The sequence below is a fragment of the Pan paniscus genome, chromosome 4, assembly GCF_029289425.2.
Source record: "Pan paniscus chromosome 4, NHGRI_mPanPan1-v2.0_pri, whole genome shotgun sequence".
NCBI classification, from domain to species: Eukaryota; Metazoa; Chordata; class Mammalia; order Primates; family Hominidae; genus Pan; species Pan paniscus.
Window position 1 is genome coordinate 23,892,438 of NC_073253.2, and position 1,153,433 is coordinate 25,045,870.

The following is a 1,153,433-nucleotide window of genomic DNA, read 5'->3' on the forward strand; positions in this document are numbered from 1 at the left end:
ATCCGGTGCTCTCTCATCGCAAAACAGGAATATTGATAGTACCTACTGCATAGAACCGTATTAGAATGTGTGGTAGGCAGAATAACAACCCCTCTGTCAAAGATGTCCACATCTTAATCTCTGGAACATGTGACTCTGTTACCCCATATGGCAAAGGGACTTTGCAGATGTGATTAAGTTAAGGACCTTGAGATGGAGAGGGTATTCTGAATGAGAAAGTAAATGCAAAATGCATAGTGCAATATCCCTGATACACTGAAGTACTCACTAACTGTTCACATGGTAATGATGGATGATGATGATGCATGTCTATTTTGGTTCTGATAATTTCCAAAAATTTTGACTGTTGAAATTAAATTGAACAAAAATTCCAATATTTAATCATTTTACCTATAAAAATGATCGTTTCATACAGCTCAACCTAATATTTCTAAGCCTACTACTGGTTCATAGGAATAAAAACATCAGAGGAAGATGTTTGTGCCCTCAAAGTTCATCTTAGCAGTCCCTCTTCAATTCTAACACCTCATGAAATTGTTGTAAGGATTAAATGAAATAACATACATAAAGTAGTAACAGGAGTATTTATAGCAGGCCTGAATACAAGTTAGCCATTATTATCCTCTTCAACCTGAGTTCCAGGAGAGCAGGAACTTCCTGTTTAATTCACTGCTGAAATTTTGCTCCCTCAACAGCACCTGGCACATTTTCAAATAAATTACTTACAAAAAGAATTTGGACCAAAAAAAAAGTCTTCAAAGTTTATTGTAGTACCTATCCAATATGCCTTTTTCTTAGAATTGTCATGTATTAAAAACAAAAATTTTTGTTGGATTAAAAACTATCACTTGGGTCTTCTTTTGTCAAATATTTGTTTCTCTTTTGTTGCATGATTTTTCTCCATCTGTAGCTTACTCGTTATTGGTATTTTTTGTAGCACCTAACTTGTGGGCTTAAGAGAAACTTGTTTTCAGACTACCTGATACAAGCAACAATATCTTTTAACAAAGGTGTCTTCTTTCTGCCTCCCTCCTGGGTGAATGAAATACAGTAATCCACATCTGCTTTGTTTATAGCAAGCAGTGTGAGACTGAAGTAAAAATTCAAAGTTACCAAAAATACGGCAAGTGTTAACGGCCTACCAAATATACGTGTGCTTCCCCACATTTTCCTGCCTCCTTTTTATTAGGTAAAGACCCATGACCAATTAGTACGGTCTAAGAGAAAAAATGGTATGTGCTTCTTCCTGCCCAAAACATTTAAAAGCCTATGTGTGAGGCTCCATCCCTGCCCTAGTCAAAGAGGCCATGTGCTTCAGACAGTGCATTCATAGGAAGCAGAGTCTCCTATAGCCTATATTCCTTCAAGGCTATTTAAAACAAAGCCCCACACACCCATGTTAGACTTGTAGCACAAAGGAAAAATAAACTCTGTGTATATGTTAAGCCACTGAGATATTGGAATTGTTTGTTACTGAAGTTCAGCTTCTCACCTTGACCAATAAAAAGAAAAAAATATGTATCTAATAATTTAGTGATCCTGGCCTGATCATAGACAAAACATATTTACTTATCCTTACCCTTCTAAAAAACAATTATTTTCAAAATAAGTTTTAAAAATTAGTTTGGAGAGAAGATCAGGGACATAATAAAATAGCAGGAAGCAAAGGAACTAAAGCATTGAATATGATAAATGGAAGAACAGCCATCAGAAATACAGTAAGACAAAAATTGAGATTTATGCTACTAGTTCATAACACACATAGAAAGAAAAGCAATATTCTAGGTTTCATAATGCCAGGGAACAGACACCCTGTTCAACATTAATGGATATTGTATGTTATTATGCGCTATTATTGCTTGTATTAGAATTCTAGACAGATGTTCACCAGCTGACAACATAACTCTTCAAGAATTTCAAATAGAGACCATCTGAGATATGAGACTGTGAAATAACATTCTACATCCGTGGGTCTCAAACGTTAGTGTGATTAAGAATCACCTAGGGATTTGGTGGGAAATGCAGATTCTTGAGACTTGCCTCTGGTCATTCTGGTACACTGTGCTTAGGGAGATGCCTCCAAACTGGCAGTTTTAGCAAGCACTCCTGCTGATTCTGACGCAAATGGTGCATGTATCCATACTTAAAAGTATCCTTTACTAGGAACAAATTAGTAACTGGCTCTAACATAAATGTAAAACACCCTCCCACACATACTCCAATGATTGCTTTTCCCTACACATTTGTTTTATCAGGGTTAATTTCAGTATCATATTAGAGGGTTTTCTCCCTCTTACTTAAATATGTGTGTGTGTGTGTGTGTGTGTGTGTGTGTGATAGAAAGGTGTTCTTACACTTATGCTGATATCTAAATAACTCAGTAGTTTAAATGTGTATTTGGTTGAAAATAATCAAAAATATTTTTGTATAAGTATGTGTTCTGTAAGAATGTGTTATTTTAATTTTTACCGTCAGTGATGTCATATCTGAAACAGAGGTTTCTTATTACTGTTTTAATTAGAACAATCTACAAGGATTGTTATAAGAATTAAATGAGATATTAATGTAGTTAGAAGAGTGCTTAGAATATAGTGAGCCTCAATAATGTCAGATATTATTAACCACTAGAACATAAGTTTCATGAGAAAAGAAACTTCCTATGTTTTACTCTTTGCTGTAACTTTTGCTCCAACACATATATATATGATAAATATTTGCTGAATAATGGATGGATGGATGCACAGATGAGCAGAAAATGGTTTTATCACTGTCATCTTCTAAGGTTCACACCATTCAACAGCCCAAGTGTTTAACCTCACACCTGCTCGGATTAAGTTTCACTGTCTGTCTTCCCTTCCTTGCCCTCAACCCCATATCCTCAACACCCTTAGCTCAGGCATTTAGTCCTGCTCATCCGTAATTCTAAAAGGTCAATGTTTCAGAGTGGCCTCCATTCAGAGTTCCCTGAAGTGAACTCTGTTATTGCTTGACCCCAAGATGTTGCTCAGTGGTACAGGATCTGTGCACACGAGGCTGAGAACTAGTGAGTCCATCTCTATGCCAGGAATCCAGGAGGTCATATGATCATTGTATTCCAGCTACTGAGTGGAATTCAACAGTCTCCAGTGGAAAACATACAATTTGTAAACTTGTATTTGGGCAGTATACAAGATGCTCCTTAGACCATGAGAGAACAGCAACCTGGCCGAGTAAGAGGCTGCCACATCCCCATCTGACATCAGAGTGTATCAACAAATATCTCTGTGCTGATAAGGGAATAATAACGTTGCAAGGAAAAGAAAATATTAGCCTAAATCTCTTTCAGTCTCCTAAGATGCCAGGCAGATGGATTTTTAAAAAATGGTAAAAAAAATATGTAAAGCCTTCAAAAATCATATCAACTGCATACTATCAAATATTACACCACGTTGTTCTGACAAAGAAACTTTGACTTGCAATACAAGTTACAACACATCTGCTAGTAATTATTACGATGATTTTATTCCTTAATTTTGAATAATGGTTGTGTTCCTACCTCTTAAACCACACAGACATACATTGTACATGACATTAATGTTACATTTGTTTCTCATTATACACGTTTCTCATTAACAACTAATTAGTCTTGATTTTTCTCCTTAAACTATGTACTATTAAAAGAAATAGACCTTAAAAAATGTCAACAGCAGTCAAAGTCAATATTAAAGAAACAAACAGTTCTGGCCTATAGTTAACCTTACAAGCAAGAGGAAAAATTGACCACTCAAATTCCATGTTTAAATTAAACAAAAAAAGAGTGTGAAAAAAAGTATGCTTTATACGGCATATATTTTTGTGGAGGAATAAAAAGAGATTAGGTGCACGGCAACTGGAATAAAACTGGATTATATTAGATTTGTGCCACCAATATGTTTTATCCCTGCTTCCTCTCTTCATAGTTAGAGACCTGAATGATGTATGTTTCTTGAACAAAACGACCAAAACATGGTTTCAATAAATCACCCTGCATTTAAACGAAAAAAAAATGCTTAAAGTGTTATTTTTAAAATCTGAAAAATCAGCTGCCAAATTAAAACATCCTAATGACGTCAAACAATATGCTAGTATAATAAAACTGGAGGAAAATGTTTCATTTTCTTTTCTTTGTTATAAACTCAAAAATGTTTGACACCTGTTAGAAATAAAGGATATAAAATGTATCCAGTCTTTAACACCTATATTTGGCTGCACTGAATTTTAAAATATAAAAGAAACCTAATGATGCCATGTCTACTTCACTAATAATTTTAAATAAGTCTTAAAACTCCCCCCTCATTATTTGACTAGAAGCAGAATACTTCTAATTGCTTACACGGCCTGCAGCAATACTGCATCATGGGAAGAGATGCCTACAGTTGTAAGGCTTCCTGCAGTGTGAGAAGGTAGAAGTTCGACATGTCCCCAGCTTTACCCTGCCCATCAAGGGTTCAAAGTAAAACAGTACTGACATTGACCACTGAAAGACCCAACAGCTAAAATAGCCTTAACAAGGTATTAACACTGCAACATGCTTCATAAACTGTTGCCAGCTGGAACATGGGCCAGGGAGGTGAGGCATGGGAGACAGAGACTGATGAAAAGAAAAAAAGAAGTCATTTCATGGCTGAAAGAGACAGGGCGACAACAGAAAATTAAAGAATACAAAGTTAGTGGAGTTTTTCTGTATAATTGTTTCACTGGGGACAAAGTCTAATATAGAACAGAGATCAAGTAATATATTACTACTCAAACCATTGGAACTATTTTATACCTTCTCTTTCATTGCATTCACTGTGTTTCCATTTGGATTTGGAAAAATGTAAAGCAGGGTTCTTACTGTTTTCTGTTGGCTAAAAAAAATTGAGACTTATTGCTTTGAGAATATTTCCCAAATGTTTTAAGAGAGGGGGGAAGAGGAGAAGAAAAAAACCACCATTTGAACCCCTAAGAAAATAAAGTAGTCCTAATTCTAACAATCACCTAAATCTGTGTTTCTCAAGCTGTAATGTGCATAAAAATCACCTGGAGATCTTGCTAAACTGCAGTTCTGATTCAGTGGGTCTGAGATGGCACCTGAGATTCTATATTTCTAAAAAGGCCCCTGGTGATACTGACACTGCTGGTCCACAAAACGACACTTTGAGTAGCTATGACCTAAATTCCACTGCAAATCAGCAGAAGTTCCTAGCAGATGGAGCCTTTCAAAGAGAAATTGATAATTGGTCTGTTTTACTCTTAGGTGTTTAAGGTAGATCTAATACTTGGCTTAACTTTGTAATTTCTCAATTTCTCTTTTGCATACTCTGGGCCTTATTTTCTTCATGTTTCTTAGCCACATTCCATGGGAACCATGGAGTATTTCATAATTGGTATTTGATTATTGTTTCCCTTCTGTCCTATATATCATATATAGGTTATTTGATTATTGATGAAACATTAGAAACTTATCTCCTCCTAACAAACTGGAAGAAGACAATTTCAGGCTGACTGATCAGATCACTCCCCTACAGGTACCAGAAAATAATTGCATGAAATTGGGTAGTTACAGTAAAAAATTGAGGAACTGTAAGAAATGGGATGAGACAAAGGCTATGTCCATATGAATCCAAACATCCAGTCTTTTCACCAGGAATAAACACCAACCCAAATAAGTATTTGATAGGAAGTAGTAAAAACTAGTAACTGGTCAACCAAACTGGTTTCTCAACCAGTTACTTGGTGCCATGTGATCACAAACATTATGAGAAAGAGAGGTTGGGGGAAATAAGCCATTATTATTTTCACGTTCTTTATTGTTATCAAAGATAAAGAGCTTTATTGTCATCAAAGATAAAGAGCTAATAGAGGCCATTCTGGAAAAAAAAGCTGGTAAGAAAAGTATAGGACTTCATTAGAAACTAAATTTAGAAGAGCTAAAAAAGTAAGGAAAAGCAAAAAGCAAGGCATGCAAGCAATAGATAAAATGGAAAGGCTCCTTGCAATGGAAAGACTTTATCAGGGAGTCAGGGCTGTGGAGAGCGTAGAGGATCCGGGAAAAGGAAGGAGGCGAAGAAGTCACAGGTCAGGACAGAGACACAACATGACAAAACCATTGGAATGAAGGAAATAGTTGTAAAGTTACATTAACATTCTAAAATATCAAAAAGTGAAAACAGAATTCCAAAATTCAGAATATTTTATCCACAGTAAAATCTACATAATAATGTAAGGACTATAACAGGAAGGAAAAAGATTTTTTTCCTTTTGAGAAATCTTCATCACATAATTTAGGCAATAAAATTCTGTGGATTTTAACAAAGCAAGATATCTTTGAATAAAATGGCATTCATAAAGATAGCTGAGCTTCCTTCTATTACACTCAGTGAGACCATAAAATCAGAAGAATATCTCACCAACACCTTATCACCATGAAGATACACTGTTCTCATAAATGTAGACGGCAGTAGTCAGAGGACACTGTCTTATGTCTGCTTTCTTTTTATTAAAACTACAATTTAAAATACTATCACAAATGGACAACTAAAGTCTAGATCTAAAGCTGTGGCTACTTTTGAGTGAATTAGTACATTCTTAATCCAAAACTAAAAATATTAACTCTAAATAGATTTACTGGAAGTTACCTTATTTTTCTACAAGTGATATAATGTTCTGCAAAAGGAAACACAGTAAAATAAGAGATCTGTTTAGGATAAAAGCACTCCATTTTTTAACTCCCCCCAACCACCACTATCATCATGTATCTCTTCATCTCTTCTTCTTAATCCACTTTTTCACTGAAAAAAAAAAAAAAAAAAATCTGAAAAGAGAGGGCTGGGAAGGAGGTGCAGCAATTTAACTTTAGTCTTACAATGACATCTAGTGGTGATAAACGGTTATACTAGCGAATGTGTTCCTATGTAGTATAAAAGTAGAAATTGATCCATTAAAAATGATGTTATTTCAATGAGGATCTTCCATCTCTATGTAAGTGTGGGAAGACCTTTCCTGATTGCTTCTACCACTCTGTGTGTCCTTAGGTGATTTGCTTTTATACCGTTTAACACCCATTTGCTGGCTTTTCTGTCTTGCCTGCGTAAGGTGAAAAGATACAAGATCAAGTCTTGTATTTGCTGTACTCAGGTTCTTTACCCATTCCTTATGCCATAAGTTAATAACATAGGTGATTCAAAATAATCGTTCACGCTGGGTGCGGTGGCTTATGCCTGTAATCCCAACACTTTAGGAAGCTGAGGCGGGCAGATCACCTGGGGTCAGGAGCTGGAGATCAGCCTGGCCAACATGGCAAAACCCCATCTCTACTAAAAACACAAAAATTAGCCGGGTGTGGTGGGGTGCGCCTGTAGTCCCAGCTACTTGGGAGGCTGAGGCAGGACAATCTCTTGTACCCGGGAGGCAGAGTTTGCTGTGAGCCGAGGTCATGCCACTGAACTCCAGCCTGGGCGACGGAGCCAGACTCTGTCTCAAAAAACTAAAAAATGTTTTTTTAAAAAATGTTGTTCAGCATGTGAGCAAATATTTTACCACACACAAAACCAGCTTAATAGCAACCTCATTTTACTTTCTTCTTCCTCCAGAGCAACTGAACAAACCTGGGGACAGATCCCTAAGCCTCTTCATGCCCAGCCTTTCTTTCCTTGGCTTCACAATATTACAGATGCTAAGATCATGAAATTTGAATTTAAATAGACCTAGATTTTATTCTTATCTCCTAAATGTGATCTATGTGACCAGGAAACATTGTTTAACCTCTATAAATTTTAGCTATCTTACTGATGAAATGGAGCTAATCCTTACCTCATAGAGTTTTCGGGGGATTAAATTGGATGATGCATAAGAAGCACCACAGAGCTTGGTCCGGAGAGATTGTTTAATGTGTTTGGTAGTTTGCTTTGGTAATTTTCTTCCACTGAATTCACAAGCAGACAAATATCCTGCCAGTTCCCAAATATTCAACGTATATGCCAAGCTGTGTAACTTTACTCAGTTTGTAAATTTACACAGCCAAGCTGCTCCCTTTGGTTAGAATACCCTTTCTTCTGGGCCCAGCTGAAGTATATCCTCTCCCAGAAAGAAAGGCTGCCTTAATAATAATGTCTCTTACATTTCTCCTTTCTCCAGTTCCTAGAGCAGCTATTTGGTTCTTGACATGACCTGCCTTGTTTCACTAATACCCCTTCCAACTAGATTTTACACTGCTTTAGGGCAGGACCCAGGGTCCAGCACTGAGCAGTTTCATATAATAGGTACTCAGCAGACACCAGCTGTTTATAATTTTGAAGTTTGGACGTTGCGAAGTTCAGGTGTATGGCATTCCCTTAGGCAAGGGTATAAATGGCAGCTTCTCAGTCCACCTTCAACCCACAGATCAATTTTCTTTGATGAAACCATGGTTTTCAAACTTCTGACAGTAAATGAATAGACATTTTCCAGTCATTATTAGTGGAAAATCTTCTCCTTGACCCCTCGTTTCCATATAAAGATGCCTTCAGGTAGCATCCCTAGCCTCTTGCCTCATTTTATTTACATGAATTAGGAGTGATTAATCTGATTAGTGGGTGGTGTTCACTTATTAAAAACTATAAGGAATGAACATCAAGGGTTTTTCTTTCCTGTCTGCCCTGAACCAGTGCCAACCAGGGATCTGGGTAAACGGAACTCATGGGATCACCTGAGGCACTATCCCAAGTGATAGCTAGCGGCAGGGGAGACGTAGCAGGTATAGAGGAGGAAGGACAATGGACTATTACCAAACCACCTTCTCCAAAAACTTTCTCACGAAAAAAGTTTTTATCTGCCTAACCCTTGCATCTATCTCTCAACTCAGGCAGAAGAAGCGCATCCAGTTAGCCTTTCTAAACCCTGACAAGTCACATCAGCACCACCACTCTTCCATCTTATACTTTCTGCTTGCCTAAAGACTCTTGAACCAAATATCAAATTTTAAACAAAGACAGGATCTGACCCTACCTTGTATGACCCTGACTTACTCACCTCGGCCTCATCTCAGCTCTCATTTCACTAAAAACTATTTACCAAAACAGGCAGTCAATCCATAAGGCATAGGAGACCAACCTGACTTTTTAAAATATTGTGTTAAAATTTATCTTGATTTCTGAATTGTTCAATGTCTCCTTATATTTTGCATCTGAACACCTCACTCTCCTCCCCTAGTGCCAGCTCCTCTGAATTGTAACCTTCTTCTCAGGGACCTTTCCAGCAAGAGGTTAAGTAACAAGCTCGAGGAAAATGAAGCCAGCACTTTTAACTCGTAGTACCCCCATGGCAAGAGAAATTTTTTTCTCCAAGCATTTGGGCATAGGGTACGAGGAAGGCCAGAGTTCTTCCTTAGAACAGGACTGGTAGAAAGGAGTTCCCACTCCTCAGGGACTGCTGAGTCTGGAGCTAGGTCTCTGGCGCTACCAGCAGGCATCTTCTGCATCATTTGAAAAAAGCTTGTGTGCAGAACAAAGCCAATCAGAGACCAGCATGATAAAAGCTAGATAGAAAGAGAGAGTCCAGAGGTACTGAGACCCTTTCAGCATCCTAGTTTCCCCAACAATTCCTTCAGGCATGTGAACTAGTGGAGCTGCAAGAGCCACCATGTTTCCTTTCTGCTCAAGGTAATTTGAATTAGGTTTCTGTCACATGTTTCCAAAAGAGTGTTGATCAATTTCAGGATCCCATCTCTAAAAGTTCTTTGATGTCTATTATTATCACCCCAAAAAAAAAACTTTTTCCTGAATTCTGTTGGCTGGTCTAACCTGAAGACCTTAACCTTCAGGATGGTAAATATTCCTACACGGAGAGCTAAGTATTGTCCCATGACAAACGGAGGAATGTTTAATAACATGACACATTTTGTATGACCTGAGATGCCTGTGGAATTAGAGCCATGCGCTGCACAACGACACTTCAGTCAATGACAGACAAGATATGACAGTGATCTCAAAAGATTATAATACTGTATTTTTACTGTACCTTTTCTATGTTTAGATCCACAAATATTTACCATTGTATTACAATTGCCTACAGCATTCAGTACAATAACATGCTGTACAGGTTTGTAGCCTAGGAGCAATAGGCTATCCCACATAGCCTAGGTGTGTAGTAGGCTATACCATCTAGGTTTGTGTAAGTACATTGTATAAAGTGCGTGTGATGAAATCATCTAATGACACATTTCTCAAAACATATTCCCATCACTAAGCAGTGCATGACTGTACTAGAAATCCATCACAACTTTTCATTCAAAAACAGCCCCAAAAAAGTTAGGAACTAGTTGAAGTTTGTAATTCGTGTCCTAAAACTTCTTTCTAAATTCCTCTATGTTTTTTCAAAACTCCCTCTTAGACATACTGTGCTTCCAACTGTTCCTTGATATGCTGGATTTCAGCAGAGCTTGCAGAATGAGAAAATGACCGCAAGACATCTAGAATTCCTTCCCCAAATATCTAGGAAACTTAATAAACCTAAGAGCAGGGAAGTTCTACTTGGAGTGAACCCTATTCCAGAAAATTTATCTCAATAAAATGTCAGACACCTCACCCTACTTTTTCCAGGGAAACTGGGACTCGAAGCTAATGGGGTCACAGAGAGACTGTTCTTCCAAGGGCTCCTGGCCATTTCTGGGTTCTCTGAGTAGCTAATTCCTTGAGCCTACACAGATGACAGGACATTCAGATTCTAACTGTGAGCAGAAATGTATAGAAGATGAATCCTGATTTTTTTAACTTATCATAAATAAGATTGCTTTTAATCACTCAATAAATCATCTAGTTTATAGCTAGAAATCTATAAACTATTATTTTTAAATGCCTAAATTTTGTCTAAAAAGAGGGTATGGTTTTGTATTGTCACTTGTAGATCACAGCAGGACAGGGTCCAGAGGGTTTACCCCGTCCTCAGCACTAAGATAAGCCGTAAAGGGACTTTATAAGACACAGGTTACCCTTTAGAAGCTTAGAGCAAATAAATGTTTAAGGCAGAGGCTGAAAACATGGGGCATAGTCTATAGAAACTCTAAGTGAGGTGGGAGGGCTGCTGTGTGTAGGTTGTACCCTGCTGGGGTGGTGCTGAAATCTATCCTTTATCTTCTCACCAAACCATGAGTCCTGGAACCACTTTCTAATTGCTCCACCCAGTGGGGGCTCCCTTTTGCAACTCCTCCAGGAAGAAGCAGAATGAATTACAGGACTCCCTAGAGGACAACAGATCCTGGATTTGAAGTTTCTGCTCTCAATAGTACAACCAAAGCAAGTGGGTAGAACCACGGGGCTTTATGTCCAAATGAGCACTACTCAGGATTCCAGTTTTGAATGAAGTAGCAAAGAATAGCAAATAACTTTGATAACAAAATGAGTTGATTTCTGATAATAAAATGAAACTGATAACTAAGTCATTTGCGATTGGTGCAAAAATACCTTTCCACCACATCCTAATTCCTAGAACCTATGTTAAATTACATAGCAAAAAGTTTGTTAATCAACTGACCTTAAAATAGGGAGATCAGTCTGGGTTACCCAGGTGAATCCAATGCAATTACAAGGGTCCTTACAAGTGGAAAAGGTACACAAAAGAAGAGGGTGGAGTGAGAAGGACTCAGCCCACTCTTGCAGGCTTTGAAGATAGGAAGGAGGCCAGGGCATCCCCTAGCTGAAGATAGGACTCAGTATATCTTCCCTATCGTTTGAAAGGGGAGAAAGGCACACAGACATCCTCTAGAATCTGAAAAACAGAAAGTAAATGGATTATCCCATAAAATATTCTTCAGAAAAGAATGCAGATCTACTAACATTTTTATTTTAGCCCAGATTTCTGACCTACAGAACTATAAAGTAATAATCTTGTACTGTTTTAAGCAACTAAGTTTGTGGTTATTTGTTACAGCAGCAATATAAAACTAACGCATTATTTTTAACAAGTATGCACCACTAATATAATGCTAAATATAATTAAAATCACAAAAAAAATGATAAATGATTTACTTAGGATCTTAGGAAGTGATACTGGAGGAATAATTTCAGGCATGGAGAAAGCCACAGAATACGAAATCCCTTTGAAATTCTCCGTGAATAGAGATTGACTATCCTACCTAAGATGAGATGCCACCCCTGCTGAGACAGCTCACAAACACAAACTGGCTTGTTGAGTCTCTAAGACTAAGTAAATCTGTAATATCAAGACTGGCTAAAATCTCAGAAAGAGAGCTTCCTGTTTCCTGAAAATAAATCATAATGTTTAAGATTAGTGAAGTTGAAACTTTTTTTAGCTGTGAAACCATTTTGTCAAGTGAATTGCTCCTCAGATGATTAGGCAAAAAAGCAGATTAAAGTAGGCCAATGCTGATTGAGTGGTGTTGGAGTCAAGCTTCCCCTCATGGTCTCCCTGACTTCCATCCTCACCAGTGGTCTCATGAAAACTTCACTGTATATAAACTGTAGCTCAAAAAATCAAATACTGAATTCTAGTGATCATTATGTTGAAGTGCTTTCAGGGGAAGTGTACTGATTGGCATCTGCAAGTTATTTTGAAATATATAAAAAGATATAGGGTGGGATGATGGATGGATAGAAAGAATAGATATGTGATAACACAAATATAACAAATTAGGCTTCAAAGCAATCTCAATTTCAAAAAGCAATAATTAATGGATATCAAGCATTCACAATTAAGTAGGCAATTGCAAGACCAGTTTTAGTTAAAATTTCAATATTCACCAATCTTATTTGCCCTTGCCCTGTAGTTTAATGGACCTGTAGCATATCTACAATGTTATCCCACACCTTGTGTGGATACCAACACCCACTCAAGGAGCTTTATTTATTTGTATATTTATTTATTTTTGAAATAGGTCTTGATCTGTTGCCCAGGCTGGAGTACAGTGATGTGATCATAGCCTTGAACTCCTGGGCTCAAGCAATCATCCCACCTCAGCCTCTCAAGTAGCTAGGACTACAGGTGTGCACCACCATACCCTGCTAATTAAAAAAAAAAAAAAAAAAACTGTAGAGACAGGGTCTCACTATGCTACCCAGGCTGGTCTCGAAATCCTAACCTCAAGCTATCCTCCTACCTCGACCTTACAGGCATGAGCCACCGCACCATCAAGGAGTTTTATATAGCATTTTATTTGTTCTAAAGATTACCTTAGACTTCCTCTTCCAAGGTTCATGAGCAACCGTAGGTGAAACAGAGTGAAAACTTACTTAACTAATGCAGAATGAAAATTTATCAAGCTAGAAAGAACCATTTTTTAAATTTCAACTTCTATACAATTAAGATAGTCAAAGTCCCCCGAGTTCTTTAGAACTACTTTTAAAACAAAAGTGTGGCTCATAAACAATTATGAAGATGTTAAGATGATCTTATTTATCTTCTCAGCAGTGCGTAAACTTTCCTTACAAATGCTAGCAATCCTGAGCTGTTGGGAGTACAATTTTGAAAATCTCTTTAGCACAGAAATCTTGACAATTTGAAATGATTTTTTGCATTCAGCACATGATACTAAGTTTACCTGTTTATAAGGTTGACATCAAACCTTTATTAATTTTTCTTTCATTTCACATGAATAAGGACACCAAACTTTTCTGGACTGTCCCTTCTTTAAGACTTTTTTTCCCATAATTTATGGGGAAAAAAACTGTATCATACAGAATGCAAACCACCCCATCTGACACAATAAGTAATTTTGTGAATGGTCAGAATTCACGTTGGCATGTGCCCCGACCTTAAATACTACTTCCACTTTTCCAAGGGAGAACAATATGGAAGTTGCTAGCTTTTCTCTCTTTCCTAAGCCCTATCCCTTAGTAATGTCTAATAAATCATCACACTTCTCAGAAGACCTTTTTTAGGAAATTTAGACTAGGAAACTTTCTTAGCAAAAGGAAGCCAGGCCTCCAATATAGTTCATAATTCAGAATTAGTCCAAACTAAAGATTTGTCTTTATACCTCCTAAGACAAAATCTAGGGGAAGATTAGAACTAGCATTCTGTATTTGCTGTGTACTATCTAGGAGAATTATTTATTCTGGCTTTGAAGGACTTCTCTCAAGGGAAAATAAAACTGAAAGTTAAAACAAAATTGAATGGCAGATGTGACTTTGACAGCTCTTACTGTTTGTTCTTTTGCAGAGGTGGCTAAAGTTGAAGAAATATCCCTAAATTCAACTAATTGTTCTCTTCTACGAAACAGTCTGCTGAACAGCATATATTATTTCTCAGAGACTTCTTTAAAGTTTTGACTTATTCAAAAAAACTCTGTAGCTTTTGATATTCAAGGAAATGAGATTGATGCTGAAAGCTTCATGTAAATTATTAGAGGGTCAGAGAACTTAGCTCCATACTAACCTTCCCTACACTTGAATCAGAAAATGTTCCAGAACACAACACTCTTTTCATTTTTAATCCATGAATCTAGGTAAGTCTGGAGACCTAACTGTAACTTAGTTGGATATTGTCATTGCCCCACTGCCCATGCAATTTGTGAACCCTAAATGCCAGCCTTGTGCAATGAATTTTCCAAGACCAATTTTGATGGACATAAAACCTCTTTAATCAGTTTATATTCCTAAGAGATTAATAACTCCTTTATTTGAGTATGTATATGAGTATGTGTATGTATTATGTGCAGAAGAGGAAGTGTTAACAAAACAGATTGGGGTTGGGGGGATAAATAAGAGTCATTTCGGCCCAGTGTGGTGGTTGGCACCTGTAATCCCAGCACTTTGGGAGGCTGAGGCAGATGGATTGCTCAAGCCCAGGCGTTTGAGACCAGCCCTGGCAAACATAGTGAGACCTCATCTCTACAAATTAAAAAAAAAAAACAAACTTAGCTAGCCATGGTGGCACACACCTGTAGTCCCAGCTGTTCAGGAGGCTGAGGTGGGAAGATCACTTGAGCCTGAGAGGTCAAGGCTGTGGTCATGCCCCTGCACTCCAGCCTGAGCCACAGAGTGTGACCCAATCTCAAAAAAAAAAAAAGTCACTTCATTTTTTACCGTATATCTGCTTTTAACTATTTAGAACTAACCAGACCTGCAAACAAATCTAAACTGTCTAATGCCATAAGATTTTACTATGACTCACTATTCAAAAAGCATTTATTGAGCTCCTACTTTATACTGGGGTAGAAGAAACAGATACTGAAAACATGTTTGTAACCTTAAGAAGCTTATGATCACAGTACATGCTCAGCTAGTAGAGCAAAGTAAGGGCTTGACTCCGTTGTTTTTCCTCCCTGGCACTGAAATTCCCCATAATAAAAATAAGTAAGAAATGTTTCGGCAAGATGTCTCTAAGCGCTCTTGTAGAGTTGAAATTCTGTGATCTTATGAATTCATTATATTTTCTTAGATGTGTTAGACTTCTTGAAGTTGGAGGAAGAGTAAGAAGCCCAGTTTAAAGTAGTTAAAGCTAGTTTGCGGTAAGGATACCCAGGGAATTGAGGAATAACAAAAAATAACCTCAACAGCTTTATGATTGCAACCTAGCCCACTTTTAGAGTGATGTTTCAGTTTTCTGATGGTTCAGCTACTTTCTATTTCAGTTTTTATAATATCTACTTCTCCTGCTGTTTCTTAGTGACTCTGACTTTCTACCTGCAACTTATGGCTTTTGTATTTGGTGGCTTTGGCAACGTTATGGAGTCCACTAATTGCTTTCTTTCTGTGATTCTCTGTGCTTTGGAGTTGCTATACCATTTATATGTCTCACATTTGAATGCCTTAATAAAAAGATGTAGCTAGCTCCAGTCTCCTGTCTCCTGTATAAAAAACACTGCTATGTCCCAGGGTTCTCACGCCGTAACCTGCCACCCCAGGATTAGTGGCCAGCACATAGTTGCCTTTCTTTACCTCACAGGCTGATCCCTGGTCCGATTGGCTATGCTACCAAGCAAAGACTGCATGCACCCATGGATAAAGAACTATTCCAAAAGTTTCACACTTAAAGTCAGAAGTTACAAGGAGTCAAATTTTAAAACTCATATATTATCCTTTCAAATTATGAATTCAGTGTTATTAACACAATAAAAATACAGATTTTGTTTCTGATGAAAAATCTAAATGTAAAAAAAAATTAGCCACAAAGATCCAAAACATTTATCAGAGGGGCTTATGTTTCTGATAAATATTTAAGTGTGTAAGGCAGAACCACTGAGAACAATAAATACTTTATAACTGGCACTTTGTCAAATCTATAAGTGGCTCTGCCTTAGAATTTTACATCATCACTGAATTTACAGTCATTTGATAAGTGGAACAGGACAAGAATTACTTATTTCTAAATCTAAACCCGGTAATAAATCTAACATCAGGATTCTTCTTATTGTCTGTTATCATCTGATGACAATGCCTTTTACCTTCATTGTCTTGGCAGAAATATGATATGTAAAATTATAATGTCATATTACTCACAGTGATTTAACACTATCCAGCCCATACCATTTTAATCAATCAAAATTGTCGCTTTTTAGTGTAATGATTTTGTGGTGAATTCCCCGTGTTTAATATGATATATGGTCCTATCCACCGGTTGATTTACTATTCTCTTCCAAAGTCTAACAGCTCAGGAGGCTGTTCTTGCTTTTGGACATATTTGGAATTAGCAAACGAGAATAATTTGTGGTAATAAAAATGCTAATTTCTATGACAAAAATGAAAGCTGAGAAATATCTTAAGTGCTAGTAGCTGAAGCTAATTTAAGAAAAAATAAAAGATGATTTTGTGAATTAAAACCACAGAAGTCCTAGAGCTTTTTCCTCTGTGTCCACATATTCTTCAATGCTATCAAGAAAAATCAGGAACACACAAACTATTCTCCTTCATTAAATTCGGATACACATTGTAGAAATTTCTTCTTTAAAAAAGTAATTTGAAAGGCAATTTAAAGTGATTATCAAATATTTATAAATCTTTTCTACTAGAAAAAAGCTAGTAAAAATCAACCTCAGATCTCATTCCTGAACTATGTTATACATTTAGAATTGACTATGGTGCAATAACAACCAACCACCAAATCTCAATGGCCAATGCCATAATTTCTCACTTATACTATGTACCCCAAAGAGGTCCACAGTCACTTAGGGATGCAGTGCCTGAGGGACCCATGCTACAGACTCCACATAGGCCACCAGGGAGTCACTTAGGGAACCCAGTTTGTGAAGACTCTGCTCTCCTATGTCTGCACATCTGGAATCTGCAGCCTCCTGAGACATCATAGAGAGCTGGGTAGTAATAATTTCCACATCACAGAAGGAGGAAAGAGAAGGCAGGGTCTCATGCTAGTGATTAAATGATGAAATTACACACCTGAGCACATGTCTCTTGTGCTCAGAGCCCATTGGCCAGAACTAGTTTTAAGGTTCCTCTCCAACTGGAAGTTGGGGAAGAAACATAATCCCCCCATTTGCCTGGAAGGAAAAAACAGGATATGGATGAACACTAAACATCTTAAACTTGCAGGTTTTCAAAGAAAAAAAAATGTACACGTTTATTCCAGGCAACTCTCTTTGTAGAATCTTGAAAACCATATATTAGCTCTGGAATCTGTCATCTTACACAGTGAGAGAGAAAATTACCTATATGACTCTAGATGAGATGACCAACTGATTCCATTATTTAAGTGACTGTGTATATTTAAGTGAGAAGAAGGCAAATATTCTGCCCATAGTTTAATAAAAGCACTGATCTTTAAAATTGAAACCTTTTACCAATTGGCAGAGTCATAAAAATAATTTAAAATAAAAATTGTTGTTTTGGCACAGTCATCCCAGTTCTGGCTTGTTGAAGCATAAAGACAGATTTTTCAGAACAAAAATATTAATAAGAAATTTAAGAATCTAATATTTCTTATGTAACCTTAACAGAATGGGTTGAGGTTCTTTCAAACTTATTAAAACCCACTGTTACTGGTGCCCCTGGCCCAAACCATTGAGAAGATGTCATTGTAGTTCCCAGAGTGCAGAATCAACTGCTCCTACCTTCAGCTGGTTTCCTAAGGCCCACCCTATGCTGGTGGCAAGAGGAATATGGGAGTTTGATCATTCATCTAATGAATATTTGCTGAATACCTACAATATGCCTAATAGTATGGCACTCTGCCATTCTTTTGAGAATGTGACAATAACTGAAATAACAACAAAAGTTATTTTTTTTTTTCTTGAACTTCACATACTAGTGAGAGGACAAACAAGAGTAAGGGGAGCCAGGGAGTAAACAACCAGAAAATCCCAGTGGCCAAACACCAAAATTTCTCACTCATGCTATGTACCCCAAACAGGCCTATCTATAGTCAACAAAAAAAAAAAACATACTTACGTAGATCATTCCATGTAACTATGAATGTCATGAAAAAAATAAAGTCAAATAATAGGAGAGACAAGCATGGAATTTGGAGCTACTGTGGAGTAGATGGCCAGAAAAGGGCTTGAAGGATGTGACATTTCAGTTGAGAGCAGGAGGATATGAGAGAGCCTGGGCAAAGAATTTGGGGTTGAAGGAACCCAAAGGCAAAGGCTTAAAGCCAGAAATAATTTGGGCACACTGGAAAAAACTACCAGGGCCACAGGGCTGAGGTGTAATAGGCCAAGTCAAGGCAGCAACAGGGAAAAATAAGAAAACAGGTCAATAGCAACTCAAGATAACTAAACAGCCCACAGACTTTCAAACCATTAATGTGGTATAGAACAGAAAGTTTCACGTGGTGATCAATAGTTCATGTTAAACAAGTTCAGTATGGGGGCTAGACCATCAAAGAGTGTAAAACTTATCCTTCAAGTCCAAGAAGCACTCTAGAAGAGGTTTAGTTGGTTAAAATTTTGAAGTGATGAGTATGAACTTGGAGCTGTGGTTGGGGGTGGAGGGAGTATAAGAAATTTAATCTGTGTTAAAAATGTTACAACTATATGAAAAAAAGCAGAGCATATACCCTAGAGAATGAATCAAAAACTTTTGAAACACAGTGTCACTAAGTAAAAATTATCATGAGACAAATTAAATCCCACGTGTTGAGGGAAGAGTCGAATCTAAGGAAAGTTACTCAAGAGAGGGTGAATTCTATTTGGAATTTTGAAATAGAGGCCAGATGAAAGATTTGCTAGTGGAATGCTAGAAAAGTATCAAAGCAAGGTATTCCATGTGGAGAGAAAGAAGTGTGCAAAGTGGGAATAAATGGTTATTGTTTTGGTTATCTATGCATTACAAAACGTCGCAAATTCTAGTAGCTTAAAGCAATGTATAGTCTCTCATGGCTCTATGGATTGACTGGGCTCTGCTGAGTAGCTCTTATTTGAAGTGTCTCATACAACGGAAGACAATGGCTGAGGCTTAACTGAGCCAGTCATCCAAGCAATTAATGCTGGCTCCTGGTGGGGAGCCCAGTTGCAGCATTCAACTGGAATACCTACAAGTGGCCTCTCTTTGTGGCTGGAGCTTCTCACAGCAACAGCAACTTTCTGAATGGAAATGTCTCATAAGTAAGCATTGCAACAAACAAGACAGGATCTGTGTAGCTTCTTATCACCTATCCTCAGACATCCCATAACATAATTTTCACCACATTTTATTGGTCAAGAAAGTCACTGAGGTCAGCCCAGATTCAACAAGAGGGAAATTAAAAATCCTCTTCTTGACATAAGTAGAAGCATGTCTATATAAAAAGGAACAGAATTCATAGGGACATTCTTTTACTATCAGTTTGCCTTTTGGCCACCAAAATTTGTGCCTGTACCACTCACTCTTTCAAGATTCTCAATATTCTCATCCCACTATGGCATCAGGCTCAGGTTTGAGGTTCAAGATCTTGTTATTTAAACTGGGTCCAAGTGCAGATGTGCCATGTTTCTTCAGGTTCAAATCTTGCAAGTACAGTTTCTGTAAATCTGAAGACTTGTTAACTTAAGAGACAAATTATCTGCCACATACACATAACACACAATAGTGAAAAGGCATAGGATGACTGAAATAGATTCCCTCTTTCACAAAGAGACAAAATGGTAGGTACATAGCAGGTCCACAGACGTTCTGAAATCTATCTGGGCATGTGTCACTGGTTCCCTAATTATGGCACAGTCCTATATCCTGGGAGTGATTCTCTGTAGCTTTTGACTGCTCCTCCTGGGATCTTGATTCTGCCCTCTGAGTCATCCCTCTTTCTTCATGAGAATAGTCATCTTTGCAAATAAGCAGGTTTTTTTTTTAACTTGTCTCCTGCGAGTTAAGAATACAAAGAATTTCCTTTTCATTTTGTATCATCTCATCCCTTTAAGTCAAACTTTGTGTAACTCCTTTAGAAGCTTTGTGGGCCTCTTGTGTGTCAAATTATAATCCACTCCACTCAACAAAATTCACACCCCAATTTCTTTCTAAAAATACTTGGCCCAAGCATCAAAGTCCATGGACTTTAGGGTACTTAGAAGCCTTTTTTCTAGTTTAAAATATCTAAGAGTCACACTCTTAAGATCTTTAGGGGACCTATTTTCTATCAGAAAGGGCATGCATTAATATTTTTAGAAGCCCTAAGCACACCCTTAAACTTTTCTTAAGTCACAACAAACGTCTTACAGGCAAACCCTTGAGGTTTTAATCTGAGACTATGCCTTATTGATAGCATGCTGGATCTGATCATTGTTCATTTTTCTGGTGTCATCACTGATTTTGAAAATCTTTTGTTGGGAAAGGCTAAAGATGAGAAACATTTTTTTAACACAGAAAGTCCCAGCTTCTTCATGTTTCCTCTAATTTTGCTTAATAACTATTCCTTAAATTTATCTAAAGTCTTTTTAAACACAGTTTTTAAATTTCATTCTGAAAGGTCAAAATGCAAACATTTTCATTTGGAAAATTCTATAATCAAGAACTAATGCTAATCTTTTGGAAGACAGTACAAACAAGTAGGAGAACAGTGTATGAATTTCACTGCCTATTCTTTCTGGTAATTGGTCTGTAGCTACAACAATTGTGTCCTAATTTCAAGACACACCAAGGACACTGGCTAATAAATACTTTTCTCAAAAAAAACATTAATCTATCTATGTCTTTCTCTCTCTAGAAGAAACATCCCCATGACTTTCAGATCTGGCTGCACTGTCATGTTTGAAAGCTTCTCCCATTGCTGGTTATTCTCCCCTCTCACAAGGCCACATCCCTCGCTGATGAAGACAATATGCCACATTTGCCCCTACCAATATGAAGTACAGCAGCACTCTCACCTCTCTGTGATGTATTTTTAAATCAGTTAAAAATTATACCAGCATTTTTTGCAGCTGCCTCATTACCTAATTTCTGTGAGGAAGGCTGCTCCGATTGTGCTCTCCTAGTATGCCTCATCATGTTGACTTATTAGTTATCTTTCCGTAAACAATCTTTTAATATTACTTTATTACATTCAAAGTTTATGTCAAAATACTTAATTAGAAGAACAGACAGCTATTTGATGACTCTAAGAGGGAACCTGCCAAAGTCATTTTTCCTCAATCCCAAAATATATGAATCAGAACATCCTGATGTGTAACATATTTATTCTAACTGCTTAAATTAAAAGTTGCTCAGAAGAAGTGTTTTTATACTTACCAATTTAATTAACATTTACATGACTGTGAGAAGCATCTTTTATACCAATGTTTAATTCACACATCAGTAAGCACTAATGACAAGTGTATTACCATATCATCTTCTAGCAGTTAGGTATATCAGTGACATGCATCATAAAATTAAATAGTTAACTAATATTCAAAAGTGCTGCAATAAGAAATTATTGTTGTAATTACCAATGTTGAAAGTAAAGAATTTTAATCAAATCACTTTCTTGGGTTCCCATATTTTCAATTAAAAATTACTTTGAGAAATCACAGAGAAGCCTGCTGTTTTCAATGTCGAATGCTTGTCTAATTAATCCATTTTTACTAACATTAATAACTATTACACTCAGCACTTAAAAAATCAGTATAAATATATTCTCTCTTGCTTTTTTACCTTCACCTCACTCTTTGCCAGCTATGTTTCTTACTGATGTTTGGCAACAGGGAAGAGTGTTTACTTTGCTTGGATAAAATAATTGTCATTCCTAGCGTCCAGGAAATAGCCTCATGACTAGACACAGTAGATATTTGAAGAGACTTCCAATTCCCTCTCCTTCTTATGTTTGTGGCTTTTAACCAATTCTGAAAGATGCCATCAGTTTTTTATGATGGTATCTCATAGTACAAGCTCATACAAATTCTGCTTTCTTCAGTCCCTTATTTATTTGATAATATAAATTTCCTCTTGGCCTCCTGTTGAAATTGGATTTTCAGAAGAAATTGTTTTCTTTCAATGATACTTTATAATTTTTGGGCTGCATTTATATTCTCTGGTATTTGCTAAAGGTGATTATTCAATTATTACATGAATGTTAAATCAATATGCACTTAACTAACCAAGATGATAAAGAACCCTTACTCACTCAATGTTACCTCAAAATAGTATAATGGTAAAATAGAAAGAGAAAAAATAGAAAGAGAACTGGACTAGAAATCAGAAGAACTGAGATTGAATTCTGATGCTCCCACTTATTTTATTAGCTGCAGAATCTTGTACACATTACTTAAACTCTCAGCCTCAGCTTCTTTTTTTTTTTTTTTTTTTTTTTTTTTTTGAGACGGAGTCTTGCTCTGTCACCCAGGCTGGAGTGCAATGGCGCCATCTTGGCTCACTGCAACTACTGCCTCCCGGGCTCAAGCGATTCTCCTGCCTCAGCCTCCCGAGTAGCTAGGATTTTAGGCGCATGCCACCACACCCAGCTAATTTATATATTTTTAGTAGAGATGGGGTTTCACTATGTTGGCCAGGCTGGTCTTGAACTCCTGACCTCAGGTGAATCACGCGCCTTGGTCTCCCAAAGTGCTGGGATTACAGGCATGAGCCACTGCACCCAGTCCAGCCTCAGTTTCTTTATTTACAAAATGGCGGTATTTATAATAGAGTGATTTGAGGATTTGAAGAAATAATATATTTAAATGAACCTTTAAAATAGCTCACTCTAAGATCTTAATAATGTTATCTTGATGGTAAATGGTATAATTACTATGAAATCAAAAAATAACACATAGAGAATTCCACAATAAATACCTCTTTTAAAGTGTGCAATTAATTTTTTGCTTATACGCCTAAGTCTTTGCAAATACAATTGGTTTTTAAAAAGTCATATTATTTCTGAGGTTTTCTTTTATGAAAACTTATCTCCTTCTGATATATTTCAAACAAATGTATGCTCTACTTACAAATTCTCTCATAATCTTTCTTACACAAATTTTTGGAATAAGGGAAAGAGTGGGAAGAGCTGATGGCCCCAGTATTATAAGGAGAGAAAAATGGATCGTTACAAGCTCTTTGTTTTATGGTACAAGAAGCTTCCTGCATGCAGAGGCAAGGTCTGACCTATATGCAGACAAAATTTTAGTGATGTTGAATTTTTGCAATGTTCTCTGGTGACTGCAAAAACTCATAGTATCTAGCCCGCCAAAAAAGTATGACTAGGGAAAGGATTTTACAACATAAGGAAGGTATCCAACCAGTAAGAGAGCTCAGGAAAAGCAACAGACTGTAGGAACTGATATACAGTCTATGACTTGTTACATCGGCCAAGTAAACTCCACAATATAGTATTAAATGGTGTGTTATTAGTTGGAACTTGCCATCAAAGTAGACCATAAGTAGTCCAGGACTATGGTATTTCAAGACCTCTTTTGTAAAGTGGAAATCCCATGAAAATCCTGGCCTGGAACTATCTGGTCAGCCTAGCACAAAGGACTCTTTCTCTGACTTGTTTCAAAATGGACATATAGAAGTCCTTCAGAAAAGTTCTCCAACTTTGGGCTGCAAAGTGAGGGTGAATGAAGCTGCCACAGTTACCTCTAAGATGTTAAGACAGACCATTAAATCACTTATACAACAAATATATACTATGTGTCTGGTGCATTCTAGATCCTATAGTTGAATCAATGAACATAACAAAACCTGTTACCTAATACAGTGGCAGTTCTACTAGAAAGGACAGGTAGTAAGCAAGTAAAAATATAAATGCAAATTACATTATCAGGTAATGAGAAGTGCCATCACAAAAATTTAAGCAAGTGGGGTAAAGTAACAGTTTTGGAAAAGCAAGAGGGGTGACTCCCTTGAGGTAACATTTGCATAGCCAAGAAATGAAATGAAAAGATAAACAAAAATCTGGGGGAAGAGGGCTCAGGGCAAAAGGAAAAAGCAGAGAAACTCTTAGGCCAAATAAGCTTGGCATGTTCCTGAACACAGCAAAGTCAGGGTATCTAGAGCAATATGAACAAAGGGTAAGGTTAGAGAAGACAAGCTCAATGAGAGACCTCATGGGCCACTGTGAGAGCTCTGGCTTTTACCATGAGTGAAGGAGGAACCACTGGGTTGTGTTGGGGTAGGAGTGGCATGGTTGACTCTGCCTGTCACTCAGGAAAGAGATAAAAGCAGCAGCTCAACTTTTTAATCTCACAGGCACTTTACACCTAAAACTTACTGAGGACTCCAAAGAGATTTTCTTTAACAGGGTTATATGTATAAATATTCACTGTATCTCAGTCTATTTAGTAAGAATGTTTTTAAATGTCTGTTAATTCATTTTAAAGTAATAATGACCCATTACAAAATAATATAAATAACATATTTTTTAAATAAGCATATTTTCAAGCCAAAAAAATACTTGATAGAAGAGTAGCACTGCTTTACACCTTTGCAAATTTCATGAATATCTGGCCTCATAGAAGACAGTTGGAGTTTCAAATCTTCTGCATTAAATTTATGGCTATATGATGTTTTGGTTAAAGTATATTAAGAAAATCCAACCTTACACAACAATGTAATCGAAAAAGGAATGAGTGTTTCAATTAATTTTTCAGATAATTTTGTATATTCTTCTTTGATATTATACCAAAACTTAACAAGTACTAGTTTCTTAAAGGTTATTTTCAAACCATGTTAATAAACCTCATCTACTCTGTTTCAGAAAGATCCATTGGTCTATTCTGTACTGTTTGTTTGTTTGTTTTGAGATGGGTTCTTGCTGTGTTGCCCAGGCTGGTCTCAAACTCCTGGGCTCAAGCCTCCCAAGTAGCTGGGACTATCCAGCTATTCTGCACTTTGAATGGATATTTTATCCATACATGATCTCTTAACATCATGCATTGGTCATTTGAAAAAATTCTTGATTCATTGAGTTATGCAGATTCTCCAAACTTGCAAACATTTCATTACATAATATCAAAAATCATATTCATTAATAGCACTTCTAATATCAATTAAAAAGTTCTTAGGTATTGAAAATTTCTCAAGCACATACAAGTTTTCCAAAATTTGAATTTTCACTTAAAAACTTTATCATCAGCAACAGATACTGTAAATTGCTTTCCATGAACTGTTAGGCTTATTTTATTTATTTTTAAGAAAATGTCTGCCAAATGTTCAAATCTGAATAACTTTGTTTTCTGTCAGTTTTTCATTCAAGTAAATAGATGTTTCAGGAAAAAAAGTAGATAGTTTAGTTTTTGTCTAAAGCAACTGCACAATGTGTTCCTTCCAGACAGGCACCATATGTCAGTATGCAACAGAAATGCTTTCTGCATACTTCCCACATCATCATATAGAATATTAAAAAGTTGTATTCTCAAGAGAGAACAAATCTTAGTTTTTGCTACTTTATCAAGGACATCCTTAAGTGAAATTGCGGTTTTTTTGGTGGATTGTTAGTGAAGTACAGTTTGACTGCTAGTAGACTTTGGTGCCACTGGCTCGATTTGTGATACTGCACTAGCAATTTACTCACCATTGCCTTTGCACCAACAACACAAATGTCAGTAAGAGTGAAAAATAGCAGTAGATCCTCATGTAATTAAGAAATTAGATTTGACCTCATGTACCCCAAGAAAGGGTCTTGGGGACCCTCAGGGATCTATGGGACACATTATGAGAGCCTGAACTATAAGGAACTTAGGTGGACTGTAGAGAGGCAAGTTGGAAGTCCATTGCCATAATCCAGGCAAAGAATGTGGGTGGACACAGCCTGGGTGATAGCAGTGAAGTGAGTAAGAAGTGGTCAGGTTCTGGAACCAACAGGAATTTCAGCTACATTAGATATAGCCTGTGAGAGAAAACAAGGGTCAAGAATGATTAAGAGATTTAAGGCCTAAGCAAATTAAAGCATGATTCTGCTATTTACTGAGATAAGGGAAATATTTAAAGAAAAAATTGAAGATTTGTTTTTCAGACATGTTAAATTTGAAACATCTATAATATATCCAAGCTGAGATTTTTAAAAATGGGCAGTTAGATATGCAAGTCTAGAGTTAAAAAAAAAAGTCTGAACGAAGATATGAAGATATTAGTTGCGTAAGTTGACCACACAAAACATTCTAACCCAAAAATAACTACATAAACTGACCATAGAAAATCTTCTCTAGGCCTTTATGAAGATTGGTTCTGCAGCCTTAGTAGGCACTATAGTCATCAAACAGACTTCAAAAACTGTTATCCTGCCTAATGTGGCAAGGTAATCTATTGAGATGATTCATGCATTCTTGCTTTGTTATTTTATTTTATTTTATTTTTGAGACAGAGTCTCACTCTGTCACCCAGGCTAGAGTGCAGTGGCACGATCTCGGCTCACTGCAAGCTCCGCCTCCCAGGTTCACAGCATTCTCCTGCCTCAGCCTCCTGAGTAGCTGGGATTACAGGCGCCCGACACCAAGCCCAGCTAATTTTTTTGTATTTTTAGTAGAGATGGGGTTTCACCATGTTAGCCAGGATGGTCTCGATCTCCTGACCTCGTGATCCACCCGCCTTGGCCTCCCAAAGTGCTGGGATTACAGGTGTGAGCCACCACGCCCGGCATTTTGCTTCTTTAAAGACGCAAAAGAATGAACAATGTTGCCCTCTTCCTCCAACAAGAGAGCAAACTAACCTGAAAATCTTGGAGGCCTGAAGGCTGTCTTGCCAAAGTTAACAGGCCTTGATTTGGAAAAGCCTCTGCTTACAAAAGCAATAAAGTCTGGAGAGAGGTGTGGAGTTGATGGATGGGAAGTGGCCCTAACTGGGAGAAAGAGGATGGCTTCCCTGAGACTAAATGAAAGAGATGGTTTTGGAGTGAGCTTTGGGAGATGAGCTGGCAGGCTCTTCACTCGCCAGAATGCTCTTTTCCCAAATATTTACATGGCTGGTTCCATTCTTCATCTAATCCTCTGTTCACGCTCCTGGAGGCTTTTCCTGACCTCTGTCTAAAACAGCCACTTTTAACACCCCATCATCACCTTATATTCCCTGTGGTTTTTATTATTTTTTGTTTTGGTTTTGGTTTTTTGTTTGTTTGTTTGAGACAGAGTCTTGCTCTGTCACAAGGCTGGAGTTGCAGTGGTATGATCACAGGTCACTGCAACTTCCACCTCGCAGGTTCAAGTGATTCTCCTACCTTAGCCTCCCGAGTAGCTGGGACTACAGGTGTGTGCCACCACGCCCAGCTAATTTTTGTATTTTTGGTAGAGATGGGATTTTGCCATGTTGGCCAGGCTGGTCTCAAACTCCTGACCTCAAGTTATCTGCCCACTTCAGTCTCCCAAAGTGCTGTGATTACAGGCATAAGCCACAGTGCCAGGGCTGGTTTTTATTATTTTCTAACGATAATCTCAAACTGAATTTTACCACAGATACATTGTACCCATTTACTTACATATTTATTTATATAGAGACTTATTGTTATTCTCCCTCACTAGAATTTATGCCTTTCACGGGAGGAATTTTGTTTTTCATTTCTTTTTCAATCTTTCTGTACCTCGTGCACAGTAATGAATCAATAAATATTCGTTAAATGATTAGTTTTCCATTTCCTTTTGAAGGATATGAAAGATACAAACATTGACAGTGTCCCCCAAAAATTTAACTTTTGAGATTTAAAATTTTTTATTAAATATTGTAAACATATTAAACAATTTATAAAGCATGCATTAGGTGAAAAGAATAAAAAGAACAACCACATATCACTAGTTAGCTTAAAAATGGAACATTGCAAGAACTTTGAAGGCTTTTGTGAGCCCCTTCCTTTATCCCACAGGGAATCACCACCACAAATTTTTGTATTTATTATCTACTTGCTATTCTTCATAATTTTATATGTTTGTATCTCCTTAAAATATTACTTACTTTTGCCTGATTCTAACTTTACCCTCTGTATTTTTCAACTTGTTTATTTGGTTCAATATCATTTGTGAGATGAGTTCATGCTGGTCCCTTCAATGCTACTGCTTCATAGTATTCCATTGTATGAAAAGCACAATACAGTCATCTAATGTCTTGTTGCAGGATGTTTGTTTCCAACTTTTTTTGTTATTACATACAATGCCGCCATGACATTCTTGTACACATTTCCTAACACACATGCTCAAGAGTTGTTCTAATCTATATGCCACTGAGAGGAACTTGGGAGTCACAGAGCATATGTATATTGAAGTTCACAGAACGCCAAATGCCAAAATGTCTTCCAAAGTGCATGTATCCAGCTGCTACACACCAGCATGACTTGACCTGTTTGTAAAATATTGAAATAGTTCCACACTTGATAAACAGCTGCTGCCCTAAGTCCCTGGAGGATCCCCTTGCAACTGCTATGTCCACAGGGTAACCCAAACTATCCCAGCTTTCCTGGGACTGAGAGGGTTTCTAGGACAGGACATTTCAGTTTTAAGCCAGAAAAGTTAAAACAGGACAAGTTTGTCATTGTACCTAGCCAGCCTCTTAGCCAACAGAGACTTTCCCACAATTCAGTAACTAAAGCATTAATGCCTGACACCGTGGTTAAGTGTTGTGAGCATTGCCTGTGGTTGCACCTGCTTATATTCCCACTGACAGCTTATGTGTTTCATTACTCCCTTTCTTTATCATCACTTGTTATAGTGCTAATTTTTATTTTTTGCTATGTAGTGAGTATAAACTATTATCTCATTATCATATTAATTTTTTTATCTGACTATACTGAAATTTTTGAATAGTCTGGAATCACTTTCCTTACCTGGTCATATCACCCCCTTTTGAGTATGGCGAAGAACTTTCATGAAGCCACATGAGTAGCCAATTATCCTATGAAAATATGATCAACCACATTTTGACTATATTGACGATACTGATTGGTTACATTTTGAAGAAAACATACAATACAAAATACAAGAAAAAGTTGGTTCTGTCTCCTCCCACTATCCCCTTTACCCAGCCACCCCCAAATACTCATGATGATTTGGTCAGAACTGGGCTCAGAGCAAGAGGTCAGGGTGACCGAGGGTGGAGGGGTTGTAGGCTACGGGTTTGTGGCTGTCACAATAATGCTGTGATAATGCTGTGGTTTCCCAGAGGGGAGTAGGGGGCAGGGAGAGGGCTGCAGCCTGATGACAGCCAGATGAAGAAAGAGCTGCCTCTTCCTTCCCTAGCCCCAAGGCCTGCCCCACCGCCCAAACCCAAGACCACTTCAAACAAGGTAAGAATATGGATGCTCTTGCTGGGTCCGCTATTCCACAAGAGGGAAAGAAGGTAGCTGCTTGGACCCCACTGTCCCCATATACAAGGTTCAGGAGACAGGAGCACGTGGCTAATACCAGCAAAAGAAAAGTGGGAAAGTAGTAGGAAGAGGAGGAAGTGGGAAGAGCGGAAGATCATATATATTTAAAAAGTGACTTAAGACTTAAAATCCAATTAGTGTTTGTACAGAAATGTACAGGTGAAATAACTCACTATGGCCTATGACCAAAATTATATGGAGAAATCATGGTGGACTCCTACTCCTACCCCCCTACCCAAGAGGTGGCCCGAGTCGTTAAGTACAATTGGTTAGAGTGGATTCCAGGTCACTAAGGTGGAAGACGTGGGGGCAGTGGGCAGGCAAGGGGGGCTCCATTGCTGCAACACTGGTTGGGGCTGGCCGGGTGGTTCTCCTGAAGGTCCACACCTTGGTTTCTGTCTGGAGCACCAGCTGCATTCTGGGGCTTGTTCTTGGGAAGTTTCTCAGCTATTGCCATGAAAATTTCATTCACATTCATTGCACCCTTTGCTGATGTCTCCATGAACAGCCAACTGTCGTCGTCTGCATAGGCTTGTGCTTCCTGGAATTCCAGGGGTCTCTCGCTGGCCAGGTCTGCCTTGTTACCTGTGAGCGCAAGGACCATGTTGGGGCTGGCCTGCTTGGTAGCTCCTTCACTCAGTCCTTGGCTCCGGCAAATGTATCTGTTTTGGTGATGTCATAGACCATGATGGCAGCCTGGGCCCCCCCAAGAGTACATGGGGGCCAGGCTGTGATACCACTGCTGTCCAACCGTGTCCCAGATCTCAAACCTAACTGTTGTGTTGTCCAAGCAGACATTCTGTGGGAGGAAGGCTGCTCCGAGTGTGCTCTCCTAGTATGCATGAAATTGTCCCTTCACAAGGCAGAGGACAGGTTAGATTTGCCCACTGCAGACCCAGCAGAACATGCTTAAATAGACAGATCTTATTGAGTCATGCTGTGCCTCCCCAACTCGCCACTGCCCATCCAGCTGCAGTGGTCCAGAGAGGTGGGAGCAGGGACCAATGCTGTGCAAAGAGGCATTTAGTGTGGAGGGGGACCTCCAAGGTGGCTCCAGGGCAGTGGCTTTACTTGGGGCCAGGGCTTGGACCAGCTCTGCTTCTCTCCCCAAAGGCAGTGTCCCAGACTTCAGCCTCCTATCATGTTAATTTTCATTTTTATGATGTAGCTGATCATATTTTCATAGAATAATTGGCTCCTCAGGTGGCTTCATGAAAATTCTTCATCACACCCTAGAAGAGGTGATATGACCAGGTAGGCAAAGTGATTCCAGGCTATTCAAAAATTTCATTTCCTAGAAGCCTTTAAGCTTTGGCAAAGTTTCCTATCCTGTCCTAGCTTGGCTTGGAGTTAAGTGGAGCACCTAAAATTGGACCATCAAGACTTAAAACCATGAGCATCTATCACAATGCACAAAAAAGTAAACTGAGGTCCAAAAGTCCTTCCCTGCCTTTTTCCTAGTGTGTAGGCCACATAAGCTTCCTGTATCATACCAAAAAAGAGGGGAGCAACAAACCAATTACAGCCACTACTGAATATCTAGCCAAACTAGGTTGGATAATGAATATATCAATTTTATTCGATTTAGAAATATAACAGTATGCTACCCTTGCACCTTCACATAGTGAGCCATATTTATATTCCCTACACTAGACTCATCTGACCACCAAACCAAACATGGTATAATCTGCTCTAAATATGTAATCCATGCAAATCGTCATATTATCCAAAACCTGGATGTTAGTACAGACTTGAGAGGTAAAGCAAATCCAGAGGCAGTTAGAGACTGAAAAATGAAGTGCCATAGCTGGCCGTCTCCTCTTGTGAAGATGTTTTAATGACATCTTGGAAAAAGGGTTGGGCTCAGTGAAGGTAACTGAGAAAGGCTCCATGAAATTGCCTCATCAGAAAACAAAGCTTTTACCTAATTTCTGTGGCTGACAGGAATAAGGCATAATTTTAACCTTGATTAACATTTCTTTGGCTTTTACATTCTATAAAATTGTTCATTCATGATCTTTCTATGGTGCTTTGTTTATAAGAAGAAGAATTTCTGTAGAAATGTTTACAGTGCATTATTCATAAATATTTTGATCAATAAGTAGTGATGGTGGAGGCAGTTGAGGGGATGGAGAATAACAGGAACTTGGCAATTAGATTTGTTATTTTTTAATCATAGAATCTCTCCATTCAATATTATTTAGAAAATGTGAATAATGATATTTAAGCTATTGGCAGAAACATAAAAACAGTTTTGTAGCTATCTTTTTTTAGATTTGTTGAGCAACTAAATATAATAACTATAAATATGTTAAATATGCTGGGTCTAAATAGCTTAGTAACTAAGAGCACAGTAGCTAAGAGCAGTTCCTGAAACTAGAAACTTTGAAATGCAAGCCTGTCACAGGCTTATGTTTTACATGAACCTTTACAGTCGGAGGTTCTGGAGACATTTATGTCAAGATTTTCCAAGATGCTCTCAGCATTGACTACCATAACTAGGCTTCCGCAACACCACTCAGAAATAGCTTCCTCTTGGGTAATATAATTTAAGAGATTTGGGGAAGAACCATCCAATTCCAAAATATCTTCTCACTCATTGTTACATTGTGGAGAATTCTATCATTACACCCTACATAGAACTTGAAAGTATTCAACAAGAGGACCCTACATATTTATTTTTCAAAAGCAACTATTTTCAGAATACATGACTCAAAAATAATGTAACAGATGAGAAGGGAGTATGGGGTGAAAGCTGCATCATCTAACATAGGAGTAAGTTCTTTTAAGTGTTCCTTTATACCCCTATGAAATTGACTGAAGAATTATTAATGAATCAAAAGTAAAACTTACCTTCTTAGTAGCACATTCTGCTTATTCCTACTAATGAATCACTACTCCACCAGCCCTTCTTCCACTTGCCATAGCCAAGTGATTTCCTCCCTTTACTGCTGCATCTTAAGACTCCCAGTGGAGCCCAGCCAACATCTGACCATTCGTTCCCCAGACCACAGAGATGGACTATTTGGCCTGTGTGTTCTGTGCAGGAAATCTTAGGCTGCTTCGTTTACTAAAGGCAACAAAATTTTTTTGCCCAGTATTATTGCTGTTTTTAAAATGTAGATAATATATCAACAGTAAATGAAATCTGAACGACTAATTAAGAATTAGAAAACCACTTTTGTGATTAAAACCTGAATTACTATTAATGCTGAAAATCTTGGGAATTTTCATGAATAATGTGTAGATCATGTATTATTTTGTCATTTTTTATATAGCAGGAAACTTTTAATTTGAAGGCCAAATCCAAAGTCACATAGAGTGGCAGGAGAAAATCAGGAAGAGCAGCAAATCTCTGTGACTATAGAATCATAAAAATCTAGGCTTGGCAAGGAAACTCCTTTTCTCTTTAGATGTGCTTTATACAAATCAGTTCTCAATAATATTGTGGGGAAGAAATATTTGTGCTATACAAGGCAGGAGGATTGTGAAGCTATTGTTATCTGTGGTTATACACACAGAGAGATGTGTACACACAGACACATAGAAAAATAAATGTCCCCCTATGAAGGGAAGAAATAAATCACGAAATTCGTATTTCAAAAAACTGAACGAATCAACAAAATAACATACATAGAATGAACACTGAGGAAAATAAAATATTTGGCAAGAATCTAATTAGCCATATCAACCGAGAGAGGTTTGGGTTAGTTTTAGTAAACACAGAGTGGTTTCTGGGTAGAAAGTAAATAACTGCACAGAGGTACTGTTCTAATCACATTTGTTCTAACATTGACCTTATAATAATTAAAAATTGATGCTTGCAATATAATACAGCTGTGCAATCATATTTAAACCTAATCATTTCATAGACAGAGGAAAGTTGTACAAAAAGGTCAAAAACACTTTAATTTCATGACAGTAAATTTACTCTTTATTCCCAAAGTGAAAATGTCTAATTTCTAAAAGAGCAAACCAATAATTACTTATTATAAAGCTATTTTAGTCAATACTTAATTTTGCTATATTGATTAGTGTTTAGACATTTAAAATGTACCCTACAGCAAGAATATGTGTTTACAATATGATTCTCTCTACTGATGTTTGTAAGTATTACAGATATCGATTTAAGACATGTCTCAAAAATGCCAAACTTAATAGTAATCATATAAAAAACTGACTCTTAAAATTGGAATTTAACTTTAAAAATTTGAATACCAGTGTCCTTAAAGATCTCTTTGTATCATGATCACCAATTCTGCCATTAAATACTTTAACCTTGAGTGCTCAATTAAACTACATTATAAACTCTACCTCATCCCCAAAGTAACAGAGAGAAAAAAATAAATGATCAATTTTACCATTCACAACTGGAACAAAATGTTTTCTCTCTATTTTATGTACTTCTGATTGTAAAATAAAGACTGGGATATTATTTCCCCCTTAACTTGTATTCTGTGTAACTTAGAGCTCCTTGCAATAAAACAAAATGATGCTTCATCAGGATGTTACTGGGAGTACCAAGGCAATTTACAAACATTAAGTCTGAGAACATCACTGTGAGGCAGGTATTAATATAATACTTCTCTCTTGAGGAGTTCAATGCACTTTACATAACGTAATTTTATTAACTCTTCCTTGAGCTGGGCAAAAAGACTAAGAATATATCTAACCACTTACCTCACTCACATGCATGTATAAAAAGAATAAAAGAGATGGTTCTACACAACCACATCTTTTAAATTCGCTTTCACTTCCAATCTGAAATTATGACTAAAGATAAGGCCAACTAAGTCACTCTATATATTTGGCTTCTACTAATATTGATTTTGAACAGGTATTAATTTTATAAATATGAATTCAGAATTAAACATTTAAAAGATAATTAATCCCAGTAATTCTTAAGCAATAATTGTTTTTGAAGGTGGAAAAAATTGACAGTAATAACTTTTCCCTCTATTATAATATACTAAAGACTCCAAAACCACATTATAATTCTGTGGACAAGCTTCACAACATCCTTAAGTAAATCTATGCATTTCTTAGCAAGAGTACAACTATGCACACATGAAGACAGCCAGAAGAGATATATAAAGTGAAAGATATAGAAATGCTAATGATATCTAATGACACTTACCAAGTGTCAGCCACTATTCTAAGGAATCTACATGTATTCGCTCATTTAATCCTCATAACTCTATGAGATGGGCAGCATTTTCATCATTTTATAGACAAGAAAATTGAGACTCAGGAAGTTGAGTTAGTCCTAGGTCACAGAGCTACAAAGTGGCAGAGCTGAGATGCAAACACAGAAAATATGAGTCCAGAGTCCATGTTCCCAACCCATGTTCTAGAAAAGAAGTTGTCCCCAGCCATCCCTGATCATGGAATTCTGAATCCATAATTATAATCTTTTCCACTCCAAATGTAACATTTCCCAACTCACAGTCTACCTCACAGTAATCACAGAACAACTGCTCAATTTTATGTATCTTACTTTCAAAATATGATACTTGTATTTAGAAAATGGTCACAGGAAGGCAGTATAATATAGTTTGGAGTACACACCTCAGGATCAGACAGACCTAACAGGCTATCCCTAAGCAAGTTATTTCTATCCAAGCTAAACAATATAGACGGTGGAACCTACCTCCTGATGCTGTAGTGAGAACTAAATAAGTTAATACAACACATTTAACATACGCCTTACTATGCCTTCTACATAGTAAGCATTCAACAATTGTTGCTACTGTAAGTTAGTATAAACTTATTCAAGCCATTCTCAGAACTCTGAAACTCAGAATTACCATTGAATTTAGCATATCTCAATGCTGGTGTCAATAGAACTGAATTGATTTTTTCATCAAATATATGTTCTAAGCACTGGCCATAATCTCATTTAATACTCAGAACAAACCTATAATTTGTGTTTTTATGCCCACTTGCAGGAAAATAAGCCTTGAGATTGTAAGTAACATCCATAACCATGCCAGTAATAATTAGATGATTAATCAATTAACTGCATGGATCCCACAAAGCAGGTTAAAAAGTAACCAATAAGCAAGGAAATTATTTGAAAAAGTCTTCTCTCTCATAAAATTATAGAACTAAAAATTCCTAGACTGAAGTTCACCTTGTTTAGCCTTTGCTATAATTAGAGCAAAGCTGTGCCCAGAGAAAACAGTTAGAATAGAGATGATAAAAAGGAAAAATACTCCCCAAAAATATACACGCCACCCCCCTACCCACCCTATTTCCAGTATACACCAGGCACTTCTGATTCTTCCATCATCAGAACCACTGAAGAAAATAGCAAGGGCCAAGGTCAGGGTAGGAGCCTTCAGAGTTGGACAGTGTTACACGGGAAACAGGCAAGAAGTCTGCACTTGGGGACTGGTGCTTCAGCCAGAGTGAGGTACAAGATTGTAGATCTGTAAAGCACATTTGCCTCAAATCAGCCTCACCTGCACCCAAACACACTGTAAAGGTCGGCTTCTGGTCTATTCACAGAAATCTGCAGAAAAAGAGAAAATGCATTACATTAGTCTTTTGCTGACCTCTTCCTTGACCCTTGACCTACCAGCATTCCCTAAATTGGAAATGTCTTAGTTACGCAGAACAAAAATAGTTCCACCTGAATTAGGACATTATTTCCTCATTCCCTCTATTTAATGTGAAAGAAATATTTTTGTCATTTGCATAATGACCTGCTGCATATAGAAAGACAATTATTTATGATTTTCACTTTAAAAACATGATTCTGAATTGATTATGATACATAATAATCATGTGAAAACATGATTGAAAATAAGATTTAAGTGAAAGAATAGAATTTCCACTTTCATCAGCCAACATATAAACCAATATGGAGGAGGTGGCAGATACAAATAATCATATATAAAGAGAGACACAAGCTCAATGATAATGGTCTGCTTACACAGGCACAGAAAGTAGTGGGAAAAAATCTTCAGCCCATATGTCACAAGAAATAGAATTTTTAAAAATTCACGTTATCCCAAGAACATATAAGATCTTATGTTCCATTATCAACTAGCAGGTAGCACCCAACCTAGTCATTTCTTCTATACTTAGAATCGGTGGCCTCTCTCCATAACTCATTCCAACTTTTAGTAATTGTCATATAAAGGTAAGCTTTTCTTTTATCTAACTTCAGTCACTTATATAATAGGATTGAAAAACCTGTAATGATGCTCCACACATGCAGGATACTTCATAAACCCTTGTGGATGGGATGTTGATTTCAGTCTATTTCCCTTTTTTCTGACCTCAGTGGAGACAGAAGTGCTTAGACAGAAACACTGGCAAAATGGTTAGAGATAAGAGGAAGTTGATTAGGAACAAGTGCAGAGTGGAACCAGGGAAGAAAACAACGTGGAATGACTCACTGTGCCCCAGAACAGTGTGATCTGTTTTAGAAGACACAGCCAGCCACCAACAAAATGTGAGTTGTACAGCAGAATACGCTCAAGCATGCGCTCAGAAGAATTACTGCTGCCTTCCAACTCACTTCCACATAGACAAATAAATCAATCCATCTCTCTCTCTAACCCTGACCTCTGTGCAGAGTTCCAGTTCTACTTACACGATTGTAAAACTGAACTGGGTGGATAGGATATTCTTTCCCGTGACTCACTCTAGCCTTCCTCCACAGCTTTACTGCTGGTATGAAGACATCTTTGGTAAGCTCTAGTGAAGAGAACTACGATAACCACTGACACTTTAATGTGAAAAATAATCCGTACTAACTAACAAAGGAAAAATGTTATCTTGTAGATTCACCAATATCTTAAACCCAAAAATATACAGAAAAGACCTCATACTGCCCGTCTGAAAACAAACAAACAAACAAACAAAAACAGAACCCGGGGGACACGGTCAGAAGCTCACTGGGAAAATTAAGATAGGCGATTGGTAAACAGCAGGACCCTTTCTGAAAGAACGGACTTGCCTCTTATCCCCTACAATAAAAGGCCCAAGAAAGGGGTTAAATTTGGATGTCCTGGCAGCACCTCAAACTTAACATTTCTAAAATTAAACTTCTCCAAGAACCAGTTTCTGCTGACTTCCTGTTCGTTAAGGGTACACTTGTTCTCTCCAGCTCCAAACATGAGTCATCTTGCTTTATTTCTCTCCCACCCCCACCATATCTAATTAAACACCAAGTTGCATCTATTTTTTTCTTCAGCACTTTTTTGCAACTCTCTGTTGCTCTCTTTTCCCATGCTTTATCTCTAATTTGGTTTTGACCCCATATTAGGCCCATTATTCTTCCAAACAATGCATCTGGCAGTAGTTTCCATTTTGAGTTTGAGCTCTGCCTTGTTTAGGTCTGCTGCTTATCAAAAAGATTCTGTGATACCCGCTTGTCTGCTGAACAAAGATGCTGCAAGCTATTTCCAAATGTACCCCCAACTGCCTTTCAGTCTTACCTTCTCCTATTTTCCTGGGCATCAGCCAAACTAGCTATCATCCTACTCCCCACGATACTCTATTGCCTTAATTCCTACCACTTCCTTTTTCTGAAATACAATCTCTGCACCCTCAGAAATTCCAAGCACGCTGCCCGCACAAACATTAATGCCACAAATTCACCTGTGAATGCTTGTTCAGATATTTTTATTCAAAAAGTCATGTCTAAGACCGAAAAATATGTATTTTAAGTGTTTTTTAAACTAAAACTCCATGAGTTTCCATGGAAAAAGTTGTTACCAACTCAACTCATAGTTTAAGATGTTGAGATAGAGCCCACACAAAATAATCTTCCTTAAAAAAAAAAAAACTCTTATTAAAACTGCATAATTCAACCTGGCAAAGCAATTAATATTCAATAATAATAATAGATTGATGTTAAATAATAAATTCATGTTTAATAATAAATTTATGTTCAATAATACTAATAAATTGATATCACTTGGAGTTTAATTTTATATTTTAGGTTAGGCACAGTGGTTCACACCTATAATCCCAGCACTTTAGGAGGCCGATGCAAGAGGATTGCTTGGAGCCAAGAGACTAGCCTGGGCAACATGGTGAGACCCCCATCTCTACAAAAGTAATTTTTTTTAATTAAAACAAAATTTTATCCTTGGGATGCCTTTTAGATCAAATAAATCAAGCAAAGTAATATTTTAGTTGACAGTTTCTGTTTCAAATTATTTGCATTCCTAGCAAAAAAGAATTCTACAATATTTACTATAATGCACTATCAAAAAATGCACAAAAATAAGTATTTTCTTACAGAAATGATTTTGGTTTGCTACACAACTTTTCTTATTGATCCTAAAAGTTCAAATAACTTATACTTTACTATTGTACAACAGCAAGTAATAGAAGGTTAAAAAAAAAAAAAGACTTTTCTTAACTTATGTTGGAATGGAGACTTTTCTTTGTCTATTTGCACTCTGGTCTCACCATGCTTTTTTGCAAGTATTTCCTATCTGTGTAAAGGTCACCTTTCCTTGGAAGTCCTACCACTGAATCAGTCTACATTAGTCTCTTTATTAGTTCTTAGGAAAGCCACTGTCCATACAAGGAACTTCGAATACAGATTAAGTAAACACAAATAAAATTGCAATTTTACCTCATTCTAATCCCAAATCTATACTTGACCTATTAGGTGGCACACATCGTGAAAGTTTAAAAGTGAAAAAGACAGTCTTTAAATAGAGAGTCAAGGGTAGAGCTAGATACCAAGTTCAGGTGGAAGAAAAGCAAGGTTATTTGCAGGAGAATGTAGGAAAGTCATTTAAAAGTCCCTCAGAAAAAAACAAAAAGAAAGAAAGAAAGAAAATATTAGCAGTGGTAATAAAATGCATCTCTATAATCATCTCTCGCTGCTTTGAAAAAAAATTGAGGAAAATTTTCCATGACCCTAATGGTGCACTCAGAACTATTTGTCATGGTCTATTGTGGACTATTTACTTGTATTTCTCACTCACTTAAATCTTATAGGCAATATAGAATGCTGGATTTGGCCAGGCGCATTGCCTCACGTCTGTAATCCCAGCACTTTTGGAGGCCGAGGCAGGCAGATCACCTGAAGTCAGGAGTTTAAGACCAGCCTGGCCAACATGGTGAAACCCCATGTCTTCTAAAAATACAAAAATTAGCCAGGCATGGTGGCAGGAGTCTGTAATCCCAGCTACTCGGGAGGCTGAAGCAGGAGAATTGCTGGAACCCAGGAGGCGGAGGTTGCAGTGAGCCAAGATCACACCATTGCACTCCAGCCTGGGTGACAAGAGCAAGATTCCATCTCAAAAAAAAATGCTGGATTCATAGGATGGCCTATAAGTATTAGAGGAATTCAAAAAGACCAATGCAGGTGAATTAGTCAAGTGTGGCTTCAGGAAGAAATCACCATCGGTTTTTTTCTTATCCAGACCCATCTTTTCTAAACAACTGGTTTTTGCATAGAGCCAGAATCTAATCAGGCTCTCTCTGTTTCCTTGTAAAGTCAACTTTGATATTTATCTAAACATTTTATAGCTCCTTCTGCTAATTTACATGCTGTTTGTATTACACAGGTGAAGTCAAACCTTTTTCAATGAATATCATAATAGTGAAGTGGTTCTGGCTTACACAGTTGTTTCTGTGTTCCACTTGACATTCATAGGTTCAAAATTTTAGTAACTTGGTTATAATAAACTAAACAATGGACTATCTAGTACACGGGAATCCTTTTCTGAAAGCCATCTACGTGGTCCCATTCCTTACAGAGAAAGACCATGATAATGTGTTGGTACATTGCAATGAAGGGAGAGAAGGAAGGGAAGGAGGAAGAAAGAAAGAGGAAATGAAAGAGGGAAAGAAGGGAAAAAGGGAGGAAGGAGAGAAGGAAGGAAAAAAGGGAGGGAGAATTGAATTGAACTAAGATGTTTACACTTCCTATTTTGTCATCTCATAGCATCTTTACCTCTCTTCACACTTTTCTACATCAAACAATACCTAAACAAAACTACCATGAGTTCCCAAATGGCCTTTAAAACAATATTCTAATAGTCTAATAGATACAGAGGCAAGAAATCCATAAATTCAAAGAGAATTAATTTTCTCTTCAGAATTTATACATGAACAACATGAATTGTAGAAATTTTAACAATTTATATTTTATTACAGAATTTCATTCCAACTAAGAGGAAAAAATAATTTTGCACCCTTAAAGAATTAACTCACCAGGCACGGTGGCTCACACCTATAATCCCAGCACTTTGGGAGGCCAAGGAGGGTGGATCACCTGAGGTCAGGAGTTCAAGGCCAGCCTGACCAACACGGTGAAACCCCGTCTCTACTAAAAATACAAAATTAGCTGGGCGTGGTGGCGCATGCCTGTAATCCCAGATACTTTGGAGGATGAGGCAGGAGAATCACTTAAACTAGGGAGGCAGAGGTTGTAGTGAGCTGAGATCGTGCCATTGCACTCCAGCCTGGGCAATGAGAGAAACTCCATCTCAAAAAAAAAAAAAAAAAGAATTAACTCTAGTTCAATAAACACAGCCAAAATAAATAGTCATGGCTATACAAAAGATTAATATATAAAGATCTAGTCACATAATTTTTTTTACTTTAAAAAATGTTTAACTTTTATTTTAGGTTTAGAGGTACATGTGAAGGTTTATTACATAGGTAAATGTGTCATGGGGGTTTGTTGTACAGATTATTTCATCACCCAGGTATTAACCCCAGTACCCAATAGTTATCTTTTCTGCTCCTCTCTCTCCTCCCACCCTCCTGGCTCAAGTAGGCCCAAGGGTCTGTTGTTTTCTTCTTTGTGTTCATAAGTTCTCATCATGTAGCTCCCACTTATAAGTGAGAACATGTGGTATTTGGTTTTCTGTTCCTGTGCTAATTTGCTTTGTTTTCTTCTTTGTGTTCATAAGTTCTCATATGTAGCTCCCACTTATAAGTGAGAACATGTGGTATTTGGTTTTCTGTTCCTGTGCTAATTTGCTAAGGATGATAGCATCCAGCTCCATCTATGTTCCTGCAAAAGACATGATCTCATTCTTTTTTATGGCTGCATAATATTCCATGGTGTATATGTACCATATTTTTTTTATCCTATCTGTCATTGATGGGCATTTAGGTTGATTCCATGTCTTCGTTATTGTGAATAGTGCTGCAGTGAAAATTCACATGCATGAGTCTTTATGGTAGAATGCTTTATATTCCTCTGGGTATATACTCAGTAAAGGGATTGTTGGGTCGAATGTAGTTCTGCTTTTAGCTCTTTGAGGAATCATCATACTGCTCTCCACAATGGTTGAACTAATTTACAGTCCCACCAATAGTATATAAACATTCCCTTTTCACCACAGCCTTGCCAGCATCTGTTATTTTTTGACGTTTCAGTAGTAGCCATTGTGACTACTCGTTGGGATCTCATTGTGGTTTTGATTTGCCTTTCTCTAATGATTCATAGTATTGAGCTTTTTTCCTTTCTTTTTTTTTTTTTTTTGTTTTTTTGTTTTGTTTTTTTGACACCAAATCTCACTCTGTTGCCCAGGCTGGAGTATAGTGGCGTGATCTTGGCTCACTGCAACATCTGCCTCCTGGGTTCAAGAGATTCTCCTGCCTCAGCCTCCCAAGTACCTGGGACTACAGGTGTGTGCCACCATGCCTGGCTAATTTTTGTATTTTTAGTAGAGACAGGGTTTCGCCATGTTGGCCAGGCTGGTCTCAAACTCCTGACCTCAGGTGATCCACCTGCCTCAGCCTCCTAAAGTGCTGGGATTACAGGCGTGAGCCACCACGCCCAGCCGAGCTTTTTTTTCATATGCTTCGTAGCCACGTGTATGTCTTCTTTTGAGATGTGTCTGTTCGTGTACTCTGACCACTTTTTTTTTTTTTTTTTGAGACGGAGTCTCGCTCTGTCACCCAGGCTGGAGTGCAGTGGTGCAATCTCAGCTCACTGCAAGCTCTGCCTCCCGGGTTCAAGCCATTCTCCTGCCTCAGCCTCCCGAGTAGCTGGGACTATAGGCACCCACCACCACGCCCACCTGATTTTTTGTATTTTTAGTAGAGACTGGGTTTCACCGTGTTAGCCAGGATGGTCTCGATCTCCTGACCTCGTGATCCGCCCACCTCGGCCTCCCAAAGTGCTGGGATTACAGGCGTGAGCCACCGCGCCCAGCCAACTCTGACCACTTTTTAATGGAGTTGTTTTTCTCTTGTAAATTTAAGTTCCTTATAGATTTTGAATATTAGACCTTTGTCAGATGCATAGATTGCAACCTACAGAATATCTCCGATTCTGTAGGTTGTCTGTTTACTCTGTTGTTAGTTTTGCTGTGCAGAAGCTCTTAAGTTTAATTAGATCCCAATTGTCAATTTTTGCTTTTGTTGTTATTGCTTTTGGTGTCTTTGTCACGAAATCTTTGCTCATTCCAATGTCCAGGATGGTACTGCCTAGGTTGTCTTCCAGGGTTTTTATAGTTTTGGGTTTTATATTTATGTCTTTAATCCATCTTGAGTTGATATTTGTATATGGTGTAAGGAAAGGGTCCAGCTCAATCTTCTGCAGTTGGCTAGCCAGTTATCCCAGCATCATTTATTGAATAGGGAGTCTTTTCCCTATTGTTTATTTTTGTCAGCTTTGTCAAAGATCAGATGGTTGTAGATGTGAGGCCTTATTTCTGGGCTCTCTATTCTGTCCCATTGGTCTATGTACCTGTTTTCGTACCAGTACCATGCTGTTTTGGTTACTGTAACCTTGTAATTTTCAAGTTGGGTAATGTGATGCCTCCAGCTTTGTTCTTTTTGCTGAGGATTGCCTTGGCTATTCAGGCTCTTTTTTGGTTCCATATGAATTTTAAAATAGTTTTTCCTAGTTTTGTGAAGAATGTTGTCAGTAGTCTGATAGGAATAGCACTGAATTTGTAAACTGCTTTGGGAAGCATAGACATTTTAATTTTATTGATTCTTCCCATCCACGAGCATGGGATTTTTTTTTATTTGTTTGCGTCTTCTCCGATTTCTTTGAGAAGTGTTTTGTAATTCTCATTGTAGAGATCTTTCGCTTCCTAGTTAGCTGTATTCCTAGGTATTTTGTGTGTGTGTGTGACAATTGTGAATGGGATTGCCTTTCTGATTTGGCTCTCAGTTTGGCTGTTGGTGGTATATAGGAATGCTCATGATTTTTGTACATTGATTTTGTATCCTAAAACTTTGCTGAAGTTATTTATCAGCTGAAGGAGCTTTTGGGCCTAGGCTATGGGGTTTTCTAGATATAGAATTATATCATCTGCAAACAGAGATAGTTTGACTTCCTCTCTTCCTATTCAGATGCACTTTATTTCTTTCTCTTGCCTGATTGCTCTGGTTAGGACTTCCAATTCTATGTTGAACAGAAGTAGTAAGAGAGGGCATCCTTATCTTGTGCCAGTTTTTTGAGGGAATGCGTCCAGCGTTTGCCCATTTAATATAATGTTGGCTGTGGGTTTGTCATAGATGGCTTTTGTTATTTTGAGTTATGTTTGTTCAATACCTAATTTATTGAGAGTTTTTAACATGAAGTGGTGTTGAATTTTATCAAAAGCTTTTTCTGCATCTATTGAGATAATCATGTGGTTTTTGTCTTTAGTTCTGTTTATGTGATGAATCACATTTATTGATTTGCATATGTTGAACCAACCTTGCAGCCCAGGAGTGAAGCCTATTTGATCATGGGGGATGAGTTTTTTGATGTGCTGCTGGATTTGGTTTGCCAGTATTTTGTTGAAGGTTTTTGCATTGATGTTCATCAAGGATGTTGGCCTGAAGTTTTCTTTATTTGTTGTGTCTCTGCCAGGTTTTGGTATCAAAATGATGCTGGCCTCAGAGAATGATTTCAGGAGGAGGGATTTTTGGAATAGTTTCTGCAAGAATGGTACTAGCTCTTCTTTGTACATCCGGTAGAATTCAACTGTAAATCCATCAGGCTCTGTGCTTTTTTTGATTGGTAGACTATTTTTTACTGATTCAAATTTGGAGTTCATTATTGGCCTGTTCAGAGAATAAATTTCTTCATGGCTCAGTCTTAAGAGAGTGTATGTGTCCAGAAATTTATTCGTCTCTTCTAGGTTTTCTAGTTTGTGTGCACAACTCTGTGTGCACAGAGGTGTTCACAGTAGTCTATGATGGTTGTTTTTATTTATGTGGGGGTTACTGGTAACATTTCCTTCATCATTTTTAATTGTGTTTATTTGTATATTCTGTCTAGCTAGACTTATTTATTAGTCTAGCTAGTGGCCTATATATTTTATTACTGTTTTCAAAAAAAAACAACTCTTGCATTCATTAATCTCTTGAATGGTTTTTTATGTCTCAATTTCCTGCAGTTCAGCTCTGATATTTGTTATTTTTCATCTTCTACTAGCTTTGGGGTTGATTTGTTCTTGTTTCTTTTTTTCTTCTTCGTCTTCTTCTTCTTTTTTTTAAAGATAGGGTCTTACTCTGTTGCCCAGGCTGTAGTGCAGTGGCACGATCTGGCCCACTGCAACCTCTGCCTCCTGGGTTTAAGCAATTCTCCTGCCTCAGTTTCCCGAGCAGCTGGGACTACAGGTACGCACCACCACACCTGGCTAATTTTTGTGTTTTGGTAGAAACAGTTTCATCATGTTGGCCAGGCTGGTCTTGAACTCCTGACCTCAAATGATCCTCTTGCCTCGGCCTCCCAAAGTGCTGGGGCAGGCGTGACCCACCTCACTGACCTTGTTCTTGTTTCTCTCATTCTTTCTGTTGTGAAGTTAGGTTGTTAATTTGAGATCTTTCTTTTTGATGTGGCCATTTAGTGCTATGAATTTAACACTGCCTTAGTTGTGTCCCAGAGAATCTGGTATGTTATATCTTTGTTCTCATTATTTTCAAAGAACTTCTTGATTTCTGCCTTAATTTCATTATTTACCCAAAAGTCATTCAGGGGCATGTTGTTTAATTTCCATGTAATAGCATGGTTTTGAGAGATTTTCATTGGCTTGACTTCTGTTTTTATTGTGCTGTGGTCCAAGAGAATATTTGGTATGATTTCAGTTATTTTACATTTGTTGAGGATTGTTTTGTGTACAAATATGTGGTCAATTTTAGCGTATGTGCCATGTGGTGATGAGAAGACTGTATATTCTGTTGTTTGGGGGTGAAGATTTCTGTAAAGGCCTATCAGATCTATTTGGTCCAATGCTGAGGTTAGGTCCCAAATATCTTTGTTAATTTTCTGCCTCAATGATCTGTCTGATACTGTCAGTGGAGTATTGAAGTCTCCCACTATTATTGTGTGGGAATATATGTCTCTTTGTAGGTCTCTAAGAACTTGCTTTATAAATCTGGGTGTTCCTGTGTTGGGTGCACTTATATGTAGGATAGTCAGGTTTCTTGGATTGAACTTTTTACCATTATGTAATGCCCTTCTTTGTCTTTTTTGATCTTCGTTGGTTTGAAATCTGTTGTGTCTAAAATTAGTATTGTAACTCCTACTTTTTTTGTTTTCCATTTTCTTAGTAGATTTTTCTCCATCACTTTATTTTGAGCCTATGAGTGTCATTATGTGTTGTCACATAATTTTTAATAGCAAAGTAACTACAAATTAAATGTATAAACAATTGATTAAATATATTAATTTAATAAATCAGAATAGTGTATAATCACTAAAAGTGATGCTGTAGAAATATATTCACTAAAATAAAATTCAAATTTTTAAGAAGCAGATTGCAAAATACTATAAAGTCATATAACTGCTTAACTATGGGGATATGTTCTGAGAAATGTGAGGTTAGGTGATTTTGTTATGCAAACATCACAGTGTGTACTTACACAAACCTAGATAGTATAGCCTACTACACACCTAGCTGTATTGTATAGCCTATTGCTCCTAGGCTACAAACCTGTACAGCATGTTACTGTACTGAATAATGGAGGCAGTTGTAAGACAATGGTAAGTATTTGTGTATCTAAACATAGAAAAGGTACAGTAAAAATACGGTATTACAATCTTATAGGACCACCGTTGCATATGCAGTCATTGACCCAAACATCATTAATGCGGTGCATGACTGTACATGGTATACTTGTAACATTTTGTGACACATATAATCGTGGAAAATAAACACTAGTAAAACAGTCACCAAAATATTAATTTTATTCATCTCTGACTTGGAGGTTATGGCTGATATTTTATTTTGTTTTTAATACTTTGTCTATTTTATACATTATCTATAATAAACATGTAATATTTTGATAACCAAAACAAAAAAAAAGAAAATACCTGGATTCTAATGATAGCTAGGTCACGTTGAGCAAGTTGCTTAAGCTCATTCAGCCAAAGATACTTCATCTAAAAATCTGGGGCTATAATTGTACCAACCTTTTAGTGTTGGGTAATAATTAAATTAAATAATATAATTCATGTAAAATTCTTAGCACTGGCACATGAGTAAATGGAAGTTTGAAAAGACAAGCTACAAGAGCTGTACAGGAATTTCAAGTTTCCCCTCCTCTTTTATTCTTAATCATTTTAACCATCAACAATTTAGTTAGTGTACCCTTGAGTTCAAACTCTCCTAAATCAAATCATTGTTTCACTAACTTGTGGAGGTTTGTTGAGCCAAAGAACATAACTATGGCTGTGGCCCAAGTTAATATTTCCCATCAGCTGCATTACACATTGGTAGTTTCAGTAAATGACCATCATGGCCAACAGAGGAAAGAAAAGAATTATCTTCCTAATTCATACTCTTTGGGAATTCTAAGAAGGAAACACATAATTACTAGAATTTGGCTGGCATATTGAATCTGGGGCGTGAAGAAAAGTCATGGGACTTTTAATGATAGAAAACAGTCCAGACCTCAGAATTTTATGTCATCAAATTAAAAAAAAGTCCTTAAAGTAAGATACTCTAATGAAGAAAGGTTTTCTTCTGGGTATACTTCAGTCATTTTAACTGGAAATATAAATTGTTATTCTGTATAATTATTATGTTTTTATTTTTTCTGGAATATATATGTCAGTATTAAACAGGTAATAATCTGATTGAAGATAGTCACGAGTTCAGAGATCCACTCATTCCTTCCTTCATTCATTCACCCAAGAAATATTTATTGATCACTCAGTATGTGACATTCACTGTGTAGATACTGAGGATACAAGGAACGTCTCTTCTTGTGAAGACACATAATGGGGAAAATATTCAAATAAGAACACAAATAATTATATAATTATAATTGAAGTTACAAAGGCGAGGTGGCATGGTTCTGAGTGAGGAGTGGAGGATGTGGAATTAGAAGCAGCAAGCTTTGGGCAGGTAAGGTGGCTCACATCTGTAATCCCAGCACTTTGAGAGTCTGAGGCAGTGAATCACCTGAGGTCAGGGGTTTGAGACCAGCCTGGCCAACATGGTGAAACCCTGTCTCTACTAAAAATACAAAAATTAGCTGGGTGTGGTGGCCTGTAATCCCAGCTACTCAGGAGACTGAGGCAGCAGAATTGCTTGAACCAAGGAGGCAGAGGTTGCAGTGAGCTGAGATAGCACCACTGCGCTCCAGCCGGGGTGACAGAGTGAGACTCTGTCTCAAAATAAATAAATTAATTAGTTAAATTAAAATAAATTTTAAAAAAGAAGCAGCAAGCTTTTACAACACTGAGAGTTCTCTCTCGTGGGATAGTGGCCTCTCTCTCCCTCTCTCTCTTTTGCTCTCTCTTCCCGACCTTCCCTTCCTCTGCCCCCACCACGTGTGTGTAAGTATGTATGTGTATGTGTGTGTAAGAGATAAATAGAGAGTATGTGTGTGTGTGTTTTCTCTTGTAAATGCTCATCATGGCATATCCACACCCATGCTTTAACCCAATCAGTTGAAACTGTTAGCGGTGTGTACTAGTTTGCTAAGGCTGCCATAACAAAATACCAAAGACTGGGTGGCTTAAACAATGGAAGTTTATTTCCTCACAGTTCCATATGCTGGAAATCCAAGATCAAGATGCCAGCTGGGTTGACTTCCTGGGAGGCCTCTCCTTGGCTTGCAGATGGCAGTCCCTGCTGTCACTTCACATGACACATGGTCATCCTTCTGTGAACATGCTCCCCTAGTGTCTCTCCCTTTTCTTAAAAGGGCACCAATCATATTGTTTTAGGGTCCCACTCTAATGGCCTCATTTTAACTTCATCACCTCTTTTAAAAATGTTATCTCAAAGCATGGTTACATTCTGAGGTACTGATGGTTGGGATTTTGAAATATAAATTTGTAGGGGACACAATTCAGCCCATGACAGGAAGTTAAAGGCTTAGGGCATTGGGAGGCATAGTTGCCACACATGGTTATGCCAGTTATGCATTGCACAGGCTATAGGATGTGTCGCTCACATAGCAGTTATCATAAATTTTTGTATTATTTAACAAAAATTTTCCTGCAGAAAGTGTCTGGAGAAAGATTTGCCTTTTTTCCCGCCACTATGAAGTAGAGGTTTGCCTTTTTCTGATTTTCACAAAGGACCATTTGGACTAACAGTGTTGCTTTATGACAGGAAACACTTTTCCCTAATCTGATATTTCTTTCCATATGGAGAGGGCTCTCCTACAGTAACACTACAAGCCCCTCTTTGCCCCTCCTCACTCTCAATCAATCCTCCCTTGAAGAGTGATTTATCTTTGATGACTAATTTGGAAGCAGTTCCATAAAGGCCCTGTGTCCACACTCACACATTGACATAACAAAGGCCATGTGGGGTAGGATTAAACATGGAGCTTCTGGAATCAAATGACCTGGGCTTAACTCCAGTTCTGCCACTACATGACCATAAGGTCTTATTTAACACCTGTGTGCCTAAGACTCCTCACCTATAAAATAGAGATTATAAATATAGCCTCGTTTTAGGGTCATTGTAAGAATTCCATTTATAGTGAGATTAATAAATAAATATTCAAGTAAAAGTTGCTCTTATGACTTCTGCACAGATTTCAGGATTGCCTTTCTGACTCTCTTCCCTGAAGGCAGGGAAGAGCAGACAAGCTACACTGATAATTATGTGAATGCAGCTCCAAGAGGGCTATGACTCCACTACATATATACCAAACACTGGCAGAGCTCTGGGCGTAGAGAAGGTATTCTTGACTTGTTGTATGAATTCATTTACTAAAAGAATCAAGGTCAGACTGCAGAATTCCAGTCTATACTTGAGAGTAGGGTTTTTATCTCATGAGTCTGTATATCCTCTGAACTGCCTAGTATGATATCTTGTTTCTGGTAGGTACCAAAATATGTATTGAGTTGCTATTAGGTTAAATAAACATAAAATACTATAATGTAATTTTACCATTGTCCCTTCCTGTATGATTTTTCCTTGAAAGACAAAGGGCTTTTGAGAAGTGTTGCATTATTTTAAATGCCCCTGCAGAGTTCTGCAGAAGGCTAATGGTGATGGTTGCATAACAATGTGAGTGCACTCAATGCCACTAAACTGTACACTTAAAAATAGTCAAAATGGCTAATTTTATATTATGTATATTTTACCACAGTTTTTTAAATGTCTGCCAAGGATCTACAGTGAGAAGAAAGTAAAGTTGTGCTACTCAAATATTTTTTTGAAAATCAAGTAAGGTACCCAAGTGCCTGGCACACGGCAGAAGCTCAACAAAAGTTAGTTCCCTTTCCAATAGTTCTGAATCACAACTGCCCCTGATGGTGACAGTCATGAATTATGACCCCTGTAGTTTCTATTGCCAGATAAAAATGTTTTTCAGGGGATAGGGATGGGGGGAATCAACATTTGTAATGCTTCATGTCCTGACACTGTGGATGGTGGCAATAACCGCCCCCGCACCACCCCCCTCCACTCCACCAGAAGAAACATTAAAGCTTGGTCTCTATTATAATCAATTCTAATATCATGAATTACAAATTGCCAAAGGAAATGCTTGATATATTAAAAGAAGACATGCCGTCTACTTTCCATTTTGGATAGGCATCTGTAACATTGGTTTCAAAATAACATGGTTTTTTTTTTTTTTTTCAATTACAGCTCTACTGAATTTATGTGCTTCATTATAAAGTAATTCTGGAGGAGTTAAGGGATTAGAAAGTAGAGCCATTTACTCTCTTCAGAGGAAAACCACAATATAATACAAAGAAAGAATGAAGGATGCAAATAATCTTATATTTAATACACAGTCAATATTTTAGAGAAGATATGTTCCTATCCACCTACTCATCGGCCTCCTTGTATTTGACTATTTTTTACAAAAATCAACCTATTCTTGATTGTCTTAGTTTAAATAAATCATGACATGATCCTGAGAACTTGGCAAGAACATCAATGATTTTACATCTGGCATCACACACCAGCTGCATATTGAGGGAATGAAAAGCTTTTCTATTTCTTTACCTTGCTTCATTAGTGAGTATGTGGTGATGCATGCATTACCGCGTGTGTGCAGGCTCAGTTCCCCATATGGAGAGGCACTCGGCAATGTCACAAAACCCATGCATCATTTTCTGTGAAGCAAAACTTTCAAAAATAATAAGAATGATATTTTTACTAATTTTTTTTTCTAAAAATGGGTATATTGGTTTTTTTGTGAATAGAATTATATGCTTAGTGTATATAGGTGGAACCTGTTGCAAAAGTCTCTAATGGAGAAATAACTTTAGCTGTCACAGTTGAACATATGTATGGTATGGTACCCATCTTCAAGTCATCATACAGTAAAAAACAATAATTTCCATGCCAAATCTATGTCCAACACATTTTCTACTCAGTTCTTGACAACTATACTACTTACTGGGAAAATATCTGTGCTGTGAGCTTTATGGTTATCTAAAGAACTCTTTACAGTGTCCTCAGTCTCAGCATAGTTATTTGCCTTGTATTTGAATTTTGTAAATTTAGCAAACATCTCTTTGTACTAGTTATCTATGCTGTGTAACAAATTACCCCAAAATTTAGTGGCTTAAAATAACAATTTATTATCTTATGGTTTCTGGGAATCAGGAAATCAGGAGTGGCTTAGCTGGGCAGTTATGGCTCTGGATTTCTCATGAGATCTCGCCAGGACCACAGTCATCTTAAGATTTTACTGTGGCTGCAAATCAGCTTCCGAGATGACTCACTCGTGTTATTAGTTTGCTGTTTATGGCTGTTTTTCCAAGAAGTCTCAGTACTTTTCATGTGGAACTCTCTAGACAGCTCCTTGAATATCCAGATGACATGGCTTCTGGATTCTCCCAGAGTGCCTGATCCAAGGGAGCAGAGTAGAAGAGGCACTGTGCTGCCTTTCATGACCTAGCCTTAGAAGACCCACGCCACCACTTGCATGGTCACTTGCAGACTAAACCTGGTTCAGCGTGGAAGGGGACTACAAGGAAAGTTGGAGATGAGGATCATTACAGCCATGTTGAAAGTTGAAAGTTGGAGATGAGGATCATTAGAGCCATCCTGAAGGCTGGCTACCACACTCTTAAATAAATTTTATTTTCAAATTTATAGGCTTCCATTGTATAAACACTTTTATTTGGTTGAAATCTGATTTTGCATATGTTCACTTTTCTGTCTTGGCTGAGAATTAAAATAGTAGCATAGAAGTAAAAACAGAGGTTCTCTACTGTAATAATTTAATCAATCTAAAAATTATAGACATATCCATACTCAGCAAAAGAAAAATGTATCTGATCTAAAAGCAACAGCTATTTGTAACCCGCTGGAAGCACTTACCCAATAATGAAAGCTAAAATCATTTTAAGTAGTTGGTTAAAATTACAGATCAGGAAACTAATTATTTAGAGAGATTTTATTGTTTCATTTCATTCAATATTCTGAGGTAATATCAATCATTAATCTGGAACTATTTTTCAATAAGCAAATAAAAGCTTTTTATTAATGACACATGAAGGGAAAAGAATGATCTTTATTGGATTTTAAAGAAATGAAAAGGAAATATTCATTCAGAATTTATCACTAAACTATTTGTAGAATCTCTAACTTGGTATTTATTCAACAAATATGTCTGAGCACCTGTTGCTTTGAGATACTCTAGGGAAATAAAACTAAGCCAAGGAACTTGCCTTCAAGGAACTTACACCTGGTTGGGTTGATAAGGCAGGTTAACACATACTTAAATACTAACCATTGTGCAATAAGTTTTAAAAGAGAAGGGAAAAGTGTAATATGAATAGTGGAGAAAGAAAGCAATTTTAACTGACAAAACCCACAAAGCATTAGAGAGTATTGGCATTTGGGCTGACTCGTTAAAGATGAATAGATTTTAACAGTGGGAGATGATAGAGTGCTTATTACAATAAAAGAAGCAGCAAAATCAAAGTGTAAATTCAGTAAAGCACAAGGTTACCAACACATATCAAGCCCTCTTCAGTGTATGTACATCCTCCCACCACCTCCATATTTTCAGGTAAGAAGTCAGATAGATTCTGTCTCACTGAAGATTACATCTTTCTCCTCGTCCATCCTCCAGCCAGTCCAACATTGTCTTTACCTTCTATTGGCTTTTTGGTTTGCATTTTCTGAGGCTGGTTTTCTGCCATTCCATCAGTTCTATAATTTAAACAATCTGATTCCGGTAAGTTCCCTCTTTTTGTTATTCCTGCTTCAATAAACCAGTGAAAGTCTCTATATAGGATCTAAAATTTATTTTTTATTTATTTTTAACTAATACATAATAGTTGTACATATTCATGAGGTACGTAGTGATGTTTTGATACATACAATGCACAGTGATCAGAGAGTGGTAATTAGCATATCCATCATCTCACACATTTATCATTCCTTTGTTTTGGGAACATTCAATATTCTCTCTTCTAGCTATTTGAAAATATATATTATTGTTAACTATAGTCATTCTACAGTGCTATAGTTTAAACGATTCTGATACAGCTATTGTGTCAGATTGTATTTCTAATATGGCCACAAAAAGATCTCCCATTCAACATTTTCTTTTTAAAATATGACCCTTCCTCCATCCAGACATGGCATCTACATTCCCTTTTCTTGAAGTGGGCCTGTGGCTAAGCCAAAACCAGCAGTATGTGACTTCAGAGGCTGGCTTCCTCCTAGGACCATTGGGATGCTCATTCTTGGAACCCAATAATCATGCCATGAGAAAGCAGGCCACACAGAGACAGGGAGGCCATGAATAGTAGGTGTTACCACAAATAGCTGGAGCTAAGGTCCCAGCCCCAGCCACCATCTGACTGCCACCGCAAGACCAGTCTCAAATGAGAACTGCCTAACTGGGCCTAATCAATGCCAGAACCATAAGACGTAATCATGAGCTGACTGTTGTTTTAAGTCATAATACCTTTGAATTATTTGTTTCATAACAGTAGATATTTAAGAAAGATTCTGGCACCTGGAAGTGGGGCACTGCCATGACAAAATCCTGAGACATGTAGTATTATCTTTAGGAACAGGTAGTGAGCAGAAAGTGGGAGAACATTGAAGAGACTGTTAGTAGAAACTTAGCCTCCAGCAAAGTGTTAGTGGAAGCCCAGAGGGCTGAAGGAGGCTGTCAATCAGGGCTCAAGCAAAGTACAGGAAATGCAATTGGCAACACTGTCACCCTTAGTAATGTGAAAAATTGAAAATGTACTTAATGAATGTGAAGATCTAGTTAAGAAGATTTTAGGCAGAATATTGAAATTGCCACCTGGCTTCTCACTGCCTATGATAAAAGGCAGGAGGAAAAAGATGGGCTAAATAATATACTGTTAAATATAGAAGATCCAAGACTTGTTGGATTTGAAAATAAAACTATTTCTTGTTCTCAACCTCTTACAACAGCAAAGGATTCCAAAATTAAAAGTAGCTTCTGGGCATAGATGAAATCCAGTGCACTGTCGGGAAAACGTGGTCTACAAATGAAACGTAGGGCATGACGGTAAAACTCTTCAAGATTTTAAAAAGATTTAAAGTAATGGCTCATAGAAACTTTCAGTCAGACCAAAAGCCTTTTAAGGATCTTAAGAGTTTGCTTTGCAGATCTTCTCAGTTAAATGATTGGGCTTTAAGAGTCTCAAGGATGTTGTGTCCTGCAGTCTCATATGAGCCTGAGGGAGAAAGGGGTTTACCTGGAATAATAGGAGGGTGTGCCTCAGGATTATAAAGTGATATATTTAAACATACAATGCTTTCAAAAGAAATATTCTGGAGGAATCACTGTCAGCTTGGACTGAAAAGGACAGATAAATACTAAATATTTAATAACAAGATGACTTTAAACCTCTACCCTTCTACAGGCAGAAAGTAGACTAAGGAGACTACTAAATTGCAAACTTAGGTTTTCTTATTGAAAATAAAGGATGATTCTGAGGGCACCTAGAGCCCAGAGGGTAGAGCCAAGAGCCATGATGAACACCTCCCAGGCAAGTGGACTGAGCCCTCATCAAGGATATAGAAACATGCTAGCAATCAGTGGCTGCTCTGTGCCCTTGTCCTACCCTTTGGGAACTATTCTACCATTATATGTTGGGGATGTAGAAGAGAGATAGCCTGTTTCTTTAATTCACATGTCTTCACACTGAAAGCAATGGTCCTCAAGGAGATGTACCCAAGGAACCACAATGAAGGAGCCTCACCTGCACCTGGACCTGATTGCAATTCCTAGACCTCAAGCAAATGCCATAATGAAATGCGATTTGGCAGAAGATAAAAAGACAAACATATTTTGCCTAGAGGAGGGATGTAAATTATTATGGCCAAAGGGGGGACCATGACAGATACTGCTTTCCGACATGACCATAAGATCTTCCATTGCAGATTGGGATGTGATCTTGACACTTCTCCCACAGACAGGCCATATGCCTCCTCCTTGAGCCTGGGCAGGCCTATGATTATAGCAGAAATGGAGTGATCTCACTTCAGAGGATAGGTTGTAAAAGGGAATACAGTTTCTACCTGGGCCTCATGGGACACTCCTTCTTGAAACCAGTCACATGTTATGAAGAAGAGGAAAGACCTCATTGAGACTATAGAAAGTGTTCTTGCCAACTGTCCCAGATGAGGTGTCAACCAAAAGCCAGTATCAACCTCCAGACATGGGGGAAAGTGAGCCTGGAGATGATTCAGCCCCAGCCACCATCTGGCCACCACCACATGGAGATCCCAAGTAAAAACCGCCTAGTGGAGCCCAGTTTGTCCCCAGAGTCATGACTAGAAAAAAATAAAATGATTCTTCTTGTTTTAAGCCACTAAGTTTGGAGGTAATTTGTTACACAGCAATAGATAACTGGGACAGTTTTCTCCTAAAATAATTAATGGTTTTTAATCCTTAAAAATGCCAAGAGAATTAAGTAAATATTGGAAACTAGGGTTTTTTTTTCCTATAGCAGCTTTTATAAAGTTTTGTCTTTCTTTCATATAAAAGTTTCACTAAGGTGCTACCTTCATCTTCTTTTTAAACTGGGGGTATCTGCTTCAGAGCTTTTTTTAAATATAAAAATTTGTAAAATCTTTTGTAGTAGATATTTGTTGCTTTTTGTCTACCACCCTATCCCCCAGTTCAGGTTGGTCAATAGGAAGTTCTCATGATTTAAGAAATGCCATGTGACCCACCATGCTGAGACAGTCTATCTGTAGAATGAACTGCTACTTGTCAGGTATAAGTTAAGTTGCTGTGATGAAGAGGCTCCAAAATGTCGTTAGGGAAATAAAGCATAAGTTTAGTACACACTAGTAACCATCCAAAAAGTGAGCATTTCAGGGCTGGCAAAGTGGCTCTGCTATACAAAGTTATCCAGGGACACAGAGATGATTACTCATTAATCCCATGAGAACCCATTAACCCATTAATATATTAATCCACAAGGACAGGGCCCTCATAACCCAGTAACTTCTTAAAAATCCATCTGTCAATACTGCCACATTGAGGGTTAAATTTCTACATGAGTTTCGGAGGGGACACGTATTTAAAAAATAACAAAAACATTGGCACCAGAAGGCAAAATGAAGGCATTTAAATGAGACAGAATAAACACACAGAGCAGGTAACTTAGCCTAGTCAGCTCAAGTCATGGCGGTCAAACTACAGCTAGCAGGTGAGTAAGCAGCCAATGTAAAGGAATTATAGCATGATTCAGATGCTAAGCAGAACCAGGGTAAGTTAGTATGATATGATCATCAAACTATGGGGACAGACAGACCTGTAAATCCAACTCTTCCAGAAGAATGACTGCATGGACAATGTTAACGTTTTCCCCAGGGATTCTCTTTCTTCTGTTTCCTAGGTAAGGTGACCAACTTTTTTGAATTGACATGTTCTTTTCAGGATATTCTTGCAATCCAAATTTGCCAGGTAAGGTCACCATGAACAGTAATACAGATTGTATGAAATGTACAATGTACAATGGCCACATATAAGGCAACGATATCTCCATTCACATGAATTCCATATATTTGTATATTTATTATGGCATTTATCTAACCAGATGGAAGTCAAATATCTTGAGGAACGGGTATGTTTTGTAGTAAATTATATAAAACTATATGGACTAGTGGCTGGCAGTACTCATTCTTCTTGCCCCTTAGGAGTGGATGGAAATTGAATTCCTCATTATTCTATGGGAAGAAGCCTGAGAAATAGCCTAAGTGCCTTCTACTTAAAAGTTCTCTGCTGGTCTAGATCCCACTCCAACTAGTAGTGTATGACAGAGCACCTATGTCCATTCTGCCTAGTCCCCTTCTTAAGTTCAGCCATGCTTGTCTCTTCCAGACTCATATGAACTCTGGGAGAGGTGTGATAGCTTAAGCAGTTCTTTTACTTATGAAAACTACTTCCAAATTTCATCCAAAATGTATGAAGTAAACATACGCTAACTAAAGAGTGCATTTATACTATAAAAGAAGGGGTGAAGAAGTGTATTTTTGAAAGGCATCCCACTCCAACACTGTCTTGTTTCCTCTCAACCACCATTATGCTTTCTAATCATCAAGCCTCAGGCCTTCTTTAGGTCCCTCCCTGGTCCAGAAGCTCCAATTCCCTTCTGAAGAATTTCTACTTCTCCTCGAATGAGATAAGTCCCACATCACTTCCTTTTTTGTGTGTCTTTTAAACATTGATGCCTCTGGTTTCAGTCTGATTTTTAATTTTTTTTTAATTTAGTCTTGATTTTAGTATTCATTTTTCTGCTCCAATTTCTGCCTTCCCCAAAAGAAAAGGAGTGGACTTTAATCCTGTGAACACAAGGAAGAAAGTATGTGCCAAGATTCCATATCAATCTTTCTACCAACAATAGTTGCAACACATTTCCTTTTAAATTATCTAAAAGCAAACATACCACCCCCAACACCAAGTGTACTAGTTTCCTACAGCTTTCATTTCAAACTACTACAAACTTGGGATGGTTTAAAACAACAGAAATTTATTATTTCACCATTCTAGAGGCTAACAGTCTGAAATTACGGCATTGGCAGTTCCATGCTTTCTGAAAGCTCTAAGGAAGAATCTTTCTGTGCTTCTTCCTAGGTTCTGGTGGTTGCAATCTTTGGGGTTCCTTGGCTTGTAGATGAATCGCTCCAATTTCTGTTTCCATAGTTACATGGCATTCTCTTCTGTCTGTCCATGTTCTAATTTCCTTCTTATAAGGATACCCATCACTGGATTAGGCCCCACCCTAATCCAGTATGACCTCATTGTAACTTGATTAGATTTGCAAAGACCCTAGCTCCAAATAAGGTCACATGCATTTGTACTAAGGGTTAGGACTTGAACATATCTTTTGAGGGCACACAATTCAACCCACAACACCACCAAGTATTAATTTTCTGACATTGACAATATAATCTAGTTTATCTGAGGCAAGTATATTCCTACTATCAATATGACTTTGAACCAACACTCAACAAAATAACAACTCTGATTAATGGTGTTTAAGAAAAATTACACCTTTTACAGGCCTTGAAGTATTTATGTTTTTTTATTTTTTCATTTCCATAGGTTTTGGGGGAACAGGTGGTATTTGGCAACATGAGCCAGTTCCTTAGTGGTGATTTGTGAGCTTTTGGTGCACCCATCACCCCAGCAATATACACTGTTTATCCCTCATCCCCTTCCCTCCCTTTCCCTCTGAGTCCCCAAAGTCCATTGTATCATTCTTTTGCCTTTGCATCTTCATAGCTTAGCTCCCAATTATGAGTGAGAACATATGTTGTTTGGTTTTCCACTACTCAGTTACTTTACTTAGGATAATAGTCTCCAATCCCACCCAGGTTGCTGTGAATGCCATTAATTCATTCCTTTTTATGGCTGAGTAGTATTCCATCATATATACATACCACAGTTTATTTTAATCCACTCATTGATCGATGGGCATTTGGGCTGGTTCCACATTTTTGCAACTGCGAATTGTGCTGCTATATGCATATAGGCCTTGAAGTATTTCTCTATGTGTTTGTAACTATCTAGCTGTCTGGAGCATATGAGTTTGCAACCTCTTGATTAGAGTCCAATATTGTAGGCCTGGAACCACTTACAAGGTGAGTATGTACATATCTGCAATGTCATCTATTATACTATTTTTAAAATTTAACTCTCAGACAATAAATTTATTTCCAAGTTCTTAGAGGAAGTTACTTATAATAACTGTCACATCCTGACCATGTAAGCTGTCAAAGGGGACCAGAGCACTGGAGTTGGGGGAAGAGAGGATTAAGCCTATCTCCTACTTCTCCCTCCCCAAAACTCTCAAGCAACTAAGAGGATTTTGGGGTATTACATGATTCTGTAGGCTATGGATATCTGGGTATGGTGAAATAGCCCGTCTGTTATATAACTTCATAAAAGAAACACAGGGAGCTAAAACTCATCTTTTAACCTGGGAACCTGAAGCTCAAAAGGCCTTTAACCAGCTAAAGCAAGTCTTGCTCAAGGCACCAGCTCTCAGCCTTCCTGTAGGGAAGGTCTTCAATCTGTATGTATCAGAAAGGAAGGGAATAGCCCTGGAAGTTTTAACACAGGCTGGAGGACCAGCTCAACCAGTGGGTTATCTAAGTAAGGAACTTGATTTGGTGGCTAAAGGGTGGCCAGCATGCCTCCAAGCCATTGCCTCGGTGGCTCTGCTGGTCCCAGAAGCCTCCAAATTAACCCTGGGGAATGATTTAACTGTTTACACCCTACATAATGTGGCAGGACTACTGTACTCTAGAGGAAGCCTTTGGCTAACAGATAGCCAACTCCTTAAATATCAGGCCCTACTGTTAGAGGGTTCCAACATCCAATTAAAGACTTGTTCTAGCCTATGTCCAGCCACCTTCCTCCCTGAAGAAACTAGGGAACCTGAGCATAATTGTGAACAAGTCATAGTACAGACCTATGCAGCCAGGGAGGATTTCAAGGAAACTCCCCTAGAGAATCCAGACTGGACCCTCTTCACAGATGGGAGCTCTCTTGTAGAGCATGGATCCACAAGGCAGGATATGCAGTAGTCACTCTAAATGACGTCATTAAAAGTGTGTCTCTTCCTCCAGGCACAAGCGCTCAATTAGCTGAGCTAATAGCTCTTACAAGAGCAATTGAATTAAGCAAAGGAAAGGTAGCTAATATTTACACTGACTCCCAGTATGCTTTCCTAGTTCTCCATGCTTATGCAGCCATTTGGAAGGAAAGGCATTTTCTTACCACCAATGGATCTCCTATAAAATATCACCAGGAAATTAAAAGGTTACTTTCCTCAGTTTTCCTTCCACGAGAAATCACAGAAATGCATTGTAGGGGACATCAGAAGGGAACAGATGAGGTAGCCGAAGGAAATAGATTAGCCAGTCAGGTAGCTAGGTCAGCGGCAAGAAAGCCTCAAGACATCAACACACTTCAAACCCCTCTAATCTGGGAAGGCTCCATAAGAGAAATTAAACCTCAGTACTCCACTACAGAAGTAGAATGGGCCACTTCTCGAGGGTATACATTTCAGCCCTCAGGAGAGCTACAGTCAGAGGTTGGCAAGCTCCACTTGCCAGCCTCTAGCCAACGGAAAGTCACTTGGGAAAGGATAAGACGTATCAATGTGGCTAGAGATTGTTTTTAGGAGAGAACTTGCTAAGAACAATTAACGCAAGTTGTTAATGCTTGTGAAGTCTGTCTTTAAAATAATCCCCTGAACAGACGACTCCTTCCTCCTCAAACCCAAAGAATAGGAGGGTATCCAGGGGATAGACTTCACCCACATGCCAAAGACAAAGAGTATCCATACCTGCTGGTATGGGTAGACACCTTCACTAACTGGATAGAGGCATTCCCATGCCATACAGAAAAAGCCTCTGAGGTAATAAAAGTGTTAGTTAATGAAATAACTCTTCACTTTGGTCTTCGTAGTTATCTTCAAAGTGACAATGGACCCTCGTTTAAGGCAGCTGTCACACAAGGGGTCTCAAAAGGAGTAGGCATAGAATACCATCTCCACTGTGCTTGGAGACCCCAATCCTTAGGAAAGGTAGAGAAAACTAATGATATTATCAAGAGACACCTCAGAAAATTATCCCAAGAAACTCACCTTCCTTGGGTCACTCTTCTTCCTATGGCCTTACTATGAATAAGAAATACCCCTTTAAAACTAGGTCAAAAGCCAAGAGCAAAACCCATTGAGACTTCCGGTTACCATCTGAAAGGGAGTTCAGAAGTATGAACCAGAGATCTCTGCTGGAAGAATTTGCAAACCTTGGAATTTTCTTAAACGTATCTATCTTGTGTATCTTCTCCTTTTTCTAAAATGATTAGTTGAAACCCCATAAACAGAAAAGGGCCTGGGTGCTTTGGGCACAGTAAAGAAAAAGTAAGTTACTCTTGATAACAACCAGGCCTAATGAGGAGAATAAAGAGGACTTTTAATTGCAGTGATTAAGTGGCCAAGCCCTGCAGGGCGGTGGGGGCGGCAGGGAAGGAAAGAATGAACTTTGAGCACTGGGAGCTATGGGGGATCTTTCTCAATAAGCAGGAGACCGATTCACTGTCTCCCCTGGGACACAGAGATAATTGATTATTGTCCACAGGACAGGCACTCAGAGTTACACTAAAAGAGTGGTTCTTGTGAGCCCCAAATATCTGAGACAGGTCTCAGTCAATTTAGGAAGTTTATTTTGCCAAGGGTAAGAATGCGCCCATGATACAGCCTGAAGAGATCCCGACAACATGTGCCCAAGGTGGTCGGGGCACAGCCTGGTTTTATGCAATTTAGGGAGGCATGAGACATCAATCAATATATGTAAGATGTATATTGGTTCAGTCCGGAAAGGTGGGACAACTCGAAGTGGGGAGGGGCTTCCATGTCATAGGTAGATGAGAGACAAAGAGTTGCAGTCTTTTGAGTTTCTGATTAGCCCTTCCAAACAAAGCAATTCTGCAAGGAAATTCCTCGTGTACAAATTGTGAGGGCAGTATGTACCTTTTTTATCTTTTGTAGGAATAGACTGGCAGGCTGGTTTGCCCTAAGCAGTTCCCAGCTTGACTTTTTCCTTTGGCTTAGTGATTTTGGGGTCTCAAGATTTATTTTCCTTTCACATACTTATAATAAAATGTGGTTTCCAGGCTGGGTGCAGTGGCTTATGCCTGTAATCCTAGGAATTTAGGAGGCCTAGGTGAGCAAGTCACTTAAGCCCAGGAGTTCAAGACCAGCATGGGCAACATGGTGAAACCTCATGCCTACAAAAAATCCAAAAAAATATTAGCCAGGTGTGATGGTGCATGCCTGTATGTACCTGTAGTCCCACTTACTCAGGAGGCTGAAATGGGAGGATCACCTGAGCCTGGGAGGTTGAGGCTGCAGTAAGCTGTTATTACCCACTGCACTCCAGCCTGGGCAACAGAGTGAGACCCTGTCCTTTTTTTAAATTAAAAAAAAAAAAAAAAAAGGCCAGGCGTGGTGGCTCACACCTGTAATCCCAGCACTTTGGGAGGCTGAGGAGGGCAGATCACGAGGTCAGGAGATTGAGACCATCCTGGCTAACATGGTGAAACCCTGTCTCTACTAAAAACACAAAAAATTAGCCAGGCATGGTGGCAGGCACCTGTATTCTCAGCTACTCGGAAGGCTGAGGCAGGAGAATGGCTTGAGCCTGGGAGGCAGAGCTTGCAGTGAGCTGAGATCCCACCACTGCACTCCAGCCTGGGTGACAGAGCAAGATTCCATCTCAAAAAAAAAAAAAGATGTGGTTTCCAGGCCAGTAACATCATCATCACCTGACAACTCATTTGACATGCAAATTATCTAGCCCCATTCCTGACCTACTCAATCCAAAACTCTGGGGATGAGGGCTAGCAATCTGTATTTTAACAAGCTTCTAGGTGATTATGATTCACAGGAAAGTTTGCAAACCATTGCACTAGGGGATAGGATTTGGATCATTACAGCATTTCACTGCAGGAAGTACTATTCCCCTAGAAAAAAAGGTGAAAACAAAAGCAAGTTGATTAGAAGGTAACTGTGCTGGAAAAAGCTAGAGAAAATCATTCATTTATTCAATATATTTGCCAGCAGAAAACATCACAAGAAAGGCAAGGCAAATAATCCATTGAATAATCATGAGTCATCACTCTTAATAGTATCTACCTTCTATATATACTGCTGTACAATCCACATTTGTTTGCCGACAGTCGTACTTATTAACCAAAACCAAGAATACTCACTTTGACATAAAAATAGGACTTAAGATTAGTGCAACTTACCATATCAGATAGCAATGAAGCTGGCTGAAAACAACATATGCCTAAGATAAATATATATTATCCATTCCAGTCAGACACTTTAAAGAAAAATAAAGTAAAATCCAGACTATGGCTATCAATGAACTATAAGGCACTGATGTTATAAAATGAAAGGTTTATTATTCAAATATACTCATGAACTTATTTAAAATGTGAGAAGTCCTTAATACACTATTAAATGTGTATACATTCTAATTCATTGAATAAATGAAGAAAAAATTGTATAGAATATCATGACCAAACCTCTCTTTTCCCAGATTTCAATACATTAATTTTTAGATTTATATTTCTCATAACAAATAATCAGTCTTTATCATCATTCCACATAGAATCTACAAGTTTTTTCTTTTCCTCAAAGATTGAGTACATCAGAACAGGAAGAAATGTTGGAAACAAACTCTTTTATTGGAGAAGAATCTCAAGGCCCCTCACCATTAGTAGAAGACAATCCCATGGCGTGGCATGAAGCAAGGTGGCTAAGCCACATATGAAAGTAGACTCCTTGCTATGGAGCATTACACAAATGTCAACAGTGATTAATTGATAGCAAAAGTTCTCAGTGCCAGAGTCTGGGAAAATGAGTCAAGTAGGCTTACACAGTCAAAGGAAAAGTAGTCCTGGAATTCTACCCACTATAGCTATGGTAGGTGACAACAGATGTTTCTAAACTTCAAGTGGTTAGATTTTCTTTATTAAAACAATAATAATCCAGAGATGATACTGATGTATGGACACGAGAGCAGCAAATAATTTCCATTTAGTTCAGATTGTCTCATTTCAACCTTGCTATATTCAGAGACACCTAATAATATCACCATATGCTTTGAAAAGAACATATTTATCACTGCATTTAAACGAGCATATGGTGAAATATTTTTCAGTGTTATCTTTTGAATGAAGTGAAGAAGAATGAATGTAGTATATAATACTTCTAATATATGAGGAGCTTGAAGACCTTTGAGATATAACATCGAAACAGGTGGATTAATAATTTTCTTGAAATATTTTTGCATGTTGATTAATTAATCAGTGTCTTGAGACTATGTCATTTTATATCAAGATTTGAGTGTACATGGGTTAATTTAGTAATGGATATCATTTTAATTGGATTTGAAATTGGGGTATATGTCTCCAAGGATCTTTAACTGGTCAGGGTAGTCAAAAGTATTAATTAATGTGCTTCAGAATATTAACTTATTTTCTCAAAGCCTGTTGAGTTCATAGAGTTGTGAAAGTTTTCCTCTCAGCACTAACTTAATGCCCATACACTTAGATGTTATAAAAGATTAGTCAAATGTGAAATTATGAAAAAAAAGTTTAAAATATTTTATCGCAGGCCTCTGTTACTGATTTTTAAATTAGTTTACTGAAAATACATGTGTAGTATCTAGGAAAAATTCAATTTTGTGTTTCTTGGATGTCTAAAGTTTCTTTCTATCAAATAGCAATGCACTGGCTGGTGTTAATAAGTCATTTAAACAAAAAATTTTGTCAATCTGTTTTAGAAATATGTGTGTCAAAATATTCATCAAGTCGTTTGGGGGTCAGAAAATACAAGAATTAGTTGTATTCTTTCCATTAATTATTTGTGCAACCTTGGTCACATTAACCTGTACTTTTGTGTTTGGTGCCCTTACTTGTAAAATTATGCTGCACTTTTAAATTGCCATGGTTCGTTGATGTCTTGGTCTATGAAGCCTACAGAGAGGAAAGATGGTATCTATTTACTAATTTTATTGTGCTTATTGAGATACTTACCAATCACTCAAGGACACCAAATACAAGGTATTGCACTCCTTGCAGCTTACAGATGTGAAGTGTCGAAATTCTTAAACAACTTCACACCCCATAGTGCTCTGGTGCATATCACATGGATCCCGTTACATTCCCTGAAACCTCTTGAGGTATAGCATGTGGTCTAGGAATACCTTCCAGGAATCATCTATACAGAAGATCCTGCACTTATTCCCTTCCCATTATGAGTCCTGACCCATGAGAAAACAAAACCAAGGACTATGCACATTGTCCTCTGTTTTATTTTCTTGCCTTGTGTAGGTGAGTAGAGCCAGAGAGAGGCAAAGCCTCATGAGTACTTGATGTGTCCTTTCAAGGCCCTGCATGAGTTGGTCACCTGCTTAACTCCCTAGCTTCATCTACTTCAGCTAGCAGTGGGGCCCCTCCTCATCATCCACACTTCAATTAGAGTGGGCATCTTGCCTCCTGTCTCAGGGTCCTGGCACCCATGGATTCCCCCGGAAGACTCCAATTGCATGTGCCATAGGTCTACAAACACTCTTGACCTAGTTCATTCATTCACATCACTGTCAAAGTATCACTTTCTCAGAAAAGCTTTCAATAACCCCTAGTCCAGGTCAGGTTCCTTTCTGATGAACACTAAAGATTATGATCCTTTCCTTCACTTACCTACATTTGTAATTATATTCACTGATAAAATTATTTGAATAATATCTGTCTCCTCAACTCAATCATACTCTCCGTTAGTGTGGACCTTGAGTCTTTTTGCTTACTAATCCTTTTTTGCTTACTTTTTGAGTCTTTTTGCTTACTGATCTTCTCATTCAACACTATCACTTTTTGCTTACTGATCTTCTCATTCAACACTATCATTTAATCCTATCACTCACAATTGCAAGCAACAAAAACCAATTCAGCTGATTTATAAGCTGGTATAGATAGTGGTTAAAATCCTGCATCTGGCATCAAGCTGCCTGGGTCTTGACTGCCACTTACCAGCTTGTGACCTTGGATGGGTTCCTTAACCCTTCCTGTGCCATAGCATTCTCATATATAAGAAGTGAATAATTAGAGGATCCACCTATTAGAACTCTAGTGAGGGTAAAGTAAGTTTATTCATGTAAGGCACTTAGTAAGAACAGAATAGAGCAAATGTTAAAATATCCAATAAATCTTAGCTATTAAGCAGAAAACAAATGTATTAATATGTATTTAAAATGTTAATATTACAATAACATGTTATTAAGAAATTATTGGGTAATATTCTATGATTCTGGAAAATGTAAAAATATAGGGATAGAAAACAGATCAGGGATTGGGGTGGATGAGAGTTGACTACGAAGGTTCAGCATGAGAGAATTTGAGACATAATAGAACTGTTCTATATCATGACAGTGGTGGGTACACGACTTTATACAATGTTAAAGTTCTTAGAACTGCATATCTCATAGAGTGAATTTATTGTATGTATATTTTTAAAATGAAAGGCTACTAAAGAGCTCACATAATCACTGTGATATTTGGAGAATTAGGCCTAGAAATTGAGCAGAAATAAAGAAGGCCAGGCTGTTGGACACTGGGTGCCAGGGATTGCACCATCACCACCACCAACCAGGGCATGGAATGTGAGAAGCTGCCCTTGGGGCTCATTACCCCCATTTCCCTATTTCCCCTGGAGACCAAATATTGATACTTTCATGGCAACCACCTGCCACCAGAGAGCTTTTCCACCCCTACTTCTTAGGCCACTAGCTACCAAGTCAAAGTCTAAGGTGAGTGCAAAAGATTAGCAGAGCCTAGATCATGTACACCCATCTTAGCTACAAGGGAGGCTGGAAAGATGAGTGTCTGTTTTGGCTTTATGATGACAAGCAAATGCTACCCCCAACAACATTAATAAGGAGGGAATTATCTCCAACATAGGAATAGGTTCAGATACTGGGAATCAAAATATGAAACTAAAAATGAATACAAAATAAACATGTCAATGGTAGTTTTCAATAAATACTTGAATCAGATTTACATTAGACAGCTGAAATCAGGACTTTCAGAAAAGCAGTTCTTATGAACTTTAACAGTAGCTAACTATTTCTATCTCATTTAAATATAAACTGCATTTAACAAAAAACAGTTATGTTATTATGGAAAGAAAACTGAACCAAGAATCCATAGATCTTGAATTCATAGACAAATCCCTTGTCCATGTAAAGGTTTTACTCCTACATCCATAAAACAAGACCTACTGCAGAGGTGCTGTGAGAGTGAAATGAAGGGAAAATTATGAAGGAGTCTGTAAAACTCAAATCCTACATAAATGTAAGTTATAAAATAATAAGATACTTTTAAATGATTTAGATCTCTATGTATTGAAATGGTAAAATCTCCAAGATATGTTTGCTGGAGAAGAAATTTCTATCCTCTGCCTTGTATTTCTATATCAGCCTCTGGGGGAGGACTTAATACCACCTATGCTTCCCAGCCATGTGTCCACCCATGTTCTAGCTACTCTTCTGCCTGCTATGGGAGGAAGAATTGCTAACATCAGCCTCATTCTTGAATGAAATCTTACTAGTGGCGGAGGTACTTTTTTTTTTTTTGAGACAAAATCTCGCTCTGTCAACAAGCTCACTGCAACCTCTGCCTCTCAGGTTCAATTGGTTCTCATGCCTCAGCCTCCTGAGTAACTAGACTTACAGGCATGCACTACCACACCCAGCTAATTTTTGTATATTTTTTTTTTTAGTAGAGACAGGGTTTCGCCATGTTGGCTAGGCTGGTCTCAAACTCCTGGCCTCAAGCAATCCACCTGCCTCGGCCTCCCAAAATGCTGAGATTAAAGGTATAAGCCACTGTGCCTGACCACAGTTACTATTTCTTAAAGGCAAGAGTAGGTTTCATCTACTCTGTTGCTGTCTATTCCTACACTGTCAGTTCACAGAGCAAAGTCTAGCCTCTGAGGCAGGTTGCCATGCTCACCTATAGGTGGGGTAAGTACCTGGACTTAGACAGGAAGCAGGGAGCTGGAAGCCCTGCTTAGATTTCCAGGCCTCTTCCTCATGGACCATCACCACTTCATAGGGACCTCTTCCTTTTATACAGGTGTCTTCTGAGGTAAATCTGATTTAAAGATATGGGACAGCTGCTTAGCAATTCTGTTTTAGAAATTATTACTTGTACTTTGCCCTCTGTTGGGCTGTTGTTTCTTATTCAAGAGTCCTGGAGAAAAGGCGGGTCAGCAGTAGGATTTAGTATTAAAATTCCAACCAACAAAACTACAAATATATTTAAGGGAGGAAAGAAAAGTCTTAGAACAATGTTCTAAGAATTACATTAGAGAATTACATTATAATTCTATCTCTATCTAAATAAATATGTTCCCAAATTCTGGGTATATGCTTCAGTGATTTTGAAAACACACAAACCACACTCTTGAATTATGCCTGTCATTAGAGAGGAGAAGGGGACAAATGGAGTTAAAGAGAGAAAACATGAAGAGAAGTGTTGACTTTCTCCTCTGTGTTTCTTCCGTGACTTTTTGCTCTACATTGTTTGAATTTTTACAATAAGCATGTTTTCATGTATTATGTGCAAGTGTTTATAAAGATAAAGTTTGTTTCTTTGTTTCTTGGTGGAGATAGGGCTCTCACTATATTGTCCAGGCCGGTCTCACACTCTTAGCTTCAAATGATCCTTCTGCTCAGCCTCCCAAAGCCCCAGAATTAGAGGTATGAGCCACCACACCTGACTGGTAAAGATAAAGTTTTTAATACACAGAAAAATAACTTGCTGAATGTCAAAAATCTAAGAAACAAAATCCTATACACCAGAGGTTTCCCTAAGCAAATATGTGGCCTTATTTAAACCAAACTCTCCCTCTCCTAAAAAAAATTCAAAAGAAATATGACAATCTATGAAAAACATCCTTAAAAGAAGATAACAAAAGATAAAACACAGAATAATTCCTACTTTAAGTTTCACTCTTGGTTCGCTTGAGTTGCTGTCACCTCTGGGCCATTTGTAGAAATAGACTTAAACAGTAAGTATTGTGAAGGATAGATACAAGATTATAAATTCTCTGAGAACAAAAGAGAGGCCGCAGTTTGCCAAAGCAGGAACTGATGTTTGTCTTCTGAGGTTAGGTAATGTTATTATCAAGTGCTACAAATGTAAATATATACAGCTAGACATACGGCACACATACATACATATGTTTATGTTATATATTAGTACGCTTCCTAAAAAGGCAAACCATACATAGCCATCTTTGGATCAGAGTACTCTGTGAAGTATCACGTACCTAGTCCTCAACATAAATGCCTGAGCTATATAACAATATTTATTAACCATCGTTGGCTAAAGACTTACTAGGCTAGCCACTTAAAGACATTGTAACTGAACCTACAACAACTTACTAGGTAGTTGTTATGACCTGAATTGTATCCCCACCCAAAATTTATTTTTTTAAATCCCAACCCCCACTACCTCAGAATGTGACTATTTGGATATAGAGTCTTTAAAGTGGTAATTAAGGTAAAATAAGGCCATATGGGTGAGCCTTCATCCAGTATGACTGGTGTTCTTATAAGGAGAGATTACGACACAGATACATAAAGGAAAGACATGAGAAGACACCAGAGAACCATGGCCATCTACAAGGTAAGGAGAGAGGCCTTAGAAGAAACCAACCCTACTCACACCTTGATCTTGGACTTCTAGCCTCCAGAATTGTAAAGAAAATAAATTTCAATTGTTTAAGCCACCAGTCTGTGGTACCTGTAATGGCAACACTAGAAAACTATCATCATAAAGTAGATAAATTATTTTATCCTACTTCCGGATTCTTTTGAGGTTTAAGAACTGGCAGTGTGCTCCAGTGGACTTGTAATGGATATCTGTTATTTGGCCCTACACCCTCTTCACTGTATTCTGGTAACAGTACCTTGCTCTTCCCATGAGCTTTTATTTAAGTCAGGATGGGTCTTCCAAACAAAAGGTGAGCACATTGGCCCTGGAGAAGACTCCCAGCCCAAGCTTGCAATCAGCCTCTGTCTTAGAATCTGAAATCTGAGTAGAGTCATATAGGACAGAAGGAACTTGAGCTGAGGCATTTGAAGGCTAGTGCCCTACAGAGATTTTCCATGACTGATCGCCGTACAGATCCCTTAGGACCCTGTTTGTTGACCTTCCCAAGGCCTTGAATTTTCAACTCTCCCTCTGCTTTTAAACCTGTGGAGCATACTTCTAATTCATTCCCTTTTTTGGCCTAAACTCACTAGAGACAGTGTCAGTTCTGCAGCCAAAAACACCTTAGTAATACACATATTATTTTGTACAGCCACGTTTCTCCCATGATAGTCTCCTAATAAATGAGTTAATATTATACTTTTCGACTCCATGAGAAAAAAATATTTGAAAATGCCTTGCAAAATAAAATTCTCCATTACATCTATCCAATGTAGGTATGTAACAACACTATTTCACAGATGAGGAAGGTCAAAGAACAGATGCTAATGTATGAACAAACTTTGGCAACACATCCACCAGAACCTACAAGGAAAATTAAGGGCAAGAGAAAACAGGATATGGAAAATTTGAAATGCAGGTCGGAGTTTGTACCTGCATGCACTATGGCACACAGCTAACGTGGAGGTGGAGAGTGACTGAGTACAGGAGTTTTGCAATGATACCTTTACCCTATTGAACTATCACAACCCAAAACCAGATGGTTGCTACAGAGAGAAGCTACCTCATCACCAATGTGACTTAACATCATAACTTGGTAAAAGAATTTTAAAATCGTTTTTAATAGTAATGTTTCTCTATCCCTGGGCAAGTAATATGGAAAGAAGTTCTGTCTGTGCCAAAACAGTGATTTCCCACTATGGAAATCTTATTCTGCATTTATTATTTATACCACTGTCACATTGTTAGCATCAAGTTTATAATAAATGTATTCTCTCATTCACCAATCATTCACAATTTTAAAAATCATCTAGAGCCAGATAATAGAATTAAATCACTGAGTTAACATAACCCTTTTTCTACTTAAATTTTAAAACATCAATACAGTTTTCATTTACTTTTCCATTCTCCTTCAATCTGAACAATTAAATTTCATTACTTTTTTCTCTAATATCTGTAAGATTTTTACTTGTGGTTTCTGCTTTTTTAATCGCATTGACGAACTGCTACAATAGTTTTCCAAAGCTTTATCAGCCACAATCCAAACTGATTTGATCATTCATAAAACTGGCATCATTCATGCTGCCAGGTTGCTGCCTTAATTAGCAAGTAGTAGGAATGACCTTTTACACTCCAATAAAGTAAATCACCTCCCAAAATAAGTTAACTAGTGGGGTCAGCAGGGAAGCCTTATTATAATGTCCTATACCTAAGGAAGTGTGCAGGTATCCCCACTACCAGCTACAGAACTAATACTTATTTCACCCAACTACATATCTACAAATCAAAATCTCCCTTTTTCATTCCCTTTTCCCCCTCCTTCATCTCTATTTATGAATATCTCCACTTCAGTGTTCTGGATCAATCAATTTTGGTTCAACCAATTAGTTCCCAAATAGAAAGGTACAGGAAAATAAAATAGCTGTAACTCAGGAGATGCTAAAAACCTCTATGGTGCTTTTTTCATTTATGTAACAGTTAACACTGCCCCCCAAACTCCCATCACTAATAACCATAAGAGAAGGTTAAGGGCTAGTCTCTCTACAACAACTCTTAAAATACGGCAGCTCTAGAAAATTAGAACATAAATAACCATTCACATGTTAGGGACTCATATGCTAGGAATGAAAAACTCAGCAGCAAATAGCATAGACCTAGACATTTAGCTGTGATATGATCAGTTATCAGCAGAATCACAGATTTAAAGACAGAAATGAAGAAACGAGATGGCATAAGAAGTTATAATCTGGGAGGAGATTTTTAAAAGTCGGTGCAATAAGGTGAACTGCTTCCATGAGAATGGCAGGGGAAGGTCCACATTTGTGTGGAATGTAAAGTTATAAATAAAAAAAAATTGGGGATAAAAGTGAATGTTGATTTAGTGTGAAAAAAAGAAATAATGAATTGCTAATTTTTAAAAGCTGACATATATGACATACCTTTTTAATACATTTTTCCACCTTTTTATTTACATATTCTTTGATCACCTTTTCAAATGGCAATAATTTGGTCATATTGTCTAGAAAGAAAATAGAATAGTAATCCAATCTTCCTTTTAGTCTGGTTGACAGATTTTTCTTTTTTTATTACTGATAGATTCTAAAACTTTCTTTTAGTTTCATCTTTTAGTTTACTTGTAATATCAAGTAAACTTTTAGGGTTGTTTGCCAATTTGAGAAAACCTCTCATTAAGTTTCTTTTATACGTAACTAGTTTTGGGTTCTATACAATTCCAACCTATTTCTCTGTGGTGCCTACATATTTTCAGAGCCAAGGACAGGTTTACATCACAATATGTTCTCTGGTCTTACACCTTCAAAACAAGCTGGCTGGTGAGTGGGCACATTACAGGAAGCCATTCCTACACACCCTTTAGTTTTGAAACCACATTTTAAATGTAGAACATACATCAGTAACTATTTTCTTTTTATAACATTTCTCTGAACCAAGTCACAAAACACAGAAGCATTTAGAGTAACACACAAATCTACAACTACTTTTAATTATATTCTATATAGAGTAAATCACATGAATATGCCACTAATTTCCTCCTCACCAGAGCCATTGGATTTTGTGATTCTGCTTTCTTCCAGGCCTTTTTAGGTAACAGTGCTAACCAAATTACCCGATGATTCATAAAGCTCAATGAAACATTAGATCATATTTATTTTCAATAATTAAATTCATACCCAGGTGCCGAACAAGAAAAGCACTCCTTCTTACATAAACCAAAACCAGTTTTAAAAAGACATTGCTCAGAAAGAGTGAATGTAATTGTATTAGTCCATTTTACACTGCTATAAAGAACTGCCCAAGACTGTGTAATATTCAGAGGTTTAATTGACTCATGGTTCAGCATGACTGGGATGGTCTCAAGAAACTTACAATCATGCCGGGAGGCCAAGGGGAAGCAAGACACCTTCTTCACAAGGCAGCAGGAAGAAGAAATAATGCAGGAGGAACTCCCAAACACCTACAAAACCATCAGATCTTGTGAGAACTCACTCACTATCACAAGAACAGCATGGGGGAAACTGCCCCCATGATTCAATTACCTCTACCTGGTCTCTCCCTTGACACATGGGGATTTGGGGATTATGCAGATTACAATTCGAGATGAGATTTTGGGTGGGGGACACAGTAATGAATCAGAGTATCCTACATTTAAAGCTACATGTAGCAATGTAGGCAGTTGCACACGTGTTCATTTGCAGGCTATAGGGGAAGTTGTACCTTCATGTTATTTTATTCTTATAAAATTTTATGTTCTATCATAAACTACACAGTTTACTAAAGAACTGATAATAGTTCCCAAAGTGCATAATATTGAAGCTAGATTTTAAAACCACAAAATAGCAAGCTGCGGTGGCTCACCCCTATAATCCCAGCACTTCGGGAGGCCAAGGTGGGTGGATCACGAGGCCAGGAGTTCGAGACCAGCCTGACCAACATGGTGAAACCCCATCTCTACTAAAAATACAAAAATTAGCCAGGCCTGATGGTGTGCACCTGTAATCCCAGCTACTCGGGAGGCTGAGACAGGAGAATCGCTTGAACCCGGGAGGTGGAGGTTGCAGGAGCCAAGATCATGCCATTGCACTCCAGCCTGGGCAACCACAAAATAAATAAAATAAATAAAAACAATATTTCCATAGAACTAATTGAAAGCATCCATTCACACTATTCTTATGATGGCTATGAAGTTTCTGATTTTATCCTTTGATTTTATAAAATTAAAAAGCTCTATAGGCATTTCTTACTCTAAATTTTATAGTTTACTGAAATACAGAGACCTAAAAATACTTCTTTATCATGCATTTGGTCCTTTAAAAAATTCCTTTTGGAAAAAAAAATGTTTAGGAGTTCAAGACAAGATAAATGTTTTGAAACTCTCTTTGATTATAGACAATAGTAAAATGTTACTTAAAGTCAGCTACTCGCAATCGTGGACGCATATTAAAATCACCTGGGGAGCTTTTAAAATTCCTACTCTCCAGATCACACCTCAAACAAATTAATAAGAATTTCTGTTTAAGATCCAGGCAGGCAGGCCCGGCGCAGTGGCTTAAGCCTGTAATCCCAGCACTTTGGGAGGCCAAGGCAGGCGGATCACGAGGTCAGGAGATCAAGACCATCCTGCCTAACACAGTGAAACCCCGTCTCTACTAAAAATACAAAAAAAAAAAAAAATTAAGCCAGGTGTGGTGGTGGGCGCCTGTAGTCCAGATACTCGGGAGGCTGAGGCAGGAGAATGGAATGAACCCAGGAGGCGGAGCTTGCAGTGAGCCGAGATCGCGCCACTGCACTCCAGCCTGGGCGACAGAGCAAAACTCCATCTCAAAAAAAAAAAAAAAAAAAAAAAAGACGCAGGTATCAGTGCTTTTAAAGGTCCCAAGTAATTCCAAAGTGTGTTCAAAGCTAAGAATAGTTGTTTTACAGTGTGTTTATAATCAGCTGGCAGACACAAATACATTTTAGACAGGGCAAAAGAAAGCACTTTAATTTCCTATGATTGAATTCAAAGGGAAAAACTGTACAAAGTACCCAAGTTGAGAAAAGGAGTCATTCCAGAAATAATGAACCATCTGATTTGACTATAATAATGAAGCTCATAGGTAGGCTAGGCCCAAATGCTATGAGGAGTGTCCCAAAGTGGGATCCATCATATGCTGGTACGTGTGGGGCTAGTGAGAAAGAAATCCCTCTTCAATTCTCTTTCTCTTCTAGTCACAAGGAGATGACAGTGCCAGTGTCTCTGCAGAACGTCTTCACGACTTACTAATAGTGCTTTTGAATGAGCGAGCCAGCCTTGGGCTCAGAGTATCAAATGAGAATTTAATAATTGTCTCATTAGATATTTAGCAGGTATTTTACAATTATGGCAAGTGTTGCTTTTCCATTTATGGAAAGGAGATACGTTTTTCTTCCAAAATAAAGTTGTTTAAAGTCTTTTTAGCTGAGTCTTTTTAAACATTAGAAGTAAAAGTAGAATACTGATAGAATTTTTAAAGTCACAAAATGAGAAATAATTGTTTTAAAATTGAGGTCCAAGCTGACTGAAAGCTATGGCCATAAAGTCGTGTTTACTAATCTTTAGACTCAGCCCCAGCATCACTTATTTATGAATGGCCTTACATAAAGATGCAATGGATGCACGTAATCAACATTGAAAAACTCATTTACATAAATTTCTAACAAACTGCAATTATGACCTATTGGTCAGTTGGGAAAACAAGGTAGTATGGGTCTTACCAACATACATTTTTAAAATAGAATATATTAGAAAATATCAGAGTATATCATTATCATACTTAGCAAGCATAAGGGTTATTTTGTGATACTTCTGTTTCATTTAGCACACATATATATTGTAAAATATGTTTCTTACTGTGAGTCTCAGCTGAATATTAAAAACACTGCTTTGTGTATATTAACTGAAATGTTCAGGCAATCCTATAAGGGCTTTATTATTTTTATTGTTACTATTATTATCTGTAGACAAGAGTAAACTGAGGCTAAAAATTTTAAAAGTCATTCATTTGCTCCTGGTCACACAGAGAAAATGGAAGAGCCAGATAGGGACTTAGGCAGGGTGACTAACAGTTCATGCTCTTAAAACTGTTCTCTAATTCCATGAGTATCCTTCCTTCCCTTCCATAACTGCTAATTCATAGGTCCATGGGAGGAGGCCTGCCCTCAACCATCTATGGATGAATCTCCAAAAGAATTTGCTGTTTTGTTTGCCGACATGACACAAATTAATCTAGTTCTCTGTAAGAGGCTCAAGGATTTCTTAGCAATGTAATAATACCTGGAAAACATTGAAAAGTATGTCTGTGGTAGATTAAAGATGGCTATACATTCTTTGTTGCTCTGTCTGAGAGGAAGAGTTGATGTCCCTCCACTTGAATCTGAGACTACTATGACTGTTTAATCAATAGTGTATGGCATACGTGATGCTACATGGCATTGGAGGGTAGGTCACAAAAGACCATGCAGCTTCCTTAATAACTGAAACACTTGCTCTTCAAGCCCTGAACCTCCATGTAGTAAGTTCAGCTACCCTGGGGCTTCCACCCAGGAAAGGTGAGGTACACTCACTTAGGTAGACTATACCAGCTATGTACTGCCTCCTAGCCAACCCAGCTAAGGCCTCAGACATGTTGTGAAGTAAATGTGGACCTCAGAGACCAGACCATTTATAGAGCAGCATTGAGAGACTTCTGCAATTTTTTCGTTTTGTTTTGTTTTGTTTTTTGAGACAGAGTCTCATTCTGTCACCCAGGCCGGAGTGCAGTGACATGATCTTGGCTCACTGCCAGCTCTGCCTCCCAGGTTCACGCCATTCTCCTGCCTCAGCCTCCCGAGTAGCTGGGACTACAGGCGCCCGCCACCGTGCCTGGCTAAGTTTTTGTATTTTTAGTAAAGATGGGGTTTAACCATGTTAGCCAGGATGGTCTCGATCTCCTGACCTCGTGATCTGCCCACCTCGGCCTCCCAAAGTGCTGGGATTACAGGCACGAGCCACCACACCCGGCCTGCAATGTTATATAAAACAGAATAATCATCCAGCTGAGCCCTGTCCAAGATATTGATCCTCAAAATGCAAGCTATAATATAAGGGTCATTGTTTCAAGCCACTGAGGTTTGGGTTAGTTTGTCAGGCAGCAGTAGCTAACTGGACCAGAACTTGGTACCTGGAAGTGGGGGTGCTTTCACAACAAAACTTAAAACATACGGCATGGACTTTAGGACCAGATGGGGTCAAAAACATATAGGCCCTTAAAGTGACCATTAGCAAAAGCTGGAAAGCCCTTAAGGAGAGCGTTAGTAAATTCTGGACAGGCCTCAAAGAGTTTGGCCAAGACTGGAAATGAAATTGTTATTGGAGGTTAGAAAAAGGTGACATGTTATGCAGAAGCAGCAAGTTTGCAACACTGTCACCTATGAAAACACGGAAAATAGAAAATATTCCTAATAAAGAGGTAGATTTGGCCAAGATTTGTTAGGCAAAATGTTAAAAAGTGCTAACTAGTTTCTTTTAGCCAAGTATGATAAGATATGAATACAGAAAGATGAACTGAGAAAGGAACTATTCTGTTTTTAAGCAAAATTCAGGGGAATGATAAAGGAACCAGCACATGCTAGGTTTGAAAATAAAACTCTTTCTCATTCCCAGCCTCTCCAGAGGACAAAAGGCTCTCAAAATAAGAAGCAGCTTCAGGATAAAGTTTACTTATTTTAAGGATAAAGATTACTTATTTTAAGGATGTGGCTATAAGACTTTCTGTTGACCCTCTCCATTAGACAAACAGACTTCTATGTCTAGTAGGGGCTTTGTCTCACAGTATCTTGACTGTCAGCCCAAGCTGAAGAGGAACTGCTCTTGAAGAGATTTGAGGGTGTGGCATTATCTAACAGAGTAAACCCCAACAAGATTTATAGAAAACCCACAAAGCTTTTAAGAAAATTGTACTAAAAAAAAGCACCATTGGCTTAGACTAAAGGAGACAAGAAAGTTAAAAAGAAGAGCCCATAGGCCACCCATGTTCTACAGAGGATAGAAAGCAAGTTGAGAAATCTATGCAACTACCTACATGGAGCATGGTAAACCAAAGGAAGGATGATCCAGGGGATAGAACTAAGGAGCCCAGAGGATAGAACCCAAAGCACAGAAACATACGCAGGGGCCAGAACTGGGACCTGATCATGGAATTGGCAACCTGTGCCCAGCTGGAGTTCAACTGCTGCCATACCAAATTACCACAAACTCAGGGGAGTAAGACATCATATGTTCTTTATCTTATCATTCTCTAAATTAGAAGTTATATACATTTTTTACCAGACTAAAATCAAGGTGTTGGCAGGGCTGCCTTTCTGGAGGCTCTAAGAGAGAAGTCATTTCCTGCTCATTCTGATTATTGGCAGAATTCAGTATCTTGAGATTATAGCATTGAGCTCCCCATTTTCTTGCTAACTGTAAAATGAGGGTAATTTTCAGCCTCTAGATGTCATGATATTCCTTAACTTACAGACTCCTTTTTCCATCTTCAAAGCCAGCAGCAGCCTCTGTCTGGCTCACCATGCTGTCTTCCTCTTGCATTTTCACAGAGTCGGGTGATTAGATTTGGCCCACAGACAAACGAGAATACTCTTTCCATCTCAAGCCCTTAAACTGAATCACATCTGCAAAGCCCCTTTTGCCGTGTAAGGTAACATATTCACAGGTTCTGTGGGTTAGGACTGAACGTTTTTGAAGAGGCTTTTTCTTCCTGTCATAATAACTAACTGCTATAAGCCTTCTGTTGTCCTCCTTTTAAATGGAAATTCCTTTTTAAATTTTTTTAAGAGGAGGGAGCTCACTACAATGCTCAGGCTGGAGGGCAGTGGCTATTCACAAGTGCAATCATAGCACACACTATATCCTCAAATTCCTGGCTTCAAATAATCCTCCTACATCAGCCTCCTAAGAAACTGGAACTACAGATCCATGCCACCATGCCGGGCTTCAAATGGGAACATCTGTTGTGACTCTCCTATCTCTGTCCTAGCAGGCTATGTGTAGGGAGTGGGCATGGGGAGGAGTGCCAATGTGGGAGAGGGACAGATAATCTGCCTCTTTAATGTACACATGTTCAGAACAACTAGAACTGAATTTAGGAGCTGTATCCAAGGAACAACACATGAGAAGCCTCATCCACATCTGGATCTGATTCAAATGAGGAGGTCCTGGATTTCGAGCTGATGCTATAATAAATTGGTATTTCAAAGGACCTTAGAAGGGAGGTAAGTATATTTTGCATGTGGGAGAGATGTAAATAATTTGCAAACAGAAGGAAGGCTCTGGTAAATTAAAGATGAATGCCAATTTTTTGCTAGTCTCCTCAGTGAGAGGTGGAGGCTACTTCCCCTCCCCTTGAGTCTTGTGACTGTTTTGACCAACTATGTTATGGCAAAAGTGAAGCAGTGTGACTTCCTGGGCCAATTATTATGCCTATCAGTGACAGGATACTGGAAAACGTTTGTGGAACAGATCAACAAATGAAGAATCTACCCTCTGTAGAAGTCAGGGCAGAGGATTACTTTAAGTATTAATCATTTCATATGGTCACATAACCATTTACTGAAGACTTAACTATGTGCCAAGCACTATGCTAAGTGTTTTTACATATGTATACAATTTTATTTGATAACTATTATATGAAATAAATACAACTATCTCTACTTTATAGGTGAGAGCAGAGAGATTAAGTAATGTGACTATAATCATACAGTTAGTAAGTAGCATAACTGGTGTTCAACCCTGAGTCCCTCTAATGCCAGTCATCTTCTTTCTTGCTTACTTTCTTCCTTTCTTTACTTATTTTTAACTTCCTTCATATAGCCAGAAGAAAAATACAAATATTGTGAAAGAGTATACTCTGTGAAAAGGATAGCTCCTTCCTACCTCTGACCCTAGTCTCCCAGTTCCCATTCTCAAAGAAAAGCACTACTGCTAGTTTCCTGTGTATCATTCTAAATATATCCTATACATATACAAATATATGTGTGTATCCTTTTTTACACAAATGGTAGTATTTTAAATACAGTTATTCAATGTTTTTCATATTACAAGATGTCTCCAAAGTTTTTATTATTTTATTTTTGTGGGTACATAAAAAGTGTATATATGTATGGGGTACATGAGATACTTTGATATAGGTCATATGGTTTTGGTGTGTCCCCACTCAAATCTCACCTTACATTGCAATAATTCTCACATGTCAAGCGTGGGGCCAGGTGGAGATAATTGAATCATGGGGGTGGTTTCCCCCATACTCTTCTCATGGTAGTAAATAAGTCTCATGGGATCTGATGGTTTTATAAAAGGGAGTTCCCCTGCACAAGCTCTCTTGCCTGCCACCATGTAAGACATGACTTTGCTCCTCATTCACCTCCTGCCATGATTATGAGGCATCCCCAGCCATATGGAACTGTGTGTCAATTAAACCTCTTTCCTTTATAAGTTACCCAGGCTTGGGTATGTCTTCATTAGCAATGCGAGAACAGACTAATAGGCATGCAAAAAGTAATAATCACATCATGGAAAATGGGGTATTCATCCCCTTAAGTATTTATCCTTTGTGTTACAATCCAACTATACTATTTTATTTTTTTGAGACAGAATCTCACTCTGTTGCCCTAGCTGGAGTGCAGTGGCATGATCAAGGCTCACTGAAGCCTCAACCTCCCAGGCTCAAGTGATCCTCTCACCCCAACCTCCTGAATAGCTGGGACTACAGGCATGCACCACTACACCTGGCTAAGGTTTTTTTCATTATTATTATTATTATTTGTAGAGATAGGAGTCTCACTATGTTTCTCAGGCTGGTCTCGAACTCCTGGGTTCAAGTGATCCTCCTACCTTGCCTCCCTTGGCCTCCCAAAGTGTTGGGATTACAAGTGTGAGGCACTGAACCTGTCCTCCAAAGTTTTTAAACAATATGCTACATCCCCATACACCAAAAGAAAAGGTAAAAACTTAGAAATCTGATAGTAATTTGAGGCAGTCTATTTATTTGTTTAAACAATAAAACATTAATGTGGCCAAAATAAATCAAATATTTTATTACTCAGGGTTTTTTTTTAATGAAATCTCTGAAATTATCTGTTCTACTCCTTGTAATGGTCAAGGGACATCAAGTATTAGGTTCACTGAGCAAATGGATAAAATATGTGATGTAACTTAAGTAGTAATATTAAAGTTATATTCAAGGTATAGACACCTATACCTTAAACAAAGGTCTTGAACAAAGGATAAATGGCAGAGGTGTAGTCTAACACTATTTAACTGATTGTAACCACTAGGCAGGGGAAATGAGGGATATAAAAAGAAAAAATATGAACATTTCCACAGATTCTGAAATACTTATTTTTAAACATCCTGAACCTATTGCTAATCATCATATGAAAAAAATTACCTTGGCTGTCTCTTAGATAGGTTTGCTTCCATCTATTATTGATGCAAAATAAAATTTGAACAGAAGTTTTCTGAGGAGGTAGCAGAAAACTTTATTAGTATAAAACAAGAAAATATAAATTTTACAAAAGATGAAAGAAAGACTTTGCAATATGAAAGATCAATTCAATACTTCAAGAATCACTCTCCTGAAATAGGCATTTATGTTCAAAATATCAGAAAATTATCAAACTGCACTTTTCAGGATAAATTTGGCCAATAAATGTCATACAAAATAAAACTATCAATTAATAAAATCTGTCTTTCCATTAGTAGTAATAAAAAAATGGCCCAAATGTTTGGTATTATAAATTTTTCATCACACCTGAGTAACTTATACATCAAAGTGACACCATAAATAATATATATGAGAATAATCCACATTTGTCTTAGTTTGGATTTCCCCTAGCAGCATATTCTGCAACCAAGATTCCCCTGCAAGTTGTTGATTTGGGAGATCTAAGGAGACACTGGCAGAGTGAGAAGTCAGTGAAGTGTGTTTTATCAAAGCAGTTACCACTGTGGGAGACTTGAAGTTGGTGTAGAACATGCCCAACCTAGGGGCAAGAGAGCTGGCGTATTTATCCATTGGCTCTCATGGTTTGAGGGCTGCTCCCTAGAAGTGTTGATTCGTGGACCCTTCCCACCTGCTGGGAACACAGGCAGGGTGCTCAGCCCAGAAGAAAGCCCTAAGGCAGTAGCAAAACCACTGCACTACAGGGGTAGGACCTGAGGACATACAGACAGTCGCTGATATGAGATATTTCAGAGCACAGGTCAGCAAACATTTTCTATAAAGGACAAGAGAGTAAATACGTTAGGCTTTGCAGGCCATTACAGTCTCTGTCACAGCTATGCAACTGTGGAGTTACAGCACAAAAGCAGCCACAGACGATACATAAATGAGCACGGCTGTGTCTCAACAACACTGTATTTACAGACACAAATTTGAATTTCATAGAATTTTCATGTGTTATGAGATGTTATTCTTCTTTTGACTTTTTTTCAACCATTTAAAAATGCAAACACTATTCTTAGTTTGCAGCCATGCAAAAAACAGACTGTATTTAGCCTTCAGGCCACAGTTTGCCAATCCCTGTTTTAGACTATGAAGATATTTACCAAGCACTTATAAAATCTCAAGGGAGATGACATTCAATTTGCAAGAATATCACATGAGAACATTTAATAACCAATTGAACACAAAATAGCCCTAGTGTTTCAAAAAATAATTTATTTTCATGTTGGTTCACTGCTATATGCTGGAGTTACTGACGAATTATTAAATGCAATGAACATGTATACAAAAATCCAAGTGGTACAAATTATCTCAGACTTATTTAAAAGCTGATAGAGTTCATCTCATTAACTTGTTCTTTTAAGGTAGAGTAATCTTATATCTGATGACTACTAAAACAAAAATGAGGCCGGGCATGGTGGCTCACGCCTATAATCCCAACACTTTGGGAGGCGGGTGGATCACTTGAGATCAGGAGTTCAAGACAAGCCTGGCCAACATGGTGAAACCCCATCTCTACTAAAAATACAAAAAGTTAGCTGGGCATGGTGGTATGTGCCTGTAATCCCAGCTACTCAGGAGGCTGAGGCATAAGAATCACTTGAACCCGCAAGATGGAGGTTGCAGTGAGCCAAGATCACGTTATTGCACTCCAGCGTGGGCAATAGAGCGAGACTCAGTCTCAAAAAAAAAAAAAAAGAATGACTATATCACAAAGTTTTTCAAGTGCACTGGGTTAATTTGCATACTTAAATTAACTGTGAAGTTTAAGTAATGCAATCTTAAAAAGCAACTGCAGACTACACTGGGCACACTGCCCATAGGGTAGCCCTGCTCTGCAAGGAGCAGTGAAAAAAAAAGGCAACTATAGAATGTCATTGTATAAAGGGATATCAGTGAACTGGCTGGAAGCTGGGGCTTCTTTGTCTTGGGCTGTTTGCATAACAAACACACTTTTTTCCTTATTCTATTGATTTATTTATTTTTGAAATGGGGGTCTTGCTATGTTGCCCAGGCTGGTCCCTAACTCCTGGCTTCAAGCAATCCTCCTGTCTCAGCCTCCTAGACTACTGGGAGCCATTGCACCCAGACTACTTTTCTTTAAATTGTAAATTTACTTGGGTCAGGTGGGGTAGACCATGCCAGTAATCCCAACACTTTGAGAAGTCAAGGCAGGAAGATTACTTGAAGGCAGGTATTCGAGACCAGCGTGGGCAACATAGTGAGTCCCCATCTCTACGAAAAAACAAAACAAAACAAAAAATCAGCCAGGTATGAAGGCACATACCTGTAGTCCTAGCTACTCAGGAGGCTGAGGCAGGAGGATCACTTGCGCTCAGGAGTTTGAGGCTACAGTGAGCTATGGTCATGTCACTGCACCCCAGTCTAGAAAACAGAGTGGGACCCTGTCTCTAAAAAAAAAAAATGTATAGATTGTGATTGGAATTTACTTGGAATTGGTTTCCAGGATGAAAGGAAGAAATGCTATAGATTACAGAAGAATATAAAGTCTCCTCCTCAAAGCTTCCTTTTATGCCCACACTATAGCAGGTAAAAGGGTCAGAGTACCAAAGAACCTGAGCTCAATACTGTAGGGGACCAACCTAACCTCTCTGATCATCATTCATTTATAGAATAGTCACTGAACACCAACTACGCAAAAAGCTCCTGCTAGACGCTGGAGATAGACACAAAAACCTTCCTGTTTGTAAAATGGATATAATTATGTGCCTTAGAGCAAGCATTCTGAATACACAGATAGGCTTCAAGACATTCCGCTGAAAAATATTTGTTGATTAAACCAATATTTCTCAAATACCTTCTATGTACCAAGCCCAGTGCCAAGCCACAGGCTTACAGCAAAAAACAAACACTAGATAAATTTGATGAACTCATAGGACCTACAGTATATAAAGGATACAGACATTTAATGGTAAACAAAGAAGTAAAACAATTATAGACATTTCTAAGTACTAAGAAGAAAATGAGTACAATGCTATGATAAAGAGAATAACAAAGGTCTTAGAAATTTTTGATTTTTGAGTTATAATTTGTCAGGAACAAATTTTTCTGAGGAGGTTTCATTTCAGCTGAGACCTGAGAGGAAAGATAGAGAAAGTATTAAAAAAGATGATAGCAAGTGCAAAATCCTTTTGTGAGAAAGAACTTGATCTGGCTTTCAAAACTGCCAGCATGACCAACAGATATAAGGCAGAACGGAAATGGGGTCAGAGACGGAAGCAGGTGCAGGTCATGTAAAGCTTTGAGAACATGAAGATAAAATTAGAGAGTTAAAAAAATTAGAGTTGAGGCTGACTCCCAATTTTCTGATTATAAAGGATTGATGGTTACATGTGATTTGCAGAGAAAATGGAGACTGAGGAAAAGACAAGTTTGGGTCTATAATCTAAAATTTTACTGGTATATATTAGCTTGAGATATGTACAAAAGCCCTAGTGGGAATGTCAAAAAGGCATGTAGGTATATGAATCTGGAGTTCAGAGGAGAGGTTTTGACTGAAGAAATACTTTGGGAGATTACTTAGCCTATAGGAATACTTTAGGGGAATCTTTAGCCTACAGGATTGCAGGTTCTGAGATTATCAGGGAAGAGTGCTACATTGTTCAATGAATATTTGCTGAACGAATAAATGAACAACTCATTTAAAATGTAAGTCATAAGTCAGAGAGACAAAATTTAAATCTTGACTGTGCCACTTGTAAGCTGTATGACCTTCTGTAAATCACTTAACAACAGTGAGCTCAATTTTCTCATCTGTGAAAAGGGAAACAATAATAACCAGCTCGCTTGGTTGGTTTTAGGATTAATGAAATTACAGTTATAAAGTGCTTAACAGTGAATGGCACACAACAGCCTCCAGTAGATGTTAACTTTCCTCCACTTGACTTCCACAATACCCAGTGCTGTAGGTGAAACTTCTACTGCACCTTTACCAAGCAGCTCCTCTCCCCTTCTGCCTTTCTCCCTCCTTTCCTTTGCTTCCTTCCGTTACTGTCTTGTGCATGCTCTCTCTTTATCTTTCCGTGTGTGTGTGTGTGTGTGTGTGTGTGTGTGTGTGTGTATGTGTCTTTCTGTTAAAACCCATTGAGTGCCTGCTACCTATATGTATAATGCTTCTCTTGGACACTGAAGATACAGCAGTGAACAAAAGTGTAGTAGCACAGAACGCAAGCAATCTTGTGGTTTACATTACCCTAAAAACAGAATTAAACCAAAGACCCACTTAATCTAATTAACAATGATAAAAGTAAGTCACTACAAAAGAAAAAAAAATGACTTAAAAGCAGCCATAAAGAATGAAATCTTGTCCTTTGCAGCAACATGGATGGATCTGGAGGCCATTATCCTAAGAGAATGATCTCAGAAAACAGAAAACCAAATACCACATGTTCTGACTTATAAGTGAGAGCTAAACAATGGGTACACATGGACATAAAGATGGAAAGAATAGACACTGGGGACTCCAAAAGGAAGGAGGGTAGGACGGGAGCAAGGATTGAAAAAGTTACCTATCAGGTACAATGCTCGCTATTTGGATAATGGGTACACTAGAAGCCCAATCCCCACCACTACAAAACATGCGCATATAACAGACACATGTACCCCAGAATCTAAAATAAAATAATTTATTTTTTTAAATTGTCAGTAAAAAGAAGAGAAGCAAAGAAGTTTCCACTAGTTTCTAGAGAAGTAACTAAAAAATTCCACCAATATGAACTCTTCCCTCCCTCGGCATTTTGTTTACCCCATGCTGTGCCCCACCCAGTTGCTTCCTGGATTGTGAAAGGAAGCTCTAAGGAAAGAACGAGGAAGTATACAACTTAATGCAGAGCAAGAATCACAGAAGCACTTTAATCAGGAGATACAGGAAACTTTTATCTTGAAAAGCTGAAAAGAAAAAGACTTAAAAAAGTGTTAATCCAGTTTTTCTGTCATAGCTTAATATGAGCAATTGCAATCATTCTGTTAAAATAAACGGCTTTCTCACAAAACTTGAGCATTTATGTCCTTAACCTCTTAGACACTTGTCCAGCAGTAAAGCTGGGACAACACTTCCCATTGGAAAGATGGTTGCGGAAATTCATTGAGGCCATCCACTGAAAGCATCTAGAACAGCCCTGGGTACAAAGCAGACAATTTTTTTTATTATTATTATACTTTAAGTTCTAGGGTACATGTGTACAACGTGCAGGTTTGTTACATATGTATACATGTGTACACGTGTACAACAGCACATGTTGGTGTGCTGCACCCATTAACTCATCATTTACATTAGGTATATCTCCTAATGCTATCCCTCCCACCTTCCCCCACCCCACGACAGGCCCCAGTGTGTGATGTTCCCCACCCTGTGTCCAAGTGTTCTCATTGTTCAATTCCCACCTATGAGTGAGAGCATGTAGTGTTTGGTTTTCTGTCCTTGCGATAGTTTTCTCAGAATGATGGTTTCCAGCTTCATCCATGTCCCTACAAAGGACATGAACTCATCCTTTTTTATGGCTGTATAGTATTCCATGGTGTATATGTGCCATATTTTCTTAATCCAGTCTATCATTGATGGACATTTGGGTTGGTTCCAAGTCTTTGCTATTGCAAAGCAGACAATTAACAATGTCACTACCAGCTCCTTCCCCTCTCTCTCTTGCATTTTTAAAATAAATTCTGATATTCACACACACACATGCACCCCTAGCTCAATCTTTTATAGAATTGTGAAAAAATAAATTTAGATTTTATTGAGCACGTCTGATTTCTTTTGGGGAAAGAGTCTTCTCTTGTATTAAGAAAAAGATAGCAGATTTATGTCTATAATGCTTTCATAAATAAATCAAATGCAATTATAAAAGAACCTACTCAAGACTGAAATTCTGTCATATAACAATAGGTAACATAACAGAAATCTGTCTTTGATTTGTCTTCTCAAGTTCTGGAAATCAACATTTTAAATAATTTTATTTATTAATAGTGTTTATTGGAAAGTGCAGAGTAATTCACTTCTTAGTCATAAAAGAGAAGCTGAAAAGTTGATATTTGGCCACCAGATGGCGCCAAACCCTCAAATATTTTTGTGCCAGGCATTCAAAGCGCTCAAAAGTTAATTTAGAGCTAAAGGTTAGGCACTTGTTTATTGACTTTTATGCTTATATGTACAGCCATATTGGAGAATCACAAAAAAAAATTTCCCACAGATCACGACTCCTTTATGTGACCCTACCACATTCTTGCTTTGCTGTTGTCATTCTAATATATCTAGTTGAAAAAGTACTTTTCACCACCAGACCCTCACCACATAAGCTTAGTGAAGAATTTATTCATTAAACATTAAACCATGAATGATAAAAAAGTGTTAAATAAAATTTCTCCCAGCTCTCAAGTTTTAGTTATTTTAAATCCAAAACAACCCTGTAAAAACTGATTCAAACCAGCTTTCTAGGATCATTAAAGTTTGGGATAGAAAGTAAAACTGTTTCGGATGTATTAACGGGACATGGAAATTTCATTCTTAAGTACTGTGCATAGCTGCTTCTTTCCAAAGAAGTTACCCTTCATATGTGTCTTCTTCTCAACCTGCCAATCTCAGTACTGTGTATTTTTAAATCTGTTCTACATGTTTCTGGATGATACTATAAGATTTTGAGTTGTCATCTCATTGAAATGATTTCATTTTCAACATTCTATTTTTTATTTTTAAATATAGGATAAAGAATACACTGAAATTATAGATATTTGACATTTTAAGTTAATAAGTTAGAAATAATCAAAAAGAATATTAGAAATTTTCATTAAGAATTGAAACATATCAATATTGATAGGTTATGCAGTTATAATCTACAACTTCCAAAACCTCAGAAAATTAAAAAACAAAAGTTTATTTCTTGCTCACACTCCAACTTCACTGCAGGTCATTTTGGGCTCCTCCACATCAAACTCACTCTAAGAACCCAACTAAGGGGTCAGTCACCAACTGGAATATTCCTAGTTTCTATAACACAGAAGAAAAGAGCTAGAAAATACATACTTGCCCAAAAAGCTTCCATCTGGAAGTGACACATCACTTTCACTCACCTCTCTTTGGACAAATTAGTCACATGGGTACACCAAACACCAGTGGACCTGGAAAGTAGAAACCTGGAAATAGATGATGAAGAGTTGCTATAATTCATAAATATTAAATCATTATACCCATATATAACAATGTTTTGGGGCTACTATGATAAAAAAAATTTTATAAGAGTTTCTATGTCCTTACCAAATCTTCTTTGTATTTTCAATCTATGTAGGGTAAAAGATTAAAGAAAATGTAAAAAGTTCTTCTTTTTACAGATATTAAAACTGGAGAGAAAAAACATATTTGGAAAATAAAAATTCTTGCGACAACCAATGCCAGAAATTTTGACAAATATTCTCATAAGTGCTAAAGCAGATGAGTGAGGAAGCACAAGGTGTTAGTTAAAGAGTAACTGAAAGCAAGGAGATTTTATCTGGGTGTCACCAGAAGTGCAGCATTTGTATTGAAGTAGCTGGAGGACATTAGAAAAAACAGACAGACAGACAGGAATAAATGAGGATGTTAAGGAAGAATTTTACAAAATCTCTACTAAGTTTCCCAGATCAGCAAACATTTTCAGAGACAGAGAGAGAGAGAGAGAGAGAGAGTGTGTGTGTGTGTGTGTGTGTGTGTGTGTGTGTGTGTGTGTGTGTGTGTGTGTGTGTTGGAGAGAAGTGGGACGGGTGGGATAGTGGAAAGAAATCAATCCTCAAAGTTGCCAACTCACTTTTCCCAAGGAAAATTTTTTAAAAATTCTTCCATCAACTATCAACTCAATTTTATGAAGAATATTTTATCACAAAAAGCTAAAATAATATTGAAATTTTAATTTTGAATAATTTTAGCTTTATACAACCCTAACTTTATCATGTTACTGTGGACCAGTAAAAACTTTGTCACAAGCCAGTTTCTGTGAATAGCTGACCTGAAATGGAAAGTCCAAATTGAGATTAATAATTTCATCCAGTTGGCAATGAACAACTACTGTACATCTTTAAGTAGAGAGCTGCCTAGAATTGGGGGATGGAGCTGGAAGAAGGAATCTAGAAGTGAGAACTTCCAAAATGACCCTGATGTAACCCTGAAACTTATGGGGACCTAGATTAGGATGCAGACAGAGAAAAAGGAGAGGGGTATTTTAGAAGGAAAACCAAAAGGAAACCTTAAAAATAAGCCTGTTTTCCCACTGGAGGAAAGGTTTAGTTTGTTTTGGTTTGGTTTGGTTTTAATGGTTTGTATAACAAACAGAGTTCTTAAATGTCTAACACATCAAAATGGTCCATAGATCTTGAAAAAATGCTACATAAACAAAGATATAATCCAGTAATGAGAAAGAACAGTATTTCAACATCTTCCGCGGGTTGGGGGCTATTACTTAAACCTTCATCTGGTAGACTTGACCCCTGGGGAAGGCAGCAAACTGATCTTGTTTATGTAACTCTGATCTCACTTTTGTTTTTACTTTTATCATGACCCATTCAACCACGCAGCTACATGAAAACAATACTGAGGAACAGCCATGTACTAAAGTATGAGATGATTAATTATTTGTACCTGTGCAACTCTGAAGAAGGAAAGCATTACTTAGCTTAGACTACAAGTATTTATCAAGAATTATTGAAACCGGCCAGGCGCAGTGGCTCACGCCTGTAATCCCAGCACTTTGGGAGGCCGAGGTGGGTGAATCACCTGAGGTCAGGAGTTCGGGACCAGCCTGGCCAACATAGTGAAACCCCCGTCTCTACTAAAAATATGAAAATTAGTCGGGGTGGTGGCAGGAACCTGTAATCCCAGCTATTCGGGAGGCTGAGGCATGAGAATTGCTTGAACCCAGGAGGCGGGGTTGCAGTGAGCCGAGATCATGCCACTGCACTCCAACCTGGGCCACAGTGTGAGACTCTGTCTCAAAAAAAAAAAAGAAGAAGAATTTATTAAACTAAGAGCATATTTTATCTGCAAGTAGTTTTAACCTAAGTAAATCACAGTACTTTTCTTTGTAGTAAAATAATACTTTATTTTTCTGGGGAAAAAAACCTTGTTTGCATTAATTAACTTTTAAAACATACTTCTTTATATAGGGCATTCTTCTCCACCGCAAATAAATCAACAGATGGCATCATTTTTTTAAGATGACTAAAAATCCAACATCCAATCAAATTCATTATATTGTTATGCATCATTTTGGAAAATGCCTACTGCCATATGTTTTTAAACAATAACAATAGTAAATTTCCCCTCTGTTTTAAATGTAAAATATTTCAAGCTCACCAAAACATTCAAGGAATAATAGAAATATCCAGGCCAGGAGCAGTGGCTCACGCCTGTAATCCCAGCACTTTGAGAGGCCGAGGCAGACAGATCACCTGAGGTCAGGAATTCGAGACCAGCCTGGCTAACATGGCAAAATTCTGTCTCTACTAAAAATACAAAAATTAGCTGGGCATGGTGGCAGGCGCCTGTAATCCCAGCTACTCGGGAGGCTGGGGCAGGAGAATCACTTGAACCCAGGAGGTGGAGGTTGCAGTGAGCCAAGTTTGCGCCATTGCATTCTAGCTTGGGTGACAAGAGCAAAACTCCTTCTCAAAAAAAAAAAAAAAAAAGAAAGAAAAAAAGAAAAAAAATCTAAGTACCTCCCATAAGTTTTAAACATAAAACAGAAAATAAAATAATCTGGGCACCTCCACATACACACTAATCAGATTTTTTTCCCCATCCCAGAGATAAATACTATCTCAATTTGATGTGTGTCATTATTATCACACATGCTGTTGTGACTTTGCTACATATGTAAGCATCCATAAGCAATATACAATACTGTCTGGAACATTTTAAAACTTTATATATAGCCTTTCCCATGTTCGTTTTTTCACTCAACATAACGTTGAGATTTAGCCACAGGTTGACACATATAACTATGGTTCATTCATATTTTCCATCACATAAAATTTACTTAATCATTCCCCTGTTTAACAATTAGATATTTTTCCATAGTTGTATTATGAACAATGCTGCCATCACTGTCTTGTCCCAATCTTCTTGTATGCACATGCAACACTTTCTCTAAATTCCACATCATCGCCCTGTACAGCCTCTCACCAGCAGTATAAGTTCTTTCTTCTCCTCCACACCAACACATCCTTTTATGAAATTTCCTGATTTCATGCAATCTGATGTGTATGAAATGATGTTGAATAAAGATTTTAATTTCCTTTTTCCTGATTACCAGGGAGGTTAAGCATCTTTGCCTCTTCATCTCTTTACCTGTTTCTCTATTGAGTTGATTAAGTTTTTTGTTTGTTTGTTTTTGGAGACAGGGTCTCACTCTGTTGTGCAGGTTGGAGCGCAGTGGCATAATCATAGCTCACTTCAGCCTTGATTTCCCGGGCTCAAGCAGTCCTCCCACCTAAGCCTTTCGAGTAGCTGGGACCACAGGCACAAGCCACTGCCCAGCTAATTTTTCAATTTTTTATAGAGGTGAAGTCTCACTGTGCTGCCCAGGCTGGTCTCAACCTCCTAGGCGCAAGCGATCCTCCAGTCGGCCTCCCAAAGTTCTGGGATTACAGGCATGAGCCACCACGCTGGGCCTTTTATTTCTAATTTTGTAGGTATCTCTATATATTTGCAATATCATTTCTTTGAAAGTCAATAATAAGCGCTATAAATATCTCTCTCAATCTATGGCACATATATTTACTTCTTAATGCTTGTCCTTAATGCACATGAAGTAATATTAAAGAATACCCATGTATGTACTCACTGTGCAGATTGCTTTCTTTTGCTTTATGGTGTTTTTTATATCTTGTGTCTTTTTTTTTTCTAAATCACTATTCTGAGGGCATAAAGAATTTTCTTCTAGAATTTTTAAAGCTGTTCTTTCACACTGAAGTCTTTTATACACCTAAAATATATTTTTTTAGTATGATGTTAGGTAAGAATTTAATTTTATTTGTTTCCATGTGGGTGAAGAATTGCCCTGGCATCATTTATAGAATAATGCTCTTTTCCTTGATTTTTATAGCATCTCTTTCATATATCACATTTCTAATACGTGAGCATCTGTTTCCAAGCTCTCTGTTCTCTTCCAGCCAGCAGGGAACTTAAAAGGAGAAAAGCTTTATCTCACTCTTATCATTCATTATCTAAATTTTTCTGTAAGTTAAATATAAATTACAAGAAACGTTACATCTTCAAAAAGAATGAGAAATGAGCTTGATAAAATAGGTCTACGCTTTATTTTCATCAACTTTTCAGTATAAATTATAATACAAAACTCTGATTTCCTAAGAAATGTTCCACATTCTTATGATCATTTGAGGTTAAAACAATCAATTTGAGATTTTTTTCCTTTTCCTTTTCCGCCTGGGGTGTCAGTCAATGAAATGAACACTTTTCCACAATGGTAAAATCTGCTGAGGAAGAGTAGGGGACAAGCAGGGAAAGAACACACACCACAGTTTGAGTTCATTGCTCACTTTATTTCTTCTGCCTTCTGGTTCTTCTGTTCTTTGTTAGACTTTTTTCCAAAGTGTCTTCCTCAAATGTGATACCCCATTTAAGAGGCTGAGTGATGATGTAGTATGGGATCTCCGGAGCCAGATCAGTTTCATCGAGTCCTGGCTCTGTCATTTTCTAGCTGTGAGACCTCGGACATTTACATAACATCTCTGTGCCTCAGTCTCCTCACTGGTCAAGTATAGATAAAAATGAACCTACCTCACAGGGTTACTGTGAGGAACAAATAAATTGGTATAATTAATATATCTAAGGCACTGAAGAAGTAACGTAACTGTCAATAGATGCTACTCCACTGTCTTCTGGCTGCCTGGGTGGTACTAGAGAACCGATAACCAAATCTGAAATGTTTTCCTATCTAGGACTTGTTCTTTCCACCTGAAGTCTTACAACATTTTCTATTAATAATTGGCAACAGGAATTTTATCATTATATACTAAGTATGTTTTTCTTCGTGTCTCCAGTCTGGAACTTGGTGAGATATTACCATCTGCAAGCACTTTTTTTTTTTTTTTTTTTTGAGACAAGGTCTCTCTCTGTCGCCCAGGCTGTAATGCAATGGCCAAATCTCAGCTCACTGCAACCTCCATCTCCAGGGCTCAAGCAATCCTCCTGCCTCAGCCTCCTGAATAGTTGGGACTACAGGTGTGCACCATGATGCCTGGTTAATTTTTGTATGTTTTGTAGAGACAGCTTCTCACTATGTTGCCTAGGCTGGTCTTGAACTCCTGGGCTCAAGCCATATGCCTGCCTTGGCCTCCCAATGTGCTGGGATTATAGGCATGAGCCACCACTCCCAGCCTTTTTCTTCGTCTTATGGAAACTGTCTTGCCTACTTATTATTGGCTTCCTTTTTTCTTCTTCTGGAACTACTATTACTCACATGTTAGGCCTCCTGGACATATTTCCTAAGTATCTCCCCCAGATTTCCATCTTTTTATATTTTTACTCTGTACTTCAAGAAATGTCTTGGTCCTGATTTCTAGACAACTATTTCAGATTTCAACAGTGAGCATAGCATCTCCTCCCCCAGTTCCTCTACTAAATTATTTATTTGGAATTTTTTCTTAGCTCCAGAGAGCCTCTTTTGTGCAACACTTTTATTTCTTTGGGTGCTCTTATTATTTTTGAATTCAAGATTTCCTTTTTCTTCTCCCAGAAGTTCTATTTCAGTGATTGTTCTGCTGGGTCAGCCCCTCTGGCTCCTGACCCTATTTAAATAGGATGTTATTTTTCCTTTTGGCTCAGTTGGTTCAGTTCTGGTTGCTAGAGAACTCTGTATGGCAGTGGTCTTGCAGGATGCAAGGCAAAGATCATGTCAAGGTGGCAAGTGGAGGAGCAGGCAGAAAGCCATTGCCCTTTTGCAGCAACTGAAGGAAGCCACCCTGTTATCTGGCCTCTCAAAGATCTCCCAGCCTCAACAGCAGGGAAGACTCAGCGAACCCATTAAACTCCTTCTTGACTTTTTGGAGGCCAAGGAGACTGCGTATACTTGTGCTGAGCCTGTACTTTCTCCCTGAGACGGCCAAAGTCTCCCCTGGATCCGTGGCTTTCTGGTTCTCCTCTGCCCTCCCAGCCCCAGGGCTTCACAGCTTACCTATACTCTTGTTTTCTGAACTGGGTTTAAGAAAAGCACCTAGACTGGAACTGGGTGTGGAAGTATACCAAAAAATATTCCAGTCACCATCTTCCCAGTGTCCCCTTATGTAATTTATAAAAAATAAAAGGAAAAATGCTTTAAAAAAAAACATTCACAGAAGTGTACAAGGTAGGATTCTTATGGGGAGGCCAGTTTTGTTATTTCTATCATTTCCAAATATTCTAAAACAAATACATATAATTTTAATAAATAAGAAAGTGTTGGGGCTGGGTGTGGTGGCTCATGCCTATAATGCCAGCACTTTGGGACGCCGAGATAGGTGGATGGCTTTGAGCCCAGGAGTTCGAGACCAGTCTAAGCAACATGGCGAAACCCCATCTCCACTAAAAATACAAAAATTAGCTGGGTGTGGTGGCAAGTGCCTGTAGTCTCAGCTTCTCAGGAGGCTGAGGTGGAAGGATCACCTGAGCCCAGGGAGGTCAAGGCTGCAGTGAGCCAAAATCGCACCACTGCACTCCAGCCTGGGTGACAGTCAGACCGTGTCTCAAAAAAAAAAAAAAAAAGAAAGAAAGAAAAGAAAGTTTTGTCCTACTATTCATGTTAAAGCCACCAGAAGCTGTTGGTGGCTTAGATCATTTTAAAAATCTAAGTTTATTATTGGCCAAAACATGTCACATGCTTCAAATTATAAATGTTACTATTATGATATATTTCAGTGAATCTGAATACATTTATAAACCAAATTACTGAATTAAACATTAGGGTTAAAATGAGATCCAACAAATATTTCACCATAATATGATACCTTAAGTTGTTATATGTGATGATTGACTGCAGATAACTTTATCCAGATTTCATAGAATTGTTAAAGGTCATGCTGTTAGCAATAGCTCACCTCTACAAATGGCTAATGAAAATTTTCTATTTCAATAGGTGAAACACTATATTGGAAAAATGCCTAACTTGAGGGATAATAATTTCTATATATTACTAACTTTGAATTTGTTCTTGTCACTTAAAAAAAACATGTGCATGACTTAAAAATTCAACCAGTACAAAAAGGTACACAATGAGAAATAGGCTTATCTACTGCCCAGACTTCCCAGTCTCCTTCTCAGGTCATAACAGTTTCTTGAGTACCACTCCATATATGCATTTAAATATCCTTCTAAAAAATGCAAACATACAGTACACACTATTCTGCACCTTGGTTTTTTTTTAAGCAACAATATTTCTTGGATATCATTTCATATTTTTGAATGGCTATGTGTAGTGATCCATTTCTGTATAATCAGTAAATATGTTTCACATATCCCTGACCACCCAAAGAGGTCATTTTTTTTTTAATAATGAAAGCTAACACTTGCATAGCACTTACTACGTACCAGGGACCTTCTATGAGGTAAGAATTATTATTATTATCTCCATTTTACTGATAAGGAACTGCGGTTCAAGGTTTTACAAATAGGGGAGCCAGAATTCAGAAAAGATTTGATATAATATTCTATTCAAGTTTTCATATTTTTATACTTTAGAGATGTGTTTAGTCATTATTATTCTCCTGTATTGAAAAAGATACCCCAAAGTGACTATTTGTCTTTTGCCAACTGCTGCTATTTCTGACATGATTTATTACAGTTTCCCTAAGCAGAATTCCTTTCCACATTCATATATCCTCTTTTGTGTGGTTTGTAACAGGCCAGCGCCTTCATTCTGCCCTGCAAAAGGCCCAACTCCTGAAGACCCTAGCAGTGCTTCTATTTCCCAGGCCATTTCCTTTTCTACAGCTTCAGAGACTCCAGCTCTTTCCTGTTGACATGATGTGTATATAACAGGTCCTCAACATCATTTTGTCCACGTCGTTTTGTTGTAATGTTGGTAGAGGGAAAAAAAAATCAATTCCCAGAAGGGCCACTGTCCATGCAGAGTTTGCACGTTCTCCCCATGTCTGCATAAGTTTTCTCTGGGTAGCTTGGTTTCCTTCCACATTCCAAAGATGTGCATGTTAGGTGAATTGGCATGTCTACATGGTCCCAGCTTGGGATGGCGGCCTGGCCAGGGCTAGTTTCCGCCATGAGCCCTGAGCTATCTGGATATGCTTGGGCCACCTGTGACCCTGAACTAGAATAAGTGGGCTGGAAAAGCAATGAATGAATAAATGAATGCAAATGATTATAAAATAAACATGCATAAAGTCTACTGTAATCATACAAATGCATGACAATAAATGATGCCATCTGAAGGTACTCACTGAGCCTGCCATATTGGTTGTTTTTGAATTGCCTGGTGGTAGGAGTTGCTCCTAACAATTTTCACTTTGCAAACTTTTATTCCTTGATTTAACTCCCCACCACTATATCAATATCACTCATTGATTCACCAAAAATTGGGTAAATAATTATCTTACTTGTTTTTATTGATCTTTCTTAAATATACATATAGCTCACATTTATTTCTGTGTTTAATATTAGAAATGTCTTGGGTCTTTATTTAGAAGTTTGGTGATATTTTCGTGACAAAAATGTGTTGTAGGAACTTAACTCTTGTTTATATCAATTAGCCTATGGTAAAATTGGGGTTTTTTGGTCGGTTTTTTGAGACAGAGTCTCACTCTGTCACCCAGCCTGGAGCGCACTGGCACAATCTCAACTCACTGCAACCTCCACCTCCCAGGTTCAAGCAATTCTCCTGCCTCAGCCTCCCAAGTAGCTGGGATTACAGGTGCACACCTCCATGCCAGGCTAATTTTTTATTTTTAGTACAGACAGGGTTTCACCATGTTGGCTAGGTTGGTCTCAAACTCCTGACCTCTAGTGATCTGCCCACCTCAGCCTCCCAAAGTGTTGGGATTATGGGCGTAAGGCCACGGCGCCTAGCCTAAATTTGTTTTCTTATATGTTGTTTTGCTTAAAGTCGAAGTTTCCAGGAAGTTATCCACATCGAGGAGTTACTGTACCTAGAAGCTCTTCTCATAGGTTAGTGGACGTTAGACTAACTGTAAGTCAAAGTAAATTTGAATAGCCATTATCTCTCAGTCAGGGGCTTATTTTCATTGTGTTTTGCAGCTTCCTTGAGTGAAGAACAGCTGAGCTGGTTTCAGTGTCAAATGGAGCCTTGGTGGTGACTCCAGGGTTACAGTAAGATGAAAGTCATCACTCTTTCCTGCCCTGCTCCCAAGGCAGACATCGCTAATCAATCCCTGCACTCTATACTGCTGAGATCTGATTAGGTTTCACTGTATTCTCAATATAGTGTTCTAGGAAACCACTCCCAAGTGACCCTCTATATCTACATAGTCTAAGATTATGCTATACAAGCTTTAGGCCAAATCACAAATGAAGCAAATTGCATTCTTACATATTGGCATTTCCTTTTCATTATACATAAAATGATTCAAATATTTTGCTTTTGTTACCTCTCCTATTTTTCAAACTTTATTTTTGATGGGTGTAATATTATTACTTTATTTTATTTAGTCTCTAAACATGGACAATTTGTCTTTTCAATTATAGAAAGCTTTTAAGTGTATTAATAACAACTACTATTCAGAACAGGGATCTCTGAAGAACTAAAAATTAAGACAAAATAACCATTACTACAGTTTAGTCACTGAGTTCTCATATTTAATCCAAATACATCTATTTAAGTGACTAGTCTGTCTGTAATCAGGGCTTTGCTGAGTTCATTGATTGAATTCATCTGTGATATCTCAGATATGCACAGTTACAAGAATATCAGGTGGTAGCTGCACTTGCTGTGAAATAATATTGTGCAATTTTATATCTTGCAAGGATGTAATAACTTTTGTTTACTCTAAGTATATGACTAACCATCTAATATACCCCAGATTCTGGTCACTAGAAGATAATGTGTCAGCCTAAAAAGGTAAATAAAAATTAGTTTATATTTTATTGTGATTGAAATGGAAACAAGTCTATATTACAGGAGTATATTTATTTAAGTTTAACAAGAGGCCTATGGTCTAGCGAATGCTGGTTCATGAGGCCCTAGTTGGCCTTGCAGAGGTGCTTCCTCTAGAATGCACTTTGCCAAAATAAAAAGTTGAAGATTGACCATGGGCAACAGAGAAAGAGCTGGGCTTTGGAATCAATCACTGCTCAGTCTTTACAGGAGTATACTTATTTAAGTTTTAACAAGAGGCCCATGGTCTAGGGAATGCTGGCTCATGAGGCCCTACTCTGCCTTATAGTGGAACTTCCTCTGGAAGGCACTTTGCCAAAATAAAAAGTTGAAGATTGACCATGGGCAACAGTAGAAAGAGCTGGGCTTTGCAATCAGTCAATCACTGCTCACTGTCTTATTAGTTATATGATGCTAGGTAAGTTGTTATTATTCTAGAGCCTCCATTCCTTTATCTGTGAGACGGAACTAATATTCTCTAACTTAAAATGATGATGTATAAGGATTAAAAGTAGGTATCTTTTTTAAAAGACAGAGTTTTATTGGTTACTCATGAAGTTTTATTTCTGCTGTTTTTGTTAGAATTGAAGCTGAGAAGACAGTGCTGCACAGGCCTGGGTCTGAGAAGCGACCTCTAGAGTTAATTACCAAAAAGTCTACAAAGCTAGATTGAGTGATTGGCCTCCTATCCAGTTTGGATCTCTAACTCAGGATTTCAGACCCCCACATTGGCTTGTTCCTTCCAGGTAGCCATGATTCCCCAAATGCTGATACTTGGGATGCATGCACAAACATTTATTTCCATTCTGTCACCCAGGTGTCTACTGACACTTCTCTGCTACTCCAGCACCTGCAACTGCTCACACTGTCTCTGTGCTTTAGTCTCTTTGTAGCTTCTCCACTACCTGAAATTACATTCTAAGCTCACAGGTTAGCCTGTTCATTATTCAACTGTACCATTAAAAATATAAATTTCATGAGGGAAGGCAATTTGTGTCTGTTTTTTACCACTTGATCCTCAGTGCCTAGGAAGTGGCTGGAACATACAATGAATTCAATAAATATTTGTTAAATGAATAAATAGCTTAAATAATATATTCACTCCGTGCAACTAAACATAAAACTCAGCTTTCATTCAAGAACTATTAAATAATTCACTCACACAAAAATATTTTTGGGCAATGTTGATTTTACTAAAGATTTTGTGTAGGAAATGGAGAAAGGATTTATACTGGCACTCTTCATTAAAAATTGCTCAACCTCATAGATAACAAAAAGAATGCAAATTAAAAGTGCACCAAGAAGCCTGAGGTATTAGAGGTTATGAGGAGTGAAGAGAACTTCTGCTACAGATTAGAGTGTGGAGGAGGGAGTTGCCAAGCACAAAACCCAAGTGCCTGACATAAAGTATCAAAGTGAGAAAGGTATTTATGTGGGAGGAGGCAACAGTGTGAGACTTGTTACCTACAGGGATGTTGATGAAATATGTAAGTACATTAAGAATAACATGAGCCAGGACTTCCACTGTGAGAGAAGAGTGTTAAAAATATGGAAAGGGAGAAAATTAGAATGGATCTGGTGATGTTGGATAGTAGTTGAAGGAATAGGTATCAACTAGTAGTTGTTTATATATGGAGATAAGTAATTACCAATGTCAGTATGTGTCTGTTTACTAAGAGGGCCTTGGAAAAGACACACCCCAATAGCCAGCAACACACATAGAACTCAGGCTTCTTTTTTTTCTTTTTCTTTTTCTTTTTTTTTTCTCACTCCATTGCCCAGGCTGGAGTGCCGTGGTGCGATCTCGGCTCACTGCACCCTCCATCTCCCAGGTTCAAGGGATCCTCCTACCTCAGCCTCCCAAGTAGCTGGGATTATTACAGGCACCCACCATCATGCCCGGCTAATTTTTGTATTTTTGTAGAAACAGGGTTTCACCATGTTGGTCAGGCTGGTTTCAAACTCCTGACCTCAGGTGATCTACTCTCCTCAGCCTCCCAAAGTGCTGGGATTACAAGTGTAAGCCACCGCACCCAGCCACACTCAGGCTTCTAAATATCATTCTCCATTAAAAGGTTCCTTGAAGAAATGGATGATTCCAGGTCCAGAGTAGGACAAGTATAAGATGAGCCTAGAATATCTCTTTAGACAAGAAAGCAAGGAAGTTCTGACAGAATGATAGCGATAAGTCAAAAGCTGTGCAGGAGCCAGCTTAAAGGAGCTCCCACCAAACAAATCTGGGACAGTTTGAACATCAAGACAAATAATGATAGGAATGGATTATGACTATTGATTATTATAGAAACCTATTAGTACATGGTGATGTAACCAAAAGAACCAATTTATCAACTGAATTTTTAATGCCAAAGTATGTATTACATAACTTCAAAGTACCCTACCACAAACACTTAATAATTACAAAGGAAAAAAAGGCTAAGTTAGAGTGGAGAATCCTGGCACTCACCACCCTAGTCAAATGATCAGAGTGAACATCATCAGTAATGGGATAAAACAAAATCATGAACCACCTGATAGGTTGCAAGAAGAACAAGGCATCTCTTCTGTCATATTTTTGCCAAAGATGTGCAATCTGAATTGAGTTCAAGGAAATGTCAGGTAAACCCAAATTAAGGGACATTTTACAAATGTCTGGTTTATCATCTTTAAATGTAGCAAGGTCATAAAAATGAAGGAAAGCAGAAGGAACTGTTTCAGATTAAAGGAGACTGAAGAGGTAGGGCAGCAGCTAAGCACAACACATGATTCTGGACGGGATACTTTTGCTATAAAGGACATATTAGGGACAACAGGCAAACTGTGAATGGAGTCTAACTCCATTTGATGTCAGTAACATATCAAAGCTAATGTCCTGATATTGATGGTTTCACAGTTGACCCTCCATATCTACAAGTTCCACATCTGTAGAATTAACCAACTGTGGATTGAAAAATATTTGAATTAAAAAATGAAAATAATATAAAAACAATACAGTATAACAACTATTTACATAGCATTTACATTGTATTATATATCATAAGTAATCTAGAGATGGTTTAAAGCAAGCTTGTCCAACTCACAGCCTATGGGCCACATGTAGCCCAGGATGGCCTTGAATGCAGCCCAACACAAATTTGTAAACTTTCTTAAAATATTATGAGTTTTTTTTGCAATTATTTTTTAGCTCATCAGCTATCATTAGTGTTAGCGTATTTTTGTGTGGCCCAAGACAGTTCTTCTTCCAATGTGGCCCAGGGAAGCCAAAAGATTGGACACCTCTGATTTAAAGTATACAGGAGGATGTCCACAGGTTTTATGCAAACATGACACTATTTTATATAAGGGACTTGAGCATCTGAAGGGGGGATCCTGGAACCAATCCCCACAGATACCAAGGGAAGACTGTAGTTTGAATATGTAGGAGAATGTACTTGTTTATAACATATATAACCTAGGGTATTCTGGTGTACAAGGATATTATGTTGGCAACTTACTCTTAAACAGTTCCATGGGGGAAATATTCTTTATACTTGCAACTTTTGGATACGTTTGAGGTAGCTTCAACATTTTTTAAAATTAAACTTAAAAAACTGAAAATTAAGATATCATTTGTCAGCTATCAGATTTGTGGAAATGTAAAAGTTTGACAATGCACTCTATTGGCAAGGCTGTGGGCAAATAGACCCTTTTTTTTTTTTTTTTTTTTTTTTTTTTTAGATCTGGTAGCCCTCTGTCAACCAGGCTGGAGTGCAGTGGCACTCCAGTGATCATAGCTCATTGAAGCCTCAAATTCCTGGGTTTAAGGGCTCCTCCCACCTCAGCCTTCCAAAGAACTGGAATCCCAGGTCTGTACCCCCATGTCTAGCTAATTTTTTAAAATTATTTAAAAATTTGCTGTGTTGCCCAGTCTGGTCTCAAACTCCTGGGCTGAAGCAATCCTCCTGCCAAAGTACTGGGATCATAGACATGAGTTCCAGCACCCAGCCCAACACTCTTTTATTTATTTTGAGGCTATAAATCAGCAGAACTCCTTAGGAGGGAAATATTTATCAATATTACAATAGCATATGTCCTTGATCAACAATACCACTACTGGGAATTTACCCTGTGGGTATGCATGCACTAATGAAAAATAAGATCTGTATAACATTACCCATTTTAATATTGTTGTAAATGCAAATAATCAGGAAAAAAAGTTCATAAATAGGTTAAATTATGATACATTGATAAAATGGAATAGAGTGGGGTGATGAAAAAGAATTAGAAAGCTCTATGTAGTCATAGGAAAGGTGTCCAATATATATAGCATAGTGAAAAAAATTTAAGGTACAGAACAGTATATACAATGTGCTAAATTCAGTGTCAAAAAAAGCAGAGAAAAATAAAAAGCAATATGCATGCTTGCTTATATTTGCATAAAGAAATTCTAGAAAGGTACATAAGAAAACAATATCAGTGGTTACTTGGTGGATAGACAAGTGAGAGCAGTGAGGCCCCAGGATGGTAAGGAGACTTTCTGGCCCACGTTTTTATACTTCTGTTAACATGGGTCTCTATCATCTATTCACAATATTAATTTTGAAAATCTCTCATTAGACATTTTTGTTTCCCAAATTCTTTCCTTTAACCAAGCAGCTACTTCCCATTCCTCCCGACATAAATGATCCAGCAAGCTGGCCCTCATTTCTTTTCTCAGTATTCCCCAGAATCTCACATTCCATTCTCCTCATAAATATCTAGCAACATCGCCCTGTCCCAAATTCTACCTCCAAACCTATTTACCAATCTTTAGGGAAATGAACAAAACACAGGCTCCTAAATGAAAGGCAATTTGTCCTTATTGGTTGGGGATAGGTTGGGGGGTAAGGGAGAACTACCCACAAGCAGTTTATTAAAGTTTTTTTTTCTAAATACAGTACATACAATCTTTGCCAAAGAGAAACTCTGATGAATGAGATGTGTTCCACCTCAATGAAGCACTCATTTACTCATGAGTGATGCCCCTCTATCCACACACACAGTTTTATCCACCCTAGGACCCCCTCCTGCTTTTCATTTTGGTGGGTCCTGATCTGCATGTACCACCATCCCTCTTAACTAATGCTGAGCTAAGCTGCATCTGTCTTTAAATAGGCCAAAGGCTCTGCCCAAATTTGGAGAAACATTTAAGAACTAGTCAAAACTAAGGATTTTTGGCTCAAACTCAAGATGAGAAGGATAAACAAACCCTGCCCAAATGGAATCTAGTTTGATATATTTTCCTGCCTTTCTAATTAAAGCCAAATGTTTTAATATTTCCCAAATTACCTCTGATGAAATCTACTGTATCATTTCACCTTATAAAAGCAAACAAGTTTATATTTACAGTTAATAATTTTATTTCAATGCATGCTATTTTTTCATTTTATTTGCCATGAGGTGTCATGAACCTCCACTATGGGCTAACTAATCTGCTCCATGGGCCACACATGTACCAAAGAATTGTGGGAACCAGAGATGGTCAGAATACAATCTCACACAATCTTATACCTTTATTTTTCTCATTGTCAAGAATACAGAAGAGGCCAAGCACAGTGGCTCACACCTGCAATCCTGGCACTTTGGGAAGCCAAGTAGGATCACTTCAGCCCAGGAGTTCGAGACCAGCATGGGCAACATAGTGAGACTTCATCTCTATTTTTTAATAATTTAATTTAATTTTAAAATAATACAAAAGAGCCAGGGGAAAGGTTCTCAGTATATTAGGGATCAGTTGACATTAACAGTAGAAAGTAAAGTCTTCTGACTTGATATTTCAAAATAATATTAATAATAATGATCCTAAACATTTTAGCAATGCATTTCAGAACCTACTATAGCTTTGTCCCATTTGATTTCCATAATTTGAGGTGGATATAATTATCCCCATTCTATCAGTCAAGAAATGAGGACTCAGAAGATAATGAATTTCTCCAAATCACACAATGAAGAAGCAGCAAGACTGCAAGGTGCCTAAATTAGGCTTATCTTCAATGATCTGAGTAAATCTCTATGATTATTAAGTTTAATGATTCTATTAGTAATGGGTATTTCCAAGTTCAAATGAGTTTAAAATTTTATAAGGCTATCTAATGCCTCGAGAACATTGTCTGTGGAGGCTGGGAATTCTACAAAATAGGAGCTAAAAAGGTTAATTTATTCTGACAGAAGGATGATTAACACTAGGTAAGATTACCTATCTCTAATTAACCTAGTCCATTATTGAGTTCTTAAGAAGGATATGGATAGCAAAAATGTCACTCAGAAAAAATTCAGCTGAGAAAGTTTGAAGACAGCACTGCACTGGGAATGATAATTGTTATATTTGTTAGCCATTGGGTATGCTTAAAATCATTTTCATATTTAAGCCAGAACCTAAAATACTTCTTTGCTCAAGCCTCTTTAAGGGAACTATGAGGCTTAAGATTAACAAATACATTTTAGCATTAACTTAAATTTTAAAATGCCTATCAAAAATTGTAAAAGGAAATCTGTTTTTTTAAAATTAATCTCAAACCTGCTTATATACAAAGGCCTTCTAATAAAGATCATTAAACATTTTACTGAGTTATGTTCTTGACCAGTGATTTCATGATAGGCTTAACCTCTCTCCCTCACTCTAACACCCATGTTTTACCTACTACGTTCTGACAGAATGTAAAACAAAACAACTCTAATATTATTCATTAATAGTACTTTTGGGGACCTTGAAAAGTTAATGCTACTTTAAAGTTTCCTAACTTAAAAATCTTAAGCATTGAAAGGATCTGGTTTACTATATCCTGTGGGTTAGAGTTCATGTTTTTTGCTTTTCATTATAGACCACAGTATCAAATAAGAATGGATATCATTTAGTTTAGTTTTATGCTACCAGGCTCAGTGGCTCACGCCTGTAATCCCAGCACTTTAGGCGGCCAAGGTGGGTGGATCATTTGAGGTCAGGAGTTCAAGACCAGCCTGGCCAACAAGGTGAAACCCCAGCTCTACTAAAAATACAAAAACTAGTCTGGTGTGGTGGCACGTGCCTGTAAGCCTAGCTACTGGGGAGGCTGAGGTACAAGAATCACTTGAACCTGGGAAGCAGAGGTTGCAGTGAGAAGAGATTGCACCACTGCACTCCAGCACGGGCAACACAGCAAAACTCCATCTCAAAAACTAACTAAACTAAACTAAAAAACTGTTAAAAGGGATTTTTTTCTGTTATCTTAGAATTGTTATTACGACTGAAGAAATGATGACAAAAATTCATAAAGATTCTAGGCTGTTAAAGGCCTCTCCAACCACTGGGCCGGAAACCTCTCTAAGGGCTTATTCAGATGCAAAGGAACCACATCTGCTACTCCCAATCAACATTTCAGCCCTGAGTGAGTGAGCAGGAAAATATTTTCCCTCAACCCACTAGAAGCCAAGTGAAGAGGGAGTTTCAAAGGAATACAGAGTGGGAGTGCTTGCACAGAGGAAAGACTGACAGCTACTACCTAGTTGAATACTTACAGAGTTGGGAACCTAGAGACTCACCCCAAGTCTGCCTTCAAAGTTCACTACGCTGAGTGAGAGAGTCTGTGGGAGAAACTGACATGTGTCTTTTGGAATTTGGAAGCATATCTGAACATCAAGAATTGCGCCTGATTCTTTCCTGAAGATTTTGAAGATGGAAGACTGGCAAGCACACCCCGGAAAAGTGGAATTTTTTAAAAAGACCATATTGTGGGGCGCTTTAAAAGAAGGTGAAGAAAACATCCATCCCATTCTAGGTTTCCTTATTTTTATGGACTGAATGTTTGTGTCCCCCCACCCCCAAAAATTGATATGCTGAAATCCTAATCCCCAATATGATGGTACTAGGAGGTAGAACTTTGGGGAGGTCATTAAGTCATGAGAGTGGAGTCCTCATGAATGGGATTAGTACCCTCATTAGAAGAGACATGAGCTTGCCCTCTCTGCTGTCCAACATCTAAAGACACAGCAAAAAGATGACCATCTGCAAACCACGAAAAGTACTCCCACCAGACACAGGACCTGCAGACACCCTCATCTTAGAATTCCAGCCTTCACAACTGTGAGAAATAAACATTTGTTGTTTAAGCCACTCAGTCAATGGTTTTCTGTTATAGCAGCCCAAACTGACTAAAACAACATTCATTTACCAACAGGTACAGAAGGAGGACTTTCAAGTTTGACTCAATTTGAAGGAATATAAAGAAGGGAAGAGAAGGCCGGGTGCAGAGGCTCACACCTGTAATCCCAGCATTTTGGGAGGCCAAGCTGTGCAGATCACGAGGTCAGGAGTTCGAGATCAGCCTGGCCAACATGATGAAACCCCATCTCTACTAAAAATACAAAAAAAAAAAAAAATTAGCTGGGCATGGTGGCGTGCGCCTGTAATCCCAGCTACTCCAGAGGCTGAGGCAGGAGAATCTTTTGAACCCAGGAGGTGGAGGTTGCAGCGAGCCGAGACTGTGCCATTGCACTCCAGCCTGGGCGACAGGGTGAGACTCCGTCTCAAAAAAAAAAAAAAAAAAAAAAAAAAAAAACCGAAGGGAGGAGAAAAGCACAAGCCCTGGGGTTAACTAACAGCTGCTTCTTAATGGAGTTAGGATGCACACCAAAGGCAAAACTAAAGAGAGACATGGGCCCCTCTCTCTGCAGACATCCTCATTGATACAGTGAATCAAGATGAGGCTAAACAATCCTAAAAATTGCAACAAGTTATGAGACCACCAACAGCAATAAAATCATACAGAGTCTTGAGGGGAAAGACACTGCCTCATCTCCAATAAGCAACCCCACCATCTCTAATATTCCTCCTCCCTGACAAAGGAGTCAGATACTAATAAAGGGAGCTGAGGAGATTGTATTTGAATCAGACTTAAGATTGAATTTTTACACTGGAGTGAAATTAGTTTGGCTTTGTTTTGTGTTTTTAATAACTAAAAATGATGAGAAAGTTGTGGAATGTGACCAAGAAATTGTCTTGAGAGACTCTCTACAAAGCACTATTGAGAATTGTGATTGGAGGAAAAACAAACATTACTGTATTACTATCTACTAAGTAGAATGTACTCAATAATACTGGTTATACTAAAATGTTGACTTTCTAAAGCAGGCTGGAAGGGGTGTGTTTTTGGGGAAAAGTTATACATAGTCTTCATAATAGTAGACAATGGAAAAAAACAACAACAACAAAACCAAAGTGAAATATAGGGCTTATGGAAGCATATTTCAAAATAAGTTTAAAACTATATTCATATTTGATTGCATTATATAAGTTGAAGACACAAACTTATCTATATCTTTCTCAAAAGGAGACATTTTTAGTACTATAAAGCTTGGCTGTGTATATGATCTTAGTTTTCAAAGCACCATTTCATACTTTTACTTATGAGCAAGAGAACAAACTCTCATTTCATATCCACCGTGTACGCGACGGAATCTAGACCATAGAAAATGTTCAGACAGTGATTTCAAATTAATCTATCACTTCCTACCTGCTTCTGCCCTTTGCTATCATATATAGCAATATTTTGGTCATTAATCCATATTAATTAAAGATCAGAGAAGGTGGATAGTTTTAATTATTTTTACAATGTACATGTATTATTTTGTAATTCAGAAAAATTAAACTTTAAAAAGAATTAGTATTTTATTCAATGTCTCCCTCTTCATACCAACTCATGCTTTATTTGCATAAGCTCAGTACCCACACACAAAATCTACAAATGCTGAGCATCTGTTGGTTTTGCCAGTGTTGCTTCCATTCTCCTTCTTCTGTAAACGGCATCTCTGTTTTTCTTTGAGGAACTTCCCAAACTCCATTTCATATAGTCTTTTTGGGGGTTTTTTGTTTGTTTTTGTTTTTGTTTTAGTTTTTTGAGATGGAGTCTCACCCTGTCACCCAGACTGCAATGCAGTGGCATGAGCTCAGCTCACTGCAACCTCCACCTCCCAGGTTCAAGTGATTCTCATGCCTCAGCCTCTGAGTGGCTGGGATTACAGGTGTGCACCATTATGACCAGCTAATTTTTGTATTTTTTTAGTAGAGACCGGGTTTCACCATGTTGGCCAGGCTGGTCTCGAACTCCTGACCCCAAGTGATCCACCCGCCTTAGCCTCCCAAAGTGCTGAGATTACAGGTGTGAGCCACCGCACCCAGCCAATTTCATATAGTCTTGATAGAACAGTCAATCTCCTGCCCAAGGGGGTGGGCACAAAATCTAAGCAAGATCATTTAAATCTTAACCTTTCTTCTCAGTATTTGAACCCTAAAGAGTAACAAGAATGAACAAATAGTAGAACTAATTTTTCCCAGTAGTGATACTGAAGGTGTCCATTACTTTCTAAAACCCTGGACACTAAAGCTGCAATAGTTTCTATATCGCTGAAGCATGATTTTTTCTTCAGACTGAGTTTTAAATCTGTGAGCTACCTGATATATTTATAACAAACTCCACTTCCCAACCTCCACTTCACCCTTAAGTTAGAGTTGGTTTCTGATTGTTTAAGACCAAACCACACAAAAACCTTTGGGATAGGACATGACCCATCTACTGTCCTTCTTCCAGATTCCATCTCTCTTTACTTTCCTAATACTTTACAAAACTCTTCAATATTTCAACATCCATTTCCTTCAATTCAAGCTCTCCCTAGTCAATATCCTCAACTTACTTGTCCTAGGTATTTCTACTTAACTGTTTGCCTAATAAAAAACTGCCTTTTCCACTACCAGCCCTGGGGGCTGCTGGAGAAAACCTGACAGTCATTAGGGTTGGTGTCTGAATTCATTTTCAGTTTCTATTCTCAGTTAGGTTTTCCATAGTGATCAGAAGCCTTTCTGGTTTCCTGCTCATTTCACTTCTCATTCTCCACAGGATTTTCAGAATTCTCTTCAATCTCCTTAATCTCCAACTAGATCACTCCTTTTCAGCAATGTCTGCACAAATAAAGTAAAAGCCAAGGGATGGAAATTCACTCTTCTTCCGGCCAGAAGACTCTCAAACCAAGTTGTATTCAAGCCATTCTTCTCTCCCACTCTGAATTTAAGTGGGAATGCAGTCTTCTCTCGCACTTAAGACTAATCCTCAGAATTGTGCACCAGACCCTATCCCTTTCTTCCTTCTGAGAGAAGTGGCTTTATCGATTACTTCTATCTCTTCTGTATCTTTAACCTCACTCTCTAGATTGGCTCCAAGGCGATTACAGGTAAATATGATGAATGCCATACTTTTTCATCAAAAACTCCTGAAGGAGTCTCCTTTTAGCTACTGCTTTATTATTCTTTTCTCATTCTCTACTAAATTAAAGTAGTATCTGCCCAGCATGTAAAGGATGGTGATAGAGACAAGGAGCCAGCCAAGGGTCCCCTGGCAAAACCCCACTTTCAAGCCTAAAACAGCCTGAGGCTGAAAAACTGGACTGCCGGTCCCAGAGACTCTCTGACTGGCCTGTGCATTGGGAGGATGGAGTGGAGCCTTAGGACAAGGAGTCTGGCCTCTGCTGTTCCTGGGTGGTAACCTGGGATTCAATCAGTGAGGTGGAGAGCCTGTTGGCAGAACCCAACGAATTCCATTCCTCACCCTTCTGTGTATCTGTGAGCCTAATCTTTCCTGGTCATGTGACAAGAACCAATATTTTTCCTACAACAGTGGGGCACAGGAAAAGGGGGAGTGGGAGCAGTGTGTAAGCAAAGCCCACCTGATACAGGGTTCAGAAGGCACCACACAAAGGCCAGTCCAGCATGGAGAGGTCTAGCCTGGTTAGGGTGAGGATACATCCACTAGAGGGGCAGTCTGAAACAGGGTGGCAGAGCCTAGGTAGGGAAAGAGGGCATCCACATTCAAGGGAGGATGACAGTGGAAACAGGAGATTGATCACATGCAGGGGGGATTGATCAAATAAGTCAATATGACAAGTCCAATGGGAGCCTGGTTTCTCAGTGTCAAAAAGAAGGTTACCTATATGGAAAGGGAGAAAATTAGAACAAACCCTGAGGTGTTTGATTAGAATTTATGGTATCAGTGTACACTCATGGTTTTACAGATAGAGACAGACAGACAGAAATATAGATGCAATTTGCAACTGTGTGTCTATACATTCATATGTACATCTATATATATGATAGCTCTCTCCACTGGGGACAGCCTCAAAGTACACCACACTCTAAAAGCAAGGTGTATACCTAGTGCTCCTTCAAAGACTCAGGGCTAACTTGGAGAAATGGCTGATTCCAGGGCTAGGCAGCGGAATTGCAAGATGAGCTTGTTAAGTACAAGAAGTACAGGAGAAGTACAAGATGAGCTTGTTTCATATGCCAGAAAAAAAGAAGGTAGTCGAAATATGATGGAGACATGTCATAAGCCACTTTGAAGGGATTTCTACTAGCTAAATTGGGCACAATTTGAAGATCAAGATAAATAACAATAAATTAAGGCTCATATGAATCAATGGTCATATAAATAAACAAACAAATAGAAAGTTTGATAAGAAATAGGATACTTGCAAAGTTTCAAAAAACTTCCATACAAAATACTTACAAATTCCCTAGGGTCAGGGTGGGGAACCAAGTAGTTGAGAATTCAGACAGACACATCTTTATTCAAATGATCATTAGTAATGGGACAAAGCAAAATTGTACATTATCTGACAGGAATCAATGAGGAGAAAACAGCATCACTTTTGAAGTGTTCCTATCAAAATTGAATCATTCAGCCTTTTTCAGCTGAACCCTAACACATAGTGACTATTTGCTCAACTCTCTCAAGAATGGTACATAATTAATGCCATTCTAAATGTGTTTTTAAAACTTAATTATTTCATCCAATACATGCTGTGGTAGTTAATTGTATCTGTCAACTTGACTGGGCCCCAGGATGCCCAGATATCTAGCTAAAGGTTATCTGGTTGTGTCTGTGAGGGTGTTTCTGGAAGAGATTAGCATTTGGATTGGTGGACTGAGTAAAGCAGATGGGCCTCCCCAGTGTAGGTGGGCATTATGTAATCCCCTGAGGGCCTGAAGAGAACAAAAAGATGGAGGATGTTTCAATCTGCTTTCTGATTGTTTGCGCTGGTATGTGGATCTATTCCTCCCCTTACCACTCCTAAGTCTTAAGACTTATTCTGAATTCAGACTTGTATTAGGTTGGTGCAAAACTAATTGCGATTTTTGCTATTACTTTTAATTAAAAGTAAATTAGTTTTACTAATTAGTTTTGCACCAACATAATACTAAATTACACCACAAGCTTCCTGGATTTCCAGCTTGCAGACAGCAGATCATGGGACTTCTCAGCCTCCATAACGTCATGAGCCATTTATTTGTTATTTTTTAACAAATAAATTAATTAATTCCATTTTTTCTGGAGAACTCACTAATACAGATTTCTTAGGGTGTTAAGCCTTAATTCTCACCCAGAACCATGGTTGAAAAAAAAACAGGTTGAACTGTACACAGAGGTACAATCTATAAAATATCTGGTCTTCAAAAGGGTCAAGATCATTAAAGACCAGGAAAAGTTACATTGCTGCTCCCAACAGAAGGAGACTAAAAAGGCCTGAAAACTATATGTAACAGGTGATTCTAAACTGGATCCTTTTGCCCTAAAGGAGAGTATTGAGACAACCGACAAAACTTGATTGGGACTTCAGTATTAGATGGTAGTAATGTCTAATGTTAATGACTTGATTTCCATGGTTGCACTATGGCTATGAAGGCATAGTCTTTACTGGCAGTGAGGCATCATACTGGCAACTTACTTTCAAATGGTCCAGGAAAAAAGTCTTCTGTACTGTACCTTCAAATTTTCTGTATATTTTGTATTGTTCCAAAATTTAAAAAATAAAAAATGAACAAATATAAAACTGAAATTCATCATCCTCCTCCTTCCCCATGTTCCACATCTCAGTGAGGAACTCCACCATTTAGCAAGTTGCCTAGGCCAGAAATCCAGTGTCATCCTTGATTACTCTTCCCTCTAACATTCAATTAACACCCTTCCTCTATACCCATATTCAATTACACACCAAGATCTGATGATTTTACCTAATTATTTCATTATTTTAATAAATAATTTTAGGCCAGGCGTGGTGGCTCACGCCTGTAATCCCAGCACTTTGGGAGGCCCAGGAGGACAGATGACGAGGTCAGGAGTTCGAGATCAGCCTGTCCAACATAGCGAAACCCTGTCTCTGCTAAAAATACAAAATTAGCTGGGCGCAGTGGTGCACACCTATAATCCCAGCTATTCGGGAGGCTGAGGCAGGAGAATCACCTAAACCCAGAAGGCAGAGGTTGCAGTGAGCCAAGAAAGTACCACTGCACTCCAGCCTGGGCAACAGAGCAAGACTCCATCTTGGAAAAAAAAATTAAAAAATTAAAATAATAATAATAATTTTAAAAATTAAAAAATGTATATAATATTGTTTTGAAATCATATATATTTTAGCGACCAGGGTTTTGCATACCTGACTACTGAATTTACCAAATTTATGAATAAAGAAGTGCCTCTACAAAGAAATGTTTTTAGAGATTTTAATTTTTAAGAGGGACATCATGTATATATATATCTCAACATATATAACGAAATATTCAGTAATCAAGGCCTTTGAAATAAACCTTTCTATTATCTAGATGCAAATCTATTCAGAACACTTTAAATGTCAGCTATATAAGCTATATACTATGTTAAAAATACAGATAAACAATATTACAAGTTTCAGTTAGCTTCCTCTCAGGTATTTTGCTCTTTGCTGTGGTACACAATTGCACTTTTCCTTAGGTCCAATTAAAAGCAGGCTGAAAGATTCCTTGTTCATCAGTTTCAAATAATATATCAAGTGTAATATAAGCAGAAAAATGCTAAAAGATAATATATGTTTTTCGTTTGTTTGTTTGTTTTTTGAGACAGAGTTTCGTTCTTGTTGCCCAGGCTGGAGTGCAATGGCACGATCTTGGCTCACCACAACCTCTGAGTCCTGGGTTCAAGCGATTCTTCTGCCTCAGCCTCCTGAGTAGCTGGGATTACAGGCATGTGCCACCATGCCCAACTAATTTTGTATTTTTAGTAGAGACAGGGTTTCTCCATGTTGGTCAGGCTGGTCTCAAACTCCCGACCTCAGGTGATCTGCCCACCTCGGCCTCCCAAAATGCTGGGATTACAGGCATGAGCCACCGCACCTGGCCCAATATATGTATTTTTAATATTGCTTTTTAACCATAAAATTTTACTTTAGCCAAAGCTAGTAATCCTTATTTACTTTAACTGAAATCAGATACTTACTTCACAATAGTGACCCTGTGGCAATCAGCATACATTTATGAAAATGGTGGTTTGAACCTAAGTCTTATTTTTAATTCATCAGTGTCATGGTTTTCATGTGGTTATCCAGAAAAACTACTCATCAGTATCTACAATCATACAATGAAAAATTTCTTAAAGATAACATTCCACTATCAATCTATCCCATATTAATAAACATTTATTGAGTGCATATGTGACAGGCACTATGCTACGTGTTGGAGATATGAAAATGTTTGACATTTGGGCACTAGATAAGACAAGTAAAGTGCCCTTGAGAGGCTTGGAATATTATGGAAGAGATAATATGTACAAACTATGTATAAAATTGTTAAGGAATAGGATTTTAAAAGGTGCTGTGAACACAAAAGAAAAACATATCCAAACTAAGGGAGGGGAGGATGGTTACAGAAGCCTTCTCAGAAGAGGCCATATCTTATTGATAAATAGTTCTATAGTACTTGCTTGAACTATAGCCTAATGATCAAAAACAAAGGTTCAAAAACAAAGGTTCAAATCCTACCACTACCATTTACTAGCTATTTCAGCTTGGGGATGTTACTTAATCACCTTAAGCCTGTTTTCTCTATAAAATGGATTTACCTCATTGAACTCTTAAAAGGACCAAACAGGATAATGAGTGAAAAGCACAGTGCCTGCCATAAAATATGCCATTATTGCGGCTTTTAACAATATGATGTGATCTCTTTCTCTCTCGCACGCACACACCCCCCAGTCAACAAATAACCTCATGGATTTTGGACTTCTTAGCTAATGTATCCATGTCCTATACACCTAGAAAGGAAAAAAACTGCTTCACTCCACCACCACTTGCCGCTCCTCCCACTCCTCTCATCATCTGTTATCAGCCAAGCTTCCCAATCCCCTGAAAAGTTTTCTTGACTTCCTGTCATTACCAGACATGCCTGCCTCACGTTCGCTCTTTAATGCGAGCCTAACCACCTGAGGTGTCTCTGGACTATCTAATACGACTGTCTTCTCATCCCTCTCTGTCCCCACATCCACCAGGAGACATATCGTTGTCTGCCCTTCACTCTCATACTGCTCCCCTGATGGGACTTCCTTAATGATGTCTTCGTGATTTTTATGCAGTTCACTAAACCATCTTTGCAGTTATTCACCACCACTATCTCCTAGCTACTGGCCAATGTTTTATTTCATTTGGGGTGACCAGCAAATTTTAAATAACTCAAATTATGTGCAAATGAACATATGACAACAAAAACATTTACAAAGTAAAATAAAAAATCACTGCAGAGACAGACCAAAAAAAAAAAAAAAAAAGCAACGTGCTTAGAACACAAAATCACTAGGGCTTCTGAAAATGAGAAAGGTTACTACTATACTACTATAAATAGAATTAACAGTATCACCTTCTGTTCTTTCCCATATTATCCTCTTAAGCATCAAGAATCTATGTTACAATCGGCCGGGCATGGTGGCTCACATCTGTAATCCCAGTACTTTGGGGAGGCCTAGGCAGGTGGATCACTTGAGGTCAGGAGTTCAAGGCCAGCTTGGTCAACATGGTGAAACCCATCTCTACTAAAAATACAAAAAATTAGCTGGGCGTGGTGGCAGGCACCTATAATCCTAGCTATTCGGGAGGCTGAGGCAGGAGAATCTCTTGACCCCGGGTAGCAGATGTTGTGGTGAGCCGAGATCACCACTGCACTCCAGCTTGGGCAACAGTGACAGAATGAGATGAGACTTTGTCTCAAAAAAAAGAATCTATGTTACAATCTTGCCCTGCAACAATCTCCCATTGGGCACTTGACCATGAAGGGACTCAGTCTTAAAGGTTCTTCTCTTCTTCTTCATTCACTGGCAGAAAGACCCAAAAGACGAGCAAGGCTCAGCCCAGTATTCTTATCCATTGACTTTTCTGAAGGCTTCTTCCAAGTTTTACCAAAACAGACCCAAATAATAGCAAAATAATAAATATAAAAGTAAATCTAAAGGACTTATTTCTAATCAAATGGACCACCAGTACAAATAAAGTATTCCTTATTTCTAACTGTAAAAGATGATTTGGACATTAGAACTATTAGATAAAATGATATCTACTCTAGCTTTCGAATTTTGTTTTTAACCCATACCTTACCAAAAAAAGTATTAGTTTATTATTATTTTAATGAGCCCTTCCTTTGGAACTTCCAAAAATATTTTGGCTTTACTAAACATTACTCCCACTTTCTAAAGACCAGGACTGAATAAATTATTTTCATCTGTAAATTATTCATGATTTAATTCTGTTCCTCACTTTGGATACTTTGTTATATGCATCTTTACAATAGCACGCATATCCCTCTGCTTGTAAATTCCTTCATATATGTTTCAAAGTCCAAATTAATAAAGCATTAAATTCCTTTCTATTGCATTCTCTTCGGCAAAATAATTTGAAATTTATACATAACTACAAAATATTATGTCAATTTTGAGCAAGAAATTTCAGTTGCCTCATGTTTTCACTAAAATGTATTGGTTTAAAAACGTACTTTATACTTGAACGAAAAAGACATTTGGGTTACAAAAACAATAAATGTAAAACCAATTGCTGGGCCAGGTGTGGTGGCTCAAGCCTGTAATCCCAGCTCTTTGAGAGGCCGAGGCAGGTGAATCACCTGAGGTCAGGAGTTCGAGACCAGCTTGGCCAACATGCCAAAACCCTGTCTCTACTAAAATACAAAAATTAGGCATGGTGGAGGGCGGGTGCCTGTAATCTCGGCTACTCGGGAGGCTGAGGCAGGAGAATCGCTTGGACCTGGGAGGTGGAGTTTGCAGTGAGCCAAGATTGCACCACTGCACTCCAGCCTGAGTGACACAGCGAGACTGTGTCTCAAAAAAAAAAAAAAAAACAAAATTGCTGATTAACAAGGGAATTTGCTAGGTCATAGATTAAATGTGTGATTTTAAGGTTTAGCTGTCACCTAACCTGTTTCCTGACCCTGAAACAAAATACTTAGAATTCTGAGGGTAGCGAGTTCTCAGCAAACAAACTAAAATTGCCCCTCCTCCTTACAGCTTTCCCTTGGCAAACAGTTCCTTTATCACACCTACTTTTTTTTTTTTTTTTTTTTTTTGATATGGAGTTTCACTCTGTCGCCCACGGTGGCATGTGGTAGCACAATCTCAGCTCACTGCAACCTCCTCCACCCACCAGGTTCAAGCAGTTCTCCTTGCCTTAGCCTCCCGAGTAACTGGGATTACAGGCACCTGCCACCATGTCCAGCTAATTTTGTATTTTAAGTAGAGACGGGGTTTCACCATATTGCCCAGGCTGGTCTCAAACTCCTGACCTCAAGTGATCTGCCCACCTCAGATTCCCAAAGTGCTGGGATTACAGTCATGAGCCACCTCACCCAGCCTTTTTTTAAGCTTTTAAGTTTAGGGGTACAAGTACAGGTTTGTTACATAGGTAAACTTATGTCATGGGGGTTTGTTGTACAGACTATTTCATCAACTAAGTATTAAGCCTAGTATCCATTAGTTGTTCTTCTTGATCCTCTCCCTTCTTCCACCCTTTGAAAGGTCCAATGTGTGTTGTTCTCCTCTATGTGTCCATGTGTTCTCAAAATTTGGCTCCCACTTACAAGTGAGAATATGCAGTATTTTGTTTTCTGTTTCTGTGTTAGTTTGCTAAGGATAATGGCCTCCAGCATCATCCATGTCCCCACAAAGGACATGATCTCATTCTTTTTTTATGGCTGCATAGTATTCCATGGTATATTTGTACCACATTTGCTTTATCCAGTCTATCATTGATGGGCATTTGGGTTGATTCCATGTCTTTGTTATTGTGAATAGTGCTGCAATAGCTACTTCTACAAGTAAAAGTCCCCAACACTAGGAAAGACAGTAACATAAAAACTGGGCTGATTAAGGATAGGCGAAAAGCAAAAATTCTCCCTTACAATTTCTAAATTATAACATAAAGATAATAATTAATAGTACATAAAACTAACTTTAGGTGGTGAACTGTTGGAAAAATATTCCATTAAACAGTACTGAGAAGTTAGTGGCAGTAAATGACAAGTTTTAGGGTTTAAAAAATCATTTATGATAGTGATCCCCTTCATCAACACAGAAATGTGGATACCTAGAAGGGCAATTATCTCCAGGTAAGGTATTGAATATGAAATTCCAGCTAGCTATATATAAGTTTGATATTTAAAAACTGGGAACTGGTTCTTTTCTGTTGTACTTTACCACAAAATTCAATATCCATCAAGAAAATATTTTATTATAAAAGTCAAAAAAGGTCGGGTGTGGTGGCTCACACCTGTAATCTCAGCACTTTGGGAGGCCAAGGTGGGCGGATCACCTGAGGTCCGGAGTTTGATACCAGCCTGACCAACATGGTGAAACCCTGTCTGTACTAAAAATACAAAAATTAGCCAGGTGTGGTGGCCTGTAGTCCCCGCTACTCGGGAGGCTGAGGCAGGAGAATTGCTTGAACACAGGAGGTGGAGGTTAGAGTGAACCAAGATCACGCCACTGCACTCCAGCCTGGGTGACAGAACCCGACTCTGTCTCGGAAAAAAAAAAAAAAAAGGTAAGAAAATAACAGATGTTGGCAGGCTGTGGAGAAAAGGGAATGCTTATATACTGTTGGTGGGAATGTAAATTAGTTTGGCCACTGTGGAAAGCAGTTTGGAGATTTCTCAATTAACTAAAAATTGAACTACGATTCGACCTGGCAATCCCATTACTGGGTACATACCCAAAGGAAAAGAAATTGTTTTACTGAAAGACCCATGCACTTGTATATTCATTACAGCAGTACTCACAATAGCAAAGATACGGAATCAACCTAGATGTCCACCAATGGTGGATTGGATAAAGAAAATGTGGTACATATATACCACGGAATACTATGCAGCCATAAAAAAGAAGGAAAACATGTCCTCTGCGGCAACATGGGTGCAGCTGGAATCCATTATCTTAAGTGTATTAACACAGAAACGTAAAGCCAAATACTGCATATTCTCACTTACAAGTGGGAGCTAAACACCGGATACATATGGACATAAACATAGGAACAACAGACACTAGGGACTACTGGAGCAGGAGTAGGAAGGGTTGAAAAACTACCCATTGGGTATTGTGCTCACTACCCAGGTTATGAGATCAATCATACCCCAAACCACGGCATCACGCAGTATATGCATGTAACAATCCTGCACATGTACCTCTGAATCTAAAATGAAAGTTAAAATTTAAATAAATAAGAAAATAAAAACAAAAATAGAATGGGTTCTCAGGTTGCTTAAAGGCAGGGAGTTGACTTAATGACTTTAATGGGCCTCTTCAGCCCTTTCATCCCTGGGAGAGTAAAATGTTTCAAAGTAGATATGCTATGCTATATAAGCTACATATCCTATATAAAATTATCAAAATGTTGGCCAGGAACGGTGGCCCACACCTGTAATCCCAGCACCTTTTGAGGCCAAGGCAGGCAGATCACTTGAGGCCAGGAGTTCAAGACCAGCCTGGCCAACGTGGTGAAACCCTGCCTCTACTAAAAATACAAAAATCAGCAGAGTATGGTGATGACGGCCTGTAATCCCGGCTTGAATCCAGGAGGCAGAGGTTGCAGTGAGCTGAGATTGCGCCACTGCACTCCAGCTGCGCAACAGAGCTGTCTCAAAATAAAATAATCAAATGTTTGAAAAAAAATTTTTTAAATTTTTTTTGAGACAGGGTCTCACTCTGTCACCTAGACTGGAGTGCAATGGCACGAGCTCAGCTAACTGCAGACTCAACCTTCCAGGCTCAAGTGATCCTTCTACCTCAGCTTCCTGAATAGTTGGGACTACAGGCGCATGCCACCACACCTGGCTAATTTTTGTATTTTTTGTAGAGACAGGGTCTTGCTATGTTGCCCAGACTGGTCTCAAACCACTGGACTCAAGCAATCCTCCCACCTTAGCCTCTCAAGTTCTGGGATTACAGGCATGAGCTACCACATTCAGCCAGAAAATATTTTATTATAGCAAATAAAATTTAGCCGCATTATATAAAGTTGTGCATAGTCAAAAGTCAAAATTTATAAAGTAGTTCAGAAAAGAAATTTAGCATTCCTAATTCTTTCTGTAGACCAGATGCCATTTGAGCTTAGATGAATAAACTTTACCAACTCATCTTCTACATGATAATATGCACTGTCATAGCTTCACTGGCAATGCTCTTCTTTAGTTGTACATCTGGATGGAAATACACCAAAATGTTAACAGTGGTGTCTCTGAATGGACGGAGAGTAGAATTATGGGTGATTTTCTTTTAATCAAGAAATAAAATATAACAGATTAAATGGTGTTCACATAACACAAATTATACTATTTATTAATGAAGGATATCAGAATCCAAATTTGATAGTGAGTTTCATCACAAAATCCATAACATATTTAAAAGTCTATTAAGTATGAAGAACATAACAAACATAATATGCGTTATGTTTGTAATAGCTCTCAAAGCTAAAAAACAAATACTACTCATTTTGCTAATAATACAGCAAGTCTTCTGTCCAGTCTGCATGCCAAATTTGCTGCACTGTGAGGATATTAAAGAGTTAAGTCAGAGTTACAAAATCTTGAAATACAGAATTAAGACCAAAGGAAAAAAATCCCCCTTAGTCCCATAGCACTCGAGCCTATCAGCTGCTAGTTAAAATAGATTAAGCATAGATTTCATATTTTTCTTTATGAAACAGATTCTGACTACTGGTAGGTTTTTTTTTTTTCAACCAAACACCAAAACTTCCAGTTGAGATGGCTTCCTTTTTTTTTTAAATAAAAATATTAAGCATGTTGATATAATATGCAAAAAACTCCAAACTTGGCAGTAATCTTAACATATCTCCTCAATATCATACAACTTGATAGCAATGATCATTTATCAGTCTTTGATAGAGTTCTTGAGATTGAGTTCAAACTTTAATATATTAAGGTGAAAGAGCCATTTGACTCAAAAGCTAATATAAAAAGAGATTCCTACTTAAGCTCTGAAGAAGCAATGAAAGGCGAAGGGAAGCTAGTTATTCAGTCTAGTTGGAATTTTACTCAGTTGTGCCAACTGCATCTAGTGGAGGGATTAGAAAAAAGCAAAGGAGATAACATAGTAGTGGGATGTTATTCTGGGCACCAAAAGCACATGTAACTGCATACTGGCAACAGTGAGACAAGCTAACAAAGGGGACAGAAGATGTACTTGACAGGATTATAGGGAGTTAGCAGATGAGTAGGAGGAGATGGCATATGAGACGTAGGCTGGGGAGAAGTAGGAAAGAGCCTTGATGGTAAAGACGAATAGTTTAAATATAATACAAAATACAATAATGGCCCAGTGAAGCAAGCTGAGAAGCCCAAGATAATGTCTACAGTACAGCATTTCAAGCTGTCTAAGGAGTAGATATTTAGACAAAAAATCTGAAAGGGGGAAGTTATGAAAGCGACAAGAGAAAACATTCAAAATTTGGTCCAAGCGTTTTTGTTTTTGTTTTTAAGAACTGAAAAGATAAAGCGAGACCAGGCACAAGTGGCTCACATCTATAGTCCCAGCACTTTGGGAGGCCAAGGCGGGTGGATCTCTTGAGGCTAGGAGTTCAAGACCAGCCTGGCCAACATGGTGAAACCCTGTCTCTACTAAAAATACAAAAAGTAGCCAGGGGTGGTGGTGCGTGCCTGTAATCCCAGCTGCTCCGGAGGCTAAGGCAGGAGAATCGCCTGAACCCGGGAGGCAGAGGCCGCAGAGAGCCAAGATTGTGCCACTGCACTCCAGCCTGGGCGACAGAGTGAGACTCCATCTCAAAAAATAAAAATATAATGAAAATGACAGCTGGTAAGAATTTCTTGGAAATTTGCCAGTTACCTAAGTATTTAAGAAGACACAGTAAAAAGAAAATTTAAAAAATAGCAAAATAAATAATAAAGACAACTATTCAAAAGATCCTGAAAGCTTCAAACACAAAGAATAATGTACTACACAGTGACAGGAATGAAACATTTAATATTTTAAAACAATTTTCCAAACTACAAATAAATTTCTTAGACTTCTTTTTTATTAAATGCAATTCTGGTGTATTTATATAGCTAATTCTTATTTTTTCTGAAATAAGTTATATTCTAATTAAATAAATTTTACTAAAAAAATCTGAATTCAGCTGTTCACTAACCCTTAATAATTTTTAACATAAATGTAGACACAAATGTGCAATGAATTTATGTATTCATTATGGACTACACTTTTAAATCCATTCCTTGCTCAGTGGTTTTTGAATGCTTATTAAATATCATTGACCTTATGCTGAGGAAAAGCTGTCATTCTAGGAAATTCACCACTTCTACCACTAGGTGGAGAAAAAACACAAGTAGTATCTGTAATCAAAGCTAGTACAAGGCCCCAGGTACTTTACCTAGAATTTCCACCAGGTGTCAACCAAGAGGTAGGGAAAAGACTGTTTTTCCCACTTAAATATGCAAATTTATAATTTTATGCATAGCGATCTAAACTCTGAAATAAATGGCCTGCTCATTAATTGTCTAGTTGCATATTTATACTCTTTATATATTGCTGTTGAGTCCAAGATATTGCCTTGTCAACTAAAATCCAACCCCCAAAAGCTTAGTTTCTTTTGAAATAAAACAGCAAGACCAATAAGTTTAGTTTATTGTGACTCATAGGCTCAACCTATCCATATACACTACGCAAAAGAATCTAAAACGTTTAGACACGGACAGCCAAAAATCTTCCAAGGTATTTTTGGTCATACATATATAGAGAGAGAGAGCACCAGATTCATATTTTTTCTTTCTACATTTCTCTTGTAAGGCAGTTCTGTTGATTGCCAGTAATCTAGATGAGTTTATGCTGTTATGCTCTGAATCCCAGTGTGATGTGACGAAAGCACTGCTATTTTTTACCAAACATTCACAATAAAAAGAGAAATGTACCTATATTTAAGATGTATCATGAGAATTACTACGTTAAATGGTCCAAGGCTCTCGGCCGAAAATTAAAGCTTCACACAGTTAATCCCTATTTATATACCAAATCATGCTTTTTAAAAACAATTTTATGCGCTTCACTAATTTCTAACAAAGATTTTCCGATTCTGTTGCAAACAATATGTCAGCTAAACCACTATGTCATATGCCTTTTATAAGGTAGTACTTTTTTAGGCCGAACTCTATTCTTATTCCTCTGGACACGGGAGTTGTAATCATGTCTTACTCTGCAAATCTAGCCGTAGGTGGTGTCTTAAAAGGACTTTTACTTCCTTCGAGGAAGTGATCAAGCTTCCCCCAGCCCCCACCCGTGTCATCCTGGAAACAACTTGGTTGTTTTTCGGTGCTAATTAAGCAATGTAGGAGAAAGAAATTGAGGAGACAGCAAAGCCTATTGATTACATTGTACTTGCTTCTCTACCTCGCTCTTCAAAGGATTAAGGTTCCTTTGACCTCGACTGAGTTCATTTCCACCCTGCCTACAAAGTACTGGTTTAAAAAAAAAAATCCAAGCAAAGTATGCTCTTGTCTATGAACAATATTTCTTGTCCGGTTTTATTACGTTTTCTTTGGAAATTCGTTAGATTATGCTCAACAATCGGCCGCTTGCCCAACCGGTTTCTCCCTTCCCCCATCTCTCTTCACACATCACTTTTTCCTCCTCCCATCCTGGCAGTTGGTAAAACGCTGCAGTGCCGGTAACGCACGCTTCGGGCTGGTCACTGCAGTTTATCCTTACTTGGCTTTGCAAACTCCCCACCCAGCCCTTGTACCCTCGCGCCCTACTCGGCCATTATCTTTCTAGTAGAGTGCGCTCGGTAACGGGCTCCAGATAGCACGTCGAGGGTATACGGTAGCCTGCCTACCAATAGGAGCCCACAATGAAGAGAAGTCAGGTTCAGCCGGCCGGCAGCTCCAGTATCTCCTTCCCCTAGCTCTACACCTACTGTACCCGGGAGCGAGCGGGCAAGGGAGCGAGCGCGGCGCGGCGCGGCGCGGGAGGGGGCGCGCAGGGAGGGCGGACAGCAGCCGCGGCCTGCGCCTGCGCACTGGGGTTGTTTTTCACAAAGCTGCTCTTAAAGTGAGCTGGCAGCCTTTAGCCGCCCGTCTTTGTAAGGAGACCACTGAGACGAGCGGGAGCGCGGAGCAGCAGCCTCTGCTGCCCTGACTTTTTAAGAAATCTCAATGAACTATTTGTAGAGAATCACTGATCCGGCCTGCAAGCATTTTGCACGGCAAAAATATCGATCAGTGTTAAGTGAAGATCACATTTTATATGCGATCTTGACTTTTTTGTCTTACATTATATTTTTATAGATTTTGTTATAAACATGGTGCTGGGAAAGGTGAAGAGTTTGACAATAAGCTTTGACTGTCTTAATGACAGCAATGTCCCTGTGTATTCTAGTGGGGATACCGTCTCAGGAAGGGTAAATTTAGAAGTTACTGGGGAAATCAGAGTAAAATCTCTTAAAATTCATGCAAGAGGACATGCGAAAGTACGCTGGACTGAATCTAGAAACGCCGGCTCCAATACTGCCTATACACAGAATTACACTGAAGAAGTAGAGTATTTCAACCATAAAGACATCTTAATTGGGCACGAAAGAGGTAAGTTTTTGTTATTCAGAAGTCATTGGACTCATTTTCTTTGGAAACGTACCTTTTCAGTTTTCTGAATTAACGTGATTCTACTCCTAGCATAACTAAGCAGTTTGAGAAAGGTTAGCAAAGTTGGAAGGTTTGGATTCTCCTTGACGTTCATCGTGTGTTAAGCCGTAATGCATGCAGGCATCTGCAAAGTGACTGCTAACTACACTTATTCAGCTACCTCTGTACCCGGCTCGGTCTGTGCCACACGCACTTGTAGTCCATTTGCACCTTACTTATAAATTCTGTTTGAATCCAATTCAATCGTTTTACTAATATATTTTCAAATGAATTGGTAAAAGCTGCAGTCTTAGATTTTTGCCCCTTTTACTTGCAACCTAAGATGTAAAAACTGAACTTCGATCAAGAAATGTAATAACATTTTTAAGAGACTTAATGGGTGTGTTTCATTTTTAATATTGGAATGCAAAAGACTTTAAAGAATTGATGACTGTTCTTTCATAAAAGATTTCTGTGGCTTATTTTGACATATGGTATCAACACCCCACGTGTTTTTTTCTCTATTCTTTACCATTCCTTTAAAAATTTACACCCAGCATTCCTTATTTTAAAGGAATGACTATCTGTCATTATGATAGGTATCGAGTCAGGTTTAGAAGCCATTTAGGATCAGTAATTTTCTTTTCCGAGCATCATGTCTAACTTTGGAACGTGCATTCAATGAAACCCATGCCAGTCAAATGGAATTGAAAAGTATAGGGCACGCTGGATTTGATTTTTGGTTAGAAGAGAGAGATAAAGGGTTGTCAAAGGGAGAAGGAGTCCTGAGATTTCCAATCTATTGTTTAAATGGTTACATTGTGGAAATATAGGAGACTCTAGGCTTGTTTTTCTAAGTTTCCACCCTTTGTTAGAAGCGGTTCAATCCTGTTTCGGACCAGTTCTGGGGGGTGGTGAGGAGGGGCGCTTGTTCTGCTCTCAGCAGATTGGTTACACGCGTCAGGTGGTGGCGATGACTTAATTCCTAGCCCAAGAAGAATATAATGTTAAAACTGGTTATGTAATTTTTGTGCCTCTCCTTTTTAATGCAGTATTTGGTTCAGATGTTGGCGATTTTTCAGAAAAAAAATTAGAGACATATTTTACCTTACTTTTTATATGAAAAACGTACATCCTGGAGAAGTGCTGATGACTAAGGCAAGTGAGAAATGAAGGATGCTTTGAGGGACAGTATTAATGCATTATTTTTGAAACTATTAAGGTGAACTCAGTTCTTTAGCAGGATTTTCGTAGTTAGATACAGGTACTTTGCATCCTGAAATAACTAATTAATCTCTCCAAGTGTTAACACTGATAGGAGATGCAAATGCCTAATGACAGCCTTGGTATTTGTTGAAAAGCAGATAGATGACTTTGTGTTTGTACCTTTCTGAATATTGCAGCCTTTTATGAAACGGGTGAAAGAAAACAGATTTTTCTTCAAGGGGTTAAGACTTGCAGTGGGGAAAAGTAGAACAACGAGATGTGAGGACAAATATAATTTCATTAGTTGCACCATGATTTCGTGGTAAAGAAAACTAAATGCCCTGCACCCCCAACAAAATGCCCCCCAAACCCTGCAACGCGTAGACGAGCTCAGTCTGGAATAGTTTCAATGACTTGAAACTGGGAGCTCTCAAACTAGCCTGGTAACTGAGACCCCGCCCCGGGCGCCCGGGATAGGCGGAGCCAGGTTTGTTAGCCTGTTGCTAAGGCGATGGCAGGCGCTGATTGGATTGGGCGCGGGCGGGTGGGGAGAGTGAGCTCGCGCCGCGGCTGGGGCGAGGCTAGGAAACCGGCGTGCGCCGGTAAAGGTTCCTCCAGAGCGACCCCCACCCAGCCCGTACTCACGTTTGTTCCCGGGCTTCTGGGGGCGCCCGGCCCGTGTCACATCATGTTCTGTCGCCCCTCTTTTGGGCCTCCTAAGGGCCATCGAAAGGAAACGACGTCAGGCTTTAACTGAGGAGAGGGCAGACGCTCCTGCCGGCCTTACAGGTGCTGGATGGCCATGGACCCAACTTTAGCAGAAAATCCTTTTCAGATGGAAGTTGGATGGGAAGGGTTGGCAGGACCCCCGTTAACTATCTCCCGAGTGGGAGGTGTCCGGGGACTCCTGTGAACGCTTGTTTTCCCCTTAGCTGAAACAAAGCTTGTTCCCCGACCTCTCCAGTCGCCACACTGTCTACCTTGAGTTGACCTGAGGGGACAGAGCAAAGGCTGGCCCGAGGAAGAAGGAAAGTGATTCCAATATCGAAATTTGGGGGGGGGGGCTTCGACGGGTATCCTCTGCCCCCTCACCCATCGTTTTCCGAAGCCTTCGGGCCCCCGCCTCCCTTGCCGAAACTAAAGGTGTCAGAGTGGCCCGAGCCAGATCGAACCGGTCGCCGGCTGGGGCGTGTAAAGCGGAAGCGCCGCGGCTCGCTCGCCCCGCCCCCCGGCCTGCAGGCTAGGTTGCGCGGGCACGGGCGCGAGCGCCGAGCGACGTATGCCGTATGTATAGCGGGGCGCGCGGGCGGCAGCGGCGGCGGCGGCGGCGGCGGCGGCGCGCGGGCAGGCCGGCTGGGATCTGCTCGCGCCGGTTTAGGCCGGTCCTCTCCTGCTCCGGTCTAGTTCTTGATTGACAGCCCGGCACTTGTTTACCACGGCGCGGCCGCCGCCGCTCGCCTCAATGAGACTGCTGAGCTGGCACAAAAAGGGAGCGAAGAGGGAAGAAAGGGAAAGGAAGGCGAACTTCGGGCGCCTTCGAGGGGAGCGAATTTAAATGGCCCCCAGCTCATCAGCTAGTTTTTGGTTCTGAAATCCGTTCAGGGGAATTTGCACAGGGGACGAGGAAAATTGTATGGAGACATAAGCGAATCACCATGATTTTTAAATGAAAGTATCGACGTATACATGCTTTTTTCCCCCTTTTTCTCGTTTAATATCAGGGAGGCATCACGTTTTTTGTGTATATTCAATACTTTGCTGAAGGAAAGTTAAATAATGTGCCAGTTTTTTCTACTCTGGGGGCTAATCGTAAAGGTTTCTACACCAAGAAAACTAAAAGATATTTCTGTAATTTAAACGCTAAATAGGCACTTTAATGATCTAGAACCCCCTCCCATATTTTCGATTATATTTATTTTCATGCCACTTGAAAAAAAATAATTTCACCAAAAAAATTGGTTGTAAAATGAAAGGTCATCCCTTTTTTATAGAAACTGGAAACTATTAATAGTTAGACTTCATTTTTTTGAAGGATGTTGGACAATATTGTTTCCTTATAAGCCGACACCACCTAAATGCGGTTCTTTGTAATTATCTAAGGTATAGTTTTTGCAAGTTTTAGTCGTTGCTAGGACCAACTGAGTGTTGTGATCATTTTAGATCAATAAGTAATTATTTTTAGTTATAAAACTGACATTAAAATCAATGTGTGGCTTTTTTTTTTTTTTTACTCCGTCTATTTGACAAGGTTTTCTAGTGGTTTTGGAGTATCTATTCTATTCACATCTGGTATTATTATTCCCTATAAACTGACATATTTTAAGAGGGTTGCATGAACAGTTTTTCTTTGATACATTATAGTCTTAATGCGATAAATTTAAGCAAACCGTTGGAGACAAAGGATAGCATTGTCTTACCATGATGTGAGACCCGAGCCTTTTGAGTATATATACTATTTTATAAACAGATGCTTTGCAGTTTGGGTCATTTTCCATTAGAAAAAATAAAAAGCCTGTGGGGTGTGAGTATTCATTATCCCCATTTTACAGATAAGGCAGCTGAAGACAGGATTTTTATTTTGTCCAGAGGAAATGATGAAGTTAGAATTAGAACTCAGATCTCTCAGACTCCAAAGCTTGTTTTGTGGTCTTAATTGTTATGTAAGCATCTTTAAAGTTATGCCACCCTGCGGAGTATGTAAATGTTGAATAATAAATTCTTTGTTTTCTTTTTATGTTTGTTTTAGATGATGATAATTCCGAAGAAGGCTTCCACACTATTCATTCAGGAAGGCATGAATATGCATTCAGCTTCGAGCTTCCACAGACGTAAGTATTATAAATAATAGGCATTTTTATAGATACTCATGATCAGAGCATTATTTTAAAATTAAGTATTCTAAATTTAAACATTTTTAGTTGGGAAAAAAAAACCCTTTTCATTACTGAAACTTGCTAGAGGAAAACAATATATTAAACATAAGAAGCTATTTTTTAATCTAGCGTGGCAAAATTCTAGAAAGCATACTCAATTTTCAGTATTCTATCCTAAAGTTTATGAGGTTTTTAAAATAGGAATAGGGTTTCCTTTAACATGAGTGAATTGGAAGTTGCTAGTCAAATAATAACCACTTTATACTTAGTTTATTATCAATTATCATTATGAGAAAAGATAGACCCTATCAAGTCTTAGTAGCTTCAATTTATAAAAAATTCTATATTCTACTTTTTCTGCTAATACTAACCAATAGCAGTAAGTTTCGAAAATAAAAATAATTAGGAATATCCTAACTTTAGAAATGTTTTTCTTCTGATATGAACTTAATAGCTTCTGTACAAAGAACTATTGGGAAGGTCACACAAGAGATATGACCCAGGCTTAAAAGGAAACATGCATCAAGGATACATTAATATAAAACTTGGAATCTAGTAAGAAAGGAAAAAGGAAAGTGGTATATTCTTGAAGTAATGACAGATTGTTGGAAGAGATGATACAAACTTTTTTTTAAAAAAATGCCTTTTACCAAATATTAAAACCTGCAAAATGGCACTTGTGGTGATTATTCTGGAGAATAAACAGATTACATAAGATTTTGTCAGGTGACAAATGTACATTAATTCTGCATTTGTTAATTCTAGTGCTTGAGATGTTATATATAGAGAGAGAAGTCATAAATGGTATTTTTTAGAAAATTCTATTTACTGTATTATTTGAGAATTTTATTTAGAATATAATGCCCTCATCTAATTTCTGAGAAAAATATTAAAGTCTGTTGATAGAATAAGGCCAATATGGGGCCTGAGTATTTTCAGCGTCATTTAATGTTAAAGTTCTATCTGTAAACCAAAGTCATTTAACATAAATTTTGGATAACTATTAGCATACAGTTTAAGATTTTATTTCTCTGCTATACAAGTTAATGTGGGAGTCTAAAATGCAAAAAAATATATATATATGAAAACACCAGTGTTTCTTATGCTAATCTAAGCTAGCACTCTTGTAAATAACTGAACATTGAGTATTTTACTAATGAAATTATGAAAAAGATACTGAACTTGCTAAAATAAAACCTTCCACAAGTAAAATCTGACAGAGTTAAAAAAAATTTTTTTTTATTCTCTTGACATAGATCAAGAGGACTATATCTTTTTCTTTTGAAGCCCGTAAAGTTAGAGAACAGCCAAACAGGAATTAGAACATGAGTAAACTGAGAGATACAAAAGTAGTTTTTCAGTAAACTTATGAAATATGAAATTTTTGAAACTATAATGACTATTCCAGGCCTTTTCTAGACCTTAATTAGTTGCTATTAAAAGATGATAATTCCCGGCTAATGAGAAGTGGAGTACTATAGGGAATTTGGTCTGAATGTTTAACCAGTGTCTAGAATTTATCAGTAGAAATAGTTAAACCATTCTCAACTTTGTGTTTGAATTCTTGGCCTTTTCAAAAAATGTCCATTAAACTTTCATGATTTTGCCACCATCATTAAAAGTAGCCTCCTCTTAGTTTAAATGGATTGTATTCTTCTGGCTTTTTAAAGCAAAATTTTAAAGATATTTATCGTTTATTCTTAGTTGGAAATAGGAAGTTTTTTCCCCAATGACTTATCCCTTTGGAAATTTTTTAAATTATATGTTTGATACCTCATTGGAACATAAACAATACAATATATTAACACGTCTATTCTGACCTACTGTGTAATTGTTAGAAAGAGGTATAAAATTAATATATTGACCTTTATATTCTGCACAGACCACTCGCTACCTCATTCGAAGGCCGACATGGCAGTGTGCGCTATTGGGTGAAAGCCGAATTGCACAGGCCTTGGCTACTACCAGTAAAATTAAAGAAGGAATTTACAGTCTTTGAGCATATAGATATCAACACTCCTTCATTACTGGTAAGAATTGACTGAATTATTTATTCTTTGTTTTTGGCATATAAATATTAAAGAATAATCAATCACCTAAACTATGCAGTTGTCATAATTTAAAAATACTGGTTTTCTTTTAAAATTTCATAAATACACATTTTCTTAAATACAGTCAAGAACACTGAAATTAATGAAAAATATGCTCATATTTTTGACATTGTAGTACCTTTAAGTAAATATAAAACTAAGACCAGTATATGATATGAAGTATCTCTTACTCAGAGTATGACAGCCATAACAAAAAACAGATCTGGTCCTTGGATGATTTGAGTGGAAGAAGAGCAGTAGTATCTTTTATTATAATACAATATCACTTACTTGACAATATCATAATCTAAAATTTGTACTATACTTTGTTATTCCAATAGAGGGATAGTTGTCAAATAATGGGGAATCATTAGTTTCATTAAAAAACTTAACTCCTTTTTTAAAGAAATCTATTTTTAATTGCATTTGTCTGAAAATAATTCAAATTTGACTTAAAACTTTATTTGATTTAAACAAATGATAACATCTTTAAAGCACATAAGAAATGGGCATTTTCCTTTTTTACATATTGATTTTTTTATATTCTCAGAGAAAGATGTTAACATTTGGAATTATAATCAGATTGCTTTCTTTGCTGCCTTTTTAAGGCAGTTTAAATGGAATGTGGAAAGGGTTTTTTTTATTTGGTTGGTTTTTGATTACTACATTTGTAAATAGTGTGAGCTAAAAAACTATGTTTATGGGATAGGCTGTAAACCCTTTACCTTTTTTTTCTAATTGAATGGAAATTTATATAAAAATAAAAGTAATGGTATAATTCAAAACCATCGGTTAGTTAAAAAATAAGAAGTATGTCTGGATACAAAAAAAAAGCAAAACCAGTTTTAATTTTTAATTTTCCACAAATTTAGGGTTATATTTTAAAATATTCTGGTATTGATTGTACCAATCCATACACTGACCTTTTTCTCTTAATTTTTTTCTTACAGTCACCCCAAGCAGGCACAAAAGAAAAGACACTCTGTTGCTGGTTCTGTACCTCAGGCCCAATATCCTTAAGTGCCAAAATTGAAAGGAAGGGCTATACCCCAGGTATGTAAGAGGTAGATTCCCACAAAAAACTTTTCTTCACTTAGCTTTTGTGTATAAATTTATAATATGACTACTAAATATAAACATAATATAGTATTCTTTTGTGAAATAACAAATTGTGCTTATCCATTTGTTTTTTTCACAAAGTAGAATGTAGTTTCCTTTTTCAAATAGCTACTGATTAGTTCATTTCTATGACTCAAGTTATTTGCAGTTCCTGGGACATCTTTTCATGTATGTTAGTTGCACTTTCTTACTTTAGCTTTAAGAACCTTGACTTCTTTTGTTGTTTTTTTCTAACAGTAGATATGTATATATTTTTCCCTCTCTAGGTGAATCAATTCAGATATTTGCTGAGATTGAGAACTGCTCTTCCCGAATGGTGGTGCCAAAGGCAGCCATTTACCAAACACAGGCCTTCTATGCCAAAGGGAAAATGAAGGAAGTAAAACAGCTTGTGGCTAACTTGCGTGGGGAATCCTTATCATCTGGAAAGACAGAGACGTGGAATGGCAAGTTGCTGAAAATTCCACCAGTTTCTCCCTCTATCCTCGACTGTAGTATAATCCGCGTGGAATATTCACTAATGGTATGTACACATTTAAGAGGTTTTTTCCTTTCTTTTTTCTTTTTTGAAACACCTGTCACCCAGGCTGGAATGCAGTGGCACAGTCTCAGCTCCGCTACAGCCTCTGCTTTCTGGGCTCCAGTGATCTTCCCACCTCAGCTCCCAAGTAGTTGGGACTACAGGTGTGCCTGTAGCCATGCCTGGATAATTTTTATATTTTTTGTAGTGATGGAGTTTGACCATGTCGCCCAGGTTGGTCTTGAACTCCTGGGCTCAAGTGATCCATCCACCATGGCCTCCCAAAATGTTGGAATTATAGGCATGAGCCACAGTGCCTGGCCCAAGAGGTTTCTGGTGTTTTGTTTTGTTTTGTTTTTAAGTCTTAAAGTTATGACATAGTTTTGTCTTACATCCAGAATTTGATTTTTTTTAATTCCATATATAGTGACATATAAAATACATAACTCTTTATATAGTTTGACTTACAATTATACCTTATATGTAAATGTACTATACAGAATTATACATAAAAGAGAAACTTTTCATGTATGTAAGTTTAAAAATGAAGTAAATGGGGGTTTCAAATAACATTAAAATTGGTTATGAGTTTTTGAAAAGGAAATCATACTTGGCATTCTAAACTTAATATTTCTTTGCAATGTTTAGGTATATGTGGATATTCCTGGAGCTATGGATTTATTTCTTAATTTGCCACTTGTCATCGGTACCATTCCTCTACATCCATTTGGTAGCAGAACCTCAAGTGTAAGCAGTCAGTGTAGCATGAATATGAACTGGCTCAGTTTATCACTTCCTGAAAGACCTGAAGGTAATTTGATAATACACATCTAAGCTTAATCTCTTACTATTATTATCAAGAAAATTATTTTGCCTCTGATATTTTATGACCCTAGATGAACGTAATCTTTCCCTAAAGAAAGTAGATGTGCCCCTAATATTCAGTTTTGATTATATGTCTTCATAGTTTTGATCACCAAACAATAATTATTTTACCTTGACGTTGCTTTTTAATACCTACTATTCTGTGTATTTTGACATGCATAAGAACATGCTGTTCGAATTGCGTGTATCTTTTTCCTTCAGCACCACCCAGCTATGCAGAAGTGGTAACAGAGGAACAAAGGCGGAACAATCTTGTACCAGTGAGTGCTTGTGATGACTTTGAGAGAGCCCTTCAAGGACCACTGTTTGCATATATCCAGGAGTTTCGATTCTTGCCTCCACCTCTTTATTCAGAGGTAAGTACCTACTCCTTAAGTATGAAATGAACTGGCTATCTTGGGAAATAGCATTGCAGGCATTTTTTTTTCTTAATGTTATTAGATCTTGATTATCATGATAACAGAACAAATAATTTAAAACAACAGATTAAAAGTTAATATTAGGGTCGTCAATATTTACTAAGTTTGATGCAGAGGTAGGACTGTTCACTTATTAGGGAATTAAGATAATGATCTAACCTCATGTTGAATTACTAATTTTTTTTCTCTTAAACTTGTATCTTGAGACACTTTTTTTGAAGGAAGAATTTTGTATATCCAAGCATCGATAGGAAGAACTAGCATTTTGCAAACACTGATTAAATAGTAGAATTTATCTTATTCATGATGCTTTTCCAATTGCATATTTTGACATTCTCAGTCATAAGAAATAATGTATTTGTGATAACATCTTAAAACGACATTCCCACATGGTTAGACTATTTTCATTCATCTCATATTGATGGCAGCTAAGCACTTAAATGTAAATAAAACGTGGCCCTTAGGAGAAACCCACAGATTACTGAGGAAAACAAGCTAAGAAGCAAAATATTATATAATAATGTGATAAAATGCACAGCTCATTTGAGAAGCAGCTTATTAGGTCTTGGGCATCAGGTGGGGCTTCTTGAAAAGGTGACTATTAAGCTGAATTTTGAAGAATGAGTAGTCCTCAAAAGGCAGGAAGAACAGTGTATGTAAAGACAAGGAGTGAGTAGGTGGGGTGTCCAGTAATTTCAGGATATTTCAGAGTGACTTTAGCCACTAGTACACATTTTTAAGGGGTTTTGGAGTTGGTTTTGATACCAAAATAATTCTGTAAATTACTAGAATCAGCTTTTTCTTTTGGTTACTGTAATTTACATAGGTGTTTTACTCTGAAATATTACTCCCAAATTAAACATTAGGGGATTGTTCATCATATTTCTCTTTTTTTTTTATTAACACCATAACTGGAAGGGTCAGTTTTCCTTTGGTTGTGATGATATGAGATCTTCTTCATTCATTGATTATAGAATATTCAGAATTATTGATGAGACATAATTTTTTCTATTTATTTTCTAATACATACACTTTCTATTAGATGCTAAAAGTGTTCTGCCACTTGTTACAGATTTTGTCATTACATTTTTACTTGGACATTTCTGTCTTGCTTATTAAGTCAGTCATTTCTGGCTTGATTTGAGGCTTCCTGGCTGTCCAAGGAGGCATTTTAAAAAGAATGACAATCTAAGTATAGTTCACTTTTAAGCAATTTGTGGGAAAATTCTGCCTCCTTTTAAAAAGCACTAAAGATAATTTACAACTTTTAAAACCCTAAAATATGTTCAGGGTGTGATTTAACTAAAAGTTATTTGGCTTTTTTCCTTCAAAAATGTGTTTTACCTAAAGCTTCTGAGGCAATTTGGGTTGTTCCACATTTAGATGCAAGTGGATGGGGTCTCGTCCAAAAGCTCTTTCAGTAAAAAATATATTAAACCCAACAATTTGCTTTTCTATGACCATTCTCTTTGTACTTGAGAAGCAACTTTTCATTAAAAATATGTGCATATAAAAGTCACTCTGAAGATAAAGAAGGTGGGAGGAAACCTCTTGAGTGTTTTGGGTTCAGCAGTTTTATTTCCTGATACACTGCGTTTTTGGCCTTCTGTGGGATTTTACACCCATGAGTTATTACCTCACATAAGCACATTGTTCATGTGAGTAAACAAATTGTTTGCACATTGTATAAACAAAGAGCATTGTTTATACGATTTCATTTTTCCAAAGTCAGAGGAAGCGATGAGTTAACTTTTTTGTAGAAGGATGAAAGGGGTGCTTTACAAAAGGAGATGATTGCTATGAAGATATTCTACGTTGTGTATTTAGGTCTTAATTAAGTACTACTAAAGTACTGAGTAAAAGTCTTCATTCACTGATAAAATTTTACTGTTAATTTTTGTGAAATAGGGGACTATTCAGACATGCCTTTATAAAGCTTGTTAATCTAGTAATTAAATATCAGGTACTATAGGTACCAACACCCTTTCCTCCCCACATAGCATTTCAGGTATGAAAAGAGAATAATTGGATATAATATGCTAACAAGCTGTGTTTGCTCTCTGATTACATTTCTTGACTAGTATTCAGAATTGTAGTCATTTGCTACATTCTTCCTAGACCTCATGAAATAACTCTGTAAACTTTTTTTCTCATTTCTTTCTAGATTGATCCAAATCCTGATCAGTCAGCAGATGATAGACCATCCTGCCCCTCTCGTTGAAGGAACACTTGGTTGAATCAAGTTGATGTGGGTTCCGAACTGTATCTCTTCCGGCTGAGGACAGAGAAGTATCTTGGAGACACGTTTCAGAGGAAGTGGAATTGCTTTTGCCCAGAAAAATGGCAAATGCATGAAACAACCAGTGATCATGCTTTAGAAGCCTACAGCAACATTCTGGGACTGCTCCAACATGCTTGAAGATCTAAGCTTTTCTCTTTTAAAACTGGCACATACTCAGAGCAGTCTTCTTAGCCTATGGTCGTACGTGTCAAGACATCACGTTGTAAAGAGGGATGATTTCCTTCTTTTGATTTGAAAATTTGCACATGCTCAATGCTTACATTGTGCGGTTCGATGTCACTACAGCTTCTTTTTTTTTTTTTTTTTTTTCTATTTTTGCCAGACTCCTGATACTCTTAAAACTTGTTTGTGGTCAGCACAACAAGGAACAAAACAAAGCTTTGAAAAAACTTTAACATGAAAAAACGCACTGACATTTTTTTTTATTTAATATAGCCTGGACTTTTCCTGCGTATGCACATGCTCAGAATTGTCTACTAGGCTGACCATGTATCACCTCTTCAGCTTGGATCCAATTGTGGATTTATTTACAAACATCAAATGCCTTCAAGCCAATCCTTTTTGCTGTATGTTTTGCAGCCTACTGTAGTAGATACGCAACAGATAATGTGGGGAAAAAAGAGATAAGAGGAGGAAGCTAATAAGAGACTGTCAAGATTGTATACCTTCTTGGTTTCTTTTAAGAATTTGTTGCCTTTCTACTATTACAGCAAAGCAGCATTTTGTTACTGACTGCCTAAAATCACTTAATCTCAGGTGAACGCATCACTTGCCAAACTGTTGGAATGCTATTTGTGTTTTGTTGCACTGTTTTTTTCGTTTGTTTGTTTGTTTATTTGGTTGGCTTTTTGGAGAGGGAAATTTGGAAACGGGACATACACAAAAGTTACACACCCACATCCCCTTTTTATCATGACATACAAGAAGAAACTAGCAGAGCTAAGAATGGAGTGAAGAAAGGCAGTATGGCAGGCACCAGCAAAGAGTTGAGGGCTGTTGCTCTTAAAAATTATTTTTTTTATTATTATTTTAAAAGTATGGAAGTTTTCCATTCACTGGGGAAAGGAGGGAAAAGTGCATTTATTTTTATACAGAGTTACTTAATTACCTCCAAAACACATATGTTGGAAATCGTTTTTGCTGGTGCAAAGTATATTAATGAGCAGGAATACATACATTGAGGTTATGAATAGAGAGCTCAATTTGTACCTTTGCTATCTTGCTCAAGCTTGGTATGGCATGAAAACTCGACTTTATTCCAAAAGTAACTTCAAAATTTAAAATACTAGAACGTTTGCTGTGATAAATCTTTTGGATTTTTGTGTTTTTCTAATGAGAATACTGTTTTTCATTACCTAAAGAACAATTTGCTAAACATGAGAAATCACTCACTTTGATTATGTATAGATTACATAGGAAGAACAATCACATCAGTAAGTTATAGTTTATATTAAAGGTAATTTTCTGTTGGCTCATAACAAATATACCAGCATTCATGATAGCATTTCAGCATTTTCCAAGGTACCAAGTGTACTTATTTTGTTGTTGTTGTTGTTGTTGTATTTTAGAAGGAATTCAGCTCTGATGTTTTTAAAGAAAACCAGCATCTCTGATGTTGCAACATACGTGTAAAATGGGTGTTACATCTATCCTGCCATTTAACCCCACAGTTAATAAAGTGGCTGAAAATAATAGTAGCTCTGGCTTGGTGCTTGACCTGGTTAAATACTGTCTTAAAGCTCATACAAAACAAATAGGCTTTTCCATAAGTGGCCTTTAAGAAAACATGGAAGACAATTCATGTTTGACAAATGCTGACAGGGTGAAGAAAGCCCAGTGTAAAAATGAATCGCGTTTTAAGTGATTCGGTTAAAGGGTTTGGGCTCCCGTAGCAAACTAATACTAGATAATAAGGAAATGGGGGTGAAATATTTTTTTATTGTTGAATCATTTTGTGAATGTCCCCCTCAAAAAAAGCTAATGGAATATTTGGCATAAAGGGCATTTGGTGGTTTTATTTTTGTTTGAGGGGGATTGTCAGAAAATCCCTTTTCTCTCTTACGTCTAACTGACTAGGGAACAATTGTTGATATGCATAGCATTGGAATACTTGTCATTATATACTCTTACAAATAACACATGAAGCAAGAATGACCAATATTCTGATAATTGGCACTGGATCACAAAATGTGATAAAACTTTAAATGTATAAAACTTTATCAAATAAAGTTTTATTTTCTCCTTTAAAATGTATTTCTTTAGAGGCATTACTTTTTTAAAAATATTGGTCAATTCCTGACATAAGATGTGAGGTTCACAGTTGTATTCCAGTATTCAAGATAGATTCCTGATTTTTCAATTAGGAAAAGTAAAATCCAAAATGTTAGCAAAACAAAGTGCAATATTAAATGTTTGCTTTATAGATTATATTCTATGGCTGTTTGTAATTTCTCTTTTTTTCCTTTTTTATTTGGTGCTGAATATGTCCTTGTAGGCTCTGTTTTAAGAAAACAATATGTGGGAAATGATTTAATTTTTCCTATTGCTCTTCCTTGTGGAAAATAAAGTGTTTTGTTTTTTTCTGTTTTGTATAATTGTTTGGAGATTTATTTGAATCTTGATCATATTAGTAACTCACCATACATGCAAACACATTAAATTAAACTATTAAACTCTATTTTAAGCCATTCTGGGTAAGAATTGTATCTAGGTCTGTACTAAAGAAAATTACTGACCAACTCATAGGCTAAAGTAGTCCTCCTGTCTCAACCTCCGAAGTAGCTAGGACTACAGGTGCACACCACCACACCCAGCTAATTTTCTAATTTTTTTGTAGTCATGGTCTCACTATGTTACCCAAGCTGATCTCAAACTCGGGCCTCCAGCGATCCTCCCAACTTGGCTTCACAAAGCACTGGGATTACAGGCGTGAGACACCATGTCCAGACTCTAAATTTCAATCTTAAATATGAAGCAAACTTAACCAGGTAAAATAATTCACTTTCAGGCACCAATTCCTTCTCACTGTGTTGTGTTCAAATTACCAGTATTTCAAGAGTACATAAACATAACATAGTTTTTTTTTTTTTTAAAGAGAGTGTCTCACTTTGTCACCCAGGCTGCAGTGTAGTGGCAGGATCTCGGCCCACTTCAGCCTTGACTTTCCAGGTTCAAGCAATCCTCCTGCCTCAGACCCCCAAGTAGCTGAGACTACAGGCATGCCCCACCATGCCCAGCTTATTTTTGTGTTTTTTGTGGAGATGAGATTTTGCCATGTTGCCCAGGCTGGTCTCAAACTCCTGGACTCAAGTGATCCACCCTACTTGGCCTCCAAAGTGCTAGGATTACAGGCACAAACCACCACGCCCGGCCTAGAAGTTAACATTAATTTCTAATTTTTGAAGAATATTTCTAAATTTCTTTAAATTTTAAAAACAGTGAATATTCTTTGTCTTAAAAGAATCTTAATTTTATAGTGTCTGATAACCTTAGAAGTACTTTTGGAATCGCATTTAGAATTTTTCTTCAGTGTTTATACATTAATGCATGAGTTATCAAGTTGTATATGGGCCTTACTATATGATTCTCCAATATTTCTTCCCAAACATATATTCACATGCAAGGTATGTTACAAAGAGGCATCTAGACATACATTTTGGGTTTTTTGTTTTGTTTTTTGAGACAGGGTCTTGCTCTTTTGCCCAGTCTGGAGTACAGTGATACGATCACAGCTCACTACAGCCTTGACCTCCCAGGCTCAAGAGATCCTCCCACTTCAGCCTCCCCAGTAGCTGGTACTACAAGCATGTGCCACTATGCCTGCTAATTTTTTTTAAATGTTTGTAGAGCTGGTGTCTCTCTATGTTGCCCAGGCTGGTCTCAAATTCCTGGTCTCAAGCAATCCTGCTGGCCTCCCAAAGTGTTGGGATTACAGGCAAGAGCCACAGAGCCTGGCATAGACATACAAATATATACATTTTGTATACATTTATAGCTAATTAATTTTAGGAAGTACTGGCATCCTTTTCACTCAACCAGAAGCCAGTGATAACATAGTAACGTCTTAATACATTAAGGAATAACAAGCCAGGCGCATAATCCCAGCACCTCTGGTAGGCGAATCTCCTGAGGTCAGGAGTTCGAGATCAGCCTGGCCAACATGGGAAAATCCCGTCTCTACTAAAAATACAAAAATTAGCTGGTCGTGGTGGCATGTGCCTGTAATCCCAGCTACTCAGAAGGCTGAGGCACAAGAATCACTTGAACCCGGGAGGCAGAGGCTGCAGTGAGCCAAGATCATGCCACTGTACTCCAGCCTGGGTGACAGAGTTAAGACTGTCTCAAAAAAAAAAAAAAAAATTAAGGAATAGCAATGACAGTGTGGAAGAGGGGAGCTGTAGAATGAGAAGGGTAGACCTAGGTTCTGGGTTCAGTAAGTTTAGATGGAGCATTGAACAAAATGCAAGTTGATTTCCTTATCTACAAAGTGGAAAAGTAGCTACCCAAGGTCATTTTCACCACTGGAGGTATGAGCTTATACATCTTTTTTTTTTCAAGACTGGGTCTCTATGCTCCTGCCTCAGCCTCCAGATTAGCTAGCACCACAGGCATGTGCCACCATGCCCAGCTAGTGTTTTATAGAGACAAGAGTCTTGCTTTGTTGCCCACGTTGGCCTCAAACTCCTGGCCTCAGGTGATCCTCCCCCTTCAGCCTCCCAAAGCGTTGTTACACATCTTTTAAGTAAGAAGATAATGCTGTAAATAAGTTATATTGGACAGTCACCACATTGCTTCTAGGACTGTATTAGAATACTTATAGACGTTGAGTTCAACGTCCCTCAGGTTACATAAGAGCATTAATTATATTCTGTTTTTGCATTAACTCAACTACACTTTGATCAAAGTCCTATTGCCATTAGTTATAATTTGTTGAATGGCTGAACTTGGTATATTTATCAGGACTTCTGGTTGTAGGATAGCGAGAAATTCAGACTAGCTTAAGAAAAAACTGAATATATTAACTTGTAATTCCAGGAATAAAATATATTAAACACATTTGAATCCAGGAATCCAAATAATGCCCTGAGGACATACTCTTTTAGTGCTTCATCTTACCCTTTTTTATATTGGCCTTATTCTTTCATATTAGCCTTACTTTTTCATGTTAGATGGACCAGGAAAGACGACCCCTTTTATAGTTGAAGGATGACATACCACCTAGAGTCCCAAATCACCTTTTTTTTTTTTTTTTTTGGAGTCAAGGTCTGGCTCTGTCACCCAGGCTGGAGGAAAATGGTGCGATCTCTGCTCATTGCAACCTCCACCATCTCACAGGCTCAAACCATCCTCCCACCTCAGCCTCCCAAGTAGCTGGGACTACAGGCATGTGCCACCGCACCAGCTAATTTTTGTATTTTTGGTAGAGATGGGGTTTTGCCATGTTGCTCAGGCTGGTCCTGAACCCCTGGCCTCAAGCAATCTTCCCTCCTGGCCTCCCAAAGTGTTAAGATTACAGGCATGAGCCACTGCACCTGGTGCCAAAATCACTTCTTAAGAGAGATTGTGATTGGCCAATACCTGGGTCATATTTTATACCACTTAAAATGGGTTTCTCAATAGAAAGAGTTCTGTTTCCAGAAAGGACAAAGTGATTACTACAGTCTTGCTATTTCAAGTGATGTCTAAACCAGCAGCAATGGCATCCCGCAGAAGCTCATTAGAAAAATCGACTATCAAGATCTACCCTAGAACACTGACCCACATGACCCAGGTAACGTTTTTGAGATAGAACTTCGTAACTACTGAAATAGTAGGCAGTTATACCTTCCGAATTTTTTTTTTTTTTTTTTTGAGACAGAGTCTCACTCTGTTGACCAGGCTGGAGTGCAGTGGCACGATCTCGGCTCACCGCAACCTCTGCCTCCTGGGTTCAAGTGATTCTCCTGCCTCAGCCTCCCGAGTAGCTGAGATTAGAAGTGCGCACCACCACGCCTGGCTAATTTTTGTATTTTTAGTAGACACAGGGTTTCGCCATGTTGGCCAGGCTGGTTTCAAATTCCTGACCTCAGGTGATCTGCCCACCTCGGCCTCCCAAAGTGCTGGGATTAAAAGCGTGAGCCACCGCGCCCAGCCTTACCTTTGGAATTTTTATGTCAGTAATCAACATTTCTCAAAACTTCCATTACAAAATAATGACATAATTCTACCTCTTCATTTTTTGATATCAAAGTCAATACAGAAGGGAGACAAATGTTTCCAACTAGACAAAAACTTTATTAATATAGTTTATTTTGACTTTTGAGAAATATAATCTGCAATATTTTAACAAAAAATAACAGAAAAATAATAGGGAAATGAAATAAATGAATGAATATGGAAGGATCACTGCAAATCCAAGACAACTAGTGGTTTGAAAATCCAAAGGTATGTCTACCTGGAAATGGAACCAGTATCACTCTATTTGACTGTCGGACAGCATAAAGTTAAACATATAAGGAAAAAAAAATTTTTGAACCACCTTCGCAATACCAACTTAAATATATGATGTCAAGATAGTATATCTTGACAAGGCAAAAAAGCAATAAAGTTGCTTTGGAATAGTTTCTAGCATTTACATGTCAAAAATATATATCCTAAGGTAATTCAAGAAAACAAATGTTTACGACATTTATATTACGAGTCTGTAATACAGCATAGCTAATTCTAACTAGAAATGATTTTTTGCTACTTCTGAATTCAAGACCTAGATAAGTTCTCACATCAATTTCCTGTCCAAATAATAATTACTACTTCTGGCATTGGTAGGTCTCTGGGGAAGTTAATAAGACAGTAAGTTAGAACATAACTGTATAATTTAGAAGTCTGTTTACTAGTTACATAAGACAGTCTTACCAGTGAATAGAAGGAAATGAGAGATTAAAATGTACTCTCCTAATTTTTTTTTTTTTTTGACAGAGTCTCGCTCTATCACCCACGCTGGAGTGCAGTGGCACAATCTTGGCTCACTACAACCTCTGCCTCCCAGGTTCAAGCAATTCTCCTGCCTCAGCCTCCTGTTAGCTGGGACTACAGGTGCCAGCCACCATGCATGGCTAATTTTTGTATTTTCAGTAGAGACAGGGTTTCACCATGTTGGTCAGGCTGGTCTTGAACTCCTGACCTCAGGTGATCCGTCCACCTCGGCCTCCCAAAGTGCTGGGATTACAGGCATGAGCCACTGTGCCCAGTTTACTCTCTTAATTTTTAACCTTATAAAATGATGTTAATTTCACCAACTCATGGCTGCAGTGGGTCACACCTGTAATCCCAACATTTTAAGAGGCTGAGGAGAAAGGATTGCTTGAGCCCAGGAGTTCAAGACCACCCTGGGCAACACCCAGAAACTCTGTCTCTACCAAAAATACAAAAATTACCCGGGAACTGTGGCGTGTACTTGTGGTCCCAGCTACCTGGGATTCTGAGGTGGGAGAATCACCTGAGCCCCAGGAGGTGGAGGCTGCAGTGAGCAATGATCATGCCACTGCACTCCAGCCTGGGCAACAAACAAAGTTCACCAACTCATAGATCTAACAGTGATGATAAAACTAATGATAGTCAAAGTATTATGCAGTAATTATTTTAGATAATGTGAATTTTTGCCAAAGGAAAAGCTGTTTGATTCTTATAGAATATAGGAATTTATACTTATTAGGTAATTTTTGTCAAATTAATTTACAACTTAGTAAGAGAAAGGCAAATTGTTAGAATAAGCAGTCAGGATCTGGTTTATTTGCTTTTTTTTTTTTTTTTTTTTGCTTTTTTTTAGGGAAATTCCACATTTCCACCTTCTAGTGCAAGGCACACTTTTATAATCCAGACAGCTTGACAGGTCTGAATCCCAAAGAATAGTATTAAGATGGTTAGAATAAAAGGAAAATAGCAGGAAACTAAGATAACAGCACACGCATCATGCAAACTAATAGTATGCTGGTAGCCTATAAAAGCATATACAGAACCTACGGCAATAAAATCATACATGCTTTCTTCTCCAGTTGTCAATTCCAAATACAAAAGCAGAGGAGAAAATGTTATGTTCCCTCTCTTTCACCATTCTTTCTCCCATTTGGAAAGCCAATTCTAGAAAATCTTTTGTGAGGAAAAGCCATAGGAATCCATGCTGTGTAAGGGAAGTCACGGACAAATGCCCCAGGCTGGCGAGCTTTCATGAGTCTTGAGCAAAGTGATCAGCAGACTGATCAGGAAAATCCTGATAAATTCTCTCATTGACTTGCTCCCTAGGTTAGTTTCCTGTGGCTGCTATAACAAATAACCACAAAGCTTAGAAAAATAGAAATTTATTCTCCCACAGTTCAGGAGACTAGAAGTAGCAAAAACAAGGTATTGGCAGGACCATAATTCCTCTGAATCCTGTAGGGAAAAAATATTTGTTTGTTTCCCCTAGCTTCTGGTGATGGCTGATGTTATAGTTTGGATGTTCGTCCCCTGCAAATATCATGCTGAAATGTGTTAGTGTTAGAAGCGGAACCTGACGGGAGGTGTTTGGGTCATGGAGGCAGATCCCTCATCCCTCAAGAATGGCTTGGTGCCTTTCCCAGGGTAATAAGTGAGTTTTCACTCTATTAGTCCATGGGAGATCTGGTTGATAAAAAGAGTCTAGCACCTCCCTCTCCCATCACTTTCTTACTCCTTCTCTCACCATGCTTGCCATTTGCCTTCCACTATGATTGAAAGCTTCCTGAGGCCCTAATCAGAAACAGATGCTGGTTCCATGCCTTTTGTAAGCAAGCCTGCAGAACCATGAGCCAAATAAACCTCTTTTCTTTGTAAATTACCCAGCCTTGGGTATTCCTTTTTTATTTTTTTTCTTTCTTTACTTTATTTCTTTTTTAAAAATACAGAGTCTGGCTCTGTCGCCCAGGCTGGAGTGCACTGGCACAATCAAAACTCACTCACTGCAGCACTGCAGACTCAATCTCCTGAGCTCAACTGATCCTCCTGCCTCAGCCTTCCAAGTAGCTGAAACTCCAGGTGTGTGCCACCATACCCAGCTATTTTTTTTTTTTTTTTTTTTTTAGGAAGGGGGTCTCACTATGCTGTTCAGGCTGGCCTCGAACTCCTGCCCTCAAGCAATCCTCTCACCTCGGCCTCCCATAGTGCTGCGATTACAGTCATGAGCTTCCATTCCCAGCCAACATTCCTTTATAGCAACACAAAGTGGATGGACTAACAGCTGGCAATCCTTGGCATCTCTTGGTTTGTAGATGCATCACTCCAAAGTCTGCCTCCACTGTTTTAGGGCCATCTTCTCCCTGTGTATCTCCTTCTCTCCATGTGGCATTCTTCTCCCTGTGTCTCTTTCTTTTTTTAGAATATCAGTCATATTGGATTAAGGGCCTACCCTACTCTAGTATGACTTCGTATCAACTAATCACACCTACAATGACTTTATTTCCAAATATGGCCACATTCTGAGGTATTAGGGGTTAGGGCTTCAATATTTCTTTTTGGAGGATATAATTCAACCCATAACATTCTCCTTCTCTCCCCAAAATAAAACATGATAACAGTGTAGTACCCATAGGGAAGAGCTTCCTGTTTAGAGTAAATATAGTTAGCTATTCCTAACTTTATAGAGCAGATTCAATCCTGAACTGTAAAATCAATAGAGATTAAAGGAAACTATTTTTTTTCTAGACGCTGGTACTGTGGTGGGTGAGTACTCAAAATGGGAGATAAATAACCTGAGTTCTGTGTCATTAATCATCAGAGAAATGAAAAACAAAACCACAATGAGATTGAATGTGGCTTTTGTTGTGGAAAGAAAAAAAAAACCACAGTGAGATATCATCTCACGTCAGGCAGAAAGGCTATTATTAGAAAGTCAAAAAATAACAGATGCTGGCGAGGTTGCAGAGCCAAGGAAACACTTATACACTGTTGGTGGGAATGTAAATTAGTTCAGTCACTATGGAAAGCAGATTGGAGATTTCTCAAAGAACTGAAAATAGAATTGCCATTCAACCCAACAATCCTATTGCTGCATATATACCCAAAGGGAAAGAAATCACTCTACCAAAAAGACACCTGCACTCACATGTTTATTACAGCACTATTCACAATAGCAAAGACATGGTACCAACTTAGGTGCCCATCAATGGCAAATTGGATAAAGAAAATCTGGTACATCTACACCATGGAATACTGTGCAGCCGTAAAAAAGAATTAAATTGTGTCCTTTGTAGCAACATGAACGCAGTTGGAGGCCTTTATACTAACTGAATTAACACAGAAAGAGAAAAGCAAACACTGCATGTTCTCACTTATAGGTGGGAGTTAAACACTGGGTACAAAGGACATAAAGATAGCAATAACAGACTCTGGGGACTCCAAAAGGTGAGTGCAGGAAGGGTTGAAAAACCACCTATTGGGTGCTATGTTTTCTTTTGGGTAATGAGATCAATAGAAGCCCAGACCTCAGTAACATGCAATGTACTCCTGTAACGAACCTGCACATGTACCCCCTGGGTCTAAAATTTAAGAAAGAAAGAAATAAAGAAATGTAAATTCTGGTCCACATCCCCTAAGCGGCCCAATGAACTTGAACAAGTGATTTAAGTTCTCTGGGGGCCCCATTTCCTGTTTCCTAATCTATAAAACAAAAATCTTTTGAGACCCTTCCAGCAATATCTTTCTACTTAGACTGCCTGATACAATGGAGTTAAAATACGATAGCCTTGTATCCAGGCTTTAAGATTTCATATTATTGTAACATTTATAATTTCCCTAGATTTTAACCAATATTGCAGTTTAAAACTTGCACAATTTAACTCCAGTCACCTAATGGACAAGGCACTGGCTTAAAAATAATAATTAATTAATTAAATTTAATTTAAAAATAAAAAATAATGAATAGAATAAAAAATTAAAATTTAAAAATTAAAACATGTTAAGACAAAAAATAATAAAAAATTTTAATAAAATAAGTAATAAAAAAGTAAAAAAAGAAACATAAAAATAAATTAAAAATTAAAACAAGAACTTACACAATTTCATTTTACTCTAGGAAATAATTTGTGCTACTATGTAGGCCACTACCAAATTTCAAAACAGTTGAAGCTCACCACATTCTTTCAAGGCTAGCCACAAAATTATCCAGTGACCACAGTGTTCTGGGAAGTATACTGAACTAAGAATTAATAATCCTTAGCCAGGTTTGGTGGTTCACGCCTGTAACCCCAGCACTCTGGGAGGCTGAGGTGGTAGGATCGCTTGAGCTCAGGAGTCCGAGACCTGCCTGGGAAACATAGCAAGACCCCAGCTCTATTTTTTTTTTAATAATTTGTTTAATAATTTTTTTTTTATTCTAACTCCCAGTCTTCCTATAGCCAGCCAATCACAATGCAAGGCACCCATCAGTAAACTCCCTGGATGTTAGTTTCTTCATTCCTCTCAAGACAAGTGAAAGTTTTCCATGACTTCTGAAATTTCTTCTAGCCAAATATTCTATGTCTTTTCAATGGAAATGAAATTCAGGAGAGATCTTTCTTTTATAATGCCACATACTATGTAATTTGGGGTTGGTTTGGTTATCTCATTATAATTCCACTTAAGGTAACTAAAATATTCCTAATTCCAGCATGAAGATATGTATTTTTGCCTAGTGTTAAGTAATTTTAATGTATAAGCCAAGATATAAATTTAAAAATCTCCAGGAAATTATTAGTAAATAATTATGTATTTACTACTACATAATTATGTATTAGGAAATGTATTTGATTTTTCTTTTTTCTGTTTTTTTTTTTTTTTTTTTTGAGACAGCATCTTACTCTGTCACCCAGACTGTAGTGCAGTGTCAGGATTTCAGCTCACTGCAACCTCAGCCTCCTATGTTCATGCAATTCTCCTGCCTCAGCCTCCCAAGTAGCTGGAACTACAGGCATGGCCCACCACACTGGGCTAGTTTTCTGGGATTTTTTTTGTTTTGTTTTTGTTTTTTTTTTTTTTGAGATGGAGTCTCATTCTGTCACCCAGGGAGGAGTGCAGTGGCACGATCTTGGCTCACTGCCACCTCCGCCTCCCGAATTCAAGCGATTCTCCTGCCTCAGCCTCCCGAGTAGCTGGGATTACAGGCACCTACCACCATGCCTGGCTAATTTTTGTGTTTTTAGTAGAGACAGGGTTTCACCACGTTGGCCCGACTGGTCTCGAACTCCTGACCTCAGGTGATCCACCTGCCTCTGCCTCCTGAAGTGCTGGGATTACAGGCGTGAGCCACTGCACCAGGCCAATTTTCTGTATTTTTAGTAGAGAGGATTTCGCCACGTTGGCCAGGCTGGTCTTGAATTCCTGGCCTCAAGTGATTTGCCTGCCTCTGCCTCCCAAAGTGCTGGGATTATAGGTATGAGCCACCACACCTGGCCAGAAATATATTTGATTATACATTATAACTTATGTATGTGTGTGTGTGTGTGTGTGTGTGTGTGTGTGTGTGTATACACAAAGCTTAGGAAACTAATTTGTAGAAAGAGCATTTGAGTCTTAGTTGGTATAAGAGTTGGCTGGTACTCAGGAGCCACTGCAAAGCCACTTGCCTGCTTATTTATGGTAAAGGTACTGCTGACTCTGGCTTACATAATGAAGGGAGGGAAACAGGAAGACCATAAGGTAAGCAGAAACATTCCTTCTAAGGGAGGTTGAATATTTGTCTGTTCACCTTAATGTCATTTACTTCCATGGTAATCTCCAATTTAGTCTTAATGTTAGAGTCTTTCAAGAGGAAAAAGGGACCCTGGGATATTTCTATTTGGGACAATGCTACTCAAGTACAGAATGGAAAAGCTTGGAGAAAATGGTAGCAAAAAGTCTCTGCTAACAATCCCTCTTATTACACAGCACGATTTCTTTCCAAAATGCCCTTGGTTCAGCTCTAATGAAATACAACGTAATAGAGTTTTGTTACCTTAGAGTATAATCTACATGCCTCTTTGACACTTAACTTTCTTGATTCAATAAAGGAGAAAAAAAAGTTCCAACTTAAGGAAAATCGATTAATTCATTAAGTTCTCTAAGGTACTATTCTTTAGCACTGTGAAGCACTAGCTTACAAAATAACATCATAGGAATCAAAAAGCTCTAACCAGGTAGTACTTGGAGCATATATTCTGAAATTAGGGAAAAGTTTGTATGTTTGTCTTTCTTAATCTCCTTTGTAAACCCATGTAAAGTGATTTGGGAAGTGGAAAATGGCACACATATTTTCTTGGTCTGTCATATAAATATTGTCCTATCAAGCTCTTACAATATGCCAGGTATTGTGCAAGGTCTCCTTATGTACATTATCTTATTAATCCTTACAACAACTTTCAAAGATTAGTATTTTGTCTATTTTTTTTAGTTGGGGAAACAACGTTCACAAAAAGATTGAGCAACTGTCTCAAATCACACACCTGTCAAATTAAAACTAATCCACATCCAGGATTGTCGGAATTTAAAGTCCTTGCATTTTACTGTCACACTACACATATCAATTAACCTTTTATCTGACCCAAGGCTTTGTCTTCAGAAACACCCCATTAGCATAAAATTCATGCATCCCACAACAAGACTCCACAAGAACTAGACATCAGAGTGGTAAATATTGCCAGTTGGAGAGAAGAGATTAGAAGACCTGGAATTTCAGGTTCAATTGTGAGCAGCGTTGAGCTCCTAAGGAGGTCCAGATGGGAATAGGAAATTTAAAGGCAGACCACTATACACTGTTTTCACAGAAGTAACTAAGGCTGGACTGTCAGCAGCAGCTGCTGGTACAGAGAGAAAGGTCAATGGGAGTGGACCTGCCAAGGGGTGGGAGAGGCCAATGTAAACGCAGGAGAGAGGACCTGATTCCAAAGGGAAAACTAGGTCGCAGCGCAGTGCTCTCCCAGGCTCCTTGCCCACTGGAAATGCCTCAGTGAATGTACCTGGACTGTCTGACAGTCAGATGACGCCTCTGAAAACTGAACTAATTAATCCTTTCGTGTGATGGGAGAATCTCTTCAGCTTTTCATTTCTTCAGTGTTATGAATAATAAATAATGCTCAAAACACTTAATTAAACGGAAGTGGAAAAACTGGTTTGACTTCAAAACATCCCTGAAAAAAAAAACACAAACAAACAAATGAAAAAGCAACCCAGCAGTTCACAGCCTGGGCAACATGGCAAAATCCCATCTCTAAATTTAAAATATATGCAGACACACACTTATATATAACATATATGTATATATTTTTTTCTTTAAATCCCTAATGCACATTAGGCTTTTTGAATTTTAAACTTCTAACATTATTTCAATTATCAAGTCAATCAACAAACATTTATTTTACTTAGCACTAAATGCTATGTATAAACTGAGAAAATTAGAACTGGATCCATTATATTTTCAATAGTTTCCTGCTATTACGCCATTAACTATTGCTAGATCCTTCTTGGTGATGGTGATGGTTTCTAAGGTCTTTTCTTACATACATCACGCTTCATATTTTCTCAAAAAGATCATTCATTCCCTCAGCTTAAATTATCAACCCTGTGATGATTTAAACATCTATTGTCATCAGTCCGACTTTCACTCATCTCTTTACCCTTATTATTAACATCATTACAGTTATTTTACTTGGTAAATTCTCCAGTTTCTCAAAATAAATATTTCTAAAATGAACTCCTCATCCTTCCTCATATATCTAACCACATCCCTATACTTTCCCTCCTGGAATTTCTGATTTTTGTTAAAGGAACCACTCTCTTCACCCGTTCACTCCACTGCCTCAATTAGAAAGTCCGTTTTCTGTGAGAACAAGATGGTATTTGGCCCATTTCCCTCCATTACCATTGCTACTCTCTTGGTCTAGGTTTCTGTCCTGTCACACACTCCTTACTCCCTTCCAACCATTCTAAAAACCCAGAATAAGTGTCAAACTCCTCCATGAAGTTTTTTTGATCAGCCGGCCACTGGTGACTCATGCCTATAATCTCAGCACTTTGGGAGGTAGAGGCAGGAGGATCACTTAAGCCTGGTTCAAAACCAGCCTGGGGCCGGGCGCAGTGGCTCATGCCCGAAATCCCAGTACTTTGGGGGGCCAAGGCCAGCAGATCACTTGAGGTCAGGAGTTTGAGACCAGACTGGCCAACATGGTGAAACCCCGCCTCTACTAAAAATACAAATATTAGCTGGGCATGGTGGCATGCACCTGTAATCCCAGCTACTCAGGAGGCTGAGGCAGGAGAATTACTTGAACCCAGGAGGCAGAGGTTGCAGTGAGCCAAGATCATGCCACTGCACTCCAGTCTGGGTGATGGAGCGAGACACTGTGTTAAAAAACAAAACAAAATGAAAAAATACAGCCTGGGTAACAAAGCAAGACCCCATCTCAATAAATAAATACATAAAAGGTTCCTGGCCCCTTCCAACCCTTATTGATTCCTGTCACTCTGGAGTGCCCTCAGCATTCACTCTACCTCACAGCATTTGTTCTTATTTACAACCTATTGGTCTTAGCTCCCCAAAAAGACAATAAGCTCCTGAAAACAGGAATCATATTCGTTACTTCTTTTGTACTTCTTCCCACCCCATCCTTCAGCTCTCACAATGCATGGATCAAGCTGAGTACAAAACAGATGCTCAAAAAATACTTGGGCAATGATTAAGACAGATGCTCAAAAAATACTTGGGCAGTAACTTCGGTTATTGATATCGACTGAATTATGTCCCCCCGAAATTTATATATTGAAGCCTTAACCCACAATGTGATTGTATCTGGAGAAAGAATCTTTAGGAGATAATTACAGTTAAATGAGTTCATAGGGTAAGGCCCTAATCTGATAGGACTATGGCTTTATTAAAAAGAGGAAGAGAGGCTGGGCACAGTGGCTCACGCCTGTAATCCCAGCACTTTAGGCAGGCCAAGGTAGGTGGATCACCTGATGTCAGGAGTTTGAGACCAGCTTGGCCAACATGGTGAAACCCTGTCTCTACTAAAAATACAAAAATATTAGCCGGATGTGGTGGCACATGCCTGTAATCCCTGCTACTCAGGAGGCTGGGGCAGGAGAATTGCTTGAACCCAGGAGGCAGAGGTTGCAGTGAGCTGAGATCGTGCCACTGCACTCTAGCCTGGGTGACAGAGTGAGACTCAATCTCAAAAAAAAAAAAAAAAAGAGGAAGAAAGAGAAGGAAATCTGGCCTCTCTGTCATGTGAGAACACACCAAGAAAGTGGCAGTCTGCAAGGCAGGAAGAGGGCCCTCACTGGGGAACTGAGTCAGCCTGCACCATTTTTTTGTTTTGTTTTGTTTTGTTTGTTTGTTTTAAGGTATATAAACTATTAACAGACAAGGCCTACAGACTTATTTCTTCTTGGACACACCCACAGTACAGCCACGGTAACCAGTGGTCTTAGTGTACTGGCCTCGGACATGAAGGCCCCAGAAGTGGCACAGCCCTCTTTGGGCCCAAATCTTCTTGGGTCACTCCAGGTCTTCATGGAGCTTGTTGTCCAGACCATTGGCTAGGGCCTGGCTATATTTTCCATCCTTTACATCCTTCTGTCTGTTCAAGAACCAGCCTGGGATCTTGTACTGGTGTGGATTCTGCGTCATGGTGATCACACATTCTACCTCATCCTCAGTGAGTTCTCCCACCCTGCTGGTGAGGTCGATGTCTGCTTTCCTCAACACCACATGAGCATATCTTTGACCCACACCCTTAATGGCAGTGATGGCAAAGGTTATTTTACACCACTCATCAATGTTGGTGTTGAATACTCTCAAAATATGCTGGAACTTTTCAGGGATCACTAGAGACATGGCAGCAGCACAGTGGCAGCACGTAGGCCTCCTGTGGAAACAGCCTGCACCTTGATCTAGAACTTCCCAGCCTCCAGAACTGGAAGAAAATAAATTCATGTTGCTTAAGCCAACTAGTCTATGGTGTTTTGTAATGACAGCCCAAGCTGATAAAGACAAGAAAGTGGGGATGCTGGTGTTACCAGTGCTGCTTGTCTTCTCCTTTTACTATTAAAATTTCATCTTTGGCCAGGCGTGGTGGCTCACACCTGTCATCCCAGCACTTTGGGAGGCTGAGGCAAGTGGATCACTTGAGGTCAGGAGTTCGAGACCAGCCTGACCAACATGGTGAAACCCCATCTCTACTAAAAATAAATGATGGTGCACACCTGTAATCCCAGCTACTCGGGAGGTTGAGGCAGGAGAATCACTTGAACTCAGGAGGCAGAGGTTGTGATGAACCAAGATTGCACCATCGCACTCCAGCCTGCACAGCAAGAACAAAACTCCATCTCAAAAAAAAAAAAAATCATCCTTGTGAAGAAAAGGGAAGGGCAACCCTAAAAGTATTTGTTTCTGTATGTGAAATAGCAACTGAGAGGATTATCAAAATTAATGAAGGTTCTTCCTGATTGCATAAGTTCTAACATAGGTGTCTCTGTCCAACTTTGTACCCCTCCTTCATGGTAATAGTGTTCCCTACTCCACAACTTTTAGCCTTGAGGTATGTATGAGCTAATAAACAGTGAGCCTTGGTTAGCTTAATCTTATCACCTTGGCCACCATGAATAGTTTGAGGATGGGCAAATGACCCAATACTCGCCAGAGGGATACAAGAATAATTTGGGGAGGATTTCTGGGAAATTTTCTTGCTCTTGCCAAACAGTTGTCAGGACAGATGTTCTCTCTTCCTCTGGAAATCGTTGTATGTCAAGTTACCTCAGCTGTTATTTACTGTGAAAAAAGCCAGGATATAAATGAAGCAGACACAGACAGGAGCAGAGTTGAGAGACTCAAAATAGAAGTCAAGCTGGAGCCCTGATCTGATTATACCTGAAACCTGACTGCCTCTTGCACTTTTTAGCTTTGTGAGCTAATAAATTTCCTTCATTGCGGAAGCCACTTTGAGTCTGGCCTTTAATTACTTGCAGCAAGAAACATCCTTCTGATAGAAGGGAAGGCTAAGCCTATCGCAACCAGATAATTATTATTCACAGGAGAACACTCAGACCTTGTCACTCTTTGTATCTGCACCTGACCCAATTCGACCCCAAATGCCTTCTTTGTAAAGACATTTGTAGGTCCTCTCAAGTATTATGTCTCTGCTAATTGCTAGTCCATCTCACAGCCTGAGGCACTTTACTCTGGAGCACATTAAACTGGAACGTACGTTAATTTATCCTCTCGGATCAACAAACTAAGGTCTCTGATAGACTAAATGGAACAACAGGACGAACATTTGAGGAGACACTGCAAGGGAGTATATGTAAGAAGATCAAAACTCCACTAAAAGGAGTTGAGAAATGATTGTAAGATCACTGAAAAAAAAGGCCTTAGAAGCAGAATGGGAGCTCACGATGTAATAAATGGAAGCCAATTACAAATGACAGGAGGCCGAGGGGGATATATTTTTGTTATAGTTGGAATAATACACTTTAGCTAAACGCTTGTTGACCCAAGGGTCAGAAGGTGTTTGTTTGTTTTCTTCTGTGTGTATGTATGGTTTTTTGTTTGTTTGTTTGTTTGTTTGTTTGAGACAGAGTCTTGCTCTCTCACCAAGGCTGGAGGACAGTGGCACTATCTCGGCTCACTGCTACCTCCACCTCCTGGGTTCAAGCAATTCTCCTGTCTCAGTTTCCTGAGTAGCTGGGACTACAGGTGCCTGCCACCATGCCCGGCTAATTTTTGTATTTTTAGTGGAGACAGAGTTTCAACATATTGGTCAGGCTGGTCTCAAACTCCTGACCTCAGGTGATCTGCCCACCTTGGCCTGCCAAAGTGCTGGGATTACAGGTGTGAGCCACCGCGCCTGGCCATATGTGTGTGTTTTTAAATAAATTTTGAACACAAACAGAGAAAAGAGAATGGGTGGTGCAGGTTTTTGGGAAAGAGCGGATTTTAGTTGAAAAAGCAGAGGAAGCCCCAGACATTGCACAGTTTAGGCTTTAACCCTGTCCAAGAGGGCCATTAGTGCCTCAGATCTACTCAGTGCAGACCCTAAAGTCCTTCCCACCCCCATGAGCCACCTGTCAGGGTGTGCTGAGAAATCAGCCAGGGGGAGCAGAGTCACTTAAGGCCAAGAGGAATTGTCCTGGGGATTGGTTAGTAGGCAGAAGAGAGAGAGAGAAAAAGAAGAAAATCCGCGCATGGGGGTCGGATGCCTCCAGGTGAAGAAGGAGAGGCATAGAGATCTCTTAACCACTTTTTATATAAGGAGGATGTTTCTGGCTGCAAGCAACTGAAGGCAAGACTCAAAGTGGCTTAGGCAAGAAGGAAATGTACTAGATCACAACGCTAAAATGTGCCAGAGTCACGTGGCATCAAATATGTTACCAGTGGTAGTTATCCATATGGATCTGCAGCAACCTCAATTCTTGCCTCCTCAGAAGAAAGAATTTGACTAAGGAGCATAAGGCAGAAGGTGAGACCAAGGTAAGTTTCGGAGCAGGAATGAAAGTTTATTAAAATCTTTAGAGCAGTAATGAAAGGAAGGAAAGTACACTTGGAAGAAGGCCAAGCAGATGACTTGCAAGACCAAGTGCACCTGTTTGTTTTGTTTTGTTTTTTTTTGTTACAGATAAGATCTTCCTATGTTGCCCAGGTTAGAGTGCAGTGGCTATTCACAGGCATGATCATAGTGCACTACAGCCTCGAATTCCTAGGTTAGAGCAATCCTCCTGCCTCAGCCTCCTGAGTAGCTGGGGGGACTACAGAGAAGTTTAATTTAAAAAACAAATCATTTTGAGTAGGAATATCCAAAGAGGATCTAATTACTGCAGATTAATGAAGATCTATGAGGAAAAAGTTTAAAACTGGGATGATGTAGCCCAGAGGTCACCAACTTAAGTGCCTTCAATGACGAGATAGGTTCTGTCTAAGTGAATTGTGTGCAGGGGGTAGAACAGGGGATTTGGGCTCTGTCCAATGTACACAGGGGCTACTCAGCTCCAGCTGATTGGTGCCCTCTGGAAACATCAGCTTGTGTTACTGGATTTTCCAACTTTTTTCAAAAGCTGGAAAAGTGTGTGTGTGTGTGTGTGTGTGTGTGTGTGTGTTGAGAAAGAGAGAGAGAGATCAGAAAAAAAAAATCATTTTCAGGACAGAAAAGGAAAGAAGAAAAAAGGAAGTCAGTGAGCCAATGAGCCATGTTCTCAGAATTTTCCTTTAGTGAAATCATCCTAAAGGAGCCTGAGGATCAGACGGATCACCAGGGCATCATTTTCCACCTATGGTCACTTCTCCTCTTCACCCAACACCTGGAGAACACCCCATGGGGGCACGTGGAATTAACAGACAATGACCAGCCCTACCTTCAGTATGCAAAGGAAAATCATCTGAGGATTTTGTCAAATGCAGTTTCTTACTCAAGCCGGTCTGGGTGAAGCCTGAGATTAGCATTGTCCAAGCAGCTCCCAGACATGATGCTGCTGGTTCACAATTTGAGCAGCAAGATTTTAGAGCAGATTTTTCAAACTTTTTTGACCACCACTGCATTTTACTTGGCAAGCTAGAATACATATACAAATGTACACATATAATTGAAACAAAAATTTCAAAAGATGAAACTTATTTCATTACGTGGGTGTACTCTGATGTTTTTTATTCAGTCCCACTGTTGTACCCTATTCTATGATGTTATATTTTATTTTGTAAATGTTGGTCATGACTCACTAAATAGATGTTATGGCCCATTAATAGCTTATGATATAGACAAGCCTGGACAACATGGCAAAATCCTGTTTCTACCAAAAATGCAAAAATTAGCTGGGTGTGGCGGCCTGCACCTGTAATCCCAGCTACTCGGGAGGCTGAGGCATGAGAATCACTTAAACCAGGGAGACAGAGGTTGCAGTGAGTCAAGATCGCATCACTGCACTCCAGCCTGCACAACAAAGTGAGACTCTGTCTCCAAAAAAAAAAAAAAAAAAGCTTATGATATAGAGTTTGCAAAACACTTCTATTAAATTTATATTCAAACCCTTTCTATTACTTTTTATCATTTAATTATTTAATTTAATTTAATTTTTTCTTTAGAGATAGGGTCTCTCTCTGTTCCCTAAGACTGGAGTGCAATAGTGTGATCATGGCTCACTACAGCTTCAACCTCCTGGGCTCCAGCAGATTAATTAAGATCTGTGAGAAAAAATTTAAAACTGGGATGATGTAGCCCAGAGGTCATCAACTTAAGTGCTTCAGTGACAAGGCAGGTTCTGTCTAAGTGAATTGTGATGATTCTCCCATCTCAGACTCCTGAGTAGCTCGGACCACAGGCACATACCCCCATGCCTGGCTAATTTTTTTTATTTTTTGTAGAGAGGGATCTCCCTATGTTGCCCAGGCTGGTCTTGACTTTGGCGTCAATCAGTCCTCCTACCTCAGCTTCTCAAATTCTGCAATTACATATGTGAGCCACGAACCCAGCCCACTTTTTTTTTTAATGTGAATGTCTTTCCATGTCTTCAGAGGACAGAGAGAAAAATAAGAAAGATCTTGTAAACATTGCCTGAGAAACATAGACCAGCAGAGATTATAATAACAGCTAACAGGGGCCGAGTACTTACTAACTGCCAGGTGTCTTAGTTCATTTGTGCTGCTATAACAGAACACCACAGAATGGGTAATTTTTGAAGAACAAAAGTTTAATTTTGAAGTTCAGGAAGTTCAAGATCAAGGTGTTGGCAGGTGCAGTTGTCTGGTGAGGGCTGCTTTCTGTTTCCAAGATGGCACCTTGTTGTCATATCCTCCAGAGGAGCACCATGTCCTCACATAGTATGAGGTGAAAGGACAAGCAAACTTCAAAAGACAAGAAAACACTGTGTGAAGCCTCCCTTAAAAGAGCCTAATTGCATTCAGGAGGGAGAAGCCCTTGTGACATAATCACCCTTTAAAGGCCCTACCTCTTAATACGATGACATTGTTCATTAAGTTTCAACACCTGAAATTTTCAGGGGACAAATTCAAATTATAACACCAGGAGTATGGTTAAGCACATTTGCTCCAGGACCAGAACATGGGTTAAGTGTGTAGCTTCCAGAGGCAGATTGTCAGGGTTGTAACCACAGTTTAGCCAGTTACAAACTTGAAACCTTGGACAAGTTACTAAACCTGTCTATGCCACAGCTTTTTTATCTGTAAAACTAAGATAATAACATAGACTGGTGTGGCAGCGCACATCTGTAGTCCAATTACTGGGGGGACTGAGGCAGGAGGATCATTTGAGCCAAGCAGTTTGATATGGTTTGACTGTGTCCCCACTCAAATCTCATCTTGAATTCCCATGTGCTGTGGGAGGAACCCAGTGGGAGTTGATTGAATCATGGGAGCAGGTCTTTTCTGTGCTGTTCTCCTGATAGTGAATAAGTCTCATGAAATGTGATGCTTTTAAAAATGAGTTTCCCTGCACAAGCTCTCTCTCCGCCTGCCACCATCCAGGTAAGATGGGACTTGCTCCTCCTTGCCTTCTGCCATGATTGTGACGGCTCCCCAGCCATGTGGAACTGTAAGTCCATTAAACCTTTTTTGCTGTATAAATTACCCAGTCTTTGGTATGTCTTTATCAGCAGTGTGAAAATGAACTAATACAGTAAATTGGTACGAGTAGAGTGGTGTGCTGCTGAAAAGATACCCAAAAATGTGGAAGCTATTTTGGAACTGGGTAACAGGCAGAGGTTGAAACAGTTTGGAGGGCTCAGAAGACAGGAAAACATGGGAAAGTTTGGAACTTCTTAGAGACTAGTTGAATGGCTTTGTCCAAAATGCTGATAGAATATGGACAATAAAGTTCAGGCTGAGGTAGTCTCAGATGGAGATGAGGAACTTGTTGGGAACTGGAGCAAAAGTGACTCGTTATGTTTTAGCAAAAAGACTGGTGGCATTTTGCCCCTGCCCTAGAGATTTGTGGAACTTTTAACTTGAAAGAAATGATTTAGGGTATCTGGCAGAAGAAATTTCTAAGCAGCAAAGCATTCCAGAGGTGACTTGGGTGCTGTTAAAGGTATTCAGTTTTATAAGGGAAGCAGAGCATAAAAGTCTGGAAAATTTGCAGTCCGACAATGTGATAGAACAGAAAATTCCATTTTCTGAGGAGAAATTCAAGCTGGCTGCAGAAATGTGCATAAGTAACAAGGAGCTGAATGTTAATCCCCAAGACAATGGGGAAAACATCTCCAAGGCATGTCAGAGGTCTTCACGGCAGCCCCTCCCATCATAAACCCAAAGGCCTAGGAGGAAAAAGTGGTTTTGTGGGCCAGGCCCAGGGTCCTTGTGCTGTGTGCAGCTTAGGGACTTGGTGCCCTGCATCCCAGCCACTCCAGCCATGGCTGAAAGGGGCCAACATAGAGCTCGGGCTGTGGCTTCGGAAGGTGCAAGCCCCAAGCCTTGGCAGCTTCCATGTGGTGTTGAGCCTGCAAGTGCACAGAAGTCACAAATTGGGGTTTGGGAACCTCCACCTAGATTTCAGATGATGTGTGGAAATGCCCGGATGACCAGGCAGAAGTTTGCTGCAGGGGCAGGGCCTTCATGGAGAACCTCTGCTAGGGCAGTGCAGAAGAAAACTGTAGGGTCAGAGCCCACACACAGAGTACCCACTAGAGCACTGCCTAGTGGAGCTGTGAGAAGAAGGCCACCATCCTCCAGACTCCAGAATGGTAGGTCCACCAACAGCTTGCACTTTGTACCTGGAAAAGCCACAGGCACTCATTGCCAGCCTGTGAAAGCAGACAGGAGGGAGGCTATCCCCTGCAAAGTCACAGGGGCGAAGATGTCCAAGACCTTGGGAACCTACCTCTTGCCTCAGCGTGACCCGGATGTGAGACATGGAGTCAAAGGAGATCATTTTGGAGCTTTAAGATTTGACTGCCCTGCTGGATTTCAGACTGCATGGGGCCTGTAGCCCCTTTGCTTTGGCCAATTTCTCCCATTTGGAACAGCTGTATTTACCCCATGCCTGTACCCCGATTGTACCTAGGAAGTAACTAACTTGCTTTTGATTTTACAGGCTTATAGGCAGAAGAGACTTGCTTTGTCTCAGATGAGACTTTGAACTCTGGACTTTTGAGTTAATACTGAAATGACTTAAGACTTTGGGGGACTATTGGGAAGACATGATTGGTTTTGAAATATGAGGAAAAGAGATTTGGGAAGGGCCAGGGGTGGAATGATCTGGTTTAGCTGTGTTCCCACCTAAATCTCATCTTGAATTCCCATGTGTTGTGGGAGGAACCCAGTGGGAGGTGATTGAATCATAGGGACAGGTCTTTCCGGTGCTGTTCTTATGATAGTGAATAAGTCTCATGAGATCCAATGGTTTTAAACATGGGAGTTTCCCTGCAAAAGCTCTCTCTTTGCCTGCTGCCATCCACGAAAGCTGTGATTTGCTCCTTCTCGCCTTCTACCGTGATTGGGAGGCCTCCTCAGCCATGTGGAACTGTCAGTTCATTAAACCCTTTTTCCTGGCTGGGCACAGTGGCTCACGCCTGTAACCCCAGCACTTTGGGAGGCTGAGGTGGGCGAATCACAAGGTCAGGAGATCAAGACCATCCTGGCCAACATGGTGAAACCCCGTCTCTACTAAAAATACAAAAAAATCAAGTGGGTGTGGTGGCGCATGCCTGTAATCCCGGCTACTGGGGAGGCTGAGGCAGGAGAATCACTTGAACCCAGGAGGTGGAGATTGCAGTGAGCCGAGATCGCACCACTGCACTCCAGCCTGGTGACAGAGCAAGACTCCCTCTCAAAACAAACAAACAAATAAACCAAACTTTTTCTTGTATAAATTACTCAGTCTCGGTTATATCTTCATCAGCAGCATGAAAACGGACTGATACAGAGTTCAAAGCTTCAATGCCCTATGATTGTGCCTGTGAGTAACCACTGCACTGCAGCCTGGGCAACATAGTGAGACTTCATCTCTAAAAAAGAAAAACAACAACAATAATACACACACAGTCAATGGGGCTTTTGTAAGGATTTCAGTACATGTAAAGCTGTATGTGTAAAGGACAATGTATTGCACACAGCAAGTGCCATGATCATCGTTACTAAGTATTTCACAGGAGTTATAGCATTTAGTTTTCTAATAATCCTATAAGATAGTATAGCAACATGATTGCGTGGCCCAGTTTACAATTATCACTTATATGCTGACAGAATTTCTATTTTATTCAATGCATCCGTCCCTCAAAGGTGACTTGAATCCTGGTTAAACAGGCAACCAAGGCCGGGCACAGTGGCTCCCGCCTGAAATCCCAGCACTTTGGGAGGCTGATGCGGGTGGATGACGAGGTCAAGAGATCAAGACCATCCTGGCCGACATGGTGAAACCCCCCTATCTCTACTAAAAATACAAAAATTAGCTGGGCACTGTGGCGTGTGCCTGTAGTTCCAGCTACTTGGGAGGCTGAGGCAGGAGAACTGCTTGAACCTAGGAGGTGGAGGTTGCAGTGAGCTGAGATTGTGCCACTGCACCACTCCACCCTGGTGACAGAGTGAGACTCTGTCTCAAAAACAAAAACAAAAAAGAAAAAGAAAAAGGAAAAAAAGGGCAATCAAATAAACCCTCTCCCCTTGCCAGTGACTGCTTAAGGAAGAGGACATGAATCGGTTCTGGCCAGCGAACCATGAGACATCTGGGAAATGTTCCCTCTCGCTTAAAGTAAAATGAAAGAAACAGCATATCTTCTTGCACTGGATGTTGTTCTGTCTGCATGTGATGCCAGAAATGGTAGCACACATTTGAAAACCATGAGGGAGTCCAGTAGAGAACAAAGTGAAAGGCATGCTCATGGATGTGGGTAAGTATGGTTATAATCTTCACTTCAGATGGGAAGGTAAGGCCTAAACAAGCATAGGAAATTTTCAAAAGTCACACTCAGGGAGTTGCCTATTCTTTATCCACTATACTGTGATAACTACATTTTTATTTATTTATTATTTATTTATTTGAAATGGAGTCTCGCTCTGTCACCCAGGCTGGAGTGCAGCAGTGCGATCTCGGTTCTTTGCAACCTCTGCCTCCTGGGTTCAAGTGATTCTCCTTCCTCAGCCTCCTGAGTAAGGGGGATTACAGGTGCCTGCCACCACACCTGGCTAATTTTCTTTTTTTTTTTTTTTTGTATCTTTAGTAGAGATGGGATTTCACCATGTTGGCCAGGCTGGTCTCAAACTCCTGATCTCAAGTGGTCCACCTGCCTTAGCCTCCCAAAGTGTAGGGATTACAGGCATGAGCCACCATGCCCGACTAATAGCCACATTTTTAAAGAACACATAGTCACCTTCTAAAATGCCCTGAGGATATGAAGTAATGGATATGGAAAACATTCCAGGATCAGTTGTCCATCTCAAGACCTTTAAGGCCAGTAAAAATAGTTATTTATTGGAGGTAGACAGGTTGTGGACCTGTTAGCACGTACAGCATTTGTGTATTTAATTTGTGCTGACTGGGCACGGTGTCTCACACTTGTAATCCCAGCACTTTGGGAGGCCGAGGTGGGTGGATCCCCTGAGGTTGGGAGTTCGAGATCAGCCTGGCCAACATAGCAAAACCCCATCTGTACTAAAAATACAAAAATTAGCTGGGCATGGTGGTGGGTACCTGTAATCCCAGCTACTCAGAGGCTTAGGCAGGGAGAATTGCTTGAACCAGGGAGGCCGAAGTTGCAGTGAGCTGAGATCCCACTACTGCCCTCTAGCCTGGGCGACAGAGCAAGATTCCATCTCAAAAAAAAGAAAAAGAAAAAAAGGTCCTACAAGAAAAGTCTGAAACAATATAGAAAATCCTGTGTTCCCACGCTGAAGTGCTTAGAGTCGAAGAAAGAAGCCTATCAAAGATTATACTTATACATTCAGAATGCAGTGCATTCTCACCAGGTGCAGTGGCTCACACCTGTAATCCCAATACTTTAGGATGTCGAGGTGGGAGGATCGCTTGAGGCCAGGAGCTCAAAGCTGCAGTCAGCTATGATGGCACCGCTGCACTCCAGCCTGGGCAACAAAGCAAGACTCTGTCTCCACATCTACAAAAATTTTTTTGGACTACAGTGCTTTAAATTGAAAACAATAAATATTTTAAACTCCACTGATCTGCAAATAATGACTTGGAAACTAAATCACAGATCGTTCAGATGAACATGTCTATAGAAGGGAAAGGATAAAATCCAAGAGAACTTTTCCTGCCATGAGGCCTTTGAGAATGGCTGCCAGACTGACAGTTTATGGGTTGTACTGACTGTTGGTTGGGAAGAGAGCTGGGGCTTAGGGATGAAAGCAGAGGGGCAGGGACAAGAAAAAGTTTTACATTCTATAACAATACTAGCAGATCTGCTTCCAGTAAGACCAAAGATACTAAAATCCTTACACTGATTTAATTTTCCCCTTTTTAAAACAAGTTATGACTATTTTAAAAAAACTAATTTAGGGTCAGATTTCTTTCCCAATGTGATCTCAGCAGCTAGTCAAATTTAGAGATTTTCAGATGGTAATTTATTCAACACAATTTTTTGCCAGTTTTAAGTAATGAAGTCTTAAATGGAGCCTCTAATACCCTTAAACCTAAATTATTTTTTGTGTGATTCTGAAATATTCAGACCCTATGATCAAGAAGAGGAAAAAACAACCATCAGCCAAAACTCTTCTAAGTTACTCTCTGCATCTGCTTTTGCAATGTGCCTGATTTCTCTTAAGGAAATATTATGTAAATAATCAGGAGTATATCTCGGTCATTCTGGGATATCATGCCAGAGTTGAAAGAAGAAGACCTTGAGAAATATCTTCTTATAAATGTTGAGGCTAAAAAAAGGAGTTTATTTTGGTATTTTTTTTCCTGTAATAAAGTAAGGCTTGTAGAACACCTAGTTTGACGTAATGAAACATAAGATTAAATAAACGGCACTCAGTGCTCAATGTTGCCCAGGCTGGAATGCAGTGGCGTGATCTCGGATCGCTACAACCTCCACCTCCCAGCCGCCTGCCTTGGCCTCCCAAAGTGCCCAGATTGCAGCCTCTGCCCGGCCGCCACCGCATATAGGAAGTGAGGAGCGTCTCTGCCTGGCCGCCCATCATCTGGGATGTGGGGAGCGCCTCTGCCCCGCCGCCCCGTCTGAGATGTGAAGAGTGCCTCTGCCTGGCTGCGACCCCGTCTGGGAACTGAGGAGTGTCTCTGCCCCACCGCCACCCTGTCCGGGAGGTGAGGAGCGTCTCTGACCGGCCGCCCCGTCTGGGAAGTGAGGAGCGTCTCCGCCCGGCAGCCGCCCCGTCCGGGAGGTGGGGGGCGCCTCTGCCCGGCCGCCGCCCGGTCTGGGAGGTGTACCCAACAGCTCATTGAGAAGGGGCCATGATGACAATGGCGGTTTTGTCGAATAGAAAAGGGGAAAATGTAGGGAAAAGAAAGAGAGAAAATAAATAAATAAATAAATAAATAAATAAATAAATAAATAAATAAATGGACAAAACTCCCTTTTCAATTCAGCTTCTTTTTTCCTTATTACCCATATAAACCTTAATTTTATTATAGAATGCTTCCAAAAACATTCCTGTTGTCTTAATTTTCATCTCAATTATTTTCAGAGAAGCCATTCTAGAAATTTTAATTGTTAACATTTATCTGATTTTTTTTTTTTAAGAGGAAAAAAAATCTCTCTCGGCCGGACATGGTGGCTCACACCTATAATCTCAGCACTTTGGGAGGCCAAGGCGGGTGGATCACTTGAGGTCAGGAGTTCAAGACCAGCTTGGGCAACATGGTGAAACCCCGTTTCTACGAAAAAATACAAATATTAGCCAGGTATGGTGGCACATGCCTGTATTCCCAGCTACCTGGGAGGCTGAGGCAGGAGAATCCAGTAGTTAGACGTTGCAGGAAGCCGAGATCATGCCACTGCACTCCAGCCTGGGTGACAGAGTGAGACCTTGTCTCAAATAAATAAATAAATACATATTAGCCAGGCATGGTGGTAAGCATCTGTAATCCCAGCTACTTGTGGTGGGAGAATCACTTGAGCCCGGGAGGTGGAGGCTGTAGTGAGCTGAGAAAAGGCCACTGCACTCCAGCCTGGGTGACAGTGAGACCCTGTCTTAAATAAATAAATAAATAAATAAATATTAGCTGGGCATGGTGGCATGTACCTGTAATACCAGCTACTTGGGAGACCATGGCGGGAGAATCGCTTGAACCCAGGAAGTGGAGGCTGGTAGTGAGCTGAGATCAGGCCACTGCACTCCAGCCTGGGTGACAGAGCGAGACTCTGTCTTAGAAAGAGAGAGGGAGAGAGAGAGAGAGAGAGAGAGAGAGATCGTTTCTCGCTCTGTCATCCAGGTTGAAGTTCAGTGGTGTGTTCATAGCTCATTGCAACTTGGCAGTCCTGGCTGAAGCTATCTTCCTGCCTAAGCCTCCCTATTAGCTGAGACCATAGGCACATGCCACCATGCCTGGCTAATTTTTTTAACATATTTTGTAGAGAAGGCATCTCACCCTGGTGCCCAGGCTGGTTTCTAACTCCCAGGCAAGTGATCCTCTCACCCCAGCCTCCTAAAGTGCTAGGATAACAGGCGTGAGCCACCACACCCAGCTGTCTCAGATAATTTCGAACAAATGAATATCTATGTTCCTATAGAATGGTGATTCTCAAAAGGGGCAATTTTGCCCCCTCACTGTCTACTCCCAGGCCCAGGGAACATTTTGTAATGTCTGGAACACATTTTTGGTTGTCATATTGTGGGTGGGAGCTGCTATGGACACCCGAGGGTAGAGATCAGGGAAGCTGCTAAACATCCTACAATGCACAGCACAGCAAAGATATATCCCGTCCAAAATGTCAATAGTGCCAAGGCTGAGAAACCTTGATGTAGAAATAGTTTTGTTTCTTTTTTTTTGAAATATGCAATGTGCCCCAGGGACCTTGGGACATAATGTAGTGCACAGGGAGAGAAAATAATTCAGCACAAACCCTTTCTGCCATGTGCACTGCCGGAACCCTCAACTGTGCTGCCATAAATTCTTACCTGGACTTCTCCAATAGCCTCTCCACTGGCCTCCCTGTTTCTACTTCTGCCTTCTCTAGTCCCTTCTCTCCTGGAGCAGCCAGAGTGGGGGTTTCCCATTGCTAGCCTAGATCATGATAAGCTTCCTATCTTATGAGACTCTGCAGGATTGCACGCCTGCCTCTCTCTGCAGCCTCACACCAAGTACCCTGGAGCCATACTGGCTTTCTTTTAAGTTACTCAATAGCTTTGTCTGACTCCTCTTTATCTTCTTTGTTTGTTTTGTTTTTGTTTTTGAGACCGAGTTTGGCTCTTGTCACCCAGGCTAGAGTGCAGTGGCGTGATCGCAGCTCACTGCAACCTCCACCTCCCAGGTTTAGGTAATTCTGGTGCCTCAGCTTCCCCAGTAGCTGGGATTACAGGCACCCACCATCATGTCCGGCCAATTTTTGTATTTTTAGTAGAGACTGGTTTTCACCATATTGGCCAGGCTGGTCTCAAACTCCTGACCTCAAGTGATCCACTCGCCTCAGCCTCCCAAAGTTCTGAGATTACAGGCATGAGCCACCATGCCCAGCCTCCTCTTTATTTTCTTATCATTCACATCTATCTTAATTCCAGTAAGCCTTCCTTAACCCATCATCACTAGATGAGGCCAGTCTGCTCTAAGCTCTCTTATCTCTGTGCTTTTCTTTATAAAAAATTTATTTTATTTATGTTTTTAGAGATGGGGTCTTGCTACATTGCCCAGGCTGGAGTGCAGTTGCTATTCACGGTGACATTTATTGGAGTAAATGTCACTTACATTTATCAATATACCTTAATGAATCGTTTGCTATTAAAGACGAGAAACTGAAAAGCATAGGTAGGAAAAGTTTAAACTGTTAAACTGCTTTGAATAATAAAATAAGAATTAGAAGGCTTGGGAATGGGAGGTGGCTGGGGAGGAGAGACCTGCAGCAAAAATATAACTGGAAGTGATCTGTTAAGGAGATATAGAAATTCTCTATGACGGGGACTAATTAGTAGACTTTAGTAGAGTCACAGTAATGATTTTGAACTTTTTTCCAGTACTGTGTAGCTCTGCAACCCTTTACAGTTAATACAAATTCCAGTAAAACTTACACCCTTGACCTTGTATTAGTGGTGCTTTGTGAAATGGGAGTAATTTAGGTTGTGTCCAATGTTGGGTACAGGAGGCCTGGTGCGGTGGCTCATGCTGTCTCTACTAAAAATAAAAAAAGTAGCCAGGCATGGTGGTGCATGCCTGTGGTTCCAGCTACTTGGGAGGCTGAGGCATAAGAATCGCTTGAACCTGGGAGGCGGAGATTGCAGTGAGCTGAGGTAGCGCCACTACACTCCAGCCTGGGTGACAGAGCGAGATTCTGTCTCTAAATAAATAAATAAATGTTGGGAACAGGATGGAAAAAAGGCATCAGAGAGGGCAGAGCCAGAGATGCCAACAAATAACAGCAAATTGGAGTAGAATGACTAAAATGTTAGCCACTTGAGGATTACTGGGATAGACTCTGAGTTTTCACTGTATTGTAAAAAGGGCACGAGTTATTTAAATATTAGAAGTCTAATTGCCTCCAAACAGGTGACAGGCACTGGTATCCAGATTACATAACAATGTAAAATGAATAAAGAAAGGATTGAGTCACATGATATCTAAGTTCTCTTTTTTTTTTAAATTTGCTTTCTTTATTCATTCTAACATCATTAACACCATTAAGCATAAATCTGAGAATAATTGCTTTTAATTTTTAATGTTGAATGTGTATACATTTCCTCTCATATGTCCAAGTGTTTTTCTTCTTTTGTTTTCATTTTATTTTATTTATTTAATTATTTTTTTGAGACAGTTTTGCTCTGTCGCCTGGGCTGAGTGCAGTGGCACCATCTTGGCTATCTTTAACATTCATCTGACAGACAAAAGAAAATAATACTTACCTTTTATCTAAAGTTCCCAGAAATGTTTGCAACTCCCTAATTAAAAGTCACCAAGTGACTCATTCTGGAAAGAAAAGGGGAAAACCAACTCTAATGGAATACGGGAAAAAAATTAGCAATCTCTTCTCATCTACTATTTTAATCATACTGTTAGCTGAAATATATTCCAGGTTCTGTTTTTAAGTGCTTTCATATATCAATTCCCTGAACATTATCAGCTCCACAAGGTAGTACTGTTATTATCCCCATTTCACAGGGAAGGAATCTGAGGCTCAGAGAAGTTAAGTAACTTGCTCAAATTTAAGAGGTTAAGTAACACAGCTAGCAGGCAGTGAGCCAGGATTAGAAAACAGGCAATTTGCCTATGAAAGCTACCCATTCCAAAGACTAAGCAATGTGCATTCATGCCTCAGTGTAATTAAGTTCATACTGACTGGTTGGCTTTTGAATACAGTACAGTGTTAGGTAAAACAAAGGATGACAATCTCAGTGAATGCCACATCTGTACTTGGTTTGCTCAGTCCAAAGAAGCATCTTTGAATTCTATCATTCTCTTACATCCTATATCCAACTTGTCAGGAAACTTAAATTGCTCTGCTTTCAAGATATACCCAGGCTCCAACCATTTCTCACCATCTTCACAACTACCATCCTGGTCTTTGTCACTGTCACCTTGACATTGCATTATTGCACTGACCTCCAGACATTATCTCTGCTTTCACCCTTGCCCCTTTTTTTTTTTTTTTTTTTTGAGACAGAGTTTCACTCTTGTTGCCCAGGCTGGAGTGCAATGGTGCGATCTCGGCTCACCGCAACCTCTGCCTCCCGGGTTCAAGCAATTCTCCTGCCTCAGCCTCCCGAGCAGCTGGGATTACAGGCATGTGCCACCACACCCAGCTAATTTTTGTATTTTTAGTAGAGATGGGGTTTCACCATGTTGGTCAGGCTGGTCTCGAACTCCTGACCTGGTGATCCGCCCGCCTCGGCCTCCCAAAGTGCTGGGATTACAGGCATGAGCCACCATGCCCAGCCCCTTGCCCCTTTAACAATTTATTCTCGGCCGGGCGCGGTGGCTCACGCCTGTAATCTCAGCACTTTGGGAGGCTGAGGTGGGCGGATCACAAGGTCAGGAGATCGAGACCATCCTGGCTAACACGGTGAAACCCCATCTCTACTAAAAATACAAAAAATTAGCCGGGCCTGGTGGCGGGTGCCTGTAGTCCCAGCTACTCGGGAGGCTGAGGCAGGAGAATGGTGTGAACCCGGGAGGCGGAGCTGGCAGTGAGCCGAGATGGTGCCACTGCACTCCAGCCTGGGTGACAGAGCAAGACTCCATCTCAAAAACAACAACAACAACAACAAAAAACAATTTATTCTCAACACAGTAGTCAGAGATATCCCTTAAAATGAAAAGCCAGGGCCAGGTGCAGTGGCTCACATCTGTAATCCCAGCACTTTGGAAGGCCAAGGCGGGAGGATCACTTGAGGTCAGGAGTTCGAGACCAGCCTGGCCAACATGGTGAAACCCCATCTCTACTAAAAATATAAAAATCAGCCGGGCGTGGTGGTGCATGCCTATAGTCCCAGTTACTCAGGAGGCTAAGGCAGGAGAATCGCATGAACCCAGGAGACGGAGGTTGCAGTGAGCCAAGATCGTGCCACTGTACTCAGCCTAGGCGACAGAGCAAAACTCTGTCTAAAAAAAATAAGTAAATAAATAAATAAAATAAAATGAAAAGCCGCATCAAGTCATGTGTCTTCTGACAATAGTGGCTCCCTATTTTTTTCAGAGTGAAAGCCAAATTTGTTACAATGGTGTATGAGGCCCTCTGCTCTCTGCACTTCCTCCCTCATCACCACCACTGTGGTGACCTCCTCCCTGCACACAGCATTCTAACTACACCTGACTACTGGCAGTTTTTCAAATATTCCATGCAGGTTTGCTGCCTTAGAGCTTTTGCACTGGCCATTTCCTCTGCTTGGAATTTTGCATACCCAGTCTCCTCACTCTCTACGAGTCTTTATTCAAATGATAGGCCTACCCTAAAAATTCTACTTTAAATTTTGGGCTGCACAAGGTGGCTCACACCTGTAATCCCAGCACTTTGGGAGGCCAAGGCGGGCAGATCACTTGAGGTCAGGAGTTTGAGTCCAGTCTGGCCAACATGGTGAAACCCCGTCTCTACTAAAAATACAAAAATTAGCTGGCATGGTGGCAAGTGCCTGTAATCCCAGCTATTAGGGAGGCTGAGTCAGGAGAATCACTTGAACCTGGGAAGCGGAGGATGCAGTGAGCCGAGATCATGTCACTGCACTCCAGCCTGGGTGACAGAGTGAGATATTGTCTCAAAAAAAATTATATATATATATATAAACTGGTACTGCACCAGTCTTTACTGAACCTCGTTTCTTTCTTCTTTCTCTCTACTTGAATATTTTCCCATAGCATTAACACTTTATAGCAAGTAATTTATTCTACTTCTCATTCATTATATTTATTTTCTGTCTTCTCTATTAGTATTCAAGTTTGTGAACACTAAGTTATCTCAAGTGCCATATATATTTGTGTTGTTTTTTTTAATTTTATTTATTTATGTATTTATTTTTATTTTTGAGACGGAGTCTCGCTCTGTTGCCTAGGCTGGAGTGCCGTGGCTCCATCTTGGCTCACTGCAACCCCTGCCTCCCAGGTTTAAGCGATTCTCCTGCCTCAGCCTCCCAAGTAGCTGAGATTACAGGTGTGTGCCACCACACCCAGCTAATTTTTGTATTTTTAGTAGAGACAGGGTTTCGCCACGTTGACCAGGGTGGTCTTGAACTCCTGACTACTCAGGTGATCTGCCCGCCTCAGCCTCCCAAAGTTCTGGGATTACAGGCATGAGCCACCACACTGGGCTGATACATATTTGTTGAAGGAATGAATGAAAAAGTGGTCACAGTGACCCTGAAAAATGAATGCAGCTGGCTTTTAAAGTCAGAAAATCCTCCACAAAAGCATATGAAATGTATTGCTATTGGGCAAATTTATTCTTTGGCATGCAGATATTTGGAATGCTAATGAATCACTAACATTAAAATATAAATTTAGAAACAATGATTATCACCACTTTAATTGTGAAAGGCCCCATTCCAACACAATACCAACATACCCTCTTTTTATTTTCTTCAGAAAATAGTGGCTCTAGGCTCCCAACAGGACAGGAACAGTTATGGGAAAATGTATACACGGACAAATTTTGTTTTCAGGACCTGTCATACTTCCAGATTGCTCAGCACATCCTTGCAAGTTTTCTTCTCCCAGAGTCACTCCATCTATGCATTATGTCCTCAGAACACAGCATAGACCTGCATCACAGTGAGTGGCAGGAAGGACTATCAGCAGATGTCCCAGCTCCTGGAAGCTGGCTGCCCACCCCATCAGCGCCTCAAAGTGTGGTCTAGGACAATCTACATCAGGGTTTCTGGGGCACTTGTGAAAAATACATATTTCTGGGACTCCAGCTATTCTTACTGAGTGAGAATCTCTGGAGGTGGGACTGGGCATTTGCATTTTAGTTCGATTCTAGCATGAATTTTTTTTTTTTAAAAGAGTCTCACTCTGTTGCCAGGCTAGAGTGCAGTGGCGCAATCTCAGCTCACTGCAATCTCCGCCTCCCAGTTTCAAGAGATTCTCCTGCCTCAGCCTCCTGAGTAGCTGGGATTACAGGCACGCACCACCACACCCAGCTAACTTTTTTTTTTTTAGTAGAGACGGGGTTTCACCATGTTGGCCAGGATGGTCTCGATCTCCTAACCTCATGATCCACCCACCTCGGCCTCCCGAAGTGCTGGGATTACAGGTGTGAGCCACCTCGCCAGGCCTATGATTCTTAAACGTCTTCCACATTTAAGAACTACTGCTCTGGTCTAGATTTTTTCCTTACCTTTCTCCCAAATCAAAATTCACCTAATTCTTAGGTAAGAAAACACACACACACACACACACACACACACACACACTATATATATATATATACACACACACACACATATATATATATGAAAAAAAAAATTCACCTAATTGTGTAGAGATGAAGTTTCACCACGTTTGCCCAAGCTGGTCTTGAACTCCTGAGCTCAAGCAATCCACCTGCCTCGGCCTCTCAAAGTGCTGGGATTATAGGCATGAGCCACCACACAAAGCCAAGTATCACATGCTCGTACCCAATTCTCTGCCAAAGTTAATCATATGAGAGATGTTCAGGCAATAATTATTGATGTTTTTACCTGTTTGCTCCCAAGATCTCCTCTCCGTAATTGCATTCAACATTTTTACACAAACTAGTAACCAGTGGCAAGGACTATCCATATACCTGCAGGTTCATGGGGAGAGCATTTGTGACAACCTCTCTCCCTTTAAGGCAATTCTTCTTTAATGTCTTGTCCTGGATGTGAGTTCGACTGAGAGAAAGAATGCTTCCCTCTTTAAAGAAAAAAAAATCTTTTTTCCAAAATATCTTCTAAGTCATGTATTTGGAAATAAATCTATGCTTTTGTATAGTATGTTTACATTTGATTTCACCACATACCCGATTGACCTAAACAAAACCAGAAAAACCCTAGTTAGAGTGGCATAAATTAGATTTGTCCTTGGATCTATATTAGCATTTGCTGGCTTACAGGTCAAATATAGACATAGGTAGGTACTTCTGGTATTAATAAGAATAAAGTAACTAACCTGCACAATGTGCACATGTACCCTAAAACTTAAAGTATAATAAAACAAACAAACAAACAAACAAACAAAGAATAAAGTGAGTCTGAGTATCCCAATGTTCTTGTTTGTATGGAATTACACTAAAGAAGCCAGCCATGGTGGTGTATGCCTGTAGTCCTAACTATTTGGGAGGTTGAGGTGGGAGGATCACTTGAGCCCGGGAGCTGGAGAACACAGCCTAGGCAACATAGTGAGACCCTGGCTCAAAAAAAAAAAAAAAAAAAAACAAAAAAAACGCTGGGTTTTGGTGGCTCAGGCCTGTAATCCCAGCACTTTGGGAGGCTGAGGCAGGCGGATCACATGAGGCCAGGAGTTTGAGACCAGCCTGGCCAACATGGTGAAACCCCATCTCTACTAAAAATACAAAAATTAGCTGGCATGGTGGTGCACATCTGTAATCCCAGCTACTCAGGAGGCTGAGGCAGGAGAATCACTGGAACCCAAGAGGTGGAGATTGCAGCGAGCCTAGATCATGTCACTGCACTCCAGCCTGGGTGACAGAGTGAGACTCCATCTCAAAAAAAAATCAACTAAAGCGCAAGTGGGTTGGTTTTGTTTTTCTGTGTTTTTTGAGACAGGGTCTCACTCTGTCACCCAGGCTGGAGTGCAGTGGTGTAGTTACTGCTCACTGTAACCTCCTCCTCCCAGACTCAAGCCATCTGATTCTCCCACCTCAGCGTCCCAAGTACCTGGGACTATAGGTGTGCACCACCATACCCAGCTAAATTTTGTATTTTTTGTAGAGACCAGGTTCCACCATGTTGCCCAGATTGGTTTTGAACTCCTGAGCTCAAGCGATTTACCTGCCTCGGCCTCCCAAAGCGCTAGGATTGCAGGTGTGAGCCACCATGCCTGGCCTCTTGCAAGTGTTTTTAAAGCAAGTCTCCGGTGAGTTGATTCTCATTATTTGTGGCAGTTATGTTCTGTAAAGTCTCCACAAACACTGAATTAGTGAATACTGACGCATTGCTCCTAGGGAAAATACAGGATTAGGTTCCGACAGCCCTTGGTGACAATGTTTTTGTCAACTGATCAATACATAACCTTGTTTTATGTGTTTTTCTGTTTAAAGATCTGAACCCAAAAGCATCTGAGCCAGGTCTCAATCAATTTGGAAAGTTTATGTTGCCAAGGTTAAGGATGCATTCATCACACAGCCTCAGGAGGTTCCGACATGTGCCCAGGGTTATTGGGGTACGGCTTGCTTTTATACATGTTAGGGACACATAAAACATCAATCAATAAATGTAAGATTTACATTAGTTGGGTCTGTAAGGGCGGGAAAACTCAAAGGGAGGAGGGGCTTCCAGGTCATAGGAAGATTATAAAATGTTCTGATTGGCAATTGATTGAAAGAGTTATTATCACTAGAAAGGAATGTCTGGGTCAAGATAAGGGGTTGTGGAGACTAATGTTTTATCATGCAGATGAAGCCTCCATGTAGCAGGCTTCAGAGAGAATAGATTGTAAATGTATCTTATCAAACTGAAGGACTGTATTGATGTTGATGCTGGAGGAGTAAAATGAGATATATCTAACCCTGCTTCCATCATGGCCTGAACTGTATCTTCAGGTTAATTCTGGAATGCCCTCGGCTGAGAGGAGAGGTCCGTTCAGATGCTTGGGGGGCCTTAGAATTTTATTTTTGGTTTACAATTACTTGGCCAGGCACGGTAGCTCACGCCTGCAATCCCAGCTCTTTGGGAAGCCAAGGTGGGCAGATTGCCTGAGCTCAGGAGTTCGAAGCCAGCCTGGACAACACGGTGAAACCCTGTCTTTACTAAAATAGAAAAAATTAGCCAGGTTTAGTGGCACGCGCCTGTAGTCCCAGATTCTTGGGAGGCTCAGGCTCAAGAATTGCTTGAACCCAGGAGATGGAGGTTGCAGTGAGCTGGATTGTACCACTGCACTGCAGCCTGGGCAACAGAGCAAGACTCTGTCTCCAAAGAAAAGGAAAGAGAAAAAAGAAAGACAATTACTTAATATACTTATGGCCACAGCACTGTAATTTATGCTTGAATGAAGCTTATCTAATACAAGGATTTATCTGTAAGACACATCACACATGTCTTGTGCTTAGGAACACTAAACAGCACCTTGCCACTACACTGGGAACCATTTTGTTTCATTTTATTTTCCAGACGGAGTTTCGCTCTTATTGCCCACATACTACATGGCATCATAATTATATGCTCACATGTCTTACTGTCCAAACGCAATTATGAGCACCTCAAGGGCTAAGATCTTACTTTATCTACTTTTGCATTGTCTAGCACAGTACCTGACTCATAATGGGGATTCAGTAAAAGTTGTTGAATGAATTTGTAAACGGATGCATAGATGGATGATAAATAGATGCATGGATGTTTCTAATTTCCACTTTGTTTGTGAATTTAACACATTTCTTGAGCACTTGCTATGTGCGAGGCACTGTACTAGACACAGGAGATAAAGCAGTGCAAGCAATTTTTAAAAGGGTCCTTGTTCTATGAAATATGTGAGCAGTGACTGGGTTGGAGGTGAGAGGGATCCTTGAGTGGCATTTGAACCAAGACCTGAATGATAATGGGAAATGAGTCATGAAAATACCAAAGGGGCCACAACCTCAGCTCAGAAGTGACATATCTTACTTAGGCTCACATTTCATTGTTTAGCACTGACCACGTGGCCTTAACTGACCACATGGTGGGTTAAGAAGTAGAGTCTCCTGTATGCCTAAGAAGGAAGGGAAAACAGAGCATGATCAACCAGCCAACAGCTCCCCAATGGCTCAGAGAAAAAGGGAATGACAAAAACAATAACTTGGCTGTTTGAAAATGCTATCTGTATTAGAAATCAATACATTTAGTGTGGATGAAAAGATAAAGACCAGAGGCAATTGTTCCCGGCAGAAGGAGAAGCAAGTGTTTGGCACATCAAAGAAACAGGAAAAAGACCAATGTATAGCTTGTGAATGAGAAACAGTGAGGGGTTGGGCACAGTGGCTCACACCTGTACTCTTAGCACTTTGGGAGGTGGGACAGGAGGATCTCTTGAGGCCAGGAGTTGGAGACCAGCCTGGGCAAAATAGTAAGACCCTATCTCTACAAAACAAAGTTGTTTTTTTTTCAATTAGCTGGATGAAGTGGCATGTGCCTGTAGTCCTAGCTACTAGGGAAGCTGAGGCAGGAGGATTGCTTGAGCTCAGGAATTCAAGGTTATGGTGAGCTGTGATCATGCCACTGCACTTCAGCCTGGGCAGCAGAGTGTGACCCTGTCTCAGAAAACAAAAACAAAACAAAACAAAAGAACTAGGGTGGAAGAACAAGAGGAGCCAGGGTATGTAGTGCAATGTGGTCCATGCCAAGGGGTATGAATTTTACTCTCAGTGCAAAGAGACGCCTTTGTGAGAAAGCAGTCAGATAATTTAGTTTACATTTTTAAATACCTATTTAGCTGTTGCATGCAGAATAAATTAACAGGGGCAACAGTAAAGGTGAGAAGACAGTCAGGAAGTTCTGCACTAGTCCAGGTGAGCGAGAATGATAACGAGGTCTGGCGGATGGTAACAAGAAAAGTGAGAATTAGATCTTTAATGTAGAATAGGCAGGACTTCATGGTATATTGTGAGGGGGTGAAAATAGAGAATTCATTCACCCATAAATTTTTTGGTACACTTGTTTTTCTTTCTGGTCCTCATTTTCACCTATAAACTTGAGGATACCAGAACATATGTTAAACTGTGTTCTTCACAGCAAAATTTTTATGAACTGGATTCATAAAGTCAATGAGATATAATGAAGGCAGTAGCAACCCTCTTAAACTCTAAAAACTCTAAAAGTGAAATAGGCTGTAATCTGGGAGGCTGAGGTGGGAGGATGGCTTGTGTCCAGGAGTTCAAGACCCGCCTGGGCAGAATAGCAAGACCTCAGTCTCTAAAAAAATAAAAAATAAGCCGGTGCTATGGCGTGCACCTGTAGTCCCAGCTACTCAGGAGGCTGAGGTGGGAGGATGGTTCGAGCCCAGGAGGTCGAGGCTGCAGTAAGCAACAGAGTGAGACCCTGTCTCATAAATAAATAAATAAATAAATAAATAAATAAATAAATGTGAAATAGACTTAGTGGTTCTGGCCAACCTCATTTTCATCATTAAAAAATTGATGGCTGGCCTCAGTGGCTCAGGCCTGTAATCCCAGCACTTTGGTAGGCTGTAGTGGGTTGATAATCTGAGGTCAGGAGTTCGACACCAGCCTGGCCAACATGGTGAAACCCTATCCCTACTAAAAATACAAAAGTTAGCAGGGCATGGTGGTGGGTGCCTGTAATCTCCGCTACTCAGGCAGCTGAGGCAGGAGAATTGTTTGAACCTGGGAGGCAGAGGTTGCAGTGAGCTCAGATCCTGCCACTGCACTGCAGCTGGGTGACAAAGCAAGACTCCGTCTCAAAATAAATAAAGAAATAAACAAACAAATAAATAAATTGAGACTATTCCTGAGTTTATTTAAAATATACCTTATGATTGAGATTCAGGGTGCACAAGTGCAGAACATGAGTGTGTATTGGAAGTTTTCTAGAGGTTGGCTTATGACTGGCTGATGAGGTCCAAGTATAAGAATAGCAATTGAATTTTATAAACCTTTGCATTTATTGTCAATACCAATTACATGCTGCAAGTGCAATTTCCTAACTTACTACAATTATTTGTAGCTTTTAATTACATGGTAAACTAAATATTTCAACTTTAGTTTTAAAAGTGCAATCTTCTGGCCAGGTGCAGTGGCTCGCGCCTGTAATCCCAGCACTTTGGGAGGCTGAGGCGGGAGGATCACCTGAGGTCAGGAGTTCGGGACCAGCCCGACCAACATGGAGAAACCTTGTCTCTACTAAAATTACAAAATTAGCCAGGCGTGGTGGCGCATGCTTGTAATCCCAGCTACTTGGGAGGCTGAGGCAGGAGAATTACTTGAACCCGGGAGGTGGAGGTTGCAGTGAGCTGAGATGGTGCCACTGCACTCCAGCCGGGGCGACAAGAGCAAAACTCCATCTCAAAAGAAAAAAAAAAGGAAATGCAATCTTTAATTCTTTTACGTTCTGTGTAGAAACATAAAGATTATTTTTACATAATTATAGAAAACATTATAGGTTATAACGAATGGAGATATAGGAAAAAATGAAATATAAGCATTAGTTCTTCAGATACATTGAGGTTTACATCTGTGTTACATTCTAGGCAAAGTTGAAGCACCACAAAGTGGGCTAGTTGATGTATGAACCACAAATATACAAGACAACTGAAATAGAGAGATGGAAATTATTTATTTTACTGTGTAACGTGACCAGATGTGTTTAAAATGCAGCAGAATAGTCATTCTACTGGGAATACAAAACAACAAATATTTTAAAAAATAAAATGCAACAGAAGCTTAGTTGTGTCTTTCATGAGGCTGGGCACCTGTGAGGAGCAGCTGTATCTTGTGATCACAATACATGGTTCCTTCAGATTTTTTTCTGTGTTAATCCACATTTTAAACAGGGAGTCCTCCAGCTCCAGCTCTATATACATTTTTCTGAAGCATATTATGCACTTCTTATCACATGTGGAAACTGTTCTAGGAAGATAGAGCAGGTCTCAGACTGATCCATAGACCTGATAACATTTTTTTGTGGCTTGCTTGTGAAAACCAGGCTGATTCTTTGAGCTAGAGAGACTCATTCTGTTACAGGAAGAAGTTACTCCCGTGGCTGCCTAGATCTTACAGGTGAGACTAGACTGGTTTCAGTAACATAGCCTAAGGAAGAAACTTTTTTTTTTTTTTTAAATCTAAGGGGATGTACCAACATGAAAGATACAATGGAAAGGAGATGAAATTCCAACACTGAAGAGGAAAGGAAAACTAGTGAACGAGGACATTCCGAGTTTGGGGGGTTTTGTTTATTTGTTTGCTTTTTGGTTTTTTTTGAAAAGTGGTTTTTGAGGAAAATTTTTTATCTTTCCCTTTTTTAGATTTGGGATGTATCACCTTTCTGTAAAGTAAGAAGGAGTTATTATAAATGTATATGTGTATTTCTCCCTTTTCTGCTAAGAAAATTACCATTAAACATGCTGCTGCTGCTGCTGCTGCTCCTCTATCTTGCACCAAGTGAATGTTTAAATAGTTTAAATAAACATGTTTCAGCTGACTGCTAGGGGAGATTCATTACAGCCAGGAGGAACTCAGTGAAACTGTTCAAGGAGATCTGGTTAATATCCCCATGATTTTTGCTTGTGGTAGAAATTGCACTAATATTTACACGAAGGGCATGGTTTGGGGGCAATAGCAAAGCTCTATTGAAGTGGGAATTTGCAGTCAGTGCCCACTAATGAAAATAGCTACAGTTCAGTGCCCTTTCCAAAAGTATAATTAGGCCCTTCAAATGACATGTGATTTTCACATTTTTACTCTCAAGGTGCAAATGTTTCTTGCCATCCAGTGCCTGGATTGAAACTATCACTGTGCAAAAATAATTAAGCAAGATAACACTAGGCTCCTGAGTAACTTCTGAAAAATGTATGTTGGTTTTTCTTTTATAAATGTTATAAATTAAAAACAAAAATTATAATTTTTTGATAGTTATACTTAAAAAATCAATTATCTATGTGAGTTATCTTTACAGTCTTTGAATAACATTATAGAACTAGGCCGGGTGTGGTGGCTTATGCCTGTAATCCCAGCACTTTGGGAGGCCGAGGCGGGCAGATCATGGGGTCAGGAATTGGAGACCAGCCTGGACAACATGGTGAAACCCCCGTCTCTATTAAAAATACAAAAATTAGCTGGGTGTGGTGGCATGTGCCTGTAATCCCAGTTACTGGGGAGGCTGAGGCAGGAGAACCGCTTGAACCCAGGAGGTGGAGGTAGCTGTGAGCTGAGATCATGTCACTGCACTCCAGCCTGGACAACAGAGCGAGACTCCATCTCAAAAAATAAAATAAAATAAAATTATAGAACTATACTTCTTGGCAATCCACATATTTGATTGAGTTCCATTTGGGTGGAGAAGAAACTTCAGACCAAAATTACACTGCAAATACAGTTCTGCTAAAATTCTCGTGGGCTTCCTCATTGAAGTGGAGAGGGAGCCGGTGGGAAATCTCTAACACTGAGTTTGCCAGGTTTTTACTTTTTATTTTTGCTTTCCTAGTTCAATGGCTATTTAACTTGTTCAGGAAGCAGAATATCCTGAAATTAAAGGTGCTCCTTGTGTTATGATAAAATATGGATGTATTTATTTCAATCCCAAAAACTCTGATTTAGTACCAAATAATTGTATCTACATATCTAAATCTAAATGGAGATACCTAGACAGATAAACAAATATTTATGCATTTATTTAATTTCTTTTTCAAGAATATTCAGTGTTGGTGTTGTAAATCACATTCCCTTGATCTTATATTTATAAATAAACCATGGCTGCTTTCTGATTTCCAACTAGGGCTCTTTCCATCCTTTCCTGTTAGTATTTGCTACTTATTCACTCATTCTTGTACCCAGCAGATAAGATGTAGTAGTTGATGTTTTAAGAAAAATACATGGGAGAAACACCTAAAATTTAGAAAATCATATTCACTTGTTTGATGTTTTCTGAGAGTTGAGAAAAATCCCATTATTTGATTTTAGAACTGAAGACATTAGTCCAGTTCAGAGTCTGGCAATTATACATTTGATAGATCTGAGCATAGCTTGAGAACTGTTCTTCAAATTTTAAGTTGAGAACCCATTACAATATCAAATTACTGTTCAGAACATAAAGAGAGAGGCTATTGATACAGCCCAAAGTTAACCAGAAGTTCTGTTTTTTCTTAATCTGTATTGAGCTCTGACTATGTGCCATGGACTGGTTTAAGCCCTTTACATGACTATTTTTAATCTTCAAAATAATTCTAAGAAACGGATAACATTCTTTCATTTATTCATTCATTTATGCTAAGTGCTAGGCATTATTCCATGCCCTGAGGGTAGAACATGAACAAAACCATGTCTTTGCTCTGTTCCTGTTTGTAATTCTCATCAAGGATACAATCTGACTATGTTTAAATATCTGCTCCACCCCTTACTAGCTCTGTGACCTTGGGCAGATTTTGTAATCTCTCTGTGCCTCAGTTTCTTTATCTAGAAAGTACAGATGATAACAGTTCTTATCTTAGAAGGTTGATATGAGGTGATATGATATAATATTAAATGAGGTAATCATTGTAAAACATTTAGAACTTTGGCTAACAAATAAGCATGATACAAGTATATGTGCATCTTCACAGTCATTGTCAACAGAGCAAGCAGATCAAGTGTTTCCCCTGTGCTAGACAAGGAGGAACATGGAACACATATATGTCTATGTGGTGGTGATAAGTGATATGAAGAAAAATGAAACTGGGGGCCAAGCGTGGTGGCTCACGCCTGTAATCCCAGCACTTTGGGAGGCTGAGGCGGGCGGATCATGAGGTCAGGAGATCGAGACCATCCTGGCTAACACAGTGAAGCCCCATCTCTACTAAAAATAAAATAATAATAAAAATAAAAAGATTAGCCGGGCGTGGTGGCAGGCACCTGTAGTCCCAGCTACTCGGGAGGCTGAGGCAGGAGAATCGCTTGAACCAGGGAGGCGGAGGTTGAAGTGAGCTGAGATCGCACCACTGTATTCCAGCCTGGGCGAAAGAGTGAGACTCCGCCCTAAAAAAAAAAAAAAGAAAGAAAGAAAAGAAAAAAGAAATTGGGGAAGGGAAATAGACAAAGACAGAGATGGGTTCATTTTCTGTAGGTGGACGGGAAAATCCTCTCTGTGAAGGTAAACCTGACAGAAGCGAGGGACCAGATCATGTGGCTATGTAGAGGAAGAGCCATCCAGGCAGACGGAACAGCATGTGCAAAGGACAGGGGAGAGAGTATGCCTGGTGTGACCAAAGAACAGCATGAAGGCCAACACTACCAGAAAGGGAGTGGGAGCGAGGCCAGAGATGAGGACAGAAGGCGCAGGGATCATACCAGGAAGAGCTTTGTAGGCTATGAGAAGTACTTTTTATTTTATTTTATTATTTTCTCTGTTTCTTTACTTATTTTTGAGACAGGGTCTGGCTCTGTCGCCCAGGCTGGAGTGCAGTGGTGGGATCTCCGCTCACTGCAAACTTCCAGCTCCCGGGTTCAATCGATTCTCGTGGCTCAGCCTCCTGAGTAGCTGGGACCAAAGGGTAGCGCCACCACGCCCGGCCAGAACTTTGTATTTTAATGAGCACATTGCTCTGAATAAAGTTGAAGGCAGCCAAGGCGCGGTGGCTCACGCCTGTAATCCCAGCACTTTGGGAAGGCTGAGGCGGACGGATCGCTTGAGCTAAGGGGTTTGAGGCCAGCCTGGGCAACATGGTGAAACCCCGTCACTACCAGAAACACAAAAAATTAGCCAGGCTTGGTGGCGGGCGCCTGTTGTCACAGTTTCTCTGGCAGCTGAGGCACGAGGGTCGCTTGAACCTGGGAGGCGGAGGTTGCAGTAAGCCGAGATCGCGTCATTACACTCCGTCCTGGCGACAGAGCGAGACTCCATCTCAAAAATAAATGAGAAAAAAGTTGAAGGTCTCATAAGAGATCCCGCAATAAATTGTGTCCTTGTTCTCCACCCAGGTTTTAAATAAGTAGTACAACAAAGCAAGAGATTTTTGTCTGTTTTTCTTTTTCTCCCCTAGCAGCAGAACAGTATCTGGCACAAAGCAGGCTCTCAAAAAAGCACTTGGTGAGTGAGTGAATGAAGTTCCTTTTCAAAGTAAAGATGGAAACCAGCAGATCAACTTTATTACAGATAAAGGTCCAGTTGCTAGATGCTGCTTTAGGCTGTTAAGTAAGGGGACTTCCTAATCCTAAACCCCCAATATTAGACGGAAAGAACCTGAGGAAGGCTTACCTGACAACAGAGCAAAACAGAATGTTTGCTTTCTGCTAGCTGACTCCTTCCCAAGGGGGTCAAGAGCCAGGCCTGGTGTTCCATTCCACATGTATCAATCAGTAAGTCAGTCATCTTTCCGGAAGCGGAGTCTTTCTGCAGACAGAAAGAACAGGAGGTGCTTAGGAATAATCTCTCTTTAATAAAACCAGGCCGGGAGCGGTGACTCACGCCTGTAATCCCAGCACTTTGGGAGGCCGAGGCGGGCGGATCACCTGAGGGCGGGAGTTTGAGACCAGACTGACCAACATGGAGAGAAACCCTGTCTCCACTAAAAATACAAAAATTAGCCGGGCGTGGTGGCACATGCCTGTAGTCCCAGCTACTCGGGGGGCTGAGGCAGGAGAATCGCTTGAACCCGGGAGGCGGAGGTTGCTGTGAGCCGAGATTGTGCCACTGCACTCCAGCCTGGGCAACAAGAGCAAGACTCCGTCTCAAAAGAAAAAAGAAAACCATGGGAAGAAAAAAGGTATATCCCTCTAAACACTGAGATGGGCATACATTAGGGGATTCAGAAAAGCGAATAAAAATCTCTGATTTACATCTTAAAAGACTTTCTTCTATTTGCCCCTCCAGATCCACTCTTTTTTCTCCTCCCCTTGCCCTGTGCCAGGGGTGAGGGGAAGAGGGGTTGGACTGTCAGAAGGAAATCAAAGAGCTCTGATCCAAGGCCTGGCTATTTCTCTGTCCACATTCCCTGTAACCACTTCCTGCGCTCTGGGATACTGCTCTATTCCTCTTTTATTTCCCTCAAACCTGTCCTTACCTTTGTAAATTGTTCCTTTATTAAACTGTCTTGAAATTAGCCAGTTTGCGTGAGCATCTCTTTCCTGTCTATACCCTAACTGATACATAGATATAGTTGCTCTTGATGTTTTGTGAGGACAAGATTACTGAGGGGAGAAGGACGTGTGGGGCCTGGGGTGAGGGGTGGAGAGAGGAGGCAAGTACAAAAGCAGGCCAATTAGAATCTGGCTGTGGTGCGGCCAGATTCTCAAAAAAAAAAAAAAAAAATTCATTGCAATAATCTTCAGAATGTGTGGGAAAGGGCAATAAAAATAGAAATAAATTATTTTTAAAAATCTAAAAATAAACAAAATGGGCCGGGCGCAGTGGCTCACGCCTGTAATCCCAGCACTTTGGGAGGTTGAGATGGGCAGATCACAAGATCAGGAGTTCAAGACCAGCCTGGCCAAAATGGTGAAACCCCCGTCTCTACTAAAAATACAAAAATTAGCCGGGCATGGTGGCGGGCACCTGTAGTCCCAGCTAATTGGGAGGCTGAGGCAGGAGAATGGCAGGAACCTGGGAGGTGGAGCTTGCAGTGAGCACTAAGATTGTGCCACTGCACTCCAGCCTGGGTGACAGAGCAAGACTACATAACAAAAAACAAAAAACAAAAAAGCCATATATATCCCACTCTGCCTCTTTAGGAGAAGGAGGAAAGTGAATATTTTAAACCGAATTACAGGGGACTATTGCAATTGTAACAATTTCAGCCCACATATTAGCCCATAAAACAAAACCTTAAGTTTCCAAGCACAGAGCCTCCTCACTAGATCCACTGGTCGGAAAAATTGATGATGGCTACTATGGTGTGCCTATGCTGAGCATATGCACAGTATGTTCAATAGTATCTTTTTTTTTTTTTTTTGAGATGGGGTCTCACTCTGTCACCCAGACTGGAGTGCAGTGCCATGATCTCAGCTCACTAAAGCACCTGCCTTCTGGGATCAAGCTATCCTGCCACCTCAGCTTCACAAGAAGGTGGGACCACAGGCGCCTGCTACCAAGCCAGGTTAATTTTTTGTGTTTTTAGTAGAGATGGGGTCTTGGCCAGGCACGGTGGCTCACACCTGTAATCCCATCACTTTGGGGAGCCAAGATGGGCAGATCACCTGAGGTCAGGCATTCAAGACCATGGCCAGGTCAGGCCTGGCCACCATGGCAAAACCCGATCTCTACTAAATATTACAAAAATTAGCTGGGCGTGGTGGCACGTGCCTGTAGTCTCAGCTACCTGGGAGGCTGAGGCAGGAGAAGCACTTGAACTTGGGAGGTGGAGGTTGCAGTGAGCCGAGATTGAGCCACTGCACTCCAGCATGGGCGACAGAGCAAGACACCATCTTAAAAAAAAAAAGAGAGAGAGAGATAGGGTCTCACTATGTTGCCCAGGCTGGTCTCAAACTCCTGGGGTCAAGCGATATACCCACCTCAGCCTCCCTTTCAAAGTGCTGGGATTACAGGTATGAGCCATTGCACCTGGCCCAGTAGTATTCTAAGAATATATCGATATGTGTATAGGAAAACAAAAACTGAACACATTAAAAGATAAAAGAAACCAAATTGCTAGGGTTAAATATAAGTTAATTAGGTAACTTTTATTTCCTCTATACACTTGTCCACATTCAAACGTTTCTGAAATAAAAAGGTCTTAGTTTTAGAAACAGTTTCTATTCTGATACTGCATCCTTATACTGGGCTTCCCTGACCATCTGTCTAAAATACTGATACCCTAAAAATAGGCATGTAGACCAATGGAATGGAATAGAGAACCCAGAAATAAAGCCAAGTACTTATAGCCAACTTATCTTCGACAAAGCAAACAAAAACAAAGCGGGCAAAGGACATCCCATTCAACATGTGACGCTGAGATAATTGTCATGCCCCATGTAGAAGAATTAAACTGAATCCTCATCTCTCACCTATACAAAAATTAAGATGGATTGAAGACTTTAAGATCTGAAACCATACAAATTCTAGAAAATAACATCAGAAAAACTTTTCTAGACATTGGCTTAGGCAAAGAGTTCATGACCAAGAACCCAAAAGCAAATGCAACAATAAAAACAAAGATAAATAGATGAGAACTAATTAAACTAAAATGCTTCTGCACAGCAAAAGAAATAGCAGAGTAAACAGACAATCCAGAGTGGGAGAAAATCTTCACAAACTAAGCATTCCAACAAGGACTAATATCCAGACTCTATAAAGAACTCAAACTAACCAGCAAGAAAAAAACAAATAAAGTGGGCACAGGACATGAATAGACAATTCTCAAAAGAAGATATATAAATGGCCGGCCAGACATGGTGGCTCACGCCTGTAATCCCAGCACTTTGGGAGGCCAAGGCAGGCAGGTCACCTGAGATCAGGAGTTCGAGACCAGCCTGACCAACATGGAAAAACCCTGTCTCTACTAAAACCACAAAATTAGCCAGGCGTGTTGGTGCCTGCCTGTAGTCCCAGCTACTCGGGAGGCTGAGGCAGGAGAATTACTTGAACCCGGGAGGTGGAGGTTGTGGTGAGCTGACATCACACCATTGCACTCCAGCCTGGGCAACAAGAGCAAAACTCCGTCTCAAAAAAAAAAAAAAAAGAAGATATATAAATGGCCAAAAAACATGGAAAAAAATGCTCAACCTCACTAATTACAGAGAAATGCAAATTAAAACCACAATAGTATACCACCTTAGTCCTGTAAAAATAGCCATAATTTAAAAATTAAAAAATAAGAGGTCGGACGTGGTGGCTCATGCCTGTAATCCCAGCACTTTGGGAGGCTGAGGGGGATGGATTACCTGAGGTCAAGAGTTTGAGACTAGACTGACCAACATGGAGAAATTCCATCTCTACTGAAAACACAAAATTAGCCGGGCGTGGTGGCTCATACTTGTAATCCCAGCTACTCGGGAGGCTGAGGCAGGAGAATCGCTTGAACCTGGGAGGCAGAAGTTGCGGTGAGCCATGATGGCGCCATTGTGTGCCAGCCTGGGCAACAAGAGCAAAACTCTGTCTCAAATAAAATAAAATAAAATAAAATAAAATAAATAAAAATTTTAAAAAAATAGATGTTGAGCCAGGTGTGGTGGCTCATGCCCCTAATCCCAGCACTTTGGGAGGCTAAGGTGAGCAGATCACTTGAGCTCAGGAGTTCGAGGCCAGCACGGCCAACAAAGTGAGACCCTATCTCTAAAAAAACAAACAAACAAACAAACAAACAAAAAGTTGACCTGGATGGGATGTGGTGAAAAGGGGACACTTTTACACTGCTGAAGGGGATGTAAACTAGTACAACCACTATGGAAAGCAGTACAGAGATTCCTTAAAGAACTAAAAATAGAACTACCATTTGATCCAGCAATCCCACTACTAGGTATCTACCCAAAGGAAAATAAGTCATTATATAAAAAAGACACTTGCGTACATGTGTTTATAGCAGCATAATTCACAATTGCAAAGATATGGAACCAACCAAAATGCCTATAAACCAAAGACTGGATAAAGAAAATGTGGTATATATACACCATGAAATACTGCTCAACCATAAAAAGGAATAAAATAATGGCATACAGCAACCTGGATGGAATTGGAGATGATTATTCTAAGTGAAATAACTCAGGAATGGAAAACTAAACATTGTATGTTCTCACCCATAAGTGGGAGGTAAGCTATGAGTATGCAAAGGCATAAGGATGATATAATGAGCTTTGAGGACTTGAGGGGAAGGGTGGGAGGGAGGTGAGAAATAAAGACTACATATTGGGTACAGTGTACAGCACTCGGGTGATAGGTACACCAAAATCTCAGAAATCAGCACTAAAGAACTTATCCATGTAACCAAAAACCACTTGTTTCTCAAAAACTGTTGAAATAAAATAAAATAAAATAAAAATAGGACGTTATTTTAAAATTAAAAAAAAAATAATTATACCCCACTTCACAATCCAGTTTCACACAAATGCATACACATACTGCTTTACTCTTCTTTATAGCATATAACTCAGCCTGAAATTATATAATTCGTTCATTGCACAATTCCATCAATAAGATTCAAGTTCTCTGTTCTACTTTTCCCCACTTCTCACTAGTGCACTTGAAATAAAGTGCACTCACTTTACTCACCAGTCTTAAAATAAAAAAATAAAAATAGGCCGGGCACGGTGGCTCACGCCTGTAATCCCAGCACTTTGGGAGGCCAAGGCGTGCTGATTACTTGTGGTCAGGAGTTTGAGACCAGCCTAGACAACATGGTGAAACTCCATTTCTACTAAAAATACAAATATTAGCTGGGCGTGGTGGCGGGCGCCTGTAATTTCAGCTACTTGGGAGACCGAGGCCCAAGAATTGATTGAACTTGGCAGGCAGAGGTTGTACTCCAGCCTGGGTGACAGAACCAGAACTTGTCTCAAAAACAAGTAATTAATTAAAAATTTAAAAATTAAAGTAAGTTCTCTACCTTGTTCACCATTCCTGTGCCTAGAACTTAGGAGGTGCACAATAAATATTTGCTAATTCACACACACACACACACACACACACACACAGACACACACACACACACACACACAGTATTTGGCAGCAGAAAGAGATTATCACGGTGATTCTAAAAATCCGTAGCACTCATAGGAGTATCTGTTGACCCAAATTTTCTTTTCTTTTCTTTTCTTTTCTTTTTTTTTTGAGAAGGAGTTTCGCTCTTGTTGCCCAGGCTGGAGTACAATAGCACGATCTGGGCTCACCACAATCTCCACCTCCCCACAATCTCCGCCTCCCCAGTTCAAGCGATTTTTCTGCCTCAGCTTCCCAAGCAGCTGGGCTTACAGGCATGTGACACCATGCCTAGCTAATTTTTGTATTTTTAGTAGAGACAGGGTTTCTCTATATTGGTCAGGCTGGTCTTGAATTCCCGACCTCATGTGACCCACCTGCCTCGGCCTCCCAAAGTGCTGGGATTACAAGAATGGGCCACTGTGCTTGGCCAAGTTGATACAAATTTTCTAAAGATAAATGTTAACCATCTTTTTCTTTTTTCCATATTGTTAGTAGAGATAGGGTTTTGTCATGTTGGCCAGGCTGGTCTCAAACTGCTGACCTCAAGGGATCTGCCCCCCTTGGCCTCCTAAAGTGCTGGGATTATATGTGGGAACCACAGTGCCCGCCACCATCTATTTAAAAAAAAACAGCTTCAGAAATATCATGACATTCAATTCCGGAAGTCTACATGTAGGGCTGAATAGGAGATTCAAATAAATATTAATTTACAAAACTGTCTTCGTAGCATTATATAGTAATGGGAAATATAAGGTTTGGTTAAATATATTATGAAGCCATAAAAGAATAAATTGTTATAGCCAAAGAAATTGTTAGAACAATTAAATTGCTATAGAAAAGGGTGTGTCATCTATTATTAAATTTGAAAAGTAGTTAACAAACAAGCATGATCAGTATTCCTTATAAAAGGTAAAACTCTGATGGCCGGGCACAGTGACACACTCCTATAATGCCAGCACTTTGGGAGGCTGAGGCAGGCAGATCGCTTGAGCTCAGGAATTCGAGACCAGCCTAGGCAACATGGTGAAACCCCATCTCTACAAAATAAAAACAAAACAAAACAATTCAGCTGGGCGTGGTGGCACACACCTGTAGTCCCAGCTACTCAGCTACTCAGGAGGCTGAAATGGGAGGATCACTTGAGCCCAGGGAGATCAAGACCGCAGTGAGCCCAGATCACGGCCTGCACTCCAGCCTGGGTGACAGAGTGAGACCCTGCTTCAAACAACAACAACAAAACAACAACAAAGACCTCGCCTCCAACTTCACCTTCCCACCTACCCTCACCTCCAACTCCAAAAACAAACAAACAAACAACTTTGTAAAGTGTGTACTCCAGAATACCTACCATTGTTATTCCTTGGTTGTGAGATTATATGTTTCAGAGTTTCTTCTGTGTGTGTGTGTGTGTGTGTGTGTGTGTGTGTGTGTGTGTGTTTTGAGACAGAGTCTCACTCTATTGCCCAGACTGGAGTGCAATGGCGTGAGCCACCGTGCCCCGCCTTACATATGTATTTTTAAATGTTTACAGTAACCTAATGAAACAACATGTTGTTTTACTTTGTTTCATTTTAAAATACTGCTTAAAATTATTATAAGTAAACCAAAGTGGATTTCCTAAAGATTCATAGCTATAGAATATCTCAAAGCAGAAAAAGTAAAACTTGCAAGTGAATTAGAATCACAGAAAGTCTGAATATTTTCTGTCTTCATTGTTGTTACCCAAACATTTATCTCAAGTGGAAACATTTCTCTCTGGGCTCCAAAAGACATTTGTAAAATTACTACTGCCTGCCAAAAGAAATTAATATTGCAAATAGTAATTAAACTCTGGGGGGTAAATAAAAAACCACAATTCACAATTATCCTTGAGTGGAATCTGCAAAGGTTGGAGGTAAGTGGAGAGCTCCTCTTTCAAAGTCAAATCAAGTCAATAGTGTTAAGCACCACAGTGTGGACAGGACCCACTGGACTAAACTCTGAGGAAACACAAAATGTGTGACCCAAAGTCCTTGTTCGCCAGAGACAATACTTATGTAGCCAAGGAAATTCCTGTTAGAAAACGGTTTGCAGTGAGTAGGAAGGATGGTGTAGAGGTGAATAGTGGGGTTATGGAGAGTGTGGATTGTCATTCCTTTGATCTGAACCCGGGGTTGCAAAAACATAATCTGAAATTTGAATCAGCCCTTGCAGACAAGTTAAGGCATTTATAATGCTTAAAAGTGTGTTAGAAACCAGCTGGGTGTGGTGGCTCATACCTGTAATCCCAGCACTTTGGGCGGGTGGATCACTTGAGGTCAGGAGTTCGAGACCAGCCTGGCCAACATGGTAAAACCCCATTGCTACCAAAAAGAATAAAAAATTAGCCAGGTGCGGCAGTGTGCACCTGTAATCCCAGCCACTCAGGAGGCTGAGGCAGGAGAATCGCTTCAACCTGGGAGGCAGTGAGCCGAGACCATGCCACTGCACTCCAGCCTGAGTGACAGAGCGAGACTCCATCTCAAACAAAGAAACAAAAAAGTTAGAAACCTATTTAGCTTATTTCGGGCATAGCACAGAGCAGCTAGTCCAAATCACAAATTTAAGTTTTCTGTTCCTATAGGTATAGTTTTTGAGTCTTGTATCTAAGCTATCCTTGAATCCCTACTTGAAAGTTGACCAACATTTGTCAAACAAAAAAATCTAGAGAATACTGCTCTTTAATGACCAACATGAAAGTACTGTGCTACTAAATTTTATATTTATTTGTTTATTTATTTACTTATATTGAGACAGGGTCTCTTTCTGTCACCCAGGCTGGAGTGCAGTGGTATGATCATGGCTCACCACAGCCTCCATCTCCTGGGCTTAGGTCATCTACCAGCCTCAGCCTCCCATGTAGCTGGGAACACAGGTGCATGCCACCATGTCCAGCTAATTTTTTGATATTTTTGTAAGGACAGGGGTGTCACTCTTGCCTGAGCTGGTCTTAAACTCCTGAGCTCAAGAGATCCTCCCACCTTGGCCTCCCAAAGTGCTAGGATTATAGGTGTGAGCCACCGTACCCAGCCTACTCAATTTTAATAATGGTAACTTCTGCAATTTTCAGGAAATAGCTACTAGGTAGGATTTCCTCCTAGGCCACTTTTCTCCTTTCTTTTTTTCCCCCTTCCCTTTCCCCTTCTTCTCCTTCCCCTTTTTCCCCTTCCCCTTCCCCTTCTTCTCCTTTCAGAAGGAGTCTTGCTCCATCACCCAGACTAGAGTGCAGTGGGGTGATCTGGGCTCTCTGCAACCTCCATCTCCCAGGTTCAAGCGATTCTACTGCCTCAGCCTCCGAGTAGCTGGGATTACAGGAGTGCACCAACACATCTGAATTTTTTGGATTTTTTGTAGAGACGGGGTTTCACCATATTAGGTCAGACTGGTCTCCAACTCCTGACCTCAAGTGATCTGCATGCTCCGGCCTCCCAAAGTACCGGGATTATAGGAGTGAGCCACCACACCTGGCCTCTAGGCCACGTTCTTAAAGCTTTGTCCTGTCACCGTTTATCTGCCAGGGACAAAAACAAAGAAACAAACAGAAGTAAGCCAATATCAACTAGAAAAAAAAGCAAAACAAGTTAAGATTCTATTATGCTAGGAAGGTAGGTATAGATAAGTTCCTATAGGACCCTAATGGCCAGGATATTGAATTTCGACTTTATCCTGAAGACAATAGGGAGTCTTTGATATGGAGACAGACTAGAAATGTAAAATCCGTCTCTACATTTCAGAAACAAGGCTGAGTGCCGTGGCGCATGCCTAGAATCCCAGCACTTTGGAAGGCCGAGGCGAGCGGATCACTTGAGGTCAGCAGTTTGAGATCAGCCTGGCCAACATGGCGAAACTTCGTTTCTACTAAAAATACAAATAGCCAGGTGTGGTGGCAGGCGTCTGTATTCCCCGGTACTCAGGAAGCTGAAGCAAGAGAATTGCTTGAACCCAGGAGGCAGAGGTTGCACTGAGCCAAGATCACACCATTGCACTCCAGCCTGGGCAACAGAGTGAGACTCAGTCTCAGTAACAAAATCTAGGCTGGGCGTGGTAGCTCACGCCTGTAATCCCAGCACTTTGGGAGGCTGAGGTGGGCGGATCACCTAAGGTCAGGAGTTCCGGAGCAGCCTGGGCAACATGGTGAAACCCCGTCTCTACTAAAAATGCAAAAATTAGCTGGGTGTGGTGGCATGCGCCTGTAGTCCCAGCTACTAGGGAGGCTGAGGCAGGAGCATCACTTGAACCCGGGAGGTGGAGGTTGCAGTGAGCCGAGATCACACCACTGTACTCCAGCCTGGCTACAGAGCGAGACTCCGTCTCAAAAAAGAAAAAAAAAAAAAGAAAATCTATTGACAAGATTGACAAGAGTTCATTTTAAAGATGATTCTCCACACTTGGAGCATGGGATCTTGCCTGTCAGCAATTTTGATCAGTCTCCAGATTAGTAACTGCGACTTGCCACCCTGGTTGATGGGCTGGCAGGAAGGAGTGTGTCATATCAGAGATTGCCACAGACACCCAGGGCAATGTGATTTGTCACTTAACGAGGGAGGCAGATCAAGAGCATCTCATCCTCCGGCTGCTGAGTCATCCTGCTCTGGCAGTTATTTAAACAGAAGCCTCCAGGAGACATACAATCAACACTCCACTCAGACAATGCCCAGACCTCCAGAAACCATGTGTCAAGCTCGGATTGCCTTAGACAGGTGCAATTTAAGAACAGCTTTCATCCTCTTTTCTCTCATATTGTCACACTATGGGTTCTGACTTCTGGCTCCTTTCCTCACAAGAAGCTCACCCAGCTGGAACTCTTATGGGACCTTGGCACCAGAGACCACAAATTCCTCTTTGAAGTTTTCTAACAGCAACAATGGTATTTCTGACTTGGCTTTCTTGTATTTCTCTCACGTTAACAAAATTGGTTCAGCATCTACCATGGGCTACATGCTGAGCTACAGGTAAGGTTTGGCTAAAGGATGAATAAGACCCACTCCTTGTCTTCAGGAGTTTGTCTAGCAGATGAGTCTGTCATGTAATCAGGAAACTCCAGTACACAACGTGATAGCTCTAAGACAGCTATATACAAGATGATGTTCTGGACCTTAACTGTTTGGGGAGTACTACTGCCTTTGTCTAAAAGCCATCACCCTTTTTATATGCCATTTGGGAGGAACTGGGGGGACGTGGGAGGCTTCAAAGGGTTATGGGAGGATGGACATTTTAAAAGGGCTTTTCTTTTCTTTTTTTTTTTGAGACAGAGTTTCGCTCTGTCGCCCAGGCTGGAGTGCAGTGGCGCGCGATCTCGGTTCACTGCAAGCTCCACCTCCCGGGTTCACACCATTCTCCTGCCTCAGCCTCCTGAGTAGCTGGGACTACAGGCACCTGCCACCACACCCAGGTAATTTTTTGCATTTTTAGTAGAGACGGGGTTTCACCGTGTTAGCCAGGATGGTCTCGATCTCCTGACCTCATGATCCACCCGCCTTGGCCTCCCAAAATGCTGGGATTACAGGCGTGAGCCACTGTGCCCTGCCAAAGGCCTTTTCAAATCTAACGATGTATTCGCATTTCCACCTGTCTGCCAGCCCTTGTCCAGTTTGACCTGGGCACTCACTGCTGCTCTGGTGGTGAGTACTGCTGATGGTTCTTTTCCCTGCCCATCCTTGAGGTGCTCCCTTCAATATGTCAAATGAGGACTCTCATTACATTTGGCTGTCATACATCAGCCACAACTGTCCTGCCCAGAAGAGCTGGCCTTGGCTTTAAAGCCTACATCCTGGCTGACCTTCTTTACTGCTTTATTAAGGAATCCAACTTGCTGTTTGCTATCACATGTGCTATACGTGCTGTTGATGAAACTGCTAAAGGGGCTGAATGTGACTGACGTCTTTGGAAGGATGAGACTTAGCGTGCCTGTACAGTTGTGTCCAAATGCTGTCCTCATCTCCCAATGAAAAGGTATTGTAAATAAAGAGAAAGATCAGAGGCTTATTTTAAACACTAAATATGAGCTAGGAGCTGTCCTAGACACTATGTAAAAGTTTTATTTAGTTCTCACTGTAATGTTGGCCTTATGTTAGCATCCCATTTTTCAGACTGAGGAAATTATGGCTCAGAGAGGTTAAGAGACTTATTGAAGGTCACACAGCTCCACAAACTTTGGTGTAGATTGAACGTGTACATGGGTCTATGTGACTTTGAATCTTGCATTCTTTACATTATTGGAATATTTCACAGAAGGAAAATGACATATTAACATGGCAATAAGATTTCTGGTTCCAGTCTGGTTACTGGTCTTCCAAGAGTGTTATAGGATGTATAGCCTGAGCTCTGAAGCTTTGTTCTGAAGCATGCTATCAATATGAACAAATTGGTATGGAAGGAAGCCACAAATTATATACTAAAATCTAGTTCATCAGAGGAAAATATAGTTAAATACATTTACATTCCCAGAACTATTAATATTGAAGAATAAAACACACAGTGGGAAAGAGACGAAGAGAAAATACGCCGGTTTTTATGACTTGTTGATATCTACAGGGTTTTTCCTTAAGCCTCACAATTTACAGCATTGCCAGCAGCATTCAGTACATTCAGAACAGGATCATTTCACCCGCAGCTGAACTAGGGCCATGCCTGGGACAGACAGAGAATGGCCTTCCAGCAGACATGCCAAGAAGCAAGCCAGGGTCAGTGAGTGAAGAGGAGGGCAGGCCCATTTGAAGCAACACAGTTTATGTAAGTGTGATCTAACTGCTTTCACTGGAAATGGGTCAGACTCCAGTTGAGAGAACCAGGGGCCTGAATGACCCCAGCAAAATCACTGTGGCAATTCTTTCAATCACCTCTGAGAATATGGCCCTGTGACGACATAATGACGTTTGGATTAATTTCAGTCGGCTGTGTTTTCCCCTCCTTTCTTGCTTCCCCATAGTTGATTTGCCAAATTTTTTTTGTTTGCTTAAATACGCTAAACTAAACAGGATACATTATATGACAGTCTGTGATAAATTTACCACTGGGAATAGGGAAAAAGTATGGGATAAAGAAATAGGTCTTTTTCGCCTCTCACAGCTGTGATTCAGTTCTGACTCAAAAGGAAGTGTGCCACCTACTGAATCACAGAAACCACTTCCTGTGGCTGTTTGGTTTATTCTGGAGGAGCATCAGGCCAAGTGCTGCCCTGCCCTGACCCTGACTGGCTCTTCAGAGCCAAGGCATTCACAGCTTGAGGTGGTTTGGCCTCAGACTCTTGAGAACATTACATATTAAATTACAAGTGTTTCGTTTCCTAGCAAGGAGTCTTTAGCAACATGAAAACGAACGTGTGTTATTTGCAAACCAAGTATATCATTACTGAACCTGAATATCCTTACTTTTTCATAAGGTACGTATTCCGGATGACCACTCTTAAGATCTGAATGTACACTGGTTCTGTTTTTCCTGAGGGGAACTTGGGCAGTCTGCAGGGTGGCATTTACCAGCTGAGGGACTTCAAGAGCACCCTTTAATCAGTGCGGCAGCACTCAACTTGTATTCACTCACTCAAAGTATTTTTGAGCATGTACTTATTGCCATGTGCTGTGCTAGGTAGGGGTAGAGGGTACAGTGGTGAACAAGACCCCACAGCTCCTGACCTCATGGCTCATGTGTTCTACACCATGAGGGAATTATGCTGTGTCTCCCGGGGCAGGGGCCTTCCTCTGTTCACCATGCAGCCCCAGCATCTAGCACCTGGCCTTGCATAAAGGAGGCTCTAAATCAAGCTTGTCCAACCCAAGGCCCATGGGCCACATGTGGCCCAGGATGGCTTCGAATGCAGCCAAACACAAATTTGTAAACTTTCTTAAAACATTATAAGATTTGTGTGTATGTGTTTTAGTCCATCAGCTATTGTTAGTGTTCGTGTATTTTATGTGTGGCCCAAGACAATTCTTCTATGTGGCCCAAGGAAACCAAAGATTGAACACTCCTGCTCTAAATACTTGTTTGTTGAATAGATTCATGAAAAGAAAGAAGGAGAGAAGGAGGAAAGGAGGGCGGAAGGAAAGGAAGAAGGGAGGGAAGAAGAGAAGAAAGAAGCAGAGAAAGGAAGAGAAAAGAAATTACGGCCAGTGCGGTGGCTCACGCCTGTAATCCTAGCACTTTGGGAGGCCTAAGCGGGCTGATCACCTGAGGTCAGGAGTTCGTAAGCCAGCCTGGCCAACATGGTGAAACCCCATCTCTACTAAAAATACAAAAATCAGCAGGGCATGGTGGTGCATGTCTGTAATCCTAGCTACCTGGGAGGCTGAGGTAGGAGAATCGTTGGAACCCGAGAGGCGGAGGCTGCAGTGAGTTGAGATCATGTCACTGCACTCCAGGCTGGGCAACAGAGTGAGATTCTGTCTCAAAAAAAAAGAAAGAAAGAAAGAAAGAAAGTTACCATTAGTTTTCTGTTGTATTTGCAAGCAAAGACAAAAGCACCAAGGTACTTGTTTCCTTCTGTAATTAGAGTTTCAAATAGACTAAAAGTTTCTGCTCTTAGGTGGGTCTAGAGACTCTCTAGTACCTCAGGACCTCAGGACACATGGGGTCTCTTGGTTTTCTTTTCATTGTTGTTGTTTATTTTATTTTTGTTTTTATTTTTTAACTTTAAAACAATTTTTTGTAGATGAATATGCTTACATATGTTTGGGGGTTTTTTTGAGACAGGGTCTTGCTCTGTTGCCCAGGCTGGAGAGCGGTGGTTTAACCACAGCTCACTGCGCCTCGACCTCCCAAGGTAGGGACTGCAGGTGTGTACAGTGGGGTGCACCACCACACCCAGCTAATTTTTAAATTTTTTTTTGTAGATATTGTCTCACTCTGTTGGCCAGACTGGTCTTGAAATCCTGGGCTCGAGCAATTCTCCTGCCTCGGCCTCGTAATGCGTTAGGATTACAAGCGTGAACACCGCACCCGGCCAGCATGTGGTCTCTTAACCAGAGGAGGCCTCTTCTGAACTAGGTAGAGGTCCTGAGAATTGATTCTGAGAGTAAAAGGCTCTTTGTTCTCCTCAGAGTAGATTAGAATCCCTAATGATAGAGCATCTATTATTCCTCTAGTGGTCCATGCCCAACAGATTCATCCAAGAATAGATGAAGATCTTTGTAATGTTGTGCAAGTAATCTAATCACCCCACAGAAGAGCTGTGACTTAAATTATCCCAGAGTCGGCCCACCTGTTTTCATAAAGATCAATGTAACTTGTAAATTTCTTCAGTTCTCCTCACCTATCATCATTTGACTGACAAAATCCAGAAAACTAGGCTAGTTATGGTGGCCTATGCATATAATCCAAGCTCTTTGAGAGGCCAGGGTGGGTGGATTGCTTGAGTCCAGGAATTCGAGACCAGCCTGGGCAACAAAGGGAGACCCTGCCTATATCCCAGCTATGCAGGAGGCGAGGCCAGAGGATTGCCTGAGCCTAGGAGGTTGAGGCTGCAGTGAGCCATGATTGCCCCACTACACTCCAGCCTGGATGACAGAGTGAGACCCTGCCTTAAAAATAATAATAATAGTAATAATATTTCATAAAGATACAGGAAACTAGATTATAATTGACAATCTCAAAGTGAAATACTGTCTAGAATGGTGCTTGGCCAACAGTAAGCTTTTTGTAAGTAGAAGTCATTACTACTACTATTTCTTTCATTATTATTACCATTACTACTTTTTTTTACAAAAAAAAAAAACCCTGGACAACACACTGAAACCATTACTACTTCTACTACTATAACTTAGGTTGCACCTGATAGAGCCAGCAATTTTTCCAAGGTATGACAATGGCCATATGTTTAATGATATAATTCTATGGCTCAGTGTATCTCAGCCTTTTTAAACCCTGCTCTTCTTTTGACAATTGTAAAAATCTTAAACTGACCTCCAGTTGAAATCCTCTTGTCAAGAAGATATTGTCGGCCAGGGGCGGTGGCTCACACCTGTAATCCCAGCACTTTTGGAGGCCGAGGTGGGAGGATCACTTGAGGTTAGGAGTTCGAGACCAGCCTGGCCAACATAGTGAAACCCCATCTCTACTAAAAATACAAAAATTAGGCAGGCATGGTGGTGTGTGCCTGTAATCCCAGCTACTCAGGAGGCTGAGGTAGGAGAATTGCTTGAACCTGGCAGGGCAGAGGTTGCAGCAAGCCGAGATCACGCCACTGCTCTCCAGCCTGGGTGAGACTGTCTCAAAAAAAAAAAAAAGAAAGAAAGTAAGAAAAAGAAGAAATCCCAATCTCTTCTTTTATGTGGATTCTTCCTCACTTGAATAATACTTTTCTTCCCCAGTATCCTCCATATTATCCCAGAGTCAGCCCCTCTGTTTTTGTAAAGATCTACGTAACCTCCTCTAAGTTTCCCAGTTCTCACCTATCATATCATCTGGCTCAACAAAGGGCAGGAAGCTAGATTCTAATTGATATTTTGAGGCCAGGAGCAGTGGCTCATGCCTGTAATCACAGCACTTTGGGAGGCTGAGGCGGGCAGATCACTGGAGGTCAGGAGTTCGAGACCAGCCTGGCCAATATGGTGAAACCTCGTCTCTACTAAAAATACAAAAAATTAGCCAGGCTTGGTGGCTTGTACCTGTAATCCCAGCTACTCAGGAGGCTGAGGCAGGAGAATAGCTTAAACCTGGGAGGAGGAGGTTGCAGTGAGCCGAGATTGCGCAATTGCACCCCAGCCTGGGTGACAGAGCAAAACTCCATCTCAAAAACAAACAAACAAACAAACAAACCTGATATTTTCAAAATTGAGGCAATTATAACAGCTGTTTAGCCAAGAATTACGATAGCAATAATAGCAAGAAAATAAATTAGTTCACAAATGAGTCTCAGAAGCCCAATGATTTTTATTTTATTTTTATTTTTTGAACTTTTATTTTAGAATCAGGGGATACATGTGCAGGTTTGTTACCCGGGTATTTTGCATGATGCTGAGGTTTGGAGTATGCATGAATCCAACCTGTCATCCAGGTAGTGAGTATAGTACCCAACAGACAGTTTTTTTAACACTTACTTCACTCCCTTCCCCAATCTTGTATTTCCCTGTGTCTACTGTTCCCATTTTTATGACTGTGCCAACAATAATTTTTTTTCTTTTTTCTTTAAATAGAGATGGGGGTCTCTATTTAAAGAGCCTCCCAAAGTGCTAGGATTACAGGTGTGATCCATTGCACCTGGCCCATGCCAACAATATTTGAAACCCTTATCTGCATGTACAAGTTTGCTACTGGTTTTGTTTTGCTCATTAATACATCCCAAGCATCTATACCTGGCTTGTAGTACCAGCATGTAGTAGGTGCTTAATAAATATTTATTGAATAAATAAATTAGTTTGACATTAGTTTAACATTTCAAGTAAAACAAAATACCATTCAGTTAATTCTCTTCTTCTACTTTTTTCTTTTAAGAGAGACAAATAGTCACACATACATCAGCAGGAGAGGATACAATTTCCTGTGTTTAAGTTTTTATGAGTTACTTTAGTTCAAATGTCACAGAAAATTATATTGAACTCTTGACCAATCTATCTATTTTTTCCATTGGAGTATTGACCCAAATAAGAAATAGCATAAAGGAAAAATTATTTTTTGGCAGAAAAATATTCTCTCTAAATTCTTGTGTGTTTTGTTTTGATTTTTTCCTTAGTGACTGGAGGCCAGTTTCAATCCACTGAAGCACAGATTCCAAATTTTCAATCTGGTTTTCTTGAGTAGTGACTGAGTGCCAAAAATGAAGCAATGACACAACATCACCATCAAGACACTCCCCAGCACGCACACACATGCCAGAGTCCAACACCAAGACACTCCCCAGCACGCACACACACGCCAGAGTCCAGGCCATATTCGGGTGGCTTGCAAGCTTCTTCCCCCCAAAGTATTTACTCTCAAAATAATGGTTTTTGTTTTGTTTTGGTTTGGTTTGGCTTGGTTTTTTCCAAATACATTTCTTCCCTATATCTTTAACCAATTCTCATAAAATTTTGTCTAATACACTGGTCAGTGTATTCCAGACCCTAAAAGATAACATAATGAAACTATCTATGACTAAAAGGTAATCAGGATCTTCTACTTATCCTTTTTTCCTCCCTTTTAAACTTTAATTTTGATACATTTGGGAATGAAATGATGACAATAAATGCAAAGTAATTATTGAAGAAACAATAATTTTGTATTAGCTTACTGAAAAAAAAAAAGGTAACCAAATATATTTTGGCAGCCCCAAACGAGTCACATGTATAATGCAGTGGGAGAGCAGTGTCCTGAAGGAAAAGGTGGCCTGCTGGACAGCCAAGAGAACAAACATCCACTGCAAGTAATATGAGCTCTAAGTTTGGACTAGGCCTATGTCTGCTCTGAGACTTGGGGCAATTCACTTAATCAGAGCCTTAATCAGCTACAGACTAACAATATCCATATCCGCTACTTATTTTGTAAATCTCCTTTCTAAAGTTAACTCTATTCCATGTTCCATAATCCCATAAATTCTAGAATCTTTTCCTCTTATAGCCAAGTTGTTTATCATTGACAGAGATATTCACCTGGTCGTTTTGGCTTCTCTAATCCTCCTGGTGAGAACACCTCCAAGGGAGCTTTCAGTGGCATTTAAGGTCACTTGTGCTCTTGGGCCTAGAAACTGCCTTGATAGTGGTTTTAGCTCACATGAGGTAAGTCTTTATTATATGCCCAACCTCTTTATGCATTACTTCATTTAATTGTATACTAATCCTTTGTCATAGGTTATCAGAGTGTTTGATTATAAGTTACAGGAAGAAAAAAAAAACAAACTCCAATTGACTAAAACAATGGGGCATTTTTTTGACTCACATAACTGAGAGTCTAGAGAGAAGGCACTTTCAGGTTTGGCTGATGAATCCTGTATCACTGCCTTGTCTCCAGGCCCCCAGGTTCTGCCTCTGTCCTGACATCCAGTGTTGGATTCCTCTTCACATCAACTCCTCTCTGTAGGTTGGGCCATCAGACCCTACCTCCTTATTTATGTTGAGCAAAGGAGAGAGAATGCCTCTACAAACAATGAAAAAAGTGAAAAAAAAATCTTTCTCCTCCTTATAACTTTAGTTAGCTTAACTTTAGTCAGTTGCTTAGCTACTAAACAGTAGCTATTGGGAGGTGGGAAGGAATACTATTGTGTAATCAACTAAGGCTCATACAGAGGATTAGGGTTATCTGAATTGATTTGAATTAATTAGAATTTACTCTCAGAGCTGTGGCAATTCCTTGAACCACACTGATTGCTATAAAGTGGAAGAGGAATAGATTGAATTTTGGGGAGTCAACTACAATGTGTACTACAGGTAAATACTATGAATTTCCAATTCACAGATGAGAAAATTGAGGCATGTGGTGGGAGGGAGGTTATGTAATTTGCCCAATGTCACAGTTGAACCTAGGCAAAGGCCTATCTCCAGGTCTAAACAATTCAGTGACCTCCTGTGTACATTTCTGTCTCTCCTTTTTTTAGAGTGTGCAATCCACTGTGTCACCCAGGCTGGATTGCAGTGGCTCGATCATGGAGATCATGGCTTTCTGTAGCTTTGAACTCCTGGGCTCAAGTGATCCTCCTGCCTCAGCTTCCTGAGTGGCTGGGACTACAGGCTTGACAACATGCCCGGCTATCCCGTGTATATTTCTTGAGAGCTTATGATATATAAGAGAAACTCCAAAATAAGGGGAGGGTGTGCTAAGGGGAAGACCAAAGCACTATCAAGAGGTGGATTCAATGGTACCCCTTCTATTTACTAGTTGTGTGACTCTTTTGAAAATGAGAATAATAGGCCAGGCTCGGTGGCTCCTGCCTGTAATCCCAGCACTTTGGGAGGCTGAGGCAGGTAGATCACCTGAGGTTAGAAGTTCAAGACCAGCCTAGCCAACATGGCGAAACCCCATCTCTATTAAAAATACAAAAATTAGCCAGGAATGGCAACATGTGCCTGTAGTTCCAGTGACTCAGGAGGCTGAGGCAGGAGAATCACTTGAACCCAGGAGGCAGAGGTTGCAGTGAGCCGAGATTGTGCTACTGCACTTCAGCCTGGGTGACAGTGAGACTCCATCTCAAAAAAAAAAAAAAAAAGGAAGAAAAGAAAAGAAAATGGGAATAATAAAACTTACTTACTGGAGCAGTAGCAAAGATTAAAATTTAGACCATGCAGAAGAATGTTTTTCAAAATGACATGACCTGGTAATAGGATAGAAATGCAAATTCCTGTTACTGCACCAGACCCACCAAATAAGAAACTCTGGGGATGGGACCCAGGACTAAGTACTTTAACAAGCACTCCAGGTGATTCTAATGATTGTTAAAGTTTGAGAACCACTGGTCTAACACATTGCCTGGTACATAAGCTTTTATTTTGTTGTTATTGTTCTAAGGACAATGTGTGTATTGACTTCTGTTTCCAGGAGTTCATGACTTGGAGAACTAGGGAAAGGAAGACAAAAATTCTTTAATGCAGAACGATACTGATTGATAAACACCTGAATATAATACAGGTTAAATGTGCTTTGAAGATTTATAAAAGGTTGAATTTATTTCCAGCAAGATGACTCTCAGAAGCCTTTATAGATTAGAGAAGAAATGGAAAGGGGTAAAAATAGTTAGGAACTATAAAGCAGGGCAGACAAGTTTTCAATGGTTACTGCCAATGTGTATACAGAAAGTTAGCTTGGCCGGGCAAAGTGGCTCATGCTTGTAATCCCAGCACTTTGGGAGGCCAAGGCGGGCAGATCACCTGAGATCAGGAGTTTGAGACCAGCCTGACCAACATGGTGAAACCCTATCTCTACTAAAAATACACAATTAGCCCAGCATGGTAGAGCATGCCTGTAATCCCAGCTACTCAGGAGGCTGAGGCAGGAGAATCGCTTGAACTTGGGAGGCAAAGGCTGCAGTGAGCTGAGATCGTGCCATTGCACTCCATCCTGGGAAACAAGGGTGAAACTCCGTCTCCAGAAAAAAAAAAAAAGTTACCTTGAAATATATCAATACAAACAAATAAATTAGATATTTCATATTGTACAGGAACAAAACCCATCAGAAGATGTCAGAAGATAAGGATTTTTGTCCTGATGCTACACTTACCAGCTGTCCCTCAGTGTTCTACTTCTTAAAAAAAGAGAGGTTGGTCCTGATCCCTGGTTCTTAACCAGGGGAAAATAAAGTGGGGCCAGGGCATGTGCAGACTTAAAAATTACACAGGGGAATGTAGGCACGATCTGTTTAAGAAATACTGGACTAAATGGTCTCTAATCTGTGATTGTAGATTAAAGAATAATCTACAATCTACACCGTGTTGGCCGGGCACGGTGGCTCACACCTGTAATTCCAGCACTTTGGGAGGCTGAGGTGTGTGGATCACATGAGGTCAGGAGTTCGAGACTAGCCTCACCAATGTGGCAAAACCCCATCTCTACTAAAAATATGGAAAATTAGCTCGGTGTGGTGGTGCATGTCTGTAGTCCCAGCTACTTGGGAGGCTAAGGCATGAGAATTGCTCGAACCTGGGAGGCGGAGGTTGCAGTGAGCCAAAATCACGCCACTGCACTCCAGCCTGGGTGACAGAGTGAGACTCTGTCTCAAAAAAAAAAGAAAAAATAAATAATCAAATGTAAAGTTAACACATAAAGGAGGCATGTACATATTATTAAAATCTATATGACTATCTCTCCTTTTTTATTTTTGGCTCAATATCTGTATCTGAACACCTAATTAATGAAAGGAAAACATTTGTAATATGTAGCAACTAAAATGTCACCTTCTCTGTGGGGATCACAAAGTCCTTGGCAATCACTTCCATACCAGACAAGTGAGTATTGTCCTTCTCCTTTTCCAGATGGATAAACAGAGGCAACCCGAGGATAAAGGCCTTGCTCAGTGTCACACATTTCAGTCACTAAATAAGACACAATGGATGCCAGTATTCTCATCCCCTCACAAATAAAGAGCCTTCAAGCTCTTGCAGTCAACAAGAACTTTTGGAATGATTTCACTGCCTGAAAAGGCAGATACATAGGTGACATCCACAAATAGGAAGAAAATCAACCTGAACCTGAGTGTGTGGGCTCACTGACTCTAAGCAGTAGAGACAGAAGAGAAATAAAGTTTTAGCAAAGAAGAGTTCTGAAAGAAAATAAATATAGCTCGTTATCAAGTGCTGTTTTTACACAGTAAAACATGGGCAAAATTACTCTTCTTTAAGTAGTGATTCTTATCTCTTGATTAAGTCACCTACTCATTCATTTAATAAATACATACTGATTGTTTTCTATGTGTTGAGCACTCATCTCTGTATTGGAAATATAATAATGACCAAAGTTGACAATAGTAATAACAATAATAGCTAATATAGCAGGCACTAATAATTATTTGTTGAGTAATATGTCAAAATTCAGTGTGAACAGCATTCTATTTGGGGCTGCATCCACTGACTATAACACAGCTAATCTATCTGAAATGTTCCAGCTTTGGGCCTCTCTAACAGAAGAAGCTGTTGTTGGGCCTGCCTCTAGTTGGCGATGCATCCACCAATGAGAATGAATTTATGATCGACCACTCTTCCTGTAAAGGCCGCTGGAACTGACAGCATTGTGATTTTCTTTTACTGTTAGTTTTAAATTACTAGAACCAACTCAATTACTAGAACGAACTTTACTTCTTTGTTTCCTACTTATCAAAACAGTAAAAACAACAAGTAAAAGAAATGCCATCTTAATATTGTTTTGATGACAAAACAGTATTCCTTTTAGTTGTGCTTCAAATGGAATAAGATGCAAACAGGCTTGGTATGGTGGCTCACCCCTGTAATCCCAGCCCTTTGGGAGGCCAAGGTGGAAGGATTGCTTGAGGCCATGAGTTTGAGACCAGCCTGCGCAACATAGCAAGACCGTGTCTCTACAAAAAATAAAAAATTAGCTGAGTGTAGTGGTGTGTGCTTGTGGTCCCAGCTACTTTTGAGGCTGAGGAGGGAGAATCTCTTGAGCCCAGAAGGTCGAAGTTGCAGTGAGCCGTGATCGTGCCATTGCTCTCCAGCTTGGACAACAAAGCAAGACCCTATGTCAAAAAATAAATAAATAAAAGACATAAACATATCTGAGATTAACTTTCAGTGGTAAATTTGTTCCATCTATGATTTTTAAGGTTAAATGCTTTGGAAGCTTTAAAAACCATTTCAGCCCTTTTAAATGCCAACTTACACTGATGATGCTCTCAGATGTTAGGAAATCTTTTGAGCAGAAAATGGAAGTGGGGGTGTTGAGGCAGGGAGGAGAGTGATGCAATATTCCTTAGTGTCATCCTGTGATTTCACAATTTGTTTTTCAATCTGTTTGGACTTTCAAAAGGGAAGACTCTCATATGTCAACAAGCCCATGAACTGAAGCTTAAAACACTGGAAACAGCAACTGTAGAGTTTCAAGTATATGTACATTTATGTATTCATGTTCCTTGATGGGAATGCTGGCTGGTGTGAATGTTCAATCTCCTGAGAAATGTAAATTTTTCTCTGACAGATTTATTAGCTTGCTGTATCTGAGCACATGAGCAAAAACAATGCCTAATAAGAAAACTTTCTCTCTCCTTCAAAGTCAAACTTGGGAGAAATGAAGGGAAATTGAGTTTTCTTTGCTTGACAGTGTTCAACATTCTTGTAGTCAGTGTGCTCATGAAGATTGCAAACTTTTTTTTTTTTTAGACAGAGCAGCTAGGACTACAGGTGCGCACCACCACACCCAGCTAATTTGTGTATTTTTAGTAGAGATGGGGTTTTAACTATGTTGGCCAAGCTTGCCTCAAACTCCTGACCTCAAGTGATCCATTCGGCAGCTCTTTCTTTTTTTTTTTTTTTTTTTTTGAGACAAAGTCTCGCTCTGTCACCCAGGCTGGAGTGCAGTGGTATGATCTCAGCTCACTGCAACCTCCGCCTCCTGGGTTCAAGCAATTCTCATGCCTTAGCCTCTCGAATAGCTGGGACTACAGGTGTGTGCCACCACGCCCAGCTAATTTTTGTATTTTTAGTAGAGACAGGGTTTCATCATGTTGTCCAGGCTGGTCTCAAACTCCTGACCTCAAGTGGTCCGCCCGCCTCGGCCTCCCAAAGTGCTGGGATTACAGGTGTGAGCCACCACGCCTGGCCATCTGGCAGTTCTTCATAGCAGTACGAAAATGGACTAATACACCCCATCTCTCCCAGAATAAAAAAAGTAGATAGGTGTGGTGGCACGCACCTGTAGTTTCAGCTGCTCAGGAGGCTGAGGTGGGGGGATAGCTTGATCCGGGCAGGCAGAAGTTGCAGTGAGCTGAGATTGGACCACTGCACTCCAACCTGGGTAACAGAACAACAACCCATCTCAAAAAAAAAAAAAATTAACTGGGGATTAGATTGAAAAGATATAAAAATAAAGCTATTAATCTCTTACAGTCCCAGATATAAAGTATATGCTCTCATGTTATGAAAAGGTCAATATAATTATGAATAAGAAAAAAGATTCTTGTTCTTTTATGTTCACCAGTCTGAGCACCTATGATGAGCACCTATGAGAATCTCTGCTGGTACTTACCAGTTAGCCCACTCACTGTCTCCAAGATTCTGTATGTTTTCCACCCTCTGTTGAGAGCATTTCTGGTACAGTGTACATAGTTAAGTAATAATAGTCAAGGAGAAAAGAAAATAAAGTTCTGACGTGGCATTAAGAATAGCAGCAATAAGACTAGGCATGGTGGCTCATGCCTGTAATCCCAGCATTTTGGGAGGTCGAGGTGGGTGGATCGCCTGAGGTCAGGAGTTCAAGATCAGCCTGGTCAACATGGTGAAACCCCATCTCTACTAAAAATACAAAAATTAGCTGGGTATGGTGGCGCATGCCTGTAGTCCCAGCTACTCAGGAGGCTGAGGCAGGAGAATTGCTTGGACCTGGGAGGCCGAAGTTGCAGTGAGCCAAGATTTTGCCACTGCATTCCAGCCTGGGCAACAGAGTGAGACTCCTTCTCAAAAAAAAAAAAAAAAGAAAAGAAGAAGAATAGCAGCAATAAAATAGAGGAAATGACTGGCTCTGAGGCAGATTGTTTAAATAAAATATGTGTGGTGGCTCACTCCTGAATCCCAGCACTTTGGGAGGCCAAGGTGGGTGGATCACTTGAGGCCAGGAGTTCAAGACCAGCCTGGCCAACATGGCAAAACCCTGTCTCTGCTAAAAATACAAAAATTATCTGGGCGTAGTGGCATGTGCCTATAATCCCAGTTACTCGGGAGGCTGAGGCAGGAGAATCACTTGAACCAGAAAGGTGGAGGTTGCAGTGAGCCGAGATTGTGGCACTACACTCCAGCCTGGGCAACAGAGCAAGACTCTTTCCCAAAAATAAATAAATAGGCTGGGCGTGGTGGTTCACGCCTGTATTGCCAGTACTTTGGGAGGCCAAGGAGGGCAGATCACTTGAGGTCAGGAGTTCAAGAGCAGCCTGAGCAACATGGTGAAACCCTGTCTCTACTAAAAATACAAACTTAGCCAGGCGTGGTGGCGCATGCCTGTAGTCCCCCCTACTTGGGAGGCTGAGTCAAGAGAATCACTTGAACTCGGGAGATGGAAGTTACAGTGAGCTGAGATGGCACCACTGCACTCCAGCCTGGGTGACAGAGTAAGACCCTGTCTCTGTTTTTTAAAAAAAAGAAGAAAAGAAAAAAAAATGTACTGTATATTTCAAAATAGCTAAAAGAGAGGATTTTAAATATTTTTACCACAAAGAAAATGATAAATATTTGAGGTGATGTATATGCTAATTAACCTGATTTGATCATTCATATATGTGTGTGCGCATATATATATACATATATATATGTATATATATATGGAAACATCACACTTTACTCCATAAATATATACCTGTACAATTATTATTTGGCAATTAAAAATTAAAAAACTGGCCGGGTGTGGTGGCTCAGGCCTCTAATCCCAGCACTTTGGGAGGCCAAGGCAGGCAGATCACGAAGTCAGGAGATCGAGACCATCCTGGCTAACACGGTGAAACACCGTCTCTACTAAAAAATACAAAAAATTAGCTGGGCGTGGTGGTGGGTGCCTGTAGTCCCAGCTACTCGGGAGGCTGAGGCTGGAGAATGGTGTGAACCCGGGAGGCAGAGCTTGCAGTGAGCCGAGATTGTGCCACTACACTCCAGCCTGGGCAACAGAGCGAGATCCGTCTCAAAAAAATTAATTAATTAATTAATTAAAATAAAAATAAAAAACTATTTAAATAAGTAAATTAGCCAACTAAATACAAAGTAATATAAATAGATTATATGGAAATAAAAGCCAAATTAAGTGTTTTATTGCCAGTTCCAGAAGCAAGCCTTTAAGACAATCTTTATTATTGTAGGACCCACAACACTATGCATTCTCTCAATATTCTGAGATTTTTCTCATCTTTACCATACTACATTGTATTAATGGGTGGAACAAATATGTTTATTTACTTCAAGTCATAGTCAACTTTTCCATATAGATTAAGAATTATCCTTTTTTTTTTTTTTTCTGGGACCAGGTCTTGCTCTGTCCCCAAGGCTGCTAGCTCACTGCAGCCTGGAACTCCTGGGCTCAAGTGATCCTCCTGCCTCAGCCTCTAGAGTAGCTAGAACTATGCCCAATCCTCCTGCCTTGGTCTCCCTAAGTGCTGCAATTACAGGTATGAACCACAACACTGGACCTAGATTGTGAATTATTCTTGTATACAGCTATGGCCTTGTCAGAGAAGTTTGAACCAAAGCAACTCCATCTTGAATAGGAGCTGCGTAAAATGAGGCTAAACCTACTGGGCTGCATTCCCAGATGGTTAGGCATTCTAAGTCACAGCATGAGATAGGAGTTTGGCTCAAGATACAGGTCATAAAGACCTTGCTGATAAAACAGCTTGCAGTAAAGAAGCCGGCTAAATCCCACCAACATCAAGGTGGTGATGAGAGTGACCTCTGCTCATCCTCACTGCTACACTCCCACCAGAGCCATGACAGTTTACGAATACCATGGCAACATCAGGAAGTTACCCTATATGGTGTAAAAAGGGGAGGCATGAATAATCCACCCCTTGTTTAGCATATCATCAAAAAATAACTATAAAAATGGGCAACCAGCAGCCATCAGGGCTGCTCTATGGAGTAGCCATTCTTTTATTCCTTTACTTTTTTTTATTTTTATTTTTTTGAGATGCAGTCGCACTCTGTCACCCAGGCTGGAGTGCAGTGGCACAATCTTGGCTCACCGCAACCTCCACCTCCTAGGTTCAGGCAATTCTCCTGCCTCAGCCTCCCGAGTAGCTGGGATTACAGGCATGCACCACCACGCCCACCTAATTTTTTTTATTTTTAGTAGAGATGGGGTTTCACTGTGTTGGCCAGGCCAGTCTCGAACTCCTGACATCAGGTAATCCACCCGCCTCAGCGTCCCAAATTGCTGGGATTACAGGCATGAGTCACCGCACCCAGCCATTTACTTTCTTAATAAGCTGACTTTCACTTTATAGATTTGCCTCAAATTCTTCTTGTGTGAGATCCAAGAACCCTCTCTTGGGGTCTGAATCATACCCCTTTCGGGTTACAGCCTATCACAGCATTTTTAATCCTATGCACTTAACACTTCTGTATAGAAAAAGAACATCACACTAGAATTTTGATGACAATAGATGACAATATGATGAATCTTATTATATGAAGTGTTAAACTTATTAGAGCAGATATGGTACTAAAAATAAATTCCCACCTCCTCTAAAGTTCTTCTAGTCTCCAAGGCCATCATTTTTCATAAATACTGCAATATTTCTTCTACATCTTGCTAGTCTAAAAGTATTAATACTCTTTGCAAAGTGCACAGCTCATTACTAGGTAGTAACTTAAGCAAAGGAAGAAAGCTGGCTGGATCAATGATTTGTCACCAAGGTCTGAATCACAGGAGTTTGGTCTCTGGTGTATCCTCTTGGTCCAGAAAGTAGGAGGTGGTGGTCCAGTGAGCCAGGAATTGCCTGGCAGCATCAACATCCTGGCTGTTACTTGGGATAGGTTGCATTTTTTGGCTTTTGCTCTTGAACCAAAAGTTCAAGTGTGAAAACCAGGACTGACGCTTCTCCTCTGCTGAAGCCAGGTTATCCCCAGTTCAGCCAGAAGTTAGGTTGAGGGTGGAGTGGCCCAGCATTCCAGGAGTGGCACATGTCAGCAGGAGCTGTGCCAGGGCTGTGTCCCAACCGCAGAGCTGGGCTTGCCACACATCCTTCACTTCATTAGTATAGTGGATTTCTGGGTGACTGGGCAGAGACACTATTGAGACAGAATCGAGATGTGATTTACATGCTGGGTCTATTATCTCAGCTTTGGGAGGCACATATTAGATGAAAGTCAGGCTGTGGCCTGCAGAAATTAGGCCCCCGTCTCCACTGTACCTGGAAATGAACGCTTTTGTTTCATATTTCTTAAGAGTAAAGAGCTCATGTTTCTCTCTTTGCTTCTTTTTTCTTTTCTTTTCTTTTCTTTTCTTTTTGTTTTTGAAATGGAGTCTTGCTCTGTCGCCCAGGCTGGAATGCAATGGTGCAGTCTCGGCTCAGTGCAATCTCCACCTCCCGAGTTCAAGTGATTCTCCTGCCTCAGCCTCCGGAGTAGCTGGGATTACAGGCACGCGCCACCAGGCCCCGCTAATTTTTGTATTTTTAGTAGAGATAGGGTTTCACCATGTTGGCCAGGCTGGTCTCCACCTCCTGACCTCAAGTGATCCACCCGCCTCGGCCTCCGCAAGTGCTGGGATTACAGGCATGAGCCACTGTGCCCAGCCTCTCCCTTTGCTTCTTTTGCATAACCAAATACTTTCAGAGCAGTGGTTCCCACACTGCATCAGAAAGAGGCAAATACATCCCAATCTCCCCTTCTGACATAACCTATCCCCTTATAATGCAGGCATTTGATATTCTCTTTAATACAAATAAGTTTTTAGAAAACTACAATGATAGATATAAATGGAAAAGAAAAGCATTTTTTTTCTCTCTACTCTCACACTCAACACAGAACACTTAAGCGAGGTGCAGTGGCTCACGCCTGTAATCCCAGTACTTTGGGAGGCCGAGACAGGCGGATCACCTGAGGTCAGGAGTTTGAGACCAGCCTCGCCAACATGGTGAAAACCTGTCTCTACTAAAAATATGAAAATTAGCCAGGTATGTTGGTGAGTGCCTGGAATCTCAGCTACTTGGGAGGCTGAAGTGGGAAAATTGCTTGAACCCAGGAGGCGGAGGTTGCAGGGAGCTGAGATTACACCACTGCACTCCAGCATGGGCAACAGAGCTAGACTCCATCTCAAAATAAATAATAATAAAAAAAGAATACTTATTTGACTAGACATGTAGGATTTTTGCCACACACCAAGTAATTTTCCAGCACATACCAACTGGGTGTCTTCTAATTCAATTAGGACACTGTCTACTTGGAGATAGTGTCAGATCTCACAGATTTGGGTCTCCATTTCATGAGACTGGTGCCTATTTCAAATGTCAATCACAAGTCCTAGGTTGTGACCTGTGCTTCTGGCCAACCTGCTATAAATCAGGGTCCCCACAGTCCCCCTAACCCCCCACTTTGAGTTCAATAATTTAGACAACACAGGGAAACACTTTACTTGTGTTTACTGGTTAATTATAAAGGATGTTACAAAGGATATAGGTGACTAGCCCAATGAAGTTATGGATAGGACAAGATATGGAGGAGGCAAGGTATCGGGGGACATGGAGCTTCCATGCCTTTTCTGGGCACACTGATCCCAGCACCTTCACATCTTCGGCAACCCAGAAGATCACCAAATCTTTTTATTCAATAATTTTTATAGAACTTGGCCGGGCGCGGTGGCACACACCTGTAATCCCAGCACTTTGGGAGGCCAAGACGTGCAAATTACTGAGCTCAGGAATTCCAGACCAGCCTGGGCAACATGGCAAAACTCCCTCTCTACAAAAAATACAAAAAGTAGCCAGTGGCATATGCTGGTAGTCCCAGCTACTTGTGGGGCTGAGGCCAGAGGATTGCTTGAGCCCAGGAGGTTGAGGTGCCAATGCAAACACCTGGGTAACAGAGCATCCTTTTTAAAAAAAAAAAAAAAATGGAGTCTCACTCTGTTGCCCAGGCTGGAGTGCAGTGGCGCGATCTCAGCTCACTGCAAACTCTGCCTCTAGGGTTCACGCCATTCTCCTGCCTCAGCCTCCCGAGTAGCTGGGACTACAGGGGCCCGCCATCACGCCCGGCTAATTTTTTGTATTTCTAGTAGAGACAGGGTTTCAACGTGTTAGCCAGGATGGTCTTGATCTCCTGACCTCGTGATCCACCTACCTCGGCCTCCCAAAGTGCTGGGATTACAGGCGCGAGTCAGCACGCCTGGCCTCCGAGCATCTCTTAAGAAAAAGAAAAGAATTTTTATATTAATAGATCTTTATCTCCAGCCTCTCCCCAACTTTCCTGGAGGTTGGAGGTTCCAAACCTCTAATCACTAGGTCTTTCTGCTGACCACTCCCATCCTGAGACTGCCCGAGGGGCCCCACCCTAATTCACCTCACTAGCATGAACTCAGGTGTTATCAAAGCTGCATATTGCAAATAACAAAAAAGCACTCCTGTCACTCCAGAAATTCCAAGTGTTTCAGGAGCTCTGTGACAGGAATCAGAGACATAGACCATGTATATTTCTTTTTTTTGTTTGTTTTTGATATGGCATCTCACTTTGTCACCCAGGCTGGAGTGCAGTGGTGTGATCTTGGTGCACTGCAACCTGTACCTCCCTGGTTCAAGCAATTCTCCTGCCTCAGCCTCCCAAGCAGCTGGGATTACAAGCATGCGCAACCACACCCAGCTAATTTTTGTATTTTTAGTACAGATGGGGTTTTGCCATGTTGGCCAGGCTGGTCTCGAACTCCTGACCTCAGGTGATCCGCCCACCTGGGCCTCCCAAAGTGCTGGGATTACAGGCGCGAGCTACTGCATCCGGCTGACCATATATATTTTATATTATACCATAGACTATACTTATGGGGGAAAAAACTGAGTTGTAAAAATGAAGACAAAGTTCACCTCACCAATCGTTTTCACCTTCACTCTCTGGAGGTAATATTACACTGAATTTTTTGCTTTTTAAGAGACCAGGTCTTGCTCTGTCGCCCAGGCTGGAGTGCAGTGGCATGGTCATGGCTCACTGCAGCCTTAACCTCCTCGGCTAAGTGATCCTCCCACCTCAGCTTCCCAAGTAGCTGGGACAAGAGTGTGCTGCTGCGCCCAGCAAATTTTTTAAATTTTTGTAGAGACGGGGTCTTACTATGTTGCCTAGGCTGGTCTCAAACTTCTGGGCTCAAGTAATCCACCAGCCTCTGCCTCCCAAAGTGCGGGGATTATAGGCGTGAGCCACCATATCTGGTCTACTGTGAACATTTTAATGTGTTTTTTTGGACTTTTTCTAAATACATGCAAATATTATGTATGTAGGTATGTCTGAGTTTTTTGGGTTTTGTTTTGTTTTTACAAAAATGAGATTTCAATGTTCTCTTTACTTGTCAAAATGTGTGTGCAGATGACAGTTGGAAGAGATGCCAGATGTAAATTTACCTCCCTCCCCTCCCTCTGAGGCTTGCTTGCCCCATGCTGTGGTTTTGTGTGACCTCATGACAGGAGAGATTTCTGTGGCATTCAGGCAATGCAGCAGGGGTCTGGCCACTGACACAACAAACTTGTGGTTTTCAAATACAAGTCATACAGCCAAGACACAGGTGCTTGGGTTTCAGGGCCTGGCATAGTCCAATGTCTGATTGATTTTTAACCAGCTAGTGAATAAATTTGTAATAAATGATCCAGCTGAAGATCTCAATGATTTAACTGCAATGAAATTGCAATGAAACTTCCCAGTGGCTAAAATTTTGTGGTTCACATTTGCACTGCTGTTAGCACAAAAGGTAATTATGATGTGTGTGAAAAATGGTAGTCTGATTAGTTGTTCACACACACAAAGGAGTGCTTTTCACACATCTTAATTGCTTTTCTGCTAAAGAAAGTGTAACTGCAAGTCATAAAATTATAACAGCCTCTAACACGTTAATTCCATTTCATCAGCGGATGATGTATCTTGAATTTTGGTGAAAAGTGACTTTAGAACTCATATTGATGAGGAAAGTTGAGGTTAAGATACTGCTCTCATAGAAGACAATTATAAAAAATTATAGTTCATACTCATAAATACACACGTCTCTGTACAGAAGTATTGTGAATTACTATTTTGGGATAGTGTCTTAGGTTTTACTTTCCTGCATTTCGTTACCCACATGGACCAGTAGATTAACAGAAAATATGGCCCCAGAAAGAAAGAGGATACAGGCTAAAGAAGTAAATCAAAGAACTCAATAGCTTTTCTGAAGGCTAAGGTAGAGAAAATCATCTTGAAATTCAACACTTAGAAGAGAAGAAAGGGTTTTAAAGCTGCATAAAACTAAGAAGAACCTGAAACAGGCAGAACACCAGAGTTTCTATCAGAGAGTAGGTAAAATGGCTAGTTTTTTCACCACTAAGAAAGGAGATAAAAGTTTCTCCAGCTTAAAGGAGGGAGGGATTAAAAGAGACCTGATTACTGTCTACATGCTGCTTGCATCCCAGAGATGGGCAGCAGGAACCCCAAAAAGCTTTAAGAAGATGGAGAATATGGGGAGTTTTGTTTCTATTCTCATTGTATAGCCAGAGGAAACTGCAAGTCTTTCAGAGAAATGCCTTGTCCAGCACAGCGGATGAGGAAATATCTGAGTGGGTGGAACTGAGAGGAGCCTCACCCCTATGTCAGAGGCAGAGGCGTTTAAACCATAGCAACTCCATCTTGAATAGGGGCTGGGTGAAATAAGGCTGAGAGCTGCTGGGCTGCATTCCCAGTAAGTTAGGCATTTTAAGACACAGGATGAGATAGGAGGTCATAAAGACCTTGTTGATAAAACAGCATGCGGTAAAGAAGCTGGCTAAATCCCACCAAAACCAAGATGGCAACAAAAGAGACCTCTGGTAGTCCTCACTGCTCATTATACATTAATTATAATATATTAGCATGCTAAAAGACACTCCCACCAGCACCATGACAGTTTACAAATGCCATGGCATTTACCATATATGGTCTAAAATGGGGAGGAGCCCACAGTTCCAGGAATTGCTCACCAGGTACCCAGAAAATTCATGAATAATCTACCCCTTGTTTAGCATATAATCAAGAAGTTACAGGAAGTATAAGCAGCTGAGCAGCCCATGTCTGGCTGTGGAGTAGCTATTCTTTAATTTTTTTACTTTCTTAATGAACTTCCTTTCACTTTACTCTATGGACTTGCCCCCAGTTCTTTCTTGCACAAGGTCCAAGAACCCTCTCTTGAGGTCTTGATGTGGACCTCTTTCCAGTAACACCTACGTAGGGCAGGAGGGCATCCATCAGATCCCACAGTTCTTAAGAGGAGCACCAGGGTAGCTGGGAGTAGCTAAGGGACCCAAAGGAGTTTGGGGTAGACTAAGGAGGTTACATCTACCTCTGCAGTGTATGGACTGTGACATGAGCAGTGGAGGCCAGTAGGGCCGAGTGGATTTGGTTCTACTTCAACAGGGACCGGCAAGGATAGGGAAGGATAGAAGGCTAAGGGCCCCTTCCCACCTGATATCAGAATGATATACATATCCGCACTCTACTCTTCCCTCTGCTATCCCATCCCCCAAAAAGGGGATGGAAGAAGGCAGAGAAAAGGTAATCTCGAGCTAAGTGAGAATTACCCAAAAGAGAATGAATTTTCAATCAGTAAAATGCAGTTTTCCACTGGCAGTGGAAACTACTGGACTCTAGAGTCAGGTTAAGGTCGGTGATAGAGGTACAGAGCTACATGCTAGGATACCTGAGTCTATGTCTGGACTATCCATGCCTGCTGTGTAGACACACACAGGTACCTGCACGACTAAATGTGTCTGTGTCCTTTTTTTTTTTTTTTTTTTTTGAGACAGAGTCTTGCTCTGTCGCCCAGGCTGGAGTACAGTGGTGCAATCTGGGCTCACTGCAATCTTCACCTCCCGGGTTCAAACAATTCTCCTGCCTCAGCCTCCTGAGTAGCTAGGATTACAGGTGCATGCCACCACGCCTGGCTACTTTATGTATATTTAGTAGCGATGGGATTTCACCACATTGGTCAGGCTGGTCTTCAACTCCTGACCTTGTGATCTGCCCGCCTCAGCCTCCCAAAATGCTGGGATTATAGGCGTGAGCCACTGTGCCCAGCCATCTGTGTCTTTTTAAAATGTAAGCCTTGGAGGCAAACAGACCTAGCTTGAATCTTGGCTTATCCACTTAATAGCTGGATGGCTTTGGGCAAATTTCTTAATCCAAAATTCTGCTTTTGTAAACTGGTAATAAGAATAGTGCCTCAGAGGATTGTTATAAAGATTAAATGAGATACATAGTTCACCCAACAACCTGGCACATAGTAAGCCATTAATATATGTTATTTATCATGATCATGATTATTATAATTATAATTATAGAATAGTAAATAATTATTATTATAATTTTATGTTTGCTCATTCTGACAGTGAGGCTGAACTGTTGACTGGCAGGATATAATTACCTGTTGTGCTTACGGCATGTCACATTCAGCTACCAAAATTGTACATGCACACAGGCTAAGAAAACATTCATGACAGGTCTTTATTGTCAGTGTATAAGATGTATCCCCTTTTATATTTGTTTATATGTTTAATTCTTTATTTTTGAGAATTTGCCCTTAGGGAGGGATATGCACCTCTAGATTTGGGGAAATTTGAGGTAAAATTTCTTTTGAGCCAGAATAGAAACTTAAATTTTAAATGAGGAAAGTCTGTTCCCCAGCCCCACTTCTCATTACTTAGGTGGAACCAGGATGGGTGGGCTCAAGGACGTTTCTTTCCTCTTTGCCAAGGTCTTCAGAGGCACTGCACACTTGGTCCTTAACCTATCATCCGTTGAAGAGCACTGCTTCATGCTGGGCTTTCGTCCAAGGCTCCTGTAGGATGTCTGGTCCTGAGGTGGGTTTATTAATGCAACAGCACTTATATAGTAACCAAGCAGTTGTTATATTTGAACATTTCTGATAAGAGAGCAGTATCTACAGCAAAATCTCTGGGGCTTCCTTTTGATTCTCCAAGGTGCTTCTGGCCTAAGCATCTTAATGGTGGTTTGGCAATCCTGGTTCCACCCTCTATGCTAACAAGGTGCAAAGCCTGCAGTAGTCCCCATCCCCAGGTAATAAAAAACTCAGTCATAGTCTCCAGTGGTCTATGCTGTATTTGGAAGAAGGGCATAAAGTCTTTTCCTGGTTTCTGGGTGGCCTCAAAAAAGCATCCAAAAAAAAAAAGCATCTATCTGTATAAGGGAGATAATCATTCTGTGATAGTTCGCCTCAAGAGGTATTATATAAAGCTAAAGATTATAGGCTGAGGCCAGACATAGTTGCTCACACCTGTAATCCCAGCGCTTGGGAGGCCAAGATGGGAGGATGGCTTGAGGCCAGGAGTTGAAGGCCAGCCTGGGCAACATAGAAAGACCTTGACTTCACACAAATCAAACAAACAAAAACAAAAACAAAAACAATACAGGTTGAAGGGCAAACTATGCAATGCTATGATTATCATTATTCAGATAATGGTTAACTGAATGTAAATGATTCGTCATATGAATAAAATCATTAACTAACTGCTTTGTGTGTTGTTTACTACAGCCATTCCCTATATCAATGTAAAGTCTGGATAGCAGCATCTTAACAGTGGACTTCTGAATTTTTATTTTTATTTTTATGTTTTATTTTGTAGAGATGGTCTCCCTATGTTGCTTAGGCTAGAGTGCAGTGGTTACTCACAGGCATGATCCCACTTCTAATCAGCGTGGGACTTTTTACCTGCTGTTTCCAATCTGGATGGGTTCATTTCTCCTTAGGCCACTTGGTAGGCCCAGCTCCAGTATCGACACTGATGGGCATACATAAGGCATTACAGGCCAGAACTGGACCCAAGTGATCCTCCAACCTCAGTCTCTCAAGTAGATGAGACTACAGGTGCTTTCCACCATTGCTGGTAACTCCTAGATTTTATTCCAGATAGGTCTTTAATTCATTTGGGTCTCTGAGTCTTTCATTCCTGGGTCCTGAAACAAAGATCCTCCTTTTCCATTAGAAAGGAGGTTCTCTCCTACAAGGCATGCAGTTTAGAGGCAGGCACAGGCTTAGCCAGATGAAAAAGGACAGATGCACATGGCCAAATGTCAGCTGAATTAGGCCTGCCCTGGTTCACACAGATCTTTTACGTAATCTAATTATCTTGTTGAAAAGAAAAGCTGTATGTACATCAACATTTGGCAAGTATTAATAAGCATACTGTGTTTTCTTACAGTTATTAATATAATAAGAAGAAATGTTCCTTGGCAAGTACATATGGCATTAAGAGTACCCAAAATTCCTGTATTCTTCAAAACTTATCTAGAAATGTTAGTGAATCATTCTCCCCATCACATTTAACAAAAGCATATATTATGCACACTCATGGAATAAACACATACATGGTTGTAAATAATCACTTTAAGGCAACTCTGATATTTGAAGCCATGGGAAAGAGTCTGGCCTTTTTTTTTTTCTATTACTTGTTTCCTCAGGGTCCATGGAAATGCTGAGGAATTGCTTAAGTTTTCATCTGCTGGGATGAATGCCAGCTTTATGCTCTGGTCTGGCTGTAGAAAATCCCAGAGTAGATCTAAGAATATCTTGGTTGGGGGCAAATAATTAGGTCATCACTGTCATCATCCTTCCAGTGCAGATCCTGGCCTTCCATATTTTTTCTTTCCCACAGAGGGCTCTCAGGTAGGCTCTCATCACCTAATGGGTCAAGGCCTGCCTGGCTCCACAAGGTACCCCGCAAGGACATTTCTGGGGCTTATTCAAGGAAAGAACATAGGCAAAGATTGCCTCAAGTGCCCTAGAATTTCTCTCTTGACTTTGTTCCTTAAAGTAGAAAACAAACTTCTGTAGGCAGGAGGCTGTGGCAATTATTTTACGTAGTTCACGGGCTATACCTTCAGAGATTCTTCCCTGAGGAAAACTGGGTACTGTGAAGATTCAAATTGTAATCTGAACTCAAGATAGGGAGCTATGTTTATTCTTCCTTGGAGATAGCGATGATGTGAATTGTGTCATTATTTCTTTTGGATTTGATTAAAAGAGAATATATTTTATATTCTTCTACTTTTCTCAATAACATCCCTATAAAGGCTGGTTCATATATTATAGTGATTGCCACCCCTCACACCCTGGTGTGTTCCTACATTTACGTTATTGAAATCCCTAACCACCTTCTCACCCACTTTTGCTTAGAACTGGTGAAGCACAGAGGTACGTCAGAAAATTTTTCTTTTTTTTCTTTTTCTTTTTCTTTCTTCTTCTTTTTTTTAATACAGGGTCTCACTCTGTTGCCCAGGCTGGAGTGCTCTGTTGCCCAGGTACATTTATGGCTCACTGCAGCCTCGACCTACTGAGCTCAAGCTATCCTTGCTCCTCAGCTTCCTGAGTAGCTGGAACTACTGTAGGCATGCACCACCATACCTGGCTAATTTTTGTATTTTTTGTAGAGATGGGGTTTTGCCATATTGCCCAGGCTGGCCTCCAACTCCTGGTCTTAAGCAATTCTCCCACCTCAGCCTCCCATAGTGCTGGTATTGCAGGCATGAGCCACTGTGCCCAGATAGAAAAGTTTTCTAAACTAGAAAATAAACTCATTTATTTATTCGACAAACACAATCAACTACATTCACTGTTGAATTATATTCAATACGAATTAACTCACTGAAATCAACTAAAACAATCCCCTTCTGAATTTTTATTGATAAAATAGATACCTGAAGCATATGATAAGGGAAAGAGAGCTAGTCTTGGAATCCAGTCCTACCTCTACCAATTCCTAGATGTGAAATTCTTGGTGAAATATTTAACTTTTCTCAGTTATAGTCTCTCTATAAAAATGAAGAGTGCAGAAATGAAGCAGAATAGTATAAGATCTCAAGCTTTGCAGTTGGACAGGCCTGGATTCCAATCCAGTTCTTTTCTGCTGCTTATTAGTTGAGTGTCCTTGGGAAAGTTACTTAAACTTCTTATTTCTCAGTTACCTTATCTGTGAAAATAGGAATGATACCACCTCACCTCACAAAGCTGTATTTACAAGGATCAAATTTTAAAATGTTGACAAAGTGTTTAGTATCTATCTGGCTCATAACAATATTCATTAAGCTGTGTTTTTAAAAAAAATCTGGGAAGAACTTTTGGGATCACAAAGTATAAACTCTTTTACTTTTCTTTGTGTGTGTGTGTGTGTGTGTGTGTCCCTACCCCTCCCTGCACCGACTCCTGTTACTTTTCAAAAGGAAAAACGGAGCCCGAGCAGCTAAGGATCTTGCCCACGGTCACTGAATTAGCAATGCTTGTGATGAACATTCCCAAAGCTTTTATGAGCTCTACGATCTGGAATAGGTCTCTTTGTGATCTGTTCTCCTACTTGCTAAATATATGAAATATTAAACTTCATAATCACAAAGTTTCTGTATCCATCTAAAAATGCCAAAGATTGCATTGCTATTTATTGAGCGCCAATGTTCAGAGAATGTTGCTACCTATTGTGGATGCTATAACATGCATGTAAGAATTTGGAATTTGTCTCTTGTCACAAGAGTGCTTACAGTTTAGTTGGAGAGACATTTATATAGACACTTATGAGACATGTAAACCACTGACATAGCCACTTGACATGGCTGAAGTTCAAATGTCAAAAGGATAAGACATGAACAGCAATTTATGCCACAAGGTCCTGCAGAGGGTGAGATCCATTTGGCTTGAGGTGTTAGTGATCAGTCTTCAAAGAGAAAATAGGAGTTTTATCTGTGCATTAAGGCTGAGTTGGATTTGAATACAGAGACAGGAGAAGGGAAGTCATCATGTGCCTTGAACTAGTACAAAAGTACAGAGGTAAAGATAGTCACTGTTAAGCGTCCCACGATTTAGTACTGAAAATTGCAGAGATTACTGAATGAATTTATGAAAGGAAATAATTCTGAGTCTGTCAATACAGTCATGCATTGCTTAATGATGGAGATACATTCTGAGAAACAAATCCATAGGTGATTTCATCATTGTGTGAACACCACAGAGTACACAGACCTAGATGGTATAGCCTACTACACACCTAGGCTATATAGTATAGCTGTGAAAGGAAAATAAAATCTTGGAACACTAAACTCACTATGCCAAAGGGAGAAGTTAAGCTTGGGAAATAAGTCATGCAAAAACTGCCTTCCTTTTGCTCCTAAACAGCTGCAGCACAGAGGGCCACATAGCTCCCCATGTGGCCTCCCTCACAAACTGCTCACAATGAAATTCTTTGTGGGCCCAAGTCTTTATCCTAAAACAGAGTTCTGTGGAATCACATCCTGATAACGTAAATTAACAGTTTACCTTCACAGGTACTGGACAAAGACAAGATTAGAAATCATCCCTCTGCCCACCCTGAGACAAATTCATGTTTGACTTCTGATATGGTCTGTGTCCCCACCCAAATTTCATCATGAATTCCTACCTGTTCTGGGAAGGGCCCTGTAGGAGGTAATTGAATCATGAAGGCAGGTCTTTCCCATGCTGTTCTCATGATAGTGAATAAGTCTCATGAGATCTGACAGTTTTAGAAGAGGGAATTTCCCTGCAAAAGCTCCTTTTTATGCCTGCTGCCATCCATGTAAGACATGACTTGCTCCTCCTTTCCTTCCGCTATGATTGTGAGGCTTCTCCAGCCATTGTGGAACTGTAAGTCCATTAAACTCTTTTTCCTGTATAAATTACCCAGTCTCAGGTATGTCTTTATCAGCAGCGTGAAAACGGACTAATACAATTTCTTTCTCTACTCTATGTTTATACTACATAAAATGCAGATTTACTTTGTGAGAGGAATGTATAATTGACTGTTGCTCTTTCCCCACCTGCCTGCTCTTTTCCCTTTAAAAACTGAGGTCCTAAAGACTCTTTGGAAAAAACACAGTCCACAGATTCTAGTGTAACTTGTGTCTCTTTTTCCTGGTGTGTCCTCAATCTGAGCAAATTGAGGAGATTTGTCTCACTTTTTGGTTTACATAGCCTATTGCTCCCAGGCTGCAAAGCTATACAGCATGTTACTGTACTGAATACTATAGGCAATTGTAACACAGTTGTGTTTGCATTTCTAAACATATCTAAACATAGAAAAGGTAACACATTGTGCTACAACCTTACAATGACTATGATGTCACTAGAAAATTTTCAGCTGCATCATAATCTTATGGAACCATCATCATGTATGGAGTCTGTTGTTTCATTTACAAAGGAGTTGCGTTCTTTTGGTGGGGGGTAATTTTGAAACAAATATCTTTCTCTGTTTTTTGGGGTTTTTGGTATTGTTTTGTTTTGTTTTGTCTTGTTTTGAGTCAGGGTCTTACTCTGTCATCCAGGCTGGTGTGCTGTGGTGCTATCATAGCTCACTACAGCCTCAACCTCCTGGCCCCAGGAGATTCTCCTGCCCTGGCCTTCCAAAGTGTTAGGATTACAGGCATGAGCCACCGTGGTAGCTGAAATCCCTGTCTTTGAAGCACATTAGAGAATGAAAAAGAAAAGAGAGAAAAAAATAAGAGAAAGAATAAAAAGAAATTGCTGTGTCCTGAGTCATGTCCCTCCTGGTAAATAAAATTTATGGGAAGCCATTATTTTGGACTGAGGTGCCATAGTAGGGCCCAATAGACCAAACCACATAATCAAGCTAAAACCTTAAGGAAGCAGATAAATCCCCAAACACACCAGTTTTTCTTGAAAACAAGAGGTGCACTCACAGCCATCACTTGGAAAAGACCCAGTCAACTTGAGTCACCCTAATAAGGAAGTCCTTCTGCTTTAAACCTTATAAGAAAAGTAACCTGAAGTAACCTGATGTTAACCATTCTGCTTTTTTCTATATTTGTTTCCTTGTTCTCATATAAAAACTAACTGTTGCAGTGAGTGCTGATCACGCCACTGTACTCCAGCCTGGACAACAGAGTGAGACCCTGTCTCAAAAAAAGCAAAAAACAAAAAAGTAACTGTTTTGCTAAACCCAGTAGAGCACTCACTATTTTATAGAATAAAATGCTGCCTGATTCTAGAATCCCAAATAAAAGCCAGTTTGATCTTTAAATTTGTTTTAATTTTGTCTTTTAACACTGTCAAAAGTCATATATTGAAGCCTAAAACCCGCCCCTTCTCTCTCTCCTCACCACCCTGTGTGTACACAAAGAAGAGATCATTTGAGCATCCACCTGCAAGCGAAGAGAAGAGGCTTTAGAATGAAACCTTCCTTGCTGACACCCTGATCTTTCCAGTCTCCAGAACTGTGAGAAGTATATTTCTATTGCTTAAGCCACACAGTCTGTGGTACTTTGTTATGGCAGCCCAAGCTGAGTAAGACAAATACTATTTCAAGAAAGTGACTTATTACTGGGTGCGGTGGCTCACACCTGTAATCCTAGCACTTTGGGAGTTGGAGACAGGCAGATACTTGAGATCAGGAGTTCGAGACCAGCCTGGCCAACATGGTGAAACCCCACCTCTACTAAAAATACAAAAAATTAGCTGGGGGTGGTGGTGTGTGCCTGTCCTAGCTACTTGGGAGGCTGAGGCAGGAGAATTACTTGAACCCAGGAGGCAGAGGTTGCAGTGAGCTGAGATCATGTCACTGCACTCCAGCCTGAACAACAGAGCAAGACCCCATCAGAAAAAAGAAAAAGAAAAAAAGAAAATGACTTAGTGACTTATCTCTTATGAGCTGCTTGGGGAAGTTGATGGGAGATTGGTCACTAACTTCTATCAACAGCTAAGCTCATCGGCCTTATATCTGGACAGAACCAAATTTCTGTCTCAGCTAAATAATGCATTCCTGTATGGCAAAGGGATTGATCTATAATTTAAAGGGCAATAGTACAATAGTATATCCTCTGCCCAGTGACTGCTATGGTACTTTGTCAAGGAGCTCTCTCTGAGGATGGGAGAAAAGGGTTCTTGCCTGGTTGTTTTGCATCACCTACCACTTTTCTGGCCAACTGATGATTGTAGGGCATTCCTTTTATTTAGATTTCCTTTATTTCTTTCATCTCTCCACTCATAATCAAAGAACATTAAGTACTTGCTCAGGTGTTTTAGACTCTTGTCTAAGGATCTTGCCCAAGGTCACTGTATTAGTCTGTTTTCACACTCTATATATAAAGAAATACTTGAGACTGAGTAATTTATAAGAAAAAAAAGAGGTTTAATTGACTAACAGTTTCACATGGCTGGGTGGGGGGCCACAGGAAACTTACAATCATGGCAGAAAGTGAAGGGGAAGCAAGGACCTTTTTCAGAAAGTGGAACGAAAGAGAAGAATGAAGGAGGAGCTACCAAACACTTATAAAACCATCAGATCTCATGAGAACTCACTATCACAAGAACAGCATGGGGGAAACTGACTCCATGGTCCAATCACCTCCCTCCCTCGATACATGGGGATTACAGGTCCCTCCCTTGACACGTGGGGATTACAAATCGAGATGAGATTTGGGTGGGGACACAGAGCCAAACCATATCGGTCACTGAACCACTACGTTTGTGATGTACATTCCCAAAGCTTTTACTAGTTCTAGGATCTGGACAAAGTACCTGTACTACCTCTTTGTGACCTGATCAATAGTTTAGTCAAGTTCAATAATACTGATAACACAATACAAGCTTCATTTACTGAGAAATTTTTTGCATGGAAATGTGCTAAACCTTTTATAGGCATCATCTCATTTAATCCTGCCTGCTTTGCAAACAGGTGAAATGGTGATTATAATCTCCATTATAGGCTTAGAGAAGCTAAGTATCAAGTCCAAGTTCACACCGTCATAAGATGAACTTGGGTTTTGAACTGAAGTCTGACTCAGTAAATGCCAAGGCAATATCCATATGGATATGCTAAGAATAATGAATCAGAATCAGGCACAGTTTTTAAAACATCAAATGATGTATGTAATTACTTAAAATCTTAAATTTTTATGCAATAATTTGACTTTTTTTTTAAGGCTAGTGCATTAAGTATACCTCCCATTACAACTAGTTCAAGTATATGAGATTCCATTTCTGGTCCATATTACTCATTTTGCTTTCTTGGGCTCTGATCCTCTCTCGTATTTTCATGTTTCCTATTTGTATTTGTTTGGGGCTTTTCTTTCCTTTACAAAATTGGGTAGTCATGCTTCTCCAGTAACCTTGGTGAGTCAGTTCAACCTCTAATTACTTCAGTCTCCTTGCCTGCAAGAAAAGCAGTCAAACTACACGAACACTCTATTGTTTTGCATCATTTCACACGTACACAGGGATAAGGAGGGAAATAATTCTCCCAATGAAGCAGAACCACCGGTAACAGCTGGCACAACTTCTAAAGACCCAGTCTGCCTTGAAAAACAGCCGCAAATTGTCCCTAAATAATAATTACCCCACCTGTATCAGGACTATCTCACTGACTAGCTGCACTTCATGACACAATACCTGCTATTAACTCTCAGCATGGATATAAACATTGCCATAATATTTTTTAAAACCAACAATGTATCATTTGCACATTAGGACAACAGAATGTTAGTTAAGGCACAGAAAACACAAAGGCATGGCTACCCTGTTCTTTGGTGACTCCATATCTAATTATTACCAAACATGTCTCCAGTCTTTAGACAAATTTAGTTATTATAAGGGTGGTTGGACAAATAGCAAAGATTTGCTTTTCATTAACAAAGGGCACATCAGAACCGAGTTAATCCTTCCCAGTTACCCAACATTCAAAGCTTCTAGCGCAGTCACTTTCTAGTCATTTTAGAACCCAGGGCAGTGTGACGATTTGATGCTTAAGTTTCAACACGTTTTATTAATCCATTCTTCTGGTGCTTCATTTAAAATATTGGAAACTATAAAAAGATCAGCGTGTTAATCCTCTGCCAGGAAACAGGGGAAAAAAAGTTAAAAACCTAACAACAACACGAAAAAAGCAAGAGCGCTGGAATCTCAGCTTTGAGGAAACACATGGGATGAAAGCATCCGCCCAAGCTCTAACCATTTGTCACATGGGACTCTTCCCCTCGGGGGTGAATCCTGGATGTCCCCAGGATGGAGCGAGGAGGTCGTGCGTGCGGGCGAGTGTGTGACTGCAGGGGGCCTTGGCGGCGCGAGGAGGCGGCGCGAGGAGGCGACGCCGCCCCCTCCCTCAGGCGCAGGGAGGGTCTTCCAGGAAGCGGCGGATCTCTGCTGACTCCGCGGCTGCGGGCCCCGGGCTGCGGCCGTCCAGGCCGGCACGTAGCGCCGAGCGTGACTCAGCGCTGACTCATCGGACTCGCTGCCAGTGGATTTCCCCCGTCAGCTGCTCGCGCTACTCCTGTCGCCGGGAGCTCGCAGGACTTCGCAGATACCGCTGCCTCCTTAGTCTTTCCTGCACAGCAGAGCAGTCCTGTCGCTTTAAACAGAGCAAGCCAGCTTTCACTGCTTTTGAATCCCGACCGAGCGGGGCACTGCCGTGCTTTGTTTTCTTTGCCTTTAAGAGTGCAATAGTCCACTAATCAAATTCTTTCATCAAAAGCATGTTGGGACAATTCCTGACATCGTCCTTCCACTGTGATTTGGAGGTGACCTCCACCCAGGTTTCACTTCCGTTGTACCCAGCTCTCGTCTTATTTTTGTCCCTCATTTTGTGAATTTATCCTCTCACTACGCTTGATAACTAACCTTGGCGCAAACCCACAATTGTGGTGACGCAAATCAGGTTGGAACTTGGCATCGTTGTGTGCGGGCAGTGAGGGACTTACTGTAAAAACTGGGGCCTTCATAAAGGCGTTCTTATTTGCCATCCTACTTGCTGATTAGATACCGTGCTCATTTTCTGTCTGCCACTCCCCTTTGAAAGTTCCTGAGACAGGCCGGGCGCGGTGGCTCACGCCTGTAATCCCATCACTCTGGGAGGCCGAGGCGGGCGGATCACGAGGTCAGGAGATCGAGACCATCCTGGCTAACACGGTGAAACACCGTCTCTACTAAAAAATACAAAAAATTAGCCGGGCGTAGTTGTGGGCGCTTGTAGTCCCAGCTACTCGGGAGGCTGAGGCAGGAGAATGGCGTGAACCTGGGAGGCGGAGCTTGCAGTGAGCCGAGATCGCGCCACTGCACTCCAGCCTGGGCGACAGAGCGAGACTCCGTCTCAAAAAAAAAAAAAAAAAAAGAAAAGAAAGAAAGCTCCTGAGACAGATTTAGATGGACTGCTAAAACCTGTCCATCTAAATGGACCGGTTTAGATGGACCTCAGGAGCGGTCGTGCTCATTTCTTCTTCCCCAGAGTTCAATCTGCAGCGCAGCAGCAGGGCAGCAACTTTACCGTGGACCGCCTGCATCAAAAGCGCCGCGGTAAAAATGCAGATTCTTGAAGCTCACTTCAAATTACAGACTCGGAATGTCCTGGCTGGGTGGGGGCATGGAGGCACCTGTCTGAGGTCGGGGCCTAGAAATAATCCATCGTATTAACCAACTACCTATCAGTGATTCTTAGGTACATTTAGGTTTGACAACTATAGCAAGAGGGCGAGCATGTGAGACATTATTCTGGGTAGACTCTAGGACTCCTTACGATATAGAACACTGTGTTCTAAAATTGATGTTTAAGTTTTGATGGAAGGAAAAAATATTTCCAAATTTGGTTTTATATATTATATTGTTTGCTTTAACTGTATATTTATATAGACAAATTTCTTTTCTTTTCTTTTTTTTCCTTTAAAGAGAGAGTCTTTCTGTGTTGCCCAGGCTGGCCTCGAACTCCTGGGCTCAAGGAACCCTTCCGCCTCAGCCTCTCCAGTAGTTAGGACTACAGGCGTGCACCACCACTCGGCTCTTTTTCTTTGTTCCTTTTTATTTTTATTTACTTATTTTGAGACATGGTCTCACTCTCTTGCCTAGGCTAAAGTGAAGTGGTGGGATCTTGGCTCACTTCAGCCTCACCCTCCCCAGGATCAGGTGATAGTCCCACCTCAGCCTTCCCAGGGGCTGGGGCTACAGGTGTGTGCCACCATGCCTGAATAATTTTTGTATTTTTTTAAGAGACAGGGTTTCACCATGTTGCCCAGGCTGGTCTCGAACTCCTGGGCTCAAGGGATCCGCCTGCCTCGGCCTCCCAAGGTGCTGAGATTACAAGGGTGTACCACCATACCTGGCCAGCTCTTTTTTTTTTTTTTAATTAGAACTTTGTTTATAAAATAAAATCAAGTTTCTGTAAATTTTCTTTATTTCAGAGTAATATTTTTCCAATCTGACTTTGTGTCAGAATTACCCAAAGAGTTATAGAAAAACTCTTAATTCCTTGACCAGCCCTCAGGCTTAAAGACACTATCTCTGAAAGTGAAGCCCCCCAAATAGGCATTTTTTTCTTTTTTGACATGGTCTTACCCTGCTGCCCAGGCTGAAGTGCAGTGGCATGATCACTGCTTGCTGCAGCCTCAGCCTCCCAAGGGTCAGGTGATCCTCCCACCTCAGCCTCCCAAGTAGCTGGGGCTACAGGCGCGTGCCACACCTGGCTAATTTTTGTATTTCTTGTAGAGATGGGGTTTTTCCATGCTCCCCAGGCTGGTCTCAAATTTCTGAGCTCAAGTGATCCGCCCACCTAGACCTCTTAAAGTACTGGAATTACAGGCATGAGCCATGACACCCAGCCAAAAATAGGCATTTTGAAATGCTTTCAAAGTTAGTCTTTGAACTTTTTCAAAGTCACCACTATTCCCAAGTAGTAACATCAGTAACTCCAGGGTAGTTGGCCTATATTGTTCCATTATGGTGCTCATTCATCTCTCAGTCTGCAGTGTTTCATTTGGAAATCACCATTTTAAAAATAAAATTATGCTAAAAAGGAATTTGATGAGATAAAAGGAAAAAGAGAAAAAAGTGACCACATAAAATATCAGCTCACTATTATATTCATAAATTCACTTATTTAGAAAACAAGGTTGAAATATTTGTATTCTAAATCTTTTGTGCAGGTGGGGAGAGGGGGTTGATTGGACAATAATCTTCAAGTGTATTTTGAAATTTTTAGGTCAGGTGTGGTGGCTCATGCCTGCAATCCCAACACTTTGGAAGGCCAAGGCGGGAGAGAGGATTGCTTGAGCCCAGGTGTTCAAGACCAGCCTGGGCAACATAGCAAGACACTGTCTCTAAAAGAAAGAAAGAAAAGTAATTGTTTTCCCCTTGGATATTTTGTTTACTTCTTTTCTTTTCCTTCCCTCCCCCTCCCCCTCCCCCTTCTCCTCCTCCTCCTCCTCCTCCTCATTCTTCTTTCTTCTTTAGGGGAGAGGCACAAGACACAAGTTCCGTGAATACTTCTTTTCGTTCCACTGGGTTTTTCCATTTAATCTCTGCTAGCATTGTGGCAAAAAGCCAAAAATCCTAGATCTGAAACATGCCTGACAAAGACATCTCAGCTCACTGCAACCTCCACCTCCCAGGTTCAAGTGATTCTCTTGTCTCAGTCTCTAGAGTAGCTGGGATTGCAGGCGCACACCACCACGCCCGGCTCATTTATTTTTATTTTTATTTTTATTTTTTGAGACGGAGTCTCACTCTGTTGCCCAGGCTGGAGGGCAGTGGTGTGATCTTGGCTCACCACAACCTCCGCCTCCTGGATTAAGAGATTCTCTTCCCTCAGCCCCCCGAGTAGCCGGGACTACAGGCACCATGCCCTGCTAAGTTTTGTACTTTTAGTAGAGACGGGGTTTCACTATGTTGGCCAGGCAGGTCTTGAACTCCTGACCTCATGATCTGCCTGCCTCGGCTTCCCAAAGTTCTGGGATTACAGGCATGAGCCACTGTGCCTGGCCAACGCCCAGCTAATTTTTAAAATTTAATTTAGTTTTATTTATTTATTTATTTTTTGAGATGGAGTCTCGCTCTGTCGCCCAGGCTGGAGTGCAGTGGCATGATCTCGGCTCACTGCAACCTCCGCCTCCCTTCCCAGATTCAAGTGATTCTCCTGCCTCAGCCTCTCAAGTAGCTGGGACGCGCAGCTAATTTTTGTATTTTTAGTAGAGTCGGGGTTTCATCATGTTCGCCAGGCTTGTCTCAAACTCTTGACCTCAAGTGATCCACCCGCCTCAGCCTCCCAAAGTGCTGGGATTGCAGGTGTGAGCTCCCGCACTGGGCCTGGTTGACTTTTTTATAGCCTTGCTTCTCCAAGCCTGGTCCTTGGTCCAGCATCACCTGGGAACAGACTCTCAGACCCCGTCCATAACTACCAAATCAGAATGTGCTTGTTAGCAAGATCCCCAGGTGATGTGTGTGTATTAAAATTCAGGAACCACTCTTACAGTAATTGTAAGAGTTACAATCTAAGGCTGGTGGAGGAAGAAGAAGAAACGAGTCTGGTTGTGGAGGGGACATGTATTAGTTTCCTAGGGTTGCAATAACAAAATACCACAAACTGGGTGATTAAAACAATAGAAATTTATTCTCTCACAGTTCTGGAAACCAGAGTCCAAAGTGAAGAAGTCGGCAGAGCCATGTTCCTTCTGAAACTCTGGGTAGAATCCTTCCTTGTATCTTCCTAGCTTCCAGGGGTGACCATGGGTACTTGCAGCTCCTGGGTTTGTAGCTGTATTACTTCAGCCTTTGCTCCTGTGGTCACATGGCATTCTCCCTGAGTGCCTGTCTTTTACGTCGTCTTCTTATAAGGACACCAGTTATGTTGGATTAGGGCCCAGTGAATACATTGTAAATTGATTATATCTGCAAAGGTCCTATTTTCAGATAAGGTCACATGGACAGGTACTTGGGTATAGGATGTCAATAAATTACTTTGGGGGAACACAAGTTATCCCATAATAGGGAGATGTGGAGATTTTATTACCAATAAGTTGAAATGCATTATGTGAAAAATAACTTAAAAAATAAGCATTATTTTAAAATAAGCTGATCACATTTTATTTTTAAATTTTATTTATTTATTATTTATTTTTGAGACAGAGTCTCTGTTGCCCAGGCTGGAGTGCAGTGGCATGATCTCGGCTCACTGCAACCTCTGCTTCCTGAGTTCAAGTGATTCTCCTGCTTCAGCCTCCCAAGTAGCTGGGATTACAGGTGCATGCCACCATGCCTGGCTAATTTTTTGTTTGTTTGTTTGTTTGTATTTTTAGTAGAGACAGGGTTTCACCATGTTGGCCAGGCTAATCTCGAACTCCTGACCTCAAGTGATCCATCTGCTTTGGCCTCCCAAAGTGCTGGGATTACAGGTGTGATCCACTGCGCCCAGCCTCAAGGGCAACTTAGCATCTCTTATAACATCATGCCAAGTTGAAAGTAAGAACTCAGTAGTTATTAATAATAATAGTCAAAGCTATGGCATACCTCTGGACAAGCATACAAAATCTCACATGTTTAAATCTACCTATGGTACAAGGCAAGACAAATTTCTACCACAAAAGGTTAGTTTGACCATAGAAAGTCAGCTCTAAAAAAAAGGGAAAAATCAGGGCTTGGTGGCTCACGCCTGTAATCCCAGCTACTTGAGAGGCTAAGTAAGGCAGGGGGAATTGCTCGAACCCAGGAGGTGGAGGTTGCAGTGAGCTGAGATCGTGCCACTGCACTCCAGCCTGAGTAACAGAGCAAGACTCTGTCTCAAGGAAAAAAAAAAAAGTGAAAAAAAAATTATAGCTAAAATTATAATCACATTGACAGATAAACCAAAAATATCATAGGACCAGGGCAAAAAAGAGAAGGGAATCCTTATAATCCCAGGAAAGGACAAGAGTAGGACCAGAGGGGCAGCTTCAAGGTAGTAATGTCATTTTAAAAGCCCTTGACAGTTTGTAGTAGGAATCTCTTTTTGTCTGCCCAGCATTAATTCTCCCTCTTTCCTTTGAGAAGCCTCAGGTCATCCTGGCCAACATTTCTGTGTAGAACTCTCAGCCACAGTGTTTGCCTTCCCCTCGTCCCTTCCCCCAAGGTTGAAACACAGGGCTATTTTTGTCCTAGCCATCTGAATATGGAGTATAGTCTCAAAAATGAAGAAGGTGGTTGAAGCTGAGTCATTTTAGTGGTAGTGATCAGCGACGCCAACCAGATATTTTGTTTGTTTTACCACTGAGAATCCCAGAGCAACCCTAGTTGCTATCCTCCACAAGTCCCCATTGGTTTTTTGTTTGTTTTGTTTCTTTTTTTTTTTTTGAGACAGAGTCTTACTCTGTCACCCAGGGTAGAGTGACAACCTCTGCCTCCAGGGTTCAAGCAATTCTCCTGCCTCAGCCTCCCAAGTAGCTGAGATTACAGGTGCCCACCACCATGCCTGGTAAAGTTTTGTATTTTTAGAAGAGATGGGGTTTCACCATGTTGGCCAGGCTGGTCTCGAACTCCTGAGCTCAGGTGATCCGCCCACCTAGTCCTCATTGTTTAGTTATTTCTTTTGTTTGAAATGCTACCTAGTATCTTTCCAAATGTTATTTTATTTAAAAAATTTAGGTGTCAATGTTTAACTTGTATATTGTTATTTTTAGTTAATTATAATTTATTTTAAATTATTTTTAATGGGCCCAGAGCTAGCCTCAGTTGATTTCTATTGCTTACAAAGAAACCTAAGCAACAAAGATACTGATGGAGAGAACACATACTGCTCACCCACTAAGACACCTGAAATAGTAGTCTGCATTCATGATAAATAAAATATGCACTCTTGAAATATAATGAAGCTTTTTTCAGTTTGTTTCAATGATTTTACCATTATTGTCCTATATATTTTTTACATTTTTATTTACTTATTTATTTATTTTAGAGATGGAGGGTCTCACTGTGTTGCCCAGGCTGGAGTACAGTGGCTATTCACAGGTGCAATTATGGCACATTACAGCCTTGAACTTCTGCACTCAAGCTAGCCACCTGCGTCAGCCTCCTTAGTAGCTGGGACTACAGACATGCACCACTGCATCCAGCTAGCCCTATATTTCAAGCTGAGTCATTTTTCCTTTCTAACTACCCAAATTGCCAGTGGGTGAAAATGAGAAAATCTCTATTATTATGCTACTTGAAGACACCAATAATCTTTTAAACCTTTTTTTTTTTGAGACAGGGTCTTGCTCTGTTGCCCAGGCTGAAGTGCAGTGGTACAAACATGGCTCACCACAGCCTTGACCTCCTGGGCTCAAGCAATCCTCCTGCCTTAGCCTCCCAAATAGCTGGAAGCACAGGCACACACCACCATGCCCAGCTAATTTTATTTACTTATTTATTTATTTATTTATTTATTTATTTATGATGGAGTCTCGTTCTGTCTCCCAGGCTGGAGTGCAGTGGCTCAGTCTTGGCTCAATGCAACCTCCGCCTCCTGGGTTCAAGTGATTCTCCCACCTCAGCCTCCTGAGTAGCTGGGATTTCAGGTGCGTGCCACCACACCCAGGTAATTTTTGTATTTTTAGTAGAGACAGCGTTTTGCCATGTTGGCTGGGCTGGTCTCGAACTCCTGACCACAGGTGATCCACCCGCCTTGGCCTTACCCAAAGTGCTGGAATTACAGGTGTGAGCCACTTCACCTGGCCTATTTACTTATTCTTTTGTAGAGATGGGGTCTTACCATGTTGCCCAGGCTGGTCTTGAACTCCTGGGCTCAAGCGATCCCCTCATCTAGGCCTCCTCAAATGCTGGGATTACAGGCATGAGCTACTGCACCTGGCCCCAATAATCTTTATGTTGTCTCCAAATGGTTTTCATGATAATTGTGATATTAAGATTAATAAAAAGTGCTCCAAGGTTCCTCATTAGAGCTAGTTTACCAAGGGTCTAATTGGCATAATAGAAACAGAGTCATTGTTATGCCAGGCTAAATGTGATCTTTTTTCTGCAAGCAAAGAAATAATATTAGCCTAAAGCTTTCATATTGACTAACACTAATTGTGTGTGCTTTGAGTTCTCCTGATAAAATTTAGCATTTATTTATTTATTATTCAGTCTCTGTAGAGATGGTCAAAATTTGCTAATGCTGGAGTCTGGGCTCAGTGGCTCACACCTGTAATCCTAGCACTTCGGGAGGCCAAAGTGGGAGGATCGCTTGAGCCCAGGATTTCGAGACCAGCTTGGGCCGCATGGTAAACCCTATCTCTACAAAAAATATGAAAATTATTCGGGCATGGTGTTAGGTGTTTGTAGTCCCAGCTACTTGGGAGGCTGAAGTGGGAGGATCACCTGAGCCTGGGAGGTTGAGGTTGTGGTGAGCTGTGACTATACCACTGCACTCCAGCCTGGGTGACAGAGTCAGACCATTTCTTAAACAAACAAACAAAAAATTGCCAATACTGACTATATCGCAAGTCATTACAGTGAAGTATTGGGAACAGTTTTCAATTAATAATAATTGCACCTTGGATAAACTGCATTGGCTACCATACTGCCACTGCTCAAAGCTTCCTGATAAAATTTAATTTGACCAAGGTATATCAGCTTCTCAGAATCCTTACTGCTTACTCTTGTAAGTCTCCCTCTCTTGACATGCTTGCATCAATGGCTGCATGGTGGATATGGTTTCATTTCACTGGAGTGTAGGGGGCATATAAGGAAAGTAAATCCAAAATGGTAACTGATTTTGAGATTACAGTGAATCATGAATGCCATGATAAGGACTCCACACTTACACAGAATGCGTTAATGGATTTTGACCAAAGTAAGGGAAATGACATTTTTTAGTGCATATTATCTGCCTGCAACTACATTCAACCAAATTCGTTGGTTTCCTGCATACGATAGGTGAGGATTTAGCTCTCTTATACCACCTATGACTTTAAGTAAAATATTTAAGACTCAACCAATTAAAAAAAAAATCAATGACAATGTGAATACCTACTTCGTTGGAAGAGGGTATGCACACCTGTCTTTCTCTTTACCTGTCTTTTCTCTTTGTACCTGTTAAATTCTGTCATCTGTATGTCCCTTGACCTTATTGAGGTTGATGACATTTATATAATTAACTGTTTTGAGATTTGTCTATAGGTTGACAATGAAAGTAAAAAAAGTCTTACCATTTGCATTATTAAGACTGGGCTGAGAGCAGTGGCTTATGCCTGTAATCCCAGCATTTTGGGAGGCCGAGGTGGGCGGATCACTTGAGGCCGGGGGTTCAAGACCAGCCTGGCCAACATGATGAAATCCCATCTCTACTAAAAAATGCAAAAATTAGCTGGGCATGGTGACGCACACTTGTAATCCCAGCTACTTGAGAAACTGAGGTGGGAGGATTGTTTGAACCTGGGAGGCAGAGGTTGCAGTGAGCCCAGATTGCGCTACTGCACTCCAGCCTGGGTGACAGAGCAAGACTCTGTCTAAAAAGGAAAAAAAAAAAAAAAAAAGACTGTATGGGCTGGGCTTGGTGGCTCACGCCTGTAATCCTAGCACTTTGGGAGGCCGAGATGGGTGGACTGCTTGAGCTCAGGAGTTCGAGACCAGCCCAGGCAACCTGGCAAAACCCCAGCTCTACAAAAAATTAGCACACCTGTAGAACTGGCTACTTTAGGGACTGAGGTGGGAGGATTGTTTGAGCCCAGGAGGTGGATGCTGCAGTGAGCTGAGATCACACCAGTGCACTCCAGCGTGGGAGACAAAGTGGATCCTGTCTCAAAAAAAAAAAAAGAAAGAAAGAAAGAAAAGAAAAAGACTGTATGAATACTCTTCATGGCAGAGAAAATAATGTAGTATTGTGTGGAGAAACCACAAACTGTTTCTCCTCTGCCACAACAATCAACACTTCTGACTGAGTGTGGGGGAGGGGTTTCCCCACACAACAAGCAAGCAATCATTTCTGCAGTGGATACCAGCTGCGTGTCCTCTAATTCAATTCTGACGCTATCTACCTGGAGATAGTGTCAGATCCCATAGGCTGAGGCCTACGTCCCCAAAACTGCCCCTCTTCCCCACTTCCGATGCCAGTCACAAGCCCCAGCTTGTTCTACCTGTGTTTCTGATCAGCCAGCTATAAACTGGGGATCCCACAACCTCCTCCTGGGTTTAGCTACTTGCTAGAGCAGCTTAGAGAACTTGGGGAAACATTTATGTTGTTTACTGGTTTATTATGAGGGATATTACAAAGGATACAGATGAAGAGATGCATAGGGTAAGGCCTGGGGGAATGGGAGCAGAGCTTCCATGCCCACCCTGAGGTCACCGCCCTGTAGAACATCCACGTGTTCAGCTATCCAGAAGCTCTGTGAATCCTGCTCTCTTGGGTCTTTTGTGGAGACTACATTGGACTGGCATGATTGCTAGCTATGTAGAAATGTGATTGGACACAAAAGCATGATCTCATGGTAATGAGCTGAGTGGGAAAACTCAGCGAGGCCTGTCTGTTTAGATTTTTCTTGGCCTTTCTGTGCAGCATTTTTTCCTCCAGGGTATGGGGCATGACTTCTTCTGAAAAGCAGGGGAAGATTAGGGTCCTTCCTTGGTGACAAAAAGGAACAGGTGAAAGAAGGGCAGGAGAAGGCCAGGAGCAGTAGCTCACGCCTGGAATCCCAGCACTTTGGGAGGCCAAGCGAGTGGAGTTTAGCCCAGGAGTTTGAGACCAGCCTGGCCAACATGGTGAAACCCTGTCTCTATTAAAAATACAAAACAATTAGCCAGACATGGTGGTGCATGCCTGTAGTCCCATCTACTCGGGAGGCTGAGGCAGGAGAATCGCTTGAACCTGGGAGGCGGAGGTTGCGGTGAGCAGAGATCGCGCCACTGCACTCCAGCCTGGATGATACAGCAAGACTCTTTCTCAAAAAAAAAAAAAAAAAAAAAAAAAAGAAGGGCAGGAGAAGATGAAAGAAAAAGATTCTGTTTTCTGAGGCTTGCTTCTGAGGCCTTAAGTGCCCCAACATTATAACAAAATATTAAAACAAAAGCTATGGGAATTATGAGCCAGGAACTGTGGATTAAAATCAATATATGTATATATTATATCACAAGTATAATTGCATGTCCTTTTCTGAAATCTATTATTTTTCCTAGAGTTTCTAATTTAAAAATTTTTTTATTATTGCCCATAATTTCTTCCAAAATTCTCAAATGTACTACTTGGTCTATGGAAACTTTTCTTTCTAGGAGACCTCCAGCCTCTGGTGTACCTCTGGCCTCTTTGAACTGATTGCTTTCTAGCCCTGTTGAACAGCTATTACTTTGAGACTTCTGTACATTGCAATATTAGGTTGGAGCCACTGTCTTGTAGATCCCATATCTTCATTCCTTGACTTATTCCCTCTACTCTCAAGTATCTTTAAAGAGAAAATGCCTGAAAGATAAACTTACTAATTCTTGCGTATCTAAATTTTTTTTGTTTTTACATTTAATTGATTTTATTTCTTTATATTTATTTATTATTTATTTATTTTGAGACAGAGTTTTGCTCTTGTTGCCCAGACTGGAGTGCAATGGCGCGATGTTGGCTCACCACAACCTCCGCCTCCTGGGTTCAAGCGATTCTCCTGCCTCTGCCTCCCGAGTAGCTGGGATTACAGGCATGTGCCACCACGCCTGGCTAATTTTGTATTTTTAGTAGAGACAGAGTTTCTCCATGTCTGTCAGGCTGGTCTCGAACTCCTGACCTTAGGTGATCCACCAGCCTCAGCCTCCCAAAGTGCTGGGATTAACAGGCATGATCCACCACACCTGGCCCATTTCATTGATATTTAAGCTGTCTAGAACTCTTGATTGAAATCATTTTCCTTCAAAAACCAACAGCATTGCTTCATTGTCTTAACAGTATTGCAGATGAGAAGTCAGGTGAAAGCCTGAATTTTAATTATTTTTTCCACTCTAACCTTTGAATTTCTTCTCTTTTTTCTTCTTCTTCTTTTTTTTTTTTTCAAAGAGGAGGTCTTGCTGTGCTGCCTAATCTGGTCTTGAACTCCTGGGCTCAAATGATCCTCCTATCCTGGCCTCCCAAAATGTTGAGATTACAGGCATGAGCCACTGCACCCATACTTCTTTATTCTATTTTTTTTTTTAAGTGAAAGCAAGTTTATTAGGAAAGTAAAGGAATAAAAGAATGGCTACTCTACAGGCAGAGCAGCCTATTCTTTATTTTTAGTTTAGCTATTCCTAGCTTTCTGTAATTTTAGGGTATTGTTTTTACTTATGGGTATTCCATTTATCCTGCTCATCATTTAGCAGAAACTTTCAGTTGGAAAATTCATGGCTCTTCAATAGAATTTCTCTGATAAACTTATTAGAGCTTTATCAGAGAAAAAGATGAAAAAATAGGTGTGTAAATACATTTTCAGGCTGTAAAGCTAGGATTTATAGGCACAAGCTAAACAATCTATCCACTTTTAACAATTTATGAAGATAATTAAAAGACACATATAGAGCATTCCAAAACTAAATGTAGCAATCTACTGGTGAAAAATTCCTAGTTTTCTTTCAATCAAATGTCCTAATTCCTTAAATGTAAAAGAGCAAATTTCAAATATACAATACATCTCATTCTTACTCACTACATCTAAACACAGGTGAAAACAAAACAAAACAAAACAAAAAAAAGCAAACTCCCCGCAACAATGGTATCTACAACTCTTCATAAGGCTTATATCCTTACTAAAATATTGTGGTTCATGCAGTTCACTTTCTATTAATAGAACAGCCTGATGACTCATTTTGCACATTTAGAGTGTAATGAGGATTTCCAGATCTGCAGTACCTGTGATGACCATAAATACCTCCTTCAAATTAAAACACATTTTTAAAAAAATAGTTCTTTGAAATATTATTTTGAAAAAGATAAAGTATGATTTAGGTACAGTAATTTTTATGCATTTTAGTGCATAGTTTTGTAAGCTTTGACAAACGTACGCAGTCATGTAACCACCACCACAATCAAAATACCAAGTAGTTCCTTCACTCCTCAAAGTACCTCCTACCTCCCTCCAACCTCGTATCCTTTTGAAGTCAAACACACCCCTGCCCTGCAGCCCCTGGAAATCACTCATCTGTTTTTTTTTTTCTATATAATTTTGCCTCTTCCAGAATTCCATGTAACTGTTATCAGAGAGTATGTAGGCTTTTTTTTTCATTTAGCGTAATGAATTTGAGATTTATCAGTTTTCCTGAGTACATCAGTAGTCTGTTCCTTTTTATTGCTGATAGTATTCCATCATATAGATATGCCAGAATCAGCTTATCCAAATATTGATATTTAACCATTTATCAAGACCTTATTTTATAGACAAGGGTAGTTTCATGACTTTTGAAATTACACATTTTTTTTTTCTTGAGATGGAGTCTCATTCTGCTGCCCAGGCCGGAATGCAGTGGCACCATCTCGGCTCACTGCAACCTCCGCTTTCCGGGTTCAAGTGATTATCCTGCTTCGGCCTCCTGAGTAGCTGGGATTATAGGTGTGCGCCACCATGCCTGGCTAATTTTTGTATTTTCAGTAGAGATGGGGTTTCACCATGTTGGCCAGGCTGGTCTCCAACTTCTGACCTCAAGTGATCCACATGCCTGGGCCTCCCCAAGTGCTGGGATTACAGGCATGAGCCACCACCCCTGGCCTAGGCATTTATTAAGAAGGAAAAAAGGGGCCAGGTGTGGCGGCTCATGCCTGTAATCCCAGCACTTTGGGAGGCCAACGTGGGTGGATCACGAGGTCAGGAGTTCAAGACCAGCCTGGCCAACAAGGTGAAACCTCGTCTCTACTAAAAATACAAAAAAAAGCCGGGCGTGGTGGCGGGCGCCTGTAATCTCAGCTACTCAGGAGGCTGAGGCAGGAGAATTGCTTGAACCCAGGAGGCGGAGGTTGCAGTGAATACAATAAAATGCACCCATAGAATGGCCGATATCGCGCCATTGCACTCCAGCCTGGGTGACAGAGCGAGACTTCATCTCAAAAAAAAGAAGGAAGAAAGGTACATTCTCATAATGCCTTAAATTAGTTACTTGGGATTTATTTGACAATGATTAGGAATAACTGTTTCAAAAGATATATTTTTTCATATACCTTAGAAAACAATAGATATTTGTTCAACTCTCTAATTGTGGGTTTGCATTTGAAATGTGTATTGTGATTCAAAAGTTTTCTCTACCTAGAAGGGGAATACAACACATGGAAATTATTATTGCTGGTGACACCAGATAATATTTTGCCTAAACTCCTGAGGTGAGTGCTCTATGAAGACCCCATTCAACCCAGACCTTTGAAATGGCTCACTTCCCATTTAAACTCTATTAATCTTCTACCTCATGGAGGCAACAGGTGGTTTAGAAAAGAGCCAATAGAAAGATAATTTTTGTCCTTCAGGATCAGTGCCAATGGAAAAAAGTGACCTGAAATACAGATCTCAGTCCTGACATGATGAAAATCTAGTGCCACAGCTGTTGTCTCTCAGAACTGTCACTCATCATGTTTTAATTTCACAGTTTTGATTTAATCTTTTCTAAATACAGCACTGGATAAATACAGAACAAGATAACAAGAGTTCCCAGCAAAGGATCCAGGTTGGTATTCACACTATCCTCTTTTCACCTCTTCCCCAGCCCTTTGGGTTTTATTTTCTGTGGTGGTTGCATCTCCAGCACCACTATATTCCTGAGGGACAGGGCTTCTTTACCAGCTCTTGAGCCTAACAAGAATCCTAGTGGTTTGATTTCAGTGTGATTTATTTATCTTTCTTATCAGGCTAACCAGAATGCTTTTATCAGCCATGTTAATTTGTAACACACAGTGGAATTGGGTTTGCAGTTGAAAAAAAAAAAAGTTTTTCAATGATGTACCCCTAAGAGCCCCTCTTTTCTAAGCTCTATAATGAAAAATACTATTGTCAGCCATGGATTAGTTCTTTTTCTTATGAAGCTACCTTTAAAGAACTACAGTGAGTTATAATTTACATACGATAAAATGCACCCATTCTAAGCATACAATCTTGATGAACGTATATGCTTGAGTAAACCACTACTACAAGATATGGAGCATTCTCCCCGTCACCCACAGGCCTCCATAATACCTCTTTTCAGTCAGTTCTGCCTCCAACCTGAGTCCCAAGCAACTGATCTGCTTTCTATCATGATAGATTGCTTTTGCCTTTTTCAGATTATTCTGTAAACAGTGTGTACTCTTTTTGGCCTGGCTTTCTTACTTAGCATAAACTTTTTGAGATTCATCGATGTTGTTGCATGCATGTGTAACTTGTGTTTTCTGTTTTTCCCCAACTGAGTTTTATTTCATTTTATGAATACACCACAATTAGTTTATCCATTTTCTTGCTGATGAACATTCGGATTGTATCCACTTTAGGGCTATTTTGAGTAAAGCTGCTATGGACATTTGTATGTAAATCTTCATGTAGTATTCATTTCTCTTGGGCAAATATCTAGGAGAAAATGGCTGGGTTGTATGATTAAGTATATAATTTTAGTCATTTTAGTGGGTTTGCAGAGGTATATCATTGTGATTTTAACTTGCAGTTTCCTGAAGACTAAGGACAAGACTAAGGACATTAAACAGTTTAATTTATCCCTATTTCATATTTTTTGGTGCTGTTGTGAATGTAATTGTTTCTTTAATTTCATATCCAAGGGATCTTGGCTAGTATCTAGAAATACAATTGATTCTTTAATATTGACCTTATTTTCTATAATTTTGCTAAATTCACTTATTTGTCTCAGTAGTTTATTTGGGATTCCTTAAACTTTTCTATATGCACAATCATGTTGATGGGTAAATACAGTTTTACTTCCTCCTTTCCAATCTTGCTTTGTATTTTTTTTCTTGCCTTATTGTAATGACTAGGATTTCCGGTACTTTGTTGAATATATGTGATAAATGCAGACCATCCCTTTGTCTTTGGAGGGGAAATACTCAATATTTCAATATGATGTGTGATGTTAGCTCTAGGTTTTCCACGGGTGTCCTTTATCAGATTGAGGATTCTCTTTTCCATCCTATTTGTTGAGAGTTTTACCATGAAAGGGTGTTGAAATTTGCCAAATACCTTTTCTGTATCTATTAAAATGATTATATATTTTTTCTTATTTATTCTATTAATATGGTGAATTACATCGACTGATTTTTTTTTTTTTTTTTTTTTTGAGAGAGTCTCGCTTTGTTGCCCAGGCTGGAGTGCAATGGCATAATCTTGGCTCACTTCAACCTCTGCCTCCCAGGTTAGAGTGATTCTCCTGTCCTAGCCTCCCAAGTAACTGGGATTATAGGCGGGTGCCACCACACCCAGCTAATTTTTGTATTTTTAATAGAGACAGGGTTTCACCATGTTGACCAGGCTGGTCTTGAACTCCTGACCTCAGGTGATCCACCCACCTTGGCCTCTCAAAGTGCTGGGATTACAAACATGAGCCACCGTGCCTGGACATATCAACTGATTTTGAATGTCAAATCAAGTTTGAAATCCCGCAATTATAAATACATGGTCATGGTCATGACATATTAATCCTCTTTATATATTGCAGGATTGATTTTCTAATAGTTTAATGATTTTTTTCCTCTTGTCTATGTTCAGGAGAGATTAATCTATAGTTTTCTTTCTCATGATGTCTTTAACTGGTTTTGGTACTGATATAACGGTGGCCTTGTAAAATAAGTCAAAAATGGTTCACACCTTCTGTTTTTCTTATGCAGTTTCTGTGGAATTGGTATTACTCTTTTATTGATTGTCTAATACAGTTCACTAGTAAAGCTATCTAGACCTGGAGTTGTGTGTGTATATGTGTGTGAAAGTTTTTAATTTGAATTTAATTTGACTATTCATATTTTCTATTTTCTATTAACAAAATTAGTAATTTGGGTCTCTCAAGGAATTTGTTTATCTAACCATTGAATTTATTGGCATAAGGATGTTTAAATATTTTTAGTAGAGACTGGGTTTCACTGTGTTAGCCAGGATCGAGACCATCCTGGCTAACACAGTGAAACCCCGTCTCTACTAAAAAATACAAAAAATTAGCTGGGCGTGGTAGCAGTCACCTATAGTCCCAGCTACTCGGGAGGCTGAGGCAGGTGAATGGCATGAACCTGGGAGGCGGAGCTTGCAGTGAGCCGAGATCGTGCCACTGCACTCCAGCCTGGGCGACAGAGCAAGACTCCATCTCAAAAAAAAAAAAAAAAAAATTCCCTTATTTTACGTTTAAATATTCCCATTTTAATGTTTGTAGGATCTATAGTGTCACTCCTGCTTTCTTCTTCATATTAGTAACAAAGTGCTATAATATTTGCTTTCAGCAGTTATGTATCTTTTAAATAAAGTGAGGAAATGTATGTGTGTACAATATACTACATATCTATTTACCCACACAGTTACCATTTCCAGCATTCTTCCTTCCTACCTATAGATTCCAGTTATGATCTATGTAGTTTAGTTGTTAGCCAAGGATTGGGGAACTTTTTAAAATCCAATTTGGAGCTTGCACTCTCTGTAGTTCCCTTAATTTCAGAGCTACCCCTTCTCACTCTCCACAAATTTCCACCTATTCCTCTGGCACCTCAGGCCATTAAGCCTTCAGCTTTCTGCTGCCTCAGCTGCATTCAGGTTGGGAATATACTCTGTCAAAAGACCAATGAAGTCACAAATCTTGCCTGAGATAGTTCTGATACAATGTGCAGATACATTATTCTCTCTTTTCTACCTATCTTTTGCTATTCCCATGTGGTCTTTTCTACTTATCCATAATTTAGCAGTCAGCTAGGGATTTGGGTAGAGTTTATACTCAGAATTTGGGCCTCATCCCTTCTTTGGTTTTCCTGCTTCTAAGATTTCCTCCTAAAGTTCCAGCTACTCTGAAAGCTGTGTCCTCTGTCTTTGTCCACCAGCAATACTGCAGTTTTCTGTCCCAGGAGCTTTGGGCATTGCAAACTCTCCTCAGGCAAAAAAAAAAAAAAAAAAAAAAAAAAACCCTCAAATTGCAATTCTTACCTGCTGCTGTTACAGTCTTTCAAGAATAAACTGTTTGCAACTTCTGGTTTTCTCCAGAGTCTTCAAACCATTGTTTTAAATAAATGTTTTGTCCAGTTTTTATCATTGTTATCTGCATAAAAGTTCACCTGACCACTTTATAATGCCATTAGTAGAAACTTAACCCTTGATTTTTAGCCTTTGGCTTTACAATCATATATTGCCATTGTTTCTTATATGTGTTCTCTCCACAGATTGGTCAGGCCATTCTCTCTATAGGGATTGGGAATGATATTTTTATTTGTATGTGCCTCAAATGCCCAATTTTATTGCACATACATTTATTTAATATTTGCTTGACTTGAATACAAAGGTAAATATTTGCTTGACTTGAATACAAAGGTAAATAAAACTTGGCATTAAGGACTTGTCTAATGTGGGAAAATGATAAACAATGGAGTATGTATAATGAATTATTGTTGTTATGCCAGAAGTGGTTAGAGGGTACCATGGATCACAATGAATATAAGGGTCAAGACTCTCAGAGAGGTCAGACAAAGTCTTTACAGAATTAGCAATCCAGTACTCAGGAGGCTGAGAGGAGAGGATCACTTGAGCCCAGGAGTTCAGGTCCAGCCTGGGCAACATAGTGAGAACCCTATCAATAAAAAAAACAAAAGTAGGTTAAATAAACCAACAAATAAAAGGAATGAGTAATACTTCAGAGCTGAGTCTTGAAAGATGATTAGCTGTTGGCCCACCTTTATGAGGTTTTGGTGAAATTCCTTATCATACATTTTTCCATAAATTAAGTAGCCATTCTCAAAGTTTGTATTGCAGAATAAATCATAGTGAGTTGAAAGGAAATAATTATGTATTAAAAACTATAATATGGCAAACATTATGCTATAGAGATTTTACATATTTCATTTTAGTTATCATCTCAATAACTGTGAAATATTAATTATTAGCCCTATTGTAGAGATAAGAAAAAAATAATTTTCAATTTGCCCAGTGTCAAGCAATTAACAAGTTATGTACATTCCTTCACCAAGTATTTTTTAAGCACTTGTTACATGCCAGACAGACATTATTGTTGGTGTCGGGTATACAAAAATAAACAACATAAAGTCCTTGGCCTTATGGAATTTACATTCTAATGCGGAAAGTCAATTTACAAACTAATAAACACATAAATATATGATGCTTTCCTTGGGAATAAGTGCTACAGAGAAAAACAAAAAAAGGCAAGGAGGTGATATGTTACTAGATATAGAGGATGATCAGAAAAGTCTTCTTAAAGAGACATTTGAGCCAAGATCTGGAAGAAGTAAGGAAGGATGCCATGAAAATACCTGGGGGAACAGCATTCAGAAGGCAAAGATTACAGCACATGCAAAAGTGCATTCGTTGGTGTGTTTGAGGAATATGAAGGCAGCCAGTGGGGCTGCTGTGGAATGCGAGATGGGGAAATGGTAGGGGACGAAGTGAGATAAGTAGGTGGGCCCAGCTCATGCAGGGCTTTGTAGGCCAATGAACTTTTGAATGGATGAAATGAATGAAGCAGGAAATCACTGGAGGCTTTTGAGCATTAGAGAGGCATATTATGTCCTATATTTTAGAAGGATCACTCTGGTATGGGAAATAAACTATGGGGGCAAGAGTGGAAGCACACAGACCAGCTAGGAGATTATTAAAATTGTTCAAGTAGGAGATTGGACCAGCATTGCAGCCAGTGAAGCTGGAGAGAAGAATTTGGATTCTGGACTTATTCTGTGTGTAGAGTTGACAATATTCCCAATGAATTGGAACTATCTTTTGAAAGAGGAGCCAAACTCAGGTCAATCTAATTCTGAACTCACACTTCCTCTAAGTGCAGAAAAAAAAAATCTACTTAAAGAAGAAAAGCAGTGGAAAAAACTCATGGTCACTGGCAAATCCAAATTATTTTAATCACCCAAAATGTCTTCAAACTAAGTTGCTCAGTGTGTCAACCTGAAGCACATTCAGTGTTATGAAAACGGATAATATACAGAGTATATGCAATTTGTGAATACTTTAGAATTCTGTGCATATAAAAATACTTTATTCAAGTTTGAAAAATAACTAAAAGTAAAATGAGAATCATGACAATCCTGTGAAGTATGAGATGAACAACTATTAGTCCTACCATTCCATGAGTTATAAAGTCACAATAAATATATGGCCCCTTTGGTCAAATCCAATTAATCAAGCACTAGGATCAGGGTATATGGATTCTAATTCTAGAGCAGAGATACTCTTTGATCAATTGCTGACTCATGCTCAAGGTTGCCTGCCTTTTTAGCCTATTTTTAATTAAAGGTATCAAATATTTGATACCATACGCATGACAAGCATTTTGAAACAGCAATAGATGGTATAAGAAGATCCTACACAATGTTAGATTTAGAAGTGTCCACCAAAGGATAGCTCACTGAAGTACAAAGAGCTTGGAAGAACCAATTTCTAAGTCTTTATGTTCTATATCAGTTACCCTAAGTATTTTGAAATATCTATAATTTTTTTTTTTTTTTGAGATGGTGTCTTGCTCTGATGCCCAGGCTGGAGTGCAGTGGTGTGACCTTGGCTCACTGCACCCTCCACCTCCCGGGCTCAAGTGAGTCTCCTGCCTCAACCTCCTGAGTAGCTGGGACTACAGGCATGTGCCACCATGCCTGACTAATTTTTTGTAGTTTTAGTAGAGATGAGGTTTCACCATGTTGGCCAGGCTGGTATTGACCTCAGGTGATCTGCCTGGCTTGGCCTCCAAAAGTGCTGGGATTACAGGCATGTGCCACCATGCCTGGCCATCGAAACATCTATAATTGTGTAGATTTCCTTACTGCTTACTCTGCAATGGCAAAATCTGTTTAAATATTTCTTTGGTGGGGGGTTTCTTTGGTGGGGGGTGTTTAGAAATGCACACAGAAAGAACATTTGCAAACACATTTGAACAAAGCTTGTTTGGAGACTATAATTTTTACTTCTATGATGTTGAGCACATAAAATGACAATTATATTATTTCCTCTAAAAAAAAAAAAAAAGTTTAGGCATGAGGTGGCCATAGAATTTATCTGTACTGAAGCAATTGGGTTGTATGGATTCTTATATTCCATGGTAAATATTTTGCATTTGTCCAGAGTAAGCCTCAGTAATTAGGCCATAATCGTAATTTGTCACTCTTAAAGACTACAACTGTGTGTATTTGCAAAGGTTAATGACAATTCGATTTTTCAATAATTCTGGGAGCGTTGTTTACCAAACTAAGATGGCTAGCAAGACTCTTATTGTTTACTTGATATAAATATATTTTATTAAATACTTAAGACTACATAACTACATAACTTTGTAAAGAAAGCTTTTAACCAAATTTTGGAAATTAAAGGTGAATTTTTTCTTTCTAAAGCTGTGATTTTAACCTTCATGGTGCCCAGTCATGTGCCATATATTATTTAATATTTAATAAATAGATGTCATGACATCTATACACACATATATTTTAGTATTAAAATCTATATTATTGGTTTTTCCTTAAAACTATTCAGAAGGTAATAAGCAATTCTATTTCTATTTTACAGACAAAGGTATGAATATTTAAATGTGTAATAGGCTAAATCACATGAGTAGCAGAATGAGTACCAGAACATGATTCATTAATTTTGTGTTTACAGATCAGTGAGCCCCAGAATATTTTTGTTTCTGGACTGTTCTTTAGTCAGGGTGGATTAAACTACATCTGTATTTGCTGTTGGAGAGATTCCAAATGCACATTTTATATGGTATAAGTTGAAAGTGGAATAAAATGTTACTGGAAAAGATCACCTTTTCCACATAAAATCCAGGCTTTCAAAAGAAGCATAGTCTAGATTCATATAATTCTGGAACATCAGAATAAATAAACCAATCAATAAACTAATAAGGGAAGGAAGGTTTCTTAGTTACTCTTCCAGATTTTACGGCTGGTTGCAGTATCATGTTCATGTTAGTAAATGGCTTTGGGAAGCCTATTAGCCAGCAGAAATGTGAACTAAAGATTATACTCAGTGGAATAACAGTAGTTAACATTAACCAGATAGCAAATTTCAATAAAATCATTTCAAATTGGAGAAAATAATCCCATTTGGAAACTTCTGTTACCTGTTCAAACAACAATGGTATTGAACATGTATTTTTTTTTTTTTTTGAGATGGAGTCTTGCACTAGAGTTAGGCCAGGCGCAGTGGCTCACACCTGTAATCTCAGCACTTTGGGAGGCTGAGGGGGTGGAGCCCGGGCTGGAGTGCAGTGGCGTGATCTCAGCTCACTGCAACCTTTGCCTCCTGGGTTCAAGCGATTCTCCTGCCTCAGACTCCCAAGTAGCTGGGATTACAAGCACCCGCCACCAGGCCTGGCTAATTTTTTGTGATTTTAGTAGAAATGGGGCTTCACTATGCTGTCCAGGCTGGTCTTGAACCCCTGACCTCATGATTCTCCTGCCTTGGCCTCCCAAAGTGCTGGGATTACAGGCGTGAGCCACCACGCCCGGCCTGAATATCTATTTTATGTCCACCAGTGGTATAGGGTGATGAGATATGAGAGAGAAAATTAAGAGTTTTTTGCCTTCAAAGAATTTATAATCTAGTTCTTCCTGACTGTTTCATTTCAGGGTGGCCAATACAAGCTTTAGATGCTTCTTGATACCTTTATTTAAAGAACCAAATTTTGTCAGAATCACTCAACTCATCAGGCACCGTGGCTGACACCTATAATCCCAACACTTTGGAAGGCTGAAGTCGGAGGATCAATTGAACCCAGGAGTTCAAGACCAGCCTGGACAATATAGCAAGACCCTGTCTCCACAAAAGAATTTAAAAACTAGCTGGGCTTGGTGGCATGCACCTGTAGTCCCAGCTACATGGGAAGCCGAGGTGGGAGGATTGCTTGAGCCCGAGAGGTTAAGGCTGCAGTGGGCCACGATTGTGCCACTACGCTTCAGCCTGGGCAACAGAGTGAGACCCCACCCCCACCCTGCCCCCCTAAAGAAAGAGAAAAAAAATCGCTCATCTCTTTTGGAGGGTACCAAGAAGCAAATGAATGATAGTGAAAATATATAGTGCAAACAGTCCTTATTTTCTTCAGTTGGTGATGATTCAATGACCTGTTAGAAAGATCTCAGTGTAGAAAAGGCCTTGACTAGTCAGGTGATCTTTGTGAACTCCTTCACCCTCAGAAAGGAAAAATAATATTGGTTCTGCCTCCTGGCACTGGCAAGAAACACATGAATGCCTGTGCAAGTGCATATCAAGGACTGCAATGTCATTTATCAACAGATTTCCAAAGCAGCAAAGAGCAAGCATTTAAACCATGCAATTGAATTTTAGGAAAAATGCTCAAAAATAAAATTTGACTAATTATTCAACCTTGTTAGGCATTCTGCCCGATCATCTTTCTTTTTTCCTACACAGCGCAAAACACTTATTTGTGGTATTCATTAGAAGGAAAAAATAATAATCATTGTTATTGTGCCAAATTTTTGGTAAAAATTAGTTAAAAGCTTATCAACCTACTAGATTTTTTTAATCTAGTCTTGCCTTATGGTAATTATGCTGAAATATCAATTGCACAATCATTTATTGTGCAAGGTCAAGGTACAATTCACTGTATTAGACACGGAAAGAAATACATGAATATAAATATTAACCTATTTTTGATGTCCAGATACTTATAACCTAGCAGAGATAACTCTTTTTTTTTTTCTGAGACAGAGTTTTGCTCTTGTCGCCCAGGCTGGAGTGCAGTGACACCATCTTGGCTCACTGCAACCTCCGCCTCCTGAATTCAAGCAATTCTCCTGCTTCAGCCTCCTGAGTAGCTAGGATTACAGGCACCTGCCACATGCCCAGCTGATTTTTGTATTTTTAGTAGAGACAGGGTTTCGCCGTATTGGCCAGGCTGGTCTTGAACTCCCATCCTCAGGTGATCCACCCACCTTGGCCTCCCAAAGTGCTGGGATTACAGGCGTGAGCCTATAAATAGGAGATTGTGCTGAAAGTGTTTATAAGATGCAGTTGGACACCTCTCACCCCAGAGCTCTTCCTCTACTCTGTATAGTGGATCAAGTGTAGGCCCAACAAGGACAAAATATTGCAGGTTTATTCAAAAGAGGGTATTGGAAATGGAAGACACTAGGCAACATCGAAGCTAGGGGCTACTCTGAAAAGAACAGTGGAATTAAGTGATTTTTAACATATATTCTAAGAGCAGTCAGCTTGTCTTCCTATCCTTAGTTCCCAGAATGTTTGCTTCCAGCTTCTACTCTCTCTAGGCTGAAGAGTGGAAAAGTCATCTCTGGGGAACCTGATGAGCCAAGACCTAAATATCCTGATATCAGAGTTCCTTCAAAGAAATGGGCCACGCATATCACCCACCAAGAGCAAAGGACCATCTAAATGTAGTGCATCCAGAAGATGCTCAGAGCTCTTTATTCGCTTTCTAGTCACCTGCTCTTAGGGAATCCAAGGTCATTCAACATCTGAGAGGATCCACTTATGTGAAAGACAGAGAGGGCAACAAGTAGATTAAAACAACATTGAAGGGATGGATACAGGCAGGAGGAGAAAAGGGAAATACTTTCATATCTCTGATAGAGAAGAGAGAATGCTGTATCCATAAAAGTGAACAGTTTGATGATCTATCTATCATCTATCTATCTATCTATCATCATCTCTCTCTCTCTCTATCTATCATCTATTTATCTGTCTCTAAAAAGAGTAAGAAAGACATCCTTAATATTCAAATCACGAGAATATATATTAAAAAAATACCCAATAGAAGAGTTGAAGGCCGGGCGTAGTGGCTCACGCTTGTAATTCCAGCACTTCGGGAGGCCGAGGAGGGTGGATCACTTGAGGCCAGGAGTTCGAGACCAGCCTGGCCAACATGGTAAACCCCCATCTCTACAAAAAAAAAAAATACAAAAATCAGCTGGGCATGGTAGCACATGTGTGTGCAATCCCAGCTACTCGGGAGGCTAAGGTGAGAGGATCACCTGAGCCTGGGAGGTCAAGATTACTAAATTATGCTTGTGCCACTACACTCCAGCTTGGGTAACAGAGTGAAACTTTGTCTCAAAAAAAAAAAAAAGAGAGAGAGAAAGATAATTATATAAATTGAGGACATCTCTCACAAGGTAGAGTGAAAAGACAATGAGAAGGATAATTACATAGAGAAAAGATTTAGAGGACTAAAGGACCAGTGCAAGAAGTTCAATATCTGCATAACAGGTATTTCAGATGGTAAAAGGAATCTGAGGATTTTTTTTAAGAAGAAGAAAAAAATTCATAAAAGGAGATAAGAGAAAATGGATAGAAGAAAATAATCAAATAAGTAAATCAAGAACATTTGTCGGAACTGAAGGATATGAATTTCTGCATTAAAAGGGGACTACCAAGGGCCCCAAGCAGTAATTCTAATTGTTTCAGTGGAATTTTAAAAATTGCTTTTATAGAGACAGGGTCTCACTATGTTGTCCAGGCTGGTCTTGAACTTATGGGCTGAAATGATCCTCCCACCCTGTCCTCCCAAAGTGCTGGGATTATAGGCACAAGTCACCATGTCTGGCCTCAGTGGGATTTTTTTTTTTTGAGGTTGGGAGAGAGTTTTTTGGTCATATTTTCTTTTCTTTTTTGAGACAGGGTTTCACTTTGTTGCCCAGGCTGGAGTGCAGTGGTGCAATCATGGTTCACTGCAGCCTTGACCTCCCAGGCTCAAGCAATCCTTCTGCTTCAGCCTCCCAAGTAGCTGGGACTATAGGCATGCACCACCACACCTGGCTAATTAAAAAAAAAATTTTTTTTTTTGTAGAGACGGATTTCACTATGCTGCCCAGGCTACTTTTGACCTCTTGGGCTCAAGTGATCCTCCTGCATTAGCCCCCTAAAGTGTTGGGATTACAGGCATGAGCCACCATGACCTGCCATGTCTTAACTTCTAAATAATATGCTTATATAGCTGCTTCGTGAGTTTTCAGCTTTAGATGTCATCTATTGTGTTAGTCCATTTTCACATTGCTATAAAGAACTCCCCTGAGACTGGGTAATTTACAAAGGAAAAGTTTCAATTGACTCACAGTTCCACATGGCTGGAGAGACCTCAGGAAACACAATCACGGTGGAAGGGAAAGCAGGCATCTTCTCCACAAGTTGGCAGGAAAGAGAAGAGTGAGGAGGAACTTCCAAACACTTAAAAACCATAGATATTGTGAGAATTCACTCACTATCACTGGAACAGCATGGGGGAAACCGCCCCCAGGATCTAATCACCTCCCTCCCTCAACACGTGGGGATTACAATTGGAAATGAGATTGGATGGGGACACAGAGCCAAACCATATCATCTATTGACTTCCTATTTTAGGATGAGCATTATTTACTCATTACTTTCTTCCTATGTATCTATTCTTCTCATCTTACCATTCACCTCGTATAATTATGTTTTAATTTTGGCTAAACCAGTATTCACAATTTACATTATTATGACTACATAAAAGCTGTTCACAGCTGAGACATGTAGCATTTTATAATTTCTCTTTTTGCTTCCGATATAATCTTTTGCTTTCCTCTAAGTTAATCTTTGTTTTGTTTCTTCATTTGTGAAATTTGAAAGTTTAAGAATCGACCTATTTTCACTCACAATTCAAATACTGTTATTAAGAAATGATCTCCTTCCTTTGATCTGCTCTCCTGTCTTCTGAGCCACTTCATTCTCAGGCAGGCATTCCTAGCAAGCAGGCAAGAAGCAACTTCAAGCTTACATGCTAGCAGTTTAGAAACCTCAGCAGATAAAGGGAGACTTTTCTCAATAGCTCCAGGAAGAAAACCAATCTCTAACCCAAGAGGATGTGCTACTCTTTTCGCTTTTCAGAGTCCCACTCTAGCCAGAGGATGGTGTAGGTTTTATGTCAGCCTTTAGGACTGAGAATGACGGAAGGAGTCTGAGCAAACAAAAAAAGACTGGAAGAATATTATGTATTTTACGTCAGTATCTGTAACTATATTATAGCTCAAACTCAAAAAGGTGTTAGAACTGTACAGGCTAGAAGGGAATAAGAGTTCATTTAGTCCATTCTTCTGATTTAATCAGGGTCATAACCAAAGTATTCCAGATTTAACATTCAAAATTTATTGATGTTGACCTCTATAAATGATGCATTTTGGTGGAAGAAACTCTATATAATTCAATTTTTCAAGTTTAAAATGGCCCAGTGGGCTGGGCATGGTGGCTCACACCTGTAATCCCAGCACTTTGGGAGGCAGAGGCAGGAGAATTGCTTGAGCTTCGGAGTTTGAGACCAGCCTGGGCAACATAACAAGACTCTGTCTTTACCAAAAAAAAAAAAAAAAGGCCTAGAGGATAATGGCCTAGTATTATGATTTTAGGGCTAATTCAAAAAATTTGTATGGGTGCTCAAAGGGCAGAAATTTATACATAAATCAAAATTAAGATGATACGAATTTATGGTTTCTATTCTTTTATGGCTGTACTATCTTATGTACTCTCTGAAGACACAAGCAACTTTAAAAAAGCATCTTTTGGCCCGGCGAGGTGGCTCATGCCTGTGATCCCAGCACTTTGGAAGGCCGAGGCGGGCGGATCACTTGAGGTCAGGAGTTCGAGATTAGCCTAGCCAACTTGGTAAAACCCTGTCTCTACTAAAAATAAAAAAAGTAGCCAGCATGGTGGTGCGCACCTGTAGTCCCAGCTACTTGGGAAGCTGTGGTGGGAGGATCACTTGAGCCAAGGAGTTTGAAGTTACAGTGAGCCATGATCATGCCTTGCACTTTAGGCTAGGTGATAGAGTGAGACCCTGTCTCAAAAAAACAATATTACAGTATATATTAAGTATAATAAAAGTACAGAGAATAACATAAGAAACATTCATGTACCCATCATTTAACCTTTTGACATATTTGGTAACTTTTTTAAAAATTACTTTTAAATTATGTTATAGACTTTTTTTTCCTCTTTTTTTTTTTTTTTTTTTTGAAAAGGAGTCTCACTCTGTTTCTCTGTCTCCTAGGCTGGAGTGCAGTGGCGCAATCTCCACTCACTGCATCACTACAACCTCCACCTCCCAGGTTCAAGCGATTCTCCCACCTCAACCTCACCAGTAGCTGGGATTACGGGTGCTGACCACCATGCCCAGCTAATTTTTGTATTTTTAGTAGAGACAGGTTTCACCATGTTGGCCAGGCAGGTCTCGAACTCCTGACCTCAAGTGATCCACCTGCCTCGGCCTCCCAGAGTGCTGGGATTACAAGCGTGAGCCACCACGCCCAGCCTATAGACAGTTTTAATAGTGTATAGAACATACCTATAATAGCTTAAGGAATAAGATGAATGTGCATGTACTCTAGCAAACTTTAAAAAATAGAACATTCCTTCTATCTTAGGAGGCTTCTGTGTTTCCCTCTCTAATGGTTGACAGTTTGACTGAATATAGAATTCTAAGTTGGAAATAATTTTACCTCAGAAGTTTTAAAGACATTGTTCCGGTCAGGCGTGGTGGCTCACACCTGTAATCCCAGCACTTTGGGAGCCCGAGGCAGGAGGATTGCTTAAGCTCAGGAGCTCAAAAATCGGCCTGGGCACACAAGACTGTCTCTATTAAAAAAAAAAAAAAAAAAAGAAGAAGAAGAGACATTGTTCCATTATCTTCTGGCTTCCCATTTTGCTGTTCAAGCACCTGATGCCATTTTGATTCCTTTTCCTTTGTATATAACCTACTTTTCCCTTCTATGGAAACTTTTGCCTCCAGGGTTCTGACATTTCACAACGATGTACCTTGGCATGAATTTATTTTTATCAATGTGCCAAGCACACTCTATGAGTCCTTTCAATGTGGAAATTCATGAGCTTCTGCCCTGAGCAAAGTTATTAGATTACTTTTTTGATGATTTTTCTCCAGAACATTTTCTATGTTCTCTACTATTATTTCAGGGTAGACATGATGGGTTGATGTCCTAACTTTCTTTCATTTTTCTCTCTTATCTCTTTGCCTTTTTGCTCTACTTTCTGGGAGATTTTCTCAACTTTATCTTCATGCCCTTCCAACTTCTCATTTCTATCATATTTATATATTTATTCTTTCTTTTGTTTTTTGAGACAGGGTCTTGCACTGTTGCCCAGGCTGGAGTGCCATAGTGTGATCTTGGCTCACTGCAGCCTTCTCCTTCCAGGTCAAAAGTGATCCTCCCATCTCAGCCTCCCAAGTAGCTGGGACCACAGGCATGAGCCACCACTCCTGGCTAATTTTTGTATTTTTGGTAGAGATGAGGTTTTACCATATTGCCCAGGCTGGTCTTGAACTCCTGACCTCAAGTGATCTACCCACTTCCACCTCCCAAAGTACTGCGATTACAGGTGTGAGCCATCATGCCCTGCCCATATTTATAATTTCTAATAGCTCCTTTATTCCTGTCTTTTTAACAAAGTATCCTATTCTTTTATGGCTGCTCTATATTATCTCTCTGAAGATGTAAGAAACTTAAAAATTATTTTTCTTCTCTTTGCACGGTCTCCGTTTCCTTGAGAACATTTTTTTTTCTCGTTTCTTTGTTTTGGTTTCTCTTTCACATATTCCTCAGTATTTCATAGTGATCCTTGGCCGCCTGCTCTCACTAAAAATGGGGCATTAAAGAGATCATTTGGGTTGGGCATGGTGGCTCATGCCAACACTTTGGGAGGCTGAGGTGGGTGGATCACTTGAGGCCAGGAGTTCAAGACCAGCCTGGGCAACAAGGTAAAACCCCATCTCTACCAAAAATACAAAAATTAGCCAGGTGTAGTGGCTCGTGCCTATTGTCCCAGCTACGAGGGAGGCTGAGGTGGGAGGATCACTTTAGCCCCAAAGGGAGGAGACTGCAGTGGACTGTGATTGTGCCACTGCACTCCAGCCTGTGTGACAGAGTGAAACCCTGTCTCAAAAAAAAAAAAAAGATAATTTAGAGTTCCACGTCCATGTATGGGACTTACTGACCAGGAGATTTATTATGAGATGTTTTGGCTGCAACATTTTATTGGGGAAGCCCTGACTATAGTATATCTTATATTATATATAACATACATGTTATATATAACTTGTATAACATACATGTTATACATAACATGTATAACATACATGTTATGTATAACATGTATAACATATCTAATATAAGATCTATGTATATATATCTTATAGTGCCCATAAGTATTTTTATGAGACCTGGAAGAGAGTCTTCCATTTTCCTGCCTTGCAGGTAAAAACTGGTGGCTAATGTTTCAGTCAGAAGGCTGGTGGAGAAATGGTAGTGTCTCAATCTTTAGTATGTACCCATTTTATTTAATCTGTTTTCAATATGGTAGCCTGCTCTCACAGTGCCCTGTGCCCTCTGGTCAAGAAATACTGTTCTATTCTTTCTAGGTGATGAACCTTCAGTGTTGTGCTGGAGTAAGAAAATGGCAATCCGTTGACTACAAGGAGTTGCCAGACTCTGGGTATATAACTGCTTCTTAAACATTAACTCAATCTTCCTTCTTAAGGCCCAACTTTATTCCCACTTCCAAAATTACCAGACACGATTACTGGGAGCTGTTTGTGGGTTTGGAGGCATACATTGCATTGCTTTTTTAATTCCTCTACAGTCATTGTAGAGTATGAAGCTTCCTGAATTATGTTGAACCCATTTGGTTTCAGATTCCTATTCAAATTTCTCATCCTTTTTGTCCTTGTAGACAAATCTTCCTTTTTGTTTGTCTTGGTGTTCTGCAGTTTAGCTAGGATGGGTTTAAGTGTAGTTTTTGTTTACCTTGCATTGGGTTTCTTATGTTCCTGAATGTGATGATTTGTGTCTTTTATCAATTCCAGAATATTATCAGCCACTTTTTTTTTTTAATTTTTTTAGAGGAAGTCTAGCTCTGTCACCCAGGCTGGAGTGCAGTGGCTCAATCTCATCTCACTGCAACCTCTGCCTCCTGGGTTCAAGCGATTCTTCTGCCTCAGCCTCCTAAGTAGCTGGAACTAGAGGTGTGCACCACCACACCTGGCTAATTTTGCGTATTTTTAGTAGAGACGGGGTTTCACCATGTTCGGGGACTGGTCTCGAACTCCTGACCTTGTGATCTGCCCGCCTCGGCTTTTCAAAGTGCTAGGATTACAGGCATAAGCCACCGTGCCTGGCCAAAAATAACCTCTTTAAACACATTCGACATGCTTATTATCATTTCAGAATCTATGTCTTTGCAGATTTGCTTCTGTTACCATTCTGCTTTCTTTTTGTTTTTGTTTCTCTTGCTCTCCGTGGCTTCTTTTGTTGTTGTTTTGAGATTTTTCCAATCTGTACTCCCGTTCCTTGGAAGTTTATCTGTGAAAGCTCTTTGCGACCTAAATTTAAAACATCTACAAGTTCTTCTATCAGTACCACTTGGAAACACTGCCAACCTAGAACCATTTTAATGTAAATTTTTAGTTTGGGCACTTTGAGCCATAGAGAGAGTGTAAATTCTGACCCTAAGTTCAGGTTGAGGGCCACTTGAGGTTACATATTACCGAGAGAGACCTCTCACCCTCATCCATAGTTAAGACCAAGGAAAGCAAGTTTCTTTACTATTTTCCTTTTTCTTAGTTGCCTCATTAAAGAGAACAAAATTGTTTCCGGTTGGAGGAGGGTCTCAAATAAGAACTGCAATAGTTAATAGGCCCTCATGTTTATCTTTTTTTTTTTTTTTTTTGAGACAGAGTCCCACTCTGTTGCCCAGGCTGGAGTGCAGTGGGGCGATCACAGCTCACTGTAACCTGTGTCTCCCAGGTTCAAGCAATTCTCCTGCCTCAACCTCCCAAGTAGCTGGGATTACAGGTGCCCACCACCACACCCTGGCTGTTTTTTGTATTTTTAGTAGAGACGGGGTTTCACCATGTTGGCTAGGCTGGTCTTGAACTCCTGATCTCCCCACCTCGGCCTCCCAAAATGCTGGGATTACAGATGTGAGCCACCACACCTGGCGTATCTTTTATCATTTCTACTAAACCATTAAGTCTGAAGCTTTAGACCCCCTAGAATTTGTAGATTTCAATCCGCTGCATCCCACCTCCACTCCAGGCAGTGGGGATATGGTAAGCTATCTCAGTGGCGTACACAGCAACGTTTAGTTCTTGTTCACATCACAGTTCTTTATGGAATGGTCAGGTCTTCCCAGAGATTCTCTTCCAAGTGGTGGTCGTGTATTTTGGGCGCTTACGTTGCAGAGCTCCAGTACCTGGAACATTTGGCTTTCAAAGGCATTACAGAAGTATCTGTAGGAAGAATTGTAGGACTAAGAAGGATGTTTTCAAGGCAACACTTCTGTTTATGTTTTATTGCCAGATTTTTGCCCCAATCTAAATTTATATGAGGCCAAGAGGCCGTGCATGGTGGTTCATGCCTGTAATCTCAGCACTTTGGGAGATGGAGGCTGGCAGATCACTTGAGGCCAGGAATCCGAGACCAGCCTGGGCAACATGGTGAAACCTCGTCTCTACTAAAATTACAAAAATTAGCAGGGTGTGATGGTGCACACCTGTAGTCCCAGCTACTCAGGAGGCTGAGGCATGAGAATAGCTTGAACCTGGGAGGCGGAGGTTGGAGTGAGCCAAGATTGTGCCACTGCACTGCAGCCTGGGTGACAGAGCAAGACTCCGTCTCAAAAAAATAAATAAATAAATAAATAAAATAAAATAAAAATGAATTTATAGGAGGTCAAGAAATATAGTCTTCTTGTGTGCTGAGGAAAAGGAATTGGTGAATACATAGCATTATCTCTGTCACCAAGGAGGGCTCTAGGGACTCTAATGAATTTAGAAAATGTAAATTTGCGAAATGAAATGAAAAAATGAGTAAGAAATCAGTGAAATAGTTTATAACCCATCTATTGCATTTGAATTTATAATATGTCAAATCTGATTCAAACCAGGAGAACTGATTCCCAGATTCCTCGAGCATCCTTGCTCCAAGGCTGTTTTATGTTAATGACATGCTGTGAGCTAGTTTGGACACCAGTATGGTGATGCTTCGAGAATTATCAGGACAGAAATAAGATGAATTTTCTGGACTTACATTTCTGGGACATATCCACAGATTTTGTTAAGCATTAAAACTCTGACCCCTACTGTTCTTCTATGCTTTTTTCATGAAACCCATTAGCCTAACCCCCAAACATATAGTCCTCTCTCTCACCTTTTAATCTGTACATGTCTTGTTCTCTGTGCTTGGAGTTCTTTATTACTGTTTGCCCTCATGTTAGGCTTGTAATCACCAAAAGTTTATATGTAATCTTTTCTCAGAAGTCTTTTTGGAGTCCCCCAAAAAGAATTGCTTGTGTTTTCTATGTGTTTTCAAATATCATTGTTGGTTTTACTTATTTATATGGTTGTGGTCTTCATCACACTGCCTTATTCCCTAAAACACAGTTATACTCATAATTAGGGTGTGATCACATTGGAAGTAAAGATTGAGTCTTTTTGTGTTTTTTCTCCATAATCTAGGATAGTTCTAGACACATAGAAGGTGCTCAATAAATGTCTGCGGCTCAGTGATAACTCTAGCTTAACAGAGTTCTCCATGCACATGGTGAAATTATTCAGTTCAGTCTAGCTGAGGGGATTAACTAACTGCATCGTAGCCCCGCTCCATAATCCACATGATTGTGGTCAGATCACTTTAATTATAAGGGAAGAAGACACAATCTCTACCCTTAATAAACTTTATCTCTAGAAAAGAGATATAAAACACACCCAAGTGTACACACAGATATACAAAGAAGTTACAATTAAATTTAAATGTATGCGTGCTTGTTAAGCAGAAAGGAGGGAAAGACGGAGTGCACTGGGGGAAAAGAAAACCTATGATGTGAGGTGAACATGCACAGGCAACTGTGGCAGTGTACCCAGCCTGGCTGTCCTCATTCACCCCTCAGCTGCATGCTGACGAAACAGTCACTCTGTCTGTTTGGAAGCTAAAACATTTTTAGCAGGCTTGGAGTGCAGACATGACCACATTTAGCTCCTCAATGCTGCTCCTGATTGACAGTCCCTAAAATGGAAAGCTGGAAATTTGGTCATATATGAGTTTAATATCTCATCAGAAAGAATTTAAAAAGCAAAGTGTATTGACCTTTTTTTTGTTTTGTTTTGTTTTTGTTTAGTTAATATCATTTTTCTATCATGCAGCTTGAAATAACATGGTGCTAAGCATGGATTTTTCCACCAAATGAGGAAATTCTAATTCTAATTGTTAGTCTCTTTATCAATGATGCCAAGTGGCAAGGAACATCACCATCTTTGGAGACCTAGTGGTGGAGTTAAACTACTACAGGGAAACAACTTTACGTATAGAGGAGTTGAGCTTCCTAGAGGAAAAGGTACATCTGTTTTTTGTTTCTCTTCCTTTTTCCTGATACAACTTAGCAGAGCAGCACAAGTTTGTAGGTGTGGAACCACCACTTTACCCAACACATGCCCCAGAAAATTACCCAATTCCTGTCTATTCTGCTTCCCTTGGCACCCCTTTTCACCTCCCATTCCAATCCTGTCAGTCTCAATCAACTTTTACTGTTGACGTATGGGCCCAGCTGCTGAATGCCTTGACTAGAATCCTGAAGAGTAATCACATCTGTTGTTACAGTTGTAGTGGTGGTGGTGATGGTGGTAGTATGTGTATGTGGCTTAGGTGGGGGACAAGGAATGTTACATGACAGCTTGTTTCCACTCCATGTTCTTCAACAGTAACTATACATCAGAATTTAGTATCTGGAGATTAAAAACAACAACAGCAACAACAGCAACAAAAACTAAGTAATAGAGATGTTCATTTCCAGTAGTGACAAACTAGTAATTCAGACCAAACCTCCTACTGAGTTTTAATAGAAAAGATGGGGGAAAATCCATTTGAAGGTATCTGAAAGCTAAAGAAGTAGGGCATAATTAGTTCATGATTTGGAAAAAATAAAAATCAAGAGACCTTGTGCCTTATGATTGAGGCTGCTTTTCTCCTAGAGACATTTGAAAATTCCAGAAAAGGTATCTGGGGTATAAAAGTCCTTCCCAAGTGGAAGCTTATCAAACTCTTTGCACATAAGGTTGTAACTCCAAAGAACTATAGCCAGGAATAAGGGTGAAGTAGAAGCCAACTGGCTCTCTCAAAGACTGTAGCCCAGTTCCAAATTACTTTTATCACTGAAATTATCTTAAGTGTTTCCAGATTGCTAGAGGTCCCAAATGTCCCAAATGCAAACTTTTTCCTGGGTAAAGTTGACATTATGCTAGACCTCAAATTATGTCAACATATAATTTTTAAAACACAAGTTCTGATGCACAATAGAAAATAACCAAGACTCTAAGAAGACAGAACTTCATGAAAAATAACTAAAAACAGTCTTGCAAACACTCCAAAAATTAGGGTCCTCAAACATTGATTTTAAAAGCTATGCTTTCTTACACTCATAGAGATAAAAGACAAGATTTGGAATTATAGCTGAGAGATAAAAATATTAAACCATGGTAAACTGAAAAGGGATCAAATAGAAAAGCTAGAATTTGCAAATGCAGTAACTAAAATTAAGAACAAAATATATGGATTTAACAGCAGACTAAACACAATTGAAGAGAGAATCTGTGATCTGAATGGTAGGACAGAAGAAAATATGCAGAAAATCATAAATCACAATTAATGGCAGACAAAAAAAAGAGAGAAATGATGAGATTACAGTGAGAAAATATGATATACATGTGGAATCCAAGAAGTAGAGGAGAGTGAAATAGGGCAGAAACAATATTTGAGAAAATAATGGCTAAGAATCTTCCAAAGTTGATAAAGAACAATAAGCCTATATTCAATAATTCCTAAGGATAAATAAAAAGAAATTCATACCTAGGCTCATCATTGTAAAACTGATGTAAATAACAATAATAAGGTAAATTTTAAAAGCAGCCAGAAGAGAAAAGACAGATTACTTTCAAGGAAAACAATTTGACATAGTACTTTTCAAAAGAAATAATGAAAGCCAGAAAACAATGGGATGATATTTCCAAAGAACCCAAAGAAGATAACCTATAGTTTATACACAGGGAAAATATCCTCCAAGAATGAAGATGAAATAATGACATTTGTTTTTTAAGCAAAAACTGATATAATTGATCTCTAGCAGACCTACAATAAAGAAAATACTTCTTTTGGCAGAAGGAAAATCATTCCTAATGGAAGATCAACTATTCAAGAAAGAAAGAAGAGCAATGAGAAAGGTAAATATGTGGGCATACCTAAATGGAAGTTGACTAAATATACTAATCATCGTATCTTGTGTAATTTAAATATTATTGGAAGACAATTCTTTATAGGCCTCCCTGCATGATTTGTGAGCAAAGGCACTGAAAGTTTTGTTTCAGATGATTTTTAATGAATGTTTGTACAGCAAGGAGCTTTGGGGTAGAGATAGTGTCTCCCTCCAAAGCACAGTAAGTTTGTCTGCTCAGGATTTCTCAGTTATGATGCAAATGCACTATGTGCCTAGTATCTACCTGGACCACTCCATGTCACCCCAATGGGCTTTTGAGTGGGTGAGGAGAATTGACACAAACGCAAAGCTCACACTTCTTCCTGTGCCATGAATAATAATGTCCTTTATCTTTGACTCAGGAATGTTGTAGCTTCTGCCTGCATCCCTGAAATTATGGCAGGCTAACTTGCTAGCTTGCAAGTAGAGTAAAATCTCATATCTTTCATAGTTCTTGACAAATATGCATGTAGAATTAAAATAAACAACACTACCATGTAAGCATATATATTTCATTCAAGTGGGGTTTATTAAAGAAATGTAAATTGACTTAACTTTTGAAAATTAACCAATGTAATTCGTCACACTTGCAGAATAAAAGAGAAAAATGATTTGATCATCTTAAAAGATGCAGAAATATCTTTTAATAATTTCAATACTCATACATGATTTAAAGTCAACTTCTAGCAAATTAGAAATAGATAGACACCAGGTGTGCTATCTATCTAATCCCAGCACTTTGGGAGGCTGAGGCAGGTGGGTTGCTTGAGCTCAAGAGTTCAAGATCAGCCTGGGTAACATGGTGAAACCCCATCTCTACCAAAAATACAAAAAATTAGCTGAGCATGGCAGCATGCACCTATGGTCCCAGCTACTTAGGAGGCTGAGGTAGGAGGATCACTTGAGCCTAGGAGGTGGAGGTTACAGTGAGCTGAGATCGCACCACTGTACTCCAACCTGGGTGACAGAGATGACGCCATCTCCAAAAAAAGAAAGAAAAAGAAATGGATAAGAACTTTCCTAATCTGCAAAAGGCATCTAAAATGACCCAGAGCAAGCATCAGTTGTATTTACACATCAGCAGCATTTATAAAATACAAGTTTGAAAATATAAAATTCACAACATCATAAAAATTTAAAATGCCTAGAGCCAATCAAGATGTGCAAGGTCTTTTTATTTATTTATTTATTTTTGAGATGGAGTCTTGCTCTGTTGTCCAGGCTGGAGTGCTGTGACGTGATCTCGGCTTACTGCAGCCTCTGCCTCCTGGGTTCAAGTAATTCTCCTGTCTCAGCTTCCCGAGTAGCTGGGACTACAGGCACACACCACCATACCTGGCTAACATTTGTATTTTTAATGGAGACAGTGTTTCACCATGTTGGTCAGGCTGGTCTTGAATTCCTGACCTCAAGTGATTCATCCACCTCGGCCTCCCAAAGTGCTGGGATTACAGGCCTGAACCACTGCACCTGGTCATATGCAAGATCCTTATGCATAAATATATAAAATATTATTGAGAGAAGTTTTTATAGGCCTAAATCAACAGAGAGATATGTCATGTTCATGAACTGGAAGACTCAACACTATAAAAATATCATTTTCTCCAAGCTGATTTCTAGACTTCATAAAATCCTAATCGAAATCCCAAAACAGCTTGCACGCATGTGTGTGTGTGCATGTATAACTAAACAAGTTATATGTTGTCGAAGGCCACTATCCACTATCTACTCTCTCTCTGGCTTATACAGGGACTACGATAGGAAAGTCACAGCGTATCTGTGTAATGGCAAAAAAAATTGTTTGTTCATATAATTTCATGTGTGATTGATAAGTATGAGATGGACTTAATGTATTGTATAATATTTTGGAGGTTTAAAATGTTGCTATTTCTAAACCTAGTTTACCAGGGTTGTTAAAACTCTTATTGTTGGGGGATTTTGTGTAAAATTTAAAAATAGTTTATTTTGTGTTATAGTCAAGAAAAACACAATTTTCTCCTTTGACAAAAAAAAAAAAAAAAACCCAAAGTCATTACAGTTACATATTGCTATGTCTATAAAACTTTCATATTAATCACATGCTGGCCAGCTGATAGAAAACTAGCCGGTATTTCTGTACAGGAATGCCAAGAATAAAATTTCATAAGGCCTTTACTTCTCAATGAAAAATAATAGTCAATTTAGAATATATATTGGGGAATTTACATATTAGGACTTTTTAATTCAAATAAAATTTTAGTTTTTTCCTTTGAGGTAGAAAATTATCATCATTATTAACACTATTAACTGTACCTTGGCCGTTGTCTTGTTTATCGATTAGATTCCAGATCTAAATATCTTATGTCCAATCTCCTCAACTACAACCCCAAAAGCTGCCTTAAACAGTTAAATAAAAATTTTTCACAGACCAAATTCTGTATGACTTGTAGTGGGATGTAAAGAGGTATGTTATATCGATGGTGTGCTGGAGCTTCTGTAAACTGATTAATGAGAACCAGTCATGAGTGTGTCTTTCCAACTCCACATTTAGTGACGTCATATTGATAGTTTGAAATCAGGCGTGGTAGACAGGAGTTGTTATACCACAGAAATGGGTGAACACAATAAATCAGGGTTTGTTGTTGTTGTTGTTGTTTTACCCTGGAGAGCTCTCTGTTAAACATTACCAGCACACCATTATGTTAGGTGAAGAAAAAAAGAAAAGGAAACATGGAAGTGGTTTTAGTTATAGAAAGGCCATGGAATTTGAAAATGGAGTTCAGAATGACTTGTCAGATTCAGAATTGGAAAATATTAGTCAAAGTTTCATTTATTTATATATGTATTTCTTTAGAGACAGTCTCGCTCTGTCCCCCAGGCTGCAGTGCAGTGGCGCCATCTCAGCTCACTGAAACCTCTGCCTCCCGGGCTTAAGTGATTCTCCTGCCTCAGTCTCCTGAATAGCTGGGACCATAGGTGTGTGTCAACATGCCCAGCTAATTTTTGTATTTTTTGTAGAGATGGGGTTTCGCCATGTTGGTCAGGTTGGTCTGGAACTCCTGACCTCAAGTGATCTGCCCACCTCGGCCTCCTAAAATGCTGGGATTACAGGAGTGAGCCACCATGCCTGGCCGCGTGATCCTATTTTTGATCAAACATTTGAAACCTTTATTTTTACAGACTTCCCCAAATCAAATTCTCAATTTAAGTCTTTTTAACCTTGAACTAACTTTGAGATGTTCCACAGGGTTCTAGAACTTCTCAAATGATGTATTAAAGAAGTATTAAACTGAAGTAGGCTTATTTGATATGTTAAATTATATAAGAAATATTGTCAAATAAGAAATGTTTAACCTTCTTTGAGTTATATTTGTATGGACATCTTATTAATATGTGCTCCAAAATTGTATGAGATTTCAAAAATTATGATGTTATCAGTAATAATTTTGGTTATTATGTTCCAGTGTTGTACACCACAGAAAAAACCAAATTTCCTTATCAAGTGGGTCACTATGGACACTCATCAGATTTTGAACCATGGCCATTTTATGTCTTGTTGCCTGCAGTTAATTGCTTTATTCTGATGCTTTTCTGAAAGCCTTTTGCAATCTTAAAGCATTGTATCTTCAAGGAGGTTCATGAAGAGAATGGAACGAATTCTGACAAGTACAGGTTTCTGATAACTGAGATATTATTAAACTGGGTAGGAATTTCTAAAACTCAAGTGAAAAAACTGATGGGGTTGGGTGTGGTGGCTCACACCTGTAATCCCAGCACTTTGGGAGGCTAAGGTGGGCCGATCACTTGAGGTCAGGAGTTCATGACCAGCTTGGATGGACAATATGGCGAAACCCCGTCTCCACTGAAAAAATACAAAAATTAGGCTGGTGTGGTAGCGCTGTAATCCCAGCTACTTGGGGAGTTGAGGCACAAGAATTGCTTGAACTCAGGAGGCAGAGGTTGCAGTAAGCCGAGATAGCACCACTGCACTCCAACCTGGGCAACAGAGAGACACTCTGTCTCAAAACAACAAAAACAACAATAACAACAAAACTGATGGGTTTGTGAAGCTGCTAACTAAGATTAAACAGAGCAAAAATTAATTACATTAGACTGAATGAACTGATGAAGAAAACGTATGAGGTTTCATGGCTTTTAAAAATTTGAGCCAATGCTGGTTCTTTTCATGTTTTGTTTTGCAAATTTAAGGAATTTCTTTTTCTTTTCAGCTATGTACAGCTTACAGCAATTTGATAAAGTATTCTTTTGTACATAAAAATGGAAACATTTGCTTTTCTTCCCTACTTGATCTCTCCAAAATTCAGAAACTATTAGTGAGTATTCTTATTTTTATGTTAAATATGAGTATTTACATAAGTTCAATAAGAATTTAACTGTATCCTTTAACAAGGTACAGTTGAAATATTGAATATATTACTGAGGCTTTGACTGGAATGTCATATTTGAAAATGAGCATAGAATGCCTGGCTTCAGGAGTTCCCAACCCTTCAGAGAGTGAATAAACATTTATCACTTCTTGGCAGGCCAGAGAACTTCAAGATATTACATACTGTAGGCAAAGTCTGATATCTGCCTTGGTTTGACTTCCTAGCATAAAGAGGTTTTTAAAAGTCCAATTTGAGTTTCCTTGTGAAAATTTACAGTAAAGCAAATTTAAAAGGAGTGAGCTTATGTGGCTATTCTTGCTGCACTTATGTAAATATCAGGCCAAGTTTGAGGCTAAACTTATTTTACAATCATATTGGTCTTACCATGATTATCTTTAATAAAAATGGGGGTAACTGTAGAGAGAAAAATTATGTTTCAGAAGAAAAGTACAGTACATCTGTTATTTGCTTGTAGCCCTGTTTATTGCCTTTGAATTTTTATGATCTATCTGTAAACTGGATTCCAAATTCTTTCTAGTTTTCTCTAATATCTGGGTACAACTCTTCAACAAAGAATGAGAACTGCTCTGTTCCTGAAACCCTATAGCCAAAGTTTGACAATTCAATATACATTCCAAGGGACAAGTCTCATGCCTGATGTTTGAGCCACACAGATAGTTTGTGAGAATGTCTGATGCCAAAACTGAAGATATTCAAACTGCAAATTAGGATAACTCTCTGACTTCATGCTGTGGATAGCTTTTCACAAAACCAGAGGAACAAGACTCCATATCATAGTAAGACTCTTACCCTTCTTATTTTTCTTTAACAATTTTTTTCTTTTATATTTTGTAAAGATGGGGCCTCACCACGTTGCCCAGGCTGGTCTGAAATGCCTGAGCTCAGACAACTCTTACCCTTCTTAATTTTTGGTTATTTATGCTTATCTCTTTCACTTGACAGGATAATGCTGTAGTTAGAATTTCAGTCAGTAGTTTTTGTGAGTAACTTAACAAAGCATTGGATCTGTCACGTCAAATCCATTTTTTTAAAAGAAATGGGGTTTTGCTATGTTGCCCAGGCTGGAGTGCAGTGGCTATTCACAAGCATAATCATGGCACATTACAACCTTGAACTGGGCGCAAGCAATCCTTCCACCTCAGCCTCCTGAGTAGCTGGGAATTTAGGAATGTACCACCATGCCTGGCTCAAACCTAAACCTTTACAGGACTTAAGAGATCTTTGAATGTACCTAACGGGTAACATTAGCAACATTCCTAAAACGATGTTTGTTCACATTGTATTAGTGGTCTCTTTTATAGAGTTAGTATTCTCTGCTTTAATTTGACATTTTCCTGTGTTGCTAGATGATAGAATTGCTGCCTACTATTTACTGAACAAGGAGGAATCTGTGCAGTTGACACTTCCTGTTGCACATAGATAAATACATAGGGTATTGTGGAGACAGTTGCAAAAACTTAATGATCAGCCTACTTAGTTAAAATGGGTAGATCCTCATCTGATTCATTCTTTGATCTATTCAATTTTAGGTGGTTCAATTCATCAAGACCCTGGCTTAGGAGCATACTCCAAACTCTTGGTAATATCTTCCTAATAGTCATACAAATAGTCTGCCTGGTGCATTATTTTTCCTGAAAAGTTTTAACTTTTTGCACACAGCTATCTGTCAAATATCAAATGGTTTTCCTTCAGTGCAAAGAAATGCATTTTCATGAGAACACTGTAACCTACCAATGACATGTTGAGACTGGAAACCCAGAATGATGGTAACTAAGAGTAGTGTTAATACCTTTCGTTTTGATTTAAAATTTTTTTTTTAATTTTTTTTTTTTTTGAGACGGAATCTCGCTCTTGTTGCCCAGGCTGGAGTGCAGTGGCATGATCTCAGCTCACTGCAGCCTCAGCCTCCCAGGTTCAAGTGTTCCTCCTGCCTCAGCCTCCCAAGTAGCTGAGATTACAGGCACCCGCCACCGTGCCTGGCTACTTTCTTGTATTTTTAGCAGAGATGGAGTTTCACCATGTTGGCCAGTCTGGTCTCTAACTCCTGACATCAGGTGATCTGCCTGTCTTGGCCTCCCAAAGTGCTGGGATTACAGGCATGAGCCACCGCACTTGGCCGATGCCTTTAGTTTTGATCACACTCTCACCTGGGTGAGAACCTCACCAAAAGAGGGAAGTTGTTGAACAAGCATTATAGGAGGCCATTAACTCCTGCACTAGGCCCCAGCAAATTAGACTAAAAACCACAAATGGAGTCACCCACACTCACCAAAATAAAACTGAGTTATTATCCGGTCTTCCAAGAAATCAAGAGGGACAAATAGCTTAATTTTTCTAACAGGCCTGTTGCAATCTTCAGTTGGCATGATAATGAAGTTCCTCTTGTTTTAATCCTAACATTAAGGAGTGATCTGAAGTAAACTGGTGTTAACCAATCAGTTATCTCTTTATTATTCCGTCTCCCTGTCCCTGTCTTACAAGGAAAGTAACTTTGAAATGATCAGTCTCTTTTTGTTCTTTATGTCAGCCTTCTTCAGCTCATTTTCTGTCTATAAAGCCAACCTCCTCAGTCCAACTCATTGGAACACTTATTCTATTTTATGGGATGGAGTGTTGCCTGATTCTAGAATCACAACTAAGCCATTTGAAATCTTTAAACTTAATTTTTTATAATTTTATCTTCTGACACTACCTACTACTCTGTTCCTAGGCACACAGATCTCATGAAAGTTGTCTGTATGTGATTATCGATTTTTTTATTGCTCTGTCTGGCATATAGATATTATTTCTACCTAGTAGTTTTAGTGGCATTTGTTTCCCATGTAGTTTCTTCAGGAAGTTTATTTCCAGTATGTCCTTCATTTCTCTTCTTCATTGATCTTCCTTTAGCCTTTGTTTGCTCTATGAGAGGAATGTAGACTCTGGAACTAACAAAGGAAATACAAATGTACAAATAGTATTTCCAATACAAGAGTCCATGTAACCTTTAAGAAGAGTCCAAGCTCAATTGGCTGAAAAGTTTTCTATGAGAAAAGCATTTTCCCAAGGTCAAGAGAGTTCAAAGAACACAGCAAACTTTGTGGAGCATGCCAATTAATTCTGTAGAAGTTGTTTTTGTGCGTGTACAAAGACATAGGGGCTTGGCTGGTCATTCTGGTCTCCAGATGGTCACAGGATGCAGCCAGTAATGACCATGGAACATCCTGAAACTGATTATTAGTTTAATCAAGCAACACAGTCTCATTTGTTTGCTTGTACAAGAAAGTTTGACAAAAATTTTGACTATGTTCTCTGTCATCCCTACTACTACTCCACGCTAAGTGACTATCTTTTTCTGGCTGGATTATTGTAATGACTTCCTAACTAGTCACCTCTTTAACAATCTTGCTTCTCTGAAATCTATTCACACTGCAGCTGGAGAGGTCATTTTAAAATCTACATTGGATTTTGTCACTCCCAGCTTTAGAAATGTCCTTGGCTTCCCATGGTAGTTAGAATAGCATGGAAAAAGCTATACCATGGCCTGCAAGGTCCTGAATGACTGGGACGCCACCTCCCTTCTCCATTCTTCCACCATCCCTCAAGTTTCCAACAATCTTAGCTGGTTTCATGCCACTGTCCCTTTGGCCTAGTGCTCCACCCAGCCACAGAGCTTCTTGTGGTCCCTCAAAAGCCCAAACTCCTTCTTATCGTAGGGCTTTTCCATGTGCTCTTCTTTCTCCCTAAAACATGCTCCTCCTTCATAATTCAGTGCTACACATACTGTTTGGGGTATCTCTTTAAGGGTGGTAGCAGGCAGCTAGCAGTGGTCACTTTTACCTGGCCAGGCTGGGAGTGCTCCATGAAGGAGGTGATTCTCAAGCATGAAGTTGAGGAAGCATTCATAGGCAGACAAGTGAGACAAAAGTGTAATCTTAGCAGAGGGAACAGACTAGATTAAAATATGGAAGGCAAGAAACCATTGGGATAAAAGTAGTGATGACATTTGTTAAAATAAGGACAACAGACTGAGGAGGAAGTTTTGAGAGAAAGATGGACTCTGCTTAGAATCTGTTGAGTTTAATTTATCTGGGACTTCAAGATGGAGAGAAGAATAGGCAATTGGATATGTGGGGAAGGATATGGACTAGTTATTTAAAAGGTAGAGAAGGACATGTAGATCTAAAAGTTACCAGCACAATTTCCCAGGGAAAAGTTTCAGAGTAATAAAAAAAGAAACACCAACATTTAAAAAGCAGGCACCAGTAATGAAGACAAGAAATAGTCAGAAAAGTTGATGTCTCTGAAAGCGAGGAGGGGGAGAGTTTCAAGTTGTCCATAGCAAAAACATGGATAATTTAATGTAAGAACTAAAAGGACCTTAAGGGATTTGGCAATAGGAAAGTCGTGGATGAGCTTTGCCAGGGAAGTGTGGGAAACTGAGATATAAGGAAAATAGGTGGAGATTGGGGAGAAACTGGAATATCAAGAAATGTAGCTGGAGATTGAAGACCATTCTTCTGCGGAGTTTGGCTGTGAAAGAGGAGAGAGGGGGCAGAGGAACAGAGTAGTTCTTGTGAACCCCCATGAAGTGGGTACACAACTATGAAGTGGATACAGAGTTGAGTTAGAGTGTTTTATTTGTATTTTTTAGATTAGATGAGGCTAATGGTTTTATAGACAGAAGGAAGGTAAGATTGAAATATAATATTTGAGAAAACAATTTATGAAACAAAATATTGCAAGAGAGGGTAGGGACTCTGCTTTTGAAACCAAGAAGAATTTAGTAGAGGAACAAACTCTGAGATGGGTAGAGAAGAGAAAAGAGTCATGGCCTGGTTATACAGCTGTTGACTGCAATTTTCTTCTGTGAGGTAGGAGCTGTGGCCACTGCTAAGAGGCTAGACAATGTGGTAAGTGGCTACCTCATCTCAGCAACTTAGCTGAGATACCTGTTGGTACAAAATCATAGCGGTTTTACATGTCAAGGGTTCATGGCTATGAGGACTGGCCCTACATATAAAGTAAAATATTCGAGGCTGTGACATTTCTGCAGATGTGTGCACACGGTCTGATCTGGTCTCTCCTGGCCCAGCAATAGGGATGCAAGGTCAGAGGAGAAGATTTGAAGGTCAAGGATGTGAAAGTAGCTGCAATAGCAGGTCAGATCCTCTCTGAATGTAAATGTCAGACCCTCACAGTGACTGACTCTCAGGCCTGGATACCACATTTTTCTTTTCAGTAGAGGGATTTAGGAATCAGTCACAGTTCCAGGGACTGTCTGATAATGCTTGCCTGTACCTCATATTTGAGCTAATAAACATTGTCAAATAACTGTTTGAGTGGAGTGAGAACTTTTAGGGTAGGATAATGCATATAATTGTCTATTATCATTATAAAAGGCCATGCTGCACCTGTACTTCTCACTGGGGAATAACAACTAAAACATGTGTTTTAAAAATATGTATCCAATGCATTTAGCATATGTTTATCAGGTATATTTGATTTAAATCAAGAGTTTAGGTGGAGGTAATTCTTCACTTCTTGTATCTGTAAACATTAAACTATCTCTTTCTCCTTGCAGCGGTACTAACACTGTCTTCAGTGTTTTGTAATCTCGGTTTTTGTTATTTTGGCTTTTTTTCTCTTGCCTCTAACTTTTTTGTCTTTGCTTATGTTTTTTCTGCTGAGTTAACAGCGTCCCAGGCACAAAGTAAGCACCAGATAAATACCTGCTGATTGACTGACCCAAATCCCAAAGCAGGACGCTTTAGTCACAGGGTCGAATCAGGAAAATGATGTTGCCAATTTAAACCTGTCTTCCTGGTGGCTTCAAGCCACCCATTCATGGCTAAGTAGTGTGTGTGTGAGCAACTGCCTTGCAGCACTGCTCAAAGTGGCCATGCTATTGCTATTAGGACCATAGAGGGTAGAATTTACTAAAGTACAGAAACATTTAGCTTGGGTTTTCTTTCTCTCTAGTTGCTAATCTTAATTAGACTGTCATCCTAAAAGATCACAGGTACATACCATTTTCATTTTTAAAAAAATACAGCTTCATTATCAGTAGCAAAAATTCTTAGGATGAGGCCCTGGGTTAAAGCTATAAACACATAGAGAAATTGTTCAAGGCAGCTATATTTGAACATCTATTTTTATAGCCCATTAAAAAGAATTTTGTAGGTGTTTCCATTGTAAGTAGTAAGGCGAGGTCTTTCTCTTTTTCACAAAGCCATGCCATCTATTACTCTGCAGTGTTGTATTTTAAGCAGTGTCCAACTTAAAATGTTATTGATTTTCCTGGAAAGTTTGTATTGTTCTGATTAATTTGTACTTTTAAAACCTTTGCCTGCTGTTTCATGTGCAAAGGTTTTTTGAATTATGGATGAATAATGTCTGAAAGATCATAATTTCCCACAGGAATATGTCTATAATAGAGTGGCACACAAAAGAGAGAAGGTTCTTGTCCTCAGGGAGTTTATCTTCCAGTCGGGAAAGATATAAAAAATAAGTAAAATGATAAATAAATAATTTTAAGTTGGGATAGCATTTGTAGAGTAGTCCCCCCTTATCCATAGGGGATAAGTTCCAAGACCCCAGTGGATGCCTGAAACTGCACAGTAATGGATCCTATATACACTGATATGGAATGGCTGTATCCCCAACCAAATGTCTTCCTGAATTGTAGCTCCCATAATCCCCATGGGTTGTGGGAGGGACCTGGTGGAGATAATTGAATCACGGAAGTTCAACACCATCCTGTTCTAGTGATAGTAAGTTAGTTCTCACGAGATCTGATGGTTTTATCTTTTATTTATTTGTTTATTTATTTATTTTTAGATGGAGTCTCACTCTGTTGCCCAGGCTGGAGGGCAGTGGCATGATCTCAGCTCACTGCAACCTCTGCCTCTCGGGTTCAAGCGAGTCTCCTGCCTCAGCCTCCTGAGTAGCTGGGATTACAGGCACCTGTCACCATGCTCTTCTAATTCTTGCATTTTCAGTAGAGATGTGGTTTCACCATGTTGGCCAGGCTGGTCTCGAACTCCTGACCTCAGGTAATCTGCCTGCTGCCTCAGCCTCCCAAAGTGTTGGGATTACAGGCATGAGTCATTGTGCGCAGCCATGAGATCTGATGGTTTTATAAGGGTGATGCCCCCTTTGCTGGGCACTCATTCTTCTCCTTCTTGTTGCCATGTGAGAAAGCAAATGTTTGCTTCCCTTTCTGCCATGATTGTAAGTTTCTGGAGGCCTCCCCAGTCCTGTGGAACTGTGAGTCAATCAATTTTCCTTATAAATTACCCAGTCTTGTGTATGTCCTTATAGCAGCATGAGAACAAACTAATACGTAAATTTGTACTGCAGAGTAGGGTGCTGCTACAAAGACACCCGAAAATGTGGAAGCAACTTTGGAACTGGGTAACAGGCAGAGGTTGGAATAGTTTGGAGGGCTCAGAAGAAGACTGGAAGATGTAGGAAAGCTTGGAAATTCCTAGAGACTTGTTGAATGTCTTTGACTAAAATGCTGATAGTGATATGGACAATGAAGTCCAGGATAAGGTGGTCTCAGATGCAGATGCGGAACTTGTTGGGAACTGGAGTAAAGTTACTCTTGCTATGCAAAGAGACTGAGGTATTTTGCCTCTGCCCTAGAGATCTGTGGAACTGTGAACTTGAGAAAGATGATTTAGGATATCTGGCAGAAGAAATTTCTAAGTGGCAAAGCATTCAAGAGGAAGCAGAGCATAAAAGTTTGGAAAATTTGCAGCCTGACAATGCAACAGAAAAGAAAAACTTATTTTCTAGGGAGAAATTCAAGCCCAGGGCAGAAATTTGCATAAGTAATTAGGAGCTGAATGTTAATGGTCAACACGCTGGGAAAGTGACTCCAGGGCATGTCAGAGAACTTCACCGCAGCCCCTCCTATCATAGGCCCGCAGGCTTAGGAGGAAAAATGGCTCTGTGGGCCTGGCCCAGTGCCCCCCTGCTGTGTACAGACTAGGGACTTGGTGCCCTGTGCCCTAGCCACTCCAGTCATGGCTAAAAGAGGCCAGGGAACAGCTCAGGTCATGGCTTCAGAGGGTGCAAGCCCCAAGCCTTGGCAGCTTCCACATGATGTTGAGTGTGCAGGTGCACAGAAGTCAAGAACCGAGGTTTGAGAACCTCCGCTTAGATTTCAGAGGATGTATGGAAACACCTGGATGTCCAGGCAGAAGTTTGCTGCAGGGACAGGGCCCTCATAGAGAACCTCTGCTAGGGCAGTGTGAAAGTGGAATTGTGGGGATGGAGTCCTCACACAGAGTCCCCACTGGGGCACTGCCTAGTGGAGCTGTGAGAAGAGGGCCACTGTCCTCTAGATCCCAGAATGGTAGATCCGCCAACAGGACAGCTTGCAGAGTGCACCTGGAAAAGCTGCAGGCACTCAACACCAGCCCATGAAAGCAGCTGGGAGGAGGGCTGTACCCTCCAGGGCCACAGGGGCAGAGCTGCGCAAGGTCATGGGAGTCTACTTCTTGCATCAGTGTGACCTGGATGTGAGACATGGAGTCAAAGGAGATCATTTTGGAACTTTAAGGTTTAATGATTGCCCTGTTGGATTTTGGACTTGGGTGGGGCCTGTAGCCCCTTTGTTTTGGCCAATTTCTCCCATTTGGAATGGGTGTATTTACCCAATGCCTGTACCCTCATTGTATCTAGGAAGTAACTAGCTTACTTTTGAATGTACAGGCTCATAGGTGGAAGGGACTTGTCTCACATGAGACTTGGGACTTGGACTTTTGGGCTAATGCTGGAATGAGTTAAGACTTTGAGGGACTGTTGGAAGTGCATGATTGTGTTTTGAATTGTGAAGACATGAGATTTCAGAGGGGCAAGGGGCAGAATAATATGGTTTGGCTGTGTCCAAACTCAAATCTCATCTTGAATGTAGTTCCCATAATCCCTGTGTGTTGTAGGAGGGACCAGGTGGAGATAGTTAAATCATGGGGGTGGTTTCCCCCATCTTGTTCCCATGACAGCGTATTCGTTCTCTCAAGATCTGATGGTTTTATAAGGGGTTTCCCCCTTTGCTAGGCACTCATTCTTCTCCTTCCTGCTGCCATGTGAAGAAAGACATGTTTGCTTTCCCTTCTGACATGATTGTAAATTTCCTGAGCCCTCCCAAGCCCTGTGGAACTGTGAGTCAATTAAACCTCTTTTCTTTATAAAATATATGTCCTTATAGCAGCATGAGAAAGGACTACTACATACACTATGTTTTTTTCCTATACAGTATCAAGCAGGTAGCATGTATAGTGTGAATATATCAGACAAAGGGATGATTCATGTCCAGATTCATGTCCAGGGCAGGACAGAGTAGGATGGTGCAAGATTTCATCATGCTACTCAGAATGGCGTGTAATTTAAAACTGATTAGTTGTCTATTTTTAGAATTTCCACTTAATATTTTTGGACCACTATTGACTGCAGATAAGTGAAACTGGAAAGCAAAACAATGGATAAGGGGGGACTACTGTATTTGCTTTTTGTTCCCCATATGTTTCTGTCAGCCTTACCATTTATAGACTTATTAAATGTATTCTCCATCAAGAAGTACCATACAGTATAACTTCTAATTGAGAAAGTTAAAAATAAGAAAATGGATTAATGTTGATGGGATTACTGACTTCACCATGTATCTCATGATACATGGTAGCAGTCTGCCTTATAAAACTATGAGATGGGATACCAAATATTCAACTATGATGCCAGCCAGAAGTTAACACGTTGTGCAGTTGGGGTGCTAGCATATGAAATATGGTATGTGGTCTGAAGCTGTGACAATTTTATGGTACCAATGCTTCCATGGCCTGAATGCATGAATTTAGCAATTAAGGGGCAGAACTGGAATGACACCTCTCATAAAATCACATAGTGGCTGAATCACAAAAGCTTGCATCACACTCCAGTCCCCCTGGGCTCTGCTGGTTTAGGGGGTCTTAGAGGCCAAAGGAGGGTTGCTTCCACAGGGTACCAAGTAAACACTGGCTTAATTGCATTGGAAACTGAGTTTGCCACTTTTTCATTTCCAATTCTAAAACCACAGGATGAAAAGTCAAAAAGAAGATTATGATATGACAGAAATGATGATTCTAGCTATAATGGGGAAACAGTGTTGCTATTACACAATAGGATCAAGAAGGGTGTTGGTAGAAATCCAGCAATCCTCTGGGGTGCTTCTTAATACTGCCATGTCCAGCATCAAAAGTTAAAGGAAATCCACAGCAACCCAATATGGGAGGAACGATCAAGGGGCAGCTTTCTCAGGATCAAGGTATAGGTAAATCCTTGGTTGAGGGGAAAAGAAACTTGAAATTGATAATAGAGGAGTTGAGTCATCAGTGCAAATACAGCACCAAGACGAATTATAGAAGTAAGACTGTAACACCTACCCATATTTTCTTTCATGTATATATGTATAAATCTTAACTGTTTTTCCTACATTTTATCTCTGTTCTATTATTTCTTTATTAATAGTGGCTTTTACAAATTAGTCCATAGTTTACAGAATATTGAGACAATACCATGGCACAATTCCAGAAGAACTGGACATCTTCCAGAACTCCTGAATTTTGATCTGGATGAAACTTCAACTGGTCCCTTTTATATGAGGAAGAATAGTTACTTTAAGTTAAGTAGGAACATTTTTTTTTCCTGGAAATTTAAGCATGGGGAGAAGCTTGTAAGTTGGTGTTGAGCTGCCAGAAGTTTGGCTTATAGTGGACATTAGTGATTCATTTTGGCTGTATGGCAACCAAGTCCCATTCTATACTCTATTTGAGAATTCCTACTCATGAATCTTGGTGTGGGGCAAAAAGAGTCTATCGCTAACGAGGCTAACAATGCCAGACATTTAACAGCTTCTTCTGAAGACAGTTTATTGTCATGAGACTTAGTTAGGTTCAGAACTGGACTTTAAGGGTTAGTGATGGAAGAAATCAAGAACAGGGGTCTTTTTTCTTGTGACTATGGCAAAGACACCTATTAATATTACTTCCTTATAAACAATAAAGCTAAACTTAGTGTGAAACTTTCAGATTTTATCCTGAAATTGGGCTCTCCAGCCCTGCCAATGTGTTTACAAATTATTCACTATCCTTTTAATAAATTCCTTTCCTGCTTAACTCCAGCTAGAGTTGCTAGAAACCATGATATCAACTACCATAGCATTTGTTGAGGCATTTCCCAATATTTTACTACTGTTACGAATTCCTTTTTAAAAATTCTTTTTAAACAACCCCTTTACAAATATTTATTTTTAAAAGTCAGCCATGGACCTTGTACTTTTAAATATTTTAATATTAAGTAAAATGCATTCATTAACATTACCACTTCTAGGAGCCCCAGGTTGAGGATCACCAGCATAAGATAAACCAGGCATATATTGTGCAGCAACATCTCATTAATTCAAATGAAATGGGAAAGGTTGTCTATATCAATGTGAAATACTCACTTTTAAAACAATGAGGTTTTATTATTTCCAATTACTTACAGCAAGTAACTGCATCTAACTACCATCAAAGCATTACTAGAAATGTTAGAAATCTACTAGAAATAACTAGAAATCTGCCAAGCTAGATATATAGAGTACATGTTAGTATAATCAAGTTTTATTTTGTTGGAAGGGACCTGTATTATTCAGGATTCTTTCTGTTTCAAATAATTTTTAAAAACTGAACTCAAACTGGCTTAAAAATGAAAGGGAATGTCTTGACACACAGAACTTAAAAATCCAGAGGTTAATCTGGCTTCAGACATTATTAGATGTATGGGCTAAAATAAGAGCCAGGACTCAGTCTCCCTCACTCCACTGCTTGGCTATAGTTTCCTCTGTAGTGGTGTCATTCTCAGGCAAGCCCTCCCCCACTTGCTAGCAAGATAGTTGCCAGAAGTTCTGGGCCTACCTCTTACCCTTTCAGCAACCTGTAAAGGAAAAGATTTCTTTTTCCCAATAGTTTCCTTAAAAGTCTTAGGACTGCTTCAAATTTTCCGAGCATGGACCATGTGCCCTTTCTTGGCCAAGGAGATAAAAGTCACTGAATGTCTATACAAGGATCAGATGCCCATTTCTGGAAGCTGAGGATGATTTTAGCTCTACCATACCTTGTAGAAATGGGGGAGAGGTGGTTCAACAAAGAACAATGGGATGCTGTTACCAGAAGAAGGAATAAGATGCTGGCCAGGTGAAAAGACCAATTTCACGAGAGAACCTTAAATTACCAGCGCCACCTGGTGCATCAAAACTCCTCTGAAGCCGGGCGCAGTGGTTCACACCTGTAATCTCAGCACTTTGGGTGGTTGAGGCAGGAGCATTGCTTGAGCCCAGGGGTTCGAGACCAGCCTGGAGAACATAGGGAGACCAACCCCTCACCCTACCCCAACACACCTCTACAAAAGATTTAAAAATTAGCCAGGCATGGTGGTGCACGCCTGTCATCCCAGCTAACTGCAAGGCTGAGATTGGAGGATTGGTTGGGCCTGGGAGGCTGAGGCTGCAGTGAGCTGTGATTGTGCCACTGCACTCCATCCTGGGTGACAGAGTGAGACCCTGTCTCAAAAACAAACAAACAAACAAACAAACAAAATTCCTCTGTAACACTACTGATGGCTACTGAGCTTCTACTTATATACTTCCCATGCTGATATATTTTCTATTCTATTCAGCAACTTATTCTGTTGCCAGTAAGTGTTAAAGTTCTTCCTTATGTGGAATTAAAATTTGCTTCCTTGGATTTTAAAAACATCTATCTGTTTATGCTCTGCTCCGTGGAGTTCAGCACGTGCCCATTCCTACTTAAAAGTGGTACTCCTTACAGTGTTTGAGGTCAGATTTCATACAAATAATGCACCCCATTTCTCAAATGACTCTTTTTCTCCAGAACCTTTATTATCTTGGACACTTTTCCCCAAGACATTTTCTTGCTCATTGATGTTGCCATAAAATATACTTCTATAAAAGAACATACTTGGAAGATAAATAAAACAAGGAAATGAGAGTACACCATGAAATACAGAAATCATTCTGCTAACTGTGACCCATCTCTCTAAATGCAGCCTGATTTGGTTAGAAGAGCAATCCTTGGATTTGGAAGTAAATAAAATGCAATGTCCTGCTTTCTTTTTCTTTTTTCTTTTTTGTCTTGACTAGAGTGACTGTAGTCTGGTTTACCCAAGACAGTCTCAAATTATCCATTTTGGGCTAGTGTAATTATTATGGTGCCCCCCTTCTCTTTCAAAACCTTATTTTGGTCACGCTAGTCTTGAACCACTATCTGCATATATTGTCCATAGTTTGAGATAAATCATACCACAAGTTTTGGCTATGTGCCAGAGGTAGCAAAACCTACAACCTTACAGTTCATTTATGCTGGAATAAATGTAATTACCGATATATTTAGGATTATGTCTATCAGTTCATTATTTGTTTCCTATTTGTTCAAGCAGTTCTATGTTTCTTTAAAAATGTAAAGAAGACATGTTGATTCACTGATTAATGTTTCAATGGCCTTATTTTCTTGAATAGCTATTGGAGTGTTCAAAATAGAAATAGACCACATTCCAAACATGATGTATCACTATAGTGGTTTCAGAGCAAGGGCAGATTGAGTGAGCTATGTGTAAGGGTACCTGGAAAATTTATCACCAAAAATGAAACAATTTTGAGAGTGAGAGAGGGTGCTATTAATAATTATTCTGGAATGACAGGTGTAAACCAGGACAATTCCAGGCACACAAAGATGTATAGTGACCCTAAACAAATATGTATTTATTGTATAATTAATTGTTTCCTATTAGGGAGCTGTGCACAAGAATTCTGGTCATGGAAGCTGGTGATAGGAAACTTGTTGTATTTGCTGTATTAAGTGTGTACCTTAAATAATAAACAAGTTCTATGATTAGGATTTGGTCCAAGCAAATTAAATGTCTAGAATTTACACATCCAGAAATTATACATGTACTGTATCATTTGTAGGCATCAAGATTAGTAAGTATTACATGAATCAGGTCTTAAATAGTTTGGGAAAAGTACAAGTTGTTTTGAGATACCTCAGTCCTTCTTCATTCCCATTACTAATCATGAAAACAACACAAATGTTTTTGTTTTCTTCTTGACTTGGGTCACATTCCATTGTGGGGTGATGTAAGAGTTTTAGCCAAGCATAGAATAGTAATGAGCAATTTGGGAGATTCAGTTCTAAAACCTTGCCTAGGGTCACACACAACTAGCACTTAGAATCTAAGAACATGGAACCATTTGACTTGTAAGGTTAATTGTATACCTGTTGACTTTGGGCATATTTTCTAAGGTTAAACTGGAAAAACAAAGAGTCGGTTATGGTCCACTTGTTCAAGAAAAAAAAAAATGCAAGCCCATGAGTCTTCTAGTATTTTTCCTATCCCATTGAAATATACAAGCGACCATAGGTTTCCTCTGCAAACAGCTGAGGCCTCTTGACTTCTGCTTCTAAGCCAGTAGTTTCCAGCTTGGATGCACATTAGAATCATCTAGGGGGACCCTAAGAAATCCCGATGTGGCCAGGCACAGTAGCACACGCCTGTAAATCCCAGCACTTTGAAAGGTCAAAGTGGGCAGATCACGAGGTCAAGAGATTGAGACCATCCTGGCCAACATCGTGAAACGCCTTCTTTACTAAAAATACAAAAATTAGCTGGGTGTGGTGGCGCATGCCTGTAGGCTCAGCTACTCGGGAGGCTGAGGCAGGATAATCTCTTGAACCCGGGAGGCGGAGGTTGCAGTGAGCTGATATTGAGCCACTGCACTCCGGCCTGGCGACCGAGCGAGATTCCGTCTCAAAAAAAAAAAAAAAGTCCTGATGCATGAGCCATACCTCAGATCAATTAAATTATCATCTCTGGTGGTGGAACCTAGGCATCTGCATTTTTTAAACACTGGAGATAATTCCAATGTGCAGGCAAGGTTGAGAACAATTGCTGTAGTTTCAGCTCCATTCCCAGCTCTGCAACCATTAAGAGCTAATTTGAGGAGTTCTAGTCCAGTGCTGCAAGATGTCTGAAAGATTCAAAATCGAGTTACAAAGCTAGTCTGACTTACCAGTTCCAGTAACTAAATTTTTAAGAGTTACAGGCTAAAGTAAGAAAAAGAGGAATAATTGGATTTGGATTTAGCTAGGCTTTATTTATTTATTTATTTTTTTGGACATCTTTTTTTGAGACAGAGTCTCACTCTATTGCCCAGGCTGGAGTGCAGTGGCATGAGCTCAGCTTACTGCAACCTCTGCCTCCCGGGTTCAAGCGGTTCTCCTGCCTCAGCCTCCTGAGTAGCTGGGATTACAGGTGTGTGCCACCACACCTGGCTAATTTTTGTATTTTTAGTAGATATGGGGTTTCACCATGTTGGCCAGGCTGGTCTTGAACTCCTGATCTCAAGTGATCCACTCACCTCTGTCTCCCAAAGTGTTGAAATTACAGGTGTGAGCCACCACACCCGACATAGGTAGGCTTTATTTTTAAACCAGAATCACGAATTTAAATTAGCTGTATGGCCTTCGACAAGTTTACATATTCTCACTGAGCCTCAGCTTTCTGATCTGTAAAATGGACCAATAACATCTGTTGCCAGACTGGTACTATTGCTTTCCTTCTTAATGAAACCGAACCACTGCTTCCGTTTAACCTGGTTTTGGAAGCTCCCACTTCTAAAAACATCTGTATTTCTATCTTGATAACTTTATATTCTAGAACCTGGCCTCTGCCCTATTGATGTGGATGCCTTCTCAATGACTGTAATCTCCTCTGACACCAATCCAATGGTGGGATTTGGCTATTGGCTGACAGATTTTCCTAATCCTATCTCTCCATGTACATGTACTTTTGCGTGCTGCCACTTCTGGATTTCCCATATTTGGGCTTCTGCCATTTGACCAATGGCTTGGTCGAGAACTTCTTTTTTGGATATCACTGATACCTGTTGCCAGTAAGCACACATACTGTGCACCAAGTTCCATCAGCCTTACTAGATTTCCTCCTATCACCTCCAATTGTGCTATCACTCAAGTTCTACCTCAGCCCTAAGTAAAGTATTGTGTTTATTCATTCAATCAATGTTTACTGAGCATTTACCAAACCCAAGCACTTTGTCTCTGCACACAGAAAATGTATACAGTACAGTGGAGCAAGACAAACAACAAAAGGTATAATAAATACAGTGACAGGGACAATTCTAGCCCTTGACCTTCCCTATATCCTCTTCTCTCATCAAAAGTTAACACTTTTATATTGGTTTAGGTCAGAAGATAGGATCACTGTTAAAGACAAATTATTATTTTTATTATTATTATTGTTACTTTGGAGATGGGGGTCTCACCTTGTTCCCCAGGCTGGCCTCAAACTCCTAGGCTCAAGCGATCCTCCCACTTCAGCCTCCTGAGTAGCTGGGATTATAGGTGCAACTGGCTTTTTTTTTTTTTTTTTCTTGAGATGGAGTCTCACTCTGTCACCCAGGCTGGAGTGCAGTGGTGCAATCTCAGCTCACTGCAACCTCCGCCTCGTGGGTTCACGTGATCCTCCTGCCTCAGCCTTCCCAGTAGCTGGGATTACAGGCACCCGCCAGCACGCCCAGCTAATTTTTGTATTTTTAGTAGAGACAGGGTTTCACCATGTTGGCCAGGCTGGTCTCGAACTCCTGACCTCAAGCGATCCACCCGCCTCGGCCTCCCAAAGTGCTGGGATTACAGGCATGAGCCACTGCGCCTGGCCTTGCTGTATTACTTTTAAAACGGTAAAACCCGCAATTCCTTTTGCATTAACCTAATGTGTTGGATACCTGTGTTTTGCTCTACATGATCACTGATTATTAATTTTTTTGATAATTTTTCAAAACTCATTTTTACAGCAAGCACACTGTCAAGTCTATGTTGGGATTATCTTTGTGTACCTAAAGTGAACTCCATGCTTTTCCTCAGGAACAATTTAATTTGCTGTGTGGAGAAAGTGTCCTCTGGCTCTCTAAGAGTTAACTGATCTGGCTCTATCTGATCTATCTGTGAATTTCTATAAATACTTTACAGGTATGTGAACAAACCAGTGTCAGATAGTAAAAGAATTTTGTAGCCATTCCAGCAATCTACTTTACGTGGCAATCAGTGAGGATGTTATCTTAGCTGTCTTTTTTTTTTGACAGGGTCTCGCTCTGTCACCCTGGCTGAAGTGCAGTGGTGTAATTTCGGCTCACTGCAGCCTTGACCTCCTGGGCTCAAGCAGTCCTCCCACTTCAGCCTTCCTAGTAGCTGGGACTACAGGTGTGCACCACCACACTTGGCTAATTTTTGTATTTTTTGTACAGATGGGGTGTCGCTATGTTGTCCAGGCTGGTCTTTTTTTCTTTCTTTCTTTCTTTCTTTCTTTTTTTTTTTTTTTGGAGACAGAGTCTCACTCTGTCACCCAGGCTGGAGTGCAGTGGCGTAATCTCGGCTCACTACAACCTCTGCCTCCCAGGTTCAAGCGATTCTCCTGCCTCAGCATCCCACGTAGCTGGGATTACAGCCACGCACCACCATGCCCGGCTAATTTTTGTATTTTTCGTAGAGACAGGGTTTTACCACGTTGTCCAGGCTGCTCTCAAACTCCTGACCTCAGGTGATCCACCCAACTTGGCCTCCCTAAGTGCTGGGATTACAGGTGTGAGCCACCGCGCCTGGCTCCAGGATGGTCTTGAACTCCCAAGCTCAAGTGATCCTCCTGCCTTGGCCTCTCAAAGTGCTAGGATTATAGGCATGAACCTCTGTGTTCAGCCTCAGCTGTCTTTTTACTACCAACCCCAGCTTCTGCTTATCAGTTGTGAGTTTCCTCTGGCCTTTCTAATTCTCTTTCTGCATGTTTTCTGCCAGCTCCTTTATATTACCCACCAGACGGATGAAAGCGATTGATTCTACCAGAAGCTATTGAGAATTGTATATGGCTTTTAGTAGTGGTGATGATGATGATGATGATGATGATGACGATTGTTTTGGCACTTTCAGAATTCAGAAGCAATTTGCTGCCTCCTGGGCACTCTACTCATGACCAGTTAACTTTAAAGTGGTCCTGTTTGCTTTGTGGTGGTCGGGGCTGGCTTAGCAAAAATTACAAAGGAATAAAAAGCTAAATTTAGTAAGTCTATCTCTACTATGTTGTGTCTAATCTTCTTGTGCTGGTTTCCTAGAGTGCCCTCTGCTGGGCCCAACCAGGTCTTCTGATTCCCATGAAACCCATGCCTCAATTGTCATCAAAAGCTTACTATTTTATGTCACATGCCACCAGAATCCTAGCATTTGCTTTCCAGATTGACAATTAACCAAGGTAAACTAATCCATGTTAATGTGTGAATGTGTTTTATTGTATAAATGGGAAAAAAACCCAATGCCCCTCTCAGGTCATTTAAGTGTACATTTCCGCAATGACTTTATGGACGTACTGCTTCTACTTAGTATCTAACTCTGGTGACTAATGGTGAGAATGGAAGCCAGGAATCTGGGGAAGGCTATGCTCTGAGAAATCAAAGGGGAATATGTTTTCCAACAGACAGAACCTTGTGGCTCCCCTCAAATTACACTGTGTGGGCAGCTGTCTACTCAAGCTATCTGTATGGCCAAGCCCCATGGAGGTAATTTTCACCCTGTCAGCCAGAAAAGAATGAACATCATTGTTCACTTTTAAGTTTTTATGAAGAATGCCTTGAGCTCTTTAGATTGTGTTATCTAAGTCTTAATACTAAGTAAGTATGTGCCATTGTTTTGGGGATTAATTTATCCATAAAGATGTGTATAGGCTGTACAGTCATTGGCTTGACCTCTGCTGCCCTGTGTACTTTCTTGTCTACTGAAATCAGTTGGGCAATTCTTGTCTGTAAGCACGTTTCCCAAGAACTGGTTAGAGCCAGTCTTCATAGGAGGAACCTATTATGAAAACAGCTCCGAGGATATTTGCTTTGCTCAAGATCTACTGAATGCTACACTTACTTGAAAATGAAATTGCTTTCTTTTGGCTCTGACCCAACCCCTTGAAAACCAGCGACCCTTGGGATTCAGTTAGAATGAGATAGAAAGGGGAGATGATATGCTGGGCCTGACTGACATTTTTCTGCAAGCTTTTCTTATCGTTTAAACTAGTACTTGCATAGTTGTTGAATGTGTGTGTTTCAAGAAGATCAGCTAAACTGATAACATATTATCAAGTAAATAAGGCGCCCAAGATTGGGAACTTGGAGGACATAGCACATATTTTTTGAAGGCCCACCTTTTTTCTTAAAATTTAACGTGAAATTTGTATCTTTCTATTTAACATATCCAGGTCTTATTTAAGACAAAAATAACTCATATAGTTGCTTTCCAGTTAAGTTATTTAATCATCCAAATCCTCAGTTAAATAAATGCTCCAGTGAGAAACATTGTCTTACGGCTCCTGATCTAAAATTATACCTCCCTGGGAATGTACGTATCCAAATTTGAGAAGCACAAGCTCGGAGAAATAGTGAAGGAGAGAATTTAGTCAGAGAAAATGAGTGTGTACTGATGATCAATCCGTAGGTAAGGAGGACTAGCGTAAGTTTTGTTGTAGATGACTTTCATAGGAGAGTGGCAGTGGCATTTGATGTTGAGACCTAGTACATAGCTGTATTGAGATAAACATGTTAGGATTATCTAGATAGAGCTAGAAATGAAGAGAAAATAAACTCAGAATAGGGACTCATCAAGATGGCTGTGAAAAAGCCAGAAATGTGATAAACACTAATGCAGATTTCTTGGGCTCCTTACAGACTTATAGGAATTGTGGATGCACAAAGTAAATGGTATGGCATGTAAATAAAGAAGAAAATTCTGCAAATTACTTTTGGCATAATAGCAACTTCTCTCTACTTTCTGAAATTCAAAAATAAATATCCTTTTAATCTAGAGAGTGCTATATACTTTTTATAACTAGTGTTTTACATTTATTATCTATAATAAATATCTGTAATAACAATTATTTATAATAAATATTATCTATAATAGTTATTTATAAAATAATATATTATCTATAATTATATAACATAATTATTTATAGGATTATTATAATAATATTTAATAAATATTATCTATTAATATCATCATTATATCTATAATTATTATTTCAAAAGTTTATTCAAAACTCAGAGTGAGTTTTCCAATACAGTCTTCTTAGCACTGAGATTTTCAAACCAGTCCCCAAAGTGTATTTAACACACAAGGCTTCTGGAATAGGTCCGGAGTAAGGGGCTTAGGTATCCACATTTTTAATGAACACACTTTGATGCAAGTGACCTGGACAACACCGTGAGAAGCAGTGTTGTAAGAGGTTGAAAACTCTTGGGATAGGGGCTGGAGACTAAGGACACCACGCAAGAGCCTGGGACAAGGTTGCAAAGGGTTGTAGAACTAAATGAAGCTGCTTGTTTAGTCTGTAATTCCCCTTTCTGCTACTTGGTGTCTCTCCCAACTCCCCAACAAAAGTAGATACCTTGGCAGTTAGATGGAACTAACTGACCAGATCTCATGGAACCATGGTGGACACCTGATCTAGGCTAGGCCAACTAAATATTTCAACTTGAGAGTTTGGACCTGGGACAAGAACACTAGTTAACTACTGGTTGTTTGAAATGAAGAGATTCCCTGGAGCTACAGGAAGCCAGGCCTATCTCGCGAATGGACCGGCAGAGAACAGCACACATAGAGGAAGAAGGAAAAACACACAGGGAGAAGAGATGAGGAACCATGGGTTGGAGATGGGGAGGGAGAGGGAGAAGGAATAGATGAGGAAGGGAGAAATAGAGAAAACCAGCAAGAAAGCCAGAGGGAAAGAATTTTCCCTACAGCTTATCAATTTGCTGTTGTAGATACTAATCCCTCCTGTGGTCTGAGTGTGCTTTCTATAAGATATTTTTGTATCTGTCCAATAAACTCTTCTGTCTCACTCAAGCTAATTGAAATGTGTTCTTGGGTGAGAGGACAACCAGGAGTTAAGGAGAACCACAGCTATAATGAGCTGTGTCTTATTATTGTGACTGCTTCCTCCCTCCAATCTTTCTCCATTCTCTCTTCCCCCTTCCACCTTTCCTTCCACCTGGATTTCCTCAACCAAGATTGCCAGGGGAATGAAAAAATGATTTTTCATCTCTCCAAATCCTTGATCCTTTTCCTTTTCTGTGTTTAACTCCTTCCTTTTCTTCTTTGCAAAGAGGAAGAGAGCCTCCTTTTCTTTTATTATTTTTAAATTATTATTATTAATTAATTAGTCAACTTTTTAAAAAATAGAGATGAGGTCTTGCTATGTTGACTAGGCTGATCTCGAACTCGTGGCCTCAAGCAATCCTCCCATCTCGGCCTCCCAAAGCCCTAGGATTACAGGCATGAGCCACTGCGCCTGGCCCCTCCTTTCCTTTTGCCATCCCTGCTCCTCTCTAAGTGTTATTCATCTCTACCCTAAATAAGAATGAGTGGCTGCCATGTGGAGGGAAGAGGAGGGAATTTCCAGGACCACTTGGGCACATGTAAGAAAGAGATTGCTCATATTAAAATGTAACACAGGGAGTATATTTATTTAAAATAGCCCATTTAACAAATGCCCAGTGAACTTAACCTTATGTAATGTTTTACCTGATGGAACACTTCTCTGGTTGGATCAGTTTCAGTTGTGCTAATTGGGCCTTTTTTTTGAGAGAGAGAGTCTCACTCTGTCACCCAGGTGGGAGTGCAGTGGCATGATCTTTGCTCACCCCATTACCACTTCCTGGGTTCAAACCATTCTCATGCCTCAGCCTCCCAAATAGCTGGGATTACAGGGGTGCACCACCACGCCTGGCTAATTTTTGTATTTTTAGTAGAGACGGAGTCTTCCCATGTTGGCCAGGCTAGTCTCAAACTCCTGGCCTCAAGTGATCCACCCATTTTAACCTCCCAAAGTGCTGGGATTACAGACGTGAGCCTCCACGCCTGGCCCTAACTGGGCCTTTAAAAATTAGATGCTCTTCGCTTTCCGTTTCAGCTCGCAGCTGCGAAAGGAGCCGCCGCCATGTCTGCGCATCTGCAATGGATGGTCGTGCGGAACTGCTCCAGTTTCCTGATCAAGAGGAATAAGCAGACCTACAGCACTGAGCCCAATAACTTGAAGGCCCGCAATTCCTTCCGCTACAACGGACTGATTCACCGCAAGACTGTGGGCGTGGAGCCGGCAGCCGACGGCAAAGGTGTCGTGGTGGTCATTAAGCGGAGATCCGGCCAGCGGAAGCCTGCCACCTCCTATGTGCGGACCACCATCAACAAGAATGCTCGCGCCACGCTCAGCAGCATCAGACACATGATCCGCAAGAACAAGTACCGCCCCGACCTGCGCATGGCAGCCATCCGCAGGGCCAGCGCCATCCTGCGCAGCCAGAAGCCTGTGATGGTGAAGAGGAAGCGGACCCGCCCCACCAAGAGCTCCTGAGCCCCCTGCCCCCAGAGCAATAAAGTCAGCTGGCTTTCTCAAGAAAAAAAAAAAAAAAAAAAAAAAAAAAAAAATTAGATGCTCTTCATTGAGCTGAAAGAAAAGAATTGCAGGTGAAGAATAAAGGTCTAGATCTGTGATTAACTTGAAATATAATAGTCATTACATAAAAGTTACATCTTTATGTCATAAAAATATTTTATGTTGAAAGGGCTAAGCTAAAAATGCCCCAATTTAGGCTTAGGTTATTATTATTATTATTATTATTATTATTATTATTATTATTATTAGAGACGAAGTCTTGCTCTATCACCCAGGCTTCCAGGCTGGAGGGCAATGGCGTGATCTCTGCTCACTGCCCCCTCCGTCCCCATAGTTCAAGCAGTTCTCCTGCCTGAGCCTCCCGAGTGGCTGGGATTACAGGCGCCTGCCACCACACCTGGCTAATTTTTGTATTTTTAGTAGAGATGGGGTTTCATCATATTGGCCAGGCTGGTCTTGAACTCCTAACCTCATGATCCGCCCACCTTGGCCTCCCAAAGTGCTGGGATTACAGGCATGAGCCACACTGCACCTAGCCAGCTTGGCTTATTTTTATGAAGACATGGATTGAGTTGTCATAAATCACCAGATCAAGGCAGACTGCATATTTGCCTTAAATGAACCTGTAGTGAGTTTTCCTTCTTGCATTTGTATGAAGTTGGGAGAGATGTAGCTTAGTATGTATGGATGGACAGAAGAAAACTTTGATTCTCATTCAGCTCTGCTGCTCACTTGGCTAGCTACGGGAATTTCAATAAATCACAATTTCTCTGGGTCTAAATTTTCTTACTTTTATAAAATGTGAAATACTTTCTTCAAACATAGCTACAATATGTACATTAGATGAAAGGAGAGTGCCCTGATCAGGTGGGCTGCAGGTGGGCCAACTGGCCAGAATCTCTTTCCTCCCAGTCTCCTCCCCATTGCCCCACTACTCTACCCACCCACCCCACCTGCCTCTACCCTTCTGGACTTGAATGAACTCTCAGGGCTTTCCTGAGCACCCCTCGAAATCCCTACACTGAACAATTCCCACAATTGTTTCAAGCTCATTAATTTGATGCTTCTATGAAATTTTTGAGGAAAACTCTAAAGAAAATGAGAAAATACATCATTTGCTCCAATTAATGTTTTTGAAGGCTCTCTCATGACTATGATATTTATGATTCAAGGGGCAGATGATGTGAGAGATCAGATGATTATTGAAGCTGTCATTTTAATTGCTAGAAATCACTTTGTATATGTGTTTGTTAAAGCAAGAAGATCCCTCATGTCCCACATGTCTATATTTGCATTTTGATGGAACTTCAGGGAAAAGGAATGTGCTCACAATGAACAGTTGAAATTGACTTTTCAGTCAAAGCAAAGTACTGTAACTGGGGTTACAAATACGCCTCTTTTTCTAAGAGCTATCAGTTACGAAAGTAAATTCTTAGTATTACTGTTGTTTCACGTGGGGCCCGTGCCTTGGATGCCATGGCTGCCTTCCATCCCAACCTTCCTCTTCAGTCAGAATGCCGCCCTTTGGCAGAAAAGGGTCTAATTTGGATGACAAGATTCTTTTTAAGCTTTATCTCAAAGTAAGGACAAACAGGGAGGCTAACACATCTGAGCTTCATAACCCCCCCACTGTAGGTGGAGTTCTGTCCCTCAAAAATTCACATGCTGGAGTCCTAATCCCTAGCATCTCAGAATGTGACCTTATTTGGAAGTAGGGTTGTTGCAGATGTAGTTGGTTAAGACGAGGACCTACTGCAGTAGAGTGGGCCCGGATCCAATATGACTGGTGTCCTTACAAAGGGGGAAATTTGGATACAGATATGCACATGGGGGAATGCCATATGAACATGAAGGCAGAGATTGGGGTGATATTGCAGAAGCCAAGGAACACCAAAGATTGCCAGAAAACCATCAGAAGCTAGGGGAGAGGCATGGGACAGATTCTCCCTCACAGCCCTCTGAAGGAACCAATCCTGCTGACACCTTGATCTTGGACTTCTAGCTTCTGGAACTGTGGGACAATGAATTTCTCCTACTTAAGCCACCTACTTTGCGGGACTTTGTTACAGTAGCCCTAGGAAACAAATACAACTACCATCATTATTAAATTTCCAGAGGGATGTGTTTTAATATGTTCTCACACTACTATAAAGATACTACCCTCAGACTGCATAATTTATAAACAAAAGATGTTTAATTGACTTACAGTTCTGCATGGCTGGGGAGGCCTCAGGAAACTTACAATCATGGCAGAAGGTGAAGGGGAAGCAAAGCATATCTTACATGGTGGCAGGAGGAGAGGGAGCGAAGGGAAGTGCCACACTTTTAAACCATCAGATCTCATGAGAACTCACTCATTATCATGAGAATAGCAAGGGAGAAATCCACCCCCATGATCCGATCATCCCCCACCAGGCCCCTCCTCCAACATGTGGGGATTACAATTCGAAATGAAATTTGAGGGGACACAGAGCCAAACCACATCAGGGTGATTTTTCCGTGTCAGTCACTTGAGTAAGGACTTTTGCTATGGTAGTACATGCCACCAATTACAACTTGTTTTATATTTCTTCCTTTAAAAACCTATTTTTATTTCATTGGGTATAGAAAAAAGAGAAGACTTTTTTTTAAGTGGATTTGGGAGTCTAAGTGCTCTTTAAAAGTTACTGGAGCCAGGCACGGTGGCTCACGCCTGTAATCCCAGCACTTTGGGAGGCTGAGGCGGGCGGATCACGAGGTCAGGAGATCGAGATCATCCTGGCTAACATGGTGAAACCCATCTCTACTAAAAATACAAAAAATTAGCCGGGCGTGGTGGCGGGCACCTGTAGTCCCAGCTACTCGGGAGGCTGAGGCAGGAGAATGGCATGAACCCGGGAGGCGAAGCTTGCAGTGAGCCGATTGTGCCACTGCACTCCAGCCTGGGTGACAGAGCAGGACTCTGTCTCAAACAAACAAACAAACAAACAAAACCAAAACAAAACAACAACAACCAAAAAAACTACTGGAAGTGCTAAGTTAAAATATAAGATCTTTTATGAATCTTTTATGCTTTTCATTCACTCATTTGTTCAACAAATATGGGTCAGGTCCATGACAGGTACTGGCGATAGAGAAAAAGCAGAGCCTAGCTCCAGCAAAGACTAGATGTCTGTACATCACAGCATTTCCTCTTCTTCCTAGGTGGACAGCTTAACTACTTTTTCCAGTCCCTCTTATAATTGGGTGTGGCCATGTGACTTATGGGCAGTGGTCATGTGAGGCACCAGCAGGCTTGGCCCATAAAACTTCTTTTTCAAAGTGAACATGTATTGAAACTGGCCGAGCCACAGGATGGAATTTAGGACCCTGACTCATGCTTGGAGTAGAGCCACCTGACAATTAGGAACATCTGTTTGGACTTTCTATGGGAAAGAAAGAAACCTCCATTATATTAAGCTACTCAGATGTAGGAGTTTGTCTCCTGCAATAAGTAGCATTGCCCTAATTAACATGCCACACTCAAAATCAAATAGGAAAATAGAGTTAGAAAAACCACCACACAGTACAGTGCTTTGAAAGTGATCAAGCATACTCTGGTCCCAGTACATAGGACAGCTTGAGGAGTCAGAGACAGAGGAAATGACATTTGAAGTGAATTTTGAAGATTAGGTAAGTGTCAGGCAAGCTAAGCAGGAGGGAGTGTTCAAGACAGAGAGAAATGTGTGTACAAAGGCTCGGCAGGCAAGAAAGAGCAATTTCAAAAGATTAAAAGAAGTTTAGGAGGGAGTTCAATGCGGACTTAGTTTGAGTGAGTCAGCATTGAGGAGAAGGGTGAGATACTGAGTCTTGAGAGGTAAAAAGGAACTGGATAATGAAGGATGAATAGAGAGCTGACAGGATGGGAAGTGGGCATTCTGGGCAGAAAAAACTGAAGGTCCCAAGCCCCGAGTTATTACAGAGCATAGATATGTCTGGAAATTCAACACAAATTAGCATAGATGGAGTAATGTAGGAGTGGAAAATCAGACCCTTTTTCTTCCTATCTTGATTCTGAAGACAGCGAAGTGCTATTCTGGAGTTTTTAGCAGGGGAGTAATGGAACATATTTTTACTTCAGAAATATTCCTCCGGTGAAAAATCATGCAGAATACAGATTAGGGTTTATGTAGTCTCTTAACATAGCAGTGTTTGGTTTTTTCTACCAAAAGTGTTTTGTGATGTTTTCCAAGGAATTCTATCTTATCATTGCTAAGAGATAAAAGTCTCATTGTGTATGGATCAGGATGTGCTGTATTAGGAAAGATTGGAAGTCAGGGGACATGTTCGGAGCTACCAGTATTGTCCAGAACATTGATGATGATAGTCTGAGCAAGGGCAGAGTCAGAGGAAAGGGAGAAGACAGGATGAATTCACAAACAGACTAAGCAATTTAAAGAGGGGGCTTAGGTGGGAACAAACATCAGAGCTTACTTCAGTTCTTTATTTTGTGTGAGTAGGGAGATGATGATGTTACTCACCCAAAAAGGGCCCAAGACATAGGCAGAAGAAAAATTTGCAGAAGAAAGAAAAGGTTGCTAGCTGAGCATGGTGGTGTACACCTATGGTCCCAGCTGCTCTGGAGGCTGGGGCGGAAGGATTGCTTGAGCCCAGGAGTTTAAAGGCTGCCATGAGCTATGATCATGCCACTGCACTCTAGCCTGGGTGAAGACAGAGCAAGACCCTGTCTCTAAAATAAAAAGAAAGAAGAAAAGTTTGATTTTTGAAATGCTGATTCTGAGGTGACTGAGGCACATCTGAGTGGAAATGTTGAGCTTTCATTTGGAAAAAATAAAATGCTCAGACTCTTACAGACCAAAAAAAGGGAGGATAAATTGTGGAGTGCTATCAGTGTATAGCAGTCTCAGTACAGGTCTGAATGAAAGCAAGAGAGATTAGCCGGGGTAAAAGGAGTGCTAAGTGAGGAAGCTTAGAGGCCTCTTACATTTCGGCAGCCAATCAAATGAAAGGAGAGACAAAAGTAGGAGGAAAACAACACCAAAGCAAGGCTTGGCGTCCAGAACAGCACAGTCACAGCAGGCACTTGAAACACTGCCATGGAGCTTTTTTTTTTTTTTTTTGACATGGAGTCTCACTCTGTCACCCAGGCTGGAGTGCAGTGGTGTGATCTTGGCTCACCGCAACCTCTGCCTCCTGGGTTCAAGTGATTCTCCTGCCTCAGCCTCCTAAGTAGCTAGGATTACAGGTGTGCGCCACCATAGCCAGCTAATTTTTGTGTTTTTAGTAGAGACAGGGTTTCACCATTTTGGCCAGGCTGGCCTCGAACTCCTGACCTCAGGTGATCCACCTGCCTCGGCCTCCCAGAGTGTTGAGATTACAGATGTGAGCCACTGCGCCTGGCCCAGAAGAGGCTTCTATACTTGCTCCTATAGAAGTCCTTGGAGACCTTTTGGAAAAGTCTAGTAGAAGAGTGGGAGTGGAGGCCAGATTATGGTGAATGAGAAGAAAGCACAGATGTGGAAATGTCTTCTTTCAAGAAATTTTCCAAAATGGCTAGAGACTGCAAAAAAATGCAGGATGGAGGAAAGAGTCTCTCGAGAAGAAGAAACATTTGAAAATGTGCATCAAGATTAGAAATGGGTGCAATTAAGGGGAAGACATTGAAGATGGAAAAGCCTGGGGATAATAGTGGGGCAAACTCTTTAATGAGCTGTGAGGGATACATGAGGACTCTTTTTCCATTGCTCAGAATCATTTTGGCAGCTTATACTACTTTGGCTCTGAAATGCACCCATTTCTAAGCCAGGGTCCCGTGGAGGAAGTCTCTTCTGTGCTAACCATTCTGTGAGAGGAGAAATACCAGCAAGAGAGATGTAGATGCAACAAATGCATTGCAAATTGATTTACTGAATATACTCCACTCAACTGAAAATAAACACAATTTCAAAAATTATTAAGTGAGCTTAATTTGGGAAAATTAATGTTAAAATGATGGCTTTTGAGGCCTCATTTTTTTTTGATTCTATGAAAATCACCAAAGATATGTATCTGAAGTATAAACCAACCATATTTTTATTTCTTTCTTTGTTTTATAGATTAATGGTGATGGAAACAAGCCACTTCTTATTTTCTTTAAAAGAATTGGGTTATTATGAGAAAATGTCTGTGAAAAAGTCCTGTAGAAATATTAATTTAGATTTCTACAGTTCTAAAAAACATAATGGTATAGTAGCCTTAATTGACTCCAAATAATCTCATTTCTACAGATAATATATAGTCATGCACTGCATCATGACATCTTGGTCAACAATGGAACACATATACTTCCATAAGATTAAAATGGAGCTGAAACGTTACTCTTGCCTAGTGCCATGCCATCATAGCCGTCATAATGTCATAGCACACTGCATTCATTACTCATGTGTTTGTGGTGATGCTTGTGTAAACAAACCTGTGCGGCCAGTTATATAAAAGTATAGCACATACGATTTTGTATAGTACATAATACTTGATAATGGTAATGAATGATTATGCTACCGGTTGATGCATTTACTATAATATATGTTAAATCATTATTTTAGAGTGTAATCTTACTTACAAAAAAATAATCTACAAAACAGCCTTAGGTAGGTCCTTCAGATGGTACGTGCACATCTTGTTTTATTGCACTTTGGTTTATTGCGCTTTGAAGATAATGCATTTTTTCCAAATTGAAGATTTGTGTCAACCCTGCATTGAGCAAGTCTATTGGTGCCATTTTTTCAGTAGCATGTGTTCACTTTATGTCTCTGTTACATTTTGGTAGTTCTTGCAATATTTCAAACTTTTTCATTATTATTATAATATTCTTTATTTTTGATGTTAGTGTCATAATTGTTCTGGGTGCCACAAACTGCACCCACAGAAGACAGCAAACAATTAATAAATGTTGTATGTGTTCTGACTGCTCCACTCACTGGCTGTTCTATCTCTCTCCCTCTCCTCAGGCCTCCCTCTTCCCTGAGACACAATAATATTAAAATTAGGCCAATTAGTAACCCTACAATGGCTTCCAAATGTTCAAGTGAAGGGAAGACTCTCATTATCTCTTACTCTAAATCAAAGCTATAGTTGATTAAGCTTAGTGAGGAAGGCATGTCAGAAGCTGAGATGGTCTGAAAGCTGGGTGGCCTAAGCCAAACAAACTGTGACTACAAAGGAAAATTCCACCAGGCGCGGTGGCTCACGCCTGTAATCGCAGCACTTTGGGAGGCCGAGGCAGGTGGATCGCGAGGTCAGGAGATCGACACCATCCTGGCTAACATGGTGAAACCCTGACTCTACTAAAAATACAAAAAAATTAGCCGGGTGTGGTGGCGGGCGCCTGTAGTCCCAGCTACTCAGGAGGCTGAGGCAGGAGAATGGCGTGAACCCGGGAGGTGGAGCTTGCAGTGAGCCGAGATTGTGCCACTGCACTCTAGCCTGGGTGACTGATCAAGACTCCGTCTCAAAAACAGAAAAAAAAAAAAAAAAGGAAAATTCCTTGCAGGAAATTAAAAGTGCCACTCCAGTGAACATGAATGATAAGAAAATGAAACAGCCCTCTTGCCGATATAAAGAAAGCTTCAGTGGTCTGGATAGAAGATCAGACCAGCCACAGTATTCCCTTAATCCAAAGCCTAATCTAGAGCCAAGACCTAACTCTCTTCAATTTGTGAAGCTGAGAGAGGTGAAGAAGCTGCAAAAGAAAAGTGTGAAGCTAGCAGAAGTTGATTCATGAAGTTTAAGGAAAGTAGCCATCTCCAGAACATAAAAGTGCAAGGTGAAGCAGCAAGTGCTGATGGAGAAGCTGTAGCAAGTTATCCAGAAGATCTAGCTAAGATAATTGATAAAGGTGGCTACACTCAACAATAGATTTTCAATTTAGATGAAATAGCTTTCTATTGGAAGAAGGTGCCATCTAGGGCTTTCATGGCTAGAGAGAAGTCAATGCTATTAAGAGCATTTGTGATTCATGAGAAGAGGTCAAAATATCAACATTAACAGGAGTTTGGAAGAAGTTGATTCTAACCCTCATAGATGACTTCAAGGGGTTCAAGACTTCAGTGGAGGAAATAGTTGCATATGTGATGAAAACAGGATGAGAACTAGAATACCTAAAGATGTCACTGAATTGCTGCAATCTCACGATAAAACTTGAACACCTGAGAAGTTACTTCTTGTTGATGAGCAAAGAAAGTGGGTTTCTTGAAATGGAATCTACTCCTGACTGTGAACATTGTTGAAATCACAATGAAGGATATTATGTAAATTTAGTTGATAAAGCAATAGCTTTGAGAGGGTTGAGTCAAATTTTGAAAGAAGTCCTATTGTGGGTAAAATGCTGTCAAACAGCATCACGTGCTACGGAGAACTCTTTTGTGAAAGGAAGAGTCAATTGATACAGCAAACCCTATTGTCTTATTTTAGGAAACTGCCACAGCCACCTCAACCTTCAGCAAACACCACCCTGACCAGTGAGCGGCAATCAACATTGAGGCAAGACCTTTCAGCAGAAAGATTATAATTCTCTGAAGACTCAGATGATCATTAGCATTTCTAGCAACAATGTATTTTAAATTAAGGTATGTACTTTTTTTTAGAAATAATGCTATCGCACACTTAATAGACTACAATATAGTGTGAAGATAACTTTCATATGCACTGGGAAACCAAAAAAAGTGTGTGACTCACTTTATTTTGATATTGGCACTGTAGTATCTCTGAAGTGTGCCTGCATTCCAGAATAAGACATTGTTATCACAGGACATGACAGCTCCATGAGTGTTACTGCCCCTGAAGACATTCCAATGTCTTCACTGGACAAGATGTGGAGGTAGAGGACAGTGATACTGTTATTCCTGACTCTGTGTACATCTAGACCAATGTGTGTGTTTGCGTCTTCGTTTTTTTTTTTTTTTTTTTTTTGAGACGGAGTCTTGCTCTGTCGCCCAGGCTGGAGTGCAGTGGCGCGATCTCGGCTCACTGCAAGCTCCGCCTCCCGGGTTCACGCCATTCTCCTGCCTCAGCCTCCCGAGTAGCTGGGACTACAGGCGCCCGCTACCACGCCCGGCTAATTTTTTGTATTTTTAGTAGAGACGGGGTTTCACCGTGTTAGCCAGGATGGTCTCGATCTCCTGACCTCGTGATCCGCCCGCCTCGGCCTCCCAAAGTGCTGGGATTACAGGCGTGAGCCACTGCGCCCGGCCCCTGCGTCTTCGTTTTTAACAAAAAAGTTTAAAAAGTAAAAAAAAAAAGAAATTACCAGAAAGTAGCCACAGATAAGGATATAAAGATAAAAACAATTTTTTTAATTTAAAATTTTTAAATTAAAAAAATTTTTTTTAAATTTAAGCTGAATGTTCTCATTTTAAGCTAAATGTTATTACAAAAGAGTCAAAAAGTTTAAAAAACTAAAAAGTTTATGAAGTAAAAAAGTTACAGTAAGCTTATTACTAAAGAAAGAAAAACTTTTAAAATAAATTTAGTGTAGTGTAAGTGTACAGTGGTTATAATCTGCAATAGTGTACAGTAATGTCCTAGGCCTTCACATTCACTCACCACTCACTCAATGACTCACCCAAGAGCGACTTCCAGAACTGCAAGCTCCATTCATGGTGAGTGCCCTATATAAGTGTTCCTTTAAAAAAAAAAAAAAAAGAATCTTTTATTCCATGTTTCATTATACATTTTCTATGTTTACATATGTTTAGATACACAAATACCATTGTGTTATGATTGCCTATAGCAGTGGTCCCCAGCCTTTTCGGCACCAGGGACCTTTTTGAGGAAGACAATTTTACCATGGATGAGGGCGACAGGGGAGGGCTGGGACGGGGAGGACAGTTTCAGGATGGAACTGTTCTATCTCAGATCATCGGGCTTTAGACTCTTCTAAGGAGCTCACAACCTAGATCCCTCATATGCACAATTCACAACTGTATTCGCGCTGCTATGAGAATCTAATGCAGCAGCTGATCTGACAGGAGGCAGAACTCAGGCGGTAATGCTTTCTGGTCCCTCACTCACCTCCTGCTGTGCGGCCTGGTTCCTAACAGACCACAAACTCTACCGGTCCACAACCCAGGGACTGGGGACCCCTGGCCTACAGTATTCAACATGGTAACATGATGTACAGGTTTCTAGCCTGGGAGCAACAGAATATATCACACCACACAGCTTTGGTGTGTAATAGGCTGTATCATCTAGGTCTAAGTACACTCTACGATGTTCACACAATGATGAAATTACCTAATGAAGCATTTCTCTGAATGTATCCCTGTCATAAAGCCATACATGACTGTACTTCACTAGGTAAACAACAAAAATCAACCAGCAAAGTTAAGTGAGTTTCAAGAAAGCTTCTTTTGAAATTCTCAGTGGGGACTGCTGATATTTGAGCCTTGTAAGAAAAGTGTGACGTGGGCAAACAAGCTCTGTCCTTCAGGATGAAACATTGACTGCACTAAGTATTTAAAACATAAACATAAAAAAAGGACACATCGATCTGAAGAAATCAAGCATCTTTGTGGATTGGCTTTTTATGTTTTTATACAATTTTTTGTTTGTTTGTTTGTTTGTTTTTGGAGATGGAGTTTCACTCCTGTTGCCCAGGCTGAAGTGCAATGGTGTGATATTGGCTCACCGCGACCTCCGCCTCCCGGGTTCAAGTGATACTCCTGCCTCAGCCTCCTGAGTAGCTGGGATTAAAGGTACATGCCACCAGGCCTGGCTAATTTTGTATTTTTGGTAGAGATGGGGTTGCATCATGTTGGCCAGGCTGGTCTCAAACTCCTGACCTCAGGAGTGATCCGGCCACCTTGGCCTCCCATAGTACTGGGATTACAAGCATGAGCTACCACACCTGGCCTATATAAATTTTTTTATATAAGTGATCACTTAACTTTCAGCCTGCTTTTGTTTATTTTATCACAGTATAAACCCAACTATAATTCACTGGCTGCCACAGAGTTCACTTAAACTTTGATCTTTAAACAATGTATATGCCCAATCTCACCTCTTCATTACCTACTTAATTTCTATTTATTCTTTCACTGCCTGTAGTCTGTGTTTTTATTTTCTCAGAGGGCAAGGCAACATCTGTGTCTTAAGCAATTTGATACGTATTATACAGCCTTAATAAACACCTTGCAATCAATTTTATTTGCTCTGTTAGAAAAGTTTACATTTGCTCCTCAGTTAAACAATGATTCTAATGATTATTATAACATGAAATTAGAACAGTCTATAGGAGATCTCTTTAGTTTTCTATGTTTGGGGACAATCTATTCTTGAATTAAAAATGAGCTCATACTGACACATATTTCTGATACAGGGCTTTTCTACACTTTTGATGTACTTCATTTATTTATTTTAAACAGACTTTTATGTATTCCAAAATCTTGCCTAAGTTTCCGAGGAAAATGCTGGACTTGTATTGGAGTAATAATTAGTGTAATTCACCTTTTCCAATCCATATGGCATGTCATAGTTATATTTATCTTCCTGAACTGGTCTACTTGTCTTTTTGAAAGTGGTCTCTTACACAGTGTTTGTGTTTCTTCTGATTTATTGTTAACGTTATGCTCTTTGTGAGTTAAAATCATGTGCTGTTTGTATATTTTTATCTTTGAGAAGTTGCATTATGAAGTAAGGCTGTTTGGTGGGATGATAGGCTCTTGATTTTTAGAAGAACTGTAAGTCACTCTGAGGCCTGAAAGCCAAATGGGAAGACAGTGAGCCCTGTTTATCAGCTTTGAAAGTGTTTGTGCCCAGCATAAATTGATCCAAACAGAAATAGCTTCTTTTGAATCACTTAGCTATTTACTGTTTTTGTTTGCCTTTGTTTTGTTTGGAGCTATGCTTTTGATTACTCACTTGGACCGAATTTGAAATACGAAATATTTATTGTCTGGACTAGTTTTAATTTTTCTTTTTTTAAACTGTGGTAAAATGTATATAATGTAAAACCATTTCAATCCTTCTAAATGTACAGTTCTGTGACATTCAGTCCACGTACATTCACATCTTTGTACAATCATCACCATCCTTCATCTCCAGAACTTTTTCATCTTTCCCAACTGAAACTCCATAACCATTAAACAGTAACTCCCCATTTTCCCCTCCCTCTGGCCCCAACAACCACCGTTATTGTTTTCTGTTTCCATGAATTTCACTATTCTAGGTTTCTCATATAAGCGAAATCATAGTAATTGTCCTTTTGTGATTGACTTATTTCACTTGGTGCATCTTCAAAGTTCATCCATGTTGTTGCATAAGTCAGAATTTCCATACTTTTTAAGGTTGAATAGTATGCCATGATATGTATAGACCACATTTTGTTTATTCGTTCACCTGGCCATGAACACTTGAGTTGCTTCCACCTTTTGCCTACTGTGAATATACCTTTACTTTAAAAGTTACAATGTATCCTATATTTCAAAGATTTGTACATTTTGTACATTTGAAACACTTTAATGTCCCTAAAATCAAGATGCTTTGAAATCATTGGAGTATCATATTTTTAAAGTTAAGGCATAATTTACATATAATAGTTCAATGAACTTTGATAAATGAATATTTTCATGTAACTCACACCTTAATCAAGATACAGAAACAGATATTAGAGACAAACTATTTTCATCACCTTAGAAAGTCTCTCCTGCCTGGCACCCACACACGGGCCGCCTACACAGAAGCCATCATGGTTAGGCTTTCTATCAGCATAGATTACTTTGTCTAGTTTTGTACGTCACTTAAATGGAATTACGCAGTGTTTACTTTTGTGTCTGGATTATTTCATTCAACATATTTTTGAGATTCTTCCATCTTGTGTGCATCACTAGTTTATTCTTTTTATTGCTGGATACTATTCCACTGTATGGTTATACCATGATTTATTTATCTACTCTACCACTCTACTGTTAATAGCCTGTTAGGCTGTTTCTACTTTTCAGCTATTATTAATGAAGTTGCCACGCATATTCTTTTTTTTTTTTTTTTAAGACAGAGTCTAGCTCTGTCGCCCAGGCTGGAGTGCAGTGGCGCAATCTTGGCTCACTGCAAGCTCCACCTCCTGGGTTCACACCATTCTCCTGCCTCAGCCTCCTGAGTAGCTGGGACTACAGGCGCCCACCACCACACCTGGCTAATTTTTTGTATTTTTTGTAGAGACAGGGTTTCACCATGTTGGCCAGGCTGGTCTTGAATTCCTGACCTCAGGTGATCCACCCGCCTCGGCCTCCCAAAATTCTGGGATTACAGGCATGAGCCACTGCTCCTGGCCGCCACGCATATTCTTTTACAAGTATTTCTATGGATGCATGTTTTCATTTATCTTGAGTAACTGCCTAGGAGTGAAATTGCTGGGTAATGAATTAGGTGTATATTTAATTTACAAGAAAGTGCCAAAGAGTTTTCCAAAGTGATTGTGCCATTCACTCTCTCACCAACAATGTTGAAGAGTTCCTGTTGCTTTTTATCTTTGCTGAATTGAGTATTATCCATATTGAACTTAGTAGTTATGGTTTTTTTGGTGTGTGAAGTGTTGAAATCATTTGCTCACTTGAAATTGGGTTATTGTCTTTTTATTATTGATTTGTAGTTCTTTAAATATTCTAAATACAAGTCCTGTGCCATCATATGGCAGATTTTTTTTCCAAATCTGTGACTTGTCTTTTCATCTATTTAATGATATCTCTTAATGAGCAGACAGAGATATTTAATTTTGATGAAGTCCTATCCATCATATTTGCTTTCTTTTATTCTTAAGCTCTCCCTCTATTTTCTGAAAGAGGTGATTCAAGATTGGTATTATTTCTTCCTTAGATGTTCGATGTGATTCACCAGTACAGCCATATGAACATGATATTTTGATTTTAGGAATGTTTCATTACAAATGCAATTCCTTCAACAGAGGTAAAGTTATTCAAATTTTCTATTTCTCCTTGAGTCAATTTTGATACACTGTGTTTTTCAAAGAATTTGTTAACTTCATATAGATTCTTTAACTTATTGGCATAAAATTATTCATGATGCCTTCCTATTATCATTTTAATTTTTATAGCTCTGTAGTGATATTGTGTCTTGTTTCTGATATTAGTAGTTTAATTTCCCCCTTCTTCCTATCCTGTTTTCTTTTTTTGATCAGTTTTATTGGGAGTTAATCAAGTTTACACATTTTTTTCTTCAAGGAAATAACTTTTGAGTTGGTTGATTTTTAAGATTTATTTTTTATTTTATTGATTTTTACTCCTTATTTCCTTAGTTCTACTTACTTGGAACTTAATTTTTAGCAATTTTTGTATCTTAGCAGTTTTTTTCTTTTTGTACTATAAAAATATGAGTGCATTTTAAAAATCATGAAAGTTTTTAGATTTGATGAAACATTGCTACTTTTTGTAACTGCAGTTGACCCTTGAATAAGATGGGGGTTAGGGCCACTGACCACCTATACAGTCAAAAAAACCAGTGTATAACTTTTGACTCCCCACAAACCACAAACTTTACTAATAGCCTATTGTCGAACAGCAGCCTTACCAATAAATGAACAGTTGATTAACACACATTTCGTACATGTATGTATTATATTCACAGGTGCACCACCATGCCTGGCTAGTATTTTTAGTTTTTTGTAGAGATACGGTCCCATTATATTGCCCAGGCTAGTTTCAAACTTCTGGGCTCAAGCTATCCTACTACCTTGGCCTCCAAAGCAGATGCACGTCACCACACCTGGCTAATTTTTAAAAATTGTTTTGTAGAGACAGGCTTTCCCTATGTTGCCCAGGCTGGTATTGAACTCCTGGGCTCAAGTGATTCTCCCACCTTGTCCTCCCATGTTGGGATTATAATCATAAGCCACTGTGCCTGGCCTCAGGTGTATTTTTTAAAAGCATGTATTCATCTGTAAAATGAAATTGCCTGGAGTATTAATTAATCCATTAATAATTAATTATTAATCAATTAATAATTATTATTAATAATTATTAATCATCTTAATGGGTACATATTTCAGAATTTGCCATTAGGATAATAACTGCAGAGGGTGAATAGATGTGAGGATGTCTTTTTTTTTAATCTTCACCTTTTATTTTAAGCTCAGGGATACATGTGCAGAATGTGGAGGTTTGTTACATAGGTGAATGTGTGCCATGGTAGTTTGCTGCACAGATCATCCCATCACCTCGGTATTAAGCCCAGCATCCATTAGCAATTCAATGGGATTGCTGGGTTAAATGGTATTTCTGCCGCTAGAACTTTGAGGAATCACCACACTGTCTTCCACAGTGGTTAAATTTACACTCTCATCAACAGTGTAAAAGTGTTTTCTCTGTAACCTTGCCAGCATCTGTTGTTTTTTGACTTTTTTTTTTTTTGAGATGCAGTATCACTCTTGTCACCCATTGCACGCTGGAGTGCAATGGCGCGATCTTTGATCACTGCACCCTCTGCCCCTGGGTTCAAGTGATTCTCCTGCCTCCCCCTCCTGAATAGCTGGGATTACAGGCATTGGCCACCACGCCCAGCTAATTTTTGTATTATTAGTAGAGACAGGGTTTCACTATGTTGGCCAGGCTGGTCTCGAACTCTTCACCTTAGGTGATCTGCCCACCTTGGCCTCCCAAAGTGCTGGGATTACAGTCGTGAGCCACTGCGCACAGCCAGTTTTTTGACTTTTTAGTAATAGCCATTCTGACTGGTGTGAGATGGTATCCCATTGTGGTTTTGATTTGCATTTCTCTAATGATCAGTGATGTTCAGCTTTTTTCATAAGTTTGTGGCCACATGTATGTCTTCTTTTGAGAAGTGTCCATTCATGTCCTTTGCCCACTTTTTAATGGGGTTTTTTGTATTTTGTTTTTGTAAATTTGTTTAAGTTCCCTGTAGACTCTGGATATTAGACCTTTGTCAGATGGGTAGATTGCAAAAATTTTCTCGCATTCTGTAGGTTGTCTGTTCACTCTCATGACAGTTTCTTTTGCTTTGCAGGAGCTCTTCAATTTAATTAGATATCATTTCTCAATTTTGGCTTTCATTGCAATTGCTTTTGGCATCTTCATAACGAAACCTTTGCCCATGCCTATGTCCTGAATAGTATTGCTTAGATTTTCTTCTAGGGTTTTTATAGTTTTGGGTTTTACTTTTAAGACTTTAATTCACTTTGAGTAAATTTTTGTATAAGGTGTAAGGAACAGGTCCAGTTTCAGTTTTCTACATATGGCAGCCAGTTCTCCCAACACCATTTATTAAACAGGGAATCCTTTCCCCATTGCTTGTTTTTGTCAGGTTTGTTGAAGATCAGATGGTTGTAGGTATGTGGTCTTATTTCTGAGTTCTCTATTCTGTTCCATTGGTCTATGTGTCTGTTCTTGTACCAATACCATGAAGTTTTGATTACTGTAGGCTTGTAGTGTAGTTTGAAGTCAGGTAGCATGATGCTTTCAGCTTTGTTCTTTTTGCTTCGAATTGTCTTGGATATTTGGGCTCTCTTTCCATTCCATATGAATTTTAAAGTAGTTTTTTCCAATTCTGTGAAGAATGTCAATGGTACTTTAATGGGAATAGCATTGAATCTATAAATGACTTTGGGCAGTATGGCCATTTTCATGATATTGATTCTTCCTGTCCATAAGTATGGGATATTTTTCCATTTGTTGGTGTCCTCTCTGATTTCTTTGAGGAGTGGTTTATAGTTCTCCTTGAAGAGGTCCTTCACTTCTCCTGTTAGCTGTATTCCTAGGTATTTTATCCTTTTTGTAGCAATTGTGAACAGCAGTTAATTCATGATTTGGCTCTCTGCTTGCCTGTTGGTGTATAGGAGTGCTAGCAGTTTTTTGCACATTGATTTTGAATCCTGGGGCTTGGCTGAAGTTGCTTATCAGCTTAAGAAGCATTTGGGATGAGACAATGGGGTTTTCTATATATAGGATCATGTCATCTGCAAATAAAGATAATTTGACTTCCTTTCTTTTTATTTGAATACGCTTTATTTCTTTCTCTTGCCTGATTGCTCTGTCCAGAACTTCCAATACTATGTTGAATAGGAGTGGTGAGAGAGGGCAAGGGATGTCTTTTTTATAAACAGCTTTATTGAGATATAGTTCACATGCCATACAGTTTACCCATACCAAGTATATAATTCAGTGGTTTGTAGTATATTCACAGATATGTGCAACCATCACCATAGTCAGTTTTAGAACATTTCACCACCTCAAAAAGAAACCCTGTACATGTTAGCTATCACTCTTCTCCCCTGTGACCCCCAGTCAGTGTTGTTTTTAAGGGTCAAAAATGCAGAGTGATTTATGTGTTTATTAGTTGAGGTCTGGCTAAATAATTAGAAAACATCTAAACAATGGAATATTTTGATGCAGATATAAAATACAGATTTGGAGGTATTTTTGCAATCTACTTTTGAGTGCAGAAGTGGGTTATAGATTAAGAGAGCACAATTAGCATCGTAACATTTATGTGAACTGTATGCTTATACAATACAAGTAGATGCACAGATAGATCACAGAAGGAATGTTCAACAAAATGCTTATGACAAGATAGTGATAATTCTAGTATTATTTATTTATTTTGGGGTACTTTTTGTATATGCATTTAAAAACTATAAAACAATTTAGAAAGAAAAACAAGCTTGCTATTTGAAATAAGAATGAATGTTAACTAAGTGGAGGTGAACTTTTACATGCCAGGAGGCACTGGATTTAATATTTTGAGTCCCATTAGTTGCAGGCTTCCATTATTCTGGGTAGGACTAGATCAGAGGTAAAGGAGTGCTCTGCTGTGGAATATCTGCATGCCCCCTACCTCTTTATCTATCACCCATACAGCAAAATGCCTATGCAATCCTTTTAGGAATTCCCAACTGCTTATACCCATTGTTCTCAAATTTACTGATGGTCTCTCAGAATCACCTGGAAGCTTGTTAAAAATACTAATGTTTGGACCCCACCCTGGAGATTTTGAAGTAATATTCTTAAACTGTTATGTACTGCAGTCTTCAAATCACTTGTAGAATAGTATCAAAATTTCTCAATCAGGGAATAAAGACCCTCGCAAATATTACTCCAAGTTATCCATCCAATTATAATTCTCAATGTCTTCGGGGAAGATATTCTCCCTACTTTCTTCCAAATTTATGATGTTTATTCTCCCCACTGTGCTTTAGTTCAGTGAAATAATACTGCGTAAACTACTGTCTCATTCTTTCTCTGGAGAAACTTGTGCCTGCGTGAGTTTGCGAGTGCTACCACACAGCAGAGTATCACAGGCTGGGGGGTCGTAAACAACAGGAATTTATTTTCTCACAGTTCTGAATACTAAAAGTTTGAGATTGAGGTATCAGCAGGGTAGGTTTCTTTTTCTTTCTTTCTTTCTTTTTGAAACAGGGTCTTACTCTGTTGCCCATGCCGGAGTGCAGTGATGTGATCTCTGCTTACTGTAATCTTTGCCTCTTGGCCTCAAGCGATCCTTCCTCCTCAGCCTCCTGAGTAGCTAGGACAACAGGCGCAAGCCACCATGGCCGGCTAATTTTGTTTTGTATTTTTAGTAGAGATCGGGTTTTGCCAGTTGACCAGTCTGGTCTTGAACTCCTGGGCTCAAGCGGTCCGCCCACCTCAGCCTCCCAAAGTGCTGGGATTACAGGCGTGAGCCACCAGGCCCAGCCTCTTTGGCTTGCTGGTGGCCATCTTTTCCCTGTGTTTTTGTATGATCTTCCCTTGTGTGTGTTTATGTCCTAATTTCCTCTTTTTATTAGGATGCTAGTCATATCAATTAGAGCTCACCCTAATGACCTCATTTTAACTAACTACCCCTTTAAATTCCCTATCTCCAAATTCAGTCACAGTCTGAGATGCCAAAGGTTAGGGCTTCAACAGATGAATTTGGGGGAGGAGAGCACAATTCAGCCCATCACACCTGACCTCCAAGGCCCTCTACACCTGAAGAATCATTAGGTACATCCAACCCACACTGGTCTTCCCATATTCTGCATTTCTTTATGAGAACCATTGTTATTTAACTGCTTTATCTGGAAATGCTCCTTGCCTCTCAGGTCACTTCCTTGAATATGATTTGTACTTTTCTGGTGTTTACCCCAATTTTCAGCTCACTGCTTTGGACATATAGTCAGTAATGCATAATGCATTTAACTAAGCATTTAATGGAGTTTTCTCTCCCATTAATACCAACTTTGAGAATACTACTTCTTGGATATAGTAAAGATGGTTGCTTCCAGGACTTCAAAATCATGGACCAGATTGGCCAAACCGCAAGGTACAGTACCTGAATACGAATTCAGTGAGGTAGCCAGAAGACAGTCTATATTCAGGATTATCAGTGCAGGCAGCAACAAAACACAGACTCCTGAAGACTCAGTGGTTTCATACAACAAAGATATCTATATTTCTTCCTCACATTCTGGTCTGATACAGATCTGACAGCTTCCACCATTTTGTAGTTATACAGTTGGGCCAGTTGTCTCCAGGTGGGAAGGCAGGGGAAGGTTTGGAGGATGGGGTGTCTTGAGAGGCCAGATCTGGAAGTGTCTCTGCTCCTTCTGTCCGTATCCTATTTGCAGAACTAGTCACATGGCCCAGATCTCACCCTCAGGGAGGCTGGGGAATGTGAAGGGTACATGGATATTTGTTGAACATTCTGACATTCTGTCCTCTAATCCAAACCTCATCTTTTTCTTTTTTTTCTTTTTTTAAACTAGTATTTGGGAAAACCTCAGCAACTTTCTCATTGTAGCTCCTTTAGAACCGAGCAGCATTAGGAAAGGGCACATTCCCTCTCAGTGGGTTCCCTAGCAGATGGTATTGGAGAGAATAGAAACAGAGTGGCATGAGGGTAGAATCACAGATTTAGGACTGTAGCGATCCCATTTGGGGTTCTGGGGCTCTGGATTTTAGGACTCCTTCAGGTTTTATGGACATTGTGCCAGGACTACAAATGTTGGGGTAGAATCCGAGACCTGGGGGCTACTTGTTGGCTTCTGAGCTATCCCAGCGCTAGGATCAGTTGGCCAATGAGTCTGGGCTGCCGGTTTGACTCAGCTGGGAAAGTTATTTGAAATCAGTGTAATTCACTTAATATGGTGGGGGGAAGATGCCTTTCTTCAGTGATCTGGATTGAGAAATAAGACTGGATGGGTACAAGCATCCAGAAAACAAATGGAATATTTTTTTTCCAGGCTTTTTCACTCCTCAGAAGAAAAAGTGGACACTATATGCCTCAATGCAGCCGCATTCCTGCTGGTCCCCAAAAGTATAGTCACAAAATTAAACAGGGTAAGTCACCCTACTTGCAATTTTGCTTGGTTGGGAAACTTAAACAATTTAAAGTTAACTGATTTCATTTTCAGTTTAATTTAGATCCACTCTGTTACATAGTCCAGCACTGGCACAGGCAGTTGGCACATGTCTGTGCAATTGCTCTCCAAGCAGTAATAATCGTCACAATATTACCTTTCACTCACAGCAGGTGCCTCCAAGGAGCTCCTGCACCAGAATTGTTTGGCGGGTGGAATACAGCCCTTTAATGTGCTCAGTGCATTGAGGAACAATTGAAACATAGCTGTGATGAGGAGTAACCATTTTATGACATGGCTATTGCATTATCTCTATTGTTGTAATGGCATATCATTGGCTACCACTCATCAATAGGTTTTTATGGCACAGAGTGATCTAATAAATAGCGGCAGATGGAGTTTGAGTCTCCTTGGAGAATTGACTAATCCTACAACCTGTGGAATTGCTCTCTTTACATTTTTCCTCGGCCTTTTTCAGAGACCATAAATGAATAAGACAGAGAAACTGACAGGAGGAAAGCAAGCTGCCAGAGCTTAGAGCTGTTCTTTTGTCTGTACTGTTCAGGAACTGAATCTTATTCAAATTCATAGTAATTTTTTTTCAAGCCAAGCCAACTCACATTGGGAATTGGAACTCTGCATAATGCTAGACGAGCTAACACAGTAAGTGGGTATTTCTGGTCTCTACCACCCTCCAGAGAATTTTTTTCTTTCTAATTGTATTAGTCTGTTCAGGCTGCCATCACAAACTATCACTGAGTGGCATAAACAATAGAAATTTATTTTTTCTCAGTTTTGGAGGCTGGAAGTCTTAGATCAGGGTGCCAACATAGTCAAGTTCTGGTGAGGACGTTCTACTTGTCTTGCAGATGGCTGTCCTCTTGCTGTGTCCTCACAAGAGGGATAGGGGGGAGAGAGAAAGAGAGCTCGCTCTCTGATGCCTCTGTTTCTAAGGGCACTAATCTCATCATGAGGCCTTACTCTGAACACCTCATTGAAACCTAATTATCTTCCAAAGGGCCCATGTGCAAATATCATTAGATGAGGGGAGTGAGGCCTTCAACATATGAATGTTGGGAGCATAACTCAGCGCATAGCCCTAACATAATTTATGAATAGGAGCGCTTGAGGAACTTCTTAGTGGATCTCGCTGCTCCTCACTAGGCCCGTACAATCTACTGTCAGTGGAGAAAGAATTTTAAAGATACATAAGCTAGATTACATCACTTCCTTGTTCAAATCCTCCAGTAACTGCCATCACATCTAGAAAAATATACCACGGACTACAAGGGTCTGCATGATTCAGACCCTTCCTTCTTCTAGTTTCTCCTTTGCTTACTTCACTGCTAACATACCGGTCTCTAGGAATTCCTTAGGCATATCAAATGCACTTCACCTTGAGAGCCTTTGCAGTTGCTGTCCCCTTTATCTGGAGCACACTTTTTCAGATATTGATTGATTGATTGATTGGGGCAGGGTCTAGCCCTGTTGCTCAGGCTGGAGTGTAGTGGCATGAACATGGCTCACTGCAACCTCGACCTCCTGGGCTCATGTAATCCTCTGTTATCAGCCTCCTGAGTAGCTGGGACTACAGGTGCTGCACCCCCATGGTTGGTTAATTTTTTTTCTTTTTGGTGTAGATGGAGTCTCACCATGTACCCAAGATGGGCTTAAACTCCTGGCCTCAAGTGATCCTCCTGCTTTGGCCTCCCAAAGCACTGGGATTACAGATGTGAGCCACCATGCCCAGCCTGTCAACTTCTTAAAATGCTCCTTTTTCCCCAATTGTCTCTAACTATATGTTCTGGTCAACGTGACTACTCTATCTTCAAAAGACTTCATATGAAATTTGTTGTTTTTTCTTTCTCTATATATTCCTAATAGCTAGAACAGTGCCTGATACATAGTAGGTACTGAATTAGCACTCTTTACAAAAAATAAAGAAAATACTATGCACAGCCAAGTGACTCCCGCATTTGTACTTCTATCCTAGTCCTCTCTTTGATTTCCAGGTCTGTGTATTCCACTGACTACTTGGTTGTCCCCAACTGATTACTTCATAAACATCTCAAATGCAAAGTTTTCAAAACTGGTTAATCCATCTCATGAAACCTGAGTCTTTTTTCATGTTTCTCTTCACACAGTCTGGGAATGACTTTTAATTTCCGCCTTCCTCATCTCCCTATAATAACAAAATGCTAATTCTATCTCTAAAATACATCATGACTCTCTTCTTTGCCCCATCTCTACCAGTGGCACTCTTGTCCAAAATACCACCGTTTATTGCAGCATCCTTCAACAGGTCTTTCCACTTTCATTTTTTACACACCCCTCCTTATCTGTTTTTGAAACAATAGCGAAAGTAATTCTGAGTATTTAACAGCAAGAGTGAAAGCTTATTGAGTTCTACCACATGCCCGTACTCTGTTGGTACTTGAAGATGACCAAACATGAATTTTGACCTTCTCAGAGATTAAAATGGAAATCTATTCATGTACCTACCCTATATAAAAGTTATATTTTTTACAAAAAGCTGTATAAAAGCTAAAATGTTACGCCTCAAAAATGCTTCCCATGAAACACCTAGTTAAAAACTGAGTCGCATCTAACACACTCTTCCCAGCATTTACATTTGGTTTTATTATAGTTGGTAATTACGGATTTATCTGTAACTGCCTAAGAGTGGCCTCTGCCATCATCTGCTTACAATCTTTTAAGCTCTGTGTGCTCACAAGCCATGGTTTGTTTGTTTGTTTGTTTTTGAGACAGGGTCTCGCTTTGTCTCCGACTGAAGTGCAGTGGTGCCATCATAGCTCAGTGTAACCTCCGACTCCTGGGCTCAAGTGATCCTTCTGCCTCTGCCTACCAAGTAGCTGGGACTACAGGTATACAGGCATGCACCACCACACCTGGCTAATTTTTGTTGTTCTTGTTGTTGGCTTTGTTTCTTGTAGAGATGGCGGGTTGGCGGGGTTGGTCTCAATATTTTGCCCAGGCTGGTCTCGAGCTCCTGCCCTCAAGCAATCCTCCTGCCTCAGCCTCTCAAAGTGCTGGGATTACAGGGGAAGTTTGCATTTTTAACTGCCACATCTTCAAGGGGTAAGCTAACAACCAAGTACACAGTGGAAATGCAATAAATACTTACAATTATAGCCAAAAATGAGTGGGACACTCTCTGCCACCCCAAAAAGTTACCCAAGGTCTAAGCTTTTAACTCTGGTACCTTGAAAATCTTAAAATAGAATGCTCCAACAAGTTACTACAAAATGTATAATATGCCCAGTAACTGAGAAAAGGGAAGCATGTTTCCCTTTTGAAATCTCAATGAAACCATGGCTTTCATTGAAATTGTTTAGTTTTCTGTTCAATAGGAAAAAAGAATCATATTTTCCTGTAAGGAACTTACTTGCATTTGATCATTATATGTCATCAATTGTTCATTTGCAAAGCACACCTTTTAAAACATCTATTCTTTAGGATAAACTGCCAATTTATTAATGGAAGTGTTGAGATTTTATTATCAAAGTGAAATGCTGCTACATAAAGTGGTGGGAAGTCACATATTTTATCCAGTTACTCAGTTATTCTTAGCCAAAACTACTTTGCATATTTAAAACAGGATTTTGACATGGATTTTTAAAGCCCAAAGTATCATACTGTCTTGTTTTAACAGCAACAATTGTTGTTATTACTAACAACCACAAAAGGTCTGGCCTCTAAATACAGGTGTTTTTAATCAAAATACAAAGGATGCAGTAGAATCAGAATAGGAGACTAATTTGGGACCAAGCCTGAGGCAATTTGTTATAACTGAACTGATCAAATCAAGTTTAGGGTCCAAACAAAGAATATATCTCAATCTAGGTAAGAGGCCAACAACCTATACAAGCCCCAAGTGCCAAGCTGGCCAATTTGCTCTTTTGCTGTAGAGCCCACGAGCTAAGAATGGTTTTACATTTTTAAACTGTTGAAAAGCAATCAATACAAAATACTTTGTGACATGTAAAAATTATATGAAATGCAAATTTCACACAGCCATGTCCATTCATTTACATGTTGTCTATGCCTAATTTTGTACTACAATGACAGAGTTAAGTAGTTGCAACAGACTTTCAAAGTTCTTTGACTCTAATTCTTAGTAATATACATTGAGAGCTGTATAGTCGCATAGGTACATAGCTAAAAAGTTTCATGAAACAATACTTACACTATTCTAATGTGCTGTGCTGTGTTCTGCTCCATTCTGTTTCATTTAAATAATATTTTAAATGTTATTTCTGATTCTGATCCACTAATGATTGCTACTCACAGTTTGAAAAACATTCATTTGGATTTGTTTTCTCAATCCTGGTTGCATAATCATAAATAACCAAGGAAGTTCTTAAGGAATATGAAGCCCCACTCCAAACCAGTCTCTGGATACCTGAATGTTAGTCTTAAAAACCAGCAACCAGCAATCAGCCTCTCAGAGTGATCTTATTGGGCAGCCAAAGTTGAAAACTCATCCCCTTGCTACTCAAAGCCTGGTCCTCAGAGCAGCAGTCTGTATATCACCTGGGAGTTTGTTAGAAAGGCAGAATTTCAGGCCCCATTGTAGACCTACAGAATTAGCCCATGCTTCTTAGAAAGATCCCCAGGTTATTCATATCTACATACATTAAAGTGTGAGAAGCGCTGATCTGAACTAGGTAAAATTTTGATTAAGCACTGCAGCATGAAGGATTCTTCTTTGTGGGGGAAAGGAAAATGGACATACTTGCTTCTGGTTAGAATTGGATTCAGACCTGCAAGGGCAAAATGTGAAATGGCTAAAGATAAAATGTATCCAGAACCAAAAGCCATTTCATCTGTGTGTCATTTTCTACCTATAGGAGGTGATTCAGCTCTCAAAAAAGGGGATTCACACAGAACTGGGTTTCAGGAACATAGCAGGAGTGACCTTGAAGTGTCAAGCCACCCGACATCTGAGCCGGGTCTAAGGGTGTGTGAGTCCTTCCTCCCTCTCTCCTGCACCTCCAGGGGGATCCATTACTTGGTTTTCTCTAATCTCAACCTTTCCACCTGGGTCATAATCAGGCCAAATTCTAGGAATCGTAGTCTAGGCTCTGCTACTGTCTGTATGATCAGAAACATCCATGTTTTAGAAACCAAAGCTCTCTGGGGCATTTCATCCTAGTGAGATCAAAGGCAGAGTTTCTGAGTTTTCGCTGGTTGCTGAGTCCAAGGCTTCCCAGGGACACAGTGAGTCACAGAGGAGCCACGGAGGGGTGAGGTCTCCAGCAACCTACACAAACTCCTTGGCAACTGGAACCTTGGACGGAAAGTTTTCCTCTGTTATTTCCTCAGGCCTCTTCCACAGTTTAAACTATCTGTGTTCTCACAGCATTTCCAAATGCTGGTTTAACCTTCACTGCCTTGAGCAATTCTATTCGGTGCTGTTGTTAACTTTTTAAGTGCTGGTAAGAGACCACAGCATTTTGTTTAGATACTTGCTTTGTTTTGTTTTACTTTTGGTTTTGGTTGAGGGAGAGGATGTGAGAGTAGAGGTACTGGATTCAGACGCAGACACCGACAGAAATTTAATCAAGTAACTCTAGATCAAGACAAGAGTATTAGGAGCAATCTCTGTTTTTTAGTTCACAACTTTCTTCCAAACAAATAAACAATAAGAAAACCAGATCTAATTTTAAATGACCACATCTTAATCTGTCTAGAGAAGTTTCTACAATTTCTCTTTGATATTATTGCTCTTGCAGTCCCACTGCTAAGAGAGTGCCTTCCTAGGCAGTGGTTCATAAAGTGTGATGCCCTGGCCAGGAGAAACCCTTCCACCTGGAAATGTGTTAGAATACCTGTTCTCAGGCTCCATCCAAACCTACTGAATCAGAAACTCTAGGGATGGAGTCCAGGTCTCCAGGTGATTCTGGGTCATGCTAAAATTTGAAGACCTCTGTTCTAGTAACATGAGCTATAATTTAAACTGATCTTAAGGACATGTTAACTTGATTTGGAAAACAGCTGGTTACTACTCCTCAATATCTTTGGAAAAAAGTTGGGTTTATGAAAGCAGATTCTTAGCTTGAGCATAGGTAGATGAAGACCAACTTTTTAGGGCCACCGTAGCGCTTTTCTAATGAGAGCTTTGAAAATTGTATAAACATGACCAAGCCCTATTATTAATCCTCACACTTACCTAGTGGGTTGGTCACCTGTCGTTGAAGACGATGTACTCCGATGGAAATGAATCTGTCAGAAGGAAAAGAACATGTTGCTCTCATTTCGCAACTCAATTATAACTTCCAGTCAATAAACTAGATAAATTTATGTATATCTGGAAGGAATTAAAATGCCTTCAAACAATGTAAAGTTCACCTCTCAAGATTCATTTAGCAGAAAGAAATCTCTGTTCCTGCAACTAGTGCCTTAAAAGCTGAAGGATAAGTCAATATTCACACAAATACAAAGACTCATGCAGTGTATAAGATATGTTTGCCCAGTGAATCATAAAACATGGCCTAACAGCGATTTCCAAATAAACTGAAGGTCTAAAGTTGCTGCCCACTTCTCTGGGATAGCTGTAGTTCCTGAAAGAGATTATACCCAACCCCTGTATAGGTGCTTAGTAGAAATATCTTGAGATCACATCAATGTGTTTTAAGGGTCGCTTTAAAAAAAAAAAACAAAAACAAAACCCAAAACACCTAAATCCAAAGGAACTAGAGATCAATGATTTTCCATTTAGAAAGCTGTTGTTTTTTTTTTAATAAAGGGTAAGTTTTGAGTAATGCTATGAACAAAAGAACCTACATGGTTTAATGGAAAAGTAGGAAAAGAGAATTTCAGGTGGAGATTTTTTTATTCTTAAAACTTACATATTATCCATTCATAGATCTATTCGTTTGTTTATTCATTCCTTCTCTCCACATTTCTTCACACTCTGAGCTCTCCTTGCCTAAGGGATTGAAAATCATCATTAGTGATGAATACTCTGATGTATAACTATTGATTATCAAGGAAACAGAAAAGATTTGGCTATTCACAAGGTGTGTGACCTTGAACAAATTAAGTTTTCAGGAGTCTGTTCTTTTCATTTCTGCCACAAAATTATACTTTTTTTTTTTTAATGATTCTTGTGAGGAGACATCCTATACATTCCACCAATGTGATTTCCTCTCAGTGAAGTGGAGCATAATGGAGAAACAGCTAACATTTATTTGGGTGTTTCATTTTGCTTTGTAAACAAGATTAATACACCAACTTTCTTTGTTCATTCTAGATTTTTCTAAAATTTCAAATACCCAGAAAGAAGTTATTCCCTCACTCAACAGTCTCACTTTTTTTTTTTTTTTTTTTAGATTGAATCTTGCTCTGTCGTCCAGGTTGGAGTGCAGTGGTGCGATCTCGGCTCACTGCAACCTCCACCTCTAGGGTTCAAGCAATTCTCCTGCCTCAGCCTCCGAGTAGCTGGGACTACAGGCATGCACCACCGCACCAGGCTAATTTTTGTAGGTTTTTGGGGTTTTTTTTGGTTTTTTTGTTTTTCGTGTTTTTAGTAGAGACAGGGTTTCACCTTGTTGGTCAGGCTGGTCTTGAACTCCTGACCTCAGGTGGTCCACCCATCTCAGCCTCCCAAAGTGCTGGGATTACAGGCGTGAGCCACTGTGCCTGGCAACAGTCTCACTTTTTGCAGTGTTTTTTACCAGCCACATTACTCCTATTAATCAAGCTAAATATGTCTTTGTTCTCTTTACAACCTGACAACTTCAAAGAATTTCACGATCCTACTGTCTCTTCCTTTGCAGCACCACCCTTGCCTTTTCTTTCCCCTTGCTTCATCCTCTTATGTCTGAATTATGCAATAATCTGTTACACAGTTTTCCTGCTTTCAGTATCTCCTTCTAGTCAATCTAGTCCTGACCGTGTAGCAGATAATTAGACAAGCTTTAGAACTTTACTGCATGGGTTTGACTATTAGCTCTACCTCTTTATAGTAATATGAACTTGGCAAGTTATTTCAACAGAAATAGCTCCCATTTCTTTGTCTGGAAAATGGAGATAATAAAAGTATCTATTTCACATATGGTTCTTTCGAAGATTCAGTGATGGAGTAGATATAAAATAGTATCCAGTAAAAGCAAGCATGATATAAAATGTTAGCTGTTATTGTTTTACTCACTGATGAGTTAATCTTACTAAGGCATATTGTATCATGTCATTACCCACTCAAAAATCCAGAATGACTTTCCAATGCCAACAAGTTAGAGCAGAATGTTCATAAATGGCTGATGACTTTATTAAAGAACAGGTATTCCAGAAATTCCTTAGTGCCCTTACCTTAAGCAACCATGTACACTAGAGCAGAAAGGGAAGCTAATATTCGCACCCAAATACAGGGGAAAAATAGATAAATCAAGAAGACCTTATAATTCAGACTGGAGGATCACATGCTAGCCATCCTCTCCATTTCTTGTGAATGTGGTGTCATCTTCGCCCCCAGGGGACCATTGCTTAAACCTCTGAATTTCCCAGTTCTAAACCCCCTTGTTCCTTCCCCCTATCACAACCTTGTATATGGTCATTTTTTTTGTACTTCTCCTACTTCCAAAGAATTTCAGACATCTTACAAATATATGTATAGCTGGAGAAAAATAAATATATAACACCATGTTAAATATAATTAAATTTAAAACTGGAGCAAAATGAGCCCTCTTAAAATCTGGAGTGTTCAAACCAATTTGTCCCTTGTGTGTTTGAATTAGACCCATAAAATGCATCCATCATCTATCTATGAAATTGGGGACAACAAGGTCCTTCTTCCTCACCCATTCCAAGGTCGATACCCAACACCCTGTAACAAAAGTCAAGTTAACAAGAGAAAAGCATAACACATTTATTTAAAGGATTAATAACAAATGAGTATGCCCAAACCAAATTTACACACAAATTACAATTCAAACAAATATTTTCTTCTGCTAACCTGAAGTTGGAAAGGAAAGGATAAAGATAAATTTTTACCTTCCACTTTCTCTTCACGGGCACTATAGGCAGAGATCCCGAAATACTGACCTTGGTAAAAACTTTTTTTTTTAACCTTTTTTTCAGCTTTTTGTCAGTTGTCCCAGGATCTCAACTGCAGGCTCCGGAGTGAGTCAAGTGCCTCAGCCACTCCCTGTTGGGTGCCAGAAACTGTAGAGGTAGAAAGTGAGAAGGTAATACCTTTTAAGGTCATGGCTGACACTTCAATACAGAAGACAAGTTAGCAAAAGAAAAGCATAACAAATGTATTCAATTAAAGTTTTATGTGATAAGGAGCCTTCAGAAATCAAGACCTAAAGACACAGGGAAAACTGTGTACTTTTATGTTTAGGTTCAATGAAGAATGGACAACCATGTAGAAATGTAATTGGACAAAAAGGTTATGATCTAATGGTCATAAACTAGGGGAACTTATGAAGTCCTGTTTAATCAGATTCTTTTTGGCCCCTCTGTTTGGCATTCTTTCCTCTGGGTATAGGGCAGGATACTTGTCACACGAGGGTCTTCAGGAGAAAAGGGAAAAGGGCAAAGAGTGACACTTACAGGTATTATGAATTGCTTTGGGATGAGGAGTTCTAGTTTCTATGATCTGCTCAGAGGGGAAGTGGGAAAGCAGAAAGGAGGGTTGGAGAAGGTCAGGGAGGACTTCTTGCTTCTGAAGCCTTTCCAGTCTCCTTCAGTTCCAACTACTCAGCATACCAAAGTGCCATATTTTGGGGTATTGTGTTCTAAGCCCCAGCACTATCTATCTATCACTGATCTCTCTCTATCTATGTTTCTACATCTCTATCTGTCTATACATAAATTAGGCAGGCAACTGACTCATGGGTGGGAGACGGAGATTGTCAGTTTTGACACCTGATAATCAACAGTAAAGTGTTGTTATATTCAGATACTCAATGTTCTTCTAAAAGGTAAATCCATTGTTCTACTAAAACTTGGAGAATTTGGGGGAAAAACTGACACTTTTATTCCAAAATAAACTTCGAAGTTTTTCAAAATAAAACTAAATGTCTTTGAATAAATGTTGAAATAGTGGGAAAAACTGTAGGTATTTTTAAATAATCTTCTGGAGGATTCACAAAAATATAGCTATGTGGAAAGCCTACATCTCAGTTTCATAGAAATAAATACATGAAGAGCTTCGAAACAGACTAGTGGAGACTTAGAATGTAAGATTATTTTTCAAGAAACTTGAATAAATTTACTTCTCAGTATAAAAAAGAAAGTGAACAATATCCTTGCCACATTCCAATATAATAAAAAATATGAGGACTAGAGAAGAACTGTTTCAAATATTGATGTATATGCGGGTTGGCCACACGTCCTGTTTTACCCTGGATAGTCCATGTTTGCATGTGTGGTCCTGTTGTGATTGTTTTTAATGCCTCCTTTCATTCTTCACAATAATATTCATCCTATGTACGTAAAATTTGATGAAGGATGTTTTATATGTTGACTAACTAAAATTGTCTGATTTGCAAAAGTAGAACTCTAACTGAAACTACCTGTTTGTTTGGAAACAAACCAAACAACCTTCTAAATGAGTGTTGCTTCTAGGAGGTGTGAGGACTTCCCAAATTTTTCTTACATATAATGATAAAAATTCTGCCTGGATTTAGAAATTTCAGTGTTTGATAGGGATTACCATTTCATTCTTTCCATCTGATAAACCACCTCTAACTGACCTCTGGGAAGGGCTAGGATTTCTGGCAGGGGCACAGGGCAGCTGAGAACATGAGGCTAAACAAAACTCTCTTAAAAGTAGGGATTAAGGGAAGGATATTAATCTCATGCAAGTTCTCTTGACAAATCCTAAAGAGACTAATATAATCATAGGTCACAAACCAACTGTGAAGATTAATTAAACCCTTAGGTTAATTCTCCCGATTCACTTTCCCGATTTTCTATAAAAAGTATTTCCAAGTCCTTACAACTTTAAGCTCTTTCCCATTCATGAGTTCTTTAGAAAAGCAGTAGAGACTTCTGGGGTGTTCCAGGGAGAGATCTTACAGGCAGCCAACAGAGTCCAAGACTTCAGTGGAATATTGCCAACTTGCAAATATTAAGAAGAAACTACCCATGACTCTTTAGACAGGTGTCTCCAGAGATAGCTTTAGTTTGTACCATCAGGTCATCTCTGTGATTTTTTTCCCCATGAAACTGCATTAGAAAACTATCAAAATAGACAAGAAAGTTATGATTTTTTTAAAAAAATCAAGGTCTCGAGCTCATTTAGGGGAACACTATCATCACTTTCAGGTTAGACCTTCCATATACTTTAATGAATGACGTAAGTGAGTATATGAGATGACACATGAAAACGTTCTTTGTAAAGGGGTTATACAAATGGAAGGCATTATTATGGTTATCACTTCACCAGTCTGAATCCTTCAGATTCCTTGGGGCGCTTGGCCACAGGATAGTACAATGTTTAGAGCTGAATTGCAGCTAGGCCGTTTGGAATCCCAAAGGTGAAGTTTACCAACTTCCTCTTCAAGTAAGTGGGCGGGCAGTGGGGCAAGTGTTGTTGCAAAGCTAATGTGTTCATTTCTTCCTCCTTCCCAAACTTGTTTTGACAGTCAGGTGAGCCAGCCAACTTATGAAGACAGTAGTTTGGGTCAGGAATAAATCCTTGTTCTGGATTTTTTTTTTCCCCTCTTTGAACAGCAGCTTCAAGTTGACTCAGGTTTTACTTGTCTTTTCTTGAGTTCAACATTTATGCTTCTAAGAATGCATTTCTTATTCCTGAAACTCAAAGAGGCAAATGAAAGGGAAAGAATAATCAAGAAAAAAAAATAGAAAAAAAAAATGAAGGTGGAACAGAAAGACAGCTAGAAAAGAAACAAAAGGAAAAGATTGAAGTGGAAATCACTTTTGGGCAATGGTCTTATTTTTTTCTTGGTTTCAGTTTCCTCTTCTGTAACACAGAGATAATATTGATTTTTTTTATAGTAAATAGCTTTTAGGAAAGTTAGTGGAGCCAGGTGTGGTGGCTCATGCCAACAATCCCAGCACTTTGGGAGGCTGAGGCAGGCAGATGATCACTTGAGGCCAGGAGTTCGAGACCAGCCTGGCCAACATGGTGAAACCTTGTCTCTACTAAAATACAAAAAAATTAGCTGGCTGTTTTGGCGCCTGCGTGTAATCCCAGCTTCTCAGGAGGCTGAGGCAGGAGAATCCCTTGAACCCCGGAGGCAGAGGTTTTTCCAAGAAAATGACGTGATTCAACAAATAATTCAGTATCTTTTGCAATGGAAATAATTTGAAAGTAGCCAGAGATGCCTCTTAGGTTACGACTAATCTCACTGAAGAGTCATGCCCTGAGTCCCAAGGGTTGTTTGATGCCAAGCCTGAACAGCTGTTACCTGGATTGTGGACTCAGCTGGTTTGATTTTGGATAGTGTGAGAGGCAATAACTAGAAAAGACAGATCATAAAAGACCTTAAGAAATACTCTTCAATTATAGGTGTGGTGTTTTCAAGTCACCCTGTTTTTCACTGAACTCAGCTCCACCCAGAGGCGAGAGGAGTCAGTAGCCAGTCAGAGAGAAACCACTTTGTAAAGCTCTACAAATAGAGAAATAAGGAAAGAGGAAGCTGGAAGAGGAAGCTTTACCCTGGGGTACATTGTTTGTATGAAACAGGCAACCATCGTCTTAAGCTCAGCGAGCAAACTCCAAGAAAGTTTGTAACCCAGGTCCTCCCTTTCGGCGAATCTCTGAGGAGGCCTCTCTGGTCTCTTGAATGCCTGTTCCTACCCAAGCTGAGAGAAATTCTATGCCCCATTTAGTTACAATCTTAATTCTAAGATACAAGTGGCATCCAGGGCATCCTCTGTCAATCTAGGAAAAGAACGAGCAATAGGAAATATAATTTTCATATACCCAAACACATGCACCATGTGCCAAAGGATCAAGAAACACACATTTTTTTCCCTCCCTGGACTGTCACCTGGACCTCTTGGCCTTGCATAGGGAACTGCTGTAATGTCAGAAGACTCTTTGGGAAGAGAACAAGTTATGGAAAAGACAACCAAAATTATCTAGTTCAGTAGAGCTTGTCCCTTGCTGTATATTAGAACCATCTGGAGAACTGTACAAAATACCAGTACCAAGCTCTACTCCAAAATATTCTGATTTAATCTTCTGGGTGGGGGTCAGGCAAAATTATTTTTTAAATTTCTCCAGGGTGATTCTAAAGTACAGTAAGAGCAGAGACACAAAGATTTATTTGTGTCCCTTTACTATATAACAGTGTCTAACATGTAATAAGGCCCCCTAAATAATGGTTATAACAGGAAAGGATAGATGTGTTAATTTATTGATAAACATGTAAGTTAAACCTTTTTCTAGAAAGCTGGAAATATAAGCAAATATTCTGAGATATGAGCTTGATTTGCTCCTATACTTCACTTGGGTGAATTTTCTCAGTATTGTACAATGTGATCAATCACAATAAAAATAAAAATTGAGTACTGGCTCAAATGTAGACTCTGAAGATGCCATCAAAAAGGTGGGGTACTTCTAAAACTGCATGCACAAACTTTTTTATATTCCTCCCTTTAGGAGGTGGAGTCTAATTTCCTGCCCCTTGAGTGAGGGTTGGATTTAATGACTTCCTTCTAATCAATAGAATAAAGTGGAAGTTGTGGTGTGTAACTTCAGAGACTAAGTCACAAAAAGGTGCTGTGATTATTGTTCACTTTCTCTCTCTCTGTCTCTCTCTCTCTTTCTCTGTCTGTCTCTCTCTCTCTCTCTCTCTTTCTCTGTGTATGATCACTGACTCTGGGGAAAAGAGCTGACATACTGTGAGGTTGTTCAGGTAGCCCTGTGGAGAATCCCACATTGGGATGAACTGAGACCTTCTGCCAACAGCAATCTGAGTGAGCCATCTTGGAAGCGGATCCTGTAGGCATGGTCAAGCCATCAGATGATTTCTCATGCATTTGCAACCTTGGCTGACAGTTTGATCCAGCTAAGCCATTCCCAGATTCCTGACCCTCAGAAATTATGTGAATAATAAATGTTTGTTGTTTGAGGCTGCTACATCTTGGTGGAATTTGTTATGCAGCAGTAGGTAACTAACACAGGAAGGCATGATCCCTGGCCTCCACAAATTTACAATGTAGTTGGAAAAGTAGGTTATAGGCACAAAAAAAATAACAAACTATGAAAGAATTTAAACATTCTATCAGATGAACAGGACTGCTGTGGAGTAGAACTCCAGGGGATGACATCCACAGGATGGTCTTTATGAACTGCAGGTCCTGAAGCACTGTGGACTTGACAACAAGTAATAATTTAAAGGAAGAAATCAAAGTTATAAAAGTTTGAATTGAAAAGATTTGGGTAAACAGTGAGAAGGCTATACAAGTCTCAAGATATGTCTGGGAATCTCTCATAGTTATGAGATGTCTGTTGAAGCCAATGATGTAGTTCCATTACATCATATTATATATATATCTATATAAAAATTAAGATCCATTAATCTGGATCTATAATTAGCTCACTGAGATTGCATTCAGCATGCTACCAAAACAGACAATCAGTCAGATCAATAAAAAATTGCGGTTGGAGTAGCTAATTAATCATTGTGCAAGTTAAGTTTTCTTGGCTTTAATGTTAACATTGTTCTTGGCATTTGTTTGCTTGTTTTTGAGATGCAGTTTCATTCTGTCACCCAGGCTGGAGTGCAGTGGCACAGTCTTGGCTCACTGCCCCCAACCTTCGCCTCCTGGGTTCGATCAATCCCCGTGACTCAGCCTCCTGAGTAGCTGGGATTAGAGGTGTGCGCCACCATGCCTGGTTAATTTTTGTATCATTAGTAGAGACGGGGCTTCGCCATGTTGGCCAGGCTGGTCTCAAGCTCCTGACCTCAAGTGACCCTCCCGTTTTGGCCACCCAAAGTGCTGGGATTACAGGTGTGAGCCACCGCGCCTGGTTTGTTCTTGGCATTTTTTTATTGCTGTATGTTGTGTTTTCTTTGAACTGTACCAGCAGTGGGCCTCTGACCACCATTTGTACAAAACGACTTAGCACTGTCAAAGGTGATTAGAGATTGAAATTTGGATTTAAACTGGAACAATCTGAGATCCATTTGCAGGAATTTAGAATTAGGATTTAGGCCTGGTACAGTGGCTCACACCTGTAATCCCAGCACTTTGGGAGGCCAAGGTGAGCAGATGGCTTGAGTTCAGGAGTTAGAGAACAGCCTGGGCAACATAGCAAAACCCCACCTTTACATTAAAAAAAAAAAAAATTAGCTGGGTGTAGTGGTACACACCTATAGTCCCAGCTACTCAGGAGGCTGAGGTGGGAGTATCATATGAGCCCAGGAGGTTGAGGCTGCAGTGAGCTGAGATTACACCACTGCACTTCAGCCTGGGTGACACAGAGAAACCCTATCTCAAAGAAAAAGAAAGAATTGGGACTTAGTTGTCCCTTCCTTCCCTCCTTCCTTCCTTCCTTCCTTCCTTCCTTCCTTCTATTCAGGGTCTCGCTCTGTCACCCAGGCTGGAGTGCAATGGTGCAGTCTCGGCTCACTGCAACCTCCCCCTCCCGGATTCAAGCAACCTTGTGCCTCAGCCTCCTGAGTAGCTGGGATTACAGGACAGTGCCACCACACCTGGCTAATTTTGTATGTTGCCTAAACTGGTCTTGAACTCCTGGACTCAAGTGATCTGCCCACCTGGCCCTCTCAAAGTGCTGGGATTGCAGGCATGAGCCACAATGCCTAGCCTGGGGTACTTTCTTAAGTGGAGGATACATTGGTATATGTTGTCAGTCATTTTCTTCCATATTAACCGGGAAGCATAGAGATCTAGTTGAGAGACATAAAGAGGAGAGACAGAGAGGGGAGAGAGTTCTATAGCTTCCATGAAATATCCCTGTAACTTTATTTTGTTAATTGCCCTTTATCACTGCAGCTGGTTACAAGTAGATCTTTCTGCAACCAAAATAACCCAATTACAGTACCATTCATGATTTTACAGTTTAGACTATTAATATTAAAAACCACTTGAACTTTGTCTATTTCATATTATAATAGGGCCCCAATGGCAAAGCATCTATTATTTTATACTTTAAGTGATTTTCTTTTTCCTAACTTCCCAAAGAAATGGCGCAAGTAAAAGAATTTATAAACAACATCTGTCTAGCTCATGTTATTGGTTATTTGTGTGAAAATTCGTCTTATTACTCACACAAGATTTTTTTTTTTACCTTCTGGAAAGGAATAATCTACAATTTCCTGTAAGTAAAAAAGCCGGGGAAAATTTTTTCATTCTGATCTAAGTTATTCCTTCACTTTTAATTATTACAACTACTATTACCCTATCCAGCCAGAAAAAAAGTCTGACCTCATATAAATAAAGCTTTAGAATAATATTGATTTAAAAAGTTTCAATAGTAATGGTAGGAGAATTTAAATAAAAGGGACTGTCATACTCCCACATGAAATATAGATAAAAGAGTTAATAAGATAAACCTAAAAATAAGTTTGAAAAACTATAAGATTAATTGAATGGGTACAAGCAAAGACTGAGAAATCCAGCAATATTTCCCTCTATTTTCTTCTCCAGCAGTGTTTCAGATGATTCTGAATTCCACAGGAAGTGGTAAGATCTTTTCATGATCAGTTTTTCCTTTTGTTTCTGGGGAAGGATCATATCTGGCTTAGTGACGTCTATTGTAAGAGATTGTTTTTCAGAATATTTTAACTCATCTTTTGGGTCACTGATCTCAGGTCTGAAAATTGCAAAATGTTTCCAAATGCAGCTTGTTCCTTTGAGCATTCCTCTTTCATAATTCTAGTTATGAAACTAGTAACTCAGGCTATCTGTCCTGGTGCAGAGGATTTACCTTTTCATCTCAGGAAATTTTGAAGATTTTTATACGTGTATCAGAGTATCCAAAATTATTGTATTAGTCTTTTATGAAAAATTTAAGTTCTTATTTCTGCTTCTATCTCCTCTGGGATTTTCTTTATTGTGTCGTTTGTATTGTTTCTTGCACTTGGTGTGAATTTTTTTTTTTTTTTTTTTTTTTTTTTTTTTTTTTTTTTTTTTTGAGAAGGGGTCGTACTCTGTCAACCAGGTTGGAGTGCAGTGGCATGATCTCAGCTCACCGCAACCTCTGCCTCCCAGGCTCAAGCTATCCTCCCACCTCAGCCTCGCGAATAGTTGGGACAGGTGTGGGCCTCCATGCCTAGTTAATTTTTGTATTTTTAGTAGAGATAGGATTTCACCATGTTGCCCAGGCTGGTCCCGAACTCCTGAGCCCAGGCGATCCACCCACCTGGGCCTCCCAAAGTGCTAAGATTACAGGCATGAGCCACCGAGCTCTGCCTTGCACTTGATATGAATGCTTTATTATGGTAGCCAGTGGTGATTCTATCAGCTTATTTCACCCTCAGTTTTTATTCCTTGCAAAGACTGAAGAAATTAACAGAATCTAAGGCAAGTATTTAACTTTAGAAACATTTGACTTTTTTTGGAACTCAAGATAGAGTGGTGAGTCAGCAGGGAGTAATACACTTGGCTCGTGGGAAGAATAGCTTTGGGTGGGCTGAAATGATAATGCCAGAGCCAGGTGTGGTGGCTCACACCTGTAATCTCAGCACTTTGAGAAGCTGCAGTGGGAGGATCGCTTGAGCTCAGGAGTTTGAGACGAGTCTTCAACTTAGTGAGACCTTGTCTCTATAAAAAAATTCTAAAAAGTTAGCCGGGCATGTGGTGCATGCCTGTAGTCCCAGCTACCTGGGAGGCTGAGGCAGGAGGATTGCTTGTGCCTGAGAGGTCAAGGCTGCAGTGAGACATCATTGTGCCACTGCACTCCAGCCTGTCCAGCAGAGTGAGACCCTATCTCTTAAAAAAAAAAAAAAAGATAATGCCAGAGATAAAAGGCAGAGAGGGAAGCAGGGTGGCTGGAGTGGTAAGGGAAGTGCATGCCTAAAGATGCACACTGGATTAGGGTGGTCCACCTGAGATGATGTGATTGTGGAAAGAATTGAGAGAGGCTCTGTATGTGGCCAAGATAGTTGGTATTTACCTACATCTGCTCTTTCCTGACACACATGTCCTAGCCTGTCCAGCATCTAGACAGAACCACGTGACTGAGTGCTGGCCAATGCACTTCTAGTGACGATGACCACATATTCCACAAAAGCTTCCATTCTCTCATTCTTTCTCCAACCACCTTGATAGAAATGAAGGATTCTGAGGGCCTAAAGGACAGTGACACCACAGAATGAAAGGAGAAGGGATTCCAAGTCATCGCTTTGAAAAGAGGGATACTGGACTTTGCATAAGCAAGAAATAACTTGATATTATGATAAGTCACTGAAAACTAGGTTTTGTTTATTATGGTAGCTAGTATCAATTATTTTGATTAATACAATATCTCTTTGATTCTGCTATTGTCTTTGACATTGTCACAGAAAGAGAATAAAAAAGGAATACAGAAGCAGAAAAATATTACTCAGGGAGAGTGTATTAGTGGACGGGGGAGGGAGCAGGAGAAAACAGATGGCATTGGGCATGGAGGGCCTCACGAGAGAGGAAACACTGTGTGGGTGAACTGACCTAATTTTAGAACTGAGCAGGATGCGTCTAAATGTACCTTGATTTGCATGAAAGTAGAGTGACATATTTTTGACAACTGCAATTAAAAGGATATACCACCTTCTAGTCTATGCAAGTGTAAATGAGGCACAATAAATTAAGTTTATTAAAAATATGAAATAGGAAAAATCAGATATCAAATATCAAGTTCATATGTATATACCGAGACTTTTTAAAAATGCTGAAGTACACTATATGTATTTCAGAATACCATGTGGAGGAATAGGAGAGGCCTTAGGCCCTGAGCTTGCTGAGTTGGGGAGTGCTGTGAGGCTGTGCACTGTATGTGGAGAATGTTTGGATTGTGTATGATTAACTAGGAAGCATGCAGGGCCTGGGAGCCCAGAGAAAGTGGCAGGAGAGGACTGGTTTTTCTCTTTGCTTTTAGTATTTAAATAAAGTGACTTAGAAGTCAATCTTCATTCAATGAAAAAAAATGTCATTATCAGGTTTGGAACAGTTATTTGAAATTACAGAACGTGTGAATGGTAAGGCTCTAGTTTCCTTTGAAATTTAGCATAGTTTTTTTTTTTTTCTGAAACATGGAACAAATCCAAAAGTCTGAAATAATACTGCAAATGCTCATTTTTCCATAAATGATTCCTCTGTGACCATCAAGTATATGTCATTATCTTTTAAATATGCTAACATTGTGGCACCCATTGATTAGAATAAAAGCACTCGTGTGTTCCTTTCACAAACTGTCAGTGACAGACAATTCCTTTGGCTTGGGGCTTCTCCTTTCTTTTTCCCCATGCCTATATTAGAGATTTGCTTGGACTGAGAAGTTAAATCTATTAGTTTATGAATAGAGGTCCCACAGGGTTTGGCACCCACAGCTCCAGTGGTTCTGAGGTTCATGGTACACTAATCGTTGTGGTCACCTAATGTCATCTATGAAGCAGATTTCACAGGGGTGTCGTTTCTACCAGGAACGGGAAGCCTGTGGCCTTTAGACTCTAAAAATCTTATCTGTTATAATTGCTACTCTAGAGATTGACTGAACAAAAAGAATAGATGTCTTAAACACCACTTGTGCTAAACCCAGGGCTTAAATAATTTCCAGCAAACTATATGTATATTTTTTCTGAATTCAAATTTAACACACACTCTATGTAGAAAACTTGAAAAATACGGAAAAGCCAAAGAAGAAATTGAAAATCACTGTAATTACACTATTAACAACATGTTATATGTATGTATGTGTATATTTGTGTGTGAAGATTTGTGAATATGTTTACATTATAAACATAACATGTAAAGGTATGTTATATATTTCTATAAATGTATAGTTTTTGTATTCATATTATATATTTATATGTAAATATATATGTACATATTTAGAATTTTATTATACATATTTTTATTAGTGATAAACTTTGGATTGTATTATAAAAGCTATCTCACTTTAATTGTTAATATTCTTAAGAACTTCTAAAATATTCTTTCAAGTGACTATGCAAGAACTTTCTTCTGTCATTTATTTCATTCTCCAAAAAATTTGTATGATGGAAGAGCATGTATACTGTATAATCTTATTTTACCACTATTACATTTTTCTTTAAAACACATGGTATTCTCTTTGAAATGAAGCTTTATAATTATTAGAGAGAACTGTGAACTATAACTCATGAACATCCCCAAAAGGAGGCTTATTAAATCACGTATCATGTGTACTTCTTTACATACCATAAGTGTATTGTACTGCCATTGGGGGTGACTGTACAAGCCATATTTTAAAAAGTCTCCCTAATTTGGCCATGAATTTAATAGTTTTGGCCATTGTCTATGATGCTTTTAGAGTCCGTGAAGGGTCACTTACTGCTGGAGGTGAATCAGTAGTCTCTCCATTTTTCCCAAAATGATAAATGATAAGCCATTTTAATGGTTTCCTATTTCATTGGAAACCTTGGCACTCTCAAAATCTGTTATAAGGAATGTTCACCTAAGTCACTTGTAAGTATGCGATGGCATGCTGAGCTTAATTTTTACTTTGCCTTGAAGCAGGCAGAATGTAAGCAATTCCTCTCTGCTTCATGTTCACAGTTTAGACCTAAAACAGAAAGCAACTATTGCTTACTCCAAGAGTCATTCAGGGCCTTGGGTTCTATATATTTTACTACATGCCATCTGGAACCAAGTGGAAATGTATTATACTTCCAGCTGGTCTTTGTCTATTCTGAAGGTCTAACTATTCAGCAACCATGCTTAGGAGAAGGGGTGGAGGCTAAGGGAAGTACAAATCACTGAAGTTAAAAGGCTTGTCATCTTTTAGGGAGTTTTAAAATTGTGGTCACAGTTTTATTTATCACAATCTAAATCCTGTGAAGAATGGTTGTTCTCTAAGGAGAAGAACCTTGGAGTTCTTCTCTATTTGGAAATGGTCAAATAGTTTCTTTCTTTTTTTTTTTCAAAGAGACAGGGTCTCGCTCTGTCACCCAGGCTAGAGTGCAGTGGTGCAATTATAGCTCACTACAACCTTGGACTCTGGGACTCAAGCAATTCTCCTGTCTCAGCCTCTCAAATAGCTAGGACTACAGGTGCATGCCACCACGTCCAGTTTAGTCAAATAGTTTAAATTCTGCAAAACAAACGAATATCACAATTCCAACTGGACAACCTTGTATTCTAGGTGGTAATGGGCAAAATACAAAATCCACTTAACTTTACCTGTAGACTTCTATAGGTTTGATGAGATAGAACAATATAATCATGAGTACAGTACCCAGAAAACAAGAAAAGTATATAATAGTATGTATTTTGTTAGTAGAAAGTATAACAAAATATACTAATAATAATAGAAATGAAGCAGTATCTGAGTTTGCTTACATAAAATCATGGTATACTAAATTTAATAATTTTTTAAAAAAAAATATTGGGTGTGTTTGCAAAGGAAGCCTTCCTGAGCAACCATTTAGTGGATAATTCTGTCTCTTGGTAAAAATCTCCTTTCAGCAAACCAGGCAGACATTAATCTAGAATTGTACTACAATTTTTTCCAATCTTGCAGTAACTCTTCTGTGTTTGAAATTTGTTAAGTATTTTATAATGCTTGTGTCCTTGACTCCTTGACTTAAATATTTGCATTGCCAAAGAATTCCAATTTACCTTTTGTTTTTAAGGCATGCTCAATTTCTACTTCCTTTCTAATAAGTACATGAACCTGTAACGCTTTAAAAAATAATTTCTTAACCTGAATGAAATTTATTTCTCTTATTATTTGCTCTTAATATTAGACCTATTATAAAAATCTATAATATAGTCTATATATTTTTCCTTAGTTGTGTAGTACAGAATTGGTCATATTTACTTGTATAAGTTTCTTTGTTTCATATCCAGGAAAGTAATTTCCTTTATAAAATTTTCTATTATACTATCAGCAGGAAGAGTCCACGAGTCTGAATTTCAAAGGAAACTGAGCATTCGTGTAAATAAAATGAATTATTATTGAACCTATCATGGATAATTATTTGAACTTGTTAACCCCTAAGAACTACTTCAGACTATTTACAGTTTTAAGGTGCTTTTATGAGAGAGACAAAGATTGTGCACGTGTGCAAAAGAGAAATCACACAGTCTTCCTGTGCTGTGGGGAGAGCAAAATGGTTCATTCCATTCTGCTTCTGCCTCCATCTTACATCAAAATAATTCATCTATGTACAGAAAAAAATTTTTCCCTGCCTTTGCCACAATGCAAATTGTTTTGAGAACACTTACATTGAGTGTTTTTCTATCTCATCTAGGATGAAATGTATGTACTTTGTTGGTGAAACTCCTACAAGGCAGAAAATGCCAATTGCTCATAATCTCTCTTAAGGCAGAAACGTGGCTGGTATTGATTGATAGAGAACATAGAAAGGATATAGGAGGGAGCTGTGTGAGGAAAAATTAATCTGGTATTTCCGGCTCAAAATTGAAGGGATGTGTATTAAAAACTGCCTCTGTGTGGCCATGAGCAATGGCTCACACCTGTAATCCCAGCACTTTGGGAGGCTGAGGCAGGCGGATCATTTGAGGTCAGGAGTTCGAAACCAGCCTAGCCAACATGGTGAAACCCCATCTCTACTAAAAATACAAAAATTAGCTGGGTGTGGTGGCGAGGGCCTGTAATCCCAGCTACTCGGGAGGCTGAGGCAGGAGACTCACTTGAACCCGGGAGGCAGGGGTTTCAGTGAGCTGAGATCACACCAATGCACTCCAGCCTGGGCAACAGAGCAAGATTCTGTCTCAAAAAAAAAAAAAAAAGAAGAAACGTCTGTGAGTAGAGGTAGCGGTGGGAGGTAGTGGTGAGAAGAATATGCCAATTATTTTGATTCTTTACTAATATTCTGATCAGAATCAGGAATTGAAATGGAACTTCTTCCACTCCCTAATATCCCAAGCACCTAATGTACAAATGCAGGTGCTGGCATTGGGGCGGGGCTGGAGCAGGAAGGAAGGGGATTCTTATTCTGCAATCTCGGCCTGGTCTCTGGGGGACAGAGGCCCATACCCTCCCTAAATATTTTAGTGGACTGAATACTGAAACAGTGCCTCTACTCCAGCAGCTTATCCAATCTCACTTTCAACATCTCTGGGTTAAAAAATAACTAAAACCTTTAAGAACTGCTATCAGTCTTAAACTCTGGGTAATAAGGTAGAAACGGAAAGAGATATTTTTTTTCATTGCTTCGCTTGATCCCCTGTCCTGCCTCAGTTAGTCTGTGCCTTGGCACTTGAATTTTTGTATCATCTCCAGCTGCTTAATCATCACTGGCAGTGACTTAGGTCCTGCAGAGAACTGGCTAAACATCACCCATCTTAATATTTTTGAATTTATTCTTTTCCCTCTAATGAGCTGATGGCTGCACTTCATCTTATTATTTATTTCTTAAAAATTCTTGATTTCCAATTCCAAAGCATTATTTATTTTAAAATTATTTCTTGATTTCATCTTAATATAAAGTAAACTTTTATTGGTATTCTGATTTATAATGGTAAATACAATTTAAGGGTAGCCATTATTTTGAACTGAGCTTCTGCACGAGGCCCCAGCAGAACAAACCGAAATGGAGTCACTTGTGTTAAGTGCCACATAATCAAACTGAAATTAAAATGAACAGGAAAATCTCTAAGTAGGCCAGTTTTTCCAAAAAACAAAAGATTCACAGCAACCAATCCAAAAGGACCCAGCTGACCTGAGCCGGCATGATAAGGAAGTCCTTTCTGCTTTAACGCTTATGAGGAAAGTACTCTGAAGTAACCTGAGGTTAAACAATTTGCTTTTTTGTATTAAGCGGTTTCCTTGTTCCTGCTCAAGTTTCCTTACAAAAATCAATTGTCCTGCCATACCCAATGGGGCTCCCTCTGTTTTGTAGATGAGATGCTGCCCAATTCATGAATCACTAATAAAAACCAATCAATCATTAAACTGAATTTGTTGACATTTTTCTTTTTTAACAATAATCAGACAGGCCCACATAGTGTGAAAAATATACTTTATTTAAAAATAATTTCAATATAAATTTTCAAAAACTCTCTCCCCTATAAAATATGAAGTGTGAGGAAGAGGGAAGGATAAATAAGAAGACAAAGAGCAAAGATTCCAAATTTTCTATGTGACCAGTCTTCCAAGAGAAATTTGGTAGGGTTAAGAAAATGCTTTTTCTCTCTTTCAAAATTGCCTATACTGTTCTAGTTTATAGAGTTTTTGAATAACTGGACCTAAGACAAAATAAAATCTGTTCATCTTTTTGTTCATCCTTCAAATTTGTCAATTCTGTTGTATTTGCTCTATAATCTACACTGGCAAATTGCAATTCTGTGCATTTTATCAAAACTTTGTTGTGCTGACTTTAAAGATTTTTCTTTAAAAAATTATTTTCCTTTTCAAACTTTTTTTATCTTTTGCCAGGAAAAAGGGTCCACTTTCCACAGGTTAGTCTTTATCTTGGTGACTGAAAAGAAGCAACAACTTTTGACTCAGAATCCTTTGGGTTGTCTTGAGAAATCATGATGTAGTTGGATATGGAAAGGTCTTGATTCTTATCAATATGTAGTTCCTAAAATTGTGGAATAGAGTCATTGCTCGGTTGTGAAGATGATAGTGTGTTCTTCTGAACCTTGGACACAAACAGTTAAACTGATTACATTGCTTTACCTTCAGAGTACAGTGAGTCTTATTTCCCTGGTTTACTACAATGAGAAATTACATGTTATCTAGAGTTGGGTATTACGGAGCAGACTTATTTCAAACATACTTAGTACAGGCATAATGAATCAACCATGAAATGACAAATACACAGTTTTTTGACTTCCTACTGTGGAACCAGATGAGTAGAAGAGATTACAACCATTTGGTTATGAAATACTCATGCATATGTAATTTTCCACACAAAGCCCTATGACTAACAGGTCTTGAAACAAGAATGAGATGAGAGAAGTAAATATCATCTTTTGTTGTTCATTTATTCCTTTTGTCCTCCCCTAACCCCAGTAATCCTTTAAAATCTATTCTAGTTTGAAACCTGTTATACAGACTACTGCCAAAATGAAAATAACAAGTTTTTCACAGATCTTTAGTGGTTTTCAAGACTCCTTGGATAACTATGAAGCAGAGTGAATTACAGATACAATTCAACAAACTATAGCCTTGAAAATGAAAGCTGTTTGGTAACATGAAGATGATATGGCATCTTATTTGTTCAATAATTGCTATCCATTTGGATTTTTAAAGGCATAACTTCTGTAACCAAATCAATTTTAAAAAATCAAGAAAAAAGATGCTGTAATTTAGCTGCTAGGGTAAAGATGACTTTTTTTCAGCTCAACAAATTTATTGGGCATCATTTTGTTTCAGGCACTGTGTTAGTTGCTTAGGATAACAAAACAAATGAGACAGAGACAAGTAAAAGTGGGAACACTCTTGAGCATATAGTCTAGCACAGGTTGTTTAATTAGGGTTTTGCAGATGTAATTAGGGATTCTGTGAGAAGTTACTATTAGGGGTTCCAGAAGAGATTGGGAAAGTTTTCAAAAAATTTTTTTGAACTTATTTTTCCATGCAGTGCCAGCACTTACAGTGAAAAATAGTGATCAAGTTGCCCTGTAAGCAATTTTTTAAAAATTTATTTTATTGTGGTAAGAATACCCAACATGAGATTTACCCTCTTAACAAAATTTTAAGTGCACATTACATTATTGTTGACTATAAGTACAATGTTGTACTGTTGTATGCCAAATTTCCAGAGCTTATTCTAGAGCTTATTCAACTTGCTTAACTGAAACTTTATGCCCATTGATTTAAATCCCCATTTCCCCTCCCCCATCCCCTGGCAACCACTATTCCACTCTTTAATTCTGTGAAGTTGACTATTTTAGATACCTCATATAAGTGGAATAATGTAGTATTTGTCTTTCTGTGATTGTCTTATTCCACTTATCAACAGAGTAAAATGGCAACCTATAGAATGGAGAAAATATTTGCAAACCACGTTTCTGATAAAGGGTTAATTTCCAAAATATATAAGGAACTCTAACAATTCAATAGCCAAAAACACCTTATAACCCAATTAGAAATGGACTAAGGACTAGAACAGACATTTCTTCAAAGAAGACATACAAATGGCTAACAGATGTATTAAAAAATGCACAATGTCACTAGTCATCAGAGAAATGAAAATCAAAACCACAATGAGATTTCACCTCACAACTGCCAGGATGGCTATTATGAGAAAACAAAAAGACAACAAGTATTGGTGAGGGTGTGTAGAAACCAGAACCCTTGTACACTGTTGGTGAGAATACAAAATGGTGTGGCTGCTATGGAAAACAGCATGGGACTTTCTAAAAAAATTTAAAATAGAACTAACAAATGAACCAGCAATCCCACTTCTGAATATTTGTCCAAAAGAAATGAAATCAGAATCTTGAAGAGATACTAGCACTTCTATATTCATTGCAGCACTATTCACAATAGCCAAGATGTGCAAACAACCCAAATGTCCATTGACAGATGAATAGATAAACAGAGTATGGTATAGACATACAGTGGAATACTGCTCAGCCTTTAAAAAGGAAATTCTGCAAAATGTGACAGCACAGATGAACCTTCAGGATAAAGGTGATCTTTTAAAAGGGGAAACAACCCCTTTACTATATAATACGTGTATTATTTGATAGAACATTCAGGAAAGAAACCATAGTACCCCTGATAGTTCTTGAGTATCTTTCTAGTTTGTGTGAGTGTTCTTACCCACTCTTTCAAGTCTTTCATTAAATGACCACTACTCCCCTCCTGTAATGTACAAAAGTCTTCAAAATGATTTTGATGAATGCGCAGAATAAGGATATATAATGTGGTGCAGGATGATGGACTGTTTCACACACTTCACAAGTCAGCTTTTGAAAACATCTTTTAATCATGGAAACTATTATTATTGTAATTTTCCTGTTTTTCTTGCTCTGAATTCCCAGGACTTTTTTTTTTTTTTTTTTTTTTTTTTTTTTTTTTTTGAGGCAGAGCCTATCTTTGTAGCCCAGGCTGGAGGTGTAGTGGCACGATCTAGGCTCACTGAAACCTCTGCCTCTTGGGTTCAAGCAATTCTCTTGCCTCAGCCTTAAAGGAACCTGACACCATGCCTGGCTAATTTTTGTATTTTTTGTAGAGATTGGGTTTCACCATTTTGGCCAGGCTGGTCTCAAACTCCTGGCCTCAAGTGATCTGCCTGCCTTGGCCTCCCAAAGTGCTGGGATTACAGGTGTGAGCCACTGCACCCGGCCCCCAGAACTTTTCAGCGTCTCTCTCTCTCTCACACACACACACACACACACACACACACACACACCCCATTACCTCTGAAATAAATGTAACCATACCAAAACTCAAAATAGTGATGTTGAAATGGTTTGCATTGTCTCTTTCCTTCATTAGTGTTACAAAACAAATGCTAGGAGTACAATCCTAAATTTAAAAAAAATCAAATTTGTGATTTGTTTACAAACTCATAAAGGTTTATCACAGGCAAAAAGTAAAGTTTGATCTTGCTAAAATTTGAATTATTGTATCTATTAGAAAGCAGTGATTACTTATGTTTTTTCACAGTCCTAAAATACTATTTCATATACTGAAAGTGCTCATAAATTTCTAGAGCTATGTCAGTTTTAGAAACTTTGGCTCCAACCTTGGTTCTAATAGGTAGATCCAGTTGCTGAGTCCACTGCAGGGGCCAGGCTGGGAACTGAAATGAGACATCCATAGTATTCCCAAGGACCATGACAGTAGTATTTGATAACAGTATCCCATTGTCACAGATGACAGGAGGCATGGTTATTCGCCATTTGCATTTCTTCTTGAAACCATGTAATTTAGTTTATAAAAGATGTTTGTTAACCATAGATCAATGATACTGAAGCATCAATAAGTATCCGGGTTGTTTTGAATAAATTCTTTGTTAAACACTTTTATCTCCAGTGTAGTCAATTCCTAATTAAAGTAGTTGCCTAACTTGTCAAGGTGGTTTGAATAGTTATAGATTACCATGAAAATAATGTGTTTTCCTTAGGAATATTGTGCATGTATTCATGCATGTGCTAGCTAGTATGCACTATAGTTTAATAAAGCATCTGGGTGTTTCTAAATGTTTATAAAGGTGAATTTGCTTTTCTACTACAGTGTTGACATTTTTATGGAATAAAAGTTTGGGTAGGTGAGAATAATTGAGTAAGAATAAAATCAGAATGTATGAACTACGTTTTCTCAATATCACTCAGCTGAGTTGTATTTTATTTCACTAGTCAGTCAAAAAGACTAGAAGTAGCTGGGCATGGTGGCTCACGCCTGTAATCCCAGCAGTTTGGGAGGCTAAGGCGGGCAGATCATCTGAGGTCAGAAGTTTGAGATCAGCCTGGACAACATGGTGAAACCCTGTCTCTACTGAAAATACAAAAACTTAGCTGGGCGCGCTGGCGTGCACTTGTAATCCAAGCTACTCGGGAGGCTGAGGCAGGAGAATCACATAAACCCAGGAGGTGAGGTTGCAGTGAGCCAAGATTGAGCTACTGCACCCCAGCCTGGGAGGCAGAGTGAGACTCCATCTCAAAAAAGAAAAAAAAAAAGAGTAGAAGAGATGCAAGATGATGAAAGAGTTTCCCAGCCTCAGTCATTTGGTCCATTCTGTAAATATTACTCATTGAATATGTGGTCCTTTGACTTGGATCCTGCTAGAGAAGCATTGGAAGGACTGGGTCTATGACATTAACAATTAGAAGGCCATATGGAACACAGGCATGGCCTTGGTGCTTTCTTTGTTTCTGCCAAAGTCAGGGTGTCCAAGGGAGATCTACTCTGGCATCCAGACACTTTGAGGTCAACATCACTTACTTATCTGATTGACACTTAACCTCAAACAAATCTACCCAGAGGCCTTAGGATCTTAAGTGCTGGTAAACACAAGGTGAAATTGTTTGGGAGTTCAGTTCCCAAATGGCATTTTTTTTTCATACCTCCATTATGTTTAAACTTCCGTGATCAGATTTGGGAGGCATGGAAAATGTTGATTAAACCTTAAAGTATCTCAAGAGATTGAAAATCAACACAAAACTCAAGTTCCAGAATGAAATGCTTTCTGTGTTTTGTTTACTAAGATTTTCATTCAACTGGTATTTCCTGTCTTGAAATTCCACCAGTTCTATCACCATCCTGTAACCCATTTGCATACCTCTCTGTACTTGTATCCAAATTATGAAAAATCCTTTTTTATTTTAATGTTCTAAAATACTAAAAACGTAAAACAAAAACAAATGCAATAAAGTAATCACAAAAATGCAGAAAAGTGAAGACATTGCCAAGGAAATGTCAGGTATCTCCTACAGAGGAAAGAAAATGTGATGGAGAAGGGGTATACAGAGTTTCTGTTTGGAGTGATGAAAACATTCTGGAAATAGATAAAGGTGATGGTTGCAAAACATCGTGAATGTAATTAAACCACTGAATTATACCCTTAAAATGGTTAAAATAATACATTTTATACATATTTTACTACAATTTTTAAAAACTCCAATAACGTAATATACCAAATACCATTGAAGTGTATACTTTAAATAGGTTTTATGGAATGTGAATGATATCTCAGTAAAGGTGTTAAGGAAATGTCATGGAGAAAAAGAGGATCAAGCCTACTTAAAGAGAAAGATCACAGGTGAAGTGTTAGAGTCCTAGCCTTTCCGTTTTCATTTTTGAGAATTTGATTTTATTTGCTTCTCCGTACATAGTACTATATGGCAGGTGTCCCACTTTAATGCACATTTGGAGGAAACAGAATGGCAAACTATTGTTGCTATTGGCATATGAATCTTATTTGTTTTTAGCACTGTGGCTTGTAAAACCTTGGGTTTTCCTTCCAATATTTAAAAGAATCAAGCTGAACAGTGGCAGGTAGCCCTTTTGATTTTTTATCATGATGGCAATTTGAATAGCAATAGAAACCCAGCAACCTTTTTTGGTCAGGTTTTCTCAAATTTTGGCAACACGTAGAAAAGAAAAGAGCTATCAACAATTGCCTTTGTTAGATAATTAGATGTCTAATGTATTTTTTTGTAGAGACAGAGTTTTGCCATGTCACCCAGGCTAGTTTTGAACTCCTGGACTCAAGGGATCCTCCCGCCTTGGCCTCCCAAAGTGCTGGGATTACAGGCATGAGCCACTGCTCCTGACCCTTTGTTTTCTACTTACAGTGACAGTCTACTTATCGAAACTCAATATAAGACGAAGGGGGTAGGGGAAGGGGAGGACTCACAGGAAAAGGAGACATTTTATAATTTATCAAGATAAATAATGCCACCTCAGGCTTTATAACAAATAAAGCCACCCTTAATAGCGATGATAAAGCACTTGGATCTTTTAATTATGGCTCTAAGGAAAATTATTAACAGAACAAAATTTTCTCTTAGCTAATCTTTTTAACCTTTCTTGAGATGATACTGATTTTCTCAAACATACTTAAGAATTCCAAAATAAAAAGTCAAAATGCCTTCCTCAGGACAAACTTGTTCTGTTCCTGATGATTCTTCTGGAACTATAGTCAATGAAATCATCACGAACACAACAGCGTTTGTTCTGGGATAGACTTTCTGATGTCTCATTCCAAGACAAAGAAAGACTGAAAAATCCAAACTGAGAAATGTTTCTCTAAAACAAACTCTGCATTGTTTGAAAGATCCTCTTCTAACTGCGTGAAAAAAATGCTTGATGGAGTTATTTTTAACTGGGGACAGAACATTCATTCTGAGAAGTGTTCAGATCCCTAATTTTATAATGAGCAGAAATACATACTGTTGAAAGACTAGGCCAACTTCAGTACTCCAATCAACATTTATGTGCAGGATCATCAACAGACAGACCATTTTACAGTTTTCAGAATTAAAGTCTTCTAGTTGCAGTGAAGTCTTGAATCTGCATCACCTGGATTCATGCAAGATGGCACAGGGTGCTTGTCATCATCTACATATAGAGTTAGCTTTTTTTGCCCATGCACAATGTTTCTTTATCAATAATGAAGCTGGATGATACCAAATAGATTATATTGCTTTATTGATTATTACTTTCATTAAACAATGTTAGCCATATAGGATGATTAAAAAAACAACTAATATCCTTGGAATATGAACATCCTATTAACTGATACAAACTGACTCCACCTTTCTTATAGCAGTGAATTTTCAGGTCACATACAATCAGTAATTTATACTCCAAATACAACAATCACGTTTGTGTTAATCATCCAGTACAGTTCACAGGTTCCTATTACACAGGTGGATGTACTTAGAGAGTTTTAGCACAAAAGCTGATACAAATATGAAAGTGTGCTCAGTCGAATGGTTAGTGAGGTGCTACAGGTGAGTGTCGGCGATGGGTATCCTCCTGAGCTCCACGATCTGGGAGTCAGTCAAGGTGCCCCCCTCCTGGCTGCCTTGACCAGATTCATTATCACTGACACTGAGACCAGCACCTGCCACAGAAATAGAATGAACACAAAAATCCAAACTATTAGTGCAGTGAATTCTTAAGAATCAATTTACATTAGGTCCAAGCCTGTTTATTTCTATTATATTAGTAAAAAATAAGCTATACATTTAGAATAGATATTATTAATACCTAACAATTATGAAACTATCTTTTACATTTCCTTTGGCAGTTTTTTAAATTGTACGGATTAATTTCTAAAGACACACATTTGGGTTCTCAATCTTTACTGTTTGTTTTTCACATGGTGGGCAGGTGTAAGCTACTACCACAATATAATCTCTCAATTGAGGGCTCATCAAAATAGAAAATGAGTCAGGTTATTAGACTTTTTCACCAGTGGGGTAGGATTTGCTGTTACAAAACATATAGGCCCCGAATTCATATGCACTGAGGTCCATCACTTGAGATTCAGTGTTGGGCAGTGATCTGAGAAGAAAGACAGGCATGTGAGAACACCTGGAGTCACACCAGTGCCCTGAAGACATTGGCTCTGAATGATTCAGATCTGATCCTAAGATAAAAATAATTACGTAACACAGCGCCAAAATAGATCCACACAGGAATTCCACCACAGTAGTTACTGTTAACTACTGACAGCGCTCAGAATCTGTTTTGAGGAAGCTCCACTATTCATTACTTCTTTTTTCACAACTCAGATAATTGAGGAAAAACTATGCTAGAGTAACACCTTGTTCTTTTCTTTTTCTTTCATATTTCTAGAGAACAATGTTCTTTTCTTTTGTAATAACGTTCAGAGGAACACATAAACTCTCATCCTCTCTACACACACACAGTGGGGATGTGGTCATAGGGTGTGCTGGATGAATCACCAGAGGTTACCAGGGCCAGCCCCACTAGACTCTGCAAACAAGGAGGAAAGTGAAAAACCGGTTGCTCAGGCAGCTGGGATTTCCCTTTCTGTCTGAGAGGAAGAAAAGGCAATTCTGCAGAGTTGACAGTTGTGGGAAAATGGTGAATTGGCTTAATCTTAGCCTATCTGGAGATGGAAGCCAGAGCCTACTAGTGACCTTCTAGCCAAGCCCTCCTTCTTCTGGGTCTCTGACCTTCGCACTCTCTCTGTTAAAGGCCGCTGTTGAAACTCCACTTCCTCTCTTTGCTTCTGCGACATGGTACTTGCCCATCTTATCCTCTGATCTGCTGGCTCTTTCTAGATCTATTCTGCTTTCTCATACATTTCCTCCTGCTGCCTCATTTCTGGAGGCCTTGTTTTCTGCCCTGTCTCAAGGCCTGCAGGATCCTCTTGCCTGCACTCTCTCCTAATGTCTCACTAGGGTTTCCAAGCTCAGGACACGGAGCAGCAGGTCACTGCCTTTTCACACCACGTTCTTATGCTGGCACCTCTGCCTGGGGTGCTCTTCTCACTTCCCACCTCCTTCATCTGGCTGCCTCCACTCTTCCTACCAATATCAACTCTGCTATCCCTTGAAACATGATGATTCTCTTTTAAAATTTCTGACCCCCCCACTGGATTATGTTCTTCCTATCTTTCTGTCTCCTAGCTCATAGGACAGTGCTCAGTACACTGCAGGTGTTCAGCAAATGTGTGCTGAATGTAGTATTAAACTGTGCTCTGCATCCTAAGTTGTGAACCTGCCTGCTCCATCTCATCTCCTGCTCTGTTCCTCTGGTCTGTTCTGTATTCCACTGCCCTCTCCTTCTCAAGAACGAGTGTTAGTTCCTATTGCCAGTTACACTGAGTTGGGAACCCTCTGCTTTGGCTTTCATATCAGTCCTTAATCTGTCTCTAGCCTATCAAATAGATGTATCCCAACCATTGCCTTTTGGAGCGCTTTCTCTGAAACTGATCAGGTCTCCTGATGCCCTGAATGCACCATGTTAATTCCAGCCTGAATGTCTTCCTGCCTGCCCATCAGGGCCCATCTCTATACCTTTTTACAGATACTTATTTTTCCATCTCCTCAAAATAGGGAGCTGGAGGACATAAAATGTGAAAAGTTCTCATCCCTGACAAAATCATTAATCACCTCCCCTTTATTCTCTCACACTGCCCAGGTTTTGATGATAAATTTAATAATACTCCTATCTACAATGTATACATAAGCCATAAAGCAAAATGCTTAACAAACACTCATAAACTCTTTTCTTCAAGAACCAGAATATTGCCAGTGACAATGTATTTTTAAAAATTTAGTAAGTTGCTAAAATTTACCAATTAATACATTTCACATCAAAAAAATCAGATTTCTGGTTTCTCGTGAAAAAAAAAACTAACAAAAACAACAACCAGAAGATCAGGCAACACTGGGCCTGCATTTCCGCATTACAAAACAAAACAAAAAACAACAACAAAAAACCCATGGACCAGGCAGTCCTTCAGTTTGTCTCTGTTTTCACCCAGCCCTCTTCAATCATTTATGGACTACCATAAATAATGCTTGGCCCCCGAAGGTAACATTTGTGTCTACTTCCAGGCCTTCGAAGGACAAATGGCCCATGCTTCTCTGCTGGGAACAGGAGAACCGTGTTATTTGGAAGAACCTCAGTGAATTGGCAAGATAGTGGCCATTCTATAAGGAGGCGACTAAGGCCCTGGGGCCTGTAGCAAGGAAGAGCTAAATATGGAAGCACTAGGGAGGAACAGAGAGGACCCCATGATTAGCCTCAGGGAAGACTGAGGCCGAATGACTTAGCTAGTACCAACTCCCAGTGATTTCAGTGTCTGCCTACTCTAAATCCCACTAGGAATATCATCATAAAGCATGTGATGACAACTGGGACAAGGCACACTAGAAAGACAAGCTCTGCCTTATTGAAAGCATGCTGAGCTTGTTTAGCAACTCAAGATATGTAAGCAAGTTCTAGACTCGTCTTGAGTCACCACATCTACTGACCCACCTCATCATCCTCCTTTGCAATTTCTTCCAAGTTCAAAGAAATGCACAAATATCCAGATACTCATCCCTCACTGAGACTCAGAAAAGGCATATATTACACACAAGTATAACATGCCGAGACCTGGGAGCACAAACCAGGTCTCCCATCCCTTTGCAATTCATTAAATGGTATAGGTGGGTAGTTTGCAGTAAGTATCCTGATTTTCTGAAAGGTGTTTCCATGCTTAAATTTCAAACCAAAAGTTTAAGAAAAATCCAGCGACTGTGATAACAGGGACACTTTCCTTTGGTCAATAGAACAGGCAATTATAAAGAAACTACAAGTAATAATTTACATTCATCGTGAGCTTCATCTTTTCTTAACATTTTAATATACTTTGGTTAGGATAGGGTGAGTATCAGTCCTGTTTTACAGATGCAGGGACTGAGTGAGGATGAGAGGTGCTAGTTGAGTGGCCCACATCAATGTGACAATGATCCAAAGACCATACCCCTTCCATCTTTTTCTGAGGAAAAAATTCAAAATCTTTCAAAATTCCACCTTTCCATTTTGATTCTTACCTAACTTTGTTTACTACACTGGGCTGCAGAAGTTCTTGAAGTTAAATAAGTCATTGTGGTTTGATGTGATATCTTGCAAAGAGAAATTTATTGATGAGTTCTTGGAGAAGTTTGAGTATTTTGGGCCTTGATTCTGAATGTTTTCATTTGTGTTCAAGGACTTGTCATCTGTTTTCTTCTAACTGAAAAATAAATCATTTCTAGGTTTCCGATAGGGAAATGTTTACCATGACATTGATGTCATTGGCCTGGGATAACACCAGGAAGCTAGGGGGCTGGGGATGGTGGGGAATCAGGTTAGTCATTCTGGGAGAAGCCCTCGCTGAAGAAAGACTCCTTTCTAAGCCCAATATGTTCCAAGCTTGACATTTTCAGGAATCTTGTCAACTTGGGATCAACATAGAAATGCCAGTACTCAAGGCACACCTTGTTAAGAATGTAAATGGAGACATTCCTTTCCATCCTACCCTCATCCTGAGTCTTTGTTCTAGTTTGCTCTGAACTTTCTCCTCTTCCCTAAAATGGAGGCTGTCCCAGGGTGACTGTTCCCATTCTCCTAAAGTCCTGGTTGGGGACACTGATGATACATTAGACAGCTCTATTTAAAATAAAAAAAAAAACAACTAATAATAATCAGGATACCACTAGTCTAGAACTCAGTGTTTCATTTGCCTGTGGAAGTGCCGATGTACTTCAAGAACAAATAATTGAAGGACATTGTGTCATCTTTTTTGAGAATGAAATGTGGATTTCTCATAGAAAGTCGAATATTTTAACTTAAAAATTTAAAATGTCAATAGTGTTTTCTTTTTCTAAATTTTTAAAAATGTAATATGGTTAAAATTAGATTGAAAAAGAAGTCCATGACTGGTTTATGGGCCAGGGCTTCTATTTTAGATCAAACAATTTTAATATACTTGCCTTTAATATAAGTTTGAAGTATGCAACAAAGTATGCACTAACACAGTGGCTTCAAAAACACTGTCTTGCTCACATCAGAATTCATTTGTAGCTGTTAAACATGAATTTGCAGCCTGCTGACAAGCATTTGTAAATGCTTGTAAAGAAGTGATGATGTTTTTTAATCTGGAAACTGACTACTTAAGCTTTCTGTCTTAGAGATATAGTCTTTCTCATGGTTAATCTTAACATAATTAAAAAGAGAATGTCTTAGCTAAAGAGTGTTAGGTCTCCTGCTTGCCCCTTAGAGCAATGGCATTCTGACATTAAATTCTCTCTATTGCACTCAGTAAAGACATTCTACCTACTGAATTAATGCAAGCATTTTAGTATGTGCTTGAATATCTGAACATTATTCCTAACTGAAAGATGTTGAATTGTAAGGGAGATTAAAAGGGCACAGGAAATAGTATCAGTGGCTATTGAAAGGCCTAGTCACTCTTCCTGAATCCCATGCATCTATCCATCCGTCCATCCATCCATCCATCCATCCATCCATCCATCCATCCATTCACCCATCCATGTATCCATCCAATATGGAGCATCAACTGAGATACTCAGCACTGCTACATTTCCAGGGATACTGAGATGAATCCTGGTTTTTCAGAACATAAACTCTGGCCCAGGACTAGGCCAGATGCTTATTTCTACATGTTCACCTAGCCACCCTTCCTGCTTCTATGTGGAATTTGCATTGGATGGACCATGCTTCCTATTCTTGTGACCTACTTGCTCATTTGAGACTTATTAACCTCTGTCTTGATTATTACATACTCTCTGACACATATTTTAGTGCAGGATCTTAGGGGAAGGGAAGTACATAGAACAAACCTGATCAACAGGTGGTACAATTTGAGAAGGATTTTCAAATTTGATCTTTCATCTGATGCTACCACAGTCCCTGAAGTCCCACAATTAAAAACGAACTTTTTTCCACCTTTTAGGTTTTGGTTTTTAAGGGTTTTCTATTAAGATGTAAAAACCACAGAAAAAGCTTTTATCTTCTACCTGTTTATAGAAAACTTTATTATGAATGATGCTATAGCTAAGAAAGGAGGAGGTTAAAAAGAATGGCTGTTGAATGCCAAAGGCCCATTTTTGCCTTAAATTTCCAGTGTTCTCTAAGGTTGGCTGCAGATGTAAGGAGAGATTGGAGGCCTGCCAGAAAGCCTAGGACATGGGCAGAAATTGGTGGCTCATTGTCACATAATCTCAAGTAGAAAATTATCAGATACATGGTAGAAACTGTTATTTGAGAATAAGGAAATCTTTGCAATGTAGGATTTTTGAAGTAGAAGGGAAAATAGGAGTGTGCTAGCCCAGTTATTATAGGTGAGAAGAGGTGGTTAACGATTTGGCTAAAGTCAGTGGTCAGTGTGGGAGCTGGCTGCCCTTCTTCATAATCTAATGTTGCACATCGCTCCAGGTCAGTGCCTCTGCAGGATGTAAAGCACCTGAAGTAGAAGTCTTCAGGCTGGGATTCCTTTAACTTGTGGTACATGTACTCCTTTTCAAGGAGTACAAGATAGTATGGGAAGGACAGCTTTAAGGGAATACATTCCCAGATCTTGAATTTCCATATCTATTATTCTGATGAGTCTTTTTCATTTTTGACAATCATTTATCAAAACAGATGTTTTTGTTACTCATGTTGATTTGTTGAACTGTACACTAGGAATAATTGTAATGGTAACAGTATAAAAGAAATGTTGAACACCTTAGAGTCTTATGGCCACAGAAAAAAATTAAGTTCTAATTTAAAAACATGTTCTGTTGGAAAGAAATATGAGTAAAATGAATTTTAAGTATAAAATATATTATAGTAGGATAAAATTCTGTGGAGAAAGTAGAATGGAAATATAAGTTCAAGGAGAAAAGAAAGTGATGTCAAATTTCCAATTATAAAAAAAAGCCTGTTCACATATTTAAAAAATGAATAACTAGGTATTGCATTGCTAAGGTAGTTAGCAAAGAGCCTTTGGGTTAGTTTAAAACAATAATGTAAAAGTTTTATTTTCAAACACCAAAATGTATGATATAGTGGAAATTACATTATTTGATACCATTTAAACTGATTATGAAAAACTTTTTAAACACATGCAAAAGGCTACATAGCTTTGACAAGTTGTTTAGGGGTTCAAATGAAAGAGACATGGAAGACCCACTGTTTTAGTACTTGACTTGGAATGGGCCATAGTGAAGGTGGACCTGAGAGGGACCAACGTTTGCAAACTCAAATGTCCTAGTGGCCAAGGAGGTTTGCATAAACCAGTGACATGGGCCTAGTAGGCACTAGACAGTGGAAGAGCTCATGTCCAAAGGGGCTGCTATTACTCAGTTCCAAGCAAGCAGCGCTGTGCTCGACTTCAAAGACTCTGTTTCTAGATTTTTCTAGAAATTCTATATTTTTAGAAAATAGCTCTATATTTTTCATATTGGCTCAAAAAATGTTAAGATGTTATATGGATCAAACAAAGCACTTTGTTGGGCTGAATCTGGCCTTATGGGTCAGTTATAACTGCTGTAGACAAAATGGCATGTAGACTGACCTTTATTTGACCATATTCTAGGAGGGAAAGTGCCCAGTGGCTGATACATGATTACTACATTACTTTTTCTAAAAATATAGGGAACCAAGTATTAGAGATTGTTATTTTGGTCTTTTAAAGTATTTATTTCCTAGTGAGTTCAGGGAACTCTACAAATCTATAAGTAAGGAAGACATTCCTTACATTCTAGAACCAAATGCACTTCATAGTCACATAAATATAAGATGTAATGTAATATAGATCTAATTTAATTATGTTCCAAGAATTCACTTTATGTTTCCGGTGTCATAACTTCAACAACTGATGACACTGTAGCACTGAGGACATAATCTGCCCTGAGAATTACTTGTAGTCTGATAGCCCCTTTTCAGCCCTGACTTTAAGGAAAGTTTTATGCAGCTAATCATTTCTTCCTTCCTGAAACTCCTTCCTCTTTGTTTTTCTTTCTGAACTTGCTACAGTTTCTTGGTGAGACTGTCTTCTAATTCACTCTTTAAATGTTGGTATTATCTATAACATTCCTGTTTCCCTTCCTTCTTCTCCCCTGACTTCCTCATCTCTTTTCCTTTCTTCTCTCTCCTTCCAGTCTCCCAGATCAACCTTTTTTCATCTCCATAGCTTCAAATATCGTCTCTGTGCTGATGCATTTCAAATCATTACCTTTTATCCTGGTCCCTCACCTAAGATCCAAACCTGAATATTTAGGAGCCACCAGGCCTACATCTGAACTCATCAGTTTCCTTCTGCAAACAAATAAACAAACAAATGCTCTATATAATTTTCTTTTAGTCAGCCATTGTGGTGAGAAGCATGAGCTTTGGAAGATTGTCCCTCAGTCTTTCCTCGGCATTCCTCTTGTTGGGAAGCTCATTTCTCATTTTTATTTCCACTCTCCAGATTTGAGGCCTTAACCTCATTCTTTTGGAACACTGTAATAACCTCCCAGCCTTTCTGATATTGCTTCTAAATTTATTTCTTCATACTTTCATAAGAGTTATTTTGCCTCAAGACCAATAGGAACATGCCATTTCTTTCCTCCAAAACCTACATGGCTTACTATGTTCTATAAAAATCTCACTCCTTACCATGGCATCCGAATAGCATTTTAATATTACGCAAAGTATCAGTGAGTGTTCTGCTCCCCCACAATGAATGCATTGCTAGTGTTCTGGAAAGACCAGGTTAAATTAAGCAAAATGGGTTTCCTTGGTCTAGAACATTTTAGAGCTGCTAAAATGCTAATGTGAATTGTGAATCTCTGCAATTGCCCAAATATACTGGGTCAGGGATCCTCCCATTGCGGAATGACTATGAATAGCTAAGGGAGGGTGTTTGCTGAAACCCAGCTGGGGAACTCTAGTAGATTATTGATGGTGCCGGCAAGCTACCTGTCAGGCCTGCCTTCTGCTGCCCGGCTTCTCTCACTCTCTGCCCCTGCCACACTGCAGCACTGGTTCTAAAACAGGCCACACACCATTATAAGCCTCTGGGCTCCTGCTAATTCTATTCCCTCAGTCCCTAATGCCCTTTCCTCCATTCTTTACTTGTTCAAAACCTATACATCCTTCAAGAATTAATAGAGAATTTTTTGTTACCTTTTCATCTCCTCTGTCATTTTTTAACTCTCTCCATTACTTTATTCTTTCTTAAGTCATGTTTATGTGAATGTCTATTTTTCCTAGCAAACTCTAAGCTTCATTGTTTAAATTCATCCCCTCACTCAGGATTCAACAATATCTAGCAAAGGTTATTCTAAGCACTAATCTGAGTATAGGGTTGAGTTCTTATTCCTTTCCATAGTGATATGATTTGGCTGTGTCCCCACCCAAAATCTCATCTTGAATTGTAAGAGTCAATTGTAATTGTATAATTCAATTATAATTGTAATTCTAGCCCCACATTCTCCACGTGTGGTGGGCAGGACCACGTGGAGGCAACTGGATCATGGAGGCAGTTTACCCTATGCTATTCTTATGATAGTGAGTGAGTCTCAAGAGATCTGATGGTTTTACAAGTGTCTGGCATTTCCCCTGCTTGCCCTCACTCTGTCCTGCCACCCTGTGAAGAAGGTGCCTGCTTCTCCTTTGCCTTCCGCCATGATTGTACATTTCCTGAAGCTTCCCCAGCCACGTGGTACTGTGAGTCAATTAAACCTCTTTCCTTTATAAATTACCCAGTTTCCAGTATTTCTTCATAGCAGTGTGAGAATGGACTAATACAGATAGGATTTGCCATTCTTAGCAAAGCACTCGAGAGGCGGTTGTGCCACAGCGGCTGAGAGCACGGTCTCAAGGCCAGGCGGCCTGCATCTGCTTTGCGCCGCCGCTTAACTATGTAACCTTGGGAAGGTTGTAAAATATGATACATGAAAATATGCTGTTATTCTTAGGAATTTTGGAGTATTTTTCAAGATATAATAAAATTTTAACTTCAAAATAATAAAGAAAAATGTTTTAGCAAAGCAATATACTTTATAGCCAAACAATAAAACTATAAGAAAGTAAAATGCACTTCTGAAAAAATATTTCAATAACTTCAACTGGGCATGGACATATTTTCTTGCTTATGTGGTTATCTAGAAATTAAAATTCACTGGAATTTTTATAAGTGTCAGTTCAACATTTTTCTGAGGAAAAAAATTTTAAACTGCATATTTGATTTGAAAACTCAAATTAGTTTACGGTTTTCTTTTAATGTTCAAAATAGAATTTCTGACCAATAAAATATCCACTATATTTATATTATGAATGCAGATATCATTTAGACACACTGGAAAGAATGATGTCCACTAACTGTTTCACCCAGGAGCGTGTGACCCTTAATCAGGCGGTTTCATGGTCTTTTATTGCCTTAGCATGTTTCTAGCATCATATGCTGATGAGTTGGGACCTCTTGGACTGTTTTCCTCTCATTCTGTAAGAACTATCCACTGGGGTCAAAGTTGAGTGGGACTGAGTAAATAGGAGGGTCAAAGAATTATTGTATGTGATAGCACTTGGAAATTATAGAACTATACCAAGCTCATTATGTTGCCTTGGAAAGTTTCTGCTTCAAAGGCACTGCATAAGAAGGTCTCTTTGGCAGGCCAGAGGCAAAACTCCCTCAGTGAGATCCCTATCGACTGTCTATAGCAAACTTAATAGTATCTTGGTGTTCTAGCAAGATTCCAGGACAGGGATATTTACATTTAGTTAGAGTATGTCTTTTTTGAAAACAAGTTGTAAATTATTTTTAGGTTGTCTTACATTTGGTGCCAAGAACAAAATATCCTAGAGTTTTCCTGGGATTAGGAATGGGTCATGAGAATCAGGATGTGCTAAGGGTGACTGATAGTACTTTGCAACTTCATGGAAAGAAAATATAAATTGTAACATAGCAAGAGTGCCTACTTCTAATGTCATTCATGGGTTCATACATACCAGTTTTTAATGCAAATATTAAATCATCAAACTCCTGGGACTCCTCATCGGCTATCAGTGACCCCTGGCCATATCCTCCAGAGGACGGGAACGTGGCTCCATTTTGTGGACTTGGCTTTAAATCAGGGCTGGCCTGACTGCCCTGTTGGAAGGATGCTCTCTCCCAGTCAGGTGGCACCTTTTTGGATTGGGATGGGGGGAAAAAGAAACCATAATATGAATGCATACACATTCACTATGAAACCCAAATGAACAATTGATCTCTGCCTCTCCGTACAAAGACCTTGCTAAACGGCAGTGGCATTGTTTTGAAACTAGACCTTTACTTATTTATAAATTTATTTTTTGTAGAGATGGAGTCTCACTACATTGCTCAGGCTGGTCTCAAACACCTGGGCTCAAGAGACCCTGCCTCAGCCTCTCAAAGTGCCATGATTATGGGTGTGAACCACCATGCCTGGCCTTAAATTTCGGTGGGAGGATTGCTTGAGCCCAGGAGTTAGAGACCCACCTGGACAAGACTGTAAGACCCCCATCTCTACGAAAATTTTTACAATGTAAAAAATTAGCTGTGTATGGTGGTGTGCACCTGTATTCCCAGCTACTCAGGAGGCTGAGGTGGGAGACTCACTTGAGCTCAGAAGTTTGAGGCTGCAGTGGGCTATGATCATGCCACTGTGCTCCAGCCTGGGTGACAGAGAGACATCCTGTCTCTACTGAAAAAACAAAAACAAAAACAAAACAAAACAAAATAAAACAACTTTAATTTTATCTTTATTCTTTAGAAAATTATGTCTCTCCCTGAGACAATTTAATCTGTGATTCTAAACCATGTCTCTATTTGAATTACTTGTAGATTTCTATGTTGTCATGTGTGGGGAACGAAAACTAATTTTTAACCCAATAAATACATTTTTTTGGTAAGATGTATGCAAAGAAAATTCTGTTAAAAAATATAAGAAATGGAGAAGAATCCTCCTAATCCTTTATCTAAAATGCCACATAGGATTTTAAATATAGTAGGTATCTATAAGGATATACTAAATTGAGAAAAATACTTTCATAGCATTCCTCCTTGTTTTTGATTGAATGATTAAAAAGATAGCTCTATCCTGGAATGATTAAATGTATTTACATCCCTCTAGGTTACTGGTAAACAACCCCTTAATCCTTCCTTCCTATACTTTCCCTTCTCTGCATGGTTTTTTAGAATGTCTCTGACAGCACTTCACTGACAGCTGAATCAAGGCCAATTCTATGCCTCTGAGGAATGCAGAGCATACTTCAGGCTCTGCTGTTGCACAACACCCAAGTGAGCACCCAAGTGGTGGCTCTGGACCAAGAATTGGACTGTTACAGCTACTGCCTACCAACATAGGGTGTTCTGAGAGACAGGTTACAGCTACTGCCTATCAACACAGGGTGTTCTGAGAAACAGCAAAGACACTTCGTTTCTGAAAATGGCGATCTGAGAACTTTAGAAATGAACTTGAGAAGAAAAGATGAACCTTAAAAAATTTCACTAGGAAGTTGAACATCTAGACCAGCAGTGTCCAATAAAACTTTCTGCAGTGATACAAATGTGTTATATCTGTGTTCTCCAATATGGCAGCTACCAAACACATGTGGCTGTTGAGCACTTAAAATGTGGCGAGGGTGAATGATAAACTGACTCTTTAATGTTGCCTAACTTCAGTTTAAATTTAAATAGCCACATGCAGCTAATGGTTATTGTATTGGACAGTTCAGATGTAAACAAATGCTGGACTGAGCAACCATTCAAAAAAAATTTTAAGATTCATTTCTGAATTCTTGATCCTAAAAAAATCCCAGTTTCCATTGGACCTGCTGTGATGAAATAAGTCTATTTTAAGAACTTTGGGGATAGAGAAATCGTACTAGATTTCCAAAAATTTAAGGATACTAAAGATATAGGTTGATTTTTAAAGGCTGTACTTGAACTTATTCATTTTATAACTCAACTTTTGTACCCTTTGATCAAAATCCTTCATTTCTTTCACCCCCAGCACCTGACAACCACCTTTCTACTCTGTTTCTGTTACTAGTTAATAATTCTGTATATTAAAATTTCTCAAACTAAAAATATATATAGTACTTGAATTGTGAATATTTACCTTAATTTTAACCTAACATAAATAAAATTCCTTTCCATATTGCTATGAAGGACAAAAGTTATCTCTGGACAGGTAAGTTATCAGTCTATTGATTTATCTATCTACCTATCTCTCCATCCATCTATTAATATAAACTGTTCCCTTTTCAGACAGATGTACCTTGATTTCCTGCCATTTTTCAGGAAGTAAACACAAATACTGTTTTCCTTGGCTCCTTAATATAAAGAGGGCAATATGAGCTTATAAAAAAATGGTAACCAAGCACATCTTGGACACTGCAGAAATTTTTAGAGGCCTTTGTTACTATCTCCTCCTGGCCAAAGGAATTCAGGGTTGTTTTAAAATGTGAGCAGTCGCCCCACTGCTAGGGGCAGCACTACTGACAAGCTGGTGGCAATGGGATTCACGCACAGGAAATAAAAATGATGTGGACAGAATGCAGAGAGCAATGGGAGGTGGATTTGTACAGAGGAAATCCTGGCTAGATTTTCCAATAGTGCTGCAGAAGCACTCTTCTGAGCTTTTTTTCTAAAATATTTTCTGGTATGTAAATTGAAAAGAGGTTTGGCTTAATTTCTTTTCTCTGTTTGCTGGGATTGAAGTAGTGAGTTGGAATGGGTGGAGGAAGAGAGCTATGAAAGTATTTTTAGGAAAAATAGCATCTTAAGAACCATTTCCTTGGCAGACCCAGTCACTGACATGTCAAATTAGAAAGATTCTGAAGAAAGAAATGTCAAATTATACTCCATCCGATTTCCCAATACAAACTGCTGGTCAGTCTAGCTCACAGGGTGAGGAAGAAAAAGAATTAGATAATGAGTGTGACGCTATAGTAAGGAAACCAAGTACCATAGGTCAGAAGTTGTCACCTAGTGTGATTCATCTTGATTTAAAAGTCACCTAGTGTGATTCATCTTGTACTCTTTATGAGGTGGAGAGCCTGTCAATGAGACAGACAGACACAGAGAGAGAGAGACAGACAGACAGAGAGAGAGAGAGACAGAGACAGAGAGACAGAGAATGAAAGGGCAAGGGCAGACACCTCCTCCATAGCACTGATGAGATTCTGGGTGGACTTGCTGATTTCCCCTCCAGCAGGAGGCATTCCACTCCCGGGCGTGAAAAAGGCTGTGCTGGGTCCAGGATGCCCATTCATTTCCACAGTGTAACTGGCCTTCATAGGGCAACACATTTGGTTGTGTAAAATGAAATAAACCACGAAAACATAAAGTCCCTGCAAAAAAAAAAAAGAAAAGAAAAGAACATCAGCACGTCAAAGTCAGTCCTGCTACCGTAGCTGAAGAATAAACATGGTTGTATTGGTCCATTCTCATGCTGCTATGAAGAAATACCCAAGACTGGGTAATTTGTTTTTCCTTCTTTCTTTTTTTCTTTCTCTTTTTTTTTGAGCTGGAGTTTTATTCTGTCACCGAGGCTGGAGTGCAGTGGCATGATCTTGGCTCACTGCACCTCTGCCTCTCAGATTCAAGTGATTCTCCTGCCTCAGTCTCCCAAGTAGCTGGGACTATGGGCGTGTGCCACCACACCTGGCTAATTTTTATATTTTTAGTAGAGACGGGGGTTTCATCATGTTGGCCAGGCTGGTCTCGAACTCCTGACCTCAAGTGAGCCACCCACCTCAGCCTCACAAAGTGCTGGGATTACAGGTGTGAGCCACCGTGCCCAGCCAAGACTGGGTAATTTATAAAGAAAAGAGGTTTAATTGACTCATAGTTCCACATGGCTGGGGAGGCCTCAAGAAACTTAACATCATGGTGAAAGGCACCTCTTCACAGGGTGGCAAGAGAAACAATTGAGTGCAAGGAGGGGAAATGCCAGACGCTTATAAAACTATCAGATCTCATGAGACTCACTAATTATCATAACAGCACACAGAAAACTGCCTCCATGATCCAATTATTTCCACCTGGTCCTGCCCTTGACACATGGGGATTATTATAATTCAAGGTGAGTTGTGGAGAACACAGAGCCAAACCATATCATTCCGCCCCTGGGCACTCCCAAATCTCATGTCCTCACATTTCAAAACACAATCATGTCCTTCCAACAGTCCCCCAGAGTCTTAACTCATTCCAGCATTAACCCAAAAGTCCAACTCCAAAGTCTCATCTGGGACAAGGCAAGTCCCTTCCACCTCTGAGCCTGTAAAATCAAAAGCAAGTTAGTTGCTTCCTAGATATGATGGGGATACAGACATTGGGTAAATACACCCATTCCAAATGTGAGTAATTGGTCAAAACAGAGGGGCAACAGACTCCATGCAAGTCCAAAATCCAATAGGGCAGTCATTAATCCTTAAAGTTAAAAAATGATCTTTGACTCTATATCTTACATCCAGGTTCATGCTGATGCAAGAGGTGGGTTCCCGCGGCCTTGGACAGCTCCACCCCTGTGGCTTTGCACATTACAGACCCCCTCCCAGCTGCTTTCACAAGCTGGCTTTGAGTGTCTGTGGCTTTTCCAGGCACACAGTGCATGCTGTTTGTGGATAAACCATTCTGGGGTCTAGAAGATGGTGGGCCTCTTCTCACTGAGGCAGTGCCCCAGTGGGGACTCTGTGTGGGGGCTCCAACCCCAATTTCCCTTCTGCATTGCCCTACCAGAGGTTCTTTATGAGGGCTCCACCCCTGCAGAAAACTTCTGCCTGGGTGTCCAGGCATTTCCATATACCCTCTGAAATATAGGCAGAGGTCCCCAAACTCAATTCTTGTCTTCTGTGTACCCACAGGACCAGCACCATGTGGAAGCTGCCAAGGCTGGGTGGGGGCTTGCACCCTCTGGTGCAATGGCCTGAGCTGTACCTTAGCCCCTTATAGTCATGACTGGACACATGGCACACAGCAGCGGGGCCCTGGACCAGGTCTAGGATACCATCTTTCTCTCATAGGCCTCCAGGCCTGTGATGGGAGGGGCTGCGGTGAAGGTCTCTAGCATGGCCTGGAGATATTTTCCCCATTGTCTTGGCGATTAACATTTGGCTCCTCATTACTTATGCAAATTTCTGCAGCCAGCTCAAATTTCTCCCCAGAAAATGGGTTTTTCTTTTCTACTGCATCGTCAGGCTGCAAATTTTCCAAACGTTTATGCTTTGTCACCTCTTGAATGCTTTGCTGCTTAGAAATTTCTTCCGCCAGATAACCTAAATTATCTCTCTCAAGTTCAAAAGTTCCACAGATTTCTAGGGAGGGTGTAAAATGACACCAGTCTTTTTGTTAAAGCATAGCAAGGGTCACCTTTACTCCAGTTCCCAACAAGTTCCTTGTCTCTATCTGAGACCACTTCTGCCTGGATTTCATTGTCCACATCACTATCAGCATTTTGGTTAAAGCTATTCAACAAATCTCTAGGAAGTTCCACACTTTTCCACATTTTCCTGTCTTCTTCTGAGCCCTCCAAACTGTTCCAACCTCTGCCTGTTACCCAGTTCCAAGGGCGCTTCCACATTTTTGGATAGCTTTATAGCAGCACCCCACTGTCTGAGGTACCAATTTACTGTATTAGTCTGTTCTCACACTGCTATAAAGAAATACCCGAGACTGGGTAATTTATAAAGAAAAGAGGTTTAATTGACTCAGTTCCACACAGCTGGGGAGGCCTCAGAAAACTTACAATTATGGCAGAAGGCACCTCTTCACAGGGAGGCAGGAGAGAGAATGCGTGCAAGCAGGAGAAATGCTAGATGCTTATGAAACCATCAGATCTAATGAGATGCACTCATTATCATGAGAACAGCATGGGATAAACTGCCCCCATGATCCAACTGCTTCCATCTGGTCCTGCCCTTGACACATGGGGATTATTACAATCCAAGGCAAGATTTGGGTGGGGACATAGAACCAAACCATACCAATGGTTGAAAGCATTGTTGATTTTCCACAAGCATTCTTCAAATTCTACTAAAAGCTGAGAATTTACAGAACATGTTAGGAGTCTAGCAAGAGACCATGGCAAATTTTGAATGTCACAAAAAATTTAGTCAATGTAATTTAGGAAAACTCTCACTAACAAATCTTTTTTTTTTTTTTTTTTTAAGACAAGGTCTTGCTGTGTCACCCAGACTGGAGTTCAGATGGAGTGCAGTGGTGCAATCACAGCAGTGGTGCAACCTGCCTCCCAGGCTCAAGCGATACTCCCACCTTAGCCTGCTCAGTAGCTGGTACCACAGGCGTGTTTCACCATGCTTGGCTAGTTTTTTATTTTTATTTTTTGTACAGATGGGGTTTTGCCATGTTGCCCAGGCTGGTCTTGAATCCCTGAGCTCAAGAGATATGCCCACCTTGGCCTCCCATAGGGCTGGGATTACAGGTGCAAGCCACCATGCCCAGCTTCAAATTCTTTTCTCGGTAAAAACTTAAGTGATGCTGAAATCTAGCTTTATTAATACATGAAAACAGAATTGCAGAAGTATATCTGATTAGCTATGTACATTTTGTTTTAGAAAGCAAACTTCTTAACTTCCAAAAAAGTACCATATTTTCCCATCTATTTCACTTATTTCCATTTTTTTCTTAGGAAAATGCTGAAACTGGGGTACTAATAGTGATCCATTCACATTGTAGATTTCTGGATGGGCAGCATTAATCAAGCCTCTGATTTCATTTGTATATCTCACCTACTTATCTCATTTGAAAATAGAATCACTGGGTAGGGACTCAGCAGAATTCAGTAGATTGCTTAATATTTGGCATGCCTTGCCTCACAGTAAATGTTACATAAGGATAAAGCTAACGCATGCATTCTTAAAGAGCTGCTGGCCCTTTAAATTCTTTTGCGACCCAGTCAAACTCTTGACAATTGCTCGGCTTTCGTCACAGACAGCAACTCAAAATTTGTATTGCTGTTCCTGACATCGCCTACACTGGCTCTCATTCATGGTCTCTACAAAGGATCTACTGTATACTTCTAATGGTGTGTCTATAAAGCTTGGTAATTGTGACCTTTATGTTCAGCCAATAAAATATGTTAAATTGTGCCTCTTGTATCTATTTATCCTGATGTTTCAGAAGCAAGTAAGAATCTCAATTAAATAGTTACTAAAATTATTAAATACATAAAAATAAAAGCAAGGCATTCAGCTCATTAAAGAAGAAAAGGAATTAACATCAAGATTTTTCAGAAAACATGAATAAGTATCTTCATTTTGCGAAAAATGGCATTCTCTCGTGGTTCTTAACATTTCTGGGAGTGTAGAAGCAATAATTTTCTTGTGGGCCTGAAACTTACCTCTGTTGGTGTAATCATAAAAAGTCTATTAGAAAATACCCAGGACCTAAGAATTACAAACAACTTTTATACAAGTGAAATTAGAGGGCAATGCTCTAGGTATGTAGGCTAGTGTTTGATTTCTGCTGCCACTTCTGGAATACTATTATAATTTAGTCCTTTCTCCCCTTTCTACTCAAATGATCCCTTCTTGGGTTGGCATCTAATCTGTATTGATAAAAAAATATGTTTTAAAATCAGTGGTTTATCTGCTAAAAATACTTTAAAGTGTAATTGCTCTAACCATGATCTAAAAGTAAACAAACATGTATTTCCCTTTGAGTTAGAGTTGTTTGTTTTTTTGGAAACAATAATAATATTCTAAATTGTGTATGATAATAAGTGAATTAGTTTCATGTGAAAAGGACATCATGGACATTAGCAGAAACAAATCTTCCTGAAAATACTCACACACATCCAAAATTTTTCTTGTACAACAAACTTTTCACATGGGTATGACCTAATTAAATTGGCTACAGCAATAGACAAAACAGGAAAAAAATAAAACTGTCAGCCTTAAAAATTGTGCAAACGTTACTGATTTATTTCAGGATTTCTCTCAGTGTTGTGAAGTGATAGGGTAAAAGCTAGATCGGGAAACAAAATCCATGCTTTAAAATCCATCTCTGAGGACCCATTTGTTAAAACAGTGTATTCTCCCTCTTGTTTGTTTTTATATCTAGCCTTTTGTGTTTCAGGAAAGAACTGCCTGCTGAAAATAACTTGCATGTGAAAGCTGCATGTTTTTTTTTCTTAAAAGCATAGAAATATACAGTAAATATTGTGAATCTTTTAGATGTGCTGCAGGAAACACAAATGCTTAAAATGGAAAGAAAAGAATGTTTAAATGCAGATTGTATGACATTTGCCTGTGTCCAGCCCAAGCTGGGCAAATATAGAAAATGGACTTTCATTATCCAAAGTACTCAGCTGTGGAGGTTTCTGACCTCAGGATAAAAACAAGTCCCCATTCCAAACACTGCATGTTAAATCTCAGGCTCCCTTTTGTATGCCAGTCTGTGAAAGAATTATAAGAGAGAATCTGGATTCTCAATTATTTAATCCAATATTGCTGATCACCCACTATGTGCATTGGCAAGCACTGAGACGTAAGGATAAAATATTTGGCTCCTAATCTCAAGTTACTCACAAATACAACAATACCTCACAATATAACAGCTTAACTGTTTTAGAAGCTGGACCTATATAATCCATCTGTTCTTCCTATTCTTTACCTAGTGAAAGCTTACAGGGAAGGGAATTCTTTCTATGCATTACCATTTTGATTATTTTGTTGGCTCTCCTACTATAATCATAAAAAATGCTTTCAAAAGTCTTTCGTTAGATTGGGCGTGGTGGCTCATGCCTGTAATCCCAGTGGCTTGGGAGACCAAGGTGGGAAGATCACTTGAGACCAGGAGTTTGAGACTAGCCTGGGCAACCTAGAGACCCCATCTCTACAAAAAATAAAAAAGAAATTAGCCAGGCATGGTAGCACACACCTGCCATCCCAGCTACTCAGGATGCTAAGCAGGAGGATTGCTTGAGCCCAAGAGGTTGAGGCTGCAGTGAGCCATGTTTGCATCACTGCACTGCAGCCTGGGTAACAGAGCCAGACCCTGCCTCTAAAAACAAACAAGAAAGTGTCCTCAGTAATATTTGGATTGACCATACCCACTACTGATGGTAGCGATGGCCCATCTGGAGTGGCTACTGCGGAGATGCTGGCTGCAGAAGGGGAGGTATGGCTGGGCTTTGAACTCCATAGAGCTGGTGGGGGGCTGGCAGCAGGCAGGAGCCACTGCAGCCACCCAAGCTGCAGCTGCAGACCTGGGCATCTCTGCCCTCTCAAGGGCCCAGGAAGCCCCCCACTGCCCCTGCAGGCTCAGAAATGCCCGCTCCCACTGCCTGGCCTCTCCACACTCCCAGTGCCTGCTCCAATCTCACAGCAAAGTTGAGGCCAAGCCTGGGCACTGTTGCAACCCAGCCAGGCATGCACACACTCAGGGAAGCACTGACATACTAGCCCTCTGCTGCCTTGACCCCCTCCAGACTTAGAATGCCAATGAACATGGGAGGGAGGCTGAGGGGGGCTGAGGGCAGCTCAGCACTGGCCTGCAGGCACCCCTCCGTATGAATGGCCTGGGCATCATGAACAGTGGCATGAGGCAGACTGGCTCTGGAGTAGAGGGGGAAGGCCCCTGTTGAGGCCCCACCTTCAAGCTGGGGAAGGCCTGAAGCCTGGGGGCCAGGCTGTCAGTCCTGCAAACTGGAGTGGGAACTTATGGTGCTTTTTCTAGGCCCACCTATGGCCACCCATGAACCAATCAGCATGCACTTCCTCCCTCTGAAGCCCATAAAAACTCCAGATTCAGCCAGCCTTGAGCACTTGATGGGACGACCTGCCTGTGGAGACAAGCTACCTACTCTGGTGTCTCCTCTCTGCTGAGAGCTGAGCAGACGTAGGGACGACCAGCTGCGGAGAGGAGCACTGCGAGTCTCCTCTGAGCTCTATCACTCAATAAAGCTCCTCTTCACCTTTCTCATCTCCCACTTGTCTGCATACCTCCTTCTACCTGGGCATGGGACAAGAACTTGGAACGTGCCTAATGGCAGGGCTGAAAGAGCTGTAACACAAACAGGGCTGAAACACACCCCTTCCTTGCCATATTGCAGGCAACAAGGAGAGAAGAGCTGTGGCTCCTTGGGGAGCCCAGACCTAGGAGTGCCCCAAGCCAGGGCAGTGACACCCTCTTTGGGGCTCTGCAGGTCCTGGCATTTCCAAGCTTCTGGGCATGACTGTGTTCCCTGGTGCCAGCCATGGAAGCTACTTGCGGGATGCCTAGTCCAGCCACAGCCTCACAGACAGCCAGTGCCTGTGGCGGTGTCTAGAGCTGCCAGCTCCACCACTGTGTGCAGTGGCCGGACCCCATACTTGCTCATTCACACACCCCTCGCCACTCCACTCGCCCTTGGCAGGCATGGGATCCAGGCCAGTAGCATGAGCCAAGTGCAGTCTGCCAGGCTGAGCAGGCCCAGTGGGCCTGAGCAAAACTCGGGCAAAGGCATCACTGGCCACAGAGGTTTCCAGCTGGCAAAGCGAAACCCCAAGGATCCCGTAACACTATGACCAATTCTGTATTTCTTTTGATTCAAGAATTTAAACTTATTAGCAAACATTCAGTGAGACACAAATGAAATCGTAATAGTCTAAAGGAGTTAATAAATGTTCTTGACGTCATCAAGGAGTAAAACAAGTACAGGAGATTCTGGACAATTATCTCAAAAATTTTTATCAGTTCCGTATGAGATAGGAAAGAATCAATATTACCATTGCACAAATTTAACCAGGAAGTGGGGTGGGGTGGGAAGAAGTGGTTAAAACAGGAAAGTGATTAAGCTGGGCTTTACACTCTTTTGAGACCTTTTTACAAGTTCTCCAAGGTTCAACAACTCCTAGTTGAGGGACATCTTCAGGTTTCAGATGAGTTCTCCAAATCAGTGTGGATTCCTGAGACAATGTGGAATAAGGGACTCAGAGGAATGAAATCTTCATTCAAATTATGCTCTCTTCATCTCAAAAATTACAAATTTGGAATTAAAAAAGGAAGACCTTCCTTTAAGCTGTAACCTCCTAGAAAGTAAGAGACCATGTCCAGTTCACTGTTTTATTTATTTATTTTTGTTTATAGTATGGTCCCTGGCATGCAGGAGGAGCTTAGGAAATATTTGTTAAATAAGGAATTATGGCTTTTAATTTCATCAGAGGGACAGAGTAGGAAGGGGTAGAGACAGTCATGGGTCTGAGGGATGTGTTGGTTTCAGTCCTCTAATTCTATCACCACTATAGCTAGGTATTTCAGTAGTTGTTCAATACTACTTTTGTTTCAGCTTAGTCTTTCTGTTGCAACATGTAACATGTGCCACGGCTTCATGGCAGAATGAAGCATCCCTTCCTGGCCGGGTCAATGCTTTTCTGGGTTGGTGTCTTCCTGGCGGTATGGTCACTTTGTGCTGAGCCCTCAGGTGACATCCTGGCTGTCTCTGGCTTTTCTGCTGAAGCCGGGTTTGCATACTGCCATGCTCCTTCCTGTGGCTACATCTCCTTAGAGGGCTTGTTGCTTTTGCTGTCCCCTTGGCAGACACCCCTGGGAAGTCTTTGTGATCTCTTGTTTCTGGCTTCAAACAGCTCTTGGGCTGCTGACATACTGCTGTTTTGCATCACCAATGACTTAGCAGCAAAGATAACGGATATTGTGCCAGTGACAGAATTGAAAAAACAAATATATACAGTATTTCTGCATTTGTATATTTTTCAGGTATGTGAAGAGTAGGCATTTAATCTCTAATTGCTTCATCTTTAAAAACTACTCTTAGTTTTTTTCATTTAAAATTGCTTTTATTGATGGTCTTATTTACAATATTGCTTTTGTTGATGGTCTTATTTATAATAAGAATCCACAATCTGTGTATTAAATATATGGAAAAAGGAAACAAGTGAGTTCATCTTGATAGCTATAGGTTAGTACAACTGAAATACTTGGAAATCTATGCAAGCAATTATTGCTCAAATGCTTTTTAAAATATTTGCATGGTTTAAGTAATTAACTAGTATTCACCATGGGTTTGTCAAATTCTTCTATAATTACTTAATAATTTAGGGGACACTATTCAAAACTAGTAGAGATAATAAAAGAAGTCTGCTGGATTCAGACATGTCTATCATTAAATATCTAGGCAGCAGGCCTTCACTTTTAAGGTTTGGACAGATGTCTATTCTAAATTTTGCAATTCCTAGGAACAACAATTTTGTAGTTTTTAAATTATAAATATCCAGTATACATCAAGGTATTCTTCTTTTTATACGCCAAGGTTTCTATCTGGAATTTAAGAACATATTTCTCTGTGTGTCACTTATGGACATAAGAAACATTAGGTTAGAGTCTCTTAGTGGTAAATATCCATAAGTGAAAAGGTAAGTATTAGGACATGCTTCAGTAATCTCATTTCCAGATAATATGATCCCTGTTCTTCAGCCTTTCCTTTTGAGCCTATTTTACAGTGCTTTGTCTCTGAGACTCTCAGTGTTCTTCATGATTCTGTTAAGTTCCAAAGCATGGAACGCTAATCAGTCATGACAGGACTTATCAGGAGCCAGACTATTTCTGACAAGATAGAAGGAACTGAAAAGTAAGTTTTTAACAGATTACAAGAATCCAAACTCCCTCACCCCACTAACCCTGCTTGGACAGTTTCCTAGATTTAAAAACTTTCCGAAGTACAAATCTGGGTGGTTGGATTGAGGGGTAGAGAAGATTGGAGGTGGTCAAATGGTATTGAGGTGGGACTTAATAATATAGAAAAGGTTTGGCATCCAAGGATAATTTTTTTAAAAGTTTTAATAAAAACTGGAGAAAAGAATTGAGTTGGTATTGTCTTTCAATAGGAATTTTTTTAAAAAATTACAAAAATACCAAATTGTGCTGTAATAAATAAGATTATTTATTTAAATCTTGTTATAAGTAGTCTTAAACATAGTTTTGGTCAGTGTCCTTTAATTACCTTTTTGAAAACAAGGCCTTAAGAGTTTAGCATTCAGATATCTTTCTCATTGTATGGATAAGTTTAATTGGCCAGTGATAGGTGACCAAAGAACAGTATTGATGATGATGAAAGGGGAAAATTTGATGACCCCATTCCAATAAAAATAAGGGAGGAGAAGGGATCACTTTGCTGTAGAAGCTAAATTAAATTTCATACATGTTTGAGGTGAAAATATGTGAGATATTTTAAGTACCCCACTGAAGATGAAGAGAGAAGGCAAGGTTAGAATGTGAGTGTAGAAAATAGCTGTGTAGTGGTGAAAGCTGAAGCCACATGGGTGTATGACTTTTTAAAGAAGACACTTTATAGAGAAAAAAAGCTGAGTGCTCAGGATTAAACACAGCTGGAGGACATGAACAGGAAGAAGAACCAGTGAAGTAAACAAGGAACAACTGACTGGTCAGGCAAGTCAGATTAAGGACAGCCACAACTATATCAGGGAAGCCAAGGGAAGATTTTGTTCCCAGAGAATGAGGTGGTCCACATTGTCAAAACAGACATCAAGGAGAAAGAGAAAGAGGCATTTGCTCATTTCAGAAGTAACTGATGTCTCTGGAAAAAAACCACAATTACAATAGAGAGAGTGGTGAGAACAGGCTGAACTATGTAACATGTACTAGTGTCAAAAAAAGGTGTCAGGTTAGGGGAATAATCTGACTCGGTCCATTAAATCAGCCAGTTTGATAACTACATGATAACTACATGTTACTCCTTCTAACCCATCCACTTCAATCATTATTTTCCTTATTCAGAGCAAAAGACTATATAGCACACAATTAAATCTCTTTAGACTACAAACTGAATCAGGTGTTCCATTTGAAGAGAAATACTGAATGCACACTGCAAACTTCACATTCTCTGCAATGCAAGACTAGGGTGGTGTGCTTTCCTGCAAATGAGACGCCTTATCTCACACCAATGTCCCTTCTAGAGATACCCGATTTTTGTATTCCTGACTTATTCTTGTCCCACAAGTGGCTGAAGGGAGTCAGTTTGCCAAAGATACATATATACTGGGCTTCTAAATCTTTTATGCTGCAAATAACAGGAAAAAAACTGAAAAACTTTAAATATATTATTGACTTCATTATAATGGAACTTCGTATCAAAGGTGACCTAAATGGTCTTGTTTTAGAAACATTCTCATGTGACTCCATTCTAAGACAATGATATAGTCCATGTAGACTCTTACAGAAATGTGCAACTTCTCATGCTATGCTTTGCGGTACCGAAAGACATAGGTGTAAACTATGCCCTGAAGAGATAAGAAGTTTACCAATACAGTGGGCGCGGTGGCTCACGCCTGTAATCCCAGCACTTTGGGAGGCCAAGGGGGGTGGATCACTTGAGGTCAGGAGTTCGTGGCCAGCCTGGCCAACATGGTGAAACCCTGTCTCTACTAAAAACACAAAATTAGCTGGGTGTGGTGGCACACACCTGTAATCCCAGTTACTCGGGAAGCTGAGGCACAAGAATTGCTTGAACCCAGGAGGTGGAGGTTGCAGTGAGCCGAGATGGTGCCACTGCATTCCAGCCCAGGTAACAGAGTGAGTCTCCATTTAAAAAAAAAAAAAAGTTTACCAATAAAATTGGCAAAATGACAAATTCTGGGAAGTCTCACTAGCAGATAAATATTCCTTGAGGTATCATACTTCTTGGAATTTTTGCATTTATGGCTTTGAGATAATATAGCATCTAAACAGAAATAAATATTGTAATAATTCCAGCATATATACTGTCAAAAGATTATGTTATTATTTTCGAATACTCTTTTCTGATGACGGTTTAGTAGAGACAAATCATTCAATATCTTTTTGTTGCTATTTTCTTATCAGTGAAACAAGGGACCTAGGAGTTCTCTAAAGATGTTCTATAGAATCATTGATTTATTAGCAAAATGCTAAGACTCAATAGATGTTTTAATTAAAAAAATAAAAATTTAAAAGGAAACCAAGTTTGTATTTATTGCAGAAGGAGAAACAAGAAAGAAAGAAAATACAGAGAAGCCCCCCAAAATTGATATCAAATTTTAGCACTCAGAAATAACCACTCCAGCTTGGATATAAACTTTTGTAAAATTACAGTTTCTACAGAAGGTTTTTTTTTTTTTTCTCCAACCCATTAATTATGTCATGAGATGCTTTCACATGTAAGCACTTTTTTGGAATAAGAGCTGAAGTTGGATTTATGGTTGGGCAATCACTAGGGTAACCTCAGATCCTGGTTTGCTTGTGACAGTCCTGGTTTGAGTGGGATTCTTGGGTTAGCCTGTTGTCTCAGCATTTTTATTAGCATCACCCCATTTCACTCAACCGGCAATGACAGTGAATTATATGGCAAACTAGTAATTGCTTGCCAAGGGACCAGCATTGCAGAAGCCATCCTATTTGATACAGCAGGACTAGCAACTTTATCCTTACATAAATCCAGATTCTAACCAGCCAGCAATTTAAGTTCTCTCTTAATCATCTTTGGTTCATTCACTGAGTAAATACTAATAGCTAAGTGTCCACCTGGTAATGCACTGTAGGCTCCATGCAGGCAGTGAACAGAACAGGCTTGGTCTTGCCTCCAAAGTGTTTCATGGCCACTCATGTAGTCTAATGATTGGAATTCTACCAGGAGTTCCTCTGATCCCTGAATCTCAGACCACTGCTCGAACAGGAAAACAGTAAAGTGGAAGATGGGTCCAAGTGAAGGCTTTGCCTAAATTTAGGGAAGTCCTTCCAAATATTTTAATCTTTCCTCAACAAAATAATGTTGTATACTATTCTTTAAAAGTTTTTGAGTGTCTACTATATTGGAAACTCTGTGAACACATAAAAGGATGTAAAATACATGGTACCTGCTTCAAAGAGCTACGCTCAGTTAAAATATGAGGCATATGAAGCCTAACTCAGTTATAATATGAGGCAGTTAAAAATATGAGGCATATGAATACAGTTAAGTCCTGTGGCCTAGAATGCCTGCCATGATGTGGGTCCACACTCCTGAATTACTTTCCCAACAGAAAATTTTCAACTTTATCAAGAGCAAGTAAGTTTTAGGTGAGGTCCTGTGTCACCCATCTTGTGATGAAAGTCGAATGGAAAACAAAGGGCTGGGTACAGTGGCTCAAGCTTGTATTCTCAGTACTTTGGGAGGCTGAGGCAGGAGGATCGTTTGAGCCCAGGAGTTCAAGGTCACAGTGAAAAAAAAAAGAAAAGAAAAAAGGATAAAAGAAAAGGGAAAACAAGAATTTCATATACATATTTATTGCATAGCCAATTTTTCATAGCTCAGTTTCTGGTAGTGCCACTTTTAATTGCCATGACCTCAAATCAATCTTGTTTTAAAAAGTACATTTTTAAACAGAGCATTTCTTTTTCTTAGACTATAATAAAGAAAATCAGCAAAATGACTATTATTTCTACTTCTAAAGGAAATGGAGTGATCAATTCTTGTAATCGGTAATTTGACAAAAAAAATCCAAATAAAGATTTTAGTCCAGCCCCAAGCTTAATTTTCTTCATTGAAAATAGCCAGTCTCTTGTAAAGAAGAGGGTGGTTTAAAGTTTGATATCTTGGAATGAATCTCAGCTCTGCTGCTTGCTAATTATCATTATGTGTAACTACATTTTATTTATATGAACCTCAGTTTTTTAAATCTGGGAAATAGGAATTTCAATACCAATTACTTCCACGGATTTTTATGCATCTCAAATAAAATGTACTATATATATTTGTAAGCTGTAGATCAAATTTATAAAGAAAGGTGATATTGTTGTTTTTACTACTAAAAGAATTTGCACAAAGTTGATCTCATCCTTAACCTGGTTGATTGATTTCCTTGTACAGCACATTCCTACCAGTTGAGGTGGCCTGCCACAAGGCTGTCTTCTGAGAAATAACATAACATTACAAGGCCAAGCAGGATCTTCGTGGTTGAATATTTTACCTGGCTAAGAACCACTTCTTTCCCAGAACTGGTAGAGAATGTGAACCAAGGTGCTGTTCTGCCTTAAGTGTAGGTCTAAATACAATTCTTGACCACCTTCCTTAAGGCATTGGCACCTCTTTTGATTCACCAATAAGGTTTATTCTTTGTTGAGTCATTTCAGAAAATGGTAGGGGGCAATGGGGGAGGTGTTAATGTTTCAGTGGTTCCCTAATACCTTCAGAATAGAGAACAGAATTTTGTAATTTGGCTAATAAAGCCTCTGTAGTTTGGGCTTCATCTGCCACCACTCCCTGCCTCAGATTCTCCACTACAGGCATACTGAACAAGGCCACCCGCTGCCTCAGATTCCCCACTCCAAGCATACTGAACCAGCCATACTTTCAATTCCTCAAGATGTGCTGTGCTTCTCCTCAGGTTTGCCCGGTGGACTTGTGGTTCCCTCTGCTGCTCTTCCCTGACTACCTGCTAATCCTACTTATCAGTTAAGTATCAACTTCCTCCACGGTGTGGAGATGCTTCTCTGGCCTCCCCACCACGCCATACTGGGTTAGGTAACCCAATACTATACCCTGCACAATCCCTGTTCACAGCCCTTATTATGCTCTACCCTAATGTCACATCATCATCCATTAACTTCTTCAAGCAAGAAAACTGGATTTCTGCAATGTTGTAGCCCAGCATGGTGCCCTGCAAATAGCAAGTTTTTCATAAATAGTTGTTGGGTAGATGAGTGAATATATGAACTCCAGAAAAGCCTGTATTGCCTGGGGCCTAGAAAACAAGGGCAGGAAAAACCAGATTCCCTACAGGAACAGCTTCCATGAATTAAAAGCTCACTCTTAACTAAGAAATGGGTCGAATTGTATCATCTATGCCATTAATACGTCTTTCCAGAAATTTTGAAATACTTAAATTGGGATGCCTTCTTTGCAAGCTGCTCCTATGACTCAGATCCCAAGTAAGTGAGGGTATGAAGGTATGTAATCAGATTTTATAGGCTGGGCCTAAAAACACCTATAGTTGGAAGGGATGAAAGGCATGTTATAGGAAAGGCAACAAAAGCTGAATTCTGTGTGTATGTATGTATGCGTGTGCATGTTTAAAGCCCCTGGGAATGTATGTAAAAGCATGCCAAATTTTACTACTTTACTGGGTTAAAATAATTTTAATTTTAGTACACAAGGAAATGTCTATGTAGAAAAATTAAATTTTCCTTTTTTTTTTTTTTTGAGATGGAGTCTCACTCTGTCTCCCAGGCTGGAGTGCAGTGGCACGATCTTGGTTCACTGCAACCTCTCCTTCTGGTTCAAGCGATTCTCCTGCCTCAGCCTCCCAAGTAGCTGGAATTACAGGTGTGTGCCAAATGCCCAGCTAATTTTTGTTTTTCTTGTAGAGACAGGGTTTCACCATGTTGGCCAGGCTAGTCTCAAACTCCTGACCTCAAGTGATCTGCCCACCTTGGCCTCCCAAGAAAAAGAAAATTTTCTAAAATTAAAAAATTAAATCCCAAATTTCCAATTTTGGTTTTCTTTAGGTAGTTTTGCATGTCTTTCATGCAGACAGTTATTTATATCTTGACTTTAAATTTCACCACTCTTATAAGACAACATATTTTTATAAAATTAGTCTAATATAGATTGTAATTTTTAGAACAAATAAAACTTCGGGATTTATAAGACAAAGAAATAAAATCTTCACATTCTCTGAAAAAGTAATCTTAACATAAGGAAACATTCTAGGTTTGTATGAGGAAATGTTTGTACAATTAATAAAAATAATTCATTAATATTTATTTACAGATCTTTAGTGAAAAATAGTGAATCTATATATTCCTCCCCATGGCAAAAGGATGATTGTGATCCTTTATATGATTTGTCAATAATAGCAAAGTCTGAGCACAAAGAAGCAGTAGGCAGTTGGGTGCAGTGGCTCACATCTATAATCTGAGCACTTTGGGAGCTCCAGGCCGGCAGGGTGGGGATCACTTCAGCCTTGTAGTGAGGCCAGCATGGGCAACATGGTGAAACCCTGTCTTTACAAAACATACAAAAAGTTAGCCAGGCGTAGTGGTGCATGCCTATAATCCCAGCTACCTGGGATGCTGAGGTGGGATGATTGCTTGAGCGTGGGAGGTTGAGGCTGCAGTGAGCGATGATCAGGCCACTGCACTCCAGCCGAGGTGACAGAATGTGACTCTGTCTTTAAAAAAAAAAAAAAGAAACAGCAGGTCATTCCTTTAAAACATATGACCCAGAAGAAACAGAGTTCTCTGTGCTTGCCTACTTTTCTTCCCTTGAAGAATCAAGACACTTATCTTTCCAGTTTACATGCTATTTCCTCTTCCTTACAGATTTTACACATGTGTGAAATTAATAGGCTTGATATAGTAGTAGTTGGGTCATTTTCATTTTATTAAATTATTAGTTTATGGAACTGAAGTCAGTGGCATACTGAGGATTTACCTTTTTTTTTTAAAGCATAGCTACACTTTTTGAAAAGGGCACCCTCTTGGTACTAAAAGCACAGTTATTGCCTAATTAATGATAAATACATTTCTTTAATACACTGTGTGATGGGGCAACTTCTGTATAAAATCCTGACAAATTAAGTCCTGAATTAAAAACATACTTATGGCAGTAGCAAATCAAAGTTAGTGGGATTCGCAAAAGTTTAAGATATAAGAACCAGCACATGAAAGAGGAAAGGTGATTTCTATCTCATTGCGTTTGTGTATGTGCCACACACTATATCAGAGTCTTTGTAACATTGTCGTCCACATCTTCCAACAGTCTAATAAGGTAGGAATTACCATCCTTCATCCTAGGAGCCTTCAGAGAGGGTCAGTAACTTCTTCAAGTACATGGTTCTCCTTAGCAAGCTCAGAAACCTGGATGTGAGGTGGCTGGAAGCACAAGGATATTTGTAGTTCCCTTCTATTTCAGCAGTGAGTAGCTTAGGATAGTGGCAAAGTCCAGGGTGGGACCAGAGATGTGAGTACTAGAGGTGGCATTACTGGAGCAGGAGAGCGCCAGATGAATCATCTATAGATACTGAGTCACCAGGATGGCCCAGGCCACCTAGGGTGACCCCTTCTCTCTCCTCCCCTGGCCCCAAGTCCAATCTATCACCAAGTCTAGTCAATATCACCTCAGAATTATCTCTTGAACCTCCAACTTCTCTTCAAGTACATTGCTAATATGTTAGTTGAAAACACAATAATCATTTAAGTCTTTGCTACCTATATAACAAACCTGCACACATACCCCTAAACCTAAAATAAAAGTTAAGAAAAAGAAAACACCATGATATCACACCTTCACTTGGACAAAAATCTCACTATCAGCTCACTCCCTAGTCTCTTCCCCTCCTCTCCTATAATAATTCTCCATAATAGAAGATGCAACTTCACTACCTATAACACTTTAATGATTACCACTACTTTCAAGATAAAGACCTAAATCTTAGCTTGTCTTATAGGCCTCTGCATGACCTGAATTCTGCCCACTTTTTCAAGGTCATCATTACCCCTCCTTCACTGTCCACATCTAGCTCCACTCATCTGATTTCCAGTCTCCACCTCAGTGCCTTTGCACGTTCATTAACTCCGTCATTCCATGAATATTTATATTGCAGGTGCTGCCCTCTCCCCCTTACATGCTGCTCCCTTTGGCTGGAACACTATTCTTGAATGGAGAGTCCCTCCTGGGCCTGGTGCCACCTCATCAGCCATCTGATTTCACTTCCTCAGGAATTCCCCCAATTAGATGGCATTCTTCTGATTATGCATTCACAACACCCCATACTGTTCTCTTGTAGAACTTATCACAGTTTATAACAATATTTGTGTGATTGTTTTATTCAAATCTTCCTCCCACAGTATGCAACCTCTGTGATTTTATGCATTCTGTTTGGGACCATTCCTGTTTGGTTCTCCATTGTACCCTCAGAACTTAATGCAGTCATCTATGTAATGAATACCTTCGAATGAATAAATGATGAGAGAAGATACTTGTTGAAATCTTTTCAGAAATACCTAAAATGTGATTTGTAAATGTATTAGTGATCAGGATAACAATAAAAATCAAATTTATAAAAAAATTCCAAGGACCTTCTAATTAAAGCCACATTGATTTTTGATTTTTAATATAAATAGTTAAAATAAATTCAACAATTTGTTCTATACAGAAAAAAATCCAGTAAACTAATGACAAATGATCATTTAGGTAGCCAGTGAGAGTCAAGAATCTGTCATGCCAATGGAACAGAACAGAGACCCCCAAAATAAAGTTGCACACCTACAGTCAACTGACCTTTGACAAAGTTGACAAAAATAAACAATGGGGAAGCATATCTATTCAATAAATGGTGCTAGGAAAATTGGATAGCCATATCCAGGAGAATGAAACTGGACTCCTAACTCTCACCATATACAAAAGTTAACTCAAAGTGGATTAAAGATTTACATGTAAAACTCCCAAACTACAAAAATCCTAGAAGAAAACTTAGGAAATACCCTTCTTAGACATTGGGCTACTCAAGGAATTTATGACTAAGTCCTCAAAAACAAACGTAACAAAAACAAAAATTGACAATTGGGACCTAATTAAACTAAAGGGCTTTTATATAGCAAAAGAATCTATCAACAGAGGAAACAGACAACCTACAGAATGGGAGAAAATATTTGCAAACTATCCATCTGACAAAGGACTAATGTCCAGAATCTATAAGTAACTTAAACAAATCAACAGAAAAACAAACAGACAACCCCATTAAAAATTGGACAAAGGCCGGGCATGGTGGCTCATGCCTGTAATCCCAGCTACTGGCAAGGCTGTGGAGGGAGAATCCCTTGAACCCAGAAGGCAGAGGTTACAGTGAGCCGAGATCATGCCACTGTACTCCAGCCTGGGCAACAGAGTGAGACTCCATCTCAAAACAGCAACAACAACAAAAAGAAAAACCAAAAAAAAAAAATAAAACCCAAACAGACACTTCAAAAGAAGACATACAAGCAGTCAACAAACATATGAAACAATGCTCAACATCATTACTCATCAGAGACACAAATAAAAACCATAATGAGATATCATCTCATACCAATCTTAAAATGTCAGAAAATAACAGCTGTTGGTAAGGTTGTAGAGAAAAGGGAATTTTTATATACGTTGGCGAGAATGCAAATTAGTTCAGTCCCTGTGGAAAGCAGTTTGGAGATTTCTCAAATAACCAAAAATAGAATTATTATTCTATCCAGCCATCCCATTACTGGGTATAAGCCCAAAGGAAAATAAATTGTTCTACCAAAAAGACATCTGCATTCATATTATTATCACAGCACTATTCACAACGCCAAAGACATGGAATCAACACAGGTTCCCATCAATGGTGGATTGGATAAGAAAAATGTGGTACATATATACCACGGAATACTATGCAGCCATAAAAAATGGAAATCACATCCTTTGTGGCAACACAGGTGCAGCTGGAGGCCACTATCTTAACCAAATTAATAGAGAAACAGAATCAAATACCGCATGTCCTCGCTTATAAGTGTAACTAACTTTGACTACACATGGACACAAGGATGGGGATAAACACTGGTGATCCCAAAAGGGGGAAGGATGAAGGGGTAAAGTTGAAAAACTACTTATAGGGCACTATGTTCACTACTTGAGGGACAGGATAATTAGAAGCCCAAACCCCAGCATCATGCAATAAATCCATGCAACAAACCTGCACATGTACCCACTGAATCAAAAATTTAAAAAATGAAAAGAGTCTGTCATTCAGATTCCTTTTCAGTAACCAGTAACCCAGATACTTTATGTTTTGATGTCTCCTATTCACGACATCAAGACTTTTTTTTTTTTTTTTTTTGAGATGGAGTTTCACTCTTGTCACCCAGGCTGGAGTGCAATGGCACAATCTCGGCTCACTGCAACCTCTGCCTCCCGGGCTCAAGCAATTCTCCTGCCTCAGCCTCCCAAGTAGAGCTGCCCACCACCACGCCCGGCTAATTTTTATATTTTTAGTAGAGACAGGGTTTCACCAAGTTGGCCAGGCTAGTCTTGAACTCCTGACCTCAAGTGATCCACCCACCTCAGTTTCCCAAAGTGCTGGGATTACAGGCATGAGCCACCATGCCTGGCCTCTTTTTTTTTTTTTCAATTTAGAAATATACCAGTTTCTCTCCCAAAGTGGAGAGAAAGGGGTGTTATCAGATGACTTTAGCTTAATGGAAATATCCCTTTTTTCCTATTTAATTTTTCTCTAATTTTACAGAGCATTTTTTTCATATTTTGTTTTACAGTCACTAAAAAATTTGGATTATCTGTAGTTCCAACTTCTGACCACCAAACCCACTCCAAAATCAGGGAGGCAGCAAGGGTTATGAGAAGTACACAGATCTCTCAAACAGGCCAATGTCTACGAAGAGTATTTCTTAAAAATTTTTTTCTTTTCTTATTACAATTATGACTACATAAGAAGGGCATTTCTTGAATGGAGATCTGTGTTCTCTCGGACTCTAGTCTCAGTTGAACTCCAGTCTCAGCTCTGACACTAAATAGTGTTAAAAACTCAGGGTTCCAATTTCCTCTTCTGCAGAATCAAGGTGTGCCGTAGACCGGATCATGTCAAAGAAAGTATTTCTAGCATTAAAATTTGATTTTTTTTTAATAGTTGAAAAGAACAACATAGTTGCAGAACTTATATTCTGTCTCCTTTTGGAGTATATCACAAAGAAGCTTCAACCTTTGAATTTTACTTTCTATAGACAACTAATCCATTTCTTCAGCCAAGCATAAATCCCATCGTAAATTAATACATCATGAATACTTGAATAGTGGTCAGTTTTCTGCACAGTATTGTTGAAATGAAATTGTTTTTGAGCCTGTAAAACTAAGGATCAAACTTTGATCTATGATGTCACCCAAAATAAAGGCAGACTTTAAAATATACTTGAGAGAAAACCAACAAACAGTACTATACCCTACCCATCATTAAACTAGTGGTGAATACAATAAGGGCAAGTAATTATAGAACTCATAGGCAGGGGAGAACTCTTCCTTTTCCAAAATGCTTTCTAATTTAGCCTGCTCATGGCCTGTATGACAGATAATCACAGTGGGGAGAAAATTTAAAAGTAGATGTTTAATAATGATTTTTGCTGTTCTCGCAACATACATCAAAATCATATGTGTTAGAGAAGAATGAACACCTGTAGTAAATGTTAACCATATTTGTTTACAAAGAAAGGAAATGAATTTCAGAGATAGTTCTAACTCTCTGTTCTAACTCATAAATGCCACAGGAAAACATTCTAAATCATTTTGATCTTAAAACACCCACAAGTATGCATTGATTTCTTAGTACAGAGAAAATTAAGTATTTTGAACTGAGGTTTTTCCTAGCTTAGGCTGATTACCATTTTTCCTCATTTACGCTACGGCTTTTGGCTTTAATTAGAAAGGTACTGTTTCATTTTTCCAACATTAAAGAATCTTTGCCTCACTGTATTCTATAATAATCCTCCAGGAACTTAAAAAGAGCATTTATTTCCCAGTGAATCCTGTCCTGCCTGATTTGCCTGAGAGTGAACAATGATGACGATTCAAGTGCTAAGTATTGGGAATACAGGATAGACCATTCTGGAATTAATGTGGCCATTATTAGCTTGCTGCAAGGACAGTAGAATTACCTGCCACCCTCCCCCTGCCACCCATGCTATTACTATTTTTTCCAGGGTGTGTATGGGGATGGTGGTGGTAGAGAAGTCATTTGAATTTAGGATGTGCCAACATAAGTCAACATGTTGGAAAGGTACAATAAGCCTTTCATTTTTCTTAGCATTCATCCAAGTATTTATTCATCCAGGGATCCATTCAATCATTAAACATTTACTGAGAACAAGCATTGTTAGGGTTGGAACACAGAGGTTAAACACATAGCACCTGTCTTCAAGTGGCTAGTTCAGTGAGGGAAAGACAAAAATAATTACATTACAGATGTATCTAGACTTACGATGGGGCTACATCTCAATAAACCCATTTTTAGTTGAAAATATTGTAAATCCAAATGCATTTGCTACTCTGATAAACCCATCATAAAGTTGAAAAATCTTAAGTCATTCTAAGTCAGGGACTGTCTATACATAAATGCTGTGATAAGGGGAAAATGTTATATTTCAGGAGTTCAGAGACAATAAATCTAGGGGTAGTTGGGGCCCAAGAGAGAAGCTCCCTTGAAAGATTTGACTTTGGAGAGTTTAAAAAGACAAGCAGAAAGCTAGGCAGGAGGCAGAGAGAGGGAGGGGAGGGCATTGGGAGAAAGGTTGCAAGCAGATCAGACAACATGTCCAAAGGCTTGCTTTCTTTCATTTTGCTTTTGAGGACAAGGCTGTTGATTGTTTAAAATTAAAATACTAACCAGAGCGATTAGATTTAACACAAAGAGGCACACTTCCAGGGAACATAATAAACTCTGAAGACTTGTAAAACTAGCACACCTCTAGTGAGTTCGAGAAGCAGAGTGACTTTATTTTGGAAAGGGTTAACAAGCTTGTTTAGGTTATGAATCAACAGCACTGTTGGTCTGTTGAATTTGAAAACATCCCAAATTTGTATTATGAAAACAGAGGAGAATTAAAATGGTTCAGGGCAAGTACTGGTGTCTCTATAAAGGCAGCTTCTTATCCTGGATTTAAGCTGTCACTAAGATCTTCCTTTTGCTTTGTCTACTGTATGATTATATGGACTGTTTATCCAGCTGAAGAAATATGTCTCTAAGACATAAAGTCTTTAAATGATCCCTTTTGTAATAACCCAAATCTCTAGTAAGATTTTTTTTTTTTTTTTTTTTTTTTTTTTTTGGTGAGACTGGGTTTAGCTCCTTTACCAAGACAGGAGTGCAGTGGCAGGATCAGAGCTAACTGTAGCCTTGAATTACTGGGCTCAAGCGATCTTCCTGCTTCAGCCTCTGGAGTAGCTGGGACTATAGGCACACTACCATGCCTAGTTAATTTTTAAATTTTTTTGTAGAGACAACATGTCACTGTGTTGCCCAGGCTGGTCTCAAACTCCTGGCCTCAAGCAATCTGCCCACATCAGCCTCCCAAAGTGTTAGGATTACAGGCATGAGCCACTAGGCCAGCCAGATTTCTATTATTTAACAAATATGAAGTCTCAAATGTCTGGTGGGATGCCTGCAGAGTATTCAAGGGATAATAGCAACTAGCCCTGACTAGGGATGGACTCCCATACTGGTAATGGCTTGTTCTTCTCTGACCTAAGGCAGATTACAAAGAGTCTGGTACAGCACCTACCAGCAAGCGCAAAGGTGCTCTTTGTTCAGGTTGTTGGGAAGTGCAATCAGGTGACCTTGTGTATTATTTGGTTACCGTAATTCTGGAAACAAGGAACTGTAGTCTATAGAACAGACACCTGGCTGTTCTGCAAGGCTGGATGCCTGTCTTCAGATGTTAGAAAATCAAAAACTTTATAATATGGGTATGCTGCTTGCTGCCTCCAAGAGAGGCATATCCATTCAAACACCAGGCATATCTGCTGTTGCTTCTGCCCTTCCTAAACCCACAATCTCCCTACAGAAGTGGTCCACAAATGACAGAGCCATTTCACAGACAAATCCTGTTTCCAGTGCAATGCTGCAAACATAGATTAAGTCATAACTTGGAACCCTTCCACTGAGAAAACTTACAAGAAGCAAAGCAACTTTTTAAAGCATAGCAAAATAAACATTTGCTCCATGACTTACTGAATTTGGCACATGAAAAATATGCACTTCCAGTAAACTTGGTGATTTAACTGAGGTACCGGCTTTACCTTCCTGGTTGCTCAAGGCCACCAGACTGCTCTGGGGGGCTGACCTCATTTCTACTTCTACCCTCTTCACTAAGTCTATTATTTGAGGCAAAGCATGTAACCTTTAGCTATGTTAGCTCCTCTAAGTGGGACAATGCTGCTGGCTTTTATCATAGTCTTAGGAAAAATGTTGGATAATTATATTCTTTTCATGTAAACATTGTTTTGGTAGAACACACTGGAAAATTATGAAGCATCTAAATAATTTGAAAATGTCAGTTTGGGTTGAGGTGTTAACACCGGTTAGTCATCTAAAGAGATTTCCCTACATTGAGAGAATTTGTGGAAGGGGAGTGGAGGCATTGGAAATTTCAAATAAGAGATTTAATTCAACAAGAATTTACTGGGAACTCTGTGCCAGCTCTGTAATTAAGCTTTACAGGCAGTACAAAAGAACCAAGACAGTGGGTCTTCAGGGAACTGGTTAGGGAACTGCCCCAGGCAATGTATGATGAGGTGCCAAATGAGTGAAAATATGGAATGCAATGAGGTGGGGGTTGCATCAGAAGATGTTACTATAAACTAGAGCGGGCATGGAAAGCTTCAAGGAAGTAGTCCATTTAAAGCTGGATTCCAAAGAAAGGTAAGGTTTGAAACATTTTAAAAAGGAAAACAGAACTACAGATGGATATAGCATGGTAGAAGGAAGATGACAATGAAATAAGATCCCTCTGTATCAAATATGAACATAATCACTGCATGTGTTCATTTCATCTGATATACCTCAAAATAGTGCTTTCTAAGCTTTGTTGATCTGGTTACCAATGAAAAGCTCTAGCACAAAATGCATTCACTCAAAATAAATTTGGAGAATTATTTAAGGCCGTGCAACTCTTCTCTTCTTTATTCCTTTGAAAAAAATAATAAAGCTACCCTTTACTGAGTGTTTACTGCGTGGCAAGCACTGGGCTAAGCATATTATGTGTTATTTCATTTACTGGGATTTAGGGATGGCACTCTAACTGGAATTCAAACTTAGGCCTGTCTGATTCCAAGTCTAACTCTATGCTGTGATTTGCCCAAGACTAGTGTCGCCTGGATTCTCTATGGACCTTAGGGATTGTCAATGTACTTTCAGGGATCAGGTAACAGCTCTGTGCTGTGATGCTCCAGACTGTAGCTCTCACTGTATCTTCCAAGTATATTCCTGGCCCTTTCAAGGAAGTAATAGTAATAGCTACTTTTTGGGGGAAATGATATTATAATGCATGACCTACCCAAAGTGAATGAAATGTACTTTTAGAGACCACTGTTTGTACACCATGTCAGCAGCAGAGTTTAGAAGACTCTCATACAAGTTTAGGGGATGTCAACCTCTGTGCTTCTCCACTCTCATCCATTCAGGGGAGGCAAGTCCTGAGTGTTGAGAATACATGCAATAGGAAGAAGAAAGAAAGGCAGTGTGTGACTTCCCCTCTGTCCACTCTGCTGGCTTTACTGCAGATAGTCTTGAAGATCCTGGACTGAAAACCTGGTCACTCGGAGGTCTGCACTGCCCCGTGGCACAGCTGCTGAAACCCCAAGTCTCCAAGGGACTGTCTTTGGCTCTCTCTCTTATCCCTTCTCCTCTGTCTTATAAATACAAACAGTATAGTTCTAGAGATTCTTAAATCTCACTTTTGAAGTGATAGTTCATTTTAGTATTCAATAGTTAAAATGTCTTTAGAAATTAATTAGAAAAAATCATACAAGCTCAAATAAAAGAGAGCATTATAGAAAAGTTTACAGTTTTATATTTTCATATAATTTCTCTGAACTAAATAAATCAATCTAAAATTTTTCTTTCTGACCCCGTAACTAAAATACCCAAGTTTATTATGAACAGCCTTTTTTGAGGAATACTTCCACATTTTACCATGAAGGTTGCTTTTGTCCCATCTGTCATTTTTTTCTATCCTTCATTATGTTAACTTCAGGGGTCTTCACTAGAGGGTTATGAGTTTTTTGCAGTCATGCTAAAGTCAATACTGGGAATTTTCAATCTCCAGATAAACTATTTTTGTTCTATTTTTGCTCACAGTACAACTACATTGGTAAGTGATGTTAGGCAAGCAAATTTTAACTTCCTTTTGATGTAGCAATACCAGATGGCCACAATTTAAAATGAAACCTTACCTAATGAACCTAATATTAACCCCACTTAATGGTGAGAGAAAAACAAGACAAACATTTAAAAATTTTATTTTGTGGTGATTTTGGAGAGATAAATTCAAATATACCAGATAATAAACACAATAGAAAATTTTAGGATAAAGGACAAAAAATAGCCCAAAAGGTTTAGTCTCAAAGATATTATCTTTGTGGTACTAGTAATGTGATGGAACTCACTGTAATGAATAATGGTACTCAGAATTAATACACACAAAAAAATTCTACTCAGTAAAAAAGTTTAAAAATAACTATGTGAATCATGAAAGGAAGTAAAAGCAACTGAAGACGGACACTGAGACTCTCCCTGGCTTCCTTCTACCCGTGCTCATTAATGGCCTTCTCAAACGTTTCAAGGCCTTCTCCTTGGCCACCTATTTAAAATGCATCCCACTGGCCTGCCCTTCGCTCTCCTGGACTTGGAATTTATCATCTTCTAACATGCTACATAATCTAGTCATGTTTATTTGAATTATCTATCTATTGTCTCTACCTCACCCACCCTCCACTCCCTGCTAGGATATACGTTTCTCAAGGGCAGGCATTTTTGCATGTTTTGCTAACAGACAGATATTTTGTCTATTTTGTGATTTAGCCAAAGCACATACAACAGTTCCTGCAACAGAATAGATAAATTAATTAATTGATTTAAATGAAGCATCTTCTGGCTCTAATACAATAAATACTTAGCTCAGGGAATGGAGAAGTAATTATAAGTCAATTCAGAAAACGAGATTTATAAAACAAGGATGGTAATGTTGGGAATTGCCATGGTTTGGCAATTGCCTCCAAAATTCATGTTGAAACCTAATCCCCATTGTGGTGGTATTAAAAGGTGGGGCCTTAGGAGGTGATTAGGTCATGAGGGCTCTACCCTCATCAATGGGATTAGTGCTGATATAAAATGGCCTGAGGGAGCTTGTTAGCCCCCTTTTCCCTTTGCTCTTCTGCCACGTGAGGACACAGAGAAGGCACCATCTACGAGAAACAGGCCCTCACTAGATACCAAATCTGCTGGCACTTTGATCTTGGACATCCCAGCCTCCAGAACTATGAGCTATAAGTTTCTGTTGTTTATAAATTACCCTTATATTTGCTAGAGCAACCTGAATGGACTAAGACAGAATAATAGTAATAACATAATAATGAACAGTTATTGGGTATTTATTATGTATAGCCACTCTTTTACATGTTTTACATATATTATCTCATTCAGTCTCCCAACAACCCTGTGAGATAACCATCTTTTTCACTTTACAGATAAGGAAACTGAGACACAAGGATGTTAAGTAACTGGCCCATGATCATAGGACTAGCAAGTAGCAGAGCCAGGATTTGAATCCAGGAGCATGGTGGAGAGGCTGTGCTTCCTAATGCCATGGAAAAAGGATGACCAGGGGAAATTGATTTTTGTATGTTCACTTTCGCTCCAGGAGTAGGAGAAACAGGCAGGAAGTCTAGGAGTCCCTCTTTAAAATGCCAGTATCCTGGCAGGAAGCATATCTGACACTAGCACTGTGAAATCTTTAGCAGGGATTAACTGAGAGTAAGCCAAGCTCAGCAAAAGAACACAAGCTAGAGAGTAGCGGAGAGGGGGCAAGAGAAAGAGAAAAACATTGGCAGTTGGGTGCAGAGCTACTAAAGATAAACTTTTGCATATTCTATTTTGAAAATGTCACTAGTATGTGTTCTGTCAGTGACAACAATAATCATTTCCTGGCCTACATTTTGCCAGCCTACCCTCTGCCTTTGAAATAAGATTATAAGATACAATCCAATAAAAACTTACGGTTTCACACTGTTAAGTAATGCTATTTTATTTTTTCCCCCAAAATAATTTTCCCAAAAAGAGGTATGAAGTAGTAATGTGCTATGACTAGAGCAGAGAGTGCTAATAAATAACAATGGCTATTAGAAAATAAACTTGAACAAATAGGACTTTCTGCTTTTCTTTATGTGTGTTTGTGTGTATACAAGTACATCATCAGTTATAAAAAGGAGATGACTTTTCTGCTGAAGGAGTAAGTCCCTTGTTACCATTTGGGAAATGCCACTGTGAAATGTATTCGTTAAAAGAATTATATTTCCACAGCTATATTCTTGTTCAAGAACATCACAGGGCAGAAAAGCATGAGGGGAAAATTATGACACCCCACTCACCTAGTGCAGTAACTCATATTCCACAAATAAGCAACATATAGAGTATTTATAAACAACTTTTGCTGTTGAATTAGTTTTCTCCTTGTTGTTTTTCACGGAAAGACCCAGAAAGAAGAGGAAAGTACCAGAAATTCACTAATTGGATTACAATCTAGTCTTTCTTGTTTCAGAGCCACCAAAACATTTTTAGATTTATTTTTACTGGTAAATACAACACTTTTGAAGTTCAATAACAAGTTAATGGTCCAAGTTTGTTTTTTTTTTTTTTCTTCTCTTTAAACCATACTGACCTTTATAGAAGCAAAAGAACAACATTTGACATTTCACGGAAAAAAAAGAAACATAATTTAGCAATTTTTCACCAATTGCTGCATGCTACGGCTTTAGAGTTGCTCAACTCTTTCCAGACACAAATGTCTCCCAAGCATGCTTCATATTCTTTTAAAATCACAAGTAAATAAACCAAAAAATATTTAATTACTTGAGCCTGTATCTCATATTTGGCTGATGTCATCTTCTCTCTGGGAAAAAAAAAATCCATTATAAAAAGGAAGAAAGGAAAAAACCACAAGGCCCAGATGACACTGGACATGCAGGACTTGCTTTTGTCTCCAATGCTGTGGTTCTGAACCACAGCTCGAATCTTGCCCAAACTGCAGGTCCTGACTTGGTTACCCAGACTTCTGGCCCGACTCTTACACCATAAAGAAGAAACACACCCATCAGCTCCGGGGGTTGACATCCCTTTTGAGTTGCCCCATGTATTTACCTGTTCACTTGGCCTATTGTTTCACTTGGAACAAAAATAGCCTGTTGTCTCCATCCTAGCCACTGCACCCCTGGCACGGCTTCTGGTTGTGGTGAAGATTTCCAATAGTCTGGTACAAGGACGGGTGCATTCATGGAACAAGTTAGAAAGGAGCAATGAGCATCTCCCATGGTCTCATGATTTAGCACCTCTACTTTTGATTTATTTTTCTTACTTACAGTTGAGGACTAGAAATAGTGTTCCCCTATACTCCCCATTCTACTCTGTACTTTCCTTTTTTATTTATTTTTTGAGCCAGAGTCTTATTCTGTTGCCCAGGCTAGAGTGCAATGGCATGATCTTGGCTCACTGCAGCCTCCTCTTCCAGGGTTGAAGCGATTCTCCTACCTCAGCCTCCCGAGTAGCTGGGATTACAGGTGTCTGCTAACATGCCAGGCTAATTTTTGTATTTTTAGTAGAAATGGGGTTTTACCATGTTGGCCAGGCTGGTCTCGAACTCCTAACCTCAAGTGACCCGCCCACCTTGGCCTCCCAAAGTGCTGGGATTACAGGCGTGAGCCATAGTGCCTGGCCCCATTCTATACTTTCATATCTCTTCTGTCTCCCACAGCATCTCATTCCCTTCTGTACAGCTATACTCCACATTGCCAAGCACAGCTAAAGAGGTTCTGGCCTGACTTAGAATGAGTGACTTTTTGCCTCCCCTGCATCTGTAGTACTGAGCCAGGTGGAGCCCAGTGTTTTGTACTAGTCTAGAACAGGCCCTGAATGTCCAGACTCTCCCTCCTCTCTTCTCAGATCAGCTATGGACTTGAGGTCACTCGAGGGGATGGATCATCCTGAGGCCACCCTGGGAGCTGGGGTTTGTTCCAGACTATGTTCAGAAAAGGGGTCCAAAAGCTCTGAAAACAACTCTGATTAGAAAAAAAAATGTTCAGTGTAGAAAATTTGTAAAAGATAGACAAAGCTGGAAAAACTTCTTTTTCCTGATCCACATGGACTATGAGGGAATGCCTATTAGGTAAGCCAGAGGCCACAAACTGGCAGCTTGAATACTGCCTGCTGACAGGTTGTGACTGGCCCACACAGTGTTTAAAAGTTGTCTTAAATACTTGCCACCATTCACAAATTAGGAGGTTTCACATAAAAAATCTGGTTTCTGGCTTCTCTAGAAAAATCAGAAGATCTGGCTGACACTGGATCTGCTTCCTGTCCAGCAAATGTTTAACTGAAGCCACACAGCTGTTGCCCCTTTATCTCCCTTCATCCCTCTTTACAAGACACAGTCCCACTTGACCATGGGCTCCAGGCGAGTCTGCTTCCAGCCTTTGTAGACAAAGGAGTTTGCAGCGTCTGGTGTAATCACCCTGAGTATCCAAGTGATCACCTGGTGTAAGTGCTATGTTCTTGTCAGTAGCTCTCTAGCAAGATTTCGTTCTTACTAGTCTCACCTTTTCTACACTTTTTCTACTTGCCTGTGAGCTGCCTAAGGCTGGATAGGCACTCACTAGTAAGAACCATTTTCCTTTGCCAAAAGGGTCCGAAAGGCCAAGCAAAGCCAAAGTGCTGCAGTCTCTGCTGTCCTTCTGTCTGCAAATCCAATAGCTGTTTGGGCTGGAAAAGACTTGTGCTAGTGAGGAAGATCTATAACTTCTATAATTGAGCCAAGTATTTGCCAATATAAAGATACAAAGTCATGCCAATGGAGAGACTTTTGAGGGCCAAAGGAGAAGTGGATGTGTGTGGTTTTTTATTTCTTAATGTTTGCCCTAAAGTTAGCTACAAAGTTGATAAATATGAGGTATGATGCCTGAAGTCAAGATAAGAAAAGTTTTAAAACATTTACTTTGCTTCTACCTGCAACTATGGAGATTACATTTAGATTTCATCTTTGGAACAGCTGCCAGTTCCTTCCTTAGAAAATAGCAGAGGCTAGCTTTTGGTGACACACAGCATGAAAGCCACCATGGGGGTAGGCGATAAGTTGGTAACACAGAGGCAAAAGACAATTAGGGACGATTTTCAAAGTGCTTCAGGGCCTGCAGCTGTTAAGACTCCCGTGGACTGCACAGCAGTGGTGTGCCTACATTTTTCTTCTTCACACAGCTCTAAAAACATAAGCAATCAACTCTTGGCTGACTTCAGGAACCCAGTTGCCTATGTATGATTCCTCACAGCACCTGCCAGTATTAACTGCCACTAGGAATGTGCACTGGCATTCTGAAATGGCACAAATCTGGGTGTTTTATTATTTCTTTTTGCTCTTACTGAATTGGAAAATTCACCATGTCTTCTAAAAATAAAAAAAATTCCCTGCTGAACACTATTAGGTGGATTTAAAAACTTTGTTTGCTTTTTCAAAGCAGAGTTGAGTCCTTGTATGCTAAAGGCTTGCTCTCTCAGAGAACAAGTCATACATAGTTATCTGTGGGATTACTAACAGAGCTGTGAATGTATGAGAATGATCAAGATAGATGAAAAATGAAAACAATGGGATGCAATAGAAAACAGATGTTGAAAGGAGAAGAAAATGATAAGTTCTAGTTGATGAAACAGAGATGGAGACAGGAAAAGAAAAAAGAGAATCCCCTATGAGTTCACAGAGATACAAGCAGTGCCAAGTTCAGAGGGCCCCTGACTGGTGCCATTCTCTATGCCTTAAGGATTAGATACAGTTCTTTCACTTCAGTGCTCATTTGTTCAGTGTCTTAAAAAAAAAGTGCTCGAGGAATTCAATTCAGTAGGTTCTTAGCACTGTAAGAGGTGTTACAACTATGAGAGGCATGGGAGATTTTTAAATCATGGCCCCTGATCTCAAGAAGATCACACTCTGGATTACAGTTTGTGTTTTATGCATTTATGTATTATTTATTCATGGTAAATTCCTTTCATGCTGCTCTGAGCTCATTCTCAGAGTCAGTATCAGTGGAAGGAGCAAAAGCATCCGTGATAATGGTTCTGTCCTCCAGCGGAATAAACTCCCTGGTGGCTGTCTTTGGACTTGTCTTTATAGATAGAATGCAAAAGGCCAGAATTCAATAATTGCAGTGGTTATGGTATTTACAAAAAATAATTTTTTAGAAGTTTTTTTTTTGCCAATTACTTTAAACTGTTTAAATAGATCCCATAATAACGTGGCACAAAGACTTTGCTCATGTGACCATCCCCCTCCCCCAAGGCCTTTTCAACAGTATTTCCCTTTATTCTCCTACATAAGCTTCATTCCAGCCAGACAAGGATAACTATGCTCTCCCCACCTTGTACATTTTCCCATTCATGACTTCTATCTGAAGAACCTGAAGAGACTTCCTTTGCCTCTAGACTCATCCAAATTTGGTAACATTTACAGCCTGGCTAAGGACCACATCTTTCCTAAAGCCATCTCTGACTTTTCTAGATATTCCTGTGAACTTATCAAATTATTATTATTGCTAAGGATAATTACAAATAACACTAGATAGCAACCACCACCCTGACAATAAGAGTAGCTAATATTTTCTGAGCACTGTTCCTGCTTTGCACACACGGCCATGCTTCACATGTATTATTTATACTACTCAGTCCTCTCAACAGTCCTAGTCCTAAGGTGGGTTCTATTATTATTCTCACTTTTTGAAGAGGGAACCTGAGGCTTACAGAAACTGAGTAACTTTCCCAATGATACCCAGAGTAAGTGATAGGGAATTATTGTCAGTATCATCAGTTTAGCATTTAACTATGAAGTGATCATTTGTGTCTCTTGAGTTGCTATTTATTGTACAGTTATTCAATTATTTTCAGTGTAGTATTTGAGTAAATGGTTTTAGTAAAAGGCAAAACTGAGGTTTCCAATATAATACAAAAGGTACTCTTCTTTCAGCGTTGCAGTGCGTGATGAGGAAACTGATTATAGAATCCCTGCTCATATGTTATTGGGTATGTGACCTTGCCTAAAAGTCTCTAAGACTTTGTTTCTCCATGTGTAAAATGGCAGGAATAAAAGTCCCTACCATTCAGGTTGTTGCAAAGATTTAATGAAATAAGTACAATTCCACATAATAAACACTTAATCAATATTATTGTTCTTGTTCTGATTTTTATTATAATATATATTGAGGGCATAGAATAACCAGTCTACAAATACATACATGAACATAGTCTGGATAGATTAATGTTTCTGAATGAATGAATAAATAAATATAAGATTTCCAGTGTTATGATATTGGTTCAAACAATAAACTATGTATAATTTACTTTATATTTTTGACATTACAAATTTTCCAAATAAAAATTTTACTATAAAATTTGATAATCAATTGTGCTATGAGGAATACTCTGATGAATTCAAATTCTTCTGTTTTCCTCAAATGCTTACATATTAGATTTTTCTTGCAAACCTTTTTAAATGACCATCTTAACATTCCACTTCACCTACTTCTTACCTACTATTATTTAGTCTTAGCTAATAATTGTATTCCTGATAGGTGACGCTGCATAGTACTCCTCTGCGTACTCCCTATTCTAGCAATCAACATGCAGACAAAACTTCCTGAAAATTCTTTATGAAGGTAATGAGCCAATCCTGATTTTACCAATTTTCTTCCTAAGTATCACATGCCAAATTAAATATTATCCACCTAGGGGAGTGGCCCCCTTTTTGCAATGCTTGACTATATTACCACTTTATAACTGAGAGTTTCCAAGACTGACAGTATGGTACTGGCCCAACATGTCCCAAAACATTAATTATGGAACAAAGGACAAATATAACAGGCAGATTTTATGTCTACCTCATGTTTATATAGCACCCATACATTGAGGTCTTATTTACAAATAAGATCACTGAGTTGGTAGCTTAGTAAATGCAGCCTGTGACATCATCGGGCTTCTGAAGAGACTGAATAATCAGACTAACTGAAGGGAATTAGAGAAAACACTGCTAACTGATTTCAATGATACACTATGTGAAGTAATCTTACATGAAACACATATGCATGTATGGTATCATATTAGGGACAAGAGAAAGGCAGTTAATGTTAATACACACCAGTTAAGTGCTGGAAATTTCACATTCTTTGGTTGATTTCCATAGGTGCCTTGTAAAGTAAGTAGTGCTATCCTCATTTCAGAGAAATTACATAATTTGCCTACAATCACAAAACTAAAAATTAATAAGACAGGATTTGTATTTCAAGGTATTTTCAATTTGCTAGTTCATGCCATTTCTCAAAGTAAAGAGAACATTATTTAAAATATTTGCAGAGGAAAATGGTGACATGGAATTGGTTTATTCTGCAGGACTGAAAATAAAACTTCCCAGACCTATCTATCTAAAGAGTTTAAAAAGAAAGTTCAGTTGATATTTGAATTCATGCTCTTTATATTTTTTTCAGTAGAACTGTAGTTGACATTTTTCTATCCATATTCTGAGAAGGCAGATCTGTTTCCTGGAGTGCTATCCATTTGGCGCATGTACCTTTAGTTGCAGTTGCCCTTTGTGTTATTAGTCTGTTGTTGTTGTTGTTCTTGTTGTTGTTTTAGATGGAAGCTCACTCTGTCACCCAGGCTGGAGTACAATGGCATGATCTCAGCTCACTGCCACCTCTGCCTCCAGTGTTCAAGCGATCCTTCTGCCTCAGCCTCCCAAGTAGCTGGGATTACAGGTGCCCACCACCACGCCCAGCTAATTTTTGTATTTTTAGTAGCCATGGGGTTTCACCATGTTAGCCAGACTGGCCTCGAGCTCCTGACCTCAAGTGATGTGCCCACCTTGGCCTCCCAAAGTGCTGGGATTATGGGCATAAGCCACTGCACCCGGCCAGTCTGTTTTTCCTATTGTTTTATTTCAGTTTTGTGAAATAGGTGTGGTCATTCTGAAGCTGAAATATTATTTCTGAATCTCAATCTTCAATTGATGGATTACAGATTCTGAGATCTTACTCAACTTCCATATTTATTGTTTTAGTTTTGGTGATATATGGAAAAAGTACAGTTCATCAGCTGACCATAAGATGTTGCATGCACAGGCTTCCTCATCATGATGTTCTTAGGATGCCGGCCCAGGAGTATATGCCTTAAAAGGTATCCACTAAATATCTGATGAATTTCAGCACCTCTAAGTATCTTCATTTATTAGTAGGCAATCAGTATATGTTAACAATTATTAGATATAATTTGTTGAAATAAATGTATTGAGATTTTTGTTGCTGGCTCTGGTGGAGTAGTGTATATCAGATTAACCTCATTGAGTACAACTATGTAAACTGGAGAAAAATGTTTTTACACACACTTACACAATAACAAAAATAGGAGCATGAACAAAACCAATAACACAAGAACAAGAACAATAACAAAATGAGTTGAAAGGCATCAGAGAGTATTCAAAACAGCCAGTAGTTGAGGGGCCAAGATCCTGGAGAGAAGCAAAACCCATTTATTGGGGAGCCCTATATTCAGCGTTGTTTTTTCTTCTGAGGGACTTTCTAGTTCACAGTGAGATGCCTAGAAGCTGAACAGAAAATTGCAGCCTGGGATTTGCAGGAATCTGACAGGGTTGGGGAGACAAACAACAGAGTTCAAGTCCTCCAAGGCAGCCAAGACTTGAGGGGCCACGATTCCAAAGAAAAAGGAAATGACAGCATGTTCCACTTCTGAAGCTGCCTGTGCATGAGAGGAAAGGCTATGGGGACTAAGCAGAAAGCAGCTGCTCAGAAGCTAAGAAGCTCAGTAATGAATTCAAGAGTCTCATAGTATTGGGGAATGAAAAAATGCAGTTCAGAGACAAGGAGGGGAGGTTTCTACAAAACACAATAGGCTTTCACTGGAGTCCTGGGTCCCCTCAACAAATTTCCACTTTGTCTCAAGAGAGAGAAAACTATAAATAGATTGGTTAACCTTTACATGGCCTGAAACCCATTTCCTTCCCTTCCTCCCTCCCTCCCTCCTTCTCTTTCTTTCTTTTGACGGAGTTGCTCTGTTGCCGAGGCTGGAGTGCAGTGGTGTGATCTTGGCTCACTGCAACCTCCGCTTCCTGGGTTCAAGCAATTCTCCTGCCTCAGCCTTCTGAGTAGCTGCAATTACAGGCGTGTGCCACCACACCCAGCTAATTTTTGTATTTTTGGTAGAGATGGGGTTTCACCATGTTGGCCAAGCTGGTCTCGAACTCCTGACCTCAGGTGATCCACCCACCTCAGCTTCCCAAAGTGCTGGGATTACAGGCTTGACCCACTGCACCCAGCCATCTTTCTGTGTGGTTGTGTGTTTTTGAGACGAAGTCTCTCACTGTTGCCCAGGCTGGAGTGCAGTGGTGCAATCTCAGCTCACTGCAACCTCTGCCTCCCAAGTTCAAGTGATTCTCCTGCCTCAGCCTCTCAAGTAGCTGGGATTACAGCCTCCTGCCACCATGCTCAGCTAATTTTTTTGTATTTTTAGTGGAGATGGGGTTTCACTATGTCGGCCAGGCTGGTCTCAAACTCCTGACCACATGATCTGCCTGCCTTGGCTTCCCAAAGTGCTGGGATTACAGGCGTGAGCCACTGCGCCTGGCATTTTTTTTTTCTTTTTTTGAGATGCAGTCTCGCTCTGTTGCCCAGGCTGGAGTAAAGTGACGTGATCTCAGCTCACTGCAACCTCTGCCTCCCAGGTTCAAGCAATTCTCCTGCCTCAGCCTCCTGAGTAGCTGGGACTAAAGGCACATGCCAGCATGCCTAGTTAATTTTTATATTTTTAGTAGAGATGGGGTTTCATCATGTTGGCCAGGTTGGTCTCGAGTTCCTGACCTCAGGGAATCCACCCACCTCGGCCTCCCAAAGTGCTGGGATTATAGGCATGAGCCACTGCGCCCAGCCTATTTCTTTTTCTAATGATACAATATGCTAGGATTTATTAGGAATATATACAGAATATACTGAGGGACTATAATTATGGAACAACTGACTCTCTTAGAGGAGGTAAAGGAAGGCCTCAATGGGAAGGTAATCTTTGAGCTGTGGAAACCCATTTTCTACTGGATCAAGGTGGTCTGCCTATATTCAATTTGCCTTCCAAAAGAAATTAAATTCTCTTAAGAGGGAAAAATTTGAACTTATCCTGAGATTGCACACTGACTGCCATCCATGGAAATTTAGCCTGCAACAGCTTTTGCTTGGCCTGCACAGTGTTTGCTTTTTTCATTTGCATTTGAGTGTCTTTAGGAGAAGTGTGAGTTCTCCAGTTCTTTTGCAGTCCCCACTGATCCCTATAGTCTCACAATAAGCATATTTCAGCCATATAAGTTACCTGCTTGAGCCTAAAGGCATTTGGTACATATCTGAAAGCAGGTGAATGACATACAACAGATCTATACTGCAAACCAAGGAATGTGATGGTAGTTACAGAGGAGCTACAGGATCTGCACGAAGGAAATACCTGTGGGTGAATGTGAACATTCATGGGGAGAGCCTATGCCATAGGAGAAGAGTCAAAGACTAGGTTTACAGTCTCAGCTCTTTGGCCTCTCAGTTTTCTTTATATATATCCTGAGATAAACACTTCTTTTTGCTCATTTATTCATCTATAATGATTTGCATTTGTAAAATATTGCATAGTTTACAGACTTTATTTATACACATATATATTTACACAATCCTTAGGACAAAACTTAGAGGCAAAATCAGCACCTCTGAAAAGAGGATAACTCACGTTGCTTGGTAAAATAGAGGTTGCTTGACACTTAACTGCATGCACCTTCTACTAAATCTGATGGCTGAACGTTACAAAATGTTGGTGTAAAATATTCATATAAAGTTTTTTAAAAAAAATGTATTCTCCCCACCCCAATATTTGAGTAATATGAGAGAGAAGAATAAAGTTTTAGATCCTGGAAAAAATTATCAGTTAACACGAAGACAAAGAATCTGAATGACCAGGTAAAAACGAGTCCCAAATGTCATTTGCTTTGCTCTCCCAAACTCTTTTAAAGAGGACGTATGCATCTTGTTTAGTTTAAATCTTGTAGGTTTGCTCTTTCAAGTATTGGAGTGTGCTAGATCTTTTTGCAGGCAAAGTAAAGGCTCACAGAGCCCAGGAAAAGCATGTTATTAACACATTGTTTAAGATGCAATAAATGTGATCATAGAATGCTCAGAAAATGGAAAAATCACAGGAAAAAAACCTAAAAGATTAAAAGATAGCACGAATTAGAGCAGAAGAAATGGAGGCACCTGTTTGGAAGGAGGGAGCCAGGTATGAAAAGGTATAGTCTGTTCAAGCCCCTCATTACTAAAACTGTATTTGTGGAAGATGTTTACTGGCAGATCAGACCTTGACACTTATTTAGAGAACCCAGATGAAACAAAAGTGAAAATCCTGCAGTCTATCTAAAGAACTATGCCTGGTCAATCAACAGGCTAATGAGCAGGCAATGTCAGACACTGTCACTCATTGTGAAATGGAGTTAGCTTGTTGCTCAAAAACACAGAGGTGTTTCACCAGCCCAGATGCTACTGAACACGGGGCAGAGAGGCACAACCTGATTAAGAAAATTTAAGTACACCTCCTTGTCTCAGCTTCTATATATTTATTTGTGAAGTTATAGAAACCTTTGGGGATGTTTTGAAAGGCGCATGAGGCATTCATTAGTCTCTCTGAATTCTCACTCTACAAAACAAATGTAATGATTTTTTTTTCACTGAATTTGACATGGCTCTGGGACAAATCAATGATAGAGTCCCAGCCTCCCTTGGCTTCTACATGTTTATTCCAGGGTTTTCTGGGAAGACTGCTTTTCCGCTCTTCATGAATAGTTCATGTGCTAGTCTCCAATGGAAACAAAGTGACATTTCTTATTACTGTTGGCTGTTGGAAAGCAACTGCAAAGGGAGTGCCTTGAAACAATTAGTCCTCTGTAACTGATTATTTAACAATGTGTATTTCCCAAGAGCTGTTTATCCTCAAAAGGAAGCAGGCAAGACTAAATATGTACTGTATCTAAGCAGACACCTGCACTGAACCCTTCTGGATACTAAGTGGGAATTGAAGGGGGATTATTAATTTGATCCAATATTCCATTTGGGATGGAATCTATAATTTCTATGAGCAAAGAAATACATTCCATTTCTTACGATACCTCAAAAACTATTTTCATTTGGGAAAATCTCTTCATAAAAGATGGCTTTAATTTTAAAACTGAAATTCAACATATAGCAACGAGAGACACATAGAAAGCAAGAAAAGAAAGGGTAAAAGGCAGGGCGGGGTGGAGAGTAAGAGAGCGAGCGAGAGAGAGAGAACTGTTTGTTTTTTTAAATAAGAGAAATGTTTTATGTGTTTAAGACACTCTAGTGACCACCAAAGAACAATTTTTAAAAAACAGGTGGAAGAAACTGTTGCTATCTTTCAATCACTTATTTCCCAACCATTTAGCAGCTTAAGACATGGGGATAGGAATGAAAATGATTTTAACCAACTGGCTCTTTAAGTCTGAATATGGACTATATATTTTTAGCTACAAATTCCATGTTGTAACTCCCCTCTCTGAAATAGGGAATGATTCAAAACGTGCCAGGGAACATCTCGAGACCAGATGCTTGTACAAACGAACATGTACAAGTCAGTCACAGAGAAACAGTCAAACAGTACTCTGGAGAATGCAGTCTCATAACTGACATACTGAGAAGTGTCATATCCCAACACTGTGCAAAGCTCTGCTCACTTGCCAGCTTATGCATTCCAAGAAGAATGCGTTTCAGATTTTGGAAAGCTTCTATGCATATGAACCTTCTCCACAAACGTATTTTCTAGCATCTCCAAGCAGCTCATGTCTATTACTGCTGGCTACTCTCATTATCTTACATGGGATTCTCTCTACATGTGAGAAAATTGTCAGTAAAATTCTAACATAGTAAGTGTGAGAGACCTCCTAGAAGAAACCTGAAATAAATGCTGTATTTCAGCCTGAATCTGACTGGTTCAGGTTAAAAATAGAATATTTCAGCACATAATTAGAGCTAGGAGTGATATGCAAAATATTTAATAATGAGTGTGGCATAAGCATTGCCCAATCAGAATGGCTGCAGGTCTAGCGCTGCACTAGCATCCTGGAGGATCCCTGTCAGGAAGCCTAGAGATGCTTCTAACCTCAGTGGATGGAAGCCTGGAACACCTGCAAGGTTTGGACAGTAGCTATTTTCAATATTTTAACTGATAGGGTTCTGCCAGGGCCTACCAGCTGAGTATAAACCAGGTGATTATTACCAATAAATGATGATATAAATTTGGATATACCTTGGCCTGAATAGTTTAAGAAACTTATGACCTATAAGTATTAGCATGAATCCCCTTAGAAATGACAAACTCAACTCAGTTTTTTTAAAATAGAGGTTACTGGATTAATGGAACGGGAAAATAAAAAATATTAAACATAGTTTCCTATGAATTTCTTGTGGACAATATAGAGACATTTGGTTATATGATAGATCACAAGTACTATTCTAATAAACTGAGATCACACTGATAAAGTTTCCTAGTTTTGTGACAGAAGCTGTCATTGGCCTTGTCCAAACTTATATCAATGAACAAGCAAATTTAGAAAGTAAGTATAGTGGACGTCTGTTACTTTGGCCTGCCAAGCACTGTTGCCCCCTTCTGTTGGTCAGAGAATCCTTTCTTCTGGCAGGAATTCTATTCCATGTGGTTTTTTATGAAACCAACTTGACTCTTTCCATTATTGGACTCTGTTCATGACCCAGGCCCGGCCAGAGTATCTGTTACCCTGTGATTTGTTCCTGCATGGGATGTGACCCAGGATGATACCATCCGGTCTTCCATAGGATTTTGTTATCTAGGAATAAGCTCTTTCCTGCTGGGGCTGGAAAGCTGGCAGGAGGTGAGTCTTGCACCGTGGCAGCCACCATGATCAATGCACTTGGAAAGCCCATTCAGTGTTAAGGAAACATAGAACCCCAAGGCCTTTGGAATCTGGGCTCAGTAGGCATGTAAGTATAAAAGTACTTTTCTTCTCTCTTGAAGTCAGAGTCCCTCTTTTGACATAAAATAAAGCACAGTGAAAATCAGGATTTGTTAACCTCACATCATGGGGAAGTGGCAAAAATACAATTATCATGATCTTGCTCACACGTTATATAGTAGCTACTGGAATTTGGAAACCATTCTGATTGAATAAACTGAAAGGGCATTTTCACCTTCATTCTCTATGTTCTGCTCACTCTTGATATCCAACAGTTTAATTTTTTAAACTATCAAGAAAATGTAAATAATAAGGATAGACCAATAAGAATTTGAGTAAAAGTTCAGTTCTTGGGCGAGAAGTCCTTATCGTTTAAAGAAGAGTATTCAATAATAAAAATTAACAGTAAACGTTTAGAATGATGATTTTTAAACCTTACATTTGCATTTGTATCCATAATGCTTCGCAAAATACTTCACATACATTTTCCTAAATGTGCAAATGTATTGTAAGTTTGGTAGTTCACCTTTGAAATTTTAGGAAGTGATAAATTTTAGGTAAATATTTTAGATAATATTTTAAGTGATCAAGATTTTCTTACTTAAAGTGCATCAGACACTAAATATCAAAAAATCAGGCTAGACATAGTGGCTCATGCCTATAATCCCAGCACTTTGGGAGGCTGAGGTGGGAGGATCACTCAAGGCCAGGAGTTCAAGACCAGTCCAGGCAACATAGTGAAACCTTGTCTCTACAAAAAAATAAAAATAAAAAAATAGCCAGGCATGGTGGTATGTGCCTGTAGTTCAGCTACTTGTGGGGATGAAGCAGGAGGATTGCTTGAGCCCAGGAGCTCAAGGCTGCAATGAGCTACGATCACGTCATTGCCCTCCAGCTTGGGAGAAACAGCGAGACCCTGTCTCAAAGGAAAAAAAAAGACTGTAGAGAAAGAGGACAGAGGTGGCTAGAGATCCTGAGATCTCAGATTCTAGAATGTGTGTTGAAAAATATTTTTTAAAAAACTTAAAATGATCAGAATACTATACAAATACCATCCCTTTCAATCATCAGTTTTAGAGCACCTATGACATCATAATAATCTAGATAAAAAGTAAGTCAGTAATCTCCTCTGAGCAAAATGTAGTAAGCAAGTATAAGATACATAATATGCTTTTATAGTCACAGGTGTTGATAAAAGTCAGTAGAGAAATACGAAAGCCATTCAGGGGGTAAAAAAACAAACAAGTATTTATGGAACATACTTAAAAAATCTTACTGTTAATACTATGTAGCCATATTCCATGGAAATGCCTAAACTGAATACCTCAAGCGATTTTTAAGTTAAATGAACCAAAATAAACTCCAGAGAAAGGATATTTTCCAAGTGTTTCTTAATAGGCATTACTTTTAGGACTGATTCACTGAGCACCTGGTACCAGGAATGTGCCAGTGCACCAGGTAACAACCAACAGTAGTACAAATAATCATTGCTGCTTCAGTAATGTCACCTGGATTGAATTAAGCTCATTAAACATGAGTTTAAAATATTTTTAGTTTTTACTTATTCTTAGCTTCTAATAAGTTCTTCAAAGAAAGAGACCAAAATTTTTTCTTATATGTACCAGTGACATATACTATTATGTTCCACAGTCCTCCTTTCTTTACAAACCTCCATAAGAGCTCAATAAACTTTTCCTGTTTATGTGATTTGATAGGTTACCCAGGCTATCATTATAATCCTAAGGCTTATATTTATTTAATTACTGCTGACTGGCTCAATTACAGATTTAAGTTGTCTAATCTCCATTGGATCCCACTGATTTCTCTCTAAGCAATCCATTTCTTGATGATCTTTCAACATAGTTTAAGTTATTTCTGTTCTGTCTAGAAACTGCTCCATACCTTTTTAAAATTTTTATCTCATGCTTTGAACCCATTCCTCTCAACAAATGACCTTGCCTCTTGCCTTTAAGAGAAAAGAGAGGGCATTACATGCAAATGCCAACATTCCACACTTTCAGCTCCAGAGTAGTTTTTCATGTTCACCAATCATTTTTTCTTTCCCCAGCCTCAGAGAAAAACAAAAACAAAAACAAAAACAAAACAAAACAAAATATTCCTACTCCTCCCTCAGAGAAGCCCTCTATCTCTTCTGTTCTTCCTGCCTCGTCCATGATCTTGCCATGACAACAAATCTTTCCTCCAGATGTCAATTTCTCCTTTGTTGGTTCTTGTCACGAGAAAACAAAACCAAAAAATCTCCTTTGAACCAACCAACCTCCCTTCCTAAGCTATTTCTTTCTCTCTTTGCAGTCTCTATTTCACTTTTTTTTCTCAAACTGTAGTTCCCAGACCAGCCGAATCAGTACCACCTGGAAACTTATTAGAAATGCAAATGATCAGACTCCACCCAGACCTACTGTATCAGAAACTCTGGGTGTGGGGCCTATCATCTGTGTTTTAACAAGCTCCCCATGGAATTCTGCTACGCATAACGGTTTGGGAACCACAGCTGTAGACCGCATTGCTCCTCAGTTCTCATCCTATTTAACTTCTCTGCTAAACTAGCCAGAGTTAGGCATTGCATCCTCTTGAGCTTTCTTTTCTACCAGCAACTGCAAACCCTATCCAGGTTCTCTTCCTAGCTCTCTGATCACTCATTAACAATTTCTTTCATTAGCCTTATCTCTGTACCCAGTTGCTAAAACATTGGTATACAGTATTTAGCAATGTCTCCTAAATCTCACCAACTTCACTGCTTATTCCCTAGACCTTGCTATTTATGTGATCTCCATTTGGACTAAAGATGTCAGTGCCCAGCCATTCATTCAAACCAGGAATTTCTAAGTGATGTTCCTCTGTCACACTTTACCTTCCTATATTTAATTGGTTAACCAAATTTCATTAACAGTTATCTCATGCTCCTCATGGGTCAGAAGAATTAATATTGTTAAAAGAACCATACTAGCCAAAGCAATCTACAGAGTTGATGCAATTCCTATCAAAATACCAATGACATTCTTCTCAGGAATAGAAATATAAAATAAAACCTTAAAATTTGTGTGGAATCACAAAAGACCTCAAATAACTAAAGCAATCCTAAGCAAAAGAACAAAGCTGAAGGCATTGTACTATCAGAATTCAAAATATACTACAAAGCTATAGTAACCAAAACAGCATGGTATTGGCATAAACAAAGACACGTGGACCAATGGAACAAAATAGAGAAGCACAAAATTAATCCACATTATCTACAGCCAACTGATTTTTGACAGAAGGCAGCTAGAACATTAATTGGGGAAAGGAAAGTCTCTTCAATAAAGGTTGCTAGGAAACCTGGATGTCCACATGCAAAAGAAAAAATCTAGACCCCCAACTCTCACCCTATACAAAAACCAACTCAAAATGGATCAAAGACCTAAATGTAAGACCCAAAACTATAAAATTACTGGAAGAAAACAAGGTGAAATGCTTCACTTTATAATTTTATAAATAGATTCTTATTTATAAAAGGTTTATAAATATAAAAGGATATTAAATATAAATAAAATATTTTACAGGCTATTAAATATAAATAAAAGGTTTATAAATATAATAAGAATCTATTTATAAAATTATAAAAATCTAAAGATTCTTATTTATAAAATCTTTCCCTAGACCAATGTTCTGAAGCATTTATAAAATGCTTATTTCATAAACAAATGGGATTATGTCAAACTAAAAAGCCTCTGCACAGCAGGAAACAATTAACAAAGTAAAAAACACAACCTAGAAGATGAGAGAAAATATCTGTAAACTATTCATCTGACAGATAATTAATATGCAGAACATACAAGGAACTCAAACATTTCAACAGCAAAAGCAATCTGAATGAAACAGGCCAATGATCTGAACAGTTATACAAATGGCCAACAAATATATGAACAAATGCTCAGCATCACTAATCATCAGGGAAACGCAAAACAAAACCACAGTGAATTATCATCTCACCCCAGTTAGGATGACTATCATCAAAAAGACAAAAAATAAATGCTAGTGATGATGCGGAGAAAACAGAACTCTTCTACACCGCTGGTGGGAATATAAACTAGTACAACCACTATGGAGAACAGTATGGAGGTTCCTAAAAAAAATTGCCAATAGAACTACATATGATCCAGCCATCCCACTACTGAGCATTTATCCCAAGGAAAGAAAATCAGTGTATTGAAGAGACGTCTGCACACCCATGTTTGTTGCTGCACTATTTGCAATAGCCAAGATGTGGAATCAACCTAGGTGTCCAACAACCAATGAATGGACAGGAAAAATGGTAAATTCACACAATGGAATACTATTCAGCCATAAAAAAGAACGATAGCTGGGTGCGGTGGCTCATGCCTATAATCCCAGCACTTTGGGAGGCCAAGGTGAGTGGATTGCTTGAGTTCAGGAGTTCAAGAGCAGCCTGAGAAACACGGCGAAACCCTGTCTCTACAAAACAAACAAACAAAATTAGCCAGGCATGGTGGCATGTGCCTGTAGTCCCAGCTACTTGGGAGGCTAAGGTGGGCGGATCGCTTGAGCCTGAAGTGGAGGTTGCAGTGAGCTGAGTTCGTGCCACTGCATTCCAGCCTGGGTGACAGAGTGAGACTCTGTCTCAAAAAAAAAAAGAAGAAAAGAAAAGGTTGGTGCAAATGTAACTGCAGTTTTTGCCATTACTTTTAATGACAAAAATCACAATTATTTTTGCATCAACCCAATATTATTTATGGCAACATAGATGGAACTGGAGGACATTATGGTAAGTGAAATAACCCAAGAACAGAAAGTTAGACATTGCATGTTCTCACTCATGTGTGGAAGCTAAAAAATGTTGATCTCATAGAAGTAAAAAGTAGAACAGAGGGTACTAGAAGCTGGGAAGGGTAGGGGGAAAGAGGGGATAGGGAGAGATTTGTTAAAAGATATAAAATTACAGCTAGATAGAAGAAGTAAGTTCTTGTGTTCTATAGCACTACAGGATGACTATAGTTAACAATATTTTATAGTTTCAAAGTGCTAGAAGGAGGATATTGAATCTTCCCAACACAAAGTAATGATGAATGTTTGAGGTGATAGATATGCTAATTCTTTTAATCTGATCACTACATGTTATATGTATCAATACGTCACTATGTACCCATGAATATACAATTATTATGTGTCAATTAAACAATAAAATGAAAAGTGTTTATCTCTGTAACAACTGTCAAACCTGTCACCTACTTTTTATTCCCAGGCACACTGCCAGAACATCTACAGTCTGAAATATAACAATAACCTACCTACTTAGAGCTGCTCTTTTTTTCAATATCCTCTCCTAAACATTTCCAGTTATCCTTCCAGTACAAACATGTCATCCCATTCAAAATGAAAAAAAAATTAATTGACAAAATTAAAAAAATTAGAACAAAACAAAGAAAAATCACAACTTCGATGGCTTCCCCTTGCTTAAAGACTGAAGCTCAGCATCCCGAGCATGGAAAGCTGGCGTTTAAACCAATCTACCCTTTCTGTCTCCTCTCCCACAACTTCTTCTCTAATTGCAAGACCTTTCTTTTTCCTTCTCAACACGTTGCTTAATCTAGGCGAGATTAGTCATTTTCCCTTCTTGCGGCCTTGGCTAACAGTTTTCTCTGCCTCAAATTCCCATCTCTAACCATACACTCATTTATTATTTAATAAGCATTAAATGTGTCATAATCTCAGGGGCAAGTAAAATGAATGAAGTATATCAGGTCTGCTCAGGGCTTGGAAATTGCTGCCATGCAAATACTGCCTTCAAGAAAAGCCAGCAATTCAGGTTTTTAATGTGAAAATTCTCAATTTTAAAAGTTTGAAGCAACTACTTGAAAATCTAAAACAATCTTTTGTATAACATTGTGTGTCTGCCAAGCAAAACACACCTGCAGGCTGTCAGTTTGGACCTTGTTCTTAGTTCCACTAGGCCCTAGGGATCCAAAGGTGACCAAGACTGAGCCTCTGCCCTGATGGCTCTGCCCTGATGGTCAACAGGCCCCTACTCACTCTCAAAATGCTCTGTTTACATGGCACCTGCCATACTAGATTCTTAGAGCTAATTGTTTAGTCTTTGAATCATCAGATCCCAGAGAGGCCGGACTGTCTTCTTTACCACCTGGTAATAGTAAGTGCTCACCTGTAACTATAACCACAGACAGTTGTCTATATAGAAACTTGTAGAAACTTGGTTCTAAACTTTTAATTATTTTGTATTTTCCCCTTCCTAAGTTGATAATATCCTTGATTAGGCACCATCATGTAAGCTATGATCTAACTGAAGAGTTTGTCTGCTCAGGTGCAAACCTAAAAAATGACTGGAGTCACATTTCAATTGTATGCTACAATTCTGAAAGTGTGTATATGTCTGTGTGTTTGCCACACATGATCCTTGCAAGATGGTAGCCAAAGGAAGGACTATTTAGAGATAATTTAATAAATTTAAGAAATTCTTTTAGTCTAGGACAGATCTTTTCACTTTGGAAAACAAGGAAAATGTGTTCATTTGTTCCATTTGTTAATATCAGGGTGCAACATTTTTCCATTTAACAAAAGTACTAAAAATCTCAGCTTTCATTTTTGCTGCAGTTATATAATTTCTAGTTATCCAAGCATGCTTATAAAACTAATTTAAGCTGGGCACTGCTGGACTTAGGGGATGTCAGTCATGTTTTAGTGAACCAAACACTCTCATTTCACTAAGCATCACACTTAAGAGGAGACTGCTTGAACATCACTATTTCACTCCTCAATTGATCTAATTTCTAGACCCAGCCACAATCCAAATATGTGCATTGATCTTACATGACTGCCATTTGCAAAGTTGATAAACATCAATCCTACTGAAAAAGAAATACGTTTGTGTAGTTACTTCGATGTTCAAAATGAAGGAGAATAAATATTTTGTCTTCCCTAATTGTATAATGAGCAAGTTAGAATCCCAGTCATATTTCAAATGTTAAAGATTTAGGCTCCTATCATTTTATTTTACAACTCTATATGATGTTATTGTGTACACAAATTCACCTGTGTGTGGATGCTTGACTCTTTAATATTCAAATTCTATGCCTTGTGTTCATTAAGATAAATGTATGTTGTCACTTACCAAATTGTAAGGCTTACCTGCAGACTGTTGAAAATGACAAAGAGAACCAACATCCAGAAGTGTCTGTAGGCCATGTGTAGTCCTCCCCAAAGCCATGTCACGGAAATCAGAGCAAAGAGATATAAAATCAGTGGAATTTCTAGAAATAAAAAAAAAAGAATTTTTGAGCTTCAGAATACTGCACAGTCACATGTATACACAGTTATTTTTGGCTTCTTTCTGTGGTATTCTAGTGCCCATTTTGAGAGAACAACCTTGGAAATCCCATTCTTATGCCAGAGGGGAGAAGGCACATTGCTGAGTCCACATTCTGTTTTGCAAATGGGGCTGCTGGTAGGCCCAGGGATGGCTGGGGGAGGATGAGAACTGTTCCTCTCCTAGACTACCACCTGCTGGACTGTTCAGAAAGTACCACAAAGCAACAATGGATTTGTAGAAATCTCCTTAAAAGACTGTTCCACCAGAAAATGGCAGGCAGTAGTGTGCTCCCGAAATTAGCATATTCCAACCAGGCACTTAAGAACAGAAATTATGTAACATTGTGCGTGTGTGCGTGTGTGTGTGTGTGTGCATGCGCACGCGTGTGTGTGTTGGAAAAACCTGTACTCACATCTTTTTTCTGACTGAGAAGACACCAAAATTTATTGGTAAGTTTAAGAGCAAAGATGAAGTGACTGATTCATAATGATCAACTAAACTTATTCTACACATGTTCTAATGCAGTTTGTTTCAGACGTTTTCAGAACAGATTTTCTCAGGGCCAAGGGACTTTATTACCCTTTCCACTTGTCTATTTTGAGTTTTCTTTGCTATCTGAGTTTTAGAATAATAACCATATAGAGGTGATCTTAATATTTAAATGACAAGTTATATAAGATTTAGAAAGTGAATCGGATCTTTGCAGCCACAAATAAACACATTTTCAAGCTGTTGAAAGACATCAGGGTAGACCACACCACTGACAACTTTCATGACAGACCTCAAAGCCCTTCTTTACCCACTATCATCAATTAACACCTAAAATCCTCGTCCACTATGGAAATTTAAACAGTTGCTTACAACTTTAGCAATTTTCAAATTTAATTTTATTTGGAAACAATCTCAAACATACAGAAGACGTGCAAGTAGAGTACAATGAGAAAGATTTTTTTTTCCTGAATTAATTGAAAATTGTCAATCTGATCCCCCATTACCCTCTGAATAATGTGTATTTTCTACAAAGACATTTTCCTACATAAACATGATGCCATCAAATTAGGAAATTAACACTGATATAGTACTATCATTCTCAGATTCCATTTTATTATACCAGTAATTTCCTTTTTAGCAGAGAGATCCAGAGATCCAGTCGTGTATAGTTGACATGTCTCCGTAGATTCTTAATCCCAAATGGGTCTTCTGTGTGTCCTTGACTTTTGTAACCCTGACACTTTTGATGATTACCAGCCAGTTTTTCTTGCAGTGTCCTTAAATTTGAGTTTATTTGATTTTTCTCGTGATTAGATTTAGATTATAAGCCGTTAGAAATCACAGAAGGGATGCTGAGTTCATCTTACAGCATTCTATAAGGTGACGCAAGAACTCAATTTTTCCCGTTACTGAAGATGTTCATTTTGGCCACTTGATTAAGATGATGGCTGCACAAATTCTTCACTGTAAAGTTAGCATTTTCCCCTGTGTAATTAAGAAGTTTTATATGTGGCATTTCTTTGAAACTATGTAAATATCTTTTTCCTTATCAAATGTTTGATTTATCCACTTATTTATCTTCTAATGTAGACTAATATGTTCCTGCTTATTTAGCATATTATCCATTATTATTTCTTTTTCCCTTCCTTCCTTCCATCCTTCCTTCCTCCCTCCCTGCTTCCTTCTTTCCTTTTTTGTTTTCTTTCTCTTTTCTTTTTCCTCTCCTTTTCTTTCACATAGGGTCATACAAAGTCTTTCTCCATTGCCCAGACTGGAGTGCGGTGGTGTTGTCACAGCTCACTGCAGGCTTGACCTCCTGGGCTCAAGCCATCCTGCCACCTCTCAGCCTCCCAAGTAGCTGAAACTATAGGCGCATGCCACCACGCCCACTTAATTTCTGTACTTTTTGTATAGATGGGGTTTCGCCATGTTGACCCGGCTGGTCTTGAACTTCCGGGCTCAAGCGATCCGCATGCCTTGGCCTCCCAAAGTGCTGGGATTACTGGTATAAGCCATGGTACCCGGCCACTATCACTGTTTATTTCGATGCCAAGTTGTCCCTAGCGGGAGCCCTTTCAGATGGTTTCTGTGCCTTTGGTTATATCCTCATCATTCTACTAGCAGTTGTTTGCTTTTTGGCCCAAGATGTTTCAAATATTCTCTGCCCCAGTCCTGGTTTCTTTTAGGGGAGAATGGTATTTAGAAACTGTGATCTGGGGCTAGGTATGGTCACTGCTGTTGCTGCTCCTAAGCTCTCTCAGTAGATAGAGGATACACATGCATATGCACACACAAACACATTTAGATCTGTTTTACTCCATCTATCTCTATATATTGAAATTCATTAGTTCATTTCAATGCTTCTAATTCCAACCCAACATCACGGGGTTAATTCCAGTTTTCTCCCTTTCCATATTTGTAACTTTTCTGTGTTGGTAAGAGATCTGCTTCTCATTATTCTTGAACTCCTGGACTCAGGTGATCTGCCCACCTCGGCCTCTCGAAATGCTGGGATTACAGGCATGAGCCACCGCACCCCGCTATTGCTTATTATTCTTAATATATCTACTGATTCGATCCACTCCCCTGCATGTAACCAACTTCCTATTGCTGTTACCCATTCCCTCGCTCAGGTGGCCTCCCAAACTCACTCAGCGTCCCACAATTCCAGCTGGGCAGCACTGCACCCCTCACATGGATTCCTTCCTCACAACGATTGGCTTCTGACACCGAGGCTTGGGCTCCTTCCTGCAGATGCACACCTTGCTCTGTTCTAACTGGTGGCTGTAGATGGAATTGTTCGGGAAAGGGAGGAAAAAGAAAGAACAAGGAGAGGAGGCAAAGAGGGAGAAGGGAAGTGGTGAGGAGAAAGGGAACCCGAACACTTTTTTTTTTTTTTGAGAGAGAGAAATAAGGCTTTAGAAGGGACCATGCTGATATATGCCCTTCATCGCAATATATACAAATTGTCAAAATTATTATTATAACTGTACAGGGAAAGTAAGACTAATACAAGAAGATTTACGTAGATGAATAATTTCTTTGTCATAATGCTTTGCAGCAGGACAAGAAAATATACATTAAGATTTATTTAATTTTTAGAAAAATTCATTTTTATTTAATGAAATAATATAATTTGATAAAGGGCCAGAAGGCTCATTTTTACTTCTGACAAGATACCCTAATACTTAGAAAACCCCTAAGCTGTGCTCACAAAATTTTCAAAGATTAGGTATCAAGTCTGGCAACTGCATTCTTTTCTTCCACTGTGTAAGAACAAAATTCTATTTATGGCTCCGGGCGGACATGCACATTTTGTATGAACAACTAGGAACCAATTTTCAAAGTTTGGCCTGCATGTTCATCTAAGTGCTTAGAGCAAAGCAAGTGGTATGTGCTTACAGAGCTTAGTGGAGAAGCTAAGGGAGCATACTGGGGCTCATAAGAATGTCCATGGCTTATATTTTCCTGGAATTCTGCAGAAAAGTATAGTAGTTTGGCACCCCAGACTAGAAACTCCGTAAGGAAAAAGCTAGTCATAAATAACTCAGCATACTTAATAGATCCCAGGCTTGCCTTCCAGAAGTACAACAATGATTAGGATGATGATTTCAGATAGAAGAAACATATCCAGAGGCACATCCGGATTTTGTGGGCCTGAAGCTTATATTAGGGAGGCTTCTTTAAAAAACAAAAGTTACAAAACCGTAATTAGGTGCAGGATCTTGGAAGGGGCCAAGGCTGGTGAAAGGACCTGAAACTTAAGCTACGTTAGCTTTATGGTTAATCTGCCTCTGAGGAGGCACCTTTAACCCTCTTTAGGGCCTAAGTCAAAAGGAAAGAGGTATTGGGAGGGGGTGATGGTGATGAAAGTTGGTTGGGGGGCATGTTGTTGTTAAACAGTGACTATAAATTCCATTTGGCAAACTGAAAAACAGTGCTCCATTCAATTGAAAATCACTTTGGTTTTGTATTTCCTAAGCTGTTATTTCGCATTTGATGAACTACTAATAACTTCTCTGCTGTCTATAATTCAATATTTACCAAAGAAAGCATTTGTAATTGGTAATATTGGAAACAAGTTGCGTTTAGGAGTGAATTAGTGAAGATAAAACAGAATCATTCCAATGTTCTCAATAAAAGGAGGCCCTAAAAACACAGTGTTGCACCCAAGAAATGAGTATCTATATAAGACTGTGCTATATAGAATAAAGGACTCCTACAACTTAACAACAAAATACCCATTCAATCCATTTGAAACATGGACAAAGGACATTTCTTTTGAGAAGATATACAAATGGCCAATAATCACATGAAAAGATGCTCAGGATCACTAGTCATTAGGGAAACGAAGATCAAAACCACAGTGATACCACTTCATACCCACTAGAATGATTATTATCAAAAAAACAAGAAATAGTAAGTGTTGGTGAGGATATTTAGCAATTGGAACCCTTGTGCATGCCTGATAGAGAAGTAAAATGGCACAACTGCTGTGGAAAACAGTTTGGTAGAACCTCAAGATGTTAAACACAGAGTTACCATACGATCCAACAATTCCATTTGTAGGTATATATTCAAAAAAGTGAAGGCACAGGTACTCAAATGGATATTTGCACACCAATATTCATGGCAGTATCACAATAGCCAAAAGGTGGAAACAACCCAAATGTCCATCAACAGATGAACAGATAAATAAAATATACTATTTGCATATAATGTGATATTACTCAGTGCCATGTTCTGAATGTTTGTGTCCCCCCAATCTTTATATGTTGAAACCTAATCACCAATGATAAAATTAGAAGGTTGGACTGCTTGGAGGTGATTAGGTTGTGAGAGTAGAGCCCTCATGAATGGGATTAGTGCACCTATAAAAGAGGCCCCAGGGTGCTGTCCTGCCCCTTCCACCATGTGAGGACACACCAAGAAGGCATCATCTATGGACCAGAAATCTGGGCCCTTGCCAGACACTGAATCTGCTGGCACCTTGATCTTGGACTTTTCTGCCTCCAGAACTGTAAGAAATACATTTTTGCTGTTTGTAAGCTACCTGGTCTAGGGTATTCTGTAATAGCCTAAACATACTGAGATACTGAAGCTTAAAAAGGAATAAAATTATAATATATGCTACACCATGGATGACCCTTGAAAATGTTATGTGAAACAAGCCAGACATGAAAGGACAAATAACAATTCCATTCACACGAGGTGCCTAGAATAGGCAAATTCAGAGGCAGAAAGTAGAACAGAAGTTACCAGGGGCTGGGAGGAGTGCAGAATAGTGAGTTATTGTTTAATGGATATAGAGTTTCTGTTTGGAGTGATGAAAAAGTTCTGGAAACATGGATAGTGGTGACAGTTGCACAACATTGTCAGTGTACTTATGTGACACTGAAGTGTACACTTAAAATGGTTTAAGATGCTAAATTTTGTTATGTATATTTTACTACAATTAAGAAAAAAGAAAAAAGACTATGCCAAGTAACTCAGGCTGTGTCAAGATGAAGTTCCACTGCAGGGAGGAAAAAAAAAATCAAATCATCACAGTACTTAATTTACATACTTAAATTAACAAGGAGTCACGAATGTGAAAACCAAAATAGTTTGAAAAGGTTTTAGTGAAAGAAATTACTTCTGGAAAGGCAAAGAAAACAAAACAAACAACAACAACAAACAACAAACCAGCAAGTGGATACGTCAATTAGTGCTACTATCATTAAGAAAGTCTACTCATGGGAGTTAGTAGATTCCATTGAGATTACATCACATCTCTTTATTTTTAGTGAAAAATATTATTTCCATGAATTTAACTGCCATTTTTAAAGAAAGTATGGTGTTGTATTATCTGTTTTCTTTGTAATTGCAGCCTTGGCTTTATTGCTATGCACCACTGACAATAATAACGGCTTTGTTATGGAAATCACACTCCATTTATATGAAGGTGAAATTTATTCTATGTTTACAATCTTCCAAAGTACTTGTTTTAATTTTACCTCACTGACCTTCTGATACTAACAATTTGGAATGTGCTACTAAAACAAACCCATCAATGTAAAACATAGAACACAACTGTGAAAAAATGTGGATTTAAGATATCAGCCAAGTGCAGTGGCTCACGCCTGTAATTCCAGCACTTTGGGAGGCTGAGGTGGGGGGAATCACCTGAGGTCAGGAGTTTCAGATGAGCCTGGTCAATGTGGTGAAACCCTATCTCTATTAAAATACAAAAATTAGCCAGGCATGGTGGCTACTCGGGAGGCTGAGGCAGGAGCATGACACGAACCTGGGAGGTGGAGGTTGTGGTGGGCCAAGATCGCACCATTGCATTCCAGCCTGGGCAACAAGAGTGAAACTATTTTAAAAAAAAATTTAAATAAAAAGATATTAATGGATCTATTTCCAACAGTAGACACACATTATTTTTAAATTAGAAAGATAGATTGAAACAAAAGGGTATCAAAGAGCTTTATTTCTAAAACATAGGTCTTTATTCTGAAATTCACAGATACTTAGAGACAAGGATGTTTCCGTGATCTGAATATTTTCTTGGTGAGAAAATATTGGTGTCCTTGAGGTTTCCTGACAAGGATTAACACCAGTTCCGCAGCAGTCAGCCACCACTGTTCTCAGCAAATAAACTGAGGGTCATACAGGAAGGCAATAAGGCACATATTTCACAGAACTGCCAAATCACCATGAGGATACTGTGCATGGGAGAGTGAACAACAAAGTTAAAGACTGGGGTCAGCCTGGGCAACATGGCAAAACCCTGTCTTTACAAAAACTACAAAAATTATCCAAGTGTGGAAGTGCATGCCTGTAGTCTCAGCTACTCAGGAGGCTAAGGTAGGAGGCTCTCTTGAGCCTGGGAGGTGGAGGTTTCAGTGAGCTGACTGTGCCACTGCACTCCAGCCTGGGTGACAGAGTGAGACCCCGTATAAAAAAAAAAAAATACTGGGTTTGCAAATTGTTCAAAGAAACACCCTCCACCTCATTTGGGTAGCTGGCATTCCTAACCCTTAGTCATTAGTTCTATATTCGGATCTAATTTTAGAATTTCCTTGTCTTTTCAGCAGTTCTCCAACTCACTTCCAAAAGAGCTCTTGAAAACCCATTCAGATAATAAGAAACTCACTCTAGGTCCTTTGGCCTCTGTCTGCAGATACGGTTGCAAATATTTGTTGCAGCAGGCTAGACTCTATCAACACTTATGATGTGCCAGGTTCTTCATTTTATCAAGATATCCTTCCTAAATTAATAATCTCCAATGTTACCTTCCTCCAAGCACATTAGGGCCAACTCTTTCTGAATCTGCATCTTCACTTCTCTTAAGCTCCAGGCCTGGAGATCCCCAAACCACTTCAAACAGAGTTCCTCCACAGCTGAATTTAGTATCCCCCTTCTCATCACGCTTTTTCCTCCTCCTGAGTACTGGTATCACCATTCGCACCGATTTACCCCGATGCCCCATTTTCCTTCATACGCTGCATCAAATTAGTCAACATATTTTGTCTATTTCATCTTCTAAGTTGCTCTGAAATTTGTCCTCTACAATCCTTCCTAGAACATTGTCTTTCCTGAGGACTTCATCTCTTTTAGTGAGCCTATTTTGACAGCTTCGTAGGTAGAGCTGTCTGTTCCAATTCATCCCTCCTACTCCTATTATGGCCAGAGAAACATCTTTTTTTTTTTTTTTTTACATAGAAGGACTCTCACTCTGTTGCCTAGGCTGGAGTGCAGTGGCCTGATCTTTGCTCACTGCAACATCTGCCTCCTGGGTTCAAGCAATTCTCCTGCCTCAGTCTCCCGAGTAGCTGGGATTACACGTGCCCACCACCACGCCCAGCTAATTTTTGTGTTTTTAGTAGAGATGGGGTTTTATCATGTTGGCCAGGCTGGTCTGAAACTACTGACTTCGGTGATCCGCCTGCCTCAGCCTCCCAAAGTGCTGGGTTTACAGGCGTGAGCCACTGTGCCCAGCCCAGAGAAACATCTTTTAAAAAATTATGGCTGGGTGCAGTGGCTCATGCCTATAATCCCAGCACTTTGGGAGGCTGAGGCTGGTAGATCACTGGAGGCCAGGAGCTTAAGACCGTCCTGGCGAACATGGCGAAACCCCATCTCTACTAAAAATACAAAAATTAGCTGGGTGTGGTGGCGCATGCCTGTAATCCCAGCTACTCGGGAGGCTGAGGCAGGAGAATTGCTTGAACCCCAGAGGCTGAGGTTGCAGTGAGCAGAGATCGCACCACTGCACTCCAGCCTGGGTGACACAGTGAGATTCTGTCTAAAAAAAAACCAAAAAACTTACATATGTATACACGTGATACACACGTATGTATATATAAAAGTTCATGTTTATATGTATTTTCATATATGATCATGCCATTTAAAGGCTAAAAGCCCTTTAACTGCCTCCCATATCATAAAAGATAAACCTCACCACCAGTCCCTGCCTACTTCCCAGTGAATGCTCTCTAGTCTTCCAGGCACCCTGAGCACACTGTATTTCTTCATGCCTGTAGCTCTTTGTCATTACTTGTTACGTGTCTATCTCTTTCACTAAGGTTATTAAGTGCACTAACTCAGTCTATCTTATTTATCTTTATATTCCCAGTGCCTAGCACATGGTCTGGCATAAGTAAGTCACTTAATGTTTGTTCAATAAAAGAATTGTTGATGTGACTTGTCGATATGACCCTGCTTTTTACTGCTGCTCTTTTCATCTGAAAGCTTGAATTTCTTTTTAGAGAAGCCCTGGACTTCGAAAGTACAAGAATGAAGAGAATGCATTTCAGGGAAAAGTTAATTTGCTTTGCAGCAGTGGGTCTAAGGTACACTAATCCTTTAAGATATGATCCATGGAGGAAAATAAATGCTCTGTGGCAATATTCTGAATGAGGATGAACTCGAGGGATAGATAGATCTGCATCTGGCTTCCAATTCTATCACTTTTGAGCCTGTTGGGTGGGCCTCAGCCAAACTCCTTAACTTCTCTGTGCCGTAAGTCCTGATAAAAAATAAAGGATAATTGTAGAAATTTTAATAATTCATGCATCAATTTGGTAAGTATTAGTTAATGCTGATAAGACAAATTCCATGTTCCTATTGAACACCTACTGTGCTAAGCGCTGGAAGTAAAGAGACGAGCCAAGGCAGAGGCAGCCTCTACCTGTGTGGATCTGCACTCCAGAGAGGGAAACCATGCACACAAAGCACTCAGCACAAGGCCGGGCATCAGGCACATGTTCAATAAGCACTAGCTACTATCATCCTAATTCTCACCACCATCAGTTTAGTCACGTTAGGAAAAGAGCACATGGCTATAGATACCCTGCAATTGTTGCTTGTATGGGTAGTATTTTTCAAAGCACAACCATGGCCCTATTTAATTGACTTCATCTCTCATCTTCTATAGTTTTCCAACTTTATTTTTCTTACTCTGCCCCTAAGTTTCCCTCCATTCCCATTACCTTGCTGCTTCTCATCTTGTCTCATTCTATTTCTTCCTTTGTAGGTTTGAAGTTCTAAAGTATCACATAGTAAAGAAACATGTTTAAGTTTTTTATATATATACCAGAATCTCCCATATTTGTTTGGCTATAGAACCCTTTTGTTTATCCTGATGTAATCAGGTGCAAGCCTAGACTCTGAGGAGGATTGTTTTCAGCATGCAGACCTGAAGTTCTATCACATTCAAACTGTCACCAAAAACTTCCTGACTAACCAACTTAAAATGGACCTCTTGGGCCAGGCGTGGTGGCTCACACCTGTGATCCCAGCACTTTAGGAGGCTGAGGCGGGTGGATCACCTGAGGTCAGGAGTTCGAGACCAGCTTGGCCAACATGGTGAAACCCCATCTCTACAAAAATTAGAAAAATTAGCCAGCCTGGTGGCAGGCACCTGTAATCCCAGCTATTCGGGAGGTTGAGGCAGGAAATTGCTTGAACCTGGGAGGCAGAGGTTGCAGTGAGCCGAGATTGCACCATTGCACTCCAGCCTGGGTGACAGAGCAAGACTTTATCTCAAAAAAAAAAAAAAAAAAAAAAAAAAAGGACATCTCAGCATCTTCTATTTCCCCTGCCACTCTCTCTTTTCTAACTCAGTTTCTTCATAGCACTTACTGACATCTAACTTACTATATGATTTATGTGATGGTTAGTTTTATGGGTCAACTTGACTGGGTTAAAGGAAGCCCAGATATCTGATTAGACATTATTTCTGAGTGTGTCTGTGAGAGTGTTTCCAAAAGAGATTTGCATTTTAATTCGCAGACTGGGTAAGCAGATGGCCCTCCCTGATGTAAGTGGGCATGACCCAACACCTTAAGGGCCTCAATAGAACCAAAAAGGTGGAGGAAGGTTAGCTTTACTTTTCTTCTGCTTGACTGCTTGAGCTGGAACATTCCTTCTTCTGCCCTTAGCATTCCCGGTTTTCAGGCTTTCGAACTAAAACTGAAATCTACACCATTCACCTCTGCCTCTCAGGCTTTTGAAATACACCACCAGCTTCTTCAGTCTCCAATCTGCAGGTGATCTCTTGTTGGTTCTGTTTCTATGGAGAATCCTAACACAATTTACATAGTTGTTTATTGTTTAATACTCTCCTAGAATGTGGGCTCACAAAAGCATTGAGATAATTCTCAAGCACTAGTTTAATGAATTAAAAAAGACAGTTTCTGATTCTAGTTTAATGAATTAAAAAAAGGCCTATGGGACTGGCTAAGAAGACATGCTACAGTTAAAAGTAAAATTGACAAGACATGCTACAGTTAAAAGTAAAATTGACAAGAAATTGTACCTCCACTATCTCCTTCACTCTTTAAAGAGTAGGGAAGGTGCACAGAGAAATGTGGATGTCACAGCAGGGAGAGAATTGCTTTTGGGCTGCAGGAGCTTGATAAAAAATTTGAGTTTGTGGCTTGTAAACAAAGCTGCCTATGAGTAACATTCCCATAGAGACACTTCAATGGGATTGTTTTTTAATGGGAGGGAAAAAGAGAGGGAGGGAGAAAAAGTGTGCTGCAAGCATTGAATGCTTCCCAGAAACAATCCACCTTATCTAAGATTTCCATAGACATATGTCAATTCCAGGGCCATTGAGAAGGCAAATTTACTGTATAATACTGACTTTCAAACTCTGACCACAAACCACAGTGAGAAATGCATTTTACATGTGAACTACACAATCTTGAAAGAAAACTTTTATGAAACCCAAGTTAATGTATGACACACTTTGATGTATTCTGTTCTACTCTATTCTATCCTATTCTATCCTATCCTATTCTATTCTATCCTATCCTATCCTATCCTATCCTATCCTATCCTATCCTATCCTATCCTATCCTATCCCATCCACTCTACTCTCTCCCATGCCATCCTATTCCATGTAAAATAGGTTGGCAGTGGGACTCATCAATGTACTGTGTGACCCACAGTTTTTAAATTTTTGCTTTAGAAGGTAATTTAAGCAGCTTGTTCTTTAGAGGTAAAGGTAGGAACGGTAAACATAACCACAGTGGAGGCTTCCACCGACTACCTTCTGACATGGATTTACCCTGACCCTTACTGATATGTGAAGGATACAAGCATGATTTGGAAAGATCTGTGCAGGTGACACACTAGATCTGCAGGCAGAGAAGTGAATCAGTATTGGCCTAGAGTATATTTTCCAGGGTTAAAGAGGAGAATGTGAGCAAATTCTCAGTGGAGTCTCCAGGTTTTCTGGGAACTTAAAACGCAGTACTTTGTCAAGAGCTGACTTAGGGCTCTCCTGGATGCTAAAAGACAGTCCAGTGTCAGGTCTACTTTGAATGTGATTTATTGGGGTTGAAAAAAAAATGGTACAAGCCTAGAATTATGGTCTTGCCTTGCAAAAGCTATATATAATTTTCAATTTGCAGGATATAATTTTGAATCTAAGGAGAATAACCAAGTTAGATGAGACATACCCACACAGACCTCGCAAAAACTATTATTAGAGTAATTCTATTTGAACCATGTACTTCAAAAGTGCCAGATAATATTTTGCTGAGGGGGGATCAAATAGATCTGGGATTCTTAAGGAAAAGGTTAAGTGCTCTGTTTTCTTCTAGTGAAGAAAAAAATTATTGAAACTATGGGAAAGGGAATTATCATTTGGGTTTACAGCTGTCATAGTAATTTTCTACACATTTCATAAATGTTTCATAAGGTGGAATTATGAAAACAAGTTCTTAGAAGATTAGAGTTCTAAAACAAATATGAAGTCAGCCAACTAATGACTGAAGACTGGCTTAACCTAGTTTTCTAACTACATTACCAGTTACTCAGCTATTAAGGAGCTCAAAACTCAGCTACAGGCATGCTCAGGCAGCTAACAGCAATTTTCCAACACACTTAACTTTTGTAATACAATGAAAATGTATAATGCATCTTTAAACTTGCCTATGTCTGTATTTTGAATCTGGCTAAATGGTCTCATAATTTTTGGACATTAGATGACTATGTATTTGGCCATGAATAGCCAGTTATCTTTTATAGATAGTTTGATAAGACATCAGTTAGCACTCATTAAGAGTTAATAGGCTCAAATTCAATGCTGAAATCTTGAGTCAAATATGGCATGATGTCTCAGGAAAATTAACCCTAAAGATAACCCTAATTGTGCAAGAAAATATTTGAATGAGTTATCATAAATGTCAGTTCCCAGAACTATTTTCTGGTAGACCCTCAATCTGGATAAATGCCAACATACTTCAAAGCTGCCTTTGTTTCTTTAATTTGGTTCTCTAACCATCACACACAAAACTGTAATACAAATTTAAAATTTGATTTGATTTTTTTTTTACTTCCCTTGCCATATCACTGTTCTAAAAGGTCTACTTGAGTTAAATCCTTTGACTCTCTATTAATGTGATTAACTGCATCTCTTTTCCCAACAGCTATCAGATTATCAAAGTATTGTCTGGTCTTAGAAATAATGGTATTTCCCAACAGCTGTATGTATATTACTTACTCTCTGTTGTTAAATAATTATATTTTTAATTAAGCAAATGGATACAAAACTCACGCAGAGCTGTTTTTAGGCATGTACAACAACGACTGACCACAAAGCTCTTTGATATCTGTGTTATATAAAGGCTTATTATTATTACCCATTTAAACAATGGCACAATACCCACAGGTGTGGCAGGGATTTTAATGCATAAGGGAGTGAACTAATATCTTATTGCTCATTCTTACTAGCAACATTGGACTAAGCCCTTACAGAGAAAAAAAAGGGAAACAATGGTGTTCAGAAAAAAAAGGCAATTCCTGGATTGAATGCTATGTATATACTCTAGGGAGAAAGAGGCTGTCTAATACTTGTATATTAGTGATCAAAGTAATTTGATCAAAGTGATTTGTGCCCAATGATAGACTATCAAATTTGATTTCTGTATTTGCTTGTCAATATTACATGTAGACCTTAATTTTTGTGATATTTTAATTCTAGGATTTTTTTTCTCTTTTTTAAATGTAGAGTTTAAATTGTTAATGGTTAAACTGGTTCACAGGTGTGTCTGATATTATTAGCAAACGTATGGTAGATATTAGAGCTTCTTTTTGCCCCAGGCTCATAACTACATGCTTCCATTTTTCTTTTTAAGAGTAGGAGCATCAGAATCTTATTTAACTCTGGGTACTATGAGTTTGACATTAATAGTTTAAGACTAATGAATGAGCAGCCATATAGTTTTTTGGTCACTATGCTTCCTAAGCTTCCCAAATGGAGCTATTTCCACTGTACAATTTCATGTTTAATAAACTAGGCAGATCTTGCTACATTCTTGTTTTGTTTCCATGCACTTATTTTTTTACCGGGTGGAGTTTGTCCAGTTACAAAGTCTGTGAAAGATGTTTGTAAAAAAAATTTTTTTTCATGGTAGCAAAGCAGCTTTAATATAACCATGGATTAAATATTTATTTGCAAATACTCTGGCATTGGGGGAAAAAGATGGGGAGAAGGAAATCACATGTCTTGGAGATTGTATAATTCAATGAGTATAAGAATCAAATGATGTTTATTTCAATTACTTATTAATTTATAAGTATTCTGATTTACAGTCTTTATAAAATTGTACAACAGAGCTTTATGTAACTATGCAACACATTTAAATTTTTCCTATAAGCAAATTTCCACTTCTTCCTTGAAGTTGATGAATCCTAATTGTAAATCACATTATTTGCCTTCTTGAAGGCTATTTATGATAAAATTTAAAGCTTGCCTCTGTCAAATTCAATTAAAAGAAAAAGATCTCTTTTGAATATGAGCCCTCAGCCAATTAAATGTTTAAAAATGCACTGAGGTTAAAAAATATGACCGGGTGGAATTTATTCACAAAAAAAGGCAGAATGATTAAAAGCATGGACTCTGGAACCAGGCTACTTGAGGGCCTTCACTAGCTGTGTGACCTTGTATTAGTTACTTAACTGCTCTGAGGCTCAATTTCCTCATCTGTAAATTGAATATACTATTAGTGCCTCCCAAATAAGGTTTTGTGGATTGTGAGGATTTAGTGGTTGAAAAGTGGAACACTTCGAACAGTTCCAGATAAACTTTGGCTGCTGTTTGTTATTCAAGAAATATATTTCTTCAGCACCAAAATGTATTAGATAAAATGTGATAGATAAAATGTTGAATTACATCTGGATCTGCTCTCAATGATTATATACATTCACTTCGGGAGGCCGAGGCAGGTGGATCACCTCAGGTCAGGAGTGCAAGACCAGCCTGGTCAACATGGTGAAAGCCCATCTCTACCATAAAAAAAAAAAAAATTAGCCAGACACAGTGGTGCATGCCTGCAGTCCCAGCTACTTGGGAGGCTGAGGCAGGAGAATCGCTTGAACTCGGGAGGCGGAGGTTGCAGTGAGCCAAGATCAAGTCGAGTGCACTGTACTCCAGCCTGGGCGACAGAGTGAGACTCCGTCTCAAAAAACAAAAAACAACAACAAAAAGATTATATAGTTGTGCATATTACATATATATTTGTATATACCCTATAAGAAAAGGTAGGAGATAAGTATTATAAGAGAGATTTATAAAAGTTACATAAAAATTCAGGGAAAACAAGAGGTTCTTCCTATTGATGATTATCAGGGAACTTTGGAGAAAGAAGAAAGAATTTTGGCTGGGCCATGAAGATGGGCCATATTTGAACATACAAATATTGAGGCAAAGGCAGTGAGAGTAGCATAAAGAGAGGCAAAAAGCAAATGCATAAATTACTGTAAGTTGTTCCTTTTGGCTGGTGTTAAAGGTCCCCATGAAGGTGAGTAACGAGATGTTTGTAGCACTAGGTCATGAAGGAATATTGAGGGCCAGGTTAAACAATACATAATTACTTTACAGAAAAATGGAGTGCCATTTTAAATTTCGGAGAAGAGGTGTGGCATATTCACATAGCTTAAACTCATAGGAAAGAAAATAGGTTGGTGGAGAGAATGCTAGAGGCAGGGACACCAGTTAGGGAAGGATTGCTGTGGTCTCAGTAATGAAGGTCTGAGGTAGGGGAATGGCATAGGAGTGGCCCCTGCAATGTAATGAAGGGGTAGGCACAGAAATGTAGAGACAGAATCTCTAGTAGTACCCTCAAATCAGAAAAGAGTAAGAGAGCTTAAAAATATACACACTGTGGGACTTCATCACCAGAGATTCTAATTTAGTAAGTCTATAGTGAGACTCATCAAACCATAATTTCTGAAAGCATAAGCAATTTTGATGATCAGTTAGTTTTGACAGCCACTCATCTGAGAGTATGACTATGAAGTGAAAGAAATTACCCTAGCTTTTAGGTTAGGAAAACCAGAAAAAGTATCAAGAGGAAGAAGAAAAGAAAGGAGAGGAAGAAGAAAAGAAAGGAGAGAAAGAATAACACTGAGATTAGAGCAATTAGGATAAGGCAGAGGAGCAAAGTTGATGACAATATCTGTACATCTTGAGGACAAGCGATCAGAGAGAAACCCAAGTGAATGTATCCAAAAGACATTTGAAAATGTGAGCTTATATGTGGAGAGAGAAGTTAGGCTCAAGTTGATAGATCTGAAAATTATCACTATGATATAAAAAATGCAAAGGCAATCCCTGGAAAATACATATACTTCAGAGTTTTCAGGCATAAGAAGAAAGGGCTATGACCTGGGAGTTAGCAGGAAAATACTTGTAAAAGAATAGGGTGTTGTGAAAACCAAGAGAGATGGACTTTTCAAGGAAGGCTGGTTATCAGTACTGATTTCTACAGAAGAATTGAAGGATACGCAGATGAGAAGAGTGGTCAGTGGATTTGGTGTCCAACGTTATGAGTGATGAAAGAAAGAGAATAAGCAAGGTACTCTGAAGGCTTAACTGTGAACACAAGGTGATGAGAACAGGCAACTTGTATGAACTACTCTTCAAGAGTAGTTGTTGGTTAAAGAAAGAAGAGAGGCAGGGCAGTAATTTGATAAAGCAGCAGCATTACGAGTAAGCTCTTCTAGGCAGTGTAAAGTGATACATATTTCTAGATGGACAAGAAAGACCTACAGGAGAGAGAAATATTTAAGATGTGAGGCAGTTGTGGAAAATTCAATGAAACAAGTTCCAAGAGTAGGAAAAACAGATGAAAGGCACAATTGGGAGAGCTGGCTTTGGTGAGAATGAGCTACTTACTTTCTCATCTAAGATGAAACGAAAAATCGCAAAGAAGAGAGACGGCAAAGAGAAATGATCAGAGAACATAAGGAAAGTCGTGTGAGATAACACCATGTTGTTTTAATGTCTTGACTAGACAGTGAGGATAGAATGTATAAAACACAGACTTCAGGGCAGTAGAATCTGTTTCAAAGATCGCTTAAGACTTATCAATTAAAAATAATCCAAAGGATGTCTCAGAAGCAGAAATGGCTTAGTTAAGAGTACTTATAATAAATAAGTATCTGTTACAGAGTAGCACTAATTGGCTGATAAAAGAGAACTGTGTGGCATAGAGTGGGTTGGTGATTGGCAAAATTTCTTTTTTTTCTATATATATGTGTGTATACATATATAATATTTTTAAACTGTACTTAAAGTTCTAGGGTACATGTGCACAATGTGCAGGTTTGTTACATAGGTATACATGTGCCATGTTGGTTTGCTGCACCCATCAACTCATCATTTACATTAGGTATTTCTCCTAATGCTATCCTTCCTGCAGCCCCCCACTTCATGACAGGCCCCGGTGTGTGATGTTCCCCACCCTGTGTCCAAGTGTTCTCGTTGTTCAACTCCCACCTATAAGTGAGAACATGTGGTGTTTGCTTTTCTGTCCTTGTGATAGTTTGCTGAGAATGATGGTTTCCAGCTTCATCCATGTCCCTGCAAAGGACATGAACTCATCCTTTTTTATGTCTGCATAGTATTCCATGGTGTATATGTGCCACATTTTCTTAATCCAGTCTATCATTGATGGACATTTGGGTTGGTTCCAAGTCTTTGCTATTGTGAATAGTGCCGCAGTAAACATATGTGTGCATGTGTCTTCATAGTAGCATGATTTATAATCCTTTGGATATATACCCAGTAATGGGATGGCTGGGTCAAATGGTATTTCTAGTTTTAGATCCTTGAGGAATCGCCACACTGTCTTCCACAATGGTTGAACTAATTTACACTCCCACCAGCAGTGTAAAAGCGTTCCTATTTCTCCACATCCTCTCCAGCACCTGTTGTTTCCTGACTTTTTAATGATTGCCATTCTAACTGGCGTGAGATGGTATTTCACTGTGGTTTTGATTTGCATTTCTCTAACGACCAGTGATGATGAGCATTTTTTCATGTGCCTGTTGGCCACATAAATGTCTTCTTTTGAGAAATGTCTGTTCATATACTTTGCCCACTTTTTGATGGGGTTGTTTGTTTTTTTCTTATAAATTTGTTTAAGTTCTTTGTAGATTCTGGATATTAACTCTTTGTCAGATGGGTGGATTGCAAAATTTTTCTCCTATTCTGTAGGTTGGGCGATTGGCAAAATTTCTTAAGGAGGAAGCCAAGCTAATGAGGAAATCAGGGGGGCTGGTGAAAATATCCTTAACAGTTCCAATCTGAGGTTCCAGATTGTATTTTTCAAGAACAACTAAGGGTGGAAGGAAGGGAGGTTACAATGAGGATGAAGAACAAGTAGGAGTAAGAAACCAGCAGAAGGGGACAGAAAGATGGTGTCTTCAGAGAGATGTGGAGAGGAAAATGGTGGCCTGGGAAGAGAGAAGATCATAAGAAATGGTAACCACAGTAACATGAATAGGAAAATGATGCTATAAGCAAAAAACACATATTCGAAAATAGGAAAAATTATTTTGTAAAACAATATTTATTTCTCTCATGTTGCCCAAGCCAGAATGCAGTGGCTATTCACAAGCACACTCACAGTGCACTACAGTCTTGAACTCCTGGGCTCCAGTGATCATCTCACCTCAGCCACCTGAGTAGCTGGGACTATATGTGCATGCCACTGTACCCAGCAAAAGAAATTATTAAGCAGGGACATAGTGGCCTTGAAGTACAAAATATGTGAAGAACAAAAATATTTCTGACATCTTATTAGAGGAGTGATCTTTAGCAACTGACTGCAAGGAAAGTGATACTTAATGAGGCAGGCTATTTCAGTTATGCTAAAGCAACTGAGAGAGTACTTCTGTGAGGATCAAAGTTTGTTACCGCCTCTGGCCCAGTGATATTCACACTTCACCTTTAATATGGTATACTTTTCTCTGAAAACAAAAAACAAAAAACAACATATTGTAAAAACGTCACTTTCTTCTATTCACTTGAGTTTTATAATATGTAAACTGTTGAGTACAGCATTAGATCATGGGTATTGTGCTAACCATTAAATTTTTTTCTTTTTATTATTATACTTTAAGTTCTAGGGTACATGTGCACAACATACAGGTTTGTTACATATGTATACATGTGCCATGTTGGTGTGCTGCACCCATTAACTCATCATTTACATTAGGTATATCTCCTAATGCTATCCCTCCCCCATCCCCCCTACCCCATGACAGGCCCCAGTGTGTGATGTCCCCCTTCCTGTGTCCAAGTGTTCTCATTGTTCAATTCCCATCTATGAGTGAGAACATGCGGTGTTTTGGTTTTCTGTCCTTGCGACACTTTGCTGAGAATGATGGCTAACCGTTCATTTTTAAAGAAATTTATGATTCAATTGCTAATTCCCCAAATTACCTTTCCCTACTTCCTGTTTCTCTAGTACTAGTAAACCCATTTTCCTTTATTTCCGGATCTCCTCTTTAATAATGTACCAGTTGATTCATGTAATTAAAGTATGATCATACAAAGGACTGTAGACTATATATTTCCTTAAAGAACTATGTAGGCACTGAATCATAAATTGGAGGTAACTTTAAGTAATGAAAATAACAACAAATAATACATGGAAAAAGTTGCAAACCAAGAATGGAAATACAGGTAAGAACCTGGGAGAGAGAGCCATAGTGTGTTACAGTATCACCATGTTGATACCAACTGAGGTGGCTCATAGACAAGGTCAAGAGAGAAACACAGTGCTTTCGTTGCCATACTTATTCCAAGATAAAACAGCCTCAAAAATTTTTTCTACTCTCTAGTCAAGTTTTATACATACTCTTTCTGAATACAAATCTTAGAGAGATACATTTTAAAAAATCGGTAACTGTATTTTCATTACCCAAGAGTAGAATGGAAGACTTCGGTCATCCATTTTTTAAAAAGTGCTCTTTTAAAAATGCTCTGTAAAAAAATTTTTAAAAATTAGCTGGTCATGGTAGCACGTGTTTATAGTCCTGGCTACTCGGGAGCCCAAAGTGGGAGTATCTCTTGAGCCCAGGAGATTGAAGCTGCAGGGAGCTATGATTGTGCCACAGCACTCCATCCTGGGCAATACAGTAAGACTCTGTCTCAGAAAAAAAATAGAATCTGCCAGGAAAATTAAAATTTATTATTAATTTGGAGAACAATGGCAAGGAAATAGGAAACTTACTTAGCCTGAATACAAAACTGATAAACAATGGGAATGTTTCATTAATTCTCTGGGTCAAACATGGTATGGCATGGCAGTGATATGCACACATCAACAAGAGATGCCAGCCACATTAAGGGTCAAAGAGTGTGCAACGCACCTAAACAACAACATCTTTGTTACCCTCAGATATTAGCTTTAAGTGTGTATCACATTAGCATATCTTCCACTAACACCTTACTGAAGCCTATTTATCATGGGTATCCAGATGGAAATTAGTTTCAATTCTATTCCGTCTCCTCCCTCATCACCATAAGTGATGAACTCAGCAAGCAACAGTGAATTTAGTTGTGTTATTTAAGTCAAGTTTTATCAGAAGTCATATCACTTTTAGGTGGCAGCACTAGTTAAGTATGGTGAGGACATTAAAGACTATGTGGAGAAGTAGTGAATATTTACTTTATTTTTTAAATTTTTATTTATTTATTCACTTTTGAGACAGAGTTTCACTCTTGTTGCTCAGGCTGAAGTACAATGGCATGATCATGGCTCACTGCAACCTCTGCCTCCCGGGTTCAAGACATTTTCCTGCCTCAGCCTCCCAAGTAGCTGGGATTACAGGCGTCTGCCACCATGCCCGGCTAATTTTTGTATTTTTAGTAGAGACGGGGTTTCACACTATGTTGGCCAGGCTGGTCTCGAACTCCTGATCTCAGATGATCCACCTTCCTCGGCCTCTCAAAGTGCTGGGATCACAGGCGTGAGTCACCATGCCCAGCTCCTGATTTTTTCCTTTTATTCTATAGTCTAATGATTGTCATTAGATGATTTTATGACATGGCCAATTTTGCTTTTTAGAATGCTTCAGTGTGGAATGGGGATAGACAAGAATTGAACAATATTGGTCTCAAGACAGCTGTAATAGTCTAAGGATGAGATGATGGGAGACATCACCAAGGTGCTATGGACTGAATTGTTTCCTCCATCCCCCAAATTTGTATGTCGAAGCCCTAACTCCCAATGCAATGGTATTTGGAGATGAGGCCTTCAGGAGGTAATAATCTCATGAAGGTGGAGCCCCCATGATGGAATTAGTGTCCTTATAAGAAGAGACATGAGAGGGCTCTCTCTCATCCATGAGAGGAGACAGCAAAATGTCCATGCAAGCCTCGCCAGGACCTGAATCAGCTGACGCCTTGATCTTGGACTTCCAGTCTCTGGAACTGTGACAAATAAGTGTCTGTTGTTTAGGACACCCAGTCTATGGTATTTTGTATGGCAGCCTGAGCTAATACACCAGGCAAAATCATGAAGAAAGGGAGGGGAACATTTGAGAGATATTGATGAAGTGTAGAGAAGAAAGGAGTTACATATCTGACTGCATTCTGCACCAATTACATATTGAAAGGGTTCTTATACTAATAAAAATACTAACACATATTGAGGGCTTAGTATGTTTCAGGAACTATACTAAATACTTATATGAATTAAAATTTTATCTTTCACACAACTGTACAAAATTAAATAGTGTTATAATACCTGCATTACATATGAGAATAGTGAGGAAAACTAGGGATGTTTTGGTACCATAAAGAGGGGCAATCTTTCTTGGAAATCAGAAGATTAAGTAGAAGATGAAGGAGTAATTTTCCAACCCTGATCGCTTCAAGTTTTTCTTTTTTTTTGGCAGGGTGTGCGGAGCTAGGTGTAAAGTCTAATACTACTTTTATGAAATTAGAGTTCTCTAAGTTTAATATTTAATGTTCACATGTCACTATTACCAAGAAGAGTTTTGAAAACAAAATGGTAAGGGCAGAAGTATTGATGTTAACAACAATGGCAGCTCTGGAGAGCTTGTGAATCAACCTCTGATTCTAATCCCACAATTGAACAGCCTTGTAAATGTGAAAACGTTTCTAAGCCTCTCATTTCCTTGATTTTCTTGTCTGACTAGAGGAAATCATACCTGCTTCATAGGCTTCATGTAAAAATTGAGATAAAATGTTTGATAGCAAACTAGTTGACTATAGTTAACAACATGTATTGTATATTTCAAAATAGCTAGAAGAGATAACTTGAAATGACCCCAGCACATTGAAATGATAAATATTCAAGGTGATGGACATCCCAAATACCCTGACATGATCATTACACATTCTATGTATGTTACAAAATGTCACATGTACCCCATAAATATGTACAGATATTATGTACATATATATATTAAATTGAGATAACATACGTGAAATTCTTAACACAGTGCCTGATGAATGGTGAATCGTAATGGGTGGCAGTGATGATGACAATAACCATGATGTGGACCACCAAGGTGCAAAGGGAGATGCACACCTGCACTTACATGCAGTGCCAGCCCTTTACTCTTTCTCTCACCCCCGTCTCATATCCATGCTCTATGCCCTCTGTCCACCTAGAAAAAAGATGTCAATTAAACATAATAGTTTAGTACTGAAATAGCCAGAGTTGGGGATTACCTTTGTCCTCATCCATCTCCAATTGAGACTGGTAAAAGGCAGCTCACTAAAGTAAGAAATCCAGGAAACCTGAGTTCTAGAAAGGCCCGGTCTGCCACAAGTGGTCAGCCCCTTTTCCTTCTTGGCTACATTGTAAATCAGGGGTGTTTCAACAGAAATTTAAACCTTCTCTCAAAAATATGATTTTCCTTTTTACTTTTCATGTTGATGTGCAAAGCCTTAGGAAACTCCTGATGTTATTGTTCTAGGAGTTTTTCATGAGCAGTATCAAATCCTAAGTGTTTTCAGAAACAATAATGAAGAAAGCAAACACTGAATGACTACACATCATCTTCCAGGCAGAGAGATTTCTGATATGAATCTTTGAGGATTGAGATCAAAAACCTAAGCAGAGAATGGGCATCCATATGTATGTGTTTTTAACATGTGGGATTTCCCCCACCACTATTGGCAAAATGTGGGAAGAGTGAACTGTGCTTCACAAAGATTTTTTCAAGCTTGAGTGGGAGTGTCTGTTCACGGTTGAGTGAGAAGCTGGGGTTTTCCTTAGGCCCCAAGGCATTGTTTTTTTAAAATGTTATTTTCAGAAATGGAGCTTGGAGTAGACTGCAAACAGGCATCTAACTGCCAAGGACATGTGAAACCTGTAATGTTGGTCATTCTGGATCCTATTCAAGTACATACTGTTACTGGGTAAGATCACTTTTACTTTACTTTAGCAGAAGCCCCAATTCTGCTTTAGGAAAAAAAATCATATCATGTTTTTCCATTTTTATTTATAAATCCTGAAGGTTTCTGCAAGCAGTAACATTTAAAAGGACAATGACATACTTACAAGTTTGATGTGAGAATAATGAGGATATTGAAACACCAGAATGTTTCAGCTATTGACTGCTTCAAATAAGCTAGCACCAAACTTAGTGACTTAAAATAATGTACTATTTCTCCCAATTCTGCAATCTGGGCTAGGCAGGTTTTCAACTCTGTGTGGTGTCCATTGGGGATGGAACCTACAAGAAGCCTTCTTCACTCACATGTCCATGTCTGGAATCAGAGCTGGTTTGCCTGACACAACTGGAGGCTGGCTGAGCCTGCCTTTGCACATGTCTGCTGCACATGGCCAGCGTGGGGTTTCTACCACCGTGGTGGTCTCTGGGTAATTGAACTTAGATGGTGGCTGGCTTCCAAGAGGAAGGAATCTAAAACTGCCATTCATCTTAAAGTCTAGGCCCATTATGAAAAAGCATCACTTCCATCACATTACATTGGTCTAAGCAAGTCCAAAGACAGTCCAGATGTAAAAGGATGAGAACTAGTCTCCACCCTTTGATGTGAGGAGTAGCACCTACATAAAAGGAGAAAAGTAACTGATGGCAGCCATCTTTGGAGACTGAAACACAGTTTATTTTATTTACCAGGAGCTCTTTCCTTTCCCTCTTTTTCCTTTGGATTTCATCTCCTTTGCTCTATTTGAAATTTTAAAAATGACAAGAGTAAAAAAGGCACTCAACTTTAGGATGTAAGGGATGAGCATTTACAATATTCACTATAAAAAGTTTTCAATAATTTTTATAATAATAATAAAATATTGATTTATATTACTATTGTTGTTCACTCTAAGGTTGAAGAAATGGAAGCATTCATCCTCAAATAATGCTCCCATGTAAGAGATGTGGCCATTACAGTACCAGGAGATTCTAAATACCTCAGGTTCACATTACATGACTAGCTGGATCCAGCCACATGTCCATTTTCATATATCATATTGAAACCTATGTGTGGGATTTCTAGAAGAAGGGGATTTGTAATCATCTACTTTCTTTCTTGATTGAAATGAATTTTCCTCTCCTGATCCATGAATCATTCCTCATATAAGAACTGGATCATGAATCAGAAAGGAGTCAGTAAATTCTAATGAGCCTAAAAAGAGAGACATGCTTATCGTTGCCAGAGATCAAAACCAAGCCCGAAAATTACAGGCTTTGTTTAAAATGCTGCTGGAGATATTGAAATTTAGTTCAGGGACACACCTTTATCATAACTCATTCTCACTGCACATCCACCCACTGAAGGGAAGAGGAGGCAAGTGATTCTCATTAGGAGCCACTGACCTTCAACAATTTGGTTCATGGCAATCAAAGGGCCACAAAAAGCCAAGTTGTCCTGTTCCAGGCCATGCTCAGGGAGGGAAGGGGTTGACAGTGGGCATCTATAGCACTGAGTGTATTCCATTTATGAGGTGCTTATTCTTTGTTCTCCCCATTCCTTTGGGTTTCACTGAGTTTATCTGAACTCTGTTTGAAATTAAGGGATGTTGAGAACAAAAAAGTCACTCAAAATACACGGTGTAAGGGATGGTTACTTGTATTCATTATAACCCGTGGACAAATGTGATGCAAAGTTGCTTCTGTTGTCAGGCACATTTAATCCACAAAAAGAGTGATTAGCTTGGAGCTCAGTTCTACAGAAATCATGGAAGATTTTGAGCCTAACAAAATGTCTTGCATCTACCTGCTTCTGGACCCCAGGAGATATCAGGTCTATGGTTTTGGCCTAGTCTACCAGTACATTTGGTGTTTCTGCTTGATTTCTGTTCTACAGAGATTCTCACGGTATTTTTAACATTCTTTTGTTATATGTTATTCTTTGGCTATTCTGTATATACAGTAAGGCAGAGGGCAAAATGTGAATTTACAGTACCACCTTAACTGGATATTTTACAAGTCAGCACAAGAGAATTTTAGCAAAAAGTTTCAAAGAGAGTGTCAAGTGCTCCGTGGTAGAGTAAATAGAAGAAATACCTAATGTAAATGACGAGTTGATGGGTGCAGCAAACCAACATGGCACACATATACCTATGCAACAAACCTGCACGTTGTACACATGTACCCTAGAACTTACAGTATAATTAAAAAAAAAAAAGAATTATCTGGAAAAGAAAAAAAAAGAAATTTTGAATTTGAGTTAAGTGGAGCATATTCAAGTAGAGGTGAGTTATAGTATGTTGAAAATAAAAACACAAAAGATCAGGTTGAGGGCAAAGCTGAACATGTAGTTTTGGGAATTACAGAGGTAAAGCTTTAAAAAATATTTCTTATAAAAATAGTCCTAATAATAATAACTTTTGAGGAATATTTACAAACAGATCAGAGAATTAAATCATTTAATTTCTACTTTGATAATATTACAGTTTCTCTTCTTAATGCTATCTTTAGCTTGGGTATCCATTTTTACAGTTATATAATTTTGTGGTACATTGATGATTATTAATTTATTCATTTAATTAATAAATATTAATTATGCTCCTGCTATCCACTAAGCACTCTGCAAGGCCCTGGGGATACAGAGATGAATACTAAATGGTTCCTGCCCTCAAGGAATTAATAATTTATTAAGGAAATCCACCAACCACACACACCAAAACAAGTGACCACTCCATTCTAAGATAAGTGCTACAATGACTAAAGGGACAAATACTTTAAAGGCATAAAGAAGGGAATGAGTAATTCTTATTTGGTGTGATTCCATAAAGAGGCAATTCCTAAGCCTTCACAAAAGGGGGAGAATATTGAAAGTTTCTAGAATTTCTGTAAAGAAGTAAAGTGATGTCCAGGAGAATTAACTTGTGATTGTCAAGCACATCACTGTTGTTTAGATTCTGAAGTTATTTTGGAAAGCTTTGTAGAGCTAATAAAGAATATGGGAGGGTGATAAGCCCCTTGCATCTGTCTCTCATTCATCTACATTTTCCCATATCACTTATTGAGCACGTGGGTTTTACTAACTAATGAGGAGGAGCTCAAAGTAAAGATTTCTTTACATGAGCAAAGATGGCAATATCAGGAAAATTTAGGAAAAAGTAAATAGATTGGCATGTCAGAATGTAGGATAATAGTAACTAACTTGGGAATGGAAAGATGGTCCTGGGTCGGACCGTGGAAACTCTTGTAAGCTAAAGGGACTGGACTTTTTTGGGGGGCAATGAGAGAAACCTTGACTGAAATGCTGGAGAATGAGGAAATCCACTTTATATTTTTAAAATGTAGACATCTGAGATAATGAAATGGAGAAGAAAAAGAGTAGAACCAGAGATACCAATCAGAAAACTGCTGTGGAAGTCCAAGTATAATGACTATTAGAATGAATTGCCATGGGAATAGGGGAATTAGAAATATCACACTTTTTAAATTTGTAACACAACAATAGGGTAATGCTTCTATTCACATTTTATTGCAAGAGAGGGTTCCCTCATTAAGATACAACTGTGCTGGAACTTTTGCCTTATATTCAATGCTTGAGGGCTATCTTTTTCTGATAATCAGGGTACTGTTTTATCTACTATATCAGTAATGAAGCATATTCAAGAGGTGCAGGGGTGATTTAGGCATTCAAAGAATTAAGTCACTATGTTAGGCCCCTATGTTAGCATTATTGAAAACATGCAAACATTGGCACTTTTACATTATATATAAAACAACAAATCTTGTCACTTAGAGGAAAAAACAAACCACCATTCTCCCCCCAAAAGAATGTACATTTTAATAAGATGAATCCCAAGTTGATTAAAAGCATAGCTTCTGAAATGGGACCTAATTAAACTAAAGAGCTCCTGCACAGCAAAAGAAATTATCAACACAGTAAAAAGGCAACCTACAGAATGGGAGAAATTTTTTGCAAACTATGTGCTCACAATGGTCTAATATCCAGAACCTATGAGGAACCTAAACAAATGTACAGGCAAAAACAAACAAGCCCATTAAAAAGTGGGCAAAATACATGAACAGATACTTTTCAAAAGAAGACATATGTGCCATGAAGAAGCCAACAAGCATATGAAAATGCCCAACATTGCTAATCATTAGAGAAATGCACATCAAAACCACAATGAGATACCACTTCACACCAGTCAGAATGGCTATCATTAAAAAGTTAAAAAATAACAGATGCTGGCAAGGCTGTAGTGAAAAGGCAATGCTTGCTTATACACTACTGGTAGGAATGTAAATTAGTTCAGCCATTGTGAAATGCAGTTTGGCTGTTTCTCAAAGAACTCAAAGCAGAATTACTACTTGACTCAGGAATCCCATTGCTGGGTATGTACCCAAAGGAATAGAAATTGTTCTACCATGAAGACACATGCACACATATGTTAATCACAGCACTATTCACAATAGCAAAGACATGAAATCAACCTAAATACCCATCAGTGGTAGACTGGATAAAGAAAATGTGGTACATATACACCATGGAATATTATGCAGTCATAAAAAACCGAGATCATCTCCTTTGCAGCAACACAGATGGAGCTGGAGGCTGTTATCCTAAGTGAACTAACAGAGGAAGAGAAAACCAAATACCACATGTTCTCACTTATAAGTGGGAGTAAATATTCAGTACATATAGACACAAAGACGGGAATAAGAGACACTGGGGCCTACTTGAGGGTAGAGGGAAAGAGGAGGGTGAGGACTGAAAAACTACCTATTGGATACTGTGCTTATTACCTGGGTGGTGAAATAATCTGTACACCAAACCCCCATGAGGTGACATGCAATTTATCTACATAATAAACATGCACATGTACCTCTCAACCTAAAATAAATGTAAAAAGAAAGAAGTTACATTTTTAAAAAGTAATTTAAAAAATAAAGAGTATTAAAACTGAAAAAACAAGCATAGCTTCTAGATAACTTCTGTGTCCCGTGAAAAAGTAGAATTTATACATTGAATATTTTTTATTAAAGGAGTTAAGATTAATTAATTAACCTTAAACAATATTCCTCGGCTGGGCGTGGTGGCTCACGCCTGTCATCCTAGCACTTTGGGAGGCTGAAGCAGGTGGATCGCCTGAGCTCAGGAGTTCAAGACCAGCCTGGGCAATGTGGTGAAACCCCATCTCCACTGAAAATACAAAAGTTGGCCAGGCATGGTGGCGCATGAATGCAGTCCCAGCTACTCAAGAGGCTGAGGAAGGAGAATTGCTTGAATCTTATAGGCAGAGGCTGCCGTGAGCCAAGATCATGCCACTGCACTCCAAGCTGGGTGACAGAGTAAGACCCTGTCTCAGAAAAAAAAGAAAATTCTGCCAACACAATGATTGCATGCTAAATGAGAAAGAATTAGAAAAGAGATGGCTAGATACTGCTATGCTACAAACTATCCCACAAAGTAATACAAACGAGTGTCTTTTCTTTATACTACAAGGAAAATCCTTTTGCATATTAACTGATCAAGTTCAGGAACTAGAACTGCATTACATTAGAGTGACGCCCTGTAGCTACTGAGCCCCTAAAAATGTATTAGACACTATTCTAGAGACCTTATATATGCTACTTGCTTAAACTTTGACAAGCACTTAAAACATGAGGAATTCCTCTAAGACTGTCATTCATTTGGCTTTAGATTTGTAAAACTTTAGAAAAAAGAAGACTTCTGTTCCTCATTGGCCCAAGAGGCATCCTCTACTCCCAGCTCTTAAGCTGCTCCCTAATATCCCAGTCACTCACATAACATTTTACAGAGCGTTTTCTGTATGTAGGTGTGTGGCTATTGCTTCTAGTTAAGAAAATTCCTGAGGGACTCTAGTCTAAAAACAATAATAAAAAGAATCAGATCATAAAAACCTCTGTTAGGTATGATTCAAAGGGAAAAAATGAGCTGTAGTGAAAGCCAATTTGAACTAGAAAGACTTGCACTCTTAAGTAACCAGACATGTGTAGCCACTCATGTAGCTGTCTGATTACATGTTTTTAAACATCTGTCAGCACAACCAGAGCTCTGCATGCACACTCATGAGCACTGCGGAGGTTTGTTAGACTGTGCAGAAGTCTCAGAATCGGAGAGAAATGAACAGATTTCACAGGTAGAACACAAGTTATTATTGCTTCACTTAATGAAAGCTTGGGAAGTGGCTCCCAAGGCTGCGACTCATTTACTTGGATATCAATATCTTAAGGACAAAATTGGAATGAACAATAAAACCTACAGAGCCCTGAAGAAAGAGAGACATCAGAGGTACCAAGAAGCAGGAGAAACTGGAGAGCTATAGCTTAACTTGTGGCTTCAGAGGTGAAAGATGAGCCGAACCTCCCTCTTTTTGATAAAAAAAATTCAGTGACATTTTCCCACCATTAAAGCGTTTCCATCTCCAAAGTACAAATATAGTTCCTTTCAAACCTGCAGCATTTGTCCTTCCTCTGAAGATATCATCATATGCTTTCCACTGTGGCTTCACCTGGTAGGCATGGATGAACACCACGAACACCACCACGAGGCACATCAAAGGAACAAGAGCTGCAGTGAACAAAGCAGCATAGACGTTTGGAATAAAACACCTGGAAGAGAAATGAGAAGAAGTAACTCAGACACTTTCAGCGTAAATATTTCTAAATGCAGAATGTATCACATCACTACTTTATACTAGCTCTTTGTATCTGGATGCTGGCAACATCAGATTTCTGGTTTGCCAAACTGAAGTTTTGTTTGAGTACAACATCGGATTAAATCTAGCCCACTGCTTCACACAGTAGGTTCCCTGAACATTCGCCTCGTGTAAAGTTCAGAAAACTTCAAAAAAGGTTATGGCCAAATAAATTTGAGAGATGCACACTATATACATCTCATAGAAGTTAAGGGTACATATCTGTTCATTTTAAAAAGGCCACAGAAGGTCATGGAGTCAAGAGATCTGGGCTCTGAAATCAGGCTATTAAATCCAGCACCACATCTTAAAAAAAAGAGTCACTTTAGATATACTTTTAAACTTCTCTGAACTGTCTCTCATCTTTAAAATAAGGATTATAGGCGGGGTGCAGTGGCTCATGCCTGTAATCCCAGCACTTTGGGAGGCCGAGGCAGGCAGATCCCCTGAGATCAGGAGTTCGAGACTAGCCTGGCCAACATGGTGAAACCCCGTCTCTACTAAAAATACAAAAAAATTAGCTGAGTGTGGTGGCAGGTGCCTGTAGTCCCAGCTACTTGGGAGGCTGAGGAGGGAGAATTGCTTGAACCCGGGAGGTGGAGGTTGCAATGATCCAAGATCATGCCACTGCACTCCAGCCCGGGTGACAGAGGGAGACTCCATCTAAAAAAAAATTAATAAAATAAAAATAAATAAATAAATAAAATAAGGATTATAATAGCATCTGCAACAAAAGTTAGTTGTCAAGATTAACCGAAATAATTCACATACAGCATTTAGTAAATTTTGTTTAACCCATCATTTCTAGACTTCAACGAAAATTAAACCCTTCTCCTTTTTCACACACACATGCACACACAGATACGCAGACATATGGTCATGCTATAGGACTAATGTGCCCTGGAACACACTTTGGGAATCACTGATCTAGTCATGCCCAGCTTATGTTTCAAATTAGTTGGTGGATTCCAGGGAGAGTACCAGGTTCCTTTCTATTTCCTTCCTCTATTTAACCTCAAAAGAAGAAGAATGCCATCAGGATTTATGGCCATGGGGCTGATGACAAAGTCACTGTGTCCTATCAATGACTGATCATGTCTGCAGGGACCTCTCTTGACCTCTCTGGCCCCTCAGGGTAAAAGGTCACAGAGACCATTGTTGCTCCTGCATAGGAGGAGGCCAAGCCACCTGCTCTCTCCCCTCCACCCCCTCTCCCTTCTCTCCCTTTCTATTTCCTTCCCTCTCTCTCCATTTGGAGTTTTCTTCCTGGGAGGAGTTTTCTTCCTAACAGAGGAAATAAAGGATGAGGGATCATATCACAATTAGGGAGCTAATAAGAAAGCATGAGTTTGCCTTGCTTTTCCAGCTCCAGCATCCTTTGGGAACCACAAGAGAGAAGGTATTGTTTAAAGGCAAATCTGAGGATTCCCAGGGCTCCACTCTTGTCATCTCCACAATCTTGTTTTTTGAATGACTGACAGTTTTCTTATTCCTGAACTATACATTTCCCCAAGAGCCATCTATTCTCTCTTGAAAATGAAGATAATTTTTCCATTTAGAAGCTATACTGCACAATTATATTTATTATTACCAGAGTTTAGGTAGGATAGTGGGGTCCAAGGCAAACTTAGATTATTTATTTATTTTGGTAATACTGAAATTATCAGCAAAATGGTTTTAGAGATATAACTAGAAATTTTTACTTATGGAACATAACATCCACTTGCGCTTTACATAAAACCTTGCATGAAAATCTCAAAATGGAGGAACGTTAAACAGGTTCTCAATACCTAAAACTGCTTCTGAAGTATTCTTATAAGGGATATACCTCCAAGTTACAAGACTATACTTTCAATTACAAGAAACCTTAATAGTAAGAAGTGTCTCTTTTAAAGTATTTTCCCCACTTCCTCTATTTTTCCAAAATATAATATCTACAAACCTAGATTATGATACAGCCATAAACACTAGACTTTGAAGACAACTCAGGGGGAATCATGCATAGCCTGTTTAGAAGGAATCCAAAATATAAGTAACCAGGGAAACACTCATTCTTCTGATTTGGGAAAATAGTGCTTTAACTTTTTTTTAATAACTTCAACCTTTATTTTAGATTCTGGGAGTGCATGTGCAAGTTTGTTACATGAGTATATTGCATGATGCTAAGGTTTGGGACATGAATGACCCCATCACCCAGATAGTGAACGAAATATCCAAGTTAGTTTTGTTATCCTTGCCCCCCTCCATCCCTTTCCCATCTATCAGTTTCCAGTGACTGTTGCCATCTTTACGTCCAAGAGTACCCAATGCTTAGCTTCCACTTATAAGTGAAAACACATGGTGTTTGGTTTTTTGTTCCTATGTTAATTTGCCTAGAATAATGGCCTCCATCCATGCTGTCGCAAAGGACATGATTTCATTTTTTTTTTTTTTGTGGCTACATTGTATTCTATGGTTTATATGTACCACATTTTCTTTATCCAACTCAGCCTTGTTGGGCACCTGGGTTGACTTCATGTCTTTGCTATTGTGAATAGTGCTGTGATGAACATACAAGTACTTGTGTCTTTTTTGATAGAACGATTTATTTTCATTTGGGTACATATCCAGTAATGGGATTGCTGAGACAAAGAGTTATGTTCTAAGTTCGTTGAGAAATCTCCAAACTGCTTTTGACAGGGTCTGAAGTAATTTATATTCACACCAATAGTGTACATGCATTCACTTTTCTCCACCACCTTGCCAATATCTGTTGTTTTTTGGCTTTTTAATAATGACCATTCTGACAGGTGTGAAATGGTGTTTCATTGTGGTTTTGATTTGCATTTCCCTGATGATTGATGATGTAGAGCATTTTATCATATGTTTGTTGGCTGCTTGTAATTCTTCTTTTGAGAAGTATCTGTTCATGTTTTTTGTCTACATTTTGGTGGGGTTATTTGTTTTTTGCTTGTTCAATTGTATACGTTCCTCATACATTCTGGATATTAGACCTTTGTCAGATGTATGGTTTGTGAATATTTTCTCCCATTTTGAAAGTTGTCTGTTTACTCTGTTGATACTTGTCAATTTTTGTTTTTGTTGCAATTGCTTTTGGGGTCATAGTTATGAAATCTCCATGGACACTGTGCCAGGGCCTATGTCCAGAATGGTATTTCCAAGGTTTTCTTTGGGAAGTTTTATAGTTGTAGGTTATACAGTTAAGTCTTTAATCCATCCTGAGTTAATTTTTGTATGTGGTGTAAGGAAGGGTCCAATTTCAATCTTTTCCATATGGCTAGCCAGTTATCCCAGCACCATTTATTGAATAGAGAGTCCTTCCCCTGTCATTTGTTCTTGTCAGCTTTGCAGAAGATCAGATGTTTGTAGGTGTGTAGCCTTTTTTTTTTCTGTTTTCTAACTTATTCTATTGGTCTATGTGTCTGTTTTTGTATCAGTACCATACCATAAAAGGTTACTATAGCCTTTTAGTATATTTTAAAGCCAGGTAATGTGATGCCTCTGGCATCGTTCTTTTTGCTCAGGATTTCTTTGGCTATTCAGGCTATTTTTTTGTTTGTTTCATATGAATTTTAGAATAGCTTTTTTCTAATTCTATGAAAAATGATGTTGGTAGTTTGATAGGAATAGCATTGAATCTGTAGATTGCTTTGGGTAGTATGGCCATTTGAACAATATTGATTCCTCTAATCCACTAGCTGGAATGCTTTTCCATTTGTTTGTGTCATGTATTATTTCTTTCAGCAGTGTTTTGTAGTTCTCCTTGTAGAGATGTTTCTTGTCCTTGGCCAGAGGTATTCTTAGGTATTTTTTTTTTTTGTGAGTGCCTCAATTTTATATTAAAAAGAAATATATTATTAAAGCCCTAACTCAGATACTAGTTCTTTTTTTTTTTTGAGATGGAGTCTCGCTCTGTCATCCAGGCTCAAGTGCAGTGGTGCGATCTTGGCTCACTGCAAGTTCCGCCTCCTGGGTTCACACCATTCTCCTGCCTCAGCCTCCTGAGTAGCTGGGACTACAGATGCCCACCACCATGCCCGGCTAATTTTTTTTTTTTTTTTTTTTTTTTTTTTAAGTAGAGACGGGGTTTCACCATGTTAGCCAGGATGGTCTTGATCTCCTGATCTTGTGATCCACCTGCCCTGGCCTCCCAAAGTGCTGGGATTATAGGCATGAGCCACCGCACCTGGCCACTCAGATACTATTTCTAATTAACATAATCTGCTTATTTTATTTCTCATGTAAACAAGGCATATTTCAAGAGATATTTCTACACATACTCTGTATCTGCAAAGGGATATAAAAATGATAAATTTCTTGGCTTTTAGAATTTAATTTTGATAGCATGAAGCCTGAATCATTACCTGAACACTCATCTGTATGCAATAGGACCTGATTCTTCCACATGAAGGGCACATGATTAAATAAAATGGGCAAACATTAATGGTCTTAATATTGAACACACTCCTGCACTAAAAACAGTGGTCATGCTGGTTACTCATTCTTATGCATATTGGCTTCAAATGGTCACTTATTTTTTTCATGTGAATTATGAATTCCATTGACAGCAAGTAGCCTAAAGATGCTTTTACAAATTCAGATACTGATGAAGAAACACAGGTAGGTTTCACTGCCTTATTTGTGTCTTGAAAAATGTCATCACAATTCAATTTGGGACAGCAAAATACGGAAAATTACTGACTCAATTATTGAATTACTCTAGGAATATAAAGATTTTGTACAGAGTGCTATAAGAGCAGACTTTGAAAGGTGACCTCCAGCTGATGACACATCATTTTGACTAAAAAATTAAACAAGCAATGTGAACCTTTGGGAGGTTGGAAGTAACCAGACATATCCACTGCTCCACTCAGAAAGAGAAGGGAACTCTCTAAGCGCTAATGATCTTAAAAATCTCCTTTGCGGCCAGGCGCGGTGGCTCACGCCTGTAATCCCAGCACTTTGGGAGGCTGAGGTGGGCAGATCACCTGAGGTCGGGAGTTCAAAACCAGCCTGAACAACATGGAGAAACCCCTTCTCTACTAAAAATACAAAATTAGCTGGGTGTGGTGGCACATGCTTGTAATCCCAGCTACTCGGAAGGCTGAGGCAGGGGAATCACATGAACCCAGGAGGCAGAGGTTGTGGTGAGCTGAGATCGCGCCATTGCACTCCAGCCTGGGCAACAAGAGCGAGACTCCGTCTCAAAAAAGAAAAAAAAAATCTCCTTTGCAATTCTCCCTACTTATAGGATGACTTGACATTGATGGCTCATCCTTTCAGAAAAGGGGCAGGAAAATGACCCAATCCTGAAGCCATCCCCTTTTCTCCTTTTATTCAGAGCTCCACAAGTCATGACTTCTCAGAAGTACTAGGCCCCTGAGAGTACCTACTCCATGTTCATCCTCCACTTGGTCAATGTCGGGCCAGAATGTTAAGGAGGAGGGCTTGCTCCCACAGCATGCCTGTTCTCGTTGGCAGCTCCTCTTGCCTTCTTCTCTATCTACAGCATTGCAGAACTGCAGGGCCCATCCCCTTGCTCACTGCTGTCCAGCCAGGACTCCATCCCAATCTCCTTCAAACAAAAACTGCCTGCCTTGTGTACTACCTCTTAGGGATCAGGGAGTCAGACACTGTTGTGAAACACTTAACATTTGCAAAGGAGGCAGGGATATCAGGGTAACCCATGGTGCAGATAACAAATGGGCTGCCACTCCCTGATAGTCCATGGAGAGGAGCTGGGACCAGCTATGATTTCACATCCCCAAATTATGTCTCATATACTTAACACCTTCTTGTTTTAAATTATCTTTTAACTCTTCTTTTAAAGCTGATAGGTATTATTCTTATTTTCTGAGCAATACTGTCTGAATAAAATTTCTACTGCTGTATAATAAAATTTCTCCCAAATACTTAAAAATGTTCAAGATAAATGAACTATATTCTACCCTTGAGAGAAAAAAAAAAGTAGCCTCGCCAACCAGAATTTCCTCCAGTCCACCCAAATTAGAGGTACAGTATATTCAGGTAGTTAGTTTGAGGATTAGAGCACATAAAGTGATCAGGGGTGTTAGGAAACTGTGAATATCATGTTAGAGTAGCTTTTGAAATAAGGCTGGGAATGAGTTCTTGGAAAAACTGAATGTAACATAAGAAATAAGCAGAAAGAAGGCAATGCCTGCACCAGGGCTGTGGAAGTAGCTGATTAACGTGCAGCTATTGCTTCAAGAACACATCTGGCAGATATGAGAAGAGAAAATGAGACAACGGCCATGTGGATTTCCTTCCTTAAAAAGGTGAGGAGAATGTGTTCTCTGTAATTGCAGCTCAACCAGCTTCAAAGAACTTCAGGAATCTCTCTCTCTTCGGGTGTTGAATAGTCTTTTGGGGTCTTACAACCACATAACTTTTACTGTTCCTTTTTAAACTTTCATGGATAGATTTTTCTTATTAGAACCTACAGACAATTCTAATTCACTTCAAAGTCTTGTCAGGACTTCATCCTTTTCCCTATATTTAGCCAGATGAAACAAGTAGATGCCGTTTCATTACCTTCAGTTTTTCCTCCTCTGAGTCTACCCTCGGAGCATTCCCAATGCTTTAACTCACTTTCTAATTTAGTAAGATTATTATCTCTCCTCGGTAATGCTTTATACTTACTGAAATGTTTTCACTTGCGTTACCCAATTTGATTTAAAAAAATTTTATGTGGGCGGCATGGAGTATTTCAACTTCTTTATTCCTGTCTGAAATATTCGTAAGAAGGAACTCAGAGGCAGAGGGGTCCAGGAGAGACATGAACTCCGCTTACAACCACTAAAAATACTGGAATGGATGCTGGGAACTCCCTGTGCATGAGATTGTGATTTGAGTCCATTTACATTATATTTTAAAGAACAAGTTGACCCTGGCAAACTGGAAAATCTGAAGAAATCCAGGCAGCTGGACAGCCAGGTTATATCTGGGTTACATAGGTAATGAAAAGGACCCAGGTAGTGAAAGGACAATAAATGTTTCCAAGGTCTTCTTTGTGAGTACTTCTAAGACAAGGATAATAGTCATGATTCACAGGCTCATGTGCCAGCCTCCCTCAGAGGTCTCCTGAGTATTTCTTCAATGATAGCCTCTACATTAAAAGATACATTTGTCACTTCAACTTTTTCTTCTCTACATGGAAATTCATAGTGATGACCTACTTTATATGGGGAGTACATGGGATGGTCTAGCAATCAAGAATTGTTCACCATTTATCACAAACTGGTTTCTAATTTGTATAGAGAGTACAGTATATCTGCTTATTGGTTTTATTAGTTGAAGAATACAGATGTTATTAATTCTGTAGATGCTTATCCTTTATAAAGTCTAAGACACTATTTATGATTTCAATATTCCTTTCCTTGTATACTCAATTTACATTCTTTCCAAAGATAACGCTCTTATTTAACATACATTTTTATTCGCCTGTGAATTTATGCATGCATGCATTGTGTGTGTACGTATTTCCTGGTCAATCCAAAATGGCTGGAAAGACTTAGAGAAACACTTTAAGCACATTAATTTTTTTAAAGGAATAAATTTATGAAAACATCAGAGAAAAGGAGAAATACAGCTTGGGTTTAAACAGTTGTAAGGTAGGAAAATATATTCCTCTTCCTGTCTTTCTGTTGTAGAGAATACAGCAATTTTCATATCCAGGGGAATCAACTACATTCTAAAATGCATTTTTGTTTAAGTTTATACTTTGAACAACATCAAGATTAAACTACAGATAATCTCTACAAAGTGAAATGGAACATTAAGAAAGCAAAGAGAGGGAGAGGGGAACAGTTTTTCCTAAACTGGACTGGCTGGATAATTAAGACTAATTAAGTATTACTACTACCACTACTACTACTGCTAGCAATCATTTACTGTGTGCAGGGTATGAAACCCAATCCTCACATGCATTATCCCACTGAAACATAACTAGAACCCATTATTGTTATGTATATATGGGGAAAATAACACCTAAATTATAAAACGTCAAATTGCTAGGACTATAAACAGGCTCACTGGCCTTCACTGTACCTCTACAATTTGACAATTATTTCCACAATTCCAGTATAGACATATTCAAGTTAGCGGTAAATATGCCAGTGTTCTTTTGAGGACAGGGACTGTAACATTTTCTTTACATTTCTCCCAGGGCTTTGCACAATCAGATCCTTAAGAAATGCTTATTGATTTAACTGGTTCTTAGCAGTTTTTGAAAACCTCTCACTTAAAAATATGGCATAGAAAATCCTGTATTTCAAGTGTCCTCAGCTCAATCATAATCCAATCAACATTTAAATATCAATCACATACCAGCTACAGTGCTGGGCATGGAAGGGCATATAAAGATGCCTAAGGCATGGTCGCTCCTATCAGGTAGAATATATATACAATAAATGCACAGCACTTCTGAATCTAGTCTTCTACTGGAATTTGTGTTGTTCTTCCATCAGCATCACCACCATCACCACCACCACCACCACCAGCTCCCCTATGGAGCTCCTGAATCTCATCTGCAGTTTCACAAGTTTCCCAGGTGTTTCCTATGTGTATTAATCCTGTTTAGAAAACAAAGTGCACCTCACTGCCAGCCTCATTTAATTTTACATAAACATGTTCTTTGAGGCTGAAGCAAGTTTGACTGATTTTCAATGTGAAATGAAAACATAAAAACTGTTCTTGGAGTTATTTCTAAACAGAACTAACATCAGAATCGTCTGAATCATCAGAATCTTCTATTTTGGAAAAATCTGATTCATCAAATGAATCTTCCGCCAACTGTTCCAAAATGATGTTAACATCATGCGTAGGAATGCTTCATGTTCTAGGATTTGACAATTTAAACGATAGGGAATTACTATATATTGTAAATGAAAATACCACTACTAAAAATAGAATGCTATGAATAGAATTATGTCTTTTGTTTCCAAAATCCATATACTAGACAGATATGAAAATAATAAAAGCGAGATATTTTGTGGCGAAGTTATCTTGGGGTAAACACTGTAGCCACCAGCACCGCTGCCAGGCATTCTTGGAGCAAACAGGAAAAGGGTTTAAAGTTTGAGAAAAACAGTTGGTGCAGTGGCTCATACCTATAATCTCAGCACTTTGGGAGGCCGAGGTGGGCAGATCGCTTGAGCTCAGGAGTTCAAGACCAGCCTGAGCAACATGGAGAAACTCCATCTCTACAAAAAATACAAAAATTAGCCGGGTGTGGTGGCACCATGCCTGTGTTCCCAGTTTCTCGGAGGGTGAAGTGGGAGGATCGCTTGAGCCCAGGAGGTGGAGGTTGCAGTGAGCCAAGATCGTGCCACTGCACTCCAGCCTGGGTAACAGAGTGAAACTCTGCCTCAAAAAAAAAAAAAAAAAAAAAAAAAAAAAAGTTTGAGAAACACTCTTCTAGCACACTCTTTAGACATAAAGTAGCTTAACCTAATTAACTAGTTAATCTTTACATCTCTTTGGTAGGGAGCCAAGGGGCTATGGAACTCCAAAAAGAATCAGACAGAGATTTCACAGCACATGGTGGTCACAACAGCCTGAAGAACCAGCAAGAAAGAAAAACAGCTGAAAGCAAAAGGGATAGAAAAACAGAGATCTGTGATATTTAGAAGCCTGGGCTGTTCAGATGCAATGTTCAGAAGCAATCTGAATGTTGCAGAAAAGGAGAGCTAGCAGTAAAGTGACAGAGGATACCGCAGATCTGCAGACTGGCCGAACGAGATGGGAAGGAAAGTGCTGGGGTGCAGTGGGTGTGCTACGACGTTAATATTCAGTTCTGCTGCATCTAAACAGCTGTTGAAGGAATAAGGTTTCTGTGTGAGTGCAACAGACATATTCCACAGTGACCTGCGCTACTCAAAGTTTCTGGAAAGGGGGACCCCTGTGCTACATCCTCCACCCCCACTCTCCCAGCCACAGATGACCAGTTCTGAGATGAGCACCTGCCTCAGAGACAACGATTCTTGCTTGCCCCTGACTTATAATTTGGTGACTCTGCTCTAAAAGCTGAGCTGAGCCAATCTGTCTTTTGCCCTTGAGAATTTGACAGGGACAGTTGCACATTATTGGTGGACACTAGAGTTGATGTCAGGGCAAATGGCCATATTGGAGCAAACAAACAAATCTTCAGAATAAATGAACAGAGAAAGGGGAAGAGGAAGCAAGAGAGAAGGGGAGAGAAGAAGAAGAGGGTTCAGATGCAAGTAATAACACACAAGTGAGAGACTCTGTGGTCCCTAAAAGAAGAACAATGTGGCTCTGGTTTCTAGCATGCTAGTTCTAGGTCTCCTGAGGTCCAACTGTACCACTTTTGAATATCCACGGGAATGCCTGTGGTATACTGCTATACTCCCACCCCCCTTCAACTTGAAATAACTCTTGTGGATTTACCTGCAACTACAATGACCATAGTTAAAACATAGCTAGTGAGCAAGTGATAGAGAGAAAAAGGGAGTGAACACACAACTATTCTTTAAACAACATTGCTCTTGAAGATGCACAGGATCACTATCATGTCTACCTGTTTTAGAGCACACTCCACACCATGGTGAGAATTGCTAACTAACTCTACATATTGACAAATCCCTCAAAAAATGCCAAAGGACCAAGGAACAAGAACTGGGCTCATTTTTAAGTACTTAAAATGTACTTATATGCTTATATTGCTTGAAAAGATTGAGGAAAGAAAAATGGACACATTACAGCAATATTATTTCATCTAATTCGAAAAGAGCAGGTATTTGATTTCATTTGATATTAAACTAAGATTTTGAAGTAGTCAGATATACTGGCTACATTAAAATGCCACCTTATATTGTAAATAATTAGCTCTTGGTGAATAAGGAAGAATTGCCCACATCCCTGGCTCATTAAGGAGTTAAATATATTTACATATAATTCCAATGGCAAATAATGGACTCCAACTATTAGTAGGTTAAAGTCTTTTTCCAAGGAACTCAAGTCTGAGCAGCCTGTTCCCTAAGCAACTTGATAAAACTGCTGAAATACATCCACTGGACACCGCTTGCCAACTTCATTCCAGGTAGGTTCCAGTGAATCAAGCCCCATCAGCATTTCATCAGAAAAGGTCAGGCTGACTTGTTATTTTTTGTATGTATGAATGCTCTATGTTCTCTCATAAAACAAAATTGTTTGGTACTGGAAAATATCATTGTCCTAGAGTATTCAAGGTGTCGTGTTCTTACCTCTTGCTCCAAAAAGAGGGCAAAAGGTGCCTGGAAAGAAAAGGCTGGTTACCTAATGATTTTCTAGAAAAGGGAGAGTTTCTAGCCTTTCAGAGCCTGCATTCTGGATGGGTCTATGCCCAATGAGTGTCACTCTTGGCCACTATTCATGTTGTAGATGTCTGACTGGCAAAAAAATCCTCACAGCAATGGTTTGATTCCTCAAAAGGGCAAAAATCATTTTGTAGAAGGATAATTCAACTTTTAATTATTCACCACATTTTAGAGAACAGTAGCCACATTACACTGACCTGGAAATTAGCCCCATATGTGGCTTTATGTGATAGTTACAAATGCTCCAAGAAAAAACTTCTAGAGCATCCCCTGCAGGGGTGAACATTCAGTCACACCCATATTTGCCATCTTTAGTCACATTAACATTTGCAGCACATTGCAATAACTGCTGATCCTAAATAACTTAAAACCATTAAGAAATCATCGGTTAAAGTTAGTCATACTCTGTTTAAAATACACTATACATTTCTTTGCATTATTATTAAAATTTTAATCATGAAATTCTGGAAATAGTAAGGTAACTTTCAATTATTAAGAAAACAGTGGCTTGGTGTGGTGGCTCATGCTTGTAACCTCAGCACTTCGGGAGGCTGAGGTTGGGGGATTTCTTGAGGCTAGGAGTTTGAAACCAGCCTTGACAACATGGTGAAACCTCGTCTCTATTAAAAAAAAAAAATATATATATATATATATACACACACACATATAAAATTGCCAGGCATGGTGGAGTGTGCCTGTAGTTCCAGCTACTTGGGAGGCTGAGGTGGGAGGATGGCTGGAGCCATGATCATGCCACTGCACTCCAGCCTGGGCAACAGAGTGTCTCAAAAAACCAAACAAACAAACAAGCAAAAGAACCAAAACTGCTGCCCCGCCCCCCAGCAACAAACAAACAAACAGCAAGAAAACAGTGACAGTGTGAGTAGATGAGGTTATATGTCCATCATTTTAAGGTTATTATCTTAAGTTGTAGATGACTTATGTCTCAAATCCAATACTCAGCTCTGTTGCAGAGCCCATTTCAATCCTGGTATCCTAATTTTTTAATTGAATAAATATGTAAGGACGTTGGTGTTTGCTGTGTAATGGGTTAGTACATAAAAATGTACTAAGATATCTAAACCCTAAATATGCTCATATTGGATTGTTGCTAGTCTATGATGTTACTATTAATTAGTATTTATTTATCATTTTTATGTGTACTGCAATGTTACAGTTAAAACTGGAAACTTAAGAAATGTAAAAGGCCAATATGCAAGGGATATTTGATAAATGTTAAAAAGAAATATGGGCCAAAAATCTGGAGAAAACTTGAGATAGAGGTCATGAATTAATTTCAGAAGAGGAAAGTAAAACTAAAAGTAAAGGAAATACAGGCTAAAATTTTATCCACTTTATGGGGAATTCCCAATATTGAGGGGGAAATGACACATTTCACTTTCCCTGAAGCTTTGAAGTGGTAAGAATTAGATCATACATATGTAGAGGCAACATTTTAAAAGTCCCAATTTGAACTGCCCTAAACTAGACACGTCTAATGAGCTAGATAGACAGATGTCAAGAGAGCTCCTTTATGATTTTTGTAAAGAAGCTTCTCAAAAGAAAATGATCTTGCTGTTGAGGGTATAATGTAGGGGGAAGGACAGAGTGAGGAGAAGCCTTTTACTGATGGGTTAGAATAATTCTGCTTGCAAAAAAAATACTGGTAATAATGAAGGCTCTGAGGCCAGATATTTGGAAGGATCCCAGGTACACCTCTTATTGACTTCACAACTGTGTAGCTTCTCCACATACTCAGTATGTAGCTTCTCCACAGCTCAGTTTTCCAAAAAATAAAATGGGGAAAACAATGGCATCTACCTTACAAGAGTGCAGTGAGAACCAAATGAGTGAATACATGTAAAGGTCTTGGATCAGAGGCTGGCATGCCATAGGTACTCAATAAAAGATAACCATGATCACTGTCATCTATTGCTAAGCCCAAATCCTCCTATGTATACAGTATACAAGATTTAATTTGCATTAAAAAAGAGAAGATACCAAATAGTAGAGAGGAAAGTGTGAACATTCATCACATTTATTTATGTGTCAGAGAAAAGTGCTGTGCAGTATGAGTTCAGTGAAAGAAAACAGGGCCTCAGTTGGGGTAGTCAGGAGACTTTGTGGAAGAGGCAGGTGAAATCAGCTCTTTCTCTCGAGTTCTTTACCGATCAGCAGGTGTGTAAGGTGACTCAGTCATGCAATTATGATTGTCTGCCTGTGTCCAAAGCACGTCCGCATGAGGGGAAGGAGGAAAACTTTCCCTTTGCTACTTTTCCTCATGACTCATGTGTGTTTCTGCAAAATCAGTGTTGAAACTTGGTCCAATTTGAAAAGTCAAGGTAATTATGGGTCATTCAAAAAGAGGCACGTAATACTCAAGGAAGCCCAACATGACACCATCACACCACCAATGACTGACAAACCAGTCTGGCCAGTGGTGTTAGCAGCAGTAAATTGACTGTTGGTTCAGGGGCTTTTCTAGGGATTTAAACTTAGGGTTTCTTATCTTCCATACTCCTGTCCCACTCCCAGAAAGCTTCCAAAAAGAGGGCAAAAGATGCCAAAAAAAAAAAAAAGGTCAATTACCTAATGATTTTATGGAAGAGGGAGGGTTTCTAGCCTTTCAAAGCCTGCATTCTGGATGGGGTGACTGCTGGAAGATCTCAGTGTTGACTATTGGAATGCAGGCCACTATTAATATCCCTGTCATTCTGAGCTGCCCATTAGAAAGATAACAGCACTTCCTTCTTTAAGAAATAAGTTCCTTCATTGAATCTGAGCACTAGAAGGGATAGTAGAGGTCATGCCACCCTCCCTCCAGCATGATGGGTGAAGAAACCAAGTGCAAGGACTTCTGAGGCCTGCCCAGCACCTGACTGTTTAAACTCCTGGTCAGTGCTATAATGAGGCTCCTCAGCGTAAGTCAGACTCCATGGAAAAATAACCTAAGATGTTTTCAGGGACCATATTCTGCAAATAATCTAAAATCCCTTGTTAAGCAAATGTCTGAAACATTTTATTCTTTGCATATGCATTCCCAGGGGTTAGGGGACTATTGAATAAATCAAGTGTTTAGTGAACATCACACTAAACATGCTCATTCCTAAGTATAATACTCACTAGTAATACCTGGGCAGCACAGACACACGTATTCCTTCCATAAAACAGTTTTCAAAGACACCACACATCAACATTTTTGCATAATACAAAAATTCATGTAAAATAATACAACTAATTCTGTTAGAAGGAGAGAGAGCAAAGCTAGGAGGAAAGAGCAATGAACCCAAACCAACATTCTGTCACTCACAATCCCCTCTCCCACCAAGGCCCTTTCCCCATCCAAAAAAAATTGGCTTCAGTTGAAAAATATTTTATCATAAGGAATTTATTTTTGTCAACAGGATGTTCCTGTTATTTTTAAGTCTTGTAGTTTCAACAACAGGATTTCAGGGCAGTGAAATAAAATAGGAACAGCAGAGTAATTTGAATTTCTGAGCATACTCATGCATGTATAAGAAAAGTCCAAATAGTCTAAAACTGGCTTTAAACAATGTAAGGCTGTCTCCTTATGCACTTTCTAAATTTCTTCTCATTAAAAAAATGATGATCTAATAGAGAGTAAATATTTTTGACTGATATTCTTAAGTTTTTAATTGTAGCCAAACTTCTTAATTGTGGAGCTGGGCCAGCTAATATCTTCAAACACTTCCCTTTATGATGGTACAATAGTTTATTTGTTCTTTTCTTTATTTTTTTCTTTCTTCAAATAAATCTTGCATGTGCTACAAAATGGAAATAATTTAAAAACACACTGAAAATTCAAAAGTGTGATATCCATCCCATTTGGGAAGGTATCATGTGCTTTTAAACAACACAATTTTTGTAAAGGTCAGGGCTGTTCTTCCTTACTCATATAGTGGCCTATTACCTAGGTGTGTGGAGAGGAGTCAGGAGAAAATATTAGGTTGGTACAAAAGGAATTTCCATTGTTGGAATTTGCCATTTGATAATGGAATACATTCTTAAATAAATGTGGTTATACATCATTTTAGTGGGCATTTCTCGATTTATAGTTTTTTTGCTAATGACTTATTACTTGCTGTTTGTTTTATTTTAGACTATGGAGATTATGTTACACAAAAAGCAAATTCGAGTGATTTTCTTATTCTAGTTCAAAATATCTCATAAAGCAGTGGAGACAACCTGCAACATCAATAATGCATTTTGGCCCAGGAGTGGCTAACATATGTACAGAGCAGCGGTGGTTCAAGAAGTTTTGCAAAGGAGATGAGAGCCTTGAAGATAAGAAGCCTAGTGGGCAGCCATCGGAAGTTGACAATGACCAATTGAGAGCAATCATCAAAGCTGATCCTCTTACAACAACACAAGAAGTTGCCAAAGAACCCAATGACGACCATTCTACTGTCATTGGGCATTTGAAGCAAATTGGAAAGGTGAAAAAGCTGGATAAGTGGGTGCCTCATGAGCTGACTGAAAGAAAATTCAAAAAAAAATTGTCGTTTTGAAGTGTCGTCTTCTCGTATTCTATGCAACAACAATGAACCATTTCTCAATCGGATTGTGATGTGCGATGAAAAGTGGATTTTATAGGACAACTGGCGATGACCAGCTCAGTGGCTGGACCGAGCTCTAAAGCACTTCCCAAAGCCAAACGTCCACCAAAAAAAGGTCATGGTCACTGTTTGGTGGTTTGCTGCTGGTCTGATCCACTACAGCTTTCTGAATCCTGGCGAAACCATTACCTCTGAGAAGTATGCTCAGCAAATCGATGAGATGCACTGAAAACTGCAACGCTGCAGCTGGCATTGGGCAACAGAAAGGGCCCAATTCTTCTCCACAACAACGCCCAACCACACGTCGCACAACCAATGCTTCAAAAGTTGAATGAATTGGGCTCTGAAGTTTTGCCTCATCTGCCATATTCACCTAACCTCTCGCCAACCGACTACCACTTCTTCAAGCATCTTGACAACTTTTTGCAGGGAAAATGCTTCCACAACCAGCAGGATGCAGAAAATGCTTTGCAACAGTTCATCAAATCCCGAAGCACAGATTTTTACACTACAGGAATAAACAAACTTATTTCTTGTTGGCAAAAATGTGTTCATTGTAATGGATTCTATTTTGATTAATAAAGATGTGTTTAGTTATAAAATGATTTAAAATTCATACTTTTGCACCAACCTCTAAATTAAAGACTTGCTTAAAGATTCTGTTGCCTGTTGTCACATAGAACAGAGACTAATCTCACTGGGTTGGATTACGTGTGGAAATACACCAAAACTCACCACTGTCTGGGTCATTCTGAAGTGAAGAAAAGAACATGATAATTTCACAAAACGGTGAGAAAGTGAAGTGCTTACCGATGTGAACTCTGAATCAGATAGCCCTGGCTTTGAGCACCAGCACTGCTTTTTAATAGCTTTGTAACTATGGGTGAAAGAAATTACCTCTCTGAGCCTCATTAGCCTTATTTGTAAAATATAAATAAAATCTATTTTTTTCCCCCATAAATTTGTTGTGAGGGATAAATGAGGTAATCAAAGTGCTTAGCATATACCTAGCATGTGATAAGGAGTCAGTAAAGGACAGCCATTATTATCATTAACTTTAGTATGCAAATTGGTTTAATTTCTTTGCTGTAACACTGTAATGTCTACTCATGTATAGAAATCATATATGACACTTAACTGTATTCATATTTCATTTTACATGCTATTCAAATGTTTGGTTAATATATATATATTTTTTTGCAACAGCAAGCTTATCAGAGGTCTTAATCCACAAAGTTGTCATCACCTCTAATCCAGTGTCTAATACCATTTCTCAGAAGAGCAAACATTTCCTTTAGAGCACTCATAGCAGTGAGTTAAATGTGAAGGCTCTGGGTTGGTGCTCAGTCATTTGAAAGCAAGAAAAACTTACAACCTTTTTATAATATGTGTTTAAATGTTTATTCAGTTCTGTCAAGGTAACTCAAAATTGTCTACAGTAAATCCTACGTTTAAAATCACAGAAAGGGGAAATGGTAATTAAGCCTTCATGTTGGGATGTAGATTACTTACCTACTCAGGGATATGTTCTTTATGGTTGCTGTTTTGATGGGTGGGGAAGCACACTCAATCTCAGTGGCCTCCTCTACTGTGACTTTGAAGATGAGGCAGTTCTATTAAAGGTTCTGCAGTGGTTTGAATGTTTGTATCTTCCCAAAATTTACATGTTGAAATCCTAAGCCCCAATGTGATGGTATTAGCAGGAAGGGCTTTGGGGGAGTGATTAGGTCATGAGAGCAGAGCCCTCATGAATGGGATTAGCACTCTTATAAAAGAAGCCCAAGACAGGCCCTTGCCTTCCTGCCAAGGGAGGTTGTAGCAAAAAGATGGCTGTCTATAAACCAACATGGGATCCTTCTGCCAGTGCCTTGATATTGAACTTCCCAGCCTCCAGAACCAAGAGAAATAAGTGTCTATTATTTACATGCTACCTGGTCTATGGTATTTTGTTATAGTATCCCAAATGGACTAAGACAGGCTCCTAACATGTTACTTCAATATCCAGGCAGCACGAAATAGCATCCTCATGATTTTTTTCCCCATACTTTCCTCTTCAGCAAAGAGGGACTAGATCTTTTTTATGCTTCTTTATTATTTCTACAAAATACAAAAGATTAACTGATGTGCCTAAAAAAGGTTTTAAGTTGCTTATAAAGTTGCTCAACATAAAAAAATTAAAAATGAGAGAAATGAGGCAAAAAAGAAATAAACTAGGATTGAACTAGGAGTGGGGTATCAAAATGCTATCTGTTAATAATGGGTTATACATTCATCCCAGTTTGCTCTCTTTAGCAGCTGTTTCAGAGTCTTTGTCTCTCTCTCTCTCTCTCTCTCTCTCTCTCACACACACACACACACACACACAAACACACACAGAGTAGTTGAAATGAAGCACAACTTTCAGTATGAAAGCAGCAGGGCTATTGTGCCATATAATGGACAAAATTCTTGATCTTATATTAACGGAAAACCCACTACTGACTTCTACATGACTGCTATTCATTATTCATTCATTGTATATGCATTTATTAAGCAGTAACTATGTGCATGCTATTTGCTATGCTCTGGACATACAGTGATGAATAAGACATGCTTCCTGAGCTGGAGATCAGAGTTTGGTATGGAGAAGAGGCTCACACTATGCAGTAACTTAGACAGTGTTTTAAATGTGATAGCAAAACCACCTGGAGTGTGGCTGGAGCGCAAGGAAAGGAGTGAATTATTATGTGCAGGGAAGTTAAGACAGTGAAATCTTATTTGCCAAGAACGAGATGAGATTAGAATCAAGAAGGACATTTGTTACTTTAACAATATGAAAATGAATTGGACAGTCTTGGGAGAACTATATTCTCTTTCTGGACAATGGCAAAGAAAAGAAACGCTCAAAAATTTCTCAACTTTGTTTCCTGTTGGTTCAGGAATCATCTGTGCACTTAAAAAGGGAAGCAGGGCTTGAGATTTTCAGGAAGATAACAATTATGATTAATCTTTGTTTCTCTGGGGCCATAAAACTTTCAAGGTCAAGGATTTGTATATGTGCTCTGATTCTGAGGGGTAGGGACCACAATTAATAAACACATAGAATTAAAATAAAGGCTTGAGGGTCCGAAGATACAAGGACTATGCATTTTACTAATTTTAGAAAAAGGGCCTAGAGAGACTGAGTGACATATATCATTTTGTAACCCCTCCAATAAAGACTGTGTGAAGGGTGATTGCAGAGGAAAGCCCAAGAGAGCTGTAATATAAGGATTTCAAAAGAACCCCAGACAGTTTAGCAATCAGAGCTACATTAGGAAGGAAGCAGTGATTAAACCAATGTTCCCTTTGGAGGTCCCTTCAACCCAATGAAAATGACAAAGAATGAACCATAAGATCAAAGCTGAGTGGAGGGGCCTTAGGAAGTGTAGTAGAGGTAAAATAATTCACCACGCCCTGAAAAATTCCACTTTCCTTTATTAGCCTGTAATGAATCAAAACTTAACAGCTGAAGAAAGCATTAATATTGAGTGGATCAGCAAACTGAAGAATACTAAAGAAGCATGTTTCTGGGGGGAGGAGAGGCCTTTGATACTGTTTATTCCCTGTCTTTTTTAATCTAAATTTGCCCTTTATTGATACAGAAAAGTTTCTCTTAAACTACAACTGGACTGTGACATAGGCATCTTTCACAAGCCTCAGGATACTTAAAATGCTAGGTCTAGGCTGGGCGTGGTGGCTCACACTTGTAATCCCAGCACTTTGGGAGGCCAAGGCAGGTGGATCACCTGAGGTCAGGAATTCGAGACCAGCCTGACCAAGGTGGTGAGACCTGTCTCTACTAAAAATCCAAAAATTAGCCAGGCGTGGTGGTGGGGGCCTGTAATACCAGCTACTCGGGAGGCTGAGGCACGATAATCATTTGAGCCCGGGAGGTGGAGGCTGCAGTGAGCTGAGATCACTGTGCCACTGCACTCCAGCCTGGGCGACAGAGCAAAATTCTGTCAAAAAAAAAAAAAAAAGAAATATGCAGAGGTTTTCATTTTTTTCAGTGCTATCAACAAAACAGTGCTATTAACAAAACACTACAATCCATTCAGTAAATGCTACTACAAAGCAATTTTGGAAAGTTAGATTCTAAAATACACTTTTTTTTTTTAGAAGAAATGTTCAAGGAAACATGGAAGGTATCAGGCTATCACACAACCTAAGATTTGATGTCTTATTTCTTGTAGCTCCCTTTCTTCAATCCTTATAAAAACTCACTGCAGAGACCCTAATGTTAAGGCTTATATTTGCTTAAAGTTCAAAGTGGAGCACTGCCTCTAGATTAACTATTGAAAAGAAAAAAGAAAAGGAGATTAATTTTAAAAAAGAAAAACCAATAAGTTTGTTCTCTAGTTTTGGCTGTAATAATTATTAAATAAATAGTGCCAAAATACAGATCAAATAAAGTCACAAGTGGTCTTCAGTCTATGGTTAGCTAAAATGAATATCGTAAACAGGATATTCTTCCACCTTTTATATGAAAGAAGTTTTTATATAGCAAACATAAGGTGAATTGTTAATGATATCAGAGTGAGGTTCTCATCATTGTAAAAAAGTCCACTTACATAAACAAGGATGCCAAATATAGATGCTCATTGGGATGTAACCCCATTTTAAGTCAAAAATATCCTAAGTAGATCAAGACCATCCTGGCTAACATCGTGAAACCCCATCTCTACTAAAAATACAAAAAAATTAGCTGGGCATGGTGGCGGGCACCTGTGGTTCCAGCTACTCGGGAGGCTGAGGCAGGAGAATGGCATGAACCCGGCAGGCGGTGCTTGCAGTGAGCCGAGATCGCGCCACTGCACTCCAGCCTGGGCGACAGAGTGAGACTCTTCCTCAAAAAAAAAAAAAAAAAAAAAAAAAAAAAAATCCTAAGTCAAAATGCATTTAATACCCCTAACCTACTGAATATTATAGCTTAGCCTAGCCTACCTTAAATATGCTCAGAAAACTTACATTAGCCTACAGTTGAACAAAGTAATCTAACACAAGCGTATTTAATAATAAAGTGTTTTATATCTCATGTAATTTATTAAATACTATACTGAAAGTGAAAGAATGATTGTATGGGTACTCAAAGTACAGTTTCTACTGAATATATATTGCTTTTTTATCATTCTAAAGTTGGAAAACTGTTTAGTTGAATTATTGTGAATCAGGGACTTCCTGTATAATATTTAGAAGTTGAATATATTTAAAACATGCATATAATCAGTATCTTCAGTTTATGGGATGAAATTCATACATTTAAAAGTCTGGGTGCCATAAGGAGCCTTTTAGGGTTTTTGGATTCTGTATCTCATGTTGTGCTAAGTTCATATGCAATCTTTAGTTTAATCTTCACAAGAAATCCATAAGACAAGCATTAATTTTAATCTCCATTCCTTCCTGACTATTGAGCATTGGCTATAGGTCAGAAAATGTTCGAGGCTCCAGGGTTAGAGAAGTGAACAACCGCAGCTGCAAAAAGTCCTTGCCCTCCTGGAGCTTACATTCTAGGGGATATCACTTTGTCTGGATCCTTTTGAAATATTTAATTTTATTTTTCAAGACAGGGTCTCACTCCATCACCCAGGCTGGAATGCAGCAGTACAACTGCGTCTCACTGCAGCCTCAACCTTCTGGGCTCAAGCAGTCCTCCCACCTCAGCTCCTGAGTACCTGGGACCACAGGCACACACCACCATGCCTGGCTAATTTTTAATTTATTGTGTAGAGCCAGGGTCTCTCTGTGTTGCCAAGGGTGGTCTTGAACTCCTGGGTTCAAGCAATCCTCCTACCTCAGCCTCCCAAATTCTTTTTAGTCTAACCTTGTTCAGAGCTAAGTTATTAGAAAGACTTTTTTAAAAAACAAAAAACTGTCTTTTAAACCCAAGCCAGAATCCAACACAGATACCTGAAATACAGAAAATATGAAAATGCATACAAATAAATACATACTATACCTGATATTGATAATGATATCAACAATGCCATGATGGAAAAATAAAATAGGATAAGGACATTGTGAAGTGCTGAGAATTGTTAATTTTATATGAAAGGGTCAGAGGCACAAAGTACACTATTTAGAAGCCAAACTGAGATTTGAGATTTCCTACGACCAAATCAGGGAGCTAGACCGCTGATGTCTCTTTCAGAACAACGGGAAAAGGTATACTGAATTAATATTGCAGTGTTCTTATTAACATGCTGTTGTTTCAAGCAAATTAACGCTAGTCCTCAAATGTCAAGATACCACCAAGGAATACCTTATCCAACTGGAAAAGAGTCCTAATGCTTTATTTCCAAAAAATGTAGACCCTTAGTGTCAGCACAAGTACCCAGATTGGTATAGCTAATTATTTTTCTAATTCTTTACCAGCAGGATCTGGAGGAGGACATCTGGAATTCTCCCTGGCAGGCCCGCACATGACTCATGTCAGAGGAACAGTTGCATTAGATAACTGATAAGTCTGTAAATTTTTATGAGGTGTTTCCAAACCTCACATACAGTTGTCCCTCAGTATTTGTGGTGCATTGATTCCAGGGCCTCCTGCAGATACCAAAATCTAAGGATGCTCAAGCCCTAAAGTTGGCCCTGTGGAACCCGTAGCACTGTATTGTCATTCTTGCTTACAACCAGTTTGTTTCTTTCATCTAAAGCACTCCCCCTTCAAAAATAATCAAGATACACTGGTTATCTGAGCTTTATATTTGTCTGAGATTGCCATTTTTCTTATGAAAATTCATTTCATTTGGTTATAGTCATCCCTTAAATCCCAGTGTTTGCCTAAACACAAGCTATCCAGAATTACATTGAGTGATAATATTTGTCTTGATTTTGAATTAATATAAAGGGCAACAAGTGTCCAGGTATGGCCATTTAGTGTAAAATTCGTGTATTTAGTTAAGTATTTAATCATTTATTCCAAATGGGCTAACTTGTTCCAAGTAGATCACCATATGGAAAGTTTTAAGACTTTTTTTTAAAATGCTGAAATAATCTGCTGTTATCCTAACTGTAAGGTCCACTGAGCCTAGACTTAACTATTTCAAAAGAATGAAGTAGACATCCTGGATCATCAGACAATGCATTTAAACAGAGAGTTGGCCTGACAAATCCATAAACAAACATGTGAATTTATGGGGATAAACCAGTGACAAATCCTTTAACAAACACAAGCTTTATGAGAATAAACCAGTGCTGTGTCACATAAACTCTAGGGTAAAGGAGAAAGGTTTACTAGTTTACCTAGAAATTATTCTTAAATCTTTAAACCGCATCACTTTTTAAGATATATTTTGTTAACATGGATAATTATCAATTGGTTCAGTTCAGTGGTCTTGGTTTATTTTTTTTTTAAGGAAAAGAAGAATGCACGATAAATATAGGCTGCAATATGAAAGTCACACCAATAGGCCTGGGTTTTTAGATAAATTGGTTATAATCCGGTCACCATCACCCATCTACAGGTGACTTAATGGAATTGTAGGCAAAGTAACTAGAGTCAAATAAACTTCTGTTAGTGTTGCCTAACTACTGAAGATGCAAAAAAGCTGTATCTTTTTTGCGACTTTCATTTATTTAAGTCACTTTACAAAAATTGATAGATCTTGCGGTTAAACTGGAAGTTCTGATCAAGAACCTAAGGCATCAGGTATCGAAGTAAGCTGGAAGACGGAAAGCATCAGAGCAACTTGTGAAACTACGTGGCTGAGAACAGGCTAGATATCTTTACATGTCAAAGGCATTAAACAGTCAGAAAGAGAGAAAGAAAGTTTAGAAAAGGAAAGGATTAGTTTTATTTATTTATTTTTTTGGCATGCACTTGTATAGGAAAAAGAGAGAATAAGATACCTACAATTGTGCTATGTAGAAGTAACTGTGTGTCCCCTGGAGCTGAGGGGAAGGGATGAAGAGTTCTGGTTTTGACCTTCTTTGGAAAATCTCCAGTGTGAGAGAGAGGCTGGCTTGCTACTCTAGCAGCAGGCTAGAAAAACAGGTGGTTAGGTTGGGTAAACTTGCACTTCAAAAGTTTATTGGGCCAAAGTGTTGCACTGATTTATCTGGTACATTGCACAAGAGAGAGCTAGAATAATATGATCCTAGTTCTTGTCTGATAGAACCTTCTGGAAGGGCCATTAGGCCTCAGCAGAGACAGGCAGAAGGTACTGAGTTGCTAGAGATTGTGCAAATCATAAGCAACTGTCCAGAGGATGGCAGCCAACTTATGACAGTACCAATCAAATAAATGTGCCAGTATTTTCCTGCCTCTCTTCCATATTCTTCCTCCCCATGTTCCAACCCAGAAGAGACAGAAATAAAGATTAATTAGCAGAAGTGTAAAGAGGCAGGGAAAAAGAGGCTAACCACATGCTCTTCCCTATCCATAAACTTTATGCCTTAGTAAGTCCTTGCTGTTGGAAGGATAGTAGTTTTAACTAAATAAAGTTAGCTACTTTGACAATCCCATGGGACTAGATTTTTAAATAATTGCATCAAGACTATCTTTGTGATTTACAGTAATCACAAGGCTTTCTATTTCCAAAGAATTATTAGAGGTTTCAAGAAGTTTTCTAAGGTTTTATTCAGTGGCAGAAGACTTCTTTCATTGAATAAATTATAAAGAAACAACCAGTGACAAAATAATATCACTTTATGATTAGACCTCGTGAATCCTAACACATTAGTCACACTGTGATGGTTAATACTGAGTGTCAACTTGTTTGAAGGATCAAAGTATTGTTCTTGGGTGTGTCTGTGAGGGTGTTGCCAAAGGAGATCAACATTTGAGTCAGTGGACTGGGAAAGGCAGACCCTAACCTTTATCTGGGTGGGCACAATCTAATCAGCTGCCAGCATAGCCAGAATAAAAGCAGGCAGAAGAACATGGAAAGATGAGACTGGCTTAGCCTCCCAGCCTACATCTTTCTCCCATGCTGGATGCTTCCTATCTTCGAACATCAGACTCCAAGTTCTTCAGCTTTGGGACTTGGACTGGCTTCGTTGCTCCTCAGCTTGCATACAGCCTATTGTGGGACCTCATCTTGTGAACATGTGAGTTAATACTCCTTAACAAACTTCTCTTTATACACACATCTATCCTCACAGTTCTGTCCCTCCCTCTAGAGAACTCTGACTAATACATACATGTAAAGAGAAAAATTATGGAAAAATAAAGGATATTATCTTTTTTATAACAATAAGGGAACTGTTTGACTAAGAAATTTGTTCACAGTTACTAGGCGTGGCAACTAGAGCTCAAATTCAGATCTTTGAACTCCCAGATCAGTACTATTTTATTCTACAATAGTCACCACATTGTTTTTTATAGTGGTTGTACTAGTTTACATTCCCACCAGTAGTTTAGAAGTGTTCCTGTTCACTGCATCCACGCCAGTATCTATTATTTTTTGACTTTTTGATCATGGCCATTCTTCTAGGAGTAAGGTGGTATTGCATTGTGGTTTTGGTTTGCATTTCCCAGATCATTAGTGATGCTGAGCATTTTTTCATATGTTTGTTGGCCACTTGTATATCTTCTTTTGAGAATTGTCTATTCATGTCCTTAGCCCACTTTTGGATGGGATTGTTTGTCTTTTCTTGCTAATTTGTTTGAATTTGTTGTAGATTTTGGATATTAGTCCTTGGTGAGATGTATAGATGGTGAAGATTTTCTCCCACTCTGTGGGATGTCTGTTTACTCCACTGATTGTTCCTTCTGCCATGCAAAAGCTCTTTAGTTTAATTAAGTCCCAGCTGTTCATCTTTGTTCTTACTGCATTTGCTTTTGGTTCTTGGTCATGAAATCCTTGCCTGAGCCAATGTGTAGAAGGGGTTTTCCAACGTTAGTTATCTTCTAGAATTTTTATAGTTTCAAATCTTACATTTAAGTCCTTAACCCATCTTGAGTTTATTTCTATATAAGGTGAGAGATGAGGATCCTGTTTCATCCTCCTACATGTGACTTGCCAATTACCCCAGCACCATTTGTTGAATAGGGTATCTTTCCTCACTTTATGTTTTTGCTTGCTTTGTCACAGATCAGTTGGCTGTATTTGACTTTATTTCTAGGTTCTCTATTCTGTTCCATTGGTCTATGTGCCTATTTTTATACCAGTATCATGCTGTTTTGGTGACAATGGCCTTATATCATAGCTTGAAATCAGGTAATGTGATGCCTCCAGATTTGTTCTTTTTGCTTAGTCTTGCTTTGGCTCTGCAGTCTCTTTTTTGATTCCATATGAATTTTAGGATTGTTTTTTCTAGTTCTGTGAAGAATGATGATGATATTTTGTTGGGAATTGTGGTGAATTTATAGATTGCTTTTGGCAGTATGGTCATTTTCACAATATTTATTCTACCCATCCATGAGCATGGGATGCGTTTCCATTTGTTTGTGTTGTCTATAATTTCTTTCAGCAGTGTTTTGTAGTTTTCCTTCTAGAGGTCTTTCACCTACTTAGTGTATTCCTAAGTTTTTATTTTATTTTTTTGCAGCTATTATAAGAGGTGTTGAGTTCTTGACTTGATTCTCAGCTTGGTCGCTGTTGGTGTATAGAAGAGCTACTGATTTGTGTACATTAATTTTGTATCCAGAAACTTTGCTGAATTCTTTTATCGGTTCTAGAAACTTTCTGGAGGACTCTTTAGGGTTTTCTAGGTAAACAATCATATAATCAGTAAACAGCAACAGTTTGACCTCCTCTTTACTGATTTGGATGCCCTTATTTCTTTCTCTTGTCTGATTGCTCTGGCTAGGACTTCCAGTACTAAGTTGAAGAAAAGTAGTGAGAGTGGGCGTCCTTGTCTTATTCCAGTTCTCAACTTTTCCCCATTCAGTGTTATGTTGGCTGTGGGTTTGTCATAGATGGCTTTTATTACCTTGAGGTATGTCCCTTGTATGCCAATTTTGCTGAGAGTTTTAATCATAAAGGAATGCTGGATTTTGTCAAATGCTTTTTCTGCATCTGTTGAGGGGATCATGTGATTTTTGTTTTTAATTCTGCTTATGTGGCATATCACATTTATTGACTTGCATATGTTAAACCATCCCTGCATCCCTGGTATGAAACCTACTTGATCATGGTGGATTATATTTTTGATATGTTGTTGGATTCCGTTAGCCAGTATTTTGTTGAGGATTTTTGCATGTATGTTCATCAGGGATATTGGTCCGTAGTTTTCTTTTTTGGTTATGTCCTTTCCTGGTCTTGGTATCAGGGTGACACTGGCTTCATAGAATGATTTAGGGAGGATTCCCTCTTTCTCTATCTTGTGGAATAGTGTCAACAGTAATGGTGCCAATTCTTCTTTTTGAATGTCTGGTATAATTTGCTCATTTTTATCTTTGCTCAGGCTGTGTTTCATGATGGAATGTTCTCTTCTCCTTCCAAATTACCTAATAAAATGCTTTTCATCCTTTAATGCTTGGCAAAGCATCACTCTCTTCTTGTGTTCTCAACCACCCACAATAATCTTCCTACATCTGAATTTCTTTAGAAACTAATGATTTACTGATATGTACTGATTTCTTACAGGTTTTTTGTCTTGTTGCTCTAAACAGACTATAAACTTTTCAAGAACAGAACTTTATGCATTTTTGTATCCAACTCAATGCTAAGCATACTGGTACATAACAAGGGTTCAAGAAAGAAGAAACATTTATTCTTTTATCTTTAAAGTACTGACAGCGTGTACCTAAATAAAATTTCAAAAGGCAAAGTCAATTCATTTTTGTTTGACATTATTGAAATAACAGTATCAAAGCAAGTGCAATTCTGGTGTGGGTTAGGAGGTCTTCCATTTTACTGACATTCTCCATTTTTACTTAACCCACTTGAACAACCTTTGGCTATTTTACCCTGTGGTATGTGGTAAAGCAAGGCAACAGCTCTAACAACTCATTGTTGAATGATTCAAAATTGAAAATGAGAAAGTTCTTTTAATAGCAATACTGAAAAAAATGCACACAAGTGATTACTACTTTAAAAAGTGACTTTTTCTTGACCAGTGATAGAAAGTATTATCATTTTTGTGTGTAGAGAACTGTCTTAAATCTTTAAACTTGTACTATTTTTTTCAGTTTCAAGTGTATGTTTTACTTCATTTATACTGAAAATATAACTGACTTTGAGAAGTCAAACTAAAATATCAGGCTTATGTTGTGAATCACTGCAGACAATCTTAAGTGTTTCATATGAGCTTAGTGTTCAATTCAGTGCAAGCGCAGCCTAAACCAAGATCTAATTTATCTTGTAGTAATTGTGATTATTTTGTGCTCTGGAGAGTTCTGATAGAGAAATTCATGCATCTACAGAAATGCATTCTAATATAAATATCTTTCTATAATAATTTCTTCATTCATTCTCCAAATATTTGTTGAGTATCTCCTATATACATTCCAGACACTGTTCTAGACTCCAAGTATACAGTCTTATACAAAAGACCTCACTCAGATTACTTTCTTTTTGAAGAAACAGGGAGTTCAAAATATAAAATAAATATAAAATATAATATTGGATGGTGGTCAAGGTTTTAAAAAAAATAAAGCAGCAAATAGGAACAGTGAAAAAGATGACCAGGAAAGGCCTATTTGAGGAGTGACATTTGGAGAGGGCATACCATGTGGAGTCTGAAAGAACATCCTAGATAGAAGAGACAGCAAATGCAAAGCCTTGAGATAAGAGCAGCTATACAAATATCTAACCTTTAAGTATTGCCCACTAAGTGCTAAGCACTCTTTTCAGTAATCACTTAGAATAACTTATTTAATCCTCACAATAATCCTAAGAGGTAATTACTAGAATTATAATCCCCATTTTATAAATGGAGGAACTGAGGCACAGAGAGCTTATTTAACTTCTCAAGGTTAAATTCTAGGGGGAGGCAGAACCAGAGTTTGAACCCAAGCATTGGTCTGGCTCCCGAGTCTGTGCTCTAACCACTGTGCACACTGCTTCTCTGAACAAAAAGGCTGCTGGGGCTGGGCACTGAGCAATGTCTCCTTACAAAAGTGGTAGCAAGAACCTCTAGAGCCCCGAAGAGTATCACCATCAAGATATAAGAATATTAGGTTTTTTAAAAGTAGGGTTTATCAGCTTGAACCTGACAAACCTTAAGCATTAAGTATTGATATAGTATTTAACAGAACTGTATCTGGAAAAGAGTTTCCTTTAGAAGATGAACACAAATGGATTTGTATCCAGACAATGGACAACTCCACTGTATTACAGCCAAGAACACACTGTAGATTTACTCCTTTGATTACATCTGAAATAATGAAGTACAGAGGAAACGTTGGTGCCTCTTCTCATAAGAGTTACATCTGACTTTCCCAGATGGTGAACAGGAAATTGCTGATACACAGTGAACTGGGGATAAAGCAACCATACAAAGCTCAGACTGTTGCTGAGCAAACATTAATAAAAATGCTTGGGGTTACTACTGGCTCGAACTATAGCTTGTTTGTTCTCTTGTGAAGGAGAAAAAAAACACCCAGAAATTAAGTTTTAAGGATCTCAGTAAAGAGTTGAAGCCAAACAGTGAACCCTTTCAGCACTCTGAATCACATGTGAAACTGTCATGGAGGCTGCTTTCTAGGGTGCCTCCCATTTATGGGTCTACAAGCACAAGTTTGTTAAAACCCTGACATCCATAATTTTATAACTGCATAAAGGAAACAGGACAGAGGTTGTTTGCTAATGTGGAGGGCATTATTTTTAAAAGGCTGCTCTATTTTCTAATACTGAAATTCAATTCAGATTAAATTATACTGATGGTTAATTTGATGGGTGCAGCAAACCACCACGGCACGTGTACACCTATGTAACAAACCTGCAGGTTGTGCACATGTATCCCAGAACTTAAAGTATAATAAAAAAAAAAAAAAGAGAGAGACTTGTGCAATTTGAAATAACCTTTAATATTTAAAGATAGCTGTCTGCAATGTGATTGGCTAAAACCCTGAACATATCCCGCTTAGGCAATATAACATTTGTTTGAACATCCAAGGTAGGCATGTCTCCTTATGTCCAAGGGACAACTCTGGCCTAGCTGTAAATGATATAAAACAGTTTACTTGGTGGCTGTAAGAAAGCTGTTGTTTTTAATATATCAACTGTACTGGATATTTATTATAATTCATTACCATTGCTGGTGACTCCCACCATTATGACACCTTGATTGCTTTTATTATTTAAGATAAAGATAATTTTCTGTAGCAAACCACAATCTTTTCATCATGTATTAACTACTCTACTGATTTCAGAGAAGTTCAGGCAGGGCTTGGGGAGATCTTTGAACTGAATCACTATGACTTCCTTGGTCAGTGGTGAATGGATTAGAGTAATTAGATCACAGTAAATCAATAAAACTAAGAGCCTCAAGTTTAAAACATCTGTAAAACAGTTAAATAACTTCCACATTTCTTCACACTCAAAAATACTTCCTAGTGGAGGGCTAATTTTAGCCACATCCCCTAAGTTCTCCTCAAATATAATACTTTCCTTAAATATACATAAGGAAAAACTAACATCATATGCATGTGTTTAATGTCTGTGTTGAGTTTGTTCTTAAAGCATCATGAAAATGGCCAACCAATTGAGTCTCAAGATGATATGAAGGTAGAGATTATATTGACCAATTGAAATTAATATTGATGTTAAGCTAGGCCTTGGAAAACTCTCATCTAGCTTCAGGAAATTGAAATTCTTTCAAGTAGGTTTTGGTTCAGTTTCTGCCATAAAGAGGTTATTTCAAATTGCGCAAGTCTCTCTCTCTCTCTCTTTTTTTTTTTTTAATTATACTTTAGGTTCTGGGGTACATGTGCAGAACCTGCGGTTTTGTTACATAGGTATACACGTGCCATGGTGGTTTGCTGCACCCATCAACCCGTCATTTACATTAGGTATTTCTCCTAATGCTATCCCTCCCCTAGCTCCCCACCCCTCGATGGGCCCCAGTGTGTGATGTTCCCCTCCCTGTGTCCATGTGTTCTCATTGTTCAACTCCCACTTATGAGTGAGAACATGTGGTGTTTGGTTTTCTGTTCCTGTATTAGTTTGCTGAGAATGATAGTTTCCAGCTTCATCCATGTCCCTGCAAAGGACATGAACTCATCCTTTTTTATGGCTGCATAGTATTCCATGGTGTATATGTGCCACATTTCTTTATCCAGTCTATCACTGATGGACATTTGGGTTGGTTCCAAGTCTTTGCTATTGTGAATAGTGCTGCAATAAACATATGTGTGCATGTGTCTTTATAGTAGAATGATTTATAATCCTTTAGGTATATACCCAATAATGGGATTGCTGGGTCAAATGGTATTTCTAGTTCTAGATCCTTGAGGAATTGCCACACTGTCTTCCACAATGGTTGAACTAATTTACACTCCCACCAACAGTGTAATTGGGCAAGTCTCTTAACATAGTTAGGTTTCAATCACATCATCACTTAAATAATGAGATAACTAGAGAAGAAGAGAAGATTGGGTAGAAGATGGTCCTTAAGTTTCTTTACTGAACCTAAATTCTATTGCTCAATTCCATAATGACCTGGATGCAATATTGAGTCTATTCATAAAGGTGTTATGACCGTTGTCCTTTGTATTCAGTATAACTTATAATATTAACAAACCTCATCTTCCATAATTACTCTTGAAATGAATGCTTAGTTGATAATAGATGGAGATAATGGATCAGATGATCCAAAATTGCAGATAACTGGAAATTCTATCAGTATCTTGTTGTCATCATCTTTTACTTAGCACATCTAGCTTCTATTCACTGAAAACACAGCAGCTAGAAAGTTGGCAGTCTATGTATGATGCCATGTATGTATGATGATACCACCTAATATAAACGTAATATTTGTTAAGCAGATCCATAAAGCAGATTCCAAACATAGATAATTAACAACTAAGCGAAATGCAAATTAACATCAACACATACTTAGCAAATATTTTAGAGACCATTATGCTCCAGCCTATCAGATGTGAATTCACCCAACACAGGATTCCTGTCCTCATGAAGCATATAGTCGTCTAACTGGTCACTTTACCTTTGAGCAGTACAGTGCCCCACAGCCCAAACATATGAGAAGGAACTCTATTTTAAAAGATCTCAGAGAAGGCTTGAAATTCATTCTAACAGTTATTAATTCCAAGTTAAAAATATTTATCTGTAATATAAATATTTCGTGCACCTGCTTGAACTTCTTTTATTCTGTTTTATTTTGAGTATGGATGCAAAGAGAAAAATAGCTGCATTTTTTTCTGAATTGAAACCATATATGTAAAAGCATTATATTTCTCTTTTGCTATTACAATAATTTTCTATATTTTATCCTCCTCAAAGGGCTTTATTTTGCATGGACAAAACACTACATATATATTTATTGATTTTTAAATTTTATTTTCTACCCATTACTCATCTTCATAGGTCTCTTCTGGCTCTTTCCAATTGTTTTCATTTTTCTTTAGCTGAGGAGTTCCACCTCAGATACAAAGATCTAATTTAAGAGTAGTAAAATAGCCAAATTAAACCACCACTCCCATATTCTAGACATACTTTTTATTCATCCTTGCACATCTTTGTTTTCAAAACTTGACACCTGCTGATTCACAGGAAACATACTACAGTCCTTCCATCTTTTAATGTGTATTACTGCATCATTATCTTTTCTTCATCTTATATCAATGTACCTTGTTTTAACCTTCCACGTCTGCAATTCTACACTGGCCTGTACTGAAATCATTCTGTGATGTTTCAGCTCTTTCCCAATTTACTTATCTGAAGTGGACATTTATTATTTGTTTGTTTGCATGCCCATCGATCTTTATTTCCCCATGTTCTGGGATAAAATCCCCTCTTCTTGTGGAGAACAGATTAGAACCAGAACCAAATATGATTCCAGTTAGCCTGGCCAAGGCAAGCAAGTGACCCAACTTGGACAATCAGAGCTTTGGTTCAGAGGTGAATACATGACTCAAACAGTCTTCCCTGTTTTCATGGTCAGGAAGCAAGACACTTTTCCACTGGGAAATCAGATGGACCGTGTAGGCCTGGAGCTACCAGTGACTTCCTTTTGTACTTCATGAAGAAAGCCTAACCGATAACGAAGGTAACAAAGGACTCCAGAAAGGAAGTCATGGAGCAGGACAACAGTGTGAAAACATCTTGGGTATCTATGGCTGCCTGAGTCCTACCCTGATCTGAAAGTTTTTACTTATATGAGCTACACATTTTCTTATGCTAGCTTGAGTTGGATTTTTGTCAGCTGCATTTTAAATACTCCAAGGAAATGCTTTCAGTAGTTTCTTAATCCTAAGGAATAACTTACATATTGGAAGCACCAGGTTCAATATTTGATATGGTTGAATATCAACTATATATTCAGAATATCTGTGGGTAGTAAGAGCATACTTTTCTCAGAATGAGAAAAGGACATACTCCTCATTAGAATCAACATGGGGAGCATTAATGATGGCATCACACCCCAGTGTAAATTATACAGCTTAAAAGGGATCATACTGGTAGGAAAATTTGAGGTGCAATTTTTAACCAACTGATAGCACAATGGTATTCTTTCTTCAATGAATTCAAGTAAAAACTACCTGTATATTGAGGTGAGTGTGACATCTCAATTCCCTACAGCTCATCTTTTATCTGTACCAAAGTTAGTTCTTAGGGCTCTGGAGAGAATCAGGTTCCCTGTGTGCATATATTTAAGATGCTTGCTGTCACTGAAATAGAAGTGAATTTATGAGATAAATCCCCAAGAGGCTAGTTAATTCTTTCTAGGCACTCTGCCTGCACAGTTGCCCATGCCAGAAATCTGAGAATCATCCACGACCTTCTTTTTCTCCCTCTAGATGAAATCAATCACCCAGGTCTGACAACTACACTTTATAAACATATTTTTTGAATCCATTCATTTCTCTTCATCTACACTGCCACTGTCTGTAGCCAGAGCACTATCACCTCTTGCTGGGCTTGTAGCAACAAGCTCTTAACTCTAAGGTCTGCATTCACCCTTCCCCTACAACAAATCCCTCATACAACAATGGAGGGGCATTTTAAAATGCTAATATAATGAGGTGATTCTCTTTCTTAACCCTTCACTGCCTTTGCATTGCCATCAGAATCAAGTCCAAAACCCAGTCTGGCTCCTGCTTATCTTACACTGCTCTAGTAATCCTCACTTTCTTGTAGTTTCTCTAATAATACAGGGTTCCTTCATTCAATAGGGTCTTCCTTCTACCCAGAATATTGTCTTCCCTACTCTTCACCTGACAATTCCTACCACAGGTGAAGTATCTGAAATGCTTGGGACCCAAAATGTTTTAGATCTTGGATTTTTTTCAGATTTTGGAATATCTGCATACATATAATGAGATATCATAGGGATGGAACCTAAGTCTAAGCACAAAATTCATTTATGTTTCATGTATACCTTATACACATACAATAATTTTTGGACAATAATTTTAATAATTGTGTGCATGAAACAAAGTTTGACTGCATTTTGACTGTGGCCTATCACATGAGGTCAAGTGTGGAATTTTCCACTTGTGATGTCATGTTGGAGGTCAAAAAGCTTTGGATTTTGTAGTGTTTGGGTTTTAGGATTAGAGATGCTCAACTTTACTCTGTCTGTTAGGCCTTGTTTTCAAATGTTACTTCCTCAGGGACACTTTTTTGATATCATAAACTAGATCAAGTCCCTCGAATATATAATTTCATAAATCTTCATTTCTTCTGGTGAAACTTATCTAAATTGCAAATAATCTTTTTATGGCTTATCTGTTTAAAGCCTGTCACTATCACCAGACTGTTAGCTCCTTGAAGGCAAACATTACATATATCTTGTTCTTTTCTTATTCCTGATTACAGTGAAGAGATTATTAGTTATCTTTCCATCCACATAACTAACTTTATCCCCCCTCTCCTAACTAATATATGATAATATTTTCCCTTCCTGACTTGATGGGACAAACATTGGAAGACAACTCTTTTTCTTTGTTTCTACATGGCTTGCAAGCAAAGGCACTGACAGCTTTCATTCTGGACTATTTTTTTTAAGAATATATGATCCACTTTGGAGGATAGACACAGTTGCTTTCCTCTACAGCAGAGAGCAGATTTGCTTACTGTCTAGTACAAAAAAGACGTGTCCTTCTACTGAAAAGATAAGGCATGTTTGCTTGTACCTGTTATAAAAGATTGGGCTTTCCTAAACTTGGATATCCTCAGCTGTGATGCAAGTCCACTGCATGCACAGCAATCACCTGGGCTCCTTTGTGTTGCCTGCCTGGGACTTTGGGGCAAGGAGAACTGATACGAACATGGAGCAGTGCTGCTTGCTATGCCATGAATGATAAAATTGCTTTGTCTCTGACCCAGAATGTTCATATCTGTCAGTATCCATGAAACTGTGGCAGGCTAACTTATTAGCTAGCAAGTAGGGTAGCATTTCAGATCCATCAGAGTCCCTGGCAACAAAAAGGTCATCTAAGTTGTATAATCTTTAACATTTAAAAATATTTTATTTTTATTTTCTTGCATTTAATTTCCTGCCAGAAACTCTTAAGCCAGAGATTCTTAATCTGAGGTATAAGAATGTGCTTCACGGGCATTGTGAATCCCCTGGGTAATCACTACTTTAACATAGTTCCTTTTAAAAACAATTAATAATATATATATTTTTTGAGACAGGGTCTCGCTCTGTCGTCCATGTTTGAGTGCAGTTGAACAATCATAGGTCACTTCAGACTCCAACTCCTGGGCTCAAGTGATCCTGCCTCAGCCTCTCTAGCAACTAGGACTACAGGCGCTCACCCGCAGGCCTGGCCGTTTTTTTTTTTTTTTTTTTTTTTTTAAGACGGAGTCTCGCTTTGTCGCCCAGGCTAGAGTGCAGTGGCGCGATCTCAGCTCACTGCAAGCTCCGCCTCCCGGGTTCACGCCATTCTCCTGCCTCAGCCTCCCGAGTAGCTGGGACTACAGGTGCCCGCCACCACGCCCGGCTAATTTTTTTTTGTATTTTTAGTAGAGACGGGGTTTCACCGTGTTAGCCAGGATGGTCTTGATCTCCTGACCTAGTGATCCGCCCACCAGGCTCTTGCTTTGTTGCCCAGGTTGGTCTAGAACTTCTGGCTTCAAGCAATCCTCCTGCCTCAACCTTCCAAAGTGTTGGGATTACAGGTGTGAACCACCATACCCAGCTTTAACATAGCTCTTGAAATGAGTTAAGTTACTGTTACCAGATTTTCTAAGGAGCCAGAAAAACATACCAAGAGCTGTTTAAGGATACATGCCTTACCTCCTTATGTGAAGTATATTGTGAATTCATTTAGTGTATATTAGAATACATTTAAACATAATGATTTCTTCATTAAGTATATTTTTAACATCACATATCTACAATACTTAATCTAAAACCCTCATCTGTCAAGCTTCCTTTATCTCATATTTTTGTTCTTGAGATTCTGTGTGTAAGTAAGGAAATCTTAGCTGACACATGTATATAGTGCCTACCAGGTGCTAGGCATTGTTGTAAGAGATATATATATATATATATATATATATATATATATATATATATACACACACACACACTCATTTATTACTTACAACATCCATATGAGGTAGAGATTATTATTGTTATTATTATTATTCGATGTTATAGATGAGGAAACCAAAGAACAGAGGGGTTAAATAACTTGTCTAAGGTCACAGCAGCTAGTAAGTGATAGAGGAAGATTTGAAACTAGGCAGGCAGATACATGATTTCATCTATATCATTCATATCCAAGCTACATTGGTTTCTCAATTCAAGATATTTTTAGATTCCTTTTGCTCTAACTAAATTAGCCTAGTAAATACTATAAATATAAACTAATAGTTTGCCATTCACAAGAATTACATTCTTGAAATTTTCATTATCTAATAAAACCTAAGTTAGTAATATCAAAGCATTTCAGAAAATTGGGGTTAAGCAAAGAGTTGTAAAATCATTCTAAAAAATATATTGGGGAAGAGGAAAATATTATCTTAAAATCTTATAAACAGAATTCTTCTTGGGGAAATAATTTGTTCAGCAAAACTCCTTAATAGTCCATTGGGAAGTAAGTGAATGGGCCTCAAGACAAAGACAAGGTGACACCAAGGGAAGATGGATTTGCTTTTCAACAGAAAGTGAGGAAAATTTGGTTTCTTTCCAGAGGCAGCTCAAGAGGGAAGCAGTGAGAATTAAGGACATAAAAAAGGGTTGATGGCATACAACATATGGTGGCAGGCTGGATGGTGGAAGAAGGATAGGGCTGGAAGGAGAAACAGAGCCATTGCAAAAGTCCCTGTGTTACAGATGACAGAGGAAGCTTTAAAAATAAGGATGTTAGTCTGGATGCAGCGGCTCACATCTGAAATCCCAGTACTTTGGGAGGATTGCTTGAGGCCAGGAGTTGGAGAATAGCCTGGTCAAAAGAGTGAGACCCTGTCTCTACAAAAAAATAACAAAATTAGCATGCCTGTAGTCCTACCTACTGGGAAGGCTGAAGGGGGAGGACCGCTTGCACCTGGGAGTTTGAGGCTGCAGTGCGCTATGATCATGCTGCTGCACTCCAGCCTTGGCAACATAACAGGGGGATAAAAAGGATGTCCACCAAAACACCCATTATGCTGTTTTGTCTGCTTGTCACTCTGACTTGTACTTTTAGAATTTGGCAGGATGCAAAAAAACAAAAGGAGTCTGTCCTTCATGTCTGTGTGGATAAGAGACAGAGAGAAGAAAACACCTGAAAGAAGCTAGAATCAAGAGTGGAGAGAGATAATACAGGGAAAGCAGAAATTCGAAGCACAAGTTTCCATGGAGATACTGGTGAGGACACTGTACGCCCTGACTTTCTTGTGATAAGGAATTAGGCCAAGCTCTCAAAACATTTATATGGAAGGATGACTTTAGGAGGATGTAGTACTTAAGAATAAAACTTCTAAAAACACATTCTTTTCTAAAATAAAACAGAATTATTAATGTTAATAATCTACCATGACACATTACCCTTCTTGAATCTCTCTTCAAATTTTAAGGAAACTTTGTTCAGTCTAACCAGTGAGGCAGATTTTTCCATGAGTTCTGTGTTATGTAGACTTTAACCTGCTTAAAGTTTGTAAACCAAACCTTATTAAAATTAAATGTAATGCATTTGTACTTAGACTAACCATAGCTGGTTTTCACAAGCCTCAGCAAAATGCTTAGGTAACCTCCCCGCCTATACTAGATTTGGTCTTCCAGCTATATTTTGGAAGATTTGGAGGACAGAAAGCAATCACATTAAATACAAACTTTAAATTTTTTAAAATTTAGTATCTATAGAAAAAATCAGGTTATCACAAAACTGTAGTTGGTTAGGAATTTCTGCATGCTTCATTTCTCTTACATAAAGAAATCAAAATATTTGGTGACTTTAAATAAGAGAAAAAGAAAAGTTAAATGAACAATGTCTCTGAATAATGCAGTATTCAGAATATAAAAAATCCCTAAGATTTGAATATCTGTTAAATGTAAAAATGTGAAAGATGAACTTCAAGTCAATATGGTTGACAGTACTGATGTGTAAGAATCCCCCATCCCTGCTCAAAACAAATAAACTGCTTAAAAAATAAATAAGAATAATACAATTTGGAATTTATAGTGTAACTCAAAATTTGGAATCATAAATCCTCATGTGCCAAAAATAAAGCCACAACAAAATGTCACACTGGGTAATAGGACTGAAGTCCTGCGGCTCACAGAGAATCAGAACTGGGAAGGGCAAGGTTTAATGCCTGTGAGGAGGTGTCAGGGCCCTGTTTGCACATTGCCAGGACTGAATTACATGCAGAGACCTAGGAGCCATGAATGGCTTCCAAAATCATGAACAGGGAATCAGAAAAATCTTTGCTCACTGCCCTGGGAGACTGGCAAATAGTTACCAGTCAGAAACTTGAACTGCAAACCTTGTCCCATGTACATGTGACATCCAAATTCACACTATTCACAGAGATCAGGAACATGAAGCTGAGAAAGTAACATAAAACTGGTCTGGAATCTTTAAATCATGTAGGACCCCGTCAAAGGGCACAAGGAATTCCTATAGAAAACTCTAGCCATGCTTATAATAAAAAAATTATAAGCCACACAAGGAAATAAAGGTCCTTGTATCATTCAAGAACAAGTTAAAGACATTATTAACTTAAAATGTTTTTAAGTATATGTATTTTAAAAACCATACAAATTAGTAAACAAAAAGTGGAGTGTTTAATCACATCAATGGAAGGAAAGTAAAAAAGGAAGTTAACAAAAAGCTCAGTTCATAGAAAACACAAAGATAGTAGAAATAACTCAAAGTTTATTAGCAATCAAAATAACTGTAAATGTATAAAACCCACTAACTAACAGGGCTCTAGATTTGATATAAACAAATCCAGATCTGTGCTATATAAGATTTACCTAAAATAACGAATGACGCTTGAAGTCTGAAGTAAATGGCCAGGAAATGCCACAGCAGAACAGAAAGCTGGGGTACTAATACTAATAGGAAATCATATACAAAGTAAGTCTTTAAAACATTCATAGAGATTTAAAAAGGTTCAAAAAATGATTTCCCCTGGAAGATATAACAATGTGGATCTATATGCATCTAAGAGAAAACAGCCTCAAAATATATAATTCAAACACTAATATAAAGTAACATTTACAAATCCAAAACCATAATGGGAGATTTTGTTTCTTTCAGAAACTGACAGATTAAGTTGAGAAAAACAAAAACTTAGTAAGGCAAAGAAAGAATAAATTATATAATTAAGAGACTTAGTAAAATATATATATAATTATAATTAGCAGAACAAAACAGATAAGACAAGGTGGTTAATGACTCAACTATAGAAAGTAGGAAGACAATACTAATGATATAAGCCAATATTGGTGAAATAAAGACAAATGAAGGTAGCAGAGATAGACGACTCTAAATTCACCATTACATGTCAGTTGTTACCACCTTAATCCAAACGCCTATCATTTTTTGCCTTTACATCACAATAGCATCATAACTTTTCTACTCTGCTTCCGTTTATATTTAAAACTATAAATCAGATTATGTCATTCCTCCCACAGCCTTCTTAAACTCAGACTCATTATCCTTATCTATTTTGACTTCTCTCTTCTCCCTCTCATTCACTCTATTGGAGCCACACTGGCCTCTTTGCAATCCCCAGACATGCCCAGCTTGCTCCCGCCTTAGGGCCTTTGCACTGGCTGTTCCCTCCACCAGGAATATTACTTCCGGGATGCTCACATGGCTAACTTTCCTGCCTCCCTTAAATCTTTGCTCAAATCTCATCTTCTCAATAATATTTCTGCCCACCTTCTTTAAAATTGCAGCCCGCATGCTGCTCCCAACATGTGGCACTTCTGATTCTCCTCACTCTGCTTTATTTTTTCATAGCATTTATTATCTTGTTAATATATCACATAATTAATTATTTTTTCTTTTTTGAACAACTTATCTCTGCCTCATAAAATCCGCAAGCGCAGAGATCTAGGATTAGTTTACTCTTTACTTTTTAAAAAGAAACCCAATTAGTTAGAACAGTCTGGTATATAGCAGTTAATAAAATTTATTGATCACATAAATGAAATATAAGTGTTTAAAGAGCTAATTCTTTGAAAAGATACTAACAATCTTTGGCATTATTGATCATGAGAAGAAGGAAGGCACAAAAACAATGAGACATAACCTCAGGTATCAGAAAATAATATGACTCATCTTATGCTAACATATTTGAATACTTAGATTATAAACTATTTTATAAAAAGAACTCTCAGGAGTGGGGTGTGACCTGCCACAGTCACAAGGTTCTTAATCACTAGTAGCTGGTGCTCCAGACCTTTCTCCCAGCCTGGTGACCCAGGGGATTTACTTTATGGTGGCTTTCTCTGAAATGCCAAAGCCACCAGATTATTCAGAGTTGAGTGACTCTTTAATGCTGGCCATGGGAACAGGAAGGTTTTCAGGACCATTGCACAGAGCATGGAGAATGATGAACTTCCGTCAGCGGATGAGATAGATTGGAGTGGGATTGTATCTGTTAGCAAGTGCAGCAGCATTTTACTATGTTTGAAATCAATGAGACTTACAACAGGCTGGCCTTGGAACACATTCAACAGCAACCTGAGGAGCCCCTTGAAGGAACCACATGGACACACTCCTGGAAATCTCGATTACTCTTCTTGCCTTTTTGGTTGTGGACAATTATTTTTCTAATACCTTACTTACAGATGTTTCTGTTCTTTTACTTGTGTACAAGAGCTGATCCCAAAACACTGAGCTACTGTATCATCCCTATATGATTGGCAGTTATTTGCAATCGCCACCAGGCATTTGTCAAGGTTTCTAATCAGATCAGCAGACTACAACTGATTAACATATAAAATCAGTCGACGTTTTTTCCTTTGATTACAAAACTGCCAGTACTATATGGACTCTGATCACAAGACTGCAGTTTCTTCACAGATCTCAGGAAATTGTGGTGGGGCAGAGGCTTTTCAAAAACATGTGATTAGGGGGTATCTTTATCTGAATAATAATGAATTTTTAGGTAAAGCCTGAGACAGAGTACTACAAAATCATGTTGATGACTTCAGACTTTGGAAGTTAATCTTGTCTGTTATTTGCATTCTTAACTTGACTAAGTACCTGAATTCCTATTCTACTGTGCAACATAGTGATGATTCAGAAATTTTTCCTTTGGGGAAAAAATAAATATGAACATTTCCATTGTGTTAAGTATAAAAAGGTCTACACATGATCATAAAATTTAAATTTTATACAAGATGAAACATAAAAATAAAAAGAACTCTCAAAAGTGACTCAATAAAAATAGAAAACATGGCTAGACCAAAAATTATTGAAGAAATTAAGAGTCAAAATTCACCCTACACCTCTAAAATCAATAAAGTTTTACGAGCAAAAGTTAAACAAATCTTTACACACAAAGAACTCCATCTTAAAAAAACTGTACCATTTCTCTCCACTTCATTTTTTATGTTATCATAATTTAGATACTAAAATACCAAAAACATATGAGAAAGAATCATTATAAACCTGCTTTACTTAGAATATACATGCAAAAACTGAATTAAGTATAATAATTTGAATCCAAGAGTGGACTAAAATAAAGGGTTTATCTAAGCACTTCAAAGACTTTAATATTTGAATATCTATCAATATAATCTCATCATTAGCAGATTAGAGGAGAAATATCATACAACAATTAAGAGTATGGTGTTGGTGCAGGGATAAGCAAATGGAACAGAAGAGAGAGCTTACCCACATGTGAATAGTAATTTTAGTATATGACAAGTAAATGGGGAAAGATATTACTTAATAAATGCTCTTGAGACAATTGGTTATTATTTTTAAAAAGTAGATCCCTCTTTGACACCATTCACAAAATACATTCCAGATGAATAGAATATCTAAGTGTAAAAAATAAAACTTTAAGTAGTTTAGAAAACACTGTAAGAGAGTATGATATTGAAATACTGTAGGTGATTTTTTTAAAATCAAGAGTTAAGGAAAATATTGGTTAATATGACTGTATCAAACTTGAATACTTCATTTGATATACGGAATTTAAAAGACAAGGAAAACTAGAAGCAGATATTTGCAATGTATTTAATTGACAAATGATTATATTCATGAAATAAATAAAATTTCTACAAATCAATAAGAAAAAATAAACAACCTATTACAAAAAATTGTTGGACAACTATTTGAAAGAGCAAGACACCATGTGTTGGTGAAGCTGTGGGGATATGTTTCAACATGGCTGGTTATGTTTAAATTGTTGCAACCATTTTTCAGAGTAATTTGTCAATGTCTACTAATATTTAAGATATATCTACATGAGGTCAAGCAATTTCATTTCTAGTTACATGTTCCAGAGAAACTTTGCACATATGTATATGGAAATGTGTTCATTGAACTACTGTTTATAACAATGAAAAATTCAGGAAAATCTAAATTTCTATCTATTAATAACTGATAGAGAAATAAATTGTATCATATTCATACCTTGACATAAAAGTAATAGTTTAAGTGAGTCAACTAAAGTTATGCATATCATTTGGAATCACATCTAAAACATTATATTGATTAAACAGGCAAATTGCTGAAGGATAGGTACATCTGCATAAATTAATTTTTTTTTGAGACGGAGTCTCGCTCCATCAATTAATTTTTTATGTAGTTCATGAAGAATATAAAAAGATAGATGGAAAAAATATACACCAACTTTCATAATATGAAGGAGTAGAATGTGGAGTGGAATTGTACATTTGATACATTTCTTTTTAAAAACCCTAAAGAAAAAAGTTTTAATGTTTTGGCCAGGTGTAGTGACTCATGCCTGTAATTCTACCACTTTTGGAAGCCCAGGTGGAAGAACCACTTAACTTGGGAGTTCAAGACTAGCCTGGTCAACATAGCAAAATCTGTCTCCATGTAAAATAAAAAAAACTTAGCCAAATGGTGATGTGCACCTGTAGTCCTAGCTATGCAAGAGGCTGATGCAAGAGGACTCCCTGACCTCAGGAGTTCAAGGCTGCACTGAGACATGATTGCACTACTGCACTCCAGCCTTGGCGACAGAACAAAGCAAGACTCCTAAAAAAAAAACAAAAAAAACAGAGTCTAGTGTTTTCACTTGGACTTTGGCTCAGACATGTTGGGTGTCATGATAAATCTGCCTGGAACAGATTGTGTTTAAAGAGGCTGGTCCTTGATGGTAGAGATGTCTTAAACTGGAGGAGGGCAAGATAGTGCAGCATGACTAGGATAGATCTAGTAAATTACATAAGTCTGGTCATGTGTAAATGGGCGTCATTACTGAGAAAATATGCTTAGGGCAGGGTGTGGATTGGGCCGGACAAAAAAGAGCAAAATGAAAAGATATCAAGACCAATTTTAAGGATATCAAAGTCGGCCTGAAGTGTGTTGTAAATATAGCCAGGAGTAAATAAGCAATCAGTCAAAAAAGAACTGTGAGGCAGATATTGGTAAATGCAATTTTCTTTCACAAACCAGGACCATAATCCAGGGCACCTTTGCTCCTACGGGGTCAGGTCCTCTCTCTGGGTTTATGGGGATAGCTGGATATGAGGGAGAAGAGGGAATAGTGGAATTGGTCCATTGTTTCAGGGATTTTGGTAGGAATTCTTTCCTAAACCATGACTCAGACGACCCCAAAGGAGGATTCAGAAGCAGAAGCTCTATTCTTTGCTCATAAATCTATCTTATCTACTTCTTTTATAAGAAACAACAGCAGAGAAAAGTTGAAGTTCAGCCATTCATTGATTTAAAGAATTAAAAAAAAAAAAAAAAGAAAGAAAAAAAAAGCTGGACCTGAGTAGTGAGTGGGTCACTTGTGTCTTCCAGCATACAAAGCCTGCTATTTAAGAAATCCTGATTTGGAAAAAAATTCCCTTAGCAACAAAAGAAAGTCTGCTGGCTTGGTAAAGCTTAAAAACCAGGAGGCTCTTTGCAAAGTTCATCTCAGATTCAGTATTTATACTACCAACAATTATTGTCAATAAATTAGACTTAACTATTGTACAACACAGGAAAAAGCAATGCTCCTTGTTTATCTTTGGCCGCTGTTTACTTTTAGCTCTGCTGTGTGAAAGAGAACTCAAACAATGCTAAGCTTTCCCTTAATGAGATCCTGATTAGATAGTCTGGACCAATGTATAAAGCACAGTACACTAAAGCAGGAGAACAAAACTGAACTCTTCATCACCCCCTCCCCTGAAAGCAAAATTGTCAGTTCATTCCAGTTTGCCTTCAGCACAGAGCAGAGCCATCTCCTCAGTGACTGCCCTCCTTCCAGAGTGCCTGTCCTAACTAGCCCAGTAGCCTTTTTGACTTTCCTTCTTACGCTGTTTCCATATCTTTCAATGTTCTGGGCTGGCCTTGCCATCTTGCCAACCAAGGAAATACACTCACTGTATCTCACCTTCTCAGTATTGCAAATGAACAGAAATCACCACTGTAGGCATTGTAAAGAGTTTGAGGGATTTAATCTACAAGTTTTTAACCTGTAGGATGAGGAGTCCAGGGACTCCTTCTGTTAGATTATCAAAGAGGTTAGCAACCATTGTTTAGTCCATTATTTGTTTTATAGATTAGAAGATGAAGAACTGAGAGATTGCTCCTCTCCTCTAGTTAGACAGTGTGTGTGTGTATGTGTGTGTGTGTGTGTTTTGAGACTGTGTTTTGCTCTGTTGCCCAGGCTAGAGTGCAGTGGCACAATCTTGGTTCACTGCAACCTCTGCCTCCTGGGTTCAAGAGATTCTCCTGCCTCAGCCTCCTGAGTAGCTGGGACTACAGGCATGCACCACCACACCTGGCTAATTTTTGTATTTTTGGTAGAGATGGAGTTTTTCCATGTTAGCCCGATTGGTCTTGAACTCCTGGCCTCAAGTGATCCGCCTGCCTCGGCTTCCCAAAGTGCTGGGATTACAGGTATGAGCCACTGCACCAACCTAGTTAGACAGCAAGGACTAATTTCTGGTTCTGTGGGTCTCGGATCCTATTCTCGTTGCAGTATAAAAGCTGAGGTTAGCTTATCTTTACGAAGACATTAATTCTTACTTATTTCTTACACATTTTAACTGAGGCCCTCAGTGTTACCAACTTTTGTTACCTGCCAGGTCTTTTTGGCACTCCTCCAAAATCCACTCACAGCACAAATGGCTCTGTCGCCTCTGAGTTCAGGAATGCTCATGTTCAAAGTGTCATGAAGCCTCCCTAAGAGCTTCCACTTTCCCTCCATAACTGAAATCCAAGGAGGTACCAATCCAAAGTCATGTCTACTTAATAGTGTGTACTTAATTCAATATCAAGAATAGAGGTTTAATCTTGAAATTGTTCACTTTTCAGGACTGTGTTGGAATGTAGGGAAAGAGAATTGTACTGAGATAGGAGAAAAATATTATTTCATAATTAAATCGCAGGATTTTTGAATGGAGGCTTAATTAATATTTACAAAGCAATAAAGCAGTGAAATGATCTTTGGCTTATTTTTTTGAAAGGCATTGTTTTATGCCTTGCTCAAATGAAATATTTCATATTTCCTTTCTTGGCATCATGCTATTCAGCTTTAGAGCATTTGCAAATATTTAATCTTGTTTGTAAGGCACAGAAGTTTCATAAAGCTTAACAGAACCATGGCCTAATGGTTCAAAGCACTGACCTTGGAGCAGGTTCAATACCAGCTAAGCTGTGTATTGCTGGCTGTGGGACTTTGTATTAATTGTATGTAATTTTTTTGTACCTCAGTTTTCTCATTTTTAAAATGGGGATGGTGATGATAAGAGTACTATCAATTTCACTGTAGCACTGAGTAGTAAGCACTTAAGTATTACCGTCATTATTAGACGGCATTTTCTTGGTTATTATCTCAGCAATAAACTGTGCCTAACTCTTCAAGTCTGTCACTCTTGCCTTGTTGAGAACTGAGATGCTTTCACGTGTTGAAGCTCGCCTGCCAAGCTTATTCTTAACAGTATATTCATAGTTTCTGGATTGATCACAGTGAAACAATAGTAAAACAGCTTTGTTTCACCTCCCTGTTTATCAGTGAAGGTAACTAGAATAAATGCAATGGAAATGAAAATGTGTGGGTTTTGCGGCCCTTTTCACTGTTGCTGATTGGTGATGCCCCTGGTTCCCAGGCTGCCATTCTGAATGTGCAGCAGAAGGGTGGGGAGACGGGTACTCTACCGGCTATGTCTTTTGCCTGTGGCAGTCTCTTGGGAGATCAGCTAAAACAAATTGTTTTATCTGACAGCATGCCCTTCCTTTATGTCTCACAAACAGAAAAAATGATCTTTTCTATTAAAAAGTAATTATATCTGTTATTTAACTTCTATGCCCACAAAGGTCATTGATTTTTATACTAAATCCCATATGCTTTTTGGGTAGTAGTTATGCATCTATTTTGATAATTTGTATTAAAATGCTCAACTATCTGGCTTAGATAAGACATGGCCTTAAAAAAAAAAAAACTTCCTTTTGCCCTTAGGCAATATTATTGCTTCTGTAACATGTTAGCTCCTGACTTTGCCCCTTGACTACTTGTGTGATTTTTATGCAAGTTATATTCTGCATGGGGGAGGAGGTGGGAAACTGTGAATAAGAGAAAGAGTAAGCGGAAAACAGAACAGAAAAGCACGGAAATGTTAGAGAGAAGGAGAATTATGCAGAAGAGGAGTTATACTGTAATTAATATGTGGCAGGTCTTTTGTGATGATGGATTCAGAGTGGTCTCAAGGTTGCCAGTGTTGGTCAGAGAAGCTTGCTATAGGTAATCAACTTTCCTAGTCTAAAGAGAGCTCAAAAAGCTGCAGTTTATAACCAATGGAAACTCTAAAGCCTTTTACCTTGGCACAATTCCCAGGGAAGTCGATGGGGAGACCCACTGGCTATGAACACCATTCTGCGCAATTTGATGCTTTTCATTTGGTAGAATTTTGTTGCCAAGGCTATTGCATCAAGTTACCGAAATCTTAGTGGATATAAATTGTCTCATGTGTCACTTAGCCTGGCAAGAAATTTAAAGGGCATGCCTTCTACTGAAAAGAAAGATTTAACTTTAACCCATTAAAGCAATAAGCCGCATTCTAAACCCTATGGAGAACGCTCATGCTGTAGTTTGTATTCTGAGAGAACAAAGTAACTTTTTTTTAATAACAAAAAAAAATTTTATGGAACCCTGGATCGTTCATTATGAAGTATGCCTACGATCAGGGGCATTTTTGAGGGATTAGGAATTTTACTTTGTATTTTTAAATCATTTTGTGTAGTTCAGTTTTGTAAAATGTGTGTGCAACTAAGCACTGCTTTTAACTGAATCCCAGAAGAGAAACAAATCAATGCTGACTTACAGAGGATGTAAACAAGGGTTTAATGTTTTCAAATCCTAAATGTTGGCAGAGTAAAGACAGTAGTTAATAGAGCAATACTTTAGGGTTTATTAACCTACTAAAATGATTCAGGCATACAGAGGCTGCTTGTGTTTCTAAAACAGGATATTATTAACATGCTTCCTTTCTTCCCTTAGGCAGAAAATGCCCAAACCTTCAATTTCATTGTCATTCTCCTCTGCCTCAAAGTCATCCAACACTAGACAGGGTGGCCATACAATGGAAGAAATGGCTAAGATCACCAAGAATCAACTGAGATAAACAGATGTTACAGGTGTGAGTGTTTAGAGAGGAGGAACTCAATCCTGCCGCATATTAGAATCAGCTGGGGAGATTTCAGAACCTACTCATGCTTGGCCCCGAGGCCCTAGGTGCAGAAATTGGTTTAGGATTGGGCCTATGAATTAGTACTACTTTTTAAAAGTTTTCCAAGTGATTCCACTGTGTACTCAAGTTTGAGACATAGTGGTTATTTAAGATGAAAAACACGAAAAGATGAACTTGAGAGAACTGAGGTTCAGTTACACGTAGGTGACAAGTTACTATATATTAGTTATTACATTTAGGTCCTAAAAATAAACAAAAATAATATTTTAGAAGCGTTTTAGTGATACTCCCTGTTTTTCTCTATCTCTTGTCAGTATAGCCACTCGAATTTTCGAAAAAAGAAATGTAACTCCAACAGCCTTGCTCATGGCTTCAGGAGAAAGCACTGCTAGGACCCTGAGTTCCCTGCCCATCAAGCCAGCCCTGGAGCTTGGGTGGCCCAGGATCTTTTTGCCATTCTGAAATAGAAACCATGGATGGGGATATGGTGTATTTCCAAACCTGATACTAGAGAGCATTTCCAAATCTCTTTCACCCAGTATTCTGGCAACTAAACAATTCAGGAAAAGAAACCCTAACTCAAAAACCAAACAAAAGAAAAAGAGAGCACATATATACCTTTTCATTTGAATATACAGCAACAACTTTATCTCCAGTATCAGGTATTTGCTTTCCTTTCCATTCCCACTTTATCACCTCACCTTCCTCACTTCCTTATACTATAACAAGGACCTCCTTGCTTTTCACCTGGGCTCTGGTATCTTACCCCTAACTCACCTTGTGAACAGCTGCAGATTAATCTTCTTACTCCAAGTACATAGCACTTGTATAAAACTCATTGTTTAGCTATACATTATGGTGTTTTGAATCACAAGAGTGTTTTTAATATATAAGCACTAGCTTTATTAACTGTAAAAATTCAATATACACTTGTTTATAAAGAAAGGTTTCTGTTTAAGCATCAATTTTCCATTAAGATAATTAGTTTTTATCTGTGGTATCTTCAATGGGGAAAAATCAATCATTTCTGTTTTAACCCACACACAAAAATAAGTAAGTCCTGAGACAACTGTGGGCTTCATAGTTATCGAAAGATCCATAGGATCCCAAATGTCCTACCCCAAGGCCCTAGGACTTCACACCTAAATTTACTTATTTTTAGCTCTTGTGTCTCCTTTAAATATGACATTTTAAAATAGCAACACAGAAAGCTGCAGGCTAAAACTGTAACTTGTAAACCTGTTGGAACAAATTCATCCCTCACATTAAGGGAAACTAAATTACATATTCATCTCCCCCAAATTGTTTCCCCACAAGTAATCAAGCTTATCTGTGACCCAATTTTAGTTGTTCATGAATGGGGGTGGGGTTCCACAAACGCACGCAGTGGTAACACTTGAAAGATTTATGAGCCTGTAAATGGGTGTTAGCCATTTCAAGTAAATACAGGCCAAACCGAACTCTTAGCTGTCTGCATTTAGCCTTGATTACAGGAGTTACACAAATAAGACTACAAATGTATCTAGAACTTAGAAAATTGCCTAGATGCTTTTCTTTCCATAAACCTTAAAGCACAGGGAGTAGGTAACCTACTGAGCCTCTGAATCAAATGTTTTACTGAAATATTTTTTCCTGCCTATTTTTATGGCAGCAAAAAGCCATAGAGCATTTTTGGAGTTCATACTAAACTCTCCCTGATGATAAATTTAGTGGTCTCACCATTTGGGCTCCACTGACACTATGAGCAGTTGGATGGACCTAAGCCTAAGTCCGGATTTAGCACAAATACTAGGTTTACTCAGTTATAAATTCTACTCATGAAGATCTGTCATCATAGATTCTAGATTACATTGATAAATACACTGGATAGAATCTGCTACAATTGAATCCGGCAGATAAAGCTAGAAAAAAGATAATGATTATGCTATTTTAACTAGTTCAAAATGAAATTGTTTGGAGGACTGTGATTAGTAACTATATCAGGTATTCCACTGTGTTTTTTCAATTTCAAAAAGTTTTCAAGTTGCATGCGCTATCATTTGTATGATTTTAGAATCTGTGTCACTATATTGATACTCTCAATTGCCGCTTTTCTTGACTGAAGACTATGCTAATATGGTGCTGACCCATGCTTACAGGTAGGCAATCAGTTACAAGCTGACAGTCATTGGCTGTTTCTCGGATGTATATCTGCTCACAGGAAGCAGCTAGATCTGAATTCCAAATGTTACAGCTGTTCTAGATGCAGACATTATGATACCTCCTATCTAGGCACTACTCTTCTTTTGAAATAAAATTCATATCTTCCTGGGTATTTCCTCAAAAGCCAGGACAAGGATCACTGTGTGTCTGTGCCACACCAGAAACAATAATTTAGGGGTGTGATCACACTGTATCTACCTGCTGCTATCCTTTCAGGACAGCCAGATACCTCTATTTGCACTTCCTTGGTAAAGATTCACATGAAAGCTGATGAGATGGGACAGGACTATTTCACACAGGAAATGTGGAAGATAAGCAGTCTCTAACCTGGTTCACTGTGTGGGCTTAATTAGGTCTCTTATTCTTTTATGGGCACAGAAATTATTAGTCTCAGCTTTGATTTCCCCACCTAATATAAATAAAACTGAGCTCATTAAACCATTTGATCTGCTTCCAGCCTCTCAAATTGGATTTTCTGTACTTAACTTTGTAAATACAACATCGTGAGGAAATTGGGAGAAAAATAATACCACCAAGGGAAAGACAGTAGGCTAGGCCTCGTATAGAATTCAAGTCATATCTTACTTGCTGGTAAGTGAAACTGACAACCTAATGCCATTTTACATTATAGCTCTTCAAAAATATCATTTGTGACAGTTGTTATTGACATTCTAGAAATAATACAAAAATGAGGTTAGATAAAATATTTTCCTTTAGCAATTCAAAGTTCCAACAATAAGTTAACTGACTTTAAATAACTGCTCTTAGGATCCAAAGCATTGATTTGTGTCTGTTTCTGATATGGAAAGATTTGCTTTAAATTCCTACTGAAATTTGAAAACATATAAAAAGGCCTTAAGAGAAAAAGTAAACTCTCATTTACATATTAGCAAACTGGGAATGAATAAGCTTGAAAGTATTCAAACTTAAACATATTTCAAATGAAATGACATTCAACGAAAATACTTCTTTTATTTGAATTGTGTACAGGTAGCACAAGAACTAACTTGTACTCAAAGTCAGTACCCCTTAAATAATATTTCAAAGATTTAGATGTCAAAGCAGTGGTGTTCAGTAGGCTTAATATCCTTTAAAACGTCTTCTGCTGGTTCATTCCTCTTCCAGTGTCTTCCTAGTGTCTCAATTTCTATCAAGCTCGCATGCCTTCCAACTGAGATGCCTGCACATTCTTCAGCCTTAAAGCCATCTTGATGGATGTGAACAATGGCAGTGGGTCTTTCACACATGCTTAGCTCTGTCTCACAGTCTGCAAATGCTGGAATGGATTCCAGGCAATGGCGTGATTGAAAGAACACAGACAGTCCAGAGTCAAAGACCTGACTCTGTCATTTCCTAGTGATGTAACCTGGTGCAAGTCATTAAGGTCCCTAAGTTCTACTCTTGACCTGCAAATTTAAGATAATAGGACCTCATCTGTTATGAGATTCAAGTGAGATAATATACGTGAAAGCACTTTCTAAAATGAAAAGTCATATGTAATGGAAGCTATCTGGCAAATTCTTTTTTCTGTGATCAGCTGATTAAATAATATAGGCCAGTGAGTGTGTCAGCACTAAGAAAGTTACATAGTTTAGAGGGTTGAGAAATGGAACCGGACACATGTTAGATTCCTAGCCCTACTCTTTAGGATCAAGGCCAGCTTACAAAAGCATACACCAGTGGTAGCCTGACAAGAACAATTGCTGGGACTTACTCAGAAATAATGTAAACCAGTTAACTTTATACGGATAGGAGCATCACTTGCCATCCATGGGGAAGAAATCATAGCCAATATGCCGTAACTATAAGCCTTAAAAATTAAAGTTAGAAACACTATATTTCTTCTAAAACTTTCTTAAACATGACATACTTTAATCACTAAGGCTTTGACAGGCCCAATTATTGGGTGAAAATTTTAACATTCTAGCTGCTCAAACAATTATACAGGGAGAAAGCATGAGACCTGGGGGTGGAAGACAGACAGAGAGTAGGAAATAGTTAAACAAATGAATGAAAAATGTTCTGCACCAGAATAATTAGATTTCACTCTACATATATTTAAATAATCATAGTGAATCTGAAGAGCTAACGATGTGGAGAAATAGAAAATAATCATTTTTTAAGGGTCATGTGCTCAGATAGCAGTATTTTCACTAACAACCAGTTTGTTTGAATGACATCTCTCACCGAAATCCCAGGAATTTAAGGATTAAAAAATAATTACAAAACAGTTTCCAAATCATCAGACTTTTATGAAAAAAGAGGGATCAAGTGGCATCATATCCAATTTTTTTCCCACAGAAGAGAAAGAACCAAGTAAATTAATGTACAGCAATGTTCAAAGCTATTACATCTGTTGCTGTTAGCCAAGGGCAAGAAGAGCTGTCTTAATGTTGGTCTCACTTTGCTCTAAAGTATAACAGACTCATCAAATAGTATAAGTCTTAAGGTAAGAAAAAGTGGTTAAAGGTGTTCTGGCTAAAATGATCATCCATACCAGATTAAAGGAGACAACAATCACAAAGGTGAATGCACAAAAAGCCCACTGCTACTTTCCTTACTACTTACTAATTATGGTGTACCTGTGTAACAGACATAGATGCTAGTTGCCAGTACATTTATTCCCTGTTCTTCTGGTAACAGCAGTTTAGAATTTCCTTTGAAATCCATGTGATTTCATCATAACTGACCTCATCTTCCCTGCTTTTGCTCTAGCCATGGGCATATGACCTGGATAATCAATGTTATTTGCTCTCCTATCCACAATGATAAGTTCAGGGGTGGATATTGAATCCATGCAGCCAACAGGACTCCTATTTAGAACTTCTGTTGGAACTGTTGAAAAGAGAAACTATCTTTCTTCTGGACTGGTAGGCTGAAAGGATGAGAACCTGAAGCCACCAGCCATTATGTTGCCACCCTGAGGGAGGCATCTTACAGTGATGAAATGACCGATTTCTATAACACCGGCTCAACACCTAGATGGTGAAAGTCAGAATGCTGTGACATCTTGAACCTCTGAATTCAGCAATGATTGAAGCCAGTCATTCGCCAACTTACTTAAGCTTTAAGGCTTAAGCCATGGCAGTTTACACTGGATTTCTGTCATTTGTATTAGCATGAATCCTAAGTTTGCTTCATCAAATATAGGGATATTTATTTATTGAATCAGTATAACTCTGCTTTAGAAGACAGCTTCATAAAGGAATCCAAATGTGACTATTTAACAAAAGGATTTAAGATTAATTTCTTAATTTATTTGTATGAATGTCCAGTTGCATTTTCCCCTTTAGCTGACTTAGGGCAAACATGGTATGCAAGACTTACAAGTTTCTTCTTTTTAGAAATGCAAAAGTTGCCTTTCACACCTAAGAACCCAAAGCAAACACTACTTGAGGTCAAGATACTGTGTAACATAAATCTCAGCTTTTCTTTCAACACTTCTTTTGAAGAGGCTCTGCCAAAACCTCTCTCCCACTATGCTGCTATGTAAATCTCCCATATCCAGTTTACCAAAGGCATCTCCCATGGAATCTCTGGCCAGGTCCCGGGACAGCAGAAGGAACTGTTTGAGAAATTCATCTGGAGCTGAGCTGTCTGGAGCTTCAGTTAACTCCACATATTTAAGGGCAGGGAGAATTGCAGTCTAGGAAGACCCCCTGGGATTGCCTGTAGGACATTCATCTTTCAGAACAGACAAGGTCAGAAGAGAGAAAAGATGCTCAGAGACTTTCAGAAAAGGTATTTCCTTCCCTTTCAGAACTAGGTTCTTTATTAGGTCTCTGTATATCATTTTCTTTTTCTAAGTGAATATAGAAGATCCAGCATGTACTTGTTAAAAACATAGTAGGGTAGATTATGAATACTCTCAATATAATATATTTGTTTTACATTCTTTCAGAATATCATATATACTTTATACTGCTGAATATATAAAATTATAGTTTTCTGTTAACAATTTAGTTATGTTGACTGATTGGAAGTGATTCCTTTTCTTCTAGGTCCATAGCTTTCAAACCTCAATCTGCATTAGAATCCTCTGAGCACTTGTTCAAAGTGCTGACACCCAGGGTCCACACTAGACCTGAGAAATAAGAATCTCTGTAGGAGACTAGAAATCGAAATTTTCTAGTGATACAAGTCACCTGGAAACCACACACTGGAAAACATTGTCCTGGGGGTAAATTCACATCCAAGGGCATACATACATTTGTACCTTATAACTCTACTTAACAACAATTCACATCACATCCAAGGGCATACATACATTTGTACCTTATAACTCTACTTAACAACAATTCACATCACTGGTGACATGTCTATATCTTGATGCTTTTATCATAAAATCCTATTTACCAAGAGGCACAGCACAGAGTTCCAAAGAGCATGTAATAATTGCTCTGACTGGTTGTTTTGCCTGCAATCACCCCCTGTATTCATGCCACGGGAGGATAAAGTGTTCCTGACTCACTGCTGAAGTAACAGCACAATATAAACAACTTCAGCTCTCCTTCAGATGGGAAAGCAAAAGACATTTCATAGACCCCCACGGATCCACTGGTACATTTTAAATGGAAAATTTATCATTTTTTTTTGGTGCTTATTTTATACTTTCATTTTGAACATGGAATTACAAAGAAGTACTTGCTGTATTATCTGTCACATTAGAATACATTCTGCCAATTGTGGTCCAAATGTAGTTCATGTGGTTTGGCAGCTGGTCAATCAGTATTGCAAGACAGAACAGCACCTCTTAATGAAAAATACGTCAAAATTGAAAGTTTAGCAATAGTAGATTGAACAAGGCTCTTCATGAGTCACGTATATCCATTTTGAAAGCCATGCTTGTAGTAAGTCATGTTTGAAATGTGTATCAATTCTTGTGGACTGCTTGGTACTACTGAGTGCAATGGAACAATGATTTCATAAACGGTTCTCCCATTGGAACTCTTCAGTTTATATCCTGAATATCCCTAGGTCTTCCAATCATATTACAGTCTAGATCAATGTTAAAGTTCTCTTCTCTGTTTCTCTGTTCCCTCATTAGCTTCCCTTTTCATCCCTGTACTTTCTCTTTTTACTAACACCAAGGATTAATATCAGGGACTACTTTTATTACTGTATCTCTAGTGTCTACTAGAGCAATTGGCACATAGAAGGTGCTTAAAAAATATTTATTGAATTGATGAACAACAAAAAAATGAACTAAATGACTTTCTTTTCTTTGGTCACATTATCTTTTATTCCATTTTAACTTAGTCTATATCCTCAAGCTGGAGCAGGTGAGCGTCATCTCTGATTTTCACCATTTGCCACAGGATACCTAAAATTCATCAATCTGACCTTTGGTAGGCTTATAGGATTGCATGTCTGTTTCTTCTACTAATGATGCAGAGGACAGTGAATGGTTTTCATAAAATATTGGCCAGCATTTCACCTACCTCCAAAGTCCAGAGGTTTTCTTTGTAATCAATAATCAGCTTAAGGAAATTAAGACAGAAAAAGAGACCAGGTAAATGACCTGGGTCACAAGTAATTTTTCTCTGCATTTGTTCACATGTGTGTGAAGCTTGCAGGGACTGAGAACTAGGATGGGGGCTAGAGTGTGTAAGAACAAGGACCCTCCAGGGTCTGGTAATTTCTAAAGAACTTCCTACCACACAATACCTGAAACCAGATAATGAATAAATCCTTAAAAAACACAAGATATTGTTTGTCATTGTTAAGGCATGGCATGGTCCAAATTAGCCAATTAAAGGCTGATTAATAATTTAAAAAATATAAAAATCTTCAACTAAAATTTCACATCCAGCCAAATTAAGCTTCCTACATAAAGGAGAAATAAGATCTTTTTCAAATAAGCAAATGTTGAGGGAGTTCATTACCATCAGACCTGCCTTACAAGAGATCTTGAAAGGAGCACTAAATAGAGAAAGACTGTTACCAGCTAATACAAAACACACTTAAATACACAGATCAGTGACACTATAAAGCAACTTCACAAACAAGCCAGCATAATAACCAGCTAACACCACAATGACAGGACCAAATCCAAACATATCAATAATAACCTTGAATGTAAACAAGCTAAATGCCCCATTTAAAAGGCACAGAGTGGCAAACCAGATAAAAAAGCAAGCCCCAATTGTACGCTGTCATCTCACACATAATGACACCCATTGGCTCAAAATAGAGAGATGGAAGAAAATCTACCAAGCAAATGGAAAACAGAAAAAAGCAAAAGTTGCGATTCTAATTTCAGACAAAACAGACTTTAAACCAACAAAGACTAAAAAACACAAATAAGGGCATTAAATATTGGTAAAGGGTTTAATTCACCTAAAGGACCTAACTATCCTAAATATATATGCACCCAACACAGGAGCACCTAGGTTCATAAGACAAGTTCTTAGACTTTAAACCAACAAAGACTAAAAAACACAAATAAGGGCATTAAATATTGGTAAAGGGTTTAATTCACCTAAAGGACCTAACTATCCTAAATATATATGCACCCAACACAGGAGCACCTAGGTTCATAAGACAAGTTCTTAGAAACCTACAAAGAGACATAGACTCCCGCACAACAATAATGGGAGACTTCAACATTCCACTGACAGTATTAGATAGACCATTGAGGCAGAAAATTAACAAAGATATTCGGGACCTGAACTCAAAGTTGGACCAAATGGATTTGCTAGACCTCTACAGAACTCTCCACCCAAAAACAACAAAATATACATTCTTCTCATCGCCACATGGCACATACTTTAAAATCTACCACATAATTGGACATAAAACAATCCTCAGTAAATGCAAAAGAACCACAATCATACCAAACACACTCTCAAACCACAGTGCAGTAAAAACAGAAGTCAAGACTAAGACAATTGCTCAAAACCATGCAATTACATGCAGATTAAACAATATGCTCCTAAATGATTTTTGGGTAAAAAAATGAAATTAACAGAGAAATCAAGAAGTTCTTTAAAACTAACGAGAACAAAGATACAAAATGCCAGAAACTCTGAGACACAGGTAAGGTAGTGTTAAGAGGGAAATTCATAGCACTAAATGCCCACATCAAAAAGTTAGATAGATCTCAAATTAATAGTCAAACATCACGACTCAAATATTAGAGAAGCAAGAACAAAGGAACCCCAAAGCTAGCAGAAGACAAGAAATAACCAAAATCCCAGCTGAACTGAAAGATATCAAGACACAAAAAACCATTCGAAAGATGGAGTTGGTTTTTTGAAAAAATTAATAAGATATATAGGCCGCTAGTTAGATTAATAAAGAAGAAAAAAGATCCAAATAAACACAATTAGAAATGACAAAGGGGATGTTACCACTGCCCCTCACAGAAATAAAAATTACCATCAGAAACTACTACAAACACACCTTTGCATACAAACTGGAAAACCTAGAAGAGATGGATAAATTCCTGGACACATATACTTTCCCAAGACTGAATCAGGATGAAATAAATTCCCTGAACAGACCAATAACAAGCTCCAAAATTGACTCAGTAATAAGTAGCCTACCAACCAAAAAAAAAAAAAAAAAAAAAAAAAAAACGCCCAGGACCTGATGGATTTACAGCCAAATTCTACCAGATGTACAAAGAAGAGCTGGTACTATTTCTATTGAAACTATTCAAAAAAATTGAGGAGGAAGGACTCCTCTCCAACTCATTCTATGAGGCCAGCATCATCCTGATACCAAAACCTGGCAGAGAAACAACAAAAGAAAAACTTCAGCACAGTATCCTTGATAAACATCGATGCAAAAATCCTCAACAAAATACTTACAAACCATATTCAACAGCACATCAAAAAGCCAATCCACCATGATCAAGTAGGCTTCAGCCCCGGGAGTTCTTTCACCTCCCTGGTTAGCTGTATGTCTAGGGGTGTGTGTGTGTGTGTGTGTGTGTGTGTGTGGCAATTGTGAATGGGATTGCCTATGAGGCTACAGTAAGCAAAACAGCATGGTACTGGTATAAAAACAGACACATAGACCAACAGAACAAAATAGAGAGCCCAGAAATAAGGCCACATACCTAGGATCATCTGATCTTTAACTAAGCTGACCAAAACATACCATTGGGAAAAGACTCCCTATTCAATAAATGGTGCTGGGATAAATGTCTAGCCATATGTAGAAGATTGAAGCTGGACTGCTTCCTTACACCATACACAAAAATCAATTCAAGATGAATTTAAAACTTAATGTAAAACCCAAAACTATAAAATCCCTGGAAAACCACCTAGGCAATACCACCCTAGACATAGAAATGAGCAAAGATTACATGACAAAGACAACAACAGCAATCTCAACAAAAGCAAAAATTGACAAATGCGATCTAATTAAACTTAAGAGCTTCTGCAAAGCAAAAGAAACTATCAACAGAGAAAACAGACAACCTATAGAATGGGAGAAAAAAATTCAAATTATGCATCTGACAAAGGTCTAATACTCAGTATCTATGAGGAACTTAAATTTACAAGAGGAAAGCAAACAACCCCACTAAAAAATGGGCAAAGGACATGAACATATACTTTTCAAAAGAAGACATACATGCGGCCAACGGGCATATGAAAAAAGCTCAGTATCACTGATCATTAGAGAAATGCAAATCAAAACCACAATGAGATACCATCTTACACCAGTCAGAACGGGTATTATTAAAAAGGCAAAAAATAACAGATGCTGTCAGGGTTGCCAAGAAAAGGGGACAATTATACACTGTTGGTGCTAATGTAAATTAGTCCAACCATTGTGGAAAGCAGTATGGTGATTCCTCAAAGAGCTAAAAGCAGATCTATCATTCAACTAGGTATGATATCCATAGGAATAGAAATCATTCTATCATAAAGACACATGCATGTGAATGTTCATTGCAGCACTGTTCACAATGGCAAAGACATGGAATCAACCTAAATGCCATCAATGACAGATTGGATAAAGAAAATGTGATACATATACACCATGGAATACTATATAGCCATAAAAAAGAACAAGATCATGTGTTTTTCTTGTGGGAACAAGGATGGAGCTGGAAGCTATCATCCTTAGCAAACTAACGCAAGAAGAGAAAACCAAATACTGCATATTCTCACCTATAAATTGGAGCTAAATGATGAGAACTCATGAGCACAAAGAAGGGAACAACAGACATTGGTGTCTACTTGAAGGTGGAGGTGGGAGGAGGGAGAGGAACAGAAAAAAATAACTATCAAGTAATAGGCTTAATACTTGAAATAATATGTAAAACAACCCCTCATGACACAAATTTACTTGTATAACAAACCTTCACATGTACCCCTGAACCTAAAATAAAAGTTTAAAAAGGAATTAAAAACATATATATAATTATGTATTTTAAACATTTATGAATATACATTACCATGGACCCTGTCTCAAGAGGGAGAAAACTGCTTTTTGTTTTCCACTTTTCCCTCAGCATTGAGCACATTACTTGACACATAGGAAATAAAGAAAGTAATGGGAGGAGAGCTACATAAATGATGATACAAGAAAATATGTAGTAAGTGTCATAAGATGGTTCAAATAAATAGCTATTCATAGGGGAAAGAACCCAGCTATAATGGAAATAAAGCAAGGCTTCTAGAAGGTCATAGAACCCTACATAATTTAAAGGTCTAAAGAATATGATTTTAATAGATTATAAAGGAGAACTGAAGGCAACTTATTAATATAAATGGTATAAGAAAATGGGCGGAGAAAGGAAAGCGTAAGTTGTTCAATGGGGAATAATAACAAGTATTCCAACCAGACTGGAATAAATGGAATGTCTAACAGTTGTAGACCAAGCTGAAAGGTATCCAGGGACCTTGAACACTGGTTTAAGGGAAATCAAATTTTGTTTAGAAGTAAGTAGGAAACCAGCTACCAGGTGAATTGGCAATAGAGGAAGGTAGAACAACTTAGCCCCAGCGTAAAGAAAAACTGAACACGGTTAGCAAGCTATTGAAGTCATTTGTATTTCAGGTCCTGGATTTAAGCAGTAATAGTGGGAATGAAAAGGAAAGGTTAAATGTGAGATACACTATAATGGTTAATCAAAAAGAAAGGGTAATTTTATTAGCCGTGAAGAGAGGGGTGGGGAATGAAGTGCTCAGATACCTGGGGGAATTTTCAGTATTGAAGGAGATTGTAGCTCATTTCCCAGGGAGAAAAGTGTTTTGGTGTAAATGGATAAATTGGTTAACTGCTACTACTATCCATGAAATGCAATTCCAAGCTAATAAAGTAGCTTTATTAACCACGAAACCATTTCTGTTAGCATCGCTTTTTTTTCCCCCCTGGCCTTATCAAATCTAAATGGGAAAAGCCTTTGTGAATGGAAAATACCGGCAATGTCGTAAACATCTAACTTGATAATGATGATACTAGTTAGAGAAAGAACACAGAAATTTAAATTCACCATTTTCTAGTTTTATAGATTAGAGATGTTGGATATATACACAATGTATTAATATGTTAATACATATAGAGTGTCTACAAAAGTATTCTGAACATCATAATGTTCTAAATAGATGAGGTAAAATGTGGAGTGAAATTCCCTAGAATCTAGGCAGTAGTGCTTGTTTGCCACTTATTAGGGTGAAGATGACTAAATAAGGAAACTGATAACTCTGGAAGAAAGAGAAACAGACACACAACTGTGAAGAGAAGACAAATCCAAAACATCAGAAAAGAACTAGAAATAACATGTTCTTAACTATAAAAGTATTCAAATCCAATTTTTCTTCCTCAGAAAATAAAATAACTGGTAATACAATTTAGTGAAGACTTTACCATAAACATTAACAAAAAGTTGGATAGTTGCCAAGTTTTTCATCTACTAACTTTAAGGTGCTACTTTTTTATGTCCTCAACATTTCTATTATGAAAGTAGTAAAGCAAGGTTGTGATGAAGACAATCATACAAATCTAAAGCAGAAAGTAAAATACTCCTGATACCCCTTCCCCATCCCATTTCCTAGAGAAAACTACTGCTAGTAGATTGACGTATATTGTTCCATATTTTTTATGCATATTAACAATTGTAACATAAATTGAATTCAATATCTTTCTCTAAGAAATCATTCACTCATCAAATAGTGAGTTTAAGTGCACTATGCTGAAAATCCAAAGTCAAATGATATTGAAATTCTATTTTCAGGGAACTTATAGTTTAGTGGGAAAGAAAGGTAAATCAATTATTACAATACAGCACACAGCACTAAGAAAATATTACTTTGTCTAATAATTATTAAATAAATTTCAAAAATTTCAGAATATTTTCAGAGATTAAGATCAATACAGTTTAAATGAATGAAAAGTGATTCTTAGGATGCAAATTTGATTAACTTATAGAAAATTTACAGAAGGTTTCCACTGTAAGTAGTACATGATTTAGCATTTCAGATAAATCAGACAAAATTTCTTTGTATTATGGGGTGACTGTCATTTAAAGTACTCATTTCCTGGTGGGTGTAATATATGAAAATATCTTTGGCCTAAAACCTTTCATTTCATTTTTGGTCCACTAAAAATTCATCTAAATAAATGAGAACTTGATATCTCTATTTCAAATATTTCAGGACTCAGAGAAAAGCTAAGCTTCTCTTACAATTCATAAATATGCCTGCACAGGCCAAACAAAAGTCAATGAAAAGTCCCTCCAAGATCATCTGATTTCTGAGAACAAGCCTGGTGTTTTAACATAGCCTTTGTGTATAGTTGAGCATTTCCTTTTCTTTTAGAAGATGGATAGATGTGTGCTCATATTTAGGTGATTCTTTTGATCCACCCCAGGAACTGCGTATGAAACTACTGCTTCTCAGAAATGGTGAATTAGCTCATTATTTATTTCTAAGGAAGCCTGTGTGTCATGTTGTAGTTAGCTTTTATGCATCCCCATTCATTTTGTTCCCCTATTAACATAGACTTCCTAACCTGGCCAGTTTTTAGTTATTCATGTTTAAAGACTATTATGTTTGTAATCTACCATAGGCCAATTCTTATGAATGAAATGCTAAGATGATAAGAGTAATTACCAGAGTAACCCTGATCAAGTCAACATTTTTTTTTTGCTCTGTAATGCCTTAATGGAACTCAAAAATTAAAGCAACTTGTGATGTTTTAAGAAACACATGAAATTTGTACTTATAATTTATACAACTATCCTTAATTTATTGAAACATATTTAATTGTATGTCTTTAATTTTCCGATGCTTTTAGTCTCTCTTTCTCCTTGACTCTAAATACCTGAAGGGCTGTGATAGAATGTTTTGAAATCCAGTCAATTTAGTGTGGTGGATTAGTACTATTTTATAAACACATATTATATAACTTTGGTTCATGACATGACTAATTAATTTCTCTTTAGCTACTGCAAAATAGAAAAAAAACTTACATGGAATTCTTTTATTAAAATCATATTCAAAAGTTATAGCTTTTAGAAAAGAAAATTTCCAATTATTTTTCATTATCTGGTTCTAAATGTCTGTTATAGACAGATATTTACTATATGATAGAGCAAAGATTACAGGTATGAACATTTAGAATAAAAAATAAAATTTATTCTGAAATCTCTCAGAAATATCTAATTTCATCTCATGGGACGGATAACAGTAAGTCATTCTGTTATTCTTGGAACACACTAGAGCTGTATTATTTGCCTTGTCTTGTTTCAATCGTCTCCAACAGGACCAGTAAGTGCAATCTGAGACCTGTGGCAGAATTGCAATAATGAGTCTATAAGAGTTTTTATCCGAGGAAATCCCAACAATTCTTGATGTCACATCTATTCTCTTTATCATCTGCCTTGATGAAAGATCATTTTGCCCAGATTCTGTGAGTGGAAAGTCATAGTTGCTCCCTTTGACCTCATATCTATACAAAGGAAAATGTCAAGCTTGAAAGAACTCAGGGAATGATCAACAGTTTTTGTGTTACTCTGTGATTTACTTCTATGAACAACACATTTTGAGAATTTTTATGAATTGAAGAGATAGCAAGCTGCATATAAATGCAACAGATTATCTGAGGATAACATCAGTATCAATTTAAGGGTCAGAATTAGTGTTCCTCCTCCACTACAAATATGAATTTTTTCTAGAATCCTCTGAAAATGTCTGTTGTGATTTGTCAATATTCACTTTCAAGGAGCCATGTAAAATACTGTGCTGGGGCTGGTTTGTACTAGCTCTATGAGAACCGATGGTTAAATTTTCAAGAATTTGGTGAACCAGTTATTAAACACAGCCATTATGTAAAATTATACAGGCCAGACATGGTGGCTAACACTTGTAATCCCAGCACTTTCAGTGACCGAGACGGAAGGATATCTTGAGGTCAGGAGTTTGTGACCCACCTCAACAACATGGTTAGACCCCCTCTCTACTAAAAACACAAAAATTAGCCGGGCATGGTGGTACCTGCCTGTAACCTCAGCTACTTGGGAGGCTGAGGCACAAGAATCACTTGAACCTGGGAGGCGGAGGTTGCAGTGAGTTGATATCACGCCACTGCACTCCAGCCTGGGTGACAGAGCGAGACTCTGTCTCAAATAAATAAAAAAATAAATAAAATTATATAGACTTACAATTAAGTAGATTAAAAGCAAAGGTAATAAATACTCAAAACTCATGACTTCTTAATTATTTTGCTACATTTTATTATTATTCACGCATCTACTATATCTGTCTGGTAGAAATGCCCCAGAATAGTGTGTCGTATGCATCTCTTTCCAATTCTGTGGTCAGTGATTCTCCATTGGTAGTTTGGAAGCTACCACGTTGGGAGAATTTAAAACACAGAAATTAACTGATGCTCCAAGTCAGTTGTCTCCTGACCACGGAAGTCAGCTGTTAAACATTTACCAGCACAACACTGTCAGGATAGGTTCCTGGATTACGAAAAAGAATGAGACATCGCCTTTATAAATATTATGACCTAATATTTATTTATGAGAGATAAATATTTGTAAGATATCTTCTAAATGATAAAATAGGGGTTAAAGGCATTAGAAAAGAAGAAAGAGACACAATTAATTTTGCTTTAAGTGTCCTGAGGATGTGTCATAGAATAACATAGAATAATAACCTTTGAACTAGACCTTGAAAGTTGAGTAAAAAATCATTTGGCAGAGATGGGAAATGCTCTTCTAAAAAAAAGCAAAGGGCGAAATAGGAAATAATACTATTAGTAGTATAATTGAATATGTACACAGCAGTGTTTCTCAGATTTTTCCACTTAGAAAAGTGGCAAAGAACGAATGGGTAATTCTGGTGGTCTGAAGTTGCAGCTTTAAAAGGCCCACTGCTAAGATGGAGTTTCTTTGATTTCTTCTGTTTCATCCTAAAAATGCACTGGAGTTTCCCATTATCTTTCTTATGTATTTTCACTTGCAATACGGCTCTGTTCTCTTTTCCATCCCAACCTCTCTGCAAGGTAGGGGGAAGTCTTTCAGTACATCAAAATACTAATACTTAAAGCTATGAGAGAAAAATCAATATTATCAATAAAAACATTTGTATTTCTTATATATGCTCTGTTCTGAGGATATAAGGATTCACCAGTAACCTTTCAAAACGGAGACAGAAATGGGCATCTTTGTCCGTGACCACAAGAGGCAGTAGCAGGATGGAGTAGGACCCAGGGGAGAGAAAAGGAAGTAGGTAGGGAGATCAAAGGAGGAAAAGAATGGAATGAGTCTAAGCACTGAAGGCTACACTATGAGTATATGTTAAAAAACATTTTGTATTAATTATCAGGAGCCAGTAAAGTGTGGTCTTTCTTGTAATGAACCAGAGGTAGACGTACCATGAAGCTAATGAAGCTTAAGTGTCAGGGCCACTCACTTGCATGGCCCCTTCCAGGGTCAGGAGTGGCCCCAGCAATATGTTCAACTGGTCAAGACGTTTTGTTAAGTTTGTAAAACTAAGATATTTTAATTATGATTAGTTAAGGCCACTGTCTTTTCAATCCCAACTTTCCTTCTGGCATAACCGCTCTTGCATTGGGTATATTGGAATGACTGGTAATTTGGGATGTGGTTAAGGGGAAGTTCAGATGAGATTTAATTTTGCTGGAGTGTGTGGGAAATATTCATGTGGCTTGCTGGCACTTCCACTTATCATGAAGTCATTATTGGCAATCACCCACTGTACCACCTCCTGTGGCAACAGTGACAAGGACATGCAGGGTCAGAGGTTATACAACGATATGAAAACGTCCAACTGGGTCCAGATACAGAAGAACACAGAGGAAAAACAAAGTTTAAAATGTACATAGTCAGAAGCTGATCTATGAAAAATGCTTCCAATTATCATACCCGTATTTCTCTTTTTATCAGAAAGATATCTAGTATATTAAATTATAAATGCTTAATATACTTATTTTTAATTTAAAAAATCACATGAAGTAGAATTTATGAGGATTCTGTCTTTGTTGTGAAAAATCTGTAGCAATACTATGAACAGTGAGAACATCTATGAGTATAAGAACAGATTTCAATTGACCGTGTTAGAGGAAGTACTTATCTATCATTCAGGTTTCTCCATAGAACATCTTACTAATTGATACCATGCAAAGAGGTGATCAAAAAGTATACAAAAATTTTGTGAAAAAAATTAGGTATGTCTGACAACTAATAATAAAGTTACGTTATTTCTGGATTTTGTATGTTTGTGGTGTTTGTCAAAATTTTAAGTGCACAATATGTTGTGACTTTTTTCTCTTTACAAATATTCATTTTTGTATCTAATTTTGGATTTGCAATTTTGTACATGTTTCTTATGGTTGGCTCTCCAAATCACAGACATGTCAGTCTCCTTGAAACCTGCATCTGCCCCTGTAAGGCTCTGTACCTGTATTCCCCTTCAGACGTCACAGGGTATAACTTGTGTAGTATAAAAATGACATTTTAACTTATTTACCAGCTGAGCTACTTTAAAAAATCCTAGATATTTAAATAAAATTAAACTTCCAGGAACATGGGCGATGTCTATCCTGTGGCTCTGTGACTCTGGCCACTCTACAAGTATTCTAGTTTGAAAAATATAGACTCAGGGCTTAGCAGGCATGAGTGGCTATGAAAGGCTGGGAAAATGTAGGTTGGGCCAATGAATTAAGGACATTGCATACTGTGTAGAAGAGTTTGGATTTTTTTTCCCCAGGGATTTAAAAATTCCTGAAGGGTTTTAAGCAGATCTGCGTTTTGGAATGAACTTTAGCAATGGTAGAGGCAAAGCATTGGAATGGGGGTAAATGATATAACTGGTTTTGAGGCTATTGCAATAGACTTTGCTCAAGATCATGAGGACTTGAATTAGGCCTGTGAAATAAGAATGGACAGGAGAGAACAGGTTTTAAGTGTTATCGAAAGGATCAATATCCCTGTGACTAACAGGATACAGAAATGGGTGAGAGAGGGCTGCCAAAGATGACTCCAAGTGATCTAGCTTGAGCACCTAGAGGAACAAGACTGTGGATAATAAAGTAGGAGAGTGCAGCATAAGCAGATTTTTCACAACATAAATAGCAGTAGACCAGCCTGGGCAACACAGTGAAACCCTGTCTCTACTAAAATACAAAAAAGAAATTAGCCAGGCATGGTGGCGTGTGCCTGTAGTCCCAGTTACTCGGGAGGCAGAGGCAGAAGAATTGCTTGAATCCAGGAGGCGAGGTTGCAGTGAGCCAAGATTGCGCCACTGCACTTCAAAAAATATATATATATATACATAGCAATAGCAAACAAATTGGATTTGGTGCCTTACAAAGTTATGATACAATTTTAAGATATAATTTTAAAATTCTGTTAAATTTCTTTACATAAGTATCTTACATTGTCTTTTTCTGTTAAAAGAAGGTAATTTTGGTTTACAAGCCATATCTTAGGTGATATTTTAGCAACAAGAAACTTAAATCAGCCAACCAAATAGTTTTTTGAGCATTTACTCCGAAACCAGCATAAAGAAGCTATACAGTTTAACATGAATTCTGAGAAAATATACAAAATATCCACTTAAATTTAGTGTAGGGTTGAATGTGGTGTATTCAACAACAATTTAAAAAATATGTCTGTACTTTAGGTTTATAAAAGAGAACAAAATTATAAAACATTGAGGGAAGAACTTCAGAGTTCATTCAGTTAACTTCCATTCAATGCTTGCCTCTCCCAGTCGATTCTCCAGGCCTCCTTTTTGGGTATGTCAGTTATTCATTTGAAGAAAGCCATGCTGTCTCCCCTAGGACTTCTCACACTTGAGCCCTCCCCCTCGCTTCTATCTGTGACCCTCTCCATGATGGCATATGACATCCTCCTAACCATCATGGCCATTCTCCCCCTGAAGCCCCAGTGTTTTCCAGCATTTCTCTTTAGCTTTAGAATTCACAACAAACGATTAAATCAATACTTAGGTACATTTATTAAAGCAATCACAAAACAACTCAGCTATATCCAGTCTATATTTCACCATTTCATCCTTAAGAAAGTCAGGAGAGTCAAAGTGAAAGATTACAATGTCTATAGCATTCTCCTATGTTGGTATACACCTTGCAAAGGAAATTGGTCTAATAGCATACATAATCTTCTAGTTTATCACCACTTTCTTTCCCTAAGCGTTCCCCAAAAATCAGATGAATAAGATATTTTACGAAATTTTTTTTTTTAGGACTGGGAGGATTCAGAATCTAATTTATAAAACCGATAAATTAGATTTTGAGGATTCATAAGATGGTTGAGATTTATAAATTAGATTTATAAAAATATTTGCTTTTCATTTGTTTTCCATTACCAAACTGTCCTGCATGCTACATTCCTCAAAGTCAGTTCATCAGGTTCTCTCATATTTGAATATTATCATTCATGCAGGAAGAAAATATAATGTTACTTAGAACACCTAGATGCTTTTTCATCAGTTCACTTATCTGATAGTTGGAAGTCTTTTACAGGTAGCCTTCCCCCGTCCCCAAATATTCTATTTGACAGAGAAGACTGAAGCAAAATAAGACTTAAGCTTCTTTCCTTTTTCTAATACTGTAACATCTCCTTATAGTCGACATTTTCTCCAGTGTTGAGTGCATGTTTAATCTGAATGTATACTTTAAATGGCCTCTCTTTTCCTACAGTTACCATTTCATCATTTTTTAGCAAGCCTCACTTCATTTTAGATTTAAGCTTCCCTTTTTCTTACACTGGCTATTCTTTTCCCATTAATGATACTTTCCTACTTTCTTTCATTATACATGTCCTTCTTACATCTGAGTCCACCGGGAAGAATACATGTACCCATACTGATTTTGATGACTGTAAATATTTTTCTTTAAAATTATTCCCAACCATTCCATTTGAACTTAACTTTTGAAACTTTTATTCCTCTGGCACTCTTTCCTTTCAGTACCTCTGTTCATGAAATATCCAATTTTTGTCTGAGTGTTTAAAAATGGATCTTCCTAAATTTTAGTGCGTACACACATTTAATTACGTTCAGGATTTCCCTCCCTGTTTATCAAGGGTTCCACAAGGCAAGATGTTTTCTCCTGGGATCTCGTCATTTCTATTTCTAGAACTGAACAGAATTATGTCAAGTATTTTGCCTCACTGTTTCCTCTACCTTCAGAGAAACTGTCAGATAGTCATATAAAATATCACCAGTGACTGTGTTTTAAGCAGAATAGGATTTCTAGCGTATGTTTGAGAGCAGCTATGGATCTGTGGATAAGTCAGATACACGTGGTTTAATTCTAGCTGTGCTACCTATAATTATTCTGTCCCTGTACCTTATTACACCTTAATTTCCCAAGAAGAAACAAGTTACCTAATGGTTTACCTGGTATTCACTCAATTAAAAGGCGCAGGATTTCTATCCACTAAAAAGCTGGGAAGCTCAAATAATTTCTTTTTGGGACTGAGTACCACCTTTTCTTATGCTAGCAGTCCATCCTTTCAACCAGTCCTAATTACCTTTATATATTGTTTAGAGGCTGCAGCTCACCAATTCCACAGGAGTAGCTGAAGTAAAGGGGACTGTGTTAGAGTGTGGTACCCTGGGAGGTAAGGAAAGATCTATTACACAGGTACAGAGACAAGAAAAACCCCAGGAGTAGAGTCTACTGGGGGGCTGACATTTTCCATATATTTCATTGGTTTTTAAAGTATCAGATAACTAGGCTATGTAGGTAACAGTAGGTAACTACCACATCCATCTTACAGATCTGTAGTAAATGAATACTTACTAGTCACTGTTAATTGGGCTATTAAAATGTACATACATTTAAAATTAGGCTCTATATTTGAAAATGGAGATTCCAAGAAGAAAGTGAACAGAACCAAAGTCATAACTTCATGTATTGGACAACATGAGGCCCCACGGGGATCTCATTCTAGAATGAGTAAATAAATTTAACAGAAAATATCAACTTGGGTACATGAGAAGAAAAAGTGAAAGCCCTCAAATTCAGAAAAAAAAGATAATAATTTTGAAAATTATTAAAGGGGCCAGAAAAAATTTAGAAAATGGCTTGGAAGTCTAAATAGGATCCAAGAAGACAAACCCAAAGGAAAAGAAGCAAAATAAAGCCCAAATAAAGGTTGTCTGAGGGATTTAACAAAAGAGGAAAAGAAATGGGGGAAAATGAAATAACACCTGACATTTGCATTGGAAGCAGTAATAAGCAAAATGACACTGCAAAATCCAAAATCACTTTCATAGCAGACAAGCTGGAGAAGCTGTGACAGATGCATGGGATAAAGTCAAAGAGCTGAAAACTGTTTTTTAAAAACACGATAATTATGAACATGAAAGACAAAGTACTCACAATACTTTGACGTCTCTGATTCCAGAACAATGAAAAAATAGCAAATAGACTGTGTAAGATTGAAAAATTTCATTGAGCAGAACACACCACGTCTGTGGACTTAGGAGCCCACCCAAGATCAGACAAGTTTAAGAAAAAATAGCTACAATTATATATACTCAGCTCAAAGTTTTACATTATAGAAATAAAAATATTAAGATCTATAAGCATTCATGAAGGTGAAGAAAAAATTTACCTAAATGGAAAAATATCAGGCTAATCTCTTTAACACAAAATGCTAGAAAAAAAAAATATCATATTTTCTGAGTTCTGACGTGAATAATATCAAGCAAAAATAATGTTACAATATTTAGTGTCATAGGAAATAAACACAGCTTGCAATTGAATTAGCAACAACTGAGAGAAAAAGACACAAAGAGAAAAGAATTAGAGAAAATATAATGCAAATGTGTGAGATAGAAAGACCAAATAAGTTAATTGATATTCAGGAAAAAAAGAACCCTCCAAAATGAAATGGAATAAAATGGTATTGAAAGATGTAATTGAAGAAAAATGTTCTGAAACATGCAATAAAAGTATACAAAAAGTTGGATAGATTTTACTGCAATTTAAAAACATAAATCACAAAGCGTGGCAAATATTTTCATCGAATACTACAAAGTAATATCTTTCATAGGAACAAAGTTCTCACAAATCAATAACAAAACAAGAAAATGGACAAAAAATACAAACAGTTTATAAGTACAAAATGGCAAATGAATAAATAAGAGTATGCCTAAACTCCCTGGTCTCATTAAAAAAATAGCAACAAAAACAATAACATATTATGACATGTGATGGTTAATTTCATGTGTCAACTTGAAATATGACATAATACTTTTACTGCAGACTTCTTAAAAAATGAAAAATGGCCAGGTGCAGTGTCTCATGCCTATAATCTCAGCACTTTGGGAAGTCATGGTGGGAGGATTCCTCCAGGTCAGCAGTACAAGACCAGCCTGGGTAACACAGTGAGACCTGGTCTCTACAAAAGATAAAAATATTAGCCAGGTATGGTGGTACATGCCTGTAGTCCCAGCTACTAGGGAAGCTGAGGCAGGAGGATCACTTGAGTCCAGGAAGTTGAGGCTGTAGTGAGCCATTACTGCACCACTGCACTCCAGCCTGGGCAACATGAGACCCTGTCTCAAAAATAAAAGAAAAATGGAAACACAAAGGAGAACCTAACTTGACAGATATTTGGTCAAACATTATTCTGGGTGTTTTTTGTAAGAATGGTTTTAGATGAGATTAACATTAAAATTGGTGGACTGAGTGAAGCAGATTGCTCTCCCTACTGTGGGTGGGCCTTATCCAATTAGTTGAAGGCCTGAGGAAAAAAGGCTGATCCTTCCCTGAGTAACAGAGAATTCTTCCTGCCCAATAGCCTTCAAACTGGGCCATCATTTTTTTTTTCCTGCCCTTGTACTCAAATTGAAACATCAGCCCTCCTGGTTTTCCAGCTTGCCAACTCACCCTACAGATCTTGAGCTGGCCTCCATGACAGTGTGAGCCATTCCTTATAATAAATGTCTATAAACACACACACACACACACACACACACACACACACACACACACACACAGATCCTGTAAGCTCTGTTTCTCTGGAGAGTCACCAAAAGTAATGGCAAAAACCACAATTACTTTTGCATCAACCTAATATACAATATTTACTATCAAAATCATACTGCTAATAAAACAATTAAGACTAACTAGCTCTTGCGTTGGGAGACTGGTACCTTCAAAAAATGTTACGATTGTAAATTTTCAACCTTTCTGGAAGACAGTTTGATAATTCCAATATTTCTAAAAATCTTATATCCTTAATCTAGTAATTTCATTTCAAGGGATCTGTGAAGTAGAAATACAACATAGCACACTCACTGCAGATTTTTAAATATTAAAAATGGGGATGGAGAGAATTTTAACATTCAATGCTGAGGAAAGGTAAACATGTTTGATAAATCTATCATGAGACAGACATTGTGAATCCATTAAAAAATGTTGAGGTATACTCAATGCATGGGAAATTCTAATAATATAACATTGAGTGAAATAAGCAGGAGATAAAATTGAGAGATCTCAATTTTCTATTATAAAACAAAAATGTATAAATCTAGACATAAACAGAAACACATCAAGTGTTTATATCTGAATGATGAGGATACCTGATTTTTATTTTTATTGTATATTTTTGCTTTCCATAATTTCTAAAACAAATATTGATTAATTTTATAAGAAAAATATAACATTATTTTCAGAAAAAGAAAGAGTAGGCAGATCCTTGCTTCTGAGAATCTACAAAGTAAATAATACAAACCTCAAATCAATTGTCAGAAAATCCTTTTGAGCCAGGAATGGTTTTTCTTAAATTGTATGAAGTATCCTGTTTGACAAGATGCTTACATTTGCAGGTATTCCCTTTTTCATTAGAGACATCTACAACAGAACTTCCTCTATAAAGAACTGTTTTCTTTCCTGAATAATACACACTTGACCATCTGTGGTTGTACGAGCTTTTTCAGTTTTCCAACTGGAAATCTTTGAAATACTGAAAAAAACTTTGCATTATAGAGCTTCTGACAATAAAAGGTGCCCAATTTTCCATTTTATCACTAAAATTTGTAAAGGGAATAAAAAAGATGAAATGTGATCTCATGAATATCTCTATCATTACAACTCTGCCACCCGCAATTTTACAATTACCTATTTCCTAATGCTCTATTCCGCTTGATATTTCAAATGCCTAAATTCTTAGCACTTTGCATTAAAAAGTAATCATTAATCTTCCTGATTCTGCATCTAGTTAATAAATTAGGATGAATATAGACTGAGACTCTTATGGCAACATATGTTTTCACCGTTTTAACCCTGAGTTAAAGTTAAACATAACTTTAAATGTTCTCAACATGTTAACTGTACTATTATTGTAGATGGAAAATTGAATTAGCATACAAAATATTTAAAATAATTATCTGAAACAATTTGATATCATACAAAAACTCATCTCATATTAAGATGTAAATTTCCTTAAAAATAGATAGGAGAAAGATGTGTTAATAGAGAAATAAAAATTCAGGAGAGACAAAAGCTAATAGCTATAATATAGCCCACCTCACCTCCAAAAGAAAAGAAGGAAACAAGAAAAGAGCAAGAACAAAGCACACTCTCTAAATCATTGAAAAACATGAGCAAGCAATCAGAAAAATTAATGTAGGGAGATGAACAAGTAATCCAAAAAAGAAACAAATGCTGTATAAATCTATGCAAAGATATTCAAACTCACAGGGTTGTATAAGAATTAATGAGAGTATGCACTTAGTAGAGTGTCTGGTACATGATAAATGAAGCTATTAAAACATAACTAATAATTAAATAAATACAAGTTTAAGGTACTATATATGTGTATATTTAGGTGTGTGCAAATCACACTGGCAAACATTAAAAACTTATAATTCCCAGAGTTGGCAAGAATGTTGGGAAACAGGCACTGCCATTATTTGTTGCTTTAGTGTAAACACGTGCATCTTTTTAAGAAAACACTTTGACAATATCTTTTAAAGTAAAAAATTATACATATATCATTGAGTCATTCCACTGCTTGAAATTTTCCCTATAAAAATATTAACATAAATGTACAAAGATACCTATATATGGATATTCATCACAACAATGATATAAAGAAGAACTAGAAATAGTTCAGAAGTCTGTCAAAAAGGTTGATTAAATCAACACAATAGAATATTACAAATTATAATGTAATGGGTATTACATACTGACACAGAAAATGAGTATTACATACCGATACAGGGTATTACATACTGATAAAAAGCAAACTTTTTATTTACTTTTCAGTAAATAAAAAGTAAATTGGAAAGTGCACATGATATTCCATTTTTGTTGTGATTGTGTGTAAAAAAAAATAATGCTTACTTTTTAAGTCACCCAGTCTATGGTATTCTAGTACAGCAGCACTCACCGACCAAGACAGTCTCATAGAAGACTGTAAGCTTTAGAGACATTTTTCTTTCTCATTTATGATGAAAATAAAACAAGCTCCTAACTCAGGTTGGTAGAAGCTTCTGAGTTTCAGAAATATTAAAGAATTTAGTGCTTGCAATCTTTATGTCAAACATGAGTGCAGAAGAAAAGGATGGAAATGATGTAAATAATACTTTCAAAATAGCTGGAGATAGCAAAATGGTAAGCAACTCTTCAGGACTTACAGGGTCAACAATGTTTAACTGGGCTTGTCTGATTGCTTACATGTAATTACTACTTCATATGAGACACACATTCATAGACTTATACATATGGCTCTCACTTATTGTCCCCTCCTCTGTGCCAGGTACTGTACATGCATTTTCCCTAGACGCATCATCTCGCTTAATCCACATCACAATCCTAGGACACAGGTTTTATGATGCCCATTGCACAGATGGAAAACTTCAAGCTCACAGAGGGTAAGTAATTTGCTCAGTGTCACACAACTAGAACATGCCTGAGTCAGTATTTGACTCATCGTCTATCTACCTCCAAAGCCCCTGCTCTTTCCACTGTACTCCAATCAAAGATAATTTTAGAGGCATATCTTAAGATATATTTAGTACAATGAGTTTGTGAAAGTGTAATTTTAGGTCTTTGTATTTCAGTACCTGGGTATTCTAGATATGAAGTTGTGTTAGTCTATTCTCACACTGCTATAAAGAACAACCTGAGACTAGGTAATTTATGAAGAAAAAGGTTTAATTGACTTATAGTTCTACAGGCTGTAAAGGAAACATGGCTGGGGAGGCCTCAGGAAACTTACAATCATGGCAGAAGGTGAAGAGGAAGGAGGCATGTCTTCAATGGCAGGAACAGGAAAAAGAGAGAGCAAAGGGGAAGAAGCTACATACTTGCAAACAACCAGATCTCATGAGAACTCTATCACAAGACAGCACTCTGGGGATAGTGCTAAACCATTAGAAACCACTCCCATAATCCAATCACCTCCCACTAGGCCCCACCTCCAACACTCAGGATCACAATTCAACGTGAGATTTGAGTGGGGATACATAACCAAACTATATCATACTACCACTGTCCCCTCCCAAATCTCATGTCCTCACATTTCAAAACACAATCATATCTTCTCAACAGCCCCCAAATATTAACTCATTTCAGCATTAACTCAAAAGTTCAAGTCCAAAATCTTATCTGAGTCAAGCCAAGTCCCTTCTGCCTATAAGCCTGCAAAATAAAAAACAAGTTAGTTACTTCCAAGATACAATGGGTGTACAGGCATTGGGTAAATGCTCCCATTCCAAAAGGAAAAAATTGGCCAAAACAAAGGGACTACAGGTTCCATGGAAATCCAAAACCCAGCAGGGCAGTCATTAAATCTTAAAGCTCCAAAATAATCTCTTTTGATTCTATGTCTCACATCCAGGCCACACTGACACTAGGCGTGGGCTCCCAAGGCCTTGGTCAGCTCTGACCCTGTGCTCTGCAGGGTACAGCCTCCACAGCTGCTTTCATGGGCTGGCATTGAGTGCCTGCTGCTTTTCCAGGCACATGGTGCAAACTGTCAGTGGATCTACCATTCTGGGGTCTGCAGAACTGTGGCCCTCTCCTCACAGCTCCACTAGGCAGTGTCCCAGTAGGGACTCTGTGTCGGGACTCCAACCCCACATTTCCCCTCTGTACTGCCCTAGTAAAGGTTCTCCATGAGGGTCCTACCCCTGCAGTAGACTTCTGTCTGGACATCCAGGCATTTCTATACATCCTCTGAAATCTAGTTGGAGTCTCCCAGGCTTCAACTCTTGTACTCTGTGCCCCCACAGGCTTAATACCACGTGGAAGTTGCCAAGGATTCTTATGGCTTGCACCCCCTGGAGCAGTGGCCTGAGACATATCTGCGGCCCTTTTTGCCACAGCTGGAGCTGGAAGGGCTGGGATGCAGGGTATCATGTCCTGAGGTTGCACAGAGCAGTGGGGCTCTGAGCCTGGCCCACAAAACTATTTTTCCCTCCCAGGCCTCTGGGCTTGTAATGGGATAGGCTGCTGTGAAGTTTTCTGAAATGGTTGGGAGGCATTTTCCCCATTGTCTTAGCTATTAAGACTCAGCTCCTCTTTACTTATGCAATTTTCTGCAATTGGCTTGAATTTCTACCCTGAAAATGGGTTTTTCTTTTCTACCTCATAGCCAGGCTGCAAATTTTCCAAACTTTTATGCTTTGCTTCCCTTTTAAATATTTCAGGTCATTTCTTTAGGCAAATGAGCATAGGCTTTTAGAAGCAGCCAGGTCATATCTTGAACATTTTGCTGCTTAAAAATTTCTCTTCTGCAAGGTACCCTAAATCATCTCTCTCAATTTCAAAGTTCCAGAGAGCCCTAGAGCGGGGGCACAATGCCACCAGTCTCTTTGCTAAAGCTTAGCAAGAGTGACCTTTACTCCAGTTCTCAGTAAGTTCCTCATCTCCATCTGAGGCCACCTCAGCCTGGACTTCATTGTCTATATCACTATCAGCACTTTGGTCACAATAATTTAACAAGTCTCTAGAAAGTTACAAACTTTCCCTCATCTTCATGTCTTCTGAGCCCTCCAAACTGTTCCAATCTCTGCCTGTTACCCCATTTCAAAGTTGCTTCCACCTTTTCAGGTATCTTCATAACAATGCCCCACTCCAGGTACCAATTTTCTATATTAGTCCATTCTCGCACTCCTATAAAAAACTACCTGAGGCTGGGTAATTTATGAAGAAAATAGATTTAATTAACTCTCAGTTCCACAGGCTGTACAGAAGGCATGGCTGGGGAGACTCTCTAGACTCATATAGCCTTGAAAAATAGCCCGCATTCTGGGTACACTCTGGCACCCATGGGGGAGGAGGTTTGGGGAGCAAAATGAAGCTGGAGCTCTTTCAAAGCTTCAGTCCCAAAGAAAATCCCAACTTGCAAGGCTTTCTGTATTTCACGTATCTCAGAGTTCAGCCAATGCAAAAAATCTATTCCTTGGGTATAGGGTAAGGAGACAGGGAGTTACTTGTTAAAAACAACTAAAAGCAAGTGATTTAACATCATGGCTATCTGAGCCAGTGGATAACAACAATGGAGCAAAAAACCTCAAAAGCTTAAAAGAAAAGCCGGAGCATGAGATATACACATAAGCTTTGGAAAGCTCCAACACATTCCTGGGAATTTAAAATGCCATGTGCATGCTTGAGGCTTTGCTCACGTTCAGGAAAGACCTGAGAAGGCCCTAGACTCTCTCACCACTGGTTGACTTTGAGGGTATATATAATGTGAAGGCTAAGGCAGTTACTAACTTCCTGGTAGAGTGTTGAAGTCATGCCCCAACATGCACATAGAGCCTTCCGGCAAAGACAGGAGACTTCTTCATTACAGGCATTTAAGGAAATCTCTGTTCAATCATTAGCTGACCACTAAATTAATGAAACAGAGATGTCAGTGGCCACGTGTGACAAAGAATATAGATATACAAAATTAAATCTGTAAATTCAGAAAAGTCAATAAACAGCAACTATTACTGTGAACAGAAACAACAAATCCTGAGAGAAAAATTTATGATTTCTAAAATTTCCACATAGAATGTCCAATTTTCAACAAAAATTTACAAAATATGCAAAAAACCAAGAAGGTATGATGTACACACAAGAAAATAATGAATAGAAACTATCCCTCAGGCAACCCAGATCTTAGATTTACTGAACAAATACTTTAAATTAGCTATTTTAATTATGTTCAAAACATAAAAGAAACTATGTCTATATAACTAAATGAGCATATGAGAATGACATCAAATAGAAAATATCAATAAAGAGATAGAAATCATAAAAAAGAACCACATAGAAATTCTTGAATTGAAAAGTACAATAACTAGGCCGGGCATGGCAGCTCATGCCTGTAATCCCAGCACTTTGGGAGGCAGAGGTGGGCAGATCACCTGAGGTCAGGAGTTCGAGATCAGCCTGGCCAACATGGTGAAACCCCATCTCTACTAAAAATATAAAAATTAGCTGGGTGTGGTGGCGGGTGCCTGTAATCCCAGCTACTTGGGAGGCGGAGGCAGGAGAATTGCTCAAACCTGGGAGGCAGAGGTTGTAGTGAGCCAAGACCATGTCATTGCACTCCAGCCCAGCCTGGACGACAAGAGCGAAACTCTGTCTCCAAAAAAAAAAAAAAAAAGAAAAGAAAAGTACAATACCCAAAATGAAGATTTCACTAATGATGCTGAACAATAGATATAACCAGGAAGAAGAAAAAAAAATTGGTAAATGTGAAGACAGGTCAATTGTGGTTACCATGTCTGAGGAACAGAAAAAAAAAATAGAACCAAAAAAATTAACATAGCCTTAGATTTTTGTGGAACAGCATCAAATGTACCAATATATGCATAATAAAAGACTCAGAGGAGAGGAGGAGAAAGGATATTTGATAAAACAATGGCTGAAAACTCCCCAAACTGATTAAAAACATTAATCCACACATCCAAGAAGTTTAACAGACTCCACTCCGAGAGACCCACACCTAGATATATAAACTGTTGAAAGCCAAAGACAACGAGATACTTGAAACCAGCAAGTTAAATCATATGACCCAACAAATTCTACTCCTAGACATATACTCAAGAGAATTGAAAACATATGTTCATATGAAAAAACTTGTACTTTTACACTCTGTGTCATTCTAGCCAAAAATGTGTAAATTCCATCTAATCTTGAAAAAAACATTAGACAAGTTTGGACTTATTCTATAAAATAATTGACCAGTACTCTTCAAAAGTGAAAACCGGCAGAGCATGGTGGCTCACGCCTGTAATGCCAGCACTTTGGGAGGCTGAGGTGGGTGGATCACAAGATCCGGAGTTCGAGACCAGCCTGGCCAATATGGTGAAACCCCGTCTCTACTAATAACACAAGAACTAGCTGTGCATGGTGGTGCATACCTATAGTCCAAGCTACTCGGGAGGCTGAGGCAGGAGAATCACTTGAACCCGGGAGGGGGAGGTTGCAGTGAACCAGGATCACGCCACTGCACTCCAGCCTGGGCGACAGAGCAAGCCTCCGTCAAAAAAAAAAAAAAAAAAAAAAAAAAAGTGAAAACCAAGGAAAGACAGAGAAATTGTCAGATTGAAGACCAAGGACACACAAGCACTAAAGATAATGGGACATAGTGCATTGGATTTCAGAGTAGAAAAAAGACATTGGGGGAAAACTGGTGAAATTTGAACAAGGTTTGCAGTTTAAAGGGTTTTATCATTGTTAATTTCCTAGTTATGATCATTGTGCTATAATTATGTAAGTATGTATGCACACTGGATAAAAGGTATATGTAAATTCTATAATTTTTGCAATTTTTCTATAAGTTTAAAATTCTTAAAAGTAAAAAGAATTGACATAAAACAAGTTTAGAAGAGATCTATCAAAATAGTGAAGAGATGTTGCATGAAAAACTATATAAACCAATCAGAAATGTTTAGCTTGGAAAAAAGAACTTGGAGAAATATTTAAAGGAGTATCATGTGGAAAATATCACATTATTTTGCTTGCTTGCAACGAACCCAGCAATTAGAAATTAAACCAGAATCTAAAAGAGATAGTTTCCTATTCTACACAAAGAAGTCTTGGGAGAAAGTGTGTTCTTTCTCACGGAAGAATTCGAACATAAAGTCAAAGAATGTTTGTCAGCAATGCTGTGAAGGTTACTCAAGAACTACACGGAGATTGGATTAAAAGCTTGATAAAGTTCTTTTTACACCTAGGTTCCACCTTGTGTGCAAAGCGGATCCAGGAACTAAGGGAAGCCAAGAGAGATATAACTCAAAACATTAGTTGGATTTTTCTCAGAGAGACAAAGCAGTAATCAGAAAAGCTAAGGTTGTGGTTTGGAGTGATAATAATGTAAAAATCAAACTAAGAGAACAAGGTATTAGCAGAATAAATTGTATAATTAATCGCCATAAAAAGTCAGATATACTGAGCATGTTTAGAATAAAAATTTGAAGGAGTTAACAAGCCTTTGAATAAGAATCTGAATCATGTTTTAAGGATGTGTGGGAAACTTTATTAAAGCAAGCTAGACATCTTCTAACCCTTAGATTCCATTATCCTAAGAAGACTTCGTGGGGAAGCGTACTTTCAAGATTTTTTAATTTTAAGGTCTGAATAGATAGAAAATGCTAGTCTAAGGTTGCTATTTTTATGTGGATGTACTTGTGTTTCTGTATGCGTGTGCATGTGCACCCACAGGCAGTAATATATCCCTACCTGAGCAAATGCATGAAGAGATCCTGACAACATTCCTTTTCAAAGATGTATGGTGACTTTGTTCACTCCTCAGACAATAAGTAAATGTGCTCTCTAACAAACTTTTTTTTCATGATTCTCTTTTGAAGTAATTTAATGAAAATAAAGACTCTCATATGATATCATATTTCCCATACAGTACAATTACTTCTACTTAGTTCTAATTTAGAATAGAGATTTGTCCTCTATATTAATAACATTTCTTCTAATATAGCTTGCAAAATTAGATTATTTTCAGAGGATTTAGCAAAACTGGTAATTCAGTTCAGAAGCAGGATAATCAGAGTAGGTTATAATAAAGATTTGTTTAGTGTATCTAAAGTAAAACATAATGCTGAAATACTAAAAAACTAGGCTGGACATGATGGCTCATGCCTGTAATCCTAGCACTTTGGGAGGTGGGAAAATTGCATGAGCTCAGGAGTTTGAGACTACCCTGGCCAACGCAGCAAGACCTTGTCTCTACAAATTAAAGACAAAAAACAAAAAAACTAAAAAACAGTAATCAATTTTAAAATTAAGTTATGAAGTTATGCAATTTTTTCATTACAATCAAATTCTAAGCTTAGGCATAAGAGAATTCACTTAAGCCTTTGTATATAGTCATTATTCAATAAATTATTTGCTGATTTTTCTTAAGCTTGAATTCATATGAATTAGTAAGGATGAAACAAAGCAGGCATTTTAGAAGTACAAAACAACCTATCATCTTTATTGTGTCATTTTTACTGTTATTGACATTTATTAATGTGTTGGGGTTGCTTAGAAGTTAGAATATTGAGATCAAAGTAATGTCTTCATTGTCCTCTCACCTCTGTATGGCATGTCTTTGACACTCACTCCAATCACTCTATCAATATTCACATAACTGGGGTTCCAGATAAAAGGCATATTCTCTATGTATGAACATTCCTCAGGACCACATTCCCTTTACTTCCACCCTGGGTCTTGACTCTTTTTATATTCTCTTTTCCCCTCCCTACACTTTGCATGATAAGGTCTCCTTTAGCTTGTTTTCTTTACCTAAAGTAGCCAAGAATCTGTCCCAAGAAAACTAGGTGACTACTTCCAAAGACATTCAATATAAAACTACTCAATAGAGACTACTTCCAGGTACTCTCAATAGAGTTACTTCTGGTAACCAATAGCAATCACTCAGGGGCAGATTTCATTTACTTTTGCCTTTGTTTTAGTTTAAGCACCGTTCAATTATAAGATAGGAAGTTGGAAGCATTTCTAGCACTAATTTCAAAAGCGATGAATATATCCTTTAGGGGTCTCCAAACCCAGGGCCGTGGACTGGTACCTGCCCATGGCCTATTAGGAATAGGGCCGCACAGCAGGAGGTGAGCGGTGGGAGAGCCAGCATTACCGCTTAAGGTCTGCCTCCTGTCAGATCAGTGGAGGCATCAGATTATAATAGGAGTGTGAACCCTATTGTGAACGGTGCATGTGAGGGATCCCAGTTGAGTGCTCCTTATGAGAATCTAACTAATGCCTGATGATCTGAGGTGGAACACTTTCATCCCGAAACCACTTCCCACCCCCAGGCCCCATCCGTGAAAAAACTGTCCTCCACAAAACCGGTCCCTGGTGCCAAAAAGGTTGGGGAATGCTGCTTTAGAAAACTCTGAAAGTGTAGGCACCTCCTCCTATTAACTTTGAGTAGAGTATGATTCCTCATAGATCCATAGCATCATCTAGTTCAGTGACAAAGCAGCAATATTAAGTCTTTATTGGGTTTTCTACTTTATAGAAAAAAGTACAATTTTAAATTTTATAGGTAATTTTGGCTTTTCTCCAAATCAGGTTGTGCAATTTAAATCTAGGTTGAAAAATACATTTGTCCTGGTAAATTAGAATTTGATCTCTTATGTACATATAAGAAAATTTCTTTCTTACAAGATTTGACATGCCTCATGTGGTGTTTAAAATATTGAGACACATCATTTGGTGACCTCTAAATATATTAGATATCTTTACTAATCATATTGTTGTATGAAATCTTCATTGAGCATGTGTATGTTATTGTGTAGAGGAAACATGAAAGTTTTTTCTAAACTCTCATTTGTATAAATTTACATTGGATTGTTAAGGCCTTCCTTCTTCTAGTTTAGATATTTCCACTAAGGGATAAACTTACCGACCCTTTCCATAGAGTCTGTAAGTAATCACTGTTCTCCAGGCTGAATTTCAAGTTACATGGCTGGCATAAACAAATATTTTCAATATAGTATAATTAGTACAATCCTAGGATTTATGAAGGGTTGTGAGTCTACCAAGGCTATATATAAGAGGTAGGGTTTTAATCTGAAAACAGATACTTTACTAAGTTGATATTTAAGTTGATGCTTTGAGGAAAAATAGGGACTTTGTAGGTAGACAAATGAAAGAAAGGGATTTGAGATATAAAAGATATATTCAAAGGTATACAAATAAGCGATCATGGCTGGGCGCAGTGGCTCACGCCTGTAATCCCAGCGCTTTGGGAGGCCGAGGTGGGCGGATCACCAGAGGTCAGGAGTTCGAGACCAGCCTGACCAATATGGAGAAACCCCATCCCTACTAAAAATGCAAAAAATTGGCCAGGTGTGGTGGCATATGCCTGTAATCCCAGCTACTCAGGAGGCTGAGGCAGGAGAATCACTTGAACCCGGGAGGCGGAGGTTGCAGTGAGCTGAGATCACGCCATTGCACTCCAGCCCGGGCAACAAGAGTGAAATTCCATCTCAAAAAAATAAAAAAGAAATAAGAGATCATGGGAAACATCAAGCAATTCAGTTACAAAGGAAAACAAGGGAGGAGAGTGGGAAGAATGATTTTTAAAAAACTGGTTCAGCAGTTTAGTGTCAAACCATGGATGACCTATCAAGCTACAACCTTGAAGGTAACAAAAGGCAACCATTGGGTTTTAAGCATCAGAGTAATACAATCATTTCCATATTTCAGAATTTAATGGATAGATTGTAAAATGAAGAAATTATAGATAGGGGCACAAGTTAGGAGGCAATGCAACATACCAAAGAAGACAGAAGCTGAACCGAAGAGATGGTGATGAAATAAGAGATGATGGTTGAAATGAGAAACTGGATTAGGAAAACAAACATTTAGGAATTAGATTAGAAAATAATTCATGATTATAGAATATTGAGTGTAAGGTGAAAGAAGTAGAAAGTAACTTGGGTTCACAACCTGTGTATGTGGGTGGATAGTGGACATTTCATAGAGAATGTGGGTCAAAGCATTTTAGTATATCAATTTTAAACATACTAAATATGAAATAGTGTGGAGAAATAGGAACACTTTTACACTGTTGGTGGGACTGTAAACTAGTTCAACCATTGTGGAAGTCAGTGTGGCGATTCCTCAGGGATCTAGAACTAGAAATACCATTTGACCCAGCCATCCCATTACTGGGTATATACCCAAACGATTATAAATCATGCTGCTATAAAGACACATGCACACATATGTTTACTGTGGCACTATTCACAATAGCAAAGACTTGGAACCAACCCAAATGTCCAACAATGATAGACTGGATTAAGAAAATGTGGTACATATACACCATGGAATACTATGCAGCCATAAAAAATGATGAGTTCATGTCCTTTGTAGGGACATGGATGAAGCTGGAAACCATCATTCTCAGCAAACTATCCCAAGGACAAAAAACTAAACACCACATGTTCTTACTCATAGGTGGGAACTGAACAATGAGAACACATGGACATAGGAAGGGGAACATCACACACCGGGGCCTGTTGTGGGGTGGGGGGAGGGGGGAGGGATAGCATTAGGAGATATACCTAATTTAAATGACAAGTTAATGGGTGCAGCACGCCAACATGGCACATGTATACATATGTAACAAACCTGCACGTTGTGCACATGTACCCTAAAACTTAAAGTATAATAATAAAAAAAAAGAAATAGCTGTGTGTCACTCTGGTAAAGATATTTATAAGACATTTGAATATATAATATGGGTATGGAGCTCAGAAAAGTGTTTTATAGGCTAGAGACACAACTTCAGGGGTTATCATATAGAAAATGTCAAGCCATAAGAATAGATAACAATGTACAGGGGGAAAAGTAGACCAAAGTCAGCACTTAGGAAACACCAGTATTTAAAGTATTTTCACTGCTTTCCATAAGAAATTTAACCCTAGATTATATAAATTTGGTAAAATTTTGGACTTTGGCTATATTTAATCAGTAACACTTAACCAGGGTATTACTATTTAAAATGCAGACATGCACACTATCTATAAAATCCATCTTAAAATACTGAACTATGTTTAATGAAATAGCTTGTACATGATTTATAATTCCATCTAGAATAATCAGACAAAATAAAATTAAAGCAAAATCAACCAAACAAAACCATTTGTTTGAAGGCACTGTAAAGCTGTTGAGGCAGCCAACATTGACAGGCCAATCTTGTAAAGAAGAGAAGCTTATTGAAATCAGCGCTACATTCAGCATACCACTTTTCCCTCCAGGGTATCTGCCTATTAATACTTGGAGAAGAAAGGGAGACTGAAAATCCAGGACGAGGAAAGATGCTGAGAGTCAGGAAAGCCAGCGAATTATCTGGCAATCTCAAAGAGCTAAGGAGACAAAAATTAGACTTCAGGGCTGGCAGGAAAGAGAACTTGAGAAAACACGTTCCAGAAAGAAGTGAACAAGACACTTGGAGATTTTCCCCTTGAGGCATTTTTAAAAATTCTTAGCTCTTCCATAATGAGCTAAGAATTTTAAAATTCTTCTAGGGAAGAGCCTAGAAGACAAGCAAAATACTATGAAGTAACCACTGCCCAACAGATGGGCCATTAGTTCATACAACCATAAATCTATTATGACCTCTAGAGAAATGGCATGCTTTAAAATGATGATATAAGTATACAATATTTTAGTATAAATAATATATCAGTTTATAACCTTATATTAAAATTGAAGTAAGATATAGAATTTTTACAAGCTAGAATAAATTCGTATGGGAATGACTTAGGAATATTCTTTGTGAATTAAGGAGAAAAGTAACCTGTAATGCAAAGGTTAGACACGCTGATCTAATAATTTTTTTTTTTTTTTTTTTTTTGAGTCAGAGTCTTGTTCTGTAACCCAGGCTGAAATGCAGTGGCGTGATCTTGGCTCACTGCAACTTCCGCCTCCTGGGTTCAAGTGATTCTCCTGCCGCAGCCTCCCGGGTAGCTGAGACTACAGGCATGCGCCACCACGCCTGGCTAATTCTTGTATTTTTAGTAGAGATGGGGTTTCACCAGAATGGTCTCAATCTCCTGACCTTGTGATCAGCCTGTCTCCGCCTCCCAAAGTGCTGGGATTACAGGTGTGAGCTACCACGCCCGGCCTCTGGTCTAACAATTCTTTAAGATTAAAACCAGGTAGAAGTAACTATATTTTACATTTCACTTATTATAATTTAGTTGGTCATAGAGAACATTTACCAAAAGCTTAAGAAGGCAAATACTTTGAGTAAGCTCATTTGGACATTCTTTGATCATAGTTTATTTCTCCCTTTAAAAATCCTTTTAAAAGGATCAAGATAGTTTTTTCTAATTAATATTACATTCATTGGGCCCATTTAGCAAGGCTGGATGGGTATACATGTAATGCTAAAATTAAATAAGTCCTGTCTTGCCAGGGAGCTCATGAAAAGAATGATCTGCTAGCCACCACGGCTTGCTTCGTGGTTACTTTGCATATCACAAAGAATGACGTAGAATTTTCTGAAATTAATCCTGGCAGTCCATGATTTAAATTAATGCAAGGGATAGTAAAATGTAAAAAATCATAATATAATTCTGAAAGATGCCATCGTTCCTTTTTAGAAGATTACAGGAATATAGACTTGTATATGCATAAAATACATTATAATATTATAAAATAATCAGTATTAGGGAGTCTTTTGAATTTCAATAAAAAGACAGAATTATAAAAATACATAGTATATTAGTGTGTGTATTGTGTTTGCATGTTTGTGTACGTTTGTGTGTTTAGGTGTGTTTTACATAGCTAGCCTCCTTTATCTGAATGTGGTATGGGGTATGTGTCTGTGATTGCCTATGTGTGAAATACATTTGTATACATCAATAACAAGTATTTATTAAGTATATAATTGATCATAGGCAATAATTCTATTAAAATGACTGCTGATATAGTACTTTAACTTTCAATATTTTTCATGTCTACTAGCTAATTTTATCTTCATAATAACCTGTGAGATAATTAAGTAATACTGTCTTCAAAAGACTGTGAATAGGCTATTTTTTCTTATTTAGAATTTTACTTTTTCTCTTCCTTATACCAAGAGTTGGTTGAGCTTTATTATTGCAAAGTGTTTTTCCACCCCCTACATGTGGAGCTATTAAGAAGGGCTCAGTGGTCCTCAAAGCTACAAGATACCAGATTTAGGATTAAGTCACATATATATATATGCATAATATACATATATTATGCATATATATATGCATATGTACATAAAAAAGTGTTAAGATTTCAAGATTAAAAGGGTATTTTAACAAGAATATCTAAGACCAAGGTGATCTTGTCTTGTTCCTATGCACTTCTTCAGACACTCTCCATTCACTGTGATGCAGTCATTCAGTATTCGGGGATCTTATGGGTGATGGTGGCTGCCATCCCCCGCCCTCACCAAAAACACACTGCTTAGAGAATGTGCCACACTCCAACTGTTTTCACAAATTCTTTATCAAAAATTTCATAGTGCCCTGATTTTGCTAAATATTAGTTTGCTTCAATCTAATAAACTAAATGCTAAGGTACAAATTACCATGAACTGTTTGATACACCAACTCACTTGAGAAAACTGCATCTACCAAAGAAACTTGTGAGGCCACAGTTTCCTATTTAAAAGAGTAATTAGAGTAAGCAGAGCTTCAGACACTGTGGCAGAAAAGCAAAGATCTTCCTGGTACTTATTCAATCACAGCTCTTATGGCAACGAAATCTGCTTAGGTACATGAAAGCTAGGGCAATGTGTTGCCTGGGTGTACTTACAGGTCACCATGAATGAGTCCATAGATCTGTGACATGCTCTGATGATAGATTCCTTTCAAAATAACTATGAGGAGAATCACCACAAAAGCTGGTAGTCCCCAACTCAGAAGGAAAAACAGCAGATATCGCCTCTCTGTGTGCTCATCATTCATCACCAGCACGTACCAGAAATTCACAGACTAAGGAAGAAAACAACATAAAATGAACAGGCTCTTCTTTAATGGCACAGAACACAAACTCAACTGGCTTAGGCAATGTTACCGACCAACAAAAGGCCAGGATCTACTTAATAATTAGTTTTGATTTTTTTAAGTTAGTTCATACATTCATTCTTTCATAAGAATTTCATTCTTATCCAAGAAATTCAGGATACCTCAAAATTCTGGAAACACAGGGAAATATTTAGTTGATTTGCTGTATTTTTATTTGCCTTAATTTGCTCTGATTTACTCTCAGTTACAATCTTCTATGACTGTTTTGTAAATGTGTCTTTGAAGAAACATACTCTGATATGCAAACCTACTTCCCACATTAACTTCCAGGTGATAATGAAATAAAAAGCCCTATATTTTCAAGCTTTTTGACAATTTTTATTTATTGAGGGCCTATCATATGGCAGGGCCAGATACTGTTCCAGTGGGGAAATAACGTTGAAGACAACCTTGATCTCAGTGTCCAGTGGAAGTTGCAGACAAATAAACAGAAAATGATCGCACAGAGAGAAAGTACTATAGTGGGGTTCATTTTGTGGTCCATGTTTCCCAATTTATACTCTCTCCCTTTTGTTCATTCACATGACAAATATTTATTGCTTACTAAATTTCACAGACCAGTGTAGGTGCTGGGGATACAGCAGTGAAAGAGATGGGGTGGTATTTACTTTCTTGAACCTTAGTTTCCAAATAAGTGGGACACAAATAATTAAGGGCAATATTTCTTTTATATTATATTTACATCACATCTTATATCTGTTATTTCCTACTGAGATAAAACATATAAATGGGACAAGTGTGTAGAGTGAAGGGGGATGAGGGGACACATTAAATAAATAAGAGTAAGAAAACTGAGGCCTATAAATGTTATGTTGGCTCCAAATCCCACACCTAACTTGGATCTAAGTCTTCTAGTGTCTTCTTTCCATAAGGAATGCTCATATTTAATTATCATTTAGTACAGTAACAATATTGAATGCCATGCCATACATATTTCAAACAGTAATACCTATTGCCTGGATTAATCCTCCTTCTCAATTTTGTATGGTAGAAAGAGTGTGAGTATGAATGAATTATATATTATGTCTATATTATTATATGTCTATATAATTCATTCATACTCATTAATGTTATACTTTAAGTGGATAATCTTGGGCAAGTCACAACATTTTCAGAGCCTCAGTTGCATGTATACAACAAGGTTATTATAAAGATTAAATGAGATATTACATGTAAAGTGCTGAGCACATACATAGTCAATGCTGGAAAATGTGACTGTCTCTTCTTAAATCTCTTATTAGGAGGTCAGACAGTGTGAAAGACAAAAGATAAACACTTTTCTATTTGAAAAATAAGCATTCCTAATGTTTGTGGGAAGGCTTTCAGATGTTTTATTTACTGAGGCTTCTGAGTAAGATTGTATCTGTACCAAATTAGCCTTGAGGGATTAGTATTAGGCTAAACCAGGGAAGGATGAAAATGTTTGGTTACTTAGAGATTTGTGTCTCTGAATTTTATTTCCTGCCAGCACTCCATATCTCTATGTACATCTGCTTATATCTGTAATTATGAAGCATGTTTTGAGTTGTTGCTTATGTAACTTTGTTCTAATTCATTTTTAAAAATTACTAGATCCAACTTTTTTTTTCTTTCTATAATTAATATAGGGATGTGGACTCAAATAAGCGGGGTTGTGTAAAGTGTTGTTGCTGGGGTAATCAATACTGCCTGTTAAAGAATGAAAATTCATACAAAGCAAGAATCATTGATTAATCCATCTTCTAAACAAAAGTACTAATTATTTATGTTGGATAGATGCTTGTGTGCATCCATGTAACATCGTAATTCGGTGGTGCAGTAGGTGGAAGAGTCAAGGAGGAGGGTACAGATTGCTAAATGACTCTAAGCTGATTCATGATGATAAAGATTGAGACATTTTCAAAATGTCTGCTTTTACGCAGAAGGACATTAGTTCCATCAGTTAGAATTACTCAACCTGTCAGCAGCTGTCTGGCCTTGACCACAGGATCAGATAAGACTGAGACAAGTGTAATTGTTAGATTTATACATGCAGTGCTTCTGTCCCAAAGAGCTCAAGGCCCAGAGTGGCTGAATTACTGAATACCTGATTAAGTAAAACAAGCTTCAAATGTCATAAGCTTTTGCCAATTATAAAGAAAAAATAATTTAAATTTCTTCTTAAAAGAATATGATCACTGAAATATACTCTAGAGAAGTATTTCCCATAATATATCATTTTTAAAGCTATGGACTAGAAATACTAGAATGTAATGGAACAACATTTAATTATTCTAGAAACATTACATAGGCCAAACGTAAGATTTGTGTTGACTAGCTCATTTCAAGTTTTACTTGAATTTTATTTTAATGTAGTGTGGTAGGCACATTTTTGGACAAATGCCTAGCTCATGAGCAGCCCTTTTCCAAACCCTGCCTCTCTAACCCTCCTCCCACCACATGCAGAGTGTGCTCAGTGTGCTCTGTGTACTCCCTGACGTTGCTCCCCTGGCCACAGCTGATTTAATCAGGGCAGAAGCCTGGCCCAGGCTGAGCCAATCATCTACACTGAATTCCTTGATGTTCCATGAGTGTCTAAGCTGGTCGACTGAAGTAAGTGGACATAGAAAGGGGGTAGCCATGAGGGCAGTGAAGCAGAGGTGTGTTAGTAGAGAAGAATGCTCACAGTCCCTGTGAGGTCTAACTGTAGTTACAGTTCTTAGGTTCAATGAGTTATCCAAAATGCCTTTACAATTTCAATGTTTGTTTACATTAGCTCAACTTAGTTAACTTAGTTTTTCTTTCTTCTTCCACCCAAAACTTGAATGAGATGTATTAATGTATTGCTTTCCCAAAGCAGTGGTGTTAAAATCTCTAGTTACTGCCATTTTTTTTTTAAAACCAAAAGAAGATGGTGGAGCATTTGACTATACAATATGTCCTCACTTAATATCGTCAATAGGTTCTTGGAAACTGCAAAATTAAGCAAAACAAAGTATCATGAAACCAACGTTACCATAGATTAACTGATACAGAAAAGAGTTAAGTTCCTATGGCATGTTTCTGGTCACAAAACAATGACCAAGCTTCTAAATAAAGACCTAAATACTTTTCATATTAAACAATGAATTAAGTGTGACCTATACATACCTTTAAGAAAGATGAATAAGAACAAGTGAGATGATTATTTTACAAAATTTTTTTTTAGAGACAAGGTCTTGCTCTGTCACCCAGGCTGGAGTGCAGTCGCATGATCATAGCTCACTGCAGCCTTGAAGTCCTGGGCTCAAGCAATCCTGACACCTCAGCCTCTCGAGTAAGTAATTATTTATCCAGGTTTTGGTGAATCAATGAGTGCCACTGGTTGTCATGATGGTGGGTTAAATCAAGGAATCAATGTTGGCACAGTGAAAATTGTCAGGAGCACCTTCTACCACTATGCATGTCAAAAACAATCACAAACATGGCAGGCTCCCTGTGCACTTCTGTACAGCATTGTTTATTGTCCTGCATTTACATGATTTACTTTCTTCATATACTTTATACATTTTTATTTTACAATAATTTGTATTCACTTATTCATTCATTTTATAACCTGCTTATTCCAGTTCAGGGTCAAGGATGACCAGAGCCCATTCTGGCAGCTCAGGGCACAAGGCAGGAACCAGCCCTGGACAGGATGTCATCCCATCACAGGGTGCACTCACACATACACACCCATGCACATGCAGAGCGGGAACATCTAGACATACCAATTAAGCCAACGTGCACAGCTTTAGGATGTGGGAGGAAACCCAAGTACTAGAGAAAACCCATGCAAACATGGGGAGAACATGCAAACTCCACTGTGAAAAGAAAATAAATCTTGGGGCCCCCAAATCACTAAGCTAAAGGGAAAAGTCAAGCTGGGACTGCTTAGGGCCAACCTGCCTCCCATTCTATTCAAAGTTACCCCTCTGCTCACTGAGATAAATGCGTATCTGATTGCTTCGTTTGGAGAAGCTAATCAGAAACTCAAAATAATGCCTCAAAAAATGTATCTTATCTACCCATGACCTGGAAGCCCCCTCCCCACTTCGAGTCTTCCCACTTCTGCTTTGGGTTGTCCTGCCTTTCCAGACTGAACCAATGTTCACCTTCCATATGTTGATTGATGTCTCATGTCTCCCTAAAATGTATAAAACCAAACTGTGCTCTGACCACTTTGGGTACATGTTATCAGGACCTCCTGAGGCTGTATCATGGGCGTGTGTCCTAAACCTTGGCAAAATAAACTTTCTAAATTAACTGAGACCTGTCTCAAATCTTCAGGGTTCACATCTCACAGAGAGTAGCCAAGGCTAGCAATTTATTTATTTTCTCATCAATGTTACAATAAAACGATATTGAATGAAATGATATTACTTGAGGACCTGTTGTATTCCTTTCCTTGAAATCACTGTTCCTCCTTCATAATATAACTTAAGAGTATTAACAGATCATTATATTTGCACAATAATTTAATGTTAACAGATATATAGCAAATGTGATCTGTGTGCCTGATTGACTATGCGTTTATCCAATGTGGAACTAACAGAACGCAAGTCAAAGGGTGTCGCTCACCTAAATATGCTTCATGCTAACTAAACATAGCTTACTGTTCACTGTTTATCTTACACGTTTTCTGCTAAAGACTGTACTAAAATATTCAATATGTAGGTCTCTATTTACACTTCTGTTTCTAAGCTTTTAAAATGTTGTTAGAAGGATCTTATAAACTATCTTAAGACCACCCATCCTCACAATGTAGTCATGTCATTTTTAGCCAAAATGTTATTATGCCCAAAGTTAACCAACTACATTCATCCTACTTGACTGTTTCTACATTTCATACACACTCCGAATACAAAGTTTCCTAGCATTAAGGTCATTTAAACAGATATGATATAGTCTCTGAAGACAAGTCCAAAAAAATTCCAAAATATTTTCAGCATTATAAACCACCAAATTTGTCAGTTGGAAAGAGACAATTAAATGAAAATTTTTTTCGCTTAAAAATCAGTGATGTTACTAAATAGTCTCATCTTTAATAACTCTAAACATTAGTATATTCGAGCTACCATCTTCTTATTTTCATTGTTGCTTATCAGGAAAGATGATGTACTCTTGAATTCTCACACTTCTCACAATTACCAGCATATCATGATCACCTAGGTAACTGTACTTGGGAGTACTTAATTAAAAGCCCATTTTAATAAATGTAAAGAAAACTATGTAATGCTATTTTTGAAAATTTCCTATTATAAACACAATCTATACAAATATGGAAAAGGAAGATTTGCAAAGGACTCATCCAGAAGTAAAGGTCCAGGTGAATAATAAGTTATATAGATGTTATATATTTTTTAAAAATCTACAAAATTCAAAAGGACATGATTATTAGTAACTTGATTTGGGTCTTTGACATGGTTCTGCAATGGATAAACTGCTTTTTGGCCAATTTCACTTGGCTTCTCTGGGTTTTAATTTCCTTCTGTGGTAAAAGGAGAGGTTACATTTTTAGTTATTCATAATTTCCTAACACTGTGATTGATTATTGCAGAAATGACAATTCTTTAAGTAAAAACACTAATGGCATGGATGTATGCAGACCATTTTTTTTAGCAGCAACACAGATCTTACAGGTCATCTTACCATGCCCTCTTATAAGGAAACTGAGGCAATGAAAGAACAGCATAGCTTTTTCATCTTCTGGTTAGCTATAGAACTGGGAGTGCAACATACTCCAAACTGCCTTGTAAAGGCTGATTATATTTAAGATTTATTTCCATATAAATTGACACAAATAGGCTGGGCATGGTAGCTCACACCTGCAATCCCAGTACTTTGGGAGGCCAAGGTGGGAAGACTGCTTAATCCCAGGAGTTCCAGATCAGCCTGGGCAACATAGGGAAACCCCGTCTTTACAAAAAATACAAACAATTAGCCAGGCATGATGATTACATGCCTGTAGTCCCAGCTACTCAGGAGGATAAGGCGGAGGATTGCTTGAGCCAGGGAGGCGGAGGTTGCAGTGAGCCGAGACTGCGCCACTGCACTCCAGCTGCAGTGACAGAACAAGACCCCATCTCAAAAAGAAAAAAAAAAAAAGAAATTGACACAAATATTGACAATATTATTATTTACATGAGAACTTCCTGTTCTCATTTTTTTTCACCACTCACTTTATATGCCAGTGGAGATATGCTTTACTTGTAGAAGTAAAAAGATAATTTGTTCTGTATCTTCATTTTTTTCCTAAGTCTTAAGGAAAACTTACAAAGGCTTATCAGAATATAATACCCAAAACAATTGTGAACTGTGGATTAATTTTTCTTTACCTTGTAGTACCTATTAAAATGCTTTGCATATAATTTTAATTGAGAAATATGAAATAAATGAAGATGTACACAATTTGTTTTGAGCATTTAAAACATTTTATTGACTTTAACAATAATTTTACAATTTATTTGGTTTAGTTTTGAGTTTGTTTATATACATATATATGCCACCTTGTTAAAAATAATTTTATTTAAATGTGTTTAAATTTTTAATTAAAATGGGTACACAATAGGTATATATTTATGGGGTAAGTGTGATGTTTTGATACAGGTATACCATCTGTAATAATCAAATCAGGGTAATTGGGGTATCTATCACCTCAAGCAGTTATTATTTCTTTGCATTAGGAACATTCTATTCCACTCTTTTCATTATTTTAAAATATACAGTAAATTTTTGTTGAGCACAATCACCCTGTTGTGCTATCAAATACTAGATCTTATTCATCCTAACTATATTTTTGCGCCCATTAACCATCTCCTCCAGAAAGAATTTTAGAAGACTCCATAATTTTAATCGATTTGGCTGAACTCCCAATGAAGGACAAAAGTTAACTGGTGAAAAGTGAAAAACGTGGAAGGTAATAGTTTAAGAGGGGAAGAATGAAACAAATATTTATTTATTTATTTATTTATTTTGAGATGAAGTCTCGCTCTGTCCCCCAGTCTGGAGTGTAGTGGCGCGATCTCGGCTCACTGCAAGCTCCGCCTCCCGGGTTCACGCCATTCTCCTGCCTCAGCCTCCCTAGTAGCTGGGACTACAGGCGCCTGCCACCATGCCTGGCTAATTTTTTGTGTTTTAGTAGAGACGGGGTTTCACTGTGTTAGCCAGGATGGTCTCGATCTCCTGACCTCATGATCCGCCCACCTCGGCCTCCCAAAGTGCTGGGATTACAGGCGTGAGCTACCGTGCCCAGTCGAAACAAATATTTATTCATTGATTAATAAACATAGGCCAAACATAAAGTTATATATCATTTAATCAAGACTTTTCCCCTAGGTTTTACTATGTTCTGTTTACACCGGAGGAAACGGAGGATGGGAGAAGTATACTTTTCAGAATTAGTAATTCAGGCTATTGGAATTTAAACTGATTCTGTGTTAAATGCAAGCAACCAACTGAAATACCCAGATATAATTTAGGTCAAATATAGATAGCAGTAAACTAAAAGACTGTGTCTATAAGCATATTTACTTACATTCCTACACAAACCTATTTATTTATTTTTACAATAACATTTTCCCTACTATTTTTCCCAATATCCAGATAGAAAAATTGAAGACATACCTTGTTAAGTGTTTTGATTGTCATAGGCCATAGTTATGATTTCATATGTTCCATAAACACACATTCATTCGCTTATTCATATATCTTCATATAATGCATATTAGCATATGAGTAAAATATAAAGGAGAAATGCCTTTTAAAGTTAAAAATAGGCTATTTGAACTCCATAATTTTCATGGTATATGAAATAAAGATTGGTATCCTGACTGTTGTTTAATAGTTGATTATTAACTGTGTCACCAGAATCCTCAAACTGACTATAGCAACAAGTTTAGTTAGAGATCATAGATGCTATTAATTCTGTCTATTCCATATGCCCTTAATCATTCATTTCAGATGGGAGTCTAAGAAATGTTATCCCTCGTCCTTGCCCCAGTTCTCCTCCCTCTTTCTTAACATTTATTGCATGAAATAAATTGCAAGACTTTTTGAGGACTGGAGAATTCAGTATTTTCTGGGTATGTCATTTTTATCTTGATAATTCCCAGTCTGTTGTCCTTAATACCTTTGATGGCCCCCAAAATTAAATCAATGATGAAAGAGAAACAAGCCTAATTTTAGCATTTTCCTTCCTGTTTTGCTATGCTCTGGCACTAAGTAGCCTTTCTACCAAGGAATAAATAACATGCACATTTGCTTGTTCATAGCCTGGTTATATTGAGAAAATAACGCACAAGATGTGAATGCTCAAGTACAACTGTAAAATGATTTCTAACCTTATTCTACCATTTTAAAAATGTGTTCTTCAATTAAGCTGTAGTTTCAAAAGAAAAGATTATATTTCAAATTAAGCTGTGACTCTAGGCATGAGATGAGCAGACTGCAAAAACAATGCAAGGTTTGTATATCTTTCATAACTGATGCAGACTGCTATACAATCATTTAACTTGGTGACAAGAAGTGATCATAAAATTGGGCCAAACGAATATACAGGCAAAAATCATTTGTCTGCTTACCTATATCATATATGAATATCTCAAATAATTTACTTGCAATTTATTTACCTCATGATTTGGAAATCCAACTGAGAGCATGTTTCATGTAGACATGAATAGCAAAGGCATAATTCCTAGGAATTTATTCTATGGATATGGCTCAAGTAAACAAATATTCAGAGTGCAAGGGTGTTCAAGGACACATTGTTTACTATAGCAAAAAGTAACACAATGCCCAAAAAATAATGTAATTTCATCAACTGGAAGCCAGAAAAATAACTTATGTAATAACCATATTATAGCATAGGAAAAAGGTATACCCATGCATGGTAAACTTAAAGATGTCCATATATACATATATATATATATTATATATATACACACACATATATACACACACATACAGATACACATAAACATATATACACTATATATAAATATATGTACATTGTGTATATATATATACTCACACACAAGAACACATGTGTGCTTATTTAAATATTTATAAATATTTGTCTATGCATGGAATATTGATGGAGAGATACACAGGAAAACAGTAGTGTTTACTTTCAGGAATTGGCATTGAGGGTAGAGAAGAGAATGGAGAATGCAAGAAATAGTGAGAAAAAGATGTACTTTTTATTTAGTATTCGATTATGTTTTGTACCATTAGTATATGCTATCTCTAAAATGAAACCAAATCAGAACAGAAGAAGGAAAAACAGAACTAGCAAAACAGAGTAAAGATACTGCAAGATTTTAAATTCTCACTGTCAATTTTTCTTAAAGTAGATATAACCCTGCCTTATTTTTGTTTTTTTTTTTTTAATTATACTTTTAAGTTCTAGGGTACATGTGCGCAATGTGCAGGTTTGTTACATATGTATACATGTGCCATCTTGGTGTGCTGCACCCATTAACTCGTCATTTACATTAGGTATATCTCCTAATGCTTTCCCTAACCCCTCCCTCGACCCCAGGACAGGCCCCGGTGTGTGATGTTCCCCTTGCTGTGTCCAAGTGTTCTCATTGTTCAATTCCCACCTATGAGTGAGAACATGCGGTGTTTGGTTTTTCATCCTTGTGACAGTTTGCTGAGAATGATGGTTCCTCCAGCTTCATCCATGTCCCTAAAAAGGACATGAACTCATCCTTTTTTATGGCTGCATGGTATTCCATGGTGTATATGTGCCACATTTTCTTAATCCAGTCTATCATTGATGGACATTTGGGTGAGTTCCAAGTCTTTGCTATTGTGAATAGTGCCACAATAAACATACATGTGCATGTGTCCTTATAGCAGCATGATTTATAATCCTTTGGGTATATACCCAGTAATGGGATGGCTGGGTCAAATGGTATTTCTAGTTCTAGATCCTTGAGGAACCGCCACCCTGTCTTCCACAATGGTTGAACTAATTTACAGTCCCACCAACAGTGTAAAAGTGTTCCTATTTCTCCACATCCTCTCCAGCACCTGTTGTTTCCTGACTTCTTAATGATCACCATTCTAACTGGTGTGAGATGGTATCTCATTGTGGTTTTGATTTCCATTTCTCTGATGGCCAGTGATGATGAGCATTTTTTCATGTGTCTGTTGGCTGCATAAATGTCTTATTTTGAGAAGTGTCTGTTCATATCCTTCGCCCACTTTGTGATGGGGTTGTTTGTTTTTTTCTTGTAAATTTGTTTGAGTGCTTTGAAGATTCTGGATATTAGCCCTTTGTCAGATGAGTAGATTGCAAAACTTTTCTACCATTCTGTAGGTTGCCTGTTCACTCTGATGGTAGTTTCTTTTGCTGTGCAGAAGCTCTTTAGTTTAATTAGATCCCATTTGTCAATTTCGGCTTTGGTTGCCATTCCTTTTGGTGTTTTAGACATGAAGTCCTTGCCCATACTTATGTCCTGAATGGTATTGCCTAGGTTTTCTTCTAGGGTTTTTATGGTTTTAGGTCTAACATTTAAGTCTTTAATCCATCTTGAATTACTTTTTGTATAAGGTGTAAGGAAGGGATCCAGTTTCAGCTTTCTACATCTGGCTAGCCAGTTTTCCCAGCACCATTTATTAAATAGGGAATCCTTTCCCCATTTCTTGTTTTTCTCAGGTTTGTCAAAGATCAGATGGTTGCAGACGTGTGGTATTATTTCTGAGGGCTCTGTTCTGTTCCATTGGTCTATATCTCTGTTTTGGTACCAGTACCATGCTGTTTTGGTTACTGTAGCCTTGTAGTATAGTTTGAAGTCAGGTAGTGTGATGCCTCTAGCTTTGTTCTTTTGGCTTAAGATTGTCTTGGCAGTGCAGGCTCTTTCGTGGTTCCATATGAACTTTAAAGTAGTTTTTTCCAATTCTGTGAAGAAAGTCATTGGTAGCTTGATGGGGATGGCATTGAATCTATAAATTACCTTGGGCAGTAGGCCATTTTCATGGTATTGATTCTTCCTATCCATGAGCATGGAATGTTCTTCCATTTCTTTGTGTCCTCTTTTATTTCATTGAGCAGTGGTTTGTAGTTCTCCTTGAAGAGGTCCTTCACGTCCCTTGTAAGTTGGATTCCTAGGTATTTTATTCTCTTTGAAGCAATTGTGAATGGGAGTTCACTCATGATTTGGCTCTCCGTTTGTCTGTTATTGGTGTATAAGAATGCTTGTGATTTTTGCACATTGATTTTGTATCCTGAGACTTTGCTGAAGTTGCTTATCAGCTTAAGGAGATTTTGGGCTGAGACAATGCGGTTTTCTAAATAGACAATCATGTCATCTGCAAACAGGGACAATTTGACTTCCTCTTTTCCTAATTGAATACCCTTTCTTTCTTTCTTCTGCCTGACTGCCCTGGCCAGAACTTCCAACACTATGTTGAATAGGAGTGCTGAGAGAGGGCATCCCTGTCTTGTGCCACTTTTCAAAGGGAATGCTTCCAGTTTTTGCCCATTCAGTATGATAATGGTTGTAGGTTTGTCATAAAGAGCTCTTATTATTTTGAGATACGTCCCATCAATACATAACTTATTGAGAGTTTTTAGCATGAAGGGTTGTTGACTTTTGTCAAAGGCCTTTTCTGCATCTGTTGAGATAATCATGTGGTTTTTGTCTTTGGTTCTGTTTATATGCTGGATTACGTTTATTGATTTGCATATGTTGAACCAGCCTTGCATCCCAGGGATGAAGCCCACTTGATCATGGTGGATAAGCTTTTAATGTGCTGCTGGATTCAGTTTGTCAGTATTTTATTGAGGATTTTTGCATCAATGTTCATCAGGGATATTGGTCTAAAATTGTCTTTTTTTGCTGTGTCTCTGCCAGGCTTTGGTATCAGGATGATGCTGGCCTCATAAAATGAGTTAGGGAGGATTCCCTCTTTTTCTGTTGATTGGAATAGTTTCAGAAGGAATGGTACCAGCTCCTCCTTGTACCTCTGGTAGAATTCGACTGTGAATCCGTCTGGTCCTGGACTTTTTTTGGTTGGTAGGCTATTAATTATTGCCTCAATTTCAGAGCCTGTTATTGGTCTATTCAGGGATTCAACTTCTTCCTGGTTTAGTCTTGGGAGGGGGTATGTGTCCAGGAATTTATCCATTTCTTCCAGATTTTCTAGTTTATTTGCATAGAGGTGTTTATAGTATTCTCTGATGGTAGTCTGTATTTCTGTGGGATCAGTGGTGATATACCCTTTATTAATTTTTATTGCATCTATTTGATTCTTCTCTCTTTTCTTCTTTATTAGTCTTGCTAGCGGTCTATCAGTTTTGTTGATCTTTTCAAAAAACCAGCTCTTGGATTCATTGATTTTTTTGTAGGGTTTTTTGTGTCTCTATCTCCTTCATTTCTGCTCTGATCTTAGTTATTTCTTGTCTTCTGCTAGCTTTTGAATGTGTTTGCTCTTGCTTCTCTAGTTCTTTAATTGTGATGTTAGGGTGTCAATTTTAGATCGTTCCTGCTTTCTCTTGTGGGCATTTAGTGCTATAAATTTCCCTCTACACACTGCTTTGAATGTGTCCCAGAGATTCTGGTATGTTGTGTCTTTGTTCTCGTTGGTTTCAAAGAACATCTTTATTTCTGCCTTCACTTCGTTATGTACCCAGTAGTCATTCAGGAGCAAGTTGTTCAGTTTCCATGTAGTTGAGCGCTTTTGAGTGAGTTTCTTAATCCTGAGTTCTAGCTTGATTGCACTGTGGTCTGAGAGACAGTTTATTATAATTTCTGTTCTTTTACATTTGCTGAGGAGAGCTTTACTTCCAACTATGTGGTCAATTTTGGAATAAGTGCGATGTGATGCTGAGAAGAATGTATAATCTGTTGATTTGGGGTGGAGAGTTCTGTAGATGTCTATTAGCTCCGCTTGGTGCAGAGCTGAGTTCAATTCCTTGATATCCTTGTTAACTTTCTGTCTCATTGATCTGTCTAATGTTGACAGTGGGGTGTTAAAGTCTGCCATTATTATTGTGTGGCAGTCTAAGTCTCTTTGTAGGTCTCTAAGGACTTGCTTTATGAATCTGGGTGCTCCTGTATTGGGTGCATATATATTTAGGATAGTCAGCTCCTCTTGTTGAATTGATCCCTTTACCATTATGTAATGGCCTTCTTTGTCTCTTTTGATCTTTGTTGGTTTAAAATCTGTTTTATCAGAGACTAGGATGGCAACCTCTGCCTTTTTTTGTTTTCCATTTGCTTGGTAGATTTTCCTCCATCCCTCTATTTTTAGCCTATGTGTGTCTCTGCCCATGAGATGGGTCTCCTGAATACAGCACACTGATGGGTCTTGAGTCTTTATCCAATTTGCCAGTCTGTGTCTTTTAATTGGAGCATTTAGCCCATTTACATTTAAGGTTAATATTGTTATGTGTGAATCTGATCCTGTCATTATGATGTTAGCTGATTATTTTTCTTGTTAGTTGATGCAGTTTCTTCCTAGCATCGATGGTCTTTACAATTTGTCATGTTTTTGCAGTGGCTGGTACCAGTTGTTCCTTTCCATGTTTAGTGCTTCCTTCAGGACCCCTTGTAGGGCAGGCCTGGTGGTGACGAAATCTCTCAGCATTTGCTTGTCTGTAAAGGATTTTATTTCTCCTTCACTTACAAAGCTTAGTTTGGCTGGATATGAAATTCTGGGTTGAAAATTGTTTTCTTTAAGAATGTTGAATATTGGTCCCCACTCTCTTCTGGCTTGTAGAGTTTCTGCGGAGAGATCTGCTGTTAGTCTGATGGGCTTCCCTTTGTGGGTAACCCAACCTTTCTCTCTGGCTGCCCCTTAACATTTTTTCCTTCATCTCAACTTTGGTGAATCTGACAATTATGTGCCTTCGAGCTGCTTTTCTCGAGGAATATCTTTGTGGCATTCTCTGTATTTCCTGAATTTGAGTGTTGGCCTGCCTTGCTAAGTTGGGGAAGTTCTTCTGGATAATATCCTGCAAAGTGTTTTCCAACTTGGTTCCATTCTCCCCATCACTTTCAGGTACACCAATTAGACGTAGATTTGGTCTTTTCACATAGTCCCATGTTTCTTGGAGTCTTTGTTTCTTTTTACTCTTTTTCTCTAAACTTCTCTTCTTGCTTCATTTCATTCATTTCATCTTCCATCACTGATACCCTTTCTTCCAGTTGATCAAATCGGCTACGGAGGCTTGTGCATTCATCACGTAGTTCTTGTGCCATGGTTTTCAGCTCCATCAGGTCATTTAAGGACTTCTCTACACCGGTTATTGTAGCTAGCCATTTGTCTAATCTTTTTTCAAGGTTTTTAGCTTCTTTGCGATGGGTTCAAACTTCCTCCTTTAGCTCAGAGAAGTTTGATCATCTCATGCCTTCTTCTCTCAACTTGTCAAAGTCATTCTCCGTCTAGCTTTGTTCTGTTGCTGGTGAGGAGCTGTGCTCCTTTGGAGGGGGAGAGGTGCTCTGACTTTTAGAATTTTCAGCTTTTCTGCTGTGTTTTTTCCCCATCTTTGTGGTTTTATCTACCTTTGGTCTTTGATGATGGTGACGTACAGATGGGGTTTTGATGTGGATGTCCTTTCTATTTGTCAGTTTTCCTTCTAACAGTCAGCACCCTCAGCTGCAGGTCTGCTGGAGTTTGCTGGAGGTCCACTCCAGACCCTGTTTGCCTGGGTATCAGCAGCAGAGGCTGCAGAACAGCGAATATTGCTGAACAGCAAATGTTGCTGCCTGATCGTTCCTCTGGAAGCTTTGTCTCAGGGGTACCCGGCCATGTGAGGTGTCAGTCTGCCCCTACTGGGGGATGCCTCCCAGTTAGGCTACTTGGGGGTCAGAGACCCACTTGAGGAGGCAGTCTGTCCATTCTCAGATCTCAAACTCCGTGCTGGGAGAACCACTACTCTCTTCAAAACTGTCAGACAGGGACACTTAAGTCTGCAGAGGTTTCTGCTGCCTTTTGCTTGGCTATGCCCTGCCCCCAGAGGTGGAGTCTGCAGAGGCAGGCAGGCCTCCTTGAGCTGCGGTGGGCTCCACCCAGTACGAGCTTCCCTGCTGCTTTGTTTACCTACTCAAACCTCAGCCATGGCAGGCACCCCTCCCCCAGCCTCGCTGCTGCCTTGCACTTCGATCTCAGACTGCTGTGCTAGCAATGAGTGAGGCTCCGTGGGCGTGGGACCCTCCGAGCCAGGCACGGGATATAATCTCCTGTTGTGCCATTTGCTAAGACCATTGGAAAAGCGCAGTATTAGGGTGGGAGTGATCCGATTTTCCAGGTGCTGTCTGTCACCCCTTCCCTTGGCTAGGAAAGGGAATTCCCTGATCGCTTGCACTTCCCTGGTGAGGTGATGCCTCGCCCTGCTTCGGCTCACGCTCGGTGGGTTGCACCCACTGTCCTGCCTCCACTGTCCGATCAGCCCCCGTGAGATGAACCCAGTACCTCAGCTGGAAATGCAGAAATCACCCGTCTTCTGCGTCACTCACACTAGGAGTTGTAGACTGGAGCTATTCCTATTTGGCCATCTTGGAACTGCCCCAACCCTGCCTTCTTAAGGGAGAAATGATTTCAATAGTTTCAAGGAGTGATCTTACATGAAGAGCAAACAGATGGATAATTCAATATCTATGGCCAAGAAAGGAATTTATGAATTGTTTCCTTTTAAAAAATAAGCAAAATAATCTGTTAATACATCCTCGCTTTGCACTGTGTGACTTCTCTGTCAAAGAAAAGGGAAACCTGAAGAAACAGAGGCAAGGCTGCTATTTATGGAGCCTGTTATGAGCCATGCATCTACTTTAATAAGGAGTTAAAGGTTCTCCAGCTTGCTAAGGCTTTGCAGCTAGTTAGTGTCCACCTCACTCAAAGTCAGACCTCTTTCCACTACATGAAGATGATCTTCTTTGGTTAAAAAGAAGGTATAAATTTATATTGGAATAGCAGAGTATTCAAGATGTTTTCAAATCTATGAAATTTTAGCCACAACATATTATCTTAACAAATAATATGGGTAAATATGTACAGAGTATGCATTCTGTCCCAGACACCATTTCAAGTTCATTCTATACATTAATTCATTTTGTCTTTTCACAGTCTGTAAAGAGAGGTACTGTTATTACAACTTGAGTTTTCAAATAAGAAAATCAAGGCTCAGAGAGGTTATGTAACTTGTTTACCAATAAAATTTTCCCTAAGCTACTCTAAAATATAATCTAACTTTATTATATAGCACTAAAAGTGTAGGATATAAAAGTAAAATAATTTTCAAGATAAAGTCATTTCAATGTATTTATTCTAAGACTGAAGATATGCAGATAAAAATAAACGTTAACAATTCTGACATGCTTAACTCAGTAATTACAAATTAATGATTAATTTATTGTCATTATAAGCTATGCACAGACATATGTAGTATCATATTCGCTCCTATACTACTAAAAAAATGAAGTAGAATCATTAAAGTAAAAACTTCTCTCAATTTTATTCAACCTAATTCAACTAATAGGACTGAACTAATAATAGTCTAACCTTCTACATAATGTTTTTAAAACGGATTTTAGAAAAAAAAAAAGATTTCAGCAGTCACTATTTTATAAATGGGAATATGTAGGTTGGTTAAGTGCAACCTCTGATCATAAAATAATTCATTAAAAGTAACCTAACTAGAATTCAGAACTGACTGACTTTTTCCCTTGTGGTCAAACCACAAACCATGAAAAATATGTGGTGTACCATCTGAAATACATTAAACTTCACTGGTACTTTAAATAGCTTTCCTAAGCCATTAGCCATTCAGAATCTAATTGGTCTACTAAATGTGAATCAGGCACAATCATATTTACCTAACTCGAAGAAGAGATGTAGAATATACCAATCTTCATTAACTTGGGTGAAATCTTATATATGATTTTGTCTAATGCCCCTGAAAGCAGAAAATCCATCTAAAACATGTTTGAAAGTTGGTCATTTCCCTCTCCATATATTTCAGTGATTGAATTTACTCTACTTTTAGAAAAGCCTCTTCAACTTTGACAGTTTTATTGCTATGAAAACTCTTAACCTGAATCAAAAATTTCCTTCCCTAATTTTTGACCCATTTGCTCTGAGTTGTGCCAAATGGAGCTACATAGTCCACCCTTTCCTGCAGTAGCCCTTCCGGTATTTGTAGACAGCCATCACATCTACCTAAATTCTTTCCAGGTTAGTTATGTCCAGCTGCCTCAAAGTTTCTTAGAGGGTTGTTTTCCAACTTCTCATTGGATAATTAATGTTCCTGCTGAAACACGACCCATGAGAGTGGTTGCTATGTCCCAAAATAGTCTGAATTTTGTAAATTACAACGTAAACATGTCTGCTTCCATACTGCTATCAACGCAACCTAGGTGTGTGTTGTTTTGTAGTTACAGTAGTTGTTATTGTTAAGCATTCTGGTCACATATTCAATTGCTGCTGAGTTTATGTTAAATTATAATTTTGAGTAATTTACATTAACTTCCATCAGATGATGTCTCTTTCACTCTAGTTTTTAATTTATCACAGTACAGTTTCTCTTCATTGGCTCTACCTGTAATCTTAATGCAGGCAGTTCTCTGTTGCAGCTGTCCTTTCAGTTCTGTACCACGTACATATCTGATAAGCAATTTCCTGTGTTTTCATCCAAGTAATGAATCAAAAATTCTGAATAGGTCAGGGGCATGGACAAAGACCTTTAGCATAGCACTGGGGACCTCAATACAGGCAGACAGATAACAACATAAATAGGGCACATTTTAAAAAGTTTAACTCAGATAAACTCTTACAGAATTTTGCAATCAGAAAATCTCACAAATGTTATTCTAATTTCAGCAGATATGTAAGTTTTATGTTATATGGTTTAAATTCACTTTTATTTGCAAATTTTTTTGAGAGGGGAGCTTGAAAACACCATAAATTTTCCATGATTAAAACTGCTCAAAGAGCTATAAAATATTAATAATAATTCTATGAGTTAGGAATTATTATCTCTATATGCAGATTTAGAAACAAATCTTGGAGAGAGTCAATAGCTTGATTAAGCTTACACAGATAGTGGCAGAGCCAGAATTCAAATCCAGATCCAGGGTGCCACTTGTTTCAACTAGTTCTACTAGCTAAATAGTTCAGTTCTCTTCTTCAGCCCCCACTACTATCATATCATACTGGGGAAAACAACCCTTCCTTGAGCCTGTGTGGTATGTGGTGTTCTCTCATAATATCACCACCTCACTTTCTTTCTCCTTTTACCATTAATTCACTGTTGCTACATCATCAAGTCCCACAACCTTCCTCTTCAACAAGAAAAAAGAATATGCAAGGGCCTGAATGCATCTGTTTCATTAAAATAGTTTACATCCATACTCAGAAATGCATATGAAACAGTATCACATGAAAACCTTAAAAATACCATTACACAGAATACATTACCAAAGGCAGCATTTTAGTTGAGCCACTTAAATACTATGCACCGTCCTCCTCTCTTAGCCTCTTTATCGACCAAATCAGCATAGAATAATGGAGAGAATTTGGGATTTTATTTAGAAAAGGAAAATTGAAATTTCTCCCCCAACATTTACTAGTTCCTCAGGGGCGTATGCTAGGACTCTGCTGGTCTCACTCTGTACCTTCTCACCAAGTAATCTCTTCCAAACCAATGGCTCCATTTTCCAACTCTAAGCCAATAGCTTCCCAGTGCATTTCTTTCTTTCTTTCTATTTTTTTTTTTTTTTTTTTTTTGGGCAGAGTTTCGCTTTTCTTGCCCAGGTTGGAGTGCAATGGTGCCATTTCGGCTTACTGCAACCTCCGCCTCCCGGGTTCAAGTGATTCTCCTGCCTCAGCCTCCCTAGTAGCTGGGATTATAGGTGCCCACCACCACGCCCAGCCAATTTTTTATATTTTTAGTAGAGATGGGGTTTCACCATGTTGGACAGGCTGGTCTTGAACTCCTGACCTCAGGTGATCCGCCTGCCTTGGCCTCCCAAAGCACTGGGATTCCCAGTGCATTTCTAAATGTATCGCCCTCTCCTCAAAGTTCCCACTGGAAGTCTCATAGGCACTTCACATTCAGCATGTCCCAAACGAAACTCACCAGCTCTTCCCCATTGTTCAGTGATCGTAATTTCTGTTACCACTATCCACCAGATACCCGGCCAGAAATTTGGGAAGCATCCTGGGTTCCAACTTCTGCATTCCCCACAACAAGTCTTCACATCCTATAGTTCTAGCTTAAAAAAATCTCCAAAACAGTCCACTTCCCTTTGCTTCTACTGCCACCTCCTTAGTTCACGCTACCATGATTTCCCCATGAATACAGCTAAATCTACTTAATTGGCTTGCCTATCCACTCTTTCCAGTCTCATATTCACTACAAACAGGGAGATCTTTCTAAAATCTAAATCTTATCATGTCACTCCTTTGCTTAAAATCATTCTATTACTTTTCCTAGAAAAATGTTCAAATTTCCAACTGTGCTTTAAAGGGCCCACATTGCAGACTTCATCTCTAACCACTCCCTTGTTTCCAATCCTACTAGATTTCCATCATTTCTTCAAACTCACAATGCTCTCTACTGTTGTACAGCTTATAGGGTGTTTTTATTTGTCATTTATATCCTGAGAATGCAGTGATGGATATACGGAATTACTTCTACTTCAGTACAGAGTATCAGACATTAAGACCACTCCACCCAGATTCATTAAAAGATTAAAGGGGCGGGGAGAGGGAATGAGGTACCAACCTGAATGAGCATCCAGCTAAACTGGCAAAGATATAGGTAATGTGTGACAGCAGCCATAGCTGAACAGCTCTCCTCAGCCAGTTGGGGACTTGCGTATGCAGACGCCAGAAACAGAATCTGTAAGAAACAGATACTTCTATTTTTAAAATATGCTAAAATCGATGAAGAATATTAAGAAAGTAAACTGCTTTCTTATCTAAATCTATGACTCAGTGATTCCATGTGAAAGTAAGTTGACTTCTTGCCCAAACTGATATGACTAAGAGTCATTCTAAAAATGGCAATATATGGATTTTTATATTTCTAAGAAACAGTGCATGATATGAAATTATGCTACATGTTGCTCTAGGCTCTCAAGAGAAAATTCTCAAAGTAAACCTTGTTCTTATCATTGATGAACAAAAATCCCATGAAATACATTTATTTTAGCAAAGTAGAAAATAGTGGAAATGCCACTCCTTGTGAAAATCAAAGCTAATGGGAGAGAAAAGAAAGAAAAATAAAATCCTTGACTTTACCATCACCTGCAGCCTCTTGCCAGGAAGTAACATAGATAACAAAATAGACTTAAAATGAGTTTAAAAATTCAAATTATATGGTTATCCTAATTTTTGGATTTTTATTTCAAGTGCCTTTAAGCCTTTGTTCAAAAGTCACAATGAGGCCTCTCTTGACCACACTAAGTTTCCTTCTTACACACATAATTCCCCTAACTCTACTTCTCTCTCACTCTCTCTCTCTCTGTTTTTAACCAGCACACATCACCTTCTAACATGCTTTGTAATTTGCATTTTTTTTTTTTTTTTGGCTATTAGTCTCACCTCCTAGAATATAATCCCTGCAAAGACAGGATCGTTGACTGTTTTACTCAGTAATGGAACCCAAGCACCTAGCTCAGTGACTGGCACATGGTAGGTACTCAATAAATACTTGCTGAGTAATGAGCAAGTGAAGTGAAAGACTCTTTGTGATTTCTATCTTTTTGTATTTTCTCCAATAAATGACTACTGTGTCAAATATTGCAATGATGAGTGTAGATGGCAGGGGGAAACTTGGAGCAATAATATTCTGCTATAAATTCTCAATGAATAAACTCTGGCTCCCCCTTATAGACAGGAATCAATTTTTTGACTGTATTTTCAGAGGGTACCACTGTGCCTGGAATATAGAGATGATCAATAAGCGTTTATTAAAAGAATGAATGATTTATTCCAAAAGGACAGAGGAAAAAACTAGTTGACTTATGCCTTAAAACCTCTTAACTTTTAAAAAGAAAACATGAATGCTTTTAATGCTATTTGAATTCATTAAAAAAAAAAATGTGCCCAAAAATAAATAAGACCATGGAACAAAATGTTGTTTAAATTTCAAGTGAAATATACCCTTCCCCAATCCTCTTGTTACCAAGGACATGTCCCTCAACTCCCCTTGAAAATTTCTACTCAAGTGTATTGGTAGGGCAGCATCCCTGTGGTAAATTCATTAGGATCTGCAGTGAGGCTTTGCATGTTCCCAAAACCTCAATTTCACAATGAAAGATGCACCTTAACCTGATTCCTCAGTCAATTACATAAGACCCAACATGCTAATTTAAAATTAATAATTATTAATAATCACCAATAATTTATTACTATAATTGATATTGCCTGTAAATTAATCTACAATATGTATCTCTTATGCCGAAGTGACTCTTCTTGGAAACTATTCATTAAGTACCTTCCTGTGCCTGCCTGATCAAGTATAGATTTTTAAAAAAATCTTTTTTTTCAAGCTACAGACAGTGAACGAGTCATTTTCCCTTTCTACTTCCCTCATCAATAATAGAAGGAAGTTGGGAAAAATCAACTCCAAAGTCCCTTTCTACTCCAAGACTCCAGAACAATTTTTAAAATGAGAAGTACCTTGATTCAACTTTCTGTTTACTTAGCCCTAGATTTGGTGCATTTGTAATACACACTATTAAAAAGAACGCATGCCAGCATTTAAAGCAGAAAATAGAAATTTATGTAACATTATTTCCTGACAATCTGATACAAATGAGTTCCCTTAAAAAAAAAGTCCACAAATTCACCTTTCTAGAATGCACCACAACATAGCTTTTGAATTATTAGAGATTATGCTTATATTTTCCTTGACTTTTTTGCCTAATTTTACCATTTATTCTGACCTTTATTATAGGTCAGAAATTAAACCTTCCTAAATTCCACAATTATTCCTTGAACACCTTCTATGCACTAAGCACTGGAACTATGACTTAAGAGTATGGTATGGTTTAGCAAAAATAAATAAATAAAGGATAAAAAGCAATCATTTTAACATTTCATGTTCTGTCTTTTTACAAAGGTGCATCTATTTCCATAAAGTCTTCATAAATTTACATGCAATAAATTCAAGCCTTTCTAATTCAGATTCTATTATATGGATTGTGTTGAAGTTTACTTCGTAGTTTTGTTCTAATCAACTTATATAGGTTGTTATGTAATAGAATAGTGTAATCCAAATTATAATTGAATATGTTTAGCTTTAAGCATTCTATGAAACTATTTATAAGTATATGCTAACTTAAATAATTCTTTTCTTTTTCAATATGTTTTCTTTGAAGCAATTAAATCAGTACAGGTTCTTGTTTAAAACTGTATTTACTTTCAGAATAGTTTTAACATCCAAAATTCTATTCCTAAGCTATGATTTGATATTTTATTACACTCTAATCTCCTTTTCTAAATTATAAGAAGATCAGTTATAAATCTACTTTTGTAAACCATGAAAGTTGTTCCAGGTTATTATCTGAATTATGGGAATTGCTTCTGTCTGTACAGGAGATTAGTCAGCAAGAGGAGGCTGAGCTGTCACATTGCACACTGCTATAAAAGGGATGCACAAAAAATACTTGGAGAACTAGGTATTACATGTGACCAGGCCTACCCAAAATTTCATTAACTTAATTTAAGATAGAAATAAAATGAGACCAAGAAAACAAAATAAATAAAATCTCCCAGCATATTTAGCTTTCTCATTTTTAAGGCTACATAACCTAAAAATAGATGGAGCTTCACCATTGTTCTTTTATTCAAACACATAGAGATCACCAGAAAAAAGGTTATTTTCACAGTCAGTTCTCTGAAAGCATTAAGTTGAACATGAACAGAAAAAAGGAATTTTTCAAAGGTTCTCAGTTGTTCATACATTGATTTATTCAGTATGAATGAGTGCTTAAGTACCCTCTATCTACAAAGTATTGTGCTGGGCAAGATGAAGTACATGATTACAGAAAACTGCTGTATACCAGCATGGCGCTACATGTTTTCCCTCGTTCTTTTGTGTATAACTCACATATTAATGATTTGAAACTATTATTGTTTGTATCTCAATTTAGTAAATAACGAAGGAAGAACTATAGGATAATTAACATGTTTAAAGGTCCTTAAACAAGTTTTAAATTTAAATTGGGATTCAAATTCTGGTATCCTGATTTGCAGGAGCAGCATTCTTTCTTGAGCACCATGCTACTGCCTACAAAGCTAAATCGAGCACAGTCCCCTCTCGAAGTGCTAACATTCTAGGTCACTGTTTCTCAATTCGTTTTACTCCATGGCCCACCACAGGCTCATAATGACAATCAAATATAATGCCAAGAGCAAATATAATACTATTCTCAATTCCATTTTTATATAACATATACACAACTTGAGAAAAGAAAAATAAATATAGTTCCCCCAAAAAGTATTTGAGATATTCTTTTTAAAATGACTTATAAAATTCTCTGCTTATTCTGATTGCTTAGAGCTCTACTGTGCCAGCCAACGAAGGAAATGAAGAGTAAATACTTTTTAGAAAACTTAAATATACAGCATGTGTCCCCACTTGCTTGGGCTAAATAACAACTAATGATAAATATTAGTTTTCCTATAAACCTCAATTCTCAGTGCTCCTTAATATATACACCCTCCTCCCTCAGTTTACTACGGATACTCTCACTCCTTTCCCTATAAAATTATTCTTGAAATGACCCCCCCCTTTTTTTTTTTTTTTTTTTTTTGAGACGGAGTCTCCCTCTGTCACCCAGGCTGGAGTGCAGTAGCATGATCTTGGCTCACTGCAACCTCCGCCTCCCGGGTTCAAGCGAATCTCCTGCCTCAGCCTCCGGAGTAGCTGGAACTACAGGGCGTGCCACCATTTTTTGTATTTTTAGTAGAGACGGGTTTTCATCGTGTTAGCCAGGATGGTCTCGCTCTCCTGACCTCATGATCCGCCCGCTTCGGCCTCCCAAAGTGCTGGGATTACAGGCGTGAACCGCTGCGCGCGGCCAAAACTAGTCAGTTTTTACAGGACCAGCTCAAATTCTACCTGCTTACTCTGATCATGGCAGATTCCTAGACTATCCTATTTTTTAAAGTGGGAGCATTTTGTTATCGAGCATTTATAATGAGCCAAATGTAGTTCTTTCTAATAGAAGGGTGCCTAAGGGTGAAGCTAGACACATGATACAATAAAATGTGACAAGTATTGTAGCAGGGTATGGAGTAAAATATTAGGAGAATGCAGAGTATTAGGAGAATGAGAGTATTAGCGCTGCTTGTGGGGATTCAAAGAAATTTTCAGAGACAAAACCCAAGTCCCATCTGCCCCACTTTCTCTTCCTAAGTTTATCTTCCATAAGACTCTTCGTACACCATTCTATCCAAATGCATTTACTGCTATTCCCTAAACATACTTCTTCATGTCTTGACTCTTGCCTTTGTTCTTCCTCTTCCTCTTATCTAGAATTTCTTTTTCTCATCTTCCCAGGTTGAACTCATGTTTACCTTTCACAAAACGTGGTAGAACTCTGTCATGAATAACTGGAAATTCTACCTGCTTACTCTGATCACGGCAGATTCCTAGACTTTCCTACTTTTTAATACCTGGTTATTCCTTTCAATCATAAACAAACTTTTCCTCCTCTGAATTTTCAAAATAAGATTTTATTGTAATAATTTTTCTTATAAATCTCGTTTTAAATAAAATTAATTTTAATGTCTTCGAAAACTGTCAACTTCTTAAAAACAATTTGATCCTAGCCATTCTTATAATTATTTTAAAGTACAATTTTGTAAAAAAGAGAACACGGCAAGCATCCTGTACGGTATTCTATCGAGTTTGAACATAGTAGGTGTTTGTTTAAAAAACAGCTTTATTGATGTATGATTGACAAACAATAAAAGGTGCACATTTAGAGTATTTGACTTAATAGGTTTTTGCACCTGTGAAGCCATCATCACAATGAAAATAATGAACCCATGCATCAGCCCCAAAAGTTTTCTCCTGCCTTTTGTAGTACCTCTCTGCACCACCACCACCCCTACACAACCCTAGGCATACACTGATCTGTGTTTTGTTTTTTGTTTTTTTGAGATGAGTCTCGGTCTGTCACCCAGGCTGGAGTGCAGTGGCGCGATCTCGGCTCACTGCAAGCTCCGCCTCCTGGGTTCACGCCATTCTCCTGCCTCAGCCTCCCGAGTAGCTGGGACTACAGGTGACCGCCACCATGCCCAGCTAATTTTTTGTATTTTTAGTAGAGACAGGGTTTCACCGTGTTAGCCAGGACGGTCTTGATCTCCTGACCTCGTGATCTGCCCACCTCAGCCTCCCAAAGTGCTGGGATTACAGGCATAAGCCACCGCGCCCAGACACTGATCTGTTTCTAATACATTAGTTTGCATCTATTAAATTTTATATAAATATAGGCATATGTGCTCTTTTGTGTCTAGTTTGTTTCACTCAGCATAATTATTTTGATTTTTTTTCCAAAATAATGTACCAATTTTTTTTCAGCACCATTTGTTGAAAGACTGTCATCTTTCCTCCAGTAAATTGCCTTTGGATACTTGCCTATATATGTGGGAGTCTATTTCTGGACTCTCTAATCTGTTCCCTTGATCTATTTGTCTATGTTTACACCAATACTACATCATCTAGATTACTGTAGCTATATTTCTTGAAAAGGGTAGTGTTAGGTTCTAATTTATTCTTTTCCAAAGTTGTTTTGGTTACTGTTAGTCATTTGCATTTCCATATGACTTTTATGATGAGGTAGTCAATTTCTACAAAAGAAAGCTGAATTTCAATCTGGGGAGAACTGACATATTAACAATATCCACTCTTGCATCTCATGAATACAGTGTCTTTCTCCATTTATTTAGGTCTTCTCTAGCTTCTCTCAGCAGTGTTTTGTAGTTGTCCACATATACCTCCTTCACACATTAAAAAAAAAAAAGATTTACCCCTAATTCTTTTATATGTTTGATATTATTGTAATTGATATTTTTATGAAATTTTAGTTTCTGATCATTCCTTCCTCACACATAGAAATACAATTTATTTTTATATATTGATCTTGTACCCTGTAAAGTTACAGAATCACATTAGTTTGAGGAGCTGTTTTGTAGATAACATTGTATTTTAAATATAGGATCATGTCATCTCTATATAAATAGGGTTTTACTTATTTGCTAATTAGAAAGCTCTAATTGTCTTATCTTGCCTATTGTACTTGCTGGGAAAAATATATGCACACACACATACACACACACTATTAAATAGAGGTGGCAAAAATGAACATCTTTGTTTTGTTTCTAATTTTAGGGGGAAAGCATTCAGTTTTTCAGCATTAAGTATAGTTATGGGCTAAATTGTTTCCTCTCCAAATTCACATGTTGAAGTCCCAAACCCCAGTACTTCAGTATGTAACTGTATTTGAAGATAAGGTTTTTAAAGAGGTAATTAAGTTAAGAAGAGGTCTTTAGAATGGGTCCTAATCCATTATGATTGGTATCCTTACAAGAGGTGAAAATTTTGGACACAGACACACACATGCACAGAAGAAAGACCACGTGAAGACAAAGGGAGATGATGGCCACCTAAAAGCCAAGGAGAGAGGTCTCAGAATGAAGTCAACCCTGAAGACACCTTCAACTCAGACTCTAGCCTCCAAACTGTGAGAAAATTAGTGTTGTTAAAGCCATCCAGTCTGTGTTACTTTGTTATGGCAGCCCTAGCAAACTAATAGAAGTATGATGTTAGTTACATAGTTTCATAGATACCTTTATTAGGTTAAGAACATTCCTTCTATTCTTACTTTGCTGTTTGCTGGGAGTTTTATTGAGAATTGATATTAAATTTTGTTAATTATATTTCCCTACTGAAATTATCCAAAATATTTCTTTTTCTTTTTCCCTTTTTCTTTTTTTTTTTTTTTTTTTTGAGACAAGGTCTGGCTCTGTCACCCAGGACAGAGTACAGTGGCACAATTTTGGCTCATTGCAGCCTCATCCTCCTGGACTCAAGCAATCCTCCCACCTCAGCTTCAGAAGTAGCTGGGGACTACAGGCATGCACCACTGGCCTGTCTAATTTTTTTATTTTTTCTTTTTTTGTAGAGTCAGGGCTTTGGCATGTTGCCTAGGCTGGTCTTGCAATCCTGAGCTCAGGTGATCCACCTGCTTCAGCCTCCCAAATAAAAAATATTTTTATTTTAGTTTGTTATTAATTACATTGATTAATTTTTGAATTTTAAGTCATCCTTGCATTATTGGGATAGCTATCATTCTGTTGTGATATATTATCCTTTTGACTTGCTAACATTGTATTAAGAATATTTGCGTCTATGTTTATGAAAGACATTGGTTGGTAGTATACTACTTCATATATAGCATGAAAACCTCACAATAACATACTTTACTATTTTCTCTCCTGATCTCCTGGCATATATTCTACTTTTATATATGTTGCAAACCTCACACTACTTTGCTATTATTTTTTCTTCAATAGTTAATTATCTTTAAAATAGATTGATACTAGGAAAAACTTCATATAGTAATATATATACACATATATTTATATACACATATATGTAAAATATATAACATATATAGTTAAAATATATACATATGTTATATATATACTATATGTAATATATATATATATATATATATAAACAGTTGAAATTAGAAAAAGGAAGCAAAATTAGCCCTCACTACAGAATTTTTATAGAGGTATTTTAATATGCTTTTATTTTTTCTCTTTTCTTTAAAAAGCCATCTTCTGAGAAACAGATCTTTATGAGTCATTAACACCAAGACTAGTCTTTTTCATCTGGTATACAGCCAAAGAAGTACTAATTTATTTTTATAAGAAATACAGCAACAATAATAATAGTTACCATTTAATGAATGGTTTTCATGTGCCAGGTACTGTGCTAAAGGCCCTAGAGATATTATTTCATCATATTTAAATAATCTATGCAATTTAGAGATCACTGTTTTTTTATTGCATAGAGAAGGAAACTGAGGCTTAATAAAAGTAAATACATTTGCCAAGGGCACAGACCTAAGGAAAGACTTTTTTCCTGCTTAATTATGCTTAGTAGAGATTGCCTGGATCATGTGCCACTTGGAATAATGCCATACTTAGTTTCCTGCATTTTCTGTATCTTTTCTTCATTACCTTGTGCCCACATAGCATGTTTACTTTTTTTTTTCTGGGCTAGCATCTTTTTCACTAGTGTTTCTACTCAGTCCCTTAAGAGAATATTTAATTGTCAGGAATATTCTGTCAATACTAAATCTTAACATTTGCTGTTATTGATAGCATCTTAACATTACAGCTCTTTCCACAGATGTCACACAGTTATGCCTAAGATACAACAGATTCAGGACTTGAGCCAAGTCTGTTGACTCCAAAGCCTGTGCTTCTAACCACTTTTAATACTTAAAATAACCACTTAAAATCACCGATGCCAGCATGTACTCCAAAAATCACTAAAGCCACATACTCATACTTCCTGTTTGTATAGGAGATTCTCTAGAAGTACATAAAGTCCCTTCATTTGAAGGAAGAACAACAAGTGCAAAGGCTGGCTGAAATATCAAGCTGAAACATCAAGATCATTTGAATATTACAAAGGTTGAACTAAATTTTACATATAGATTTGGATTTTCAAAGTCACATTTCTCAGTTCTGTAATGACAGTTTATGAATTCTGTGGAAACAAAACAGTCTCTATATCTGGAGTGAACATAATTAAATTCTTTACATAGATAGCACACTAAAGTTTGTATTCTACTACTTTACTGATGGTACTGAGTCGTTACTTAGAAAATTCAGATTTTAGATAATTTTGTTGTCATTATTGTTGTTGAACAATTAACTTGTGACAAAACCATGTTCATTTTTTCATTTTATTTTGGTAGTGGATACATGGCCAGAATCTGAATACAACTGATACGTGGTCTGAATACAATTCAGACTCTACAGTCACTTCAAAATTGTACAGTAAATTTATTTGAAATATATAATGGGAAATTGCTGTTTTTGCTTCATAAGTTATCAATTGAAAATATTTTGATTCAACTTTCTTATGGAATTCCTTGGACTTAGATAAGCATACATATAAGCTGGAAAGGAAACCTTGTTAGATGGAATTGAAGAGAAACTGAGCAAGACTAATAAAATTCTATATAAATCTAACAATAGTGTTTATTAACTCACAGGCCATTGCCTAACCTTACTGTGCAACCTCCAAAGTTTATACTTTCTCTGCCTGACAACATAAAAGAAATTAATGTGTTTTCTCTAAGTGCAGTGACACTAGCTGTTTCTTATAAATTAAAAAAAATTGTTATTCCTCCCATTTTACATCAAGGATATGATTGCTTGTCCTTAATTATTTAGAGAGTTATCATTTCCCTGCTACATACACGTATATTTTTAACTACAGAGCAGAATTCCCAAATATTTTATCCAACATAAAGTTGACAGAGAAGCCAACATCAAAGACTACTTTTATTGCATAATTGCTTTAGTTAGAACACTTTCCCAAGTACAAAAGTGTTGCATGACCTATAAAAAGATAAAAAAAAGAGGGGGAAAGTATTTCAATATGAGAGCATTTTACAAATCAGATCATCTTTTCATTCCTTTATCTAATCATTCATTCATTCCATCAACAAATGTATTCTGTGTGCTTGCCACATGCCTGATTCCAGAGCCAAGGTTCTGTTATTTTAAATCACATTCTATTTCAGGTTGGGGGTTATTTTGAGAAGGCCTGGGATGTTTGAATAAACAAACATATAAAGGACTCTCTGCTTTGGGGCAGCGGGCAAGAAGTATAGACAATAAAATATACAGGTCTTTGGAATATAAAATTGGGAAATGCATTATTTTCAGATAGAAAGCAAGAAAAATATTATGATTTTGGTTTATTTGCTCATCAATGAGGAAGAAATGTGTCTGAGTCAGTTCGGGCTGTTATGACAAATGTTATTACAGAGACTGGGTAGCTTAAACAACAAATGTTTATTTATCATGGTTCTAGAGGATGGAAAGTCCAAGATCAAAGTGCCAGAAGATCTGGTGTCTGGTGAGGACCCGCTTCCTGGTTTGCAGACGGTCATCGTCTCATTATGTCCTTACATGGCAGAGAACAGAGACAGAAAAAGCGAGCTCTCTCTGGTCTTTTCTTCTAAGTGGACAAATCTCGGTCATGAGGGCTTCACTGTCATTACCTAATTACCTCCCAAATAAAGGCCCCATCTCCAAATACCATCACTCTGTTAGGCAACTGCTAAATGGCAGAAACAATGTTTGAGGAACATAAAGATTCAGTCCAAAGCAAATCAGAAACATAGCAACCAGTGTGTGCCATTAATTCACTCTAATTAATTACTCTGCTTCCTAAGCCACAAAACTACTATTAAGTAAATATCCTAGTAGGTAGAGGATTATATAGCACATAAATAACTTACTTGTTTACATGTCTCAAGTTAACCTATGGAAATATAAAATCATGACTAAACTCAACATTTTGGCCTAAATTGAATTATACTAGGAATAGAAATAATAAAAGAAAATGCAACATATGCACAAATATATCAAATGTTTATACTTTTTAGACTTTATGTTTATAGATAATGCATCATAGTCGTAATTTGGGCAAGTACGAGCAAAGGTAAAGATGTTGAAAGGCAGTTATATTTTTCATAAAGTGACTTCTTTTATATGTCTTTAGGATTTTGTTCAAATGTTTTTACTTAAAATGTTCTATCTTGGTTTGATAGTACGGCATGCCTAAAAAGCAGCAGCTACTAACTCACCAGTTCTGCCTTTTCATATCTCATTCAACTATTTAAAAAAGTGAATTAGTATTTTCTAACGTATAATAGAAAATATGCTAACCCATACAGATCCAACATTTAGTGAGCACATATATACAAATCAAAGCATTAGCAAAGTGCTTTAAGGGATACTAAATTTCATCCCCCACTCTCACCCACAGGCTTTTTAATCTTTATAAATAGGATGTTAAAAAAAAAAAAAAAGCAAGGCTGGGAAAAGCAGCACAATATTTTACACAAGGTTTTACATGACATGTGGATATCTAATATATTTTGTTATCATTAAAAAGCCACGTTAGCTGAGTTACCCCTTAGTTACCTTAATATTTGTTTAAATATAGAAAGTACTTTTTAATCACTATTGGTAATTATTTGATAAGTCCATTGGCATAGTTAAAGGAGTATAGCATAAATTTGATTAACATTTAAAAATAAAACACATGCCTACAGGTTTTTAAAGAAAACAGTTCTTATCTTTTATCTAGATTTTTAAGGAATGAAAAATGAAATAAATTTTCTACAACCATTACCATACTCTTATGCTGTTCTTTGCACCATTTCCCCTTTAAGAATTATGCAAGAAAATTATAACAATTATTACAAAGAAATGGCACGTATTAGTTTTATAATTATTTTCAATTCAAACTTTTACTTCAAATTACATTAAATACCTAAATTTTTATATGCTTTAAACTTTGAATTGTTTTTCTTCAAGAGCTGTTTTTATTTTGTGTGACTGTTAGAGAAGAAATATCAAGACATTTATAAATTGTTAAGAGTCTTCATTATCTGAGTAGGTCAGTTAAAAAACAAAACAAAACAAAAAACTCGCAAACTGATAAAAATAAACTAGATCCTTCAAAAAAATCCAGTATTACCAGAATTGGAGAAAGAAGCATATAAATTCCAGAACTGTCCTAAAATATTGAACGCTGTGGGAACACTGAGTAATATTTTGACTCAACTAAATGAGGAGGGAAGTAATCAACATTTATTGTATTCTTACAGCGTGGTAGGCTTTCTGTGATTTCTACAGATAGGTTATTTCATTTTAATCCCCATAATAGTCTTATAATGTTATTATCCCTGTGTGATAGCAAAGGTAACAAAGGTCTCACAGCTAACCAATGACAAAACTTGCACTGGGCTTACCCGACCTCAGCTCAGTTCTCTTTTTGCTATTCTCTGCTGCCATTATGCTGCTTTACGAAAACTTCTGAAACTCAAACAAGGGCTATCATGAGTTCTTTGAATTAATGGAGATGCAATTGAGATTTTTTCACATGGCTTTCAAAAATATTTCTGTTAATACCAGTGTTCCCGTACACTTGGTCCAAGCTAACCAATGAACCTCACTGGTGAGTAAAATTGTGGTCTTTTCAATGAATAATCACTAAACTGGTTTTCCTTTTATGTGAACACTAAAATTTATATTCTCGCACTGACAAAATAGGTGACAAAACAATTATCAACAGAAAATTCAAGTGGTTATCTTAAAAAAACATGTCCTGATACAGACAATCCAGTAGCAAATAGGAAATAAAATAAAGGAGTACTGTGTGGAAGAAAACAAGGCAAATCAAGAGAGACAAGTCAAGATCTACATAAAAGTTCACTTCCGAATCTAATGGCAGAAATTTTAGAGGAGATTTGAATACTTTTCACTTATTACTATCTATACAGACAGCTCACCTGAGTTCAAGTCCCAAACAGAAAATTTGGTTCTCCTAAGTCATAAAATAATATTTGGAGTAAGACAAGGACTTCTGGAAGCTCAACTGTACTTTAATCATATTACATGTCCTGGATATCTATAGATCAGCCTTTCAGCAACTTCAAGTATCCAGAATGCTCCAGACGTCAAGATAGCCCATCCTTCCACAGACTCCAGTGTTTATCATGACCCCCTCCCTCCATCATAAATGAATTTTAACACAAAGGTAGTACTCTTGAACAGCAAGTAGAAATAAAGATGAAAAGGGCACAAAGATAACTAATGGTATTCCACAATTGGCTGATCAGAAAGAAAAGAGCATGCCAACTGCCTAAGAACACCCATAGACAATCAGTTGTTTTGAATGAAGGTGAATTTTCTCTGGAGAAGTGGCAGAAATCAAAAGAAAGTCAGAGAGAAAACAGAGGGAGGTGGAGGTGGTAGCAGCAGGTCATAGAAATTAGCAGTGGAGGCACTATCTTGGCAGTGGTGACAACCAGTACTAAAAAGAGAGAAAGAATTTTAAAAGTACAATGCAGACTATGGGCAAATATAAATAGTATAATGAAGTTTTGGACAGCCACATACAACTTTTATTTATTTTACATCTGTGTAGAAATTCCAGTCTTCAGTCTTTAGAGAAAATTCTTACTTCAATAATTACAAATAACTGAGCTTTATCAGTATTCCCATTGATTTGCATGACAGTATTATGGCAATTTAGCTATTGTCTGGAAAAATTAATATAGCTTTATATACAGTATAATTTATATCTTAAAAATAGCGTCAACTCTTTATAACTTGAATTTCATGAATCAAAGTTCAGATTTTAAGCACTTTGAGGGCAGGGATCTTATTTATTGACATATCTCTAGTACTGAGCATATTGGCTAAGATCTGATAATTACTATATAGTTGTTGAATAAACATTTGTTATATGCAGTATTCTAACTTATTTAGAAATATTTACAAACCTATGATTTAAAATTTAAGTTTGAATTGGAGACATTCACTTATTGGTAGCCCCATTAAAAGTTATTTACTTTAACAAATACATTATTAACTACAGTACATGTCAATTACTGATAGCCCTGGCACCTAATAAAACAGAAATTGCATTAATGTAAGTAAAATGCTAGTTTTTAGGAGTAAACAGTGACAAAAATAAAATAAAATTTTAGTTACTAGGCTCTATTTAAGTCATGGTCATACGGTATTAGGTTTAAAACTTAAAAATGTCAGGAAATTATTAAAATCCTATTGTCTATTTTCAAGAATCCACAATAATTACAGAAATGTAATTCACTCTTTCCTCAATAAATGACCACAGGTAACTTCAAAACATGTATTACTTAAAAAATCATCCAGAATGCTGACTTGTCCCCAATTCAGTTTTGGAAAACAAGCATTCTTATTGCCTCTCTACAATCCAATTAAACTAGTTCTTCCCTACCAGGCAGAAACTACCTAGCACTGAGGTGGGCTATACGGACGACATTACAGAGCAATGAAATGTTTCCTACTTGGAAAGAGAGGACCATCTAGATGCAAAAATTAGCAAATGCCATTATCAAGGCATGAGTTACATACCAGCTTCCCTTTTGCCTATTGTTTTTATGTTTTCACCACAGATTTTATAACACAATTGCTTGCTCTGCAAAATGAGAATGAGGATATAAAAGAAGAGCGAGGCTTATCTTTGTTGTGACCTATAATATGAAATATTCATCATTTTTTTTTAATTAGCCATATCATCCATAGGAAGAAAGAGAGATACAGGTAACAGAAAAACATTATTTATAATTCATTTACTATTATGCAAGTTGATCAGAGATACATACTCAAGCCTAAGCTCTCACTACAAGGTGCCAAGTTGAAATTTTGTTCCCCTTCAACTAAAGTACTTCCGCTACTCCAGCATCTGTGTATCACTCAATGGTTTAAGTTACTCAAAATTTTGACTCCCTTTTTTTCTTTATCCTGTATAATTGGTTCTCAAATTCTATCAGTTATATTTTTAAAATAGTTCTTAAAGCCTGGGCGCAGTGGCTCATGCCTGTAATCCCAGCACTTTGGGAGGCCAAGGTGGGTGGATCACCTGAGGTCATGAGTTCGAGACCAGCCTGACCAACAGGGCAAAATCCTGTCTCTACTCAAAATACAAAAATTAGCTGGGCATGGTGACGGGCACCTGTAATCCCAGCTACTCGGGAGGCTGAGGCACAAGAATCTCTTGAACTGGGGAGGCAGAGGTTGCAGTGAGCCGAGATCACCCCACTGCACTCCAGCATGGATGACAGAGCGAGACTCCATCTCAAAAATAAATAAATAAAATAGTTCTTAGATATGTCCATCCTTACCCCTTTCCACTATTATTTCTCACCTGGAATACTTCCTCTCCACAGTGAACAGTGTAATTGCATTGATATATAGCAATATACATACACTAAGAGAGATATACTAATATATCTTAAAGTGGGAATAAGACATTCCTTTTCATCCAGGAGATAAATGCAGTTTAAGATGTGGCATGGTACTTTAAAATCTGTTCATTACTACATTTTTCATTGAAATGGGTACCACATTTTAATGAATGTATCTCCAGTTCTCCGACATTCAGAAACATTCAATTGTTAAGATGCTGATAGGGATCATGGACAAACCATTGTACAAAGTTCATGTTTAACAATGCATTATTCTGGAAATGATTAACGAAACTTCAGTAAAGGCATCCTTCCTTGTCAAAGAAACACCACATCAGAGCACTCTGTACTGTACTGAGTCACTTCCAAAGAGTCAATGCACACAGTCCATTTTAAAATAAGAGGGTTGGGCTGGATGAAATGTAATATACCTTGTCTTACAGCTCTAACATTCTATAATTTTATTTTTTTTGCTTCTTTCTGGCTTATCATTCAAAAGCATTTCAGAATACTTGCATTAGACTCTAACCAAATCTAGCCATTATGTGCAAGGGCACTCTGTTATGCAAAAAGCCCCTAGAGAATTTCCCTGTAGTGGGAAGGTGATGTCCTCTTTCTATTTTTCCCACCACCTGTCCTTTCAGTAACTTATTCTGGAACTTGCTCTTCCATTTATTACCTCTAACATCTATATCTATAATGTTTCTTACTAATTCCCCATTCATTTTTAATTTTATAGTCATTAAGAGGAATACATGTACTACATGATTTGCAAGATCGAATAGTTTTATAAGGTCATAACAGAAAGGTTGTTAAAACAATTTCTACCTGGGATTTCCCTTTATCATCACCTTAAAATTTTTTTAGATGGAAGTTTAACATACACACAGTAGGGTGCACTCACCTTAAATTATAGTTAAATTTTACACATAGACCCATATAAAGTATAGACCCACAAACCAGATCATGGTATAGAACTTTTCTAACACCTTGCAAGGCTCTCTCATTACCCTGAAACCTAAAGTATTCATGTATACTTGCATCATCATCATTAATTTTGCCTATTCATGAACTTCATATAAGTGGAACCATGTAGTATGTGCTATTTCGTGCCCAGTTTCTCTTAACAAGTATCTGTGAGATTAACCCATACTGTTGCATGTAGCAATATTTCACTTTTTTAATTGTCATACAGTATTCCATTGAATGAATACAGGAAAATGTATCCATTCTACTTCTGATGGACACCTGAGTTGTTTACTATTTCATGCTAGTGTTAAAAAAGCTGCAATAAATATTTTATACACAGATGGCCCCGACTTATGATGTTTGACTTACAATTTTCTGACTTCATGATGGTGCAAAAGTGATACATATTCAGTAGAAACTGTGCTTGGAGTACTCACACAACCATTCTGTTTTCCACTTTTAGTACAATACTTAATCAATTATTTGAGATGTTAAACACTTTATTATAAAATAGACTTTGCGTTAGATGATTTTGTGCAACTGTAGGCTAATGTAAGTGTCAGAGCTTGTTTAAGGTAGGCTAGGTTAGGCTATGATGTTTGACAGGTAAGGTATATTTAATGCATTTTAAACTTACAGGTTTATTGGGATGTAACCCCATTGTAAGTCAAGGACCATCCCTACTTGTTTTCTATGGGACATTTCTCTTGGGTATTTACCTAGGAATAAAGTTGAAGGGTCATAGGATACCATGTGTTTATACGTTTAGCAGATATTCCTACTGGTAACACTTATGTTATCCACTGTTTGTTCTTCTTAATCTTAGCCATTCTAGTTGGTGAACAGTTGTATGTCATTGTGGTATACAACATACTTCAATGTTCTTTAACTTAGGTTCCGTGGTCACCTAAGGCCAAGATAACCTTTTAGTCCTCATCCTACTTGCACTGCTTGGTATTTTATATTACTGACCATGTCCTCTTTCTTTATACTTGCTTGCTCCTAGCTCACCTCCTTATAAAACATAAAAATTTCAGACTTTGGAACCAGACTCCTGGATTCAAATTCTAATATCACCTAGTAACTAACAGAATAATGTCAGGGAAGTTACTTAACTTTCTGAACTTCATTAGTGATAGCTTTAAAATCAAGTTAATTATATCTGCCTTGTGGAGTAGCTGCGTAGAATAAGCCATAATTCATTTAGTATATCTCAAACATTTCTGCTCAAGCACCTTTGTAAGGAAAGGATATGAATGTCTGAGTTCTCCTGGGAAGTCTGGGGCTACATCTTTGCCAAAGACTTCCTTTGTGTTTACATGTGAGTGTGTCTGTCACATTGAATCTTTTAAAACTCATCTGCATTTTATAATACTTGTTGCTCAATATCATGTTTATTTAAACTACATATTAATGTCATTATGCCATAAAATAACATCAATGATTGATGATATAGGGAGATAGGACATGTGGATTCTCATTTCACTCTGAAAAATTATTCTCTGTGCCTGGAGGATAAACATACCTTTGTTTGATAAGACTTTTAGGTAGAGTGCCTGTACTGACCTTCCTCACCCTATTTCAGGACCTGCTTTCTCTTCCTCCTACCTCCCTTAAATACTGGTGTTCTGGGCCTTCTTTCATATGTCTTTTATATCCCCACTTTCATCCATCAATACTCTAATGCCGTCTACACCTGTATTTTCGTTTCAACTTCTTCCTGAGAATCACATCAACATTTAAAATAATCCACTCATCAAAGATTTCATGATGAAAACATAAAAAAATTAGAACAAAAGCAAAAATTGAAAAATGGGATCTAATTAAACTAAACCCTACAGAATGGGAGAAAATTTTTGCAATCTATCTGTCTGACAAAGACGTAATATCCAGAATATACAAGGAATTTGAACAAATTTACGAGAAAAAAAACCCATTAAAAAGTGAGCAAAGGACACGAACAGACACTTCTCAAAAGAAGACATTTATGTGGCCAACAAACATATGAAGAAAAAGCTCGATATCACTGATTGTTAGAGAAATGCAAATCAAAATCACAATGAGATACCGTCTCATGCCAGTCAGAATGGCAATTATTAAAAAGTCAAGAAACAACCAATGCTGGCAAGGCTATGGAGAAATACGAACACTTTTGCACCGTTAGTGGGAATGTAATAATTTACATTTAGTGGGAATGTAATAATTCAACAATTGTGGAAGACAGTGTGGTGATTCCTCAAAGACCTAGAACCAGAAATACCATCTGAAGCAGCAATCCCATTTTTGGGTATATATCCATAGGAATATAAATCATTCTATTATAAAGATACATGCACGCATATGTTCACTGCAGCACTATTCACAATTGCGAAGACACGGAATCAACCCAAATGTCCATCAATGATAGACTGGATAAAGAAAATGTGGTACATATATACCATGAAATACTATGCAGCCATAAAAAGGAATGAGATCATGTCCTTTTCGGGGACATGGATGTAGCTAGAAGCCATTATCCTCAGCAAACTAACACAGGGACAGAAAACCAAACACCGCATGTTCTCACTTATAAATGGGAACTGAACAATGAGAACACATGGACACAGGGAGGGGAACAACACACACTGGGGCCTGTTGTGTGTGGGGAGTGGGGGGAGGGAGAGCATCAGGATAAATAGCTAATGCATGTGGGGCTTAATACCTAGATGATGGGTTGATAAGTGTAGCAAACCACCACAGCACACGTTTACCTACGTAACAAACCTACGTGTCCTGCACATGTATCCTGATACTTAAAATTAAATTTTAAAAAAATCCAACCAATAAGTATAGCCACACAGATATTGCAAAATGATTATGTTCAAATCTCAATTCATTATGTTATCTTTTGCCAAAGTTCTACCTGTCCATCTCCACTAATGGAGTGATTCTTACAATGTAATTAAAAAGCCTTACCATGATCTTGCAATGCCCTATATGATCTTGCCCTATCTACTCTGTCACCTCATCATCTATACCACTGTGCCCATTACTCACTCAGCTGCGGCACTGCAGTCCCTTCATTTTCTTGAACAAACCAAGCCCTTTCTTGTTTTAGATTCTTTGCACGTGCTCTTCCCTTTGCCTGGGATATTCTCCTTCTAGGTGGTTCTTGTCCATCTTATTTGTCTCAGTTCAAACGTCATTTCCTTCGGAAGATAATCCTTGATCATATTCCTTGTATTACTTCTTATTGTATAAGTCTGCTAATTGTCCCTCCCTTCTTTTTTTTGAGAAAGGGTCTCACTCTGTCACCCAAGCTAGATAGAGTACAGTGGCAAGATCTTGTCTCACTGCAACCTCTACCTCCTGGGGTCAAGTGCTCCTCCCATCTCAGCCTCCAGAGTAGCTGGGACTACAGGCACACACCACCATGTCCCGCCCAATTTTTGTATTTTTTGTAGAGACAGGGTTTCGCCATGCACTTCTCAATCTCCTGGGCTCAAGTGATCTATCTGCCTCAGCCTTGCAGGGTTCTGGGACTACAGGAGTGAGCCACTATGTCTGGCTGAAACTATTATATTTCTTTATGATAACTTCAGCACCCAGCACAAGCTCTGCATCAGAGTAGGTGTTCAATAAATATCTGTGGGATGAAGGCATTAGGTATCATCCACTGCTCCCTTTCTCATCTAGTACCCTCCCTCAGTGGAGTTTGATTTTAGTCTTTTGGCCCCAAGATAGTAATCTGCTGTGTTGAAAACAAGCCCTGGATTGGCCAATGCCCTCCTATGGAAGTCTCTCACCAATGCCCTCAGTGTTGGTCAAGTCCATGTGACTGAGCATCCCTTAGAGGCCCAGGAGCCCTGCTACCCTCTGAAGCCCTGCTTGAACCACAGCTTACTTGATTGGGAAGGTGGGAAATAAGTGGTCCTGCCTCCTCCTAGTTTTGGTGGGCTCAGTCTTCCTCTCTCGTTATTGAAGTAACCAGTTTAGAATATTAAAGAGAACAGAGAAGAACAAAAAAAAAATCTGTTTTTGGAATAGGAAGAAATTCAGTTCATTAGCCATGAAGTGCCCTGTGGTTTTGCTTTTTTAACCTCAGCATTTAAAGAGGGCCTGGATTTATAAACATATGTTGAATTGAACTGAAGGCATCTGTAATCAACACTATAACCATGATTGTGTTGGTGATATTTCTAGTAAGATAAAATATGTTTACAGACAAGCTTTTTGTTTAGTCATGGCCTAAAAATATTAATATAGTCAATTATTTTCGATTTAACCACAGAGTCATCTTTTAAGTGCTTAGAAATTTTGGAATTTAATTTTAAAAAGTAAATATTCCTGAATTAAATACAAACAAAATCATGTTTAATCAAAAGGACTTCCCATTTTCTCAGCAATAAAATTAAATGGATTTTTCTTCTTGACAGCATTTAAAGGTCCCAAAGAGGAGTTTCAGCAACACTGTACTGTGAAAAGTGTCAAAATTGATGACATGTTTCCAACAGTTTGTCAATTAAATAATTCAAACTAATAAATTAACTTCCATGAGAAATAATCATCCTACATCTTCTTAAATTAAAATGAGTTATATTATACTCCTATAGGAGAAAAAATATTTGAGGTATAAAGGTCTTTTGGGTACCAGCCAGTCTGAGCATAAAAGTGAATACTGCTTGACATACATTTAGATTTGGGGTCCAGTTTATATAATCTCTAGTGTATTTACTACATAACACAGAATGAGTGTTTACTATACTTAATCAGAATATACAACCCTGGTTATCTCTTTTATAATTCTCTCTTCAAAACCAGGCAAACCAATTGGTATTTCAATGTCATGTGTTTATTTTTTCCTCTTTTTCTTCAAGTAGGACCTAAAGGGAAGGTACAGTACAATCATCATAATAAAAAAATGTATACATGTAAATGCCTGCTGCCCTGATTCACAGAGCAACTTGGGGTCACTGGGCATCTGTAAAAAACAGAGTCACATACTACTGGAACTGCAAAATACCTTAAAGACCGGCAATTCCAACCCCATTATTTCATCAATGAAGACAATTAGCCAGAGGGAAAAAAGATTACTTAATGTACTAAATAAATACTTTTTGGTTAGCTTTTAGGTATCAAAAATTATCCAGGCATTGAGTATATAGAAATGAATAAAACGGACTTAAAGCTTGCCTTCATAGAATTCCCATGTTAGAAAGATAAACCAACAAATTAATATATAACTACAAATATAGTAAATACAATAAAGATAATTTAAAAAGGGGGTTGGTACTGGGTTGAATAGTGCCCCCCCTACACCTCAATTCATGTATACCTGGAACCTTAGAAGTTGACTTTATTTGGAAATAGCATCTTTGCAGACGTCATTAGATAAAATGAGGTCTTGCAGAAGTGAGGTGGGTTCTAAATCCAATGACTGATGTTCTTATAAGAAGGCCATGTGAAGAGACCCAGACACACCCAGGGAAGAAGGCCATGTGACCACAAAGGAAGGGGTAGGAATGTTGCAGCTGCAAGCCAAGGCACACTAAGGATTGCTGGGAACCACCAGCAGCTAGAAGGAGGCCAGGAAGGACTCTTCCCTACTTCTTAGATGGAGGATGCTGCTGGAAACATCTTGAATTTGGACATGTAACCACCCAGTTTACGGTAATTTGTTACATTAGCCCAAGGAAACTGATAGAAGCTCCACTTTAGATGGGAAGGTCATGGAAGGCCTCTCTGAGGAAGTGACATTTTAGCTGTGATCTTAAGGACAAGAAGGTGAGGGTCAGGTAAAGGTGAAGAGAGAGATTATGCAGGTCAGGGAACACAGCTTGTGCCACAGCCCCAAGATAAGGAAGAATGTGCCAGGTTCAAGAAGGTGTGTGATCTGTCCAAGGTCATAAGGCCAGGAAGTAGCAAAATTGGGACTTGGTTCCAAGTCTTCTGATTGTAAGATGAGTGGTTAAAGCTTTTCTCACTACATCCCATATCTCAGAAGAACCTTAAGAACTAACCAACCCACCCACCCACCCCTTACTGTTCAATTTTCTGAGCAATTACAAGTGAAGTTGTAGAGGCACCACCACTGGCTAGAGGCAGGTGGTGCAGATATTGTGGACAAAAAATACTTTTATGAGAGACAGGGAAAGGCCAGCTTTAAAGAACTACAATCTGTCCCCCTAGCCAAAGCACCCTAAAGAACACATGTGACAGCCAGTTTAGTCAGTCATCAAATCTTGCTGATTACTTATTTAAATGTCTTCCTGACTGTTCATTGCAGAAGGGGCAGAAAAAGCTTCCTGGAGTCTATGACTTGGGTCCACAGGTCTTTTCCATTCAAAATCACCAATAGGTAACCACTGTGATAACCTTCCTAAAGTATTCACCATTATCTCTGGCCTGACTAAAAAGCTCCAAGACTCCCTTTTCCTACATAGTTATGGGTGTAGTTTAAAATCTGCCTCAAAATGGGCTTTGTTTGATTTGCCTAGTGTTTTAAAAATCCAGGTACTTCACACAATCGTTCAGATTATCAATTTCTCTTGAAAAATAAGAAGTCCTTGCCATAAGGAATGATTAGGTGGAGGTAAATAATGGCTTCCTCTTAGGGCACATATTCACCTGTTACCACCCCTTTTGCCAGTCCCTAGAGCCTCGCTGAAGTAGCTTCTCTGGCCCCAGAAGGCATTTGGGTTTTTAATCCCTGATCTATAAAAAGATTAACTTTACAATCTTTAACCTGACCCCACTGTATCTGTAAACTTAAGCTTCTCACTAGTCTCAAACTCAGAACCCACTATTAACCCTGAGAAACTCTCCAATCTTCCATAACTATTTCATACTATTCCCTCTCCTCTCTCCTTTCAGCCAATGGGACCCCTCTTCCAGGGAATAACTCAAGTTATAGCCTTTTCCAAATACACCTAGTCCACTGTTTTTCCAGAATTAACTCCTTATTGTGTCTGCCTCTTAAGAGTTTTCTTAATTGATTACTACCTGGCATTGTTAGTTTATTGTCCAGTACATAAGTTTCTTCAAAGATTATGGGATCATCATAAACTCACTTGCTATCATCTTAGCACTCTGAAGCTACAGTACAGATTAGCTTTCATAAAATATTTGGCCAATGTACGGTATCAATGAGTCGACAACTAAGAAAAAGTGGCTAGTTAACAATGCAAATTATTCACTTTTGGTTTAGATAAGATAGGCTTCTTGTACAACCTCTTATTTCTGGACAATTCCTTACCCCATGGGTATCTACCAAAGAGTGAGGAGGAATAAAGAACATGGTTTTCTTGCAAATTGCTCCAATATAAGGCTTTGTGAGAAGAAAAATTGAAACCAATGTCTAAAATAAGATTATTAGATTATTCAGGTTTTTCATGACTACAATTACCACGGAAAATTTAAAATCAATTGTATCATCACATATTGACTTCCAAAGTCATTACAATATTATGAGTTAACTCTGGATAGCATCTACTAAATGAAACATCAACATACACTCCTAACTTAGCTGTGGGTTTCATTTCATATGCACCTGAACTCAACTGGTGAGAATCTACCCTAAAGTTGCTGAATCTTCAAATTCCTAAGGATGTCTGCATGGCAGAGTGTTTGTGTTAAACATTTCTCCCAATTTTGTCTCCAGTCCCTGTATTTTTGGTTGGGGGATGGGGTTGGCAGTGACTCCTAGAGTGAAAACCATCCAGCAGGTTTTAAATAGTTTTGGATTGCTGCCTAGTAGTAGTAAACCCTGAAATTAATGAGACAGAACTGATTTGAGAATGATGAGCTTGAAAGATACCAGAAGACCTATAATCACCTTCTTGCCCACTCAATTTAACTCATTCTTAAAAGTCATTCTCATTTTAAAAAATGGCTATTTGTATTTTAAATATTCACATGACTGATCATATAATGTTAATCAATTTGACTGCCTTTACTTAAGAAAGTCTTTTGTAACTTTAATTTTCACCAGGTGTTATAAAAGATATCCTGTCTCTATTTATTTAGAGCAAATGGAGTTTCTTTATGCACATTCTACAATATTGTAACTAGATATCGTTTTGAAGGAGTTTTATTTGCTTTGGATGGTGTTATCTGCTTAGACTTTTTTTTTTAAGTACTTTTCCTTGCCATGATCTTAGAAATTCTCTAGAAGCTGGTTTTGTTTTCATTTTTTTCTCAGGAAATGTCCAAAAGTAAGGATGCTATTTTACCAGTATCCACATTCAATTCTAAATGGGAGGGGGGAAAAAAGCAAATCTCAGGAGGGGAAATGCAAAAAGCACTGCTGTAGCACAAACAGCTACTTCTGTGTCTCCTTCACAGAAGAGTAAGAAGTTTGTGAAAACATTAGGCCTATAACCACACAGTTAAATTACATCCTCTAAATGGCCTTTACAGTGAACCTGAGAAATGAGGCAGTGGCTGAATGTAATTCCCCTCTGAGTGTGAATGCTCCTCCTTCCTGTGCTGGTCCCACCTCTTTTCTCTGTGTCATTACTAACTAGTGCCGGTTCAAACTGGCTGGCTCCAGCCTTTGCAGCATCCTTTCTCTCCTTCTGTGGGCTTTTGTTTGAGTTATAACAGAGCAAGGCTTTTTGCTTCCACGCAGTTTGTGAAATTAATCCACAAACTGAAAAACATCACAGTATATCACTCAATAATTTATTATTGACCTGGTTACCTGAAAAAAATACCTGGTACAAAATACCACCCTATTTATACCCAGTGCACATATATTTACAATTAAACAGAGCATTGTAGTGAAACTCAGCCAACTCACCTGTATAAAGTCCCATTGCTGGCAATGGCCAAGTTTGGAATAAGAAGCAGCAGCAACAAAATCATGGATGATTCATAAATTCACAGTAAATGCCAACCATACCTGGCCTTTTGACTTAGCTTGGATTCTTAGTGAACACTAGACAGTAACACAGATAATATATTTTCTCTTTGTGGAATAGTTTGAACACTGAGTGTGCTCTTGTATTTCACAAAATCAAAGCAACTCATATTTTGGTTACAAGACAGAATCAGATTTATATCCAAGTCCTCAAAAGACAGTCAGTGAGGGGAGGTAGATTCTTAGCCTGAAATAACTGCAGTTCTTTTACTGCTCTGCTAGTCTGCAATAAATGCTAGGAGCTGTTTACAGGAACAGTTCTTCAGAAGAAAACAAGTCGACAATGCATTTTGAAGGCCTAAGGAAAATAAGAAGACCAAGTTATATGCTTGAGAAAACACGTTATTTCTGAACTATGTGAAGATATGAGGCTAGGTAAGAATGACAGGATCTTCTTACATGGAGAGCTCTAAAATGGCATCAGGTTTGAAGGACAACATATATATGTCTAATCTCTCTTAATCTCTCCAGGAAATCAGATTATTGTCTATTTTCCACATGAAGCCACAGAGAATAATGGTCTAACTTATAGGGCTTTTCTAAGGTTCACATAAGAGTAGGACAAGAAAGTGTTTAAAAACCTGGAAATCACTATTCAAGTATCACGTATTATTATTTTAAAGTCAAGTAAAAAAAAGCAATTCTGCCACCTGTACAGCATCTAAATTTTCCCCTAAAAGGTTGTTTATGAATTCTAAATATTATTCCCAGATGAACAAGAGAGACTCTTTATCCTAAGTTATCATTTTTTCCACATTTGCTTTCATAGTACTTTATATCCTTGTCATTTAGAGCATTTTATTCACAGTAACATTAATCCACAAATATCTTCACAAAGCAGAAGAAATTCAAATTGCATGGAAAGTCAGCTGTGAGCCTAGAGTGGAATTCACATTTCCTGACCTTCAGTTTAGTGTTCCATCTGTTAGGCGCTGGTATTTGAATAATGAACTCAAATTAACCTAATCGTCATTGCTCAAAAATTCATTAATCACAGCAGCAGATCAGAACAAAATGTGTAAGTCAGTGAAAACTAATACCCTAAAACTGCTTTTAAGAGTGATTTCTCACACAGCTACCTAATTAATGAGAGAAACTCTAATCTGTATCTTGTATCTAATTAAATATGTACCCCTTCTTTGATTATGTTTTAAAATGTAACTTTGAGGTTTAAACTGACAATGTGCTTCCCTTTCATTGCTTTAGTTTAACTTTGTTTTCAAAGCTGGAAGAAGTGAACATGTTTTCTAAAACTGGCACCTTTGCTTGATAGACAAATAAAACAGATTATCAATCTTCTCCTGTGCTTATTTTATCTTAAATCCATAACAATAACATTAGAATAACTGATAGTCTTCCACCAGCATAGATTTACTATAGAAAATAGAGAAACACAAGTATATATGTATGCGGTTAGGATTTCTTGTGGCAGGTTTCTAGAAATGTAATAAGAATAAAAGTGGCTTCCCCTAGATATACTTCCTGGGTTGAAAGATAACAAAAGCAGATCCTAGAATCATCACTTTACTTTTCCTACCAATACTTTGTAAAATAAACAATCCTAGAATTATACTTTCTTCAGTGTTTCAGTGATTAATAAAAACCCTCTCTGAGCAAAGCTATTATTAACAATAAGCTGGAATGTAGGTTCCAAGAGGGTAGAGATTTTATATGATCTGTCTGCTGTCATATATCCAGTGCATAGAGCAGTGCCTGGCATATAATAGGTGCTCAATAAAATATGTGTTGAGTGAAAGGGAGAGGGGAATTAAGCAGAGGTTCTGGCTGAGGGAGCACCATCATATCCAGACTAGATCACAGAAAGCTTTCATACAAGTATTCACTGGGGAAGTCTTTAAGTAATATCTTTTGGCACTCAAACATCGCCAGTCTCACTGTTATCTTTTCCCTCCAAAAAACCATACTTTTCAATGTTTATGGTAGTATATTGCATTAGGAAGTAAATTATAAGTAACAGCCAAACAGTTCTAAGATTAAGCCAATCTAAATAAGAATAGCTTCAAGTTAATTCAAAGTAAACTTTTCAGAGCCATGAGTACCAACATGGATGTAAGGAAAGAAAAAGTTGCTTTTGTCCTAATTGACATTAAAAACTATTGAATGACAGACAACTCCAATAAATTTTTTTTTTATTTTCCCCTCTTACTCAACCAGGCTGTTTGGGACTCTCAGTTCAAGATGCACAATGAGTTCAAGCAGGAAAGTCCACTCTAAATACATACCAATGATGGATTTAAAAAAATAAGGTTGGGGAGTAAAAATGATGCCAAGGACAAATACAAGCAAACATTTTTTGTGAACCAGAAACGGAACAAAAATCAAGACACTGGGCAGGTACAAATAAAAGGCAATTAATAAAATCAACAATTTGAACATAAATGCACTTTAGATAAAATTAACTTTATGAAACAATCTGACAAAGGTATTAAAAGAATATGCTAACAATGACCAGAAATTAATAAAGACAAAACCGTCAATAAAAAGAATTAATTCATAAAATATACACAGTCAGAAGTGAAATAAGAATAGGTAAAGATGAAAAACACAAAGCTTAAAACTGAAAAAAATACAGTCACTGGCCGGGTGCTGTGGCTCACGCCTGTAATCCCGGCACTTTGGGAGGCCAAGGCGGGCGGATCATGGGGTCAGAAGATCGAGACCAACCTGGCTAACACGGTGAAACACCGTCTCTACTAAAAATACAAAAAATTAGCTGGGCATGGTGGTGGGCGCCTGTAGTCCCAGCTACTTGGGAGGCTGAGGCAGGAGAACGGCGTGAACCCGGGAGGCGGAGCTTGCAGTGAGCCGCGATCACGCCACTGCACTCCAGCCTGGGCGACAGAGCTAGACTCCGTCTCAAAAAAAAAAAAAAAAAAACAGTTACTGCAATTAAAAGATACAATAAATGGGATAACTTTAAACTGAGATCAAAGGATGAATTAATGAAGGGGTAACAAAAACTAAGGAACTTACCCAGAATGCAGCACAGAAAGATAAGGCTTAAAATTATGATGTAATATTCATGCTACAGAAAAGACCTCCAACAAATCTTCCAGAAAAAGTGAATGAAGGAAATAGTAAAAGTATATGAAAAGTATTGCTGAGAATTTTCCAGAATTAAAGAAATACATAAGTCATTAGGTTGAAAGTACAAAGTACTAAGTAGAAAAAATAAGGATCAAATATATAAGGTTAAACCTAGATCAATATATATTGTAATGAAACTGGAGAATCTTAAAGTCTAGTAGAAGGAGAAAATACAAATTATCTACATTAGAATAATAGACTGACAATAAACTTCTTACTGGTTACAACAGATGGTAAGAAACAATGAAATGATATTTTCAAGGTGTTAAGGAAGTATAAGTATTAACCTAGAATTTTATACCCTGTCAACCTATTATATTATGCAAGATTGCAGGCAAAATAAAGACATTTTAGACATATTACATTTTTTATCCAATATTATTAAATTAGAAATCAATAATTAAAAAGTAGCAAAAAAACCATATGTTTAAGAAATTTTAAATGCACTTCTAAATTAATTCAAGGAATTAAAATAGAAATTACTAACCGTTTAGGACTAAATGACAGTGAAAAGCACTATATGCTAAAATTTGTTGGAAAGCAGCTACAGTGATACTTAAAGGTAAATTTAGACTTAATTGTATCTACAAAACAAAACTAAAATAAGATAATTTAATTTAAAAGCCAAGTAAAGATAAAAATATAAACATATTAGGTAGAAGAAAATAAATAATAAGAAGATAAAATATTAATTAGAATAAAAGTAGAGATAGTCAACAAAACCATAAGCTTGGTTTTTGAAAATATCAATAAAATAGATAAAACTTGAACAAAGCTTAAGAAAAAAGGCACACATTTTAAAAAGTGGAAGATTTTTATAGATTCAATTGATGTCATTTTTTAAAAACCCTAAAGAGATGCAAAAATATATTTACAAATTTGAAAGTAATAGATATATAGATATATTTTTAGATACACCTAGAATGTGTGTGTGTGCATGTATGTGTGTGTGAGAGAGAGAGGAGAACACCATAATTAATGTTAGAAATATACAGAAAATAAAAAAACAGAATGATCCAGTAATAACTAAATTGGATCCATAATCCAAAATGTCTTGGCCCAGAAGAAATCAAGAAGATTGGAAGAATACTGCAGAACATGGCTACTGTCTTTCTGCACCACATAGAGCAATGATTCATAAAGTCTAGGGTACATAAAAAGCATTCTGGTAATTTATTACAAATGCAGATTTTCAGGCCTCATCATGGAAGAGTCTTATTCTAAAACTCTTGAAAGGCTTTTTTTGTTGTTTTGTTTAGAGATGGGGTGGTCGCTATGTTGCTCAGGCTGCAGTGCAGTGATTATTCACAAGCACCATCACAACACACTACAGCCTTCAACTCCCAGGCTCAGGTAATCCTCCTGCCTTAGCCCCCTGGGTAGCTGGGACAACAGGTGTGTGTCACTGCCTGGGCTGGAAAAACTTCATTTGTAACAAGCAATCCAGGTTACCACAATCAAGGTGGCCTTCAAACCACATTCTAAGAAACACTGCCTCGAGTCATATGACATTCGGACACACATCTGTCCTTCCTAATTGTGCTGAACACATACCAGAGTTATGTGTATAGGTGTAAGGGCATAAATTTTGTGGGGCCCACAGACTTAAAAACTAAATAGCAACAACAAAAGCAGTATTAGAAAGTCACATGCCACATTTTTTACAGGTTTTTTTCTGTTGAATAACTATGATTTTCCATAATTTTTAAAAGCATAATCAATCTCTATTCTCTATATTAGAAAGCAAGACATGATCAAATAGGTTACAACTATTCCCCTCTGCCAGCTGATACCAGTCAGGCTCTAGGAGGTGCGGAAGCTGGGACTGAATGTAGCAGAGAGATGCAAAGCTCTAGTACTCACCCCTGGCCATTAGCAGCCTCATTGTCAACAAATATAATTTTCTATATTTCTTATGACATCAAAAAGGCTTAAAAGCAAAACTATGGAGTATGTGAAAGTATTAACTTCTGTTTTGACAAACATTAGAGCTGAACAATCTAATTTCTCATTGGAGAGCCTTGAACCTTATTGACAGGAATAGGAAGGATTTCTTGTCTAGGTTAATATGCTTAATACTTTCACTGATTAAGCATTTACTGTTCTCCATTATAACTGGCACCATCATAAATGCCAGAGATGAAAACAAAGGAAAACAAAACAAAACTGTTATGGATTGAACATTTGTGTCATTCCAAAATTCATATGTGAAACCTTGACCCCCATTGTGATGGTAACTAGAGATGGGGCTTCTAGGCAGTAATTAGGGTTAGATGAGGCTGGATGAAGTTATGAAGGTGGGGCCCTCATCATGGGATTAGTGCCCTTGTAAGACACACCAGAGAATTTGCTCTCTTTCCTTCTCCAAGTACACAGACAGAAGAGGTCATGTGAGCACACAGTGAGCTAGAGGCCATCTAAAAGCCAAGAGAAGAGGCCTCAGAATAAAATCTACTTTGTAAGTGCCCTGCTCTTACTTGCCAGCCTCTGGAACTGCGAGAAATAAATTTCTGTTGTTTAAGTTACACAGTCTGTTGTATTTTGTTATGGCAGCCCTAGCTGAGACAAAAACAAAACACCTCTGAAGAAGCAGTGGTCCCTGTGATCTCAAGGACCCAACAATTGAAAGTCTGGAACAACAATTCAAAAGGTGACATGATACCCATGGACAAGGTTCAGGATGGAGGACACAAACAAAATGCCCAGGGAGCACACGAGAGGAAGTGCTTATCTCCTACCATGAGAGAGATCAGTAGCTGTGGGCAGGTTGCTAAGAGGAGCTGATAAACAAGATGGGCCTGAAAAGCAGGATTTTATTAGACTTAGAAGGGTAAGTGGCAGAATAATGTTCCGAAATAACCAAGGTTTTTTTCCCTCTGGTTTTCCTTTTCATCTGTTGTAGTCTCCACCCCTTCAAGCAATAGCAAGATTGAGCAGCATTCACCGCCCAGGGAAGACATCAATTATAAGCAGAATGAAGATAAGGAAGAGATCAAAGGCCTGGAAGAATACTGAGCAAGGGCAAAACTTCCCATGCTAGGCCAGAACAGATCTAGAGACCTGTAGGGTCGGAAGGGGAGAGATGAAGAGGAAGCGAAGAGAGTGAAAAAATGAGGTGAGACTATGCCAACTTCCAGCAAGAAGAACAGACAAAACCCCTGCAGAGGTTTAGGGATCTGAGGTCAGTAAGAACCCATGGCTACTTTTCTGAAATAGTTTCTGGAGTAGAAAGGCTACAATCTGTGTCTAGGCAGCTGTGCCTGAGACAGGCCCCTTGCCTACCTCCCTAGATGGCTCAATGTTACAAGAGTCCCCAAAGGCCTACGTGCAGCCACAGAATAAGGCCAAAGGAGACCAGAATTGACAGATTGTTCATAGCACCTAGCAGAATAGGGCTCAATTCAGCTGCGAACAAATAGTTATATTCCTCACATATCTCTGTGTGTGGAGATTCACACCTGCTACAAGAAAATGGGCATTCCAGGCAGAAGGAACCTAAACAAAAAACAGAAGGATTGGAGGGCAGAGAACTTCCCGGGAGAACCAAGTAGAGGCCTAATAGTGAAGGCTTTTGAGTACCAAATCAACTCAAAAGTTAGAGAGATTCTCTGAAAAGTTAGTCTCATCAACCCACTCTTCTGCACAAACCCTGCCAGTGACTTTCTATCTCATTTGGAGAAAAATTCTACTAGGTCCTGGCACATCTCACTAACTTCATCTCCCACCACTCCCCCTCACATTCCAGAACCAGACTCACTTACTGCCCTTAAAATAAACCTCAGGACTATATTTGCTTTCCCCTTTTATCTGGAATGTATCCCCCAGCTACATGCATAGCTTTCTTCCTCATTTCCCTCAGATATCTGCTCAAATAGTATCTTCTCAGATACATTTTCCTTGGCATCCCTATATAAAATAGTTCTGCTTCTAACACTCTTAATCCTTTTACAACATTACCCTTTGTCATTGCAATTAATCCTACTCTGGTGTGCACCCCTGCCTTGCCACCACTACCACCAAACATAAACACCATGAGTAAATTTTGTCTGTATGTTCATTGCCGTAAACAAAATATAGAACAAGGCCCGACACAGAGCAGACACTCAATAAGTGAATGAATTGATGGGACCAGGTCTCAAGCTCTGAGATTAAAAAATTTGAAAAATCATGCTTTTTAAGTAAACCAACCAATTTCAATTTGAAGTTCATTAAAAGTCTTCAGAGAGTGATTATTCCGGGATCACTAATAACTCTAATTTTATATGTATAATTATATACGTGGGGCCTGCATATCAATATGTGACCAGCACAATGTGTGATGAGAGTGACTTTCACATGCCACTGAGCAAGTGTCCTTTTTATACAGTCTTGTTGCTGTGTGTTTTTACATGTATACATATATGTATGTGTATACTATGTGTATGTATACATACACACACACACACACAGCTCACGACAAGCCTATATTCTCTGATTTTTTTAATCTGAAAGCTTTTTCTGACACAAATCACTGTTTGTCTTTTGCAGCGATGCATTCTATGGTGACTTAATGTTTTCAATTGTTCACAACTGAGCTATACTTAGAGATCTATATGTTTTTACATTTGAAAATAAATATCAGGGAGAAAATTACTATTTTTAAGGTAATAGTAGAAATTTTAGTGAACACTTTATATCAAACACATTGTGTTTTTCTAGTAAGTTAAGCATCTCTCCACAAACTAGTACCTTGAAAAACAAGTACCAACCAAAATATTTGGAAGTTGTTTTTGTTGGTTTGTTTTAAACAACAACAAAAAAGGCCATTTCCACTAGCAAACAGAAGCAAGGTACAAAACTTAGCTTAGTAACAAAAACACAAAAGATGAGTAAATACCCACAGGTTTTTATTGGGGAAAGTCAGCGGGACACCCTGGGAAATAAAGCTTGGAAAGAGTGCCTCCTAGTGGGCAAACTAACTCAATGTAGACGTGATGAGATGGAAAAGTACCTTTTACACGAAAATGAAATGGGATATTTGGGAAATCATACCACTAATGAAAAAACATTCACAGCTCTGAGAACTCATTTCCTGGCAAGTTACCACTTCCTTGAATTCTCTCACCTGCTAAAATGATTACATACAGATTTACCCACGAAGAAAATAAACTAAGCTGCCCTGCAATGCTTGAGAAATCCCTTCTAGCAAGTGGAAAATTTATAACAATTTATGTGGAGAAGGAAAATAAAACAAAGTGAGTAAAGTAAAAATCTAAAGCTAGAGTCCCTCATGCTTATCTTTGCTGTTTCAACTTTGTGCCTCTGCTCTTATGGACCATTCATTTTATGTCCACTAAATATTCAATTAAGTTTTCAGATTTTAGGGGCTTAAATTTATTTAAGCAGCAAATTGACATCAATTTTTCTCTAAGCCAATATACGGTAAAGGATTTTCAGTATATGCCTGTCCAGAGAGAGTGATTTCATTTCTTTTCATCAATTAGGAAACATGCCTAATTATAGACTAACAAGTAGGAATTAACAATTATTAAAATATTTCTTTTAAGAAATTGTGTTGTCAATTTTAATAAAATGTTTGTTGCATCATGCTGTTTTCCATACTTCAATATAATCACATATATAATTTGGCACATAAGCAAAATGATTTTTTTCTTACAATTTGTGATTTTTAAAAATATGCTAACTTCCAGGAGAATTATATTACTTCAAGAAAAGCAAACATTTTACCTAGTGAAATTTATCAATTTGGGCATCACTAGGAGAACTGAACTAAGAAAAGGAATTTGATTTATACAAACTATTTGAATGTATCTAGCTCCATAAGTGAGCTAGCTCCATTAAGTGAGCTGGATACATTCTTGGATAAGTGACTAACTTTTTGGAAAACTCATCCCTTCCACATCACCCCTTTGCCCTAAATCTTCACTGTATAAACTTGTTTGATATCTGGTCCTTGATGACTTAGCTCTTATTTACCAGTCCAGCCTCATCCCCCGTGAAATTTGCATTACCCACCAGTCATCTTAAACTGCTGTTTCATTCTCTTTTTCCATCCATACATGACATTCTGTCGGATCTGCCTGCTTTTACCAGTGCTGCTTGCTTTGCCAGGACACACTTCCAGCAAGTACCTCCTTCTCCCTCCTCTCTCTCTACACCTATAAAAAAATCTACAAATCCTTCAGCTTTGGTGTCATCTATTCCGAGTCACCTTGGGATGAACAAAGTGGCCCCTTCTGTGAGCTCTCATGGCACAAGTTCAGAAGTTTTCTTGTCACTGATGCAACATACTAAAATATTCTGGTTAGGTTTCTCCTTCAAAGTTAGGCAGTAGTCATCCCAGATGGCCCAGAGGGGACCCTCTGCAAGTGTTTAATGAATTGGATATTCTATATTATGCAGGCTCTCATATTGTGAGAGATATTTCATTAAAACCTAGGTAAAATTATTTTTACCAAACATGAAACCACAATATTTCCTCATGTAAGTTATTTACAGTAGTGCAAGACCAAGTTGATTAGGGCAGTAAAAATTATCAGGTAAGCAAAGGAGGATTATAGTTTCTGCTTGAAAACTTGGACTCATGTAAATTTAGAAATAACTCTCTAGTATTTAAAAATTAAAATTTTGGCTAACACTAATATTTGGTCCTTTTTTCTTTGGTTAAAAAAGACACATAAATACTCAGACACAAAATGATACTGTTTCATTGACAAGAATTCATACATTGAATACCAAGTTATAAAAGTCCATGTACAAAACCACCCGGGCAATAAAAGTATTACCATTTGGTCATTATGAATTTTAGATTATGTAGGAATGTTCTTGGCCAATTAAGTCTACAATAAAAATATGTATTTTTTTTAAGTTGGCATTCTCATTCACTATTTCTGTTTGTTTCTTATTTGGAGTTTGCCAGAAGGACTCATGATATGCCTCTGGCAACATATTCATTTTGTTAGACCAGGACTGAAAGTAAATATTGGCATCGATGTTTCTAATAAGAAAGTAGAACATCTGACTCTATCACTCAGGAGGCTGTTGCAGCAAAATCACAGCATAATCTGTCCTTAAAATAGTACTGTTAAGAAATGTATTTTTTTACCAAAGATTTGCTAGACAAATCATATATTTTTTAAAAAGAAACAACAAAAAGAAGATGTTTACTGGTCAGGCCATTAAAATGGAAAGCCAACACCCATGGCTAAAATTAGTGCCTATTTTAAATATAGACTGGCCTTTTAAAATTCATCTGCTATAAAACAGAATATGGATAAAAAACTAAACTAAAATACAAGCAGAAATGGAAACTTTTCTTAAAAATGATTTCTTAATGTTTCTGTAGGATACAGTAATTTACTTTCCTTAACATTGTACAGAAAAAAAGAAACATATCTAACATATTAGTCAACAACTTGAAGGTAGTCAATGCAGTATAATCCATACTGTACCAACTAATATGATCAAAAGCTATTTAAAGAAAATGTGCCTAATCATTAATAGTAATATAAAAAGGATAGCACTGACACAAACTTTTAACCTGAGATGTTGTCAGCACTTAGAACAAATAACCTGGGGGGAGGAGCCAAGATGGCCGAATAGGAACAGCTCCCGTCTACAGCTCCCAGCGTGAGCGACGCAGAAGACGGGTGATTACTGCGTTTCCATCTGAGGTACCAGGTTCATCTCACTAGGGAGTGCCAGACAGTGGGTGCAGGTCAGTGGGTGTGCGCACCGTGCGCCAGCCGAAGCAGGGCGAGGCATTGCCTCACTTGGGAAGCACAAGGGGTCAGGGAGTTCCCTTTCCTAGTCAACGAAAGGGGTGACGGACGCACCTGGAAAATCGGGTCACTCCCACCCAAATATTGCGCTTTTCGGACCGGCTTAAAAAACGGCGTACCACGAGATTATATCCCGCACCTGGCTCGGAGGGTCCTACGCCCACGGAGTCTCGCTGATTGCTAGCACAGCAGTCTGAGATCAAACTGCAAGGCGGCAGCGAGGCTGGGGGAGGGGCGCCCACCATTGCCCAGGCTTGCTTAGGTAAACAAAGCAGCCCAGAAGCTCCAACTGGGTGGAGCCCACCACAGCTCAAGGAGGCCTGCCTGCCTCTATAGGCTCCACCTCTGGGGGCAGGGCACAGACAAACAAAAAGACAGCAGTAACCTCTGCAGACTTAAATGTCCCTGTCTGACAGCTTTGAAGACAGCAGTGGTTCTCCCAGCACGCAGCTGGAGATCTGAGAACGGGCAGATTGCCTCCTCAAGTGGGTCCCTGACCCCTGACCCCCGAGCAGCCTAACTGGGAGGCACCCCCCAGCAGGGGCACACTGACAGCTCACACGACAGGGTATTCCAACAGACCTGCAGCTGAGGGTCCTGTCTGTTAGAAGGAAAACTAACAAACAGAAAGGACATCCACACCAAAAACCCATCTGTACATCACCATCATCAAAGACCAAAAGTAGATAAAACCACAAAGATGGGGAAAAAACAGAACAGAAAAACCGGAAACTCTAAAACGCAGAGTGCCTCTCCTCCTCCAAAGGAACGCAGTTCCTCACCAGCAACGGAACAAAGCTGGATGGAGAATGACTTTGACGAGCTGAGAGAAGAAGGCTTCAGACGATCAAATTACTCTGAGCTACGGGAGGACATTCAAACCAAAGGCAAAGAAGTTGAAAACTTTGAAAAAAATTTAGAAGAATGTATAACTACAATAAGCAATATAGAGAAGTGCTTAAAGGAGCTGATGGAGCTGAAAACCAAGGCTCGAGAACTACGTGAAGAATGCAGAAGCCTCAGGAGCCGATGCGATCAACTGGAAGAAAGGGTATCAGCAATGGAAGATGAAATGAATGAAATGAAGCAAGAAGGGAAGTTTAGAGAAAACAGGATAAAAAGAAATGAGCAAAGCCTCCAAGAAATATGGGACTATGTGAAAAGACCAAATCTACGTCTGATTGGTGTACCTGAAAGTGACGGGGAGAATGGAACCAAGGTGGAAAACACTCTGCAGGATATTATCCAGGAGAACTTCCCCAATCTAGCAAGGCAGGCCAACGTTCAGATTCAGGAAATACAGAGAACGCCACAAAGATACTCCTCGAGAAGAGCAACTCCAAGACACATAATTGTCAGATTCACCAAAGTTGAAATGAAGGAAAAAATGTTAAGGGCAGCCAGAGAGAAAGGTCGGGTTACCCTCAAAGGGAAGCCCATCAGACTAACAGCGGATCTCTCGGCAGAAACCCTACAAGCCAGAAGAGAGTGGGGGCCAATATTCAACATTCTTAAAGAAAAGAATTTTCAACCCAGAATTTCATATCCAGCCAAACTAAGCTTCATAAGTGAAGGAGAAATAAAATACTTTACAGAAAAGCAAATGCTGAGAGATTTTGTCACCACCAGGCCTGCCCTACAAGGGGTCCTGAAGGAAGCGCTAAACATGGAAAGGAACGACCGGTACCAGCCGCTGCAAAATCAAGCCAAAATGTAAAGACCATCGAGACTAGGAAGAAACTGCATCAACTAACGAGCAAAATCACCGGCTAACATCATAATGTGTAACTAACCTGCACAATGTGCACATGTACCCTAAAACTTAAAGTATAATAAAAAAAAAAAAGAAAAAAAAAAAGAACAAATAACCTAAGGCAAGGTTGGGACTGTTCTATATTGCAGCTTGCAACACTGACTGTATTGTTTTGTTTGATTTTTTTCTTCTACAAGAGTCTGAGGTGTGTGAGCCCCAGGTTAATGCAGCAAGCTGTTTTATGTATATATCCTAGTAAATATTTAAATTTCAGAGTTATATTTTAGTATATATTTAAATTTTATATATTTAAACATTTACATACTTTTAAAAAAACAATTTCTTTTAAATTGATTTCAAAGAAAATTTCTAAATTGTGTGGATTTTATAGTACATATTAAAAATTAGAGGCAATTTCTAACTTTAAAAATATATATTATCCTTTATATACATTAGGCTAGCCCTTACTATAATATTTGTTTATGAAAATATCCTTTTAGCTAATGGTTCCTTTAGCGGCATAATGAAAAATTATAATCATAAACTGCAATAAATCCTATCCAAATTATGTGATGCATGCACATTCATGTAATGCTCACAAGTTTCAAAGGATATGGTTTAGAAGGTGCAAAAATGCTTCTATTTCTCATAGAAATAAATAATTTGGTGGGTTTAGTGCTGAAAACACCCAAATTCTAAGCATAACTTCTTATAGGACCATTAGATAAGACAAAATACAAATCAAGTCCCTCAGTATAAATTTAGCAGGAGCCACTATGTAGCAGATACTCTGTGGAAGGTTTTGAGAGCTCCACATTGAACAAGATACAGTTCCTGCATGAGAAACTAAAGGCCTACAGGAGACCATGCATCAAGAACCAACTGTCATTAATATGATGAATGCTATTTCTAAAGCCTGAGGACCAGCCGTACCAGATTGCATGGGAACTAGTTACAAATGCAGATGCTAATTCAGTAGGTCAGGTTGGGTCCAGCATTCTGCATTTCTAACAAACTTCCAAGTGAGGCCGGTGCCACTGGTCTGCAGACCACATTCTGAGTAGCATGGTTTATATAGATGATAACACCGGGAAAGCAGCAATGAGCCATTCTGAGTAGCAAGGTTTATATAGATGATAACACCGGTAAAGCAGCAATGAGCTCTGCTTTGGTTAGTTGTAAGGTTATCTAGGAAAGCTACTGATAGGAGGTGACCACTGTAGAGGAAGAAGGGAAAAATAGCTTTCCAGACACAGGAGACTCCAAAAATAAAGACATAAAGCTATGAAAATACACGACATAGTAAGTGACAGTGAGCCGGCAAATGTGTTCAAAGTATAGAATATAGGGAATGAGTGAAAAGCCAGAGAAACAACCTAAGGCCACGTTGTAACTATTCTATATACCTGTCACATGTCATATAGTTTATCCCATAAAAATTTCAGAGGCCACAGAGAGATACTGGACTTCTTAAAATTTTCCTGAAGGGCAACAACAAAACACCAATATTTTAGAAAGATAACTGACATTAGCATAGGAGATGGATTGGAAGAAGAAAATATAATCAGTCAAAAGACTATTTGAAATAGTTTAAGCAAGCGATGTTGACACCATACAGTGTGGCAGTGAAATGAGGTAAAGAAGGAAAGGCCCTGGAAGACATTTATGAACCTATGTGTGGCACAGATACGGGACTGTCCACCAAAGTCTATCCTCCTATACTGATAGAGTTAGGGCGAGGGGGTGGCTACCCACTTAGGGGCTGTTTTTCTTAGACCCCTTGCAACCAGTAGAGTGTGAATAGAAGTGATTGAACAACTTAGGCCCTGCTTATGAGTCAGTTTTTGACCCCGGACTTGCACTGTCCTCTCTCCCACAGGCTGGAAGGATGACCTCGGAAGTCATATGCTGAAGATGGAAGACATGTTGTCGTGCTGCATTGACCTGGGGCTCAGACATCTCAGACTCTTGCAGAAGAAAAAAAAAAAAAAACAAGACACAACTTTATTGGGTTTGGTCTTACTTATTATATATATATGCATTACTACATTAATATATCTTGTTCCAGCAGCTTAGTTTTTACTTTTAGCCTCTAGAGGATTTAGTGATTTAAGTAGCCATGAAGGGTAAAGAACACCAGGGATTTCACAATGACTAAATTTAACAGCACAGATCGCAGGGTTGATAGTGTGCCATTATTTGAGTTAAAGAAAAAGCAAAAGAAATTGCAGGTCTGGGGAGATTATACTAAACTCACATTTTGAAGGATGAAGTTTATGTTACTTGTGGGATATCCTGTTGGAGATATTCAGTAGGTTTTTAGACAAACAGTCCTGGATCTGAGAAAAATATGAAAGGTTTATAGAAGCCACATGCGGCAGGGAATACATAGGGAGAGGTTGTGCAGCTAGAAAAGAAGGCAGTCAATTACAAGACCCCCAGAAACCAAAAGCAATAAATAAATAAATAAGGAAGACTGTCATAAAAACAATGTTGAATGATGAAACAAAAAACAAAAAATAGGTGCTAAAAAACACACCCATTCACACAGTGTGATATTATTTAAAGAAAAGTTAAAATATACCAAAATATGACATGACACATTATGTACAGGTACATACTATGTAGCAAAAGAATATTTAAAATGCATGTGATTGTAAACATGCAAGTTTGGATAATGGTTACACTTTCATTTGGGCATGAAGGAACATACAATCTGGGAGGAACACATAGGGAACTTGAAATTTGTTGATAGTGTTTTATTTATTAAAATGGAAGCAGGTACAGAAGTGCTCACTTTTTACATAGTTCACATGATTTGATAACAAGATTTTAAACTAAAATGCAGAAAAGAAAGAGAGTTTTACAAAGTAGGATGCAGTTAACAATAACAAAGGAAGATGAGAAATAGAAAATGACAATTGAATTTGACAGCCAGTAGTTAATTAATGACATTTAGAAGAGGAATTTTAGTAAGTACAGGGGAACTGAGTTAGATTTTCAAAAAATGGAATGTGTAAAATTCCACATTTACATTCTAAACATTACACTATTTTTGTTGTGCTATTCACTCTAGGAAATTGCCTTATAATGAGGAGAAATAAATAAATTTTACATTCTGTAGTAATTAGAGGAAAAGATACTAATGAGATGATAACTGCTCTAATTCATCTAATAAAATATTTTTGATTGGGTTAGTTTATTATAGGAATCAGCTATAAAATATTAATCATTTCTCACTAGTATATTAGAAATAACTCTTAAATCTGTTAAATGTACATAAATTCTAGTGGGCACCTGAATGTAAAATAATGAAAAGTAAAAAGACTCTGAAGAGAAATTTTTTTTTAAATTTAGGAAGCCAGTAAACCATTTTCAAAAGAGTATTTGTTATGTTCTAATATTTGCGTCTCCCCGAATTCATATGTTGAAACTCTAACCCGTAAGGCGATGGCATTAGGAGCTGGAGCCTTTGGGAGGTTATTAGGTCATGAGGGTTCCTCTTGCATGAACAGGATTCCTGCCCTTATAAAAATGGCCTAAGAGAGCTCGCTGCCCCTTTCAGCCACATAAGGACACAGTGAAAAAAACGTTTATAAACCAGGAAGTGGGCCCTCACCAGACACTGAACCTGTTGGCACTTTGATTTAGAACTTCCCAGTCTCCAGAGCTGTGAGAAATAAATGTTGGTTGTTTATAAGCCACACAGCCCATGGTAATTTGTTATAGCAGCCTGAACAGGCTAAGACAGTTATGTAAATATTACTCTTCCAAAATATTTTTCTTTTTTTTTTTTTTTTGAGATGGAGTTTCACTCTTGTTGCCCAGGTTGGAGTGCAATGGCACGATCTTGGCTCACCACAACCTCCACCTCCTGGGTCCAAGCGATTCTCCTGCCTCAGCCTCCCGAGTAGCTGGGATTACAGCCATGTGCCACCATGCCCAGCTAATTTTGCATTTTTAGTAGAGATGGGGTTTCTCCATACTGGTCAGGCTGGTCTCGAACTCCTGACCTCAGGTGATCCGCCCACCTCGGCCTCCCAAAGTGCTGGGATTACAGGTGTGAGCCACCACGCCCAGCCCAAAAGATTTTTCCTTTCTATTCTAGTAGTACATACATTTAATGAGTTCTCAAGCAATTATCTGTATTTCCATTAATGAAACGACACTCAAAGCTTAAACTAAAACTTACCTGAATCACAAATACATTTAATAATTATAGTACATTTTAGCAAGAAAAGAGATCACTTTGAGGAACAACTTTAATTTCTCAAAGTCCAGTTGTTATTTTTTATCTCATTTATAGTCATAATCACTATAAGACCCAGAAAAATAAAGTGAACAAATTAGAAGGTGTAATAACAGAATTTTATATGTATCAACTACACCTCCCAATATTATTTTCTCTTATCAACATCATTTTGAAGTCTCCAATCCTATCTAAATACCATCTCTCTAGTAATCAGAAAACATTGCTTTTATGATTGGGCAAGGCTTTCTCTTTCTTCCGTTGTTTGGGAATATATAGATGCTGCTGAGAAGTATATATGAGATAGGAACAGCAGATTTGGGCTAAAAGGAAATAATTACATGAGTTCTATGCTCCTTTACGATTCTGTGGTTCTTGATCTGGGTGACAGGAAGGAAGCTAATAGCAGCTGGAAAATATTAAAAACTAGAAAAAGAGGTTTGGATTTGATATCTGAGGATGCACGTAATTTGAAACGTTTTATGTATTGCCAGAAAACCAGAGGATGATCTTTAGCAGGCAAATTAAAACAAAGCTTTTAGAGAAATGTAACTCAAAATGTATGAGATGCATCAGGCAGGGTAGGGCAGGGTTATGTTCTATGGCCAGATTGATTAGGTCTCTGGGTTATGCACACTGTGAATTCCTAAACCAAGGACAGACACAATTAAAGGAGGAATTGAGAAAGACCCCTATGGCTGGTGTAAATTTCTTCCACTAAGAGGTAAAGAGAGGGAGGCCTTGGTTGTAGTAACATAAGAAGTGGAAATATAAAATAATGGTTTAAATAATCATTGTGGAGTAAATATACATGGGAGGAAGAAAGCCTATCATATGCAAGACATTGCATAACATGTTTATATATAGATATCTCATTTAATCTCCATAAACCCTGGAAACTTATTATTATTTACAGTGTAAAGAAAAGAAAGCTGAGGCACACAGACATTAAGAAACTTAGTATCCAAAGTTATAAAAATACTAACTAATGGGGCTGGAATTCAAGTTCAGATATATGTACATTCAAATTCTATAATTGTTCCACTAATCTTTGCTATCTACCTCTCACACCGAACTTGGTGACTCATGGATGTAGAAGATGCAAGAGATAAAATCGCTGAAAATAGCCTGAACATTGAAACCTAATAATGTGATTCTTAATAAAACACATCTGGCCACTGGGAAATAGATGTTTGGATCATTTCTCTCCAGATCTGGGCTTTCACTTAGTCTAGTAGATGTGGTCTGTCATAAAACCATTGCAGGCTTCCTGAAAGTCAAATTAGGCTTTCTGTGGGGTCACTAAAACCAGAGCTGGTCCCAAACATTGGGACTACTTCCTACAAGATTTAGCACCTGCCACAGCCACCAGGTTGGACTGATCCAGCACTCTAAACTGATCTGAACTGTGAAAGCCAAACAGCCTTAGCAAGTCTATTCAGATCGTAGGATCTAATATGCCTCAGTCAAATTCCAATTTCTGCTCTTGCTGGTTGTGTAACCTTGAATTAGGTATTCATCCTTTTGCAGCTCATTCTCATTTGAAAAATGAAATACTGAAATATATCTGCCTAAGAGCTACTACCAATAAAGACTAAAATAAGACAGATAAAGTACCCAGCATAATGAGCACTTTACAAATGCTTCTTTAAAAAAATGATAGTGGTGATGATGATGAAGATGATGATGGTACAAATGACAGAGGAAGAGGGAGAGGAAGAGGAGAAAGAGAAAAATAAAAACTCAGAGAGATTCTCTAAGCATCTGGATTTCTTGGTATTTGTGACAAAGCCTGCTTTCTGCTTGGTAGCACGCTTTCTGTAGTCAAGGGATAATAAACAATACAAAATGAGACTCTAGCTGGTTTATTCTTTTAAGGAAAGAAGTTGGTTCTCTCAATAATAGAGCTTATCTCTCAATTATACAGGAAACTGACTTCCTCAGTTTAGCAGATTCAGAGCTTGATATAAACTTGAAGAATGTGAAGCAGGTTACACCTGTTGATTTTGTTTTGATTCACTGAAGTTTTGTTTGCTTATTTTGAGTATTCCCACTGCTAGCACATGGTTGGCACAAGCTGTAGTAGTTAATTTTTTATCCATTCTTGATTGTTGTAGGTAATTTATATCTTTAAAGTTTTTATTGGTAATGACTTAAAAAGTCACTTAAATTAGAATAACCTACTTGGATCTAGTTGTAGGCACATCACTGTATACATCTCTCTATTTCCAGGGAACTACCAATGGCTCCATTTATAAACATAGCTATTTGTGGCATTTTCCCCTTCTTTTCATTTTTGGAGTCCTGAAAACAATGAAGATTTAAAATGAGTTTAGTAATCGATAATTCCTAATTCCAGGAAAGTTGTGGTGAAACAAGCACTCATTGCTGATAGTATTGTGATTGCTACATCCCTTATGAAAGCAACGTGGCAACTACAAACAGCAAGGTTTGTTCATTCTTTTTGATACCGTCTGGAAATGATTCAACAGAGAAATCAAATGATACTGCACCATTGTTTTCTACTAACTTACAATGAAATATTCAATATTATATGAATAATTTAATAAATTGAGATACACAAATATACATTCTAATTAAAAATTTGTGAACGCTGAACAAGGAAAATATTCCCTATAAAATTAAGTGAAATAGAATATATAAATTGAATGTCGAATAATATGTACACTGTGGATGAAACTATATAAAACATTGCTTCTTTACCTGGGGCGCACATGAAATCACCAGCAGAGCTCCTAAAAATTCAATGCCTGGGCCTCATCAAAAAAGAGGCCTAATCAATTGATCTAGAATTGTCCCCCAGTATTAGTGGTGAATTTGTTGAAAATTTAAATTTATTTTAGATTTATAAAACATTGTAATGATGTTACCAATTAAAAAATATCTTCATATATTTAAATAAGTCAGTTATTAAATTGTCATTTAAAATGAAATGAAAAATTATTATATTAAATCCATGTTTTAAAAAATTGCCATTGCCTTATTAAATATAATCCTGCTTCTAAACAACTCACTGGGATGGGATTCTTGAAAAAAAAATCCATAAAAACATAATTAAGGCTAGGTTGCCCCTAGACTGAATACTCAGTGAGAGGCCAATGACATCTTGCATCCAAATATCCCCTCCTTCCTATCTCTCCAATTCCCTAAGCCCTGGTGCTAGTTCACACTCAAAAACCTCTTAGAAATGCTACAGAAAGGCCAACATTCTCTGCCCATACCCTTCTAAACCAAAACCTGCCACCTTAAATATAAGGGGATCAAAAACTTTCAAGGGCTTGAAAGTATGAACAAATAAATTATGTTAGGTATGGCCAAAGGCCTTACCATTAGAGTCTCAGTGTTTATACACATAAATCATGAAATGCTAAACTGTTAAATATGTGCATTTTTACAGTTAAAATCAACTAATCTACCCCTTTGAAGTAATTAATCTTAGTACTTTGTTTAATGATGAAGCGTGCCAACTTAGCATGATTAGCACCCCCGGGGGCTGGGGGAGGGTCTTCCCATCATAGGTCAGCCAGCAGCACCCCCTTGGTAGCATGCATTGATCACAGTGGCTAATTTTAGAACTTGATGTGTATTTTTTACTTTGTTCCCACCCTCTTTCCACCAATCTCACAATCAACGTTAATTTTTGCAGACTCTTTTTGCCTTTCTGAAAGAGTTTAGCCTTCAGTCACAACGGAAAAACAAATAAACAAGCTTGTGGACCTAGTCATGCTCAGTTCATGTGGCTCTTCCCCAAATTCCTGACCAAAGGACACAGAGATTAATAAGTAATACTAAAGTCAGGGGGATTAAACAGCCACTGAATTCTTCAGTCAAAATCCATAGTCATTCTACACAACAAATCTCAAAATAATTATTTTAGCATCAGAGTCCTTTAAACCAGATTACTGATCATTTTAAATTTTTTACTTGCTGTTTTAAAATGATAAATAATGCCCTATACAAACGATAATTAAGAATATATTATCCTAAAGTACACTAGAATACCTTTTCTACGATTACTTTTAGAACGCTGTCTGGATAAGTGAGCATTTTCTAGGTAATAAATAATTCCTACAAATTAATAATACTGAACATTTTTAAAAGTTTATGTTTGCAATATTTCTTAACAAAATAATTGAAGGAAAATATAACAGTAGTAATATTTTATTATGGAGATATTTGGTATATTCTTTGAATTTTCTGTAACTGTTAAATTTCTTAGAAGAAAAAAAGTTACATCACAACTCATCCAGTTTTTAGGGGAGCATGTAGGCAGGGACAATAAAATCTCTTTGCTCATAAATGCTCCAGTGGTTACTTAGAGAATTTGTCTTTTAAAAGATCTTGAAGGCAATTAACATATATTCCATTGTGGTCCTATAACAACTGCTTATTAGAAAAGGAATGTTGAAAAACAGGTTGTTTTTGTTTCTGTTGTTGTTAATAAATAAACTTAGCTGGTAGGTTTAAACTGCTGTTTAAAGATTATTAACAACTTGACCTATAAACTTAATGGAAAGGATCTAGCAGCTGCTGGCAAGTAAAAATCAATCAGAAATGGGGAAATCATCTCTTTTATTAATTAAAGATTAGATAAAATAATCACATTTACAAAACCTTGACTTACATATTAATGGTACATTTGCTGTAAAGGTATGTTTTACTCAACATAAAATTAAAACTCTTCATCTAGCCTTAAGGTTTATCTCCACTTAATAGTTGTGTGATCTTAGAAGAGTTAAATACATTCACAGTTTTATTTAAACTCAGTTTCATCATTTTAAAAATAGGGACAAGAAGAGTATCTCATTCAAAGATTTGTTGTGAGGTTTAAATGAGACGAGTCTCTATGAAAGGTTTAGCACAGCGTCTGGAATAAGGTAAAGCTTCAATTAAGGTTAGTGTTACAGGTTGAGTATCCCTAACCTGAAAATCTGAAATCTGAACTGCTCAATAATCTAAAACTTTTTGAGCACCTACATGATGCTCAAAGGACATGTTCATTGGAGCATTTTGGGCTCCTGGATTAGGGATGTTCAACTGATAAGTACAATGCAAGTATTCCAAAATGTGCAAAAACCCCACATCCAAAATATTTCTGGTCCCAAGCATTTTGGATAAGGGATATTCAAACTGTATTATTCAGCTAAATCTGGATCCATTACTACAGCCCCACTCACTACTTCATATGTTAAACCAAGGATTCAATTTTCCCTGTTAAAGTAACCATGCTAAGAGGGGCTTATTAAGTCTTTAAAATTCATACCATGGTGAAAAAACATTATAGCACAATATTCAACCGCAAAGATTTATGATGTTGAGGCAGGACAAAAGTATCATTTATCTATGAGCAACTAATTATAGATATTTTTAAATAAAGCAAACACATGAATCTTGAAAGTGCCTTTTGGTTGGCTTGGTTTTCCCTGTAAACTCTCACATGGAACTCATTTCAGAATAAGGTTTTATGAAAGAAACTTCATACTTTGTTATTATATTTAGAAAACCACTCTAAAATGGGAAGAGAAGCATGAGTTATGATAAACTAGGCCTATGACTTTAAATGGAAGATATTTAGTTTCCTCATCAAATGTAAACTTCCTGCAACGAGGAAAAAAAATAAAACTCAGACATTTAAAACATTTTATTATTTAACTTTACTGCAAAAGACATTTTATAATGTGATGTGTATATGAATCATTAAATCTAAACCTATTTTTATGCTACCACTTTTTAATGTTAAACTTTTATTAGAACTAATTGGTTAGATAACTTCTACCAAATTATAAAAATAAGACTTCCCACTAAGAAAATGATAAATATTGATATAACAGGATAATTATAGTAAAAAGTCTAGAAACTCAGGCTTGTACTTTGGGCCAGATGTGAAATTCACAAAAGTGTTGATTCTCTAATTGCTAGTGTAATTGCTGCTATGGGAAGAGGTGACACTTTCACTCCAAAGCTGTAATGGGATAAATGCAGAGCACTGATTCCACCCTGCCCTCAGTAATATCTAATCACTGAGAAGGCCCTGGCTATATTTCCACAGTCTATAATGCTCAGTTTTCCTGGGGCCCCAAATTAGCCAGTGGAAAAATGAACCCCTGGCTAAGTGTGGCACATGATTTATACATTGAATATTTTAATAATGAGAAACTTACTACTTACAAGTTAAAATGTTTGCCTAGTCTTGTTTCTCATGCAGTATTTCATGAAGGAAAATAAAAATATGTTTCGAACCCCAACATCAAAGTCCCAAATTTCTACTACAGAGAAATAAATGTGGAAAATATAGGATTGAGAAGTGGACTTAATTAACTTTGAGCAAAAGATGATGCTGGACTATTTACAATAGCAAAGACAAGGAATCAACCTACGTGCCCGTCAACAGTCCACTGGATAGAGAAAATGTGGTACTTCTACCCCATGGGATACTTTGCAGCCATAAAAAAGAACAAAGTCATGTCCTTTCCAGGAACACGGATGCTGCTGGAGGCTATTATCCTAAGCAAATTAACACAGGAACAGAAAACCAAATGACCCCTGTTCTCCATGGTATGGAGAACTAATATCACTTATACCACATTGTAAGGGAGTGCTAAACATTAGGTACTCATGGACATAAAGATGGCAACAATAGACAGTGGGGACTACTAGAATGTGGAAGGAGGGAGGGGAGAAAGTGTTGAAAAGCTAACTACTCGGTGCTATGCTTACTACCTGGGTGACAAGATCATTTGTATCCCAAACCTCAGCATCATGCAATATACCCTGTAACTAACAAATCTGCATATGCAACCACTGAATCTAAAATAAAAGTTGAAATTATTTTTTAAGAAAGATGATGCTGGCAGAAGGTCAGGAGAAATGTTTGGTACTGTCATTTAAGCTGACACAGGTGCTTCTGTCCAGCTGCTTCTCCTTTCCCTTTCCCTCCTGCTTGCTTCCTTAGAAGGGGCATTGGCATCCACACTGCAATAGCCTTTCTGCTTTCACCACTGGTCTTTTTGAGAAGTTACTTTCTCCTTAAATACCCCTGCTAACAAGGTTCTCTCTTCCACGTAATCATACTGATAATAAAAACAGCTCATATTCATGAAGTACTTACCGCTTACCAAGCACCTTGTTAGGAAACTTACATGTTTCATAACAACTCCATGAGATTGACTCATGGAGTCAATTTCCCACTCCATAAAGCTTAGAATTAGCAGAGCCAAGATTTGAACCCAGTACTGCAGACCTGACATGCTGCTTTTATGCTGCTGCTCAACAGGAGACTTAGCAGCTGTTTCCTTATGTCCTATGTATAATCTGTCCTCAACCTGAGCTACTGGAGGAAACTGTGGGACCATGACAGTGTCTACTTTAATCAACTTCCTGGGAAGACAAAAAAAAGAAAAGTCTATGACATTGTTTCTGATTCCAAAAGCTTATAATCTTCTAAAGATGCAGAAAGATAAGATAACAGAGGCGGAATAAATATATAAAGAAAAGGAGGGATACAATTTAACCCAATTTTATTAAAAGTTAAAAATTTCAAATGCAATAGTATTAAAACCACTAACATGAAAAATGAGAAGTTTCAAGGTCAACTTTTGTGTGACTCACTTTATATGTTTTATATTAATAAAAATTGCCAAAAGCTAAAATAAACTTTATTTTCCTTTCAGGTAAACCTGTATGTAAAACAATATTGTAGATTAGCTTTTTAGTTTCTACAGAAATATTAAGAAAACAAATCTAAATCACATCTTTTAATGACCTTTGAATAAACAAAGTAAATGATCATGAATATACCTCATGAGGTCTGGATCAGTGTGTTTACATTAGGAGACACACTGGTGCTTCCTAATGTTTACAGAATACGAAAGAGTTCAAAAGCTAGATGGCTCATTGTCTGTCTGAAAAAGTCACAGCATTGTCAGTCCATGAAAAAAGTGACCTAAGTTAAAAATAGAATTCTCATTATGCTGTCTACCCCCTTTTCCTGAAGATCTTCACTTAAAAATAGTCACACAGATTTTACAGCCATAATTACTTTCCTTGGTAAACCCATCGAATGTGTTTCAGATGTTATGGTTCTCTGAAAAAACTCCATTACCAGGTTTATTTGTAGAATGGACAGAAAACACACGAATTACTCGCTGTTTTTTAATATTAAATAAGACATAGCTACTACTTAGCTAATACAAGAACCATATCATACTAGGTTAACATCATCCTCCTTTTGCTCTGGTGTTGCAAGGTTCAAATAAACAACCAAAACTGTAACAGGAATACATAGGAAAACTGATTTAAAAAGCTTGTCATCACCACTGTCAAACGAGATTAGTTTTATGTATCACATTGGTAAGAAGCAACATTTCTGAAAGCATCTAAGAAGTAATTTTCATAAAAGATTAGATTTTCAGTCAGTTTTCAGTTTCTTATTATTAAAGAAACCACCCCTCACTGGGAGTACCTGTATTCTCTAAAAATTTCCAATCAGATGACCACAGAATAATCCCCTGAAAACTGTTTGATCATGTGCCCAAAATATAAATATTTATCCATAATATATATGTTTATTCTCAAAATTAAATACATACAGGTGTGTGCGGGTGTATAGATAGATAGATAGATAGATAGATAGATAGATAGATAGATAATATATATATATAAAACTAAACATAGACATTAAAAGTGTCCATTAAAAGTGGGCATTTTAAAGGTTGAGTATAAAAATGAAATAAACACGATTTTTAAATGACTGGCTAATCATAATACTATATTCACAATGTGCATTATCTCAAAGTGGAATATACACTTAGGGTGAGGTTCTTTGTCAAAGGTATTTGGATACATTCACTTTTCTAATAGTCTTCTTGGAAATTATCAACTTTTGGTGGTAGAAGTTCGGTTATATCTGATTAAAATACCACTGATTTTTGCTCTAAGTGTGGCTAAAGCTAGTATTAGGAGCACAAGTATCAGCTCCTCCATGTGACTGCGTCACAAGTAGTAGCTTCAACCTGCAGGCTCTTGGCAGGAATCTTTTAAAGGCACTTGACCACTTTACAAATGATATTTTGCTTAAGGCTAAAAACACAATCTGCAAATCTAGGCACGCATAAACAGCAATACCTCAAACAAACTGAAAGTGAATAAATGAGTAAGGTCCTGCTGTCAGCGCCTCCAGGACGCGGAGTTCATACTCTTTCCTCCAGAAGCCTGTTAACCAAAGTTGATATGTGACCAACTGACACATGGGGTGACTTGGGTCAATCCACAATGTAAACATTTGTATTTTTAATTTATTTTATATTTTAAATGTTTGGTTTTTTTGTTTCTTCTGTATTTTAAATAACTGTATTTCTTAGAAAAAAAACTTTTTAAAGATAGAAACACACTGAACCAGTCATTATAATATAATAATTTCTGTCCATACCCCATGGATCATCTTGCCTACTTTTGAGGTGCAAACTTGAGCTTTGAAGGTCACTGGCCTAGAGAACGAAATATAAACTTCAACCTTTCTTGCAAATCTTTCCACAGCCTAGCTTTATCTCTCTCTCTGTCTCTCTCTCTCTCTTTTTTCTTTTTGCGTATTCTCACAAAGTTTTTAGTATTCCCACAAATGAACCCTTCATACCAAGCAAGTTGGTTGTTATGACAGAACAAGAAGCTGGGCAAGAGACCAGGACTCCAATTTGTCTGGTTGGGAATATCACCTATGGAGTGGGTCAGCTGGACAGTAAGCCAGCTATACTAACCAGCCAAGAGTCTGAGTCTTCAGACTTCAGCCAGGCAAACGTTACAACATACAGGTCACAGGAGGGCAGACACGAAAGGTAGAAGAGAAATCAAACAGGCAGAGAGCACCAAGGCATAATAGCAACATTTTGGAATGGTCAAAAGATCAAGGACTCAGGAATCAGGAGATCCACTTTAGTAGCACAGGGGTTGGTGAAAGGGCAAGGAAACAGATGTGAGGCCCAAGCAACAAAGCAATTTGATACTACAGCAATTTTCTGCTATGGCCAGGAAGTTTCTTACACGTTTCCTACTGGATGCTTTCCCAGAACTAAGCTAATGTGACCCTGAGCAACAACGCAGCAGGCAAGAACACTGTCCAGAGAAAAGATGGCATAAGAAGGGACCAAGGAAAGGAAAGATTTCTTACTCTCTTCAGAGGTTGTGCCTCTGCTCTAATGCTCCCAATCTCCTGCAATATACTCCTCTCCTACTCATCCTTAAAATCACTCTAAAATCCTACTTCCTCCCTTACTCTTTAACAATCTCAACACACCATTCTCTGAATTCCTATAGTGATTATTCCTCTGAGCATTTTAACTCAACTGTGTTTACATTTTTGTTTGTTTGTTTCATGTATGAGTTTCCTCCAAAGAGATTCCAAACACCTGGAGAGCTATGGATTCATGTTACACTTTGTTTTTTAATAGGCAATGCTTCTTAAATGCTTCCGAGAGTCCCTTTAATAATATATCACTCTTCACTCAGGCAAATGCACAGAAGGTCATATACACAATATTTAGTATATACTTACATAAGATTAGGTAATTTATCTTAGGTTATTATAATAAAATTCTACCACTGAATTCAAAGTAAAGGCAAGCAAAAAGTCTGTATCAAAATACAATAGGCACAGATTTCTTCACATATGTGAAATGTGAAGAATCAGAATAGGAAATATTGGCAAGTAGTCATTAAAACATAATCTATGGGTATAGAAATAGAAAGAATGTGTATGTACTAGTATTTGCTAGCATAACAGGCTGACTATCATAAAAAATTATACATTTAAAAATAACTAAGCGTACAATTGAATTGTCTGAAACACAAAGGATAAATGCTTGAGGTGATGGATACCCCATTTACCCCGATGTGATTATTATGCATTGCATGCCTATGTCAAATAGTTCATGTAACACATAAATATATATACCTACTATGCACCCACAAAAATTAAAAATTAAAATTAAATTAAATAATATAAAAAAGTATAATCTATCCATGTATGGATTATCGTAACATTAATTTACTGGCAAATTCCGGCCTGAAAGGGTGGCTCACGCCTTTAATCTCAGCACTTTGGGAGGCGGAGGTGGGCAGATCACCTGAGGTCGGGAGTTCGAGACCAGCCAGAGAGACATGGTGAAAGCCCGTCTCTACTAAAAATTGAAAACTTAACCTGGCATGGCAGTGCACCTCTGTAGTCCCAGCTACTCAGGAGGCTGAGGCAGGATAATTACTTGAACCCGGGAGATGGAGGTTGCAGTAAGCCGAGACTGCACCACTGCACTCCAGCCTGGGTGACACAGTAAGACTCTATTTCAAAAACAAAAAATAATTTGGCAAATTCCATAAGCTCCTACAATATGCCTACCATCGAACACCTAGCAGATACTGTGGTAGGTACTAGATGAAGAAAGGAATACAGAGATGAAGAAAGTTTCATCTCTGCCTTAGAAAACCCTAGAGAATATAAAATATTTCAGGTCCACCTAATCAAGTCCAGAAAGTCTTCAAATGCCCAGCCATTTGAGGTTGGGTATGAAGGATGAATAGCAATTCACCAGGTAAAGATGGGAGAAATCACAGTTGGCAGAAGGGCAAAATTTGGATTGCGGAATCCACAAGAAAAAAGATATGAGACAAACTAACATATGAGGGGTGGGGCAGGAAGAAGGTGTGAGAAAGGGAAGGATGGAAGGTAGGACTAAAATGTGGCCTGGTACTAAAGCATACACTATGTTAGGGAGGTTAGACTTCGTTTTCGAGGCACTGAAGAGCCACTGCCAATTTTTAAGTAGCAAATTAGCAGATTTTTATCTGGTTTGCTGGACAAAAAATAATATTTATTAATTTAAATGATTATTTAATTATAGACTGCTTCAGGACAATTTGTGAATCCAACCAAAGTGATACATAACATTAGGGCTCATTCTTTTGTTTCCAAAGTTAACTATTTTGTTTTTTATAAGTCATTTGATTTCCAAACTATATTTGGGAATATAAAATATGTACACCATGAGGTTAAAAAGAGAAATGTCAACAGTGCCACCATGTAATGTATTCATAATGCCCATAATAACAAATATGTGGATTAATTTAAACTATTCCTGAGTTATATTTCATATATGTATCTTAACTTGGAAAAGATGGGCAATTAAGTGCTGGTGTACTATCCTCTGGAAATCATGGACCGTAAACAGAAGCCACCTACAGAGAGGCTTAGCAGGTTTAGATGTGCATCTCCAAATTGCTTCAGAATATTAATTATGTATATTATTACTCAAGTTATTCATGTCCGGATCATGAGTCTAGCAATTCTGCCTTTTCCTAGATTAAAACAATGGAAAGCAAAAAAATTCAAATAAACAACCTAATGATGCACCTTAAAGAACTAGAAAAGCAGAGCAAACCAAATCCAAAATTAGTAGAAGAAATAATAAAGAAGAGAGCAGCAATAAATACAATTGAAATGAAGAAAATAATACAAAACATCAGTGAAACAAAGAGTTGGTATTTGAAAAGTTAAACATAATTGACAGACCTTCAGCCAGACTAAGAAAAAAGAGAGAAGATCCAAATATATAAAATCAGAGTTGAAAATGGAGACATTACAACTGATAACTGATACCACTGAAATGCAAAGGATCTTTAGAGACTACTATGAGAAACTGTATGCCAATAAATTGGAAAATCTAGAAGAAATGGACAAATTCCTAGACACATACAACCTACCAAGACTGAACCAAGAAGAAGTCCAAAACCTGAACTGACCAATAACAAGTAATGAGATCAAAGCTGTAATAAAATTTCTCCCAGTAAAAAACAGCCCAGGACCTGATGGCTTCACTGAATTCTACCAACCATTTAAAGAAGAACTAATACCAATCCTACCCAAATTGTTCTGAAAAAACAGAGGAAGAGGGAATACTTCCAAACTCATTCTATCAGGCCAATATTACCCTGATACCAAAACCAGACAAAAACATGTCAAAAAATATATATACAGGCCAATATCTTCAACAAATATTAATGAAAAAACCCTCAATAAGATACTGGCAAACTGAATGCAACAATACATTAAAAACATTATTCATCATGGTCAAGTGGGATTTATCTTGGGGATGCAAGAATGGTTCAATATAGGTAAATCAATCAATGTGATATATCAAGAGAAGAATGGAGGACTAAAACCAAATGATCATTTTAATCGATGCTGAAAAATCACTTGATAAAAATCAACATTCCTTCATAATAAAAACTCTCAAAAAACTGGATGTAGAATTAAAACATCTCAATGCAATAAAGCCACATATAGCAGGCCCACAGCTAGCACCATATTGAATGGGGAAAAACCAAAAGCCTTTCCTCTGAGATCTGGAACACAACAAAAATGCCTACTTTCACTACCATTATTCAACATAGTACTCAAAGTCCCAGCTAGAGCAATCAGACAAGGGAAAGATATAAAGGGCATCCAAATTGGAAAAAAAGAAGTCAAATTATCCTTGTTTGCAAATTATGTGATCTTATATTTGGAAAAACCTAGAGACTCCATAATAAAATCTTAGAACTGATAAACAAATTCAGTGAAGTTGAAGGGTACAAAATCATCATACAAAAATCAGTAGCATTTGTTTATGCCAACAGTTACAAGTTTGAAAAAGAAACACAAAAGTAATCCCATTTACAGTAGCCACAAATAAAATTAAATACTTAGGAATTAATTTAACCAAAGAAGTGAGAGAACTTTATAATGAAAACTATAAAATAGTGATGAAAAAATGGAAGGGGGTACCAAAAATGAGAGATATTCCATGTTCATGGATTGGAAGAATCAACATTACTAAAATGTCCATACTACCCAAAGCAATCTAAAAACTGAATGCAATGCCTACGAAAATACCAATGACATTCTTCACAGAAATGGAAAAAAATCCTAAAATTTATATGGAGCCAGAAAAGACCCAGATTAGTCAAAGCTGTCTTAAGCAAAAAGAACAAAACTAGGGGAATTACATTACCTGATTTGAAATTATACCACACAGTTGTAGTAATCAAAACAGTATGGTACAGTGTAAACTGAGACACATAGACCAATGGAACAGAATAGAGAGGCCAGAAACAAATCCACACACCTACAGTGAGCTTGTTTTCAACAAAAGGGCCAAGAACATACACTGAGAAAAAATGCAGTCTTTTTAATAAATGGTGCTGAGAAAACTGGATATCCATATGCCAAAGAGTGAAACTAGACTCCTATCTCCTACCATATAAAAAAATCAAATCAAAATGGATTAAAGACTTAAACCTAAGACCTCAAACTATGAAGTTCTGACAAGATAACATTGGGGAAACTCTCCAGGACATTGGTCTAGGCAAAATTTTCTAGAGTAATACCCTACAAGCATATTCAACCAAAGCAAAAATGGACAAACAGGATCACATCAAATTAAAAAGCTTCTGCCTACAGAATGGAAGAAAATTGCCCATCTGACAAGGGATTAATAACCAGAACATATAAGGAGCTCACACAACTCTCTAGAAAAAAATCTAATAATCCTATTAAAATATTGGCAAAAAATCTGAATAGGCATATCTCGAAGAAGACAAACGAATGGTGAACAGGCATATGAAAAGGTGCTCAATATCACTGATCACCAGAGAAATGCAAATCAAAACTACAGTGAGATATCAGCTCACCCCAGTTAAACTGGCTTATATCCGAAAGACAAGCAGTAACAAATGCTGGTGATGATGTGGAGAAAAGGAAACCCTCAGACATTGTTGCTGGGAATGTAAATTAGTACAACCACTACAGAGAACAGTTTGGAGGTTCCTCAAAAAACTAAAAATAGAGCTACCAAATGATCCAGCAATCCCCCTGCTGGGTATATACCCAAAAGAAAGGAAATCAGGATACTGAAGAGATATCTGCACTCCCATGGTTGTTGCAGCACTGCTCACAATAGCCAAGATTTGGAAGTAACCTAAGTGTGCATCAATAGATGAATGGATAAAGAAAATGTGGTACACATACACAATGGAGTACTATTCTGCTATAAAAAGAATGAGATCCTATCATCTGCAACAAAATAGAACTGGAGATCACTATGTTAAGTGAAATAAGCCAGGTACAGAAAGACAAAGATCACATGTTCTCCCTATTTGTGGGATCTAAAAATCAAAACAATTGAACTCATGGACATAGAGAGTAGAAGGATGGTTACCAGAGGCTGAGGAGGGTAGTTGGGGGTTGGACAGAAAGGAAAGGATGGTTAATGGGTACAAAAAAATAGAATGAATAAGACCTAGTATTTGACAGCACAACAGGGTGACTATAGTCAATAATAATTTAATTGTATACTTTAAAATAACTAAAAGAATATAATTGGATTATTTGTAACATGAAGGATAAACCCTTGAGGGAATGAATACCCCATTTTCCATGATGTGATTATTATACATTGCATGCCTGTATGAAAACATGTCATGTACTGTATAGATACATACACCTACTAGGTACCCACAAAAATTAAAAATAAAAAAAAGTTTAAAAGAAAACAAACCCTGATCTGCTTGCCTGTTGGCTTGAGGTCCATGCTAATTTCTTTCTAAAGTATATCTGAGAAATAATCTGCAGTCCATAGTATGTTCCAAGCAAAATATCACTAATCCAAAAATAATAAAGTTAGTAAAGTAAAAGAAAATATTGCTATTATTTAAACTGGTAGGAGACTAGTATAAGTGTCCCATTTTAAAGAGATAAATATTGCTTAATATTTTTAAAAAATAAACTTTGGTGGATATTATAAAACAAACATCAGAAATTTATCTCCATCTAAAACCAGGCATGATATTATAATTTCATGGAAATATTTTGGAGTAATGACTTTCAAATGAATACCGGAAGAATGTTATTAAAAAGAACAAAGATTAGGAAATACACTGTAGCACATAATCCTGCAGTGGGGAAGAGAACAGTCTCTTATGATCTAATAGGATTTTTCCATCCTTAAGTTGGTAAATCTTAGACACTAAGTAAATAAATCATTCTTGGTTCCTAAAAGTCTGTGTGGTGATACTCAAAGAAAATTAATTCCTTTTGCTACACATGGTTCATAAAAACATATTACTGAAGCCAACTCAATGAAAATTTTAGCTTACTACCATAAGATGTCAATTTTTCTTAAAATAAGGGATTTTTCCATCCCTTTCGAAATAGTTTCAAACACAAAAGTGGCTTTCCAGTAACAAGAATTATGTGATGCATGTGGCAGAATGGCAAAGGCATGATGCCATCATAAATGGAGAACTTGTGAACTCAGCGTGGTAAAGAGGCCAACACTTGAAAACTAAAAGCAGAAGCTGCCTTCTGAAAAATCCAGATGTTCTAAAGATACCATTCCATCACTTTAAATGTCAGCCAAAAAGAGCCTAATTACTGGAGAAAATGTGATTAAAGTTCTTATCAAATACAGCCACTACGTTGGAATCAAAATGTTATCATTGCTTAAAAATGATTTATTTAGAACCTAATTGCACAAGTAAGGCAACAATTGCCCTCTAGGTGCTAACAATCAAAGATGGGCACTTATATTGATGCGCATATATTGAAACACGGAATTAAGACTTGCAGAGCAAATATATGAATGGAAACAGGTATTGTCCAAATAAAAGGTAAGTGCACCACAGCAAGGAGGCAACATATGTAACTTGGTTGAGAACTTCCGGAATAGCTAATGGAAACCCTTCCTTCCAACTGAACAAACTATGTGGAAATAGTCTGGTCTTTGGTTCCTTAATCAGGGGAGTTTGATGAAAGAACAGGGATTTCAAAATCTGTTAGAAAGTTCACAAAACAGGTATAATCTGTAACCTTCCACAGGTAGGTGGTGACAGAAAAGGAGGAATGAGAAGCCACTTAATAACAGAAAATGGTTCAAAGGTGATTTCTTAAAGGTAGAAATAACGTGGATAATTGGTGTCTTAAGGGAAAGAAATCAATAAAGCTTGAATGATTCAACCCAGGGCTCTTCCTTGACTCCTTTCTTTTCCTTACACATAACATCCAATCTAGCAGTAAGGCCTGTTAGCTTTACCTTCAAAATACAGGGCAACCTTGAAACCTCGTCTCCCCACTACTAATCTCCTAGTTAAAATCAGCACCATCTTTCACCTGGACTTCTGCAAAGGCCTCTAAACTGTCCTCTCTGCTTCCACTATCCCCAGAGGCCACTATTCACACTACAGTCTACCCTTTACCCAGGAACCAAAACTTTACAATGACCTATCACACTTAGAACACTTAGAATAAAACACAAACTGAAGCTATCAGAATCCCATTTAATCCATGATATTGCTAGAATAGTACATATTTTTAAAAAGGAAGTTGACGTCAGTTGAACACCAACTATATACCAAACTGTTGAGTTCTATATTTCACCTTACTGAAAAAATATTTTATACTTTAATAAATACATATGTCACAGTCATACTATGTATTAAATTCTCCTTTGGGAGCAAGCAAAGGAGGCCAAGTACTAATTTTTAAAAAATTATTTGCATCCTAAACACCTGAGATAGAATTGCTAACATGCACAGGAATTACAAATCAGAGGTTGATCATTATGTAAGTAGCTGGAGCAAAAGTCAAATGGATTCACATTCATTCTTAATGGGAGAGCTCTTGGGTACAAAGGTTTAGGGGCAATAGAGGTGACTTGGGACTGTGGATATGATACCACACATGAAGGGCAGCTGAATTTCTCAACTTTGGTCTGGATGCTTACTTGATTATACTCATATCTCACTTCCATTGGCTTGAAGTTGGCCTGACAACTCTCTAACCAAGTAAGGTCAGGACTAAGATGAATCTGGCTTGAAATGCTCCACATTTATGAATACTTACAAACTAACCTTCTAAAGAATTTAGAGCTGTATCTTTATCCTATTTAAATCCCTATGAAATTAACTGATAACCATGTTTTTGACTTGGGCCTAATGGTCTGACTAGGAACCATGAGAGTCTCTGATCTGAGGAAAGTCTAATGCCTTAGGCACAAAACTAATGGACTTTACAAAACCAAGATTATTATATCTCTTGAGGAAAAAGGTAGTAAATTTTTAAGAATGAGGGAGACTTCTTTAGAAGAAATTCACCCCTGCATATAGAAATAAAATTCTACAGGACAAAAATGGGATTAGTCAGGGGAAAAAAAATCTGAAAACAAATATGCCAAAATATTAATAATGATTTATTCTAGGTAGTGGTACTATGAAAGACTGTTATTTTATTCTTTGTATTTTGGGGTAGGGGACATATTTTATTTTCTTTTAAAAGAAAAGCATTGCTGGGTGGAAGTCTATGCCTTTACCTCTTTGATTCCAACTATGCTTCTCCTTTAAGACAAGAAGCACAAACTCATATGTCTATAAAGCCCAGGCAAGTAATGTAAGTGAGTGATGAATTGTGTCAAAGCAGCAAGCACATTCCCATGTCAAGAGGCAGATGCTCCTTAGCACAAGCATATAGTTGCGGCAAAGAAATGCAGGTAGCATTGTTGAGAGATCTCGAAATTTTTTTTTGCACTTGAAATCTGTTTTTGTTGAAACTTTCTGATTTTTAAATTGTGGCAATTTATTTAAATTTTAAAAACCTAAGCAAATAAAAAAGCAAAACAAAACCAACTCTGAGGTATCAAGCAAAGTGTAAAGGATTTTCAAGGGTGATTTTGCTCATACAAGTACAAGTAGATATTTATTTGTTTTGATATACAAACCTATATTCATGGTTACACACCAGAAGCACAGATCTAGATTTAAAAAAAAAAAAAAAAAAGAATGGCAATGGTCTATAAGCAGAAGTTTGGGCATACAAATAATGCCTTTAAGAGAACTATTAAATCTCTATCTAAATGGATGGACAGAAAATTCTCAAATACTACTTTCTGCTCATAAAATTTATTCCCTTCTATTTATTATTGTCTTTATTGCATGTTAACAGATTAAACAAGACAATGGGAGTGACACCTAAAATGGGGTGTCATAATAAAACTTTACTAAAACTGTAAATGAAATAAGTATGTTCTGCTTTGTTAGTTTGTATATCCAACATGAAATTCGCTGAGAAAAAGTAACGACTAAATGAGTCAGAGAAAGGAAACCTGACGGATCGGTTAAGATCCGTCACATGTATTGCTTCTGAAATAGCTATTTCTTATTGGCTCCTTATTGTTTGTTGTTTGCACATGTATAATAATCACATCATGGAAAATGGGGTATTCTTCCCTCAAGGGTTTCTCTCAAAGAACTGGATGCAAGGGGTGTCATCTCAGGTGGACAGGACACAAGGCAGCTAAGACCATTAGGTGATGGAGGAATGTCAGCTGGCCAAAACCCCATCAGGCTCAGGTGGAAGACCTTGCTCTCGTTATCAGAGTCTTCAGGTGAGGTAGAACAGATTGAGGTGGAAAGAGTGGAAGGAATGGAGCATGAGAGTCTGGAAGGTATGACAGGTTGGTAAGCAAGGCCTAGAGAAAACTAAAAATATATTCAAACAAGGGAGAAAAATAAAAAGTGTCTGAAGGATAAAAATTAGAGGTAGGATACAAAGAACGAGGGTGGGATGAGGCAAAGGGAGAAAAGCATAAAGTCATTTATAAGACAAGTACTGAGGTCAAGGCCAGCAAAGAACAGTGGCCTGAAGTCAGACCCTGGGAAACAATCTGGAATGCGGTTCTGGTACAGGAAGAGGCAGACTAACAAGTTCCCAGATTTGGCCAAGTTTTTTCAGCTTTGTTACTTTTGGCCAGGTAGGGGATGTTTACCTATCAAGGGCCAGATGAGGTGAACATAATCCCAGAGAGGTATGCAGAATGATCAGTTCCCTAAGTGGACTGGAGGCCAGAAATACCATCCTGAAAGTCTGGGACCAACCTGGGATCCAGCAGTGTATCCTCATTACAGGTGGGCAAAGCTGTGATTCATCTGTCAGCAAGTTTGCTATCTGATATATTTCTGCTAAAAGTAAGCATCCAGGAAGTTAACCTGTTTCATTTACTTTGCAAACAATGTATAATCATGAAACATTTAAAGAAAGAATTTTTTAAAAGTTTTACAGAAGCTAAGTGATATTTTTTCTATGTCATGTGTGGCCCTTGGACTTTATATTTACATAAGAAAGACAGCAGCAGAGACTGTTTTAATCTTTAACCAGAACTGATATCCAAGAATGAGTGCCACATCCTCAGTTCCTCCTGTTCAGTTACTTTCAACCAGTTTCTAGCATTTATTTTATTTTATTTTATTTTTTTAGAGACAGGGTCTCACTCTATTTCCCAGGCTGGAGTGTAGTGGTGTGATCATGGCTCACTGCAGCCTCGAGCCCCTGAACACACGAGATCCTCCGGCTTCAGCCTCCTGAATAGATGGGATTACAGGTGTGCACCACCACACCTGGCTAATTTTTTAAATCTTTTGTAGAGACAGGGTCTCACTATGTTTCATAGGCTTGGTCTCAAACTGCTGGCATCAAGTGATCCTCCCTCCTTGGCCTCCCAAATTGCTGGGATTACAGGTGTGAGTCCCCGTACCCAGCCAGTTTCTAGCATGTAAACTTATTCAAGCATGCTTGAAAATCAAGCATGTTGAAAATACTAACTTATATTAAGCTGTGAAACTGTTCATTCAGAAGGAAAACATTGTGGTGTAAGTCCCAATGATGATATTTGCTACGAAAGTGAGGATAGAGCAATGACTCAAGACTGACTAAGTGAATTAAGCCTGAAACTTGGCTGCTTATCAAGCATTAAAAATGAATCTCTACTATCTATTTAAAATGTAGGAGCTAAACTAAAATATGATAACCACCTAAGGAAATGGTATGAGCACTGAAGACCAAACAATGGTGATTGAAATTGCCAGGATCCTCTACTTTTTGGCCCAAGCATAAAAATTAAGGTCATTGGAGACTCATGTTCTGGTTCTGAACAGAAAGTGTTATCCATTATTTTCTCTTTGCAAAAGATCATCAGCACCAAATAGTCAAACATGACAGAAGAAAATGAACTTGCAATTCATATTACACTTCATAGTGCCTTCAGGGATTAATACATATAAATGTGCCATGGGAATGAAACAAACACTTTCCAAAGTAATACTACACATGCCTAGCCAAAAGAAGAGTGCTTCTTAGGGGACACATCAAGCAATCTTGTTCATTAGAAAACCTCTATCTTACTTTTAAGATCCTCCTGGGCCTGGAGGGAACTGGATAAAGGCAAAGACTCTGAAATCTTGAAAAGCCAGGCTAAAGTCAGCAGGGTCTGGTGACAGGGCACAACACCCTCTAAACCTCATCCATCTGCTACTGTTATGGGGTTTGGCAAGTTCACCAAATCTGCAATTCCCTCTCCTATGCTGTTAGGTTACATGAGCACATTGTTCCCACCCACACATACTCTAAAGGCACGGCAGAAGGGAAACATTTTCTTGCCCTCTTAATCATAGCTAACCCAAGCCAAAGAAGGCCTCCTAGGCAAAACGATAGCCCTCAAAAAGGAAGATCTAGGTTTCCAAATAGATGTAAAAACTTATTTTAGAGTTGATTTAGTCCTGAATGATATTACAATAGTAGAATGCAAAATGTCCAAGAGTACTTTGTCCAAAGAGTACCTTGGGGGCACAAAAAGGAGAAAATATGATTATCAATGATATTCGTATTTGTTGAGTGCTGATGTTTTGCTAAGCACTGTGCTAATGCTTGCAGTACTTCAAGGACCCCTTATATAATAAATTTAATTCTACAATATATGTGTATTACACACATATATCTACATCCACACATTACTCTTCTAAATAATTAACACTATATTATTCAAATTTTATAGCTGGTGAAACAAGGACAAAATTAACAAGCAGCAGGTAAGGGTAAAAAATCTAGACCTGTTGAATTCAATGTTGAATCATTTAAATATTAACTATGAATCATTATCCTGCCTTTCTGTCAACAGTTTATTTTTATTTGAACTAAATCTATAAAACTAAAACTTTACATAATATTTATATTTATATGTAAGTATATATTCAATGTGCTAAACTTTGTGCTAGCTCAGTGATGTTTTGTATTCAATTCTGTTTCTCTAAGGTGAGACATTTTCCTCTTTAAAATGTGTGCAAACAACAAACAATAAGGAGCCAATAAGAAATAGCTATTTCAGAAGCAAATACATGTGAAAGAATCACTTCACTCCCTAAAGCAAGGATTCAAATTTCCTAACCTGTCCATACAGGTCATTGCTTTGTGGGACTTCATGGTCTACACTCTGTGGGTCAGCCCCCCAACAAGAACCTGCCATAAGGGGAATGTCATCCAGCCTGATAGGCCCCTTCTTGCCCAATTAATGCTGTCTTGTGCTGGTGCAGGCACAAGGAGTTCATGATAAGGCTACATTTTTATAGTCTTTTTCATGAGAGATCATAGTATTTACTTTTTCATTTACATGAGATATTTATTTTCTTACAGTAGTTTCACTTCTAATGCAAATCTATTTAAACCATATAATAAAGCATAGCTGTCAGGGGCCAAACCAGATGAATGGGTGTCAACTTGCCTGATACATTACCTATTAAAGTGCAAATTGTTATCTACTTATTTCTCAAGAAATAACTTCAATTCTTACATAATGCATAACAAATCAGCCAGGTGCAGTGGCTCACACCTATAGTTCCAGCACTTTGGGAGGCTGAGGGGGGTCAATCCCTTGAGCCCAGGATTTCGAGACCAGCCTAGGCAACATGGCAAAACCCTATCTCTACAAATAATACAAAAATAAATTAGCTGGGCATGGTGGAAAATGCCTGTAGTCCCACCTACTTGGGAGGCTGAGGTGGGAGGAGTCTCTCGAGCCGGGAGGTTGAGGCCACAGTAAGCTGCAATCACGCCACTGCACTCCAGCCCCAGAGACAGAGCAAGACTCTGTCTCAAAAAAAAACAAAAAACAAAAACAAAAACCACTGGTCACCATAATATCAGATTTATTTATTTTAAAATCTGATTATTTCAGAATAAATTTGTAAGACCAATAAACATAAAGAGATAAATTTCCTTAAACTGAAATTTCTGAGGAAGAAACTTCAGATCTATTGCATTTAAATTAATTTATCACAGTTTAACAATGACACAATCCAACAATTTATATTTTCAACTACAGTGAAATCCAGTTAGCTTGATCATTTTGATAGTCAATGACCTCCGAGAATGGAATTCAAGCACTTATCTGCACCCCCATTGGCCCTCCTAAACAGAATAGAGCACATCTTATTCTAATAAATGACACAAATTTATAAATAAACAACTTTCAGGTCAACTGTTCATAAAAAATTAACAGAAGCAGTTCACAATTAAAGCAAAGTTATGAAGACTATACTTTTGGATGTGTAGTCAAGCTACTCCTGACTGCTTGCTTACAGATGTCTCAGATTTTGGCTGTATGCTCCCTGTTACACTGTATCTTCCAAACTGGAGGACAGCAAGTTAAAACTATTACCAGCAAATTAGAAGCTATTTCAACTCTTAAGTAGCCAAAATAATGGCATTCTCCTCAGTTAGTGTTCTATCTTGAAATTTGCTGAAAAGGCGACAGATATTCTATGTAGTTATTTAACTGAGAAAAAGAGAAAAGAAAGGTGAAGTTTTAAAGATGTGCTATGTGAAGACCCTACCCACCTCTTGACACCATTTTCTAAGACTCCCCATCTTGTTAAAATTCCAGCTACAATGTCCGCTTTGTTGCTCAAGCATGCCAAGCTTTTTCAGGCCTCTGGGCCTTTGCACCTGTTGTTTTCTCTGCCAAGATTGTTATTGTCTTAGATATTTTCCTTTCTTCTCAATTCACATGTCAGCCCCACAGTGATGCTTTTTCTGACCCCACATCCCTTCAATTACTCTCTGATTTTCACTGTTACACTTACCACTAGCTAAAGTGTGTTTATGTACCCCTTCATTCTGTCTCAAATGCCAAGGTATTTACTTTCAGAGAGCAGAGACTGTGTCCTTTTTTGTTTACCACTGTGAACATGGTTACCTGGCCCATATTAGAAACTCAGTAAGGCATGAGGATCACTTGAGCCCAGAAGACCAACCTGGGCATTACAGCAAGACCTCATCTCTACAAAAATAAAAAATAAAAAAAATTAGCCAGACATGGTGGTGCATGCTTGTGGTCACAGCTGCTCAGTAGGCTGAGGTGGGAGGACTGCTTGAGCTCAGAAAGTCGAGGCTACAATGAGCCGTGATCATGCCACTGCACTCTGGCCTAGGTGACAGAGCAAGACCCTGTCTGAAAAAAACAAAAAAGAAAGAAAAGAGAAACTTAATACATACTGATTAATGTAATGAATGGCTAAAATTGATCTAATTAGAGCACTTTGACTTAAGGACCAGACTTAGGAAACAAGACATTGCTTCTTAATATGGACATTCCTCATTTAATCAAAAATTACCTTGAATAAGTTGAAGGTGAAAAATGAACCAGGTTGCATATTCATTCTTAGAAATAGATACCCATTGTCTTGCGCTCTGCGATTTCTTGTGTTCGTGCTTGAGTGAATCTGTGTCTGTCAAACTCAGGGAACTCACTGGAGTCTGGGAAGTCACTGTGCTGCCTTGCAGAGTCAGTGACTGCTGTGCTTTTAACAAGGTACTGAAATATCGCTAAATAAAGTGTTGTCATGGGAGCAGAATAGTCAAAATTTGTTAATCTGCTCAGTTTTGTCAGCTAGCAGACATACACAGTCCTTCCCACCCCACAGCCGGCCATCCCCACAACTCACTAAGCAAAGGCAAGCTATTTGCTGCTCTGGTTTTGGGTGCAGTTAAAATTACATCCAATTCTGCAGGTAATCCTAATGTCATAAAGTGATAAGTAACAGCAGAGAATGAGGCAGTGGGATATGGGCATAAAAATAATAATGAAAATGAACACAGATCTTGGAGCTGGAAAAAGGTTTGAGAATGATGAAAACCTTTGCCAAAACTTAAGCTTTGGAGCTTGCTGCTCTGCCTTGGGAATAGCATGTGCCATAGGGTGGGGCACAATGATTTTACTGACAGATTTTTTGATGCTGTGTTCAATTTAGTTTTTATTGTTTGCATTTGGGGGCTTATTTTGAGTCACATACTCTCTTACCATTAATATATGAGAACATCCATTAATATTTTGAGTCTTTATTAGGGTTTAGCCACAAGCTATAATTCAGCTTTAGATGACCTTCTGAAAGTATGCTAATGTGAGATTTAATGATATCCTCTTTATGTTTCCCAATACCAGTTTTTAAAGCAACATTAATTGTTAAAATATATTTACACCTAAAATATTGGAAATACATTGAACAGTGTGAACAACATATTAATAATCTCCAAAATGAACAACCTTTTGTCACTGCAGGGCATGGAAAAAATAAATATTGAATTAGCTAATCTTTAATGTTTATTATTAGTCCTTACAAGTAATCCTTATGAGTAAATAAGATTCAGATTCTTTTACAACACACTGAAGGTTTAACCTATAAAGATGGTTCTCTTTTGTTCCAAAATTATTAAATACATACGTGCTTTAAAAGTTATTATTCGATAAAACTGTAAAACTATTGTGTAGTCAGCTCATAAATTATAAGCAAATGGATACTGCTAAAATAGATTTTATGGGCTGATTACACAAGAGTCTTAAAACTTGTCGAATAGTTTGACTTTATATAGCCAAACATATCACAGCAGCCAGCCTTCACAACGGCCCCAGTGATCCCCACCTCCTGACATACTCTTGCATAGTCCCCTCCCACAGTAGACTAGGGTAGTTGTGTGCGACCAGTAAAATATGGGAGAAGAGATGGCACATGACTTCTAAGAGTAGACTGTCAAATAAAATGTGGCTTTTACCTTGGTCATGCTCATTCTCTCTCTCATAGTATTCAATTTGGGGGAAGCTGATACTATCATTAACAGTCTTATAAAAAGCCCAAAAGGTGAGAATCCGAAGCCTTCCTAAAGCAAGGAACTGGAGCCTCTAGCCAATCGTCACACTAGTCAGTCATCTTGGAAACAGACTATCTACCCTCAGTCAAGCATTTAACTTCATTCCTCACTGATAGTGAGAGCAACCTCATGAACAGCAGAAGCCAAAACTACCTAGCAAAGCCACTCCTAGATACCCAACCCTCAGAAATTTTGTGACATAATAAATGATTGTTGTTTAAGCTGCCAAGTTTTGGTATAATTTGTCATACAGCAATAGATAACTAACAGACAAATCCGCTTGCAACTCATCTACCCCTGTTACTCCATCTTGGCCAGAGCCAAAGTCAATTGGGTAAGTTTTGATTAAAGATTATGGATAGAAATAAGCTGTGTTTTGGACACTTCCCAAGGACATGAATGAATACAGAAAAATCATTTAGAATTAGTATATCACTCTATTACAAACTGGATTGGAATTCTCTTTTGCAGTATAATGAATATGCTTCATTAACAAAAATATATAATTCAAGAATATACAAACTCATATTTTGTAACAGAAAACAGACCACTGGCTAACTGGAGATAGAAGAGTGGGGGTGAAGGATTAAAAGGGGTAAGAGAAAACTTTTGGGGTATGCTCATTACCTTGATTGTGCTGATGATTTTTAATGGTATGTATATATACATATATGTCAAAACTTATCAAATTGTACACTTTAAATGAGTATCTTTGTTTTTCCAATTTACTTCACTAAAGTTTTTTTAAATGTATTTGATTAATGGATCCATAACTGACCTAATTTTCAAATGGTTATGATTTTCAAATTGCCAGGCCTGAATGACATAAGACTTTGTTCTTTGGGATCTGGGAAATTAAGAAAACCATACTTTTATCACATATTATTCTATCTTTATATCAATGAAACAGTCTCATAAATTATTATAACACTGTGTTGGACAATTTGAATCAGAAAGTACTAGAACAGAACAAATTTGAAAATTTCTCAAGATAATAAAAGTTTATTATATGAAACATGTTAAGAAATATGATGGAAAGGTGACCTCACATTCACATGAAATTTTGCAACATTGAGAGAGGTGAGCACTTCAAAGCAAAAGAAGTGGATAAATCTACACTAATGATTTTTTAGTTCCATGAAAGATTCTATGACACTTCCCCTTGAAACTAGAATCAAGAGTTCTAGTCAATTTTTTCAAAAGAATCCATCCTTTAGTCTTTACATTCTAAAGGATGAAACTTAAAGTGCATTTTCTACTCTGAACTCATAACTTTTCAACAGAGACTAAAGAAAAATTACCTAGATGAGGTTATACCATATATAATTTGTCCATGTTAGAACCAAAGTTTCCATATTAACTACATTAATAATTACAAATATATTACTGCTTCCCCAAATTAAATATTACATATTTACATGGATAAGCAATGATAGCAGGCGGGTTTATGATATTTGCTTCCCTTCATTGTCAATAACATTTCACCTATTTTAATGATATTATCTAAAACAGAAATTCTTCTAAAAGTGAAAAGAAAGGAACTTTTTATGCTATAGCCAAGTAAAATTTTATTGATCTAATTAATTTTGTAGTAAAACATTTTAAATATGATATTCTATAGGATATTTTGTTTTATCATCACATCATAATTGATGAGATGATTATCAGTACCTGAAAAAATTTCTCCTTTTTGCTCCTATTATGCTCCAAATATATTTTTCATGTTAGATATTATTTTCATTTTCCCATTTATACTTTTATAATTAAAGTTTTACCATAAGTAATTTGCTTCCCTGCACATACTAGTTTTCTTAATTATATTTAGAATATAGCTATCACTTATCAGTCATCTATAGGAAGGTGATATTTTATTAAAAGCTATTTCGATATTACCTTTCAGTTTGTGTTGTCTAACACCCCTATAACATCATTACCCCAATACACACATCTATTGCTAACTCCAACACACACACAAAGAGTGAGAAATACAAAAGTATGTCTAATCAAAAGGAAGTCTAAATCTGGCTTTTATATAATATATATAAATAATATATACTATAATATAAAATATAAACAGCTACTCATCATCCAAATTAAAACAATAAAAATTTTCCATATTTTTTCAAACTTTTTTGTTTAAAGAAAAAAAATGTTACAGATGCATATAAACCCACTCTCCCATTCCATTCCTGCTCCTTCTTCCTAGAGGTAAAAAGTGAATTTCCTTTTAATTTCATATGCTCATATCCACTGTCATACATTTTGTTTTGTACAAAGTGTATTAATTGAAAACTCCAAGAAATGCCAATTTAAAAAGATTTTCAACTTTACTCTTTATCAGGGAATGCTAATTAAAATCAGCAGATAAAAAATAGTAAAAAATCTGATGACACGAAGTGTTGGAGAAGATGAGGATAAACAGTAATTTACATGGCACTGATAGAAATATAAGTTGTTACAATGTCTTTAGAGAACAATTTAACAATTTGGGGGCAAAACTGAATATATCCTTATGCTGTGGCCCAGAAATTACCCTTCTAGGCATTTACACATGAAAATGTGTCACATTTATATGTAAGGAGGCGTGTAAAAGGGTCATGTTAATAAATGGAACACTTGTATAGTGTTTCTTATGTGACAGGTACTGTTAAAGTCTTTCATGTGTTTTTACTCTGCTATCTTCATAATATGCCTACCTCATAGGAAATATGCTTCATTTAACAGGTGGGTGAACTGAGCACTGGGTTTTATGACTTGTCAAGGTCCTGTAACTAGCAGTGGTAGAACTATAAACCCAAGCAATCCAGCTCTGGAGTCAATGTTGTTAACCGCTGTGCTGTATTGCTCACTGAAACACCATGTGTAAGAGCAAAAGGGTGGAAACCATTCAGAGTTCATCCAGACAGGAAGGAATGAACACACAATAGGACCTTTATACAGGGCAGAATAGCCTTTCAAATGCATAAAACAGACCTACACACAGCTAGTGTACATTTCAGAAACCTAACATGGTATGAAAAGGTGAGCTGCAAAAAGATTCACACTGTGTAATAACTAAAGTCACCCTTATGATTTATTTTCAATAGCTAAAATAGCTAAAGCAATCTTAGGCTATATTTAAAAATACGGAATCAAACAAAGAAAGGGATTCCTTTTTTCCCTCCTTGGGGTTAAGGATTGATCACACCTAAAATAGTGTATCAATATAATGATCTGCAAGACTGATCAACCAGACTGGGTTTAGGAGTGAGCAGCTGGAATGGGCAAAGGTTTTGCAGCTGTATAGAACAAGTGTGCAAAGTCTCTCAAGTAAGAGAATAACTGTTTATGTGCAAGAAAGAAACTCAGTCTCCATCAGCCCTCTCTTTCTCCACAGGCTTCCTAACAAATGTGTCAGTACACACTTTTGATAGGGCTTATCTGTTTGACTTAGGACAATTATCCTCATATGAAACATTAACAAATGGTATTATAACATCATTTAACTTGATATACATTAAATATGGTATTCTCAAGTACATGGAAGAGTATTAACAACAAATTATGCACACAAAAAATTTCATGGAAAATTATATAATAATTTAAAAATCTGGCTATTTTTATCTGACCAAAAAAGGTGAAAAAATGAGGAAAAAATAAAATTGCATAGTTTTTATATTGTTGTAGATGAAAGATTCACCAGAAGTTTCCCTCTTACTGTAACAGACTATCAACAAAAATGTATTAATACCCTGTTTAAGAATACATACTTAAGGGGATATTCTAGTAGTGAAAACAATGGTCTGTACAAGGAAGAGCCCTGAGCTCTTCCTCATTCCCTGAATAAGTCTTCTCTATAATGAGGAGAGGCCTGTTAAGAGACCACAATGCTGATGTTAATTCAACTAAACCATCAACCTCCACAGAGTAGGTTCACTTTGTATGAAAAGCAATTAATATTTAAAAAGGTCTCTTTTCAGAGAAGACAAACCTAATAAAGACAAACATTTAAAAGATCAAGGGGCTAAACTGAGCACCGACGCACATGGCTAAAATGTTAGTTTTCAAGAATACTTAATGGACAAACAAGTGGGGTTATATTAAATGTTAATTACTCTTAATGTTAGCTCTTGAAAAAATGCTTGTTTGGGTGTGGTAACTCTTTTTGAAAAACTTGTTGGCACTCCAGTGTAGACCTTGCTATGATTTCTTTCCAACATTGTACACACCTTATTCAACAGACAAATGACTCATGGAAGGCCACAATCCAAGATTTGATAGTCAGCATTTAGCTTGCTAATGATATCCCAGATGTAGCCACAGTTTCTACTATGAGAAAAATAGTAGACAGAGGATTACACTATGGCTCCTATATTTCACTAGAGTCTGTTTTGCAGGAATAGTAAAAATACAGTGAAAGGAGTGTCAGATAAGGTAATGAGGAGAAAGGCCACAGAGGGGTTGTGAAAAGTATGCCAACATCAACAGTTGTTACTCAATATTTGTACCACTGAACCTGAATAAGCCAAGCATAGAAGGTGAAAATGGCTAGATAAGAAAGGAGAAAACAAAGGCAACTAATATAAAGTTGACTAAGCAAATCTGCAGTACAATGATAAAAACACCAAATGATATATGATATCCAACATCAAATACATTATCCATTTGTAAAGTATGAAGGCCCATTAGTCATTTTTTCCTGCAAAGTCCACAAGCACATTTATATGTTTGAATGTATCATTCCAACTTTTGCCAAGAATGTATTATTTTGTTTTTAGCACTTTTGCCAGCCAGAAGATATTGCTATTTTATATTTTAGTTACCAATTTTTAATACAATTTTATGAACACCTATGATTTTATGTCCTAATGATGCAAATGCAAAAACAAAAAAAAAAACTTTTTCTCTTTAAGAGCTCACAGTGCAGTAATGAGGCAGAAATCTACATAAATATTTCTGCTTAAAAATGAAATTATGCTATCACAGAGTTATATGGTAGTCAGTTTTCACTTTAGCTCACTCTTCCTTCTAGAGGGAAAACATTATTTAATGCTACTGTGTTCCACTAGTCAACATAAATGTGACATGACAGATCTCACACACATTGTAGTTTGATACTGTAATGACATTTTCAAGCATATATGATTTTAACAGAACAGGACAATATTCAAAATGGTGAAATTTGGGACACACAACAAAAACAGGAATTAAAGAATACTTTTCATTTTATTTGCTTTTATAATCTCCCTCAAGTTAGACTCTGTAGGGAAATGCCTACTTTATCTGTGTATCTGAGATCAACCCTGTGTTCTTTTTCCACATAAAAGAAAAAAAATTAGTTACTGTGTCTAGAATCCTGACTTAAAAAAACTGTGGTACAAAAATGCTATTGTGAATTATACAGCTAAAGGAAGCATTGGCTAGTAAATGTTATCAAAGACTGACATATAATCTGCATAACAGCATGAGAGAGGAGGGACAAGGTAGAGCTGAACTATTACAACTCCATGTTAGGTTTTAGTTTTTAGGTTTACACTTTCGCTATCAAATTTGTTATTTTTTATTATAAAATCTCACCCAAATTGTTTCCCATATAAACACTTCTTGGCCCTACACTGAAGACATTCTTGGCCTTGTATTAAAGACAAACAAATAAAACTTTAATAAGTAATAACAAATATGCATTCAGTGCTTATCATTCATCAGGCACTGCAGCAGAAAATGAGTGCACAGCAGTGATGAAAACAGCCATGGTTTTTGCCCTCATGGAGTGTATCATCCATGAGAAAACAGAAATGAATAAGTCAAGAACCACAACATGCTGAGTACTATAGAGAACAGGAAAATGAACTGAGATGGAGAGATGGGAGGATTAAATAGAGTGAAATAGAGTGATGAAGCCCTCCATAAAAGGCGACATTTAACCTGATCCTTGAAGTGAGAGAAGGAACCTCTGATACAAACAGCCAAGGATCAGTGAAAAGAGCATGCCAGGCAGAGACCACGGCACCCACAAAGGTTCCAAGGCATGACAGCTTCAGGGAACGAAGGCAAGATCCGTGTGGTGTGGGTGGTAGACTGGTGATATGGACCAGAGCTGGTGATGCAGTCTTAACAGCCATATTATGATGTGGAATTGATCTTGAAGAGCAGTGGAAAGCTGTAAAAGGGTATCAATAGAGGACACGCATGACATCTTTAAAAGATGACACTGGCTCCTAACTAGAGAGCAAACTGGTTGAGAGAAGAGGTGAAGCAGGCAGATCAGTTAAAAGACTATTTCAGTTGTCACATAAGACATGTGGTACATTTGGCAAAAGGTAGTAGATGGATTCGGAAAAAAGGAGATGAACTCATGGCATCATTTAAAGGTAGAATTAAAAGAATTTGCTGGTACACAAAAGTCTTGCTGGTAGGCTGAATACACTTATAGGAAGGAAAGAATAATGCTTGAGAAACTCTGTGAATGATGGCCCCAATTATTAAGATATGGGAAACTGGGAAGAATGGTTTTCAAAGGGATGTTAAACTTGTCATCTGGACATGTTAAATTTGAGATACCTGTGAGACATCCAAGAAGAGCTATCAAGGAGCAACAGAGTATATAAGACCAGAGCTTAAAAGAGTGGTTTACGGTGGAGATAAAAGTTTGTGAGTCACGAAGTATACAAAAATGGTTAAAGCTTAACGCTATGGCTAATGATGAGATCATTTATAGAGAGAGCATGGAGTAATATTTCTATAATTTTAGTATACAATTCCTGAGGAGATTCTGATTCAGTATGTTTGGGGTGGAGGCTTTGAATCTGCATTTTTATTAAACTCTCCAGGCATGTCTCATCCCAGTACTTTGTTAAATACTGCCATAGAGACAGAAAATAAGTGAGCCCACTAGTGAGCTGACAACCTCTAGCAGTTGGTAGTTGGCCAGGAGAGGAAGAGTCTGAGAAGCTGAAGCCAAAGACCAACCAGGAGTGGGTGATCTATATAATTTTTTGAACCATCTTCAGAAGGAAAATAAAGGTTCCCGACTATTAGGTAATACTAGTGAGAATATGATCAGAGTTCCTTTGAGCAATTTCCTATAAAATAGTGCCAATAGCCAGCCTCCAGAACGATAGGTTGCTGCAAGCTCTTGATGCTGCTAAAAAAATATGGATTATGTCAGCAACAGGATCATTGGTGCCTTCTAAGTACAACTATTAATCCTGCTACACTAAAATCAGGGGAGGACATCACGGGATTAGTATTCGATATTTTAGAGTTAATGAGATCTTGATCAAGCCACTTCCATATACTGGGAGTGGGTAATGAGCAACACCACCACCCTCCTTCCCTCCCTTCCTTTCTTCCTCCCTCCCTCTCTCCCTCCTTCCCTTTCTTCTTCATGTTACATGCAGTAGCCTCAAGACCCGAGTATTAAGCAACTCCTTAAAACAATAGGCTAAGAATAAAAGGGCCAGACAAATTATGGGGCAGATTCATTTCTATGTCTTCCTCTAACCAATATCCTGTTTCCAACCCCTCTCCTGGCACTCCTTATCGCCACAGTATTTTAACTGCTTAGAACTGTCACCTTTCAGTCCTCACCTTGTGCCAGACAAATTAAGCTTCAGAATGCTTCCTTCCATCTCCTCTCAAAGCTTATCACATTTCACCTAGGGTTGTGTAATAACCATTTGATCCATAAACTTACTATATGCTGATGGGTTTGTTATTTCCCACAGATTTTCACTTTAACAGGAGGTTTTGTAGAGACAAACTTTAATTTGAAGGAGTTAAGCTAAAGTTGGAATATTTCTATATCATTATGGAGAAGATGTAAGTATGGAGAAGATAATTTAACAATCCTTAGTCATCATCCAACAGATTGCTATCTGTTTCATCTGTAAAGTCCTGAGACTTTAAGAAGTCTTTGAGTTAATCACCTGGGAACAAGAAAACCTTTAGAAAGACTGCCAAGAGATTATTAATTGCTTCAGAAAGCTGATTTCTTGTTATGTGGTAGCAGAAAAACATCTTGAACAACAAGTACATCTATGAGTCTGTCTTGTGAAAAATCTACAGAGAGCTAAAGATTTTCTTCACCAAATAAAACTGGAAGTGGTCCTTAAATGAAGGGTTGCAAAGCAAAGGTTATCAGGCACAAAACTATTAACATACATGTGTAGAGGAGCTAGATATAAAACAATGTGGGGCTGCAAGGTCCATGGGAAGCATACTGTAAGAACATACATACCACGATTGTGGGCCAAACTCAACCCACAGGACCTCAGTGCTCCTGTACTAAACTCCCCAGGCCACTGTACAGGAATGAGAGTAGGATTCATTACTTTGATTGCCAAAGAAATAAAAGGAAATTATCAGTTAGGGTATTCAACTGTCCTGGATTGCTTGGGACTGAAGGATTTACTGAGATGTAGAACTTTCAGTGCTAAACCCAGGACAGTCCTAGGCAGGTGGAGATAACTGGTCACCTTAAATCAAGACGATTATTGTGCTATGCTTTGGGCTGGAGAAACAAAACATAACAACAATGTGGGGTCTAGTTTTTACAAAAAGTTGAAACTAGTAGTTTGGTTCGAGTCACAAAGCACATAAGGAAGAGGGCAGAGTAATCACCAAGACAGTCTCCAAAGAATAGTTAGAGTGATCAGGCAATTAATTGTCATAGGCACATGATACATACCACTAACATTGTCTTTTCAATATCTCACACAAAAACAATACTGTAAAAATGTAGCAGCTCTTGAAGAGACCATAATATGAAACAAGTCAGAAGCAATTTAATGACCCAGTTGTGTTAAAACCAACATCCTAAAGTCAAAGGAGGTAACTGTTCTGTAATTTAAAAACAAGATCCATTTCATAAAATGTGCAGAAAAAAATGATGAAAAGAATAGATTGGTTGTTTAGAGTAGTGGTTCTCATTTGGAGGTGATTTTGGCTTCCAGGGGACATTTGGTAATGTCTAGAGACATTTTTAGTTTTTGCAAAATGTTTTAGGGGAAGTGTGCTACTGGCATTTGAATGGTAGAGAGCAGGGATGCTGCTAAACATCCTACAATACACAGGACAGTGCCCCACAACAAATTATCTGGTCCCAAATGTCAATAGTGCCTGAGTTGAGAAATCCTAGTCTAAGGCCATAAATCCTTTATAAAAACCATTTGGTTAATGCCAGTAATGTTAATGTGCATGATAGTAATTTAGTTCTATGAATGTGATTCCTAACTTGACACAGGGCAATAGAGAGAGACAAGGAGGGAAGTAATGAGGAATAAGGAATGCTATGGATGATGCACAAACTAAGGGCTACATGCAAGGAGGAGAAGAGGACTCGACTGTCAAACTACAACCTTCCAGCTCACTGGGGCCCACTCCCATCAACTCCTGCAGAGGCCCTGTAACATTCCACTCAGGAATGCAGAGGTCTAGTTACTGCAACTCACTTCTCCATGCCACAGTCCCGTGAGTGAAAGGATGATATGCACATGGACATATCTGCTAGCTACAAAATGCAGGGTGAGAATGATGGCCTTGGGGAGTTAGGAAATGGGGGTGTGAGAAGGTGAAAGGCCGAAGAAGCAAAAAACAGAGAAGTAGCAGTTAGAAGGAGGAATAGTCTGCACATATGCAAATACATTTGGAAGGTGGGAGAGAAAGGCAGCATTGTACCAGTATCACTCCAAGTTATATTCAGAAGCTGTGAAAGGGAAATATGTATCACAGGAATGACCAGTTTGCAAGAGAATCATTATTTAAAATGAAAATGTTCAAAGTACTAACCAGGAGTCTAAAGACCACCCCATTTTCGGCATACCTCACTACTGGATTTTATACCTACTAAAGTAATCAGAAGAAAGAAGAAATTAGATTGTTATTTAAGGATCAATACATATTTGCTGCCTCTCCAGCATAAAAATCCTCTTCGATGGCCTGAAATACCATGCAGCTATTCTAGGAGGTAGAAGCAAGATATGACCTTCCTTCTGGTTCCCACAGATGAACATGTAATTTTTAGTATTATCTGTCATGAAAGATCTGTCAGGGTTCATTTGAAAACACAGTAGAAAGAATAATGATTCTTCACAGTTGTGTCTTTGAACAAACAAAATCAATTCAGAGATAATTGAGGCTAACAGTTTTATAGATATACTCACTAAGATTATGTTCAAAGCCTAAACTTTCAAGGTAGAGACTGAATTTTTTTTCTTACTGCACTGCAATTTTGATGAAAACATTACTACCCAAAAAAGCTATCTTTACTTAAAAATCTCTAGTTACTAACAGCATAATAGATAATATGGTCACAGACATTTTGTAAAGTGAAGGTTTTAAATTCAACACTATTTTAAGGACATTGCTATACTTTTGAAATTTTGAAATCACAATTACGTTCATGTTAAAAATAATTTATTACTTATATTTTTATAAAACATGAACTTATTAGTTGACTATTTTTTTTAAAATGTGTATTTTTGGATGTTGTTTCTCATCTTCCTTTACCTTAATCCATATGCCCTAGTTCCTTTAGAAAAAGAAAAGGTATTTATTTTCTAGATTTGAAATGCAAAGTCAGCACTTTATTCTGGTTAAGCAGGAAGGGGGTGAGTGTACCCAAAGGCCCTGCAGGGCACAAAGGGAGTTTCCCCATCCAGAACAATAGCTTTCTCGAAATTTTAAAGTGGGAATTATCACAGAGAAAAGTATTTAAAAGGCTGTAATGAAGAAATATATAGGCATCTGTGTAGTGAGAAAAAATAGGCTTTGAAATGATCTGGATGTACGTTAGATTTACAGCTCCATCAGTACAGGAGACTGTGAGCAAGTTTCTCTCCACATCAGGAAATAGGAATTAAAAAGGTAAAAGACATGGGTCTTAAGACGATATTCAATATTTCCTTTCTCAACAGAATATTCAATATTTCCTTTCTTCTCTTTCAAAATTAATGAGAAAGATACAAAAAGAAGTACTGAAAAGGTTTGTGAAAACTACTTTCAGAAAGGCAAAAAGTCTGTCTTTTAAAATAATTATAGTATAGCAAAATATCAACTTCAATCTAAAATCTATAGATAACTTTCTGTTTGAAGGTGAGTATATTAATATGAAAGGTAATCTCTTTACATCTGTGAGGAAATCTGCAATTTTCTACCATATATGAAATTTAGAAGTTTTTCTTCTGGCTCAGTCCTTGGTATAAATGTTGGTTTGTTTTCAAAAGTTGAAAAGCAGGCTGGGTGCAGTGGCTTACACCTGTAATCCCCAACACTTTGGGAGGCTGAAGCCGGCAGTTTGCTTGAAGCCAGGAGGTGGAGACCAGCTTGAGCAACAAAGCAAGACGTATCTCCACAAAAAAAGAAAAAAGTTGAGCCTATAGTCCCAACTACTCAGGAAGCTGAGGCAGGAGGATCGCTTGACTGCCCAGGAATTTGAGGCTGCAATAATCTATGATCATACCACTGCACTCCAGCCTGACCAATAGAGCAAGATCTTGTATTTTTTTTTTAAAGTCCCACATTGCATACTTGATGTCTCTTCTTTCGAATCTCTAATCATTTTTCCATATTTATTTTCTAATACTTTCATTAATACTGCTGAGACAGCTGGAAACTATTACAAATTCCGACCATCCCTGATATACATCACCCAATCTTTATCCTTTGCTGTGACCCACTGGCCAAAGTTCACCTCCCTTGAGTTATTCAATGGGATGAATTTATGGAAAAATACAAGATTAAAAAAAAACTTTCTAAGACTCTAATGAAGATTTGTGATCAGAAAATCCTATTAAATGGTAGCACATTTAATGAGGGCTTAAATAATATTATTAACAGTCCAATAATTAGACCCCTTCACCACACAATGTCAAGCTAACAGGGTCATAATTTCCGGCAACACTGGTTACAGGTGCTCTGGAGTTAGCTGTTTTTCATTCTTCTCCTTTAATTTGATTAAGCCAGAAATAATGAGCAAATGCAAACCCTTCCTGGAACGCATCATTCAATTTCTTTTCAAAAATTGCACAGGTGGAGTCCAGCAGTTTCTTGGCCATGTACTGAGGTAGGATCCATGAAATACAAAATATTCCATCAATTATCAACTAAAGATGAGATGCACAATGAAGCTTCTCACATTGGTGTTTACCCTCATGATCTGGTTTTATTAAAATGTACTCCAAAACATTATCCAGGTATGAAGAAAAGAATACATCATTGAGCAGACAGAGGTTAAGCTTCCCCAAAGAGTGAAAGCAGAGGATGTTGCAATACTAAGTATACCAGACAGAACCATGAATCCTGTAATGCAGTCTTTGATTAGGAATGGACTACATAGGAAAACTCACTGCTAAAATCTGGCCACTATTCACTGTAAGCTTATTTATATGGGTGGGAGACTACTAAGGATGAGAAATTTGAAATTATTTACATATCCTGACATATGGACAATATTCTCCAGAAAGCTGACATATTGGAATGGTTGCTGCTATTGTTACAAGTTTGTGCAAGTTAGTATAATAATTCCACAATGTTCAGAGAAGCTGAGCTGACAGGTGGCTCCAGGATAAATCTTCTTATATCATTTCCTGATAAAAATCATCTAAAACCTGGAAAGTAAAGTCCCAACTACTAAACTAAGCTTTCATGACCTCCCATAGGCTGATCTGAATCTGCTTTTCAAGCTAACCCACAACACTCTCATTCAAAGATATAGTACCTGTCAGTCAATGTCCTACTTTGGTGTATTTTAAAACATGTCCTGTACTTTCTTAAACCCAATGTGTGTCACTGATGTTTTCTTTGCTCAAAATGCTTTCTCCCCACTGAGAGGCAAGCTCCACCTCTGATTGTTCAAATTCCATCTATCTGATTAAAGCCTTTAGCAATTTTCAGGAAAAGGAAACAGCAGATACTGTACATGACATACATTCATGTATGTATGATATACATATTTATACACACATTTTTTATACATCTGTGTTTGTAATTTAGTGGTTAAAAGAGAATCAGACACACATAGGTTCAAATCTTAGCCCTGCTTCATAGCTATGGGATCATGAGCAGATTTAAGTTTATTTAGTATAAAATGAGGATGGCAATGTCTACTGATAGCACTATTGTGAGAATAAAATAAAGTAGCATACCTGAAGTCTCTGGAATATAACAGGAGCTCAAGAAGAATATTATTAACAATACCATTACTTCTCTGGAATTAAGTAAATAAAAGGAAAAAATAGAAATCTAAAAATTGCTTCTTAAAATAATTATTAATTATTATTATTATTATTTTGAGACAGAGTTTCGCTCTGTCACCCAGACTGGAGTGCAGTGGCACAATCTTGGCTCACAGCAACCTCTGCCTCCTAGGTTCAAGCGATTGATTCTCCTGCCTCAGCCTCCCAAGTAGCTGGGATTACAGGCATGCACCACCATACCCAGCTAATTTTGTATTTTCAGTAGACACAGGGGTTTCACCATGTCGGCCAGGCTGGTCACAAATTCCTGACCTCAAGCGATTTGCCTGCCTTGACCTCCCAAAGTGTTGGGATTACAGGCACAAGCCATTGTGCCTGGCCAAAATAATTTAAATTAAAATTTTAAATTAAACATATGCCTTACCATTTGGAGAAAAAAAAGCATAAAATAGTATAATTAAGGAGAAAATTGAAATTTTAAGAAACTCAAAAGGAAATGGGAAAAGGTCATTCTTCCTTTGATAACAGGAATCCATGATTCCCATAATCAAAATTATATCACAAATTTTAAAAGTTAAAAAAATTTAAACCTAAACAAAATAACTGTTTTACTTCCATAACATCCTACCTTCTGTTTTTTTGAATGAATACTGCTTGTTCTTTTCTTTACAAATCTCCTTTCAAGTTTATTTCACCCCGTGTACTGATACTTCTTTTGTTTCCAAAATGTGCATATGGATTGCTTTTCAAATGAATATGATCGCTGGGTTTTCTTGTGAATATAAGGGCCTTTCTCTCCTATGTATCTCAAAACAATTTCTGGAAAGATGGTGTTAGGTGGGAACCTTGGCTGGGCTCTGCTTCTGTGTGGGGAACCATGGAGGTGAGGTTGAAGTCCTCATTCAGCTTTTGCTAGTAGATGTTCTCCTTCCTTCCTTTTGCATGCAGACTGGAAGAACTGGAACAAAAGCCTTGCTTCAAACATGTCTCAAACCCTGTGACCTTACTTCCACAACAGCTTCCCCAAGCCACTCTCCACTTCAAGCTGAAGTAGCCTTATCCCAGGAAAGAATGACTCACATGTAGCTGGGCAATCGTTTCTCTTGCCATTTGTTCCAGTCTGTCCACAGAAGGAGAATTAACTACCAAATGTGGTTCGAGTTTTTAATCTTCAAGCAAATTGTAACCTGTAAGTGGGGAAAGTGTAAAGTGCAACAACAAATAATGTGTGACACCTACACTACACCATGTAGCTGACTTCATACTTCCTTGATTTGCCCTCCTTTCATATCTGTATAAATCTCCCCAGCACTCCTGAGATTATAATCTGCTTAAGGACTCCATCATGACTATGTTGGAGTTTGTTAGTCAGCTGGTTATCTGTTTAATCTCATAAATGACTGTGAACATAGAGGCATTTTTTAGAAGTATATCTTTGACTTTTCATAATTACCTTCAAAGAAGTGATAAGAAGGTGTTCTTTGGAGTGAGATCTTAATTCATATTTAGGACTAGATGCTGGGTGACTGTTTCGGGAATCACAAACATACAAAACAGCATTCCAGTGGTGTTCTAAACCACTTAACGTTAGCCTTCGAATTCCATGTTAAATTTAAGTGGTAAACAATCTTTTCTTCAAGTTGCTTCCTCTCTCATGGCCACCACTGACGCAGACATCAGCTGGAACAGAGGCCTCCAAGGATTAGGCAGTGTGCGTTAGACATAACTTGGCAGCCACTTGTAAACTCCAAAGAAAGTAAATCAAATATCAGTGACCGATTGTGAAGCTCAATTGCTTCCTCTTTTCCAGTTTCTCACAAAACTGTTTGAATTCAGCTTCCCTTCTCCCTAACAGTAGCCAATTCTGACGGAAGTCTATTCTCTCAAACTTGCTTCTATTTAGGAGAAATTGCTTATATTGTTTTTCCCAAGCCTATTAATAACCTAGAAAAGAGTTACACACGCTGAATCTTAAACAACACCACAAATATTTTCCTGTGGCATTATCACTGTATTTTTCTAAGGTCTGAACTCTATCTTTACCTCAAGAATATGAATTCAATAGCAAATTCACAAAGGGTAATATCACAGAAACTATACACACGATTTATTTTCCATAGTCATGCAGCTGCAGTTTTAATAGTTTCATTTTTTTTTCTGAATTTCACGAAGGGGCATGTAAGACGTAATGTTAATATTTTTATATAAATTTAAATATTTCAAAAGGTAAAGTTGTATTGATTTATGTCTTGTGAGTCTTTAATATGTGATAGCAGTAAATTGTGTTTGAAATAACATTAAAAAAAAGAAAAAGCATTGAAAAAATATACCTTATACCTGACTATTTTTTCCTATCTCTTCACTTAAACTAATCACAAAGGGTTCATTGGAGGATGTTATGAGGAATTATTCTTTAAAATATGAAATTTGTAAGAGACATTAAATGAAAAAAAAAACCACACACTGAAACCCTACTGATGCCTAACAGACAGAAACTTTCCATTTCTCCATAAGCAGTAGTACAGAACTAGATACTTCAGCCTTTTCAGATTAGACAAGTTAACACATTTCCAAAAAAATGCTTGTGAGACACTAAAAGGTATCTGTGGAACCCAAATTCTTTCCAAAAAAATTCTCATTTTCTGTTGCTCCTCCATACATCAGTTCTGCTCAGGTCTGGCGACTATTCTACTTTTCCAACAGGTCTGCCCAGGAGTAGCTCTCCTTTCCTCACCATCAGCTCTTAACCAGTTGAACCAACCCAGATTCCTTGCAAACTAAACAGAACATAATCCAAGGTAGAGCAATCCTTTTTGCGTCACTAATCCTGCCAGATACTGCCCATTCCTCTGCCTTTACTAATGTCTGTCTTTTAATTATATGTAGATTCTTCCTGGTGAAGACATCTCATCTTTCAAGACAGCTAAGCATTTTTATTGCTATAAGATTTTCCTGACTCCACTCCTCAACCTGGATAGAATTAATAACTCTTTTTTGGTTCCCACTATATGCTGTACAGACTGCTATTATATGCTTACACCATTCTACTGTATTCATCTATTTACTTCTTTATTACCCTCCTGGTAGAGAGTAAATTACTGGAGGGTCTAAACTATGTCTTTTACTATGTCGTTACTACATTTTACATAACATGACATTACTGCGTCATAGTACATATGACACTAAATAGTTGGAGAACAGGAACAATGAATGAATAACTGCAAACATGAGATAAATTTAAATTGTGCTTCAACAAAATTTTCAGAAAAGGTCTTCTTTTCATTACCTGGAGAATAGATTTTTCTGCTACTTTAAGACTCAAACAGGAGGTGGTAGGCAGACTTGCTTGACCTCATCTGACTTTCCTATATTCACACAAAAGTCTTCAATAATTAACCCTGACAAAGGTTGTCAAAGAGCAATTCCTAATCTTAGAGTGAAAGGTTGCTGAAGTGTGGATTGTTTGTATAATACAAGGGCATTTTTTAATGGAGTCTCACGAGTATCTAGTGAGTTAACAATAAATGATAAAACACTGGCAATTCAGCTACTCTGGCTTCCTGGGGTTAATCTCTTAGATGCCTGCAGCCTTTGTACTCCTGTGAAGTGAAGAAACTGTGTTAGCAGTGCCTACATGGATATTTTTATATAATTGTAAATGCTTATATTGCCCTTCTAAAATAAATATTTAATTGAACACTTTAAAAGTGTTCCAAAAGTTAAACCAACAATTTAATTTAAAGATTTCCAAGGTACAAAACCATGCTCCTTAAATGCAAAGATTTTAGTTTTTTTAAATATTTCTGAGAGGAGGATTAGGATTTGTGATTGTTATATCTTATTAATCCATTTATTTACAAAATACCAGGCATTGTAATGACTGCTTTCAACTACTCATAGGTTAAAAGGCTTTTGGAGTGTGGTATCAGATACAATAAACTCAGAAACTAAGAGTAGATTAATCACAATTATAAACATGACCTAAACATGACAGGATTGCTCATTATGTCTAGACATCCTGCAGTATGTTGGGGTATTTCATTTCTCAATTTCAACATACTAACAATGTAATAACCTTGATATTTATAGCCATATTTTAATGGCCCATTTTAATTATTTTGGCACTACAGACATTTACTAGTTAACACTATTAAAATTAGCTTTTACAATTAGTTATTATCTATCTTGGAGTATCTAAATTTTAACACAAAATTTCATTCCTTTGGAACACAGACATTACTTAGGAAAACTTTTTCTGTACTCCAATAATTGTTCTCTCATCTCCAAACCTGCTTCTTAATAAGTTACTAAAGCTGCTTGAAGAGCCAATTCTCTTTGCACACTCTGTGACCACAAGTTTCAGAAAACTTACCATTTGCTATCCAACTTATTTGCAGAGCACCTACCTGACCCAGGAAGCTAGTTTCCAGAAGTCTCCCTCTTCCCCTCCATCTCACCTTTCCTGACCCCACCACCACCTGGTTTCCTTGTAGTCTGCTTCTACGGACTTTTGAAGGAAGAAGAGCCATATAACAGAGGCTGTGGGAGCAGTATGGGCTTTCTTGAAGTTCCCAGTTAGAAATCAGAATGTTTTAACACTAAGAGAAGTTACAAATTCAATTAGGATCCAGAACAGTCAGACAGATTAAGAGTCAAATAAGCTTTGGTGGCTGGCTTGAGATCTTGACTTCTCTTTATAAGCATTTCTTTTCTGGGAAAATTAATTCTGCATTGAACATATCTAAATTATAAACCAAGAATTATAATACAATTTGTTTATAAAAGATGTAGATCACTACAGATTACATTTAAGAATATGAATAATTTCTTCTTTAAAATTCTGGCTTTAAATTCAGGGTCTTGCTCTGTTTCCCAGGCTAGAGTGCAGTGGTGCAATCATAATTCACAATCATAGCACTGCAGGCTCAAACTCCTGGACTCAAGGGATCCTCTAGCCTCAGCCTTCCCAGTAGCTGGGGTTACAGGCATGTGCCCCATACCCAGTTCTGGTTTTGTTTTGCTTTAAGGAATTGAGAATATAGGAAGTGCTTATTTTCATGAGAAAATGGTGATAGGTTAGTTTTAGATTGCCAAGAATGCTCTTTATAAGAAAGCCTAAGATTTCTTTTAACTTCATTGTTTTTCTTATTTAACCAGGTTGTTTTTTGTTTTTTGGTTTTTTTTGAGACAGAGTCTTGCTGTCGCCCGGGCTGGAGTGCAGTGGTGCGATCTCCACTCACTGCAAGCTCCGCCTCCCGGGTTCATGCCATTCGCCTGCCTCAGCCTCCCGAGAAGCTGAGACTACAGGTGCATGCCACCACGCCCAGCTAATTTGTATTTTTAGTAGAGACGGGGTTTCACCATGTTAGCCAGGATGGTCTCGATCTCCTGACCTCGTGATCCACCCATCTCAGCCTCCCAAAGTGCTGGGATTACAGGTGTGAGCCACCGCACGCGGCCTTAACCAGTTTTTTAAATTGAAAATCTAGTATGAGCCAAAAAGCTTTTTATGAGTGCTAGAAACAGCAATGAACAAGACAGGCAATTCCTGATCTAATGGAGTTGACATTCCATTAGAAAGGGGAAAAGGGGACAGAATACAATACATGAACAAGAAAATTTAGATATGGATATATGATATGAATAAACATAACAGTGATGAGACCCCGTAGGGGTGGGTCTTCTTGCGGAGGCCACTCTGAGGTGGTAACGTAAGAGTTGAGTGAGTCAATGCTGTATAAACGGAAATACGGATGAGCAAAACACTGGGGCAGAACTTTCCAGGCTTAGGTATTAACTAGAACACAGGATGTAGGACAAGAAGAAGCTGGGCATATTTAAAGAACTGTGCCCACTGTGGCTGTGCTGGGTGAACAGGGAGGTGGTAGAAGATGAGATCAGAGAATGGGCAGAGACTGATCCTGAGGGAGATGGAGGTCAGAGTCCCTCTGTTATGTGCAATAGGAAGACACCAAAAAGTTTTAGGGAAAATGATTAGAGTCAATTTAGTCTTTAAAAGGACCACTCCTGCTGCTGAGAGGAGAACAGACTATGGAGAAAGGGGTCAGGTTAAGACCATAGGGAAGAGTTTGGAGTCCATAAAAGAAGAAAGGTGGCTTAGGTGAGCAAGATAATGGTGACAATTGAGAGAAGGGATCACAAATGGGATAAACCCAAAAAACTGAGAGTAGAAAAGCATTTAATTCCCAAATATGGTTAACTAAGGTTTTGTTTTTTTTTTTTTTCCTTTCTTTTTTTAAGAGACAAGGTCTTTATTGCCCAGGCTGGAGTGCAGTGGCATGATCACAGCTCACTGCAGCCTCCAACTCCTGGGCTCAAGCAATTCTCCTTTCTCAACCTCCAGAGCAGCTGGGACTACAGCATGCACCACCACGCCTGGCTTTTTAATTTTTTTCTCTGAGCATTTTTTGTAAAGAAATCTATACTTTAAAAGTTTTTAAAAATGCAAAAATTGAGAATTTGTATTCAAGATTTTCATTCAACCTTGATCTCTGTCTTGCAGAAGAGCGAGAATAAACGGGGGGTTGGGGCTTACAGTTGCGCTCTGGAGTTATGGAATTTCTCATAGTTTCCACATCAAACCCCATAAAATCACTTGCACATGCCATCATCTACAGATGAAATGTGACCACAAAACCCACTTGGTTGTTGATATTTGACATGTTTCAGTTTGGCAATAACATTCGCCCTTACAACCAAAACATAGTGCCTGAAACCAAGCTCCTCCCCCATCCTGGCAGAACACAGAGTGTATGTTCCCAAAAGATGGTATCTGAATAGGGCTCTGCCAGAAAGGCAGTTCTAGACTGCACACAACTAGCCTATAGGAAAGGCTGCTCTGTCTTTGTGACTGATGTTATTTTGGTCTTTTACCTTTTGGCATTGGATGTGATATATGAAAAAGAACAGTTTCTTCCCTTGGGAGCTTAAAGTTCAGCCAGGCAGGTAGGCAACTACATAAAAGGCACTCTGTTGTACAGCAAGCAGATAAAGCTCAGGAGACACAACTTCCTGGGGTTTAGGTCAATGTAAATCTAAAAACCAATTTTGTAAGGACCACTCATTAAAAAGTTTCACAGAAGGAAGCAAGATTTCACAGAGTTACAGAGGAAACTAAAGAGAAGTCTTTAGTTCTAGCATGCTTACTATAGTAACAGAGTAAATGTTAAAACTGTCTGCAAGAAGACCATGCTATTAGGCTCCAAGGAAGTGGAGGGAAGAAGCACTACCGAGGTCTCTGAGGGCTCCTCTGTAAAGGGGTGGAGAAGGGGTTATGGAAACACCCTTCGGAGATAGACTTACTTGATCTGAGACCTGGGGCAAGTCACAGAATTGTTTAGTGTCTCAGATTTCTTACACACAATGCAGAGGCAATAATACATATACTGACTATGCCATAGAGTGCTGGAATTAACTTATCAAGTGTTTATCATCGTCCTTAGCAGTACTGTTTCATTAAATAAGTGTCTCTGTATTTTCACAAGACCAGTGCTCTAGCCCTTCAGCTATGGAGCCAAGTATCTCTGTATTTCAAAATATAAGTCTATTTCAAATTTCAAATGTATACACACACACACACACACACACAAGCTCACACCATATATATAATTTTCTAGATAGGCAAGCATATTATATATATCCAATTTTTAAGGTTATAACAATTCAACACAAGCAATGAGGACACAAACACTTAGAAAATACTCAGATCAGGGAAAAAAAACTCTTAAAAACTATAAACAAAATTACTGATGATGTCCACTACAGATAATGCAGACCAACGGAAACAAATTTCATGGTCTACATTACCTATAGTACAATGAAAGGCACAGTTACAGGCTTGACAGAGCCAATTATTGAAAAAGGGTGGGGTCCCAAATTCTCCCCTCCCTTGCAGCTGATTTAAGAAAGCCTGAAGCACAGAAAAGCAGGCTCCGGGGCTCAGGTTCTCTGGAAGGATTCAGTGTTCAACTCAGGGCAGAACCTGAAGGGCCTCTGCATGTCGTGAGGTAGCAGGAATCCTCCTTGCCCTCCTCTTCTGAAATCTCCTTCCTCGGATCTTGTGTCTTGGGCATTTGAACATGATCCACTATGTATCTTCTCAACAATGCTGCAAATCAGGCATTCTTATTATTTTCCTAGTGATTTTTTTCCCACTGTAGTTGACAGATGTTACCCCATCGGTCTCTCTAATTCCAAAACTGAGACACTTCCCCCTACGCTCCATATCTGTTACAGTTCTTTAGAGCTCTCATTAAATATTCATAAAAACAACTTTTTTCATATGTTGCTTTTGCCTAGTCAGGGACATCAAGGAAGGAAGGCTTTTAAAGGTCAAGGATAGTTTATGTTACTTAAGCTGTAATAAAAGGTTCCAAACTGGTATTTTTTGGTAAAGTCTGGATTTGCCTCACAAATTTTCCTAGTAACAAAAGCTATGTTGCAAACATGATAATGTCACTGTAGCCTCATTCAGAATATTACTCACTCTTTCTGTTGCTTTGCTACTTCAGCACTTGGGAAAGTCTGAATTTCCCAGTATTGTGACCATGATACTATTTTTGTATCTTTAGTGTCCACTTATTTTCAGTGTAGTGAGAACAGTCTATTTGAGCTGAATTTTGAAAGCTTGTTGAGGAAAAGGAATTCGATTTTATTATTAAGAGACTTTAAGAAAGACAAATTTGATACATAAAGGAAAATGTAGCCTTAAATAAAAAGAAAGCAAAAATAAAATAATATTTTTTTGGGGAATTCAATACCTTAATATGCAAATTTCACTCTATTTTGAGTACCAAAATCATTGTAATCCTCCAAAGCACACACTTGTGAATAGCATAATATTAATATTTTTGGTTGTAGAATGACTTATATAATTATTTGATAATTGCTAATTATAAATTTGTTTCATGATTGATTGCAAGTTTACATAAAGTTCAATAGTAACAATACCAAAAATATAAGGCCATCACAGAAATTTGGATTCAAGAAATGGAAAAAGAAAGCTCAAACTAGAGCTCTAATTTTCTCCTAGATATAAGGTGATTAAGTTAGGTGCATTAGCAGGGAGTCACTTGCCTAGACCTAAAAAATTCAAATTAATCACAACATATAAATAAACACATGGATCAAAGAGAAACTTACTAATTCCTATTACCCTTTCAACAAACTTCAACAGGAAGTTCTCTTTCAAGGAAAGAAAATACTAGTGGAGGAGATGGGGGAGACCTGCCCCTTGTGTGGCAGCCCCAGGGGCCAGATTCCCTGCAGCAAACCTATGATCAGAGCCACCAGAATTGTTCCCCACTTCCTGTGCTTTGATTGCCTTCTTCTTTCATTGACAAACTTCACAGGTGTGGTGTGATAGCCTCATCCATTTTCTTCCTATCCATTTACTCTTTAACCTTTTCTAATTTTCATCATTTCTCTCCAAGTTTCCAGGGACCTTGTTCTTGCCAAATTTGAGGACTAATCTCCTCATGATGCTCAAATCTTTCCATTTGAAACCTTTTTCCTTCTTTGGCTTCAAAAACTTTAACATTTTCCAATCCTCTTGTAGTGATCCTTCTCATTCCACATAGCGTGGTCTCTAAATACGTGAGTTTTGGAGCCAGACACATCTGGCTTCAAATTCTTCTTCCTTCAATGTTCTACCTATGTAGGTTAGGGTAGGTAACTGAATATCTCTTAGTCTCTTTAGGGATGATAACAGTACCCATCTCATCTGGTTGTTATAAGAGTAAATAATGCAATATGTGTAAATCACTAAATTCAGTGCCACAAAGCCCAGCCCTTAATGACATTAGTTATATGTATTCTAGATACACAGGTTCTCTACCCAACCTGTCTCAGAGAACCTATTTTAAAGTGTCAAGAAGCTCTACATTTATGTAGATAACATCTAAATCTCCATGCTATGGAAACCTTAAACCCCTCATGTTCAAAATTGCACATATCGTTCTCCAATTATTAAACCTTTCCACTTTCGTATTTAAGTCAAATGAAACCACTAGTTTCACAGTCACCTTAAAAATCTTCTCTCTCATTTGGTGACAGAGTAAATTTCATTAATTCCTCATTTATGAAGCAACTTAGTATAGCAGTTTTAAAAATGACTGGAGGCTGGCTGCTGTGTTCAAATACTAGTTCTGTTACTTACCACTATGTGACCTATGGCAAGTAATTAAACTCTTTATGTCACAATTTCCTAATCTGTAAAATGAGAATAATATTAGTACCTACCTCATAATCCCTACCTCCTGTAATATGTAATAAATATTACATTAATGTTTAGTAAATAAAATTTGCAATGTGGCTTTTTTATTGATTTAAAGACAGACAAGAAAAGTGCAGAAATTTAATAAGGCAAAATAAGATATTTTTATTAGTCCTTATTCCTTCCTTTGAATTCTCATTGCCATTACCACTGTCTAAGCTCAGAACCCATCCTAATCGGATGATGGTAAAAGCAGTCCACCCAACATCTCTACTCTCCCTAATTAGAGCCTCTTACCTTCTTTAGTCCATTTTTCCTTTAATCCTTCATTGCCAGATTAATCCTTAAAAATACTCCTTTCATATTGTGACTTTTTGGACTAACTCCATTGGTGACTCTGTAACTCCTCATGGTTCTCAGACAATGGGAAGCTGCCTCACCTGCAGTCAAAACTTACCTATTTCTCTGTGGGATCTGCAAGCCTTACTCAAGTGAAAGCAGCCAGGATCACTATAACTTAGATGTCTTTGTTCTTGTTCTTTTCCTTGCCTAGAATGTGTCACATTCCAAGTCTTCAAATCTTATACATTCTTCAACAACCAGGTCAGATTCCATTTCCTCCACAGAGACTTTGCAAACTGGGGTCCCTTATTCTCAGCCTATGCAGTACTACAGAGGAAGAGATTTTTTTCTCTGTATATACTTGGTTCTTACTATGAGGTTAGTGTTTTAGGTTATTATTTACACGCTTTGTGTGCGTGTATGCATCTTGCTTGGTATTTCTCATTGCACAATCTTAATATTGTACATATGATAGATGAGATGGAAGTGGTCGAACTGCTGGATGAATAATGGTCTTGACCTGAGATGCGGGTTTGGCTCAGTTTTTTGGTTTAATTTCACAATTGAATGTTGAATGGTCACTGAGTCATGAATGTAATAATATTTTCACCATGCCATTGAGCATACCTAAATTGAGTCAAATAGTTTAATAAATTCAACTTAAATGTATATTCATATCTGTGTGCAGAATGTCTTTATTCATATTCACCCAACTAATCTCTACATGAAGAAAAGATACAGTTAAATACCCCAATCTCTACATAAAGACACATTTAAATACAGTTAATTGTACAAAAAAAGGCTTACATACTCAATATCATTCTAGTGGGGGGAGGGCACCTACAGGATCTTGGTAGAAAAGAATGAACTTGGGGCAGGGGAACTAGTTATATCTTCTTTCTAGTAGTTTATTTTATGTCCAAAACAACACTGAGAAGTTTTACAAATTGTCAAATGCTATGAGAATGACCAGAATAAAGGCCTTGTTCATACTCTAAATTATCTCTTAGTCCACTTGCCTAAGGACCTTTCCCTTTCTTAGAAAAAAGAAATAAAAAAAATCAGAAGGACACAGCAGCAGCCTTTCATTAATGAGGGAAAGATACAAGTGTGCAGTCATTTTAAAGGCAATAATATTTGAAATGAAACTAAAAAAATTAATTAATGGGATTTCTTAAATAAAATTTCATACTAAGAAAAATAGCTTGATTATATGGATTTAGTAATAATAATAACAGCAACAGTAGCAGCAACAACAACAACAACCAGAGATGTTTTGGGGTCATAATATAGCTAATCTAATACCTTACTTAACAAGTAGGATCTGGAAACCCACCATAGACTCACTGATGCACTACCTGAATTTTAACAAGATGCCTGCATTGAAGTTTAGGAAACACTTTCCTTGCTACTTTCTTGATCCATTTATATCTCCACTAACATATAATCATAAATGTTCTACTGAAAAATGACCCTCTACTTCTCAATTTCCTAATCTTCAAAGCAAGATTTAATTTTGATCCTTGTACTTAAACGCTTACATACTTTTTTATTCAGCAAAAAAGTAGAAATAACAAAGGATATTCTGGTTAATAAGTGATTAACAAAAACTTCCAACTAAGGAAAATTCTTTTCTGACTGATGAACATTTTACCATCTCTATCTTACTCTGCTTCAGTTGATTAAAATATGCTTGTTACATATGTGTCTTCAAGCCTTACTCACACAATGACTTTCTTGAGTTGGCAATCTCAACAAAACAGCGCAAGCTGCTGGAACAGAAACCAGGATTCATAGTATCCAGAAGGAGCCAGCATTTGGGAAGTCACACAGGACTTCTGCCTTTAGTCATGCACAAAGATTCCCAAAGATGCTAGATACTCAAAGCGAGAATGACATAATTCCAGATTAAAGCAGAATCTTTTCGCAAGGGTGTCTGAGTAGGATCCTCCCTGGGAAACAGGACATTGCAAAATGACATCCCAAAATGTTGCAGAATGAGAAAGTGATCAAAAGACAGTAACGGTCCAACTTTTTTAAATTCCAGAGAATAGGCCCCTAAGCTATAGTCTTGCTGGTTAATGTACGGACTTATACACATTCCTAGATGAATTTGCTATTTAGTTTCAGAAAATGTGTTTATGCTGTACAAATAACAAACCATAGAGAAGAAAAACAAATATTTTCCCTTGTTAAGTATTATTAATCAGAGTAAATACAGTTCTATCTTTTCATCATGTTTTCTATGAGGAAACTTCTGTTCTTTTTTTAGATTTGGAGGATTGCTTTTCCTGACAGAACCTCCAGAACTGAGAACCCTGAACTGCAAACTTGCTCTTTGTCACTAGTTGTTTACCAGCCTTATCAGGGCACACATGGGTTGGCAATGTGATTCAAAGATAAAAATCCCAAAGATATAATTAGATGTTTTTCTCAGAAATATCACCCAATACCATGAAAATTTGTTTGCTGTTTCTTCACATCATACTTGAAGAGCCCCACAATTTCTTGTCATTTAATCATTTTCATTTATATAAGTGAGAAAAAATAACTTGGTATTGAAGAAATATGTACATTTTTTGATAAACTGAAAATAGAGACCTTTATCTCAAAGCTTCTATGACATAATAAAAACATTTTTCTGTATCAATAACACACTTAATGCTCATAAATATAATGATGAAGCTAATTTTATGTCCCTGAATTTAAACATATATAAGCAGTAGAAAGATATATTCAAAGCCAGTGGAGTACAATCTTTCTTATGGTACATTTGCATTTAATTAAATTCTGAATAAAGAGGATAAAAAGAGAAAGGTAGGACACCACAAATGTGTATTTGCTATGCTGCAAATACCCTCTTGCCCAGTTAAAGAAGTACTATGAAAGCATCTCTCAAGTTTTTTACTGAACGCCATCATGGCTAAAGAGAGACCGATAAATTTAAGGGAGAAAAATAAATCTTCTACTGCCACCTACTGGTATTTTATAGTCAATGATTCTCAAGGGTGCTATAATGACAAACTCCAGATTCAAGCAGAATCTTGATTTTTAAAGCAGGAATAATCTTTGGATTTGTATCCATATTCCTCCAATCAAGAAAAAAAATACACACACACACACACACACACACACACACATATATACACACACACAATAAATTATAGTTATAATAGTCTACACATTTCTAGAAGTAGAAAGTAGAGCTGGACGAGCATATTTTCCTGACTTTCTGATTCACGGACCCATTATACCACACTGCTCCAAAAGGAAGTCCAGGACTATCACATTTCCATTCTTTCCTTCTCCACAAAAGCCATTCTACTTAGTCCTAGTTCATTAATAAAGATTTGAAAATGAATGGTCTTGGCAGACTTGTCTGCAAAGTATTCACAACTCAAACACTCTAGGTCAGCTATAGAATTTTCCCTCTTAGTTAAAGAACCACAGGCCAAGCCTGCATTTTTTTAAGACTTCTCTAGAGTTGATTTAACCTCCAAAAATGACAATATAACATTGACAGAGGATCCCAAATGAAAGATCCAAGGCTGGAACTGTAATAACTCCTGCTGGCAAGATTCTGTAACTGGAGCTATAAACATGACTTTAAAATTTAGATAGCGTGGGAGCCCAACTTACTGTAGTCAGCTTCTTGTTTTGGGGGGTCTAGGAATTTTTTAAAGCCTTAGCTAAAAGGTTTTAAGGGAGATAACTATTCTTAACTCAGAGGGTATTGTTAAATCTAAGTAGATAAAGCATTTTGAAATAAACTATTTTCTATCAATAACATACCAATTCTTCCTGCCAAAAAAGAGCTATGAAAATACTTTTTTAGTTATTTCATGTCACAAGTCATACACTACATGATTTTTCATGCCACATTGTTTCATTTATTCTAAAAATATACTGAAAAACATGGATATGACTAACCGTTTTGTCCAAAATTAATGTTAAGTACAATATGAATCAAAAGTCAATGCTCCAACATAGAAATCCTGGTTTTGTCTTTCACATCCCTAGACATGAGCAAATTTGTCTGCTAGGACACTGAGGAGTTGTCTGTAATTCTATAGTGCTATAATTAAGTCTTGTACAAATTCTGCTGCCAAAAAATCACCAGAGTGGGTGGTGAATAAAGCCAAGTAAACTCTAATTATGGAAGGCGGGTTTTCCAAGATCTTAGATTCAAGAAGCAAAGGCGAGATCAGACAGCTAAGGCAGGTTACAAAGGCAATATAAATAGCCTTGTGAAATTCAAAGCAAGCCCCTTTGGTAACCACTGCTACTTCTCATAGCTCATAGGGCCTTTAAAAAACCAATCAGAGACCTCTGCTTAGAATCCAGCACTTAATTATTCCCTGAAAAACAGAGTTATGGAATTTACAGTCATTTTCACTCCTAGAACAAAAAAGGGTGACAGAATCCCAATGTTTAAGATAACTTTCCATTTTATATTTCAGCTCCACCACAAATGCTATTTTTTTCAAGTTCTATCCAGAGTTCAATAAATGCACTTTAGCATTCTAAAAAACTGTGCAAATCATGTCTACAGCACAATAAATACACACATATGACCAGCACCCAATCAATAGAGTATTGTCTGCATTGCAGAAGTGTCTCCCCATCCAGAAAAGTGGGATTTTTTAATTTTATAAAACAATATTAAAAATTATCTCAATAAGAGCATTATATAGAATATTCTTTCTGCCTGGATCTATAATTTCAGCCTTAAAGTAGAAGTGATTATGCTTTTTTTCCTTTGCCTATATAAATGTCTAGGCCCTTTTTAGTCCTTATCAACAAACTGAATTTTCACTCATTTGAGTCCCAGCTCAATATCATCTCCTCTATGAAGACTTTCTTGACCTTCAGAGAAAAATGAAAAAAATGAATTAAGCCTTCATCTATTTTCACAGAGTAGTTTGCAAATGGTCTATGTTCACACATCACACTGAATTAGTTATTTATATGTACATCTACTTTTCTAGACTATAAACACCGTATGGATAGAAAAAGCATCTAATTTCATCTTTTGTTCTGGTTTCTGTGCTTTACACGGTGCTTTAAACTAGATACTTTAAATTGTGTGCTAATAAGTCATTGTTTTTCACACAGTTTCTTCTACCATAGAAAACTGATTTTTCAAAAGAAAATGTTCTATCAAACTATTATAAGAAACAATACATAGTGTCCAGATGCTTTAAAAGTTTATATCATCTTAATGCCCTAAACATAATTTATAACACAGCATATTTCAAATAGATTAATAAAATATGTTAATTTTAATGTATATATAAATTACAAATACATTCAGCATATATTAGCTGACAATAAGATGCTTTGTGATAAGAAGTTTTTTTTTTGTAAGCGATGATATTAAGGTGCTTCTCTGTAGAAAGAAGCATTTTAGGCCTGATTCTCCTTATATGACTCTCCTGTCCCCATTCTCTTCCACTGCAAAACTAAACAAGTTTATTTCAACTAAGTTGAGATTAAACTTTACTTTTACACTCAGTTCAAGAACCAAAGAAGAAGAAACACAAACATCTCACGATAAATCATAAATGCCAGTGCTCTCCTACCTGTGTACCTAAGCTGGCTGCCATCATGTGAGTCAGAAGTTTAGCTGCAAACATGGAGTACCTGGCACAGAAGATATGGGAAAGAACAGCCAAGCAAAGACCTGTAGGAACAAAAAAGTCCACATATGGTTTAATAATCCATGAAGATTCTAACAGCATCATAGCAAGAATCTTTGGGGGCAGCTAGGCATGTCAGGTCTGCCACCTGCCTCTGCCCAGTACCTCTGGAAAAGATGACATGGCAATTGTAATCTACTCCATTTTCCATGACAAGTAAGATCTTTACACTTACCAGTTAAGCCCAATATTCAGGCATGTGAATAGGATTTTTCAGTCATAAAATTTTGACTGGTCCTACCAAAACACAGGTTTGGTAATTACCCCTTTTTTATCTACTAGAAATAGTTCTGTAATTACAATAGTGTTAGTTATGAATTTTAAAGGCAACTTTGCAATACCGGATGCCCAAACCAGGAAGAAAGTGTGCTATTTTCTCCACAATGACTTTTAACTTAAACTTCTACATTTCTAAGTTGTATGAAGAAAATTATTCTTATTATCTTTGAGTCTGTTTGAATTCACCTGTTTACACTACTTCAAAGGGATAGTTAGAACCTTAGCACTAATCCAACAAATCTTTTATCTTGCAATTCATATAAATTTCTTTTAATGTTAGATTTTTAAAGGCAGGGTATACATGTGTTTTAAAAATATTTTCTGCCTTTTAAGACTTAAATGTGCTGCATATGATAACCTATTTGCTTTTTCACTTAAGCTTTTACCCCACTCTTATTCTCAGTAGGGTTATTTTGTCTAAGGATTACTGAAACATAACAGCAATTGACATATGTATACTGCTTTGCCATGTGCTTTGCATTTTTACCTCGTTTAGTTATATCAATGCCTCGTTAATAAACAGGAGGCACTGCACTCATTTAACATTTTGTTTTCTTTTGAAGCTGTGGAACAAACTTTCAGAATACACTGCATGTCGGCATAAGTGGACTGGGCATCTGCAAAAGGTCCACATGGGGTCTTGTTACTCATTTTCTCATAACTTCTTTTTGAGAAACCATTTGAGTTATATTTTTAAATTTTAACAAGGTAGACAAGGCTCTCCACAACAAGGGAAGCTTTGCATTAGTCAAGGCTTTTGGCCTAGAAATTTGGCCAAGAAATCTAGAGCAATCTGTTTTTTGGGAAGGCTTCCATGGGGTGTTCTGGAACAGGTGTGTAGGTCCTGGGTCTGGCTGCAAAATCCACCCACACAAGTACAGAGTGTATCTTCAGGAACTGCAGAGTCATGCTAGATATTGTGCATCTTGACTTAGGTAGTCTATATACTATTGGAGTTGATGCTCAGAACTCAAGTAATGCATACTTTGAATTCCCTAGGATGATAAAAGCCAGCTTAAATTCAAGTCTTAAGTTGAGTGTGCGAATGTGCATGCCTGTGCATGTATGTGTGCATGTGTGTGTCTGTGTGTGTGTGTGTGTGAGTAATATACTGACTTTAAAGCAAGCCTTGCAAGGTTTTCTTTTTCATTTTAAGGCACATGATCACAAATATGTGCTCTGCTGTAAGTTGACTGTGGTAGAGGATAACAATGCGAGGCAAGGAATTAGTGCTCAGCAAGGAAACATACACAAGTCAACTTTTTTCTAGTGCACAAGAAGAGCTTACTTATAGCCTTTTCCTTTAACTTAGTAATGCTCTATTATACTCCTGTTTCATGATATACATTTAGTATACTAAATTTGACCAGCTCAGAAATATTTAATTAAGTATATTAGGCTTCAATTAAAATGCTAGCATGACACCTGGTGGCAGTTCAGGATTCAAAGCCAGTGGCAGGAAGATAGGTGAGATTCTACCAGCCTGTAACTATAACGCATCATAGTTATCTAGATGCGTTTTTTACGTAGGGGAGAATAATATTGATAAAACCTCAAACAGGCTGGGTCCTAGTCTAGGGAAACTCATCTGGCTTGGGTGAGGATATTGAATACCTAAAATTTAAAGAAACAATTATTTCAATTATCAGGTTTCTAAGACACTATATACTAAATACTTATCTTTTATTTTTTCATCTGAAATTAAATAGCTATATTTAACATCTATTTAAACTTAGAAATCATTTTTTTAATTGCAGAAACTTTTTGGTTGAAATTCCTTAATATAAATATGCAAATTACAAAGCATAAAGTGTTATAACTATAAATAGAATGATTTTTAAAAAAATAAAGTATAGCCGGGCGTGGTGGCTCAGGCCTGTAATCCCAGCACTTTGGGAGGCCAAGGTGGGCAGATCACGAGGTCAGGAGATCAAGTCCATCCTGGCTAACACAGTGAAACCCTGTCTCTACTAAAAATACAAAAAATCAGCCGGGCATGGTGGCACGCACCTGTAGTCCCAGCTACCCGGGAGGCTGAGGCAGGAGAATCACTTGAATCCTGGAGGTGGAGGTTGCAGTGAGCCAAGATCACACCACTGCAATCCAGCCTGGGCGACAGAGCAAGATTCTGTCTCCAAAAACAAAAACAAAAACAAAAACGATAAATAAATAAAAATTTTAAAAAATAAAGTATCACAATTCCAGGTATTACTTAAAGGTATACTCTGAACAGTTTTTTTAAAAAACAGATTTCTTGGCAATGATGTAGATAAAACAAGCAGCTAATCGAGTAATTTGCCTTTTCTTTTTTTTCCTACCACTATGTAGATTAGAGATTCGGTTCTAAAAGAACATCTAATTGGTAAAGAACAGCTAAAGTCTTTTATTATCACACTTGACTACAGATTCTCTTATCTATCTCTACAATATTTGAAAGTTTGTATACATATAAACATATGAAATGTTTGTACATAAATTACATATATACATTACATATGTTTATAAACATCTTTATTATTTGGCATCACTTAAGAATGAGAGATACTTTCCAAATAAGTTTACTCTTTCACAAGACAAGTATTAGTATGTTTTCTCATGAAATTTTCCTTAAAATATTTACAAATTGTCTGTTTATCTGTCTGCCTTCTCTACAGATAAATCCAAATAAAACCAAATTATCATTATTTCATTATTAAATCCACTATTAGCTTTTTAGCTTAGGCTTTTTTTTTTATTATATAACCTAATGTATTAGATTGGTGCAAAAATAATGATGGTTTTGGCAACAATTTTAATTAATTTTAATTTCAAAAACTGCAATTACTTTTGCATCAACCTAACTGCTGTGCTTGTCACTTTTTGTACTTTTTGTTGCTTATCACTATTGATTCCCATGTTTCTGCAACTCTCTTCTCAGCATAATGCCTTTTGGTTACTGCTACTAATAAGCTAAAGGCACAAAACCCCGTCTCTACCAAAAATACAATATTAGCCGGGCATGGTGGCGGGCACCTGTAATCCCAGCTACTCGAGAGGCTGAGGCAGGAGAAGTGCTTGAACCCTGGAGGTGGAGGTTACAATGAACTGAGATCGTGCCATTGCACTCCAGCCTGGGCAACAAGAGCGAAACTCCGTCTCAAAAAAAAAAGATTTCTAGTATGAACAAAAGTCAGTACCAAGCATTTTACAGTATAAAAGTTGGGGAAAGGAGTTATTCTAGAGTGGTGAGGTTGCCAGGAGACTAGCCTCCAGATAAACAGGGTGGTTGAACTTAACGCTGTTCAATACAATAGCCACTAGTCACATGTGGGTATTTAAGTTTAAATTTTCATTATTATTATTATTATTTTTTAAGAGACAGGGTCTTGCTCAGTCTCCCAGGCTGGAGTGCAATGGCATGGTCATAGCTCACTGCAGCCTTGAACTCCTGAGCTCAAGCAATCCTCCTGTCTCAGCCACCTGAGTAGCTGGGACTACAGCATGTGCCATCATGTTTGGCTAATTTTTTTTTTTTTTTTTTTTTTACTTTTTGTACAGACAGGGTCTCGCTATGTTGCCCAGGCTGGTCTCGAACTCCTGGCCTCCCAAAGTGCTGAGATTAAAGGCATGAGCCACAGCACCCAGCCTTAAATTTAAATTTTCATTAATTAAAATGAAATAGACTTAAAAATTCATCTTTGCACTTGTATAAGCCATATTTCAAGGGCTCAGGCACCACTGGTGACTAGTGGCTACCACACTAGACAGTGTAAAATATCCCCGTCGACCTGGAAAACTCTATTGGAGAGTGTTGTGTTAAACTATCCTAAGTGAAGGCAAGAAAGAATATGCCATATTTTAAAATAATTTTTTAAATTATCCCGGCACGGTGCCTGTAATCCCAGCTACCCAGGAGGCTGAGGCAGGAGACTCGCTTGAGCCCAGAAGGCGGAAGTTGCAATGAGCCGAGATCACATCACTGCACTCCAGCCTGGGCGACAGAGAGAGACACCATCTCAAAATAAATAAATAAAATAATTTTTATTAAAAATGGCTAGAAAAATATGGTATGGCACTTGAAAGTATGAACTTGACACATAGCAAAAATACATCTCATTATTGGAGGATATCATCAGATCAATACTGTGTATTTATTTACTTAACCAATATCTATTAAAACCTCCTGTATGTCAGGCTGGTGTGGTGACTCACAGCTGTAACTCAAGCACTTTAGGAGATTCAGGCAGGAGGATCGCTTGAGGCCAGAAGTTTTAGAGACCAGCCTGAGCAATATAGTAGGAACTCCTGCGCCCACTTGCCTCACTCCCACCATCTCTACAAAACAACCAATGAACTAGTATATGTCAGGGACTGCTGGGCAATGTTCGGAAAGATAAATCCTTGCTGCTCTTTCAGTGCTTGTCTCTCTGCATTTCTATCTGGATCTTCTCCAAGACACAGACTAATTATGAAAGCACACAGAATATAATTCTGATCAAAAAGACACAAGGGAAAACATTTTGGGTGGCTTTTTAGAAAGTTCTCACTGCTGTTAAAACTGGACTCAAATAAGAGCTTTTCCCCTGGCAAGCCTGGACATTGCTAGTGTGATGCTTAGAGTTGCTAGAGCCAACTTAAGACCATGTACAAACAAAGCTGAGGGAAAAAAATCCTTGAGGATAAAAAGAGAAGAGCCTGGGCTGCTGACAACACCATTAAGGCACTGAATTAGTTAATCTGGGAACTAAATCTATTTGTTTAAGATATCTTTGAGTCATCATCTGTTACTTGTAGCCAAATTCATCCCAAATAATATGTCCATATTGGCCAGGCATGGTGGTTCACACTTGTAATCCCAGCACTTTGGGAGGGTGAGGTGGAAAGATCGCTTGAGTCCAGGAGTTTGAGACCAGCCTGGGCAGCATGGCAAAACCCTATCTCTATAAAAAATACAAAAATTTGCCAAGTGTGGTGGTGCTCTGTCTCAAAAAAAAAAGATTACAAGACTATAAGACTTGTATTCAGAGTCAAACTCAATGCAGTAGCATAACCAATAGCCTTATCTTTGATAGTACAATATCAAAAGAGTTATGGGAAGGCAGAGTAGGCTTCCTTGACATCCTCAAAATAGCAATGTGTATCTCAAATCATGCTGAAGTTTCTTAATAATTATACTACAAAATTATGGCTTTATTATGTAATTATTTTGTTATATTTCTCCCAAGCCATCTTTGTGTTGAGTTCCATAATGCTGCACTCTAATGCCCACAGCAATGGATGATTTGTCCCTTCATTTTAACCTCAAGGAATGATCTTTGTTTAATTTTCTGATAGTTGGCAAACTAGTTTACAATTTTAAGTCACAGGTATATGCCCTTTTCTTTCATCTTTCTAAGCTGAGAAGTGGTAAGCTTTTTGGCCTCTACAACTATTTGACACACTTTGATCATTTGGGTAGTTCTGCTCTAGTATAGTAAATAGAACTGCAAACTAGAATTGGTACCGATACATTGTGATCTACTCTGTTTTTTTAAAAAAAGGTTAAATTCCTGTCTAATTGTATACTGCCGTATTTCAGGAAAAGTACTAGCCAAGTTCTATCAAGTTCAGAGTGATATTCAATGTGTCTTGACCTAAATTATAGAATATGTATATAAGATATATAAAGAATATGTATGTAAGATATATAAAATTCTCTTTTCTGGTTCCTGGGGATCCATCAGAGGGATGGGAATTCATCCAGCCCTGAGGGATGAGCTGAAACTGAGGTACAAAGACAAGACTTTGTGTCTCCTTATCGACAGAACATGCAATTACATAACAATATGACATGGACAGAGAGAATAAAATAATTTCAAATATGACTCCAAGTCAAAAGTGATAAAAGCAGATACTAACATTTAGGTGTTGATTCTCAAATACATGAGCAAATCCATGTAGCCTTTTCTAGAGTAAGTTGCAGAGAAGATATACGGGTATTTATTAATGATTCTCCAGGAAACTCATTATATTCAGTCCTACTAGTTTTCTATAAAATCAGGATAACATTCTCTCTTTAGTTTTTAAAACTCCTTTTTTTTTTTGATATTCAGTCTTTGGGAACAAGCAAGGGATTTTGTGGGTCATAGCAGCACATAAACCTATGCCTCTATGGAAACATGTAAAATGACATCTAGATTGTATTTCAACATTATATCTTTTGATTTTATTTCATCATTCTATAAAATTTCTTTGCTCTTTAAATACATTAGCATAAAAGTAAAACAGGATGTCTCCATCTGATTTTGGAACTATGTGGACCTAGAAGATTCTATTACATAAGAAATGTCATCCTTTATGAAAGATATTAAGAATAAGAAGTTATTATCTTGCTATTGAATTGAAGTTAGGTTCAGAATTAAAATACATTAAAGAAAATTTATAACTATATAAAATAAAGTTATATTGGAAAGACTGGCAACCAGAACAAAGAATAGTAATTAATTACTTGATTCTATCTCCAGAAAAACTTCCTAAAAGATAATGACTATTAGAGAGACTGTTTGCATACCAAATACAAGAGATATGCATTCAATAATAATCACATTTACAGACAAAATATCACTAAAGCAGAATGTCAGAAATGTCTGACTTCATATATTTATCACCCTGTTACATAGACACAATTTATAATCAAATATCATGGGTGGGAAAAATGAAGTACAGAGAAACTAAGTAATTTGATCCAGGTCCCACAACTAGCTAACAGCATAATTAGGATTTGAACCCAAGCAGTCTGGCTCCAAAGTTTGCATTTTTTAACCATTACCCTATGCCCAGCTCTTAATTTAATTCACTGTATAGCACCTTGTTCATAGAAAAAGTTGTGGGGCTGAAAGAAGAGAATCAGGGCACAGAATGGGTGAGGGTGGGGTATAGAATTATAGTTTAAGGAATTCTCAGATGCCCGACCATATAATTAATACAGCAAATAATAATACTTCTATTGTTAAGTTGTTGGGTAAATAGTTTGACAGACATTAATACAATTTAATTTCTTCTTACTGCCAAATATGAGGCCTAGATGTGGAATGTGAAAGATGATTTATTTTTTAACACAGTGGTTGGCATATTCACAACTCTTAAGTTGTAGAATACAAAATCTACCCATGAGGTAGCTTTAAAAACAATAAAAGCACAAAATTCTTTGCATGTATTTTTTTGAAAATTCTTTGTATGTATTATTTAATATCTCACATAGTCCTCACATTGTAACTGCAGTACCTGCCCTCTAAACCATGGTACTGTAAACTATAGCCTTTCCTTACCTATTATCTAGCTTCTATCCTACACTGTATTACATATTCTTTATGGGGTGAAACTGTCTCATTCTTTACTGTATCCTCAGTACAGAGATGGCCCTCCATAAATATTTGTTGAATGAATTAATGACTAAGACAACGAAAAAGTTTGTATTCTTCTAGTGCTGATGAATTACGGTATGTTTGCATCTTGCATACGTAAAAGGATTATGGGAAAACAGACTTTCATTTTCATAAATATTTATAACCATTGATTCAAAAATACTGTCACTGACCTGAGATACATATAAATCCAGAAGTGAAGAAGGCTTCATTGTATGAAGACAAGTTGTCAGTCTGAGCATAGACAGCATACACAGACATGTGTGAACAGGCACATTCCACATAGTCTGCAGTTTCCTCAACCACTTTGCAAAACTGACTGTCAGACAACCAGCTAGGGCAAAAACACAATAGTCATTTTTCCTCTTTCATCAATACTGAAGGTGTTGAGATGGCTTTTAAAGAAAAAATAGCTTACTGAAATTAAGTGTTCTTTGCTCAAGACTTAAGTAGACCACATTTTCAAGAAGAAACAGTGAAGGGAACATCTTGTCCAGGACATGACACAACGGATTCCACAGGATGTCTTAAGAAGCAGCCTAAATACCAACCAAAGCTTTGAAGGCATTCCTGGTACCAAAGGAGCTTGTCCTCTCAACAGGGCAGTACAAATTCCTACCTAATCTAGCAAACCTACCCGACATGCTCAATAGAAGGCACTCTTCTCTACCATTCAAAACTCACACAAGAACAACATGGCTGTGATATGTGTTTACTCTTCCTTGTTTTTTTTCTTCCACAAGTCCTTGTATTTTGAACCATATAAATTACTTGTATGGTTATCTAAGATTTCTTCCTCAATTTTTTTCTACTTTGGAGTGACTTATGTGTATGTTTTCTAAGGTTCTTAAAAGTGTTTCCTTTATGAATTCTGGCTAATTTAGCAGAAAAACCATGTCATAATTTTAGCAAACATTGCATCTGATGCCAAGCCTTCTGAGCCTTCCTCAGTGACTATCGCTTGAGCCTCTTCCCTTAAAATGCCTCTTAATTTCTTTACTTTTTTAAGGACCTAAAACTTCCTTACCCAAACTCCAGATGCAGCTTGAAACATTCATTATTAATTATATATTGAAGATTTCAGAGTATTTCTATTTATTAGGTTTAAGATTTGTTTTAAACCTAGGAAGAAATTTCAAGTGGAATTTTTTTAAGAGAAAGAAAGCAGAAATTTCAGTGTTTTTGAGGAAAGTTGGTTACCAAACTAAGCTATTGTATTAAACCTATTTAGAATTTTAGTTTGCGTGGCTGAAATTCAGTAATAAACAAAATCAAGTGGCTGACAGGAACCCTAGACCCTTCTAGGCCAGCACTGCCTGATCCTGCAGCATTGACTGAGCTCCTAGTGACTGTAACTGCTCAGAAATTTGAGGCCTGAGGCCGAGGAGATTCAAAAAAAGAATCATTCTTTCCTTCCCATTTGTGTCCATGGATTTAATCTCAAAATGTACTTCAAGCCATGTGGACTAGAATTATAAATTCCTGCTGATTCTTCTTAAACACAAGGCATCAGTTTCCAGAACCACAAGCCCAGATGGAAAGGGTAAAAGAAGGAATTTCTTTCCTGCCCAATAAATTTACTAGTAACTTCAAGGTTATCAGAATTGAGCAGAACTCATGCCACATCCCATGAAAGTAGTAAAAATGAAGAAGTAAATAATGTGCTACACACATACTGAAATGCTGGGCTGCATTTGCCATCAGAACAATACTAGACCATTTCCTATGCTGCTTCCTCTTATTTATTGTGGAGGTTATTTTCCAGTCTAATGTCATCTGGGGCCACCATCTATGCTCAGTACAAAACATTAGGCTCAGTGGTACCAAAATGGGGAAGGACCAAATTCTGATTTTTTTATTTTATTAATAAGTACCTTGCAGCAGCCTGATTCCAAAGGAGACACAGAGATGTCTGAGGAATAATTCTAGGCTCAGCAGCATAAATCCTGTAGAGAACCTCATTGTCATTAGTCAGGAGTTGTGAACTCTGACCTTTCACACTCAAAGATAATACCTAGAATGTCAAAAACAACAGAACATATAATGATGTTTTACAATTGGTGTAATGACTGAGTCTCTTACCCTGAACTTGACTTCATTTTTCTAGTAGCTACAGTCATTTGTTTTCTCTCACTGTTAGTATTTAGCTCACTTATGCATGCAGGACGTCCGATTGGTTTTCCATTGTGCCCTTTCTACCCCGCCTTAGCCATTCAGCAGTCTTCAGCTGACAACACTCACTTTGACTCTAACTGGATGACTTCATTAAAAGTTAAGTACGTAATAGTATATTAGTTAAAGCTATATATTTTTTACTTTCCCCACATATATAATATGTATTTTACTCAAAACATGAAGGATATATTTCCAACTCATTTAGAAACGAAACTTTCTACAAATAGTTCATAAAGATGGAACACATTTCATAGTAGTTCACCATGTGTAGCACTTACCAAAACTGTGATCAAACAAATGCATTCCAAGTGTGCCTGCTAAAGAAATAAATCAGATTCCAACCACATAAGTGTTTTGAATGAAAGATTACCTTATTTTTTAGGGTAGGAAGATTGTTTCCACTTATAAACCACTGTTGGCTGCTATACTCTGTAAACTGGACTAATTTACATGTACTTTTCCCAGCCATTATTTCTGCATCCTGGACATCCAGTAGCCTCTCTGGAATTTGAATGTAATCTCCTTCCTTTCCTTCAAACTTGTGTCCATTGATTTGCTGAGGATACCAGTGAAGAGCCAATATTGACAAATATGGGCAACTATCAAGGATGGTTTTGCTTCTACAACAGAAAAGCAAAGGGTCTGTAAAAATGGCATGTATTTGAATACATATATCCACTTATATTTGTTAAAGTGCATTACACTTGGATTCTATTCTTCATGTATAACAATAACACAACAAACCCAGAAGCAGTAGATAGAATGTGCCTTCAGTTCTTTTGTGGATAATTGTCATGATTTTTTGCACAGAATTTTCTGCATCCTCTTGCTTGATCCTCCTAGTAACCTAAAACACGGGTTTTTGAAAACTGTTTTATGGATATCAAGATGAAATCTGTGGCCATAAAGATGAAATCTGTGGCTTTAAAAGTGTGCTTTTCTATGTTAGTCACATCAGCATTGCTGGAATAGGTTGAGAAAAGCATGTCCCCCCACTGAGCTAAAGCCCTTCACTTTATTTAAGAACATCATAAACCTTATATATCCAGGCCCATGTTTTCAACAAGAGTTTACCTCATGCCTTTCTAATCCACCAGAGACTGCCTAATATAATCTTATTTGACTGATAAGAGAAACAGCACTGAACAGTGATCTTTTTTCACTTAACAAGTCTGTTTTGAAGATCTACTAGGCATAATAAGAGCCTGGGCTCAGTGAAATTGCTTCTAAACCTCAGTGTGCATTGAAATTACTTGGAAGTTTGCTTTAAAGTACAGATTTCTAGATTACATCACAGATTTACTAAATCAGAATCCCTACTGAAGGAGGGGATTAGGGGTTCTAGGAATTTATATTTGTAACCAGTCCCCCAGAGAATCAGATGCATCCTGTTGGCTGACCCACCATGTTTGCAAACAATCAGGAGACACACAGATAAATCAGATCTTAAACCTGCCAGGAAAAGTTGAGAGAATATTAGAATGTTGGGATAAGATTTATGCATTAAATGTTAAAAGTTATATATGTCACAACAGATGTAGAGTATGTACAACTACATCGTAGATTTACATGATATCTTGTCAAGACCCCAGATGTAGGAAATGGAGCAGAGAATTTTAAACTGAGTCAGGAAAAGAAAGAGTAAGGGCCAACTTTTTCATGTAGTGATACATCCTCTCTACAAAAAATCTCCTCTGTAACCTCAGCTACCCTATTTGAATTGGTGCCTTCAAATACCTGAATTGAATCCACTTATTCACCTGGGGCTCTAGGTCCTTTGTCCATGTCTCCTATTGAAACACCTCAATTTGTATGGACCTCACATACCTCCACCTCCACCATAACTTGTCAAAATCTCATCTTTTAATCTGAAGTCACCACATCTTCAATGGTGACTCTCAGCCTAAAAGGTGTCACTGCAGACTCCCTGACCAGATACAATGTGGAAGAGACCAGTGAACCTCAAACACATGACTCCACATCCCTTTTCCCCTCCCACCCTTTGTCATCTACTGAGACTCAGTCCAGTCAGGGACTCTGTTATCTTGGCAAACTAAGAACATCACCACATGCAGTGACTCTTCCTAAGCTTGATGCAAGCATAACAAATTCCTGACACCTTCTATTTGCTGATAACCATAATTTCCCTGACACTTTATCCTATGACACCTATGTCCCTCAAATGCATTCACCTTGATCAATCCCACAGTCTGCTTTATACCTAAGTTGATATGAGGGGGAAAACTCCCACATTGACATGTAGATTGGCACCACTGCAAATTCACAGTGACCAACCTCAGTTGGACCCTCAGTGCCACCTGGCATTATTTTTACTTGGCTTCCAAGTGATTGTTCTAGATTCCGTCATTCTCCTCAATATCCTTGCTCACTCCCCAAATGCTTAACTCTCAGCAGACTCCCTTAATATTGCTCAAGACAATGTATAAATAATGCATATCAGAATGTTCAGCATCTTTAGGGCTTCCTGAGTAAACAAACTAGTCTTGATCTCTCTCTTATTTTCTGTGTTCAATTTGTCATCTTCATATTAATTCTACCACCTAATTGTTTTCAAGGTACCACCCTCCCATGTCCCTGCCTTAATTTCAGTCCTCATTTTCTTTTACCTGAACAGTAATCCCCTTTGTGGTTTTCCTATTTCTTTATTTGCCCTATTCTCTAACCTTTAACACTCTTCTCAACATAATGTCTCTAAAATCCAAAGTCAGATTCATTCTCTCTCTCTCTCTCTCTCTCTCACACACACACACACACACACACACACACACACACACACCCTACCTAGCTTACTCCATGTTCAATCTTTAACAAACTGATGAGCTCCCCAAACATACCATGCTAATTCTTGCCTGACTGCCATTGTACATGCTGTTTCCTCTTCCTGGACAACTCAAAAGGAAAGGTAAGTCTATTTAGTGGAAGCGTATGGCAGAAAACATGTTGATTCATTTACTCATTCTACTCCCTCATTTTATTGTAACCATTGAAAATCCACCACATACCAGACATTGTTCTAGGCCCGTGAATACAGCATTCAACAAAACAGAAAAGGCCACTCTTTCTGTGCATCTTATAAGCTCTTGAGTTTTCACTGGGCCCTTGAAGGCATAGATATGGGACTCAACATGCACAGCAAGGTAGATGGTTCACATCTAAGACAACCTTGTGATTTTAACATGCTGGTGATCTTATAGAGATACAGGGAAAAGGGAAAAGAAGAATGAGATTGTGGGGATTGCAAAGCTATGAACTGCTTGATTTCATTGAACAAAATAGTTGAACATAGTTCAACAGGGGAAAACAATAACAGGTATTCTTGACTACACACACACACAAATGCATACTGTGGCCTCACTTAGTGCAAACTTACTTGAAGCAAATAAATGATCCATTTCAGAGGTTTCTGAAGACAGCATTAGAGACATTTATAAGAGGCACTAAGGAGCTGAACTGTTAATCATTGGTCTCAGATGGACATTTAGGAGCAGTGGTGAGGATTGGAGAATCCTTTCAAAAGCCCCATGTGAGGCTTTTCTGATTTTGCACATTAAGAAAACCTCAATTTCCAGGACTCACTCATCAAAATTAAAGGAAGAGTAGAGTATAGGGATATGTTGATTCTATACCTTTACCTCAAGTCACACCCTAGCACTGATCTGGGATGAAAGTATAGGGCACTTCAGAGCCATGGGGCTGGAGGGGGCAGATTTTGCTATGAAGTAGGTGGTTACAATCTGTTCTGACCACAGGTGTCCAGCAGGGGCTGTAGACTCAAGTAAGTCTGGGGTTGAGTCCAGGCCTCTCCATGAACTAATTGTGTGACCCTTGGCAAGCTGTGTAAGATTTCTAGCCTTAGTGTCTACATCTGTAAATAGGGGTATTAAAAGCCCTCACTCAAATCCTGAATAGCTACTTAAAATGATCTCTGTAAGGACAAAATAATATGCACAACTTTTAGCAAGGATTAGGTTGAACCACATGGAAATTTCATTATACTGTTTTTACCTATTAACAAAGGCAATCGATATTGTTCAATTTAAATCAATGTCAGGACTATAGCAGAGGTATAATTAATATCATTTGTATCATTATTATTTTATTCCTTGTTCTTATAACTTTTTTCTATCTGGATTGACTATCTCTTTGAACTTCGTATGTCTTGTGACCTAGGAACTAACATTGGGCTGGGCACAGTGGCTCACGCTTGTAATCCCAGCATTTTGGGAAGCCAAGACAGGTGGATCGCTTGAGCCCAGGAGTTCAAGACCAGCCTGAGCAACATGGTGAAATTCTGTCTCTACAAAAAATACAAAAATAAGCCAGGTGTGGTGGTGCACGCCTCTGGTCCCAGCTATTAGGGAGGTTGAGGTGAGAGAATCACCCAAGCCTAGGAGGCGGAGGTTGAAGTGAGCCAAGACCCCGCCATTGCACTCCAGCCTGGGCGACAAGAGCGAAACTCCATCTAAAAATATATATATATAGTTAATATAGAGGTAATTAGTATAGTACCTATAGCATAGAGGTATGTTAACATATAGTTATAAAATTAATTATGTAGTTAATAATGAACATGAGCCACATTTTATTTTTTCCTTTTCCTCTTGCTAGCTTTCCGACAACTAGTCTGAAGTTCAACAACAGTCTGAGAGTTGTCTCCAGATGGACAAAACAATCACAGTTGTTTGTGATTGGGGAAAGCACAATTAATAACACATCAAAACACTCCTAAAGGCTGTAATCTCTCTTTTTTTTTCTATTCAGAATGTATCTTTCACTCATTAAATAAATAAGAGTAAACAGTAAGGCTTTTGTTATTTTCAAAAAACACTTCAAAATAAGTGGAATATATTGTTGACAGTATACATTTATTTTTTTGATGTACCTGCTATGTTTCCTTCAAATAATTAACTTCAACTTTCCAAGTGGTACAATGCATTGACTGTATCATTCTTAGTTACATCATCTAAATGTCATTTTGCATTACATATTGCTTTGTAAACAGTGAAAAAAATGCATAAAAGGTACTGCTAATATATTAAAAGATACTTACTTTTCACCAGGAGAGCCGCAAGTAACATTAGTCAGCAGAGAAAAGGCAAAATTCTCAGTCACTTCAGCAAAGTGACTGAATCCCCTAGTGTCCTTGCGCTTTGGGTTAATAAGAGAACAAAGAATCTCATAGAAAAGAGTTCGGCTGGCAACACTGAAAGCTTGAATTTTTCCTTCAGTAGTTATCTGGAAAAAGAATCTAAGTATAAAAATATATCTATAAAAATAAATTTCTTAAATTATATGCTATACATATATGTGTGTGTGTTCCTTATTAATAGTTATTAACATTAGTAAGGATAAACCTATGAAAACTTAAGAGAAATTGGTATCAAAATTATATTTCAAATATATATATTTGCAGTTGAAAAGGCATTAAGTAATCATCTATAAAGAAAAGGCATAATCACCAAAATATTTTCTACTTAATCATTAGATAAAGTCCTAAATGCCTGCACAGATTATTTAATTTTAACTACAATAATTAACATCATGAGTTAAAATTAGTCTCACTTTTACATCTACCCCAGGGATTCTTATTCTTTTGACCAACAAATAAGGAAATAAATACCTCAAGAATATTTGTTTATAATAGTGGCAAAATTATTTTTTTCCAGTAAATAGAAGCTACCATAATCACTAAATATTTAAAGCACCAAATGAGAAAATCCTTTTCAAGATTAGTCAAAAGCTTTTGCCTTTTTCAATAAGTATGACCCTTCCTACTAAAAAAAACTGGGTTATTTGTTTTTTTGAGAAACAGGGGAAAAAAGGAGGAAAAATCCAAAATGACGGGGGACTGAGAGGTGACAGCGTGCTGGCAGCCCTCACAGCCCTCGCTCACTCTCGGTGCCTCCTCGGCCTTGGTGCCCACTCTGGCCGCGCTTGAGGAGCCCTTCAGCCCACCGCTGCACTGTGGGAGCCCCTTTCTGGGCTGGCCGAGGCCGGAACCGGCTCCCTCAGCTTGCAGGGAGGTGTGGAGGGAGAGGCGGGAACCAGGGCGGGAACCAGGGCCAGCGCGAGTTCCGGGTGGGCATGGGCTCAGCGGGCCCCGCACTCAGCGGCCAGCCAGCCCTGCCAGCCCCGGGCAGTGAGGGGCTTAGCACCTTGGCCAGCAGCTGCTGTGCTCGACTTCTCGCCGGGCCTTAGCTGCCTCCCTGCGGGGCAGGGCTCGGGACCTGCAGCCCACCATGCCTGAGCCTCCCCCCACCACCGTGGGCTCCTGAGCAGCCCAAGCCTCCCCGACGAGCACCTCCCCCTGCTCCAGGGCACCCAGTCCCATCAACCGCCCAAGGGCTGAGGAGTGTGGGCACATGGCGCAGGACTGGCAGGCAGCTCCACCTGCAGCCCTGGTGCAGGATCCACTGGGTGAAGCCAGCTGGGCTCCTGAGTCTGGTGGGGACTTGGAGAATATGTCTAGCTAAGGGATTGTAAATACACCAATCGGCACTCTGTATCTAGCTTAAGGTTTATAAACACACCAATCAGCACCCTGTGTCTAGCTCAGGGTTTGTGAATGCACCAATAGGCACTCTGTATCTAGTTAATCTGGTGGGGACTTGGAGATCTTTATGTCTAGCTAAGGGATTGTAAATACACCAATCAGCACTCTGTATCTAGCTCAAGGTTTGTAAACACACCAATCAGCACCCTGTGTCTAGCTCAGGGTTTGTGAATGCACCAATCAGCACTCTGTATCTAGTTAACATGGTGGGGGCTTGGAGAACCTTTATGTCTAGCTAAGGGATTGTGAACGCATGAATCAGCACTCTGTATCTAGCTCAAGGTTTGTAAGTGCACCAATCAGCACTCTGTGTCTAGCTCAGGGTTTGTAAATACACCAGTTGACACTCCGTATCTAGCTAATCTAGTGGGGACATGGAGAACTTTTGTGTCTAGCTCAGGGATTATAAACGCACCAGTCAGCACCCTGTCAAAATGGACCAATCAGCGCTCTGTAAAACAGACCAATCGGCTCTCTGTAAAATGGACCAATCAGCAGGATGTGGGTGGGGCCAGATAAGAGAATAAAAGCAGGCTGCCTGAGCCAGCAGCGGCAACCTGCTCGGGTCCCCTTCCACACTGTGGAAGCTTTGTTCTTCCGCTCTTTGCAATAAATCTTGCTACTGCTCACTCTTTGGGTCCACGCTGCCTTTACGAGCTGTAACACTCACCGCGAAGGTCTGCAGCTTCACTCCTGAGCCAGCGAGACCACAAACTCACCAGAAGGAAGAAACTCTGAACACATCCGAACCTCAGAAGGAACAAACTCCAGACACGCCGCCTTTAAGAACTGTAACACTCACCGCGAGGGTCCACGGCTTCATTCTTGAAGTCAGTGAGACCAAGAACCCACCAATTCCGGACACAGGACCACATCTTTATCATTTAAGCATTGGTGTGAAGCCACTTACTCCATTACCTTCTGATAAGTCCCTATTACTTCCTCAAACTCTAAAAGTCATCACTTTCTCTATGATTCTTACACTATGCCCCATCTACCAACCTACATTATCACTCTCTTTGTAACTTGCATGTAACTTTATCAGTGAACTTATAACAACCTTGAAATGATTTATCTGTTTCAAGCTCTATGATTCTTAGACTATGCCCCATCTACCAACCTACATTATCACTCTCTTTGTAACTTACATGTAACTTTATCAGTGAACTTATGACAACCTTGAAATGATTTATCTGTTTCAAGCTCATCGTGAAAGTGGATCATGTTCCTCATTTTTATGACTTTGTAATCTAGTACAGTTCCAAGCTCATGGTAGAGCTCAAGATTGGCATTTATAAGAATAGTCATCTCCCAGATAGTAAGGCAGAGTGGAGAATAACCCACAGGGAAATGTAAAAGACACAGAATAAAAATTTAGCAATGCAAAAATTACAAATGGAGACAGAGCACAACCACTGGATACTGAAACAAGCAAACTGAATATGATAAATGGAAACAAGCTCAAGAAAATCTCCCAGAACTCAGAGAAAAGATAACAGGCTAGTAGGACAAATCTTGACAAATCCCTAAGATATAATTGTATATATAAAAGAGCAGGCAGAGAGGCAAAAAATAACACAGCTCCTTAAAATGCTGAAGAAATATTCATGTCTAAAAATGTAGAGATTGCTTTTATACTAGGGAAAATTAGAAAAAGAGACAACACCAGATATATTTGGGTGATTTTAAAAAATATTATTTCAAGAGTAAAAAAAAAAATCATACCAGAAACCAGACAGGAAAAAAATTACCAACAGAAAAACAAAAATTTAGTTTAACTTCCGACTTTTCTAAAAATGAAATGTCAGAAGCCAGCCAAGCAATATGTTCAGAATTGTAAGAATTAAAGGCTGTGATCCAGGGATTCTATGGCTACCCACACTTTCATTCATATTAAAAAAAAACAAAGTTTCTTTTAGTAAAGCACACAAAACTGAAACAAAAAGGCCATTTCTATAATACTCAGTTAGAACAGGGACCTTGTAGTTTTCAGCACTTTCTAGCAACTACTCTTCACAACAACCTGTGAGGAAGGTCCTATTGTCTTTGTTTTGTTTCCAGTTAGGGAAACTCAGGCAGAAGGAGGATGACTAACTTGTTCTTTTTGTTTGCGCACAATTGTGTTCACACACAATTGGTGACCACGAAGCCTAGGAGGTGCTCCTGACAGCCGCCCTACACTGCCTGGCAACACTCCCCACTTGCTTGTGCCAAAGCAACCACCTGGACTGACTCAGTTCACAGACAAGTCAGTCAAAATTACCTCGAGCATGAAATACAAAACCAGCCAGTAAAATACAGAGTTAACTCAAAATCCTTGTTAGTATGATTACAAAATAAATCAAGTGTAAAAACTAATTATTGAAATATAAGGTATCTGTTATTAAAAAGTATATGATGAAAAGAAACAGGCTGGCTCCACAAGGCCAGTTTACACAAACAACAAAAGAACTCCCAACAGTATTAAAATTGCCTTACGAACAAGTAGAAGACCTGAATCAACCATGGAAAAAACTTAAGAAGTTGTCAGGATAGAAGACAAAGACGGAGGCCTTTGGAGGTAGGGGATAGTCTATCAAACTTTTACAGAACTAATTATTCCTGTGCTCTTTCAAGTGTTTCAGAACAAAAAATTAGAGTCAACACCTCCTGATGGGCTTTGCCAAGCTTTGATAACCACAAAATCAAAACCTGACGAAATTGAAAGTTAGCATATCAGATTCAGGGGGGTTTTAGACTGCTCTTGCTATTAAGATGACTAAGAGCTTTTAAAATATTTTTTATTTCACTATGCCTGGGAAAATCAGGGGATAGAATATTCTGTCATAGCAAAAATTTGCCTGAACCCACAGCTGGATTTCATACAGAAAGTCTTTATAGTGAGGCATTTAAAGCTGATGCTCTTTTTTAGTATAATACTTGTGGCACTTCTAGCATGTGTAATAATATTACTTAAGATTTATTGAGATCTTTTAAAAGAAATACATTGTATATAATAGATTTTGTTTCAAAGAACTTAGAATGTGGGGGAAAATAAAATTTAAAAATGTAAAACAATTTCACTTAAAATATAATATCTTATAGAATGAAGTACCTTCCAGTACTTGGAAGTTCTATTCTGTCCTTTTTAATATGAGGTTATTTTAGAGTGTATATAATTTCATATGGCATATATAAATGGTTTGCCAGGTAAAGTACAAATGACCTTATTTGAATTTTAGACAGGCAACAATAACTTTTTGGTATAAATATGTCCCAAATAAGTATCTGCAATATGCTTATACTAAAAAATGTATTTGTGGTTTATCTGAAATTCAAACTTAACTGAGCATTCCTTCTTTTTATTTGGTAAATTTTGCCACCTTATCTTTATGTGATAATCCAAATTTTCAGTTCTTGTTTTATTATTCTCATTATTATTGCTATGCTTAAAATATAAAATATGTATTTCTTGCATTTTTAAATACATTTCATGCATTCATTTAGTCAGGCCCCTCATAATGGCTATCGTTTTTCCCAGTGTTTATCGTTATAAGAAGTAATGCTGAAATAAACATTCTCATCACACGTGTATTTGCAAAAATGTTCCCCACACTCATTAGTTGTGTTTTCACTTTGCTTTGGTGTATGCTAAGAGAAATTTTATTTAAATTGTATGTGGTCAAGTTATCAGTCATTTCCTTTGTGGCTTCTGGGTTTTGTCTGAGGCTTTGGAAAGATCTTCCCCATTCTAAACTAAAAAAATGAAATGACTGATCCACGTCTTCTGCTACTTTCATGGTTTCAGTTTTTCACTGAAATATTTGATCTGTCTAGAATTTATTGGGGGTAGAATTTAGGATAAGGTTCAGCTCTATTTTGCTTTCAAATGGTTACATCAGCCATCTCAACACTATTTGCTGAATAATATTTTCGACCCATTGATTTTTAAATAGCACTTTATCACATATAAAATTTTCATCTATGCTTCAGTTTTTGAACTTTTTGTTCTATTCCATTGATGTGAATGTTTATGTCTGCACCGGTGCCCCTTTAATCACAGTAACACCATATTTCAAATATGTTTTCATATCTGCTAGGGTAAGGTCCCTCTCCTTTTTTCTTCTTTTTCAGGAAAGTTCTGCCCATTTTCACATGTTTACATTTCCAGGTAAACTTTAGTATCATTTTATCAATGTAAAAATAACCCCAAAACAACCTAATGATATATTGATAGGAATTACGATTCATTTATAGGTTAATTTACAGAAAACTGTTGTGTCCATATATTGAATCTTCTTATTGCAGAACAAGGTATGAATTTCCATTTATTGAAGTCTATGTTAGTAGAATTTTTGTTTTCTTTATATATTTTCTGTATGTACATATGTAATATATATTTCTATAATTATTAAATAAGTCAGTTAAATCAACAGATTTCAGTATTGATGTACATATAAAAAAGGAATTTGAGAGTACATTATATCATACTATTTTTTAAAAAGTAGTGACAATAACTTGATTTGAAAATAACCAGAGCAAAGAAGGCTTCGGCTGAAATAAAATACTAGTCATTTTCTTTTAAGAATTCAAATGATGTTTTCTACTTGATTTTACAATTTTTTTTTTTTGAGATGGAGTCTTGCTCTGTTGCCCAGGCTGGAGAGCAGTGGCACCATCTCGGCTCACTGCAACCTCCACCTCCTGGGTTCAAGCGATTCTCCTGCCTCAGCCTCCCAAATAGCTGGGACTACAGGCATGTGCCACCGTGCCCGGCTAATTTTTGTATTTTTAGTAGAGACAGGGTTTCACATGTTGGCCACAGTGGTCTTGAACTCCTGACCTCAAGTGATCTGCCTGCCTCCGCCTCCCAAAGTGCTGGGATTACAGGCAATATTTTACAATATTACAATATTTTTATAACATTTAAAATATATTTTATCCCTCCAAGTATTCCCAGGTTATTTATTTAAGTATCTTCATATATGAGAAAATTGTACTGTTTGCTAATGGTTACTCAAAAAAAGTTAATTACATTTTCCCATAGGAGCTACTTTTATAATTCCATTGTATTATTCACGATAGTACTAGTAACAGTCAAGATGTACTATCTGACAACTCTACTGAAATAAGTGTTGATTCTTAACCAATAATAACTTGGTTAACATACATAACTTATTGAGAACAAAAAGTAGCAGAATTTCCATATATTTTCCCTAAATCATATGAAGTGAGGTCCTGTTTCCTTCCCTAAAATGTAATTACTGGACATTCTTTCTCTTTCCCTGGCCAAAAACAACTTGGCATTGTCCTATGCCATTGGGCCATTAGAAAATTCAAGTAATAATATTTTGTGGAGTGAGTTTTTACTGCAGAATTTTCTCTGCATGAAATAGCAATCGTTTCCCTTTGCTTTATAAGATGTTTGCCATGGCCTGCTCTTTTTACCTCTGTACTTTATAATTTTCTTTTCTATCTTTCAAGCATTGTATTTTAAGAGATACCACTGGATGGAAAGTATGCACGACTATCTAAAACCCCATTGTTAACTCTAAAGTATTTAAAGGTCATTATGCAAGAGATGTAGTAATTATACATTCATGGGTATGTACTCAAAACATTCAGTTCTTGTATATAAATATATTGATAGGAAATATCTTGATAAGAAAGCCCAAAGTAAACCTCCAAAGGAGGCTTTTAAGTAATAACTTTATAGATATCTTTCAAAATTTATATTCTTAGGCTCTCACATCTCCATTTAATTCCATCATTTGCAGAGTTGTAAGTAAATAGGTTTAAAATAAAATCTGTTTTGTACAAGTATGTACCAAATGGAATGTCTGAAATTATCTAGTCATTTCTTAATTTTTCTTTTCTGTGAAAGTTTTCAGTGCCCGTGAGGACTACAGAACAAGCAGAGGGTGATAATTTCTATTCCATGGCATTTAAACTGGAAGGACTATGTAGATAATCTAGTTCAAGTCTTTTTCTTAATGGACTAAAAAAACTGAGGCTCAAACTACAAAGTTAATTGGCCAGTTTCTGGAGAGTCGCCAACTGCCTATAGCTTCCAACCTCTGGAGCCTTTTTTTTCATGCACTAGGCTGTCTTTACTACTGCACTAGGTCATTCTCCAAGCCTAAGACTGAGATTTCCAAAGAGGCATCAGTCATATCCAAGGAAGAGGACAGTGTCAGATATGATGCATTCTATTCCTATGTTCAGAAATCTAAATTTATCATAATTTCATAATAACCAATGTTAAAAGAGAATGTGATTTTGGTTTTACTTGGGTTTTTAAATTTACAAAATTTCACTAAACAAATTACTAATATTCACAAAAACTTACCTTTTCTATTAAATGCATCATGGCACTGAGTTGTTCATCTGTGTTTTCTGTGGCCACTTTCATGCTGATGGTATGGAGCACTCTGTTGAGAATATCATCATTCACAGGCTGATGTAGCTGATCTGCAAGCCCCCAAATGGCCTGCGAATCTGCATCTGAGACAAGAGTGATGTTGGCAGTCCCATACACTTTATCAATTCTGGCACCACCTTTTGGGTCAAAAAGGACAATCTGGAAGCGTTTAGGAAATGAATTTAAAGATCCTGTCTCTGGCGTTAGGATGACATCCAATACAGTGCTTCTCTGGCCAGGTTCAAAGACCAATGTGCCTTCAGTTATCACAAAATCCTTTCCAGAAATAGCTGGAGATATGATGGTACGACCAATTGTTTCAGCACTCCTCAACTCCTAGAAATTAAACAACACCATTTAAGTGAATCTATGACACCTCTGATCTTGTCCTAAACAAATTCTTGTTTCTTAAACAAATTCAATTTCTCTTAAACAAACTGAAGGGCAATGATGATGACAGTACTACCTAAAGATGGGGTTTTATACTTTTCATAATCTTCTAAGATAAATTAGAGAGATAAATACATAACATACGGTGATGAGATTAGGAAAGAGATGCCTTCAAATGGACCAAGGAAGCAAATTAGACCAGAAATGTCACTCTTGCCTCCATTTCTCCAATTGTGATTGAAAATCGTGCTTCAAATAACACATGTGGTAAAATATAAGTATGCAGGAAAAGGAGGAATATTTATATTTTCACTGTCACATAGAAATTTTGGGGGGCAGGCTGGGGAGAGTAGAGAGAAGGCAGAGGGGAGGAAAGCGGAAGTAGAAGAAATTGGTTTCATGTTTACACTCAAATATGGAAATATCCTAAGGAGTAGGGTCCTGGACATATATACCTCTGCTCTTCTTCAAATTATGGTTATTGAAAAGTTTTCTTGGAAAAAGTGTTTTGGAACGTGAAGCATGAACACTTTAGTCAAGGAAGAATCAAAGGAATGTGCATTTATTTACTACTGAGCCAAGAACTATTAAACTCCTAGTACAAGCCAAGTGACATACAATGGATATAGATTTGAACAGCAGAATACCTGCACTCATAGAACCTACTATTCTAGCAGAGGATACAGGTTGTACAAGGGTTGTGGAATTAATGATAGATTTTTATCTGAAGACAAGTTCTATGAAGAAAAATAAAAGTAGGTAAGGGAATGCACGGTGATGGTAAGGGTAGCATTTTATATAAAACTGGACATAGAAGCTCTTGTGATATTTGAACAGAGACTGCAAGGAAATAAATGAATAGGCTACATAAGGATCTTGGGAAATATTCTAGGCAGAAAGAATAATTACAAAGGCACTGGAGATGGGAACCATCTTAGTCTGTTCAAGGAAGAACCTAAGGCCAATGTGACTAGAAGGAGAGTGCTGGATGCTGCTATAAGAGAGGTGGAGGCTGGGTGTGGTGACTCACACCTGTAAACCCAGCACTTTGGGAGGCTGAGGTGGGTGGATCACAAGGTCAGGAGATCAAGACCATCCTGGCTAACACGGTGAAACCCCATCTCTACTAAAAATACAAAAAATTAGCCGGGCATGGTGGCAAGCACCTGTAATTCCAACTACTGGGGAGACTGCGGCAGGAGAATCACTTGAATCCGGGAGGCGACGTTGCAGTGAGCTGAGATTATGCCACTGCACTCCAGCCTGGGCAATAGAGTGAGACTCCATCTCAAAACAAAAAACAAAACAAAAAACAAAAACAAAAAACAGAGAGGTAGATAGGAGACAGATAATGTAGGCATGTAGGTTCGTTATTCAAAATGTGGCAGGAAGACCCTAGAGGATTCAAGCAAGAGAATGACACATTTTATTTAACATTATTCATGAGTGTTCTGGCTATTGTGTATATTAGGATATAGTAGGGAATGAGCATGGAGGTTTTTGCATTCGTTCATGCAAGAAACAGTGGTAGAATAAATAGGGTCACATGAATAGAAATACTCAGACTAGAAATACACATGAGTAGAAGTACTCAGACTAGAAATATATTTGAATGTAGAGTCAATAGGACTTTTTTGTTTGTTTCATTTTGGGTTTTTTTTCGAGATGAGGGTCTCGCTATATCAACAAGGCTGGTATCCAACTCCTGGGCTTAAGAGATTCTCCTAGGTATCTGGGACTACAGGCTTGCACCACTACGCTCAGCTTAGAGTCAATAGAACTTTCGATGAATTTGATATTGGGTGGAAGGAAGAGGAGAAGTGAAGGTAACTCCTAGCTGCTTGCCTAGATGAATGGGTAAATGGATAATGAATGGTGGAAAACTGGGGAAAATATTGTTAAGGGACAAATCAAGAGTTATCTGTTATACATAGTAAGTCTGAGATGCCTCTTAGACATTCAAGTGATGACATCAAGTAAGAGCAATCAGATACATGGGTCTGGATCAGGAGAGGTGATGAGGTTAGTGATAAAAATGTGGAAGTCCTCAGTGTACAGATGATATTTAATAAACAGTTCTATATAGTCTAGCCTGGAGATTGATTCTTGGTGGATCCCAACATTTACTGGCTAGGAAGACCAACATAGCCAACAGGAAGGAGCTCCAAGTGAGGTAAGGATTAAGAGCAGGAAGGTGTATTATTACAAAAGCCCAAAGAAGAGCATTCTTCAGGAAGGAGGAAGTGATTGATTGTGTCAAAAAATGAAAAAAAAAAATCAATGAATGCTTTTTAAGAGCATCTGCAGTGTAACGATAAAATAAAAAGCCTTACTGAAGGAAATAACTCAAAAATCTAACGGCTTTAGAATGGATACATTAAAATATTCCCTGAAATACTATATAACAGTTAAAATGAAAGGATTTCAAGTACACACAAAAGCATGGATAATTCACAGACATATGATTGAACAAAACAGGGACCATAGAACAATACAATTGGATTAATTTCATTTGCACAATTTCCAAAACAGGTAAACCCAAATAATATATAAGAATAGAACTACTTAAAAAGAATATGAATAATTTAACATAAAATTCAAGATATAAATTATCTGCAAGGTGGGGATAGTCAAGGAAAAAGCAAGATGGCATCAGAGGGGTTCATAATGGAAAGTTTTATACTAAAATTCAGATAAAGTTACATTTCTGAAACAAGGTGGTAGTGATTTGATTACTAAAAACTGTATGTATACATTTGGCCCGCTGTTTTTTCGCAGGATTTATTTCATAGTTCAAATATTTAAAGGAAATGAAACAATCAAAATGTTCTTGTGTTTATAAAATACATATAATAAACACAAAGAAGCACTATGCAATTTAAAAGTGACAATGGGGAGGCCAAGGCAGGTGGATCACTTGAGGTCAGGAGCTCAAGACCAGCCTGGCCAACATGGTGAAATGTTGCCTCTATAAAAATACAAAAACTAGCCGGTCATGATGGTGGGTGCCTGTAATCCCAGTTACTCGAGAGACTGAGCCGGGAGAATAGCTTGAACCCAGGAGGCAGAGGTTGCAGTGAGCCAAGATCGCACCATTGCACTCCAGCCAGGGCGACAGGGCAAGACTCCATCTCAAAAAAAAAAAAAGAAAAAAAAAAAGAAAATCAATATAGAAATAGTCTTTGAATGGAATAGGCAATGTGAAAATAAGGAAAACACATGGTCTTTCTTGAACTTGTGTGCTTTCAGCTAGCACACATATATAAAAGAAAGTATTTGGAATCAGTTTCAAATTTGTTTTTAGCTATAGGTCTATTTAACTGAAAGATAACTAGAATAATAGATGTCTTTATTGTCTCAAATAGGAAGGACCAGAAATTCCTTCTTAACTTTATATCACAAACTTAGATATAAGCCACAGATGCTAAGGCTACAGTACTTACGTACATGGGAATGCTGGTCTACCAAAGGGTATCTATGTTACAATGACTGTTTTAATTGCATTAATCTATTTAAAGTAAAATGAAAATCAATATCATAACAGAATAACAACTTGATCCATGATTATTTTCTCATTCATGCCAGCTACTGGAAAAGAGAATTGTATGTCTCTGTCTTCTAGTAATATGCCTAGCACTTAGAGAACAACACAAGGGCAATTAAGCAACAGGAAAATAAAATAATACCAGAGAGGTGAAACTGTCATTTCCAATTGTTTAAACTTTTATTCTGACATAATTGCAGATTTACATGCAGTTATAAGAAATAATAAAGGAGATTTCCTACACCCTTTACCCAAACTCCTTCATTAGTAACATTTTGCATGACTGTAATATAATATTACAACCAGGATTTTGTCATTGATACAGTCAAGAGACAGAACATTTTCATCCCCACAAGAATTCTGCATGTTAACTTCTACAGCTACACTCATGTCACCCCAGCCCATTCCCTCCTTAATCTCTGGCAACCACCAATTTCTTTTCCATTCCTATAATTTTGTAATTTCAATAATATTATAGAAATGGAATCATACAGTACATAATCTTTTGGTATCAGCTTTTTTTTTTACTTAGTATGATTATATGGAGATTAGGTTGTTATGTGTATCAATAGTATGTTTCTTATTATTAGTGAGGAGTGTTCCATACATGGATATACCACAGTTTAACTATTCACCCATTGAAGGACACCTGAATTGTTTCTACTTTGGGGCTATTATTAATAAGCTACTATAAATGTTCATGTGCAAGTTTTTGTGTGAACATAAGTTTTCATTTATCAGGAATAAATGCCCAGGACTGCAACTCCTGAGTCACAAGGTAGTTCATGTTTAATTCTTGAAGAAACTTCTAAACTGTTTTCCAGAGTGGCTTACCATTTTGCATCCCATCAGCAATGAATAAGTGATCCAGTCTCTGTGAATTCTCACCAGCATTTGGTATTGTCATGGATTTTATTTTAGCCATTCTGGTAGGCATCTAGTGATATCCCACTGTGGTTTCATTTTGCTAATAGCTAATGGTGTTGAACATCATTTTATATGCTTATTCTTCATCTGTACATCCTTTCTGGTGAAATCTACTTTTGTTTATTGTGTTCTTTCTTCCTTCCTGATGTTCCAAAGTTCTTTCCTTTTTATCATTCCCTTTCTGTTTAAAGATCTTTCTTTAGCCATTCTTTCAGGGTAGGTCTGTGTGCAACAAATTCTTAGTTTTTCCTTCATCTGGGAATATCTTAATTTCCCCTTCACTTGTGAAAGATATGTTCACTGGATATAGAATTTAGGGCTGGAGGGTCTTTTCTTTTGGCACTTGAAAAATAGCGTGCCATTTCCACCTGGGACCCATGGTTTTCCATGAGAAATCTCCTGTCATTCCGATTGCTTTTGCCCTAAAGATAAGGTACTTTTCCTTCTCAGTTCTTTCAATATTTTTCTTGCCTTTATTTTTATTAGTTAGACTATGATATATGTTATGCAGTGGTCACCATGGGCCTTGGGTGAGACCCCCAGTGCTGTGCTAGCTTCAGGTCTGATTTAGCACAATCCTAGTGGCAGTGACCACAAGAGTCCTTGAATCAACCCTCTGGCAGCTCCAGGAAGTTCAGCACAGACACAGAGGATCCTTTTGTTTAGGAGAAAGTAAGGGAAGAAAACAAGAGTCTCTGCCTGATAATCCAGGGAATTTTCCCAGATCTTATCCAAGACCACCAATGCAGTACTTCTAGGAGTCTGCAAGAGCAACAGCATTACTGGGCTTGGGATGCCCCCTAATGCAGATATGGCTGCAATAACCAAAAATTTAGATCACAGCACCCAAGCCTCTTCAAATATCTGGAAAAACTTCCCAAGAAGGATGGGTAAAAATAAGCCCAGATTGTGAAGACTACAGTAAATACCTAAGTCTTCAATGTCCAAATATTGACAAATATCCTCAAGCATCAAGACCATCCAGAAAAACATGACATCGCAAAACAATTGAAGAAGACACAAAATGCAGATATTTCATGTTCATGGATTGGAAGAATAAGAAAGAAAGAAGGAAAGAAAGGAAGGAAGGAAGGAAGGAAGGAAGGGAGGAGGGAAGGAAGGAAGGAGAAAGAAAGAAAGAAAGAAAGAGAAAGAAAGAAAAAGAAAGAGAAAGAAAAAAGAAAGAAAGAGAAAGAAAGAAAATAGGCAGAGGAAACAAAAGAAAAAAGAATAAAAATGAAACATGCATACAAGATCTATAAATATCATCCAAAGGCCAACTCCAAGAGGTATTGGCCTTAAAGGGGATGTAAAGAGAGAGACAGAAGGAGAAAGTTTATTCAAAGGGTTAATAATGAGAACTTCCCAAACGTAGAGAAAGATATCAGTATTCAAGTACAAGAAGGTTACAGAATACCAAGCAGATTTAACCCAAAGAAGGCTACCTCAAGGCATTTAATAATCAAACTCCCAAAGGTCAAGGATTTAAAAAAAAAAAAGAATCCTAAAAGCAGCAAGTAAAGTGGAACAAATAACATAGAGTGGAGCTCCCATACACCTGGTAGCAAACTTTTCAGTGGAAACCTTACAGGCCAGGAGAGTGTAGCATGACATGTTTAGTAAGTGCTGAAGAAACTTTTATCCCAGAGTAGTATATCAAGCGAAAATATCCTTCAAACATGAAGGAGAAAGACTTTCCCAGACAAACAAAGCTGAGAGATTTTATCAACACCAGTCCTATCCTACAAGAAATGCTAACGGAAGTTCTTCAACCTAAAAGAAAAAGATATTAATAAGCAATAAGAAATCATCTGAATGTACAAAACTCATGGTTAATAGCAAGGACACAGAAAATTACAGAATACTATAACACTGTAATTTTGGTGCGTAACCTACTCATTTCTTGTGTAGAAAGACTAAACACTGAACGGATAAAAAATAATAACTACAACAACTTTTCTAGACATAGACAGTATATAATAAGATATAAATAGAAACAACAAAAAGTTAAAAAGTGGGGTACAAAGTTTAGGTGTCAAATTTTTATTCGTTTCCTCTTTGTTTGTTTGTTAGTTCACTTGTATGTTTATGCAATCTGTAATAAGATGACATCATTTTAAAATAATGACAATTATTTTAAATGGCAATTATTTTAATGACAATCAGACAAGAGAATGATATAAAGTCCATCCAAATTGGAAAGGAAGAAGTCAAATTATCCTTGTTTGCAGATGATATGATCTTGTATTTGGAAAAAACTAGACTTCAACAACAAAAAATTACAATTGATAAACAAATTTAGTAAAGTTGCAGTACTTAAAATCAACATACAAAAATCAGTAGCATTTCTATATGCCGACAGTGAACCATATGGAAAATTTAAAAAATCCCATTTACAATAGCCACAAGTAAAATAAAATACCTGAGAATTAACTTAGCCAATCAAGTGAAAGATCTCTGCAATGAAAACTGTAAAACTGGCGAGGCGTGGTGGCTCATGCCTGTAATCCCAGCACTTTGGGTAGCTGAAGTTGGTGGATTGCTTGAGCCCAGGAGTTTGAGACCAGCCTGAGTATCATGGTAAAATCCCATTTCTACAAAAACTACAAAAATTAGCCAGGTGTAGTGGTGTGCACTTGTAGTCACGGCTACTTGAGAGGCTGAGGTGGGAGCATTGCTTGAGCCTAGGAGGTCAAGGCTGTAGTAAGCCATGATCACACCACAGCACTCCAGCCTGGGCAAAAGATCAAGACCCTATCTCAAAAAACCAAAACAAATCTATGAAAAACATTGATGCAAGAAATTGAAGAAGGCACAAAAATGCAGATATTTAATGTTCATGGATTGGAAGAATCAGTATTGTTAACATGTTCATACTACCCAAAGCAATCTACAGATTCAACACAATCCTTATCAAAATGCCAATGACATTCTTCACAGAAATAGGAAAAATAATCTTAAATGGAACTACAAAAGACTCAGAATAGCCAAAGCTATCCTGAGCAAAAAGAAAAAAACTGGAGGAATCACATTACCTGATTTCAAATTATACTAGAGAGTGACAGTAACCAAAACAGCATGGTACTGGCATAAAAACAGACACATAGACCAATGGAACAGAATGGAATAGAACCCAGAAACAAATCCGTACTTCTACAGTGAACTCATTTTCCACAAAGGTGACAAGAACGTACATTGGAAAAAGGGCAGTCTCTTCAATAAATGGTTCCGGGAAATCTGGGTATCCATATGCAGAGGAATGAAACTAGATCCCTATCTCTCACCATACACACAAAGTCAAATCAAAACAAAAATGGATTAAAGACTTAAATTTAAGATCTCAAACTAAGAAACTACTACAAGAAAACGTTGGAGGAAACTCTCTAGGACATTGGACTGGCAGATTTTTTTGAGTAATACCCCACAACCAAAGTAAAAATGGACAAATGGAATCATATCAAATTTAAAAGTTTCTGCACAACCAAAGAAACAATCAACAAAGTGAAGAGACAGCCCACAGAATGGGAGAAAATATCTGCAAACTACCCATCGGACAAGGGATTAATAACTAGAATATATAAGGAGCTCAAAGAACTCTATGAGTAAAAATGTAATAATCCGATTTAAAAATGGGCAAAAGATCTGAATAGACATTTCTCTAAAGAAGACATACAAATGGTAAATAGGGATAAGAAAAGGTGCTCAACATCACTAATCATGAAAGAAATGCAAATCAAAACTACAATGAAATATAATCTCACCTCAATTAAATGGCTTTTATGCAAAAGAAAGGCAATAATGAATGCTAGTGAGAAGGTGGAGAAAATGGAACCCTCATACACTGTTGGTAGGAATGTAAATTAGTACAACCACTATGGAGAAGTTTGGAGATTCCTCAGAAAACTAAAAATAGAGCTACCATATAATCCAGTAATTCCACTCCCAGGTATATACCCAAAAGAAAGGAAATCCTAGGGATATACCCAAAAGAAAAGAAAGTGTATCAAAGAGATACCTGCACTCTCATGTTTGTTGCAACACTATTCACCACAGTCAAGATTTGGAACCAACCAAAGTGTCCATCAACAGGTGAATGGATATTGAAAATGTGCTACATATACACAATGCAGTACTATTAAGCCATTAAAAAGAATGAGATCCTGTAATTTGCAACAACATGGATGGAACTGGAGGTTATTATGTTAAGTGAAATAGGCCACGCAGAGAAACACAAACATTAAATGTTCTCACTTATTTGTGGGAACTACAAATTGAAACAATTGAACTCATGAAGATAGGGAGTAGAATGATGGTTACCAAAGGTTATGAAGGTGGTGGCAGTGGGGCAGAGGGGGTTGAGGGAAGTTAGAATGGTTAATGAGTACAAAAAATAGAATGAATACAATCTAGTATTTGATAGCACAACAGCACGACTATAGTCAACAATAATTTATTGTACATTTAAAAATAACTAAAAAAGTATAATTGAATTGTCTGTAACAAAAAGGAAGGATAAATGCTTGAGGTGGTGGATACCCCATTTATCCTGATGTGATTATTATGCATTGTATGCCTGTATCAAAATATCTCATGTATCCCATTAATATATACATCTACTATGTACCTACAAAAATTAAAAAATAAAAATACTGGTATTAATGCACTGCCACAAACATTCTCTACTAAGCCTATAATCGCAGGGTAGGATGTTTATTGGTAAGGGTCAGAATAGGGTGTGTGTGTGTGTGTACTTATGTTTGTGTGTGTGTGTGTATATATATGTATATATACGTATATGTGTGTGTGTGTCTATATATATAGAGAGAGAGAGAGAGAGATTTACTATAAGGTAAGAAATTAGCTCATGCAGTTATGGAGGCTGAGAAGTCTCAAGATCATCTGCAGGATGATTTCATAGGCTGAAGACCAAAGGAGGTCAATGGTTTAGTTCCAGTTCAAGCCTTATGGCCTGAGAACTAGGAGAACCAATGGTGTAGTTCCAGTGCAAAAGCCAGCAGGCTTAAGACCCAGGAATAGCCAATGTTCCATTTTGAGTCCAGAGACCGGAAAAAGCCACTATTCCAAGTCAAAGCCTATCAGACAGGAAAAATTCTCTCTTACTTAAAGGAGGGCCAGGCTTTTTGGTCTATTCAGGACTTTGACTGATGGTATGAGGCTCACCCACATTATGAAGGCAATCTGCTTTACTCAGTCTACTGATTTACACGCCAATCTCATTCCAAAAAATAACCCTCACAGAAACACTTAGAATAATGTTTGACCAGATATATGGGTACTCTGTGGTCCAGTCAAGTTGACATATAAAATTAACCATTTCAATAGGGAAAACTGGAAATTCCTAAAAATATATTGTTCCATAAATAAGTGCCCTTTATGAGTTATACACTAGTGACAGCATGCATTTTGCAAAGAATCACTTATGAAGAATCTAGAAAACATATAAATAAATATGATAGAGTTGCTGGCCTTCAGATTCTTCTTTTGGCAACTTCAATTCCCCTCTCATCTGACTGAGCACATAAACTCGCTTAAGATGTGCCTCAAATCTCTTTTATCATCTGGTTTTTCATTTCCAGTCCCCCTTCTTCCATTCTCCAAAGTAGTAAGTTATAACGATATACATTTTATGGGAGAAGAGGAAGAATGAAACAGACTTCTATAATTTATCTTCTATCTTAAATACTCCAATAAAAAATACTCAAGTCTTCCTACTGTAAATCAACATACTTCACTTTGTGCTATTTAGAACAGACTTTATTTCTAGGGTCTCATATAATAGGGAGTTTTCTTTTTGTTTGCTGCACTGTGGACTCTGTCATAAAGATAAGTTTTACTGCCTGGCCAACTTTCAGAACAGCTTAATATCCACAGCTTGAGGCCTATTCTCTCATCTTGACTCATGTAACTGCTACAACATACTGGCCACACATATGTTCTGTTTTATGCACAGAATGTCCTGTTTGAGCCACCCAATGGTGACACAACCAAGCAGGTACTAAAGGGAACTTTTAATGAAACTGAAATCTTAAGGCCCAAGGATTCATCTGGTTTGGAATCTTGAAACATTGGAAATAGAAGAGCTGTCCAGAATGGCAGTTTTCAAATAGTGGGTTTCCTGAAGTTATATAAAGTAAGGGGAACAAAGAGAGGACTAAGGTGGGTCAGCTATGATCCTAACAATCATGCTTCAAGCAGAGTAGGGACAGATTTTTGCTTTACTATATTAGAGTTTCACTGCTAAAACAAAAGCAAAAAAATAAGGCTGAAAGGTATATGGTATTGTTGGGGCCAAGCCCACGGTCTGGTGACTTAGTGTTATGCAGCATTGATCTTCTGAGTCCCCAGATAGCCTCCCTGTCTTTTATCTGATGTCACCTAAGAGGATGGATGTGAAAAAAGTGGCAGTGAGGCTTTGTGAACACATGGATTTGAAGAAGTGTAAAGATCAGCTAGTGTTGGAGGTTCTGAAAAAGAAAATTTTCAACTGTTTTGGAAACAAAACATAACAAGATCCTCACTTTCTGCTTCTGGCCTTCAACAGTTACATTCTGAAGAAATTTTAACTCCCTAGAGATTTTATAAAACAGATTTATGTAAGATAGTTTGCACTGTATAATCAATCTTGTCAAAAGAGAGAAAAAAGAAAAGTCTGTCGTTTTAAAACATGATCTGTTACTGATGAGTGAAAAGCTGAGCTGTTTCAAGGATAAAGCTTAATGTAATGAATAAAAAGTGAATTACGATGTTATCCTCAGAAAATAATGTATCAATTATTCCCTATGTCATTACTCTTGCTGTAGTTAAAGAAGAAAACCATAACGTGTATGTATATATATTCCATGCTTACCTGGGTACTAAAGTTAACAGACATCATTAGTCCTGTCCCAGAATCTCTGGCCACCTGCAGACTGATTAAAGTGGCCTTTTTGTGAGCCACTGCCAGCCGAGAACCCACAGAAAAATACACAAGGCTTTGAGATTCATCACTTTCTAAGATTTTAATCTGTGCGAATCTGGCACTGTTGTTTATTGCTGCTCCAGCAGTAGCTTCATATAGTTCCACAAAAAAATACACTTCAACCTGTGGTATCTGACAATGAGAAAAAGGAAAAAAAAACAACTATTACTAATATATTTCTATCTGTAGATAGTTCTGATATTTAAATATTGTATAATTCATATACATTTTTAGAGAAATAAATATATAAATCTAGAGATATATTCTGTATAATTACGGAATTAAATTCTTAGATTATCATGACATTTATTTTTGGTCTTTCTTTAAAAATACATTTACTTTCTCTGGGCGAGCTTCTTACTAGAAAATCAATGTCAGGAAACAACCTATGTATACTACGATCAGCAAAAAAACAAATTAAATGTATTCATACCACAAAACACTATAAAGTAGTTAAAAGGAATAAACTAATTCAATGTTTTTTAACACAGATGCATCTCAAAATATGTCAGTGAAAATATCAAGCTGTATAATGATATGTATAGCATGATACCATAAAAGTAAAGTTAAAACTACACAAAGCTTACTATATTTTATTAATAGATACATATTTATGTAAAGTTTTCTTTTTTAACTACCACACCCTGACGGCAGTTGCCTTGGGTGGAGGGTTTGGGTGGGGACAGGGCAGGGAGTGGAGTTGGAGAATATTACTGAGGAGGGGGGAAAAAATGGATCTTCAATTTTGTAAGGTTCTATTTTTATTTCTTTTATTTTTAAAGTGTTTTAAATAAATATAATCAAATATTTATAATAGTCAATTCTGAAGTTTTACGTATTTTTCAAAATTTTCCAAAATTCAGTATATAGTCTAAATGTAGTCTGCTGGTTACAGTTTGCTCATGTTTCACCTTGGTTCCTTCTCGACAGTCTCAAATAATTTATTTTCTAAAGCCTGAATTCAATTTTATAACATATTGGCAATCACCTGTTTTTACTAATGATTCACTCTTAACAAAATCATCCACAAATCTTAGCAATATTGTTACCCATCTGTCATAACTCAAAGGAGCTAAGCTGATGCCTTTACAACTGCAGTGACATTGTCTACTTTGATATAATGTATCATTTTTACCTACCAGCAATGACCATTATGTTTTGTGACCATTTTAATGATAACTATTACATCATGAAATGATACAACCAACCCTTCAGAATTATCCAAGTGTTTATAAGTAAGTTATATCTTAGTTATAGCATAAATCAACTTAATCTCCTTTTGTTTTCTGAAAAAACATTTAGTTTTTTCTGTGGCACATATCATTCTTTACTGTTGCTGATTAACTGTCAGTTGATATTGAAATATGGAAATAATTGTACTATGTCCACTTTTGAGAAACTACATTTGGCAAATACAATAAACTAAAGCACTATCAAAGTATAGTAACTATATTCAAGACCTAGTATGGCCAAGCGAGCTTGAATTCAAAGTAGTTTCTTTTAACTAAGGATTTTGGTATGTTACATTCCAACAGACTTTTATTTTCTAGAAAAATATTCCTTTTTCATTGTGATGATGATTAGAACATACTTATAGCCACCTACAAACAAAATAATATGTTATAATCTAAGTTAAGAATCATCTGAAATTGAACAGTGTACAGATGGGTGCCTACATATCATTAGACTAGTAACATAAAGAGTCTTCCAGTCTTAGAAATAAACACTCTATTGAAACAATATTTCTGAAGTCTAATGAGAAATCAAGACTTGCAGATCATATGTGAACCTCCCTAGACTCCTAAAAATGACAGAGACCTCATAAGAGCCCATTCCATGTGTAATTCCCAGCAGGTTCTTTTCCTGGTTAGGTCAGAAGCATCCCAGGATGATCTTTTGCCCTAACTAGTGTAAGATGATTTTTCCAGGGACCAGAACTATCCAGCAATAGAAAAACCAAAGTAACACTGAAACAATACCTTACTTAAATATTTTTGAAAATATTTGCAACAAATATTTAAACACTGGATTTAAACAGATTTTGTGGTTAAGAGCATGCTTCCTAAGTTGTTACCTTTTACATTTCACTAATATAGAATCATAAGATAAATAATCAGGAAAAGGGGAAATGGACTGGAATTCAAGAGATGAGTTCTAATCTTGGCCCAGTAATTGAATTGGGCGAGTTACTTAAATTCGTCATAATTCAAAAGTGAAAGTATTGAAAAACTGTAGAGATGATAATCTGAGATAGGACAGAGTCAAAAAACTTTGAGTGCCAATAGACTGGATTGAGGTGAGGGACACTGCCATTAATGAGTGGTGTAATTCTGTGGGTGCATTTGTTGTGTCTGCTATATCTGTAACTCTTCTACCACTTGTGTTGATGTAGTTATTACTCAAGTCATTGCATTCCCTCGGGCTCCATCTCCATCCATTCTGAATAATCGCAATACTCACCATCTCTTATGAAGGGCCAACTCTGCCGAGAGCTGTGCTAAGAACTTCTCATTATTTTCTTTATCTGCCTCACAGCCCTGTTATTAACCCCGTTAAACCTGGGAGGCTCAGGAAGGCTAAGCAACCTGTCCAATGTCACCCAGCTAATTGGTAGAAGAGTTAATATTTGAACTAAAGACTTCCATTATCAGAACCCTAACTCTTAAACTGACTCCAGTGACTCCAAGAATAAGTTCAGTGTAACTGATGTCTTTCCTTTGACAAAAAATGAAGAAGATGGTGCTTAGGTCAAAAATCTAGCAATAATTGGGTGGCTCTACTAGGACCTCCAAATAATTTCTCAAAGCCCACTACAGAAGAATATTGTCACAGAACATGTATTGTGTATATCATTAGGTCTCAGTTTATCTGACATAATAATAATTTGAACTGGACGAGTAATAAATTCCCTTCTACTAATAACATGTAAAATGTTAAAATGTATATCAAAAGTTCATAGTACTTTTTGAAAAACACTTTTTCATTTTCATGAGAAAATAATCATCTTCCATCTTCTCTCTTTTTAAATTTCCTCTTAATGAAACTAGAATATATATTAACCTTGCTTGTTCCTTGCTTTTTAACAGGTGAAAAGATAATGAGGGAAAAAATGTCTTGAAAATTAGCTGCTTCTCAGAATGCAGAAGAAAACTCTACAATTTGAATATCATATGTGAAAGAGAAAGAAGAGGTGTGACTAATTTTTTTCTCTTACCTAACTGAAACTTTTGATAATGGGCTCAGTAGCATTTCTCTAGTTAGGAAAACAAATATATACAGTTAGCATCCCATGTATTGCATACAACATTTTCTTACCCCTTAATTATATATTCTTCTGCAAGGAGGGCAAGCTCAGAGGAAGTAGTCTACCCTAACCCCACCTATACTTTAACTTTCCTATTTCTCTTTATTCAGCTTGCCCAAGCCCACTCCTAATGGCTCTTCTCCTCTCTCTTCTTAGAATTACAAGTTTAACATCTACTGTACGAGACAGATGTTTAAAGCCTAGTGAGATCGTATCAGTATTCTAATTCACCAAAAATCCTATTTGAGATAAAATGCACAATATAATATTTAGTAATTCATGTATGTAAAACATATTTATGGAGAATGCAAAACCATATTCTAATTTTTGAACAGCTAACAGTCTTATAGTCTATATAAACTATGCATAAGTTGTAACACTGCATATAACTGATAATTTCCATAGGAAAGGTACAGATAATGTTTTATAAATTTAGAGAATCAACGACTCCAACTAGAGGTTTCATGGGAGGCATCATGGAGAAAGTGGTATTTTGATTAAGGGAAAGCTATAGTTAAGAAATATGGAGGCTGGGCATGCTGACTCATGCCTGTAATCCCAGCACATTGGGAGGCCAAGGTGGGCAGATCGCTTGAGGCTATAAGTTCCAGACTAGCCAGGCCAACAGGGTGAAACCCCGTCTCTACTAAAAATACAAAAATTAGCCGGGCATGGTGGTGTGCACCTATAATCCCAGCTACTCAGGAGGCTGAGGCATGAGAATCGCTTGAACTCAGGAGGTGGAGGTTGCAGTGAGCCGAGATCGCAGCACTGCACTGCAGCCTGGACAACAGAGTGAGACTCCACCTCAAAAAATAAAAAAAAAAGAAATATGGGGTTGAGAGGGTTGATGGAAGCGTAAAAATATTTGGAAGAAATGCATGAAGAAGAGTTTAAATTCAAGTAGAATACAGTAAGTCTTCACTTAACCATGACAGGTTCTTGGAAACAGCAACTTTAAATGAAAGGACATACTGTGTGCAGTAGGAAGTCAACTGTTGTTTATATCAATTAGTCCATGGTAAAATTGGTTTCATTATACAGCACATTGTTTCACATAAAGTTGCAGTTTCCAAGAGCCTATTGAGGACGTGAAGTGAGGACATACTATATGATCAAATGTCTTGAGTATTGAAATTTCAGTTCCTCATTGTCAGTGTGACAGAAAGTTTTAGTAGCTGATGATAACTCAACTCAAGAAAAGCAAAAAACAATGATGTGATATGCTAAACTACGAAAAAGAGTGGGGATTCAAGGCTTTAAGGAAAATAAATTTTCCAGCACTACCACCACGAAGGTGGCCACAACAGCAACACATTTGCCTGCATCAACTTTCCTATATAGCTCTAGTACATACATATAGATCTCTAAAATCCTTTCTGATCAAAGAAATCAAGTCCTTTGACACTAGTTAATTGGCTGTCTTACATCAGGGAAAAAATCAAGACAGCTCTAGAATATTTGTTATTGCTATAAAGCAACTATGCTTCCAGATATTTTAAAAGTAATATTGAAAAGACAAAAGACCAGCTTAATAAGACTACCAGTGGCCATGCCATGACTATTTGAATACCAAAAAGAAAATCACTTAGTAAGTAATAAAAATTATTTGAATTTGAATTTATAGTGATACTGAAAGAAATGTTATTGTTATATAAAAAAGAGATAGCATGCAAGATAAATGTGATTCTAACAGCATATACTTAATATTTTATTAATTTTAATGTGTAGAAGAGTTAGCATATCGACATGTCTTTTATTAAGCATGTGTTCATTTATTAAGCAATGATAAACATTTTTTTCTTTGTATGTAAGTAGGAAGGGGCTAATAAAAAGAATTGTGAATAAGACATTTATTTCTAGAAAAGGAAAGAATTGTACCAAGAATACAAATAAAAGAAGTTAAACCTACATGGTTGTTATTTTAGAATGGCAAGAAACAAAAAAATAGAAAAATGACAAGTTTATTTACAAAATTCCATAATGTAATCAAGTCTGTCTAAAGTCTGTTGTCGGCAAAGAGATTTAGACATTATGGCTAAGAAAAACACAAAGAATCTCCTTATCAACAATGTGTAAGTTTCAATAGTGGTTTTAAAATGATTAATTCTAAAGAAATATAATTAGAAGTTGACACTAGTGTGTCTCTTCATTTCTTACCTTTTCTGGTTTGAGTTCAATGCTGATAAAGCATTTTGTTTGACCCATTGTACAGGTTGTGGTCCCTGACACAGACTGAAGTTCCTCCATCAGGTTTACCCCATCCTTCTGGAGCACGACGACTGTTTTGTTAAGTGTGACTCGCCAAAAGACCTTGACATCTTCAAAGGCCCTGTGAGCAAGAAACCCACCAATGCCTTAACAGAGGGTGTCATCCCCATGTCTAATAGAGTTTATTATCAAATAATGGTACCTCTTCATCCAAAGTATACCAAATGGTACCTCTTCATCCAAAGTATAGCACTTACTTTACCACTGATAATGCTGAAAATGACCAATTTTCCTCACTACAGATAAGATGATTAAGCCTCAGGGCTTATGTGGTTTTCTTTGAATACACTCCATTCAACAATGAATAAGTATCCTAATACTCTGTATAAGGAATGTAAAAACAAATAATATTTTTCGAGAAGGAAATAAAGGGCATCCAATTAGGAAAAGAGGAAGTCAAATTGTCCCTGTTTGCAGATGACATGATTGTATATTTAGAAAACCCCATCATCTCAGCCCAGAATCTCCTTAAGCTGATAAGCAACTTCAGCAAAGTCTCAGGATACAAAATCAATGTACAGAAATCACAAGCACCCTTATACACCAATAACAGACAAACAGAGAGCCAAATCATGAGTGAACTCCCATTCACAATTGCTTCAAAGAGAATAAAATACCTAGGAATCCAACTTACAAGGGATGTGAAGGACCTCTTCAAGGAGAACTATAAACCACTGCTCAATGAAATAAAAGAGGATACAAACAAGTGGAAGAACATTCCATGCTCATGGGTAGGAAGAATCAATATCATGAAAATGGCCATACTGCTCAAGGTAATTTATAGATTCAATGCCAACCCCATCAAGCTACCAATGACTTTCTTCACAGAATTCGAAAAAACTACTTTAAAGTTCATATGGAACCAAAAAAGAGCCCGCATCGCCAAGTCAATCCTAAGCCAAAAGAACAAAGCTGGAGGCATCACGCTACCTGACCTCAAACTATACTACAAGGCTACAGTAACCAAAGCATCATGGTACTGGTACCAAAACAGAGATACAGATCAATGGAACAGAACAGAGCCCTCAGAAATAACGCCGCATGAAGGAGGAGGGAGGATGGCCGAATAGGAACAGCTCCGGTCTACAGCTCCCAGCGTGAGCGACGCAGAAGACGGGTGATTTCTGCATTTCCATCTGAGGTACCGGGTTCATCTCACTAGGGAGTGCCAGACAGTGGGCGCAGGTCAGTGGGTGCGTGCACCGTGCGCGAGCCGAACCAGGGCGAGGCATTGCCTCACTTGGGAAGCGCAAGGGGTCAGGGAGTTTCCTTTCCGAGTCAAAGAAAGGGGTGACGGACGCACCTGGAAAATCGGGTCACTCCCACCCAAATATTGCGCTTTTCGGACCGGCTTAAAAAACGGCGCACCACGAGATTATATCCCGCACCTGGCTCGGAGGGTCCTATGCCCACGGAGTCTCGCTGATTACTAGCACAGCAGTCTGAGATCAAACTGCAAGGCAGCAGCGAGGCTGGGGGAGGGGGCGCCTGCCATTGCCCAGGTTTGCTTAGGTAAACAAAGCAGCCCGGAAGCTCGAACTGGGTGGAGCCCACTACAGCTCAAGGAGGCCTGCCTGCCTCTGTAGGCTCCACCTCTGGGGGCAGGGCACAGACAAACAAAAAGACAGCAGTAACCTCTGCAGACTTAAATGTCCCTGTCTGACAGCTTTGAAGAGAGCAGTGGTTCTCCCAGCACGCAGCTGGAGATCTGAGAACTGGCAGACTGCCTCCTCAAGTGGGTCCCTGACCCCTGACCCCAAAGCAGCCTAACTGGGAGGCACCCCCCAGCAGGGGTACACTGACACCTCACACGGCAGCGTATTCCAACAGACCTGCAGCTGAGGGTCCTGTCTGTTAGAAGGAAAACTAACAAACAGAAAGGACATCCACACCAAAAACCCATCTGTACATCACCATCATCAAAGACCAAAAGTAGATAAAACCACAAAGATGGGGAAAAAACAGAACAGAAAAACTGGAAACTCTAAAACGCAGAGCGCCTCTCCTCCTCCAAAGGAACGCAGTTCCTCACCAGCAACGGAACAAAGCTGGATGGAGAATGACTTTGACGAGCTGAGAGAAGAAGGCTTCAGACGATCAAATTACTCTGAGCTATGGGAGGACATTCAAACCAAAGGCAAAGAAGTTGAAAACTTTGAAAAAAATTTAGAAGAATGTACAACTAGAATAACCAATACAGAGAAGTGCTTAAAGGAGCTGATGGAGCTGAAAACCAAGGCTCGAGAACTACGTGAAGAATGCAGAAGCCTCAGGAGCCGATGCGATCAACTGGAAGAAAGGGTATCAGCAATGGAACATGAAATGAATGAAATGAAGCGAGAAGGGAAGTTTAGAAAAAAAAGAATAAAAATAAATGAGCAAAGCCTCCAAGAAATATGCGACTATGTGAAAAGACCAAATCTACGTCTGATTGGTGTACCTGAAAGTGATGGGGAGAATGGAACCAAGTTGGAAAACACTCTGCAGGATATTATCCAGGAGAACTTCCCCAATCTAGCAAGGCAGGCCAACATTCAGATTCAGGAAATACAGAGAGCGCCACAAAGATACTCCTCGAGAAGAGCAACTTCAAGACACATAACTGTCAGATTCACCAAAGTTGAAATGAAGGAAAAAACGTTAAGGGCAGCCAGAGAGAAAGGTCGGGTTACCCTCAAAGGGAAGCCCATCAGACTAACAGCGGATCTCTCGGCAGAAACCCTACAAGCCAGAAGAGAGTGGGGGCCAATATTCAACATTCTTAAAGAATTTTCAACCCAGAATTTCATATCCAGCCAAACTAAGCTTCATAAGTGAAGGAGAAATAAAATACTTTACAGAAAAGCAAATGCTGAGAGATTTTGTCACCACCAGGCCTGCCCTAAAAGAGCTCCTGAAGGAAGTGCTAAACATGGAAAGGAACAACCGGTACCAGCCGCTGCAAAATCATGCCAAAATGTAAAGACCATCGAGACTAGGAAGAAACTGCATCAACTAATGAGCAAAATCACCCACTAACATCATAATGACAGGATCAAATTCACACATAACAATATTAACCATAAATGTAAATGGACTAAATGCTCCAATTAAAAGACACAGACTGGCAAATTGGATAAAGAGCCAAGACCCATCAGTGTGCTGTATTCAGGAAACCCATCTCACGTGCAGAGACACACATAGGCTCAAAATAAAAGGATGGAGGAAGATTTACCAAGCAAATGGAAAACAAAAAAAGGCAGGGGTTGCAATCCTAGTCTCTGATAAAACAGACTTTAAACCAACAAAGATCAAAAGAGACAAAGAAGGCCATTACATAATGGTAAAGGGATCAATTCAACAACAAGAGCTAACTATCCTAAATATATATGCACCCAATACAGGAGCACCCAGATTCATAAAGCAAGTCCTGAGTGACCTACAAAGAGACTTAGACTCCCACACATTAATAATGGGAGACTTTAACACCCCACTGTCAACATTAGACAGATCAATGAGACAGAAAGTCAACAAGGATACCCAGGAATTGAACTCAGCTCTGCACCAAGTGGACCTAATAGACATCTACAGAACTCTCCACCCCAAATCAACAGAATATACATTTTTTTCAGCACCACACCACACCGATTCCAAAATTGACCACTTACTTGGAAGTAAAGCTCTCCTCAGCAAATGTAAAAGAACAGAGATTATAACAAACTATCTCTCAGACCACAGTGCAATCAAACTAGAACTCAGGATTAAGAATCTCACTCAAAACCACTCAACTACATGGAAACTGAATAACCTGCTCCTGAATGACTACTGGGTACATAACGAAATGAAGGCAGAAATAAAGATGTTCTTTGAAACCAACGATAACAAAGACACAACATACCAGAATCTCTGGGACGCATTCAAAGCAGTGTGTAGAGGGAAATTTATAGCACTAAATGCCCACAAGAGAAAGAAGGAAAGATCCAAAATTGACACCCTAACATCACAATTAAAAGAACTAGAAAAGCAAGAGCAAACACATTCAAAAGCTAGCAGAAGGCAAGAAATAACTAAAATCAGAGCAGAACTGAAGGAAATAGAGACACAAAAAACTCTTCAAAAAATTAATGAATCCAGGAGCTGGTTTTTTGAAAGGATCAACAAAATTGATAGACCACTAGCAAGACTAATAAAGAAAAAAAGAGAGAAGAATCAAATAGACACAATAAAAAATGATAAAGGGGATATCACCACCAATCCCACAGAAATACAAACTACCATCAGAGAATACTACAAACACCTCTATGCAAATAAACTAGAAAATCTAGAAGAAAGGGATAAATTCCTCAACACATACACTCTCCCAAGACTAAACCAGGAAGAAGTTGAATCTCTGAATAGACCAATAACAGGAGCTGAAATTGTGGCAATAATCAATAGTTTACCAACCAAAAAGAGTCCAGGACCAGATGGATTCACAGCCGATTTCTACCAGAGGTACAAGGAGGAACTGGTACCATTCCTTCTGAAACTATTCCAATCAATAGAAAAAGAGGGAATCCTCCCTAACTCATTTTATGAGGCCAGCATCATTCTGATACCAAAGCCGGGCAGAGACACAACCAAAAAAGAGAATTTTAGACCAATATCCTTGATGAACATTGATGCAAAAATCCTCAATAAAATACTGGCAAAACGAATCCAGCAGCACATCAAAAAGCTTATCCACCATGATCAAGTGGGCTTCATCCCTGGGATGCAAGGCTGGTTCAATATACACAAATCAATAAATGTAATCCAGCATATAAACAGAGCCAAAGACAAAAACCACATGATTATCTCAATACATGCAGAAAAAGCCTTTGACAAAATTCAACAACCCTTCATGCTAAAAACTCTCAATAAATTAGGTATTGATGGGACGTATTTCAAAATAATAAGAGCTATCTATGACAAACCCACAGCCAATATCATACTGAATGGGCAAAAACTGGAAGCATTCCCTTTGAAAACTGGCACAAGACAGGGATGCCCTCTGTCACCACTCCTATTCAACATAGTGTTGGAAGTTCTGGCCAGGGCAATTAGGCAGGAGAAGGAAATAAAGGGTATTCAATTAGGAAAAGAGGAAGTCAAATTGTCCCTGTTTGCAGATGACATGATTGTATATCTAGAAAACCCCATTGTCTCAGCCCAAAATCCCCTTAAGCTGATAAGCAACTTCAGCAAAGTCTCAGGATACAAAATCAATGTACAAAAATCACAAGCATTCTTATACACCAACAACAGACAAACAGAGAGCCAAATCATGAGTGAACTCCCATTCACAATTCTTCAAAGAAAATAAAATACCTAGGAATCCAACTTACAAGGGATGTGAAGGACCTCTTCAAGGAGAACTACAAACCACTGCTCAAGGAAATAAAAGAGGATACAAACAAATGGAAGAACATTCCATGCTCATGGGTAGGAAGAATCAATATCGTGAAAATGGCCATACTGCCCAAGGTAATTTAGAGATTCAATGCCATCCCCATCAAGCTACCAATGACTTTCTTCACAGAATTGGAAAAAACTACTTTAAAGTTTGTATGGAACCAAAAAAGAGCCTGCATTGCCAAGTCAATCCTAAGCCAAAAGAACAAAGCTGGAGGCATCACACTACCTGACTTCAAACTATACTACAAGGCTACAGTAACCAAAACAGCATGGTACTGGTACCAAAACAGATATATAGATCAATGGAACAGAACAGAGCCCTCAGAAATAACGCCGCATATCTACAACTATCTGATCTTTGACAAACCTGAGAAAAACAAGCAATGGGGAAAGGATTCCCTATTTAATAAATGGTGCTGGGAAAACTGGCTAGCCAGATGTAGAAAGCTGAAACTGGATCCCTTCCTTACACCTTATACAAAAATCAATTCAAGATGGATTAAAGACTTAAACGTTAGACCTAAAACCATAAAAACCCTAGAAGAAAACCTAGGCATTACCATTCAGGACATAGGCATGGGCAAGGACTTCATGTCCAAAACACCAAAAGCAATGGCAACAAAAGACAAAATTGACAAATGGGATCTAATTAAACTAAAGAGCTTCTGCACAGCAAAAGAAACTACCATCAGAGTGAACAGGCAACCTACAAAATGGGAGAAAATTTTCGCAACCTACTCATCTGACAAAGGGCTAATATCCAGAATCTACAAAGCACCCAAACAAATTTACAAGAAAAAAACAAACAACCCCATCAAAAAGTGGGTGAAGGACATGAACAGACACTTCTCAAAAGAAGACATTTATGCAGCCAAAAAACACATGAAAAAATGCTCATCATCACTGGCCATCAGAGAAATGCAAATCAAAACCACAATGAGATACCATCTCACACCAGTTAGAATGGCAATCATTAATAAGTCAGGAAACAACAGGTGCTGGAAAGGGTGTGGAGAAATAGGAACACTTTTACACTGTTGGTGGGACTGTAAACTAGTTCAACCATTGTGGAAGTCAGTGTGGCAATTCCTCAGGGATCTAGAACTAGAAATACCATTTGACCCAGCCATCCCATTACTGGGTATATACCCAAAGGACTATAGATCATGCTGCTATAAAGACACATGCACACATATGTTTATTGCGGCACTATTCACAATAGCAAAGACTTGGAACCAAGCCAAATTTCCAACAATGATAGACTGGATTAAGAAAATGTGGCACATATACACCATGGAATACTATGCAGCCATAAAAAATGATGAGTTCATGTCCTTTGTAGGGACATGGATGAAGCTGGAAACCATCATTCTCAGCAAACTATCACAAGGACAAAAAACCAAACACCACATGTTCTCATTCATAGGTGGGAACTGAACAATGAGAACACATGGACACAGGAAGGGGAACATCACCCACTGGGGACTGTTGTGGGGTGGGGGGAGGGGGGAAGGATAGAATTAGGAGATATACCTAATGCTAAATGACGAGTTACTGGGTGCAGCACACCAACATGGCACATGTGTACATACGTAACAAACCTGCACGTTATGCACATGTACCCTAAAACTTAAAGTATAGTAATAATAAAATTTAAAAAATCTTAAAGTATAATAACAATAAAATTTTTAAAAAAACAGAAAATTTAAAAAATATATTTTTCTATTATGTCCAAAAAATGTGAAAATGAGAATTATAGGGAGCTCCTAAAGGCAAGTAAATGTTCCTCATTTCTCTTTTAAAAAGGATTTTTCTAAAGAAACAACACTTCCACTCATAATGGTTGCTATTGTAAAATAGGGCAAAGGGAGACCAACATTCTCACAGATTATTTAGGCCCAAAATGGAAAATGTAATATATACACATGTGCATGTGTGCATACCAAGCACGTGTATGTGATGAGCATCTAAAGATGCTACTATACAGTTTTAAGTTGCAAACACAGTTTTGGTACTCCAAGTTTTCATCACAGGAAAATGGTATGTTTGTAGAGTGAGCAGATAATAGGCAATATGATGAAGTGATGACCTACATAGTCTGATATTTGTATGGTACTTTATGAAGTAGAAAACACTCAAGGTAACCCTAAGTTATGATCATAAACGAAGTACCATAATCACAGATTAAGAACTAGAGCATCTGAAGACGTGCCAAATTCCACACTACCTCCTTCTATCTTACCCTGCCCTCCACCATTGTATGAATTGAAATTACATTTGTACAGACACACAGAATGTTACGTCTTCCATATACTATATATACACATACCTGTTTGGCTGTCTTGTGACAATAAGGTGCAATCTTCTCATATCAGCTCCTTCCCTGAGTTCTAGTCCACTCTGGGACTCCTCACTGAATCCTATGATGCCATTGTGAAGGTCACTCCCTGAAAAAAAGAATGGAGGGCTATAATATATTCAAGAATTATTTAAAAGACCTCCCATGCTCCACTAATCTTGCCAGCTCAGATGGTTTAAAAGTGAGAAATTCACAGGTGGTGAGGAGAGCTACAGTTGTTAAAAGATCTTTATTAAAAATAAACTAAACTGTGATAACATCAAGGTGTCTAACTGGGAATAGAAGAAAAGAAGAAATAAAACATCAAATCCCACTCTTTCCCCCTGACACACACATATTCATCTTTCTATTAAGATCCTACTTTATATTTGACAGTCCTTGAAATTTTAGATATTTATCTGTTTTAAGGCTATATATCCCCCACAGAATGTAAGCCCTACTAGAGCATCAACTTTTATTCGCTACTGTATCCCCAGCTCCGAGAACAGAACTGAGCATATAGTAAGTGTTGAATAAATACTTGTCAAATAAATGAACTCTGTTCAACGGATTTACCTTCACATAAGACGTTTGATTAAAAGACCCTCTATGCTATCCATGAAGCTATTTGCCCCAGAACAAAACAGAAATATTAAGGAACTCCTGAGCATCTCGGTATCAGAAACTTTCCTAAGCAACACTTGAGGTTACGGGTACCATTATACTAAAAAAAAAATGTTTAAACTGGAACAAAACTAGGGTTCATACTATACAGAAATCATCACTTCAAACCCTAGGCAGCAACTAAGCCAGCTTCTCAGACTAGAGAAATACCACTGCATAGTTCTGACTGCTTTCTATTCTCCATGGCCCTGTTTTGCATTGGTCCTAGAAGCAATGATCCTAAAGCAATCGGCCTCAAAAACCATGTGTATGAGTTCATTTTTATGCTGCTATAAAGATGCTACCTGAGATTAGGTAATTTATAAACAAAAGAGGTTTAATTGATTCACAGTTTTGCATGTCTGGGGAGGCCTCAGCAAACTTACAATCATGGTGGAAGGGGAAGCAAAGCACGTCATATATGGTGGCAGGAGAGAGACAGCAAAGGAAGTGCTACTTTTAAACCATCAGATCTCATGAGAACTCACTCACTATCACAAGAACAGCATGGGGGAAACTGCCCCCATGATCCAATAATCTCCCACCAGATCCCACCCTTGACACATGGGGATTTGGGGGATTACAACTGGAGATGAGAATTGAGTGGGGACACAGAGCCAAACCATATTATCATGTGTACCCATCACCCTGAAACCTGATTCCTGGCATTCTAAGGAGACAGAACTTCTGAAATTAGGGAGTAGGTTGGGTTAAGGAAACAGAAAACCACTGAACTGTCCTGATAGGGAAGAACTAGTAGTCATCAGCCCCTGGACCATTTCCCTGGTCTTAAAGTAAATGTGGAGCCCCTTTATTAGGGACATGCAAGTGATGGGCTACATTTGTCCTAGGGTCTCATGTGTGTTTTGTTTCAGACTGCCAATTCTCATCCTCACCAATTAATCACTGCAATCACTTCGTAGCCTGGTATCAGAATCTGACATTGACTTTTTATCTTTGGCAGCAATTGTTTTCTTGTCACCTTAAGTGAGGATTTGGGCTCTTCAAGTAGATTACAAGACTATCACAGCAGAACCCTCATTTCCTTTTCCAAGGCAATAGCAACTAGCATGATTCTAATGAAAAAACACTTCCCTTGTCACATTTACAATAATAAATTTGATTTCAAATTTCTAGTAAAATGATTCCAGACTTGTAATGTGCCAATGATCAAAATCAAAACTAAATAAACTATTTTTTCCCTGACTTACTCAGAAATTTTGTTCTAAAATCTAAATGTGAAAAGATTATAAAGGTAGGTGGATGCAGCAAAATTAATTATCCAGTTAAGTGAGAAATATTATTAAGAAAAAAATGTCAGGTAGGGAAAAGATGAGGGCAACATTTGCAGGTAAAGGAACTTAAGGTATTATGACCACGTGAATGTGCCTGGTGGTGTAGTCAGGCCAATTACATCATACGACGTTAGTGGTAGCTGTGGTAGGGTATTGGTCATTTGCAACAGGTGTGTGATTGAGTGTGCCTTATGTAGGGAAGGTAAACATTACAGAATCTCACAGAGCTCAGCTGAGTTACCATTTGCCTGTTGAGTTAAAACTAAGCTCAGAGCTGATGAAGGGGTAGGCACTGGTAGGCTATATTGTCTGATAAAACAGGGAAGCACTTCCATTCCAGTTGGTACCTAACTTCTGTCCTGAGCCCCCAAAGAGTCCTCTGCCACTTCCCTAACCAGGACTACAAGACCTCCCCATGATCCAGTAATTAATGGAGTATGGCTTGGAACAGCAAAGAACCTCCAGAAGCCATTTTAATGGGCCTGGCCAGTGCCAAACTAATTGTTAAGTATTTTTCTATCAGCCCTGGTTATATTCAAATAACTGTAATAAAATATCTGTGTCATAGAATGAGAAGGAGGATGCTGACTGCCAAATTAATTTTTTTTTTTTGAGACGGAGTCTTACTCTGTCGCCCAGGCTGGAGTGTAGTGGCGTGATCTGGGCTCACTGCAAGCTCCACCTCCTGGGTTCACGCCATTCTCCTGCCTCAGCCTCCCGAGTAGCTGGGACGACAGGTGCCTGCCACCATGCCTGGCAAATTTTTTGTATTTTTTTAATAGAGATGGGGTTTCACCGTGTTAGTCAGGATGGTTTCGATCTCCTGACCTCGTGATCCGCCCGACTCGGCCTCCCAAAGTGCTGGGATTACAGGTGTGAGCCACCGTGCCCGGCTACCAAATTAATTTTAATAGAAATATATAAATGGCATTAAGCCAATTTGAATCAAAATCAGTAAATAACTTGTAGAATAGAATAAGAATTTACAACACACTTCATAAACTGTAGAAACAGGAATAAATCATACTAATTGATGTAAATTTGTAGGTTAACATAAATGAGATAATGCTGAGCATATGAAAGGAAGTTAAAAGATTGCAAAATTATGACTGAATTAAAACTGAGTGGCTAAAATAAAATACGAACTCTAGGAAGCATCAAATCTCAAAAATATGTTTTGAGGTCTATTGCACAGAATGGTGAATATGGTTAATATAGAGTACTGTACATTTCCAAGTTTCTAAGATAGTAAATTTGAAATATTCTCACTATAAAAAAAGTTAAGTACTTGAGGTAATGTACATGTTAACTAGCTTGATTAAATTATTCTACACTGCATTTATAAATCATAACATCATTCCTTGTACCCTCTAAATATGTACAATTATAAGTTGTCACTTTACAATAAAACATAAAAATGAAAAAAGAAAAGAATCATGAGATAGCCTGTCACTTCTCTAATTCCTATAAGGTATTGACATGCTGATGTATTTCATTTAAAGAAATACAGTATGATTTCAGGCCGGGTGCAGTGGCTCACACCTGTAATCCCAGCACTTTGGGAGGCTGAGGCAGGTGGATCACAAGGTCAGGAGTTCAAGACCAGCTGGCCAACATGATGAAACCCTGTCTCTACTAAAAATAAAAAAAATTAGCCGGGCGTGGTGGCAGGTGCCTGTAATCCCAGCTACTCAGGAAGCTGAGTCAGAGAACTGCTTGAACCCGGGAGGCAGAGGTTGCAGTGAGCTGTGATCATGCCACTGCACTCCAGCCTGGGCAACAGAGCAAGACTCCATCTCCAAAAAAAAAAAATACAGTATGATTTCAGAGGTAAATTGTAAACTGTCATGAAAAGACTGCATAAGATACATGAGAAACAAAAAAATTATTAAAATTTTAAGCTATTGTAACGTATATACACAATAGTATGATGGCTATATCAACTACATTGGGACAAAAGCAAAACAAAAGGCAACAGTTTAAATCTTTCTGGTAACAGAAAAAAAAAAAAGAATTTCCTGCCAATGAGATCTTTGACTTTAGGATGGATTACTGAAAGTAGCTGGTAAATTTAGAATGAAGTTTCAAAACAGGATAGGCAATCATGTGTTTGGATGATTAAATTAAACGTTCTTTATATTGTGAGAGTATAGATTTATAGATTGTATTACTGGCTCTGATCTCAGTGACATTTATAGTACATTAAATTATAGGGCCCTCAGAACAGCACATCATGAGTTCATGTCATGGGTCCATGCTACAGAAAAACAACACTTTAATGCATTCCTATGAATAACTTAAGAACTTCACCTTCTTCCATTAAATTTAAGCTAGATTCATCTTAATACAAATTATGTACCATAAAAGTATATTTTTATCTCCATCATTTCAAAGATATACCTGTAATAATAACCATGGCAAAAGCTGCAAATCCAGTATCATCCTTCCCCTCCACAATCTGTGCTCCCCCTTGAGGGTTTGTGAGAAACACGTAGAAGAATTCCTGCCCCTCAGGCTCATCATCATCCAAAATTTGAACTGATACTTTACGTTCTCTTTCTCCATCTAGGAATATAAGGGTAAGAGTTTGTTCTTCAAAGTCTTCTTCTTCAACTGCCCATGTTAGGTTGGAAATCCCATAGATACCACAAAAGGGCAATGCATTTGGTTCCATCTGAGCACATCTTTCACCGAAAGTTTTAACTGTTATGCTGACATTGCCAGTAAACCCACCAGTTCTTCGGATAAGAACTTCTGCAGTGTTGAATGTGCCATTCTTCATCTCCTCTTCAACATAAACAATGGATGGCCCAAGGCTGAATGTTCCATGAATGGAAACATTGGCAGTTACAGTGGCCACATCAGGCTTTTCAGACACAGCAGGTGTGCCATGAAGGGTGACAAGTTTCTCAGGGATGGCAGATACACCAGTTGCCTCAGTAACAATGGCAACCACGTTGGTTGGCTGCAGAATAGTAGTCGTCTTGCTCGTGCTGAGGTATGTGGTGGATTCAGTTTCTACAGGAATGAGAGTTGTGTCAACTGCTACAGCCACAGTTGTCTCGGTGAAGGAAATATCCATTCCTGCCAGGTCATCATTATCCAATATTGTAATCACTGCAACACTGAAATCTAGATTCAGGCGTGGGCTCCAATTAACATCAAACTTTTGTAATCCCCTAATTTCTACTGAAGTAAGGTTAATGTAAAAAAATTCTTCTATCTCAGAAAGCTGATCATTAATAATGGTTATTTCAAAATCAACCTCAGTTTGGAATTTTTGAAAAAACAGTTCCCCATTCTGAACATGCTCAAAATCTTCCAGTGGCTTGGCGCTTCCTGCAGTGGTCTGATAAGAAACTTTAATAAGATCGCTGTGGAACCCAAATAGTCTTTGTACATGTAATCTGATCATCTGTGTATCTTCTGACACTATGATATTTCTTGAGCTAGTGGAAAATTGGAAGACGCCCATTGGTTCAATTTCAGCAGCAATGAAACCTGATCTGGGAAAAAAATTAAATCATGAAGAAATTGATTTTTTAAAAAATAGGAATATGACTGTAGAGATTCATCATTCACATATTTAAAATGCTGCTCATGAGGGCAGCAACTTAACAATGACGTGCCATTTCAAATTCCATCAAACCCTATTTATTGATATGTAAGGGCAAAAGAAATGTAAGAACAGGAGCTGCAAAAGCAGGGACAGGAACTAACAAGTCTGAGCTAAATGAAAAGCTTATAGGTCTCTGGTCTATTTCTCCATCATCCCAGAGCAGCTGTCTGAGGGATCTGAAAATCAGGCTCTCTCTTAGGATCAGTACAAGGGGAACAATATTACTACAATGTTCTGGACCTCTGCCAGCTTTGTTATCTACCAAATAGAAATAGTTACTGGCACTAGCAGCAAAATCCTTGCTTTCTTCAGCTGCCAGCAATGGAACTAACCTCTCATGCAAATGTGGCTAAAACTTTATGTATGAATGAGGACAGACACCCATGATAGAATAATTTATTCTTAGTTTTTTTCCTATAGATTTTTGTTGTGAGTTAATAGCTATATCAGAGGTTACAACTGCTGGTCTCTTGGCCTAATTCTGTCTACAGGTATATTTTCTTTTGCTAACAAGTTTTTGGTTTTAATATAAATTTAAATGCCTTTAGGGAGGATTCTTCAGGTCCCATTACTCTCTCTTGTCAAGCAGCTAGCACTCAGTACATAAAACAGTGGTTAATACCTCACACAGAGGCCATTCAGCCTGGGTTGAAATCATGGCCCCAACATATATTAACTGTGTGCTTCTGGGTTTATCGCATAATCTATCTATGACTTTCGTCATCTATAAAATGAGACAAATAATATAATCTACTTTGTAAGGTTGCTGGGGAGAGTAAAGAGAGACAGTGTGTGTGTGTGTGTGTGTGTGTGTGTGTGTGTGTGTGTGTGTGTGTGTTATGCCCGGCCTAGAGTAAGCACTGTAAGATTTATGCCTGGCCGCGGTGGCTCACGCCTGTAATCCCAGCACTTTGGGAGGCCAAGGTGGGCGGATCACGAGGTCAGGAGATCGAGACCATCCTGGCTAACACAGTGAAACCCCATCTCTACTAAAAATACAAAAAATTAGTAGGGCACGGTGGCAGGTGCCTGTCGTCCCAACTACTCCCAGCTACTCGGGAGGCTGAGGCAGGAGAATGGCGTGAACCCGGGAGGCGGAGCTTGCAGTGAGCCGAGCTAGCACCACTACAGTCCGGCCTGGGCGAAAGAGCGAGTCTCCATCTCAAAAAAAAAAACGTTTATGCCTGGCCTAGGGTAAGCCCTATAATACTACTTCTTGTTGTTTTTGATACGGAGTCTCACTCACTCTGTTGCCCAGGCTGGAGAACTGTGGCGCGATCTCAGTTCATTGCAACCTCTGCCTCCTGGGCTCAAGCGATTCTCTTGCCTCAGCCTCCCAAGTAGCTGGGACTACAGGCACGCACCATCACATCTGGCTGATGTTTTGTATTCTAAGTAGAGATGGGGTTTTGCCATGTTGGCCAGTCTTGTCTTGAATTCCTAACCTCAGGTGATCTGCCTGCCGTGGCCTCCCAAAGTGTTGGGATTACAGGCGTGAGCCACCACGCCTGGCCAAGCACTATAATACTGTTAATAACTATTGTTGCTGTTAAAGCATTTGAATTTGTAACCCTAAAATATGTTCTCTGGATGAACATTTTAAAAATGGCATATGTATAATCTAAAGTCATATTTTATTTCCCCAATGGAGATCCCCCACACATAAACATGTACACAAACATACTTGAATACACTCTAGTTTTCATACCCCCAAATTTTCTTTATTTTACAAGTAAACTGAAGAACAGAAAGATCAAGTAATTTTCTCAAAGTTACACAGCGAGTAAGTGGCAGAGCCAGGACTAAATCCCTAAGTCTGAATAGCAGGTCTGCCCTCTGCTGCTCTGGTCGAGTCTATCCCAGAAATAAGGAAAGTAAATTGCTTTTGGCTGGTACGTATTTATCTGCAAATATACTGTATTTGCAGAAACAGTCATTATAGATACATAGTAAAATTCAATAAAATTAAATTAAAGTCAAAGGGCCACTGGTCCAAATAAGTAATATTATCACCCTACTGTGATGTCTTATTCTTACTTAATCTTATTCTTACTCTTAATCACTTGGGGCAATCAGGTATTTTCAGCTTCTCAGAAGATAGCTGTCTTTAACAAGAGGAGAACTGCCATCATGGCTCTTAGTGGAGATGGTACCCCAGCCCCCATTCTCAAGGTGGGGCATGAGGAGCTCTCTTTAGGGCAAACAGTGGGTGGTGGGGCTCCTAAGAGCCGCCTCCCTCTCCAGCATGCATGCCACGTGATGCTCTACACTAAAACTATGTTTGTGTTTGCTTCAAGGAGAATAATCCTTGTGCCTTTTTCTGTTTTGATGGATGAATTCCAGATTATTCCTCAGAGAATTTCTTGGGTGAGAATGAGGTTGGTCTTACCGGAGTTGAGCTCCGCCAGGAGCACTGCTCTGCACTCCTGATAGGTGAAGAACAAAGGCCTCTGGCCGACCAGGGCTAGGAAACGTCCACAGGAAAACTCCTTTCCTTTGTTCACCGTGGGAAAATGAAAGGCTCCCTGAAAGAAAACATGAAAAAGCAAAGCAGGGTATTATTTCTTTTCTTAAATTGGGATTTGACTTTTAAAACTGTAGTAATGTATTTTCTTTTCCAAAATTCGATTATAGTTCACAAAAGGTAAAACATTTTTAAAAAGGGGTGGGGGGAGAGGTAAACTTACAGGAGACCACACAAATCTTGCTTTCGGTCCCTGTTTACTTTTCTCCTTTATATCTTTTTCTTTCCTGGCTCAATGACAAAATCCAGTAGTGAAAAGAGACTGGTGTTAGGCAAGCTTTAATATAGACTTAGTGTCAGGCTTTGGTTTAAATTCTGGCCCCAGCATATTTTTAGGATACATATTGAAGTAGATTGGGGTGAAATATCATAATCTATGTATTTTACTTTAAAATGCTTCAGAAAAAATGTCACAAATATAGCAGACTGTAACAACTATTAAATCTAGTCAAGGCCAGGCACAGTGGCTCACGCTTGTAATCCCAACACTTTGGGAGGCCGACGAGGGCGGATTCTGAGGTCAGGAGTTTGAGACCAGCCTGGCCAACATGGTGAAATCCCATCTGTACAAAAAATACAAAAATTAGCCAGGCATGGTGGTGCGAGCCTATAATCCCAGCTACTCAGGAGGCTGAGGCAGGAGAATACCTTGAGCCCGGGAGGTGGAGGTTGCAGTGAGTTGAGATGGCACCACTGCATTCCAGCATGGGTGACAGAGCAAGACTCTGTCTCAAAAAAAAAAATTAAAAATAAAATAAATAAATAAATCTAGTCAGTGAGTTTATGGGTGTTCACTGTACTTTCCATTGTGTTTGAAAATTTATTACAAAGGCTCAAAAAACTAAATGAACCTGTTTGAAGATACAGATCTATTATTTGGGAACTCCTGTTATTTTAGCTGAATCAAGTTAACATAAACTCACAAAAGCGTTTGAAGACTAACGTGATATGTAAGCACAAAGCCGCATATACACTTATAATAAGCAAAATTTCTACACATAAATCTTTTCATATGTAGCAAGTGGTTACTAACATAAAAAATTTTTGTAAACACCCTAGATTATATGAAGCTATGCATATCACCCAAAGTGACAGAGGGTTAAGGAAGTAAAAGATAAGAGTTTCTGCAGGAAAAAAAGGGCTAGAAAATAAACAGGAAAAAATAATTAAATATCTTTAACTTAGGGGACATGCCAAAAGGAAAACAAGAGGAGACAATGTCTGAGACATCACATCAGGGGCACCTATGCAGTGGCTAAAGAAACCCCAGTATCCAAGGCAGTTATCACACTATGGTGTCTCTCAATCACGCAGCTAATTTCTCTCTTTCTGTTTTCTGGGATTCCTGTTAGGATGGAAGCTGGCATGAAAATGTTGTCATTTTCACTGGCCTAGCCCTCATCCCCCATCTTCTATAGGACCTTAGCTTTGATTCCTTCTTATCTCTCAGTGATGCCGAGATCTTGGGAAAATGAAAATCATTCCCTCCTTTCTGAGAGACTGAGGATCTCAGTCCTCTGCAGGATTCATTAGGTTTCTTACTGAGTGTAAATGGCGTTTGCCTGGTGACCAACAAGACCCTGTGAATCAAGGAGGGAGATCCTCAGATTCAGAGCCCACTGGAGGGTTCTTTATAAACTCTCATTATCTAAATTTGCAATGAGCTTGCTGTAACACGGTAGAGGTCAAACCATCTAACATCCGCATCTCACTAGCTCTCAAAGACCTAATGGCATACTTTAAAAAATAAAGTATCTAAAGTAACAGCTGCCCTACTGCCAGAAATAGTCAGGTGAACATGGAAATGCATACAAGAGCTGTATGTATTTTTATTTTTCTTATTACTGTATTTGCCAAATTAGATTCTTAGAACTACTTTCAACAAACTCCTATTGTATGGACAGAGTAGTTTGCTTAGTGACCCCAGTCTTTTGAGGTAAGGCATGGAGTTGTTAATTTGACTGAAAAAAGCTTCTCTCCTTTTCTCACCAAGCAGCCTGCACTACTCTGATCACTTAAATATGGGAGCATTGTATTCGAAAACTACGTTTAGTGTCCAGAATAAGGATAACCCAAGACAATTAGTGGCCAATGATATCCTTCCAATATTCTACAGGACTCATCTTAGAAAAACTACAACTCACCCAGTGTTGGGGTCATGTTGCCAACAACAATGAATTCAGGAATTTCTAACCCAGGAGCATATCCAGTGGTCCAGGCAACCGAGAGAGCGCCATATGTGCCTCTCCTAGAAATCATAACGTGGCTTGTGCCAGCAGTGATGTTCATGAGTTGAAAAGCAGTGGATTCAAATCCGACCTGAGGGAAAATCATGCTTAGAGTATTTTATTTCTCTCTAAACCTTCCTGTTTTCTGAGGAATGGGTTAAATGTAAACTTTCCCTTGGTTTATACAATATATATCCTTGTCTCATATTGAATTAAAGAGAAGTGCTTAAGAAATAACATCTCAGACTTTAAAATTTATTTTACTTTATTATTTAGGTTATAGTTGATAGCTTTTTCTTTTTTAAATCAAAACGTTATCTTTTGAATGAACAACATCCAAAAAAAGATAAGCGTAATTATGGTTAAATGAAAGCAAAATATGTTAAATGGCATTTAATATGACTTGTTCATGGGTCTTTCCAGAACCTCATTTGTAGAACTAAAATTTGACTTCTAAGATATAATAGTATATTTTTTCATTTATAAAGTAAGCACCATGAACTAGACCTTCTATTAGGGTTCTTTTCAGCTCTGACTTAATTTTATATCTTTTTTTGAAGACCAGAAAACTTCAAAGTTTTTTTTAATACCCATCTTTATCACAAGCATCAAGTAAGATTTTGTTTTATGTGCAACGTTCCCAGGGTATGTGATTTATAGATGAAATAAGTTCTGAGCAATGAGTAAGAATAAAAGCAGATTCCTGGCTTCACATTTTGATTTGAACAATTCAGTTTACCTCTTTTGGTCTCAATAGCTATAAATTTGGGATACCATTTAATCAAGAGTTATATATTAAAACTCATTCTCCCCTTCTTAAATTGGAATGAAGAATAATAGAAAAACATGAGAGGGTTCCGCAGGATAACTTCTGGAGCCACAGAGGAAAAGAAACAACAACTACTTTAATTTGACCCCAGCCTAGATTCTCTGTTACAGTGAGGCTTCTCTTTTTCTTCTTCTTTTTTTTTTTCTTGAGACAGAGCGTTGCTCTGTCATCCAGGCTGGAGTGCAGTGGTATGATCTCGGCTCACTCCAACCTCTGCCTCCCAGGTTCAAGTGATTCTCATGCCTCACCTTCCCCAATAGCTGGGACTACAGGCATATGCCACCACATGCAGCTAATTTTGTATTTTTAGTAGACACAAGGTTTTATCACGTTGGCCAGGCTAGTCTCAAACTCCTGACCTCAGGGGATTCACCCACCTGGGCCTCCCAAATTGCTGGGATTAAAAGCATGAGCCACCATGCCCAGCCCAGTGAGGCTTCTGCTTAGCAACTGCCAAAAGCTTTGAGTGAGATCATTCTTGCTACATGACTAGAGGGCTATTTTGAAATGCCCTAGCCACATCACACATACACACACACGTGTGCACATACACACCAAACACTGATACAAGTATAGAGGTTACACCAAAGACGTGAATGTACCATGATGGACTCTAACCTTGCCCTTTGGGGTGCTACAGTATTGTGACAATGTGCATGGATAAGGAGTAGGAAATGTTTTCCTCCAAATGAATGGTTTTGCTGAATCTTTTTTTTTTTATAACAACCCATGAACAAAAAGAAGACAACAAAATTCAAAGCATTAATAAATTCTATTTCCTCATTCACTCTTAAAGAAGAGGAGGTAAAGAAAAAAAAAAACCTTTTACTCTCAGTTATTTTAATAGCCAGTGTATTCTATTTTAAGAGAAAAAGCACATTCATTCTCCTTGGAGAAGATGCTCAGGCGGGAGTAGCTGAAGAGCATCCCTTAGTGGCCAGAGACTATATCTGCCCATATTCCTGCCCATTCATCTGTACAGATTCCACCTCAGCATCTTGAGCCAGGCTTGCCCGAGTCACTTCAGCTCCCACCTGAAGGAGTAGGATAGAATTATATCACACAATGGCTTCAAACATACACACGTTACCATAGCCACAGATAACAGCCTTGTCTTTTTCATATATTGACAGAATCCACCTGAAAGGAAAGGAAAGCCCTCAAGTTGTTCTTTGTTCTCATGTGCATGTATGAAATGATTGGGAAATAATCTTTCCTACAACGACCTCAGACAGAAGATGCAAATACTTAGTTGCAACCATATCACAGGATCTGACCATCAGCATTTATCTACATCAAGACAAACTCGCCCCTGTAAACCAAAGTCTGAATATTAAACATAAACATCCACAATGTTAGTATGCGAAAAAGTGTGGAATATTAGTGCTTCATTATAATTTTAATTATTTAACATAAAATACCTCAATATTAGATACAAAATATCAAGAAGAGATATGGACATATCTCTTTTTTTCCTACTGAATGTTGAAAATAGACTAATTATTTTATATAATATATCTGTTACATCTACTTTGATATTCACAGAGTTATTTATATTTAAGAAAATAGTTACTCATGAGAAATTCTAGCTCTAAGAGTCTCCGTCCTTCCTGTAAAAGCTGCCCTCTAGTGTTCTGCTGAGAGAACCACACACAGGGCCAATTACCTGAGAATTGGCAGCTTTCTCAGAGACTGGAAGGACAGCAGATTTTGCTTCCTGAAGAATTGTTGGCATTCCATAGAAACGTCCACCGACAAGCATCACAGTCACCAGTTGCAAAGTGAAATTAGAGCCCAGTGATAGGAAGACCTATAAACAAACAGTGTCAGTGATTTAGAAATAATTTTCAGAGAAAAATGCTGTTCTTTGACTTGAGCCATTAGCATAATGCCGGAGGTTGCTTTAGTAGCAAACAGTTTCATCAATACATGCACTTTTCCCCATCACAAAACAAACCACCAGTATGTAGGGTGTGAGATAAGGAGTGGAAGATGTAGAGTATAAAAAACTACAAATTGGCTGGGCACAGTGGCCCACACCTGTAATCCCAGCACTTTGGGAGGCCCAGGCGGGTGGATCACTTGAGGCCAAGAGTTCAAGACCAGCGTGGCCAACATGGTGAAACCCTGTCTCTACTAATAAAAAACAAAAAATAAAAATAAAAATTAGCTGGGCTTGGTGGTGCAAACCTGTGGTCCCAGCTACTTGGGAGGCTGAGGCAGGAGAATCATTTGAACCCAGGAGGCAGAGGTTGCAGTGAGCTGAGATTGTGCCACTGCACTCCGGCCTGGCAACAGTGCAAGACTCCGTCTCCCCTTCTCCCCCAAAAAAGAACAAACAAAACTAAACAAAAAAAACACAAATTTTCAAATTTTTCACATGTGCCCAAATGGCTTCACCAATGACAGTAGCCACACAGGCAGTGTTCATGATAGAATCAAGTATCAAGAAAACGGAAGGGGCACTCTGGCAAAGCGTCAGCTCCTATAAACTTGGCAAAACTCACTTTCCTCCTCCTCATTGAATAATTTCCTCCTCCTCATTGAATACTAATAATTCATCATATTTACTCAAAATGAATAATTTCAGTGTACTGATTTATGTTGGATAAATAAAAATTAATCCTATGTGTTACATATTTTCAAAATTTTAGAATCCAGCAAAATAGGGGGAATCTGGAATTTATGTATTGATGTTATGCAAAAAGTTATTTTTGAAACTTACAGCACATTTTCCCATAGAAACGTTGGTCTTGGTAATAACCCCCAAGTTATCTCACAACCTGGAATATTCCCAAAAACTTTGCATATCTTGATTGAATGTAAAAATCAACCATTTCTGTAAAGTCTCTTCTTCTTTTAAATATAATGAATTTAGACAACACATCCTCAAATTTGCAAAATATATACCGTGATGGTTTCAAATATTGGGCAACATGAGGGTAACAGGGGTTTTATGCATTCAAAATGACATTCACTGAACATGAATCATGGGTCAAGTGCTAAAAAAAAAACAAATAAATCACAGAAAAATTTTAATCATGTATATCCCACCTCTCCTATAAGAGTGTACCCCTCCCCCCATGAAAGTCACTGGCTGGGCAGCTAATGATTTTTCTTTATCTTTATTTTCCTAAGAGTGAATAGCCAGGTGTCAGCTTAAAGCACCAGGTCACTTGTGCCTTCCCGCCTAGCTCCTCTGCTCATGGGCCCATCCGGTACACACAGACTTGTATGATGTGGCAGATCCCCAGGGAGCGGTAATTAAATGCTAAAATGGAACATGAGTTAGAGCAGATTTGAGGAAAAGCTGGTTCACCTACAGAAGAAAAGAGGTTAGATTAATTTAAAAATGAATTTGAAAGTTTTTAGGAGTTGATCATGTTCTCAATACGCTCTTCCATTTCCGTAATCCAAGACTGCATCACCAATACCACTTTCTATATTGCCTATCATTCGTTCTTTATTTTTATTATTATTATATTTTAAGTTCTAGGGTACATGTGCAGAATATGCAGTTTTGTTACATAGGTATACATATGCCATGGTGGTTTGCTGCACCCATCAACCCGTCACCTATATTAGGTATTTCTCCTAATGCTACCCCTCCCCTAGTGCCCACCCCGACAGGCCCCAGTGTGTGATGTTCCCCTCTCTGTGTCCATGTGTTCTCATTGTTCAACTACCACTTATGAGTGAGAACACGTGGTGCCTGGTTTTCTGTTCTTGTGTTAGTTTGCTGAGAATGACAGTTTCCAGCTTCATCCATGACCCTGCAAAGGACATGAACTCATCCATTTTTATGGCTGTATAGTATTCCATGGTGTATGTGTCACATTTTCTTTATCTAGTCTATCACTGATGGACATTTGGTTTGGCACCAAGCCTTTGCTATTGTGAATAGTTTCACAATAAACATGTGTGCATGTGTATTTACAGTAGAATGATTTATAATCCTTTGGGTATATGCCCAATAATGGGATTGCTGGGTCAAATCGTATTTCTAGTCCTAGATCCTTGAGGAATCGTCACACTGTCTTCCACAATGGTTGAACTAATGTACACTCCCACCAACAGTGTAAAAGCATTCCTATTTCTCCACATCCTCTCCAGCATCTGTTGTTTTCTGACTTTTTAATGATCGCCATTCTAACTGGTGTGAGATAGTATCTCATTGTGGTTCTGATTTGCATTTCTCTAATGACCAGTGATGATGAGCATTTTTTCATATGTTTGTTGGCTGCATAAATGTGTTCTTTTGAGAAGTGTCTGTTCATATCCTTTGCCCATTTCCTGATGGGCTTGTTTTTTTTCTTGTAAATTTGTTTAAGTTCTTTGTAGATTCTGGATATTAGCCCTTTGTCAGATGGATAGATTGCAAAAATTTTCTCCCATTCTGTAGGTTGCCTGTTCACTCTGATGATAGTTTCTTTTGCTGTGCAGAAGCTCTTTAGTTTAATTAGATCCCATTTGTCAATTTTGGCTTCCATTGCCATTGCTTTTGGTGTTTCAGACATGAAGTCTTTGCCCATACCTATGTCCTAAATGGTATTTCCTAGGTTTTCTTCTAGGATTTTTATGGTTTTGGGTCTTACTTTTAAGTCTTTAATCCATCTTGAGTTAATTTTTGTATAAGGTATAAGGAAGGGGTCCAGTTTCAGTTTTCTGCATATGGCTAGCCAGTTTTCCCAACAGCATTGATTAAATAGGGAATCCTTTCCCCATTGCTTGTTTTTGTCAGGTTTGTCAAAGATCAGATGGTTGTAGATGTGTGGTGTATTTCTGAGGCCTCTATTCTGTTCCATTGGTCTATATATCTGTTTTGGTACCACTACCATGCTGTTTTGATTACTGTAGGCTTGTAGTGTAGTTTGAAGTCAGGTAGTGTGATGCCTCCAGCTTTGTTCTTTCTGCTTAGGATTGTCTTGGCAATGCGGGCTCTTTTTTGGTTCCATATGAAGTTTAAGGTAGTTTTTTCCAATTCTATGAAGAAAGTCAATGGTAGCTTGATGGGGATAGCACTGAATCTATAAATTACTTTGGGCAGTATGGCCATTTTAACGATATTAATTCTTCCTATCCATGAGCATGGAAATGTTTTCCCATTTGTTTGTGTCCTCTCTTATTCCCTTGAGCAGTGGTTTGTGGTTGTCCTTGAAAAGGTCCTTCACATCCCTTGTAAATTTGATTCCTAGGTATTTTATTCTCTTAGTAGCAATTGTGAATGGGAGTTCACTCGTGATCTGGCTCTCTGTTTGTTATTGGTGTATAAGAATACTTGTGATTTTTGTACATTGATTTTGTATCCTGAGACTTTGCTGAAGTTGCTTATCAGCTTAAGGAGATCTGGGGCTGAGATGATGGGGTTTTCTAAATATACAAACATGTCATCTGCAAACAGAGATAATTTGACTTCCTCCTTTTCTATTTGAATATCCTTTACTCCTTTCTTTTGTCTGATTGCCCTGGCCTGAACTTCCAATACTATGTTAAATAGGGGTGGTGACAGAGGGCATCCTTGTCTTGTGCCAGTTTTCAAAGGGAATGCTTCTAGTTATTGCCCATTCAGTATGATATTGGTTGTGGGTTTGTCATAAATAGCTCTTATTATTTTGAGATACATTCCATCAATACCTAGTTTATTGAGAGTTTTTAGCATGAAGGGCTGCTGAATTTTGTCAAAGGCCTTTTCTGCATCTATTGAGATAATCATGTGGTTTTTGTCATTGCTTCTGTTTCTGTGATGGATTACTTTTAATGATTTGCGTATGTTGAACCAGCCTTGCATCCCAGGTATGAAGCAGAGTTGATCATGGTAGATAAGCTTTTTGATGTGCTGCTGGATATGGTTTGCCAGTATTTTATTGACAATTTTCTCATCGATGTTCATCACAGATATTGGCCTGAAATTTTCTTTTTTTGTTGTGTCTCTGTCAGGTTTTGGTATCAGAATTATGCTGGCCTCATGAAATGAGTCAAGGAGGAGTCCCTCTTTTTCTTTTGTTTGGAATCATTTCAGAAGGTAGGGTACCAGCTCCTCTTTGTACCTCTGGTAGAATTCGGCGGTGTATCCGTCTTGGCCTGGACTTTTTTTGATTGGTAGGCTATTAATTACTACCTCAATTCCAGAACTTGTTATTTGGTCTATTCAGGGATTCGACTTCTTCCTGGTGTAGTCTTGGGAGGGTGTATGTGTCCATGAATTTATCCATTTCTTCTAGATTTTCTAGTTTATTTGCATAGAGGTGTTTATAGTATTCTCTGATGGTAGTTTGTATTTCTGTGGGATCAGTGGTGATATCCCCTATATCATTTTTTATTGTGTCTATTTGATTCTTCTCTCTTTTCTTCTTCATTAGTCTGGCTAGCAGTCAATCTATTTTATTGATCTTTTCAAAAAATCAGCTCCTGGATTGATTTTTTGAAGCATTTTTCATATCTCTATCCCCTTCAGTTCTGCTCTGATCTTAGCTATTTCTTGTCTTCTGCTAGCTTTTGAATTTGCTCTTGCTACTCTAGCTCTTTTAATTTTGATGTTAGGGTGTCGATTTTAGATCTTTCCTGCTTTCTCTTGTGGGCATTTAATGCTATAAATTTCCCTCTAAACACTGTGTTAGCTGTGTCCCAGAGATTCTGGTACATTGTGTCTTTGTTCTCATTGGTTTCAAAGAATATCTTTATTTCTGCCTTCATTTTGTTATTTACCCAGTTTTGAGTGAGTTTCCCAATCCTGAGTTCTAATTGGATTGCACTGTGCTCTGAAAGACTGTTATTATTTCCATTCTTTCACATTTGCTGAGGCGTGTTTTACTTCCAATTATGTGGTCAATTTTAGAATAAGTGCGACGAGGTGCTGAGAAGAAGATATATTCCGTTGATGTGGGGTGGAGATACCTGTAGATGTCTCTTAGGTCCACTTGGTCCAGAGCTGAGTTCAAGTCCTGAATATCCTTGTTAATTTTCTGTCTCATTGATCTGTCTAATATTGACAGTGGGGTGTTAAAGTCTCTCATTATTATTGTGTGGGAGTCTAAGTCTCTTTGTAGGTCTCTAAGAACTTGCTTTTTGAATCTGGGTGCTCCTGTATTGAGTGCATACATATTTAAGATAGTTAGCTCTTCTTGATGCATTGATCCCTTTACTATTATGTACTGGCCTTCTTTGTCTCTTTTGATCTTTGTTGATTTAAAAGTCTGTTTCATCAGAGATTAGGATTGCAACTCCTGCTTTTTTGTTTTTTTTGCTTTTCATTTGCTTGGTAAATATTCCTCCATCCCTTTATATTGAGCCTATGTGTGTCTCTGCACGTGAGATGGGTCTCCTGAAGATGGGTCTTGACTCTTTATCCAATTTGGCAGTCTGTGTCTTTTAATTGGGACATTTAGCCCGTTTACATTTAATGTTAATATTGTTATGTGTGAATTTGATCATGTCATCATGATGCCAGCTGGTTATTTTGCCCATTAGTTGGTGCAGCTTCTTCATAGTGTCGATGGTCTTTATAATTTGGTATGTTTTTGCAGTGGCTGGTACCGGTTTTACTTTCCATGTTTAGTGCTTCCTTCAGGAGCTCTTATAAGGCAGGCCTGGTGGTGACAAAATCTCTCAGCATTTGCTCGTCTGTAAAGGATTTTATTTCTCCTTCACTTATGAAGCTTAGTTTGGCTGGATATGAAATTCTGGGTTGAAAATTCTTTTCTTTAAGAATGTTGAATATTGGCCCCCACTCTCTTCTGGCTTGTAGGGTTTGTGCTGAGAGATCGGCTGTTTGTCTGATGGGCTTCCCTTTGTGGGTAACCCGACCTTTCTCTCTGGCTGCCCTTAACATTTTTTCCTTCATTTCAACTTTGGTGAATCTGACAATTATGTGTCTTATGGTTGCTCTTCTCAAGGGGTATCTTTTTGGTGTTCTCTGTATTTCCTGAATTTGAATGTTGGCCAGTCTTGCTAGGTTGGGGAAGCTCTCCTGGATAATATCCTGAAGAATGTTTTCCAACTTGGTTCCATTCTCCCTGTCACTTTCAGGTACACCAATCAAACGTAGATTTGGTCTTTTCACATAGTCCCATATTTCTTGGAGGCTTTGTTCATTCCTTTTTATTTTTTTTTCTCTAATCTCGTCTTCTTGCTTTACTTCATTAAGCTGATCTTCAATCTATCATATCATTTCTTCTGCTTGGTTGATTCAGCTATTGATACTTGTGTATGCTTCACGAAGTTCTTGTGCTGTGTTTTTCAGCTCCATCAGGTCATTTATGTTCTTCTCTAAACTGGTTATTCTAGTTAGCAATTCATCTAACCTTTTTTCAAGGTTCTTAGCTTCCTTGCATTGGGTTAGAATATGCTCCCTTAGCTCGGAGGAGTTTATTATTATCCACCTTCTGAAGCTTACTTCTGTCAATCGTCAAACTCATTCTCTGTCCAGTTTTGTTCCCTTGCTAGCAAGAAGTTGTGATCCATTGGAGGAGAAGCAGCGTTCTGGTTTTTGGAATTTTCAGCATTTTTGCTCTGGTTTCTCCCCCTCTTTGTGGATTTATCTACCTTTGGTCTTTGATGTTGGTGACCTTTGGATGAGGTCTCTGAGTGGATGTGCTGCTCCTTTCTGTTAGTTTTCCTTCTAACAGTCAGGTCCCTCTGCTGCAGGTCTGCTGGAGTTTGCTGGAGGTCCACTCCAGACCCTGTTTGCCTGGATATCACCAGCAGAGGCTGCAGAACAGCAAAGATTGCTGCCTGTTCTTTCCTCTGGAAGCTTCGACCCAGCGGGGCACCTGCCAGATGCCAGCCAGAGCTCTCCTGTATGAGTTGTCTGTCAGCCTGTACTGGGAGGTGTCTCCCAGTCAGGATACACGGGGGTCAGGGATCCACTTGAGGAGGCAGTCTGACCCTTAGTAGAGCTTGAACGCTGTGCTGGGAGATCCACTGCTCTCTTCAGAGCCATCAGGCAGGGAAGTTTAAGTCTGCTGAAGCTGCTCCTTCAGCCGCCCCTTCCCCCAGGTGCTCTGTGCCAGGGAGATGGGGGTTTTCTCTATAAGTCCCTGACTGGGGCTGCTGCCTTTTTTTCAGAGATGCCCTGCCCGGAGAGGAGAAATCTGGCAGTCTGACCACAGCAGCCTTGCTGCGCTGTGGTGGGCTCAGCCCAGTTTGAACTTTCTGTTGGCTTTGTTTACACTGTGAGGGTAAAACCACCTACTCAAGCCTCAGCCAGGGTGGACGCTCCTCCCCCAACCAAGCTGGAGCGTCCCAGGTCAATCTCAGACTGCTGCTGTGCTGGCAGCGAGAATTTCAAACCAGTAGATCTTAGTTTGCTGGGCTCCTTGGGGGTGGGACCTGCTGAGCAAGACCACTTGGCTCCCTGGCTTCAGCCCCCTCTCCAGGGGAGTGAACGGTTCTGTCTTGCTGGCATTCCAGCCACCACTGAGGTAAGAAAAAAAAAAAAAAAAAAAAACTTCTGCAGCTAGATCGGTGTCTGCCCAAACAGCTGCCCAGTTTTGTGCTTGAAACCCAGGGCCCTGGTGGTGTAGGCACCAGAGGGAGTCTCCTGTCTGTGTAGGTTGTGACGACTATGGGGAAAGCACAGTATCTGGGCCAGAATGCATGGTTCTTCAGGCTCAGTCCCTCATGGCTTCCCTTGGGTAGGGGCGAAAATTCCCCAACCCCTTGTGCTTCCCAGGTGAGGCGTCACCCTACCCTGCTTCGGCTTCCCCTCCATGGACTGCACCCACTGTCCAACCAGTCCCAGTGAGATGAACTGGGTACCTAAGTTGGAAATGCAGAAATCACCTGCCTTCTGCGTCGATCTCACTGGGAGTTGCAGACCAGAGCTGTCCTATTCGGCCATCTTGCCAGCAATTCTTGCCTATTGTTCTTGATGGCATTGGGCACAAACAGAAACGATTTATGGTACCATAACATCCTGTGCACATGCCAACACTATTTATCCACATGCTCTTATAACTGGCTGTTCATACACTAGACAGGGAGCAACATGGCACCAGGAATTGTTTCTCAGTCATCTTCGTATCTGCTGAGCTTCTCACAGTGATTGGCACATAATAAGTGTTCAATAAATGACCCAGCCACAAATATAAAATTCCTCTTGCATTCTGAAAAAGTATTTCAAGCCTAGGCTTGTTTCTTTAGCAGGTCAATGATTCTTATTGTCAGTCTGTGCCTCATAAAAAAAAGCCAGTTGTTAACCAGGTGTTAACAACTTACCAGGTGCTAACAGTTGACACTCCAAGGTTCTGGTGTTAAACCTACATCAAGACTCTTTTGTTCTTAGAGCCTAATGGAAACCTACCCTGTTAAAAGACCCACTTGCAGGTTAGAAGCCACAGCACACAGGGTTAGATACATCATGGCCCTTGGGGTCCTTCTCTGTGGCTTACCTGTCCAAAGTCTCAACTTTTATCCAAGAAGGTAGAAGAGGGAGGACAGGATGTAAACTCTTGTAACTAATATCCCAATCTTCAAAGAGCAATGGGTTATATACCGGGTGACAGGGAAGAAAGGAACCGTTGAAAAAAATCTTGTCTTTGGTTTAAGTGCATGTCACACCTTTCCCCAAACAGTTCCTTGGAAGACTAACTCACCAACACCTAAAAATCTATGTGCAGTCTTACACCACAATCCTGGAATGTGCCAGAGAGAAGGAAGCTGTGCAACTCGAAATAGGTTAAAAAGAGATATTAAAGTGAGCAAAAAAGAGGGTTTTTATGCATGCATAAACTAGTAAACTTTTGTTACTCTTTATGAAAATAGAAATCATAAAAATAATTAAAATGGGTTCAAAGACAATATTAAGAAATTCATAAATGATAATTCATTTATCATATTAGGAAAGCTAAGTATTTTTATGAAATGCAATGCTAAGCTTTCAAATGAAATGAAAAGTGGACTACCACATGCTTCAAAATGTTCCAGGTACCGTGAAAAACAATCTAACAACTAGGCAGATCAAGGGTGTTAGTCCATGTAATATACATCACATATTTTGGTTTTCTTATGCCTGAGAGCAATTTTGTACTATACACGTTGCTTAGTAAAACAATACAATATCTAATCTTCTCTTTGGCCTGCCTTATTGTCAAATGAAAACTTACTATAAAATGATACCAGCTATTTCTGGAAAAGTTAAAGGATTGCCCCCTAGTGTTCTTTAGCAGCTTATAAATTGAATATGTTCAGAATGTAATGCTATGAATACATGGGAAAATGTTTCGAGTTACACAATTTAGGCATACTGTATTTTTTAAACTTTTTCTAATTTGTAAGTGAGACTTGATACAATAATACTCTGGTTAACTTAATCTACTTCTCTTTTTCCATTTTTGTACTGTTTAGCCTTGAGAGCTGTCGGATACAGGAAATGCAGGTTAGAAATTGATAAAGTAAGGTCATGACATTGAGTCAGTTTCCCAAGGAACTAAAACAGGTCTTCAAATCACACAGTTTCACTCAATGATGTTTCATGTAATGTTGATGAGAAAAAAATCAATTGCCAGCCAGAGCCACTGTCTGTGTGGAGTCTGCACATTCTCCCCATATCTGCATGGGTCTCTCCAAGTGTTCCAGTCTCCCCCACATTCCAAAGATGTGCACGTGAGGCTGAATCAGCATGTGTCAATGATGCCAGTCTGAGTGAGCGTGGGTGTGAGTGTGACTGTGCCCTGCGATGGGATGGAGTCCTGTCCAGGGTTGATCCCTGCCTTGAGCCCTGAGCTACCATGGAAGGCTCTGGCAACCTACAACCTTGAGCTGGAAAAATAGGGTGAATAATTATTTTGTTTTTATTACTCTTTCTCAAATGCTGGTATAGCTCACATTTATTTCAATGTTTAATTTCAAAGTAGGTGATCTTTATTATAAGTCTGGCGCTGTTTTTGTGACCAGAAATACGCTGTAGGAACTTAACTATTGTTTATATCAATTAGCTTACGGTAAAATTGGTTACATTGTACATCATTTCACTTAAAGCTGCAGTTTCCAAGAACCTGTGGACATTAACTGAGGACATATTGTACAGGAATGTAGGAATAGCTATGAAACCCATGTCTCACTAAGAAGACCCCATTTGTTTTCTTTATTAAGCAACTACAAAAGGCTCAGGTACACAACACATCAAAAGGTAGCACTGTAAGTATGGATTAGTGTAATAGGCTTGTTGCTTATCCGGAAATGATAGCCTATTTTCTATGGATCACAAGTTTATATGAAACTAAGCTGACACTGGCTGAACACCACACCTCCATGAAAGCAGCACCCAAATGCTCAAGCCTTCATGGAGTTGATTTGGGTGTTCCCAAAGGCTTCAGAATTCCCCTCTTCACCATTCCTTGACAGAGAGAATATATTCTCCTTTTTCATTCTCTCTAGCTACACAATTCACCCTGCAAGTTTTTCTCAAGATGACACCAATCTGTCTACTTCTTGGACAGCCTTTCTTGCCCATGAGATAATTAATCCCAATGCCATAATGCATCCAGTGGCAATGAATGCCATAATGCATGCACAGAGGATGATATGACATGTACCATCCTTGGGAGGAATTAAAAAAACAGTCACTCAATCACTTTCTGTGGTTCAGACTGAGAAAGACTGCTGGGCTGCCTGCTTGAGCCACAGGACATCCATGCATTCTGATCACCCACCCCAGATCTTGGCAGAGCAGCCTGCTATGATTTCTCCTCATTACCATTAGAGAATATCATAGCCAATTTCCTACATTTCAACTTTTCAAAGAGAGAAGCAGTTACCAGTCTCTGTATTCACAAATCCTCTTCATGTAATCTATTTCATTGCACTACTCTTTGCTAGAAGCACAAAGAAGCCTACAAATTTCTCCCCTTTGACAAGTATCAGTGTGTGTGCGTGTGCATACACATGTCCATGGGTGTGCAGGTGTATATGCACACCACTGGAAACATTTCCTAGAACTTTGTAAGTATTAAATAAGTGTCTGTTACTCTCTACACAAAAATCTATTATCTCCATCCAAATAGTAATATACTTATTATAATCTGCAAATGTATTATCCAGTAGTTACTAAACATTTTCGAGGGCATTTTTTTGTGGTTCCATTTAAATACCTGAATAAGATTTCAAACTGATTATGAGGTAAGCATGGGCACTCCTGAAAGGGTTTTATTGGAATGATCAGGAAACTGAAGAAATGCCACCAACCTGATTCTTTATTGGCACCACGTCCACTTTATATGTGGCACCATCTTTGACCACCAGCTGCCTCTCTGCATTTTCGGTAACAATCGGCTGTTCTTTATGATCCGATGATATTCGAAGCCCAACAGCCACATCTCCAAATGTTCCAGCAAGCCGGGTTATGTTAATGTGGATGGATCTAATAAGGTTCTGCCCAATAAGTATTGACTGGCGATCCGAATACAGGGCAAATACTCCATGTGGGTCATCATTTGCATAAACAGAGAACCATGTGATACTTTTCTCCAGATCCAGTTCGGCTCCTCCCTCTACAGAAACAAGCTGGATCACATAATCTTCCTCTATCTCAGGTACCTCATCTGGTAGCAAATGAACATCAAAGCTAGCTTCACTCTCTCCATCAGCAATGGTGAAAAATCCACTGGTGGAAAGAAAGTCTTCAGTAATGTCAAACTCACTACTTAATTCCCAGTAAACCTAAAATAAAAGAAAAAAACAACAAAATTATATAATTCAGTATATTGCACCAAATTCCCTTAAATTATGTTTTTTTCTCTATAATATACAAAAATATATATAATTGTGCATCACTATATTCAAAGCCAAACTCTCTAAGTATACGTTAGCTTGGAAAGTATACTGACTCTTTCAGGCTGTTGAATGCTATTTGCAGGACAAGATTACAAAATCTCATTATTTTACCTGCTTCTAAAATAATAGCACAATTTGAAGGGACACAGAGAAGCAAGCCACCTTAAAAATTCCAGTTCCACAAATAACTTTAGTAGTAAACCACACACAGTATTTCAAGGTAAAAAGTAGATAATTTGACAATTAAATCAAAATTTTTGTTTGTTTTTAATAAAAAAGGACTATCTATGAGATATAAAAAATCAATCATTATTTTCCAAGAATTGCTGGCCTCAAAACTATGAAGTGTCAACTGAAGAAGTACCAGTTAATATCCAATACAGAAAGAGAGGTCAGTGTATAGAGAAATTTCACAAAATATGTTTTTCCTGCAAACAAATTACCTTGATTTGTTAATCAAATATCATGAAAACTTACAAGGGCATCCCCAAACATTCTATATAAATATACACGCAAAGACAACCTCTTAAAAAACAGTTGCTAAATGGAAAAATTCTAATGAGAAATAAGGCCCTGGAGAATTTACACAAATCATTGAGAGGCTTAAGTAGGAAAGCCTTCACGTTATAGCAAACAATAAAATGTAAAATCATTTGGTTCTTTATGATTAAGTGTGAGGAAAATCTTTCTGAACTAACTGTAACCAATTTTAATTTAGAGAGATAGCTAGAGGTTGATGCTGATGAGAGAGCCCAAAGATGTTTAAATAAAGCCTCTGTTTCTCTGAAAACTCACGTAACTTTAGTTTATCAAAAACTTTAATTAACTAGAACATGCAGTTTCTCTGTCCCTCTTAACCACATTTGTTAGGCAAACTGGTACTTTGAAAAATCAAATGAAAAATAATACCATAATCTCTCCAAAGGTGCCCTTGACTCTTCTGACAAAGAAGGTAATGAGCAGGGGCCCTTCCAGAGCCAGAGGCTCTGAATAAGTCTTCTTAGACAAAGTCTCAGGAGCAAACTGAACAACTCCATTTGGGTCACCAAACTTTTGTATCTAAAAAATATAAACAGAGAGCAGAGAAAATAATTTATAAAACAATAGGGATGAAATTATAGTATCCAACATATTAACAAACAGAGAAGCTGAGGAAATGAAAGAAACATAAAAATGACACTTGAATATACTCTACTTAGCTACCTAATTTTTGAAAACTTCTTTATCACATTGACTGTTACCTAAAACAAGTAGGTTCTTATTCCCCAAAGATGATGGGAATAAGAATCCAGAAAACTCCCATTTGTAGAATCCCAGGAGAATAGTAATTTGATGCCTGAATTTCGCTTTATTCATCTCATATTTACTACATTTAATCAGTTAATTTTAGCTAAATTCTTCCTACTAGCTATGATATACATGGAGTGAAGCAAACAGGCCCTGTGAGGACTAATTTTGTGTATCAGCTTGCCAAGACTATGGTGCCCAGTTGTTTGGTCAAACGCTCATCTAGATGTCACTGTGAAGGTATTTTGGAGATATGAATACTTACAATCAGCTGACCGTACGTAAAGGAGATCACCCTCAAGAATGTGAATGGGCCTCATCTAAACAACTGAAGGCCTTAAGAGCAAAAACTGAGGTTTCCTGGAGAAAAAGGAATTCTGCCTCAAGACTGTAACTTAGGAATTCTGCTTGAGTTTTTAGCTTACTGAACTGCTCTGCTCCACAAAACTGCAACTTCAACTCTTTCCTGAGTTTCCTTCCTGCCAGCCTATTTCATGGATTTTGGACTTGCCAGCCCTCACAATCATGTGAGTCTGTTCCTTCAAATCTCTCTCTCTCCCTCCACCCCGCTGTGTGTGTGTGTGTGTGTGTGTGTGTGTGTGTGTGTGTCTGTGTGCATGTCTGTCCTACTGGTTTTGTTTCTCAGGAAAACTGACTGATATAGATCTCAAATAAGAGTATTTTACAAACTTCAAAAAAATGGGTCATCCCTCTGCATTATTTTCAGTAGTCTTGGTCCCAGCACTTTTTGCCTTAACTAAACAAGTACCATTTTTTCCTTCAAACTATCTGGAATATAACTAGTTAATAATTTTTACATTCCCTGAAGACAAAGATATCCAATGTTTGGTATGCTATAACAAATACCTCTGCTCTAAAACTGTCAAATATTCCAAAAACACCAAATTTTCTCCAAGCTTATAAAATAAGTATCATATACTAAAATGTCTTTTAAAAAAATATTACCAATAATCAGGCTATGCAATGAGCTGACATGAAAACCAAAAAGTTTGACCCTTCAGAATTATTATGATTTTATTTGGTTTTATAATTTCCAATTTATCACAAGCTTATAGAGTTTCAACAAATGTAAATGTATTTTCTGATAAATCCATTAAATCCACATTTTGTGAGAAAAATAAAGCCATACATACGGTTAATGTAACATCTTTAGCTCTGGAGTCTAATTTAGCTTCTCCTTTCACAAGATGAAGTTTAATAATGAATGTCTCTTCAACTTCAATTTCTTCATGAGGATAGATTGTCAGAATTATGGTTCTCACTCCTCCTTCTCCTTCTCCAAAATAGAACAACCCACTCACTGGGTCTGCAATGTCTCTATTCTGTGGCAGTAAGGCTTCTTGAGAGTTGGGTCCTACTGTCTCCCAGTTCACCTGCGGGATGTTTTTGGTTTTGGTATTTATTTAATAGAGATCAATTTTAAGCAAAAAACTATTTCAGGGTATCTAGTATTAAGAAAATATATACACATATAGGAAAATTATTCTAGGATAATTCCATCAAATTCCTGTTTCATAAACTTGTTTTTTTTGTTAAAAATAATGATATTTGCAGCTGGGTGTGGTGGCTCACGCCTGTGATCCCAACACTTTGGGAGGCCGAGGCGGGCAGATCACCTGAGATCAGGAGTTTGAGACCAACCTGGCCAACATGGTGAAACCCCGTCTCTACTAAAATTACAAAAATTAGCCGGGCGTGGTGGCAGGCGCCTATAATTCCAGCTACTCGGAGCTGAAACAGGAGAATTGCTTGAACCTGGGAGGCGGAGGTTGCAGTGAGCCAAGATCACGCCACTGCACTCCAGCCCCTAGGCAACAAAGAGCGAAACTCCATCTCAAAAAAAAAAAAAAAAAAAAGAAAGAAAGAAAGACAAAAAGATATTTGCAACTATAAACTACATACCTATAGTATTCATGAATAATTTGTCATCACATAGGATAAAAACATATAAAAATCTATATTAAAATACGTATTAGAGAAATATAAACATTTTAAAAATATATAAGTACAATACTGTCCTGCTGTGTGCACAGGCTGTGCCAATCAAAACCTATATAAATAAGACAACAAAACCGTGGAAAAACTCTGCTGTAGACCATGCAAAAATGCTAAATCTACTTATATTCCTAGTGTAAAAGACACGGAAATCTTCATACATTGTTATAAGAAACAAAGTTTTCTACATTTCTATGATTTGAAATGGTATGCCTCTCACACAATCTACAAAGAAAGAACATTGGGCACTTGTTTTTGCTTCTTAATCTTTCATCAGCAGCCCTCCAGCTGACTATTTCCTTCTTGAAACACCATGTCCTGTCGTCTTGGCTTATGTGATACTCATGTGCCACCTGCTTTCCTAGTTTTCCTCCTCCTTTACTTCTCAAGCTTCTCTGCTGGTTCTCCTCCCTCTGATCTCTAAATGGTGGAAGCTCAAGACTCAGCACCATATCCTTCCTGTTTCCAGATATGCCCCTTAGGCCCCACGTGTTCAAACACCTCCCCATGTGTCAACATCTTCCAGACCTGCATCTGCAGCCCTGACCACCGCACAACACACAGTCGCATGCTGCCCTGCCTATGTGACCACCCTCCCCTGGGATGTCAGTAGTATCTCAGAAGGACACGCCTAAAACAGAACTCTTAATTTCTCCTTGAGCTTCTGCATCTTAGTAAACAACCCTACAAATTATCCAGCTGCTCAAACTTAAATTCAAAGAGTTATCCTTGATTCCTGTCTTTCCCTCAGCCTCTACTTCCAGCCCAATGAATTTTTCTTCCAAATATCAATGTATACCCACTTCTCGCCATCTTTATTTCCACCACCTTGTCTGAGCCACCATCAGCTTTGACGTGGACAGTAGAGGGAAATAAACAGCCTCCTAGCCATCCTTCCTGCTCCTATGCTGCCCCACCAGCTTCTTGAATCCATTTTCCTTGCACTAGACTTAAATGAGCTGCTTTAAAAGACAATCTGGTGACATTGTTCTCTGGCTTACGATTTTCTAATGGCATCCTATTTGCACTTAGAATGAAATCTTTTATTTATTATTATACTTTAAGTTCAAGGGTACATGTGCACGACGTGCAGGTTTGACACATAGGTATACATGTACTATGTTGGTTTGCTGCACCCATCAACTCATCATTTACATTAGGTATTTCTCCTAATGTTCTCTCTCCCCTAGCCCCCCACCCCCCAACAGGCCCCAGTGTATGATGTTCCCTGCCCTGTGTCCAAGTGTTTTCATTGTTCAGTTCCCACCTATAAGTGAGAAAATGCAGTGCTTGGTTTTCCATCCTTGTGTTAGTTTGCTGAGAATGATGGTTTCCAGCTTCATCCATGTCCCTGCAAAGGACATGAACTCATCCTTTTTATGGCTGCATAGTATTCCATGGTGTATATGTGCCACATTTTCCTAATCCAGTCTATCATTGATGGACATTTGGGTTGGTTCCAAGTTTTTGCTACTGTGAACAGTGCCGCAATAAAAATACGTGTGCATGTGTCTTTATAGCAGCATGATTTATAATCCTTTGGGTATATACCCAGTAATGGGATGGCTGGGTCAAATGGTATTTCTAGTTCTAGATCCTTGAGGAATCGCCACACTGTCTTCCATAATGGTTGAACTCATTTACACTCCTACCAACAGTGTAAAAGCGTTCCTATTTCTCCACATCCTCTCCAGCATCTGTTGTTTCCTGACTTTTTAATGATCGCCATTCTAACTGGAGTGAGATGGTATCTCATTGTGGTTTTGATTTGCATTTCTCTGATGACCAGGGATGATGGCATTTTTTCAGGTGTCTGTTGGCTGCATAAATGTCTTCTTTTGAGAAATGTCTGTTCATATCCTTTGTCCACTTTTTGATGGGGTTGCTTTTCTCTTGTAAATTTGTTTGAGTTCTTTGTAGATTCTGGATATTAGCCCTTTGTCAGATGGGTAGATTGTAAAAATTTTCTCCCATTCTGTAGGTTGCCTGTTCACTCTGATGGTAGTCTGTTTTGCCTTGCAGAAGCTCTTTAGTTTAATTAGATCCCATTTGTCAATTTTGTCTTTTGTTGCCATTGCTTTTGGTGTTTTAGACATGAAGTCCTTGCCCACACCTATGTCCTGAATGGTATTTCCTAGGTTTTCTCCTAGGGTTTTTATGGTTTTAGGTCTAACATTTAAGTCTTTAATCCATCTTGAATTAATTTTTGTATAAGGTGTAAGGAAGGGATCCAGTTTCGGCTTTCTACATATGGCTAGCCAGTTTTCCCAACACCATTTATTAAATAGGGAATCCTTTCCCCATTGCTTGTTTTTGTCAGGTTTGTTGTAGATGTGTGGTGTTATTTTTGAGGCCTCTGTTCTGTTCCATTGGTCTATATATCTGTTTTGGTACCAGTACCATGCTGTTTTGGTTACTGTCGCCTTGTAGTATAGTTTGAAGTCAGGTAGCATGATGCCTCCAGCTTTGTTCTTTTTGCTTAGGATTGTCTTGGCAATGTGGGCTCTTTTTTGGTTCCATATGAAGTTTAAGGTAGTTTTTTCCAATTCCTTGAAGAAAGTCATTGGTAGCTTGACGGGGATGGCATTTAATTTATAAATTACCTTAGGCAGTATGGCCATTTTCACTATATTGATTCTTCCTATCCATGAGCATGGAATGTTCTTCCATTTGTTTGTGTCCTCTTTTATTTCGTTGAGCAATGGACATCTTTAACCTGGCTTAGGAGGTTCCGTGTGATCGAACATCTATTGGGCCCTCTGGTCTATCCTGTGCTGTTATCCCCTTAACTCCAGGCCCCGACCACATGAACCCCTCCATGCCTGAAACATGCCAGCTTATGCCTCTGCAGAAGCTATTGTTCCTTCTGCCCAAATGCTCACCCTTCTAACCTCTTTCTCCTAATGCATCTTTCAGCTGAAATATCACATCCTCACCAACAGCACTCGCAATTGTGTCTCCCAATTTTACAAGCAGAGCCCTTACTGTTATCAGATCAATTGATTTTTAGTTGTTTATTGCTCAACTCTGCTTAATAAAATGAAAACTCTGTAAGAACGGAGATGAGGTCTATCTAGTTCCTCAGTATATTCTCAGTACCTAGAACGGGGTGTGACACACAGAAAGCACTCAACAAATACTTGTTGAATTAATGAATTTTATCAGAATCATTCACTTCATTTCTAACAAGCCCTCAAGGTTCCCTGAGGACAGATGTATGCCTTATACATTTTTATGTACTTAATCTGGATCAAAAGCTGCTGTACACATACAAGATAATTAATAAATATTGATTGACTGTGAATAAATAAATAAATATACTTGGGCAATGAGAAAACACAATACCATACTCAGTCTATCAAAAATTATATTTAAAGTCATGGGGAACATAAATCTACCTGAATCTCTCCCAAGAGTCCTCCAGTCCGCTCCAGCACCAGTGATAAAATCATTGTGGAATTGGGATTAGGAATAGAAATTTTGCTTTGATTGAGAAACCTTATAACTCCAAAGGGAGAGTCACTCTTAGCTATTATGATTCTGCTCACTAGGTGGCGCCCAAGGACCGCTCCTCCAGTAGCTCCAGTGAGTAGAATTTCAATGGGCTCCTCAAATTCACTGCATGGCAAGAAGGAGCAATTCTGTGAGTCTAAACATATTAAAGTGCTTGTAAAATCCCAATAACCAGTCATTTTCCAAATTGGTCATACATATTCAAGGCACAGTAGTCACACATCAAGTGGTAAGAAGTGGGTGCTTAGCTAAAAGAATGAATGATTAACATCAATATTACATGACCTAGGGCAGTTGTAGGGACTTTCTTGCCCTCTTTTTAATGCTTAATGCATAAAGAAAGTGAATTAAAGGATGTTTCCACATTCTGATTAGATTATTTAAGTCTAGAGAAACAGAAAATATTATTTCCTTTATTTGAAATGAAGTGACATATGCAACCACATCGTCTCCTAGCCCCTCTTTCCCTACCCCTAGTACCCCAAAAGTATTTCACCTGTTGTTTCCCAATGGACACATATTATCTAAAGTTCTGTTGTCAGTGCAAAACATATGTAAGAGTTTGAACACAATACTTATGTCTTATATGTGCCCACATTATTTTCTATATACCAACCTTTCATTGTCATCAATGATGGAGATATTTATAAAACTTAAGTTTTGCCCATGCTGAAAGGTGACTGTAGTGCCATGCAAAATGTAATCAACACCTCCGGGACTGGCAGAGGAGCTCTGAGAGATGAAATCAGCTGTCACATAGCCATAAGTTCCATGTAGCCTCACCACTGGGATCATGATCAGCCCAACATCTTCCTCCACTGTAATGGGAACTTGGAATTAACTGGTAAGCCAGACAGAGCAACTAACTTATAAGATTCAGCCAAATTAAACCTGGCAATTAAACATAATGGCACAAAGTAAGCACTCTATGTTTTCATAGTTCTTTTATCATTTTAAAGGGGGATTAGTGAAAACCTCATGACATTTTTTAGGAGGAACATAGTTTATCAGATGTTGAAAGTTACAGAGAACAGTACAATTAGCATTTAAATAATGTATTTAATCAGTAGCATTGGCATTCTCCCTCTGTGTACTACATAAAAACAAATGATCCTTGCTTTCTAAGACAATGTTAGATGGATACAAAAAAACATTTAAGTTGTTTGTGCTCATAGGAAACCACTCTGGATTGCTTCCACACATTCAGTTGAAATATAAATATGGTAATATAAATAAATGAGGTTTATGATATGTATATCATATGAATTTTTAAAAGTCCAGATACAAGTACAATTTGATTACATTTTCAGTTCCTATAAAATCTACTTGTGAATCTGAAAATGTGTCTTCAATGTTTGATTTCAACTTAAACATTATTTTCAAAAATATATTTCTTAAGGTATGCTAAATTCTGCATATTAAAATATAATTTAATAGGGCTCACATTAGCTATGGCTAAATAATACTCAATGTATATTATAAATATAAATATACACTGACCGGCCGGGCGCGGTGGCTCACGCCTGTAATCCCAGCACTTTGGGAGGCCGAGGCGGGCGGATCACGAGGTCAGGAGATCGAGACCATCCCGGCTAACACAGTGAAACCCCGTCTCTACTAAAAATACAAAAAATTAGCCGGGCGTGGTAGCGGGCGCCTGTAGTCCCAGCTACTCGGGAGGCTGAGGCAGGAGAATGGCGTGAACCCGGGAGGCGGAGCTTGCAGTGAGCCGAGATCGCGCCACTGCACTCCAGCCTGGGCGACAGAGCGAGACTCCGTCTCAAAAAAAAAAAAAAAAAAAAAAAAAAAAAATATACACTGACCAAAATTCCCAAAGATAACGAATCTAACAGAAAACAATGAACTGAAAAAATTCCAAGTCTCATTTATTTCTTAATGCAAAAATGTAATATGATTTTTTCCAGGTATAGATTGAAGTTCACAAAATAGTGATGTATTCCACAACTTACCCATAAACTCATTATAAACCAACTCCTAAAGCAATTTTTTATGAACTTTAAAAATGGCTAGATAACCAAAGAATTTTGATAGAGGCAATGAAGCCAATCAGGTTAAATGCAGCAGTAAGATATTTATTTTTAAAGTCATATTCATATTCTGCCTTTGAATAAAATCATTTCCTAGAAAGGCAGCCATCTCTTCCTACCTGGGAAGGAATATAACCATATATTCTGTATTCTGCTTCTACAAGAGGAAAGAATTGGCAATATTAGGCAAGCTGCTACTGGGGACTGTTTCGAGAAAGCAAGATCAAGGATCCAGATACTACCTGCATCTCTAGGCCAGTAAAATATTCATTTCAAAGATGATTATTCATTAGGAAGTGAATATTCACTGATTTCTAGTCACATAGGAAATTAAATATGCACAAATTACAAAGGCTTTCATTAAAATGTTTGAAACAGAAACATTTGAATAATCCTAATGTTAAACATAGTTTTTCTAGACAGGCTTGTTCCTTACATTGCCATTCACAGCAAGGTTCAAGACTACCCAAAGATAACTGAAAATGTATTTCAAATAAGTAAATAAATATAAAAGTGTATATGTGTAAACACAAACACACACACCCACACCAAACTAAAACAATTTACACACGGAAATTCAAACTAATGTAATTTGGAAAGTGGTAGTAAACTTACTTACAAGCTAGCTGACTGAACCTACCTTCGAAGGCAGTATACTTTGGGTCAAATTCAATGATGCCTTCTGCGTTATCATTTTTCATTATTATGATGCGAACAATGGAGATGTTTCCTATTTCAGGAGGTTGATCTATCTGAAGTCCATTTTCTTGAATGGTAAAATCATACCCTCTTCCGAAGTCATACAAATCAAAATAAAATAAAATACAACAACAACAAAAAATACATAATTGCATAGCATGAATTAAAAGATCCTCTTAGCTCCTACAACTTAGTTCTATAAAGTACTGCAATACTTTTAAAGATCCTCAACACTAAAATATTCTCTTTTTCCTGAAATGATGTTTTGAAACAGATTTCTGTGTTGCTCCCAATGAGTGGTGCCTGTACGAAGCCAAAACTAATATAAAGTTACTAAACTTGGGCAATGGGAAGATAATAAACTGTGAGGAAATCAGAAAGATGCTGTCATAAAATGAACCTTTGGGAATCACGGCTGAATACATATACAGTAATAGACCTAGTGCACTCAGAGATAGGTAAGTAAGCAGGCGGCCTTGAGATTTACAGTGTTAGGTTAAGATGATTTATTCAAAGAAATAGTGAGTGTCATGACACTAATTAAATTTCAAACTAAATCATCAAGATTCAAAAGAAATATCTCTCAATACCAACCTGGGCAACATAGTGAGTGAGACCTTGTCTCTACTAAAAACTAATTTTAAAAAATTAGCCAGACATGATGGCACATGCCTGCAGTTATAGCTATTTAGAAGTATGAGGTGAGAGGATCCCTTTAGTCCAGGCATTCAAAGTTGCAGTGAGCTATGATTGTGCCACTGCACTCTGTCCTGGGTGACACAGCAAGACTTTGGAAAGAAAGAAAAAGGGAAAGAAAGAAAAAGAAAGAAAGAAAATAAAAAAGAAAGAAAAGTATTTCAATTTCTACAGAAACCAATCATAATCAATTCCTCTATCCTTAATATAGATGGTAGTTTACTTCTGTAATGATACTTCTGCAAAAGAAGTCTTTTTTTAGATTAATATTATTCCCATCAAACAAAGCTTCAACTTCCAAGGCTTTAAAATATGACTTTAATTCCTCATGCTAAAAAATGCCGATAAACCATTTTAGTCCTTCCTTCAATTCCCAAATTCTATTCTGGTATTTATACCCTACCTAGAGTTGAAAGGTTGAAAGTTGGTGAATTATATAAAAGGCAAAATTAGAAAATTGAGATTTAGAATATTAAATGATAAGAGTAACTGTTACCAGTAGTCTGAGATGGGCTGTAGATTAGCTAATTGTACTACTTACCTTTTGAGATCAAAGAAAACCTAGAAATTTATCTGGAAGGAAAAACTTGTTTCTCCAGAATTAAACTTACATAGAAACTGCTTTTTAAAAAAACAGTAGCAAAGAAGACAAAATCCTCAAGCTCTAGCTGGTCAATAACACAAATATGATCTCACACTAAACGAGCTACTTTTACCAAATTGCATTTATTTAATTAAAATAGTCAGTGATCAGCTCAAACTTTTTACTATATTTACTAGGAATACAAATTCATTCTCATTGCCAGGCATAGAAGCATTTTTGGGAAATCTAAAATTTGAAGGGTATGTGAGCCCACAATATTTTTTTCCCAGATGGGATGATATACACTTAAGTCACTGAGTGACATATTTTAGTTTAAAAAGTTTTTAAAGCATGATATTCACATTACAAAGGCAAAAATATTTTCATGCACAAGAAAAATGTCTTTATGATTCTTCTAAATGCAGGCATTACTCTAGTTGAAGGGCCCACCTATCTGCTATCTGGGCAGAGATGCTGGTAGGTCTCTCTCAACCTGTGAGCTGCAGAACCTGTGAGTACTTAAACATGCTAAAGATGTTTTTCCACCTCATCAAATCTGCCTCACTAAATCAGGGAATGAAAGAGACTCATTAAGGTTACTTCATTATCTTCCTTGAAAACATGGTGCACATTAATGGCCAACTAGCTTTCACTCAAATTTTTCCCCACTTTAAAACTATGGGGCAAGCATCTATGTCATTCACCCACAGAGAAGACGATACAGACTTCAGATGCATCAATGAAAGAAATCCCTCCCTTCAGCCCTTTCACAAGTATGGAAATCAAAAGAAGCAAATTCAGCCACACCAGTTGACCTCTGATTTAGAGAGCTGTTAGGCTGTGTCTTCACCAATTAGAAGCCGTTATCATATTCAACTTCCTGGCTACCCAGAGTGAGTCCACACAATAGAAACACATACTTTCAATTTTCAGAGGGAAGTTATATTTAACAAAATTTAAAAAAAAAACCCAGTCATTGTCATAATTTCCCTTCTATGTCCTGTTCTAATGTCACACAAATCTGAGAAAGAGTAGGGAAAGAACTGCTTTAGAGCTCAGTATTAATCTCTACACAATAGAACTTTCTCTCTTTCTCTCTGCTCTTTGCTTTCTTTTTCCTAATTGCCTTTCTCCTTTACCTTCCCTGGAGTTCCACCTTTGTAATTGTTAGAGAAAATTCCTCTGGGCCTTCAGGATAGTCATCATCAAGGATTTCAACATGCAGACTTTTCCTCATCTCCCCTGCTTCAAAGAGGAGCTCCCCTGCTGCAGGAACAAAATCCAAGCCTGCTTCCGCTGTCCCGCTCATCGTCTTGTACCAGAGTCGCACGTGGCCAAAATCTCCACCGGAACGGATGATTGTGATGTTAACCTATGCAAAATGCATTTTCTTATTTGATTTGGATGTTTAATCTACCAGACAATACTGTCTGTAACTAAACGTTCTATTTACCAGGATTGTGTTAAAATTACATATAAGGTTATAAAATTATATAGATTATATGTTAAAATAATGATGTTTGGAGCAAATTAATCAGTTTATGAAAACTCTGGAATAGAAACAAGAAAACATTTTCATATCTAAAAATAAAAATGATATTAAAATCTTAAGCATTTCATACTATACCCTCTGTGCTTCTGACACTCGAAGTTGCTCATGTGAAAAGGCAAATCGGCCATAGGGAGAGTCGCTGGCCACCACCGTGATGTTGGCAGTGCTGCTGGATTCACTCAGAACTCCTCCCTCACTGACTGCAGTGAGCTGAAACTCATAGAAGCTTTTTTCCTCAGGAATGTCATCGTTCAAAGCCTAGAGAAAGACAAAGAGTCATCAACAGTAGAATCTGTGGAATTTCAAGAAAAACTCCTAACCTCTAAATAATAACAACAGATTTTGTAATATTAATCTCCTCCTCATTCCCACTCTTAATCCCACACACAGGCACCTCCACAATAACAAATGCTGTTATATTAACCTTCTCCCCAATCTCCATTGTCAACCGTACACACGCACACCACACACACACACACACACGTGCCCGCCAACAACCACAAATGCTGTAATATTTACCTCCTCCCCATCCCCCACTTCTAACCACACACACACACAAACACACCCACACATACACATATGCTCACACATGCGCCCACACCAGCACAGAGAGTAAAGGGCATAACAGAAACCAGCTAATATTGATACCTGTATTACTACAATGACTGCAGACTGTTCATCTCGCATTGTCAGTTTTCCTGATGTTTCAGCAAATTCCCCCACGGAAGGAGGGAATATCCTCCAGAACACTGTGACCTCCCCCAAAATCCCTGGGCCTCGAACAAGGCTACAACAATAAACAAATGTATATCCAATACATTTCAGTTGAAGGTACTTTTCTTAAACATTTTCTCTGTCTTTTAACAGTAATCAATTTTCATCCATTTCAATAACAGTTTTCTTTTAAATAACCTCATTTACCAAACTATAAACCAAAGGAAGTCTTAAAGTTCCAAGATAGTAACACCCAAAGTATTAAGCTAGTGTAAATCTATCTTGACAGGAATACAAGCAAAAACTGATTACTAAAAGCAGAAGGTTTAAAGAAATAAAAAGAAGTATTAATATTTATAGGCTTTTCACTTAACACACAAGGTACAAAATATGAAAAGTCTAAGTTCTCTAAAGACTGGAAGACCCTTCATATAAGGGCATGCTGATGGGAAGGGATAGTCTTACTTCTGGATAACTACCATGAGGATAAAGTATAAAGTCAAACCCAGCTATGCCATTGATAGTTGCTTCCCATCCCCTGTAAGAAAATTTATGAGAAACAAACTTGCCTATGATCATACTAATTTAGTCATATGATAGGCCCTGATATGGTTTGGCTCTGTGTCCCCACATAAATCTCATGTTGAAGTGTGACCTCAAGTGTTGGAGATGGGGCCTGGTGGGAGGTGACTGAATCATGGGGATGGACTTCCCCCTTGCTGTTTTCCTGATAGAGTTCTCACAAGATCTGGTTGTTGAAAAGTACATAGCACCCCTCCACCCCTTCCACCTGCTCCAGCCAGGTAGGACACATCAGCTCTCCTTTCGCCTTCTGCCATAATTGTAAGTTTCCTGAGGCCTCCCCAGCCATGCTTCCTGTACAGCCTGCAGAACCTTGAACCAATTAAACCTCTTTTCTTCATAAATTATTCAGTCTCAAGCAGTTCTTTATAGCAGTGTGAGAACAGACTAATACAGACTCTGATTTTAGAACACTTGAAAGCAAAATGTTTGGCCCTGTTGATGTTCTAAGGAATGATTTTGTAGCTAAGACACACAAGCTTGCAGAGATGAAGTAACTCCCTTATATCACATGTTTAGTAACAGAACAGAGGTGAAAACATAGATTTTCTGATCTCAACTCCATGTGCTTTCCTTGGTGTAATTTGTGCAAATCAGTCAAGAGTCAGAAACCTTCTCATGATCTAACATCAAGATAGGTCAGGATATTATTCCAATTTCTGCCCCAAATTTGTTCTCCTCTCCACAGGATGTTAACAGTATATAGAATGTTAATGCTTGAAGACTATGTATGTATTGAGAATGATAAATTTAAGACTAATGATTTAAATAAAACTTCGTAACCCCCATATAGGCAAAGAAAAATCATGAAGTCCTTACCTGATAATAGCGGTACCATTATATTTTGCTGAGGGTTCCCCAATGAGGATGTGCCTAGATGACGGAGCTATCCCAACTTCTCCTGATGCTCGCTTATCACCCCGAATAATTATTGATGCACTACCTAAATTCAAGATGATATAGACCACTTTGTAGCAGATGCACATAAGCACTTAGTATATGCCTGGAAACTTTCTAAGCACTTTACACACAGGAATCTAGTTCATTCTCATGACTCTCATATCAGTAAGGTATTAATATCCTCATTTTACCTATGACACTGAAGCACATTGAGGTCTTGAAGACATGGAGGCAAATCGCTTGCCCAAGATTACATTTTAATGAAAGGGGCAGAAAAAAAAATTGGCAGTAATTGCCCTATCATGCTCATGAAAAGCAAGGGCTCCTCTACCATTGGCATTAATTTGTTTCTACAGTAACCATTTTGCAGCTCACTGCAATTGACTACATAGCTATGTCAACTGGCTATGTGGCAAAAGCAAGACTTCTTGGGGGCACTTTTTCATTTTTAATTTTCTGACTCTATCATTTGACTGTAAGCATTTATAAACCTGTGTCAAATATTTCTATTAAGATGGAAATAGAAAACTATATCAAGTATTTGAGTATCCATATAACTTAGTAGAAACTTAAAGAAAATTGTTTCCAGAAACACATATTAGGGGTTCATGACACAAAGAGCTGTATCACTATACTCTCACTTTCTTTGGCAATGGATTAATGGAATCAAGAGTGGCTTGTCACAGCAAGTGTCACAGTCAGACAGAAAGATATTAAGAATTAGGTGCAGTGGATCATACCTGTAATCCCAACACTTTGGGAGGCTGAGGTGGGAGGATCCCATGAGCCCAGGAGTTCAAGACCAGCCTGGGCAACATAGGGAGACTCCATCCCTGCAAACATAAAAATAAATTAACTGGGCATAGTGCCACATGCCTGTAGTCCTAGCTACTCAGGAGGCTGAGGTGGGAGGTTTGTTTGAGTCTGGGAATTCAAGGCTGCAGGAATCTGTGATCACACCACTGCACTGCAGCCTGGGTGACAGAGCAAGACCCTGTCTCAAAAAAATTTTTTTAATATGGTAAATGATTTACCCTGATCCAATCATATATTCTTCTATGTTTAATTAGCCTATGTGACATCTGTCATTTTAACATGATGTAGATAACTAAAGACTTATGAAAGAGTTAACTAAAGCTAACTAAAGACTTATAAAAGAATATGGTGCAGTGATGTGATTCCCTTGTTGGAAAATATCCTAAATAAAATGCAGAAATTATAACTACCCTAAGTATATACAGTGATAAGATACTCTACAATTCTAAAAATTTCCTTGGACATTAAATCTGCTTTTAGTCACATAGGATGGAGTTCTTGATGGCAAAAAAGAAATGTATTAATCACCAAATTTTCATGCTAAAAGTTTCTGAACCAGTTTTTTATGGTTGGTTATTATTGTTTATAGCACAATAAAACCATTTTAGAATCATTACTCTTTTCTCTATGGATCCAAAAAACAAATCATCATATCAACTGGAGGCAAATGAGAATTAAAATGCCTGTTTCTGAAGTGTCAGAATATTTGAGTAACTACTTTCAGATGAAAACAGACGTACATAGGCTATAATGCTAAACATAATATGACACATTTAAAAATAATGTTTTATTACAAAGGTAAAGTGTGATAATTGTAAATATGTTTAGAAAATATAAGTAATCAAAAACCACTATTAACATTTCAAATAAATAATTCCAACCTCATGTAAGACATGCACATGACAAAACAGATTACATTTAGCATGTTGTCGCAAAACCTGTTTTCTTAACGTGACAATTATCCATGTAATTATGTGTTCTTAATTTTTAATGTAATTGAGAGTTTTTCCTGTTATGTCACGTTGAATGGCTGCCTAGTATTCTGACACATTTAACTAGTCTCCTACTGTTGGACCATTTAGGAAGCTGACATATTTTATTTTACATTTTATAAACACTGCTACAATAAACATCTTCATTAAAAAAAAATTACACAGCTAAGCAGTATGAAATCTTTGACCTATGACCTTACCAAGATTGGGTATTATAATTTTAATTTAAAAAGTTCTTAACCTTTAATACATGTGGAAAATGGTATCTTTATGTTTTAGTAATTATGAAACCTAACCCTGTCCATTTTTGTAACTACGGGTTATTTTTATTACATTTTTTCTGAGAATTTACTTTTTAATTTCCAAAAATGTGAATTTCTCTTACCTTTTACTGGAGATATTTCTACCTCATCAATTGATATCAGCTGAATGGTGAAACGCCTGTCCTCCTCCAACACTGTGTCTTGAAGTGTGTGCAACACAATGGTCTTCTGGGACTCAGTCTACATCCAATGACAGAAACAGTGCATTTTCCAGATTGACCAAAGCCAAAGTTTGAATGTTGTCATTAGCAGAATAACGTTTATGTCCATAATCATTTTTAAGGGTGTCTTTTTTGTCACTAGAATTACGAGTTGCAGCTAGAAAGAATTACTCCACAAAAATCAGTTCTGAATACAAATTCCACTTAGGTTCTTTATGGGGAAAATGGGAAAATAATACAACCCCTAAATTTACTGAAAAATGTTAACCGTTGAAAATCCAATCTTTAAAGAAAGCCAAATGATCACACAATGATGTAAACAGACAAGGGTCATAGACTTTATAAGAAACAGCTCCATTCAAAGGAGAAAACAAAGTGTGAATGACATTAGATCACAGTTGTAGGGGCAACCACAGCCCTGAGATGCCAGCCGTTGTTCATCAACACTGGATATCCGACTCATGGTATATTTTGCTGATGTTAAATTAGTAATGGCACCTTCTAGTTAACAAAAATATCTAAAGGTAGCAGTAAAGGGCCTAATTCACAAGAAAATGTAGTTTTTCTGTCTAAGAACTTGGTCTTTTATATGCATGTTTCAGTTTTCTTTTACCTTCACCTTTAAGATTTTGTTTTTATCTTTACTCATATCAGTTCCACTTGTTTCTTGCTGAATCTATTCCTAGGTATTTTATACTTCTTTCTCATAGTACATTGTTTCTCATTACTGGTAACTGATAAGAATGTTAATGATTTTATTTTTTCTTATTTTTTTTTCTTGGATCTCAGGTGCATAGTTTGAATTGGTCCTACTTCGGTCAACAGCATTGTTTCTACTGGACAACAAATGGTTTTTTATTATAATTTATTCTTTTTGACCCATTTATTAGCCCATTTCGATTTCCCTTTGCAAAACTCTTCCCATCATATTATTCACTCTAAAATGCACTGTGTCTCCTTAATTTTTCCTTCAATGCACACTGTTGAGGTTACCCATGTTTTCTTATGTAGACTCAATGTATTTTTTTTTTTTTTTGAGACAGGGTCTCACTCTGTCACCCAGGCTGGAGTGCAGTGGTACGATCTCGGCTCACTGCAACCTCTGCCTCCCAGGTTCAAACTATTCTCCTGCCTCAGTCTCCCGAATAGCTAGGATTACAGGTGTGCGTTAACCATGCTCAGCTAATTTTTGTGTTTTTAGTAGAGACGGGGGTTTGCCATGTTGGCCAGGCTGGTCTCAAACTCCTGTCCTCAAATGATCCACCAGGCTCTGGCTTCCCAAAATGCTGGGATTACAGGCATGAGCCACCGCTCTCAGACTCAATGTATTATTTTCATTGCTGTGGGGATTCCATTGTTTGCCTTTATACTATTTGCAGGATTTATCTGACAATGGCTATTTACTATTACAAATAATATTGCCATAAACATCTTTACATACTTCTTTATATGTACAGTAATTTCTCCAAGGTACTACTGATTTTATATACAGTTGGTTCCTCTATTCTTGGATTCCTTATTTGCACATTTGTCTACTCATCCAACTTTGTAACCCCAAAATCAATATTGAGCACTTTTGTGGTAATTTGCAGACATGTACATATTGGCAAAAACTTAGAATCATTCAAATACATTTCTCATGTTTAATTTAATAAGCACTATGACTCACACCTGAATAAAGTTTATCTAACATACATATTTTCTACTTAGGGTACATCACAGCCTTCTTGTGCTTAGGAACGCCGTATTTCAGCACTATACTTGGGGGCAAATTTAAACAGAAAACTCACCAACAGAAAGCACAAAAATTTAAAAAAGTGATAATAAATGGACTGGAAAAAGAACATTTGTTTACAACATGAGAGCTGAAACAAAGTCAAGGTGTTGGCTTCTTCAACCTCGGCTGGAAATGCACAAATCAGGTGAATCAAATTCTCCAACACTTTCTGTATGTCCTTGAATGACCATGAAAACACCAGAAGTATCGACTTTGGAGGTTGCAAATACACCTTAGTGAGTAGGGAAATTCACAAGTAGGGGATTGTGAATGATAAGGATTGGCTACTGTGAATCATGAGAATCAACTATATTTTATATGTTTATATTGCCTTCCACCTTATCTACTGTATATGTAAGGCAGCTCTTCATATCATGCTCTTCATTTCTCAAAGAAATCTACAACCAGTAAGAGGGGGGAAAAGGGTGATTACAGGTGGAAAATCCCAGCCAATGGTTATGAAAGATAGTAATAAATGTTCTGGGATAAAAAGGTGATGGGGAAGTTTCATAGGGGAATAAATTCAGAATATTAGAGATTCAAAATGGACTTCAGTATATTAAAGTGTCTAAAAATAATCCTGCATAGAAAGAGCCTACTTAGCTCAATCAAGGTTTTCCCAAGTCCATGTGAACCTGGAATCCCTTTTTTTCTTTAAAATTCAGAACAATTATTTCTATTCTGCTGAATAGCAGTGCAGAGCAACAGTTTGAGAAATGGTACTATATATAGGCTATCTCAGGAAAATAGAAATATAAATTTTTCCTGTTTTTAAAAAATTTAAAACCTTTAATTTTTTTATTCTATGATGTAGAAAAGGTGTTGAATTTTAAAATTTTAAAGCCTTTAATTTTTATCCTGTGATGTAGATATTAAGTTGAGGTAGCAACCTGCTATTTCATTAAAATGTTTCTAAATTACAGTTGTTGTATAAAACACTTTCTAAATGTCTGTAAATTGGTTAGTTTCTTCACAAACATTATTTCATGCAATACTCAGAGCCTTTGTTTAGATTAAGCCTTATTATCCTCATTTTGCAACAAAGAACCCAAATGTGAGAGAAATTAATTTTCCTAAAGTCACATGGCATTAAACAGTAGAGTGAAGATTTGGATTAAGGTCTAGCTGGCTATAAAATCTATATCCTTTTTACTTTTCAGTGGCTACTTCCCATATCTCAAGAGAACCAAGATTGCGAAGATAGTAAAGGAGAGGAAAATAATACAAATATAGGTGATGGAAGTCTGCAAAAGTATATAAACATTTGGGAAAGGAGAACTAGACAGAACTAAATACTAAACAAGAAATGTGAATCCCAGAAAGATATAAAAAATGTAAGAGAACTATAAACACCACAGTAAAACAGTGCTCATGAAGAAATGTCAATAGTATCAAATACTAAGGGGAATCTATGCAATGAAAAATATGTAACCAATTTTTTTAGTGCAATGGATTTTAGCTAGTATGAAAAAGAAATGTTTAAGATAGATTATAAAGTAAAAAGAGCAAGTTACTGACAGATTGCAGTGTAAAATTCCATTTGTGTAAGAATAAGACACATATGTTTGGATACGCATAAAAATTTTTCAAAGGGTATATAAAAAACTGTCAATAGCGGTTACCTCTGGGAAGTAGGAATATAAGATTCAGAAGGAGTCAGGGGAATTTTACTCATTTTTCTACATCCTTCTGTACTGACTGAGGTTTTTTTGTTTTTGTTTGTTTGTTTGTTTGTTTTCCATGAGCACATATATTTTTACAGCAAATTAAAACAAAGATGGAGGAAAGAGACTTCTGAGTTAAACTGGCAGAGACTGGTTGCATGAGTTGTGCCTTCTTCAAATGCACATGTAGACACCATAAAGGGCCAAGACTAACAGAAAGAAAGAAACTAAAGATTAAAATCTTTCTAAAATACAGGTAAAATTTCACTAATGAAGGAATCAGTTTGGAGTAGACTAGAGGATACACATTCCACGCCATGAACCTAAATAACAGGAAGTACCACAAAGTGGGTGTTAAGGTTTGGCTGTGTTCCCACCCAAATCTCATCTTGAATTGTAGCTCCCATAATCCCCACGTCATGGGAGGGACCTGGCGGGAGGTGTTAAATCATGGGGGTGGGTTTTTTCCAGTGGTGTTCTCATGATAATGAGTAAGACTCACAAGATTTGATGGTTTTATAAAGGACCATTCCCCTACACACGCTCTCTTGCCTGTGGCCATGTAAGACATGCCTTTGCTCCTCCTTCATCTTCTGCCATAATTGTGAGGCCTCTCCAGCCATGTGGAACTGTGAGTCCATTAAACCTCCTTTCCTTTATAAATTACCCAGTCTTGAGTATGTCTTTATTAGCAGTGTGAGAACAAACTAATACTGGGGGTAAGACCCATTTCTTGACTTCTTTGAACTCCAGGCCACAGAGACTACACTAACCAAGAATAACTGGCTGCCACCTACCTCAGAGCTTTAGTGTTCCCACTGTTATCAGCTCTTTCATCTTTATATCAATTCTGAGTTTCCAATTCGTAATATGTAGAGAGTAAAAGGAATGGGAATGATGCACTGCATCCCAGAATTACAGATTTTTCATAAGTACATCTAATGAGGTCTCAGGCAGGGAGCACATATTTTCCTAGAAGCCCTTACAAAACTTTTTAAATGTATATATTGTAAAAATAACAATAAGCAACTATGAAGAAACAAAAGCTTGAGTGAAGAGATTAAAATAATACTAATTAATAATAAAAATCTCAAAGAAAAAATGCAATTGCAAAACTACAATGTTCATGAGAAACAATAAAATACAGAATTCAAACTGCAGAAAATTTAATCAGTGATGCATAGGACAAATTCAAGTTGTTTTAGAATGCAGAGGAAAAGGTAGAGATAAAAATGATATGCATCATGATTCTCTCTCAAACTATTGGCATAGTTGTTCTCTGTATATTTCTTTCCTCTTATCTTCCCAGGACCATTTTATTTTTACCAGCCTACAGTGATACTTAACAAAGTTTCTAGAAGTTACTCTGCTAAGAGAAAGACAAGAGAGGAAAGACATAATAGGGAGTACTCTTGGGACCAACAACAGTGGATGGGGCAGGAAGGAAACAGGAATGGGTAGAAGGCAAAGAGTCAAAGTGGGCAGTGAAAAAATAAGGTATATCATAAAAGACCAAGGGAAAGAGAGGGAGAGCTTTTCAGAACAAACTTCTCTTGAATGTGGCCGTACCCTGCATCTCAGTGGTGGATGCTCTGATGTTCACTAAGATTCCCCTTCTGGAAAGGACTTATTACCCTCATCTGACAGGCTCCTTTGCAAATTGTCTCATCTGAAGACAACTCCTTCTCACATGGTCAAATGCTCTTCCTGGCATGGTCCATACACAATGACTGCTCAACACAAGATTATAAAACTCACCATCATTCTAACTCAGACAGCTCTGAAGGGTCAGTCCCATTTCAAAACAAACTGTAGTATACTGTAGCATCAGTTTCAACTGCCTCATGGTTTGCCTTCATCCCTGCCCAATCTTGCTTCTTTCACTTACACAGGTGTTGACCTCAAGAGCACTTCCTAAAAAGCCTCTGGACACAAATCTCCACCTCATAATTTTCTCCCCAAGGAAGGTAAAGTGCAATATCCCCCTGACTCATCACTTATAGACCATTCATCAGTTCCGGAGAGTTGTATGTTTCTATAAACAAAGTATGGAGCTTAGTTGTCCTGCATAAAGTAGAAATAGGAAAGAAGGACTTTGCCCTGTTACCAAGGTAGGACTGAACAGAATTATTGTGAGAATTTCCCTGTAAGATGGGCAATGGTGACTCCACAGTCACTGTTACATTTTGAGAAAGTCCAGGAAACTATTATACAGTAAGTATTGGTACAACCTGGGATGTACCGTAGGTATAACAGCTTCTGTAGACTAGGTTTCCTTATTGCCAATGTGAATACTAAGTTGCTATGAGAACGATTTCCACCTGGGCATTATTGATGGAGTGGATACCACTAGCCATAAGTAGAACTGAGAGATGATGAAAGACATCCTCAAAACCAAATTAGAACCTGTGGGAGACATAGATCTTTGTATATATTCAGAACTAGACATACAAAAACAATGGAGCCGTTACACAGTTGTACATGAAATGTACCAGGCTGATGACCAAACAAGCAGATGGAGAGAGTGGAATCTAGAAACAACCCCATCCCTTCTAATGCAGTACTCTAAAAATGGATGAACTTATTCGCTGGAAGAAAAGATCAGACTATTTGCCATTTTAATGTAGATTTTATGCTCAAAACAAGAAAACCTTTTTAATCACCTGGGAAGTGTATCTAGCAGTAAGAATCTGGTAACTGGGAAATTATTGCTTCTTATTACTGAGGAAAATCTTTATAGACATTTGAAACTAATTTCTAAATTCTAAATGCTCCTCAGGTGAGAGGTTTTCAGATCATGGCTAGGGCACACAACCTAGATGTTTCATGAGTCATCATGTGTCAGAAGCTGAGAAGTAAACGGATGATATTCCTGCAACATCTTGATTGAGATTTAATACCATTAGGGTAATCACACCTCAAGAATGATGGCAGAACATGTGCATGGCAAATAGACTGCCAGAGGGCATCACTGATGACTTCCTTAATCACATATTGCAATACTGAAGGGAAAAAAGGTATTCGTTTCTGTGCTATCTCATGTTGAAGGCTCTGAAGAAGAGTCATTAGACTGAAAAAAAAAAAAAAAGTAAGACATGGACCATGTAAACATATTTGGTGGAATTCCTTTGGAAAACCACCTACTGAGCTTTTAATGTTTTTAATGTTTATTCTCCATTCATTTTCAAAAGTGCATAGGTTTAGACTTTCTATATCTGCTGTATATCTGCTAGAGCCAATTTCACATAGGTTTTTAAAATTTATTTGTCGACATTTATATAGTCTCTTACAATTTTCAATATTTTCTCTTTTAATAATTATTTCCTTCTCGTCAATTCTTATTTTCTAAGTTTTTTAATTTATGAATCAGGTTTTATTGGTATTTTTGTTTTTTAACTAATTGCATTCTGGTTTCATCTTTATTAATTTAAGAAAGCTGTTTAGGTATTAAGAAAGCTGTTTAGAATCAAACATGATTCTAAAAGCAAAAACTATAAAACGACTGACAAATCTGGACTATTTTCTTCTCTCTGGCCTGTTTGTTCATCCCAGAGCAAATATCACACTGCCTTATTTACTTTAACTGTGTATTATCTGACACACTGGCTAAGTAGGGCCACCCTCCATATTCTTCTTTGGGAGTTGCTGGCTATTCTTGGCATTTTGTATTTCCATGTATATTTTATAATCAGATTGTCTCTTCCACCTCCCCATCCTCCCTTCCAGAAAAAGACTTAAGAGTTTGATTGGTAAATACCACTGTCCTGTGGTTAGGTTGGGATTATTCATTAAAAACAACTCTGTGCTCAGCTTAACTGGGCCCCATATGCTGCTTCCCCACCTTCTTTTGATTATTAAAACTAGCCAAAGAAGGGAAAGAGGAGGAAGAAATTTGAGTGCACACAGGCAACCAGAAAAATTGCATCCTACAGTGGGTTGGTTGATACTCCAGCCAAGGTTCTCAGGCTCATGCTGATGAAGACATAAAGAAACAGATCTGTAAATGTCCGACCAAACTTTGAAAAGGGGAGTCATTCTTACAAGTTACAGAAACCAACTCCATGGGCCAAAAGATTATGTTCCCCCTTCAAAGTAGATAGGACCTTGCGCCTTCACTTCTTATCACTGTGGGAGGCTGAGACACATAAAGATGGACTGTAATATGCTTGTTATTCTCAAACTACTTATTGTGTTTCAGTTTTTTGATTGGCTGAAATACTTCCTTAATTTTTTTTCAAAGTGTACATGGATGTTAAAAACTGCAAGTTTTTGTAAGTTTGACATTGTCTTATTATGTTACACCATCAGTATTTTGAGTCAGTATAGAAGTTCTGCACAGTCAGAATAGTCAGAAAGCACACTTAAAGGGAAAACTGACTAGACTTGGTAACCAAATACATGTAACGATTACAGAAAGGGTGCAGCTGGGGATGACATCCAGACATCCAGCGTGGTTGATTGGCTTTGCCTTCAATCAGAAGAGGAAAAATGTGAGAGAGGGGTAGTTTTGATGGGAAAACAGGGGCAGAATCTGAACTTAAAAATTTGACTATAGATCAGACACAGTGGCTCACGCCTGTAATCCCAGCACTTTGGGAGGCCAAGGCAGGCAGATCACGAGGTCAGGAGATCAAGACCATCCTGGCTAACACAGTGAAACCCTGTCTCACTAAAAAATACAAAAAATTAGCCAGGCGTGGTGGCGGGCGCCTGTAGTCCCAGCTACTCGGGAGGCTGAGGCAGGAGAATGGCGTAAACCCGGGAGGTGGAGCTTGCAGTGAGCAGAGATCGCACCACTGCACTCCAGCCTGGGTGACAGAGCAAGACTCTGTCTCAAAAAACTAATTAATTAAAATAAAATAAAATAAATTTTTAAAAAATTAAAAAAAAAAAACAGCCAGGCATGGTGGCACATGCCTGTAGTCCCAGTTACTCATGAGGCTAAGGTGGAAATGTTGCTTGAGCCGGGAGGTCGAAGCTTCAATGAGCTATGATCGCATCACTGCATTACTGCCTGGGTGACAGAATAAGACCCTTTGTCTCCAAAAACAAACAAACAAAAAAAAAGAATTTGACATAGGTAACAATAATCTATTGTACATTTCAAAACAGCTGCAGAATAATTAGACTGTTCCTAGCATAAAGAAAAAATATTTAAGGTGATGGATATCTCAATTACTCTGATTTGATTATATGAATGCATCGAATTATCACATGTACTCTGAAAATACGTATATCAATTATGCAGCAATAAAAACTTCAAAAAAAATTTGATTTCAGATATCTAGAGTTTCTGTGTGTGTGTGTGTGTGTGTGTGTGTGTGTGTGTGTGTGGTCTGTGATTTTTCCCCCCATCATGCATATGGATTTCCAAAAAAATCCCAGACATAGTAAATATTATCACATGAATTTACAAGTAATACTATGCAAAAGAAAATCAAAGACAGCTCTCGAGGTGTGGCCACACAGGGTGACTACAGTCACCATTCCCCTCAGCAGTGACAGCACAGTGCCCAGTGCCCAGTGCCTCGAGCAGATGGCTCTCTAGGGACATCAGGTGCCAGTTCTCCTCAGGAAGATGATCAAAGTTACTGGTGAAAGGCCCAGTTCTGAACAGAAAACTGGGGGAAGAGAGCCAGGATCTGTCAGAGGGCCAGTGGGAAGAAGCAGGGTGTAGAAAACGGAAGCAGCAAGAGTCCACAGAGATTGACCCCCAAGGAGCTTGGAGCCCCATGGAAAGTAGGTGGGAGTGCTTCTCTCCTCCCCTCACTCCTCTGACAATCTCCTGACTGCCAAGCTTCTAAGGAGCCCCTCTGTGCTAGTGACCCAAGACAATGCTATAAGTGGCTATTCAGGAACTTCCCAGGGACAGAGAACCAGGTTGCTAGCTTGTGCAGGCACGCCTATGTTTCCCTCAGACCCAAAATGAGATGGAGGGTGCCATACTGGTTGTGTACCCATAGTGCCACTGCCCTGCCTGAGATCTCTCTGCTCTAGAGTCACTGTACCACCAGATCTCCTGCAAATATACCCCACAACTGGCTCTGACGTTGGGAAGCATGGGGGACAGGTGGGTCCCAGGGGGCTAAAGGACTTCTGAAGATCTAACCCACAGTGTAGGCTGCCCATAAGGGAGGGGGAGCACAGCCCATCAAAGTCCCCTTGGGACAAAGGAAATGCAGGCATGGGGCCAGTCACTGAAGGGGGCAGCACCAATGCCTAGGGACAGTCGTAGAGAGGGAGTCATCTCCCACTCTAGACTGTTGCAGACACAGCTGTGGTTCTTCCCACTGGGATTTAGTGCATACACATAAAGAAAGCATTTTTTGTGTGTGCTTTTTTCAGTGGCTCAATCCCTGCTGAAAGTAAGCTTGTGCCACTTGGGCTTACAGGAAGAACAGGGCCCAACTCCCCGCCTTTAGACAGAGCAGCAGTGTCCCAGCAATGGCGGACAGACAAGTTGTGAAGTTGCTTGCCCTGGAGTTGGTAACAGCTCCTAGAGGGGCATATCTGTGGCCTGCAGCTGCACTGCAGAGCCAAAGGACAAAGTCTTTATGAATTGAGTCATGAGTCCTGCAACAGGGGCACGAGAGGGAAGCAAACTTCATTCCTGCTGGCTCAGGACTAGAAGTTGGTGCACCCCCTTATCACTCCCCAAGAGACCCCAATACATTCCAACATGATCGCTTTTTACCATCCTTCCCTGCCTGCAGCCCACACCAGGGCAGGTGCTTCCACTCAACATCAGACATCAGTCAACCTATTCCCAATAGGAAGGGTACGGAATCAACTTTAGTGTCCATCAACAGTGAACTGGATAAAGAAAATGTGATAGATATACACCATGGAATACTACACAGTCATATAAAATAATTAAATCATGTCCTTTGAAGCAACATAGATGCAATTAGGAGCCATTATCCTAAGTGAATTAATGCAGAAACAGAAAATCAAATACCATGTGTTCTCACTTATAAGTAGGAGCTAGACAATGGATACACATGGACATAAAGATGGAAACAACAGACACTGGGGACTACTTGAGGTAGCAGGGTGGGAGTGGGGTGTGGGTTGAAAAACTACCTATTGGGTACTATCTTCACTATTTGGGTTATGGGCTCACTAGAAGCCCAAACCCCAGCATTATGCAATATACCCATGTAACAAACCTGCACATATGCTCCCTGAATTTACAATAAAAAGGAAAAAGAAAATCAAAGACAAATTGGGGAAAAATTACAGGAGTGCTAATGCTGACTATACCTCATCAAAATGAAGGGTCCCATTCAAAGGACTAAGGTTATGTTTAGCCTTCTCATCTATGGTCCACTCAAGTCGGACGGTTCCTTTTCCTCCTGGGGACCGGACAACCGTCAATGTCACATATGAATCAGGGTCATCGGATGAAAGGGATTCATCAATCATTACCTGAAAGAAGAAAATTCAGTAAGGCCAAACAAAAAAAAACAAAAAGAGCAGGATAAACAGGTAGAATCTTATTTCTGTTTACAATGACTGCAGTTTTATAATTTAGAATGTTTACATGTTATTATCATGTGGCAGAAAAATTTTTTTTACCAAATCCCACTTTCTATTCCTAGATGCTCAACTAGTTGGCATTTCCTGTCTTCTCTTGCAATTAGGTAGAGCATGCGACTGAATTCTGACCCAGAGAATAGAGGCAGAAATGATTTATGCTGCTAATATTCTTGCCATAAACACCCACACAAGACCCCACATCCTCTACTTTTCCATTTGGCAGGTGAATAGAGAGGAGGCCCAGGACCTAGAAGAGGACATAACCCCAAGATGGACAGAGTCTAGGGCCTGAGAGCTGCCAGCTGAATAAGAGGTGTCCATAAGCATCAGCCAACTGGGCACTCTGGTGCAGGATTCCTGCATGAAGAAGAAATGCACATTTACCATATGAAGAAACTGAGACTTGGGGGGATCTTTGTTACTACAATCAGGCTCCTCACATAATACAGACCTAAACTGTCCTCTGAATTATGGTGTACCTACTTTAGCGAGTCAAAATTTAAAAGTGGTTTTTATTAATCTGAGATAAAGAGAGGAGATTCAATACATTGATTTACCAGAACTATTTATTTTGTATACAAGTCCTTATTAACAGATCTAGTATAAGTGAAGTACATATGTTGACTCTGTGAAGCAAAGTTCTCATTGAACCTATATCATCCATCTGCTATACAAACAGAAAATATAATACAATGCTTTCCACTTTCAACACCGATAGAAGCTTAACATGCAATACAATCTTGTTTTGTTTTCTTCATGAGATTTGCATTGATGTCAACAGCACAGATTTAAAACAAACTGAAATGAGCTTCTATTGTGTGTCAGTTCTTACATATACCTTATCTTATTTAAGCCTCATAGAAACTCATAGAAATCTGAGGGCCAGATATATACATATATTTGGAGATGAGGAGCCTGGAATCTAATTAGGGTATTTTGACTCCAAACTGTTCATACCACTCCTCAGGGACCAGTGAAATTTAGTAAGAAAAAAATAGAGAAAATTCATTATATAAGTCTTCTTTGATTCCATAGATGTAACATTTTAGTTTAGGTTTCACAAGTAGATTTCCATGGGTCTCTGCTATTCTCAGGGCTTTGGTATACTTAACCACATTGCCCTTGTGAACAGCTTGTTAATTTTGATGGATTTATACTAACAGTCTTTTCTCAATGTACCTCAGCTGTGAATCTAATCTGTGTCACCGAACAATGCTAACAGAATGTTTATTGTGTGCACAATATTGTATATCTTATTAAGGTTAAAAGATAAACTTCATGTTACCAAGAAACTTTTGTGATAGGAAAGATAGGATATAAGCAAGGAAAAAAGTCACAAAGGGCTGAGCATCATGCAGCTACTATTATCACCAACAATCAAAATAGCCATGGACATCTAATGAATTAAAGCTCAAGCACGCATGCTTTACATATTCAACAATACAGTAGGAATTGGGTAACCTAAATCTTCCCTTTAGACTCTAAGACAAATTGAAAATTTGTAGCTGTAACGATATTATTTCCCAGAACAAGTGTGCTTAACACTAGGTTTAAAACACTAGAGTTTATGACCGCAGTTACAATAAAATGAACAAAAATTATTTATGAATACTAGTGTAGGTCTTCATTTTCTCTAACAGTAAAAGTAGATTATAAACACATTGTCCAGTGCCCAAGTCCAGAAGTTTGATGAAAAACGTTATTGTGAAGTTTCATCAATTGAAGATTTGAGTACTAAACGCTGAACTTGTAATCTAAACTTATAAGCTAAGAGACAATTTATAAAAAATAAATTACATATTCATGTGTAATTTTCTGCTGCTTGAGAGATATTCACAGTTACTCTTTTGCCAATCCAACACTCCTTACAAACACAGCTGCCCATTTTTTTTCCAAGGACGAGCTCATTGGGCTACAGTGAAAGTTTGTTCTCTCCCTCTTACAGGTCCCATTTTCTTATGAAATTGAAATTCAATAGCCAAATCATTAGACAGTTATTTGTTATATTTCAATTTTGGAGCATCAGGAAGTCCAGCCCTTGCAGGCAAGCTGTCAGTCTAGCCTTCCATCCACAGGACAGTAGACAATGGGCATTTCAGCAATTGGTTTATTAATTAAAAGTGATCTATGTGAATTACTGACAACCTATAAGTGATTAAATGAAGGGAATGGTGACATATGGGGCCGGAAAAGTTGCTGAGTATATGGGGATTATCTAAATATTTTTATGGCTAATTCATACCTTGGAATTTCTTTTGAAAGGTAAGGTCATAATATTATGTCATAGTTATCATGTAATAACAATTATGATGGAATTTATAGTGTTTTATACTTAAGATGTAGTGATAATTTAGTACTAGGTACCAAATATGGCTGCACAAATACTTAGTTTTCATGATTAATTAGCCTTTTTTTCCTCTCTCTCTCTTTGTGGCTGAATCAATAATAATTGGGTTCCTTCTTTCAAGTCTTGGAAGTAAACAGCCAATGAGAAGTAAGAGAGAAGAAATATAGAGAAATACATGAGCTGGGTGGGGGGTGACTGTGGTGTTTTTTTCTACATAAGTCACAACAGACTAGCATAACAGTGGGTAATATAAATCCCTCACCAGATAAACCCATTGTGGGATGTAACACCCAGAGCCATGATAGAATCCTGCCTGTGACCAGATTGGTGGTCTGGCAGTAAAGCAGGCAGAGAATAGGTGGTATGGATGAAAAGTACATCTTGATCTACTACAGCCAATAAATAGGAATCTGTTCCCCTTTGTAATTTCCTGATATTAAGAGCTCACATTACTATCAAACTGTGTGCACAGGCTGGAGGATTGGCCCTTAATTCAATAGACCACTCAAAAGATCCTTGAGAAGAGACTCATACATGAAGGGTAATGAAGACTTTCTTTCCTTTTTTTTTTTTTTTTTTGAGATGAAGTCTCACTCTGTTGCCCAGGCTGGAGCGCAGTGGCGTGATCTCGGCTCACTGCAACCTCCGCCTCCCAGGTTCAAGTGATTCTCCTGCCTCAGGCTCTCAAGCAGCTGGGACTACAAGCATGAGCCACCACACCTGGCTAATTTTTGAATTTTTTTTAGTAGAGACGGGGTTTCACCATATTGGCCAAGCTGGTCTCAAACTCATGACCTCGTGATCCGCCCGCCTCGGCCTCCCAAAGTGCTGGGATTACAGGCATGAGCCACTGCGCCCGGCCTTTTTTTTTTTTTTTTTTTGAGATGGAGTCTCTCTATGTCGCCAGGCTGGAGTGCAATGGCGTGATCTCAGCTCACTGCAACCTCTGCCTCCTGGGTTCAAGCGAGTCTCCCGCCTCAGCCTCCCAAGTATCTGGGAATACAGGCATGTGCCACCACGCCCAGCTAATTTTTGTACTTTCAGTAGAGACGGCGATTCAACCATATTGGCCAGGATGGTGTCAATCTCCTGACCTCGTGATCTGCCCGCTGCGGCCTCCCAAAGTGCTGGGATTACTGGCATGAGCCACCATCCCTGGCCAAGACTTCCAAAACAAAAATGTAAGACACTTTCTACTCAAAATTACATGAAACGCTAGCCTGAAACAAGGCTTTCCCCTGATATGTTTAACTTACAGTCTTTTCTTCAAATCCAAATACTCCAAATGGAGAATCATTTTGTGGAATAACAACAGTTACCACAACATCATCACCAAGTCTGCCACCTCCAGCAACACTGATCAAGGAAATATTGAACGTCTCTGTCAATTCAAATTCAGCATCATCAATTACGGCGATTTCTATCATTGCAGTAACCTATGAAAGAAAGGAAGGAAGGGAGAAAGAGAGGGAGGAAAAGAAGGAGGAAGATAGGAAATGAGGAAAGAAATAATGTAATCACAGTTTTTGCTTACATATATTTTAATTTTTTAGTTGAAACCAAAAATCTCAGAAACATGGTACTAAAAAGTAGTTCTTTTTGCGTATTATATTTGTAATACTTTTAAAGTTGTGTATATTTATGGCATGTATATTTATGGCATTTTAAAGTTGTGTATATTTATGGTATTTCAAAGTCAGAAATTTACAGTCTATTATTTTCAAGATAAAACATTATTGATGTGATAAGAGTATTATTTACAGATTAAAAACAATAAATCCTTATTCTTCAAATTTTTTTAATGTCATGCAGGTTCTAACACCATTGCACAAACATAAAATGCAGTATGCTTGGTATTAATATTACATGATATGAAACTTACATAAAAATTACCCCTGTCTTCTACAATTAAAATAAATCCCATTGGTTTCAAATATTGTTCTTGCAACGTAGTCAAAAAGAAAGGCAGAAAGAAAACCCAAATTTGCTATTCCTGGATGTTTATAATCAGGATTTAGTTCAATTTTCTGAGTCTATGTTAAAAGTTTTTATAAACTGATAAATAAATAAAACTTGATCCAGCTTGCAGTTTCACTATTGGTCATAAAAATATTCCAATGTTTCTGACAGACATTTATCAGAAAATGAAATTAAATCTACCTAAAATCTTTAACAACAGAGAAAAGTGAAAAACCTGGATATCACACTCAGACAGATAGAAACATGAATAAAATCAAATGCTCAAATAGAAGGTAATTAAATTGCCTGCACCTCAAATCTGTGCTGTAGAATACAGAGTCCCTTCCCTAGAGGATGTGAATTTTCAGAATAAGTAGGATCCTATGGATGCTGGTTAATGATGGAACTTGAACCTCATGCACAGATAAAGTGCTGATAATGTCATTAAAGTTGAAAGGCTGCTTCAATGAATAATCAATGTATTTGTTTCTGCTTTTAACATAAGAATCTCATTGACTTGCATTCCGGTTTTTTGTTTTTTGTTTTTTTTGAGATGGAGTCTCGCTTTGTTGCCCAGGCTGGAGTGCAGTGGTGCAATCTCGGCTCACTGCAAGCTCCGCCTCCCAGGTTCACGCCATTCTCCTGCCTCAGTCGCCGTTATAGCTGGGACTACAGGTGCCCGCCACCATGCCCGGCTAATTTTTTTGTATTTCTAGTAGAGACGGGGTTTCACTGTGTTAGCCAGGATGGTCTCCATCTCCTGACCTCGTGATCCACCCGCCTCGGCCTCCCAAAGTGCTGGGATTGCATTCCACTTTTTTTTTTTTTTTTAAAGATTTATTCAGTTTTATTTTGTACATATTAGTGCTTAAACATAGAAATGAAGCCATCTACCAAATAAAAGAATTAATAGTACATCTAGCTTTCTGCAACAGTCAGCTAGAAGTATAGTTATATGGTACTGTAGTCAACCAGGACTTTCTAGCTGGTGTGTGTGTGTGTGTGTGTGTGTGTGTGTGTGTATGTGTGTTTATATACACACACAAGTATGGCTGTGTTATTTTATTTTATTTTTTATTTATTTATTTATTTATTTATTTATTTTTTATTATTATACTTTAAGTTTTAGGGTACATGTGCACATTGTGCAGGTTAGTTACATATGTATACATGTGCCATGCTGGTGCGCTGCACCCACTAACTCATCATCTAGCATTAGGTATATCTCCCAGTGCTATCCCTCCCTCCTCCCCCCACCCCACCACAGTCCCCAGAGTGTGATAGTCCCCTTCCTGTGTCCATGTGATCTCATTGTTCAATTCCCACCTATGAGTGAGAATATGCAGTGTTTGGTTTTTTGTTCTTGAGATAGTTTACTGAGAATGATGATTTCCAATTTCATCCATGTCCCTACAAAGGACACGAACTCATCATTTTTTACGGCTGCATAGTATTCCATGGTGTATATGCGCCACATTTTCTTAATCCAGTCTATCATTGTTGGACATTTGGGTTGGTTCCAAGTCTTTGCTATTGTGAATAATGCCGCAATAAACATACGTGTGCATGTGTCTTTATAGCAGCATGATTTATAGTCATTTGGGTATATACCCAGTAATGGGATGGCTGGGTCAAATGGTATTTCTAGTTCTAGATCCCTGAGGAATTGCCACACTGACTTCCACAATGGTTGAACTAGTTTACAGTCCCACCAACAGTGTAAAAGTGTTCCTATTTCTCCACATCCTCTCCAGCACCTGTTGTTTCCTGACTTTTTAATGATTGCCATTCTGACTGGTGTGAGATGGTATCTCATTGTGGTTTTGATTTGCATTTCTCTGATGGCCAGTGATGATGAGCATTTTTTCATGTGTTTTTTGGCTGCATAAATGTCTTCTTTTGAGAAGTGTCTGTTCATGTCCTTCGCCCACTTTTTGATGGGGTTGTTTGTTTTTTTCTTGTAAATTTGTTTGAGTTCATTGTAGATTCTGGATATTAGCCCTTTGTCAGATGAGTAGGTTGCGAAAATTTTCTCCCATTTTGTAGGTTGCCTGTTCACTCTGATGGTAGTTTCTTTTGCTGTGCAGAAGCTCTTTAGTTTAATTAGATCCCATTTGTCAATTTTGTCTTTTGTTGCCATTGCTTTTGGTGTTTTAGACATGAGGCATTCCACTCTTTTTACTTAGGAAATGTTTCAAGTTCTAAATCTGCTTTAAAAGCTCAGGATTTCAAAAATATTAACAATAATGGGTTTTTCTGTGTAGGAAAATCTATATCTGTATGCTTACCTTTTAACAGCATTTACTACCGCCCCCCATGAGCAACTAATAAGTTGACGCATACTCTGGTAATTTGTCTAGCCAAAATAAGGCTACCTGTAGATAGAGGTGCTAGTTAAAGTTACTAACATTTTCATGGTTGTTCATATGCCTTTTCCACTTACTGATAAAAAAAGGTATGAAAACATCTTATTCTTACATATTACAAAATGCCAAGTTTACAAAATTTGTAATTCTTGGGGAATGTTTTATAATATTTAAGACTGGTTAGCCTAAATCTAGAATATTGTTTTTCAATTTTTCAAGTTTTAACTATTTTGTTCATTTTCTCTTACTTTAGTCAATTTTTTTAATTATAAAGGGCATTTTAGATATTAAGTAAAAAGTGTCCACACTTTTAGTGCAAATTCTAAATAAATATCTATATTTACTGGCATTAAGAAACAAAATAAAAGATAAAAGAAACTAAAGTCCACAGGAAGAGTCTAGTTCATCAGACAGTTTTCTATACATTGTTAGGCACTTCTAAGTCAATTATTATCCTGTTTTGTAACTTCTATTTATTTTAAATAAAACAGGGGCAGGGGGTTCAGAAAAGGGTAAGATTGTTGTATCTTTATAAGTCTCTTCCTACGCCCATTAATAAATTATATTTCAATTAATAATATTTGTTTGACTTAACATAGAAACATTTAGAGTATAATGCATTTAGCAATCACCAATGTACATTCATTTGATGGATGCCTACAAAATGTCTGAAGCACAACTCAAAAAGGCTAATATGTTAATGACTGGCATACCTGTTTATCTGCAAATTCAAGAATCCCATGAGATGGTTTAAAGTCTTCCAGGCCAGCACTGTCTGGTGATGCTTTCCAATAAACATTTACTGCCCCAAAGCTTCCAGCCAGCCGGACTACAGGAACTTGAAGAACGTTCAAGGGTGGAGGCACCTCATAGGCAGTAATAACTTCCCCAGCGCCCTTTAAGTAAAGAATATAAGTTGAAAGGCAAGATAAAATGGTAACTCTCATAAGTCATCTTTCTAAAGTTATTGTTTCTACTTAACTTTCTATATTTCACCCTTTAAAGTAGAAATTAATAGTCAGATATAAGTATGCATAAAAGGTCTTCTGAACTCTTACATTTAATGAAAGTAAACTTGTTGAATCCTTTGGTCTAGCCCAAAGAGACCTAAGAATTAGTTTATAAGACAAATTTGGTTATTTATCTATTTAAAAATAAATACAGGCAAAGCTAAATGTTTTGCAGAAAACATATTATAAAACACTGGCCAAATCAGCAGGGAGAGGCCTCTGTATGACTGTAAACAAATGAAAGTTCATCTCACTCTAGTAACATGAAACATAAAAATTCCTCTGGGATCGTCATTTTCTTCTATCATTATCTCAGCTATTTCCATTCCAGGCCTCCGCACACTTGGCTGTCCTGTAGAGAAGTCAGAGTTCACCAGGTTCACCTCAGTGATAGTGACAATAAATCCTTCCTCCAATTCAGGAAGGTCATCCTGGGGGATGGGGGAAAAAGATGGTGTTTCATTTTTTTTTAAGACATTTAACTTGCATTGAATACTTGATATTTTTCAGTAAGGAAATAATTGACTTTGTTCACAGGAATGGGCAGCTCTGTCAAACATAAAAAAGATTCTTGTTATATTTTAATACATTCCCACTGACCACTTCAGAATCTATGGAATATTCTAGCTCACTGGTGATGTTTCAATGGAATCTTCACACTCATTAGCAAATAAAATAATTTTTAAAAATCTATCCTGAAATTTTGACCATATTCTATTGTATGTTTTACATATTTAATATCCCAAAAGAAAATTTAGGAAACACTGGCAAATGCTACATACATTTTTAAAGCAAAAGCTCTAGACTTGAAAATCTAGATATAAGCCTATATTTAATTTTTAAAAATTTCTTACTTTGTTTTTGCATAATGAAAAATTTCCAGAGATAAAAAATACTCTAAAAAGGGGGGGAAAACCCTCATTTCTATCCCATCCCTTATATCTTTCCCAAATTATACTCTTCAGGAGATACTATTACCTAAAACCACTAATACCACTATTAGTAACACTAACATTATATAATATCATATTTATTTAATAACATATAATATATTCTATGGTATATAATATATAAGATTAATACTATTTATATAATATAAAACAACATTTTATTATTTTATAATATTATTAACACTAATCCACTATTAAAATTTCTTGTGCATCATTACTGATATAGTCACATATTCTCCCCCTCTCTCTCTGTTCTTCTCTCTCTCTCCATACATACATGGATAAATACAGATAGCTAAAACCAGATCTAAACCATCTGAAGACTAATCTTGATTCAAGTAATCATATCATGAAAGGAAAATACTGTCCTATTAAATGAATAATAAAAATAACCAGATTGATTTGGGCATTTCATTTGTTGTCATTAGTTTAAAAACTGACAAAACAAAATTACAGTGGATCCAATCAGATATAATTAATCTAAATTCAGTGCTTCAAAATTCATTCAAACAATATTCCAGTTCAAGAATAAATACAAGTAATAGACATCATTTTTGCCAGCCAGTTATAAAATATTATTCATTATTAAATATTTAGGTGGGTGGCAACAGTAGAATACTTACATTTTTATGTTTAAAAGAATCCTTTTATTAAAAAAAAGAAGATTTTTACTTACAAGAGCATCACAATTTTACTTAAGAGCATTTTCCTCTATTTTAGATCACATTCATTGCAGCCTTGACTTACCGGCAAAATGGAAACTTTGGCATGAGCTTCTTTTATGTTTTCTTTCATTATTATTATTGTTTCTTGCAATACATAATCTTCATTCTCAGTAGCTTGATTATCGACATGCAGTAAGAAATTGGGTTGAGCTCTCAAGTGAATGGCAATATCCCCAAGTAGTCCTTTATCTCGAGCTATTTGTAACTGAAGAGTGGTGGTGTTTTCTGTGAGAGAAACATGCCACGAGTAAATAGTCTTTTCTATTTGCTGTCAATGCTGTTACAAGGACCTAGAGTGGAACACTCTACTCTATCCCTTGTAGACAGTTAAGGAAAAAGAAGTAAAACAAAGACAATGTATACTCCCAAGGATCATTCTGGGCTTGGTCTTCCTGGTCCCCAAAGTTGGGCAGAGAATCACCATCCACTCCTAGCATTATATCCCAGTTCTAATCCCCCACTTCTGATTCTCTAAAGCACCCTCCTATGTTGCACATGTCATACACTTTAACAGAAATTGCTGCAAAGTCTTAGGGAAGTACAGATATGCAGGTTGAACAGAGATGATAATTATAAAGGCTCAAAAGATTCTTCAAAAAATGAAAAATTATATATACAAAGTCATTTAATGACTAATCATTAAGAGTGATTTTGTTCTTACAGTGACGTGCCTATCATGAGGCTCAAAGTATTTCACAGCACCTAACTTTTATTTCATTGTTTAGATTTTAAAAACTTAATTTGCCATATTAAAGACCCAGGAACATAACCACATGTTGTATTTTTCCCATTGACTATTCAAATGAAAGGTACTTGAAAGCTGGATGTCCATGTTATTATGTGAAAATCTTAGAACCTTCACCAGCAGCTAATATGAATAATTATTTGGGTGATGATTTTAGTACTCAAAAGAGAAATTGACCACTGTACACTTCACAGGATAAAATTATTCTAATTACTATTTTGGATTAAACAATTAATACCTTTAGTGCCATGTACATTTCATTGTGTTGCTCATTGTTCTCTGTAACTACTGAAAATCTATAGAAAATATAGCTGAGTGAAGAAAGAGAACAGATGAATGATGAAAAAGATAAAGTAAAATAAAAAACAGTCACCTCTACTGCACTCACAACTAAAATATTAATATTTCTAATATAATGTATCTTTTAAAAGACACATTTCCTATAACATTACTGCTAGGTGATTTCACATGATTACCAGATTTAACAACAATAAACAAAAAGGACTGAGTATGACCTGCCAAACTGAAAAAGTCATATAAAAAGAGAAATTTACATTCCTTATAAATATGAGAATTAAATTATCCAATGAAGCTTCTCATTAAAACTTGAAAGATATTTAACAATATTTACCTTTAGGCTCTGCTACTCTAATGAAGACAGACGCAGCACGCCAGCCCACCAAGCCAAAAGGTGAGTCATTGGGCAAAGTTGTTATAACAGACTTGCTTCTGTCCTGATCAATAGTAGCACCTTCGTATGAGTCCTCAACCCCTTCTGTGGTGATACGGGTGAGGGTTACAATCACAACCTCTGATAACTCTGGTATATTATCAGCAAGAATAGTTAGAGTGATTGTTGACAGTACCTGGCCTTCAGTAAATGAAATCTAGAATTTTAAAGAAAGAAGATGTTATTTATTTTGTAATTGTCACTATGTAGTAAGAATATTTTAAAAATTGATTTTCTTTTATTAAACCCATAACTTAAATAGCAAGAGATATTTAAGCAACATAATAATATGATTCTACAAATCAGATGCCTTTCATATTAACAGAAGATTGTTAGGAAAAAGGAAGAGCAAACCATTTATAAACTTTAAGCTAATAAAAAAAATGCAGCCAAATTGTCAAATACTGGAGCCTGAATTCCATTCTAAGATAAAGTATACAGTCTCTCTGGGAATCTAAGTTCTAGATACCATATACAAAGATCCATAAAGATAAAATAAGGTGGCATACTAGCTTAAAGATTTTTCTCTGCAAAACTTTTGCCCGGATTATTTCCTTTGACTAACTCTGAACAGATGTATCACTAAGCAATGAATCAACTAAAACACAGGTGGAGAAAGAAAGATAGGGAGAGATGCAAATCATAGCATCTCTCTTCTCCTTTTATGTCTCTCCTGTCTAAAGAGTCAAATCCAAATTTGCTAAAAAGCATCTGAAGACCTTGCTGATAGGACTTCTTGAATGCCATTTTTCACTGATTCCCACCTCACACACCACTCTCCAGCAATGCAGCTACAAACTATTTATAATTACTCAAACTAGCATTATAGGCTGATATATCTACCTTTGCTGACATTCATTTTTCCACCTGGAAAAGGCAATGGAGAATATAAATTCAAAAGCTCTATTCAGTCTATCATTGATGGACATTTAGGTTGATTCCATGTCTTTGCTATTGCGAAGAGTGTTGCAATGAACATACATATGCATGTGTATTTATCATAGAATGATTTATATAACTTTCAGTATATACCCAGTAATGGGATTGCTGTATTGAATGGTATTTCTTTCTTTAGGTATGCAGCCATAAAAGAAAAATGAGATCATGTCTCTTGCAGGGACATGGATGGAGCTGGAGGCCATTATCCTTAGCAAACTAACACAGGAACAGAAAACCAAATACCACATGTTCTCACTTGTAAGTGGGAGCTAAATGTTGAGAACACATGGACACATAGAGGGAAACAACACACACTGGGGCTTATTCAAGGGTGGAAGGTGGAAGAAGGGAGAGGATCAGGAAAAATAACTAATGGGTACTAGGCTTAAGGCCTGGATGATGAAATGATCTGTAGAACAAAACCCCATGACACCAGCTTACCTATGTAACAAACTTGCACAGGTACCCCTGAACTTAAAATAAAAGTTAAAAAAATAAATTCAAGAGCTTTATTAATAAAATCAGAGGTTAGAAAACTACTGCCCAATGGCCAAACCCATTTGTCATAAATCAAGTTTTACTGGAACACAACCAAGCTCATTCAATTGCATATTGTCTATCGCTGCCTATATTGTCTGCTAATATTGCTTATATTGCCTAGCACAATTCTACTACAAAGGCAAAGCAGTAGTGAAAGAGACCAAATGGCTCACAAAGCCTAAAATATTTACTATCTGGCCCTTTACAGAAAAAAGATATACTAGCTCCCTGAATGAAATAATTAATTCTTCCAAACTATAGTCTATGTTTAAGGTACCATTATATATTTAAATTAGAAATAATTGTAATCATGTTTATATAAGAAATGATAACTGGAGAAACACAAATCAGAACATATAGAACCTGACAGACACAACTTACAGTTCTGGTAGCTTACCTAAAGTAAATATTAAATGCAATAGAATTTGCTATAACATTCTTAATATACAGAAGCTCCAATCACGTTTGAAATAATACAGAAACCTAGAAATGATGAACCATGATATATACCTGTCCTTTTTTTGAGACAGTTCCATGAGAGTTCCTTTAAAAGAACTCTTCAGAGAAGCATTTGGGCAATATACACAGACTAATCTATGAAACCAAAGGCAAGCCAAGAAGACAACCCATCTTCCAGCTAGGAACAAAAGGCTCTCTGATCCCTCTTGTTGTTAATCATGTACTTATTTGGCTCATTCTTATTCCATTCTTGAACCTCAGCTCCAACTTTATACTATTCTCCAGTAATAGATAATCTCGTCGTCTGCCCAGATCCCTTCTTGGGGCTGATGTACCCATCCCTCGGCTGCTGGGAACAACAGGTTCTGTGCTCCTCATTGGGAATCACCCTTTGCTACAGCAAATTGTCTTACTCAAGGTTATACCCAACCCTGAGGGTGGCCTAAAGTCAAGGACTGCTAAAATGGGGATATCAATGGCTTAGCTCTAAACTGGGAACAACTCCTAAGGATCAGCTCATCTCCTGAACTCAGTTGCAATCAACCTCAGTTGCAATTGCCTGTGGATCAACTTCTCCCTCTGCACATCCTCACCTTCCTCACATCCTCATAGATGTATCTCCCCAAAATCCTTCTGTCCACAAATCTCAATCTCAGAGTCTATTTACAGGAAGCCCAACCTATATCACTCCACAACTCAGATCTACTTTTTCATAAGTCCGACTGTTTTACACAGACTTGTTCCCTACTTACTACTTCCATTGTGCCTAAACCTGGAAACCACATTTTGATCCTATTTGGTTGATTTTATCCTTCTAACAATGTAATGCACCCACAATGTGGCCAACGAATGTACTGAAACTCAAAAAGAATGACTTTTTAAAGGACAATTTTGGTTTTATATTTTTTTAAAAAAGAACAATACCCACAACCAGAAAACTAACCTTAAATTATATCCCTCTCTACAATGATTAGTAGGAATTCAGTGTTGATATGGTCAAACTCAAACACTTCATCCTTAAGGCAGGATTTGGTCCCATACATCACTAGTAACCATAACTTAAAAGTGTTTCCCATAACTTTGTAAATTACATACCACTCCTGAGGTAGGAAATATATCACTAATACTTCCATCAGCTTCCCATGCTATGGTTATACGGCCATATGTTCCTTTTAAGCGTTCAACGTTCAAGGTTACTAGGCTATCTTGCTCCATTTCTTCCACTTGCTTATATAATGAATTCTGAAAAAATACACAGAAAGTCACAAGGGGTTCCCTGAAATTACCTAATCAGACTTCTTTTTTTGTCTCATGTTATTATGGATTTGCAAACTTTGCGGTCCTAAGCAACATGACATAGTAAGTGAAAACGACAATTAAAAAACAGTCATATAGAATGACCATGATTTAAAACACACATGTTTGAATAAGTAAAAGACTAAGTGAAAGTAAGCAAAAATGTTAATTATTATAGGATTATTTTATGTTTCTGTTTCTAAATTTTTCAAATTTTGTTCAGTGAACATATATTACATTCATACTCAGAAAGCGTGTACTTTTGTAAAAGTATTCATAGCATGTAAAAAGTTTGTAGAAGAGAAAGGATATAGAGTCAGGAGAGTAGGGAAGCCTTTCTGGCAATCCCACTAGGTCTTTGTTTCCTATTTGTAAAAGAAGAGCTTGACCTATATGGTTTCCAACATCCCATCCATGCACAACGATGTCATGAGAATTAGAGCTTTCTCCTTGATCACTGGCAAATGTCTCTTATTCTTAAATTCATATCCTCGGAAATGTTTCTGTGGGCTCTTCTGCCTCCTTTGATGGTGTTTCATCCTTAGCTCATGGCCTTTACAACTGTTTTTTCCTGCCTGAAATATCCCTTTCCCTTATGATAGAATTACTTACTTACTTTCTTCTTATCTATGCTTCCTAGCCTCTTTCTTTTGTCCCAAACTAATTATCTGTTTCTGTGTGACTACACCATTCTTCACCAAACATACACAACATCTCTTGTCAGCCATTTCATGAACTGTTCCTCAAAATGAATGCTTCAAAGAATCTCTTCTTACAATACCCCTGGATTTTCCATATGCAGTAAAGCAAGAATATGGAGTGTAAAGATTTTTGAAAATCTTCCCATTCAGGTCACTATGATAACCTGAAAAGAGAGTCCCCCATTAATTTCTTAAAACTTATGAGAGCTTTTACTTAGAATGCTAATTTGAGTAGCGATCCTATCCTTTAGCAATATTTTACACAGCATTTTAACACATTGTTACAGATGTTACATTGTAATAAAATCTTGCTCCAGGCAATCAAACATTCCTAAATAAAATGCCTTGATTTTAAAATATGCACATAATTTATTCACAAAAGACAATGCCTTTTTAAAGAGCCAGCTCTCTCTGGCTCCATGCCCTCCATCAATGAGGGTTAATAAAATGAGCACTTCATGCAGCCAGAAAATATTCAAGAAATTCTCATTATCTGCTATATCTCATTTTGAAATGAGATTGTCCAGACATCAAAGACCTGTAATGAAGAATTCTACTGAACAGATTGAAAGAATTCAGTATCTATTGGCAAGTATTGAATAACAGTAATTGTACGTCTCCAGAAGAATTTTGGAACAAGCTTCATAAAGGGAAATCTACCATGCTCAAACAGCTGAGGAATAGCATGTGCTCTCCATCTGCTGCAAGGCTGCAGGGTGAGAAGATGGAACCACACAGCAGAGCATGTCGGTTCTCACCCCAGGAAGCCCAGCTCTGCCCTATAGACTTGTATAAGGCCTTGAGAAGGCCTTGTAAGTGTTCTGCCTCTCCCACAGAATGACAGGTTCATCCTAAGCCCCTAATGTGTGCCAGGCACTTTTCTGGGTGCAGGGATAAAGCTGTGAGCACAGCAGTATACCAGCTCTCATACTCTTCAATTCTAGCTAAAAAAACAAAACAAAACAAAACAAAAAAAAACCTTGATGATAGATAGACAAACTAGGCAATTATAAGTGTCATAAAGAAGAAACTTTTTATGAGGATAAAAAGATACAGAATGATGGTGGGGAGCTGCAATTTTCCATCAATGAAGATCTTTCTGGTAAGGTATCATTTTGCAGAGATCTGAAGAAAGTGAAGAAACAAGTGAGTACCTAATAAGAATAGGTTCCTCTTGTTTCTTTCTAACTCTCCCCACTCAAGACCCAGTTCACGTCTTAGGGTTGCCTTCTCCTTCACAGTAGCCACTGGCCACATGTGGCTATTGACCAATTGAAATGTAGTTAGTGTAGCTAGTCTATAAGTGTAAAATGCGCACTAAAATTTGAAGACAAGATATGAAAAATGTAAACTATTTCCTCAATAATTTTATGTTGATTGTATGTTGAAAAAATATTCCAGATACATTGGGTTAAATAAAATATATTAAAATCAAATGACCTGCTTCTTTCTACTTTTTAAAAAATGTAGGCTGCTAGGAAACTTAAATTTACATATGAGGCACACATTATATCCCTATTGGGCAGAGATGCCTCAGAGGAAGCTGATCTATGCTTAGCTCCAGGAATGGACCAGATTGAGTAGTAGTGTAAACTTCTGACCCTTGCATGCAACAGACACAAGACTTTAAGCACATCCAAAACTCCTCATCTTATCCCCTAAACCTGCTCTTCCTATAGTCATCCATATCTCAATGAGCAGCAAATTCATGCTTCCCATAGCTCCATCATTTATTACTGTAATAATTCCTAACTGGTCTGTTTCTGTCCTTGCCCACTTACAATCTATTCTCTATACTATGGTCAGAGTTGTTCCTTCTAAAATGTGAGTCAGATCATTCACTTTTCTACTCCTCCCCTTCAAAGGCTCTCTAATTCCCTCAGGGCCCAAACTCATTACAATGCTAATGGACTTATGCAGGAAAGTGTTCACACAGCAGACCTGACTGCTATCCTTAAAGGCTTGTTCACAGGTCGGCTCTCCGCTGGTGTCTGGGAACTTGGATTTCAGGAGACTTCCCACCATTCTGGAACTATTAAGCAGCTCCCAGTGCCTAAACTGCGTAATAATTGTGGTTTAGGCTGAACATTCATTTCTTTCTGAGAGTCTAGAATTTTGGTATGTGCCAGGCAGAGGGTGCGTGCATGATCAGACCCCAGTTAAAATCCTGGGCACTGACTCCCTAGTATGCTTCCCTGGTTGGCAACATTTTATACATGTTGTGACAACTCAGTGCTGGGGAATTAAGTGTGTCCTGTGTCAATGGATGGGGGTGGGAGGGGGAATCTTAGAAGCTTGCCCTGGCTTCCTCTGGACTTTACACCCCATGAGCTTTTTCCCTTCAATGATTTTATTTTGTATTGTTTGCCGTAATAAATCATAGCCATGGGTATGACTAAATGCTAGGTCCTGTGAGTCCTCTTAGTGACTCATCGAAACTGTGGGTGGTCATGGGGATCCCTGACACAGAGTCCTGGCCCTGCACCTGTTGAACCTCATACCCTATCACATGCAGACATCAGCCACAGTGGCCTCCTTGTTGCTCCAGGTGGGCAGGGCTACACTGCAGGGCCTTTGCTCTTGCTGATGTGTCCTTCTGCTTTAAATGTTCCTACCCCAGATATTACATAGCTCACACCCTCATCCCCCACCAGTCTTTGTCATTTTGTCATTTCCTCCAAACAGCCCTTACTGATCATCCTATTTTAGATTTCCCCACATACAACCTCCACTCCCTCCCTTGCATTCTCCATCTGCCTTCCTTGCCTAACGCTTCTTCATAGTACACTCATCACCATCAGATATAGTACATATTTTCTTATGTCTGTGTTTACTGTCTTTCTCCCCTTGCCCTCTCTAGAATTTAAGGACCATGAAAATAAAGAATTTTACCATTTTATTTTCTAACTTGACTGTAGCATCTGAAACAGTATCTGGTACCTAACAGGCATTTGTTAAATAACTGCTGCATGAATTAATGAATGAATGAGTGAGTGGGCTTGTTACCCAGTTCTGGACAATGAGACATAAGCCATTTTCTAGAGTCTTTTGGGAAATGTCTTCTTTACTTTGAGAATCTCATAAAATATCTCTCTCTGCCCCAAATGAACATGAACAGAACATAGTAACCTTAACAATAACATCAGCTTTCAAACAACCAAATGAAAGTCAATTTTGTGATGGGAAAGTAGAGAGATGGAAACAATCTCAGCCAAAATGACATGGTAGAGTATCCAACTAGTCCCGAAGCTCACTTTCTCTGAGGACATGCTCTTGGTGTGCAGGCAAATTTGGGTTAGGTTTTCCTCATATGAAAAATATTTCAGAGAAAGATACATGATAGCTGCAGCTATAACTCAAATTAAGAAGTAAGAATTCACTTTGCCAAAAGGACTAAATGATGCAAATAACAGATGTCCTTTTGCTTGCTGATAAAGAAATATGAAATCTGGGCACGGAAGTAACTTAGGATTTGCATGGTTCTCTTTCCTCAGGAAAAGACAACTACATGCCCAACATACATATAATTACAACCCTCTCTCTCTCCTCCACCCTCCCCCCACTCGACCTCTCATTCTCTTCCCCTCTCCACAGAAGTAACAAAGCATAATAGGACAGTAATATATTTGTATGTGATGTGTGTATCACACAGCATATATTGCATTTAGCATCTATTTCATCCTTTCTCTCTGGTAACAGCTAACAGCAGAGCCAAACTTTTAGACCAAGATCAACTTGTAACATTTCAAAGTCAATCCTATAAAAGGAATCTGAAAATAACAAAATGATTAGGACAAGTTGACTCAGAGTCCAGTGTGTAAGACTGTAAATTGCAAAATGTCAGTAGAATTCACCCTAGAATGCACATAAAAGGGAGGCAGGGGAAAGGGAAGGGAGAGAGGCTGATGATACTCAAACTATGACTTACTGAGTGCTAATAATAGCTAATACACAAATACAATAAATAAAACATTTTGCATTGCAAGTGTGGGGTCTTCAGTATCATTACCTGAGCAAATGCAACAATTCCATAGGCATCATCATTAGACAGAATGGTTATTGTTACAGAATCATTAATGCCAATCTCTGCTCCTCCTTTGGGATTTTTAAGTTGAACTTTGAAGGATTCTTCTTTTTCTGGAACTGTATCATCAAGGATATTTACTGCTATTGTAGCTTCTCTGTCACCAGGTTCAAATATCAGTTCACCTGAACTACCATAAGAAGCATATACAAAATAAGTCAACTACAACAAATTTAAGATATATACATAGTAGACTACTCATTACATTAATTGATATTAAAGGTTTGGAAGAATCACAACATTTCATAACTAAAATTTTAATCCAAAATATTCATGTAATACTGATTAACTTGGTAGAAAAGATATTAGAAATATGGATAATAACCAAATTTCAGGCTGATAAATAGCTCTTATATTTTGTATATTTTTCAGTCACTAAATAAAGACTTGGAAATGAGCTGTCATACAAAATTACAGTGAGCATAAAGATACTTAGCAAAAAATGTTGAACCTACCCAGGAATAAAGTCAGAATGGCTGGAAATGTAGGCTAGCTCATATATATGTGAACGAGTTCCCACTAGAGCTATTAAATTCTTGCTTGAATTAAGGGACTTTACTGTAACAGAAGCCACATCATAAGCAGAAGGTACTTCCAGAACAAAAGAGAAGTGATTAAGCTCCGAATTCCAGCAGTAAACAGCAGACATATCTTGGCCAATAAGAAGTATGTGGGCTGCAGGAAGGAAAGAAAAAACAACTAGAGTGAGATATAAACTGTCACCTCCCACACTCCCTGCATCGGTTCCAAAGCAAAATCTTCCAAAATCTCAAAGTTCCATTGTGATTTCTGAGGTAACTAAATATACTTCAATTTCTGAAATAACTGGATGTAAATAATGATTTTTTAAGTGCTTTAGAATGATCAAGCCAGCTTGATGAGGTATCCATACCCATTTAATAAAAAAGAAATTACTGGCTGCTAAAACCGAAACTAATTTTAAACTCTTTTATATTCATCTTAATATTTATTAGATAGCATAGTAGGATATTTTAAAAAGTGAAACATACTCATAATCCCATCATGAAATGTTTCATTTTCCTTTCTAGTTATCATTCATATGAATTCATAATTGACACAGTTATAAACAGTATAAATACAAAAAACTCTTAATTAACAATATTACGCCATGTCTATACTATTACAGTTTTCTGTGTTTCTACATAGTTTTCACGTCTATAATTTCAGTGCATAGATAATATATATGGTTGATCAAAATATATTTAATAATTTCCCTACATTTGATATTTGTTATTGTATATTTAATTATTAAATATTAAGTAGAGACAGAATTATTCATGTTAATTATCTTCACTTGATAAATTATTCAAGTTAATTAATTAGGCCAAAGGATATGAACAAATTTATGACTCTTAAAGTATATTCTTCCAATGTTCTTGAAATGTTATCAGGAAACCATACTTTTGATAGTTCAAAGCAAGGCTGGGTGCAGTGGCTCACATCTGTAATCCTAGCACTTTGGGAGGCCAAAGCAGGAAGATTGCTTGAGCCCAGGAGTTCGAGACCCGGCAACATAGTGGGAGCCTGTCTTTACAAAAAACAAAAATTAGCCAGGCATGGTGGCAAGCACCTGCGGTCCCAGATGCCTGGGAAGCTGAGGTGGCAGGATCATTTGAACCCAGGAGGTCAAGGTTGCAATGAACCATGATCATGCTACTGCACTCTACCCTAGGCAACAGAGTTAGATCTTGTCCATATGTATATATATCAGTTAATAGGGTTGCTTCTAAAAAAGAAGTAAAAAATAGCCAAAGGACATATTTATATCTACACAAGTTAAGAAGGAAGGGGGCTTCCTATATTATATACAATACTAAATAATTTCCAGACTTAAATAAAACTGGGAGAAAAAATGAGAAATCATAGAAAAACATGCACAAATTCCAGTACTTAGATAAACACATTGGAACATAAAGATATCAAATGAGGCCGGGCACGGTGGCTCATGCCTGTAATCCCAGCACTTTGGGAGGCAGAGGCAGGAAGATCACGAGGTCGGGAGATCGAGACCATCCTGGCTAACATGGTGAAACCCTGTTTCTACTAAAAATACAAAAAATTAGCCGGGCATGGTGGTGGGCACCTGTAGTCCCAGCTACTTGGGAGGCTGAGGCAGGAGAATGGCGTGGACCCAGGGGGCAAAGCTTGCAGTGAGCCGAGATCGTGCCACTGCTCTCTAGCCTGGGCAACACATTAAGACTCCATCTCAAAAAAAAAAAAAAGATATTAAATGAGATTGGTTAGATATTAAAATAGCACCAAGAATAAGAACATATGAGCCTCTTCTACAATTTTAGCCCATAGGTTACAATGGAAAGCCCCATATCCTTACTCTTACATATCAAGAACCACTGTTCATGCTTATTTATAGTAATGGACTTAAATACTACACACTTCAGCAAACGTTGCATAAAAAGTTAAGGCAGTCAATAAAAAGGCTATCAATAAATTTGCATTTTAAATGGCCATATATTTTTCATCAAGTTTTATAAAACTGGAGACATTGAGTAAAAAAATTAATTCAGGGGCATCTCAACATCTCTGAAGTTTAAAATGAGCTGATTCAATAGTCTCAACCAAGATAACCTCTGCCTGTAGCAAAATGACCTTCTGTACTTACGGACTTCCAATGTATATCAGCAAACCAAGACCCTCCTCTAAACTCTATAATCAGTAGCGCTTACTCTGCATGTGAATGGCATACTTAACATATTCCAACCAAACTCATTTTCTCTGCCCCTAAAAGCCTGGTCCTCTCCCAAGCAATCACCACCACAAAAGTTACAGTACTACCATTCACCCACCAGATGCAGAAATTAGGGCTCATCTTTGACATCCTCTTTCTTGTCTCCCTCCGTATCTAATCTATCACCAACCCCCGTGGTTTTACTTGTGAGACATCATCTGAATCAATCTACTTCTCTAACCAGCATCACCTACCACTTTCCAAGCTTCATCTTTCAACATCTCTAAAGAATGCGCCTCCAGCTCTTTCTCAGACATCTTCTCTTCTAACATTTAAGTTTTTCCTCCATGGCAGCCACACATGCATGCACACCCGTGCACACACACACACATGCTCTGTCTCTTTCTCTCTGCCCATCTCTCTATCTCCACCTCCCCATCACCTCCTCAAGAAAGGCATCTCAATACTTTTAGGATAAAGACCATAATCCTTTAAGTCCCTATCTGATTACATCTTCAGTTAAACCCAGTATCACTGTTCCCTTACTGTCTGTATTTGGGCCACATTGGTCCCTTTCCAGTTCCCTAAAAGCACATGCTCACCACCACCACCTGACCTCTCTTTGCCTAGAACCTGATCCATCATCAACTCTGCCTCTTCAACTCCTACTCAACATATAATTCTCAATTAAATGATTCTTCCTTAAGTAAGTTTTCTGGGCATCTCTTAGACCAGGGCAAGTCCTCTCATTTTGTAGTATGAAAGTATTCTATCCTTTCACAGCAGTTATCCATTTATAACTAGAAACTTATATGTATGATTATACATAATATCTCTCTTCCCTGCTACTTGTAAAACTTCTTCAGCGCAGGGTTTATATGTAGTTTTGCTTACCCTTGTTTCCCCAGGGTCTATCAATGTGCTTGGCACATAATTGCACTTAAAAATATCTATTAACTACTAAAGGAGAAAAGGGTGAAAGCGAAGATAAGTTTATATGTCCTTGTAGTCTTTGTCATATTCATTCTTCTTCTTCCATTTAAAGAATTCAGTCACCACCCAATAATCTCTGTCAAGTCATTAACCAGAATAAATATGTGATCCTCATGGTTATAGCTCCAATCTAATACTTTTAATAAAATATTTGACACATTCAAAATAAGAAAGCCCTTGAACATTATTTAATGCATAATTTCAGCTTTCAGGAGATCTATAATAAGCCATTCTAAATAATTACCTACAATCTTTTCATACTTCTACAGCCTCAAGTCATAGAAACAAAAGAAATAAAGAGACCTCACAATGGGTCCTTTAACAAGCCGCTGGCAGAATTTTTTGCAAATTCTTTTAGAAAGTATGCCTATTATATATTTTTTAAATCTTTAAAGAGAATTCTATAACTTTAATTAATGGCCCTTCAGGCAGCACTCATCATCCTTAAAAACATTCATTAGGCAACTATTTTGAATAATAATAAGTGACTCAAGGAGACATAGTTAGTCCACTTGAATACTTGAGGAATAAGAAAAGCAAATATAATAAAGGTAAAAAATTAAAGGACAGGTAGACAAAAACTAAACAAATATATGATGAAAGATACATAATTTACTCAACAAATCACTTGTTGAATGAATAAGTTACTCAAGTTGTATATCTTAGGATAATAACAGATTTATGACGAGTCAAAGTGTTGACAACATAAAGAGAAGTTATTTAAGGAAAGAATGAGCAGAACAGAGACAGGCAGAGGACTCTGGTGGCAAAGTAAAGATAGTGTGGAGGCCAGGAAGTGATGTAATGTCCAGGTAGGAGGTGGCTGGGGACTGGGAGAATGTGGTATGGGCATTCCACAGGGATGAGGAGGAAGGAGTAGAAAACATGGAAACAAAGTACAATGTGAGAAACAATCTATAAAAAGTGAGAGGTAAATAGAATGACATCAGCAAGATGGTGGAATAGGAACTCTCTGGCTCCACCGTTTTCTACAGAAATCCAATTTGCAACTATTCAGAGACAAGAATACCTTGATGAATATCCCAGAACATGGGAGTGAGGCTGAAACAACCCCTTGGACCACAGACAAAGAACAGCTACACTTGAAGTGTAAGAGGAACAGTTTCTCTTTGACTATGTTGCCCCTCCCCCAAGCCAGCACAGTCCGGCACACAAGAGATTCCCTGGGAACTGTGGGTTTTTACAGAGGGAAGAGAGAGTGGAGTTGGAGGCAGACATTCAGCTTCCCCAACATTCTGGGCCCATTCACAGGTAACACTCCCTTGTCTTGCCCCACTGGAAACACTAGCTATCAACAGGGCTAGACCACCTGAGGTCACTTAGAAACAACGAACAGGGGTAGGGCTCACAGTGACAGACAAGCAGATCTTGGTGGTGGCTCTGCCTTGTGGCCAGTGGAGGCACACCACCAGAAAGGATACCCAACAGCATTGCTCTGAATGAGGCACAGTTGACAGGCCTCCCAGGCCCAAATCCCTGGCCAGCTTCCATAGCCAGCCTGCGTGCTCTCCTTAAAACTTCCCCAGGCCAGGAGATAGCGGCATGTTGATAATTATCTGCTGAGTAAACATCTAGCTCCACCGAAGCTTAGTGATTGAGCTGCAACCCAACCAAGCTCTAGAGTACTCTTTAGTCCTTTCTCAGGCCAGAAGGCAGGGGTACATTTGTCATCATTCACAGAGGGAGCATCTGACCTCACCTAGATGCAGCCACAGAGCTGTGACCTAGCCAAGCCCTGGTGATCTCCTTCACAGCCACTTCCAGGCCAAGAAGCAAGGGCAGGTCAGCATTATCCACAAAGGGACCCTCTGACCCTTCCCAGACCCACGGATTATCCAAAGAGAGCATCTGACCCTACTCACACCCAGCTGCAGAGCTGTGACTTAGCCAAGCCCCAGTACTTTCCTTAACTTCGCTCCAAGCTAGAAGTTAAAAGCAGGTCAGCAATTATCTGAATCTAGTCCTGCCCAGACTCAGCTAGTGAGCATCAATCCAACCAAATCCTGGGGCTCTCCTTAAGCCCTTGCCAGGCAAGGAGTCATGTGCATGTGTGTGAATGTCTTCTGAGGGGAGCATCTGACTCTGCTCAACTCCAGCAGCTAAACAGCTACTAAACCAAACCTCAGTGCTCTGCTTAAGGTTACCCTAGTATGGGAGGCAAGCCCATGTCCATGCATATCTATGCAGCATAGCCTGCAGTCCTGCCTACCCTGAGTAGTTAAGTAGCAATCTAGACACCTCACCCAGCCTCCCAGCCAAGTAGGTAGCCCTGCGCAGATATAGATCCCAAACCACAGTACTATCCAGCCAGAGAAGACAATCTACAACACTGATCAGAGGCAATTACTAAGTCCAGGCAACAGTTCTGACTTACGGAAGACCCCAACCAGAGATGTCACTGGATCTCAGAGCACAGCCAGCACTTCCATTTGATCCCAGGTCACAGGTAACAGCCCAGCCCAAATACAAAACATGATAACAAAGTCTACTTGTCTGGGGTCACTACCAACTAACCCAACCAGAATCCCAAGCTAGACTAAATAGTGAAGTTCTATCACCACCACAGAACACCAGAAAAGCCTGAAAAGGGTGGCTGTTTCCTCACATGTGCAGATGCCAACATAAGGATTTTTTTTAAATCAGGGAAAATATGACCAAAAGAAACTAATAAAGTTCCAATAATGGATCTTGAAGAAATGGAGATCTATAAAATGAATGACAAAAATTCAGAATAATTCTCTTGAAGTTCAGGGAACTATAAGAAAATACAGATGAAACAGTAAATGCAATTTGGAAAACAATTCATTAACAAAATAAGAAATTTGACAAAGAAATAAAAACAAACAAAAAAACAAACAGAAACGCTAGAGATAAGGAATACAATGACTATTCTAAAAATTCAGTAGAAAATTTCAACATCAGACTTGATCAAGCAGAAGAAAGAAAATTAGTGAATTAAAAGATAGGATACTTAAAGTTATCCAGTCAAAGAAGCAAAAATAAAAAAGAATGAAAAAGAATAGAGAAGGCCTATAGGAATTATGTGACACAATCAAGAGAACTAAGCTGTACATAACAGGAGTTCCCAAAGAAGAGAAAGAAAAAATACCAAGAATCATTATTTTTAAAAATAATGGCTGAAAAATGCCTAAATCTGGGGAAAGACAACACTATCTAGAAATTGGAAGCTCAAAGTTCTCCAGTCAAATTCAACTCAATGAAGAGTTTACCCAGACAAAAATCAAACACAAAGAAAGAATACTGAAAGCAGCAAGAGATAGAGAATATAGTCGCATTCAAAGGAGTCTCAATATGGCTAATTAGCAGATTTCTCAGCAGAAACCCTGCAGACCATGAGAGAGTAGAATAATAAACTCAAAGTAATGAAGAAGGGGAAAAAAACTTCCACCAAGAATACTTTACTCAGGAAAGCTGTCCTTCAGAAACAAGAGAGAATTAAATTTTTCCCAGACAAAGGCTAAGAGAGTTTGTTACCACTCGGCCTGCTCTATAGAATTGCTAAAGGGAGTTATTTAAGCTTAAATGAAAGTCTGATAACTAATAACATAAAACATGAGAAAATTTAAAGAAAACTGAATGTATAAGTAATATAGTCATGTTCAGGATATTCTAATAACGTAAGGTGATTATATAAAGCAAATTTATCTCTGAGGTTTAAAAGACGAAACTATTAAAAATAACTGTAGCTATAATAAACTGTTAAGAAATACAAATTACAAAAAAAATTCTGAGATCAAAATCATAAAAGTTTTAGGGGAGAGAACATAAAAATATAGTTTTTGTTTGCTATGAAGTTAATTTTTTATCAATTTAAAATAGCTGTTTCTGAGTACAAGATGTTTTATGTAAGCCTCATGGTAACCACAAAGCAGAAAACTACTGTGGAAGCAAAAACTATGAAAAGAAAGGATTCAAAGCAGACCACCATAGGAAACCATCAAGCCACAAAGGAAAACAGCAAGAGAAGAAGAAAGAAACAAAAGATCTACAAAACAAACAGAAAACAAATAATGAAAGGGCAGTAGCAAGTCTGTTCCTATTAATAATTATCCTGAATGAAATTGATTAAATTCATCGAAAGACACAGAATGGCTGAATGTATTAAAAAAAAAATAAGATCCAATCATATGCTGCCTACAAGAGACTATTTACCAATAACAACACATATAAAGTGAAAATGAAGGAATGGAAAAAGGCATTCCTTGCAAATGTAAGTCAAAACAGAAGGGTAGATATATCAGGTAAAATAGACTTTAAGTAAAAAACTATAAAAAGGGACAAAGAAGACCATTCTATAACAACAAGAGGGTAAATTCATCAAGAAAACATAGCAATTATAAATATATATACACCCAACATTGGAGCACCTAAATAATAAAGCAATTATTAAATGATCTGAAGGGTGATATAGACTGCAATACAATAATAGTAGGGGACCCCAGTATCCCACTTTTAACAATAAATGGACTAGACAGCACATCAATAAGAAAACACTGGACTTAATTACACTGTAGACCAAATAGACCTAACAGACATATACAAAATCTTCTATCCAACAGCAATAGAATATACTTTCTTCTCAAGCAAACAGAACAGTCTTCAGGATAGACCATATGTTAGGCCACAAAACAAGTCTTAACAAATTTAAGAGCACTGAAAGCATAGCAAGTATGTTTTCTGATCATAATGGCATTAAGCTAGAAATCAATAACAGAAGAAATCTTGGGAAATTCACAAATATGTAGAAATTAAATATACTCTAAACAATAAATGACTTGCAGAAGAAATAAAAAGATACCTTATGACAAAAATAAAAATAATATACTAAAATGTATGGTATGCAGCAAAAACAGTCCAAAAAGGAAAATTTACAGCAATAAACGCCTGTATTGAAAAAGAAATAAAATCTCAAATAAATGGTCTAATATTACAACTAAAGGAAATAGAAAAAGAACAAACTAAGCCCAAAGTTAACAGAAGGAAGCAAATAACAAAGAGCAAAAATAAATAAAAGACTAGAAAAACAATAGAAAAAAATAAATAAAACTAAGAATTGGTTTTTTTTAAAAGAAAAAGTTGACAAACCCTTAGCTACATCAACTAAGAAAAAAAGTACAGATTCAAACAAAATCAGAAATAAAAGTAGAGACATTACGACAGATACCACAGAAATACGGAAATACAAAGGATCAAGAGAAACTACCACAGTTGTGTGCCAAAAATTGGATAACCTTGAAAAAATGAATAAACGTCTAGACACATAGCACCTACTAAAACTGAATCATGAAGAGATAGAAAACCTAAGCAGATCAATAATGAGTAAGGAAATTAAATCAGTCATAAAATGACTCATATCAAAGAAAGTCCCAGAACCTGATGCCTTCATGGCTGAATGCTACCAAACATTTAAAGAGCAAATACCAATCCTTCTTAAAATACTCCAAAAAATTGAAGAACAGAGGATAATTCCAAATTCATTTTACATGGCCAGCATTATCCTGATATAAAGGCCAAAGACCCTATAAGAAAAAAAGAAATTACAGGCCAATATCTCTGATGAACAAAGATGCAAAAATCCCTAGTAAGACAATAGCAAATTGAATTCAACAATGCAATAAAGGAATCATTCACCATGATCAAGTGGGATTTATTCTTGGAATTTATGGATGGTTCAATATATGCAGATCAAGAAATGTGATTCACTACACTAAGAAAATAAAGAATAAAAACCAAATAATCATCTAAATCGATGCAAAGTAAGTATTTGAAAAAAATCAACATCCTTTCATGATAAAAGCTCTCAAAATAATAGGTATAGAGGAAATGTACTTCACTAAATAAAAGTCACATATAACAAACAAGTAACCAACATTATACTCAATGGTGAAAAGTTGAAAAAGGTTTTCTCCAAGATCCTGGCCAAGACAAAGATGCCCACTATTGTCACTTCCTTTCAACATAGTTCTGAAAGTTCCAGCCAAAGCAATTAAGCGAGAGAAAAAAATAAGACATACCTAAATAGGAATGGAAGAAATTAAATTGTCTCTGTTTGCTGACAACATGTTTTATACATTGAAAACTCTAAAGTTTGCATTAAAACAAACTCTTAGAACTGATAACTGAAGTCAGTAAAGTCGTAGGATACAAAATCAACATACAAAAATCTGTAGCATTTCTATACACTAATAACTAGCTATCCAAAAAAGTTAAGAAAACAAGCCTATTTACAACAGCAATAAAAAATAAGATAAAATATTTTGGAGTAAATTTAACTAAGAAGACGAACGACTGGTATACTGAAAACTGTACAACACTGATGAAAGAAATAGAAAAAACCACAAATAAATAAAAAGATATCCTATATTCATGAATTGAAGGAATGAATATTGTTAAAATGTCCATGCTACCCAAAGTGATCTACAGATTCAATGCAGTCCTTATCAAAATTCTGGTATCATTTTTCTATTTTCACAGAAATAAAAAAATATTTAAATTCATATGAAACCACAAAACACTCTGAATAGACAAAACAATCTCAAGCAAAAAGAACAAGGCTGGATGCATCACACTACCTGACTTCAAAATATAAAGCAATTATGATCAAAACATCTTGGTACTGGCATAAAAACAGACTGACTGATCAAATGGGATAGGATAGAAAGCCCAGATATTAACTCACACTTTCACAACCAATTGATTTTTGACAAAGGTGCCAAGAACACACAATGAAGAAAGAGAGTCTATTCAATAAATGGTGTTGAGAAAACTGGATATCCACATGTGGAAGAATGAAATTAGATCCATTATTTCATACCAAATACATAAATCAACTCAAAATAAATTAAAGACCTTAAGTTATAAACTACTCAGTGAAAACGGGGAATATCCCCATGACATTAATCTGGGCAAGGATTTTTTGATTGACTCCAGAAGTTGAGGTGACAAAAGCAAAAATAGGCAAATGGGATTGCATCAAATTAAAAAGTTTCTGCACAGCAAAGGAAACAATCACAAAATGAAGGGACAACCCAAAGAATGGGAAAAAACATTTTAAACCCATACAGCTATCTGATAAATGGTTAATATCCAAACTATATAAGAAACTCAAATAACTCAATAGCAAGGAAACAACCCAATTAAAAAATAGGCTAGGCCGGGCCCAGGGGCTCACGCCTATAATCCCAGCACTTTGGGAGGCTGAGGCAGGTGGATCATGAGGTCAGGAGTTTGAGACCAGCCTGGCCAAGATGGTGAAATTAGCTGGGCATGGTGGCAGGTGCCTGTAATCCCAGCTACTCAGGAGGCTGAGGCAGAAGAATCACTTGAACCCGGGAGGCAGAGGTTGCAGTGAGCTGAGATTGCACCACTGCACTCTAGCCTGGGCGTCAGAGCAAGACTCTGTCTCAAAAAAAAAAAAAAAAAAAAAAAATAGGCTAAAGACCTGAAAAGACACTTCTTAGAAGATGCCTTATATATGGCCAACAGGTTCATGAAAAAAATGCTGATCACTAATCATTAGGAAAATAAAAATTAAAACCAAAATAAGCTATCACCTCACACCTATTAGAATAAATCTTATAAAAAAATAAGTGTTGAAGAAGAGGAGAAAAGGAAATGCTTGCAGATGCACTGTTGGTAGAAATGTAAACTAGTAAGATGTCGTGGAAAATGGTATGGAGGTTTCCCCAACAATGAACAGAATGATCCAGCAATACCCACTTCTGTCTAAGAATATGCCAAAAGAAATTGAAATCAGTATGTCAAAGGGATATCTGCACTCCCATGTTCATTACGGCACTATTCACAATAGCCAAAATGTGAACTCAAACTATATATCTATCAACAGATGAATGGATAAAGAAAATGTGGTATATATACGCGATGGAATACTATTCCGCTTCAAAAAATGAACAAAATTCTGTCATTTGGGACAACATGGATGGATCTGGAAGACATTATGCCAAGTAAATAAGCTAGGCACAGAAAGACAAATACTGCATGATCTCACTAGTTGCGGAATCTTTTAAAAGTTGAATTCATAGCAAAGGGTACAACAATAGTCACCAGGGTGGGGAAGAGCAAGAGAATGGGAAGTTGGTGGTCAAAAGGTACAAAATTTTGGCTAGACAGGAGGAATTTTTGAGATCTGCACACCAGGGTGACTATAATCAATAATAATGTATAGTATATTTCAAAATAACTAAGAGTACGTTTCAACTGTATCATCACAAAAATGTTAAGTAAGTGATGGATATGTTAATAGCTTGATTTAATATTCCATGTTGTATACATTTATCAAAACATCATATTACACTCAATATGTGTAATATAATTATAACTTGTAAATTAAAAATAATACTAATTTAAAAGTTAGACATAAATAACCGTGATTCCTGGTCAGTAGTTGAAGTGACTGAAGGTAACACTGCCTAAATGTTAAATGCTTGATAAAGAAAGCAGTAGTTGGGCACCTAAGGGAAAAATTCCAAATACTGACTCCTGTATTTGTGCTAAATCTTCTAGTCTTCGCAATCAATATAATTTACTTTGTACATTTTAACATTTTTGAGTTCGACTATCCCCACGCATGGATGTCTCCGAAATCCAAACCTTTAACTCCAATTTCTTTCTGATTCTAGTTCCACATCTCTACTAACCACCTACACATGCTTCTATATTATCTCAAACTAAAGACACCTATAAACAAGTTCATCACATTTCCCACTACAGACATTTTCTGTGTCTTTTCCTAATTTAAAACCATTCTCCTCCCAGTTGCCAAGGTATAATAACTTTTGCTCCCCACATTTGAACAGACATCAAGTGTTGTTGAATCTTCATTTCTAACTTCTCTTTCCCACAAGGATTTTCATTTCTAATTTCTCTTTCTCACAAGAATCTTCATTCCTAATTTCTCACCCCAGCTAAATGCCCTCTTCAACTCTTGCCCAGGCAGTTGCAAGTTACTTCATCCAGCATATTCTATACACCAAAGCTATGAGGAGTTGTAAAACATGCCTTTGATCATCATTTGCCATTGAAAAGCCTTCAAGGATTTCTCTATCTCACTACTGCTGAGTGTGATCCAGGGATCTAAGAGACACTGAAACCCTTTTAGAGAATTTCAGAGGTCAAAACTGTTTGCATAATAAAATGAAAATAATGCTGTTTTCATAATAATGCTGTTTTTCTACTTCATTCTCATTCTTTCATGAGTGTACAGAACTTAGCAGAGGCTAAATGACTGATAATACTGCAGTAGACTGAATTCAGATGCAGACATGAGAACTCAGACTCAGACAAGTACTGCCTGATCTCACTTATATGTGGAATCTGAAAAAGTCAAACTCAAAAAAGCAAATTGTAGAACTGTGCTTGCCAGGGGCCAGGGCATGAGAGAAATGGGGGATTTTGATTAAAGAGTACCAACTTTCAGTTATAAGATGGGTAATTTCTGTGGACCTAATCTACAGCATAATAACTATAGTTAACAATAATGTATTGTATACTTGAAATTGCTAAGAGACTAGATTTTAAGTGTTTTCTCAAAAAAAGGTAAATATGTGAGGTAATGGATGGGTTAATTAGCTCAATTGAGGAAATACATATCATTATATGTATATCAAAATATCACATTGTATATCTTAAATATATACAATGTTTGTCAATCAAGCCTTAATAAAGATGGAAAAAAGTTAATTAATTAGGAGAATCAGTTGGGCACAGTGTCTCATGACTGTAATCCCAGCACTTTGAGGCAGGAGGATCTCCTGAAGCCTGGAGCTCAAGACCAGGCTGGGCAACACAAAGAAACTCCACTTTTAAAAAAAAACTTTTTTTTAATTAGTGGGCATGATGGAGCATGCCTGTAGTCCTAGCTATTCAGGAGGCTGAGGTGGGAGTACGGCTTGAACTCATGTGTTCAAGGCTGCAGTAAGCTATGATTGCATCACTACATTATAGCCTGACAAATGAGCAAAATGCTGTCCCTTAAAAAAATTAATTAAATACATAAATAAAAAGTAGAATCTATATACCATGTATTAAACCAGACATTAAAGAGATTTTCAAAAATTAAAATAAAACCAATGCCATTCTTCTCATAAAAGTGTTCGTTTTAGAAAGTGTTTTTTAAAAATAACGTTGTATTTACACATAATGAGTATATTGCTGTCATTTTAAAATAAATGACTTTAAAATTTCTCAGTTTTAATCTCTTACACAATAAATATGAATAGATTCTAAGAGCAAAATGTGTGAAAACTGCTGGATGATTTGAGGCACAGGCGCACCATGTGCCTGCCATTCCAGGCCATCTTCTCTAGATTCCAGTGTTGTATCTCCAATCTCAGCACCACAACATTCTGGTCAAATCCTCTGTCCCTGGCACTTGCATCTACCAATGGTGCCCTCAATGCTATAAACACTTCTGCCTTTCTCCTTTGCTCATACCTTTCCCTCTGCCCAAAGTGTGTCCTGCCAATCCACACAGACATAGCTCAAGCTCTCTCTTGTCTCTCTTAATCACTCCAATTCTACCCCTCACAGAGCAAATGCTATTGGTCATTGAAATGGTTTGGCTCTGTGTCCCAACCCAAATCTCATGTCAAATTATAATTTTCAGTGTTGGGGGAGGGACCTGGTGGGAGGTGATTGGATCATAGAGGCGGATTTCCCGCTTGCTGCTCTTGTGATAGTAGGGGAGTTCTCCCAAGATCCAGTTGTTTAAAAGTGTGCAGCACTTCCCCCTTTGCTCTCTCTTTTTCCCTCCACCATGTAAAGAAGGTGCTTGCTTCCCCTTCACCCTTCTGCCATGACTGTAAGCTTCCTGAGGCCTCCCAAAGCATGCTTTCTATACAGTCTGTGGAACTGTGAGTCAATTAAACCTTTTTTCTTCATAAAATACCCAGTTTCAGATAGTTTTCTAAAGCAGTGTGAGAATGGACTAATATAGTCCTGTACCTTGAATTAGTATCTTAATATTTTTTCTTGCTTCTCCAACCATACATTAAGGCTTTTAAGTAGAGGAATTCTTCATAGCATTGTAACATTGACTTACATATAATATCAAATTAATAACTGTGTGCCATTTAATTCATACAGAATTGCCATATCTCAATTTAAAAGCAGGACTGTGATTCATCCAGAGTCACCTGTGGAGCCACTCAGGCTTGGCTCACAAATTCTCTAGACACCTCGACAGGAGACATGATGACCCACTGTCTGTGTCTCCTCCCTATGCTATGAACACCCACCCCATAAGCCAGCTTGATAAGCTCACCATGCCAGTTGGCCTCAGCTTCATCTCCTTATCATCACTGGCCCACCCAAGGGATTCCTTGCCAACCCTAAAATAATCCTACAACCTGCAGACAGCATTAATACCTTGGGTTCTCTCCAATCGACTTTGTTTCTGAAACCACAGTGATTAAAAATATTGCTTATGTTTCTGATATGTGGATTAAAGTACAGAAGACCAAGAAAGGATTTCAGACTGTGGAGGAGGTTGGGAGAGTTCATGAAGATGGAAGAATTCTCATAGTCATTCTCCAACTTAAAAAAAATTCGTAAATGCAAATACTTGCTATTGCCATATACATACTTTCATATTTTAAAAATATATATTTAATGTCACTCTTCATGTTTCTCTAGACAAAAGAAATATATTATTTTCATTCTTCACTAATATTTTCCTCCATATTTTAGTTATTCTGATTATTCTCAAGCCAATGTCCATTCTGAAAGTATTAATCTGCAAAAGGAAAATTGAAATTCAAAAGAATTTCAAAAAATTATAGGATTTCTGGAAGGAGTATTGTAAAGCTCTTGATGTTACATTCCTATTAAAATACCCAGAGTCGGCTGGGCGTGGTGGCTCACGCCTATAATCCCAGCACTTTGGGTGGGCGGATCACAAGGTCAGGAGATCAAGACCATCCTGGCTAACACGGTGAAACCCCGTCTCTACTAAAAATACAAAAAAATTAGCCAGACATGGTGGCAGACGCCTGTAGTCCCAGCTACTGGGGAGACTGAGGCAGGAGAATAGCGGAACCTGGGAGACAGAGCTTGCAGTGAGCAGAGATTGCCCCACTGCACTCCAGCCTGGGCAACACAGCGAGACCCCATCTCCAAAAAAAAAAAAAAAATACCCAGTGTCTGGCAATGTGATACTAAATCTAAATCAATGAGATTAAAATCATTCTGGCTTTCCATACTACCTTTAGAATTGGTGAGCAGTTGAAAAGTCCTTACCTATTCCTGAGGCTGGTGTGAAGGAGTGGATTCTGTTAACAGCAGCAAAATCTAGGGACTGAAAATACCTGAAGGAAGACTGTCCCATCTCCCAGATGAAAATATCAATTGAATTCTGATCTCCTGCAATAATGAAATAGAAGTCAAATCTTAATGCAAAAGTTACAGAAAAAAATGACAAAATTACATAATAAAACTATAATAAAAATATCAAGAAACAAATTTCCTCAGAATCCATTTAGTCCAATAAAAATACAAGTTAATAGGAAGTACTTCAAAAGTCTTTTTGCATTTACTGCATGACGGGAATACATTATTAGTCATTAACCCTGATATAATGTTAAAGAAAGAACAAGGACAATTTTTTTTAATTTTTTTAGGAATGTTGCAATTTTACCCATGAAAGTTCTACTCAGCAGCAGAAAGCAAATTTTCCTTCCAAGAATATTCTGAAAGAGTCTTATAAAAAGTTCTGAACATTATTTATTAATACTATAAATTATTCATGGCACATCAAGTAAATACATATAAAAAGTTACTTGTTTGCATCCTGCGTATAAAATATTCATGTATCTTTCAACTTTACCTACCTACTTCCAATTTTGTTTTCATATAACTTTCAGGTAGTAGTCAGAACACAAGATTAGGGGTATAATGCTTAAATATTTCTCAAAAATCCATTTACAGCTGACAATTAATACTTACCTATCAAGAAATATTCTATGGATTAGTAAAAAATTATTGCAAGAGCATTTTCATATAAAATATACCATATGAATGCTAGATGATTTCAATAATTATATATACACTACAAATATTTTATCTTCTCACCTAGAAAGACATTTTTGGCAAATATTAGGTAAATATCATTGGCTGAAGACAAAGCCTCAACTTCTGTTGTCCCACTGACAGGCACCTCTTGAAAGTTAATAAACCCACTGCCAGACCATCTGAATAAAAGGGAGTTTAGCCTGGCATTAGCCTGGGAAATGGCTAAGAACACAGAGCCTCCCTTGTTGAACAAGGCCACGGTCAGCACACCTCGGACAGGGAGTTTTTGATGCAACACGAAGCTTCCTCCATTCCACCTGAAGACCTGAAGGAAATGTTGAAATACAAAACCCTTTATGACTAGGAATTTAGCACTTGCAAGAATGTAATCAATACCATATGTTTACTCTCTTGGATCCTTTTATTTAGTTAAAAAGATACTTTCATAAATAAGAAAATACTAAAACTGATGCTCCCTCGCTGCTCTCTCCCTTATCTAATCTGTGTGAGTGTGCACATATATGTCTATGCACATAAGTACACATACACACACACAGAGTGAATGAAAGAGAAGATATTTGAAAAGAAATCAGTATCAAATGTACATCTGGGTAAGGGTTGTTGACAGCAGGGAAAGGGAAAGCTAAAACCAGGAAATAAACTACATATGAAAAATTTAGAATGGAATAAGAAATATTCTAATGCTGCAATATTATTATCAATTGCTCGAGCAATAGAATACAGAGAAACACCTAAATCCTTTCTGTCCCCATGGTGGCAGTCAATGTACGCAAGTTTTCAGGGTAAGTGTTCATAAATGCAAAATTAAAATTCAGACCCTACCTGAAGGCAAGCTGGTCAATGTCACAGAAAATTATACTTATTCAGTCAACAATTAGGAACTTTTGAGCCACAGACATTATGCTAGGAACTATGGATACAGCGACCTTTCCCTTTATGGATCTTATTAACTATTAGGAAAAGGTAAACAAGAAACATATCAATAATTAAGTCAATGTATGAGTATAAAATGAGTCAAGTACTGAAGATGACAATTAGGATGGTCTGATAGAGAATTATGAAGGTATTTGGGAAATCAAGTTAGAAGGAACAACATGACAAAGTTCTTAAGAGAAAAAATTTGTCATTATCTGAATAAAGACTGGAAGGAATCTGATAGTGCTGGGAGAATGATGAGAGTTAAGGCTGGAGAGGTAAGATCATCATGGAGTACCTTCCATTAGGATGACCATATAATTAATCACCTAAACAGGGATCCTTTAAAGAGTGAAAGGGGCAATATTAATAACAATACCAGAACAGGCATAATCCAGTACTTTCCAAGGCAAATCAGGAAATATAGCTATCCTATGTTAAGCCCATATTAAATAATTTCAAATTTATTCTAAGTATAATTGCAAATCATTGAGTGGTTTTAAAATCAGAAATAACATTAGTCAATTAATATTTTTTAAAAATGCCTCCAGTTACTCAATGGAGAATGGATCTGAGGAGGTCAAGGAAATTCAGAGAACAGCTAGGAGGACACTATAATGGTGTGGAAGAGAAATAATGGGGACCTGGAGTAGGGAGGAGTAGAGACAAAATGTCTTCACTTATTGACACATATAATCAAAAATACTTAATGATAAACTCGATGTGAAAGAATAAAAAGGAGTAAGTTCAAGACCAGCCTGAGAAACATGGTGAAACCCCATCTCTACAAAATACAAAAAATCAGCCAGGTGTGGTGACACATGCCTGTTGACCCAGCCACCCGGGAGGCTAAGGTAGGAGGATCACCAGAGCCCAGGAGGTCAAGGCTATAGTGACCTGTGATCATGGCACTGCACTCGAGCCTGGGCCACAGAGCCAGACCCCATCCCCCCACTAAAAAAAGGAGTAATCAAGGAAGAAATATCCCAGGATTCTGTCCTAAGCAACTGAGTTCGTGGGGTTGCTATTTCCTGAGATGAAAGCTAGCACTGAAGTAACAAGTTTCATAGTGAAAATCAAAGGTTCAGTTTGGGATATGTTAAATATTATGTACCAAAAATATATTTAAGTGAACATGTCAATAGGCAGTTAGGTATGTAGGCCTGGAATACAGAGGAAAGGCTACAGATATAATTTAAAATATACTAGCCTATTGCTGATATTTAAAACCACAGGATTGATAAAAGTATCCAAGTGAGTGAAGAGAAAGAAAAAAGAAATTTGAACTATAAGTGAATCTTTCTGGAAAACTCCAAGACATCTAAGTTTACGAAAGGGAAGAGGAACTGGCAATGGGGACTGAGAAGGATCACACACATACACACACACACACACACACACACACACACACACACACACACACAGAGAGAGAGAGAGAAAGGGAAAAGGAAAATTTGTGTAGTGTGTTAGAAAGCAAGGTAAGATTTATATTTGAGGATGAGGTGACTGTCACATGCTGGTGGAATGTATAATGATTACACAGAAAAACACCCACTGGATCTCGTAATGCAGTTGTCATCGGTGAGCACGGGGAAGTAAAGACAAAACAAGTAGATAATTCTTTCAGGATGTCTTACTACAGAAGGGAGAAAGGAAAGGAAATGAAAACTAGAAGGGAATGAGATCAAGGGAGGAATTTCTTTTTAAGCTGGGTGAAGCTAGAACATTTAGGCTGATTGTAGTAACCAAATAGAGAGAGAGAGACGTCAGAGATGGAAGGAATAGCTAAACCTTATAAGGACAAGGTGGGCACTTATGTGAGAGGCCTGGCTTTTTAGAAGGGACACTTTCTCTGTCATAGCAGGAATGAGGAATAAGATTGGGTTTCAAGTGGGTTTTTGAATTTGGTGTTGGGAAAATGAATAATACCCCTTTTGGTAGCTTTCACTTCAACAAGGGAATTAGCTGAAAATGGAAATGTGAAGCATGTATGGAAGTTTAAGGAGTGACAAAAGTTATCAAATAAGCATTATTAGAATTACAAGATCTAGTTTACTAAAGAAATGTGGGATTTCTGAGGTGATACTGAATGCCTGTGTGGCAATGCTAATCATGAATTTTTAGTGATACTCTGTCTGGCTGTGTGATGTTTCTCCACAATGTTTTGCAATTCAGTTAAATTCTAATTAAATGTTCATTTTTATTATTACATTATCCTTGGCTCTTGAAGACAATATAACATTTTATGACTCTGGTGTTTAAAAATTAACTTTTTACTAACCAGTCTTTACATTCTACTTTACCACAATCAAATTTTGGTTTTCTTTTATACTAAACCAGCAGACCATACCTTTGGTAAATTTCAATTATAATGTTAAAAAGAAAAGCAAAAAAAAAACCCACTTCATTTTAAAAGAATCAAACCTGAGTTAATTCGGAATCATCTCTTTGACTTGCAATGATTAAATAATCTTGGCTGTCTGAAGTAAAATATCTTACTTGAGAACTTTCCAGAATAATGATTGTTTGTACCTGCAAGGACAGAGTGGGAATGAAAACTTAAAGGAGAGTTGAACTAAGAAAGCCACTGAACACACTAATAGCATGAGTTACTGTTTGAAATGCAAGACTTAAAAAATTTTAATACCAAGCTACACATAACTAAGTGTCATTTTAAAAAGACAAAAATATCCCCGGATTAAGATACTTTGCTAAAATGTATATCAACTCACAAAAAGTCCTTTTTCACATTAACATAAAACATACATTATCTTCCAATTTGAACAATCTTACAAATCTTAATTTCTTTTAAAGAAAGTAATCTATTTAAAAATGAAAATGTTTTTACCAGGAATAATTTAAATCCAGATGTGAATGTAAACACACTGTTAAGAGAAGGCTTTTCTTCATTTCTTTCTTCATGAGTAATCACAAAGTAGGGAGAAAAACCAATATTAAAGGCCTCACAAGTTTTAGGATTTTCTATATTTAAATCCTAGAAAATGAGGAATAAGAATACAGTTATTCATGATACATCTAAAATTTATCTGCACGTTTTATTTTTGTACTATAAAAAAATACTGATGTTTACCTCAACTGGAATAAAAATCCCCTGCCATCGGTAAACAGTAACAGATGATTTTCTTAACATTATACCATATATTAAATTTTCCAAAGTAAAGAAACACCAGCCAGAAGCTGATTCATCCAAAAAACTTTGAAATACGGAAAACACAACATCCATTCCCCCTGAAAAACACAAATCATGGTTTACTAGTTTATTACTCCTTCAAAAACTTATCTATTCTAATTTATTGTTTAAACAATGAGACAAGTGCATTTGTGCCTACAAATGAAAATTCTTTCATGACGTGTGTATGAGTGTGAAAAGACACAAGTGAGAAAACTTTAAAATAACTGCAAATAATGAATTTGTACTACAAATAAGAATTTTTTTAATTATTATTTAAAAACCAAGAAAATTTGTTAAAACTCTGCTTTATACCTACACATACTTTTCCAAGGTGTATTTAGAAATAAATACTAAATGTGGCTGGGCATGGTGGCTCACACCTGTAATCCCAGAATTTTGGGAGGCCGAGGTAGGTGGATCACTTGAGGTCAGGAGTTTGAGACCAGCCTGGCCAACATGGTGAAACCGTTCTCTACTAAAAATACAAAAATCAGCTGGGCGTGGTGGTGTGCGCCTGTAATACCAGCTACTCGGATGGCTAAGGCACGAGAATTGCTTGAACCCGGGAGGCGGAGGTTGTAGTGAGCCGAGATAGTGCCACTGCACTCCAGCTTGGGTGACATGGCCAGACCCTGGCTCAAAAACTAACTAAATAAATACTAAATGTATATTTTAAAGGGAAATATGCAAAACATGATTTTTATCAACTTCTGTAAAGCTGATGAAAATATAACTGAGAAATTTTATAATAATAAATACCCTTTATAGAAATATGATAAATATTCGGTTTAAAAAATTTACGCTATTAAATTTGAAATTATGCCTATCTAATTTTTCACTTACATTTTATACATTTTAAGAATGCCAAGCAGACTCACATATTTCAAATGGCTGTCAAGGTTTTATCAAACTGCTACAACTGGTACATGTTTTAAAATTCTGTACTACAAAAATAAAGAAAAAAAAGGGCAAAAATAAAAATCCCCTAACTAATGAAGAGTAAACATTTTTTAAAAAATGTATAATCTCTTAACATGGCTGCTTCCCTCCAAAACATTAAGTTCTTTTTAAATTTTGGTTAATGGTGTGAACATGATGCAGTAAGAACAACTATCAAGGTTGAAACCTGGGCTCCCTATAAATGATTGATCATTTTTAGATTACTAATTCAAGAGAATTTGTCAATGCCTTACATGTAATATCCAATAGCAATTTCCTTTCCTAAAAATCCAGCATTTTAAATTTTTATGTTGCTCCCTTTTAAAGGTATACTGCAGATTTTTCATTTAGAGTCCCAAATGGTCCTGACATATGGACAAATCCTTCTCTACAATAATTCAAGACGACCACAAATGAAGAATAAGCAATGACTGCTAACGATTAAGAATCTCCGACATGTGCTCTCATGAGTACTTCCAAAAAACACATGCAAAGTCCAAGCAGTAATGGAGAAATCTAAATTAGAAACCAGACTTTCTTTTTTGGATCCCATCTCAACTTGTCTTCTAGACAACCATACCACTATTAATTATCTCCTTTTTCTTCTAAATATTTAACATTTCTCTACCTTTTCCATCCAACCTACACATGCTTGGGTCTCTCCAAACTAAACATGCAAAAAACCTCCTACACCACACCACTACTACCTTCTCCAGGTCCTATCTTCCCTGCCAAACTTCTTGAAATGGTTGCATATATTTGAGGTCTCTCTTCTTTCACCTCTATTCAAAATGGTATTCAATTCCCATCTTTCTATACAAATAGCCCTTTCTATGGTCATTAATGCCTTCTATGTTGCTAATTATAATAATTATTTTTCAGGTTCTCATTTTACTGGACTTCTCACCAGGGGTTGACACCGTTTACTTTTTCCTCCATTTTAAAGCACTCTTCTGCTGGTATCTGCCATCCTGTTTTCTCCTGAGTTTCCTACCAGGTCCCCTAAGTCTCCTTTGCTAGGCCATCATCCCATATCCTCAGCCATTCAAGTTGAACCTTCTTATAGTTCAGTCTATAGTGTCCTCTTCCCTTCTCCATCTTCAGCCTTTCTTTTCAGATTATTACATCAATTTCCATGACTTCAAATACAATATATATAGCTAAAGTTCCAAGGTTTATCTCTCCAGCAGAGACCTTCTTTTTTTTTTTTTTTTTTTTGAGACGGAGTTTTTGCTCTTGTTGCCCAGGCTGGAGTGCAATGGTGCGATCTCGGCTCATGGCATCCTCCACCTCCCAGGTTCAAGCGATTCTCCTGCCTCAGCCTTCCCAAGTAGCTGGGATTATAGGCGTGTGCCACCAAGCCCGGCTAATTTTTTTTGTATTTTTAGTAGAGATGGGATTTCTCCGTGTGGGTCAGGCTGGTCTCAAACTCCCGACCCCAGGTGATCTGCCCACCTCGGCCTCCCAAAGTGCTGGGATTACAGGCATGAACCACCGCGCCCGGCCCAGCAGAGACCTTCTTTTCAGTCTAGAGAAATTTATTCTCAAAAGTAACTCAAATTCAAAATGTGTTAAACCACATTTATTTTACTCCCCTTACTAAAATACATCTATTCTTTTTTGGAATTCCATCTTAGTGAATAGCATGAACCCCTTCTCCCATCCAACTGCACAAGCTAGAAGCCTGAGTCATCTTTGGTACTTCCCTCTCCCTCACCCTCATACTCAACACCTAGTCTAAGCTACCATCATCTTGCCTCCCTGTATCTTCACTTCTCTTCTGTATCAACCCATTATTTACATGGCACTGTGAATAATATCTTCAAAATCCATATATGATTATACCATACCACATTACATATGGTAACTCTCCTCCATTCCTAAACCACTCGAAGGCTTTCCGTTAACACTATTATAAAGACTGGCAACTATAAAATATTCCTTAAGTTCTTGAATGATATGGTCTTGTCCAGCTATCCAAGCTCAACATTCCTCCTTATTTCTGTACCTACTATCCACTCAAGTTCTTCATTTATGTGTGCTTTTTATGCCTCAGTTTTCTGCCTTCACAGCTTCTCACTCTCACCTCCATGTTCTTCCAACCCAGTCCTTTGCATAATCAATCTCTAGTCATCATTCAGTCTTAGCTCAAAGATCAATACCCCTTGAAAGCATTCCCCTATATTCTTTCAACACTTAGAACTTCTCCTTTGAAGCACTTACTAAAGTTTAAAGTATACATTGATTTTTACTTACTTGATTCCATTTCTGTCACCCCCGCCCCCTAAATTCTAAGATCCACGAGTTCAATGCCATGCCTGGGATAGGCACTCAATACATATTTTATTTTATTTTATTTTATTTCATTTCATTTTATTTTTTAGACCGAGTCTTGCTCTGTTGACCAGGCTGGAGTGCAGTGGCACGATCTTGGCTCACTGCAAGCTCCGCCTCCCAGGTTCATGCCATTCTCCTGTCTTAGCCTCCCGAGTAGCTGGGACCACAGGCGCCTGCCACTACGCCCGGCTAATTTTTTGTATTTTTAGTAAAGATGGGGTTTCACCATGTTAGCCAGGATGGTCTCGATGTCCTGACCTTGTGATCCGCCCGCCTCGGCCTTCCAAAGTGCTGGGATTACAGGCATGAGCCACCGTGCCCAGCCTCAACAAATATTTATAGATGCAATAAAAGAATTAGATTATCTGTTTTCCATTTGCAAATGATCAATAACATACAATTCAAAGGAAAAAATATAAATCTTATACATGCAATATTTTTTCGTTACAGAATTTTGTTCCCCTAAGAAATGAAACATACTCATGCCAAAGGCTGTTTCAGATACTGTCTCCCACTGCACACTCACAGCCAAATCAATGCCATTAGTTCGAGATACATTTAAATACACGGTCCTATTGGCTTCTTCGATGTCTATGGAGGTGGCTCTGAAAGAAATACATGGATTGTGGGAAGCAGAAAAAGTATACATTCTACATATTTGAAATATATATCATATTGCTAGCATATACTTATTACATTTTTAAATTTACACAATCCAAGATGAGATGATAAGAAAATACTGAAAATCAGTTACTTAGTAACTTCGCACTATATATTCTGAAAAAGAAAAAAAATTGTCATTCTTATGTTTCTTCACACATGTACCAAAAACACTTTATAGGAAAAAAATGAGTCAGGAAATTAACATATTAATGAAACTAGATCTATTAAAATATTTTTATGATATAAAAAATAAATATTTGTCAGCCTCTAGAAGAAATTTTAAAACCACAATCATGATAATATATATTTGAAGAGTCATTCACTTGGTTTGAGCAGTTAAGTCTGCTTTCTATTATTTCTTGCTTTTTATTATTTTTAAAACACAAAATAGTATAGACCTTTACCTGAAAGTGCGAACTCTGAGAAAATAAGAATTCTAATAACACCATTCTAATAACAGGGTGAGTTTAGGTTTTTGATACTCCCAGTTAGGAGAGTAACTGGTCTCTCTAGACCTATCTTTTCTAGAGTTCATTTTAAAAATCCCTTTTAAAATAATCAGACATCAATTTCCTTCTGCATTTTCTTATGTCAAAAAATATTCCCTACTTATAGCTTCAGAAGTGATAATTTCCTTATGAATAAACTATACCTATTTTCAACTGCAGAGATACTGAATAGCCCCAAAGGGGCCTGGTTTTGCAAAACTGTTATCAGGGTTTGAACATGCGCCCCTAGTCTAGCACCTCCAGTTGGATTAAACAAGGTGCAAACAAAATACTCATCCATTTCTGGTTCCGTGTCTAATATGGCAGATATTTGTAGGGCCTGAAAACAAAATCAAAAGATAAGGTTACTAGAATACAGTATTTTTGTAACACATATATAGCGAAATCTACTAAACATTTCTGACAACAAAATAGCATGTTTTGAAAAATATCATCTCACTTTGATTTAATACTGATTCCTATAATGTGATGGTTACACCTGTTTCAGGTTACTACTTTTAGGATTTTCAACTTTGTGATATATTGCACTAAAGTGTCCAAAAAATATTTAGTGCATTGTAAAATAACATTGATTAAAAATTACATCTATGTCTTCATTTTTGTGAACTTTTTGTCCTGTTCTGGCTACATAACTTGATTAATCTCATTCTAATCTAGGGTTCACTGTTAAAAAAACATTTGTAGTCATAGCAGGCACAAATTAGAAACATCCGAACGTTCATCAGTGGGAGAACAGACAAACCAGTAGTGGTCTATTTTATAAAATGCTACTCAGTGATTAAAAAAAATGTCCAACTACTGATGCATGCAACCACACAGACCTAAACATTATATTGAGTGAAAGAAGCCAGACACAAAAGAGTACACACTGTATGATTCTATTTATATGAAGCTCAAGAACCAGCAAAATGAGTCTTCAATGATAGAAATCAGAAAGTAGTTTCCTCTGGAAAGGGGAAGAGACAGGGGGAATCTTCCGGGTGATGATAATGTTAAATACATTTATTTATTTATTTATTATTTATTTATTTATGAGACAGAGTCTTGCGCTGTCACCCAGGCTGAAATGCAGTGGCACTCTGTTCACTGCAACCTCCACCTCCCAAGTTCAAGTTATTCTCCTGCCTCAGCCTCCTGAGTACCATTCAGGTACACACCACTACACCCAGCTAGCTTTTGTATTTTTAGTAGAGATAGGGTTTCACTATGATGGCCAGGCTGGTCTCGAACTCCTGACCTCAAGTGATCCGCCCGCCTAGCCCCCCGAAGATTATAGGCGTGTGCCACTACACCCAGCTTTAATGTTAAATATTTTAATCTGAGTGGTAGTTACATGTGTGTATGTATATATCTTTACAGTCACTAAGCCATATACTTAAGATTTGTGTATTTTACTATTTATACCTCAAAATAAAAACTTTTTGGAATAAAAGCAGTTATGTCGGTTAAAAAATTTATTTAATCCAATTTGCTCTAACATTTAATTTGCCTAATAAAAAGAAAAGTATATAGCTATACTGTGAAAAAGGAGTCTTTTATGAAAAAAGTCACAGTAGAAAAAAAACAACAAATTTAAGAAAAATTTTAAAAGATGAAAAAACATGAATAAAGCAATAGAAAATTAATAAAATATTTCAAATTTGAATTTTTATATATATATTTCAAGATTTAAATGTAAGTGATCTTGCACAAACCAATTAAGGTTTTAAATTTCCAAAATGTGAAAAAAAACCATGAAAATGAATATGCATTTGCAAATGTGCTGAAGTTACATAAAATGATTATTTAAAAAAATAATTATTAGATGGAGTGTTTTAGACAAAATAGCTTTAAATCTATTATTTTAGATTTATTATATTTTATATAGCTGGCTTGAAAAATGCTTAAAGCTAACATAATCAGCTATTTTATTTTATTTTATTTTCACAATAATAGTAGCTTTATTGACAAGAGTCAAAAGGTGGAAACAACACAACAGATGGCTGGATTTAAAAATTACGGTATATACATACAATAAAATATAATCTAGCTGTGAAAAGGGAATGAAGTTCTGATACCTGTAACAACACAGATGAACCTTGAAAACATTTTGCTAAGTGAAGCAAGTCAGACACAAAAGGGTAAATACTGTATAATTTCACATATGCGAAAAATCTAGAATAGGCAAATTCATAGAGACAGAAAGTAGACTGGAGATTACTAGGGGGAGGAGGAATAGGGAGTTACTACTTAATGGGCACAGAGTTTGTCCTTGGAATGATGAAAAATTTTGGAAATAGATGGTGGTGATGGTTGTACATTGCTGTGAATATAATTAATGCCACTGAAATGTTCACTAAAAATGGTGAAAATGGTAAATCTTATATTACACGTATTTTTTCACAATAAAAAATGAGTCAAAATAATCACAGGCCCGGCACAGTGGTTCATGCCTTTAATCCCAACACTTTGGGAGGTTGAGGCGGGCGGATCACTTGGCACCAGGAGTTTGGGACCAGACTGGCCAATATGGTGAAACCCCATTTTTACTAAAAATACAAAAAATTAGCTGGGAATAGCTGGGCGCGGTGGCTCACGCCTGTAATCCCAGCACTTTGGGAGGCTGAGGCGGGCGGATCATGAGGTCAGGAGATCAAGACCATCCTGGCTAACAGAGTGAAACCCCGTCTCTACTAAAAATACAAAAAATTAGCCAGACATGATGGTGGGCGCCTGTAGCCACTCGGGAGGCCGAGGCAGGAGAATGGCGTGAACCCGGAAGGCAGAGCTTGCAGTGAGCTGAGATCGCGTCACTGCACTCCAGAATCACTTGAACCTGGGAGGTGGAGTTTGCAGTAAACCTAGATTGCGCCACTGAACTCCAGCCTGGATGACAGAGTGAGACTCTGTCTCAAAAAAAAAAAAAAAAAAATCACATTTGCAACATAATCCTGCAAATTGCTTTTTTCTTTTTTTTTTTTATTATACTTTAAGTTCTAGGGTACATGTGCACAACATGCAGGTTTGTTACATATGTGTACATGTGCCATGTTGGTGTGCTGCATTTTAAACTTAAACTGTTTTAAAAAATAAAGTTTAGTAGCAGGAACAGAAAATTGTTAATATACAGAAAAAGAGGTTTGGGAAGGTAAACTGTGAGTATAGATCATATTTATCCCAAATCCAGCATTTTTTTCTCCAATAAACTATTCTTGTTGTCAAACAAGCAGTCTGAAGTAAGCAGTTACATTTTGTTCAACAAAAATGTGGTGAAAGGGAAATGATTGGCTGGGACTTAATGTTTACAAAAATTGGCTTGAGTTTTCTTTTATATGGTTTATACACAATATAAAGTGACATATGCAATTTAAATGTGCTGAAAATTTAAAATAGCCATACATATATTTTCTTTATTATTTGCATATTCTTTTACCCTATTAATAGTAAATTTTTCCAGTTGCACTTTATACACAGTAAATAGAACTATAGCACTTGTCACATAGTAAATGAATCATGTCTTTGTCTAACACCTAAGCTGGAAGTATTGTTTTTTCATTCTAGGACTTGAGTGCTCATCTAAGAGAAATTTATTTTGTAAATATTAAAGATAAACTTCCATTCTCATTAAAGCTTCTTACTGTACCTTGAATCGAACACCTTCTTCTAAAACAATATAGCCTTTGGAAGGAGTCAGATCTTTAGATTCATTTGAGGAATTCACTTCTGTCACAATGAACTGAACTGTCACTGTTCCAAACAATCCTTGTGCAGGTTCCCGAACAATGTACAATACTGCAACACCCTCCTGGACGTAGAGAGCTGTTGGCTCTCTTAGGAAAAAGTGCTCACTGTTGTTAAATGATAGAACTCCAGGGCCGTCATCATTAGCAAGGACAATAATTAAGGCTGCCAAAATAAAAATATTAAAGCAACAAATGAAAATAGAAGAGGTTATAAATGCTGAAAAAAGTGTGGATGTCTAATTGAAACCTAGGCCAACTCTTTACCTAAGGTGATTGTCTTAAGATGATCTTAAAAATGACAGAATTTTTTAAAGCATTTAATAAAATAACATATTCAATCATGATAGAAAAATACTCAGTAATCTTGGGATAAAAGGCAGCTTCCTTAACCTGATGAAGCAGTATCTCTCAGAAGTCAACAACAAATATCAAATATTGAAACATTAGCAGCATTCCCACTAAAAACAGAAACAAAATAATAATGTCTGTCATAATTGCTACTATTTAACAGTGTCCCAGGGCTATCAGCCAGATAACACCTGTAAAAGTAGTGGAAAGAGTCAGAACTGTCACTATTTTCTAGATGACATGATTGTCTACTAAGAAAATGTAAGAGAAAATATTAGAACTACAGTAAGAACACAAAGCAAGCTGAGTAACCTTCACAAATCAAGAGTGTTCTATTTTTTACTGTCACTTATATTAATAATAATTACAACTAATACTATTAAGAACTTACTAATTGCTTAACCTATATTAACTCTTTTAATTCTCACAATAACCCTATGATATTGATTATATTATTATTCTCATTTTACAGAACCTATGATTGAAGGACATTCAGGTAATTTGAAGAAGTTTACAAGCTGGGAAGTGGCAGACCTGGTGCACAAAGTCAGAAAGTCTGCTTCAGATCATACATTCTTAAAGACTATCATAATATCTCTAAAGATCAGCTATTTAAAAAAACAAAGAAAAGTAGACCTTATTCACAATAGCAACAATACTTAGAAATTAGCCTAATGTAAAAACTATAAAACCTATATGAAGAAAATCACAAAATTTTAATGTATAACTGTGGCAGACACTGTCAGCACCTCCCTTTCACCCACTCTAAAGTCACCTGCAACAGTTCCTATTTGCCTAGTGGTCTCTCTCTACCTGAAGACAGCATCAGCCCATGCAGGAGTAAGGACAGAACTGTTGCAAATTTAACACCCAAGAGCAACTCTCAAATGATCAGAAATAGGAGCTGGTGAATGAACAGCCCAGATTTCTTTCCTTGTCATGGGACAGTCCTAAGCTTCATTCAACCCAGTGTCTAAGAGGAACACCAGCAGGACTGAGTGTCAGTTGCCAACAGCAGTACTGCTCATTAGGACATCATCTATCAGCTTTCCTCTCTCTCACCTCCTCATTTCTCATCAGGCCTCCAGAGATCACCTCTCAAATAAACTAAATCCTTGTCCAAATCCTTGTCTTACAGTTTGGTTTTGACAGAACACAAGGGAAGGCAATGGTATAAAAGATCTAAATTACTGGAGAGGCATTTTATATTTCTAAATTGGAAAACTCAATATTACAGTGATGTCAAATCCATCCAAATTAATCCATAATTTTAATTCAACCCCAATTAAAATAGTTTGTTTGTTTTATAGATCTCAGTTTGAATCTAATGTTCATATGAAAGAGATTTTTTTAAGGAATAGGTGAGATAATTTAGAGAAAGAAAAAGAAAAATATTTGGCCTGAAAAACTAGCAAAATGTACTTCAAGGCTATGATAAATAAAGCAGTATGCTATTAGCACATAAATAGGCAAATAGAACAAAACAGAGTCCAGGAAAATGATAGGTAGATGGATAGAAAAAAGGAAAAAAAGAAGGGTAGATATTTCATGTTGAAAATTAATGGCTAATGGATGTTTCATTCTCTGTACGATATGAGGGTATTATTTTCTACATTTTAGAAGAAAAATGAAGTTGTATCCTTGCCTCACACACTACCAATGAATAAATTTCTGATATGTGCAATAATGTAAATATAAATCAAAACAATCAAAATAGTAGAAAATATAGCAAAATATTTTATAGTATTTGGGTGAAAAGACCTAAGTAAGTAGGATTTAAAAGCATATCAGAAAATATTTGATATTTTAAATTTAAAAAATTTTTTATAATAACAGACATTATAATAAAAGATAAATGACAGTCTGGGAGAAATATCTGCAATATATTTAAGAGGCAAAGTGTTGAATTCAAAATATATAACTATTCCTACAAACCAGTAAAGCAAAAACCACAGGAAAGTACATAAGGGATACGAAAAACAGGATCGCAAAGTAAAAAAAAAAAAACCAGTGTCAAGCTCACTAACAATCAGGAAAATGAAAGAAAAAATGCACAATAATGTATAATAAAACCACATATTTTTCAGTCATTAGAAATGGCATATAAAAATGTAAAGACTAAAGAAATTGCTGGTAAGGATATAGAGAAACTATCGTATATGTACACATTGAAATGTAACTAACACAGAAGGCAACGGATGAGTCCTTTCAATCAACATGCATTGTACTCAACAGATAATCTTAATTATCCACATATACAGAGATTTATATAAAAGGATATTTATTGAAACTTTATAAGGGTTTGGAAATAGTCTCAAGGTCAATCAATGGGGCATGGTTTAAGAAACGACTCACTGTCAAAACACTTATTGCTCTGAGGAATTTCTTAATCTTTAAAAATAGAAAATTACAAATATAAAGTAACCTTGAGAGAGCCCAATAATATATTCCTTTCTCCTACTCATGGAGGTGGGCATGTAACCTATGTAATTTCAATCAGATTTTTATAAGGACCTTACAGCAATGCATGAATTTGAATACTCTCTCTTTCCTGTTATATGAAATGCAGAAGAATGGTCCTGATCACCATCTTATGACAATGGATAACATTAGCCTTGCAATGAAGCCAATATTCCAAAAGGGAAAGAAAAGAGACAGAAAACCTCAGGATCTCTGGCAGCATTAAGTCCTGCTCCTGCCTCATCTAAAGCCATATGTCGCTGTATCCTCAGGTTAAATAAACCAATAAATTATATGTGTTTAAATCCATTTGCATTGGGTTTTCTGTTATTTGTACATAGACTATTCTCAACCAACACATGGTATCGCTTTACCAACCCACTATGTTCTACAAGAAAATGATTTGATCTCAAACATATACTCTTTGAACTTGAAACAACAGCCACAGCCTCAAAAAAAAAAAAAAAAGGCTTCTGGGGACTTAGAAATATCAATGTATTTTATCAAAATAGCAAGAAAAGTAAAAACCAATCCTTGGGTTACTCAGAATTCTTTTATATTTTCTACTACAAATCAAATTTATCCATAAAGGCCAATAATTCAGGAATGCAAATATTCATCAAACTAAAATTAAAAAAAAAAAAACCAGCTCAGCCACTGACTAAAACAGGAGTTTGAAGGGTCAGTCAGCATTTAATCCTTGAAATTCATTTGGCTTGTCTATCATCAGAAGGAACGGAAGTGACTTTTTAAGAGCCCTTCCAACCCTCAAGTTCTGTATGTTCCCGAGTTTTCTCCTTTGTCTCTTTCTTACCTTCTCTAAACAGTCAGCACAATACCTATCAAGCAATGGAGTAGGATGACTCTTAGCAACAATATCAAACTGTTCCAACCAAGAATTATGTCTCCCATAATCTGTCTGAAGTATCAGTATACCTCAACACTATGCGGAAATACTACAGAGTAGATGACACTAAAGGAGTTCCTTTACTCCTTTGTACAAAGGTACAAAGTAATTCTACAAAGGTAGAATTACTACCTTTGTAATTCCTTCTATTGCTAAGTACGAAACCAGAACAAAATTCAAATTTCAACGGAAAGACATCTACAAATTAAATAGTCCTACAATAACTGAGGAAATAATATTATCTGTAGTATCAACCTACTTTGTCTTTTACATACATGCATATATACACCAACATACACAAGCGAGAGGCACTGTTACACAGACACAGGAATTCTGAAATGCTCTAACTTAAAATCATTCTCATTGTAAGCACAGAAAACCACCAAGACTTTCTTTCCTTTACATCTTCCCCCATATTAAGGAACCCAGCATGAAGGAGAGGAAGCTGTTTATAAGAAATTATTAATTACCTATTGTATTTTTCCCTAGCTCTAGTCCAGGAGAAGGATTTGTTAAAATCAGCTGAAATTTTTCATCTCCTTCTGGAATGTCATCATCAAGAATCATGATATTGACATTTTTATACCTTTCTCCATCAGCAAAATGAAGAATCTGGTCAAAAAGGTAAAAGCAGAATGTATTATATTTATATACACTGTGAGTTTCTGTAGAATGTTTGGAAAGAAATACAATATAGTTGTGAATGTAAAGAATAAGCTATTTTACATTGAATTTTGTCTCCTTATATTTTGGTTTATATCTTTTTATTTAAATTGGCAACATTAAGTTTAAAATGTAAAAATTAAGAGGGGGCTGGGCGCAGTGGCTCACGCCTATAATCCCAGCACTATGTGAGGCCGAGGCGGGCTGATCACTTGAGGCCAGGAGATTGAGACCAGCCTGGCCAACATGGTAAAATACACTAAAAATATAAAATACAGTAAAAATACAAAAAAAATTAGCCAGGCATGGTGGTGGCCACCTGTAATCCCAGCTACTCAGGAGGCTGAGGCAGGAGAATTGCTTGAACCTGGGAGGTGGAGGTTGCAGTGAGCCGAGATCGCACCACTGCACTCCAACCTGAGTGATAGAGCGAGACTTTGTCTCCAAAAAAATTATAGGGGAAGAGAAGAAAGTAAACATTTGGCTAAGAAATAAAAGGCATGAAGAGACCAAGTAAAAGTATTTTAAAACACTAAACGTGTTTCAGTGAGCAAAAACAAAGAAATGAAGGAGTTAAAATTTTCGAGAAGTGTAAGAAACATTCTGGGAAGATTATCTAATGATATAAATTCTTTAATATTACAGCTTGTATTCTCTAGTATCAAATACTGTAATGAAATAGTTAATGCATACAGAATAACATTTAGAATAGTAATGAAAATTCAATTTATATTTACTAAAATAGTTAAGGGAACTATTTTACCATGTGGAAATCTTCTGTCCTAATTTACTGTGAAATATACAATGGTTTTTAAGAATAATTTATTTATATGGGACCTAAATCACTGTAATTCTCAAGGAATAATAATTATAAAATAATTTGTAAAAGTCATCTGTGATAGATTTTGAGACCCACCATTGGGGTGAAGATATAATCCAGCCCCACTTGTGCTTCCAAATTCTGAGCATACACAAATAAGGAAACATGGCCAAGAGGTTCTCTGCTCCTCTGGGCTACCAATGTTAAACTTCCATGGGTTTCATTTACTTCAAACCTATAACATAGTAAAAAAACAAAAACAAACAAAAAACATTAATTTTTCCCTTATAAACTTTTATTTGGTAGATAGCAAATAATATGAAACCCAGAAGAGGGCTCTCACGCAGCCTTGGCCTTACCTGCTTTGTTGCCATTCAATTATACCTCGGGCCCCATCATTGGCATCAATAATAACTTGTGCAGTCAAACCTTCTGAATCTAAAAAAAATACAAGCATATCTTAAAATACATATAAATGATTAAAAATATTTTTGATATAGGATTTAAAGACAGTCCCTTTGAAATTATATAATTCATAATGTACAGGTATTATCAACATTACTCAAAAGATGTTTAAGAAAATAAAGAGACAATGCTTATCACGTCTGAATAAGGCCATTTTTGGCTAACAAGAGCCACTGATTTATAGAAATTTAATCAACTGAGAACAGTATAAAATAATAAACAACTGAGATTACTATTTTGTTTCTATTATTTTAATTAGTTAAAACATGTTTGGCATCTCTATTCTATAATATCACTATTTCAGGAGGAAAGGAAAAATGGGGACAGTTGGAAGGAGTAGAAAGAGCAAAAAAAATGAAAAATAAATGAAAAGAGAAGTGCAAGGAAAGGTACAGAGAAAAGAGAGGTATGCAAAAGAGACAGAGAGACATGGACACAAACAGAAGTAGAGACACGTGGGAAAGATGGGGAAAAAGTTTGGTGAAGTCAAGAGAGATTAATATCAAAGTAAACTTATCTTCCCTTTTTATTTTTATTCTATCCACCAAACTTAGTATGTTACCAATACCTTAAAATATTAACTAACTCTGCTCCTGGTTGGCTTTTTGGTTTCAGTCTTAAAATATTACTAACCCTGCTCCTGGGCTAGTCTTAAAATATTAACTAATCCTGCTCCTGATTAGTTTTTTGGTTTGGTTTTTGTTTTTAATACTTTGTTCTTTACCTTTTAAATTTCAGAGGTGCTACCTTAGTCTAGGACACTTACGGTAGCTGCCTGGATAGGGAAAGGTAGGGAGAGTGTAATTCTCTGTAGAGTGAAAAGAACAACACTGTCCAGGAAAGCATATAAAATCAGGGTTTGCGTCCATCAGACAAGAGGCTAAAAAGCAGAGATTCTAAAATCAGACCACACCATTGAAGTCAGCTCTACCAGTCTCTAGCTGTGTGATTTGGGGCATATTACGCAGCTTCTCTTAGCCTAAGCTACCTCATCTGTAAAATGAGAAGATGTAAGTAATGACATTACTAATGTACAAAGCACTTGAAATAGGAGCATTAGAAACCACTCAACAGAAGTTAACTATTCAAATTATCTCAGTAAGAGGATGAAAGAAATATGAATTGTTTTGTTAGTTGTCTTAGTGTGAATAATAATTATCTTGTAATAATACTTGATGTAAACAGCCTACTCATTGGAATCATCTATTTCTTTAGCAAAAGAACTGAAACTATTCAAACAATAGGTTAGAAACTGATTATTTCCTTTCAATATTTTCAAAGTTATCACAGTGAGCTTCAGAAATGAATGAGGAATGCCTGTTTCCCAGGCCACTGCTCCTGGCCATGCTTCTCTTCCTTTAATCCAAATTAACTTTCCCCTGTCCAGCACTCCTTCTAACCAACTCAGCACCACCCTCTATTGGGCCATCACACCTACAGGCTTCAGACAAAATTTCCCAGTAGTAAATGTCCACACTGAAAGAGGAGTTGTGTTTAAACATAGGAATACACCTTTTCAAAGGAATCTAGATAAGTTTGTACCAAGGTTCAGGTTTTACCTTTCAGTCTGTAATGAATTAACTGAGTCTTTTCTAAAAGCATGAAAAGAAAAAGATAAAAGGTCATGAAAGAAGCAGAGAACACAACAAAGCAACAAAGAAGCAAACATCAGCACTGCTTAACCTAAAAGAAAATAAAAACATCTGAGAGTTTGGAGATCTACTGAAAACAGCTAATTTTAAAAGAAAATGAAAGGAAAATACCTTCCAAAGAGCTATTTTGATGATTACAAATTTGTTTATAAAATAGTTGTAAAATTTAAAGAACATCACACAATAATTTTTAATGTCTTTACATTGTTCATTGTAAAAATTGCAATATATGAGAGTATCAAAAATAAATATAAAAGCCCATCATATTTTAACACATAGCCAAGATTAACAAAACAGCACAATGATCACTTCTGATTCAAAAACGAAGTTTCTTCATTTCATTTGAAGTGAGCAAAAAGAAACAAACAAGAAACCCCTCATACCTAGTCTGGGAGGAAATGAAGTTGAAGCAGCCATGGTAAGTTCAACGTAAGTTAAATTCACCAGGAAATATTCTTCTAGCTCTGGTATATCATCCTGAAAAAATTACACTCATTAAATTCCCTTAGTTATACTCTCAAAGTAATTAACCCTCAGAAACTGTTTTTAAATTAAACTGTATAATTAGTATACAGAAGATACAAAAATGCAACCATAAAGTAGACAGATGTAAATTAGAAAAAATAAACATAAACATATTAAACTTATACTTGGTTGTATAGGAAGTAATTAGGTTGACCCACATGAAACCACTTAAATATTTTAACATTTTTAATCTAGATTTATATAATATGTAAACCAGTTATATAAATATATAAGCCTAATTATTTTAAGCATAATATGAACAAAACATTTTAAATTACCTTAATATCTAATGTGTAGAAGGAGGAATAGAACACCATGAAAAAAAAAAGGCTCTGCAGTTCAAGGAGGCCTAGTACCAAATTCTATAATTTTAAGTAAGTTACTTAAATTTTAGGACTCCCAATTCTACTATCTCTATAACGGGGCAATAATAGCTCCTTTTGGGTGGGAGATTGTAATAATGATCACAAATCATATGTGTAGAGTGGCCTAGAGAAAATGCTTTAAAATTAATAGCTATTATTATTAATCACCAGTCCACATAATAGCAATGAAAACAAGGCAGATACCAAAAACATAAGGATTAGCAAAATCCATGTCAAGAGTGATCAGCCAGCCATCAATATTTACAAAGAAACACAATGTGTGTGTATATTTATGCATATATAATGTCAGTACACACTCACCAACATATGCTTTTCTCCTCACTGTATTTAATGGAGTCATGTTTCCATGTGAAAATATAAGTGAAAATCATGGTCTCTAGATTGTCTTATGTAATATATGGACCAACATGAGTTACAAGGTCAGTGACATAGAAGGACTGCTGTGCCTACTCTTAATCCCCCACCCCCCACGCAGTACTTCCTCCCTACCACTCCCCAGGGCAGCTTGCTCCTATATGCATAGGCCTGCAGTCTCTTAATCTTAGCGCTACTCAGGGAGCAGAAAAGGTTGCAAAGATCTAGATCAAATAAAGGTGGAACCAAAAACCCAATGTTCAAAAAAATCTAGACTCCTCAGAGAAAAGAAGGGTGACTGTGTATTCTCTGCTTTAAAAACTAACATATCTAAGGAATAATCAATCCATTTATTTATATTGTTATTAATAGAGTATACATTTGAAAGATAACTTACTTGAAAGCTTTATCAAATCTTGTGTTATATCCCATATACTGACATAATATTACCTTTAATTTTACAGCTTTGGAATTTTTATACTGTTATATTAGGTCACAGTGCCACAGTAATCAACAAAATAAGTTACTGACTTCAGTTGGTAGATGGTTTACACCACTTATAATTTTGTAAAAGCACAAGCCTCCAAGATAATAAAATACATTTTAAAATAGAACTCCTGAGGGATCGGAAGCCGGTTGGCGTGTGAGAGGTTTTCTCGCTCTAGGGAGATTCTTCAAGCAATCACTATGTCAACAGACACAGGTGTTTCCCTTCCTTCATATGAGGAAGATCAGGGATCAAAACTTATTCGAAAAGCTAAAGAGGCACCATTCGTACCCGTTGGAATAGCGGGTTTTGCAGCAATTGTTGCATATGGATTATACAAACTGAAGAGCAGGGGAAATACTAAAATGTCCATTCATCTGATCCACATGCGTGTGGCAGCCCAAGGCTTTGTTGTAGGAGCAATGACTGTTGGTATGGGCTATTCCATGTATCGGGAATTCTGGGCAAAACCTAAGCCTTAGAAGAAGAGATGCTGTCTTGGTCTTGTTGGAGGAGCTTGCTTTAGTTAGATGTCTTATTAAAGTTACCTATTATTGTTGGAAATAAACTAATTTGTATGGGTTTAGATGGTAACACGGCATTTTGAATATTGGCTTCCTTTCTTGCAGGCTTGATTTGCTTGGTGACCGAATTACTAGTGACTAGTTTACTAACTAGGTCATTCAAGAAAGTCAAGTTAACTTAAACATGTCACCTAAATGCACTTGATGGTGTTGAAATGTCCACCTTCTTAAATTTTTAAGATGAACTTAGTTCTAAAGAAGATAACAGGCCAATCCTGAAGGTACTCCCAGTTTGCTGCAGAATCTCACATATTTTGGATGTTGCATAAGAGTCCTATTTGCCCCAGTTAATTCAACTTTTGTCTGCCTGTTTTGTGGACTGGCTGGCTCTGTTAGAACTCTGTCCAAAAAGTGCATGGAATATAACTTGTAAAGCTTCCCACAATTGACAATATATATGCATGTGTTTAAACCAAATCCAGAAAGCTTAAACAATAGAGCTGCATAATAGTATTTATTAGAGAATCACAACTGTAAACATGAGAATAACTTAAGGATTCTAGTTTAGTTTTTTGTAACTGCAAATTATATTTTTGCTGCTGATATATTAGAATAATTTTTAAATGTCATCTTGAAATAGAAATATGTATTTTAAGCACTCACGCAAAGGTAAATGAACACGTTTTAAATGTGTGTGTTGCTAATTTTTTCCATAAGAATTGTAAACATTGAACTGAACAAATTACCTATAATGGATTTGATTAATGACTTATGAGCAAGCTGGTTTGGCCAGACAGTATACCCAAACTTTTATATAATATACAGAAGGCTATCACACTTGTGAAATTCTCTTGTCTAATCTGAATTTGCATTCCATGGTGATAACATGGTATATGTATTGTTATTAAAGTAAGTGACCCATGTCAAAAAAAAAAAAAAAAAAAGAACTCCCAAAATACGCAGTAATTGAAAAATATTTTTTCAACTGCAATATTCATGCTTTCTCCCTCTTTCCCTTCCCCTATCCTACACACTATCTCCTACTCCCTCCGTGAGTACCATTTTTATAAACCTCTTGGAACTGTATTTAGGTAACTGATACACTAAGTCCCCAAAACAACATGAGATTCCACAATATGAAAAATTATTTAAAATGCAATTTCAATCACTAATGATTATGTTAAGCTTAATGTAACCATAATCGCATTTTGTGCCATCTGCCTCTGGTGAGTTTCTCCCCATCTCTAATTTAAGTGGTCCTACTACCAACAAAGATTCTGACATACATGGATTTTCTGGTCCAAAGAATCCTTTGAAGTAATCAAAATACTCCTTGAAACCTCTTAGGTCTATGGCATCTCAAAGGGGACTGCCCTAAGAAAATTCTTTATCACAGACATGTCTGTAATAAAATACATAACAGCAGGCCTGTCTATCTAAACAAGAACAGAAACCCCTGTATGATTAAAAAAACAACAACAACAACAAAATCAAGAAAAGAAATAAGATGATTTAAAGGTACCAGCAGGGGGAACAAGCAGAAAAGAATTCACCAGGTTTCTGGTATTATAATTGTAGAGTGTCCAAACCTGATATTAAAGTCAGAGTAATTTTTTTTTTTTTTTTTTACTAATAGAAAAAAACTCAGGTAAACTTAGTTTTCATGAAACTTGATGTCTTAAAATGCAAAGTTACTAGAAGTGTCTTACTAAATGTTACCACTTATGTTATAGATAGACTCTTCCATCAATTTCTACCTTCTATGTAGTTACTTCAGGTTTAATACAATAATAAGGAAAAATATATGAGTTATCGAGTTAATGGGTGCAGCACACCAACATGGCACATGCATATATATGTAACCAACCTGCACATTGTGCACTTGTACACTAAAACTTAAAGTATAATAAAAAAAAATCTTATTAAACTATCTCCCCCTAAGATAAAAAAAAAAAAAAGAGTTTTACCTCAAGAATGGTAATGTTGATGGCTGCTGCTGTTTCCCCTTCTTCTAAAATCAGAAAGCCAATGATAGGGACAAAATCAACTTCTGGCTCTGCTAGGTTTCCTACTGTTTGGTTCTTCAGACTCAGCATTCCAGGAACCGTGGTATATGTGACATTGATAGCTCCTAATTGAATAGGTTGCAAAAATGTTTTATAATTATCTAAATGTTTACAATAATATCCCATTGTGAATTTTTTGCCTTTCCTAAAAGCACCTTTAGTAGCTAGTATTATTGGTCCCAATTCCTCACCCCTTCCTATATCCATAATCTTTACCATGTGATGGCTCATGGGTGTCTCACTGTGGGAAAAGCATATTTCCCTGCCTCTAGACTTTGAATTTGGATATGTGACTTGTTTTGACCAATAGAACAAGGTAAAAATGATGATGTGTTGGTTCTAACCCTAGACCTCAGGGGGCCTTATACATTTTCACTTGGTCTTTTGTGCTACCATTGGTTCCCGGAGAAGAATGACAGACATATGGAATAGAGCCACCCATGGCCAAGCCCAGTGTAGATTAGTAGACCCACAGAGAGCCTAAATTACTGTATGCTGCTGAAATGTTATGTTTGTTAATTACACAGCATTTCTGTGAAAACAGATAATTCCTTTAATCTTTTCAAAGATAAAGAAGTTATAAAGTTCTGTCCTGAATGAAGAAATATTAATTTTCTCCTGTCCCCGATTTATTTTAGCAATGGCTTTCATCCACACAAGTAGAATATTAATAAGCACTTGCCTGGAAACCCCATTCATTCTAGAGTAACACAAACCTAGAGATCCAAATTCTCTGTTGATGAAAAGCTGAATTGTTATGTTAGCCTCTTGTAGTAACACAAATCTTGATGAAAGAGCAAAATTTAAAACTCCATGTGGTTCATCACTGGCTTCTACCGTGAGGACAGCTGCATATCCTTGAGCATCAAGTAGGGCGATTCCGGCTGGTGGAACTCCTAAAAATGTCAGGCAGGAATCTAACAGTGATTTGGCATTAGCTTTTAATCGCTGGAAACATAACCTCACTCTCTGAAACATTAAGGTAATCAAAAGTGTTCTATTTACTTCTCTAACAAATCTTCAGGTTAACAAAAGCCACATTCCATTTTTCTTTCAGGTGGAAGATCATGAACTTCTTCACTTCACATATTACTGTCATTATTGGTTATATTGGTTATCAGAATTATAGAAATTGAATATAAACTGAGGAAAGTACCCAGATAATTTGCTTAAAAATGACTCAATTTGGGCCGGGTGTGGTGGCTCACGCCTGTAATCCCAGCACTTTGGGAGGGCGAGACAGGCGGATCACAAGATCAAGAGATTGAGATCATCCTGGCCAACATGGTGAAACCCCGTCTCTACTAAAATACAAAAATTAGCTGGGCATGGTAGTGCACGCCTGTAGTCCCAGCTACTCGGAAGACTGAGGCAGGAGAATCGCTTGAACCCGGGAGGCGGCGGCTGCAGTGAAGTGAGATCGCGCCACTGCACTCCAGCCTGGTGACAGAGTGAGACCCTGTCGCAAAAAAAAAAAAGACTAAATTTGATTTATCCATATAATTGGTCCAAAATTCAAATTGCCTTGTAAGTCTCAAATTAATTTCAAAAAAATTCTACCTTCGGAAATGAATTTTATTCTGTAAGTAACCATTTAGCAAAACGTTTCAGGGCTTCTTTCCTAGTCTATAAAGATAAGTATTCCCATATGATGCTAATGTTTTTTAGATCTAACAGTTCTAGGGGACACATAATAAAGTAACATTTTAAAAACTGGTATGCATCTAATTGTTAAATACAGAGAAAACAATTTTCTTTCTTTTACGAAAAGAATATACCAAAAAAAATTAAAATTAAATTCTGAATTACCTTGTGTCCTGACATCATACAGAATGACTTGGTATACTTCTTTCTCCTCAGGAATGTTGTCATCCAACAAATGCACAAACAATGTTGTATTCAACGACCCCTACGTCATACAGGAAGAAATCAATCCCGCTGTCGTTATTGAATATGAACTATCTCCTGCTTTATTTTTATTCACCTTATAAATTGTGCAGGCAAACATATTTTCATTTAAACAAATGTTCTGTGGCTTAAAAATAAATAAATAAAAACCACTGACTCATGGGAACCTAAGCTCCAAGCAGACAGGGGCTAATTGTGGAAGATCTTGAATGCTGAGCTAATGAACATAAATCTTATTCATTGAGCAATGTAGCACTATTGGAAATCTCAAAGCACAAAGTTGGAGAGGTTTCTACAACAATGGTGAGTAGAAAAAACTGAAGCAGAGAAAAGAAGACAAGTGCTGCAGGGACACTAGTCATTAAAAGTCCAATGTACTACTCAAGGCAGAGGGTAATATTGGCTTGGCTTAATATTGAGGCAATGAGAAGGAAGATAAAAACAATTAAATACATCATCAAAGAATTCATACGAAGTAGGTCTGGAGAAGAGAGAAAGATAATAACTACAATAGTGCTGCTTTTCTATCCCATTTTCCTCAAAATACACCATTCTTTCTAGATATTTGTGATCGACTTTTCTTTGCAGTATTACCTCAGGAAAGAAGAGTTGTCCACTAAAGTTAGCAAAATTGAGTTCTAGATTTTGTCCAATAATTTTCCAGTTAACAGTAACATTTCCTCGACCAGGGAAAGTTCTTATCACATGGAATTGTAAAATTTCTCCTGCAAGTAAAATGTGTAAATTGATAAATGCTTAATGGAAAATAAACTTCACATTTGAACTCAACAAAACCCAAATCCCAAGCATGCAACTATTACAGCACCTTTCCCAAGAACATTACAAAGCTGTTTTGTTTTGAATTTTCTAGAAGCTTTATACATGCTTATTGTTTATTATCCCCACTTCTAAATACTTCAATTTAGTAGAACTTGAGGAAATTCAATATGTAAAAGTTACAAAAGCACATGCTAAAATGGGAAACACAAACTTTTATACACTCCAAAACATGCATCAGAACATAAGTGTTCTGTAAATTAAAGAAAATAATAAAGTCCTCATGATAGTAACACAAGTAAATTCTTCCTTCACTTTTCAAAAGGGCACAAATCCTTACACTGATATGCAATGTGATTTTACACAATGCATGCATAAAAATGCTTGCAAATACCTGAAAATCACATTTCTTTAGTTGTAACTTACATATACCATCAATGATTTTGTATTATAAAAAGAAATACAAAGGAAAGGTGTCAAATCTGTACATCAACATCTGTAACTTTGCCAAAGTTACAGTTATCCTTCCTGGATAATGGAGATATTTTAGATCTCTTCTATTCCTGGCTTTTGTCCCCATATAATACTTTACAAAAGTGAAGAAAATCATAACATGTCTTTCAAATTGCTAAAAGCATAAAGTAAGCTGTTAGGGAGCGTGCTAATGGCCATATGACTTGTTGAAAATATGCTCAATTCACTAGCTTTATATGATGATGAACACAACTAAGAAATACCAATGAACTGTATCACTAAAAAATTATTATTATGCAAGGATAGAATGATGTTTAAAAAGATTTAGAAGACAACATCCTTAATCAAACTGTATAGCATAGACATATAGTTAAAAACCACAAACATTCACTAAAAATGTCACTTTTAGTTAGTTTTAGTTCAGTTAGCTATCCAAGTAACTTTTGTGTATATAAGTAATATCTTCAAACATTTTTTAAAAAGTAGAAATAAAGCAATAAAATTTAAACACCATTTTCAAGTATTTTTTAAACCGCCACATTTTTTATTTCTGAAGACAACTAAACAAATATTTCTTATAGGAAGACTTCTTAAAATATCATGAATTAATTAATTTAGAGACCATCTTAATTTCAATTTAAAAACACAAAATAATTTTTCATACTAAATTTAAACACAATTTTAACAAAATGAACATTTTAAGGAGAGTGGATAATATAAACAAAAGCATTAGAAAGGCTTCTTAAAACACATTTTAAGTGTGTCAATACAAAAAAAATTAGTTACCATTACATTAGTAGACTATGTCTTAGATTTACCTTTTAAAAGCACAGGAATTTCTAGATCAGATTGTCCAAAGATTGGGATGAAAATGAAAGACTATGTATAGTCAGCCATTGCTAGCATACCATTTAAAAATTTTCTATTTGTAAAACTTGTGAACAAAATATAGACACTACTGTGCAACTCTGGTGTCTCTCTATTGTACAATATATAGAATTTCTTATAGAGCAAGTTTGGAATATTGAAAAACAAAAATTTATTACTAAAAAGCACAGAAAAATCTTTGAAGTTATTAAGCTATTTCACCTACAGTGTTGTCTGGTGACTCATAAGAGTCATGGTTTTCAAACTTTTCAAATCACAAAATTTGTTAATGGTTCAAAAAGAAAATTATGGAAGTTTAATGAAGTACTAAAGTGCAAAGAGAACACAAATGGCAAGAAAACAAAATGCAGATCAAAAAATTTCCATGTTGAAGGGTAATCTATAATCACAATAATAAAATTGCAGTTGCAAGTTTAGACACAGAGATTTGGGAATAAATACATCATTTTTAGGTAAAAGTAAAAATAAAATGCTTAGGAGAAAAGAAAGTAAAATATTCAGACAAACTTACTACATGTAAAAACACTCAAAGTCTAATACTACTTCATCAATATCCCCTCTGAAAATTTAAAAAGTTACTATGAAAGTAACTTGCAAGAAAATACTGCAAAAATATAATTTGAAGTATGATACACACACACATATACACAAACACATGCGCACACACACGCACATAGAGAAGCACATATAAATAAAAGATAAATGAAGTATTTCTTAAACACATAATCTAGTAAGCCTAGTGAAAATGTATCATGTCAACAGCAAGAATAGTGTGAAATTTCTTCTAAGCAATAATCAAAAGGGAGGTATTTATTCTGTCTCTTTATTGCAGACTCCCAGGAGCCAGGTCCATTTAAAATGCCTCCTGGAAAAAATGACTGGACATATCAGAAAGATACCTTCTGCCAGGATGAAAAGTCAAACAGTCACAGGAAAATGAAAAACTTAAAAATAAGTGCTTAGCCTTCCAAATTTAAGGGAAAAGACAGAAGAAAAGTCTTAAGAGAGGGTATGTTATTTTTAGATGACAAAGACTTTACTAGGTACTAAACAGCCTTCTAGTTTTTGCCCAAGATGAAAGGCAGAACAACCCTTACATAACAAAGTGTCTGACTACATAACCGGACAATCATCTTGATACGAAATCCAGAGTTTACCAAAAGTTAGTGACATATTTCAACTCTAAAGCAGATCTGTTACATGGTGTCTAGGACTAACCTAATGCAGATAAAGAATATGAATGAAGAATGCATTTTAATAAACCTAAGTGTTTTAGACACTTATTTTCAAGACCAGAATTCTTTTTACAAAGATAAACACCAACTACAATGTACATAAAACTAATGGAAAACCAAAATACAGAAAATATATTTAATAGATTCGTGTATACATGACATACATATACTATCCAAATTGCCCTCTATAATAATAAAGAAAATGGGATAAAACAATTATAGGAATATGAATAATGTGAAGCAGACTGTCAATAAGAACAGTTAAGAAAAAGTTGAGTGTTTCCAGTAGAGCGGTTCTATATATTTCTTTAAAGAATCACATTTCTTGCTCAAATCTTTGTGTAAAAAAGATTCACGCTGTCCCTAAGAGAAGAAAAAATTTAAAATCCATTGAACATGACATGATGATTATGCTGCTGCTCAGCTGGGTGACTGAGAGAAACACCTAGCACAGATTTATAAAGAGCACATTTATACCCAGTGTGCAACCACAGTAAAATCCATTGTCCCATATTTCTAAATTCTGTCCATTACATTTGAAAGAAAGTAATATTTACCACTGGGCAGCTCTCCAACTGCATTAGGACAAAATGTAGAAATAGGATTCTACAGAATTCAATACATTGTTAGAGACTAAGGCAATTCCTCCCATGAATCAAAAATGCATTCTAGAGCCAGAAGTTCAGCACAGTCCACATTTTAAATCTAATCACGTAAATGAAACTCCAACACTAGGCTAAAAGCAACGTTAACACTGTTAAAAGCTCACGTGGCACAATTATTTTCACCCCATTTGTTTAGCGGTTATCTCTGAAGAATCACCATGATGTTTTCATTAATTCACTTTCATAAAATCATCATGATACACATTTCTCTGTGCAATTTTCATGGTAATATAAAGCATACACAAAATACTGAACTATTGTGGCTTAATATGTTTTTGAAGAAAATAATTTATAATCTAGGAAAAGGCTTAGGAATGAAGAGAAAAAAGTAAGTAAAAAATAGAAATTGACTCCAACTTTTATGTAGAAAATGTAAAAAATCTAGGGAGCACTCATGCCAGCAAGAAAAGCAATTTGGTGTTTTAGATTGATATGCTAAAGCAGATTTTTAACCAATAACACCTTTGGACCATTTATTTTAATTAATAATCTTTCCTCTTTGCCTCTCCTGCAGATAATTAGCTGTTGGAAACTGACGAGGCCACAATATTGTTTTCAGGTGAAGTTCATCTGGGCCAAACAGACTGTAGGTGTTCATATCTGCAGTTTCTCCAAGATGTTGTGGTACCCAGCAGGAGGGCCTCCGTGTCTTCAGAGCCCTCCAACTCACCACTAGCACCATCATCCAGGCTCATAGGATGCACTTTCACAACATTAGTGGCCCTACAGTTAAAATTCATTAAATTGATCCTAGACATCCAAATTGTTTTGTATTCCTTAGAAAAGAAATTTCATCACACTGCTGAAAAGTGCATGCCTAGTATAGCTCTAAGTCCCTCCTTAAATCTCATCTATCCTTTCCTGATCTCAGCTCTTGTTTGTACCTTCCATACCACTAATACTTTGCTTCTCTTTTCCTTCCCCCTATTTCTTCAACAAAACAAATCCAAAATGCTCCCGTCATCTGTTCTATCCAATGCTTCTCCTCTCCTTGCTGTCATAGCCAATAAGCAGTGCTTCTCAAAACTTCATGCTGTGAAGGACAGGGCTTTGTGTTTTGTTTTGTTTGCCTTAATCCATTAGAGGCTGACCCTCTTATAAAACAGAATAAAATAAATGACTAGATAAGTTAAATAGCAAAAAACTAACACAAACGAAAAAGACATACAAAATACCAGCCCATAGATACTGCTTTTGGATATCACAGCAAAGTGAAATTTTTAAAAGAGTTTCCAATCCTCTTGTCACAGACCAGAAGCAAACACTGAACAGGCAGCCTCCTGAAAGCCACATTGAGGAGGAACCCCTGAAGACCTCTACGTTTGTCATCCTTAGATATTTGCTTCCTATCCCCAATACTCCTTTAAAATTCATCTACCATTGCCACTGTTTTATTTGGCCCATTTGAGATCTAACTCCCCTTTTTGGCCATGTTAGTATGAGACACACTGATTACTGATTACTCACTGATTACTGAGTAATCAGTGTAACTGATTGAAAACACACTCTCTCCCTGGTTTCTCCCTGCCTCTCCAGCAAAGGCTTCTCTCTCCTCTCAGGTAATTTTTCTTTCCCAGCACCTTAGTCTGATGTTCTTCATGGTTCCATTCCGATAATTTGCTTTTTTTCCTCTGTCCACAAAAGTCATCATATTCATTTTCCAGATTCCAGCTATCATCTTTAACCAATGTCCATCTTTAACCTGAAACAGAGTCAGGTTCTCTCACTAATTTCCTTCCCTCACACAGGCACTGCTACTCAAATTCATTATGCTTCCAACTCAAATAACTTCAAATATTTACCAAAAGTCCCTGCATTGCCAGGTTCTGCAGCAGACGCGAGTTCAAGCAAAACAAAGTCTCTCCTCACTAGGTGCCCTATATAGCACGGGTTTTGGATTTGACACAGCTGGGCATAAGCACTACCACTGAATAATTGTTGCTATTTAGTCTCTCTCAAATTCAGTTTCCTTGTATGAAAATCTGGTGTATACAATTATACCTATATCATAGGACTGCTGTTAAACTTAAGTGAAATAATGAAGGTGGAGTGTCTGCCACACAGAAAACACTCCGTAAGTGTTACTGTTGTCATTATTATTAACTATTCCTGCAGTAACTCTGTATTATGTTACAAATAACTTTTTGATAGTTGATGATCTGTCTTTAGGTTAGATTTATGGAATTATTCACTTTTACTCATTACTGCTATGACAACATGCAATTCCAAACCGTTAATAAAAGTAGAGTACTGAAAATGGCTCGAATATTTGCATGGATAAATAAACTTGCAAGTTGGAAGTACAGTAAGGGAAAAGGTAATACAGTAAAATACATTCTGTTTCTGGCACAGCCACTAACCATCTGACACTGTCAAGTCTTTTAATCTCTCTATGTCTCAATTTGTTTTCTCATCTATTAAATAGATGTCCAAGTACATAATCTATACCCTTTTCATTTATTAACTATTCAAGGTAAAATTATTTTTTTAATTCCAGATAAACTATGTAATGAAACACAGGCTACCAATACCTATTTACCCCAAAACAGGCTTACTCGAAGACAAAAACACTGTTATGTTTTAAACACACAAAAATTAGCCCATCTATGCAAAACCCTACATATGATGTAAAATATTAAGTAAGAATTCAAGAAAATTACTGTTTTTTAAGGGAAAAAAGACATTTTATAAGGTTTGGCACTTTGTTCATAAAATATACAAACACAATATAAAATCCAGGCTAAAATATTCACTGATTACAAACTATTACTTGTTTTTAACCGGTTGCCAATGTTTCACTGTTTGATACCAACAGCTACCCTTGAGCATACACTATACTTGCCAGGAACTATGCTAAGCACTTTACCTTTATTAGCTCATTTAATCCTCACAAAGAAACCTATGAAGTAATATTTTGAATCATTTAACAAATGGGAAAACTAAGCATTTCAGGTTTAACTTCCTTAAAATCATACCAGTAGAGAATGGCAAGCTAGAACATGGTATTGGTTTGCAAGGCTCCTAAATCTGGCTAAACAGTTCATTATAAAGCCTTCTCCCAAAGAAGTTCTATGCAGATTAACACACACACAGTTCAACAAAATAATGAAAGGGAAAAAATATCAAGTTTTAAAGAACTAGACAAAAGACAACATCCATAGAAAAGAAAATGAATATGCTTAACAAAAAAAGGAACCCACCTTCATGACCTATGACAGATCTGGAAGCTGTCTGAAAGCTAACAATTCCTGCCACATTGTCATTGGCCAAAATGTTCACTCTAACAGTGTCGGAGCTTGGCAAAATTCTACTTCCACCTTCAGTGTACACCAAACTAACTATGATACTTTCGTCATCCTCTGGTTCAGAGTCATCCAAGATGGTTAAAATGATTGTCTTTTTGGTTTCACCTATAAAAACATCAATGGAATAAAAACCAAAGCAACAAAATCACCAACACAGAGAACTCAGAAAGGCCCAAAATAATTTCTATGTTTAAAAGTTAAATAAAAATATCAGTGAATTATAACAGTTCCATATCATGGGCAACATAAGCAAATTTTAATTATATATATATATATATCTTTTCACATATCAAACACTGTAAAATTTCATTAATGAAGGCAGATTGTGGAGAAGGACATTTTGAATTATGGGAAAGTTAAAAGGTAGAATTGTTTCAAAGAATCATGGCTTTACTTCCTGGTTGTTAGCCAAGAACAGTGACCTAGCTAGGAAAAGAGCTTCAAAGATGTCCTGTTTAGAAACAACTCCCTTTAGGAAAGTGGAGTCTCATTCTCATTCTGGCATTACTGTGATAATTTTAATCAGATATCAACACAATACCTTCCTGAAAAACCAGGAACACTTAGGGAATCGTGGTCAAAATGAGGAACTAAAAAGGGATGTCAAATTCTGAGCAAAAGAACCAGCCTAAATGAGATGCATCTTTGAGTAACTCGATGAGATGACAGCATCAAGTACCAGTCTCCAGGAAGTAGTGCAATGAAGGAAGAAAACAAAAGAGGAACTCAAAGGGACAAGTGACAGCAACAAAAGTCCAAGCAATCTACTTTGCAATTTGATCTAGTAGATAGGGCACCACAGCATGTCCCTAAATCCAATACTTTCTGCCGTTCAGCCTAAGGTGTCCCCTATTTATTTTCTCCCCACTTTCTGGAGAGACAATGAAGGAGTGGGAAAAGAAAAGGCAGGGAAAAGGAGAAAGGAGATTAAATGCATGTTCTCTCTTTTGTGACCCTGCTGCATTTTCATCAATACAGCAGTGTCAAGATTGCTTTAAGAGAGTCTGCATTATCTAAGAATCTAAGTTAGCAATAGCTATAAAATAGAGTCCATTTTGTGTGATGCTAAGGTTATAATTCATGGTAATGGTAATTTATATAATGCTATTTCTTTATATATAACTTTCTTTGTAGTTAACATAACCACTGGAAAAATCCAACTTTATATTTTCATTTCCACTCCCTCCTCGTCACATTTTCATTATTCCTTTTGAAATAGAAAAGTTACCAATTACTAACCTGTTCCCATCTTCCGTCAAGCATATCATATCCCACTAAATCCTCAAATCACTGACTAGAAAATAACCATAATAAAAATATTTTATACAATTTTTAAAATTTACTCTATAGCGGGCGCCTGTAGTCCCAGCTACTCGGGAGGCTGAGGCAGGAGAATGGCGTGAACCCGGGAGGCGGAGCTTGCAGTGAGCCGAGATTGCGCCACTGCACTCCAGCCTGGGCGACAGAGCGAGACTCCGTCTCAAAAAAAAAAAAAAAAAAAATTTACTCTAAAACATAATGATTATTATATGTTTCAAAAAGCGTATTACATATGTACCATGACCTCTAATTAGTTTCCAAAAAAAAGTATATGCCTTAAAAAGTTAAACAACAAATACAATGGATTGTTCTAAAATATAGAATTATGAACAAAGTTTCTTTCCTGCATTTTGTTGTATATTTTGAGGTTTTTAGAGTATACATTACTTTTTCAACCAGAAAAGCACTATGTTTTTTAAAATTTTGTGGAATATATAACTGCCCAAATGAGGATGTAATCAATAATCTCAATAAAGATAGCTTTCCCACACCCAGAGAAAACTATTTTAAACATACTAACTTTCCCAATTTTAAATAGCACACGAGTCAACCAGTCCTGAAAAAGAACCACTCAATCTGATCCTAATTCTAATTAGCTGATCATGTAAAATATCAGTATATTGTTTATGAAAATTTACAATAGTGATCTCAAGTGTAGGAACAGTATTATAAATTTATCATTAGGATTAATGTAACATAAATGCAGTCACCAAAGTTTATGCTACTTTTACTTACAAATAATTTTCTCTGATGATATTTCCTGATTTGTCTAGTGCATATGAAAATGTTTATCAATTAATACTCATTTTCCTAGCTACCACTGCTTCTTACCAACATGTATGGTTGTAAGCACATGGGTCATTATTAAAATTTCCCTTACAAAATTAGAACTTGCCTTATAGTTTCCTCTGTGCTTTGTCAAAGACACTACTATCAAACATAAAGGGATAAAATTCACATATTCCCGGAAAATCTATTTTTTAAACTAAAAAGATATATATGTACAGTCATGTCAGTCTATGTATGTCATGTCAACCATTAACAAGCCAATTAACTTCTATTTTTTTCTAAAGCCAAACTACATTTCTGTATATTAACAAGAATGTACACAGTAAGAATTCTTATAAATTTTATCATAAAAATGGACTATGATGACTTTACCAGGGCAACTGAAATTCATTTAGAACCATTGCTCACCTTCAGCAAAGGTCAGAATCTCTCCAGCACCTATAAAATCTAAACCTTCAGTAGCTGTTCCACCAACAACACGCCATGCGACTGCCACTTGACCTAAGCTGCCCCCTGTCCTGTGTATCGTCAGCTCCACCAAGGTTTGGGGCTGCTCCTGAACTTCAACAAATAAGCCATCTTCGGAAGTATTGGGACTAATACTGTAGATCACAAACACTCCAAAGGCATCACCATTTAGTGCTATGACAACTGTAGAAATATTTGGCTGTCCTATGGTTGGCTGATTTTTCAAACTGGCTGAAATGTTCATGAGGTGAACTTCAAGGAGAGAAATTAGAAAACTCTCATCCATCTCTGGGAAATCATCAGGAAGAATAGACACTGTGAGATTTGCGAATTCATCACCTTCCTGCATTATGGCCCATTGCCTTGTCACAGGCTCATAGTCACTCCCAGCCACAGCCTGACCACTAAAAAGAGATGCTACCCTGGTCATGTTTTTCCTGTAGGTCCAGAAGTCTGAATTGTTGACAGCTGGGCTGATCCATGATGTCATCCAGAAACACTGGGGAGCCTCAGAAGCACTGAAAAATGAAAACGCTGAGCAAGCTTGTTCCTTAAGGCACAAAGTGGCACAGGTATACAGGGGCTCCCCCACGGCAGAGACATTCATCCAAGTTCTCCAAAGTGGGTCAGGCACCCCTTGAATTGGAGATTCATAGTAGGACAGTAAATCTTGACCTTCCTCCATTGCCAGAGCCACTACATCAATGTCGGAAGTACTGTAGAACAACAACAGCCGACCAAAGTGCCCTCCGCTAAAATGTGGAGTGACAATTAAAAGACAGGTTAAGCACTCAAAGTAATTACAAATAGAGAAGAGGAATGCTGACTGTGGTCTTTAGTTTTTTAAAAAAATGTTTAAAGTCATAGTACAAACACAATCCTGTTTCTTAATTACACTTGTCTCCCAACATTTTGTTTTCTCCTGTGAGGAAAACTTGCTAATTTTCAATCAAACAACACTTATTTTTAACCAAGCTATGAAAATATTTTCCAAGGTATGCAAATTCAGGGTTTCAAAACAAAATTACAAAGTTAATTTTTATTGCTATACTTAACGGAAACAAAGTAACAATGATAACAAACATGACTACATTTTGAGGAAATGTAGTAACAGTCAGCCCTCCCTATCCACAGGTTCTACATCTGTGGATTCAAGACCGCAGATAAAAAATATTCAGAAAAAAAAAATTTAAAAAATACAAACTTTAAAAACCAGTCCAGTATAGCAACTATTTACATAGCATTTACATTGTATTAGGTATTATAAGTAATCCAGAGATGATTTAAAGTATATGGATGGCTGTGCATAGGTTATATGCAAATTTTATATTTTACACCACTTTATATTAAAGGGGAGCATCCATGGATTTTGTTATATCCAAGGACCCTGCAATCAATCCCCTGTGGATACCAGAGAGATGACTGTACTTGTCACAAATTCCCAAGATCCTGTTTTCTATTTCTGAAGGAGCTCAGTGAGCCCAATGCTGCCTCACAAAAAAAGAAAAAAAAAAAGCAAGAAAAAACAGACCTAGAAATCAGCTCCTTCATACATCATATAAATGTTCTTTAATTTAAAAGCCAGTTATATTTAAGTACTAATTGTAACAAATTACAGATTAGAGCAATGCATTTCTGGGGTTAGAGAGCCCAGTGATGTAAAATTTATTACCCATTTCACTAACAATAGGTATGATAAATGAAAGGCCCTTTATACTAATAAGCATAATTCAGTTAACACATTAAAATAACCTATAAAATAATTTATGGCACAGAAAAAACCACAAAACCTAAATGATTTAACTGTGCAAGGGATCCTTCCCCACCACCCCACAATTCTCATCACTCCCACAGAGGCAAGTAGCTATCTCATATACCTTCGCCTGACAGTTATATTAGCACAGGAACTTCTTTCCAGAGGCTCTTGAACACGATAAACCGTCTGAGCAAAGGCTACTGTACCATAAGGATTATCATTGGCAGGAAGAATAATATTTGCAATTCGATCTAACCCAATAGTACCTCCACCAGAGGCATCAGTTAGTTGCACTTGGATAACCTAAAAATACAGTGAAAACTTCCTTAACAGCATCACAGTTCTGAAATTAGAATAAAAATGATTCAAGGGAAAAAAAATCAAACATATACATACAAGTACAAGAACAAAATGGAATGAAATATAAATGGACTAAAAGAAACTCCTCCAATTACACTTACAAACCCAGCATGTAACAGAATAACCCATCATCAACATTTAATAATAGAACCTAGTTACATATAAGACATACAGGCTGTTTAAACTCCTTAATATTGTTATATAATCATGTGACTCAATTTTAATATCCCTGTTTATGTTTACCATTTCAATAATAGGACTTTTACATCCTATACCTTTTTTAAAAAAAAATCTGAAATATACATTTTAATGGAGCGTTAATATACTATGCTTTATTTCCCACATTATCTTAAATAAAATTATTTGACAAAATTTAAAACAAAAACATACTGTAATGCCACCTAAATTTAGAGAGAAAAAAAATAGAAATGTTTTTTATGTGCTAATGAATATCTAATATTTTAGAAGTGAAAAATGGCACAATTAGCATTCAAAATAAATTTTATGAACTTCTATAAAATTTTATACTATTAAAGAATAAATGCTATCAAAAGTAATTTTATGAGATCTAAATGTTAATACTTGAATTTCATACAATAAAATTATCTTCAGCCAATGTATGTTAGTGATTAACTTTTCCACTGATACTGTACTTATATTTGCTACCTTGCTGCTTCATCAGGAAAAGGAAATATCAAGAAGATGCATCTCGCATGGTATTTTTCATATAGTAAGTTCTCAACAATGGTTGAAGAATAAGTGAATGAATGAATGAATGAAAAACCACAATAATACTTAAGATTGACTGGCTCACACCCAAGCCAAAAGGGAGTATAAATATAAGTTAAGAGTTTATACAGAACAGGCTGGGCACGCTGGCTCATGCTTGTAATCCCAGCACTTTGGGAGGCTGAGGCAGGTGGATCACCTGAGGTCAGGAGTTCAAGACCAGCCTAGCCAACACTGTGAAACTCCGTTTCTATTAAAAATACAAAAATCAGCCAGGCATGGTGGCATGCACCTGTAATCCCAGCTACTCGGAAGGCTGAGGCAGGAGAATCCCTTAAACCCAGGAAGCATAGGTTGCAGTGAGCCGAGATCATGCCACTGCCCTCCAGCCTGGGCGACAAGCGTAAAACTCCATCTCAAAAAAAAAAAAAAAAGAAAAGAAAAAAGAGTTTATACAGAACAAATGTATTATAAATTCAGACATATATATGTGTATATACATATATATATATGTATTTAACCTTTTAACCAAAATGTTGAACAATGCAAGGAATTGTACAAAAAAGTCTTATAGTAGTAAACTGGCATATGTATACAATCTATTTCTAGAATATTCCTGCTTTTGTCAACTGTAAGGATCACTTTCACACTAGCATAGTTTGAACATTCTTGCAGGAATAATTTATTTGACATCCTCTCCAAAATGTCACAACGACCATCTGTTCTAGTCACTATAGATACGGTATGATTTACAGTGTCATTCTATACTAGCCAGTCCTCTCACCTCTTCAATCTCCGGAACGTCGTCAGCCAGGACCTCTAACAACAAGGTTTGAATGGTTTCCCCAGGGGCAAAGGTCACATTACCTGAGACAACTCGCAGGTCGCCAGTAGCAAGCTGTCCATTAATGGTGGCAACCCACTGAACAGTAACATTGCCGAGTGTCCCAGAATTTCGAATTATTGGCAGGTTTACCTTCACTGAGTTAAACTCAGGTTCCTCTACAATAAGTTTAGTAATCTGAACACCTGAAGGGTAGACAGAGCAGAGTTCATTTCAAATACAAAGTGAAACAGAGATAACAGTTAACCAAGCACCATCCTATAGTGGATTCTCTTCCCCCCTAAGCAATCTAAGTTGCTATAACCCACAAAAACCAGAGTAACATGCTGTGATACAAATTGGTCTGCTCTGCCAAAATTTCCAAATTATTTTTCACTGTGATAGAAGTAGAAACCACAAAGCCCATAGGGCTCAAGTCTATACCAGACATGAGTGACAGGTCCAGTGAGCACAGAAGCCGATTGCACAGTGCAAGCCTGCTCCAGAGGGGCAGTTGCTATTTGGTTCCCATGACTGATGTTATGCAGGAAAGGGAACTTGATATTGCCACATTTCCTATTTATCAAGAAAGCCCAGAAATCCAAATTTTTGTGTAAATTTCTATAAATTAAATTATTTTTCTAAAGAATTGCCTAAGACTCACAAAACACATACAGGAGCCAGGTCACACCCTAAAGCCAATAGTTCGTGACTTCTCCACATACGCTAAGAGATTGATTTAATTTCTTTTTTAAACAATCACTAACGACTGCCAATGACTGTGTACAGATGTCCCATATGTCAGTAACAGCAGGTTAAGAAAGAAAACATGATCAGATCAATTCTGAGTCTCCAAAAGTAAAGAAAAGATCATTATCTATGATCTATACATACAGACAAGTCAAAGAGAGACACAAATTAGTCTTCATACCAAATAATCCATAGGGGTCATCAGAGGCCTCAATAATAATGACTGCCTCTGTTAAAGCCCCTAGTCTGGCTCCTCCTGTTGTTTCATTCATCAGTTGCACAAGAAAAGATTCTTCCAGTTCAGGATAGATATCATTAATGACATATATTGGCACGGCTTTACTGGTTTCCCCTTCTAGCAAGACCACATCTGATGAAGCTATACTATAATCTTCACCTGAAAAGACCAAAAGTAAAATGTTAAGACTTCTAAAATATGATCAAAACATTCCATATACTAGGGAAAAACTATCAGGTAACAAACTTTATGGATCTACTTGGAAATACTTTTTTGAGGATATTGACTACATTTATTCTAAGCAAGAAGACTTTTATGCCTCTCAGTAGAAAAATGGGTTTGATAATGTCACAAAATAACGAAAAAGACTTCCTAGGGGTGCTCAAGTTCATTCCTTCACTTTCAGAAAGATGTATATCTATTTGGTCTATTTATATAAATACAGAATCATTCATTACAAGATAGGCCCCCTTAACTACAAGAAAAAAATGTGTACTTTTAGAAAAAAGAACAGAACTAGAATTGTAATGCCACTGGAAAGATAAATTATACCACTGCACAGATATGGGAACGCTAGCATCATCAATCATACAGCTGGACATGAAAAGACTTTCTTGCATAGATTGAAAGTCGCTACTGAGTACTGCTCAGGATGGCAGGAGAGAAAAAAAAAAAAAGGTGGGTGGGGAAAGGAGGGGCGCTTCATGTGAAGACTGAGGACTAATGTCTTAGAACACCAACCAATCCCCACCATCTGTCAGTGTGTGAGGCCCTCTACAGGCAGCCAGGTATTCCTAGGAGCTACCCCAGCCTACACCAGTTAGGTATTAGATGGGCCTGGTTTATTGTCTTTTCAAGCAAGTATTATGGCCAGATGATTTATTTTTTAAAATCAAGCACAGTATCCCATCCATTCACATTCCTGCTCCTCTGAAAGCACACTAGAAAGATTCGAATTGAATAGTTCTCAGGCAAATCTCCCTCTGGATGCTGGGACGGCACTATCAAAGTAGGCAGTCTTCTTATATATACATCTGGCAATGAAGTCATTTTCTTATATATAAAATAGTTAATACTAACTGTTGCCTCTTCCTTGCTCTTCACAAATAAATAAGCAAGAAGATAAAGGGATCCAGAGACAAGGCTGTTGCCAAGCACTGAAAGCATGTAGCTGCCCATTTTCCCTGCATTCCTCAGTAGTCATTTACAAGTGAATCCCTTTCAAAAATGAGGAGTACACTCAGAGAAAACCAGTGTTTTCCTCAGTTTACTTTTCATTGATTTGTGCATACTTTGGTCATCATAGCTTTCAAATTCATAGATAATTTGGCCAAAACTTTTTGCAAAGTCTACAAGTTCAGTGCCATAAATATATAAAAACTCTACCAGCACTTTGGGAGGCCAAGGTGGGCGGATCATGAGGTCAAGAGATCGAGACCATCCTGGCCAACATGGTAAAATCCCATCTCTACTAAAAAATACAAAAATTAGCTGGGCATGGTGGCACATGCTTGTAGTCCCAGCTACCCGGAAGGCTGAGGCAGGAGAATCTTGAACCCGGGAGGCGGACATTGCAGTGAGCCAAGATCACACCACTGCACTCCACCCTGGGTGACAGAGCAAGACTCCATCTCAAAACAAAACAAAACAAAATTGTAAAATCAACATATGGCTAGCCAGTTTTCCCAGCACCATTTATTAAATAGGGAATCCTTTCCCCATTGCATGTTTTTCTCAGGTTTGTCAAAGATCAGATAGTTGTAGATATGCAGCGTTATTTCTGAGGGCTCTGTTCTGTTCCATTGATCTATATCTCTGTTTTGGTACCAGTACCATGCTGTTTTGGTTACTGTAGCCTTGTAGTATAGTTTGAGGTCAGGTAGCGTGATGCCCAGCTTTGTTCTTTTGGCTTAGGATTGACTCGGCGATGCGGGCTCTTTTTTGGTTCCATATGAACTTCAAAGTAGTTTTTTCCAATTCTGTGAAGAAAGTCATTGGTAGCTTGATGGGGATGGCATTGAATCTATAAATTACCTTGAGCAGTATGGCCATTTTCACGATATTGATTCTTCCTACCCATGAGCATGGAATGTTCTTCCACTTGTTTGTATCCTCTTTTATTTCATTGAGCAGTGGTTTGTAGTTCTCCTTGAAGAGGTCCTTCACGTCCCTTGTAAGTTGGATTCCTAGGTATTTTATTCTCTTTGAAGCAATTGTGAATGGGAGTTCACTCATGATTTGGCTCTCTGTTTGTCTGTTATTGGTGTATAAGAGTGCTTGTGATTTCTGTACATTGATTTTGTATCCTGAGACTTTGCTGAAGTTGCTTATCAGCTTAAGGAGATTTTGGGCTGAGACAATGGGATTTTCTAGATATACAATCATTCATCTGCAAACAGGGACAATTTGACTTCCTCTTTTCCTAATTGAATACCCTTTATTTCCTTCTCCTGCCTAATTGCCCTGGCCAGAACTTCCAACACTATGTTGAATACGAGTGGTGAGAGACGGCATCCCTGTCTTGTGCCAGTTTTCAAAGGGAATGCTTCTAGTTTTTGCCCATTCAGAAAAACTGGCTAGCCATATGTAGAAAGCTGAAACTGGATCCCTTCCTTACACCTTATACAAAAATTAATTCAAGATGGATTAAAGACTTAAACGTTAGACCTAAAACCATAAAAACCCTAGAAGAAAGCCTAGGCATTACCATTCAGGACATAGGCATGGGCAAGGACTTCATGTCTAAAACACCAAAAGCAATGGCAACAAAAGACAAAATTGACAAATGGGATCTAATTAAACTAAAGAGCTTCTGCACAGCAAAATAAAGTACCATGAGAGTGAACAGGCAACTTACAAAATGGGAGAAAATTTTCGCAACCTACTCATCTGACAAATGGCTAATATCCAGAATCTACAATGAACTCAAACAAATTTACAAGAAAAAAAACAATCCCATCAAAAAGTGGGCGAAGGACATGAACAGACACTTCTTAAGAGAAGACATTTATGCAGCCAAAAAACACATGAAAAAATGCTCATCATCACTGGCCGTCAGAGAAATGCAAATCAAAACCACAATGAGATACCATCTCACACCAGTTAGAACGGCAACCATTAAAAAGTCAGGAAACAACAGGTGCTGGAGAGGATGTGGAGAAATAGGAACACTTTTACACTGTTGGTGGGACTGTAAACAAGTTCAACCATTGTGGAAGTCAGTGTGGTGATTCCTCAGGGATCTAGAACCAGAAATACCATCTGACCCAGCCATCCCATTACTGAGTATATACCCAAAGGACTATAAATCATGCAGCCATAAAGACACATGCACACGTATGTTTATTGCGGCACTATTCACAATAGCAAAGACTTGGAACCAACCCAAATGTCCAACAATGATAGACTGGATTAAGAAAATGTGGCACATATACACCATGGAATACTATGCAGCCATAAAAAATGATGAGTTCATGTCCTTTGTAGGGACACGGATGAAATTGGAAATCATCATTCTCAGTAAACTATCGCAAGAACAAAAAACCAAACACTGCATATTCTCACTCATAGGTGGGAAGAGAACAATGAGAACACATGGACACAGAAAGGGGAACATCACACTCTGGGGACTGTTGTGGGGTGGGGGAGGGGGGAGGGATAGCTTTAGGAGATATACCTAATGCTAAATGATGAGTTAATGGGTGCAGCACACCAGCATGGCACATGTATACATATGTAACTAACCTGCACATTGTGCACATGTACCCTAAAACTTAAAGTATAATAATAAAATAAAAATAAAAAAATTGTAAAATCAAGCGAGACTCCATCCCAAAAAAAAAAAAAAGACTGTAGATTTGTCCCTTGAAAAAGATACATGAGTATTTCTAGTTTTCTAGTTGATTATCCTAATTGCAACTTTGAGAGGCTATGTTAATCAAGGATACACATCCCTCTGTGTTTACGTCCCTCTGTATGTACTGCTTTTTAGATGTCTTTTCTTACCAGCTATTGCAGTTATTGGCACAGCTTTAAACTTCACAGAGACATCTGCAAATGCTCCTCCTGTTCTAGTCACATTGATAATGGGTCCAACATGATTTTCTGCCACTCGGACAATTGGTGCTGAGAGCTGAAGAGTTCCAAATGCATCATCATTGGCAATGATAATTAGTTGCGCAACAGTTTCTACCTTAGGCCCAAGACGTGGAGAATTTGGAACTGAAAGACAGAAGATCCACACAGAACACAGAAAGCTATCAAAATTCTAAGAACTGGCCAAAAGTCATCAAGAAACCTCAGCAAGATTCCATCAGCCAAATAGGATTCTCATTTGGGGTTTTCCCTCTACTATTTATTTTATTTATTTATTTATTTATTTATTTATTTATAGAGATGGAGTCTCTACCACGCAGGCTGGAGTGCTGGAGTGTTGGAGTGTAGTGGCACCATCTTGGCTCACCACAACCTCCGCTTCCTGAGTTCAAGCAATTCTCCTGCCTCAGCCTCCGGAGTAGCTGGGACTACAGGCACATGCTGCCATGCCCGGCTAATTTCTTTTATATTTTAGTAGAGATGGGGTTTCACCATGTTGCCCAGGCTGGTCTTGAACTCCTGAGCTCAGGCAATCTGCCTGCCTCGGCCTCCCAAAGTGCTAGGACTACAGGCGTGAGCCACCGTGCCCAGCCCTACTATTTATATTTAAGAATATTTAAGAATATGTATTGTTTAATATGCACCAGCATTAATCTAGACATTCAGGATTCAAAAATAAACTAAACAGAATGTCCCTGCTCTAGTGTAGCTTACATTCTAGAGAAATTTTTATTATAGAATTTATAACAAAAGAACAGTTACCTACAGAAATATTTTAATATGTGTTGAAAAGTTATCAAAAAGGAAAAAATCATTAGAGTATAATTAATCATCACTTTACATAATATTACAACAGAATGATGCTCTTCTAATTATTTCACTGTGCCATTAAAACAAAACTGCATTTCAGTTACAAGATTGAGTAGGAAACTAATTTAGTTCCTTGACCTCAAAAACTAGCTGCAAATCATCATACTCTAAATTACTACCTCTTTAACCGCTTCGCCTTCTTCCCTGACAAACCTGTTCTGCACGGCCCATTCTTAATTAATACTGTCACTGAACTACTTTGTTACTATGGTCTGAAGGTTTGTGTCCTCCTGCCTCAAAATTCATACATTTGAATCCTAATCCCAGTGGCGACAGTATTAAGAGGTGGAGCCCTTAGGTGAAGGAGGTGAGACGCTTGTAAATGGGGTTAGTCCCCATGTAAAAGAGGCCTGAGAGAGACAGAAACCCCTCAACCCTCCACAAGGCCCAGGAAGCAGACCCTCACCAGGCACTGAATCTGCTGGCACCTTAATCGTGGCACTTCCCAGCCTCCAGAACTATGAGGAAAAATGTCTGTTGTTTCTAAGCCACCCAGTTTATGGCAGTTTGTTACAGCAACCCCAGTGGATGAATCCACTCATCCAGAAATCAGAGGCAGCCTCAAGACTACACCAACCTTGTTATAATAGAGTGTGCTAGATAATTTTAAAGTTCCCGTCTCACTTTCTACTGACTTTTAAAACATAATTTCTAAGAAAAAAATGTGTCTGGCTTCCAGTTACCTTACAGGTAAACTGTTGTAAGAGGACATTTTCAAAGTTAGAGTTTACTACTTTTTATAGAATTTTCTATTAAATAAAATTTTAAACTGATTGTTTCAGGATTCTGATAGCTAATAATAATAATAACACACTAAGGGATACTTACTTGAACGACTCTGTACTTTCGCTACTAAAGTAGAGTTGAGTAGTTCGATAAAGACAGACTCGGACCTTTCTGGTTCATCATCATCCAAAATTGAAATAGCTATTGTTGCCTCACTCTGATTAGCTCCAAAAAGAGCAAATCCAGAAGCTGGTATATAGTCTCTTCCTTGAGTTGCTCTCGCTAAATTAGGCGGAAAATAAGGTGGTTTTTCCATATCATCTAGTGTTGCATATGAGACAAGGACTTTTCCCATGAGGCCTTTCAACCTTATTATTGATAGTGTGATGTTCTGGGTTGCTTCCTCAACTTTAACAGGTCTGTTTTTCTCAGAAAAAATGAATATCCCATATGGATCATCACTAGCCAAAACTGTTAACGTGGCATTAATATGAGCTCCCAAAGAACCACTGGAAACACTGAGGATTGACACAGAGAATGCCTTATCCAGTTCTGGGTCTTCGTCAGGCAATATCTCCACAGTGATATTGGCGCTCGTCTGCCCAATCTCAAATGTGATGTTGCCAGAGGTGAAGGCGAGATCACCATCTGGATCAGAGTCTATGTTCCAATGCAAAGTCACTGGAGACAGAGTTCCATGATGTCTTATAACCTACAAAATACTTAATATTAAAATCTATTAAAAGAGAGATTAAAGCCAGTTACTTAGAGGCTTATAAATACATTAATGATAGCAGCACAATTTTATTTTATATAAGTTCTTCTCCAAACTACAAGACTGCTGCAGGCAGGGGTCATATACTATCCATCTTTGAAGGCCCACAGAGAGTCTTACAAATAGAGGATATTTAAAAAGTGACTATGCCGAGTGCAGTGGCACATGCCTGTAGTCCCAGTTATTCAGGAGACTGAGACAGAAGGGTCCCTGGAGCCCAGGACTTCGAGGCTGCAGTCAGCTATGATGGTGTCACTGCACTCTAGCCTGGGCAACACACCAAGACTCTATCTCTTAAAAAAAATAAATAAAACACAATTGAAATTTCAAAGGCGATTGTTGCATGAAACTATAAATTGATGAAAAAAAGTAGCTTCTATTTAAATTATAACTATCTTTTGTGTATCTTTTATGCCCAATAAATTAAATGTGATTAACAACATATTACATTCAGGCACACTCATAAAATTTTCACAATCACTGCAAAAATGGTATATATTTCATTGCAAGGAATGTATAAATGGTGTTTTTCTGAAAAGTGATCTGTAAAACTCATTTTAAAACAAATCACATTTACTTTTATCTTCAATATTTTATGTAAACAAACTCATCAAAAAACATATTTGACCCAAAGTATAAGAAAATACATTTAAGAAGGAAGATATGCTTTTGTCAATAATATGTTAAGAATGAAAAGTTTAAAAATTTCTCCAAGTAAATCCCAACTAAGAGTAATTTTTATTTATTCTTGAAATATGATGGTTACATCAAAATAAAATTTAGAGACAGTAATTTTATAAAAGTTGATCCTTTCCCTTAATGCTTTTTTTATCTTTCCTGAGTCAATAGTTATCCTTTCTAAGGTGTTGAATTTATCGCACAACAGTTTATTGAAAATCTGCCATAAAAGTACAAAAGGATATGTTTGAGTGATAGTTCTTCATTATTCGTATGGAAGCTGAGCAAGCAGCTAGCTCCTGTGAGTCACTGAACAATGAATCCTTCCTAATTTCTACTGGAACAAAGCAGAGTAGGTACACAAACACACACATCATATAGAGTTATTGTTATTGCCAGTTCACCTATGTTTTAGATTTTCTTTCCTTATGGGAGAGAGACAGGACAGGATTGCACTTCACCCACTGACATTAGGCACAGCCAGGAGACCTGCTTTGATCAAGGAAGTTAAGTAGAAATGATGTAAATCACTTCCAGAAAGAAGCTATAAGAGCTGGTATGCTGTTCTTCACATCCACATTTCCCTCCGCCAAGAAGATAAAAGCACCTGCTGAGATATAGCCTTGGTGCCTAAAGTGACTAATAATCAGAGCCCCTTGCTAACTTAAGTTGGACATATACATACTACGAATGAAAAACAAATCTTTTCCAGCACTTTGAGAGGCCAAGGCAGGTGGATCACCTGAGGCTGGGAGTCTGAGACCAGCCTGACCAACATGGAGAAACCCTGTCACTACTAAAAATACAAAATTAGCCGGGCGTGGTGGTGCATGCCTGTAATCCCAGCTACTTGGAAGGCTGAAGCAGGAGAATCGCTTGAACCCAGGAGGCGGAGGTTGTGGTGAGCTGAGATCATGCCATTGCACTCCACTGGGCAACAAGAGCGAAACTCCGTCTCGAAAAAAGAAAGAAAGAAAGGAAGGAAGGAAGGAAAGAAGGGAGGGAGGGAGGGAGGGAGGGAGGAAGGCAATTCTTTGTTGTACCAGCCATTGATATTTTAGAGATGTTTGTTACCACAGCCTATCTGAACAAACACAAAAATCTATGTAAGATAAATACTTGTAGTACAGCTCCATTACGTTCCTTAAAGGGTCAAGGATCTTCAGAATTAAACAATGACTCCATGTGCAATACTAAAGACAAAAATAAATGCCAAACGACTGTTCGATCACCACTTTGTATTGCCTGTGCCAATAGGCTCATTCCCCTCAGCCTACACAAAAAAAGGAAAGCATAAAACACACTTTCATAGCACAGTACAGTTTTTAAAACAACAGAAAGTGTCTAGGAATGAAGGAAGAAAAGGTACTCACATTTAATGTAACAGTGCTATAGCCATCTTCTGGTTCAGTTCCACTGACAAAGAGTGACTCAGGGCTAAATTCAAATACGCCATGAGCGTGGTCAGAGGCTGCAATTGTCACTAGAATTTGGGAAGCCACTCCTAGACTGGCTGCATGAACAAGTTCCAACAAATAGAAAAAAAAAAATGTTGATCAGTAATTTACAAATCAAAGGAAAAGCCAATGAACAACTTTTTGAAAAGAGTCCTTCCATTCATTGAGTACATTCTAATTTGTTTTAGAAAGAAAGGCAGACACAAATGGGTGCCACACATATTCATGCTTTTATGACCTTTCTCTACTTTGGCACCAACGTGATGTACAAGTGCTGCATAAGCACTTGGAGATGAATAAGGAAAACTTGTTTTTCTTTTTCTTCTCTATGAAAGAGAACATTCTTCCACAGAGTATATGAGGAAGGTCTCCCACGACCTTTCTGACCTCAAAAGAACTTGAGCCAAAATGACTCTTACCTTCATGAAATAATAAGTAGTTTCCCATTCTGGCAGAACAGATTCTTGGTTTCCAACGTGCATGAATTCTAGGCCTATTTTTTCATCATGTGATGATACTATAAATCTATCTCTCCTGATCCTAAATAGTCCCATTCTGTAGCTAAAAAGATGCCATGATCTAAAGCAGCATTTAAGTTTTTCCTAAAAAGTATGTTCAAATTTTATGTTGCATTAATGTCTACAGACTAGAAAATGAACAATTCTAAAAGTAATAGAGTAATTAACTACAGAGGTTGCATTAGGCACTGATGGAAGTTAGGAATGAAGGCAGTGAAATCATGAGTTCTGACACTAAAATATAAAATCTGACATTGTGAAAAAAGAAGGATTTGAGAATTAGAAAATGCTCTTCTTCAAGAAACAAATATTCTAAGTATGCTTTTCATATATGAAAAAAATATTTGAGGTAAAAAGCTGAATCATGTTTGTATATAAATCTACTTCAAAAGGCATCCTCTTTTCAATATCACCTTCAATAATTGCCAACTATCCTTCCATTTATTTTCTTCCTTATTTATTTTTCCCATTTGTTTCTTTCTTTTTTTTTTTTCTTTGAGACAGAGTCTTGCTCTGTCACCCAGTCTAGGGTGCAGTGACGCAATCTTGGTTCACTCAACCTCCGCCTCCTGGGTTCAAGAGCCTCCTGGGCTCTTGCCTCAGCCTCCTGAATAGCTGGTATTACAGGCACATGCCACCACGCTTGGCTAATTTTTGTACTTTTAGTAGAAACGGGGTTTTACTATGTTGGTCAGGCTGGTCTGGAACTCCTGAGCTCAGGTGATCAGCCCGCCTCGGTCTCCCAAAGTGCTGGGATTACTCCCCATTTGTTTTGATTACATTTTACATATAAGGATTCATAGTTCTTTTTTGTACAGAGAATAAGTGTGATGTATTTAAAACAAAAATACAAATTTTGTATTGACCTCTTTTTACGTATTCGAAGCTATGTAAAATGTTTCCAAACAACCATTTTTATAAATGACATTCAAGTGAAATTTCTATCACAATTAGAATCAGGAAACTACATTAGGTTCATACAAGAAGGAGAGTCTGGGTTTTGGAAGCAGAAAGGGATGTGATTCTGACTTGATCCCTTTCTAGCTGGGTGACTACAACATGAAGGAAATCATACTTCATAAAGTTTCTGTGACAGTTAATAAGATAAAATATGTAAAGGACCTACACATAGTAGGTGTCAATAAGTGGTTAGTATTGTCTCTAAAATGAGAAGTTAAAATAAAAACCTATAATAGTAAAGGACCTTAGAAAAACTGCTTACCACGTTTGTGAATAGTTGGAAGGAAGAATTCCATGTCCCCATCACCACTACCACTTCCATCAACCCTAAAGAGTTCAGCTACTTCACAAGGAGACACAGAGACACAACCCACACAATACACATTGACACAATGAGAAAATTGAGAGGTCTTAAAACATATCAAGCAAAGAGGAAAATGCAGTAATATTCACCCAATAACATGCACTCTTCCATAAGAAATGGATCATTTTAAATAGTAGAATTATAGCACCAGTCAAGCTACCAAATTATCAAAATTTCATTCACAGTTTCATGAAATACTCCATGTAGACTGTAACTGTTACTTCCCATTTCTGTCAATCTAGTATTATTTTTAAATTTTGACTTTTTTACACCAACATAAATTATTTTCTAATATCTTAGATATTTAAAATATATTTATCTGATTATATAATCATATGCTTAGGCCTAATATGCCTGTGATAATCACCTTACCATTCACAACGACCAGTTCAATATTGAGAAATGCATCTAACCTTTCCTTCTATCCACACATTCAAATCCCCACCACATTTATTTACCATTCTCAAACTTGATCACCCTCTGGCCACTGGCATTGTGGAAAGAGTCCTAGACAAGCCACCTAACAATTCTGCTTTCCTGGTTGTGAAAGATGCCAGCTGTAAAAATTTCAGCAAGTCACTAAACTTCTTGGTATCTCAGTTTCCTCGCCTATGAAAGATGCTGTCTTTTATTATAGAAATGTTGTTTCTATGGGTTGAATGTGTTCCCCAAAGTTCACATGTGGGAAATTTAATCGCAAATGCAACCGTGTTGAGAATTGGGACCTGTAAGGGGTGATCAGGTCATGACACCTCTGCCCTCATGAATAAATTAATGTTGTTATCCTGGGAGTGGGTTCATTACTGCAAGAATGGGTTTCTTGTAAAACCAAGTTCAGCCCTCTCTTGCCCTCTCATATGCATTCTCTGACCATGTGGAGCCTTCCACTATGTTATTATGTATCTAGAATGCCCTAAAAGATGCAGCCCCCAAGTCTTGGACTTTCCAGCCTCGAGAACCATGAGCCATGTAAACTTCTATGGCTTATAAATTGCCCAGTCTGTGGTATTCTGTTATAGCAGCACGAAATGGACTAAGAGTTGTAAAGATCAAATAAAATAATGGAAAATAAATAATATCATCAAAATATAAAATATAAAGTACTTTGGCAATAATAAAGAGAAAGTGGTTACACCTTTCCCTCTAATACATCTTGTACCCCAACCATTATTTTACCAAATGTTTGCAAACAAAGAAGATAGGAAGGGCAGTGATGATAGCAATAGAAAAAAAGGAGAGTAAAAATAGCAAAGCCACATCCATACATATACGCTTCTACCAATATCCTTGATTGACATGCTAGTGTAAGATCTGCCCTCTCTTCTCCTTTTGCCCTGTGTTTTTGCCTGTCAATAGGATGGGAATATACCAGACATGAGAATGTATGGCACCCAGAACCTGAAATCATCATACAGATCCAAAAGGCAAAATGGATTTGCAGCAAATATCTGGTACATGGCTTTGCTCCCACATTATCCAGAAGTCATAAAAAAGAAGTTCAATACCATATATACTTTGGCTAGCGTAAGACATCTATTCAGGTTGTGGCTACCTTATGTAGAATCATCAGTTTCATCAGTTTTATAGTCAAAAAGCATGAAATAAGTCCTTGACTCTCCAAAGAATTAAGCTCTATAAGCTACTTGACATGTTAGACAGTCCCTACATATGAGTCCAGGAGTAGAGGTCATTGTATAAATTCCTTTTCCTCCAATCCCAACTCACTGAGGGATAAATCAGATTCTCGGCCACCATTGCTTCCTATGAAACTGCAAGGTTGGTTTTCTAGTGAGTATTCAAGTCCAATTAATATATAACAATGCATATTCTAGAGATATGGGGAGAAGTTTCTCAATAATATAACAAGTGTCACTATAAGTGGTCATATGATCACAAGTATTATTATCATCTCAATAACATTTCATGTACCATTATTAATCAGTATTAGCTCATGGTCACTAACATTTTCTCTTTCTATTACATAAGGATTTTTAGCTTTAAGTGATACAAAGGGCAACTTTTCAAATATTTTATAGTAACCTTTTTAGTAATGCAAATAGTGATTTGGAGATGCAAGGACTTGTCTCTGGAAGACAAGAAAAGCTGGTATTTTTATATGCCACCTACTAGACAGCACATTTCTACTGTTTTATGCATTCAACCAAGCTCAGCACTGTTTAACCATTTCCCTGCTCCCAAACACTGGCTTGGTCTCCTTGCTCTTACCCGAGATTTGGGAACACAGGAAAGAAAAATTTTTGCATATTTACCCAAAATATCTACTTTATACATAAAGACAATTTTCATATCTCAGTCCTACCAATTTTTCCTTTGGATGGCTTATGTACTATGGCTTTCTTCATCAAAATAATAAATAATAATAATGAGGTAATGATACCAGGTTTTGTAATGAAAGGGACTGTCCTGATAAACACCATATCATCTCTCAGTTTCTCATACTTATAAAGGTAATTAACAATGCATATCGTATGTATTCCATAACACTCCCAGTAGCACCTGATAAACACATTAACACTTTTGCAAAGTATTCCATCTAATTGGGATACATATTATCAATAGCCTCACTTAGCGCAGATGAGTTTTGCCATGAAATAAGTTTGACTCCAATAACCCTTGATAATCAGAGCTTTCTGAATAGCAGAACTGAAGTTAAGGTATTGTTGACTTCTTTTATTAATAATCAACTCATTATAGATCATCCAAAAGGACCAGATTTTACAGCGTTATATCTGTAGATAGATCTAGCAGAGCTACAGCAAAAAACAGAAAAGAGAGAGGTGACCTTAGGGGAACCTACCATGAATGAAAACTGTAATTTGGTGACTTAGTATACTTATACTTTTCACTCTAAAAGCACATCTCTTCTAGAAAAATATCAGTGGGTAATAATAAGGGGGAAAAATAGCACAAACATGCTGTCCATATAATAAACAAGAGATATTACTCAGAATTAACCAAACCTCATAGCGAAAGCATATCAATGTGAAACTATGAGTTGAATATTAATTTCTAAAACTAATTCTAAAAGTTTATGTAAAGAGGAAAATTTTCTTTTTACCAAGAAAGAGATTATCAATCAAAAATGATTGATATAGATTATATTACCACATATATTATGGTATATATTATCATGTATCTTAAGCAATTATTAACTTTCAGGCTGCTCTCTTCAAAAACTAATAATTTATTCATTTATTTAAGTAAGATTAATTCAAAGGAACTTACTTCCCTAAAGGAATCTACTTTCATCAGCATGGGTAGACAAGCAAATATTTAACATTTTTGAATCACCAGCCTTACCTCCTCCTTCCAAGTTTAACAACTCAACTTTAAAAGATTTTTCCAATTCAGGAATAGAATTATCAGTGATGTTTATGGAAATGTATTTATATCTTTCTCCTGGTTGAAATTCTAATGTGCCAGCAACATTCTGAAATATAAAAGACTGATCCATTAGATTACAATCATTCTGTATATGAATAGATTACAATCATTCTGTATACAAATTTGTAAAATCAGAATGTTTGTTATATCCCAAATTATTATAAATGCTAAGAAGACAAGTAAAATACAAAATTGAAAACACTTCAGTGTGTATGAATGTTCAATGTAAATTCTAAATAAATATTCTCCAATTAATTAGATAAAGTAGATTATTTTTTTTCTTTCTTTCTTTTCTTTTCTTTTTTTATTTTTCTTTTTTCTTTTTTTATTTTAGAGACAGAGTCTCACAATGTCACCAAGGCTGGAGTGCAGTGGTGGGATCATAGCTCACTATAGCCTTGAACTCGTAGGCTCAAGCAATCCTCCTGCCTCAGCATCCAGAGTAGCTGCACCACCACACCCAGCTAATTTGTTTTTTCTTTTTTTGTAGAGAAAGTGACTTGCGACGTTGCCCATGCTGGTCAACAACTCTTGGCCTCAAGCAATCCTCTCGCCTTGGCCTCCCAAAGTGCTAGGATTACAGGCGTGAGTCACTATGTTCCAGGTACAGTGTATATCCCTTCCAGAGAAGGATTATGTCTGTTTTACAAGGGCAAATACAACTTCAAAAGGACTGAGTGAATTACCTGGTAATCCTCAGGACTGAATGCTGTCAAGGACACTGTTCTAAATTCCGCAGTCACCCTTCCCAGAAGTCCCTGTGCACGGATGACCAATAACCTGATTTCTCCATCTTCCTCCTCCACAGTGATATGTGGAACGCTGCTTGCAGGCAGGGTCATTGTGTCCTCAGGCTGAGGAGGCAGCCCTGTGGAGAACTGCAGCAAGCCTAGTGGAGACAAAGGGTCCAGGGCACTGTCCCAAGGAACTGTGCAAGAATTTCTTATTCAATTAAAGCGATCTTACACAATTATTTTGATCACCAGGCCAAAATTCTGAGGGCCTTTATTTAGAAAATATTTTAGCAAAGATTTAACTAACATGCTTTTGATACAGAATATGTTCATAAGCTTTCAGAATAATGAAAGTTAAATTGTTAATTTTCCATGTCTTTACTCAAAGAAAGCTTTTCTTCCCACAGCAGCATCAATAGCAGGAATACTGATACAGTTTTAAAATACATATTTTCTAACTTTTACTCATACTTTTTTAGACTCTCCAGAAATCATTCTAGAACATATAGTAGAACAGGTTAAATGGCACCTTAAAGGAGTTGCAACACTTAAAAATAAACAAATCAACAAACAAACAAAACCTAACTATGAAAACTAAAGGTGAAAAGCCTCTCAAGATTTCTACCCAAACCTTTTAACAGATGTTCTTGATTCATTCCCATAGAAGAAATATTATTTTTCAATACAGAAAACATTCTCAATTTACTAGGACAGACATCTGTGATAGTTCCCCAATTGAGAAAATTGTCACTATTAAGCATAAGACAAAAAGAAATTAATATAGAGTGATAGCTTCACTTCTTGAAGCTTAATAAAATATAAATTACAAAGTATTTCAATTACTTAGGTGTTAACAAATCACCATAGGATAATTATTAAATTAAAGAAATTCGATAGCTATGAACAGAAATACTTTGTTCCATTTTAAATAATCCTGCAAAAACTTTTCAAAACATATTATTGAAGTTTGGAAACTGATCTTTATATTTTATCTCATAAACAATATCTCTCAAAACAGTAGCATACAAGTTAAAGAGTTTAGAAATTAGGAGGTCTGAAGGCATTCTACTTCCGTCATTTGCAAAAAGTGCCTTAAGAAGTTCTTAACAAAACTAAGTACACCCAGAGAAGAGAGGATTTTTCTTGCAAAAGGAGCAGGTTACCATATGGATGATCACTAGCTTTGATGGTGATATCAGTCGTTTCCTTTTCAGGATCTATGCTTGCACCACTGGTAGGAGTTGAGCCTAGCTTCCCATCTCCAGGAATTGCAGAAACCAATGTCACACGGAAATACTCATTAAGTTCAGGAATATCATCATCAAGAACATATATATTCAGAACCTAAAAATATAAATATCCAGAGGCACTAAGCAATGAGGCATTTAGAAATTACTTACCAGAAGAAAATTCAAAAGGCAACTAAACTATATCTAAATGAAGTTACCACTTAAGACTTATTTCTGCACAAATTAAAATATTAAAACATTGTATGTGTGTGTGCATATGTGTGTATATAGACATATAAAGAGAAAGAGAAGTCTGAATAGATTAATTCCTTAAAAATAATGGATGCTGCTATAGTCTGAATGTCTTGACCTCCTGTCCCCCAAATTCCTATGTTAAAATCTAATCCCCAAAGTGGTGGTATTAAAAGATGGGGTTTTCAGGAGGTGATGAGGGCTTGAGGATAGAGCCCTCATGAATGGAATTAGTGTTGAGGGAGTTTGTTTGCCCCTTCCACCGTGAGGAGGGCATATTGAGAAGGCACCATATCTTTGAAGCAGAGTAAGCCCTCACCAGACACAGAATCTACAGGCACCCTGCTCTCAGACGTCCCAGCCTCCAAAACTATGAGCAATAACTTTCTGTTGTTTATAAGTTACCCAGTGTAAGGTATGTTGTTATAGCAGTCCCAACAGACTAAGGCAGGTGCTGAGCAGTAGCATTTTCTGACAGTAGCCTATACATGCATCAGTATTACATCATATATGATATGTTGATTTATCAATATAATATCATATATTTTTTGTACCAAAGACCGTGGTATTACCAACATCAGGTAGAGACTTCCCAATTAAGAAACTGCATGTTCTATGATGAGATGTGATAGGATAAGAAGCAAGAGCAATGTATCTGTGGCTAGTGTCTGCCTAAGGAGAGCCTGACATGCTCAGGAACAGTATTTTAGAAAGTAGATTCATAATGAGCCTTAGGAGTCCAGCACAAGCTGGACTTTTTAATCCAAAAAAAGTTATAAAAGGAATAGGAATAACTGAGCCATGCTCTACAAAATTTAATTCAAAATTTAAAGTGAAAAAACAATTTCTCCTTTCTTATTAAACAAACATGTTTTGACATATGCAGTATGCCGGGGTTAGACATGGCCCCAGTCCCAATCTATCATAGGAGACAGATCCATAGGAAATCACTTAAAATCCAATGCAAAAATGTCATGATAAAGTTCTGTACAAAATAAAGTGATGAAGAAACTAACTCTATCTGGTAAAGGTTTTACAGCAGACATGTTTGAAGCAAATTCTAATGTATCAGTTACAGTTGTAAATAATAATGGGAAGCGACACTTCAAACAAAAGCTGCAAAGAAATTACAGAACGAACACTTCAGGAAAAGCTTTCCAGGAGGCTTTCAAAGGAACAAAAAAGGTAGGGTTTACCTCTGATCTCTGCCAAGGAAGGAATGTAATAGTTCCACTGGCATTAGCAAAGTCATCAACAAGGTAATTAATGCCATCAGTTTCAATCTGTGAAATGGTGTAAAAAACATGCACATAATCCAGAGCTCCTCTAGTTCTCTCAACCACACAAGAAATGGTTGATCCCTCCTCTGCAATCTGAAATTGAATGTAAATTATTAATAGGTGCATAGCAATTCAAATCAGTGACAAAATTACAATGCTTTCATGAAATCCTTTTACCATAAACTTAATTCTACAACTTTCTACCTCTCTAAAAGGGACTAACGAGGCCTCTGCATTTCCCCAGATAAACTTTGACTGCTAAGAAATATTTAGAATCATTCATTTTCTCCCATTCCTTTATAGAGATAAAGCAAAAAGAATTATAATGTCTTAACTGCACAAGTAATTCATTCATTGATACCTCCTGTGTTCCAACCACTGTGCCATATGCTATGGTTGCAAAATAGTTTTTAATGCATAGTCCTTTCTCTGGGTAAGTATAATTCTAAAGAGAAAGACAAACTTGCAATTTTATAATGGGCTCAGCACAGACAGACCAAATAGGGGTGGGGGTTAGGGGTAGAGGGTGGAACATGACATCAGAGAGAACTTTCTAGGCACAGACATAAGAAGCAATATAGTATATTTGGTGGTATCATTTTGGCGGGGTGGCATGAAGTGCCAAATGGGGAGAGCCTTGAGAGATGCCTAGTGTGGGAACAACAGTCAGATCAAAGAGGGCACCTTATACCATGCTTAATATATTTGTTGGTGTTTTTATCATATAAACCTAGAGGTATTTTTTTCAAGTGGAAAATTTTTTATCTAAACACTTTAAGATAATGCTTTAAAACTCTATGGTGGAAGCAGTTGGAATATCATTTAGAGTAAGGCCTTCCTACTGTCAAATCCTCAGTCTCTCAATTCAATTTTATTTTTATGTTAGGAAATATATAGTTTGGAGAAAAAAGAACCAAAAATGAATACAGATAAAAATACAAGTTTTAATATATAAAATGCCATTCTGTATTTTTCATATGAACCATAAGCATCTCTGATCAGGATAAGATAGAGCCATTTTGGTGCTGACATTTTGGAGAGGACAGATTTGGGATTTGTCTACAAACCGACAATAGTCGAAAGTTATCAATGAGTGTGGAGTCACCAGATGTTCCAGCAAATCCTCTGAGTTTCACTGAGCAGCAGCAACCTGGGTGTTCTCATGGTAAAGAGGATCGAGTACACCAGGGGCAACATTCTAACTCTTTTATTTGCCTGCTGGTCCATGGGCATGAGAGGCCCAAAACAACCAGGTGATAGGTCAGTGGGGCCCTCAGTTGTCTCCTAGTAGGCACATTCTTCCCCCAGCCCCACTGCCAGAACCAGAACTTCTAATCCAGTGGAGTCTAAAGTAGGAAACAAATTCAGGCAGTAGGTCACTAAAAGTAGCAGAGACAGGGGTCAGTCTCACTTTTACCTCCTGCTTCCTGAGCCTCTGCATTCTAGTTATTGGGGACACAGAAACAGATACCAGCCATTGAATGCACACACTGCATCCTGGAGGACAATACTTCAACCTTCCAAGAAGCTGTCCTTAAGCTAGCACTGTGCCTGGGTCTTCAACAAATTGTATGAGGCCAGTTACTTCAGGTGACATGGTATATGGTGAGGCCAGTGAATCAGTCCTATCACCACCTACCCATTGCTACACCTCCTTCATATTAGTCTCTTTGAGGCCGTGTGATGCAGGTCTCCATGTGGTTAAAGCTAGCATTCTTTATGCCTTCAGATGATGGTGCTTGTATTAGGATGTATTAGGAGGCTAAAGTAAATACATTAGCCAAAGTATTAATTCCAATAAGAATGAATTGCTGTTTCCTTTGGAGTGATAAAGTCTGGTTGGGATCAGTGTACCAGTAAATGGTTTATTGAGAAGTACTTAGCTTTGGTCTCTGCTGCTTGCTGTTTGGACATTCAGCAACCACCAGTTGCTACATCAGTCTTGGTAAGAGGGAGCTCATGCTGTCAAACCTATGCATAACCTCCATCCCTACCATCATGCTGTTAATGGCACTGTGGTGACAAAGGAGAGTCTGGCTGATATGCAACGGAGCCTCACTCTGATTTCACGGTTGTTGAGAACCTTTTGGGAAACACCCCCTCATACTCAGTGTTAACTCCTGGCAATCTATTCACATGACTTCTCCCCAAACATCTTTGTCTCTAGTCTTGATTCTTCCAAGCCCCTCACCGATCAACTACACCATAAGCACTGCTCAGGGTTGAAGCAGTAGCTTCATACTTCAGGCCATTTCTCCATCCACAAAAGATAAATGGCTAAGTGGACAGTTTACAGCTCTGCCCTCTGACCTTCAGAAACACCTCTGATTAGGGCACTAGAGAAGCATCAGCCCACTTACAGAAAGTAGCAACATATGAAGCCCAGGCATCTCTGAAGCAGGCTTAACTTTCCTCCTGTATCAGTCACAGGTTTTGGGTAAGAATCAAAGGGCTTAAAATATGCCTAGTTTGAAGTGTCTATGAAATAAATATCCTAGAAATGCATCAAGTTGTAACTAAAGAAATGAGTCTGGAATTTTAGAGAAAAGATGAGATTGACATCATAAATTTGGAAGTTATCAATATATAAATGATATTTAAAGCCATGTAAAATTGGTGGATAAATATATAATTATACAAATGGTATTTGAAAACCAGTTGCAACAGCAGGGGGAGTGTAGATGGAGAGGAGAAGAGGACCAAGTACATTTAATTCTGCTATAACCCTTATTTTGAAATCATGAAATTGTTCCAATGCAATTGATAATATATTGGGGAACAATTTGAATACAGCCTCAACTTGCATTTGCTTATAAGTGCTATTTCATCCACAAGAAACTTGGTGAACACAGAAAATTGTACCCACGTGAAACAAGCCACATACCTCAAACACATACCTCAAACAACTACCAGCTACTCAGTTCAACACCTGTGTTACTAGCCACACTTAACCACATCTAGTGTTATAATTTTCCTCCAATTTTAGATAATGCTCATTCTATCATTTCACAATAACACACAAGCTGCCATCCTTCTGATGCCCACTTCTACAAGTAAACTTAAAGTTTTTTAAAGATAATATGCCATATGTATTGTGGTTTATAAGTATTAAATATTTAATGTGTACAACATTTTTATCAGGTCTCTATTTTTTTTAAGTGTCAACGACCAAGTCCTTGAGCAGTGTTTTCCTAACCCCATCTTTTCCATAAGTTCTGTGTTTCTCATTATGCATCTGACATAGTGTGATGATTTTTAAGAATCCATCCATCATGTCATGGCGGAACTGACTGTCCTGAAGGTAGGGCACTCCAACCTTAAGATGTTGGACAGAAGAGGAGGATGCAGCTTGAGACCCAGGTATCAATACAACATCGATTTAATTTCCACTTAGGGATCTACATCAGGATTTTCATGCTAGCAGAATGGTACATGAGCAAATGTGTGGTGGAAAGAGTATGGCTTTAAGGCCAAGCAGTCCTGAGCTTCCTCATTCTACCACTTATCAAGCATTCATAGTCTCTTCTGAAAATGGGGATCGTAACATCTCATGAGTTAAATTAATAAACCATTAATCTTAATATGTAAATATAAAATCTTTTCCCTTTTCAGCAAGAGGCATTAATTAAATAGATCCAAAGAGACACTAAGAAATGTATGATGGTTTCTTTTACAAACTTAAATTTTTATCAAGTCAGTAAGCATTACCACATAGCATTTAGGACTAAGATGAGGATTTTGTTTGCAAAAGTCACAGGGAAAAGTTACCTAACTATATTTTTCTTTACTAAAACCTTCATCAAAACCTATAGCTTCCTGAATATTTTCAGTTTAAAAAAATCACTATTCATATCTAATAAAAGAATGTACAGTTATATGCTATATATCAACATTTTATAGAAAATTTAATGAATATTTTGTACAATAAAGTAAACTTTTTAAGTTCTAAAAGAGCGTTCGAATGTCAAGCGTCCATTAAAAAAAACTACCAGGGGGAGGAGTCAAGATGGCCGAATAGGAACAGCTCCGGTCTACAGCTCCCAGGGTGAGCAACGCAGAAGACGGGTGATTTCTGCATTTCCATCTGAGGTATCCGGTTCATCTCACTAGGGAGTGCCAGACAGTGGGCGCAGGTCAGTGGGTGCGCGCACCGTGCGCGAGCCGAAGCAGGGCGAGGCACTGCCTCACTCAGGAAGCGCAAGGGGTCAGGGAGTTCCCTTTCCGAGTCAAAGAAAGGGGTGACGGAAGGCACCTGGAAAATCGGGTCACTCCCGCCCGAATACTGCGCTTTTCCGACGGGCTTAAAAAACGGCGCACCACGAGATTATAACCCGCACCTGGCTCGGAGGGTCCTACTCCCACGGAGTCTCGCTGATTGCTAGCACAGCAGTCTGAGATCAATCTGCAAGGCGGCAGCGAGGCTGGGGGAGGGGCGCCTGCCTTTGCCCAGGCTTGATTAGGTAAACAAAGCAGACAGGAAGCTCGAACTGGGCGGAGCCCACCACAGCTCAAGGAGGCCTGCCTGCCTCTGTAGGCTCCACCTCTGGGGGCAGGGCACAGACAAACAAAAAGACAGCAGTAACCTCTGCAGACTTAAATGTCCCTGTCTGACAGCTTTGAAGAGAGCAGTGGTTCTCCCAGCACACAGCTGGAGATCTGAGAAGGGGCAGACTGCCTCCTCAAGTGGGTGCCTGACCCCTGACCCCCGAGCAGCCTAACTAGGAGACGCCCCCCAACAGGGGCACAATGAACCTCACACGGCAGGGTACTCCAACAGACCTGCAGCTGAGGGTCCTGTCTGTTAGAAGGAAAACTAACAAACAGAAAGGACATCCACACCAAAAACCCATCTGTACATCACCATCATCAAAGACCAAAAGTAGATAAAACCACAAAGATGGGGAAAAAACAGAACAGAAAAACTGGAAACTCTAAAAAGCAGAGTGCCTCTCCTCCTCCAAAGGAATGCAGTTCCTCACCAGCAACGGAACAAAGCTGGATGGAGAATGACTTTGACGAGCTGAGAGAAGAAGGCTTCAGACGATCAAATTACTCTGAGCCACGGGAGGACATTCAAACCAAAGGCAAAGAAGTTGAAAACCTCGAAAAAAATTTAGAAGAATGTATAACTAGAATAACCAATACAGAGAAGTGCTTAAAGGAGCTAATGCAGCTGAAAACCAAGGCTCAAGAACTACATGAAGAATGCAGAAGCCTCAGGAGCCGATGCGATCAACTGGAAGAAAAGCTATCAGCGATGGAAGATGAAATGAATGAAATGGAGCGAGAAGGGAAGTTTAGAGAAAAAAGAATAAAAAGAAATGAGCAAAGCCTCCAAGAAATATGGGACTATGTGAAAAGACCAAATCTACGTCTGATTGGTGTACCTGAAAGTGATGGGGAGAATGGAACCAAGTTGGAAAACACTCTGCAGGATATTATCCAGGAGAAATTCCCCAATCTAGCAAGGCAGGCCAACGTTCAGATTCAGGAAATACAGAGAACGCCACAAAGATACTCCTCGAGAAGAGCAACTCCAAGACACATAATTGTCAGATTCACCAAAGTTGAAATGAAGGAATAAATGTTAAGGGCAGCCAGAGAGAAAGGTCGGGTTACCCACCAAGGGAAGCCCATCAGACTAACAGCGGATCTCTCGGCAGAAACCCTACAAGCCAGAAGAGAGTGGGGGCCAATATTCAACATTCTTAAAGAAAAGAATTTTCAACCCAGAATTTCATATCCAGCCAAACTAAGCTTCATAAGTGAAGGAGAAATAAAATACTTTACAGAAAACCAAATGCTGAGAGATTTTGTCACCACGAGGCCTGCCCTAAAAGAGCTCCTGAAGGAAGCGCTAAACATGGAAAGGAACAACCGGTACCAGCCGCTGCAAAATCATGCCAAAATGTAAAGACCATCCAGACTAGGAAGAAACTGCATCAACTAACGAGCAAAATAACCAGCTAACATCATAATGACAGGATCAAATTCACACATAACAATATTAACTTTAAATGTAAATGGACTAAATGCTCCAATTAAAAGACACAGACTGGCAAATTGGATAAAGAGTCAAGACCCATCAGTGTGCTGTATTCAGGAAACCCATCTCACGTGCAGAGACACATATAGGCTCAAAATAAAAGGATGGAGGAAAATCTACCAAGCAAATGGAAAACAAAAGAAGGCAGGGGTTGCAATCCTAGTCTCTAATAAAACAGACTTTAAACCAACAAAGATCAAAAGAGACAAAGAAGGCCATTACATAATGGTAAAGGGATCAATTCAACAAGAAGAGCTAACTATCCTAAATATATATGCACCCAACACAGGAGCACCAAGATTCATAAAGCAAGTCCTGAGTGACCTACAAAGAGACTTAGACTCCCACACATTAATAATGGGAGACTTTAACACCCCACTGTCAACATTAGACAGATCAATGAGACAGAAAGTCAACAAGGATACCCAGGAATTAAACTCAGTTCTGCACCAAGCAGACCTAATAGACATCTACAGAATTCTCCACCCCAAATCAACAGAATATACATTTTTTTCAGCACCACACCACACCTATTCCAAAACTGACCACATACTTGGAAGTAATGCTCTCCTCAGCAAATGTAAAAGAACAGAAATTAAAACAAACTATCTCTCAGACCACAGTGCAATCAAACTACAACTCAGGGTTAAGAATCTCACTCAAAACCGCTCAACTACATGGAAACTGAACAACCTGCTCCTGAATGACTACTGGGTACATAACGAAATGAAGGCAGAAATAAAGATGTTCTTTGAAACCAACGAGAACGAAGACACAACATACCAGAATCTCTGGGACGCATTCAAAGCAGTGTGTAGAGGGAAATTTATAGCACTAAATGCCCACAAGAGAAAGCAGGAAAGATCCAAAATTGACACCCTAACATCACAATTAAAAGAACTAGAAAAGCAAGAGCAAACACATTCAAAAGCTAGCAGAAGGCAAGAAATAACTAAAATCAGAGCAGAACTGAAGGAAATAGAGACACAAAAAACCCTTCAAAAAATTAATGAATCCAGGAGCTGGTTTTTTGAAAGGATCAACAAAATTGATAGACCGCTAGCAAGACTAATAAAGAAAAAAAGAGAGAAGAATCAAATAGACGCAATAAAAAATGATAAAGGGAATATCACCACTGATCCCACAGAAATACAAACTACCATCAGAGAATACTACAAACACCTCTACGCAAATAAACTAGAAAATCTAGAAGAAATGGATAAATTCCTCAACACATACACTCTCCCAAGACTAAACCAGGAAGAAGTTGAATCTCTGAATAGACCAATAACAGGAGCTGAAATTGTGGCAATAATCAATAGCTTACCAACCAAAAAGAGTCCAGGACCAGACGGATTCACAGCCGAATTCTACCAGAGATACAAGGAGGAACTGGTACCATTCCTTCTGAAACTATTCCAATCAATAGAAAAAGAGGAAATCCTCCCTAACTCATTTTATGAGGCCAGCATCATTCTGATACCAAAGCCGGGCAGAGACACAACCAAAAAAGAGAATTTTAGACCAATATCCTTGATGAACATTGATGCAAAAATCCTCAATAAAATACTGGCAAAACGAATCCAGCAGCACATCAAAAAGCTTATCCACCATGATCAAGTGGGCTTCATTCCTGGGATGCAAGGCTGGTTCAATATACGCAAATCAATAAATGTAATCCAGCATATAAACAGAGCCAAAGACAAAAACCACATGATTATCTCAATAGATACAGAAAAGGCCTTTGAAAAAATTCAACAACCCTTCATGCTAAAAACTCTCAATAAATTAGGTATTGATGGGACGTATTTCAAAATAATAAGAGCTATCTATGACAAACCCACAGCCAATATCATACTGAATGGGCAAAAACTGGAAGCATTCCCTTTGAAAACTGGCACAAGACAGGGATGCCCTCTCTCACCACTCCTATTCAACATAGTGTTGGAAGTTCTGGCCAAGGCAATTAGGCAGGAGAAGGAAATAAAGGGTATTCAATTAGGAAAAGAGGAAGTCAAATTGTCCCTGTTTGCAGATGACATGATTGTATATCTAGAAAACCCCATTGTCTCAGCCCAAAATCTCCTTAAGCTGATAAGCAACTTCAGCAAAGTCTCAGGTTACAAAATCAATGTACAAAAATCACAAGCATTCTTATACACCAACAACAGACAAACAGAGAGCCAAATCATGACTGAACTCCCATTTACAATTGCTTCAAAGAGAATAAAATACCTAGGAATCCAACTTACAAGGGATGTGAAGGACCTCTTCAAGGAGAACTACAAACCACTGCTCAAGGAAATAAAAGAGGATACAAACAAATGGAAGAACATTCCATGCTCATGGGTAGGAAGAATCAATATCGTGAAAATGGCCATACTGCCCAAGGTAATTTACAGATTCAATGCCATCCCCATAAAGCTACCAATGACTTTCTTCACAGAATTGGAAAAAACTACTTTAAAGTTCATATGGAACCAAAAAAGAGCCCGCATTGCCAAGTCAATCCTAAGCCAAAAGAACAAAGCTGGAGGCATCACACTACCTGACTTCAAACTATACTACAAGCCTACAGTAACCAAAACAGCATGGTACTGGTACCAAAACAGAGATATAGATCAATGGAACAGAACAGAGCCCTCAGAAATAACGCCACATATCTACAACTATCTGATCTTTGACAAACCTAAGAAAAACAAGCAATGGGGAAAGGATTCCCTATTTAATAAATGGTGCTGGGAAAATTGGCTAGCCATATGTAGAAAGCTGAAACTGGATCCCTTCCTTACACCTTATACAAAAATCAATTCAAGATGGATTAAAGACTTAAATGTTAGACCTAAAACCATAAAAACCCTAGAAGAAAACCTAGGCATTACCATTCAGGACATAGGCATGGGCAAGGACTTCATGTCTAAAACACCAAAAGCAATGGCAACAAAAGACAAAATTGACAAATGGGATCTAATTAAACTAAAGAGATTCTGCACAGCAAAAGAAACTACCATCAGAGTGAACAGGCAACCTACAAAATGGGAGAAAAGTTTCGCAACCTACTCATCTGACAAAGGGCTAATATCCAGAATCTACAATGAACTCAAAGAAATTTACGAGAAAAAAACAACCCCATCAAAAAGTGGGCAAAGGACATGAACAGACACTTCTCAAAAGAAGACATTTATGCAGCCAAAAAACACATGAAAAAATGCTCATCATCACTGGCCATCAGAGAAATGCAAATCAAAACCACAATAAGATACCATCTCACACCAGTTAGAACGGCAACCATTAAAAAGTCAGGAAACAACAGGTGCTGGAGAGGATGTGGAGAAATAGGAACACTTTTACACTGTTGGTGGGACTGTAAACTAGTTCAACCATTGTGGAAGTCAGTGTGGTGATTCCTCAGGGATCTAGAACTAGAAATACCATGTGACCCAGCCATCCCATTACTGGGTATATACCCAAAGGACTATAAATCATGCTGCTATAAAGACACATGCACACGTATGTTTATTGCGGCATTATTCACAATAGCAAAGACTTGGAACCAACCCAAATGTCCAACAATGATAGACTGGATTAAGAAAATGTGGCACATATACACCATGGAATACTATGCAGCCATAAAAAATGATGAGTTCATGTCCTTTGCAGGGACATGGATGAAATTGGAAATCATCATTCTCAGTAAACTATTGCAAGAACAAAAAACCAAACACCACATATTCTCACTCATAGGTGGGAATTGAACAATGAGATCACATGGACACAGGAAGGGGAACATCACACTCTGGGGACTGTTGTGTGGTGGGGGGAGGGGGAAGGGATAGCATTGGGAGATATACCGAATGCTAGATGACAAGTTAGTGGGTGCAGCGCACCAGCATGGCACATGTATACATATGTAAGTAACCTGCACAATGTGCACATGTACCCTAAAACTTAAAGTAGAATAATAAAAGAAAAAAAAGAAAAAAAGAAAAAAAAACTACCAGGATTCTCAGTGCAAATCCACCTTTAATACTTCTGAATTTACAGAGAAATATCATAACGCCTGAGGTTTGCTTTAAAAAGTACTTTAACTGGCTGGGCACGGTGGCTTACACCTGTAATCCCAGCACTTTGGGAGGCTGAGGCAGGTGGATCATGAGGTCAGGAGATCGAGACCATCCTGGCTAACACAGTGAAACCCCGTCTCTACTAAAAATACAAAAAATTAGCCAGGCATGGTGGTGGGCGCCTGTAGTCCCAGCTACTTGGGAGGCTGAGGCAGGAGAATGGCGTGAACCCGGGAGGTGGAGCTTGCAGTGAGCCATGATCGCATCACTGCACTCCAGCCTGGGTGGGCGACAGAGCATGACTCCGTCTCAAAAAAAAAAAAAAGTAACCAAAAATGATTAAACAATATTGCCAAAAGGCTGATAATTATTGAAGCTAGTACACTGTGACTCATTCCTTTATCTTCTCTATTTTTGTGTATACTCTATATATGAAAACTTTCATTTAAAAAGGTTTTCTAATTCAGCTTAAACTTCCCCTCTCCCCTAGCCAGAGATTGTGATCCAGGAATGGGGTCCTGAGTCAGGAATAATGTCCAGTAATAAGCATTAGATATTTCTGACAAGGTCATCCAAGGGCAACACTTTCAGAAATACTAGACTCCGGTATGTAATTATTAATACAGAAATGCATAAGACATAGAAAATAAATATCTAAACCTTTTTTCTAATATTAAAATATTCATCTAACTGAGTTTAGAATTATGATACAAACAAACATTTAGGCCAGTATATGAAGGGGCCTAACATCCATAATAATCATCAAACCATCCCCAGTTTCTCACTAGACACAATAATACTCACTACCGTCTCCTAAGTCAGGAATTTGCCAAATATTCAGATCATCAGAACAGTAATAATAAACAGAAATAGTAAGACGAGTTTTTGAAACCTATTTTCTTAGAAAAAATAATGCAGTATTCTGAACCATGAATTGGCGTTCTCTATTGCAATAGAAAATTAAAGCTACAAATCCAATTAATTTTTAATTTTGTTTCATGCATGGGTGATGATTGGTGATATCGGATTATACCAATATCACTTATATCCAAAGGAATCTATTCACATAGCACATGGTAGGCACTTAAAAACAAATATAGTCCAAGTTGAAATGATATTCTTATTTTCATGAAGATCTTCCCAAATTGTCTTTAATTGATTCTTAAGCCATAGTTTATAAATATAAAATATAATGCAAGTATTAGTTATAAAAAATAAAACAATAAGATTAGCAAGTTCTGTGAATCACTATGAAAGCAACTTCATTAATTTATAATTACGTGGTGTACAATTTGGCAGGACACGTAAAAACAGTGCTAAAATATGGTACAGAGAAAATAACATAGGAAGTACACAGAACAACAAAATATGGGGAAGAAACATGAGAATGTGGTTACTAGGCTATAGATCTAACAAAATCCATCTTCTGTTCAATACAGATCCCACCTGGAATCCAAAGCACTATCTGGCATGCCTCACCAGGACCCTAAACTGCTTCACAGGTTTTATTCATTCTTTCAATTATAGTTTATTAAGCACCTGCTCTTTGCCGGGACATAGTGTACCTGGTTGGTAGAAAACAAATCACAGAATAATTACCTTCTCTTTCAATGTGCCAAATAGAAGGCTATGTCAGAGTCTACATATTTTCATTATCTGGTTAAGATGTCATTATGGTATCATTTTAACCTTAATATTACTTTATGTCATATTAATCTATGAAAAAGGTAAAAGCATAACATAACTCAGAAAGCCTATTTTAATTTTTTTAATTTTTATTTCAATTTAAAATAGACACGGGGGTCTATGTTGCCTAGGCTGTTCTCAAACTCCTAGGCTCAAGAGATCCTCCCACCTCAGCTTCCCAAAGTGCTGGAATTATAGGCGTGAGCCACCGTGCCCAGCCCAGAGTCTTTATAGGGTCTCTATTGCATTCAGAAATTTTGAGGGAATTTTTTTTAAAGTTAAATTGTCAATGTCATTGCAACAACATAATGGAGAAGAATCTATGGAAGTGGCTGTAGTCTTTATTTCTAAAAATGAATCAAGTGATCATAAAATTTGAACTCAGAAGATAATTACAAGCACAGACTAAACCAGCAGTTCTCAAATGTTTTAGTTTCAGGACCCCTGTACACATCAAAACTATTGAGAACCCCAGAGAGTTTTTTGTTGGTATCATTAAAATCTGCTGATATTTTCCATATTACAAATGAAAAATTAAAAATTTAAATATTGATTAACTCATTTTAAGACAGCAATAATAAACCCATTACATGCCAACATAAACAACATATTTTATGAGAAATAACTACAGTTCTCAAAAAAAAATTAGTGATAAGGGGGCATTGTTTTATATTTTTAAAAGTCTCCTTAATGTCTGGCTTAATACAAGACAGCTGCATTCTCCTAGCTCCTCTTGCAATCAGTTTGTCCGTTTCTTTTTCTTTTTCTTTTTTTTTTCTCTGAGACAGAGTCTCGTTGTGTCACCCACGCTGGAGTGCAGTGGCACCATCTCGGCTCACTGCAAGCTCCGCCTCCCAGGTTCACACCATTCTCCTGCCTCAGCTTCACGAGTAGCTGGGACTACAGGTGCCCACCACCACACCCGGCTAATTTTTTGTATTTTTAGTAGAGACGGGGTTTCACCATGTTAGCCAGGATGGTCTCGATCTTCTGACCTCATGATCCGCCTGCCTCAGCATCCCGAAGTGCTTCGATTACAGGCGTGAGCCACTGCGCCCGGCCTGTTTCTATCTTTTACTTTGGTTAAAGTGTATAAAGAAAATCCAGCCTTATATATACATGTGTGTAACAGAAAAAGGAAGAGGATTTTACTAGTTTTTTCAGATAATTATGAGTATTTTTCCTTGACATTATACCAAAATCCAAAATTTGACAAGTGGCAGTTTCTTAGCATTTAGTTGCAACCTGGAAACATACTCTAGTACTTTAAAATCCACTGGTCTACCTTGTACTTCGGAACAGTCTTTTACCCAGGCATGGTTTGCAACAATATGCATTGATTACTTGAAAGATACTAGTTACTGAGTTATACAGATCTTCAAAATGTTGACACATATTATACAAAATAATCACACTGGTTAATGTCACTATCACACTGGTTAATATCATTATCACACTGGTTAATAATGCACCTATATTATGGATTATCAGAAAGATGCATAAAATGTAATACGTAAAATTTCTTTGATAGCTGAATACCTATTTAAAGGTATTATCCACTATATGTAAACATCTTTCTTTTCAAGTTGTAGATTTGTATGACAGTTGTTATTGCTAGTCTAGGATATGCTATTTCTGATGTAAAAAAAAGGACCACACTATTTGAAGATCTCTTAAGACTGCCACCAAACTAAAGGGCTAAAGTGGCAAGAAAGACACTCCAGAGAGGCAGACATCCCAGTTTAATCTAGAATGAGCCTATGACCTAGATTTTTTTTCAAACTCTACTCATCCATTTTTAAAAAATCATTTCAATTTACCTATACATCCTTCTAAACCAATTAGAATCAACTTGCAAAAAGAAAGACTCTTGTTCCTTGGCATCCTTTCATGGTCACCAAGCTGTTGCTGTCACACAGAACACCTGGGAAGTAGTTTCATGAGTTCTCACATTACTGAACAGGAAACCAAGATGATTACGAATCTTTGAAAACATGGAAAGAACTGATAAGGACAGTAAGACAGCCTAATGAATTAAGCTGGCCAAGAAGGTTGACAAGAAAGGTATTTACACCCAACACGGAAGAAAGTTATAACTAACTACTCAAGTACGTTTCACATGTACAAAAAAAAAACTCAGAAAATCATGTTTTAATAAAGTTGCAAATACAATTATTCATACAAGCCTTCAATATATATTATTTCATTCAATTTAATGACATCCAAAACAGTAGCCAAAAATAAATAGGTAGAGTATACACATACGTTCTTTGAAGAGCATTAACTTTCAGGCGAATTGCTAAAGTTTCATTTGCTAACTTGTTATTACTTCTATCAGCTCATTAAGTTGATCCAAAGGGTGAAATCATAAGAGTAAGAATTTTGTAATTTATATTTGCAATCACTGGCCCTAGCATACTTCTGGACTTGGAGTAGATGCTCAACCAATCTTACCAAATGAAAGAAAGCCGAGTCCCAAACAAATCCACCTACAATGAATTTTTAAATCCAAAATTCTCCAAGCTCACTACTTACCTCTGGTATACAAGCTCCTGTGAAACCAAACAAGCCATTTGCATTGTCACTTTTTTGTATTGTTAATCTTGCAGTAGTATTTTCTTCCGAAATACGAGCTCCTCCATATACAGAAACTAGTTTAAGAATGAATAATTCTTCTCCTTCCTCGTCATTGTCATCTCTTGCAGAAATAATGAATGATTTGTTAGTTTCTCCCTGTCTGAACTCCAGATATCCAGAAATTGGGTGTAAATCACTTTTTGCGGGCATGGCATGAAGTTCATAAATTTCTTCAAGCGTCAGTTTCCGCTCATAGGACCTCACATCCTGCATCAGACCTGTAAATCTGTCATTGCCATTTATCCCTGCTCCAATTCTCAGTATCCCAGGACCTGAAATTAGAGACAAGTTTAAATGCTACAATACCTTCAAGTGTCCTGTCCTAAATTTTACGTGTGATTCAGAAAGTAAGACAATTTTACTGAAAGATATTTTTGGATAAATAAAACTTTTGCATAACTAGTATGCAATGAATTGGATATTATCTTCTATTATGATTTTAAAAAAGGAATCCATAATCATTAGGATTTATATTTTGTACTAAAAGATTTGGTAACTATCTTCAAATTAGATGATATCCTTAAAAGTAACTTCTATCAGTCTGTCAACATTTCTAGAAAAAAAAGTATCTGAACATACACATACACACACATACATACACACGTATGCATGTATGTATGTGCACGTATTTGGATAGAAATTTATTCTATGATATTTTAAAATTTACTCTTGCACATTTAAAAATGGACTTATTCATCACAATTTTTAATTATTTATTTATTTATTTATTTATGTACTTTAGAGACAAGATCTTCCTCTTTTACCCAGGCTAGAGAGCAATGGCATGTTAATAGCTCACTGTGACCTCAAACTCCTGGGTTCAAGCAATCCAACCACCTCAGACTAACAAATAGCAAGGACATCACTACAGGAGTCCACTGCCAGGCCTGGCTTTTTTTGTTGTTGTTGTTTTGTTTTTTTTGTAGAGACAGGGTCTTGCTATGTTGCCCAGGCTGGTCTCAAACTCCTGGCCACAAGCGATCCTCCCAAAGTGCTTAGATGGGAGGATCGCTTGAGGCGCAATTACAGGCATGGGCCACTGCACCTAGCCTCATCACAATTTTTAAACTTCAGTACTATATTATTATTTAAGAACTTCAAGGCTTGATATGTTAGACACTCATTGAGTTAAAGTTGTGAGAATTCATAAGAAGTATTTCTACAGGCCAAATATATCTCTCTATCCAAACAACTAATAGAAGAGATGTAAAAATAGAAATATTTCTTCTCAGAAACATTATATGTAAGTCTTGGGGACTTTTTAAAATAATAATAACATGTAGCCCAACTGTGTCACTGTATCTCAATAACAACCCTTTTCATGCTTTCACTAGTTCTCCTTTCTTTACTTGTTCGTACTCTAATAACTCAACTAAGATATTTATGTAAGATCTTTAGGCAAGATGAGATATTGGCAGAGATTCTGGAAAAAAAAGTACAAGCAATATTTCTTGTCAATAACCTCAATGGAGGCTATTTCACAAACCTCCACCCAGATGTCTTTCAGGGTAGTCACAAGTATCTGGCATGTTACTGTCATGACTGCTCCCATATCGACTACAGAGACCACCTTCCTGCCCAGCAAACCAGAAACACCTTTTCACTGGAGCTCCAGATTAAATGGGAAACCCTATGATGTTGTCTCTCCTATTGAATTATCTGGCAACTGTAATGATATAAGTTCCCCTGATTCTCACAAAACCACGTCATGGTTCTCACTGTTAGGATGCTATCTGGAGTCAAGGATATAGAAATGATCACATCTCCTTTAGTTTTGTCTCTATGATATGTTAAAAAGAATACTGACCTAGGAGTTAATGGTTTATTTTCATGTCTTGGTTCCTCTGTTACTTGCCTGTGTGATGCTAGCGAATTTATTTACTGACTCTGACCTCTATTTAATATATTGAATTATTATGAAGTACAAATTAGGTAATGTATGGAAAATGTCTTATAAATGTAAAACATAAAAATTTGAGGATTCTAAGCACTTTGCTTCTATGACTAATTCTCTGGAATAAACGTGATCATTATTTCTGTACTTGTAATGTTAACTACTTAAGTTACAATGCTAAATCATTCAAAGTAAAAGTTATAAAAATGCCAATATGTTACAGTGGTTCATGGAGGGAATATGGCAACTTTCATTCTGCATCTTAATACTATTCTATACTTTTCAAATTTCATGCAATATACATGTATCATTTTGACAATAAAGAAAAATTGTGAAATATGTATACAGTGTGTATATACGAACATGTTAACAGTATGCTTAATGTTTATAGTGGCTATCTCTGAATGACTGTAAATGATTCTTATAATGATTGTAAATGATTTTTATTGTAAATGATTTCTATTTTTGTTGTATATGTGTACTTTACAATTTTTCTATATTGAACACAGCATTTTTTTTTTAATACACCTTTTATGATACTGTGAGATGCCACTACAAACCAAAAGTAAAGATGGAAGAAGCTAAGCATTAATTAAGTGGAACTCTCATACACTAGAGGTGAGAGTATAATTAGGTTCAACTGTTTTGGAAAACGGATAGGCATTACCTACTAAAACAGAATATTTGCACACACTGTCATTCAGCAATTCCATCCCCAGGAATGTGCTCAACAGAAATGCATATGGCAGGCATATGTTCATCAAAAAACATGTATAAGAGTATCCATAGAAGTACTATATGTAGTAGGCAGAACGGAAAACAACCAAAACAGAAATTGAAAGTAGCACTAATAAATAAATTGTGTTACAGTTACATAAGATAATTCTATATGGTAATGAGCATGAAATATCTACAACAGGCAAAAATATGGATGAACTTCACAAACAATACTGAGCAAAAGAAGCTGGACACTCAAGTGTACATATTGTTCAGTTCTATTTATATAAATTTAAAAATAGGAAAAGTGAATCTTAAGCTCTTAAAAATGCCAATAGTCAGTAGGCAGGGTGGTGAGTTAGCAACTGGAGGAGTCAAAGGGGGCTTCTGGAATGCTGTTTCTTGGTCTGGGGGCTGATCACATGAGTGCTGAAACTGATGAATTTAAGTTTTAAAAATTTCACTTATCTGTACACTTAAAATATGCATACTTTTATATTTTTATAATATAAAGGGCACTACAGTTCAATAACTTTATATATAGTTTAAAAATTATCTTTCCAAATTACAAATTACAAAAATAACAAGTTCCTTTGCAGTAAGCCAGAGGAAAAAACACCAGCTCCCACTTCCCTCAATCGTTTCCATTCTCATTCCACCACCACTACCATCACCAAAAGAATCAAGGCTAACAGATACTTGTAGGTATTCACACAGCCAAAAAGTGGATAATACCACAAAGTGCTTGTAACCAAAATCCATGGGATTGAAATTGGTAGATACGTGCATTTTCCTTTGCCTATCTTTTTTCCCCCTCTGGGAAAAAAAATACAACCAAATAACTAATGTAAGAGGTTCAGAGGAAAATACTCTATTAAGCTATAGCCATATAAGCTCTATTCTATCTTTCATGAAATATAAAAAAGAATAAAATCATAAGATGGAGGGGCTGAGAGGGAATGGTGACTATAATGCATATAACCAGTATTTGTGTGCACACACACACACAAAAGTGCTTCTTGAGGAATCAGCATATGATCTAGTTTAAAGACAACAAAGAATATCTCTTCAAAGCACTCCGTAGAATTCACCAAGTTACCTGCTGATAGTATGAACCCTATAATCACTTTTCACTGTGATTCTTCTCTCCTGCTTTCTTTTCAACCTCACGCCCACCACCCTCTACCTTCAGCAATACTGAACTAGCAGCAGTTCCCCAGGTACAACACGCTGTTTCACATTTCTATTCCTTTGTTCATTCCTCTGCAGGAATATCACTCCCCATCTCTCCTACTACCCACAGAAGGACAAACATTCCTCTTTCATATTTTTTTCTGTCTTCCTACAAGGTGTCATCGTGATATATCACACATCTCTCTGCTAGTGTCTATTCCAGGTTCTTTAAGGGCAAAACTCTCTGATTCATTTCTGTAACACTCAGGACAGAATTTCTCGTTATCTTGGTAGGCACATAGTTTTGATTAAAGAAATTAAACCAATGCATAAGTAGAGTTTTCAAATACATGTTAGCACTTTTTTAAAAATCTAAATTTTAATGAAAAATTTTAGAAACTGCAAATTTCAGTGTCCTAGTTGTGATGATGACCCTCACCGTCAGTAATGGCTTCTCCTTTCAGACTCTTGATTCCCCTGGGCATTGCATTTCCATCCAGGTAGAATTCGATTATACCATCCTCCAGGATAATTAGTAGATGAAGCCAAACACTTTCTTCTAAATATTTCATGACTGTTGTCTTGGCAATGTATGTAGCATTGGAACCCAAGGTTTTATAATGAAGGGAAAGTGTCACATGGGATTCATTTGTTTGTATTTTTACCCCATAGTAGATGCTTCCATTACCGTCATCCTTCGCTATAATGAATCCATTCGTATTGGCATTGGGCATTACCCAAGCTGAGAATGTAAAGTTGGCAATTGTATTATTCCTGGAGGGATGGTATTTTGGATTAACAGTCCCAAATGCACCCTGTAGTCCGGTAAAGTACAAAGCATCCGTTCCACTGTGGTGATGCCGCATGTGCTGTTGAAAATGCACGGTCGTGGGGAAAATTCCAACCAGTAAAAAATCTATCATTGGTGGCAAACCAGCAGGGAACTCACTGGACAGTATTTCCCAGCCCAGTCGTACATCACCAAACACACCCTGCTGCCTCAAAATGGTGAAGGTGGTAATATAAGACATATCATCTTCAGACAGGACATCTTCTGCCACTTCCCTCTCTAAACACTCTGGATCCAAGATGAAAACTCCAAAGGGATCATCATTGAATGGAATCATTACTGTCACCTGGAGGTTGGTTTCTGCTAGCTGGCCCCCAGGACCTGGGGATCCACCTGTAACAAGAAAATTTATGAGTGAGAAACTAGAATTTCAAGTACTTTCTAGTATAATGTGAAGAAAAAAGAATTTGTTTAGCAGACAAACTTCTGGTTAAATAATTTACTCATTATCAATGAACAGTAGTGTCACCATGTGGCTTTCACCACATTTTAGGGGCAGGTTATGAAATAATATTTGTTCAGCATAATTTTATTGATAATCAGTCAAGCCTGAAAGAGTATATGAATTAGAAAGGTTTAATTCTGTGCTTTTTAAAACCAAAAGTGATGCAAAAATTGATTGCTTTAATTATGACACAAAGATCAAGCTTTAAGCTACCATGAATCCTTACCTCCTACCTTCCACTAATGTCTTGTTGGAGACACTATAGTTGGTGTGGAGAAAGTCTACTTGCAAGTTGGAGGATGGATGTAGGCCTCCATCCCTAAAACTGAACCAAACTAAGATATCAAAAAAGTGAATGTTAAGAATAACACTTGAATCAAGAAGGGTATTTTAACATTTAAAACCAGATAGTCATGACACAAATACTTCACCAATTGCATTTTGTATATGGCTCTAATTATCTAAGTACAAAATGTAAAATTTAGTATAAATAAGACATGGAAATAAAATAAGACACGGAAAAACACAGTACCTGAAATGTTTACAAGTTTTAGGAAATAAAATTCATTGAATTCAGGAATTTTATCTGGAAAAGCATGGAGAATGATTGGTTTTGCTTCTTCTCCATCCATGAAGTTAACAGTTCCTGAAGTTTCATAGAACTCCTGTCCAGGCTGCAAAGCAGAATCATTCTGAAAGAGCTGCCAAGATACAGAAACACTACCAAAGTATCCTCGGTGCCTCAAAATCCTACAAAATAAATTAAAGAAAATTTATAAGTAGTGAATCTTACTCTAATGAGAGCTTCCTGTGTTATTAAGGAAACATATTTTTACTATCTATTGTCTTAAAAGAAACAAACCAGCTGGTTCTACGAGGCAAACTATGAAGAATTTCATGGGAAGAGAAGAATGAGGTAGAACTTTAATAAAAGAGAAACAGTCATAAAAGTCTTGTCTTCAAAATCCAAACTGAAAGATAAATTCTAAGCTCCATCGAAAAATACTAAATGACAGTTGGAAAAAGTTTTCCAAAAGCAAAGTACAGGGTGGGGGTAGTCACATATCATCTGAGAGAAGAGTTCCTGAAGATCTTGAATAATTCAAGTTTCTCAGTCTCACAAAGGATTGAAGTTTGAACGAGGGGGGTGGGGAGAATAATTTCTGCTTACTAGCTAAAAGTTTTTTTTTTTTTTGAAGATAAGTGGCAACAGCATAAACAAAGTTTACCACTCATTCAGACTGCCAACTTTGAAATTACTCAATTCTTAACCAATTTTTAAATTTTGAAGGAATATTTCAGAATTTCACATACTTAATGGTTTTATTTCACCCAATTTTAAACTTGCCTTATCTACATATGCTTACCAAAATGCATTAGTCTTTCCTTCTTCCACTGCTTTGTCTATGGGCTCCAGAGAAAAAATGCCATTTGGGTCATCATTAGCTTCAATTATTACTGTAGCTACTCCATATTGATATACTACTGTATCACCTAAATTAAAAGTGGAAAAGACAAAATAACAAAGAAGTAGCTAACTTGCTGTAAAATTTATACTTTTAAATTAAGAAAGTTTACAATTAAGTTGAAAATTTCAGCAAGAATTTCCTCACTGAAGGTCATACAATAAATGCAAAATACTGCTCCATATTTCCAAAGATGTTTATGTATACACACATACGTACAAACATACATACAATGAGAGAGAGAAAGAGAGATGCCTACATAATTTCAAGATGAAATAGTTCCCATTTTTTTTAGTTACAAATGAACTATTTTATTGAAAAACACACTTTTCTTCACAAAAGGAATATACCTTCAATAGCTTAATTAGAAATTAAAAACATAATTTCTTCTATTTTCAAATTTCTTAGGTGGATTCTTTTATTTCATAAAAATAATAAAGGACTACCCAATAACATAAAAATACTACTGTCTGTGTTCATTGGAATCACTGGCTTGAGTGTTTCCCTTTACATCTCTGCCTTCAGGCAGCAAAGTTTGATCTGGTTGTACATAGAACAAAGCAATCTCCATGGTTTGGGCTTGATTCCTTTCTACTCCAGTTCTTTGCACAGTAGATTGGCACTGTTATTGCCTACACATTGGGTCTCTTCTCATCACTTCCCTGAAGTGCCTATCTCTTCATCTTTACTCCAGCTGTTGCACAGGGGAGCAAAAGTCCTTCCCATCTTCACTCACCTAACTTATCATTCCTGAGAACCCAGCTCAAGCAACAACTCTTCCAGGAATTCTTCCTTGAATCCCCAGGTTAAGCTAAGTGCCCCTCCAGTGTGCTCCCACGGCACTTTGCTCTTTGTCAATCTATCATAACAATGATCATATTATATTGGGACACACACACATACATACACATACAGACATACACACAATTTTACTATAAGCTCATTGGACTAATGATTCTTATTCAATTCCATGCCCTAGAAAAATAGATGCTCAGTAACCGGTGTGCAGAATTTATTTATTACTGAACTGATGCAACTAACACTTTCAAAAACAGATGTATACAACACCTACAGCTAAAATTATAGAAACAAATTTTATATATAGCAAACCAGCTCATCAATAAAAATTATATAAATATACAACTGTACTCAACTTCACTTGATAATTCAATGGAAAAAAGACACAAAAATAGCAAATCATTGTGTAGAAAATGCTGACAATAAATAAAGAGCATATAATAAAATCTAACAAAAATAAATAATAATAAAACCTAATTTTGGCAGGGTTCTATTATCATATGCATTTGTAATGAAACATGTCCCAGTGGTGCTGAAAATTCATTCTGTTTCTCTGCAAGATGAACTAGCAATATTTAACAAGGGCTTGAAGGATGGCCATATCCTTTGATCCAATATCAGAGCATATGCTCTAAATGATTAGCATCAGGATAAACAGCCACTGCCAGCACTAGGTCATGTCAGAGATGCTGCCTCTACAGTGTCCCATCATGGGTCCCACAAGTCCTTGATGTTTTGACATCGAAAAGGAGGAAAGAGCTAAGAAAGGATGTATTAAAAAATCACAAGCTCTAGAGATTTTTGTCATCTGAGCCTTCTTAACGAAAGTAATTGGATTCTCAAATGTCATCATTTCTGGAAAAATATTAAAGACAAATGCAGCAGCAGTACGAGGTAGCACACATACCTCAGGCCAGTAACCCAATCACATCTTGTGTTCTCCCTCTCTCTCTCTCTCTCAAAATCAAATATTAATAAATATATTTTCCCAATGACATATTTCACAAACTAACTAAACCTCTTTTTCAAGCGTCAATTTCTGGCCAGGCACGGTGGCTCACGCCTGTAATCCCAGCACCCTGGGGGGCCCAGGCGGGCGAATTGCTTGAGGTCAGGAGTTCTAGACCAGCCTGGCCAACACGATGAAACCCCGTCTCTACTAAAAATACAAACACTAGCCGGGTGTGGTGGTGCGAGCCTGTAGTCCCAACTACTCAGGAGGCTGAGGCAGGAGAATTGCTTGAACCTAGGAGGCAGAGGTTGCGGTGAGCTGAGATCACACCACTGCACTCCAGCCTGGGCAACAGAGTGAGACTTCATCTCAAAAAAGAAAAAAAAAAGTCAGTTCCCCTACTCTTTACAAAAGGTTCAGGATGTTTTGATTCATTCACTATTTAACCATATTGGCGTTTTTTTCCTAATGATAGCTTAACCACAGTGATATTTTTGAGACAAAAATGTTTACCAGAATCACACTAAGTTAATAAATGTCATCAAGAACTTATTTCTAGAGTAAATAAATTCTATTAAGATAATATCATTTTTCACGCCTGTAATCCCAGCACTTTGGGAGGCTGAGGCGGGTGGATCACAAGGTCAAGAGATCAAGACCATCCTGGCTAACATGGTGAAAACCCGTCTCTACTAAAAATAAAAAAATTAGCTGGGCATGGTGGTGTGCACCTGTAGTCCCAGCTACTCGGGAGGCTGAGGCAGGAGAATCACTTGAACCTGGGAGGCAGAGGTTGCAGTGAGCCGAGATTGCACCACTGCACTCCAGCCTGGTGACAGAGTGAGACTCCGTAAAAAATAATATTAATAATATCATTCTTTCATTGCTTTTCTGTATTTCACAGTAAAACTTTGTTTTCCACTTTTACTTCACTAAAATTATTTTTATCTGTAGCAACTCCTTTCATTTAAATTTTAGAACAACGAATGGATTCACCAAATGTTTTTAGTCTACGTAAGATCTGACGATGTTTTTTGCAATTGTGAAATTGCCCTTGTGGGTTTATTCTACAAATTCAAATTTTCCTCACAGGATAATAGTTTTTAGTTTTAACTTCTTTGTTAAGCTATGTGAAAAATGAGAGGCAGAGAAAGACAAAAGGAGAAAAAGAGGAAGCGGAATAGAAACAGAGACAGCAATGAAGAAAGTCAAAGAGATAGGGAGAATGAAAGACACAGCTAAAACAATAAGTAAGAGATCTCTTTCTCTTCCTCAGTCTTTCAGTCCAAAAGGCACAAGGTGGAACACAACGTTGGCATTCCACTGGGGGTGGCAGACAGGGCATCATGGTGACCCGATGCAAATGTTAGAGCTCATGGGGGCATCTCTATAGGAGAAAATACACTAATGTATTTAGGGTGATAGGACATCATGTCTTTAGCTTACTCTCAAAAGGTTCAAGGAAAAAAAAAACTCCTTGTACTATTAAAAGAATAAAATAACTATCAAGAGAAGCCATAGGCCTTTCCAATTTACAGAAGGTAGAGCCAAAACATTCTCAAATGCCAAAGACTGGGGTTAAAACATCCTGTTTCATTTACGGTATGGAGAAGGACGAACACATCTTTTTCCCTTGCAGACTGTCATTCATTTTGGCCATGGCTCCAGAGAATTATCAAACAGTTGAGGTTAGCTGCCTACAGAATTAAGCTTCCCAATCAAGTGTGCCAGCACCCTGCTCCAAGGAAAATGCTACAGGATACCTATCCCTTAAGTCGCTGGGTGACTAAGCAATACCTAGGGAAGCCGTATTCCCAAGTCCTGTTACTTTTAGCTGTAAGAATTCACTTACTTATATATCAGAATTTTCTATTTGTGCCATATCGTAAAGAAAAGGTTAAAAAGGATGTCATAAAGTATACCAAGTACATAAAGGTTCAACACATATATTCTTCACCCCATTTCTCAAGAAAGCAATGAAATAATTTTACTCTTGAATAGTACAAATGTAGTTAGGCCCTACTTGTCCTCATTATTGGACTGCAGTGCTTAATTTCATCTTATTAAAGCACTGAGGCAGATCTGCCATAAAAAAGCATAATTTACTTACCTGTTGAATTAAAGAGGATTATATAAAAGGGCTCATCTGTTTCTGGGATACCATCTTCATTAACAAATACGGATATGCTCTGCTGTCTACTTCCAACCTCAAAAATGAGCGTTTCTCCTTTTTCAACAGGAATGAAATCTCTCTCTCTTGCAGTAGCCTTCCCATCCTTCGTAGCATACTGGACCATGCAAGTCACATCAACAGATCCATTTCTGAGAACTGTAAAGTTGGCAGTCTCACCTTCCTGAACCCTCACTACACGAGGTTCTGAAATATCCACAAAGAAAGAACACATGAGCTTTTCTGATTCCATCACATATTTTCAGATCACATTGTGCTTCTCCCTGCCCTCCAAGAGAGAAGCCTTGTACTGTGTCTTTGCCAAAATAATTAGCTCTGTTCCCAACTCTGACATGACTACCCTCTGATTATTTCAACAGTCAATGGCCATCCTCTTGCCTTAATCCTACAAAAATCCATTATCTTCAACATCGAATTTGTCAGCAAATTGCATGCTATTTCAAATCCTCTGCTTACTATTTCATAAACCTCATTTCTAAGTTGAGGATGTAACTTCCTTGAGAACAGGCCCAGAGATCTTATGTTTTATATTTGTCACAGCAGTTACCAGAAGGTTGAACATAAGGCTAATTCATTAAGTACACATTAACTGAAGGTTAAGAATACAAATCAGGCTGGGCGCAGTGGCTCACGCCTGTAATCCCAGCACTTTGGGAGGCCAAGGCGGGCAGATCACGAGGTCAAGAGATCAAGACCATCCTGGCCAACATAGTGAAAACCCGTCTCTACTAAAAATACAAAAATTAGCTGGGCGTGGTGGTGTGCGCCTGTAGTCCCAGCTACTCAGGAGGCTGAGGCAGGAGAATCACTTGAACCCAGAAGGCGGAGGGTGCAGTGAGCCGAGATCACGCCGCTGCACTCCAGCCTGGTGACAGGGCAATATTCCATCTCAAAAAAAAAAAAAAAAGAAGAAGAAGAAGAAAGAAAGAATACAAATCAATAAAATACAAAAGGCTTACAAGATTCCTGCAATTCCTGCATTAGGTAAATTAACCCATATATAGCTGACAACAAGGATTCAAGAAAGAGTTACACATCAACCGTTTCATAAACAAAACCGAAAGATGCCTCAGGTGGCCAAAGACAGTTCTGAAGAAAGCATTAAAGTGGCAAAACAAACAAATTTTAGTTAATATTTCCCTTAAAAATTAGTTATTATAGTGTATGGCCAACCATTAGGCATAATACTCAGGTCCTTCTAATACATAATCTAGCCCTGAACCAACTAGACTGTTTATTTGAAGAAATCACATGGAGAAGTGTTTTCTGCACAAAAGAAAAAAAAATACCTAGAAATTTGAAAGGGGGAAAAAGATAATAAAACAGTACTTATTTTCTTTTTGCTTCAAAAAATTTTTGAAGTATTAGTTAAAACTTCGAACAATTAAATAACAATCCTCGAATGAATTACAAAATCTTTAAACAAGCATCAATTGTGGTTTATTGAAAATGTTCAATGAAAAAAATTGCTAAATATATATGTATATAAATGTATATACGCACGTGCACATAAATGTATACATGCATGTGCATATATACATTTATACTGTTTAAGAAATATGTAAACTCATTCAAATAAGACAGCAATACCACCTGCAAAATAAATGGGGTCATCATTTCTTCTAATCCTCAGAGTTGCAGTTGTTCTATTTCCCACTTTAGCTCCTCCAGTGGCATTCAGTAGGATAACGGTAAATTCTTCCATTTCTTCTGGAATCTTTGGAAAATGTTACACGTTTTAAGTCAGGTGACTTATACATATAAATTACATTATATATTCTTAAATTATTCAGTTTTTTAAAAAAAGCACCATTAACACTACTATTATTCATTTCCTTTTCGGAGGCAGAACTTCCCCTAACACATTCAGGTAAGACTCAGACCCCCCCCAAAAATTAGTTTCATGTGCATTCATACAAACAGCCACTTCATTTAGACTAACTATGAAATTTAATGGAAATATAGATATTTTGCCTTATATAAGCTAAAAACTGATATACCACAGAGGTCATATTATTTCTGCAGGAAAATGGGAAACATGTTGATTTTTAAGATGAAACATAAAAATAACTTTTTGAACATTTAGAGCAGAGTTTAGAGTAACTAAAGCTCAGCCAGCTCACAAAGGCCTCTTACAAACCTTACTGAAGTTTTAACTGCATGGGTCATAAAGGCCTCACTCCATGTCCTAACAAGATTTGATTCCCCACATTTCTGAGCCTAAATGGATCCCCAGGTGGACACTGTTTCTTCTTCACATCATCCCTGTGAACTGGTGCTCCCCTCCCCCTAAAACAGAAAGGTGTTCGAATTTTGTCTCTTGAGGAATGGGTCTGAGGGAGAGGGGACTGGCCTCCACAGCTGTTCTAAGTGTCACTCTCCTAGGAAAGGTTCACTTCCTGTTGTTACTAAGATCTTTCTCTTTACTATCTGTAAGAAGAAATGCCATGTTTGGTCCATGACTCATGCGACCCCATGTCCTGGTGCTGAGACTGCACCACAGGACACTTGATAGATGACCTTGCCTTCAAAGGGACTAAATACAAGCCGAGGGCTTCGCCTCTCCAACTAAGAATCCCTGATACTGGATACATGAGCAGTGTCACTGACCACTCTCAGTTCTAGAGTTCACCATGTCTTCGGGGAAACCAAAACATAATACTGCTCTTTTGGTTTATGGTCAGACACTGTCACACCTGAGTTCTTTATCACAAACTTTTATCACAAAATATATTACCAGATGTTTAATTATTTAATAAAAAATAATTATTGATCAACTACAACAAGTAAGGCAGAAAGTTATATGCAATATTTACCTCATCTGGAAGGGAGTACATGGTGATATTTTTTGAAAATTCCTGATCTCCAAAGACAACAGTCCCTTGTACAGGAAATACATCTTGTGTAAAGTCTGGACTAACCACCCATGATACACTAACATCACCAAAGTTGCCTCGATTTCTTACTACATCATAAACAGCTGTGAAATGGAAACATACATAATATATATGAACACATACGAAACTTTTAAAATGATGAGTAAAGAAATTGGTTAAATAAAAATAAAAACAACACCTCTTTTTAATAACTGCCAACTATTTGCTTAGCACAGCTTTTAAGGTACATATAAAAAAATATTAGCCTGTTCCTCCCTCTGTAGGTATATAATAAATAAAGTAAATGGACTCATTTTTTTCTAGTTTGGGATTTTAGAAGTCAGTCGGCATGGGAAACAGAATGATGATGAATTAGGCACACCTATCATAAAGTCCTGTAAGGATATCTGCTAAAAGCAGTTACTGGAAGCTGCATGCTCAAGTGTGATTTCCTTATCCAGACAGACACTGCTCTAAAAATAAACTATTTATCATTTCCTGTCACCTCAATAGTTCCGTAGCAGTAGTTCTTAGTTTTAAGGTTCTTGCTATTTGGATGGACTCAATCTTGAGTGTTTGAGTTGCACTGCATATGCTTAAATGGTATCAAAATATAACTGAAGTCATCAGTATCATCACGATACTATGTAAGAAATAAAAATCATGGTCCTAAATATGATTCTAAAAAAAACTTCCGCACTATGTGTAATTTCTAAGGCAGGGTGAGCAACTAGAAATAACTAGTTACTAAAGAAATAACTAAAAAAATTATATTTCTCCTTCAGTAAACAGAAATACAAGACACAGAATAAATTACCACTATAGATAACATCTCCTTTGCTTTCATTTATCATCACAATTAGACCATCAGAAACAAATTCTATAATGCCATGAGGATCATCATTTTTCAGAATCGTTATATTGACAATGGTGGCACTTCCCAACTTGCTTTCCCGTTCTCCGTGGCTGCTGAGGACCACCCAGTAGTGTTCATCCAACTAAAATGAATGTGTCAAAGTATGGAAATTATAAAGTTGACTTTTCACAACAAATTTAAAAACATAAATATTCAAGAATATTAACATACTCAAAGTTTCAGAAGCATATAACTCACTGAAAGGACAAAAGAGGTGGTATTATTTCTTTAAAAATTAACATTCTCCTATCAATTAAGAGAGACACCAGAAATACGTATACATTGTCCAAAAAGAGAAAAAGAGAAACAATGATACTACTCTAAGATGGTAAGAAAAGTGGATGGTATCTCTGATGATCTAGTCACTTAAACTTACAAAAGTGAATAAAATAAAATTAAAGTTACACATGTATTGGTGAGTAAGCCTAATAGAACTATACCTGGTTCCATTAATATAAAACTCAAATTTCTTTTTTTGAACAAAGTAATTCTATAGCAAAATTTCTTCAGTTTAAAACCACATCATTAAAAGTTCAGTCAATACATATTACCTAAAGGAAGCCTTAACATGAATAAAGCTAAAAGGAGATGAAAACTGATCACACACTGAAAGTCTAAGATTGTTTGCTATTTCTTTATGTGGAGCAAAAATACACCATTCTAATATGAATGAGTCTTCATTTTTTAACCTTTTGTTAAAAACTTTCCAAATCTATGTACTTCTCAGTCTTTTCTTGCCCACCTCTTTCCTGTCTCTTTGCCAATATTCAAAATATTTATATTCATAATATACCAAATACTATCAATCTTACAGAGAAACACAAAGAAAATATAAAATCCCATACCTCTGGTATCCCATCCAATCTTGCTAGCAAGGTGATCACTATCTCCCTTTCTCCAGGTTTAAATTCTAGTACTCCTGTGTTTCCATAGAATTCATTGCTATCTCTTGGCTCTACTCGGTAGTGTAGAAACTGCTTAACAAGGGACCCCCTTGATCGGATGATGTGGAGCTCTACAGATTCTCCTTCCTTTAAAAACAAATCCACAAAAGTTGAAACCCTTTGAGATCATTCTTCTAAAGTTGTGAGCACAGAATAAATGGAAGTTTTTTTCATACTTACTTTTATAACATAGGGTCCTCTGGAAGCAGGAGAAAATTCAAAAAGTCCCCCAGGGTCATCATTTTCCAAAATAATTAGGTCACGGCTAGTATATCCAGATTTCAGCACTTGGTTTTCCACGTTAACCCTAGAGAAGTCAGAGGGAAAAATGGCACCCGCTACTTCCAGTTTTACTTCTGAATTTTGCAGGCTTTTAAGGCAATATTTACAACTCTTCCAGATAATGAAAAGGAAGTCTATGAGGAATTAGACTTTAAGTGAATTCACATGTGTTGCAATCATTTAAGATCAAAACAGTTTTACTCATAACAGTTACGAAAGAACTTCTATTTCTGAATTCATTACATCTTTTTTTATTTGACAAAAACCAAACACTACATATGTATATCAAGAATACTGTAACCAAATGTCATCAATATATTTATATAAAGCATCAAAATTTGCAGATTTGATTCCAGTTTTAGAAAAATTTAATTTGTAACATGTAGTTAGAAGATAGCTTAAAACAAAATTGTGTTTCAATTTTTCATACACTTGAATTTATTTTTAAAACTCATTACATAAGATTATACTAACTGAATAGAGCACATAATAGCTGGATAACTAAATGGACTAAAGCAAGCCACGCTGATAAAAAATAAACACAATTGTGATTACATTTTAGGAATATGTTGTGGTTTCAAATGCCTTCTATTCTCCTTAATTTTAAACCTGTGCTTTTTTTTCTTTTAGTATAAAAGAAAATGTAGGGAATATAAGAAAAAAAAGAATAGAATAGATCTGAGATGCATGACATGTTATACCAATTCCTACGTATCTCCAAAAGAACATATTAAAACAACATGTTTTTTAAATTTCTGGTTTTAACGTTCAAAGCATAATTAGAATGATCAAAGGGACTTGGACTGCAATGTTCTGAGAGTTTAAAAGCCAGCAGGCTCTTAAGAATTATCAATCCTGCAAGCTGCTCTAAACCTTGCGAAATGTCACGTCCTATTGAACCAAAAATATATTCATGCTCAGACTTCAAATCACGATGAAATCACAATTCATATGTAGAAATATATAGAAAAAAAGCTCACTTCCTATTTAACAGAGAATCTGAATTGACATCCTTCCCTAGTTTTTAGAAATCTGATAATACCTAGCATGCTAGTGGCCACAGAATAGTCTAAATAATAGGAGAGTTATTTTATATTGTTAAAACAGTCATAATTTTCATACCAAATTTGTCCATCATTTATATCAATATCCTCATTAATTAAAATTTCTTATATCCACATAAGCTAGGAAAGAAAAAACTGGATCAGAATGCAAAATATAAAAATCCATTCTGAACATTAAACAAATTTATTTTTAAACTTTCTTAAAATATGCTACCCTTAAGTGAAATGCAAATTCTGAAAAGTTCTGTATACGGCTCTGAGATATAAGCAAGAAATTGCTTAGAGGCACTCAGAAAACCAATGGAACCGTTCAGACAATTGATTGCTAATTCTCTGTTAAACAAGCTACAAGATTCATAAAAGATGTTGGGTAAAAATTTCAGAAGTACAGCACAGTAATTGTTCTTGAGGTTATGTGGACCTACAGGGAAAGTTAAAAATTTTAAGTTCGTCTAAATGTCATTACACTAATTCTCAAATTTCAAAATACTTTAAATGCATTCACAGTGCAAAACTCTTAGGACCAAAAATGAATAAACAACTTTGTGTAAGCTCCCCTTATCATTAGAAAATGAAACTGCACACAAAGCATGCATGGCCAGGTGGACAAGCAAAATTTCCCAAGACCTGTAATCATGCAGAACAGCAGCCTTGTCCAAAAACAATCACTTGCAAAACAAAATACTGAATCACCAAAAACAAGGTATTATTTTGTACACTTACCCAAAATACACGACAAACCTTTCAGTTTCTACCCTGTCAACACAGAAAGAAGTGTGGGAAGGGGAAAAAGGAGGCAGGGCACCATTTGCTAAAATCTCACTAATACTGTGAGAAACTTAGAATGGCAAGGGAAAAATAAAGCTAAAGAAAGGCTTCCTTTTTTCCCAAGAGCTAGTAATGTGCGTTTTATGGGAACTCTGCACCCTGGATTCTTTGCTATTGACAAATGCTAGCAAGAGGTTCGGCAGTTCCCACTTATGGAAGATGACCCCATGGCCAGCAAGCTTGTCAAGACCCATTCAAGACATTCCTTTCCAGGCCTCCTCCAAGGCGCCTGTGCCTGCCAAGCACTGTACAGGCTCACAAACCGCAGCAGCTGAACAAATTTCATTCAGCCCTGCTTATAATTACTTAGTAGCTTTAATTAGATTTAAAAAAAAATAAAAACCTCTAGTCTCAGATCTAAAGCCAGTTGTTCTTTGAGTCAGAAAAAACAAAACTGTGTAACTAGAGAAATCTATACCTATATCATTTGCACAGGAATATACTGAAGAAGCCATATCATTGTACCTTTTAATTCTGCCAAAAATTACTTAAATACAACTTGGCATCAGGAAACCAAAACACTTTTCCAAATCCACAGTGTATTTCATTTTCAAACAGCCTTGAAAGCACATGTCAAATGTAGAGCCCTAGAGCTTCATTTTTAAAGTCAAATGCACCATTTATAAATATAGGGTTATATACCACATACACCAAAATTTTTCTGAAATAAACTGGCATAATGACATTGTTTGTGATTTGAGGAAAACTAAATAGAATATTTTTAACCAGCATGTTATTTGAAAGCACCACAAGTTTTTTAGTATCAGGGCAACTTTTGTCTATATTGAGTTGAAATATAGAGAATTTGAACTTGGATTTGACATTGAGAGGAAATTATAAACTGTTATCACAATAAACTGTTAACTATTTTCATTGCAATATTGTGATGTGATTTATTGTAATCATGCTTGCTATCATTCATTTATTCTTTCACTCAAGTTTTGTTAAAAATTTGCAAAATTAAGAGGGAGTTTTTGATAAAATATGGTATCTAGATTTTATTTAACTAAATGCTTCTGAACACTCAAATGTAATTTGCTCATTCTTGTTCACACACAAATGAGATAATACAAGTATGCACCAATTACTAATCAAATTAAAACATTTTAATATATATTTGAACTAATTTCCTCTATTTGAAAAGAACCAATAATTTCTGAAATTTTCTACCTCATGATTTGTACTTCCTTATGTACTTTTTTTACTATGTACTATTTTTACCCATAGGAGATAGAAAAAGAAGAACAAAATAAACCCTTAAAAATTATACTTAATTTCAAATGTTTACATAAGATTTAAAAATGAATAGTTAGAAAGAATATAAAGAATAGTCACTATCAATTTGCAGATGGATAGTGTAAATCATTCTTTAAACATTTAGTTGAGAGTAGAAACTGTCAGCTAAGCTAACAAAGTTTCTATGGATTCCCACAGCATTGGTTTATCATCACTGTTTCTGTTTCTTTAGTTGTTTTCAAGATTGTCCACTGAATGCTTACACCTTACTTAAGGAAAAAAACAAAAATGAAAAAAATAATTTCCAATTTACATTTCATTACATTTTACTGATTTTTTTTATCGTATGAAATACCTTTTCTTAAGATCGAGTCTGAAACATATATTAAAACCATAAGTCATCTAGACTCTGTGTGTGTGCGCGCACGAGCGTGTGTGTGTGTGTGTGTGTGTGTGTGTGTTGTAAATTGGTTTTTGCTTTTTGGTTTTTTTGTTTGCTTGGTATTTTGGTTGTTTTGTTTTACTCTTTATGTAAGAAAGGAAGTAAACACAACGTGGTTTTGAAAGAAAGCAAAAGAAACAGTGGACATTCAATAATTTGTTGCTTACATTCTATACTTTTCTTTCACATAAAAATAAAAATCAGTTACTCATCAGATTTTTAAAAATGTGTTTAGACAAAGCATCTACAAAGAAAAATCTATAAGACACTGTTATAGAGAGATCCATGGACTATATAAAATAACTTTTACTACTTTAGTCCTGAATAATGTAACACAAAATGTCCCTTGAATTTATCTTGAATTTTATTGTTTCTAAATCTGAATTGCACAAAGCCCTCAAGTCACAGTAACCTTCTCTAATATGAATCAACTTTCATATAAAGAGACTTGTGTTAGGGATAAGACTGATTCTGATTTTTTAGAATTATTAAATCATTAAACACAGTATTTTATATATTTAGAAAGGATTTTCTGAAAAACTGAAAAAAAAACTCTTTGAGAGATTGTGAAGTTTTCTTAATATAAATTACCCACTGAGAAACGCTGTTGATTCTTATTATTTATTACTGAAAAGGTATCTCTGAATTTTGTGCAATTTTTGATTCTTTAGAAAATAATCATAAAATTAATGTTTAAGTTCCATGTAAAAAAGAGAATTTTATTACATGAAGATTAATGTTTTCTTTTTACTCACAAGCTCTAGTCCTCTCTTCTGTTGAACATAAAGCCAGCAGAACTGTTTGCTTAACCTAACATTTTAGATATGCTGGTGCCTATTTTTTTTAATATAACAACATATTAGCTATGTTTCATATTTATCTGATACCTTCCATAAATTCTCTCTGTAGTGCTTCTTCACAATGAAAAGCAGGGTAAAAATTCACTGAAAGATATAATTATACTCATAGTCTAATCAGAAGCCATCAACAAATAACAGAAAAGTCTGAAGGCCAGTATAACACTATTTACTTGACTTTTTTTTTTACTTTATATAGAAAAAAAAGAGTAAAAAAAAATCAAAGTTATTGAAGAGAACTCAAACATAAATGATACTAAACATTACCTAAATGGGTTATTACCTGTCTAGAGAAAGTGTTACAGTTTCATTCATTTCCGGTATGTCATCACCTTTGATAGTAATGTTGATTGTTGTGTCACTTTGCCCAGAAAAAAACAAAACAGAGCCATTAAAGGGGCCTATATCATCCGGGGTCAATGCTTTTGAATTAAAGCCAGAGGGCTTCAAACTCCAGTAGACAGTAGCCTGGCCATCAGTTCCATCCCGATGTAAGGGAATGCATACCTTATAAAAAGAAAAGAACAGAACAATTTCTTCTAAAATATATGTTCAGAAATTATATAAGCTTTGGTATTGATATTAGTTTGTACATATATGTACATATTTGTACATATATGTACTGTGTGAACATATGTATTCTATATAGAGAAGTGAACTATTAAATGCATTAAAACACAACCAAACAATCCTTTAAGCATGGAAATCACTTTAGATATATTTTTATTAATTTTTGCTAATCAAATTTATATACAAAACTACCCTCACCCAAAAATGTGTCTAATCTGGGTTTGTCTTAATAAAAGGCAAATATTTTAAAACCCAAAGAATTGTGAAAAACATACAGCAATCTTGCTAAAGAATATATTTCCATCAGAGGTTCTCTGAAAATAAAATGAACTTACTATCACAATATAAACTGAAAAATAAACTCCAGTGATTAAAACTGGAAAATTATCTCATATAAAATACATCCTAAGTGATGGGGGTAAAATTAAAAAAAAATTCTAACCAATAGGATAAATACCATAGAAATAAAATCAGATATTTTTATCATGACTCTGGGTTACCTTGAGCAAGTTACTTAACCTCTCTGATCCTAATTTTCTCATGTGAAATAAAGCTAATGATTCCCTATTTGGCAAGTTTGTGGTGAGGATTAGGAATTGTTTAAGTAAAGTATCTAGGACAGTGCCTCTCCACAGTATAAGCTAAATAAATGGAAGCTATTATAATAATTCTGAAACAAATTGTATTTGGAGGTTTCATTCAAGGGTAGTACACTTTAAAAAATGTATAATAAAAGGATCACTGCATATCATGATGAAGTTTTTTTCAAAGGCGGAATATAAAGGAATATTTAATGCTAGATTACACTATTCTTTTTATGCTCCTAAAAGAGGAGTATCCTGTTTTATTTTTTCTTTGCCCTTTATGCTCATCTTGGAAAAAAAAAAAAACAAGACATTTTCTCCATTAATCATTCTGCTACTTCAGCTAACAATCGTCATAACCTGAGACTAGTGAGCAAAGATTCTTATAACAGAGGGCTGGGGCCCTGAATCACCTTGAGGGAGTGGGCATCATCCAGGCTGTATCTGGAACAAACAAAGGAAAACTCCTAGTTTTTCTGCTGTTTCCCAACAGGGAAGAATGCAGGTCCAAGGAGCCCAAAACTTCCTAAAAGCTAATTTTTCTTAAGGGAAAAATATGAAATGGTAAATTTACAGCTATCTAAGATAAAAGCAATCCACTCTTTAAGAGCAAACTAAATGCTTTTCCGTTTTAAGAAGAAAAGAGTGTATTCAGAAAAATATGAAAAATCAAAACCATCTTGAAAAATGAAACTTCTCTGTCCATTTATAGAAGCTAATATACAATGGAAATTGAGGTCACCATATTTTAACATAAGGCTTTGATAACAAAAACAGCTCTCCTTCTTTCTGATCTAAACCTCAACTAGGTTTAAATCAAATTTAAGTGTGGGGGACTTGGAGAAGGTCTCAGGGATCAACTATGACTCAGGAAATGGTAAGGCTGAAGGAAGAGCCACCCCTAAGAGAAAAATTCAACCAGGGCATGTCGGGGTGGGGGCAAGGGGAGGGATGGGGTGCTGTGCATGTGAATGTTTTGTATGTCTATATGCAAAAATTTACATATATTGTATATATAAAGTAAAAAATTCTTAAGATTTAGCATTCCACAACTTTACCACTATCATCTCCATCATCAAGCATAAGGCCCAACCTGGCCCCCTCACTCCAACCCAAGCACATGGAATGCTCAGAAATGAGGTAGGTCAAGCACACCTGTGGTACCATGTCTTGGCCATTAAGAAAAAAAAAAAAAAAAAAAAGGTTTATAGGCCAGGCACAATGCCTCATGCCTGTAATCCCATTACTTTGGGAGGCCGAGGGAGGTGGACTACTTGAGCTCAGTAGTTGGGGACCAAACTGGACAACATGACAAAACCCCATCTTTACTAAAAATACAAAGAAAAAATAGGCAGGAGTGGTGGCACACACCTGTAGTCCCAGCTACTCATGAGGCTGAGGTGGGAGGATCTATTGAGCCCGGGGCTGAGGGTGCACTGAGCTGAGATCACGCCACTGCACTCCAGCCTGGGCGACAGAGTAAAATCCTCTCTCAAAAAAGAAAAAAAAAAAGTTTATGTTTGGCTACCACTGTAGTATCGAATGTCATAGAACTATCTGAAAGCTGTCACATCAAAATATCCGACACTCACTGTGAGCAATTAGTTCCAATTTCATTCTATCTAATACTGTAAACGATGATGGAAAAATCACATACTCATCAGTTACCTATTTCAAATGACATACTGAAGGCTTCTTGTACATGCTGAAGCTTTTTAAGATGTTAACCCTATATGCTGATCTTATTTTAAAAATAGTGTCTGTACATTACTTCATACTCATTAGCCCCCATCAGTAAGAAAGAGCCTACTTACCACTTCAGCAGCAAAATCTTCTGGTTCATGCAAAATAATTGGAAGATTGCTGAGAAAGCCAATTTCTCCATTTGCAATGGCTGGAGTAACCAGTAAAGAAATATTGCAGATTTCCCCAAATCTAGGGCTTATGGGTGGGATTGGAGGAATTATGTTTAACAACTCCACAGTTTCCAACTATAATAAACAAATACACAAAAAGTAGTAAGAATTGATAGAATATAAATTTTTAAAAAAAGCTTAACAGCATGGGGCGACAAAGTAAGCATAGGTAGAGGTCACCAATAACTTCGCAATGTTATTCTCCTCCTCCCTCATTCACCATCCCTTTTCAATCTCCTTCCCTGGCCTCTGGAGCTCTTTCTGCCCCTCAATTGTTATTATTCCCCAAGGGTCTGCCTAAACCCTTTATCTTATAATTTTATGCCTGCTCCTTAATAATCTCTGCATCTCTCCCTCTAATTCCAAATCATTATAACTAACTGCCACAGACATCATATAAATGTCACACAAACACCTTACATATACAATATCCAAAACAGAAATCACTGTCCCTGTTCCATGCCTTCACTAGTATCATCACCAGTGCCACCACCTGCTTTTCCTCCTTGCCACCTACATCCAACTACCTTGACCTTAAAGCCAAATATCAGAGAGTCATCCACATCTCCTTCCTGTCTTCCACTGACCCACACTTCCAATCATCCCCCATTTCCCTTCTCCTCCAGACAAAATCCAGTATCAGAAGACCACTCAGAACTCCATTTATAACTTCATGCATCTTTACATTTAAAGAACTGCAATGTATAACATATAGTGTCCCTGCAGTTATACATTTTACATATTGCTGGTTTCTCATCATTTGATGCATTCCAGATTTTTACTTCCCAACAGGTCTGCAGAGCTCTTGTGGGTCTGTGTCCTTTTCAGCACTTTCCCAATACATGACGTGAGCTTGACATAGACTTGAAACTGCAGCAGCTTCACAATAAATATTTGTTAATTCCTCCCTTCTACACAATCTGAGCTCTATAAGAATTCTGATAAATCACAAACATTCAACGTCTTAAATATTCTAACTTTTCAAAACCTAACTTCTCAATCAATGCACACAGTGTTCACTTCAGGAATGCAGGAATAGGTAGGTAATCGTCACAGGACTGCAAAAACCATAGGAATTTTAAATATTAAAATAAAATGCAACTTTTAACTTAATAAAACATGTCTCTGCCACTCTTTAAAGCCCTCTGTTAGGCTTTATAATATTGAAATGATGACACTAAGTAATCACCAGTAGACCTGTGATTTAAATTGATTTTCCACATGTGGACAGGACTGGTACTGATTTCTCTCCTATTTTGCGATGGACAGTACATTTTAATAGTAAAAGTAAATGTCTTTTTTAAATGTCACACATTTTGCTTTAAAAAATCATATACAGGAGAAAGACATGAATAATTTTGGTTTTGGTAAATATTCATTTGAAAAAAGAAAAAAATTAGATTGATCAATTTTGTCAAGTATTGGCATATAGATGAAGCCACATAAAATAAAACGTGATCTTTAGTATACTGCATTTACCTTACAATGTAGATAAAATGTAAAGATAAATAAAGTCACATAACTGTCATTCTTTCCAGAGAAAAGGAATATATATATATATATACACATATATATTTATCTTACAAAATAGCACAAAGTTAAATAAAATATGTATATTTGAATGGTATATAAATATAAGGGTGTGCATCGTTATAAGGCAAAGATATTTCTAAAATACACTGGTCATGTATGACCAAGCACACGTTCGTGAATGAACATTGTCATTGCTGTATATTCAAAAAGAGCTAAACTGATAATACTGTGTTAAGCATCAAGAAAAAAACAATATATTTTTACACAAAACTTTCTAAAAAGAAAGAAATATATAAGTGATATTTCCCTACACTTATCAAAAAAGTTATAGAATTAATCCTAGATATAGGATTTTTGACAAATAGAAAGAAAATGTAGATGGTTATGAAATGAACTGATGGAAAAGAAAATGTTAATTGTACAGGGCTTATTTCCTAGCCCATAAGCCTTTTTTTGTCTGGGTTCCATCTGCTAAATCAAACTGCTCTATTCATTCATAAAGAATCATTCTTTATTTCAGATAGTTTGCCACTGGGACAGCACATTAGTAACCGCATGCTTGCCAAAAGCTGCATCTCAGACTAACGTATTTAGCTGAGAGGGTTACTAAAGAATGAGGAGTGACTAAAGAATTCTTCTTTCTTTAGTTTCATTCAACTTTGCAGGCAGAGGCTGAGGCTTCCTATTCTTGAGTTGCTCATCCATTATGTACTATGCAAACTACACAACCCTCTTATTCCAACTAGCCTTCCAGAACCTACAGCTGTTTTGAACCTCAATGACTTGTGTCAGTGACTAATAATGCCTTGTTCACCCTAAGCAAGTGATAAATTAACTGCTCTGTAAGACCTTTGGTTTTAACTATATAGATACATAAAGAATTGAGTCTGAAATTAGTGGTGCAACTTTCTAACCCAGGATCACCAAAAATCAGATATTAATTACATCCTTCTTCAACTTTTTTCTTAGTTTTCAAGTGTCATCAAAAATTAATTGTCATGTTTATATAGAATGCTGAAGCAGAGTAGCTAAGATAATATCTGACTTGTACAAAGTTCCTAATAAGGATGTATTTATACAAGAATTCTCTGCGGTTACTTGGATAGAAATATTGGACTTTTTCAAAAGATTAAAAGTTTAACATAGAGGATACTGATATTGGTACAGATTTTTTTATATATTAGCACAGTTTTTACTGTCTTTATCCACAGTAAAAACTAGTTTTGAGGCATTATGAGAAAAGAAATTAGAAAGCTAAAATGATAACAAAGATGTTCTCTGTAACTCCAAAACAACATTTCTGCATCATCAATTCTCAAACTTCTATCACATCACTGCAACTACTCCACATATGCCAGAATGCCCAGGCTTCCATGAAAGCAAAAGCAACTGTGTAAAATCTCTGCCTCATTCCACTTGTTTTAATAATCTGGTTCTTGCATGAGTTGTAGATTATGCAAGACTGGAGACAAACAGAAGGGAGAACAGTAAGACCAAAAAAATCCCCAAAAAAGCCCTTAAACATATACTTATGAGAATGTTCTGAAATCCTGAAATCCTGAGGACACTGACAGCAGAGAAGACAAACAAGTGCTAATGTCAAAAAAATTCCATTAAATTCTGAAACTCAAAAAATTGAATCCCACACAGTCTTGAAACTTCAGAAATGCTACTCTTAAGTGTGAACTGGTAAAAACAATATGCACTTTCATATTAATAAAATCAATTTTAAAAGCAAACAAATTATGTCATGTTTTTGTATAAAGTCAGAGTTTTTTCTGTTTGTTTGTTTTTGTTTTTAGTTTCTAAATATAGCTCTAAATGTGTTCTGGTAGCAGCATTCTAGTTGTTTTAACTTAATGCTCACAAGGGCCCAAGTCATGTGCGTGGCCATTTGCAGTATTTCACTTCACAGATCCAGACTCCCTGGCATCCACAAGCCACAGGACAAACCAGACACAATTGTGAATAGAGCCGTGTTCCCCATCTTTCCACTCCAAGAAAAATCCAAGGGTCCTCCAGAGAGTGAGTTATCCTCACAGGCAGAAGCTCGCATCACATGAAAATTTTCCCACTTGGAGAAGACGCAAGAAAACAAAAATTAATAATAATAAAGATGAAGATCAGGATCTACTGCCATTAGTGTAGGGCTCTGGGGAAGATGGCAAATGCCTCCCTCTGTGTAGGTATATTACAAAAAGGTGTCGCCTACATACTGACAAATCCTACATCCCCGTAACAGGTCACCCACTAAGCCCCTTGGACAAGAGTCCTCGAAAAATGCACTAACAGCACAAGTATGCCTGGAGGCTCAGCTTAAAAAAAGGCGGGAGTCTTCAAAATGAAAACGGTCACCCTACCAAGTGCTGACACAGTCTTACAAAATTCAGAACACCAAGGAACAGTTGTAAAAAGCTTTCAGAGACAAAGATCGAGTTATCTAAAAGATAAATCATTTCCTTCCCTTCAAATTTCTCATCTGCAACTCTAGAAGCTTAACAACAATACCTTTCAAGTTCTGAAGAATAAATTATTTTAATCCAGAAATTTCTACCAAGCCAAACTATCAATATGAGTATAAAATTTCACATTTCAGGTGCTCAAAGACTCAAAAAGTTTACCTTACATATATACTTTCAGCACATTTGTTTGAGGGTAGATATACTACAACAAAACTAGAGCATAATCCCAAAACAGAAACGCAACAGATCAAGAAAATTCAGGAGTTCAGTAAAAAAATCCCAGACAACAGATGTGAAACAAGCATAGAAAGCAGTTAGTTTAGCTAAACTCAACATTCAACACACACAGGAAGACAGCAGCAAGATCTCAATAATATAGTGAAGATAACATACAGAAAAGGGACAATCAGAAACTCCAGAGTAAGGAATAATAAATCCATCATAAAACAAAATCAAGGCAAAATATGAAACATATTTAAATGTGGCATGATTCAAAGAAATTAGTGAAATAGAATATTTCATTTGCTATATACTTCAGTTGGCACAATGTATGGCAACATAAGATTTTAGCTCTTTCCTTGTCAGTCCATTCATACTACCTGATTCTGTATTTAATTGATTTACATAATTTAATAAGTACCCTTTATTGATTTAGAATTTTAAGTATCAAGCAATCAACACATGGAAAACAACAACAGTATCATAAATGAGTGCAGACATTTTACACTTTGGCCATAAAAATAATATTTTGGTTAACAGAAGAAATGAAATGTATAAAATGGAAGGATACGTCATGGGGACTTTAGTAAACAGGTGAAGGTCCAGAGAGTCTACCTAGACAAAGAAATTGATTTTTGAATATATTATTTAAAAGTATTTATAAAATTTTTCTTGGGCCAGGCGTGGTGGCTTACACCTGTAATCACAGCACTTTAGGAGGCTCAGGCGCATGGATCATCTGAGATCAGGAGTTTAAGACTAGCCTGGCCAAAAATGGGAAAACCCCGTCTCTACTAAAAACACAAAAATTAGCCAGGTGTGGTGACAGGCATCTATAATCCCAGCTACTCGGGAGGCTGAGGCAAGAGAATCACTTGAACCTGGGACGTGGAGGTTGCAGTGAACTGAGATGCCGCCACTGCACTCCAGCCTGGGTGACAGAGTGAGACCCTGTCTCAAAAAAAAAGAAAAAATATATATCTCATATTGCTTTGTTTCTGAAATATTTTCCTTGCAATATTCATTATGAAAACATACTTATCCTACAAATCCTATTCCTATGTCATATTTTCCCAAATCAATTCAAAGCATGGTTAGCCTCTCTTTCTCTCGCCCTCCCCTGTAATAGTTTGTAAGTTACTCTACTATGTCATCCATGACAGTCTGACTTGCATGACTGGCATTTCACGTCTGGTGTACTTTTAATGTCACCTAATTAAAATATTAACTTTGGTAAAAATTCTTGTCTTATTTATACTTACATACCTTAGGAGTAGGCATAATCTCTCTTCCGACTACCTAAACAACTTTTAGTAACAACATATAAATGACAGCAAAATAACAAGGTCAAAATAATGTTTAGTTAATTCTTTCACACAGATTAGTACACTTAAAGGTTAACCAAAATTACGATTATTTTAATCATACAAGTACCTGTACTAGAAAGTGAGCTCCATTTTGAAGGAATGCATCATTTCTTATTGGTAATTTTGTAGTGACTTGAGTTTTTTGCTCTGGAAAAATGAGGTCATTTCTCCTTGATATATTTAAGATGCCTTCTTTTGCTTGCAAGGGGTCCACAGCTCCAGCAGGAATGTAAAGTACAGAATAAAGCAACCTCACATCTCCTTTAGTCCCTCCTAGTCTTGTAAAACTCAAGGATAAGTATCGTTCACCTGGGCTGCTTTCAATCTTCTGGTTTTCCATAGGAAAAAATGTTATTAGGCCATAGACATCATCACTATCCTGAATGTAGAACAAAAGCTGAAGTAAAGGAATAAAATATTAAAGTACAGAATTCTCGCATCTGAGATTATCAAACTCTGTATTTTCCATGTTATTCTAATTTTAATATTTATTAATATTTTATGTCTAAAAATGATGACTTCTTATACATAATAGAGCAAAAGATGAACCAAAAACAGATTTGGAAATATTCCTAAATCACAGTTTGTGGAATTTTTTAGAGGGTAAAATATTTATTTTCAGAAGGAATACTGAGTAAGAAAACTATCATTTGCAAAGCCAGTGTTTTTCCTGTCCCTTCAAACTAAACATAAAGTTGATGTGTATGACCAAATTCTTTGGTTCTTGTACAGCACAGAAATATTAACAAGCATAAAGCATAACAAGGGTTATACCTCCGCTGGCTCGCTCACTTCTGCACCTCCTCGTATTGTATGAGGCAGAATTTGAAGTAGATAAGCTTCTGCCTCTTCTGGAAGATCATCATCAACCACAGTAAGAGGAATTGTTACCAACATCTGCCCTTGTGCAAAATGGAGAACTCCAGAGCTCGGTCTGATATCTGCTGTTACTGGTGAGGGATCAGTGCTGTTCCGTGTCAACACCCAATTCGCAGAGACATTCCCATGGGTTCCTCCATTTCTAACCACTGTGATTTCTTCATATCTTAAATGTTTTAAAAGAAATACATATTGTCACATAGTACACTTTATTTCCCTTAGATAAGCTTTCCCAATGTCAAGTTGTCCATTAGACACTGATAAAAACAGAATCTATACAACAAAAAAATAACTGATTTGTTATTTTTGTTTGTTTGAGACTGGGTCACACTCTGTTGCCCAAGCTGAAGTGCAGTGGTGTGATCAGAGCTCACTACAACTTCAACTTCATGGACTCAGGCAATCCTCCTGCATTAGCCTCCCAAGTATCTGGGACTTCAGGTGGACACCACCACACTCAGCTAATCTTTTTATTTTATTTTATTTTATTTTATTTTATTTTATTTTGTGGGCGGGGTCTCACTTTGTTGCCCAGGCTGGTCTTGAACACCTAGACTCAGAAAATCCTCCCCCAAGCCTGCCAAAGTGCTGGGATTACAGGTGTGAGTCACCATGCCTGGCAGAAAAAAGTATTTTTAATATGAAGGTGTAGATATGTGAATGCGTCCTAGGGAACTACTATACTATGAATCATTTGCATAATTAAATCACACTCCAAATAAGAAAGAAAACAGTGAAGCCATGGTAGAAAAAATGACATATTCTTTTGTGTGTGTGTGTGTGTGTGTGTGTGTGTGTGTGTGTCTTTTCTGAGTTTGTCATGAAACTTTGTGGGAAAAAATGACACATATTCTAACAGTTCATTGTTGTGTCCAACACCACAAAACTTAAATCTGGAATAATATAATAAAATAATGGTAGCAATATATTTAAAATAAATCATACCTTGATATTCTATCTTCATCAATTATAACTGTCCTTTCAAACAAAACACTGTTGAATGAAAGGACTCCATAAGGTTTATCATTTGGCTTAATGGTGACTTGTACAACAGAAGGGCTTATTAGCACAGCATCTCCCTGTAAGGTATCTTTTAGTAACATAATGTGAAACGATTCAGCAATCTCCGGTATGGTGTCATCAACTATTTGAAATTTCAAGTGAGATTCATGAATAAAAGGTGGAAAAACAACAGTTGTGTTTGGCTGAAGATCAATGAAGTCCAGATTTTGCTGGGCATGTGCTGTGGAATTCCCAGTTGTGACAGCATAACTGATTGAAACCTCATATTCATCAGATCCAATCAGATTTCCATTGTTGTCCTTTCCACGAACTACTGGAATTATGAGTATGTGGTCTTCCTCAGGAACCAAATAAATACTCTGAAGGAATCTCACGGGACTATCATTTTTCTTAATGATGATCTCAATGGAATTCCTAGAGGTGTTAATCTCAGCTCCTCCTTCTGCACTTTTCAGTTGAATTAAAAATATTTCATCATTTTCTGGTACCTGTTAAAGGAATATAAACAGAGGCAAAACATCAACAGCCAAAACACCTGCAAATAAACTAAAGTGTAACAAGTCATTATGTTTCAATACAATTACATAGAAATAAAAATTCTTTAACTGAGGGAGCAAATAAAAAGGCTTGTTTAGTCTCCAATTAATAAAATATTTTCCACAGGTAAATAATGTATTTTAGACAGGAAAAGAAAACGTAAGGAAGCAATAGTACAAGTAATGAAGTCCAGGTATAATGTCTTTCAGCCTTAATTGGTCCTTAGATAACTCCAAAGATTAAACAGTAAAAAACTGTCATACATTTCTATCAGTTTTATCAGTTTGATATGCTTATAAGTAGTACTGAAAGTCTAATAATACCTAAGAATCTGGAAAGTACGTTAAACATTACATAAAAATTGTTAGTTTTCCTTGTGAATTATTCTTGCTTTTCTCCAAATGGTTGTTAATTCAGGAGTTAAACACGTGACACCAATATATGCTTTTCAAGATACACATCATGCCTCTCTGGAGAAAAAGCTGTAAGAGTCACTACTAGGAAAAATGCTGACACTGTTAAAGTGCAATTTTTGCTTTTCATTTTTTTCTTTCTTTTTTTTTTCCTTTTATTTATGCTGCTGCAGAGAAATCTTGGGGTTAATCTCCACTGTGCTGTGTGAGCTTTTCATTCACCATAAACTCTATTTTAGAAATAAAAGTGAAAAAAATGCATGCTTTTACCTCCATCAGCAGCAATATAAAAAGCAAAGCTATTTATCTTAAAAATAAAATGTTATGATTAGATTGATCTTTCAAATTTACAATCAAAATGTATAATTAATCATCTCCCCAAATTATAGCCCATTCAATGCTCTGAGATCTTAAAACAAAAAGGTTTTTTTGCTTGCTTCCAGAACCAGAGGAACTGGAGATATCAATGCTTCCAAATATTTCATTTTTTTTCAAGAGAAAAATTCTTTTCTAATAATGTCTTCTAATACTCTAATACATTTTTTCCCTTCTCTTGAGTTTTTTTGTGATTTAGTTTCAGAATTTTTGTAGGAGGGTAGAGGGAGGGTTACAAATTCCCAGCTATTTTCTTTTTGTTTTCTTTTCTGGCAAAACTTAGTTTCTTTTATAAAAAGTCATGTTTTCTCTCGTTTAGCTCCGGTGGGGGACATCCTTGCACATTATTGTTCAGATTCATTCTTTTCTTAGCAATTAAGCTAGCTGTATCATGTATCTCTATCCTTGCTAGTTCCAATGTGAAATATAAAAATAATAAAAATCTTCCCATAAATGTGAACATTAAAAATATCCAAACAAGCCGGGTGCGGTGGCTCACGCCTGTAATCCCAGCACTTTGGGAGGCCGAGGCTGGCGGATCACGAGGTCAGGAGATCGAGACCATCCTGGCTAACACAGTGAAACCCCGTCTCTATTAAAAATACAAAAAATTAGCCGGGCATGGTGGCAGGCACCTGTAGTCCCAGCTACTCCGGGGGCTGAGGCAGGAGAATGGTGTGAACCTGGGAGGCGGAGCTTGCAGTGAGCCGAGATCGTGCCACTGCACTCCAGCCTGGGCAACAGAGCGAGACTCCTTCTAAACAACAACAAAAAAATCCAAACAAAAGAATACCAACTGCAGTAGAATTTTTCTTTGCTTTTATGGTAAAATATTTATTCTAGGTTAGTATTGTTCTTGCTCAAAATTGAAAGCACTAACAAAAATTGATTACCAGGGTATACAAAATGCTTAAATATTTGTATGATGTATGGTTGCCAGTTATATTCAGATTCATCAGCTTTTAGATGTGTAATTTAATGTGAATTAAGTAAGATAAATAGTAATAAGATGTATTCCAGAACAGTCAGCTATTTATAGCTGAGGTGCGACTGGCCACAATACACTAAGTTTATACAGGACTGTGTCCTGCAACACAGAATCCTTGTCCCATTTGGGTATGTAACATTAGCCAACCTCGTCATCGAGTACTGTCAAGTTATAAATTACTGTTGCTTTGCCAGGGGGAAAGGTGATATTTCCTTTAACTGGACTCAAATCTTCATCAGGGGGATTTGGACCACCCTCTACCTGCAAAGAAACACAAAATGCCATCAATAAATGCAAAATACTTCACAAGATTGAGAAAGCATCATTGTGATGTCAGCTGACAAAAATCTGAAGTTTAAAGATGTTCTGCAAGAATTACACTAACCCATACATCATTCTGCCCTTCAAATTAATAGGTCCTATAACGTAATTATAGATATTGACTATAACTGCATTAAACTACGTGGTTTCTACGAGCTGTTTTTTCTCAACCATTATGTTAAACCTGAGGGGGAAAAAAAACTCTACAAATATTTCTTCTTGGAAAAAAGGGTATTCAAGATTAGTAAATTCCCTCAAGTAATACCAGTATTTTCCACTTCACAAGCTGGATGTGAAGATGTGAAGAATAAATAAAATCATTCATTTAAAAAAGCATTTGTTGAGTACTCTATGCTGCATCTCTTTTAGGTACTAAAGATTTAGCAGTGAACACAGCAAATTCCCCTCCATATAGTCCTGACATTTAAAGGAAGGGAATAAATGATAAATAAATGAATGGGTATGCGTTAGATGATAAGAAGTATCATAGAGAAAAAATTAAGAATAGCATGAGAGAGATCAAGTGCCAGGGAGGGGTGCTATACGTATGCAGTAATAATCAATATAAAGCACTTACAACAGTATATGGCAATATTAAGCACTCCAAAAATGTTACTTATAATTATTTAAACAAAAAACAGGCTACAAACCTGATAAAATAACTTTAGACATCCATAGATAAGTTGAAAACACTCTACTCTGGATGATTTATCCTTTCTACAGCCAATTATTTTCTAATTTTTCCAATATTTATCAGAAAAATTTTCAAAAATTTATTGTCTAAATGCATATTCCTAAGTACCTGAAAAACTGTAATGCTTCCAGTGTAAAACCTGCAAGACTACTGCATATTTAGTTAGTGTTTACTGTGTTTTTCATGCATTATTGTCTTCTGCTATTCTATGTTCTGTGTAGCTAACATAACTACCATATGATGTGGACACCCACAAGCATGAACAGAACTCTTCTATGCTACCATAGAATTGTGTTAAATAAATATGCTTCCATTTTATTGATATTACAATTAATAATTAGGAAAGAAACTGGTATCTGAAATTGCTAACACTCTAATGTTTGAAAATAGTATATAATCATGTTGTGGATCCTAAAAAACACAAAAATTAGTTGAAGATTTAAATGTGTATCTCATAGAACAGCAATGTGGTGACACAATGATTGGCACATGGTCAGTAAGCAATCAAATAAAATGATTAGAGCTAGCCCCTGAAAAATACACCTCACCTACAGCTTATCATATTCATGCCACATCCTGTAACATTTATGGATTCCCATGGTGGAGTGCAATGGCTACAAACACCATCCATTTGGTGTACTGAAAAAAATGGGGGGCAGGGGGAAGGCATGGTGGGTCATGACTGTAATCCCAGCTCTTTGGGAGGCTGAAGAGGGAGGATCATTTGTGCTCAGGAGTTCAAAACCAGCCTGGGCAACATAATGCGACTTCATCTCTACAAAAAACATTAAAACTTAGCTGGGCATGGTGATGCACACCTGTACTCCCAGCTATTCAGAATGCTGATACAGCAGGATTGCATGAGCCCAGGAGGTTGAGGCTGCAGTGAGCCATGATAGTGCCACTGTACTCCAGCCTGGGCATCAGAGTAAGATCCTGTCTCAAAAAAAATAAAATAAAATAAAATAGAGAAAGACAACATATTAAATAATTTTATGTAAACCTAAGTAATCCATGGGTATTTTAAAATTTCCTGTCTTTGAAAACATTTATCATAAAAGTTCCATGAATTTTATAGAATTAACATTATTATTCTATCCTATGATTTATTTTTCCCACATATCTAAAATGTTACTTGTATTTCATGTAAGCATTGTATACACAAGCTGCAAGGAAAACATTTTTATATTAATCATGAAATGTATCAGATCAGAAAAGTATTCATCTTTATTTTAATTGTATTGTGTCATGTTTATTATACAAGGAACTTTGATTTTCAAAATTGCAGCCATCTGGTATGAACCCCAGTGTTCGCATTTAAAGTGATTTCAGGGCCGGGTGCAGTGGCTCACGCCTGTAACCCCAGCACTTTGGGAGGCCAAGGCGGGCGGATCACCTGAGGCCAGGAGTTCAAGACCAGCCTGGCCAACATGGTGACACCCTGTCTCTACTAAAAATACAAAAATTAGCCAGGCATGGTGGCACGTGCCTGCAATCCTAGCTACTCGGGACTCTGAGGCAGGAGAATCACTTGAACCTGGGAGGCAGAGGTTGCATTGAGCTGAGATCGCACCACTGCACTCCAGCTTGGGCAACAGAGCAAGACTGTCTCAAAAAATAAAAAAATAAAAATAAAAATAAATAAAATAAAATGACTTCAGAGTAAACTTACCTCAAAAGTCACCATGACCATTCCATAGGTCCCCTTTTCCCTGATGAGAGTAAGAGGCATAGACTCATTTCTGCCCTTGGGCTCACTCACTGCGATTGAGGGAAGCTATTGAGGAAAGCAAGCACAGATGATCAGGAGCTGAGCAATCAGAGGTATGAGGCGGTAAAAACTATTACCTCAGAAACACTCAATTTCCACAGACACATCAATCCACACTGTACGATAAGAATGTGATATTTCCTAGCATCAATGAACTATAGCTTTAAAATGCTGAAAAAGTTAAAAAGAATAGTGTAAAGGGAACATAAAAACTAGTCAGGCAAAAGATGTGGTTTCTTGTCCTGGTTCTACCATCAACTAGCTCTTCTGCTGAGGAATTTAAAGGTTTTTTAGTTGAAAGGTGACAAACTCAAATGCTCACAGGGGCCCAGGAGGTCACAAACATGAATTAAGCCTCCAGACCAAGGCAGCAGGTCACTGGGACCACCACTTGGCCTTGTCCACAACCACTCTTTCTCCACATCAGCCAGCTTGTCAGTGAAAAGCAGACACTGCTAATAACTTTCAGGACAGGATCTCTGCAGGAGGTGAAAGCAAAGACTTCAAAAGAAATATGCTGGTTCAGCTGGTGGAAACTCAGGGTAGAAGAGGAGGAACACGGACACAGCCAAGTACATACAGGCTACAGAAGCAGCTGCCAGCTCTCAGGGTGACAGCAAAACTCAGTAGCCCCATCCATAACTGGGGTTAGCAATGTCCGTCTTGAAGGGTTGTGATGAGGTTTCAATGCGATAGTTCACATCAAGTGCTTATCCTGGTACCTGACATATACTGAGGGCTCAGTAAATGTTGCTATTATTATCATCATCATCAATGTCATCTTCACTACCAACATAATCATCCTCAGGGCTGAAAAGCAAAGCCAGCCTATTGAGCACCACCGTGAGCTCAATGGTTAGTTTAATTTTAAGGATGTCAGAGGCTGCCTGGCAGCACTGAGACCCCCACCAGTCAGGGACCTAGGACCCATGACAGAAACTAGGATTCATTCCCAGAGGCTAAGATATATAATGTCAACAACAACAAAAGAAACCTTTAAACAAATCAGTATGAGGTCGGAGGTGATACACAGGGAGTAAGTGTAGCAGGAAAGCCACATGGAGAGAAATTTAGCAATTAAGGGAGCCTGCTTCATCATTAACAATTCTTTATCATTCAATTCCTTATCATTCAAATAAAAGAGATGGTTGATTAATTAACTTAATGTCTGTAAATGACAGTATAATGGAGGTTACCGAATTTCTACTAAACTGAGGTTGGCCAAATACCCTTTTTAACAAAGATACTGCACTATAAAGATCATATTTACTTATAGCCCACTTCTTTCAAAGATAAGTTAAGGTACCAAGAAAATGACATACAATACAACCAATTGTAGTAGCAATCTAAAAATAAATGAAAAGCTGGGAAGTATTGCAACGTGTTTTATTAATTATAATTAGTAATGTGATTCAAGGAGACTCCGAGTCAGGAATGTTACTGGAGTCTAAAATTTAGTGACCAGATTCAGTTGTATTGGAGATAAACTTGGTTTTAGGAGCTGGAAACAATTTATCTCAAGAAGGGCCCTATTTTGTGTATTTGTTTCTAAAGATAAAACTCTCTGATCACAGGATTGGCCAGAGCCACAGGAATTCAGTTAAGGAACAGAAAATACAGTATTGAGCAAAGGTGAATGAAATGAAAGGAAGTTTCAATCTTCAGAAAATATTAATTAATGGGAAAACCTAAGAGTTGGGATGACTACAGAATTTTGAAGAGATGTAATACCTGCTATTCAATTTAAGTTCATAGTAAGTTTTTTGAAAGTAACTGGCTAGCCATATGTAGACAGCTGAAACTGGATCCCTTCCTTACACCTTATACAAAAATTAATTCAAGATAGATTAAAGACTTACCTGTTAGAGCTAAAACCATAAAAACCCTAGAAGAAAACCTAGGCATTACCATTCAGGACATAGGCATGGGCAAGGACTGCATGTCTAAAACACCAAAAGCAATGGCAACAAAAGACAAAATTGACAAATGGGATCTAATTAAACTAAAGAGCTTCTGCACAGCAAAAGAAACTACCATCAGAGTGAACAGGCAACCTACAGAATGGGAGAAAAGTTTTGCAATCTACTCATCTGACAAAGGGCTAATATCCAGAATCTACAATGAACTCAAACAAATTTACAAGAAAAAAAAAAAACCCATCAAAAAGTGGGCAAAGGATATGAACAGACACTTCTCAAAAGAAGACATTTATGTAGCCAAAAAACACATGAAGAAATGCTCATCATCACTGGCCATCAGAGAAATGCAAATCAAAACCATAATGAGACACCATCTCACACCAGTTAGAATGGCGATCATTAAAAAGTCAAGAAACAACAGGTGCTGGAGAGGATGTGGAGAAATAGGAACACTTTTACACTGTTGGTGGGACTGTAAACTAGTTCAACCATTGTGGAAGTCAGTGTGGCGATTCCTCAGAGATCTAGAACTAGAAATATCATTTGACCCAGCCGTCCCATTACTGGGTATATACCCAAAGGATTATAAATCATGCTGCTATAAAGACACATGCACACGTATTTTTATTGCGGCACTATTCACAATAGCAAAGACTTGGAACCAACCCAAATGTCCAACAATGATAGACTGGATTAAGAAAATGTGGCACAATACACCACGGAATACTATGCAGCCATAAAAAATGATGAGTTCATGTCCTTTGTAGGGACATGGATGAAGCTGGAAACCATCATTCTCAGCAAACTATCGCAAGGACAAAAAACCAAACACCACATGTTCTCACTCATAGGTGGGAATTGAACAATGAGAACACATGGACACAGGAAGGGGAACATCACATACCGGCATCTGTTGTGGGGTAGGGGGAGGGGGGAGGGATAGCATTAGGAGATATACCTAATGCTAAATGACGAGTTAATGGGTGCAGCACACCAACATGGCATATGTATACATATGTAACAAACCTGCACGTTGTACACATGTACCCTAAAACTTAAAGTACAATAATAATAATTAAAAAAAAAAAGAAAAGTATTATTTCAATATGCTTTCTCATCTCCCATTAACTCCAAACTTTCAGAAGAGTCTGACAAACAAACAACACTTTCTTTAGGTGACATTTGGGGAAATCAGGAAAAGGCAATGGGTGGTATATCTGAGTTAAAGACAGAAGAGGTAACAAAGGAGTCAGGTGGAACAATCAGCAGAAAGAGATAAGGACAAAAGACCACGATCATACAAGCGTCCTCAATTCACAAACATCTTAGGTAGAACAAATGAATGGTCTACAGAATGTGAAACAGGGACAAAGTTAAAGCAAATTTTATTTAAATATCAAAACACAGCATGATACTAGCTAACATCATGAAAACTAATTTTTAAAATTTAATAAACTATTATCTAGCAACCACAAGTATCATCAAATTGTGTCCATACCATATTAAATGAAATAATTCCAAATGCATTGTCATTTGATAATATTGTCACAGTAACAGTCCTTGGCCATCCAAGCTTCACATTTGCTGAAGGTTTCTAAAATAAAATCCCAAAAATAAAATAATGAATTAAAAATAAAATAATAAGTTAAAAATTTATTTTTGTAGAATTTGTCTTCAAGTATTCAGAATATAATAAAAATACATATGTAATCTTAATGCACAGATTAAGTAAACATTCCAATTACATCAATATGGTTAAGAAGTTCCAAATGAAAAATTTTCAAAAAAGTTTTGAAAACCATTAGTCACTGACTCTTAATAATATATGATAGTATAATTATAAATAATCACTGGCTAATAATACTATATTATAAATTAGTTATAATTACTATGTTATCACTAATATAACAGAATTAAGTACACAGCACAAAATTGTATTCAATGTAATTTTTCCCATGCTATTGAAGGTACTGGAACTTTAGAATTAGTTATTCTATGAATCACAGAACCAAACTGAAGATAAAACATTAAAACTGTTTATAAAATGGAGAGTTTTCTGTAACATTTGTACTGATATTCAACAGCAGCACAAAAGTATATTTTTTAAAGAATGATTTAAAAGAGCAAAACATAACTGAAGTGTAATTTTCACAAACATTTTAATGGTAGTGACACAATTATTCCAAAAAAAATTCTTAATGCTCTTTAGAAAAAACAACCAGAATGGTGTTAGCGAGTCATTGCCTCAACCTAATAAACCAAGCCATAAAGTTTAATTAAACCTAAGGCTATTCAGGTTTTTTTCCCAGCGGTACTCTGAATTTAAGTCACAGGGACCTCCCACTTCCATGCCCGCTTTTTGTATTCTTGTCCTTTGAACTCAGAAGTCACAGTCATTCTTTGTACATTTGGTAGCAGGGGAGGAATAAAAGAAAAAAAGGCCAAAGGGAAGGCAAAGTTTTCTGGAGTAACTGTCATGGCAATTCCCGAGTAAGCTGAATGGATCCAAAAACTAGCTGCAGAGTTTCTGAACAAGATCAAGGAATAACCAGATTGTGGAAGCGCTGAAGAGGTTGTCAGTTCTGGATTCTATGAATACCACCACCAGTTATCTGAATTGGCTCATCTCTAGATAGATAGATTGTTAAGCACTAAAATATTTTTATAAGTTTTATAAGTCCTCCTTATAATTTTTATAAGGAGGAAACACGGACTTACCTGTAATGTTAAGTGAAAAATAAAAGTTTCGTCAGGCTCTGGTAAGTCATCATCACATACTGCTATGTACACTGTTCTGTTTGTTTCTCCAGCAGGTATAAAAGCTGCAGCATATGTGTCAAAAAAGTCACCAGCGTCCTCTCCATACAGCTGTCAAATGCAAAATATAGATCATTCTTATTTAACACAGTATTAGGACAAGTAAAACAGATGTTAATTACAGCAATCGAGAAAAAGCATAAATCAAGTGACATTTATGTTTATAGATAGGGTGTACAAAAACAAAAATCATAAATATTTAACAACTGAAAAAACTTATCTTCAGAAATAAACAAATGATTCCAGGTCAGGCGCAGTGGCTCACTACTGTAATCCCAGCACTATGGGAGGCCGACACGGGCGGATCACGAGGTCAGGAGTTCGAGACCAGCCTGGCCAATATGGTGAAACCTCATCTCTAATAAAAATACAAAAATTAGCTGGGTGTGGTGGTGTGTGTCTGTAGTCCCAGCTACTCGGAAGGCTGAGGCAGGAGAATTGCTTGAACCCGGGAGGTGGAGGTTGCAGTGAGCCAAGATCGCACCACTACACTCCAGCCTGGACGACAGTGCAAGACTCTGCCTCAAAAAAAAAAAAGGAAAAAAGAAATGATTCTAAACAAAATCATTTGTTCATGCTGTGAAACAAAAACAAATATTACATAGAAAAAGAATTATATAGGAAAGCAATTATGTGAATTTTTTTCTCTGCTCTTGATTGATCTGGAGTAGACAACAGCAAACCTAACAATAAGACAAATTATAGCTAAAATTCTCAAAAAAATGTTGTATATATGCACAGCTACACAACAGAATATTATTCAGCCATCAAAAAGAATGAAATCCTTTTATTTGTAGAAACATGGATGTAACAGGAAGTCATTATGTTAAGTGAAATAAGCCAGGTGCTGAAAGATAGATATCTCATGTTCTCATCCACATGTTCTCATCCAGCTAAAGAATGTGGACCTGATGGAGTTAGAGAGTAGAATGGTGGTTACCAGAGGCTGAGAAGGGAAGAGGTTAATGAAGAGAAGTTGGTTAAGGAGTACAAAAACAGAAGGAATGGGTTCCAGTATTCGATAGTACAGTAGGGAAATTATAGTTAACATTAATTTATTGTATATATCAAAATAGCTAGAAGAGAGGAATTATAATGCTTCTAACACAAAGAAAAGTTTAATGTTTGAAGTGAGGGATATTCCCCTAATTTGATCATTGGGGATCATTGGGGATATTCCCCAATTCCCCTAATTTGATCATTACACATTGTATACAAATATTAAAATATCACATATACCCCCAAAATACGTAAAACTATTATATATCAACAAAAAAGAGAAAAGGAAAAGAAAGAGATGTATGTGGCCTGCCAAAAACTGTGTCAGGAAAATCCATTATTTCCCTATCAGTTTCAAAGAAACTGCTCTTTCCCAAACTCAACCTAAAGTTGTACTTATATTTTCCCACATCTCCAATAAAGATCTAATTATTTTAGCATTTCAAATGTTTTAATCATCATAAACTTTTCCTTAACTTTTTAGGATCTTATTCTGTGAAATCAGCATTACTGGTAAGATTCTCAGTATTATTAGTAAGATTCTGCATGAGCTTGTGCAGATCAAAATGAGATCTCTTTCATGAAAGAGCTCAAAATGAGTAATTAAGCTACTAGAAAAAATATTTGATTTAGTACCAATAAAAATCATGTATAGGGAAATTTTAGTCAATTTCTAGTTCTCATACATAACAATAAATTAAGTTTTAAATACTTGAGAAATCCAAGTAAGTTGTGAAGGGTGTTGGAAAATATACCTTACTATAGAAAATGACACAAGCTTTAAGAAAGAATTATCAAGAGCCACTGAAACAAACAGAAAAGCACAGTAATTCAGCCTATGAAAATCATTTAACAATTCGAAATAGGTAAAAATAAAAATATATGTAAACAGTTTTACCAGAATAACATTCGTAACAGTAAAAATTAGAAGCAACCACAATGAAAAGGAAGAATGATCAGGAAGTAATTACAATACCATTAAGAAAAGTTGTGAAAATGATAAAGGAACCTGAAAAAATTGTTAGGATTCAATCAAAATTTTATGAAAAAGATTATCTAATATAATGTGTACTCTAAAAATAATTTCTATATATAGATATATGTCACAAATAACTAAAATTATAGCATTGGATTCATTCATAGGTCATTTTTCTTCATCTTCTCTTTTAATAATATTTCATAATGTGATAATTAAGCCTATTTCTTAAGATTTTATTTTTCCAAACAAAAAGTATAAGTACTTTGAGACTCAAATATAGCAATACTCTTAGTGGTCACATGACATAACTTTCTGGTTAAAAATAGACACATACTCATGCACACACAATCCACCCAGTAACTAAATTGTGTGCTAGATAGATCAATAGTTTAACAAATTCTACCCAACATTTACTTAAGTTAATATACTTAATTTTTCCCACTGAAAGAGCTCTTGGACATAACTAAAGTTTTTTTTTACTATTGTCGTTTTTCTACTTTTAAATATTCCATACGTTTTCTCTACACTACCTTGCAATAGATAGTGTATCTGAGCAGAGATAGCTACAATCCAAATTACCCAAAATGAAAAGTTCTTGTTCTAAAATAAATATATGAACACTACAAAATGATCAGTCTATATCTTTAAAAATAGTACTGTTAAATGTACATGATTATGGTGGAGCACTCTATAAACCTGTAAGAGATAAAAATGGAATAGCATTATCTGCAAATTATCCATCATTTATCATAATGAAACTGCTCAAAATCTCAAACAGAAAAAAAAAATCCTTGCCATTAAAACTAAGAAACGTCATATCTATTTCAGTAAAAATAGAGCTACAATAATTTCTTACCGATACAATTGCAGTAACATTTGCTGGCTCTCCTATCCTTTCAATGATAAGACGAATAACTGTTGTACTTGTTTCATTAACAACAAATTCAGTTTGTCCAGTAAATCTTATTTCTGTTTCTCCAAACACAAATAGGATGAGTAAAGCTGAAAGAAGATTTACTAATAAAGATGCAGAGGGCATCCCTAAAACAAAAAGAAAAAAATATTAATCACAAAATATATCTAATCTATTCTCATTAGATTGTATTGTCTATAGATATAAACACAGTATGAAGAGTTAGACAGCAAACAACTAAGACATAAATACATCAACTATTAAGACATCAAACTCAAATATGTGATGACAGAAGTTAAAAAAACACAATTCTATTCTTATGGTTCTCTTTCTACTATTCAGAAGTACTTTTTGCTTTTTAGCTTCTATACCAAGATAATAGCTGTAAGTTAAACTTACTTATTAAATTTAGTTCATGTAAAAAATTTATTGACATCCACATTTTAAGAAAAACCTAAGCAGCAACTTGGAAATTTAATTAAAGCCCATATTTACACAAATAAAACTACGAAATACCAGCCAAAACTGAAACAGTTGAAGCCAAATTTTTAGCAATAAATTGATTTCTTGGTTGGTGTCTACTTTTTCCTTAAACTTGTCTTCTTTGAGAATTTTTTAAATTCTTAGTTATTGCAAAGAAATTCTAATCCTTTCAAAGAAGGGATAAATTTCCAGGACTTAAATTTCTTTCATTTTACTAGCTAAAATACTAAGACCACGTCTAAGAAAATGTCCATGTTGCTTTAAAATAAGCAAATTTGCCAAAGTATATATTTCCTTTTTTTCATGACATCTACTTTCTTTTTTTTTTTTTTTTACTATGATATGTGTGTTTATGAGTCATCAATACTGTTCCTACTTTCAGCACTCTGGGATTCAAGTGCTTTCCAAAGCACAACAGTGCAGTGGTCTCCTGAAAGTGCTGCTGTTTTGTAATGTAGATATACCTCTAAAAATGTGAACAATTTCCCTCACGGATCATTAAGATTCCCATGGATCTATGTGATCAGTCACACGAACATAGAGGGGGGAGGGGGGAGGGATAGCATTGGGAGATATACCTAATGCTAGATGACGAGTTAGTGGGTGCAGCGCACCAGCATGGCACATGTATACATATGTAACTAACCTGCACAATGTGCACATGTACCCTAAAACTTAAAGTATAATAAAAAATAAAAATAAAAAAATAAAAAAATAAAAAATAAAATAAAATAAAAATAAAAAAATAAATAAAAATTAAATGACAAAAAAAAAAAAAAAGTTCACGTGTTTTAAAGGAGAGCTGCATTACATACTCTATGAGCCAAAATGCTTCCTATTAATCTTTACCTTGGCCAAGAAGTAATACAATTTTCTTGTATGTGGTGTTTCCACTTGGCTACACATGGCTTTATACTTAGACACGCCAAATACATGAGTTCCTGATATATTTTAGGATTTAAGTGCAATGTTCTCCGTTAAGTATATACAGACAATGCAGTCTGAGACTGCTCAATGATGTCTCACACACTTCTGACTCTAAAATCCAGACAGGGATGCCGAGTTCAAATGGAGTCCAGGAAAGGGATATAAGCTAACAGGGACAGAGATGCTGAAGGATTGGGACTTCCTTTGTACCTGTCCCTTCTCTCCAGGCAAACCTGCCAGAAGACCAATGAAATCTGAAGAAGAGTTTTCCTTGACCAGCTGCAAACTCTTCCCTGTCTTCCAACCCAGGAATGTTCATGGAAAGAAAGGAAATGAAAAAGATGAGAGAAATGGAAGGGAAAAAGCAAAGCATGTGTGAGACAGGAAAGGGGGAGCAGTTCTGAGCTAAACCAAAGCCAGCTGAAGGTCTTTTATGGAATTCTAAAGCCAGAATGATTTCACATCCCACTTAGGACAAATAGTGGGAAGGAAATGAACAAGGTACAATGAAGAGAGCACAAAATGGAAGAGGGAGAAGGTAGTAAACTAGGCTTTGGATGTGAAAGAAAAAGATCAACTACAATCTACTGTGATTTTGAAAGAAAAATCTACAGTCCTTGAACAGGAGACGTGACAGAACCATGAACTGAGAGAAATAAGACATCTGAAGTGCAATGTGAGACAGAGTGAAAGTGAAATTACAGCATGAGTAGAGGGAATCATGAACAAGTAAGAACAGTTCTCAAAATCTGTCCTGCATAAGGATCACCTCAGGCATTTGTTAAAATGCTAATTCTCACTCTCAAAAATTCTGATTCAGTAAGTCTAAAGTGAGGCCCAGGAATATGCATTTAACAAGTAGCCCTATTAATTCTGATGCAACTCATCCTTGGTATAATTCACTTAGAGAATTACTGTCCTAGAGTGTGAGGAATCGTGTTAGAAGTGTGTCTTGGAGTGAACATACAAAAGGCCAAATTTGTAGTTATGAGTTAACTACTGAACTTTTCAATGCTATATGTGCGAACTTCCTCATATGTTTTTTCATATTCTGATATTGCATTTTAAGATTTTGTGCATTCGGAAGAAAAACTGTAATGACTTTTACAGAGTGATCATAACAGCAAATGCTTATATAGCACTGTTTTAAGGTACTTTATATACATTAACACATTTAATCCTTACAATATCTCTATGAAGAAGGTGAGCATAGCATTAGTACCATTTTATAGCTGAGAAAACTAAAGCAGAGATGGGTTAGTCAACATATGCAATATTATTCAGTTAAGTGGCTATGTAGGCTTTGGAGGCTAACTCCAAACTCTCTACCCAATAACCACACTGTACTGCCATTTACATTTTATTTCAACAAATCACACATCACCACCTTGAATAATATGATAAATCATTTATGCTACGTTTCCAAGCATTCAGATATTTCAAGCTCATGCACAATAACCAAAACTCTCATAAGATTGCATAATTATGAATCTCCTAAAAGTTTCACTTTATTACTCTAATAAACATTACATTTATTTAAATGACACTACAGCTCTCTTGACTACTTTAAATATTTAACAGCATCTTTTTATGTCAGGACCAATGAGCTCAAATGCTGCATTCTTACAGTTTCCCAGGCAATTAGAGCTTCAAGATCCTGTGTTTAAGTCAGTAAATTCATTTTAAATTGGTCCACATCAGTGAGTTTTGAGATTATGCAAAATGAGCACACAGGCATGATTGGAAATGCCTCAAATTCTGTGACATCATTGATAATTGCACCTCCTTTGCTTTCATCTTTTCACACTGTATGAAAAGTTGTTCAGGCAAAGTTGGCATTCAATAGAATTTAAAGATTAAAAAAAGCTTTGAAAATGAAGTTCCCATTAGAAGACAGGCATAATTACACAAATGCTGAATAGTTTATTTTTTAGAGTAGCTAGGTACACTTTCCTCTATCACACTAAAAATCTAGTCTTTGGAATTCCCTTTTTTTTAAATTAAACTCAGAAGACAAGGCATTAGTAATTGACACAGCACATAAGTCTTAAATCTATTTTAGGTCATTTTTTTCTCTTACTAGATTTAACAAAATTTTTTCATGCCCCATCAGACCACTTATTTTTAAACTTCTCTATAAAATGAATTTCAAACATATGTTTTAAGATCATGATGTGCGTAATTTGTATTCTGTTTTAACTGTGAAAGAATAATTTTAGCATCACTGACATCATTCCTCTTCTCTAATGGGATGATATTCCAATATTCAAATCCTCTCATTTCCAGCTATCATCCATGTTCTTCTCCCACCTCTCACTTTTGTTTTGTATGATTCAAAAGAAATTAAAACTCTTTCTTCCAATATATCCCTTATCTCTTAATAGATCTCTTAGCATGCTAAGATGATATGTAATTTAATTTCTTGCTTATTTCCTGAATTCTACTGTGAGGTTCTGACAGAGTCCTGATAGCACACAGGCAGAAAGTCTCAAATTCTTGAATTCTAGTAATCATATTCAGTCTCTCCAACAAGTCACCTAATTTTGCTCCAAAAAAATTTCAGAATTAAAATCTGGACTATATTAGAGCAGCTCTTACAATGTAAAATGGTTGTTTTCAGAAAAGCAGCTTACAGTTTAACATAACATTCGTATATTGTGTACCTGTACATCATGCAACACCCTGTGCTCATCAATCACCGAGGACACAAAGATACTTAAAATATGTTCCTTGGCTTAAACAGAGTCATAGGGTTGGCCATTCAGATCAGGTCAATCAAAGCCAAGAAGACAGAAGACACAATTAGGAGACTTTCCTTTAAGCATAAGAATGGAAATTCCCTCTACCACTGTATTTGGGATTGTGATAATTGGGGCAAGTTCTCCCACAGTCTGGAAATGAAACAAACACAGCCACAGAGCCAAGGGGATGAAAGGAGCCACATTTTGATAATCAAGCTTAAGCTCTTGAATCCACCTTTATCCTAGAGTTTTCAGTTTCTGAGACAATAAATTACGTTTTGTGCTCTAGCTGGCTTGGGTTGGGTTTTCCGTCACTTTCAACATCAATATTTATCCGCCAATCTCCAGTTTGTGATACTGCAAACTCATATTAGGATAAACAAAGTGGAAAGTCCCCTCTGTCCCACTCTAACATTCAACAGTATTATTCTTCTCTAAGGATTCACGAAAGGACACCACGCTAGCTATCTTCTGTTCCCATGCAATTATTAGCACTATCTGTACTCACAGTCTAATATCTTCCTCTCCACCTCAAAACTGGTAATGACTAATAAGACACTTAGACAAACTAAGGATGTCTTCAGAATAGAACACAGCAGGACAAGAGTGTATCATATTGACTCAGTGCCCTGAAAAAGCTAAGCCCCTTCTGATTGTCACCAAGGAACCCCAATATCTTGCTTCTTTACATTAGTCTGACATTAATTTATTCCTATTGCTGTTTCCCACGATGCTTCATTGTTCCTGTTTAAAAACATACTCCTATTTTCCCTACTTTATTTTTTACCTGGATTACTTAGCCCATAAGAGCATCAAATATTATAAAATTCATCAACAACATGTCATTATAAGCAATAAATTCTAAATCCTGTTTATCTAGGACAGTACCTTCCTCCCATCTTGTCTCAAATAAATGATGGGCACCTTAGGAAATGTAACAGGTATAGCATATTCTGATTAAAAGGAAAGAGTCAAAGAGTCTTTTTTTCTATGTCTCAATAACTATGTAGAAACGGAGTAGAATAAGGAAGAGAGTAAAATAAATAAATGAGAATTAGGACCCAATAGAAGACAATGAAAGAAAATCATAATTCAATTAATTTTGCATTAATCAACTTCGATTAAAAATAAAACCTTCCCTCAATTTGAAAGTTGACTCTATCTCTTTACATTTCAGAATAAACAACTGTACAGTATCTATGAGTGATGGGACAAGGGCCTGAAAAGACAAACATTACCAGTGCAGAATTGAATGAACGCATTGACCTTATTAGCTTCATCTTTTACCTTGTCAATGCCATAGCAAGCATCTTCCCATGGTGTGACCACCAGGTAATTAATACTGAAAATATGATCCTAAAGGAACAAGGTTTTCAAGTTTAGAATTACTTGAATTCTATTACATCTACTAAGGGGCATTCTAAAACTATAGAATTACTCCTGTGGAACAAGAGAAGCTTCATCATTCCTATCATCAATTATTCAGCTTCTAAGAATTCTTAATCTGTCTTATTTGTATTTGGTAAGCACCACCAAAAAAAAAATGATCTTTGCCCTCTCCCAAACCAAAACAGAATTTAAATTTACAACTTTCAAAAGCAAAGTACTCTAATGTTACAAATAGAGTAAGTGCTAAACATTTTAAAAGTAATAAATAAAACGAATAGTCTCTTACTCAGACTGTAGTTAATGTTATGTCTTTATTTATTTTTATTTATTTTTAATTTATAAGAAATACATTTTATTTTATTCATCTTTAAATAACTTATATATGCATGTGGCATAATATTTAAAAGGAATAAAAAGATAAACAGTAAAAAATAAGCCTCCCTCACAGTACCCTCCACCAGCCATATGCTGCTCCTACCCACAGTCAATCCCAGTTATCAACTTCATTTATATCTCTCAAGAGATTGTTTATGTGTGTATATATATACAGAAATATATGTATTCCTACAGAAGACAGACTATAGAAATCAGCACACCTTTCCAAGATGTTAGTTAACAAAGGAATACCAGGCTTCCATGTAGACTTTCCTGTTGGGAATATGTTTATTGTCTCAGATACAAACCATCATCATTGTATCTCTCATCAATAAAATGCCAGTTTCCATTGACTTTCACTACACCCATCAATTCACTCTTGGGGAATAGTTGACACAATTATGGTAACTTGCACTTTCCTAGACCACATATTATCAAACCTACATCAATCAAAAGTGGTTGCCCTCTACACATGATGGGCAACAGTCATCCTGGGATCCTTGTTTCTATCATCCTGGAATCTCTCTGAATCCTTTCCTGTGTTTCATCCTCTGTTTGTTAATCCCATGTTTTCTTCTTCCTTAGTAGTTTATTTGGTTTATTCCCTTGTTTTGATGGAGAACACCCTCCAGTCACAGCCTGAGAAAGCTTATGTAAAGATAAATGTTTTAGGTCTTGTATGTTAGACATTATCACAGTATTATCCTTCCACTTAACTAAAGGTTTAATTGAGTATAGAATTGTAGGTAAAAATAATTTTCTTTCAGAATTTTGAGAGCCTCAGTCCATTGTTTTCAAACTCCTAGTGTTGCTACTAAAAAATCTAAAATTGTTTTGATTCTAAAGTGTTTGTGACCCGTTCTGATTGTTTGTGTTGTCCTCCCTTTGGAAGGTTCTTCTCATTGTAAAGTATTCTGAAACTTCAGAATGATGCATCTTGGAATTAGTTTATTCTTGTCCATTTGGATGAACACTCTGTAAATTCCCTTCAAGTGCCACTCATATCCTTCAAACGGACAAAGTTTCCTTTATTATTTCACAGTGATTTCTGCCCCCACTCCATTTTCACTGATCTCTCTCCTAGAACTCCTATTATTTCCACACTGATATTCTGAGGATAGTTTTCTCATTTCCTTATATCTTATTCCTTATATCTTAATTACCAATTATTTGATTTTTGCTCTGCTTCCCAAGAATTTAATTCATCATCAAATTTCAATTATCCTACTATTTTTAAATTTATGCTATGGTTTTCAATTTCTAAGAATTTAACAGTATCCTGTTATTTTTCCATTAATCCAATGATTTTGTAAAATATCTTAGAAAATACTGATTTAAAAAAAAATCTTCCCTCTTTGTATTCTTTGTTGCCTCTAAATTAACAAAAATAATTTGTTATTTATTCTGGAATCTGTCTTCTATATCTGGTAATTCTTCATCATCTATATATACTTAAAATTATGAGACTAAACTGATGACTGGGATGCTCTGAATATCTGGATCTTCATATCTTCATATGATCAAGGATAAGTGACGAAAATAATACTTGAAAGTTCTGAGCATGTGCAGAAGGATGTGGCTTGTCAACTTTCAGTGAACGAGTGAACCACTTATTAGAAAGTCCCAATTTTAGTATCTACAGAAAAAACTTTACTCTTACATTGATCAGTTTCCCCAAAGAAGAATCTTCCATTCTCCCACCTAAAGGGTACAGATATAATTACCAAGACATCTGGGACCTAGTAGAAGGGGGTAAAAAACTGGAGTCTCTGAATTCGATCATCATATGGTCACTTAATCCCCTGTTTTATTTAGGGATCCTAACCCACAAACACGGCTCACATCATCATTCAAGAGATCCTGTTTTACCTTTCCTGGAGAATGAACACCAGATTTGGAGGGGTAAGCAGGGGGTCAGCAGCAGCACAGGATGGAAGGGATGATGATTTTAAGGATCTCCTGCAGCAGTTTTCTCCCCACCTAGTTGCTCACTCACCACCAAAGTTGTAAAGGTACCTGATACTATTATTTCCTGTGCCTTTAGTGGCTATTCTGTATAAATTTGGCTATTTCTCAGCCTCCTAGCTTACTGCTAAGCTTTCTTGGATCTGCTAAGAGAATCACTACTCATCCATTTGCCTTCTGGCTCCAAAACTGAGTTGCAGTTGTTTCCTCTTACCTTCCTTTTGTCCTCGCAGGTTTCTCTAATTGTTTGAAAACCCTTTTCTGTAAAGTGCTATATTAAAGGTAACTATCTGAAGGTAATAGTTAAAATTCTATACCCAATGAAACTATTAGTTAAGTGGAAGGATAATATCATGATAATTCCTAATATAAAAGACCTAAAACTTTTGTCTCTACATACCCTTTCTCAAGATGTTACTGGAGGGCGTTCTCCATCTAAACAAGGGAATAAACCAAGTAAACTAAGAAAGAAGAAAATATAGGATCAGCAATCAAGAGTCAAACACAGCAAAGCATCAAAGGAAATCCCAGGATGATATAAAGGGGAATACCAGGATATCTACTGCCCCCTAGGTGTAGAGGGCAACCACTTTTGATTGATGTACGTTTGACAACATGTGGTCTAGGAAAGTGCAAGTTACCATAATTGTGTCTACCCTTCCCTGGAGAATGAATGGATAGGTGTAGTGAAAGTCAATGGAAACTGCCATTTTATTGATGAGTTCTACAATAATTATGGTGTGTAGCTGAGACAATAAATAAATTCCCAACACGAATGTCTACCTGGAAGCCTAATATTCCTCTTTTAAACAATGCCCTTTTGTTTCCTTCTTTGTAGTTGTCGCTATTTGCATTTATTGTGTTTCTCTCCTTAGAACAAAAACACCTGCAGGACATTGAACTTGCCCATCTTGAATAGCTTTACCTGTCCACCACCTAGTACAGTCCCTGGTATACAATGACCCTCAAGACATGCTTATTTAATGAAAAAACAAGTAAAGAAATAGATTAACCCACCTTCTTAGAGTAATGAGAAGGTAGGAAAAGCATGGTATAGAAAGAAAAAGCAAGAGACTCTCTTCATCCTCCCTTGCCTTATTTAGTTTTGTCAGATTCAGACAAACACAGTTATTTTACTCTGACAATGGCATAGGCACAGACATGAGGCTCACGTCTGATTATTTTTTAAGAAAAAGGTATCCCAAGCTTGAATACAAGCCAAAAAGTAGTGTGTGGACTATGCTTTTAATGATCATACAAGGCACAGACCCACTCAATAAAACACAGTTAAATCAACAATTGTTTACCATTGATAAAAGATCTCAGACTTAGTGAAGTCACATGTAAATTTGGAAAAATTTGTCCTATAAAAGTGCAAGTACTTTTTTTTTCTTTTTTTTCATCATCCTTTTACTTGGCTGAAAAGTGCAAGTAATTTTTGTACAGTGAAACATATAATCCATAAGTTACAGCTTTATTTCCCGGTAGGATGTTAACCAGTTTTACATCTCACCCAGAAACCTTACCTTATCATTTCTTTATTAATTTTCTTGTAAATATTTTGTTCCAAAAATGCTTTTTGCACCAGTATTAACACTCTATTAGTTTCCTCACTAACTAATGGGTTGAATAAAATCTTGACATGTTCATTTTATATTTGTGTGAGAGTTATGCTTGTAAACTTTCAAAAAATGTACCTACACACAATAATTTTTTCCAGAAAAGTAACCATGATATCACAAATTGCCATGGTACATACGTAAGACTGATTCTACAATGGCCATTTCCATGAACAATAATGCAGTATAGACAAATACTTCCAGGAAAAGTAACATTTTACATAACAGAAACAGGGCAAGTAAATATTTGATCTAATACACAAAGTTTTTTTATTTTTTTATCTTTTTTTTTTTTTTTAAGACATAGTCTCACTCTATCACCAGGCTGGAGTGCAGTGGCGCGATCTTGGCTCACTGCAACCTCCACCTCCCGGGTTCAAGCGATTCTCCTGCCTCAGCCTCCTGAGTAGCTGGGACTACAGGCACGTGCCACCACGCCCAGCTAATTTTTCTATTTTTAGTAGAGACGAGGTTTCACCATGTTGGCCAGGATGGTCTCGATCTCTTGACCTCATGATACGCCTGCCTCGGCCTCCCAGAGTGCTGGGGTTACATAAAGTCTTTTAACTCATGTAACTGAACTTCTGATTTCTATCTTCTTTCTAGAATATTTAAGCTTGACATTTTCCATGAGCTCATGTACTCCCGTTTGCATGAGTCATCAAAAAACAGATCACAAAAGCCATTCGAGCTGTTTATATTTGGACTACATATGCCCACCATGGAAACAGGAAGAACAGTGTAGAGAAGCTTTAATTCCAGAGCTCTGTGGAGCTCTAGAAGATTATGGGTTTCAATTGTGCTTTCTCTCTCCCACATTTGCAAAGCACAAAATGAAAATCTCACTAATCTAAATCCTTTGAGGCCAATTTAGAAGCAATAAAATAAGTCAAAGTTTGCTCACATAGGTTATAAATCTGAGTATGTGACAGTATCTCTGTCAAGTAGTAAGATAACTCTTGTCTTTTAGGTCCTTTAAAAAATAAGGATCACATGTTTAACTAAGATTTCTTAAACCACCATTAGATGGCACCCGTCTGTCTAAAAAAAAAATCAACAGCAACAATTTCTCAAATTATGAAGCGGTCTTAAGGATCTAAGGATAGATTTTTGACCCCTGTAACTCTTCTCAAACAAACGTAATTTTGTAATCCTACATAGATCTTAAAAAGTCAAGAAAAGCAGTTTTCTTGAAATTAAGATCTCACTGAAAACAACTTTAATTAGCTCTAGTCAAACAAAATTTTTTTTTTCTCCTGAAATTCAGTAGTATTATCTAATTTTTTAAAATTGTTTCTTTGGATACTTTCTGTGAGTTTCTTTCTCTTCATTGAAGACAGTCTGTTTTTATAGAAGAATCTAGGTGCAACAACTTTAATTAGCTCTAGCCAAACAAAAATTTTTTTTCTCCTGAAATTCAGTAGTATTATCTAATTTTTAAAAATTGTTTCTTTGGATGCTTTCTGTGAGTTTCTTTCTCTTCATTGAAGACAGTCTGTTTTTACTGAAGAATCTAGGTGCTTATGCTTTCTAAATGAATGATTTGCACTCACTGCCAGTAAGAAAGAAAGCGAAAGAGGGAATTTAATGTTACAAACCCAGATGCCTAGAGATATGTGTTTTTTAGTCCAAACTGTGATTACAAAACAATACTAAAAGATCATTTTTGCCAAGATTTAAAAATTGTAGATTTCACATTTAAAAAAATGGATTTCTAGATTATTTTGAAAAATTACCAGAATTGGCAAATCTGGGTCCACATTTCTCCATGGCATCCCTTGCCTGGAGCTAAGCAGTAGCTGCCAGTTAGACAGAGAATTCGCTCTCCTATACCCTCCTAATGTCTCCTCAGACTAGGGTCAAAGAGGAAAGTAAGAAATTTCTTATCTCCTTGTCATTCAGAGGCGGAAAACCAGTTCACAAGGTGGTGAGCGTGCATGTGTGTGTATGTGCCTGCACACACGTGTGTGCAGGCACGTACACACACATGCACGCTCATCACCTTGTGGAATGCCTCCATGCAGTGTCCCAGGACTTTGATTTTATAGGACAATGGGAAGAATTCCTGGCAGTACCTCCATGGGCATCCTAACACAGATGCCATGAAACCTTTAGCTGGACACTGCAAGTGCCTCCTGGGGTGTTGGGCCCCAAGTCACCTCCAAAGCAGGAGGCAAGCATTGATTCCACTCAGCTTTGGGCTCCAATCTAGTCTCTGCCATCTTCCCAGCTGTAGAAGTTTAGACAAGTCACTTCCCTTCACATGGCCTTGAGTTTCCTCAATTGCTAAAGGGAAGCAAAATGAACAGCTACAGCACTGAGGTAGTCATGAGGCCCAGGGGAGGGAATCCATCTCTGTGCACCATGAAGTGCCAGTTTCTAGGCTTCAATCTCCACATGGTCAAGAGACCAAAGGAAATAGCATTGGGCATCCTGGACTGTCTTATATGAGCACCACCCATACATCCACAAGCTCCTGCCTACCCTCCACAGTAGCAACATTAGAGTGAAGGAATGTTTGAAGTAGATGGAAACATTGAGAACTTAGGAAAGTTTAAAAGAACAATGAAAACTCATCATGGACTTCAAGGTCAGAAGAGAAATGAATTACAACACTGTATGTGAAAGAACAAAATGTTGGGGCTTCTGATGTTCTGGATGACCCCCAAAATTTGAACCACAGTATCCGCCACCTCTACACACTGCAACTGGCATGGGAAGCACAGGTAGAGGTCTGGGAACTTTGCAGATGCCTACCCTCCCAGCTACATGTACGATCTCAGAGAAGGAGAACAGTACTTTTCATGGTTAGAAAAAAAAGTTTGTATTTCATCTGTAATAATTTGTGGTTCCTCCAGGTTTAGAAAATAAAAAGGAAAAAGAAATGATAGAAACCAAAAGTTAGATCAAGAGGCCCTGAAAGTGTTTTGAAATGGAAACCACTGCCACACCACTTTGCATGTGCCCAGTCTTTCTTCAGGCTTAAACACCACAAATCTTTAAACCACCCAGCTTCTGCTGAGCCACCACCATGACTTTTTATCTTGATTTTTTTAATGTCTATTAATCATTTCTATAACACAACAGAAATACAAAGCATAATACAATTTGACTAATTAAAGTCAACACTTTATTCCAGTTTTCTTCATTTTTAGCTAATTTTCTTTTTCTGTTCCAGGATCACATCCAGGACACCACATTACATTGGGTTGTCATGTTTCCTTGGGCTCCTTTTGGCTGTGACATTTCCTCAGAGTTTTCTTATTTTTGATGACGTTGGCGCTTTTGAGGAATGTGGTCAGGTATTCTGTAGCATGTCCCTCAGCTGGGATTTGTCTGATAACTTTCTCATGATTAGACTGGGGTTATGGGTTTTGGGGAAGACCAAAAAGGCAAAAAGACTTTCTCATCACTTATACAAAAGGTACATACTATCAACATGACTTATCACTATTGGTGTCGAGCTTGGTTACCTGGCCGAGGTGGTATTTGTCAGGGTGCTCCACTGCAAAGTTACTCTTTCCCTCTTTTCCATACCAACTACTTTGGAAGGAAGTCATTATGTATAGCACCCCTCTCCCCTTTCGAAAATTTCTTACCGTTTTCCGTTAAATCAAACAAACTTACTTCCTTCCATCTATCTACCCACATATTAAAAACTGTACCAGGCATCGAAACATTGTCAGGATGTTGTATTGTACATCTGCAGAATTTGGGAATGGAATCTAATTGGATGATGAATAGGATACACATACGGGAGTCTAAAAGAATTAATGGAATACAGGATCATTACAGCATACATTTATGGAGATGTGTTGCCAAAAGGCTAATTAACAATTTCAGATTTTCCTCTTCAAATATTCTGAAATCATGTGTCTACGTTCATTATTTATTCTGTTAATAAGGCTCTTGATCATAATGTTCCAGGCTGTAGTGATGCCTGTATACCCTTACTGTCCAAGCCTCCAGCAATCCCCAAATGACTGCTGGTTTTTACTATATTTCCTTGGCTTCCTCAAGCAATTATAGCCTCCAGCAGTATCACTTGCAAACCACTTTCTAGCCATTAAAGCTATAAACTGTTACCCAGAATTTAGACTAATTGGCCAGTTGGATAATTCCAATCTTCACACTGAAAAAAATGCAGCAGAGCCTAGCATCTATGCCCTTAGAGTACTCTGATACTTACCAACAGGGCAACTATGAGCAGGCTGTTAACGTTTGAGTCTATTGTTAACGTCTGAGTCTACTTCCTCTTCTGTAAAATGAAGTTATAAGACTACTGACTTTATTTGGTTATTTTGATCTGGGATTAAGTCCAATGTTTTTCTGTTTTCTAATTCATCAATTTCATTTTTAATCTTTATCAATTCTCTATCCTGATTAGTTTAGTACGGTATTTTTTTAAGATTCATAAATTGAAAACCAAGTTACTTTTTATTATTTAAAATATATGGTTTTGCTTCATGTATAGTTTTGGCTGCATCTCAGGTTTGGTAAGTGGAGTTCGTAGTGTTATGATATTCTAAAAAGTCTGTTATATTATGAAATTCTAAAAAGCCTATTGCCACAGATATGAGTTCCTATTTAACACAAGGCTTATTTACAAGAATTCGTTTTCCCTTGCTGCTTTTTTTTTTTGAGATGGAGTTTCACTCTTGTTGCCCAGGCTGGAGTGCAACGGCGTGATCTTGGCTTATTGCAACCTCCACCGCCAGGTTCAAGTGATTCTCCTGCCTCAGATTCCTGAGTAGCTGGGATTACAGGCATGCACCACCACGCCCGGCTAATTATTGTATTTTTTAGTAGAGACGAAATTACTCCATGTTGGTCAGGCTGGTCTTGAACTCCCGACCTCGGGTGATCCACCCGCCTCGGCCTCCCAAAGTGCTGGAATTACAGGCGTGAGCCACCGCACTCGGCCGGGTTTTCCCTTGCTTCTAAGTGAAAGGATATTTTGAATGTTTGTTTTTTTAATGCATCTTTTTTTTAATTTTTGTTTTTAAAAAGAAGTAGGTCTTTATTTAATTTTGTTCACAATGTGCTGTTTTCTGGTTCTCACTTTCATTTATTACTTTTGACACAAAATGGAATTGTGTGAATTTACCAATGATATGAAGAAAAATAAACATTTTATTATTCTGGCTAAATATGTGGCAATTCCTCAAGGATCTAGAACTAGAACTACCATTTGACCCAGCCATCCCATTACTGGGTATATACCCAAAGGATTATAAATCGTGCCACTATAAAGACACGTGCACATGTACATTTATTGCTGCGCTATTCACAATAGCAAAAACTTGGAACCAACCCAAATGTCCATCAATGATAGACTGGATTAAGAAAATGTGGCACATATACACCATGGAATAGTATGCAGCCATAAAAAATGATGAGTTCATGTCCTTTGCAGGGACATGGATGAAGCTGGAAACCATCATTCCCAGCAAACTATCACAAGGACAGAAAACCAAACACTGCATGTTCTCACTCATAGGTAGGAACTGAACAATGAGAACAACTGGACACAGGGTGGGGAATATCACACCCCAAGGCCTGTTGTGAGGTGGGGGGAAGGGGGAGGGATAGCATTAGGAGAAATACCTAATGTAAATGACGAGTTAATGGGTGCAGCAAACCAACATGGCATATGTATACCTATGTAACAAACCTACACGTTGTGCACATGTACCCTAGAACTTAAAGTATAATAATAAAAAATATATATGTGATGTTCAAATGAATTAGGCAGAGCTCCGGAAGATCACTTATGGTCCAACTAAGTACTACCTCTTTCCCATTTGCAAGGTATTTGTGTGTCATATTATCTATTGTCACTACCAGGAGCCATTTACCAAACTAAAACAAGATATTTAATATTTTTTAGACATTCAATCCCTTCAATTAACAATTTTCCACAGGGCCTCAAGGACTGTACAAAATTATATTAAAATAAGAGCCTTAATTTGCAACCAAAATACCTGAACATGCTCTATTATTCCCCCAACTTCTACAATCCTCCATCAATTTGAAACTTGTAAAACCTAAGCCTGGATTACAAACATTTCCATCCCAGGAAGTTTGAAGCCAATGACTTTACCGTATTATTTCTCCATCCGCCTCATACACATTGAACTTGTGAGATTTCATGTCATCTCGGTATGCTACGATGTTTTGTTGATATGCTTATATCTCTAAGGAAAAATCTCTGAGATTGGGCTTCTCTGGCTTCTTAGTTACACAGAAGTTTATAAATAAAAAAAAGATGATAAAGCCTAAGATCAATTTTTAATGACTTTCTATAATGCTTGATAAGATTACAAAAGCATTTATCAATCAGGTAAAAACCAAATGTGAAAATACTCTTTGCTAAATCCATTGAAGATTGTTAAGTACCCTCTAGAAGTGACACTAACTCCAGGGTAAACTCATTTCAGACTGATGTATTTAGTGATAAAAATGTTAATAACAGCTATCAGAACATTTAAAAATTCCATGTCAAGGGATGAAAATTTTCTAGTTTAGGGAATGCCTAAGAGTTTATCAATAACTGATCATTTAGATGGGTGAGAGCTGTATAAAACATTTTGTAAAATTTTTTATTTAAAATTTTAAATAAGGTATTCATTAGGTTTGATTTAAATTCATCTTTGTAGAGAAGTGAATGCCTAATACTATATTGGCTTTACTTTTTCTGGCTTTCACGAACATACTTTGTAAGTACACCTGTGTTTTTCTCAATGCATTTACTCTAACCATCTAATTTCTTTTCTTACCTTAAGCCTCTACTCTTTGGGGGTTTTTTAGGGCCATGAGCTACTACCTACACATATTCCAAAATTAAATGTTTCTCTTCTTTTCTCATTCTTAAAGGATTTGGTGGGTTTTTTTCTTTTAAATGCAGCCCAAACTGTGTTTCAGTACTCTGCTGGGATTGGAGGGATAACAGGGTTAGATTGATAGATTTGATTAAAATTGTCTTATAGCTGTGATGTAACGAAGATTATTAATTCCTTGGTATCCCTAGCATGTAACAAGTATGAACTAGTCCACAACACCCATGGTGCAAATGTGTCAGCACTCCGTTATTTTCCAAATTAAATTAAATCCTACTCAAGACGCCATGCATCACGCTGGCAGGAAATCCATTTTTACCTCTTGGAGCTCCCCTACTTGTACGCTCTAAGAATTCCAGTGGCTAATGCATTCCTAAAGGAGGTCTGGTGTCTCCCAGACTACAGTACTTCAGCTGCCACTGAGCTCCGGTACCTGATGCCCTGTCTTAAGCCAGTCTTCCTCCATCTGTCCAGGCCTGCTACTTCAGGCTGTGTCCCATGTGCCTCGCTAGCCCCAACTCCTGGCACGGGTCAGCACATACTTTGTATGTGCTTTCTTCAGAGGAGAAACGCTCCACTGCCTATGCCATTTCTTTAGTGCTATCTTTAGCCCACAGGGTCCCTAAGCAGCTCTCTCTGGCTACAGGGCTTAGCGCCAAGTCTTTTCAAGAGCTTAGTCTTTTCGTTCATGGACACAAGTTTGAAAGAGCTTAAAGGAAAGCCATGTGTGGCATGTGGGCACTATTGATGTGCTGTGGCTGTGTCTAACATTCATTCATCATTCAATGGCATTCAAAAAGTACTCACTGAGTCTCTACTATCTGCCAGGCATAATTGAAGGCGTGGGTATACCACAGTAAACATGACGAAAATCAAGGCATTTAAATAGGATTCCATCTCCAGTGAGTTTTTTCCTAAGAAAAAGTAAATCCTTTTTAAATCTATTCTTGCCTCCCAACTACGCCCTCCACACTACCGCGTGAATAGTTACTGAAAATGAATAGTATATCTTCATACATTTAAAATAAGAATGTTTATTCTTATTTGCTTTCATTATTGCATCAGATTCCCCATCAATATTAACTGTCCACCCTTAAACTTTTGTAATAGTTCAAACATTTAAAAGATTTTATTTCCCTTCCCTCAAAATTATCCATCTCTATCTCCATAGACTGTCTCCAAAAATGGAACACGCATACTCTTCTCTAAGAATAACCCACCATCTATGCTTCTGACCTCATTCTTTCATGTTTAAGATATTATCTCTTAATTTATCTTCCTCTTCTCTTCTTCCTCTCTTCTCTTCTCTCTCCCTCTTTCTCTCTCTCCTTTGCTCCTCATCCCACGAACGCACTCTTCTTACCTACAAACAACTTCCCATTCTCAGCCTGGTTTCCTCTTCAAGCTTCCACTTCAACTCCCTCCTTCCCTTCAATATCAGATTTAACCCTATCCTCTGAGCAATCTCAGCTTTGCCTGGTCCCTGTAAAAGTCTCCCAGTGCAACTCTTATCCTTTCATTTAAGTTCCAACCAATATTCCCCAGTGTGGTCTATGCAATGTTATGCCCACATTTTGATCAGATGAAAGAATTCTGTTAGAAATACATTTAGGAAATACATTTGTGCAGATACTAAATAACCTTCTTAAATATTCAAAATACTTACTAAAGTCTATAACAAACCCTAAGTAGGCCTAAAAGAATACAACTTTTATTCAATATTTCCAAAATCTATAATGGCCACAGAACAACTTTCCCCATTGATATTTACATCCTGCAGAACAACACTCATATTGTCAGCTATCAAGACACTTCCACTGAGCTACCTCGAAGTTTCTGGCAAACTTTTGATTATAGTGGCAATAATTCTTGTTAAAGAAATAAATCCCCAATCCTGCTCACACTTTCAACTGACTTCTACATATCTCCAAACAAATGTCCTACCAGTCCCTCAAACATGTATCAAACCAAAACTAAGTGTAACCTCCCAACTACCCTCTGCCTCTGTCCTGTGTCCACATAGTGAAGATGAGTTGATCACATCTCTCTTATAAATCACCTGTAATATTATTCTTTGTCTTATAACTACAAAGACCACCCACCACTCTTTGTTTTTGTTTTAAGAAGTGTGTTTAGTCTGTTCTCATACTGCTATAAAGAACTGCCAGAGACTGAATAATTTATAAAGGAAAGATGTTTAATTGACACACGGTTCTGAATGGCTGGGGAGGCCTCAGGAAACTTACAATTATGGCAGAAGAAGAAGCAAACATGTCCCAGGAGAGAGAAGTGCTGAGCGAAGGGGGAAGAACCCCTTATAAAACTATCAGAACTCACAAGAACTCACTCACTATCATGAGAACAGCATGGAGGTAACTGCCCCCATGATTCAATTACCTCTCACCTGGTCCCTCCCATGACATGTGGGGATTATGAGATCTACAGGTCAAGATGAGATTTGGGTGGGGACACAGCCACACCATAACAAAGTGTGTCATATTTTATTTACCTTTGCATCCTCTTCTACCCTAAACCTAATCATATTCCAAATTACCAATCTATACTTTTTTATTTCAAGAAGAAATCGTATTACACAGACTTACAAACACTTGTGTTTGCTTGAGGGGTGGATTATAAAAATGTTCACTATTTTTATTGTAGTAATGTTTTTGCAGATGTATACATCTGTGGTAGTGGATCAAATTGTACAATTTAAACATAAGAAGTTTATTTTAATTTAATTACATATCAATAAAGTTATGTAAAAAACACAAAATTCTTAGCATGCTTGGAATACAAGAGAATTTGCTAATTTGATAAAAAGCTTGTACCAAAAAAAAACTCCTACCAAGATCATAGTTAATGATAAAAGATTTTTTTTTCTTTGAATACTACATATTTTTTTTATTTCAATGGGTTTCGGGAGAACAGGTGGTATTTGGTTACATGAGTAAGTTCTTTTGGTGGGATTTCTAAGATTTTGATACACCCCTCACCCAAGCAGTGTACACTGTACCCAATGTGTACTCTTTTAAAACAATTATTATTATACTTTAAGTTCTAGGGTACGTGTGCACAATGCGCAGGTTTGTTACATAGGTATACATGTGCCATGTTGGTCTGCTGCACCCATCAACTCGTCGTTTACATTAGGTATTTCTCCCAGTGCTATCCCTCCCCCAGCCCCCACCCCACGGCAGGCCCTGATGTGTGATATTCCCCGCCCTGTGTCCACGTGTTCTCATTGTTCGATTCCCACCTATGAGTGAGAACATGTGGTGTTTGGTTTTCCGTCCTTGTGATAGTTTGTTCAGAATGATGGTTTCCAGTTTCATCCATGTCCCTGCAAAGCACATGAACTCATCCTTTTTTATGGCTGCATAATATTCCATGGCATATATGTGCCACATTTTCTTAATCCAGTCTATCATTGATGGACATTTGGGTTGGTTCCAAGTCTTTGCTATTGTGAACAGTGCCGCAATAAACATACGTGTGCATATGTCTTTATAGTAGCATGATTTTTTATAATCCTTTGGGTATAAACCAAGTAACAGGATTGCTGGGTCAAATGGTATTTCTAGTTCTAGGTCCTCGAGGAATCACCACACTGTGTTCCACAATGGTTGAGATAATTTACACTCCCACCAAACTTGTAAAACCGTTCCTATTTCCCCACACCCTCTCCAGTACCTGTTGTTTCCTGACTTTTTAATGATCGCCATTCTAACTGGCATGAGATGGTATCTCATTCTGGTTTTGATTTGCATTTCTCTGATGACCAGTGATGATGAGCATTTTTTCATGTGTCTGTTGGCTGCATAAATGTCTTCTTTTGAGGAGTGCCTGTTCATATCCTTTGCCCATTTTTTGATGGGGTTGTTTGTTTTTTCCTTGTGAATTTGTTTAAGTTATTTGTAGATTCTGGATATTAGCCCTTTGTCAGATGGGTAGATTGCAAAAATTTTCTCCCATTCCATAGGTTGCCTGTTCACTCTGGTAGTTTCTTTTGCTGTGCAGAAGCTCTTTCCTAGAAGAAAACCTAGACAATACCATTCAGGACACAGGCATGGGCAAAGACTTCATGTCTAAAACACCAAAAGCAACAAATGGCAACAAAAGCCAAAATAGACAAATGGGATCTAATTAAACCCAACGTGTAGTCTTTTATCCCTCACCCTCCTACCACCCTTTCCTCTCAGTCCCCAAAATCCATTGTATCATTCTTATGCCTTTTCGTCCTCATAGCTTAGCTCCCACTTATGAATGAGAACATACAATGTTTGGTTTTCCATTCCTGAGTTACTTCTCTTAGGATAATGGTCTCCAATTCCATCCAGGTTGCTGCAAATGCCATTATTTCATTCCTTTTTATGGCTGAGTCCTCCATGGAACATATATACCACATTTTCTTTATCCACTCATTGATTGATGGGCATTTGGGCTAGTTCCATATTTTTGCAATTGCGAATTGTGCTGCTATAAACACGCATGTGCAAGTATCTTTTTCGTATAATGACTTCTTTTCCTCTGGGTTGATACCCAGGAGTGGGACTGCTGGATCAAATGGCAGATCTACTTTTAAGGAATCTCCACACTGTTTTCCATAGTCCAAACATTTGTTTTGAGTTTACATCACCTAAGTTACATCCTGAATCACTCCTTATTATCTGTGTTAGCTTGGCAAGTGGCTTAGCATCTCTAAATCTCAGTTGTGTCTCTAAACCTGTTTTCTCATCTGAAAATGTGAAATTAAATCACCCACCTCAAAGAGTAGTTGTGAGGATTCGCTGAAATAATGTATGTAATATACTTAGCGCAATGCCTAAGTTATGTTAACCATTCAATAACTTGTGTTATTCTTATTAATTCTTATTAATTCACCCAATTTACATGAACAAAACCATAGCTACTAAAAGAATGTTTCAACAAGTGGGACTTCAGGTTCAAAGTATTTTTAGCTACTAACACAATAATTCACTTTAAGTGTCCCGGATTAGTTGACTTTTTCAATCATTTACAATTCCCTAGTGGTCAGTTAAGCATTGAGCCATTAGCAATTATGCCTTTCCTTTAGCAAATCTCTAGTTATTTTAGCTGTTTATAATGTATACTGGTTTGCTTAACCCCCCTACAATTTAAAGTGAACAATTATTTTGTCATTATTATAGTAACTATTTTATCTAACCAGTAGATAATATTTACATAATTTCAGAAGTGATATATCAGAAAAACATGAATATATGTATATTTTTTTTGAGACAGAGTCTTGCTGTGTTGCCCAGGCTGGAGTGCAGTGGTGTGATCTCAGCTCACTGCAACCTCTGCCTCCCAGGTTCAAGCAGTTCTCATGCCTCAGCCTCCCAAGTAGCTGGGATTACAAGTATGGCTTTAACCAGGCCTGACTAATTTTTTGTATTTTTAGTAAGGACGGGATTTCGCCATGTTGCTCAGGCTAGTCTCGAACTCCTGGCCTCAAGTGATCCACCCACCTTGGCCTCCCAAAGTGCTGAGATTACAGACATGAGCCATCATGCTCAGCATCATTAAAAATATTTTATGACAAAGGACAAATGCTTGAGGTGATGATACCCCATTTACCCTGATGTGATTATTATGCATTACAAGCCTGAATCAAAAAATCTCATGTAACCCATAAATTATACACCTACTATGTAACCACAAAAATTAAAAATTAAAAAAATTATGAAAACTACAGACACTGGGAAGTGTCCAAGGGTAACAAGTAGGATAAATACAGTACAAAAATACTATTACAGCATTTTTATTTAAAAAAACACACAAGTGCCATTTTTCCAGTAATAGTATTTAAATGAATATATAACATGACTGATATGTCTGTTGTTACAGAACATTAAAATAACAGTGTATTATTATACTTTCAAATTGGATGGGGCCACTTTTAATAGATTACAGGTAGCTGCAAATTCTTTAGTGCTCCTCACTTTGAGAATGGAGTCTAAGTCCTCTCCCCTTGAATCTGGGCTTTGGTGACTTGCTAAACCAAAAGAACGCAGTAGAAATGTGACATTCTTGGTCTTCTGAAGCTACGTCATTAAGTTGTTTTGAAGTTTCTGCCCAGTCCTCTTGGAATGCCTGCCCCAGAGGAAGGCACCACAGTATAAGGGATCTGACTACCTAAGACTGCCATGCTTTCAGGAAGCCTAAGCTAGCCACATGGAATGGCTATATGGAAAGAGACATATCTAGTTAGCCTCCAGCCATCCATACATGTCATGTCCAGATATGACATCACAACTCAGACATCAGATACATGAATGATTAAGCAGTAAGATGACATCAGCCTCAGCCGTTATCGAGCTGCAACTATGATGCACCCCAAGGAAGAAGAGCCCAGCTAAGTCCTTCAAACCCTAGACCTGTGAGAAATCATCGTAAATTAATTTAAGCCACTAAGTTTGGACATGGCTTCTTACATAGCAATAGATAACAAAATATCTCTGTTTCTGATCCTGCTGTTTGAATACACATGAATTCCTCAAATGAAATACAACAAAACTTGTCATTTTAATTCTTATAATTATTTAAAATAATAAGGGAAGTCATATCATAAAATATCAAGGTATATTTTAATGAGTTTCATGATGCAGCATGTTAATCTAAAATGGAATATTTTACATTAAAATAGAAAAAATGTACAAATATATTTATGTATATAAGTGAGTATATCCATAGAAAAGCACTGGAAGAACAGTGGTCAACCTTTAGGTACAGAGTTTTTCAGTAATTTTGGTGTTTCTTTGTGCTTTTCTATGTTTTCCATAGTTTCTACATTGAATATATTTTACTTTTGGTCATTTCTGATGCTGTTTTTGAAAAGCAAAATTCCAGAAATTAGAACTCTGAACCAAAACCTTAAAACTAAGATCATTTAACACCCACAATCTAGCACTTGAATTGTGGGTATAAACACCCAGGGCTTAATTACAACCTTATAGTTAGAATTAGATTAATGTGTTCTCCACCCATAAGCAAACAGGGAACTCCTTAACATGTTTCATACATGTCAAATGTTTTTATAAAATAAAAAAGGCAAAAATATCACTTAATCAACACAAGCATATAGACATTGAAACAAAAAACAGATCATCTATTGTATTTTTACCATTCCCCACTTTTCTTCCATTCCCCACTTTCTTTCTCAGCCATAATACATTGCTTGAGGAGAGAAGCCAGTTTCCCTCCACATGCATGTATTTCACATCCTTCTGTGAAATCCTTTGTACCTAAAACTTACCTTTGAAGAAAATTCACAAGTGAAAAGGAAGCCATTAACAGAATTCATTGAGTGCATCAACTATGGTATCTTTCATCTCTTGACTTCAACTTAGGAACTCTGGTGTCATAAATTGAAATACGGGGAGTCTTTTTGTAATAATGTAATGACTCCTCAGACTTCCCTCTTTTATTATTTTGCCTTTGATCAATGTGTCCAGCGTGCAGAACACTTTGAAGTTATACCACTCACTCCACCCTCACTTTCTATCATGATAATTGTCTTTTCCTTCAATCAAAAAATTTAGGCTAATCAATTGCCTTTAAAAAAAATAGAAGATATCTTTATTTTTCTCTGTTTCTTGAAAGACAATACTTTTAGCTTCTTATTATTCTGACTGAAAATTTTAGTTTGATGCTCTTTTAATTCCTGATTTCCATCTAAGTTGCAAAATCAGCTGAGAATTCTGAGGTTATAAGGAGGCAGTTAGGCTCCGAGTTAAAGTTTTCAATGAATTGGTTTACTTCAACTTCTCACTTGGACTCACTTTCCCATTATCAGAGTTGTCCCCTCCCACTCTAAATATCCCCCGCTTCCCTAACTTCAGCTACTTCTTATGACTCTTTAGATATTCATTTGTGGTTTAGAACATATGAAAGGATAGCAATACAAAAAATGACTGGGAGGGCACATGGTCAGTTCTTCCTTCTTGAGTCACGTTTTCATGTGGCTTCCTGACACCACACTCCTCTGGTTTTCCTTCTCACCTCACTAGAAGCCCCTCTGCCTCCTTTGCTGAACCCTTGCCTTCTTTCTGACCTCTTCGTCATGGGACGTATCACTTCTCAGGCTCAGACTGCTTCATCCACATTCAGACTCACTCTGGTCTCATTCACTCACCTGTAATTTAAAACACCGTCTCCCAAATTTACATCTCCAGCCTAACTTCCAAAAATTTCCTAACTTCCCCTAAATTCCAAACTCATTATCTCCATGAGACTATTTGGCATCTCCAGGTGAAGATTTTTTAATCTCATTTTTATTTTCTAAATATATAACACATTTATATGAATCCAAAGTTAAACCTATATAAGAAAGTATATTCAGAGAATGCTCACTTCCATTTACCCATTCTTTTCCTCCCTCTATAGATAATCATTTCTACTAGGTTTTAAGTCACCAATGTTTCTTTTATAAGTAAATGCATATATACTGGCAAATAACTGAAATAAAGCAACTAAATATAAAGTAGTGATAATAGCACAGACATAAATTTTTCTAGTGGCTATAGAATACAGTATTTTCACTGTCTATACCTAGTAGAATAAATTCTAAGGACAAATACAGCTGTAAAGAAAGCTTATATTTCATTAAATATTCTCAGTGGTAATATCAGTATAATTATGTGAAATTAAATGTTTATGCTGTAGAATATACATTTTGAAACCACGTTTTATATACTGTAGATATATATTTTGAAACTATACATTTTGTAGGATAGAGCAAATAATAATTACTTAAGAGAAAACACGCTGGGCACAGTGGCTCATGCCTGTAATCCCAGCACTTTGGAAGGCTGAGGCGGGAGGATCACTTGAGGTCAGGAGTTTTAAGTCCAGCCTGGCCAACATGGTGAAACCTCATCTCTACTAAAAATACAAAAAATTAGCTGGGCATGGTGGCGCGCACCTGTAGTACCAGCTTCTCAGGAAGCTGAAGCAGGAGGAATAGCTTGAACCTGGGAGGCAGAGGTTGCAGTGAGCGAAGATTGCACCACTGCACTCCAGCCTGGATGACAGGGCAAGACTCCATTTAAAAAAAAAAAAAAAAAGATACAGAAAAGAGAAATGACAATAAAATCATCAAAGAAATCATGTAAAGTTTCTGTAAGGTTAAACTTAAACTGGAAATATCAGTATCACGTCATGACTTTTTTCTTTGTAAAAAATACATATTTCCTGGCTCTGTCCACTAAAAAGACTTCCAAGTAATGACAACTCAATAACAATAAGGATCATAAGGGCCCAGACTTTTGCCTCTAACCGTCATTCCCCACTACAAGGAAGCAGCACTTTTTAGAGGAATGACTGGTATCTGGGGAAAGAAATATGCAAAATAAACCTGAACATCTTGAGCAAGGAAACTAGGTAAGAGTAATGGGGTCACGTCACAAGAGAAACATGAAAGCGTTCCCATTGGCTAAAGATTAAAATTTTTGAGTATCTAAAGGGATAATGAATGTGATTGTTTGAAACACGTGGAATATATAAATCCATATGTTCATAGGGATGAAAACAAAGATGGAAAGAAAGTCAGTTCAATGGCCACCACTGAAGGTAACTAGGGCACAAACTACTTACTCTGAAATTAATATTTAAAGGGAAAGAATTAAACATTTATCCTGTCTATCCTAGGTAAACTCCTTTTCCAGGTAACCAAATAGCCAAGTTGTTAAGGAAAAAGTTTTTCCTTGCAGAAAAATTCCAGCTAATGAGGTAAGAATGACAGAGTTAGAAAAGCACCTATTTGTAACTCCTAGTAAAATAATCAAGGAAGCCAGCATGCATGGATGAAACAATTAGATAAAAAGATAATGGGAAACTTAACAATGAAAGGACTGAGCTGTCACCACCTGAACCCACTGCTGAATCCCAATGTCACTAAAGTGATAGAGCCAGACACGGTGTGCCTCCTGATGTGATGCAATATGAAATTCACAGCACCATACCGATGTAGCATTCTTGCCCAAAAAGCAGAACCTAAATCTAATTGGGGCTTTAGAGCTAACTTCCAGTTTACAGGAAAAATGGGGGCTAAAGAAACATGTGAAGTAATCCAAAAAAGAGAACAAACAAATTCACAACATCGACATTCTATGGGACAAATTGCCACATTTCTTCAACAAATCACTGTTGGTTGGTGGGTAGGAGATGCCAAGAAGACTACTGTCAGATAAACTATCTACAACTTAATTATATTTTAATTAGAAGAAATTAACTATAAAAAGACATTTTCAAGACAATCAAGGAAATTTGAAGGTGGACTTATTACTGAACAATACTATGGAATTATTGTTAGTTTTGTTAGGTAGGATAAAAGCACTGTAGTTATGTAGGAAAATATCCATACATTTTATAGCTGCACTCTATATTATGTAGACATACATGAAACAAGTATGGCAAAATCTTGATAATTAATTCTAAGTCGGAGGTAAAAAGGGGCTCATTTTACTATTCTACTTTTGTGCATGTTGGAAAGCTTTTATAATAAAAATATTTAATGGCACACTCCACATAATAATCAAAGCTCTAACTTAAATTTAACATTAACTCTTCTTCTGCCCCAACTAGGGACTGCTGCATGCTGGTGGCTTACAGCTGGAGAAAGAGTTATTGTCCATCTTTTCTTTTTGCCTGTCGATAGTTTTCTTCCTCACTCGGCTGGCCAATTGGTTTCCCATCCCCACTAAGGACAGAGCAAGGTGAGGGGTGAATAAGGTCAGAACTGAGAAGAAGTTAGAAAAGTTCTTATTTGACTGGACTGCCATAAGATGGCTTCGTTCTCTATGTCCTTGGCTGAATCATTCTAGTGGAATTTTAAGTCTCTACAGAGGTCTCACTGCAGGACCCATCAACTTCAACCCTAACATGCAGGGACTGCTTCTCTTTCAGCTGACTAATCTAGATCTCCTTCAATTTCAGCTTCTGACAATATGGCTTCTGACAATATGCCCATAGCAATGTACTCCTGGGCTCCCCTTCCCCTGACAGGCTGCCCTCTGGCAGGATCCCTTTAAAATGACCTCAGGCTAACGTCTTTACCACAGGTTTCACAGCCAGCCCTGGGGCTCACTTCCATTTGCCCTGCTGTGGGAGGTGATACAGTTTATCCAGACTCCGCCCTCCATCCTACAACCCTAGGCCTCCTTAATTCCCTCAGTAATAGATCAGGATTTTTGTCGTTGTCTTGAAGCAAAAAATCATACTCTCCAAGGGGTTTTGTTGAAGCCCTTCTCACCACACTTAAGATGATGCACAGATACACATGAGGGGCAGAGGGACAGGGGATGCACCCCCACAGTTCTCCCAATATAAATTCTCCTCAGAAAATTCTCTCTCAGATTTTACCCTTGAATTTTTTCTACACTCAATGTAAGTGAGAGAATTCAAAAGTTATATAACTCGTTTTGTTATATTCTTTGAAATTTTGTGTTTGGATAATTTCTCACAACTCATTTTGACATCTGATATATTTGTTGGTGCTTCAGTTGAAATTCCAGTGTAAAACAAAAGTATGAATATATCATCATCAGGAGGTCAAAGTGGCTTTTTCCTTTTTTAAAGTAACCCAGAAACCACATCCTCTGTCAAATGGGTACACTTCAACAAAGTAGTCCATAATAGCTACCTTGCTTGTTATTATTTTAATTAATAGCAAATGCAGTGTGGTGGTTTTATAATATGGAACCAAAATTTTTTGACACTTCTCCATTAAAAGGTGGGTTGTTTATCCCCTCTTCTTAAACGTGGGTTCTATGGCCACTTGAACAATAAAATATAGTAGAACTTAATACTGTATTTACTTCTAGCAAAGACAGGCTGGCTTTCAGTCCCAAGTCTTTAAAAACTGGCAGCATCCACTTCTGGTCTCTTGCACCGCTTGCTCAATGACTGCTCAGGACACCCAGTCATGATGCTGTGAGGAAGCTAAAGTCACCCCACAGAGTGGCTCACATGGAGAACTAACAGCCAGCATCAATTTGCCAGCCATCTTGAGTAAGACATCTTGGAAAAGGATACTCCAGCCCCAGGTGGGCTGCCCCAAGAACCCTGTATATAGCAGAGACAAGTGGTCCCCACCAAGCTCTACCCAAATTACAGATTCATGAGCAAAACAAGTGGTTATTTTAAGTCATTAATTTTTAGAGAAGTTGGTTATGCCTAAAGCACATACATATAATTTGGGACTCCGCTTCAAGAAGAAAAGTAAAAATTAAAAACAAAATGTTTAGGGGCTGAAGCTTGAGCTCTAGCAGCTTCAAGGTAAATTTAAACATTCTTCGGGATTCTAGAAGAAGAAAAAGGAGCTAAGGAAAAAAAGTTTCATTTAGGCACCTGAATAATTAATAATTTGAATTTTACATGTCACAGTATTAGCTAATAGCAGCTAACTTTACCAAGCACTACATGCTGTTTTAACTGCTTTACATGAAACTCAGTTAATCCTCCCGATAACCATCTAAAATATTGTATAATATAGGTACTATTAGTATGCCCATTGTGAAATGAGGAACCTGAGTTACAGAGGGATTAAATATATTTGCCAAATTACACTTTGGAAATGGCCAGGATATAAACCCAAGCCATCAGAGTCCAGCTCTTATACTCTTAACAAAATTCTAAATATACATTTTCTATTAACAAAGAAATCTTACTAATAGTCACATAGGAAAGATCATTTTCAAAATCACTATATCTATAGCACCTATCGTATTAAAAATACCATCAAATGAAAAGTGCACATTTTACTCTCTTCTCTCTATAATCAAACTCAGTCTCTTATGGGCAGCACAGTCTGTTATTTCCAACATTAATGAATAGAAAAGCCCTTACACCTAGTGATTAACTATGTAATAAGAATGGTCATATTATATACAATTTCAAACCCACAGTGATTTACCATTTGCAAGGTAATTAGTTGTAGGCCTAGATGTTTTTTGTGGCTATCATGATACCTCAATAGAACAAAAGTAATGAAAAAATGCAAGTATGGGGCCCTAATTCTATGGTTACATTCATCTCCTATGCTGAAAGAAGTGTGCCAGGGGAGGGAGGGAAAAGTTTTTGGTAGCTAGAAGAGTAGGAATGGAATTTCCAAATGTATGGTGCCATGAAATCATAAAGATGTTAAAATATCACTAAAAATCGTTATAAAACAAGTTTTGAGGCTGTAATAAAATGTGAAAGCAGAAATTGCCAGCTCAATGTTTTTTTCAAACTCATGTTAGAGTGCTTCAGTAAAAAAAGAATGAATTAATGACCAATTCCTAATATATATCACTCATGAATATTACTGAGAAATGAAAAATGAGATGAAGTAAAGTCTCTCAGAAGCTAAAAAGCTTCAGGAAAGTCTATTAATCATATATTATACTAAGGTCTCAACTACTAGGTATGCTACTGACTTATAAAAGCTAGGGCATTCTAGTCACCTGAAAGCATGAACAATTTCCAAAGTTTCCCGACTTTACTACTTAAATACTATATAAAACTGCCACACAATGATCAAATTGCTTTACAATAATACTCAAAGATTGTTTCCAATTATTTATACTTTTGGTAGAAAAATAAATCCTAGACAAGTTTTAGAAATATATTTATTATAGTGATGTTTTCAATTTAACACTACCCAATGAAAATACCTAATACAGATGTATTTATGATTGTACATTTATTTATATTAGAAAATTTAAGATACGAAGTGAATTCATTTTAAACTAAGCCAGGCATGGAGGGTTGCGCCTGTGATCTCAGCCACTTGGGAAGCTAAAGGAGGAGGATCACTTGAAGACAAGTTTGAGACAAGCCTGGGCAACACAGAAAGACCCCATATCTTACAATAATGTTTTGTTTTTTAATTAGCTGGGCATGGTGGTGCACACTGATAGTCCCAGCTACTTGGGAGAATGAGGCAGGAGAATCTCTTGAATCCAGGAGCTCAAGGCTGCAGTGAGCAATGATGATACCACTATACTCCAGCCTGGGTGACAGAGTGAGATCCCATCTCTAAAAAAAATTTATCAAAGTAAAAGAGTGGAGTAGGATTTATCAATAACAGAAAATTAAAAAGATCAGGAGTCACTATTCTTATATCAAATAAAACAGACTTTAAACCAATAAAAGTTAAGAAGGACAATGAAAGGTATTACAGAATGATAAAGGGTACAATCTGACAAGAAGCTCTGGCTATCCTAAATATATACACACCCAACTCTAGAGCACCCAGATTTATAAAACAATATCTTCTTGGCCTAAGAAAAGACTTTACACAACCATACAAAAATAGTGGGAGATTTCAACATTCCACTGACAGTGTTAGACAGATCACTGAGGCAAAAAATTAACAAAGAAACTCTAGAATTAAGCTTAACACTTGAGCAATTAGACCTAATATACATCTACAGAACACTCCACCCAATGACCACAGAATATACATCTTCTCATCTGCATACAGAACACATTCCAAAAAAAAAAACACATGCTTGGTCATAAAGCAAGCCTCAATAAATAAAAAACAACTGAAATCATATACCAAGTACACTCTTGGACCACAGTGCAATAAAAATGAAAAGCAATACCAACAAAACCGCTCCAAATTACACAATACATGGAAATTAAACAACTGACTCCTAAATAACTCCTGGGTGAACATTGAAATTAAAATAGAAATGTAAAAATTATTTGAAACTAATGAGAGTAGAGACACAATTTACCAAAATCTCTGGGATACAGCCAAAGCAGTGTTAAGAAGAAACTTAATAGCCTTAAAACATCTTTATCAAGAAGTTAGAGCCCTGTCTGACAGCTCTGAAGAGAGCAGTGGTTCACCCAGCACGGCATTTGAGCTCTGAGAATGGACAAACTGCCTCCTTAAGTGGGTGCCAGAGCCCCGTGTGGCCTAACTGGGAGACACCTCCCAGTAGGGGCCGACAGACACCTCATACAGGCAGGTGCCCCTCTGGGACAAAGCTTCCAGAGGAAGGATCAGGCAACAATATTTCACTGGTGATGCCCAGGCAAACAGGGTCTGGAGTGGACCTCCAGCAAACTCCAACTGACCTGCAGATGAGGGACTTGACTGTTAGAAGGAAAACTCACAAACAGAAAGGAATAGCATCTACATCAACAAAAATGACATCCACACCAAAACCCCATCTGCAGGTCACAAACATCAAAGACCAAAGGTGGATAAAACCACAAAGATGGGGAGAAACCAGAGCAGAAAAGCTGAAAATTCTAAAAACCAGAGCACCTCTTCTCCTCCAAAGGATCATAGCTCCTCACCAGCAACGGAACAAAGCTGGACGGAGAATGACTTTGACGAGGTGACAGAAGTAGGCTTCAGAAGGTCGGTAATAACAAACTTCTCTGAGCTAAATGAGCATGTTCTAACCTATCGCAAGGAAGCTAAAAAAACTTGAAAAAAGGTTAGACGAATGGCTAACTAGAATAAACAGTGTAGAGGAGACTTTAAATGACCTGATGGAGCTGAAAAACATGGCACGAGAACTTCGTGACGCATGCACAACCTTCAATAGCCAATTCGATCAAGGGGAAGAAAGGATAACAGTGATTGAAGATCAAATTAATGGAATAAAGTGGGAAGACAAGGTTAGAGAAAAAAGAGTAAAATAAAACGAACAAAGCCTTCAAAAAATATGGGACTATGTGAAAAGACCAAATCTACGTTTGATTGGTGTGCCTGAAAGTGACAGGGAGAATGGAACCAAGCTGGAAAACACTCTTCAGGATATTATCCAGGAGAACTTCCCCAACAGGAAACACAGAGAACACCACAAAGATACTCCTCCAGAAGAGCAACCCCAACACACATAACTGTCAGATTCACCAAGGATGAAATGAAGGAAAAAATGTTAAGGGCAGCCAGAGAGAAAGGTTGGGTTACCCACAAAGGGAAGTCCATCAGACTAACAGCGGATCTCTCGGCAGAAACCCTACAAGCCAGAAGAGAGTGGGAGCCAATATTCAACATTCTTAAAGAAATGAATTTTCAACCCAGAATCTCATATCCAGCCAAACTAAGCTTCATATGTGAAGGAGAAAGCGGGAAGACAAGGTTAGAGAAAAAAGAGTAAAATAAAATGAACAAAGCCTTCAAAAAATATGGGACTATGTGAAAAGACCAAATCTACGTTTGATTAGTGTGCCTGAAAGTGACAGGGAGAATGGAACCAAGCTGGAAAACACTCTTCAGGATATTATCCAGGAGAACTTCCCCAACAGGAAGTTTTACAGACAAGCAAATGCTGAGAGATTTTGTCACCACCAGGCCTGCCTTACACGAGCTCCTGAAGTAACCACTAAACATGGAAGGGAACAGTCGGTACCAGCCACTGCAAACACATGCCAAATTGTAAAGGCCATCAATGCTGTGAAGAAACTGCATCAATTAATGGGCAAAATAACTAGCTAACATCATAATGACAGGATCAAATTCACACATAACAATATTAACCTTAAATGTAAATGGGTTAAATGCCCCAATTAAAAGATATAGACTAGCAAATTGAATAAAGAGTCAAGACTCATCGGTGTGCTCTTTTCAGGAGACCCATCTCATGTGCAAAGATGCACATAGGCTCAAAATAAAGGGATGGAGGAAGATCTACCAAGCAAATGGAAAGCAAAAAAAAAGCAGGGGTTGCAATCCTAGTCTCTGATAAAACAGACTTTAAACCAATAAAGAAAGATCAAAAGAGACAAAGAAGGCCATTACATAATGGTAAAGGGATCAATTCAACAAGAAGAGCTAACTATACTAAATATATCTGCACCCAATACAGGAGCACCCGGATTCATAAAGCAAGTCCTTAGAGACCTACAAAGAGACTTAGACTCCCACACAATAATAATGGGAGACTTTAACACCCCACTGTCAACATTAGACAGATCAACAAGACAGAAGGTTAACAAGGATATCCAGGACATGAACTCAGCTCTGCACCAAGTGGACCTAATAGACATCTACAGAACTCTCCACCCCAAATCAACAGAATATACATTCTTCTCAGCACCACATCACACTTATTCTAAAATTGACCACATAATTGGAACCAAAGCACTCCTCAGCAAATGTAAAAGAACAGAAATCACAACAAACTCTCTCTCAGACCACAGTGCAATCAAATTAGAACTCGGGATTAAGAAACTCACTCAAAACCACACAACTACATGGAAACTGAACAACCTGCTCCTGAATGACTACTGGGTAAATAACAAAATGAAGGCAGAAATAAAGATGTTCTTTGAAACCAATGAGAACAAAGACACAACATACCAGAATCTCTGGGACATACGTAAAGCAGTGTGTAGAGGGAAATTTATAGCACTAAATGCCCACAAGAGAAAGTAGGAAATATCTAAAATCGACACCGTAACATCACAATTAAAAGAACTAGAGAAGCAAGAGCAAACACATTCAAAAGCTAGCAGAAGGCAAGAAATAACTAAGATCAGAGCAGAACTGAAGGAGACAGAGACACAAAACACCCTTCAAAAAAATCAATGAATCCAGGAGCTGGTTTTTTGAAAAGATCAACAGAATAGGTAGACCGCTAGCAAGACTAATAAAGAAGAAAAGAGAGAAGAATCAAATAGACTCAATAAAAAATGATATATCACCACCGATCCCACAGAAATAAAAACTACCATCAGAGAATACTATAAACACCTCTACGCAAATAAACTAGAAAATCTAGAAGAAATGGATAAATTCCCGGACACATACAACCTCCCAAGACTACACCAGGAAGAAGTTGAATCTCTGAATAGACCAATAACAGGCTCTAAAATTGAGGCAATAATTAATAGCCTACCAACCAAAAAAGTCCAGGACCAGACGGATTCACAGCCGAATTCTACCAGAAGTACAAAGAGGAACTGGTACCATTCCTTCTGGAACTATTCCAATCAACAGAAAAAGAGGGAATTCTCCCTAACTCATTTTATGAGGCCAGCATCATCCTGATACCAAAGCCTGGCAGAGACACAACAAAAAAAGAGAATTTTAGACCAATATCCCTGATGAACATCGATGCAAAAATTCTCAGTAAAATACTGGCAAACGGAATCCAGCAGCACATCAAAAATCTTATCCACCACAATCAAGTCGGCTTCATCCCTGGGATGCAAGGCTGGTTCAATATACACAAATCAATAAACGTAATCCATCACACAAACAGAACCAACGACAAAAACCACATGATTACCTCAATAGATGCAGAAAAGGCCTTCAACAAAATTCAACAGCACTTCATGCTAAAAACTCTCAATAAACTAGGTATTGATGGAATGTATCTCAAAATAATAAGAGCTATTTATGACAAACCCACAGCCAATATCATACTGAATGGGCAAAAACTGGAAGCATTCCCTTTGAAAACCAGCACAAGACAAGGATGCCCCTCTCACCACTTCTATTCAACATAGTGTTGGAAGTTCTGGCCAGGGCAATCAGGCAAGATAAAGAAATACAAGGTATTCAATTAGGAAAAGAGGAAGTCAAATTGTCTCTGTTTGCAGATGACATGATTGTATATTTAGAAAACCCCATCATCTCAGCCCAAAATTTCCTTAAGCTGATAAGCAACTTCAGCAAAGTCTCAGGATACAAAATCAGTGTGCAAAAATCACAAGCATTCCATACACCAATAATAGAGAGCCAAATCATGAGTGAATTCCCATTCACAGTTACTACAAAGAGAATAAAATACCTAGGAATCCAACTTACAAAGGATATGAAGGATCTCTTCAAGGAGAACTACAAAGGACTGCTCAACGAAATAAAAGAGGACACAAACTAATGGAAGAACATTCCATGCTCATGGATAGGAAGAATCAATAACATGAAAATGGCCATAATGCCCGAAGTAATTTATAGATTCAATGTTATCCCCATCAAGCTACCACTGACTTTCTTCACAGAATTGGAAAAAACTACTTTAAAGTTCATATGGAACCAAAAAAGAGCCCGCGTTGTCAAGACAATCCTAAGCAAAAACAGCAAAGCTGGAGGCAACACACTACCTGACTTCAAACTATACTACAAGGCTACAGTAACCAAAACTGCATGGTACTAGTACCAAAACAGATATATAGATCAATGGCACAGAAAAGAGGCCTCAGAAATAACACCACACATCTGCAACCATCTAATCTTTGACAAACCTGACAAAAACAAGAAATGGGGAAAGGATTCTTTATCTAATAAATAGGGCTGGGAAAACTGGCTAGCCATATGTAGAAAGCTGAAAAATGGATCCCTTCCTTGTACCTTATACAAAAATTATTCAAGATGGATTAAAGACTTAAATGTTCGACCTAAAACCATAAAAACCCTAGAAGAAAACTTCAGCATACCATTCAGGACATAGGCATGGGCAAGGGTTTCATGACTAAAACACCAAAAGCAATAGCAACAGAAGCCAAAATTGACAAATGGGATCTAATTAAACTAAAGAGCTTCTGCACAGCAAAAGAAACTACCATCAGCATGAATAGGCAACCTACAGAATGAGAGAAAATTTTTGCAATCTACCCATCTGACAAATGGCTAGTATCCAGAATCTACAAAGAACTTAAACAAATTCACAAGAAAAAAAACAAACAATCCCATCAAAAAGTGGTCAAAAGGATATGAAAAGACACTTTTCAAAAGAAGTCACTGATGCAGCCAACAGACACATGAAAAAATGCTTATCATCACTGGTCATCAGAGAAATGTAAATCAAAACCACAATGAGATACAATCTCATGCCAGTCAGAATGGCAATCATTAAAAAGTCAGGAAACAGATGCTGGAGAGGATGTGAAGAAATAGGAACGCTTTCAGACTGTTGGTCGGTGGGACTGTAAATTAATTCAACCATTGTGGAAGACAATGTGGCAATTCCTCAAGCATCTAGAACAAGAAATACCATTTGACCCAGTGATCCCATTACTGGGTATATACCCAAAGGATTATAAATCATGCTACTATAAAGACACATGCACACGTATTTTTATTGCGGCACTATTCACAATAGCAAAAACTTGGAACCAACCCAAATGTCCATCAGTGATAGACTGGATTAAGAAAATGTGGCACATATACACCATGGAATAGTATGCATCCATAAAAAAGGATGAGTTCATGTCCTTTGCAGGGATATGGATGAAGCTGGAAACCATCATTCTCAGCAAACTATCACAACAACAGAAAACCAAACACCACATGTTCTCACTCATAGGTGGGAACTGAACAATGAGAACACCTGGACACACAGCGGGGAACATCACACACTGGGGCTTGTCGTGGGGCGGGGGGCTGGGGGAGGGATAGCATTAGGAGAAACACCTAATGTAAATGACGGGTTGATGGGTGCAGCAAACCAACATGACACATGTATACCTATGTAACAAACCTGCACATTGTGCGCATGTACCCTAGAACTTAAAGTATAATAATAATAATAGAATCCCACCCTTAAGCAGAGGACTGGAAGCAGTGCTGGGATGTCTTGTCTGAATTGCGCATGGCAATGTAATGAACAGGAAATAAAGAGGGACATTCTTTGATGAGTCTCAGGCTCTTGGGGTTGTGCAACCATTTCACAGGGATCAAGATAAATCACTTTGTCTTCTGCTCCAGTGAGGGGAGGCCTTACTAACCTCGGCCACCCCTAGGGGCACACCAGGAGCAGCAGAGACTGGCTTCCTGGAGTCCAGGCAGCACTGCGACCCTGGAGAATGGTGTTCTGTGCCTAGGAGGCAGATTTGGATCATGCCTGAGAATTCACCAGGATGACCCGCCCCCATGTAAGCCCTCTGGGAATAATCCGAACAGTTTCCACTTGTCAGCCTCCAGTTAGAGGGAGTCTGCCTCTCATGGTCAAAGTTGCCAGGCCTGTAGACAAAACCCTGGGGCAAGGCAGGTCCCCAAAGCCATCATGGAGACAGGATTGGTCTAGGATGAAGCTTTCACTGTCCATTCATGGGAGGAGAAACCCCTGGAAAATGAAGGCAAGGTAAGCGGCCAGCTGCCTCTGTTTGAAAAGGGCCATCCTGCAATCTGAGATCAGAATTCTTTGACTACTTCCTTTGTATTAAAATATCCCTTTTTACCAGCCTGGCCAATACGGTGAAATCCCATCTCTACTAAAAATACAAAAATTAGCTGGGCGTGATGCATACACCTGTAATCCCAGCTACTCAGGAGGCTGAGTCAATTGAATTGCTTGAATCCGGGAGGCAAAGGTTGCAGTGAGCTGTGATCATGCCACTGCACTCCAGCCTGGGTGACAGAGTGAGACTCTGTCTCAAAGAATAAAATAACATAACACAAAATAAAATAAAATAAAATGTCTTTTTTAAAAGTAAAAAAAAAGTTAGAAAGGTCTCAAATCAACAATATAACTTTGCACCTAAAAAAAACTAGGAAAAAAAGAACAAACCAATCCCAAAGCTACCCACAGAAAAGAGATAACTAAAATTAAAGAACTTAACAAAATCGAGATGCAAAATTCATTCAAAAGATTAATGAAACCAAAAATTGGATCTTTGAAAAAAAATAAATAAAATTGATAAACCCCTGGCTAGATTAACAAAGAAACAGAAAGAGAAGATCCAAATAAGCACAATCTGAAATGACAAAAGTTATATTACAACTGATTCCAGAGAAATATAAAAAATCCTCAGAGCCTAGTATGAACAACTCTATGCACTCAAATTAGAAAATCTAGAGGAAAAGGATACACACCTGCAAGCACAAAATCTCCCAAGATTGAATCAGGAAGAGCTTGAAACCCTGAACAGACCACTATCAACTTCTGAAATTAAATTAGTGATAAGGAACCTAACAACCAAAATATATCCTGGACCAGATGGATTCACAGCTGAACTCTACCAGACGTACAAGGAACTGATATCAATCCCACTGAAACTAATTCCAAAAATCTAGGAGAATGGGCTTCTCCCTCCCTAACTCACTCTATGAAGCTGGCGTCAACCCGATATGATTCTATATCTAGAAAATCCTAAAGACTCCATGAAAAGGCTCCTAGAATTGATAAACAATTTTAGTAAACTTTCAGGATACAAAATCAATGTACAAAAATCAGTAGCATTTCTATACACAAAGCTCAGGCTGAAAGTTAAATCAAGAACAGAATCCCACCTATAATAGCCACAAAGAAAATGAAATACCTAAGAATACAGCTAACCAAGGAGGTGAAAGATCTCTATAAGGGGAACTACAAAACATTACTGAAAGAAATCAGATGACACAAATGAAAAAATATTCTATGCTCATGGATTGAAAGAAACAATATCATAAAAAAATCCATACTGACCAAAACAATTTACAGATTCAATGCTATTCCTATCAAACTACCAACATCATTCTTCACAGAATTAAAAAAAAAAACTATTCTGAAATTAACATGGAACCGAAAAAGAGCCTGAATAGACAAAGCAATCCCAAGCATAAAGAGCAATGCTGGAGGCGTCACACTACCAGATGTCAAACTATACTATAAAGCCACAGTAACCAAAACAGCTTGTTACTGGTACAAAAGCAGAAACAAAGACCAATGGAACAAAATAGAAAACAGAATAGAAATAAAGCTGCATACCTACAACCATCTGATCTTTGACAAGGCCAACAAAAACAAGCAATGGAGAAAAGACTCTCTATTCAATAAATGGTGTTGGTATAAACATGCACACATGCTCACATGCACACGTGCACACACACACATGAATTAACAATATCTGACAAATTATGCTTTGGTAAATGGGACTTAATTTTTACTTAATGCCCAGTTCTCAATCAAGTGATTTATTAAATTTCTCTCATTTAAAAAAACAACATTTTAAAACTTCAATAATTTGTCTCAGAAGAAAACAATAATTTATTTCTCATTTTGGCAGTTCATCCAACATACAGTCATAGACTGCATAATGATGTTTCAGTCAGTGATGGACCAGGTATATGATGGTGGTCCATAAGGTTATAATATTGTATTTTTACTACACCTTTTCTAGGTTTAGGTATGTGTAGATACACAAATTCTTACCTTGGTGTTATAATTACCTACAGTATTCAATACAGTAGCATGCTGTACAGGTTTTTAGCCTAGGAGCCATAGGATATACATATAGCCCAGCTGTGTGGTTCATTATACCATCTAGGTTTGTGTAAGTACACTCTATGATGTTTGCATGATGACAAAATCACCTAAAAACACATTTCTCAGAAGATATCCTCATCATTAAGCAATGCATGACTGTAATTTAGATAAGTCTCCACCAAAAAGACAGAAGCCATCAGGGAATGGATTCAGTGGGAATCAGATAATATTCAACCACATTTCTGATTTTAGCAATATCCTGGAGAGCTCAATCATTATGCCAACCAATACCATACTTCCTTTCTTAGGAAAAGCTACATCCCAGTGCTGAAGGGAAAAACTGTGAATTGGAAAGCATTACTTTATTGTGTTTCCTCACAATCTGGTGGCCTTAAATTTCTTACTTAATTAGTAGATCTATACACGGAGAGATCTAAGGGAAACCTTCAAGCCATCTGTGATGCATTTGCCCCATAACTTGATCCTGAGTTTAACAAAATATATAGAAGAATGGGGACAAATTCCTTTTAAATGCCACCTGTCTGTTTTATCCACCCTTCCTGGTAGGTGAGGAAGGGCATGAATACATTCTCTGACGTATCCTTCCTCCTATCCAGTCCATTCTAATTCCAATTTCCCCCAATTACTTTATTTTCTCCTCTCTCACAGTACAGGAGATCTTTCCCTTTTCCAAGGCTAGTCCCAAAACACGTATCCTACAGTCTCAACTTTTTTCCTTTGAAAATTATTCACTCTTTTTTCTCTACATCCATCAAAGCATAATTTGTTAGATATTGTTAATTCATGTGTGTGTGCACGTGTGTGTGCGTGTGTGAGCGTGTGTGCACATTTATACCAACACCATTTATTGAATAGACAGTCTTTTCCCCATTGCTTGTTTTTGTTGGCCTTGTCAAAGATAAGATGGTTGTAGGTATGCAGTTTTATTTCTATTCTGTTTTCTATTTTGTTCCATTGGTCTTTGTTTCTGCTTTCGTACCAGTTCATTCACATGTATTTGGTGAATGAATGGATGACTGGATGGATGACATATTCTTCAGAAGAACTTTTTTATTTTATTTTATTTTATATTATTGACATCAAACCTGCTTAAATACAGAAGTCATGCAAAAGGTCACCAAGTACTTCTGACACCCTCTTTAAATGCCTCCTTTATCCTTCATTTAACATTGTTTTGCTGCTACCCAAAACAAGAGCTTATCAACATACATCCACTGTTATTGCCTTTATTAATTTGCTCTCTTCTGCCCATTCCAATCAGCCTTCTCTACATTACCAACAGAACAGTCTTCAAAAGACTATTTTTATATCAGTCTGTAGTTCAAAATCTGACAGTGATTCCATAATGTCTAACAAGAGGTAGAGGGAAGCCCTAATGTTTGCTCTGAAAATCCAAACCAGTGCAAATGTCAGGGTAAGGACCTCCTAAAATCCTCTGCTCCATAAAAATAATGAGAAAACTAGCAAAAACTGTCAGAATCAATGCTTGCAGAACTTCAGAAATTAACCAAGGGCTTGCAGGATTCCAAGGAGCATTTATTAAAGAAATACAGCTGAATCTCCAGGAAATCAGTGAACTTTATTACATTTAAACTTGACCTATTCCCACACAACTCTCCCAGCCTCCAAAGTCACCTTAAAAACTAACAGCCTGCAATCACAGTTAAAACCAGCATCCTGGCAGCCACTGAAGGGAACAGAATGGGGTAGGAAAGCCATCAAAGCCCAATTCACAGAGTTGTCATTGTTTGATCTATCTAGTGGTTTCTTGAAGACTTCGCTCACCACAGTATCTTTATTTGACCTGACTCAAAGTTTGCCCAGTATTTGAAAGCCTTTTCCTTAGAGGCACTTGTCAAAAATGTTTATAGACAATTATGTAACATAATAGCTGCCAGAGGTAATAGATAACAGCTGGGAAAACAATAAGCTAACTAAAAGCTTAAAAGGGAAGACTGGGCAATGAGACATTTATTGCAAATTTAAAAATTTCTGACATATTCCTAGAACCTAGAAGATGACACACAAGTATAAGGCTGTGCACACGTTCATGAAAAACCTGTAAAAGCCCTACATTCTCACCTCTGGCTGGTTTTGAGGCTGTGTGCAAAGAGGAAGTGAAGGTTAGGCAGAGTTGAAAATTTTCTGGCTGAATGCTAAAGGTATTCTTCAACACGCACATGGAGCTCCCGAGCAAAAACTGGGAGACTTACTGTTTCCCAGAATTTAAGAAAATCTCTGTCCACTCATTAGCTGACCACTAAGCTAACCAAGCAGAGACTGCAATGACCACACATAACAAAGAGTACATACTTTAAAAAGACTTCAGAAAATTCACTAAACAAACAACAATAAAATCAGGGACAACAAACCCTAGGAAGAGGGAGAATCTGAACTTCAAAGCCATACAGTTTCTTAAAAAAGAAAAATACCAAGCATGGAAAGAAACAAGAAAATATGAGCAATACACAGGAAAAAAGTAATCGATAAATACTGTCCCTGGAGAACATACCAGATGTTAGACTTACTAGACAAAGACTTTGTATCAACTGTTTTAAATATATTCAAAGAACTAAGGGAAATCATGTCTATATAAACAACAAAAAGTATAAAAATGATTTCTCATCAAATGAATGATATCAAAAAGATAGTTTAAAAAAAAAAACAGAAATCTGGAGTTGAGAAGTAAAATAACTACATTGAGAAATTCACAGAGGGGCTCAACAGCTGATTTAAGCAGCCAGAAGAGTGAATCAGTGAACATGACAATAACTGAAATTACCCAGGCTGAGGAACAAAAAGACAAAATAAGGAAGAAAGATGAACAGAGCCTCAGAGTCCTATAGGACTCCACAAAATATACCAACATAGGCCTAGTGGAAGTCCCAGAAGAAGAAGACTAACAACAGAAAGTAGTTAAAGAAATATGGCTGAAGAAATAATGGCTGAAGGCTTCCCAAATCTGATTTAAAAACATTAATCTACATATCTAAGAAGCCCAGTAAACTCTAAGTAAAATAAAAACAAAGAGATCCACATGTAGACATATACGAAACTGCCAAAGCAAAAGACAAAGAGAGAATCACGAAAGAGGAAGGAAGAAGAAAATTATCACATAAAAGTGATATCCTGATTAATATCTGATTTCTCCTCTAGCCTAGGAGGCTAGAAGGCAGTGATGTATTCAAAGTGCTGAAAGACAATAAACCAAGAATACTATATGCAACAAAATTGTCATTCCAAAATTAAGAAGAAATTAAGACTTTCCTGGATAAACAAAAAGTGAGACACTATGTGGTTAGCAACTTTCCTTTCCAGAAATACTAAAAGGAGTCTTTCAGGGTGAAATGAAAGAACATTAGAGAGTAACTTGAATCCACAGAAAAAAATGTAAAGCGCCAGAAAAGGTCACATGACAGATAAATATAAAAGATGGCATAAATGTACTTTTATTATAACTACTTTTAGCCTCTCTGATTGAAAAGACAACTACATAAAGCAATAATAATAGATCTGTGCTAAAGAGTATATACTGTATAAAAAAGGAATTTGTACCACAATAACAGCACAAAGCAGGGGCAGAAATGAAACTATATAGGAGCAAAATTATTGCACGCTATTGAAATTAAGTTGTTATTAATCTGATCTAGATTATTATAGGTTAGGATATTAAATGTAATCCCCAGGGTAACCAATAATAAAATTAATGAAAAGAATATAATAAAAGAAACAACCACAAAATTAAAATGATATACTAGAAAATATCTATGTAAAATAAAAGAAGGCAGTAAAAGAGGAACAGGGGATGAAAAGGGACATAGACTCAAAAAACAAATAGCAAAATGGTAGACATCAATCCTACCTTATCAGTAATTACATTAAATATTACTGGATTAAATACTCCAATTAAAAGGCAGAAGTCATTAGAATGAATTGGAAAAAATGACCTAACTATATGCTCTTTATAAGTGATTCACTTTAAACTCAAAGCCACAAACAGGTTGAAACTAAGAATGAAAAATATATATATATATATATATATATATATATATATATATATATATATCATGCAAACAGAAACCAAAAGAAAGCTGAAGTGACTATATTCATTACTATGGTCTGAATGACCTCTCCAAAACTCATATTGAAATTTAATTGCCATTGTAACTAACGGTGTTGAGAGGTAGGACCTTTAAGAGGTGATTACATTATGAAGGCTTTGCCCTCATGAATGGAACAATACTGCTATTAGGGGGGTGGGTTAGTCATCACAGGAGTGGCCTCCTGATAAAAGGATAAGTTTGGTCTAATTTCCCCTCTCTGTCTCACATGCTTGTTTGCCCTCTAACTTTCCATCCTGGAATAACATAGCACAAAAGCCCTTGCCAGATACCAGAGCCAAGTTCTTGGACTTTCCAGCCTCCAAAACTGTAAGTCAAATAAACTTCTATTGCTTATAAACTACCCAATCTCTGGTATTCAGAAAATGGACTAAGACACTAATATTGGACAAAATAGATATTAGGACAGAAAACGTTGCTACAGACAAAGAAGGATATTTTACAAAGATAAAGGGCTCAATTTATCAGAAAGATGTAACAATTGTAAACCTACAGGCACATAAAAAGCCAATCCCAAAACACATGAATTAAAAACTGACCAAATTCAGGGGAAAAACAGACAATTTAACAATTATAGTTAGTGACTTTAGTACCCCATGTTCAATACTGAATATAACGACTAAATAAAAGATTAACAAGAAAAGGGAAGAGTTAAAAAATACTGTAAACTAACTAGACCTATACACATCTATAGAACACTTCACCCCACAACAGCAGAATACATATCTTATCAAGTACACATGAAGCAGTCTCCAGAAGAGATAATATGTAAGGTCCTAAACCAAGTCTCAATAAATTTAAAGAACTTTAATCATACAAAGTATATTCTCCAACCATAAGAGAATGAGATTAGAAATTAATAACAGAAAAAAGTGCAAAATGTACAAACATGTTGAAATTAAACGGCACACTCCTAAATGACCAAAGGATCAAAAAAGAAAGCACATGTAAATTAGAAAATAATTTGAGATTAATGAAAATAAAATCAGAGCATACCAAAACTTATGGGATGCACCTAAAGCAATGCTTGGAAGAGAATTTACAGGCACAAATGCATATATTAAAAAAAGGAAAGATCTCAAATAAAGAACCTAAACTGCCACCTTAAGAAAGTAGAAAAAAACAGGCAAACTAAACCCAAATCAAGCAGAAGGAAACAAAGAAAAAATATTTGAGTGGGAACAAATAAAATATAGAATAGAAATACAACAGAGAAAATCAACAAAAGTAAAAGTTGGTTCTTTGAAAAGATAATAAAAGGGACTGGGCATGGTGGCTCACGCCTGTAATCCCAATACTTTGGGAGGCCGAGGCGGGTGGATCACTTGAGGTCAGGAGTTTGAGACCAGCTGGCCAACATGGTGAAACTCTGTCCCACTAAAAATACAAAAATTAGCTGGGCGTGGTGGCAGGTGCCTGTAATCCCAGCTACTCAGGAGGCTGAGGCAGGAGAATCGCTTGAACCCAGGAGGCGGAGGTTGCAGTGAGACAAGATCGCACCACTGCACTCCCACTCCCGCCAGGGTAACAGACCAAGATTCTGTCAAAAAAAAAAAAAAAAAAAGATAACAAAACTGACAAAATTTTGGCTAGATTAAGAAAAAAGGGAAGAAGATTTGAATTACTAAAATGAGAAATTCAAAAGGGGTCATTGCTACCAACTTTACAGAAATAAAACTGAGTATATAAAGCATGACCATGAACAATTACATGCCAACAAACTAGATAACCTAGAAGTAAACAAATCCCTAGGAAGATACGAACATCCAAAATTGACTCAAAAAGAAATTAAAAATCTGAATATGCCCACAACAATTAAATAGATTGAATTAGTAATTGCAAAACTTACCATGAAGAAAGTCCAGGACCAGATGGTTTCACTGGTGAATTCTACCAAATGTTTAAGGAATAATTAACATCAACCCTTCACAAACTTAAAAAAATATATATAAAACACAAGACTTCCCAAACCATTTTATAAGGCCAGTATTACCCTGATACTAAAACCAGACAAAGACATTATGGAAAGAAAGAACCAAGAAAAAAACTAAGACAAGTATCCCTTATGAATATTGACACAAAAACTCTTAACAAAATACTAGCAAACCAAATCCAGTAACATATAAAACAAATTATACACTATATAACCAAATTAGATCTATCCAAGAATGCTACATTGGTTCACCATCAAGAACCAATTAATGCAATGTACCAAATTAATAGAAAAAAAGCAGAGGGAATCACATGATCATCTCAAAAGACACAAAAAAAGCGCTTGAAAAAAATCAACATCTTTTTATTATACAAATTAGGAATAAAGGGATAATTCTCCAATCTGACAAAGGGTATCTATAATGGGTATCCACATCATACTTAATGCTGAAAGACCAAAAGTTTTCTCTCTAAGATCACAGGACAAGACAAGGATCTCAGCTCTCATTATTTCTATTCAGCACTTTACTGGAAGTTCTAGGCAGGACAATTAGGCAAGAAAAAAAATAAAACGTATCCTTGGAAAAGATAAAGTAAACTATCTCTATCTACAGATGACATGATATTGTACATAGAAAATCCTAAAAACACCATACATAAAAAAATAAAAGAGTTCAGCAAGATTACAGAATACAAAATCAATATACAATAATCAATTGTTATTTCTATACACTAGTAATGAAGAATTCAAAAATAAAATTAAGAAAATAATTGCATTTACGACATAATTAATAAAACAATAAAATGCTTATGAAGAAATTTAACAAAATATGTAAAATAATCAAGACTGTGAGGTACTGGCAGAAAACTAGATCAACGAAATAGAGTTGAGTCCAGAAATAAAACCATACATTTATAGTCAATTAATTTTTGACAGTGAAGCCTAGCCAATTCAATGAAAAAAGAATGATTTATTCAGCAAATGGAACCTGGATAATTGGATATCTATGTGCAAATGAAGGAAGCTTATATCATATTAAAAATTAACACAAAATGGAATAAAAACCTAAATGTAAAAGCTTAAACTATAAAACTCTTAGATGAAAACATGGGTATAAATTTTTGTGACCTTGTATCAGGCAACAGTTGTTTAGCTGTGACACCAAAAGTATAAGCAACCAAAGGAAAGTTAAATAAATTAATTCAACAAAATTAAAGACATTTTGCTTCACAGGACACATCAAGAAAGTAAAAAGACAACCCACACAATGAAAAAAATTGCAAATGATATATCTGATAAGGGATTAGTATCTAGAGTATGCGAAGAACTCTTATGACTCAATAAAAAACAAAAACAAAAAAAATCCTATTTTTAAAATGGGCAAAAAACCTGAATAGAAATTTCTCCAAAGGAGATACCCAAATGACCAACAAGCATATGAAAAGGTTCTCAACATCATTAGTCATTAAGGAAATACAAATCAAAACCCGAATGAGATACCACTTCACCCCGAATAGGATGGTTAACATAAAAAGACAGAGAGAAATCGAAACTCTCATACATTGCTGGTGGGCATATAAAATGGTAAACACACTTTAGAAAACAGCTGGAAATTCTTCAAAAAATGAAGCACAGGGTGACAATATGACCTAGCAATTCCACTCCTAGATGTGCCACCACGAGAACAAAAAACTTATGTCAGCACAAAAAAACTTGTATACAAATGCTTAAAGCAGCATTATTTATAATAGTCAAAAAGTAAAACCAATGCAAACACCCATCTATTTATAAATGCATAAATGAAAGGTGGCATATCCATACTCTGGAATATTATTTGGCATTTACAAAAGGATTGAAGTATTGCTACATGGTACAACATGGATGAATCTTTAAACCATCATGCTAAGTGAAAGTACACACAAAAGGCCACATATTGTATGATTCCATTTATACAAAATGCCCAGAATAGGCACATCTATAGAGATAGAAAATAGATTACTGGTTTCCAGGAATTGGAAGGCAGTGGAGAAAGGTGGGATAGAGAGCAAAAGCTAATGGGTAGAGAGCTTCTTTTGGAGGTGATGAAAATGTTTTGGAATAGACAGTGGTGATGGTTGCACAACTTTTTTTTTGAGATGGAGTTTTGCTCTTGTTGCCCAGGCTGGAGTGCAGTGGCGGGATCTCAGCTCACTGCAACCTCTGTCTCCCGCGTTCAAACAATTCTCTTGACTCAGCCTCCCAAGTAGTTGGCAATACAGGCGCCCGCCAACATGCCCAGCTAATTTTTTTGGATTTTTAGTATAGACAGGGTTTCACCATGTTGGTCAGGCTGGTCTCAAACTCCTGACCTCAGGTGACCCGCCCACCTTGGCCTTTCAAAGTGTTGGGATTACGGGAGTGAGCCACCACGCCCAGGCCACAACTTTTTAAATATATTAAACGCCATGGAAATGTGTACTTTGAAAGGTGATTGTTTTTCATATGTGAATTATCTATCAATTTAAAAAACAATCAAACCTTCTCTGCACTTCCAGCTATCTCTTTCTCTTCTTTCAACATTTCCAGTCAGGTTAATCTAATATGTGTCTGGGACAAGACACTTGTATTATTCATGCTTCTGCACCTTTAATCTAAGCTAGTCTCAGTCCTCTCTACCTTTTTCCACTCCCTCTCTTCCACCATTTTTCAAAGTCCCAATCAAGTCCCACTTTTTCCAGAACACTCTCCAACCTTAGCTTACTAGTCTGCCAGAGAAGGAACAAGCTCTCTTCGTTTCATTCCTGCTCATCAACACTGTTGAAATTAGTTAAATAAAACTAATGATTCTAACTATAACTGTAACAAAAGCTTTATAATCGCAGATTGGAAATATAAATGAAAATCAATTCTTTCACATATGTTCTCGAAATTATACTGATCACTGGTAAGACATATCTAAAACACTTCTTTCTATTATGGCTTCTTTCAGTTAAACATTACTTGAAGAATGAAAAATGTATTATTTTACTTCCAAATAATTACACAAGTACATCTATGCAAAAACAGTGTTACACCAAAAGATGAGCTACACTGAATTGCTGGTCCATGACATGGATTACAGGAAAATATCATCCTAATTACCCTAACAAAAGGATTACCATACCATACAGTGGCTCCCTCAGAGAAATACGAGTGTATACATGAAGTATATTAATACTACCTAATTGTCAAAATTCACGACTAAAGAAGCTGACAAAAATCTTATTTTCAATTAGCACACAGTACAAAACCTTTATTTCCACAATATGCCTCAGAGCACTTATTCATTTGTTGTAACACTTAAGAATCTTTTCTCTTTTAAACCTATTCCCAACAAAATTCTTTCTGGCATAAAGGAATTGCACCTTCTTTGTTAATTTTGAGTCATGTTAACTGAATTAATCCCAGTATGTATGCCCTATGCTTATTGTGCATACTGCATGAGAAACCATTAACAGTGCACACAATGACTTTTTGGAGTTGCATTTTATTTGAAGCTATTGTATGTCTTTCAACCTGTGCCACATTTCAATAATGACTATTTATAATTACAGTCATCCCCTTATTTGCTTGGTATTTCATTTTCCTTGCCCTATGGCACCCTACAGTTGAAGGCAAGGAAAACTCTCTGTTGATTAGTTATTTAAGACCAGCAACAATAACTATGCTGGAGAGAAGGCTACTTGGAAAGGATTACATAAGACCTAGCACTCAACAGCCTCAGACAGAGCAGCAAATTATAAACCCAAGTACTTCGTTGCATGTAACCAAATTGGCTAGTTGAAATGCTAATTGCCTTTCAGCAAAACTGAAGACAGACAGGGGACCTTGTGCTTCAGAGAATGAAATGCATTTTTACTCCACTTCTATACCATTGTCTTGCTGAGAATCATTTGAAATCTATTCATAAAGGTAGCTCTTTCCCTAACCTTTAAAATGTGGGAAATTTATTTGGCCCCTACCAGCACCTCAGACATGCTGATGTGCCAAGATGCGAACAGATGGTTGGATTAAAGCCATGTTAAGCCCCTAATAAAGTGAAGCATGAAAAATCTCTATGCTCAAATGTATAGTATAAACCAAGAAAATATGCCTAGGGAAAGAAGTTTTGAATAACAAATAGATTTATGAAATTAAAATAACCAGAAAACATAATCTTCAAAACAAATATTTTCAATGTAATTACATCCGAATGCATACAGAAAGAGCTATTGTCTCTCTCAAAGAGATGCCCCAACTTTTCTTTATACTTAATAATTTTGTGAGTATTACTTCAAGACTCATTTATGGACAATGATTCCAGCAGCCAGTATTTCCCTTTAATATAAAAGAGGGTCCATTCTAGGTTTTCAGAATCCTGAATAAATGAATGAGAAATGCCCTATCAGCATCTTGCCCTGGCTTTGAGGTAAAGCCAGACTTACGCCTGACTGCACCAGAAAAGGGCCCCGTGACCACCTGCCCAGCAGCTGGGGGAGGGACTTGGTCTGGTACATTTTTAAGTGTATAGTGTGTCACAGTAGAATCGGAAAACACAGCCTTTGTATTACCACAGCCGCTTGTGCCTCAGCTCCACCCTTCTCCTCCTCTGCCACACCTCACTCAGGGCAACAGAGCTGGGGTGCTGTGGCTTCATGTGTGGCCTAAGATCCTGGCATATTGGAGAACCCTCCATGCATGCAAAAGATGCTCCCTGTGCTCCCAAACCTACCTTGTGAAAGGAAAAAATTAGGCATACGATGTGAGGAAATCAACTTTCTGTACTACTCCATTCTACATGAAGTAGACTCTAGTTTATTAGTAGTATGTTTATCTTCATTGCTCAACAAATATCTTTATTTACATAAAGTCTGAACTGCCCAGGAGTAATGGAATACTAAAACTAAACAGAACTTTACTGTAAATGGTTTCAATAAATAATTCAGCTCTCACCCTGATTCGACAGGAGTTAAGAGAAGAAAGACCTCTCTGGCTGGCTGTTCACCAAAACCTTTAGACTGGGGAGGTTCTGGTGATTTTTTCATTATTTCTTTACTGTCTGAATTTCCTGCATGACTTTGCATTATCTTTGCACTCAGAAAAAAAGTTATTTCCAAATCAAAAGAACAGAGTGGTGGGGAGGTAAATTGAACTCTGTGTGATACTTAGCTATGCGATTTGTCCCCCCAAAATCAGGGAAATACACATCCAAATCTCTCCATGGTAACACACTGCATTTTATAACCAAATTAAATAATTATCTAAGAAGCTCATTACACTTTGTAAGCATCATAAATTGTCTAGTTGCCCTCTACATGAAGTGAAAAATGGTGATGGCATTGTGCTTCCACTGTGTAGATTTCAGACCTGGTGCATAAAATAATGACTTATCAAAGGCAAATAGGCAACAAAGCAACTTATTCAATAGGTTAACAACTATGCTGAACCCTATAGATACTATATAAGAGAAATATATAATACAATCACTGTCTTCAAGGATTTTGCATCCTAATTGGGGCAACCTTGAAATTTTAAATAAAAGTAGGGCAGCAATATAAGAAACGGCATGAGGTGGCATTTGTTTGAGTGACAATAAATCAAACAATTAATAACCAAGTTTACCTATTAGGATACTTCTTACCTAATAGTTTATGAGAATGTATAGGTGACTAAAATATGTGGCCTTAAGTGCGTCTCTTAACTGTTCTAGGTCTCAGTTACCTCAAATATAAAATAAAGAGGTTGGTTTAGTTTGGCTCCAAGTCTCCTTCCAGTGCTTCAAGATTTCATGTTACGTTCACAGCCTAAGAATTTCAGAACAATGAACGATCACACATTTAATCTAAGATAAAAAGTATTTTTTTGTGGGTCCTCCCAGGGCATAGATCTCTCTGCCTCGGTTTCTTCATTTGCAAATCAGGATAATACAATTTAATTCATGATCCAATATAAAATTATACTAATAAAGGGCTTAAGAGAATTCCTGGCATACAACGTATATTCAATAAATGTGACATACTATTATGATTCATCATAGGATATGAACAAAAGAGTTTAGTCACAGCTAATTCTACTCTGAACACCCTTTTCCCTTGGGTGTAAGCATTTTTGTCTCAAGCGTGAGTACCTTCAAGTAGAAAGACATCTGACACACTTAATACCAGCATTTGCTTAATACTAGCTTCTGCCCTCTCACATTTTTTCTAGCAGTTATATTTATTACCATAAAACCATTTGTGTTACAAATATATCTCATATGATCACTTTCTGAGAATACAACTGGCATTCAATTAATAAATATACAGCATAAATATGTAACTTATTAAGATATAATAAATGGAGACTGATACAGCACTTATATATTTAATGGTATGAAGACTCAGTGTTACATAATTTACCTTTGCCCCATTATAGACTCTTATAGTAGTCCAAGATTACTTCAGTTTATAGGCAATTTTAGCTTTTAATCATCCCATTCAGTATAGTATAGGTCCTAAGAGCATTTGGAAAAAATATTTGACCCAGTTCTTATAAACTGGAACTCTGGGCAAGGAGCTTAAACTTTTCATTCTTCAGTATCATTATCTATAAATTGGGATATACTACTATTCAATTTATGGTGGTATTGTGTTAAATAAGATAACCTATGTAAAGGGTTTCTAAGAATTCACTACATAGCAGGCATTCATTAAGGAGTGACTGCTATATTTATTCATCATGGAAATGAGAAAATGGAGATAGGATTCAGTCGTACTTCAGTTGTAAATTTTTAAAGTCTGTGTATCTTGGTTACTTCTTCTAAAAGTAATAATTTGAGAGATATAATATTTTTAGCTGAAATAAACCTTTGCAATCACCTAGTCCAATTACTTTATTTTATAAATGAAGAAACTAATGCCTGGAAGGATGGGTGAATGTCCGAAGTCATTGTGTGTTAATGGCAGAGCCAGAAAATTATACCTAATCACATATATTTAATATATTTTATTATAACACAGTTCAGAGTATATTTGACATCTCCCTGTAACCTACATTTTTCTCAAATTATATAGGCGGAATAGTTCGCCACTTACTCTATGAAATTAACCCAGAATAAATTATTGGTGCTCATTTGTATCCTGCCTAAGATATCATTTTTTCTCTTCCTTATGATCTTTTGGGGGTTTTTGTTGTTGTTGTTGTTTGATCTAATTATTTTGATAAATGACACACAAAGGGAGAAAAAACACTTTAGTAATTTAAAGTAATCATAACTTCAGTAAGAATTTCTAATCATGCTGTATTAGTTAAGGTATATTTTTGACTTTCATCCTAATTCTCAGTAATTATGCATCTTTAAAATTTGATATCAGTTTCTAAAAGAGTGTACAGCATACTAGTAAATACATTACACACATTTTAAAGGCTGTGGATTTCATGAAGTGGGAAAAGTTGGTTTAAAACAAGTTACATAGGATAAGTTAACACACCTTAAAATCAATTTTCCCCTGACGAACACTGCTATAATTTCTTGATTTTAAGAAAAAAATCAATTTTGAGATAGTTTTTAAAATTAAAAAGTTGTAAGTTTTTAAATATATATACATATACACATTATTCTATAGCTCCATGTTAATCCCAAGCTCCCTAAAATCAATATATTTCACTGAAATTCTTCGACGCAGTGGTTATTTTGGAACACAAACAAGTCTCCTTAAGTTTATCTCACCCTTCCCATTATCAATTATTACCTATGGCGCACCGTTCTTGGTCTGTTATTTTTCAGCTAGACTTTAAAATCAAAGCTAGGTAGGGTTCCGGTTTCAAACAGGCAGAAAAAGAAGAAAATAAACTCTTCACTCTGCTCATTCACTTCTCACCTTCTTTGAGATCAGACATCTTTGGAAAGGGCGGGTAGGGGGTGCAGGAACCTAACGCTCCCTGCAAAACCGCAGCCTTGGACAGAACCGACGCGGGCAGCTATGCCCCATTACCCGCAGGCCGCGGCGCCGGGTGCGCGCCCAGCCTCCCTGGGCCCGGCTGTGGCCCGCCCTCCGCGCCGCCCTCGCCGCCCACCTGCAGCAACAGGTGCTGATGCTGAGGCGCTCCCCTGGGGCTCAGCGATGCTCGCAGCACCACCCCTCAGCCATAGCCTACCTGGCCCCAGGAACACCGACATCCGCGCGCTCCCGGCGGTCCCCGCCGGCCCTCCACACACCCTCGCTCTGCCTCTGACTCCCGTCCGTACTCCTTGCCCGCGCTGCTGATTCTTACTACCACTACCGGATCAGGAGGAGGGCTCCATCCTCCTCCCCTTTCTCCCCCTCCCTTGCCTCCTCCCTCTGCATCCTCGCTCTGCTCCAATAGGACCCATGGCTCCCGGGGCAGCGCTCACCTGACCAGCGGAGCGGGGGTGGCCGCCCCGGGCAGCGCACTCTGCTCTGCGCAGCGGGCAGCCAGGTCCGCGCTCTGGCGTCGGGAACACCCTGCCTTGGCCATCCCTAATGGACTCTTCCAGCAGCCAGGCGCCTAGGCTGACCTGCCTCGGCTTAGGAGCGCGCGAGTCTTGCCTCTGCCTGCGCGTCCCAATGTAAGTGCGCGGTCAGCGCTTTCTAATCGTCTCCTTTGGCTAAACTTTCTAGTTGCCCCCTTCGGCACAAGGAACTCACCATGGACAGTGGTGCACACTGCCCTGGGTACTCCACTGTAAGCAATTCCTAGTTTTCTTTCAGGGAAAAAAACCCATTTACTGAGTCTTTTTCCGTTCCTAAGAGAATGTTTCGTTTCACGTTTACCGAAGCTCTCCCTAAGTTTACCCCATAAGAATTTGAGCATAAATTGATGAAATATTAGAAAGGAAGGATCTACCCTCAACTGAACTTACAAAGCAGGGATTGAGGTCAACATTTGGGATAAATTGTCTGTCTCCTCATTTATAAAATAGGATTATTAATTACTCATAAGGCTGTTAGGAGTAGATGAATGAGACTGTGTGAAGTGCAACTCTTTACAGTACACCTGGCACGTGGTAAACCCTCAGCAAATGTTGCTTATCTTTCCCAGTACACAAAGGTAAAGGCTCAATGTCAGACCATGCCATCAGCAATGTGCACATCCCCGCCTGCACCAGAGATTTTTAAAGCAAATGCAGCATTATTAGAATCACGGAAGTTTCAAACTGGGAGCAAAGAGAAAGATTAGCACTCCCACAGCAACTCACCGCTTTTTATAGAAAAAAAAAAAATGGGTTCTCAGCCTCCTCATTTTAAATGCAGCTCACACAAGTACTCTTCTTAATTGGAATAGGAATAACTAGATACTTTGTGTTACATACTGCCGTCCAGGGGCACTCATTTAGCGTTATTATGAGCTGTTGCTGAGCACCTCCTCTGAAAGCTGCAATACTCAAACAGCTGGGTATCAAACGGCAAGTTTGTTGAGACTAAATGATTCTTATACAGAAACCGTGTGGGAATGCAAATGACACATCAAGGCGCTGCAAAAGGTGGGGAGAATAGCAACCTAGGTGATCCAGGAGATTGAACAGCTTTCCTGTGAGGCTCAACAACAAAGGTCGGACCTGGGTCTGGAGGCTTTAAATCCACGAGCATATCAACGGAGTAGACACAGACAGACATGCTTACTAAATCCTGCCATATATGAACGGTAACTTCAAAGCAACTTAAAGTGAAAACTGTGAATCAATTATCCATGTAGTCACATGTAAAACAGAAAACAATAACAGAAAAATGTTTTCTTCCTGATTATTTAAAACGTCTTACTAAAATGTATATTCAACCCACAGTGTTGTTTTATTAGCATTTGTAAAGGCTTTATTTGTGGCTAAATACCCTGGCAAAGTCAACGTCTACCAACCAAATATTCCATCTTAATTTTTGTTTCACCAAGTCCCATGATTAAACACATTCCCCACAACTGGACTTCCTCAGCTTGCATATTTACTTTGTGTATGACATTACCCTAGGCACTGTGATGAGTAAATGAAAATTTACACCCTCACCCAATCTACCTCAGGGAACTAGGTAATTAACAATTATTACTAAGTGTTTAGGAAGCAGAAGACTCTGTAAGGCACTGTGGGAAAAACAGTGATCTCTAAAACCACCCTAAGTTTATTAATTTGCACTCTTTCTGGGGTGAAAGTTAATCAACCGAAAAGCAGAATATGCCATGCAAAAAACAAGCCACTCAAGTGCTAGAAATCTCTAGGAAGAAGAGAGTGTATGGATTGCTGAAGGCTTCTCCAAAAAGCTTTGCTTTGAAGAATAAAACCACAAGAAACAACATAGTTGGTAATTGTGGTACAAATACTTGACAAAGTAGTGTAGATACTCTCAAATGCTGAAATTATTAAACAAATGCTCATTGAACTTAAATCCAAACTTCTTAACATGGACCAAGAGACCTCACATAATTCTATTTCTCTTTTTTTCTCCAACCTCATCTAGTACCACTTTCCCTCCATTTCACTGTATTCCTATCACACTGACGCTTCTTTCTTTGTCTCAACCACAGCAAAATCATTCCTGCCTCCAAGACTTTGCACAAGCTTTTTCCTCTGCCAGGCACGCTGCTTCTGCAGAGCTTCATATGGCTGGCTCTTTCTATCATAGACCTCATTTGAGGGGTAGCTCAACTATCTCTTCCTTGGAAGCACCTGCCCTGATAACTTTCACCGCCACTCTCAGCCACTACCCTCTTCTATGTAATTTCTATAACTTATCCCTAATAAATATCCCATTTACTTATTAAGATATTTAGGTGTTTTTGTCTCCCCATAAAAATGAAAGCTGCATGGGGGTAGCTTGCATGTCTCTGTCATTTGCTGCTCTATACTCAGTAGCTAGAATAGTCTCTGGGATATAGTAGAAACTCAGTACATGAAGGAAGGAAGGAAAGGAGGAAGGGAGGGAGGGAAGAGGTAAGAAGGGAGGGATGGAAGGAAGGAAGGAAGGAAAAGGAAGGAAGGAAGGAAGGGCCTGAAAGCCTGTCATATTAAAAAGTTTCCCAGAGCCCATTTTTCATTTCTTTATATTTCACAATCCAACCTTACAAAACATAAGACTTGATCCCATGTAAAATACAAATATGCCTGAATCAGAGATACTTTAAACCTCATCCATCATTACAACTTAGAGATCCTTTGTTCTTCAAAGGCTTTGATTTAAAAAGAAAGAAAGAAAAAAAGAAAGGAAAAGCATTACTAGGCACCTGGAGGTGGGAGGTGTCAGGTGCCACTGAGAGATAAGGGTGTTGAAAGGAAAGCTGAAGGTTCTAAAGACAAAGCCCAATTCCCAATTCTGCCTAAAAGCAACATTGGTAGAATGTAAGCCTTTTCTCCTACAGTAATCTTCATCAAAATCAACCCAGTAGCTCCAAATTTCACACAGTAAAGATAAATTAGTTTTCTTAAACCCGATAAGAAAAGTACTGATGTCATACAATTTTCCTTCCTATTCCAATTTAATTAGTCTTGCATACTAAGTAAAACTTATAAATCTTGTGAAAAGATCTTTTTATTCCCTTGAAAATGGTATTTTTTATATCCTAGGTTTCGCATATCTAAGTTTAGGCATGCGTAAAGGAATTTCACCAAAGCAGCAAAATCAAGCTTAGGCAATATCTACTCTCTCTTACCCCCCAAAAGTAAAAGTAGGATAATACTTCGAGAGTACCCGAATCTGCCTTTAAAGGCTTTTTCTGTTTGGGCCCTAGGTCCCAGATAGGAAAAGAAAAAGTAGTGATTGTCAGGAGCCACGGACTTGAACTCCTCTTTCTCTCCCCACTCTTAAGTTCAGACCCACCTAGAATCTAAAGATAAAATAAGGCACCCAGTCACCTCAACAGTCCCCCAACCCCACTGCATTTGCACACTAATATGTAGTAACATTCTCCATAGATTTTAGTTTATCATTTTAGAACTCTATAATTGTCTTCATCCATTTTTGCATTGCTTTAAAGGAATACCTGAGGCTGGATAATTAATAAAGAAAAGAGGTTTATTTGGCTCACAGTTCTGCAGGTTGTACAAGAAGCATGGTACCAGAATCTGCTTCTGGTGAGGGCTTCAGGTGCTTCCACTCATGGTGGAAGGTAAAGCAGAGCTGGCAAGTGCAGAACTCATATGACAAGAGAGGAAGCCAGAGAGAGAGCTGGGAAGTACCAGGTTCTTTTTAACAACCAGTTGTCTCGGCAACTAATAGAGCAAGAATTCACTCATGGACAGCACCAAGCTATTCATGAAGGATCCCCCTCCTGGTGGATCCAAATACTTCCCATTAGGCCCCAACTCCAACAATGGGGATTGGACTTCAACATGAGGTTTGGAGGGGTCAAATGTCCAAACTATAGCAATAATGAAAAAACAAACAGAACTTAAATCCAAGTTATCTCAGAGTCAGGCACATAAATAGGCTCTTAACATTCTTTAAATGAGCGATATGATTGGGAAAATAAGTGAGAAGGAGGCCCCATTGTCAGAACCTGATTCAGAATTTGTAAGTCAAAGGAAAGAATTTCCTGTCCCAAAGGGATCAGAGAATCCGTTTAACTACAAAGACTACTTTCAGCCTGAGAATCTGCTCCAGTGTCAGAAAAAGATGAATATTCTTGGGCCTTTTGGAAATAAAAAGCCTCCAAAAGTCTGAGGAAGTTCCTAAACAGTCTTTCACACAGAGCTATGTGTTGGTACTGCCACTCACTCAGACACTCTGCTCCAAACTGATTTTCATTTAATTGATCTCTTGCTTAATAATACTTAATAACCTGCTGCCTCTAAGCTGCCAGACCTTGCTTTTCCTCTTCTTCCAATAGTATCATAATCCAGCTAGCTGCAATACATATTTTAAATGAGTACCTATTTATTCAGAAGCATCATTAGACACTCAGAATATGAACATGAGCAAAATATGATCTCTGCCTTCATCTAGTCCACTTCAAGTAGGAGAAAGAAGACATAAATTCTAAGTACAGTGTGAACAGTTCTATCAGAGATATACAAGGAAAGATGGTTCAAAGAAAGGAGGGAAGAGATCACTTGTTTGAATCAAGATGACTTCCCTCTTGGCTCAGAGAGAACTCTCACACCCATCCTGTTTCAGCTCTGGGACTTACTGTTATCCTTCTGACAGAACAGCCAGGTGCTCCCAATCACCTCTACCTGTAGGAACTGGGTTAGCCATGCTATAACTGAGTCAGCAGGAAACATGTAAAAACAGTTTTAAACCTGTATGCCTAGACATCAGGAAACCTTTAATATAAAGAGCCAGATAATAAGTATTTCAGTTCAGTTTCATAGGCCACATAGTCTCTGTGGCAACTATTCAGCCTTGTCATTCATTGTAGTGTGAATGAATCCAAAAACAATAGGTAAACATATGAGCCTGGCTGTGTGCTAATAAAATATCTACAAAAAGTGGCAGTCAGAAAGGGTCATAGTGTACCAATGCCTACTCTATGCAGAAGCAAAAATTACTTAATTATCAAATCCTTTTTTGATACTGGTGTCTGTCCTAAATTGACTAACTCATTCAACAAACATTTACTAAGTGCCAATATTGCATAATGCCTCAGAGATGGAAAGGTGAATAAGGACATGGTCCCAGCCCACAAGAAGCTTTCTGTAGCAGAATTTGCTGGCTGAAGCTTTCTGTAGCAGAATTTGCTGGCTTGTCCCACAAGGTTCCTCTGCGTGTTACATGTTAAATATATTCTATCTCTGATTCTTTGCAAAAAAAAAATCTGCACTGTTCTGTTCTAGGTCCTCATTTTTGTAATCTTCTGTTTCTTCTTTCTCTGCCTAGTTTCTGATCAATATTTTCACCTGACTCTCAGACTCTCAAACCTGCTATACATCCAGATTCTGGTTAACTTCTTGCTTGATCTGATCTAAAATTCTGACTCTTACCAGACTTATGCCAAATTCCCCATTCTCAACCTCTAAAAAAATTCAAACAAGTATAATCAGCATCTGCACCCACTGGTACTTCGTGTCCAACTGCTATGAACATTGTATGATATTATAAACCAATGCATTAAATGAGCCATCTTCTGCTCCCCTGGAACTGGTGATTAGGTACAAGTTGGGACCAAAGAAACAAGTACATGACTTCTAAAGAAATCTGCCAACCATTCGGAACAGAATCTACTCCCAGAGCTTTCTTAGAGGTGAAAGGATTGAATATAGGACAATTACCTGCCTCCATAGTCACCCCAAGGAGAAGGGAAAAAGGAAAGAGGCAGTCATAAGTAGTTAGCCTAGTGGGGAAGTTCTGGCTTTTCTCTCTTGTCCAGAAAATTTGTGGTAGAGATTGGAGACTGTATTAGAGAGTGAGAAACAGCAACTCATTCTCTCATTGGATGTCAGTAACTTATTGATCTGCCCTAAGCCTACCACTAAGAGGAAAGAGAATTTAAGAAAGAAAGATGGTAGGACCCAGAGAAGGACTGCAAGGGAGAAGCCTCACTCATACCTTTGTGCAAAGATGTATAGATCTCCCATGAATTGTGATACTATGTAAGCTGCTCATAAGCAAAATATTGCCAATACCTGACAAGAGAACAGCCTACGCAGCGGGAAGATCCCAGGAATAAGAGACTGTGTACTTCTGGGCAATAGCTGAAGGAGGTAGTTAAGGAAGAACACACTTCAAGCAACCATACTATGGGTTAGGCTGGCAGAAGCCAACCGAACTTACCTGTGTGCTTTTGGGAAAGTTAGTATGCTGGTCACACAGGCAGGAGCTAGTCTGTTATCAAGAGAAGCAACCACAACCCTAAAGAAAGGCACTGTTCCTATAAGCATGTTAAATAAAAAGGATGTTTGTCCTTTTCCTATTTTCCCTCAGTATCCAGAAGAGTTAGGCTTTGAAAAGGAACAAGTAGAAAAGGGGTTTCCTAAAACCAGAATCACCATACACAGTCTCTCTCTCTCTCTCTCACTCTGTCTCTCTCTCTCTTCAAATTGGTCTCTTGGAGGAGAAAGCTTTAAATATGGTTTGAGATTGGTGCTTTAAATTATATTGCAGTTGTGAAATCTGCCCAAGGGATCTGCTACCCAGTGAGAAAGAATGTAGGACACCTACAGAAGATACAGGAGATCGCAATGCTGATTCATGTTGAACCCCACTGAATTAAAATTCCTCAGTAAACCAGTTGTCTCACTATTTCTAAAAATGTTGCTATGGAGAGGGACGCCGTGGCTCACACCTGTAATCCCAGCTCTTTGGGAGGCTGAGGCAGGCAGATCACCTGAAGTCAAGAGTTCAAGAACAGTTTGGCCAACATGGCAAAACGTTGTCTCTATTAAAAAGACAAAAATTAGGCGGGCGTGGTAGCATGCCCCTGTAGTCCCAGCTATTTGGGAGGCTGAGGCAGGAGGATTGCTGGAACCTTGGAGGCAGAAGTTGCAGTGAGTTGAGATTTTGCCACTGCACTCCATCCTGGGCAACAGAGCAACACTCCACTTCAAAAAAAAAAAAGTTACTATAAATTTCAGTTCCCCAATTTTGCAAAGGGCAAAAGCCTCAAACCACAAATGTGGGAAACATTCTTAGAAAATCATTAAAATAATAATTTAATAAAATATTAAAAGATGAGTACTGTTGTAAAATCAGTTTAAATTTGTTTAACTTGCTATTTCATAAATTTATTTATAAAATAGCAAGACAGAAACCTTTTTTTCAGTCTTATTCCAATTAACATTCAAAATACAATTTGGAAGTGCTGTTTTAAAGAAGTATGAAAGCCTTACTGTGGGTCTAACATCAAAGTCATATGAATTCCAGTGTGGCAGCTAATGGAAGGGGACTGAGTTTCCTTGGGGTTTGACATCCTTATGGCTTAGGGCCATGCCTGTCCATGTCAGTCCCTTCATGGGTGCAGGAGTTGTGCAACTCTTGTTCACGTAATTACCATTTACATGAAATCTATGTGACTGGTGCTCCTGGAGCTGTCTCTCCAATGAGGACTACATAAGAAAACATGTACTTTATGAGGAGATTGAAAAGCTGGTGAAAGTCCAGGCATGGTGGCTCCAAAGCCTGTAATCCCAACACTCTGCAAAGCTGAGGCAGGTGGATCACTTGAGCCCCATAGTTTGAGACCAGCCTGGGCAATACAGTGAGACCTTATCTCTAAAAAAAAAATTAAATTAGCGGCCCGGCGCGGTGGCTCACACCTGTAATCCCAGCACTTTGGGAGGCCGAGGCGGGCGGATCACGAGGTCAGGAGATCGAGACCATCCTGGCTAACACGGTGAAACCCCGTCTCTACTAAAAACACAAAAAATTAGCTGGGCGTGGTGGCGAGTGCCTGTAGTCCCAGCTACTCGGGAGGCTCAGGCAGGAGAATGGTGTGAACCCGGGAGGCAGAGCTTGCAGTGAGCCAAGATGGTGCCACTGCACTCCAGCCTGGGCGACAGAGCGAGACTCCATCTCAAAAAAAAAAAAAATTAGCAGAGTATGGTGGCGCTGGCCTATAGTGCCAACTGCTTGGGTGGCTGAGATAGGAGGATCACTTGAGCTCAGCAGGCAAAGGTTGAAGTGAGTCATGACAGCACCACTGCCCTCCAGCCTGGGCAACAGAGCGAGATCCCATCTCCTCCCCACTCCCTGACCACCACTAAAAAAAAAAGAAAGAAAGAAAAGAAAAGCTGGGGAAGATTTTGGAAAATTGAGAGGAGTAAGTCCTTCTGGAAGGTATAAAGCAGAAGAGCAGAAAGATTTCAAGAGCTCAAAAATAGCTCCAGGGAGACATGACGCCATACTTTCCCAGAAAGGAGTTAAGGTGTGAGCAGCATCTCAAGCCTTGGTTGGTTCTATCTGGACAAGGTAGGCCCACTGAAAGCTGCTTCTCAAAAAGCTTCATGGAGTGACCCAGAGGGAAGAATCTGAAGTGCGTCTAGGAGTCTGGTCTCCACATTTTCCTGTCTTGCCAAGGCCTTTGGATCTTATCTAGACTATGTGTGGGTTATCTAGTGGTGACAAATTTATCATAATTTCTTATGACTATTTTGAAATCTTTAATGTGATGTGACAAAACCTTCTCTGTAAATGATTTCTTCCCTATATAGATGAAGTATACAAAAAGTAGTTCCTCTTTAAGACTGAGATGTTTGATAAGCCAGCAGTCAACCCAGATCCTCACAGACAACAGAAGTTGAGGTGCCATTTTAGAAGCTGAAACCACAAGCGTGATAACAAACAAACCCAACAAAAAAGGCTTTTCTCTTTGCTTCTTCATGTGAAATTAATACTTCACTTTTTTTTGTACTTGTTTATCTTTCTCTTTTCTAAATTTTTTTTTTATTTTTATACTTTAAGTTTTAGGGTACATGTGCACAACGTGCAGGTTTGTTACATATGTATACATGTGCCATGTTGGTGCGCTGCACCCATTAACTCATCATTTAACATTAGGTATATCTCCTAATGCTATCTAAATTTTTATACTCTCATGAAATGTTCTAAAATTAATAAGTAAAATACAAGTGATAAATTAAGTATTATCTTCATGTTCTACTGCAAATATTTTAAATCTTTACCTTCCTAAGTTAAAAATGTTTTTTTCAAGAAGTCTATTTATAGAACATGATGTCTGAGACTTTGTGATATCAGTCACTAGTATGGTTTCTATTTCTAAAGCCATAGAATAGCAAAAATAAAAACATTTAATATGGTTAGGTCCAGATGATGTAAAGAGATCATATAGTGTAGATAGGTGGAGTGAACTTAGATTAATTTATTAACCTTTCACATTTTAGTTTCCTTATCTGCAAAATAGAGAGTCTCCTAGGACTCATTGCTCAGGCTTGTGTGTGGATTGAATGAGATAGTGAAGTCTGCTACATAGTGAGATTTTAATAACTGACAAACAGAAAAACAGCAAAATAAAACAAAACAGTTATTGCCTACTCTAGTTGTATTTTAGCTGCAATTGAGACAGTTTTTCTTCTCAGTTAACCAATTCAATATTGAAAAAACTACAGTGTTAATTATACATAAATAAAGTTAACAAATACATAATCGCATATATAATAGCAATTTCCCACTAAAAGTTTTAAAATAACATCTTTTCATTGATGTGAATTGCTCCTGCTTTTAATATATCTTGATATACTTTATACTAATAAAGAAAAGAACACATATGTAATTCCTAAGTAGCTCCATCAAATGAATATTAAGATCAAGTAATATCCAAGTGTACATATTACTTTCCGACATTTATTTCCTTACAAATCTAAATATATGCAGCAGTAATAGTATGTGATTACACATATTGTATTTTTTTTTTACTGGCCACATGTAATACTTTATTACATTATTCAGTAAAAGACGAATTGAGTAGAATTTATGTCCTATGGGAAATATTTTAAATCTGTATTTCCAAGCTAAAAATATTTTATCCTCCAAAGTATGTTTACAAAACATTTACAGAGAATGCTGTCTGAGACTTTAAAATCAATAATAGTTTCTATTTCTTAGCAAGAAGCATGTCTCAGAGCAGTTTTTCTCACATTTTAAAAGGAATTCCTCCATAAATCAAACATAAATGTATATCCAGTTTTTAACTTTTTGAGAACAGCTAATTAAATCTGTTTTTCACCCCCAGTTGCCTCTGGTTTAGGCACGCTGTGTGTGGCACTTCCCATGGTTTGTCATTTTGCTTTAATGGCAGGGGGAGGAAGCCAGCCAGGCTCAGTAAGCACGCTGCATATCAAAATGTCGCCATGGCAGCGTTTGTCCACTTGTCAGAGTCCTTCTGAAATGACTCAGCCATTCATTTTGTTGAATCAATATTGAAGCTTTTGAGATTTATTACTTGAGGTTTGGGAGGAGACAAGGCAAACAAATCCTTCATTCCTAACTTCAAGTTCCAGTTGAGCCAAGATTATTATTTCTGTCTACACTTTATTTATGAGGATAGAATATAAGGTTTCCACTCCTTGCGTAATTATCTTATAATAAGCTTGCATTTACATTCCAGAGACTACAGTAAAAAAGAATTTAAATTTTCCAGAAATATTCTATGGGCTGTGGTAAACTTATCCAACGATGAGTTCAAACAGTTAATTTCCTGGGAGGTATGTGAGGGGGGGATGGAGATGAGGGGACGGTATAAATCTTTTGGTACAAAATCTTTAAATCTATGATATAAAACATATTAAATTCCACTTCTATATATAACGTATCTTGAAACAGAAGTAACAAGAAGCATGTTATCTACCAAACCTTTCTATTTATTAATAATCACTTCCATGCATTAATGCCTTCACCATTCAACAAATTTAAAATTATAAAACTGACCCTTTCTATTGCAAAATACTGAGAATTCTTCAAATACGTTTTTATAATCACGTAAGTTTCTAGTAGATTGGGTCACAAAATGAGACTGTTTTCTCAATTCAAGGATTCACTGTGTACATTTTCAGCTATCAGTGGCTTGTGTCCAGTGCAGAGCTCATCAGTACTGTCCAAAGATGAAATTATGAGAAATTTTTAAGACTATAATGCTGCCTGACAAGACCCTGAAGTGCCTTTGAAGCTTCATTGACAGATAGAGTCAGGCTAAAGTGAAAGAGGGCAAGTTTCTCTTCAATATTCCTCTTTCAGATCCCTTCCCATGGGTGGGGAGTCTCTCACTAAACATCCAGTCCTACATGGATATGCACAGGATGCTGCAATCCAGTTATCCTAAGTGGGGCGAGTCTACACCAGATAACCTGATGAAGTCATCTGTGTTGGGATATAGGAAAAGTTCTCCCAGAGCCCCCAAGCTCAACCAAGGACTTCTTCAGTCTGAAGTAATGTTTATTTTACCAGTGGCTGCAAGCAAACAAAGACACTACAAACAAAGCTCCCACTGTCTATTCCCTCATGGGTGGGAAAACCAAGCCCAGTGAGAAAAGAGGGTTGACTTATGGTGTGTCTGGGGATTGTGCAAGGTCTTGCAAAGTTTACATCTTATGTGTGGGTGCCTGGTCCACTTGACACAAACATCTCTGCCAACAGTTTTAGACTTGAAGTTAGGAGTGCTCTACCTTTCAAATCATATTGAAATGCATATACATATTCTACAAAGATTTAATACTTTGTGACTTGTAAATGTCAGGTCATATCAGAAAACTTACACTGAAATTGTCTCACTTTTCAGAAAACAAAAATTCTTTTCAAGTTTTCTTTTTTTTTTTTTTTGTAGGGTTCTGAAAAAAGGTTGAGATTGTGTTTCAAAGAGTACCATGAAGAAACACACAGTTTTAGCATTGCATTAGAGCAATCTCACATGGAATATTCCCAAACAAAACGGAGTTCTCTAATACTCCTTAGTTCTTTCCTTTTCTGTCTTTCTTTTCTTTTCTTCCAAAAGCAAGGAAGTGAATTGTGAATATTTCTTACAAGAAATGCTGAGCTAGTTAATTTCTGATAATTATAAAAGCATGGGTGGCCACTAGTTCAAAGAAAATCTTTCCCAGATAAAACCAATTATGAGCAGAGACTTTAACTGTGTCCCTTTATCCACTGCCAAAATGCAGTATCAATAGGACAGAATGTGAAAGCGGCAGCTTTCATATGAAAGGTACTGAAAGTATTCATCTTTTGGTAGTAGTTCTGCCACCACATGGAATCGAATAAAAGGAAAGAGAATTATGCGCATCAAGTTGAATTATGCAACTGGAGAGCAAGAAAGGCAACTCATAACCAGATGTGTATATGCCTTTTTTTTAATTCTTAAATTTTAATTGATATCACCACACAGCCAACGCACTCTACTGGCAGTATGAAGTAATTAAAAATAATACAAAAGAAAAATTGACTAACATATATTATCATTTAAGTAGAAAAGTATTTACAGCAGAGAAATACTATCAGAAATGTCTTTAAAACATCAGTATTAGGCTGAACCACATGAAATTGATATTTTCTTATGTTAAAATGTTCAATATTACCAGAATTGTTGAATAAGAGCAATTTCATATGGTTCAACCTAATATATAATTTTCTTCCTATTTTAAAACGGCAGCCTATTTTGTTCTTTGTCATCATCACTCAATGGAACAAAATACATTGACTTAATTTTATTTTATTTATTTAAGTTATTTAGCTTTTTTAGCCACCTCATATGGAATTCCGTAAACACATGAATCAATTAATGTTTCTTTTTTCTACCTTTAAGAATTTTTTTAAAGTTGCATATACAAAAATATCTCATTACTCAGTCTGAGTCTATTCTCAGCTGTCATGGGGCACTTTAAGAGAAACGTTTCTCTATTTGTGATGATGGTAAAAGGAGGTTGCTCTTCCCCATTTGAAGAAGTGGATCAGCTCTGCTTTTATACCCTTCTACAAAATGCTGACGTAAGCAAAGTGACAGCCTTTCTCCCTTTGGTACCTTGAGGGGCCCAGAAGTAGGCATTTTTGGCTTATTGAGGGGATTGGAAGATCTTAGAGGGAGGACTAGGAGCTGTGGGAGTGGGGTTGATTGAAGCTTTACACTAATGGAACTAGAGGGCAAGAGCAAAGCCTATCTGTGGATGATCATCCCAGCTTTGATCAGAAACACCTCTAGGTGTTTAGAGAGAAAATTTAGTGCTAGAAATGAAGGTAAAGTTCAAAGATTAGAAGTTGGCTTATTTTAGGAACAGTGTTGAAAGGAAAGAAGAAGAAAGGGTGAAGAAGAGGAGCAGAATGGGACTGAGTTGAAAGAGAAAAAGAACTTGGCCACTGAGTGCTGCCTGTACAAGTGAGTTTAAAAATACAGCACTAGGGATGGGAGATGGAGAGCAGACAGGCGTCATCCATACTCCAGAGCTTAGCAGCTAGAGGAGAATCAATATCCAAACAAATGTTTAGCTATGCTCAGGACAACTGCAGTTGGCTCCCACTATAGGGGCAGAATTTCAGTGGCATTACTGAAAAAAATTCACGTTCCCAGTGATAATCTACTACACCCAACAATTGGAAGTGTTCTATTTGCAGTTCACATAAAAGCAACACAGCACAAAACTCTGGACAATTTCTCAAGAGAAGAACTTTAATAACTCTTCCTAAATTAGAGTCAAAGGTCAGAGACAGTCTGGCAGTTACCAAGAAAACAGTTCTTTCCCAGAGTTCAGTATAAAACTAACCCAGTGTAGAAATACTAGAAAGCGGTTCAATATTTCAGTAGCCAATTTATTGTATTAACTAAATTCTGTTCCTTCTGACCACTTTCTCCCCTTGCATTGTTATTCGTTCCTTTCTGTTCCAAGATGAAACCCTGAGTAGACCCCATTTGTCACATTCATTTTCGATTAACAAGTAGCCTTATTTCTCAGATAGCACAAAGCAAAGCTTAACCTCTCATTAAGCTTTGAGAGTTTGACCGTTGCCTGACCTAGGTTATAAAGCCTACAGTGGAAAAAGAGGGCATGCTTATCCTTTTTTTCAATTCCTCCCAACTGTACTACTTATCCCCTTTTGCTATGTTCTTTTATGGCTCTTCCAGGATTGGAAAGCAGGGAAAGGCATAAGGGATGTAAAAAAATGTTATTTCTTAATGAGTTCTTTGGCGCTCTCATCTGTGGGGACCCCAACATGGGCTAGGTCTTCCTGGGCAAGCCATTTACAATTAACCCCCCAGTCTCTAACTTCTGGCAGTCCATCACAGATGCTTTCCACAGGGGTTCATTCATCCCTTCTGATGGGTCTTGTGAATGAGGTGCCTTAAGAAATTTAGACACATTTGTCCTATCCACAGCTGGCCCTCAGAACACCACACCTATCTCCTACAATTATTCTGCCTTCAGGGCAGGGTCAAACTCACTGTTGGACTTTCTCAAGATGAGTCAAGTAACAGTCACTCTGTCCCTCAAACTCCACATCAAGTTCTCCAAGTGATCCTCTGATTGTCTGCCATTTTTACCTAGGGGTGGCAGAGGTGGATTGCACAGCACAATGACAACTCTAAGAGGATTCTTACTAAAGGCTTAAAGATCAATGTTCTGGCCTCTACTTATATACCCTGGAGGTAGGTGATGAGCTAAGAATCACAGAGTCAGTTGTCTCTTTCTTCACAATGTAATTATTAGCTAATCTTGCAGAATCTGGAACAACTATCTGAGTTCAGGACACTGTTCTGGGACCTCAGACAAGATACTTAATTTCTCAGTGTCCTTATATATAAAGTACTGAAATCTATAATAAATAAAAGCAATAGCTACAGTATAAATTTGTTTTAAAAATTAAATGCATAAAGTACATAGAACAGTGCTCAGTGTCCAATCATGAGGCAAACTGACATTATGTGCCTTCTGATATGATGCACTGAGAAGTATCCAACATCACCAATGTAGGGTTCTTGCCAAAAACCATTTAATCTCAATCTAATCATGAGGAAACAATGAATCAAATCTAAATTGAAGTGTAGTCTATGAAACAACTACAGCCTAGATTTTTTAAAAATACCATCATCATGTCAGACCAAAAAATTGAGATGGGGAAAGAGAAGCTGGAAAACACTTCTGGATTAAAAGAAACTAAAGGAGCTTGACAACTAAATGCAATGCATAATCCTTGACTAAATCATGGACTGCACTTTAAAATTAACTATAAGCCAAAAATAAAAATCTAAGCCCCCTCAACCGATGGAATGGACCACCCCTTCCCTTGGTGAAGGGCATTCCAAAGTAAACCTAAAAAACTAGTTCAGGTCATTATGGGAAGGGAGGGTTGGACATGCCTCATTATACCCTCCTCCCTTGGGAATTCAGACACTTCTGACCAGCATTAACATTAAAACAGAGATCTTCAGACTGACCAAACTGATTCTTTGCAGCAATAAGATACATTGCAAAATGACAGATCCCAGGCCCTGAAAGAAATCAGAAGTATTTTATTCCCAAATATATTTCTTTGACATACTTTTAAATGGCCTTGAAAAGCTGTCTCTTGTGGGGTAAATTTACATTCTGTAGAGAATCCCATTCCCTTTCCAGTACTTTCCTGATGTAAGAGAGATATACTGAGTCTGGCATCTTTGAAGGTCTGGTAAAAAACATTTACCATCTATTCCCTCTTAAGCCTGCTACCTGGAGGCTTCATCTGAATAACAAAAACCTTGATCTCCATATCCCCTTATTGTATCCCAGATATTTCTTTTTATTGATTCTAGGTATTTAGACAATAACTCAACGACTTGCCAATCAGAAAATCTTTGAATCCACCTATGACCTGGAAGCCCCCGCCCCACTTCAAGTTGTCCCACCTTTCCAGACCAAACCAATGTGTACATCTTACATGTATTGATTGATGTCTGCTTGTAACTTCTGTCCCTCTAAAATGAATAAAATCAAACTGTAACCCAATAATTCTGGGCACGTGTTCTCAGGACCTCCTGAGGCTGTGTCATGGGCATGTCCTTAACCTTGGCAAAATAAACTTCTAAATTGATTGAGACTTGTATCAGATACCTCTGGTTTACAAAACAAATAAACACTAAAAGAAAACCAGTTAAAGGGCCGGGCGCGGTGGCTCACACCTGTAATCCTAGCACTTTGGGAGGCCGAGACAGGCAGATCACGAGGTCAGGAGATTGAGACCATCCTGGCTAACGTGGTGAAACCCTGTCTCTACTAAAAATACAAAAAATTAGCCAGGCGTGGTGGCGGGCGCCTGTGGTCCCAGCTACTCGGGAGGCTGAGGCAGGAGAATGGCATGAACCCTGGATGCAGAGCTTGCAGTGAGCGGAGATGGTGCCACTGCACTCCAGCCTGGGTGACACAGTGAGACTCTGTCTCAAAAAGAAAAAAGGAAAACCAGATAAAGGACACAATCAGGGTAATCTTGGATATTTAAATATGAACTGAATATTAGAGAATAATACCGTATCAATTTTATGTTTTTTCAGTTACAATTGTGTTGTGATTATGTAGAAGGATGTCCTTGTTCTTAGGAGACATATGCTGTAGTATTTAAGGGTGAAGTGTCATGATATCTGCAGCTTATTCTCAAATATTTCCTCAAAATTGTATTAAAAATAAAAAGAATAGTGCCATCCACATAATAAATCTTAGAACAATACCTGACACAATAATCAGTAAGCGTAAGCTCTGTGTTATTAGCACAGACAGCTAGAAAACAGAGAAAAAATACATTTAAACCTATTACATGAATGTCAAATTGAATTAATGCAATGAATCGTGAATTTTCTAGGCCAACACCCTCTTTACCCACCACTCGCCATTCCCAGCATCCACCCCAATTCCGTGACTTCAGTGGCTGACACAGCCTGCGCTCCTATAACTTTTTTTCCTTCATCCTGACGGGTCCCTGTAACTATCCTGTCCCTGTCTATTAGTATACTTTCACATGGCTATAAAGATATATTGGAGACTGAGTAATTTATAAAGAAAAAAAGCTTACTTGACTCACAGTTCCACATGGCTGGAGAGGCCTCAGAAAACTTACAATCATGGTGGAAGGGGAAGCAGGTACATTTTACATGGCAGCAGATGAGAGAAGAAGACACAGCAAAGGGGGAAGTGCCCCTTATAAAACCATCAGATCTTGTGAGAACTCACTCACTATCATGAGAAAAGATGGGAGAAACTGCCCCCATGATCCAATCACCTCACACCAGGTCCCTTCCTCATTACCTGGAGATTACAATTCAAGATGAGATTTGGGTGGGGACACAAAGCCAAACCATATCATCCTGGCCACCTTCATTCCAGCTGTAGAGATGGAACCCACTCTGCTGCTTTCCATCTCCAACTTTGCCCTTCCTCAGCTTCCCCACTCTTTTCTTCAGACCATGCCTCCAACAAATGTAGTTTCTAACCCTCTAGTTTACACTTTGGTAGCTAATATGATCAGAAGAATATCTTTTCTAGTTGTGCTTTAATCTGTAACATTTTGATTCACAATTGACTTATATTAGAAAATCTTTTGAACCTTAAAACCCATGCAGTAACTTGGCTTAGATACCTTTGAGGCTACACCTTACACAACAACTTAGTGGGTCTCAAACTTTTTAGTCACAACTTCTATGTATCTATTCATTAATTCAATTAAAAATAAACTGATTTCATGTTAATTGAAATAACATATTTTATGAAAAATATATTTTTGAAAACAAATATTTAGTGAGATCAGTGGCATTATTTATCATTTAAAAATCTCTTTAATGTCTGACTTAGAAGATAGCTGGATTCTTTTTTAAAAATTTTTGGTAAAATACACATAACATAAAATTTATCATTTTAACGTGTACAATTTGGTGGCATTTAGTACATTCACAATATTGTGCAACTAGGATCACTATCTAGGTCCAGAACATTTGTAGCATCTCAGTGGGAAAACCTGTAACCATTAAGCAGTCACTTCCTATTCCTCCCTCCTTATACCCTGGCAACAACTAATCTGCTTTCTGTCTCTATGGATCTGCCTATTCTAGATTTTACAGTATAAATTGAATCATGCAATGTGTGTGACCTTTTATGTCTCACTTCTTTCACTTAGCATAGTATTTTCAAGGTTCATCCATGTTGTATCATATAGCAGTACTTCATTCCCTTTTACGGCTGAATAATATTCAAATTGTATGTGTTTACCACATTTTGTTACCCATTCATCTGTTGATGAACATTTGATTTGTTTCTACCTTTTGGCTATTACGAACAGTGCTGTAATTAACTTTATGTACAAGTTTTTGTTTGAACACCTGTTTTCAATTCTCTTGAGCATATACCTAGGAGTAGAATTGCTGAGTTACGTGGTAATTTTATTTTTCACTTTTGAAGAATTGCCAAACTGTTTTCCACAGCAACTGCACCATTTTATATTCCCACCGATAATGTATGAGAGTTCCAATCTCTACATCCTTACAAATATTCATTTTCCATTTAAAAAAATTGTGGCCAGCCTAGTGAATACAAAGTGGCTTCTCATTGTGGTTTTGATTTGCATTTTCCTAATGACTAAACGATAAGCATCTTTTCAAATGCTTTTTGGTCATTTGTATATCTTCTTTGTAAAAATACCTGTTCAATTCTAGGCCCATTTTTCTTTTTTCTTTTTCTTTTTTTTTTTTTTTTGAGACCAAGTCTTGCTCTGTCGCCCAGGCTGGATTGCAGTAGTGTGGTCTTGGCTCACTGCAACCTCCACCTCCTGGGTTCAAGCAATTCTCCTGCCTCAGCCTCCTGAGCTGGGACTACAGGCATGTGCCACCAGGCCTGGCTAATTTTTTTTGTATTTTCAGTAGAGACGGGGTTCCACCGTGTTAGCCAGGATGATCTTGATCTCCTGACCTCATGATCGGCCCTCCTTGGCCTCCCAAATGCTGGGATTATAGGTGTAAGCCACCGCACCTAACCTGGCCCATTTTTTTAATTGAGTCATTTGTCTTTTTGTTGTTGAGTTGCAAGAGTTCTTTATATTTCTGAATACGAGACAAGATACATATTTACAAATATTTCCTCCCATTTCATAGGGTGTCTTTTCATTCTCTTGGTAGTGTTTTTGATGCCCAAAAGTTTTTAGTATTGATGGAGTCCAAATCATCTATTTTTCTTTTTGTTTTTTATTCTTTTGTGTCATACTTAAAAAGCTATTGCCAAATCCAAGATTATGACTGTTTATGTCTATGTCTTCCTCTAAAAGTTTTATAGTTTTAGCTCTAATTTTTAGGTCTTTTTCCAGGTTGAGTTAATTTTTGTATATGTTATGAGGTAGGGGTCCAACATGGTTCTTTTGTGTGTAGATATCCAGGCGTCCTATCATCATTTGTTGAAGAGATTATTCTTTCTCTATAGAATGGTCTTGGCATCTTTGTCAAATATCAGTTGACCATAGATGCATGGTTTTATTTCTGAACTTTCAATTCTACAATATTAATCTATATGTATATCTGTAAAGACTAAAGCAACTTCATCTTGGATGCTAATCTGCCATGTTGACTTCTGATTGACCCCAGTTCCAGGAATGCCTCTAATATTTTCATCTTATCTACTGCTCCTGTGTAAGAGCATGTACTTACCATAAATCCTGTCCTTAGGTCAAAACAACCTTGACCATAAATCCTGTGCTTCAGGAGATTACTATGGCATTCTTGCCTTTCTCTATAGTTGTCCTATACATTCCTTCCCTATGGTATATTATCCCTGAGGAGTGAAGGTGCTGGTATCCACCATCTTGTCTCACCACCACCGAGACACAGACATGATTGTCTTCATAAATCCTTAATAATGTTTATTTCTGAAAAACTGGATACCTTATTTTCTTTCTTTGGCCTTTCAGCTTCCTCAGACTTTTAAGGGTAGTCTTGCATAGACCTGCCACCATGGAACATCCTTATGCCAGCACCACACTGTTGATTATTGTAGTTTTGTAATAGGTTTTGAAATTCAAAAGTGTGTATCCTCCAAATTTGTACTTCTTTTTCAAGAGTATTTTGACTATTCAGGATCTTTGCCATTTTATATGAGTTTTAGGATCAGTTTTTCAATTCTAAAAAAATGGCCAGTAGGATTTTGATAGGAATTACATTGAATTTGTAGATATTTGTAGGAAGTATTGTCATCTTAATGATATTAATTCTTCCAATCCATCAACACATCGTGTCTTTCCATTTCTTTAGATATTCTTTATTTTCCCACAGCATTATTTTGTACTTTTCAGTGTACAAATCTTACATCTCTTGATAAGAGTATATTCTTAAGTATTTTTTGATGCTATTACAATCTTAGTTTCTTTTTCAGATTGTTCATTGTTAGTGTACAGAAATACTAGTGATTTTGTGTGTGTGTATCTTGCATCTTGCAACTTTACTGAAGTCATTTATTAGCTGTAATGACCAGTAAATTCTTGTATTTGCTCCGAATTCAGTCTGTTGTTATATGTGGTTTTGGCTGAAGTAGATGAAAAAAATCTGGCCTCATGCAGATACATAGTTGGAATAGGGAAAAGTACTTTAATAGTTTTTCAGACAATTGTGAATATTCTTCTTTGATACTATACCAAGACTCATTGATAGCTTCTTAAAGGTAAGTTGCAATGTAGCATTTGAAGCTCTGAAGGAAAAAATGAATTTCAGGACCCCAAACTCACTATGCCCAAGGCAAAGTTAAGCTTCAGAACTGAGTGACACAAAACTTGCCTTCCTTTTTTGTCCAAACAGAGAGCTGCCATTTCACATGCTTACTTTATCTTGTGTAAAATGTAAACTTATGGAACACAAGAGGAATACAAATTGACTTTTCGTCTACCTCCTTCTTTTTGCATGTAAAACATGGATTCACTGAGTGCTAATCAGAGTGGTTACAACAATGTAACCACTTCCCTCATTGCCTATCCATCCTCCTTTTTTTGCTTTCCCTTCTGCTTGTCATTTTCACTTTAAATATTGATGTTTCCAAAACCTTCTTTGGAAAAAGCACAAGTAACAGATCTTACTGTAACTTGTGTTTCTTTTTCCTAGGCACATCCTCAATTTTGGTAAAATAAACCTCTATCCAATTAGATTTGCCTCTGTCAATTTTTGGTTAATAAAACTATAGCAATAAGTTTTTTTTTCTTCAAATCAGTCACATTAAAATCCTTGGCCTTACACTTTAAATGGATCTTTTATCTGTGCATGATTTTTTAGCATCTTACTTTACTTATTTGGAAAATATTGTTCCCTGAGTTATGGAGATGTTCCAAGTCTTGACAAATTTCAATATATACGATATTTGAAAAATTACATTATTGATATCACCGCTAATCTCATCACAAAATCCTTTCAGTTTTGGGAAGCTGCCAACCCTCATAGAGGCAATAAACGTTTTCTAAAATTCTAATTTCTGCTTGAGAACTTGAGTTTTATCAATGGTAGCAACTAGTCTTTTTTTTCTTTCTTCTGGAAGTAACTGGCTTACTTTGCTCATTTTCAATAAACTGTCCATCAAATATCCAAGTCTTATTGATCATATTTGGTTTGTCATTGTTTTTGAGACAGGGCCTGGCACCCAGGCCGGGATCCAGTGGCATGATCACAGTCCACTGCAGCAACAACTTCCCAGCTTCAAGCAATTCTCCTGCCTCAGCCTACTGAGTAGCTGGGACCACAGGCATGCGCCACCATGACCAGCTAATTTTTTTAATTTTTTATTTTTGTAGAGATCGGAGTCTCCCTGTGTTGCTCAGGCTGGTTTCAAATCCCTGGGCTCAATGGATCCTCTCACTTCAGCCTCCTAAAGTGCTGAAATTACAGGCATGAGCCACTGTGCCCAGCCAACCATAGTTTTTCTGTCAGTTATTCTTTCTATTAAAAATAGTGTCCTTTGATAAAAATGGTTTGCTCAGTTCCCAACTCAAACAAGGCCACCAGACTTTTTTTCTTAGACAACCATATTACTTTGACATGCAGCAGAAGAACTTCATGTGCATTTCCCGTTTCATCAGAAAGAATAATAAAAGCCATATATTCAAGGACTGAGATTTATTTATTTATTTATTTTGAGACAGACTCTCACTCTGTCGCCCAGGCTGAAGTGGAGTGACACGATCTCGGCTCACTGCAAATTCCGCCTCCGGGGTTCAAGCGATTCTTCTGCCTCAGCCACCCAAGTAGCTGGGACTACAGGCATATGTCGCCACGCCCAGCTAATTTTTGTATTTTTAGAAAAGATGGGGTTTTGCCAGGTTAGCTAGGCTGGTCTCGAACTCTTGACCTCAGGTGATCCACCCACCTCAGCCTCCCAAAGTGCTGAGATTACAGGTGTGAGCCACTGCATCCTGCCTCCAGGACTGAGATTTAATACAATAAATATATATTTACTGCTTAATCAAGGAACACTTTTAAAGTGGTATGTGGTGTTCCTCTCCAATTTGAGTCAACCTCCCTTTTGCCTGAGTTACTGCAATTGCCTTTTTTTTTTTTTTTTTTTTTTTTTGAGACAGAGTCTTGCTCTGTCACCCAGGCTGGAGTGCAGTAGCACGATCTTGGCTCACTGCAAGCTCGGCCTCTCGGGTTCATGGCATTCTCCTGCCTCAGCCTCCCGAGTAGCGGGGACTACAGGCGCCTGCCACCATGCCTGGCTAATTTTTTTTTTCTGCTTTTTTTTCAGTAGAGACGGGGTTTCACCGTGTTAGCCAGGATGGTCTAGATCTCCTGACCTCATGATCTGCCCGCCTCGGCCTCCCAAAGTGCTGGGATTACAGGCATGAGCCACCGCACCCTGCCTGCAATTGCCTCTTAACTGATCTCTCTGCTGCTGCCCTAACCTTCCTATTAAATTCTTTTAAAAGGTAAATGATGACCTCCTCTGCTCAGAACCCTCCAGTTGTTTGCTGTCTTGCTCAGAGTGAAAGCCCAAGTCCCTGCAGTGGCTAACAAAGTCCTATCCCATTTGGCTCCCTGTGGGCTCATCTCCCATGGCTGTACAAGAGTAACCTGAGTGCAAGTGATAACTTGCACTCAGTGAACAAGGCAAATAACTTCTTAGAATTATTGTGAAAGTACTTGAGGACCCTACTAAGGAGTCTTGGGGATTGGCAGGGGTTCTGAGATCATACTTTGACAACACCTTGTATAGTTATCAAAATGTCAGTTTTGCGCAGACTGCCTTAACTTTATACATGTTGAAAGTGGTTGTTGTTACCATTCTTATCATAATCCTTGCTGGTGTTTTCCAGTCCTTTAGCAATGCATTTGAGTGCTCTCATTACACACATACAACAAGCAACAGCAGTCTCTACTTGTAGTTTTTATGAAACCAGAATTTTAATGAGTAATGGCAGATATTGAGAAAAAGGTGAACAAGGCTCATGGGAGGTAACACAGAGCAGGAGGAAAAAATTTACTATAAATCCTTTTGTCTATTTTCACCATATTCATTTCGAAACTCTATCCTGTTCAGTTGCTAAAACCAAATAAAGTCAAAGGGCTAGCGTATCTATTTTACTAGAATAGATTACGCAATGCTTTTATGGCTTTGCCTTACAAGCAATCCTAATATTTGTATACAGTAAAGCCATTCTTTTTAAATATAATGCCTTCTATTGCATCAGCATTAAATACAATGCCTATAAACATTATCTTATACAAAGCCAGGAATAACACACAAGAAATTTTCCTTAGAAGATTGGTGTAGTAATATTTATCTTTCAATGAAATGACTGAAACAATAGAATTAGAAATCTTTATAAAACAAGTGTTCATTTATATTGTTATGTGATATATAACCAAATCTGTAGTATGATCTTAAGGACAGGGTAATAAAAGGAAAGTTAATCAAGTTTCAACTAATATAAATTGATTATTCTACAAAATAACAGATTAGATTTTAAACTGAAAAATACTCCAAAGAAAAATAAGTACTTTTCAAAACAACAAATCAAAGAAATGAGCTTCTGTATGTTTCTTACTAACAGATTGCTCATTGATCAGTATATACATTGCCAAACACATTATTCTGCATGGAAAGGAAGGAAGCCTCCACGACCCTTGCTATATACCCCATCAAGTAAGTCCAAGTGTAAAATGTTTTTTGAAATCAGCAGGCATTCTTTGCTTCAAATAAGTCTGAAGGGATTTAGAAGCCAGATAGGATTAAGGCTTGGAATAAGGGGAAAAAATTCAGCTCAATCTTAACTGTAAATAAAAGAAAACATGGTGAGAGGGCAGAATGGAAACTTTACTTAGATCCAACAATTGCTACAGTGGTAAATCTGGCTTATTTAGAATTAATGTGGAAAAGAGGCCCTAGTACAGAGTCACTAATCAAAGTATACAAGAAGGAACTAGTGAAAAATATCTTTAAAACTAAAATTGAGCATCCTCATAGAGTTGGGGGCTTTGAAAAAATTCTTAAATCAAGTATTTTTAACCCACATCAATATGATACTTGATGTTTTTCCCTAATTTGAGACATCTTCCCTCTTGCCTGAATTACTACAATTTCCTCTTAACTGATCTCCTTGCTGCTGCCTTCACTTTCCTATGGGATCCTTTTAAAGGGTAGATGATGACCTCCTCTGCTCAGAACCCTCCAATCGTTTCCCATCTTGCTCCGGGTGAAAGCCCAAGTCCTTGCAGTGGCTGACAGAGTCCTTTCCCATTTGGCTCTATCTGACCTCTTCTCCTACTGCTCGCTGCTTCGGCAATCTGCTCCAGCCATGCTGGTATCTTTGTTGTTCCTCCAATACTCTAGGCACGTTCCTCTCTCAGGGAGAGAGAATTTTCATAGGGTGGAGACTCTCCCCCAACCCAAAACACTGCAGCTCCTACCCTATTTAGTGTTCCTCCATTCACTTATCACCATCTAACACAATTTCATTTATTTATTTTGTTTTTATCTTTCATCACAAGAACATAAGCTCCAAGAGGGCAAAGATTTGGGTTTGTTTGTTCATTGCATGTCCCTGGTGCTTTATTAAAGCAGGATTTGAAACACAGTTGCTGCTTAATTAACATTTGTTGAATGAACAGATGTAATTTCTGTCTATATTTTGTCAGATAAGCAACTACCTTCATTTTAGGCATGCATGTACACCTCACTATTACTCTTTAAACGAGCACGGAAGTTTTGCTTTTGAAATTCTTGCTTGGTTTTGTCAGATAGTGTTGACTAAGCTGAGGATTGTCACAGAAGTGGTCTCTATCTGGAAAGACCTAGACTAGAAAGAGAAGATGCTATTGCCTCTTCCATTCTCCTTTTATTCTTCCCCACTCCCTATCTTTCCTGTCTCTGTGAAAGCACTGCTGAAGACCTAAGAAATCAAACTGGACGTCCACTCTCTGTACTCCATTTTGACTTGCTCTCCACTTCTGGGTGATCACTATCTATCATCACCCAATTCCATAGACTGGGTCATGCCTCAGGTTTTCCTTTGGTTTAGTGAACTTAATTACATATTGTCTTATCATCTTAAATCTCTGGAGAAGTAGGCACGAAAACAAGCAGGATGCAGGTTCTGGGGGAATTCACCTGCACTGATTTGCCTATGTGACAGTAGTGATTATAAGAGATATGGGAAACAAAGCATTTCAAATTATAGTCTACTTAAATATAAAGATGTAACTGTTCCTTTCTACATGTACCAACCACCTAGCTAAAGAGTGTAAGGATAGTATTTGTGAGGCTAGTTTTCATCGTGTCTGCATGGATGAAGACTTGAAGATGGTTGTTTTCAAGTCATGTTTAGGATCCATGAATTAATTACTAGCATTTATAAACAGCTTTGGATTCCTGAAGTATATCTGACTCTTCTTTTGTCCACATTATGGCAAAGCCATGATTACAATAATCACTATGTTTAAAAATCACAGGATTAAAGGCAGCTGGAGAGGTCATGTGGTACATCTGCTAGCAGAACATGTCCAAATCATCCAGTCTGGTTTTTTCCAACACTTCGAGAGAAGAGACACAATAATTTTCTCTCTACGTAGGTTATTTGAAGATCAGAGATGTGGGAGTTTTTTTTTTTTAAGTTTCACTCCATAATCCAATTTTAACTTCATTTGAGATTACTTAAGGTATTTCCTTATTGTCCAACAGTTCTTTCTAGTTCTGCTTCTGAAAAGTAGAAGCTGGATAGAAAAGGCTGCTATAAGGATAGAAATAGGAATAATAGGAAGGAGGAGAGAGTAAAAGAGCAGGGTTGAAAGAAATCAGAAAGAGGAAAATCAAGAAGACGTGTAAAAAGAATTCAATGTTTTGTTACCCTTTCATTTTCTGATTTATAAGAGAATTGATCTGGTTCTTTTCTCCAGACATTTGCCGCCTGAATACAAAGTACAAACAGACTCAGGAATGACTAAGAGATGGATGGTTAACTATAGGTTAGCTCCAGAATAAACAAGTCCAGTTACTTAGAAATAAAATGTGTTAATTCTTAATATAATAATAAAAGCATGTAGTAATAAAAATTCAGTCTATATAGAAAGTTCTAAGAGGAAAAGGCAAAATTTCCTGCCTACTCCCCTGCCATGTCTAGTCCTTTTCAGCCACTGTTAAAATTCCTTGAGTGACTTTCCAGATAGAAAAATTAAGTGCATCTCTCTGCATATATGTGTGTGTGAATGTGTATGTGTATATGTGTGTCGGTGGGGTACGGGGGGTAGGATGAGGGATGCTTATTTGAAATTTTATTCCATAGAAATAATATCATACCTCCTATTTTTTCTTCCTAAAATAGACTAAAATACATTTTAAAGATCTTTCTATACGCTTCAGTCATTCAAGCTCCATAAGTAAGGGGAATTTGTCTTTTTAAGCACTGTTTTTCTTCAACAGAAACTTATTAGGTAAATGAATGAATAAATCAGCAAATGCCAGATTAACTTCACTCTTCTGAACCCAAGTATAACATTATATTGTTTTAATGTACCAGAAGTATCAGTCAACTACTGATAAACATTTAAAATATTTTCAGATTTTGGCTATTACTGTGCAAACATTCCTGAACATATCTGTTAAATCTTGCACATATGTATCTGTAAGTAAATCTAAGGTAATTACTTAGCAATGTAATAGTTCAGTCAGTTGCATTTAAAATTTTGATAGATATTGCCTAACAGGTTGCATCAATTTACACTCTTACTTCAGTACAACTTCTACTCTAGGGCAACTCACAAAAACTAAACGTTAGTGACTAAAACACATATTCCTAGAAATGACATATTCTTTCATCTATAGCGTTTTAACAGAAACTGTGTCAGGTGAAATCTTGAAACACTAAAAATCCTTTTGGCTCTGCTGAGCACTGGGGACATCCTTTTTCTCAAAGACAAAATGCTTGTTCCTACTGGCAGGCTTTTTGGAACTTGGCCAAAATTCACGCTAACCGCTTCTTTTGTATATTCTAATAATAAAATAGAATCCTATTCTTCCATTTTTATAAAAAGTTTAATATTTGCATCCTTGTTAAATACAAATAACTATTCAAGAGCATGCAGATATCTTTGAGAAGGTTATTTATATGAAGGATACAGGTATCGGTCCTATAGAAGTGCTTGAAATCTATCACTTTGGCTCTCACATTAATTCCGCTGTCTATTGACATTAAAATAAGAAAAGTAACCTATAGACAGAAAGAAGGTTGTATTCCCATTAACATTCATGAGGGCTAAGCAGCCGAAGTCCTACATATCAAGCAGGGAATATATCCTTTGTCTGCTGATGAGAGAATGTCTCAGTGATAAATGGTTACAGACAGGGGTGTCATGAGGGCAACAACACACAGAACAATTCAGACAAACTTTTTAAAAAAGTCTTCTTCTCCTGCAGTTTTTTTGTGGCGCTGGGAAGCACAGTGCCTATCCCTGCTAATAAAAGAAAACTATTGCAATGCAAAACTCCTAACCTTTGCAGAGGCACTTACCAGAAAACCAAAAACATACTCTTTGAAAAACAATTTAAAACCAAGCTTCAAAGGCTTTCTAATGTATACATATTCAGACATTCTGAAAAGCACTGCTCTGCACCCTGCACCCCAGCTATTTGTGCCTAAAATGGATATTGTCCTAACAGTTAGCATGGTCGTCAAAGTGCAACGTCTCTAATATCAACACTGAGAGACATCAGACTCATTAAAATGCTTTACATTCATTAATTAGGTTGGTGCAAAAGTAGTTGCGGCTTTTGCCAAAGTCATACATAAATTCAAACACATTATGATACTCATTTAACACATTTGTGATAAAAATCATGTATGAAGTCATGAGTTTATTTAACAAGCTAATATTCCATAGAGTCCAATGGTGACTACCAATGACTCAGTTAATTTTCAAACCAAAATAAGTTAGATTACAATTTGTTGACTCCCTTGACTCCTCGAGCCAGGGAAAACATTTCCTGGGGCCTGACTCTAGGTGGCTCACTTTCCTCACCTAAAAACACGAAGGGTGAGACAACCCCCTCCAACCCTCGTCCTCGGTCCCCCAAGGGTTTCTCTCCAGAATTCTGCCTCTTCTGCAGCAGTCTGGAGTCTTCAGCATGAAAAGGGTAACAAACATGGCGCAATTTTCTGAAACCGTGATGTCAACAGTGCTTTTGAGGTGTCCTTTCCCACCCTAAAGAAAATTAGAGATGCAGAGCAAGAAAAAAATGCAAGACAACTCCCCGACACATCCTGAGCCACGCCTCGTCCTCAGGGTGCACCCGACAGTCTCTGCCAGCGCAGTGTGGACGCTGGACAAAGACGCAGCCAATAGGTAGCTGGGGGTCGCGGGTTCGATCCGCTGACTTGGCCACCAAATCTTTTCCGCGGGGAGTGAAGCGGCACGGAAGGAGCGGAGTCAAGGGCGGGGCTGGGGATTGGACCCGCCCCCGGGCCCCGGAGGAGTCCCTGCGCCTGCGTGCCGGGCGTGGACCTGTGGTTGGACTCCCCCGTTCTGGGCTGCCCTCCGCGTCCTCCCCCGCCCCTTCCCACCTCCGCCCACTTGACGCGATGACGCATCTCAGGTTTGCGGACGTGGCGGCGGCGTACGGCCCGGAAGGCGGAGACGTTGGCGGCAGAGGCGGAGGCGGACTGGGTCAGCCCAAAGCAGAGGCTCGGCCATGAACTTACCCGGGACAGCGGCGGCGGCGGACCTTTTGGCCATCTTCTCGCAGAGTGCTCCCTGCTAACGGGGACAGGTAAAGATGGTGGCAGGAGGTGAGGGTAGCCCGGTCCAGGAGGGCGGGGTTGAGCCCCAGCTGCGTCCTCACGGGAGGCGCTGAGCCTCGGCCACAGGTGTGGTGGGGGCTGCAGGGCCGGGCTCGGCCCGTGTGGCGGACACCCCCGAGAGAGGGAAGAACTTCCAGACCAGCCCTGCCAGGCCCTCTTGTCACACTGTCGGGGAAACTGAGGCTCAGAGGAAGGACGCCTACCTGCTGGATTACCTGGGCAGCTAATTTCCCACCCAAACACAGCATTTCTCCCACAACTTTATGTTGGCGTGAAATATTCGCTGACGGCATCTTGTCACATCGTTCAAGTGTCATGCTGTGACAGAAGACTCAGACGTAATCTTCGCTGACGATAGCAGGGAAAGAAAAACTTGACGTGTGGAATACAGAGGGGAGGTAGTTAAGTTTTAAAAAACAAAATTGTCCCTGGCAGCGGATAGGGTGCCTTTGATTCTGTCCCTTTGCAGCTTTAACTTGTGCCCTGTGACCCTCTTATTGCACCTTGCTTAGTTAAAGAAGGTCAAGGCGAAACACCCAGCAGCCATTCTACAGTACGAAGGTGTTTGGGAAACCGTTTTCAGTTACAGACTGAGCTGAAGAATGCTTTAACACTGTTTTGTGGCCCCTCGTAATCTAGGTAGCACGCAGGCTTGTTCCAAGTTTCTGAAAGGGAATTCGTGCCTTTTTCCTGCACTAAGAGAATTAAGAGAGGTGAATAGAATTGAGCCAGATGACTTAAATATTATGTATTTTCTAATCTCTGAGTAGTAGACTGGAGTGATCGCCTGTGTCAGTCTGTTCACTTCGGTTGGAGACACAGCCAGTTCTTGATCATTCAGAATACCCAGTTTTGTAACACGATAGTCAGCTGCCTGCATTTCATTATAAAGGGGAGTGGAGAGATAGTGAGACAGGTGAAGTTCTGACCTTTAAATTATATTTAGAAATATATCGTGGAGAGAGATTGATAGAAACAAGTATCTAAAATGGCTTTGGGGCATTGCTTAGTGATTTTCAGTTAGCTGCACTACTAAGCCAATTTTGAAGTTCTAAGAACAAATTATTAGGGTGAAACTGTCTAACGGGACACATAAGTAGGTCGGTATAGCCAAGTGTAAATTGCTGTATATTAAGTCTTAACTTTTTTGATCATGGATGCCTTTTGAGAATATGAAGCAATAAAAATTCTCCCCAGAAAAATATACATATGTATAAAATTTGCCTGGAATCTACAGGATTCAAAGACATTCCCTAGGTTAAAGACACAAGATTAAAAAAAGACCTGGTTAAATGAGTGGAAATAAAACTATTATCCTTGGAGGAAAAGATGTGGTCATGACTTCAAAACTGCTTTTGAGATATAAAATGTGATAGTTTTCTTTAGTTTCATAGCTGTCAAGTTAGGAATCCTAGTTCTTGGTAATAATGTAGCACTTCAGGGAACAGTTGAAATAATCTACTTAACATATAGCTAGCTATTAGTTATCTGTGTTATCTGAATAGGAACTCTTGAGCTTTTAAAGCATTATAATATTGCCATTAGAGCAAGGTCAGAAAGTGGTTTTCAAGGGTTGGATTCAACTATATTAAATAGTTTTAAAGCATTTTATGATAAGTATACACCTAGAAAGTACAGGTTGGGTAGTCCTTACCTGAAATGCTTGAGACCGGAAGTGTTTCAGATTTCTTTGGATTTTGGAATGTTTGCATATACATAATAAGATACATTGGGGATGGGACCGGTCTGAACATGAAATTTGTGTTTCATATTCAACTTATACACATAGCCGGAAGGTAATTTTATATAATTTGTGCACAAAAGTTCTTGTACCTGGAACCATCAGCAGGTAAAAATGTCACTATCTCGGCCACCCTTGTGGAAAATTTGTGGTTGTTTGGCATCACCGTCATTCCTAACTCTGAATTTGTATGCTACTAATAAGCAGTCATTTTCTTACACTTTTTCACACATAAGTGCTTAACAGTAAAAAAAAAAAAAAAAAAAAAAATACCATTAATACAGTGAAAAAATAATGTGTTCAGGGTACCTAAGCACATCACCAGAATACCTGTGCAGGTTTAGCATTCCTAATCTGAAATCTGAAACGTCAGTTGTGGAATTTTCCATTTGTGGCTTCATGTCAGCACTCAAAGTATTTCAAATTTCAGAGTATTTAAGATTGGATTTTTGGGTTAGGGATTCTCAACCTTTGTAATTTATTGTCATCCATTTTATATACTCAGATTTTTGGAGTCGGTCTTTTCTGTTTTTTTGTTTGTTTGTTTGTTTGTTTTTGTTTCGCTTGGTACTCATCCATAGTATTCAAAAAATAGTGAGTCTTTGAGATGTTATTTTGCTTTGGCTTCCATGACATAACACTTCCATGGTTTCTCCCTCTTCTGGACACTCCTTATCCATATTTTCAGGCTGATTTCCTTTCACCAAGATACTGAATTTTGGACTTCTTCAAGGCTCAGTCTTGGACCCTCTTCTTTTTCTATACTGTCTAGGTAATATATGTACTCACAGATTCATTTTCATCTATGTGCAAATTAGTCATGAAATTTTATTTCTAACCTAGACCTTTTCTCTGAGTTTGACTATATAGCCCATTTGTCTATTTGCCATTCCTTTTTACTATCTTAGAGGAATTCATAATCATAGCCATGCACCTCCTCCCCCAGCTCCTCTTCCATATCTCAGAGAATGGCACCACAATGTGTTATGCAAATCAGAAATCTTGGTGTGATGCTTAATTTACTCCCTCTCTTCATGTCTGAACCACCTTGAGTGCAAAGAATTTTATCTCCAGAGTGCTGCTTACTACTTCCCTCCATCTTTCCCAACAAGAACTGAAAGCAGTCTGCCTCTTCCTATGTGAATAATTAACACGAAGCCAAAACTGTGAATGTGGAATTAGTTTTTTAGGTTCTTGTGTTCCTAATTAATGAGAGTAGATAGATCAACTTGATGATGGTGAGTTGAGAGTTAGTATGCAAGTAAACAAAAAGTATTCATTGATGCATGTTTTTAACTTAGGTCAGCTCCCAGTCAGTCTTACAATGGTTTTTCTAAAGTATAAATGAACACAGTGACCTAAAATCTGTTCACAGTCTTTATGGACCATAAATTGAATTTGATGAGGACTCTAAGTTGGCTAAAAAGCTTCCAGGGAAGAAAAATTCCTGCTTCCGGGGAAGCAAAATCATAACCTATATTGCAGGCCTATCTGCACTAAATATAAATACCAAAGTCCAGGAGGAAGTAATACGAAAGATACTCCAATCCTGAATGAAGTTGAAATGCAGAACAAGCTGGAAAGTTTTGAATTCATGAAAGTATTATGTGTATATAAAACATGCTTTGATTCCATCAGAGCTATAAGTTATATAGTCACAAGTTTTTAAGACATAACACAATTATTTCTCTGATTTTCTTCACATACTCAGAATAAGGGGAATTTACGATTTTATATTTAATTTAATGTAATATAGTATTTAATTTTATGTTATATTTTTACCAAAAGAATTATAGCAATTTGCCTTTGTTAATATGTAATTACTCCACGTGTTTAGTGATATATGATCTAATAGAGGAGATTACCTCTTCTTCCCTTACCTTTGTCTCCACTGCCAAATACGTTTTTCTACTTTAACAGTTGTAAAACCTGAACCTAGGCCAGGCGCAGTGGCTCACACCTGTAATCCTAGCACTTTGGGAGGCTGAAGTGGGCGGATCACCTGAGGTCAAGAGTTCGAGACCAGCCTGGCCAACATGGTGAAACCCTGTCTCTACTAAAAATACAAAAATTAGCTGGGCGTAGTGGTGGGCGCCTGTAATCCCAGCTACTTGGGAGACTGAAACAGGAGAATCACTTAAACCTGGGAGGCAAAGGTTGCAGTGAGCTGAGATCGCACTACTGCACTCCAGCCTGGGTGACAGAGTGAGACTCCATCTCAAAAAAACAAAACAAAACAAAACAAAAAAACAAACTTAAACCTAAATGTTTAAATAACTAAAACCATTAAAACAAAAACAAAAGATTGTGTCCTGAATGTACGATGCATGCAAATCAGTCAGTTGGATCAGCTACATTCCAAAATTTTCTCTGCTTTTTTTTTCCTCCAGATTTTAACATTATGGCAGGGAGGCATCAGAATCGTAGTTTTCCTCTTCCAGGAGTTCAGTCAAGTGGTCAAGTACATGCATTTGGAAATTGTTCAGACACTGATATTTTGGAGGAGGATGCTGAAGTGTATGAGCTTCGATCCAGAGGAAAAGAGAAAGTCCGAAGAAGTACATCAAGAGATAGACTTGACGACATTATAGTATTAACAAAAGATATACAAGAAGGAGATACATTAAATGCAATAGCCCTTCAGTACTGTTGTACGGTAAGTTTTAATATTACATAATGCAATTCGGAAGAAATTATTTGTTTACGCACACTGAAATAAATTCTGTGTCCTTTTTTACCTTGTTTATTCCTTTCTCCATTTTTTGCTCTTATTTTTTGCATAGAAATCTGTGTCACATGGGCTGGGCGCGGTGGCTCACGCCTGTAATCCCAGCACTTTGGGAGGCCAAGGCGGGTGGATCACGAGGTCAGGAGCTTGAGACCATCCTGGCTAACACAGTGAAACCCGTCTCTACTAAAAATACAAAAAAATTAGCCAGGCGTGTTGGCAGGCGCCTGTAGTCCCAGCTACTCTGGAGGCTGAGGCAGGAGAATGGCATGAACCCGGGAGGCGGAGCTTGCAGGAGCTGAGATCGCGCCACTGCACTCCAGCCTGGGAGACGGAGCGAGACTCTGTCTCCAAAAAAGGAAAGAAAAAAGAAATCTGTGTCACATTTGTAGATGTTTACTTTTTAAATATTTAACAAATACTTGAATTTCTGTGTATTTCCAAATCCACGAATTTCAGTATTGAAAAACACTCAACTATGTTATCTTCTTATTCAAATGGTAAGAAAATGTGGAAATGTGTAAGGAAAAACTTTTCCCTGCCCCAATTTCTTGAGATAACCAGCGTTAACACTTTGGCATGTAGGAATGCTCTACCTTTTTTTGTGCTCATAAGTATTTATTTATATATACATATTTGGGGAGTTAGTAATCTTTGTATTTTTAAAAGTGGATTATATTATGCATTTTACTCTGCAACTTGCATTTTTCATTCTTTAGTGTATCATGGACACCCTCATGACCATCCCTCAAAGCCTTATTAACTCATTATTTTAAATGGTTGTATAATGTCTGTAGTATTAACGTTCCAGTATTTTTAAGCCATTGCCCTATTAATTGATACTCAGGATTTTCTTGGTGTTTTACCTTGTGTGGCGAATATCATCACAACTATATCTTTAAATGGCGCTGCCTTTACTTCTGTGGGATAGATCCCAAAAGTGGGATTGCCAGATAAGAGGAAAGGTGTATTTTTAATTTTAATAGATACTATACTCCATTTGGACCCATTTTCTCTCTGTGTCATTATGTCCATCTTGAGGCCTTAGCAGGATATTTTTATATCCACATTGATATGGAAACTGGTTAGAACATTTGTTTTCAAACTTTTTGTTCTCATACTCCCAATAGAATTTTGAAATATATGTACTATGTACCTCATCGCACATTTTTAAGTGAACTTCCTAAATTCTTCCTCATGACTTAACATAGTTACAAAGGGTATAATTTTCAGAATGTTGTATTAACATTTAAAAATAAGACTGTTAGAGTGCTCTTTAAATGCATCCACAGAATTCTAAGTACCACCAGGATTTGCTACCTGAAATTTGTATTTTTAAAAAAAGTGGAAAGTGTGTGTATGAGAGCTCTTTTTTCAATAGCATGAGATTTTATATCATTCCTTTTTCTCATTAATATTTTCATCTTCCCCCAAATTTTTCATGATGTAAAGTATTTTTATACTTGAAAAACCTTTTATTGACTACCTGTAATACTTCTCTGCAATAGGAAAACACGTCTATAAGTTTATATTATATAAATGTATTTATATTCTAAAAAAATTATGGTCATGAGGTTTTCTTCTACATTTGCAACTATTGCAATAATTCACATTTCTTATTACAATTCACAATTCATCAAAACATTTCAAATTTTGATATTAAAATTTAATAAAATATTTTATTAAAATGAATTTTTTGATGTGGTATAAGAGCTGGGTAGTTTTTTCCTCCTACCTTGCTCATGTATGACAACATCAATTCTTGCCATTATTAAATCAGAAAATATCTAAGTTTATTTCTAAATGCAAATAAACATGTGAGTAAATGTTTTGTAGAGAAATAAGACCATTGATAAATAAATTACAGAATATGTCATAGAAGGTAGATGGTGGAATACACTTCAAAATGAGAGACAAGGCTAAAAAACATCAAGGTACAGATCCGAGAGGAGAGTTTGTGATTCAGTAGTTTTATAAGACATTAGCTTTCTTTTAATGAACCTAGAAAATTCTCTTAGGGAAATTTAACATACCATCTGAATAATTAAAAATAGGTCATATTTCCAATGAGGTGCAAAGATGTTTCAGGCATTCAACAGTGATGTGAAGAAGATTTCAAGGAGGAAATATGGTAAACAACAAAGGGAATTTTCATAGTGATTTCCGAAATGAGTGGCACAGACTATTTGGGATGAAATGCTTTGAGACACTGTGGAAAAGTTTGATCCATACAGTAAGAGAACAAATATTGTAAGGTTTTAACAGGAGTGATACAGAATGGAAAAGTTTGATCCATATAGTGAGAGAATACAATTATTGTAGAGTTTTAACAGGAGTGATACAGAATAGCAGAGGGGCCTGCTGATGAATTGAAGGGGATCCAGTAAAGAGATTACTGGAATAATAAAGATGATCAGGACTTAGACTAAAATATTTGTGATAAGGATAGAGAAGTGTTAATGTATTGGGGGAAATCACAGGATATATCAGCTGAATGCTTATGTGAAATGAGAATGATGAAAAGTACTTAAATGGAGAGATGGCATTGGCCACTGTATTAGTCTGTGTTCACATTGCTATAAAGAAATACCTGAGACTGGGTAGTTTATAAGAAAAGAGGTTTAATTGGCTCATGGTTCTGCAGGTTGTACATAAGCAGGCAGCATCTACTTCTGGGGAGGCCTCAGAGAGCTTTTACTCACGGCAGAAGGCAAAGCCAGAGCAGGCATTTTCACATGGCTGGAGCAGGAAGAAGAGCGAGTGAGGGAGGAGGTTCCACACACTTTTAAACAATCAGATCTCACAAGAACTCAGGACAGTATCAAGGGGGAAATCTACCTCCATGATCCAATCACCTCCCCCAGGCCCCACCCCTAACATTGGAGATTACAAGATGACGTGAGATTTGGGTGGGGACATATCAGCCACTATAGTGGGAAAGGTGATGAACAGAATTAGTTAAGATAAGCAGTGCTCCTTTTTGATGGGAGCATAAGCAACAAAAAAAAATTATAAAAATATTTATCATTATAAAAGGATCTATCATTTAAAAAATACAGTAAGTAGCTAGTGGTATATTCCACTTAGAAATAATCTTAAGAATTATTAAAAATCTGTCAGTTATACAACTGTGATGAGAAGAATGAAAAGTCCAAGGTTGGAATCTTGAATGCAACCAAGGAAGTTGGCATAGCATAGAAGTCATTATAGGGATATGCAGGGAGATAACTTAGGTAGATACTAAACCTTGGAACCCTAATTCAAAAAGAGTATTAAGTAGTTATTAGTAACAGTACACAATACCAAGCAAAAGAGCATTTAAAGAGAATGGGGTCAGACTGGGATTTTTCAGTGAATCTTCATTTGCTATAAGACAAAACAGTGCGAAGGTAGTAAGATGATAAAACACACTTTATCTTTACTGTTTCATCTTTTAGTTATTGTTCAACACTTTCCTTCCAATCCCCCCACACATATACTGCAAGATAGTTTTTCCAGCTTGACCTCTTTTAGTCTTCATTGTACTTGATCACGAATCTACAGTGGATTCTGTTCACTACTCCCTCCTAAAGACCCTCTCTGCTTGACCACCTTGACTTTTCAGGTTTCTGGTTTTCCTACTATTAACATTAATAATAGCTAACTTTTATATGACATACCATAAATCACTGTTCTGAGTGTCCTACAACATTTAAATCATTAATGTTCACCTCAACCCTATAATGTAGGTAGTTGTATTACTGCCATATTGCAGGTGTGGAACCTTAATGGCAAAGAGGTTAAACAACTTGCCCCAGGTCATACAGCTAGAAAGTGTCAAAGCCATGCTTCAAACCCAGTTATCCATGCTTTTAACCACTATTGTATATTCCCTTCCTGGCCATTCGTAATCTCCTTTGTGGATTTTTGTTACTCAGCATACCCATCAAATGTTGGAGTTCTTCAGGGATCTTCTTGTTGCTTTTTTCTCTCAGGCTTTTTCTAGTGAATCTCTCTACTCTTTGACCTCTTTGACTTCAATTACTTTTTTTTTTTTGAGATGGAGTCTCGCTCTGTTGCCCAGGCTGGAGTGCAGTGGCACAATCTCTGCTCACTGTAACCACCACCTCCCGGCTTCCAGTAATTCTCCTGCCTCAGCCTCCGGAGTAGCTGGGACTACAGGCATGCACCCCCATGCCTGGCTAATTTTTGTATTTTTAGTAGAGATGCGGTTTCACCTGTTGGCCACACTGGTCTTGAACTCCTGACCGCAGGTGATCTACCTGCCTCAGCCTCCCAAAGTGCTGGGATTACAGGCATGAGCCACCACGTCTGGCTGACTTCAATTACATTTTTGCTGATAGTCCACAAATCTGTGTCTCTAGCCGAGATCATTCTTGAGTTTCAGACATATATCTACAACTCTGTCCTGAACATCTTCCACTTCTGCATCTCAAGCAGCTCCAAGTCAGCATATCTAAAATCTGCATTCATCCTCTTTTTACCCTCCACAGTGTTCCATTTCTCAATGAATGCCATCGTCCATCAAGTTGACCAAACCAGAAATCTAAGCTTCATACTAGACCCACTTTATCTCTCTGACATCAATCAGGTGATACATGATTAGGTTTTAAAGTATTGATGGAAATGAATGGGACTAACAGATGGTGGGAGAGCCTGGCATACCAATTGGTAATCTGCCAGACACTCCCCTCTTCCCCCAACACAGTGGAATAGGATATACGGACAGGTTATCTCACAGTGGATGGGATAATACAAACAGGTTGAGGAATGTATAATATATAGAGAAAAAGCTTATAAAAGTGATTAATCTTGAAAGTAGTTGAATAATGCATTTACACTGAGAAGTTTGGGAGGGAAATGGCTTCAGAAGTAAGGGGGATAAATTACCAATTTTTTAAATTCTAAGGTATATATGCTTTTCCACACATTTTAGCATCTTTTTTTGGAATGGTGGCATCTTCAATTTTTGGTGAAGTTTTTTTTTTTTCCCTAGATATACATAAAATAATGCTGCATCTTAGAGTTATGGCATCTTAGTTTTGATAAAATATGGTAGTTTTAGTTGGGTAGCATTTGTCTATATTCCAGTTTCCAAACTGGAATAAAGAACATAACTACCCATAATCCTTCCTTCACAAATTGTTTACAAGCAGAAGGACTGTGGTATTTATGCATGATGCACAAAGGGAAGCAGCAAAGGATTCTAGAATCTACTTAAATAGCATTAATTAGTGTTACTAACATATATGGGTGATAGTAAAAAGTAGTTGGTGATTTCCTAAGATTGGTACATCTAAAGTGGTATAGAATTCTCATCTACAAATAAAATTAAAATTTCTCTGGGTGCAACTTAATACTACTAATAATTCAACTTTTTTTTTCCTCCAAAAGTAACTAGAATGAATGACTGTTGCTACCTTTATTTTGATTGGAATTCAGTTGTATGTTGCTTTTTTTCCCCCCCACCCCCACAGGTAGCAGATATCAAGAGAGTTAACAATCTCATCAGTGATCAAGACTTTTTTGCCCTTAGGTCTATCAAAATTCCAGTAAAAAAGTTCAGTTCCTTGACCGAAACACTTTGTCCTCCAAAAGGAAGACAGACTTCACGTCATTCATCTGTTCAATACTCTTCCGAACAACAGGAAATTTTGCCAGCTAATGATTCTCTTGCTTACAGTGACTCAGCTGGTAGCTTTTTAAAAGAAGTAGACCGAGACATAGAACAAATAGTAAAGTGTACAGACAATAAGAGAGAGAACCTCAATGAGGTAGTATCGGCCTTAACAGCACAACAAATACGTTTTGAACCTGATAACAAAAACACTCAACGTAAAGACCCCTATTATGGAGCAGACTGGGGAATAGGGTGGTGGACAGCTGTAGTGATAATGTTGATAGTAGGTATAATAACACCAGTGTTTTATTTGTTGTATTATGAAATTTTAGCTAAGGTGGATGTTAGTCATCATTCAACAGTGGACTCTTCACATTTACATTCAAAAATCACACCCCCATCACAGCAGAGAGAAATGGAAAATGGAATTGTGCCAACTAAAGGAATACATTTCAGCCAACAAGATGATCATAAACTGTATAGTCAAGATTCTCAGTCACCTGCTGCTCAACAGGAAACATAGCAATTAGCTCGTAATCAAATGTTAGTGGTCACATGTGCATCTGGAATGTGGTGAATCAGTTATATCCAATAATAGCTTCAAAGGCAGAATTTAGAGAGATTGAGGATGCTTTTGTTTTTAACAAAAGGGTTTCACACTTTGAAAATTTTTTGAGCAACTAGTTGTTGATGTTGATAGCAGTTGATCCATAAATCTGGTGTGTGAATGTTTCAAGCAGAAATTAATTTAAATGTGTTTAGGAAGTACTTAACTTGGAAGATGTATCATTTTTTCTTAAGATGTATGTTTAAATTTTATTTTTTTAAGTAATTTTTAAAAAGTTTATTAATGTTAAATTTATGATGCAGAATGATAGCATCAGATGTCTGCAGCTGAAAAAAATTTACTACTATGAACCCCCAAAATATTCAGTTGCAAGAAAATTTGATTCTAAAATTATTCATGGTAGGATACGTAACACACCCCTTCAAAACTTTTAAAAAATACATTTAGCACATGTGCTATGAAAGCATACGTACAAAGAGAAAGGGGAAAGTGATTTATAATTCCTACAACAGAGGCCAAGAAATAGATTAAAATATTTTCAAGACCCCAAAATAACGTATTATGGTTGGGAAGTCAGTAGAACACTGGAATAGGTGAAGACCTGACAGTAATTTTTGTCTTAAGAATGCTTTCTTTAGGACAGACCCTTTAACCTCACCTCTGTGCATCTGTTTTTAAAATGATTATATTTGCCTCTGATATTTGAAAGCACTTTTGTAGTTTTGATGATGAAAAATATATTAAACATGTGCATATTACCATTATTTAGGAAATAATTCCTTATATACTGTGATAAATCATTGCTGTTGCATACAGTAACATGCCTTAATTATATTTAATGCCTTACTGCTTTATGTAAGTAAATCCAAGTTTCAAAATTAAAAATAAGCATTATTTCAGATGGTCCAATCAGATTCGTTACATAGGCTATATAAATTTGTCTCCATTTTCACCATTAAGCACAAATAATTGGGTCAAAACTGCCTTTTTGAGGTCTGTTGAAGAAAATGGTTCATTAAGCAAAAAGGAGTAGAGGTATTTTATATTAGCAGTAACAGACAAATTATTTAGTAATCCCTTAACCTCTGTTTTTCAAAGAGAAAATATCCAATTTAGACTTTTTTCCTGATCTCTATATATAGCATCAAATTGGGAAACAAAGGCCAAAGGTGTATAGATTGCTTGAAAGGGGGTGGCAGTGCCTCTTTTTAAGATCTGTTGAGTCGGCTACAGTCTGGCTAAGTAAGAAGCATTTGCATACTGATTCCATCATTTAATCTTTAAAAGTATGTGTTTTAAAAATGTAACCAGAATGATTCTTCAATAGAAATGAGATTTGGTGGAGTCTGGATTGCCTGTTTTGTATATAATATATACTTAAGATATATAATACCACCTCATTTTCTGGGCATTATTTCCTAATTGTTGATGTTTCAGGCTTTTGATAAGTCATTTTATATATTTCAAATTTAACTCAGAATAAGTAAATATTTATGGCAAATGCAGTTTTATGTACTTTCAGGAGAAGACCATCAGGAAAAGACAGGACAAAGAAGTCAAACATTAAAGCCCTTGCAAATATTAGAGGACCTTAGACAATTACCAAAAAGTGTTTAATAGGGAAGTTGCAAATGATTCTCTTAGTAAATTAAACATTTAAAAAGTAGTTTTAATGTGCCTTGGGCATCTTGAAAAGAAGAGTGTGATATAATTTATGCTTAGTGTTAACTGGTCATTTTACATTGTATTTATTAAGTCTGCTGAAAAATGAGGTTTTAAGGAAGAAAATGCAGATTATTTTAGGGTAAACAGGCCAGGTGTCCTTTGAAGAACTTTGTTTACATCAAATTGATGAAATTACAGTCAGTGATTCCTTACTTTTTTTGCTAGTTGTACTTTGAAATTGTTATGGGTTCAATTTCCAAAATATGTAACTTATTTTTTAAAGGAATAAGGTGTGCTGTGTATTTGTTGATTAAAAATCATTTGTCTTGCAGAGTATCCTTTTTTGAAGGAAATATACATCCTTATAACACATCAGGTAGTTTTTTTTCTGTATTTAAATTATATATTTGAATTAATTGAATATAATTTGAGTTACATATAATTCTATATAAAGGTTACATATTGAATTATGGTTCTAATCTGTTTAGGAAAGAAATGAATTTTCTAAGCATTTAATACATTTGGAATAATTTTAGTTTCTAAAAAGTACTAATGTAAGTTAAGTTTATATCAAATGCAAATTACCTTGTATAACTAACAAGCACAGTTATTGTTTAACATTATGGATTTTAATTGTGTTGACACCCTTCTTTGAATTTGCTGCTTTACATGTGTGTCTGTGTGTGTGTCTGCATGTGTGCACGCATGCACTTGTATGCAATGTAAAAGTAACAGCAGAATCATTGCATTTGGTTCACTTAAAATTTTGGAGTTAGCAAGTAAAGAAAAAGCTGATAGTTTTATGAAGTCTCGGTTAAAATAAAATTTCTTTGCTATCTCACTCCTAGGAAGTTATGGAGTTCCTATTTTCAAAAGATATGTTAAAAATGGTTACACACTCTGCTGGCCACATTAAAAATTAGAAGACTCATGTTAAATTATCTCCTCCAAAGGACTTTTTATTTACAGCTTTTCTTTTTCTGGATTCTACCTGCTTGGTTCAGTGTCCTGAAGAGTTATTTAAATGAACCACTACTTAGTAATTAGTTCTTTTTTAAAGTATCTACTTCTAAAATTACCTAGTTGAAAATATGAAGGATATGCTTAGTTTTAGAAATATCATGAAGCAAGGATCTAGTCAGTGTTACAGGGTAAAGGTGGAGTTTTTTAAAGTCTGTATTTAAATGGTGCACTGATGGGATTCATTTTTAATTTGCATTACAAAAATGTTGCTCAGGTAATCAGTATTTTCTTCCACGTATGTGCATATTGCACTGTTAGATCAGAAATATCTGAATGCTTTAATTTTTATGTATGCAAAATCTATAAATCTTTTGTATAATGTATTTTATACAAATGTAACTGTAGAACATTGTTAGCATGTGTATCTGTAAAACCAGTTTTTAAAATTTTTTGCCCCTTATTTTTCATATTTTGAAAGATCTCCAACATGTAATAAAGTTTCTCTTATTCAATCTAAAATGGAAGCCAGTGAATTTAATTGAATAAAGCAAAGCTTTTCTCCACTTTCAAACTATCTAATATAGAGATATTATGTAAGATAGAGCAGATTGCCAAAGGTTTATCAATTCAGATTTCTTATTTGCTACAGTGAAGCAGAATACCTTGGATTATTTGTAAGATATAGATAAAATATTTTAGATGAATGTTCTTTGGGAGATTTTCCTCAGGGTAAGATCTGGTAAGGCATGGTCCAGGAATTGCTATGAAGTTGTAGATGAGTCATTATCTATAGATTATAACCTGCTCTCTTTATATGTGATTTTAATTTATTATAAAACAACCTCAAGAATACTGTTTAAAAGATTATTAGCAGAAAAATTGAGAAAGTTCTTTGGAGCTTTTATTTATTTAATGGAGGAATGTGTATAAACGCTGTTTTTTTTCTTCCATTTTCAAATGCATCTTGATCTTAATATTGTGTTAATTTTTTTTAATAAATAGAAATTTTTACTACAGAGGTTTTTTTAAATTTTTTTTTGGAGACAGGCTCTTGCTCTGTTGCCCAGGCTGGAGTGCAATAGCATGATGGTTCACTGCAGCCTCGAACTCCTGGGGCCAACTGATCCTCCCATGTGAGCCTCCCAAGTAGCCGGGACTACAGGCACATGCCACCACAAGGGCTTGAGATTTTAACCATGTAAAGGCAAACCCATCGACACTGTACATTTGAAGGTAGTGAAGTGAAAAGTTTAACAAGAATCTTCTGAATGTCTTAACATTCTCTGGTATCCACTATAAGTCAGCCCAAGCACGAATGATCACACTAAATTATATTGTCTGCCAAATCTCTTATCATAACTCGTGTGTGTGTGTGTGTGTGTGTGTGTTGCCATCTTGGCTCACTGAAGCCTCGACCTCCTGGGCTCAAGCAGTCCTCCCACCTCAGCCTCCTCTTGGCCCACTGAAGCCTTGACCTCCTGAGCTCAAGCAATTCTCCAACCTCAGCCTCCCGAGTAGCTGGGACTATAGGCACAGACCAGCATGCCCATCTCACAACAACTTTTTTGAATAATCATTAACCAGAGTTTTGTTGTTTGTGGTGATTGTTTGTTTATTCAAGAATATTTGGAACAAACATCCCTGCTTAATAGTTACTAGTTAAGATCTATATTAACAAATTAGTTCTCTAACAAATAAACATTTAAATAAGTTCAAAATAAAATATCTTACTATAAAACAAAGGAACACATTTGTAAGAATTTAATGTGTAAATAAATACAGAAAAATAAGCATTACAGCAACCAGTTTTGCTCATGATAGCAATTTTAAAGACACTTCAACAAATACTTTTATGTAAGAGGCTAATTCTGCAAAATAACATTCACTTTCCTATGGAATAATTTCACAGTCCCAGATTTTAAGCCAGAAAAATGAGACTCATGCTGGTGAAGCAACCTGCAAATCCTGCTTGTTCTTCCAACTAGTATACTTTAACATTGTAAAAGGATCTTTCAAAGGGGGAAAGAAGGCTCTTAACGGTACCTCCCAGAGTAAATCCTTGCCCCAAGGGGCTGCCCTGCTATCTGCAAGACTAAAATGGTCATGACAAATTCAAAGCTAAAAAAAGAAATAACCTTTATCTTCAGTGTATTTGCCTGGTTCAAGTGGTTATCTGCAGATTTATAAGTAGGTAAATAGAACAATATTGATAAGATTTCTGAAAACTAAATTGTATTTGGCTCTGGTACTAAGGAGTTGAGAGAATAAAACACCTATGTTAATTATCAACCGCAAATGACAACTTTTTGTGAGGTTTCTATTCTAAGGCTTACTTTATTCGTGTATTCCATTTAGAATCTTAAAATTTTTTGACAACTTCCTTTAAACAAGAAGTAATTCACAAATGGTTAACACAGCACTAAACTAATAAGATAGGTCCTCACACCCATCTTGAATTATTTAAGAAAGTATTGCCATTGAAACATTTTTCCTGAGAAATTCATATTGCAAAATGGCACAAGACAATACACATTTTCTCCAATTTTCTGCATGAATACAAGATAGGAAAATCAGATTACAATATATTTTGTGAGGAAAACATGTTTCTTAAAATTGTGCTTTCAGTTACTCTCCAAACTACAAATTTTTAGAGGGTGAGAGCCAAATGTAAGCTAAGAACTGATCTTTAAGGCAAGAGAATGAATACATATGGTAAATTTTGGTTGGTGTTTAAACAATTTTTATAGGAAATTGTTTACGAGTGGAGAAACTAAGGCACAGAAACAACCAAGCTCAGGTTCAAGGTTGAGTTTAATAGTACAGGTAGAAATAGAATCTAGGGATCTGATTCTCAGAGGATAATAATATCTCCCCAAAGGGGAAAAATAAAATTATTTCTTTTGGTAGATAACATTGATAAATCATTATTGAAATATATAATATGAATTTCCTTGAAAATCTTTGGCATTTCTGAGAGTCTTTGTAGGCTGAGGTTTTTAGGTATTTTTTTCCCAAAAAATATATAAAGTTAGGGGAGCTAGCTTTAAAGTTAAACAACAAAAATATTAATATTAATTTCAAAATGACCTGAGTTCATTTTGCATTTTTATATAAATCAGTTGTACAGCTTGAGTACTCTGAAACATAAAAGGCCACCACACTTCACTTCATAGAGTTCACACACATGCATTCTACATATTTATATGACCAGAACTTATTTCACATTTACATAAAGTATAAAATAAAATGTCTTAGTCAAATTTTTCATAAGCCCAACTATTTGAAGATGTCAGTTATTACAGTGGGATGATTAATTCATATATCATACAGTATTAAGTCTCAAATTCAAGTATTATAATATTCACCCCATGTGAAAGTTTCTTTGTACTGGCTAAGATGTGAGCTGTGAAATTTATATTGCTCAGTTTGGTATTTTTCCCTATGTGTATGTTTTCCATCACAAAACCTCTGTCTCACAATTCTGTACTTGTAAGAGCTCAGGTAGGTTTATGTAGTCATAATGCAGTAGTCTAGAACACACCATGTAAAGGTAAAAAATAAAATTATTTTCAAGTTTCTTTGTTTTTAAAGTGCTCCACGTGCTGTATTATATCAACTTTCAGGTTATAGAAATCCATTATGACTAGCAATAGTTTTACAAAAGATCAGCAGTTAAGCAAGAATGATTTGTTCAAGTATGTATACATAGATTAAGACAGCAAAAATTCTTTAGGCACATTCATATTCAAATCATACAAAAAAACCCATGAGAGTACATAAGAGAGATGGCAGAGGTGTTTAGAAGGAATGTCAGAGTGTCAGGGAATAATTTTTAAGGTAACTAGTATGTAAACTCAAAGTGGTTTTGAATATTTTGGTAACAAATATTTGTCCAAAACAACAGAAACAAGTACTTATTCCTTATCAGAAATAAAATACAAATCAAGTCTGTCCAGATGTTCAGAAGCTGCATCATAAAAATATTTTTTGAAAAATTTCATGCCTAATAGGTTGCTTCATCCATGTTGTCATCACTGTCTGCGCCAAAATCATCTCCATCTTCAAAGTATGAATTAATGTAGTCATTTTCCTAGGTAAAATGATATATTCCTTTGTAAACGTTAAAATGAATGAGTAGTAAGAAAATATTCCTGGCCTAAAAGTCTCTGCTTTTTTATCTGCTTCAAAAACACAACAGTTTTCACTTGTGTTTACCTGTGCCGCTTTCTTCCTTAAGACCACCACCTTCCACTCTTGTCAGGCACCAACTAGCTAAGAGAACATGAAGGGTTGCCCATACCATCTCAATAGGATAATATAGCTACTAACACATTACAGCTTACTGGGATGATACATAAGTTTAATTAGCTAAACCACTAAACACTTACCCAAAAAATGCACAGACAAGAAAAAAAGCCAGTTTACATTAACATCCATTAGACTACACCAGTACTGAGATTTTTAGTCATAAAACATAACTGAGCATAAGCCAGAGAGACTTTTACTTCCTATTAAAAAAAAAAAGGCATGATACCAAACCAAATCCAAAAGATGCCTATATTATATTCTATCTAGGACCTCTTAGTTTCTTTTTCTTGTGGCTGAATAAGACTATCATCCATGCAAATAACTCAGAAAATATCTGTGCTTTCTATCAAAAATTCAAATATTACTTTCTTATTTATTTTTCCGGGCCTCCAGTATCTTACAATCAAAAATCCACTTTGGATACAAATTAAACCTAAGAGTTATTAATCAGTTGCAATGTATGGATTGTATTTGGATTCTGTTTGGAACAAACAAACTTTTTGAGACAACCAAGAAAATTCAATACTGGCCAGATATTTGATGAAATTAAGGAATTATATTTCATTGTACGGGGTGTTATAATGATACAGTGATGTTGTTAAAGAGCCCTTATTTTTGAATCCATACTGAAATATTTGTGGATGAAATGATACGATGCCTAGGATTTTCTTTGGAATCCAAGGCACATGGGGCACGGGGAATGGGATGGGTGGACAGGGAGGGATTGGGTAGATGAATGAGTGGTTGAAAGATTAGCTATGAATTGACCATTGTTAAAGCTGAGTGATAAGACCATGGGTGTTTCTTTTACTAGTCACTACATTTTTGCACATGATTGAGATCTGCTATAATAAGAAATTAATGTCCACATCTCTACTATCTATAGTAAGAAATACAGACTATTCTCAAAAGAAAGTCTCCTATCAATTTTACTAATTTTTTTCCAAAGTTTTTTTTTTTTTTAAATCTGGATAGTGGGATTTTTAATATATTTACATAATGCAAGAAAGGTAACATGCATTATTCACTGTATATGCATTCTTTAGATAGTTATCTCATTACTTTTTCTTCCCTAGATACTTTAAGTTTCTGCATTCAGCTAAGACCATTCCCATCTCTGGAAAGTTGGCCTGGCTTTTCTGGTGCCAAAAAAATCTGGCAATATTTAGACACCTGGGTGAAGCTTGGGGCCTGTGTACCAGGGGAGGGTGGCATGGTTGAGAGTTCAAATAGGTCTCATTGTAAAGGAGACCTTTGGCAAGAACACTTGTGTAGAAATAAAAGTAAGCCGATTTGTACATAAAGTGGAGATGAATAAGGAAGGGATACTCTAGTATTCCAAATCAAGCATACGTCACTGTGTTTTAGACATGAGTACCTCCTCCAAGTTCTGTTTAAGTGATTCAAATTTGGTAATTGTGTGACGTTAGTAATCTTGTTTTTTTTTTCTTTGAGACGCAGTCTCACTCTGTCACCCAGGCTGGAGTGCAGTGGCGCGATCTCGGCTCACTGAAAGCTCTGCCTCCCCGGTTCATGCCATTCTCCTGCCTCAGCCTCCCGAGTAGCCGGGACTACAGGCGCCCGCCACCACGCCCGGCTAATTTTTTGTATTTTTAGTAGAGATGGGGTTTCACCATGTTAGCCAGGATGGTCTTGATCTCCTGACCTCGTGATCTGCCCGCCTCGGCCTCCCAAAGTGCTGGGATTACAGGCGTGAGCCACCACGCCCAGCCCCGATGTTAGTGATCTTGATACAGGTATGAAGTAGTGAAACCCATAAAGTAGTTTCAGTAGTGAAACTACTGATGGCTTAAATGGTTCTAGGCTCTCATTTGAGCCCTTGTGTTTTTCTTCAATTACAACATTCAAAAGATTGAAGAAGAAAAGTCTTTATTTCCTTGATTTTACTAATAGGTGTTACATAGATAATTTGCCCCATTTTATTCTTCAAAAGAAAATGCGCATCAAATCCTCAATACATTGGATAAATTAACTACCACAAATTTTAATTAATAATTGCTAAAAAGAGCAGAGAAGAATAATTTTAAATGTAGAAAGGTGTTAACGAAGATCTCCTTTCCATCCCTCACTCAGCCATACATGCAGAACACACATTTATCTATTAAAGTGGGGAGTTTTTTTGTTGTTTTTTTGTTTTTGTTTTAAATGAAATGTTATAATAAACCCAATAGCGTTGTTTAATATTCTGCTAAGGCTCAATGAAGAATTCTAAAACTACTAGAATCCCAATATTTGTTGTTTTTGTTAGAGGAGATCTTAATTTCAACACAGATATAGTTCCGACTGAACTCAGTGCAAGCAGACATTGTCAACAGAGCATTGCAAATGCCAGTCTTGTCTAGAGTATTGACCACACAAACTAGAACCTATAGCACCACCACCCTACTACCCCCATGGCAGTGTGACAACAAAATATATCTCCAGACACTACCAAATATCCTTTCAAGAGTATTGAAAACCACTGGTTTACAGCAATAAGCTTTCAAATATGACCCAAACTTGGCTCTTCCATTCAAAGCAACTGAGCTTTCTAAAATATAAACATGATTATACCATTCCACTGTTTAAAACCCCTCAATGCTCCCCACAGTACTCAGGATAAAGTCAAATTTCTCAGCTTGACATTCAAAGTCCTTAATGACCTGCTCATCTCTCCAGCTTCATCTCTCAACACAAGCCCACTTAACACCCTCTAGTCCAGCCATACCGATTTATCTGGTCAGTTAAATTAAGAAGCTACACTCTCATCACCTGCAAGCCTCTCTCCATGTTCTTTTTTCTCCCTGCAAGTGTCCACTCCATTCCATGTTCCTATCTTGATCTGATTAGCTCTTCAGATCACCTAAATTGTCTTCTTTGAAGTATCATCTTTGATATGCCTAAAATAGACTTTGGTGTGCCCATATCATCTCTTATGTGCCGCTATAGCATCCGGTACTACCATATCACAGCATTATTCACTGTATATTAACTGTTACCTTTTTTGTCTCTCTAGTAATTTCCCTGAGAGAAGAACTGTATCTTATCTTCATATTCCCATTGCCTAGTACAATTCCAAGCATATACTTAGTGTACACTTACTATAGGTTGCATGAAAAAGAACTGAGGAGTTACATGTTTATACAGGGTAACTATGGGGAGGGATGCAATCGGAGAGATTATGGCAAGAAAAAGAAGCCCGAGGGAAGAGCCCTGAAGAATACTGATATTTAAAGACTAGAAAGAACTCAAGAGACCATAAAAATGTACCAGAAATAGGAGAAAAACGAAAAGCATTATGTAACAAAAATTAAGGGAAGCAACCATGTTTGTCTAAGACTTGGCAATTAGCACAATGCCTGGCATATAGAAGATGAATATAATTGCTGTAAATTGTTGAATTTAAATAAAGGAAATTATAAATATATATATTTATGTATATAAATATATATATGTTGCCCAGGCTGGAGTGCAGTGGCACAATCTCAGCTCACTGCGACCTCTGCCTTCCGGGTTCAAGTGATTCTCCTGCCTCAGCCTCCCAAGTAGTTGGGATTACAGGCACCTGCCACCACGCCTGGCTAATTTTTGTATTTCTAGTAGAGACAGGGTTTCACCATGTTGGCAAGGCCTGTCTTGAACTCCTGACCTCGTGATCCACCCGCCTTGGCCTCCCAAAGTGCTGGGATTACAGAGTGAGCCACTGCGCTTGGCCAGGAAATAATATTTTAATAATAGAGCTGTCAGAAGTGTTAAATGCCGCAAAAAAGTTAAGTGACATAAAGGCTAAAATTTGTCTATGGTGAGCGTGGTAGCAATAATTTCTTTCTTTAAGCTACTTCTATTTGTCAAAAGCAATTATTTGAATAGGATGGAGGTGAAACTAAGATTGAAAAGAGCTAATGGTGGGGGAGGGGTGATGACAGCTAAAGAAGCTTTTTAAGAGACGGCATGAGGGAGAATGTGGACAACATATTTTACAATGGGAAATGAACATGTTTTACAATGGGAAATGAACATTCATGAATGGAAGAGACAGGCAGAAAAAGAGGTTAAAAATATGGAAAGGGAAATGACTGGAGGACTATGGTTCCAAAAAAGGATAGGGCCGTTAGCCCCAAATAGGATAAAAGGGATTTCCTCCCTTGATTAAAAAAAAAAGAGGAGGAGGAAGGAAGACACTGAGTTTGAAGGCAGAGGACATGAAATTTAATAGAGTTTCCTCTTGATGACTTCATTTCCTGTATGAAGGTACTATCACCTGCTAAGAGTGAAAGAAAAGGTAGTAAACAAAGGGAAATAAGAAGAAAGAAGTTAATCAAAAATAATTGCTATAGAGAGCTGACTTAAAAAGAAAAACAGAAAACATGTTATCCAGCAAAAAGGGGCTAGTGTTTTTTGAGGGGCATCAATTTCTGTGATTTCCAAGAAATGCTCAATAGGTCAGATTTGAAAGGGAAAATAGGTAGAGAATGGAAATGATCAAAGTTGGCTTTGCTCTAGTGTGTGCGCTGGGAGGACAAGGGACAATAATGGCAAAAAAGAAGATGAAGGGTGAGCAAGGGTCTAAGTTTCTTAGAAAAGAAAATTAAAACAGAGAACCAATAAAGGGGAAAGAGATGATCAGAAGTACTGACAGTTTCAATCATGTCAGAGAGCAATGGAAATAAAAACATGAATGATCTGAAAAGAAGGCTGGAGACAAATGTGATCTACCACAAATGTAACATATTTAATTTTTAAATGTTTAGACTTAAAATGTATCTGAAAGAATAGAATATTCAGGAAAATTGTGAAAAAAGAATAGGAAGGAAGACATACCCTACGAACATTAACAAATAATCAGAAGCTTCTACTACTTGAACAGCTTAGTGTTGGTTCAAAATAGATCAATGGAACAGAGAACAGAAGTAGAAATGAGAATCTAATAGCTGATACCGGAAGAATTTCAAAATCAATGAGGAAAGCAAATTAAGAAATGAGGCTAGCAGCTGGCTAGCCACTTGGAAACAGATAAAAAAATCTATCCACACTTCTCTGTTTATATTAATACAAATTTCAAAAGAATACCAAATTTAATGCAAAATAATTAAAGATTTCATAGTTGGAAGTTTCCGGAGAAGAAAAATTTGAGAATGTGGTATAAGAGGCTGAAATGGAATGAAGACAAAGGTCACCAGAATGGAGAAGAAACTCTCCACCTAGGGTTACGGTCTGAGGTGTCTACAAAGTCCCGAAGAGGCTGTGGTCTGCAAAGTTACCCTACTAAAAATACCTGATTGACTCCAGCTAATTCTGAAATGTACTATGTGCATTTCATTCTAAAAGTTAGACATCCCAAATGGAAAACACAGAGTCCTGACTCAGCCAGATACCTGAGGTTAAATTATCAATCTTCTCTGATAGTATCCACATGCACTTTGGAATTTGAAACACACTGCAGGGATTCTCCTCTAGACCTAGGTGGTTAAGCCCTCCGTTACCTGAATTGCTGACTTAAATTTTTATGTTGTTAAATCTTAACTGCACTAATCTGATCAATCTCCTTAACTTGCAGATTTATACTTACAAAGTTGCCAATCAAGTTATTTTTATTTCCTATATTCAATTTGACATCATTATAATTTCAATGCTATAATAGTTCTCTCGATAGCAAGGAAGTTCTCTCGATAGCAAGGAATCGATGCCATTGATAATAATATACTTCTGGTTCCCATCATCTTGGTTTCTGTTTATTGATTTCAATACATACTCTATATCTGATTCCTTATTAGATAAACCTTATTAATTTTGCTACCATCCCCAAATGAACCATTACCTCTTCTTGCTCTTCTTCATCATATTCCTCCTGTTCTGCAGCGTCATCGTCATCGTCATCATCACCTTCTTTACTTTTCTCTTTGCTTCCTTCTTTCTCTTCATTTTCCTCATCTGATTTTTCACCATCACCTCTTTTTTCCAATTCCTGGTATAAGTGAGTTTCATTAATTTGTATGGAAACCACTAGACTGCTGACTTCCCTGCTTAGCCTTAAGGGAACAGTTATCTATCACCTTATTCTACTCCCATCTTACCACCACCTCCTGGCTACCACCTAGGAAACTATGAGTCAACTCAAGAAAGAAGGAATTTACTGTCTCACCATTAAACCAGCATTTTCTTTGATTTTGTTACTTAATAATTGGGTTTCAGATTAATATTGGGCTTATCAGCTCTAATGCACAATGCTTTATTTTTTATAATTTATCTCCTATCTTCTCTTTTTTTGAGAGAAAGTCTCGCTCTGTCACCCAGGCTGGAGTGCAGTGGCACGATCTCGGCTCACAGCAACCTCCTTCTCCTGGGTTCAAGTGATTCTCCTGCTTGAGCTTCCTGAGTAGCTGGGACTACAGGTGCATACCACCACGCCTGGCTAATTTTTTTAGTAGAGACAGGGTTTCTCCATGTTGGCTATGCTGGTCTTGAACTCCTGGTCTCAAGAGATCTGCCCACCTTAGCCTCCCAAAGTGCTGGGATTACAGGCATGAGCCACAGTACCTGGTGGTCTATCTTACCTCCTTCTAAAATATTTGAGGTGACTTAGTTTATGGAGAACTTTTAGAATGTTATTTTGTTTTCCTTCTAACATAAAAGGGGAAAAAATAAGGTAATAGTATTATCTCAAAATGTCTATGTTTCACTTTATACATGAGGCCGTTTAATACTATTATTATAATAGCAAGTCATCCTGGGTTAGATTATCCTAGTTGCATTTTATCTGTGTCTTTATCTTTTTTCTCTCTCATTATTTACTTCCTGTTGCCAGGAATTCTTGTTTCTTAATATATCTGGCAGATTGAGAAGAAAGAGAGAAATTAAAACTCAAATCACAGTCAATACTAGAAATTATTAGAAATTCTAAAAGAGAAGACAAAAGAGAGATGCAGAGTTAGGAAAGCTTTGATTCCATGAGAGTCCCACTTATCCACAAGTGGAACCATCAAAATTAACTTTAAAATTACATCTTTGTATTTCTATGACTACCAACAATTTTTTTCATTTAATAAAAAGTGACTTATTTTCATTACTGTCACTATCTGTTCACTAAATTGTACTATGCTCAATTTGCACATATGATAGAATTTCACAAGTTTTCCAGGAGTCAATAATTTCACATATTAATATGCATAATTAAGGCATAAGTCACCTCAGCTAAAATGTGATTATTCCTAAACAGAAATTGGAATACTAATGCATGAATCTGCAAACACTCCATCTCTATTATAAGGTATTTGCTTTGTAGATTACATATAGAGAGAAAGCAGATTTTATATCTGGAGTAACTACAACTTAGCTATTCCTTTACTGGTTCTTAAACGCTTATCTTTAAAAATCCTTGTAATTAAATTCAAATTTGAATTTAAGGAAATCAAAGACAACAGAGAGACTACATTAGATAGGCTCAATTTCTAATCAAAATTCAAACTCCACCTTTCCTGTCTGCTTAACCCACTCAGGCAGAACAAATAAGACCAAGGTAACAGACATAAGATGATTTATCTTGATACTGACTCATATGTTGTCTTATATGAGTTATTACTACAATATGATGTGTGCAATTTTTCCAACTGGCAATCCCTTTGGAAAAGTGCAAGTAAAGAAAATCTTGTTTATGGATCTTTTGCAGCATCTATAATAAGATATACACATACATATATGATGGTATGTTACTATTATATTTTTTTACTATTTTAATCAGATCACAGTAAAAAGACCTGCAACCAATAAGTTGTATAGTTAATAGGAAATTGTAGTGCCATATTTATTTAGCTCTGTGCAGGGTACACACTATATCTAAAAAACATGCTATTATTTTATTTTTATAATTAAGAACACAGTTATTTAAACCAGTTATGTAAAAGTACTTTTTTTTTTTTTGAGATGGAGTCTTGCTCTGTCACCCAGGCTGGAGGGCAGTGGTACGATCTCGGCTCACTGCAAGCTCCACCTCCCAGGTTCACATCATTCTCCTGCCTCAGCCTCCCGAGTAACTGGGACTACAGGCACTTACTACCATGCCTGGCTAATTTTTTTTGAATTTTTAGTAGAGATGGGGTTTCACTGTGTTAGCCAGGATGGTCTCGATCTCCTGACCTCATGATCCACCCGCCTCGGCCTCCCAAAGTGCTGAGATTACAGGCGTGAGCCACGGCACCTGGCCAAAAGTACTTTTTAAATACAGTATTCATTCAGTGCCACATAGGAACCAGGAAGTCTCCATTTCTATTATTGCTACCTCAAATATCTTTAAAAAAAAATCCTCATCTTTATTTCCACCACACAGATCTAAATCAGACTCATAAAATAGGTTAAAAGTAGATTTCTGCAACTTTTTAATAAAAATTGATCTCAAAGCTACATATATTGTCTCATTGCTTTATTCCTTTTGCATTAAGCTACTAGTTTCAGTTCTTCTACTTACTAGTCTCCATTTTCTCTCCTGTTGAGATTTAACCATCTAACTTTACTACTTTACAGATTTAAGAATAAAATGAATAATATAAAGATACTGAAAACAGTGTTCAATTATGGACAGAGAGCAGTTCTTCTGGTTTAAATATTATACAGCCTTACAGCCACCATACAGAGCCTCCTGTTATGCAGAAATAAGAAACCTCAGATATTAGTTCACCACTAATTACTCACACATTAATCATGAGATTTGAATGTATGTCACTCCCTCTCCATCCACGAATGCTCTATTATAAAAAAAACTTGGAACTGCTTTTGCTGAAAAAATCAGCAATAAGAAAGTCATCTGGGAACAACTTTTGCTCTTCTAAACTCATTGGTATTTCTAGATTTAAATTTCCAGTTTTTCCAGTGTGTGTCCTGAAAATTGTGTTTAAATGTAGACAATATGGAAACACAGTTTGTTACACGGAGAAACCCAGAGGTCCAGATCAATCTTCCTTACGGCACATGTCATCTTAGCAAGTTTTCTCCAGGAAGCTTTTAGAATAGCCAGAACCTGAGTTCAGTCAATACAAACTGGCTAGAACTGCATTCCCATCATTCCACCATAGTTAAACCTGACAGTTATCACTGCTCCTTCATCAGTACTCTGGCTTTATTTTTCAGACATGTTGTCTCTAACTCCAGTACTGGTCAAATAATAAAATAAAAATATGAGTTTCCACTACCAAATAGCTGTGCCAACTTGGCCAGGCAAGTAAAAATTTTAAAGCCTTGACTTCCTCATCTGTAAAGAAGGAATAATACCCACCTCTCCTTGTTGTTATGAACTCTTATGGACATAACATATGTAAAGAGCTCATCAAGGAGGCTGGCACAGAATAAGTTTCAATAAAGTGTTAGCTGTTACTGTCATCATCATCATCACCAAGGCAAGACAATGCATGCATTGATAACGGTAGTAAATTGGTATAACCTCCATAAAGAGCAATGTAACAATAGCTATCCATTTCATACAGTGCACGTTTAAGTACTGACCAAATACTTCTAGAAATCTACCCTACACATGTGAAATGACATACTTAACATGAATTCATTGCAGCATTGTTAATAACAGCAAAACACTAGATGAAACATAATGTCCATATATCCAATTATGTAGGATATTAATTAAATAAATTACAGTTCATTTTTATAGTGCAGCCAAAAAAAAGGATGAGGTAACTCTACACAGACTTATATGGAACCACATCCAAGGTATTCAGTTAAGTGATAAAATGAAAATGCAGAATGTAATATGCTATCTCTGTCTTTAAAAAGAAAAAAAAACCTCGTATTTGCTATGTATGAAATACTTCTGAAAAAAGACATAAGAAACTAGTAACATTGGTTGTCTATAGGAAGGGAACTGGATGACTAGGGACAGGAATAGGAGGGAAAATTTTCAGTGTTTTAAACTTCTGAATCTTACATTTTTTATTTTTGAAAAATTAAATTTTTAAAATTTTCAGTGCTTTAAACTTCTGAATCTACATTTTTTTATTTTTGAAATATTTAGATAAAGAAAGCTATAAAAATAAGTTCTATAAAATACATTTTTCCGTCAAGAGTCTTCAATACTTAAGACCAAAAAAAAAAGCATTAAAACTGTACATATTAACCAACAGGAGGAAAAATGAGAGGTTTTTAAAAGAATTACATATGTAACTCTTTTTAAAACTTGTTCATGTTTCTCTCTGCCTGCATGATTCAAATATAAGCGGAAAGGGGGATACAGTGAAAAAGAAAGAGGTGACAGAAGGTGAGGTAAGTGGCCAGGTGAGTGGTAACGAAGGACAGGACAGACCCTCCATATCTCCCAGCCTGCAAAGTTCAAACCTTCCCAGTTACCTTATATGCTGGGCTCGCTTCTGCCAAATTTACATTATTAAAAAGTAAGAGAATGCTGAAAGGTTGAAACAGAGCAAAACGAGGTAGGATCTTTTACATTTTTTCAGTTCACTTGTATAGTAAGAAGAAAACCTTACCTCCATTTTTTTCAACACATCTTCAGTATTAGTGAGTGATGTGCCTTTGCCTGCGTCTTTTGCCTTTTTGGGTTTTGGGCCTGCTGAAGTAAAACTACCAGTTAACACATTTTTCTGCAACTACAACTGTGTATTATATTTCCTTGTCTTTGCGTATGCTGTCCAGCATCGTGCTACTGCATCCTAGGAAGTCACATAGTTTTCAGAGTAAATTAATTTTCTCAAAGAATAAACAAATCATACCTCACCAATTTTCCAATGATGATGAATAAATGATAATCACGTAGTAGGATTTTTTTAAGACTGAAGTTAACTATATTTTTTACTAGTTCTGAACATTGGTGCTGGCAATTAATATCATTAGGGCCAAAACTGCTAAAATGTTGCCTCAGATAGAGAAGTAACAAGAGTATAGTGAAAGGCTCCCACAAATCCACCTGCACTGGCTTCCCTTCACTGGTAAGTGTACTTCATTTTAACCAGAGGAATCTTAGCAGGTGTGTAAAATAAAAAGGAAGTGCAGGATAAATATTCCTTTCAGCTTTAAAGTCAACTACAGATCTGTGATCCTCTAGGACATGACCAGTATCATTCATGCACATGTATTTTATTATGAAAATATTTGCCCAATAAAAACCAATGGTATAAAAGACAGAAGATAAACTGCCATATCTCAAAATTCTGCATTCAAGCTAAATATGATTATATACTGTATCTTTAAAATAAAATAAAAATACTTCTGCCTTAAATATATATGTGCAAAAAATGTAAAGTGTATGTACTTCAAATATGTTCATTTACCAATGGTGAAAGAGATGACAGTGCAACACAGAAGTATCTTTGGAATAAAGATTAAAATAATTAAACTGAATATACTCATCATATGAATCTGAAAACTCAAAAGCATGTAAGTGAAATAAAATGTTGTAATGGCTTTGGGCTACATAATTTTTTTTTTTACTCCTATCAAAAATATTGCATTTTGAGGCTATTCTGAAAGTGCAGGGTCTAGAGAAGTATTTCACATATAAATTCTGCCAGTCAGTTACCAAAGCAATATGATAAGCTACAAAATTGTCCCATTGTGGTCAAAGAGTATTACAGCTCTTTTCCAAAATAAAGCTAAACACTTAGAAATTACTTTGTAAGAGGAAAATGTGGCTCAGAAAGATGTAATTTTGTTAAAGATTAACATTTAACCTACAAAAGAAAATTTTTAGATTGTGGTAGATGACCCATAACTGATGGAATTACAATTTACTGTGTTATACTGAATTGCCCCTCGGGGAATTACTGAGCTCAGAGCTCCCAAACATATGTATTAGTGAGGTTTCTCAAACAAAAGTAATAGTTAGATTTAATGATGGGTAACTTTCTCTGACCCCCTCGAGGGCAAAGACTGTTTAATATGAACTGTAACACATAAAATATAGCATCACATATGAACAAGATCTCAATAAATTATTATAATATTAATGCCAAAAAACATTAGCTAAGAATGTATTCTACTTACATCATGAAGTCTTTTTCTAAGAACTTTTTATCAAATTATTTAATTTCATAACATAAACCTTTGTTAAAGGGATACTAGAGAATATGGCCAGGTAAGTAAACTTATTTTTTTTTCCCATCTTTGGCCAAGTATCTGCATATATTTGAATAGTTTCTTTTAACACATGGCAGTAGCTGGTTCTTCAAGAAACAACTGTTTTCAGCCTTTGACTCTGTTGTTACTGTTTACTTCCATGTAAATCAATGGAGGACATCTTAACAAAAAGGACAGTACAAGCTTATCAGAAACAAGACATAAAAATTACACAATATGTAATAAAAAATACTAGAGCAAAATGAGAAAGTTTCATTGTTGCTTTGTTTATTAACAAATGGAAATCCTGACACATTGGGAGCTTTTACTGATTAATGTGGGTATAAAATCCCAGGGATAACATATTTGAAAACATTAACTCTTCCAAAATGAACACATTTTTCTCAGCTTTAAAGTCAACTACAGATGTGTGATCCTCTAGGACATGACCAGTATCATTCATGCACATGTATTTTATTATGAAAATAATATATTTGCCCAATAAAAACCAACGGTATAAAAGACAGAAGATAAATTGTCATATTTCAAAATATTCTTTATGTAAGCTAAATATGATTATATACTGTATCTTTAAAATAAAATAAAAATACTCTGCCTTAAATACACATGTGCAAAAAATGTAAATTGTGTATGTACTTCAAATATGTGCATTGTATTGTATGTCAATTATATCTCGATAAAGGTGTTAAAAAGGGGAATGGGAATTCCTTCTCTTCTCTTCTCTTAGTTGATAACCCCACTGTTCTTAACCTCGCTGGCTACCTTCCTTTTTCACTCTTCATTCTTCATAGCAAAATTCTAAGAAGACTCATCTATGCTAGCTGTCTCCATTTCCTAAGCTCCATTTACCAGTTAAGCCATTCCAATCTGGATTCTACCTCTGTGAATCTTTCAAAAACCTCTCACTGAGGTTTTGACAATAACCAACATGTCAAAAACGAGTGAACATTTTCCTATTTGACCTCTTAGCAGCAATGTCTAACATCTTTTAACATTGTTGACCACCTTCTGAAATACCAGACTACCTTGTGTAACTCTGCTCTCCTGGTTCTCCTCCTCCCTCTCTTTCCAGTTCCCTTCTTTGCCATTCAATCTCCTCTACCAGCCCATTAAATGTTGGCATTCCTGTAAGCTCAGGGTTAGGCTCTCCTTTCTTCTAATTATCTAATTCTGCCCTAGACCATCTCATCCTTTCTCTTGGTCTCAATGATCATATCTCTGATAATGACTGCTATCTCCATTTTGAGGTCCATTCCCCTGTATCCAAGAATATATTTAACATTTATATTTGTATATTTCAAAGGAACCATAAGTAACACCTTTGAACTGAACTTCTGATTTTCTCTCACAAACCTGGTATTTCCCTACTTCCTCTCCCACAACTATGTCTCAGTAAACTCCTATTCATCCTTCAATCTCAACTCCAATTCCATGTCCTCAAAGAACCCTTCCCAATGAGGACAGTGTGTTTTTCTTTAGTGATTTTACCCCATTTGACTACAAGCTCCATGAGGACAAGGATTATTCCCACTTTGCTCAGTTTTATTCCTGTCAGCACAATGTCTGGCAATAATAGATAACTATTTACTGAATGAAATTACTAAAGAAAAACAAACTGTAAACATTCACTTTGGCATTCTTCTATACAACATAAAGCTCTATTTTATTGGTTTCCCAATTTTAAAATGTTTTAGTTAATAATTTATAATGTAGCCAGTATAATAAAAAATCTGCAGTTATGCAAATGAAAAGGTCTACAATAATTGCAAAGTCTTTCTTAGCAGCTCCACAATTCCATAACTAAAGGAAAATCCTAAGTGAATAAATGCAGGAACAGAAAACCAAATATTGCATGTTCTCACTTATAAGTGGGCGCTAAACACTGAGCACACATGGACATAAACATGGGAACAACAGACACAGTGAACTACTAAAGTCGGGAGAGGAGGACGGGGTGGAGTGGGTTAACAAACTACCTATTAGGTAGTACACTCACTACCTGAGTGCAATATACCAACGTAACAAACCTGCACATGTACCCCTGTATCTAAAATAAACACAGAAATTTAAAAAAAGATAAAACATTTAAAAATTAAAAAATAAGACATACACAAAGAAAAGGCAACAACTAAGAAAAAAAACACCCAAAAGACAAACAAAAAACAAGCTTTAGCAAAATAGTTATAATGCATATATATATACACACACACACATACATCAGGGGACAGAGAGAGGGAGAGAATCAGGGTCCTAGACAGAGTGTCAGGGTCTTGCTCTGTCTTCCAGGCTTAAGTGCAGTGGTGCAGTTTAGGCTAATTGCAGCCTCTGCCTCTTCGGCTCAAGTGATCCTCCCACCTTAGACTCCCAAGTAGCTGGGACTACAGGTGCATGCCACCACACTTGGCTAATACTTGTTTTAACTTTTTGTAGAGACAAGTTCTCACTATGTTGCCCAGGCTGGTCTCAAACTCCTGGGCTCAAGTGATCCTCCCACCTCAGCCTCCCAAAATGCTGAGATTACAGGCATGAGATCCCTTGTCTGGCTCAAAATAAGAAAAGCATTAAGAACAGTGAGTATAACTTTGGGTTGACAAATCCATATTAACAGAATGTAAGAAATAACCTTTTCCTACCTGAATTACTATTATATTAGTCAATGTACCTTTTTTACATTTATTTCTTGGCATCATCTCTCTTGGAAGTCTTCTCCAATCTGTACATAAAATAAAAAATAAAAAATTGCAGTTTTCTCTAGGAATTAGTGGCATTGAACATAACTATTTGAAGGACACAACAGTTGTCCAGAAAATGACAATAAAGTGCCTTAGTATCTGACTTTACAAATTTAGCTTGAAACATATAAAAACCAAATCCAAATATTACAGACAATGATATATTTTCTCCTATAAAGAAAATTTATTACAATAGCTCTGAAATAGTGCTATAAAATTTTTGGTGAAGGAAATCTTATGGTAATTATTTGTGGGTGTTGGAATTATGACGGTTTTTCTTAAGTATTATTTATATTTATTTGACCACTTTATATTTCATAAGTTTTCTGTAGTTGATATATTCTGTAGTTGATATATTTCTTATGCAACAAAATTTTTTTTTCAAAAGGATGTTACCACAATCCCAAAACATGCAAAATGAAATAAACAATTGTAATATCTGAAAACTTTAAAATTAAAAATATAAATAGCTGTCAAAAACAAATTTCCTCCAATAAATAATTTTGCTTGTATTAGCTAAATAATTCCTCTAATGTGTCACTTTCTTTTAATTTTTAAGCATGGAGTTAAACAGGAAATGGAAGCAACATAAAAGTTGATTTAAAAATATTGCCTGCTTTTAAAGAAAATTTGGAGCATTTTTACAAAGCATTTAAATCTCAAGTCATTTTACCTGAAAAATAAATTTTGTTTTGAATATATTTTAGTTTTTATAAGCTATTCATTTTAGATCATGATGGAATATGTAGAGAATCATTTGAGAGATGAATACTAATGAAACGGAAGAAATGAGAGACCTAAGTTGTTTCCAGGGTGCCCCAACCTTACCAACACTGAAAAGATAGTACTATAATCTGTGAAAATGATAAGGCTGTTAATGCCATCTATGTTTTTACATAAGGGGAGTTTCCATAAAAGACCAAGGACAGAGACATAAAAAGAATGTGAATTAAAATGAGAAGACCTGGGTTCTAACAATACTGGCCACATGGCCTGACAGGTCACTTTATTTCTATGACAACTGTTTTTATTTGCAAAATGAATGAGTGGGATGAGATCTCCTTTACAGCCCCTTCTAACTTGTCCATACCCAAGGTAAAGCTTCTTTTTAGATATGGTTCTTTTGAAGAAACCTAACAACAAAACTAGTCTATGTCTGCATAAAAGAAAGGAAGATCCATGAGCTTGGCTTAAAATATCTTTAAAACGAGATTTTTGCTTTCTCTTCAAATGCTCTAAAATTGCTCAGGAGCATAGTATTTGAGCTTTCTGGTATTACGAATTAAAATTGTGATTGTGGCTAATTAAATTGGAAAATTAAAAGGGTTTGTTTGGCCTGTCCTATTTTTGTAAAAAATGTATTTTTAAGGGCGGGGGGTGTTGGCTCATGCCTGTAATCCCAGCACTTTGGGAGGCTGAGGCGGGCGGATCATGAGGTCAGATCAAGACCATCCTGGCGAACACGGTGAAACTCTGTCTCTACTAAAAATACAAAAAATTAGCTGGGCATGGTGGCGGGGGCCTGTAGTCCCAGCTACTCGGGAGGCTGAGGCAGGAGAATGGCATGATCCCTGGAGGTGGAGCTTGCAATGAGCCGATATCGTGCCACTGCACTCCAGCCTGGGCGACAGAGCAAGACTCCATCTCAAAAAAATAAATAAAATAAAATATACATATATATATATTTTAAGAACTTCCACAAAAGCACTTCAACTCTTCCTTGTTTTAGCATAAAAATCTTTTCACCTTAGTTTCTAACAGATTTATATTACTAATTAATCACAATAAAAGAACCAGACTCAGTTTTCCTATGGTAAAAATAGAAAACTTATCCTAAAAATAAAACATGAGGTGAGAGAGACAGCCTTTAAAAACTGTTTTCATATTGTGTGTTTTGTAGTTACCTGGTATCCATTCTTCCTTGTATACCTTCATGTATCTTTTACTATACCTTTCAATATCTAGGGGAAAAAAGAATAAAGAACTCATTAGGAAAATCAACAGTAACCCTGAACTTAAGCCATTCCTTTAAGATTATTGAAAACAACAGACAACATTTTTAATTTTACATACAGGGAGTTTCCCACCTTTGTACATAAGAGAATGGGAAAAAGGGTAGGGGTAGGCAAGGATGGACTTGGTGAGGGGTTACTGATCTGAGGCATAAATGAGCAAGCTGCAAGCCCTACATGCCAACTGCTGAAAACTCTGCAGGAACCCTCTGAGCTTGCCAAAACCAGTAAAGCCACAACTGCGGCTCTTGATTCAGACTAGTCCACCTTATCACAAGAAATACCCTTAAGGAGGGCACAAACTCTTTTCCAGCAGCACAAGTTGGAAAGCAACACTATCACACAAAAGCTTGAAGCCATGTTCATCATAAAAAGTAGTTCAGGAGTTAAGCATGAAAAAGGGAAGGTAATACTAAAGATGAATGGATAAAAATCAAGGACCAAATATATACTGATTTTTCTCTTATGTCAAGGATATGCTTCCAAATAATACAACCACGTATGAGAGAAAGATAACCAAAATAAGTAGTAGATCAGAGACCAAAAGATCAGGTTTTTCTAGGTATTTTAACTGTTTGACTTCAGGTAAAATGTTTTAACTAATCTTGCCAAGTTTTTAATCTATAAAACGAAGTCAGCACAAATGAGAGATTCCTAGAATTTGTAACACAATGACTTCTTTTTAAGAATTTTCTCCAAAACAGTTTCCATATTTTAAATAATTTTAACCCTCAGTATACCGGAAAAAAACAGTTTTTACCCTTTTTCTCTGGGTACAGTAGACCACTTTTTATATTTTAAAATATTTTTAAGTTAATTTCAAATAATGAAATACAGAGAATAAATAAAAAAGATAACAGATAAAAGAACAGATATTGAAAACCAATTATTGGAACCCAATTAAAAAGAGGTAAAGGATTTGAATAGACATTTCTCTAAAGAAGATACAAAAATGGACAAAAAGCATGAAAAGATGTCCAACATCACCAATCATTACGGAAATTCAAATCAAAACCACAATGAGATACTGTGTTACAACCACTAGGATGGCTAGAATCAAAAAAAAATAAGAAATGTTGGCAAGGATATGGAAAAATTGGAACTCTCATACATTATTGATGGGAATGTAAAATGGGGTGGCCACTTTAGAAAACTGTTTGGCAGTTCCTCAAAATGTGAAATATAGAGTTACCATATGATCCTATGTATATACCCAATATAAATGAAAACATGTCTTCACACAAAACATGTACATGAATGTTTATGACAAGATAACTCATGTAATCCCAAAAGTGAACTGACCCAAATGCCCATCAAGTGATGAGTGGATAAACAAAATGTGGCATATATCCATACAGTGGAATATTATTCAGCCATAAAAAGGAATGAAGCACTCATATATACTAAGCCATGAATGAACCTTGAAAACATTATGGCAAGTGAAAGAAGCCAAAGACACATGCTACATCATTCCACTTATATGACATGGAATCTCTAGAGACAGAAAGCAGATTTCTGGTGCCATGGGTTGGAAGGAGGGAGAGTAGGGAATGACTACTAAAGGGTACAGAATTTCTTTTCTAGATGATGAAAAGCATCGAAAATATTAGATAGTGGCTGGGCACAGTGGCTCACACCTGTAATCCCAGCACTTTGAGAGGCTGGGGCAGGTAGATTGCTAATAGGTCAGGTGTTCAAGACCAGCCGGGCCAACATGGTGAAACCCCATCTATACTAAAAACACAAAAAAATTAGCCATGTGTGGTGGCACGTGCCTGTAATCCCAGCTACTTGGGAGACTGAGGCAAGAGAATCACTTGAATCCAGGAGGTGGAGGTTGCAGTGAACTGAGATAATGCCACTGCATTCCAGCCTGGGTAACAGAGCAAGACTCTTGTCTCAAAAAAAAAAAAAAAAAAAAAAAAAAAAATTAAATAGTGGTGTTGGTTGCACAACTCTGTGGCTATATTAAAAGTCACTGAATTGTACACTTTAAAAAGCAAATTTTATATAGTGGATTATGTCTCAGTAAAGCTGTTACTTAAAAATCAATAAAACTAGGCCCAACACAGTGGCTCAGGATGTAATCCCAGCACTTTGGGAGGCCAAGGCAGCTGGATCCCTTGAGTCCAGGAGTTCGAGACCAGCCTGAGCACCATGGTGAAACCCCATCTCTACAAAAAATACAAAAATTAGCTGGGCATGGTAGCTCATGCCAGTGGTTCCAGCTACTTGGGAGGCTACGGTGGGAGGATCACTTGAGCCTGGGAGGTGGAGGCTGCAGTGAGCTGAGATTATGCCACTGCATTCCAGCCTGGGTGACAGAACGAGATCCTGTCTCAAATAAAAATAAATAAATAAAGTTATTGGAGATTTTACTAAGCAATTAAGTATAGCAAATCCAAATTTATATTACATGTTTTACTGATTTTGAAGGTAAATTTAACCAAAATGGGCAAAGTCATTTGAATGCAGTTTTCTGTGCATCGGCTGCCACACACAAACCTAGAATATATGCCTTCTGTACGTCCTGATCCCAGATTCCAAAGACATCTTTAATAGGTTCTAACTTGTAATTTCCTCTGGTTCTTTTTCTCATATGTGTATCATCTAAATAATTTCAGATTATAAATGCATTTCTAGTAGAATCTAGCTTATCACTACTTCCAATTTCTTCTTGTACTTACATATCCAAAATGCAATACTTTAAAAAACTTTGATGTCTCATACTTTTTTTTTTTTTTTTTTGAGGCGGAGTCTTGCCCAGGCTGGAGTGCAGTGGCACAATCTCGGCTCATTCCCAGGTTGACTCCACTCTCCTGCCTCAGTCTCCCGAGTAGCTGGGAGTACAGGCGCCCTCCACCACACCCGGCTAATTTTTTGTATTTTTAGTAGAGACGGGGTTTCACCATGTTAGCCAGGGTGGTCTTGATCTCCTGACCTCGTGATCCACCCGCCTCAGACTCCCAAAGTGCTGGGATTACAGGGGTGAGCCACTGCGCCCGGCTGATGTCTCATACTTCTATTGAAGAGAGGATGGCCCAGCCATCTTCTTTGCTCTATACTTGCAAAATATTTTCATTATTAAATTTATAATCACCAGTTAACACAATCAATCCAGAAAACAATTTCATGTCTATATAATCAATTTCCTTTCAATCATTGTTGTCTTTGCCTTTATGTTCAGCATCTGTCAGTTACAAAACACATCAAATTAATTTTGGTGCACAAATATCATAGAACAAAAATGATCGTCTCATTTTAGCAAACAGGATGTTCCAGGTTTTTGTTACAAAGTATTACATGATGAGTTCTTTTTCAAAGATTGACTGTAGAAGGCCACCATAATTCCTTTTTAATTCTTGGAGATACAGTGTTTACTCATTGATTGTTGAATTTGAGAAAATTCATTGAAGACACTGTCATCTGAAGACTCACAGTCTGAGATTTTGCTTATACAATCAATTTCATCATCATCATGAGCATCCAGAAAGCTATCTATCTCTTTGCATTTGTCTTCTGATTCGTCTAAGAATTGTGGAACATGTTTTTCTGTCAATTTTAGACATTATGAGCAAAAAATTAAAAATTTTTGAAATTTTCAATTGTATTAAATGAAAATTAAAACAGAGCAACTACAAACATAAGAGTCTCTGAAGACTTTATAACTTCTTAAAAAACAGATGTAATGCTTTGGACAACACCATAGGAAAACTATATGATGACATAATAGTGATAATTTATTTGAATTGCACAGTCAATTTCATCATTCTCCCATTTTTTATATTTATTCTTTTTTTCAGCATAGTGGGGAATGTCTGATGAATAGTGATGAGATAATATGTATGATGATAAAATAGCAAGGTATTTCAATATAGAGAAAAAATAAGATCACTCAGATTCCATAATTATTTTAGATATATAAAAGGGTCCAATGGGCTGATAAGGTATTCTAAGATAAAACGAGTTTTCCTTTTTAAGTAAATGTCTGTTTCTTCTTTAGAAAACCTCTATGCAAGAATAAAAGTTATCAATATCAATCATACAAACAATAAGAACTGCTCCAAAAAAAAAACGTCAAAAATGTATATTGGGTCTCATGGACACTGATGGTATATCAAGAATTAGTAAGCCAAATTCCATTTATTCAGTAACAGACCTGTGGACGTATTTAAGTAAATGTATAATTTCCATTAAGCTTTGAGGTTCTGAAAATGACTTATGACACTATCACCACTGTCAGAATCATGTTTCTACTTCAGAGGACCCTGTGGTTCAGGAACCTGAGCTGGGAACCACTAGACTAGACGATCTCTTATAGCTAAAATTCACTAAAATAATATTCATTGGTGTTTTTCCTTTATTATATAAATAACAAATTTCGATGCAAAGAAAATACTAATCATTTCTATAATCCTACCTGAAAACATTAAAAACAAACTTTGAAGACATCGCAACATGAAATATGTTCATTCCATGCCGTCAGTTCTTGAGGACTGATCTCAATGCCCTGAGCCACCAGCCACTTGACTATCAGGAAGTCTTGAGATCTCCCACCCTATTTGTCTGTCCTAGTGTCTAGTGATTTAGTTCTTTACAGTAGCCCTTAAGTCTCTGTTTCCTAAAGCACACAGGTGGTAAGTGATGCACCTAGCGAAGGTACAGTCATGCAACATCTCTATCCGGAATATGATTCTCTCTGACAGTAGGGTCGTTCTCTTCAGTCTGGCCAATTATTTTTCACTCATAGCATGGATATTATATAAATTAATGTATGCACATATATACACATATTATATAAACCTATATAGGCACATATAAATGTATATATTTTATAGAAAAACCTTTATTTTTAACATAAGTGTGTTTTTTAAACACTATATTAGGAAACAGAGGTAAGCTGGGTGCGGTGGCTCATGCCTGTAATTTCAGCACTTTGGAAGGTCGAGATGGGAGGATCACTTAAAGCCAGGAATGTGAGACCAGTGTGAGCAAAAAAGCAAGACTCCCGTCTCTACAACAACAAAAAAAAATTAAAAATTAGCCGGGCATGGTGTGTACGCCTGTAGTCCCAACTACTCAAGAGGCTGAGGTGGGAGGATCACTTAAGCCCAGGAGTTTGGAAGCTGCAGTGAGCTATGATTGTGCCACTGCACTCCAGCCTGGGTGACAGAGCGAGACCTCATCTCCAAAATAAAACATAAAACAAAACAAAAAAAAAGACAGAAGTAAACATGAAGATCTCAGGGAGAATGTACTTGTATCAATTTGGAAATTTCTATACAAGAGTTTTCCCCTGAAAGAAATAAAAGCAAAAAAAAAAAAAACCCTTATATTTTGAAATACTTTATTGCATAGTTATCAAAGATAAAGTGCCCCTTAATCCAAGTACTAGCCAACCACTCCCATAGACCAACAACAAAATTATGTTTTTAATATCCCTGTCTAAAACACTCACATAAATGCTTTAATTATATGATATACTTTTTTTTTTTTGAGACAGAGTCTCACTCTGTCACCCAGGCTGCAGTGCAGTGACATAATCTCAGCTCACTGCAACCTCCACCTCTCGGGTTCAAGCAATTCTCCTGCTTCAGCTTCCTGAGTAGCTGGGATTACAGGAATGCACCACCATGCCTGGCTAACTTTTGTATTTTTAATAGAGACAGGGTTTTCCCATGTTGGCCAGGCTGATCTCGAACTCCTGACCTCAGGTGATCTGCTTGCCTCAGCCTCCCAATGTGCTAGGATTACAAGAGTAAGCCACCGTGTCCGGTCTGATTTGACATAGTTTTAAATTAGACATGTGCTTTAATAACAACCACATTCACCTAAGTGCATCTGTGCCATAGAGAAAAGATCAATTTTAAAAGCACTAAAGTATACCCTGCATTACTATTTTTTCTAATAAGAATGAATACTGATTAGTTCATTTGGTCTTACTTTTTAAAATATTTAAAATGAAAACTTTTATTTTAGAACTCAAACAGAAGAAAGCATGCAACATAATCATGAAAGTTAAAAATTTCAGTATTAGGCCGGGCATGGTGGCTCACGTCTGTCTGTAATCCCAGCACTTTGGGTGGCTGAGATGGGTAGACCACTTGAGGTCAGGAGTTCAAGACCAGCCTGGCCAACATGGTGAAACATCTCTACTAAAAATACAAAAATTAGCCGGGCATGGTGCTGCGCATCTGCAATTCCAGCTACTCAGGAGGCTGAGATGTGACAATCACTTGAACCCAGGAAGCAGAGGTTGCAGTGAGCTGAGATTGCACCACTACACTCCAGCCTGGGTGACAAGAGTGAGACTCCATCCCATTTCCAAAAAAAAAAAAAATTAAGTATTTTTGAGATAAAATATTTCTTATCAAACCATTATATAACTTAAAGCAGCTATGTTTTGAGAATTAAATGAATTTGTCTAAAATGCTTCCTATAATTATAAGCACATGCTAAGATCATTACATAAGGCTTCCTTTTTTGACTCAGCCAATTCAAACTATTCTAGAGAGAGAGGAAAAATGGAATGTATTTTTAATACGAATGGAATGAGATGACACTATGAATTTCTCATGTTTTAATGATGTTGTTTTGAGAACTCAAAGATGATATCAGTCTCTCTAATCTCAACAATCAAGGGCAGAAAGTGAAAAATCAATATAGTACTGCTGTGCTAAATAGCTACTCAGGAATGGTTTCCTTTCCTATAAAACCACTTCCCACTTCTAGCCTGAGACTGTTGAGCCCTCTCCAACTATAATGTTTCCTTTCTTCCCTAAGCAGCACCAATGAATACATATTTTACATCATATCAAATACCTAAATGATAAACCAAACAAAATTAAGTCTCAAAAATTTTTTTAACCTAAATATTAAATAATCAGAGACATGCATAAAGGTTTATGTATAATGATAATAATCACGGCATTATATATACAAGCAAAAAACTGGAAATAATATTTAAAAAGCAGGAAATTAGTTACAGTTAATAATAATATATCCACAGAGTAGACTACCAGTCATTAAAAGTCATGTTTTCCAAGAATAATCAGGATATGTGAAAATGCTAATATGCTACTGAGTGAAAAAAGGAAGATACAAAGTAATGTGAATCTAATTTTGTAAAGAGAATATACATGCATAAGAAAAAATCTGGAATATATACTAAAATATTAATAGTGGTTCTCTAGACATAAGAATGGGTAATTTTTGCTTTTTAAAATTTTCCTGTTTTTCATAATTTTCACTGAACATATAAAATTATTATGAAAGATATTTCTAAAAATAAAATATCAAAAAGTTTAAAGTATTTTTTCTGTTAAAGCAACATAAATAGCTTTTTCAAAGTAGTTAATTTTTGATTGAATCGAATCAATCAACATTAAATGATTATATATCTTGTGCTTAAACACTGTTTCATCTGTATACATTAAGCCACATAATCAAAGACTCCAATACAGTACCTTGTCTTTCTTCAGGTGTTTCAATAAAATAAGGCATTCTTTTCATTGTTTCTCTCAACTCCTGTTTCAAAGCCAGCATATATTCTTCACCTTCTCCTGTTTTCAGTGGCACTGGTTTACAATCTGTATCCTGTTTAAATTAAGAGACAAAGATTTTTTTCAAATCAATTATGTATTTTAATATCCCTTTTATCTGTATTATAGAAAACAGCAGTTTTATTGAAATACTATGTTTTACAGGCACTAAGTTTTACAACCAACTTAAAAGATGAACTTCTGTAGTCTATTTAACCTGTTAACCCATTTCCTACTTTGCTCTTATATTAGAGGTAAGAAAGATGTGTAATTTTCCTATTGGCCCTGAAAACTACACCAATAATCATTTTGCCATACAGTCTGTTAACCTATGTGATTATCTACTTTAAAAATTAAAGTACCAGGCCATGCGTGGTGGCTCACGCCTGTAATCCCAGCACTTTGGAAGGCCGAGGCAGGTGGATCACGAGGTCAGGAGATCGAGACCATCCTGGCTAAAACGGTGAAACCCTGTCTCCACTAAAAATACAAAAAATTAGCCGGGCATGGTGGCGGGCACCTGTATTCCCAGCTACTCGGGAGGCTGAGGCAGGAGAATAGTGTGAACCTGGGAGGCGGAGCTTGCAGTGAGCCAAGATCGCGCCACTGTACTCCAGCCTGGGTGACAGAGCTAGAGTCCATCTCACCAAAAAAAAAAAAAAAAATTAATGTACCAAAAGAAAAAAGAAAAACTAAGGTACCCAAATGAGAGCAGCTGCTTTAGGTTCTTATTAACCTCAGCTAGTGGTGGTGTTATTGGAAAAAAATAAATACATAAAAAAGCAGCAGCTATCATTTAGTAAGTGGTTACTATGACTACGATATACTCAATATCCAACATCCATTATCTCATTGAAAGGGCTACCAATATTTATCCTTTTACAGTGAAGAAACTGAGAAGTGAATAAATGGCAAGATGGAGTTTGAAGCTGCATTTCAAGTTTTAAAAATTATACACACACACATACATATACACAAATACGCATTTGTATGTGTGTATATATTTACACAAATATATTCATTAACAAGTGGATCTCTAGGATACCTAGTAAAGACATTTCTGATTTCAGAGGATAAAGATAAGGTACATTTTCAAAATTTGATTAGGAATGTATACATTCATGCTGCAACTACTTATTGAGTACTCAACATGTTTAGACTATGGAGGATACCATGATAAACAAGTCAAAGTCCCTGCCCACAGGGAACTTACATTCTAGGAGAGCAACATACAACAAATTAGTAAACAAATGAGGTGACATACAATTTCACATAGTGACAAATGACATAAAAATAAATGAAGGTGGGTAAAGGAAAAATGACTGACAGTGCATGGACGATGGAGGTGGAATCTATGCAGGGTGAGCATGCGTGGCCTCTTGGGGAGGTCACATTTGAGTAGAGATTGGGATAAAATCAGGGAGCCATCCATGCAAAGAGAAGAGATGGTTCCAGCAGAGAACCAGCAGGGCCAAAGGCCTGAGGACCCAAGGAGGCCTGCGTAGCTGGGGAATGAGAAGGACAGTGGTAGAAAAAGGGTCAGAGAGACATCAGAACGGAGAGATTGGGCAGAGCCTTTTACCCAGTAGTAAGGAATTTTAATTTTATTCCAAGTATAAAGAAATACTATGTACTAACATCCCCAGTGTTTAGAAGTAATCTCCTCACACATGGAAAAGAGCTTGTTTTAAAAAGCACTGTAAAGTGACATTATGCCAATACCTGAGATATTTGTCTTTGTTTTTATGCTGCGCTGAATATCAAAAAGGTAAAATACCAAGAGCAAAACGCAGAGACTCCTTGTGTGAGACATCTAGATCCCTGGATACATTCTAAACTAAACATAAAGCGAAAACATTATATATTATGGAAATTAAGCTTGCAGCATACTCACTAAATTTTAAAACAACACTAAAATAAGCAAAAAAAGTTCAGTGGGGGAAAAAGTCAAGTGGTATACTAAGGAGCAAACTTAAATTCTATAGATACAAGATAAGAAAATCATTAAGTGAAGGTGTGATAGGGTGCGAACTGAGAACCATTATAAAACCTAATGACTTTTTAAACTATTATTTTCATATTGGAATTGATCAATAACACCAATACAAGTTGTAAGAATTGAAAGCTAATTCTTTACTGGTTCACATAGTACTAAATATATTCATGGAAAGATGTATACAGTTTTGTTTTCTATATTTTAAGAAAGCAGATCATGAAAATATTTAAAGGTAAGTGAAACACACTCTCCTTTACTTTCTTATACTTGAGGATACTATAATCATACATCAAGTCCCATATAGAATTTTAATATTCTCTGAAAAATGAAAAAACACACTATGAGAATTCAACTGTTCATATACTTACAGGAAATAGTGGGGGTGGTTTCAACACTACATCAGGTAACTTTTCACCTTTGCTAAATCCAACAGCCTCAATATTAAAGGTATAAGCAGCACGTCCTCTTCCTTTATTCCCAGCCATCAGAACCAGTTATACCAGATGAGTGGGCAAATTCTGAAAGGCACTATTAATGATTACGATTTACTGGATCACATATAAAAAAGAAATCAACACTTTAAAGCAAAATATAAAACTGCACCCCTTAAGTAGCACAGTTGACTTAAAATACTTTTGGAAAGCAAAACATGTACACAAATAAACATGTGACAACTGACTGTTGAACTTCTCACACTCACACACCTTTGGCAGGTAAGATAATGATGGCTTCACCCCTCACCCACTACTGCCCCACATCCAGTCCACGCAATTCACCCACCCTTCCGTGGTTTGGCAGTAGGATCTCAGATGTAATGTACATAAAAAGTGGACACAAGACAAGACCAGGCTGATGAGGAGAAGAAATCTTTCATGTCAACATAAAAACTATCATTAGTCATATATACTTTAAGACTTTAAATGATTTATCTCAGCATGTGAGTGTTTGGAAGAATCCCTGAGATCTAGTCCAATGTCTTCCTTCTAGAAATGGGAATGGGATCAATGAGACTCGAAAGATGCCTGTCCAAGAAAAAAAAAATTCAGAGGAAAACAGCTAAAATCATTAAAGTTATGATAAACTTGTACTCTTCAATTTTGGAGACAGGAGTGATATCACATATGCAAGTTGTATTGAACTTTTGAATCCTCTGATTATACTATGAGAACTGAGCTGCCAATGTATAAACAGGGATCCCTACGCTAGAGTTCTTTCAATAGAAGTCTGCATTCAACTGTAGTGATGATTATAATGCACATTCTTTACATTTCTTTCCCTGCTGATAATACTGAGCCTCATTTAACCCCGAGAACCCAAGAGAGAAATGGTATGTCCCCTAGACCACTTGGAGGAAGTCAGAGGAGTGGCATTGGTTTTGGCCCCATCAGCTCAGTCTCATTTCTGAATCTACTCACTTGCCCTCCTTGCAAAATTATGCAAGCCACAGTACTTCACACAGCTGCTCTACTCTTCACCAGGGTTTCTTGCCTGGTCATTAATGTTACCCTTCTTAGTCTGCCACATTAATGGTGAAGGGACACTACGTAAAACCAACAAGGTGCTACGTCTTCATATCAATTTTACTGTCTACAATTTGAATATAGGCACTATTTTGGACCAAAAGTCTGAAAACTCCCAGCTCACTTTATCACAGGGCCAACACTACAAAGCAAGCGGCTCTCAGTTCTCAACCCTGGCTGCCATTAGAATGACTTGGGTAGCTTAAGAAACTAGAGCAATGGTTCTCAAAGAGTGCTGTCTGCAGCAGCATCACTCAGAACTTGGTAGAAATGCAAACTGTGAGTTCCACCACAGACCTAAAGAAAAAAGAAACTGTGGGTGGGCCCAGCATTGGTGTTTTAAGAAGCCTTCCAGATAATTCTATGTATGCTAAGTTCTGTGAATCACTGAACTGAACCAATCAATCCAGATCTCTTGGGGTGAGGATTGGGCAAGAGTCAGTTTTAGAAGCTTCCCAGGTGATTCTAATACACAGCAAATGTTAAGAGTATTGGTAGAACTGTTTTGGTGGAAGTCTTAGCTACTAAGGAGTAGTTGAGTTAAAATACACATGTAGAATCAAGGACTTCATAGATCTCATCTTTGAGGTTTAAAATTATAAAATTAGCCTTAGCAACTTAAAAATATTTGCCTTAAAGGTGAGATAACTGTAATTGCTGTAAATCTATGTAACACTCAGGATGTGGCAGTCCAAGTTTTAATTCATTTGCAAGGAATAGCAGTAACAAGGCATTGCACTTTTAGACAGCCAATTTAATTTTTTAAATATTTTATTTATTTATTTTTTCACTGCAACCTCCCTCCCTCACTTAAGCAATTCTCCTGTCTCAGCCTCCTAAGTAGCTGGGATTATAGGCGCGCACCACCATGCCCGGCTTATTTTTTTAGTAGAGACGGGGTTTCACCATGTTGGCCAGGTTGGTCTCAAACTCCTGACCTCAAGTGATCTGCCTGCCTCGGCCTTCCAAAGTGCTAGGATTATAGGCATGAGCCACCGTGCCCGGCTAATGGCACCCTGCCAATGATGACCAATTTTAATGTCCTTCTAAATTTAAGGCCCCAGAAGCAAATCATATATTCAACATCTTTCTGTAATGAAACATCGTTTCCTGTTTTCTGTGAATTACTCAAGTAGAATGCACGGCATTTGATTTGACATAATGGCTATGATACTGAGAACATTTTCAGATATGATTTTGTAACTGCCCAAGGCGTTCACCCTGCCTGCTGTCTGGACAGAGCTGATTTATCAAGACAGGGGAATTGCAATACAGAAAGAGTAATTCACACAGAGCTGGCTGTGCGGGAGACCAGAGTTTTATTATTCCTTAAATCAGTTTCCCCGAAAACTCGGAGATCAGAGATTTTTTTTTTTTTTTTTTTTTTTTGAGACGGAGGAGTTTCAGTCTTGTTGCCCAGGCTGGAGTGCAATGGCATGGTCTCCGCTGACTGCAACCTCCGCCTCCCGGGTTCAAGCAATTCTCCTGCCTCAGCCTCCCGAGTAGTTGAGATTACAGGCGTGCGCCACCATGCCTGCCTAATTTTGTATTTTTAGTAGAGACGGGGTTTCTCCATGTTGGTCAGGCTGGTCTTGAACTCCCAACTTCAGGTGATCCACCCGCCTTGGCCTCTCAAAGTTCTGGGATTATAGTTGTGAGCCACTGCGCCCAGCCAGAGATCAGAGATTTTAAGGTTAATTGGTGGGTAGGGGGCCAGTGAATTGGAAGTGCAGATTGGTTGGCTCGGGGATGAAATTGTAGGAAGTCAAAGCTGTTCTCTTCTGCTGAGTCAGTTCCTGGGTGGGGGCCACAAGATCAGAAGAGTCAGTTAATCGATCTGGGTAGTGCCCCCTGATCCATCAAGTGCAGGGTCTGCAAAATATCTCAAGCACTGATCTTTGGAGTGGTTTAGGGAGGGTCAGAATCTTGTAGCCTCCAGCTGCGTGACTCCTAAACTATAATTTCTAATCTTGTGAATAATTTCTTAGTCCGACAATGGCAGTCTAGTCCCCAGGCAAGGAGGAGGTTTGTTTTGGGAAAGTCTGTTATCGTCTTTGTTTTAAACCATAAACTAATTTCCTCCCAAAGTTAGTTCAGCCTATGCCCAGGAATGAGCAAGGACAGCTTAAAGGTTAGAAGCAAGATGGAGTCACAGTTAGGTTAGATCTCTTTCACTGTCTCAGTCATAATTTTGCAAAGGTGGTTTCAAGCCCAAGAATGAACAAGGACAGTTCAGAGGTTAGAAGCAAGATGGGATCAATTAGGTCTGATATCTTTCACTGTCATAATTTTCTCAGTTATGACTTTTGCAAAGTTGGTTTCAATCCATCCCTTTGGGTTTCATAGTTTTACATTATTAATTTCGTAAATTTATCCTTGCAGGCCTCCATATTTGAGTTTTCCTTCATAACTGCTTGAACACTAAAAGTTGATTTGTCATCTTTAATGTTGTCATTTTAAACTACAAGTCTATGCCTTTTTTTGTTTACTAATACTTACATTTACTATACTTACATGCACAAAAGTCAGTATATTGAATCCCCACATACCCACTACTCAGCTTCAAAATTATCCGTATATGACTATTGTACTTTAACTATACTTTTCTACTCCCATGCTTCAGATTATTTTAAACTCTTCAGTATGTATCTTCTCTCAGAGTTAAGGGCTTTTAAAAAAATCACAATAACATTGCATCTACAATTTTAACAATAACTCTATACCATCATCTTATATAGAACTAACATTCACATTTTTTAGTTATCACATAAATGTTTTTACAGTTAATTTGTTCAAATCAAGATATAAAAAATACATGACATTTAACTTTCTTTTAAACTGTAATGGTTTTCCCATTTTTTTTCTTTCTATTTGTCTAAGAAACTAGGTCAGTGCCCTATACAATGCTTCTTAAACTTTAGGTATAAGAGAATTACCTAGGAATCTTGTTAAAAGGCAGATTTTGAATCAGTTGGCTGCAGACAGAAACTGAGAATCTGAATTTTTATCAAGGTCTCAGGAGACATCAACTGGTTTGTAAACCATACTTTGAAAGTAGCAAAGCTATATAATTTCCCATATTCTGGATTTGACTGATTTATACCTGAGATGTGATTTAACATATTTCTGTATTCTCTGGGTGTATTTCCAATAAACAGGTAAACTAGAGGTTTAGATTTGGGTTTGATTTTTTTTTTTTTTCAAGAATACTGAAAAGGGATGCTCTCTCTTTCCTTCTCTACTACATCAAGATGAACATAAAGTCTCCCTCTTGGTATTGATCAGGCTGGTCATGGGTTCAGGTGTTGGTCTATTTCATTAAGTATAAAGTGTCCATCAGTTTTCACCTAATGATTTTAGCAGTCACTGATGATCACAATCTAGATCAATTTTTCCATTATGAATTGCAAAATGGTGGTATACAAATTTTATCATTCTTTCTGTTTCATTAATTGGAATTCCACCAGGGATCAATTTCTCTTATCTATTATTTAGTTACCTTGAAATAAAGTTCATACAGGAACTATATTTATTTTAATAGCCCAGCTTATTACATCTCTCTACATTAAAAAAGCAGGAAAATATCCAAATGGACTTGTTTCAATTGCTGAGTCACTAAGACATATGCTGAGCCTAGAGAAAGCATATCTCCCAAGTATCAAAACTGCTGAGCAGAAGGGGTCACACCTTTCACTCTAAGAAACAACTGCAAGAGCCCACTAGGCCTACTCAAAACCACTGGGCTGCACTCCAGTCCAGGACCTGCCACTGCTTAAAGATTAAAAATAATTCCAGGTAAAGTTTACCAGACTTTCCTCATCATGAAAATTAACTGGAGGACCTGCTAAACATAGAGTCCTAGGCTTTCTTCAAGCCCTCAAACCTACCATACCAGAATCTTTGGAGGTGGGCCCTGGAAAAGTTTGGAAAACTCACCCTAAAAAAAGAGGACACCAGCTAGCACTGCTTCATGGAATAGCTCTTGAAAAATAACAAACTCTATTGACTCTAAATTTCCATTTTTATCAAGCAATCTTTGGGTGTATGAATTGCTATCATTAGCGAAGGTACCACCCTTGCCAGAAAAACTTCCTAGCTTTTGACACATTTAATAATTATGTGGCATTCCAGCCTACAAACCCATCTCTTTAAGTTAGTTTTCATGAATCCATTACCCTGTACACAGAGGAGCTGATAAATTCATTTTCTTCTCCTGCAGAGCTCAGAGAGAGTCCCTGGATCCTGGTAAATGTATCATGAAAGAAACAGCCTACAAGTGAGACTGTGGTTGAGTTAACCACTGCCTCATTCCTTTTTCAATACACCAAACTCTAGAATAAAGGAGTTTTAGTGCTTTCTATATTTCCTCATGCTCCAAATGTTTCTCTACTTCATATGGCCCAATTTCATTGAGTCATTCATTCAACCAATATTGAGCATTCCAGGCACTGTGCTAGGAGCCAGAGAGCACTGATCAATCATCTTCTTTCTAAATGTCACTTTCTTTGCAATTTCTCTACCATAATCCAGCTCAGTCCTTTTTCACCTCACTTCTGATTAACTGCAAACTTTGTGGTATCCCTTGTTCTTCCTGTTTAATTTATGGATCCACATTACTCATCCTAAAGCACAGTTTTGATTCTGCTACTCTCCTCACCTTCCCTCTTGGCTAACTGAATTAAATCCAAACTCCTTATTTACTCAGAGCCCTTTTAAGATGGTTGCACCCTATTTTCCTGACTCACTATAGTCATGTCTTGAATACCAGTCTTTCCACTGCAACTTACTCCCTCTGCCTCCCTGAGTTGCTACATCCCTTTTCACCAAAAAAGCCAGTTTAAGTCCCTCAGCAACCACAACAATCACTTCATCCCACATTGCTCTTGGAAAGATCCTCCTGTTAAAACACAGATTAAAAAAAAAATTTCAGGTGATATATGTTGCCACACTTGTCAATTTTCAAAGAAATAGACAGAATACCACTTTTGGGAAATTGATCTTTTCCAAAGGGGAGGGGTTTCACCTATGTTTTTCGTTTGTTGTTTGTTTTTTCCCGAGATGGACTCTTGCTCTGTCACCCAGGCTGGAGTGCATTGGTGCGATCTCGGCTCACTGCAACCTCCGCCTCCCGGGTTCAAGCAATTCTCCTGCCTCAGCCTCCAGAGTAGCTGGGATTACTGGTGCCTGCCGCCAAGCCCGGCTAATTTTTGTATTTTTAGTAAAGATGGGGGTTTCACCATGTTGGCAAGGCTGGTCTTGAACTTCTGACCTTAGGTGATGTGCCTGCCTCAGCCTCCCAAAGTGCTGGGATTACAGGCATGAGCCACCGCGCCTGGCTGTTTGTTGGTTCTGTGTTAAGCAGAGATTTTATCCTCCCTACTGTCTAGCATAGTGCTTCCTACATAGCAACAGCTCCACAATTAATGTCAAGCTTACCCTATTTGTGCACTGTGATTTGATGAGCAAATCTACCCACAGAAGGACAATTCAGTCAGCCCATTATTAAGGCTTTTTTCCCCCTTTCTTTGAGTGGGACCTGGCTGCACATTGGAATCACTGAGAGAGGTTTTAAAGAAAAGAAAACCCAGGATTCACCCCAGAACAATAAAATCAGAAGCTCTAGAGGTACCATTTAAGCATCAGGACTTTTTAAAGCATCCCAGGAGATTACAGTGTGCAACCCAAATTAAGAACCACTGCATTTTTAGTAGAGACAGGGTTTCACCATGTTGGCCAGGATGGTCTTGATCTCTTGACCTTGTGATCTGCCCTCCTCGGCCTCCCAAAGTGCTGGGACTACAGGCTTAGCTGGACATGGTGGCACGCACCTGTAGGCCCAGCTACTCGGGAGGCTGAGGCAGGAGAATCACTTGAACCTGGGAGGTGGAGGTTGCTTGCGCCGCTGCACTCCAGCCTAGGCGACAGAGTGAGACTCCCTCTCAAAAAAAAAAAAAAAAAAAAAAGAACCACGGCAGATTAAACCTCCCATTTTACAGAAGAGGAAAGCAACACCCTAAGCGGTTACTTGATTACCTAAAGACGCAAAGCTAATTCCTAACAAAAGCAGGACTGCTTTAAGGCCTCAGAAAACCTTTCCACTGTTCTTCCATTTGCATTACACTTCAGGAAGCATAGGTCTAGGCTGGTTAGAAGACTTTTTTAATCCCAGGGAGGTCTTTATTCAATGAAGTGAATTAATAACTGCAAAACAGACTCAATTAAAAATGTAAAATCAGTAGCATTGCCCCTTCCATTTCAGGATGTCTCCTGAAAATTCCTATTCAGAATTGTTCTGAGAGGTTTGAAAATGGGTGTAGTTTAAGCATCCAAGAGCTGAAATAAAAAAGTCAATTTTAATCAACTACCAAAACAACGTCCTAGCAGATGCTGAGCTGATCTCTGAAATTCCTCCTAGTTCTAACATTTTATGAGTTATGAGGTAACTGAAATGTCTTGTCCTCCACGTCTTACACAGTTCCTTGTCCACACTGAGGCAGGAAAATAGGGTCTGGAGGCAGGGAACAAAAGGCCAATTCACATTACGGCTATGACAGGAAATATCCTCTCCATAGGGCATATGCCAAGTAAATGACTTTGTAACTTTACTTCATCCTCTTCATTTACATAGGGTGTACACCAAGTAACTAAATGGAAACCCCTAGAGGGTATTTAAACCCCCACAAATTCTGTAAGGGGACCCTTGAGCCCATATGCTCCACCCACTGCCTCACTGCAGTGTACTTTCATTTTCAGTAAGTATCTGCTTTTGTTGCTTCATTCTTTCTTTGCTTTGCGCATTTCGTCCAATTCTTTGTTCAAGACGCCAAGAACCTGGACACCCTCCACCAGTAACAACGTCAGCTCCATGAATAAATGCACAAACAGATAGAAGCAGACATAGAAGCTAGAGGAGGCAGTGAAAGTCAAGTCACAGTATTATTCCTGATGAATGACCACTAAATTGCTACAATCAGGATAGGTATCCTGACCTGTCTACTTCCAACCCCTCATCTAATAGTAGAGGTTTACCAGCTCTGTTCTCTCTCCCATGTTCTGTTTCTTCCACCTCTGCTTCAGTTCAGACCCTCTCATCTCTCACCTGGACCTCTAAAACAGAACAAATAAACTTCCTGTGGCCGGACTCTCCCTTTCAATCCACTCTGCAGTCTAGGGTATCTTTCTGGAATACAAATCTTGACATGTGACTCTCCTTAACAGAGCTTTGGAGTCTTTCTGCCTCTCACCACAGGCACCCCACGCTGTGGCCAAGTCAACCATTGCATGCCTGGAGTGCCCTTCCTGCCACATCCACTTAAGCCCCAGGTTCTTTTCAGATGCCATGCAAATGACACTTTCTCCATGACAATTTCTTCCACCCTACATGGAGGTAGGCCTCTCCCTTCTCTGTGTTTCCCAAGTACTACTCTGCTTTTAAGCCCTTTTTACAATCATGTTGTAACTGTCAGCTCTTATCTGTCTCCCAGGGAGCCTCTTCAATCCAATCAAGTATTTATTAAGCACCCTCATCGTCAGGCCGTCTTCTATGAATTGGGAATACAGTAGTGAACAAAACAAAATTTCTCCTCTCATGAAGCTCATAGTCTAGGGTAAGAAACTGACAAAATATATTTTATAGGAAATGTCAGGAAATGATAAGAAGAAAAATAAAGACAGGAAACATGGATGCTACTGTGGAAAGGGTGGCTGAAGAAGTCCTCTCTTATTCGGTGATATCTGAGCATAAGCCTGACAAAAGTAAGGCAAAGAACCATGTAGAGAATTAAAAAAGGATATCCAGTGAGATGTGGGATGCAGGCAGAGGGACCTGGAAGTGTGAAGGTCTCCTTGGAAATTTATTCTCCTTTTTATGTCCCCATTACTAACGAAAGCCTGGCAAAAGGCCAATGATTATTGGATAAATTATTGTTGAGCTCATGGCCTGGTCGAGATATCACTCCATTTCACCAATAGTGGCTTGCTTCTGCCTAGAGAAAAAGTACCCAGACTACAGAGGGCCCTATATTACTCTGCTGAGAATGCCCTAAAAGTAGTCTTTTAAGGCCAGCTCAAAAGCCACTCCTCACGAATCCCTTCCACCTGTATTCTTACTGAATCTAGCTTTTACTTCCTCTGTGGTACATACCCCGTAACGCTTTATCTTGCAAGTAATTGTGTACAGACATTATCTTCCCTCAAACTCCTGAGAATCCAGATTATGACCTTTTTACACAACTCTGTTCATGAATTACCCAGCTCAGCGACTTGTGCATAAGGAGAGCCCCCAGCTGAGTAACCGAATAACCTCTATGAAGATTAGCAAAGTATTTAGAAAAGCTGCATGCCCACCAAAGACTTTAGGAGGGTAGGAAAGGAGCGTATACCTCTCCTTCCATGAAGGCTTATCAGTAGTTGTCACAGTAAAGGTTTTCATAATTCTTCTGTAATGCTGTCTGATGAGTCTCTTTATCATTTTTCCTGGCTAACTTAGGAGGTTAGTTAAGTTCTCAAGGGAATTTCTGAAGCCTAAATAGATGCTTCTGGCCGGGTGTAGTGGCTCACGCCTGTAATCCCAGCACTTTGGGAGGCCGAGGCAGGCGGATCATTTGAGGTCAGGAGTTCAAGACCAGCCTGGCCAACATGGTGAAACCCCGTTTCTATTAAAAATACAAAATTAGCCGGGTGCAGTGGCAGGCGCCTGTAATCTCAGCTCCTCGGGGAGGCTGAAGCAGGAGAATCGCTTGAACCCAGGAGGCGGAGGATGCAGTGAGACGAGATCGCGCCACCGCACTCCAGACTGGGCAACAGAGACTCTGTCTCAAAAAACAAACAAACAAACAAAAAACCTAAATAGATGTTTCAATAGCTGGGAAGCGGGGAGTGGAGACAGTGACCTGATGTTAACAGAGCGGATGATTTATGTGGCTGGCGGGGCCACACCCAGTCATTATTCACTTTTCCCGTCCTCACCAGGTGCTCCTTTTCTTTATTTGAGCCTTTCTACCAACTCGCTTTACTCTCTTCCAAGGGCAGACAAACCAAAAATAAATAAATAAATAAATAAAAATAATAATAATAATAAAATTAAAAAGAGGGTGGATATAGAATTGTATTTTTTATAAGAAAAGACAAACCATATTAACAACTCCCTTCCCTACGATATAAAGTGCCAACAGTTACGAAAACAGATACTGAATAGTCGGTCCTCAGCTGCAATCTGCGGCAATGACTAGTGCCTAAAAAATCATAAAGCCATGGATTTTGAAAATAACCTACTATCAGTAAGAGCATAAATACCCTTCTAACTCACTGCAAACAGTCCTAGGAGTGGAGACTAGGTAAGACCTGGAAATTGGACTTAAAAAATTCTGAAGGGAGCAGGACAAGGAGGGGAGGTACCAAGCTATCTCCAAACGCCCCTCAACCCAGAGGCGCTTTAATGAATCTCTACCCCTGACTTCCCCTCACCTTTTCCACGTGCCCCTTTAATTCCCCTCTAACCTCACCACCCCTCCCAAGTCTTCAATTGCTTCCTCGGTTACCTGCTCCCTAAGTCTCGAAGCGTGGGCAAAACTCTGCAGCCGAAGTGCCGGCCGGCAAGGAAAGGGTGATGGCAGAGAACGCCGGCGCTTGACTGCCGCCCGTTCCACCTCGGGAGAAGCGCGCACCGCCCTCCACGCGGCCCCGGGACCGCGTCGTGAGCCCTACCAACTAGCCCCGCCCACTCCCTAGGAAGGCCCCACCCCCTCGGCAAAGAGGTTTTTTTGCCCTTGGCAGGCGCCGTAGTCGCCGTACAACCCGCGAGGCCCCACACTTTCCGCGCCAGCTGGGAGTGCGCGCCCTGGAGAGCCAGTGGGTGGGCGGTCCTAGCGCTTCCCACCCTCACTCCGGGCCTGTGCTGTCACACGCCCGGGGTGGCGAAACGGTCGCCACCTGAGTCTCCATTCTGCTGCAGTAGCCCCTGCGTTAAAGCTCTCTCGTGGTGCGGCTGCCGAGGCTGCGGTAGCTCCTGCGCCCCCGTGCTGGTGGCGGAGCCTCTGCTTACTGCCGACCTGGCGGAAGGGTGCGGGAGCGCACGCTACGAGCAGCGTCGGTCTGCGTCCTTCCTCCTCCTATTCCGACCCCCGCATCCCCCGCCCCCGCCTCGCTCTGCGCCTCCTCCCCGTCTGCAGGCAGACCGCTTCACACAGCCGCAGTGCCCTGTGTGTGGACAGCCTGTGGGAGACTCGCACGCCCACACTCACCCCGCCTGGCTGCACCCCTGCCCAGCATGTCGGCGCTCGAGTGGTACGCCCACAAGTCTCTAGGCGATGGTATCTTCTGGATTCAAGAACGTTTCTACGAGTCGGGCAACCGTGCCAACATCTGGCTGGTGCGCGGCTCCGAGCAGGACGTGGTGATCGATACAGGCCTGGGGCTGCGCAGCCTCCCGGAGTACCTGTACTCCTCCGGCCTCCTGCAGGACCGAGGGGCCAAAGAGGACGCGGCGCGCCGGCCACTGCTTGCCGTGGCCACCCACGTGCACTTCGACCACTCCGGCGGCCTCTACCAGTTCGACCGGGTGGCAGTGCACCACGCCGAGGCCGAGGCGCTGGCTCGCGGGGACAACTTTGAGACCGTGACCTGGCTCTCCGATAGCGAGGTGGTGCGGGCGCCCAGCCCCGGCTGGAGGGCCAGACAGTTCCGGGTACAGGCGGTGCAGCCCACCCTCATCCTGCAGGATGGTAATGGGCCCCCGCGGGCGCGCGCTCTCGTTAAGGGAGGGTATTGGGAAGAGACTGTCCGAATGCCGCATGTTGCAGACTTGCGTGGCCATAAAGGGGATTATTTTGGCACCTCGCAGAACCACTTCTGTTCACCCTTCCCTGAGTAAAAACCCACTTGACCAGAGCCAAGGCCATCACAGCCTTCCCTGCCAGAGACCAGCTCTGGCACCGTGTAGAGATTCTGAGTACTCCTTTGAAAGCCGGTACCACCCCCTCCCTAGCCAGTTTCCTGCATCGGCTGTAGCAGTAACACTACAAAGACTTGTGACTGACTAGGGATTTCTCATTCTTTCCCTAAGTACCTGCCCGACATTTCCAGGAGCTTTCGTAGTGAGCAGACTTTTAAGGAATGACGCCTCACGGAGAGTGCATGTCATGCTCTGTGCTTTTGAGAATTGCAGACTTCATCAGCTTGGTCACCACCGGGTATGGGCAGTTGCCACCTGTAGCCTTAGAGAGCCATCAGACCAGTGATTCCAATCCGCTAATGCGATTGGAAACCTTTCAGATAGGTTTCTGTTCTTGATGTTGCCTCACGATTGCAAAAGCTTAATAGTAATCATAAACGTAGAATATGTCTGAGTCTTACTTTATGACAGATATTTGGTCCGGTTGAAAGCAAAGCCTGAGAAAGATCAATAAGGAAGTAATTTTCGGTGGAGGTAAATTATGTGGACTAATGTATAGGTAGCCATGGTCCTCTTTGGCTCTGTGAAAGACAAGTATGGAATTCAGAGAGAAATTCATGGAATGAAAATAAATAGATTAGGGCCTCAGCCCATTCTCCCTACGCAGGGACTTAAATAATTGAGCTAATTCGCCACATCAGCAATATTTGGTATATTAGTTTTCTATTTTCTTTTAAAAATACTTTTGATTTCATTTTATCTTCACAACACATTTAAAGTGAGGCCACTGACCCCTCAGTTAAATGGCTTGCCTGAGCCAGATCATGATAAAAGCTAGGATATGAATCTAGGCACAATAGATCAAGGCATGCAGAACATACATAAATCCTGCCTCATAAATATATGATGATTTTGAGTAGAATGTGAAAGGCCCCTTCTTTCCTTTAGCGTGAGACCATTTTAATTACCAATGTGGTATATTAAAACGTGCCTCTATATGGTAGAAAAATTCAGTTGCTGCAGTATAATGAAGCTCACTTTATGACCAAACAATATGGCAAATAATGAAATATTTTACAAAAATCAGTTTATCTCACAGATGACATCTTCCTCATTTGAGATATTTTAAAAATTGCAATATTGTACTGCTTATCGGTGCTAAAAAAAAATTGCAAGATTCTGTACCTCACACCCACCCAACAAAAGTCTTCATTAAAGTTTTAAATCTAAATTTAAAAAAAAGTGATTTAGATAAGAGTCTTACATTATCTGACAATATGAGATGAAAGTACATGTACATTAAATTTTAATTCACATTAAAGTCACACCTAATTACTGTATTTCTTGATAAAAATGGGTACTTTTAGAGGTAACATTTCCATGCAGTTGATAGGTATTCAGACTAAATTCTGACACCTGGATCAAAAATGTTTACATTAGTATTAAAATATACTTAAATTGTTGAAAAGAATAAATTACTTTTGAAATTTACTTTTGATTCTGTGTCAGCAATGGGAAATCAAAGGTGAAAGAATGATAGGGGTTGTTTTATAGATGAAGAAAGAACCCATGCAGGCCTGAGTATCATGTGTGAGGTCACATAGCCCATCTCGGAAAGAGCTGGGACTAGAACCCAGGTTTCCAGTTGATGGTAGAATCCCAACATTTTCGGAGCTGAAAGGGGCCTGCAAACTACTTGTGTGGTGCTTTAAGCCTTTAAAAGGGTGAAAAGAAAGCTTAATGTTTACCAAACACTTTGAAGGTGATAGTACTGTGTTATCCGTGTTATCAAAAGTTGTTTTTCATTAGGAGCTGGATGCCCCACCCTCTCAGGTAGTGTCTAATTTCCTCTCTTCTCAAGAGTATTAATTTCCTGTATCTTCTGAATGATGTGGCCTGCTAACTTGCTGTTAACATAATCCAGATGCCTGGGAGGATACATAAAATATTTGTATTAAAAATTTGTATACAGTTACACACATGAACAGCATAAAGTCTTCATTGCTTTGGTAGAATGCAAGGAGCTGAAATCATTTATTACATTTCCTTTAATGAATTGATGATCACTTGTCATGGAGAAGCATACATCTGTGCACTGTATCTCTAACCCAAAAGCTGACTTGTAAATGAGGGACAAGGAGAGAATAGCCATATCTTCCAGTGCATTATTCTGGATAAAAAAGCAACTCGCCCTACTAATAGTGAAATGGTTATTTTCCTCTAAGATAGCAGCAGACCTTAAATTGACATAGTACATACCTCTCGAGTGGGCATACATCATTTTGCCCATTTTTCACTATAGTCAAGTGATACAAAGTTCTGGCATTGTGATCCCTATTACATACATGTTTAAACCATATGCCCAGTGTCACCAAGATATTATCTCAGAGGAGTGGTTTCAGGCGGACTTAAGTCATTTGCAGAGGCTAAAACAGGTTGTAGGAAGGTGGTGGATTGAACAGACCCATCTAATTTGGCTCTCTTCCGAAGCACTGTTAATGAACTGTGAAAAAACCGTGATTTCAATTTAAATCCCCATTGGCGGGGGGAACTGTTTTGGCTGCTAGAAAGTAGATGTGGTGACTAAGTTAACAGTTTTATACTATGCCAGCAAAGGGAAATTAAGAGCCAATTCAGTTTGCACCGCTGAAGCCTTAAAAAACACAGGAATTAGCAATAGGCAGTAGTACCTCAGTGGCGGCAAAGGGAAGAGTAAGCAGAATTTCTTGAAAACCTTTTAAGAAGCTCTTAAAACTCTAGTGAATGCCTCTCCCTCTCCCATCCAATTAGTTTATTCTCTGGGGATAGTAAAACAAAGGAGTTTCTTGATTGAAGGATGCCAAATTACTGTTGAGCTTAAGGGCTCAGTATGGAAAACAGGAGAAAGAAAGCGTGTGTGTGTGTGTGTGTGTGTGTGTGTGTGTGCGCGCGCTAGTTTTCTAGAAGGATGAGAGGAGAAAGAGTGTGTGTGTGTTCTACTAGTTTCCTAGAAGGATGAGAGCCAGGCCTTTCCCCACCCAGGTAGGAAATTAGAAAAATGTTATCTAGGGAATCTGCCTCCTAGAAGAAAGACTAAGATACCAATGTAGAGGAATACCTAAGAAATCCTGGCCTCTTTCTCTACTGTGAAGCCTTGGTCACTAGGCCCCATGCATGTGCTGCAAGCAGCCTTCTTGTCCCCCCTTTTTTTTTAATTGATACCTAATAGTTGTAATTACTTATGGGGTACGTGTGATATTTTGATAAACGCATACAATGTAATGATCAGATCACGTTATTTAGAATATCCATCACCTCAAACATTTATCATTTCTTTGTGTCAGAAACATTCCAAATCTTCTAGCTATTTTGAAACATGCAATAAATCCTTGTTAACTCTAGTCTATCAAACACTGGAACTTACTTCTTTTATCTAACTGTATTTTTGTACCTATTAACCAATCTCTTCATTCCCTTCCCCGCTACCCTTTCCAGCCTCTGGTAACCACCATACTAGCACTACCTCCCACATGAGTATAAACATGAGGTATTTGTCATTTTGTGCCTGGCTTATTTCACTTAACATAATGCCCTCCAGTTCCATCCATGTTGCTGCAAATGACAGGATTTCATTATTTTTTATGAGTGAATAATTCCACTGTGTATATTTTCCCACATTGTCTTTATCCATTCATCTGTTGATGGACACTTAGGTTAATTCCACGTCTTGGCTATTGTGAATATTGCTGCAATAAACATGGGAATGCAGTTATCTCTTTAGTATTCTGATTTCCTTTCTTTTGGATGTACATACCCAGCAGTGGGATTGCTGGGTCATATGGTAGTTCTATTTTCAGTTTGTTGAGGAACCTCCATACCATTTTCCGTAGTTGCTGTACTAATTTACATCCCCACTAACAGGGTACAAGCATTCCCCTTTCTCCACATCCTTGTCAACATCTGTTATTTTCTGTCTTTTTGACAATAGCCATTTTTACTCATGCCCCCCAACTCTTAAATAGGCAATCAAGCATTATCAAAAAACAGAAAATTCTCTAACATGAGATCAGCTATTAAAACAAACAGCATAAAGCATAAAACATCAATATCATCAGGGGGATAAGACAAGCTATTGCATTCAAGATATCCGAGAGTCAATAAGGATGCTTTAAAAATAAATAGAACAATATTCACCAAAAAAAAAAAAAAACCTCTTAGAATTTAAAACATCAGAAATTACATAGCAGCAGGTCTGGAAGATAAAGTTGAAAAACTTACTAAAGATCAGTACGGGAAAATGGAAACTAGGAGAGAAAAAGACTAAAATAAGTAGGAGGACCAGTTTGGAAAATCCAGCCTTAGAATAATGGATGCAGAGATAGGACAGAGAAGGTGAAAGAAAAGGAATAGTAGGGTGGCTGGGCACAGTGGCTCATGTCTGTAATCCCAATAATTTGAAAGGCCGAGGAGGGCGGATCACCTGAGGTCAAGAGTTCAAGACCAGCCTGGCCAACAGAGTGAAACCCCGTCTCTACTAAAAATACAAAAATTAGCTGGGTATGGTGTTGCATGCCTGTAATCCCAGCTACTAGGGAGGCTGATCTTGGTTATTTCTTTTTTTCTCCTGGGTTTGGGTTTGGATTGTTCTTATATTTTCTAGTTCCATGAGGTGTGACCTTAGATTGCCTATTTATGCTCTTTCAGACTTTTTGATGTAGGCATTTAATGCTATGAACTTTCCTCTTAGCACTGCTTTTGCCGTATCCCAGAGGTTTTGATAGGTTGTGTGTCACTATTAGTGTTCAGTTCAAAGAATTTTTAAATTTCCATTTTGATTTCATTGTTGACCCAATGATCATTCAAGAGCAGGTTATTTAATTTCTATGTATTTGCATGGTTTTGAGGGTTTCTTTTGGAGTTGATTTCCAATTTTATTCCACTGTGGTCTGAGAGAATACTTGATACAATTTCAGTTTTCTTAAATTTACTGAGTCTTGTTTTGTGGCCTATCATATGGTCTATCTTGGAGAATGTTCCATGTGCTGATGAATAGAATGTAAGAAATCAAAAACATACAAGATATGAAAGGTAAATTCTTCAGTGAAATAGATAGCATAAATAAAAAACAGTTACAACATCTGGAAATCAAGGACACATTTAGAGAAATTCAAAATGCACTGGAAAGTCTCAGCAATGGAATCAAACAAGCAGAAGAAAGAACCTCAGAGCTCAAAGACATGGCTTTTGAATTAACCCAATCCGTCAAAGACAAAGAAAAAGGAATTTAAAAAAAAAATGAACAAGGCCTCCAAGAAGTCCGGGGCTACGTTAAATGTCCAAGTCTAAGAACAATTGGTGTTCCCAAGGAAGAAGATAAATCTAAAAGTTTGGAAAACTTATTTGAAGGAATAATCGAGGAAAACTTACCCAGCCTGGCTAGAGATCTAGACATCCAAATACAAGAAGCTCAAAGAACACCTGAGAAATTAGTCACAAAAAGATCATCACCTAGGCACATAGTCATTACATTATCTAAAGTCAAGATGAAAGGAAAGAATCTTAAGAGCTGTGAGAAAAAAGCATCATGTAACCTATAAAGGAAAACCTATCTAACAGCAGAAACTCTACAAGCTAGAAGGGATTGGGGTCCTATTTTTAGCCTTCTTAAACAAAACAATTATCAGCCAATAATTTTGTATCCAGTGAAACTACACTTCATAAATGAAAGAAAGATACAGTCTTTTCTAGACAAACAAATGCTGAGAGAATTCACTGCTACCAAGCCATCACTACAAGAACTGATAAAAGGAGCTCTAAATCATGAAAGAAAACTGAAATACAACAAAATAGAATCTTCCTTAAAGCATAAACCTCACAGTACCTATATAACATCTAACAATAACAATGTAAAAAACAAACAAAACCCGCCCCCAAAAACAAGGTATTCAGGCAACAAATAGCATGATGAATAGAATAGTACGTCACATCTCAATACTAACATTGAGTGTAAATGGCCTAAATGCTCCACTTAAAAGATATAGAATGACAGAATGGATAAGAATTCACCAACCAAGTTTCTGCTGTCTTCAGGAAACTCACCTAACACATAAAGACTCACATGAACTTAAGGTAAAAGGGTAGAGAAAGATTTTCCATGCATATGGACACCAAAGGTAAGCAGGCTTATATCACACAAAACAAAATGTAAAGCAACAGCAGTTAAAGAAGACAAAAAGAGGAACATTATATAGTGATAAAAGGACTAGTCCAACAGGAAAATATCACAATTCTAAATATATATGCACCTAACACTGGAGCTCCCAAATGTATAAAACAATTTCTACTAGACATAAGAAATGAGATAGATGGTAACACAATAATACTGGGGGACTTTAATACTCCACTTGTCGACAGTACTAGACAGGTCATCAAGATGGAAAGTCAACAAAGAAACAATGGACTTAAACTATACCCTAGAACAAATGGACTTAATAGATATTTACAGAACATTCTACCCAACAACTACATTTTTTTATTTTTTATTTTTTTGAGATGGAGTCTTACTCTTGCCCAGGCTGAAGTGCAATGGTGCAATCTCACTGCAACCTCTGCCTCCCAAGTTGAAGCGATTCTCCTGCCTCAGCCTCCTGAGTAGCTGGAATTACAGGCATGCACCACCACCCCCGGTGAATTTTGTGTTTTTGGTAGAGATGGGGTCTCACCATGTTGGCCAGGGTGATCTCGAACTCCTGACCTCAAGTGATCCGCCAGCTTCAGCCTTCCAAAGTGCTAGGATTACAGGCATGAGCCAGTGCGCCCAGCTCACATCTTTTTCAACACTTGGTTTTGTCAATCCTTTTCAATTTAGCCATTCTAGTGAGTGTGTAGTGGTACTTGATTGTGATTTAATTTGCATTCACTAAAAACTAATGATGTTGAGCATCTTTTTGGTACTTATTTGCTAATCAGATATCCACTTTATTAAATGGTATATTAAAATCTTTTTTAAAAATTCGGCTTTTTTATTATTGAGTTATGCAAGCTCTATGTATTCTGAATACAAGATTTTATCAGATGTACATTTTGCAAATACCTTCTCCCAATGTGTGGCCTGCCTTTTCATTTTCTTAATGGTGTCTTTTTAAGCAAGCAAGTTTATAACTTGAAGTCCAGTTAGCAATTTTTGTCTCATGTTTTATGATTGTTGTGTCATATTTAAGAGCTCTATGTCTAGCCCAAGGTCACAAAAATGTTCCCCTAATTTTTCTCTAGAAGCTCCCATATTTAGGTTTATGACTTATTTTCAGTTAATTTCTGTGAATATTTGTGAAGTAAGGGTTGAGAGGTTCTCGATTCTTATTTGTTTGTCTGCAAATGGATATACAAAGTATCCCAGTCCAGTCTGTCAAAAAGACTGTCATTTTATCCGTTGAATTATCTTGTTTGACCTTTGTCAAATATCTATTGACAATATTGTGTCTACTTTCAGACTCTCTGTTCTCTCATATCGATTATGTCTATTTAGTCAGTAACACAATATTTTGATTACTGTAGCTTTATTGTACACTTGATCTTAGCCAAAAGACTGAGAAGTGATGTTTTATTGTAACTCTTGAAATTAGTATACGTCTTCTTACTGTGTTCCTCTTTTTCATAATTGTATTGGCTATTCTAGGTCATTTGCATTTCCACGTGAAATTTAGAGTCAGATTTTCAGTTTCTTCGAAAAAAGATCAAGATTTTGATTGAGATTATGTTGAATTTTTACTGGCCATTACAGTAGCCACTAGCCATGTATGGCTATCAAATTTAAATTAAGATTACCGGATATGGTGACTCACCTGTAATCCCAGCTACTTAGGAGGCTGAGGCTGGAGGATCATTGAAGGCCAGGAGTATAAGACTAGCCTAGGCAACAAAGCGAGATCCTGTCTCTAGAAAAAGTTTTTAAGTTAGCTGGGCTGGTGTCATATACCTGTAGTCCCAGCTACTTGGAAGGATCCCTTGAGCCCAGGAGTTCAGGGGTTACAGTGAGCTATAAGCGGGCCACTGCACTTTAGCCTGAGTGACAGAGATTACATCTCTTTAAAAAAATAATTAAGATTGGTTAGAATTAAAATTTTAATTCCTTAATTGTACTAGCTTTATTTCAAGCACCATTAGCCACACCATATTGAACAGTATTGAGAACCAACATTTCAATCATTGCAGAAAGTTTTATTAGGCAGTGTAGCTATCGGAAAAATTGGGTTACATTACCATCATAGCAATATTGAGCCTTAGTGATATTGAGACAGTCAGTAAGCATAGCCTATCTCTCCTTTTATTTAGGTCTTCTTTAATTTCTCTTGACAGTGTTTTTGTAGTTTTCATTATACAGTGTTCATATATTACAAAACATCTTTTGTCAAAATTTTTCCCAAGTATTTTATTCTTTTTGATGCTATTTTGAGTCAAATGTCTTAAAATTCATTTTTGATAGTTACTTGAAGCATATAGAAATATAGTTTATCTTTGTATGTTGATCTTGTATCCTGTGACATTGGTAAACTTTTTAGTTCTCTAGCTTTTTCCTACTTAGGATTTTCTGTAGGTAAGATTATGTCTAAATAAAGACAGATTTTCTTTTCTAATCTGTGAGACCTTACTCTCTTTTTCTTGGCTTATTACACTGTCTAGGATCTTCAGTATAATGTTGAATAGAAATGGTAAGAGCAGACATCCTTGCCTTGTTATCTTAGGAGACTTTCTATTCAAAGAGGTATTACCTATAGATGTTCATAAGTGACTTTTATCAAGTTCAGGACCTTCCCCAACTATTCCTAGTTTGCTGGAAGTTTTTATCATGAATGAGAATTGGATTTTGTCATATGCTTTTTATGTATCTATTGAGATAATCATATGGCTTTCTCCTTTATTAATACAGTATATTACATTAATTTATTTTCACTAGTTAAACCAAACTTAATATTTCTGGGATAAACTTCACTTGGTCATTTTCCTATTTATAAGTTGCTGGATTTGATTTGCCAATATTTTGTCAATAATTTTAAGATTGCATTCATTAGGTATATTTGTGTATAGGCTTTTTTTGGTTTTGTTTGAAAGAGTCTCCCTTTGTTGTTCAGGCCGGAGTGCAATGGCGCCATCATAGATCTCTGCAGCCTCAAATTTCTGGGCTCAAGCAATCCTTCCACCTCAGCTTCCTGAGTAACTGGGACTACAGGCACAAAACACCCTACTTGGCTTTTTAAATTATTATTTATTTTTAATTTTTATAGAAACGGAGGTCTCACTATTTTGCCGAGGCTGGTCTCAAACTCCTGGCCTCAAGCAGTCCTCCCACATGTTGCCAAAGTGCTGGGATTACAGGAGTGAGCTACCGCACCAGGCCTGATGTTGTTGTTATTTTAATATATTGTCTTTGTCTGGCTTTTATGAGGGTAATAACTGAGTTAGATTTCTCATCTGTATGCTGAAAGTCTTTATATGGGTTGAAATTATATAGGGTTGAAATTGTCCCGTTATAAAATGATTCACAGAATTGATCAATGAAGCCTTCTCTGGGCCCAGACTTTTCTTTGTGGGGAGACTTTAAATTGTTAATCAATTTCTTTGCTTGATATACATTTATTTAGACTTCATTTCTTCTTGGATCACTTTTGATAATTTGTCTCTTTTTAAGAATATGTTCATTTCAAATAAGTTGTCAAATTTGTTGGCTTAAAATTGTTCATAATATTCCCTTATTCTCCTTTTAATTTCTTCAGGGTCTGTAGTGATGTTCCTTCTTTAATTCCTATTTTAGCAAGTTGTTTCTTCTCTAATTTTTTCTTGATTTGTCTAGCTAAAGGTGTATCAATTTTGTTGTAGTTTTCAAATAAACAACTGTTGGTTTCATGTGTTTTTTTCTGTTGGTATTTGTATTCATTTATTTTTGCTCTGCGCTTTATTATTTCTATTAACACTTACTTTGTGTTTGATTTGTTCTTCTTTTCCTAACTTCTTAGGATAGTAATTTGATTGTTGATTTTAAACATTTAATCCTTTATAAAATAAGCATTTAAAGCAATACGTTTTCTTCTAAGTACTGCTTCAGCTGTATTCTATACATTTTGATATGTTCTGATTTTGTTTTCATTCATTCAAAATATTTTTATATTTCCCTTTGATTTCTTCTTTGATCCATAAACAATGTAGAAGTTTGCTGTTTGCTTTACATATATTTGAATATTGCCCATATTTATTTTTGTTCTTCCTAATTTGTTATTTTTTGTCTATTAAAAACACATAATAAGGTTGGGCACAGTAGCTCATGCCTGCAATCCCAGCACTTTGGGAGGCCAGGGAGGGAGGATCGCTTGAGGCCAGCCTTGGCAACATGGCAACCAGCCTGGCCAACATGGCGAAACCCTGTCTCTACTAAAAATATAAAAATTAGCCAGGCATGATGGCACACGCCTGTAATTCCAGCTACTCAGCTGGCTGAGGCACAAGAATTGTTTGAACCTGGAAGGCAGAGGTTGCAGTGAGCCAAGATTGCACCACTGCACTCCAGCCGGGGCGAGAGAGCAAAACTCTGTCTCAGAAAAAACAAACAAAAAGACTACATGTTATCAATTTTCTGTTCATTTTGTTATTTCTAATTTAATTATGTTGTAGGCAGAGAACATACTTTGTATGATTTTATTCCTTTTACATTTATTGATTCTTGCTTTATGGCCTAGCTTTATAGCCTGTTGAATATTTCAACTACAGTTGAAAAGAATGTGTACTTTGCTGTTTTGGAGTAAAGTGTTTTATTTTTGTCAGGTCAAGTTGGTTGATAGAGTTGTTCAGGTCTTCCATATCCTTATTGATTTTCTATTTACTTATTTTATGAATTACACAGAGAAGAATATTGAACTCTCCAAGTATCATTGTTGAATTGTTTATTGTTTATTTGTTTGTTTTTGCTTCATGTATTTTTGGTGATGTTTTATGTGCATGTACATTTATAATTGTTATTTATCAATGTATTGATTTAATGTACATTCTCATAAAATTACTTCTTTTTAGTAATATTCTTCATGTAAAAATCAATTTTGTCTTATATTAATATTAGCTGCCCTAGTTCTCTTAACAGTAATATTTAATATGGTTAAGCTTTTCAACCTATTTGTGTCTTTGGTCTTATAGTTTCTTTCTTGTAGGCTGCATATATCTTGATTTTTAATCCAGTCTGACAATCTCTGCCTTTTCATGTTTACCAAATCCTGATTATTACACCATTTTGATTCCTTTATTATTTTTTAGCTATATATTTTAAAATTTTTTCCTGTGTATGTGCTTGCACAAGAGATTACATTATGAATCTTTTAATTTACCATGATTTACTTCAAGTTCATACTAATTTAATTCCAGTGAAACAGAGCAATTTTCCACCCATGTTGCTCCATTTCCTCTCTGCTGTCAGTAACTGAAGTCTGAGATTTTACCCTATTTGCAAGTTAGCCTGCCAGAGTTTAATGTATTCTGACAGAAGACTTGAGGTTCCTGGGTCAGAGATTAAGGAGATTATTACTCACATATTAGAGCATCATCATTTATATCAATTCCTCAAGCCCTAATTCTGACAGGGTGATACAAGAGGCAAAATACAATAAAATTCCCTAGAGCAACATTCATTAATTGTGTCAACAGGATACTGGTACCATAGATGTGCTGAAAAGTAAAAGTTTCACGATCAAATAAGTTTGAGAAATTGTACAACTATATCTACTTTGTATATATCCACAGTATACATTCATATAATAAAAGCTCAAAGAAGTCTTTCTGAAAAGAAAGCTGCTTAATTTTCTTTAAAGTGAGAGTTCCTCAAATTATTTGACCACAGAACTACCTCCTTTTCATTTATGTATCATGATAGCCTGTAGAAGTAGTGTTCCACATTACTTGCTTTGACAAACACTGGTCTAGCAAACAATAGGAATGAACTATAGGCAGCTTATTTTTAAATCATCATTAAGAAATACAGTATTTATGAAATAAAGTGTCATCCTTCCCAATTTCTTTGGAAGCATATAATGCTCTAGTATGCTTTAAATGCTAAGTCAGGTATACAACATGTTTATCTGTAAACTCTGTTTCCATTTGTAGGGGATGTGATCAACCTTGGTGACAGACAGCTCACTGTTATGCACATGCCAGGTCACTCCAGGGGCAGTATTTGCTTACATGACAAAGACCGAAAGATTCTCTTCAGTGGAGACGTCGTGTATGATGGATCACTGATTGACTGGCTCCCATACAGCAGGATAAGTGACTATGTTGGAACTTGTGAACGTCTAATAGAATTAGTGGACAGAGGTCTGGTAGAGAAGGTGCTTCCTGGGCACTTCAATACCTTTGGTGCTGAAAGGCTTTTTCGATTGGCTTCTAACTATATTTCAAAAGCTGGGATATGTCACAAAGTTTCTACTTTTGCCATGCGATCTCTTGCAAGTTTAGCTCTACGTGTAACAAATTCTAGGACCTCACCCTAGTATCTATACTGATAATATATTTTGATTAATTATATACATTAATTCATTCTGTGCTATTTAACTGATTAATAGTGAGCATTTCATGAAGTGCTTTTATACCACTATTATATATCAGAGAAAGATTGAGAATGAATAAGCCAAAAAGAAAATTGTTAGTTTAAATTGTTTTCTTTCTTCCAAGAAAGAAGCCACTTAAATAAGCTTATACTTTGCCAAAGCTGTCATCTTGTAATATATGCTCTAGAAATGACATAAAGGTTTATGGGAAAGCAAAGAGAGATTTTGTGGCAAGAGAAAGAACTGCCCTTGCCTCTGTTTGTCTTGTTTTATTTCCTTGATGACCTAGGAAAAAAAGGCATGTAGAGTATTATGTTTATACTTTAAACTTGATATTTTTAGTGTATTATTTAAAGATAAAGGTTCTTGGGTTTAAAATACATTAGAACTTAATGCAGACATATAAAGTAACAATGAGAATGACAACTAAAACATTCCATTGTTATGGTCCTGAATTTTTTATGCTTCATTTCATGTATTTATTCTTTGTATAATTACAGCATACATGACATGTTATGTAATATAACTTATGAAAAGTACAGTGAATTTTGCTTTATTGCAAAGCTTTAAATATAAATTTCAGAGTGCTTCAGTAAAAAGCTACTATATATTGTTGTTTGTTATTGTGTAAGTAATATTTTCAATTATGAAAGTGAAATGCAAATGTCTGTTATCTAACTACAAATTGTCAGATTTCTTAAAAGGACACTGTCAGGCAAATTTGAAAATATACACATTGAGAATAATTTTTTATTATTATATCCTATTTTAATATTAACAGCTATTATGAACAAAATTTTTCCTGTTAAATAGCGACTTCAGTATTGTGTTATGTTTTACAGTGTTAAAACAACTATGAAGATCTGCAGCTATTCTTTTACTTAACATGCATATGTACTACAGAGGGATTTTTAAATTAATTGCAAAATGTGCATTAGCTATTGACTTAGAGTGAATTGCCTTTTGTATCCTGATTCACAACACCTATTCCTGTTCAGTATTCTTTGTCTTGAATAGAGAAGTCTATGTTCGTAAAGTCATATAAAAGGTTATACCACTATTTAGTAAAAAGTTTTAGTTTGGTGCTGCTAATAATAATTTGCTAAAAGGCCTTTTAGAATATTTCATAAAGGGTTTTAAACAGTTTTTTCCCACTGCCTTTTTATTATTGACATATCTAAAACCAAACTGAAATCGCTTTGGAAATCAGATTTTTTAATGTTAGGAAGATCCAGCAATTTTGGTTTCTGAAAAATTACAAAACTTTCCTACCCTACAGATGCCCAGGTTCTTTAGTTTTTTATTCATTCAACTCACACACACATAAACATATACATACACAAACACAACCCCGCATGCAAACACACACAGCCACATATATACATGTGTAGCACAGCGCTAAACACTGTGGAGGCTAAAAAAAGTCAAAGACAACATTATAACTAAAAGTTGAAAGCACACAAAATATAAATAATAGTGTATGCAAGTTAATGTACATTATACATGCGTGTAAGGGACATAAATGGAGGGGTGTGAACTTTGGTTAGGCAAAGTTTACTGGAGGAGGGGTTTCTGAGTCAAATTTGGAAGGATGAACTTGTTAGACAGTCAGAGTTGGAAACAAAACAATCCAAGGATAGGGATATAAGCATTGCTAGTCTAGAATAGTCTATTCCTTGTGAAAATATAAATTTAATTTTCAGGAATCCAGTATATTCCAAACACCACATATTTAGCATGAGAAAAATTGATTTGTGATTGTGTATATGAGTCATTCTTAATGGGAGACAAGCTGAACTGCCACATGCCACCAAATGAACCTTTACTTCAATCAAAAAGGAGGGTATGATTGGTTCAATTATATTAACAGAATATCATGGGCATTTCTCTATGATGGTCATTCAAGGCAGTAGGTCTCTTTCAACTGAGTGCAACATTGAGAATAATGATTTGGTTCAGGGTAACTACAAATAATCACTTACTAAGCCTTAAATAAAGCCATTATTTTTATATCAATAGCACAAAGGAAAACCAAAAGTCCTTAACCACTGACCATTTTTATCATATTTTAGGCCTTTTTTTAAAAAATCAGGGTATAGTAGGCACTAAGTTTTATTAGGAAATATTTAAACCTGCTGAAGGATTTATTTATAAAAAGTGCAATTTTTCAAAACACGTTATTATTTTTTAATTTCCCAATTTTTTCAGTTTTTCAAATTGTACCACAACATAGAACTGTGATATTTTGCTATTACTTCAATGTGAATAAATAGGGTAAAGTATATCATTTATTGAGTGCCCATGCTGTACATTTAAAATATGCATTATTTAATTTAATCTTACTCCCAGCACCAAAAGGTAATTGACCAGCCTCAACACAATTTTGGACAAAGCTGGTAACTGAACACAGGTCTGTCTGCCCCACACTTCTCTTTCTCTTGTATCTGCACAATAGCAGAAAATTGGCAAGCTGTATTTTTACTTTCCAAGATGCCATGTGTGCCAAGAATAAATGAAATGATGTTAAAGCATAATAATAACATATCTTTAAAAAGCTGTTCAAAATATATTTTCACCCTGACAGTGACCCTTGTAACTTATGATTTTTGGAAATATTAGTATGTAAGTATAATTCAAAGTTGTCAAAATGTAAGACATTTAGAAGTAATTTTTATTATTTATATTGTTAATACTTAATCACTGGAAATTCATTTTCCTTACTTGATGTTTTCTTTCAACTGAGAAGCCTAAAACAAACAAAAACCTTGTGTGTTATCCTGATATAGTTGACTAAATGTATTTGTTCTTATATGGATAGTAATATGAATGTGACATGCACCAATTGTCCTATTATAATTTTCAGATAAGTGTAACTAAGCACTTGTGTAATAAATATTAGTCATTTTATTTCAATCGATAATTGATATTTTTATAACATTAGCAAGTTTCTATTTAATTTCTTGCAAGGATATTTCCTGTATAAAGTGCAGTTTTGAGAAGCTCATGGTCAATAAGATGCTAAATTTGTGAGAAAGAATAGAGAACCCAGAAACAGAAAAATACTCATATAAGCCTTTTGTAATTAAGAAATATGACAATTCAAATCAATGGGTAAAAGATAGACTATTCAATAAATGTTACAATTGTTGATGTGGGAAAAATGGCCCCTGCCATTATAAAAGTAAATTCCAAATGGGTTAAAGACCTAAATGTGAAAATCAGAACCACACATGTATTAAAAGAAATCATATTTAACACCTTGGAATGGGGAAGATCTGCCTTATAGAGACACAAAAAGCAAAATTACATCAAAATTTTAAATATCTTAGAATTTAGATGAAATAAAGTTAAAAAAAGATTAAAAAATCACAATTTGTATAACATAAAACAATTTAGCAAATATAAAGAATGCCTACAAATCAGTAAGAAAAAGATAACTACTGTAAGGGATGAAAGACATTTCTTCTACCCTCTTAAGTTCTATAGTTGGGGCTGTGAATCAAAGTGACGAAAGACAGATTAACAGGAGAAAAGCATATGCATACAAATTTTATTTAATCTTAATATTTTTATGTATACACACAGGCCTTCATGAAGACCCATAGAAGCAGATAGGCCTGAGCACTTATATACCATTTTAACAAAAAATGACAAATTGTGGAGGTGTGACAAGACAAAGGAAAGTGGAGTTTTGGCTAAGGGTGGTAAATTGTGGGAAAGTGAACAGAAAATATATGGGAGAAACCAATGGAAGATGAGTACTTTAGGAGGTTTGTTTATGCAGATTTATTTTGGCATAACTCTTCATCTCCAGTGAGAAGAATGTTCTCTTTATGGTATGGTGGAGAAGGGTACCTCTCTCATGGGAAATGTTATGCCCTGCTTTTGTGTAGTAAGGGGGCATCTGCATTTTCTCAGTTACCTTCAGTTCAAAAATTCAGTATACCAAAATGGCATATTTTGGGGTAGCATGTTCTGATCCCCTTCACTACATACTATAAAAAATGGGTAAATTGGGCCAGGCACGGTGGCTCATGCCTGTAATCCCAGCACTTTGGGAGGCCAAGGCAGGCGGATCATGAGGTCAGGAGTTCAAGAGCAGCCTAACCAACATGGTGAAACCCCGTTTCTACTAAAAATACAGAAGTTAGCCAGGCCTGGTGGTGCATGCCAGTAGTCCCAGCTTCTTGGGAGGCTGAGGCAGGAGAATCGCTTGAACCCGGGAGGCAGAGTTTGCAGTGGACTGAGATCACGCCACTGTACTTCCAGCCTGAGCAAAAGAGAGATTCCATCTCAAAAAGAAAAAAAAGGGTGGGGGATAAATTGTATGAATAGGTTACTCATAGAAGAGGAAAAACAAAGGGCCAATAAACGTATAAAATAACACTGAACCTCACTAGTAACCAGGGAAATGCAAATTAAAATAATGAGATAGTTTAACCAGATTGGTAAATTTTAAGAATATGGAGTACTGGTAAGAGTAAGTGGCTGTTTCATGCTGTGCTGCCAGAAGTATAAAGTGCTGCACCATTTGGGGGGCAATTTTGAAGTACAATTTGGCACCATCAGACTTTGCCTTAAGAAGGGCAGTTTGAATATACACACTGCCCTCTGCTCTTTTCTAAAACTCTTAATAAAATGACAGGAAAGAGATTTTTTAAATGGCATAGACTCCCAGGAACAACAAGAATGGCAAAGGAGACAACAGCAACGACATTTCTGGACACCAAAAAGCAGATGGATGAATGAAAACTGACTTGACAAACCCAAGAAAGCTGAAAACTAGGCCAGGGATGAGGAAAGCCAAGAATTGATCTTATTATAGCACAAACCCCCATAAAAAGCTTAGAAATTGATATTACTAGGTGACTCTGAGAGGGAGGTTAAAGGTCTTCTTGATTCAAATTTTGTTTGTGATTTAGACCACCAAATTCCTCCTTTACACCATTAAGCAATTTTCCCCAACTTCAGGGACTATTGAAGTTCAGGACTATTGAAGTCCCTGAATATAGATTTGCCATGAAGTAAAGTGTGCTATAGTTTCGGCCCACTGCACTTGGATGAGCCCCTTCCAAGAACCCAGGGGGAGCCTGAGATATGTGCTAAAATGGTCTTTTTGTTTGTTTGTTTGTTTGTTTTAAACAGGTTCTCACTCTGTCACCCAGGCTGTAGTGCATGGATTGATCACAGCTCACTGCAGCCTCAACCTCCAGGACTCAGGTGATAATCCCGCTGCAGCCTCCCAAGTAGCTGGGACTACAGGCATGCACCACCACACCCAGCTAGTTTTTGTATTTTTAGTAGAGATGGGGTTTCACTATGTTGCCCAGGCTGGTCTCGAAATCCTGAGCTCAAGCAGTCTGCCTGCCTTGGCCTCCCAAATTGCTGGGATTATAGTCAGGAGCCACTATGCCTGGTAAGTCTTTTTTTTTTTTTTTTTAATTTGCAAAAGTAAGTTATTTTTGTATTCATTCTCTCAAAGCCCTCAAATTTCATACGCTTCCGGGCCCACAAAACTGAGATCTGCTCCAGGATAGAGGATTTTTAGTTAGAAGGGTAAAACAGTGGATTCTTATTTTGAGGAGACTGAACTTAATATTAAGACTCGGGCCCTATATTGAAAAAAGAGAAATTTGGCAAAGGTTAATATACAACAAAAAGCCGGGCATGGTGGTTCACACCTGTAGTCCCAGCACTTTGGGAGGCTGAGGTGGGTGGATCACCAGAGGTCAGGAGTTCGAGACCAGCTTGGCCAACGTGGTGAAACCCTGTCTCTACCAAAAATACAAAAATTAGCCAGGTGTGGTGGCGGGCGCCTGTAATCCCAGCTACTTGGGTGGCTGAGGCATGAGAATCCCTTGAACCTGGGAGGTGGAGATTGCAGTGAGCTGAGATCATGCCACTGTATTCCAGCCTAGGCGACAGAGCAAAATTCTATCTAAAAAAAAACCAAAAAAAGTCTGTATACAAAAGCAAAGACCCACCATTCCCAGACTCTTCTGACATAGTTGAAAGAATGCATGTAGGTAGGATCACACCCTCCCAGCAGAAGGTTGAAAGAGTCATTTTGCAGAAATTTGACTCAAGAACTTCATGATATTGAATCTGGAGTCCCCAAGGAAAGGGCCCAGTGAGATTACCCTATAAGGCAGCTCACAGTTGAGACTCCCTTTCTTGCCCACTCCTACCACAGAAACTCTAAAGTCTTCTACTGATAAGTTTAAGTATCTATGCCAAAAGCAAACATCCTATGGGAAAAAAATGTAAATAAGTGGAAAACAAACACTAAAGGCATTATGAGAATAAAGTAACGAGATATCGAATTAACGTTAAAAATCGAGAGTTCATTTATACATACAATGAGTTCAGAAATTTTATTTATTTATGTATGTATTTTTTGTTTTTGAGACGGAGTCTCGCTCTGTCGCCAGGCTGGAGTGCAGTGGTGCGATCTCAGCTCACTGCAACCTCCGCCTCCCGGGTTTAAGTGATTCTCCTGCCTCGGCCTCCTGAGTAGATGGGACTACAGGCGTGTGTCACCAGGCCTGGCTAATTTTTGTATTTTTAGTAGAGACAGGGTTTCACCATGATGGCCAGGATGGTCTCGATCTCTTGACCTCGTGATCTGCCTGCCTCGGCCTCCCAAAATGCTGGGATTACAGGTGTGAGCCATCGTGCCTGGCCCAAAAATATTATTTATAATATATAATACAGTATATACTTATAATAATTTTTCAAATACCTAGGCACAAATAAAAAATGTTCAACATTATTTACAGAAAACTATGTTAAGAAAAACAACAAATACTATGTATTAATATTTGGATAGGAATATTGAGAAACAATTCTCCATGGGGTCTCTCACATTTCTGTGCATCTTGCAAACATAAGCACTGACTACTTTTGTTCCATATGTTAAATTTTTTAAAATTATAAAAGCATAATTCTCACACCATTAAATTCATCCGTTAAAGAGTACAATTTAGTGGTTTTAAGTATATTCACAGATGTGTGCAACCAACACCATTACCTAATTCCAGAACATTTTTATTGCCCTCAAAGAAACCCTGTACCTGTTAGTAATCACTACCAATTCTCCTTTACCCTCAGTTCCTGGAAACCACGCCTACTTTTTGTCTCTAGGGATTTGCCTATGCTGGGAATTCCAGATAAATGGAATTATATGGTCTTTTGAGTTTAGATTATTTTACTTAGCATAATGTTTTCAAGATTCATCCATGTCGTAGCATGTATCAGTAGTTCTTTTTGTTGATGAATATTTCCTTGTGTAATATACCACATTTTGAATATCCATTCATCAATTAATGGACATTTCAGTTGTTTCTACTTTTTGACTATTATGAATAATGCTGTTATGAACATTCAAGAATAATTTTTGTGTATTCATATATTTTCAATTCTCTTAGTTCTATACCTGGACGTGGAGCTGTTGAGTCATAGTAGCTCTAACTTTTCATTTTTTGAAGAATTGCCGAACTCTTTTGCAAAGTGGCTGTCCCATTTTATATTCCCCACCAGCAATGTATGATAGTTACAATTTCTCCATAGCCTTACCAGCACTCATTATTTTGCATCTTTTTTATTATACTATCTGCTATGATGTGAATATTTGTCCACTCTAAAACTCATGTTGAAATTTAATTGCTATGGTAACAGTATTAAGAGGTGGGACTTGTCCAGGCGAGGTGTCTCGCACCTGTAATCCCAGCACTTTGAGAGGCCGAGGTAGGCAGATCACCTGAGATCAGGAGTTTGAGACCAGCCTGGGCAACATGGTGAAACCCCGTCTCTACTAAAAATACAAAAATTAGCTGGGCGTTGTGGCGTGCCCCTGTAGTCCCAGCTACTCGGGAGGCTGAGGCAGGAGAATTGCTTGAACCCGGGAAGTGGAGGTTGCAGTGAGCCGAGATTGGGCCGGATGGTGCTATTGCACTCCAACTTGGGCAACAAGAGAATAAGAAGTCTCAAAAAAAAAAAAAAAAAAAAAAAAAGGAGGTGGGATCTTTAGGAAGTGATTAGGCAATGAGAGCTTAACTCTTAAGGGGAGGATTGGTGCCTATATAAAAGGGAGGGTTCACCCCTCTCTGACTCTGTCTTGGCCTTCCACCTTCCACCATGAGGTGATGCAGCAAGAAGACCCTTGTCAAATGCTAGCCCCTTGACCTTGGACTCTTAGCCTCCAGAACTGTTAGTGAATAACTTTCTGTGCATTATAAATTACCTAGTCTTAGGTACTATGTTACAACAGCAAAAATATATTAAGATACCATCTTATTGAGCATGAGATTTTGATTGTAGTTTTGATTTGCCTTTTCCTATTGGCTAAAAATGTTGAGCATTTTTATATGCTCATTGGCCATTTGTATATTCCCTTTGAAGGAACAACTAGTCAAATCTTTTGCCCATTTTAATTTTAATAGGATTATCTTTGGTTGCATTTAAGAGATTCTTGCATATCCTGCATACTAGCCCTTTACAAATATATGGATTTAAAATATTTTCTCTCATTGTACAGATTATCTTTTCACTTTCTTGGTAGTGTCCTTTGAAACACAGAAGTTTTTAATTTGGATGAAGTCAAATTTATCTAGATTTTGGGGGGCTACTTGTGCTTTTCATAACATAGCTAAGAAAGTGTTGTCTAATCCAAAGTCATGAAGATTCATGCCTATGTTTTCTTTTGCAAGTTTTATGGTTCCAGCCATTACATTTAGTTTTTTGATCCATTTTGGGTTATTTTTTTGTATATGATGTGAGCTAGGGGGTTTGACTTCCTTCTTTTGCAAGAGGATATCCAGTTGTCCAATCTCCATTTGTTTGAAAGTGTTCTTTCTCATTATTGTCTTTATACCCTAGTCAAAAATCAGTTTTTTTATGGCTGGGCATTGTGGCTCATGCCTGTAATCCTAGCACTTTGGGAGGTCAAGGTAGGTGGATTGCTTGAGCTCCGAAGTTTGAGACCAACCTGGGCACATGGTGAAACCCCATCTCTACAAAAAAATTAGCTGGGTGTGGTGGCACATGCCTGCAGTGCCAGCTACTTGGGAGGCTAAGGTGGGAGAATCATCTAGGGTGGGGGAGGCTGAGGCTTCAGTGAGCTGTGATTACACCACTGCACTCCAGCTTGGGTGACAGAATGAGACCCTATCTCAAAAAAAAAATTTTTTTTTTTAGATGGAGTCTCACTCTTTCGCCCAAGCTGGAGTGCAGTGGTGTGATCTTGGCTCACTGCAACCTCCATCTCCAGGGCTCAAGCAATTCTCATGCCTCAGCCTCCGGAGTAGCTGGCATTAGAGGTACGTGCCACCACACATGGCTAATTTTTTGTATTTTAGTAGAGACAGGATTTCACCATGTTGCCCAGGGTGGTCTCAAACCCCTGAGCTCAGGCTTGGCCTCCGAAACCCCTGCCTGCCTTGGCCTCCCAAAGTGCTGGGATTATAGGCATAAGCCACTGCGCCCAGCCTAAAAAAAATTTTTTAATCACTTTTTTAGCTAGGCATGGTGGTAAGCACTTGAAGTCCCAGCTACTTAGGAGGTTGAGGGGAGGAGGATCCCTTTAGCCCAGGAATTCAAGGTCAGTCTGGGCAACATAGTGAGACTCTGTCTCTAAAATAAGAATGGAAAAAAATTCATATTTTCAAAGATGGCTGTATAGTGAATAGTTTTCAAAAATAGAGATGGTGTCTCCCTCCAGAGCAAAGGGTGTATTTTCTTAATGTCCAATATAAAAACACTGGGTTTCCTAAGCTTATATATATATATTTTTTCCTTTTTAGCAACTCCCTACATGTGCCAGTGTCACCTTGCCCTCTTCACATCACCTTGTGGCAATTGGAATTCGGGAAACCAGTGCAAGAACATTCTAATACCCTAGCTACTAACTGCTGTAATGAAATCCTTTGTCTCCGACCCAGACGTTTCTTGTTTTCGACCAGCATCCATAAACTGTGGTAGGCTTACTAGTTAGCTTGTAAGTAGGGCAAAATTTTGTACTCTTCATAGTTTTAGACAAGGATAATTCTGTATTATAAAGATATCAATCTTTCAAGTCACTTTATAAATTTAATATGATACCATAAAATTGCTACCTTTTTTTTTTCTAGACCTTAACAAGTTAATGATAAAGATCATTAGGAAAAACAAACAAGCAAAAATAGCCAGAAAAATGGCCGGGCCTGCAGTGGCTCACGCCTGTAATCCCAGCACTTTGGGAGGCCAAGGCCAGTGGATCACTTGAGGTCAGGAGTTCGAGGCCAGCCTGGCCAACATGATGAAACCCCGTCTCTACCAAAAATACAAAAATTAGCGGGGCGTGAGGGCACGCGCCTGTAATCCTAACTACTTGAGAGGCTGAGACAAAAGAATCGCTTGACCCCGGGAAGCGGAGGTTTGCAGTGAGCCAAGATGGCGCCACTGCACTCCAGCCTGGACTACAGAGTGAGACTCCGTCTCAAAAAAAAAAAAAACAAAACAAAAACAGGCCGGGCACGGTGGCTCACACTTGTAATCCCAGCACTTTGGGAAGCCAAGGCGGGTGGAGCACCTGAGGTCGGGAGTTCGAGACCAGCCTGAGCAACATGGCAAAACCCTGTCTCTACTAAAAATACAAAAATTAGCTGGGCGTGGCAGCATGTGCCTGTAGTCTCAGCTACTCGGGAGGCTGCGACAGGAGAATCACTTGAACCTGTGAGGCGGAGGTTGTGGTGAGCCAAGATCGCGCCATTGCACTCCAGCCTGGGCAACAAGAGTGAAACTCCGTCTCAAAAAAACAAATAAACACCAAACAAACAAAATAGCTAGAAAGACCATGCTAAGGAAGAATAAATATAAGGGGTCCTGTCTTATCATATTACAAATTCTGTAAAATTAAAACATTATGGTATTGTCTCATGAACAGAACTGATCAAACAAAATGTAAAAATTTATAAATAGATACAATTATTATATTGATTAGTGTACAATAAAGGTAGTACTTTAAATTAGCAAAGGAAAACATAAATTTTTCAGTACGTGCTCTTGGGATAGCAGTGAAATGGAAAAAGATAAAATCAGATTCATTCTTCTCAAGAGATTTAAATGTAAAATAATAAAACCATATATGTTTCAAAAAAAACCAGAAGCAAACTCCTGTATAACTTGTGGATATGAAAAATTTTTCTGATCTTATTCCAAATACTAGCAATAAAATAAGAAATTGATACACTTGCATACATTAAAAATATTTTTTAATTTTGCATGACAAAAAGACCATAAACAAAGCAAAAATATAAGTAACAAACTGGAAAAGATTATTTTCAGCTTATGCCACAAAAGGTTAATACCTAGATTGTCTAGACACTTAAATGCCAGTTTATAGAAAACATAAAGCATAGAGTAACATGTTAAATGGCATCATCAAAATGTAATCAGCAAAGTTCATAATGTGGAAAACTGTAAGATAAACATAATGGTTTCTTCAACAAATAAACTAGAGGACAAAAAGGCCAGAGGAAAAAGGAACCCATGCGGTTTTAAAGGCTTAAAAAACATTTAAATGGAATGCAAAATTTGCAGGTTTGGATAGTATTTAGATCCTGATTCAAACAAACCAGTATAACAACAAAAGAAGAAGAGGAGGAGGCAGAGGAAAAAGAAAAAATAAAATGTGGAGAAATGCAAATGCTGACTTGATCATTTGCGACTATCACAAATGTATTTTTGTGTGTGTTTTTTTTAGTCATGGTTAAACCATTACAGTTTTGAAAAAAAGTTATTTTGGAGATACATATTAAATTGTTTACAAATGAAAGGATATCTCTCTCAGATTTGCTACAAAATGTGGGTATAACAGGCTGGCTCCGTGGCTCATGCCTGTAATCCCAGCACTTTGGGAGGCCAAGGCTGGAGGATAGTTGGAGCCCAGGAGTTCAACACCAGCTGGGCAACATAGCAAGACCTCATCTCTACAAAAAAAAAAAAAATTAGCTGGGCATAATGACACATACCTGTGGTCCTAGCTACTTAGTAGGCTAGAGGTTGAGGCTGCAGTGAGCTGTGATTGTGCCACTGCAATCCAGCACTCACTCCAGAGTGAGTCCCCTGTTTCAGGAAAAAAAAAAAAAAGATGTAACAAAGATGAAACAAACTAGCTATGCAGTTGTAAATATTAAACTGGATGATAGATACATGGGATTTATTACATTACATTCTCTTACATATATTTGAAATTTTCAATAATAACAAGTTTTGAAAAATGTAAATAGCAAAAAAGCATATATCAAACACTGATATAACCAGAAATTTTTATGTAACTCTGGGGAAGATAGTAGGAAGCGTTGTCAGATGAGTGCTAAATTTATATCTATTACAATAGTATATAAACACGTAACCTTTAAAAACATAAACCATAAATTGCAAGATAAGTAAGTATCTTAAAATGTCTTAAGGACTCTAAACTAGTTTCCTCTGGAAAGTAAGATTTATAGGTAGGCAGGAATAAGGCAAAGAGTTGCTGGTTTTTGATTTTTGCCATTGTTATTAGTATTTGATGGTTTAATAGAGTATTATTTTGATGAAGATTAAAAGGAATTCTTGTTAATTTTTAAGGCAAGATAAAGATATTGTGGTTATATAAAAATATATAGCATGCATTTTTTAGACAACCATACCAAAAAACAATAATGTAATGTGTGGTCTGGGATTTACTTCAGAACTATTCAAAGTGGGAGGGGAGTTGGGAAAGCATTGGGAGTATAGAAAAAACAAAATTGTGAGTTGATAATTGTTGAAGCTGAATGATAGATCCATGTGGGCTTATTGTACTATTCTACTTTTGTATAGATTTAAATTTTTAAAGAAAGGAATACTTTAATAAATATATTATTAATCTCCTCAAAGGTAAGACAAAACTTGGCATCCATAAAAGAACAGAATGGTGTATAAATAAGCAACAAAAAGAAAAAATAACTCTTAAAAAAGATGATAGTAGAAACTTTATAGATATTTTGGACAATATGGTTGAAAAAAACTTTCTAGAAAGTAAACCAAGGAATGGAAAATAGGACGGAGATGATAAATAAATCAGAGTATCAGTCCAGGAGGCCCAAGATTCAAATAGTAAGTATCCTAAAAAGCAAGAAAAGAGAAAACAAACGGGAAAATATTATCAGTGAAATGATTCAGAAGCATTTATGAGAGTACAAAATATGGATTTCTAGACTGAAAGGACTGCCTACAAAATGAAGATGGATACACACCAAGATACAAGCCATGAAATTTAAGAATACTAGATACAGACAAAAGACTCAATAAGCTTCCAGTTTTTTTGGGGGGGGGTGCCAGGAATGGGGGTAGAGTTAGACTTTATTTAAAAGATAAAGAATTAGAATGACTTTAGAGTCCTCAAAAGTTACCCTGGATGCTAGAAGACAATGGAGGAATTATTTATTAAAAATTTGAGGCCAGGTGTGGTGGCTCACGCCTGTAATCCCAGCACTCTGGGAGGCCAAGGTGGGCGGATCACGAGGTCAGGAGATCTAGACCATCCTGGCTAACACGGTGAAACCCGGTCTCTACTAAAAAAAAATACAAAAAATTAGCCAGGTGTGGTGGCAGGCGTCTGTAGTCCCAGCTACTCGGGAGGCTGAGGCAGGAGAATGGTGTGAACCTGGGAGGTGGAGCTTGCAGTGAGCCGAGATTGCACCACTGCACTCCAGCCTGGGCAACAGAGTGAGACTCCCTCTCAAAAAAAAAAAAAAAAAAGTTTTGAGGCAAATTCTTTTCAACTTTGAATTATATACCCAGCCAAACTATTAGTCAAGTGTGAGGGTAGAACAAAAACTTTTATATACTGGAATGCCTTCTACTGAAACAACAGAGTAAACTTTAAAATGTGAAGAAATATGATTTAAGGCACATGGTTTCAACACAAAAGCAAGACAAAGGCATTGCCAATATAATGTTGAAAGAGCTTCTCAAACCACAGGAATCTAGAAACCAACCCAGTTGTACTGGAGCAGATCAAATGGCTCTAGGAGAAACTTCTTCAGGATGATGAAACTATTAGAATACTACTTAATATATTTATTTAACCATATTAAGAAGAGATTTATATACCTGGAGAATATTTGGATGATGAAGTAGTGATAAATGCATAGAAAATTGAGCATATAAAAAAGATAGTGGCCAGGTGCGGTGGCTCATGCCTGTAATCCCACAACTTTGGGAGGCCGAGATGGGCAGATCACGAGGTCAGGAGATCGAGACCATCCTGGCTAACACAGTGAAACCCCCATCTCTACCAGCCTGACCAATATGGTGAAACCCGATCTCTACTACAAATACAAAAAATTAGCCGTATATGGTGGCGGGTGCCTGTAATCCCAGCTTCTGGGGAGCCAGAGACAGTAGAATTGCTTGAACCTGTGAGGTGGAGGTTGCAGTGAGCCAAGATCACGCCACTGTGCTCCAGCCTGGGTGACAGAGCGAGACTCCATCTCAAAAAAGAAAAAAAAAATTAGAATCTAATTTAATTTTATGCATGTAGATACCCAGTTTTCTCAAGACCATTTGCTGAAGAGATTATTTTTTTCCCATAATGTATTTTTGAAGCCTGTGCAAAGATTAGTTACCATATATGCATGGGTTTATTTTGTGCCAGTGGTCTGTGAATCTGTTTTAATGCCAGTGCAATACTGTTTTGTTTGCTAGAGCTTTCTAATATAATCTGAAATCAGGAAGTTGTGTTCTTGCTCAGGATTGCTTTAGCAACTCAGGGTTTTTTTGTGGTTCCATATGAATTTTGGGATTATTTTTTCTGTTTCTGTGAAAAGTACCATTGGAATTTTGATAGAGATTGCACTGAATCTGTATATTACTTTGGATAGTATGGACATTTTTACAATGTTGATTTTTCCAATCTATCGAGGCTGAATATCTTTTTATTTATTGATGTCTTCTTCAATTTATTTAATATTTCATAGTTTTCAATTTACAGATTTTTCACCTCCTTGGTTAAATTTAATTCTAAGTATTTTACTTTTAATGCTATTGCACATGGGATTCTTTTCTTAATTTCTTTTTTGATAGTTCATTGTTAGTGAATAGCAATGCAACTGATTTTTGTATGTTGATTTTGTATCCTGCAACTTTACTGAATTTGTTTATTAGTTTGGTTTTTCAGTGGAGTCTTTTGAGTTTTCTATATATAAGATTGTGTCATCTGCAAAGAGAGACAATTTTACTTTTTCCTTTCCTATTTGGATGCCTTCTTTTTCTTGCCTAATTGCTCTGGCTAAAAATTTTGGTCCCTCCTCTTCCAGTTTCTTCCTTTTCAACTTTTTGGAAGAATTTGAGAAGGACTGGTATTAATTCTTCTTTAAATGTTTGGTAGAAATCAGCAGTGAGGCTGGGCATGGTGGGTCACACCTAGAATCCCAGCATTTTGGGAGGCTGAAACCGGCAGATCACCTGAGCTCAGGAGTTTGAGACTAGCCTGGGCAACATGGTGAAAACCTGTCTCTACAAAAAAAAAAAAAAAAAAAAAAAAAAAAAAAATTAGCCAGGTGTGGTGGTGCATGCCTGTACTCCCAACTACTTGGGAGGCTGACATGGGAGCATCCCTTGAGCCAGGAGGCGGAGGTTGCAATGAGCCAAGATGGCACCATTGCACTCCAGCCTGGGCAACAGAGTGAGAAAAAAAACAAAACAAAACCTGGTCATTTCAAGAGCATTTGAAGAAAGAAGAAGGAAGGGGAGGGGAGGGGAAGGAAGGGGAGGGGAAGGGAGTGGAGGGGAGGGGAGGGGAGAGGAGGGCGAACCAACAATGAAATCGTGTAGTAGGAAAATCCAATCAAGGTGCCCACAGATTTGGTGTCTGGTGAAAGCTTATTTCCTAGTTTATAGACTGCCATCTTCTCACTGTAACCTCACATGATGAAGGGAGAAAAAGAGCTCTCTGGTGTCCCTTGTAGAAAATCACTAATCCCACTCATGAGGGCTCCACTCTCATTACCTAATCACTATGCAAAGGCCTCATCTTCAAATACCATCACACTGGAGGTTAGATTTCAACATAAGAATTTTGGAGGGGACTCAGACATTCAGTCTATAGTATAGCTTTCTTGATTTCCCCACTTTTCTGATAGGTATCCAGAGCCAAATGCTCAGTTATCCTGTCTCTTTCCTATTAAAAATGTCATCATCTTTCCGATGTCTGTCAAGCTTGTCTGTTACTTTGCATCACTCTACCTTCAGTCTATTTCAGGATTCTATCAGCTCACACATGGATTACTATAGAAACCTCCTACTATGCTTCATATCCTTTCTCTCTCTCTCTCTGACTCCTCTCTCTCCATCTCTCCAATCCTGAACACTACAATTTGAATAATTTCCCTCAAATACCAGTTTTAACAGATATTCCTCAGCTCAGTATACTTTAACATTTATATATTTATTTACTGATGATAAAAACTAATGTGAAAGGAAACTTGTTATTAGAGGTAGAGAAGTTGAGGAGTCTATTTGTTCTTATTGTTGTACTCTAAGTTCATAGCAAAATATAATGAAATTTAATGATCTGTAACATAATTGTTCATGTAGTTGATATAATTAGATATGATTATAAAGCTACTTGCCAGTAGAAGATTGTGGGAAAAAAGATGATTTTTTAAAAATAAAAACTATATTTTATACTTATATATGCATCTTCTATAATTAATTTAAATTCTTATTCATTTATAATAAATACAAAATGGTGAAAAGAAAAAAAGGTAACTGAATCATTGATGAAAGAATCAAAGAAAAACACATTTATATTGAGGTAAATTGTTTCCATTGAGCTAGTTATCTTATTTGAAGCTTTAAAAAAATCTGACCATTAAATAGATAATACAATGAGATAGTTTTTAAATATTAAAATGATACTATTTCTTATAGCTAAAAATGCAAAAATTGCAACTTTTTTTTTTTTTTTTTTTGAGACAAAGTTTTGGTTTTGCTGCCTAGGCTAGAGTGCAATGACATGATCTCAGCTCACTGCAACCTCCACCTCCCGGGTTCAAGCAATTCTCCTGCCTCAGCCTCCCGAGTAGCTGGGATTACAGGCACCTGCCACCATGCCCAGCTAATTTTTGTATTTTTAGTAGAGATAGGGTTTCAACATGTTGGCCAGGCTGGTCTCAAACTTCTGACCTCAGGTGATCCGCCTGCCTCGGCCTCCCAAAGTGCCAGGATTACAGGCATGAGCCACTGTGCCCAGCCTGTAACCTTTAAATGTAGGCCTAGGAGCCACCACAACTTTGATATTTTTAATGAAAATATATGATGTGGAGAGAATTACATCAGAAATGCCAAGGAAGACTCAACTTGACCCTAAGGTTCCACTTCATCTGTTTTTTAGCAACATTTTAATTTAACCGTCAGCATCATGATGGTACAAAGCACTGAGAATCAGCTGTAAAAATCACCATAGAGACCACAGCATGTTCTCAGGTCACAAAAATGAGGTCTCTCCATTCTGCCAAAGAAGTTTTCTGCATCTGGCAGTGCTGCAGGTAGTAGACAGGGATTATCCATTGTGTGATTGTAAGTAGCAAATATACACAAATCAGCACTAACAAAGGACAAGTTTATCAAGAGGACAAAACTAGTCACTTCAAAAGCATCCGAAGAAATAAAATATAGTTGGTCCACCTGGAAAATGAAAAAAAAAGTGTTAAAACCTCAATACTTCCTTTCATCCCTCTCCGAGTGGCACGGCCCTGATTCTCTCTGTACTTCTGGGCATCTCTTTGCCCCCACAAATTATCTTGTACTTGGTTTTGATTTGCTGTCCTTTGTCAGGTCTTGCCCTGAGCTTTCAGTTCAAGTACTTAGCATTGTCTGACTTGTCGGCTCAATGTCCATGTTCAGCATCTCAAGAAAAAGAATCTGATTGGTTCAGTTTAGGTCAGGGTTCTCCAAGTGGCCTAATAGACAGTGATAGTGCGAGAGACTTTAGTATACATCTTTACAGAAACTGTGACCAGTGAAAATATACTTTCTATTATCCAAAGTTTTGTGAAATCCTTAGGGAGTAAAGGAGTAAAGCAGGCTGTGGTGATAATATATTCCCAGTTCCATTCTGGAATTTTACCATTAATAATTCAATCACACCTTTACTTCTCCACTGATTTTATGAAATTAAGACACACACACACATACACACACATGTACAATGTCTGAGTTATAAAACAGTTGACAGAAAATTAAAGTTGTTATATTAATCGTTGACCTACTATAAGAATGAGAACCCAATTAGCAAATATTTATTGGTTCCCTTAAGTGAGCTCAGCACTGACAGCATTGGAGTGGAGGATGAGAATAACAAATGATGAAACTGATACTCAATTTTTTTGAGTGTCAGTAAACAAATGATAAAATTGATAATTGATACTCTTTAATACTCAAGTTTTTCCTAAGTCATGAGAATTCCCAACTCCCAAAGGACCCTCCGTTTGTGGTGGTTCCCAATTGGCTCATAGCTATATTCTATCTATAGCCTATATATTCTTACTGTTTGCCTGCCCATTACTGCTGCTCAATTCTTGCCACTTCTCCAATTACACTCTTACTTCTCAGAACTTTCCCCTTCAACTGACTTTAAATGGAAGAGGGCTTCTAGAAAACGTCCTTAGGCAGATTTTTGTGAGGGCAAGGAAGACACATAGTTGCCTGTTTGGGAGGTTGAATAAATTATCTCTGACTTGGATCACTATTCTAAATGGGATGTGGTGCCACTCAATATTCTCAAATCTGGAAATGTGTCCCACTTTCTCCAGAGACTAGATTTGGAAATAAGAGAACACAGTACATCTTGCAAACTGTGAAAAGGTCAAAGTTTGCAAACTCAAATGCTTTGAAGACGAAAGCAGAGAAGTAAAATGAGTAAAGCTAGCTGGATATAATATATCACATGGTATGGGAACCATAAAAACTTGGTAGTAATTCTGAGGTAGAAAATGCATTTTGGGTACAGTGACTATAGTTTTTCCATGCAGTGTGTAAAATCTTCTGTGGTAGAGAAAATCCATCAGAAGTGTTACCTGCTCTGCAAACCTTCCTTCCTTCTACCCTTGGCTGTGTTTTTTTATCCACAAACAGCAAAAATAAGTTTTAGAGAAAGCGAAATTAGATGAGAAAGGAAAAAAATTAGTGGAAAGAAATGAAGACAGATTCATGAGCCCTGGTTCACCTGTGTCTTCCTGTATGAAGTATCTTTACAGGCCTAAAATCTTGGAAGTTTGCGGGCTCCAAAGTGAAGCCATTCTTTTTCCACCTCAGTGACCCAGTGACTTTCTTTTTTTTTTTTTTTTTTTTGAGAGAGAGTCTCGCTCTGTCGCCCAGGCTGGAGTGCAGTGGCTGCGATCTTGGCTCACTGCAACCTCCACGTCCTGGGTTCACGCCATTCTCCTTTTCTTTTTTAAGAATTGAGGAATTGCAATTTGGTAGCTGAGATAAGAGCTTTCAAGAAAACAAATGTTTTCTTTAAGAGCCATTTGTCTAGTTCATTCACAAAGAAACAAAGCTATTGCCATCTAGTGGTTTAATTCAAGAAATTCAGTAAAGCAAGTTTTTCCATGAAGTTTCACATTAATATTTTCATGTGGCCCTGAATATAAAAACATTTGTTTGTAGAAAGCAATTCTTAATACACTTTTTCAAATTAAGGATTCAGACTTGGCCACTTATCTGTTTCTTTTCAAGTTATATTCTCTATTAAGTAGGATTTGAATTAAAACACACAAAAACCTCATAATTGAAAAAAAATTAATGAAAGATGATGTTACACCGAAGAAATTGCCAGATATTAGACAGCCAAAACCAAATAATAAAATTAAATTAATGGTGAAATTAATAGTTCTAACAAAATTTTAAAAGGAACTTTATAAAATAAATAGGTATATGTTATATACAGTTATATAGCAATGTTTTCTAAAATATAGTCTAAAACTACATACAGTCCCTTGCTTTTGTTAAATACACTATTATAGCAAAATTGGCTACAAAAGTATATTTTATTAAATGTTAATTTATCATTGACTTTTATTATAAAATTTAAAATGTATTTCTATAACACTATCCAATCTAAAAACCTTTGACATTTATACTTATAAAAATTACATCTGGAAGTCCAGAAACATTTTATTTATAGGTAAACTCAGAAAATTCACAGGTATCATTTACTTTCTGCATGGGTATAAGTTTTTGCAGTCCTAAGTAAAATGGAATCACTCTATTCTATAGAACAATTTTATTTCTAATAACGGCATGAGAGACAAGAGCTCCCATAGATGTCTGGACTCCATCTGACCATGAAAAATATTTTCCCAGGTTCTCCTTGGACATTTCAGATCACCATTAGCTCAAGTATTATCAAGAGGAAACTATTTTTTTTTCAATTCCTGAGTATTCTGATACCACTTTTAAAGCAATTTTTTTCACTTTGGAGACTATAATAGCTTAAACGGAATTAAACAGAATAGAGCTTAATTCTCATCCTTGGTCTAGAGAGTACCATAGTGGAATATATCCAGCATGAGACAAACAAGATGCCAAGTCTTTTCTAGAGTAATCTAGACTTTCTAGTAGTCTTCTAGAGTAGATATACAAGTTTAAAGGGGAGATGAACTAAACAGAGGAACAAAGAGGCTCACTTTATGATTCCCGTGTAAAATAATAAAACCCTTTATTCTGAAAACAGTCTGGGCCAAAGACTGCCATGACACCCTGGATAGTTTATGGTAGAGGGAGGAAGGTGTATACTTGTCCTCACCCTGCAGCCCCCTCCATTGTTGTCAGGGTTCAGGTAACTACAGAGCCTGCTGTGGAAAGTAAGAACAGACTCGAGGTCTGGAGTAAGATTTGATTTTGTCATCTAGTAAGAAGGCAACATGCAACATGTGAGCTCACACAAGTCAAAGTTGGATGACCATACTCCCAATTTCTTGGTTAAATATGCAATCTACCTTTATATTCACAAGAGGAAAGAAAAAAAAAAGACAGTGGATTTTTCTTTAGGTATGTTAAGTTACTAGGCAAGCCAATCAAGGCAAAATATTGTAACACTGCCAAACCTCAAGAGCTATTTGTAAAGTGTGCTGATAACCTCTTTTGAAACAGGTCATGGTATTTGTCTAGAGGAAATAAGTCATAAGGGTGTATCTGTTTGTAAAAATGCCATCCTTTTCTCTAAATTATACAATCTATAATTGTGTTTATTACAGGGGATACTTTCTTCTTCAAAATCTCATTAAAAATACAGAGCATGGCTCCTTCCCACTCAAATAATGAATTTGAATCTTTGGGATTGGGGTTCAAACATCTCTATTTCTAGCAAGCTCTCCAGGTCATTCTGATGTGTCTAAGAACCACTCTTCTAGACTTCATTACCAAAACCAATAAGACTAAATACTTAAAAAAGATTTTAAGGCAATCAAGGGTGAAAAAGTAGAACAACAGGTCTTATTTAATAACCACTTAGCTGGAGGACTGGCAGATCAACAATGAGATACCCAAATTACAATACCATCTGTGCAGGGAAGCATTCTTTAATAAGTCTTATTACCACATGTGGCAACCTGATAAAATCTCTGTGAAAGAGTGGAAATATTCCAGACAAGCAGTTTCATTTATTAATTCAAGTGTTATTTATTGAGTATCAGGTACATGCTAGGAGCTATGTTAGGCACTGGAATTACAAGGAGAAAAGGTCCTTCCCTTTAGGAAGCACTTATTGTAAAAAACTGTTTTTAGACTTCAGTGTGGATAAAAATCACTTTGCATACTTTTTATGAATGCAGACTCTTGGTATCTAATTATGAAGAATGATAGTTTAATTAGTAAGACACAAAGTAAGCCAATACTGATAATACAAGTGGTAGGTTTTGAGATATACAAGCTGGGCATGGTGGCTCACACCTGTAATCCCAGCACTTTGCAAGGCAGAGGTGGGAGGATCACTTGAACCCAGGAGTTTGAGATCAGCGTGGGCAACATGATGAAACTCCATCTCTACAAAAAAATACAAAAATTAGCCGAGTGTGGTGTTGCATGCCTGCAGTCCCAGCTATTCTGGTAGCTGAGGCAGAGGGATCACTTGAGCCTGGGAGGTAGAGGTTGCAGTGATCCATGTTGGTGTTACTAAACTCTAGCCCAAGTGACAGAGTGAGACACTGTCTCAAAAAAAAAAAAAAAGATATACAAAGATGGTCATTTGATCACCTATCCAGATCAAGAGGGAAGGGGAAATATCAGGGATCGTTTTTTGTAGAAGATGATAACAATTTGAATTCCTTAATGAAAACTAGGAGCTTTCTAGATGAAAAAAGGTGGGAGTCAGGCAATGGCAGTGAATGATGAGAAAATGTACCATACATTAGGCACTAAATCTTATGTCTGGGTGTGGAAGTTGAGGGTAAAGTACAGTGCAGATAGGATGGGTAAATAAGCAGGACCAGGTTATGAGGAGTCTTGTGTCCTAAAGAGTTTTAACTTTACCCATAAATAAATGGTGAATCATTGAAGTATTTGAGGTAGAGTTTGACCTTGTCAGAATTGGGTTTTAGAAAAAAGCATTCTGATACTACTGAATGAATGGGTTGGGTGATTCAAGAAAGGGAGAATAACAGGAAGGTCAGGCAGGTAGAAAGTTGATATGATACTTAAAGCAAGAAATGTGAAAGCCTACCTTAAGGTAGTGTTGCTGGAGTGGAGAAGAGAGAAAGGAGAGATGCTAAAGTGATTAAACTGATGATACATGGAGAAAAAGGTGGGGTCGGTTGGGTAGCGGGGTGAAGAGAAGAAGGTAGAGTGAAGGATGACTTCCAGGTTTCTGGGTTGATTCTACCCATCTCATCTCTTTAGTGATAGTGTTTCCTCTTTTTAATTGGGAAGACCTTCCCTTTGCCATCTTTGTGCCAAGCACTTTGTACTTTAAGTAGCTGTATCATTTGTTGAGTGCTTACTATGTTCCAGGCATTACTATGATAAATACATTATCTCACTATAGAAGATGCTGTCAATGCCCTATCCATATCCCCTTGGCCCCATCTAGGAGTCACCTGCAGCCTTAGTGGATGGTTCCTATAAAAACAAAGCTTTCTACTTCAAGTCATGGATTTTCTGTGAGAGGGCTTTCTCTGTGTTCTGGACTATACCTGACCTGTGCTCAGGGGAGGCCAGAAGTGTCTGGGACGCTTGCCCGGGAGAAATTCTCAACCAGCGAGGAATGGGAAGTTAAGGATAACTACCCTTCCCAGCTTCCTAGCTCTGTGATGAAGAATCCCTGGTAGGATTTGGCCTCTTCTTCACCCAGGGGGTATGTGCTTGTTAACTGAGCCATTATTGGCTTTTCTCCTTGTCTCAAATCATCACACTCTCACCTCCCAAATAAACTACTTGCACTCAAATTTTCATCTCAGATTGTGCTTTTGGGGAAACCTAAATTAAGGTACTCGATGCTCATTACAACCCAATGAGGATGGTAAGAACTATTCCTGTCACCATTTTATATGTGTGTAAACTTATGCTTGGAGAGGTTAAATCAATTATCCCTATCACTTAGCTGGTAAATGCTACAACCTGGATTCAAATCCAAAGGCTGTGATCTTAACACTAGGCTATATTGCCAGTCCTGAATTCCAAGATGCAAACTAGGCATCACTAGCTGTGGAGTGAAAGCCAGAGGAAGCCTGCTTCAGTGCCTTTTAGGCAGCACTGAAACTGACTACTCTTTTCAGATTTCAATTCTTATTATTACAAATGCTGAGCCTGAGACTCACCTGCCAGCACATCTTCCCTTTCCTCATGCCCACTTTAGTTGGTTAAAAATTCACTGTGTAGTTTCTTCCCCTTTTCTGAGCCTGGTAGTAATATAGAATTTAGAAGCTGGCCAGGTCATTTTTGAAGAAGGTCAGATGTAGTCACATAATGGCAAAAACTGGTATGATGCATCAACCATTCTTAATTCTTTTTTCTACTTGTCAGATTTGCCTGCAGTACTTTCTTGGTTCAGTTCCTGGTTAAGAATTTGAAGTGAAATTGAATGATGAAAGGAAAAGGGCAACTGCTACTTGAGGTCAAGAAGAATAATGTGTCCAGAACCCAGCAGCAGCTCAGACTTTTCTCTCCTTGTCTACAATGTAAATGATTCATGTTGAAGGGAAGTACAGAGGAGAACCATGGAAAGCGGAAGATCTAATGTCAATTCCTTCATGAACTAGCGATGTGACATTAAGCAAATCACCTAACTTCTAAAGATCGTGCCTGGGCAGAGTAGTTTATGCCTATAATATGAACACTTAGAGAGGCTGAGGCATGAGGATCACTTAAGGCCAGGGGTTCAAGACTAGCCTGGGCAACATAGAAAGACCCCACCTCTACAAAAAATTGTAAAAAAAGATCTTGGTTGTCATCTGAAAGAATAATTTCAAGTATGGATGGTCTGAAAGAATAATTTCAAATAAGTTCTTTTCTAGTTTAAACATTTCTGTGGTTCTATCAAGCCCTGAGTTACAGTTGCCTGGATGAAGGAACCTCAGCTTCGAGTACACTGGTCCACTTTCCACTCTCTGCACATATTTGCACCTTCCTAAGTTTATGCTTTTTCCTTTGATTTTCCTTCCATATGTAATGGTTTGTCTTCTCTTATAAAATTTCAATTCAACTTTTATAATTTTTTGTCTTAATGATTGCAGAAATAATTATGCCCTCCTCTGAAACCCTAAGCGTTTATTATCACACCACTTATCATATGGCACTTAGCATTTATAGCACAAGAAAACTCTGCAAGAGACATTATAGTAGGCATGGAGTACAGGATTAATTGCCAGAGAAGTGGTTTGGAGCGTAGTTCTCAACATGTGGTGGTCAAATCACATTGAGTTTCTAAGACTGTACTCCTTTCTCTCTCACTGATCACACCCATGCTAGCATGTCATAACACTCCAGGATGAATATAATTAGTATATAAATGAATTCAAATACCTATGTAGGCCATAATGCGTAAAGTGAAGCAGTACATTTGCAATAATGAGTGGAGGAACTCCCACAGAAAGGACAGCGTAAGTCCCACCTAAAGGGGGCAGCAGTGCCTTGGCTGTGAGGGGGTACAGCATCCATGTGGATAGATTCTCAGTTCTTAAAGTCAGAAATCTAAAGTCTTTGTTCCTGATTTTTAAATGTTAGCAACAAAATGAAACATTTTAAGCATACTTTCCATACATTTTATTTAGCTTGTAGGTGACCCCTGGTCTCTGGTCCACAAGTTTTCCTCAGCAAATTGCAGTCTGGCTTTTCCAGTGAGATTGCTTTTCCAAAAGGTATCCTACACCAGCTTTGTGATCCAAGGCAGATAATTAACTTGTCTGAGTATCAGAGCTTTCTTGCCTATGATATCAACCTCACAGGATGTATGTGAACAGTAAATGAGAAAAATCCTGTAAAACACAGTACATAGAAGTTAACACAAAGTACTCCACGAATGTTTGTTCCTGCTCTGCTGCAACCATACTGCAATCTGGCTTTCTGTATCAACATGGCATACCTTTAAATACCTTTGTGCCATCTCTCCTTCTGCCAGTGCACACTCTTCTCTACTCAGCCTCCGAGTTTTAACTTCTTGAGTAATGTGCCGTCTCAAGTTGAGTATAAACTTCTTGATAGTAAAGATTACTCGAGTTCTTCTCCTCCCCCATTTAAAAAACGGTTTTATGCTGGAAATTTTCAATCACGTACAATGTAGAGAGAACAGTATAATCAACCCTTGCATACTGACCCATCCTCAACAATTTTCTTTCTTTTCTTTTTTTTTTCTTTTTGAGACAGAGTTTCACTCTTGTTGCCCAGGCTGGACTGCAATGGCTTGATCTCGGTTCACTGCAACCTTCGCCTCCAGGGTTCAAGCAATTCTCCTGCTTCGGCCTCCCCACTAGGTGGGACTACAGGTGTCTACCACCACGCCCAGTTAATTTTTGTATTTTTAGTAGAGATGGGGTTTCACCATGTCAGTCAGGCTGTTCTTGAACTCCTGACCTCAGGTGATCTACCCGCCTCAGCCTCCCAAAGTGCTGGGATTCCAGGCATGAGCCACCATGCCTGGCCCCTCAACAATTTTCAATGCATGGCCGATTTGGTTTCATCTACACCCTCACTAACCAATTCCCCCTGACACTGGATTATTTTGAAGCCTGCTAAAGACATCACATCATCTCACTTGTAAATACTTCAACAGTTAAACAGCTTCTTAAGGAATGTGTGAGAAAGAAAATGATGCTGTGGAAAGATTATTAATGATGATGGGGAGGTAGAGGGCAAGCAGGAGAGACTGACTAGTAATATGTATCCTACAAAGATGAGGGTTCTTTTCTTTCCAAGATTTAAAAATTTAAAAATTCTGCATAAGCCAGTACTACACAGCTTGAACAAAATATGTGGGCACATTCTGGCCATCAGGCCATAAGTATGCAAGCTTTGCTATAAATAATAAATGGGGAAAGGGGCAATCAGCAAGGGATAGACTCATAATAGAGTCAGTTTAAAGGAAGGAATTCATGAAGGAGGAGCCAAGATGGCCGAATAGGAACAGCTCCGGTCTACAGCTCCCAGCTTGAGTGACGCAGAAGACGGTGATTTCTGCATTTCCGTCTGAGGTACCGGGTTCATCTCACTAGGGAGTGCCAGACAGTGGGCGCAGGTCAGTGGGTGCACGCACCCTGCGCGAGCCGAAGCAGGGCGAGGCACTGCCTCACTTGGGAAGCGCAAGGGGTCAGGGAGTTCCCTTTCCGAGTCAAAGAAAGGGGTGATGGACGGCACCTGGAAAATCGGGTCACTCCCACCCGAATACTGCGCTTTTCCGACGGGCTGAAAAAAACGGCGCACCACGAGATTATATCCTGCACCTGGCTTGGAGGGTCCTACGCCCACGGAGTCTCGCTGATTGCTAGCACAGCGGTCTGAGATCAAACTGCAAGGCGGCAGCGAGGCTGGGGGAGGGGCGCCCGCCATTGCCCAGGCTTGCTTAGGTAAACAAAGCAGCCAGGAAGCTCGAACTGGGCGGAGCCCACCACAGCTCAAGGAGGCCTGCCTGCCTCTGTAGGCTCCACCTCTGGGGGCAGGGCACAGACAAACAAAAAGACAGCAGTAACCTCTGCAGACTTAAAGGTCCCTGTCTGACAGCTTTGAAGAGAGCAGTGGTTCTCCCAGCACGCAGCTGGAGATCTGAGAATGGACAGACTGCCACCTCAAGTGGGTCCCTGACCCCTGACCCCTGAGCAGCCTAACTGGGAGGCACCCCCCAGCAGGGGCACACTGACACCTCACACGGCAGGGTATTCCAACAGACCTGCAGCTGAGGGTCCTGTCTGTTAGAAGGAAAACTAACAAACAGAAAGGACATCCACACCAAAAACCCATCTGTACATCACCATCATCAAAGACCAAAAGTAGATAAAACCACAAAGATGGGGAAAAAACAGAACAGAAAAACTGGAAACTCTAGAAAGCAGAGCGCCTCTCCTCCTCCAAAGGAACGCAGTTCCTCACCAGCAATGGAACAAAGCTGGATGGAGAATGACTTTGACGAGCTGAGAGAAGAAGGCTTCAGATGATCAAATTACTCTGAGCTATGGGAGGACATTCAAACCAAAGGCAAAGAAGTTGAAAACTTTGAAAAAAATTTAGAAGACTGTATGACTAGAATAACCAATACAGAGAGGTGCTTAAAGGAGCTGATGGAGCTGAAAACCAAGGCTCGAGATCTACGTGAAGAATGCAGAAGCCTCAGGAGCCGATGCGATCAACTGGAAGAAAGGGTATCAGCGTTGGAAGATGAAATGAATGAAATGGAGCGAGAAGGGAAGTTTAGAGAAAAAAGAATAAAAAGAAATGAGCAAAGCCTCCAGGAAATATGGAACTATGTGAAAAGACCAAATCTACGTCTGATTGGTGTACCTGAAAGTGATGGGGAGAATGGAACCAAGTTGGAAAACACTCTGCAGGATATTATCCAGGAGAACTTCCCCAATCTAGCAAGGCAGGCCAATGTTCAGATTCAGGAAATACAGAGAACGCCACAAAGATACTCCTCGAGAAGAGCAACTCCAAGACACATAATTGTCAGATTCACCAAAGTTGAAATGAAGGAAAAAATGTTAAGGGCAGCCAGAGAGAAAGGTCGGTTTACCCTCAAAGGGAAGCCCATCAGACTAACAGCGGATCTCTCGGCAGAAACCCTACAAGCCAGAAGAGAGTGGGGGCCAATATTCAACATTCTTAAAGAAAAGAATTTTCAACCCAGAATTTCATATTCAGCCAAACTAAGCTTCATAAGCGAAGGAGAAATAAAATACTTTACAGACAAGCAAATGCTGAGAGATTTTGTCACCACCAGGCCTGCCCTAAAAGAGCTCCTGAAGGAAGCACTAAACATGGAAAGGAACAACCGGTACCAGCTGCTACAAAATCATGCCAAAATGTAAAGACCATCGAGACTAGGAAGAAACTGCATCAACTGACGAGCAAAATAACCAGCTAACATCATAATGACAGGATCAAATTCACACAGAACAATATTAACTTTAAATGTAAATGGACTAAATGCTCCAATTAAAAGACACAGACTGGCAAATTGGATAAAGAGTCAAGACCCATCAGTGTGCTGTATTCAGGAAACCCATCTCATGTGCAGAGACACACATAGGCTCAAAATAAAAGGATGGAGGAAGATCTACCAAGCAAATGGAAAACAAAAAAAGGCAGGGGTCACAATACTAGTCTCTGATAAAACAGACTTTAAACCAACAAAGATCAAAAGAAACAAAGAAGACCATTACATAATGGTAAAGGGATCAATTCAACAAGAAGAGCTAACTATCCTAAATATATATGCACCCAATACAGGAGCACCAAGATTCATAAAGCAAGTCCTGAGTGACCTACAAAGAGACTTAGACTCCCACACATTAATAATGGGAGACTTTAACACCCCACTGTCAACATTAGACAGATCAACGAGACAGAAAGTCAACAAGGATACCCAGCAATTGAACTCAGTTCTGCATCAAGCAGACCTAATAGACATCTACAGAACTCTCCACCCCAAATCAACAGACTATACATTTTTTTCAGCACCACACCACACCTATTCCAAAATTGACCACATACTTGGAAGTAAAGCTCTCCTCAGCAAATGTAAAAGAACAGAAATTACAACAAACTATCTCTCAGACCACAGTGCAATCAAACTAGAACTCAGGATTAAGAATCTCACTCAGAACCACTCAACTACATGGAAACTGAACAACCTGCTCCTGAATGACTACTGGGTACGTAACGAAATGAAGGCAGAAATAAAGATGTTCTTTGAAACCAACGAGAACAAAGACACAACATACCAGAATCTCTGGGATGCATTCAAAGCAGTGTGTAGAGGGAAATTTATAGCACTAAATGCCCACAAGAGAAAGCAGGAAAGATCCAAAATTGACACCCTAACATCACAATTAAAAGAACTAGAAAAGCAAGAGCAAACACATTCAAAAGCTAGCAGAAGGCAAGAAATAACTAAAATCAGAGCAGAACTGAAGGAAATAGAGACACAAAAAACCCTTCAAAAAATTAATGAATCCAGGAGCTGGTTTTTTGAAAGGATCAACAAAATTGATAGACTGCTAGCAAGACTATTAAAGAAAAAAAGAAGAATCAAATAGACGCAATAAAAAATGATAAAGGGGATATCACCACCGATCTCACAGAAATACAAACTACCATCAGAGAATACTACAAACACCTCTATGCAAATAAACTAGAAAATCTAGAAGAAATGGATAGATTCCTCGACACATACACTCTCCCAAGACTAAACCAGGAAGAAGTTGAATCTCTGAATAGACCAATAACAGGAGCTGAAATTGTGGCAATAATCAATAGCTTACCAACCAAAAAGAGTCCAGGACCAGATGGATTCACAGCTGAATTCTACCAGAGGTACAAGGAGGAACTGGTACCATTCCTTCTGAAACTATTCCAATCAATAGAAAAAGAGGGAATCCTCCCTAACTCATTTTATGAGGCCAGCATCATTCTGATACCAAAGCCGGGCAGAGACACAACAAAAAAAGAGAATTTTAGACCAATATCCTTGATGAACATTGATGCAAAAATCCTCAATAAAATACTGGCAAACCAAATCCAGCAGCACATCAAAAAGCTTATCCACCATGATCAAGTGGGCTTCATCCCTGGGATGCAAGGCTGGTTCAATATACGCAAATCAATAAATGTAATCCAGCATATAAACAGAGCCAAAGACAAAAACCACATGATTATCTCAATAGATGCAGAAAAAGCCTTTGACAAAATTCAACAACCCTTCATGCTAAAAACTCTCAATAAATTAGGTATTGATGGGACGTATTTCAAAATAATAAGAGCTATCTATGACAAACCCACAGCCAATATCATACTGAATGGGCAAAAACTGGAAGCATTCCCTTTGAAAACTGGCACAAGACAGGGATGCCCTCTCTCACTACTCCTATTCAACATAGTGTTGGAAGTTCTGGCCAGGGCAATTAGGCAGGAGAAGGAAATAAAGGGTATTCAATTAGAAAAAGAGGAAGTCAAATTGTCCCTGTTTGCAGACGACATGATTGTATATCTAGAAAACCCCATTGTCTCAGCCCAAAATCTCCTTAAGCTGATAAGCAACTTCAGCAAAGTCTCAGGATACAAAATCAATGTACAAAAATCACAAGCATTCTTATACACCAACAACAGACAAACAGAGAGCCAAATCATGAGTGAACTCCCATTCACAATTGCTTCAAAGAGAATAAAATACCTAGGAATCCAACTTACAAGGGATGTGAAGGACCTCTTCAAGGAGAACTACAAACCACTGCTCAAGGAAATAAAAGAGGATACAAACAAATGGAAGAACATTCCATGCTCATGGGTAGGAAGAATCAATATGGTGAAAATGGCCATACAGCCCAAGGTAATTTACAGATTCAATGCCATCCCCATCAAGCTACCAATGGCTTTCTTCACAGAATTGGCAAAAACTACTTTAAAGTTCATATGGAACCAAAAAAGAGCCCGCATCGCCAAGTCAATCCTATGCCAAAAGAGCAAAGCTGGAGGCATCACACTACCTGACTTCAAACTATACTACAAGCCTACAGTAACCAAAACAGCATGGTACTGGTACCAAAACAAAGATATAGATCAATGGAACAGAACAGAGCCCTCAGAAGTAACGCCGCATATCTACAACTATCTGATATTTGACAAACCTGAGAAAAACAAGCAATGGGGAAAGGATTCCTTATTTAATAAATGGTGCTGGGAAAACTGGCTAGCCATATGTAGAAAGCTGAAACTGGATCCCTTTCTTACACCTTATACAAAAATCAATTCAAGATGGATTAAAGACTTAAACGTTAGACCTAAAACCATAAAAACCCTAGAAGAAAACCTACGCATTACCATTCAGGACATAGGCATGGGCAAGGACTTCATGTTTAAAACACCAAAAGCAATGGCAACACAAGACAAAATTGACAAATGGGACCTAATTAAACTAAAGAGCTTCTGCACAGCAAAAGAAACTACCATCAGAGTGAACAGGCAACCTACAAAATGGGAGACAATTTTCGCAACCTACTCATCTGACAAAGGGCTAATGTCCAGAATCTACAATGAACTCAAACAAATTTACAAGAAAAAAACAAACAACCCCATCAAAAAGTGGGAGAAGGACATGAACAGACACTTCTCAAAAGAAGACATTTATGCAGCCAAAAAACACATGAAAAAATGCTCATTATCATTGGCCATCAGAGAAATGCAAATCAAAACCACAATGAGATACCATCTCACACCAGTTAGAATGGCAATCATTAAAAAGTCAGGAAACAACAGGTGCTGGAGAGGATGTGGAGGAATAGGAACACTTTTACACTGTTGGTGGGACTGTAAATTAGTTCAACCATTGTGGAAGTCAGTGTGGTGATTCCTCAGGGATCTAGAACTGGAAATACCATTTGACCCAGCCATCCCATTACTGGGTATATGCCCAAAGGACTATAAATCATGCTGCTATAAAGACACATGCACACGTATGTTTATTGCGGCACTATTCACAATAGCAAAGACTTGGAACCAACCCAAATGTCCAACAATGATAGACTGGATTAAGAAAATGTGGCACATATACACCATGGAATACTATGCAGCCATAAAAAATGATGTGTTCATGTCCTTTGTAGGGACAAGGATGAAATTGGAAATCATCATTCTCAGTAAACTATCGCAAGAACAAAAAACCAAACACCGCATATTCTCACTCATAGGTGGGAATTGAACAATGAGATCACATGGACACAGGAAGGGGAATATCACACTCCGGGGACTGTTGTGGGGTGGGGGGAGGGGGGAGGGATAGCATTGGGAGATATACCTAATGCTAGATGACGATTTAGTGGGTGCAGCGCACCAGCATGGCACATGTATACATATGTGACTAACCTGCACAATGTGCACATGTACCCTAAAACTTAATGTATAATTTAAAAAAAACAAGAAAAAAAAAAAAAGGAAGGAATTCAGTCTCCAATTGCCAGGTAAACTTGTGAGTTTTAAAATGGTTTCCACCTTAGAGTTCTCACAATTAGAAAAAAATTTTAGAATACGTTTTGCATAAGTCTTGGTTGATAATAGGAATGCTGTGACTATTTTTAATTAATTCATTCTGGCTGCCAATACCAACATTTCACAAAATGTGCTTTTGCTGAGGTTACCAATTTTGTCAAGCCCAGCTGAGTTGACCAGTTTCTCCTATATGGTTTTCAGCATGACCGGTTTTCTCCTGTTTTTTTTTTTTTCTTCTACGTTGATCATACCACTTAAGAAACTGCTAGCTTTGGTCTTGAACTCTCTCTCTCTATATATATATCTACACACACATATATATACACACATATATATACATATATACACATATATACATATATACACATACATACACATATATACACATATATACATATATACACATATATACATATATACACACATACATATATACACATACACATATATACACATATATACACATATACACATATATACACATATATACATACATATATATGCGTGTGTGTGTGTGTATACATCATATATATTTTCTTTTTTTCTCCTGGTTTTCTTTCTGCTACATTGGTCATACCTCTTACAATATGCTAGCTTTGGTTTTGAACTATATATATATACACACATACATATATAGACATATATATACACATATATATAACAGACACTTTCTAGTTGATTTTGTCTAGTTACATTACTTTAAATATTATTTAAATATTGATGATTCAAATTTATTCCTAGATTTCACTTTTCTCCGAAGCTCTAGACTCTTATAAATAACTTCCTACTTAACAGTTCCACGTATTTATTTATTTATGTATATATTTATTTATTTATTTTTGAGACGGAGTTTCACACTTTCGCCCAGGCTGGAGCGAAGTGGTGCTATCTCGGCTCAGTGCGGCCTCCACCCCCAGGGTTCAAGTGATTCTCCTGCCTCAGCCTCCTGGGTAGCTGGGATTATAGATACCCGCCACCATGCCTGCTAATTTTTGTATTTTTAGTAGAGACGGGGTTTTGCCGTATTGGCCAGGTGCTCTCAAACTCCTGACCTCAGGTGATTCACCCGCCTTGGCCTCCCAAAGTGCTAGGATTACAGGCGTGAGCCACGGTGTCCGGCCCCACATAGATTTTTAAAAGGCATCTGAAAGTTGCTGTCTCTAAGTTCAAACTAATTCCCCATTTCTGCACCCATACTTTCCTTCCAGTCTTTCTCATCTCTGTAAATGGCACCACCATCCACCTAGTTGCTCTAACCCCAAACCTAAGAAAGTTATTAATTCTTCCTTCCCCAGCCTCCTCCAATCTTGTTTTATTCATTCAGTCTCCAAATACTACTTCGAATCTGTCCAGTCTTCTCCCTTCCCATGACCCCCGCCTTAGTATAAGCCTACATCTTCTGTATTCTGGGCCACTAGAATAGCCTCTACTGGTTTCTGTGCTTCCATTCTTGCCCCATCTGCCTTGTCTACTTTTCTAGCCAACTACTTTCTTCTCCTTCCTTATTAACAGAATCATTATTTAGTTAGAGGCAGCAATGTTTAAAATGCATGTTACACAGACTCCCTTACAGTTACAGATGGCCATCTGACAGAGATACAATAAATAAGGCAAGCAGTGATAATGTCTATAAATTTTTGCTTTATTTTTATAAGTGCTATTCTTTCCTGCTCCCCTCTTTCTCCTTCCTCCATAAGTAAGATAAAAGTAAAACAATGAAGACATATGTTGAAATTTAATGCCTTTATCGATGATCTGAGTGACTTCTTGGCTGAATCAAATGATAGTTTTTAAATACTGGAAGGCTATTTCCTTATTTATTCATGCTATGCATAATGTAATGGTTACTAACTTCACATACTTTTAAGTTTAATCTGTATTATTAACATTTTCTTCATCATGTTCTTAAATCTAGACAGTTGGAAAAACAACAAATAAAGCCCTGATTTGTAGCATTTGCCAGTATCTGAGGTGTAAATACTCTCACTAACTTAAATACATCAATATAAGGTCACTGAAGATGCAGAGCAGTGTGGTATTATATAGTACTTCCACAATGTGTGTGTGTATTAGGTATAAATAATTTCAAAAACATAGATAATAGGAAAATGTAAAATAATTCAAAAATGGTAAATTTTTGATTATTTATTGCTTTTGAGTTTCAAATATTTAAGTTTATATAATTTAATTTTTACTAATAATTGTGTACCAGCCACAAAATTCCTGAAGTTTTAACAATTGGCTCTTCTGAGCTGACACAAGTTAGCTCCAGCATTTCACTGACACTAGCACTCTGTCCTGGACTGTTCTTTGCTTGTTCTTACTTCAGGACTTTTGCTTTTACCCTTCCTCTGCTCTTCAGTTCTTCACAAGCCTAGATTCTGATCTCAGCTCAAGTATTGTAGAGGGGCCTTTCCTGATCAACTGAACTAAGCAGCTTTACTTACCGCAACTTTATTCCATTATTCTCTTCATTAAGATTGAACAATTATCAGTCCTAGAAAAGCATGTAATAATCTATGGCATTCATGCTTATGACAAAAAATTCAAACCAAACAAAAGTATATCCAGGAGGACTTCCATTTCCAGGAAGATGCAATAGATATACTTTTCCCGGTACTACAAAAAAACCCTGGGCATAATATATAAAACAAACATATGAAGATTCTGATTAGTAAAGAGAAGGCAAAAGAGGTGAGAGAACTTCAGGATCTGAAGAATGACATGACAGTGAGTTCCTTACTCTTTGTTTTCCCTTTACATGTCACAGATGGTAATTGCAAAGCTGGCAACCTGGAAATGCCAATGGGCACAGACAAAAAAAAATGTCCCAGCAAAAGTCGGCTCCCTCGAGTCAAAGGACCAGGATAAAGGCAGTCTAGCAAGACAGAAAACTTCATAGAAAAATAACAAACTTACTGCTGCCAAACACCAAAACTATGGCCCCATCCTCACTCATACCAGTGAAGGCCAAGTGGGGAGATTTGAACTTTACCCAATTATAGCTTTGTCCTCCTATAGTCTTTCCTCCCTGTAGATAAAATTTAAGATATTCAATCATGAAATTGCCCTTACTTCCATAAACCCAAACCAAAGCCAAATCCTTATTATGTTCTTTTTACATATTTTCGCTGAGATATCACACAAATTCCCTGCTTTCTCCCTTGCGGCACAAAATATTAAACCCAACTTGTTTAACTGTAAGTACTTCTGGGGATCTTTGGCTGAAAAGCATTGACAATATGAAGTTGCCCCAACCCCTTTTTATTACTGTTTTCTAACTCAAATGATAGTATGTTATATACACTGCACTTTTTTTTATTTCACTTAATGATATATTTCAAACATACTGCATATTAGTGCCTACAGATTTACCTTATTCCTTTTACCAGGTGCATAATAATTGCACAATATGAATGTAAATGAATATATTTAACCTGCCTTATATTAATGAACATTCAAGTCTTTTTCCAATCTTTTCCTCTTATAATCTACATGAATAGATTTGTACATACTGTCTGTACAAGTACAGGTATATCTAAAGGTAATTTCTGAGAAGTATAAATGCTAGTTCAAAGGGTATGTGCATTTTAAATTTTGATACATACTGTTTCCAAGGTTTTACAAAAAAGTTGCCCCAAATGATTTAACCACCTACAATATTTAAGAAAGTTTTGTCCTGCTACACTTTCCATAGTAAATTTGTATTACCAAACCTAGGTCTTTGCAAATTCATTGGGTAAAAATTTTTATCTCAAAGTAGTTTGTTTTCATCTTATTTTTAGAGATGTTGTTTGAGCTCTATGTTTAAAAAGGATTTGTATATCTTTTTATGTGAGCTGTCTTCTCAAATAGTTGTAATATAAACACATATTATGTGTAACAATATATAATGTATATGTTATAAAAAATATGTAATCTTTGTATCTTCTTATTTACACAGTATCTTATATTCTATTGAATCTTACTTGCAGGGTTTATTACATAGTTTCAAAATATATGTATATATTTCCTCATCCTATCTTTTGCAACCTACTACTGTGATTTGTGGCATCTTTTATCGACATTCACAAAGTTTACCTTTACTTTATTCTGATACTGACTGGTTTGAATCCTAAATACATTTTTTCAGTGTTTCCTTTTTCTTCTAGTTACCAGTTCCCACATTCTACTCTTAGTAAAAATACTTTTTTTCTCCTTTTAATGATTATTTCTTGTTTGTTTCATAGCCTAGTTTTCCCTCCCTCCCACCTTCTCTTTCTCTCCTTCACCCTCCCTTCCTTCCTTCATTCTTCCCCCAACTCTTTCTCTTTCTCCTGGTATCTAATCTGTTGCCACAGTAATAATTTATATAATTAGATGCCCTGATTTGGAAAGGAAAGAGGAAATTTTCAGAAACATCATGGTTTATTAAACTAAAAGAATCATTATTTCCCTCCTGCTCTTGATGTTGCCTTGATGGTGTATGTAGGTGGTAGCTAAAAATAATCTGATGAATATTCTCCTCTATGTTGTATTCACTAGCATGTTTAGTGCCTCTTTACTAATGAGAATTTGTCAAAAAATGCAAAATTCTTTGTTTCTGATTGTTGTAATAAGAATACCATTTGAGTTCACAGACATCCTATGAATCTACAAATATGCATATATAAATACAACTTGCTTGATTTTAAGAAATATAAAGCCAGACAAAGAATAGAGGGTAGAAAATTTCTTTTTCTCCAGCCAAGGCTCACAAAGCATTTTCAGGTCACTGCTAGCTATAAAGTATCCTGATTTGCAGAGTATATCTGAGATTAAGATATCATTTTCAGTTTTACACAATACTTTATAGGGAAGTTTTCAATTCGTCAGAATAACTCAGAAGGCTACATTGCTTACTTTTTAAGTAGAAAAGAGCTTCTTAATAAAGATTTATAGGTTGTACTTCATTTTCATTCTATTTTTTAGCATATTCTGGTCTTGAGTCTTTTGCTCTTTCTAGTCAGTAGTACTGGAGTTTCCCTGCATTTACTGTTGGGATGTGAAGTGTGAATAATCTTAGACTTAAACATGACTAGCTACATAGCCCTTGGTTCTGGGCATGAGAGGCCCCTGCTCAGGGGCCCACGCTTTGGAGCCACACTGGCTCTTCTTCAGCCACACCACTCCACTATGAGGTGAGGAGCCTCCAGGGCCTAATGAGATATACCAACCCAAAGCCCACAGTGCTCCTTTCCAGAGAAAGCTCCAAGTACTCGGACCCTCAGAATTTTCTGCCCAAATGGCTCTGAGCTTGCTGCTAGGGCTTTTGTAAGGCAAAGACCATGCCATAGGAGTGTATAACCCTAAGCCGAAGAATGACCGAAGGATGCCAACGGTGAGAACAGAGCTTGGATTCTCAGGCTGGAGTATCCTCACACATACACTGGAGACCCCTTTCAGTGTGGGACAGAGGCGGAAGAAGGCAGAGTTGTTCTGGCTCTTCTCACATCACCAAGACTCAGTGTGAAACCCCAAGGAATCTGGAGATTCTAACTTCGAAACTGGACTTCAAGTAATTTCTAAGCTATATTTATGAAAGGAGGAGGACAGAACATCTTTTACTGAATACTTTGCTAGCTTGATTTATAAGTTTTAAATATTTAGACATAAGGTATTTTGGCCTTCATTTGCACTGTCCTTCACAAATGTTAGGGAAGTGCTTTGCACTAGATTCTGTATCCTTCTCTGTTGGGTCTTTTTTAGGCTGACTCCAGGTTATTCATTGTTTTCACCAAACTATTCAGGAAGGGTAATTTTCAGCATCTCTGCTCCTTTAAAAGGGGAACTAATATTCACTGTTTGCCTTATACGGACACTTTGTAGACATTAGCTCATTATATCTTCATAGCAACTCTGTGAGGTGAATGTTATTTCCATCATATGAGTCAGGAAACTCAAAAAGCAAAGTAACTTGCCTAGGATTTCACAGATAATGACATAGCTACTTGACTTCATCAAGCTCTCTACCTCCAGTCCTCTTTTCCCTACACCTCCTGAATTTTAGTAGATGTTCTTACTTCCCATTTTAGTAAGAAGGTTGAGGCCAGGTACAGTAAAAGTCCCTAAATTATGTCTTCTTTTGAAAGGTGTCTTCTTTTGAAAAGTATATCTTCTTTTGAAAAGCGTCTGTTCATGTCCTTTGCCCACTTTTTAATGGGGTTGTCTTTTTCTTGCAAATTTAAGTTCCTTATAGATGCTGGATATTAGACCTTTGTCAGATGCATAGTCTCTATGTTTCTTCACCTACTCTCTTCCTTTGCTCTAGTTGATAAGGTAGATAGCTTCCTTCTCATTTTTTAGGTAACTCTTCCATTTCTAACTCAAAGATACCAACTTTCTCTTCTCTCCGTTCCCATCTTCAACTTAAACTTCTCCACTGGCTTCTTCTCCCTTATAGTCATTCCCAATTCTAAAGGAATTTTGAAAACATTTTTCTTTGACTTGTTGATGTCTTTTATTACTTCCTTAATTTTCTCCTTCTCTTCAAATGAAATTTCTTGAAACCGAAGTTAATTTTCATTACATCATTATTCATCGATCCTTTATAATCTAGACTATTTTCTCTGGTTCTACAAAACTTGCAACCCAAGGCCCCATGAAAAACTAAGACTTTTTGATGGATAACATATCTAGTAAAATGCATAAAGTGTGCTAAACCTTATTTATTTATTTTTATCTAACTTTTATTTTAAGTTAAGGGGTATATGTACAGGTTTATTATATAGGTAAATTTGTGTAATGGAGGTTTGTTGTATAGATTATTTCATCACCCAGGTATTAAACCTAGTACCCATTAGCCATTTTTTCCAATCATCTCCCTCCTCTAACCTCCACCCTCTGACAGGCCTCAGTGTTGTTCCCCTCTATGTGTCCATGTGTTTCATCATGTAGCTCCTACTTATAAGTGAGTACATGTGGTATTTGGTTTTCAGTTCCTCTGTCAGTTCACTAAGGATAATGGCCTCCAGCTCCATTCATGTCCCTGCAAAGGACATGATCTCATTCTTTCTTAGCTGCATAGTATCTCATGAGGTATACAGTATTTCATGGAGTATATAGTATATATTTCATGGGGTGTGTGTACCACATTTTCTTTATCTAGTCTACCATTGATGGGCATTTGGGTTGATTCTATGTCTTTGCTATTGTGAATAGTGCTGCAATGGACATATGTGTGCATGTGTCTTCATAATAGTACGATTTATATTCCTTGGGATTGCTGGGTCATATAATATTTGTTTTTAGGTCTTTGAGGAATTGCCACACTGCCACAATGGTTGAACTAATTTACACTCCTACTAACAGTGTATAAGCATTCCTTTTTCTCTGCAACCTCACCAGCATCTGCTGGTTTTTGACTTTTTAATAGTAGCCATTCTGACTGGTGAAATATGGTAGCTCTTTGTTGTTTTGATTTGCATTTCTCTAATGATTAGTGATGTTGAGCTTTTTCTCCATATGCTTGTTGGCCGCATATATGTCATCTTTTGAAAAGTGTCTGTTTATGTCCTTGCCCCACTTTCAATGGGTTTTTTTTTTTTTTGTAAATTTAAGTTCCTTATGGATGCTGGATATTAGACTTTTGTCAAATGCATAGTTGAAAAATTTTTATCCCATTCTGTAGGTTGTCTGTTCACTCTGCTGACATTTTCCTTTGCTGAAGTGCACTAATCTTAAATGAACAGTTAGATTATTTTTACATGTATACACCCAGGTAACCACCATGCAGATCAAGACACAAAACATTTCCAAAACCCCGTAAAACTCAACTGTGTTTCTTTTCAGAACATATTATCACTACAACCTCCATCCCTGCCTGTCCAGAGGTAAACCCTACTCTGATTTCTATAAACATTGTTTACTTTTGCTTGTTGTTGAACTTTCTATAAATGGAATCCTATACTACATATTCGTTGTGTGTAGTCTTTTATATATCTTTTATATCTGACTTACTTCACTCAAAACAATATGCAGGAGGGACAACCTGGTTGTAGACTACACTAGAAGTATTCTATTTTTATTTTTTTCCTTTATCACTGATACTATTCCATTGTAGGAATATATCACAACTTGTTTGTTTTTTGCCTGTTAGTGGACATTTGAATTGTTTCAGTTTGGGGTTATTGTGAATAAAGCTGCAATGATCAGTCTTGTGAAAGTTTTTGTGGGGACATGCACTTCTCTTGAGTAAATACCTACAACTGAAACTGCTGTGTCATAAGGTAAGTGAATGTTTAACACTAGTAGGGAAAGACAGACAATTTTACAAAATGGTTGTATCATTTTGTACTCATACCAGCAATTTTGAGAGCTGATCCACATTCTTGCCACCATTTGATATCATTAGTCTTTAAATTTTTTTTTTTTTTCTTTTTGAGACAGAGTCTCGCTCTGTCACTCAGGCTGGAGTGCAGTGGCGCTATCTCAACTCACTGCAACCTTTGCCTCCTGGGCTCAAGCGATTCTCCTGTCTCAGCCTCCCGAGTATATGGGATTACAGGCACCCACCACCACGCCTGGCAAATTTTATTTTTAGTAGAGTTGGGGTTTCACCATGTTGGCCAGGCTGGTTTTGAACTCCTGACCTCAAATGATCCACCCACCTTGGCCTCCTGAAGTGCTGGAATTACAGGCATGAGCAACCTGCTCCTGATCTAAAATTTTTTAAATTTAATTTTAGCCATTTTGGTGCCTGCATGACATTATTTATTGTGGTTTTAACTTATATTTAGCTAATTATGTTAAATACTTTTTCATGTGTTTATTGAGATAGCCACATTTGTGAAGTGCCGTTGAAATCTTTTATTCATTATTCTTATTGGATGTTTAGTCTTTTTATAATTGATTTGTAATGCTGTGTCAGGTATGTGTATTGTAAATTTTTCCTCCCAGTCTGTGACTTGCCTTTTCATTTTTCTACTGGTGTCTTTGATGAGCAGAAATGTTTAGTTTTGGTAATGTCTAATTTTTCAAGTTTTAATTTCATGATTGGGGCTATTTAAGTTCTGTTTAAGAAGTTTTGCCTGCCCCAAAGTCATAAAGATATTCCCCTATACTTTCTTTCAGAATCTTTATAGCTTTTTCTTTTACATATAGGTATATGATTAATCTCAAGTAAATTTCTGTGTATGGTACAAGGCAGGAATCAAGGTTCATGTCTTTTTGTGTGTGTTATATCTGGTTGCTGCAGCACCATTTATTATAAAGGTCTTCTTTTTCCCACTGAATTGTATTGGTGCCTTTGTAGTAGATCATATGGACTGTATAAGCAGGTCTACCTATTGATATATTTTTCTTTCTTTGTCTAATGCCATACTCTTTTAATCACTGTGTCCTACTGATTTTGAAAAGCAGAGGCCTCTTCTCAGTCCTTACATCTCATCTTATGCATGGATTTGAATTAGCCAGCAACTCACATTCTTTGTGAGGAAAAACATAGGCATTGAAGTCAGGCAGATTTGTCTTTAAAATATAGCTCCATCACCACATAATGGCTATTCAAGATCAACAGCAAGTATGAGAAAAAAATATCCAGAACTTGGAAATAAGGCCAAAGAATGACTGTGTGTCATCCTGGAGCATTGCTTAATAGATCTACCCAATGATTATTTTATTCTCCAGGAGATATACCTTTGTTTGATTTATATGCCATTTATTAGAACTAATACTGTGTAAAAAGTTAACTTGTAGATTTTTGCCCTATAGAGATGAAAATCATTTTTATCTAGCAGAGAACATAACTCCAAAGGCTATAGTTTATTTTGACCTATAGAACATTAACTTATATGACATTGTAATTTAGCAAACATTTCAGCTTATAACTTTAAACGTATCTTTTGTGACTCGCTATGTATACTGTTTCCCTAATTTTTCTATAAGCCAGCTTTACCATCATGCTTGTTATCTCACTAAAGAGACAGACATTTGAGACCTATTCATTCTATAATTATACGACAGTCATATCTTTAAATTTTGAAAATTATACTTTGACCATAAGTGAGGAGGTAAATGTTATTTCAAGAAGTTATGTGAACTGCGTGACTGGTGATGTCATTATCCAAGAAAGAGAATATATAAGAAGAATTTTCTTTTTTTCTTTTTGATACAAATTCTCACTCTGTCATCTAGGCTGGAGGGCAGTGGCATGATCATAGCTCACTGCAACTTCCACCTCCCGGGCTCAAGTGATTTTCCCACCTCAGCCTCCCGAGTAGCTGGGACTACAGGCCTGTGCCACCATGCCCAGCTAATTTTTGTATTTTTTTGTAGAGACAACGTTTTGTTTGCCCTGTTGCCCAGGCTGGTCTCAAACTCCTGAGCTCAAGCAATCCACCCACTTCAGCCTCCCAAAATTCTGTGATTATAGATGTGCGCCACCGCACCAGGCCATAAGAAGCATTCTTAAGGACGGTAATGATTTTTGTTTTGGTATATTACGCTCTGAGGTGGAAATGAATGACTCACATATGAAAATCTAGGTTTGAAAAGTGCGAATAGAGGGCTAGAGGTAAAAAAAAAAAAAGAAATTTTGGAGTCATCAGCATGTAGGTGAAATTTAGCAGGTGAGGGTGCCTTGGGATAACAGGAAAGTATTAAAGATATAATTGAGAATAAAAAAATTTAGGGAATGGATTTTAAAAAGCCATAGAAGGAAATTAGAAAGGAGTAGTGAAAAGCAGCCATGAGAGAAATTTTAAGGAGTGAGTGGCTAATGTGTAGATGTGACCCAGGAGACAACTAGGATGGGAATTAGAAAGAAGCAATTGAACTTAGCAATTAACAAGCTTTTGGTAACCTAGTAAAAGCATTTTCAATAGAGAGGTGAGGATGAAAATCAAACTTGCTGTGGGTTGGGAGAAAATGAAATATGAAGAAATGGATGCTATAAATACAGATTAATGTTTTAGGAAGTTTGAATCTAAAACCTAAATCAGATCATAATAAGTCACTGCTTAAAACAACTGGTTGATGGATTTCCGTTATACTTGGAATAAAATTTACCCCCTCATCATAGTCTTTTCAGCTCCATATGACGAGGTCTCTGCTTATCAATCTGACTTCTTGTGCCAGTTTGCCACTCTCATTATGCTGCAAACTTACTCAGTTTTCTCTTTTCCTCAAATATACCAACAATTTTCCTATATTTTAGGGACTTTGCCTTTGCCATTTCCTCCTCTTGATAGACTCTCCCTCCAGATCTTTGCAAGGCTGGAAGGATAGCTATGAAGGTGTGCCGCTCAGATTTCCCTTCAAGAGAACCTGCTGTGAGGAGCAGACTTAGCACCCTCTAGTGGCTGTGACTTGTGACCCACATCAGCATTCATACTGATGCTAACTGCATCCAGCCAACCACTGAGCAGTATCAATGGGATGGTCAGTAGGGACACCACAGCTGGGCCATTCTTGCCCAAGGCAGGACTCCTCTGATAGGCAGTTTCTACTTTGGGGCTCCCATTGGCCTGAGACTTTCTCACAACTGTGCTGCACTCTTGAAAATCTTCCTATCCAATCCTCTTTCTTTCCTGCTCTCCTTTCCCAGGTGCCAGAACTGCATTGTGGTTTGAAGACTCTCCTGCCTTCTCTTGCTTGTATCCTTCACAGGTGTTTTCTGATCTATTTTAAAACTAATCCTGTCTTGTCATCTAGACCTTGGAGGACCTGAACTGACATAGCTGGCAATCACTTAATATCTCAGCTCAAATGTCACTTTCTCAGAGATTGCAAATCTATAGTACTCAATCCCTGGTCACCTCCTATCTAATTCCCCTTAGTTTCTTTATAATGGCAAAAACCACAATTACTTTTGCACCAACTCAAAAAGAGACTTAAAGGATATTACAACTAGATAAAATGTCTTGTCCCAGATTAGATATTGGTTTGGACAAAACTACTGTAAAAGGTATGATGGAGACAATTGAGGAAATTTGAATATGAATTAGGAATTAGATGACATAACATTATTTATCATTGTATCCCAATTTTAAAGTATTTTTGTATATTATTTTAAAGTAAATTACAGAGATTTTGAACATTTCACCTCTAAACTCAGTTTGCATTTCTAAAAAATAGAGAACATTTTCATACATGGGCAAAGTATTCTTATAATGCCTGAAAAAAGTTAATAATATTTTCTTTATATCCCCGAATTCCTAATTCATATTCAAATTTCCTCAGTTGTCTCCATGATGCCTTTTACAGCAGCTTTGTCCAGAGTAGTATCTAATCTGGGACAAGACATTTTATCTGGTTGTAATATCCTTTCAATCTTTTTCAATCTAATTTACTGCCTTTTTTCTTGCACTGGCTTACTGAAGAGAATGGCCAGTTCCTAAGGAATGTTTTATTTTCTGGATTCATCTGATTGTTTCCTCACAATGTACCTAAAAAAATTTTTTTTAAATGGTTCCTCTGTCTCCTGTATTTTCATAATCTCAAACTGAGACTCTATGCCCATTAAACAATAACTCTCCATTCTCCCCTTCTTCCAATCCCTGATAGTCACCATTCTACTTTCTATCTCTATGAATTTCCCTATTCTAGGTACCTCAATTAAGCAGAATCATATTTGTCCTTTTGTATCTGGCTTATTTCATTTAACGATGTTTTCAAAGTTCACACATGTTGTAGTATATATCAGGATTTCATTATTTTTTAAGGCTGAATAATATTCCACTGTATTTACAGACTATATTTGATTTATCCAATGGACACTTGGGTTGTTTCTATCTTTTGGCTATTACGAATAATGCTGCTACAAATATGGGTAAACAGCTATCTGTTCTAGCCTCTATTTTCATTTCTCTTGGGTGTATACCCAGAAGTGGAATTGTTGAATCACATGAATCACGTGTATTTTTTGAGGAGCTGCCATACTGTTTTCCACAGCACCTCTACCATTTTACATTCCCACCTGCAATGTATGGAGTTCCAATTTCTTCACATCCTTGCCAGTATCTGCTATTTTCAGATGTTGGATATGAAGTGGTATCTCATCATGATTTTTATTTACATTTCCCTAGTGGTTAGTGATGTTGAATATCTTATCATGTTCATATTGTTCATTCCTATGTCTTCTTGGAAAAACGTCTATTCGAGTCCTTTGCCTATTTTTGAATTGTTTTTCTGTTGTTCAGTTATAGGAGTTCCTTATACATTCAGAATATCAGTCCTTTTTCAGATATATGATTTGCAAATATTTTCTTCCATTCTCCCACGTGGGTTTCTTTTTCACTCTCTTCATAGTATCTTTTGATGCCCAAAAGTTTTTAGCTTTGGTGAGGCCCAATTTATTTATTTTCTGGTTTGTTGATGTAGTCCAATTTATTATTTTCTGTTTTGTTGGTGAAGCCCGATTTATTATTTTCTGTTTTGCTGTTTCGGTACTTTCCACTGAAGATCCTTCCTGATCCCTTTCTCCAGTTGCCATTGTTCTCTCCAGAGTTAACCACTGGTTAAATAGCTTGGTGTGTATTTTATTTATATAAAGATATTTTATTTATATAAAAATGTGCACTTGGGCCAGGTACGGTGGCTCACGCCTATAGTCCCAGCACTTTGGGAGGCCAATGCAGGTGGATCACCCGAGGTTGGAGTTTGAGACCAGCCTGACCAACGTGGTGAAACCCCGTCTCTACTAAAAATATAAAAATCAGCCAGGATTGGTGGCACGGGCTTGTACTCTCAGCTACTTGGAAGGCTGAGGCAGGAGAATCGCTTGAACCTGGGAGGCAGAGGTTGCAGTGAACTGAGATTGCACCGCTGGACTCGAGCCTGAGTGACAAAGCAAGATTCTGTCTCAAAAAAAAAAAAAGTACATTTGTGTACTCAGATCTATCATTATTTTATGGGTTCTAATGTTGGTAATTATGCTGAGGAAGTCTTTCTGAATTCTAAAATTATTAAACTAAGTATATGTTCTTTTAACTTTTTTTATAGTTAAACTTTCAACTTGTTTTGATTGTATTTTGATACAAAATCTGAAATGTGGATGTAACTTTATTTTCCCAATGGACTGTAGAATACATTTTGTCCAGATGAATTTTTCCTTCTATTCTGCATTTTTATCAAAGTACTTCATAGATGTGGTTTACTAAATATAGTTCATAAGGGTAAAAGTCACCTGTCCCATTCTTTTCCATTTTCTATTTCAACTGTGAAAGCAGTTGTGGGGACAAAATAAAGAATTTAGAAAATTTGCCTGTCATATACCATTTCTGAGTTCCTGAAGATATACTCCAGCAAAGTAAGAGTGAAACATAACAGGATGAAGATGTGAAATATGAGAAACAGTGAGTTTAACAAAGGAATCCAACTGTTGTTTTACAGATCTAAAAAGCAATTGGGCAATTGGTCTCAGTTGGAATAGGTAATCAGTGTCTCATTTCCCATTTCCCAGAGGTAATCCATTTTAAGTACTCCAACAGTCTCATCTTTTTAAGAAAATAGACCATTTTTTAGAGCAGTTTTAGGTTCACAGCAAAATTGAGCAGAAATTTCAGAGCTCACATGTATCCTCTGCCCCTATACTTGTGCAACCTCTCCCCTACTATCAACATCTTGCATGAGAGAGGTATATTTATGACAACTGATGAACCTACATTTGAGAGACAGGACTAGCTGGATTTCCTAGGCTGACTAAGAATTCCTAAGCCTAGCTGGGGAAGTGACTGCACCTACCTTTAAACACAGGGCTTGTAACTCAGCTCACTAAAATACCAATTAGGCTAAAAGCAGGAGGTAAAGAGATAGTCAATCATCTATCACCTGAGAGCACAGGGGGAGGGACAATGATCAGGATAAAAACCCAGGCATTCCAGCCGGCAGTGGCAACTCCCTTTGGGTGCCCTCCTGTTGTATGGGAGCTCTGTTTTCAGTCTATTAAATCTTGCAACTGCACACTCTTCTGGTCCCTGTTTGTTCTGGCTTGAGCTGAGCTTTCGCTCACTGTCCACCACTGCTGATCGCTGTCATTGCAGACACTGCTGCTGACTTCCACCCTCCAGATCCAGCAGGGTGTCCACTGCACTTCTGATCCAGTGAGGCACCCATTGCCACTCCCGATGGGGCTAAAGGCTCACCATTGTTCCTGTGCAGCTAAGTGCCCAGGTTCGTCCTAATCAAGCTGAACACTAGTCGCTGGGTTCCACAGTTCTCTTCCATGACCCACAGCTTCTAATAGAGATATTACACTCACTGCATGGCCCAAGGTTCCATTCCTTGGAATCTGTGAGGCCAAGAACTCCAGGTCAGAGAGCAAAAGGCTTGCCACCATCTTGGGAGTGGCCCGCCACCATCTTGGGAACTCTTAAGAACAAAGACCTGCTGGTAACACATTGATGTATTATCACATTATTATCATCTGAAGTAAAGAGCTCACATTAAGATTCACTTTTGGTGTTGTACATTCCATGGGTATTAACAAATATATCATTAAATCTGTTCATTATTATAGGATCATATAGAATAGTGTTCACTGCCCTAAACATCCTCTGTGCTCTGCCTATTCATGCCTCCTCTGCCTGATCCCTGATGGCCACTGATCTTTTTGCTGCCTCCGTAGTTTTTGTCTTTTCCAAAATGTCACATTGTTGGAATCATACAGTATGTAGCCTTTCAGATTTGCCTTCTTTTACTTAGTAATATGCATGTAAGTTTCCTTCATGTTATTTCATGGCTTGATAGCTTTTTTTCTTTTTACTGAGTTCTTTTTATTTTTTGAGACAGTCTCACTCTGTCATCCAGGCTAGAGTGCAGTGGCACAGTAGTTCCCTGTAACCTTGACCTCCTGGGCTCAAGCAATCCTCCTGCCTTAGCTTCTCAAGCAGCTAGGACCACAGGTGTGTGCCATCGTGCCTAACTATTTAAAACATTTTTGGGGGCTGGGTATGGTGGCTCACACCTGTAATCCCAGGACTTTGACAGGCAGAGGCGGGTGGATCACTTGAGGTCAGGAGTTCCAGACCAGCCTGCGCAACATGGTGAAACCCTGTCTCTCCTAAAAATAAAAAAATTAGCCGGGTATGGTGGCATATGTCTGTACTCTCAGCTACATGAGAGGCTGAGGCACCAGAGTCATTTGAGCCTGGGAGGCAGAGGCTGCAGTGAGCCAAGATCTCACCATTGCACTCCAGCATGTGTGACAGAGTGAGACTCCATCTGCAAAAAAGCTAAAACAAAACAAAACAAAAAAACCCTAAAAACAATTTTATTTTTTTGGTAGACATGGAGGGGGGCAGTGGGGTGGGTTTCGCTATTTTGCTCAGGCTGGTCTAGAACTCCGGGCCTCAAGTGATCCTCTTGCCTAGGCTTTCCAAAACGCTGAGATTACAGGTGTGAGTCACCATGCCTGGCCTGTTTTTTTTTCTTTCTAGAGGTGAGTAATAAGTCTATTGTGTGGATGTACCACAGTTTATCCTGTAATCCACTGAAGACATCTTGGTTGCTTCCCAGTTTGGGCCATTATAAATAAAGCTGCTTTAAACATCTGTGGTCTTTTAAATATTTCATCTTCTTTTCTAATAAGTTCACTCATTTTCTTTAAACATGTTTTTTACTTCACTTTTAAAATTTGTGTTTCTAAGGCTAAGCTGCCTAACTGTATTTGTGGCGATCTAATATATTTGTCTTGTTCTTGTTCTTACGGTGTGTCTTAGGGTGAGTTCTCTAGGAAACAGATTAGGAGATAGAGATTTCCAGCCTCTCAGAAACAAGGAGCTGACTGAAGCTGAATTGGGCATAGAGAGAAGTTAAACCATGGTGCAGTCAAAACAGACACCTCAGCCAACTAGATGGGGAACTATGAAGTTGGAGAAGACCTTCAGAGTTCCCTTGAATTGAGGCAAGGAGCCCGACCTTTTTTCTTCCACACTAATCAGTCTTTGGATGTGTTCTGTCCCCAGGGAAGTTGTGTAATCTTTTGCAAGGCACATACCTTTGGTGGAGGGCAATTTCGTGGGGGGAACTAAATTGTGAGTTTTTAGCAGTCAAAACTCATGGAAACTGGGGATATAAGTTCCTTGGTTCTGAAAAGAGAATGGTAGGTGGTACTTCATAACGTTCACTGCAGCTTGATAATGGATTATTTTAGTTTACATCATTTTTAAGCCATAATTTTCCAATTAAACTTTAGTTTTTTTTCAAAGACTTTCTAATTACCTTCTTTTTTTCCTTTAGAGTAAATAATAAATAAATACTTTCTTCACCATGTCACTGAGTATGTTCATGTTCTCTTTATCCATTTCTATCTACTGCTTGGAACTCATTCAGTTTTTTCTTGAAAACATTCCCCTAGTTGTCTATCAATTTATTTTAGACCAGTTGCTTTCTAAGCCTCTTGTATCTCCCTCTTTTCTCTTTCACCTCTTAAGAGGTGCATTCGTTTTTTATTGCTATCATAACAAATTACTACACATTTAGTGGCTAAAATCAACACCCACTCATTATGTTGCAGTTCTGTAAATCAGAAGTCTAGGTACAGTGTGGCTCAACTGAGCCTTCCGCTTAGGGTCTTACAAGGCCTACCAAGGTGTCAACAGGGCTGAGCTTCTTTCAGGAGGCTTTGCGGGGTGAATCTACTTCCAGCTTATTCAGGTTGTTGACAGAATTCAGTTCCGTACTTTTGTAGAATTGAGGTCCTCAATTTCTTGCTGGCTGTTGGCTGGGGTCATCTCAACTTTTAGAAGCAGCCTTCATTCTTTTGACTCATGATCTCATTTCATTTCAAAGCCTATAATTGTGGATTGAGTTCGTATACTTGGTTTATTTATTTACCTACTTATTTATTTGAGCCAGAGTCTCACTCTGTTGCCCATGCTGGAGTGCAATGGCGCAATCTTGGCTCACTGCAACCTCCATCTCCCGGGTTCAAGCAATTCTCCTGCCTCAGCCTCCTGAGTAGGTGGGACTACAGGCATGTGCCACCATGCCTGGCTAATTTTTGGATTTTTAGTAGAGACAGGGTTTCGTGTTGGCCAGGCTGGTTTCAAACTCCTGACCTCAGGTGATCCACCTGCCTCAGCCTCTCAAGGTGATGGGATTACAGGCATGAGTTACCATGCCCCGCCAGAGTTCTTATACTTTAAATCTCTCTAACCTCTCCTGCTTCATTTTTTCTGCCTCTAAGTGGAAGAAGTTCTCCGATTTTTAGGACTCACATGATTAGACTGAGCCCACTGGATAATCCAGGATAAACTCCCTATTTTAAGGTTAATAACCTTAATTACACTTACAAAGTTCCTTTTTCCATGCAGTGTAACATTAACAAATTTCAAGGATTAGGACATGGACATCTTCGATGGGTCATTCTATCTGCCACACTCTTGTATTTTACATCTATCTAATTTTTGGATTTCATTCTTACTTTTCTGGAGTACACATTTCAGAAAGAGTATATGATAATTGAACTTTCTGAAATCTTTATTATGTACTCACAATTGATTTTTGTTCTGACAGGAAATAGAATTCTAAGTTCAAAATAATTTTCACTTACAATTTTGAAGGTATTATCTTTTGGTATCTAAAGTTTCTGAGGAGAAATCTGATACTAGCTCAATTCTTATTCTTTTATAAAAGGTCAGATTCTTGTGTCTGGAAGCTTTTAGGCCTTTTTCTTTATTTTTGATGCTCTGAAATGTCTTCTTTATGTGTCTAAGTGTGGTTCTTTTACTATTATTTTGCTTAGTACTAAATGTGTTCTATCAATTTGGAGACCTGTATTTATCTTCAGTTCCTTGAAGTATCTTTTCAATGTCTGATATTTTTCTCCTCCTCCTCCTCTTGTTCTCTCTTTCAGAAATTCTTATTAGTCAAATAATGAATTAGTCCTCCATTTTTTTTCAAAATTCTCCATGTTTTTGTTTGAATACTGCAAGTTTTGTGATATTTTTTCAATTAAATCATCTTGCCATTTTAATTTTTACATTCATATGTTTATTTTCAACAGTCTTTTCTTATTCTCCAATGCTCCTTTTTCAGAGTATTCTGTTCTCTAATATTTTCTTGAGTACTTCTTAGGCAGCTTATTATTATTAATTTCTTATTATCTTATTTTGGTTCCTTAGCTGACTCAGTGTCTTCCTGAAATAGTTTTTAGTTTTATCTTTCATGCTGTTGATTTTCATATCTCTGATGGTTTTTCATTCTTCGTTCATTTTAAAGACTCAGGCCACATGCCGTAGCTCACGTTTGTAATCCCAGCACTTCAGGAGGCCAAGGCGCAAGGTGGGAGGTTGCTTGAGCCCAGGAGGTTGAGTGAGGTTGCAGTGAGCTATGATCTATGGCCATGTCATTGCACTCCAGCCTGGGCAACAGAGAGAACCCCTGTCTCTAAAAAAAGGGAAAAAAAAAGAGTGGAGTTCTAGATAGATGTAAAGAGACAAAACACTGGGGAGAGGAATCTGGAGGAACTGAAGTACAGTGGTTTCCTAAAGAGGTTTTAAATTGACATTTTGTTTTTAGCCCCCTTCTCATTTCCACCTTCTACTGTACAAGGGAACTCTATTCCTGGAGTCTCTCTGGGACTTTGCTAGGCAGATCAACTCTCTGTGAAACGTAAGTCATCTCTGGAAAATTATAGGATGCCACTTCAGTGATCTGTTTCATTTGTCAACAAGTTTCCATATTTCTTTTGATCTTTCCAATAATTTTTGAAATACCTAGTCTGCTGATGGTCCCTCTCCAGGTCACTTCAGCTTTAGAAATTAATTTATTGGCTAGGCATGGGAGCTAATTCCTGTAATCTCAACACTCTGGGAGCCTGAGGCTGGAGGGTCACTTGAGACCAGCCTGGGCAACACAGCAACATAGTGTAAAATTTAAAAAAAATTAGCTGAGCATGGTGGCATGCTTCTGTAGTCCTAACTTTTCAGGAGCTGAGGCGGGAGGATCCTTTGAGCCCAGGAGTTTGAGGTTACAGTGAGCTATGCCACTGCACTCCAGCGTGGGTGATAGAGGAACTCTTGATTTATTAAGGCTTTAGGAGGCAGACTAAACAAATATTTATGTCACTACCTTTTCAAAGCAGACATTTTTATTTACATTTGGCTGTCTCTGGAATTTCTGGTCTGATTACCATTGTACCAAATACATTTTAGTGTCCCATACAGCAATTTTTGTATTATTATTCTTTTTCACAGTTTAGTAAGTTATTTTTATGGAATTGTTGTTGAGATGGTCTTTGGAATACTTTTGTTCAATTCAAGAAAAATATGAGAATTGTGATTGCATCAAATTTAGGTTTAAAATATAATTAGTGTAACCACCTGTCTTATCTTTAGTAATAGATGATTAGACCCCAAGTTTCAGCAGAGCAGTTTTCCATCTAGAGATTTCTTGTCTCAACCTCCTGTGAAGCAAGAAGTGGTTGTCACTAGTTCTCACTAATTAAATATAATAAAAGTGATGCGTGTAAATTCCCTGTCACTCTCTTAAAAGGATACCCTATTGAAAACCTTTTAAAATCTGTTTGCCCAAATTATTTGCTTATAAAACGCACTCTGAGACCAAAAGCATCTCACAAAATCCTAGTGTTTCAGGAATGAGGTTTGAGAAACACTGGTGTTTAAGTATTCTGCCGATCATATTTAAAAAAGTATTTTCTAAACCCACTTTATATCCTAGTAGAAAAGGTGTTACCTATTATTCAGTGCCTTTTTGACACTGAGATGATTTCCTTAACCTAACACTATAATTATTTAACACAGATTTATATTTTGAATTATCTTTGCACTTAACAAAAAAAAACTCAATTTAGTTATAGAGAAATGTTCCTTTAAGACAGTATCAAACTGATTTTGCTAACATCTAGGAATTTTGCACTTAAGTTCACAAATGAACATCAAACATGAGTCAGGCACTGGGGATACAATGGTGAGAAACATGCATAGCCTTCATCATCACTGAGCTTACACTGAGTGACTTTAAATGTTCTTTTAGGATGTGAAAGATTATGGCAGCTTCAAAAATTAAGCTAAGAAGCTCTCTATCATTTTCTATGACTTGAGTTTAAAGCACAAGATTTAGCTCTTATGATTTTTAATCATAAATCTGAGTGGGCTGGAGGCTTTTTATTTGTGAGTACAGAACTTTGGCATCTTTTTTCCAGTCCTGTCTGTAGTTATTGACTTAATTCAGTTTTCCACCTTTTTTGAGTTATGTTTTCCTTGAAAAGTGACTCTTTCATTTTCTATTAATATTTATTGGTGGTATAAAATTGTATAAAATATTTTAATAATTTTTAAACCTCCCTTTTATTAAATTACCAACCTTACTAGTGGCACTATTCCTTTTCTTGTTACACTTCCTGTAAGTCTTTGAATTTCACTGGTATTGCCAAAAACCAGCTTTATACTAGATTATGAGTACTTTATCAATTTGACCAATTTCCTTTTAAAACATTGTTCTCAAACTTTATCTTTACTAATTTCCTCTTCCTAATTTCAATTATACAATTTGTTCTTCGTTTCTAATATCTTCAAATAAATGCTTGGCCTATTTTTATTCTTTCTTATTTAAAATAATGTTCTCCTATAACTTGGTCTGTATCTTAAAATTTTAACATATAGCTTTTTTTCAATATCATTATGTTCTAGTAACTACAATTTCTCTTTCCTTTTAGACTCAAAGGTGATTTATAAAGGTACTTTAAAATTTAAAATACGAACAAAATAAAAGTTCCACTTTTGTTTTTTAGGGGTGCTATCCCTTAGCTAATTTTTAGCTTGTTCTATCATACTATCTTTCCTTGGGCAAATTTAGCCCATCCTTCTAGGTCTAACGTTTATGTCACCTCCTTTAAGAAGCATATCTTGTGTTCTCTCCCTTCTCTAAAATTTTATATACATCCCTTAAACATATAATGTTTATATATTCTCCGCCTTCAACTCCCATCCTCAGGCTATTTTATTCACGTCTATGAGATTTGCTGTTTAGCTCAGTTTTTGTGGATTTCCAAAAGATTCCACTCAATTTACCGAGCACCTACGCACCAGACATTTTATTAGGTACAAGGAAAAGCGTTAAATAGATATAATCACGGCCTCCAAGAAATTGAACCTAGTAAGAGACACGAATAAGTAGACATCCAAGTGAGCTTTAGGAGACTTGGTTTGGTAGTGAAGACAGTCTCATGTGTGTTAACAGCTTACAGCACTGTAAAATAAGAGACAGAAGCGAACAAATCCGTTTCAAACAGTTCAAAGGAGGAAAAAGAGAGGGAAAGGCGGTTTAGATACAGCTAAACCATAAATAGCCTGATAATCTAACCCTGTGATAATCCAAGTATAGCCACAGCACCTGCCTCAGAATCACTTAGAAGGCTTGTGAGGAGTAAAAACGCAGATTCATACCTACTGAAATTAGAATGGAGAAACGGACATTTAAGTCTGCATTTTAAACACATTCCCCAGGTACTGAGGCCATTCAAAGTTTTAGAACAGAGCACAGCCAAGTTTCGCAGACCTTGTTCCTCAAGTACTCCCTCCTTCTAGCCGGAGGGTGGCCTGCAGAGTGTCCCTTCCCTTCCCACCGCCGAAGCTGTCCATCCAGTTTCTGAATGGCGGCCCACAGACCGCACGGCTTTACGAGAGAGGAACACAGCACCTACCCGCCAAACAGCCACACAGGGCTCGGAGGCCGGACCCGCAAAGGATTCGGGGAAAAACGCATCGAGCCAATCCGAATAGCGAGAGCGGCCCTAGACTGGGGGGGCGGGGGGCGTTAGAAGGTGGGCGGGGCACAGAAAAAAATTTTTTTTTTCCTTGATTGACGTAAAACCTACCCAATGAAAATAGAACTGGTAAAGCTTCCGCCCTAATAGGCAGAACCATAGCGACATTTCAACCAATCCAGCTAAAAAATGTCTATGTTGTGGGAGGTCCCTGAGGCCGCTGAGGTCGTTCGTGTCTGTTGAACGGCTGTGGGAGTCTTGCTGCCTTGGGTAGGGGGTTAAAATCGTTCTTGAGAGGAACGTCTCTGTGCGAAGAGATAATGAGTTTAGCTCTGAGGTCGGTAATAAGGAGGCGGCAGTGCTCTCCACACCCCGGAGCGGGGCCCAGGGAGGGTGTGTGTGGAAGGGAGGACGTTTGGGGCCGAGGCGAGGCAGGGGATGTAGTTTGGGACGCGGGAAAGGAGCCTAGGGCAGCCTGCCCGGATCACTCACCCTCTGGGCTCTGATGCCCTGCAGGGAACGAGACCAGTGCATTTCTGCTAAGGAGGTTATTTCTGTCAGCGCGTAGGGCTTTGGACTGCCAGAAGGATGGGCTTAGTTGCGAGCGAGGTGGGAATGAAATATCGCGAGGCTTCTACTCTTGTTTCTCTGAGAGATCAGGTCGCGGACATCCCTTCATTCAATCCGTGTGCCTGGCCAGGGCCCCACCTCGGCTGCTCCGCTGCTAATGCAATCACCCACCTATAAATTTTGGAAATAACAAAAACTCTTTCCTCTTCTCCCAGGGCCCTGCTTTACGGTGTAATTGGAGACCCATTTTAGTGACTTTGATTGGCAGTCTGTTTCTTGGTTTTCCTAAATTTCTTGCATTTTTTTACCTTTCAGTTCTAACCTCTAACCCTCTGTTGCCCTCTCCCACTATGTAGACGTTGTACCGTAAAACTATCCATACACTTACGACACTCCGAAAATATTCCATGTTCTGCTAAGGGATAATCATGGTACCCTTGGATAGGGTCAGGGGTGAGTCGGTTCTGGACTTGGCCTCCAAAAGTCTCAGGAAGGAAAAGACTGACCCCAGGAATACCCAAGTTTGTGTCAAGTCAGGTCTCATGAAAGGAAGATCTTCCTCAGCTTTGTTATACTGCACCTACTAGTCACTTCCTAGCTTTTTTTTTTTTTTTTTTTTTTTGGAGCTTTCAGAGACCAAAACACTTTCAAATGCAACTAGATAGGTGTTTTAAGTACAGTCAACTGGTTTTGACATGTTAGTGTGTTACCGGATTGTGTTTCAAAACTTGTTATTCCAGTGTTGCGGCTCCATTTGAAAATTTGGAGCACATTTAGATGGGCAGCTCTTAAGGAAAACATTTCTGGCTTTAAAATAATTTTTGCTTTTTTTCTTTAAGCGTTTCCAGAGTTTATGAGAAGTTTAACCTCCGGTTTACATGTTAAATGAGACAGGACTCATCACATTTTTATATAGAATGAAGCACAAACATTATATATTGGCATCTAATATTTGTCATATGTTTAGACTCATTAATATTTTCGATGATTTGTTAATATCAATGGAGGAAATGACACATAAATCGCCAAACTGTTAAAAACGTGTAATCTAAAAACATTTTGAACCAACAGTGCTAAAATACTGTATAAGTTAATTCACTTGTTTTTTTTTGTAATTTTATGAACATAATTATCAGAACTATCAACAGTAAACCGATATATAGTGATTGTCAGTTATGAATTTTGGTTTCATTTGGAGATTTTTTTTTTTATTCTTTAACATTCTTGTAGGATAACGTTTTTGTTTTTTTGGTTGGAGTTGGTTGGAGTTTCAGACATAAAAGTAGTGTTGCTTATTCACAGTTCTTGTTTCTTCCACAGTAACATTAGTGGGAATAAATAAAAAGCTGGGAAAAAGAAAAGTTTGGTCCTCATTTCTTTTAATAATCTGTAACACTCTTTAGTTTTGCAAAGTTCAGATTTATAGCAATTTAGACTATGGAATAAACAGGTCATTGACTCATAAAGGGAAAGTTTCCCTATCTTTCTCCAAAGTACTTTCTTTTTTGAAATTTAGAAGATAATTATTGGCTAATTTCTGTTAGTAAAGAGAATTAAAGTGGACTAAGGGCTTTTTCTTTCCATTTCATAGAAGTGAGCTTGTAGTGGACAAAACAAAGAGGAAAAAAAGAAGAGAACTGTCTGAGGAACAGAAACAAGAAATTAAAGATGCTTTTGAACTATTTGATACAGACAAAGATGAAGCAATAGATTATCATGAATTAAAGGTAATGGTATACTTTAAAATATTTGTTTCTGTGTTAAAATGATTTGCATTTTTACAGTTGCTTTACATTACATTTCTAAGTAATTATTTTAACTAAATTGGTTTTGGAACTATGAAGGCATTTTAAGCATTCATAGTTAGATGCTGTAATAAAACTGAAGAGAACTCCTAACATAGTTTTTAGAAAATCTTTTTCACATGAGAAAACGAATAGTATTTTAAATGTAAAAATACATTCCCAGGGAAGGTGCTTATTTTTCACTGACATAATTAAAGGATTTCAAACTGGAATTTATTCTTACCATATTCTTTTCACTGTTTTTTGTTTTTGTTTCTTGGTGACTCATACTGTTTTCAGACTGTGGGAGTGTTGTCTTTTAATCTTATAATTTGGATTTGTTAGTAACATAGTCTCAATCCACTTTCTCTGGTGCAAACAACTTCAGTGCTGTTTGATGTTGACACATGCTAATAGGTAAAAATGTCAACTTTAAGACCTAGAATGTCAAAGTGTAGGGAGAGATTTGTAAATTATTATTTGTCAAGGTATAAGGAGAGATTTGGGTTTAGAGTAGAATGGGACTTACTTTCAGCACAGTGGGAAAGATAGTATTTTGAGATTTTTAATGGCCTTAATGGATAGGTGAATGTAAGTGTTTATTTGGTAGTTTTAATTTTTGTAATTTCGTAAGGGATTTTTAAGCATTAGAATTCCAAGTAGGGATAGGAACTATGCAGTGACAGGATAGAATGTATAAAAGCAGTTAATAGGCCTGCTAAGTCTAGCTTTCTCAATCTTGCAGTCCTCTTTGGCTCTCTTTTCCCACTGGTTTTTTGTTTTTTTTTTGGTTACCCAGATTTGATCTTCCTTTATAATGTCTGTTCCATTTGTAACCATTGACTGTCTTGGTTTGGGACCTTGTTTCATACCTGGAGCTTCCTAAATGATTTCTTACTAGTTCACCTTGTACACTACCACTGAATTTGGATAGTTTAAAAATTCTTTCACCATTGCTCATAAATTGTTCATTGCTCATAAACCATAACTCCTCATTGTATACTACTTAAAGTTCAGATTCCTTTGCTTTCTACTGAATGTTCTCTACACTTTTGCCACCAACTACTTTTTTCATTTGCTAACTGCTTTCTTCCTCCTGAACTCTTCTAATTAAGGTGGAATTCACCTCCTAATTCAGGTGAGCAGTTTACCTCACCTGAACTTTTCTAATTCAGGTGAGGTAAACTGCTCTGTTCATTGTCCTTTGAACCTATTCATTTCAGTGTTTCTTTTAATACCAGTCATCCTTCCCAAATACCCTACTGCTCCTCTTCATCTATCCTTCAAGGAACAGTTTGAATCTTTCCAAATAAGACTTCTCTAGTCAGTAATATGTCTCCTTCCTTATTACTAGTAACAAAATCTCTTTTTTCTCTAAACTCAGGGTCCTTAGCCCTATCATTTACCTGGTAACTAATCATGGAGAGACTGATGATAATTCTTATTTTAATGTTTTATCTCTTCTATCATGTAACTGTTTAATGTTTATGCCACGCCTTTTTCTCATTTTGATTGTTAATCCCTTCAGAACAAATAACAATCAAATTATCTTTGCAATAAGTTAGTGCATTTTATATAGTAAAATCTGTAAACACTTGTTGGTTACTTTGTCATATAAAAAATGCAATTTATAAATGAAAAAACTTACGCATACTTAATTTCAGTAGTGAAGAACAATTACACTATCACTGCTATTTTAAAGAGGTAAAACATGCAAAAAAGTTATATTTTATTAATGTGTTGTCATCTCTTAAGATGTAAAAACTTAATAATTAGAAATTCTTTTGTAAAGAGTGCTTTATAATTTGCTTTTCCTTTTTAATCCAAAAGGTGGCAATGAGAGCCTTGGGGTTTGATGTAAAAAAAGCTGATGTACTGAAGATTCTTAAAGATTATGACAGAGAAGCCACAGGGAAAATCACCTTTGAAGATTTTAATGAAGTTGGTGTGTATTTTAATAGTCTTTGTAATCAGCAACTGTTAGGAAATTGTCTGATTAATATCACTTTTTAAGTTTTAAATTCTCTAGGTTATGGAATTTTCTTATAGAACACTGGTGTATAATGTGACTCTTACTCAGTTTTGTTTTGTTGGCTTTTTTTTCAAAGAAAAAATATGGCTTTGCTCTGAGATTTATAGTTTTGTCTTTTGTTTTGTTGTGAAGATTCTAACCAAGGAACTATTGTGTAGCTTTTTATAGAAAGATGCTTTTCCAAGTTGTTTGTATTTATATTATGTGATAAAACTTGAAGGGTGATCAAAAAATTATTTTTGCTTAATAAAACAGAAAATTTGATATCCTGCTGTTTGGAAAATGTTTCCCAAGACCTTTCTGGTATGTGATTTTTGTTGGCTAAGTGGGAGAAGAGGGAACTGGTAGTAGTTGGTATCTTTGGCTGTAGATGAAATGCACGACTTCAGGTTGACAAAGTTTATGAGAGGCTACATCCTCTGGATGACCTTGATCTCAGTGGATAAAGTCATCTGTTTAGACGGTAGTAGCAAAGGAGGCAGTGGGCATACTGGAAGCAGGAGAAAACATCCTAGTACCACCAACTGAAGATAATGTGTCATAGGCTTAATATGGCTAAATTTTTTTATAGTTGATTTTAGTGAATTATTTATAGCGTATATAGACCAGGCTTTTTCAAAATAGAAGAGTCCGGAAGGCAAGGACGTTGCTATTATAACTTAAATGTATTGTCTAGAATATTATCTACAAAATATGTAAATATTCAGGTTTATTTCTGTTTTTTTTTTTCTCTAAACCAATGGGTCACGATATAAGCACATCATATAAGTATTTTAAGATATTTTAAAAATTTGGAAACAAATTCTGCTATATACACAAACCCCTTATTTTAAATATTCATCAAGAAGCAATAGGGGAAGCAAAAAGAAATGGCAATTAGTAGACGCAGAGAAAATTTAGATTCATGTCATTAGTCAATTTTTTAAATCCAAAAGCTCAAGTCATAAGCTGTTGAGATGGAAAATAAATGATGAACCTAAGAGAAAAAAAACACAGCACAGAAGATCCTCAACTTATGAACTAATATATGACTGTTTAGAGAGGCAGCTTGTCCATTGGGGACATTTTCCTTTTTTCCTCTAATTTGTAGAATTAATTATTTGAGGAAAGGGAGAGAGCCACCTTTTGTTCTCCCAGAATGGACACTCTTCTGAAGTTTATGATCGTAGTATTCCTAGTTTTACCTTAGATTGTTTATTTGTAGAAACAAGGTGTTGGTATATAGTGGAAATGGTACTATTAGGAAGGAGCTATAATCCAGGTATGTTTAGTACAGTGTAGTGGTTTAGCACTTGGAACCAGATTCCCTTGGTTCATACCTTGGTTTTGCCACTTTACAGCTCTGGAACTTGGTCTTTTTAATACCCCGTGCCTCATTTTCAGCTATAAAGTGGGGATCATTGTATTCTCTCATGAGATTCTTCTAAGGATTAAGTTAATGATATGTGAAGTACCTAGAAAAGGGCCTAGCATGTTGTAAGTGCTACTAAGCATTTGCTATTATTATTACTTTAAAAAATTGTCTTTGTTTCAGGGGCTCGAAATAATCATATATGCATCACTGGGACATAAAATAGACTTTGTGTATATTTTTTATTGACTTTTTTTCATAAAGGCTATTGTAAGCACTGTATCATCACTAATAATTTTACAAAATATGTTATTTCACCTTAAATGAACACAATTTAAAAATTGTGATTTTTATTGGCAGTTGGGACCAGAATCCCATGCCACCTCCACTTTTTCCTGACACCCCATCTGTTCTATGTTATTAACAGAGCAGAAATACTGGGTTCCTTCTAGAATAAATAGATGTGGCTAAACTTCAGCTTTGACACTCAAAGATTAACCTTTTGACAGGGTCAACATGTATCTTAGCTATCTTAAGGCTACCTATGGAGAGTACCAGGTGTCAAATAAAAATGTATTACTGTTTGGGAATCATTCAAGAACTATGTATTCCCCCTTTTGTTGATTATTTTTAACTAATCACTGACCACAGATTAATATGTTTTATACTTTGGGACAAATAATTCTAAATCATAACATATGAGTCCTAGTTTTATCAACTACCCAAGGACACTGTTCCACAGATATATCTGGATGAAGTTTGGCAGTTAACTATTATAGACTCTTCCTAGTACTGGAAAAAAGCTTTAAAATATATTTAATGTAAGTTTAGAGTCAAGACAGCCTGAGGCTAGTGAGTAACATAGATATTTTAGGAATTAGTGTCTTTAAGACTAACATAAGTCAAACGTTTGTACACTATTTTTGACATGTACTACTTATTATTGCTGATTGAGATTATAATACTGTATTATTGTTGTCTTCATTTTGCTTATTTAACACTGAATTTTTTGGTATTAGGTACTGTACTGGGGTTGGGAAGAAGACTTAATTAAAAGTTACTAAAAGGTTCTTCTTTCAGGGAGTTTACAATGTAAATATAGGTGACAACAGGCTATAGTACTATGTGGTAAATTGTAATTTTGTCTAGGACAGAAGTCAGCAACTATAGCCTTTGGACCAAATTCAGCTGCTGCTTGTACACCACCACACCCCTTCTTTTATGCAGTTTTTGTGCTACTATGGCAGAGTGAGTAGTTAGAGACTTTATGGCCCTCTACAAAGCCTAAAATATTCACTATTGGCCTTTTACAGGAAAGATTTGTTAATCCCTGATCTAGAGGAATTGAAGACTTTGCAGAGGAGATTTTAAATTTAGGCCTTTGGAAATGTGAGTAGGATTTCATTCCAAGATTGCCAGGAAGAGTAGAGAAAAAGCATTCTAGGCTTAGAAAGCAGCAACAACAAAGAATGGTACTAGACGGATAGCATGTTTGGGAAACTAGGTAGTGTTCTGGGCTAGACATAGGGAAATGACTGGAAACGTAGGATTGGGCCAGATTGGTAAAGTCTTGCAAAACATGAAGATTTTGAATTCTAGTCAGCAGAGATCATTCACAATTTTTAAGGGAAGGGGATATGATATGTTTGAGAAAGAAAACTGATGAGAGTATTATTGATGATGAGTTGGAAGGAAGAGAGACTGCAGACAGAAAATACTATTTTTTTCGCTGAGGATGGCGAGGGTGAAAAGAAAATACATTTAAGAATAAAAAAGAGGCTGGGCTTGGTGGCTCATGCCTGTAATCCCAGCACTTTGGGAGGTCAAGGCGGGAGGATTGCTCACTCACAGGAGTTTGAGACCAGCTGGGGCAACAAAGTGAGATCCTGTCTCTACAAAAAATTTTTAAAAAATTAGCCAGACGTGATGGCACATGCCTGTAGTCCCAGCTACTTTGGAGGTTGAGGTGGGAAGACTGCTTGAGCCCAGGAGTTGAGGCTGCAGTAAGCTGGGATCACGCCATTGCACTCCAGTCTGGGCAATACAGCGAGACCTTGTTTTAAAACAATAAATAAATCAGAAAAAAAACAGTATTCTCAGTACTATAGGACCTGATTAAGTTTGTGGGACTGAAAATGATTTATGCTTTTCAAATATGGAATCTAGCTGTAAATGTTGCTGTTATCTTTTGGTGGGGGTAGGGGAGGCAGCTGCAGTTACCATGGTGGTAGTGGAATGAGTTTGGAGTCCAACATGTCTAACTGGTATGTTTGGATAGAAATTTCCGAAAGACATTGAGAAATATAGTTAAAGCTATATTTCTAGCGTTACCTATAATAATTTTTAATTTACTTTTGATGTGATGTTTTTGGATTTGCCGTATTCTTAAGTGATTTTTACACATTAAAGGTCTAAGAAAGTATTTTGATGAAGTACATTTCTGATAGTATGTGTAATTAAATCATTTGAAAATACAGTTGCATGGACAGAAATTTGGAGTTTTGTGAAATAAATGAAACCCACCTTAACTGCCTCTATATCAGTTTACTAATTTTTTCGTTGAAAATAAATATATTCCTTATAATTAAATTCTACTTTGTGGAACAAGAATAGAACCTGAAGGCATGGAGGAGAGTCATTATAAAGTTATATATTAGGTAATGTTTTTGCTGTCCAAAATTATGAGCATTTATAATTCCCAAGAAAAGCTGCATTTTAAGGAAGAATATTGATAAAAGAATATATAGACACATAGCTCTGAAATAACTAACACAATTAAAGTACCAGTGGGATAAGAATTTATACATCTTGGAGCCCCATCTGTTCCCCAATCACCCTGTTGCTTCTTTAAGTACATTAATACTTTCAGCAAGCTGCTTTTTTGGTTCACCTGTCATGTAAATTATTTAATTGGTGAAGAAAATTTCTTAACACTTTTTTTCCTTGTCCTGCTTTTTTGTTGGGACTAAATTCAAAATAAGTTGAGTATGTGCCATAGAGTTAAGTGTGGTATTTTATTTTGGTGTTATGGCTGTAGATATGCCAGCTCCTTTTTGACTGAATATTTATGAGCTTTGATGATTTGCATACTTACAGTAATATACTTCAATTAGTTACTTGGAAGCCTTTTTGGATAAAATTAATGGATAAAAGGAAACTATTGAAAATATGTGTAGATGATATAATAGTCATTTGAATAGGTGATTATTGAACCAAATACGGGTGAAACAGCAGCAAAACAACAGCTTGTTGGAGACTTCGATTGTATTTTTTTCATTCTGGGTTCCTTAAACATTCCAGTATTTTCCAATCTATAAGCAGTTGCTTTTTTTTTTTTTTTTTTTAATGATTCTGTAACCTTCAACAGGACCGAGTTATTTTTAATAGCATAGTAAAGGCCATAAATACCTTTTCCTGTAGTGGCAGATAGTGTATATAATTACTTCAGAGATACTTATTTAGATATTGTTAGAATTTTATTTAGTAACTTAACAATTTTTATGCCATAGATTTTTATTTTAATTTTTATTGTGGCTATTGATTAAAGACTGCTAAAATTGAAAATACTTAAGCTTATTACTATGTTATTACATATGATTATATTTAGTGTATTAAAATACACAATTACCATTGAGGTTTGAAACTACATTTATTTTTAGTTAGTTGTCTGAGAGTGATTTATCCAAACAAAATGGGTAAGCTTTAAGGAGACCTTCTTTGCAGAGGTTTTTTTTGGGTGGGCTTTCCTGCTATAGTCAGATTTGATCCTATTTACTACTTTGTAAATTTTGGAAAACCAAGAGGTTCTTCTAATCACGAAGGTATTAGTGGAATTTTCAAATGCTGTCTGAGATTGTGCCTGTGTCTGCGATGGCAGTACTTTTTGTCTCTTGCAGTTTTTCTTGTTTTGAAGTTGGATTAAATTTGAGGAAGAATCAGTGTTAGTATGATGTTTAGTCAGCAAGCAGCTTTTATTTAGTTAGCTCCAATTATTTTGTTGGTATGTCTCTCCACAAGTAGATGACACACTCCTTGTGTGCTTGATGTCAGTGGGGCCTAGTACAATTCTTGATAATAGTAGATCTTAAATAAATATGGTATAAATGTAGTCCTTTTTATTTTGCCTCTGTGTGATATAGTTTTGCTTACTTTTATAATAAGACAAGTTGCTCATAATAAAAAAGGTTAACATTTAAAATATGGATTTGATTTTTCTAATTTCAGGTTTATCTCGGGGTTTGGGGATCTCATTTGACATTTTATTGTCAGACTAAAAGTTGACAGTCACAGCTTTAATTCTCATCTAATATTTAGTTGATTTCACAAATGAATGCCTTTGTGATTATGCAGGTTTATTAAAATATATATGTTTTTAAACTGTAGTGACAGACTGGATATTGGAAAGAGATCCCCATGAAGAAATACTCAAGGCATTTAAACTATTTGATGATGATGATTCAGGTAAAATAAGCTTGAGGAATTTGCGACGTGTTGCTAGAGAATTGGGTGAAAACATGAGTGATGAAGAACTTCGAGCTATGATAGAAGAATTTGACAAAGATGGTGATGGAGAAAGTAAGTTTTAAGTGAAATGTATTTTCCAAGTTTTCCTGATGCTACACATGTAATACATTTTTCTAAAACCAAATGACTTGCAAGACTTTTTTGTAAACTTAACCGCTTCTTGTAATGGACCTTCTGTCTAAATAATTCACATGTTCACTTTGGAATGAAGCAGATCTCTAAAACCAATTATACTTCAAGAAGGTCCTTCACTGTTCTCTGAAGGTGAAACCACCAAAATTTCAGCCTTTCAATATAATTTCAGTCTTTAATGGCTTCTCCCTCAACCTACATGCTAAGTTCTAAGTTCTATTGATTTTTCCCTTCAAATGTTTTGAATCTGTTTTTATCTTTGTCCATTGTGGCTGTCCTAGTTCAGGCCCTAATTTCTAGTTAGGAATGTTATAATGGCCTCATTTATTCTTGCCTTGGCTGCCTACTGGGTGCAGTGTCCTGCGTGTTGACTGGTGCTACACAATGAAAAAGGCAGATGTGGTTCTTGCTTTCACTTTGCAGTCTCTTGTAGTGTCCTAATTGCCCTTTAGGCATATAAAAGTCTCTAATCTCTTCTTCAGTCTCTTGGTATCATTCTTTTCCTAAAATATACATTTGATAATGCCATTTCTGTGTTTAGACACTTGAAACGATTCTTCAGTGCCTACAGAGTAAAGTTCAAAGCCTTCTATGATCTATCCCACCTTTCTTCTTTAACCCTCACCTCCTGTATGTACACATTTTGTCAACATATGCTATCCTGAAAACACATTTTTATGCTATTCGTTTCATCGTGCTGTTTCTTAATCTTAGAATGCTCTAATTGTTAATTTCTGCCTGCTAAAATGTGATTCATTCTCTCAGGTAAATATTAAACACCATCTTTTTCCCAAAAGCTTCCCATAACGCTCTATGAATCATGAGACTTCCATTGAAGGCCTATAGCATTTAGAGAAACAAATTATTTTGATACTTTCATACACTTAATATGGAATCTTTTGGCTGGAAACTAAGTTTTGTTGAGATAAAAACCACTTTATTTGTATGTTAAACTGCTAAAGATTAGACCTTGTTGTCTTTTTTGTGGACTTTAGTGTTCTTCTCTCTTTGTGACTTTTTCATGCTTTTCAGTATCTAAGAGCAATGAAATTTTAAAAATATTGGGTATATAGAATAATAAACATGGTGAATGTGAAGTTAAAGGTAAATAAGATGTACTACAAGATAGACATAAAGCTGTGGTAATGATACAGAAAGAGTCACTTCCCCCCGCCCCCTCAAAAGCATATATAAAATAAAACACAGCACATCTTTTGGAAAAAATGAAAGGAACGTTTTGAAAAGCCAGAATGGATAATCTTTTAAATAATGATGATGTTTGTTAACATTTATTTAGCAGTTACTATATTGGATATTAGCATTAATTATGTCACTTAATTTCCATAATAACTTGTAAAGTAGATATAGTATTATACCTATACATGTGTATAATAGATGCATATATAGAGATGAGGAAGCTAAAGCTTTGAGAGATTATTAATCTGCCCCAGGTTATCACAAAGCTAATACTGTACATGGTAGAGCCAGAACTCAAAATCAAATCTCCAAAATGGCAAAGAATGTGCTTTTAAACGTAATATTGTATTGCCTCTCAGGCTATGAAGTAAAATATTAACTAGACTTCTATGTTTATGGAGTTTTAAAAATTACATGCTGTTATAGGAAGCAGTGTATTAGCAACATACTCAGTTGGAACTTCCAATTCTAAGATTTGCTTTTCCCCTTCAAAGCCAGATGGTCTCTAAGGTACTTAATCTACTTAGTTCTGTAAAATTCTTATTGTTAGCAACTTGTAATAAGATTTGCTCTATGAAATGGTTGATGTATGAAAAATTTTGTTAAAGAAGGCAATATAAAAGGAAACAAAGTGTCATATTTTCTTGATTCAATAAATGTTTTACCAAAGCTTATTTTAAGCTAGGCATTGTGGTAGATTTATTAGATATAGGAACTTGATATAAGATATTGTTAATAGAGAAGGTTATAAAATCAAATGTACAGAGGTATAGAAGATTGTCTTTTAATTGTCTACAAGACAATTAAAGTAGCTAGTTTAATTTCCTGAGCCACTTTCTAATTTTTACTTTCTTGGGTTTAAGTAGTGTGTTTTTAGGTATGAATCATGGAATTCAGTTGTCCCTTGATAAGCACAGGGGATTGGTTCCAAGTCACTTAAGGATGCCAGAATCTATGGTGCTCAAGTCCCTTGTATAAAATGGCATAGTATTTTCATATAACTTTCACATATCCTCTTGTATACATTAAATCATCTCTAGATTACTTATAATACCTAATACAATGTAAATGCTATGTAAATTGTTGTTATACTTTATTTGTATTATTTTTTATTGTGTTATTTTCCCAAATATTTTTCATCTGCAGTTGGTTGAATCTGCAGATGTGAGGAACCTGTGGTTACAGAAGGCTGACTGTATTTTAAATACTTTTGAAATGCTATTATAAAGTTTTTGTATATAAACAATATAAAAATTAAGTGTTTTGTGGTTTTCAAACTTCTATGTGAAACTTAAAATTTGCAGTTTGAGTATTGAAATTTTACAGATCAAGAAAAAGTTCTAGATCTTAAGTAACAAGTACTTTTTGGATTTTGAATTTTTTAATCATGGATGTATTACACTGTTAAAATGATTTGTAATCAAATCATTCTAAGGCTGTTTTATGTTTTTTCTCTTAATACAGTTCTTAAGAACATACTCTTGCTTCCTATTTGGTCTAGATGCCTCAGTCTAAATCGGGAGTTCTTCAGTGAAGGTGCACACTGGCTAAACTGATTAATAATTTTATATATTTGAACTGTATTTATTGGAAAGAGAGAATCGATCATCGCTTTCCTAAGATATTCAGACATGGCTATTTAACTGCAAAGGTTAAAGATCACTACATCAATTTGTAAGATTCTTGAAAGTAGTTTGGAGTATTACAGATTTTGTATTACGTTCTTACCATGTCTGTCATAGTGTTTTGTAGATGTTAAATACTGATTGCATGGATTCATAGTTCCCTGTCAGCTTCTGGAAGGTGCATTTTTCCTAACTCATAGCTTATTTCTGTGAGGCATACACTATTCTTTCTTTGACTGTATTTCTGATGGTATTCTCCCACCCCAGCTCTCTTTCTATTTCCTTTCCAAATTCTGTATTTTTATTTTAGAGCCCAAGTAATGATTTACCTTTACCTAAATTTTTCTTGTTAGTAATAATTTTTACCATTGTGAAGGATTTTTTTTCAACACTGATTTGGTCTTTATTTTAATAATAAATAGTATTTTGTGTTATAAAACATTTGTTCTGTTTCAAGTATAAAAACTGACTAACATAGTTATCAAAACCGGTTTTCTATGTGGTTTCTAGAACCAGTGCAGTATATATTCTTTTCATTCCCTATGACCATGTTTTATCTCCTCAACATTTTTTAATTGGTTAATTTTTTCTAACTGTTCATTATGAATATTCTCAAACATAGAGAAAAATTGTCAGACTAGTACAATGAACACCATTGTACCTTCTGCCTAGATTCAGTAATTAGTATTTTACCGCATTTGCTTTACCTGTCGTGTGTATATTTTTTTCTCAATCATTTGAAAATAAATTTCATATATCAAGAACTCAGTCTTTAGGCCAGGCACCATGGCCCATGCCTGTAATCCCAGCACTTTGGAAGGCTGAGGCAGGTGGATTGCTTGAGCCCAGAAGTTCAAGACCAGCCTTGGCAACATGGTGAAACCTAATCTCTACCAAAAATACAATGATTAGCCAGTCTCATAACCCGGTCTCTAAATTAATTAATTAATTAATTAAATTTTAATAATAAAACTAAAACTTGATCCTTTAATATTTTAGCATATCCATCTACTAAGAACAAGGATATATCTTTCATAAAGCTATGATACCAATGTTACACTTAAGAAAGTTAACAATAATTTTATAATATCATATAATATCTTTCTCATTTCAGTTTTAATGTATTCCAGAATAGGAAGCCTGGTGTCTGTTTTGATATATTACGCAACACGTTGTGGTGTTGACCACTAGCCACTTAAAAATGTTAGATTCAATGGAGTATTTTCATATAATACCTTCTATGGTAAATAAGAGTTAAACAATCTAAAACATCATCTCATAGTTCAGTGTTTTCAGATGAAGGAAATGAGATGCAGAGCTGTTCTGTGCAGAGCTGTGACTAGAGACCAGGTCTTAAGTCTCAGTGTAGTTTTCTTTTGGCATTATCAAAATTATCATTCATAACTTATGCATTGTTTAGGTATGTATTAAGTCTTAGGGCTAAATGCTAAATACTTACCGGAAGTATCTTCTGAACATTTTTCTTAATTGATACGTGCGCATATGTTGGGTTTTCAAAATTATATTCTATAAGATTATCTGATTTCTTATTTCTAGGTTGCTGTCTTAAACATTATGTTTTATAAATTGGAGATTCTTACTATATTTATAATTTTGGCAAACTAAAAATTAGTCCTTATCCATGATTATTTTCTGCATTTACATCTATATAGTTACTGGATTACCTTGGTGATTAAGATTACATCTGTAATCTTTTCAAATTGCCATTTTTATTTTTACCTTTGAGGTATGGTGACCTGGTTTTAATTATTCTTTAACATAGGCTTTTAAGTATATAAAAGTTCAAAAAATAATAATTTAACTTCTTTTTATAATTTTATTATATTTTCATTCTTTAGAAATCTAATTTACATGCATGATATGTTCAAGCTTACTTGTAAAGGAAGGATTTGCTAAATGAACTAGTAGAATAAAGATTATAAAGAGGGTTGTTTAAAGAACCTTGAAATGTCAAGCATTTAAAATGTTTTAGCAAGTATGTACAAATATGACTGTGATTGACTTTTTTGGTAACATTATCTTTTCCCCAGTTAATATTATAGAATACTAATTTATAATGTTTATCACATTATATGTATTTTTGCATTCAAGAAGTTACATTTAATAAACATGTTCCACTTCCTAACAAAGAAGTAAAAGCAAAAAGCCATGTCTTAATGTAATAATTTTGCATAATGTAAAAATTTTTAAATACTTAGTGTAAAATGGTAGTCGTGGATTCTGAAAAAATAAAATGTTTATATTTCTAACTATTTCATTTTCTTTCTTACCACAGTAAACCAAGAGGAGTTCATTGCTATTATGACTGGTGACATTTAAAGAATTACAAGGATAAACACTAAGAATGTTGCAGTTACCATCTTATATTCTATTTTTGTGCCTGGAGCCATGTGAAAAAAACCAACTTAGTTCCTTTATCCTAAAGGACCAAAAATAAGCATCTTATATATCTGTATTTTACTACTGTTAAGTTTCTTTGTATGAACTGTGTTGTTAGTACTCAGATAGTTTAGCTTTGTATTTATAATAGAGCTTTTATATAAAGTTTTAAAAATTGAATATGTGATATGTGTTCTTTGAAGGTTTTTTAATTTAACATTTATAGTCACTTTTTAGTGCACACATTTTCCAGACTTTCGTTAATAAAATATTTATTTTATTAGAATTTTAAAGTTTGGTAAATTTGTTTTTATTCCTAGTATCTGTTAACCCTCAAGAGTGGATTTCTTAAATCTTCCCTTTATAATTTTACTAGTTTCTGAAACAAAAATTGAAATACAAATAGCAGTAGAGTGGCACATTTTTCCATTACCTAACATTTCATCAATTTTGACATTCTATATTTTAATACAAGCTGACTCAATATAAGCCTAATTCCTTTTTTAAGAGTCCTGTCTTTGAGTTTAGAGGGAATAAGTATTGTGCAGATAGACCCATTTATCCTTGTGTATTATGTTTCTTAACTTGGTATCAATGTAAGTATGAAAGTTAATTTTCTTCTGAATATTTCCTTCTTAAACAAATTGAATGAATACAATTTGAATTTTCTAACTTCTTGACTGAGAGATTTAAATTTTGGAATTTTGATTTGTTAAGGTAATTATCACTCAATTACATGTCACAGTGATGAAAATAGAAAACTAAGCCACAGAAATAATTTAAGTCTATGTTTTACCTATATGAAGGAACAGTCTGTGATTCACCAGGAAATAGTAGAGACAGAGTTTCCAAGTATTGGTGGGCTCTTCTGCCTTGTAGAAGTGTATGTTAGGGGGAAACAAGTGCTTATGGAGATCGATCATAGAAAAAAATAGTACCTATATGGATCCTTCACTCATAATCTAGTACTCGGTGTTATGGGCTCTCCCAGGAACGGAATTGAGTTGTCTATTTCAGCAATCTTTCTTTAGAATTCTTGTTTTAAATTTTTAAGTTTAAAGTATAGTATCATTTGAGGCACTTTAAATGTTGTGAGCCTTTTAAGAGTATTACATTAAGGGTTGTCCACTAGAAATTTAACACAAAATCAGTAGGGAATACTATAGCAGTAGTGACATTTCAAACAGTTATCTAGGAAGCAAGTATATATTAGGTCATTCTTGTACTGCTACGAAGAAATACCCAAGACTGCATATTTTATAAAGAAAAGAAGCTTAATTGGCTTACGGTTCTGCAGGCTTTACAGGAAGCATGGTGCTTCTGCTTTTGGGGAGGCCTCAGGAAGCTTACAGTCATGGTAGAAGGCTAAGGGGGAGCAGGCACATCACATGGTGAAACCCAGAGTGAGCAAGTGAGAGAAATGCCAAGTACTTTGAAACCACCAGATCTCATGAGAACTCACTATTGTGAGGACATCTAATCACCTCCCACCAGACCTCACCTCCAGTACTGGGGATTACAATTCAACATGATATTTGAGTGGGGACAGATATACAAACTATATCAGCAAGTTAACTAGAGTAAAACTTAATTTTGAATACAAATTCAATGGCCACAGTCATAATATTCAGGGCAATAGACCTTGAAATTAAAAAATTTTTATCGCACACTGATGAGTTCCCTCTGTCTTGATCATGAAATATATTGATTTCCAGGAAAGTGAAAAATAAAACAGTAAAAGTAAATCTAGTTTTGTGAGTCTTCTGTGACTTTATTGGAACAGTGAAGCTACTTTTTGCCACTTTACGGATATATTGTCTTTTTTCTTTCTTTCTTTTTTTTTTTGTTTGGGTCAGAATCTCATTCTGTCACCCAGGTTGGAGTGCCGTGGCATGATCTCGGCTCACTGCAACCTCCGCCTCCTGGGTTCAAGCGATTCTCCTGCCTCAGCCTCCCAGGTAGCTGGGATTACAGGTGCCTGCCACCATGCCCAGCTAATTTTTGTATTTTTAGTAGAGGTCGGGTTTCACCATGTTGGCCAGGCTGATCTTGAACTCTTGACCTCAGGTGATCCGCCCACCTCGGCCTCCCAAAGTGCTGGGATTACAGGCATGAGTCACCCCGCCTGGCCTTCTTTTTTCTTAATATACATAGTTTCTTGGGATACTAACACATTTGTTTCTTCTCTTACTGTGGGTTAGAGAAGAGTGCTCATCTGGGCTCTTCATGTTTGTGGAAGACTTGCCTTACAGTAGGATATGAATTATTGTTGTTTCTTCTAGTATTCATAATCAGTAACTGTAGAGTGGAAAGGAAAAAATACTGGCTAGTGGAGGTGGCTGTATGAAGAAAAGAGTGATTTTTTTTGTAAAAAGAGGGAGGTAAGATATTCATCATATTTATCCTTATAATCCTACTTACCATGCAGTGGCATTTCATGATGTGAGAAAGTTATGTTACCTACTAAACTTGCTTAGTGCATTGTTACTCTGGTTTCCTGGTGAGCTTTGATGCTAGTCACTGGAAGTAAAATCTCTTAGGGATTTAATAGCGATGTGTTTTTTAAAGATTGTTTACAATGTTCTGATGACCAATGTGAAAAAGAAAAAATAATTTAAAAAACCACAATATGTAACATATTACAATTTTAACAGTGTAATATAAGGAATAGGTTACAATGGAGAACCAAAACAAAAGCAGAAAGGACACATAACTTCAGGTGGCAGCTACCACCCCTAGGCCTAGGGGACCGAGCTAGAGGTTGTGGTTACTAGACACTTTGGGGAGAGCTTCAGCAGAGCAGGGACTCAGACATTTGGGGAGGGGCCACTGGTAAGTGGTGGTAGTATAGATAGGGAATGATGAGGCTGGTACGGGGAATGCTGAGAAAAAGCTGGAGACAAACCAAGTGTCGCTACTGGAATGAAGAGCTGTTGCTCTGGGAATGCTGGCAGGAATTACAAACAAGCAGGAAACAGCAAGATTCTTTCCCTCTCCTGCCTTTATGTCTTTATCTTCTAGTCCTGCTATTAGTGGAGCCTAACAAAAATTCAGGTGGCAAAGGAGAAATGTAGTTTTCACAGTCCCAGCCCTAGTATTACACAGTTTGAGTGTAGAATAGTGGTTTGGAGTTGTGGGGAAAAAAGTAGTTCAATAACTAGCACAGCTGATTATGTATTTTATTATCTGAACCAGGTTACTTTTGAGAATGAAGGAGCTAGAGGGTAGGGGGGAGCTATTATTTAAGCTGGGATAACAGATGTAAATCAGAACTGTCCTAGGCAAATCATAAGATTGATCTCTGGGAATAGTAACCACTGTTATTTTAGAGAAGTTACATATTTTAATCTTAATAACCTTTTGGGGTAGATACTGTAGGATTGTCTTTTACAAACATTTGGAGGGTTTAAATAACATGTTGGAGGTAACAGGTTGTAACTGAATTGGAATATGATCCCCAGCTGTTTTACTCTAGAGCCCACTCATAACTGATGCTATCTGCTTAACAATGACTTTTACGTACTCCCTCAAGATGTAATACATCAGACCTTTAAAACCACGAAACATGAAAGAGAATTTGAGCTTCAGAAGCTCAGCTGAAAAACATTCATGAAACATGTTTGTTTAAGTTAGCATGGCATTATATTATGTGCTATTCCATGTAAGTTAGTGTTTTGTGTCAGACCTCTGGTAGCTTATAATCTTAGATAACTATATAGTCATGGAGACAACACATTGAAAGAGTAGATCAGTTTGGAAAATAAATACATTAAAAATAGTGTTAAGCAAATACTTATTGAGAAAGTACACATTATTGAGTAGTGAAGACTTGTAAAAGGTTTTCATTTCGAGGGTAAAATTTAGGGAAACATTTTTCCACTTAATTTTTGTGGAGAAGATTTTATTTTAGGGACTGTTTAAAATGAAAGGAACTTTAGATTTAGAAGTGTGGTTGATAGAAGGTTGTGTGGGTGGTCTTAGGCATTAAGCCAAAGAGGAGGAGGGAGCAAGGTTTATGGACCTCAAGCTGGTAGTCTTAAAGCAAAGTTCTCATAGGTCTCAGTTGAGGTGCATTGGTTGGAGGGGAGGGGTGGTCAGTAAAGGTCACTTTAATATTAGAATTGTGCAGAATTTGGGTTGTAAGCAGGAAATCTCATAATGAAATATGGCAGCCAACTGGATGAGAGCTTAGTTGCATCTTGGAGATCTTGGAATAGATTTTCAGTTGGAATAGGTAATTTGTTTACCTTTCCTGATTCTGAATTCAGAATATACTGTAGTTAAACCATTCATTGAAAACTTCATCCTAGATGCTATGAAAAATTGCCAAATAAAATCTAAAATAAAACCAGGTTCCGGTTTATCTGAGCTTTATGATTGTATGTTAAAAGTTACCTTTGTGAGGTAAACTCTAAATACCAGGTGTTTTTATTAGTAATTTTATCTAACTGTCTACAGAAATCCAAATTATCTCTTTCATGAGAACTTTGGAAACCCATATGTTTTGTGCTATTCTGAGACTATGTAAAATATATTTTCAGTATATGATGATTTTAGGAATATTACTGACATTTTATAGAATCAAACATCAGCAGGGTTACCTCCATTTTATACTTAATTAAGGATATTTTAAAATAGGTTTTCTTTATTCTATAATAAAATAAATAAGAGATACTTAATAGAATCCCTGGAGTCCAACATTTCTGATTTTAATATGCTTGTAACATTTGCCTAACACACCACTGTGCTCTCTGAAAAGGGCGATCATTTTCACTGTATGGTGTTACCTAGACTGCCTATCCCCAGGGTCTTCCAAAAGTCCATGTACATTTGACAGCATGGAAACGTGTACTGTTGTAGAGCATAAATTCTAGAGACTTATTGATGAAAGCCTATTTCTGATACGTAGCTTTTTAAAGACCACTCAATATACATAAACTAAATGTTAAGTGACAAAAATATTTTCAAATTATGTTTCCTACCATTTAGGACCTCCTTAAATTTAACAGCAGGTTAAAGGTTTGGGGTTGGCTTATTTTTTAAGAAAATATACATTTTGATTGTTTTGAAAGTTTATACATTTAAGGTTTCTACCAAACAGGTAGATATAACCATACTTTAAGCAAGATTACATTTTCCTTTTTCTATTAAGATTTAAAATGTTCCATTAAATCTGAGTAGCTAGCCAAAACTGAGCTTTCCAGGAGACTTTCTATACCAGTCTTGCTGGGAGATAATTGTTGCTAATCTAAGTCCAAGGGATAGTGGGATGTTTTTCAACACTGGCAATAAAAACAAAATAACTCTTTCAAAGAGGGAGAAGCAAGATTTGGATTCTAAGAATTTTCCTTGTGAAAGAAAACTTCGTTTATATCTAATTGGTTGATTTCACTACTGTAGCAAAGATACAAGAAAAAAAACTGGGAAAGATTTTTAAAAACTAGAAAATTAACAGTCTATTTCATGTCATTTGGGGAAAAATTAAATGACATTATGTTTGTGAAAATGTTTTGTGAATTGCAAAGTTATATTAAAATTAATTGTTATAGTTACGCTTCTTCTGTAGTTTGAATTATTGGCCTATGGGCCCAAGTACCTATAGTTCTACAATCTGATCCTGGAAGTTCTGGGGTCTTGAGGGCCTCTAAGGAGCTGTTTGTTGGTTGTACCCAAACCTAGGTAGCTAGGATACTGCTTGGGGGTAAATTCTAAACTCAGATTAGTTTCTTTGGAGTATTCATAAACAGGTGAGCAAGGCAGTATTCAGTCCATTTGGAGGAAATGTATTCTTAGGGAGCATGGATAAAATATATGCTATTAACATTTGGTTGAAATCAGCTTAAAAATCATGATTTATATTTCTACCTAAGTTATATTAAAGTCAAAGGTTTTTAAAAATTATTTTCAAAAAGCTAAACTTGATTGCTGGCAGCTATTAGGGTCTAAAGAGTTAATTCATGTGAAAAAGAGATAGAAAAGGCAAATCTTTTTAAAAGAGTTCTTAGTTTCTATTTTATTTATACTTTATATAACATCTTTTTTTTTTTCCAAAAAAGGATTGTAGCACACTTCTCCAACACAAATTCAGTAAGATTATTAAATTAGAAACAATAGATCACAAACTATATAGAAATAAGAAGAGACAAATGCAGTCAACTTCAGTTATTTGGGGTCAGATGGAGGAGTGTTCAGATCCACCATATTAAACATAGCAGAGACCTGGACAAGGCTCATCTCCCAATCAAGTAATTGCTGCCGTTTACCACTTTTGCTCTCACCTTCTCCCCCTTGTCTCCCACGAGATTAGAGAAGTGCTGAGTTAACGAGAGGCATGTCTGGTTAAAGTAGGGTTGAGACCCCAAAGGAGACCTTCCCAGCACTATAGGGGAGGGAAAACGCTAGACATCTGCTGTACCTTAATATTGTTAGTCTACAGACCAGTCAAATTGCTCCTATATAATCAAGAAATTTGTTCTAGGAACCCAGGATGAAATAAAAGGTGCATGAGGGCCTAGAGGTAAAGGAGAGCTTGATTTAGAGTACAGCTTACAGTATGGATGTAGAGGTTTTCTGAAGTGTAAATTAATTCACGTACTCTTTATTGGTTCAATGACATACTCCATATACTACTTACTTACTGAAAAAGATCAAGAAACATGAAATTAAAGAGATTAAGATTGCTGTAGTGTTTGACCATCTAAAAACATTGCTCAGGATTCTGATGAATTCAGTGTTGAGGAATACACCATCCATATCAATAGCTGCTTAGTTGTTCTTAAGCCTCAGGGAAACCAGAGATTTAGGGCTTATGTAGGGGAAATGTACAGGAGTCACAAGGAAATGGTGAGCGGCAGTGGGACACTGATGCCAGAGAAAGGACTCATGGAGTGGTTATTGACCTATAGGTTCAAGAGATTTGCAGCTCTATAATCGGATCTTGGACATTTGCCTTGTATACATGAATATATATATAGACCAATAAGAGGAATCATTAACTAGACTCTTATAATCTATGAATGTGATTTTTAAAAGCTTCATTATTTTGCATATTTAATTTTGTTAGTCTCTATCAACTAAGACTTTATGTTTTGGGGAATGTTCTTTTTAGGCAGAAGGGTTTGATTCCTGCAATTATGAATGTTACTAGGTACAAATTCGCCTGCAGAAGGGATGACAGTCAACCCACAGGCCTTCTAAACTCCTTCTTTATTCATTTATTCAAGGAAGAATGGCACTTAATTACTCAAATTAAGATAGTGACTTGGAAAGAGAAAAATAGAACAAAATATATTTTCAATCTCCACCAGGGGGACCTATTGCTGCAACAAAAAAATGAATCTGAGGAAGAACATTTGTTTTACACAACAGTTACATGATATTATAGTTTTATTTTTTAAGTGTATACACCTATTTGAAAAAAAGTGCTTTTTATATTCCACATAATGGTATTTCTCGTGGTATAATTTTATTTTTACATTATATCTAGTAATCAAAATAGAAAAATAAACAAAATATGAGGTTTTCTTGATTTGTTAGTTAAGCTTTTTAAAAGTAGAATAAACTATTAAGTGAAAATATAAATTCAGTCTTTATTTGAGAATAATTTCTGTTTAATATATCTACAAGATTACCTACAGAAAGCAGAGAAAACTCTTTTTCATGAAAACATATCTTCCTAAATTTTGCGAATTCAGTATGTCTTATCCCCTACTCCACTGGCTTTTGTCTGGGATTTAAAGGCTTATAGTTTTTATGAAACATTTTCATACTATACTATTTATAATTACAAAATAGGTAAGTTCTATAATCACAAAGTTAGTAAATCTATCCTTTTGCCTCACTTCTAGTTGTGAGACATTCTATTTTCTGCTTTGAGATTATGCATGCTTTCTTAGCATCAAGTGCTATTTTATTTATTTATAGTCATATATATCTTAATATTCCTTATTTTTTACGGTTCAAATATTCTCTTTCTGAGAGCTGTATAATTTTCTAAATTCTAGATGTTTTTATCTGACTTATATGACTACCTCCTTTCTGAGTTCATTGATTAGAAGTGATTTATATTAATGGGTGTCAGTGGTGAAGAAAGTTTACCAACACTGTGGGACAGATATTACCATGTCCATTTCTCAGATCAGGAAATTGACGCTGAGAATGATTACGTTACTCAGTTAATGTAATGTTTTCTACCATATGATTCTAAGCCCAATATTATTAAACACACAGTTAATTTTAACACATCTCAGATACGAGCAAGCTATTGTTCTTGACATACTTCCTCAACCTAGACCAGATTAGTGAACTCATAATTTGAGTGTTAATGGGCCTTCTATCCCAGACATATTCTTCTGCGTGATAAATTCCTTGTTCTAAATAACTTATTTGGATAATTTTCCTTGTCCTGAATAAACACCAACCTACATAATACAATACTTTAGATGTAGCAAGAGATTTTTAAATATATATACTGCAATTATACATTTGGCCAAGCAAGGTTGTAATGATGCCTTTGAACTTTTGGTTACATGTACACACACATACACACAAACATAAACACACACACTACTTTTTTCTCCAAATAAAATTATTAACTCTACCTTATGAAGAACTGAATAAAGTTCAATCATAATGAAATAAAAATTTACATTAGACATATGAAATCACTCATATTAATGAAATGCAAAATTAAAGTACACCGAGGTACCACTTTTACTTATTCAATTATTTTTGTAATATACTCTGTTAAATGCAAGGAGGAGGGGAAATAAACCAGAATCCTTCCACTGCTGGCATTAAAAATTGGTACAACTCCCACAGAGGGCAATTGGTAACATTACAAATAACTACACCACATGATCTAACAGATCTCTTGGAATTTAGCCTGTGGATATACTTGTACACATGCAAAATTGTTTATGTTTAAGACTATTCATTACAGATTTTTTATAGCGAAAATTGGAAACAAATCAAATGTCCCTTGATGGGAGGCTGAATAATTGGAATACTATACAGCTGTTAAAAAGAATGAGCAAGATGTCTATACTGATATGCAAAGAGCTTCAAGCAATATTAGATGAAAATGGCAAAATGCAGAACAGTCTTATAGTAATCTATTTGTGTAAAAAAGGAGGAATAAGAATATATATTTATATTTCATTTTATATACATAAAGAAACTCTTGAAGAACACATAGAGAACTAATAAAAGTGATTACCTGCTTGGGATTGGAGGCAAAGAGGCAACTGGTGGCTGACAGACAGGGGTAGGAAAGACACTTATTTTCTTTTGCTAGAATATTCTACCTATATTTTAAAAAGTGTGTGAGAGAGAATGAGAGAGAGGGAAAGAGAACATGTGTAAGTCGAGTTTAAGTAGACACGTATACTTTTACTCCCTAAGATGACAGTAAAGGGATATTTTTAAAAAGGTACATACCCACAAGGACAAAAAGAATGGAGGAGAAAGAAATAACAAAAATTTTGGAAGCTAGAAGGCAGATGAATGAATAATATTGACTCAGCAAACTTAGAAAGCCAAATTCTTTGTTGCTGACTTGGGAAAAGCTGAGAAACTTTTACACTGCAGAATATCCAGAAGGTTCAGGAATTGGCATTTCCAGGTACCTCTGAAAATGAGATTGAAAATGGGGCTAAAAATAGGAAGACTGGTTGAAAGTTTCCTTAAGAGGCCATTAAATAAATCCCCAATTGTACAGGTGGGCAACTGCCTTTACCCAACTTGATGGGGTTAGTCTCCAAAGCAGATAGAACAAAACCTCTCTGGATTGACATGTATCAAGAAGAGTAGTGGTGGTAGGGTGGGGTATTGCGGAGGTCGGGGGGAGCAATACTTGCTGAAAAAAGGGATTAATTGAACACTTGCATATTGAATATTCAGACTCCTCTCTCTAATCTTTCTTTCTCCACTTAGCTCTCAGAGTGTCCACAATAAGTCTAGGCAAAAGATGCTTCTTTGGGAAATCTGAGCAGTCAAGAGAAAAGACAACTGAAGAACCAATGAAATGACCAGCCAGAACCCCCTATAGTATAGATCACAGTTGACAGGCTCCAGGTTGCACTCAGAGCTTTCAGATAACTTTTTAGTACTGCACAAAAAGTTAAAACTCACCAAGTAAGTGAGGAAAGCTTTATTTTAAATTTTTCTTTTTGAGGTGGAGTCTTGCTTTGCTGCCCAGGCTGGAGTGCAGTGGAGTGATCTTAGCTCACTGCAACCTCCACCTCCTGGGTTCAAGCAATTCTTGTGCCTCAGCCGCCTCAGTAGCTGGGATTACAGGCATGCACCACCATGGCTGGCTAATATTTGTATTTTTAATAGAGACGTGGTTTCACCACGTTGGCCAGGCTGGTCTCAAACTCCTGGCCTGAAATGATCCCCCTGCCTTGGCCTTCCAAAGTACTAGGATTACAGGCATGAACAACTGTGCCCGGCCATGAAGAAAACTTTTAAAATAAAAGTTAAAGACCGTAGTGGAGGGGTCATAGCTGAGTGACTAAAAGGTGCTACCTTGCCTGAGGTTACATCCTTTCCCCAGAAGCAGCCCATATTCAAAGGCTGGTCTGTTAGGATGGGCCTTAATCCAATCTGACTGTTATCCTTGTAAGAAAAGAAGATTAGTCCTGAATTGCAATGAGTACAGAGGGAGGCACCACAGATGCCTGAGCACAAAGAAAAGACCATATGAGGACACAGTGAGGGAACCATCTCCAAGCCAAAGGGAGAGGCTGCAGGAGAAACCAAACCTGCGAACACATTGATCTTGGACTTCCAGCTTCCAGAACTGTGAGAAAATAAACTTCTATTATTTAAGCCACCCAGTCTATGTTATTTTGTTATGGCAGCTCTTGAAATCTAATACATTATTAAATTGTGGAAAGATTTGGAAATAAATACCAAAAGATTAAATTTTAAAAACTGAAACACAGGTTGCTTCTGGGAAACAGAATATAAGGGCAGGGAAAGAGATTGTTGTTGTTGTTGTTTAAATAAAAGTTTATCAAACTTGTTGACTCCTTAAACTATGTTTGTTTGTTTATTTATTTATTTTGAGACAGGGTCTCATTCTGTCACTCAGGCCAAAATGCAGTAGCACAAAGACAGCTCACTGCAGCCTTGACTTCCTGGGCTCAAATGATTCTCCCGCCTCAGCCTCTTGAGTAGCTGGGACCACAGGTGCGTCCCACTGGCTAGTTTTTCGATTATTTGTAGAAACAGGGTCTTACTTTGTTGCCCGGGCTGGTTTTAAACTCTTGGGCTCAAGTGATCTGCATGCATCTGCCTCCCCAAGTGCTGGGATTACAGGCATGAGCCACTGTGCCTGGCCTAAACTACGTATATTTATAATGTTGATAAAAACACAAACAAACCAAAAAGGTAGTGTCTGATAAATGAGAATTATTTCTTGTCTCTTTCATCTGGATAGTGAGGTTTCAGGTGAGACTCTCAAGCGCCGTGGACATTTGGGGGCTCTATAGAGGATGTCATCAATAGGGACTAATGGGACATTAGGCACTTTCTATAAATGCAGGCTACATTTAGTCTAGCTTATTAATATCCTGGTAGCTCCTTGGGACTCCTTGTTCATGGACAGGAACCTGGATTCACCAGTAACTCTTGTAGCCAAGCCACCTCTGAAAAAAACTGTGATGTAATTACACACCTCTCTCACATCATTTGACAAGAAATATTTTACATTTGCTATGGAAGTAGTATTTCTATATTATATTTCAATATATTTTCCTTTATCTGACCTCTGTTTTATCTCCCTGTGGCCCTCTCAACATTTTTACCTCAAGGAAGTTAGTGTGCTTTTGGCTGCAAGCCACAGAAAGCCAACTAGAAACTAGAAGTGTTTACCCAAAAGTAAATATTATCTCACGTGAAAAGAAACCTTGAGGTGAGTGGTTCTAGGTAGGATGTCTAGCTCAGTGACTCAATGACATTATTAAGGACCAGGTGTTTTTCTGAAGTCTCGGCTGTCATCCTTAGGGTGCTGGCTACTCTCCTCATAGCTGCAAGATGACTGCAGCAGTTGCAGGCCGTGGTCCTCATAAATAATATCCAAAGGCCGTGTGGGAGAAGCGGTCATTTGTCTTCATGTCTCTCTTTAAGAAAGTGTCAGATGCATTTGAACCAGAGCAAATCCATCTTCAATAGGGACTGCTGGGCTGCATTCCCAGTAGGTTAGACATTCTAAGTCACAGGAGGAGATAGGAAGTTGGCACAAGATTCAGGTCATAAGGATCTTGCTGATAAAACAGGTTGCAGTAAAGAAGGCAGCCACAACCCACCAAAACCAAGATGGCAATGAAAGTGACCTCTGGTTGTCCTCACTGCTACACTCCCACCAGCCCCTTGAGAGTTTACAAATGCCATGGCCATATCAGGAAGTTACCCTATATGGTCTAAAAAGGGGAGGCATGAATAATCCACGACTTGTTTAGCATATAATCAAGAAATAACCATAAAAATGGGCAATCCTGTAATCACAGAAGTTTGGGAGACCAAGGCGGGAGAATCACCTGAGGTCAGGAGTTCAAGACCAGCCTGGCCAACATGGTGAAACACTGTCTCTACCAAAAACAGAAAAATTAGCTAGGCATGGTGCTGTGTGCCTGTAATCCCAGCTACTCAGGAGGCTGAGGCACAGGGATTGCTTGAACCCGGGAGGTGAGGGTTGCAGCAAGCCAAGATCACTCTACTGCACTCCAGCCTGGGCTATAGAGCGAGACTCTGTCTCAAAAAAAAAAAAAAAAATTGGGGTGACCAGCAGCCCTCGGGACTGCTCTGCCTATGGAGTAGCCATTCTTTTATTCCTTTACTTTCTTAATAAATTTGCTTTAACTTTACTCAATGGACTTGCCTCAAATTTCCTTCTTGCTCGAGATCCAAGAACCCTCTCTTGGTGTCTGAATCAGGACCCCTTCCCAGAACAAAAGGAACACTTTGCCAGAAGCCCCCAGCACGTTTCTCCTCATATCTCAATGGCCATAATTATACCACATGCCATTCCTAAACCAACTAGCCAGAGAAATTAAATTGCCATGCTTGGCTTAATCCAAATTATATTTTTCTCTCTGAAATTGAGGAGGGGCTCAGGCTCCCCTAAACACACCTCTGATCCATACTTGAACAAAGTCAGGATTATGTCAGTAGAGAATGTGGAGGAGAAGGGCAAATGCCATGGAATAGGGAAGAATAAATAGAAGTTTTTAGAGACAGTTCTGGTGAGATAGGGTGGGAAAGTAGAAAATTATTTTACTGGGAGAAGAGAGAGAAGCGGAAGGGTCAGAGATAAGTGTCCTGCCTGGCTCCCTACTTAAGTTTTAAGCCTGGGGAGGAGCATTGTAGGGTGGGATTGAGGGGGATAGAAACATCTGAGTTTCTAGTGATGGGATCCTTAGTCCTAGCTTCTTGAGACATAGCTGGGAAGTTGCAAGTCTTTCAGAGAAGTCCAGAAATTGGAATGAAACCACATCCAATCATGCCACTCTGTAAGGGATAAGATGGCTGAAGGATGGGGATAGGTGAATGGGTCTGGCCTGGGGTTCAGGTTCTATATAATTCAAAGTTTCTGCAGAAGGTGGATTTTATGCCTGGAGGCTGTGCAGAGGCCAGGGGCTCTCTGGGTTACATTCAAACAAATTCACAAAATCTGCTGCGCCACATGGGAGCATCTCTACTGCCACTGCCTGAGGAGTCAAGGCTTACACCCTGCCCCACTCTCTCAGGAATGGGAAAGGGGAAAGGAAAGTGAAAATAGTCCTGGGAGGGACTTTGAACTTTGCACTGACTGAATATTTACAGTTTTAAATGCAAAGAGACTGAATGCATTTAATTGGCAAGTTTCTGTATCTATTGGTAAGGGGCTCCAGAATAAGAGATCAGTTAGAAAGAATATTACCATTTTTTTCACCTCAAAGTATAAAACTTCTGGCCTTGCTATAGTGTACAGATTTCAGTATTATCTACCTTTTTCAACTTTTGGGGAAACATTGTGGGAAGGTGGAAAAGGAAAGAAAGAATGTGAAGGTGGAGGTGCAGGAGGCCCTCTTGAGAAGTGGCTAATGCTAGATTTACATGTGTCCAGGGAACATCAAATATGTAAAAATAATGTAAAATTGTTTAGCTAACCACTTTTTCTCTAAAAATTATTAGTTAATAAAATATTTTTTAGTATAAACAAACCAAATATGACCTCATTCAACTGGGTTTTTAAAAATGCATGCATTAAAATGTTTTTTTTAATTATGTAAAGATAACCATGATTCAGTACAGAAACAAGCTACCAGGTTACTTATATTTATTTTGTTAGCATTATGTTTTCTTTTTACTACATATGTTTAACCAGGTGGAAAACAACAGAAAATTTCCATTTTAAAAAATAAATATAACCTGGTCAGGAATCAAATTTGCATTCTAATTGCATTATAATAAATCAGGAATGTTTATGGCCACATCTAGCACCCAGTTAAAACTCAACACATGTATAACAATAATAACAAAATTTGTCGGTCAAATATTGTAATAGCTACTAAAAATACATGAATAAATTTTAATACCCAGACAGGAAACAACAGACATACAGTGTGTATTTGAGGCACATGTATCATTTGAACAGGTGCCAGAGTTATGTAGCTAAAGATTAAAGTGTGATTTAGAGATATATTCCACTCTGTATGCATGTACATCGCCTTCATTAGCATTAATAGAATTTGCATGCACATAGTTACAGGAGAGAACTGAAATTTGTTGAAAGGCAAAGGAGGAATGATTTTTAACTTTGCTTGTAATTCCAGGAGCGTGGGGCTGTATTATTAAAAGCTCTGTGAAAGGCCTTAATTTAGGAACTGAGATATAGAAGCTCTATATCAAACTATTACATGTATACTTTGTTGTATTATTAGAGAAGAGTGAGCCAGGAAAGCTGAAGGATTTGTCAAAGGTTGTACTGGGATTATGGTCCTGTGTAGAAATGGGTAGCTACATATGCATTTCGGATGTGGATTAATTTGAGGTATATGAGCAGTATTTAATCTGTAACAAAATGTAGATGATCTTATTGTAGCCACTAGCAGGCATGCACACACCCCCATGCATGGGCACACACACAGTTACTTATACTACTTAAAATAAAAGATAATAGATGCTTATAGATGCTTATCTATAAGCATCCATTCCCTACCCAGGCTTTAGGAAACTACAATTATTTCTAGCCTATTCAATGTATTTCTTTTTCTTACTGCAAGATTATCAAATAAATTGTTGAATCTTAAAGTCCCAAGAAAAGCTCTTGGGGAATTGCAGGGAAAAGTAAGTTTGTGTCCTCCCATCAGCTACCTCCCAGCAAATGTTTCCTATTAAATATAGCAATTCCTTTAGTGAGTATTAGGAAGAAATAAATCAGCTAAATAATGAATCAGACCAAGATGGCGAAAAGCAATAGACTTAACTTCCTGTGGGAATGATTGTATTTGAAAGTGCTATTTATTTTGGAAAGCCCTTGGGCGATGTATTAATTCATTAATTTAGTACATTCTCAGTGAGTGTCTATGATATGTTCATCACTTTTCTGGTTCTACTGACCCAGAGGCAAATAAGATAAAGTTCCTAAACTCATGGATTTTGCAAGTGAGCAATATCCATTAAGAACTTTAAAAATGTCCATACTTGGCCAGGCATGGTAGTTTACACCTGTAATTCCAGCACTTTGGGAGGCTGAGGTGGGCTGATCACCTGAGGCCAGGAGTTTGAGACCAGTCTGGCCAACATAGCAAAAGCTCATTGCTACAAAAAAAAAAAAAAAAAAAAAAATTAGTTGAGAGTGGTGGTGTACGCTTGTAATCCCAGCTATTTGGGAGGCTGAGACATGAGAATCACTTGAAACTGGGAGGCAGAGGCTGCAGTGAGCCAACATCATGCCACTGCACTCCAGCCTGGACAACAGAGGAAGACTGTCTCAAAAAAAGAAAAAAATCCATACTTTTTGACTTAGTTTTTTTTTATTAATTTAATCTTAGAAATATATGTAAAGATTGATATACATAAATTCCCGTTGCATCATTATTTTTTTTGCATAATGAAGAAAAACTATAATCTCTCTTTTTTTTTTTTTTGAGATGGAGTTTTGCTCCTGTTGCCCAGGCTGGAGTGCAGTTGTGTGATCTCAGTTCACTGCAACCTCCACCTCCCAGGTTGAAGGGATTCTCCTGCCTCAGGCCTCCTGAGTAGCTGGGATTACAGTTGCCCACCACCACACCCGGCTAATTTTTTGTATTTTTAGTAGAGATGGGATTTTATCATATTGGCCAGGTTGGTCTCGAACTCCAGACCTCTGGTGATCCACTCGCTTTGGCCTCCCAAAGTGCAGGTATTACAGGCGTGAGCCACCATGCTCGGCCAGAAAAACTATAATCTTCAATGCACAATGGAATGGCATCTATCAAATGCCTGGAAATTTTTCCATGCACAGTTTACTTTTGAAAAATGTAGATTTGAACTTTGTAGGTCCACTTATATGAGGAATTTTTAAGTAAATATACTGGAAAATGTTTTGGAGATTTGTGACAGTTTAAAAAAACTCCTAGACCAACCACATGGCCTAGAAATATAAAAAAATTTAAAAAAGTAAGGTATGCCATGAATGCATAAAATACATGTAAACACTAGTCTATTTTATTATTTAAGACCAAAAAATACACACAAATCTATTATAGAAAGTTAAAATGTATCAGAACTTATGCACACAGAGTGTATGTGGTGCCATTCACAGTTGAAAGAAATGTAAACAAACATAAAGATACAGTATTAAATCACAACTGTATACAATGAACTGTAATAATACTGCACTACTATTCATAATATTTTAACCCCCATCCTTTGGTATTGTGGTGAGCTGAAGTGTTGCAAATGTCTGCTTAAAATGCTATGTGACTACCAATCATCTCCACGTGAGCAGTACCTCTCTCCAGTAAGTTGCTTATTGAAGTAAAAAGTGATCTCTTGTGATCCTTGTGTATTTTTCATCATGTTTTCTGCAATACTGTAAACCTTGGCTAACATCACAGGACCCATAAGAAGTACCACTAGTGATGCTGCAAGTGCTCCCAAGAAGCCAAGAAAAGTCATGATATTACAAGAGAAAGTTGAATTGCTTAAAATGTGCCATAGAGGTCTGCAGATGCAGTTGTATACCATTTCAAGATAAATGAGTCCAGCATAAGCACCACTATAATAAAAGAAAAGGAAATTCATGAAGCTGTTATTACAGCTAGGCAAGCAAGTTCGAAAACCTTTCACTTATTGTGAAATACCTTTTTATATAGTATTGAAAATGCAACTTTTATGTGGTTACAGGATTGCTATAAGAAAGGCACATCTATAGACTCTAATATGATTTGAGAGAAAGCAAGGTCATTATATGACAACAGAAAGCAAAAGGCAAGTGAAGAATCTATAACTGCAGAATTTAAAGCCAGCAAAGGATGGTTTGATAATTTAGAAAGAGGTTTGGCTTAAAAAATGTCAAGATGAGAGGAGAAGTAGCTTCTGCTGACCAAGAGGCAGCATACAAATTCTCAGGTGCGTGAAGACAATCATTGAGGAGAAAGTTTATCTGCCTGAATAAGTTTTTAATACAGATAAAAGTGCCTTATTTTAGGGGAAAAATGACATAAAGGACATCTATTAGTAAGGAAGAGAAACAAGTACCGAAACGTAAGGCAGGAAGAGATAGACTAACTCTACCCTTGTGTAAATGTAGTTGGGTTTAAGATGAGGACTGCCCTTAGTTATAAAACTGCTAACTTCCAAGCCTTGAAGAGAAGGTTAAGAAACAGCTGCAAATCTTTTGGTTGTAGAACAAGAAGCCCTGAACAAGAACTCCATTTTTAGGACTGATTCTATCAATGCTTTGCTCCTAAAGTCAGGAAGTACCTTGACAGTAAGGGGCTGCCTTTTAAAGTTCTTTTGATATTGGACAATGCCCCTGGCCACCCAGAACCCCATGAGTTCAACATCAACTGTGCTAAAGTGGTCTACTTTCCTCCAAACACAATGTCTCTAATTCAGGCTCTAAATCGGGGGCGATAAGGACCTGTAAGATTCATTATATGCAATATTCTGTGGAAACCATTTTCAAGGCTTTGAGAAAGAACACTGATAAAGAGGACATTATGAAAGTCTGGAAGGATTGCACCACTGAAGATGCCATTGTTGCTATAGAAAAAGCTATGAAAACCATCAAGCCTGAAACAATAAGTTCCTGCTGGAGAAAACTGTGTCCAGATGTTGTGCATGACTTCACAAGATTTATGACAGAGTCCATCAAGGAAATCATGAAAGAGATCGTGGATATGGCAAAATAGGTGAAGAATGAAGGGTTTTAAGATAGGGATCTTGGAGAAATTCAAGAGCTAATAGACACCACATCAGAGGAATTAACAGGAGATGATTTGATGAAGATAAGTGCTTCCAAACCAGTGCCAGATGATGAGCCAGAAGACGTGGAAGAAGCAGTGCCAGAAAACAAATTGATATTTGTTTTGGCAGAAGGGCACTAATGATTCAAGACTGTTTTTAACTTCTTTAGTGACATGAATTCTTCAATGATATAGACATTGAAACTAAAGCAAATGGTGGAAGAAGGATTGGTACTATATAAAAACATTTTTAGAGAAATGAAAAAGCAAAAACATCAGACAGAAATTATGATGTGTTTCTATACATTTACACAAAATGTGCCTGCCTCTCCTGCTTCTTCTTCCACCTTCTCCACTTCTTCTGTCTCTACCACCCCGAGACTGTAAGACCAACCTTTCTCTTACTCCTCCTCCTCAGTGAACTCTATGTGAAGATGACAATCCACTTCCATTTAATGAATAGTAAATATTTTTCTCTTCCTTATGATTTCCTATAACATTTTCTTTTATCTAGCTTACTTTATCATAAGAATACAGTATATGATACATACAACGTATAAAACATGTGTCAACTGAGTGTAAGTTATTGGGAAGGCTTCCAGTCAACATTAGGCTATCAGTAGTTAAGATTTTGGGGAGTGATAAAGTTTGGATATTTTTCCCTGCAAAAATCTCATGTTGAATTTTAATTCCCCACTGCTGGAGGTGGCACCTAGTGGGAGGTGTTTAGATCATGGGGGAGGATTTATCCCTCATGGCTTGGTGCTGTCTTCGTGATAGTGAGTTCTTGCGAGATCTAGTCATTTAAAAGTGACCTCTCCCCGCCCCTCGCTCCGGCTTTCATCATGTGAAATACCTGCTCCTGCTTCACCTTCTGCCATGATTGAAGGCTCCCTGAGACTTCACCAGAAGCAGATCAGATGCCAGCATCATGCTTCCTGCAAAGCCTGCAGATCTGTGAGCCAATTAAACTTATTTTCTTTATAAATTACCTAGTCTCAGCTATTTCTTTATAGCAATGCAAGAAGGGACTAATACAGGGATTCAAAAGTTATACATGAATTTTCCAACTGCATGGGAGATAGGTACTCCAAACCCCCTGCACCATTCAAGGGTCAACTGTATTTGGAAACTCTCTGTAATAAGAAATGGATATCTCTAGGTAGTGAAATTTGAAATATTTTTGTCTTGTTGCTTTTCTGCCCTTTCTGAAATTTCTGAGAACACAATGCTTTTTTAAATTAAAAATGTTTTTATGGTGCTTTTAATCTAAAAATGTAAAATGGGTAGACTTTGGCAGTAGAAGATATTTGTGAAAAGCAAGGGCTCACTATTTCCCTTGCCTACACAAATTGTCTTCCCCTGATTTCTGACAGGTTGCCAGTTCCTATGCCAGAATACCTTACTGGATTCTTCCGTATCATAAGAATGTAGCTCAGAATGTTTTAGGTGCAGGATATGTTTGGGCTAGAAGTGAGTCTTAGGTGAGAAAGACTAGAGAGAGAGAGAGAGAGTAGGAGCATTTTCCTACTTCTCACTGAGAAATGTGAATTGTCAGGTGCTCAAATGCAAAACATGTCATTATGTATTCACAAGTATGCCATTCTTCTTCCAGGAATGTGGAAGGGTTTAACTCCCACCCCCTCTGAAGTTAGGTGGACTATGTCACATGTTTTGGCTAATAAACTGTGAGCAGAAATGCTATATGTCAACCAGTGGTGGGAGTGAGTGTGAAGAGTCTGTGTGTAGTCTATTAAGTTCCCTTGCTGTGATCATCATGAATCTATGTGTTAAAATGGAGCTTTCATAGCCTTGATTTCTTAGTGACTTAGGATTGAAATCTCCTGTGATTCACCTTTAATATTTAGCATGGAGATAATTAAATTGGTTGTGTTAAAGTGCTATGTTTTAGAGGTTGTTTATCATCACATTACAGTCTAATTTTGTTGGATCAAAAAAAGCAAAAAATTAAAAAAGCAAAAAGTTAAAAAAGCAAAAATTATGATTTTTAGATATCATAACTGCAGACTTTCATTCACAAATCATTCACTGAATAATTGGTCTTTCAGGTGAATAGTTTGATTTATTTTTAAATGCAAATGGTTATCATACAGTGGTGAGTTAGGAAGAGATGCTAATCTTTAAAATCTCAGACATCAAATAGTTTATACTTTCAATATCCACCCCTTCTAGAGCAGCAAGTGTCTAAGTTTTAACATTAGCGTTCTCTGTGGGCCTTATTGTCACATGCAATTCACAAGACAATAGAAGTTGTTTCAGCAGCTTTTATACTCAGAGCTACCAACAGAGGTGTGGAGAACAGTCTGAATGCTTTGGTGCCACAGTCACAAAAGCCATCTACAAATAGGGCCACTGAGGATCTTTGAAACATTGACCTTGGAGAATGGATAATGCTTAGTGTTTTTATTTATTACTTCTTTACTTATTTTTAGTAAACTAATTAATTCATTTATGTTAAACTAGAAGGTTCCAAGTATGATTCTGTGATTCATGGTTTACCTGCTATCCTATTGTATTTCAGGTAAATTGTCACAAACTGCAAAGACTATTCTTTATTAATTTGTAAAGCATCTATTACTAAGGAATGTCATGCTCTTATAAAAAGGATAATTACGAAGCAACTTTCTAAGATTGGACACACTTTCCTTGGTATGTCTGATTTACTTTTTTTCTCTGCAGATTGATTTTTTTCCCATGTATAATATGATTTGGCTGTATCTCCCACCCAAATCTCATCTTGAATTGTAACTCCCACAATTCCCATGTGTCTTGGGAGAAACCTAGTGGGAGGTGATTGAATTATGAGGGTGGGTCTTTCCTGTGCTCTTCAGGAGAGTGAGTGAGTCTCATAAGCTCTGATGGTTTTAAAAATGGGGGTTTCCCTGCACAAGCTCTCTCTCTTCTCTGCTGCCATGTAAGATGTGCCTTTCACCTTCTCCCATGATTGTGAGGTCTCTCCAGCCACATGGAACTGCAAATCTATCAACCTCTTTCTTTTGTAAATTGCCCAGTCTCAGGTATGTCTTTATCAGCAGCATGAAAATGGACTAATACATTAAATTGGTAACACAAATTGTGTGTTGCTGAAAAAATACCTGAAAATGTGGAAGTGACTTTGGAACTTGGTAACAGGCAGAGGTTGGAAGAGTTTGGGGGGTTGAGAAGAAGACAGGAAAATGTGGGAAAGTTTGGAACTTCCTATAGACTTGTTGAATGGCTTTGCCCAAAATGCTCATAGCAATATGAACAATAAAGTCCAGGCTGAGGTGGTCTCAGATGAAAATGAGGAACTTATTGGGAACTGGAGCAAAGGTGACTCTTGTTATGTTTCAGCAAAGAGACTGGTGGCATTTTGCCCCTGCCATAGACATATGTGGAACTTTGAAGTTGAGAGAGATGTTTTAGGGTATCTGGCAGAAGAAATTTCTAAGCAGCAAAGCATTCAAGAGGTAACCTGGGTGCTGTTAAAGGCATTCCGTTTTATAAGGGAAGGAGAGCATAAAAGTTTGGAAAATTTGCAGCCCAACAATGTGATACAAAAGAAAATCCCATTTTCTGCAGAGAAATTCAAACTGGCTGCAGAAATTTGCATAAGTAATGAGGAGCCAAATGTTAATCCCCAAGACAATGGGAAAATGTCTCCAGGGCATATTAGAGACCTTTGCAGCAGCCCCTTTCATCAAAGGACTGGAGGTTTAGGAGGAAAAAATGGTTTCATGGGCTAGGCCCAGGGCCCCTCTGCTGTGTACAGTCTAGAGACTTGGTGCCTGCATCCCAGTTGCTCCAGCCATGACTAAAAGGGGCAAAGGTACAGCTCAGGCCATTGCTTCAGAGGTTGCAAGCCCCAAGCCTTGGTGGCTTACATGTGGTGTTGGTCCTGTGGGTGTGCAGAAGACAAGAATTGAGGTTTGGGAACCTTGCCTAGATTTCAGAGGATTTATGGAAACACTTGGATGTACAGGCAGAAGTTTGCTCCAGGGGCAGGGCACTCATGGATAACCTCTGCTAGGGCAGTGCAGAAGGGATATGTGGGGTTGGAGGTCCCACAGAGTCCCTACTGGAGCACCAACTAGTGGAGCTGTGAGAAGAAGGCCATGTCCTCCAGACCCCAGAATGGTAGATCCACTGACAGCTTGCACTGTGCACGTGGAAAAGCTGCAGACACTCAATGTCAGCCCATGAAAGCAGCCAGGAGAGGGGCTATAATGTACAAAGCCACAGGGATGGAGGTGCCTAAGGCCATGGGAACTGACCTCTTGCATCAGTGTGACCTGAATGTGAAACATGGAGTCAAAGGAGATCATTTTGGAGCTTTAAGATTTAACTGCCCCATTGAATTTTGGACTTGCGTGAAGCCTGTAGCCCCTTTGTTTTGGCTAATTTCTCCCATTAAAAATGGTTGTATTTACCTAATGCCTGTACCCACATTGTATCTAGGAAGTAACTAACTTGCTTTTGATTTTACAGGCTGATAGACAGAAGGGAATTGCCTTGTCTCAGATGAGACATTGAACTGTGGTCTTTTGAGTTAATGCTAAAATGAATTAAGACTCTGGGAGACTGTTGGGAAGGCATGGTTGGTTTTGAAATGTGAGAACATGAGATTTAGGAGGGGCCAGGGGCAAAATAGTATGGTTTGGCTGTGTCCTCACCCAAATCTCATCCTGAATTGTAACTTCCACAATTCCCATGTGTCATGAGAGGAACCCAATAGGAGGTAATTAAATTATGGGGGCTGGTCTTTCCTGTGCTCTTATGAGAATGAATGAGTCTCACAAGCTCTGATGGTTTTAAAAATGGGAGTTTCCCTGCACAAGCCCTCTCTCTTCTCTGATGCCATATAAGATATGCCTTTTACCTTCTTCCAAGATTGTGAGGCCTCTCCAGCCACATGGAACTGTAAATCCAGTAAACTTCTTTGTTTTGTAAATTGCCCAGTCTCAGGTATGTCTTTATTAGCAGTGTGAAAATGGATTAATACAATATATTAATAGTTATTCCAAAGTTCCAGAATTTATATGGCCTCAGTTTTGTTTTTTTCCTTATGTTTATAGTTTTATTGTAGCAAAAGGATACAAATCAGAATTAGCCAAAAGAAGCAATGTATAGGTCTAAGAGGCTCCCAGACATAAATCTTCTGGTGTCTTCTCCTCATGGAGTCAGAAATACATCACCTTCCTGGCACCCTCCTGCTTCCTGTGTAGCAATACACAGACTGTTACCATCCAGGGAAGCTTGCCAAAGCTTCATTGTTCAGAGTGTTTATTGAGGTTATATTATGTAGGCATGACTGAATCACTGGCCAACATTGAACTCAGTCTCCAGGGCTCATCCTCTCCCTCATCAAGGTGATATCACATGGCTCAAATCTCCAACCCTCTAATCACATGGTTCATCTTTCTGGAGTAGCCACCTGTATCCTGAGTCATTTCATTGGCACAAACTATCAGGAAGCCCACCATAAGTCACCTCATTAGCATAAAGTATCAGAGCCCATTGTGAATAACAAAGACACTCTTATCACTTGGGAAATTTTAAGGACTACCTTCTAGAAACAGGGGACAAAATCCAGCCAAATTCTTTATTACATATAATTCACATCACCTTTCCCCTTTCATCAATACTATTTCAGATCTTAATTCTTGGTAATGTCAATCACATACTTTTTCAATGTTTTGATCTTTCAGTTCTTTGAATTTGTCTCCTTCAGTGATTTTGCCTTCCCACTTACCTTAATCATTAATTCCTATAGTCATAACTTAGATCTTGACTAATTACCATAACTTCTTCATAATTTCAATTTCATGCATCCCACTCTCTGACAATCACATGCTATATTTCCATCTTTCTCCCTCTAGTACCTGGACTCCAATAATTATAATTCTTTAACCCCATTAGGAATTTTAATCCATTGATCTTTCACCATTTCACTTCTCAACATCTTCATATCCTCTCTCCCTTCCTTACTTAGCTTAAATCAATTATAATTCTCCCTTGCACATACCCTTGATACCATTTTGGCTTTCTTGATTCATTGTCCTTGCTGAGCCAAAGCCACATTCCTAGTTAAATCCAACCTTCCACTTGTTCCATGCCTGCGCCCATGAAGCTGAATGTGGTTAGTAAAAAACACACAGTCCTACTAATGGGTTTCATTTTAACTCATGATCACAAACCTCAAGTTTAACCCTAATGCTGCCTAGTAACCATGCTATACTTCCTTAGTCCAGGAAGTGGGAGAACAAATGGATGATTATTTCACACTTCTTCTCATATCATACTTCTAATACTTTCCATTTTTTTCTCAGCTAAAGACTTTTCTTCCTACTTTACTGAAAAAGTTGAAGAGAACATCCATAGAATCCCATAGTCACATCTATAAGCATTTGCATTCATGTCCTCAGTTTTTACCACTGTAAGAGAGAAACTAGAATTACCTAATTCTAAAAACACTTTCCCGAAAAGAGAAGCTTTGGCCACAATTACCTGGTCCAGTTAATAGTGGCCCATGTGACCGTGTCACTGAACAACATATGGCTGACATGACCCATCTCTGAATGAGATGGAATATTCATTCTAAGAGAAGGAGGCTGACACAGTACAATGTATATGCTTCAGATAGCAGTTGGAATACAGTATAGTAAGTTCTTTACTTAATGCTTCTCAAAGCTTTGTCTTCATCTTTGGCTCTCCTGAATTGGAATAACTCCAGTGTTCTACCCTAGGCATACATACTAAATTTGAGTGAAATTTCTTAAAGTGGAGTCTAAGAGTTTGTCTTGTAGCAAGTGCATTAATTGATTCCTCTATACAATAAAGTTTGCTCTATATAGTAAAACAGAGTTTGAAAGATTTCCAGTGGCAACCTTGAATCTACAAAAAGGATTTACTCATTCATGACTAGTTAACCAAACATTATATTAAAACAAATAATCTTCTAATTGTTTTGATTAATTAAAGCTTTATTGTAATATGTTTGGTTGATTGATTCTATTTTAAAGATTCTATTTGTACATTTTAGTCACACAGTGAGTGAGAATGAATATTTAATGACTGTTTTTTTATGAGCCAGGCATTATGCTAAGAGTGAAACAGTATAGAGTGAACAATGTAGTCAAGAACTCAGGCATCCTTACTTTTAGTACAGTGCAATTCGTGTTGGTTTTGCCTATCTATGGTTTTTTTAATGTGTGTGTGTGCCTTTCATGCGGTTTTTAGTTCTAATATAATTAAAACTTCATTCAAATATTTTGATTTTATTATTTTCAGATTTTATTAGGGGTGTTTCTTTTTGTGGTATAGTAGAAAGATCACTAGCTTTGAGATCAACCTGAATGTGAATTCCATTTCTGCCACTTATTAGCTAAATGTCTCAGCAAATTTAGTAAGTTCTCTGAACCTCATCATTTTCTCATCTGTTAAAAGGGGATAATAATGCCTATATTATAAGGTAATTGTAAGGATGAAACAAATAAATGCTTACAGTCCTGTTTACTTTTTTTCTTATAACATTTTCAACTAATTTCAGTTTGTGTAGATTAATTTAATTAGACTAAAGGTATTTAAAATTTTCAAATTCCCATTTGCGTTTACATTTTTCTAATAGGCAGTTTGAATCAAAGAGGTGTTTTTCTGATTAATTGGTTGTCCTTTCTATTTGTAGCATGTAATATTGATTTATCTTCCTTTGTAAGGAAACACGTTTTAAACTTGCAAGTTAAGGAGCACTTCTTACTCAAACCATATCTCCTTCTGTAAGCAAGAGCTGTGGTACATGCTTCCAGAGGTGCAAACAAGAGAGTTATAAGATATGAACTTTTTCCTCAGGTAACTGATTCACTGGCTGGGGAGATGATAAACAATTGGGAAGTTAAATAAAAACAGGGGATTTAAATAATATGCAAAGCAACTTTAGAAGAGCTGCTCCAGGTAGCACCTGAGTAATTGTCACACCACCATTAGCATGAATATCCGCTAATGCAACTCTCTAAAGAATGGTGAACCTTTGTGTGAAATAAAGGAATTCATCTGAGGCTGATACTGGAGCCCAGAATTACATTTTCCCCCCTCCTGTTTCCAGGGCAACCCGTGGAGGGCAAAGGAATACTGTCTCTAGTTATTTACCAATCTCTATTACAAGGTCATAAAACAGAAAACTGTACCTTCCTTCTTAATGTTGGAAATTATTCCTGAGAATAACATTGAAGTATGCAGTATTTAATCTTTATTTGTAATGGTCATACTGGGTAAAGAGAAAAAGGACTTAAATAATGAAGCAGATGAAATAATTCCTTTTTTTCCACTTATGGTATTAGAGCACATGATATAAAATAATGTGTATGCTTTGATACTAAACACCCTCCAGAAAAGGGTGAGGAAGCTGAATATGCTTACCCAGATAAAGTAAAATCAAAAGTCAAGTAAAAGTTAAATTAATTAATTTTTTAGTCACCTAATTGGAATATGCCTGTTAATTTTTTGTGTTCTACCTTGCCACTAGTAATTTATTTTATTTTACATATTTCTCATCTTGTTTTTTTCACTTAGGTTTTGTGAGATTTGTATATGTGTGCTTGTATGAACTATATATCAACATTACCTATATAAAATCAAAGAAATATGAGGGAAGTCTAAAATATTAACATTAATTAATACAAGGGGTTGGGATTTGTAGGAGGATGAGAGAGAAAGGGGATTATTAACTTAAGAAAAGGTACTTTCTTGTTTGACATGTTAAAATAGATGCAGATTTTGTATAATTATTTTAAATTAAATAAAAGAAACAGTGAAAGAAAAGGGAATACAAAAACAAACGAAAGAAAATAATCTCATAGAATAAACTGGAGATTTTTTAAAGTAGACATCCTTACAAGGTAGAGTCCAGCCCCTTAGAGATTGTGGCAGGTCCTAGGAGAATGCATTTGAAAATGATCTGAAAATTGGCCGGGCACGGTGGCTCAGCCTGTAATCCCAGCACTCTGGGAGGCCGAGGCGGGCGGATCACAAGGTCAGGAGATCGAGACCATCCTGTGAATGGTGAAACCCCGTCTCTACTAAAAATACAAAAAACAAACAAACGTAAATTAGCCGGGCGTGGTGGCGGGCGCCTGTGGTCCCAGCTACTCGGGAGGCTGAGGTGGGAGAATGCTGTGAAGCTGGGAGGTGGATCTTGCAGTGAGCCGAGATTGCGCCACTGCACTCCAGCCTGGGTGACAGAGCGAGACTCCATCTCAAAAAAAAAAAAAAAAAAAGAAAATGATCTGCAAATTATCTCCAAGACATTTTGATTCATACACCCTTGCTATGCTTTCCCACTCAACCTTGCTATTCCCACCCTATGTCACAAGCTACTACTTACAGAAAATAAACCTTCTTGGTTAATTGATTAATATATCCTACTCCTTTATAACTTAATAATAATATTTTATAACAACATTTTTCTTTTAAATTACTTTGATGCTGGTCACACATATAAGGGGTGTGTAACCATTGAAATCAGGGAACCTCTGTTCTATTCTTAGTTTAATATTTTTTTCTTTCTAAGAAGTTAATCCACATTTAAATTGTGTCTCTTCAAAAGGCAGTCTTGGTTGAACCTTGGCTATGTGTTAGACTCTGAGGAAGATTTACAGAAGTGAAATATAAGGCTTGGTCACTGCCTTGCAGATGTCATGGGGAGATCAGACATCCAGTCTAAATCAGAATATCCGGCTTCAAACCTGGATCCCCTGTTATTACCTACCTGACTCTTTTTTCTAATCTCCAAAATGGATAAAATAATACGTGTACTACAAACCTTATAAAGTTGTGATTTAGAACAAAAGGTGAAGAGGATAATATTAATAATAATAATAACAGTAATTTATTAAGCACTTAATGTGTAGAAGATACTTAGGTTAACATAAAATATCATATACAATATCTTAGGTAGTCCAAATATTATCTATGGAAGCAACACAATAATCTCATATACAAGTAATTATTATTTAGAAATTTTAAAGCACTACAAAATGTAGAGTGTAATTATTGTTGGTATTATATTAGAAAATCACAGAAAGGAAAACTATTTTCCTTGGGATTTAGAAATTTTGCCTTAGCAATTGAAAAACAAATCATGAAAGGCTAAGGTTTATAGAATATTCCAGATATATTGAGTAGTCTCATTAAAATATATATTTTTTTTACTAGGATATCAAACTGGTTTGCACATATTTAAATTTTAAATTTTAATAAAAGTTTGAAGAGAACACACAAATCACTTTCACTCATACTCACTTCCTAAACTCCTGAAATCTTATGTAATCACAGTATAATAATCAAAATCAGAAAACTAACATTAACCAAATACTAGTAATTAATTTACAGGCCTTATTAAAATCTCTCAGATTATCCCATTAATGTTCTTTTTCTAGTCCAGGATCTAATTCTGAATCCTACTGATATGGTTTGGCTGTGTCCCCACCCAAATCTCATCTTGAATTGTAGTTTCCATAGTCCCAACATGTCATGGGAGGGACCCAGTGGGTTGTAATTGAATCATGGGGGCAGTTTACCCCATGCTATTCTTGTGATAGTGAGTAAGTTCTCATGAGATCTGACGGTTTTATAAGGACTCTTTGTTCAACTCTCATTCTTCTCCCTCCTGCCACCATGAGAAGAAGGACGTGTTCATTTAGAATAATGGCCATCAGCTGCATCCACGTTGCTGCAAACAACATGATTTTGTTCTTTTTTAAGGCTGCATAGTATTTCATGGTATATATGTACCACGTTTTCTTTATCCAGTACACTGCTGATGGGCATCTAGGTTGATTCCATGTCTTTGCTATTATGAATACAGCTGTGATGAACATGAAAGTGTATGTGTCTTTATGGTAGAATGATTTATTTTTCTTTGGGTATATACCCAGTGGTGGGAATGCTCAGTTGAATGGTAGTTCTGTTTTAAGTTCTTTGAGAAATCTCCAAACTGCTCTTCACAGTAGCTGAATTAATTTTCATTCCCATCAGCAGTGTATGTGTTCCCTTTTCTCCAGAACCTCGCCAACACTTTTTTTTGTTTTGCTTTGCTTTTGTTTTTTTACTTTTTTTTCTTTTATTTTTTAGACAGGATCTCACTGTTTTGTCCAGGCTGGAGAGCAGTGGTGTGATCATGACTCACTGCAGGCTTCACCTCGTAGGCTCAAATGATCCTCTCATCTCAGTCTCCTGAGTAGCTGGAACTACAGGCCTGACCCACCATGCCGAGCTAATTTTTGTATTTTTCTGTAGAGTCAGGGTCTTCCCATGTTGCACAGGTTGTTCTCTAGCTCCTTTGCTCAAGCGACCCACCTGCCTCTGTCTCCCAAAGTGCTGGAATTACAGACATAAGCCACTGCACCTGGCTGACTTTTTAGTAATAACCATTCTGACTGGCGTGAGATGGTATCTCACTGTGGTTTTGATCTGCATTTCTCTAGTGAATTGTGATGTTGAGCATTTTTTCATATATTTTTTGGCCACATTTATGTCTTTTAAAATAATTTTAGTAATTAGTTTTTGGAGTACAGATGGTTTTTGGTTACATGGATAAATTCTATAGTGGTGAATTCTGAGATTCCAGTGCACCCATCACTTAAGCAGTATACACTGTACCCCCCATATGTAGTCTTTATCCCTCACCCTTCCCACCCACTCCTCCCTGAGTCTTCAAAGTCCATTATATCACTCTGTATGTCTTTGCATTCTCATAGCTTAGCTCCCACTTATAAGTGAGAACATATGGTTTTTGGTTTTCAATTCTTGAGTTAGTTCACTTAGAATGGCCTCCTGCTCCATCCAAGTTTCTGCAAAAGACATTATTTTGCTCCTTTTTGTGGCTGAGTCATACTCCATATATATATGCCCACCACATTTTCTTTATCTATCATTGGTTGATGGGCACTTAGGCTGGTTCCATATGTTTGCAATTGTGAATTGTGCCGCTATAAACATGCATGTGCATGTGTCTTTTTCATATAATCACTTCTTTTCCTTTGAGTAGATACCCAGTAGTGAGATTGTTGGATCAAATGATAAATCTACTTTTAGCTCTTTAAGAACTCTCCATACTGTTTTCCATAGAGGTTGTACTAGTTTACATTCCCACCAGCAGTGTAAAAGTGTTTCCTTTTCCCCACATCCATGCCAACATCTATTGTTTTTTAACTTTTTAATTATGGCTACTCTTGCAGGAATAAGGTGATATCTCATTGTGGCTTTAATTTGTGTTTCCCTGATGATTAGCGATGTTGAGCATCTTTTCATGCTTCTTGGCCATTTCTATATCTTCTTTTGAGAAATGTGTATTCATGTCATTTTCCCACTTTTTAATGGGATTTTTTTTTCTTGCTGATGTGTTTGAGTTCCTTGCAGGTCCTGGATATTAGTCCATTGTTGAATACATAGTTTGCAAATATTTCCTTCCATTCTGTGGGTTGGCTGTTCACTCTGCTGATTTTTTGCTGTGCAGAAGCTTTTTCATTTAATTAGGTTCCATTTATTTATTTTTGTTTTTGTTGCATTTGCTTTTGGGGTCTCAGTATGTCTTCTTTGAGATGTGTCTGTTCTGGTCCTTTGCCCATTTTTTAATGGGGTTGTTTGTTCTTTGCTTGTTGAATTGTTTAAATTCCTTATAGATTTTGGATATTGGACCTTTGTTGGATGTATAGTTTGCAAATATTTTTTCTCATTCTGTAGGTTGTCCGTTTATTCTGTTGCTAGCTTCTTTTGCTGTGCAGAAGCTCTTTAGTTTAATTAGGACCCTTTTGTCAATTTTTGGTTTTGTTGCAATTGGTTTTGGGGCTTAGTCATAAATTATTTGCCACAGCCAATGACCAGAATGGTATTTTCTAGGTTTTCTTCTAGAGTTTTTATAGTTTTAGGTCTTACATTTAAGTCTTGAATCCATCTTGAGTTGATTTTTGTATATGGTGAAAGGAAGGGTTCCAGTTTCAATCTTTTGCATATGGCTAGCCAGTTATCCCATCACTATTTTATTGAATAGGGAATCCTTTCCCCATTGCTTGTTATTGTTGACTTTGTTGAAGATCAGATGGTTGTAGGTGTGTGGCTTTAATTCTAGGTTCTCTAATCTGTTCCATCAGTCTATGTGTCTGTTTCTTTACCAGTGCCACGCTGATTTGGTTACTGTGCTTTCAATATTTTGAAATTATAAATAATTTTGCAATGAATAATCTTTTGCATGTATGTTTCTATTCTGTGGCAAGTGTATCTTCAGGGTAACTTCCTAAAAGTTGAATTGTTGGGTTAAAAGGTAAGTGCATATAGGTAAGTGCATATCTAGTTTTGTTAGGTATTGTCAAATATTTCTCCAAAAGGGTTGTACCAGTAATGTCTGAAAGTGCCTACCTCCCCACAGCTTCACCAGCAGAATGCATTCTCACACTTTTAAAATGTTACTAATATTATTTTTGCAGATTTTAAGTTTAATTCTTCTAAATTTTATTGTTGTTAGAAAAATACTTTGAGAATTCTTTACTTTTTAGGATCTGTCAGATAATTTCTTTGAGATTCTGCCAAGCTTTATTTTTTTTTTGTCACAATCTTAAGGTTTTATCTATTCATTTACTCACTGACTATTCAAAATATATATTTGAGGGCTCTCTATTTCCCATACAATATGCTTGCCTTCAAGAAGCTTACTAACAGATAGGATAAGGTAAGCAAATAATTGGAGAAATATAACACAATGTAAAAAGTGACTTATAATTTGAGAGGGAGTGGGCTGATGGAAATAAGTATAAAGTATTAAGGAAGCACAAAAGGGAAGTGTTTCCTCCTATTTGCAAGGGGTGTCCTGGGGGAAGCATTTTTTTTTTTTCTGAGAGGATTTTTAATGGAATTAACCAGTGGAAAAAAGAAGAAAGGAGTAATTGGTGAGCTTTCCAGATACACACAACTCTGCATGTACAAGACCCTCAAGTGAAGGAAGAGAGAGACAAATACATTCTGGAACTATCAAGAGTTTAGTGTAACTGGTGTATAACATTCATGTATACACTCATAGATGTGGTGAAGTAAGAGAGAAGCAGAAGGAAATATGACCCAAGAAACATGTATAGAAACTTAAACTTCATCCAGAAGTCAAAAAGGCTTACTAAAAAGTTTTAAGCTGAGTAGTGTTATGATTAGAATTGTTATTGTGAGACTGACAATTCAGTGTTTCCAAGGAACTCAAGGTTTGTCCTCAAAGCATTAAACTACACTGTATATATAGAAATATGCTAAATCAAGTAGAAAACTGTAATGATGCTTAGGCCAATAATTGACAGTGATCTTAAGAAAGGTAGTCAGCAATCACAATAAAAAAAGAAGGGGGAATATCTTAGAGGTAGACTGTCTGTTTCAGTGGCTGAAAATGAAACTTTTTCAGAGAAAAGGAGCTGCTTTCGGTAGCTGAGATTTTTCAGTAGAATTTGAAGAACACTGGTAGTATATGTGTTGAGATCCAAAGCTGTCTATACTTAACACAGCTTAAAATTTACATTTATTTGATTTTACTGTTATGTTGCTTCATTAATGTGGTATTATTATTTCACTATCTTTATAAGCTTGATTTTATTATTTCAGAAAAGTTTTGCCCAGGGAGATAAAGTTGCTGATAACTTTATCATTTCAAAAAGTTCCTGGAAGTCCATTTAAACATATATTAAACTACTAAAATTAAAGCAGCATTAAATAGCTGTTTACTAATCAAGGACTGCGTTAAAACCCTTTTTTCAAAACCCTCCTCTCTCTCTGTCTACTAATACTAAAACATCTCAATCTTGACCCATCATAATCAAGCCCCCACATCCCACAGCAAGAGACCCACCTTAAACCAGGTCCCCCAAATCCCATAAATACCCTATCTCTGCCCTTTCCTCTTCTGAGATACAGAGGTGGTGGCCTCTGTTACTGTGGCAAGCACAGTAACTCAGATCTGCTTTATCAACAGGTTAGTTTGATGGTGTTTGCAAGGAGTAAAATACCTATAAGATTCATTTCTTATTCCACCAACAAACGATGCATTTTGCATAAATGATAACCTATAGTTTGAAACCATAGGCCTAAATTAACAGTCCAAGAATATCTTAGTTAACTTTCTAAATTTGTCTCTTTCTTTCAATCTGACACATGGCATTTACAACCAGAGAGGCCTTGAGGAATGTCATTTGTGTGGTTCAGTCAAAATCATTGTTTTTCCAATTAGTGAATCTAGAAATGTATTATGGTTACAGGAATAAGTAAGTTAACTGTGTATCCCGGCCAATCAGCCTACATCAACCAAGAAAGACTTTTGAAAAAAGCTATATAGATTTTATGTAAATTTGGTATTTATGAGCACCAAACTTTTAGCACTGACATCTGCCTGAGAAGAAACTTCATTTACAGCAGTGGCAGAAATGAAGTTCACTGTGAACTAGTTTTGGATACCATATGCTTTAACAAGCTGAAGAGGAGGGGGGAAAGAGGCATTTTAAAAACAGATTTTTCTTGCTCTCACTGTGGATGATGTTGCATGACAACATTGTGACATCATGGCTTACGCTATTTTACTTGCTGTTGCACCAATATAGCATCAAGGAGTGTAACAGCACCTTTGATGTAGAGTGCTTTCCTTCTATGGAACTTACAGCACTTCACAGGCATTTTCTTTCTAAACCTCACAACATCTCTCTAAGGTATTGCCAAACTGGAGACAAATTTCACAGTTTAATTATGTGGAACACATTGGTAAATATAGATGTGCCTTTTAGAAAGTTGCTTCAAAGTGTATTTTGCAGCTCACGAGATGTTTCTCAGGGTGTAAACCAGTGGTGTAATGTAAAGCTTTTGGCCCTCCCCCATGCGAGCTGGGAGGATAGACGTGCTTGGCATAACACTCACAGTGGCGCAAAAGGAAAGGAGGGTAGTGCAGAAAAGGCAGGCTGACTATTTTGTTATGTGTCCTCCCCTTCTCTTCATGTCTCCAAGGCCAAACAAGGGTGCCTCCTATTCCTCCACCTCATTCTTTTCTTTTCAGCATCAAAAGTGAAAACTGAGTTGTAAAACTTAATTTGTAATTAAGAGTCTGGTTAGATTTTTAGGACAGAACGAAAGAGTCCATTTAAAACACAAGGTCCATTGATTGTAATCCCAGCAATCTAATCAGTATTTATCACATAGTTTTAATGGAAAAGGGGTTCTTATAAAATGGGAATGTGGAACATTGCAAACATGCCGTTGCCTGCCCTAATCTCTCCAGATCTACACAGTGAAAGGGAATGGGCTTATTCTCAGAATAATTCTCCCTCCCAAACCCCATCTTTTTCCTTCCAAGATCCTTACTTCTCCCAATTCCCTAGAAAAGATTACTTGATATGGAGCAGAGACCTGAATGTGAGTCCTAGTTGTGTCCTGTAATAGCTGTAGGAACACTGTCATTAAACCTCCCATAAATACAAATTCCCAGGTAAACCAGGATGTACACTCATCTGACATATACAGGAAACCTTTGGATGGGAAGTGCATGTGCCTAATTGTACATGGTATTGTGGATAGGGATGTTTGCATTGTAAGAATAAATGCAATTTATTAAAAAGCTTGCATTCTATGAATATCATTTATTGTCCACATACCACTGGAATCTGTAATAGATACTTCCTATTTTCAAAACGATGTATAGCTTGCATTTCCCAAAATGTGATAATGTGGACAACTGGTGGTACATGAAACCACTTAAAGTGGTAGACAGCAAACATTAATTTTTTTAATCTATCATGTTAAGTCTATAATTTTGAAAGTGAAAATTTTTGTTTTAAAATAAATTCACCTAGGTAAAATTTTGAATTGATTTAAAGAAAATAATTAAGCAGGCCAGGCACAGTGACTCACCCCTGTAATCCTAGAGGCCGGGGCAGGATGATCGCTTTAGCCCAGGAGTTTGAGACTAGCCTAGGCCACACAGCAAGACCCTGTCTTCTCAAAAAACAAACAAACAAACAAACAAAACAACAACAAAACCCAGGTGTGGTGTTGCACCCCTGTAGTCCCAGTTACTTGGGAGGCTAAGGCAGGAGGACTACCTGAACCCAGGAATCAGAGGCTGCAGTCAGCTATAATTGCGCCACTGCACTCCTGTCTGGGTGACCTTGCCTCTTTAAAAACAAAAACAAAACAAAAAACAAAAAAAAATTGAGCAAATCAAGCTATAATTGGATTATAGATGTATAAAGTTTGACCTGGAAGGACTGATATGTGGGAAGCCCTGCTTTATAAGACACAGCCAGAATGAAAGAACACGCTACTTAATATTTGAATAAACCACACAATAACCTGTGACTTTCATTCAAGGAAAAGTGCTTTGCCAGGGTTGGAAATACAACCTAATTGTGGCCCAAATTAGAGAAATAGAAAAGAAATAATTGCAATTTGAGATTAGCCTTGGATACATTTCCTGGTAGGTCCTCGGACTCCCCATAATTTTTGTATATTATTAATGTAAACTATATACGAAGAATTGACAAAAATGGGCAGAATTCTGTACATATGCCAGTTAATTCTTTGTGGGGACATTTTATGCATGCATGATTCTTTGAGAGACGTGACGCAGGACAGAGAATGAGCTGGCCTTGTCTTGAGAATTTCAGAAATAAAGACTCCTCAAACTCTTTGAGTAGTTCATTTAATTCTGTGGTAATCAAAAAGTTCTTCTCGATTTCTGGCCCCAATCCCTTCTACTTTAAGTGCAATCTCTGAAGAAACAGAAAAATTGGGAAGGTTTTGCTATTCCACCTCTCCATATGTGGTTATAGAGACAATGACAGCAGTGGACATTCTAATCATCACCTTGCTTTGTTTACACTCAATTTTATTTTTGTTTGTGGTATCTGTCAATAAAAACATGAGCACTTCCTATTGTTTTTGTTTGCTTAAAAGGGGAGGTAATTTAATTAATGTATCAAGCTACTTGGTATGAATGATCAGAAGTGAGTCATTAGCAATTATATCCTTTCCTAAAACACATCAAAATATTTGAGGGATGGTCATTTACAGATATCTGTGTGCACTGGAGCTCAGAGTTTATAAAGGTTTACAAGTATTTATGTATGATTTTATGTGTATTTTCAGAGTTATTTTTTTTTATGGAACTTTGAAAAATGAAGAGAATTAAGTTGTTTCTAAAAAGCCAAAGCAGCCTGCCATCTCTTTTTCTTTTCTGGGCTACGGTCCAATTTGCACAGCAGTTGCAAAGAAAAAGCAAACGCATCACTAGATTCAGCGAGAAATATTCTAACAGTATGTAATCTCTGTCAAGATAAAATTGCTTTGTGATTTACATTACAATAAATCCTGACCTTTAAGTGCTGCAGACTAAGCTAATCTGTGAAGCACTTTATTTCAACATTGAATCAGCGAGTGCAGCTCAACCAAAGTGACTGTATTAGTCCCACTGTGGTGTGGTTAAAGAGCCTATATATATCGAAGCAGATTACAGAACATTGTTCTATGTGTACTATAATAAGTAGAATAATTGAAATATTCAGTCTGTTTCATCATTGTGAAATAATAGAATTATTTTAACCTCCCTTTTGTTTGCCTATTATGGGAATTGTAAGTAGCTACATTTAAATATCATTAGGGCCTGATTTAGATTGATTAGAACAAGGAAATTCAGAATTAAGGTTAAAATACCACATGACATTTCAGCCTTAATTCACTTCTTAGGGCTGTTATTTCTTTTCTTTTTTTAGTAAAATAGTTAAGATGTCACATGGAATTTCTCAGTAACAGCTTTGAATTTTTGGCTTTTTCCCTGCCCAAGCCAAGTCTTAGGCTCATCAATCATTGGAAAGTGGACTGTTCTCTGAGATATTATAAATTTAAAAAGTAACAAGAATTTATTGAATTTGGAAGATTTTTAGCCATCAATTCTTCAAATATTTTTTCTCTCCTCCCTTCTCTCAGTTTTCCTTCATGTATTAGACAACTTGACAGTGTCCCAGAGGTCACTGATACTTTTTTTCTGTCTTTATTTTTGCCTCTGTGCTTCCTTTGGATAGTTTTTATTGTTTCTTCAAATTCATTGATTTTTCTTTTTTTCCTCTGCAGTTCCCAATCTGCTGCTAAGACATATCTGGCATATTTTAAATCTCAGCTACTAAATTTTTCATGTCAAAAAAGTTTCATTTAAAAAAATTTCTTCCATTTGTCCCCTCTTTACATTCATGGTCACTAATTCCATCATCTCTGTTGTGCATGCAGCTTCTTGTGTCTGCTAATTATTGATTGGATACTGGACATTGTGATTTTGGTTTTGGGTGCTGGAAGTTTTGGTATTCCTTTAAATACTGTTGAATATTGTCCTGGAATGCAGTTAAGTTCCTAGGAATCAGTTAGATTCTTTTGACGCTTGCTTTAAAATGTTGTTAGGTTGATCCAGAGCAGGGTTTAGTCTAGGGCTAATTTGGCCTCACTACTAAGCAGTACGCCCTTGAAGACCCTTCCTAATGCTTTGTGAATTATGTGGTCTTTCCACTCCGGCTGGTAGGAACACAGACTATTTCCAGCCCTGTAGGAACTGTGGGAATTGATTGGCCTAATGGTTTCTGCGGCTTCCTTATGTGGCCAGAGTTACTTTCTTCTCTTGCCTGTACAGATCAGCAGTCAGCCAAAGATTTGAGGAGAACCCTCCACAGATCTTTGGAAATTTCTTTGTAGCTCTCTCCTCTCTGGTATTTTGATCACAAATTCTAGCTGTCTCAGCCTCCCTAAATTTCAACCTCTGTCTCTTCTACTCATGAGACCACAGGGCTTCTTTTTTCTGAGGACTGGAAATTATCTTCAGGTAGTAAGCTAGGGCAAATGATTCTTTCCAATATTTTTATAAAGTTTCTTATTGTTTAAGGAGGATGTCTCCCTGTTAGTCTATCATGGTCAGAACTGATGTGTTAAATAACTAGAATTTAAAAGGTAGTTTAAGGTTTTTATTTAACTATTTATTCAGCATTATTGCCAAGCAATGTGTCTGGAGACAGGAAAGTAATTGATAAGAAGGTTATTAAAACAAGTTAGGAGACAATTAACTACAAAAATGTTTAATGCATATTGTCCAAGCACAAAGCAATGTAATAACTGTAAAGCACATAGGGCACTGTAACCATGTCAGCTCCTTGAATCAGAATGTTGAATTTAGTCAGTTATATATAACAAGGTGTTTTGTGGAGTGCTAGAGTGCTTTCCATTGTTTCTTACGGTAACTGTTGCTCTACTCTATTTTAAAGTTACATTGAGTGAGGTGAATAGTTTTAATTTTAGTAAGGCAAACTTTTTTTTTGTCATTTTGTGTTTTTTTATTTTAGATTTTTATAATAAATTTATAGAGTGCCTTGAGGGCAGCTCAATTTGCATTGTAGGGGGCCACCTAAGAAACTCACCTGGGACAGACCACACTGTTCTGCCTTGGAGCATTACGGCCTGAAAACAGATTTTGTTCCTGAGATACTTCACATTATAAATAGAGTTATCCTTGGGGCACCATATCAATGTATACTAGAGGGTCTTCTCATACATTTTGAGGGGAAAACAGCAGTTTCAATATCCCCAAGATGACAGAAAGTGTTCCTGATGCTAAAAGGATACTTTAGCACTTAGCCGAAAGATTAGTATTTTGAAAGGTCAGTTTTATAGTTCCAAACAATTTCAAAGTTAAAATATAGTGATTTTCTAGAATCATTTGCTTTACTGCCAAGAAAGAGTATGAAACTAATTGTTTAAAAAAAGATTATATTAAAATATTGATAAATTGATACAGATAATGTTACATACACACAAGCAATGTCTTTTGGGTTGCTATTTATTTTCTCATCAAATTTTAAAATACTGACAACTAATAGACAGTTATTACCTGGTTACTTAATGATATTTAAATTTTCTGTGGCCTAATCTTCAGATTAGGCACAAGAATATCTCATCAATCTTTTTTGGTGTCAAGTAAGTCAACATATACCTCTAAAACAGCATTTTTATTTTTATTAGGAAGAAGCCTTGTTTTAGCTGGTGACACTTTCTGATGCTTTGAAGGTTTTGCTGTCCTCATGTCTGTCAGGCACTCCTCCACCTCTTTTCACACAAATGCTGACCCCACACATGCCTTGTAACTGTTGACATTTTCTCTGCATCTGGATCTGGGGGCTCAATGGGATGCCTCTTTTGCCTATCTTGTTTTAGACATTGATTTGTGGGTGTTTTTGCTTTACTATCATAATTGTCTTTTGTTTGTATGTTGAACTTCGGGAAAATTCAATACTACCCAACTGCCACCATTGTCTTCCCAGAATTTGCCCCTACCTTGACTTCTTAAAGCTTTCAAGATGGAAAAGGGACCAATCTTAGGGGCCTGCTGCAACCACCCAAGCATAGAAATAAAGGAAAAATTCTGAGTCCCTTCAAGGGAAATTCCAGGCATCTAGCTAGCCCTGAGGAGTAAATGAATAACCCGATAAGTAAGAAGATAATAATAACTTAAACAATAGTCATCCAACCAAGTCAGGGCCATAAGGTGTTTGGTTCCCCATAGAAACTAAAAGATAACATATTAACACACTTTCTTGATTTGTTTTTCAGAAACCAGGATCCCCATTGATGGAGAATGCTGACCACTGTCAGGTAGACCTCAGGCAAAAAGAAACTGAAGACTGAACTCAGGCTGTTTTAAATTTCTTCCCAAGGAGCCTGGAGACAGTCACACCTGCAGGCAACCCATCTTGCTAGACTCGTCGCACTGACCCAGTCTGTTGTGACTTGCTCTCATGACTTGACTCTGGCATAGCACCACTTGATGATTAATAGTTTTCCTTATCTTAACAAATATATGTTAACACCAAGCCTTAACATACCTTTCTGCTGACCCCAAGGTTTTAGACAAAGGCTTGTTCCCTTAGCCAGTTGCAAATCAGAGAATCTCTAAATCCACCTCGGACCTGTTAGCCCCTGCTTCAAGATATCCTCCCTTTGCAGAACAAGTCAATGTATAACCTCCACGTATTGATTTATGAGTTTGCCTATTACTTCTGTTTTCCTGAAATGTACCCCTGTCTTTAAAAATGCTTGTAAGCCACTGGGGAGGTTGGGTCTTAAGTGTTAGCTACCTGTTCTTCTTACTTGGTGCCCTGCAATAAATATCCTTCTTTCTCTTCCTGCAAACCTTGGTGTTGGTATTTGGCTTTATTGTGCCAGGTGAGTGGATCCAAGTTTGGTTCAGCAACAGTTTTGTTTCCTCATCTGTT

At 37.8% G+C, this 1,153,433-nt stretch overlaps 8 protein-coding genes, 4 long non-coding RNA genes, 1 other non-coding gene and 3 pseudogenes across 25 annotated transcripts; 10 read left to right on the forward strand and 6 right to left on the reverse strand.

Annotated features, from left to right (window-relative positions):
* Positions 1-29,902: 29,902 nt before the first annotated feature.
* On the reverse strand, positions 29,903-37,106 carry LOC100985689 (ras-related protein Rab-5C-like; annotated as a pseudogene).
* A 42,499-nt stretch (positions 37,107-79,605) lies between these two features.
* LOC129397744 (uncharacterized) lies at positions 79,606-126,899 on the reverse strand. Its single transcript, XR_008625334.2, has 3 exons — positions 126,183-126,899; positions 88,335-88,397; positions 79,606-84,344 (listed from the first exon to the last, which is right to left on the reverse strand). It is a non-coding gene; the product is annotated as an uncharacterized LOC129397744 (long non-coding RNA).
* ARRDC3 (arrestin domain containing 3) lies at positions 123,746-138,339 on the forward strand. 3 transcript variants are annotated; one of them, XM_003822771.6, is made up of 8 exons: positions 123,746-124,292; positions 128,284-128,365; positions 130,293-130,440; positions 131,451-131,553; positions 131,886-132,142; positions 132,788-132,950; positions 133,226-133,380; positions 135,608-138,339. In XM_003822771.6, the coding sequence occupies exons 1-8, from the start codon at positions 124,013-124,015 to the stop codon at positions 135,662-135,664; spliced, it is 1,245 nt and encodes a 414-aa protein (XP_003822819.1). In that variant the 5' UTR covers positions 123,746-124,012; the 3' UTR covers positions 135,665-138,339. The 3 variants fall into 3 exon arrangements, with proteins under 3 accessions (XP_003822819.1, XP_024784600.1, XP_054968183.1); XM_055112208.1 differs by lacking the exon at positions 123,746-124,292 and adding an exon at positions 126,193-126,326; XM_024928832.4 differs by lacking the exon at positions 130,293-130,440 and having other exon boundaries at positions 124,263-124,292.
* A 13,311-nt stretch (positions 138,340-151,650) lies between these two features.
* On the reverse strand, positions 151,651-153,864 carry LOC100971036 (small ribosomal subunit protein uS13-like; annotated as a pseudogene).
* A 37,352-nt stretch (positions 153,865-191,216) lies between these two features.
* Positions 191,217-323,697, forward strand: LOC129397745 (uncharacterized). 2 transcript variants are annotated; one of them, XR_008625336.2, is made up of 8 exons: positions 191,217-192,709; positions 193,010-193,149; positions 297,475-297,629; positions 302,872-302,961; positions 308,161-308,328; positions 309,248-309,344; positions 312,134-312,249; positions 323,198-323,697. It is a non-coding gene; the product is annotated as an uncharacterized LOC129397745 (long non-coding RNA). The 2 variants fall into 2 exon arrangements; XR_008625337.2 differs by lacking the exon at positions 323,198-323,697 and adding an exon at positions 316,720-319,467.
* LOC129397747 (uncharacterized) lies at positions 201,099-206,799 on the forward strand. Its single transcript, XR_008625339.2, has 2 exons — positions 201,099-202,914; positions 203,627-206,799. It is a non-coding gene; the product is annotated as an uncharacterized LOC129397747 (long non-coding RNA).
* Positions 234,196-234,336, reverse strand: LOC112440022 (U4 spliceosomal RNA). The gene has a single exon (XR_003028227.1). It is a non-coding gene; the product is annotated as a U4 spliceosomal RNA (small nuclear RNA).
* On the forward strand, positions 259,706-267,739 carry LOC129397746 (uncharacterized). The gene is made up of 4 exons (XR_008625338.1): positions 259,706-260,233; positions 262,051-262,112; positions 266,353-266,457; positions 267,050-267,739. It is a non-coding gene; the product is annotated as an uncharacterized LOC129397746 (long non-coding RNA).
* On the forward strand, positions 288,532-289,079 carry LOC117980241 (large ribosomal subunit protein eL28). Its single transcript, XM_034959805.3, has one exon. It carries the CDS (start codon positions 288,592-288,594, stop codon positions 289,003-289,005), a length of 414 nt encoding a protein of 137 aa, XP_034815696.2. The 5' UTR covers positions 288,532-288,591; the 3' UTR covers positions 289,006-289,079.
* A 16,875-nt stretch (positions 323,698-340,572) lies between the features above and the next one.
* On the reverse strand, positions 340,573-943,455 carry ADGRV1 (adhesion G protein-coupled receptor V1). Of its 3 annotated transcripts, none has more exons than XM_003822773.3 (90): positions 943,270-943,455; positions 889,502-889,686; positions 886,569-886,718; positions 885,349-885,444; positions 881,833-881,937; positions 879,293-879,406; positions 876,755-877,320; positions 875,705-875,975; positions 874,998-875,327; positions 869,248-869,424; positions 866,563-866,786; positions 861,751-861,877; positions 861,472-861,657; positions 860,528-860,708; positions 859,651-859,814; positions 858,428-858,551; positions 856,754-857,020; positions 852,795-852,921; positions 851,960-852,177; positions 850,572-851,315; positions 846,247-846,620; positions 831,832-832,008; positions 830,318-830,498; positions 829,107-829,309; positions 828,337-828,466; positions 824,914-824,994; positions 823,090-823,229; positions 820,366-820,975; positions 818,578-818,793; positions 814,516-814,731; positions 813,546-813,790; positions 811,794-811,975; positions 809,857-810,668; positions 807,235-807,444; positions 800,590-800,720; positions 799,897-799,996; positions 798,804-798,983; positions 797,989-798,152; positions 794,129-794,222; positions 791,988-792,066; positions 791,725-791,863; positions 790,616-790,757; positions 786,331-786,593; positions 782,852-783,027; positions 782,017-782,141; positions 778,159-778,316; positions 777,916-778,062; positions 777,492-777,599; positions 774,192-774,456; positions 773,361-773,483; positions 757,819-758,038; positions 757,289-757,493; positions 752,378-752,524; positions 749,246-749,501; positions 747,892-748,094; positions 746,449-746,625; positions 745,898-746,080; positions 742,116-742,295; positions 738,237-738,401; positions 727,434-727,551; positions 725,160-725,283; positions 723,693-723,831; positions 723,120-723,302; positions 722,632-722,864; positions 720,155-720,303; positions 718,083-718,284; positions 717,352-717,571; positions 713,092-713,331; positions 711,560-711,709; positions 710,063-710,536; positions 698,547-698,690; positions 695,968-696,142; positions 693,689-693,824; positions 690,081-691,186; positions 685,714-685,831; positions 677,859-678,030; positions 672,284-672,526; positions 660,483-660,890; positions 652,652-652,836; positions 647,951-648,200; positions 647,280-647,419; positions 645,579-645,739; positions 637,628-637,728; positions 540,176-540,292; positions 520,190-520,368; positions 432,231-432,388; positions 402,391-402,512; positions 354,567-354,758; positions 351,390-351,567; positions 340,573-341,007 (listed from the first exon to the last, which is right to left on the reverse strand). In XM_003822773.3, exons 1-90 carry the CDS (start codon positions 943,289-943,291, stop codon positions 340,889-340,891), a joined length of 18,921 nt encoding a protein of 6,306 aa, XP_003822821.2. In that variant the 5' UTR covers positions 943,292-943,455; the 3' UTR covers positions 340,573-340,888. The 3 variants fall into 3 exon arrangements, with proteins under 3 accessions (XP_003822821.2, XP_054968184.1, XP_054968185.1); XM_055112209.1 differs by having other exon boundaries at positions 824,914-824,991; positions 943,270-943,407; XM_055112210.1 differs by lacking the exon at positions 695,968-696,142 and having other exon boundaries at positions 690,081-691,181; positions 943,270-943,407.
* Positions 473,362-473,869, forward strand: LOC112439816 (lysosomal enzyme trafficking factor-like; annotated as a pseudogene).
* Positions 795,637-796,934, forward strand: LOC100973677 (HIG1 domain family member 1A, mitochondrial). Its single transcript, XM_003822777.5, has one exon. The coding sequence runs from the start codon at positions 795,698-795,700 to the stop codon at positions 795,977-795,979; it is 282 nt and encodes a 93-aa protein (XP_003822825.1). The 5' UTR covers positions 795,637-795,697; the 3' UTR covers positions 795,980-796,934.
* A 25,769-nt stretch (positions 943,456-969,224) lies between the features above and the next one.
* Positions 969,225-984,300, forward strand: LYSMD3 (LysM domain containing 3). 2 transcript variants are annotated; one of them, XM_003822776.7, is made up of 3 exons: positions 969,225-972,727; positions 976,890-977,155; positions 982,764-984,300. In XM_003822776.7, the coding sequence occupies exons 2-3, from the start codon at positions 976,901-976,903 to the stop codon at positions 982,890-982,892; spliced, it is 384 nt and encodes a 127-aa protein (XP_003822824.1). In that variant the 5' UTR covers positions 969,225-972,727; positions 976,890-976,900; the 3' UTR covers positions 982,893-984,300. The 2 variants fall into 2 exon arrangements, with proteins under 2 accessions (XP_003822824.1, XP_003822823.1); XM_003822775.6 differs by having other exon boundaries at positions 969,227-972,727; positions 982,705-984,300.
* Positions 984,301-987,629: 3,329 nt separating this feature from the next.
* On the reverse strand, positions 987,630-1,027,910 carry POLR3G (RNA polymerase III subunit G). Of its 7 annotated transcripts, none has more exons than XM_014344861.5 (8): positions 1,027,779-1,027,910; positions 1,017,088-1,017,247; positions 1,014,649-1,014,778; positions 1,007,075-1,007,131; positions 1,005,101-1,005,151; positions 1,000,833-1,000,912; positions 996,170-996,316; positions 987,630-990,133 (listed from the first exon to the last, which is right to left on the reverse strand). In XM_014344861.5, exons 2-8 carry the CDS (start codon positions 1,017,202-1,017,204, stop codon positions 990,047-990,049), a joined length of 669 nt encoding a protein of 222 aa, XP_014200347.2. In that variant the 5' UTR covers positions 1,017,205-1,017,247; positions 1,027,779-1,027,910; the 3' UTR covers positions 987,630-990,046. The 7 variants fall into 7 exon arrangements, with proteins under 7 accessions (XP_014200347.2, XP_014200342.2, XP_014200348.2 ...); XM_014344856.4 differs by having other exon boundaries at positions 1,000,833-1,000,915; XM_014344862.4 differs by having other exon boundaries at positions 1,017,088-1,017,237; positions 1,027,779-1,027,909.
* A 388-nt stretch (positions 1,027,911-1,028,298) lies between these two features.
* On the forward strand, positions 1,028,299-1,044,597 carry MBLAC2 (metallo-beta-lactamase domain containing 2). The gene is made up of 2 exons (XM_003822774.7): positions 1,028,299-1,028,960; positions 1,041,248-1,044,597. The coding sequence occupies exons 1-2, from the start codon at positions 1,028,507-1,028,509 to the stop codon at positions 1,041,631-1,041,633; spliced, it is 840 nt and encodes a 279-aa protein (XP_003822822.1). The 5' UTR covers positions 1,028,299-1,028,506; the 3' UTR covers positions 1,041,634-1,044,597.
* A 52,486-nt stretch (positions 1,044,598-1,097,083) lies between these two features.
* CETN3 (centrin 3) lies at positions 1,097,084-1,112,976 on the forward strand. Its single transcript, XM_003822778.4, has 5 exons — positions 1,097,084-1,097,405; positions 1,099,230-1,099,365; positions 1,101,253-1,101,367; positions 1,107,189-1,107,380; positions 1,112,580-1,112,976. Exons 1-5 carry the CDS (start codon positions 1,097,389-1,097,391, stop codon positions 1,112,621-1,112,623), a joined length of 504 nt encoding a protein of 167 aa, XP_003822826.1. The 5' UTR covers positions 1,097,084-1,097,388; the 3' UTR covers positions 1,112,624-1,112,976.
* Positions 1,112,977-1,153,433: the final 40,457 nt, after the last annotated feature.

What these genes read in the sequence shown, in the direction of transcription:
- MBLAC2 (XM_003822774.7), top strand. Translation starts at nt 1,028,507, where the DNA reads ATGTCGGCGCTCGAGTGGTACGCCCACAAGTCTCTAGGCGATGGTATC. An exon ending in CACCCTCATCCTGCAGGATG is followed by an intron (nt 1,028,961 to 1,041,247) that starts GTAATGGGCCCC and finishes TTCCATTTGTAG; the next exon opens with GGGATGTGATCAACCTTGGT.
- POLR3G (XM_014344856.4), bottom strand. Translation starts at nt 1,017,204, where the DNA reads ATGGCTGGGAATAAAGGAAGAGGACGTGCTGCTTATACCTTTAATATT. An exon ending in CAAGGAAGAATGGATACCAG is followed by an intron (nt 1,005,152 to 1,007,074) that starts GTAACTACAAAA and finishes TTTTATGTACAG; the next exon opens with ATTGGAGAAGACTTCCAAGA. An exon ending in ATGTGTTGAAAAAAATGGAG is followed by an intron (nt 996,317 to 1,000,832) that starts GTAAGGTTTTCT and finishes CACTTATACCAG; the next exon opens with GAATTGGAAAAAAGAGGTGA.
- ARRDC3 (XM_003822771.6), top strand. Translation starts at nt 124,013, where the DNA reads ATGGTGCTGGGAAAGGTGAAGAGTTTGACAATAAGCTTTGACTGTCTT. An exon ending in TCAACACTCCTTCATTACTG is followed by an intron (nt 130,441 to 131,450) that starts GTAAGAATTGAC and finishes TTTTTCTTACAG; the next exon opens with TCACCCCAAGCAGGCACAAA. An exon ending in ACTTCCTGAAAGACCTGAAG is followed by an intron (nt 132,951 to 133,225) that starts GTAATTTGATAA and finishes TTTTTCCTTCAG; the next exon opens with CACCACCCAGCTATGCAGAA.
- LOC100973677 (XM_003822777.5), top strand. Translation starts at nt 795,698, where the DNA reads ATGTCAACAGACACAGGTGTTTCCCTTCCTTCATATGAGGAAGATCAG.
- LYSMD3 (XM_003822775.6), top strand. Translation starts at nt 976,901, where the DNA reads ATGGCAGGGAGGCATCAGAATCGTAGTTTTCCTCTTCCAGGAGTTCAG. An exon ending in CCCTTCAGTACTGTTGTACG is followed by an intron (nt 977,156 to 982,704) that starts GTAAGTTTTAAT and finishes CCACCCCCACAG; the next exon opens with GTAGCAGATATCAAGAGAGT.
- CETN3 (XM_003822778.4), top strand. An exon ending in TAGATTATCATGAATTAAAG is followed by an intron (nt 1,099,366 to 1,101,252) that starts GTAATGGTATAC and finishes TTAATCCAAAAG; the next exon opens with GTGGCAATGAGAGCCTTGGG. An exon ending in CAAAGATGGTGATGGAGAAA is followed by an intron (nt 1,107,381 to 1,112,579) that starts GTAAGTTTTAAG and finishes TTCTTACCACAG; the next exon opens with TAAACCAAGAGGAGTTCATT.
- ADGRV1 (XM_003822773.3), bottom strand. Translation starts at nt 943,291, where the DNA reads ATGTCGGTGTTCCTGGGGCCAG. An exon ending in AATATAACTGTCAGGCGAAG is followed by an intron (nt 810,669 to 811,793) that starts GTATATGAGATA and finishes TCCACATTTTAG; the next exon opens with CGGAGGGCACTTTGGTCGGC. An exon ending in CTAAAGATGTTACATTAACC is followed by an intron (nt 711,710 to 713,091) that starts GTATGTATGGCT and finishes TATATTTTTTAG; the next exon opens with ATACAAAAGTTTGGTGACCC.
- LOC117980241 (XM_034959805.3), top strand. Translation starts at nt 288,592, where the DNA reads ATGTCTGCGCATCTGCAATGGATGGTCGTGCGGAACTGCTCCAGTTTC.